This window comes from Sebastes umbrosus, chromosome 11 (assembly GCF_015220745.1).
Source record: "Sebastes umbrosus isolate fSebUmb1 chromosome 11, fSebUmb1.pri, whole genome shotgun sequence".
Lineage (NCBI taxonomy): Eukaryota > Metazoa > Chordata > Actinopteri > Perciformes > Sebastidae > Sebastes > Sebastes umbrosus.
This window is the reverse complement of record NC_051279.1, coordinates 27,389,809-28,543,241: the sequence shown is the minus strand read 5'-3', so window position 1 is coordinate 28,543,241 and position 1,153,433 is coordinate 27,389,809. Positions and strand designations below refer to the sequence as shown.

Sequence of the window (1,153,433 nt, the reverse complement as noted above, 5' to 3'; positions counted from 1 at the left end):
GTCTGCCCATTTTGGTTCCTAATTTGTACCACTGTCCTCTCTTTTGCAGATCAATAATGCAGTCATGTCTATGGTGGACCTATACTTCCCTCCTTCTACTGGAGTTTCCATCATTGCTGAGCCTGGCAGCTTCTTTGTGTCATCTGCTTTCACACTGGCTGTGAACGTCATCTCCAAGGAGGTGGTTGCACGTGATCGCCAGGACCAAGCACACGGTCAGTATGCTTGCCGCGGTAGTTGGTGTTACTGGTGTTACATGGTGGTCGGGCACACATAATGTTAATGACGCTATCACCGTGCGGAGGACGGAGCAGTAACAGCCTGTGTGCACGGCGCAGCAGCTCCAGATGGAAACCTCCAGCCTGGTGGCGAAGGCTCGACCGGAGAGGCCAGACACACAGCCATCCAATGTTAAAGATTAAAGTAAACGCTCTACATATATTGAGTGACTTCTTTTTCTTGTAAAATGTCCGGTGGGAAAATTCCCTCACCGTCACATCCCTAACACTCCGTGGCATGATATTCATTTAGGATATACAGTATATATTAATAAAGATATTAAAGCTTATTTTAATATGACTGCATGTCTGAACTTTTTACCAAACTCTAAGGGTGACTTTACATAGCGCATTTTGATAGCCTCAACATTCTTACAGTGACAGCATACTGTAGGACCATGAGGATGTCCAGGAACATTACAACTGTGAAAATATAATGCAACTGGTATTTGACAGGTGAATCATGTAAAGTCAACCAGTCAAAAAAGAGGTCTGCGTGTATGTGTGATGCACAAATTGTAATATGAAACAAAATATAAAGAGTGAGTTTTAAAAAAAAATAATCCATTAAACTCCATCCCTCTGAACAGATGATCCATCTCCCAACGATGAGCCAGAGTTCCAGTACTACATGAACGAGGGAGTGTACGGATCATTTGCTAGCAAACTCTGTGAAACACTGATTCCTGCTCCATCTGTTCATAAGGTGAGTCTCAAAGATTCTCTGTGGTTCAAGATGTAACCATGGCAAAACCTGTTTTCTTCTGTGTTTCTCAATATATACACATTTTTTGCCTGGACCACAGAGGGCCAGCCCTACAAACGCAAAAGTCTGTCACTGAGTGACTGTAATAAATAAATGTAATGAATCCCTGCTATGTGTGTTAGCAGAACACGTCCCTGGATGCTCCGGTGTTCAGCAGCAGCCTGTGGGGTCCATCTGGGGATGACCTGGACCAAGTAGTGGAGCACTGTCTGTTGCCTGAGCTCAACATCGGAGACTGGCTCATGTTCACCCAAGCAGGGGCCTACAGTATGGGTCAGCCACTCTGCACCGCCACCAACTCACCACCGCCTCCTGTATACTACGTCATCTCCTCTAGAGACTGGTAAGGAATTTTCTAATTTGTTGGTGTGTTGCAAAATCCACAGATTAACTCTCCGACACCTGCAAATTAATGTCTTTCAGAGGCTGTAGCAGGTTCAGTTAGAGTGAAGGTAAAAATATCATATGAAACTAGAAAACGTAAGGAGTCCATTGGTACCAAACATGTCATGCTAGCTTGTCCCTTGACCTCTGACCTCAAGATATGTGACTGAAAATAGCTTCTATGGGTACCCACGAGTCTCCCCTTTACAGACATGCCCACTTTATGATAATCACATGCAGTATAAATGTGTTATTTGTTGCCTATTCTAAAATGGTGCATTTGAATATTTCTGCATACTGGGGTCCCTAAACAGTCTTAGAATTACATAAATTGGGTATCACTGTATAGCTGAGCCTCTTGTGGATCCAATGATCCCAACTGTATTAATGTGTGATGATGTTAGTCCCCATAGTAGCCATTTCAATGTAGTGACACCATTTTTTGAAGCTTGACCTCACTGTATGAAATGACCTTTGGTGACCTCTAGGATAATCACAGCCTCATGAAACTTTACAACCACAAACTACAGACCTAGAGCATTCAGAGGATGGATGGCTTTCCTAGCTAGATGGACAATAAGGGGGTTTCTGAGCAGTTTACACAACAGAAGTGCTCGCCATCCAATCACCGAAAAATGCATTTCTTGCAGAAATCTCCAAATGTCAAAAGTTTTTGATGCCAATTCACAGCATCGCTTTGTCTATGGTGTTCCTTGAGGTCTGGGTGTCTTAATTTGCCATTTTGGAGGGATTATTGATCATTTTTATCAATTCTCGATATGTAAAAACAACTTATGAGACGTGATAGAGCATGGGGATGACCATCATATACTTCCATCATCATGTTCTAAACCCTTATACACTCTTATTTTAAATAATTGATTAATTAATTGATTCATGTTTATTTCTGATTTATGACTAGAACAACTTGACACACAGCGCTGAGCTGCATTTCAAATTATCTTCAGGTTCCCAGCTTTCAGATGATGAACTCCACTTCTATGTGACATCTACTGTTGATCTGCTATCTCCCCCTAAAGACCCCCTGTACTCCCCTAAAAAAGACAAAAAGTGGTCTATTGTGGGTCTCAGGGGGTTAAAAGAAACCGTGCAAAATGTTTTCTGTGCAAAAAATGTGCAAATTTTGTCCTTGACTCGTGTTCATTTTCCTCCACCAGGTTTGAGATGCAGGACACTGGTGTCACTCACGAGGCTACACTGAAGAACTTCTCTTTGGTCCCTTATTTCCTCAATTCCTGCCAAACAGAGGCTGCTCTGTCTGTCCCAGCTTAGCAATCAGCAGACGAGGAAGCCGTTTAACTTTTCCTTTTACTGGTTTCTGCTGCTAGCTTCCTCTGGTCCACATTCCACCGTGTAAGTAAGTGATTAGACCCAGAAAACCTAAGTAGATGTTAATTAGTATGCAACAAAATGGATGACTCCTAAGAGATGCATTCTCCCCTTTGCTTTGGGCATCCCATGGCACTACAGTTTACAATCATACAGTAGACATATAAAGATTTTAAATGATTATATTTGACAAATGTATTATCCATGTCTTCATTGCTGTTGCCAGTCTTGTAAAGTAAGATATGTGTCCCGGAGTGAAGCAGCGTATTTAAATGGAAACACAGTTATGATTATAGTGTAGGATGCTTTGCCTAAAGATGTGTATTTATGATTTTAATTGGTTGTATAGTTTATTCTGTGTGACGAGTGCTTGATTTCATTATTACATTTATAATGTTGTCCCTCTCAGTGTTTATGAAACGGAGGTTTGCATACGAAGGTGTATTTACTCATCTATTTGATGACGTAAATAAAGCCGGCGTGATCAATGTGCAGTGTCCCCATTAAAATCCACTGCTGGAAACAATGATTAGTGCAGTCTGCTCTGGTGTGGTCGAGAAGCTAACGGCTCGATGTTCACCAGTAAACTGGAGTTTTTCTGAAGCGCCGAGCAGCTCGCTCCCACACTAGTGAAGGGCCGGCAGGTAACTGCTATGCCACGACATAGCAAAGCAGGTTTATTAGACAGCATGTGCTGCAGATGGAACAAGGGAAGTGTAGATGGATAATGAATCAGCTGACATGGAATTGGTTATTGTTTGCTAGAACCCCCTTTTTTTTTTGTTGCTATTTCTATTGAATTTGAAAATATGTTTTCAAAATGTTAGGACTGTGTTGAAATATTATTTCCCAACTGTGCAAGTATACTTACAAGTGTGTACAGTATCTGTGAAGTTGTCCCCCCAATCTGTGTTAAAGGCATGATGAAAATAACTGCTGTTTCTGTGCTCGTCATCATGAACAGTAATAAACACCGCATTGACTGGACTGTGAAAACTTGTCTGCGTTTTATTATCATTAACGTTAATTCGTTTGTTAATTATCATTAACAGACCATAATGAGGCATTATCTTATTTAATATGAGCTAAGTTGCATATATTCCAGAACAAAAATATTAACATTGGACAAAGCCAGGTTCAAAATTCAGATATCTCTTTTTATCACTCCATAAATCAGAAAATACTGTCAAAAGCATTAAAAAAATAAAGTTTCACCATGTTTTTAGGAATAAAATGTTCTATAAATCAGGCTATTTATTATAAATGAACAAACCTCTCTATAAAAACCTTCAGAATATAGAGAGCAATGAAACTATAAAGTTTGGTGGATGTAAGTGCAACTGAGGAGGAGATTTCTGGCTCAGAGTCTGAGAATAAATTCTCATTTTGAGAAAACTGCACACTGCAGGAAAATAGGGCAAACATCTTTAACTCAAATAATTTATATCACCAAGAAACTTCTGCAATTTGTTACACAAATAATACAAATATTTGTTGTATTACAAGTTTTTAAAAATGCAAATGAGGCATTATCTTATGCTAACTTTTGGTGAATTTACAGATGCAAATCGACTTAAATGTTTATTTTGGATGTTTTCTTTCCACTAGTCTGAAAGAAGACATGTTATGGAAGCAAAATAGCCCAAAATCTCAAAATAGACCAGTGCAGTCCCCTTCATCCATTTATCATCTTGGATAATGTGATCAAAGGCATACGAATTTAGTTTGAGGAGGTAAATCTCTCGAACCACGTAGGAGCTATTGAACACCATGAATTATTCTTCACCATTACATGTAAAATAGGCAGGACACACACTACAATAATACAGATCTGGCAACCAAAAAAAAAATGTGAAAACACGTGTTCAAGTTTAATAAAGAATTATATTGTCCCTGCAAGAAATAAGCTTTGTGCAAAATTGTTTTATAACAAATAGATTCCTATATGGCACAAAAAAAAAAAATATTCAACATTCTTTGGTCAAATATCACTGAGAAGTAAACATGTGAAGCCTTCATTTGTAAACGTGTTATGAAACGGACTTACAGAATAATATCTACAGTAGATATTTTCAGCGTAAATGCTCAGTTTGAGGGATGCAGTAAACTGTAAACAGTCTCATCGCCACGATCTGATTCAACTATAATCATTGAAGAACAGCCAAGCAGCAATCTTCAACTGTTGGACTGTTATGAGCTGACCGGTGTTGCAGCCACACGCCGCTCTGTGCTGTTTGAGACTCATTATAATTTCACAGATTTTACTTTGTCTCATCGGGATGTCTCAGAGAGTTTACTGAAGACAGACTAGTGGAAGGTCAGCAGACCGGGTGACCTTTAACGTCCAGCAGGGCGTCTTCCTCTCCGCCAGATGTCGCCGGGCGTGCTTGGCGAGGTGGTCGCTGCGCATGAAGCAGCTGTGGCACGTGGGACAGGCAAACCTTTTCTCTCCCGTGTGGGTGCGTCGGTGGCGAGACAGCTCGTCGGAGCGAGCGAATCGCCTCTCGCAGCCCTCCCACTTGCATTTGAAGGGCTTCTCACCTGTTGGGACAGAGACAGTGGAAACTGAGGCTTTTGTTTTTTAAATTCAGTCCTACAAAGGGGGATAGAGCAGTGGTTCCCAACCTTTTTCCTTAAGGGAGACACTCTTCTATCATTGAGTAAATTGATTACCCCCGACTGAGTGACATATTTTTAAGGATATTTCATATTGTATTCAATGCACAATTACAGAACAACTGATAAACTGTACAATTAACTCATATAATGAACGCAATAACTGCAGAAAGTTTGTGTAAAATGAGTATTTCCTGTGAATATTGCATCAGAGATGAGTTTTCCTGTTAATTTTTAGGAACTTTTGATACAATTATCTGTATTGTATATATTTTTTTAACTGGTAACAATCATGCCTACTTAATAGGCTTCTTTTTTGATAAATTCCCTGTTTTCTTCTCCCTGACACTTGGCCATTGTTCTATCAGCTCTTTGATTGTTTTCTAATGCAGGACGAGGCTGTTTAGCAGAGAGGGAAGGTTCTGTGGATATAACTTGTGTTCAGGTCTTCACCGTTATTGCCCTTATCCTGTTTATATCTTATCCCAACTTTGAAAATAACTATTTCATTTAGTTTTCTTCACAGAAATTAATGAAATGCTGAGATAAAGATCAACTATATATATTTAAAAAAAAAGTTGTCTTACACCCCTTAAAATCAAGAGGGGCTTTCGACCCCCCCATGAAGCTTTGGCGACCCCTAGTGGGGGTCTGGACCCCTGGGTTGGGAACCTGTGGGATAGAGGGTGACCAGGTGTCCCACTTACGAGAGACTGCACAGCATTTTTATCCCTTGTCCCACGTCCCATATACTGAGACGATGTCCCACATTTTCATTGGCTCTAGTTTTAAAAAGTCAGAACCACTGCAGGACAGATGCTTTTTTTAAATCTGGCCAGGCAGCACAATACATGAGTCTCACAAGAAACATGTTGCTCAAAAAGAGATGTTCTATGGATGCATTCGGGTAAAACATAGAGATGTTACGAGGTAAGGGGCAGAATAGAAATGTTTTTTTTAAGTTAGATAGACATTATATCAAAATTGTAGACTACCTCTCAGCCTTGATAACGTGTCCCACATTGTCCCACACAAAACATACTCTTTGTCCCACATTTGGTTTGTTGGAGCTGGTCACCCTCAGAGGAACCTTGTTTGTTTTTATCAATTTTGTGTCATCTTTTTTTGCACATGATGCTGACCTTTGGCTGCTTTGTAAAATGTCTTTGCGCATCTATTTAATTAAAATGCATATACTTTTTTTTAGGTGTATTAAAACCCTTACCTGTGTGTGTCCTCATGTGGGCCTTGAGGTGGGAGCTCTTGAAGTATGTCTTGCTGCAGTCCTCGTGACGACAAACGTGGCTGCGTACACGGGACACTTCTGGCTGCGGTGGGTTTTGTCTTTGCTCCAGCAAGGCCCGACCCGGCGCGGGGGCGATGGCTGGCAGCCTGGTGCCACCAGGGGTCACCAGTGCTGGCTGGACGTAGAGCGTAGGGACAGCCGGCTGGGGGACGAGGAGCATTACGGGACCTTTCGCCACCTGACCCCCGAGGAGGAAGACATGGGCGGGAGACACAGCTTGTGGTTGTAGTGCAGTGGTGGTTGCTGATGGGATAGGTATTAGGTGTTGCTTCTGACTGTCAGAAGCTGTGACGATGGAGGGAGAGACAGGAAGAAACTGGCAGTATATGGGCACAGAGATCCCAGAGGACACAGCCTGAGGTGTGTTTGAAAGTCTAATCTGGGTCTGACTGACCTCAACTACATTTGGCAAAGTCACAGTAAAGGATTTCGGTGGCGTGGCTGCATTAACGTCCGACTGTGTTACAGCACTCCCCTCAGACTCTCCTCTGTTAGGCCCATTATCTGAGCTCAACTCGGTTTTAAAGTCTTTTGCATGAACTTGAGTAATAAGTCTGTCTTCCCTGGAGACGGGATGAGCATTACAGGAGCTGCGCTGGCCGTCTGAAGTGTGACGGATCACACTGGTGCACTGGAACCGTTGCAGAGGAGCAGCAGTGTGCAGATGAGTCTCTTCTATTGGCTGCCAGCTTGGACTTCCAGCCGCTGCAGGTTGATGTAAGGTTGCTGCTGAGGGTGAGTGGGTGGCCTCAAAGTTGGGTGGACTGTATGGCGGTGTCATACACTGAAAGGAAAAGGAGGGTCATTCAGTTTTTTTATTGACAAACTAGGCATCTTGATTTAGATTAGTGCTAAAAGTTAGTTTTTAGCTGTTTCTACTGTATCCCAAACCAAACAATGGCAGATTGTAAAGCCCCCTGAGGCAAATTTGTGCTTTGTGATATTGGGCCATACAAATAAAACTGACTCGACTTGACTTGGCTTTAGATAGGGTCATTCATGTTTTTGCGTCGGCCACCTTAGTTCTCCTACACGCTTGGCACACGGGAGAAGTTTAAAGCTGGGAGTGCGCTGTACGATTTTAGACATGTTGTTGTGTAACTCCTACTCCTACTGTACGAGTAGATCGTTTGCGATGCAAAGCCAAAGCTCGCGATTAATGTGCTCACACTGTATGGTCCCGTCAGCCCCTGAGGGCTATTCTGGTTGTTGACAGTTGTCAATAAAGATTTGTTTGAAAGCTCTGAGGCAGGTAAAGTTTGTTTGCTAGCAGAGGTCTGTACGGGTCACAATGCAAACAAGGCAGAAACGTGCTGCCTTGATCATCTGTGCAATCCTGTCTGCTGAAACATCTAAAAAGCAAGAGGCGCTGGCGTACAATTTTGCAGGTGGCGAGGAAGACGTGGACAGTATGGCTTGTCCATTTTGCAGAGAGAGTTGGAGGTAAGCTAGCTACGTTTTACTATATCTATTGTAGCCTACATTGTTATCTTGATAGCTACGCTCTGATTGCTGTAAAAAAAAAAAGTAGAAAAAGGCACTGACGTTGGGGAATCGGCTCGTGGCTCTACTTCAACTGTGCGAGAGCCTGCGGACGGCCGACCAAAATTTTACAAATTCATCTGACTGTCCGACGGCTGGTTCGGGAGGAGTTAATCGGTCCACGGTCCTCCCTGTACACTGCACGGCAAACGACGCCAGACGAAGCTGAAATCCGGTCCAACTCTAAAATGAGTTATGCTGCTGAAAATTTGGGCCAGAACCGGGTAAAATGGTACAGTGTATGCCCAGCTTTAGTTGGTTGCAATCTGCAACCTCACCACTAGATGCCGCCAAATTCGGGTCCAAATTCAACTAAATGCAATAGACATCGTGCCTAGTGCCATATTCTATAGGCCAGATTTTTTTGCAAAAAGCGGTGTTCACTGCAGGTTTTTCTTAAAAAAAACTTTAATGTGCCAACTCTCTGCCCACATGGATCACTTACCAAAGGAGAGTCCCGTAGCACAGTAGACCCAAAGTGGACAGAGTCGTCCTCTGAGCAGTCTGAGGATGGTGTCAAGGGTCTGAAGTGTCTGAGCCTGAAGCTCCTGGTCTTCCAGTGCTTAGTCATGGACATCAGAGCCTCAACAGCCTCCATGTCACCTGCACCCAAAGGAGCCGGCTGGAAGTCACCCTGGATCTCTGAGTCAACTTCCATTTTGCAACTCTGATAAAAGAGCAAAAATGAGTACAAGACAACACACTCTGGACTGTTTGTTTCATTTCATTGTGATCATAAATGTTCAATATATGACTGGGAGCATAAAATGACATAATGCCATAACCATAGATTGTGTACACTCCATGTCCTAGCATGTTCAATCAATGTTTTAAATGGATTTTGACCAACATCAACATATACAGGACATATGTAAAGGATCATGTGAAGTGAGCATGATCAGCTGCTGCTCTTCAGCACTGGGGCCCTTTCACCTACTTCCCTGCCTGGGGGGCGGGGGTGGGGACAAAAGCACCAACTGTGCTTGCTTTGCTTACACAAACCATCACTTAACAACACCTCCCTGACCTGATTACCACACACACTGATCACAGACATCACCTCAATCACCATCAGAGCTGAGGCTAAATGAATGACCTATGACCTAGATAATAATAATAAGACTCATAATAAGGCTTGACAATATAAAACAAACAGGTCTATCTATATAATATATAATATAATATTGTTCTTTTTTAAAATCTATTTAAATAAAGCACTTATTGTTATATAAAATTGAATATAAGACAATGTGAAAAATGTGTTTTACTTACATCCTGTGTGGGTCTGTAACTGCTGAGTGCTGGTCCCTTCGTCTGGTGTGAACACTTGAAACCAAAAGTGATAAAGTGGATGTTTCCTAGTTTCCTCCTCAGGCTCGTTCACCGTTCATCGGTTCAAGCGCGGTGGGGAAACGGTGGGCGTGGCTTAAAATACCTCCACCAATAGGACGCAAAGGTGTGTTGAGAGCCGACCAATAGGAGGGAGCCTCGGTGCGTGATCAGGGGCTGACGGCTCCGTGGTGGCAGCGTGGTACACAACAGCATGGGCGTGTGAAAAACATTCCTGACTACACTTCCCTTCACCACCCCCCAATACACACACACACACACATGCACACACACTCATGCTATCGCCTTGGATGAGTCACTTGACTTCACCCTCTTCATCAGACATCATCAGACACAGACCTTCTATGACTAATCACAATTTGGAGATGAAATATAAAAACAGATGTGATCATCAGTTAGCAAGATACAGGTTCTTAATATAGGTTACAGATTTAATCTAATATGTTTTAGTATTATAATAAAGGTGAATACTTAAAGGGAATGTATGTAAAATGTTCTTCTTTCTTTTTTCCCTTTTTTTATAATCACTAACCCTGTTTTGTTGTATTGTTGATTTTGATGTGTTATTCTATACCCCTACTTAAAGGGACTGTTTGTAAGAATCAGAAATGCTTGTTAACAGCGACACCTGTGGCCGTTAAGTTAACAAAAGTCAGCGACGGGCTATATTTCAGCTGCTTGGCAGTAATGTTAGCTGACCAGACGAAGGTCTCTCCAGGAATCAAGGCTGATCCTGGTGTTGGCTTTGAAGAGAAATGTTATTGTCTCCGACCACAGTGGGAGGGAGACACTGGCACCCGGTCGGAGACGATAACGTTTCTCTCTGCGGAGCCCCGTCACTTCACAAGACACGGGAAACCTCTGTTGGTCTGGAGGAGCTTGAGCAGTAATTTCTGCATAAACGTCCACTGTGCATTTACTAGATATTCTCACAGCTAAACTAACTCTTCTGCAGTGTGTAGTGTGCGCGCACGAACGTGAGATGGAGTGAGAATGAGCACGGTGTGTGAGTGAAGGCAGGCAGGCGGAGGAGCAGAGTACAGCAGAGACTCCGGCCCTGGAGACCAAAGCTACGGTCTCCCCCGCGTCCTACGACCGCGGCCAACACTGTTTAACAGACGGGCTTCACTAGATAGAACTTTGCGGTTTGGTGCTTCCATGTAGTTTGTGTTGGAGTCTTGTCTGAACAGCGTAGCCACACGCGAGCGCGCATGGGAAACCGACCCGGTAGATTTATACGTGTAAGAAGTTACAAACAGTCCCTTTAAAAAATACATTTTAAAAAGTGGATGTTTAATTGACTAAATAAAAGAAACGTATTATCACTATGTCTCCAGAAATATTATAAAGTTGTTTTTGAGGTTTTGTAAATGTAAAATATAAATCAACTTTTATTGTCACACATTGTTCACAGCACAGCACATAGTGAAATTTACTCTCTGCATTTAACCCATCCTAGTATTAGGAGCAGTGGGCAGCTACTATATAGCGCCCAGGGAGCAGTTTAGGGGTCCAGTGCCTTGCTCAAGTGCACCACAGCAGTGCCCAGGAGGTGAACCGGCACCTCTCCAGTTACCAGTCCACAGTCCGTACTTGGCGTCCCTCCAGTTCCCAAGCTAAGTCCCTACTGACTGAGCTACTGCCACCCATTTTGGTTGTAAATGATATGACATATCATGTCCAGGAGCTGCTGTTGGATGATGGATCACATCTGCTTTAATATCAGGTCATATATGAGGCCATTCATTCAGAGAGATGAAACTCCTCTGAGAATAAATGTCAACAATAGCTTTGTAATAAATTTTATTTATTTGTCAATTTCACCAAAATCAGAGAAGGTCGTATTTTCTATATATTTTTTTTTTATTTCCTCTGAAAATCCATTTCTCATTTGGTAAAATGGAGTGAAAAGATTCTTGAAGTTGAAGTTGAACTGACATTTTAACTGTTTTTTTTCTGTTTTAAGTTGATTCCTTTATTAAGCGTCTTGACCCTCGTGGGTGAAAGAGGTCAGCCAACATGGCCTCAGGGAGGCAGCCCTGTGGATTAGGTAAGTGTCAGCTGTCTAGACCTTCCTGCACAGCACAGAGAACCAGAACAAAAGGCTGGCTGCAGACACACAATAGAGAAATACACACACAGACACACAGAGTCTGGCAGTGTGGGATGTTCCTCAAAAGCATATCCAGGAATGTGTTGCTGGAAGAGAAGAGAGTGCATGTGACACAATTTAATTTATTAATCTAACAGTACATATCTCTTTAAATGTGTAATTTGACATCCTGATTCCAGCTTCCAGCAACCGAAGTTTAAACTGAAACTATTGTTCGCACTGGTGTTCTGCTTTCTTGAGGAAGTGCCTCTTAACATAATTAATATTCATAGTGGGTAGTATAGAGAATTGTGAGGACATATTATCTTTTAAAATGAAAAGTGTGCTTATTTTCCCCACTCGAACAACATAATTAACAATAAACCAAATAATACAAAATAAATATTTTGGGGAAATTATTTCACTTTTAATTTTTCTGTATTGAAGATTCAGAGTGTTTTATAATAGGACAGCTAAAAGTTCACAGTTGGATACTACTTGACTACTAGCAAACAGGCGGCCGGGTCTGAAAAGTGAAGCCAATGCGGAAGTGTCTTAAACTTGCATTATTTCTAATAGTCAGCAGGGGGCGAGTCCTCTGGTTGTATAGAAGTCTATGAGAAAATGATCCTACTTCTCACTTGATTTATTACCTCAGTAAACATTGTAAACATGAGTTTATGGTCTCAATCGCTAGTTTCAAGCCTTCTTCAATACAGCATGATGTTCATTTAGTAAATTATGGTCCCATTTAGAGTCAAATAGACCATAAAGCAGGGGATGCTTTAGGGCGAGGCTACCTAGTGATTTATAGGTCGCTACCACGGAGTTGTCCGTGTTTTCGTCTTAGAACTTTAACCCTGTCACAGTGTGTTTTCAGTTCATGAAAGTTAATTATAACCTTTTTGGTCACCTAAAAATGTCTTATTCAGCATTCGGTTGTACTTAGCTCCACCCTCTCGTGTCACTTCTGGTTCCAAAAACCGAGATGGCGACCAAAATGCCAAACTCGAGGCTTCAAATAACAGTTCACAGACCAATGGGTAACGTCACGGTGACTATACGTCCACATCTATGCTAGCAACGCCTTTCACATAACACAAAGTTCTTTTTCATTATAAATATAAACATTTGTGTAGATTTAAACTTAAACAAAATACTTCATATTGCATAGCTGTGCTTTATAGATAATGTGTTGTGCAAGACAAAATGATGAAATGACCTCTGCGATAATGGTTGTAGCTTAGCATGGTTCAGTCTTTTATTTATATCAATTGGATAATCAAGCTACTAACATTGCACAGTGAGCGGTCATGGCACAAAAGAGCACATTTTTCATGGGTCCTGTGTCTGTTACTGGTCTTTGGCCATGTCAGGTTGCCCTCGTTTTTTAAGCGTGATGCAATGGAGACCTAGATTCTTGGCCGGTGTTAACTAGTTACAATAGCCATGCTCTTTTGAGCAGAACTTTACAGCATCCTTGTGGTATTGTGCAATAGACAAATGGATTTTGTTAGAATTTAGAGGCAGCAGACGTTATGGCTTCCTATACAATATCAGCCAATTTTCAAGCAGTGTTGAATGGCAAGTGAGACAAGGCCAACAAGGACTCACTGTTCTCTTTTGCTGTTACAGAGCTGGGCTTTTGGCTGCTTTCTCCAAAAAGCAAAGGCCTCTTAGGAGACAGCAGCCAGGAACAGCTCATTACAGGCCAGCATAATGCCCTTTAAACTGTGCAGCATCTGTGACTGGCTTTTTGGAGCAGAGGGTTTGTGCCTGAGGCTTGGACTGACCTGGTGTAAACAGCCTCAGTTACCCCCTCATGGTCAGTCCTGCCTGTAAAGACCCGTTAAAATATGTGACAGCCAGCACCAGGAGGAGTTATTTAAAAGTCTTACTCTCCAGCCAGCGATCGTGTTACCTCACTGGGGATAACTTATACTTCTGGTTGTGGCCTGACTGACTGACAGGAGCTGCTGCTGGTCCACTGATCTATGAATGAATGTGGTTCAATAAGTTATCAGCGGTGATGGTTTAGCTTTGGGTCTCTCTTGGTCTTTATCAGGGATGAAACACACTGAATTAAAGTTCATAACAGCTCTAACACTTCACCAATCACCTTATTAAGTAGAATCTATTGTGTCTTTTATCCATATTGATCCATTTTCTCATGTTCTAAAGCTGTAAACCCCCTAACCTTGTCCTGGTGATAGTGCGGTTTCCTGGCTCTGACTCTTTGTACCCATATTTAACAACACCAGAGGTCATTTGATAACCCAGTGCCCAACTACCTAAAAATAGCTCTGGAGATTTCTGGGGTTTTGTTTGACTTCACTCTTGAATAAAAGGTTGCAGGGTTTTTTTTGCAGTTCAGTGGAACTGGTTTCATTAACCTCTGTGTTGAACTCAGTAAACACAGAGACACATTCATAAACATCCTGCTGGTTACATGACATTTGTAGCAGAAAGTAAGGCCAAATGATCAAATGAAAATATAGTTTCATTCCTAATAATATTGGCAGTATTGCCCATTATTTTGTCATTGCTGTCATTAGATATCTTAAGTACGCTGCTCACAACAATAGCAATGCAAATAACACTGAAGTATTGTGTAAGTGGGTGTTTCTGCAACTACAGGCATTTTTAAGTCCCAGCAATGAAATTTTGGATTTTTGTTAAGATTTGCAGATTGATAAATATATACACAGTGTTATTACCCATCTTGACATAAAAATAATTACTAAATAATGTGATTTAATAAAATGTATGAAGCATTTCATGGGTCCAAACACCACTTTTCTTCATGTCCCATAACTGTGGTCTCAATGTTGAGATATGAGCAAATTCAATTATAATATATTATTTCTAAATGGAATAGTTTCATATACATATTACTTTACACCATATTCAAATTATTTATTTGTTTACAAATCATTTATGTGATTTTTTTTCTCCATCTTAATATTTGTCAAATATTTGTGTATGAAGACTGACATCTGTGGTTACTGTCTACATTTTTCAGGATGTAGAGAAAATCGTGAAATCTCCTATATAAAAAAATAAATAAAAATGATATCAATATTAACAATGATGCACAAAAGCTTGATGAAAATTTATTTAAATATCTTAAAAATATTATAGAAATTAAAAAAGAAAAATGTTATTGTAATGTTGCGATAACATTTAGTAAGAACAAGTGATGACAACCATAAAAAGTAAACATGTAACAGATTAAAATCTTAACCACTATATGTAATTATGTGTACCTTCTTATATGTATTACTCTGATTACTGATTACTCTGGTTGATTTTTTTTTATTTGGGAAAGTCAAAAGTGACCGTAGTTGCAGAAACAAGTAAATGAAAAAATAAAAATAAATTGTAAAATAAAAATATTTTTGTCTCGTTCTATTCTAGATGTACACCTGATACTTTACTATATCCATTCTGTTAAAGTCCTGACAATGTGAACTTCAGGCCAGACTGGATAAAAGACCAGCTCATACATCAGTTTCTTTGGTTAGAATGGGTTCCCTTTGGCTAAGTAGGAACTGCAGATGACAGATAAATGAGGAACCTGACCTGAGGCAGTCAAAATGTTCTTTCTGTGTCATGCTTTCTGTGGCATTTCATATTATCTTGACATCTCCTTTGGTCTCACTTTCAGTTCCAGTTGTTGGGGGCTTTACTTTAATAGCTTATTTCAATAGTAAAATATCTGACAAATGGCCATCTGGACAGTTGTAGAGGTCTGGAGCTATACCTACATACAGTATATACCTCTATATGTCCATATGCACACGATATACAAATACTCTCTGCTTTAGTATGGCCGGCTTTCTAGAACTGATACGGATCTCATTGTGAAAGGTAAACCCTGCCACCTGCTGGTGTAAAAAGACAAAAGCTTTTATTGGATTAGACTGGATTAAAAAAAAAAAACCAAATATTAGCTACATATGCTTTAAATTTACATTAAAAAAATACTGCTTTCTTATTTGCTGAACAAACTGACCAAGGTGAGGGTATTATTGCAAAAGTCGAATGTGCTAAAAAAGACTTGTTTCATGTATTGTAAAAAATACATTCTAGATTATCAGTTGATTTGAGCAATTGCATGTCATCATTTTATCCATGCTGTCCTCAGTACTCCATCATAAAAAAATGTTTTTAATTTGTTTTTTTATTGTGTAGCATAAAGGGACTACAACTCACATTTCATTGTGCAACACTGTGTTGTAGAATGACAATAAATGAACCTCGTGAATTTGTGATGATTTCATCTGCCCCCTCCTCACCCTAATGTCTGCCATATCTGGAGGCCATATCTCTGAAGCAGGGGAGCATGCTTGCACCACTTAAATCATTTCTGGGAATTTATATGATGTGGAGATATTAGCAAAGTTTTGAATGGGGGGGAGCCCAGTAGGAAGAGACTTCCAGTTATCTGCCCTTTATATAGAGCTCAGATGTGAGGTGGCTCAGTTTTAAATATAATTGTAGTGTAAGAATAGCAGCATTAAATCGAGAGTCCCACATGATTTTTTTTCCCATTCCCAGAGTAATGCTGACAATATGCCAAGTATAACCACGTTGTTCCCTTAAGATTTGATGATATAATATTAGGCCTAAGTCTTGGTTGGTCAGAAGGGTGGATACTCCTTTTAGTTTCAACATTTCTATTGATGTGTGCATAATGTAAAAAGGACACCACAATTGATATTGAAAAAAAAGTACACAACACTAAGGGAATTTAAGGATGACAAAGAAAGAAAAACAAAACAAAAACACAATGAACCAATAGAGCAACCCCCCACCTGTGCCTGACAAGCAAAATATAATAACAATAACAATGAAAGATGAGGATTTAAAAATAAATAAATAGGTAAATAGATAAATTAAATTATATGAATCTAAATTAAATAAAATTAATAGATAAATACCTTAAAATAAAAATATATAAAAACAAATAATAAATAAAAAAATAACAAATAATAATTAAGAAAATAATAATGATTTACCAAAAATGATCACCATACAAATCATGCCATTGACTTTATTATTATTTTGTTTTAAAATGGATCCAAAATATAATCTGATTGTTTATTCCATAACTACAGAATTTGAGTCTGTATTCAAATATAGTGTTAGGCTTCTTATTATTACTCAGCCTACTATAGTGAACCTGATGGTTCCTTCATGATGGTGTAATAGCATGTGGAATTATTTACTGCACTGGTTTGTAACTGCACAAAAAGCCCAATTATTCTCGTTTTTCAAAATTCAAGATTCAAGATTCAAGATTCAAGCCCTTTATTGTCACTGTAAATACAACGAAATTAGATTGTGACAACCCATAGGTGCTAATGAAAAGATAATACAATAAAAAAAGAGATAGTGCAATATAAACATGAAAAATATATAAAAGATAATACAATATAAAATATAAAAAATACGATATATATATTGATGAGATGAGTTTTGCCAGATTATTGCACAAAGTGTCCGTCAGATAATTATATAATTATTGCACATAGTGATCAGCATGTTATTGCACATAGTAGATTTACAGTATTTACATTGTTAAAATGACACAAAAGTGACCAATGTGTTATTGCACATTTCTTTAGTCTTGAGAATCCTAATTGATCTATGTAGTATTTGATTGATCCATGTAGTATTTGATTGATCCATGTAGTATTTGATTGATCCATGTAGTATTTGATTGATCTATGTAGTATTTGATTGATCCATGTAGTATTTGATTGATCCATGTAGTATTTGATTGATCCATGTAGTATTTGATTGATCTATGTAGTATTTGATTGATCCATGTAGTATTTGATTGATCTATGTAGTATTTGATTGATCTATGTAGTATTTGATTGATCTATGTAGTATTTGATTGATCCATGTAGTATTTGATTGATCTATGTAGTATGTGATATCTTATTGTCACAGTCATAGTTTATTGTGTATTGTATTGTCTCAGCTTGCAATGAAGTACCGTAGCAACGCATTTACCCTTTCTTATGCATTTACAATGGACCTGAAAATGACTGCATGGCGCTTGAAAACGCAAATAAAACACAGATACATCAGCTGAACTGGCTGAGAACAAAGACTTTGGAGTGTGAAAGTGTAGTATTTGTGATTTACAGTAGTCTTTGCCTTTCTTTCTTGAGGCCAATCGCGTCCAATTTAACACATTTCCTGTTGGTGCTCGGGCTCCAACCAGCGGAGTGGTTGCATGTGTGCACTAATCAACACACAGAGGAGAAGAAGCCTGCTGGAGTTAAGATGGCGGCATGTGGGTGAGGAGGCTGGGATCTAAAACGCGAGGCTTTTTCCGCCATTAAACGATTCCTATGAATCCACAATATACACAGTAATCGAAAGAATAACAATTTCCACATCTTTCACACGTCTGTGTGTGATTTTGGATTGACCCCATGACATCTATTCACTTCGTGGTTCACCCGCTGCCCGGGACCGAGGACCAGCTCAATGACAGGTATGCTGCTGCGGCCCGCTGAACACGAGATGTTTAATCAGTATCTATATGTGGGGTCTGGTCTATAGTAGTCCAGACTGTTATTACCAACGGTGTGGACACTGCCACGCGTCTTCAGTCGGGGTTTATCTGATTGAAATGACCCCCCAGGGTTGAAACAAGGCCCGGCATCTTGAACAATCCTCGTTAGCATCGCTGCTACCTAACAGTCGCTCCACTGCTAGCTGCTAGCCCGTTAACTGGCTATCTGTATGGAGAGCTAACACTAGCTAACCAAGGCCTACAGAAGGAGGCTAGGTCATACGTCATAGCTGTGGGGGTACCACACATGCGCAGTAGAATCTGGTCTGCACTCGTCGAAATTGAGCCAATTGCAACACAGGACCGCAGCTACAGTCACACTGCGCATGCGTCATATCCCGTTTCTCAAGTCCACCCGTTTCCCAACCTCCTTCCATAGTCCTTGTAGCTAGCACTAGCTAGCACTAGCAGGCTGTTTCCTTGGTCCTCTGGAAGGATTGGCTCACAGTCAAAGTTGAGATAGACAATGCGGGTTGGGGGATGGGGGAAAAGAGAGGGAAATAAGGGTCGTAAAACCCAATGTTGTGGAAAAGATACGCGTTTTCGTGTATAAATTACAGATACACTCTGTCGACGTGTGTGTCGGTTGTTTGTTTTGTGGGCGTCTCGTTGATTATCATGATCAATGAAGTAGCTAACGTCAGCTAACTGAGAGCTAGCTGCTAATGCTAGCAAGCTAATATGGCTATCACGCTCCTGACAAAGCCACATATTGGTGTGGTTTGTGTGTCAGGGGATTTATGGAAGTTTAATGGCACAATTTACTTGCTAACATCGTAGGAAAAGATGATATCATTTGGGTTGTCTTTTTACATTGTGTACCGAGATAAATGTCTAAGATATGCAGTGAAGCACAGTTAGCAACATTGACATTAATCCTGTTATCTACTTTAGTAGGTTAAGGAGACAAGCCAAGGCTTATAAAAGTGTGTATGATGGATGGATTATTCAGTGTCCACGTGATCATACACTTGATTTCTTTTCCACTATTACCCAAATACCTCCAGCATACTCTGGACAGTTAAATCAATTATTATTGTTAGCAGTGACGTGCTGCTGGCATGCATCACACTGTTTAATGGGGTTTCTTTAGGAAACTGAAGAGAGATCATGAGACAGTAAGAAGTTGGAAGAGAGGTCCATGAAAATTGTGTGCGACCTGTATTTTGGCAGAACATGTGATTTATGATAAACCTATTTATATCATCCATTGAGATTGAACTGATTAATGAGCTGTTCTACTTAAAGACATAGAGGTTGAGAGGTGTTTTTAGAATGACCTTGAGATTAGGAACTGATATAGGCTCAGAGTATTTGAACGCTTTTTGCAGGTTGGTGTACTATCTAACTCTGGGGGGCCCAGCTTTGGTCTGACTGACAGGAGTTACTCTGCTGGTTACTCTGGTTATTGAGAAAGCCACTGGAACATCTTGGTAGTATGGATGGATGGACCATTGGTTCCTTAAAGAGGTCATGGCTGTTTCATCCCCAGGCTTGCATGCCATTGCATGCTACAGTCACCATGTGCTGCTGGGAGCCCCCCTCCTCTCACTTCCCCACGAAGGAACTTGCAGTTGTCAAAGCAGATAAGTGCCTCCATTTGAAGTAAAAAGGCTTGGTCCAGCTTGGCTCATTTGAAGCGCTTGCCTGGCATGTATATCCGGTCAGATTTCCTCAACCAAATGCCAGTGGTTTGCTTGACCTAACTGAGGTCTGCTTAGACACATTAGTTTAGCACAGTGGAATGGCAAATTGCATTTCCCCTGTAGTGCGATGGATGTTTAATATGCTTTTGCTGTGCTTTAGTGAAACTGTTTTAAATTGGTCATTGAGGCGAGTAGACTTTGTGTCTCTGCTACTACAGTGGTGCCATTTATTTGATGGGTAGCTTAGTGAATAACTGACCTGGATGCTGTGTGAGTCATTTTCTCTTACTTTTCTTTAGTGTTTGGGCTGCTGCATGGGCTTTCAATGTGCTTCTGTATTGTGAGGAGATTTCTACCTTTACCATTTGTATCTTGCACAATTTCTAGAGATTTTAGATTGTTTGTCAGTGTGCGGACATGTTTCATCAAGCAGTGGAATGACATAGACCGTGGAAAATGAACCAACACACAGCACATTTACATTGAAATTCTGCTTAAGTTTTGTGCCTACATGGGCAACATTTTTTCATTGCTTGTCTCTTGTTTTTGTGCAATCATGAGCAAGATTTATAATGGTATTTTTAGGTTTACATCTGGTATTAACATGTAAATTGTGTTTGAATAGTATACATGATCCGTAATGCACTGCATTTACATTTACCACTGAAGAGGAGTTTTCTGAAGTTGACGTCTTTTCTTTTGCGTTTTGATTTAGGGCATTCATCACAACAGGTGCCCCAGTACTTCTATATCTGTGTGTAATAATCACGTGTGGAAGAAACCATTTGCAGAAGCATATTTTCAAGATGACGGCATAGGGTAAATAGGTGGAGGAGTTGAGAGTTGATGTATGCTTATTGACAAGAAGCTAGACACGTGTCAGGACACAGTACATCTCAGACCACATGTGGTTAAGCATGTTTGCATATATGCAATTCCTCAAGTCAGATTGTCTGTCTGTATTGGATGTGAGTGGAGGTTAATGGGACGAAACAACAAAGAAGGTAATTAGACGATGTACTACATCAGCCAACAACAGGCAATTCAATTAAACTTGTAAATATTGATCTATCACTGATCTATTTAATTCTAGCCTTATAGAAAGTATGACAGCCATGGGCTTAATATTATTCTTATGAGCTGTGAGGTACTTGCCTATATTATTGATTGATGAATATTTGTATATGCATTTTTGTATATACTGTTGTTTATATGTGTTTTTCTTAATATACATGTGACGTAACCTATGACTTATATTTAGGTCACTGGCGTTATCATGTGACTATCATGTGACCAGAGAGTTTACCTTTTATGATGGCGTCTCTGCAAATTTATTAAGTCTGAAGAAGAGCTTCTGCTCGAAACGTCACTAACTAAGATGTGCCAATAAATTGCACTTGAAGGGAGCTACAGTGTGCGGACCTTCTTCTACATTTTTTTTTACTGTCTTGTGTTTCCACTTTACATTGTTTGTCAGGGGTTTCGGAAGTAAAAGTCCTATTAATTTTCTGCATGGACAATGTTGCGTTAGTCATATTGGAATTGGAGTCTGGATTGATTCATCAGTATAAAAATGAGACGATCTCCTGAAAAAACAAAACTAATTGTTTAGTTGATTAAAAAGGCAAGGAGCATTGTAGTGAGAAACATCCAATGACTGAGCATAACATTCTGTTTTTCTGGAAATGCAGTGTTTATTATTCCCATTTGAATGCTAGATTATTTGTGGATCAATGTAGCAGCTTCATCCTTAATGCAATGGCAAATTGTTTAAAATATGCAACAGCTCTGAATGGCCTCCCTTTGCTGGCATCTTCTCCATAGCAATAGCCACCACTGATGTTCATGGGGACTGCAACTTTTGGAGGCATTTGACATAGCGAACTAAGGCCCTGTTCAGATCTGGCATTAACATGTGTCCTGAGTGATCGGATCACAAGTGGACAGCTCTAAGTACATCTGTTCACGCCTGGCATGAGAATGCGTCGCCACATGCGTCTTGAGTGACCACTTGTGATCTGATCTCACTTCCCTGCTCTATAAACAAATAAACACGTGGCTAATACAGCGGACGTTGTGACGTAATATTACAGGAATGTCAGTAATAATATCCTTCATATTCGTGAATTTAGATGCATTTTATTAACATCAAAATATAAGGTTATTGTACGGCTGACACCGCTGCCTTCGCTAGGCAACAACGGCGTACAGAGCTTCAGAGAGCCGGAGATGAGAGCGAGTGGGATAGCGAGCGGACAGGCGGGTATCATCTCCGTGCAAAACACCGGAACAGGAACAGAAACACAGACACATCTCCGATAATAATGCACTTTGCGTGCCTAGTCTGATAGTCTGCAGATTATTTAGCCTGTAGATAAGATATATTTTAATATAATACAGTTGTACCGACAGAATACAGTTGAGCACAGAATCCGTTTCTATGCCATGAGACAGACAAGCGCTCCCGTCTGCCTTTCTATTCACATGAGGGGCGCTAAACTGTCCAACGGTCCCAAACTGTCCGACGGCTGACAATCAACTTGGTGTGTCAGGGCCTTTAGGGTAAAATGTTGACAGTAGATATGATAAAATCAACATGATTTGTGTAATCAGTGGTTCCTGTTTTAAAGTATCTTCCAGCACTGCAATTCTGAATTGCATACATTAATCTGCATTAATTGGTTCTTGGTCTTACTTGTATTAATATAGACTTTATCTTCTTGTCAGGCTCCGTGAAGTCTCGGAGAAACTCAACAAATACAGCTATAACAGGTAAGTTTGTGTCAACATTGTAACTGTAGGCTGCTTTGTTTAACAGTCGTTGTTTAACAGGATCTTTTTTATTATCCTGTATATTGTCTCATTTGTCTTTGTGCTTTGTTTTTCCCTTCTCCAATGCAGTCATCCACACCTTAGTCTGCTGGAGCAGGCTACCCTAAAACAGTGTGTTGTCGGTCCAAACCATGCCGGATTCCTCCTTGAGGTAATGCTATAAGACATTACATCATTAGCATTAATGAAACACTTGGGGATCTAGAGTGTATGTTTATTATTTATTTATTGCCCACCAAAAACAGTTCAGTATAATATGAAGCTTTCAGTTCAAACTGGGTCACTATTGTCAGATGACCTCTGACTTTGCTATAAAACACTACGTAATTTGCTTCTGTTTTCTGACATCGCCAGACCAAATTGCAAATGCCAAATAGTCTGGAACCTCTGTTTATTTTTGATTTTCCAAGGGGCGTTATCAACGGGCATAGACAAAAATGCCAGAATGTCAGAAGTATGGCAAACACATCTTTCTTCTCAAGAAAAGCTTTAAGTGCTGTTGATTTTTCTTTTAGCTAAAATAGTGATGCACCGATATCGGATACGGGGCCGATACTGACTCAAATAGCTGGATCGAGTATCAGTGACAATGAGGCCGATCTATTCAATTCACATCTATGTTTATATACTAACTGGAATTTTAATTCCTGTTGAAGTTTTGACCAATTTGTTGCTGCATTAAAAAGGTTTACACTTGAATTGTAACTCCTTTTTTTAATTTTGAAGATTTTTTATCAAGTTGCTGGTGTACGATTTATTATTTTGATAATAAATAACAGTTCAATGAATTTATATCTATGTATTTATTTGTTATATTTTGATTTGCGAGGTTAAGAAAGCAATGTTAAATCAAGCCTGATGTTGCCTCACACATAAAACAATGATCCCAGTCTCTTCCACACAGTGAGGCATACAGCTTATTAATTAAACACTGGTATCGGATCGGAACTATCTATCTAACTAACTATCGGGACTCAGGAATTTGGGATTGGAACTGAAAAGATCAGATTGCCGCATCCCTAAGCGTAAATATACTATTCAACAGAAAGTTCCACGTCAGCTGCAGCCATATTTTAGAAAATGCCTCAACGGCGCTCCTCTTTACAGTCATCGTCTCAAACACGCCCCATATTAAATAAACGGTGGTGATTGGCCCGTCAGGTCTCAAGTTGCTGAAATCTGTCCAGAGCGTAGATGGACCAGACTCATCTGCCAGAAAACATGACCTTGCAGATTTGTCTGATTCCCAGGCAAACTTCAAGTAGGCTAATCCAGTTTGTAATAGTTGACCTCAGTTTGTTTATTTGGGCTTTGACAGAAATGTCAGCTATCTGGGACATGCAGGTGGAAGTGTGTTCAGGACAAGTGTGAAGTCAAATGTTGTGCCTTCATTCTTTGCAATGCAATTGTGCATTAACAAACCTCACAAACAGTAGTGTGTTAATCTTAATGTCTATTCTAATGGCGCAGGGTTTGGTTTGGCTATAACATGAATTATATCTTCCAGTATATATTAGGGGTGGGAAAAAATCGATTCACCTATATATTGCGATTTCTTTTTTACGATTTTGAAATAGATTTTTTAATTCCAGAATCAATATATTTGCTTAATTTGAGTCTATGCAGAGGTAGAAAGAAGTTACCGCTTTTATTGTTGTAGTCAGCCAAAACATACCGAAGCTGACCGCAATGAGGAAGTAGAAAACGGTGGAAAAAATGTAATAAATAATGTCTAACAATGACGGATATATATGACTTCAGGACATTTCTGACTATGTACATGCTTTAAATCCAATATTTTAATGTATTAATTTAGATATTTGTCAAATTAAAAGTCCCTAGAAGTGTATGATTCAACTTTTTCCCATGGTCGCAATTAATCATAATATCGAATCGCAATACTTGTAGAATCGCAATACTTAAAAATCGCAATACATATCGAATCGGCACCCAAGTATCGTGGTAGAATCGAATTGGGTGATAGGTGAATCGTCCCAGCCCCAGTTTACAGCACCTCTTAAGTACATGAACTCATATACACAGCAATAATTTGCATTAAGACTCCGATGTGAAAGGTGGTTGAGTGTGTTTGGCTTTATTTAGTTTTAGTTTCAATTCCTAATTTGATATATTGCACTCAACATTACTGTATGATTTCTCCTACTTTCAGAGCTTTCATTTGTCTAATCTGTGACACTAAAAACCATGAATGCATCTCTTGTAGGATGGCCGCGTGTGCAGAATCAGCTTTGCTGTCCAGCCTGATCGCCTGGAGCTCAGCAAACCGGACGGCAGCGATGGGTGAGAGACTTCTTTATGATGGGATCTATCCCGGAAACAGTTTTAGCATTGGCACTGAGTTGGAAAACAGATTGCTTGTGGAGATGCCTAGTACAAGATGCACTGAACATGCACAGGCTTACTGACGGTGGTTGCTGTGATTTGAATTCGGCACTTGTGCCCCTTTTGGCTGAGTATGAAGCAGTTGGACATGGTTTCACTTGTAGAATAATACTCTGGCTCTTTGCTGCAAAAGAGTGATACATACATATGAATACATCACAGGTCTATTTCCCAAAAAGTCCTCCCAACAGGCAGTTGGTGGATTAGGGGATGCTTTGGAGTGTTGTGCTTTTGTGATTATGATGTTGAGAGCTGCTTTTCAGAGAGTTCTTCCCCAAAGTTAAATGCATTCCAGGGACATTTGTTTTTCCAATGTAGAAACAGAACTGCGATACGATACAAAAATTATACCGTTACCGTTTAATTTCAACCATTGTTTGCCTTATTACTGAAATGATGATGTGGAAAACTATGAATTACTGACATGGTGTCCAGCATTGTGAAACACAGACTGTATTCTAGGTCTACCGAAAACTCTTGAGGCACAGAAAAGTATTATTTCACTGCATCCACTGGCAATGGCCAAAAACTAAACTGTTGCTATACTAGTGTAGCAGTGGGATACTAGGAGGTCTAATTAAAGCTAGGGACACACCAACCCAACATCAGAGAACTAGCGGCAACAAAGGCCGCCTGTTGCGTCGCTTCATGTCGCCTTTATTTTGGTCGACAAGTTGCACCCGAACACACCGCAAAGACTACAGCCGACAGACAATTAGCACGTACGTTCTGCGCCTGCGTGAAATGAAATAACTCTCCACACCAGCAGGCGGCGGTAGTCTGTATTCGTCATTTAAAAGGGGAAACCAGAAGACTGAGGACTGCGGATATACAAGCCGTTGTTATGATACGTACATGAATCAAAGTGGCGTTTGCCGACAATTTTCACATCACTCTCACTCACCACTTAGCTTCATTCCAGATGGCCATGTCGTTGTGAAAATATTCGTGTATTGGAACGATGAGATGAGATGAAGTTGAAAAATGAGAAGAACCTTCTGTGTTTTTCGACGTGACTTTTCTCGTTAGCTTGTTTTTCTCAGTTCTTTTTCTCTTCTCGTGCACTGATTCGCTTAAGCTGAACTGCCAATCAGAGTGATTTCTTTCCACATGCTGAATCGGCCGAAAAGCCTCCGACATGGACAGACTAGAGCCGACGGAGCGGGACACACCGCAAAAACTAGGCTGACAGACGCTCACTGACCGCCTCAAACTGCCCGTCGGCTTAGTGTGTCAGAGCCTTAAGTTGGTGATGCTAATTTATTAGCTTCTGCTAACATATAGCCATAACTCTTGTGTACTGCTGTTGAATGTAGCTTAGCCTCCCGCATGCAAAAAAATCGCCTGACACATTTTAATCCCTCTTGTTTTTGTGGCTCTTCATAGCTTGTTACCTAGCTAGGTCCCCACTAGTGACTGCCTAATTGCATACATGACTTGCTAGCTAGACCGCTGTGCGTTCTGCTTTCTGTATGCAGCGGAGATGCGGGGCCCCGACTCGCTGCCTCTGACTCTCCCCTCGGCTCATACACACACTCTTTCCGCTCATACACCTCTTTATACATCTATGGCATACACACGGATAATATGTAAAAAGCTGCTCAAGAGGAGGTATTTCTGACTGTATTTGTTTATGATGGACGTATCGATTTTTGACAGATTCCCCTCAACATTTGAGTCAGATTCAGAGTTTTATATTGATGTGGCCGTATCTAAGACTCTTGTATTGATTTTCCGACACGTGTCAGTTAGTCTTTACACCCCCTCAATACTTCTGTCTTTGCTAATCTTGACACCAAACAACCAACAGCAAGACAGTCCCAAAATAGTTTGTGTAACTTTCTGAAAGCCAGTTGCCTTAATGGCTGTGCTGAGTGTGTGCTATTTAATAAAAATACTTTTTTTTTTTTTTTACTAGCTGCTCTGTTTTGTGTTGGCTGTGAGTATGTATTTTTGATGAATGTCTCATTGATAGTTGTCGATCTCCTGCCAGCAGAACAACATCCAACAGTGATTTCAGAGCTTTCAAGTCCCCTCTAGCTGCTAAATATGCATGTTGTGAATCGCGTTGTAAAAGCCCAGGGAGCCCCCTGCTCCAAACTTTTCAGCAGAACACATGTTTTGTTCCCTGCCGCAGACTTGCAAAAGAAGATGAGATGGTTTTACATTGTAATAGCTTTTCAGCCAGCACCACTGTGGGGTGCTGGGAAGGAAATGAGGAAAAAGTGTGGCATGTTGTCTTTGGCAATGATTTTGAATCGTAACAAAAGTTACACGTGTTGTCAGCTTGTTGACTTTCTGAATTTGCTGTTTCTGTGTTGCATCTGAATCCTTGTTTCTGTATCCCATTGCCCTCCATTTACAATATGGTACTAAATGTGATTGTATTATTTTATTGGACAGTAAATTCAGTGTCACTGTAGTCCCTGTTACATGAAACGTTGGCATAATTTAGTTCCCTTTCCACAGCAAAATACCATTTATACTATTTATATGAAACCTATTTAGAACACGTGAGTTAAGAATATTGAAGTAAACTACTTTTGGTTACTCAGAAGGCATACCATTATAAGAAAGCCTTGAAATAGGAGAAAGCTGTCGCAGCCCCAAAACCCCAAGAACTTTTAAAAAAGGAAAGTCTTGAATGAGGAACGAGTTGCAGCCAATTCTGATTCCCAAGGGTGTTGCCATGCTAGTCTCCAAAATACCCCCTCCTGTTTCGCAATATAATATTAAACGTAAAAATGAATCCTGAACCGAGGGGTATAATTTAACAAACCTCGGGTAAATTTAGTTTCTGTTAACCCAGGTAATAAAAGAAAGTATTTTGGTTCTGTGTGGGACTTCTGTAGGTTTGTAACTGATCTCCCATCTTTTGTTTCCAGTTCAAAGTTGAGCAGTGGTTCAGGGACAGGAAGGAGCTCCAGGCCAGGCAGGACTAGTGATCCGCCCTGGTTCCTGTCTGGCTCTGACACACTGGGCAGACTGGCAGGCAACACCCTTGGGTAAGTTCTGGCAGGGTTGACAGAGACAAATGGTCCTGTGAAAGCTCGGTGTTGAGAGCACAGCACTGACGCTGCTGCGGGTTAGGGGTGTATTCCCCACAGGCTTCTTTAGGGGGCTGTAAAAATATAATGGATAAATGTGTCCACCAAAGGGCATACACTGAAAAGCATGTTCATCGACTCTAAATTTGCAGTCTTAGCGCTTTTGTTGATCACTGGAGAATTTAGTTCTTCCTCAAAATATAGATTGTTGTGCAGAATAACCCTCTTAACGTGCACCCTTACAGTTTAATGTTGAGCTGAAACAAAATGATAGTTGAAATATCCAAAATATGTACATAATACATTCATGATATTATATCAAAGCTTTTTTCTCTTACAATACCTGATTAAATTAGGAAAATTGCCACCAGTTAATTTCTTCCTTCCTGTAAATGCTGCTGATGCAAAACCTTCTTAGTCTCCGCTGTCACAAAGGCTGAATCCCTTCGTACCCAGAAGTGTGCGTGTTTTGAGTCTGCTCTGTTAGTCAGATGGTGTTTTTGGCAGTTGTGTCTGACCATGGCCTTGCACTGTATGTAACAGGAGTCGCTGGAGCTCTGGCGTAAATGGAAGCAGTGGAGGAGGTGGAAGCGGAGGAGGAGCAGGGGGAGGCGGAGCTGGAGGCGGCAGCAGCAGTGGAGGAGGAGGTGGCGGAGGTGGCGGTGGAGGCGGGGGCACGTCGGTCAGGTCATCAACAGCAGCTCGCGATTCCCGTCGACAGACCCGGGTGATCCGCACAGGAAGGGATCGAGGCTCGGGCCTGCTAGGTAGCCAGCCTCAGCCAGTCATACCAGCTTCTGTCATCCCCGAAGAACTTATTACTCAGGTACAAACTCATCAGCATGTATTTATCTTTTCTTTGAAAAAACAACAAAAAAAACAACAACCTTTTTCCGTACTCAAACAAATTGTCATCCTTTTCCCCAGGCCCAGGTAGTCCTTCAGGGGAAGTCCAGGAGTGTGATCATTAGGGAACTCCAGAGGACCAACCTGGATGTTAACCTCGCCGTCAACAACCTGCTGAGCCGGGATGATGAAGATGGAGACGATGGAGACGACACAGCCAGCGAGTCCTACCTCCCTGGAGGTTTGTCAAAACAGACAAATGGAGACAGAAAGGACAACGGCTTATATAATGTTATTGTGTTTTTTCAACAAGGGATCATCACTATTTAAGATTGGAGTTCAGGCTTAGCAGTTCAACATATTATAATACAAATAGGCTTGTGTGGATGCATAATACAGTATTCAAATTATTTAATAATGATCTTGTCTTAATAGTATTTGCCAAATTCATAAATAAATATTATAATAAATGTTTTTTTGTTTTTTTTCTTAAACCTTGCATCCTGTTGTGCCCTTGTCCCATGCAGAGGACCTGATGTCCCTGCTGGATGCAGACATTCACTCAGCTCATCCCAGTGTGATTATTGATGCTGATGCCATGTTCTCTGAGGACATCAGCTACTTTGGCTACCCCTCTTTTAGACGCTCCTCGCTGTCTCGCCTGGGATCCTCCAGAGGTAAATCCACAACTCACTTCTGACTAGTAAGGGTGTTAGAGAGGCTTTGGTGGCAACACTGGTGATGGCTTTTGTTGAGGGGATGGAGCTTTAATAGCTTATGAAAGATAAGACAACACAGTAGAAAAGTTGGAAAAGCAAGGCAGTGTTTTTACAGTGTTTTTCTTGAGATGGATTGTAAGAAAAAAAAACTTGTGAGTGGCTTAAGTTTTGAATAAAACAGAGATTATCTAACAAACAAAGCAGTTTTTTTTGACAAAATGACTGTAAAGAAGAAAAAAAATGTATTATAGGAGAAAATATTTTCCTCTTTGCTAAATGTGAACTTGAGCCAGTATATGTTTTACACAAATTACCAGTAATGTAAAATGCAATGGTTTTAGCTTGTTTGCTGGTGAAATATCCTCTTTATTTCTGTTTAGCTTGATTTGTAATATGGCTGTTTGGTGTTACAGGCGATATATTTTTGGTGTTGTATGCTGCATGGCTGTAGTACATACTGTGAGCTCTCTGAGAAAGGCCCGCTAGGCCCACCTGTCTTAACAGGGACCCTTTAAGGCAGTCTATTCTAAAAACCTAGCCCACCTTTAGCACATATGCATGCTTTCTTTCTGTCTATCCATTTCCTCTTCTACCTCGCATTCTAACACATGAGCGTGCAAACTGACTCACCCACCAGTTTAATTTAGACTCCCACTCAATCTTCAGTACTGCAATTTTGATCTGCATCACAGGGATTCTAAAGAATCTTATCTTCCTCTCTCTATCCTTAAACCTATGTTGACGGGTCTTTCCCAGAGAGTGGCTTACTTCTATCCCACTGGTGTGACCTTATTGCATACCAGTTCTCCTTCTTCCCTTAGAGCGCGACTCAGAGCTGTTGCGTGAGCGTGAGTCCGTATTGAGGTTACGCGAACGCCGGTGGCTGGATGGGGCCTCGTTCGACACAGAGCGAGGCTCCACCAGCCGTGAGGGCGAACCCAGCTTGGACAAGAAGAGCATCCCGGTCCAGAGCCCTGTCTCCTTGGGAGAGGAGCTCCAGTGGTGGCCTGACAAGGTAGGAGGAGCACAAACAGAGCTGTTTATCTAATGTTTATTTTAAAACGCAGAAATTTTCGCTATGATATAGCAAGTGGAGCTTCGATCTATTCTATTATTACCTCTTGAGATGTCTCCACAACTTGATTGGAGTCCACTAGTAGCAAATTCAATTCATCGGACAATCAGAGTTAAGTTTTATATTACCTGACATTTATTAAGATTTCTAATTTTCTTTCCAGGACGGTGTGAAGTTTGTGAGCATCGGAGCCATGTTCTCAGAGCTAGTGGCGGTCAGCTCCAAAGGAGAGCTATATCAGTGGAAGTGGAGCGAACCTGAACCCTACAGGAATGCACAGGTGGAGAATGAAACCCATGTGAATGGAATTACCCAGACTGCATTATATGTATTTTTTAGCGGAAATACAATATGCATCTATCTGTTATTGTAGCATGCTTAATGGCTAGAAAGCACTTATAGTTTATTGTATGTTGAAGACTTTTCTGTCCTTTATTCCATCAGAATCCTTCTGTTCATCACCCGCGCGTGTCCTTCCTGGGCCTGGCCAATGAGAAGATCACCTTATTGTCTGCCAATAGCATCAGAGCCACTGTGGCTACAGAGACCAACAAGGTAGATTAGGATTGGTCCTCTTGACATAAGAATGTGTGCTCTGCTTGGTCTTGCATGGTAACAGTACTCAACCACAGGATAAGTTGTGTAACCATAAGATTGTGATTGGCTAAAGAAATGTTTCTATAGTTGCTAATCAGCCATCCTGACATTACAAATATTTATTTAATGGATTGTTCATTAACTCAAGTTTGTGTGTGTGTTCGCGGTATAGGTGGCAACCTGGGTGGACGACACACTGAGCACAGTGGCCTCTAAACTGGAGCACAGCGCTCAGGCTTTCCCTGAGCTGCAGGGGGAACGTATGGTGTCGCTGCACTGCTGTGCGCTCTACACGTGTGTACAGCTGGAGAATAGCCTCTACTGGTGGTGAGAAGAATACGTGTTTTTACATTAAACTACAGTGGAAACCACTTATAGTGATCATGTCTGTCCGGGTCAAATTGATCACTATAAGCATGATGATTATTATAACCAAATTTTTGTTGTTGTGCGTCATTTCTTATGCCGATTACCATCTAATTGACATTTGTATATTTATTGCATAAAGTTATGAAACGGACCGCTTCGCTATTTACTGTCTCGCTGCCAATTCTCCAGCCTTTTCCCTCACCGAGGGTGAGACATTGCCGTTTTTTGTCCGGCTCTGCAGCGCGAGCGTGCATGCAGAACGGCGCCCCTCTGCCGGGGCTCCTTGTTCTCTCACTCGGTAGCGCAGCCACAGGTGCTTTCCTTTTCCTGTTATGATAACAATGCACACGCAGCATCAGCCTCAGGTATCCAGCCGGAAAGCAGACGGTCCGCGACGCAAAGTATCATGTGATTAAAGTAAAAAAACTAAACAAAAATTAAATTAACGTATGTCTAATATAGTTTTAAAATGTTTTTACAGATGTTTTCATGTCAACACTGTAAGCGAATTACTTGACTACTATAAGCGAATTATTTAAACAGCATTTGTATATGAATGATTCTATCCCAAGCTTTTTTATTCCATATAAGCGGTTGATCACTGTAACTATGATCACTATAGGCGGTTTCCACTGTATATGGAATTGTAATTCTATGTTTTTTAATAATAACTTTTCTTTCTGATTGTCACTATCACATTGTTATCCCGTTAAGTGTAGCAGTAGTGTTCATCAAAGTCAAAACAATAGTTTATTACACATTTGTCTTTCATGGTGTTATTGATGGGTAAATATTCTGTCACTACATTTATTATGTGCTATAATGTGACATTTAGAAAGGGGTTACAAATTGATGTATTTGTTAAATTGTCAAAGTGAGAATGGTGTATGTCAGGGAAAGGTATGAACGTGTCGCTGTTTGCATCTGTCTGCAGGGGCGTTGTGCCTTTTAGTCAACGAAAGAAGATGCTTGAAAAGGCCAGAGCCAAGAACAAAAAGCCAAAGTCCAGTGCTGGCATCTCCTCGATACCAAACATCACCGTGGGAACACAGGTGAGACCGAATTTTGAATTTTCATTGTTTTAACTTTTGTTCGCTTGCACAATTGTTATTATCTTGTATGACAGAGGTGGACTAAGTTCCTCTTCTGTTCTGACTTTTCCATTTTAATGTTAATAAGAGGTTTGTCTTGAAACTAGTGATGTGCGACACCAAACTTTTGAAATCAATTTGATACCGATAATTTTTGTTACAATTTTACCGATAATGATCATTTCTGAAATTAAAATGTATCCAAAATCAGTCATTTTTAGAAATAAAATCATTACACTCGTTCCTTCCTTAGGTGTGCTTGAGGAATAACCCCCTCTACCATGCCGGTGCAGTGGCCTTTTCTGTCAGCGCTGGGATTCCCAAAGTTGGCGTTCTGTTGGAGTCTGTCTGGAACATGAATGACAGTTGCAGGTTCCAGCTGCGCTCACCAGAGAGCCTCAAGAACATGGAGAAGACCACTAAGACCCAGGAAATCAAGTCAGTTTCATTTTATGCAGAAAAAAACAGTCCATTTTTGTATATTAATAGTTTACATAATTTTGTTTCACTACACTTTTACCCACAATTAGAAGACATAGAGTTCAGTCTCACTTAAGATAAGAATAAGTAAAATTCACTTCACTATCTTATCCCATAGGACGGAAAGCAAGCCAGAGCTGGTGAAGACTGAGATGGGTCCTCCTCCCTCCCCAGCATCTACCTGCAGTGATACCTCTTCCATTGCTAGCAGTGCCTCCCTGCCCTACAGTATGTCAGCTTCTCTCTCGCTCTCTCTCCCTCTTAACCTCGAGCTCCCACAACAACACTCAAGTCTTGACTTTCCTCTCTATCTCCCAGGCACAGAACCAATTTCTTCCTCACTCTGCGCTCTCATTAGTCCTTTGACTTTGAAACAGATGGTGCACAGGCTTTTATCAGCAAGTTTTTTTCCCCCCTGCCTGTTTTCCTGTGAAGGAAGTATGGCCAGCTCACACTATATACTGTGGTGTGTTTGGTTGCCGTTTTTACCTCCTTTGTGTTGATTAATTTTCTGTAGTCCACCTGGTCAGCAGTATATTTTTACTTTCCTAATCAGGAGTATGATGCCAAACCATTTGCAAGCCATTGATGTAGATACGAATTCAAGTCCCCATGAAACTGAAGTTAGAGCATCTCCAACTGCTGTACTGACGTGTCTCTCAGTGAAACAGAATATTTAAGCGGTGCACAGTTACAAGATGGATTTAAATCAAATCATTCGCATTTGATTGGGCCGTTAAAAAGTGGGCGGGCTTAGAGTTTAGCTTGATACGCAGCTAGGAAGCACAGAGCAGAGAACTGTTGACTCCACACCCACGCCGATTTTCAACTGGCTGTGGTAACGTTACCACAGCGCGCGCAGTACATGCGGCAAAGCAACGCCGGTCATTTCGTGTCGTCATCTGGTGGACGATCACTTCATGTACTGCCGCGCTGCGGTGACACTTGAGTCGTCTGAAAATCTGTGACGCTTCGCTTGAATGAATTAACCCTCAGCCACATTGTTTTGGAAATGAGAACAGCGTTATTGCAATATCCAAAAACGCATCTCTTCCTGTCTCTCTCCATATTGCTCTGTTAGCTACTACGATCAAGGAATGTATATTGATTCGATCCACAAACAATTGGCTAGCTAGTTGCCCAAAGTCTCATTTGATTGGATGAATTTTTATTATTGCCCCCGAGTGCAGGATGAGTCATCAAACATTTGAGACCGTTTGCAGGAAGAGAAAAGACAGGGATTTTGATCAGATTTTGATTTAAAAATACTCTGATACCACTTTTTTTTTTACATATGTTTGGCATAAAACAAGAGGTAAATGAACAATTAACACAGGATTAAAACTGAGAAAATATATTTTTCATTTCATGGGGACTTCAAGTGTCTTATTTGAATATCCTGACTAAAAGGGAGTATGCCTTACTACTTGCAGAGCGAAGGCGCTCCACCCCGGCTCCTAAAGAAGAAGAGAAGGTGAACGAGGAGCAGTGGCCTCTCAGAGAGGTGGTGTTTGTGGAGGATGTTAAAAATGTCCCTGTGGGAAAGGTGGGTGCATCTGAAATGTGGCAATATGCAGAAGATCAGCGTTTGCAAAATGTATTTATATCTTGGAATAACAAGTGATGCAGGTGTCTGAGTCTCTGGCTACTCTCAGATCCCTGGTTTGTGTCCCTCAGTTTCACAACTTTATTACCTTTTTTATACTATGTTTTAGGTGCTTAAAGTGGATGGCGCGTATGTTGCTGTGAAGTTTCCAGGGACATCCAGCAGCATGAGCAACCAGAGCACTGCTGCTCCCACTGATTCAGACCCATCATCGCTGTTGCAGGACTGTAGGCTCCTCAGAATAGACGAGTTGCAGGTGTGGATTATCCAATATTGCTTATCTTCATCTCAGCATTTGGAGTTCAGTTCATTTATCTGTGCAGGTGTGAGCATCACACACCTCTTGACATCCATATTTATTTGCTGTTTATCTCCTTCAATCTGTTCCTGACAGGTGGTCAAAACTGGTGGGACTCCTAAAGTTCCTGACTGTTTTCAGCGCACCCCTAAAAAGCTCTGTATCCCAGAAAAGGCAGAGATTCTGGCCGTGAATGTTGACTCCAAAGGTGAGTCTTTGTTTCCATATGTCAGTGTATACTTAATATACTTTATCAATACATTTGTTTAGTAGTTTTCTTTAGATTTGTATTTTGAACCCTCAAATATCGATCCATCTTCCAGGAGTCCACGCAGTGCTGAAAACTGGTAACTGGGTACGGTACTGTATCTTTGACCTGGCCACAGGCAAAGCTGAACAAGAGAATAACTTCCCCACTAGTAACCTGGCCTTCCTGGGCCAGAGTGAGCGCAATGTGGCCATCTTTACTGCAGGACAGGTGAGACAACCTCCCAAATAGGTGACATGTTTTTGCAGTTTTTGCACATGCCTTACTATATACAAATCTAACACGTTGAAATAATTTTTCTTCCAGGAATCTCCCATCATCCTTCGAGATGGAAATGGCACAATCTACCCTATGGCCAAAGACTGTATGGGTGGAATTCGAGATCCTGATTGGTTGGACCTGCCACCAATAAACAGCCTGGGAATGGGGGTGCACTCTTTGGCCAATCTCCCCTCTAACTCCACCATTAAAAAGAAAGCTGCTATTATCATCATGGCTGTTGAGGTAAACATGACCTTATAAACACAATGCAAAAAAGACTGAAAAGCAAATTAACAAGTAGATGTGATTAGTGTTAATATGTGCCCCTGAAATGTAGCTCTCAGTCACACTGTTGCCCTGCAAAAACAGTTTTAGTGTGGTGGTTTCTATCATGTTCCTACCCATACATCTGTCTGAAAGACCAAAAAGTAATTCTATTTAAGTCACAGTGCAACATCAGAGACATCCTAATGAGTGATCCTTATCATTACACACTCGTCGCCTTTGTGTCTTTCAGAAACAGACGCTGATGCAGCATGTTCTGCGTTGTGACTACGAGGCGTGTCGGCAGTACCTGGTGAACCTTGAGCAGGCGTTCTTGTTGGATCAGGGCAGCCAGGCCCTCGGAGCGCTTCTGGATCATCGCTGCGATGGAAACCGCAACATCCTCCACGCTGCTGTCTCTGTCTGCTTCCCTGTTAGCAACAAGGAGACCAAAGAGGAGGAAGGTAAGCTTGATTTCCTGGTTACAGTCACATCTTTCCTCTCAATGTCTCTCAGTTTTTGCCATCTTTATTAAAAAATGTGGAAGGAAATCACTTTTACTCTCAACACCCAATTTGATTTTGGAGTCTGCTCCTGTATCAGTTTGATTGCCTGTTTCCCCAAGACTCTCTTCTTCGTGCTAAGTGACCATGCGATTTCATTTCAGAAGCTGAAAGGTCGGAGAGAAACACATTTGCAGAGCGTCTATCTGCTGTGGAGGCAATTGCCAACGCCATCTCTGTGGTTTCAAGCAACAGTTCTGGGAATAGGACTGGCTCCTCCAGCAGCAGAGGGTGAATAACCAGTTATTCGTTTTTTTGCACGACGCAGAATATATAACAGGGATGCAAACAACTCACTTTTCGAATATCGCTTTTTTTTATCACGTCAATTTGGGTGACTTGTGTGAGAGTGCCCTCACAGAGTGATCTCACAGAAATACATGAAATGACCACGACCTCTTGACAGCGCAATACGTGGTGGGGGCACATAATGTGTTAAAATTACGTGCCGCCATGAGAGACAGAGAGAGGGAGAGAGAGAGAGGGGAAGAGAAGAGAAGGTGCCCTGTTTCATTTCTTGTGCTGTCAACAGGCTTCGGCTGAGGGAGATGATGCGGAGGTCTCTAAGAGCAGCCGGTCTCGGCCGTCATGAGTCTGGCCCGTCATCCAGCGACCACCAGGACCCTGTGTCACCACCCATCGCCCCACCAAGTTGGGTTCCTGACCCCCCACCCATGGACCCTGGTCAGTGCATCTCTACAAGACTGTATAATTAAGATGATCTTTGTCTGCTCTTTAGAGCTCCTTCAGACGGACAATATCACGGCAACAAAAAAAAAAAATGACACCACTGCTTTAGTGCAGTGGAGATGTCACTACAAGGTATTCCAGACAAAAAACTTGCAGTTCACTGTCCTCTTATTTAGAAATCCTAGTAGTGTGTACCTTGTAGCCGTACGTTAATTTGCCATTTACTTTGTAAGCATCAAGAGTAAGAGTGTGTGAGATTTCCAAAGATGTACAATCCTGACTCAAAGGGGTATAAACTGCCATGTTGTATGCGTGGTAAGCCTTAAAACTGGAGTCCTCAATTTGAATTTCATCTTCTCACTTGTACTTTGCAGCAGCCCACCCACACCAGTGCAACCTCTTGAGTTGTTTTGCCGTAGTTGTCAGTCTGAAGGCGGCCTTACACAACTGTATCAGAAAGTCTGTGTGCGATCATGGATTTAACTCTCCTTCCTTGCCTTAGTGAATGAATCTAAGACTTTGCAGCGACGTGTGTGAAATCTACAAAACTGTGTTTTTATTTTATCACCAGATGGTGACATTGACTTCATTCTAGCACCAGCTGTGGGTTCACTCACCACTGCCTCCACTGGGACTAGCCAGGGACCCAGCACCTCCACCATACCAGGTACATGACATCTCCGTCATAGAGGAGGAATGAGAAAGAGCTGTGTGCCAAATCCGTACTACTTCTATACATTATGTACTACATACTGTCAGTTACTATACAAAAATATCAACATACTTTACAATTTTATACAGGAACAGGAAATGATACAATAAATGTGACGGTCGTCAATCAAACTACAACTTTGGAATGTCACTGCCAATTAAACTTCACTAATGCCTGACTGTTGTCTCTCATCTAATGGATTGTTCTCTCCACACAAGCAGGGCCGTCCACCGAGCCATCTGTGGTTGAATCTAAAGACAGGAAGGCCAACGCCCACCTTATCTTAAAGCTGATGTGTGACAGTGTTGTTCTGAGGCCACACCTACGGGAGCTACTCTCTGCCAAGTATGATTCTTCATTTGTATTTTATTCTATTCTAATTGCTCACTGTACACTGTGTGTTTTTGTCCTGATTTGTCCCTCATGTGTATCGTTGTTGCTGTTGTTTGACAGGGATGCCCGTGGAATGACCCCATTCATGCTGGCAGTCAGTGGGAGAGCCTACCCGGCAGCCATCACTGTGCTGGAGGCTGCTCAGAAAATGGCCAAGGGTAAGTTAATAAGTCATCTTTCTGTTGTAAACTGGTTTGTCATTTGAAGGGAGACTGCTATGATTGCAAACCTGTGTTTAAATGCTTTCCTAATATTATGCATTATATATATTCTGAGAAAAGGGTGTACTCTTTGCGAACCTGATGTAATTTTAAGTGGATAGGTGACAGCTGGAACATTGGAGGTTGTCCACGAGTTATGTGAATCCTGACCTATTTAGCTGCCCTGCTTACAACAGCCAACTACATGTTGTAACTGGCATTCCTCCCGTTTCCATATTTGTTCCTCAAATTTCTAACAGTGGGTGACCCAGGCATCGCAGAGAAGGAAGATGCAGATTCTGTGTTCATGGAAATGATTTGCCCCTCGGGGACCAACCCAGATGATTCGCCCCTCTATGTTCTCTGCTGCAACGACACCTGCAGTTTCACTTGGACCGGAGCGGAGCACATTAACCAGGTCAGCCCTACAGGATGTCATTGCACTGAAATTTAGAGGAAAAGCTCTCATTGGAAAAAGTGATGTTGTAGATCGCTCTCAAGCAGCGCTCATCAGAGTCTATTAAGGATGGGAATTTTCTTAGATAATTTTAATTATGGTTGTCAAAGGTAACACGATAGCGTGTCAACGCAAATTAGCCACTAATTTCTTTAATGCATTAACGCAACTTGCCTTCTATAGGTAGGTTGTAGTGGGCTCAGTTTTAAAGCTAGAGTGAAGATACCATATGAAACTGGAGAACCTAAGGAATCCATTGTTACCAGCCATGTCATACTAGCTTGTCGGGAAGGAGGTTAAATAACGCTTCAAACTTGCGCTACATTTTGGCGAGGAAAATTTGCATGGCCATTTTCAACGGGGTCCATTGACCTCTGACCTCAAGATATGTGAATGAAAATGGGTTCTATGGGTACCCACGAGTCTCCCCTTTACAGACATGCCCACTTTATGATAATCACATGCAGTTTGGGGCAAGTTATGGTCAAGTCAGCACACTGACACACTGACAGCTGTTGTTGCCTGTTGGGCTGCAGTTTGCCATGTTATGATTTGAGCATATTTTTTGTGCTAAATGCAGTACCTGTGAGGGTTTCTGGACAATATTTGTCATTGTTGTGTGTTGTTAATTGATTTCCAATAATAAATAAATATATACGTCATATTTTCCCACTCCCATGTTGATAGGAGTATTAAATACTTGACAAATCTTCCTTTAAGGTACATTTGAACACATAAAAAATGTGTGATTAATTTGCGATTACTATTTTAATTGATTGACAGCCCAAATTTGAATGTTTAAAGACAGTTATGTAACCGATAACTCGATAAGCCCTAAAAAAAAATGTTTTTAAGAAGCGATAAAAAGATGATTTAATTACTGCTACTTAATTGCCAGGCCAACTTCTGTAGCTTCAGTGCACACATGGAACGTCACTGATTTTGGAGACTGTTTGTTAAGCTCTTCAATATATAATCTTCAGTTGGACGTTTCTCATCACAATGACTTTGCATTCAGGATATCTTTGAGTGTCGGACCTGTGGTTTGCTCGAGTCCCTCTGCTGCTGCACTGAGTGTGCGAGGGTGTGTCACAAAGGACACGACTGCAAGTAAGTCCTAATTTTGAGCGTGGCCTTATTTAAACTTTGTAAAGGTTTCAGTCTTTCGTACCATTACTTGTATTCCACACTAGATTGTACGTATGATCATAAATTAGCTTCTGTTCTTTCCCAGGCTGAAGAGGACCTCTCCCACAGCATACTGTGACTGTTGGGAGAAATGTAAATGCAAAACGCTGATCGCCGGCCAGAAGGCTGCTCGCCTGGATCTGTTGTACAGGTTACTCACAACCACCAACCTGGTCACAACACCAAACAGCAGGTAAGACTCCAGTGTTTTCTGTGCTGGCCTTAATCTACGCTTCACTTTTGTGATTCATAATTGTCAAGTAACTGTGGGCGTTTTCCGAAGATACTTCATATTGTGCAATTGAGGATGAAGTGATATTTCTGACTGATTTTTATTTCCATCTGCAGGGGAGAGCATATATTACTGTTCCTGGTGCAGACTGTTGCCAGGCAGAGTGTTGAGCACTGTCAGTACAGACCTCCACGCATCAGAGAAGACAGGAACCGCAAGGCTGCAAATGCAGAAGGTAGGTTCAAGATCCTTCTCGTATATTACCCACCCTTAAACATCAGTGCAAACTAATGACTTACACATTGTACAAGCATGTATTTATTTAAAAGGATCCCCATTAGCTAGGGCTCCATTATTTTGGCCAAAATGATAATCACGATTTTCTTTTATCAATATTGAGATCATGATTATTTGTCACGATTATTCATAGATTTTAAGGACAGAATATAGTTATTGCAATAACTTTATTTAACAACATGTTGTCTGTGTGTGTGACGTTACTGACTGTGCCGCTGTGCACTGACGTAAAACCATCATGTGGAGGCTGCGCGTGTGTGTGTTTGTGTAACCGGTAAAAATGATATATATAGATATATGAGACTGCTGAGAACTGCACGCTTTGACCGGCTGCTGATTGACGGTGCATCTCTAGTTGTTAGTTTAGGAAGCACTTGATTTATGCAGCAGAGTTTTCTATGATGCTTTTTATATATCAATATCGCAGTCGATCATGATGGTTTAATTGTGGGGAGCCAAGATCTTGATTGCGATTACTATTTGATTAGTTGTGCTGCCCCTACAATTACAACTAATATTCCTGGGGTCCAAACATTTATATGAAATTATTTTTCCGCTAACTGGTCTAGCCTGGAGATTTTTAAACCATTATTCCTTCAAGGCATCTGGTGTATGAAAAAATTCTTCTTTCCTCACTTTCAGACTCTGATATGCCAGACCATGACCTAGAACCTCCCCGCTTTGCTCAGCTGGCTCTGGAGAGGGTCCTGCAGGACTGGAACGCCCTCAAGTCTATGATCATGTTTGGCTCTCAGGAGAATAAAGACCCGTGAGTATCACAGTAACGCAGCACTCCCAGCATTAAAATTCGGTTGGCAATAAGAGCTTGAGCTTACTTTGTGGTGCTCAAAGAACTGAAAAAGGCTACACAAATATTTACTATTTTTTGTTTGTCCTAGACTTAGTGCCAGCAGCCGAATTGCCCACCTCCTGCCTGAAGAGCAGGTCTACTTGAATCAGCAGAGTGGCACCATTCGCCTTGACTGTTTCACCCACTGCCTCATTGTCAAGTGTGCTCCTGACATCACTGTAAGTCCAGTTAGCCTGTCTGCATCAGCAACAACATGATTTTTTTCCTCCACCGTTTCTCTATAAAGTGCTGCAGGGATGATGTATATTTGTAGGCCAACCAGGAAGTTATCACCCTGGTTCCTTCGACAAAAAGTCAATGGGGTCAGAAAATAATCTCTGTGGCAAACAAACGTTTATGATACTTATATCATAGTAAGATAATCTCCACAAATGAACACCACTTTTATGTTTTTTAAAATGCAAATACAATCGCCAGAAGTAAAAAGCTAACGTTAGGCTATAAACAAACTGCACAACGGTCGCATGCATCATTTAGCCACTTGTTAGCAACCGCCTTTTTGAAAACATATAAAAGCTTCAAAATTCACGAGTGAGGTATTTACTGATGTATTTTATATTGTAGAACAAAATGTTAAAATCTCTTTAACTTGTGTAAACCACAGACCTTATTTCAGGCATATAACTAAAAACCCATTGATTTCCAGATGAGGGAACCAGAAGTGCTAAAATGCTAACTCATTTCCAAGTTTTAGAACTCATTCCTGAAGCACTTTATTCATTACACAACTAATCTGACACAATATTTAAAAAAAAACTAAATTTCTGAGTAATTCTCGCTTAGGAAAACACTAAATGATACCACCTAAATATTACCAGTGGTAATGCATTTCTTCAGTTTTTATTGCTGTTAACAAGCCCTTGCAATTGTAAGTATTTTGGTCATCAGTGTTTTTTTGTTTTGTTCTCCTGTATTAGTTCATAGACACCTTACTGGGCACACTAGTAAAGGAGCTGCAGAACAAGTACACTCCTGGCCGGAGAGAGGAGGCAGTCAATGTCACCAGGAGGTTCCTACGCTCTGTTGCCCGGGTATTCGTCATCCTCAGCGTGGAGATGGCCTCATCCAAGAAGAAAAAGTAAGAACACTCATCATTTAAGGGCAAAAAGCAGTGACGTAGGTTACCACAGTAATCTAATCAATAAGGTTATGAATAATGTGAACGCTAGCACTAGCTGAGTCAACGTTAGCTGTGCTAAGTTTGGAAATAACTGAAAGAGTTAGTCTGGATTTTTTGAATTGGGGTTGTATGTATACTCGCACATTCTGTGAGGTCAAATTAATGTTTTTGTGAATGTAGCCTGGTGGCAGAGAACGGGAGTTGCTGTTCTATCGCTGCATCGAGCGGTTACTTTTGACTTTCAGATCCGAACTAATTTGGTGTCCACAGCAGTACATTTCTTAGCCTCCGAGCCGGTACTTCTGTCTGCTTCTCGTAAGGGAGCATGCTGACCTCCATCTAAGTTAGCCTGCTGTATGTAATACACTGACCATAAGGATTTGTGTGTGTGTGTGTGTGTATATATAATGTATATGTAGCAGTGTCATCATACAGAAACCTACATCAGGTCACGTGGGAAAAAGTTTTTAGAAGAGAAAATAACATTTTGACGCTTAAACATAAAACATCGACCAAAATTTGAATGTTCAGATTTGAATACATAATGAACACCACTGGGAAGCTACAGAATGATGTAAAAACCTAAAAAAAAACAACAAAGACAAAGGCTCTAGGAATTAATTGTACCTTCAGTTACATCAGCATGTAACAATGGGATTACACAATGACATCGATTTGACATGCTCTTTTTTTAAATTAATGTAAATGCTGATTCTGTCTCTTCTCAATTTTTTTCTTCACATAGCAACTTCATCCCCCAGCCCATTGGGAAATGTCGACGAGTTTTCCAAGCTCTGCTGCCCTATGCTGTGGAGGAGCTGTGTAATGTAGCCGAGTCGCTGATTGTTCCGGTGCGAATGGGTATAGCGAGACCAACTGCTCCATTCACTTTGGCCAGCACCAGCATCGATGCTGTTCAGGGCAGCGAGGAGCTCTTCTCTGTTGAACCGCTGCCTCCGAGACCCTCACCTGACCAGTCCAGCAGGTCAGTTGCTTTCAGTGCCTTTTATTTTCCTCTCATATGGACTCCCTTGGTAGCTTCTGGGTTATTAAATTTGACTGTGTTATGGAAGATTGAAATGTGCTCATATTGTATCGGTTAGCCCCATGTTCATGTGCCAAAGCGAAGATATGAAATGTTTGAAATCACTGAGTTATTCACTAGATCTTTACTTGGAGAGAGGAAACCAAAAGGAACAGAAGATGGCTGATTTTTCTTATTCACTAGATTTAATGACTTCTGGTGTTGTGCTTCATTTTTTCCCAGCTCCAGCCAGACAGCTGCCTCTTATATCATCAGGAACCCCCAGCCTCGGCGCAGCAGCCAGTCTCAGCCTGTCAGAGGAAGAGACGAGGAGCAGGATGACATCGTATCAGCAGATGTGGAAGAGGTGGGGAGCCTCATTATAAAATCATTAAGGCCATAATGAACATTGCATGCAAGTGACTCTACACTCTCAAAGAATGTACGATGCCACCTAGCGCCCACACTGTTACTGACACTGTAAGATTTCACTGAGAGTTTGGATGAAGATCTTTATTTCCATTTTTAATTTGGTTTACTCATATAGTGGAAACTGCTTATAATGATCACATCTGTCCGGGTCAAATTGATCACTATAAGCGGATGATTATTATAATGGAATTTTTGTTGTGCATCATTTCTTATGCATATTACCATCTCATTGACATTTGTATATTTATTACATGAATACAAAGTAATGAAACGGAGCACTTTGCTATTTACTGTCTCGCTGCCAATTCTGCTACCTTTTCCATCACCGGGTTTTTGGCCAGCTCTACAGCGCGAGCGTGCAGGCAGAACGGCGCCCCTTTGCCGGGGCTCCTCGCTCGCTCACCCGGTAGTGGAATGGAGTGCCGCAGAGGCGGTTGATCGGCAGAGTTTCACTTTGGGGGTATTACGTGACCAGGAATTATCAATCCACCTGACGAGGGTGCTTTCCCAGTGCACATTAGTTTTTTATTCAGAGAAAATTACTTTCTTTTTCCCGTTATGATATCAGTGTGCACGCAGCATCAGCGTCAGGTATCCAGCCGGAAAGCAGACAGTCCGCAAGGCTGAGGCGAACATTAGTCTAATGTAGTTTTAAAATGTTTTTCCATGTGTTGTCATGTATGAAAAGACCCAAAATGAACACTGTAAGCAGACTACTTGACTACTATAAGCAAATTATTTAAACAGCATTTGTATAGGAATGATTCTGTTCCAAGCTTTTTGATCCATAGAAGCGGTTGATCTCTGTATTACTGTATATGAGAACGGGAATAGATTTGTCTTGCTTCAAAGTTTTGTTTGGTTTCTTTTAGGTTGAAGTTGTAGAGGGAGTAGCCGGTGAGGAAGATCATCATGACGACCAAGAGGAACAGGGAGAGGAAAACGCTGAGGCAGAAGGGCAGCACGATGAGCACGACGAGGACGGTGAGAAACACCCTACTTTTTATAGCAATGCAAGAGGATTAATGACACTGGAGTTGTTCACAATGTTGTGAACTTGAATCTGAAACCCCACCCAACAGTGAGTGAAGCATCTGTTTGTCATTGCTTTCTGCTTTTAGGAAGCGACATGGAGCTGGATCTGCTGGCAGCAGCTGAGACAGAAAGTGACAGCGAAAGTAACCACAGCAATCAGGATAATGCTAGCGGCCGCAGGAGTGTCGTCACAGCAGCTACTGCTGGCTCTGAAGCAGGTTGGTCACAGCTGTTTTTAATCTTTCAGTTTAGATTTCATTTTAGATTTTCTGTTAAATCCCTTTCATAAAACTGTAGATCCTTTTTTTTTTTAGTTTTTGGTGGAAATGCGGTCACCTTTCTTATTGACCTCCTTCAACTGAAATCTTTGTAAGGCTCCTAGAGGCTTACTAAATAGAAATTGCATTTCTGTCTTGCTGCGCTGTGGTGTATTTTCCTTGAAATGCAGACTAATGCAGTCCTCACAAAAATCATTGGTGCTTAACAGTCAGCGTTTTTGGATTGTGGGGATTTATGTTTGGAGAGCTAATGATACGGCAGACAAAATGGTCCCTGGCTGAATACCCGATGTATTTCATTTGCAGGCAGTAGGGTGTCCTTGGCATTTCCTATTTTTGGTATGAGTTCCTCTTTACTTCAATGCATATACAGATGTCAGGGCAAGAGTGAATTTGCAAAGTGCATACACGGTTTCCTGCTGAGAGTTCCTTCAGTTCGTCCCTTTCTCACATTCCACTGTTATTGTCTTTTCATTTTGAACTAATCACTCATCACAAGTGTAGTCTTGTTGTTCTGTCACCCAAATAACAAACTAATCAACTTTTAGCTTTTCCAAACGGTGTGGTGTTTTTTTTCTCCTTGGTCATCTAAAATGTCTATTTCTTACTAATGATCAGGGGTGGGGAAAAAAATCCATTCACCTATGTATCGCAATTTCTTTTATGATTTTGAAATTGATTTTTTAAAGCCAGAATCGATAAATTTGCTTCATTTGAGTCTGTGCGGAGGTAGAAAGAAGCTACCGCTTTTATTGTTGTAGTCTGAGTAACGTGACGTCATATCCGTTCCGTATCCGTCAACCAAAAGGAACCACATCTAGCTGCAATGAGGAAATACAAAACAGTGGAGGGTCGGCGTGGATACGACCTGCACCCTCACATGTTAAATCCAAAGTGGTAAACACTACACATCCAGTAAAGTATGGAAACACTTTGGGTTTCACACATTGCAGGAAAAGCAGAGCTAGACATCATGACTAAAGCTGCATGCTAACTCTGTCATGGACAAGAAACGTTATCGTATTGCGGTAACGTGCGGTCGAGCCGGCCGTCACTCTCATCTCCGTGGTCAAATGGGCCGACTCTACAACTGTAGAACACCCATATACTGACATTTATGTTAAATGCATTCAAACAGCCCCGATGGAGCTGAACATGGATGTATAAAGAGAATGGAGCTGACGGGAGAGCTAGAGACGGACTTGGAGAAGTTAGAAGAAGTAGACACGTGTGACTACGTCCGGTTTTCAAAATAAGGTGTTAACAAAGGGAACTGTATATACAAAATACATGTATGGAAATAAGATTGATTGGATTATATTCACCAGAAGTATAAAACATTACATGTTTCTTATAAATTAAAAAGAAAATACCACTAATTTGTGAGGGAAATGTCTTTATTCTTTGATTTTTTTTTTTTTTTTTTTGGGTCGCTGGAAAAAATTTAATAAATAATTCCTGACATTGACTGATATATTTGACTTCAGGACATCTCTGACTACATACATGCTGAAAATATTTTTTTTTACAGTATTAATTTAGAATTTTTTCAAATTAAAAGTCCCTAGAAGTGTATGATTCAACTTTTTCCCATGGTCGAGTGTTAAAAAGTTAACGAAAATCACAATAAATATTGAATCGGCACCCAAGTATAATAGTACTTGTAGAATCGCTGTACTTAAAAATCGCAATACATATATACAAGTGTCATGATAGTATCGAATCGGGAGGTAGTTGTATCGTCACAGCCCTAGTCATGATGGTGTTGTTTCATTTCCACTTAGAATATTCAGTATAATTGAGACATCGCTGTTCTTTCTCTCTAATAAAATTTCCAATCATCTCGGAAAAAAATGCTGAAAATGAAGTCGTTATTTAACACAAGTTGATCAACAGAGAGTGCAGCTGTTGTTTTGACTTGAAGCCTCAGTGTTTTCACTATCATGTTAGTGTTGTTTGGCCTTGTAGTGGTGTGATTCACTAACCTGCACTCCTGTCTGGATAAATCTGATGTGAAAAACAAAAGAAAGGTAAGGGAGAGGAACACACAAGCCATTGAACTTGTCTCCCTTTTCTTTTTTTCTTCATCATCCTCCTTCTCCTCCTCCTCCTCCTCCTCCTCCTCCTCTCTGAAGGTGCCAGCAGTGTCCCTGCCTTCTTTTCAGAGGATGACTCCCAGTCCAATGACTCCAGTGACTCCGACAGCAGCAGCAGTCAGAGCGACGACGTCGACCAGGAGACGTTCCTGTTGGATGAGCCGCTGGAAAGGACGACTAGCGCTTCCCACGCCAACAGTGCAGCCCAGGCTCCCCGCTCCATGCAGTGGGCTGTTCGAAACACGCCCAGCCAGAGGGCCACTGGAAGCGCTCCCTCCAGCTCCTCAACGCCAGCTGGTCAGTGGAGCTGTGAAATGTCTACGTTTGTGGTTCCAGATGACTGTCACTAAAATGGTGTATATTGATTGTACCTGTTATGATTAGGGCTGTCATTCGATTAAATTATTGAATAGCGATTAATTGCATAATTGGCCGTAGTTAATTGCGATTAATCGCACATTTTTTATCTGTTCAAAATGTATCTTAAAGGGAGATTTGTCAAGTATTTAATACTCTTATCAACATAGGAGTGGGAAATATGCTGCTTTATGCAAATGAATGTATAAATTTGTTATTGGAAATCAATTAACAACACAAAACAATGACAGATATTGTCCAGAAACCCTCACAGGTACTGCATTTAGCATTAAAAAAATATGCTTAATTCATAACATGGCAAACTGCAGCTCAACAGGCAACAACAGCTGTCAGTGTGTCAGTGTGCTGACTTGACTATGACTTGCCCCAAAACTACATGTGATTATCATAAAGTGGGCATGTCTGTAAAGGGGACACTCGTGGGTACCCATAGAACCCATTTTCATTCACATATCTGGAGGTCAGAGGTCAAGGGACCCCTTTGAAAATGGCCATGACCTCACCAAAATTTAGTGCAAGTTTGGAGCTTTATTTAACCTCCTTCGTGCCAAGCTAGTATGTCATGGTGCCAATGGATTCCTTGTAGTTTCATATGATGCAAGTATCTTCACTCTCTTTAAAACTAAGCCCGCTACAACCTCCGAAAGACCAAATAGCGTTAATGAGTAAAAAAAATAGTAGCGTTATAAAAAATTGCGTTAATGGGTTATTATCGCGTTAATTGACAGCCCTAAAAAATAGTTTATCTTGATTGTACCTGTTTCTTTTTCACAGCGAGCTCCACGGGCCTGATATACATCGACCCTACCAACCTGCGTCGGTCCAGCGCCATCAGCTCCAGTGCTGCTGCTGCGGCGGCAGCTCTGGAGGCCAGCAACTCCAGCAGCTATCTGACCTCTGCCAGCAGCCTGGCCCGGGCCTACAGCATCGTCATCAGGCAGATCTCAGACCTCATGAGTCTGATTCCCAAGTACAACCATCTAGTCTACTCCCAGTACCCTGCTGCTGTAAAGCTCACCTACCAGGATGCTGTCAGCCTGCAGGTAAGATACACCGCCATCGTGTGGTGAACAAAATACTCCACTACCTGTAAATACACCCAAGATACTGAATTCTGAAGGAACCCTTTAAAATATCAATATTTCTGTTATTTTTTCTGTTTAGATTTTCTGAAATAATCACGAAACAAACTGTTGCATATCTTTAGAGTAAACACTAATCAAGATACAGTAGTACCAGGACATTATTTACCGTGACCATCATTGAGTAAAAGATTGTTGTGTAAAAACCCCAGTTTCTGCATCTTGACAAGGGTTAATGATATCTGTGTTTTATCTTATGTGATATTGCCTGATGCAACAGTCAGCAACTATCCTATTTTTTTTTATTGAACACACAAATAAAACATGGGGTGCTTTTCATGTAAAATAAAATCAAATGAATAATAATAAAATAAATTACATTTAGAAAAAAATAAAAATTAAACAAAAGATGGGCGTTTTGGGGAAATATACCTTTTCCATCCCTTCCAAATGTCCTCGAATTTATTTTCTTGAAGCTTCAGTGAATAAGTAATTCTTTCCATTACAAATATGTCATAAATAACATCGTACCAGTTGTCTAATGATGGGGTATCTGGTTTAAGCCATTTCTTAGTGATTGCTTTTCTAGCACCTACGCTCAATATTCCAAATAAGTATTTTGTTTTCAAATTTGTGGATGTTGAAAGTAAAACACCAAACTATCCTATTTTAAACATCTTTATTTCCCTCCCAGATACATTAGAAACTTTTTAACGTGCTATATAAAACTACGCTTGGCTACACGTTTATAGAGCGGCTGAATGTTAGGATCTGGTTTAGAGTTAACTTGTATTATTCTGGTCGTACACTTTGAAGAAACACTATTCAACTGTTCTGAAAAGACCAATAACAAAAAACAAATCATAAAATAATTGTGATATTTAATTTCAGCAGTACATCACCGGAAAACTTAAAGATTCATCGTCAGAATCAAAATATTGTTTCAGGGGATCCCATCCCTGTTAAATATGTAACTGAATTGCATTCTATCCATCATATTTGGCAGTGGACAACAACAATGATTGTCTGAACATCAGGTTGCTAATAAAAATCTGATCTGTTTTAATGAGTTGAATAAGAGTGAAATGTTTGTCATTTGTTGCGCCAGAACTATGTTGAAGAAAAGCTGATTCCCACCTGGAACTGGATGGTGTCCATCATGGATTCCACCGAGGCTCAGTTGCGATACGGCTCAGCTCTGTCATCTGCTGGAGACCCGGGTCACCCCAGTCACCCGCTCCACGCCTCTCAGCACTCCGCTCGCAGGGAACGTATGACGGCCCGGGAGGAGGCCAGCCTCCGCACCCTGGAAGGACGCAGGTAAAGGAAAAAAAAAAGTTTTTGTAAATCAGTTGATAAATGTTTGATGTAACTGTTAATGGTTTCACGATAAATAAGGTTAAAATTCCCGGTGGTTAGTATTACTGTTTCAAAGTTTAATTAGCATTAAATCCATGTTTGATTACCGCCCGGCGAAACGTTAGCGAGTGTGTGTGGTTGAGAAAGAAAGTGACCGTGTATGTGACTATTAAGTTATCAGTAACGTTATAGTTGTGAACGGAGCAGTGCAGTGTGTGTACAGTTTAGGCTGTCGGTGAATAAATGCTACAACTCCTCAAGACCCAAGCTAAGCTCCAGTGTCTTGCTTGACACCTGCTGATTAAAGTTAAGGGGATTAGCCCCGAAGCTAGCGACAACATTGGCTCAGGCTCACTTAAGGTGGGCTGTTAAGGTGGACCAGCTATTTTGCAACGTGGGTAGACTCCTATATAATACTCCTCTGTATTAATGTCATTTGTTGAGCTCGTTACAATTATCAATCAAATTGGTAACTCCATATTTATGCATTCCTGCATTAGCAAGGTTTGTTCTCACTTTTGTTGTGTGTGTTTTGTATTCTTTCAGGAGAGCAGCTACCCTGCTGACAGCTCGCCAGGGCATGATGTCGGCGCGGGGCGACTTCCTGAACTACGCCTTATCACTGATGCGCTCCCACAATGATGAGCACTCTGATGTGCTTCCTGTGCTGGACGTGTGCTCGCTGAAGCATGTGGCCTACGTCTTCCAGGCTCTTATCTACTGGATTAAGGCCATGAACCAGCAGACCACTTTGGACACCCCACAGATGGACAGAAAGAGGTAAATGAGTGAAAATGTTGTATTCAAAATATGAGAGTCCCCGTTTTCACATAATTTTGTCTTTTGGCTTGCTTGACATAGCAAACAGCTGAAACAATGGTTGTTAGGGCATTTGATTAACCATAGCTTTAAAATGAACACCCCTTTGACTACATGTAACTATTTTAGTTTGTAATCTACTTTAACTTTTATGTGTAGGAATCGAGAGATTTTGGAACTGGGTTTGGACAATGAGGATTCTGAACACGAGAACGACGAGGACACCAATCAGAGTAAGCCGGATAACTAATATCTAATGAGTCATAAATGTCAAAGAACTGCTTAGACGTGTGTGTGCTGACAGATTTGTTTCTGCTTCACCTCAGGTTCAACTCTGCAGGACAAGGATGACGACCCAGTCCCAGCTGAAACGGGTCAGAACCACCCCTTCTTCCGTCGCTCCGACTCCATGACCTTCTTGGGCTGCATCCCACCCAACCCATTCGATGTTCCCCTGGCTGAGGCCATCCCACTGGCAGACCAGCCCCACCTCCTGCAGGTCAGAATTGCTGCTCAGTCTCTTTGTGTAATCCCCCTGACACAGTGAAGATGGAAGGGTTAAAGATGCATCGTCCACAACCTTCTTGTGGATCCAATGAGCCCAATTGTATTCATGTTAGTCCTCACAGTAGCCATTTCACATAGTGAGGTGATTTATTTTAAACTTGACCTCACTGTATAAAATGACCTGTGGTGACCTCTAGGATAATCACAGCCTCATGAACTATACAACCACAAACTAGAGACCTGGAGCATTCAGAGGATGGATGGTTTTCCTAGTTAGATTGACAATAAGGGGGTTTCCGAGCAGTTTCCAGAACAGAAGTGCTCGCCATCCAATCGCTGACAAAATGCAATTCTTTCAGAAATCTCCAAATGTCAAAAGTTCCTCAAGGTCTTGGTGTCTTAATGTGGTATTTTGGAGGATTTTAATCATTTTTAATCAACAGATCTGTGTAACAAATGGTGTCAACCCAAAAACTGGTGCAACAACATATGAGACAGACGTGAGCATGGGGATGGGCATCATATATTCTTTATTCATTCTATCACAATGTTGTAAGCCTTTATACACTCTCACAATTAATTGAAATGCATTCATTCATGTTTATTTTTTGATTTATGACTAGAGCAACTTGACACACAGTGCTGCAACTCAAATTAATCTTCAGGTTCCCAGCTTTCAGATGATGTACACCACTTCTATGTGACATCTACTGTTGACCTGCTATCTCCCCCTAAAGACCCCCTGTACCCCCCTAAAAAAGACAAAAACAGGTCTATGCCGGTCTCAGAGGGTTAAGTCCAAAAGGGTGCAAAGTGTGCTCTGTGGTAACAACTAGACATTATAACTAGAAAGATATCTATTAGTCAGTCTGTGCCTTGTTCTTTGCAACAAGGGTTTGTTGGGCGGAGCCAATGGATACTAGCCAAACACTACACCGACACATCAGACAGAGCATACAGTCATTAGCTAGACTGACATAACTGTTACCCCGATATTATATAATGGCCAAACGTTGTCTTTGGCTTCCACTTAATTTTTCTTCTTCTCTAACAGCCTAATGCCAGGAAGGAGGATCTGTTTGGTCGTCCCTCTCAGGGCTTATACTCTTCCTCCTACATGGCAACAAAAGGTCTGGCTGAGGCAAGCATGGACAGGAACTGCCTGGAGGTAAACATGGGCTCCTCTCTACCCTCCCCCTCTCAGGTATACCACCCCTCTTCACTGGACAAACACGCTGGCAGCTGGGTTCTAATATCCACGCATAACAAATCACCATGGAAATGTTGAAGTAGCTACACTTCTAAATAGAAATCTGTAAAAATGATCCAGGATTCATTATTTCCAGTGGTATTTGAGTAGCATTGGAAATAATGGATAGCAAGAAATAATGGATAGTGTGGGTAGTCATTTTTGCTTACACTGACATTCAAGTGTGGATATTGGAACACAGCCTGTGGTCTGTGTCCCATTTCCATATTTCCATTCTTTCATCATCAAACTGTCAACATCCAAGACATCTGTTCACATTACTAAAGGACTACTCTGAACCCCACTCAAACAGATCCTGCCCACTAAGATGTCTTACTCAGCCAACCTGAAGAATGTGATGAGTATGGAAACTGGCCAGCGGAGCACTGAGAACCAGTCACTAGCAGAGCAGGAGATGGAGGCTTCCAAACCGGGCCCTTCACCCCACGACCTCGCCGCCCAGCTGAAGAGCAGCCTGCTCGCTGAGATTGGTCTCACTGAGAGTGATGGACCGCCTCTTCCGTCATTCAGGTACCAAACACTAAGCTGTGCTTTGTGATGTTGGCTTAGCTAATAGAGCTGGGACGATATGCTTATCTCCCGATTCGACACTATCACGATACTTGGGTGCCGATTGGATATGTATTACGATTCTACAAGTATTAAGATTCAATGTTACAGTTTATTGCAATTTTTGTTAACTTTTTTAACACTAGACCATGGGGAAAATGTTGAATCATACACGTCTAGTGACTTTTACTTTGGAAAATATCTAAATTGATTGAGCAGAAATCAAAGAGGGACATGTAATGTTTTATACTTCTGGTGAATATTATCCAATAAATCTTATTTCCATATATGTATTTTGTATATACAGTTCCCTTTTGTTAACACCTTATTTTGAAAAACCGGACTTCCGCTAACTTCACTAAGTCCGTCGCTATCTCTGAGCTCTCCCCGTCAGCTCCGTTCTCTTTATACATTCATGATCAGCTCCATCGGGGCCGTTTGAATGCATTTAACATAAATGTCAGTATATGGGTGCTCTACAGTTGTAGTTTCGACCCATTTGACCAGGGAGATGAGAGTGATGGCTGGCTTGACCGCATGTCACCGCGATACGATAACATTTCCTGTCCATGACAGAGTTAGCATGCAGCTTTAGCCATGATGTCTAGCTCTGCTTTTCCTGGCAATGTGTGAAACCCAACGTGTTCCCATACTTTACTGGATGTGCAGTGATAGAAATAAAATATTTAATTTCTATGTGTTTTACCATAGTTTAGATATGACGACTCAAAGAAGCAATTATTTTTTACAATAACAAAAACGTAAAATAAAAAAATTGCGATACATATGTGAATCACAACAACCCTTTATACAAATTCTATTACTAGGTAGAAAAGACAGCAGCGACCCGTGTCAGAAATTCTATGTAGATCATAGCCTAACCCTGAAGAAAACCTCAAATGTTTTAATGTACTATAATTTTGTTTTATATGCTAATAAGATGCAATAAGATCATCACAATTTGTGCCCCTGTTTCTGTCCAGACCTCACTGTAGTTTCATGGGGATGATGATCTCTCATGACATGCTGCTAGGCCGCTGGCGTCTGTCACTGGAGCTCTTTGGTCGTGTCTTCATGGAGGATGTTGGAGCGGAGCCTGGATCGGTACATTTTTTATTTATTATTTATTTACAAGTAAAAGTGGTAATTATCTCTACATTACCCCCATTTTTATATTTGTAGTAATGCTTTTAATTCCGAAACTGAGTTGTTGTTTTTTACTTTACAATAGATGGATATTGCAATGAGCTTCAATAAATATTATATGACAGTTAAAGTGCAGAAAATGCTTTACCTAAAACTACATACACTCCCAGCAGAAATTGAGCATCCCAATAGAATCCTCTTGCTTACTACTTGTGAAATGTGCATCCAATATTTATTGGTGTTTACCTTGGGTTGGTCTGCTAACAATCAGCTGAAACATGTATAGAGCTGCACACTAACAACTCTTATTGTATATATTCAAATAAAAAAAAAGTATAATTTCTATTTTTGGGATGATGGTGCCCTTGATGTCAGAGAGCAGAGTCAAAACTATTTTGTCATTTTTATTGTTTATCTCAGATCCTCACAGAGCTCGGCGGCTTTGAGGTGAAGGAATCCAAGTTCCGTCGGGAGATGGAGAAGCTGAGGAACCTGCAGTCCCGCGACCTGGCCCTGGAGGTGGACCGGGATCGAGACCAGCTAATACAGCAGACCATGCGTCAGCTAAATACACACTTTGGCAGGCGCTGCACGACCACGCCCATGGCTGTGCACCGGGTGAAGGTCACCTTCAAAGACGAGCCGGGCGAGGGCAGCGGCGTGGCCCGCAGCTTCTACACGGCCATCGCCCTGGCCCTCCTTTCCAACGATAAGCTGCCCAATCTGGACTGTGTTCAGAGTGTCAGCAAGGGCATGCAGGCCAGCAGTACGTGTCATCACGATTACAATTCAAGTATGACAATACATAGAAACTATACTGTACTATGGAACTCATTCATTGTTGCATTCAGTGGTGCTTTTTTGATGCTTAAAGCAGTTATCACATGAGTAAGTAGGGCTGTCAATCGATTAAAATACTTAATTGTGATTAATCACACATTTTTTATCTTTTCATAATGTACATTAAAAGGAGATTTGTCAAGTATTTAATACTCTTATCAACATGGGAGTGGGCTTGCTTCATGCAAATATATGTATATATTTATTACTGGAAGTCAATTAACAACACAAAACAATGACAAATATTGTCCAGAAACCCTCACAGGTACTGCATTTAGCATTAAAAAAAATATGCTTAATTCATAACATGGCAAACTGCAGCTCAACAGGCAACAACAGCTGTCAAGTGTGTTGACTTGACTATGACTTTATTGTCTGTAAAGGGGAGACTCGTGGGTACCCATAGAACCCGTTTTCACCCCCTGAAAATGGCCATGACATTTTTTTTTGCAAATATTTTGCTCATATTCCGGGCGTTATATTTAACCTCCGTCGTGATAAGCTAGTATGACACGACAAGCTAGTATGACATGGTTGGTACCAGTGGATTCTTTCGATTTTATAGTTTCATATACCAGTATCTTCACTCTAGCTTTAAGCCTGCTACAACTTCCGAAAGATCAATTGCATTAATGCGTTAAAGACATTAGTAGCATTAAAACTAATTTGCGTTAACGTGTTGTTAACTTTGACAGCCCTAGCAAAAAGAGATTCTTTTGACACAAGAAATTTATACTCAACAGTGATCTTGTTCTATTCAATGTGTGTTTGTGTCTGTAGATCTGATGCAGCGCTTGAGAAACAGAGACCGGGAAAGAGAGAGGAGAAGTGGAGGGCTTCGAGCCGGATCTCGTAGAGACCGAGACAGGTGAACTCCCACTTAATACATATATTCCCCTTTTTCAGTAAACAAAAAAAGTTTGTGCTGTGTGAGACTGAGACAAACCTGCGTGTTTGTGTTCTACAGAGACTCAAGGAGGCAGCTGTCCATAGACACCAGGCCTTTCAGGCCTTCGTCAGAGGGAAACCCCAGTGATGAGCCCGACCCCCTGCCTGCACACAGACAAGCCCTGGGAGAAAGGCTCTACCCACGTGTTCACGCAATGCAACCGGTAAGGAATCATCTGCATCCGTCAGAGCTCTGTGACACCAAAATAGATTTTTATCAGTTTAAGAACAGGTTGACATATCTTGACTGCCAGATTTGCATACAACTGGCACTTTTCAAATGAGTGGAAACATACTTTGACTACTCCACTCCATAACTATATTTATGATTACCAGGCTGGCTAACTGGAACAATTGAAGGTTTCCTTCACCATACTTAGTAGGGGTGGGAATCACCAGAGGCCCCAGGATACGATATTAGTACATGGATCACGGACTTCATGGGCTGTGCTGCACGCCCCACCTGTGCTGCCTGCTCTCTCTGTTGCCCCCCCAAGTTATGGAGTTATGGCAGCTATTGAAGATGCACTTTATTTTACCATGCACTTTAACCTTTGACTGCATAATTGCTCTTTGAACTGCATTATTTATTTAATGATATTGCACATGCGGACTGACTATATCTATTTATTATGTATTTAATTATTTTTTATAATCATTGTCTTATTATAATCATTGTCTTTTATATTGTTTTAGATTGTCTTGTCTTGTCGTTGTACCTGTACAATGACAATAAAGGAAATCTAATCTAATCTATCATAATACTTAAATCACGATACAATCTTATTGCGATTTTAAACATTTTGCGATATGCTGAGTATTGCAATAAGATATATTGCGATTTATTATTTTTTTCAAGTATAATTTATGCAGTTAGTCAACATCTGTTTTATCTAATAAGATAGAGTTTTTTACTCTGTTCCTCTCAGTTTTCATTTACATATCTTGAGGTCAGAGGTCAAGGCACCCTTTGAAAATGGCCATTCCAGTTTTTCCTTGCCTAAAATTAGCTCAACTTTGGAGCGTTATTTAGCATTCTTCCCGACAATAAAACACAACATGGTTGGTACCAATCGATTCCTTAGGTTTTCTAGCTTCATATGATACATATGATAGCATCTTCACTCTTGCTTTAAGACTGAGCCCGCCACAACCTGTGAAAGACAGAATAGTGTCCAGGCCCGTTTGGATTGTTAAGAGGTTAATCATTTATATAATAAAAGATAGATACTTGATGTCCATGTTTCCATACAATATTGCCACGCAAAATATCGCAATACTGTGCCATGTTGATTCCCCCCCCCCCCCAATATTTATACCAGCTGTGTGTTTGTCTCCTCAGGCGTTTGCCAGTAAAATCACAGGCATGTTGCTGGAGCTGTCCCCTGCACAGCTGCTGCTGCTGCTGGCTAGTGAGGATTCTCTCAGAGCCAGGGTGGAGGAGGCCATGGAGCTTCTCATTGCACATGGAAGGTCTGTTCACCATAGTGGCCCATACCGTGCTGCTCTTGTGTGCGACGCTGAAGTGATGTACGAGTAGACTGCAAAATTATATGAAAAAGAAATTGAGTTCCCTTGCAATGTGAAGTTTTCTAAACTAACTATCAACCTTTGGTCTCTGCCTCCTCCAGGGAAAATGGTGCCGACAGTATATTGGACCTGGGTCTTTTGGAGGCCCCAGAGAAAGCACAAGTAAACTCAACATCTCTGTTTCCACTCTATGCTGTAGACACGTAGAGTTATTCATTTCATTTCTACTTGTAAATAATCAGGGCTGGTTTGTAGGGATGGGTATCGTTAAGATTAGCGGTACTACTATTCTTACCGATACTGCTCATCAATCCGGTACTTTAACGGTACTCTTAACGGTACTCTTAACAGTTCTTTTTGTGTTTTTTTAAGAGAAAAAATTTCACAAATGAATAACAGAATTGACATTGCTGACATTTTGTCATATATACGGTATATAAATTAACATTCACGCAGCAACTGCAACAGCATTGTTTTGAACTAATCATTTATAATGTGATAATTAAAATGTAACGTAAATGAAATAAACAATTATTTATAGTATAAGAAACGGTCATGTTTTGAACATATCACTATTATAAACTATATAACCACACTTTGAACCGTTTTTGTTCTCTCCGACATTGTGGCTAAGACGACACAGACGACAGGCTGAGAGAGAGATCTCTCCTCTGGATTGGAAAATGCATCACTGACGAATGTTTTAATCTTATTACAAATTAGAAACAGAGTTTGTGAGATCAAAAGGTGCAAGATAACGTTTATGTAGCCTAAATAAATAGGAAATCAATTTTCTGGCTCATTTAGTACCGCGGTTCGGTACCCATCCCTAATAGTTTGGCATACTAACTAAGATTTCTCTCCTATAGACATAAAGTGACATGAAAGTCTCTGTACAATACATCCCTCTCTTTTGTGGTTTTAGCAACAGGAGAACCGTAAGCGTCATGGTTCGACCCGCAGCGTGGTCGACATGGAGTTGGACGACCCAGATGACGGAGACGACAACGCTCCTCTCTTCTACCAACCTGGCAAAAGAGGCTTCTACTCCCCTCGGCCCGGCAAGAACACAGAAGCCAGGCTGAACTGCTTCCGTAACATCGGCAGGTAATGAATTGTCCTCTTTATTGGTCAAACATGAAGGGAATTGTATTTGATTAGTTTGGTCAAAATCTTCAGAAGAGAACAATGTTGGGGAAAATGAGTCACATCTGAGTAGGAAACAATAATAAGTAAAATGTTGTGTTTTCTCTCCAGAATACTGGGTTTATGTCTGCTTCAGAATGAACTCTGTCCAATCACGTTGAACCGACATGTCATCAAAGTGCTGCTCGGGAGGAAGGTAAGAGAAAACATGTTTTTAGAATAGATTTTTCCACCTACGGTAAGAACCTGCTACATGAATGTTGATGCTTCTCAGAATGAAGTTGCTAAATGTACCTATTTTTGTTACTGCAGGTGAACTGGCATGACTTTGCATTCTTTGACCCGGTCATGTATGAGAGCTTGCGACAGCTGATCCGCCATTCTCAGGCTGGTGAAGCAGATGCAGTGTTTGCTGCCATGGACCTCGCCTTCGCCATTGACCTCTGCAAAGAGGAAGGGGCTGGACAGGTAAAGGACGACACTGTCAGTGTCACCATATGTAGATTGTACAGTGGAAACCGTTTATAGTGATCACGGCTGTCCGGGTCACGTTGATCACTATAAGCGGATGATTGTTATAACTGAATTTTTGAAATACGTTTGTTCCACAAAAGTGTTTGTTGATGGCTTATTCTTCCTGGTTCAGGTGGAGCTTCTGTCTGGTGGGGTCAACATGCCAGTAACTCCTCTCAATGTGTACGAGTACGTGAGGAAGTATGCTGAGCACAGAATGCTGGTGGTGGCTGAGCAGCCTCTCCACGTAAGTAAAACACTTAAAAAATATATTACTTTCTCTTAATTGGCTGTGAATTAGGGCTGTCAATTAATACAAATATTTAATTGTGATTATTGCACGTTTGTCCTTAGTTAATCATCATTAAGCATCGTTTTTATCTGTACAAAATGTATCTTAAAGGGAGAGTTGTCAGGTATTTAATACTCTTATCAACTTGGGAGTGGGTATGATGCTTTATGCAAAAGTATTTATATATTTATTATTGGAAATCAATTAACAACACAAAACAATGACAAATATTGTAAAGAAATTAGTGGCGTTAAAACAAATTTAATGATTTATCGCGTTCATTTTGACAGCCCTACTGTGAATACTCAGATGTTCTACCAAACCTTATCTCAAAGTGTGTCAGTTTGTTGGAACACAGACAAATGTTTTGTCTGTCACCAAAATGTGTGTTCACACCGGTTATGATGCATGTCTGTGTCTTTTGTAGGCAATGAGGAAGGGTTTGCTGGATGTGCTTCCTAAGAACGCCCTGGAGGACCTGACGGCCGAGGACTTCAGGCTGCTGGTCAACGGCTGCGGAGAAGTCAACGTCCAGATGCTCATTAGCTTCACCTCCTTCAATGATGAGTCTGGTATGCTGCTCTGTCTGGATTTCCTCTGCTCACTTCTGTTCATTTTCCTGTCTTGTCTCTTGTTTCCTGCATTAATTCAAAAATTCAAGATTTACGGTTGTACATTTTTGCTGTCACAGAGTAAGCATAGAGACTTGTATTCATCCAACAGGGGAAAACGCAGACAAACTACTGCAGTTTAAACGCTGGTTTTGGTCCATAGTGGAGAAGATGAGCATGACTGAAAGGCAAGATCTGGTAAGTCTGTTCTCATCGTGATCATTATCCTTCAAAACAAAGAGACTCATTGGTACTGTCAGCAGTTCAGTGCTCAGCATTGTCAATAACTGTTATTTGTACATTACATGAGGCTCAAATTATTAATTAAAATGTTAATTGAGCTAAGTCGTGACAAACTGATTTTAGAAACAACCTTCTTTTTTTGTTTTTACTTTGAGCACAAAATTAAGTTATTTGGCAAAAAAAATTTGGCAAACAGTGTGGCTTATCAACATATATATGAAATATCATAGAAATGCCAAAATACATGGAGGGGGGCTTTAAACAGTACAATGATTTTCCTGAAATAAATTGGATGGAAATGGTAAATGTCACAAATGATGTCCTTGTCCTCAGGTGTACTTCTGGACCTCCAGCCCTTCTCTGCCAGCCAGCGAGGAGGGCTTCCAGCCGATGCCCTCCATCACCATCCGGCCTCCAGACGACCAGCACCTCCCCACAGCCAATACCTGCATCTCACGTCTCTACGTGCCACTCTATTCTTCAAAACAGATACTCAAACAGAAACTCCTGCTAGCCATTAAGACCAAGAATTTTGGTTTTGTGTAGAGGTTCGACAGAAAAGAGTTTAAAAAAAAAAAGGAAAAAAATAAAAACATGTTTACTGTTGTGTAATATTTACCTAGCTCCATTTTTGTAGATTTATTTTTTGTCTATACAATTTTATGAAATTCGACATACTGTCGCTGTCTCCCCAGGCGATAATATTTGTTTGTGTTGTGAACACAAACAGCTTGTTATTTTTATTTCAATTTTTATTGTTTTCTTTTGTGTTGATGAAGAAGAGGTATACAGTCCAGAACATTCCTGCATTGGCACTGTAAAACGTAAAGCCCACAGCCCTGCTCTATTGGCTTAAACTTTTGCTTCCCAGGAATGTGGTTTGACAGAAAGCTGTCTGCCGAAACCCAGCCAAAGATGACAGCAGTAGAAGTATTTAAAAGAAGAAAAGAAGACACACTGTGATTATAAGTTTTTTCCTTCCCTAGAAAAGTCACTGCTGCCTTTGTGGAAAGTCCTTTTTTTCTTGTACAGGGGGAGTAGGGAATTTCAAAATAAACTTGGATGCAAATAAGTTGTCCAGTCTTTTTTTTTTTTTTGGTTTCCTTTCTTAGTGCTTTATGCTAAGAGTAGTCGGGAATTCTTGTTACATGAGTGTTAGAGGAGGCTGCTTACTTGTGACAAAGTTTTAACCTGCTCTACACCGGATAACCTTTATTTAATCTTTACTCCAGCCCTTCATAGGCCATTGGGTAAGTTTTTGTTTTATTTGTATTGTATTATAAATAAAAAATGTAAAAGAAAAATCGTACAAAGTAGGGTTTTGCAAAAACCATCATTGCCTGAAAACAGCCATGAGGAGGTGCAGACCTGTAGTTATCGCTCAGAACACTTGAATTACAATATGCTAAAAAGTTATTATGGAATTTTTGCCCAATGATGCCAAAAAATATTCTCCCTACTGCAGGTTAAATCGATATTTTGTAGTGGGACTGAATTGGGCCAATCAGCGTGGGAGAAATCGTAGCCCCGCCCATTTCATTGGAGCTGTCACCGCCCGATCGTGTTGCCTTCAAAAAATTTGTGAAAAATGGAATTTCGAGCACAGTTAATTAGTTTGGGAAAAGTCCGAATATATGACAGCCGAAATATTGGGCTGTGTTATATTTTGGGGGTTAAGGCACCAACTGATAGAAAATGTGATGCATGAAATGTCATCAAAACGAAAAATTTAGAAGGCAAGGCAAAGCAGCCTTATTTGTATAGCACATTTCAGCAACAGGGCAATTCAAAGTGCTTTACATAAACAAAGTGAAAAGTGAAAAAGAACATTAAGACATAATTAAAACAGTTATAAAAACATATTAGAAAATAAAAACAAGTTAAAAATAAAAGCTAGGATAGAAGCTAAAATATAATATAACACGAGTAAAAGCTGTAGTGCAGTATAAGATCATTATCTGGTTTAAAAAAAGGCAGCAGCAAAACAGGACAGTTTTAAGCTTTGATTTAAAAGAACTAGGAGTTGGAGTTGGTCCTGCAGGTTTTAGAAACCTGGAAGAAACTCCACATTATGCATACAAAATACATATATAGAAATAAGATTGATTGGATTATATTCACCAGAAGTATAAAACATTACATGTCTCTTATAAATTAAAAAGAAAATACCACTAATTTGTGAGGGAAATGTCTATTCCTTGATTTATATCTTTGAACCTGGAAGAAACTCCACATTTACAAGCGCCAGTGAAGGCAGCACGTCTCCAGTCAGAACCGTACGGAGCCATATGAGGTGAACCTGCGCTGCTCTCGGTCACATTGTGGTGGTGGTCAGCAGCTAGCGGAGGAGGATTATCTTACAATCACTTACCAACTAGCTCGCTGGATAACTTAGTTTGTCACGACTTAGCTTAGATATCTAGCTGTCTGTCAGACTAGCCCTGATGTGTCAGGAGGAGGAGTAGGAGGTGAACTAGTTGTCTTCATCATGTCCAAGTGGTTCCGTTATTTCTAGCTATCACACCGCAGGCTTATAGAGGCGAGCACAGCGTGACTACCAGGTCTGATAGAAACACACAATAGAGATGGAGCAGTGGCAGGACGAGGCCTCTCAGCAGGTCAAGCTGCTCACACGTCGTCTGAATGAGCTGCTGACTCGAGGAGTGGGTCTGCTGCGCTCCGAGCTCGGAGTGGACCTGGGTCTGCAGCCGGAGCTCATCCCGCCCTGGGTGATCCTCTTAGCGGCGTGCAGCGGGCTGGTACTGATGGTCGCTCTGTGGGCCTCAGCCTGCCGGTCCCTCTTCAAGAAGAGACCCGCTGTCTGCCCTCTGGAGGACGACGACGGGGAAGAAGTGAAGCGGGCTGGCGGTAAACCTGTCAAACCAGAGGAACCGAAGAAGAAGAAGAAGAAGACAGAGAAGGTATTACAATATAACCCTTTCTTTAGCTTCATAGCTGTTAGCAAGGCTAGCCGCCGAGCTAGCACCACACAAGGCCTATGGAAAGGAGGCTAGGTCAAGCGTCATATCTTTTGGGGTATTGCACATGCGCAATAGAATATAGCCTGCACTCGCCGAGATTGAGCCAATCAAAACGCAGCTTGAGTTACACCGCGCATGCGTTGTACCCCACACAAAACAAGACCCGTGTCCCATCCTCCTTCTATAGGCCTTGGCACCACAGTGACAGTTGACTCATGGTTAAAAAACCCCAGCTAGCTCCAGGCTAGTGTGCCTGGAGCTAGCTGGCCTTGTGGATGTTATTATTACATATTGATTGCTTGAAAGGAATATAGTTGAAAATGGTCATACAACCCTATACATTTCTTTCTTCACATGTGTATTACAGAAAGCCCAGCCCAATGGGAGAGCTGTTGCTGAAGCACAGGAAGAAGCCATAGCGTTGGAGGAGATAGTGCCACATCATCAGTCGCCCACACCAGAAGTCAAGGCTGACAAGGCTGCAGAGGTAATTTGCTGTGATAAAGACGTTATGACAACATGGTGATATGACCTGAACATCTTGATCTGTCCGCTGTGATGGATGTTCCCAGGTTATATGTTTGTATTAATGTTTTAGCTGCTTTATTTTCCCCCCTTAACCTCTGACCTCAATATATATGAATGAAAATGGGTACCCACGAGCCTCCCCTTTACAGACATGCATTATTATGATAATCACATGCAGTTGTTGGGCTGCAGTCTCCCCTTTACAGACAATAAAATCATAGTCAAGTCAACACACTTGACAGCTGTTGTTGCCTGTTGAGCTGCAGTTTGCCATGTTATGATTTGAGCATATTTTTTATGCTAAATGCAGTACCTGTGAGGGTTTCTGGATAATATTTGTCAATGTTTTGTGTTGTTAATTGATTTCCACTAATAAATACATACATACATTTTGCAAGAATATTTCCCCACTCCCATGTTGATAAGAGTATTAAATACTTGACAGATCTCCCCTTTAAGGTACATTTTGAACAGATACAAAATGTGATTAATTTGCCTCTGTGTGGCATCTGATTCAAGATTTCACAGACCGGAGGAAAACAACCAATCAGAGCTGAGCTAGAGCCTTGCAGTCTCTGAGCAGCTGTCGAGGCGAGAAATAGGCATTACACTAACAGAATATTGATTCATATTTGATCAGCGCTGCCTAGTTTGATCAGAGTTCGCGAGTGATTGACAGCTGCCTCCGTTTAATGAACAGCTAACAGGAACGCTTTCTCTCTCTCTGAAATGACCAGTGATTGGCCAAAGTCTCCTGTCACGGGCTTGAAAACAGAGCCATGCAGAAGTCTAGTTATCTTTAGCTGCCATCAGAATCCGCTTTATTGCCAAGTAGGGTTCACATACAAGGAATTTGCTTTGCTATTGCTTTTAAGTCACATCATCATTTTCAGGTCCTCTTCTATGCAAAGCAGTGGAGCAAATGCCACATTTTCTCACTGTCACCCTGCAATGATGTAACCAGACCAGCTGCCAGTGTTAGGTTACAGTTTTTAACTTACAGATGCAGCAAAATCCTGGAGGATGGCTCCTGGTTTAGGACAGCACAAGGTGCAGCCTTTCATCTGAGGCCACCCTCTGGATACCACATAGTAACACAGCCTGTGGTCCTAAAGGTGCTAGAGTCAGAAGATGTAATTGTGCATACACTAAGAGATGGAAGTAGTATTTTAGATGTAACATATTTAGGGAGTCTCGGACAGTGGATGTAGTTTCACTTATAAATAGACGTAGCTTGAGCGTGCTGATTTGATTGACTGCCCATCGGGCCGCTTGCCCAGTTGCTGTTCCTGGAAGGTGAAATCATATGTGCTGTATAGTATCTCTACTGTAGCTCTGCCCCTTTTTCTTTAAACTCTGTCTCACAATCCCAGATGTTTTTTTTTTTTTAATCTTTCTTTTCTACTTTATGCCCACTATTTCTCTTCTTCTAGTTAAAAAAGTCTAAGAAGAAGGCCAAACAGTCTGTAAAGGAGACCAAGACAGCGACTGCAGTTGGAAAAGAACCAGAAGAAGGTGAGATATTATGAACTGTAGCATAATTAAAGTTTTCTGTCAAAGTGATGTCTGGGTATCGTATTTGAAGAGGCCTGTTTTCATTTTTTTCTTAGTAAGCCATCATTTTCAGTAACCAGGTCATTGCACGACAAAGGGAATAACTTCTGTACTTTTTTTTTAACGGATTTGAACCTGGCCTTGGTAAAGAACAAAACAACTTGATTCATACCCGACATATTATGGTAGAATGGGACCTGCCTTTTCTCAGCTAAATATATGTCGTGTGTATTTGAACAGCCTCTGCATCTCTTTCTTTATCCTGCCTAATCCATACCATATTTCCTCACTAATCCCATAATGAAACCTGGCAGTATTTTGCAACTAATTCCACGCTGCACTACAATGGTACTTTTCAGGCACATGGGAGACCAAGGTCAGCAACAAGGAGAAGCGTGAGCAACGCAAGAAGGACAAAAGCTCCAGTGACGGCTCAGCCAGTCCTGGAGGAGGGGACACACCTGTGAGCACTCCCCCGGAGAAGCCCAAGGCCTCTGCAGCGCCCACATCTGCCAGCCAGAAGAAGAAAAAAGGTGGCTCTTAAAAGACAGAACTCTTTAATACCATGTATATTTTCATTTAGGCAGTTATTTTCTTCATTTGAGAAGTTTTAAAGTTGGGAAGAGGGAAGGAGTTTTTGCAGCCTAATATGGCACCTAGAGAGAGCTGTTTCTGTGTGTTGTTATGTAAAGGCTGTTTTTGCGTTTGGTTGGTCTCTTGTTGACAGGAGGACACACTATAAATACAGGCTTTAGGGGAATTTAATTGACTCCCAGAGGGAGTTTTCCCTGAAGTGTTTCAGCTGAATTGTTTGTGTGGGTGCTCCCCTCATTAATAGCCTCTCATGGAAAGTGTTCTTGACATTAGGTTAGGTTATCTTTATTGTCATGAGGACAAGTTTGTTTCGCAGCCATGGTTCACATAAAAACAGAATACAAAGACATATATTGACCTTTTAATTCTTTCTTTTCAGGAGAATCCCCAAAGGTGAAGGCAGAGAAGGTTGAGGCTGTTGTATCTCAAGGTAATTATCAGCAGAAAACGCTTCACCCATTGACTGGTTACCAGTTCAGAAAGACACCCCAAGCACTGATATCTCATCTATTCAAAATCTTTACTTGACCAATAGTATATGTGCTTCATTGGGAACTCCCATATTAGATGTGTCGGCAACCTGATCTGTGTTTATTCTGGCTGAGTATCCAGTTTCTCTCCTGGTATCAGTTAACAGCAGTGAGGTGGTGGCGGTGGCTGCTGGTGTGACTGACATGGCTGTGAAGGTTCCTGCTCCCACCGTTGCGCCAAAGACGGGCCCCTGGACAACCACTAGAGAACCAGCATCACTGTGGAAAGCGGAGATGGATGGTAAAAATGTTTTACCAATTAATTGCTGTTACTGAACCCCACATGTGTTTATGTAAAAGTATTATGGCATTCCATGTTATGACTAGTTCACACTACAAGACTTTCAGAGTCGTCAGATGGCTGTTCTGTTCACGCTAGACAACTTGCTGTCTTGTAATGAGGATTCTTTAAGTCGTTGTGGGTTTCACACTACATGACTGACTGGCGACGGGGTCACACACACTACAGGATCTTTCACCTGGAGGAATCCACGACGTCTTCAAACTACGTTTTGTCACGAAAACACACAAGAAATACACGAGATGCACAAGACATGTTGTCGTTGGCACGTGTTCATAAAATAGCCTGTTTCCACACGTCTTTTATAATGCAAATGCAACACATACAGTAAGTTCTTATTGTTACAGGGGACCTCTCCTCCCTCTTTTAACAGTTCACACATAATGCTCGAGGGCCGATGTGCGAGCAGCGAGCCGATTTGTCTCTGATTTGGGGCTTTTGTCGGGGATCTCCCAAAATCTTTCAGGGAGTGGGAAATCAGGGCTGAAGTCGTGTCGTGTGCAATAGCTATAAGTGATAATGCCTCATGAAGTGTCCATTATCAGGAATTAATGGATGAAGGAGACCAGAACCGTCCTCCTCCCTCTCAGTTAATCACATTAAAAAATACTGTACTTACTTACAAATGTAGTGACAGTCATTTATTAATTTATTCTTTCATTCATGGTTAGTCAAACTGCCTCTTAGTGACTAGCTGTTTTTAAATAAATTTAATTAAATTTTCCAAATTCTCCAGGTGAGAATTTGTGTAGAGTTAGCAGAGAGCTACAGAAATGTCTACTCAAGTTCAACATGTAGACTTAAACTACAGTAAATTGTTTGAGCAACACACAACCCAGTTCCTATATCCAGTTCCAAATGATTGATCAGAATTGATTGGCATCATGTCAAAAGCTACACAATTATAGCCCAGTTTGGGAGGGAAAAGATGTAATTATCCTTAAAGTTTGGAGCTAAAGAAATACTGGACAGGTCTGCACAATGTCAGGAAACGGTTGTTTTATGTAATGGAAAGCTCAAGCAGTTTTTATCCACATGCTCATCCACTGATTGATAAGTTAAAGTGTTGAATATTGACATCATAGCATCTGTGAAATGTGTGTTTTAGAGTCGTGGACTGTGATTGACAGGCCCACAACAGAGCGAAATCTGGTGTCTATAACTGGACTGGGTGTTGGTACTGCTGGTAAGTAGACAATACACTGGTGGTGGTTTAACCCGGCTCACACCCCTAGATGGCGCAGTTTTCCAACGCATCTCTTGTGGATGGCAGGTTGAGTTCTTGTTCTTGTTCTTGTGTGTTTGTAGAGCCCCAGCCTGTGAGCGACCTGCCCTGGCTCAGTCAGCCCAGAGTGGACGACGAGTGGTCTGGACACAGTAAGGATAACAGAACCACTCTATTTAACTTTGATGGAACTTTATAGTTTTGCCACTTCTAACCACTTTCTGATGGTGTTTGTGTTTCTCAGACGGTAGTTCAGCGGACCCTAGCTCTGACTGGAACGAGCCCACTGAAGCCTGGGGCAACTTCGTAGAGCCCACTCCTGAGCCCCCTCCTCCTGCTGTGGAGCAGCCCCTCCCTGAGACCACCAAGGCCAATCTGTTGATTGGAGCGGCTGTAAGTATGCCCAGGCATAGGACAAAGACTAAGCATCATGGGAGTTACCTGGGATTTTAAAAAATAACAACCCAGTAATTGATGACACCTCTGGGTGCAGCTGCTGCTCATAGTGGTGACTCAGCACAATAGACCGACGTCATCAAACACCAACAGGGATGATATCAAACATGCAATATCATGTTCACATCACGTACACATTTCATTACCATATTTGCTGCTCTGTTCCGCTGTTTATTGTTTTTAATTTTCTGAGTCATGTTTTATCGATGTGCGTTTGTCAGGACGATGATGAAGATGAGAAGGACAAGGGAGAGACTGCTGCTGATGGAGCAGCTAAAACTAAAAAGAAGAAAAAGAAGAAGAAGAAGGCCGCTGAGGAGGGAGGAACAGCTGGCCAGGTAACTGCTAGTGAGAACAGACACACACATACACACACACACACACACACAGTGCAGAAATAGATGTGACATAAGCAATTATTCTGCAAATGTTGGAGTATAAAAACCTAGAAAGCCTGAATGTATCACACTCTGAGTGTACAAGGCTCTGTGGCCCTGTACTTTGATACGTACATCACCGGGTGCATCTAGCCTGTATAATCCAGTAATAATAGATTGCTTACTACTAATTATTACTATGGAAATGTAACATTTTCTCCTGACATTCAAGAAGCTTGTTTATTCTCTTGGCCCTCGTGATCAGCTCATTCATGTTGCAGTCTTTGACATTTCTAGAGTTGACTTTGAATTCACTGCACAGTTTGGGTGTAAACTTGGCTTGTGTCCTGTGAAGGGTGAGGAGCCAGAGAAGGAGGCGCCACCTGCAGCCTCTTTGAAGAAGCAGCCACCTGTTCAAGAGAAAGCTGCTACCGTCCAGCCCGTCAAAGCAGCTGCTGTCGAGGTCAGTGGTGCTAATATCTGACACCAGAGCCAGATCATCTAAAGCTGGGTATCCACCAAAAGGCTTTTAGTCCCTGGAACTACTTTTCAAGGAACTAAAAGGTTCCTTCAGCCCACTGTTGTCTGCATGTCCTCCGCGGTCTAAAGACCTGCGAAGATTAGGCAAATTAGTCCGCTGACGTAAAAGAAAAAAAGCGACATAACATGGGACGAGGGCTCTTGCGGTGGAAACAGGGCTTAAACAGTATTTTTCTGCAGAACAGTTCCTGTTATGTTGTTTTTAACATTAAAAAGGCCAAGGGGTTCGAACACTGTTAGGTGTGTCCCTAAAACTGGCCATTCAGTCAAATTACATTAAGATGAATCATGTAAATGTAAATTTGCCACGTGCAGTATTTCGTAACTGCAGTGGGTTGATGGATTTTAACTGCTTCATTTGTTCGTCTCTTGCTGAGGTGATCGAAGCTAACCATGTTTCCTTTCTCTTGTAGGCGAGAGTGGAGAAACCAGTGAAGGAAAACATATCCCAGAAACCCCCTGTCACACAAGTGCCACAGAAGCCAACTGATGGAGAGCCCACTGCCAAGCAGAGCAACCTTTCTGCTCCAACACAACAAAGTAAGCACATTTAAACCTCACTAAGAGGTTACAATGGTCCTCAGGTCCATTGTCCTCAGATCTACGGCGATGTCAGCAACCCACCCGACCTGTCTTGAAACACGGACCCTGTCTCATTTCCCATGCTTTGTGGGTGTGACTTTTTTGCTGTGTCATCCGATTCATATTTTTAATACCAACGTTTTTAATGATTAAATTGTTTATTAGAGCACAAACTTGTTTGCATAACCTAGGCCATCCTACTGAAAACTGTCTTATATAGCTCAACAGTTGAGTCAAATTTCCAACAGCTTGTTTAATATCAATGGTGTACATTTACCTTGCTTAAACTCACTGCTTCTCTTGCCTACAAAATTAAATCCAAACCTGAAAAATCAGAGTTAGTGTTGTGAATTGTTTCTTATTTAAGCTGAACCAGAGGCAGATTTATTAAACTTTCTTAAAGATACGAATCTGTGCGCATTTCTTGCACATTTCCTGGCCTTGTTGTCCCTGTATTATCCTCTTCTGAGCATCACTCTGAGCCATCAAATTAGATTGACCTTTTTGAAAAACAATGATGAGCTCTTTTCTTAACAGTAAACCAAATGGATGTGTGATCCTTCTGACGTTCACCATTTGTGAAAGCTTGAAATTATATAAAACCACGTGACACATGTTAAGAGTTGTGGGACTAATCCCCCTCTCCTTTTTTGTGTTTCCACAGAAAAACCTGAGGAGAGCCAAGCGGCGCCCAAGCCGGCAAAGAAAAAGAAGGCGAGGAGAGAGACATGAGACTGAGTCCACTCTGCAGACCTCTGTATGCAAAAGACTTCATATCCTGTTTATGCAACACCTTTTGTGACAAGAACTTTTGAAGTAAGGTCTTCACGACGGACTTAAACCTTAAAACCAGTCTGGAAAATGAGACACCTTTTATACACGTCGAGTGTCAGCAGATGGACGGATTGAAAACTGAACCTACAGTAGATGCAGTGCAATCTAATGTAATGCGGTGTTAATGATTTTTAAGTATGCATTTGATACTCTCGATTCTGTCTTCTAATTCCACTGAATCAAGTAACTGATTTGAAAGAGCTGTATTGTAGTAACTAGACGTAGAAAATACTGATCATGTTTAGAAATTTGATGTTGTGGTGTCTAACGACTGGAGTTTACTGTGTAGAGAATGAAGAAACGATCAACATGCTTCAGGTCACTCAACACTGGGCCATAATGTTGAACTGGCCTTTGCTTTTTGCAGTCTTTTATTTTGCTCTCACATTTGTGCGTCATGATGGTACAGTGTTGGTCGGAAAAGAGCCGAGAGATCAAATGGTTATTTCAACGTCGACGGCTCAACAGGGTGTAAACATTTGTGACATAAACGAGACATGCAGGAAAGGGAATCATGTCAGCTCTGTATTTCTGCATTCTTATCTGTGACTACGACATTTCAACTGACTCAGTCCCATCTGTTTTGTCCCTCGTTTGATGTCGTACTGCGGTGTTTTCGAGACAAACGGTTTCCTTGCCGTTTTTACTATCTGTGAGCGCTTCGTGGCCAGAGCCGTGTGGGAGCCTCTGATCGTAGATGTACCGTTGCAGTGTCATCCGCCTCTTCATGATTTTCCACCTGTGGTTGATTCGAAAGTCTTCAGAACCTTTTGTAAAACCAGTTTGTAATAAAAGAAAAGCTAAAGCCATATGTAAAAAGACTAAATAAAGGCCAGTTTTTCTATATTTTGGGTATTCTTTTGAAGAAACGTAATGGGCAAATTACTTCAGCCATCAGAACAGACAGCTTTTCATGAGCTGTCAGGTTGAAGCCTCAGGTCTGCAGATGCCCTTTACACAATAAATAGTTCCCCTCACCCTGCGCTCTGTCCTGCACTTCCTCTGTCAAGTGCAAAAGCTTTATCTGGGAATGCCACAATGGAGCCAGGTCTCTGTGAAGATGAGGGCACAACAGTCTCTGATCTCCCGTTGCTGGGTTAGCCTGAGTCTTAAAATACCAAAAGATATTGTGTTTTGCACCTGTCGGAAAAACAAGCATAGACCGTCATGATTTACATCCTGGTCTATGCTGGTCTGGTGCTGGTAGATGGTCTACTGGCAAGATCTGGTTAAGGATACTGGTCTACCAGCATGGTCTTGCTGGTGGAGCTTAGAACTACCTTTAATTTAAATTGAAGACCATTTATATTAATTAATTATATTGTTTATTTCAGTAAATACAAAGACAGGATTGCTATATAAGCAATTATCTGCTTGTAAGAGAAGCTGTTAGTGGGGATTCAAAATATAAAAACTTAGATTAATTAGCAATAAAGCAAATGAGCTCAGGCAAATCATATGTGAATAGAGTGGAAACAGTTGAGGTTGTTGGTGTGTTACTGATTTTGGCCACCAGATGGGGATGTTGAAACAATAATTCTCTCAGTCTGTAGTTCCTGTCCAAAACTGTTGCCAGATTTTGAGGAAGGGCTTTTTAGAAATGTAGTGTTATATAGACTGACAGTCCAATGTCAATGTTATATGTGATAACATGTCAACAAGGTAATATTAGTGTTTTCTGTTGGAAAAGATTCTTAATCATCAAATTGGTGTACTGGCAGTGTCCTTTGGTCACTGGCAAGATTTCACAGACCGGAGGAAAACAATCTGTCAGAGCCGAGCCGGAGCCTTGCCGTCTCTGAGCAGCTGTCAATCACTCGCGAACTCCGATCAGACTGTCAAACTAGGCAGCGCTGATCAAATATGAATCAATATTCTGTTACTGTAATGCCTATTTCTCTCCTCAAATGTTTTCAGAATCATTTTATAGTGTACTGTTTAGCTGTAAAATGAGAAAGTTTGTGAACCGGCAACCATGTTAAGATCAAGTTGAGGAACTACCAAGCACCGCCCACCAGACGTAGCACAGCCAATAGGAACGCTCTCTCTCTGAAATGACCTGTGATTGGCCAAAGTCTCCGGTCATGGGCTAGAATTTTTAAAGCCTGTAAACAGAGCCATGAGGAGGTGCAGAAGTCTAGTTTTCTTTCAGAACACTTTCATTATAATATGCTGAAAGGTTATTATGGGATTTTTGCCCAATGATGCCAAAGCATTATGCTTACTGAAGCTTTAAAGTAACTAATAATGGTACAACTGACATTTTATAAATTGCATTTAGATAAAAATTAAAGGTCCCATATTATAAAAAAGTGAGATTTTCATGTTTTTTTTATTATAAAGCAGGCTTAAGTCCTATATAAATACTGTGATCGAAATGCTCAATCCACAGGGAAATACACACAGCCCGTATTCAGAAACTCTGCATTTGAAACAAGCTGTCAGGATTTCGGTCCATTTGTGATGTCACGAATATACAATATTTAGACACTTTATACAGATTTAAACGTAAACATCTAAATGTGTCCCAGTTTATTCCCTGGTTGCAGTGTATGTGAATAACATCAGCTGACAGGAAGTAAACATGGACCCAAGCTGTTGCCTAGCAACGCAATTCTGTTGCAATTTCGTCGCAATTCCGTGGAAATGCGCTAAAACGGAGCGTTTCAGACAGAGCGTAAACACAGGCATATTCAGGCCGACAGTATGAGGAAAATAAAATGTTTTTTGAACATTTCAGCATGTAAACATGTTCTACTAGAAACACAAAATACAAGTATGAACCTGAAAATGAGCATGATATGGGACCTTTAAGACAATGGAAGGAGATTTTGCTGCTTCATACAAAAATAAATGTCAGGGTTTTATTTTGAAACCGGAAGTGATATTTTTCCCTTGACGCTGGCTCTCCGGTTCCGTAAGCTGCTCCCGGTGATAAGTAACGGACGGGTCAGAGAGACAGTCGTCCTCGTCACATTCCGTAGCGAGGACTTGCGCTCAGCGGACGTTGCTAACCGGGGGTCTCTTTCTTCACTAACACCGCCCAGCTGTGAAGCCGACCAGCGGACAGACATGATGATGATCTCCCCCTGGGACCGCTGGTTCTCCACCAGCTGCTGTCTGTGCTGCCATGTCCGCACAGGAACCATCATCCTGGGGGTCTGGTACATGGTGAGCACCGCCTCTCCTCTCCTCTGTCTGTCTGTCACTCACTCACTGCTTCCATGGAGGATCAACATGACCTCATCACACATCATTCAGACTGGCTGCAGGATTTTATGATTATGCTGGGGTTTTTCCCATTATTATTAAAACACAATTTTTTTACTTAAAGAAAATGATTTAAAAAAAACAACATCAAACTTTAATATATTTTTGTTATACTGTGGTATTCTTGACTTTTATAGAAGCCTATAAAGGAGAGCTCTGTATATTATAAAAATGGTCATTAGTTACTGAGTTTTAGGTGCAAAATGTTTTTGCTACATCAAAACATGCCTTTTTTTAATGTTGGATACCATCTCTGTTAAACTGAATGTGCAGGAGAAGGTCAGCTAAACCAAACACCACATGTGGAAAAACAATCCTCCCTATGAATAAATCAGCACTTCAGGTAGCAGGTTTTGTGTCAGGCCTGTTGACTGCAGAGAATTTTCCATTACATTCACCTGATCAATGGGGATGTATGAGTCATCTGCATAATGAGCTGCGCCGGCCAGACCAATACAAAGGCTCATGTATGTACCTGGACATGGAGCTTTTACTGTACACACTATCTCTAGGATAAGGTGTCATTATTTGAGTCACCGTGTTAGGATTTCCTTTTGTTACTCTGCAGCTCATGAACATTTTGAATATACCTTCAGAATTTTGCATTCTCGCTGTTCCACTGTCTCCATTGCCCTCCACCTGTCTGTCCATATTGCTGCCTTTATCTCCCATATGTCCTCTGTCCCTAAGCTCATCAACGCCGTGGTGTTACTCATCCTGCTCACAGCGCTCAGTGATCCCGAGCAGTACCACCTGACCAGCGCCGAGTTGGCTAATGACCTGGATGTCATGGATGACGCCAGTAAGTAGCCCAGAACAAGGCCAGTGCGTTCCAGTAAATGTCCCATGTGTAGTCTCACTATCAGCTGAATAGTTCTTATTATTATTCACTATATTTTGGTGTACTACTCTTAGCAGGTTAACCAGATCCACGTCAGATTTGGTCAGCGTGATGTTAAGACGTTCGTGATGCCAGACCGCAAAGCTTTTGAGCTTTCGTTGAACGCGCTTGCCGTAGCGACGCATCATTCGCCATGAAACAGGAAGTTGTTGAAAGGCTAGAGATGCTTGCAATCGAACGAAGCTTGTCATTTCAAACAATTCAAACAAATTTCAACGAAGCAGCCAATGTAAAGATGAAAATTTATTAAAAGTTTGAGCTTTCATAAAACGGCGTTGCCGTGGCGTGGCGGGGAATTTACACAATTAGCCATTACACTAACAGTAACTGACAGTAACTCGACGGTACTTCGTCCAATCTGCCCCAAACTTGACCTACTTCAAAGCAGGCCAGGCTCGAGGACATCTACATGACAATATTTCTCATAGTCATAGGGCCACCTACAAGCAACAGGAAGTCAGCGTTATGTGACAAACATCCGATTTACGTGTGATCTACACTTGATATGGAGCAACATAATAAATGCTTAGCGCATGTTCTCTAGCGCCATATAGAGGAGACAGAAAGTGGTGCAAAATGTGCAGTCATTTCCTGTGCCACTCAATCCATGCAGGAAATAACGTCTAATTTGTGCGTGCAGTGTCCGATGGCTTACGGAAATGCACATTTGCTTCAACCGGTGTCTCGCCAGTACCCCCGACATGCGCGAAAGTATTATAATTTTTGTATTCCAATATCTGAACAGTTGTTGTTACATATAATTTACTCCGGTAAACTGCTTGTTGCATTCTGTAAGAAATCTCCACGGGCCTCTGGACTGTTTCTGTTCTACCTGAAACTAAATCTCCTATAATTGACTATGACAGATTACTTAATCTCTGCTTGTTCTGTGACACCTCCAATAGGGTTGTCAACTGACTAATAGGATGATTTATTGTTCTATTAGAGGGACCTCACACACTTTGTCTAGACTACACGGTCAGCACTTCTTTTTTAAATCAAACAGCCAAAGCCACAGACCTGCAAACCTAATGTCCATCTGTGCAAAAGCCTTCTTAACAGACCAGGTGTACACTGGGTCAGTCTGATTGGAGTTGGGCCACAGCACAAGCTGCTGGTAGCCTCAGATTGGGAATGACTGTATTGTCCCAGTTCCAAGGGATTAGAGTGTCCTATGATCCATTACTGCAGGCTGGGCCAGACTCCGGCATTAGGATCGCACTCAGCCTGAAAAATGACTTCTGTTCACAAGAACAGTAAAACTGTAATATTGCTTAGCTATTTTAGCACTGTTTAATGTTCAGATTTTCATACTCTATAGGCCCCCCTTCTGCTGCTGTCTTGCAATCAGCTTTTATCCACCTATTAATTTGTTAGTACAGATTTTATTATAATATTATGCATTTATTTTCTTTATGATCATGACCATTATTATTTTATCAAATTTCAAATTTATTTTCCACTCACTTACCTACCATTATTATTATTACTATTATTATTGAAAATATTGTATCTGTTTGGTTGTTTTTTCTTGCTTTTTTATTTTATTTTATTTATTTTTTTCTTCTCTTCTCTTCTCTTCTCTTCTCTTCTCTTCTCTTCTCTTCTCTTCTCTTCTCTTCTCTTCTCTTCTCTTCTCTTTTCTTTTCTTTTCTTTTCTTTTTATTTATTTATTTTTCCTTTCTTTCCCCTCACTTAGAAATATTGCTTTTGGATTTATGATTTTGTGATTGTGTTGTGGCATACGCTTTTCTTCAGATTTGACAGACAACAAGCTGTCGTGACAGTTGTTTTGTGTTTCTTGAATGAATTTTTAACCTTCTTCCACTCCATAAGTGTAATGAGGGACTTGTTCATTCTGTATGTGTATAGTAGTTTAGCCACCTGTCTGAGGTGGTGGAATCAGCCAATCAACGCCCTCGTTATTATTTTGCCTAAATAAGTTCTTCATTACATTAACAAGTCCTTCATTACACTAACCATGTAGTTTTGGTGCATAAACCTAACCAAACTGCGACTGAAAACTGAAAATAATCATTTAAGAAAAAGAAAATATTAAGTCATCTAAGTGAAAAATAGGCTTGTCATGGGACTCAAACCCCAGTCTCTGTGGTGAAAGTCCTTAATTTGATTCTCACCCAGGTGCAAATAGACACTCCGTTTAGATGATTGTTTTTTGATTTTCCAGAGGTCTGATTCTGCCCTTTTGACACTCAGCTAAATTAGACTCTGCAAAAGAACTGACTCTCTTTACACCTTCAAGCCTTTATATGAGCAAATGTGATTCATCCTGTGACTCAGAGCTACAAAATATTAATTGGCAGTTTATAATAGATGTACATGGCATTTTAATGGGTAGTGCCAGGTGTACTGTGTTTTTTGGTTTTGCCCGATGCTATCCTTTATGTAACAGAATGATTAGTTCTGTTATGTTGATATGAGGTTAGGCTGACGTGGAGCCAACAATGCAGCTTGCCATTTATCTTTCTGTGCAGAATTAGTTTTTCGTAGATCAGCTGAACATGATGTTGTGAACATTTTCAGGATTTTGATTGATAATCGAATATGTCCTTTCACAGACTGACTATTAACTGCACCTCTCTCTGCTTCAGACATGTGCATTGCCTCAGCGATCTCCCTGCTGATGATACTCATATGTGGGATGGCAACATATGGAGCATACAAGGTAAAATAACAGTTCATTAGAATTTTCTTTACACTACTATACTCGCACAATGCTGCTGATTAAAAATGCATGTACTGTGCCCTTATATACACTGATTGTGTTCATTTCCACCAAACTGTTTAAAACAATCTTACTATAAACACTTACACTACATCTATTTTTGAATTCTTTGAAAACTCAAATAGCATCCCTCCTTTTTTATTACTTTTAAACACACTGTGATCTCCCTGGGACCCAGTTCAAGCTCTGATTTATGTCCATAGTGTTGGTTAAAGAACCCAGCTTGTTTCTCTGCTCTCAGATAAATACATCAGCCTTAAAACATAAAAGACATATCTCTGTTTCAGCTGCGTGCCGCCTGGATCATCCCATTTTTCTGCTACCAAATATTTGACTTTGCTCTCAACACCCTGGTTGCTGTCAGCATTGTGGTTTACCCAAACACGATCCAGGACTACCTGCAGCAACTGGTAAGAAACCTCAAGGGTTTTACTCTTAAAAGTGAAGTCAGTGATATCTAACAGCACGATATTGACTTCTTTTGTATGCATTTGAGTTGTCATTTCTTATGTCACACATCGGTAGTGTTTGATGTACAGCTACAGATGCCACCTATATCCAATGACTGGTGCACCCTTTAACCTCAAACGAACTCTCTTGCTTGTTGCTTGTGTTTTTCTCTGACTCCTGTGCAGCCTGATAACTTCCCCTACAAAGAGGAGATCGCTGCCCTCAGTAATTTATGCTTGGTGCTCATCGTGCTGCTCTTCATCGGCTCTATTCTCGGCTTCAAGGTAATGTTTTCTTTTCTATTAACGTACATATGTTCCCCATACGTTTAGCAGCATTTATGGTTCTTTGCTTTTATTTACGGCACAACTAATTTTCTTACAACAGAAAAAATGTAGATTGCAACCTTGTGACACAGGCACCTGCTTTCTTATGTAACTTTCTGTCCAGATGTGACTTTATGTAGACCCAAAGTTGTTTTTTTTAAAGGTTTGTATATTGTTTATTTTTGGGAGCCCCATGGGATGTCCTTTTAAATGATCTTGGGAGGTTTTTGGCAAGAGTCGTGCATCTCACAGCAGATGCTGTCCAATAGGCCTTTTTCACAGCAGAATATATTTTTTTTAACTTATTATAGTAAAAAATAGCACTAATGCCAAGATAAAAGTAACATTAACGATTGATCTGTTCTATTTAAGTGTCCCAGTAAGCCAATGATAGTGTGGCAGTGAGCCACGACTCTGAAACTGAAGCAGCTAAATGGAATTCAGACATCATATAAATGTTTACTGTGAAATAGGCTGTGAACCGTTTCTGACTGCTGACAGTACAATGGGATCTACTAATCCTTAGTTTTGCTGTTGGCTTTCCCACATTCCTGTAAAGATTTAAAGGTACTGTTTGTAAGAATCAGAAATTGGTTGTAACAGCGACACCTGTGGCCGTTAAGTCAACGAAAGTCAGCGTCCTGTTGCTCGCGCTCGCCCGTGTGTACGCGCTACCTGAATGTGAGCGAGCATCCGTCAAAACATTGAAGCGACACACATCAGCTAAAACCACAATATCACTCTATATTTCACCTGCTTGGCAGTAATGTTAGCTGACCAGACGAAGGTCTCTCCGGATTGATTTATACATGTAAGAAGTTACAAACAGTCCCTTTAATATCACAGTGACAAATTACTTCACTTGTATCACTTGTATTACTTTTAGCCATGTGGCATGGAATATCATGGACATGAAATATCTCAACAACTATTGGCTGAATTGCAATGACATTTGGTACAGAGGCACGTATGGTCCCCAGAGGATGAATCCTAATGACTTTGGTGATCCCCTGACTTTTCAGTTGGCGCCACCAGCAGCGAGTAAAAGTTTTCACTTATCTAGTGAAATATCTCAACATCATCTACATCTACAGATGATGAATCACTTGGATGATTCCCTGACTTTCTCTAGCGCCACTATGAGGTTGACATTTAAAGGGTTCTCGACAAAAAACTATTTACTATGTAAAGATATAGAGGAGTAATGTCTACCTGAGCAGAGAATGAAGTCATTCTCCCTTTGTGTGTGTTGTAATTTGAGTTTCTCTGTGCTTTGTTGACATAGCCTGGCCGGCCCGCATGCTTTTAGTGCATGTTCGTGCATGTGAGCGCGCCCCACTGGCTAGCGCACGGCCGCTGCTCTGCACTGCTCTCATAGACCGACGGCGGTGTTGCAGAAGCTGACTGCCACTGTTAGCTCCATCAGCAGTGTTGCCGTTGTTTTCACTGTTAGTGCTGTTAGCACCGTTACCTGCGAGCTGCCTGGCTCAGCCACCGCCATGTTGAGAGCTGTGCGGAGGCAATAGAAATGCTCCCAATCTCGCATTTAGCACTTTTAAGTGAAATATCTCTACAAATATTGGATGAAATACCATGAATGCCGTTGATGCATTCATGTCCTTCTCACAATATATTGTAATAACTATATATGGTGATCCCCTAAAAATGAATGACATTCATTATGTTGGGTAGATTCCAACATTAACGTTACCTCTGTTGATCCAGTTTGTTTGCTTGCTTCCACGGCTGCAGAAGGCTGCGTTTGCGTGCCAATTTGTTTCATACGAGCAACGGGTTGCTGAAATGGGCAGTGACGGGATCACACAGGCCAAAACAAATACAGACGTTCTGGACCAGAATGAAAATTTCAAAGGAGAACATACTGGCTGTAGCATTGTTGTCGGAGAAGCCAGTGTTTCCTTAATCTCTGATGACATATCATGGTAGTGGAGTCGTAGTAGTTGTGTGAAGTCATTTCTGACTGATGGAATAATTTGCATTGCACAATCAGCATCATTATCAGTCATTTGCAGTTAACTGGGAGCTAAATTAAGTGATCTCTGTTGCTGCAAATGGATCTCTGCAGATTCCCATGGAGGCTGTTAAAATAACCGAGCTGACAGAGCATTAAAGGGACTTCTTAATTGGTTTATTATAGAAGTTAGAGAGCTCAGTCTGGCTTTGGTTTGTGCTGGCGGATGGATTTAGCAGATGGTGTTGTGTTTGGCCCGGGAGTTCCAGTAGCCAGCTTCCTGCTGAGAGCCAGATGATTCCTGGATGACGGAGAACAACAGGAACTTGTTGTTGCTACTCTAACGTGATGTATAACGCTGAGATAAAACCTGAAAACAGAGTCTGAATTCAACAAGCGGGTGAATGGATTATCTGTATTTTATATGAGTTATTTTCAGTGTTGGTGAGAGTTTCTTTGAATAACATACTTTTATTACAGCCTCCATAGTGCACGTTATCATGGTGCAAATATAGGACAAAAATGTTACACTTACACCACAGCTTCTCTGGGGACGAGATGACCTTATTATATTACATAATAATGAGGAAAAGCTGGTTTCCTGAAACTACAATACTACTTAAAAACGTGACTGTTTCATATGCTGTGAGGCTGTACTGCGGTGCTTTGAGCAAGTCTTCAAGTCTTCTTCAATACAGCATGATGTTCATTTAGTAAATCATGGTCCCATTTAGAGTCAAATAGACCATAAAGCAGGGGATGCTTTAGGACGTGGCTACCTTGTGATTGACAGGTCGTTACCGCGGCGTTTTGCGGTCTGGGAGTTGTCCTTGTTTTCGTCTTACAACTTTAACCCTTTCACAGTCTGTTTTCAGTTCATGAAAGTTAATTATAACCTTTTTGGTGGCCTGAAAATATCTTATTCAGCGTTCGGTTGTACTTAGCTCCACCCTCTTGTGTCACTTCTGGTTTCCAAAAACCAACATGGCGATGGCCAAAATGCTCAACTCGAAGCTTCAAAACTGCAGTCCACAAACCAATGGGTGACGTCACAGTGACTATGTCCACTTCTTATATGCAGTCTGTGGTATTTAGTCATAAACCAAAGTTTTGGACAACTTGAATTTTTTTGACCTCATGATGGCGCTGAAAAGTAAAGGAATCACTAAATGTATTAATCCTAAGAGGGACATGAATGTGTGTACAATATTTCATGGCAATCTATTAAATAGTTGTTTAGATATTTGACCAAAGTGGTGGACAGACTAACATTTCCATCCATATAGAGCCATGCTGATAGCGTGGCTTACAACCATTTGTGTGTTGTCATGTGAAGACAAATATGTGTACTTAGACTCAATAACCAAATAATGTTGTATTCTCTCTCTTTTATCTGATATCAGGCCTACCTGATAGCATGTGTGTGGAACTGCTACAGATATGTGAGCAGCCGAGGAACTTCTGAAATCCTGCTCTATGTCACGACCAATGACACCACGGTAAGTCACAAATAAAGTACAATTTCTACATGACAATGAAAGTGTGGCACATTGGTGTTTTTAAATTGATTTATTTTGGACAACAATGAACCATAAGATATATCAGGCTTTGGTTACACAGGCAACACTTGTTTGTAGGATCCAATGTTGGTTTGTTCTTTGTTGATAATAAGAATAAAATAGAATATCAACAGAGTTGTCTGTTAAACAGAGGATGGAAGAGCATTGATCCTTTGGGCTCAGTCTATACTCTGTTTAGCTGTTCAGTTGTCTGGGAAGTCACACTACAGTTAAAGAAAACAAATAGAAAAAAAATTCTACCACCTTTCTTTTCCTGTCAGACCACCTGTGTGAATGTTAATAACATGTTCCTATAATACTACAGACATTCCTCACATGCAGTGCACAGCTGAACAAATACTTTTGTAAGCGTCAACTGTAAGAGAAAATATTTCCACAACAAATGAAGATGTCTGACCAGCAAACCAGATGATTTACAAGTCAGCAGATATTAATGAAATGTAGAAGAAGAAAAAGGTACACGAGAAAAACTGTGCGCATGTGTGCAATATGTTACCAAATTCATAGTCCATTTTACAATCCTTTATGTCTATATCGTCATCTAGAGATCCAACATAAAACAATCTGGATTTGCTGCTTTCTTCCACTTCCAAAAGCAACAAAACGGGAAAAATGATTTATTCAATCCAGTCACGTTTTCAGCGTCGGCGTATAGGTTTCCTCTTTCTCGGGCCCGTCTGGCAACTGTAAAGTCATCATGCTGGGGGAGGAAGGAAAGTATAAAGATGGGCTGTCGTATAGCAGGTAGTTTCACACATGGCTAGCATGGATGAATGGACAGACTTGGACAGAGAGATGAGGCTCCATGCTGGCAAAGCCATTATAATGGTGGCGGAGGCACAGTAGTTGTACAGTATGTGAGCTTTGTCTGGGTCTCCTGTCGGTGTCCTGTTGTTCAGGCCCGGCCCCCTGACCGCGGTTACCCTGCTACCCACACACTTATTATAACTGCTTATACTTTGACGGAAGGGAAAGGAAAAAGTAGGCTGTAGGAACACTAATGACCTGTTTTGACTATGAACACAGAGGGAGCTGTCAATAGCTGGCTCTATTTCTAACCTTGCAGTATGTTGACTTTCACAGGTATTTTTTTAAAATACCTGTACTCCTCAGGCGGCAGCTTAAGACTGTAGATGGTGGCGGATTAAGGTGGTCAGGGTCCCCTGAGGTTACACTTTGTATGGGCCCCCCACCCATACTCATCATGCTTTTAACGTTACCAGAAAAAAGTAATTAAAGCATGCTAGGAATATTACACGGCCCACACATACACACTCGGGGAGCGCTGGCATATACACACACATATTGAGGCAGCCTTTAATCTAAACCTTGAAATATCTAGTAAATTAGATCTTGGTCATGTTGTTCTTTCAGCTATTGATCTTTTTGTTTTTGTGCTTTGTGATCATAATTTCATTTTACCGCTATTCTGTCCGGTAGTGACGTGTTATTTGAAAACCGAATTGACCTTATGTACCTGATCATGGGGCCAGGTTCATATGGTCAGCTGATTGGGTAGATGTGGTCCACTTCTACCCAATCAGCTGCTTAATGTTTTAGTGTTTCTTAGGGGTAAAGGTTTAAATAATTAAAAATAATCTGACCAATCTGGGGCCCTTGCAAACACGGCCAGCCTGTGCATTAATCCACCCCAGACTGTATAGAGTGTAACATTCCACACAATTTGAAACAACCCAGCACACTCAACAGCTTTGTACACCGTGTGGCCTTATGGGATGATGTAGGAAATAGAGACTCCTGATGGGTAAAACACCTGAGCTGTAAAGAGAGGAACAGGAGGCTGCCGCTCTCTAACTCACTGACATCATTAGTGAAAAGCACAAGAAAAACAGCAGCCTGCCCCTTTATTTCCATTAGACTCACCTCTGCAGGTATGCTTTTTCAATTAGAGCCTGACATAGTTGATTAGAGCCCCCCCACTCACAGACAGGCAGGTTTGTGGCTTCTGGTTAGCAGCTTGCATGGCTACACATCAGTTAAACAGCAGTTAGGTCAAAGGTCCACTAATGAGTTCCTTAAGAGCCGAATTCCTGCACACACAGAAAAGTCTCTCACACCCACACAGCCAGGTGCTTCATTTGGCAATAAAGGAGCAACAATAAGTAACCCTTGAAATGCCTCATAGATCAAAATGAGCACAATTTGTCGTTATGAGGTTGATATGGTGAACCGCTCCCTGTAAATACTGTTGCTACGCCTGTCAATCTTTCCATTCTTGCCTGTGGGCGACCTCCGGGGTCTGAGAAGTGAAGCCAATGCTGAAGTGCCTTAAACTTGCATCTTTCGAATAGCCAGCAGGGGGCGACTCCTCTGGTTGCTAAAAGAAGTCTGATTGTATAGAAGTCTATGAGAAAATGAGTCTACTTCTCACTTGATTTATTACCTCAGTAAACATTGTAAACATGAGTTTACACTTCCAACGCCCATGTCTCTAGCTGACCTTTAAATGTTTCCACCTAATTCATTTTGAAATTAAAAGCTGGTGAAACGGTCTTAAATAAGCACATGATGGCTATATACATGATAGGGTGCTAAAATAGGCTAGAGCTACATATCCTGGGTAAAAAGTAATAATCTTCACCAGTTGATGATCTATAGAAGACATGGAATGAATGCAATGGAGTGAATTGCAGGGTAGGGCTAGTTAGCCCTAGTATTGGTATTATAATATAAATATTATTAAAATGTTACTCGCTCTAACATATCACTTGGAGGGTTTGGATGCTTACTATAGAAAACAAATACTTGGACAAGCAACACAGTAGTTCGATTTAAGCTTTAATATTTGTTTCAAAAGTCAATATCTAGCCAACATTGGAACATTTACTTGCATTTTCAACTTCCCAACATCATCAATGAAAAGCCTCAGGCCAAGAAAGGCAAGTGATAATATTCTGAATATATATCGACTCCATTAGATGTTTCTGTTGGATCTAAAGCCAGCTTCTTATCTATCGTGTATCGGGAATGTTTCTTAGTTGTTTCCATCAATTACAGGCCTCTATAGTTCAAGGAGGCATTGATCATGTCAGAGGGTCTATACTAGTAGAGGCTGTTAAAGGTTATTGATTACCTATAATGTCCGTGTCATCATTAAAAGATCAGAATAGTTCACCTTCACAAAGGAAACACTGAGTCTGTCTGTATGAACTGAAACCCTCAATAGCTCGTTGTTTAAAACATGGGAGACACAGGTCAGACACATGGTGTTGTTGTATATGAAGCCAAATGAACCATAGAGAGAGCCTGCATTTCTGTTAGCCGGGTGTCAACAGCAAAACCAGACCGTTGAGTCACAGCTGAGATGTTCTGACTCCGCACAGTCTCAGCTTTGCTTCCTGGTTGATTACCTGAGAGAGAGACGAGCAGAGAGGAAGCTTCGATTCACACATTTGATTGAACGAAAGGCTTTCTTGTGAATGTTGTAAAGACGTGTGAACAGGTTTATTATATCAAACCGGAGAAGAGTGGTTAAAGTTACTGAATGACATTTTTTCACAAACAAATTTCTGCTTTTGGGAGTGTAAACCTACAGTGGAACATCCGGATGAATAACAGAAGCTGAATAAGCAAATCTGCCCCCCTTTGTGTACGGCTTTAAAACTAAATCTGGATGCTGACACCTGCATTATGTGTTTTTTCCACATGACATAGTGTCCTATATATCTTATTTATCAGGACACTCCCCATGCACTACGTTCCCTTTTTGCTTTGAAACAGTCGTTCACTGCTTGGCAACGGACCTGCAGATGGTCACAGTTTAGGATCAAAAAACATCTCTGATCATTTGCTTCAGTATCAACTCACAAATATGTGAGATTGGTCGTAAGGCTGAAGCTAGCAGGTTTTTTCTTTTTGCATTATTGACTTACCTGCTGATTATTTTCTCAATTTCTCAATAAATCTTTTGGTCTATGAAATGTCTGAAAATTGGGGAAAATTACCCTCACAATTTCTCATAGCCCAATCCCAAAGATATTCAGTTTACTATCATAGACAACTAAGAAAACCAGCAAATATTCACATTTGAGGAGCTGTGACCAGTACATGTTTGGTATTTTTTGTTTAAGACACAACTTCAATTATTGATCCATTATCAGAAATGTTACAGAATTTTTTTTTATATTCCAAGCAATTACTCGATTAATTGACTAATAATATTAATTCTAGTCGGTAAACACTAATCTGCTTATTCAAGAATTAAACCCAAATATAGAGAAGCTGCTTTTAGTTTGCATTATACAATAGAGGGTGGGGAGGGAGGGCTTAACCTTATGTTTGACTTTTTAAAAACCCTCACTAAGGTTATTAATATTTGCTTTGGACCCTCCCCATTAATATCTCAACTTAATATGTTAATGGAACAATAATTTTCTCAAAATACCTAGGTTAATACTTTCTTTTCTGACACCACTCTAATAATTTGCATACATCATTTCATCCCTAAAGCATTTTAGTTTGTCATTTTACCTAATTAAACTATTTAAAGAGATACACTTGTGTCATTTTATTCCATTCATTTCATTTCATGTATTCTGTTGTTTTAATTTCAAAGTGTTTCCTGTCCACCAGTTTGATTCTCTCTCTTTGTACATGTTACGTAATCATATTTGGTTGAAATCCTGTAGTTTAGCCTATTAATTAGGAAATCATAATTGTCTCTCTGCCATTTGAAGTCTTCCTGGTCTATAGATATTTCACTTAATCCAAAGTACTTTTTTTTACTGTTTCATCTTCTGTTTGAAATTGCACCAAAGCTGGTGTATTATATTATGCCCCTTAAATAAAAACAGACTGAGACATTGACAGAATTATCATAATTTTTGCACTAGCTAGACACTATCGACTTTAAATTGTTCCTGCTCTTTTTGCAGAGTGTTAGAACTACTCGTACTAACCACAATGTGTTTTTCCTCTGTATCTCCAGGTGCTGCTTCCTCCGTATGATGACAGCGTCAGCGTCCTTCCCAAGAAGGCTCCTCCACCGTACACCACCGCTACAGCATGAAAACATTCCCAGCATCCTGCCGTAATAATAAAACCCCAGCAAGATTTATGCACCACACTGCCTCTCCAGTGTACAGTATATTCATGGATATATTGTAGCTACACAAACATTACAGTACACCCATGCATGCACATATAAAATCTTCTCACACACACATGCACACACCTCTACCACCACGTGACCTCTCATCCCCCCTCCTGTTATTTATTGATGACCTTTCTGTTTCTATAATTCCAGACATGATGTGCATTTTAATGCATTTGACCTGGGTGCAATAAGGCACTAGAAAGTTTGATAGATTCTATATATTTGTATTAATTATATTTAAGCTGTGTGTGTACCTGTAATAGTATTTTATGTATCCTACCTTTGATAGTCATATCTAACATATGCACAAATGCAAAAATGACGATCTTTCTGCCCACAGTAACGAGTGATCGTCACGTGTTTCCTGTTTGTCTCTTCTCGGCTCGTGATCAGGGTTGGATTGCCTTTATTCGTAACTTTCTCTCTTGAGGGGTGCCCTTTTATAGATCCATGTGTGAAGTGTCATCTTGACTGGAAGTTCTCCCAAAGAAATGCATCTGCCTGTATTCTGACATGATCTAAGAGCAACCTAGTGTATATCGAACATATCACCTTCTTTTACCGCTTTATTCCAACTACAAACAGAATTGTGTTGTGTTATAAAAAGTGTTGAGTTGTGCTGGTTGACCTTCATAACTTTTAAATGTAACTGTGTGTTTCTACTGATTGACGAGAAATGTCTTGGGCTGCTATTTATCTATTTTGACAGCACAGAAGTAGCGCTGGTCTGGAATCAGTTTGCTCTTTGAAGTCACTATGAATGAGTTGCTCGAGGGACCCCGGTGCAATGACTCGAGATCGGGCCTGTCTACGTTCAGGAGCTCAATAAACCTGGTTGTGTTTTTTCAATTAAACCGATGAGAGCTTCTGGTCTGTGTAAACACACAAAGTCTGCTCCACCAGATGTAGTTATTGGCAAGCTGCTTCCTGGACACAAAATGTCCTATAAGGACACAAAAGTCAAACCTGAGGGCTGCTGCTGTATGAAAAGTAAAGATGTGACATTTATTTGTCTATTAAAGTCTAATTTCACTGGAAGATGTTTGTGTTTTGTTTTGAATGTGAGGTCCAAGCTTTTGCATGAACTGAGGTCCAAGCTTTTGCATGAACTGCTGTTGACACTGACACTGTCTAGAAACTATTGGTAAGAGGTGACTGTGTATAAAGGTGCTCATTGTGTGGCAGGCAGGTAACCCCACAGTGGTTGGCATGACGACTAGTGACCAGGTCTTTCCATAAACTGCTGCTCAAATGGAGATGTGGCGAGTTCATCCAAGCATCACTTGTAAAATTACAAAACACCTCTTTCACAGTTGCTCAGACCTGATCTCAACTAAATAAATCAACAGTATTTTCTCTCAAGGAAAGTCTGACACCCCGGCTTTAGAACAGCTTGTTCTCTTTATTTTAATAAATTACTCATTGCTTACAACATGTAGAAGAACATGGACAACAGCTAACGCATGTGGACTGTGATCTTTTAAAACTTATGCCTTCAATGCCCCTTAACCTGAAAACAAAAGCTACAAGCAAATTAAGTCATTTAACTCTCTCCGCACAAAGAGTATAGAAGCAAAGATAACAAACTCCATTTTTTTTTTTTTTTACATTAGCTGCTGCCGCCATTTTGAACTGAAGACGCTTATTATATTTACAATAATTTAATGTCCAACCAAGGCAGAATATGGTAGAGTATGACAACAGAAAAGAAATTATTTAGTTTTGCTTTTATACAGCACTTTTTAGGCGGACGTTTTACTGGCGTCCGGTAGTCTCAGTCCAATATGGCGGAAGCAGAGATCAATTGACTTTCACCTCTTGGAAATATGCGTTCTTTGGCACGGCTCTCTACATGGCGACGGCTGAGTCGACGGCTCGCAGCTAACAACGCTAACAGTAAAAACAACGGCAACAGTGCTGACAGAGCTAACAGTGTTGACATGAGGGGGAACCGGAGGATGGGTGGAACACTTCCGTGATGACATCGTCGGTCGGGACGGCGTTACCAGCTGTAACCGCCGAATGAGAGCAGTGCAGAGCGGCAGACGTGAGCTAGCCAGTGCAGCATGCTAACATGCATGAATATGCACTAAAAGGCATGTAGCCCGGCAATGTCAACAAAGCACAGAGAAGCTCTGATTACACAGAAGGAGAGCAACTTCTCTGCTCAGGTAGACATTACTCCTCTATATCTTTACATAGTAAATAGTTGTTTGATGCTATATTAATGCTCTGGATATTGTATAGAGAAGAATTGAGACAAACTGAGTATGAGCCAGGTTTAGGGCTCATGCCCTCTCCACCTAGATCTTATTATGAAATGTTTAAGGGCTTTGAAGGTGTCAAATTAAGGAGTTCAGTCCTGGCTAATAATGGATAATAATAATGCACACAGTGCACTTTCAGTAGACTAAGCTACTGGAGTTACCCTGCACTATATTCATTTTTAACAGTCTCTTCTGCACTATATTCACTTTTTTTAATAGTCGTGTATCGCAGCTGTTACCCTGCACTATATTCAGTTTGAACACTTTTCTTCATCTCCTTGTATTTTTATATCTGGTATATTTTTTTGTACTTTGTACTTTGTACTACTAACATTTTTACTGCCTTTTTACTAACATGTTTTGCACTATGGAACTGTGATGCTGGAAACTTGAATTTCCCTCGGGATCAATAAAGTTACTATCTATCTATCTATCTATCTATCTATCTATCTATCTATCTGTTATAGTAAATAGTATTCACAGAGTTTCTGTTTTATTGAGCTGAACAAGAGGCGTCTCCGTGGTTGGAGTCAGAGGGGGAGTAAACAGAGAAACAGAGAGGATGGAGTACTAAGAGTACTAAGGGGCAGAGCAATGCAAGTGCCTGGACAGCTAGAGAAAGACTGAGGGCTGGAATATATGCATGTTTACTATCTGGAGCTGCTATTGACTGATGCTTCCTGCTGGAACTCCTCTCTTGACTGTGTGTTGGATTTATTGAGAAACTTTGACTGCAGGAGTTGAGGAAAAAGAGTTGGTTTTGATAACAGGGTAAGTAATTTTTTTTTATTTATTATCCTGATAGCACGAGTCTGTTTAGTTGCTGGAGCACTGCAAGCTCTACTTCTTGCATACCTGGAATATCTTTTTCTTAGAATAACTAGTAATTTTAAAGTGGAATCAGCAGCTGTATTCTGTATTGACTTCATGTTTGACAACATCATAGTTTCCATCACCTGCATCATGAAAAGCCATCAAAGACAGGGAATGTGTAAAACAGAGAGCAGGTCCCATAAAACACAGTTAGGAACACACTGTTTTTGTGTTTCATAGTAAACACACAGCCTTGGCTTTAATTCATGAGGAAATGTGAGAGAGGGATTGCTCTGTGAAGGAATCCCATCATTTCAGTCAGTGAAATCACTGTGATAATTCACATTTAAAAGAAAATGTAAAGGATAACTTCCGTGCTTTCTTTGCCACTGATGTATCAGATAAAAATAAATGATAACCAAATGGTGTACATATTAAATTAATCAGTCAATCAATCAATCTTTATTTATATAGCACCTTTCGATCAAGGCAAATGCACTTCAAAGTGCATTACAAGCGATTGACAAAAAAAAGAATTGACAAATGTCATAATGATCAACTGTTACTCAAAGTAGGAAAATGTTGATAAAACAAAAATGAGTAAAATACAGTATAAAACAGTATAAATAATAAAACCACTAAAATTGTAAAACACTACATGAAAGCCAGACTAAATACACATGACGGTGAAGGACAGACTAGTACTGGGGTACAGTTTGGAGGTCTATGGCACTTTATTATTATTAATAATAATAATGATAATAATAATAATAATAATAATAATAATATAATAATACACTGTATTTATAGAGCACTTATCAAAACCATGAACAAGTGATTCACAGAGAGAACAAAAAAAAAAATACCCCAAGTGAATGATAAACTACATGAAGGGCAAAATTAAAAGTTAAAAATAATAAACAAGAAATTAAAAATCAATAAAAATAAACAGGCAGCTCAGATAAAATGAGGATATGTTTTCTTATAAAAGTATGTTTTTAGAAGAAACTTAAAAAGAAGACACTGACTCAGACAGTCTTGTTTCCTCGGGCAGGTCGTTCCAGAGCTTCGGGGGTAAATAAAGAAATTAAAGAAATAGATAGTACATTTAGTAGTACTAATGGATAATTGATGAAACTGTCAGACCAGTGCCAGAGAGACGTCAAACAGATGTGAGGTCAGAGGTCGACAGCTCTGTGGAATGCTACATGGCTATGTGACCCGTGCAGGTCTCAGGTCAGCTGTTACTATATACATGTCTGTAAGGGACTGTTCATCAGCGCTGAGTCAGTGTCATCACAGTGTCAGACGTTCAGAACTCCATTAAGAAATCCTCAAATTCTAACATCTTACATGCTGCCTTAGAACTAAGATTTGTGCCATGTGACCAACGTCATTCTACACCGATCACAGGCAGGTTTCAGACTGCGCGCAGTGCAGCCTGCAGTCTGATGGTGTCAGGTAATGAATGGCTCTCCTGGGGACTGGATAGAGAAACAGTCTGTGGCGCTTTTCAGCCTTTGTTAAATCATTTTAAACCACTTATGCAGCACAACACCCAAAAGCTCATTCATAGAGAGTTTTGTCGACTTCATATGATGGCAGATGGGAAACCTTGACACTCGTGTGGAGCCCACACTTGTTTAGAGACAGAACCCAAAATTGAAAGCTGCCATAAATTGATAATAAGTTACATTTACAGTCAGACTATGCCATTTGAAATGTGCACTTTTACAAAACCTATGCAATGTTGTGGGAATGCATGGGGAGAGGCCCAACATGCTGCCAAAGACAGAATGCAATGGAGAGAGCTCATTGAAGCCTTATGTCCCATAGGGGATGAAGAGGTGTGAGTGAGTGATGCAATGCTGTGAGCATTAAAACGATACACACTAAGATGTGAAATCGGAAGCTCAAATATGCAGGAGGTGAAAGTTCTCTCTATTTATATCGCTGCTCCTCATTAACTTAAGTGTAGCACCTCACTTGTCACCTTACTGACACAGAGTCACTATATTTGTTTCCTACACCGAGGAGGTTATGTTTTCTGTCCTGTATGGGTGTTTGTCTGTTAGTTAGAGACGTATTTCAACAAATGATCAACAGATTTCAGCGAAATTTGGTGTGAAGATAAGACCGTGGGAATAGGAAGAAGAATTTAGCGCCACCATGTGGCCATTTATGTTAAGCCCATAACATTTTTATTCAGGAACCTTGAATCTATCTTTTCCTGGATTCCTTATCCCTGGAAGCGTATGTTGTCAATCAGCTTCTTACTACGAGTGATATGGTTCTTCATGAACACAAAGTTTGAACAGTTATTTCACATGAGAGATTACTGTAATTTCTGTTATTTTTATCTGTGCTTGTCTCATCGGTTTGAAGTTTGACTGTTGCTTATTCAGTCATGAATCTTTAAGTTTATGGAGAATAACTTAAAATTTTTAAAAGTTTGCTTTTGATATGCCATACCATTTCGTTGCCAAATTCCTCTGTTTGCAGCCTACTTGGCAGAGACTGCCTTAACCTTTAATTGTGAGATTTAGATGACAGGTGCACACATTTAGGCAATCCTGTAAAATTTAATGGCATTTCACAATTAGGTGGTGATCCAGCAACATAATACATTTTAATGCCATAAATCATTGGTTATTAGTCTGACTCACATACAATTTAGAAAAATGCATCCTTGTACTAAACCATAATATTCCCTGACAGGGTTGAGGTGTTCTCTAAAAGCCATGACCTCCATAAACCAATTAACAGGATTGACTGTCATTGTCTATTTTGATGCAAATTTGGATTCAGATGCAGATAGATAAATAAATAAATAAATAAATATAATCTTGTTTTTGGCTATTTCCCTCCTGCCTTATTGCATCTCTGACTCTGTCTTTGCTTTTTCCATGCAGACTTGTTCTCTTCTTGCACTGCATTGTGGGAGTGTTTCTATCAGTTCTTGTTCTTGTGCTTTCCTCTCTCTCTATCTCTATACGCTGCAGTTGTCACATCTTGTCAGAATGAGGTCCCTGGCCTTCGGCCTCTTCTGCCTGTTGTGCTGTAACGCAGTTCGACTGGACAGACGGCGTCTCAGACCCATCGCGGCCAGAGGTCGAAATGAGACTGCTGTCCAAACCAAACCAGTGGGTAAGTGATCAGTTGGTAACCAATATGTGTGTTTCGCCAACTGCATCTAAGACACAAAGTCAAACAGTTTTTTAGAATCTAGTTCACAAACCTCACAAATCCCTGATCACAAACCTCCATGTCTTTGATCACAGAGAGCACCTGCAAAGCAATCCCGCTGGATTTCGTCTTTGTCATCGACAGCTCCCGAAGCATCCGCCCCAACGACTACGAGAAGGTCAAGACCTTCATCGTCAACCTGCTTCAGTTCCTCAAGGTCGGCTCCGATGCCACGCGGGTCGGCCTGCTGCAGTATGGCAGCGTGGTCCAGCCCGAGTTCTCCCTCAACACCTACACCACCAAGGCTGAGGTGGAGCAGGCGGTGAGGAACATGGAGCACCTCGCCTCAGGAACAATGACCGGTCTGGCCATCCAGTACACCATGGAGACGGCCTTCACAGAGGAGGAGGGAGCACGACCAGCGGACCTGCTCATCCCACGAATCGCCATGGTTGTGACTGACGGGCGGCCTCAGGACACGGTGGAGGAGATCGCGGCTCAGGCGAGGCAGGCCGGCATCCAGATCTTTGCTATCGGAGTGGGCAGGGTGGATATGAACACTCTGAAATCCATCGGGAGCGAGCCGCACTCTGAGCATGTGCACCTGGTGGCCAACTTTAGCCAGATAGAATCCCTCATCTCTGTGTTCCAGTCCAAACTGTGTGGAGGTGATGAATCCAGTCTATTTTCACTCCAATGTCCTCTCCTCGTTTATGCATGCATGTGTGTTTGCACCATTTTGTTTGAGTATCTGTGTTGGTGTGTGTCAGGTTCAGAGATGTGTGAGGTGGTGGACCACCAGTGCCAGCACATCTGTGTGAGCAGCCCTGCCTCATACAGATGCAAGTGCAGGAAGGGCTTCACTCTCAACCCCGACGGCAAGACATGTAAAGGTGAAGGAACTCCATTTCTCTCATCTGAGCTGTTCTTTTCAACTGCATCCTTTTATGAGTATGGTTATTGAATCCCTTGAACCAGTTCAAATGGATATTTATAATTTTGAGAATGCACACAAGGTCTGAGGGTGTGTTCTGTTGTTTCTTTTTACACAGTCAGTCATGTGACTTAAAGGTGCTCTATATGATATCCATAGCAGCAAACAACTATTTGCTATGTAAAGATATAGAGTAGTAATGTCTACCTGAGCAGAGAACGAAGTCACTCTCCCTCTGTTTGTGTTGTAATCCGTGCCGCAAATGCTTTTAGTGCATGTGAGCGTGCCCCACTGGCTAGCTCACGGCCATTGCTCTGCAAGGCTTTTACAGCATCTGCTATTACAGCTGATAACGCCATCCCGACCGACATTGTTAGCTCTGTCAGCGTTGTTTCCACTGTTAGCGCTGTTAGCACCGTTAGTTGTTGCCATGTTGAGAACAATGCGGAGGCAATAGAAATGCTCCCAATCCCGCATTTAGCACCTTTAAATCACCATTAAGAGGCTACTAAGTATACAAAACAGCATTACCATAATCTCTTTACAATATTTACTCTTAATGGATAAAGGACAGCCTTGAGGAAGGCATGATAAAAGAACATGGTGTACAGTGATTTTGATGGACCTCCGATCCAAATGAGAGCCAGCATTCTTCCTACCAGTGATGTCCCTCCACCCACTGTTGGAAAACGTCCCTTCTGCTCCTCTGGTGGATGTTAACAGAGAGTAAAGTGGGGGAGATTTCCTGAAGGAAGTGTGCTTTTGCGATCGTCAGAGCAGCTGCTGAAATGTGGAGGTGTATCCAGGGCGTCGAAACAAGAACGACTGTTTGATCTCTCCTGCCTCTACACTTTCACCAGAGTCTTTTTGAGAGTGGATTTAGGTTTTTGATGAATGAATTATAGTTTTAAAAGAAAATATTTGTGATAACTATTAATGGATATTCTAGTAATTACAGCTACCAGTAGTAGAAGAAGACATCATGTTAGAAACAGCAGTGGTATTTCTGTAAGTAGTAGTATTGTAGTATGAGTTGAAGTATTATTGTATTAACTGAAGGTTCATCCTCCTCAGAAATAGACCACTGTGACACGGGGAATCATGTCTGCATTTTAGTATCTTCTACAGTAATGAATTGTCATTTGTTGATAGTGTTAACAATGCTTCAATCTCTGATCTGTGCTGTTTATGTTACCCAGAGATTGACCACTGTGCTGATGGCACCCACGGGTGTGAACAGGAGTTTATGAGCACAGAAGACTCTTGTGTGTGTAAATGCAGTAAAGGCTACACCCTCAGACCTAATGGCAAAACATGCAAGAGTAAGTGTCCATTATGTTTTTTTCTACTTCCTTCCTGATATTTCCATAAATAAATTCTAGATTTCCTTTTATTTTTTTTATTTTGGCTAATTGTCTAAACATAATTTGTATACATTGTCATGTGTGTAAGAAGAAACCTGATTTGTTGTTGACTCTTGGACAGACTTACTTCAAATGTTCTAACAGACTCACATGAAAAGTTGTAGTGTTTAGGTCTTGGCCTCAAGTTTATTTAGCTGTCTGGAGTTAGATGTCCTCTGTTTGTGCTCACTGAAACACTGGAACTATATGAAGAAAGCAGGGAAGTGCGTGGGGTTCATCATCTGGAACATACAGTAAATGTGCTCTGTAAATTTTAGATAATCTGTCCACTACATTTTGATACTTCCAATGCACGAATGAAAATCTTGGCCAGAGCAGCAGAACTCAACAGATTGATACATTTTCTAAAGAAATTACTCCTTAATCTTAATCTCCTATTTTCTGTAGAGATTGATCACTGTGCTGATGGCACCCACGGGTGTGAACAGGAGTTTATGAATACAGAAGACGCTTGCGAGTGTAAATGCAGAAAAGGCTACACACTCAGACCTGATGGGAAGACATGCAAAAGTAAGTGTGCATTGCTCAGGTCATTAAATGGGCGTTATCAGTGGTTATAAGTCTCATAGATGTGGGTTAGAAGGGGCCTGCTACACCTACTAGTAGGTAGTATCATTGATTCAAATGGGTGATCGCCTACAGAAGTTGTAGATTTGTTGACTAAAACTAAACAAGCTGTTTTTTTATGTTCAAAATGCAACATTTTATTCAGTTTTACGTGTTAAAACGTGTTGCTTTTAAGTTTCGCTTTCACTTTTACAACTTAGTACCTGTAGGAAGCCCTTACTGACCCACATCTATGAGGCTTATAACGACTGATAACGCACAGTTAATGAGCTGAGAACAGTCAAATCGGGTGCCAAGCATGTTAACTGTAGCACAAGAAGAAACTTAAACCAGATGTGATACATTTACTGTAATCACCACTGGTGATAAATAGTTTCCATGAATCAAACTGGACAGCAGTTCAGAATATTATTTTATTTTATCAGTAATTACTCACCCAGCCCTATCTATATTGATAAATGGACTATTTCCTGCAGACATGGACCATTGTGCTGATGGGAAACACGGCTGTGAACAGGAGTTTGTGAATACTGAAGATTCATGTGTGTGTAAATGCAGAAAAGGCTACACACTCCGACGTGATGGCAAAACATGCAAAAGTAAGTGTGCATTGCTTCTGTCCTCGTATTGTCCTCGTTTCAACAAAGAAAGATTTTCTTCACAATTTAAGATTAAGAAATTTCTTCCACAATGATACCGTATACATTAATAACTACTGTAGATGTCCTCCAACCTGTTTTAGATTAGTGCTATAGGATTGTCTGAATAATTTGTCCAACATGACTGCAAGCACAGCCGGTAAGACTGTTATCAGGTCATTAACTGGGAGTTATTTGTGGTTATACGCCTCATAGATGTGGGTCAGAAGGGCCCTGCTACACCCACTAGTAGGTTTTATCATCAATTCATATGGGCGATGACTGAAAGAAGGAATAAAAGAAGACGACAGCGACCTCTAGCGACCGCTTAACTAAGTGGTTTTGTTGCCTAAACCTAAACAAGCTGTTTTATTTGTGTTCAAAATGTAACGTTTCATTAAATTTTACCTGTTAGAAGGTGTTGCTTTTAATTGTCACTTTTATTTTTACAAGATAGTAGGTGTAGCAGGCCCCTACTGACCCACATGTATGAGGCTTATAACCACTGAGCATTTAACACTCGAATCAGGTGCCAAGCAGGTTAACTGTAGAACAAGAAGAAACTTAACCCAGATGTGAGATCTTAACCCATTTACTGTAATCACCACTGGTGATAAATAGTTTCCATGCATCAAACTGGACAGCAGTTCAGAGTATTATTATATTTTCTCAGTAATTACTCCCCAACCCTGTCTGCATTGATAAACGGACTGTTTCCTGCAGACATGGACCATTGTGCTGATGGGAAACACGGCTGTGAACAGGAGTTTGTGAATACAGACAATTCATGTGTGTGTAAATGCAGAAGAGGCTACACACTCAGACCTGATGGAAAAACATGTCAAAGTGAGTCCAGGCTCATAAATATTTAGTATACTGCAGTGATTTGATGGGATACTACAGAATAGAACTGCCTCAGAATAGATGACATACAGTAAATAATGTAGGTTTTGTAGCAGTGAGTCTTTTTTCTGTTGTGAGTGATTTAGTGTGGAGGCTTCGGATTCATTTGAATTCATATTAAACTGTAGATAAGTGGAGAAAAGCCTGACTTTATGTGAGGCAAAGTGAACAAAATTCAGAATATAATCTTTCATCAGTTTTCAAATGTTACTATGACAGTTTGTCCCCTATTCCGGTATTTGTATGTTACATAATTTTGGATGAATTTTGATGAGGTCAGTGTTAATCTCAGCGCTCCCCCGGATTAAGGGGATAATTCTGTGTTTATGTTTACCACCATGAAGCATTCATGTCCTCAGATAGTTATTAGTTTGGTATTCATGTTTGAAGCCTCCTCCTTCCTAAACTTCACTTTCATAATGTTGATGACGAAGACAGAGGACTTATAGTTACAATAAAACACAATTAAGAATACAAGTTTGAATGAACACAAATTGTACTTTTAACAACACAGTGCCTGTAACAATATATTATATAAATAAAAAACATATTTTAGACACTTAAATGTGCCACAGCAACCTCATTCTAGTCTTTGTTTCAGGTCTGGATCTGTGTCAGACAGTGGACCACGGCTGTGAACACCAGTGCGTGAGCACCACTGATTCCTACATCTGCAGATGTTTTGAAGGATTTATGTTGGCTGAAGACGGGAAGAGCTGCAAGAGTATGATCTCAACTTTCTTTCTTTCATATGGACATTCTCCAAGGTAAAAATACATAAAACATATGATTGATGTCCTTGTTTCCGACAGAGTCCGATTGTGGCGATGGAGTCATGGATTTGGTTTTCGTAATTGATGGCTCTAAGAGTCTGGGCCCTGCCAAATTTGAACTGGTCAAGCAGTTTGTGAACGGAATTGTGGACTCGCTGGACATTTCCAGGACGGGCACGCATGTTGGCCTCATCCAGTACTCCACCAAGGTGCGCACAGAGTTCACCCTGGGCCAGTACAGCACAGCGCAGAGCATCAAACAAGGGGTGTCCCGGATGCAGTACATGGGGAGAGGCTCCATGACCGGCTCAGCCTTACGTCACATGTTTGAGTTCAGCTTCTCGGCTAAAGAAGGAGCCAGGCCGAACATCCCGCGTGTCAGCATTGTGTTTACTGACGGGAGATCACAGGATGATGTAGCCGAATGGGCTGATAAAGCAAAGAACTCTGGTACACTCATTATCTTGCCTTGCCATACAGATGCACTGTGGTTTTTAATCAAACTAAGTTGTTTCTAACAGGAGTTTACTGTCATTATCTGTCATCTTCAGGGGTCACAATATACGCCTTGGGTGTTGGCAAAGCCATTGAACAGGAGCTGAGAGAAATAGCTTCAGAGCCCGATGAGAAGCACTTTTATTACGCTGAAGACATTGAGAAAATGGGAGAAATTACAAAGAAGCTCAAGTCCAGGATATGTAAAGGTACGTCGCACTACCTGAAACAGCAGTTAGAGATGCAATGATTAATCGATTAGTTGTCAACTATTAAATTAATCAACAACTATTTTGATAATCAATTAATCGGTTAGAGTATTTTTTTAAGGAAATAAAATAAAAGATTCTCTGATTCCAGCTTCTTAAATGTGAATATTTTCTGTTTTCTTTACTCTTCTATGACAGTAAACTGAATATCTTTGAGTTGTGGACAAAACAAGACATTTGAGGACGTCATCTTGGGCTTTAGGAAACACTGATTGACATTTTTCACCATTTTGTGACATTTTATAGACCAAAGAACTAATGGCTTAATTAAGAAAATAATCCGAAAATAATCCTTTGTCGACAGATCAGTCGACAATTAAAATGATTGTTAGTTGCAGCCCTACTGGCAATTTGTCAAAAGAAGCTTCAACCCACCTAACAGGTTCTCCAAAATTGTGTTCAAGTGCTCAAGAATGTGAGGTTACTACTGTAATAGCACTGTTTTGTTACATTAAAACGGTGCATGACTGCCACCTGCTGCTGCTATGATGATAACTGATTCAAGCAACTCCATACATTTTTTAGGCAGCAGCCCTGTGCAATTATCCACATCACATAACTCATCAGTAAGTTTTGCTCTGCAGTCATTTGCCCTCCCCACATTTACTACATTCTCTACAGGCAGAGACAGGAAGGGGAAACCTGCAGGGAGAGATTAGAAGAGATAGGGTGAGGAATCTTCCAAGGACATAGATACAGCCTACATCTCATGTATTCTTTCCCCACAGACAAACCCTCCGGTGAAAACATGTGCCAGTGTGAGAACATGATAATGTTTCAAAACCAGGTCACCGAGAAGCTGAAGAACCTGGAGCAGAATAATATCCTTTTCTGAATTACTGTCAATAATCTTGGGTAGATGTGTCTCTACCAAAGAGCTACATGCAAAACCACAGAGATTTAACTGACCTTGAACACTGGAAAATACCACGATTTGTCTTTTGTTTTATAATTTTAGAAACAAATGTGTATGCAAAGTCTTAATTCTGACACGTCATGATGGACCAAGTAAGTTGGACACAAAAGACAATCTAAACACTAAAAAAATACTTTTTACTAACAGTATCCAGTACTGAGTCAATGTAGCATTTGGTCACCAATCACACCCAAAAAATTGATTATTTTGACCCAGTTTTAGTGTTATTTATATTATTTCCATTGGGCTATTCATTCATACCAATATGTGGCTATTTTGACCCAGTAACAATGTCATATTTACATTTCTTTTGGGTCATAAATGAAACCTAAACAGGTGGTTACTTTTAACCAGTGTAATGTTATTTTTTAATCATTATATTGGGTCATCAATTAAACAAAAAAACAATTTTTTTGACTCAGGTTTAGTGTTATTTTTGCATTTATGTTGGGTTATTTACCCATAATAATAATAATAAATGGTTATTTTGACCCAGTAACATCAATTTTACATTTCTGCTTTTCTCTACCAAAACAGGTATTTTCATCTTTATATCGGGTCATCAATTACACCAAAATTGTATGTTTTTATAAAAATGTTTAGTGTTCTGTTTAGACAAAACAAGCTTTTTACAAGTTTTACCTTAAAATAGCCACCAATTTATTAAATTATATTCAAAACTGCAAAGGACAACGTGTGACATGTAAGTTTAAAATAACAGTTCACTCTACACTCAATTCAATCCAAATTTGGATTATTTCCAAAACAGTTCAACATGGCCTATAAAAATAATTAAAGAGTATTAGAGTATTTTTGTAGAAGTTGATTACTTTGCACTGCGGACATGATCAAATCGAGCATATACCAAAACAAAAAGAGGTCAATATGATATTTGACACAATGTGTCATGGTTTTAGCTCACAAATAACTATGAGCATCATCTAATGACAAAATAAAGGTTAAGTTAGATAATTAGTGGAGGCTCACCTCAACATATGCAACAAGAGACGTGACTGTGCCTTCACACATGCATACACACATACTATGTCATTTTCCAGGGTCAGAAAATGATTAAAATACCGACCTGAAAAAGAAAAATAAATTTCTGGACTTGGTAGGTTTTCATTTGTATCTGCATCTTTCCTTTACATGCCTACTTGAAGCCATGTCAAAGAAGCTGGAGACACTCGAGAATCAAGTTGTGCGCAAATGAGACTCCTGAGACACCCTCACCCGCCTCCTAACCTGCAGTGTGGCATTCACAGGATCCCTTTAATCGTGCTCTACAAGCTACACTAAAACATATGCAAATTAAATGCTTTCTACTGAAACTACAGTATTTATACACCTTTTTTTTGTATACAACACAATGTATTTATGCCAAATCAAATGAATAACTTTGTACAGTAAACTGACAAATAAACATTTTACACTTCACATTTCTTTGTGTATGTTTTTTTTTATCAGGCTTTACGATGATTACTGCTGTCACTAATATAACTACATACCAATATAACTGCATACCTTCACTCACTCAAACACTGCACTAAAATAGAACCACTTTAAAGAAGTGCTTCCCTGAACCACCAGGTGGTGGATCTCTTCCAGCGGGGACACTCCTATAAAGGGGAGGACACTCACTTCATTCACACATGTCTGCCTCCCCCTCCTGTATGAATAGTGTGACTGTGAGCATGAGGCACTCAGGGAGCATTCAGCACTATAGTAGCTGCACTGCTTAGCTGCATTCTGGAGGGCAGCAGGCCATGCACAAACACAGAGACTAGGGGAGATAATGGTGCCCAGCTACTCTTCTTAGGAACTGAACAGCTACAGCGGTCCATGTTTTCACTGCCAGACAGTCTCTGTCTTTGCTAACAGAGAGCAGTGGAACTTGTGTTTGCTTTAAATAGTAATAGGTTTTTTGTTTATTAATCTCAACTCTTTTTTTTCCAACATGGGGTGCTCCTCATCCAGTGCACAGACTGTAGACCAAGAGAAAAGACCAGGTACAAAGCCAGAGGAGAGCAATGGAGACACACTGGGTAAGTAGTGATCACCTATGTAGGATTTAAATGTTTTAAAGGGTCTTTGTGTGTGTTTTTTTTAAACTGGTGAACATGAACTATGGTTATATTTACCCAAGATATGTACAGAAGAAGTTGCTTTCATTCAGTCCAGTGCAGCTGAGGGGTGTGTGTGTGTCTGCTGCTGGAACACCGTGTGCTTTCTCAGTTCCCTCTGCTGTACAGCACACTACAGTCAGCCTACCTTATGGAGGGAATTATTCATGTTTACCCCACTTTATCACCAGTGCAGAAGTGGATGGCATTCATTTTTAATCAGAAATTTCTAGCTTGATGTCCATTGAAAGTGTGTCGACAAAAAAACAACAAAAAAACTGCATTGCATGATTTAATTGATGAAATGAGGGCTGACTTGTGTGTTCATGTTTGATTTCTTGGACCTCATTCCACAAAGCTAATTGGGCATTTACACGTAGGCTGAAGGTACATCGGTAGCTTTAGGACAGCACTGTGTGAAAGCCAGCTGTGGGAGTGTTAAGCAGTCCATCTGCAGCCTGAGGCTAGAGTTGCAACCCAACCTGTTTTTTGCCTCTGTACAGTGGTCTGATTTGGGAGATAGTTTACACACACACAAAAGAAACTACAAGATCAAACTGATCGAAAAGATAGTGTGCGGTCATGCTTCCAAAGTTTGTTCTTATAAAGTGATTAACTTAAATTATCATCTGAATGATAAGGAGTGTTTGAATTTCGCTCCAGGAATTTGCAGCTCACACACACAATAGATGAAAATGAGAGAAGGGAAGGGCTAGGAGATTGATGCCTAAATGCTTTCAGGCTACTCTGAAATTCCTCTGCATGGGAGTTTATCATCTAAACATGTAGGCGCTGTGTGGGTAATCACCTCGGTTTCATTCGGCTTTGCATATACGGAATCTATATAATAGTTGAAGCCTGTGCACACGCCCACCAAGAAGCCTGACACAGACCGTGATTGTCAATTCATGGGCTCAACCTACTGGTACATGGCTATGTCATGCCTGGCACAGCTGCATGTGTACAGTATGTTCTCTCTCCATCTCCCCACATACACATGACAGTCACTGCCCTTGTTAGATAAGTTTTGCATGTGGTAGATCAAGTCATATTAAAGGGACTCTCTGTAAGAATCAGCTTAAGAAAAACATAACTAGCTCATCTCCAGTTCTCTTTGCAAAATGGACAAGTCATACTGTCCAAGTCTTCTTCGCCACCTGCGAGTCCATATAACGTTACGCTGCTGCCTCTTTTAGACGTTTCAGCAGACAGGATGGCACAGATGATCAAGGCAGCACGTTTCTGCCTTGTTAGCATTGTGACCTGTACAGACCTCTGCTAGCAAACAAACTTTACCTGCATCGGAGCTTTCAAACAAATCTTTTTTGACAACTGTCAGCAGCCAGAACGACCCGGACGAGCCAACCGGCTGTGTTTTAAAAAAAAAAAAAATTATTTTACACGTACAGTGTGATCACTCAGGTCTTGGCTGATGATCGGACCGTACAGTGTGAGAACAGAAATCGTGAGCTTTGGCTTTACATCGCAAAAGATCTACTCTAACAGTAGGAGTAGGAAGTACACAACAACATTTCTAAACTCGTACGGTGTATGCACAGCTTTAGCCATCGTTAGATATCCCTGTAGCTGCGCTGAAAAGAGCAGGCACACGCGAGCGCGCATGACGTCACATCCGCTGGGACACCGGTCCGAGTCCTTCACATGAAAAGCAGTCTACAGGCTGATGGAGGAAACCCAGATAGACACGGAAGGTCTAATTTTTGGGGTTAGGTTACAATCTGTTCCCTCTTTTGCAATAACAAACGATATATACGTGTAAAAAGTTACATACAGTCCCTTTTAATACTTTGATTTGAATTAGGAAAAGATTAAAGTTTTTGAGGAAAGTAAGCGAATGACCAAAGCCTTAATATACCTGGCATAGTTCCTCTGTATCCATGTTCCATCTTCCACTATGTCACTGTGTGATGTTTGTGTCAGGGCATTGTCTCTTTCCAGCCAGCCAGCTATGATCACCTGGAGAAGCTTTCCAGGCTCTTACATCACCCCAACAAGAGAACCACTTATTGTGCTCTTTGCCCAGGCAGGCTGCTCTAAATGTGGCTGAATGGGTGGAGGTTTAAATCATACAGTGTACAGTCTGTCTAACAGACCAGCTGTATGCCATCCAAGCCACCACTGGTCCCATCCCCTGTCCGGGCCCCCCCCCGCCTCCCTCCCTCCCCTCTGTGCCCTTGGCCAGCCATGGCACTGTTTTGACTGGGATCTCTGTCATCTTTGGCTGCCAAATCGTGTTGACACGCGAGTCATCCATGCCTGGAGAGGCTGTCTCTGTCTCTCCACCCAAACAGACTTTTCAACAACACCGGTTCTGGCCTGCTGTGCAGACGACAGCTTTGCATTCTCTGTGGTAGTTGGTGTGTGAGGCGCATCTCCGCTTAAAGAACTGGATGTTTGAAGTTGAAGTTTGCTTGAGTTTGAAATTATATTTAAAGAAAAACCGCGTTAAGTCAAAAGCCATTATAAGGATTTAAAGCCTGTAAAAACAGCGGTCTGAAAAACACCTCCACTTTGTGCAATTCTACACTCAAATGTAATGTGAAATATTCCACTTCACATAAACACTTTTCCGTGTCGCGTGTTCTTCCACCGGCTCATTCGATTTGCCAGGCCGTCGCATTCCCTTCCACCCATCACTCTCGGCTCTTTTTACCACTTCTGACAGACAAATAAAATCAGGAAGCTGCAGCGTCCAAACTATCCACCCATTCAGCCATCTGAACCCTTCTGGTTTGTCTCATTTGTGAACAAAGTCCAGCTGGTGTTTTTGTAAAGAAGTTGGCTGTGAGGGAAACTGTGATAAGACACTTCTGTTAGGCTGTTGTGATTCCTGTAACTGAGATGTGTGTTGCAGTTCCTGACATTCGAGTTCAGGCATCCAAGCCCACTATTGTTCCCATTTTCACCCAAAGGGCTGATGGCTTGTTCACACAGTTATAAGAGCAGGGGTTTGGGAATGAGAAGCAAGGTAGGGTGTCTCTCCAAAGGCAGCAACCATCACGTGTATTCATTTCCCCCCTGAGAGTGACTTGCGTGTCCTCTGGGCTTTAGACAAACACGCTTCAATAAATCACATTTCCAAGTACGGAAATGAAAGGATGTTTTCTCCAGCACACAGTCTGTGTGCCTTATTGTCTCATTCCTTTATCTCCTGCCTTCCATCTTGAGTTATTGTTTTGATTATTAGCAGATTATCATTTTGAAACCAGTTTATAAATATAATTACATCATTTATTTAATTATTAATTATAATTTTATTTATTCAAGAAAACGGGAACATACATAACAGCCTGCAATATAGCGGTTGATTCTCGTAGATGCATTTTATGGATGTTGATGAGAAATGAGAGATGTGGTAATTTATTAACAAAACCATTCATTGCATAGATTAGCTCCAGGACCCCCCAAGAAGTTTCAAGCGCAATCAATCAAGTTTTAAATCTTTTAATAATTCATCTTTTAAATGGTATTTGTTGCTCAGCGTTGTCATGCTGTTATAGATTAACAGGGCATCACGAAGGACTGATGAAGACTGATAAGTGCCGCATGCTTGCCAGACGTAAATCCTAATCAAGCTTCTCTTGTCATCCCCGTATTGACAGGAGTCAGGAATGGTTTCATCGCAGAAGATGCACAAACCATCGAGGACCAGATGCAGTTGCCTGTGCAGACTGCCTTACCGGACGATCTCCAGCCGGGGGCCGACGATGAGGCGGAGGCCGTGTTAGTAGCCCTGGAGGCCCAGGAGGATCTGGGCTCTGGGGAGGACCTCCTGGTTGCTCTTGAGCCGGAACCTGTCACCTACGCAGAGCCAGCTCCGGAAGCTGCTGCTCCAGTTGAAGCCGTTACTGAACCTGAGGCTGCTGTAGAGGCGGTGGAGGCCTTACCTCCTGTGGTGGAAGCGGTCCCTGTAGAAACTATAGTGTCTGAAGCCGCTCCTGAGGTCCAAACCCTTATTGAGGCTACGGAGGAGGCCCCTGCTGTTGAATCTGTTGTAGCTTTGCAGGCAGAGGCCCCTGCTGTTGTTGGGGATGTGACTGCTGAGCCAGCGGAGGCCTCTCCTGAAGTCGCCACCCCTGCTGTTGAACCTGTTGTATCTGAGCCAGCGGAGGCCTCCCCTGTAGTCGCCACCCCTGCTGTTGAACCTGTTGTATCTGAGCCAGCGGAGGCCTCTCCTGAAGTTGCCACCCCTGCTGTTGAACCTGTTGTATCTGAGCCAGCGGAGGCCTCTCCTGAAGTCGCCACCCCTGCAGTTGAACCTGTTGTATCTGAGCCAGCGGAGACGCTGGTGATTGTGGAAGAGGCAGCAGCCGTAGCATCTGAGGCCCCTGCTGAAGTGGCTGCTCCTGTGGAGGCAGAGGCTCCAACTGACAATGCTGCACCAGTTACTGCTTCAACAGCACCATGTGAATCCTCTGAACCAGGTGAGGCTGCAGCCCCAGCACCCAGTGAGGCTGCAGCACCAGCACCCAGTGAGGCTGCAGCCCCAGCACCCAGTGAGGCTGCAGCCCCAGCACCCATTGAAGCTGCAGCCCCAGCACCCAGTGAGGCTTCATCCCCAGCTGAAGGTGTAGCCCCAGCTGAAGGGTTAGCCCCAGCTGAAGGTGTAGCCCCAGCTGCTGTTGCTGCAGCCCCAGAGGAGGCCGCAGCACCTGGTGAAGCTGCAGCCCCAGTTGAAGCGGTAGTACCAGATGAGGCTTCAGCACCAAGTGAAATCTTGGCCCCAGCTGAATCCTCAGCAACTGTAGATGCAGCACAGCTTCTAATAGATACACAGATTGCTGCAGCAACTATTCCAGAGTTGCCCCCATTATCTCCAGTCCCTGTTGAGGCCCAAGTCGAGCCTCAGACTGCACCTGCACCTCCTGCAGCCCCTGAAGTTCCAGCATCTATACCGGCAGTTTCAGAAGCAGCCCCAGCAGCAACTGCGGCCCCAGCACAGGCTCCTGTGGCCGTGTCCACCCCAGCTGAAGCACCCTCAGCACCGGCCCCTGTGCCCTCACCTGAAGGTATGAAACTCTAACACCTCTATATTGCTCTCTATCTTATCTTGTCAGTATTTTTACATTGTTTTCTTTGCTTAGGCAAATCAAGAAATAACTCCTTCACCTCCCTTTTTAGTAATCTTTTTAAACAATAATGGTGAATAGAATCTATTTACAGCAGATTTTCATTTGAGTATTCTACACGTGGCAGTTTGACTCACTGCAATGTGGCGCGGCATGACAATAGGATTCCAGTAAAAGGTGGCTGCCGTTGTTAGGGAGAGTTCTGCATGTCTTGAGGGAGTTTACGACTCAGTGATTTACTTGACAGAACTGTTTTCCCGACAAAACCTGTCATGCTAAATTGAACTTAAAGGCGTCAAACCATGTTTTAACCTGCTCGATAAGGCATGATCAACCAGTACTGACAGACCGGAGGGCTGAGTTTTTGGGTGGAGGTCCAACAGTGCAGTGTTGCCACTGGCTGAAATAACTGGGCAATCTATGCAAACATGCACGAGGCACTAAGCATGTGCAAACAAGCAGAAAAACTCAGTAATGTGCACATATATAGGATTTTGTTTACATCCAGGTAAACGATTAATGGTCCTTCACCAGTCTTGTTACACATAAAAGTAAGATTATCTTCAAGGACAGTTTTACAACATATCCCCCTCGAAGGTGCTGCCATTGGTAACTAAGCGGGTATCCAACACACACACGGTTGTCAACTCCAAACTCTGTGAACCATTCAGCTGTTCTCGTAATAAACAATCCTCCACATAGGTTACTGTCTGTCATCCTGTGATTGGTTGGAGCTGACAGGATGAACAGGATATTGTTGGCTGAACAGATGACGCAGTGTGAGAAACAGAAAGCAGCCACACACTCTCGGAGAAGGCTCGTCTTTCTTGAGTGTGTCAATTATAACAGGAGCATGTTGTCAGCGCGGCGGATCCAGTCACGCAACTCTCGCTCTTTGTGCTCTATTGTGAAGTGACCACAGAATAATCATGCCCCGCTGCTTCGCATTGCATAAGACAATGTAAAAAAGCTCTACAAGCCTAACTGCATTCCAGTCGTCATTCAGAAATGATCTCATTTTAAAGAGGATTTCATCAGTCATCATGTGTTTGTGATTACTACTCAGATCCTCGTTTACATTATTACATCTGTTCAATTTCATTTACAGCAGGGGTTCTCAAACTTTTGGGGCCAGGGAAGAATATTTTCCAAGGACCCCTCATAATCGTAACACAGATACAGATTGTAACTTACTACCATTTGTACTCTTAGATGCCATTGGAACTATTTGTAAACTTTTCAACCTAGATACTTCAGACCAGTTTCATAGTGATAAACAGAAACACATTTCAATTTCAATTATGTTAATCGAAGATAAGATGAGATCATCCTTTATGAGCCCCACAGCGGGGAAATTTGCAATGTTAATTGTTCTTATACACCTTTTAAACAGTGGGTGATTTTATTCAAATTTAATTTGGACCCAACTTGACATCATTTATAGCCTACATTTTCAAGTAATTGATCTTTAAGAAAATGAACACTAGCAAGACTGGCATAGTCCTAATCTGAAGCTGACTTTCTTTTGGCCTAAAGCTAACGTGGGTGGTGGAGTCATGGACATAATATAATTGTCTTATTGACTCAAATGGTCAACATCTGTAGATATGCATGTTTTTAATGATGCAACACAATTATGTAATTTATAGCAAAAAAAACCCTTACAGAGTGCCACGGACCCCTGACCACTTTGGACCACCTTGAGAATCTGAAGTACTCTCGTTAAAATCACTGACTTTATTGGGACAGTAATGACTACCGACACAATTCACAATCAGTGTGCCAGTTGTCAAGTGCGTGTCCTGCATATTAACTCATTAAATGGACATTACCTCGAGAGCGGAGCTCGTGGTTTTCACTACTTCCTGCACCCCACTCTGGACTCTCAGAGAACACGCTGTACTTTTTTAGGGAAGAGACGCCCCTCCAGGCAGCACGTGTAGAATACTGGTCTGGTGTTAAAGACATATTGCATAACGTTTATGAGACTTTCTCTCTGGAGGCTATGCTATGTGCATGCCAGACTATATAGTATAGTGGGTGTGTGTGTGCTCAAGTCAGAAGCCAGGTAAATCACTAGTAAACCAGTTCAGCAGAACCAGATGTGGCTAAGAAGGAATGTTTGCTCTTCATTTCTCCTCTGTGGTGTGTTTTTACAGTAGTTACATCCCTTAGTTTGGTGATGGTAAAGTCATAATCAGTGTAAGCATTTAATATAATATTAATAAGTATGTTTTCTTTGATGTATAATCACCTGAAACTAAGAGTCATTGTGTTTTCGTTACCTTAGAATGAGCCGTTTATATCTACATTTCTACAGTAGCCCAACAAACCAAACACTGGCTCTAGATGGGGACGTTCCCGTTATCATGTTTTTGCTTCGGCCACCGTAGCTCTCCTACAGGCTTGGGAGAAGTTTCAGTTGGTTGCAATCTGCAACTTCCCCGCCAAATCCTGCTGCCAAATCCTACACACTGCACCTTAACAAGCTCAAAGTTCCCTCAGCACGAAAGACAACACTGTGGTTTGTAATGTATCCTGTATTGATTTTCCTCTCAATGTGTTTGTCTGCAGTGGTGTCAGCGACTGAGGCCTCTCAGGGTACAGAGAGCGTGAAAGCCAAAAAGGAGGATTGAGTCGGTAAGCACAGAATCACAAACCACACCTAAACCGCCAATACAAATACTACAGGATCAACTCAGTATACAGTATTTACGCCTATGAATGTACAGAAAACGAGTGAAATGGAGTAGAGGAGTGAATTTTGATACAAAAAATGAGTTGAATATTGTTTATATCAGTGGCTCTCAACCAGGAGTCCTTGAGGGAGTTCCAGAGGTCCCCAGAAAAATAGGGAATAGTTTATTTTCACTATTTAATTCACTATGGAAGTGAGCCCATTGTGAGTAAGAGTGACTATTCTGATCATAGGTTTCACTTCCTCCATTTTTCATCTGTTCAAAATGTACCTTAAAGGGAGATTTGTCAAGCATTTAATACTCTTATCAACATGGGAGTGGGCAAAATTGCTGCTTTATGCAAATGTAAATATATATTTATTAATATAAATTAATTAACAACACAAAATAATAACAAATATTGTCCAGAAACCCTCACAGGTACTGCATTTGGCATAAAAATGATGCTCAAATCATAACATGGCAAACTGCAGCCCAACAGGCAACAACAGCTGTCAGTGTGCTAACTTGACTATGACTTGCCCTAAAACTGCATGTGATTATCATAAAGTGGGCATGACTGTAAAGAGGAGACTCGTGGGTACCCATAGAACCCATTTTCATTCACATATCTTGAGGTCAGAGGTCAAGGGACCCCTTTGAAAATGGCCATGCCAGTTTTTCCTCACCAAAATGTAGTGTAAGTTTGGAGCGTTATTTAGCCTCCTTCAAGACAAGCTAGTATGACATGGTTGGTATTTCTAGTTTCATATGACATCTTCACTCTAGTTTTAAAACTGAGCCAAGTTGCGTTAATGAGTTCAGATGGAGTTTCCTGAAGCTAATTCCTGACCTCATGTGTATCAATTTAGGGGTCTTTGACATGAAATTTTTTTATATGATGTTCCCTAACTCTGTAATTAAAACACTGAATATGAATAGTGTATGTCACATGTTTTAGGATTGTCTCACTCTATTCTTTATCTTTTTTCAGAGAGAGGAGATGCACCAAAATAAACCCCCAAAGCTACCATTGTACGGAAACTGGAAGAAAAGCAAGACAAAGCAATAAACGCTACAGTTTCAGTATTGTCATCAGTGCTCACCAAACTGTACACCAGATACATTATATACATGGTGCCTTAATAACATGTCATACAGGAACTATCAAGATCTTCCCCTACATTTGTAAATATAAACCTTTAGAATTTTTTTCTACTGAGACCATAAGTGCCTGGAGCCTCATATACTCTACACGCAGGCCTGTGCAAAGAAAATGCTACAAAAACACTTTTAGGACAGGAGACAAGAGGGTGCAATATTCTATGAAATCTGTGAACTCTTGTGATGAATTAGGGGAAGGACACTTGCTAAGTAAATCCTTGATTATTTAAAATAGCTGCTTCTGAGGAATATAAGCCAACTGTGAATAACATTATGCAAGGAGTCTGAGGTGACAGAAACTGGGTGGATGAACAACACGCTGGCTAGGTTTACGCTGCCAACTTAATTTTTCTATCACCTCTATAAAACAGATTTTAAAGGATCACATTTTCACAGATTTTTTTTTTAGGTTTTGTGAAGTCTAAACTCTGCCATAAATCCACATTTTTGTTTGGTGTTTATACGTTATTTAATTGAATTAACAGGAATGACCGTACTAAATGTTGAGTGACAGAGTGTACAGTGTAATACTGATAAGCACTACTGTAGGGCAAATCCATGTTTCCTTCATTTTTTTTCTATATCACTTTATTGATTTCAAAGAAAAAATTCTGAATAAAATGTTTGTTTTTTGCGTAAGACAGAAAAAAATCTTTTTGTAATGATGTAATGAACCATTGCCAGGTTGAGGATGCAGATGATCCAAGTACCGATATGTCATCTTGCTGTTCCATGAAGCTATTTTGTGCAGCTGCACTGTAGCTGGCAAATGTTCATTAAAAAAAGGCGTTTCCAACTATAAATTTAAAAGGCCTCATAAGGTCTGGCGCTGCTGATGTCATATGCACAGTGGTTTTGGTTTGAGTGCTTTACATACACGTGTAGCACAGTAAGATCTACAGAAGCCGAGAATGTCCGCGCAATTATTTTTTTTAATGCTATTATGTTGAGATCACGAGTTAATTATTTTGTTATCTCAAGACAACAAAGCTTGTTTTCTCGTGGGATAAATTAGAAAACAAAAGGCAGATTTCTCAAGATAATGAGATAATTAAAAGAGATCACGGGATAATTGGAAAATGGAGAACTGCAAAATGAGTGTCTGGTTCGTTTGATCACACCTACGGAAGCTGATACCGGCCGTGCTTGCAATAGTTTCTTTTAATGCCGTTGCCTCGAGGTAATTATTCAGTTATATGGAGATTACAAAGATCTTTTTCTCGTGATAACGGGGTTAATTTATATCGATGCTCGAGAAAACAAAAGTACCGATTTCTAAATTTGAGTGTCTGGTTCATTTGATCACACCTGATTTCAGCCTTCAAAGATCAGAATGTCGGGGAGGATTCATAACTGAACAGTATAATAATATAAAGGCACTATGCCTCGACTTATTTATTTATTTGAAGCCGGGCTGGTCTCAAATGACAAGGACTGATCTGAATGGTATCTCTGACAAGAAATACACCATCAGAAAGACACAAAGCAGTTTCTGCCTGTGTTAGACGTTGATTGAAATACAGTCTGATGCATTGATCAGTAGTGGGGACTCCTTGATCGGACATTTTCACCTTAAATCAGACGCCATCTATGAATGCTGGCATGGCACTCCTGTTCACTGATGAACATAAGTAATACGAGGAAACAACCTTTTGTTTTATTGTTATCTCGAGATAACAAAGCTTGTTTTCTTGAGTTAACAAAATACTGCCGATCGGAAGATAACGGCATTAAAAATAATAATAATTGCAATCACGACCGTTCTCGGCTTCCGTACTACATCATCTAGTTGACATGATTTTTAAATCATCATTAGATATTAATGCTGTGTTTATAAAAAAAAAAAAAAAAAGTGTAAAGTACTTAGAAAATTGTGTAAAATGTGATGGATGTTGTGGGAACAATTTGTTTTGATGTCTGATATATGATATTTTTCCATCTGTTTCTTTCTCTGTAATATATTCCCTTTCTGAGCTTTGTCTATGATTCTTCTAACTTAGTGTACAGAATAAAGGTTTACTCACTAATACATGTGCTTTTTTTTTTAATGAAATGGGACTGCATACATGTTTCATATTTAAAAAACAAACATGCATACATTACAGAGAGCTGAGTGACAGTAGGCCACTTACATTACCTAAAGGTACAGGACTGATCTTTAAAAGAGTTCTTTTCATCATATAGTCACAACTTTTTAAAGCGAGATATGAACATCTTTCCACGACACTATGACTTTTTTTTTTGCTGTGCACAGTCCTATCAGCCTCATAGAAACTGGGAAAGTAGTCGATTCAAATTAGTAGTGATATTATGTGCACAAAACATGCCTAGGCTCGACCACACATCATTTAAAATGAGTTTGGCTGCATCAGCTTCTCATTTACCGTGTTTGAGATGATGCAACTGTTCGTTATATTTAGGCAATTTGAATACACTGAAGACTTGACCAATTGCTTTAAACTAGACAGGATGAACTGAATAATTTGAATGAGCTGATGTGTTGTTTGGATTGAATAAAACCATGCAGGTGCTGCCCAGCCTTCCAAGACATGTGTTGACCTGTCCCAGTGATACAAAGGATTTTACGGCGGAGTTTAATTTTAAGTCAAATGAATTAAACAATATTTTTGATGAACTCTGTAATCATAGTATATAACATTGTTGTAGTACTCGAGATCGGTTTCAAGACCACCTTTTTGAAGGCCTCGGTCTCTTCTCGGAATTGACCGCATTTCTGCTCAGACTCGGAAAAAGAGGACTGCAAGGATCACTAAATTGTCAGATTTATTTGTTAACATCATTACTGTGATTAGATGTAAAACTTCCTGCTTCAAATGCAACCAATAACTTGACTCATTTCTAACTTGATATTTTTGTTACTGTTAACGGCCGTCACCCCTCCGAGTCCCACCTTCACACTCACTCCAAGAAAGTGAAAGCGGGAGACAGGAGAGGAAGCTGTGGCTGTCTGAAAGAAGATGTCAGCCAAATCTTCCGTAATAAAATGTGGATGCCTGAAAACACACAGCAAGACTGGGACTGGGACTGGTCTTGACTCGGTCTCATCCTGCCTTGGTCTTGGTTTTGACTCAATCTCAACCCCTCAAAGTCTCGGTCTTGTCTCGGTCTCTATACACTCTCGTCTTGGTCTTGACTCGGACTCGCCCTGCCTTGGTCTTGCTTTGACTCAGTCTCAACCCCTCAAGGTCTCGGTCTCGATACACTCTGGTCTTGGTCATGACTCGGTCTCGGTTTAGGTGGTCTTGACTATAACATTGGTATATAAGCCAAAAATCCTTAGAGCACTGGTTATAGCAGGACTGCTGTAATCTATAATCTATTTTGACCATTATCTAGGGCAGCATAACCCATACTGTCCTCTTGTATATAAATACTATACAACCCTGGGGGCATCAACACATATCCAATATAAAAGAACCAATCACCGAGGACACGAAACACACTTCACAAAGTGATCATCCACATATAGTTCTGCTGACATCAAGGAGACAAATCACCATTTAAACAGATTAAAAACATTTATTATTGAGTAACATTTGATCATCCATCCTCTGGCACAATGAGAGAGGACTCACTGCCACGGGTACGGCCGGTGACAACATGGCTGGTAGTGTAATTCAATAGGGCCAAACAAGCTTAGGTACTTTACAGCTATTGTAAGTGAAACGTGAGCAGAGGGGATTTAAAATGCGGTGATGTCTCATCAATGTTAATGAAAGAGGAGAAAGTGTACTGATCCTGACTGCTGTTAGTCTGCGAGGTGACACATGACAATGTTTATTTATGGCAGCGTTAAATGCTCTACAAAATATGATACATCTATAATAGAAATGATTACGGGAATTTTGTTTTATCGATTCTTGACTACTCTACAAAACAAGGCACATACTGTATAATGTTCAGTGATCGTGGCTTTTCCAGTTTTTACTTTTGTTAGATGTACTTGTTATGAAGCATCGGTCAGAGGGCCCAATACAGCAACGGCTTCAATCTCAACCAGTCCATCCTAGAGGAAAAATAAAGACAGGGGCTGTATTTGAAACTGCCTACTACATGCTACTGACAAATGCAGTATACAGTAGTATACAGTACATACTTCATACTGCATTCCTGAGTAGTATGCAACGGTTAAAGCGATGTATTTTGCAGTATGCTAGGCCAGGCTTTAGCCTTTAAACCGACTCATAAAGCACTGAATAAAAAAACAAAACTTGTAGAGCAAATGTTCAATTTGCCATCTAATATTGTAAAACTGTAAACATTCAAAATCTACACAATTGATTTCTCACCTCAAAAATTTCAGAAGTGAATTAAGTGATGAAATAGCTACGAAAAAATGTTAAAAAAAAACCAACTGTGACTGCTGTTGTTGTTGCAACCATAGTCTGTACTGTTCCAGTGCTTTGCATTGTGGGATACAGTAGGCGAGGTAGACTGATCCGATGCATACTGGAGATTTTTTTTCCAAATCAGTAAGACATCCGGGTACTTTTGGCATACTGTAGATTTTGCTTTTGTTCGCATACTGCATACTACATGCTACATTTTGGTCAAATCAGTACATACTACTAGTATAGTATACGGTTTTGAATACAGCCAGAGAGTTTCCAGTTTGGGTTCATTCTACTGCAGAACAATGAAAACCAGCATAAGTGTTCATCAGATACTTACTCTGGGGAGAGCAGCAACCTGGTAGGCAGCTCTGGCTGGGTAGTTAGTGCTGAAAACTGGAGAGCAGCACATTTAATGGCATTAAGTTACCAACACACACATATTAAATGGAATAGACACATGGCAAAAAACCCCGGAGTACAATGGGATATATAGATAATAGTGTAACTTGTGATTTCTGAGAAGGATGTGCTTTAACATGAGGCACAACTAAGGATGAAAATTAACTTTCCTGCTAACTCCTGCATGTTTACATCCTGTATTTTATACTGATGTTCATTAACGTGCTCTGTCCATATCATATGAATAAATAAATTAATTTTTATTAAAAACCTGACACACCTCTGATTTGAAGTTATAATAAGCAACATGTTAATATGAAATGCTCCTCACTGAAGACACTTCATCTGTCACAGCAATAAAAGCTCAGGTGTAACTAATAACATTAATTAGGGGCTCCGCTCCACTGGCCCAGTCAGTCTGCACAAGCAATCATTAGTGTTATTATTTACACTAGTGCTTTTTCCTGCTAAGACGCGTCAGTGAAAAGCTCTTTTGTTACTGAACCTACATCCTGTTTATGAGAGCTTTTGTACTTGATGTTCCACTGAGTGTCAGGTAGGTATTTAATTAAGAAACATCCTCTTGTACACAGCAAATGATGTGTTTTGAGGCTACACTAACAACGTGGGTGACATGGAAAGTCAAAATATTGAATCTTTGGGAACACATTTAGCTTTCTTTTGTGAATTGGCAAAAGCTTTCCAAAGTGTGTTTTACTGACACACAGATATCATTTTCTTATATAATATACCTGTATACTTTAAGATTATATGGTACAGTTGGAACTGGGACACGGATAAAGGAAAATCAAAATCAAATCCAAACCTTTCCTTTTGTTTAAACTACTTCAAATGACACTGAAATGAATATGATGCCTGTAGATGAAAGTCATACTCTCCATAATGAATATTTCTGGGTTCCCCTGCATGCTTTGTAATTAGAGTTAAAGGATTTTTTTTGGCAGTGTGCTGAGCATCAAATGTGGCATGTTGTCTGACATTTACACCACGGGCAGCAGCAGATCAGGTTTCACTCCGCTTATTACTGACTCAGCACACGTCAGCACTCCCCGTACCGGTGTGGTGACAAAAAGTCGGCTTATTTCATACCTCTGAGTGTACTTTCTTGGCATATTTACAATAGGAAGAGGCAATATGAAGGATAACAATCATCTCAAGGATGCGGCCAGACAGATGTAGTGGTTAGGTTGTTTGATTGTATGTTTTATTTTAAAAGTATATAACCATAGATGAGCACTCAGTTAATCGTGTGAACTCTGGGTAAGAATGAGACCAGTATGCAGCCAACCAAGTAAAAGTAACACGTGTGTACGCCGGGTTATTTAATGCAGGTTTCCTGGATTGTGCTGACACCCAGTGGCAAAGTCTGTATTACAAGATGCAAGTGATGAACTTTTGCCTGAGTAGTCACAAGAAGAGTAAAAGCTTCAGTAGGCAGAATATTTTTGGCATTATTGGGCAAAAAATCCACAATAACCTTTCAGCTTTATTGTAATTCAAGTGTTCTGAGAGAAAACTAGACTTCTGCACCTCGTCATGGCTCTGTTTTCAGGCTTTAGAAAATCTAGCCCGTGATGGGAGACTTTGGCCAATCACAGGTCATTTCAGAGAGAGAGCGTTCCTATTGAGCGTTCCTATTGGCTGTGAAATCTTGCAGATGCCATTAGGAGCACCGGAGGACAGAGGCACGTGACTTTTTTTCAGATTACCTGTCTCATGAACTACTGTCAGGATATAGTGACCATTTCATAAAAATATATTTTTTTAAATCATATTTGCTCCATTTCTACCCACTGCAGCTTTAACCATGGCTCGGCAGCAATGAAAAATTGCAAATAAAAAATTGATAAGCGAATCAGTGATACTTACACTGCTTGTAAACATCGTTGACATTGGTAAAGTCCTTCATGTCAGCTAAGAGCACTGTGGTTTTCACAACTGCAGGAAACAATGACAAAATGTTTAAGAGAATTCTCCTCTTTCCAATTAAAATGCAAAAGTTTTCAGACAGCAGAGTTTTTCTCACCGTTCTCATAACCACACCCAGCTGCTTTAAGGATTTCGCCCATATTCACAAGAGCCTGTGGAAACATAATTTCCAAATGTACAGTAGGTGCTCTGTTCTTTAGTCGTGTATTTTGATTTGCTCTTCTGTGAGACAAAGCTGATAGAAAAAGAGATTGAAATGAGACGAGAGGAAGCTCCTGGATAGGGATGCACCGATACCGGATCGGATGTCGGACTGATACTCACTCTTATGGGGCCGATCTATTCAATTCAATTCTGTGTTTATATACTATATATATTATATACAGTCATTTTAATTCCTGTTTATGCGTTGACCAATTTGTTGCTACATTAAAAAAATAACACTTAATTTTGAAGTTTTTTTACCAAGTTGCTGGTGTACGATTTATTATTTTAATAATAAATAAAAATTCAGTAAATCTATATCTATGTATTTATTCATAAGATTTAGTTTTACAAACTTAGTAAATGCAATGTTTAAGTCAAACCTGACGTTTCCTTACACATAACAGAATGATCCCGGTCACTTCCACACAGTGAGGCACACAGCTTATTAATTAAACACCGATATCGGATCGGTACTCGGTATCGGCCAATACCCAAAGCCCAGGTATCGCTATCGGTATCGGGACTGAAAAAGTCAGATCGGTGCATCCCTACTCCAAGAGAAAAGATTAATTTACTCTCAATAATAAATTCTAATTATACATTTATTCACACTGTAGCAGCCTCTTGATGAATAGAAAATGAGAAACCTAAGAGAGATTAACTTCGTGAACAGAATAAAGTCGAGAAACCACATCAAACTCATCATTACAGTCAACAACTTAAATAATATCTTAGATAGTTTCCCATTCTGCAGTGCACCTGGTTAATGAATGAATGAATGAATGAATGAATGATGGGAGGGTGTTTTATGGTGGGTCACCTGTCTGGTTTGAGCCTGGACACCCCCTTCCACCAACTGTCCACTGGCAGGATCCATCCCCAGCTGTCCTGAGACGTACACGGTCCGATCTACCACCACTGCTTGGCTGAGGGACACAAACAGGAAGAAAGAATCATCTAAATGGGATTAAAGGCTCTTCAGAAAGTGTGAAATATTCTGGTCCTTTCTAGTGCTTTTCATAGGAGAGCAGACAGACAGTAAACAGACATTTTATTAATTTCCAAAGTTACTGACAATGCAGAAATTTGGATTTAAAAAAAACAACTTTATTTAATTGTATCACAATTTGACTACACCTCCACTTGCATTTCTCTCTAATCAACTCCTCTGCAGGGTTCATGTAGTTTCACAACTGCAAGTGTAGTTTAGAAACAATTTAACCAAACATCTGAATGCAAAGTCATACTAAACTTGATAAGGAGAACTCCATTGATACAACTTTTAACAAAGTTTGCTGTTGATCTTAATAGTTAAGCCTTTCAATGGTTTTCAAAGTTTAAAGTGCAATCCAAAAAAACTTGTACTTTGGCCCTCTGAGCACATCTCACTGTGACTCCTGCCCTATAGCCTACCTCCAACCACTACTAGACCACACAGTGTGCACTTAAACACAGCCTGCATGATTATAGTGAGGAAAATATCAATAGCCACATAACTCTTAACATCTCACCAACTCTGTTAACATAATATGGTGTATGCATGTTATTTTGCCAGCTGTGTGCCAGCTGTGTGCCAGCTGTAACTTGCTCTTCTTTTAAGCTCTGCTCACCTGTACGGCCCGATAGCAGCAGGAGCTTTAGCTGTGCTGATAATCCTCCTGATTAATGTAGCCATTTTATGAGGAATATGTGAATGAAACCAGTGCTGCAACAGAGCTGCAAGCAAGGAGAAGGACACTGGTCACTGGATGACGTCACGACAGCTGACCTTACTGTAATTGACGTTTTAGACGCGCAAATAAGTTTTTTATTTTCCATTTTTTGAGTACAGACATACTGTTGAAATATTACATCCTTAATTTAAAACAAGTTGTGACAAAAGAGGATATCATTTCAAGAGAAATTACGGTTGATTGGCAGTATAATTTTTTAGTTGCGCTCTTACACTACAACTCCCATGAACACCACGTACCCGGAAGCAAACATGACGTCAACACGTCAACCAGCGTGAGGAGAACTCACATGGTGTGCTAACTGGAAGAAGAGCAGACGCCTACATTTACAAAGTTTACTCACTTACAATCATACTGGGGAATCTAGAGGTGAACACATGCTATGTAAACATTATGTACTTCTTATTATTGTTTAGATATGTTGTGTTTTTGTTAAGTAAACCACCTCAACGTGGAGGAAAGTAGCCGAGCTAGCTGGGTAACGTTAGCAACAGCAGACACTGGCCAGTCATGGAGGTGTTTTATAAGTGTCACACTGTCAGCTGGGGTCTAAAACGTGCCTTCTTGTTTGTTTGTTTCTTCATAGAAAATGTCTGCAGCTAAAGTGAAGATGAGGGGGAAGAAGATGAGGAACCAGCCCGCCAGTGTTCAGTATCCATCATCTTCTCCTCTTAATGCGGGGGGCAGCAGACAGAACGGAGGAGACTCTCCGGTCACCGGTAACCTCGCTGTGCCTTCTGCTTTCATCTGTCATGGTCCAATATGTCTGCCTTTGTTCTCCCTCTTCACCCCTCTTTCTCTCCATCACCTCGTCTCCTCTTGTTGCTGCATGCTCAGCGTTTCATTACAGTCTGCATCCTGTCTGTCTGACACCATCATTTATTCGTGTATCGGCATGTATCTGTCAATGAATTAACAAACACATCCCAGTGTTACTGTCTTCAACCCATCCAAACCTCCCTGTGGAGTTTATTTAAAGGGAATAATGATGTTAGGAGCAGCATTCATGGTCGAATTAACTCATTAGGGGGACATTGGGGGGGGAAATGAGCTGTGGCCTCCTATGCTGTAATAATAATCTCCCCCAGGTTCACTGTGTGTCAGTCAGTTATGTGAGATCCTTTGAAATAACACTATTTTTTTAGGAATGTGATAAGATTGTGTAAGCATAATAACAACTTAAATCGAAATCACTCATTTAAGTTTGATTTGTGGCCACTGATGCACCATGGGTATGTGTTTTATGCATACTAAAGAGTCCATTGTCCATACAAAATATATAATGTTCCTGATGATTTATTTATCCAAAAAGCAAGCAAACAAACACAAAGAAAACATGGATGTTGCTGCCTCTCTTGTTCTGATTAAAAACCAACCATAAGCCCACCCAGGTGCATGCTGGTCCTATACAGTACCTGCCTACCTATATAACCACAGTTTTACCTGATTCATGAACAAAAGAAAACAAAATACTAATTGCACAAAAAACTAAATATAGGCTACTAAACAAGAAATTAATTAAACTAAACAAATAACTAGCAAAAGAAAACACAACATCTAGAATAATACATCAAACAATACTACTTATTATTAGTAAAACAACAACTAAATACTAACAACAAATAAATAGCTCCTACAGGAATATTAAAGGTATAAAAAACTGATTTTGACACAGAGCTCCTCTTTAAGTCAGAACCACATGAACAGTACAGGAGTCACCATAAGACCCTTGCCATTTCTGTTTTTATCGTGCTTTATTAAGAAACACATGTTTAAATAATCACGCAAATGACAAAATAATGATCATCCCACAGGTGCAGGTGTTGATAAAGGTCCATCTGACGGCCATCCAAGCACAGGAAGGCCAAAGAACCCTCAGCAACGGGGGGGATGGGTCCGAGGACACCAGAGAGATGGTGGAGGCTACGCCAAGGAGATGCCCAAGTACATCACTGGTAAACACATTGTCCTACTCATACAAATTCACACTCTACTGCATACTGTAAATACGTTTTTTTTTTTTTTTTTTTTGAAAGATAGTATGACTTCACCCCCCTGTGTGATTGTCCAATGAGAAATTCTGATAGCTATTGAGAGCCGTCTTTCACCATTTACTATGCTGCAGGCCAACGAAAATGAACAGTAAAATGATAACATTTCGTCCTTCACGTAAACATCAACTTAGGACACTGCAAATGCAGTATCACCAAAGAACGTAAATTGCTAAGAAGTGAAAATCAGTTGATCGTTCCATTGCAACGTCAGTGCCCAGCAGCAAAGCTACGTTCCCGCCATTTTGGACTGAAAACAACTACCGGACGCCAGTAAAACGTCAAAGGGCTGTACAAAAGTAAAACAAAATTATTTCTATTCTATTGTCATAATTTTAATATCTCTACTGAAATGGCCTGTGTTGAACAATACAAATATTATAAATATGCATACTATTACAACTATTTAGTTACAAAACCTCCAAAATAAATCTAATAGACCACAGACTATGGATGTAGAAGAGGTTGTGTCCTATGCTTTTGCCCTGCGTGTTAGTAAATAGCCTACAACGACATTAAAGTCTGTTTATGTCGTGCTACCAGCACTACTATCTACTGGCCGATAGCCGGTTGTTTGGGAACAGAGACGTTAATGCATCCACCACGGTACAGGCTTACAGCATACAGCCCATGGGTGTACTATAAGACAATAAAAGTGATGAATAACAGCCAATAAATCCATTGTTACGGCCGCATACAGCTAGCAGGAAACAGAACCCTATATGTCATTTGAACGTGCAGGGCGGCGCAGTCCTGTGGATCTGGTACACGTTCATTATGGCGAGAAAAACACTAATTTGGCTATTAGTGAATTTTACAACTTTTAGGACATAATGATTTAAATGAGGGCTATATAAGTGTTCGTACTGGGAAGTTGATTTACCTAAAAATAAATTACCCTCTGATTTACAGATGGCTCTTTACACATCCATGGCCACAGACTCATTGGTGTTTTTATTCCAAAATGGCGGCAGCACTACCGCAGCGGCATCTAATGGCTGTTTTTAAAAAAGCTCCGGAGTTTCGTCTCTTTGCTTCTACACTCTTTGGTATCACAGTCAGATTAATGAAATTTAAAATTCAGTGCCTCCACCCTTCTCCCCTGCTCCCATCCCTACTCAGGTGGAGCTTTTGCCAGGGCCAGGGCAGCAGAGGTGAGCACCATGCAGAAGGCTGTCGCCAAGATAACGGGCAGCTGCCATGTGTTTGGAGCCCTGCCTAAACACATGAGGAGACGGGCCATGGGCCACAACACCAAGCGGCTCCCTCTCAGACTGAGAGATGCGGCCAACAGAATGGTGAAGCTCAGAATGTTTCCTTTTAGCATCTTAATGTCCTACTTAACATTTGATGTCTCTCGTTCTGTAGACCGACTCTCCCCTTCTCCGAGTCCAGTCAGTGACATTTCTGTTTCCTTCCTCCTCCAGCGGGATAAGAGCCTCCAGGCCGGCTCCAAGAAGAAGAAAGAACAACCAAAGTGCAAGAGCCGCAAGGCCCGGCGCCGGCACGGAAATCTGCTGCTGGAGTTCAACCGCCGCCAGAGGAAGAATGTGTGGCTGGAAACGCACATTTGGCACGCCAAGCGCTTCCACATGGTTAAAAAGTGGGGCTACTGCCTCGGGGTCAGAGCCACATACAAATGCTACCGGTCTAGCTACAGGGCAATGAGCAACCACTGCCTGCTACAGGTAACCATCACAGCGTTGGAGTGTGTGTTATGTTTCATTTTTGTCACAAAATTAGGATTATAATTAACTGGATTTCGCTGCCAGTAGAAAAAAGTGTGACCTTTTTTGGTTTTGTCGACCCAGGACCTTTCTTACTATTGCTGCATAGAGCTACAAGGAGAGGAAGACAAGCTACTAGCTTCTCTGTCACAGCTGACCAGCAAGGAGGCCGGTGAGAATACGCCCTACCCCAACCACAAATACATACATTCTGTCTTTTGTTTATGCTCAAAAATACTGGGAATTAGGCCATGTTTCCCCCATGCATCCTTCCTCTGTGAATTTTGAGCATAGCACTGTGTATACAGTATATAGATGGACAACATGTCTCCACTTCCTCCCACTGTACAAAAGAGAAGCCAAAATATCTCGGAAACGGGGGCTGCCATCTTGAGATTTGGACGTCATTTGGAGCCAGAGTCTGCGCAGTAGTGATCGGGCGGTGGAGCCGCGGTATCAAGGTCGTGCCCGCACACCCGCCTGAACCAATCACAAGTCGAGCGCGGCCGCAGCTTGTTAGCGTGAGCCACCTAGCTGCTACGTTACTACTTCACTCAGAGTAGCTTTCAGTCACAACGATCCACCGTCTTTTTATAGCATGAAATTACTCATCAGAAAAACACTTGAACATACATCAGTGTGATAAGAACTGCCTTAAACAACAGAAACCATCATGGGAAAAATGTATTTGACGTGTACTTTGACTTTTTAGTTTGGACCATCCGCTAACATGGAGGGGGTGGGATTCATGACCTAGAGTGCAGCCAGCCACCAGGGGGCGATCCAGATGTTTTGGCTTCACTTTTGGGGTGCTGTCATGTTGTCCATCTTTATATAAAGTCTATGGTTTTGATTGGTAATCTGTGTACTTGTTAAGAACAATGCAATCTGATCAAAGACAAGTAGATCACTGCTTGATTCTTAAAAGTTTGGAAATTGCAAAGTTCAGCTTTAATTTCAATGATGAAATTTTTGTTTGAATAATTGGAGTAATATGAATGTGGCATGTGTTTTCAGGTCCTACATTTGCTGCAGCACTGAGTCTATCAGGGCAAAGACAGGGCAGTGTGGTGGTGTACAGAGCAGGACAGTACCCCTCGCAGCCCGTGGGCCCTGTTACCTTCCTCTGGAGACCCCGTACACATGGCTCAACACACAGGCAGCTGTGGATTTGGGCTCATCCCACTATTAAGCAGGTACAGTGGGTGAATTATGAAAATAGAAAAAAATCAGGATGTAATGTTCTGACAAAAAATTAGGGCTGTCAATCGATTAAAATATTTAATCGTGATTAATCACACATTTTTTATCTGTTCAAAATGTACCTTAAAGGGAGATTTGTCAAGTATTCAATACTCTTATCATCATGGTAGTGGGCAAATATGCTGCTTTATGCCAATGTATGTATATATTTATTATTGGAAATCAATTAACAACACAAAACAATTACAAATATTGTCAAGAAACCCTCAAAGGTACCGCATTTAACATAAAAAAAATATATGCTCAAATCATAACATGGCAAACTGCAGCCCAACAGGCAACAACAGCTGTCAGTGTGTCAGTGTGCTGACTTGACTATGACTTGCCCCCAAACTGCATGTGATTATCATAAAGTGGACATGTCTGTAAAGGGGAGACTCGTGGGTACCCATAGAACCCATTTTCATTCACATATCTTGAGGTCAGAGGTCAAGGGACCCCTTTGAAAATGGCCATGCCAGTTTTTCCTCGCCAAAATTTAGCGTAAGTTTGGAGTGTTATTTAACCTCCTTCTTGACAAGCTAGTATGACATGATTGGTACCAATGGATTCCTTAGGTTTTTTCTATTTTCATATGATACAATGTTCTAGCTTTAAAACTGAGCCCGCTACAACCTAAAAATTGTTGCGTTAATACGTTGAATAAATTAGTGCCATTAAAACTAATTTGCATTAACGCGTTATTATTGCGTTAGCTTTGACAGCCCTAAAAAAAGGATTTAAAAAAGGTTTAATTTTAGTAGATATGATGAATGGAGAGACATTAACTCCAGTAACTGTGTGCTCTTTGCAGGAACTTCTTCCTGAGTTACAGACTGTGTGTCAGTGTTGTGAGGCTGTAGTGCCTCCAGTTGTTCCAGCGGTGACACCTGCTGAGGTTGTTCCCACTCCTGAACCAGAGCCAACGCCTGAAAAGACCCCCGAGTCCAAGCAGATCACTGGAACCAAGAGAAAGCGACCATTTAAGGATGCCAGTGAACCTCCTGCCAAGAAGATCCTGGGAGATGGAACCAGATCTCCCACCACCCCAGTTACCTGGAGGTCCAGCTCAAATGGAATAGTTATAAAGTTAGTAGTGAATTTAATTGAGATCTAAACTGAGTAAAATGTGCCAGGATGAATTATTTTTTACTCCAGGTTTTGATGTATTTCACTCATGGATGTGTTGCAGTGATCTCACAATGGAGATAGTACGCTATCGCCTGATTGGACCACACTCCCATTCTGTCCTGGCAGAAACTATGGAAGCAGCTACAGACTGTGACGTAAGACTTGTGCTGTTAACAACATGAAAAGCAGAAAAGCCTTTGAAATATATTTGCTCGTCACTCTGGTGTTTTATATGAGTTTGTTTTTTCTTTAAGGAAATGAATAAATCGCAGCCCTCCTCCCTCTGGTGGCCCGAGCACTGCAAAAATGAGAGAAAGATGAATCTGCATCAACAACAAACAGACGTCTTTCACATACTGAAAGGTCTATTGTTATTTTATTGTCAGTGTGAATCAAAATACCATTGTTACCATTTGTTTTTTTGCCACTTTTTGTGAGGTATGTGTATGCTTGTTTATCTAACTGTGACTGTAATTCATCTAGGCATCTATTCAACTGGAGAACTCCCCTCAGGCACAGTGCTGGGTCTGACTGTAGATGACCCCAGGCTGACTTTACCAACAAAGAAGGTTAAAGCTTTGCCCTGTGTAAAGCAGGCACAAGGTAAAATCTGACCTACCAGACAGACAGTGGAGGAGTGTGGGCTGTTAGTTTACAGATACACATGGTTAAAATGGGCATGCAATCAGAGATTATTTCCCTAGACTTTAATCTCTTTACTAATGTGGACTTTGACCTATAGATGGATGAAATGTTCCTTTTTATAAATGCCTGACCATTAAATAAGACATATACCTGAATATAGTTGAGCATAGAGTCAGTCTGTTGTTTCTGGTCACGAGGTTGTTTCACTGAGTACACATCTGGTTCTGTGCTCCGGGGGGCCTCTGCCTGGCCATGCAGATGTTCCAGGTTCGAATCCTGGCAGGACCCTGTACTCCAAACACACCCTCAGTGACGGACAACAGCTGATTCGCTTTGCTCAATTCTGATTTGAATTTAGTCATTCCCTTCGCTGTAGAGCTTTTTCTCAGTTGGCACATTTCTAATTTACGCTAATATTAGGCCAAAGATGCTGGTGCTTTGCTCGCATTAGCAGTTTGGAGTAGAGGATCAGAAGGTCATTGCTTCTCCTTCTTATATTTTACACATTGGACCACGCTCATCTACAGTCTTGCATTTATAATTTTAAGATCAACCAATCACAAGATATTTCTTGCTTTGCATTAATATTTACCAGCAGCTTGATCAGCATTAGCAGCCATAAACAGCCAGGATTATTTTTCAAGCCGGTGACATGTAATCACAAGGTGATGAAAACCTCTTATAAGCTGTGTCTCCGGATTAGGAGAACAGCGGGAGGTGTCACTAGTTTCATGAGATTCACATTTGGAATTTCTCTCCTCACAGAGCTGCCCACTGGCTGACATACATTGGGGCTTAATGATTCTACCCAAAGTGTGAATGGCTTTGCAGCCTCATTAGCCAATAGTATTTGTTAATTACACCTTGTGTTTATTTTAATTCTCCACGTGGGAGTTCCAGACATTGAAAGCCTGCTTCAAGAATTAAGTTTACTGAGTTACCTGGTTGATGTTGTTGAGTAAAACCTGGGACAGGTTGTTTTACAGTGAACCTGGAGTGATTTATAGGGTAAATACCTTATCATATAAGAGAATAGTCTTTGTTCCCCTCAAATCTTTTCTCTATATCTGTGGGTCCATTAGTGTGTTATCACTTTTAATGATTGTCAAGTTAGATCAGGTATATATCCTTTGGACTTGAGCTTTAAATCACAGAGAAAACTTTTGTAGATTTTCAAATCCTTGGGGATGTCAGAGCTGCTCTCATTCACTAATTGTTCAAACCCGATCACTACCAGATTCTGTAACATTACATCAATTATATCATTTAATATTTTTTTCTATATTGTAGCTCCAAAATCAATCTCACTTCTGCACACTCATTTCAAGAAACGGCAATATACATTATTTATATTGTACATGAAAACATTTAATTAAAGTAGTTTTATGCTCTGTGACAAAGCAGCATGTTAAACACATTTAAAGGAACAGTGTGTAACATTTGGGGGGATCTATCGGCAGAAATTGAATAGACTTTAGACTTTAGACTTTATTGTCCCACAAGGGGAAATTCTTTTTCATAGCACTGTACTTCTCAGACACCAATACATACAACAGCACACAGTAACACAGCGACAGCAATACAACAGTGACAACAACAGAAAAAGACGGACAGCAGTACACACTCAGGCCTGTTCAGCGACCCCAGTTGTTTAGGGCAGCTATGACTGCTGGTATCAGGCATTTCCTGAAGCAAGCCCTATTGCACCTCAGTGTTCTATACTAGTATCTGGAGCGGGGCATTATGGTGAGGTGGTGATTGAGTGTGTGTGTGATGTCCTGTGCTATTGAGATTGCAATGCGTGCAATGGCTTTGTTGTTGAGTTCTGTGAGGTTGGGTGTGGGGAGACCAATTATCCTTGGTTATCCATGTGAGTTTTGTCCGATTAGTGACGGATAACATGTTAAAAAGGCAGGTGGAACAGTAGAGTAGGATGGGCTGGGTAATGCTCTGGTACAACAGCAGGAGGAGATGGGGGGCAACATAAAGTCCTTTCAGTTTGCGGATGGCAGATAGTCTTTGATGACTCCTTTTTTGAATATCATTGATGTGTTGGTCAAACCTGAGTTTATTGTCTAGAGTCACTCCGAGGTATTTAAAGCTATCAACTACTTCAACTGTTTGGGTATTGATGATGATGAATATAATCTTAATGAATATGTTTTCTTTAGTGTTTAATCACCTGAAAATAAGAAGTGTTGTGTTTTCGTTACCTTAGAATGAGCCGTTGATACCTACATAGGGAGCGGGTCCTCTTCACGGATCTGACCGCCATGTTTCTACAGTAGCCAAACAAACCAAACACTGGCTCTAGAGAGGGACATTCACGTTTTCGCATCAGTCACCGTAGTTCTCCTACACGCTTGGCACACGATAAAAGTTTCAGTTGGTTGCAATCTGCAACTTCACCAGTAGATGCTGCCAGATCCTACACACTGCACCTTTAAAATTTGAAATGTCACATTTAGTACTCATTGTGAAACCCAGTAAACATGGCTGTTTTGTGGTGTTTAGGGTATTTTGCCAGACCAAAATATCCGTTGAAGCTTAGCGTCACCACACCTGCGTAAATGAAGGTGCGTCTTATATAAAGTATGAATAATATGTAAATGAGGCTCTGTTAGACTGTGCCAGATGTTGGGATATAAATCAGAAGTAGAGAGCTTCACAAGTCTGTCCTGACACTCGTGATGCTGGTCATACAGGAGCGTGCCATGTGTGTGCTGTTTGTTTGTTCCAGAGGTGGACGAGGAGAAGAGGAGGGAGCTGATGTTGCGAGGAGTACCAGAACCCTGCTGTCAGAGTTACCTGTGGGAACAGTCTGTCCGGGACAACGTCACCGATAACAAGATATCCGAGCAGGTAGTTTATCATTTTCTTACTTCCAGAAATGTCACTCTTGATACTTTCTTCTACGTCTTAGCCTAAGAGCACAGATAAGCGTAGGCGTTTCTCTTACCTCTATCATTTTCTTTGCATTGCCTACAGGAGTTGAACCGTATGAAGAGAGAGGTGCTGGTGCCGGGCTCCAGGCTGAGCCCCACTCCCCCACAGGGCCGAGTCCCCATCCTGCTGGTTCACCAGCCTGGCAAGCAGGTGGGACGTGAGATGAGCTCCTGGGGTGCTGGATGGGACCTGCTGCTCCCTAAAGGATGGGGCATGGCCTTCTGGGTCCCACTGGTAGGTAGCATGGACAGTGCCTTTTTATTTGATTTAATTTCACTTTATTATCTTTTCATTTCTACCTGGAAGTAGCAGTTGTTCCTACAGTAGTATTAGTAATACGTTTGGTTTAAAACACTTAAAAAACATCCATTCCATTCTGAAGAGCTGCTGCCTATCGGAAGGCATTGTCACACATGCGCGAATGCAGGTGAGTTACCATCGCCTGCCGAGGAGATATTCGCCTGAAAGTTCACCAAAGTTGAACTATACACAAATCCGAAGTTGCGAATTTGCTTTGCAAACGGAAGCAAACGTTTTTTTTGCCCCTTCGCTCGCATAAAATAGAAGTTAACGGGAGCCAATTGTTAATTTCGAACATGTATGACGGTGCTTTGACACCTCTTTCTAACCGAACGCAATGTGAACATCAGATTGTTTTCGTTTTTCCCAATGAAGTTGTGCTAACCTGTTCTGTGCTTCAGCAAACAGGCTAAGCGACGTGCCGCTTGCTTAAAAAAAATGCTCGCCCTGGCTCTATTTTAGCAAAGTTTTGCGCACCTCCAACCTGTTTTCATTTATCGAAATCGATGCTGACAATAACTGACAGTTAATCAATGTCAGAGTGACATTGCTCGTAGTATATCTGGCCTATTTTTCACGCTCCATTCACCAGAGTTCGCTCGCTCGCTCGCTGTATGTTAGACATTAATACATCTGAGCTATATTATATCAGGTAGATTGATAAGGCCTATTTGGTGATATGGATTTTATTAAAACTAAAAATGTGTAGGTTTCCTTGTATTTCACTGAAGGTGCTCTGAGGCTGCATGTATACGGTGTATATTACACTGGATGTCAGTATGAAAAGCTCTGTGAAAGATGTTTTCATTATTCGGTTGCCTCGTCCATGTTTTGGGGCAGTTCCATTTTGTTTGGACAAGCACAGTGAAATGTTAAATGTACCTTGAAATTTAAAGGCAGACCAGAAGCCCTCAGGTTTGCTTTGCTTTGTCCAAGTTCCCTAAAATCCAGCGTTGACTTGTTTCTGCTTTGTTTCTCCCTCCCTGCCAGGTGTACAGAGGAGTTCGCATTGGAGGGCTGAACATGAGTCTGAAACATTCTCAGAATAAAGGAGCCCCCCACTTCCCCCACGATTACCCAGACTGCCCTGCGGGCGTCCGTTTCCAGGAGGAGCAGGAGGCGCAGCTCCTGGACAAGTTCAAAAGGTCAGCTGAAAAACTGAGCAGGAAAGGAACCAAAAATAGTAATGTTGTATATGATTATTATTATCACCGCTGTTTTCATCAGGGACTTCTTGTGCTGCCAAAGCTTTTGTATATCTTGTAATATTAGTTTGGTTCATAACGAGTATGTCAGCCTGCTGACGGAAAACAGAAACTTAAGAACTTGCCCAGAATATAGAAGGTCTATTTTACTGACAATATATTTTAATCAACCGTTGCCAAACTGAAAATGACCCTTTAAACTGTGAGGGGGAACTGTTTTCAGTTAAATAAACATAAAGTAAGGTGATAATGAGACTATGTGGGAACTAAAGATGTTTTGTATGGTCTGTTACTGTATGACTGTACAATCATCTGTCAGGAAAAGATCATATTCACCAGCCTACAGCCTTTCACATCAGGGATTGGGGCCTGGATCTGAGTAAACTCGACCCCAAAGTCCAATTCGTTTAATTAGTGTGAACGCTCTGTACCGTACTCGGGCACGGATCGACGAACTGTGCCCGAGTCCACTTGGTGATCTCAGGCACGGATCATGTGTACTCGGGTACGGTTCGCATCAGTTGTGAAAGCCAACTGTACCGAAACACACAAGTGGACCGCTATTTAACACGAGTAATGTTTGGAGTCAGTGAGTAGTTTCGAAAGGGCAGACTTATTTCAACGTTGTCGGTCTCCTCCGAAATCTGTATACATATAAAACTGTTTCATATCTATGTCTGTATCTGCGCGCAGCATCTGCCAATCTCATCCTCTGAACTGCACGGGCCGTGGGTGATAAAGCAGGAAGGCAGGCGAGAGAGTCCTTAAAATATAGACAGTACTAGGCATTGGAGTCGGGCGATGTTTGTTATTTTATTTAGCTAGTTTCATGATCTGCCTCCGAAGAACGAGAGCTGCTCAGCGGGCAGAGAGAGAGACAGCGGGGGGAAAGAATGTGTAGGGTCGGCATATTTTCACATCATACTCTGTGAAATAAGAGTTTATTTTGACCAAACCAGAGTTGGTGATAGTTGGAAAGACTAACGACGACAGTTTTGCTGAGTTTTTTATTTTGTTTCTGTCGAGTGTGAATAAAGTGTTTTACGATGCTCCGCCACGAGAACAGCTGATCTCAACATAAACAAATACACGTAGATGATGACGCAAGCGCACTCGGGTACGGAACAACTTTACTAATGTGAAAGCTGATCGAAGACGGGGGGGGCAATCGTACTCAGGCACGGTATGTATCAATCATACCTAATATGAAAACGCCCTAAGTAAGTGGTGAGAATTTGATGGATTATAGGTTTTGATAGAGGGAAGCACTCCAAAGCTCTGACCCCAGTTATGCAGATCTTTCCCACCATGCAGACAAGATGATTAGAAGGCTGCGTGCTTCTCTTCCACTACTATCTGCGCTCATGATTTCTTACATGAATTGCCAGGGTTGCCCCCAGCAGTTTGACAAGGGTTTGACCTTCTGACCTCTTCTGTAGGCGTCCGCCCGCCAAAAGGACCAATTACATCAAACATGGCTGTCTGGCTCCGTTCTGTTGCCCGTGGCAACAGCTGGCAGAGGAGTGGGAGCTTATCTTGAGGGAAGGAGGAGAGGAGAGGAAAGGAGAGTGCCAGACCCAAACCACGACAGAAGCTGACACAGTGATGGAGGAGGAGATGACATCACACGGAGATGTCACCGTAACAAAGCCTCCGAGCCGAGTCATCGTACTGAGGTAAATGTTTGTCTTCTTTTATATTCCTGTTTGTGATATATACTGAAGATTTATTCTTCTTTTTATTAGCCTCTCGCTTGTCTTATTGTGAAAATAAACTCATGTCTGTATTGACTCTAAACACACCCACTGCAGTTTTACGCCAAGCTCCCTTCAGACATCCCGCACATCTAAATCACACTTCTAACAATATTAATGCAGTTGACTTTTAAAGGTCCCTTGAGCAGAAATGTGCTTGAAATGTGTTTTTTTTGGGGGGCGTTTTGGCATCCGATCATCACTTCTTTCCTATTTTTTTATTAAGATACCCCGGCGCAGCTTTTGACAGGCTTGATGCATGGTGCTTCTCCAGTCTACCTCCCTTTCATCATAACGTCCCTGATGAGAATACCCAAAGTACATCCAGCCTTAAATTGCTGCAATACATCACAGAGATTAGTAGAGGGGAAGAGTTGCATCTATCCTCATAAAACCATCACACAAGCTTTGAGTAATGACCGACTTTATGAGAAAGAAATTAGATTGATTCCCAACGTCCATTGGCTGCCTTTTTGTTTTCAGCATTAGGAATTAAAAAAATGTGCTTCAACCAAATTTAATGTCTCTCGGGGTGTTTAATGGCGCCAACTTTTCTTTAGAATATGAATCACTTGTTATAAATGGATATTGGTTGTTTTTTGTTATGCCTCCTAGGAACAGAAAGTCCCTGAGGCTGCTCTCTGGTTGGTGCAGACCTACTACATCTAAAGGTCAAAGGCCGCACCGTGTTGGTGAGGTGCCTCCTCTGGACCGCTCAGCCATGACGTCGTTCCTGGCAGCACACGAGATGAGTCTGGTGTGGGTGCGTCTGTCGCTGCTGTCCAAGGGAAAACCAGAGCTCCACGCCATGGTGTGTGTGCCAACCGCAGAGGACCTGAAGCTGCTGAAGAAAGCGCCTGTCAACAGCGGCCCCCAGGAGCCCCCGCACAGAGAACACTTTAAAAGTAGAAATAAACGCAAAAAGAAGGGCCCCAAGAAAGCTGCTGCATCATCTTCTGATAAGACTGAAAGCAAAGAGTCAGACCTTCCCTCTGCCCCCGAACCAACCCCCACTACATCTGAAGTCCCCAAACCATCCCCCCAGTCCTCCTTGGACGGCGTCTTTGGGGTGTGGCCGGACCCTCTGCCGAGCGTCACCTCTCACTGCTCCCGGGTGACTCTCGGCTGGGTCACTCAGGGCGACTTCTCCCTGTCTGCGGGCTGTGGGGAGGCTCTGGGGTTCGTCAGCGTCGCCGGCCTCCTCAACACCCTCTTCAACCAGCCGATGGAGCACAGGGGAACGTTGCTGCTGCGCAACCCCACGTCCCTGACCTACCGCTTTGCTAAAATCAACATAGAGGTCTGAAGGAAACATCTGAGCCCTTCTACTCAACTTCTAAAAGCTCTGAATTCTTGGGTAAGAAAGATCAACACGACTTCTGTCCTGCAAAGGCCCTGAAACGATATGTAATTAAGTTGCATGATGCTTCATTCACTCAGTGATCCCTGTGCCTTGATAGTCCACGATGGCTGAAGACTTAACGGGATAGTTCGGGTGTTTTGAAGTGGGGTTGTATGAGGTACTCATCCATAGACAGTGTATTACCTACAGTTGATGACGGTCGGCACGCACCCAGTTTGGAAAAACAGACCAACACAGGAGCAAAGCGATGTACGAATGTGGACGGGGGCAGCAGCATATTTTGGCCACCTTATTAAAGTGTAGACTATATTTAGAATATTTTCACCGCTACGCTGACAATGGATAAGTACCTCATACAACCCCACATCACAACACCCAAACTATCCCTTTAATGGCATGCATGGGGCATGACTACAAGCTACCTGGTTGTTGCAAAGATCATTTTTAGTTGTGTATATTTTACTCTGGGAAGAGGCATCCTTATTGTTTCAGTTCAGAAAGGTTGGTTGCCTTTGTCAGAGGGATGCTCCACAAAGGGATCAGTTTTCTTTTATCAACTGGGTTTCCAAAGTTAATTCATTTTACGGCTAATTTTACATCCTTCTCTATATCTCTGCTAATGACACTGCAAGCATTCTATTATTTTTAAAAAGTCAAATTAATCAGTTTGAATTTGAGAAAGTGTCAGTTTCTGTTTAAAAAATGGCTCTGCATTGGAAAGGTTTTGTTTGAACATAAGCTAATAAAATCTTCATACTGCACTTGACAGAATTGGTCATCTGTGGGTAATTAGTGTCACCTCCTCCTTTGTAAAACCCTACAAGTGTTACAGCACACTCAGTAATGTAACCTCCAGCAGTGAAATGTGCATTATGGCCTGGCCCTTTATAAGTAACTGCATTGAACAACTGATGCTTTATCATGCATCTTTTTATAGTTACACTGCCATGAACACTGGTTTCCCACATATCCCATAATGTGTAGGTGGCAAAATAAGAGTTTTGTTGCTTGGCAACACTAAAGTTTAGTAGCGGTTGAGTGTATAGTCTGAGGTTTATTTGAGGTAAGGATGGGCGGGCAGACTGTGCATTAGTGCTTTTTACAGTGGAAACACTTGGAAATGGGTTTCAGAGTGATGCATGCTCATCAAAACAATTCAAACCTGCCAGGTACGTGTGAGCCACTTAAAGGCCCCAACCCAACGTCCACACTTACAGACTGTGAGGTGCGTTCCCGCAAAGTCCAAGAAGGTTTCGGGCTGTCCCACTGTCAAATTGTCAGACTCTCTCACAGACATTTTGAGCCCTTTATGAACACTTTCCATAAGTCTGCATTTCTACAGACTTTGCCTGAGGGAATTACCCACAATTCGTAGTGTTGTGATGTAAAACACAGGGTTACCATGGTTTCCAGGGGAAGCTCAGAGGCGTCAAAAAAAGACATAAACAAGGAGGGAAGTTTTATATAACTACTACTGAACTACTTCTCTGTTCGTCATTTCATATTAAGTGAATTAACTTCACCTCATATCAACACCACACATGTACAAAGTTGTCTGGTCATCTCTGAGCTCCCCCCCACCATTAGAGGGCAGTAGTGCTTTTATTATACCGCATGACATGAAATCTCCAGACTGTTGAAACATCAGATTTTGTCCTTTATTTATTAACTGATCACACATACACCGATTTATTCAATCGATTACCGTAATACATATGTTATATTACATATATCTTTATACATTTGTCACAGTGGACCTTTTTTTTTAATGAAACTTCTAGTAGGGCATTTAATGTTGCACTGTGATCCTGAGGTGTTTCATCGCATTTGGTCATTTATTTTCCTCATGACAACCCTGCTGGAAAATACTGTTAACTCAAGACATTTCTAGGATATTGAAAGAGATGCTCGCCATTTTTGACATAAAATCTAAGACCAATATGGCCACCGATACTGCCGCTCAGCTGGCACTTGTTTGAACTGATGCCTGCCGCTTATTTCTATAAATAAAGATATTATTGAAGTACCCAGGAGGAAGAAATGCGCACACACACACACATACATACACAAATCCTCCAAAATTACAGTCGCGACAGATGGAGCTGCTCCTATGAATCGTCTGTTTGGAGAGTTCTGTTGCACATGAGTTTGGCTGCCAGCGATCCGTATGTCAGACTCTTTGCCTCGGGCTGCACTTTGTCTGTGTGACTTCTCCCTGTGAACACGGACAGCAGAGCTCATTAGATGGAGCCTGCTGCCAGGGCTGCAGGCATTAGCAGGGTTACAGCTGGCTAATCAATACACACACCATACTCGATACAAATACGTCAGCACTGTGTTGTAAATAGAGCTGATTAAAAGTTGATCAACAGCTTACTTGGAATCTTATCCATTGCGATAAAATTGGGATCTCGTTGCTTTATTTTTGGCCTGTTTCGTGCGATCAGGAAAACTCCGAGGAAAGACAGAAGACAACTGGAAAAGAGTTTCAGGGATGATAACATCTTACAGTAAATTATATCACATTTTAATAAGCTGCAAAATGCTGGTGTGTTATTGAATACTTACCCAAAAAGAAACATAAAAATGTTGAGCAATGCCAAGCCTTCAAATTCCTGGTAAAATACTATCCCTGCAAAATGAAAAAGAAAAAGCACATTTCACTTCTCATAGAATAACAGAATAATGTAGATCATCTCGAGTGTTTTGTTTGTGAAACATAGCACTGGAAATCCTGAGCACATATTACACCGGGACGATGAGAGGAAAGAGTTTGATTATTAACTGAAGGGTGTAGTTCTAACAGATGAGTAGCGACACAGAAAATGTTGGATGGATCACTGATTAACCCTCGATAGGAAACTCACTTTTCCTTTGCTCCTTTCACTGTTCACAAGTCCACGGCTGTCCGACCAAAACAATAATGTGGAACAAAACTAATCCTTAAGGAGGAGTCCACCCCCAGATGTTATTATGCCGCCAGATATAATACATCAGCAATTTTGGTGTTCAATGCGGTCAATTGTGGGTGATATGTGTGTAGGTGGAGAGAGCAATATGAGAGCAGGAGATTCTCAGAAGAGGTGAGAGGAACTCAAATCCCTGCACGCCTTGTGTCTCTTCCTCCTCTATGATTACAGGACATCAGTGCAAAATGGTGGAAAGAAGCTGTCGCTCTTTTGTTCTAAGAGACACCAAAATCTGATGTTTCGGACCGCTGGAACATTTTCTGCTTTTACACTCCACTGACGCTGCACTGGAAATAGCTACAAAGAACATCATGTCACCAGCAATGTATCCACTAGAAGAATAACAAACAAGGTAATGGATTTAGTAATGCAAGGTCCATTGTTTTAATAAGGGCCGTCAATCGATTAAAATATTTAATTGCGATTAATTGCATTATTTTTCATAGTTCATTGCGATTAATCACAAATTAATTGCACATATCTTTATCTGTTCAAAATGTAACTTAAAGGGAGATTCATCAGTATTTAATACTCGTATGAACATGGGAGTGGGCAAATATGCTGCTTTATGCAAATGTATGTGTATATTTATTATCGGGAATCAATTAACTGCACAAAACAATGACAAATATTGTCCAGAAACCCTCAGTTACTGCATTTAGCATAAAAAATATGCTCAAATCATAACATGGCAAACTGCAGCCCAACAGGCAACAACAGCTGTCAGTGTGCTGACTTGACTATGACTTGCCCCAAACTGCATGTGATTATCATAAAGTGGGCATGTCTGTAAAGGGGAGACTCGTGACTAGAACCCATTTTCATTCACATATCTTGAGGTCAGAGGTCAAGGGACCCCTTTGTAAATGCCCCATGCCAGATTTTCCTCGCCAAAATGTAGCGTAGGTTTGGAGCGTTATTTAGCCTCCTTCGTGTCAATCTAGTATGACATGATCGGTACCAATGGATTCCTTAGGAATCTGTTTTAACGCGTTATCACGTTAACTTTCGACAGCCCTAGTTTTACATCATAATAAAGTGTTTTAGCGTGTACTTTTCCCTCAAGACAAGCATGCTTTTGATAGTCTTTCTTAATGTTTTCAGATTGAACAAAGAGCACTATTACTGCCAGGATAATAAAGACCTGAGCCAACACAATACACACGCTGTAAATACTGCAGACTTTTGCTGAACAAGGACTCCTAAGTGGTTCACATATACAGCAATGAATCACCATCTTGACTGCGTATTATGTTCCACGGTGATGTGTCATGAATCGATTTCAACTATACTGCAGTGAGTTTTGAAGCACATCATCAGAAAAAAAGTGTCGAGTTTGAGATAGGATGTGTTTTTCTTATTGCCAACAAATCAAAAGACCAAAACCAACAATGCGTAAGTCTAAAAATACTTTCTGACTCCTCTCTATCCTGTTTGTGGCACTCAGCCCACTGGTTACTACTGAAGACGTGAATCTTTGTCTTATGGGTCCGTAATTTAAAAATAATTTTATAGAATTTTCCTGGAAAGAATAATGTAATTTGGTACAAATTACAGGGAAGATATAAAAAAATGTCCTTGAAAGAAAAGCTTAATTTTGTTTCAAATAATTTATTGGAAGCATTTGCGAAAGTCTTTTAAAACATTTATACAGAGTAGGAGCAGCTTAAATTTTCATATTATGCTAGCTTTCCAACATCGTCGACCCTATCTTTAACTTTGACGGCCCTAGTTAAAAGTCATGCGTTCTCTCCTCTCCTCTTTGTCCTTCCCTTGAGCCGGGCTGTGACAGTGGACACAATGACTTTCATTGAATTTTGTATCTCTCTGTTAGTTATATTGTTTTCACAATATTTTCAAAAACCTGCCAAATGTTGACAAAAGCACCAAAAACTTCTTCTACCAGCCCAACGCTATTTTTCCCCGTCCAGCTTCATCAAAAGTAGCCCAATCTGGCAACACTGCGAGGCTGTGAGCATGATAAGTAGACTCTTGTAAAAAGGCTCAGTAATTTCCTGAGTACTGTAATTATTAGCAAACACTACTCAACATGAATCAATTATGCTTTCACTGGGGACAATATTCAGCCACAGCTTAATACGTATTTAGTTTGCTAACATTTGTAGCACCAGGACAATAAGATAAGATAATATATTCCTTTATTAGTCCCGCAGTGGGGAAATTTGCAATGTAGGTGGGATTGACTCAAAATAAACTACAGTAGCTATAAAGGAACAGGTCACCATGTTTGGACATCAATGGAGCTGTGAGCCCCAGAATAAGTTCTATCAGGCTATGCAGAATACCAGTATTGGGTCAATTCATTGCTGGTTTTGGTCTTTTAATAGGATTTGTTGACGATAAGAAACTTGTCTTATCATTTCAACAGACAAACAGAAGCTGGTGAGTAAGTAAACCACAGAGAGAGACAGCTTTATTGTTGACATACCTGCAAGAATGGCACTTGCGGTGAAAAACACAAAGTTGATAGGAACCACCTCTGTGGCATCGAACATCTTCATTGCCTGATTGAGAAATCTGTAGAGAGAGGAGATAAGAAGATTGGAGCGGTGGATATAATGACCTTGATTATAGAGACACTGCGTAGTGGCCTATTCATCCATCATAATAGTGTAGGTGTGCTGCGGGTACAATGTCACCATGTCCAATATATAATTCTCTTGAGTTTGTTCAGGAAGGAAGGAGGGGATTTGAGCTATAAAAAGAGGCTGGAAAAAAAAGAAGGTACATAGAAGAAGAGAGAGAAAAACCTTGACTAACTTGATCTGGAAGGCGCAGGAGGCGACCATGACGGCAAACATGACGTAGAAGATGGGGTAGATGAGCTGCAGCTGGCCTTTTATTGACTCCGTGATCATCCCCGACACAGCTTTGACTGAGATGACTGTCAGAGAGGCTGCAGCAACACAGAAGCAACAGCAGTTTTTAAATATCGACGGTGCAAACGGTGCGGCACAGAATCTGTCAGATGGCCCAAAAATCACCTTCCTACACCGTGTACATACTGAATCCGTTATATGCCCTTCAATTACGTCATATAAACAAACCACGTAGGCTACCTATCAGCTGTGAGCTCCAGATCAGACCGGAGATGTAACCACTTATCTTCCTTCGTTTGTTCTTTTTAAACAGAAAACGAGTTTAATCTTGTGATATTTACTGGAAGTAACAGCAGTAGGAAACGTTCAGCTCTCTGGTGATCTCCCTCCAGCCAGCTGCCACCTTATTAAGGTTTTTGTAGTGAAATGAGGAAGATACAACTTCACCAATCAGCCGCTCCTGGTCCACTGAGGCGATTTTAAGGCGAGCGACAAGAATAAATAGAAACAGGTGGGCGTCTGACAAAAGTTCAGCTCAAAACGGCGTGCCACATCGCGTTGCGTCGCTCATGGCCAGGATATTCCAATAAAAAAAGGACACGGTTCTAAAGCAGTGTTGTTAATGACTTTGCGGAGCACAAGACTTGTAGGATAAACTTCTAATGGGTTCAGAACTGGTTTCTTTTTGTTATTATGGAGTGGAATCAGGGATTTAAATCTATAGCACTGTAATTGTTACGTCTCATATGTTGGAAAATGTGCACCTACTGTTATCTGTGTCTGTGTGAACATTTGGCTGCTGAGTCCAGGGCACGTTGTTAAATTAGCGCTGATAAATTTGGCGCTCCGGCTGCTGTCCGTGGTGCTGATCTAAGGATGGTTTGCAGTATGGGAGTTGCATGTTGAGCCTCTCCGTGATGGCACAGCAATTGTCTGGAGTGGTTGTGTGTATACGTGCATGTGTGCGCACAAGCGTACGCTTGTGTTTGGGGCGAGGGCCCAAGAAAAAGTTTTGGCCAATCCCAATTATGTTACGCTGCTGGCGATAAAGGACTTCCTCGTTGGATCATGCTGATTTGTAGAGGCGGTTGTGGTTTGTAGTGAGTTTCAGTGAACTATTTCTCTTCCGTCGTGCTCTACTCGCCTCTAAACTGAAATGATGACAGAGCACGAGTCCATTTTTGGTAGCCAGGCAACAAAGCAACCTCTGACTACCTAAAACGGTTTAATCTGTAACCTCTGCCCCCAATCAGACAGCTTCCATTTGTTCATACCTAGCAGGGCCACCAGCAGCATCACGACGACGATGTGCTTCATTTTCCTCATCTTGTACAGATAGAGCAGGATACAGAAGGCGACGAGCTCTATAAGCTGTAGAGAGAGAGAGAGAGAGAGAGAGAGAGAGAGAGAGACATAAATCATTAATTCAGATTCCATTTTCTCAAATTGTGCACAGAAAATGAAAATCTGAATTGCACTCGAATTGTTTTTTTACTGACCATTTTATCTATTTAACAGAGGCAGTGAGCAGTGCACTTTAATTAATTAAAACAAATGAAAAATGAAATGGATTGCCACAGTCTTTAATGAGGAGGACTGTCCTTGTGAGTCCAACAGCATTCAGCTCAAAGACCTCTGATATAACGTCACCCAGCTCTAATGGATGGAGAATAGGAAAGGAGGACAAAAGTAGAACTGAGGGGAAAAAGGGCAAGCTGACCTTTAAATGTCTCTTAAAACCACCACCTGTATCTCTAGAAATATGTTCAATAGAGGGCTTATTTCAATGGATTTAGAAAAACATACACCACTTGACACTACACACACTGTCAATGACACCAACACTGTTTAATAGTCTTCCAGATGAAAATAATGAGAAGACAGTGTTGGATATTTCATTTCCCTCTGATTAATCACCAGCTACAGTTCATCCCGTACAGTCGGAGGTTGTTCCTCCGCAGGCTGATGAGCATTCAAATGCGTTGCCAGAAATGGAAAACAGCATATCCTTTTACACACCATCGATCACTGCAGCCAGAGGCAGCAAGACCACCTCAATATGAAAACATCTGTCCGCCCATCTGTATTTTCCTGATATCTGCTTGAACATTTGTTTTTCATCCAATATCTGCTTTTTTTTTTTTTTTTTATTTCTGAGTGTGTTTACATTACAGGACTAGATTCAAGGGTTGAATATGGTTGAGAGAAATGATGTGTCCTGAATAATGATGGCACTGCTACCCAGGGCACACATTCACTGTTTACACTACTGCTATAGCTGTTATCATTTTAGGTTCATCTCTGCCTGGTTTGATGTGCAGATAATCGGTTGTTCCACAAACAGTAAAGGGAATATTTGGGTTTTGGAGAGAGTTTTGGTGTGATCATATTCAAGTGTTTAAAGGAACAGTGTGTAGCATTTAGGGGGATCTATTGGCAGAAATGGAATATAATATTATTAAGTATAGGGCTGGCAAATTTAAGGCGATATAAACGCAAATTTGTTTTACCGCCACTAATTTCTTCAACACATTAACGCAACTTTTAGGTTGTAGCGGGCTCGAAGGAGCCTAAATAACACTCCACACTTACGCAAAAATTTGGTGACAAAATGATGTCAAAATAAAAGTTGAATCAACGAAGTCTCAACAAAATGATAGAAGGATTTCTTTTCAGGGTGACTTTGTATATGGTTTATAGAAGTAAATACTGTACATAAAGAAAACTATATAAATATCATAAATGCAATAGGCTACAGATCCTCAGTGGTGTTCTGCTACTAGTTTCCTGAATAACAGATCAAAGGTGTCCCTTTCTAGCACAAAACAGTGCTTCTCTTTACTCCCCACTCAGCACTGTATTTCTACAAGAGAAGTTTAACCTGAGACGAGGAAAACACAGAGCTTCCTCTCTCTCTCTATCTCTGCTGCTATCACGGGAGTCCTGGCATCAGTGGAAAAGCAGCAGGATATGACCTTCTACTGCTGAATTCCTCCTTTAAAAACATCCAAGGTGTTTTCGACAAAGACTAGTGTCAACATTTGAATTTTTGTGATGAGCAGCTTTTTGAGAAAAACACTTTGTTTCGGCTCTGTGCCAAATCCGTCGCTATGGTAACAGCTGTGTTTATGCCATCCCTGCCTGAGGCGAAACTGGAGTAGGAGAGCATACGGGTGAGTGTTAATGCACCGGCAGACCATGAGATGGGGTCAGTATTTTTTATTTTTTTTCAAAAACATAGACAATCCTTGTTTTAATGGACTCGCTGCTCCTCACTACACAAACTCCATGAGACACAAAGAAAAACAAGAAGAACAGGATATCTTTCAAGGTTGCAAGGATTAATTATTACATCGTTCTCTGAGGTCAGGTTATTCATCAACTGTACTTCAACTCCTCTTTTACAGAGGATTAATACACATTAAATACTTTAATTAACCCTTAAAAGTAGCCCTCCTCTTGCTCCTCTCCACAGGGAGGTTAAAGGTTAACAGCACGACAGGAGCTGGTATATATATATATATATATATATATATATAGGCTACAGTACAGGACATTTCAGTGCTGTGCTGCTAAACGTACCATATACAGCAACCCATGTGCACATACAAACAGTAGCTCCAAGGAAACAAGAGCATGCTTATGTACACATAAATATTACTGGAGTCAGGCTGGAGGGTTTTAAAGGGTTACTTACGAGGTAAAGCAGGAAGTGCCAGCTCATGACGTAGTACTGGACCAGATGGGCCGTGATGTGTGTGGTGGTGTGGGGGGCAAAGGTCACCAGGACATATGTTCCTGTTATTGCCAGGGTGCCACCTGTGGAAGAAAGAGAGGGCGGAGAGTGGTGAGATTGTGGTAAAATGGTTCTGTCTCTAATTCATATGTGAATGCAAAACTAGAACAGCAGAACCCTTTTATAAATAAAACATTCATTCAATTCAGTGTTTCCAATATGTGGCTGATAATGTCACTCATCAGCAATTACAAGACGATAGCGAAACGGGCAAAATGTGCTGATGATTAATCCTGGAAAGCAACGGTGTGCAGGGCCGATATAAATTTCCAATCTAGCAGTTGTAATGACCGTTCATTGTGACGATCATCACGACCGTGGCATTTAAGAGCACTCTACAAATTGTTATGACAAACAATAGCTTTTCATAAAACAATATAATAGGATAGGTCTGTCTGTTGAACAGATTGTGCCTTTTTTTCCCCCCACTGGCAGAAACACTACTAGTAAATAAAATATTTTTATCTCAGGCAAACTGAAATATGCTTCCCCTGTCACACAGAGATGATCTGTGAAGTCACGCTGATGTACCTGAACTCTAAAAATGTTACTTCTCAATAAGTTACAGCAGCAATCTGAGAGGATGTCCTCAGTGATCCAGAATGATCCAGTGTTTGCTTACCAACGATGTCAGAGGCGCGCACCGTCTCCTTGAGGAAAAACACAGATATGACAGCGCTGGCTGGGAAGAGAAAATACATTCCTGTTAGTTTAACCGCCAATAAAACATGCCACAGTTACTATTCAGCCTACTAGAATATAATCTGAGCTCGAACACAGTTTTATCTCACACTGTATGTGTTTAAAAAAGCAATCAGATACAATTATGACACAGTCTGGACACCAAATAATTTGAATTGTAGATCTCTGTTGTTTTTTTTATCACAATAACAAAGCAATCAATACCTCATATTCTGGATTGATTTATTTTTTGGTGTCAGTTTAATCACAAGCAAGGTCAGATACTTGACTGAATATTGACTTCATATCAATTACATCACGTTGGAAACAGACCGGCTGTATACATATATGCTGTTATTAGGTTAGGAGTAATTTGAATTTACTGTGCAGCGTGCAACGTGAAAATATCACTGTAATTTCTCATATATATTATGCCTATTTTAATGTCTTCACACTGGTTACCTGTTTAGTTTTCGTATTGATTTTAAAATGCTGTTATTAATTTATAAGGCGGGCGGCACAGTGGTGCAGTGGTTAGCACTGTCGCCACACAGCAAGAGGGTCGCAGGTTCAAACCCGACTTTCAGCCCTTCTTTGTGGAGTTTGCATGTTCGCCCCAATTATGCAATTATCGTTGGTTTTCTCCGGCTTCCTCCCACAGTCCATAGACATGCAGGTTAATTGTTGACTCTAATTGCCCGTAGGTGTGAATGTCAGTGTGAATGGTTGTCTCTCTCTGTGTGTCAGCCGTGTGATAGTCTGGCGACCTGTCCAGGGTGTACCCTGCCTTCGCCAAATGTCAGCTGGGATCGGCTCCAGCCCCCCCCCCCCAGCGACTGCATAAGCAGTTACAGATAAAGTTTATAAGGCACTGCATGGCCGTGCACCAGACTACCTCTCACAAATGCTTTTGGTTTAGGAACCAGGAAGACACAAAGCACAACAAAAAGATGTGGCGATGCTGCTTCCAGCCTTTACACTGGAACAGCCTTCCAGAGGATCTGAGCTGAAAATATTGATATTTTAAAACATAAACTAAAAAAAAAACATATATTTAGTCTTTCATGTAGTGTTTTACAATTTTATTATTTATAGTATTTTGCACTCTATTTTACTCATTTTGTTTTGTCAACATTTTACTACCTTGAGTAACTGTTGATCGTTAAGACATTTATCAATTTATTTGTCAATCGCTTATGAAGCATTTTGAAGTGCATTTGATTTGTTTGAAAGTTGATAAATAAAGTTTGATTGATTGATTGATATTGTATATAGTGTAGCAGAAAAGGGGAAAAGAGAGAAAAACGTCCAGAATAGCCCTTTTCCATCCAGACAGGAAAAGAAGGTGGGGAAGGAGATAAATGAGACACACCTGTGAGCTGGGGGGGGAAATCAATTAACTAAAGCAACATGGAGGAGAGCAGAGAAAGAGGAGTGAGAGTGGCTAAAGGAGGAGATCATTTGAAGTTAAATTCAGTTTCTTTGCTCTTAAAAGAAAACAGTTGACATATACTGTATAAAAGTAAACTGAGCAGCAAGTGAGCTAAGAACCAGCTGGATTCAATAAAGTTTCTTGGGCAACAAGGCTCTGCTGGAGGTGTGCCGATCCCCAGAGCAGGTGGAGGACTGGAGTCTTGGACCTGTTTGGAAGCAGCTGCGGTCTCCTTGCCTTTGTTGGGCCATCAAGATAAGTCTCTTTTACTAAAACTCTCCAGGCTTCTCTATCTTTTTCTCCAAACCCCCCTAAACACCTAAACCTTCACACACTGAACCGGATTGAACTGAACTGGGTTCATTCAGATTGGAACGAACATTCACACACACATTCACCCTCACCCCACATCTCTTTTACTAACATTTATCTGGAGTCCTCCTTTAATGAAATGATTTAAAGCAGGCGTGTCAAACTCATTTTAGTCCATGGACCACATACATACAGCCCAATTTGATCTCAAGTGGGCCGGTACCAGTAAAATCATTGCATAATAAATAACAACACCTCCAAAGGTTTCCCTTTCTTTTAGTGTAAAGATGTACAGGTGCATTCCTGAAATGTTCACAATTAATGAACAAAATCCATTTACAAAAGAGATGAACAGTCGGCTAAGACTAGAAACAGACTGCTGTTTCCTCAAACCTACCAACAATTCATTCATCTTCTCTGTTCTCAGTTCTCCTTGCACATTTTTTTGTATTTTTCACCACGATGAGTCCAATAGTTGCGCCGAATATTATATTCCTTGAGATCTGAAAGGTGCTGTGAACATACCAAGCACACTGGCTTCCCATTTACCTCTATGAAGAAATAGAAGTGGTCCATTTTTCTGTGTCCACTTTTCTCCTTTTTGACAAAGATATTTTCCACTGGTGGCTCCTGCATGAACAGAAGCCCACGCTTGACAGTGCTGTGTCACGCAGCCTGTCGTGGGATCTGTAATAACGTATCCAGCACGGCCCGCTAGTCTTATAAGGACAGCGACACCCCCAGTGTTTAAATAGGAATAGCAGTGCATTTTATTGAAATATTAGAATTAATGACTTCTCTGCACACTTTGCAAAGTCATCCAGTGGGCCGGATTGGACCCTTTGGCGGGCCGGTTCTGGCCCCTCAGGCCGTATGTTTGACCAAATGTCACCCCGGATTTAAAGGACATTTGGTTTTCTTATTTAGACTGACTCAGGATTTGAGTTTTGTTTCTCATTAATGGATATATCGTCTGTATTGTCTTTTGAGTATGAACCATACCCTTTGGATTTGATTACTGCTATTTGATAAAAATGAATTGATGGTTTGTGTTTTGTTTATCTTGTGCATTATGTAGCGAGGGTAGCAGGCTATCTGGCCTCTCCAAGTGGTTTCCAGTAACTTTTTTAAAGTGAAAGGGTAGAATATTGATTATTTTTCTGTCTTATTTTGGATATCTGGGGATTAAACCTACGTTATAGTATGTACACATCATATGCACGTACACACAAAGCACTCAGCCATGCATGTGTAAATGCATGTCTACATAAATATACACGCAATGCTTGACATGTTTATATTGATCAGCCCGATCAAATCTGTCAGCTTGCTTAGATAAATGGAGCTCATTAGGACTTCATAACGGCAGCGGCGAATTACGGCAAGATGCCATTCCTTGACACGTTTTTCATGAACCCATTCATCAATATCATTGTCAGAAACGGCGACGCTGAAAAGCAATCAGTTTCGCATGAGCTGAGGGTCAGATTACAGTCTTCTTAATGTACCCACGGGGCGTGCACCGAACCGAGGGAGGCGGATAAACATGCAGCATTTGGGCTGTCGCAGAGACGGATAGCGAGACAGACAGATATGCATGCGGAAAACACAGACATGCCGATTAACAGATACACAGATGGGTGGCCACAGAGACAGACTAACTGCCTGAGACAGATAAACAAACAGGCGGTGGACAGGCTGACGGCAAGGCAAATAGATATGCAAGTGACAGCAGCAGCCCAGTGAGGAGGTCACTTTACAAAATACACTGTGGCTGCCATGTTGGAGGTCCAACTAAGTGCCTCATTTTACATCCTTTTCTGTTGTTTTATTGTTATGTTTTTCCACCAATATTTCAGCACAGCCAGCTGTGTTTGCTGGGAGATTTTGGACACAACCGCAGCGAGCCAGCCAGCCAGCCAGCCAGCCAGACGGGCGTGCAGGTGATGGCACGCAGACAGAGACAGACAAATTGAACGAAAAAAAAAAAATGCTGGAAAATATTGAAAAACAGTCAGACATGCAGTTTGAGTTTGTGTGCAGGCTCTGCCACCATCATAAGGAGATTAGCCACGGAGCATAAACAGCTCAATATGTCAGACACACACAGCATGTCACCAATGGGATTACTGCGGTGTTGTTGCATGACACACAGGTTGTCAATACGGATGTTAAAGGGGACCTATTATGCTTTTGTGCTTTTTCTCTTTCCTTTAGTGCGTTATATAGCTTTTTTGAGCATGTAAAATATCTGCAGGGTTACAAAGTCCACGCCAAAGCCAGTTACTCTCTCCCACTGACACACTGAACTGCCTGAAATGCCTTGATTAAAGTCCCGCCTTTTCTTCCGTAATGTGGTGATGTCACCAAGTAAATACATTTGCATAATACCTGCCAAGCGGCTAGTTTGGCACGCCCTCAAACAACGCTAGGTAGAGCGGAGCTGGAGCGGAGTCCGAAGAGTTTGGTTCGGTTGACCAATCACAACAGTCGGTATGAATCAGAAATGCTTTATTGATCCCCGGGGGGAAATTGGGACTTTACAATTGCTCTTATATAAACATAAAAAAATGTAAGAAAATAGAAAAAAGGAATATGTAATATGTCAATTATGTACATAATAACACAATATATGTAGAGAATAAAAGTAAATAATAAAAATAAGAAATAATAATATAAGAAATATGTACAAATATTTGCATTAAGACATGCAATATACAACATATAACCACAGAGCAAATGAGTAAATACAAAATGCTGAGAAGTGGGATCTATTAAGTGTGTTAAATATAAATGCAAGAATGGTATAAATAAGAATTAAATACGAATATTTCTTGAAATGTACAGTATATTAATGATAGAGTATTGCACAGTTGAATTATTGTACAAATAATTGTAGAGTTGAGTTAAGTTGAGAAAAGTAAAGCGTCTTTTGATGTAAACATGTTCTTATAGAAACCTGAATTATGAGTATGCACCTGAAAATGAGCATAATAGGTCCTCTTTAAACAGTGACTGTAGAGCACAATTGCAGTTTTATTAGCAAAATGCTTCCACCTGAGGGCTGATTTTAGGCAACGCTAATAAACCCAAGCCATGAAACGCTTTACTATAAACAAAAAATAAGAAAAATTCAAGTTGAATCAAAGCTAAATTTCGCCTCAAGTATGCTCAGTGTCTGTAGACAAAATCATAATGATAGAGTGTCTTTCAGAGGAGACGTGTGAAACAAGGCATGGTGGTGCGTGATGCCTTCAGGGACATTACTGTCAAATTGGAAGTTTATAAAGACTCTCGTTGGTATTCTGATGAAACAGTCAGTCGTTAAATATTTCATACTGTGAGCGTGTTCGCGTATACATTTAGGATTCCTGCTTTGCCTCTGGGACCAGCTGGATCTAACAAGTAACCATAGCAACACCGTACAAAGTGAGATTCACACGGCTTGATAAAATGAGAACTGAGGTAACCTCTGGGGTGCATAGTTCTGTCACTGCTCCTGTGTGTTTATGGGTGTGTGTGATGTGATGTGATGTGTAGTAATGGGAACCTCCCTCTGGGAAAACACACCATGTCAAACATTCTTTCACCACCCGGATCTGACATGAGTGGATGAAAGCAGCGAAAATTGAACTTGTCATCTCCCAGACAAGATCAAATAGAAGAACACAAATACTGTGTGAACACAAAGACACAAAAATGGTGACTGTTGAAAGCTTCCCCGTCCTGTGAAAACATAAGTATAAAGACCGGCTTTCAGAAATTTCCAGCAACAGTTTTGGAGTTTTGAAATGTAATATTAGATGTTATACCATCAAAAGTTCTAGTTGTGAGCCTGAATGACAAACCAAACTTTTTTATTATGTTTCTGTTCTTTTTCCCTTTCCTTTAGTGTGTTATATAGTTTTTTGTGGTTGTAAAAGGTCTGCAGAGTTACAAAGCCCAAAGTCCATGCCAAAGGGAGTAACTCTCCCCCACAGAAACTAGGGGTGGGAAAAAAACATTTTATTCACATATGTATCGAGTTTTTTTTTTTTTAACAATTTTGAAATCGATTTTTTTAATGCCAGAATCGATATATTTACTTCATTTGAGTCTATGCGGAGGTAGAAGGAAGTTACCGCTTTTATTGTTGTAGTCTGAGTAACGTGACGTCATATCTGTTCCGTATCCGTCAACCAAAACAAACTGCAGTTGGATGCAGCAAGGAGAAACAAAAAAGTAAAAAACGGCGGAGGTTTCACGTGGATACGACACATTTTAAATCCAGTCTATTTCGTGAAATTGTCTCGAAATTTAATCTATTTGATTTGTGTACATAGACACAAATTTACCTTTTTTTTCGCGACGCTCAGCACGACTTTCAACAACGTAATTTTTTTGCATTTTCCTACGAATGTCCAGCAACACGTGATGCACGTGTCAATGTCCGCTCCATGTCCAATGTCCAATGTCCCGTGTTTTTTGACCCACCCAATCACCCTGGCCTCCTCCCTACGTGGCTACTCTCTATACTTCCCGGTTCACAATTACGTGGATCACATACAAATTGATTTCTTGCTGACCATCACGAAAAAAAATTCGAAATTTGTGTCTATGTATGCAAATCAATAAATAAAATTTCGTGACTATTTCCCGAACTGCTGTGCGACTGGGCTGGATAACAACTCATCTTAGTCAATGATTCAGTGCTGCAGGGCTAACATCTGCGAGCGATGCTGATGCAGTGTGGTCTCTGTTTATTTCCACCTTTCCAGCCTCCCTCCTCTCGAGCATGTGATGACATGGTATCTGACGGAGGGAGCCGATGCTCTGCTCCATACAACAGCATTTGGGGTGATGCTGTCATTCCTAATAGAGACCGTTGGCCTCTGTGGATGGAGACAGCGGTAATTGCTCTCCATGGAGTGTCAGCGTGCCGGCGTGACATGCAGGGACAGGCGGATGACAGCGGCGTCATCAGTCCCGCTCCTCCTCTGCCTCTGCTTTCCACTCGCTGTATATCCCTGCCTGTTGTCTTATTTCATTCCTCTCCTCTCTCTCCCTTTCCTTCCTTTCACCTCGCCATCTTCTCCTCTCTTCTACCCATCCAACATCCAACCACTTGCCTCCCTCTTGTTTACTCACCCGAGGCCTCCCGCTGTCTGTCCCCCCCCCCCCCCCCCCCCCCCCCCCCCCTCTGAGCCTTCACACAGCTCTTGGAAAACAGGCACAACAGCGCCGCAGGAGGTGTGTGTTTGTGAAGCATCTCTGGTCGAAAAAGTCCGCTAGACCTGGGTGTTTTTACACACTAGTTACTCACGCTTTTGTGTGTGCTCATTTGCGTACAATATGTGACTCAGCGGGAGGTGAGAAATGGAGTCACAATGGCAGACGGCAACCTGCACATTTCCCCTCTCCTCAGCTCCTACTTGTTAGCTCCGAGGAGGACAGACTGTGTCACATCTTCCTCTCCTTCCCCTCCTCTCACCTCTTCGCCTCTCCCTTCATTAATTCTTCAAGAGCTGCATATTATTCGTGCACACTCCAATGCTACACTAGTGTCTGGCAATTAGTGGTTTTTATAGGGATAATAATGATGAGCACAGTAATTGTTAATATTTTAAAGAACGTCATCGTGTCGGCTTTACATGCACCGACACAGCATTGGGAGGTTAATGCTCTCTGGAGCGACTGCCATGCAAAACTACAATGGACAAGAGGTGCAGCCTTCTTAACAAGATTTGTGGTTTGGTTCAGTGCTTTATTTAAACCATTCATCCACTTGTGAGACGTGACTACAGGGAAATCGTTTTGAAGCGTCGGGGTAATAGCTGTCATTTATATCCATGACTCACCACCACCTCCAGCGCGCTGAGTGATCGGTGGCGAGAGGCAAGAAGTGAACCTGCTCAATATTTAACCTGTGTTTGGAGTGTTTGCATTGAGCCGCTGCTAGCTGTAGCAACCGGGCAGGCTTTGTTTTGATTGGCTAATGAACCCGGCTTAGTTCATGACAGCTTTAGTAGTTCACACTGTGGGCTGTAAAAATGATCATTCCTGGAGTGGGTTTGGTTGGATTTATAATGTCAGAAGTAGTTGGACTTCCTGAATCACTCATAAAATTTGAAGGGTGGAAATGTATATATTCATCTTCTGGATCCAGTGCTCGATATAAACTTGGAATTTGGAAAAAATGAACATGTATCTACACGCTGACCTGCTGTGCAAGGCTGTAGAGCAACAATTGGAAGTTTCTTTTTGAAAGCAAAGTTTGTGTGCGTCAGAGACTCCACTGAAAGAGGTGAATCAGCCTCGCAAGCGAAGAGAGATATGTAGTCGTGATACACAAGATGGAAATAGCTCTCTCTCATAAATACTCGTATCAACATGGGAGTGGACAAATATGCTGCTTTATGCAAATGTATGTATTTATTTATTATTGGAAATCAATTAACAACACAAAACAATGACAAGTATTTTCCAGAAACCCTCACATATACTGCATTTAGCATAAAAATTATGCTCAAATCATAACATGATAAACTGCAGCCCAACAGGCAACAACAGCTTTCAGTGTGTCAGTGTGCTGACTTGACTATGACTTGCCACAAACTGCATGTGATTATTATAAAGTGGGCATGTCTGTAAAGAGGAGACTCGTGGGTACCCATAGAACCCGTTTTCATTCACATATCTTGAGGTCAAGGGGACCCCTTTGAAAATGGCCATGATTTCATTGCCATAATGTTGCGTAAGTTTGGAGCGTTATTTAACCTCCTTCGCGACAGTCAGACATGGTTGGTACCAATGGATTCCTTAGGTTTTCTAGTTTCATATGGTAGTAAAACTGAGCCCACTACAACCTCCGAAAGATTGATTGGCTTAATGTGTTAAGGAAATGAATGACGTTAAAACAAACTTGCATTAACATATAATTATTGCGTTAACTTTGACAGCCCTAATATACTGTATATATCTTTATTACACGGCTGTGTTGAATACTTGATTCTGATGAGGGCGATGAGAGACCCCTCTGCTTTGTGTCGGGGTCCACCAGCTGCAGCATCGCCCTGTCTGGGATTCTTTCACAACAATGACCGGCTCGCTGTACATTATCCCTTAAGTGGATATGAAATAAGTCTTCTTGCAGTCCCATATTGTCATAAACTTCATCTCTTCGATTAGATTCTTCCTAATTTTTGACAGAGATCTTTTTAGGATCCGTTCTACAATGTTTTCCAGTAAATAGTAAATGGATCCATATTGGTACGGTACTCGTATGGACTTGATTCTCAAACGAGATTATAGAAAAGATCATGACACAATTGTGTCTGTTACTGATAATGGTTTTAAAGTAAAACTGAAACTACTAAAACTTTTTTTGGAGTGACCATATCTATGAAAAACCTGAGTCACTGAGATTTCATATTGAACTTTTGGAAAGGTGAAGTATCTGTGCTGTACTACAGCTCTCCTTCTGTATTCTTGATGCATTTGAGTGAGATTTTTTTTCAGATAAAACAGACTTTCAGCATGGCAATGTTTCCTGTTGCTCCCAAGGGAAGCAACCTTTCCTCCTGCCTTCATGCATGGATAATGTATGAGGGGGGGGGAAAAGGTCGCACTTACCTATGACAGACACGCAGCCCAGCGGGGCTATGAGCGATGCTGGGGCGAAGCCGTAGGCAGCAAAGTTTCCCAGCTCCCCGACACCCATGAGAACCACACCGCTCCACCACAGCACGGAGGTGTAGTAGGGCTTGGAGCCACGCTGAGACTGACGGACGTGGGCATATTTCTGTCAGGAGGAGAGGGAACAGGAACACAAACTCAAACATACACAGATACAGATAAACCTTACATACAGCATTACACTCACACAACTCTAAACACACCATAACACCATCTGCTGATTAGTATTTCATCTCAGAAGAGGCATGACACCAATTAAGCAAATCAATGAGGTGGGAAGCTGTACAAGGCCAACGCAAATGTACACTTCATAATCATTAATAGTTCTATCTTTGCAAGCTTACACCGGCACTTTTTCACATGTAATTGAACACAAGTTGTCACGCCCTCACCATCTGTCTCACACACCCTGCCACAAACACCTCAGTTTCTGCACCTGCATCAAAAGAGTTTTTGCATGTGCTATTACTGTCATCTATAGTGGTTATTTGCATAAAAACACACAATTCAAATGATTGTGAAATAAATTATAGTATTTTTATTTCAATATTTGCCTTGATTAAAAAAACATCTTGTCATAAGTAGTTCTAATTATATATTATAAGTTGCTTAGAGTTTTAGGAAGATAAACAGGTCATATTTCACTCTATTTTATATTGGTGTGAAAACATCTCCTTCAAACAACTGGATTTGACCAAGTTTCTCACCGAAAACTACATTTTACAAGATTACATTTGAACGCATCATGATAACGTTATAATTTACCATCGCCCAGTACTCACTTTTACTGAGTAGAGTCTGAACGCAGCATAATGTAACTCAATGGAACATCGGTTAACGGAGCTCCTTAGCGTCGTGCTGTCAGCAGACGAGCCGGTCTCTTTGATTACTCTGAGCAGCATCATGGCAACAAATTACAATATAATAAGTGTCTGATTAAGTTAGTTGTTCCACATGTTTTAAAGCTTGTTCCTCCACGGCTTATTTTGGATTTACAGTTGTGACAAATTGCAGCTTTATGTCTTCTTCACTCACACTGAAGAACTTCCACATCAGCGACATGTCGTGTGTGTGACGTTACTGACTGTGCCGCTGTGTGCCGACGTACAAACATAACGTGGAGGCTGTACATGTGTGTGTGTAACCGGCAAAAGATCGGATATAAGAGACTGCTGAAAACCGGCCGGCTTCGAACGGCTGCTGATTGACGGTTGATCTCTAGCTGTTAGTTTAGAAACAGTTGATTTATGCAGCAGAGTTTTCTATGAGTGGAGCACGTATTATAAACGTCAATATCGCAGTCTTTCAAGTTCATTTAATTGTGGGAAGCCAAAATCGTGATTATTAATTAATTAATTATATTTAGTTAATAACATCTATTCTCTTGGATCGATTATTTAAAAGTGTGCAACTCAAAAACAATTGCACTTCACTTGAAATAGTGCTGACAAGGCATCAGGGAGCATAATTATGAAGTATTATAATCAGGTCCAGACACAAAGTGCAAACAATTTGCTGTTTGATTACTTTACTGGACACTTTTATTGCTTACCACAAATTTAAAATGAAATAGATGCTTGAACATTCTCTTCTATTCTAATTCAAATAGGCTTTTAATACACAGTCGTGTCTGCCGTCTGCTGCACAACGCCTGCGGTGAACAAGTCAGCAGATCACACAGTCGGTGCCTACGTTCACTCGGATCCTGATGAACACACAGAGAGAGGCAGTCTAGCAGCACTAAGAGAGTAGGAAAAAGAGTCTTTACAGGCATCATGTGCCTGCTGTGTGTGTCTGTTGTACAGCTGGATTCCAGCGCTTCCTACCTGTATGTTGAGTGAAATGCTGATGAGGACGTTCCCACATATGGAGACGATGATTCCCAGGAGATAGGTCTGTGGGAACAAACAGTGAAGAGGCACAAGATTAGGTGACGCTCTACTTGTCACACAACAAATCCAAATACCCCATAATACCCCCTCCAGCTGTCACATCTGTCATTTCCATGACAACCACAGAGACCGCCGTTCCATTGGTGCTCTGTTCAAAGGCCCTAGTGTGTGCTCCTGTGAAACGGAGGCTTCTAGTGTTTCATCATATTAAACTTTCAATTCTCACACACTCACATGCAGTAAAAAGCAACCAGACACAAACACTCCCTCACCCTCTTAACTCTCCCACGATATACGACACCACACAAAGGTCCATGGATGCAGGTTGGTACACACCGTTAGTCACATAAACACCCTGGTCATGACACATATGCAAGGTCTTAGGAGTAGAACTCTGATAATGTAGCGTTGGTTGAAAACGTGGACAAGATTGAAGTGTCACACAGCAGCAAATCAACACGACTATGTGTCTACAGCCATGTTAATGGCTCTGGGAGGCTGTACTTTGGCTCAATGATAAAACATCAGCATGCTAACATGCTTACAATGACAATGCTAAGATGCTTATGGTTGGCAGGTATTTACCATGTCCACCATAGCATGTTATCATGCTAACATTTCCCAATTAGCGCTAAACACAAAGGCATTAGTTTTGCAGGTATTTGGTAAGAAACCAAAGTACTGTGAAAATTACAATTTTGACCTGATGATGGCTGATTAATGGATCGCAAAATTCAGTAGTGCTACATCCTCTGGAGACCGTGAACACGTTCTTATCCCAACTCGTCACATACGGAGGCTTTGTCAGACCCCTCTGCGTCACTTTTTGGTCACAGTAAACATGTGCTTAATGTTGTGAATTAAACAAAAAAACTTGCTTTGGATGAGGCAACAAAACCTCTATAGTTAGGTTTAGGAAAAAACAATATGGTTGGGCTTAAAATTACTAAGTTTTTACAGTGAAAATGTGACTGTTGTGACAATCAGCTGATTGTAAAGTGAAAGTGAAACGTAACGCATGGGACACGAACAGCGGTCTCCTGGATGAAAGCCCTCCCGCTTACCTGGTGTGTCTCTTTTGCTTTATGATACGTAAATCACAGCACTTTCCCTGTGTGTTTACTGTTGCCACAGATGGGTTTACATTGTAGTTATTGGAACGCCCGGTGCGTCTCCTACCGCCGCTAAAGAGTGCCTTGTGGCGGAATGTCTGTATTAAGTTTCATGGCAATCCATCCAATAGCTTTTAAGATTTTTAAGACCAAAGTGTTGGACCGATCTGCCACCCTAGAGCCACGTAGCGTAGCTAAAAAAGAACATAAAGCTCTTCAGAAAAAATGGCTTGCACCATGAGATTCTTGGCCATCTTTTTGTAGCCAACTCTCAGCAGGAATGCATGATGGGTGTTTCAGTGATGGAAAGAGAAGCAGGATCCGTTTGCTTTAAGTGTTTCGAGAATATGCCGGGCTACATTCCCCCCCACTCCCCTCACCCCACCCCCCCATATGCTTGGAAAATTATTGCCAAGAGGGAATTTAATTTTAGGTCATAAACATACCGGTGGCTGTGGGCGGACAAAGTTTACAAAGAAATGAAAGAGCGCCGTGGGGGTGGAATGTGAATGATGAAAACCTAAAGAAAGAAAGTCAATCACTGTAGAAGAAGTAACAGCAGCCGAGCACATCCAAGTATTTATCCCTTGAAGGAGCATTACGAGAGAGAGGGAGGGTAGAGAGAAAAGAGAGACGGGATTGCAAAGACGGGAATTGAAACAAAGAAATAGGAGGCGGAGGAGCTGCTAAATGAGAGGAGGGGAGATAATAATAAAAAGATGGGAAAGAGGACAGCAACAGAGAGGCAATGCTCGGGTTCAGCGGTCCATTCTGCGAGATAAGACGGGCGGGGGGTTATTGTCAATAATATCCATCTGATATTATTGACAATGAGATAAAAACACTGTGGTCAAAGGATACTAGAATGAATAGAGTGTAAATTAATTCACATGGTCTCCGAACACAACAGCTGATTACTATCACGCAATCCACAGGTCGTCTAGCGCTCTGTCAGAGCACATTATTAGACACCTTCAGTGGAAAATATGAATCTTCACACCCCTGAGGGGAAGGAGATGACATTATAAATTACTCTTAAAGTCATTAAGACCAAAGCCTATTCTCTGAACAAGGAGAATAGCCTTCTGCTCTTTCTGTCTGCGTACAGTGAAGCATGCAAAGGATCACCAGACAAAATGATGAAACACAGTTTCTCGTCACCTTTCTTTTAATGAGACCAGCAGTACAACAGGGGCTGCGGTCAAAAAGTCTTTTTTGCTTAAGAAGGTTCATAACGGAGTAAAATGACTCGGAAGTATCTAAGTGGTAGCCATAATTAGAGCTGTTTGAATTCTCTAAATAATAAGGAAAGGTGCTTCAATGCTTCCTTTCTTATCTGATTTAGCATAGGATACACTGGACCATCCGTTACCAAAGGGAAGGAGATAATACCGCCCCACAATTCCTTGCGACGGCCCCTTTTAAAGCGACGCACCATTCTAACAAATGATATGTCATATACTAATCGAGATTCATGTTGAACAAGTAAAAAACAAAACAACAATAACAAATAAAATGAACATATAGCAAACAATAATCAACATAAATAAATATTACGTCCGAAAAGGAGCAGGAAGAAATATACATTTAATGGTTCTACTCCTTCACCATAACTCAAAAAATAATTCAATATTTATCATATAAACCTTTGTGGTAGCCTGTAGGTTATTCCTTTTTTATTTCAGTTCAAACCTTGTTAATGAAGTCATATTTTGCACTGGTTATCCACAGCTATCCACAGGTCAGATAATCCTTTATTATTATTATAGGGCAGCTCCCAAGCTTTGGAACTCCCTCCCACAACTCATTAGACAGTCTGATTCCCTCACCCTATTTCAATCCCGCCTCAAGACCCATCTTTTCTCCTCTGCCTACTCCTAGCCCTCCCTCCCCTTACCCATTTGTCCATGTGTATGCATGACAGTGCGCCTGTGTGTGTCGTTTGTCTGCTGTTTGTCTCACACCGTTTCCCCCCATAGTGTAAAGCGTCTTTGAGTCCTTGAAAAGCGCTATATAAGTTGAATTTATTATTATTATTATTATTATATGTTGTTGTAAAGTGTTCCAGCAGCAGAGGGACTGGCGGTATCTCTCTTTCAGACACCGCGGGTGAAGCAGCCTGTCACTGAAGGAGCTATTTAACAATGGACGGGGCGTCCATGTACCTTTTGTAGTCCATCTTCAGAAAGTTTCTCCACAGTAGACCCGCGTTCCTAACATCCACTGCCATCGCATCATAATTACGGAGCATATAGTGTAAGTGCAGTCGGATTCTCTAAACACCACGGTTGTCTTTTCCTAAGTCCTTCTGAATTCTCCTTCACATCTTTCCTTGACCTCATGACGTTTTCCATCGAGGTCAAGGAAAAGTGGTTAGGAAAAGACATTAGGATGTCATTTTTTTAACTTTTCAACCGCAGCCAGGGTCTCATCCTCAAGTGTGCTTCATCACAGAGGCAAAATATGGGTTTGGAACTGAGTGAGTGAGGAGCAGGTCTGATACTGAACTTCAACACCTCACATCCCACCTGCAGAACTGTTATGTACTTCAGACTTTCACAAACTATCAAACATTTCCTTACTTTAGACTTTTTAAAATATTCTTGTGTAGCACTCTTGCAAGGCTCTTTGAGTGTACAAACACTATTTTATGTTCACTGCAGACACATCAAGATCAACCACATTTCTACTTGTTGGCAGCAACTAAAGTCAACATTTGCACTCAAGACTCAACTTTGGCGCAGCGATGTTTTGGCAGCATGCTAACATGCTCACATGACAATGTTAACGTGCTGATGAGTTAAAGGTGTTGTTTACCATGTTCAACATCTTAGTTTTGCATGTTATTATGCTGATATTTTCTAATTAGCACGGGACACAAAGTACAGCTGAGGCTGATGGGAATGTCATCACATCTGAAGGTATTTAGTCATAAACCAAAGTATTGGACAAAGGGATATTTTGACCTTGGTGCTACAAAAAAACTCAGAGGACCATATAAATATATACATATATTTGCATAAAGCAAGCATAATTGTCCACTCCCATGTTGATAAGAGCATTAAATACTTGACAAATCTCACTTTAAGGTACATTTTGAACAGATAAAAAATGTGTGATTAAGTTGTGATTAATCGCATAAATATTTTAATCGACTGACAGCAACCAAAATCAAAATAAAACAAAAACATAAAATTAAGCGTTTGATCCAAAATTAAATAAAACCCAATGTGGGTGGCTATGGTTACCCAATATTTTCCAGAAAAATACTATGACATGGACTCATTGGACACATGGACATTTGCATCCCTGTTAGGAGTTTAATTAGAGTCTAATTTGCAGTCTTCTGTTTACATTTCTAAACATGACAGGAATACACTATGGCTGATAACAGTTGTTGATGCAACACACCCAGGTCTACTGCCACGGGATATGAAGTCTGAAGAAAAGAACACAGTACACAGTAGAAGTGAGGGAATGAGGAAAGACCTACAGCCCATTTTCAATTAGCGTTGACTTATCTGATCATCACCCATCAGCCCACTTTAATTTAAAACCACTTGTGTTGTACCCTCTTTATAACTACATAACACAGCTCATCACCTCCTCACCAGCCTGATAGAGGTTTTAAGCCCAGTGGATTTGGGTAATTTTAAATTCAAAACCACCACCATACACTCCTCTATTTCACAGTCTGCCGCTATCCTCTCCTCAATTTCTGCTCACCAAGTCTGATGAGTCCACTGACCTGTAACAGGGGTAAACAGGATTTTGACTCCAGTGTGTGTGTCTATGTGTGATGATGGTGCTTGCGGTGCATCGGAGGTAAACAGGATTTAAGAGGAGGAGGTGGGAAGCAGATGGGCAGCTCAATGATGGGGACTGATATCACATCAAGATAAAAAAAAAAACGTGTGTGTGTGTAATGATAGACTCCATCCTCAACTGTTGAAGCAGACAGACAGACAGAGAGAGAGAGTGAGAGGTGGGCTGACTGTGCGGTATAAGAGATGACTACTGTGCTCTGTGGTAATTCATGATCAGACAGGCGGCGTCATCCATCAGGCCAGCTGTGCTCTGTTCACTAAACCAAGATCAATAACCTTGTCAAGCTTTACAGGACAGAGTGTAAGTGGCCCGCTGCTTTGCTGTTACTGCGCCCACGAGGAGGCTGCTGGTTAATGCTGAGAGGGGCCAGGGGGCAGACTGAGGTGTGTGTGTGTGTGTGGTTGTGAGGGAGAAACAGTGTGTTAAGAGAACAAAGCGGTGGATGTACAGCCTGAGGATAGTTTATTCCACAGACTTCACACAGGAGATGTGGCAATTTGAAATGTGAATAGTGAGTCACCTCACCTTTTCATTGGATTCATTCCGACTAAGCAAGTGAAATCGATATAATTACAAAAAATATTTTTTGTTTTGTTTGTTGTGTCAGTGTCGGTGGGAGGGTGCACCCGATTCAACTGTCATCAGGCCATTCAATAAACGTTATCAGTCAGTTAAAAGCAACACGTTGTAAAACTGAATGAAATGTCACGTTTTGAACACAAACAAAAAGGCTTCTTTAGGTTTAGGCAAAAAAAAAACAGTTAAGTTTAGGCAATAAAACTATGACTTCTTTAGGTTTAGGCAACACAAATTACTTTAACGTTAAGGAAAAACATTGTGTTTTGGGTTAAAATAACTACGAACACAAACACAACTACACATTTGTTTCTGTCTATACTGCAGCGCCTGACTTCCGCTTCTGCTCCTGTCATAATAAGTACGGTCGCTAGAGGTCGCTGTCGTGTTCTTTTATACATTCTTTTGGTGATCTACCATGTGAATAGATGATAAAACCTACTAGTGGGTGTAGTAGGCCCCTATCGACCCACATCTATGGGGCTTATAGCAACTGATAACGTCTATTTATAGCCAGACAACAGTCTAATCGGCTGGGAGAGAGAGTCTCTACCCACCGAGGGAGATAAATACAAGAGAGAGTGAGAGAGAGGAAGATAAACAGAGAGAGGGAGAGAGAGAGAGAGAGAGAGAGAGTTTTCCTGTTACAGGAAGAGCAAACAAAGCTGTCGAGACAGGCGAGGCCGGTACACTGGGAGTGCCTTTGGCTTGTGGCTTAGCAAACATTACACACTTTACCTAAGGAAAGCAAGAGACTACACGCCACAAAGCTCCCTGTGTTGCGCTGTACTCGTGTATTTAATATTTTGCCACTGATGTTTTACAGAGCTGAGCATTTTTCTGCTGTTAAACTTCACTGTACTCTAGCTGCATGGGAAAGAGTTCAAGATAAGGCCACTTCAGCTATGCAATGGTGGGAGGTAACTAAGTGCATTTACTTAAACTATTTTGAGGTATTTACTTTATACTTTATGTGAACATTTTCATTTTATGCTACTTTATACCTCACTTCCACTCCAGTTCGTTCATGTTACTGTTAGTTAACTTACTATCTGTAATAGAACTATAATTAGGGATGCACCGATCCAACTTTTTGAGTCCCGATACCGATGGCGATACTTGCTTTCCCAACTTTGTAAAGCATAATGTGACAAATAAATACAAATATAGATAAACATTTACTGAATTGTAATTTACTATTAAAATAATAAATCGTACACTAACAACTTGGTAAAATATCTTCAAAATTAACAGGAATTACATTTCAAGTTTAAACCTTTTTAATGCAGCAACACATCGGTCATCGCTTAAACAGCAATTAAAATTCCATTATATAATGTATACAGTATATAAACATAGAATTGAATTGAATAGATCGGCTCCATTGTCACCGATAGCCCATCCAGCTATTTGAGTCAGTATCGGCCAGATATCCGTTCCAGTATTGGTGCATCCCAGACTATAATAAATGAAACTACCTAGATAGAGTGGTTGAAACTAGCCATAGCACATTAATGCATCAATAAGTATAAACCAATATTATAATATATGTAATAATGCAACACTCAACAGGCGGCATCTAGTGATGAGGTTGGAACCAACTGAAACATCTCCCGTGTGCCAAGCGTGTAGGAGAACTATGGTGGCCGATGCGAAAACATGAAAACGTGAATGGCCTATCAAGAGCCAGTGTTTGGTTTGTCCGTTCTGGGCTACTGTAGAAACATGGTGGCCGGCTCTGTGAAGAGGACCCGCTCCGTATGTAGATGTAAACGGCTCATTCTAAACTAACAAAAACACAATTCTTATTTTAGGTGATTATACACTAAAGAAAACATACTTATTAATATTATATTCCATTTCTGCCTTTAGATCCCCCTAAATATTACACGCTGGTCCTGTAAGTATCGATATTTGGAGATTTTATCCAGTTGTTTTAGGGTGAACTTTCCCTTTACCACTCCAGTGTGTGCGTTTGATGAAGTCTTCTGGGTTGTTCCAGGCCAGCCACACGAGAAAGCTAATTATACCCCAGCTTTCCTTTTAGCTTTGTCAAAACGTAATTAATTTGTTACAAAGTGGGATTCAGTTGCACAAAATGTCACCAGAGAACAATTGACACTAAAGAACTGACAGCTTAACTGGCAAACGATGCAGCGCACAATGACACCGACTCCGAGCGGCACGGTTAAAGTTTTAAATGCTGCTGCCAGAGTCTTAACAAGAAACAGCAATATGACTGCGAGAGTCAGAGGATTGGATTCTTTAACCTGACATCGATACTGATTGTGAGGGAACCAGTCAGACTGTTGTTTTAGTCAGCAATTAAATAAAAAGTCATGATGACAGAAACTCAAACAGGAGTCCAACTGCAGCAGTCAAGCAAGTTTGAATATCAAGAAATGCAAAAGTCAGCAAAAACTCTGGGAACTGCATCGGCACATTCATCATCAACGACACATGTCAAGTTTTGTCCACTGTGTTTACCATCATGTGGTGGAATAACTGTACTTCTGTATCTTTTAAATCAAATTGCAGTCAGTGTATTATGTAAATTCCATTACATAAATGTCAGAGATAAAGTCCATTTCAGTCTCTAGTAATTTCTCCCTGGAAGTTTTTCACCCTCTAGGTACTCATAAGTCATGCAAAACTGAAAATAATGTTTGGTGCATTATAGCACTGGACTGAGCATCAAACCCTGAATCCAAACAAACATGCATGCACACGTTACTTCTGTGTACTTGGGCTTCAACCTAATTTATATTCTTACTGTAACCTTAATCCTGCACCCCACATCTAACCTGATAAGGACATTTATCATCCTCATGTTATACCACACACACACGCAACTCTAGTGACAAGCAATTTGTCACGGGCGTGTACTTGGAACAAAGCAGACTTAAAATTACGGGATCAGAACGCAACACCAAACTCTGAACCCTTCTGCAAAGCATGTATCGCTGCTGCTCTGAATCTAAACTAAAGCTGGAGCAACAGAAGCCGAATAAGGACTGAGGGCACTGATCCTCCTCTTCCTCCTCCTCGCTTTAGGACACTGACCCAAAGACGGACGGACGGACGGACAGACAGATAGACAGCATGGCCCCATTGTGTCCACTGACAATGGGCATCTGTCCCTCCCTGGGATGGGCTGATCTCTGGATGAAGCCTGTCAGTTTCTGCTCCGAGGTGATGGGTACAGAAGAAGCAGAGTCTCAGCTCAGAGACGTAGATGAGCGAGGATGAGAACGACAAAGAGAGAAGGATCGAGATGCACTATTTATTTTGACATTAGGGCTGTCAATCAATTAAAATATTTAATCGCGATTAATCGCAGGATTGTCCATATTTAATCACGATTAATTGCAAATTAATCACACATTTTTTTTATCTGTTCAAAATGTACCTTAAAGGGCAAATATGCTGCTTTATACAAATGTATGTATATACAGTATTTATTATTGGAAATAAATTAACAACACAAAATAATGACAAATATTGTCCAGAATCCCTCACAATACAGAAAACAGACTACCGCCGCCTGCTGCTATGGAGAGTTATTTCATCTCATGCAGGTGCAGAACGTACGTGGTAGTTGGTCGTCGGCTGTAGTCTTTGCGATGTGTTCGAGTGCAACTTTTTGGCCAAGACAAAGGCGATGTGAGGCGACTCAACAGTCGACCTTCGTCGCTGCTAGTTCTTTGATGTCGGTTTGGTGTGTCTGGGCCTCAACAGGTGATCCAACCAATGGGACAATGGGACCTCCCGCAACATCAACATGTTCAGTCCACCAGTGAAAACATTTCCAACTGTGGGAGGCAGTCAAAGTACGAGACAGACAGATATTGTCCCCCTGGATGTCGGGATGTTCTCTGGGATGGTGGGTAGCTGGGACCATTAGCCAGCTGCTCAGGACTCTTACAGTAGATCTATTCTCTCACAACCCACCCATGGGCCATTACTCATTACTTACGCCTCTCACTCCTCCTCTGTTACTCTCTCTCTCTCTCTCTCTCTGTCTGCCCCCCCAGTGGTAATGTCACACAGAGGAAACACACTGACAGAGGAAGATGAGCATGGCGAGAATGTGTGTCTGCATAAGAGTAGGAGGACAGAGGACTGACACACACATAACAGGACATTAGTGAACACACACACTGGAAGAGAAAGACTTTAAAGGGGACATATCATGCTCATTTCCAGGTTCATACTTGTATTTGGGCAGGGCTGGCTCTAGCCCTTTTGGTGGCCCTAACCCTAAACCCGTAAACCGCAACACATATCAGACATCACAATGTTTTTTGTATTTAAATAACTGTATTTATTATAATATAAATAAACAATTGGTCCCTGATATTGTTGGCTTAAAAGTGTTTATTTAGTTTCACTGCAATTTACACTTTTATTAATAAATAAGTGCGGCCAGGCTGATGAAAAAGTGAGAGAAAGAGAGTTACAGGGGTGAAAAGTGTATTTCTTTCTTTCATTCTGTATTTGTTAATTTTAACCTCAATGCAGAAATTGAGGGAGGCTGCCCAGCGGCAACATTTTATTTTTTATTTTATAATTCTTTTTAGAAGGCGACCAGCCCCCTCCAGAAGGTGACGCCCTGGGTGACCGCCTATATGGCCTATATGCCTTAAGCCAGCCTTGAGTTTTGGGTTTCTAATAGAACATGTTTACATGCTTTAACGTTCAAAAAACACATTATTTTTCTCATACTGTCTGTCTGAATATGCCTGTATTCACCCTCTGTCTGAAACGCTCCGTTTTAGTGCCTGTCTCTTTAAGACCCCCTCCTGAAAAAGCCCAGTCTGCTCTGATTGGCTTGCAAGAAAAATATGGTGAACTTTTTCAAAGGTAGTTCTCAAGCCGTGGGTGATAGTATATTAATGAGCCTGCACGTGACATAGGAATGGGAGCCAAATCTGATTGGCTTGTTTAATCACATGTTTTCTGACTGGGTTCTCATATCTCACAGTTTGTGGGTTGGTAGGAACTCCAGATCCCTAAATGTATGTGCACAAGCACTGGAAAAGTGAGTTCTTCCGTGATATATCTATATTACCATGCACAAACAGATTTGCAGATACTCAACTTGAGAGTCCACTTACAAAGTTAAAAGTTCAAAAGAAAGAGAAAAGGGCATTTCAACACAACGACTTAGTCACGATCACTTTAGAAAATAATTGCGACAGGTGCCAACACCGATATATCTCCGTGCTGTCGGGCCTCCTCATCCACACTGAGTGCTCATTACACAAAGAGCTTTAGAGGCCGAGGTTAGATTTTGACTTCCAAGATTTTTTTTTTCTAGACTACCTTAATCTCTTTTTGGATATTAGTGTGTAATGTCCTGCTACAAATTGAGTTTTGTGAGGGAGAGTTCCTGAAAGTTAGTAAAGGAGAAACATCAACACTTTCCTCCTATCTCTTCAGCTCTGAGTGTTGCAGTGAAGCTGAACAGCTGAAACAGGTCCATCATGATTTATATCACACATACAAAGGAAATAACTCACGTACAGTAGAAATGGGCAAAGACACTGGCCTCCAATGACATTTTGGGAAATAAAGAAGGATGAAATTATGTAGGCTACAGATTTTTAGGAAGTATTATGGTTAGGGAAGGAACCAGAGAAATAATCCTCCAAACTTGTGCTAAATTTTGGCGAAGAAAAACTGGCATGGCCATTTCCAAAGGGGTCCCTTGACCTCAAGATATGAATTAAAATGGGTTCCATGGGTACCCACGAGTCTCCCCTTTACATACATGCCCACTTTATGATAGTTTGCAATGTTATGCAAGTGCCTGTGAGGGTTTCTGGACAATATTTGTCATTGTGTTGTTAATTGATTTCCAATAATAAATATATACATACATTTGCATACTTGTCCACTCGCATGTTGATAATAGTATTAAACATGCCATTAACCGCAATTAACTATGGACAATCATGCGATTAATCACGATTAAATATTTTAATCGATTGACAGCCCTAATTATATTCTTCAAATTATGTTTTTAAATTGTCTTCAAATGGCAAAAATGCAATAGATACATACCTCCTCTTATATAAGTTGACATCTACATTAAGTGATTTACCATGAAGTGGAAAAAGTCTCTTCAATTGAACTGTCTGATCAAAGAGTTGAAGTTGGTTTATCTCACAATACATTCATGGTTTGATCAATATTAAGTATTAATCTATTCCACAATCTCTATAATCAATAATCACCTATCAGCCAAGATAACTGTGTTGGCTATGAACACGTTTCCCCTTTAGACTACCTGTTAGACTACCTGTTAGACTACCTGTTAGACTACCTGACTGTACAGTCTGAGAGTTAAACCAACTCACCCGCAGTGGGTTCTCCATGATCTCCCCGCTGTGAGCCTGAGGCGAGGTCAGATCCGTAGTATGTGGAGAACTTGAATTCGCCATGTTTTCCTTCTCGTTTAATAAGGACATAACGTTTATTAGAGACTCTCTTCACATCTTTGACATCGCTGTTATTCCAGCTCACCCCATCCCGTGCATCATCCTGGTCCCGTGTCACTTCACTGGCGCTCAGCAGGAAAAGTTCCTCATTGTTGGCGGATCAGGAGTTTGTGCTGACTTCAAGTGCGGTCGGAAAAATGGAACTTTTCAGTCAACCATGTGGGGTCGGCCTACTGTTTCTATCTTTTAAATGATATGTTAATTGGATTATTTTTGGGGGGTGGATTGCAATTAAGAATGAACTGCATCAAAATCTTTTCTACTGCTCGGAGAACAGAGAGTACATTTTACAAGGTGGGCCCTTATATATATTACATATATATATATATATATATATATATATATATGTGTATATATATGTATGTATGTATGTATGTATGTATATATATATATATATATATATAAAAAATAAGGAAGAATCTGGCGTTATGATACGTATCATGATACAGGGGTGACATGTCAATATATTGCGATACTGTAAGAAAGGCAATATTTTGCAATTTATTTTTCAAATCTAATTTCAGGAAAACTGTCATAGTATAAAGACACACCGCCATATGCATGAAATCTGAATTTAAAAAAAAAATCACTTTGTGAAATGGCTACTATATGGACCAAAATTACATAATTACAATTGGACTCCACAAGAGTCTAAGCTTTACAGTCATACCCAATTTATGCAACATATTTTGAAGTCAGAGGTCAAGGGACCCCTTTGAAAAGAGTTGAGTGTTATGCAGCCTCCTTCAAGACAAGCTAGTATGACATGGTCCCAATGGATTCCTTAGGTTTTTCTAGTTTCATGTGATGCCAGTATTTATTTAAGTATTTTAGTAGTAGGTATTTTTTTTTTATTATTTTCTTGTCCTATTTATCAATTTTCTATTTCCTTTATCTCCTGACTTACTATTTCTGTTAATATCAAGGTGTATTATAGATATTTCCTCTGTATTGTCAATCATTTTAACTTTAATCATCTATAGTTTAGAATATATTTTTTGTGGTCGGCTGTGGTTGTTTGTGTGTTTTGTTTTTTGTTGGTATTGAGTGTTGTTGGGCAAAACGAAATCTTTTCACTGTACAGTTACTGTTTAAGTCATCAGTGATAATCAATAAAAAAAACCTTCTGAAAGAAAGAATGAACTGCATCAACACATAACTTAGTTTCTAGACCCACATTGTTTACATTCATTGTGCGACTCCTCTGATATACGACATTACGAGGTGCACTTGAAGGCAGCATATGCGAACAGGTGCAGCTCCTGTTGCGCGTCATGTGCAGAGCTCTCCAGCGCAGGTAACCACATACTGGCGTGATGAACTAACACTTATCTTCCTGAAGTTAAGAAAGAACCCCCCCCACCCCAAACACTTCCCAGACTTGACTTTGGGTACCAGCGTCTCTAGTCGGTGTTAAACACGACGCCACCTGCTGGCCACATCCAGGATAACAGAGAAATCTGCCTCCACACACACATCTGATTTGAAAAGAGCCACATGATGGCTGATGATGATGATGATGTTGTCACCTACAGGCAACAGGTGTTTCATTGTGTATGAATCTGCTAATTTATTACCATCCACTCCTCATCAGCAGCTGAAAGGGAGATAGAAGATGGATCATCACAACAAGGCCGGCTACATCAGGAGGACAGCATCTGATCTCCATTCAGTCTAGGTCCAGCTGTGTGGGGGTTCGTCCCGGTCAAAGGGCTCATGAGCTGAGACACATTGTTGTGTCTTTTTATTGGATCATCTCACTGATCCGGCTTCCTTTCTGTCAATAGATGAGTGATGAATGCTTGTTTGTTCTGGTGAGCTAAACAAAATGATTTATCATATGCAGATGGAGCTGACACACACACACACACACACACACACACATTGATATGAGGTGTATTACTACCACATAACTACATTTCATAATCCAAAGAAATTAGGACAAGGATCTACATATAAACTGCATTTCAAATGATCCTCAGGTTGACCACATACAGTATATTGATTGATACATCCTCACTGATAGGGTAGACTAGACTCAATCTCCATGGGGTGGCTCAAAGCGGGTCGTCCACCAATCGTAAGGTTGGCGGTTCGACCCCTGGCTCCTTCAGTCCACATGTGGAAGTGTCCTTGGGCAAGATGCTTAACCCCAAATTGCTCCTGAAGGCTGTGCCATCGGTGTGTGAATGAGTATTTAGATTAGATCCTGAGCAGGTCAGCAGCCTCTGCCATCAGTGTATGAATGTGTGTGTGTGAAGGGGTGAATGCTGACATGTAGTTTAAAGCGCTTTGAGTGGTTAGTAGACTAGAAAGGTGCTATATAAATGCAGTTCATTTACCATTTTCACCATTGGTATACAGTGGTATATACTGTACATGATAGGGGTGTCACAATATCAGATTTTCACTGCATGATTATCGTGGCCAAAAGAATTCACGATAACCTGGGGTGGATTAATGCACAGGCTGGCCTATGCTGCAGCCTAGGGGCCCCTATGATGGCAAAGGCCCCGGATTGGCCAGATTATTTTTAATTATTTATATGTACTTCAGAGAAAAATAGAACAACCTTGGCCCCTATAGGCCCATAAGAAACATTCAAAAAAATTAAACAGCTGATTCGTCACTGCTACTGGACAGAATAGCGGCAATATGTCAGAAAGGAAGTATGATCGCGGAGCACAAAAACGAAAAGTTCAATGGCTGAAAGAACACTGTGACCAAGATCTACTAAAGAAAATCCCTAAATTGCTCGATATTTCAAGGCTTAGAGTAACAGTAACTGTCTCAATGTGTGTGTGTATGCTTTCAGAGTGTGTACCTGTGGGCTGAGCAATATTCCTAGCACACTTTTACATATGGCATGATGAGAAGGGGGCCCCACACTGTAATGGAAATTCTGTCAATTTCCCTAGATGAGTCCTAATGAATGTTGAAATAAAGATCTCAAAACAGATGAAATGTCTTTGTTGTATTTTATCTTGCAAGAAGAGGCACTGGTTATACAGTCACACAAAGTCTGCAGAAGAGCGCGCTGAAGGAGGAAGTTACAATGTGATTATATAGAAATCTACAACGGGGAGTGTGGGAAAAGGAGTTGTTTTACACAGAAAAGGAGTTGTTTTACACAGAAAAGGAGTTGTTTTTACACAGTGTCCCAGTGAAAGTCGACACTCAGTACTTTTTCACTACTTGAGACAAAGAGCACACATTAGACAGAGTAGACAATAACTTTACACTGTTGCACAAAGAGACATCGCTACATACATAGTCATTTTCCATTACATTTCCCCCCTTTTGATCATTCTATCAGGAAAAGTACTTCATCAGACATAATAATTCACCGAGATTCAAATTATATCATCATAGTAATACACGAGAGCAATACTGTGAATGAGAGCAAGCTGGGGAGAAGAAAATAAATCATTTACACAACGGTGTTATCGTCAGAATCATCAGAATCAGTATCATCTCGATAGTCAGGAATAGGGAACAAGTCAGGCTGCATGCCTGCAGTCTGAGAAAGAGGAACATAGTGGACCATGGTCTGCGATATCATCCTGGTAACCATAGATCTCAAACAGGGCACAATGCAAGACAGGAAAACAAAAAGTAATATCAACAGTATCCCTGCCTTGACCAAGAGACCCTTCCAAGAGGATGACAACCAAGAGAACCAATCCCAGCCTTCAGGGACTATCAAATCACGGGATAGTTGGCTGTGTAGAAGAGAATTAAAATGAGAAATTACATGCATCATGTCCTTTGCGTCAGGAATGTATGTGCAACCCTCAGTACCAATAATATGGCAAACACCACCTTGAGAGGCAGTGATCAAATCAAGAGCCATTCTATTTTGCATGGAGTTTCTATTTCTATACATTCTATTTCTGCCTCGTCCATGACCATGTCCTCCACGTCTTCTGCGCCATGGCTGCTGTGAAGACTACTGGTCCTTCTCGTTTTTGACTGCAGTGCATTGTTTTTCAATATGGCGGGCGTATCTCATCGCCTCAGCCAGTCTAGAGTTTTCCCAATCAATGCAACTTTCCTTGACCTTTCCACCAATATCTGGTCTGAGACCCGCTACGAAGGCGTATCTCAGGTAGGTCTCCCACATTCCTGAATCTAGTCCCAAGACCGTGGGCTCACTAAACCCACTGTGGAGGGCGAAGACACCATGGAGTCTGGTGTAGTAATCCTCAACAGGTTCACTTTGTCCCTGTTTGCATGTGGTGATTTTAGTCATGTTGATTTTCACTGGGAAGGCTGTTGTCAATCTCTTGATAAGGTCCTCCAGTAGCCTGAGGTAAGGAACATTTACAGCCTCTTCCCATTTGGCCTCTTTAAGGCATTGATCATCATTACCAAATGCGTCTTTTATCTTGGCATAGTTGGCAGCACCCAGATGTGTGAGGAGCAGTCTTTTCAGTTTGTTTTCAGTGGGTTGCCATTCTTTACAGAAAATGTAGAGTTGTTCGGCCAGCTTTAAACCTCCTGCTGACAGTGGAGGGAGGTCACCACGTGCATTCTGAATGTCTGCGCCAGTCCATGGGCGGTGAACAAGGGAGGGGCCTCGTGGGTCTGCCACTTGTATCATTGGCAGCTTGACAATTTCAGGCGTATCCTCTGGCAGGCTGGAAATCACTTCCTCATCTGATGAGGCCTCAGCCTGGGTGTCTTTCTCTCTCTCCATCTTTGTCAGAGACCTCGTTGTCATGTGCTGGCCTCCTCCAACGGCCCCATCCACCCCTGCAGAGGAAGTTGAGCTTCCTCCTCGGGCGGACGAGCTGGAGGAGCCTGCTATGGTGGCGGTGGCTTTGTTAGACGGGTTGATCTCCTTCTTTTTGAGCTTGGATTTACTGTCCTCTTCCGGGGTGCAAGGAGGAAGATAGGTGTCCAGATCAGGGTCCACCTTAGACAGCTCCTTAAACTGAGGAGAATAGGGAGATGATGGTTTATCTGACTTCGTTTTAGAAGTTACTTTAGGCATCCGTTTGCTGTTACTCTTCCTTTCCCTACGTTCTGCTTCTCTCTTCCATGCTTTCAGACACTTTTTATGTTTTTCTATTTCCTCTAAATCTTTCGTCTTAACCTTCTTTCTGTCCTTCATCTTCTTCTCTACTTCTGTTAATCTGTTCTCTAGCTTCTCCAATTTATTTATGCTGAATGAGCCTCTAGGAGGAAACCCATAATCTTTAATCCATGTAGAAACACATTCTATGCTTTCCTTTCCGTATTTGGATCTCATGACATCGATACATCCTCCCTCTGGTGGAGAATCCTGAGTTTTACTCTTCCCTGAACCCATCCTGGAATTTCAGGTATGTGTACACGTCACTTTACAACAAGGGGCGTCCCTCGTGAAGTTTAGGTTACTATAGCTTAACCAAGATAAAGCTGTAAGGCGGACAATGAACCTCGCTTTAGGCGTGGTCACTTTCCCTTTTTTTCCTCTTCTCTGAGTCAACAGACTTCAACAATTGCTTCAAACAATTGCTTCAAAGATATGTTTTCCTTTTAAGCACTGTGTGTATGAACAATGGCCACCTAACACAAATACTTCTTAGGTCAAGAAACTACAATGTTCCAAACTAATTTAATTTTGAACATCCATTTCTATTTTCCAGTTCTCCTGTATTATCCCTTTCTTCTATGGAGGACAAAAGATGCCAAAAGATCTCAAATCACGTCAGGAAATTACTTCAACCAAAATCCACAACAATCCAGTTATTTACTAGACAAGTGGAAATTACTATGAAACTCAAGAAACCTCAATTTCCATGTTCTATTTCATTATTTATATCATACTGGTTTTGTATAAACTGTCTTTCAATATCGTTATTATCAATAATTAAAAGAAATCGGAATTTCAACGTCTCACCCGGTTAATAGTTGATTTGGTGGACTCAATCAGGTCCTTTGGATCCCAGTGGAGATGGTCCAGAGCCGCCGTGGATCGGTCCTGTTGTCTCTTAACTTGTCAAGGTACAGGCAGGAGGTTTCTCCTGGATGGCCAGTCACCGGTCCCCCGTCGTCTCAGGATGATCTTCCATGGAATCCTGCCGACAACGCCAAGTTTGTAATGGAAATTCTGTCAATTTCCCTAGATGAGTCCTAATGAACGTTGAAATAAAGATCTCAAAACAGATGAAATGTCTTTGTTGTATTTTATTCTTGCAAGAAGAGGCACTGGTTATACAGAGTCACACAGAGTCTGCAGGAGAGCGCGCTAAAGGAGGAAGTTACAATGAGATTATATAGAAATCTACAACGGGGAGTGTGGGAAAAGAAGTTGTTTTACATAGATAAGGAGTTGTTTTTACACAGTGTCCCAGTGAAAGTCAACGAGACAAAGAGCACCCATTAGAAAGAGTAGACAGTAACTTTCCACTGTTGCACAAAGAGACATCGCTACATACATAGTAATTTTCCATTACAACACAAAGAGTAGCCTAGGGGCCCCTGACCACCTTAATCCGCCACTGACGATAATGATATTATTGCTATAGAAAAATGAAAAAAAAAAAGATCATCTTTAACTTTGTTATTGTATGTTTTGTCTATTTTTGGGCATATTAATTACACTGAGCTAGGTTATTTTCACAATATTATCGTCAATACTGTTATACCGTGCCACCCCTAATACATGACAACCCTCTCGGAAATGAGTGCGAAATTCACAAGCATCTGGAATGTCAGTGTATAAGATAATTGTGCAGGCCGGGTGGTGATGGGTTTAGTCACACCCTCTAGTGTACAATTGCAGTTTATTGAATCTTCGTAGCAGTTGGATAACCCTGAGGAACAACATCGATTCAGATTAAAAAAAGACGATGAAAAAAGATGTCTGCTATGTCTCAATGATACATGTAGAGGTCCAATCATCCTCAGAGGGTAAAGGACAGTTTGTTCAAACCAGTGAATGTGAAGGACACCACTGACAGAACTAGATGAAGCTGAAGCACAGGAATAAATTGCAAGTAGCCGTACAATGCAGTGTGAGCAGACCCCCTTCCTTCAGCACAATAATCGTTCCAATTATTGTCAGGGAGCTGCCTTTGTATTTAGGTCACCCTGCCGCTGCTGTTATTGCTGGACATCAGAGTTGATTAGAGCTCATCACGTCGAGCACATAGACTCGTCAGATAGACATGGGCGTGACAATTTGTTAATAAGTTATATATGTCTTATTACTGTGCTGACACTCTGTCAGAGCTGTAAGCTTGAGAATCGGCTTCTTCATCTATATTCATCCTTCATCCTCTGTCCTGAGTCAGCCAGCTTTCTCTGCCATAATAATCAAGGCCAATTTTATGTGATTACTGTGGCGTGAAGGGGACGAGGGGAGACGAATGAAAGCACATTTTATTTCACGTGTCGGGATAACATGACTAAACAGATTCCCCTTTTTTTTTTTTTACTATTTCTATAAATCTCTCTAGAGTGCTGGTTCATCCGTCAGCGCTGGCAGGGGTTCAGAGTGAGCTCTGACTGACTGACAGCTTTTGTCATGGATAGAGGGCCGTGGCATTTCCCCCGGCGGTGATAGAGTCCCCTGGCAATATGCTACAGACGACATCCTGCTGTTTCCAGTCAAGGATGAGGTCGACATATTGTTGAACCTTGACCTCAAATGTTGGAGGATTGAAGCGAGGAAATGTGAGTGAGGAATAAAACACACAGGAGAGACACATAAAGACAGCGAGGGAGTGGGAAAAGAAGCAAAGGAAGGAGAGAGAGATAAAGGCAGTCAAGCAAAAGATAGGGAGCAGTAGATTTAGTCGACACAAAAAACTCCTACACACTCTCACTTGCACCTCAGGCTTTGAAGGAGAGAGAGATAACCACATCCTCTTCCTACTTTCTCTCTTCTTCTGTCTCTCTCTCCAGCCACCCTTTTTTTCATCTCTATCTGAAAGTCTGAACAAAATGTCATCTTGACACTGTGAAGGGGATAAATGGGCTGATTGATTGCTTCCTCTTGACCGTGTGGGTCTGATTATGGAATATGAGATTTAAAAATGAAGCCTTGACACTGTTAGAATGATTAAAAACTCTGTAATTGATTTGCCCCCTCAGAGCTGAGAGCTTTTATGCCAGTTTAAACTGTTTTTGACCCAACTAATGCAACGTTCAATTCAAAATCGACATGGTTTTGTTCCATATTAATTATACACCGAGGGCAAACACAATAGTTTGTTTCCAATGATTTAAGGTCAGAGCTTGAAATTTGTGCCGTATAGATCATTTTAATACTGAGGTACGTTTTATTTCTTTTATCTACTGCTCGGCTGTCGGGGCTGAGACGCAACAATAAAGCTGGCTGTTATTTCGTGATTAAATTTATAGCGAGGTTCTGAGAAGGTCTCCATCAAAAGATATGAGATGTGAATGAAAGCCTGCCAAGAGCGTGCACAATCCGGATGACTGCGATATAAAATGCAGGAGGTATTTTACTGTGAGGTTCTGAATACACATTGTTCGACAGAGTTTTTGCAGCCAGGAGTGCAAAATCATGCCCCATCCTTTAAAGGGACTGTATGTAAGTTTTTACATAAATCATTTTTATTGCCAATGTGTGAACAAGTTGTAACCTAACCTTAAAAATGAGACCTTCCATGACTTTCTAGGTTTCCTCTATCAGCCTGTAGACTGCATTTAATGTGAAGAACCCGGGCCGTGTTTTCTGGGAAAAAATCCAACGGATGTGACGTCATGCGCACTCGCGAGTGCCTTTACTCTCTTCAGTTTCGTGTGTACAATGATAGCTAACGTTTGGTTAGAAATGGAGTTCACTAACGCCAACAAATGACCAGCCTCAACCACAACTCCAACACAAACTCCACGAAAGCACAAAAAAATAAAGTTATATCTAGTAAAGCCCGTCTTGCAAAACAGGAATGTGACTGACGTCAGGGGAAAACTAGGATCAACTTCGGCCGGAAAGTCACTCTCCTTGTGTGTCATGTTTGTATTACTTCCTGCCTTTGTCTTTTTCCCACCTGTTTTGTATCTCACATGTGTTTCATTAGTTAATTAGTCCCTTGTGTATTTAGTCATGTTGATCTTAAACCACATTACCTTTGTACTTTTTTGTTCATGTGAAATGTACCCCCAATTATAAAGTAGAATGACCCTTTTACTTGTAATGGAGTATTTTGACATCAATGTATTAGTACTTTTGCTTAAATAAAGAATTTGAGTACTTCTTCCACCACTGGTTGTTTGTCATAGTTGAATATAACAAACTTGCCACAATAAAGTGAGACAGAATGATGTCTTTGAAAAGCAAAAGCAAGGCCTGCTATCAATAACACCGCAGATCTAAAGTGACTCGTTCAAGAATAAGCTATGAGGAATAGTTCCTCCTCCACAAAGCAGCACATTAAACTCAACCATGTGGGAGAAGAATGAATCAAAAAGCAGCCCGCTTCATTGAAAAGCAGACAGTGAATAATCTGCAGATGATCGTCTGGTTATAGCCCAAATAATTCAGAAAGGAACAGCCTCAGTAATCCTGAACAAAGTCCTGATGACAAAACATCAAGCTTCTTCGCCCACGCTAATGAAATCTGACGAGGTGTGTGTGTGTGTCGTCAAAGATACCGTTCAAGACCGATGGAGCTTGCAGAGCGAGAAGACGCTTAAATCAGATATCCTGAATAGAAAATGAACATTTCCCAGCAGGTAAAGGATAAACACCGGCTGTCACTGAATGTAATCCTTAGAAATGTGACATCCAAATGTGCCACATAAGGCCTGTTGTTGCCTAGGATTATAAGGTATTTCAGTAATAATACAGATCACAAACATCAGGGAATCTCAGTGAACAGAGGACCGGGCACTCAACAATACCCTGCTGGACGTGGATAATGATGGACTAAATAGGATTATAATCTTTACACAACATTCCCACACGATGGATCCCACAAGTGAGGGGCGTTAATAAGGAAAAAAAGTCACAATATTGTAATCAGCAGAGAGCGGTTGTGTGTGCTTTCAAGGCTCTTGTTAAGCTTCACAAATCCTACAAATCTGCTGTGTGGGGGTGTAGAGGATCTGTAGAGGCCTGTGACATAATCTACAGTATAATACCATATTGGGAGCACCTGAAGAGCATAGGTTTTTAGTTTTCATTAAACCCCTAAAAGCATCCAGAATGAGGAGATGGCGTGTGTGAATGGGACTCTAACGACCCAATCTCTACAGGCAATCTCACAGGCTTACATGCTCATGTTAAGCTCCAATTGTTGGAAGAAAAAAAACTGTGATGAAATATTAATGTGCTGGCTGCCTGGGAGTAACAATCTGGGAGTGAAAGATCCTATTTAGGAGTAAACAGTTCTCCAGGGCTGCCTGCAGCCTATATGGTTATACTTCCAAATAAGTGCTGCAATACAATACAGCAAGTAGGCAATTGCTTCCAATGGTCCTAAATGTGTTTTCAAATGCAGCTGAAGCCGCAGTGTCTTAAACAAGGTGGCCAGCAAGTGACATTGGAAAGAAGAGATGATCATAGTGGCACAGCCTGAGGGAGCAATAGCCGCTACTAAAGCCTTCACTTTTAGGCCTTCTCATTCAGAGTAATAGCCTTTATCATGACTACTTATCATGGCTACACACTTAGTGTGTGTTGGGACCAAAAATGGGCCACGTGTATATTTTCAAATGCTCAAACAGCACAAACCAGTGGATCGACTCAACAGCCCAGACCTGCCATGAACTCGTCCTGGATGCAATCAGCAATTTTTTCCAGCATCACACCCTTTGTTATGTGCAAACTGCCTGCTGACAAAGACAGCTTTTGTGTGCAGCCGCTATCACCTTCATTAGACACACCGGGACATGTAAAACAGAACATTCGGCGCTTAATCAATAAAAGCAAGGCTGCTCTGCGAGGCCGCAGCTTTAACGCTGCAGGCTTTGTGCTCTGCCAGACAGACAGCGGGGCTGTTAATGATGTCTCCACTGAATTGATAAAAGGAGATCCAGGTAATGGTGGATGGTGGTGGTCAGCGTTGAAAGCACATTTGTTGTTGTTGTATCAAACAGCATCATGGTTCTGTAGTGAGAACTAGTAACCAGTATTTCAAGTGAGGAGACATTGGCATGGGTTAAATGTCATAATTCTGTTGACAGTGAATGTGTGTGATCAATGGCCATCGACTCAACAATCAATTGTAACCTTTACATGAAAGCATTGGTCCTCACATGTAACAATGATTATTTTTACAATACAAAACAGTAGTGTTTGTCACTAGTGTATCAAAGACATCACTATAACACTTATAATGCATTCTCACAGGACACTTCTATTGTTTTGTATGGTACCTATTGGCTTAATTGTAAAAGTGATTTTTGACATTAAGTTCAAAGTTTAGAGGATTACTTCTCAGCTGCATATGTCTCCTGTGAAAAAAGAATAACCCATAGCCTAACCCTAACCCTGATGATGTCATCAGGGCTATCTCAGCATGGGTTACAGTTTTTTTTGTAAGACTATTTTTTGGCATTTCTGCTTTGTTTTGATAGAGAGAGACACAGGAACGGCAGGGAAGAGAGAGGGGATGGCATTCAGCAAAGGGCCCTGGGATCAAACTCAAACCCGGGGCTGCAGGGTTAAGGACACAGCCTTAATGGTACACGCTCTACCGGGTGAACTACCGGGGCGCACTGGATTACACAGTTTAACAAAAATCCTGCATTACAAACTGGGGAAGTCAAGGCATTAACCAAACAGGGATTGTCTAATGAAAGACGCAATAAGAATTGTACGATCCAGAATTTTGAGGGCTGCACAGTGGTGCAATAGTTAGTGCTGTCGTCTCACAGCCAGAGGGTTGCAGGTTCAAACCCGGCTTGGGGCCCTTCTGTGTGGAGTTTGCATGTTCTCCCCTTGTCAGCCTGGGGTTTCTCCCACAGTCCGAATCCCCCGTAGGTATGAATACGAGCGTGAATGGTTGTCTGTCTCTATGTGTCAGCCCTGTGATAGTGTTGCGACCTGTCCAGGGTGTACCCCGCCTTCGCCCAATGCTCCAGCCCCCCCCCAGGACCCTGAATAGGATAAGCAGTTACAGATGATAGATGGATGGATCCAGAATTTGTCCCATACTATAGGGATTTAAAGCTAGGGTTGGTAATGTTGAGAAACGACCACCTCCAAAGCCACTCCCCCAAAATTATCATTATGAATATAAACATGGCTATTGTTTTTGCTCACAGCTGTCAAGCTATAGCAGCTTGTGGATGACTCCTCTGGTGATGCGCAATGAGTGCACGGACAGAGTCCACGCAGGCTTTTTTCAGAGCATTTGATTTATTGATTGCTGTCAAGATGTAATGACAATTTCAACAAATATAACAAAAAAAAAGTTTTTGAAGAAGATTACCAACCCTGGCTTTAAGCTCATGCATAAAGGCATAAAGCTGTTATTTGACAGTTTTCCTTAGTTGGTGACTCCCTCTCCTCCCTCTCCTCTCCTCTCCTCTCCTCTCCTCCCTCTCCTCCTCTCCTCTTTCTCCTCTCCTCCCTCTCCTCTCTCTCCTCTCCCCCCCCTCTCCTCCCTCTCCTCCTCTCCTCTCCTCTCCTCTCCTCTCCTCTCCTCCCCTCTCCTCCTCTCCTCTCCTCTCCTCTCCTCTCCTCCCTCTCCTCCTCTCCTCTCCTCCCTCTCCTCTCTGGAGCTGCGCCTCGCCCCTCAGCACCGTGATGCTGAGAGGAGGGCGGCGCAGTGGGAGAGAGGAGAGCTACGTGTTGCTGCGCAGCAACAGATAGAAAGGAGAGAGAGAGACAGAGAGAGAGAGGAATTCCCTCGCACAACAAAAAGCGGCTGCCAGGGCGTGTATCAGCTCCTATGGCTCCCAGAATCCACTGCTAGAGATGGAGCCGGTATACCTTTCACTGAGGTGTAGGCTGAAACCCGGCGGATGCAGGATGTGAGGACTACCAGCTATACAACAAGCCTTCGGCTATATTTGAGGAGGGACCGTCAATTTATTTCTGTCTGGAGGCAACATCAGATTTGACATCGAGCCGAGACTTCCCTCCTCCTCCTCCTCCTCTTCCTCTTCTGCCCAAGCTGAGAGAAGCAACCTGACAGAGACGCGCCTGTGTGGACTCCAGGGGACATTCAGGGGTCCTTATAGTTATTATAGGGACACAACTTGGACACAAACTGCAATATGCCATCACCGGAGTGGAGTTGAAATGCATGAGTCTTCTTGTGGAGGGATTCAGTGAACTGGCCACACTTTAAAGTAAGTTCTCACGTATTTGCTTTAAAAAAAAAAGCCAAAGGTTGTTCGTGTAGTTGTCTTTAATTTGTTTGTAACAAATGGACATTTTGTCTTTTTTACTTTAAAAAGACATTGAAAATAACTCCCTTTCTCCTTGTCTTTCTCTCGCTGAATGTGCGTCTCTTTCTCTTTGTGTCTGTGTGCCGTGCGTCTCTGTCTGCGCGTCCCTCTCTCCAGACATGCCGGGTCAGGCCCTGTGGACACGAGGCTCCGGGGCTCACATGGAGGACAACAACAACGCCGCCATCCGCATCAACGTGGGCGGCTTCAAGAAGCGCCTCCAGTCCGACACCCTCTCCCGGTTCCCCGAGACGAGGCTGGCGCGTCTCCTCCACTGCCAGTCCAAGGAGTCCATCCTGGAGCTGTGCGACGACTACGACGACACGGACAAAGAGTTCTACTTCGACCGGAACCCGGCGCTCTTCCCTTACGTGTTGAACTTCTACAACACCGGCAGGCTGCACGTCATGGCCGAGCTGTGCATCTTCTCCTTCAGCCAGGAGATCGAGTACTGGGGCATCAACGAGTTCTTCATCGACTCGTGCTGCAGCAGCGCCTACCACTGTAGGAAGATAAACCAGGACCGGGTGGACTGGGACGACAACCGGAGCGACGAAGGGAGCACCACCACGTCGTCTTTTGACGAGCTGCTGGAGTTTTACAGCGACGCCACCAAGTTTGACAAGCAGCTGCTGGGGAGCGCACGGAGGCGCGTGTGGCTGATGCTGGATAACCCGGGTTACTCCGTGGCCTCGCGCATCATCAGCATCTTCTCCATCCTCGTGGTGCTCGGCTCCATCGCCACCATGTGCATGAACAGCATGAGCGAGTTCAGTTTGTTGGACAGCGAGGGGCAACCCACGGAGGACCCCCGGTTCGAGACCGTAGAGCACTTTGGCATCGGCTGGTTCACCCTGGAGCTGGTGGCCAGATTCACGGTGGCGCCGGACTTACTACACTTCTTCGAGCACCCGTTGAATATCATCGATCTAGTCTCCATACTTCCGTTTTACCTGACGCTCCTCATCAACCTGGTGGTGGAGAGCAGCCCGACGCTGGCCAACCTGGGCCGCGTCGCGCAGGTGTTGAGGCTGATGCGGATTTTCCGCATCCTGAAGCTGGCGCGTCACTCCACGGGTCTGCGCTCCCTGGGGGCGACCCTCAGGAACAGCTACAAGGAGGTGGGTCTGCTGCTGCTCTACCTGGCCGTCGGGGTGTCCTTTTTCTCCGTCATGGCCTACACGGTGGAGAAAGAGGACACCGAGGATCTGTCCACCATCCCGGCGTGCTGGTGGTGGGCCACCGTCAGCATGACCACCGTCGGGTACGGAGATGTGGTGCCGGTCTCCATAGCGGGCAAGTTGACCGCCTCGGCCTGCATCCTGGCCGGGATCTTAGTCGTTGTGCTTCCGATTACGCTCATTTTCAATAAATTCTCGCTCTTCTACAAGAGACAAAAACAGCTGGAGGTCGCCATGAGGAGCTGCGACTTCGACGGGGGGATAAAAGAGGTGCCCTCGGTCAACCTGAGGAACTATTACGCACACAAAGTCAAATCCCTCATGGCGAGCTTGTCCAACATGAGCCGGAGTTCACCCAGTGAACACAGTCTGAACGAGTCAATACACTGAAACAGGTTTCATCAAAGGTCAGGTTGGGTGACACCAGGGCTGGACTGGGACAAAAAATCGTCCCTGGCATTTTGGCCCATCACTGGTCATTTGTGCTGTGTGTACCACGTTTAGTTGAAGGCTCTGTTTGAGGAAATCCCTTCAAATGTGGTTGTTTTGCATACTCACCAGTCTTGAGACCTCAAAAATAGGGAGGATTTCTAACCCAAAGTGGGGGGTCTGTGGGTTTTTCCCCCAGAAAAATTTGAGTTTCAGAGACTTTGTTTCCCGAATTCTGGTGACTTTAAAACAATGAAAATAACAAAACAATAAGCACACTGCAACAGCATTTTTAAGTTAAACTTCTAATTTTACCTTTAAATCTCGGGAAAGAAAACTGAATAATTCACACCTCTGGCATAAACTTTACTTGTGAATATCTAGCATAAACTAATATTCATCAGTTATAATTATTTTTTTGCCCCTGCTGTCCCTTTTTTAGGATTATACATGCTGTACAGTGCCAGAAAAAAGTTAAAAAAAAAGTTAATTTGACAAATTTGAGAAATACGAATGGTGACCCAGAGAGGAAACCAGGAGAGTGCAATGAAAAACTCTGATGAAAAAAAAAACGCAGCCCAAAAAGAACGTCAGCCCACCGGGAAAACGCCCGGTATGCCAGATGGCCAGTCCAGCCCTGGGTGACACATTTCATCCAATGTGGCAGCAGGAGGAGCTGTCCAGAGTGCTGAAACCTCCTTCCACTGATGTCCTGACCGTTTGCCTCTCTGTAGCTCAGTGCAATAACGTGTTCATCTATGTGTCAGTCACAAATGTACAGGACAAGCCTGAATATGATATTTCACTGTGCATTAATTTGGCCCTTTCACTAAAAATAGGCCAAAATGTGACCACATGAGATGGAAAAAGACAAGAGAATGCTGTAGTTGTTTGCAGTCGGTGTCACACTGTAGTCCATCCTCCTCCAGCTGTACTTGTTGTGATCAAATAATGTCTGAAAGTAACTCCAGCTGTATCTCTCTCTGTTGAAAGAGTTGTTGTTGTGTGCTAACTGTTATGTTGCAACAAGATTACTCCAGATGTGTGGTTAAAAAGCAAACTGTATTAAACAAAAATACACAACACACTTCCTCATGTTTTTTCATGTGTAGAGCGAGGGTCTTTTTGGTGTCTCCCTAAGTGTGTCCCTTGCTGAGTGAGATAACACAAGTAAGCCTGAAGGGGGGGGAAGAGGGATTTACAGCAGTGACTGACACAATATCTAAAACAGTTTGACAGGCACAGCAACAACCGTTCAGAGCTGACATGTTGAATAAATCTATTCGGAGGATCTGATATTTCACAACTTCACGGACAGCCACAAACATGGTTTTAAATTAGGGCTTAAATATTGAATCGTGATTAATTGCATGATTGTTCATAGTTATCGCGATAAATGGCACATTTTTTATCTGTTGAAAATGTACCTTAAAGGGAGATTTGTCAAGAATTTAACACAATTATCAACATGGAAGTGGACAAGTATGCTTGCTTTATGCAAATGTATGTATATATTTATTATTGGAAATCAATTAACAACACAAAACAATGACAGATATTGTCCAGAAACTCTCACAGGTACTGCATTTAGCATAAATCAATATGCTCAAATCATAACATGACAAACTGCAGCCCAACAGGCAACAACAGCTGTCAGAGTGTCAGTGTGCTGACTTGACTATGACTTGCCCCAAACTGCATGTGATTATCATAAAGTGGGCATGTCTGTAAAGGGGAGACTCGTGGGTACCCATAGAACCCATTTTCATTCACATATCTTGAGGTCAGAGGTCAAAGGACCCCTTTGAAAATGGCCATACCAGTTTTTCCTCGCCAAAATTTAGCACAAGTGTGGAGCATTATTTAACGTCCTTTGCGACAAGCTAGTAAGACATGGTTGGATTCCTTAGGTTTTCTACTTTTATATGATGCCAGTATCTTCTCTCTAGCTTTCAAACTGAGCCTGCTACAACCAAACAATCACAAGTTGCTTTAATGCGTTAAAGAAATGAATGGTGTTTGCATTAATGCCTTATTATCGTGTTAACTTTGACAGCCCTACTATAAATATCATGTAAGGTGTGGCTACCACTGCTTATTGAGAAACAGTAGACAGCTTTTCTTTTCTCATCGTCACATTCTACAAGTAATTTGTCTCCTTGTCTCCAGCCTGTAAATTTAGAAGACGAATGGCGGAGAAAACCTGCATAAATCACCTTTTTCTATCAAGTCTCAAGGTGTCTGGATTAAACAATTCCACTGGGACAGAGTGGAGTTTGGCTCCCCTCTCCCTGTTTCTGGTCAGCATCACAGTAAACATCTCTCTCACACTCGATGCAGGAAATACGACAGAGAGCACTCACTTAGTGGCATTGATTTCAGTTTAAAGGATAAAGAGTTATTTGATACACCAGCTCTAAAAAGTCAATTCTTCTGTCATGTAATATTTCTGTACAGTTTGCTGCATTGATTTCTGTTTTTTAATTTAAGGAGGCATTTTATTTTGAAGGCAGGTCTTGTGAAATGATTTCTATATAAGAGATGACAATTGTTATTGCAGCCGATTAGACTGTCATCAGGCCATTAAATAGGCGTTATCAGTCGCTATAAGCCCCATAGATGTGGGTCAATAGGGGCCTACTACACCCACTATAGGTTTTAGGTTGGGGTTTTCACCCAGGAGAGACTGGAGTTTGCATCCCTTGTGAAACCAATAATGTGTAGTTGTCTTTGTGTTTGTAGTTATTTTAACCCAAAACACAATGTTTTTCCCTTAACTTAACTTAGTGTTTTTTTTGCCTAAACCTAAAGAAGTTGTAGATTTATTGCCTAAACCTCAATGGTTATTTTTTGCCTAAACCTAAAAAAGTTGTAGATTTATTGCTTAAAACTAACAGGTTGTTTTGCCTGAACCTAGGGATGTTGTATTTTTGTTGCCTAAACCTAAAGAATCCTTTTTGTTTGTGTTCAAAACATGATGTTTCATTCAGTTTGCATGTTAAAACGTGTTGCTTTTAAGTTTCACTTTCACTTTTACAACGTAGTAGGTGTAGTAGGCCCCTAATGACCCACGTCTATGGTGCTTATAGTGACTGATAACGCACATTGAACGGCCTGATAACAGTAAAATCGGGTGGTTACTTTGAGCTGAATCTCCTCACCAAGATAGTTGTGATTGGAGGACAAACAGCAGTTTTGTCCTCCAACACAGCAGTGTTTTGTTTCTTTCTCAGGTTACAGATGATTTATGCACATTTCACTGACTTCAGCAATCAAACTAATCTGCTCCAGTGGTCCAGGGATAATTTGAAATTCATTGTCTCCAGATTAATATGTGTAGACAGGCAGAAGTATCGTTTCATATTAGCACTCACAACTAATTAGTGTGAGCATACAAAACCACAGACTGCAGCCCGGTGGACGTCACCTGCGGTTTAGAAACTCCCAAAGGACCCACAGAGACAAAAACAACACTAGTTTCATGTCACCTTTTTTTTTAATTTATTATTTTACAACCTTTTGAACCAGAAAATGTATTATTAGAGAGGCTTAAAAAAATCACACAAAAGAGCTCTTGGGTGTATGTATAAAAAAATCACAACAGTATTAGAACACTGATTCATTCAAGGGATGATTGGAGAATGACCGAATGGCACAAGGGTAAATTTGAATGCGCTTCAGCAACAAGGTCACGCTCACTTGGAAAATACTAATGAGAATTCACATATTGAAGGTTGTTTTTCAAAGTATTTCTGGGGAGCTCATTTGAAATAATATTTACCCTCAGAGGCCAATTATATCAGTCTCCTTTTGTTTACTTCCTAAACCTTTAAAGGCTTTTCCCCCCAGGAGGAAATCGGAAACACCACGCCAGCGCCAAACCAGCACGGAAAAATCAGTAAATGAGTTCACAGTGACAGCGGGTGACATTTAGCATACCAAAAACAGTTGATCTTTTCCATCTTAGGAAGAGGAAAGTAATCATAGAATTTAGGAGAAGGTTGAAAAATATTGCAGGAGTGTAGGAGAAAGAAAAACAGTAACAGGATTATCAGATTTGGTCAATGTTGTCCAAGTCCAAAAGTCAGGGTTGTGTGTGTGTGTTTAGGTCACTGACTTCTGAGGAGGAAGATGGAGATGTCTGGCCCCTCCACTACCTCCTCTGGCTCGCCAGTATCATTACCCTCTGACTGTGGTGATAGATGTAAGGAGGGCTCGGGGCCTGCCTGGCACACAGCGGAGTACAGATGGCAGCTCAGGTCATTAGCGGAAGGCCATGGCAAGAAGTCTGCTGTCCTCCTTTACACCAGTCGCCAGCAAAGCTTAAATCCAGTCCAACCATTCCTTTTGATCATTAGAAGACCCACATTTGTGACTCGTCATGCGGAAAGAAAAAGGCACACTGGGGAGTTTAAAAAAAATAAAAAATTGGTCTCACATGTATTCATCAAAGCTTTTAGAAGGGTACTTTATAATCAGGGTTGGCTAAATGTTTTATTTGAATGATTAAGTCAAAAGAGTTCCTTTTGATCAAATGATTTCTGACGTAAAAAGCTCGCTCCCTTTTACATTTTTGCTGTGAACAAAGACAAGAGAGGAAGATCATGAAAAGATGCTGAAAATAGTGTACGTGCTTTTGTGGGTGTGTGTGTGTGCGAACATACTGTACACAAACATGGGGAACTTATTGAAGCTGGCAGCACCAGCGTCATCTCCAGTCTGCTGTGTATTGGTGATATCTGTTACTAAGCAGGCGTTCCGTGTTGTTGCACATTACCATCTGCTACTATCCCTTTCCTTTCAACAGTGTGGGAAGATTGAATCTTTTCTCTCTCCTCCTCCCCCTTTCTGCCTCTTTCCACCACCACGTCTGATCTGTGAATATCTCCAAAAATAATCTCTCATTACATGGATCACGGCGTAGCTAATTATCACCTACAGATCTGAAGCAGAATGCAGAATGCAGGTAATGCTGAACACGGACGGTTGATCATATCGCTTCATGCCACCATTAGAAAATCTAAATCAAAGCCTTGTTGGTTTGTGGAACACAATCAGGGCATACTTGTTTTGCAATAATGCAGAACAATTAATTTCACTGCAAGTGCATGTACAGCATGTATGAAATGCATATGCAGTAGTATGTTTGTAGTGTACCGAAGTATACTTAAAATAGTCCCATTTTAGTACGGTAAAGTACACTAAACACATGTAAAATTTAGCTTTTGTACTACTTTTGTACAACTAAAGTATAATAAGTACAAAAATAGTTGTTCCATTTTAACACTCTTTAAGTACACAAATTATTAGTTTGTGTGCTAGTACACTTGAGTGTGCTATAGTATACTAACATTTAGTATACTTTAGGCTACTTTTTTTCACTAGGGTTATTCAGTAACCTAATATCTTTATTTAGTTAGTTAACACTTTAGTTCTGATGGGCAGAGGTGGAATTAACGAATTACATTTACTCTAGTTACTGTAACAAAGTTCATTTGTGTACTTGTACTTTTTTGAGTATTTTAAAATCTGTTTTTTTTATTTTTACTTAAACCTTCAGTAAGCAGTATATTTTTGGCATCATTGGGCGAAAAAAGCCATAATAACCTTTCAGCATATTGTAATTCAATTGTTCTGAAAGAAAACTAGACTTCTGCACCTCCTCATGGCTCTGTTTTCAGGCTTTAAAAAATCTTTTTAAAAAGCCTGTGAATATTCATATTTATAATTTTTTACTTAAGTAGACTACTATTTATCACAAGTAGGCTATTGCTTAGTACTTCACTACATTTCAAGTTGCATCCTTTACAGGTCTAAATATTGTATATTTGTGACATCACGAATGGGCAGAAATCCTGATAGCTTGTTTCAAATGCAGAGTTTCTGAATATGGGCTGTGTGTATCTCCCTGTGGATTGAGTGTTTCGATACTTTCACAGTATTTATATAGGACTTAAGCCTGCTTTATAATAAATATAAATAATAAATCTATATGGTTTTCATGGCCATGTTGTCTCCTTTGGTGATGTTTTATTCCAGGCTCTGTTATGTCCATACAGCTCGTTTTATCTGTTGTCTATCATCTTAGTTTAATTGTCTGTTTTCTGGTTAATTCTTGTGAGGCTACACTGTCTGTTGGTTTGGACATAAGGGGTCTTGTTGCTGATGTTGTTCCACATGTGTATATGTTGACATTTAATGCAATGCAATCTATTTTGTAGCCTAAATATGTTCTTTAATTTAACATTAGTAGGCTGTCATATATCGTAACCCCCCCTATCTTTTTAAATGTAATGCAGTAATGTTTACTCAAAGTACTTTTTAAGTGACGTACTTTTTTTTACTTTTACTCATACGTGCCTACCTTGAGACCTCAAAAATAGGGAGGATTTCTAAACCAAAGTGTGGGGTCTGGGGGTTCTCCCCCAGAAAAACTTAGTTTCAGAGACTTTGTTTCTTGCATTCTGGTGACTTTTAAAGAATGAAAATAGCAAAATAATAATGCACTGCAACAGCATTTTTATGTTAAGTAGACATACTTTTAATTCTCAGGAAAGAAAACAGAATAATTTGTCCCTCTGGTGTGAACATGTGTGAATCTCTGGCATAAACTAATAGGCTATTCATCAGTTTTCATTCATTCATTCATTCATTTTTGTACCTGCTTGAGTGATTCTTTCTCTTAGTACTCTCATTTCTTTTTCCGTCACTCACTCACTCACTCACTGAAGGCCTTTTCAGACACAATGCGACAACAGCACCACTGCGCTCTGAAACCCGTTATTTCCAATGGCTTGTGTCACGCCCAACTTTGGGCAATGCTCAAAGCCTCCAGCAGGTAAAGTTAATGTTGGCCTAGGGCTGGGCAACATGGCCTGAAAATACAGTTTAATTTTTTTCACGTCATACCCGATTTGGCTGTATTTTCTTTTTTTTTTTTTTTCCATTTTATTAACTTTAACCAAACTTAATTTTTCTAAAAAATAAATTAGAGATACCTCTTGAAGAAAAAATATTGTATCCCTGAGGACAAAAAGTCTTTTGTAAACAAAATTAAACATATGCTGTTGTGCATGCCCTGTGGCAGGTTATAAAACTGCAATTCCACAACTTTTGTTTGCAAATCCAAAACGTTTGCTTGCTGTTGAGCTGAATCTTGTGGGCGGGACCTACGCTGAAAGATGTAAGACAAGTCTCTATTGACCAGTGTCGATTGGAGTGACAGCTTGGTAATATCCACTGTTAGAAAACGAGAGAGGGTGTTAGTTTGTGTTATATTTGTGATGTGCTGTGCCAGGGCATTTGCGATAGAGAGGTATTTCTTGGCCAGATTACAGCGAATGTGCATTAGCAAGCCAGATGTGTTCCAATTCACATACTGTACGACGGTGGTTGCAAATGCTGACACAACGCCCTCGTCTTATACACATCTCTCTCTCAGTTGCTGTTGTAGCTGAAAGTGGGTCTTCCAGCTCCAACGTTTTCATTTGCACTTGAATTCTTCTCATATGAGATACTGTGAGAAAATGATTCTGCTGCTGTTACGTGCTTTTTAGCAGGTGTTTTAGGGCTGCCGCCATCATGTGCAACTCTCAGTGCCTGACACTTCTCCCACTCAGCTGCGTGCCTCTGTTTAAACCTTGAATTCAAATTAATTGATAAAATCGATTTATCGCCCAGCTCCATGTTGACCCTTCACCAGAAAACCTCCACAGGCACTTGATCATCAAAGAACTTCTGAGGGACAATAACTCCAAAAAAAATGGGACATTTAACGCTCCTTCTTTTTAATGCAGCACTCTGTCTGCTACCATTAAGTGACTCATCCAGAGAGGCAGATGTTTTTGGATCTAAATCACAACAGTGTTCCCACAGAATTTTAATGGATAGCACGAAATGGCCTGATCCAACACTTAGCGACCGCTATCCTACCTTTTACCAATGGCTTTTATGAAAATCAACTCCCAGATTTATATTTGAAACTCCACATCTAGTCCTGTTTAAACAGCCTGAAAGGCTTGAAATGCATTTTTGTTCTCGACAGCCAAGAAGGGTAATGGTGTACTTTGGCAGTTTTGTCTGGATGGCACAGAGGCGGCAGTAAGCGCGAAAGACTTTAATTATAGGAGCCTGTGTATTTCAGGGCTTTCTAAGTGCAAGCAGAGGAGCTGAGCTGAAGCTATACGTGCAAGTCAGACGCCTCAGTGATTTCACTAAACTTTACATCTAGGAAGGTTTTGTTAACCCTTACTTTACTTATTGAGCTTGGTACTTTAACTGTGGGAGCTAGACCAGAAAAAAACTTGGTCTTGCAGTGTTTGCTGGAGTTTCTGGAACACTGATCAGGTTTTAGTGCCTTACTCAAGGATAGTTTGACAAATCTGGCATGCAGTTTGGGGCAATTCATAGTCAAGTCAGCACACTGACACACTGACAGCTGTTGTTGCCTGTTGGGCTGCAGTTTGCCATGTTATGATTTGTTTGCTAAATGCAGTATTATAAAATATATACATACATTTGCATAAAGCAAGCATATTTGTCCACTCGATAAGAGTATTAAATACTTGACAAATCTCCTTTTTAAGGTACATTTTGGACAGATAAAAAAAATGTGTAATTAAATATTTTAATTGATTGACAGCCCTACTCTGAATATAATAAGGTCAACGGGAAGTGTAACCAGGCTGGCTTACTTCTTTTGGATGCCTTGTGCGTCAGGCCCTTGGAACATAGCGTGTCTTTTGACAGCGTGCTGCTATATTGGCAGAGACAATATGGTATCTTTGGGGCGTTAATTGTACTTATTTACAATTCTCATGAATGCACGCTCATTTACGCACAGGTGGCATTCATCATGTTTAGCAAGGGGTCATTTACACAGTTATCAGAAGTCAAGAGTGTTTGCTGAATCGGACTTGTCCGAGCCCACGGTACAGAAAAAAGTAGGAGAAAGTTAAGACAAGTTTATGGAAGTGTTCTTGCATGAGGCCCAATGCCTCATTACCTCACTGAGATGTTACACTGCATTTCTGTAGCAGTGCAGCTGAACCAGCAGCCCTGGAGGAAACATAACAAGGTGATGTTTACCTCATAAGGGTTGAGAATTAGACAGCATCTCTATATGTAGCGACCCTGTAACCCTGGCTGGTTGTTGCTCAGAGGAGAGGGAAGATATTGGGCGAGCACGAGGTCAGGAACCCCCATGTCAATTAAGAAAAAGTCTCCTAAAGTCTAGAATGGGGTTGTGAAGGCACATGCATGCCAACACACACACATACACAGCTCAGAGTGAATTGAACTGTGGGTGTTTCTCAGACACTGTTGCTCCCACAGGTGATACCGAGAGTCAGACAGACTCAGATTGGATCCATTATTACGCGTGGATGGGTGGTAGTAGGGGGTCGAGCCAAGAGCACAGGCACAATCAGTCTTTTCCAAACTGCAAATTGAGAGTAGGAACAGTCGGGAGATGCATACAGATCACTGATCCGTCGGTCTGTGTATGTAACGTGTTTGTGCAGGCTATGCATTTGCATGTAAATGCAGTTTGTGTGCGTGTGTCATTACTTCCCTCTGGAATCAATTTCCTCTAGGATGTGCCAAGGACAGACAGTTTGATTTGTAAGGCTTGAGCAGGATGTGTCTGAGAGCCTCGGTGGCAGTCCACCTGAGCCCAATGGGATGACGTCAGTAGTACCCTGAAAAACCCTGATATCTCAAGGTGTGTAATTTTTAGAGAAAAAAAAAACAATTACGTGGAAGGTTCTGCAGCAATGATACAAGAAATATGAGCGAAGGTGGAGGACTATCAAGCTGCCTTCAACCACAAGGCTCATAGCACTGATGAAAAAATTCTGCAAGATGCACAGAGGCAATATTCTTGTACTTTAGGTAAAGACAAAAAACGGTGAAATGATTTACGTCAGTCAGGGCCCCAGGCACCAAGAAATATATGGTTTGATTCTATTTAAGTGGAGACTAAGCAGCAGAAGAGACAATAAAAAGATCTGGATCAAAAGGGAAATTCAGTTGCCGGTGGTATGTGTCACACAACACGTGAGAAACTGCTTTCGGGGGCTGTGCCAACATATTGTGAGGCACGGTGTGAATATAATAGCATTATGAGTCTATTTCTGTTTCTTAGAACTGCAGCTCCACTCCCTTTTTTTCTCTCTCCCCTTTTTCCTCCATCGATCTTCCTGGATCATCAACTCGCTAAATACTAAGGGCTCCATTCATCCCCCTATAGTATTGGGGAATGGTGATAATTGCCTAATTCGTTATAATTGCAGTGCTGTACCTTGTCTAGTGTGGTTAATTGCCTTTGAAATCCACCTGGTGTTAGAATTATACTATGCAAAGTGCTGCAGTCGTTCTGGAGGGACCATGCTGTCTAAATGAAACCGATTTATGGAAACCAACTGAGCTTCAGCCTGGCGCTGTGGAGTGGCCAAATGGTTTTAATTTGAGCTAATCTCAGGTTAGTTTGTGGTGGAGGCGGATTGCGTACTAAGGTAAAGGTGGAGGTGCCTGGTATTCCTTCTGACTGATAAATGTTCTGGGTGTTTCTCTGCTGGTGTGAACGACTGACAGCCCTCTTGTTAAACAGCACTAGCCTGTTGCAGTTTCTGCAGTTTAAGGCAAAATCTTGACAAAAGACTCCATGATTTCACTATTTGATTAAACAAATAAATAACACATCTTACCCTTTTCCTGAGGCAGTGAATGTGATTGAGTAAATATGAACAATAACAGATGGCTCGAGTCCTTTGCGTTCCCTAAATGGCATGCCATGAACTACACAGGGATGGCTGAAAATAACTGACTGAAATCAAATTATGTAAATAAGTGCTATAGTATTGGAATGACTGGTAATTACAGAGTAAGTGACACCAGTGACTGGTGTTTACTGGTGATGCTCAGTAATATATATATAATTTTCACCAGTAATTTGCATTGTAAAATGCGCGTTACCGCAAATTCGTTTTAATGCCACTAATTTCTTTAACGCATTAAGGCATTGATTTTTAATTTGTAGCAGGCTAAGTTTTGAAGCTAGAGTGAAGATACTAGCATTGTATAAAAGTAGAAAACCTAAGAAATCTATTGGTACCATTGGTATGCTAGATTGTCGCGAAGAAGGTTAAATAACGCTCCAAACTTACGCTAAATTTTGGCGAGAAAAAAAAATGGCATGGTAATTTTCAAAGGGGTCCCTTGACCTCTGACCTCAAGATATGTGAATGAAAATGGGTTCTATGGGAACCCACGAGTCTCCTCTTTACAGACATGCCCACTTTATGATAATCACATGCAGTTTGGGGCAAGTCATAGTCAAGTCAGCACACTGACAAACTGACACACTGACAGCTGTTGTTGCCTGTTGGGCTGCAGTTTGCCATGTTATGATTTGAGCATATTGTTTATGCTAGATGCAGTACCTGTGAGGGTTTCTGGACAATATTTTTCATTTTGTGTTGTTAATTGATTTCCAATAATCAATATATACACACCTTTGCATAAAGCTGCCCACTCCCATGTTTATAAGAGTATTAAATACTTGACAAATCTCCCTTTTAAGGTACATTTTGAACAGATAAAAAATGTGTGATTAATTTGCGATTAATCGTGATTAACTATGGACCGTAAAGTAATCACACTCGGTAGCCTTTCTTGCCTCACAAATTCCAGAGTATATACCACTACCACTAATAACAATTTATTACAGTATAGTTACTTTTTGGAGATGGTCTGGGTGATTCAGCAACCCAAGATGAGAGAGGGACCAGCTGGGAGACGCTCCCTCTTCTTCATCATTATCCCACTGGAGGCAACAGGGGTGTGAATCTGAGAAAACAACCGAAGAATACAGATGGATGGCTTCCCATTATGGATCATTATAGCTTCCCGTGGGCCAAATATCTGCTAATGTGAGTGCGGAACAGTGCTGTGTATTTTTGTTGTGCTTATTATATTGTTTGTGGGGGCTGTAGCAGTTTAAAAGTTGTTAAAGTGGCTTTATGTGGTCATTCATCATCATTATGTCTCTTTAATAGCCAGATAAACCTATATGCCACAAATCACAATTGACGGGTGTGTCACTGTGCGTCGAACCAAAGGAGCCACAGTTCTGTTATTTAACTGAAAAATAGTGTTCTCTGCGGTGAAGACACGGCCACATCTAAGTTTAAAATGCCAACTTCCCAAGCTCTGTCACATCAAATAGAATCACTGGCGAGGAAGAGAAGGGAGCAATGGAGGGAACGAGGCAGAGAGATTTGCTCACCTCAGACACTTCTAATCTATTAGTCTGGGCTGCATGTCAACTCCAATTGAGCGAACACACCTAAGCGAGACTCCATCGCGTCCCGTGGAGACTGCCGCTGCTCGGCTGGTGCGTCCGTGTGCACACATCTGAATACGCGTGTTCTGCCTTTCGATGAGGTGTCTCCCCAAAGGACCTATCTGGATTCCAGTCACATCTGTGTGTGCAGTGATGCACCGAATCGGCACCGAATCGGCATCTCTATACCCCAGGCTGTGCTGAGGCTTATGGAGAGAGCAGTGGAGGGAAGGCACAACAGCAGGACCTTTGCGGCCCTTTAAGCGACCCACCTATGCTCTCGCTTGCGCCTTTGGGACATCTGAAGATGGTGGTGATTGCTTTCTGGAGAAATGTCACACCAATATGCCTTGCGTGTACGATTGGATTCCCATGTATCTATTAGAGCTACTGGAGACTGATGCATCATTTGGAGGAGCTCATTACTCTTTTATGGACGCTCCTTAGCACTTGAAACCCCCCCCCCCCCCCCCACACACACACACACACACACACACACACACACACACACACACACCTTTTCTCAGTGCAAGAGAGGACTCTCACACATTCACTCATAAGGTCACCATTAATTAAGCCTCTCACTGTTGCGGAGATTGTGATGGATGGTTGATATTTCCTCAGAAAGCACACTCTGTTGTGGATGCCGGGAAAAGGCTTGACTCCATCAGTCAGCAATGAATCACATTTTCTTTTATCCAGAGGCATGAATCTATCTGTCTGGTGGTGCCACTGGGCCCTAAACACAACAAAGAAAATGGCGTCTGAGTGGGTGTGGAGTTAATGACTTTTTTCTGTCACCGCTGGTAGTGTGTAAAGGACTCATCTCCCCCTTCAGACCTGATAGGGAAAGAAGAATATAGGGTAGATTCTTCTTTCAAACACCGTTCTTAATACGTAAAGTGTTTTCCTTTCTCTTCTTTGTTAATTATTATGGTCTTTTTTTCTTTTTTATCCTCCATCTCAAAAACTTTTCTTCCTCACACCAATGTTCAGGAAAAATATACAAAATGTGCATGAATGCTAAAGCTTTCATCGTATTCTATTGGCACTGGGAGATAAAAGAAAAGATCTCAGTACTGTTGCTTTATTATCCATAACTAAGGCTTTTCTTTTTAAATTATTTGCAATAAATGCGCCTCATGTTTTGCATATATCCAGAGCAAGCACTCTACCTTGTGCGGATATTCCGTATCATAGCAACCAGACGCAACCAAAAGTGTCTCAGCTGAAAAAGACATGTCCAGTGTCCTACATTTAACAATAAACAAGTATTTAGTTAGTTTTAAAACAGTCAATTTTGTCATTTAAAAAGCAACAATATACCTAATAATAGCCTAACAATAAAACTTATTTATATAGCACTAAAATCAGGATAGATGAAGTAGTTTGTAAAAAAATGGCAATAATACCGCATATCGCGCTGTTGAACCAATCATTGTCACCGCAGGGGAAATCATGCTCTTTCTATGGCTGCTTACTTTATCAAGTCATGTCTCTTTTGTAATGGATTACAAACGCATTTCTCTCACTTTCCATGCTTGAAGACACTGTGTACATTTTAAGGCTGTCCATACTTGCTTTTGATTTTCAACTTTGAATGTGATTCTAATTACAAAGCCGTTAAATTGCTTATGAAAGCTTGATGTCAGAGTTTAAAATGTAGTGTTTACTAGTAATTACTAATGTGTTCATCAGTTTGGTGTTGCGCTCTAATCAGTGGAAAAACAAGAATAGATTCTGCACACTGCTACAGCTGCAACCAAAATTAAAAATCTGTCAGGTTAATAACATCACCTCTCAGTGTTGACAAAAATTTTGGACGGCAAAACAAAGAACTGTACAAGCAAAACTAATTTAGCTCTGTATAATTAGACTAATAGAGTTACAACTCGTAATTTCTTCTCAGAAATGGAGCTGTAATTAAACTGTAGAAGTTCTTTAAAGGTTGCGAGCAACATTCGTTAGCATCACTAAATCACTGTCTAATTACCTGTGATAGATATATTACACAACAAATGAGATGATAGCTGAAAATATTCTCTCTCTTTCACATTGGTGGTATTGTTAGGGCTTGTGTTGCTCTGAATTACTTTAAGGTCACGTTTCCCTTAAAATCATCTGGCTTCCTGTCACAAAGATGATGTTGCTTCAGGGCTTTAGAGAAGAGGCTAATTGTGCTGGGGGTGATTATTCTGACAGCTATTCTCCTTCAACCTCCTAAGCTTTAAACTCTAAAAGCTTTAACTCCGATTGTACTGATTAAGGAGTGCACGATTCAAATGCTGTGCCACAAAGCAGCATATCGTTGTGTCATAAAAGCTCTCAAGGTTCTTGGCAAACACCTTGTTAGTTTACTAGTAGCTTAGTGTTTCATAATGTGTTCACATCAACTCCAATTTTTTTCTGCACATGTTGACGTGTCCTGAAATGCCATAAAACAGTAATTACACCTTTTAACATTAGGTAGAATACAAAAAAAAACTAACAATGCGGAAGGGACTCATTTGGAGCGTAGTGATTCTCACTGTGGGACTACTTGTCAACAATCAATGATTAAACAGGAAATTAACTGTGTGGTTGACTCATGATAATTAGACACAAAGCCAATATGGATGCTCAAAAAGAGAGGCTTTGAGAAGCATTGTCCCCAGAGTCCTATAACACAGATTAAAAAAAAGAAGCTCTGCTTTCTATGGATATCAGTGTTTACTAGGGCTGTCAATCGATTCAAATATTTAATCGCACATTAATTCCACGATTGTCCATGGTTAATCGGGATTAATCGTAAATGAATGGCACATTTTTAAAGGGGAGACTCGTGGGTACCCATAGAACCCATTTTCATTCACATATCTTGAGGTCAGAGGTCAAGGGACCCCTTTGGAGATGGCCATGCCAGTTATTCCTCGCAAACATTTTGCGCAAGTTTGGAGCATTATTTAGCCTCCTTCGCAACAAGAAAGTATGACATGGTTGGTACCAATGGATTCCTCGGATTTTCTAGTTCATATATATATATATATATATATATATATCAGTATCTTCATTCTAGCTTTAAAAGCTGCAGCCTAAAAATCACAAGTTGCGTTAAAGAAATTAGTGGCGTTAAAACGAATTTGCGTTAACGCACAATTATTGTGTTAACTTTGACAGCCCTACTTTAAATAAGATGTAAGGTGTGGCTACCACTGCCTATTGAGAATACAGTAGACCGCTTTTCTTTTCTCATCGTCACATTCTACAAGGAATTTGTCTCCTTGTCTCCAGCTTGTAAACGTAGAAGACGAGTGGCAGAGACTGCATAAATCTCCTTTTTCTGTCAAGTCTCAAGGTGTCTGGATAAAACTATTCCACTAGGACAGAGTGGAGCTTTACTCCCTTCTCCCTAGCTTTAAAACTGAGCCCCCCACAGCCTAAAAATATCAGGTGTGTTAAAGAAATTGGTGGCATTAAAACGATATTGCGTTAACACGTTAACTTTGACAGCCCTAGTATATACGGTTACTGAATGAGTGTGAGTGGCAGGGAGTTGTTGAACAAAAAAAAAGAATATATCTGTCAAGTCAGTCCGGCCGAATAAGTAGATGAATAAATAAACAGCCTGAACAGTCCCTCTAGACAATGCAGCCATTACCAGGGGTCACAGTGAGTCACACTGAGTCACACTGCCAATGCTAATTTTCCGCTGAAGGGCGATGGGAATAATTGGATTCCTATCATGCAAGACTGAAACATATCCACACTCTATGATCAATACAGACAATTACTACTCCACATGCTCTTTGGATGGAGGTTAGGAAAGAGCTGAGAATAGATTCAGGTCAGCCAGGGCCAGAGGAGTCAGACCACCAAAGCATGGCATGGATGTTAACTAGAATGGCACTCGGGAGAGCGCAGACCTCCGCCAAGGTGCGTGACTTTAAAAACAGATCACAGCTCACAGCTTGCGGTACCGTGAGGTGGTCGGCTTATTATTAACACGGCGTGTTTACGTGTAACGTATCGGCGGATGCCTCTCTCATTCAGCAGCCTTGTTATGTCTGTGTAACGTTACACTACGTCGTCTCTCATCCCGTCATCTAGCACTTTTTTCTTTCTCACCGCGGATGGCCAGCAGCTCCCGTACCTCGGAGTCTCGCCGCACATCCACATATGTATCTCTCTGCTAGAAGAAGAAGGAGGAAGAAGGCAGGGTCTGGGAGTTGTCAGCATTGTCATCCTAGAACTTCTTAACTTTTGCCCCACTTGGGGTTCTCTGATATGCAGATGACCCCAAGTGGGGTGGTCAACGACAGGGTCATTGGAGAGTCATTGGAGCTTTGCCTTTGAAAATAGGATACAAAAGTATGCCATATTAAAATATACATGACAACTTGGCAACTCATTAATTGCTGGGGCGATGAGAATGTTTTGATTTGGTAATGGGGTCATTGGCCAGAAAAGGTTATTAACTAGTCTCTGAAGGCTGCAGAATGTAGACAAGGATTTATATTAGCAGGGCTGTAAGACACACATATGTGGGAAACCCCCCCCTTCCAGCCACACAAACAGAGTCAGACATCACAGACAGACAGAAACAGACAGACACCCCCGCCGCCCACCTTACACACACACATAGACGGAGGCTCATTAAGGGAGAAATGTGGAGCAGTTGATCACTGGGAGTCCATGCAGATCTAAAGCATTGTCGACCTAAAAATGGCACCGTCTGTCACCGCTCTGCCGCGGCTATCGACACGCTGTCTGCAGCTGGATGGATGTCAGCTCGCCGACTGTAATGGGCTGCTCTGATATCTACAGAAAAGACTTCAGGGGATTGATTGGTGGTTTCAGCTGTCTGCCTGCTCAGCCATTCACAGCTTACAGATGAATCACACAGGAAGTCGCAGGATCAGCCACTTGTTGTCCCAACACCTTCTCCACAAACTCTTGATAAGCCACAATGGGGAAATCTCCGCTGAGATTTTTCCACCGCTCTCAAAGTCGGATTAAGTCCCCAACTGTTGTACTGATATTCTTATCTGAACTAAAAATAAGTTCACATGCTTATTATTGGAACTACTAATGTCCATAAGTTCTAAAATGACAACACTGATATACTGTTGTGGTGGAAAGTACCACTTTACTTGAGGGGGCACAAAAAGGGTAACTAATGATTATGTTCGTTATTCCGATTCACAGATACTTATGAACAAACCATTACCTAATGATTCATTAATATCGTATCTCCCAGTCTGTTCTCTAGTAACTCATCATTAGCTACTTTATAGCCCTTGATTCAGAGTTATTTGGGAACTACTCTATTATCAGGTTGTTCCCCACTCATTCCTCAGTAACTACTCAGATTCTTGTGTATTAGTAATAGATTAGTAATTTTTTTCATCCTGAATGACATATTTGACGTATGAGTGTTAGTCGACTAAGAATTTCTTTGGTTGAGGACAGCCCTAATGGTTTCCTTTCTAAACTTGTCAGATGGTTTAATTTAAATAACTGTCTGAGGTCCAAAGTGGCAAAACAGCAGCAAATATTAGAGAAAAGTTTAAAACATTAATACAAATTTGTTTTACAGAACATAGTTTTTTTTGTCTTTCATATACCCCATTAATCATCTCACAACACCTCAGATTTATCTTGCGACCCTTAGGTGGGGACTGGATCCCTAGGTTGGGAACAACTGGACTAAAAAAACACCCAAGTGAATATAAAGTAGTTTAAACTAACTCCACCTCGAGCAGCTACAAAAGTAAAATGCTGGTTACGCATCGATTCATCAGTATAAACGATCGTATAATGTGGTTATAAAAAATGTCTGTCCTCGGCAATGCCTGAAGACTGACATTACTAACACTGCTGAATGTTCCATAACAAAACTCCTGCCATACTGTGTGCCAAATGATTGGAGTGAGAAGAGGATTTAAACAGATAAACAGATAATGTAGGTAATCAAAAAACATTTAAAAGGCAGTAAACATGAAAACATCTATTTGTTGTAATGCTAGCTCATCGCAGATGGAAAAACAAAGCTGCCCAAGAAACAGCAAAGTCAATGACGTGATGCATGATTAACCATCGAAAGCCATTTGTCTGAGGGGAGGAACAGTAGGTGGAGAGAAGTAAAGGAAGGTGCTGCTTAGAAACTCCTAAATCAGCCCTATGGGAATAAAGCATTAACAAGCAATTGGCAACATTATTGTTAAAAACTGACCTCAAAAAAAGGATGAAACATTTTGGGTGGATGAAGTAAAACATATCTGATAAAGCTACATGGGTTTCTGTGTTTGTTCACATCTGTGCATGCATGTTCGTGTGCAGGCTATTCTCATACCCCATTCGTAACTATACCTACGAACGGTGTATGAGTTACGCCACTTCCAATTATTTTAACCCAACTGCGATCTTTTCCTAAACCCAAGTAGTTTTGTTGCCTAAGCCTAAACAAGTCAATCTTTTCCCAAATCTAACAAAGTAGTTTTATTTTGAAAAGACTGGAGTGGAAATTAAGACATGGATCACGTGTTGCTGGACATTCGTAGGAAAATGCTTGAAAAATGAGGAATAACTTTTTATAAGTAATTGTGAAAGGTAAGAACGGAAGGAGTGGATCTGGTCTCCGCTGCCTTCGTCAAGTTTGCCATCCTGGTTTGGGCTACGGAGCCTCGTGTCGTTGTTTCATAAATATAGGGGCAACTCATCCCGTTCTGCACAACTTGATTGGTTGATGCCTTTATCCACGGTCTGAATGCTCAGAAAAATCAACCTCATTCCCAAAATAAAGCATATCGCTTTTTCGCCACTTGATATTCGCGTTCATTGTGAAAGTACTTATGACAAAAAAACAACAGTCTTAACCTAGAATGAAGCTGGTGATAAATGTTGGATTTAACCTGTTTGTGCATCGGCTTATCGTTGCAGCTGGGCGACTTGTTAGGCACTAAAACCACAACACCGCTGCATGCAACGCACCAATCTTGTTGGTTAATGGTTAATAATTGGTTAACGATGGTCGGCTATCGGTTAGAATTTTTTTTTTCAAAATTAGTATCCCTAGATGAAACTCCTAAAATGTCTTCTGAACCACTTAAGATGACCTGCCATTTAGATATGACTGCAAACTTGCAAGTGTTGGCAACCATTTTTCAGGGAGGCTGAGGAAAGAAAAATCATCAGTACAAGATGCCCCTTTTGTCACTTAAGCGAGAGCTGTTGCTGTGTGGATTGTTCAAAAATAGATTTGAAAAAACAATTAGCTGAGAGAGGAGTACATCCCTTTAACCTTGAGTAAAACTGATAAATCTGAGACAGATCTGAAATTGTTTAAAACACAAAAGGAAGAGCGTTTTGCTTACAAGTGACTCAACCACAGCACATTGAAAATGTGTACAATAGAGTTTATGCTTGCCTCTGGGGTTATATACATTAGATAATGCGGCCTGTATACAATAAAATAATGCATTTGTGTGTTTGTGTGTGTTTTGAGTCAGCGGTAGCAGAAAGGCTCAGTTAATCAGCCACCTCTGTCTTCTCACAGTTTCTCCAGAGGGATGTGCCAAGAGGCAACCGCTGAGAGTGAGAGTGAGAGACAGTATCTCGATTACATTTTTCATCAAAACAATAGGCTCTCTCCAAGACTAGCAGCCGGCAGCAACCCAACCATATAATTGAGAAGATTTAATATTGTCAGGTAGAGAAACCTCTTTCCCTGAGGGTTAGAAAAGCAGATAACGGGAAGACGAGCGTGAAAGGACAATTTTCAGGCACAAAGGACATGGGCCTAATTATTGAGCTCGTTTTTTTAAAAAGGGTTGCCATTTTGTGGCGACATAATAGTGAGATGAATAGGCAGTTGAACAGAGATGAATCATAGATGGACAGCTCTGTCTGAAAATGCATCTTCATTTATGACTCAGAGTAAGTCAAATCACACATTGGTGTGTGGTTGAGAGGATGAATGGAAATACAGTAATTCTGGAGCTCTGTATATTGATCTTGACAACATTAACAGCACGCAGTGTTTCAGCCTTTAGGGAAAGGATGGAGGGTGGAAATCAATGGGAAATTATTAGTTTTTTTTACAATTTTGAAATTGATTTTTTTAATGCCAGAATCGATATTTTTGTTTCATTTGAGTCTATGTGGAGGTAGAAGGAAGTTACCGCTTTTATTGTTGTAGTCTGAGTAACGTGACTTAATATCCGTTCCGTATCTGTCAACCAAAACAAACCGCAGTTAGCCGAAACAAGAAAGCAGTAAACGGCAGAGGGTGTGCATGGATACGATCTGCCCCCTCACATGTTAAATGCATGATAACTCTGTCATGGACAGGAAACGTTATCGTACTGCAGTAACGTGCGGTCAAGCCGGCCATCACTCTCATCTCCATGGTCAAATAGGCCGACGCTACAACTGTAGAGCACCCATATACTGACATTTATGTTAAATGCATTCAAACTGATATAGTGATATAGAATTGATATATTTGACTTCAGGACATCTACTAAATACATGCTGAAAATCAAACGTTTTTCCAAAGTAAATGTCCCTAGAAGTGTATGATTCAACTTTTTCCCATGGTCTAAAAATTGCAATAAATCATAATATCAAATCGCAATTCTTGTAGAATCACAATACCTAAAAATCGCAATACACATCGAATCGGGAGATAGGTGAGTCGTCCCAGCCCTAGAAATGATGTTGAAGGGATGGCAGCTCTCTTCTCCCAGACGATGAATGATGCCTGTCCGGATGAGTCACTCTCTGAACCCTCTTTTAACCAAACAAATTAGAGTGAAAACCAGCGGAGGTGGAGAGCAGCTTGATGAGGTCTGTGGAATCAATATGACCTGTCTTGGCCCACCTCTGCCCATCTGTGCCCCCCTGCTCGACCTCACACTGACTGGTACAACTTGCTGTTCCCTGGCCTGCGCCGCACGACCTGCTATTGCTGGCTCACCGAAGGGCTGGCAGGAGCTGTTGTCGGTGTGTGTGTGTATGTGTGTGTGTGTGTGTGTGTGATCGGCTGGCACACCCACATGTTCTGCATCTGGCTAGTTTGCCTGTAAGGCTAGCATCTGCTGCTGTTAGAAAAAGTGTTCGTAACTAGATTATCACACAAACAAAATACCATGATGATTACATTGAGTTCCCGTCATTTTCTTTTCTCAGCACAAATCCCTTCTCCTGGTCATGACGGGCTGAAGTTTACAACAGTAAGAACTGGATGAAAGGAGGGGAAACATCCTGGAGTGGTTGCTCAGGTAGACAGACTTACCTTTGGGCATTTTACAGAGTTAAATGTCCCTGACTTGCATGCCTTTGGACTGGATTCAAATCAGTGTTTTGAGGACTGCAAGGCCGAGTTCCAAGATTTGAATGTAACTGACTGGCTGCTCTGAGGACTGTACGACAGACAGACAGACTGGCTGCCAGGTTAACAGCAGAAGGATTATACATGCATGTCGTATCTGACTCTGACAGAGCTCTCCTCAGAGTTCTCCCTCTCTGTCTCCGTCTGTGTCTCTCTCCCCGGGCACACAAAGGCCTGGGGAGTGTTTTTCACTAGCCCTGTTTTTCACAGCACACATTTTGAATAGGAAAACCACATAATAACATCACCCCAATAAGCTATGGCAGTGTGACAGGGAGCCAGCGTTGCACAATACCAGGACCCTGAAAATAAAGCAGCTAAATGGAATCCAGCCATCATTCATTTTATTATTTACACCTCTGTGTTTTTCCTACTGTGACATGTCAGACTTTGCTCTGTGAAAAAGGCCAATTAATTGAATGCTTCAAGCTGATGATGCAGTACCATCATTCACTTCATTGTGTCAAAATGTGACGCACATGTAAAAAAAAGATTAACTAAAAAGATTTTTAGTTAACATGCATTTGTAGTTTAGTCTTTTTACAGCATTCCCAATACATCCCCTACATGTGTTCACTTATTCTGGCTGATTAGGCCTCTGTTCAGGTTGAAGGAGGGTGGAGCTAAACTGACACATGCATGAGGTCACCATGACATCACTGTACATAATCATTGACCGTTGACCTTGTCATAGCAGATGAAACACAGGTGTAATCAAACAGGGGTGGGAGAAAAAAATCAATACAGCATAGAATTGCGATATTTTGTATGGAAATATTGTATTGATACACGGACATCAGGTATCGACAATCAAACAATCCGATGGCCCGCCGGCAGGCCCGGCCGCTGTTCTGTCTTCCCAATCAACTGGTAGGTCGTTGCACACCAAGTCCATATTTTTCCTATGCGTTATTTTTAATCTATTCGTTGTGAAAATTCACAATAAGAGACAAAACTGAATTAATTACGTGGGTGCAATGGATAGCGCTAGTCCCAAACAAGGCTAGTGAATGAATGACATTAGCAAGAAGTTATCGTTTAGCTGCCGATAGCACAATCAATACTGTCTAATCTTTCCTACATCCTTTGTTTAGCTGACCATCCCCTATTCCAAGCTGTTCTGCAATCACCTGCCACAATCTATCTTTAAATTCTGCATCTCTGTGTTCTTTTATTTCTTTATCATAAAGTGCGTTGCGCTGGGAGACGAAGTGAATGTTTATTAGATGCCATTTTGAATGATGACGTTTTGAAAACTTTAATGGCAGACGAAAATTTCGGAGTCGGCGTGTAAACGTGCGGTCGTATTTATTTATAAACATGTGACAAAAAATACGGACTTGGTGTGCAAAGGCCTAGTCAGGAAGATGTCCATCAGTTAGCCACAGTCTGTAAAAGACATGTGGCTTGACCATGGACATGTACTGTAGGGGCTTTGACATATTAGGGTTAAAAATCCACAAAATGTTCTTGTCGCATGAAAAATAGTGTTATCATTAGTGTCCCTGTGTGTATGTGTATCTTCCCAATGGATTACTGGGAACATAGCCATCAGTATCTTTTCTCTTGTGATTAGGTTGTTTGAAGAACCAAGCATGATTTCCTGGCTGTGTTAACTGTTTTAACAGCCTGTTGCTGCTGTTGGACTAATTCCTAAAATTCATGCTTGTCTCCCTCTGTTTGCATTGTTTTCTTTGTCTTCAAACTGCTGCCTTTCCCCCTTGGATGTATTCCAAAAGATTAGACTAGAAAGTGCTTAATATGCGGTCCAAAAACACATGGCAGTTAAGACATATTTGTAACAAGGCGCTGATGATTGTGTGTGTGCTTTTTTTTTACGAGATGTTTATAATTCTTATCACGCTGATGTAGGCGTCTCCTCTCTGTTCACTATATATGCTCAGCCAGGCCAAAAGCTAATGACGTGCAGCATGAAGGTGAACTGTCCACTATGCATAAAAATGAGAAAACTTTTCTTTCATGATGGCATCTCAACTCGAAGACCGCCGCCTCTGACTTTTACGGTTTAAAAAGCCTCAACCTTGAATTAAGTGTTCATGCGTTATACAACCACTCAGTTACTGAGGCCTTGAGCAGAGCAAAACTAGTAGTTCAATACACCGAAATAAGACTGGAAGAGCAGCCTGCACGAAAAGGCGTATGACCGCAACTTTTGAACTAGGAATCCCGTGTTCGGGACCATTGTTGACCACCGTTTTGTTTTGTTACGTTAATGAGGTTTGTCACGTTTATTTTTATTGACATTTGTGATATATTTTCCGTAGTTGGGTTATGTGGTTTTCGTATGGGTTTTACTTAGTTTCCGTACTTATTTTTCGCCCAACCATGATGTTTTCCCCAACCAAACTTTTAACCTGGAGACCTGTGTTCGAGACCACTGTTGATCGTTTTTTTGTTTTTGTAAGTTACGTTAGTGAACTTTGTCACGTGTTTTTTATTGTTTGTAACGTGTTTTCCGTTGTTTCCGTACGCGTTTTACGTACTTATTTTACACCCAACCATGACGTTTACCAGTATTCGAGACCGTTGTTGACCGGTGTTTTGTTTTGTAAGTTAAGTTAGTGACGTTTGTCAGGTGTTGTTTATTGATGTTTGTAACGTGTTTTCCGTCGTTGGGTTGCGTTGTTTCCGTACATGTTTTACTTAGTTTATGTACTTATTTTAAGTACTGCCATGACGTTTTCCCTTACCTTAACTAAGTGGATTTCTCGCTTAAACCTAAAGTATGCGTGGCGTACAGTTGACACGCGAAAAGGCTAAAATGCATACTCATGACACACAGAATGTCCATGTAATGTCGTGGTATTTATATGCCTTCCGGTGAGACCGGGTTGGTAAGAGACACAACTTTCAAAGTTTTACAACATATAGTAACTTTTGAAGGTTTAAGTTCCTGTTGTCACCTAGATGAGATCATCATCAAATCTGAAATCTAAAATGATTTCCAGCCCCATCCTTCATCAGGGATTATCCATGGGTAGATGATGGTACATTATTCTCTGGCAGTCCCCAGAGGAATTTCAATTTAGTGCTCATTCATTACATTAAAAAAGAGAAAGCAATTAAGGACCTCTTTCAATTAATAAGACACAGTCTGTCCATCAGTGTAGCTGCATATGTGACACACATTCAACCATCCCACAATACGCAGGAAGAGAAGTCATTACAATCTGACACGTTCCCTAGGAAACAGCTTCCCACTCCGCTGCTGGCTGGGATGTTTTGTTTTTTTTAGCTTTATCTCTTATTTTCTTTTATATTTATATATAAAAAAAAATAAAGGCCATGTCCATCATCTTCTACTGGGCTGTACGTCTCACAACATAAAATATATCATATAACATTTAGAGGAAACAGGGAGATGACAGGAATAAAAAGAGAGATTTTCCACGCTTCAAAAGCACACAGACCATGTCCAAAATGATTTAAATCACATTTCTCTTGAGCATTCATTGCCATTCGGTGAACTCTCGGTTGGTTGACTTCCAATTTAGAATGATTCAACACTCAAATGAGGGATGGCAAGTACAGCTTTGGATCTAGACCACAGGAAAGGATGTGAGGAGGAGATTGAAGAGAGGGGCAGGAGGAGGCTGTGGACAAGACAGCTCATTAAGTTGATATCACAAGTGTGAATATGACATGTTATTGTATATTTACAGAAGACAGGCTACGGTGTAGCTTGCTTAGTATTTGTGTGATACACTTTCAGTATGCAGGATAAATAGAATGGATTGATTGTGATGGTGCCTTGAAGCATTCAGATCGCTCTCAGTTTTTATATCTGTCAAAGCATAAAAAGTTTTCACTGGTGTTCAGCATAATACCAGCTGACTAATGAGCTACTTCCGTTGCTCCACAGCGCTCATACAGGCCTAGTCTTTGATTAATGAACAGTGAGACGGACGCGCTCTTTGTGGTGGACATTTCTTCTTCATCCACACAGGAAATGTTAAGCTCAAAAGCCCCAAACAGCCCAGCTTCACTTACAAAAAAAGTATTGACATAAATCAAATCCAACTGCAGATTCAGAAACTTTTGTGCATCACAAAAAGCCACAGTTACGTGCAGACACTGCGATGTCCACGTGATGTTTCACTTTTATTGTACAAATCAGGGACGTTTGGTGTCTGATTTAGAATTGATATGGTTCTCAGACGGACCGTCTAAGTCAACCGACAAAGAAGGGAACATAATGAACATTCAGCATTGGAGGGAAGGTACATCCATGCTGCGGCATAAATTTACTTGTATTTTCAGAAGCAAACTGTCATCTCTCAGTTGCCCTGCCTCAAATGGGTTTGGAGAATTAAAAAAATATGTATATAAGAGAGATTTGACCCAGAGCTTTTAACTAATTCGCTATACATTATGCAGAATTTGTGCACGGACATCTTCTATGGATGCTTAAATTGAGTCAGTAGTCAATTCCAGTAAGGAAATGTTATTTATATATTAGAGCTGGCAAAGTTAACGCGATAATAGCTTGTTAATACAAATTTGTTTTTACGCCACAGATTTTTTTAATGCATTAACTTAACTTGCGATTTTTAGGTTGTATCGGGCTCAGTTTGGCATGTCGTGAAGGAGGCTAAATAACACTCCAAACTTGCGCAAAATTTTGACAAGGAAAAACTGTCATGGCCATTTTCAAAGGAGTCCCTTGACCTCTGACCTCAAGATATGCGAATGAAAATGGGTTTCTATGGGTACCCACGAGTCTCCCCTTTACAGACATGCCCACTTTATGATAATCACATGCAGTTTGGGGCAAGTCATCGTCAAGTCAGCAAACTGACACACTGACAGCTGTTGTTGCCTGTTGGGCTGCAGTTTGCCATGTTATGATTTGAGCATATTGTTTTATGCTAAATGCAGTACCTGTGAGGGTTTCTGGACAATATTTATCATTGTATTGTGTTGTTAATTGATTTCCAATAATAAATATATACATACATACGAGAGAGAGAGAGAGAGAGAGAGAGAGAAAGAGAGAGAGGGATCCCAGGATGGCCGATGGTTCAGCAATACAGAAGCCTGAGTTAAAAGAGAGGACAATAAGAGAGAGAGAGAGAGACAGCTTGGACGCTCATTTGCCTATGGGACACAAACAAACAGAGGGTTAGAGAGATGCAGTGTTTTTTAGGAAATTGATAGTATTCTTGCCACCAAGACAAACATGGACTATAAGTACTAGGCTTAATAGATTCACTGACCCTGAGACCAACTAGCAGGAAGGATAATGGTAACAGGTGCAGTAGGGATGTCAGGATACCAGAAATTTAGTTGCTGATACCAAAACCAGCGAAATCCCACGATTCTCGATACCAATTCAATAACCACGGTAAAAAACAAAAGTAAAACAATAAATCCCCTGTCCTTCAAAATCCTCCTTTATTACCGTTTGCATACTGGTTTTTGTTAGGAAGTTAAGGTCATAATTCCCTCTCTGTTATCTGTTTTATATTGCTGTGAAAATATCTCCAAACAACTGGATTTATTCAAGTTTCTCACCAAGAAACTACATTTTACAAGATTACATTTGAACACATCATGATAACGTTAGAATTTACCGTCGCCCAATAGGCTACTCATGTGTACTGAATAGAGCCCGGACGCATCATAATGTAAATGTCAATGGCACCTCCCGTGTTGAAATCGGCAGGACGAGAGCTAGCTAACGTTAGCTGTTAGCAACCGGTAAGCAGCACAGTGCTGCACGTCTCCGATTGGTGGAGCTCGCTGTTACCATGGAAATGTGTACCGCACCCGCAAATGGCTAGTGAGGGTGCGTGCTCGTACCCGTATCTGTGGGGCCAACATGGCGGCTTGTTTGGAAATGTTCTCTTATATTAGGAAAATATTTACCCGAAATATATTTCTGAAAACATTTGAGGCGAGAAATAAGCTGTCTACATTTTGTATCGACAACAGTTAAAGTGTATAGTTTGGTACCAATATTGTAGAAAAGTAGGACAGAGAGAGACAAAGAGACAACGAGGGCAGTAAAAAACATCATCACCCTTCCCATCTCTAGTTGATTATACCGCTGCTGTATAATGAGCTACCTCAAATCAACAATGCATCCATAATGATTTCATATTTCATCGCAATCCCACCATTGCCTCAAATTTCATCAGATTATAAAGTTTGTGAAACGCTAGCGCCCAATTAAATTACTCAAGCCGGTGCAGACTATGAGCATTTGAAGTGTCTTGCCAAGCGAGGCTGCATGGGGACACCTTGGGGGCTGAGCTTGGCAGAAGAGGATTTCTCCAAGTAAAATCCTGTAATACCATAAGACGGCTCTTCTGTGATAGATGGGGCTTGGGCAGCCTGGCCTTGTTTGTCCACCCACAGAGCTGTTTTATAACGCCTGGAAGTGAACTGTGGGTCAACCACATCTCTGTCTCGCACTTCTCAAAAAAACATTTGAAATTCCACAGAATGAGAAAGATCACAGTGTTAAGATGCTGTTAGGTGAGTGCAGAGAGTCGCTGCACAAATAGTGGATTACAGGAGACGAGAATCCAGCAAGTGTCATATAGGCCTAATTCAACAAAACAACCAATATGAGAGGTATTGACTAAGATGACATACTCCCGCTCATACATTCTGCATATGCACTCAACTAACATTACAGCGTGTGTGCACTTCAGCTCCTGTCATTGATGCATCGGCATTTTGAAAAACTCATAATACAGACCTCACACCAAACAACTGTTCAAGCGATTTTACTGTCGCAGACATATTTCCAATGTCGGAATGAAATCACGAGAGTTTTGCTAGAGTTGCGGCGCGCTCCCGTGATCTCGATCGTTTAGTGTAAGGTGGTCATAAAACTCAGTCCAAGCTGTCTATTTCTCATCTTGACGTTCCGATAAAATCAAACGAGTTTAATATTATCGCAAGTTCAATGACGCAAACATTGTCAACAACCAATAGGTGCTCTCTCTCCAGCACCAAACAGGTGCTTTCTCAACAGTTTTTCTTCCTGTAAATTTCCAGCAGGAGCAGGATGTGACATCATCTCAAAAGTAGGGCTGCACAATTCATCTAATATTAATTGCAATCACGATTTTGGCATCCCACAATTAAATGAACATGATCGCCTGACGTTTAGAAACAGCCAGCCACCAGGGGGCGATAGAGATATTTCAGCAGCCTGTGAAAAACGTTCTCGAATGTTACAGCTGCAGTCCGCAAAAATAAGATTAATATGCTGTATATTTCTCATTTTGCCCGTCAAAAAACGAAAATGCACTGAGGTCACGAAGAACCTCATTTTTTTTTTTTTTTAAAGTTATTTTTTTGGGGGCATTTTCCATTTTTATTGACAGGACAGTGGATAGAGTCTTGAAAGGGGGGAGAGAGAGAGAGAGTGGATGCGGAAAGGGCCACAGGCCGGATTTGAACCCGGGCCGCCGCGGTCAGGACCAAGCCTTACAGTTTTTCTCGATTGTTTACACACATTTTCTGAAAGCATGCCTCATACTCTCAGAACTCTACACACAAATCAAAAAACATACACACAATGGGCAAAACCCCTCAATTCTCCTGCAAAATGAAACTTTACATTCAAAACAATGTTATTTCTTCTCAAAATGGTATTTTGTTTTCAAATGACACACACAAACCATCATATGAATAGACATTTATAAGAACCAGTTGAACACTGATGTGCTCAATGTAAAACACTATGATGAATGGAAAACACTTCTTCTCCATTCATCATAATGACTTAGGCCTTTTTTTTGTTCAGTGTTACACTTACTACAGACAGTACATACATAAGTGTGTTGTAAAATATTTTAGAATATTGTTTTTATACTCAGAACACACATATACACGGTAACAAATATATTTTATTTTCCCCACAAAACCAATGTACACAGTGTACATCCCAACCAACACAAAGTTGCACATACAGTGGAAAAAAAAAAAACTATGCTGCATCCTATCTTCTGTTTCGGTCTGGCCACAGCACCTCATCCACATCACAAGCAATGTTTTCCCTGGCCAAGCAGCGGGGGAAATATCGCTTAGCATGTCAAATCCAGCCATGAAAAGCATCAACTGATTGCTAATTGTTACACTGTGTGACAGGTGTTTGCCCATGTGATGAGTCAGTGTGCATAGTAGGGCAATTGACTTTAGAATTTTGAATGACAGTGTGTTCCTTGTGAAAACGAGATTTTCTTCATGAAAATTGTGCCAAATGCAGAGAATTGTGTGTAGTGTTTTGAAAAAAGTGTGTTTTAGAACTGCAATTTGAGTGTAAAGCAGGAATTGTGCTTGTAGTTTAGCAGAATTGGTTCAGGGGGTTGGTGCATGAGTTACATGTTGTGGTCATTGTGTGTCAAGTACCAGTATTTGTGTGTAAACAATTGAGAAAAACTGTAATACATGGACGCCCGCTCTACCAACTGAGCTAACCCAGGCGCCGAAGAACCTCATTTTAAGTATATTTTGATGCAAAGATTTGTACATTAGCAGGAATGTGGCACAACATGGAAGTGAGAGCAGTCTGCTTGTTTAAATGTGAAAGTGCAATAAAAATATTTTGTCACTAAAATCTATGAATAATCGTGATCTCAATATTGATCAAAATAATGGTGATTATCATTTTGGCTGTAATCGTGCAGCCCTCCTCAAAAGGAATCTAGTTGTAGTCTTGTAAATAGTGTCCCCAGTCTTTGCAGAATCTTATAGTCTGTGACTAAAAACTCTGTGACTTAAGAGACTTTGTGAGAGGGTGTCAGACTTCAGTCTTTTAAAAGTCTTTTCAAAGTCTCCTAGTGTATGGAAGGCATAAGACAAAGATACCAGCATAAGATGTATTATTATGGTTGGAGGTTAAATCTGAGCACGGCCTGTATTTAACCTCCCACACTATCTCTACCATACAAAACCTCTTACACAATAGTGCTTCTGCTGCACGCATCACTTAATTCATTCGGCTCTAACTTCACACAGGATGAACAGATAATGTTTGTGAGGTTTTTAGCCTCTTCTATTCATCTGTCTTCATTCAGGCGCTCACAGGTGGGAGTCACTACTTGCGTGCTGCTCTCAGCAGCTGTAATTGGTAACGAACGACCTCCTCCTTGGCCTTGCTGTGGGCTTTTAGCCACGACGGCTGCTGGGACTCCTTGTCCACTGATATGAAACTCTTTGTGACTATAAGTTTGACATGAAAAGTGGTGTAATAAATTCAGTTTATGAGAAGTGTGTCTGTCTCAGTATAGTGTAAATCAGGCGGGTACAGTGAAGCCACAGTATCTTGAAACACCCAAGCAGATAGGATGGTGGGTGGCACAGCAAATAAATGACAGCATCAATTGTCGGCTTTCCTCACGAGCTGTCTTTCATTGCTGACATTCCCTTTCATTTATACAGCTGCTTTCACAGAATTCCTTTGTTTGAATACTGCACGGCCCAGCCCGTCCCTCGTCCTCACACTCTCCCTCAATTCTCAACCGTCTTTTCACTCTTCCTCTCTACTCTGACAGGTTCCCCCTGTTTTCTGTCTACCCCTCCTCTCATCCTCTTCTCCTCCAAAGTTTCTCTTCGTCTCTCTCTTGAAGATGAGATGATAGCGCTGCTAATTAGCTCGTGAGAGGTGTGAGAGGCTCTGTGTGGGCTGAAGGAACGAGAGTGTGTGCTTGACAACGGACCAAAGATAATGAAGAGATCCAGGGTGAGAGCCCTGGATGCTAGTCCTCTGAACTCACTGCAACTGGTGTGGAGAGAGGAGAGGAGAGGAGAAGAGAGGAGAGGAGAGGAGACTAGAGGAGAGGAGAGGAGACTAGACGAGACGAGACAAAATGAGAGAAGCTGAGAGAAGAGGAGAGGAGAAGGGAGGAGAAGGGAGAAGAAGAGAGTAGAGGAGAAGGGAGAAGCTGAGAGAAGAAGAGAGGAGAAGAAAGGGGAGAAGAGAGGAGGAGAGGAGAAGGGAGAAGAATAGAGGAGAGGAGAAGGGAGGAGAGGAGAGGAGAGGAGATGGGAGGAGAGGAGAGGGGAGAAGCTGAGAGAAGAAGAGAGGATAAGAGAGGAGAGGAGAAGGGAGAAGAAGATAGGAGAGGAGAGGAGAGAAGCTGAGAGAAGAAGAGAGGATAAGAGAGGAGAGGAGAAGGGAGAAGAAGATAGGAGAGGAGAGGAGAGAAGCTGAGAGAAGAAGAGAGGATAAAAGAGGAGAGGAGAAAGGAGAAGCTGAGAGAAGAAGAGAGGAGAGAGGAGAGGAGAGGAGAGAAGCTGAGAGGGGAGGGGAGGAGAGAGGAGAGGAGAGGAGAGGAGAGGAGAGAAGCTGAGAGGAGAGGAGGAGAGAGGGATTAGGGACATCCTTTTAAAAGAAACCAATTACCTGCCAGTACTTGTCCATAGTCTGAGATGTCCCTGAACAGACACACACACACACACACATCGACACACACACACACACACACACACACACACACACTCCTCATTTGCCAAGTAATCAAGCAGCTTTCATCCGCAGCACGCTTAGAAAAGTCACACATGCTCTCGTTTTGTTCATTTATTCCATTTGGCTGCCAAAGCTTGTGACTATCCAGTCACAATTTTGTGAAATTCACTGTGAAAGCTCGACTACTAAACAGCGAGAAATATGTTGAGGGGAATGACCCTGAAAAAAAAAAACGGATTATCTCCTTATTTGTAGTCTTCAGTGCTTCCACTTTAGCAAGAGCTTCAGTACTGACGACAAACTCCGTCATTGGGAGAGATCATAAGAAAGACACAGAGAGATTTATTGCTATGCAGATCAGAGATGTGAATCTTATCCAATCACTGGTATGTATCATGCACGTGTCCTCCTTATGTAAGAATATTCGTGCATGTTAAACGGTCAAATTACAAAAAGACGATGTCTCCCTTATCTCTAGCAGTATCTAGCCATGTAGATGCCTTTAGGTTTATTTGATCAGGTTTTGAGATATCTGTATTTTGGAATTTTATTCTGAAATATGTTTGGGGCACTAAAAACAATGAAAAATTACATTACACACATTACAAAAAAAATTAAAAATCAATAGCAACATCTCTCTCCAGAATCGGTGTTAATCTCAAAGTAATTTTCTACCGAAGAAATAGTCCAAATAAACAGCCCGTTAGGAAGCATTAGGAATTCTGTCCATACTGTAACTTGAGATTTATATCCAACGTTCAGAGTCTATGCAATAGTGTGCCCTAAATGCAGCGAGGCAGAGAGTAAGTGTGTAAAGGTTGGGGTGGTAGATGGGTGTGCAGCACAGCAGAATTCCATGCACACAGACCTAATTCATATTTAGCTTTTTATTTTAATTATAGCCATAAACAGATTTTTTTTAAACCACTGCTATTGTACTTTTTCCGGGGTTTCACAGGATCGTCTCATATCAACGTTCTTGTCTGGTGTTGGGGTTGAAATAAAAACCATTGATAGTGGGTTTTGTGACTGATGGAGACACAGTTTCTGTCATTTTTCAAAGCTGAGTCCCACAAACTGAAAAACGTTTCTTTTTTTGTAATTTGAGTGAACAAACCCTTTTATTTTAATCCAAATCTGAGAAACATGTCCTTTAAGGATTTTCCATATTTTGTCATCCTTGTGCTGATATTTTGTCCTCTTACATATAGAAATTAGGGCTGTCAGTCGATTAAAATATTTAATCACGATTAATCGCATGATTGTCCATAGTTAATTAGGATTAATCGCAAATAAATTCCACATTTTTTCATGTTTAATATGTACCTTAAAGGGAGATTTGTCAAGTATTTAATACTCTTATCAACATGGGAGTGGGCAAATATGCTGCTTTATGTAAATGTATGTATATATTTACTATTGGAAATCAATTAACAACATAAAATGATGAGAGATATTGTCCAGAAACCCTCACAGGTACTGCATTTAGCATAAAAAATATGCTCAAATCATAACATGGTAAACTGCAGCCTAACGGGCAACAACAGCTGTCAGTGTGTCAGTGTGCTGACTTGACTATGACTTGCCCCCAAACTGCATGTGATTATCATAAAGTGGGCATGTCTGTAAAGGGGAGACTCGTGGGTACCCATAGAACCCATTTTCATTCACATATCTTGAGGTCAGAGGTCAAGGGACCCCTTTGAAAATGCCAGTTCCTTGCCAAATTTCATGTAAGTTTGGAGCGTTATTTAACCTCCTTTGCAACAAGCTAGTATGACATGGTTGGATTCTTTAGGTTTTCTAGTTTCATATGATGTCAGTATCTTCACTCTAACTTTAAAACTTAGCCCACTACAACTTAATGCAAACTGCGTTAATGGGTTAAAGAAATTAGTGGCGTTAAAACGAATTTGCGTTGACAGCCCTAATAAAAATAAAAGAACAGTCATACACATATATGTACAGATAAACACACAATGACTAGAATAAAATGGGAGAAGCCATGCTAAATGTGTCTAGATCCATCTCCACTGTACCTGCATGTCTCCACCGGAGCAGAAAGGGCTAACGTGTTGAAGATGAATTCATTATCATTCGGCTTTGATGTTTAATTAGGCTCTTGATTGGTGTCCACAATTAAAACATTCAAATAAATAAGAGACGCTGGTATAATTGATGAAATGCATGACTCTGGTTCTCTCGGTTACCAGGGAAACTTGGAGCAGATCAAAGGATCAGTAACAGTCTTTCACAATTTACGAGGTTTATTTCAAAGAATACTTTCAATAGCATCAGGTGGGTGATTACTGACGCACTGCTGCAGATGATGTCCCTGCTCTGCTAAATGTGCACATAAAGCAGAGGAAATTGGAGTTTGATGGTTACCATAGCTTTTTATCAACAGCATAGAAATTGTTTTTAGTTGGACAAATGAGCTTTTAAATGTAATTTCATTTTCTCCTTGCTTGATGGGAAGTAAAACACCGGAGCAGCTGCACCAAATTTAACCTGAAATAGGACCAAGGATGTGGTTGTTTTTCATCCCCTTAACACACAGACCCACAAGTCATTTAGAGCTTTTACTCCTGGTTAAAGGGAGGTTTCAGCTATTTGAATTTCTATCAGTTATGATAATATATTATGAAGGCATAGGATGAATATTTTTCACCACTCCACTGTCTCCTTCAACATTCACCACTGAGGCTGTGACCTCTCAAACCAGTGTCATGAAACAGCTTTAACTCTGTCTCTTTCTTCTCTTTATCTATTTATTTCACACACATACTCTCAGACTCTCTCTCTCGCTCTCTCTCACACACACACACACACACACACGCACACACACGCACACACACACACACACACACACACACACACACACACACACACACACACACACACACGCACACACTCACACACAAGGCTACAGTCAGCAGATAGATAAATAACAAAATCCCCCTACGAGCCCCTCTAAAGCTCACTAATTAACACGTTATATCTCCTTTGTTGAATACTGTGCCCACAAAAACTTAAATGTAAACATGGCAGTGACTTCCTGGGGATCTGTCATCACCATGAGGGCGTCAGGATAGCCGTTTCCCCCTATTTCCTGTCTTTGTGTTGAGCTAAAGGCGGGCCTACACTAAAAGACGTCAAATATTACAAGATTTTGAAAATGTGAAAGACCCCACACATAACGACATGATATGATAAATGTAACAGTTTTGTTCCTGTAGTGTGTGGTGAGCAACGATTTGGCCAAAACAGCACACCACACACTAACAGATGCATTCATGAACAACATCTTTCACTTAGAGGATTTTCCTCTTAAAGATTTAAGTATTTAAAGCAGCAGTCCTGAAGAAAACGGTCACTATATCCTGATAGTAGTGCATGAGCAACACATTCTCTTCCCAACTTGTCACATACTGACGCTTTGTCAGACCCCTCAGCATCTCTTTTTGCTTGCAGTAAAGACCTGCTTAATGTTGTGACTTAAACAAAAACACTTGCTTAGGATTAGGTGGTATAGTAGCTAGAAGGGAGCTCGCAAACTGGGGAAACTTTCGCAAGATTGCTAAGGTTAGGCATTGACCTTCAATGGTTAAGGTTAGGCATTGACCTTGAATAGTTAACATTAGGATAGGTCGTACGGCAGCGAGTCTCGCTGGAGTTTTGGCAAGTTTTTGCAGATCTCAGATCAGATTTTGTCTGGATCAGACAATAAAACCACTTAGTTAGGTTTAGGAAAAAACAACATAGTTGGGCCACGCGGGACACGAACAAACAGCTGATTGTAAAGTGAAAATAAAACTTAATGCACGGGGCATGAACAGCGGTGTCCTGCATGAAAAGCCTTTTGAAAAGTGTTTGTTGGACCCATCCATCTCCCCTCCCACCCTGTGTGTCTCTTTCGCTCTTTATAATACGTCACCACAGTACTTTCCCTGTGCTTTCACAGTTGCTGCGGATAGGTTTACATCGTAGTTAATGGAACACCCGGTGCGTCACATACCGACGCTAAAGGGTGCCTTGTACTGCAGTATCGAACGCCGACTTCCATGACACAGCGTCGGTATTTGATGCCCTGGGCTGCCATGAGACAGATGATCTGAAAAAAATCTTGTTCCTCTGTGTCCTCTTACTGCTCCTAATAGCATTTACAAGTTTCCACCAATCAGAGCCGAGGAGTCTCTGGGCAGCTGCCAAAACCAAGCACCGCCCACTGACCGTTAAACTATATAATCGTATTACTATTAAAAATCTTGCAATAAATGCTGCCTTGTATCATGATGTTCAAAGCTGTGTATTCTGGGTAAACACTCGTCACAAGGATAAAAGGTGAAACTTAAGTTGTGCACCAAATGCAATGCAATGACATTTTCAATAAATCCCCCCAAGAGAGTTTTATTATGAACAGATCCTGATGAGAGGCAATCATTGCTCAACAAATGCAACGCTGGAGGTTGTTTTATTAAGCCTTCAGTCTGCCTACAATATACTGTAGCATCAACAGAAACTACTGCCCACCACAACCCACACACACTCCCTGGCATGCTGCACACTGCCCACTCACTACAAAACAACAGGACAGAGATATAGTGAGCATGCAGAGACAAGAGGCATTGTTCAAGGTATCAGAGATGTAACTGTAATACCTTCATACTAAATTTAACACCTGAAATTGGAATTTGTTTAAGCATCTGATTTGTTTGGATATCACATACAACTTAATGAAAATCTGAACCTCCATTTCTGCAGTACGTTATTATGGGAACCTTTCATGCATTATATTGAAACTGTCTGTACTAGATGCTCATTAAATAGCCTCATGAAATATGATGTATAGCATCTGGAAGGATTTCATGTGTGTCAGCAGCTCAACGTTGTAAATGTATACATCAATTACTCAATGAAAGTTAATGAAATGAAAATATTAGATTTAAGCAACTGATTTATTGATGCACTGATTTATATGTGTGCATGTGCATGCCATCCCCGCCACAGCTTGTTTAATAGCCTTAAAAATTATCTTACAGTTTTTTACTATAGCAAAATACAAACACTCACCAATCTAGAGCGAGCTTTGTTTTAAAGTGCCAGCGTGTGGCTTTTATGGGGATCTATTGGCAGAAATTGAATATAACATTAATAATTTTCTTTAGTGTATAATCACGTAAAATAAGAATCATTGTGTTAGAATTATCGTTAGCTTAGAATGAGCTGTTTATATCTACATAGGGAGTGGGTCCTCTTCACGGAGCTGGCCGCCGTGTTGCCCAGAAGGGACAAACCAAAGGCTCTAGAGAGGGACATTCACAATTTCGCGTCGGCCACCGTAGTTCTCCGAATCTGCAACTTCCCCACTAGATGCCACCAGATCCTACAAACCGCACCTTTAATATTCAATGTATACAAATGTGTTTACCCTATAATCAAATCCTAGAGCAAAAAAAAAAAAAGAGCATTTAAGCATAAATGCCTTAAAAAAAGTTAAAGCAGTGATGGAATATGACAGCAGAAGATGGATTGTCCTTGCTTTGCATTTTTTAAGGCTGTGCTGTGTGCTAAATAATGATAAGGAAAGTTGTGTGAACCCACTTCCAGCTCAGGAACGATGGGATTTATCAACAGTCACACAGTTAAGTACAATAACGGTCTGAAGAACTCCCCGTAGGTCCAGATCACTCAGCTTGCAGCTGTTGGTCGTAATCAATTCAGGGTGGATATTTTTTACGACCAAAAAGGATTTAGAATGGCTTTCAGTTCAGAGAGTGTATGGTGGTATGAATGAGTCTAAAGAGACAATACTCGGACACCTGAAGTGTCTTCCTCTCCTTCCCTCCACAGGAAGGTCAGCAGCACACATATGGTTAGATAGACATAGACACGACTATTTGGCTTAAAGGCCCAGACACACCAAGCCGACATCAAAGAACAAGCGGCGATGAAAGCCGACGCCTCACGTCGCCTTTTGTCTTTGCAGACAAGTTGCATTTGAACACACCGCAAAGACTACAGCTGACGGCCAATTAGCATGTACGTTCTGTGCCTGCGTGAGAGGAAATAACTCTCCACACCAGCAGGTGGTGGTAGTCTGTATTCATCATTCAAAAACGAAAACTGCAAGACCGAGGACGGCGGATATAGAAGCCGTTGTTATGATACGTTCATGAAACAAAGCTGCTTTTGCCAACCATTTTCACACCACTCTCACTCACCGCGTAGCTTCATTCCAGACGGCCATGTCGTTGTGTAAATATCCGTGTGTTGGAATGATCAGAGATGAAGATTAAAAAAGAGAAGAGCCTTCTGTGTTTTTCCTCTTGACTTTACTCGTTGGCTTGCTTTCCTCACGTCCGATTCTCTTCTCTTGCACTGATTTGTTTAAGCTAAACAGCCAATCAGATTGATTTCTCTCACTGACGGGCTCCGCTGCCGATTCAACATGCTGAATCGGCTGAAAAACCTCCGAAACGGGCAGACTAGAGCCAACAAAACGAGGGCGACAGATGCTCACCGACGGCCCCAACCTTCAAAAAATGTAATTTCCCCTCAGGGGATCAATAAAATGCCTTCTTCTTCTTCTCCTGAAAATGATTCCCATATTAATAAAGCTTTTATCAAGTACAAAGCATGCAGACAGAGTTAAGAGGTTCAGTTTATGTTTGACTGAACAATTAAAACGGGACAAAATGTCTGTTAATTGTCAGTTCCCGCACTGTTCTCTGAATAAAGCTCTTAGATGATATTTTTATGCACAGCACAATAGCGCAATAAACAAGAAAACACTTAGTCTGCAACAGATTTATGAGAAGTCAGGAGATACAGCGAGACTTGTTAATGCTCATTAATTATGCAAATCACAACTCCGAAAGCAGAACAGCCTCGCCAGCTCAGAACAAGAACTTATATAGCGGACATGTGATCGGGAAAGATGGCTAAATTATTTCCTATAGTGTGTTCAACCCTTCGATCTTTACCAAACAAAGAACTTCTGGAATAAGAGTGGGATGTTTGCAGCAACTTGTTATTTCCATGCTGCAAGGAATTTAAGTTTTTCTAAACACACGAGAGAATCTTACCAAGTAGATAGTAGGTGTATCTTCAACGTGAGATTGGACTGAATGTTCCTCAGAGAAAATTAAGATTGTTAATAGCTCAGTGAAAATAGCATATATTTTCATCGGCCCAATTATAAAATGGCCTCAGAGTGCCCCAGAGCATGACTGGATACCATTCAAGGAGCAGTTTCAGATTTATTCAAGGGAACATACAGTACAGTCTCCTACTCCCCTCCCACAGCCTATACCTACTGTACTGTTTGACCTGATTTTGAAGTCTGGTTGTTTTTGTCCGCATGAAACAAGTCGGTCTGCAGAGAGCTGGTTGCCGTATCGGAGGCAACGGTGCACCTTTTCCAGCAGAGGAGGGTGTAGAGGAGGGATGGAGTGACTCACCTGGTTAATCCCTGCACCACCCCGGCCTACTTTGTTTCCCGTTCTTCACCTCAGATGCTTCTCTCGATATCTATTCCTCCGCTCGTTCTCTCCCTGACTCCCACGCTTCTCCCACCTTGTGATCCCTCCTCCCATTGCTCCCTCTTGTTGTGCCTCCTCTATCTCTCTCTGAACTTCTCTCTCCTCTCTCCTCCCTGCCATCTCCTCTCCTCCCTTTCCTATTTGACTTGATGGTAATTCTTTAGATTACAGTGTCACCGCAAAGCGAGTGGTAGCTGACTGTGTTTACTTGCGCTGGGACGTTACACCTATGTCCCGATTTGATGCTATCACGATTCTTGGATGCCGATTCGATATGCATTGCGATTTTTAAGTATTGCGATTCGATATTAAGATTTATCCCAATTTTTGTGAACTTTTTTAACACTAGACCATGTGAAAAAGTTAAATAATACACCTCCTCAGACTTGGATGCAAGAGACGTGCTGAGTTTGAAAGTTATGAAATAACCTCCTGGTTTTCCCTTCAGCTGTATTTACTGTAGAAACCTTATCATGCTACCCCTTATTCCCTCACTATACATCGTGTTCCCTTGTACCTACAAGCATGTATCAGTATGGACTGTACTGATACACAGTCAGTAAAAAGATTACACTATGAATTGGTACTACATTGCGGGCCGTAATCTAAAGCTTTAGTGACTTGATTTGTTTAGAGTGTTTTCTTCATGTCTGAAACGTCTCTTAATGGACTTTAAGGAAAGCTGTTGATCGAAGTGAATAGTTAAGTCAGTTTGTGTCTGTCTGTGTAAACAAGATAAAGAAAAATATCTGTCCAAGGCTGTCAGGTAAAAGTCCTGTAACTCCTATTCTTTGTTCTTGTATAGGCTGTGAAGACGATGCAAACCTCATTATATAAACCCAAATGTGCTATTTCTGTTCCTGGAAAGATGACATTTTGGTGATACATGCAGGGAATTCACCCAGTAACTCTGTGTGACTGAGAAAAGAAAAATGGACTTGAATGTCACACTTTAACATGGCATGACAGCCATTGTTTAGGTGTATTATACTCCAAAGCATGAACGACAGGGAGGGCTTCTTTTATCCTCACAGGAGCGTGGCTCTGCAAAAGGCTAAAGCCACATCAGCTACTATTCCTTCTCTACTGTCATATAAGTTCAAGGAAGGACAAATGCGATGGTTATAAGCAGGTTTCTGAGGGACGTCATTATGAGACACACTGGGCAGTGTTTCCAGATTTCGCGAGAGAAACAAGCAACCAGGTCTATAGAAAGAAGCCCAAAAGAATCAACTCCCCCTCCCAAAAAAAGCCCAAAACAAGCGACCTTACTGTACCTACCACAATATGAGAGAGAGAGGCGGCCACTTGATCACTTCATATATATGTATGAATTTATTTTGGATTGCATGAATTTAATTTTTCTATTGCAATGCATTGCATTTTTTGCATCCATTTTTAGCTTGTAACTTTACATTTGTCTTGTCAACTAAACTTAAAGTAGTAGAACATTTTATTTAATTTTTGTATTTAATTTTTAGCTTCTTCTACTTAAAGAAGTTCAGTATTTCATGTCATTTATGCATCCATTTTCAGCTTTAACTTTACATTTTTCTAGTCAACTAAACTTAAACAAGTTGAACATTTTTGCATTTCGCTTAATTTTTGCATTTTTGCAAAGACCATGAATCCAATGACTGTAAGCCTCCTTAAAGAGAACGGTGCTGCGTTTCTTTTAGGTTTTTCAGTGCTAACATGTTGAACAAGATCGGCATGATGTGCTTGTATATCACACTTCGAATCGTCGGAAAGAGCAACTACACTTTAGAAACAACCCCAAAAAAAACCACAACCTGCAACTACCAATATTTGTAAGTGACTTTTCAGGAAAACAAGCCCAAAGTCGCTTATAATAAGCAACCCTGACACTGGGAGTAGAAAACAAACCAGAAGGAGATCTTCATGAGGAGTGTGCAGAAGGAAAACAGAAGGAATTTCATATGCTAATGTTAGTTTTGTTTTTATTCTAATGTGAAACTGTGATGCTGGTTGATTGCCTGGGACTGACACACTCTTCCTCACTACCTGCACTACCTCACTGCCTAACTATGTGTACTCTGGATTTGCATTATCAGCCTACTGCAAGTATACAGCTGCCATTTCTTCCCAGAGTTTCCATGTGACATGATGTCAGCCAGCTTTAGACAGATGTCTGTCAACATGAGGTGTGTAGTAAGAAAAGTTTTGGGAATGCAACAAGACATACATATTCACATTTTAAAATATATTTATTTGGGTAACCTTTATATAATACCCATCATTTATAAACGGTAAATTGATAGTTAATTAAACTTAGTTAATAGTTATTTACTAATTATTAATAATGCTATAGTTTATTGTTGCACACATAATATTGTATATACTATATATATATATAAGTATTTAATAATGATTAAGACATTATTTGTAAACCTTAAAGAAGTTGTTTGTAAAACATCTATGAACTCTTATCAGCTATGATACAATATTGAATTTATAAGATTATTATTTTCATATTACACAAACTCATGATAAAATAATGTAAATCATATCATTACTAATAATTATTAAACTTTATGAATTATCATTTAATTGTTTAACAGTAAAATAACTATTCACTAAGTCTAATTAACTATCAATTTACAATTTATAAATAATGGTTATTATAAAGTGTTACCTTTTATTTGCTTACAGAAAAAAAACTATATCTGAAGTCAAATGTGTGAAGCATTATACACACAGTGAAAATTGATATTAGGACTAAATCAAGAAAAAAAAAAAAATTCAACTTTTGAGGATATTTTGTAACACCAGAGAAAGCTCTGTGCAATAAATCTGCCATCATTGTCTTTCCTTCATGCCCAGCAGAGCCATTCTTCATCCTCTGACCCTGGCTTTTATATCAGTGCTGGAGAGAAACTCATAAAGTGTATTTGTCCCAAAGCCCATTCGGCACTTTTGTTGACATCATACTGTTTGATAAGAGATGGTGTATGTGTAGTAAAATCACTTCTGCTTCCTATTTTTAACTTTGACTTTGTCCATTGAGGTTTGACAGCTCGTTGCCCTTCAAATTGAATCTTTACAGCTGGTGAGTCAAAGACTTAAATGAATAGTATGACAAAGCTAGACTGTATTTCTGTGAGAAAAAGGCGCATATCCATTTATTTCTATAGTATTTATATCTGTGTATGCTCATACTGTGTCGGAAACATGCGCCAAATCCTTGTCTCTTCTCCCCTTCCTCTTCCTTTAATCCTCCCCTCTGTCTTTCCATCCATCTCTGTATCCCCAAGTCATGTTCCTGGCCTCATGCCAGCCTGGTGGAGATAACACGACTTTGAGGTGAAGCTCTGCTGATTGCTGTGTAATGGTGGCGGCTCGGTGGTATGGGAGTTGCCAGAGGCTGTAGATCAGCTCTGCGCGGGAGGTGTTAGTTCGGCAGGCCACCAAATTGCTCCGGGAGGAACCTCACCAATATTTCCTCAGCCGTTTGGCACCGGCTCCTCAAACGGTGACTCAGACCCACAGGGGCCGAGGCACGGCAGAGGAGATGACGCTCCCAGCCTGAACACACAGCTGCATTCATACACGTTCATAAGCCAAGAAAAAAAGACGGCGTGCCCGTATAAACACATTCAGACCTCCTCACTTACACACAAGGTGTGAATCCACAGCTTGCTGTCTCATTCACACTCACGCATTCAGTATAACATGCATTCACACTAACATCTCTCCTCGTGGGTGCTTGTAAATAAGATTTAGGGAATCAACAAAGTGATACAAAATCCCAATGTTGTTTGTCTTTGCAGCACGGTCAACAACATGACCGCCGACTGTTGGGTGCAATCTAATTTTACTCTCGCAAATAAACCCTCTCTCTTCCAGCGACGAGCAAACCACCCTTTCAAAATGCACTTCACGAACATAAACAGAGAGACAGGAAATAAAACAAAGGAATTAAACGGCTCTGCCGTAACCCAAACTATCTGCCATAAAACAGAATCTTCACTCTCATGGCCGCCTTTGTGCGAAAAACCCATAACCGTAAACAGTCCAGCTGGTAATCCATTCAGAGGCCCCGGAGCTTTGGTATGTGTCAGCGCAGTGCAGAGCTGAGTGGCTTTAACAGGTCCTGGGATGCTTATGAAGGCCTGAGACTAGTCCCTCACCTGGATGTAATGGGCCCCAGATCCCAGACACTCCCTCCTCTCCCCAAGGATGGACACGGGGAAGGACTGGGCAGATCCAGGCTGACATGTGCTGGACAGATGCACCTTAACTTAAAGGGCGGGTCCATTATGTTTTAGGTTTTTTTTTAGGTTTTTATATCTTTCTGTTGCTTCCCAGTGGTGTTCATTATGTATTCAAATCCAAACATTAAAATTTTGGTTTAAGTATGTATGTTTTAGTGTCAAAATGCTATTTACCCAAACGCTTCTAAAAGCTTTTTACCTCGTGACTTGACATAAGTTTCTGCATGATGACGCTGCTACATGTACTGTACAGTATATACACTGATCAGCCTTAACATTAAGACCACTGACAGAAGAAATGAATAACATTGATTATCTCGTTACAATGGATGGGATATATTAGACAGCGAGTGAACATTTTGAACTTTGAACTTTGTGTTGGAAGCAGAAAAAAATGGGTAAGCGTAAGGATGTGAGTGACTTTGACAAGGGCCGAATTGTGATGGCTAGACTACTGGGTCAGAACATCTCCAGAACGGCAGCTCTTGTTGGATGTTCCCGGTCTGCAGTGGTCAGGACCTACCGAAAGTGGTCCAAGGAAGGAAAACCAGGTGACCCGGCGATAGGGTCAAACCCGAGGCTCATTGATGCACGTGGGGAGCGAAGGCTGGCCCGTGTTGTCCGATCCAATAGAAGAGCTACTGGAGCTCAAATTGCTGTAAAAGTTAATGCTGGTTCTGATAGAAAGGTGTCAGAACACGAACGCAGTTTGTTGCGTATGGGGCTACGTAGCCGCAGACCGGTCAGGGTGCCCCGTGCTGACCTAATGTTATGGCTGATCGGTGTATATACATCCTTATAGTCAGGATATTAACGTTACATACAGTAACTTAGATGGTGGTCAGCATGCTCCCAGTTTGGAGAAGCAGACAGGAGTACTGTTACTGAAGCTAAGCAATGTACTGCTGTAGACGCCACGTTATTAACCGAATTACAAATTAACCGATCGATGCAGCGGCAGACCAGCAACTCCTGTGTTCCTCGAGGCAAATTGGCTTGTGATTGGAGTCTGGTCTGGTCTTGAAGAGTGCGATATAACTTAGTTTCAGTTCGCTGTCAGAAAGGGCTGTCTGATGGCGAGTTAAGGCGGTGAAATTATTCTAAATATAGTGTACACTTAATCTGATATTGATTTTTTTTTAGGCGGCTAAAATTTGTTTTTCTGCTGCTCCCGTCCACCGCCATTTTACCTCGCTGTCAGACAGCCCTTTCCGAGGGGGAACTGAAGTCATTAATCACGGCTGGTGTAACCGAGTGTAATCTGTATCCCTTGACCTTGACCAGCTCAGGTGATTGAGCCGTTAAAAACTACAAAATAAAAACAATCAATTGCACTTTTGGAAACAACAAAATGAAACAATATAGTAGTTGAGAAAGGGACAAAAAAACACTCTGTTTCCCTGTAAAAGTGGCGGACAGCGAGGAAGACAGCACAATTCTGAACACAACCCAATCACGCTGTCAACCCCCAGCAGTTTGTCACTGTCCATTTCTCACGAACCGATAAAGCTGCTGTCCAGAGGGCACCTTCTTATCTCTGCTGGATAAATAAGCCTTCCCAGTTCTTTCTTAACAAGCCCTAACACACATGACCGAGGCTTTCAGATGTAAAAGAACATCTTCTTCTGTTGCCTGTCATGCTGTCTCTCATCATCATCGAACATTTCCCCAATTCAAAGAGGACAATTAAGTCATTGTGCTATACAGTTTTCATTATGTGGGCCAGTGTATACTTGACAGCGCGTATGTGGGTGGCATTTTTGAAAAATTAGGTAACTTTTGTTTTCTTAAATGAAAGGTGGTGGGTGAAGTAATCATGTTCTCGCAGTTATCCAATACTTATGAGGATACACTGATTGCCTAAATGGGTCATTTAAACGCGGTTCCAAACAAACACGCTCTACTTCACATTTAACATTTAATAGAAACTCAGGAAACACAGTGCCAGCAGCTTTGGGCGTGACAGAGATGTGAACGAAGGAGAAGTAACATGATGATTTGAAGACAGATGAAATGTTTCCAACCCTTGTGCATTTTCTCATTATGTTTTACCCTCTTATACACCCCTCTTCTCTTTCCCTATGATCACTTAGTAATTGTAGGCCAGCTTCTCTCCTTTATTTCTCTCTCTCTCTCTCTCTCTCTCTTGTTTATTTGCTCTCACAGCGGTATGGTTGTTTTCATCACAATACCCACTTCACAATCTGCTGTGACACCTCGCACCACAAGACCAATCACAGTCAATTCAAAACAGGCATATCTCACTCCATCTCAAATTCCAGGGAGCAGAGGGGGAAACAGCTGATGCAACACTCACATCTAGTGGCGGAGAGCAAAATTGCAACTGAGAAGTTCATGCAGCCAACCAGGCACACATTGTTGAACCATGAGCAAGGAATGACCGAGCCTCCCAGTTGTGCCTCCACTGTCTGAGCTGCTTATAAGCACCCGTTTGTCCAGATCAAGCTGATGACTTCCACAGGAATAATTTAGAATCACTTCATCAGGAGTCCAATGGGCCATGGAAAGGCAGCAGTGACTTTTCCATGACTCTACATCATGTAACCGTGTCTGCCTATGTCCTGACCCCTGGCTCTCCTACGGCGGGGTATTCCAGAGCAAGTTCATGACATGGCCGTTCCCTCTATGCATCTGTGCTGACTCGTAAAGGTCCATTTTCCTCTAAGTCATCATCTCTAACCACTGTCGCCAACTCCCATCTCATCCGAGTAACAACTGCATCTCCGCTCCGTCTCAGTGCCGTTTCACTCCGACCGTCTGGCTTTCTCAGTTTGTTCTCATGTTTCTTTACTGTATGTGTTTTTGTGGGTCTGTTCTCCATATGAATGAGGATTTCAACTTCCTCTCTCACATACAAAATACTGCTGGAAGGCTAGTCTCTCACAGCAATGCATTTCATCTTTTGTACTTCCCTTTTGTCGCCCATAATTTAATGCAAATTCAACCGTGCCACATCTCTCTTTATTGTTCTCTCTGTTTTGCCTCTCTCTTCCCACACGATAACTTCTTATAGCACTGATTTAAAGCCTACCCTATAGTCCAGACAGCTGTAGTCAGGCATGAGCATTAGGGATGTGACGGTGAGGAAATTGTCCCACCGGTTAATAAACTTGTGACAACACCGGTGTTACTGATTACACCGGACATTTTACAGGAAAAGACGACGCTCAATATGTGTAGATCGCTTACTTTGATCTTTACGGTCGGATTGGCTGTGTGTCTGGCCTCTCCGGTAGAGCCTTCGCTGCGAGGCCGCAGGTTTCCACCCTCCGCCGCGCACACCGGCTGTGACCGCTCCGTCCTCCTCACGGCGATTGCCTCATTAACGTTATGGTGACCTTATTGCGTTGGGTTTAAATCTGAAATATTGCCAAATATGCGCGTTTGCTTTTCGCTTCGACACCAAATCCTCCGCCATCGTCTTGCCTGTCAACTCTCTCTCAACCCGTGTGTGTGAAACCTCCTGAAGACTCCTGCTACTGTAAGCTGAGACTCCGTACGGAGCAGACACTTTCAGTTTGTAGTGTCTGTCGACCGACTATGTATTGATAACGCCGCTGATACGTGAAAATTAACTAAATGGGTTTTATTTCTGTAAAAAAAAGCAAAAAGACGATGGGGGCGTTGGGAAAGTAATCGGTGTGTGCCCGACAACAGCGACTACCGCAAGCCTAATGAGCATCATTCTCTGTGCTAACTGGAGGATGAAGGCAGGCTTGTTACATCAACACTGGCACCTCAGTTGCTCTCCTACACAGTTTCCTCTCTGGGCAGGGGGATTTTTACACTCCTGACTACGTGCAACAGCAAGGTTCTGCCGACAGCTGTTTGAAGTTGGTGTGAGGCGAGGACTCTACCGCTGCTGTGTTTAGGAAAAAACATTTAAAGGACATTAGGTGGCTTGGATCTGACTTCAAATGGAAACTCAATCAGGGTGCGAAAAGACTCTCCGACTGCTCAGCAGCTCGCACTATTCGCTGCTGTTTGGAGTCTGGTTCTGTTTGAGAGAGACAGGCAGTAAAAGACAGGCGAGTTGTGCAGGATCGCCCTTGTAAACATCATTTGGGGGAGACACTTTGTTTGCAATGCCAAATTCAAGATTGTAAACCTGACCTGAGATTTGATGAATAATCAGAGTTCAAAGCTGCAGTTGGTCTTTAAGTAAATATGATAAAAAAGTAATTTTTATAAAACTGTCACTATATCCTGACAGTAGTGCATGAGACATAATCTGAAAACAAGACTCGGTCAAAACCGAGTATATGGCTGGACTTTGTATGGTCAGCCTGTGAATTTGCGGCTAAATTGTTCTACAAATAGTCAGCGGTCATGTCGGTAATGTTAAATCCAGCAGTACATGTCCACCGGGTCCAGCGAGGACACGAGGGGACACGCTGCTCCACTCAACTGGCCGTTTAATGAGCAGGTATTTCATGATCGGGTGAAAGAGTTAAGATGACTACATTTGTTTTGGGCTGAGCTGACTTGAGCTGAGATAATCTGGCCGGGTCCGTGCTGAGTCGGGAAGAACAGGCCTGAGCTAAACTACATGAGCTAAAGCCCTTCTGCTCTGGGATGGAGTGGGTAATGCTGGCTGGACTGCATGCAGCTGGGTTGATGAGATTCACAAAGTCAAACTCTCTTTTTTTTTTCACTGCTTCTTCAGGGATGAGAGCACGGGCCTGGTGATGTCATCGTCATGGCAACAACAGTCACTGTTTTTTAGGCCACAGATTCAAACCTTTCGCTGGTTACAGGAAGCTGCAGCAATCCATCAAAACTCCAAATTCTTTGTTACGATACCTTCGAGGATGATAAAATCCTACACCTCCCATGCATTCATCCGCCCATTAAAACAGCTAAGGCTACTCCACGGGTCTCTGATGTGTGTGTGTGTGTGTGTGTGTGTGTGTGTGTGTATACAGTACGCACAGACTTGTGCCTGTGTGAAATCATGCATGCATCAGAGTGCGTGTCATGACTGTGTGTGTAAGTGTAAGAGAGATGGTGGGGGGAGATTCGCCTCATTGCCTTTGCCACCAGCCGGATTCCCGGGGTCCTGACTGGACGGCTGTCTGAACAGATGCCTGACACGTTCACGAGGACCAGCGGCAGGAGATGAAACCACATTTCTCGTGCCACTTTGGCTACCCTCACATGTGCGCACACACATAAACCCATGTAACTGCACAGAAGTTGAAGAAAGACAGAATCACCTTGACATGCAGTGTAGCTGTACAAAGATGTTGAACCCTCTATGAATATTTTCAGCAACATGATTTGTTACGGAAACTGTGGTTTCAGTCTTTTAACTTAATTCTTATATGCAACTCAATCATCTGTAGTTTTTTGTTCGTAATCTTTCATAGATTTATTGAATTGCAATCCCCTCCGGTGCTGAGCAGTGAAGCCAACACGGAAGTGCCAAAAACTGCAGTTTTCTCAAATGGCCACTTGAGGCTCCAAAAGGGAGTCAATCCCCTTGGATCCCCATGTTAAAATGCCCAACTTTATAGCAGAAATAAACAACCTGGTACAAACGGTGGTCTCTATAGCTAATTTCCCCTGTTCATGACAACTGTACAGGGGGTGAACTTTTATATAACTCACCTATTTAAGTGATATTAAGGCTTAAAGTTTTGCATAATTAAGGGCGTGGCTGCTTTGAGTGACAGGTGGGTGTCAGCACAGCCACAAGCTGCCTGCTAGGTATCACCTCAGGTAATTCGAGTCACTGAACTTAGCCTCCCGGCCGTGTTTGTGACTTTTGGAGATATTTTCACGCACACATCGGACGAGTAAAATGGCTTGCTGTGTGGTTGATTGTACGACGGGCATCTAGCTGGCCTACGTACGAGCGTTGGATGATGGGCTGTCGCTGGATGATCGCCGTTTGCAACAGGATATCGGGAACTGTACTGTCCATAAAACTTGGCTAAATCCTGGAATACGGGACAGCGCCATTCAACCTTGACCCCTTTTCTATATACCGATCTGACAGAACAGAGAAATCTAAGAAAAAAAGAAAGAGGAGACGTGTGCTTCATGGTGAATTAATTGATTTGAAGAAGTCTGTGCTCCAATTTTTTTGGTGAGTGAAATTCTAACGTTAGTTTTATTTTATGTATATGTTAGCACCAGTATTAAGTCCGCGGACGTTTGCCGGTGTGTTGGCCGTGTGCTGCGGCATGGAGTGAGACCGGGTTCCGTTCATCGGTGCATGTCGGCTACCGTCGGTGCTGCAGTGCAGGGTTAACGTTAGCCGGCTACACAGAGTAGCAAATAGCTTGTGCTTGTAGCCCGTTCTCTTCCGTGATACAGCCTAGCTTCTTAGTCTTAGCTGGCTAGCTTGGTAGCTTCGAGCTAGGTGAAAGTGTTTCAGCAACCAGGTTTCATTCGGCCCGCCTCGGCTCCGTCCACGCTCCACCTCTTTGCCCATTTTTTGGATAAGCTGGAATCATCACTGCCAAGATGGCGACGCTGGACTCGCCGGTAGCCGCCCACTTTGAGCGCCATTTTTGCTCTTCAGAAACCTATGGGTGACGTCACAGAGACTACGTCCATATCTTATACAGTCTATGAACGCAATGTGCTCCTTTAAAAATGTACATGAATTGTACAAAAATGTACAAATTCTAATATTGTGCATTTTGACTTTGACTTTATTTGGACAACATGGCCACAGCGTCTGCTGTGCGTATATAGCAGCTAAACTGAAGGAAGAATGTTCTTGAACAAGAAACAGCGGTACTGAAATTACATCCTGAGCAGCTCGGCACAGACCTAAACTGGATGTGTGGCCATTAAAGATTTGTTCAGACACACAATCCGCTGCCAATGGCCAAGGGGGAGCAGTAATCAATTAGGCTCACATGGTATTGCAGTAATTATGTCCTCCAATTTACTCCTGGAGGGTGGAGAGGGAGAGAGAAAGGGGCGTGGGGGTGGAGAGAGAAGAGGAAGGGAGGGAGGGAGGGCAGGGGAACCATTTCATGCTACTCCAAACCACTTCCATCCATGTATCTCTCAGATCATATCACATTATAGCGCCAGCGCACCGATTCAAACTGGCACGGAAGAAACCAGGTCCATATTACCCCCTAATTGGTCATTTCCAGTGGAAGCCTTGGTTTGCAAAACCTCCTTCCAGGACGGGGCTTTTCTTAAACAAGCAGGGGCTTAAGACAAAGGCTACATCTGGGCGGCATGCGGGCAGGCATTGATTGGGCCCGGCCCAGTAGTAAGTGGGCTGATTGCAGGGTAGGCAACACGTTACATCGGCTTTTAGTTTCCTATTTACCTTATGTCAGAGGAGAAAGGTATACAGTATGCTGGGGGAGCTTCAAAGTGAATGGGGAGGCAGGCAGGCAGGCAGGCAGGCAGAATGCATTTCAATTACAGTGTCCTTGACTGTGAAACTACACAATTCCCTGATGCTACTGATTATAGGGCTCGGGCCCCCTAATGTAAAGTCTGGACTGAATAGCTCAACATAGTGGAGCATTTTGTAATGGGGGAAAAAAACTCTCGGCTTACCGCAGTTTACTTGTCTGTATAACTATCTGTTGATTACGGGCGTATACAACAGGTATACAAAAATCTGTGCCTTCCCTCCCTGTACATACAAATGCAACGGAAGGAACCTGGAATTACTTTATCCACATCGTACATCATGTGTGGACTGTGTGGATGTTTAACCTCAAACTTGATCCATAAATGTCTTCATTTTACACTTGCGGAGGGCCTGATTAAAAACACAGCTTTCTATTTCACACCTTTTGCTCTGTCTCGCCTGAGGACGTTTTTCAGGACCTTTTAATAGTAATATTTAACACAGATATATCCACCGCTCCACACGTGCAAAAGTACGGCGCACACATGCTGGGCAGCTAGGGACCGGGCCGTTAAGCACTGCCAGATTTCAATCATATGACTGGCTATTGGATTTCTAGCTGCAGGTTACTGGTGATGAGCAGATCCATATCTAATAGATGCTAATGTGCAATTCCTGTGTGTGCGCATGCTTCTCTTCTGTGAGCACCTTTGTGTGTATTTGCATGTACCGCTGCAAGCGCAAAGGGTGTTCATGTTTCGCCTGTGTTTAGTTGCTGTGTGTGTGAGTGAGTGACTCCAGGGAAATATGAGGTTACGGTGATGATTGTCAGTGAATCAGTGAACAGTAGGTGACCGTGGATCTGATTTCAGTCATATTTTACTGGCTTGGGTGGGGGGGACGTGTTGAGCACAGGGGGGCAGTGTACTGTAAGGTTGAACCGGCCCACGCAGACCCATCGCTCTTTCCACATGGGCGAGCAGGTCTAACAATAGACTGACTGTTACAGTGTTAGAGCCAGAGCTCTCCTCACCTCCGCCAGCGGAAATCACTGACGGAATTTCTACAACCGGCTGAGCGCTGAGTGAGTGAGAAGGCCGCGTTGCGCCGTAACAGTAAAAAATCCATCCACTTCACAGAGTCACAGTGCAGTATGAAGAATTAAAAGGTTAACCAAACACGGGAGGCAGCTTGTTTTAGAAAAGTCACGCAGAATCGAGTGAATGAACATCTCAAATGAATAATTGTTTTATTGAAGTACAGCAGGAACACACAACAACAAGGTCATCTCAAGGCATAGTTTAGTGTGATTTGTCAGAAACGCGAAGACAAGAATATGAATGACTGTCCCAAGGCTGTCAGTGTGTGGGTGTGTGCATATGTGTGTCCGTCTGGATGCCGCTCTACTGTAATAACATCGGCAGGTGGCCCAGCTAGCCCTCTACCCAGCCCCTTCCCCTCTGCCTCCCCCCTCCCCCCTCCACACACACTGCTCCACCGCAATGGAAAGCAGGTGTCCGACCCTGGTCTGGGGACAGAATTGAATTAATGTGCAAAAACAAATGACTCCATCAGCAGCGTCTAGAGGGGCCGCAGTGACAGGCCTGCAGTCTCGTACAGCCCAAAGCTGAGCGCACTGTCACCCGACACTGGGCCGACCAGGCTAATATCCACACCTATTACACGAGGATTCATGGGAAAACAACAGCCGGGGCCAAAGGTGAGGATGAGAGAGGAGGGGAGGAGCGGGGAGGTTAGGGAGGACAAAGCCGTATTCTTGGAATCACCTAGAGATCTCATTTAGCCCGTAACGGCCTGTTTGTCTGCGGTGAACATCCAAAAAGGAGTGCGTTAGTCCCCGCGATCTCCGAGGCTTTGAGGAAATGTTTTGTCTAATTGGAAGCGACGGTAGTCAATACACAGGCGGGATCCCGCCCTTGAATGACATGCCCAACTCTAATACTGTCTCCAATTTCAGGATTATCCTGATAATAACTGAGGCGGCCATTTCCAACATACACACGCACACACAGCCAGACTCACAATACACACAGGCGGTTCTGGCATGGACATTGCAGCAGGGCACAGAAAGGAAACGTCTGAAACCATTAACTGTATTGCCTCCAATGAGGCTCTCTTGGCAGGGCGCTCATGAGAACCATCTAGAGGAGCTGTAAAAATGACAAAGTCAATATCGAAGATGACCGCAATTACAGGCTTTCAGGGGACCAAAGAGTCATTGGTCTTCCTGAGAAGTGTGTCTGCATGTGTGCTGTGGATTTGTCTTTTATCATGCTATTTTTAAGGGGGTCAACCCACACGTTGAGCTTGAAATAAAAAAGTTACCAAGAGGACTTTTAATCAGAATGTGTCCGAATGAGATGACATGAGAATGCAGTTCTCGCCGTCTGAAGTTTGTGCTCCCCACAGTGAATACCATTCACATAAATAGTCCGCTAACAGCGGTAAGATCTAGAATGCAGGAAGGCTATATTTACAAATGTTTCCCACCAGTTCCCAGGCAACCGAGGGCTTTCCCCCATGTCGATCGCCAAGCTTCCAGATACACCAACCCCCCCCCTACGCTACCCATTTTCACCCTCACCACCACTGCAGCTTCCACTAACCCCTGGTAATCTTATCATCTTCCATCATTATACCCTTCTCCCCCGAAAAAAAAAGCAGCCAACCAGAACAGACATCCCTGAGACTCCCTTGCCCTCAACTCGCCCTCCCAAAACTCTTTCTCTATCATTTGGTGATTTGTAGCAACCCTACACCCCCCCCTCCCCCTCCACCTCCCCATTGCTGCTGGAACTGCGACTCAACTTTCTGTCACTTCAAATACCAGAGGGGGGGGGGAGGGGGCGGATGGGTTCGGACAGAGGCCACCATATCCCGTAACGCTCAAGCCAACAGCCAAACTTTGATATTAGGGATTAAGCTCCCGTCGGGCTGGCACAACATGGCGAGGCGAAAGCGAGGCGAGGCGGCCCCGCAATTTCAGCCCCCTAATTTGTGAAAAAATGTGAGGAATGACATCAGCACCTATCAAAACAAGAGCGAGCGGGGGAGGGGGAAAATGGAGGGTGTCCTGGGGATTCTCGCTGGCCGACAGTGGCTGATTGAGTCGGGGTGAGGTAGTGATGAGCTTTAATGGTGTGGTCTATCAGAGCTGCAGTCTGGGCAGCTCAGGCAGACATGGGGGCTAAAGGATGGGATGGATGGGGGATCAGATGAGGGGGTGTGGGGCAGGCATCTCTATTTCCTTTACCCCACTAAATCCCAGCTGATGCTGGAAAACCGGTGGCCCAGCATGTGGGGGAAGTCAGGGGAGGGTTGAAGTGAGGAGGGCAGTTATCAGCTCTGATAGCATTATCTGGGAGCAAACAGGGAACTCGCTGGGTTGTGATGTATAGGGGCTGAAAGGGATGGTGGGGAGCGGGCCGGCCACCGTGTTACGTACAGGCCCGTCTGCATTTTCAGACTCTCACACCGTCTAAAGATATCGGCATTCTCACACACGGCCGTCAAATCTTTGCCGACCCGATGAGTTCATCTGTTCAGCAATAGATCTGTCTGGATCAGTGGCGCGAGGACATCAACAAGCTAATAAGGTTTGACGGTGCCCTTCCTTTTGGTGTCATTAACAGGTTACAAACTGCCAACTTCATTTGGTGTATTAATACTTTCTCTATTAATACAGGATTACAGTCAAAATCACATTATTAGATCATACATATATAAACTGTTATGCAGTTCACAGGAAGAAATGAAAACCACTAATATGGAAGCTGTCAGTTGTCATTTAAATGAATGAACCTTTGTCCGATTTGTCAATGAAGTATTTTTCAATGCTGTTGGCAGTTGGAAGTGTTTACAAGAGCAAGGATTTGATGGATCACCAAGCTACCATCCTCTCATTTCTCTATCTGTGTTACTCCTACTATCTCTCATCACTAAATTTATGACCTCCCCTGAGAGGTCATCAACAGGGTTACACATTTGGCATTCCCAACAGTGAAGAGGTAGAAGGAATGAGAGGAGGGGGGTTGGTGAAGGGTGAAGAAAAGGAGTGGATAGCAGGTAAGGGAGTGAGGAAGAACGAGAGACAAGGAGGGAGAAAGCGAGATAACGAGTGGGGGAGAAGTGCTGATGGCTGTAGGTCAAATGCCTGAAAGCAGCAGTCAATAAAACGGAGGCCCACCTTTAAAATGTGATAAGAAATTGCCCTAAGTGTGTGCTGTATATCACAACACCCGACCCTGCTCTAACTGCCATGTTTTGACCATAGATGGAAGTTTTCCACTCACACACATGGCAGGTGTTTTTCAGTCCAGGCAAGTGCAACATTGCTTTCATTCCCAAAAAATGCAGTGAATGTTCTGGTCCTGCTTGTGACTTAAACTAAGGATCTTGTATCATTCCAACCGATGAAGAATAAACTGAGTCTGACTCACTTCTGTTGAGAGACAAATGTAGGCTGCAATGAAACACAAGGATGTAATACAAACAACAGGATGATCGTTTTTTAACAGAGAGATTCATTAGTGTCTGATGGATATGCTGGACTTCAGTACACAAAGTTTTGCAGTTACATTGTGAAATGCACCTTTTCCAAAGCTAAACCCAAAGTCCACACCATAACTACAGAGGCAACAGGGTCACAACTGTTTGGCTTTCATTTCAAAACCCTCTCAAAGCCCTCTAATCACTGACTCACATCAAAACATCCAGGAGTCTGGCTTAATTAGCCAAAATCAACTGGGGCTAAATTGCATTTCTGTGCTGAACAGAGTGGAATTCACATTCCAGGTCAGGGCAAAGGACTTTAAATATCAACAAAACGCCACACAAACTGTCAGACCAAATCAGCTTTCTTGCTCGGTCTTTGTTTGGGTTTGTTCCATTATTTCATATTGGTCAAAAAACACCATGATTAATATCTTCAGCTTAATCATCGTCATCAGCAAATACTCAGGGCTGGATTCTGTTGGCGTGGCCGTTCCTTCAGTATAAACAAAGGCATTACTGCGGGGGGAAACTGCACCGCGCTTATCACTACCGTGACTTACACAAACCCCATGGTTGTTGCCTTCAGCGCACCAAATTTACATGTGATTTCATTAAATAAAACATTCTGTTTTTCCAATGGCAACACTGACTTTATTTTCAGCTCCTGGCGTTGGGCAGGGTAAGCTGTGCTGTGATCAACATGAAACCTCAGAGTTAATTCAGATTGAGAGAGAGGAGGGGGGGTAATGGATATCTCAGTGTGGTATCAGATGTGGCCAAATAAATCACAAGTTGACGCACGTTCGCCGCTCAGTTAGCCCATTGTTGTGTCGGATGTGTCGGGTTGTTGCAGAGGAACAACAGAGGTATGTCAGCCAAACACATCATCAATAAACGTGATTGATGATGCGAACATCGGGCCCTAAAGTGAATGAATTTATTACTGTCATCTCACTCAACCACTCAACCCTCAGCTGAACCACCCACACTCAGACAGCCCCCCCACTCACATACCCATACACATCCTCCTACGCACACACACTAAAGACAAATTACTATAGAGTGCTACAGGAATGAGTCCTAAAACTCAGAAATTAGTTAGCAATTTAGCACTTCCAGATTGACGTCTGGAAGTCCGTGGGTTTTTAGTTAGATGCCTGAAATAAGATCTGTGGTTAGACTAAGCTTAAGAGATTTAACGTTTTGTTCTACAATATAAAATACGTCAGTAAATACCCCACTCGTGACTTTCGAAGCCTTTACGTGTCTTAAAAAAGGCGGTTGCTAACAAGCGGCTAAATAAGACTACTAAACATTATCACGCCGACTCGTCCGCCTTTACAGCCTCGTTGTGTATACTAACGTTAGCTCTTTACTTCTGCCGATTGCATTCATGCTTCAAAAATCATAAAAGTGGTGTTAATTTCTGGAGATTATAGTATCATAAACGTTTGTTTGCCACAGAGCTATAATAATAGCAATAATCCAAAACCCAATGGAAAAATCCCGTTGACCTTTTGTCAAGGGAACCAGGGCAATGCTAACTTCCTGGTTGGCCTACAAAAATACAACATCCTTGGAGCACTTCATTCTCTCTTACTCTCATCCACACTCGTGCAGCCGCTGCTCAGACATCTACACACACACACACACACACACACACACACACATGCTTAAGCTTGCAAAACCTGAGCATCAATATTCTTCACCAGAACCTTTCTTCAACAAGTCACCAAATTTGTCAGCCTGCAGCCCCAGGCTCCAGGGGGATTGTGGGAATCCTGAAAACAGGCTGCCAAAAAGAAAAATGGAGACACACACACACACACACACACATGGGTAAACGAAACAGAGAAAGAGACAAGGAGAAGACAGAAAAAAAGTGCAGAAAAATATAACCCTTGGTGCCTGAGGTCCCAGGCAAATAAACACTTCCCTGTTCGATTCCTCCGTCTCTATCGTACTGTAAATCTGGTGAACAATTTAAAGAGGTGGGGTGTGTGCGTGTTTGAGTGTGTGTGTGGGGCAGTCTAATATTTCCACCGTGACTGAGATCCAGGAAACTGCTCCATCTGCTACCAATGTAGCCACTTCCATTAAATTTCCTCCCACATAAGGGCATCACAGAGAGCCCATCACTTCTGAGTCTTTATCTTTGGCCTGCTGAAAGCCTCTCTGGAGGCGGGCACCCCCCTCCACCTCGCTGCGCTGGCCAACACGTACCTCCATCCATCAGATAAAAGCCTATTTATTCTGCGCACAAACACCGCGGCTACAGCGGTCACCGTGTGTTGTAAGGCAAGCACTCAAACATACTTATCAAAAGACAAGAAAAACACTACAGCGAGACCTGCAAGAAGATAAGGGTCTCTGCTACTTGTAACGCTGAAAACTTGACCTCAGATTTCTGCGTATTGGATTCATCAGATTTAGTGCTCCTGTCAGGAGATATTGAACACCTTGAGGATGCAATTACACATCCTACAAGGGCTAGAGAAGCATCTGTGCACCGGTACTGTGGAGGGTCATAACCTCGACTTCAGTCCAGACAGCCCGCACATGACCCCTTTCTCAAGTTCTGGGTGAACAGCAGTTCACTCATTTCAAAAATAGATTTTCGTCTCCAGGACCTGAGACCAATCTGCGGCTACTCTGCTGCTAACATTTTTGGTTCCGCTGGGTGGAAGGGAAAGACGGGGTGAGCATTGACAAATAAACACCACTCAGCATCACAGACCCAGACCGAAGAGGCCTGCCCTCCTAGCAATTCTCAGTGGAAAGAATAACAGGCTGAAGGCCAGTTGGTGTAGGTGGCTTCAGGAGAGCTATAGACAGCATGGTGACTGCAGAGCCCCAACACCACCTCTTCACATCTGTAGAGTGTTAAAATACAACATGGTGAATAAGGAGAAAGTGACAAACTTAATGAAATACATGTAAGCTGAATGTCGTAATGAAAAGGGGCAGTAAAACGAACATTTCGTCTTTTTAACACGAAAATGGGATTGAAACATTAAACCCACATTTTCATTTGCTACATATGTTACATGAAGTTGAACTCCATGGCTGCTCCCTGTGGCCCAGTAGTAGCCCCTAACTCTGGCTCAGACACCTCTGAAGAATGTCACCCATGTAGGAGGGTGGGCGAGGGCGGCGAGGCCGGGCCTGGATGGATGGATGGATGGATGGATGAATGGCTGAGCGGCAGAGACTGAAATAGCAGAGGCATTTAAACAAGTTAACTAATCAGCGCTCATTATAGACGATGTCTAGCCAGAACACAAACAGAGGCTCAACGAAGGCTCAGGGTGAACTGACACTCTGCGACAACTGAGCGACTGAGGTTGTTAGCTGGGCGGGCACGAGCCGGGCTCAAGCTTCACCCTGTAAAAAGTTAAATGGTGGCTATTAAAAATACCGTGTGATGTCGAATGATTTAAGTGCTTGCTCCGTTCTATTACAAGTGAAGCTGGCTCCCTTAACATGTAATGGCAACATAAAAATACTGAGCTGAGAAATCAGTGTCTGAATTCCACTCTAAATCCACCCTAAAATGAGAATCCCTGTATTATTCCTATAGGGTGGACCCCTGAATGGATGGGGTTTTTATTTAGGGTTAATTAAGGAAAATAGACAGATATATGATGAATGCTATTAGATGGATTGCCACGCTCTTTTGTACAGACATCATGGTCCCCAGAGGATGAAGTTTACTGACTTTGGTCAACCCCTTACTTTACCTCTAGTGCCACCAGTTGGGGGACATTTTACTTTTTTTGTCAAATATCATCTAAACTAGTGGATGGATTTCCATGAAGTCATTCATGCCCCCCTCACTTTTCTTATTTCTTACTTTTATTTCAAATAGTTTAGGTTTGGCATGACCTTGAATGGTTGAGGTTAGGCACTGTCCTTGAATGGTTGAGGTTAGGCATTGACTTTGAATGGTTGAGGTTAGGCATCGACCTCAAATGGTTAAGGTTAGGCATTGACCTCGAATGGTTGAGGTTAGGCATTGACTTTGAATGGTTAAGGTTAGGCATTGACCTCGAATGGTTGAGGTTAGGCATTGACTTTGAATGGTTGAGGTTAGGCACTGACCTTGAATGGTTAAGGTTAGGCATTGACTTGAATGGTTAAAGTTAGGTATTGACTTCAATGGTTGAGGTTAGGCACTGACCTTGAATGGTTGAGGTTAGGCTTTGACCTTGATTAGTTAAGGTTAAGCATTGACCTGGAATGGTTGAGGTTAGGCATTGACCTTGAATGGTTGAGGTTAGGCATTGACCTCGAATGGTTGAGGTTAGGCATTGACCTTGAATAGTTAAGGTTAGGCATTGACCTCAGATGGTTATGGTTAGGATAGGTTAGTCGAGCAGTGAGTCTTGCGAGACCTTTTGCAATGTGTGGGTTACCTTCTGGACATGATCCATCTTCAGTTCAAATGTTTAATTTGTGCAATACTTCCGTTTATGACCAAATATCTGCAAAACTAATGACATCCCCATTATCCTCAGCTGTACTTTGTACAAAAAAAGGAACAAGTCACACATTAAGGTGCCTAAAGATAAGAACTTATGTCTTGAATCAAACACGAGGTTAAACAACACTTTTTTTTTAAAGAAATAGTATTCAAATAATTTTGTACATAATGTGTCAGTTGTCTAAGAACTAACGTCGGTAAGAAAGAAAGACAGTGGGGAATAAAATTTAGTTTGAGTGACAGTCAGTGAGCTCTGCTTCTAATACCCTTTGAGCCCCACAGCACTCTTCTCCTTATCTCAAAAGATAATACGAGATTTCCAAACAAGGTTGGTAGCCAGCTATCAGGACCCTCGGATAGATTAAAAAAAAAAATAATCAAAAGTAATGCCTTCATTATGTAGCAGGTTGTGGCTTCCAGAAGATGGCACCAATAAACAATTCACCTTTGTACTGGGCAGTCACTGTGAGTGTCGGTGATGGCACCGGCTGAGATGGGAGAAGGATAAGGAGACCATACAACAGAGAGTGCATATTTACAGAGATCCATAAGGTAAACAAAGTAGCATAAGACTCAGTTTGAAAGCGCAGTTTGTATAAAAGATTGATTTTGGGATAATAACTGATAGATGGGTGTAAAAGTGCACGGCAAAATGGGTAAAGCAGTACAGCAGTCATTGACATGCAAAGGATTAGAGAGCGACTGTTTATTGATACAACAACCTGTCTTATCGCATCACAATCAATATTATACAGCTTCAGTGACATCCCAGAGTAGGTAAACAGGTGCACTTTATATTCTGAACCCTCTTTGTCCACCACTCACTTTGCCTGCAGGCCTCATTGCTCTAATGGACCTGTTAGCCGTCCTGTCATCAACATCGGACCATCAGCCCCAGAGGACACATGCTAGATGGTGACTGTGATATGTGGTGGTCAACGTATCGATGTGGAAGCCAGATAGCGGCCTTATCATTATCTTATCACAGGCATCTGCTTGCGCAGAAGACCTGCTGCCCTGCTCTGCTGACAATCAGCTCATTTTTATGCTCCCAACCCAACGCTCTTTGAAAGGTCATAATGACGGCCATCACGCCATAAGCTGAAGAGCTCATCGTCCAATCGGGAAAATGCATGTATCCTTCTCTCTTACACACACATAGGGGAATAACACAATATACATATCGCCTGCCCATATGCACATGTGCACAGAGACAAGCAGATGTACACATGCAAACACATACATGCACATAAACGGTCTTTCTCTCGCACACACGTGTCTGGCGAGAGTGGAGAGGTATAGGAAGAGTCAACAGACTGCAGACAGTGACGGTAAATGTCTGGCTCCAGTCTGGAAGAGAAGCTGTTTGGATGTTGTAAACTCCATCAACATGAAAGTATACACCGACCAATTCTCTACAAGGAAGTAGACATTTACATTATATCTCTATTGACATAGTGCAATAACTGAAACATGGGTTTCTTCAAAGGGCGGGTCCATCTGCGTTTCAGTTTTTTAAAATGGAAACAGTTAAACGTTCGCAAAAAGCAGTGACGTAGGTTACCACAGTAAGCTAATCAATAAGGTTATGAATAATGTGAACGCTAGCATTAGTTGAGTCAACGCTGTGCTTAGTTTGTAAATAAGTGAAAGGGTTAGTTTGGATTTGTGGGGTTGTATGTATACTCCCATGTTCTGCGAGGTAAAATTACTGCTTTTGTGAATGGAGTCTGGTGGCTTTGAAGAGAGTGATATAACGGCTTCAGTTCCCCATTGGACTGTCTGATGTCGAGGTAAAGCTGCTGTAGACGGGAGCAGCAGAAAAATGTATTTTAGCAACCTAAAAAAAAATCAATATCAGTTTAAGTGTATGCTATATTTAGAATATTTTCACCGCTTTATCTCGCCATCAGACAGCCCTTTCCAACAGGTCATTTTACCTCGCAGAACACGGGAGTTGCTGATCTACCGCCGTTAGTTTGTTTGTGTTATTGTGTGACTTTCGAATCCAGACTAACATAGCATCCACAACAGTACGTTACTAAGCTTCCGTGCTGTATATATTGTATATGCGGCAGTGTCATCATACAGAAACCTACGTCAGGTCACATGGGAAAAAGTTTTTAGTAAGGGATGGGGAAATAGTATTTTGATGTTAAAACATACACACTTTGACCAAAATATGAATGTTTGGATAAGGAACACCGCTGGGAAGCTACAGAATTATATATATATATATATATATATAAACACCCTTTAAGTGCACAAAACTTTACAAAACGCTATATCACTTTTTTATTAAGCTGTATTAACAACTTTTGGTTAGAGACAGATTACCAAGGATTTCCTTCTAATATGGAATCCAGCAATACAAACTAATACAGCAAAATCAACACAATTTTCTCAGACTTTGAAAATCCTTGTTTTTAACTGGTCTCTTAATCAATTCTACTTTCCTCTTCCTCAATTTGTGGTTTGTATAGATTTAATAATGAATGGATACAAAAATAATAATTATTATGGCATTTTACCAATTTCAGATATCCACAGTGCAAATAATAATAATATAATATAATAAATATAATAATAATAAATATTTTTTTAAAAATGTAAATATTCCTGGAAACAAAAGTTAAAATATTAACCTTGACTAAGATGCTGTTTGATAGTGGCACACTTAGAAATCATCTTTCAATACCATTAAATAAAACAGGCACAACATAAACTCATTGCTGAGTACCAGTAAAGTGTTGCGTATGTGCGTCTGGAGATATTACAGTTCTTCTGTCATTAATGACACTGATAAAGCAATAGACTGAAGTGAATGAGATAACCCGACTTTATTTTGAAGATATGGCCAGTGCAAGAGTCCTTTAATCAGGAAGCCAGAGTGAAAAAGAGGTTCAAAGTCACTCCAAGAAATCAATAGACAGTAGCTCTGATAACGCCTCACTACTTCATGTTTATTTATTATTTGGCTTATTTGCCGATTAGAGGGTGCCACTGGTGTTGTTTCCCCTCTAAACATGTCAACAACGAAGACAGATATGCAGCAGATAACATTGAGAATATAGGACAAAGTTTACTCAATCCAATCAATGAGTTTTTTATTGTTGGTAAAAACAATATGCACTCTGTTTTGAACCCTTTTGTGCACGTCCATGTGCCATCTCACTGGGCAGCTGATAAGACTGACAACACCAACACCCATGAATTGCCTCATATTGCTTCTGGACTTGCAGATACATCCAGTTATTATCTGAATGAACTCTGGATGAGGACAACTAAAGAAGATGTGTGATAAACGTGTAAGATATGATTATAAACTACCATGCTGACTGTGCTGTGCTGCGCTGAAGATGCACAGGATTTTTTTTGTTTGTTTTAATGCTGGAGTTTTATTGCGTTTGCTCACAGCTGAAAGACATCTTGATAAAAACGCTGCTATCGTTATTCTTTTCTGTGTATCTGCCGCAGTATGCGCTTCCAAACTGTTTGTGCAGCCACAGAAATTCCAGGGTTGCTTGAGGTTAATAAAACTTTTTCTTCTTGGGACTTTTTTTTTTCACATATTGTAACAATTTTGACTGCAAATCCCAGATGGCGTTCTATTTTATTAAACAAGATTAATTTTCCACTCATGAGCTGACTGGCTAGGAGGCCATTCTCAGTCCAACTATGACAGGTTGTAGTGTGTTCAGCTGGATTAGCCCTGGCATTTCATCATGGTGATTTATGCCTCACGTAAAGAGACACTGACACGGATTCACTCTGACAAATGTACATGTATAAAGGAGAAATGCTCCAAATGTATCCAGCTTCATGTCCGAACCCATAACAAGATTTCCTGTTTTATGAAACATCAAAATAGACAAACGTCAGCCCGTTTACTGATGTTTGGAGTTATGGCAAATCATTTATAACAAATAGTAAAAAAAATGTGAAGCATCTGAGTTGAATTATGGATCATGTCTTTCTTTGAATGCTCTTTAATATGCTGTGGTCAGCTTGTATATACACTCAGCAAATCATCTCACAAATGTTTCACTAAATCTCTGGCAGTAGAGAAAAACATAAAAAATGTGTACATGGCTTACAATGTGTGAGATCCCCAAACTGGCAAACAGGTCACAGAACCTAACACATAAAAAACTGTTATGTTTTTCACTAGGGGTGGGAAAAAAAATCGATTCACTTATCTATCGCTTTTTTTTAATGCCAGAATCGACATATTTGCTTCATTTGCGTCTACGTGGAGGTAGAAGGAAGTTATTGCTTTTATTGTTGTAGCCTGAGTAACGTGGCGTCAAATCCGTTCCATATCCATCAACCAAAACAAACTGCAGCGAGTCGAAACGAGAAAGTAGAAAACAGCGGAGGGTCTGCGTGGATACGACCTGCACCCTCACATCTTAAATTCAAAGTTGTAAACACTACACATCCAGTAAAGGATGGAAACACTTTGGGTTTCTCACATTGCAGGAAAAGCAGAGCTAGACATCACGGCTAAAGCTGCATACTAACTCTGTATCGCGGTAACGTGTGGTCAAGCCAGCCGTCGCTCTCATCACCGTGGTCAAAGCAGCCGACGCTACAATTGTAGAGCACAGTACTGACATTTATGTTAAATGCATTCAAACAGCCCTGATGGAGCTGACCATGGATGTGTAAAGAGAACGGAGCTGACGGGAGAGCTAGCGTAGACCTTGGAGAAGTTAGAGGAAGTATACACGTCCGACTATGTCCGGTTTTCAAAATAAGATGTTAACAAAGGGAGCTGTATATACAAAATACATATACGGATATAAGATTGATTGGATTATATTCACCAGACGTATAAAACATTACATGTCCCTCATAAATTAAAAAGAAAATACCACTAATATGTGAGGGAAATGTTTTTATTCTTTGATTTTTTTTTGTTGCTAGAAATACAATAAATAATGGCAGTGACTGATATATTTGACTTCAGGACATCTCTGACTACATACATGCTGAAAAAACACGTTTACTGTATTAATTTAGACATTTTCCAAAGTAAAAGTCCCTAGAAGTGTATGATTAAATTTTTTCCCATGGTCTAGTGTTAAAAAAGGTAACAAAAATTGCAATAAATTGTAATTAAAAATCGCAATACATATCGAATCGGCACTCAAGTATCGTGATAGTATTGAATCGGGAGATAGGTGATTCGTCCCAGCCCTGTTGTTCACCTGAAAACACTCAGGGTTGAAGCCTAGTGCTACTGCCCGCCCCCCCCCCCCCCCCCCCCCCCCCCCCCCCCCCCACTGTCTTTGCTAAAACGAAAAACCTTGTGAAAGGAAGGAAAATCCCAACATGTCAAGATAAGAGTCGGTGATGATGCACTGAGCCAAGAAAGCAAATGGTGTCCTGCTTTTTCTGCACCTCACCCTCCTATCAATAGAGACCTAGGATGAGCTCCAAATAAAACAATCTTCCCCCCGCCTGGAACGCATCTTAAGCTTTATTGTGAGCAAAGGTCTGCAGCAGCTGGCACTGAGAGGTTCGAGGCTGAAATAATCTTATCTGCCATCAGCTATAAATATTTGACAGAGAAGGGAGAGAGAGAGAGAGAGAGAGATGAGGAGAGAGGAAGAGGCAAGGAGGAGGACAGGCAGGGGTGGTGGGGGCGGGTGGGCGGGGGGGGGGGGGGCGTCTAAGGGACCTTCTGAAAGCCCAGTGACAACTGCGCCATGGAGATTTCTAACAAATTAAAAGACAGGCCGAGCTGAGGATTTGCTGGTCTCTGGAACAGATTAAGATGCACTTTATAGGCATGTTTTTGGCTCTTAACTGGCCAGTCGAACTCGCGGCGCAGCACAGACTGTGCTTTCTTTCCACTCTATGTTCCTCATCACCATCACAAGCTCATTCTTCTGTGTGGAAACACAGGTGGTACCACAAATAAACACTATAAAACCGTCTGGACAGCTTTTATATTTGTGCAGCACTCCCATAACACTCCTAATCAAAGGAAACAACCCCCAAAACACATTACAGGTGGTCTGTGTGAATGTGTGTGTGTGGGTGGATGAGGGGGGGTAGAAGGGGGGTCATTCATTCTATTCTTACATCCAACTACGTCAGATTTTTTTTTTTAATTCATTCCATATTACCTACCAACTTGTTCTGTTTCTCTCTCCCGCTCATGGTCCAAACCCTCACACAAAAGGAGAAGATTATAGGAAGAGTGGAAAAACAAAACTAATTACTCGAGGTATTTCAACCAGCCAATGCTGCTTAAAATGTAATTACATGGGTTTAGAGCTCTGGCGGAGGCTGGGGTGGCTGCAAATCTCACATTGGCAGAGCTGCTCCTTCCCCGTGTAAAAGCGGACTGCCTCTGAAAGTGACAGCAGGAGAGAATCTCGGGGCGGACGAGGAGATTGGTACCATGTCTAGTCGACCACATGAAAGAAAGTTAGAAAGAAGTCGAGGTTCCCTTAATTTGATCAAGAAAGCTAAACTTCCACAACAGAGAAAGAGTTTTAAAGGGGACATATCATGCTCATTTTCAGGTTCATACTTGTATTTTGGGTTTCTAATAGAACATGTTTACATGCTATAATGTTAAAAAAAACACATTATTTTTCTCATACTGTCTGTCTGAATATACCTGTATTCACCCTCTGTATGAAACGCTCCGTTTTAGCGCCTGTCTCTTTAAGACCCCCTGATGTTCCCATACAACTAAACTGCATTCTCAGTTATGTTTGGAAGGAAACGTATTTTGTCATGGATTATGTTTGTCTTTGACGTATCACAAATATGTCTGTAAGTCGGCAGACAGCCGCAGCAAGTGATGTAGTACAACGAGCGGGCGTTAATGAAAGTTATGTGGAATCGTAACGTTATTGGTATAATAATGAGCATATTAAGCGAGAAAGTCCACTACTGACGGGCGGGTGGGGAGGTGAATGGGTCCAACAAACCTTTAGGAGGCAGCTGTTAGTGTCCCGTGTGAAATGTTTTCATTTTAAGCCAAACCATGATGTTGTTTTACTAAACCTAACCCAGTAGTTTTGTTGCCTAAACCTAACTAAGTAGGGTTGTTGAATTTTTTTCAATTAACAATGTTAACAATTTGTTTAAAACCGTTTAAAAATGCAACTTTTTCCCTCGAAATGTAATTGTGAATGCAGTTTAGTTGCATGGAAACTGTCAATCGATTAAAGTATTTAATCGTATGATTGTCCGTAGTTAATTGAGATTAATCGCAAATTAATCGCACATTTTTTTTCTGTTCAAAATGTACCTTAAAGGAAGATTTGTCAACATGGGCGTATTGATAAGACACCTTTCTAGCTTAGCTTAGCATCAAGACTGGAAACAGGGGAAACCGCTAACCTGGCTCTGTCCAACGGAAACAAAATCCACCTACCAGCACCTCTAAAACTCAAATGAACAGGTTATATCTCGTTTAAGAGTGATAAATACGGAAATATCCTCTTGTTTATTGATGCTGTGCGCTCTAAAGCGGTCCAGTATATCATATCTTGCCATCTATTTTTACAGGTTTTTGTATCATTGCCAACAAACCTATAAAAGCCTTTTAAACAAACACTTGACTTTAAAACCCAATGAAATTCTTTACATCTTTAAAAACTTTTTTTTTTAAAAACACCACAACACAGGTAGCGACATTTTACAAGGACATCTAGTCGTTTAATCACCAATTAACTACTGTAAACTGTTATCTTTGGGTGGATGCACCTTTGAACGCTATCACAGGCGTAGAGACGCACACAAAGGGTGGTAAAGCCATAAAATTAGGGTAGCTATTTGACAAAAGGCAGATACCGGTCTGTATAAGGCAGAGGTGAAGGCTGCTCGCTGAGGGAGCTGATAAGAGCGGCTCATCTTTCCTCAGACCGCTGGCAGTTGGAGGAGAGCTCTCTTTAAAGTTTAGATAGTTATCTGCTCTGGTGGCTTTCTTGTTTTCCATCCATAATGTGTTAGATGTAGTGAGAGGACGGTGAAAATCAGTACCTCAGTACATGCATCCAGTAAAAAAAAAATGTACAAGAAAAATTAAAAGAATCAGGAGCAGTTGAGTCCTTGTTATCCATAGTCGTTTTTTCTCTGGTATCTAATGAAAAATACGAGGGAGTTTGGAGTGGACTAATCCTTGTTGATCAGTGCCTCCAAGCCTCTAATTCATTTATGTGTAGGCGTAAAAGATCCAACCATTTCATAAGAGCGTCTAGCTCAGCCAAAGCTTAACCTCTTTTCTGAAGGGGGCCTGCTTATGCAATATGACAGTAAAACTGCAACCATAAACTACTGTTTATGCCCCGGCCGTAAAAGAAAGGTGTGTTTCCTCTACCCGCTTTACTGCACGTCCTCTGTAGTCCTTCCATCGTTTCACAGTCTTTTATAAGACTGTCTGTAAAAAGAATCAAATGCAAATGTTTGGGAATAAAAAGCAAACACAAGCCACCGTGCTCTCCTTGAATACAAAGTTAATTGCGCTGTTAAACTGAGGTAAAGTGTGGGTGTGTTTCATGCAGTGGTGGAAGAAGTCATCGTACAATACTCCATTACAAAGAAAAGCCATGTATTCAAAGTCTTATTTAAGTAAAAGTACATCAGCAAAATGTACTTAAAGTGCCAAAGTAAAAGTATTCTCATGACTGATATATTATTATGACTTTAGTGCTTCTGCATCAATGTGTAAGCAGCATTTTACTGTTGTAGCTGATCTAGGTGGAGCTAGTTTGAACTACTTTATATACAGTTAGGTAGTCTGGAAGAGGTGGTTCCCAACCTGGGGGTCCGGCTCCTCCAAAGGGTCACAAGATAAATCTGAGGGATCATGAGATGATTAAAGGGATAGGTCAGGTGTTTTGAAGTGACGTTGTATGGGGTACTTATCCATAGACAGTAGATAACGGTCGGCGCCGCCTCCAACGCTGTATCCAGTTCTCTTAATACATCCATGGTTCTGTGTAACAAACCATCTGAGGGGTCAGGTTTATTTTAAAGTAGTATAAATTAGAAATACTCAAGAAAAGTACCTCAAAGTTGTACTTCAGTACAGTACTTGGGTAAATTTATTTTCCACCACTGGTTTCAATTGAGATTGCGAATTCCCTTCAAACATGGGTTCGATTTGTGCCTTGGATCAGTTCTCATTTTGAACTCTTGAAACTCTGAAAACACAACACTAGATTGGTATGTGTAGTTAGAATGTTCCTCTGACGATATCGTTTGCATCAAGCGCATCTTTCGGACTGCAGCTCTTTTCCATCTCTTTCTCCCACTTGGCAACATGTGTTTGAGCTTAGATTAAACAGGAGAGAGGAGAAGGAGAAAGTCATTATTGGAAGTGACAAAGAAGCATCCCGTTCTCCTTCAGTCAGCTCCTGTCTCCAGCGTGATGATATATGCTGAGCGGGAAACCGCTCCAAAAGCAACAAAAATCGGTATTTAAAGTGTCACGGTGCTATTAGAATTGCATTAAAAACCTGTGTAAATATGCCAAGTCCCTCGACAGCCTCAGCAGTGCAGAACAGGACTTCCTCCCAGAGAACGTAGGCTGGAGTTTTGGAGAAGATGAAGCACAAGGCCGAGGACTGTGGGGTGATTTAATACAGCTAGCATTTAGAACAACAAAACACAGACAAAGCAGCCACTTGGACCGTGCTTCAAAGACCAGTGTGTTAAACACTTGCAGAGAGACATTCTTTGGACTCGTGATCATTCGAAATAGCAGGAAAGAAGAATTAGGGAGGAAGTTGAGGAGGAGGCAGGGAGAGAAGATGAAGAAGGGGAAGCCAAACACACAAAACTGTCAACCTGGTGATACCACGGCAACATGAAAGGGATGGAGAATTCGCCGTCCGCCTTCATTGAGTTTCAGTTTAATCTGCCGAGTCCATCTCCTCATCCCGTCATCCTCGCATCTTCCTGTCGGCGGAGCAGCCCACAGAAATGCGCTCCGCTATTGCCTCGCGAATTAGCGATAATTCAACGCAGGTCAGCTGGTGTCCTGTGGCTCCAGATGACCCGGTATGCATAGTAGAAGTGCTGAGTCAGCAGCGGGAAAAGGCCCATCTTCCAGCCAGAACTCCACTCTGTCTCTCATCAGGTGGCTCAGTTCAGTTCCTGTACCAAATCTAAAACTCTGGCAGCCCGTTTTTAGGCCTGCTGGATCAGGGCTACTGGCACCGACATCTAAGAGCCTGTACACAATATAATGTGAAATAATAAACTTCCTCAAAGTATCAGTTCTGTAAGTCGGAGCCAGTTTAGCATGTGGTTTAAGGAGGCTTTTGTTTTTAAAAATTAATGGCAGATTGTTAGGGACACGTCATTATTAAAAACATATCTGCAGTTCTATGTATTCGGACTGTACTCGATTACAGTCACACCTTGGACAACAAAGGGCACCAGCTGTATTGTCTCTGATTGTGTTACACAAAGACGGGGAAACACCACATTCTGACATTCAAAGAAACTCAATCGTGGTTTGAATAAGGTTATCCTCAGTGGGAGACGCATAGTTAAGACATAAAAAGACAATTCAAATTCTTTGGTGTCCCACTTCAAATGAACATGATTTCATTATGCAAATAGGAGAAATGAAAAGCTGAAGTCTTGTGAACTAGGCTCCAACAGCTCTGTGCGTGGGAGGTACGAAGGTATTGGCTTTCATTCGATTTATTTTAATGTTTTCGATACAAGCACAAAATGTGCTTTATTTGTATGTAATGGGGGAGCAGAAAACATTTTGACTTATCTTCCAGTAACTTAATCTTTGTTTCTAAATGCTACCGCAGGCAAGAACGGGGTGTTTTCCCTTCTAATTATTTTAGCAGTCCCACTTGCTTACTCTCCGGGTGATTAATCAAAGTTAAGAAAAGCCAACCATCAACTGGGGCATGTTTCGCATTTCCTTCTGCTTGTGGAGGATCCGTCTCGGGCCTGCCTGCTTGGCCTTATTACAAGTTAATTGAAACCTTGTTTAGAAATACCAAGGTCAACATTTCCAGCCATGTTATCCCAATTAGTCTGCAATGAATCCCTTTAAACAGGGGGTATTGAGTGGCCGACCCGATGTGCTACTTGAATTCCCGGCGGGACACCCACATTCAGAGCCTGGGAATGAGAGGGGGTGACTGGAGGGAGAGAAGGGAGAAGGGAGGGAGGATGCTGGGTACTGCCACTGCCATGAGTAACTCTTTTACAGGAGCTCTCACTGAAAATAATTAGGCTTTCTAAAGCCGGGTTTCCACCAAAAGTACTTTTAGTCCCTGGAACTACTTTTCAGTTGTTCAGTTGTTGTCTGCGTCTAAAGACCTGTAAAGATTAGGCAAATTAGTCCGCTGAAAAAGAAAAAGCAACATGACAAGGATTGCTGGTGGTCGCAGCAGTAAACACACACTGCAGTCTGTTCATTGTGTTACTCTAAAAACATGCTGGAGAAAAACAAAGAGAAATGCTCTCCCTTCGTCCTAAAATTGGTCCTTAATCAATACCTTGTTTTATAAATGAAGCGGTACAGTTGAAGCAGCAGCGCTATGTGTGTTTCACCAATCAGCGACGGTCATCCTTGCTAACTCTACTCTGAAAGTTCTGGTACTTTCAGAAAGTACTACCCCCAACCAGGGCCTTTTTTGGGGGTAAAAAGGCCCCGTAAAATGTCCCCAGAACTTAATTTAGACTCTGGTTCCTGCGGTCGAAACGTAATAAGTTCCACAAAAGGTTCTTAGTTCCTGCGGTGGAAACGGGGCCTAATACACATAATTTAAATTATTATTAATACTGGATGTTTAGTTTATGTTCATTTTGTTGTCAAGTTACAACTATATAATATTTTCATATAAATTAAAGTCCATTATAGGCACATATTGAAGTCATGTTATCCCCCGTCAATTCAGTACTGTCCCATCTGCCTCTGCCCTTGAGAAACCACGTTTTTGTTACACACACACACACACACACACACACAAACATAGCATTCGTTCATGTAACTGCAGAGCAGGAAAGACAATCGTGTGCCATAGAGGTTGTCATGCAGGGTTTCATTCCGACCAAAGGCTTTATCAGCTGATTTCGCTGATTAGAGAAGGGGGGAAGAAGAGAAAGTAATCATTGAAATCAGCTGGTCAGAATGAAAACCAGCACACTCGTAGCCTTCAGTGGCACATGATCGCACGTCACTGTTATTGAATGTGAAGCAGCTTTTACCATTGCTCATCTCATTTTGTGAGTTGTATTATATTAAATGTGTTATATGTGCGGTTGTCATGGTAGAACATGACTACATACTTTTAAAACAAGAAGTTCGATGCTGTCCGTGTTCTCAAAGCTGCACATTCATCTTGTAACTCAACTCAGGTGTTATCAGAATAATCCACACCACTGGAACAGCAGGCTGGTGCATCATAAATCTACATGCCTGTCAACACATTTCTCACAAGTTCTTTTTTTTGATGAAGGCTGACTTCACGCTTTATTTATTTACTGTGATTTACAGACTCATGCAGACATATTTAAAAAGTTTACAGCCATGTTAGCAGTTGTGTGAGACTGTACTGTTGCACAGCGCAGCTGCTTTGAGCTAAATGCTAATGTCAGTATACTGACAAGCTCACAATGAGTACATGCTGATGTTTATCACGTTAAGTGGTGTTCCTTTGTGAAGATTATCTTGCTGAACAAAACGTGTAAGTATCATAAGCGTGTGATGGCCGCAGAGCTTATTTTCTGTAATAATCAAAAAATAGCTTAACTGTGGTTGCTGCATGCATTAACGTGATAATTCATATGAATTTAATATGATAATATGAGCACAATCCAGCACAAGTGAAGCAATATGTTCCCGTTGCTCCATCGTTCAATTATACTGTATATACTTTGTCCTAATGCGAACAGAATGAGGCTGATAAGTAAGGATCAACAACAGATGCCATGATGGCATTATTTGTGTGTGTGTAAGATGAAAGTGTTGAAGTGAAAACCTTGTGAAGTCAGTCACATTCCTACATTGATGAACCCCACTGGAGTCTGCTCGCATGTTGTAAAGACACAGAGCACAAACCGCTCTGATGGCTGATTACAGTTCTCAGAACACATCGCTGCATCTGGATCGGAGCAACGCAGTCGTTTCTTAAAAATATCAAGCAGATTCCGTTAGACGTTTCCATTTGATTGTACTCCAAGCAAGAGATGCTGTTTGATTTCTGCTTAGAGTCATGTACTATATTACTCAATGCTGCTGCTAGAGTACCTTATAAAAGAGGAAAAGCAGTTCTTGCAACACTAAAGTGCTGCTGCTTCAAGACACTAAAACCAACCACCAGTTCGTGAAATAGTCAGAAAATTGAATGGATTGATTCGTGTACATAGACACACATTTCAGGTTTTAGTATATAGTGGCGAACACCGCGTAGGGAGGAGGTTGGGGTGGATGGGTGGGTCAAAAAACACAGGACTTTCGCCCAGGAGACCGCTGTTCCGTAATTAAGTTACAGCACTTTCTGAGTTATTTTAGTCCAAACCACGATCTTTTCCTAAAGCTAACTATGTAGTTTTTGTCACATAACTTCCGTACTTAAGTTACACCATTTCCGGTGTTATTTAACCCAAATCGCAACCTTTTCCTAAACCTAACTAAGTAGTTTTGCTGCCTAAGCCTAACCAAGTCGATCTTTTCCTAAACCTAACTAAGTAGTTTTATTTTGAAAAGACTCGAGTGGAAATTGACACGTGCGTCATGTGTTGCTGGACGTACGTACGAAAACACACAAAAAATACTTAGTTGAAAGTCGTGCCGAGCGTCAAATTTGTGTCTATCGAATAGATTAAATTTCGTGACCGACTAACGTGAAACTGTGTTGCTAAATCAGTGTTCAGTGGTCTTTTCAGTGACTTTACAAGTACAAACTGATTTAAGAACAATGATATATAACTTTTTCCTATTTCTTCCTCTAAATATCTACAAATCATAAAAACATGAAATAAACCATTACCCTCGTAGAGATGACTTCATAGTTCGTATAATAATAAATGGATTATATAGGGGTGTTGTAAAGAAAAATGAGGGTAAATGGGTATGAGCTCAATGAACTATACCACTTCAATGTTATTGATGTTAACTTTCAAAAGGAAAATATTTTTTCTGTAATTCTCCGTCAATTGAGCGAAGCCAGAAGCTTCCATCACAGACGGGACGCTGCATCCCTGTGCGAGGACTGCTTATGTAAGTACAGCATAGGACGGAGGGTAGGCATTCCAGCAGCAATCAATATCAATATGGCTCTGATGTGAGTAATAGCGTGGAGTTACAATGAAGCAGTTATAGGGAGCTCCCTGCTGTGGTTTCACAGCTTCCAAAAACACAAGCGGACAGTGTCATTACTTCGACTTAAAGCCAGCCATGTTGGAGCGCCACGGCTTCTCCTTTCACTGCATTTCCACTCCAAATACACAGATCACTGCGCGAGGTTAAGAAAGCAGGGCCTGTGTATTTTGGCAGGTGGAATATATTCTGAAAGAGCAACAAATCTGCTATATATAGTTTCTTGATGGCTGAGGGAGCAGAAGGAACCAAGGCCTGCGTCGGTAGGACCAAAGGAGGGGGGGGGGGGACAAAGTACAGCGTGACGGAGGTGATGCAGGAGATACAAACCACATACATCAGACCGGCACATACGGGTACTCCGCAAAAAAGTCAAGGCCGCACAATCCCATAGAATGTAAGTTTGACAAGTTCATTCGCATTCATCTCTTGATATAAGTTGTTTTATACACGTCTAATAATTATTTTGTGACCTTGCCTGAACTTGAGCGTTTGCGATACCTTAATACATTAAGGTTGATCGCCGTCATGTCCCTTCAGTCTTCCCCCGTCCAACACAGTGGACGGATATTGCTTATCCAGACATCTCTACGTATTTGATTGAATCACGTTAGGCTAAGTAGAAGTTTGGAGACGTGTTTCAACTTCTTCTGTTTACTCTGTTACTGTCTGTGAGGGACACGGGATTGTTTTACCCAGAAGGGGGCGTGGTCATGCGAGTCTACTCTGGATGACGTCTCGCCGGTCTGATGTATGTTTGCGCACGCGATTCGACTGTTATCAGGCCATTAAATAGGCATTATCAGTCTCTATAAGAACCATAGATGTGGGTCATTAGGGGCCTACTATGCCTACCTACAACTTCAAAAAAGCACTTGGTTAACTTTAGGGAAAAACACTGTGTTTTGGGATAAAATAACTACTAACACATACACAACTACTATTGTTGGTATCAAACGGGATGCAAGTCCCGGTCTCCTGGGTGGAAGTTTTGTGTTTTGTTTTGACTACCACTTCTGCTGCTGTCATGATGACTCCGGTCGCTAGATGTCGCTGTCGTGTCCTTTTATACCTTCTTTCGGTGATCTACCGTGTGAATAGATGATAAAACTTAATACTGGGTGTAGTAGGATCCACAACTATGGGGCTTATAGCGACTGATAACATCTATTTAATAGCTTGACAACAGTCTAATTGGCTGGTTTGCAGCAATGCCAGCACAGATGGCAGCTAAAATCATCCTTAAAATGAATTAACAATGTTTCAACAGGAAATCTCTTGAGTCTGGTCGCAGAATGCTGATGATTACAGATATGTCATTCCTGTTGCCATTGACGGGCGTGCAGCTAATCTTAACCTCCTGCCAGACAGTGACAGAATCAGGGTTGATATCTCTCTTCCCAGCAAACAGCTCCACACAGCGCAGGCAGATTTACGGCCTGAGTGTGGAATCAGCAGCAGCAACAGCAGCAGCAGCAGCAGCAGCAGCTGGCTGTGCCGCGCAAGAGAGGGAAGCTAATCTTGTTTACATTCAATCTGCCATTTCCTCCCCTCTGAAACCTTGAGAGAGCAAAGTCATGTAATACTTGTATTAAAAATAAGTGTAGCAGAAATGGGCCTACTGGCAGCGTGCAGCGAGAGGCTTTTGTGGCCTGGCCAAGAAGGCCTGCGGCGAAAGGCAATCGATACGCCCAATATTCCAGCACGTACTCTTGAATAACAATAACCCACATTTACGCCGCACCACAAGTCCTCAACCTGCTCCAGAGAAAATAAGGGAGCCTACTTTCTGTGTCCATGTCGATTGGAGCGGGGCGGTGAATATGATGAAATGTAACATTTGCGCACATGTGCTGAAGAGCGTGTGTGTCGGCGAGCGTATCTTAATACTAGGTAAAGAAAATATAATAACATGATCATTTCACCTTGCACAGTGCAAGCTGGACATCCCGTAGATCCATCACAAAACCTCAGAGTGACAACTTGTGATTTTGGTATTATGATGATTAGGGGCACTTGATGGTTATATTAGGAAAGACGGCAGCGGTTAAACTCAGTTTGGATTATACATGGCATGTTATGCTTTCTGTAAGTCAGCAGGACGCTGGGTTTAGGGTCAATACTACTTCCTTTTTCTTTACGAAGCTCTTGTATCAGAATAGCTCTGCCTGGGGGCCTTGTAAACGTGTTTTTGTTTTTTTTGTTTGGCTGTGTGCTGGATGTGTTTTTTCCTCTGCAGCAGATGCTGGCTGTATTGGAGGAGAACGCTCTGCCAGAAATGGAGGCCCTACAGGAAACCGGCAGCCAAAACTGCAGCCATCACAGCCCTCTGGTGTGCTCTGGAATGAAACAATTGAAACTTCCTAAAAAAAGGTGAGAGGCAGTTCAGAGCACAAAGGATGGTTTTGAAAGAGAACCTAACATCTCATTGCAGGAGCGAGCCAAACGTCTTGAAGTGCCCGCAGCGCGGTGGGGAAGGACGCAGAGGAAGCATGCCACTGCTGCAGTAGTGTCAAACCCAGTTCCTAACCAGCCGTAGCTAACCATAAATGAAAACTATGGCTGGGAGTACACCTCCCTCAGGTGCTGTACGCCTTTGATTTTTCCAAGACTGCTTACTTTTGCCCAGAATCCCAAAGCTCCCCCTCCCTTTATTCATGGAGGTTTGCTGGATTTATGGAAGGTACCATAGCAGCACTTCCCCAATGAAGTCGCACACACAGTGCATGCACATGTGTACAGATGGATGCACGCACAGACACACACACACACAAAATTACGTCTGACTATGCAATGAAACCAGCTGCAGCCACTAGAGTTACCACTCTCACTCTTTGAGAAGAAACAATCAAAATGTGGTAAAACAGGGAAAAAAAGGTAAGTTGAGGAAGAGTTCATATCACATAAGTGATGATTTTGTGTAAGCACCTTGGCAAAAAAAAACACAAAGCTGATAATGTAAGCAACAAAAGAAAGGAAATAGGGATAAAATGGAGAAAAAAACACAACGGAAAAGCGCATTCTTTTTACGGAAACTAAATTTCAATCTGAAACCATGCAATCACCACATTAAAGGGCTCCCATTCTTTAGACAACCGCCGGTATGCAGCGCGGATGCCAGGGCAGTGTTTTCCATTAGATTGCTCTGTTTTTTCAGTTGATCTGGCAAATTAACTTACAACAGGCCGAACACAAGATGCAGCCTGGAAAGGAGCATAGCAGCAAATTGCATTTATCAAAAACACTCACTGGGACTGTTTACTTTATGTGATCTAATAAAAAAAAAGCTCATGCTGAGAGTGTTTCAGTGATTGCACATGGATGTAAGAGAACAGTAAGCCCCCAAGTACAACCGCCCAGACCACATGAAGAAGGGCCACATTTAAACTCCATCACCGTCATTTGTTTATCACTTCACCGTATTCGTGGTATCTTTGTGAGACAGTTTTTCCCAGGCCGGCCCGCCTGATGGGGATGTGATTGCTCATGCTCATTGTTGCATTCTTTGAGGATAACCAGGCTTATAAAAGCTGCAGGTCATATCCTCGCTGACCATTTAACTTTCCTAAATCTACACATATAAAACTATTATCTCCAGAAGAGAAATGTCATATTCTATTGAAGGATCAAGCACTGGCACAAACATTTTTTTTTGTTTCCTACCGCAGGTTTTATAGAGCCACGTTGTGGGTTCAGAGGCAATGTGTAAGGCAAACTTATGGTTTGTACAGCAGCATTCTCCTCCACCCGCCACATGGTTACCCTCCTAAAAGATCATATGAACTGGTTCCAATAAAAACTTTTCAGCTGTTTCAGTGGCCTTTCCCCTCCACCGAGGAAGATTTCAGTCTACAGAAATAAAGAACACACCTACTTGGGATTATAGGCACCCTAATAGGGGGAGACAACGAGACTTTTTGTCCCCCTACTTTCAGATGTTATGGTAATAAAGTGGTAACGTCAATGAAAGTGATCTCACATCCAGCCTTCCACAGTCTAAATAGGCCCACCACATTTTCACAATGGGCCGAAAATATAATTAAACTTCTCAACGGGTGCGGTCCACGCAGTCTGTGGGGGGATTCAATTTGGCGGGTCGAGATGTCTCCCTAGCGCTGGCTGGCCAACGCATCGCATTGCATTTCCTCCAATGCACCAGCTCTAGATCACCTTGGAGAGGTGAAGGTGACTCGCGGTTCCAACCATGAGTTCAATCGTCCGGACCTCAGCGCTTCCCGGGGCCATGGAATGGTCGTTGCGCAGTGCGCCCTCTCTCCCTGCGGGGATGAACAGTGCGCCCGGCGTGACTGTCAACCGGGGCGGATTGTTCTCAATACGTCAGGGGTCTGCACGGATGTCGGCAACCCACCCGTCTTGAAACGGACCCTGTCTCATTTACCATGCTTTTGTACCATTCATATGTGTTTATGATTAAATTGTTTACTAGAGCACAATGTTCTTCATAGATCTAGCTTCTTCATTTTGCTCTCAAAGTGCACCAGATTGATGCATTTAACTTTAAAATGTACACAGATTTCTTCCAGGGGAGCATCCCCCTAGACTTCCCTAGAGGGTACAAGGTCCACCCAATACAGTCTCACAAAATCCTGTGGGAAACGCTGTATTACGTCATCCAAAACTGGATGTCCCACCACTTCAAAACTCATTGCGGCGCTTTTGCTTGGGATACATTAACGGTGGGGTTTCCCTTCATTTCTCTACAGCTGTGTCCAGAAAACATATAACTGCCATTGCTCAGGCTGTTGGATGACATCTCTTGTCAGCCAAAAGGGCCCTTTGGGCTCAGGCATCTTACTTTACTAAGGACAGGGAATAAGATCAAACAAGATCGTTGGTGTGAGTAGAAGGTCTCCAAATAGGCCAGCGCAGCCTGGACAAGAACAAGGATGACCCTGTGAAACACATCACCATTACACGCTATTATCCAGTCTCCACCCTCGCAGCCTTGACGGAGAAACCCATGATGAATTTTGCACATTTGTTGGCTGTAAATCGAACAAAAACAATTTCCCTCTCACCCCCGTGCTCTTTTTCTTTCCAAATTATTTCTGTGTTACATATGTTAAACCTGAGGTTTAAAATGGTTTATTGTGCTATATATATATTCCAGCCACACTAAATTGAAACCCTCCCTATAGCTCCACCTTGTTCCCTATGTCTCGGTCCACCTCGGTCCCAGCCAACACAGGTTTTTGAGGGTCACGGTCCTGCAGGTTTTATGAATCTCTTTAAATCATCAAGTGCTTAGCAAAAATGGCTAAGTGTCCAAAAAGTAAAACAATGCAGCCAGGTGAGTAATGGGGCACTTGTGCGTTATAGACTACAGACCACCCAGACAGCAGCAGAAGCAGCAGCAACAGCAGGCCCAGCCTGTTTGCAGCGAACGGACCTCAAAGCACTGGTCATCAGCTCTGGTTAGAAACATCCCAGGAGTCTTCAGAGGATAAACTATCCTTTAATCCAGTGAAAGGAGTGCTGATGAAGATGGATTGTTTTGTGTTTTCTCCCTCTGTCATTTTTTCTCTCTCATTATTTTTGTCTCTAAAAATAATAATTTGCCATTTATACTGGTCCCTGAGGAGAATTCCCATATCTTGTGGCTTTCTCCACAGGGAGGTCAGAGGTCAGGATTATCCACAGAGCAGCACTCCTGGAGCTGCTGGATGGGATCATGGATGTATAAAAAAGAAATGGATAAAGCGTTGTAGGCGGGCTCCCGTTCATTCCAATGAGAGTTGCTCAGTGGCGCATGAAGCCAAAATGGCTCAACTACCGAGAGATAAAGTACCCGGATCATCCGGCGATCTTCTGCATCCATTGAGCCCATAGAGCAGGCGCAGTAGCGTTTCCTTTAACTCCGCCTCACAGCCCTCGCTCCAGCCTCGGCCTGGATTTCATTCACATGAACGTCTTTTTGGGCCCAATGGCATCACGTGACGGACTCGGAAGTTGTAGTACCACCGTCAACAACCGGCGCTCTTCCTGAGGGCTTGGTTGAGATTTAGTGTCTTGCTCAAGGACACTTCAGCACCCTGTGTTTGAAGGATTGGCATTGCTAACCTCTAGGCTGCTCTGAGTTCACTCCACTTGGACTGCTACACACTGCTTTGTGTGCAGGTGTGTGTCTGTGCATTGTTCAGTGTTTTGTTTTTTTTTGCATATTTTGCTAGTTTGTCCCTTCCTCATTTATCTTGTCAGGTCTCAGTACTCCTTCCCTCAGGCACAGCACAGTTCATCGCCCACAGAGAGCTCTCCACTGACTAACCACCCACAGGGAGCTGAGAGCTGCTCTCTGACCCCCCTCAGAGCAACAATAGCCAATCGCTATGGAGCAACCAGAGGAACAAGATGAGCAGCGAAGATACGCCAGTGTGGGAAAAGTAAAATATCCTCAGTAAGCAGCAAGTGCCCAAAACCACAAACTTCTGTTGGAAACATGACGACCGCTCATAGCGGGAATTAACTGAACAGCCTGAAAAGTCGAGCTTCTTGTCTTCTATCCTCAGCATATTGTCTCTCTGGCAGCTGCTTTCTTACGGTAGACCGAGATTCTGACAAGATTAAAGCTCACAAGGGGCTGTAAAAGTTTCGCGAGAGCTGCCTGCCCAACAGCATTCTTTGGATGTAAAATGTAAGCAAAGACTGTGTGGAAATAAACACTTCCAAATTGTACTGCTCCCAGCCTTTTGTTTTGCATCAGGAAGGTTAACTTAATAGCGTCGTAACCGCTGTGGACAGAAATGATTATCATATGCCATAGTCTCTAAGGGAGACCTGATTTTATTATGTTGACTTTTAGAGAGTGGAAGGCCCAGTGGAATCGCAGCTCACCGTCAAATGTCCAGCCAGGCCAGAACCAGCCAGTTTCGCATGACCTTCCCTGTCACAGAGTATATTCCCAGCTTTCATCTCCCGGTGGATTTTCCTCATAAACTGCAGATAGCGCAGGCCCTTCAAGGTTGATTTGAGGATGTAGACTATCTCATCCTCATTGAGCTGTGCAACGAAAACATACAAGGATTATTTTTCCACTGATTAAGACACTCCAAGCTATCAGATGCTGAGAGGCTCCTCGTGGAATAAAAAAAAAAAATCAGTTAGCGCAGTTTAATTTGCATTCAGTTGTGGAGCAACAGGTGTTATCACTGGTGGTCTGACTTAATTTTAGAGGTTGTAAAAAGCAAGCAGTAATGTTTGAAATCATGTCATCCATCAAAGCCTGTTTTATTTTCGGCCTTCAGAGATCGAGTTCGGAAAATGGCAATGTCTGCAGCTTCAGCGTCAAAGTGCCTGTGTCTCGAACGTGTCAGTGTAAATGAATGTTTTCTTGACTTGAACCCACTCACAGCAAGTAGACTGCAAATACTCATACACACTTGTACATGGCTTTTTCTGCTCGACATCACTCCGCCTTTAATCCTTTATCCCATGTTGAGCCACCCAGTCCTGCAATAAGTTAGCCCCTTAACAAGTCAGCCAGTTGCCCAGACAGTTAGCCGACCAGTCCAACAGTGGCAAACAAGTGTAAGAAGGTTTATGAATCAAACATCCCCCGACTGATGGCTGGCTGTTCAGGACATGAGTCACACACACCAGAGTGGCAGAGGCAGAGAGCGAGGCAGGCAGGGATGCATGGAAGAAGGGGAAATTCCCATTAAGGGATGGCCAAGGAGCCGGGCTCGGCCAAACGCTCCGGCAGAATGTGCACTTCATTAGTGGGAAAGTGCCGGGGAGAACCAGGCCGGGCCAAGTTCTTTGAGGCTCGGGAAAAGCTAATAAAAGTCCAAGCCAAGGAACCGTACAAGCACACTTGAACCAAGAGATGGAGCAACGCAGCGAGACAGCGGAGGTCTCATCAGAAAAATGACCAGAGAGGCATAAAGGCTTGCTCCATTATTCCAGTGGTCAGGTTTGTCAGAGTCAACAGAGAGATGGGGTTTCGGGAGTTTTTAAAGCTGTGATTCCCAGCTGAAAAGAAAAATGCAAACTCTACGGAAAGGTCCTGAGAGGCTGAGGCGTCTCTTTATTCTCTACAGTATCTGAAAATCCAGATTCCTGCCTTTGCAGCTGGGCTGGAATAGCTTGACTCACACCACTACAGTGCAGGCCGAGACCCCCGGCACTGTAGGTTAACACAGCCCCAGCAACCACCCAGCTGTCTGAGCACCGAGAGCTCACATAAAACACAAGCTGTTTCATTGCCTTTATGCATACGGCTACACTTATACCACACATTGACTTATGTAAAGAGAATTTTCTGTTGCAATACCGCGAAGACCTTTAGTGAGAGGCAGCGTCGTAAAGAAGAAGACAGCGAGCAGGGATGTGAAGTGGAAGCTGAATATTTATGGAATTCCAAAGGAGTTGGAATGAGAACTTGAGACACCGAAGTAGAGGATGGGATCTCTGTATCTTTCATTTCAAGAGAGAAAACACACATGTAGGCACACAGTGAAGGGCCCCGAGGGATCATCAACAGTTGGTGTTTTTTGTTGCTGCTGCAAAGGCAGGATGGCTGAATATTTATAGGCAGGACTTCCCTCTTCACCAGTGAGTAGGGTTTGGCCGGCAGAGGCTGGGCCCGAGCTCCCAGCACCTGGACAGTTACAGATCCCCACAGCCCACTTCAACTGCTTGGACGCACCGTGCACCACAGGAGCCCGCTTTCCCCCTAACCCTCCAGGCACGGAGTCCTCCGCTTCCATCTCTCTCCATGCACTTAGCCCCGTGTTTATTCTCTCAAATAGTAACAAAAGGAAGGGGGCCGCTGAGAACTGTATCTTTTTACAACGTGGTGACATCACTTGTAAAAGCAGCGAGGTAAACACATGGAGCTTGGGCTCCTGGTCTTCCAGGTTTACAGTTCCCTGCCTGTCCACCAAGAGGGGCCCGGTGTAACCCCCGGCGACCCCCGTACCGCTGTCTGACTCCTGATCGGGGTCAGGAACATTGCTCACGTTGGTTTCACAGCCCAATGAAATCACCCCAATGGACACGCTGCACTGTGCTGTTAATTCAGTCAGTGAGGAGCTGGGGAAAAAATGTGTTGGGTTTTTTTTCTCACTTTGTGCTGTAACACAAAGCATATGAATGAACTTCTACCACTTACAGTCTGAGTGAAAAGATAATTGAGATAATAAATAATAATATTACCCAATTTATCAAATAGGAAACAGGAACCAGCTGGAAACATGAAGACAGAGGAAACAAACAGGATCTGTTTGGGAAGTGTGTTTCGAGGTCTTTAAGGGCCAAAGAAGATAAAAGAATGGATGTATTTTATGGTATTATTTAACATATTCATAATCAGATCCTTTGATCAGAAGTCAAACTGAATCATTGAATTGACAAATAGGCTATCAGGGTCTAAGCCTGCAGTTACACTTGTCATTTCAGTCTGATTTTCTTATAAGAGTGGATTTCTGGTTACCCACACTTGGCCTGAAAATGTCAGTTATGCGTCTCATGTGGTTGCGTTGAATTAAATGTGCTCATATTTTCCCCCCATGTCTTTATGTTTCTCAGATGAACAATGCAACTGGACAGTGTCCAGACAATGCAGAATTCCACTGAAACCCGTCGGCCTCGGATGTGGTCTAGTTCGTTGCACTGTAAGCAGAATCCCACTTGGGAGTGTCCCCGACCTGTCCGTCAATGCATCCTTGCACGAGTAGACAGTAAGAATTGCTTTAAAATGAAAATGTTAGCAAAAAATTAGCTTGGGTTGACTCATCGTTAGTGAACAGCTGCTACAGCGGTAGCCGCTACAAAAGCTTCTTCTGCGTCATGCATTTGATTTGAGTACCTCTCCTATGTTGGTACAACAATGGCTGCCACAATGTGTCCCATTCAACTGAAGCGAAGAAGAAGTGAATGGGACTTGACTGTAAGTGAAGCCAGCGAGGATCAGCTGATCTCCAGCTGCACAGTCACAGACATGGAGCTGGTTTCTGCTGGTTACCGGGCCACTGGGCTGCAGTCAGTGCTGTAATGAGGAGCATTTGTCTCTGCTTCCTCCCTGCGGTCACTTTGACAGCATCTGTTGACTGTTGCTGCACTCCCCCACCCTATTCCAACCCCTCCACCTCCCAAACCAAAAGTCCCAGATACACACAGCTAAATAAAAGCACACAAATTAACCATGTGGACCATGGTAAACATTTCCAGCTTCCCAATCCAGGCCAGCTGGATCACGCCAAAGTTGCTGTACTTCTACTCTGCAGCAAAAGCTCTGTTTCTCTGAGGGGGGAACTTCCCCTGTTCCTGTGTCATTTCACATCTCTGCAGCATACCGATCTGATCTGGTGGATCAACACAAAACTTGGACAAGAATGCCATTTTTTTCAAGTTGTCATTATTCCCAAAACACTGAATGGGGTAAGAATGACTGATGCTGATACTCACTCTGATTGTCTTTTAAACATGCAATAGTTTATTTTCTGGCTGCAGACACAAGCTTAGAACATCAGCATATCGAACTTGTTAGGAAACATTGCCTATGGGTGGCTGTGGCTCAGAGGGAGAGCAGGTTGTCCACCAATCGGAAGGTCGGCGGTTCAATCCCCGGCTCCTCAGGTCACATGTCGAAGTGTCCTTGACCCCAAATTGCTCCCTGTGCCATCGGTGTGTGAATGAGTATTTAGATTAGATCCTGATGGGCTGATGTGTGAATGGGTGAATGCTGACATGTAGTGTAAAGCGCTTAGAGTGGTTGGAAGACTAGAAAAGCATTATATAAGTGCAAGTCCATTTACCATTTAAGTACACATCCAGTAGATACAGAGCTACATTAGCATTCAGTTGGAGTCAGGACTCCTGATCAGACAAGTCCAATATTTACTCTTATTTTAGCACTTTCAGCTCTGTTTCTGTTTTCCACCAACTCTTGAGGGAAATATCAGGCTCTTCAGCTGCTAAATACTTCACAATGTTCACCAGCTACTTGTCTGTTTGCAGTTTAGTGCTGGGCAGGTAGTGTACAGTGGGTTTATCAGAGCTGTTTTTGATGAAATAGCTGACTTCTGCAGCCAAAAACAACAATGGTGCGAGTGAACCAAAACAGCAAAGTTGCAGGCCAAACAATGAGCTAAAGACACTCAAATGCTCCTTAGAGCTGAGGGGAACTTCAGAGTCAGGTGATAATTATCTGCGGGTTCATCACTATAAGCAACATACATATAGTCATGTGATTAGTGGGCTATCTCCGGGGTCTGAAAAGTGAAGCCAATGCTGAAAAACTTGCATTCTTTCTAACAGCCAACATGGGGCGCCTCCTCTGGTTGCAAAAAGAAGTCTGATTGTATAGAAGTCTATGAGAAAATTAGCCTACTTCTCACTTGATTTATTACCTCAGTAAACATTGTAAACATGAGTTTATGGTCTCAATCGCTAGTTTCAAGTCTTGTTCAATACAGCATGATGTTCATTTAGTAAATTATGGTCCCATTTAGAGTCAAATAGACCATAAAGCAGGCTATGCTTTAGGGCGGGGCTACCTTGTGATTGACAGGTCGCTACCACGGTGTTGTCTGGTCTGGGAGTTGTCCGTGTTTTTGTCTTACAACTTTAACCCTTTCACAGTGTGTTTTCAGTTCATGAAAGTTAATTATAACCTTTTTGGCGACGACCAAAATGCCAAACATGAGGCTTCAAAACGGCAGCCCACAAACCAAGGGGTAACGCCACAGTGACTACGTCCATTGAATGTGATCCATTGATGAAAGGAATGTTTTTTAATATCGCAATATCTAGCCCACACTACCTTCCTTTCAATCACTTTCAAACTGACCTGTACAAGTCAAGATGTACTACCAAATCTACTGTGCCAGATCCTATAAAAAATCTGTTGTCTTTATGGGCTCATTTATAATTATCAAGTGCACTGTTACCAAGGGAGCAGCAATCAAGTTCCACATTGAAACCAGTAATACATCCACCATGAGCATACGCAGAGATTTATAAATGTAAAAAGTCTGAATAATTGTGGATTCTGAACTTTTATAGTATCTTTAACAGCTCCCAGAGCGGTGGAGCCAGACCCCGGGCCCCTAGAGCCTCCAGCAGGCCCTCCATGCACATCCCAACGACTGCATTCCACCTTCCTCTTCTCCTGCTTGCGCCCTGGTAGTCCTGCTCCACATGTGAAATCAATACCACATCATTTATAGCCAATTCTCACTTGTACCATCAAATCTGAAACATATTGCCAAAACTATTACCTTTTTTTTAATACTCTCTCCTCAAAGGTAGAACTCACTTAATGAAAAGAAACCCTAAAAAAAATGGAAAGATGGCAGAAGGGAATGACATGACAGCACATTTAAAGGGTGTCAAAGATTGCCCTTTCACAATGCATCAATGCATAATAATGCAGTTCCTATTTCATGCTTAGTAGTAGATGGATTCTAAAGAAGCATTTTAATTTCATGCTCAAATGGCAAGAACGTGTGATGAGAGCGGCCAGAGAGTGTTAAGCTGGATGTGCCGGGGCCTCTACCAGCTCAAGGCCTCTCATAGGTGTTTAATAATAAAGCCTTGGTTCATCCAGCCGAGCACTTTGACTGAGATTATGTGCTTCCCAGACCAACCCCAGGGCCCTTTAACTTTCATGAACATAATCCTGGAATACACTTACACCATCCATCACTCTGACGCACACTGCACATACAGAGACACTTTTTTTTTTTGGTCAGTGACAGGTAAAATTCAAGGCTTTTAGGAAATATTAAATCTACTGACAGACCATTCCGCGCCGACAGTTTTCTTCACCTGTCTCATTCAGGACAGCGCTGTGTGAATTTTAAAGGCAGCGGGCGATAGGAGCCGTGTGGTCGGGGAATGCCAGAGCCAAGGTTCGAACCTCCGCGGAGGTGAGAAATATGTGATTTGTGAGCAGTTTTAACACTACATCACACCTCTCTCTGCAAGCCCCTTAACGTCCAATTACAGCATTCAAACGGCAGTGACAGGAGACTGTTTCCATCCAAAAGAGTAAGAGGGGAATGTGGGTTTCTTTCCTCTGTGGTATTAGGAGTATTTTACCAGAACCTGGGCACCGATCTAAAGTCTATATACGTAAAAACAAAGTAGCCTGTTTTCCTGCGCATTTCCACTCCCGTCAGACACAGCAGCACACAACACTCGCATGGTCTTGCCACAGGGGGACTTTTTCCACCCGCTTCAAACAAATACTCGAGTTGTGACTCGACTTCCCCCCTGGTTTTACGACAAAGCGCCAGTGTTGGTATAAAACAGGTCATTGGGACCTCCCCAGGACCAGTTTGGTGAACCTGCCAATATCCACAGCCGCCCAGGAGCACCCCCCACCCCCTTGACCAATAACTCCACTCTCACCCATATGTCGTAAACGGCTTAAAACCCTATTAAAAGCACAAATACATCTCAGAAACTAAGTAGACATTTATAAAACAATATTTCCTGTCTGTGAGTCGACCGTATGACTGCATCGACTGTGCGACTGTATGGATGCAGGAGCTTATAATGTATTCCTGGTGGTGGTCAAACTTTTTCCCTGGCTACAAGTTGTGAACATGCATCCTATAAATGCATCAGTAAAAGACGGCGATTTACTGGGCTGGAAGGGAAGTGATTACGAGTGACTGATGAGAGAGCAAAAGCAACCTCCCTAAAGACTGCACCTGTGTGCATTAACATTTACTTAGTGTGTGTGTGTGTGTGTGTGTGTGTGTGTGTGTGTGTGTGTGAGTTAGCTTGAGTGTGTGTGTGCAATTGCCTGTAAGCATTTTTTGGTGTGCATGCATGCGTCTACACACTAAATGCAACCATACAGGCATCCAAGCTATTAATTCAAACCACAGCGGGGCATAAATCCATCAATAACACAAGAATCCATTCAAAAAATGATGTTATTTCAGTTCAAAGAGCGAGAGGGGATCGAGAGGGAGAGGAGCAACAAGGTTGGACTCCAGCCAACGCTGATATTTTTAGCATTGAGAGAGACTTTTCAGTCTTTTATGATAATAACATCTCGGTGACTCACTGGCGGAATAATGATAACACGTTGAAGAAATATAGCTCTTTGTGGGTTAACTTAATTAAATTGTCATTTTTGCTCATATGAGAATCTGAGCCTGCAGAGTAGCTGTCCCAAAGGTCCTCCGCAACCAAAGGTCCTTCTTGTAACAGTGTCAAGATCTGCTCTCATTTATTTTAAGTGGAAAGCCATTTCCTGACTCTCTTTGTAATGCGCATACGTCTGGCACATCACAAAGGGAGAGGAAGGCGGGGGAATAAAGAAATTATGAAATCACACAGGATGGATGTTATTGTTGTTGCTGTTGATGTGGGAAAGTGACCGGGTCCGTTGCGTTCTTCGTTTTTCATCCAACAACATCACAGAGATGTTTCAAGGAGGCCTGATTACACCGAATCTTGACAAGTAGTCTGGAAACAACAACTTCGTAGAGCCATTCTTCCGTCTCTCCGCTCCTCACATCAACCCTTTCCATTCACCTATCTCTCCATCTTTCCACTGCTTCTTCAAACATCAGTCCCTCCTTCCATTCCTTCATCTCTCGATCCTTCAAACTCTGCTTTACTCTCTCCATCCAAGCTCTGTTAAATCTCTCCCTCCCTTACTTTCAGCACCCCATCCTCGTTCTGTTTCCATCTTTCCGTCTTCCCCCCCCCCAGGTACGGGACGGATGCAGCAGTCACTGAGACCTTTTAAAAATGTCACTTCTGACAGACTGGATGAGACAGTCTGTACCGCTCTGTTGATTTATCCTTCCAGTGTGCCTCCAGTAACTTTGTTAATGTCTCTCATCAGCCTATTAACAGCACATGAGCATGGCCAGGAAACAGGTGCTGGGAGAGTTTTACTGTCCATCACCTCACCAGCAGGAGCCCATCAACAGTAGGGAGTGCAGGCTGGAGTACAGTTGCACCCGGAGCTCCAGCGCTCTGGGCCCACAAAGTCACAACTTCAATAACAAGTAGTATTAGACAGTGGACTTCAGGCTAAAACAGCAGTAAATGAAACAGGCAGCAGAAGAAAACTGGAGCATTTGTGAGACTGTGTCAGAGCCGTTTCAAAGAAATAGTTTGACATTCTCGGAAATACACCTCTTTGCGGTCTTGCTGAGAGCTAGATGAAAAGATTGATACCAATCTTCAAAGCTGCAGCCGTGGTTTGAACTTCTCTTTCTAGCTTTCTTTTTTCATTCTTCACACAACTACTTCTGCCACTTTTCATGTGAGCAACCAACAATGCTGTTATCCCCCATATTTTTTTACCTTCCTTTTCCTTTTTCACTCCGCCTACCAGTGTGGCCATTCGGACACACATTTTATTTCCGTCCTGATCAGACAACGCATCGTTTTTGTTCAGGCATAACCCAAGCTTATGTCTGTACATTGGGTATCGAATTTAGCATCTTTGAATTCAGAGCATTAGCAGCAAACAGATATTTGTTATGTGAAGCTATAGAGGAGTAATGTCTACCTAAGCAGAGAATGAAGTCACTGTCCCTCTGTGTGTGTTGTAATCTGAGCTTCTCTGTGCTTTGTTGACATAGCCGGCCAGCTGCGCGGGCTTTTAGTGCATGTGAGCGGGCCCCACTGGCTAGCTAACGGGCACTGCCCTGCACTGCTCTCATACAGCGGTTACAGCTGATAACGCCGTCCGGACCAACGGCAAGTGTAGCGCCCACCCTCCGGTTCCCTCTCAGGTTAACATTGTTATCTCTCTCAGCATTTTTGCCGTTGTTTGCACCGTTAGCTGCAAGCCGCCGGCTCACCGGCGCTATGTTGAGAGCCGTTAGCCGCAATAGAAATGCTCCCAATAGTATTTAGTACCTTTAAGGCTAAGGCCAGCAGCCAGTTAGCTTAGTTTAGCATACAGACTAGAAACAGGTGTAAAAAGCTAGCCTGGCTCTGTCTGAATGTAACAAGATCCACCCCACGAGCACCTCTAAAACTCACTAATGATAACATTTTATATCTCATTTGTTTAATCCGTACAAAATCAGAACAGCTTGTACTTTTTTAAAACTTTTTTGTCAGTCTTGTTGCCAGGCAACCAATGGAGACTCCAGGAAGTCACTGCTCCTTGCCAAGAAATAGTCCCTCACATCGCCACGAGATATAACGAATTAGTTAGCTTTAGTCTTTTTATAATTAATAATGGACCAGATCTAATATAAAACACTATGAACTTACATCATAGGTGACAATGTGTGCTGTAACTGTGCAGTGCCTCCAAATGAAAATAAAAATACAGAATTATTATCCACAATAGTAGGAGAGGTTCCACATAAAAAACAAATCTTGGATTCATAGTAGATTTGAACTGAGCTAATCCAGTAAACTGAGCTGTTAGCGTTTAGTGAGAAAAGAGGCAAAACAGCCATGATGCAATGTGTGGAGGGCAATAAGGCATAAGGCACCTTTTAAACAGCAACCACAGCCCTTCCACCAGCAGAGCAGCTGAATCCAGAGAATCCCCGCCCAGCAACAAAAAGGTCACGCCTGTCACAGCTGAGCCATGAAGAGCTTCAGAACATGGTCTGAGAAAATGCCTTTTTCATGACGAGCGCATATAACAATGCAAAAATGCAGCGACCTTAGAGCTGGGAGAACACGCTCCAGACAGTTTGATATGACCCTCTCCGCCTGTATTGTAGCTCCGGAGGCTGAACTGCTCACCTATACCCTATAGCTCTCCTGCTGGCTTTTTACACCACCACACACACACATATATATGCACACAGTTGTACCACACACACACATATATGCACACAGTTGTTATAGGCCGGGAAGTGATATGGTTTGCACTAATCCTCAGCTCTATCTTAGTTTCTCACTTTCCATCTGCTCATTTTTCCATGTTTCTTCTAAAATCTTTCCATCCATCCGATCAAGCACTTCTTCTTCACACTTCCATCCCAAAATCCCTACACTGGTTCCATCCCTCCATCCCACCACAGATACCAAACAAGCACACCAAAACCATTTTTGAAACAGCTCTTCTTAAAGTGGCAGTAGGCAGTATATTTTTGGCATCTCTGGGCAAAAATTCATCCATAATAACCTTTCAGCATATTGTAATTCAAATGTTCCGAGAGATAACTAGACTTCTGCACCTCCTCATGGCTCTATTTACAGGGTTTCAAAAATCTAGCCTGTTACGGAAGACTTTGACCAATCACAGGTCATTTCAGAGAGAGAGCGTTTCTATTGGCTGTGCTCCGGCTGGTGGGCGGTGCTTGGTATTTCCTCAACTGATCTCAACATGGCTGCCGGGTCACAAACTTTCTCATTTTACAGCTAAACAGTGCACTACAAGATGTTTCTGAAAACATTTGAGGAGAGAAATAGGCATTACAGTAACAGAATATTGATTTATATTTGATCAGCGCTGCCTAGTTTGACCGTTTGATCGGAGTTCGCGAGTGATTGACAGTCGGCTCTCATAGACGGCAGCTGGACGGCAGACTCCAGATCACCTCTGACTGGTTGTTTTCCTCTGGTCTTTGAAATCTTGTAGATGCCATTAGGAGCACAGGAGCACAGGAGGACACCAGAGGACACAGAGGCACATGATTTTTTTTCCTATTACCTGTCTCATGCACTACTGTCAGGATATAGTGATCGTTTTATAAAAATAACTTTTTTTAATCATATATGCTCCAATTCTTCCCACTGCAGCTTTAACAAGGCCTTTATTTACAGTCTATCTTAAAATCCTGTGGATTTTTACCACATCAAAAACAAAAATGAGCCAAAGAAAAGTGTCAGTTAAACGTTAAGTTAACTCTAATGAAAGTGGACTTACATTAACGCTGACATGGTGTTTGATTCTTAGGCTACCAAGCTATCAGTTAAACCAGCTGATGATTCTACAGAGATCAGATGTCTGATCAGACACATTTATGATCATACACAGATCCCTCTCTTTGCTCCTGCTGCTCCAGTCTGCTTGCCATCAGACCAGACAACAAATAACTAGAGATGTCATGTTAATGGCAGGGGGCTCTACAGAAGCGCCTGGCCGGCACAGACAACCAGAGGAAGCAGCTATTTGCTGACAAATGGGATTTGGTGCTGGGCTTGAGCAGCATTAACTGGTGGGTTTTATTGGTTGAAGGAGCACGATATCATGGCGGTTTCCCTCTCTATGCCTCTCTTTGCAGAGTGGATGACGTTGCAGGGAGCAGAGGCATTTGGTCACGCGAAGGTGCCGAGCGCTGTTAAACAGATGGCAGGAGACCAGTGAAGAGAGTGGCAATGGACAGCAGATGGAGAAGAGATTATGCAGGAGACCAGAGGAATGCAGTGTATATACCCTACACACTGCCAGTCCACAGTTTCTGCTCACACAAACACATGATGAGTGAGTCGATCTTCTAGTTTTTCCTCAAGTTTTGAGTAAAAGAGTATGCGATTCCAGAAAAGATGCATAAAAGAATAGAACAAAACAAATATGTCTTATTTGTTAGAGCACAGAAGTTGATTATAAGGCATGTTCATATGTCATCACCTCCCACTCTGAACATTTATTCTAGTACTAAAACTGACAATATAGTTCACTCATCACTGAATGGCACAACATGAAATGCTGCAACGGTAGTTTTAGGGTGAACCAATAGGGGGCAATCTTGTACAATAAAGCAAAAAGACAGAGCATACGGCTGTTCCAGATGAGTGATAGTACAGTATATGATCTGCTCTGTCCAGGACAGAGAGGTACTGAAGAGTGTCATCTTCTTCTGGTTTCTGAAACCTGTCAAAAACCATTTGAGACAGTTTACTAATTAACTGGACCATGTGTTCATTTTAAACTGGCAGTGATAATATGTGTTACTTCTTGGATTTTCACGTTTTTGACTCATGTAATTCTCAATATTTCTTTGTCCAATTGAGACCAACAGCCCTGGCATCAGCACCATAGTGTCAATGGTAGTTTTCAGTGATATCTGAATTAAAAACTTCAAAAAAATATTTTAAATACAGTTAATTGGAGTAAATGATGTCTATACAAAAAAATCAGCTTTAGTGGTGTTCAAATGTTTTCAGAGCACAAAATCAGCACAATCACACAGATGAATCGCACGTTCTAACTTATTTATTTTAGGGCTGTCAATCGATTAAAATATTTAATCATGATTAATCGCAAATTAATCACACATTTTTCATCTGTTCACAATGTACCTTACAGGGAGATTTGTCAAGTATTTAATACTCTTATCAACATGGGAGTGGACAAATATGTTGCTTTATGCAGATGTACTGTACATATTTATTATTGGAAATCAATTAACAACACAAAGCAATGACAAATATTGTCCAGAAACCCTCACAGGTACTGCATTTAGCATAAAACAATATGCTCAAATCATAACATGGCAAACTGCAGCCCAACAGGCAACAACAGCTGTCAGTGTGTCAGTGTGCTGACTTGACTATGACTTTCCCCAAACTGCATGTGATTATCATAAAGTGGGCATGTCTGTAAAGGGACCCCTTTGACAATGGCCATGTCAGTTTTTCCTCACCAAAATTTAGTTTGGAGCGTTGTTCAGCCTCCTTTTCCGACAAGTTAGTTTGAATGGTACCAGTTGGTACCAAAATGTAGCTTTTAAACTGACCCCGCCACAACCTTAAAAGCACAAATTGTGTTAATGCGTTAAAGAAATTAGTGCCGTTAAAAACGATTTGCGTTAACGCGTTATTATTGCGTTAACTTTGACAGCCCTAATTTATTTATATTTTTATAATATATTTATTTTAGTTGCTTAACTTGTCTCACTCAAATACTCCTTCTTAGACGGCATGAAAAAGACAAAAAAAGCCATTTTTAATTATACATTGCAGAAGGTTTAGTGATATAAAGGATGGCAGCCACTACAGGATAGCAAATAAACCAAACTAGTGCTGTAAAAAGACAAATTTATCTATTAACAAAAAATAAACAGTACAGTATAATAGCAGATATGCCCAGCAGCGATATCTACTATTTTCCTGCTAATATAAATAATTTGCTTGGTGATTATTTAAACCATTAATGCTCATTATGTCTGCACTGTGCTTAATTCATGACAGACTAAGCAAAAGTGAGACACAATATGATTCTGCTTCACTCTCAAAGACAACAACAACCCATGAGGTAAGAGAGGCACAAACTCTTCTTTTCCTAGAAGTGCACGATTTCAGGTAAAAGAGTGTGATGTGGAGGAAAATATGACTGTGGGGGGTCTTTGAGTGAAAAACAGCCATCCTGAGAGCTGCTGCTGCTGCCGGGACAGGATGAGTGAGAGTGTAGGTGGGGATGTGGGGGCTCTGAAACCACAGCAGGTAGGTAAGTGTGACAGGTTTACCTCCCCCCGCTCTCACAGTATGGACCTGACATCCTGTCTGTCAACATGCACAGAGACACAGCAGCACCAGAGAGACAAACAAACCCAGTCAAACTCTAGGAACCGGCCAGCAGCTCCACCTTTCCTGTCAACGACTACTGTATGTGAGAAGAACAGAGGTAAGGAGCAAGGTGGCACCAGGAGAAATACAGATATGTTGGAAATTAATATTATATTATGATATCAGACAGGCAGATCTTAGGAGCTGGGACACTGAATTAATTGAGAAAGAAACAATAATCTTTAGGTCTATTGATTTCTCTAGTTGAACTTCTGACCTTGAAAAAAAAATAGTATACTTCAAGTTTGTTTTATGAAGTATGCTTAAATAAAGTTCAAGTATATTTACCCAAACTATACTTCATGTAGTTAGTATGCAAATATCAATGTACTAGTAGTATACCCGTAAGTGTACTAATTCAAAACTTCTTGGGACTAAATTGGTCCACTTTTTAGTTTTATAAAAGAATACTTTTAAGTGTAAGAACAGTAAACTTTGAGTACACAACTAGTTTACATCTAAGTTGTATTTTGTACTGCAACTATACTATGAACTTTACTACAAGTGAATACTGTTAGTTTAATAGTTATATACTTGTAGCCCACTTTAGAAAGTACATTTTAAAATACACATTTTAATAGTTTTTATACTTGTATATACTTGTAGCCCACTTTTTAGTTCATGAAAGTACACTTTGGGCACTTAAACTTTATAGTACTTAGCCAGTGATTTATGTATTACATAAAGACTTGCTCCTTTTGTTGTTTGACTTGATGTTTTGTGAGGGATAAAAAAAAGAAACGCCTCCATGGTGAACGCAGAATCCAAAAATGTAGAAATTCTTGATGAAATTAAGTAAATTCATATCAAAACCTGCCTATGAGACAAGAATACTTAATTATACTTTTCTTAAGTATATCTCAATCAAAAGTTTAAGTACAAGTACGAGCCAAGTTAGACTTTTCTGTATACTTGTCAGTATAAGCTGCAGTAAGTATACCTGAGTATAGTATGTCTGATAAGTACATAAAAAGTCAACTGAAAGTATACTCTCCTATTTTAAGTTTAAAATAAGTAAAATAATTGCACACTTGAATAAAGTTCGAATTGTTAAGGGGTTACAATATTAGTTAAGTATAAATATTAGGGCATGTCATAAACACATCAATGACATTTTTTTATATATCAAAGTCATTATCAGGAGTGTTCTAAATAATTTAATTCTTTGACGAGTGAAGCCAATTTCTGTATTTCATCTCTCGTGCAAATCCATGAGAGCTCTAATAGTTCTTTATTACTAATCTGTGCTCTGTCACTCAGTGTTATCGGCAGAGAGGAGTGTCTGTCGGCCATTACAGGCTTGGCAGCTGCACTGAGCTGCAACACTGATACTCTGTGGGAGTCAGATTATCATAGAGAGAGAGAGAATGATGGCGGCTGCAGGGGACTCAGGGCAGGGCCAAAGGGCAAGGCACTAACTCACTGGCTCTCTGACATTAGGCCCACTAGAAAGAATACAGTAATCCCACAGCACACACTGGGACAACCGGAAAATAGACAATCTAAATGTCAAGATACAATTCCACAGTGGTTGCTATAAATTTATAATCTGAGTCACATTTTTAACTGTGATTTTATAGCAGATAAAAGCACAATAAGACAAAATATAAAAAAATATCATTGTTCTCTGTGGGAACAGTAATGTAATCGAGTAGTTCTAACGACACCATAAAATGTAGCAATACCATGAAGTCAAAAATATTTTTACTATCAAATGTATCTGAAGTACCACAGAAAGATGAGTCCATGTCACATAAGAATTATATTAAAAACACAATAATTCATTTTAGATATTGTAGATGTTTGTAGGTTTGTTTCTTTACACATTTAACTAAAGAAAAAAAAATGTCTCGGGTTCCTCCAGGAAGTCGGTATTCACCTCGCAGAAAATATTTGACCTATTTTTGTAAGATTTAAATGAATTTCTGTACTGTATAAATTGATGGTAAAATTGAATTATTGGTGATTGTATTATAGACCATTAAAAATATATTTAAATGGCCCTTTTCCACAGACACAAAAATGATCACAATTTAAATCATTGTACATTTTTTTTTTTTTTTGTGTGTGAAAAGGATATGTTGAGAACATGCCATGTCGTGTGTGATGTAGAAATGTGGTGTTTTATGTGTTTTCTAATGTGTCCGCAGTGCTCAGTGTTTTGACAGTGAAGATGTAGAGAGAGAGGCCTGGCTGATGTGAAACCGAACGAAAACCACAAGTATGCTGGGTGCACAAAATGTACTGCAGCTCTAAAGAAAACGAAAATTAGGTGACTGTGAATGTCTTCTAGACGTGTTTACTTCTGTTGTGATCTCTCACAGAGTGATCCGCCTGGCTCTGCATGATGTGCACTCATTAGATTATTAACTCTGGTTTAAATGAAAGACTTGCATGAATAGGTCGGAAGCTCCAATGATCCGTTGCAGTGATTAATTTATTTTTTCTTTCTTAATTAAATGACTTGTTTTATCTTAAATATTCATTATTTTTTCAATCATGAATTCCCCACAGTGATGCAGGGATTTTTATTAAAACATATTTTTTAACGGTGTCGACAGAAAAATAGAGTTGCTCTATAACAGACAGTGTTGTCTGTCAGAGGCGCGCACACTTGAGGAGGATGAGAGGAACCGGCTTGTTGTTTAGTTAAAGTCCAACAGGGGGCGCTGCAGACCAACTCTGTTCAGCAAAGAGCTGCAAACCTCTGTCAGTCCTGCTGCACTCAACACTATATTCATGTTCAAAACTCAACTTTTCCTCCTGTCGTTTTGTCATGCATATTAACATTACAAGATAATCAGAGAGAGAGAGAGAGAGAGAGAAAGAGAGACAAAGATTAAAAACTGTAACACTGATCCTACATTTAAACATTTCTCTAAAATAAATATATTTTTCATCCTTTAATTAAACTCCAAAATATGTTTTATTTAAATTAATATTCAATTAACTTTTTGGTGATTTAGCTTTTGATAAAAAAAAATCAACAAATCAAACATGTTGGTTTAATAACAAGCTGTTGAAGTGCAGATTGCTGGTGTGCGTATAAAGACAAGAGGCGCACTATAACTTCTGATTCGGGCTGTCAAAAGTCTTTATTACCTTGCATCTAAATCTGTGGCCAGAAACAAACCGTAATCTAATTAAAAAGCAATTTAATTCATCTCATATTGTGTCACTTCCAATAAATTCAATGAAAATATTGGGACAATGATAAGTATGAAAAGAATGACACTGGATTTTTGCATCTGCTTTAGGACATAAAAGAGGCTGATCTCAACACATACACATAGTCCCTCAACATATTACAGACTATTTTATTGCACACAATTATTAAATATAATAAATTCATTTTTTTGATGACTCGTGTGTTAACAAATTTAAAATTTTAATTTCCCAGGCACATGTGTGACGTTTTCATGAAGATGTAATTAGCCAATTTTATTTAAGTGTTTTCATACAATTTCATGATAAAATATCAAACTGTACAGAAGGAGAAAAAAAAGAGCAGCTCATTGTCAGAAGAACACAAGTGACGTTAACTGTTTACTTTGTATTTGTTCACCATGCTGCTGCTCTCAGGGTGTTTTTTTGTTTCTGTCACAAACCTCAGAATTTTTTTAATCTTACCACAAAGAAATAAAAGGATTTAAATGTGGTAGTTCTTGCATGTGCCCTCCATTTTCGCAAATGGAGATTTAAAAAAAAAAAAAAAAAAGAAATCTTGAAGCTGCTCAAGTATCCAAAAAAGCAAAAGTTTTCAAAAGCGTGGAGTTGGAGGGAAAAAGCGATCAGTGTTTCCTCCTGCGCTTCCAATCATCATGTCTCCAAAAAGAAGGTATCAGCCTTGGCTGTGTGGTGTATGAGAGGTGTCAGAGAGGCAGGTTGAGCTGAACACGCTTCTCTCTACTATGGTCTGCAGCCCTAGTTGCTATCCAAACACAAATAAACAGAGGAGGAACATGTGAGTTAATGCTAGAGGAGGGGGGTGGAGGCGTGTCGGAGGCGGGCTGAAGGCTGCGGAGCCCCGGAGCCCTGAAAAGTGAAGGACCGGTGCGCATTACGCACACTTCCAGCTCCAGCTCCGGACGGGACTCCCACGCTGCTGCTGCTGACTCTGACTCTCCTCACAACTCCTCCGACTCTTTTACACAACTTTTTTCGCAACTCTGTCAGATCTGTGCAAAAAGGTCCGAGGCATCCCAGCTGACTGCATGGCTACATGAAAGTTTCATGGACTTTTGGAAACTTGGAAAACTTTTCGCGGCGCTTTATTGGAGCTCGTCGCCTCTATAGTGACTGTGGATTACTGACATAACGCAGGAGACCTTTGGCAGCTATTTATTGGGGTAAGATTCTGTTTGGCAGGGTATGTGTCAGGCTTCTGCAGGAAGGGGAACCACTCAACTCACTTTTTATCTAAAGAAAATATTTTTATTTTTACAGTTTGAGCTATAAACCAACGAGATCAAACTGTTAGTAAAAATGTCCAGGAGCAAAAGCTGAGTTAAATGTTGTTTTGTAGAGGTGATTATTGCTTCGTAATGATCACCCACCTTGAGGTCATAGTTCACTCACGTTTGGACATCACTGGTGTGTGTCCACAGTGCAGAACATTGCAGAAACAACCAGTCGCTGTCTGTAAAGACTTGTCACGACTTATAGAAATTTAAAACCTGCCAAAAAAAAAAGAAAGTGACAGGGATTGAAAGAACACGACAGGGCGCTCAGGAGGCTGCTGCTGTCAAAGTGGAAATGAAGTCCAAAGGTTATTGAGAGAAGAACAGGTTGAACAAAGTTGTACATATGGTACAACAAGTGCCTGCATGGTGTCTTATGTTGCACCTGTGCAAACTTAAATTTAACCCTATCCGGTCTGTGGAAGGGAAAGAAGGAAGAATTGAAAGATCAGTGAAATGTAAGGACCTGACAGAAACAAGCGACCAGCCCTCAGGCTACCATGTACACGCACAACTTTCACTCTGCAAGTGTCAATAATGCCTTAATCTGCATAAAGGTTCAGGTTTGGAACACTTGTGACATATTGCGTTAAAATACGGTTTTGGTCAGACCTGTCAGAAACAGCTATGCATGTTATCCAAACGCAGAAAATTGAGCTTGTTTTTTAAAATTTCCATTCTCGACCAAATGTAAAGGTCATCTCTCCGTCTCACCGCTGGCTGGAGGCCAGTCCAGCTTTCACCATCTTCAACTTACACGGTTTTATGTGGGAAACATAACTTGTCATCTCCACAAACATGGAACCAGGCCTCCAGATTGTCTTGCAGTCAGTTCACCTTATTTGTCCCTACATTGTGGAGACATGTATAGCCACTGCTTTATTACACTCAAACATAGAAAAGTAGGTTAAAATGCCCAGAGGTTATTTATTGCAACCATGTTCTCTTGCCCATGTCCTAATTTAAAAACACGCAGCATGAAATAAAATAGAGCAAAAAGCTAAATATTAGGCCTATGAAATTAACTGGCTACTGGCATGAAAATAAAAAGCACATGCATTTCCAGCAGAGATTAAAGCAACTTTCTTGTGGGTAATAGGCAGCATTTTGTGTGTTTTGCTCTGACTCATGCCCGCATTTGATCTCAGCTTGCACAAATTTTTAAACTTCCACAAATCCAGCGAGCACTTGTTTTGCATTGTGAAACACCAGCTACAACCGTCAAAAACAACAATGTGTCTTCTCTAATTACCTCGCATGAGATTTAGTGCTTTATTCGGAGTGATCTGGATATGTAATTTACAGTGTTAATCGATGCCATATGAGTCTTTCACACCCACTTCATTTAATTACAGTTTCGATGAGTGATTTTTTTTATTTATTTTTTTTATATATAAAAAAAAATCGCTTTGAGGGGCATCTCCGTTTTTTAAGGGACAAACTTTGCTTTTTTGCTCATGCGTAAAATACGTGTTTATATCCTGTCTGTGGTTTTTGCGCATGACAAACAGGGTTTTTACTCACTGCTGCATCTTAACCACGTTCTCTATTTATTTACCCAATCAGCTCCATCGCTTTATGTTGAAGTTATTCAAATTAAAATCATTCATGTTCGCCCTAATCTCAGCACAAATGATCCAATTTGATAATTGGGGGGAATAAAATCTCCTGTGTGAGCGGACATAATTTCATGAAATAAATGCTATCATGTTAGAAAGAATAAAAAATATATAAAAAATATCTTCAAATAAACTACTAGTCAAACAGGTGTTTTTTTTTTTTTTTTTACTGTAACTAATCACTGCCTTTGTTACCACAGGCTCTAATGTGGCGTTTCCACATAACACTCATGGTTTTGTATATTTCCACCCCCCAGGGTTATCACCGTGTCTCCTGCAGAGGATCTGAGCCGAGATGGGGAGCAAAGCCCTGCACGCTCCGATCCCCCTGCACCCGGCCCTCCAGCTCACCAACTACTCCTTCCTGCAGGCCGTCAACACGTTCCCCGCTGACCAGCTGCAGGGACTGTACGGCCTCAGCGCGGTGCAGACCATGCACATGAACCACTGGACTCTGGGTTACCCGCACATCCAAGGCCTGAGGTCGACGATCACAGAGATGGCAGCTGCCCAGGGTCTGATGGACCCCCGGCTTCCCTTCCCGGGTCTGCCCTTCACAGCCGCGGCTCAGCTCTTCCATCCCAAACAAGCCGCCCTGGCTGCGCACGGCTTCATCCCGTCCATGCATAAGGACAGACCGAGGTTTGACTTCGCCAACCTGGCCTTGGCTGCCACTCAGGAGGACCCGCCGAAAGCTGCGGATCTGGCGAAGTTGGCGTCGGGACTAGGGGGGACCATCTCCGAGCTGAGCTCCAAGCTGTCCCCGGACAGAAAGCCCACCCGAGGCAGGCTGCCATCCAAGACTAAAAAGGAATTTATTTGCAAGTTCTGCGGCAGGCATTTCACCAAGTCCTACAACCTGCTCATCCACGAGAGGACCCACACAGACGAGCGGCCCTATACCTGTGATATTTGCCACAAGGCCTTCAGAAGGCAAGACCATCTCAGAGACCACAGGTAAGACACATCTTTTACCAGATAATTACGCACAGTGTTATAGGAGAGGAGTGGGACTCAAATTCCCAGCAGTATTCCTCATGTTGATTTAAATCACAAATATATGCATTGATCTAAATAACCTCTTCAAGACTTGCAATTAAAAAATATATATATATTGTTAATTTTGTTACAACATACAGGCTGTTCCCAGAGTTTTCTCCATGAGGGCGCTAAAGCACTTTGACGCATAGTTTGGACGCTCATAAGTTTTGCACAGTAGAGCTTTTTTTTTTGCCCCTATGACTCTGGTTTTTTTTGTAACAGCTACAAGCGAATCCACTGCATGAGCAGACGTTTGATTAAGTGTTATTTCTGTTTTACAGATACATCCACTCCAAGGAAAAACCATTCAAATGTCAAGAATGTGGGAAGGGATTCTGTCAGTCTCGAACTCTAGCCGTCCATAAAACCTTACACATGCAGGTAAGCTGGGAATATTAACAGTCTCCATGATTTTATCCTCGCTAAACTATGTGACACCTTATGATCATAATTCACCTGTAATGCACTACTGCCACAACTGCATGCACGGGGCTCACAGTCTCACAAAAACTATATTGCGTTTGGCCAAATACCAAAAACAAAAATGTGAGTGAGATACACACAGTTTATGTGTGTAAATCCCTGAGAGTTTTAAGTGACACATTTATTTATTTAGATGAATGAAATCATTTCTAGACGTTCTATACAATTAAAGGGAATAATCCTTTGCTTGCTTTAAATCTAAACAGGAGTCTCCCCACAAATGCCCCACATGCGGAAGAACCTTTAATCAAAGAAGTAACCTGAAAACTCACCTTCTCACCCATACAGACATCAAGCCCTACAGCTGTGGCCGCTGCGGAAAGGTGTTTCGGCGCAACTGTGACTTGCGACGGCACAGTTTGACGCACAGCCCACATCAGGACTACTAGCCTGGACAGACTAACAAAATAACAATGGACAAAAACCCGCAGGAAGACAAGTCAGCGGCTGTTTCTTTTTTTTTTTTTGTTCAAAGACAATCTCCAAATCAGGACACGTTTACTGCCGAACACTTTAGAGTGGGATTTGGTTGCATCTCCAGCGGGACAGCATTGGAGCCATCATGGCCATGTCCGGCTCTCATAACCACCTGTAAATATCAAGACCATGTACATAATGTTGTTTTTTTTATTTTTATTTTCTGACCTTGAAATGATACAGTTGTCAAAAAACAGTCATAAGTTTAAAGTATGTTAAATTGTATTTTAGAAATAAATATTTCCATGATACATTTTGCATTTGCTGTCTTTTATTTCATGACCCATGCTGATGACACAACGTTAAAGCCCAAAAGGCAATATTGAAATGAAACCGTTTTTACAATGGCCATCAAATTAATAGTCTATATGTTTACAGCCAGCAGGCAGTGAGAGCTTAGTGTGGCTGACTGCTTGGGCTTTTTATAGATATCAGTTAGCAGCCAGGGAGCATGAAATGTCCTGCAGACAGGAAAGTCATTAAAATGAAGAATCATATGTGGGGTTTTTTTAGTGATAATTATGTATGGTAAACAATCCAAATGTTTGTTTTTTTTCAAATAAAATGATAATCACATATTAATTATCAGACGGAATTATTAGTGTTTTTCTAAGTCTCATAATTATTCAGCTCCGTTATTATCTTCAATATATAGAGCCTACAGAGGCTGATTAGTATTATATTAGCCACATTAGCAGCCATATCACATGTCTTTATCTACATCACCTCTGATATCACAACTGACCTGCAAAGCGGCAGAAAGACATTTAAGACAATGAGATGAGACGTGGCCGAACAACTGATTATTTTTTGTGGGGAAATTATCATTAATTCATCACTACAAATTATAAATAAAGTTAAACAGATTTTTTTTTTTGTGAACCAATCTCAGACCTATACCAACCTTTTATTGAGCATATTCATTTATTTAACGTCAACAGAGGAGGCAGCTCGATTCTGCAAAATTCAGATTTGAGCTATAGTTTGATCATTGTTTGAATGGTTAATTATATTTATTTAATTATCACTATTATACAGAATATAAGAGCGGGTTCAGGGGAAAATGGAGAGCACTTAAGGACGCCAGCTTTAGATTTGTGGATGTGTAAAGTATAAATTCCCAGATTTGGATTTCATCCAACTAACCTTTGCTCGGCCACTGGATCAAAATGCGCTTGAATATTAACCATCAGACTATGCCCTGTGACAGAATAAGATGATTCATAATATATATATTTTTTTATAATTGGGTGAAGACAATAAAGCAGAGATCCTCTCCCTCTGATCCCTCCTCGTCTCTCTCTGTGTCTACTTGGCCTTCAGGCCTGTTATTCATGATTCATCCAGGCTTTATTGGCTACTGAAGACTCGTTTAAAAACCCGATTTTCACCTGACATTGCAATTAACTGCTTGAAAAAAAAATCGCATTTGTATTTAATGGTCTCGACAATGAGGTCTGGAACAAGTGGTTACACAGATGATTTAAAGCGGCGCTGGTTGTTGCTGAAAGGCTATTTACTGTAATACTGTATCCAAGGCCCGGTTCATTACGCACGGCAGCTCAACATAACTAATTTATAAATGGAAAGGAAACAACCTGCAACGTCTCCAGCACGCTGATATTTACAAAACAGCTATTGAGCTTCTTAATAATCATCAGGGGGAAAAAATAATGCTCAATCACCAAAATTAAAAACCTGCAAAGGATTAAAATATGAAAAGATGGATGATGTACATGCAATCATATGATATAGGCTAATAATGATGGAAATAATAACGACAAGAAATGTTTTTTTTATTTAATTTGCAAATATTTCTTGAGAATATTACTCCTAAACATTGTAGCCTATTTAAACCAGTATTATGTTGTGATTAAATATTTTCATTATAGTTATATAAACCAATCAACTTAAATAAACATAACAATTCTGAAGCTTAAATATGACCTCATAGCCTAATTGCGACAAGTAACCCAAGTAACTGTAACTGATGTAGCTTACAAATAGCCTATAATAAAGATATTTAATTGAAAAAGAAAATTACTTTTCACAAGTCCTCCCACAAGTAAACAAGTGCAAATGTTTTGTGCTTTTCTGATTTCTTTTTTTATTTAAATTTGTTGAGACATTGACTGATAGGAAACCGATTGATCAGCATGATAAATGTAGCCTACGGAAATGGGAAAATGTCCATAAATGTGATCATCTGTTCACAAGGATCACATTATCCAACGACCAAACAAACCACGTCCTCATTATTAATGGCTTTGAAGACGTAAAATGCATTCAAATGTGCATGTGGGCCTAATGACCTATATTGTTTAAAGGTTGACCAGTTAACTGAATTCAACTGAGTCTTGTCAGTTAATAATAATAAGTTAGATAGGCCCCAGATAACATGATATTAAGCAACCTGCTTTCTCCGTCCCTCATCTCTGGATGAATTAACTTCAGAATAATGACAGTAATGGTGAGTGCGCACATTGAGTGGACAGTTCCATGTTGAACTTCATCGGTGACCGGCCTGCAGAGTGGACTGTGTACTCAGGAAGCTTTATCTAACAGACAGAGGAGAGGCTGCACTGACAGGCCGCTGCATGCTCTCTCTTCATATCATCTCCATATGACCCTCAGACAGGCAGGGCTGCAAGAAGGAGCCTCTTTTACTTAAGTAAAAGTTGCAATACTACAGTGTAAAAAATACTCTGTTAAGGAAAAATCATGCATGCGAAAACATTCTTAAATAATAGTACAAAAGTATTAAAATATACTTACCAAAAGTAGAAGTACTCCTTATGCAGAATGGCCACTATCTGTATTATATATAGCCTGTATATTATATTACTGGATTATAATTAGTGAGGCATTAAATTAATAGATAATTGTGTAAGCGAATATGTCTAAGTGGATATCTATATGAATGTGCGTGTGGATAGAGACATATGTATATACTGTATGTATATATATATCTATATATGAGGTTCGTTGTATGTATATGAATATGAATATGTATGTATATGAATATGAACTTATCTCTTGACACTGCACTATTACAACGGGTAGTACTTTTTTTTCCTTTTCTTTTTCTTATGTTTCTTTATATATATATGGTGTTGTTGCTGTCTGTATGTCCCTTTTACAAGTATGTGTATGTATTCCTTTAACCATAAATACAAAATAAATAAAAAAAATTGCAATATTACAGTGTAAAAAATACTCTGTTAAGTAAAAGTCATGCATGCAAATCATTCTTAAATAATAGTGCAAAAGTATTAAAATATACTTAAAGTACCAAAAGTAAAAGTGCTCATTATGCAGAATGGCCACTTTCTGAATTATATATAGCCTGTATATTATATTACTGGATTATAATTAGTGAGGCATTAAATGTGTTCATCACTTTAATGTTGCAGCTGGTAAAGGTGGGACTGATTTGAACTACTTTATTTACTGCTATAGGTACCTTAATACGTGATATTGCATCATGGTTTATTGATTATGACTTATATTTTTGCATTGATAACCTGAAATATGCAAAGTAACTAGAGCTGTCAAAGAAATGTAGTGGAGTAAAAAGTACCTCCAAAATGTAGAAGAAGAAGAAGCATAAAATGGAAATACAACTGCAGAAACAAATAGTATTAAGAGAGACAGATTGGCCGCAGAAATTGTTGGTGTGTACAAGTTTGATCGTGAAGTAAAGATGGAGCCTATAACCCCGTCTTTCACTCCGATATTATAGGCTGTTATTTGTCTAATTTCCTAAGCGAGTTTTTTATTATTCCAAGGTCACCTATGGTGCTGAAAAAAAAAGACGGCCAAGGACAAATATAGTGGCCAGTTTTTCTTTTTTCTTTTTTTAAACTTCAGAATTCATTATCCATAGAATTTGCTACTGTATTTTAATGTACACTAGGTTGTATTTATTTATTTATCATGCCAATAATAGTACATCTGTAAATTTCAGTGAGCATCCAGTTGCATATATTAACATTATAATGACACTTCATGTTATGTTTAAGATTAGATCAGACCCACACATAAACTGTTTTTCGAAACCAGGCAGGTCACCTGTGTGACTGAAATGCAAAGATCCTTCTATTATAGCATTCATTATTCACTTTCATTGACTTTTCCATAGCTGAAGATAATCTCTGTTCTTGAAATTAAAGTGATGTGATTGTAGGACATAACTTTAAAAAAAAAATAATAATTTCAAGAAAAGTGGACACTATTCAGGGAGTTTTATGTCTCCTCTCTCAGTAAAGGTGAGTTTTTTTTATCTCTCCTCTCTCAGTAAAGGTGAGCTTCCACCGCCATGTAGGGGCTAGGGGGCGGGGCCAAAGAAATGACGTATAAAACGTGCAATGATGCCTTCCCGTGCTCCTCGTTAATCCTCACATAGAGAGATTAGCGGTGTGACTACAAGCACACGTTGATTATTGATAAAAGTAACATTGAAAAACACAAATATGTCTGTGTTTTATTTTTATTTTTTTCATTACTTAAGTTCTTTGTATTTGCTTGTCTCCATTTTTGTTTGCCCTTAGGTCCTAGTATTGTCTTTTTCTTGATATATATCAGAAATCACTGATCACTGATATGCACATGCTTCCTAATACAAATTTTTGAAACGTATTACAGGGAATTTGTTTCTTCTGTCTCGCTTGCCAGTATTTTGGGGGGCTCGCTTGTAGCCTATTATTGTGCTCTGAACTCTGAAGCTCAAATTTCCAACAGCCGAAAAGGCAACACTTAGACACACGGAAGCCGCGCTGGTGTTTACTGATGACGTTTGGTGCTGAAGCTGTTGAGCGATGTTGCTAACGTCAGTTAACAGGATGAATGTGTTGTATTAAAACGTCCAATTCAAGAAATAGCTTCAGGATACAAGCTGGAGTCAAGTAAGCAAGGGGGTTTCTATATTTACCTGTAGCTGCACGTTTTAGCCAGCCAAACGAAGTTAGGGGGAGTTCTTCTCAGCAGTTAGCTTAGCTTAGCTTCTGTGTGTGTGTACAGCCAGACTGACAGCAGAGCACAGCTAGCCTCTCTGCTAACTAACTACTCCGCTGGAAGTTAACGCTAATGTCTTACTACGCAGCACCACACTGTTTTACTTACAACACCAAGTTATATTTAGTCAGCTGCATTGTGGGAATTTGAGTCTGTAACTACTGCTGGCGTTTCTCTTCTAGTCGCATGCATAAAAAGTGAAGTCACATTAGCTGTCAGGCTAATTCAGCCACCTGAATGAAGCCACTTCACAAAGTAGAACCACTGAAATGTCATTAAGTAAAACCTTGACCTGCAAACTATGCGAGCAGAGTTATATTCCTGCCTCTGTTGAGTGTTAACATCAGCTTTACATGACCAGCTGTAGTTCACCTTACACAATCAGCCTACCTAGGCGTCACTTAGGCATCATTTGGGTAGTTTTAAAATGCACATATAATATATATGACCAATATAAGTACGATACATTTATTTGTATAGCACCTTTCAAAAGCAGACGTCACAAAGTGCTTTATAATAAAAGCAAATTAAAGATGGAGCAATAGACATGAAATGCAGACAAAGAAATATGCTAAAAACATAAAAAGTACAAGGTTAAATAAAATACAAAAAAGCTAAGCAAAAGCAAGCCTAAACAAGAGGGGTCTTGAGCTGCTTGTTAAGATAAGATAAGATAAGATAAGATAAGATGAACCTTTATTAAACCCCTGAGGGAAATTCAGGTGTCAAAGCAGCAACATCAGCAAACATCAGCAAACATCAGCAAACAGAGTGAAACACAGGAGAGTTACAGGTATACAAAAATTATAAAACTATAATAGAGATATAAAAGATACAGAGTGAAAGGGTGAACATAGTGTGTACAGTCCGTCAATAAATAAATGTAGTATATACATATGTGCAGTCTATAAAGTGGTATATAGGATGTATAGTGTAAAGTAAGTGTAAAGTGCACCAGTGGTTAGAGTCCAACATGGTTGCAGATAGTGCATGTTTAAAGTTCTTAAAGTCCTCATAGTTCTCATATGGGGTGTATTGTTAAGGGTGTTCACAGATCTTAAAGGGGAACACCACCCAAATTAATAATTCCAACATGTTATATTCTTGGCATAGGAAAGTTCAATCAATATTAGTGAAGATGAGCTGGCTCTCTCTCAAAGACAGAAATCAGAGAAGTAAGTCTCAAACTTGTGACGTCATAGGGTATAAAGTTTGGAGCTGCGCCATAGACAATGGTTACGTCCGAAATTCCATACTTTTTATACTTGTTTGTTTACTCTCAGTGTCATCTGTAACATCTTTCCCAGTTCATTGGCTGTGGTTGAAAAGTCTTTTTTGCTTAGGAAGGTTTCTAGCGGAGTGAAATGACCATGGTCTATGGAAAGAGGCTGGGACACAGGCGGACACGGGTCTTGGGGTATAGGGTATAACACATGCACAGTGTAACTGGAGCTGCGATCGTGCGCTGCGATTGACTAAATTTAGTCGAGTGCAGACCAGATTTTACTGCGCATATGTTGTACCCCAAAGGTATGACGCGTGACATCTCCTCATTCCACCCTCTTTGGAAATGACCTGGAAGTATCTAAGAAGCAGCCATGATAAGAGTTGTTCGAATTCTTTAAATGCTAAGGAAAGGTGTTTTAATGCTTCCTTTCTTATCTCCTTTAGCATAGGGAACACTGGACCACCCTTTACGAAAGGAAAGGAGAGAAATGATGTTGATATTCATATAAACTTTTGTCACTGGTAGCCTATATTCCTTTATTTATTTAAATTCCAACCTTGGTAATGAAGTGATATTTTCACTGGTTGTCGCGGGTGAAGCAGCCTGTCACTGAAAGACCTGTGTAAGAACGCACGGGGTGAAGCGGCACCTTTTGTAGTCCATCTTCGGACCCATTTCAAAAACATCCGCCACCGTCGCATCATAATTGCGGAGCCTAGTGTAAGTGCGGTCGGATTGTCTTTTCCAAAGTCCTCATGAATTCTCCTTCACATCTTTCCTTGACCTCATGACGTTTTCCATCGAGGTCAAGGAATAGTGGTTAGGAAAAGACATGAGGACGTCATTTTTTTTTTCACTTTTGGACCGCAGCCATTCTTTAGCAGCTCCAGACTTTATACCCTATGACATCACAAGTTTGAGTTTTAGCACTCTAGTTTTTGGATTTGGGAGAGAGTTGTTCATGTTTACTTATATTTTTTGACTCTCTTAAACCATAGGAACAACATGTATGAAGTTTAAAAATGGGCGTAGTTCCCCTTTAAGTCCAATGGGAGAGAGTTCCAAAGTTTAGAAGCTATAACCTCAAAAGCACAGTCTCTGTTTGTCTTGGAGTGAAGAACAATAATAATAATAGAACTTCTCAAATAGATATTTTGACTTGTCATAGCAGAAAAAGCACAGGTGTACTTGATGTCATCAATTATGGCTCCATTCCATTTAAGTGTCCCAAAAAGCCTTGCCAATGAGCCGACATGCACAGTACTGCTGTCTAGGAGCTGGCACACTTGAATGGAATGCAGTCATCAATAATGTTATTCATTTCACATGTGCTCTTGTGCTATGACATATACAAATATCTGCTGTGAAAAATGTCTATTTCCTGTCAAGGCTTCAGAAGAAGTAGTGTTTAAATGAAATGATTCATTTTTAATATTGGGATATAATGTTGAAAGGAGAATTAATACATAAATACTGTACAAATACACACAGCGTTGAATGACATAACAATGTTTTGTTCAATGTTTGATGCGTGTTCAGGACAGGGACAAGATGTTGGAGTCCTATGTCACGCCACTCCTGATGAGCTATGTGAACAAGTATATAAAGAATCTGAAGCCATCTGACCTGCAGCTGTCTCTCTGGGGAGGCGATGTGGTGCTCAGCAAGTTGGACCTGAAGCTGGATGTGCTGGAACAGGTACTGTATATTGAATATACCCTCTGCTTTCTCTAACTTAAAGACAAGACTTATTGGGATGACAGACATTTTATTTTCTCATTAGATAATGGGCAATGTGGTTATTTTGTTTGCAGGAATGCCATGCAGTTCTAATGGATGATATGAGTTATGAGCTACTGCTCAGTGCTGCTAGTGGGAGGAAAATTAAGTGTTTTTGTTTTCATACACAATTAATGGTCCATATTGCTCGAGCCACACAGGTTCTTAGATTGCCATCGGTGTTTCGACGTATTAATAGTAACTAGTGCATTGAAGTAATATCAGCTTTCTAATATTAAATATCTCTTTCCTCTATATATTATTAATGGGGCTGTCAATCGATTCAAATATTACATCGGGATTAAACAAACATTTTTTAAACTGTTCAAAATGTACCTTAAAGGGAGATTTGTCAATATTTAATACTCTTATCAACATGGGAGTGGGCAAATATGCTGCTTTATGCAAATGTATGTATATATTTATTATTGGATATCAAACACAAAACGATGACAAATATTGTCCAGAAACCCTCACAGGTACTGCATTTAGTATAAAAAATATGCTCAAATCATAACATGGCAAACTCAAGCCCAACAGGCAACAAACTACATATCATAAAATGGGCATGTCTGTAAAGGGGAGACTCGTGGGTACCCATAGAACCCATTTTCAGGACAAGGGACCCCTTTGAAAAAGTCCATGCCAGTTTTTCCTTGCCAAAACTTAGTGTAAGTTTGCAGCGTTATTTAGCCTCCTTTGTGACAAGCTATTATGTTATCGGTAGCAATGGATTCCTTAGGTTTTCTAGTTACATATGATACCAGTATCTTCACTCTAGCTTTAAAACTTCAAAATCGCAAGTTGCGTTAATGGGTTAAAAAATGAGTGGCGTTAAAATGAATTTGCGTTAATGCGTTAACTTTGACAGCCCTAATTATTCAAAATCATAATTTTACATTTTACTTCTTAATTTTTCACTGCAAAGGATTTTAATTGTGTTTGCTCAAACCTCTCATTTTTGTAGTGATTTTTCTAGTTTATTGCACTTTTGTTTATTGCTTTTGTTCTTAAATATTGGTCATCCAGGTACATACAAGATACACTTAAGCTATTAATGGCTAGGATCTCTTAGCATTTTAAAATGAGTAATTTCAGCATTTTGGTTCCTCAACAAAAGAAGCACCTAAGCATATAAACATGACAGTGCAGTCTTTCATAAATTTTGAATTTAAGTTGTTTCACTTAGAACATGAAATAGAGTAAAATGTTTGGAATGGAATTAATATGTGGAGCGTAAGCATGTGCCCCACTAACATATTTTTTTCCCATCCAGTCTACATCTCAACTACAGTGTATAGGCCTATACGTAGTCACAGTATATGGCCTTGACCAGCATCAAAAAAAGCAGCAATGCTCTTCAGCCAGGTACAAACACAGTATCTTTACTGTCATTTTGGAGGAGTTAGATAGATTTACTGAGATATTTCACTTCGCAGTGCTATTTTGACACAGTGTTCTTTTCTACACGTGTAATGTCTGGATTAGATCAATCTGCCTGTCTTGTCTCTTGAGTGGGTTCTGACTGCTTCTGAAGAGCAGACCAAAACACTACCTAACCCAACAGAGATTGTGATGAAAGTTCTTATTGGAAGCAGCTTTAAGCCAACTGACAGTAGGAATTGTGTTAGGATTTTGATGTGTAATGCTATGTCAAAACCTTGGCAATTATCCTCCCTTTTCCTTTGTTTTATTGCATTTCATCCGGACAGTACCTCTTTTGAAATGTGCAATTAGAGATCATCTTCTTAATATAAAGTGAATTTTTTAGTGAAACATTGTGGGGGGTTATCAAGCAGACATATGACGGGTTTTCCTCAGAAATATGTTTGGTTATTAGTTTTTGGCTTAAACTTACAGAGGAGGCATGTAAAGCTTGTGTGTAGGCAGTCTGGTTTCATGGGACTCGTTCTCACACAGAGTAGTTCAAGATGCAGAACAGTGATTCGTCTGCCTCTGAGAAAATCGGACTGATTTTGTTAAAAGCGTGACCAATATGTAATCTGTAGCTGTTGTTTTTACTATCCTCTCGTCCTCAAATATTAGTTTCAAAGAGCGGTTTAGAAAATGGATGGATGAAGGTTCCAAATGTTCTTGAAGCCTCTGTGGTCATATCACCACATGTCCTTACAATGCTGTCTGCATCGCAGATGTAATAAGATAGTACCGATTATTCTAACTGTAGTTTCATAGCTATCTGTTGTTTTCATCTTTTTATGTCTTTGCATATTTATAGGAGTTGAAGCTGCCCTTCACATTCATGAGTGGTCATATCCATGAGCTGCGTATCCACGTACCCTGGACCAAGCTGGGCTCGGAGCCTGTAGTGATTACCATCAACACCATGGAATGCATCCTCAAGCTGAGGGATGGAGCCCAGGTTAGTTCTTCACTGGTATGAGGAACACGTTATCCTTGATTCCACTATAGGGCCAAAACAGGGCTGGCCAGATCTTCTTGTTATTTATGTGAAATTCCTCCTCATGCCAAAGTTAAGATTTCTCGTTTCATTTTCTCTCTGTGTTTCCAAGAAGTTTCGCAATAGTGTTTGTTTTATTAAATAAACAAATGCCCTGTGGTGGGCTTGCTGTGACAAAGGCACGCTATAATCCTGACTAAGCAAGTGAAACTACAACCTACCATTTCATTTTCAGTTTATGCTGGATCCTAATTAAAGTGTTAAATGTTTTAAATACAGTTACAGTTATGTGGGCTAGTATTTGCATCAGTTACCCGCAAGTAATCTAGATATTTTTGTATATTAAAAAAAACTAAATCACAAAAATTGTTTTTACTATTTTTAACTCTAGTTCTTTTGCAAATCCAGCTTTGCCAACTTGCCAACTTTGTTGCTTTACAGACCCTCTTTTTTTCTAAAAAGTGACAAATTTAGCAACTTATTCACACCAGGGAAAAGGTGAGAAATATATTATATAGTAATTCTTTCCCATGCATGCTGTTCAGAGTAACAGTCCACGGCTCTTCTGCCAACAGCACGGGGTCTCTCCCTCTCCTCTTACGCCTTGCACAGACAGTCAGCCGACACAACTACTAAGGTTTATGCAAATGTGCGCGATGACATCAAAAATATGCAAATGAGCATATAATGTCATACAACTAGTGCTAGCTACTTTCATTTTGAAAAGAGTTGGCAACACAGCGCAAATCAACTACATTAATCCATCTGGCCTTTAACAGTTTAATGTCCCACTGCTCGCGCCATCCGATACTTCAAGTTGGTTTGGTGCTGAGGCAAGGGTGTGCTCATTTGGCCCAATATGTGACACATTGTGTCTGGCCTGGCAACTCTGATTTACATCTGTAATGAGCTGTCATGATGACAGACAATCACCCCCCACACAAGCATCAAGGTGAGAATATGAGTCTTGGTACTATGAGTTGGGAGATTTGTTATGGACTATTTTACTGCAGCCGCACTTGCAAACAACAGAGCCCAACCATATTAAAGGGCAGGGCTGTTAATTTGACACAGCTAAGTAACAGTTGCCTTTCTCATTCTTATCCATGCTCGACTACTCTGATGAGAAATGCATTGAAAAAAAATAGGAAAGCAAACAAAGAAACCAGAAGCAAGTAAATCACAGCCTAGTAGAGGCAAATTAAGGCTTTTAAAACAGTGATTTGGATCAAAATCTACATTTTCAAAGGCTTCAGGGATAAAAAGCACATTAGCGAGTGCTGTAGTGATAGTCTGCAATGAGGAGCACATTTCAGAATTTGGCTGTAAAAGTGTATTGTCATCTATACTATTATAATTAACTAATTGCAAATGCTCTTTAAATTTATGAAGAGATGCATCTGCCTTTATTTTTAAACAGATGGATTCCAGCATATTAGCTGTTTTCCCAATGTTTTTGTTATTTAAGAATTGTTGGTTCTACTTAGCCAATATGATTTCACCTCAGCAAAGCACAGTACTCTCACTCACCACATCTAACTCTTAAAAAGAGCGACAGCTTCATTGACTGCTGACCAGAAGTATTACGGGAACTCAAACTGAGGGGTGACTTTACTGAATTTGACCAGTGCTATTTGCTACTTGGCAATCTCCATCTTTAACATGTCATCGGTGTCTGTTTCATTCAGTCTCCAAGCAGTGAACTGTGATTCTCATTCTCATTTACAATTACATTCATAAACAAATTGAGGTTGTTTCACATCTCTGTCAAATTAATGAAGTTTTGTGCGTCTCATGCAGCAATGTGCCAAAAAGGCAGGGAAGGAGAAGACTGCAAGCTAGTAAACATGGACGTGTGAACAATGCCGGGTATCAAACTTCTAAGATAAATCACCTTTGCGAATGTTTTATTGGGAGGAAAATGGATTCATCACGTTTGTAAGACCTCAATGCATTTGGTGAGTGACACAGAATGTAAACAGAAACGTTTTTGTTTACAAGAAAGCTCCCCAGGGCACCTTTAAGCAACGAGAGTGAGATGTTGTCTTTGTAAATTATCAGTAAGAAATGTCATCCCAAGAGAAATATTTATATTATTGTATTTAGTTTAGTTATACATACTTTCAGTTTTTTAAGTGTGGTATATGAAAGCCATTTTTGTTAGATTTGTTGTTGCAGAAGAGCCTGGTCCTACCTTTGCCACCCATGCAGTTTTCAAAATTGAAAGTGTAGCTCGACGCTGGGCCTTTATGGGAAGGTTGAAGTTTCAAGGCCAGATGTCCCAGAAGAAACACATTTCAAGGGAAGTCAATTACAGCTAATTATATAGACTGCGGCAAAAAAGATTTGTAACACATGAGCTTGAGCTGCCCAGAACTAATGGTAAATATCATACCATGCAGGTGGCTACTGCTCGTGCGATCAGGTTTCAGTTTGATGGAAATTTAAACTTGTTATTTATGCCTCATACACAGCTTAAGGTCATGTACCAGTACCGGTACTGGTGTAATGCATGTAGTCTCAAAACAACTATTTGTTACAGATGTTTTGTAAAAGGCTTCCAGTCAAGAAAAGATTTTGGGGGAATTGCAAAGGACGTTTGGACAAATTATTCAGTGGTATGTACACCCATGAGACATAATTTGGAGCAAAGCCAGACTTACAGCAGAAGTCCTTCTAGCATGTGGAATTTAAATGAGCTGCTACACTTCTCTCCTATGAGTGGGAGGCAGGAGGCTGACTACTGTGTTCTTAAGCCAAGAACATTCAGCAGGTTTACTTATATGCTTTAGATTTGCGTAGTTTGGTAACTTGTTTTACACTTATTTCATCTTAATTACACTTTCAACAGCAATATTTGCCATGTCATCTCTGTGGTGGCAGTTTCCTGCTTTGGTCAGCCCAGAGAGAATTTCCTTGATTGAAGGAAAAGGTCTGTTGGCCTTTGTCACATTAGTCTCACAGAAACAAAATTATATTTCTCTGGAGGTTAGATATCCTGTTCATATGCATGTCAGGCCCCGGTCCAGTTTTAATCAGATTCCAGCAGGGATGCAGGGAGTTTGGCATAGGTGTATGCAAAACCCGGGCCATGACAGTTCTCCCTGAAGCCCTCAAGTAATTTGGGTGATGGCCCGCAGGATTTTAAAAAGAGCTGAAAAAATTGATCTGTGTATGGAAAATCTTACATTTTAAAATTAGTAGATTACTAGTGTTTCTTTTTTCCAGTAGAGACAGGAACTTTGTGGTGGGCCTCATGCGGCCAAAGTGTGGAAATGACAAATGATATCATTAATATGGTTTGTTTTCATAATTACCATTAAGGCCTGAGCGCTGGCCTGTAAAAACATCCGTACGTCTTTTGAAGTTCATTAGGGGTTGTGTAATTTGACCGGAATTATTTGGACCTTTTAATGTTCGTGTTCCCCCTCGAGAGGAACTGGGTAATATTAGGGATATTCAGATTGCTCAATAGGGCCCATCTGCAAAGCACCAAGAGCAGCTCACAATTATAGTTTCCAGCAAATGTGGAAATTTGGGCGTTTAGCAGCAGTTGGAGATTACAGCTCCTGCTGACAGTGTAATTGCTTAAAATGGGCTGTAATGAGGACTTGTATTGCAGAAAGTAGAAAAAATGTTGTCAACTTGTTTTTGACATTCACTTTACAAACTGGAGGCCATTTACAAACAGAATTAGATTTTATATGGGCCTTTTTGTTTCCTACAGCCACATGGTGCCCTGAAGCAAGCTTAGAAATCTTCATTGATCATGTTCAGGCTGCCTGTTTTACTTGAAGATTAGACACTGTACATGCTTTCTTTAGTGCACATCTCTATTTTCAAATCACTACCACTTTTGTTTAGTTTTCAGAGTTATTGTGCATGTACATCTCCCCTTATATTTTGCTATTCAGTTTCTAAGTCCAAAAATGTAAATCGTTCATGTTTGAGTTGAATAATTAGTGTGGACATCTCCATGGGAAATTAGACTAAGCCCTGGTCTATGCCTAAGAGCTCAATGTATGTAACAGGAGATTGGTCATGGGGATGAAAGGGTTTTGTAGTAGTCAACTTTAACTTCTTTCTTCTTGTGCAAAGACACACTCAACGTGGCCCCTCTTGGGTTACTTGATATGAATGAACTGTTTGATCTGAGCCCGTTCTAAATTAAAAAGCAATCTGAAAATGTCAAAAGCTGCACAGGATAAAACAATGGTTTTAAAAGCTGTCATTCTATATACAGAGCCCCTAAGGGACCTGGAGTTATTAATATAACTCATAAGGTCTCCATCTAGTGTCTTCTTTTCCCCATGGAAATCTCATGGAAGGAGTTAGCGGCAATCTTCAGTTTTACAGCTTCACACCACACTATTCACATCCAGGACAGTTCTGTATTTGGTATATTTATTTTTTTCATTAGGTGGTTGTCATTTGAAGGTTTTCAGCGCAGATGTGGTGGATTGGAGCTGGTCTGTGATGTGATACTGAGCATTTGATTTAAGGCAAACTTCCCCCTTTAATGAGGAGAAGGATAAAGGGATGAAGCCCGAGTTAGAATTTATTGTGCGGCTGTTTTTTGTTTTTGTTCTTGTATTTGTAGCTAGCTTAATGAAAGACCTAACGGCTAACACTGATGTAATGTTGCAAAATTACGGGCACCTTTTTTTCTTCTTCTTGACATTTTGGTAAACTGCTGCAGATGTTGAAGATGAGGTGTGATCAGCAAAGACAGAGAGGAACTGGCTGGACAGCAGTTACAGTGGATCATAACACTCTCAGGCACTCTTTATTTTTTTACGAGACAAAGATAAGGGCTTGGGTTTACCGAGGAGAGCCTTTCTGGTTTTGGCTCGGCTCGCTGCTTGATCTGGGAGTTTTATGGCCGCTGAGTGCATTTGCCACTGATGTGGAGGTTCTGATTGATGCATTGCCTCAAGATGATTTGGGGAGGTGCCTCTGAGACTTGTTGGTTTGGCATATGGTCCAACTAGGCCCTTTCTTCTGTTAGATTCCTTCCAAACTATTTTTAGGGCTTTACACCACCAGACCTCATTGCTCCTAAATAATGGGTAATACATGTGAATTAGGGAACCCCGTTTCGAAGACTCCTTAAAACCCCCAAATTATTATTCCGTCGCTAAATCTACCACCTACAAGACAAAGGATCGCTGCTTTGGCTTTCAAAGTTAAACAGAAATCTAGATGTGATACTTTTTAATATCAAACAGTCAGTCACACACAGGTTTTAAAACATTGTGACCTTGTTGTGGAGTTATGCTGTGGATGCTACTGCTTTAACATGTGGTTAGGGTTGAATCCACAACCCACTAAATAGGAAACCTGGGATGTATGGACTGTTATCAGCTTCTGTGTTAAGCTTGTTGCTGTGGTTATTTGTAGTTATGCTTTACATGCTGGTTTAAATCGAGACATGTAATTCTCGTTGATGGAGTGTGAACAAAGTGACAATGAAAAGCACAAGGACTCTATTTTTCAAAAATGTCATTGTGTCATCCAGTAAAACATTAAACAAGCAATCAAATGTACCTTCACTGTCATTCTCTGTAGTATACAGTCTCCTCTGACAGAATGAGACCCAGTCTGTTTGTGCAACTCATCTTTCACAAGTCAGAAAACACAAAGGAAAAAGTTAAACAAGAAAACAGCCCCTGGAAGTTTGCAATCAGATAGCACAAACTGGATAATCTCTGTCCCAATGCCATCCGGAAATCTTGCCTTTGATTCTCCGGCTCGCAGGGAGCAAATGGCTTACAGAGATTGCACCATAAATCCGTCTGATCATCAGCTCAGCGGGGCCTTGTCTTCAGGACTGAGGAGACAGAGGGTGCAGACATGGAGCTTCGGAGAATCTATTTTCCTTGAATCCAACCCCCCGTAGCGGTAACAAAACCCATCTCTGACTGTAAATAATAAAAAGATGGAGTAATGTTGGCACACTGTGGATTCCTCGGGCAGGTTGGAAGCCAGAGCAAGTGTTCTGATGAGAGACAAAGAGAACTATAGAGAGACAGCAGTAGATTGAACATCAGAGTGCTTGGGAGTGGTTATGAAAGGATCTATGTGTGTAAGTCCCTGTATATGTGTTTGTATTCTGTCATAAAAATTTCCATGGCTATGAAGATGAGATTGTTTATAGTTTGTCAGGCCTTCATATAAACTTATCCTGAAAGCCCACATCCATTGTTTGTTTTAGGACCCATCTAGAGATTTGCCCTTTAACAATTGTCTTTTGTATTGTTATATGAATGGGGTGTGCATACATTTAATAAACTGGCAACTGTAATACCAACGATTTGTCTTATGTGGGCAAGACTTAGAGATATTTCAGGTGAGACTAAATCTGATGACAGTGGGGAGAAGACCAGAGACGAGGGTGCCCACTGTCACATGTACTGTACGTTGATAACCTCAGGCCAACCCACTTGGTGACAGCATTGTTCAATCCACAGAAGGCCTAGATGTTGAAATGATGCTGAAATGTTCTGGTCAGTAAGTCTATATTTCACCAGTGGGCAACCTCCGGGTCTGAAGGGTGAAGCCAATGCGGGAGTGCCTTCAATTTGCATTCTTTCTAACGGCCAGCAGGGGGCGACTCCTCTGGTTGCAAAAAGAAGTCTGATTGTAGAACTTTATCCTTTCACAGTGTTTCTTCAGTTCATCAAAGTTTGATGATGTTGATGATGATGATATTGAGGATGTTGTTAATGATGATGATCATGACAAAAAAATCCATTTGGACTTGAAGCTGTTGTTAGCACTTAACTCACGTTGTTCTAGATGCTTGCGTGTGTTGTACAAACTCTCAGATTTACGTCGCTTTGGACGAAAGCGTCTGCTAAAGGAAATTGGAGAATTGTAGAAAGTTAATTGTAACATCTAGTCGCCTAGAAATGTCTTGGGTTCGGTTGCAAGTGGCTCCACCCTCTTGTGTCACTTGTGGTTGCAAAAAGCCAAGATGGCGAGGGCCAAGAAGCCGAACTGGAGGCTTCAAAAAGGCCTTCCACAAACCAATGGGTGACGTCACGGTGACTACGTCCCAATAAAAGATAATTCTAGGACATAGACCAAGCATGTAATTCACTATGCTGTATTTGTCTGTCCCCTCATTCAAGTTCTCAACATAGAGTGACCCATTACACTGGTCTGTGTTTGGCATTCCAAACTGATTCAAAGCATCTGCAGAAAGCAACGCACAAGTGTGTCATTCCAGCAGAAGGCCTTGCACTCAGCCACCACTGGCTGTGAGTCAGCCAACGCTATACTACCCACAGCGTTGCACTGCTTTGTCTTTGAGGCTTGATGGAGTTTTGGGTTTCTGGTGGGATGAGGTTACTTCAGCTCCTCAGACAGTCCTCAGACACAGGAAAGCTGTCGGGGGGAAAAATTAAACCCAACGGCTTCCTGCATCCAGTGAGTCAAGTGGTGATCAATACTCTCTGGGCAGGATGCTGCTTCTCCACAATTTAATCCCTGCTCTCAGGCCATCCGGACTCTAGCAATCCCTCAATGGAGCTTATTAGTTGCCGGGTGCTCCTGGTGATATTGCAGTCTGGGAAACGATTACCTTGCAATTAAGGCTAATGTTTGCTTTATTAGTGCTTTCTTTGGACAGAAATTTGGGGAAGATAGTGTGTCGCAATTAGGAAAACCACATGCTTTATGGGTCTTAAATTTAAACAGACACAATAGGAAGAGATTGCATTAAATTAGGGAACACGTTTAGCACTTTATATTGCTTTTAAGATCTTAAGTGTTGTGTGTGAGTGTGCCACAGCAGGCTCTCATTTATGTCATTTCATTTAGTTTTTTGGGTGCCGCAGAGACTAAGGCAACCAGATTTGGGTCATTTTTCACAATATTTCATCATGTAATTGCTCTAACCACATTTATAGAAATGGATTTTTTTTTTTACATTGGGTGAGACAGAAAGTGACAAAAAGGAGTAACACGGTAACTGAGCGCCTCTGTGTGTGTAATTTCTCAGTGGGGAAAGGTAGGCTTGTGTGACTCCATGTTACACAAACTGTGGGTGGTCTGTGTTTTATGTCTCAGGGTGAGTGTGTGCTCCATTTAGCAGACCCTCACCCCTTTGACCTATGAATAATTTCACTCTTATTATAGAAATGATGACGCCATTTAAGGCAGGACATTTTAACCAGGAAAATCATGCATGCAGAGCGAGTCAGTAGCAAGCTATTTGGTGGAGCGTACATCTTTTTTTCCAATACTAAATTCAATTTTATCCATAACACATTTTATATGTAGCACTTAATGATTCCTAATGCCAGAGGAATATTGATCTGGTACAGAAGTAGCTCCCCTGCTCTACTTTGTGTGTTGGTGTATGAGTTAGATTCCACTTGCCCCAGAGTGTGCCGGATTTGGTAGTGTTTGCTTTTATCTTGGTTGGCCAGGGTGCTTGTAATGTGTGGGTAAGAGAAGAAGAATGTAATATGAATAATTGCACGACATGTCACTCTCCATGGTGGGGGAGGGAAGAAAAGGGGATTGTGTGGTGAAGGCATGTGGTTAGCTGAAAAGATAATAAACATGCAGATCTTGAGGGAGTGTATCGCTCTGGCTTGACATTGGCCATATTGCTTGTTTAAAATGACCAACACGATAAGAGTTTGCATGCTATAATTGAGTTGTACGTGCTCCTAATCTTTCATAAAAACTTTTTGACAGTTATAATTTCCAGTTGACAACAGAATAGAGATATTGGGTTGCTGATTGGTTGAGATACAGCATCACAGAGATATCAAGGAGTATGAGGTAATACACATTTCATAAAGCTGAAGTTGATATTTGAAAAGTTGAAAGTAAGGCTTGAGATTTTAAGCCGTGGCTTAAAAGTGAAAAATAGGACGTGAAAATGTAAATGTTTGAATGTGTTTGGAAACCCTTTCTTCTCTCAATGTTTGCAGTGCTACAAAAGTTTGACTTCAGGGTTTTCCAGCACAACTTAGAGATTTAACATATTCTCTTTAAAGATTCAAACCTGCTCTTTCAGCTTTGCATGCTGGGATTTCTAACATCATTTTAAGTAGGGAAAAATCTGAAATTTAAAGAGCAGCTCAAAACAACCCAAACCAGCCTGGGCAGTAACAAAGGGTTAATCCTCCGCCACAACTTTGCAAGCTGTTTTATCTCACAACTATGTGTTCACACATTCAAGTTTAGTAACATTACAGACATTATATCGTAGACATGAGTATAAACCAGGTATTACAGATATTTTAAAGGTGCTCTATATGATAACCAGAGCATTAATATAGCAGCAAACAACTATTTGCTATGTAAAGATTTAGAGGAGTAATGTCGACCTGAGCAGAGTTTTTTTTTTTTTTTTCCCGCACGTCAATATATTTTTTCAAACTGTTGTGTTTGTTATGAAATGTAATGTAATGAGAAATCTATGTATTTTTTTGGAACATGGTTGATTTTCTGAGCTTCCGCATCGTGAATAAAGGCATCAACCAATCACGTAGTGCAGAACGGGTTGAGTTGCGATTATATTTATGAAACAACAACACAAAGGCTCTGTAGTCCGAACCAAGACGGCAAACTTTATTACTACTTTCAACCCTGACAAAGGCAGCGAGACTAGATTCACTCCTTCCATTCTTACCTTTCACAATAAAAGCCCTAGATATAATATTCACAGGAGGAGTGTTTCACATTTTCGTGTTGTTTATTCGTCACGCCCCTGGTGTGTAACGGCCTTTACTTTTAACCTTTCAACTTTTAAAACAGGACAGCACTCTGGCTATTGGCCAGAGGCAGGCCTCTTGTTGCATTGGTTTGTTATCCAAAAAGTTAAGAAATGAAAAATGTCTTCTTTCATTACACTGATGAAGACAATAAGAGGCTTGAGATCCATGGACAAGAACCGGGTTACGGCTCCAAGATGTTTCAAGGATGAAATTGAAATGAAATTTTTTCCCAAAGTAAGGTTGACAGTTTTCCATCTCTCAAGTAAGCTGATGAATGATGACAGTACCTCAGTTGCTTTGAAACCCGGCGTATAAACGCTATGCAAACATAAGGCCTGCTGCATTCCGCTTGCGTGCTCAAACCTCCTGCAATATGGCTTTGGTATTTCTCAACATTGACGGAAAGTCCTCTCCCATTTCTCTCTGTTTGATTTATTCTATCTTGCTGGTTTCAGAACATTGATACTCTCCAAGAACACTTAGGCCTCTACAGTGCATGCCTTCCAGCTGCACCTCACATGTGCAATTAAGTTGTCAGAGTAGCCTCAGCCACCGCTTGCGCTGTTCGTGGAGGCTGGTGCTTACATCGTTTGAGGGGTGCTTATGTCTTGTATAATGTGCTTAATATTGTGTATGAAATAATGGGCAAAGCGCGGAACAGGGATGGTCCAGTTTTCGACAGATGAACGGCAGTTTATGTTAAAAATCTGGTTCTCACCACTAGTTTTTCAGCAACTCGCCAAAATACAAAAAGATAGAAATATCTCTATTGGATGCTCATTTACTTTAACATTTGTAAAGATTATTAATTAACTTCAATATCATGTCGGAAAGTGACAAGGGTTTTCTCTATAGATTAACTACATGATATATAACTGGGGACTGATTATTATTTGGATTAGATATTAACAGTTTAGACTAAAGTGTTTGGGAATTCCCCCGTGTGTGTCGTACTGGACTTGACTAAGATGTGTGTTTTTTTGCACATGCCTGTGTGTGTGTGTGTGTGTGTGTGTGTGTGTGTGTCAGGGGTCTGCGTGGAGTGTTTTATTGTAGCTAACACATTGCAGTTATTAGCATTAGGGGGTAGCTGTGCCAGCGTAAGCAGCATGCCTCACATGCTCAGCCTGGGCTTGTGGTTAGCTGATGGAGACATCTGAAGGACCAGAGCCTCTCAGATCTAAATCAGGAACAATTTCTCCCTCTTTCCCATTCTCTCTCTCTGTGTCTCCTTCTCGTTTGATTTTTTTCCCCCCACTTTGCTGTTGTCTCACTCTTCTTTTTCTTCTTTTCTGTCTTGGCTTTTTTGTGCTCTAACCGTTGCTTCCCTCACTCTTTTTTCACACTCTTTGCTCTCTTTCATTTTATATCTCTGTCCCTTTCCTCTGCGTTTTCTCCTTTTCAACAGTGATACAACAGTTGTGCGTGTCAGGTGCAATAATACTAACAGTGCACTGCAGGTCACCAGCAGGAACATGGTATGTTAAAGGGATAGTTGTATAAGGTACTTATCTACAGTCAGTGTATTAACACCTAAACAAATCAATATCAGTTTAAGGGCACGCTATATTTAGAATATTTTCGCCGGTTAACCTTGCCATGAGATAGCTATACAGTCTATGTTTCCGACAGGGAACTGAAGCATTTATCTATGCTCTCGCCAAACCAACCAGACTCCATTGAAAAAAACAGTAATTTTACCTCGCAGAACACAGGAGTTGCTGATCTACCGCTGCCTCGACTGGTTAGTTTGTTTGTGTTATTGTGTGACTTTGGTGAATCTGAACTCACCAAAGTCACACAAAAACTACTGTTTTTTTCAATGGAGTCTGGTGGCTTTGAAGAGAGCACAGATGGATACAGCGGCTTCAGTTTCGTGATGAAAAGGGATGTCTGACGGCAAAGTAAAGCGGTGAAAATATTCTAAATATAGCGTACACTTAAACTTACATTGATTTTTTTTTTTTACGGTGGGCCTTTCTTTTAGGTGGCTAAAATATGTTTTGCTGCCAGCCCCGTCCACAGCAGTACCTTGCTTTGATTCCGTATGGTAACTCCTGTCTGCTTCTCCAAAATGGGGGCGTGCTGACCGCCATCTACTGTAGGTAATACACTGACTATGAATAAGTCATTTATACAACCACACTTCAGAACACCCGAACTATCCCTCAATATCAAAAGGTCACTGGGCAGAATTTCAATGGGCTCCAAGGAAAAGGAAAATGGAGACAGCAGTGATCTCGACTGTCCAGCCTGGATCCAAATTCCATCACGGCACCTTCATCAGAACGAGTCACTAGCCTGTCTGAGTTCCTTGTTCTTGGCTTTTAATCTAGTCTTGGGATTAGAGTAACTATGACCTAAGATCTTTTGTTAGAACAGCAATTGTGGAAAACAAACATTGTTAGCGAGGTTGAAAGAGCACTGACCTCAGCACTCCCTCTGCTTTGAAATGTCTTACTGCTGACCTGCTTACTGTACTGAGAAATAACAAGCAATGTAGCTATTTTGTAACAAAGAAACCGATTTCATGCATGAATACACTGGCTTTGAGATTAACTAGATTAATGGAGAATTATGCACACTTTAACTAGAGCAGCAACAGCTACTGTACCACAAACACAAGATTGGGTTTAAACCAATACAGAATGTAATAGGTCCATTGTAGAGCTAAAATTCAGTTTAACGGGTCACAACATAGTAATAATGGCACTTACTGGTCCATATTACTGAGATGCTGTAGGACAGGTCTTTGTCCAAACTTCTGTCCAGCATAAAAGAGGTTCAAGGAGGGCACCAAGCTCAAGGTTTGGCTTGTGGCTTTTTACTGTTATGGTGGTTTTACTGTGTACAGTGTGCAAATATTTTACTGTCCCTTGGTAAAAGATCTGTGTAACTGCAGCCAATAGTATCCTCTCAGGTGAAGATAATGCAACGGCTTTCTGTTGCTGCCTGTGGGTCCAGTCCATCGCTGGGATCCCTGTTTGTCTTTGTTGTTATTCTGGGCACGTTGGAGGCAGATATTAAACATAGCCAGTTTGACTTGGGTACAGTGGAGGCACTCTTGGCAGAGACCTCCAGCATGACATCACCAGTGCTGTCGTTGTGATTCCCCCCGCTTTAGAGTGAAATAGTTTCGTAATTGTGCATTCTCCTTTTGGCGTTGGAGTCTTTTCCATGTCCCTGCTCCCTCCTCTTTAATGAACATGTTATATCTTTGGGCTTCTGAAAGAAAGAAGGCCTATGCTTGGAAAGTTATAGTGCTTTCATTGTAACAGTTTGCAGAGATGAAATGTGCTTAGTTGCACTTCTGGTATTACAAACCTTGTACACGTCCTTTTGAAATGATTCTAAAGAAAGTCTTTCTATTCTGTTGTGGTCGCGGTGTGACGGTTTTGAAAAACACAAATTACAGATTATTAATTTGACTATAAAGAAAATAACAAGAGTTTGCATATTTTAGTATGGATTGCATATTTTTATGGACTGTCTCCCCTTCATATGAAGTCAGGGATATTTTGACAGTTAATATTTTAATATGTGCTGAATAGTTGCAGTGTGTGGTTTCACATAAGACAACCCACTTGGAAAAGACTTTTATATGACTTTTATATATTTTTTATAGCTTTACTTTTGACATGAGGAAGCATCTCATAACTGTGCTTAAAGGGATAGTTTGGGTGTTTTGAAGTGGGTGTTGTATGAGGTACTTATCCATAGTAGGTGTAATACTTACAGAAGATAACAGTCGGCGTGCCCCCAACATCGAGAAAAATAGACTGGACCACCGATACCGAAGCAAAGCAATACAGTGTTGTGGATGGGGACGGCAGAAAAACGTATTTTTGCCACCTAAAAGAAAGGCCGACCTAAAAAAATTGATTGCGTATTACTAACAGTACGCAATATTTGGAATATTTGCTGACGGCAAACTGAACAGAAAGTGAAACGTATCTATATTGTTTTTGTTGTCTAAACGTGCTCGCTTTGGCGAGAGCATAGATAAGTTTCACTTTCAGTTCAGTTCCCCATCGGAAAGGAGAAGGAAAGGGCTGTCTGACGGCAAGATAAAACGGTGAAAATATTCTAAATATAGCCTTAGGTGAGCCTTTCTTTCAGGTGGCAAAAATATGTTTTTCTGCGGTCCCGTCCACAGCGAGGTATGGGTGTGTCGGTACTTCTGTCTGTTTCTCCAAGCTGGGGGCACGCCGACTGTAAGTAATACACCTATTATGGGTAAGTTCCTCTTACGACCCCACTTCAAAACACCCAAACTATCCCTTTAAAATCGTCCCTCTTTGCTATTTCAAATAAGTTGTAGACTATTGAATGTTTATTGATTATTTTAGTTGCATTTTTGCCATGTACTGTTTGATTTTTCATAGAAATAAAAAAACCAAAATCATGAAAGTAGCTTTTTCTTTTGCAAGCTGAGCTTTTTCAGAAACTATTTAAGATGCACTTCCTGTGTTACTCTGACTTTATTTGTGCAGAAAAACAAAGCTGAGGAATACACCAGTTCAGCTGAACTACTGAAGCACATTATAATGTGTACGTTTCAGGACTGTAATATTTCATTAGTGCAATATATGAACTGAAAGTGGGGATTTTCTTTCACAGTGGTGGATTTGATTACTTGAAGAGAGGGGGAAAGGGAGAGAGAAAGAGAGAGCACATTTTTGTAATGAGCTGTTTTCATTGAGATAATTATTCAGAATGTCACACGATGTGATATTCATCTGGGCTCATTTCGGGCTCTAATCCCTCCAATCTGCCATGGATTCCAGCTGCACGGCTCCGCTGTGTTTTTAAGAGTATGGTTCTTTACATTAGTGTGTGAGACTGCGCACATGCTTTTGTGTAGAAGTATTTGTCTTTAGTGTACATTCGTAGGGTAGTTGTGTGTTGGTATAAGACCTTTTCTCATTTGTGAGTCTTTTGAATGTGACGGTGAGTGTGAGAAATTCTGTCCTTACATTTCTGGCTGGCAGCAGCCTTCTCTAGTCTACCTCCGTTTGAGGAGAAAATGAAACCACTGTCTTTAATCATGGTGTAATGGCTTTCTGCATTTGTTACAGTTTCATTAAAAACCCATTAGCGGCTAATTTTTAGTTGAGCTGATGGATGGGTTTCGAAGCCAAGGGACGTTAAAGGAAAGGTAATTTGAGTCTTCAGCTTTACATTCCAGTGGGGTCGTCATCAATGGCTGCATACCAGTTGACATTACTGGAACCATCCCAAATTGTGACTGTATGTTTGAAACAGTGAGCCACTTTTCGCGTCCTCGTTCCTCTCGGTGCCAGCTGGAAACCATTCTTATGAGAACCAGAGTCATCACTGTTAAAACAAGCGTCAGACGAGCTGGTTATGGATCGGATGAGAAGCTCTAGAATAAGCGGAGAGATGAAGAAGATAAGAACAACAAACTAGGAGCAACTGTATAAAAAGGACATAGATTGTAGATAAGGAAGATGGAAAGAAGTGAAAATGGATAGGAAGTAGGAAGGAATAAGGACAGGTGAAGAAACAAAATTTGTAAGAGCGAGATGACACGAGGAGGAGAGAGGACATCAAGTAACACTGAGAACAGAGGCACTGCTTCAAGAGCAGACCGGTGTAGTTTTTGCTGAATGTGGGATGTGTGTATCATGTCAGCAGTGATTGTTTTCAGTATTATTGAGGCGTGGGAAAAAAAAAATCGATTCACCTATGTATTGCTTTTTTTTACGATTTTGAAATAGATTTTTTTAGTGACAGAATCGATATATTTGCTGAGTCTATACGGAGGTAGATGGAAGTTACCATTGTTGTAGTCTGAGTAACGTAACATCGTATCCGTTCAGTGTCCGTCCACCAAAACAAACCAGCCGGCCGCTGCGAAACGAAAAAGTAGAAATTGTCCGCATGGATATGACCTCCACCCTCACATGTTAAATCATACATCATGGCTAAAACTGCATACTAACTCTGTCATGGACAGGAAACTTTATCGTATTGCGGTAACGTGTGGTCAAGCCAGCCGTCACTCTCATCCCCGTGGGCAAATGGGCCGATGCTACAACTGTAGAGCACCCATATACTGACATTTATGTTAAATGCATTCAAACGGCCCCGATGGAGCTGACCATGGATGTATAAAGAGAACGGAGCTGACGGGAGAGCTAGAGACGGACTTGGAGAAGTTAGAGGACTATGTCCGGTTTTCAAAATAAGGTGTTAACAAAGGGAACTGTATATAAAAAATACATATATGTAAATAAGATTGTTTGGATTATATTCACCAGAAGTATAAAACATTACATGTCCCTTATAAATTAAAAATAAAATACCACTAATTTGTGAGGGAAATGTCTTTATTCTTTGATTTTTGGGTTGCTGGAAAAAATGTAATAAATAATTCCTGACAATGACTGATATATTTGACTTCAGGGCATCTCTGACTACGTACATGCTGAAAATCAAACATTCTTACCGTATTAATTTTGATATTTTCCAAAGTAAAAGTCCCAAGAAGTGTTTGATTAAACATTTTCCCACAAAAATTGCAATAAATCGCAATTTCGAATTGCAATTACAGTAGAATCCCAATGCTTAAAAATCCCAATACATATTGAATCGGCACCCAAGTACCGGATAGTATCAAATCGGGAGATAGGTGAATCGTCCCAGCCCTAGTATTATTCTGGAAAAACAATCAGAGACCCATCACATCCACAGTGTCTCCTACCATTCCCTGGCAGCCAGTATTAGAGAGGTTTTGTATTATTTCTATTATTATATGGCAAAATGTGTTGTGTGTGTGAGTGTTTTTGTAGAAGGAGGGAGGAGGTCTGATTGCTGGATCCTCCCCAGGGATGGTGCTCTGTGGGCCCTGACATGGGGGACAGGGCCTCTACTTGTCAGACCCAGCGAGTGTGTCTGTGTTTGTGTGTATATGAGTGATTTGGAGGAGGAGGAGTGTGTGGAGGGGGTCTGTCTGAGATAAGGAGCTATTGGGTTTCCTTCATTTATTTTCTCACTCCATAGGCGTTCGCCCTCCGCTGCCTGGCCTCCAATCTCCAGGCCCGCTGCTTTGATGTCAGCATGAGTTCGCCAGCAACCTGCAGAGGAAAAAACAACAATAACAAAGAGTGTGTTTATCCAGCAATGGTCTTCTGCATGCAGCCATTAATCTGCTGAAACTGTGTGAAATTGACCAGTTTTAAAAATGTTTGGGTTTCAAAGATCAGCCAGTTGCAGGCATGCAGGGTAGTCAACTGCTAATCCCTGCCAACAATTCTTTTCCTGTGTGTTTCCACTGAAATTGAAAAATTGCTTTGTAATTTGTGGAGGGAAAAAAAAAGAAAATGTCATATTTTATTTTTTAAGAAATGTGAATTAGGAAATAAAAACAAATTGGCTATTTTGTTTTGTTTTAGGCCAACAGTTGTCAAAGTGAAAACCTAAAATGACAAGAAATTATAGTAAGACCATTATTCTTTTTTTCCCCCCACACTTTACACTGAGTAATGTATATATTATTTCCAGTGGGCGAAAAATTATTTTAAAGTGAATGTTAAACTTATATCTGAAACAGTTTAAACAGATGCCTGGAAAATATATCCATTTAAAATAAAATTCAGTTGGACAACGTCAGCTATTATGTCCTATTAGCTGTCATCACATCACACTGCTCAAATTTCTGTGACCTGAAATGGTCCACTTACCAAAAAATATTTGTATTTTCCTAGTTTTACTCATTCACAATCACAGTTTACGTATACATTACATTGCCAATGGCAGTTCAGATTTTCCTGGTTTCTGGTATCTGAGCGTTATAGCTCTATAGTTTGTTTGTACTAGGACGACTGTGACAGTATCTGAGTGCAGAGGTGCTGTTTTTAATAGCTGGAGGTGGTGGCGGGGTTCAGCTAATGTGTTGAGCAGCTCAGATGAGGGTCGGCCCTCCAGACAGGCTCAACACACTGCCTCCCGGTCCCTGACTGAGCCAGACGTCTGCAGGGGAACAGAGGTCAGGCCTGGCCTTCCTGTGCCCTAACCCTCCATGGGTGCCCACTTACCCTCTGAGTAGGGGGTCCCTCTGGCCTGTCACTCACACTGCCAGGACCTGCTCCTTTCGTTCTGGTCTCATTGTCTCCGAGTCTCTCTCGCTCTTGCTGTCCTTTAACTAGCCTTGCTCTCCACTTTCTCTCACTGTGTTATTTTTTCCACTTATCTCTTTGTCTCTTGTCCCTCTTTTCCTTTTTTGCTACTGTCATCTTTTGGTCAACAGCTGAGTTGACATGCCTGCAGGGGAAGCAACCCCCCCCCCCTCCTTTTCCTGGTCCTTCTGTCTTTCCCTCCTTCTCTATCCCTCCATCCCTCCCTCCCTGTCCTGTGCCCTGCCGTGGCATCGGAGGGATCAGTTTACCCGGCAGCAGCTGAGGCAGGCTTCATTTGTCCCAGGGCTTCCCTCTGAAAAGGCATTTTTCGCCTCTGGAGAATTGCTCACTGCCCACGGTGACATTGAGCGCTTAATTGCGCTACTTCCAAATTTGGCAGTCTTGTTCTTTAGTGGCAGTTTGAGTTGTTGAACTCGATGTACTCTTGGCCTGCAGGGCCAGGCATTCCTTTAGGTACAGATATGAGAGTCTACAGGGGACGGAGACTGTTTCTAATTCTAATGTGCTTAAGTAGTGTATTGTAAACCTCAACAAAACTTACCTCATCTAAAAAACAGCCCTTTTTTCTTTTTTTTTTTATTCTAATAACTGTAAATATTGCAGATGCAACGTTAGAAGTGATGACATGTTAACAAATGGAGTGTGAATAATGAGCAACAAAATTTACATCTTATTATTTGCCAATCTCCATTCTTTGGAACCTTGATGAAGTATTTATTATTCTTCCCCTTCTGTTTACTGATTCCCACCACTCACTGATGGGGGGAAAACTGCTTGCATAGTACAGCTCTACCGCAAAGGCCCTTACTGAAGTAAAGTGTAAATATTTCTGCCAGAGCCTCTCTCGTCTCTTTTGGCAATTGCATGTTTACGTTACCGCACTGGGGGATACTTGCTTCTCTGTCAGTGTGTCCACAACTCAAATTATGCAAAGTATGTTTAAAAGCTAATCTTCATTACTCAACCACACAGAGAGAAAGGGGTTCATAGTCATTAAGTAGTGTCAGAACCAGGGAATGTGTGTTCATTGTGTGGGGTATATATACAGTATGTACAGCGTGTGACTTGCACAAAAGGTGTGGCTGTGGGTTTTCATTTGAGTATGTGTGAATGAAGTGTGTGTGTGTGGAGTAGCCAGTTATATTTGGTTTTGACACCTTCACTGTTTACATTTGTCAGGATAAGGGGCGACTCCTGAGACGCTCTGCCATGCTGATCCCCCTTTTAAATGCTAAACACATGTGATTGCCCCATTTCTTTGTCCAGATTGTCTGACTAACTTACCGCCCGGGCTGGCTGTGAAAAGGTTACAGTGCTGCTGCAGTAACCCCTAATCAATGCCATACTGGGGGTTAACTCACTCGACTCTCCACCTTTTTCCTGATTTCTCTATTTTTAGAACGGTTCTAATATATTTCTGTTCTTTCATTTCTTCCTACCATCCTCCGTTGCAGGCTCATGTCTACTGTGAAAATGAATATGAGGTATTTGTTCAATTACACATAGCAGTTGTAGAGGAGTAGAACTTTAGCTATAGTAGTCATAGTATGTCTTTTGTGCTCTGATTTTGATGTTCTCCCCTACTCTCCAAATTGATCATTTATGGTGGAAGAGGTTTTTATAGTAGTGCTGACTGTAATCTAAATTTGACAAATATTTGTCCTCTGCATGCAAAAGCAGATTTGACACGTTTTATTCCTATAACCTCGGATAATTAACAGTTGATTCAAAAGTTTAGGAGTCCCTCCTAAAACTTGGAAACAAGACAGCAAGCCTCCGCTAAAACTTGGAAACACGGTGACCAAGACCCTCTGGAGAAGGTGACAATCTGCTAGTAGAAATTTTACAAGTCCACAAAGTCGGTCTCTTTATTGTTCATGGAGCTTCTCCAGGGTTCGGTACTTGATGACATCAGATATGAGAGCCTTGGATTCTGCTTTAAGCTTTAGGAGAGTGTTTAAACATATTGCTATATTGCTCTTGTTGTGGATTTGCTTAGCTTAATTGTATCTTCCCCAGCAGTAGATCTAGTAAAAGTCCTTGGCTGTCAGTCCTGTTTTGTCCCTACTGTTTTAATTGCACCTCATGTCTTCGTCACAGGGGCAGGGGCACTCTACAAGCCGCTGAACCAATAAATAACCTCCTCATCCCCAATCTTGGCTCATTTTGTTTATGTTCAGGCTCATCGCTGAAGGGGATGTCCATTTCATCGTCAGTCTTACACACACACACCCATAAACACGCGCACACATCTCATCCTTGCATTCCTGGGCTTAACAGGCCGCTGGTCTCTGAGTGCAGATGACATGTGCTGTTGAGGAGAGACCTTCACCGTCATCCAATGACCAGAGTTTATTTGTAGAGCCCACGGAGATGGTTGTTAAAAGGGGACGGGAGGAAGGTTAGTGGGAAGGTTCGGTGTGGACGGAGGCTCAAAAACAGTGGTGTATAGTAGATGCTCCCCTAATCACTCATCTGTTCATTGGGCACACAGCCATTACCCTCAATAACCAGATAAAGGTGACTGTTAAATTAGACTAGCAAACAATGTTCCCCATAACTGGAGCTTACATGATTTGTTTGGTAATCGATCTTGCTCATGTGTGGAGGGAGATGTGTGCTCGCCTGCTTGCTAATATCTTGAGCTCCACGAGGTAATAGAAGAAAGAATCCGTGTAGAGCCCTGTGTTTACTTCACTACCTATCCTCACAGGCGTTCTTGTTTGTTTTTTCATCAGGATGACCACGAGAGCGGCTCTAGCTCCGGCAGTCGCAGCGTCTCAGACAGCTCCAAGGCCGTGGCCAAGCCCCGCCGCCTCCAGCAGGCTGCCCCCAGCGACCCGGACCTGCCCCCAGGTGAGTGATGGCCCCGGGGCCAGTGAGGCTATTCCACCTCCCTGCTCAAGAGGATGACCACCAGGGCAGGCACGGCCTCTGTGGGGGAGGATGGGGCCACAGAGTGAGCCCGAGATTAGGACCTATTACACTATGGAGAAAGCTTTTCTTTTATCCTCTAGTAATGCTAAAGAAACCAAATATCTGGATTTAAATCCACCGGCTTGTTGTAGCCCAATGCCTGCAGAGGTCGGTGTCAGATTCAAATGTAGGTAATACCTGTTTACACTGTGAGAAATATTCTTTTTGGGATGAGTTGTGTAGCACTGCATTTTTAACCAGTGTAAATCAGCCAGAGAGAGCGCGGGGGATGTGTCTGTGATAAATCACACAGTGATGGCTCTTATCAACAAGGCCACTTGACCACATGCCTCCTACAGGGCCATGGATTCCATGCCTGCCTTACTCCACCACTTTACTGCACCTCACAAAGAATGGCCTTGTTTGATTGTTGCTGGATAATGGCCTTTTAAAAATATTTATGCATTTTTTTTTTTATCAATCGTCTTTTAGAAAGAAAGAAAACAGACCTCATATTAGATAGAAAACTTTTTTTTTTATTAATTTTTTTTTTTTTAATGTGTGTAGAAGTGTAAAATGATGCACAACCTCTTATTGAAATACTCAACAAACAACTTCTCATACACAACCAGGGTCTGAATTTAACTTTTTTCACTGCCTGCCACTGTCGTCCACTCAGAAATTTTATCTGCCACTTTTGAAATCTATGCGATAAATGAAGGAATAACATTTTGGAGCTGATGTCATTCAATGTCCGATATATTTTACTTATTTTATTTTCATCAAAAACTACGTTTTACAAGATAACATTCAAACACATCTTGATTTTTGCTGAGGAGAGCTTCATAATGTAAAACAATGGAACCTCTGTTAACGATAACCTTGAACCTTGAACCTTGAGCTCCGTCATTTAGCCAAGCAGAACTGTGCTGCCCACAGACTTCTAACAGGTAACGTTACCAACTCTCCTATTGACGATTTCAATGTGGATTTGTAGTTCACAATGTCGCATTATCAGTGAAAAAATAGGGTGCATCCCCTCAGGTTTACTTGCGCCATGCTTTTGAGCGTTCTTTCTCTCCACCATGGTTCCAGTCCCAAACAAACTGAAACATGATACAGTGTGCGTATGCTATTGCGTATTTGTGCATGCGTAGCTGTCGGAAAGCATCAATACAGAGGAATCGATAGTCACTGAAGCATGAGATGCCAAAGAATCAGACAACTAGGAACCACCAATTCTCTATTCCCAATCCCTAGTTTTTTCCCTGTCTGCCAAAGTGGCATTTTGCCAGAGTGGCCTGACGATTTTACCCGCTACTGCCGACAATTTACCCGCATTTGGCGGGTGCTAATTTCAGACCCTGGACACGATATAAAAAATAAAAAAATAAAAATAAAACAAATGGAAAGTTCTTGGCATGGGGAAAAAGTTTCCAGAGCAAACATAAATGTGAGAAAGAAGGTGTCAAAGGGGAGGCTTAAAATGTAAAGAAAAGATATGGCTGTTAAAGAGAAAAAAAGAAAGTGAGAGAGATGGGGGTCTTGAGCTTTAAGAGCTAGGTCACAGTCTAACACCCAACCATAAGGCTCCCTCCCAGAGCACTAGTATGCATGAATGTATGAACCTACGCTCCTGGCTGGTTGTATCAGGGGAGGATCCATTTCCAGGCCTGATGTTATGAGATAATATCTCTCCCCAGCTGTTAAAGCAGGGTGCCTCACACCCCAGCATCTCCCTTTGGGCCTGCCTCCAACAGATCCCCCAGGTGTGTGTGTGTGTGTGCCTGTGCGCGCCTGTGCGTATGTTTTTCAGTGTGTCTGTGTTCATCTGTGTGCACACCCCACACTGCTCCAGCAGTGGACCTTGTTTCAACCCATTACAGGCTGTAGAGACAACTCTGAGGTCAAAGGTTGCAGCACCTCAATAACAGCGAGGAAGCAGATGGATGCTGTAATCCCAGCCTTCCTAATGAAAAGGTAGAGGTTAAAAGGTAAATGGGGTAAAACTAACCTACTATGACTCAGACAGAGGATGTTTTCCTAAGAATAAGATACAAAACAAACCTGTCACGAGTCTTTAATGTAGTTAAAGGATGTTTTTGAAAAATGTGGACACGGCACATAATTTCATGACACGGAGGCAATTTTGAAGACATTCATTTAGTCTAGTGACGTGAGTACTTTATTGTAGACTTGTTATAGTCCACTGGTATGGATACAGATGTTGTCCTGAGTAGCATTTCCATTTCTGCTTAAGAAAATATCTATAATCTTAATGGCCTTGTAATGTTGCCCATACTGCATATCCTTAAAGCTGGAGTAGGCAGATTGGAAGAAATATGATTAAAGAAAAGTTATTTTTATAAAACGGTCTTTATATCCTGACAGTAGTGCATGAGAAAGTTTGTGACCTGGCCGCCATGTTGAGATCTGTTGAGGAAATACCAAGCACCGCCCACCAGCCGGAGCAAACTATCTAATTTTACAGCTAAACAGTACACTACAAGATGTTTCTGAAAACATTTGAGGAGAGAAATAGGCATTACAGTAACAGAATATTGATTCATATTTGATCAGCTCTGCCTATTTTGACAGTTTGATCGGAGTTTGCCTCCGTTGAATGAACAGCCAATACGAACGCTCTCTCTCTGAAATGACCTGTGATTGGCCAAAGTCTCCTGTCAGGGGCTAGATTTTCTAAAGCCTGAAAACAGAGCCATGAGGAGTTATCTCTCAGAACACTTTAATTACAATATGCTGGAAGGCTATTATGGAATTTTTGCTCAGTGATTCCACAAATATTCTGCCCACTGGAGCTTTAAATATACTGAAATGCACGCCGCCAGCCCCACTGTTTGCCACAGTGTCTGTTTTGATTGGAGGAAAAAACAGGTGATTGGGACATCCCTGTCCTGGCCTCTCCATCCTTATTTTTTTAATCCACATGCATGCTTCCCCAAATTTGACATTAGTTGCACTTTGATGCTTCTGTCATAGAAGACAATGATAGTCACATGCAGATGGGGTGGTAAGAGAGTCGCATTGCGTGTAGATGTGTGTCTGTGTGTTGAAGAAGACCTGTGTTAGCAGTGGGACCATCGCAGGGCAATGGCCACCTCTTCGTCAGCATCTACGTCGACAAACCTCTGTGTTGCGTCTGCTCCCCTCCCCTTCAAAACAACCAAAACAAAACACGGCCGACACTAAAAAGCAGCCACCAGCAATTATCCAGTCATTTGGCCCTAAGCTCTCACATGCTGAATGAATTTATCCTCCCTGTTCTCCCTGTGGTGGAAAATAGTGATGTTAATTCATATGCCATGGGATTGGTAGCCACACAAAGACCAAAGACCAGAGACCAAGTGCTTCCACCTTGGGCGATTCTGTGAGTGATTATGTTTACTGCTGCTTGTGGGGGACCAGTGGCCACTGTTTGTGAGAACCGCATTTCTGCGTTCCAGGAGAATCCTGCTCTGGCCCTATTCACACTGTTGAAAATGTGTTTTGTTTTATATGAGTTCAAAGAGGTTTAATAGTGAGCTTTGAGTCTAGGTTTAGCCTGCTACCTGCAAGTGGGGTGGATCAAAGTTATACTCAAGATTTGCAGTTTCAAAGCAGAACTCTCCTAAAGAGCCACAAAAATGTTCATTTTTGCAAGTGCATTGGGACATTTGGTACGAAGTGTCATTGCAGTCTGACAGAATCTCTAGGTAAATTCTTTTGTGTCACATGTGATAATAACTTGTTATTTTGGACATTTAATTTTTAAATTATTGGACACTCAACTTAATTTGCACAAGTTCTTCCATACCTATGTAGTTGACTTGTGTATAGTTATCCACCAATGTTTTTAATATTTTTCCATTTGGGAGTACCAGAGCATTTGGGGACCATTTTTTCTGTTTTTCCATCCTGAACTAATACATTTTGAGCTGGGTCGCAAAATATGGGGTCCAAATTCCTGTCCTAAATATTCTTATTTTGTTGGATAATAATGCTCAGACCAAATCTTGATTTTGATTTCTTAAGATAACAACTGATATCTGTAAGATATAGTTGTTTCCCAACCTGCCAAAAGCACAGAATTCACATTATTACATGGGCTAAGTTCTGTGTGTTATATACATATATGTGTACTGTTGTGTGAGTGCATACATCTAAATTTATGTGTCAGTTGTGAGTGTGCTTGTGTTGCTTTGTGTGTGTCCAAGAATTGTGCATGCATGCATTGCTGTGTAAGTATGCGTGTGATTGGAGGAGATTGAGATTTGAATGGACTGAAATGCAAACACACTCTTGACATAAATCCACCGTCCAGTGCTACTGCTGTCCTGGTACTGGGGCCTTTGCTTAGAACATATATAAATACAGCAGCTGTTCTGGTATTACTGGGAAATGCTACTTATGGATAGATCCCATACTGGTAAAGGCTGGAGCTTTCTCCAGCTGGAGCTTTCTTCTGTTCTGGAGACCTGCTGTACCATGCATGGTTGGGTTCTGTCGAATATACAGTTTTACTATAAGAGGCCCTAGAGCTAATCAAATGGCCAACATAACCAAGTGCTGATAGTAACCTTGTAATAACATAGTAGGGCTGCACAATTAATCAAATATTAATCGCAATCACGATTTGGGCTTCCCACAATTAAATGAACACGATTGACTGCTATATTGACATTTAAGATGCGTACCCCACTCGTAGAAAAATCTGCTGCATAAATCAAGCGCTTCCTAAACCAACAGATAGAGATGAACCGTCAATCAGCAGCCGATTTTCAGCAATCTCATATATACAAGTTTTTGCCGGTCATGCACACATGTGCAGCCTCCACATGATGGTTTTACGTCGGCACACAGCGGCACAGTCAGTAACGTCTCGATACACACACAACATGTCGTCAGTTTGGAAGTTCTTCAGTGTGAGTGAAGAAGACATAAAGCTGCAATTTGTCACAACTGCAAGTCCAAAATAAGCCGTGGAGGAACAAGCTTAAAAACATTTGGAACAACAAACTTAATCAGACACTTATTATATTGTAATTCGTTGCCATGATGCTGCTCAGAGTAATCACGGTGACCGACTCCTCTGCCAACAGCACAGTGCTGAAGAGCTCCGTTAACGGAGGTTCTATTGAGTTACATTATGGTGTGTTTAAGCTCTGCTCAGTAAATATGATTATTGGGCGATGGTAAATTATAACCCTATCATGATGCCAAATATAATCTTGGCGAGAAACTGTAATAAATCCAGCTGTTTGAAGGAGATGTTTTCACAGCAATATAAAATAGATATTAGATAAGGAAATATGACCTGTTTAACTTACTAACACTCGCTCCAAGCAGCGTATAATATGTTATTAGAACTACTACAGCCAAGAGTTTTTTTAATCAAGGAAAATATAAAAAAAAAAATACAATCATTTATTTCCTGATCATTTGAATTGTTTGTTTTTATGCAAATAACCACTATTAAATGACAATAACAAAGTAAAAGGATAACGTTATAAGAGTTTTTGAAGGCTGAAATGTACCACAACATGGAAGTGAAAGCAGCCCTCTGTTTATTTAAATGTGAAATTGCAATAAAAATATTTTGTCCTTAAAATCCATGAATAATCGTGATAAACAATTGTGATCTCAATATTGATCAAAATAATCTTGAATATCATTTTGGACATAATCGTGCAGCCCAATAACCGAGGCTTGCAGTGCTCCATGGTCCTGCAGGAAACTTGCCATGGGGGAAGTGAGATCCACTATGTTTATGTTCCTGGTATTTTATAGATAAAAGATAAAAATGAAATGGGATAGCGATTTATAGAATTTTGTGAACTATACTCAACACTGTAAAGGTGCTATGTCCCACAGTAGCTATGTAGCCTCTTGGCTAACTGTGCTAATTACCTTTCAGAATAACACAGCAGGTCCAACTTACAGTACATTTATTGTCTGATGGACTTGTCAATCTTTCTCTCCATGGCTAATAACTGGCAAGGCTGATAGCTGCTAATACTTTCCATATACAGGAAAAATGGTGAGCATGGACAGTATAGTGTTTCTTTCCTGTATTGCACAGAAGAGAGTACTTGGCCTGTTCTGAGATCACATAAAGGAGCTGGTTTTTCCAGTCATTTTATGGTTGAACAGTTTTAAGTGGGCTCTTTCCCTGTGGGCTGCAGCACAGGTGCTGGCTGTGTCAATTGTTTACAGAAGTTCAGAGCTGCGCGATGGCTCGCAGAGAGACGGATTGGGGCCCTGGACTTGGTGCGAGGCAAGAAGAGGTATAGCAAGTGTAAGAGAGTGCAAGAGAGACACTCTGACACGGGTAAATTAGATCCAGAGAGGGAAATAGCAGGAGGTAAAGTGCTGGTTTTACTGCCCAGGCTGCAGGTGCGACAGCAGCTTTCCGACTGACCCCAGAACCACAGGCGCATGCACACACACACACACACACACACACACACACACACACACACACACACACACACACACACAGCCGCATTCATCATGCACGCAAGAAAGCGGCCAGGCACACACTCCAACTCAGACAAACACATGCATGCATGCAAGGCCACGCACAAATGTCACGAACACACATTGCGTTTATGAGTGGAGTTTATATTATGTCATCCTCTCTTCCTGCCACTCTGTTTGGTCAGGCAGCAAACTCATGAGAATTTTGTCAATTGGATTATGCTAATGCGTAGTCGGGCCTGTGTACAAGTGGCAGAACAGTTAACCAATTCATATAAATATTTTCATCAACAGCACCATTTAGTTCTGCCTAATTATCGGTTTCTGTTATGCCCTGGGCCAGACTTGTACTGTAGATACAGGAAGACAAACATTTGGTTTGGAAAATAAGGGAAAAGCATTAAAGGTTTATATGTTTTAACTTGTAGTGACTGTGTTTAACAGTACATGGGAGGAATGAATAATGCCATTGGTCCTGTGGTTAGGAGGATTTATTACTGTATATTTTCATATTTTATGGTCGAAACTCCCCTGTCTGTAATATTTTAAGTTCTTTCTTACTTCGTTGAGTAATGACCTTAGCATGTATGTTTTTCCTGTGAAGCTTCTGTTTCTGGGCGTCACTGTGGCCATTAGGAGGTACTGGTAACACTGCAGGAAGGCTCCCCCAGCTCTGCTGAAACCCAATCTATTGCACTGCTCTTTCTCTCCTGCATGCTCTTGGTTGCTGCATCCCTCCTCCTCTTCACCACAAAGCCGCCAGCCCCCACATTTCACCCTCACCAGAAAAATCTATTTCTATATTCCTGTTTCTTTCCATTTGTACAAAATTGATTTCTCAAGCCTTTGCTCCATCCATCGCTGCAAAATTTCAATGTGCCTGTCTCATGCTATTCACATCCCGTAATGTATTAAAACTTTGAAAGTAAGTGATGACATAAACTTGTCCAGCCGTCACACTATAAAATTAATGTGTTTTCACACAGGTCGCCCATTTGGTTGTTTTTTTCTTCTTCTCATCATTGGCAGAATGTGTCTTTCATTTCCAATCCTGGCGTTCCTTAAAACTGTAGTTTCACTGTGTCCTCAATAACTCCAGTATAAATATGTATAAAGTTCTGTATCTTGTATGTGTGAAGGCATGCGTATGCTAATCCGATGAATCTTGCGTATGTTTAAGCGAACTCAGTGGTTTACCGGGCTTGGGAGGGATATATTTAAGGCAGCATGTGCATAGTTTTGGGTTAAACAGGACATTGCATCTGAGTGGAGAGCTCTTCAGAGATTCATAAATTCACCCAGGATTTGTAGCGCTGCTCAGGCGGGGTGAGGAGTAAAAATGTTTTCTTATGGATATTTAGCTTCTTTCACTTTACACGTCCAAGGGATAGACCGAAGCGAAAAATAACATGTCAGGACCTCCACTTATTTATGAGCCTATGAGGATGGCAGGGGTCAGTAATATACTGCCAAGACTTTTAGGGAATGCGGCTCTGGATTTTAGTCTTTTACGTTGTCTCAGCACTAACTTAATGTGTCCTGATATTAGTAAACATATGCTAATGTAGCCACTATGTCCTCCTGTGTGCATGTGTGTCTATTTATTATGCTTTTTGTGTATCTTTTTACGTTTTAAGTTATTATTTAGTTTAAGATGATTCTCTTGTGCTTTGCTTATGCGTTTGTAGGTTACGTGCAGAGTCTGATCAGGCGCGTGGTGAACAACGTGAATATTGTGGTGAACAACCTGATCCTCAAGTACGTGGAAGATGACATCGTGCTGTCGGTCAACATTACCTCAGCAGAGTGCTACACCGTGGACGATATATGGGAGAGGGCCTTCATGGACATCACTGGTGAGCAATGGCTGCTTACATTCCTTGGTAGTGGGATTAACTAGTAAATCCACTGAGACAAGAACCTATATACTACAGTAAGTGTTTAATTTTGTTAGTTCAAACTAAGGTCAAGCTGACACATCAGACAAGTTTAAACACGGCTCTTTGTGTAAATGCCCAATGTCAGCTGCCAGAGTAGTCTCATATTCAGACTCCCTGGTCTGATTGGAGCATGTGCAGGTCCAATGCAGAGTGGGCTTTGACACAGCAAAGAGCTCACATTTAAAACCACAAAAGATGAATGAGGTGGGGGATTTTACACCTAAGCATGCCGCTTGTAAATAGAACAGTAGGAAGTGCTATCCTTGTGGGCCCCTGCTTTTGATGGCTACATGATTAATGTGTTTTACTGGTTTCAATTCCTTGAGGTAGAGACACTAATTACTTATAGGAAAGAATGAGGATGTCGAGCCAAGCTGCTCATTCATACTGGAACACCTGACAAGAGCAAGACTGATCAAAATCAACTTGTCGACCAGTCCTTTTACCCATATTTATCCCTTTTAGTTGCATAATGTTTCTCAGAACTGGACAGTGACTCCAAACTTGAGCTAAATTTTGGCGAGGAAAAATTGTCATGGCCATTTTTAAAGAGGTCCCTTGACCTCTGACCTCAAGATATGTGAATGTAAATGGGTTCTATGGGTACCCACGAGTCTCCCCTTTACAGACATGCCCACTTTATGATAATCACATGCAGTTTGGGGCAAGTCATAGTCAAGTCAGCACACTGACACACTGACAGCTGTTGTTGCCTGTTGGGCTGCAGTTTGCCATGATATGATTTGAGCATATATTTAATGTTAAATGCAGTACCTGTGAGGGTTTCTGGACAATATTTGTTATTGTTTTGTGTTGATAATTGATTTCCAATAATAAATATATACATACATTTGCACAAAGCAGCATATTTGCCCAATCACATGTTGATAAGAGTATTAAATACTTGACAAATCTCCCTTTAAGGTACATTTTAAACAGATAAATGTGAGATTATTTTGAGATTAATCGCGATTAAATATTTTAATCGATCGACAGACCCTAGTTTCTATTCATTACACTTAGAAGCTCTCGCGTACTGTAGTACAGACTCCTGGGTTTCTCAGGTTACTGCCAGAGAATTAGAATTATTTTAAACTTGAACTACCATCATAACCTTGGAGAAAGAGCTGGTTCTTTATAGGGAGACACAAAAGCCTGTATCAACAGAGAAATCATGAAGTGCTCGTTTTCCGTCACTGTTATCACTGTGGAATTTCTTGTTAAGGGGCCCCTATTTCAACATGTAAAACAAGTAGTGGTTACAACAGTAGTTACTGGCACTGCTTAGATAATAAAATAATTCTGGGAATGATGAGTCCTGTTATCAGTCTGTCAGGAACGCACACAAACACAAACCACTTGGTTGTACCTCTTGTGTTACACAACAGCTCTGGGATGTCTGCTGAGTGTCATCTCCCTGATTCCCTAGATCACAGATAATGAGGATTTACTGTCAGGGCCTGCTCTCTGTTAGTGTGTGTATGCTTGTATTGGTTTGTGTTTAATGACACCTCTTTGTAGGCTTGCATTTCTCTGCACGCATGAATGTCTTATGCATGTATGTTGACATGTTTTATTAGTGTCAAGCGCTCTTATTTGTTCATTGCAATGTTCATGTTTTCTTTTTTTTCTGTGAAGCTCCAGAGCTGGTCCTAAGGAAAGTCATCAACTTTGCTGACTGCACCGTGTGCCTGGACAAGCGGAATGCTAGTGGCAAGATCGAGTTTTACCAGGACCCGCTGCTGTACAAATGCTCCTTCAGAACACGTCTCCATTTCACCTACGACAACATCAATTCCAAGATCCCATCTGTCATCAAGGTGAGCACCTTCAAAATTTTAGCGATAACCATCCATTATCTTCCCAAAGTTAAAGATGGAGAAAGAGTTTTCTATGGGTTAACCCTCTGACACCCACGGGATCGAGGGCGATCCCGACCGACTTTACTGTCTTTCAGACTTTCATATGAAACTAGAAAACCTAAGGAATCCGTTGGTACCAACCATATCATGCTAGCTTGTCGTGAGAGAAGGAGGCTAAATAACGCTCCAAAGTCGGGCTAAATTTTGGCAAGGAAAAACTGGCATGGTAATTTTGAAAGGGGTCCCTTGACTTCTGACCTGAAGATATGTGAATGAAAATGGGTTCTATAGGTACCCACGAGTCTCTTCTTTACAGATCACTTTATGATAATCACATGCAGTTTTTGCATGCAGTATAAATGAGTTATTTCCGCCTATTCTAAAATGATGTGTTTGAATATTTCTGCACACTGGGGTCCCTAAACTGTATTCATATGTGATGATGTTAGTCCCCATAGTAGTCATTTCATTGTAGTGAGACTTTTTTTTAAAACTTGACCTCACTGTATAAAATGACCTTTGGTGACCTCTAGGATAATCACAGCCTCATGAAACTTTACAGCCACAAACTACAGACCTAGAGCATTCAGAGGATGGATGGCTTTCCTAGCTAGATGGACAATAAGGGGGTTTCTGAGCAGTTTACACAACAGAAGTGTTCGCCATCCAATCGTCGAAAAATGCAATTCTTGCAGAAATCTCCAAATGTCAAAAGTTTTTGATCCAAAATCAGAGCATGGCTTTTTCTATGGTGTTCCTCAAGGTCTTGGTGTCTTAATGTGGTATTGTGGAGGGATTATTGATCATTTTTATCAATTCTTGAGTGGTAAAAAATGGTTAGATTTAGCACCAAAGCTGTGTAACACATTGTATCAACCCAAAAATTGTTGCAACAACTTATGAGACATAAGTGAGCATGGGAATGGACATCATATACTGTACTTCTATCACAATGTTCTAAGCCATAATGCACTTTCACAATGAATTATAAATAATTAATTCATTTATCGTCTTAACATGTCACACATGCTAGTGATGGAAAAAGTTTCAATTTGTCACAGCAGCTTCCAGTTGTTACAGGAACATGTGACTTACTTTTGTTAGGTTAGCTGTTCTCAAGTCAATAGCAGGATAGTGACTAATTTCAGTCCATTGTTCTGGATATGTATGGGAGACAGCTGTTTGTTTTTGCAAGATTTTACTTCCTGCGCTAAAATGCAAGCTAATGAAATACTATGATGTGTCACTGTAGTACCAACAGTATTTAGTTTTGGACTCAAGTGACTTTTATCAGCATCTCAGTTAATTATTTTGGTCTGCCTATCTGAAAACTGGCACTTTGTTTAAAAAAAGCTACCCGAGAGACGGATATGCTATTACTATTTCAGCCAATTTAATCAATGTTTGCTCAAGAACTAGCCAACCATGTTGATGTAATTGAGAACAACCACTCTAGATAACTATCTCGTGTCATGAAGCAACAGCTTTTGGACTACACCACTGATGTTGAGATCTCAGATTAGCTTAATTTCAAAACAATAGTAACAGATTTGTTTAGAGAAAAGTACTCCTCTCACTAGAGAATCATCACAGGCAATCACCGTCATTTTTCTGCTCATCGTGTAACAGTGGAAGATGTTTGTTGAAATTCTCACAGAGTCTTAGCTGTGTTCTTCCTTAAAGTGGTTGTTTATGTAGTCAGATGTAAACTATTTCTGATGGGAAAAATTAATATCAGTTCTTTTGCTGATGCATTTTTAACCTTTAAAGGTTAAAATAAGGAGCTTTTGTAAACTATTGCATTTGTCACCTTTCCACTATGAAGCTACATCATGGTACATTTGATTCGGTCCAATTGATCTGTTAAACACATTTTATCAACAGGCTGAATTAAAGCAGAACTGTCTCATTCCCATCTACATATAGTCAGTACAGTTACACGCTTTGTGGTTGCCACAACTAGAGTAGTTGTGTATGATACAGCATATTAAGCAATAGCATTGGCAAATCCATTTTTGACTAGTGCGTCTTCTGTTGTTTATAATTCATTAACGCTGTCTAATACAAAATGTATAATACAAACCCCTCTAGTTAAATGAAAAAGTTTAGTAGCTGCTGTAGATAATTACAGTCAACGCAATGGTTCACATTACATGTATTATGAGGATACATTTGTTCCCATTTGGACCTGACTTCTTTTATCCCGACATTGTTTTTATTTTATGGGATGTATCTACTTCCTTCTTGTTACTCTTAAGATTACATCTATTTGCATTCAGACCATACTTTGTGGTTTTTAGCTGTCGGTCATCATATTTGTTTAACAGGAGCAGAAATTGCTTCTTCCACATGCAACTCTCAGCATCCACCAGTTAGCCAGAGGGGAATCAATACCAGTTTTCTTATAGGGCCTGGAGCAGCTCTACCCCCTTTTTTTTATTAAACATTCCTATTCATATTAAGAGGGAGCCCACCAGAACCATCAAAACATATAATTTAACAAATCGAATTTCAAAATTTAAACCATCATTCATACTTTTCTTCTCCATGTTTCCTCAGATCCAGACCATGGTGGAGAGCCTGAAGTTGTCCATTACTGATCAGCAACTGCCCATGTTTATCCGCATTTTAGAGCTGATTATTGCCCTCTACTACGGGGAAATCGGAGGACACAAAGAGGGCGAGGGAGAAGAGGGCAGTGTTCATGTCAGGGAGGCTGGAGCAATTTTACCTGGTGAGTGAAGTCTTGTAGCGAGTGCATTGACAATTCTGTCAACCATTTGATTTTTTTTTGTCTGTTTTTGATTTATTATATTGTTAAAACTCTGGGTTGCTTTATCTGGAATGTTTTCAAAAGATCTCAGCCGAATCTTCTTTCAGTAGGATCTGACACTTGATGACTAGTGGTTGCTAGAACTTGCCTATGTAAGCACATTAAGTAAGGTCAATTAGGCTATCATTTTGGCTCTTTATTTATTTGTTCACCTACAAGATAGTAGAATGACGCAGTCTTCTTTTTATGGCTGAAGGCCCTCCTTTTTGCTGATACTGCTGTGCTGCAGCTGTACAGTTCTACCCATGTAAGCAAAGGACGCACACAGCAAAACAAAAGCAAAAAAGTCACATTTTCCATCCGCCATTATTTTGTTTTTATCTAAATTAATTGGGGAATGATATATTGAGGTCTCGCAGCGATGTAGCATGTGTGTCAGTATAGTTCCTGTAGCAGTCATATTTCTCAGACAAAATGCGGTCGAAAGCTCTGAAGTGGTTAATGAGCCATCAGACCATGCACAAAGCTTTGAAGCTTTCCCTGAGACAGCGTTTTCATCTCATGACGCTCTGCATGTTGCCTTGTTCTGTCTGTTCAGGGGCTATGTCTGTCCATGTGCTGCTGTTGTTCCTAAACGGGACATTTAACATCACTTTGACCATGGTGTGCGCTCCTCCTGCTTTTTCCACAAACAAAAGCTGGAGCGTGTAACTCAACACAGACCGTCGTCGTCAGGCCTGATCCCCTCCATGTGGATAGAGGCAGGAGAGAGGAGGATGACGGGAAGACACGAGGATGAATCAAACACAGGCCCCGTCTCTGTCTTTCTGATTGGAGCGCCGTACGAACACTCCCGACATCCAGGGGGCTGAGCAAAACACATGCAGTCAGTTTCTTGCATACCACATACAGACACACACAATCTCACACTTTTAATAGCTGCAACCAACCCCTTAAAAAAACACCACCTTATTCCCAAAACACCCTTCTCATCTCTCCCCAATTGCTCATCCTCATCTCGGCAAAATAGAACAGGATGAATTCCCAGGTCCCGCTGGGCTAAATCAGCCTCTGTAGCACCGGGAGCAAATTCTGGTGCAGGGGAAGTGGTGGGCAGAAGGGGGAAGCAGGCAGCCCAACACAATACAACCCATTCGCTCACTCCCTCCAACTTGCTCCCTGCCTGTTGGCCTGGAACTTTTACTGCTAGTTGGCGCAGCTTCCAGTTCAGTGTCCAATGCCAGATGTAAGAGTCGGTGTCATGCTACTGCTATGCGGAGCCTCTGAGAATGAATTAGTATCCCATCACAAAAATATACAAGAGGGGACCAGCTCTTGGAACCTGAGCGCCCCCAGATCTTGTTATGCTGGAAGTAATCGACAGAGTGAAGAAGCTGAAGGGCGGTGGGGGGGGGCAGTTGTGTGTGTATATGTACTGTAGTAGGTGGGTGTGTGTTTGTTGGGAGGTGTTTGGGCTTCTGCAGGAACATATGGTTTCAGTGTATTCATTGCAGATTTAAGGAAAAAAATAATTCTTTTAATAAGCTCAAATTATGTTTTATTTGTAAAAAAAGAAAATAATGTATTTTTCTTAACCAGTACAGACAGCCTTTACCATTGATAGGATCTGATTTCTACAACATTCATGTATGTTGACGCTCATAGTGACTGACTTGGCTCACATGCATATTTATTTTTAGGGGGTTGCAGTTTGTAGGAAACAATCATTGTCACATGATTGCGGGAACATGATCCCAGTATTGTACATAGTACTTCATCACATTCATTTGATTTCCCATAGGCTGCTTGCGGTGAGTCTTTGCTGTGTAATCTGGCTCCAATGCCCTCTGTGCATGTGTTTCTTTTTTTCACTCTTGCTTACTCTTAAATATTAATTTTTCCCCCATGTGAAGGTGTTTTTCTTTTTGCCAATTAACAAAGCGGAAAAAGCCTCGTAATGCGTTTATGTGCCTCATGATTCACCGCGGCTGCATGTTGTTTGTTTGATTCTTTCTCTTTTAGGTAAGAGCCAATGGCTCATTAATGAATAGCCCTAATAGGTGAACGGCGCGGGATACTTGTGTGTCACTAACCAAAGCAACCCTCTCAGTCAGGATTAGACAGCTAGTTTTCCTACTGTCTGAAATTCGACGAAGTCTGTGAAATGCTGTAAAAAATGTCAGCGGTTGGAAACATAGATGACTAACATGCTTGAATGGACCAGCTGGTCACGGCTCCCAAAGCTGTACGGTTTCAACAAGTATGTGAAGAATTATGAACCGAGGACTGTGGCTGCTGAAGTGTGGCAGGGTGTATGTGTGTGTGTGTGTGTGTGCCTCTCTGTATAGCATGTGTATGAGTGCCTGGAGTTGTTGTGTGTTTGTCCAATGCCGTATGTTTTGAGTGTTTAGTGTTTGCTTTGTAGGAGAGCCTCAGCGTCCTTTGAGGCCTATCGAATGTAATGGACCATCACACGCGTATCAGACAGAGCCCACAGGCTATCTGCCCATTATAAACCTCATGTGGCTCCCTTATGCAAGCCCAGTGAAGTGACAGGGCCTCTTTTTAATCATCTTTTTTAATATTGGTGTGAGGACGTGGAGGCCATTGAGTGTAGAAGTCTATGGACATGAAACAGCTTTTTGTCTTGAAGAGCTTTTTATATTCTCCTGCCATGACCGCTAAAATACATTTTGATGTTAATGTCACGCTGGTAGTGTTAAATTGAAACAGTATGCAACAGACATGTTTGATATGTGTTCCATTCTTTTATATCAAAGTAGGTAGGCCAGTGCACCGAAGTGTGTATGCACTGTATTACCTGTGAGGAAGTGATGGAACAGTCAGATCTGATAGACGTGATAATCTGTGGCTGGAAAAAGTGAAATGTGTGTGTGTGTGTGTGTGTGTGTGTGTGTGTGTGTGTGTGTGTGTGTGTGTGTGTGTGTGTGTGTGTGTGTGTGTGTGTGTGTGTGTGTGTGTGTGTGTGTGTGTGTGTGTGTGTGTGTGTGTGTGTGTGTGTCTGAGCAGATGCATAAACCGACAAGCAGAGTAGTGGTCAGGTAACCAGTCCACCTCTCCCTCTATAAACATGGAGGGACATCTACTGGCCTGTGAGGGCACTGCCTTCCCTCACTCTCACTGTCTCAATGTCACTCAGCTGTTCACTCACTTACACACCCACTCCTAGCCACCACTCGCTAACTTAGACATCCACCGCTGCCTAGAGGCGTTGGACTCATGGAAACCAACCATGACCCTGACACATCCTATTACACAGTGCTTCTGAGCTCTGATTGTGCATGCTCATGTGGTGCCACGCTGATATTGTGAGCTGTCCACGTAAAAAAGAACCAGTCAGGCTTTGATTGCTCTCATGGCGAACCTGTGTGTCATAGTGCTGCACTCCACAGCAGCATACGTTTTGGCCAACCCACATCAGTCTCTGGGAATTTTTCACTCACTCCTCTGGATTAATACTTCAAAGTCTCCTTAAGCCGGTCTGTTTTGATCACTTGATTGGTAATTGTGCTTGTATTTTGATTGCCTTGCAATTCAAACGTAGGCTTCGTCAGGCTGGGACGTGAAGCGAAAAGAGCTTAACTTGTTGAACTGACACCTCAAAGGCTTCCACGGAGTGAAAACAAAAAGGAAAGAAAAAAAAGAGAAATGAGAGATAAAATCCAACAGGGAGATTGAGGGGAGGGAGAGAGAGATAAAAAGCCATAACATGGGATTTCCAACTGCCAATTCGCAAAGTGAAAGATTTAATTAAAATATGTCATAATTTTCACCGCCTTAGCCGTTGGGATTCCTAAGCTGTGACCTCACGGACAATATTGTTTTCTCACAGAGGACGTGAGGCCGCGAGGAACGGGATTACACATTCTTGTGTATTGACATCAGCTTCCTCTCTCCCGACGTGTATGGAAACAGACGCGATGGGACGCGTCCAGAGGTCGGCGTCGGGGACCTGGGCGGTGCGCTGTGGTTTAGGGAACCTGTGAGCCCCCAAATAGTTTGCTGTGAAACAGAGAAGCTAAAGATAATAGTGAATGGGCTTCACCACACTTCTGCTTCTCTTTTCTTATGCACACCACCAACAAGGACTGGCCTTTTGACAGTTTTTAGCTTCTATTTATCTTCTTTTTTTCCAGGCTGTGTCTCATATTTAGACCTCTGCCCAATGCTATGTCCGGGCAGTCCTACCTCCACTCAGCCTCAATCTGTTTTCTCCCACTACTTTCTTTCACATTACCCTTTTCACCCCGGTGTGAGGCCTGTGCCTTACAGTAGCCAGCAATCCCCTTGCGCTCTGTCTAGGTGTCGACACACAGTCACAGTCGACCCTTCCTAGCCTTCACCTGCGCTAGCCAAGCTCGGATTGTGCTGATGGGCCCATAGCTAGTCAGCCTCCCTCTTGGCCTCCATTTCAGTCCGTTGGCTTCTAAACAAGTATGTGACCCAACCCCCCGTTGCATGCTAGCCAGTGCTGTTGGGTCCAGCTCAGACAGCCCTGACCTCAGCGATCCACTGGCCCAGTCAAGGCTCTCTTCTGTCAGGATGCTGGCTGACACACTGTGCCCTCTGGCCCTCCATTGGAACGGGCTTCCTCTCTCCAGTTCATGCAGCACACACCTGGATGCTGGAGCATTGGCAGCAACTACTGTAAAACTGCCTTGGTCTGTACTGTTTTTCTGTGTTCAGTTGACAGCTGAAACATCTTGCTTGTATTAAACTACCCTGAAGGCATGGACAAATTAATCTAGTGTGCCGCATTGGGCACACACACACTTCCATTATCAACAGTTTTCTATCTATTTGACCAATTTGCTCTCAGAATCTGCCTCTTAATTGATTTATTTGTTGGAGTAATAAGATAATCATGCTTGTTTTTAGTAAGTCTACTTTGTGTGCACCAGATCTTTGTAGGTTTGGAAGTGTGAATTGTAACTGAATATTTATGTGAAGCATCTTAAACAGGTAGACCTGCAGACACTAACCCAGACTTTTTCCTATCACTATTTAAAGTAGAGTAAAATCATCTGCTCATCTTTGCATTATAATTAATTCTGATTTATTTTCCCCTTCAGGGATGGATGTGGATATGGAAAACCAGGGGACTAGCCAGTACTCCAGCCCAGACCTCTACATGCAGCCTGGGATTCCTGAAGAGGGAGACCAGGGTTGGGTGTCCTGGGCTTGGTCCTTTGTGCCAGCCATCGTAGGAGAGGAGGAATATGAGGAAGGCCTCTACCAGCAGAGAGAGATAGGAGGCATCCCCAGCAACCCACAACAACACACGCCCAAAGACCCCATTGTTGCCATAGGCTTCTACTGCACTAAAGCTTCTGTCACCTTCAAGGTAAATCAGCTGTTTAAAAAAAAAAGTGGACAAATATGTTTGTTTTATGCAAATGTATGTATATATTTATTATTGGAAATCAATTAACAACACAAAACAATGACATATATTGTCCAGAAACCCTCACAGGTACTGCATTTAGCATAAAAAATATGCCCAAATCATAACATGGCAAACTGCAGCCCAACAGGCAACAACAGCTGTCAGTGTGCTGACTTGACTATGACTTGGACCGAACTGCATGTGATTATCATAAAGTGGGCATGTCTGTAAAGGGGAGACTCGTGGGTACCCATAGAACCCATTTTCATTCACATATCTTGAGCTGAGAGGTTAAGGCACCCCTTTGAAAATGGTTATGACAGATTTTCCTAGCGAGGGGCTATTATGACATGGTTGGTATCAATGGATAACTTTGGTTTTTCTAGTTTCATATGATGCCAGTATCTTCACTCTACCTTTAGAACTGAGCCCACTACCACCTAAAAATCGCAAGTTGCATTAAAGAAATTAGTGGCATTAAAACAAATTTGTGTTGACGCGTTATTATTGCGTTAACTTTGACAGCCCTACAAATATCAAAATGAAAAAGTCGTACATGGGTAAGTGAAGTATTTTAGTATTCTGCATCACACTGACAGTAAATAAATGCGGAATGAATGTGATTTAGGGTTAAGATGTGCTTTTGAAATAATAAAATCTATTTTAAACAAATACATACAGTGGCAACAAAAATACGTTTTCATGTCCAAAAAAACCCCACAAGAGTGTGGATACAGTAGATGGTGAAGATAAAAATGTAAATGTCTTTTAATGTGTGCATTACACAAAAGCTAGAACCAATTTGTGTAGGGGGGGCTGTCATGGTAAGTCAGGAAATTCTTGGGGAAATTCTGCAGATAATGATATTTAATGTTGATATAGAATTTCCTGATTTAAGATAGCGTTATGTTAACAATTACGATTTTCTTTCCCTTGCTACCATTACTGTTTATTCACTGCCCACCCCATCCCTGCAGCTTATATTTTGTGGTGCTTTTCAGTTGATCTTCAGGAAGTTACAATCCTCTTTGTCTCTGTGTGTGGTATAGGGGAGGGCAGTGTAACCGCTAACTGGCGTCTCGGGTCACGTTAATGTTTTAAACATCATACGTGGTATGAAGACTATTCAGAAATGGATCCCAAACTTTAATCCTGCCTGCTCACTCAGAATAGTTGGAATTCATCTGCGTTTCCCCTCAGGTTCAGGCACTTCAGATCACATTACTGCTCGTGTGTGTGTGTGTGTGTGTGTGTGTGTGTGTGTGTGTGTGTGTGTGTGTGTGTGTGTGTGTGTGTGTGTGTGTGTGTGTGTGTGTGTGTGTGTGTGTGTGTGTGTGTGCGTGTGTACTTGACAGCGTGTGTGATCAGTGAAGGGGAGGTATGTCTCAGGCCAAACAGACCATGGTGCTTTTCTAATAATGTTTAAATTGTTCCTGTATTGTTTGAGTTCTTTTAATCAATTAATTGCCTCTCGTCTGGAGTAATTGCAGACAGCTGAAAGGATCGTTTTTTAAACGTTCTCGTCTCTTTCCTACAAGGAAGTATTTAGTTTGAGGGAGTTTCATGTCTTTGAACAGCCACTGCCTGAACCTGAGTTTGACATGGACGTGAAATCAGAGAGGTATTTTTAGATTGCTGACCCATTACTCCCCAGGTCTGTTTGATCAGTATAATTTAATGACTTTAACACATATAATGCATAGTTCGGCACTTACCATTTGTTCCCTTCTTTCACATTTTGCACACCTGCCAAAGTCTCATTGCGCGCCAGACGTCATGCCATTCTTTTGTTTTGGTATTTTCATTTATTTCAACAAGTATTCCCTAAGTCTTTTTCAACTTTTCCACCGTGTTACATTTCAGAGAAATGGACATAAAGACAAAGTGCACCAATATTCACATCCAACATTATGACATTTCCAAGATGCCTCATAAAGAATAATTTGATTGGCTCTGGACTCCCGAAGCCTTTACATGGGCCAAAGTATAATAAAGGAGAGGTAGCATGGACGGTAGTGGCAGCAGTATTTCTGTGTATTACTTAGGGGTGCAAGAAAATATCGATACACATGAGTATACACTGATACTATATTGATTCTCCAAAACAATGTACTGATTTTTAATTAACCTTTTAAAAATTCGACGGCCTGCTTGGGCCCGGCCGTTATTCGATCTTTCGGATGTTGTAGCGGGTTTGGTTTTAAAGATGGATTGAAGATACTGGTATCATATGAAACTAGACAAGAAAACCAAAGGTATCCATTGGTACCAACCGTGTCTTACTAGTGTGTCGGGAAGGAGGTTAAATAATGCGCCAAAGTTACACTAAATTTTGGAGAGGAAAAACTGGCATGGCCATTTTCAAAGGGGTCCCTTGACCTCGGACCTCAAGATATATGAATGAAAATGGGTTCTATGGATACCCACAAGTCTCCCCTTTACAGACCTGCCCACTTTATGATGCACTTTCACATGCAGTTTTTGCATGCAGTACCAATGTGTTATTTTAGCCTATTCTAAAATGGTGTATTTCTGGTTAGTTCTTTATACTATGACAGTTTTCCTAAAATTAGATTAAAAAATGCTTACAGTATCTCAGTATATTGCAATATATTGAATCGTTGCCCCAGTATCATGATACGTATCATATAGCCAGATTATTGCCAACACACAGCCCTAGTATTACTGGCTGTATTAAGCATTTTTGTTGGTGCTCCAATGCTGTGCTGCTTCTCTGTTCTGTCTGCTGTGTTGTTCCCGGTCTAGGTACTGTCAGAAATGCCCCACCAATCTAGCCCGGGCAATGCCAAATTGGCCATATTCTTATTGGATCATCATGTTTGTGTCCGTGTGATCGGCAGCTCTTCAGCGTCAGTGCTACTCTGCACTGAAATTGTCAGACAGAGCAGTCCTTTAGTCAGATAATTTAACATCCTTGCTCACCGCTGCTCCCGGGGACCTGCGGGTTGGGGTGGAGCGGTCCCTGTACGTGATTAAACCATCAAGAATCGAAAGAGGGGAAGGGAGCGAGGGTGAGAGAGCCTGCTCCATCAGTAGGGATAATAAGGCACAGCTGCTCCTTGCTCTGCACCTGCTTCCTGTGTTAAAAGTTGAATGGGGTTAGGGCCCGCATGCACCGCTCTGCTCTACACCCACATTTTATAGACTGGCCAAAATTCAAAAACATCACAGCTCTGTACCCCACTCACTTCAATCAACAAGACACACACTCTCCACACTATCTCTACACACAGAATTAATGCTCTAATGAACAATCCCTATTCTTTTATCAATTTACCTGATTACTCGACGAACTTGTGCATTATCAGTTTACCCCTCGGTATCCCGAGTGCTTTAGTCATGTTCTAATTGTCATCCCCAATAAAGCCAGAGCGGGCCTCCCCTATAATCACAGAGGAGCGACTGTCATGTGGTTTGATGAATGTCTTTGGCCCGGGTCCAAACTTGGAAGAGAAAACAGCCAAAAAGTCCCAAGGCTGGCATCCAGTCTCTGATCTAAGAAAATGTCATCTGTCCTTGTTTGGATGTTATTGTTTCTGGTTTTAAGCATTATTTTGCGGGGCCTCGTTGCCCTTCACATCCAAGGACTTGCATAGCGTTTGTTTATTTTTCAAATCATGTATCTGTTTCAGCAGTGAATTGTGGGTACACACGCACGCACTCTCAATGAGACATATGCTTTCCAGTTTTTAGTGTTGAATTTTTTTGTGAGGTCCGTATTATTGCTGTAACCGTCACTTATTCTGTCAAACAAAGCTTTACTTTCCCTTGTCGTCTCCCAGTATTTTGAGGTGGCAAAATCTCCTCCATGTTGAACCACTTTTCATTTGAATACTGCAATTTTAAGACTTGTTTAAGCGTTTTTTTTAAATACCGAATCTACTTTTTGGTTACTTAATAGTAACACAAAATTAAACTTGTTGTAAAGGCTTTTGCTTTGATGTATTTTTTATGACTCCTCCTTGAAGTATTTCCCTCTTAGAAATTGAGTAATATTTTCACAGATTAATTAAAAATTGTGAAAATGTGATGCTTTTCTTGTTCTAACCGTCAACTCAAAGGTAAAATAGCTTTGACTGCTAAATAATGTATTTATTTGGTCCATTTTTGACCTTTCTTAAGAATATTAAATGGTTTCTGTCTTTTGTCCCAGCTAACGGAGACCCAGTCAGAGAGCAGCTACTACAGTCCTCAGAAGGTCAAGTCCAGAGAGGTCCTAAGCCTGGAGCAAGAGGGAATCACTATTGAAGTAAGATGCTACAGCTTCATTCTTACCCTGACGCCTAAAGAAATAGGTTGATTGTAATTACAGTCTTTTGCTATTTTTTTTACTGATTTATTCACAATGCAATTTGTAATCGATAAATTGTCTACATTCCATATAATAAACAGAGAATAGCTACATTATACAATGACAGCTTTCTTTTGTTTAACAAACCAACCAAACAACCCAGAGTCTAGTCCAGATGTCAAAAATAGAAAAAAAGAGAAATTAAATGTGTTACTGTTACATTTATTGTTTCTGAGGCAAATGTGAAAATGTTTTTTGATATAGATTTTCAATCATATTGTCCATCTCTGCATTGTAACTAATATTAATGATAAGGAGTATTAAAACTCAACGAAAGCGACTGATTTTTCTGGTGATATCTGCCCTTTACAAGCCTTGTTACCCATCATGGCCAGACCATTGGACAGACAAAAAAAGATCCCTGTCCTTCCCTTTTGATCCTCCACTGTTAGTATTAGCATCTCCTCATTCACTGTTGGACAGAGGTTCCTCTTAATTCCCTCCCTAAGTACATTTATAAAGCCTCTCCAGGTCACTAATCCGTGGCCTGTTGTGAACACAGTGGAATCCGTATGTGAGCAGGGCCCAAGTCTGATCATTTCCGCATTTCCCCCTCGGCGTAGCAAATATTTTAAAACCTTTTTCTCTGATTACCTGGTTGGAGTAGGAAGGGAGTTTTCTGCTCCTAAGCTTTCTACCAGATGTGAGAATTCTGAGAGATTTCCAATTCCAATTTCTGTAATTTATGCTTTCGCTGGAAGAGAGAGAGAGAAAGAGAGAGAGAGAGAGAGAGAGCAGTCTGAACTGGGACCAAAAGCGAGAGCGTTGAAAGGCAAAGGGATGGCTAGTAAAACAGGGAAAACTAGGCCTTGTAATTATTGTGTGGTGAAACGTAAAGTTTTATTGGATTGCTGTGTTTAGTTGTCTGCTGGGTGAGGCAAAGGCACGGTGAGTGAGAGACAACCACACCTTAGTGGTTACAGGGGCTGCTGGACTGCTACCACACACCACTGTGACCCCCTGCTCTTTTCATCACAATGAAATGAGCCCACAACCTCAACAGCACCACAAACCAACTAAGCCTCAAACCGGTCATGGTGGAGAACCTTGTTTGGTGATAAGTTCACACTGAAATTGAGTCTCGGACTGTCATTAATTTCAGATTTAATGTTTTATTGCGATGTAAAAAGGTAATTCAGTCAAATTAATTTCAGTGAGTTATTGCACTGTTATAGCTTTACTGGGCTTCTGTTGACTGATTTAAGACATTTTTCATCCTGGGTGTTCTCTTTGGAGAGGAAAGGATTATATATATATATATTCATTATTAGTATAATTATATTAATATTCATTTAATGAATGTTTTTTATAACTCTACTGGATTTTGTATTCCTTATTTTCTTCACTAGAGGAAAAGGGCTCCAGAGTTTATCCAGTTTCCACATTGTTCTTCATGTAGGGGTGAATAAATCTGGAGAATAATAAATGTTTAAAAGTCTCTTCCTCCGTTTTTCATTCCAGGTGCTGATGATGGGGGAGCCCTTCTTCGATTGTCAGATTGGCTTTGTGGGTTGCCGGGCACTCTGCCTGAAAGGCATCATGGGAGTACGGGATTTTGAAGAAAACATGAACCGACGTGAAGAGGTAAAAGACGGCCTAAAAACCTCAAGGAAAAATGAAAAAAAGTGGAAAACTTGAGTGAGAAGGATAAAGAAAGAGAGTTTAAAAGCCCAGAACAGAGATCACTTTCACCTAAACCGTCTCCGCAGCCTCTATTGCTCCCGAGAGCTTTCAGAAGGAGGTAGAGATGTGGTCTGGTTTGTTTATGGAGGAGCGAAAACCAGCTGCCTTTTTGTAATTCACCATAATGTTCTGTGTTTGCCACATACATCACTGTGTCAGCAGCAGTCTCACCATCCACTCATGTGCAGTGCAATGCTTTTGGGCTCAGTTTGAAATCAATGTATTTCAACAACTGTTTTAAATTAAGGTATTTTTTAAAGTGTGTGTTCACCAATGGTGTGTTACATTTGAGTAACAAGGACAGGAAATTATTTATATTAAATAGTTTGAAATACTTCTGGATGTTCTTTTATGTAGTATGGGCTGGATTGTGTTTTTGTGAAATAATCTTAAATATTCGTCACATTCTCTGTGCATCCTCTCCACATTTCCCTCATTTCTTTTCTCTCTGTCTGTGCAGGATGCAGTGTTCTTCAGCTGTGGGGACAGCCTAAGCAGTAAAGGAATGACCTACCTTACCAACTCTCTCTTTGACTACCGCAGTCCAGAGAACAACGGAGTCAGGGCGGAGTTCATCCTGGATGCCGTCAATCACAAGGTCAGAAGCATCTACCTCAGAGCAGCTACATCAGTAAAATGTCCACACTCATGGACTCACAGACTTTGAGGCGCATTCATGCAAAGTCCGTGAGGGTTTAGGCTTGTCCCACTGTCAAATCAAGTCCTTGAGGGCTCTCTTGCAGACATTTTGAGCCCTTTATGAACTCTTTCCGTAAGTCCGCATTTCTGCAGACTTTGCCTGAGTGAATTACCCACAATTCATTGCGTTGTGACGTTGTTTGTCTCTACGTGTCAGCCCTGTGATAGGCTGGCGACCTGTCCAGGGTGTACCCCGCCTTCGCCCAATGTCAGCTGGGATCGGCTCCAGCACCCCCGCGACCCCTAAAGGGATAAGCGGTTGCAGATGATGGATGGATCCCTGAGGGTTCAGGGCTTAAGGCCTTAGGGCGGAATTGGGATTGGGCCACACTTTGCTGATCGTGAATCCAACCAATATTACCGGTTGTTTGTGACATATACAGTATATTCACAATCAAGCTTTTATTTAAGAAGACTAACAACTAAGCCTTCAAAGGACATCAACAGAACTAATAGCAGATGGCAAAATTTAAGCAGTCAGTTCCAAACCTGGCCAACAACCAACTCAACATGCACCTCACAGCTGGGCCGACAGCTCAAATAACAATACACAAAAAATGCATTAAACATAATGAACTCACTGATGCTGTTTACTTGACCTGCACCTGCCATTGACACAGTCCTCACTAAACAAAACATCTGTAGCGCTGATGCCGTCAAGCTGTTTAGAGAACAAATGTTCACAAGATGTAAAGACATTTTTATTAAGACATACATTTCTTTATTTTCAGAAATAATAAATAAAACCGGACTCTGATTCTGAAATAAAAAGGGTTCACTGAGGCCGGTCACTGCCAAAATAGAGAGCAAAAGATGTTTCCTAACACATATTCACTAATACAGTACTTTATCTGGGTTAATAAACAATAATCTGATATAATTATATCCAGTCTTTCTTCAGGTTTCATCTGGAAAAGCTGCAATGTCAGCTATTATCATATTTGGAGGCACTACATTAATACAATGTTTTTTCCTTTTTAAGTCTCAGTAATTCCTCTTCACTGCCACTGAGATCACTCCTGTCAGTAGTAGAGGAATGTTCCCGCTATCTAAGCAGTAGTGTTAAAGCCATTATTCCTGATAACTCTCAGCTCCCCTCATCAGCCATCACAGCTCCAGTGTTGACTCTGCTCAGAAATGTTCATGACCCTCAATGAAGCAATTGTTTGGACATCCATCCATCCATCTCGCCGTACTTGAAAGTCTAAGAGTCAAAGGTTTTGGTGTTAATTCATTAGCGGTTTTGAAACCAGCCAATGGCTTTGATCCAAAAGCATGCCAGAGCCATTAGAGGTGCCCTAATAAATATTACTCATTAACCTGCCTGGCTGATAAGGCTCTATAGAAATCTCTGTTTAGAGAACTAGTGAGTAAGTCTGGGGCGGGGGGTGTTAAATGTGTGTGCGAGAAGGGCCTCTTGCTCACTCACTCATTCTCTCTGTTTACCAGTGGTTTGATGTGCAGTAGAAATATAACTCTCAAATATTGTCTAGGACAGGGTCAATAGCTCTTAACCTGCAGACTAATAAATGATGACGAGTTATGGTACGACAATACACCCAGGTAGATCAAAAATGAGATACAAATCCACCGTTCTTTTACCTATATTTAGGTTTTATTTGTTAATAATGATCGTAAATGAATAACTGGGGGTGGCAGAGTGCTTCAGTTGTTAGTGTTACCTTTATTTAAATCTGGCTTGGTGGAGTTTGTATGTTCTTTCCGTGTTGGTTGCACTTTCCTCTGGGTGCTCTGTTGTATACCCACAGTCCAAAGACATGCAGGTTTAGGTCAAATGGAAACTCTAAATTGCCCAAAGGTATGAATGTGAGTATGTTAAGCCCTATAATAAACTGGTGAACTGGTTTACCCTGCCTCTTCCCTAATAATCATCAATTTTTTTTTTTCCAAATGTGTACATATTGCTCACAAGTACTTTCTACATTACATTTGTGCTTTTACAAGCTGTACCTTGCTATCTTAGTACATATTTCCAAATAACATTTCACAATTTCATATCGAAACCATCAGCCATAATCCCAGTCAGACAGTTTTGATTTGTCTATCTTTTAGTAGATAAGGTACGTATTTCCAGTGGCATACATCCAAGCGCCAATTGAATGAGGAAACTTTCACTTCCTTTTATCAATAGCTTATTACTCAATAAAAAACAGACTTGATATGTAATAAATTACTGCCCTATTTACCAGTATGATGAAGTATTTTTCTCTCTATCAGAATTTTTGAGTAAAAAAAACTGATTGAAGAAATTTGTTAGTTATAATTTCACCCCAGATTAGAGACACGTTTAATTCTTCCTGCCATGATCAAGTATCTCCTTTCATTTCAAGTCTGTAAATAGTTCCAAATATTAGTGGTATTGTTGGCAAGTAAAAAAAAAAGCAGATCAACCCCTCAATTACTTTTTGTTTTATCTCTGATTTGACCCCCTTTGCCGTATCCACCGTGACCCCAGTCATTGCCACTCTTAAATGCTATCAGCTTGTTTGCTCCCTTACTGCCATGTTTACCTAACTCTCCTTTTGTTTGACAGGAGACCTATACGGAGATAGCAGGCATGCAACGCTTTGGTGCTTTCTACATGGATTACCTCTACACAATGGAGAACAGCAGTGGCAAAGGTATTGTCTAATTCATTCCTCCTCACAGAGCTTGTTCGCTCACCTTGCCACCTCTTCTCTCTTTTTCTTTATGTCTGTCGTGTTCTCCTTTTCTCTGCCTTGTTCTCTCTTTCTTCCTATCCGTCTTGTAGTCTATCTTTCCTTCTCTTCTCTTTTCTTCTCTTCTCTTCTCTTCTCTTCTCTTCTCTTCTCTTCTCTTCTCTTTCACTCCTCTCTGTCAAACAAGCCCCCTGGAGACTTGAAGAAAGAGCTCGTCTTGTTTGAGTCACAGCCACCTGGTCCTTGACCCTTCCTGTCCTCACTCTCACCCCAAACTTACCTGGAGGGCAACTGTCAGAAGTGTTTAGTCTGCGCTGACACATATTTGAGTTTCTTTCTCCCCGCTGCTTGTTGAAACACTGTTTCTCCCCCCCCCCCCTCCTTGTCTCTTTACCTGTAAGCTCTTGAGAAAGTGAATAGGCTTCTCTTGGCTAATTAGGTGTCACTCTTCCTGGCAGAAGTCTTAAGACGGGCAGGATTTCTCATTCCTCAGCTGCAGCGCTCAAGAATGTTTATTCAGGTCCGAAAGATCTGAAGTTCCCATTAAGAGATAAAGCGTTCTCCCTTCAATTTGAAATGTTATACTTGGCCCACAAATGTCTCCGTTCTTTAGTGTGTGATTGTTGAGCATTATGTTTCATTGCTGCTTGGAAGCTGTATATGACACCTGACTGACATTCACAAGCTCTAAGGTACCTCCCCCTCCAAAAAAACAAAAAAGCTCAGCGATTTAAAAAAATAATCAGATTAAATCTAGATGAAGTGCAACCCCTTTCTGTGTCTAATGTTAAAAATATACTAGGATAGCTTTATGGCCCATGTGTCACTGAATGCTATGCAAATATGGTGATCATGCTTCACGGAGCGGAAACGGACAGTTACAGTGATGATTAACTTAGGCCGAGATATTTGATGCTATAGTGCACAGTTGCATTTTTTTGAATCAACACAAGAAACAAAGATCTTGTTGAACCAATTCAATGACTTGAACAGATCAGCTGATGTATTAGGAGTCAGTATTAGTGTCACCTATGTTGTTTGACTTGCCTCCCTCTTTTCCTCTTTCTGACTAGGCTATTGTTTCCTCCTGCTGTCAGCTACAGATAATAATCTAAATTAAAAAAAAACATTGATACTGTCATCCTGAGCTGTCAGAGTCCTTTTCTGACAGCAGGATAAGTGTCAGTCTCTTTTCCTGCAGGACGGCTGTGGTTACCCGTGCCAATTGGAATGCTTCTCTTCTGTCAGTGTTTCAATTCTTCTCGGACGCGGACCAGATCCAGTGTCAACCAAACAAATTAGTTTCCATTGCCATGGGACTAACATAAACTCTGAGTCAACCGAAATACTAACCGACCCAGGTCACGTTCACCATTGACTTCACATTAGAGTAACGCTGCAGATTAAAAACTTTTTTTTTTTTTTTTTAAATCTTGGGAAATGGAGACACTTTTAAATCGCCTAAATCCCGGCTAATTTCAGCCTCCTCGTCATTCCACTGACCGTTCTAACTGCAGCCATATGGTCGATATTAGGCCTAATCCATCGCAGCCAAATCTCACTGGAGAAGGGAAGGGGAAGTGGCATTGCCCATTGCCCTTTATAAATCCCCAGAATTCAGAGGGAGTTCCACCCCATCCCCCCAACCCTTTCAGCATAAAAAAAGTTAAATTCATAGTGTTGGCTCTCTGAGCTGTAAGAATGTTCAGTGCAGTGGTGGAATGTGTAATGGGAATAAAGAAAGTTGTGACCCTTTGTCCTCTTCCTCCCTCACTGCCATTCATCCACCCCCTTCTTTTATTTTTAATTTCTGCCTTTTTTATTGCCGGGGAGCTGAGTCTTTTAAGTGGACCTCTGGAACAGGGGCCTGTGATGAATGAAGGGACAGCTGTGTGAGAGAAGTGGACATTTGGAATATTCATCATTCCAGCGGGTCACGGCTGTGTGAGCTGCTCCCTGCTGCCGCATTACACCACTGCCATCTATGTCGTGTTTTTGCTCAATAGATGAAGAGATTTTTATATTAAGAGATAATTAAATGAATTTCTATGCGGAAAAAATGTTGCTGCCCTAAGTGTTTATGTTAAAAACACACAGCTCTGTACATTAAATACATAAGGTGACATGTCTACTGTACTTACACTGGTGGAAAATATGGTGGAAAAATTTGTTAAATCTGCTTACTGACTGACAAGTCAAGTTTGTAATAGCACATACTATATAAAGTATATTAGGGCTGTCAATCGATTAAACTATTTAATCTCGATTAATTGCATGATTGTCCATAGTTAATCGCAAATGAATCGCACATTTTTTATCAGTTCAAAATGTACCTTAAAAGGAGATTTGTCAAGTATTTAATACTCTTATCAACATGTGAGTGGACAAATATGCTTGAGTTATACAAATGTATGTATATATTTATTACTGAAAATCAATTAACAACACAAACCAATGACAAATATTGTCCAGAAACCCTCACAGGTACTGCATTTAGCATGAAAAAAATGTGCTCAAATCATAATATGGCAAACTCAACAGCTATCAGTGTGCTGACTTGACTATAACTTGCCCAAAACGGCATGTGATTATCATAAAGTGGGCATGTCTGTAAAGGGGAGACTCGTGGGTACCCATAGAAGCCATTTTCATTCACATATCTTGAGGTCAGAGGTCAAGGGACCACTTTGAAAATGGACATGCCAGTTTTTCCTCCCCAAAATTTAGCTTAAGTTTGGAGCGTTATTTAGCCTCATTTGCGACAAGCTTGTATGACTTGGTTGGTACCAATGGATTCCTTAGATCTTCTAGTTTCATATGATGCCCGCTACAACCTAAAAATCGTAAGTTGCGTTAACAAAATTAGTGGCGTTGAAACAAATGTTGTTATCGCGTTAACTTTGTCAGCCCTACTATATATATATATTTTAAATGTGTTATGCCTGTTTGTTTCTGTTTATAGACTCTCAGGACTTCTCTGTGGTGAGTACGGAGGAGGTTGTGCCCGCTGTTCAAGAGACATCCATCAAGAAGCTGGTGGTTGGACCTCTGGACGTCAGGCTGAACAGCAGCGCTGTCCACCGCATCCTCAAGATGGTCACCTGTGCCATGGACCACGAGTACGAACCCTACTGCAAACCACAGCTAGGTCGGACATCTCACGCTAACAGTTGCTCCATCTGTTCTACTAGGCTGAATATAACAGCTAATAGTTCACTGTACTCCCTCCACTTGTTTCAACACCGTCTCTTATCTTCTGTATTCTCTTCTACTATATTCTATTCTGCCAATGATCAGAAACCGCAACAGTTTGCACTTTACAGTATCCTCATCACATTGTTATTTCCTTGCACAACCCATCTTTCAACACACAGCTGTACATGAAAGTAGTGACCTTTTAGACCACATGAGGGAGGCTAAGCCAAACACCTTTGTTAGTGATCGTCCCTGCACAGCTATTGATGAGCTCATCCCTGGGATGTTGTGAAAGAACATGGAATGTGTGTCTGTGTGTAATATCTGTAGCAATAACTCTCATTTTTGCGAAACGATAACATCCGTAGGTTTCGGCTGTTTCAGCATCTGCGATAGATAATAGATGATGGGGTAATTACTACAGAGCTTTTGACTAAAGCCGGGTAGGTCAGTGTGTTCCTTCCTGTTTCTATATGTGTCTGGAGAAGGGTCAGTATAGTTGGACCCCCCGGGGGGATTGAGAAATTGAGAGTAGATAAAAGAGGAAGCATTTTTCACCAAGGTAGCTATTACAGATGGTAATAAAATAACACATGCCTCATGTATTTTCCTAAATCAAGTTCTTCTCGCCTCTCCTCTCCCCTCCTCAGCCTTGGCTTCATGAGGGCAGTGTTTTTTGTGCTTGCCAGGAGAGAAGTAGAGGTCGGGAGGTCAAAGACATGACTATCTCTCTACTCATCCTGTCCTCTTCTTCTCTGCTCCTCCTCATACACTCCTTGCCAAGAGCTCAGGAAGATTCACTTTCCTCCCCAAAACTATCTGTGTATGAAGGCCAAATTGGCTGCTGTCTGTGTATTTTATAAGGTTTTGCCCTATTTAGACCTGGAGATTCCAACTTGCAAATTACTTACAGTGTGAATGTTTTTTTATATACAGTATTGGCGAAAAACAACAGAAGGAACAAAGTAACAAAACGTTTAAAGCTGGATCTGTCAAGTTGGATAGGAAAATACAGGGCGTGACAGCAATAGTTTGTGTGTGCCAGTGTGTGTTTGTTGGTATGCACACTTGTTCTTCCGAACTAATGTGGCATCCACAGCAGTACATTGCTTAGCTTCCGTGCTGGTCCTTACTGTTAATGTAAGTTACTGTATGTAACGTTACTACACTGACTATAAGGATGTATATGTTCTGTACATGTAGCAGCGCCATCATGAAGAAACCTATACGTCAGGTCATTTGAATGTTAGGATTTGACTAAGGAGCACCACTGTGAAGCTACAGAATAATATAAAAACCTAAAAAACAAAACAAATAATGAGCCCGCGCTTTAAGTAGAAAGTGTTTTAGTGTGTGTAATCATGTCTCTGTGTGCCATGTGAGCTGCATGTCACTTGTAATTTGAATGTTGACTGTGGATATTGACTTGAGCCCTGGCATATGATTAGATTGGACATGGCAGTGCCAGATGAACCTGATGCGGGCTGTGGCGTTAGGCCAAAGAGCAAAACAGCTTTGGGATCAGGTTCTGAGCCCACCTTGGAGCTGGGAATGTAGCCCACCAGAACCTTTACTGAACTGAAACAAGCCCATGTCCCGGGACCAGAGCCAAGGCCGTTCAGTAACAGAGCGCTCAGGTTTGGGTCCACCCCAGGTCCTGGACACAGTTTAGTGGTTCAGTGCTCTGGTCACTCCTTACTTTGGTGAGCACTGACCTTGTTCGCCTCTATTTCATGTTGACTTGGTGGTTCATTTCATTTTCTGCCTTTCCGGATGTTTCTGGTTATTGATTGAATGAGTGGTTTTATGTGTTAGTTCAAAAACAAAGCTACTGGGAAACAGCCCCTGTAATGAATATTGCTTGGAGATGCCAGTACTTTTTTAGTGCATGTTTATTTTATTTAGTGTATGAGGTGGTGGTTTTTGTCGGAAAATACTTTTTTATTGTTTCAATGCTGCAGGCGTAGAGGAAAGGCGCCCACTCAAAGAAATTGGTGTGCTTTACAGCTAAACCCTTTCTCTGTAAAACAATCTTTAGTCCTCAAATCCAAATGGCCTTTCCAACTCCCTCACTTTATTTCAAATAAAGCACCACAGGTCGCATACTCGTGGTTAGATTCACTTGTGTAAAACAAAGAAAACCTCAGTTGTTTTTGTAATAATATGTTTAATCTTATGCTGCACCCTCTCCTGTTACCGCACCTCTGCTCTGCAATATGTCACTGGATGTGCTCCAAAGCTAACATGTTTCTTTCTGTTGTATCATTGTCTCCGTAGAAATGGTTGAGGAGAGCCATGCTGCGGCTACTCCAGAAGAGATAGCAAGCTTAGAGGAGTTCATCCCAACCAGACTCACGTGTCTCACTCTGCTCCAAGTCTCCGTGACCGTCTCCATGGCAGAGTTCAACCTCCTTCACACACTAATGCCTATCATCATGGGATACAAGGTAGTGCACACATGGGTGTCATGGGTGATTACATTACATAAATTGAAGGTGTGAAAATATAGTATACAAACTTTAATGGAGAGAGAATGATATTACCATAAGATGGTCAGACACTTTTCCCAAGATACTTGTGGAGGAACACAAAAGATATGAGGTGCTTACTGCACCTTCAAACAGATAAATATCTTGCTAAAAAGGTTTAAATGTCTTTTAAATAACTGAATATCTTATGTATCTAAAAAAAAAAATAGCATTTTGCATTATTGTGTTGAAGGGGAAAAATCTTGTATCGTATTGTGTCATCTCTGAAGCCTCGGTTATAGTTCTAAACGGATGCGTACACCGACAGCTGCAGACACCATGGACACATAGTAGTTCTGTTTGTACTGTCCGCTTGGAGGACGCGTTCCACACATGCGCAGTAGATTGTTTCACTACCACTTGGCGGTATTCGGACGTCCGCACAGAGGCTACGTGTAAACCCTCTGATGACAACATTTACGTCATGCGGACCCTCGCAGATGCAGAAAGTATAACTTTGGCTTAACTACTTCCTGACTATACAGTAGTTCCATAGTTAAAAGATACAATTCAAACATCAAATCCAGCCATGATACCCATCATTATGAAAATCACACAGAATTTGTGACAAATTTAGATTGAATTAAATTCTAAGAACTCGTCAGAGAGAGTTGGGCTAGAGATATACAAAGGAGACTGATGTGGACATTTTGACTTAAGACTGCGACTAGCAATATCTGTGATATGTATTCTCCCTTTTAATCCCTTTCCCCCCTTTTATATCTTCTGTCTCCCAGACTGCACCGGGGCCAGTCAACGTCCCAGTGTTTCAGCCGGTTCGCCCTCTACCTTCTGTGCAGTTCCAGGTGGACAGGGTGAATGTCGAGCACTCGGTGCCCATGTACGCTCCTGAGCTGGTCAGCACCGTCAGCGGTCTCAGCCAGCCTTCCGACAACCTGCTACATCACTGCTATTCACACCTCTACCTCAAGGTGAGCACAACAATATCAAAGCACAGCTGTCCTTTCTGTGGATATAAAACCAAAATGGGACGTATGGTAAACAACACATTTGATGTGTTCCAAAAATGTCTACTTCTGTTTAGGCAATCTAGATTGTAGTTTAACTCTGCACACCTCGGGTTAGTTTTGCGTTTGCTGATTTGGTTCTCTTATTAAGCTCTGTGCTGTTTAAGACCGAAGAAACTATACAATAAAAAAAATCTATTTTATTATCTTATCTTATATTATATATTTGATGATGTACAGTGCAAAATGTTATGGTAGAGTGGATGCAAAACCATAAACTCATATGGAAAACTAATTTTACCCTAGTACCCTTTTTTCCTGTCCTTAATTATTAATGGTTTATATTTGTTTCTTTTTTATTTATTTCATTTGATTTGACATTTTACTCTATTAGGGCTGCAACTACTGATTATTTTCACTGTCGATTAATCTGTCGATTATTTTCTCGATCAATCAATTAGTTGTTTGCTCTTAAAATGTCAGGAAATGTTGAAAAATGTCAATCTGTGTTTCTCAAAAACCCGAGATGACGTCCTCCAATGTCTTGTTTTGTCCACAACTCAAAGATGTTCAGTTTACTGTCATAGCGGAGTAAAGAAACCAAAATCAGAGAATTTTTACTTTTTTTCTTAAAAAATGACTAACTGATTAATAGATTATCAAAATAGTTGGCGATTAATGTAATATTTTACAACTTATCGATTAATCATTGCAGCTCTACTCTATTTATCTATCATCGTTCGAGTTGACACAAACTACACATACTAATTTGTACAGTTGGGTTTCCATGCACTTTAGCCAGAAGTCAGTAGGTGAACCGGATGGCCACAGTCTTAACGCCACTCTGAAATAACACTAATGACCTTGATGACCCCTCTTCACCTGGTCATAAACATCTCAGCACTGAGCTTTGTGATGAGCACCAGTCCAACTCTGGTCTACATCATGGTTTTGTACCAAATTGATGTGATGCTACGTGCTTGTATTTTGCAGCTGACAGCCAACAACATCAAATTGGTGCATCAGACAAAATCTTTTGGTTCCTCAGAGAACAAGTGTAAAATCATTCGGTAAGATTATTTGTCACCCATGCTCTTATCAGATTGCCTAATACGATAAGGCCAATTTTATAAGCAGTTATTTAGTATGTAAAATCATGGCAGTTCATACGGACAAGCATGACTCAGCTCAGAAAAATCTGAACAATTAGCTGTGAAAGTAGCTATTTATACCATTTACTTAAGATTTAAAAGTTAAAATGCTCTACTATTATATAATATGTAATACCTCTCTACAAAATAATAGTGTGTGTTCATAGCAACAAATGTGTCTTAGCATTTTTGTATACGTAGCTTTCACATGAACTATTAACATACACACTATTTGATTAATTATTCATTTAAATACAGGTGAAGGTAGAGTCATATCTGATGGCTATAGTATCTACAGTAAAGTACATTTTTCTCTCCTGCTTTGCTTTTCAAATTGACCTTTAACTTAACTAGAAATAAAGAGGTTTTAACCTCTGTATTTATTGCTGACTTGAAGGCCCAGAGGTCCCACTGAGCACATATAGAACTTTGGAGGCTTTAGCAAATTCAGCTAATCCACCTTTTAGGAAGCCTGGATAACAGGTCTGGAGTAATCTGGGGTGGCCCAGTCTGGCCTGGTATGGCCTGGGTGTGTTTTTTTAAGGCAGGATGTTTGCCGGACATCATGCTGGTAGTCCTTATCACAGGGTCACTGCGGGGTTAACAGTCAACTGGTCAGTGGCCAAGGATCCTTCTGGCCAATCAGCCAATCAGCATCTGTATCTGCCAAAGTACTAATTCCGCCTCTGGATTTCGGCAGTGGGATCATGACAGGGTGGAGGTCATTCTGGCCGCAATTCACCCACTTCAGGAAGTGATTTGAAACGGGTATAAACTAAGGCTTATCTTAATCTGTGTTTTATTGACACTGGCTGACAAAGCTAAGGTGTCTGTCTTGAGGGTAGCGGTTAGCCATTGTCTCACTTTTCCATAGTTATAGACAAGAACTCAGAGTCAGCCTTGCTCAACAAGGAGGCCACAGAAGTAAATAGACCTTTCATAATTGAAAACTATTTGAATAACTAGTTTCTTCGGGCTGCTGAAAGGAGAACAGAATTTAAAATCTGGTTTCCCAGAGGAAGCCGTAGTGAGTGAATCAGTCTGTGGCTATATGGCCTCAAGCTTACATTTCAAAGTGGGATTTTTATTATGTCTACATCTGTATCTGGCAACTTGATATACTACTCTGGTGTGTAATATTCCATCCATAGGCCAGTTGTCCAATTATAAATGAATTATCATTTTAGTTTCGTCCAAGGTTTTGTCTGTCTGCTCTGGGCCATCTGCACAGCGAAGTGGTTTGGTAGACCTTCACTTAAAGGAATTGAATGAATCCTGCCCTGCGCGTATACGGCAGCTGCATGTGGGACAGCTGGGCCCAGCCATCAGCCACTGCCTCAAATATTAAACGGGACTTCATCCCCCATGTTCACTATTAACAGTATGTAAACATTGAGGGTGCAGTACATTATGTGTCTGCCAATGTGGCTACCGGGAGCTTAGATAATGAGGATATGATCATGAGCCACACTGTCACTAAAAGACACCACATTGACTTGAGTGAGTCTCATCTTGGAAAACACTAAATGTTACTCGACAGTCACGTTGGAATCTTGGCGTGATCTTTGCGCGATCTGGACCTGATCAATCTGATCCGTATTAAGGGTGTAGTGACTGTGCTGTCAATTGAGTGAAAGCAAGAGTGTTACTTCATTTCTCGCTGTTCCAGTTCTGTTACTGTACATGTATGCGATTACGCTTGTTTGTAGAAAACCTCAAAGTTCTTCTGAAAACTTCAGTTCAGTCTTTACATGTTTGGTGGTAAACATCTGTGCTCGTGAACTGCACGAACTACCCGCAAACTTTTAAGGCGGACACAGTGTGTTCAAGACTCAGAAATGTGTATCCTCATTAAATCCCACTGCAGTGGTCATGTCACTTCTGCCATGTAATCAACTATGCCTTGAAAAACTATTACAGGAAAAAATAACTCATATAACGCCAAAGATCACAGAGGGGGTGGGCTAGAATTTGTATGCTTTGAGGTTGTGAAAATTAGATTTGGTCATGTATAACTAAAATCATAATAATGCACTTACTGGATAATTTATACAAAAGTCTGTATATAAATCTAGTTAAAAAGATTTTTTTGCAACTTGGTTGCAAAATCAAACAAAATATTCTGCTTCAATCCATATTTGTCGGCGTTTAGCCTTTCAAAAACAACATTTTCACTGTGGTCAAAAACCTATTTGCTCTCCCGCTTGATGCACACAAAGGGAGGCCTGCATCTGTATTAAGGTTTAGCAGCAATCTAACAGCACCATAAATTACATTTATTTAACCACAATAACAAAAAAATCTATTTTCGCTCTAACGCTAACCACCCACGCAGTGGGAACCCCTGGTCTAATGTACATAAAGTATACAATATTTTTTTGAGGGTTGAACATACTGTAAGGATATTTTTAACAGTCCCTCCCAGACTGTTAGATGGACTTGCTGACAGCTTTTGTACAGTAAACAAGGATGATAAGATGATCTTGTCTTTCTTCTGTCTCTGTAAGAGCGCAGATTTGTGCTACGACATTACTGAAGACAGATATGGTCAAAACAGTGCAGTTGTGATTGAGATGAGAGAACAACAACGCTGGCTCTGTGCTTCTGTTGTCTTTTCAGAAGCTGTGTGAACTCAATGAGAGCTGACATGTTATTTTTTTTTCTGTGGATCCAGTAAATGGTTTGATCTATACATTGCTGCATATGCATTTCCATGTCTGCTTTTCTTCTCTCGTCTCTTCCCTTTCCTCTCTCTCTCTCTCTCTCTCTCTCTCTCTCTCTCTCTCTCTCTCTCTCTCTATCTCTCACTCTCTCTCTCTCTCTCTCCCTCCCACCCACCATATCTCACTCTCTCTCCCTTTCTGGTTCTCTTTCCAGGTGTTTGGGTTCCAGGCAGGCTTGACATGCCAGGACAGTACAGGGGGTTTCCTGCCTCTCATCCCCATCATCCCTTCCTTCAGCACTGCTCTCTATGGGAAGCTGATCCAGATGCCTGCATACTGGTGAGCACTTGTAATGTGGATGGAAATTTGAGTGAGCACAGAAGCAGGTAGAGCAGAAGCAGGTAGAGTTCCCCACATGTACATAAATTAATATATATTATTATTTAGCCTATCAGGAGGGGAAAAAATAGGCATGTGGAAGGAAAACAACATCATACTGATTTATTTTGTCCCTTGTTAAATCTAAGATAAAACCCCAATATACTGTATATACATACAAGGGGTATCTATCTATCTATTTTGTTCATGCTTGCTTCCTGTTGCTTCATCTTACAACACAATGTTTGAAATGCGCAGTACCGATCGGGCGGCGGGTAAAGACAAAGTTTATGAGCTGAAGTGCGAGCGAGCATTTCAACAATCCTGGAAACAGGAGTTTAGTTGGGTGTGGTAAGAGGATGTGGGCGAAACTCCAACAATTTATTGCACAGTTGGCCGCAAGTTTGAGAGAAAGGCGGATCAAACTTCCGAAAAACATTGCTGGAGTGCCATAACGAGCCGACAGCATCTCGCTTGCGTGGCAGCAAATTTGTATAGGGGCAAGTACAAATTGACTTTGTGCAAGTAGATTTCTGACCCACTTGCCCGACAAGTGGAAAAAAAAACCACCCTGGCCAACATGTTTGCACTCTGGACGCATTCTGAGATGGCCTCCAAAAATTATTTCACTCTACAGTATAAATGTTGAGTAACTTTAAAGTCTGGTATGCAGAAAATCCCTGTACTGGAGTACTCTACCTATTTTGTTAGATCCAGATGTGTAGTTGTTGTTTAACATATTTACTGAGGTAATTACTGGCAGCACAAGGTGATTATGGTCAACACATTCCTCGAAATAGACGCTGCAGATATAATGTACTTGTGATTGTGTGATGACTAAAGGAACTTAGCCAAGTACAATTCATGGAAGGATGTTTTACATTCTGCAAGCACCTGTGGGTGGCATTATAGGTAAGATTCACCCTTTTTTTAACCCAGTAATGGTGCATACCAAACGTAGGGAGCCAAACGTACTTGAAATGTTTTTTTTCTGATTTGGGAAAGTTAGGGTGTGAACATCCTGTATGTTTGTGTCCTTGGAAGTGTTTATATGCATGCTTGGCTTGTCTGTATACAGTGTGTGCATGTGAGTGTGTGCATGTGTTGTGTTCGGCCCATGTATTGTACTTTATAAAGAGGACTGCAGCCTTTTGCGGGCAGTGCATCAGAGGGTATTTAAAGTGATGGATGAGCCACTTCTTCAGCGGTCGGTGGGGAAAACAGAAAAACGGAGTCATCGGGTAACAACTGCAACAATTTCTCAGATGGTTTGAAACACAAGGAGAGGAAAATAAGACAACGCCGTCTACGGAGATGAAAAAACATATTGCTATATCCCTGTCCTCGTACCAGACAGAAGATGACTCATTGGGGATGTCCCCCAGTGAGAGTAGGAGTTGAAGAGAGGACAAGATGGGAAAGGAGAGGTGGAACAGTTGGACAAAAGCTTTGAAAGAGATGGACAAGAAATTAATCTGAAGTCTTTAAATGTTGAAGCTATCAAAATACAAAGAGAATGGAAGAGAACAAGAAGAAATGGAAAAGGAGAGGAACTACACAGATAAGCACCCCAGTGTGGAGATTGTAGACAGTGAATTGAAGCCAGAATGGAAGAGAAGAGAAGTAGACGAGAGGGTGGAAGATGAATGGAGAGGAAGAGTGGATGATGGGAAAAGGAGAGGAAAAAGAAAAGCAATTTTAGTGACTGCTGTATGTTTACAACAGAGTGGTGCAGGGATGACGTATTTTTTGTAGGCCAACCAGGAAGCTAGCATCGCCCTGGTTCCCTCGACAAAAAGCCGATGGGATTGTTCCATTGGGAAAGAAGCTCTGTGGCAAACACACATTTATAATGCTTCCACTTTTTGTTCCGTAAGATAATCTCCAAATACAAAAACACAAATGAACACCACTTCTATGATTCATCACGGACAAGTCTGCGTGTTTAGTTTTTACGTTGAAACCCGTATATCCTTGCACCTTTTGCTGTTATGTATGTAAATGGGTCAATGTATGTATTAAATGGCCTTTTGGGGGTCATTTCTGTAAAGAATGAATGAGTAGCTTATGTCCTGTCTTCCATTCCTCAGCACACTAGAACAACTTTCTAGCGCGTTTGGTTGATTGAGCAACAAATGAATGAATCTTTCAGTCTTTGAAATACAGAGATGTGTTGGGAAAATAATTATTTCCATCATTCACTCCATCGCTGTGTGTTCAGTTATCATCATCTGGGAAAACCCTTGATGCAAGCACACTCACACACACACACACACACACACACCATGTGCCCTCTCTCTCACACCTTGCAGTCAAAGTGCCTGTTAAAGCAGGAAACCTGTGCGAGAGCACTAGCTTGGGAATCGATTTCCCCCCATTAGTTTAGATTTAAACATGTCAAAGACCTGCAGATGGTTTTGACTTTTCCTGACTTCTTCCCCAGGCAAACATTGTATCTACTGTACAATGGTTAGTTATAAAGGGAACCACAAGACCCTCAGTCAGTGGTGTGTGAGTGTGTCTGTAGACAGAACCTGATTCCTTGTGCTCTCTGCTCCCAATAAGAGACTGCTAGCTGCTTGTTTGATCTCCAGCTCCCCCCCTGTCTCAGCCCTGCCTGCCTCAGCCCTGCCTGCCTCAAATAGTGGATTCAGATGTCAAACGGATGTTATTTTTCTTTCTGACAATCACTAGATGTTTCTCATCTCCAGAGAGCCTTCCAGATCAATGCCCTCCCGTGGCTTTTCTTTCAGCCGGTACCGGCCCTGAGAAATAACACTGACAACCTCTCACAGAGTCTCCTTGACACGTTAAGAAAGTGCTCTGTTATTCTTTGTTGTAAGCGAGCCTTTGATGAATACAGTATGTATACGTTCAGTAACAGTATGCACCAGGAGTCCTTTTCTTCATGAATAGACATCTGTTAGTCTACGTGATGGCATTGCGATCATACCTCAGAATAGGTGAACACACAAGATAATTCTAACAGGATTATTTCCACTTCATCTCATTTTGCTCATCCCCAATTTAAACCTAGCGTGATGTTTCCGACACTTGGACAGGTTAGAAGCATTTTCTAACAGTCGCCTGTTTGTTTCACTGTCAGTCTCTTTCCTGGAGATAATGGGACTGGGTGTATTGTGCAGGGTTATGAGTTCATTTCAAGCTTGAAGTGACTCATATTTGACCTTTCCTGTCTAAGCGGGAGGTATGGCCCGTCTTCCTTCCTGACCTGTGTGTCGCTACAGTCAAAATCCAATTAACACAAACTGACAGTTTGCTTCTGGAAGAATGATGATGAGCAGGTTTGACAGAGAGGTAGAGACACTGGTTAGAAGACATAGAAGAGAGAAACAAGAGGGTGCTGAGTGACAACCGGCAGTGGTAATAGAGAGGCAAAGTCCTGCCCCTTCCAGTGGACCACCATGGGACCTTATTTCGGAAAAAATATGAACAGTAGTCAACGGCGAGAGACAACATTTTTTTTGATCCCGTTTGAATTGCGCCATGAATCACACATGATGTTTGTCAATTTAAAACAGAATTTTCCAATTCAAGAAAGTCGCAGTTTGTTGTAAAACTGTTGAAGTATCAGCCTGTTAAAATATGTAATTAGAAAGACTACACACTGAAATGTCGTAGTGCATAGTGACGTCTCTCTGAAGCTATGATGGCTGAGTGTTTCGTACTGGGATGTACTCACATGATCAACGAGTTTCGCTCGTTCTTTCTCTTCCCGGCTATTAAAAAAAACAGGCGTTGCTGGATAAAACACATCAAGTGAGATAACGTTTCATTTATGCGTGGGACATAGCTAAGTCAGCTAGCTAGCTAGTGTTGGTGACATGTAGTTCACTGAGCAGTGTCACACAAAGCTAAATGATACTACGACAAACTGAGACTTTTCTGACTTGCAAAATTATCTCTTAAATTGACAAACATCATATGTGTGATTCATGGCTAATTGAAATAGGATAAAAAAAATGTGTCTCTTGCCGTTGACTACGTTCATATTTTTCTGTTTCCTTTTGCGCCAATGTTCTCTGCTGAGGTTAACTGCCTCAGTTTTCTTTAGTTGTCTGTGTGTGTGTGTGTGGACGTGAGTGTAAAAACTAGAAGTAGCCCAGGATGAACAGTGAACTGAAACGCTCATTTAATTTCAGTTGACTTTATTCTCAGTCTATTTGAGCAGTGGGATTCCCATGTAGAACTCACACCATTTCAACCAACACAAATGTATCAAAGATTACGTTTGATCACAGTATGTGGGTGACAGTCAGACAGACAGTTCCTCTCCTAAAAGTGAAAGCTGAGGAGGCCCAGAGTGACACATTGGGTCAATGGGGAAGCCAGAAGATGCACTCCACCAGGTGGTAGCATTTAAATGGCTGCATTGATGTTTGTTTTGGGACTGCTCCTGCAGCGCTGATGTAACTCCAACAACACCCCTTTCCAAGATGTTCTGTTCTCCGAGCAGACGCTGAGCAGAGCTCCACGAGCTTTTGAAGTTTTTAGGAAATATGAAAGAAAGTGGGAAGCATGAGACCTTAGTGAAGGTGAGGGAGAGAGACAGAGACAGTGAGAGAGGAAAAGAAAGCTGTCTTCAGTAGTTTTGTTTTGCAGATTATTGGATCAGCTTTTTCCATTACTAATGTAAGAGGTAGCTTTAGATTTGTCTCCCTCTGGACTCTGTGTTAAAAGTAAATGGTGACTGACAGGAGGGAAGGGTAGCTTGGAGTAGGGAAGTACAGAAGGTGATGTCATGGTGATGTTCCTCCTCTCTCTCTCTCTGTTATACTCTCTCACACGCCTGCACACACAAACATGTTTGTCATCGTGCAGCCAGCTCATCCCAGGTGATCATTGTGGATTTGAAGAGGCACTCGGCGTCTGTCTGTGAAGACCCAGCACGTCTCCTGATGAGCTGGCCCGCAGTGCACACTGTAGCTCATGTTTCCCTTCAGTCTCACCACAAAGGCTCCGGCTTCTCACAGTGGGCAGCGAGGGGCTTTCACTGGGGAAAGTACACTGCCTTGACATCTTCTCCCTGCCAGCCTTGGCTTTTACTGGGTATTTGGTATTGTGTGTGAGACCTTGGATGCATCCAATTTGACTGAAATGTCTTTGTTTCCTCGGTTTTTAAGCATAATGAAATTTTAAGGAAGGGTAATTGCTCCAGAGCAATTTCCGATTTTGACCTTGTGTTTCTCCCCATATTGCATTTTTGAAGAAATTAAAAGATTACCCAGTAAGGGAGCAGTCAACCCAATATATTGTCAATCCACTGGCAACAATCTCTTCTTCTTAGACTTAAACTGGGCATACACTGTACGGGCTAAAACCTAAAGCCAGTTTCTGACCCGAATTTTGAGCCGCACGACTTATGTTAGAGTTGGACCGAATTTCAGCTTCGTCAGGCGTCATTTGCCGTGCAGTGTACAGGGGGGGGACCGAGGACCGATTAACTCCTCCCGAACAGCCGTTGGTCGGTCGGATGAATTTCTGACATGTCAGAAATTTTGGTAGGCCGTCCACAGGCTCTCGCACAGTTGAAGCAGAGCCACTAGCCGATTCCCAGACAGCAGTGCCTTTTTTCTCCTCTCATGGCCAGGTTGTGTCTGTGTGGAGATGTGGGAATAAACTTTAGAGGTTGGAAACTGCATAACTAACTGAAATGTGTCATTTTGGTCGTTCTAACTCTTGTAAAGTTAGGCTGACACCCTGTGACATTGTGTCTAGGCACCACAATGGCTAATGTATAACTGAAAGTGAGTGTTAGCTGTTGTTAAACAGTAAGCTCAGGTCCAGTTGATCACTGTCACACTAGATCTCAGCAGGCTGGGGTGTGGGGGCACATTCATACAGAAGGCGACAACTGAGACACTGAGATAAGGCTTCTTTAAAAACAGTGCCATTAACTCTGATCACCTGAAGAACTACATGCTAAAAGGGGCTTTACTACTACAGTGTTGTAGCTACAGTAGTCAACAGTCAGCATTTACGGCCATGTGATGCAGTCAAAAGGCTTTTGCGTCGTTCTGTTTTCCAATTTGTACACAAAAATATGTGTAGCTCCTTTTGGTTAAAGCAAGAATAAGAGACCACCAGAATTATAAAAGATGCTAACCTGCATTTAGCAGCCGCCATTTCCACTAGGAAGCAAAATTTAATGTTTAACTACATCTATTTCAATCGTGTACGTTTTGACACCATTTATGGTAAAATTTGGTCTTCATACCCTGCAACAGCTGCCCATTGCAGCTCTTAAATAAAACACTTTAACAGAACCTGGGAAGCAAAAATGGGTACAACACTATTTTTGTAAACAGTAAAAAGATCAGATTTGAGATTTTATAATTGGTTAATATTGTATTTCACTGTTATTGCTGTATTAAACAAACAGCATACTTTTTTATGTTTTAAGGAATAACCTCTTCTGTTATATGTTTATTTGACATGAAAAATTAATAACATGTATAAATCATAAAGAAAATCTTAAAATGTTGTTACTACTTGCACTGACATAGCTGACTTTTTTGCTGAAATTAAATAATGACATCGCAAGGGAGTAAGAATAGTAAAGAGGTACCCTCTTGCTACACTAGCATGTACTAACTGGGCAATCATTTGGTTAGCAAAAAGCCCAAATCCTCTAAAATGAACTTTCACTCCCAGTGAATTAAAGTGCAGCTGAGAGGCATCAGGCTGTACTTATCCCTAATGAAAGGCAATGTATGTGGCCGCCAACTTCACAGAGAGTCTCAATTGGTCTGGCTGTTAAACCTGTTATCCCAGATAAAATCGGTGCCTGCAAAAAAAAAAAAAAAAAAGAAAAGAGGGAGGGAGGTGGCAGTAGGGAGGCGATGTTAGAAGTGCCACCTGCATCGATCTCCCCAAAACCTGACCTCACTCTCTCACTCAGACACATTCGCTCACACCACATAAGGGCCACCTGACGGCAGCAGCATATGGAGGCAGGCCAAGGCCGGGGCCCACCAACCGACCCACCAAACAAACCAGCAGCAGCCTAGTGCGGCGCGTCGTATTGCAGGTCATAACTCAGCCCCATGCCAGCTTTTATGTGGCGTTTTTAGCAGCCCCTGTTCCTCGCTCAGCTATTTCTGAGGGGATAATTTCTTAAAGCATGTGGCATTACAGGTGCATGTTATATAGCCACGAAAAGCTGACTTGCCTCGCGAATGTTTCTGAATGGAAAAGAATGTCGGTTCTCCCTTGATATCTAATTATTGATCTAACTCCATTACACTGTCAATGGCTACTTCAGTTTTTAGCACTATTTTTTTTATGTGAAGTTGAGAAGTCTATTACCATGTCTGGCCCAGTAGTCTAGACTCTAGATTAGCTCATATTGTGATTTATGAACGCTGCTTGAGGCATCTGAGGCATGAGGCTTCTGGTGTGATTGTAATGCCTCATTACTCCTGTTCATAGTTAGTCATAGTAAGCTGCTCCTGGTCTGTGTCTGCGAGCACAGCCAAGAACAAGAGGACAAATGCTTTCTGTGTCCTTCAGTAGTGAGCCATGGAGATCCAAGTCAAATTTAGCGAATGTACATGAACAGCATTCACTGGTGAGAACATTTGAGTGCGGCTGTGACATTTGTCTACTGGCCATTTTGGCAGGCAACATCATTAACAAGTTGAATCGGAATAATCATGTTGGCCGATGAAAACTGATTTGGGAGTGGCTGTTGAACGGAAAAGTCAATTTCTGTGCTCTGAGTATACATTTATATAACTTATGACACAGATCTTGTGAATGATGTCACACACGCAGCTTCTGCGTCGGCCGTTGTGCCCCTCAACCAAACTTTGATTAGTGTTGATTTTTTAATGAAGTAATCACTTGTATTACTCATCAAGATCTTAACTGAGAGGTCTGTGTAGACACGGTTAAAGTTACTGCGAGCCGTTACGGCGAAGGGGATAATTGAATGACCTTAAATCAACGTGTGGTCGCTGTGGTCATGCTCGGCTTTGAGTTGTGGTTCGGAGGCCGTAAGAGCAGCAGGGAATTCATTTAGCCGAGCGAGGCAACGCATGAACTAGGCCCTTCTCTGCTCTTGAAGAAACATGGGAATGTTTTCAGAAAGAAAAAAAAAAAGGTTGTTCACATGATGAAGCTGAAGGGATATAGGCACACACTGCAACAAGTAGGCTTTATGTATTAACAGGTGCGTATTAATAGCCTGGAATGGCATATGATGTAATATTGTTCCACTTTTCACTCTGAAGCGCAGGAGTGCGAAGTATTGTGAGCTGCAAGGTGAAACATCATATTTCGTGTGGCACAGTCCATAAAGTATTTCGGCCAACTTTGTGGTAAGGATTTTTTTTTTTCCTGCTCTACATCTGGTGTCAGACAGTTTTATTTGGTTTCAGGCCTGACCGAGATCAATGGACGTATTGAGGAACCCTGTATTAAGGAAATGGCATCAGCGAATGCGAGGCTTGTGCTTCAAATGATTGACGTCTCGGTTCTGATGGAAGCTTCCGTGCCTTTCTGTCAGCATTCAAACGCTGCAGAAAAGTCACTTTGCTGTAGAAGCTGTGTACTTGCCCTTATGATTACAAGTGTCATTTGGTAGCTTAAATCAACACCGGTTTTAACTCGGCCCTAAAGTGTATATATACTGTATTATAGGCTGGAATGTTCTCAAGAAGCAATCCAAGAATATCTATTGGATTTTAACTATACCATGAGATGTATATGGATGTGAAGGCCAGAGCCAGGATAGTGAATTTAGGAGCAGCTGGAGATGTTTTCAGTCGACTCAGAGACTCTATTAATGCCTGAATTAGTCATCTGAGGAACTGAAGCTTGAGGGAGGGAAAACAGTGGGAAATAGGGAAGGGTAGATGGATTATCAGCTCTGAGTGGATTATCATCTACTGTGGTGTGCATTCCACTGTCCTTTCCTCCCCACCAGGCCTCAGCACTACTCCGACGCTTCCCAGATACAAGCCCCGATTCACCTATGGGTCGCAATTTTTTTTTTTACGATTTTGAAACTGATTCTTTAATGCCAGAATCAATATATCTGTTTCATTTGAGTCTATGCAGAGATAGAAGGAAGTCACCGCTTATATTGTTGTAGTCTGAGTAACGTGATGTCATATCTGTTCCGTATCCGTCAACCAAAACAAGCAGCTGCCGGCCGCCGCGAGCCGAAACTAAAAAGTAGAAAACGTCGAAGAGGTGCGTGGATACGACCTGCACTCTCACATGTTAAATCCAAAGTGGTAAACACTACACATCCAGTAAAGTATGGAAACACTTTGGGTTTCACACATTGCAGGAAAAGCAGAGCTAGACATCACGGCTAAAGCTGCATGCTAACTCTGTCATGGACAGGAAACGTTATTGTATTGCGGTGCTGTCAAGCCGGCCGTCACTCTCATCTCCTTGGTCAAATCAGACGACGCTACAAATTTAGAGCACCTATATACTGACATTTATGTTAAATGCATTCAAACGGCCCCGATGGAGCTGACCATGGATGTATAAAGAGAACGAAGCTGACGGGAGAGCTAGCAACAGACTTGGAGAAGTTAGGTTTTCAAAATAAGGTGTTAACAAAGGGAACTGTATATACAAAATACATATATGGAAATAAGATTGATTGGATTATATTCACCAGAAGTATAAAAAAATACATGTCCCGTATAAATTAAAAAGAAAATACCACTAATTTGTGAGGGAAATGTCTTTATTCATACATATACTTCATACTTTAGTCATATAATGATTGATATATTTGACTTCAGGACATCTCTGACTACATAAATGCAGAAAATCAAACATTCTTACTCTATTTATTTAGAGATTTTCCAAAGTAAAAGTCCCTAGAAGCGTATGATTCAACTTTTTCCCATGGTCTAGTGTTAAAAATGTTAACAAAAATCACAATAAATATCAATATCGAATCGCAATGCTTAAAAATCCCAATATATATGGAATCGGCACCCAAGTGTCGTGATAGTATAGAATCGGGAGATGGGTAAATCCTCCCAGCCCTAGTGTTACCATGATCAAAAAGCTTTATTTAACCAGGCTCAGGGAAACTCACTGGAGTCTGTATTCTTATTTCCAATGACCATCTGCGTGAAGGTCAAAGGCCTTGAGACTAATACCGGCTAATTTGGATCAAAATAAAGGACAGCCGGTGCTTCCGTTGACTGCTGCTGCATTTGTTGTATAAAAGTCTGCAGCAAAATCTGAAAGTATAAATGTGACTTTAGGTCTGTAGTCTCTGGACAGAGGTCTCCTATCTCTGTGAGTCCTTATAAGGAACCGCATGTCCTCCACAGCTGGACATGTTGGACAGAGGCAGGAAGCTCCATGCACACACAGACACACCATCACACGCACACACATACACAGGCCTCTTGATGTGTTTTCCTTTAACGCCTGATGAACCACGTCATTGCCATTTTCTCGCCTTGCGGTCTGCAGCTGTCTGCACAACTTGATTAAAACATTTCTTTTTAGTAATCCCTGTGTAATGAAGCCCTCTCCTGAGAATGGATCTCAGTGTGTGTGTGTGTGAGAGAGAGAGCATATGTGTGTGTTTTGGGTCAGGGGTGCTCCAGATGGGAGGAAGGGGAGGGTTGGTGTGGGTGTGTGAGTGAGAGTGAGTGAGAGAGAGTGGAGTGTTTCTTTCTATGAAGAGTTTGGGCTGTTCAGGACCGATGATTGAGAAATGCACACATGGAACACCTTTGACCCGGGGGAACCACAAACCTCCGAGCTGTGGCCACAAATACAGTCCCTGCACTCCTCCTAACTCATACCCAGATCCAGCACAGAGCCTTTAAAGAGTTTGGGGTTAGAGAATGGATGTCATTATAGATTGCGGTTGAGAGATAAAATAAAATTGTAATCACTTAATTGCACCAGCAGAATCACAGTGGAAAAAATCAACACAAAACTGCAGTAGATTACATTATGTAAAGAAAAACACAGTGATACAATGGGAATACAATACCTGAAGGTAACAAAAAGAATGTAATATGAGTCCTGTGGCGCGATGTGAGCCTAATTAGAATATATTGCGTCAATAAAAGATAGCTGCCAGTTACTGGGATGCTTTTACAGAACAATAAATGCAAATTCTTAACTGTGTATTGATTTTCAAAACTACTTTCACTTGTAAATGATCATGTTTAATCGCACTGTGTGCTGGACGGATTGCTTTATTATTACTTTAAATTACTTAAATTTCTATTTGAGTGGAAACAATGGAATCATTCTCAGAGTTTTGGATTCTTTTTATTGACACATTAGCAAAACTTTTGACAACAGCTGCTGCCGTGTTTTGGACTGAAAACGCTTATTATATTTATAGTATTTTATTGTTCAACACAGGCCATTTCAGTAGAATACGACATAATAGAAATTATTTTGTTTTTACTTTTGTTCGGCACTTTTTAGGCGGACGTTTTACTGGCGTCCGGCAGTCGCTTTCAGTCCAAAATGACGGAAGCGTAGCTCTGTTGCTGGGCGCTGATGTTGCAAAGGAACGAACAATTGGCTCTCACTTCTTGGCAATATATGTTCTTTGATATAAACTTAGAAATAGAATAGAAAAAATCAATTTCTATGTACATAAGCATCAGTTTTCAGAATTGTGTGCATAGTTCGATTTTTGTGTGTGTATGCAACAGCATTTTCTCTGGGAATGTCACCACAGACACCCAGTTCATAATACTACAAATATATGAATATTGCAATACTTTCATCAGTGGGCCGTATAGACTCAATCACCATTGTGTTACTTCATTTGGCTATAGATAATGACTTAACAGACATCTATATAAATGAAAATCTTGCCACTTTAAACCAAGTTTGGAAAATCCTCTTTATTGATCACTTTTCTTCTTTACCTGCTCAAGTGGCATTTTCGGAATTCAGCTGTATTCAAAACACTTGAGACAAGTCGTAATGATCTCTCTGAGTCATTTATGGCTGCTGCTGAAAACAGCATTTGCTCCATTTTCTATATCAGAGGCTCAGCTGCAGCTCTAGTTACATTTCCCATCAAGCCAGTGACATATAGGCCATGTTCAGTCAGTGAAACAAATGACCTGAAAGAACATTATGAGAAACTGCAAAGAAAGAGAAACAAGTTAGAGGTCCCATTTTATTATTTTGTATTATTATTATTTCTTCTCCATCATTTTTCTTAAAGTGTTTCTTTCCCCTTGACTTGACACATGCTTGCTTGGCTTTTCTATGTTAGTGTTTTTCTAATTTTTTCAAATGCCACCCATTCAACCCAGTTGACATCCAGGTGGTAAAATGTCCTCGCCCCCCAAAGTTGGCCACTTAGGTGTTGTTGTTCAGTGAGTAGTGCTTGCATGATTTATAATGTTCATTTGGAGACTTTGCACTGAGACACTGTAGTGAGTCTTTTGTAGTAAGATAAAAGAGGGGACTTGAGAGCAGCCCATAACTCACTCTGGTTATTTTCAAGAGGGGTCAGTGACCTTGGCTTGGAGAGATGGGGAATTCTGCAATACTTCAAATCAATCTGCACCACAAAGAAAGAAAGAAAGAAAGAAAGAAAGAAAAAAGAAAAAAGAAGGTACAAGCTGTCAGTCTTGCCTTCCCTCCATTTTCAGTCTGATTCCCTCCAAAGAAGCTCTTGAAATTGGAAAACAATAGCAGTAGAGGATCTGGTGAACTGTTTGAGTTGGGGAATGTTTGTATTGATAATTAAAGGTAGGGTGTGACAGTGAATGATTTGTAGAAACTTCAGATAACTTATCACTGGGCCCAAGACGGTGGCTCTGTTGTATCTATCAGACAAATATGTCAGCCCATAATGGATTACATTGGCGTTGCTGTGGACTCAGATAAGTTTAAGTCAAGAGAAAGTAGCACATTGTGAGGCCAGTCAAAACTGATTGACTATCTTGTTGACTTTTTGTCTCTTTGACTGCCTTGGATCTAATCTACATTATCTTTTTGGGTGCTTCCACTAACTTTTAACAGTTTATTGGTAGAGATGTTCCAATAACATTTATTTTCCTCAATTCCTTATTATTATTATTATTATTATTATTATTATTTAACAGCTGCTTACTACTGATGTATTGATATGAGAAAGTTTAGTTCTTCTTCGCTGCTCTAAAACAGTACTTGCCATGATACACTTGCCATGATACATCGAGGGCGGCAGCAAAGTGAAGCCTACTGTTTTGGAGCGGCGAAGAAGAATTGATTTCCGGTTAAACATGTTGATTTTTTTAATAAATGATGGTATCGGATCGGTGCAAAGACTGGCATACTCGCCAATACCTGATACCGAATTCTGGGCAGTATCAGACGCATTTCTGATACTAGTATTGGTATTCGAACAACTCTATTTATTGGAGTGTCGTGTTCCAGTTAATATGAAATTTCCCATTTAGCTCCCATTACAGACAGAATCCACCTGTGTGAGGGAATGTGTGTTTGTGTGAGTGTGCCTCCCTCTCTCTCTCTGTGGTCCATTGAGGGACCAGACACCTTGCTCCACATCTCTTGCCGAACCCCCCCCCCCCCCCCCCCCCCCCCCCCCCCCCCCCCCCCCCCCCCCCTCCCCCCTCCTCACAGCTGTCTGTGTCACTGTATTTAGGAAAGAGTGAGGGAACAGATTTTTGGTACTGTACAGGATATGAGTAATAACAAAAATGAACATTCTGGAAACTGTGCGCAGGTTCCAAGCTTGTATTCTGGGACACTGTGTAAACCATTAGGACCAGCTGCTCTTGGCGATATTCCTTCAATCACGGCAAGATGCTGATCTTAAAAAGAAAAAAGAAGAATTCGCTGACCACATTTGGCCCCGCAGTTACGGCTTTCTAGTTTGCTTCACGCTTGCTTTTCTCAGTAGTGTCAGAACATCGGCACTGATGCCAACATATCCAGGTTTCAACACATTGCCACATTGCTGGACATCTACATGTATGCAACACACACACACTCACCTAATTGTATATACACACAGACACATACCCCAACCAGCCGTCTTTAATTAGGCTACATTTATTTATGTCTGTAAAAGTACAAAGCAACAACCTACCAGTTCTGCTATTCCTGAGTTTGTACTGGAGCTTTTCCAAATGGCTTTTTTAATGAGACTCCCCATGTTAGGTATTATTTTACCTGGAGAATAACATATGACCTGCAAGTTTGCGGTCTCTATCCTTCTCTTGCTTATGCTTGCTGTTTTCTCCTCATTCTTGTTCGTGTTTTCTGCAGGTTTTCATTCTGTTTTTCTGTTTTTCCCCTCTTCTCCCTTTTTGCTCAGTTTGCAGAACAAGCATTCTGTCACTATTATAGATGCTAGTTTACACACGCACACACACACACACGCACAGCCTTCTCAGACTTTGGTATTGGCAGCTAGTTTTATAATTGTTGCAGTTACAGGTTGTTAGAGCAGCAGGCCCCTTGTCAGCTGTGGCCTCATTACTGCTGCTGATCGTGCTCTGGCTGACCTACCTGCTGTTATGGGTTAGTGCGTATGCGTGCACAGGTGTGCATGCACGTGTGCTTGTGTGACGGCATATGTGTTGGCATGTGTGCATATTGGCAAACACTAATTTATTTGTATCCGTACAGGTATGCACATTTTTGTGGTTGTGTGTCTCGAGTGTGAGCATTTATGTGCTTCTTGTGTGTGGCCTCGAGCCCCAGCTGTATTTGTCTAAATATAGTCGTGACCACAGTGAGCCTAGACCAGGAAGCTGATTAGCCTGAGAACCAGGGGTCCGAATGGATCTCAGCTATTATGATGTGAAAAGGGTTTGGTACAGACATGGGGTTACCCAGAGGCTGTTTGGATGGAAGGTTAGGCTGAGGTAGTGATACCTTATGTTGGTAATGGCATAACGTGTCGTTAGATGGCTCTCAGCCTTGATTGGAGCTAACCAAAAATATATTGTAAGGGTCCTCTGTTAAGTCTGCTCCCTTTTGGATTTCACTCATTCATTTTAATGACTAAAAATAATTTTCTGTCCCTGCTTTATGTCCACATTTGAGCATGTACACAGAGGAAACAGTGAAGGCAAAGAGTAGAACGCCACAGCTGGTGCGGCACTCTTGACTCACGCCCCCCTGCACAACGCCGTGCCCTGTTTTGCCTGATTCTGACAGGGACACTGGACAGAAAGACGTTGTGCCAGCCAGTCAGCCGGTCACCTAGCCAAGCATTCAGCAAGTCCGCCAACTGGCCTGTCCCGGCCCCCGGTCCAGTTCTTCGTCACTCAGTCACGGCACCAGCAGGGGACAGGTTGGGAAATGAGGCCTAATGTTGTTGAAATACACCAGAGGAAAGCATATTTCATGGGCTGAAATTGAAACACCTAATTTTTCATAGCTCCTGACTAATTTTGATTTCCTTTTAACATATTCGTGGTGGCCTCTGTGTTTTAATAAAAAAGTTATTGACTTAAAGGACTACTGTGAGGTCAGAGACTGCCTATTCAATGAGGCACTGAGGTTCAAGCCAAGGACCTGATTTCTTAAATTATGAGTCAGGATCCAAAATGGGTTGTGGGCCCACTTCTGGTGGGTCTCCACATTATAAGAGTAGAAGTATGCTTTAATGACTTTTGCTCCCCAGGCTACAGACTCCATTTCTCATATGGATACGGTGCTAAACCAGTAAATTGCGTTTTGTTTCCCATGTTTTAACATTCTAAGATATATGTTTTAGTGTAGTCATTTGTTACTGCAGGTATTTGCACTTCTATTTCTACCTCTTGGAGACTTTTGTTTCCTTCAAAGCCCGTGGTAACAGTGAAAGAGCTGCCTGCCAGAAAGCTGTTTACCATGTTGCAGCAAGAAACACTGTCCGTGCCAGCTACTTAATGAAATCCGATGAGTGTCTGGCTGTCCTCACATCCCGCATTCCCAAAACACCCTAATGAGAGTTTCTGCTTCTCATTTAGCTCCGAGATCCAAGATGCTGTTTTCCAAAGAATTGGGCATAATATAATAAAAACAGGTGCATAATTAAAGTTTTAGACGACCACATGCACATGACAGCTCCCCTTAAAAGCTATAAACACTGGAATAAGCCAACAAACTTTCATCCCTTGCCAGTCCTCCCATTGAAGTGGCTTTGCAGGCACATTTGCTCTGCATGTGGGGGACATTGTTGTTGCTGGGTCCCCTTCACTTTCTTTTGTTCGGCGGCAATATCTGCTACGTGTGCACACACACACACACACACACACAGGCATTTGAACGCACATGAAAATCGTTTTGATTGATGTCTTGCTGTATAGCATGCAACAGTAGTGATTTCTAATAGCAGAGAAGCATGACATTGCATGGTTCACCATGGTGCCAAATGCGCCATATGTTTCCAGGGAATTCAAAATGTATATGTGCGCTGTCAAGGTAAACTCATTGACCCTGTCATGGTTGGGGTTTCTCTCTCTTTACTTTTCTTTGTTTTTCCTGTACTCTTACATCTCTCTTTATCAAACCCTCTCTCGCGTTCTGTCTCATAGTAGTCCCCCTCTGAGACAGCAGGCAGTTAAGAACTCTGGGCCTGCCTGTGTGCAGCTAACAGCTCATGTCACCCTGCCGAACCACCCAGGAGCAGAATAAAGGGGAAAGATAAAGAGACACAGAGAGACGGAGAGCGAGGGAAGCAGAGGAGTTAAACGATTGCAGAGCTGCTGAGCGGAGGGAGAGAGAGACCCCGTGATATATCCCACACTCTGAACTGGGACCAGACCAAAATGGATGTGTGATTAAATGAACTGTGATGCTTGTTCCTGACACGCCGCAGCCATCCCTGGAATTAGTCACGGTTCTATTTTCACCGAAAGCGCCGCTCAAAGGGCAGCGCCGCTTTGCTTCCATTACAATATGTAGTCGAGCGAGCATATGTGCACGCACACAAACCCCCCCTCCCAAAAAAAGTAGATGTGTATCTAGGCAGGGGGCACTGCCAGTCCTTAAAAAAACCCAACTGAAGAACCTCTCTGAACAGAAGAGAGGAAAACAGGAGTGGAACCAAACAGGCTTGTTTTGCAGTGTTTAGTTCAGGCTCCCAGGGTGTTTTTCCAGTGAACGGAGATTCCTGGGGACGCAGAGGGAGGAAGGGGACAAGGGGAGAGAGAGAGATGTGAAGGATACAGATCAGTAGTCGTGATGATGATAAGTGTTCCATTGCTCTCAGTACTGTGTATAATACCATACCTTGGTCGGTGTGTGCGTATGTGTGTGGCGGGGAATCCCTCCTTCTGCTGTTGCTGATGTCATGGATGATGATCTTAAGAACCGAGGAGTCATGACTTCACAGCCTGGATAGAAAAAGAGCTCAGAGACCTGAGTCAGGGATTTGATGGGCAGTTTATGTATGTGTGTCAAGATGTTTTTGTGTGTGGTACTGGAGATGTGCGACAAGTGCGTTTCAATGTGTTTGGATGTGAATGAGTGATTACAGACTGAATAGGGGAGACAGTGAGGCAAATACTAGAAAGTAGGGATTGAAGAGCAAATGAAAAAGTGAGTCTGTGTGTGTGTGTGTGTGTGTGTGTGTGTGTGTGTGTGTGTGTGTGTGTCGGATGATAAATGAGAGCACGGCCCACTGAGGTTCTGATGGACAGGGGCCTGGAGGACTCCATCCGACTGTGCTGTTACCTCATCCCCCTGAACGCTCAACTCATCAGCTTGTCATACACACACACTCACACAAACTCCCTCCCTCCACACTCTTGGAGACAGATGAAATGTTAAATGCGTAGAGATTCTTTTCGGGGTCAGGTTTCTGGGCTGTACATCTCTTCGCATAAATCATCATCACAGTTTTGACGGAGGGGAGAGAAGGGGTCGGCGGCAAAGAGGCAAACTGCGCCTACCTGCCAAGTAACTAAGGAAAAAGCTTGGCTTGCACTTGGTACTTCTTCAATTTGCTGTTGGAATGCAGTTCTACCTATTTGGCCACTGGTGCTATCAATGAGCTGTTTTATATTGTGATGTGATATTGATGGATTCATGAAAGTCATGAACCATTTGTTTCCACCGGTGTCTATTTCATTAAGTGTATTTTGGCGCTTAAATGCGACTCTCCGTTCTTTCATTTATTATTGTCACTGACTCTCTCTGTGTCTCTTTTTCTCCCCATGTACTATCCTTTATGTAACCCTGTCTTTCTTCATCTAATGTCCCTCTCCTGCAGGAGCAAAAGGTCTTCGGTCCCAACCACAGAGTGTATTCTTGAGCTTCCCCACTTCACTGTCCAGGCCACACGGGCCCAGACGCTTTTGCTCCAAGCCATCTGTCAGAGCTGGACCCACAGCTCGGTCAATGGAGCCCCACTGACGCTCAGCGAAAGCCTGCTCCGTGAGGTGTACAAAGCTCCAGGTAAACAACAGACCATATGAAGTTAGCTGAGCATGCCTGTTCTTTCACAGCATAATCCAGTTTCATGCTTTTCTGATACCTGACCAAGGTGATAATCTAAGTATTTTTCTGCTGATCTCTGAGCAGCTACAGTGATAAAAAAGTGGTGTAAGACAGAGGAGCAAGCGTGACCCATTCACTTTCCCCATATCTTTGCATCACAACTGAATAGCTGACATAGTTGGGGATTTGTGTGTGATCAATGTGTTTTTTATCTGTTCAAATGTAGCTAAGGGAAATTTTTCAAGTATTTAATACTCTCATCAACATGGGAGTGGGCAAATATGCTGCTTTATGCAAATGTATGTATATATTTATCATTGGAAATCAATTAACAACACAAAACAATGACAAATATTGTCCAGAAACCCTCACAGGTACTGCATTTAGCATAAAAAACATGCTCAAATCATAACATGACAAACTGCAGTCCAACAGGCAACAACAGCTGTCAGTGTGTCAGTGTGCTGACTTGATTATGACTTGCCACAAAACTACATGTGCTTATCATAAAGTGGGCATGTCTGTAGAGGGGAGACTCGTGGGTACCCATAGAACCCATTTTCATTCACATATCTGGAGGTCAGAGGTCAATGGGACCCCTTTGAAAATGACCATGACAATTTTTCCTCGCCGAAATTTAGTGTATGTTAGGAGTGTTATTTAGCCTCCTTTGTGACAAGCTAGTATGCCATAGGTTCATTAGGTTTTCTAGTTTCATATGATGCCAGTATCTTCACTCTAGCTTTAACACTGAGCCTGTTACAGCCTAGAAATAGCAAGTTGCGTCAAAGAAATTAGTGGTTTTAAAACAAATTTGCGTTCACGCATTATTATCGCGTTAATTTTGACAGCCTTAATTTTTTTGTATATATGTATTTCTCTCTCTCTCTCTCTCTCTCTCTCTCTCTTTCTCTCGCTCTCTCGCTCTCTCGCTCTCTCTCTCTCTCTCTCTCTCTCTCTCTGTGACTAAGTGAAATGACCCCTGACCTTTCCACTGACACAGTGCTGTTTGGTTGCGCATTGGATTTCCATCCAACAGACATGTGATTATTAGGTGTGTGAAGAGAAAGGAAGCAGGTTTATCATAGAGGAGCAAAGGCTGTTTTTCCAGTGCATGTGTTTGTAATTGCTTTGCATGGCAATGGACTCTTTGTGTTGTTGTTTTTTTCTTCAGTTGCACTTGTGATTGTAGGGTAGCAATTAACATTCTGCTATGGCGACTCAGTCACTTGGCAATATGAAAAAGTACCCACACACAAGATTAATGCCGCCTTCAGCAGCTCATTCTGTATTTCAATCAAAAGAACAAACTACATCACTTTGCTCATCTGGTCTCTTTTAGGCTATTGTATTAGATGTTAATGCGTTCATCATTGTAGTTGATTTATTGAAATCTCATAAAGTGCATTTACTGTCCTTTGTTTGTTTAGTTCTCCATAAAATCAAGCTGGTTTCTCAGTACCACAAAATTGTCAAAAGAGATATATGGAACTGGCTTGAGCTTAAAGTGATTTGACTCTCTTATGAAAAGTTTTACAGTTATTTCTCAGGGCTCTCAGCACATCATGTGCCAGACTATCCTTCGCCCAAAACAAGTCAACCTGATAGTAGCTTGTAAGCTATGGGCAAATTGGCTGCAGACCGTATACCAGGAGTGCAAGCATATATCCAAAACTTTAGGTCTCTGAATATACACGTTCACGCAAGACACTTTGGCATAAAGATCAACTTGTCTTGTGCCCAGTGTGGGGTACTGGACCTGCAGCCAAGGGCAAATTAACTCTGAAACGGTTTTACGCTTCATGTCGCCTAGGATGCCTTAATGGTCAAATAATAAATTTTGCCCCTTGTTAAAGAAAGGGAGGGGAGCCTGAATTCAATAAAACAGTAGCGTTTCTCATGACGGTAGCATCTGGACAGTCCTCAGGAGGGCCAGGGATTTTCCAACTCATTAGGATCATGTTGTTTGGTATGCCGTCAACATTCTCCCTCGGCCGAGCCAGCCAAGCTACCTTTTTCACCGTTGTGCGGCCGCCAAAATTTATGAAACTGGTCTCCCGTGGAGTGAAGTCAAATATTCCTCTCCCCTCACTCTGCCTTTCTCTTGGAACGAGGCTTGAATAGAAACATGGAGAAACATTTGCACATCTGGTCCGTGTGCTGGCAGGTTAGAAAAAGAGCAGTGGGGAAAAGAGTTTGGGTTTAGAGTGAAGGGGAATAGGTGATGTGTTGTGTAAGTATATGTTTTGCGGGGGAAAAAATTCAGCAATAATTCCTATGATATAACCAAAGATGTCTAGCACTGTATCTGCTTTTGAAATTGTGGTGACACTCATAGGCCTTAAGGAAGATGTTAGCTGTCCCAATCCCTCTCAATCTTTGGTGTGACAGCTTAAGTGTGGAGGAGAAATGGAAAATGAGAAAATGCAAGGAGAGAAGAGGAGTGAAGTTAGCAGAGTAAACTGTTGTGAACTGTTTACTGTAGTGCAGTGGTTCCCAACCTATTTTCTTTGAAGGCCCCCTGCTTGTATAAGAAAAGCTGAGCCTCCTGATGTCATCACCCTTAAAACAATTACAAATCCTCCAACAAAATTCTCAATTTGAATAAGGTGATTCAGTGTGATTCAAATTAGTTTTTTTATTAAATTAACTTTCTTTAAAGAATATTCGCCAAGCGAATGCAGATACCTATATGATCTCTTTTTTTGTAATAACTTAATTGATTTACTATAATAGTGTTAGAGCCAAAATAGATTTGTTGTTATTGTGGTTAAATAAATGTAATTTGTGGTGGTGTTAGATTGCTGCTTGAACCCCCTGTTAATACGGGTGCAGGCCTCCCTCTGTGTGCATCAAGCAGGAAAGCAAATAGGTTTTTTGACCGCAGTGAAAATGTTGTTTTTGAAAGGCTAAACGCCAACAAATATGGATTGAAGCAGAATATGATATTAATTAAGTAGCAAAAAAATATATTTTTTTAAATAGTTTTTGATATACAGTACCGACTTTTTTATAAATTATCCAGTAAGTGTTTTATTATGATTTTTAGTTATACATGAGCAAATCTAATTTTGACAACCACAGAGCAGACAAATCCTGGCACACACCCTGTGATCTTTGTGGATCCCAGGTTAGGAACCACTGTTAAAGTGCATCTTCCTTCACACTCAGTAAAACCTTGCTGAACATTTTTGGTTTCGTCCACACCGTAGTGCCATGATGGGACCTTGGTGGCTGTTCTGTGCTGGCTACTTGCCGTCCCACGCACTCTTTTCTCTGCTCCGCTTTGCTCCGACTTTGTTTCTTTAACTAAGGCAAATTCAGTCATTGTGTTTTTCTACACAAATCTTAGTATCATAACTCCTGATAAAAAGCTCACTGGAGGCAGTGCTCTTTATTTTACATCCTTTAAACCCGTCTAATGACAAATATGGGGACTGTACCTTTAAACTGCTGACATGGTGCCAATCATTTGGCCCTCCGCACGGTAAAAGTGTTTGCAATCTTAGCAGGGGCTGCATTTTTCCGCTAGTGTGACTTGCCGGCTGACTGGCTGCAACCGTTTGTGGTAAAAGCCCTGATCTGTTTTAACGCTCACAGGATTCGGATCTGGATCCACATTTAAGTCTTGCGGTCGTTTGTTTGTTCTTGTGTCACCAACCAGCAGCCATCGGGCCATTGCCAGGACAGAGCTCCCACACATACTGTACACACACACACACATGCTGGAGCCAAACACTGAACATGGCACACTAAAGCTGTTCACTTACATGTGCTTTTTTTCATTCTTTTAGGAATTCCTCCTCCCTTCTAGCCTTTTGATGTTACAGGGTTTTTCAATAGTGGAAGGTGTTTCATATCGAGGTCTAGCTGATAACACAGATGGTCAGTGTCCTTCGCGGGGGAGCCATTTGGGTATAAGATTTCATTCCCTGTCCAAAGGAAATTCCACTATTCAGCAAGGGGGGAAACTCAACAAAGCTTCAGTTTTAATCTCAAGGTACTGACAGACTGTAAAATGTTCTTCAAAATAATTGGTGGACTCAGATTAAAGCAACAGTCAGAGACTTAAAATCTTTGCAAGCTGACTGGAACACAGCCACTAGGACTTGTAAGATTTGGAGTTACTGTGCTGCTCAATGGCAGCTACAGTACAGCTCTAACCCAGCAAGCAGCACATGTACTGTATGCAGTGTAGCCTGAGTGAGACGAGTTAGTGAAGTCAGAAAACAAACCGTAAAATGGTATTTTCCTTGAGAATCAGACGCTGTCAGTCTCTGCCTGTTGCATGACGGCTCGGTTTGTCACACAACTGTCTGCTGGACAGCGTTGATATCCAGCGCTGCTATAGTGAAGCTTGGCTCTGACATGAGCGGAGTTTTCTGCGGTGACACATTATTCCAGCGTTCTGCTTTTGCATGCCAGTGAAGCTCACACACTAGTGTTGTATTTTATTGGGGAGTTCTGCAGCAAACAGTATGTCATATTTCATGTGTCTGGTGAAAACGGAGATGTGGTCCATAGGAAGATGCGTGTTTGTTTGTGCACACGTGTCACGTGTACCCAATGAGGGTAACAACAACTCATTTCTGCTCTGCCGCTTTCCCTCCTTAATCCCTCCCATTTTTGCTTTAACAAAACCTTTTCTTTCTTTCTTTCTTTCTTTCTTTCTTTCTTTCTTTCTTTTTCTTTCTTTCTTTCTCTCTTTATCTCTCTTTCTTTCTGTTTTTGCTCTCTTTTTGCTTTTACTATTGAGTCCTTTCTTTCCATCTTTTCTGTGCAATTCTATGCAAGCAACTTTTATTTTCTTTGCATTTTTTCTCTTTTCTGTCTGTCCCTCTTATCTCATTTTGTCTCACACCATCTCATTTTCCTTCCTCTAACCCTGTATTTTTTTTTCTTTCTTTTTCTCCGCTTCTCCTCTGATTGTCAGCGGCCAGCCCGTCTTCCATGTTCTCTTTGTTTATACTTCCAGGATGCTTTCGTGGTTTGCAGTAGCAGCCATAGTAGCAGTAGCGGTAATAGTAGTAGAGAGGAGCCAGTAATTCCTGCCTACCACTGCTTCTAGCCACTGCTAACCTCAGATTCAGCGACACACTGACCACAGTGACCTCCCACACACCGCTCCAGTCTGCATGCATTTGTGTGTGAGTGTGCCGTGTGTTCAGGGAAAGTGTAATTTTATCATTGCTCACTCTTCAGTGCATTGTCTCAAAAAACATTTGAATATTCAATGGCTGAAAAGTCAGTATGCATTTGCATTGCCTCTTTTTGCTTTCTGTTACACATTACATTAGCTCAGAATCTTGTAGAAAACATGCCTCATCTTCCAAACATGTCAAACTATGCATATGTGTGCCTTTGTTAATGACATTTGGGAATTAAAGCAGCTACAGTTCGTACGAAACAATACAAGAGAAATGTAGAGTGTCGCATGATATTGATACCAGTGTCAATAAATTACTGAATAAATGGCTGATCTATAGTCATATCTCTCACGGTTTATGTCCACCAAGTCCGGCGAGCACACTAGGGGACGTGCTGCTCCACTCAACTGTCCGTTCAAGCGGTGACGTACCCTATCGCGGATTGCACCTGATTGGGCCCTGGTTTCTGCTTGTCGTTTAGCGACCTGCTCATAAACTTTCTGTTATTCCGTGTAAACAATCCAACAAAATCTACTTCTGAAAACATTTAAGTGAGAAAAAGGCTATGCTACTGCTGAATCTCGTTTCATTTTAGAACTATACCCCCTAGTTTGACAGCTTGGGCCACGTTTTGTGAGCGGGATGCGACGCGCTGGACAGGCTCATTTGCATAAAGTTGAGATTTTCAAACTTAATGTAAATACAGACCCTCTCCAACTCGCCGAAGCACTCCCACCATGCACTGGGCGACTGCTTCACCGGCTTTCCATAGGAAATGAATGGAAAGCGTTGATATGCCCTCCGTCACCGGATCTGGTGAAAGTGCGCCGATAGTGTTTTCATATTTTCATAGTTAGTTATCCCTTGTAGTTTAATCTTACTCAGTGTCAACAGTCAATTCTAAGATGTTGAATCCCAGTGACTGTTCATTGCCATGAGCACACATACTCTGTATGTTTTCTTATAATATTCTTCATCCTTTCCCTGTTGATGATAGCTTTATTGGATTTTGATTCATGTACTTGGGACTTGTCGATGGACTTGTGTCTTTCAGTTTCAACAGGTGTATTTATAGCTCAGTGCACAGTGATGACTCACTGAGAGCTCTTAAACCTGCAGATGTTACAACTCTGACCCAATGATCTCTTGTCCATGTATTGTAAATATTGCCTATATTATGACTGTCATTTTGAGAATAATCACATAGCCATATGTGTGTTAGTGTGTGTGCATGTACATTTGCCTGCTTGTATGCATGCCTGTGTGTGTGCTCTTTGTCTCTTTGTCTGATTGAACAGAAATTAGAAGTCTTGGTTGCGTCCTTGCATCTGTGACATTGCAGTTAACCCTCCAGACGACACACAGAGAGACCGGGACGCTCTAGACTTTAGACAGCTCATTATAAAAGATGTATGATTTTGACTGCCCATTCCTTTTAAACACAGCCAGTGGCAGAAGTGCTTCGTAGCCTGTTTTTTTTTTTATTGCTTGTGTTATTTGCTTGGAAGTGAGTTGTGACTGAGGAATATTTGACTTTTTAGGTCTGATTTTAGGTCACTCACAAGGACTACCAGCCCGTTCTCATTCCCAGGGCGTCAAATACTGACGCTTTGTCACAGCCGTCGGCGTTCGGTACCGCTGCACAAGGCACCCTTTAATATGAAACACACTGGGCGTTTCTTCAACTATAACGTAAACCCATCTGCGGCAACAGTAAACGCTCCGAGGAAAGTGCACTGGGAGTGTGGTGATGTAGTTTAAAGAACGAAAAGACACACACAGGATGGGCAGGAGGGGAGGAGGATGGGTCCAATAACATAAGGTTTTCATCCAGGTGTCCGCTGTCCCGTGTGTCAGCTGTTCATAACGTTCAGTGTCATTTTCACTGTACAAATGTAGTAGTTTTAAGCCCAAGCATGTAGTTCTTTCCTGAACCTAACTATAGTGGTTTTGATGCCAATGGGGTGTGAAAAAATGGCGGTATGATACGATTTGGAATGAGAATGTGTTGAGACTATACACAATGAACTGAAATGGTCTTGAGGAAAATCAGTTTTGATTTCTTGGCCCCATCAGCTACAGTAAGCATGAGCTGATCAATAATTCCCCCCTTCATTTGAGCCAGACTTAGCTGTTGAGTGACATATTTTTTTTTCATATTAATGGGCTTTTCCTAAACATTGTCATCCCTGAATGAACCATTCTGGGACCAGTGCAGGATCTCCAACCAAGTTGGCAAAAGAAGTGGAGCAGTCGCCCTGCAGAGCAGAAAGGCTTGAGCATTATTTTGATCCTCGCACTTGTCGCCCTGTTTTAGTGTCTTGCGAAAGGCTGCGCTTTGAAAGACAAAAGATCAAGGTCATTTAAATAAGCATAACATTGGCATTTCCACCAGTGATGGATTCAGCTTTAATGCAGCTACCACAGCTGTTTTTTTTAGCCACAGAGCTCTGCGGTGGTCCGGACTAGGACAAGAGGAGGGGGGGTCTAGTAGAAGTTGGTTGGTGGTGGTGGTCACCAGACGTGCTCTAGATGATTGCTGTGTGATATACGAGCTGTGACATAACTTTAGCGTGACAGATATAGGGGGAAAAGAACAGAGGAAGAGGAAGAGAGAGAGTGACCGATATAATGAGCAGAATGAAAAATGAAAGTCAGAGGGAAAAATAAAGGTTGAAGGGAAAAGTGACAGAAATAAAGAGATTGAGAGTGTGGGGTGGACCTCGGTGCCCAGAAACACAACTGGCCGTTGGTTCTCTTTATTAAACCCAGCTTTTGCACCTAATTGAGTGTCAAGTTAGACACGCACACACACACACACACACATATGCACGCTCGTAAAGAGACTTGCATATGCACAGATGCATGCCCATCTCCATCTTTAACAAATCCTATATGTTCTCCTGAACTCACAGCATACGATCCCATTTAAGGCAAATGACTGCAAGAATGTTTGGATACAGCTAAGCGTATGCTCTCACTGCATAGCGACTAGAAGCATGTTGATAATAATAGTCCAGGACTTATGCTCTCGCTCCTAACAGTATCATTATTAAAACAAGTCTTTTGTTTTTACAAGTTCCCCCTACACATACAATGGGGGATGGGGCAGTTGGCAGGAAAATAGAGAAAAGGGTGGAAAAAAGACCATTCAAGGTTACGTCAGGGAGACTTATTTATAATTTTCTTCACACTGATATTTCCCATTGCTTGGAAACAAATGCAATCTCTCAAAAGACCTTGTCAACAACAGTTTTTACGCATTTTTGCACCGCATGAAAAAGGCTGCTCCTGTCATGGCCAGCAGTTCACATCCTTGTGATCTAACTGCCTTCAGGAGCATGGGTCTGACGCAAATCCCCCTGTGACGCTGCGGCATAATAAGTGTCCGTAATAGCTCCGTGTTATTGGAGGGGAAAAAGTGTCAATTTTCATATCACTCTGTCACCTCTGTAAACTAATCCCCGGTATGCTGGCGTTTAATGTTGTCTGGTCCCAGAACGTACCCGTCTATCACCCTCCTTGGCGTTTCTCTCTTGCCCGTAATGCAGCTGTTGGTAGCATAGTCCTGGCTGAGACTGAACACGGGAGGTTGCTCAGTTTTCCACTGTTTTCCCGTGCAGATTTTGGCTGACACGGCCTTCTTACTCACAACCTTAATGTCTCCAATCTATTAATCAAGACAAGCCAGAGGAACATGCAGCTTTGCCCTGTCATATACTGGGCCCATACACTTAGCTCATGGAGATTATTCTGATAGTCCTTTTTCATTGTTCCCCAATGAAAGTGAAAGAAGGAAGGACACAAGCCTTTTTTTTTTTTTTCGTGGTCTGTGGTTGTCACAAATGTCAGTAAAGAGATGGGAAGCTTAATGAAAACCCTGAGATGTCTGTTTCAGCATGGCCTGGCCCCTCACTCAAGTATCCATACTTCTTTGAAGAGGTAACTTATTGGTTTGGGAGAAATTTCTGCCTGTCTACTTGTCTGCTTCACGAATTGACATCGGGGCAGGAAGAAAGCACGAGGGGAAGGAAAGAAAGAGGGCTTTTTTTTCATCCGTACGCAACCTTATTTCTGACATTAAAAACACGTTGTGTCAGCATCAGAGAACCGATAAATAAATCTTGGATGGAACATGAGACGGTTCTTGTCAATGAAAACTTCAATGAGCTACAGACGGCCCTTGCTCCACTCCTGGCAGATTTGTGATGATGTTTTAAGTCAATCCAGACTCGGGGCCTTCCTCCTTTCTTTTGTCTTCCTGAAGCTCTCTGCTCTTTCTCCGTTGCTCACTTCAGTCCAGAGCTAATGAGAGAAGCCAGTGGAGTCGATGCAAAACAGAAGTTTGTTGTGTTGCCACAATTGGACCTCAGATTACATGGATATTTATATCTTTAATGGGATGAGAGGAACATAAAGTGTTTGAGGTCTGCTCCTCCATTAAACAAGATCTCACTAAACAACGGCTTTGCACTTAAACGCACATTAAAAAAAAAACATATATGCATATGTACACACACACACACACACACACACACACACACACACACACACACCACCTCGTAGCTGGTGACTTCAGACACTCATCAGGGGACAACAGGCTTGTCATTTCTCGCCTGGGTTCTTCATTCATCATTCCCCCTTTCCTCACACCATCCGCTGGCTTCTGGCGAAATATGATATTTAAAAGAAATCCAAAGTCTACTGATAGTGTGCCAAGGATTTTTCTCTCCCCTGTTTGTTTGAATAGTAGCCCGCTTTTCTGTCATGGGAAATAAGATGTGAATCCAGTCATGTTGGAGGACATGGATGATCCCAGTACAGGATCTGGAAGCCCGACTTTCACGTCCAACTTTATATTTTTGCTCTCTTATATGAATCATTGATGTTTTCTCAGAGGCATTGTTCCACTTACCACCAAATTCAATATACCGTTGGCACAGTATAGCACTTAAATTGGTAGTTGATCTCAAAGATCTATCATGCTTTTTATAAACCTGGCCGGTCGCTGGTAGTTGGCAGTTTAGTTAGCTGGCCAAGCTTTGATAGAGCAGAGTTACTGTAGATTCAAGCTTTCGTCATTTAGAGCTGGAGCACTCGACTCTCCCCCGTGGAGAGCACACTGAAATATGATATGAAAACCCCCTGCAGCCGTGGTTTATGAAACGTTACCGTGGTAAAGACTTGTAGACCCCTACAATGTGTCATCAATAGATAATGCATTAAACAGACATAGAGAGACAAGTCAAAGTGTGCAGAGTACAGTTATAGAGAGCCTAGGGGACGTCCAGCCCCTTCCGGTGGATCGCTGTGGGACCTTATTTCAGAAAAAAATATGAATGGCAGTCAACGGAGAGAGAGAAATATTTTTTAGATCCCGTTTGAATTGCACCATGAATCACACGTATGATGTTTGTCAATTTAAAAGATCATTTAGCAAGTCAAGAAAGTCTCAGTTTGTTGTAAAACTGTTGAAGTATCAGTATCATCGTCATTAGAAAGACGACACACCCAAAAGTCGCGTTAGTGACGTCTCTCTCTCTGAAGCTACGATGCCTGTGTATTTCCTACTGGGATGAACTCACACCAGCAACAGGTCTCGCTCGTTCTTTCTCTACCGGGCTGATAAAAAGACCAGGAGTCCCTGGATAAAACACATCAGGTCAGATAACGTTACATCTGTGCCTGGAACATAGCCAAGTTAGCTAGATAGCTAGTGTTGCTGACGTATATTGTGCAAGACGAGAGATGTAGTTCACTGAGCGGTTTCACACAAAACTAAATGATACTACGACAAACTGCGACTTTCTTGACTTGCAAAAAATATATTTAAATTGACAAACATCATATGTGTGATTCATGGAGAAATTCAAACAGGATCGTCTCTCTCCGTTGACTACCGTTCAAATTTTTCTGAAATAAGGTCCCATGGGGTCCAACGGAAGGGGCGGGACTTCGGCTCTCTATAGTAAGGTAGTGAAGGCTAGTGTATAGTTAAGTCTCTGCATTTAAGGATATATTAATCATTCTAATAAATGAATAAAATAAATGTTGTGGAAGAAACCTTAAAGTCATTAAAGGAAAGACTGATTCAACACAAGCATATATTTTTATCCCAAAGTAAATAATGGTGTGAAGAGTAAGAGAATAATATAATATAAGCAATACATCACATAGCAGTGCATCATAAATAAGTAAAAGAACAGTTAATGTGATAAGTAAGTAAGTAGCTTTATAACTGTCTAACTAACATGTTTAAAAAGTTCACACAAAGCAAAGAGCATCACTGAGACATAAAACAAAATGCAGCGTAAGTAGAAGGGGCTTTAAAGCACCCACAGCAGACTGCTCTGAATGTTACTAAGCCCCGAATCAATGACAGCCCCAAATAAATCTGTTTGTATTTATGTCATCTGGTAGTGTCTGCAGAGCTGGCTCCCTGCTGCGAGCCAACCGTCCCATCTAAGGGTAGCGACTAGTGCCGACTGAGCACATAGCTCCACGTCACAGGGCCATAAATTTCCACTGTAACTCCCATTGAAGTGCCTCTGCAGCACCGAAACCCCAGTCACGTCTTGGCTACCACCACACACAGACACAGTCGGCCTCCGCAAAGCTGAGACATAAATATTGATCTCAGTGGATTATTGATAAACAAGAGCTTGGTTTCTCTTTAATACTGTTCCATAAGGGAAGAGGAGAGGGGTGGGGTGGGGGGTGGGGGGGGGGGGAAGCCTGAGAAAAAGAGCAAGTGTTAGTTGTAGAGTCACAGAGAGAGAGAGAGAGCAGTAATCCAGAGTTACGTTTCAGTGACGGAGGGGCTGGTTTAGCGTCATTAGCTGCGGTCTGTAGTTTCGAGCATCTCTCTCGTGGTGGAACCACACTGGCATTCAATCCTGGCTGCTACTTCAAAGTCACAATGCCCCCGTTTCTTATGCTAACCAAATTTGTCAGGGCAGCATTAGGCTGGGGATATGGGAGATTGAGAGGCAGGCCCTCTCATCCAGAACTGTGTTTTAATGGCCTATCTCACCACCGACTAATCATCTCCTTACAAGTGGCGATGCGGGAATCCTCCATGTCACAGCACATGTTTCTCTATCACTCTTCGCACATCTGTCTCTCCCCTTTTCTCTTATTCTCTCATCTTTCTCACTGGTTCTATAACTCTTTCACTCCCCCACCCCCACCCCCGTCTCCCCCCGTCTCCCAAACCCCACTGCCTAGGCCCATTAGTGTTGGCCAAATTGCTTCCGCATGAAGACTCCTTAATTGTGGTAATTCGGTGGCAGAGAGAACCAAGGTTTGAATGTGCGGAGAACATGTGTCACTGCTTTAGTGGGCAGACGGAAAGGCAGGCAGCACCTGGAGGGGATGGTAATCATGGAAATTAGACCCCCAGCCTCCGCTACCGCCAGCACTTACACCCCATCACTGTCTTAATACCACCACCGTTACAGGCAGCGAGCACCACTTGCATATCCCACCACTCTAACCTCTACTCAGCGTGTGTGTGTGTGTGTGTGTGTAGACACTTGTCTGCTTGCCTCTTATTCTGTTTTTCTGTCCACCCAACTGCATGCTTTAGTTAAACATCTTGCCTCTGTACATGTACTGTAGGTAGTGGAGAAGAATTGACTGTTGATGGAAGTTTTTTGACGTACTAGAATAACCCAAACCCTGGCATTAGGGCTGTATGTGAGCTTGTGTTGTTATTTAGCAATGGTAGCTAGACATCACTACTCTGCCCAGTTCCTGTTTCATTTATTTGCAACAATTGCTTTTGCTTAGGGCTGCACAATCAATCGAATATTAATGGCGATCACGATTTTGGCTTCCCACAATTAAATGAACATGATCGCCTGCGATATTGACGTTTTAAATGCGCGCTCCACTCATAAAAAACTGCTGCTTATCAAATGAGGCGCTTCCTAAATTAACAGCCAGCCACCAGCTGGTGATCGAGATGTTTTGGCTTCACTTTTGGGGATGGATATTATTCATACAAGCAATGTGTTTATGATTAAATTCATAGCACAAAATTGTTTATCTAGCCTCTTAATGTTGCTAATTTTGCTCTCGAAGCGCACCAGATTGATGCATTTAGCTTTAAAATGTAGCTAACAAAAGGGTAGGGTGCATATTCCTGTATTCTTTTTCATATTGCAAAATATATATATGCATCTCTAACTGTGTGCAAATGAAGTTTTCCCGTAAATACCATAAGGCCACCAGATTTACTGTAACTGCTTTCATTTATTGACTGTAGGCTGCTTTACTGTTTTTGTCAGTTCCTGGTAGAAAGAAGCACTTCTTTTTCTATGAAAATGTCACAAACTCATGAAGCGACTGATTCTAAACATTTAAAGCATTCCTAAAGCTACCTTTATGTTTCTTTAAAAGTCTATCCGATCCCACGTATCATTTTCTGTTAGTATAAAAATGAGATTTTTGTTAAAAGTGATGAGCCTCCCCCGCAGACTTGCATTTGCCGACTGCCAAAGCTGCTCTCGTCTCGGCTTTAACTGCAGGACAAACCACTACTGGTTCACCTTGTCTGTTTTCCTGTCCCGCTCTCTCGGCATGTGTCTGTATTTTTGCTGTGTGTCAGTACCGGGCAAGGTGCCAGCAGACCTCCTGCTCCTACTTACTGCTTCTACTTCAGCCCTTCCTGACTTAGGAGAGACAGTTATTGTTTCTGCATCAGCACTTAATGGCTCAGCTGGCTGCTTTCGGTCTACCCAACTTGTCTACCTCCTTTTCTGTCAGCCCCCCGAGCTGCTACGGGCCCGTTGCCAGACTTGGAGCTTTTAGTACTTTAGGTTCTCTTTCCTTCTCTGTCTGTCTTTGTCTGACTACTTGTCCATTAGGGTTTGGCGATAGTGTACATCCTCTTGTCAGCTGATCGTCATCACATATAAAACTGATCCCTAATGCATTAATACGTGCCAGGGATCGGTTTTCTGAAAAGTAGGGGGAACTCTTCACTCATGAACTTTAATGTGACTGCGTGGAGTGGAGGTGTAATAACTTGAATCATAACACCGCTTTAATAGCTGGTTTAGCACATGCTGTACCTCCCTCTCTTTCCAAATCTGCTTTTTTTTATTTTGGTCTTGTAGTATGCATCAACCAAATCCCAGGCCTCACCTCTAGTAATAGAGAGAGACAGTTTCAGGATTTGCATCAGCTTTTAATGGCTCCTCTGGATGCTTTCTAAAGTTCAAGAACGTGCATTAAAAACTTTTTCACACAGAGAGGAGGACTTCTGCTTTCATCCTCTTCATCTCATAACCTTTCAGTGTTCCCATGCGAACGTCCTGGCTTATTCGCTAAAAAAACATTTCCATAGCATTAGAAATGAAAATTGCTTAGTATTTGTGAGGTATTATAACAAGTGTTTTGTGAATGTAGGTTAATACAAACACTGTGCTTCTTGTTTTACAGTTTTTCTCATTCGCTTTGGCTCATTTCTTGAATGACAACAGTAAGTTCAAATCTCTGAACAATAAGTTTGTTGTTCACAACAGATTAGAAATTCTCATTAATTTTGGAACATGTGCAAAGAGTAAGTACAATTTGCACAATAACCACTTGCACATGTCTTGCTGATCAAAAATGATGAGTTGATTCTCAGTGAAGTTGTCATCCTCTTCACAACTTGTAAACATTCCTTCATCGTTTGAGCCGTCACATGCAAAATGATCCATTCAATCATCAAAATCTGTCAGACATACATGTATAGTCCATAAATATCTATTGCGTGGTGTTACGTACTGTGAGGAGGTACAATTTGTTGTTTTTTTACTTTACATATTTTTGGCCTGGATGTCATTTTGTGGCAAACTTTCTGTTCATTGTATACGACTTTATATGAAAGATCAAAGGTGAATTTTCTGTTTACAGAACACAACACACAAATACATTTACTGTATGTATACAAATGTGCACATCCTTTTTTCTGTGTACTACAGTAGGCCTATTGACTTTCAGTTAACTTTTACCTCTATTGAAATGGGGATCCAAAAAGCTCTGTGCGATATACAACAGCATTCAATTAGACAAAACTGACATTCTGGTATAGTACAGTAAGTAGTCAGTGAAGAAACATTTCCAGGATTGACTGCCGCGGTGAAGAAACATCTAAACATTTTGACCAGTACGGCTCACACGATGACAAAACAACTTTTCATTTTGATGCCGTCGGCCAACTTACTGACTCAATAACTAGGTTTTTGAAGCATGCATGAAGTGCTTTGGGTGAGTTACTACCTTTTTGCGAACATGAAATAGAGTTGTGATGTCCCATCAAACAGTTGTGACAATTGCACTTTATAGTTTAGAGAAAGTTCAGACTGTTTTGAGGAATGAGCCAAAGCGATTGAGGAAAAACAGTAAAATGTAACTTCGCCTGGTCCAGCGTTATGGGCAGACAGCTTTCCCATACCATTCCTCAAAGCAGTGAGAGCAGGACATGTTGGAATGTGTAAAACATGGCAAGTCTGCAGATGTCCCACACACACACATCATACTGAGACATGTGCACGCCAACTATTGAGGTATGCAGAAAGCAGCCTTCACATCCCATATTGCCCCATCCGTGTGTGCTTTCTCTCTTTTTTTAATCTATTCCTTCTTTCTTTTTCTTTCTATTTCTTCACTGACTTTCCATCCCTCCTTCCCTTCGTATTTTCCGTTCAGGATGGCAAATCCAGCTGCCCACAGTTGCCCTCACAGTGTTTGATGGAGTGCCGTAGCCTCTGGCCCCTAGCTGTGTGTTTATGTACTTCTTGCACCTGCCCCTTGCTTGAAGAGTAACAGCACCACACGCATTCACTCACTCATACACTCAATCACACACATGTCTGGCTGCAACACACACACTAATGCGTCCTGCATACATAAACCAAACTGAATACCACCGTTAAGTCGACAAACTACCAACCCTGTGTTTTTCCTCTTCCTGTGTACCCCGCTTTTTTATAGTCTTAACAGCTGGACAAAACATTGTCCAGAGCCCCCCCACGCAACAAGCACCACCCCAGCAGGTGCACCGTGCCCTTTTGGACATCTACGTGGGCAACGTGGGATAGCGATACCCCTAGTTCCATTTATCAAAGAGTAAATAGAGTAGGGGGAATGGCCTCTGTAGTGCTCCAGATTGGCTTGCACTTTTAACATCTCCATCTTTTCCAGAAAGAATGAGGGACTCGAGGGAACAGTCAGTCTGCACGGAGAGCTACTCATCACTGGTGCAATCATTTTCCCTCCAGTACTGTTTTGAAAAAGGCCAAACGGTCACTGGATCTGGATATCCATTCTCGACAATGTTCTGTTCTTCTGGCTAGATGGGTCATGTGTTTTTAGGTTCACCGAGGCACACTCAATAATATAGCCAAATGTCTGGTGCAACACTTTTATGGCAAATGTATGTAAGCTATATTGTTTCCAGGAAGGGGGAGCCTAGCTTTATGTAGTGCCTATGGCATTCTCGATCTTTCCCAATGGTACTGGATCACATCAAATAATCCAAATGTCTGTGTGTGTACATATGTGTGTATCCGTATGTGCATATGTGCGTGAGCTACATGCCTCTCTGAGAATGGCCAATATGGTAACTCAACTCTGTTCCCTATTTTCTACTGAAAAACCATTTGGTAAAAAGATGAGATGATGACTAAACTCATCTAAAACATTGAGAGAATTGGATTTTAACAAAATTCAAAAACTGTTCTCTGAAACAACGTGCTACACCATGGGTTTTGTTTTTGAGTTGACTGAGGACATCAAAAGGAAAATGTTTCTCTCCTCTGTTCTTGTATGTTCTCAAAACATACACATCGCCCTGTCAGGCTGTCTTTCAGAACAATAGCCGGCTCGCTGTACATTATCCCTTACATGCAACATACAATATAGCTCTGTTATTAGAATCTGGCCCCAACAATGAGAAACCGATTGTTTGTTTGGCTTCTAGGACGAAATAATTCATATATACCAGCTCTACACTTCACATAGAACATGTGTCCCATAAACAGAGGAAGCTGATGGAGAAGTAGGTAACTAAAGCCACAGAGGGACGCACAGCACCGCTCTGTTTGACCTGCAGCAGATATATTAAGTGGCAGGCAGGGAGACAGAGGGAGGGTTATTAACATCCCCATCTTCCATCTGGGCTGATGGAGGGCCTCTCAGACAGCAGGTGAAGAGGTTGCTGGGTAATTTGTCTGAGAGAGAGAGAGGAGGGAAGTCAGTGGTTAGGGATTTTAGCAATTGCCAGTAATTCTCCTCTTGGTTAAATGTGCTGTGTGTATACGTATGTGTCTACTTGAATCCCGTCCGTATCCACACTGCCTGCTGTTTTACATTAAAACTACTGTTGAACTATTAGTCGATTTGGATTAACAACCGCACACAAACATACTATGTGCTAATTTTGGTGTAAAACAACCAACCCAAGTTATCTTTGTGTATGTAGAGTCTAGATTCTGGATTACCTAATGCCGGGTATAGCCGGCATTAGGATAGCCGATGACGCAGTCACGTGGGAAAGAACGATAGCCAATTGAGAACCAAGTTGACTAAAGAAGGAAGGACGACCACCGCCGTCATGGTGGCTGCGGCTAATGCATGATGCAAAATGCGAAGCATAAAATAGTAGTAAGATGGACCTCAGAAGTGAAGGACCAACTTGTTAATTTGTGGCAACAACGCAAGTGTTTATTTAACATGCCTCCATGACTTCATCAGTACAAAGTAGTGCAAAAACTAACATCGCTAATTCTTCCTGCCCGTCGTCCGCCATGTTTGTTTACACTAAAGTCACGTTTGATTGCAAGATATCTGTTTTTTTTAGTTAGGACTCTACTGACTCTGTTAGTGTGTGGATTGCTGTGTTGGCCAAATCGTTGCTCTCCACACACTATAGAAACAAAACTTTTAAATTGAACATAACATGTCGTTATGTGTGGGGTCTCTCACATTTTGAAAATCTGTTAAGATTTGAAAAACCTTTTAGTGTTGGCCAGCCTTAAGTGACCAAACAGACAGAGATCAGGGGGGAGAAGACATGTGGGGAGTAAGACGAGTTTATTTAACAGGTAGAAGAGTTAAATAATACGAAATGTAAGACAACAAGTCAGAGAGCAAGTGGATGTGGATGAAAGAAAGCTTTTAGATGTCCAGACCAGCTTTTTTCTGTTACAGTAGCTTCAGGAACCGTTGCCAAATAATGACCTGTTGTGCTTTCATAACCTCTCTGGTAGCACCAGTAGGCAATAAGTCCCTGCTATCCAGTCCGCCTGCTTCAATTGTTCTTGATCAATCTTTACAGTATTTGTGTTTATATTTAACTTAATGAGTTTCTCTATGCTGTTCTTTCGGCCTTTCTGACCCGTTGATCTTTCAGCATTTGACAGAAAAAAAAAAAGTCCCTCTGAGTCGTAAACTTATTCAGAAAGTGCCGCGGACACTTGTAGGAAATGGATTGCTATCACTGTAAAAAGGGGGATTATTCTGAGAAGTAAAGCCTTATTGGAACAGGTGATGTAAGAATTTAATGCGACTCCCTCACTGGAAGAATGTAGCATGTGATGGATGGATCCTCCTCTCCTCTCTCAACAGGCGGTTTGGCACAGGACTCCCTAAACTCTACAGTATCTTTTAGCCATGCAGCTATTTCTCCCTCCTCCTCTTGTTATGTGTTTGAAATAGCCTCTCACCATAGAAATAACATTGACATATCATAATGGCGAGTATGTAATCCCCCCCACTCCTTCCCTCAGTGCAAACAGTTTCATTTTGGAAAGATGGCAGACGGAAGGTTCTTCCACACCACGCTGCCATTAAGAGAAATAATCATAGAGCGAAGAGCACTTGAGGCTTCTGTGATGTAATGCTGGTGTTAGGTGAGTTGTAGTTGACACTAAGCTGGATACTGGCGTGACTGTATTGGATATTATTTTGGAAAGATATATCCTTTATATTGGCCTATTACTCATACTCCTAATAGTCCCTGTTATTTAACCGAAAAAGTCACTCAACTCAGTAGATTTACTGGGAACTTGTAAAACATTTAGAACAAGCACTTGACAATTTAAGGGTTTTTTATCTATTTTAATATCCTTCCTGGGCACTTTTTAAAAACAACATGGCTGTGATGTCAAGATTTTGCTGTATCCAAAATCCCATCAGCGTACTCTACATGTTTTCACAGGAAGCTTTCTAAATCCAGAGGGATCAAAATACAAATAAAATATGTCACTTGTAAATGTTCAGCTTGTGCTCAGAGATAAACACACACACATAGAAATAAAACATTAAATAATAAAGATTTAAAATGTACTGGGGACTAACATGGATTGTAGCGAAACTAAGATGTCAGGTGCTGATATCATACATTATAGCAAAATGTGTTGTTGAGATTGTAGCTTCAGGGGACTGTTCACATGTGTTTTAACAAACTTTTACAGCTTACTATAATATATAAATGTGTTTTTGTTTGACATATTTATCATGGTATGGAGACACAGCAACAGGTTAACCTCGGAAACAGAGGGCACCACCGGTATTCCTGCCAGAGCTCAGAGAAACGCAGCACACTCGGCCTGGTGTTGGTGATATCTGTGTTTAAAAGAGCACCTGGTTTCTCAGGACTTTGGGAGAGACAGAGAGGGAAAGAAAGGGGTCAAGACCAATTAAAGGCCAATCAAGTGTTTAACGAAGCCACGGCAGCGGTGTTTAAACCTGCCGGACTGCACTTCATTTTCACTTTTCTTTTTTTTTTTATTAGGTGTGAAGTCTCCGGGCCCGTCACCGACTCTCGAGGGCTCGGTCCAAAACCTGGAGCTGAAGTTCTGCAGCCGTGCGACGGTGAAATGCGCCTCGGGAACCGTGGGAGCTGTAAAAGTGTGCGCCAGGACCCCAGGTGTGTGCAGCTGTGCCCTGTTAAAACTTTACTGCCTGTGTAGGAGGGAGAGAGTGAGACCGACTAGACTCTTCTCTTGCTTTCTTTAACTTATACTTTTACACACTTCACTCCGTCTCTCTCTCTCTCTCTCTCTCCCTCTCTTTCTGCCGCTCAATCTTTATCTTGATTTCTTTCCAGCTATGTGATTCAGTTGCTGTTTTTCTCCTGGGGCGCTGTCATTGGGCTCCGGCCATGTCTTTGATGGCGAGGATGTTATTGGAGCTAGTGTCATAGCACAGAGTTCACAGGGTCAAACTGCACACATGATGTCAGGCAGACTATAAGATCTATTGCAGCTGTCAGTATAGAATACAAAGAAAAAAAAGCATGCGCAATTAATGTTCTTATATTTAAATTAACATCTACAGTGGATGCATAAAATAATGTACCCATAAGGAGTTGCTTTAATTTTTGAGGTAAATAAGTCATCACTGCAAACATGGTTACAAAGGTGAGTAGTACTGTCATCATATTCCTGTTGTGACGGCTATTCCTTTTGTCAATGCATTTTGTCTATTTGACGTTTTGTTATGATTTTTAAAGGTTTCTGCAACACTCTTAAGATTATTTTTAAGCATTTTCTCCCTCATATTTCACCTGCAGTTTGGACATGGATGATATGGTGTCTTTTGGTTGTCTCATGTTGCTTTGAAAGCCCAATCTGTTGATTGGCGGACTGCTTTAATTGCTGACAAATGCTGGAATTTATGTTAACATAGTTACTTTATTATCAAAAGCCTTTAGGCACAAAGTGTCTTCAACATATAGTGTCGTAGTTTGTCTCCTCCTTTTAGTCTAAGACACTGAAACACAGCTAATGGATGGCGACTTGTACACTTGTACAGTCAGAAAATAGGCTGTTGCAGCAGCATAGGTAAATTGCTGTAATTCAATTTCACCAATACATTTCTCTCCTTAACTCAAGTCACAAAGTGATTCAAATGAAAGGGTTTTTTTTTGTAATCCGTGAAGCACTCAAGACAAGACTCTTGCTTTTATATTTGATGTATCCTCTTCGACACATTTGTGAATATGAATAATGTTTGATGGGGAATTTGTAATGTATTGATTAGTCTTTAACTCGTCTCCTAGGTTCGGGAGAGGGGGTAAAGGAGAAGCTGGTTCCTCTGATTCAGGGCCCATCTGACACCAAAGAACTCCATACGAGCCGCTGGCTTAATGAGATTCGAAAGCCTGAATCTTTGCTGGCTCCAGACCTGCTGGCCTTTTCTGTTCAGGTCCCTCAGCAAGGAGAGGACTGCAGGAACTCAGGTAGGAGCTTCTGAAATGTTGTAACATGCTGCAAGTGCATGAATTACAATCTCTCCTCTCCTCTCCTCTCTTTCCACTGCATCCATCATTGTACATTGCTCTGTGGTACAATTTCTCTCTCGGCCTGCGTATTTTTGAAATCACAAATCACCATCCTGCGTTGATATATCAGTTCTTTAGCTCATTTTCCGGTCGTGGTTGTGGTGTTTGGACTTGTGACAGGCACTGGTAGTCCATATTCCATCTCAATTATTGGTGATCTAATGCAAGACTCTCGGTTTGTTTGGGTCGTCATATTTTCCTTCCTCCCATAATGTCACGCAATGCCCCCTTTTCAGTTATTTGTTTAGTAAAGCCGATAAGTGTTTTCCACTCCAGTATCCTTGAGGCCGGGCTGGCAACCCGGCGTCTCTTTACAGGCTGCATGAGTTCTCTAAACAGCAGTTAGTCTCTGTCAGCGCTGGGCCGAGCTGGCTAACAACATCTTAACCGCTCGAGGATTGCTGTTGAAGGCTGCACTGATGTCAGGTTGCAGTTTTTGATTGCATCCTTCGACCACAGATGTGTGGGGGTGTATGTACAGTATGTGTGTTTTTAGAGGGAGGGTGTGGTTATTCAGTAGCCCTTCCAAAAGACTAAAAAATGCAATTCAGATTCCAAAGTGCTGTAGTGCTTGATTTAGTTGACCTTTTTGTTGGATATTTAATGACTACAACTCGGTGCATCTCATGTATCTACTGGTCTCCAGTGTTCTTTCAAGCAAAAATTGCTCCTGTAATGCTTTCTCCTGTGAATGAGGCCATTAATATCGGTATGTCATCACTAACCTTTCCTCCCCACCTGCGACTGCAACTACTTCTCCTATCGAGCAGCTCTACTGGGCTACCAGGGAAGATTGATACCTTTGGAAGTACATGTACTTGACAGTCTCTCCTATGTCATGGCCTTCAATTGCTCCCAAGTTTCTAAAAGCCCACAAAAGGTGAGTCTCTCAAAGTACTCTCTGGGCTGTTACCCCACAACCCCCCTCCTCCCGCCCGACAAGAGAAGCCAGGGGTGACAATGTAAAACAATACACCTCCAGTATTTGTTTTCAGAGTTGTCTTCAGAGTCCCAACTCTACATCACTTTTAATACAGGCCTGCAGAGATTCATCGTGTGGCCTTGACTTACGTACAGTAAACCCCCCAAACCTGAATCACATCAGGCCCCAGGGCCTTAAACATGTCAGCGCTGAGATGGAGATAGAGTCGGCCTCAGGTGGTTTCGGACTGCGAGGAGAAGACACAGCTGTAGCTTGGAGTGAAGTGAAGTAAGACGATAAGTACGGTTTAGAGACAACGGATTTGGGAGGTCACCCCTAACCAGGAATTCCATTCCATTGCTGTTTGAATGTCACCCAGTCAATCACCGTCCCATTGCCAGTGAACGCAGCGCCAAGACACTGCTATAAATTGTAAATGTTAGGCAGGGAAAAGCTTGCATTTCATAGGCAACTCACGGTTTGATAAATGCGAGGACAGTCGTTGAATAAATTTCCCGCAAGTCGCAATGACATAAGCGTAGATTCTTAAAAGCAACGTTGTATTTCTGACAAGGGGTTGTTCCACCCTTTACAGCCTCGCAGACATAGATAGATACTTTTAGGAACTCGGGTAAATTCTATTTAGTGCACAGCCTCAGACTATTACTTTGATTTAGAGAGCATATTATTTCAGCAAAGCAATGGCTCATAAAGACAGTACATATTTTTGAATATTAAAACCTGATCTGAACACAAACCAGAAGACCAAAAAGGAAGCGAAAAGAGGGGGAGAGAGAAAGAAGATGAAGGTGAAAGGGAGGCGGGGGTCTGACTCCCAGAAGCACTGGATATATCTCCAGCAGATGTGGAGCAGCAGAGGCCTGCACTCCTTCTCATCACTGCCTCAATACTCTCCTCTTTTTTTTCCCCCCTCTTCTGTGTTTAATCTTTGCTTGCTTTCTTTTCCACTCTGTCTGCGTCTCTCTTTTGTCTTTTAACCTTTTTGGTTGCTTTTAAACTCAAGTCTAAGATACTCATGCTTTCTGTCTCTCCCTCTTTCTATTCTTCATGCATACATCTCTGTTCCTTTGTTTCTTAGAAGTCTGACGAGACATTCATTTCATATGGTCTGGTGGTTGGTACAAAGGAACAAACATTAATGAATGAAAGCAATATGAACATTAGCTTTTTTGTATTTTCACTTTAACTTTTTTAACTAGGGCTGTCAAAGCAAAGTCAACGCAAATTTGTTTTAATGACATTCATTTCTTTAAAGTATTAACGCAACTTGCGTTTTTGAGCGGTTATATCTGGCTCAGTTTTAAAGCTAGAGTGAGGTTTCATCATATGAAACTAAAAAAACCTAAAGATGGCCATACCATGTCATACTAACTTGTGGCGAAGGAGGTTAAATAACGCTCCAAACGTACGCTAAATGTTGGCGATGAAAAACTGTCATGGCATTTTTCAAAGGGGTCCCTTGACCTCTGACCTCAAGATATGTGAATGAAAATGGGTTCTACTATGGGTACCAACGAGTCTCCCCTTTACAGCCATGCTCACTTTATAATAATCACATGTCGTTTGGGGCAAGTCATAGTCAAGTCAGCACACTGACACACTGACAGCTGTTGTTGCCTGTTGGGCTGCAGTTTGCCATGTTATGATTTGAGCATATTCTTTATGCTAAATGCAGTACCTGTGAGGGTTTCTGGACAATATCTGTCATTGTTTTGTGTTGTTAATTGATTTCCAATAATAAATACATACATACATTTGCATAAAGCAGCATATTTGCCCACTCCCATGTTGATAAGAGTATTAAATACTTGACAAATCTCCCTTTAAGGTACATTTTGAACAGATAAAAAAATGTGTGATTTATTTGTGAGTAATCGCGATTAACTATGGACAATCACGCGATTAACTGCGTATAAATATTTTTATCGATTGCCAGCCCTACTTTTGACGCAAAGCACTGCAGAACAGCTGACAAACACACACGCAGTATTTCTGCCAGAAATCTTTCTTTTATCTGCAATATACCTGTCAATACAGTCAAAGTCGGAGACAGCAGCATGCCTGCCTTGACAGTAACAATATCACCAGACTGGAACATTTCTCTCTCTCTGTGCATGTGTGTCTGTTGTGTCAAACATGCTGTTGAAGGAAGAGCTTGCAAAGTTAGTGTGTGTGTGTGTGCGTGCACAGGCATTTTGGGGTGTCTACTTCTAGGTCTGTGTTTTGTACGGTGGTCAGGCTTACATCAAAGCTTTTCGGTCAGTCCACATGTCCCGTGTCCCCGCCGTCATCTAGCGGGTGACTGGGAGCCTGTTAGAGCAGCGTTAATGGAATGATGGATGCGACGCCTCATTCAGCCAGAGATGAAAGGTGGAGTAGCACCACTCGAAACGGGCTGCACCCTTTGCTCCCGCAGGACCGACTCCGGGGTTTTGTGATCATGACATTTCTGAATTGTCGGAGCACTTGGCCCTCGGCATCAAACACATTTTATTCGTCCCATGTGGCTCTGTTGATTCCATTTAGCAAATTCTTAAAGCGTGATCATTATACATGGAGCGTAGGACCGAGGTAGGGGAGTAAGAGAAAAGCTAACTCCTTACACCATCGACATGCCGAAAACATTAAGATATAATGAGCCGCAATCAACTTTTATATTCCATTTTTCATTTGATTAGTCGCTTCTGGTTTTTGTAGGGATGCAACGCGAGGCGCAGCAGTGCTGCGGGATCTGTCCGCCCAACTCCCAAAGCATAACATTTATTTAAGGAAGGAGGGGGGCTTGTTGGTAACAGACATCAAGCCACCAACGTGTAGTCACTGAAATGTTTGGATTTATATACTCACATGCCATGGTGCTTTCACACACATATGCCTTATTTTCATGTTTCGGTGTGTGTGATTGACTGCGGTTGATTATAAGTCGAGGGAAGCCTTGCCTTCAGTGTTTCCCCACTGGTCATGTATGTGTGATCTCTGTGTTGTCTCATTTCTTAGAGGATGTGACAGGCTCTGGAAATTGCCAGCACTTTCCTTATGGATCCTTTAATTCATCCCAGAAGCCATTTCCTCCCATGTCTTACATTTTCCCTTTTTTAGAGCTCAGAAAGGCCCAAATCTCTGAGGTCACTTCTGATACAACACATTTGGTCTAACAGACAGCTAAATTCTTTACTAACGGCCAATCACACAAGTCTCTAGGGCACTCTTGTCTCGACCTCTTTCTACGACACAGTTATATTTTTAGAACAAACCTCAGAGCACGATGGGGAATGTTAATTGTCACTGCACCAAAGTAGCGATAGTTTAAATAAATGAATGCGTTGTCCGGCATTTTAATGGCAGCTTTGACACATGTTTTAATCTTCTCTCTATCTCTCTCGCTCTTTCATGCACAGTTAATTCAACCGAGTTGCTTTCAAATATGGCCAGTCACATCTGTTTTCTGTCTAATTGTTTACCAGCGAAAAATGAAATTCCAACTTACTTAGAAAATGAAGAGATTGGGTTGAGTGGCTAGGGGTGGTGGTTGGAGGGAGTCCCCATACACTTGTAGAACTCCTGCAGATCCAGGCGAATGTGTTTTCATTTAACGGAGTTGAGGTTGGAACATTCTAATAAATTAAACACAATTAAAGGCGTGGGTTTTAACGCAGAAGAACTAAGCAGCTCTGCTTTGAAATATCCTCTTTTATAGATCCAAAGGCGTATCGTAATTTCATATCTTGCCGTTTAACCCCTACGCATTACAACGCGACGGTCCCAGATGATTTCTCCTAATTGAGCAGCCGTTTTAGATATACCCAAAAACTATACGATTTTTTGGCCGTGGCAGAGTAACCCCACAACCAATTGTTCTCCCCTTTTTCTTTTTCATTTTCTCCCCTTTTACAAGAACCAAACATGATTCATGCATGTGCTCTGTTATGACCCAGAGAATAATGAGAAATCAATGCCTTTATTAAAACTGTATCAGGCAGAATTTTTTTTGGCATCATTGGCCAAACATTCCTTAACAATCTTTCAGCATTGTAATTCAAGTGTTCTGAGTGATAACTAGACTTCTGCACCTCCTCATGGCTCTGTTTTCAGGCTTTAAAAAAATCGAACACGTGACGGGAGACTTTGGCCAATCACAGGTAATTTCAGAGAGAGAGCGTTCCTATTGGCTGTGCTCTGGCTGGTGGGTGGTGCTTGGTATTTCCTCAACTGATCTCAACATGGCTGCCGGGTCACAAACTTTCTCATTTTACAGCTAAACAGTACACTACAAGATGTTTCTGAAAACATTTGAGGAGAGAAATAGGCATTGCATTAACAGAATATTGATTCATATTTGATCAGCGCTGCCTAGTTTGACCGTTTGGTCGGAGTTAGCTAGTGATTGACTCGTGGCTCTCATAGACAGCAGCTGGATGTCAGACTCCAGATCAGCTCTGATTGGTTGTTTTTCTCTGGTCTGTGAAATCTTGCAGATGCCATTAGGAGCACCGGAGGACACAGAGGCACATGATTTTTTTCAGATTACCTGTCTCATGCACTACTGTCAGGATATAGTGACTGTTTTATAAAAAATAACTTTTTTAAATCATATTTGCTCCATTTCTACCCACTGCAGCTTTAAATAACATGAAAAAAACAAAGTGAGGGATGGAGCAGAAACCTAGAAGAAAGCGAGGCAGCTGTAGGAGGAGTCCAACTTGTGGAGCCCAGGGGGGTGAGAGAGAGAGAGAGGGAGGGAGTTGCTTTTAAGTCACAGCAGGCAGCAATCCTGGTTGGCAGGCTGGATCAGAAGGGGCACAGGTTAGTCTTCCACATGGGCCCAGCTGAGAGCCAGGGACATGTCATCCTTCACTAACACACACTGGGACTGATGCCTGTATTCCTCAACTGGTATTAGATCTATAAATTATTTGTGAATTTAATCAGAGTAGATGCGGTGCCTTAAGGATCACAAGGACCAGAAATCCTTGGCCATGTCATTCAGAATGACCTCCAGTGCTACGCCGAGTGTAAATTATCACTACTACTCAAAAGACAGCTTGATCATTTTGATCCCCGGACAGTGGCTGGCTGACTATCCTCCTTGGCTTGGTCCTGGGGCCTGTCACTGCTGATGGATGGGAAAGACTAAGGGGGCCTTGGACGGGGCCAGTGTGAGGGAGTCGAGGGCTAGAGGGCGTGTGAGGAGCTGGGGTTTATGCTCAACCTCAGGGTGTGCGGCAGCCTGCAGGTGTTCCCCCCCCCCCCACCTCACCCCACCCACCACCACCACCCTGACTTGCACCAGAAGGAGGAGGGACCAACGGGTCGGGTGGGCTTTATGATCACAGAGAAGACAAAAAGTGAGCGAGAGTGAGGGATAGCATGTGTTTTCCCCAGGCACGCCAGCAGCTGCGAGACAATGATTTATGCCTTTCTCAGAACTCTGGGATCTCAAAATGTTACATTTAATCAAGCACACTGAGAGCAGAGCAAATGTTAAAGATGTTCCCTATAAAGCCCTCCAGTTTTGATCTCTTTACCATACCATGGGAGCTGTGGGAATAGGGGAACAAAGTGATCTTTAATCTTAATTTAAACATATTGGAGGGAATTATGAAAGCTACATGGAATTAATCCTTGGAGAATTCCCCGGGTGCGGTAATACTAAACATATTTAGTCCCCTAATAGATATTAAAGCTGTTTTCTCCTCAATTACTGTTCATATTGGACAGATGGAAGGAAGAAAATGTTTCAGAGTTTGAGGTTTTATATGGAATTAAGTCCAGTCTTCAACGCTGAGCTACTTTGTTTACACTGTAGCGTGATTAATCTACGGTTTTTAAAGAAAACAAAATATGTTCCCATCGGTAGTTAGTGTCAATACTTCCACAAATGTTTTTTAGTTAGTAGAAACATTTGCTTCCCCATCTATCCATCAATCTATCTAGATATTTAATCGTCTTTACTTGTTGATATGGTGACACATCCACACAGTTCTCTGTGTGTGTGTAATTGTCCTGAGAGACCTGTCCACAGCAGTCAGAGACAGGTGGGATCTTACAGTGCTCTGGGCCCGTAGACCCAAAGACTAATGAGAGCAGGTGGGAATGAAGCGCCACCTGACTTTGATCTGACCATTTCACACAAACACACACTTGTGCACCACACTCACTGAGTGGTGCGTGCACATGTGCGCAGGCATGCATACACTTAGAAACACTTGCCGCACATGGTCTCTGTGCCTCCTCTCAGAAAACCGTGGCCTTTGAATGGGTTGCACTGACACCGTAGATGGGGTGTGAATTTTGGGATCTCCCCTGGTAGCCTCCTCCATTACAATCTTTCAAAGGCCTGCCGTACTTTCATACGTCCATCTATCATGCTCTTTTTCCCCTCCTTTGCATGTGTTCGCTCACTCCATTGAGTGTTAAATCAACAGTCTGGCTTTGTCTCAGGCAGCAGCTTGATGGCTTTAAGCTGCTGGGCTGAACTTTCTCTGGCTGATAGACCTACAGTGGACAAAATGGCACTAAAAATACATTTATTTTACATCCTGGTGAGAAAACACTAGAGGCAATTTCTTTAGCTGGTCTTGTGAAGTAATGTGATCAGCTTTGTAGCTGTTGGGAACTGACCAAGGCTTCATTTGAAATTATTGTGAACAATTGAGAGACAAATACTACTGAAATGGGTGACTATATAGCGCTCTTTCTCTCTCTCTCTCTCTGTATCTATATATATGTATTAGGCTGTCAAAATTTACGCGATAATAACGCGTTAACGCAAATTCGTTTTAACACCAGTCATTTCTTTAACGCATGAATGCAACTTGCGATTTTTAGATTGTAGCAGGCTCAGTTTTAAAGCTAGAGTGAAGATACTGGTATCATATAAAACTAAAAAACCTAAGGTATCCATTAGTACCAACCATGTTTCTAGACAATATTTGTCATTGTTTTGTGTTGTTAATTGTTTTACAGTAATAAATATATACATACATTTGCATAAAGCAGCATATTTACCCACTCCCATGATGATTAGAGTATTAAATACTTGACAAATCTCCCTTTGAGGTACATTTTGAATAGATAAAAAATGTGCGATTAATTGTGATTAACTATGGCCAATCATGCGATTAATCACAATTAAATATTTTAATCCATTGACAGCACTTGACTGGATAATGAAAATTGCGTTATACATCCGTGACATCTACATGTGTGAATAGTTTACAGGGTACTGCAGCGTACAGTTTAAAATGGCCACGCTCGATTTTAGATTTAATTTGGGTGCATGAAACTGGACCATAAAGAGGTTGTTCCATTTGTTTATTTGTTTAAGCACCTCGTAACTTCCTCAACAAATCTGTTTAATCTTCAAGGCAGCCGCTCTCATCATGTCTCGTCAGTCAGTGTGTGTGAAGCAGAGCAGGTAATGTGGAGATTAGACCCGAGGGAACCCACTCAGAGCTGGCCATTGAGGTCAATCACGGCCCATTACTGGAGCTGTTCATCTGTGAAGTGTCGGGCTACTTAGGCCACTCTCACAGTGCTTAAAGCCTGGCTGGAGTGTGAGGCTGAGGGGCAGGGGGCAGAGATTGGGTACAAGGGGGGATAAGGGCTGAGGCTGGAGATGGGGTTGGGTTCGGAGTGTGACTGGGGCTAAAGCTGCTGCTCAGGCTAGCCTCCACCCTTACATGATATCACAGCTTCCATGCGGCCATTTGGCATAGGCCATTTTACATCTCTCCTGACAATGATTCAGTTTATCTCAGTTAAAATGGACAGAGGTTTGGGGTTTGGGCTTAGACTGGAGAATAGATGAAAGCAAATGACCCCTTTAATGACCCCTTTAATGATCCCTATGGGGACGTCGGTCATAGCAACAGCAAGGTAACAGAATACACCAAACAGAAAATGGAATATAAATGACTAAGTGGGAAAGTCAGGGAGTGTCAAACATGCAGCCACGACTATACAAGCTATGCCAGAACAAATAATTTAAACATTAATCAATGAAAAATATCATAATTTATAGCATATTATCAGGTGATGGTAATAAAGCAGGGAGGTTTAGTGGTTCTCCTTCTAGGACCGGGCTGAAGCTGCAGAAACAAGGACTAACTGCAGCTTAGGGGAACACAGTGGTCAAACTACAGGCTTTTCTGGTGTTAGCTGTCAGTGTAAGGCGTCACGGTGGCGTGTAAGTGAGTCAGATAGAGATGAAGATTTAGCCTTTGAGTGTGAAGAGAGGCCATTCTGGGTCACTGCTGTTTCACTTCTAAAAGCTGTCGTCTTGGCAGTGTCAAAGGGAAGAAGCTTGTTTCACCGTGTGAAAGTGGAGACGATATTAGCTCATCAGTCTCATTAAGAAGATCTCTGTAAAGACCTAATGGCTGCCTTTAATATGGCCTCTTTTATCACATTTGGTGTGCACTAATGCAATGCATTTGAAGATGCCATACATGTGTCTAAGGTTTGCCATCCAGTTTTCCTTCAGGTTGTTAAAGGTTTGCCATCCACATTGAAATACCAGAACAACAGAGAAATCTCTCTATAAGGCAGCTGAGACGGACACTTGTGAAAGCAGTTGTATGCCAGCTCACGAGTCATGTCGAATTTTTAAAAGCTTAGCTCTCCTATATCCCAATTTTGGGATGATTCACCTATCCCCCGATTCGATACTATCACGATACTTGGGTGCCTATTCGATATGTATTGCGATTTTTAAGTATTGCGATTTTTAAGTATTGCGATTCGATATTGCGATTTATTGCAATTTTTGTTAACTTTTTAAATACTAGACCATGGGAAAAAGTTGAATCATACACTTCTAGGGACTTGTTAACACCTTATTTTGAAAACCGGACGTAGTCACACGTGTATACTTCCGCTAACCGTCTAACGCTAAGTCCGTCGCTTCTCTTTATACATCCATGGTCAGCTCCATCGGGACCGTTTGAATGCATTTAACATAAATGTCAGTATATGGGTGCTCTTCAGTTGTAGCGTCGGCCCATTTGACCACGTAGATGAGAATGACGGCTGGCTTGACCGCACGTTACGATAATAAATCGACCTATTGAATAAATCTGGCAAATCTTTTTATGTCTTTTTGCGACAGATTAGCTGCACTTTGATGTTTAGCAACAGGTGAGCAGCCTCTGATTTAATGTTGAGTTTTTGAGCTCCACTCAAAATGAGACAACACCAACACAATCATTTCATTCCTATAGCCTTCCCTGCATTTCTCGTTTTCCTCGTTGTGGGGATGGGGGGAGATGATTGCCCTTGGTTACTCAGCAGCTGGAAAATAGTAATCTAGCTTGTCAGCTACTGGGCGTAATGTAATTCCCAGGGCACCCTGATTCATTTCCCACTAAGGTGCAATTCATTTTTAATGTTTGTCAGTGAGACATTCAGTGAAGAGTTCCACCCCCACCCCCTCTACCCCAAGTTCTATATACTCCCATCATTTCAAATTCCCATGTGACTGCAGAGTTATTACAATGAGTAATTACAAGTTAAGCTCTTTAGAGAGAGAGAGGGAGAGAGAGTACTTTGCCAGCTGTATCCTTTAAGATTCTTCATTCATCATTAGTAAGTATAGAAGAAGAGAGGGAAGGGTAATTAGTGTAGTTTTCACTGGTTTTAAAGCAGAAACACATACATGGTGTGTATGCGCTGTGAATGGGAGAGGGCATGCTGACTGTTTGCTAGCGTGGACAGTGGTAATGCCGGGTTCACTGTGTAGCACACAAGCTGTTTACACTTTATCCCGTTCTGGGCTGAGTAGCAAGGGTGGAGGAGGTCAATTTAGTTAACCTTATCTAATTGAATGTTGTCACTGGATCAAAGGTCGCCACATTCCACACCGTCGGATCAAACATCGCACAGCACAATCAAAACAATTGGCTTCCCCCGGATCACCTAATCAGGGGCTTGGGCTTTTATTCTCACAAATTAGAGGGGATAATGTCCCGACTGACTACGGAGGGGCCAGAACACTGTCTTTAGTTAGCACATTGGATTTAGTTGTACTGGTACATACTCTGTGTTGTGACAGACTATCAGAATATGCACTTTTAGTCATTCTTTCTTATATGTTACTTAACAATTATTTAAAGCTGCAGTGGGTAGAAATGGAGCAAATATGATTAAAAAAAAGCATTTTTTTATAAAACGTCATTATATCCTGACAGTAGTACATGAGACAGGTAATCTGAAAAAAATCTTGTGCCTCTGTGTCCTCCGGTGCTCCTGATGGCTGCAAGATTTCACAGACCGGAGGAAAACAACCAATCAGAGCCGAGCTGGAGCCTGCCGTTTCTGAGCAGCTGTCAATCACTCACAAACTCCGACCAAACGGTCAAACTAGGCGGCGTTGATCAAATATGAATCAATATTCTGTTACTGTAATGACTATTTCTCTCCTCAAATGTTCTCAGAAACATCTTGTAGTGTACGGTTTAGCTCTAAAATGAGAAAGTTTGTGACCCGGCAGCCATGTTGAGATCTGTTGAGGAAATACCAGGCACCGCCCACCAGCCGGAGCACAGCCAATAGGGACGCACAGAAGTCTAGTTTTCTCTCAGAACACTTGAATTACTATATACTGAAAGGTTATTATGGAATCTTTGCCCAATGATGCCGACAACTTGTTGCCTACTGCAGGTTTAAGTTAGTAAAGTGACTGTGTAGGTTTTGATTGGCTTGAAACACTATTTGATATGAAAAGATCAGAAACCTCTTTTACTCTTTATGTCACTGATCTGTTCTGTTTTGATGATAAATTGTACAGATGTGCTGATGCGACAGGCTGTGGTTTAGCAGTTGCCCTGTGATAGAGATTTTCCCTTTCTAATGCCTTCCCATCTCTGCTGACAGAGACAAACATTAATTTGTGGTGGCTCCCTGTTCATCACCACTTAGTTTATCAGTGTCACTGTCTGTCTGTGAGCCATGCTTCTGTCTCTCATCTCACGTTATTGCCGTTCCAGCTATGAGCGAGATCAACCGCCACCTCTTCACATTATGAGAGGTTGGTTACTGATTCATACTCTGCCAGTCCCAAAGTCACACACAGGCTAACCAGAGTTCAGACACATGCCGAATCGGCAGTATTGAAGCTAGCTGGCTGCAGTTCTGTGCCGGTAGCCAAACCAATATGTGTCTCGCCGCTTGAGTGCCCGTCAGAAAACACGCGGTGGGCGTGGGAAGGGGATGAGAGCCCATTAGCTTCTTCACAGCTCAGCTGCCGCGGCGCGCCTCCTCCCTCGTACCGTGCCCTTCCCTCATCTCTTCACCCTGTTCCCCCCATACACTCCTCCGCTTCCACTCCCCTCCTGCTCTGCGCTCTGCACACATTTTCCCAGGCTGCACGGTTGCCCAAATCAGTGCACACAGTGGGCAAAGGTTTACCACACAGCACTGCAGCAGCACTAGCTCTTCAAACGAAAAAAAAAAGGGGAAATATTAAAGTTAGTGGGCTAAGCACGGTCCCACATAAAGCAGCAGTGGTGAGGATGAAAAGATGAAGAGGGGGTTGAGGGGAAAGAGGAGTTGAAATGCGATGTAGGGGTGAGAAGGGGTAGGATTCGGGGAAATTTCTTTTGATGCTGATGCAGGCATTATGACTGGAGCACTGTGTTAAGATGTAATTAATTAAGCTAATTAAGCTAATGGCGGTTATGGGCTTGTGGTGTAGGTTTGGACAGGATGGTGGCGGTGGCGGTGAGAGAGATTTCTCACAGCATAAAAAAGGCGAAGTAATTAAGAAAATCAGCCGGTAGGAACCAGACCAGGTGGGGGGCTGGGGGGGTTCAGTGAGGCTCAGTCAAGTATGGAATGTGACACAAGCCACACTAAATGTTGAAGTCTCTCCCATATAACTGGCTTACTCTTACACACTCTCATTCACACACACACAAGACTTCTCAATAGTACCAATTACAAGGTCTTTGGCTCTTTGTCAGGGTTGGCTCGTGTTCAGAAACACTGTCGGAGCCAGCAAAGAGTACAGTTTAGCATCATCTGTTTCTCAGAGGGAAATGAAAGGGGAAGACAAAGTAGATTATGCAAGGTTTTGTTTGCCGCATATACCCTAGCCCTCTGTTGTTCAAACATGTATTTCTTTCTCTCCATCGTCCAAAAACCGCTGTGATTTGTCCCAGTGACAGACGGAAAGAAGAATGGCTTCTCAGAGTCTTCACTCTATCGTCACGTATTTATCCCCTAAATATGGAAGCAGTTCTCTCTTAGAGTTCTGCAATTCTTCTTGTTTTGTATGCAATGTTCTCGTTTGTCTTCAGAGTCCCCCTCCCACCCCCCCCCACCCCTCAGACCACACAGGAACATCTTTGTGGCGTCATTTCCCATCAAAGAACCAAGAGTCGTGCTGAGATGGCTAAGTATGAGCAGGTTTAACTACAGTAGAATGATTGGCAGCGGAAATGAACCGGATTCAAAGCTGCAATCTGTAACTCTGTACGTTCAAACTACAGCAACGCGTAAAGAATATATTTGTCCAGTGATGAAGTTAGACATCACCATGTGGAGAGCATCTTCAGCCCCTGTATTAATGCCGAAAGGGAAAAAATAAATAAATAAATAATAAAAAAGTAAATAAATAGAAAATAAAATAATAAGGGAGAAAAAAATTATAGGAAATAAAATAATGGATTTAGCTAAAAAAAGAAGAAAAAAAGAGGGTCGACTCGTAGAAAAGGATACACTTCTCTTTTGAAAAAACTAAACTCCCGCTCACTTCATGTCATTTGGCCATCAGCAGTTCAGCTGAACACGCTTTTACTTATAACAATATCACTGGCCAGCTGTCACCCTCCGCTGTAGGATTAGACTGTGTGATTGATGTTTATGGAGCACGGTGTGGATGAGGTGAGACTTTCATAAAATGCCTGTTAATGCTTTGTTTTAGTCTGCTGAGGATAGGTTCATAATGCTTTCAGTATTCCAATCAAACGTGGTCTTGCCTTTCATTTAAATTCATTATACTCACACGCGCACATATACTCAGGCAGAGTCTGAGATTGATAAAGCTGCTTTTGAAAATAATGCCAATACACTTTCACAGCCAAGTGGGTCCCTAACCCTAACCCTTGTATATTATATATTTGTAGGATTTATAGGGAGACGTAAAGTAGGAGATCTTTGTGTATTTTAAAATGTCCAAGTTTGAAATGAATGACATCATTTAATATGTTTCCTAAATTATTTGCCTTGCTTTGCTTGAATTTTGTGATGAATGCCACATAGTAAACTCTCTATATTTGGCAAGCAAGATGTTATAATTCACTACTTTTTCTTTGCATTTAAAAAAAAAAAACATTTGCTTTTAGTTTCTGCATTGCATCAACTGGTCCATTTCTTACACAACTGTCAGATTGTTCATAAGTAAGAAAAATATCTCAATTGGAGTTCAATTGCCCTAAACCTTTTACTTGTTTAGTGAAGATAAATGCATATTAATCTGTCTACATACAGTATGGCTCTCACTGTGACACTTTTTCCCTCTATGTCTTTTATGTCGTTTTCCATTCAATGCAGCAGTTGGCTATAATAACATTGTGAGATGATGAGTCACAATAATCATTAAGATCGGTTATATTAAAAACATTTAAATTGATTTGGAAGGTTTTGAAAAGACTAACATCTTACAACGCTGCTCAATAAATGCCTTGCTTATTTAACTTCTGCTTTCACTGAAAGTCTCTAAAAAAATCTCTCTACACTTGTCGATCGGTTTGTTGTGACTCACACCTCACTGAATGTTTGCAGATATTATTTAATTTTTTAATTGAATTGTTTAATTCATGTAAATCATTTCACTGCAGACAAACTCAAATACAGTATAATAATAATAAATAACAGAGGCACACGTCATTGGGCCTTCTCAATGTGACCTTTTAATTTAGTAGTTTGTTTTTAATTTAGGATCTTTCTGATGTTTATTCTTGGCTGGGTGAAAGATGCTGTAAAGTACACTACAGCCATTATTTCCAAGTGCTGCACTGTACAGTACATGTATTTCCCCATGTAAGTTATAGCTTTACATATTGCATACTACATCTGTATATGCTTTTAGGCATACAGCTTAAGGAGATGCATCACAGAAAGGCTGGCAGAAACACAGATGCAGCCATGTGACTTCTGTTTTTGATCTTGGTCCTCCAATTTTGCATTTTTACCTGACATTGGTTCTTTTTTTTCTTTTTTGGGGGGAGAAAAGCCTGTAGCCCTAGTCCACAGTACTACAATAGAAGCAAACCTGAAGTTCGTAAAGTGACTTCTGCTGCATATTGAGAACAGGAAATGATAATAAAAAAGACACAATGCATTTATTAAGAGATTTCGGGTAGATATGCAAGTGTGTGTTGTTAGCTGTTCTCATATATCGGATATAGAGACATGTGTTGTTCAGATATGCATATTAACCATGTAAACTATTCACACATATAGATATAACAGATGTGATGCATTGTTCACCTTAAACATATCCAGTCTAGGGCTGTCAATCTATTAAAATATTTAATCACAATTAATCGCAAATTAATCGCACATTTGTATCCGTTCAAAATATACCTTAAAGGGAGATTTGTCAAATATTGAATTTGCTTTATGCAAATGTATGTATATATTTATTATTGGAAATCAATTAACAACACAAAACAATGACAAATATTGTCCAGAAACCCTCACAGGTACTGCATTTAGCATAAAAAAATATGCTGAAATCATAACGTGGCAAACTGCAGCCCAACAGGCAACAACAGCTGTCAGTGTGTCAGTGTGCTGACTTGACTATGACTTGCCCCAAACTGCATGTGATTATCATAAAGTGGGCATGTCTGTAAAGGGGAGACTCGTGGGTACCCAGAGAACCCATTTTCATTCACATATCTGGAGGTCAGAGGTCAAGGGACCCCTTTGAAAAGGCCATGCCAGTTTTAAATCACCAAAATTTAGCGTAAGTTTGGAGTGTTATTTAACCTCCTTTGCCACAAGCTAGTATGACATGGTTGGTACTAATGGATTCCACTTCTCACTGTAGCTTTTAAACTGAGCCCGCTACAACCTAAAAATGACAAGTTGCGTTAATGTGTTAAAGAAATTAGTGGCGTTAAAACTAATTTGCATGAACGCATTATTATCGCGTTAACTTTGACAGCCATGATCCAGTCACATCCAAAAACTAGTCTAACTGTGCAACTGTGTAATTAACATTAACCATATACTTTGCTAGACATATACAGTAACATGCAGGTTACATACAGTAGATGAATGTTAAGGAATGATGACCCTGGACAGAGAGGCAGTGATCAGTTCAAGAAAAACAAGGTCTAGAGTTATATAGATTTATTGAGTTTACCTCCACACTAGCTAGCCACGGTGTCAAAATGTGACTGAGGTGGTTCAGCTCAGCTCTGGTTAATAATGGCTGGAGGCAGTGGGTGCTCAGTAGCCTGGTTTATGTCAACCTGTCCACTCTGCTGTCTGCTGCTGACCTCACTGCTCCTCCTGTTTTTTTTCTCTCTGGTTTCCTGGACAGTGGCTACATTTATAATACCGTATAATTAAAAACTTTGTGGATTGTTTGTGCTTTATTAAGGCAGAAAATGTTTTTTTTTGTCAACAATAGCAAAAAAGTCATGTTAGAAATATTAATGGCAAACATGTTTGAATAATGAATAAGGCTTTTAAGATTCTAAAATTCAACCTTTCCAAAAATCACTCAGATAATACATAGAATTAACATTTAGATTTTTCAAACTTTAGGGAAGAAATTGTATTATATTGTCTCTATCATTAGTAAATAGAGAAATGTATTGTTTCTTTCTCTCTTTCGCACACACACACACACACAGCAACAGCATTGCAGACCTGTAAGTGGTGTTTTTTGCTGGTGATTTAGTGTGTCTTGCAGCACTCAGAGTGGGGTATACAGACCAGGTCCAGATCCCTGTGCTGGTCTGCCCCTCTCTGCAACCCCTTCCTCCTCTCCATCACTCTCTCTGCTTGGGTCACCACACCTCTGTGACTCTCTCTTCTTCTTCTTCTTTCCCGCTTATACCCTCCACCCCTATATGCTTTTCTTCATCCTTAGACCTTAAAACTGATCCTAGCCCCAGTCTGTTACCCCCCCACCCTCTCACCCCACTTAACCTTCACTCACTCTCCTGCCAGGTTGGGCAGGAATGTTAATGGAAGCAGTCGATATGAACAGATTTGGAAGGATCCATCCAGGGCAGGCTGTAGTGACAGAGGCTCTGCCCCAGAGAGAGTTATGGTGTCTTGGGTGAGGAGAGCATCCTGCTCCCTTGGCCCCTTCAGCCTCTCCTGGTAACCTGAGCCTGAGTGTTTCAAAACCCCATGCAGGGCCTTGTGGCTGGTCATCCTCAACTCAACTCAACTTTTATGGCCACTTGTCATTCTCTGACTCTGAGAACTCCCATTTTTGGTTCTCTGTGCCTTTTTTCCCCCTCCCTTTCACATCATATAGCTTAGAGATTTTATGAAGCTTGCTAATTTGTAGCTTCTCCACCTCTGTTTACCTTTCTCTAACCTTGTGCCTTCACTCTAACCTCTATTTCAATTTAGTCACTCTGGCCTTATCAGCAGAATCGGCGTCCTGGGGTTACTGACGCCCTTTGCTTCTCTGGGATTTCTTTTATTTTCACAGGAAGAGAAATAACAGGGCCAGAACAGAGCTCTGCCCAGAACCAAAAGGTTGTCATTATGTCATGACTCATAAACACACTTTTTGACATCTAGATCTCTGTGAGATCAGAGGCCGGGAGGGAGCGAGGGACGGAGACCGACCTGGCAACACACTCATTACCGAAATTAATAAGGAAAACATTTTACCGCGAAATACGATCTGGTGTTTTGAAAGCTGTGGCTAATGTGTGTCTGTACCCACAGTGTGTATTAGCTTAATCAGCCTTCAGACTGTCTGGACTGGGATGGAGGTTTGACACCCAGCCTAGGGGCTACATCCTTGCTTCTGTGAGGAGTTTCACAGCCAAGGTGCAGACTTTGCTTCGGGGCCTCGGACCTCCGAGCCTCCTGTCAGCTCTGTGGTCGACAGCACCATTAGGGCCTTGCTTCTCTGGTATGCCCGGGAAAGGAAGTAGTTGTAGTAGTAGTAGGCTTCATACAGTATGAATGTGTATGCACTTGCATCGAGTGGTTTTATGGTGGCAGGTGTTTGGATATCATATTTGTCTGTGTGGATGTATTTTAAGCCGATGTGAAGTATGGGCAGAGCAGGAGCTGTTCTGGTATCAAGATGTTCCTGATACGGTTTCCAGCACTTTCTGTCCTGCTGGGGGAGAAAAAGGCGTAAAAAAGCCTCCAGAATCAGGAGGCACACTGGCCAGTAACCAGCAGGCAGCTAATTTATCTGATTGAAGGCAAGATGAAAGCAGTGGGGTGCACTTAAAGCTCCCCGCTGTAGCCTGACTGTGTTTGTGCTTAATGTGTATGCATGAAGAATGGGAAGTGTGTAGGTATTTTGTACCCATGTGCATGTTAAACTGCTACAGATGGTAAGAGTTTCTGCTGTGCTCCCGTTGGTCAGTAGCAGCCAGAGGCTCCTGTCTGTGTGGGTTAGAGGCATTTAGGCCACGCAGCCTGCTATGTCTTGCTAGAGATTGAGTAAAGATCAAGCTTAGACACACAAATGTAGGAAAACACACAGGCTTTTATCTCACTAACATTCATTCGTGACTCACAAGACACACACCGCCGCAGGATGAAGCCTCAACTTCAGCCTCAACTTCAGTTCTCTGTCAACCCCTTGCAGCACGGAAGTAGTTAAGGGTCATTACGGCATCAAGCCTTTCCCAAAGGAGAGGAGGTTTTGAGGGGTGGTGTGTGTTTGTGTGGGAGTATGGGCCTTTTTTTACCTTTAAGGATACAGAGGGTGATTGGGAAGCATTGCACAAATCCACTGGTATTTTGCAGGGGATTTCTAACCACTAACTAAGCATCGCAGTGCAGCACATGTTATCTGAATGTGGATGCGATATATACGACCAAGTAAAACTGATTTGATCATTGACTTCTATGTTATCCTTTTTGCTTTATACTGTTAAATGTAGGGCTGTCAAAGTTAACACGTTGATGCAAATTTGTTTTAACCCCACTAATTTCTTTAACGCATTGATGCAACTTGTGATTTTTAGGTTGCAGAGGGCTCAGTTTTAAAGTTACGGTGCAGACTGGCATCATATGAAACTAGAAAACCTAATCCATTGGTACCAACCATGTCATATTAGCTTGTCGCTAAGAAGGTTAAATATTGCAACAAATATATGCAAAATTTTGGTGAGGAAAAACTGTCATGGCCATTTTCAAAGGGGTCCCTTAACCTCTGACCTCAAGATATGTGAATGATATTATTTAATAAAAGTATTAAATACTTGACAAATCTCCCTTTAAGGTACATTTTGAACAGATAAAAGATGTGCGATTAATTTGCGATGAATCGCGAGTAACTATGGACAGTCATGCAAATAATCAGATCATTTAATCTACAGTCTGTCAGGAAGACCTTCATCTGCCTTGAGACTTGATCACTCATGATGACCGTATCATGAGATGCTGACACAACATCGTAACAATGAAGAGAGTCAGAATGATAATGGATGAGTGTGTTCGAGCAGAGAAGGGGGATTGTGGGGGGGGGGGGGGGGGGGGGGGGGGGTCTGTGACAGATAGCATGAGGGGAGGAAGCGAAGACTGCTGATTGACTGCTGAATGAGTCTGCTCTGTTTTAAAGTGTCACTGTGAGGCCTGTTTTTTGGACAGGCAGAAGATCTCTGTCCAGGTGCAGACACTAAATCCAGTCTGCTTCTCCACACAGGGAGATAGATGGCTTGTCTACATGTGTGGTGCTCTGCATGCAGTAGGCCAGAACACACAGGGGCCTGTTACCTCAAACAGACAATTGGATATGACTGTGTGCTTACTCAGTCAATAACATCTATGAGACATGGATAATAGATTTCAGGCGACGTAGACACAGATTCTACATCAGTATTTATGATCAAACAAATCATAATTTTGGTTAACTTTTGCATGGTGCCGTGCAGCTTTATCTGTTTTCTAATTGTTTTGTGCCAACAAATGTTTCTGTCAATAATAGCATTTGAAGATTTTAAGGCAAACATCACCTCTAGTGGATTTGTAGGACTAACCGTGAGTCAACCCCTCCCCTGGTCACTGTTACACTGGAGCAGGAGTTAGAAATATTACCCTATTTCATTATAAGTTACAGGCTTTTGCTCCTTTATCCCAGATATCAACACATTGATCTAATTCTCGTTTTCTCTCTGATTAATCGCCATGTTTTCTGACTGCACTGTTGTCCTTTTGCTGCACTTTGCATATTTTTCACATGCCGTCGCTTTACCACTTGTTACAAATCATTAAAATTCAAAAGGAAAGTCTTTAGTCTCAGCATTAGCACATGTAGACATGTTTTGTTGTGGTGAAAAAGCTTGGAGCAGAGCGGTCTGCACAAAACCATTGTGCTTTGGCGCATGTGTGCCTGTGTGTGTGTGTTTTCTGATTTAAGTGGGTTTCCGGGTTGCCTTTTTTGTTGCTGAGCTTGGCGGCTCTTGTTAGGTTCTCAAACATTACAGGATCATTGAATCACTCTCACCCTTTCACCTCCATCTGTGTCTGACAGACAGTAAGAGACAGCCTGTATGAGACGGGGCGTAAACAGGCGAGGCAGCATAGCGACGTGTGACAGTCCTGCAAGGGTGGAAGGTCCCTTTACTGAACTAATAAGCCCGGCTAATCTGTAAGCCCTGTGATGGCCAACACTCTCCCACCACCTCTGCCACCTCCAATGTGTTGGCGACGGCATTTCAGCGCCGCTGCTTCTGGATCCCTCTTAGCCTCGGGGCCAGTCAGTCAGTCGCCCTGTCAGTCCAATCTGCCCAGTCCATCAGTTCTGTTTAAGAGGCTCTTTAATGCAGTTGATTAACGTGTCAAAGGTCAAACCGTCGTGCTTTTCCACAACGCGTAGGAGGGGGTGTAAGGTGGGATGGTGGAGGGGACGGGTTAGAGCGACAGTGTGATAAGAAGCAGACGGGGGGGGGGGGCAGGCTCAGCAAAGGAACCTTATCTCCAAGTCACATGGTGGATTTATGGCTCAATTGAACTGTAGAGTTGCATGAAGTGCTACATCAAGTCCTACCAGTACCTCTAATGGTGTAACCAATACAGCTCAGGACTAACACAGTATATTCCAAGATAAGTCAGTTTCAGTCAAATATTTATTTCAATTTAAATATTTTAATGTATTTTAACATTTTTACAATTATTTCACATTTTACAAAAACTGTACTTTTTGCTATTACTCTTTTCATTCTGAACTGTTAGTACTCAGTAAATTAATTTTGCTTCACAAATCATTCAAAAATTAGTTATTTTATATTTATTTCATTTTCAAAAAAGGGGCGAAATAAATTTTCCCGTTATTTCAATAATACACTGTCCATTTTATATTGGGTGAATCCAACAAGGACCAAATAAATAATATTGCTTGAAAACATAGCCACGTCAAATCCCAAAACTAACTTTTTAAACCTTATTTTTGAAGATTTAAACAATATATGAATATCAAAATGTAATGAAATGACACAACATGACACAACAGCTCTCAGGAATCAAATATAAAAAAATATGAATAACAGAATGCCATGATGCATCATAATTTCAAGATGAGTAGTTAATAGAGTAAAAAAACGAAAAACAAAACAACCTTACAGTAGGAGTTATAATAAAAATAAACATATATGAGAGTGAGTGTACATGTGCATACTGTAGGTATCCATATCCCCATATAAGAAGGATGTTTGTGATGACAGCTAGGTGTAACACTGCCCAGAATTCTGACATCCAGTCCTTTAGCCTTGTAACCCTCTAACCTCTGATGGTCTGTCATTCTAGCCCCCTGCAGTGACAACCTTACACTGCTGTTCACACCTCTCTTATCAGCCGCCAGTCCTTCTCTGCTATCAGAAACCTTCACAGGAGCTTCCTCTGCTGCCACAGGCAAGCTGGAGAGGCCACGGAGCCTGAAGCCGGAGGTGCACGCTCTACGAGAGAGAGGCAATCTGGCAAATAGGCTTTTCTGTAGATTTAAAATCATATTGTATTTTAGAATCAAGGGTTACCATGATCTGTTCTGCCTGCTTAAATCCAGTGTAATCTAGTGTAATCCAGGGATCTGATCTGAGCAAACCTTGTTGAAAGGAAGACGCCTTATCATGACATCCAACAGATCCACTCAGCTGGTTGCCCACACAGTAGGTGGTAGGGTGAACATGTGGGCGCAGAGCAGCCTGACAGAGAGCTACCGGGCTATCAGGGATGCAGAGGGGCGTTTCAGAGACATTGTTGAACCCCCCCTTTGCCCTTATTTTAGGTGTGAACATGGGGTCACCCGTGCCAAGGGAGGGAAAGAACAGCATAGAGCAGCAGGGTGCTGGAGACGGTTGTCAGACAGATAGACAGACAACGGTTAGATGGTCTCACTCCACTGGCTGGTTGACACTCTTCTGACAGCTTCACACTGGCTCACCTCTAGTACTTAATATATATGTAAAGGTCTTCTCATGTATGTAAATAATAGGGGTATAAGAAAATGTCTAAAAAATTGAATATCGCGATATTATGTTTTGTGATACTGTATCCATTCTCAAAAACACTAAGATTTTTAATTAATAGTTTACATGCAAAGATGAACTCTTAATACTTTATTTCATTTGCAAAGAAATGTGCCAGATCCGACTGTTCTGATTGCATAAAAAAGTAATTTGTTTTTTACTCAGATTTTATGAATATGATGGTGTATTCTTTATACTTTGACAGTTTTCCAAGAATTTGATTGAAAAATCGCAATATATTGAATCGTCACCCCTGTATCATGATACGTATCGTATCGTCAGATTTTTGCCAATACTCAGCCATAGTAAATAAATGACCAAATATTTAAAACCCCTTTCAGTATAAAGCAGTCCAACACAACACCACCACAATGTTCAACCTCAGTATGTACACTGTAAAAAATTAAGTAGTAGTCTGAACAAAAAAGTGAACATTTCTGATTTAAATACTGTGTGACAGTATTGCTTTGGGTCTGCTGGATAAATAACTGATCCTGACTCCTTGAAATAGGTACACACAGAATAAATTGTGACATACCTGCAATATGCTTCATTATGAATCATTCTGCATGTGGAAGTCTGCACATTACGTGAGACACAATGGACACAGAGCATGTGACTGATGTGAAACCACTGCAGCAAGGCTGCCACTGAGTTAAAATGCTACACTTTATGGACACTGAAAATTTGGTCTTGAAACGGAGGCTTAATAAACACCATTTGGAAGTTGAAAAGAGTGCGGCATCATGGCTGTTTGTGGTCTCCACTTTAGCGCATGTGAGTAATTACTGGCAGCTTTTGAAGTGAGCACACAAAAATGTTACAGAAAACCCAATTACTGTACGAGGATCGGGGGGAAGACACACAGAGAGGGATTAAAGAGCTACAGGAGCGATTTCATTGGTATGACTTTGAAGTACATTATTTATCAATCTATTGTTAGTTAATTTTTTTCCCAAAGACTTTTTACAGATAAATACAGAAATCTTGTGTGTTTGCATGATTGTCCTAAACTGGATTGTTTATTGTCAGGATGACACAGCATTGGGTGGGGTGAGTGTGTGCCGAGTTTGGTTGGAATTGGTTGCGGTTTGGTAGCAAGTACAGTAATACTAGGCTTTATATGAGTGTGTGTCTCTGCTTTGCCACATGTGTTGCACTGGTCACCGGGCTCTTCGTCTTTGTGGTTTGCCCTTGCAGGCTGCCATTAAGACAGACAGGCAGGCAGAGAGAAAAACAGCATGAGGCAGAGAGACGTGTAAAGCATCGGGGAGTTCAATACGGGGTATTAAGGCAGACAAACAGGCCAAGGCTGAGACATCTGGGCTGGCACAATATCACACACATAGACACTGGGAATTGGACAGTGTTTGTGGCAGGGATGGTATGAACCAGGGCAGAATGTTTGAAAGAAAAGCATACAGGCAGTAAACAGAGTGTAACAGGGATATCTTTGTTGTGGAATGTGTAATTAGATTTCAAGTTTCCCATTAACAATTTTTCCATTAGGGTCTCCCAGAAATATTCTGATTCAGTGCTGCTGTTTGTTGCCTTTTGTGTGGTAGTAGCCAGTAGGGCTGGGACGATACACCAATCTCCCGATTTGATACTATCATGATACCTGGTTGCCGATTTGATATGTATCGCGATTTTTAAGTATAGCGATTCTACAAGTATTGTGATTTTTTGTGTGATTTTTGTTACATTTTTTAACACTAGACCATGGGAAAAAGTTGAATCATACACTTCTAAGAACTTTTACTTTGGAAAATATCTAAATTAATACAATAAAAATGTTTGATTTTCAGCATGTATGTAGTCAGAGATGTCCTGAAGTCAAATGTATCAGTCATTGTCAGGCATTATTTATTAAATTTTTTCCAGCAACCCAAAAATCAAAGAATAAAGACATTTCCCTCACAAATTATCGATCGATTATCGTTTATTTTCCCCCACTAGTAGCCAGACAGTGGTGCAAGCTATCACATAGATTAAGAGGTAAGAGGGCAACAAACCTTACACAAAGTGTGTGATCGGCCACAGACGTGACCTTTGTGGTTGCCGAGCAGCGGGACCGTCCAGGAGGTCATACAAACTAGTGCAGACTCTCCCTCTGCAGTGCAGTCATGACCCAGCCGGCAGCTCGCTGTAGCAGTAACATCTCTAGGCCTGTTTAAGGAATGGGTCACTACAGAGACACCAGGGCGCCTCCCTCTGGGACCTGTGGTTTTACTGGGACAGCTCTCTGGGAGGCCAATAGTTCTTGTTTGTGTGCATGCACATCTGTGTTTCTGTGGACGGCCATTCAAAGGACAGGCCGACGGGCTTTTTTCAGTACACTATCTAAATGAAGATTTTATTGTTTGGTTTGGGTTGCTTGGATGTTGGAGCTATATTAAAAAAAAGTGGAAAGGTCAGAGCGCTGTTATTTGAAAGGATATCTGAAATTTAGATTCTGCTTACCATTTAGATCAAATAAACTTTTTAGCTTATGTGAGAGTTAGTTGGGTGGTCTTTAAATGGACTTTTTTAAGCAGCTTGCTTTTTGTTTGACACTCTGTGGCCTTAATCTTTCGTGTTATTTCCTGCTCTTTCTACAGTTGTATATATGCCATAACCATCCTAAATTATTTTCAGACATCCCTCATTCTACTCTCCACTTTTTTCCCCCGTTTCTCTTTCTCTTCTTCCCTCTTTTGACACTTCTCTCCTTCAACCTCCACCCCCATATTCCCGGCTCCGTTCTCCCTCCTCTGTCAGTTCTTAATGAGGAAGCCTCTCTGACCTTTTCCAGGTCCTTGTTACATCACTGCCCCCTTGTGGTGTGCTGTTCATTATGTTAAGTCCCACCCCCCCCCCCACTGTCAAGTTGATGGTAGACCACCCTCCTGGGTACTATATCAATGATCTTGGGATTGATTTTTCAGCCTGATGAAACAGAGTAAAGCAAATAATCCAAGTCATGGTGTTTTATTTAGTGGTTATTTAATAGGGCCAAGTTTGTATGACACATATAGATCTGTGTGACCGTGCAAAAGTGCTCAAGAGTTCAGGGAAATTGATAAAGACTTACTGTCACGTAGGTCATTAAACATGGATTTAAGGGTGTAGCTTATTAATTCATGACAACATTGTTGTGGTTTGGTTGTGGACACAGCCTCAGTTAATATCTGTGTGTGTGACATGATTTAGAAAAAAGAATCATGTTGTGATGATGACAGCTTGAGCTGATACATATAAGCAAGTGGACTAAATCACTGTTATTGTGAAGGAAATGAATGGAACTGTTAATCACTGTAATAATGTGGTCATTCTCTGACATACAAGCTTTATTTCTTACTGGCATGGAGCGGTTTTCTTCCGAGGAAATGATGAAGACGCAATGTCATAATGTGGAGGGAGCTCAGCAGGACTTTACACGAGAGAAGGGGAGAGGGCCGGGAGCGTTGGACTTTTTCTTTTTTAAGCATACAGACAGCCACGATCATGCAAATACCCACAGTCACTTTTCCAAACTGACTTTGACCCAGGCGAGTACACACAAGCGCTTTTATAAATGTGCAGGATGGTTGTGTGAAATTCTCTCATAAACACATCCAGCCTTGGCTGTGTGCATGTATTGTGTGTTTGTGCGCTCGTGCAAAGAGTTGTGTAACTGCTGCGGAGGAAGAAGGAATGTGGCCATTCAGAGGTCCTCTCCTTTACAAATAAATATTTGGTGATGACAATATTGGAGATATGTTAAACACGAGGAGGGTAATTTTCTAGTTAAATAAACTTCAGCTCTGGTGATGGTGGTGGTGGTGATGGTGGTGAGGGGGGCACAGATGTGTCTGTGTTTCTGACATGCTGGGTAGAAAGAGGGAATGATGGGGAGAAATAGAGAGAGAATGGATATATATGGCTGATATAATTTATATAAAGGGATAATTAAAAATAAAAAAAATATATTGACAGTGTTTGCTATTTTATTCTAAAAAGGCCTAATTCTTTTTCTTACTCAATACTCTGTTTCTGTCTGTTTGTAATTTGCTTTTGGCAATACCATACTTGTTTATGCTCAAGCCAAACTTTCAAATTTGTATACAAAGATTATTTTTTGGTCTTTATTAGCTAGTACAGCCAAACATAGACAGGAAAGGGGGGGACGACATGCAGCAAAGGATCGCGGTTTGGATTTAAACCCGGGCTGCTGCAGTAAGGACTCAGCGTTAGTACATAGGGGCGCCCGCTCTACCTAAAAATATATCAAATTGTTAGTCACAGTAAAATATGATAATGTATAGCCTGCCTGAATCCCCTCCATGCCTCACTACGCTCTCACCACCCATTGTGTTCCTGCAAAGTGCATAATAGCTGCTTTTAGAACCTGGCGTTTACGGGAATGACTCCCCGACAGACTGCCAACATTTAGCTACACTTGGTTAACAATACAGATGCTTTATAGTAGAAATTTCATATAACCTAATGATATATATTAGTAATTACTGACAAATATGTAGGGGGAGAAGGAGAAATTATGTTCAAAAATGGGCGAGGCTTTGTTTGCCAACAGTTCCCCCTAAATTCAGGTGTAACTTTATGAACTCTGTGATTCAGACCTCCCTCCTCCAATAAATATTAGATCGAATAAGATTAGGCTGTGTTTTTTGAACTCTGGCTTTTGTTCTATAAATTTGTTCCTCGTGAACAATGGCTCATTCTTTGTGCAACGTTATTTAATTAAATTGCTCATAAGAGATTGAAGATTAAAAGATTTTTTTTTTTTTCTGTTCCAATAAATTTTGTCACTATAGCCACAATAAGCAGCTATCTCTTTCATCAGATGTGGTCTTGCCTTGGTCCTTGGCTGATTTTTATGATAGCATGTCTTCAAAATTATTTGATTTTCAAAGGCATTTCTTTTTTTTTTCTTTTTACAAAAACCATAAATATTACACTGTGAAATGATCACAACTAGAGATCACAGTACAGAGTTCAAAGAGAGTGTCACAGGAGTATTTTATTATACTCTGAACCAGACGTGACATGAAAGTCTGGTCCTTAGGTTGAACTTTGTGAATTGGACTGTTTTCTTGGTCTTCTCCTAATTTAAAGAACGATTTTGTCAGGTACATTCTGTGATTCTTCCTCCTGACCTTTTCGTCTTTACGTCCTTCCACAATTTACATCCATCATTTGTACCCTTAGAAATAAGATATTAGAATTTGTTGTTGTTTGCAGTATATACAAAGTTTTTTAAAAACATTTTTGTAGGTAATCCGTTCCATTGATCTATTGTCTTGCCTCCTATCGAAGTCTGGGTCATGGTGATATCAGGGCGAGCAGCCTAGCCATCTTCTCCCCCAACACCTTCCTCCAGATCTTCGCAGGGGGCCTAAGCAAGGTCCCAAGGTGGGTTAGACATTTAATTCCTCCGGCATGCCCCAAGGGTGCCCAAACAACCTCATCTGGCTCTTCTCAACACGTAGGAGGAGCAGTGGCTTGATGCCATTCCCGAATCAGTATCGTGTGGAAAGAGGCCGGGGAATGTTGTTTAGGCTGCATGTATCTCGGACCCGTGGCATGAGGCCATAGGTGAGGGTCAGATTGATTGAAGACCGACTGGTAAATCGAGAGCACTGCTTTGTTGCTCAGCTCCCTTTCACCACAACGATGCCTTACAATAGACAATACCCGGTGTATTATGTAGGATGTACCCTGACCACAGCAGATTTTTTCTGAGTCATTGTGGGCTCCAAGGACCTTTCCTGGGAGCTCCTTTGTGGTTGACAGCAATAGATGTAATCAGACGTAGTAAAGCATTCGACGCAGGTCGTCGTGGGGTGAGCCAGCAGCTCCGCAGATTATGTCCACACTCCCTTAACTTTATGGTGGGTTGGGATGAGAGGAAACCTGAGAGGGCCAGAGAGAGGTCAGTACCAGGGGACAGTGAATGCTAAATGTGAGAAGGCCACAAGTTAACAGTAGCTCTGGAGAGGTGGCTTGTGTTAAATCTATTAAGTACAATTAGGATTTGACGGATCCCTTCCACTGAAAGCTGGTGGCATTCATTTATCTCTGGATGTTTTAAGTGTCATGTTCTCAGTTTCTTTTGCATTCATATGTGGAACTTCCATACAGTATCGGTCCACCCAAGAGCATGTCAGAGCCAGACCTTGCATTATAAATGGGTGTATGCAGCTGTAATATACTGTAATGAAGCATTTTTAAAATGTTTAGCTCATTTTACCCGAAGGCACATAAAGTAATCTGTTTTGTAATGCAGACTCCTAAACTCATAATGTCCATTGGTTATGACTCAACAGCGAGTGCATAAAACATTTAAACGTGTCTTTTTTTTTGTATACGCGATGAATGAGCACCTCTCGTGCCCTGTCCAGATGTTCTCTGCCCCGGCAGCAGTCCTGCACCGCTGCAGAGGGCTGGCCTGACGACACGCTGTACGGCTCCAGCGGTGGGTGTTGCACCAGTGGTAGCGGTGAGTCTGGGAGATGTGTCAGATGGCACGATAGCCTGCGTGCCTGAGGAGATGCCAGGGTTTATTTGAACAGCAATTCTACTTAACATTTTTGAAAGTGTGAGTAGCGATTTATTGTTTAGCTGTGGGTCTGTCAGTGAGATTCTTATTTCATGACTTATCTGATAGGTCCAAGAAAAATAAACCCACACCTGAGCTGAGTTTATGGGTCCGCCTGACGTCAGGCCCATTATCCACAGCATTGACTGCACATTTTTACCCCACTACAATCTACTGTGTGTGTGTGTTTGTGTACCGCATGTGTATTTGGAAGTTTGTTTTTGCTCCTGCACAAGATTCATGAAGTAGATGTGTTTAGTGTCTGCCAAGCTTATTTCTGCCTGGCCGTTAGCAGCAGCAGGAACATGATGTGCCATTTAATATGACTAATGGTAAAAATGTTTTGTTAACTTGAAGAAAGTCTGAAACATACAATCTAGACTGACATCTAGAAACACGACTTTAAGATATACAGCGAAGAGTCACCTCACTGGCAGACAGGAAGAAACACAAATGACTTAAATACTGGAGCTGGTTTCGGCATCTGGGGTTGTGTGGAACAGTCAAAGTACAAAAGAGTTTTATGGTAAACAGACAAAAGTAATGGTCACACTCTGTTACTCACCAAAATGCATTGTGTGTACCCTTGAGGTCTAACAAACTTGTTGAGTGCATGTCCCTCCTCATAAAACATATGCTGACCTTCTTCCCTGGGACACCGCTGAATATTTTATCGCCTGTTGATCAATGGAATAGTGTGACAGCATTGGTAATGCTGTGCATTGCATCACACGCATCACATCACCCACGTATCGAAAAACAGCTCCATGACGCTACTAAAGCCCCTCAGGAACATTTAAGCCAGGTACGTGACATCATGCGGGTCAGGTCCATGTCTTGGATGCTTTGCTGAGGCAGAACTCACTATTTTGCAACACTATCTCCTGTCTGATCCAACATTGTTTCAGGGTCCTGACCTCGAAGCAACCAAAACACGAGCTGAATACAATCTTTTAAAGTTAGGTAATGCACTGTAGATCCTTGTTGACCATCCCTTGGGCTTGGAATAAGAGATCCGTTCATTTTAGCCTGTTGTCTGGTCTTTATTACTCAGCTCCTCTGGAGCTCAAAGAGATGACTGGCTGCGCCCAGCCCAGGGCCTGGATTCCCAACAGCATATCATCCCCAAGATTATATTAGCCCATTGATTTACAGTGAAAGTAAGACAATCTTAAAGCTCAGATCATGGTTTCACCCGGCTTCCGGAGTGGCTTAGGTAGTTAAGTTGCCAATGGACGCTGAACAAGGTTGCAAAGATTGACTAATGTAACATTATACTTTTAATCTGACGCAATGGATCTTAAATAATTAACTGGAATTCTAAAGAAATAATGCACCATGAAGATGGTCTTATTCCAAAATGACATATTCACAATGGACCATCTACTCTGACACAAAATATATTTCTGATATAAAGTACCACTGGATATGATTGGACTGGGCGAGAGGTAGAATCTATCCTTTATCTGTAACCGCTTATCTATTCAGGGTTGCGGGGGGCTGGAGCCGATCCCAGCTGACCTTGGGCAAAGGCGGGGTACACCAGACTATCACAGGGCTGACACACAGAGACAGACAACCATTCACCCTCACATTCACATCTACGGGCAATTTAGAATCAACAATTAACGCGACTTTTGGGTGTGATTGAATGAACTGGTATGGCTATCTCTGTGTGTCGCTCTGAGTGTACTTGCATGAGCATTTACAATATATACAGCTTTAAGGAAGTTAAACAGAAAAAGGGGGAAATAGTCAAAATAAGAAAGAAAAACAAAAGGAAGACATGAGTAAGGGATCAGTTTGTGGTCAGCTTGTATTTAGCAAATAAGCGTCTCTTCTCCCTTCCCTCCCCGTGCCAGTGAGTGATGCTTTGGTCGCAGGGAGGACTCGTAGACTCATAGGATGAAGGTTGATAATCATGTTCCACCGATGGAACTCCTTTGATGTGGGTTGTTGTTGTTTCTGTGGGTCTCTCTGCCTGAACGCATCCCCCTCAAGCAGCTGCACACCGGGCGGCTAGCTTTAAGAGCACACAGGGTGAGACGTACCAAGCCGGAGTGTCCTGAAGTATACATACACACACACACACACACACACACACAGACAAACCTGACTGGATATACAAACCTGTCCACGTACTGAAAATTATAGTCCTTCATAACTGATATTTGAGCTATATTTCTTTCCAAAAATGACATTTTAATTTTTCAAATTGGACGTGGGGTTCAGTGGGCATGCATATGGCCTTGGTGTTGAGACTGTATATATGAGTACACATAGTGGCACCACCTCGACAGCAACGCTGTTATTGTTTTCACCCTGTAAGTCTGTGTGTGTGTGTCATCATGGCAAAATGTGGTCCTGGAGACACCTGCTGTAGCGGGAACTACCACAGAAGTGGTTTTGAGTAGGTGTTTATATTTCTGCCTGTCTATGGACAGATTTTGTCACTGCAATAGCGTCACAAGATGCAGTCATGAAACTTGTGTGTGTATTGAAGATCGAAATGAAGGCCAAGTTCGAAGATGGTTGTGGTTCGAACAGGGGCGCCGGAAGTAGGGGGATAGGAAGTGGGGAAAGGGTCAGGGGCGTAAAGTGCATCTTGCACAGTTGTGACGCTATTGGAGTGACAAAATCTGGCCACAGACAGAAATATTAACCTCTGACAAATTACTCAAACCCACTTCCGTGGTAGTTCCCGCTAGAGTAGGTGTCTTCGGGACCACATTTTGCCACAATGACACATACACACACACACACACACACACACAGACTCACAAGGTGAAAACAATAGCAGCCACATGCTGTTGCAGCTGGTAAAAAGATCATTGGTGTAGGTTAAAGGGGTAGTTCAGGTGTTTTGAAGTGGGGTTGTATGAGGTACTTATCCATAGTAGGTGTATTACTTACAGTAGATGACGTTCGGCGTGCCCCCAGCATCTAGAAACAGACAGGAGCACTGGAGCAAAGCAATACAATGCTGTGGACAGGGACGGCAGAAAAACGTATTTTAGCCTCCTAAAAGAAAGGCTCACCTAAAAAAATTGATATGCGTTTAAGTGTACGCTGTATTTAGAATATTTTCCCACGGTGAACCGATCTGAAAGTGAAACGTATCTATACTGTTTTTTGTCATCTGAGCCTGCTGGCTTTGGAGAGAGCATAGATAAGTTTCACTTTCAGTTCAGTTCCCTGTCAGAAAGGAGAAGTAAAGGGCTGTCTGATGACAAGATAAAGCGGTGAAAATATTATAAATATAGCGTACACTTAAAAGGATATTGATTCTTTTTAGATGAGCCTTTCTTTTAGGAGGCTAAAATACATTTTCCTGCCGCCTCCGTCCACAGCACTGTATTGCTTTGCTTCGGTGCCGGTACTTCTGTCTGTTTTTCCAAGCTGGGGGCGTGCCGACCGTCATCTACTGTAGGTAATACACCTACTACGGATGAATACCTCATACGACCCCACTTCAAAACACTCAAACTAACCCTTTTAATGTTGGCATTATTGCATGTTATCTGGGGCCTAAAAACAAAATAGTTCACCAGGCAATTTGGGGTACGTTAATCAAAAATCAGATCCAATGATGTATTAATTTTCTTTATGTTGCATACTGTACACATATTAAGACATGTAATATACACTTGTATACCTACCTACCAAGCTACACTCATTTCTTGCTAGACTCACACATACCCCACTTACACACTAGTGCAGCAAGCAAGGCGCAGGTGCCTCCTAGCACCAGTGACCAGTGTTATTGTAATGGGCAGCTCCCTTCACAGCTGAGATAGTGTGTGTAGACATAACAGCGAAGATGAAAGCAGGTTGGAGAGAGATGGTATAAACTCGAGGGGCATGGTAGTAAAAGGGAGGTATGGTGCTGTCATACTCCATGTTTCATCTTTTAGTCATACGAGTCATTAGCTTTGAGGGGAAATAGCACCCAGGGCATAGCAAAGGCCCAGATGGATGGCCCTGTACCAGAATGCTAGCCCGTTCACTTACCGAAGGGACTTAGTGGTTTAGCTGCTCAGATGAAGACAAATATGGGTCTATGATTTTGACCCTTTCTGTTTGAAAAACTGCCCCTTCAACTTGTTCTTTAGAGTACTCTCATTCTCTTTCTGTCTTTTTTTACCTTCTCTCTCTCTCACACCCCCCTCCCTGTCCTCTCTAGTTCCCTGTGCCTCAGGCAGTTGTGTTCATTAACCCTGGATGTAATTATTTTTGTTTTAGTCTCATATTGCTGACATTTCAACTCAGGGGCTCCTCAATCAGGATTAACCCAAACCGCAAGAAATCACACTTCACAGCCTTTCCTTACAGCAGCGCTTGTTGCCTCCAATTTCAGTCAAATTAAAGGTTTATTTTATTTGGTCGTTTTTTTCACTCGGGCCCTGCACCGTGAGAAAACAAACCAGACTGCTTGCCTTTGATTTGCTGGTTGCTAGTGGCTTTCTCAGTATCCCCTACTCTCGCTCTCTTGGTAAGGCACAAAGCAGTCCTCTGTGCAGCCACTGGTTCTAAAGATCAAGATCACACAGGTGGTAGCAGTATGACCATCTGCCATGAAGGAAACTTCTCTCATATATTTGCTTACTGTGCAACAGCATTAAGTTCACTTGTAGTCAGATGTATTCTCGCTAACTGTTTTGATTTTTTTCCTTCGGATTTTGTCAAATTAGGGCTGTAAAAGTTAACGCGCTAATGCAGATTAGTTTTAACGCCACTAATTTCTTTAATGCAATCAATATTTCAGAGGTTGCAGCAGGCTCAGTTTTAAAGCTAGGGTGAAGATACTGATATCACATGGAACTACAAAACCTAAGGGTTTCATTGGTACCAATGTCATATGTCATACTAGCCTGTCGGCAAGGAGGTTAAAATGCGCTCCAAACTTTTGCTGAATTTGGCATGGCCATTTTCCAAGGGGTCCCTTGACCTCTGACCTTAAGATATGTGAATAAAAATGGGTTCTCTGGGTACCCACGAGTCTCCCCTTTACAGACACGCCCACTTTATGATAATCACATGCAGTTTGGGGCAAGTCATAGTCAAGTCAACACACTGACACACTGACAGCTGTTGTTGCCTGTTGGGCTGCAGTTTGCCATGTTATGATTTGAGCATATGTTGTATGCTAAATGCAGTACCTGTGAGGGTTTCTGGACAATATTTGTTATTGTTTTGTGTTGTTAATTGATTTCCAATAATAAATGTATCCATAAATTTGCATAAAGCAGCATATTTGCCCACTCCCATGTTAATGAATATTTGGCAAATCTCCCTTTAAGGTACATTTTGAACAGATAAATGTTTGATTAATTTTGCGATTAATCACGATTAACTATGGACAATCATGAGATTGATCGAGATTAAATAATTTAATAGTTTGACAGCCCTATATAAAATATATTTAGGTAGCCTGCACTGTTAATGTATTGTTAACTTGAAATTATTTTAGTGTACTTCAGTCACAATGTATAATGTAAATACAGCAGATGTAAAGTAACAATCTAGTGTATACATTCTTGGCCTTCTCAAAGCTGTGTTTCCCTCTCTTTGCCTTGGGGGCCTTAAGGTCCACAAGAACCCTCAACTCGTCTTCCTGCCCCGGGGGCACTTAGTCTCAACACAGTAGTAATAAACTCTCATCACTCTGAGTCAGGGGTGTGTGTATGTCAGTCTGTTACTACAAACCTGTGTGTGTATGTGTGTGCGTGCAGCAGGAGCAGCAGCGGTAGTCACAGGCCAAGCAGTAGTTGTAAAATCTCATCACTTTTAGTGGTCCTCCGGGGGTCCTGGACTCCTCTCGCTGTGTGTGGTTTGACCTGCCGTGGCCCCCCAGCCCCCTACATGCCCACTTAGATAAACAGGCAGTAAACACAGGGAGTCCTAGCACCACTCTCTTCCCCTCGCAGCATATACAAGACCTGCAGATGAAAGGACTAGTTCCCGACACTAATAGCCACTAGAGATTAGCTTCCACCCGCCTCCTCTGTCTCATAATTAAAAGTTCAGCCACCGTGTTCATAAAGCTTCCAAGAATAGTAGATTACTCATGTATATACGTAGATACCGTATTGTCCGCTTCGGGCCCGTTGCTGCGACACGTCAGCGTTGCCGCCATATTGGGGAGGTCAGGACTGGCCTGTAAACACATACAAGTGAACGAAGAGCTGCCCTTTTCTGAATAAAATGCACTATAAGGTTTACCTTTCTCAACCGATTTAAATGAGTTGTTTTTATACTCAAGGATTTATGATCTACGAGAAGTAGAAAAATACATTTTTGTCTCCAGTTACTTAGAATCTCGATACTGGGCTATAATCGCTGCTAGACGCTCTAAGCTTAACGTTACATTTACTGAATTACATACTTGGTGGAAAATAGTTCATTTTGCTGAGAGTTCAACTGTAAGGTTGATGATTTGAAAAATTCTTAAAGGAAAATGTGTTATGAGAGTACGGCTTTTTTAACACCATATCAACAGACAGACCGGCCGGTGATCCATGAACCGGAAGCAGTAACATTACATTACTGTGCTTTTTATCCAGAAAAACGGCAGCACCTTGTTCACCTTTATAGGCCAGTCCTGACCTCCCCACTCTGGCCGCGACATTGGCATACGATCTAAAGGCCAATGCGGCATCTACATATATATATCTATTAGAATACCCATCTTAGATCTCATGCATTACCTCCACCTGAACTTGAAATGTAAGCTGGTCACACATCAGCTCCCCTACCCTTGTCACTATAGGAACTGCTGCAAAAAAGCAAAAAGTGTGGGCCTAGTCTGCGTACATAAATAAGAGTTAAATAAGTGAGCATGCTTGCTTTAAGATGCTGTGTGAATACAAGCCAAGGCCATGACACCATGATTTATATAGAGGCCCTGGTTACATGGGCTGGCTGAAGTTATTAGCTTATCAGGCCTGTACACATATCTGAAAATGAGCGTATAATTGATGTAAGACCACGAGGTTTGCCATATAAAGTTGTTAGTGATAATACTGAGTCGGGAGGCTCGTGCAATAACACGGTTTCTGATATCACAAGCTATTTTCTTGCGAGTCTTGGTCTGAGGAGTAAATGTGTGGTGTGGATTGTAACCAAAGAGCAGGGGTACATTCTTCCACTGTGTGGAGGTTTGCGTAATGCTACTGCACAGATTATTGACCAACTACGGTTCAGATTTCCTGCTCTAACTGTTGCTGGTGGAGTGGTGGACGATGTCAATTCATTATCACTCTATGGAATAATGCATCTCTCATAGTGAAAGCCCGGTTGAAAGAGTGTGTTTGAAGATAACATTAAGGGTTAATTATGATAAGTAATACTCTGGGTCAAATGCAGCATGCCTCCTACTCTCCCAGTACATTCCTTTAAGTTGCGTGGGCCACTAGTTCTCAAGGTGCGTGGGGGATAAAAAAAACTCTTGTTCCTTTGTGAATTTCATGAGTCTAGACAGAAAACATTTTCATCAAGTTTAAGATTCCCATGGAGACATTTATGTTGGTCTTTTTTGGATCACCTTGGGATTTGTCCCGTCGCCACGGCCAAATATGTCATCTCCCTTTTTTCATCGGCCGACAGACATCCGAATGGACGGGAGATGGATTGTTGGCGAGCTGGCTTTTTGCTGCTCTCACCGTCTGCAGTGTCTCAGCATTGCATGTATAAGGAATGGTGCAGTGGTGTTACCAGATGAACAACAGTCTCCAGAATAAGTCCATTATTGCGCTGGTCTTAGTTCTGCCTGACCCCAGTATGTGTGTCATGTGTGCATCAGCATAGTGTGTTCATGTCTTGATATGAACATTTTAATGAGTCTGTCTTTGAGCCCTGCCTTGTAGGGCTGGGACGATTCACCTATCTCCCGATTCGATACTATCACGATACTTGGGTGCCGATTCGATATGTATTGCGATTTTTAAGTATTGTGATTCGATATTGCGATTTATTGTGATCTTTGTTAACTTTTTTAACACTAGACTATGGGAAAAAGTCAAATCATACACTTCTAGGGACTTTTACTTTGGAAAATATTAAAATTAATACAGTAAAAATGTTAGATTTTCAGCATGTATGTAGTCAGAGATGTCCTGAAGTCAAATATATCAGTCACTGTCAGGACTTATTTATTAATACACATTTCCCTCACAAATTAGTGGTATTTTCTTTTAAATTTATAAGGGACATGTAATGTTTTATACTTCTGGTAAATATAATCCAATCAATCTTATTTCCATATATGTATTTTGTATATACAGTTCCCTTTGTTAACACCTTATTTTGAAAACCGGATGTAGTCACATTTGTATCCTTCCTCTAACTTCACCAAGTCCGTCGCTAACTCTCTAGTCAGCTCCGTTCTCTTTATACATCCATGTTCAGCTCCATCGGGGCCGTTTGAATGCATTTAACATAAATGTCAGTATATGGGTGCTCTACAGTTGTAGCGTCGGCCCATTTGACCACAGCTTGACCGCACGTTACCGCGATACGATAACATTTCCATGACAGAGTTAGAATGTAGCTTTAGCCATGATGTCTAGCTCTGCTTTTCCTGGCAATGTGTGGAACCCAAAGTGTTTCCATACTTTACTGGATGTGTAGTGTTTACCACTTTGGATTTAACATGTGAGGGTGCAGGTCGCATCCACGTGGAACCTCTGCCGTTTCCTACTTTCTTGTTGCGGTTCGCTGCGGTTTGTTTTGGTTGACGGATACGGAACGGATATGACGTTACGTTATTCAGACTACAACAATAAAAGTTGCAACTTCCTTCTACCTCCACATAGACTCAAATAAAGCAAATATATTGATTCTGGCATTAAAAGATCTATTTCAAAATCGTAAAAAAAAATTGTACTAATTAGACAACAAGAGGGAGACAACTGAACCAACAGGGTGTCCCTCTAGATGTAGACTGTGTCCTGATGATAACTCGCAGATTAGAGGTTGAAGGATAAGTGCAGCCGCTCTGGCAGCTGCTGCTGCTTTTCTACCTTCAAAGACTTGTCCTTCCTCCCTCCCTCTCTTCTACTCTTCCTCCCTATCCCCATATATCTCTCCTGCCTTCCCTCCCTCTCTCTTTCCTTTCTCTTAACCCACCTCTTTCCTCCCATCATTTCCTCTCCTTGTCCTGTCCCCTCCCTTATGTTCCTTGTCCCTATCGTCCCCCCCATCTCCCTCTCCTCCCTATCTGTCCTGTTGGTCTGCAATAAGCCAGTCTGGGGAGAAGTGTGTTTAGAGTAGCTGACTCATCACTGCCTTTGTGCCGCGGTTTGTTAATATAGGGCAGCTGATAGTAGTTCGGATGTCCCGTGTTGCAGGTGGCCCAAGCATTCTTTATTTGTGTGCGTGTACGAGTACTGGTCTGTCTGTATGTGTGATGTACGACTGTATTAAATACAGCTCTGATGGGTATAAACACCTCTTCCTTATCATCAGTGTGTGTGCAGACATGAGTGACATCCTCCAAAAACAAGACGCGCACTCTGCCTTTAGTCTGCTGTCAGTGACAAGTGTTCAAACCATGGCTTCATTCAACGGTGACTAATTACAGGCCGACGATGCAAAAGGAGCTCTTCCTCTGAAGCTTCAGGACACACACACACACACACACACACACACACACACACAGAAACACACACAGATAAAACTACATGTCCTTCATGAGCTATCATGGTTATCTGTTATCTAGACTCATGGAATTTGTAACTCCAAGTTTCATGCAGGGGTTAGGGGTTAAAGCCCCCCTCCAGCCAGTGTTACTTCCTGTTTTTTGGTTCTTTCTCAAACAGAGAATGGGGTGTGATTAATAGTCATACGTAATTCATTACCATGGCAACCAAATTGCATCGTTTTTCCACCCAGTTCGGATTAATCAAACCACAAATGAGACAAGAATTAGCGCAACACACCGACACCCTCTCACTCGCTCTCTTCTTTACCGTCTCCTCCTGGCGCGGCGGACGTCTGGCTGCTGCTCCACCGAGGAGCCGCACCGCCGCACACCGGCCACAGCACATTGGAGAACGGATAGACATGTTGTCAAGGTCTGCCGTTTGAAATGCAGTTTCGTGACGTTTTGGAGATTCACCGTCCACCAGCTCTGACCAGTCTGGCCTAATCTCACAGCACCGACACCGCACCAGGCTGCACAGAAATTACTTTATTTCTCTAGTGGGACTTTTCTCTTGTTTTCTTTTGGGCTGAAAATTGTGCTCCCCGTTGTCCAGACCTGTCAGAGGCCCGCAAGCCTCGGCTACTTTCTGTTAATTTATCTCCAGCAGGAGGAGACGGTAAAGAAGAGAGCGAGTGAGAGAGACAGTCAGTGTGATGTGTTCATCCTGCCGGTGGAATTTTTTTTGTAATCCACTGCCTTGACTGCACTTATATTAAATTAAATATAATGAAACCCCTCAGTTAGCTAATGCAACAAGTTGGGCTAGCTATCTAACTAGAAAGACAAACTGACAGACAGATAAAAAGATTTCTTCGTTTGCTGTTGCTCAGACTCAAATGAGCATGAGTGCGCCTGCAGCTTGGAGGATAACATCATACGTCATATTCCCATTTTAGCAACAACCTTCTTTTCTTTTTTTTTTTTTACTTTGAGCACAAAGTTGAGTTATTTGGCAAAAAAAAATTGGCAAACAGTGTGGCTTATCAACATAGTCTGGAAATGACTTAAATAAATATGAAATATCATAGAAATGTCAAAATACACTGGAGGGGGGCTTTAATTGACACACCAGTGAGAGAGCGTTAAGCTCCCTCTGTTTGTCCTAATCCACCAAAAAAAGGCCCACTGTATCAGTTTAGCCATGACCTTACTCTAACACAATTCCTTTGTGAATCTAAAACAGCTTTACACAATCTTCCTCTCTACTTTTCTAACATGTCTCGGTGTATTGTTTCTCCATCTGCTAACTTCTAATTGTTCAGTTGCAATCATCCTATCTCTGTTTGAGCTCATCCCTCGTAGCGTTGACACCGCAGTGACCCCCTTCCTGGATCAGGAAATCCAGCCAATCAGAACCAGGGTCTCATTGTGCTTTACACCCCTTCCATTCCTCTATCCCCTTCGTCCCTGCATTGCAGCTAAAATAGCTCATCCTGAAACCATTAGACCAAATTGCTAAATGGTTCAAATGTGCAACCACTTAAGGCTTTGTCTTTAAGAGGAGTAATCTTCAATCTACTGTGGCAAGCAAGAAGAGGATGAGGTGGATAGCGGGAGCGGGAACCGAGAGGGTCCCACAGAGACTGAGACCGAGAAAAATAGAGATAGATGGAAGGAGCAGGGGTTAAGTGATATTAGCTATTTCATATAAACATCTCCCCACGTTTCTCTCTCTTTCTCGATATGCAACTCCTCTATTTATTACTCTGCTGTTGGTTTGCAGAGAAAGTTCAAAATCACATTCACGGAAATGTGAGAGGCTGACACAGTGATAGTTATTGAGCTTAATAGAGAGTAAAATCTCTGCTCACACTTATTTTCAGTAACACTTTATAATAACCATCATTTATAAATGGAAAATTGATAGTTAATTAAACTTAGTTTATAGTTATTTTACTATTAGTAATGCTATAATTTCTGTTATTTTATTATTAGTTTGTGTAATATTAAATAATTAGTTTACAAATCCTATATTTTATCATAGCTGATAAGAGACGAAAACAATTACATTCTAATGACATTAGTACACTATTTATTAGCAGTTTTTTTGCACAAATTATAAGATTATTGATATTATTTAGATAATTATTATAAGATTTGATATGCTATATTTAGTATGTTTTAGTGATTACAAAATTATTTGTAAACCTTTAAGAAATTGTTTGTAAACATCTATAAACATTACATAGATAGATGGACCAGAAACCAATTATTAACCATTGACAAAGTATTAACTATTATCTATTTATAAAGTAATGTTTATAGATGCTTTACAAAGTATTTATTAACCATTTAACAATGTATTTTAATCATCAGTTGCAACTTTATAATAGCCATCCAAATAATGTTTATAGATGGTTTACAAACCAATTATTAGCCATTAACAAATACTTGTATATACAGTATATCAAATGTTATGTGTACAACAATAAACTGTTAAAATAAAAAACTTTATTATTAATAATTAGTAAATTTTTATTAATTATCATTTTGTTGTTTGTTAACAGTGAAATAACTATTAACTAAGTCTAATTAACGATAAATTTACCATTTATAAATGATGGTTAGTATAAAGTGTTACCTTATTTACTCTCACACATGCACACAGTACTATGTAAAGGGCGGTTGCACCCACATGCACATATAGTATACATAGTAATACTCTATAAAGTATAATACTTACGGAAACCAACTGCACTACCAGAGTTGGCAAACCTGCTGCTATGTTTCCTCTGTGAAAACACCCGTTTGTTAAAGCCATAATCAATTGCTTTAATTGAATTTATTTTCACTTGTTCTAAGAAAATATGAATTCCCTCGATGGATCCTGAAGGCTTTTACAAGAAATTTTCTCAGCACTTGGTGTTGTGTGGGTTTTCCAAGGAAGAAATCCTCTGGTGTAACACAGAAAATTATGTTTCTTTCCCCCCATTTCTGGCAGCAGCAGCTACGTTTTCTTTGGAACAAATTTAAGAACCCGGTAGCTAACTTGAGCAGTAATGAACTGAACATTCTGGCTATGCTCTTTTATTGATCTCAGAGGAGCAGAGTGCAAAAATGCCTCATCAGTGACTGTTTATCACCTAAGATGTGGCCAAAATCGGAAGAGTATTTGAAATGACTTATGGACCAAACAGAGAAATTGCTTGACAGAGATACACAGGGCAGTTGACTGGATGACAGCCAGACTGGTAGACGGATAGATACAGTACATAGACAGACCAAAGGAGACGATCCATTGCATGTTGCCGTGCAAACGTCAAATTCTTCAGCGCAGCATTCCCGGCTTCCTGAGTGACCCCGAGTCTCAGCCGGAGGACTTTGATCTGTCACTGAGATCATTACGGAGTCTACTGCACTGACAAAAGGCCAAGCTGAAAGACTGGGAGAACAGAGATTCTGCAGAGAGGTGCAGGGACTTGAAGGTAATTGAAGACAGGAGCTCGTCCTCAGTTGTCCCGCACGCTCTCCATGAAAGCTGTGGTTCCGAGGAGAGAGACGAAGAAGATGACTGGAGAAGATGGGGTTGGACAACCACCATCTGGAGGCTTGTAGCAAAAAACAGCTGGCAGCATGCTGGGAAGCTCATGGCCGTTCTGCACTGCTCTCATACGGTGGTTACAGCTAATAACGCCGTCCCGTCCGACAGCGTCGTTGCGGAAGTGTAAAACCCACCCTCCGGTTCCCCCCCAGGCAAACACCGGCTCAGCTCCCAATCTTGCATTTAGCACCTTTATTATTTCCTTCCTTGTGGTTATTTGGTAGACTTTGGAGTGCCTGGATTGCCTTCCTCCATCATTATCTATTTGACAAAGTATTTTCTCTGCTTTTTAATTACGTAACATCTTTATTGACTTTTTTAGCCTCAAGAGTATATGAAACATTATTGCAATATCGAGTAAACCTCAAATTTTGCCATTTGCATTAGGGTTTTCTATTTCTTACAATGTAATTCATGTTGAAATGCTTGGAAGGAACCCCAGCTAATGACAGACATTAAATTGCTTGGCTCCCCCCTCTCCTCATGACAAACTGAGAGAACTCAGCTTGAACTGTAGAGAAAGCCCATGAGCCAGCTGAATGATAGCAGCGATAAGGAGTTTTCAAGGTAACCGTGCAAAACTGAAACTGTCTGTGGGAAAGCAGCAGCAGAAGCAGAAGTCTGTTTATTTTAATGAGCTCAGAAGTGTCTCTCCTGTTTCTCTTACATTACGCTGGGGCTCATTTGGAGTTCACACAGTGCACTGTATGTCCATGATGGATACGGTAATGATACATTAATGCAATCAGGACCGAGTCTGTTTTGTCTCTCATTAAGAAGGCTAGCTATCTTGCTGTCAAGGGCCAGGTCACATTTGGTCGTGACTTAAAGCATTTTCCTCCGGTGTGATTTGAAGTGAGGGAGACAGAAAGTGTGTATTTTTGTGGGGCATATCAGAGAAATGGTGTAGGGGAGAGAGGATAGGAAGAGAGATAACAGCTGGAGTAGTCCAAATCAGGCCTGCTTGGGTTTCAGCAGGGGCACAGGCACCAATTGTGCACTGTCTGGTTGTCTTTTCAACACCACGAGAGTTGCTGTGGATTTATGAAGGCAAGGAATCAACTAGAAGGGAGATATGTTTGGCTACAGAGCCTCTCATCAACATATGGAGCTCGACCGAGCTGCTGTTTCCAAGCCCTCATCTGGCCTCACTACTGGTCGACAGTACGTAATGGAGATGTGCATAAGTCAATTTTTCATTGGTCAAATATGTAGTGTGTTTTCCATTTTACGTTATTTAAAGCTGGAGTGTTGGACTTTTATTTATAAATGAATGTCTGCCCTTGCCAAACGAGTGTGCACAATGTTGATTAAGCCTATCGCCGCCAGGGAAAGCTCTCTGTATTTGGAGTTGTGGTGTCTGTAGCGCACCTGAAGTGATGTGTTTTACATCAACCAGCCAAAGCTAAAGGGGGCAGGAAAGGGGGGGGGGGGGGGGGGGGGGACCATGGCGTATGGCGGAAGCTATGGCGGAAAATCCTAAAAAGCGTCCAAGAAAAGTCTCTGGAGTGGATGCTCCAGATAAAAAAAAGAAACTCTGCATTCGGAGGAAGTCAAAAAAAGTAAGCGATGGACAGCGAGGACAAACACGCATCACCATTGGTGTAGCTTTGTCCCGTTGGAGAGCGTTGAAAGAAGAGAAGGGACTAAGGGCAGACACAAAGGTTGCGTTACTGCTCTTGGAATATTCTTGGTATTTGTAAAATACTAGTGCTCATTTGCACGGGAATACTTGAAGAGAGCACTCCTGGGGGTAGAGGCAGATGCGGCGAGCTCACCTGCAGGCCTACAGTATGTCATAGCAACACATTCTCACTCCCAACTCGTGACTTTAACTTCACTGACTCGACTCACGCGACAAACCAAACCGAAAACATGACCTCCTTGGCGAAGGTAACTGACTGTATGTTGACCTGATGTTAGCAGATGTGTTTTCTTGTTGGAAATGCGATCATGAGTGACGGGTTGTTTATGGGTTTTGGCAGGCAGTCGCTGTCTCCTCTTCTGAATCTTTTAGCGGTACGGAGTACCGGACCGTACCAGTCTATACTTTCATCCCTTGCCCTTACATGCACAGGGAAAGCATTGCTACTGTTGAGTCGAGCACCACCCAAAGCTCTCCAGACAACAGCACTGCAGCAGGGTCAGCGCTGTTGTCTGGACTTAGCCTGAGAAATGTGTCAAGTCCACAGCTAGCAACCATGAGTCACCAAACCCAGCAGATGGGAAAGAGGGAGCCTCTGTCCTGATGGGAACGGGGATGAGATACAGCCCTGTGCTTGCTACTACATACATAATCATCCACGTACACGTGTTGACATGCGCACATCTCTCTGCTCTATACACATGCATGCATGTACATACACAGTTTTGACTGATGTAGTGGGTGTATGTGTATGTACGTGAACCTTTCAACATGCATGTAATGGAGACACACACACTCACATGCTTTTACTGCTTATCCAGACTTGGCTGTGCGTGTGATATATCCGGTTCACAGGACTTTGCATGTACGGAGACTTACTGTAGTCATCCCATAAATCATACAGATCCATGGCCAAATTCTGAGGCCTACTCACTTATCATGTAGATTAGGAAAATGACTTTTTACTTTCTCATCATCCACTGTTGGATATGTTCTCTCTGTTTATCTCTGTCTCTCTTTGTCTTCCACTGTTTTTTTTTCTCTCTGAATGTGTGTCTGTGACTCTGTCTTTCAGTGTGTTTGTAGGTGTTTCTCTGCTTCTGTCACTCCATCTTTCTCTACGTCTGCCTTACGCTGACTCCCTCGCTGGCCCGGCTGAATCACCCTCCAGCTTTCTTCCTGCCTATTACTGTTACTGTACCCTCAGCCGTAGTCAACCTTTACGAGGTGGGTCTAGCCTGTCAGCTGCAGGCTACCGCAGTCGGGCCATGTTGAAAGACACACGCACACTTACGCATATGCGCTTATATTCTCTTAAAACCACACACACGCATACACACATGCACGGACACACATGCCGGCATCCAGTGCAGAGAGTCGTATGGGCCCAGAGTGAGAGCAGACTTTCCGTAGGCCAGGATCTGTTTCCAGTCAAACCTGCCTGTGTCCTTCCTGAGCCCCTGGGCTCCTGCGGCGGCATTGCCCCCGGGCCGCTGGGTCACAGCACGGCAGGGGAACAACAGTACAGCAAGAGTGTGTGTGTGAGAGCAAGAAGGTGTGTGGCTACATGACTCGGTGTCTGTTCACTATCCTACAGCGCACACACACATGGATACAAATAGAAACACTTCCTTATGTTCACAAAGCATGTACACACACACAACATATTCGCTGTTCCCTGCACCCACCCACACACAGCTGAGTTCCTTTTCAGTGGTGTCAACAGCTCCAGCTCTCCCGCTCTCCCACACACACACACACACACACACATTCATAGTTACAGACACTCACACCGACACACACACACACACACACACACACACACACACACACCAATAGAACACCTGTCGGGCTGTACGGCTCGCTCCAGGACACCTTCGAGTCATGAGCTCATCGGAAAAGCAATTAAAGACAGCGTAGGCCCCGCACGCTGGCGTAATGTTTTGTTTTGCTACTTGGCTTCAAAATTAACCAAACCTGTCAGAAGTCATCTGGCTGACGCGGGCCGGGCTATATTTATTTATTTTCTGTTGGAGAAGCTGGACGCGGGGTCCCAGCGCTGCCTCGCGTCCAACAATGAAGCGATTCTGAGGGGGACGATTAGCTGGCTTGAACATGAATCCCCCCCCCCTCACGTCTGTCTACCTGGGGGGTGGAGGGTGAGCTCGCCCCACCTCTCTTTGCCTGTCTGTAACTCTGACAGTGGGGTCATGGCCCCGTAGTCGGGAGGTTGTGCCCTCTTTAACCCCAATCAGGGCTTTGGTCTCCACTGTGGGACTTGGTTTTTGAACTTGCGCTGACCTAACCGCTCCCACTTTATTGAATTTCATGCTTGCGGTGGCTGAACAAAAGCAGATTTTGCATTAAAAAATGGCAATGTATAAACGACGTAACCTGATAAAAAGACAATATGAAGACAGGAAGATGTGTGGCTGATAGATTACCGAGATTGACGGAAGAACCTAGACAGGGCTTAAAGGTTAAAGGCCTTCTCCCAGTCTGGTCTAATGCTCTACTGTAGCCTCAGGCTGTGAGCAGCCTGATGTCAGACAGCCGTAAAACAACACCAGCAGCCCCGTGCTCTCTTTTAACTCTACTGGTCTTAAGAAAAAAAAAACACCTTTGACATTAATAGGTCCACTGTGGGTGAGTCAAGGTAAGTGTGTCTTCACAGATGATGCCTGCACAGACATTCTGCGGTTGTGTGTATTTTCAGCGTCTAGGCCACTGAGCGGTCTTCTGGTGTTTTCTTGAGGAATCATTTAGGAAGTAAGAAAAACAGCCCTGTTATCATTGTCATCACTTTCTGTAATTACCCACATGCCACCCTGTTAGAGCAGAGAAAAACAACAGTTAGCCTGCCGCCGAGGTCGCCCTCTAAGCATGCCAAGCCGTTTCATGGTGCTGCGCGCTTCAAAGGAGGTGTCACTCTCCGGCAGTTATGTCAACACGGTGATGAAACAAGAAAACACAGCGTGGACGGTAAAAGCCTTGGTCTTCAAAGCCTCGTAAGCCAGGTCAACACATATTTTGTTTCTGTGTCACTGTCAAACTGGCAGAGAGACAGAGAGAGAGAGAGAAAAGACTGTTTGCTCTGTTAATTTCAGAAAGAGAGCTTTTTGAGTGGTGTTGTGATTTATCAAAACGGTCATGGCTGTCATTGGCAGAAGCCAAACAGACGTGACACGCAGCCACAATAAGATGACAGCTGCTGGCATGACACTTTAAACACTGCTGATACAATGCCAGTTATTTAAGCAACCGATTTACTAGACTTTAATACAGTCAAAAGTCAGCTCCGTTCAGCTGATGATGAGACAATTTTGTCATAATTGAAACTTACATGTGTGGGTTTTTGTGTGTTGTATTTGGTCATGGCAATGACGAGACATTCTGCACTGGCTCTGTCACACAAGCCCCCAGGAAGAGCTCCGGGCTTTGATGCAAATTTTCGTAGTGGCCAAACGGTGGACTTACAACTTCCTGGTCCGTCACGTGATGCCGTTGGGCCCAAAAACAAAATCAACTTCCCAGTACGAGTAGCTCTTATTTAAACCATTAGGTCCTAAAGGTTGTAAAATGCACTAATAGCTGAGTCCAGAGTTATTTTCCTTATTCCGTTCATGTGAATGAGACCCAGACCGAGGCTGGACCGAGGGCTGGGAGGCGGAGTTAAAGGAAACGCTACTGCTCTATGGGCCAAATGGATGCGGAAGATCGCCGGAAGATCCGGGTACTTTTCCACTCGGCAGTCGAGCCATTTTGGCTTCATGCGCCTCTGAGCAACTCTCATAGGAATGAACAGGAGCCCGCCTCCAACGCTGTATCCAGTTCTCTTTATACATCCATGCTGGCACTAGGGATGCACCGATCCAACTTTTTCAGTCCAGATATCGATAGCGATACCTCGGCTTTGGGTATCGGCCGATACCGAGTACCAATCCGATACCAGTGTTTAATTAGTAAACTGCATGCCTCACTGTGTGGAAGTGGCCGGATCAGGCTCAACTTAAACATCGCTTTTCTAACTTTTTAAAACAAAATGTAACAAATAAATACAAAGATAGAATTTTACACTGAATTTTATTAAATCATACACCTGCAACTTGGTAAAACATCTTCAAAATTAACAGGAATTACAATTCAATTGTAAACCTTTTTAATGCAGCAACAAATTGGTCAAAAGAACTAAAATTCCAGTGTATATTGTACACAAACATAGAATTGAAGTGAATAGATCGACCTGCTATTTGAGTCAGTATCGGCCCGGTATCCACTCCAGTATTGCATCGGTGCATCCCTACTGGCACTGCAGAACATCCACCACCACCAAAAGTGACCACTCTCTATTTTCTTTGTGACTGTTCCACCTTAAGTTTCGAATGAAAAAAAGTTGGTGGCAGTATTAGTGTGTCTGTATTGGCTTTAATACATATTGATGCTGTGTTGCCAGCTCGGGTTGGGAGACTTATCTGCAATTAGGCATTTTATATCTTTTTATTTGCTCATTTATCTCTGTAATAACTGTTAAATACACAATCCATCTACTAAGTCATATGATTTATTGTGCCATGACTCATTTCTGCTGAATGTGCTTTGTCGTGCTCGCTGCACATCCCATAGACCGCAATTTAGGGTCAATTTATTGAATACATCTTCACTACTCAGCCCATTCCCAGCCTTCTGGGTCCTATACGGCTCCCGCTGTTCTGGGCTATGATGAAACCACTTGGAAGTCGGGCCCCAGCACTACAGCCACAGCCAAAGCCTATTAAGCAGCCGCACTGTGGTGTAGCAGTTCAAGCCACAGGGCTGAGGTTGTGATTCTTCGTCAGGAGGAGGAGGAGGAGGAGGGGGGAGAGGTGGGTGTCTTGGATGACGAGGAAGGGTGGAGGTATGGTTTCATAAGGAAGGGTAAAGAGGGGTGAAAGGGGATAAAGGGGGGCAAGGAAGGATGGTTGTTGGGGAGACATGGATAGGGAACCAGTGGAGACACTGAAAGATGGAAGTGATGGAAAGTAAAGAAAAATAGATGAAGCAATAAAGGAAGAAATGTATCTCAGTTTGACTTGATCCAATGAGAAAGTTTCCCCTTAACCATTACTCAGGATTGAGGTGCACCTGGATAATGATCAGACATACACAGACACTAGTACTGGTACATGCATGCACTATATCATACTGTACTGTAGATGCACACACCACAGACTTCACACATTTCACACACTCATATTTGACAGTACTGACACACACACATTTCACATCGTTCATGCTTTCGCTCATACACATTTACTTGATACTGCAAACACACACACACACACACACACACACACACACACACACACAGGCTCACAGGCTACAAATCACTGAACGTTGTAAAAGTGGAGCAAATTAGAGCAGTTTTATTTGCATTGTTCGCAGGGAATAATGGAGGAGGGAGCGATTCCTGCCAAGCCGGAGAGCTGGTGTAACAAAAATGCGTGTGTGTCGAGGGAGGGTTCGTAATCGTGCTTTGTCCATGCTTTAGAGACACTAAAATGTTCGGCAAAGAAACAGGCAATCAGGCTTTGCCGGAGGTGAAATGCACACACATTTACACATTCACACTTACACACTCGCAGCTTTGCCTCGGGGCCTGAAACAGAAGACCGGGGTCTTGTCCAAAGCTCCATTAAACTGCCGAAAGTCCTTCTAGAGCTGAAACATCCTCCTATCGTCATGCTGGGACATTCCACGGCACGCCAGAGACCCTGCGCTAATCCTGCCGGCATGGGAATCATTATTGATAGAATCCTAATGCATTACCTCAGGGCCCGCTTATTGTTGGTAAAGATTATTATTTAAGAGTAAACCAAAACCCAGAGAAGGTCTCCAGTTTCATAGAAATTTATCAAAAGAAAACGTTATTCTTGGCTTAGTGTGATACCACTTTGAACAGGGCAATTGAAACAAACTGTGCTCCTCGCTGCGCTCCAACAAGCAGGCTCGATACCCGCCAGCGGGTCATTAGGACACAGTGTGTAAACTGCGCGGGAGAGGAAGAACCTGACACTCAATCTGAGCAGATTTGCCCTAAGTCTCTTTCACTCGTTGGTTATTACCTTACATTGATTTCGGTGATCCGTATCGATGTGCCTCCTACTTTGCAGCATCGGGGATATTTTTGTCTATGTGAGTTCAGATCTCTTGATCTGGTTGCTATTGAAGTGTTGAACGCTGAAGTTTAGTATCAAACCACTGCTTGAGTGCTTTTTAAAACAACGTGCCTGTGTTTGCCAGCGGTAATGTTGATTTTGTAAAGGCAAGACAGATGTACAGTATATCCTTTCCTATTTAGTCTTTTATTTTTGGAAAAATTGCTCATTTATCATGGCTTTCGTTTTCTTTGTCTTGAGAGTTGCATTTATTAAATCTCTGTTCTGTGTTCTTGTGTTGTCCAGGTGCAGTCCTGCTGGTCAGTGTCCAGGGCATAGCTGTCAACGTGGACCCAGTTTTCTGCACATGGCTGTTGTACCAACCTCACAGAGGGAGCAGCAAGCAAAAGCAGGTACCTGATCCTCACATTCTCAGTAGGGCTGTCAATGGATTAAAATATTTAATCATGATTAATCGCATTATTGTCCATAGTTCGATCATGATTAATCTCACATTTTTTATCTGTTCAAAATGTACCTTAAAGGGAGATTTGTCAAGTATTTAATACTCTTACACGGGAGTGGAAAAATATGCTGCTTTATGCAAATGTATATATATATATTTATTATTGGAAATCAATTAACAACACAAACCAATGACAAATATTGTCCAGAAACCCTCACAGGTACTGCATTTAGCATAAACAAATATGCTCAGATCATAACATGGCAAACTGCAGCCCAACAGCCAACAACAGCTGTCAGTGTGTCAGTGTGCTGACTTGACTATGACTTGCCCCAAACTGCATGTGATTATCATAAAGTGGGCATGTCTGTAAAGGGGAGACTCGTGGGTACCCATAGAACCCATTTTCATTCACATATCTTGAGGTCAGAGGTCAAGGGACCCCTTTGAAAAAGGCCAGGCCAGCTTTTCCTCGCCAAAATTAAGCGCAAGTTTTTTAGCCTCCTTGTCGATAATCTAGTATGACATGGTTGGTACTAATGGATCCGTTAGGTTTTCTAGTTTCATATGATACCAGTATCATCACTCTAGCTCTTAAACCCGCTACAACCTCCGAAAGATCGAGTGCATTAATGCGTCAATGAAATTGAAGGCGTTAAAACAAATTTGCGTTAAAACATTATTATCGCTTTAATTTCGACAGCTCTAATTCTCAGACAAAATGTCTCTTCCTGGCCCTTTGTGTCAACATTTAATCATGTTTCCCTTTTGATGTTTCACATGTTTGCATTAATAGTAATATTAATAGTACCTGCAGCATATTCTACTGTTGCACTCATTCTAAGCGTCTCCAGTTAAGAGCCTGAAGGGAATGTAAATGTCTCCCTCCCTCCCTCCCTCTCCATTGCTTCTCATTCCCAGCTACCTTTTTCCATGTGCTCTGCTCCCTGTCTTCCATCCACTCTCTCTCTATTTATTTGACAGGGGTCATGGTGATGGTTATGGACATTGAATGCTCTGTGCCCACACTACATACACATGCATACATACACACACATGCAGACATGCTCGGTTTGATTGCCTGGGATATAGCACAGGTTCACCCCATAAAGGCACATAAATATATATAGTACATGAAAGTATCATATTGTAATACTTTAATTTTTTTTTTTTTTTTTTTTACAAGTTGCTCTGTTTCATGCCTCCTGCAGTTTGGAAGGGCTGTCAGCGTGCATGTGTGTGTGACAGACAAAGAGAGAGGGAGTTAATTGCACCAACTCCTTACTCTCGAGGTTATTGCTGTACGGGGGTAAACAGATGTTATGAGTTGAACTGCAGCCAGTGTGAGGGATACACAACTGTGGCTGCTGTGTGTGTGTGTTTGGACATGCTGCAGCAAACGTGTGTTCGTGTGTGTGTGTGTGTGTGTGTGTGTGTGTGTGTGTGTGTGTGTTTCTGTGAACTCAGCTGCCTGTCAGGGCCACTTCTCAAGGCCTGGCTGGTTTAGACCTTCAGCTGAAGGCCACACAACAGCCTGTGAAGGACAGGGGAGAGGACACTGACTAGGGTCAGGATGGAAGGAAATGATGGGAAAGGAGGACAGATGGACTAGGGGAGAAGGACGTGTGTGTCACATTAAAGCAGTAGTAGGCGAGATATTTTTATAAAACAGTCGCTATATCCTGACAGTAGTGCATGAGACAGGTAATCTGAAAAAAATCATGTGCCTCTGTGTCCTCCGGTGCTCCTAATGGCATCTGATTTCACAGACCGTCGGAAAACAACCAGTCATAGTCGAGCTGGAGTCTGCCGTCCAGCTGCCGTCTATGAGAGCCAGCTGTCAATCACTCGCGAACTCCAACCAAACGGTCAAACCAGGCAGCGCTGATCAAATATGAATCAATATTCTGTTACTGTAATGCCTATTCCTTGCCTCAAATGTCAGATACATCTTGTAGTGTACTGTTTAGCTGTAAAATGAGAAAGTTTGTGACCCGGCAGCCATATTGAGATCTGTCAATGAAATACCAAGCACCTCCCACCAGCCGGAGCACAGCCAATAGGAACGCTCTCTCTCTCTGAAATGACCTGTGATTGGTCAAAACTCTCCCGTCAAGGAGAGAGATTTTTTAAAGCCTGTAAACAGAGCCATGAGGAGGTGCAGAAGTATAGTTATCTCTCAGAACACTTGAATTACAATACACTGAAACGTTATTATGGGATTTTGCCCAATGATGCCAAAAACGTTCTGCCTACTTAAGCTTTAAGAGAGGAATGGGAAGGGCTTTGGTAGTGCATAGGAAAGAGGAGTGGGGAAAAACCAGATAAAAGATGATGGGAGGGAGAAAGAGAAGACAAGGGAAAGTATCAGAGAGAAGTGGAGTTACAAACAATGGAGAGGGAAGGCACATGGGGGTATGAGAGAGAGAGAGAGAGAGTAGAAGACATATATGGAAAGAGGTGAAAAGGAACGTGTGGAGGGACAAAAGAAAACACCTTTGATTGGGGTAGAGTAAGAAGAGTATGGAACAGAGAGGAGACATCACCAAGCATAGGACAGCATCGAGAAGGTGCAGAGAAATGAGAAGGAGGTAGAATTAAAAGTCAACTGAAACTACCCGAGCGAGCAGGGAGCACAGACTCACAGGCCACAAATCAGAGAAGTAGAGGGAGATGGTTGGGGAAGCGGGTAATGAAGAGGGGGAATAAGAGGAAAAAAAGGAAGGTTGAGAACCAAACAGGCATTTGCCTTGGCTGTTTTCACCGCCCCTCAGTGTGTGCGGTAGAAGGAGTTAGCTCATACTATGTCATCCATCAGGAATGAGCGATGGTCATTGGGTAAGGTACCTGCTTTTAGCATTGAGTAGTCAAATGTAGCCAAGCACATATTTTCCATGAAGTGTACAAAAATATTATATAATTTGTTTTTAACCATTTTACATTTTTCTCTAACACATGAACCAACAAAACAGTCATATGGTTTATCTGTACAGTATTTTACTGTCAAGTATACTGTATATATCGGTATTTGAGTTTTTTTTTTTCCAAACATGCATTTGTTGTTAAAACCTCCAATACAGTGTTTGTGAATGCTATGGGTGTATTTAAGTGTCTTTCTAATTAGAGAATATTTTGAACATCTTCCAAGCTGATCTAAAGATGCAATTTGTAAGATATAGCCAGAATTTTAGTTCAAAAATAGGGCTGTCCAATAATAAATATACACATATATTTGCATAAAGAAAGCGTATTTGTCCACTCCCATGTTGATTAGAGTATTCAATATTTGACAAATCTCCCTTTAAGGTACATTTTATCGTTTCGTTTTCTGTAAGCAGTGTGGCATGGAAGCGTGGTGGAATTAGCAAGCTAGCTAGCTAGCTGGTTAGCTCTTGGCCTTGATCCGCCAGGCTTTGGTGCTGCACTGATTACGGAAAATGAGCCGAACAGCGGGCTGGTGGCCAGCGGCAGCACCGGGTCTTTACGGTCCCCCCGCCTGGGGACAAGCCACCTAGCCAACTAGCCAGCCAGCTGTCTCCGGGAGCTGCTTCCGTTCTCTTCCGGGCGAGCTGCGACCACACACTTTACGGCCCCACTGATGTGGGTTCTGTTGTTACCATAACAACTAACAACAATCGTCATTTTCTTTTGTACTAGTCACATTACTACAGCAAACAGTTCATTGACCCTTCTACTCCTAGGTCAAATGCTGCCCCTTATTTCTTTGGAGCATGTGGCCAGATCTTACACACTGCACCTTTAACAGACCTGAATCTGATTTTCAAGTCGAACGTGACTTTGTGCAACTAACCTACTGGCCTACAGTATTTCACTCACCCTATGTTAAGTTGCAAAAAAAGCTTCGAAGGATTTGGCGTCATACCTCAGTCAGTAGTTTCAAATACTAATGTAATTTGGGGGCCCATTTTTAATCTTACCATAACCAGCCTCTGGGTCCCGACCCAGTCATTGAAAAACAACTGCATCAATGTGTGCGTGTGACTGTTTACACAGGCTGCAGTACGTGGTTGGCCTGCAGCCTTGTGCAGCTGCATCATAGCCTCGCGCTGCTGCTGCTGGCTGATGCTAATGGGGTTTCCTTATTTCAGACCAACCTTCCACTCTTCTGTCTTTCAGCCATCTCACTGCCAGCTAGTGTGTGTGTGTGTGTGTGTGTGTGTCTGTGTGCGTGTGTGTGTGTGTGTGTGTTTGGCCTGCCAGCAGCATGGGAGACTGCTCAAAAAAAACAGGGAGCTGTCACTAGTCCTTGTTGGTCTTGGAGGCCTCTGTTGTGTTCCACTGCATTTTTCTTTTCTCTTTCTCTCTCCCTGCCTCCTTCTCTGTCTATGCATTGTATTGCATTACGCATTGTGTGTCCTGTTTAACCCACATCTTTATAGCTGTCTAAAGTCATCCCCGGGTCATGGCCTCACTAACACAGTACAATGTTGGTACAATACAGAACAATATTTGAATAATTTGTGTTCTTACTCCTGATGTTAAAATAGCATTTTTTTTTTTTTAAAGACTGAATGAATGCATATTCAATTGGAAATGCAATCATGTTACAGTAAAACCACATATTTCCTTTCCCATGACCTCATGGATGCTCAGTCATGCTGTGATGTCATTGCAGACTCCAGGTTCAGTTCCTCTGGCCAAGAGGAGAGAGGACGAGGTGTCGGTAGGGAGCACACCGCTGGCCAAACAGCCCTCCAATCAGGCCTCGGACTATGCCAGCAGCCCGGTCAAAACTAAAACAGTGACAGGTAGGTTGGTCAACCCCAAGCTCTGCTATACTGTAGGTATAATATTGACTGTAGGTATAATGTGACATTACACTCCATACAATAACATGACATTAACTCCATGCAGCAAAGAGGTTTGCACACATAAAGGGAACAGGTTTGTAACAGATCTTCTCTCAAGTGTTTGTTTTCAGAAGTGTTTTGTGTAAAGATTAATATACAAATGAAAACTGCAACGACATTTACCTCTCCCTCGATATTTGCAATAACTACCACATGTTTCTATGTTTAAGGATATGGTCTTTCAGTGGTGGAATAACACTATTTTTACTGCATTTAACCTTGTTTCTATGCGATGAAATCATGTTACTATGTTGTTACATAACACACTACCGCTCGCTGACACCTGAGTGAACCCGTTTCTCAGAGGACACCACATATCCAGGCATGTCCTCCTCTGTTTTCCTCCTCTGGTAGTATTACTGCGGGCTCTGGATGCCCAGAATAGATGAGTGGCTTGGCTGTGCGGAGCCTTCTTCCATGCCAGTTTTCCGCTTTTCTGGGACCCCCCTGTTCAGAACGAACTCGTTCAGTGCACACACACTAACACACGCACACAACTTCACAAAATACATGTACATATCGGCACACACATACATGCATACATGTACATATAGGCAGGCGGGTTTATACTGTACCTGAACCTGACATGCCCACACCCTCATGTAGCATTGCTGTGGTCCTTGCTTACATGTACTGTAGGTTCTCTCCAGAATTTTCCAAATCGGTCTCTAAGTAGGAAACTCTGAACCCTTTGGATGGAGATGGACAGATTGGAGAAACGGAGGAGAGGAGAACAGAGATGAGGGAGGATAGATGCAGTTCCGGACCTTGTCACGGATGTTACTGCTTGCTTTAGTGTCAGGAACACACTGTTAGGTACACCAACAGTATCCTTAAGGTTTTAGGTTATTGTTGATGGTGGCAGGGCAGCCTGAGGGAGGAATTCAATTACTGATGATTCATGGCAGCACTTTGCCGCTGCTCCGGTGTAAATTTGGTGTCAGTATGCCGACGTGCGCAGCAAGCATTTAGTCCAAATGTCCGTTTTAAGCGAACTATATTTCTGTAAATTAAGCTAAAGCATGTTTGACACTTGTGTTGTAGTGGAATGTGGATAAATCAGAAAGTTATGCAGTATTAATGTTTACAAGCGCCTTAACTACAGTAGCTTGCTAACATTAGCTCGCTAACAGCTAATTCAGCATCTTAATCATCATCCATCGACATTTTATTTATCAACTGCACCCCTGGTAGACATGGGATGCTAAAATAATCCTTTGACATGCTGAAATCACATTTTTCTAGCCAGCTGCAGGCATTTTGTTAGCGTTTCAGCCCTTGGTTGCATATTGTGGCGCCAAATTGTTTTTCCCTCTGGTGAGTGTGGGTTTCAGAGTATGACGCTGTGTCCCTCTGGTATTTTTTATCAATGTGAGGAATCTGTTTAGTGGACCTCAGGGATATTGTATGGTGATCAGAAAAAACTACCTGGAACCTCAACACAAACACACACACACACACACTGTTCAGTACACTTCCACTCCTACTGTACCTGGGAGGATGGCTGGAGCAGTCACTCCGTTAAGGAGCTGTCCATGACACAACACAGAGCCTCACTGACTGCAGAAATGGTTTTCATTTAATACTCATGTGGTGTATTTACGAACCTAATAGCCCTCCTCCTCCTCTCTCGTGTTCCCCTATAGATATTTAATTAATGTGATCCGATGGAACGTCTTGGCTCGCTTCATGTAACTGAATTAGTTACAGAGTTTAAAAAAGGAATAAATAAATACGTAACAAAAACGTCTCCCCAGCCTCTACTGTTTGACTCTCACAGTGTTTAGGCTCCAGGTCCTCTAAACACTTTAACGGTTGAAACATTCTCTGCCAAAGCATCGCAGTGAAGAGTCGGGGGAAATAAGCAAGTGGTTGTTTGTCTTTTTTTTCTTCTTTTTTAAGTCCCTGGGAAATGTGTTCCCAACAGGAGTGATGAATCCCTGTTTTGGGTGAAGTCATCCTGTAGCTGTAAATAACATTGCATGTCTATGACGTCCCCCCCCATGTCAAGTGTTTTGATAGGAAAAATGCTCCTTTGACATTTTAAAGTCTAAAAAAAGGCCATTAGGGTTGTTTCCTTGCTCGCTTTAAAAGCTCACAGCTAAAAGGTCACGCTTGCTTTTCCTCCTGGTTTTCCCTCTGTTCCTTGTTTTATTCAAAATCTGCACTAATGGCTTTTCCATCCCGCAGCATCTTTGCTTACTCACATCTCAACAGCATATTCTCTCATTATGGGTCGTCAGTAAACAGTCACCTTGGCTCCAACGGCGCACACAAAGCTAAATCAGGCTGTAGCTTGTCAGCAACACTCAACTGACTAGAGCAGTGTTTCCCAAACTTTTTTTTCTGGCGACCAACTTTTTAAAAATGACAAACAATCGTGACCCGATTCACAATAGGGCTTATCTATAAATCGTGAGAGCGAATTTGTGCGTAAATGAACGTTCTTGACCATTTTTTCTGTCATTTCCGCATCACTTCAAATTATCTTGAATAGGTAAGCCAATCATTTCGAAGAGATATACGTTTGATAAATAACAACTTTATGCAAACCTAAAGAAGATGTAGTTGTGTTGCCTAAACTTAACTTTTTTTTTGCCTAAACCTAAAGAAGTTGAAGTATTGTTGCCTAAACCTAAAGAAGTTGTAGTTTTGTTGCCTCAACCTAAAGAAGTTGTAGTTTTGTTGCCTAAACCTTAAGAAGTTGTAGTTTTGTTGCCTAAACTTAACTTTTTTTTTTGCCTAAACCTAATGAAGTTGTAGTTTTGTTGCCTAAACCTAAAGAAGTTGTAGTTTTGTTGCTTAAACCTAAAGAAGCTGTTTTGTTTGTGTTCAAAACGTGACGTTTCATTCAGTTTTACAACATGTTAGGTGTTGCTTTTAAGTTTTACTTTCACTTTTACAACGTAGTAGGTGTAGTAGGCCACTAATGACCCACATCTATGGTGCTTATAGTGACTGATAACGCCTATTTAATGGCCTGACAACAGTAGAATCGGGTGGTAAATGACAAGGCCTAGGTTGGATTTTAGAATTAAACGACGACACACACATATCACACAGGTGTGTTGGCTGTTGAAATGTTAAGTGGTCAGCACATCTGGCCTGAAATTGTGTCCGCTGGATTGTTTAGTGTTAGACCTATTTGTATAAGGCATCTCATTGTTGGACTGCATTAGTTAGTTAGAAACATATACTGAGTCAGACTCGAGCTCTTTCTTATCCAAATATTTCTCTTGTGAAGTGAAAACAAGGCATTGGTAACTAGGTGCTGGTACTGTATTTTGTTGAAACTCAACCCCCAGTGCCCCAACACTCCCAACACTCTGTGCTGGAATAGAACTTGCAAGTAAATGAATAGCATCTTCTCTGGAAATTGCTGCGGTGTTACAGGAGTAGATGTAATGAAAAGTTACAAATTGTTTCCGCGAGCAATCAGAATAAGGAAAGGGCAGAGGCATTTAGCCCTTGTGGTTTTAATCATGGTGAAACAATAAGCCTCCCTGCAGTCACAGGACCTTGATAGACTGCAGCTCAACACTGCAGAGGAGGACTTGCAGCACAGCAGGTATTTAGTTTCCTTCATCCCAGTTCCACCTTATCCTTGTTACATAATAATGCATCCTTCCTGCAATTAACTATTTTGTTTCTCTGTATGCGAAGATGACTTTATATCTTGGGCCATGGAGGAAAAATATGAACTCCCAACATCTTGTGGTGATACCTGATACACTGTTCTTTTTAGATTCATAAATTTAAATTCTGTTCCACTTCATTTCTCTTAATAATACATTGTTCCTGTGATTAATTGGAGGATGATAAATGGAATGTTAATTCTTCACATTCCCCAGGGTTGGTCGTCCACGGTGGGGTAGATACTCGATACACAGAAACCTGATATGTAGACTGATCTATCCTGATATTTAGCTTCCCTTTGGGTAATAGTTGTTTAATGTTGAACTGTGTGGAAAGAGCTGTTTGCTGAGGCAGCTCAGGTAAAAATCCACCCAAATACAGAATTCACTTATGTTAACTCCATAACTGTACTCCCCATTTCCACCGCAGGAACTTTCCCCCGGAGCTAAGAACCTTTTGAGAAACTCATTGCGTTTCGACTGCAGGGACCAGGGTCTAAATTAAGTTCTGGGGACATTTTACGGAGCCTTTTTACCACCCGAAAAAGGTCCTGGTCGGGGGGTAATACTTTCTGTAAGTACCAGAACTTTAGGAGTGGAGTTTGCAGGGATGACCGTCGCTGATTAGAGAAACACACACAGTGCTTCTGCTTCAACTGTACCACTTCATTCATAAAACAAGGTAGTACTGGTATCGATTTAGGACCGTTTTAGGACGAGGGGAGAGCATTTATCTTTGTTTGATAACATTAAAAGTAAAGTTAGGCTCTGCTGTTGGCTTTTCGACTCATTCACGAAAAGAGAGAGAGAGATCGTGTGAGCGAGCTGAGGAGGCGAGCGGTAGAAGAGAAAGAGACGTAGCGCGGCGGTGCTGTGAAAATGAGTTTGAAAAGTTATTTTCTGATTGTTTTACGACGTTAACCTTCTCAAGCACAAATGAATAAACATCAAATGCTCAACCGATGATTAACTGTGGAGAGAGACTAAATATATGCAGCAGTAAATGTCGTCGCAGTGAGTCAAAACCTAACTTTTTTTTCAAGCTTGTTTTTTTAGATGAAACAGGCGGACACACTGAACTGCAGGCTGCAGAGTGTGTTTACCGCTGTGACCACCAGCAACCCTCGTCCCATGTCATGTTGCTTTTTCATACGTCAGAGGACTAGTGTGCCTAATCTTCACATCTCACAACTGAAGGAACCTTTTAGTTTCTTTGAAAAGTAGTTCCAGGTACTAAAAGTCCTGGGAACTTTTTGGTGGAAACCCATCTTAAAAGGCTCAGGGTCATGGGAATAACATATGTGGATTCTGTTGTTAGGGTGGATTTTCCCTTGTAAAGCCCCCCCGCCCCCCAGTCACCTCATGAGAAGAGCTGCTGACATCTAACATGTTATGATTGGAATTAGCCTCTCTAAAGATGATTTATTAATTGCTTTACCATGTGTGGAGCACACTGTGAATAAGGAGCTGGGTGTTTAAACAGGAGGGAGATGATGGGAGCTCACTCTGGTTTAGCTGTTATGTAAAAAAACACTGGCCAGGGTCAGCCTTCAAATCCAACTTGGTTATTAGTTTATCATGTTTGCCTGTGGTGTTTATACTTTGTTGACTGTTAGCTGGACATAAAACTGTCTTCTGCTTTTTCCTCGTCAGCAAGATGCATTTGATCTCTAAAGTTTAGCCGTTTAGCCGCAGCGAGCGATCTGATGGGTTTTTCAGAATCTATTCGTAACGGCTGCATGTTTACCCCAGGACACCCGATCCAACTGTTTAGCTTGGGTTGAATCAATAAGCCTTAATGATTTACTAAAGGGTAAAGCTGATGTGAATGGAGTTGAGAAATGACCATTGTGTCTTGATGGGCCTTAATCTCACAGCTGTGACGGAGCAAGGTTTTCAGGCAAATTAATAATTGCCCTGAGAAATAAACTGTGTTGTTGTAAGAAATTAATTGAAATGGACCGGCTCATTTTTCCCCCTTTTGGAGCGGGTACACAGAGAGGCATTCTTTCTTCTTTTTGCTAAATTATCATTTTGGCCTTTTCCTCGATAGCTCTAATGTGCTTGTTTTAACGTGACTTCAAATAAACGTCCAGATATATGACAAGGTCGATTTTAGTTGCGGGTTTATTGCCGGCATATAATTTCTCAGGGGACTCTAAGGGGGTTGTAATCACTGCAGCGGACGTTTTATTTTTCAGTCTTCAGTCATCTATTTAGGTAAACAGAGGAGAGATGTGCCGGTTGTTTGCCAGTTGGAGTCAACACGTGTTCGGGCTGCCATTCACGGGGATGCATGGGGAATAAACACACATACAGTAAGACTGGCTCAGGCTCAACAGGGGCAGCCAGCCAACTGGACTGCCACTGGTGCTGCTGCTCAGTTGACCTTCAGGAGAAGACGTCATGAGGTTCTTATAGGAAACATAACACTGGTATTTTGTTGCAAATTAATTTACCTTAAGTGTGCAACTCAAATATTTAACCCCTGAATGCTTGTAATGTATGTATGTTGTCATAATCCTGGATACTCCCTGTAAAGGGTGGGTCCATTACTTACTATGTTTTTTAATCATTCTGTAGCTTCATAGTGGTGTTCCTTATGTATTCAAATCTGATCATTCAAATTTTGAGTCAAAGTGTGTATGTTTTAGCGTCAAAATGTTATTTTCCCAAGCCCTTCTAAAAGCTTTTTACCCACTGGACCTGACGTAGGTTTCTGCATGATGGCGCTGCTATATATGCAGTATATATACAATCCTTATAGTCAGTGTATTAACGTTACATACAGTAACTTAGATGGCGGTCTGCACGCTCCCAGTTTGGAGAAGCAGACAGGATCGGATCCGCAAGTCACACAATACCGCAAACAAACTAACTGATCGGTGCAGCGGTAGACCAGCAACTCCCGTGTTCTGCGAGGTAAAATGACTGTTTTTGTAAATGGAGTCTGGTGTGGTAGCTTTGAAGACTGTCAGTTCCCCATCAGAAAGGGCTTTCTAATGGTAAAGCAGTGAAAATATTCTAAATATAGCGTTTTTAGGTGGGTAAAATACGTTTTTCTGCTGCTCCCGTCCACAGCAGCATTACCTCGCCGTCAGACAGCCCTATCCGACGGGGAACTGAAGCCGTTATATCGCTCTCTTCAAAGCCACCAAACTACATTCACAAAAGCAGTAATTTCACCTTGCAGAACACGAGAGAGTACATACAACCCCACTTCAAAAAATCCAAACGAACCCTTTCAGTTATTTCCAAACTTAGCACAGCTAACGTTGACTCACCTAGTGCTAGCGTTCACATTATTCATAACCTTATTTATTAGCTTCGATTAGCCTACTTTGGTAATATGTCACTGCTTTTTGCAACGTCTGAGTGGGCGTTTCTATTTGAAAAAAAATAAAAAAATAAAAACAGAACGCAAATGGACCCGCCCTTTAATGTTTCCCTTAAGTCACTTGAGCTGCTGATATTAAATATGCTAAGTTACTACTTCTTACTCCACAACAGTTGTAGTCCCAATTACCTCAATACTGCACACTGAAAAAAACAGACAATGTACATTCTTCAAAAGAAACGGTATGAATGGTCACAGTACTGTTTCAACTGATTACTCCTTGAGTGCATTACGGTAAGATTTTCTGCTCCAGGATACATACTGTTCTGGCCCCTGTCCCCCCCTGAGACACTCTGAAGCCCAAAACGTGTACTCTCCAACCATGCAGTAAAGTGGTCAATTCAGAAATATAAGTTAACAGTTTGCATGTCCAGAGTGTGGTTGTTTGAAATACTATTATAAGATTAAATGACCCGATGTGCTGGATATATGGAATATTGATATAGAGCGGTGTTTTGTTCCGCCTGATTATAAATTGGCGAGAGCAGCCTTTTCCTGTGCCTATTGATTATCATGGTTTTCCACTGGAGCTATTGATTTCCCCACAGAAATCACCTCGGGGAATTACAGAATAAATCATAATCCACTGGAAGAAAATCATTTTCAGAGTTTTTAGCAGTTCAAAGCCTCCTCAGAACAATTGCACTCGCTAGATGTCCCTGCTTCCAATTGGCCATTTGAACGCATGCCTGGCACTTTTATGATGTAAAGAGAGTGTTATGTTGTTTTGTTACCACACTCGGCCCTAGCTACAGTTTCGTAGTAATCAAGGGGGACTTTCCTTTAGGCTTTCGTAAGGTGCCTGTTAATGTGTAGGCAAATGTACAGAGACACACAGCACTAGTTCACTGCAGATCATTTCCCCAGAAAGCACTGAGGGCAAGGTGATATCATACTAGGGGCTGTGGGGCTGCCCAGCTCAAATCTCACTACCCATATCCACTCAGCTCCATTTGGCAACGAAATATATTTCACTCTGTCTCTCTTCCTTTCTGGCTTTGGTCATTGCACATGTTAAATATACAGGGCACATGTTACAAAACACCGCTGACTTTCAGGACCAGCGTTGGCTGAGTTGGACAGAAGCCAGTTCTGCTGGATGACAGAAACTTTGAACACAGCACATGGTGAAAAATAGTAGATATTTTCATGTTACTAAAGACACATCTGAAATTAAGATTGGCTCTTCATCGTATAAGGAATCATATTTCTCTTGAATTGTTTTTTCTTTTGTAATGACATATTCTTTGTACAATTATTTATTTTTTTAAAGAGGACCTATTATGCTCATTTTCAGGTGCATACTTGTATTTTGTGTTTCTACTAGAACATGTTTATATACTTTAATGCTAAAAAAACAACGAACCAAACTCTTCGGACTCCGCTCCCTTTCCGCTCTAACTAACTTTGTTTGAGGACGTGCCAAACTAGCCGCTAGGCAGGTATTATGCAAATGTCTTACTTGGTGACATCACTACATTACGGAAGAAAAGGCGGGACTTCAATCAAGGCGTTTCAGGCAGTTCAGGAACAGTGTTTCTGCAACTCCCTTTGGCGTGGACTTTGGCCTTTGTAACTTTGCAGACCTTTTACATGCACAAAAAATATATAACACACTAAAGGAAAGGGAAAAAAGCACAAAAAAATAATAGGTCCTCTTTAAGCCTTGTCTATGTGTTTTTTGTTCTAAAAGTTATTTCTTCAAAATTCTCCCTTTTCATAATTGTATGGCTCTGTGGTTGGCTTTTATAATAGCTAATATTTCTGGTCAGTCCATCAGGCTTTTTCTGGTCAAAATATATGGTCTGTCTAAATAGTCTGGTGGATAGACTAGAGGCTGAGGTTTTTGACTTCATTTTTAAAAACTAACCCCAACACTGATCATTTAACTCCCATCACGGGACTTGTTTGAATATTGCTTAGTAACATCACCAGAGGTGTTAACGGATTGTTTTTGTGTGATTATCCTTTACAAGAGAAGGACCGTGGAGCGGCAACTTTGAAAACAAGTCGGTTCTCCTCAGTTTGAGGTTGATTTCTGTCTGCCCGCACAATTACGCCACAAATTGGTTCACATAAAACTAGCCTCTAAGTATTTTCTTTATTTGTCCCTAATGAATGTTCTTATTGGCAGCAGCACCGTGTTCCTGATCGAGAGCCTCCCGAGTCCCGAGCTTCTCATTGTTCTCTAACATCTACCAGAGTAATGATCTCACTGGCTCTCCTTTACAATCCTAAAATTAGCCGTTGGCGCTCTGAGAACATACTTCTTTTGCTGAGAAACCTATCCTGAGACCTGGCGGTGCTTCTTAAAGGTTGGAACGAGAACTGTTGTCTTAGTTCCTGTCTGCTAGTGGTCTGGATGATGGGATTAGATGTAATTTTGCTGTTTACTGGGAGGACCAGAAAGAGAGAGAGAGAAAGAGAGAGAGAGACATGGAAACATTTGCATTGTTCACATTTTCAATCTGTAATGTAGAAGACAATATCCGGTGGTGGTGGTGGTCGTGGCTGCGGGCCTCACAAAAAAAAAAACGTTTCCGTACTGATGGCTTCTCTGTGATCTCAACCGTAGTGCGCCAGCAAAAAGGTCGGGAACAGGAAAAAAAGTCCAGGTCTCATGGTTGGGAGACGTATATTCTGGAAAGACATTAATCAATATATTTTGGAGAAAGAAACGGCAGAGAGAAACTAATATATACTAGTATATACACACATATATAAGAGAGAGAGAGAACTGATGAGAGGACGTCAGGCAGAACTACACAGTCATACATAACTATAATCTGAGCCCAAGTAGCTTGATGGAAGTCAGGCAGGTTTTTATTGGCTGCCGTGCGCTTTTCAGAAGGGGATAATATTTTCATTGTGGAGTTATTTATATAGTTTAATTTTTCTGGTAAAGTCAATAATTTATCAAGGTAATGATGGTTGGAGTGGGGAAAGAAAACAAGAAAAAGGAGGAATAATGAGATAGGAGGCCCCCCCTGAGAAGCATGGTTGTGGTCTGTAGGGGACTCTGCTCGCTAGATGAAAATGTCTGTGGCCTCTGCACGCTGATGAGCCCGTACAAAGCCCTCCCCGGCTTCCAGGACAGACGGAGCAGTCTGTGGGGAGCAGATTTGTCCTTATGTATCCCTTTGCTGTTTTCATGAATGATAAGGGTATTAGGCCATGTGGATGTTGGCTGTGGTTTTTGAGGTTGAAGTGAGAGGAGCAGACAGGGAAGTTGGGGTTGAGTTGTGGTTCATCAGACGTGGGGTGGATTAGTGCGCAGGCTGGAGTGGGCTTAGTTCAGACGACAGAGGAACGGGAGGGGATTGGAAACCGGGTCGAGATGATTTCACGAGGGACGTATCAAAGGGTCTCGGTGTCACACTGAGAAGACGCGTCTTTTTGTTTTCATTCTTTACTTGTTGTGTCATGGTCTGGATGGCAGACACTCTCTCCTCTCATCTTCTTTAGATGAGTATCTCAACTACACATTTTGTGTAGGTTGGATAGCGATGTTGTGCATGATCAGGCTGAACTTTGATGATAATGATGATGAAAGTGATGACGATTGCGGTGGGAAATGTGTGTGATCCTCTTCTCGCTTTTCTTCTAGCCAGAGACATTAGAGTCTGTCTCCACATGCCTGAACTGAAAAGTCATTCCGCTACAATTACCTTGACTGGTGAGGGGACTTCCTGAAGCAGAGCTGGCACAAAGAGAGATCATGCAGTGTGTGTAGGGTTGGGTATTGTTTGGGCACCGATACCGGTGCTAAAACAATATTTTTTAAACAATGCCTGAACCGATACTTAAAAAAAACATGCAAAAAAGAAAAAAATGACGGTCGACTAGATAAAAGTTTTTTAACATGAAATTGATCAAGATATTAACTGTTAACACAAAGCGAGCGTTAAGAGAGAAGGTGGACTACTGCACGCAATGTTTCTGTAAGTTATTAACAATAATAATTGGAATTGGAAGCTTTGAACGATTCAGTACAGCCCGAATTAGTACTTTATAAATGCAAGATTTGCAATCAACGTTCATCAACGTTCAACTGTCATGCCCCCAGCCACAATTTTAGACTGTTTATGTTTAGGCATTTTAACCGTGATTAAACTTTAAGCTAGCTGTGAGCTAACAGTATGATACCTACTGCCGCTGCAAGCGAGTGCAATACTGTTAATCAGCGATGGCACGAGACATGCGGCGATGCTTCTGTTACCTGTCATGTCCGTTTCGGAGCACCAGAGGGAGGTTAGGAATTTAAGTGGCACGGAAATGAGGAACCGAAATCTGCGTTACCATTTGGTCCACTAGATACCGGTCGTATAGAAAGGTTTCGGTACCCAACCCTAAGTGTGTGTAGAGTAGAAATAAATAGGCAAGATAAAACTCTTAAAACAAAGTCCTCTTGCCACCCTTTCACCCCCATTCCTCACCCGTTCGGTCAGCCTGACCGGGCCGCCACTTTTTCATGGCGGCTTCAATAACCCCATAACAAATGGAGTTACGTAAATATTTAAATAAACACCGATCTGCATCCAAAACAAATAGGCGGGCAGGTTTATTAAAGAGCCCCATTGCTGCCTCTGCACGCAGCTGTAACAGAATATACAACACTTCAACTCACTGTAAACCATTTGTAAAAGGGAACATACCAGAAAGATAGCAGGCGGCATGGGGAAACGCCGAAATCCCTCAATGAGGCTGTTTTTATGGCTGACTTGCTCAACCACTTGGGAAGGACGTGCGGATACTTTGCGCCATTGCTGTTGTGAAGACTGTTAAATCAGAGGGAATTTGTGTGTGTGTTCACACATTTTATTGCATTGCTACTCTGCCACAGCGGTGTTGTGTTGTACCTCATGAAACGAGGCAACACTGATTTGTTTCTCGCCTTAAAGTCAACGTGCTGTAATGGGGCTCCGCGTCTCTCGGCCCAGGCTGTGGGTCTTAAAAGAGCCGGGCCTTTCGCTCGCTGGGAGATGTGATGGAGCTGTTAAAGGGGATGAATAATCACCAGCAGAACACGAGAATGTTTATAGGGGACTGGACTGGCAGCTCTGAACACTGAGAGAGAAAGAGGGAGTGGTGGGAGAGAGTGAGAACAAAACAGAGGAGGAAAGGAGAGGGGAAGGGTGTATGGCCAGAGTTTGGCCAATAAGATATTAGCCTAATGGCCTAACAGAGGGTGAAAATGAGGACATGGCTGAGATGGCACGAGACAGGGGGAATAACCCCACTTTAAGAGGACTCTCAGGACTTGTTAGGCCTGGGCAGGTTTAAGAGCTTTGGGCGCTCCTGTCATATTTCTCTTTCATTTGAATTTAGACCTCTTGTGTTTTCTCTGTCTTTCTCATTCTCTGTCCCTGCCTGCCTCTCTCTTTTTTTTTTCAATCCCCTCCCTGCAGAAATGGCGGGCGCCAAGTCACTATAACAAGATATGGCAGTTTCATTCCAAATAATGACCCAGGATTAACAAACAGAATCCTGGAATGGTATTTAAAACAAAGCGGAGAGCAGACTGGCCTTGCATTGTTACTGCCTATGCACACTTTCTGATTGGCCTAGCAGACTCTCTCCTGGGAAGGACATTCACAGTCTTGCCTACCCCCAAAGTATAGAAAAAAATGACTTCTCTCCTTGGTCTATTTCAGGTGAAGGTTAGCCATAAGGTCCATAGGATTAGGGCAATAACCAGTTTTTAGATGAAAAGTGCAGCCTCTGAGGCCTGGCCCAAAAGTAATAATATCAAGAAGAGTGATGGGTTCCTCTAGAACATGACTCAGATTAAAATTTTGAAGGTGGAATTGATTTGAAATGAGAGTGTAGAAGAAGGTCACGGTGTTAAAGTCTGAATTTAATAACAGCAATTGTTGGCCCAATTTCAGGCTCTGTGCTGACGTGTGTGTTACCTCGCACGGCAGCTGGATTCTCGTGATGTCGGTAGATCACGCAAGAATTGCAGGATCACATATCACATGCAAAAATACGTCTTGTCAGGCTTCAAGTAATGCGTGTAAGTCCGGCAAGCCAGAGCACGGACCAATCGGCATCCTGTGAGGAGCTACTAGCAGCTACGGGCGTGGCTTACGTGTGTGTGTGACGACACGGAGAGGTGACTATTCGTTCTAAACAACAATGTTCGCTCCTGAAGAGGTTAGCGTAGATGCTGCAATAGCATCAGTTATATCAAAACTGGATTTCTTCATTAAGGCTTTTCTCGACAGAAAAGATGTAAATGCTCTTCTCTCGACTGGCTTTGGCAAAAGTTTGATTGACAAATGGTTCATCCAACCACCTGCCGAGTATTTTTTGAAAGCGCCTGCCCTTTTCCAAACAGTTTCCAATGACGGCTTTTCAGATGGTTCTCAGAAGGTTAACGCATGTGTGCCCGCATGTACATTGTATTAATACTCACTGCATGTTGTGCATTATAAAATGAGTTCCACAGGTTTATGTGAGTGCATACTGCATGTGGCACACTGTACACCTACTCATGTAGGCTTGCATATTCACAATCATGCATTTAAGCTCAAAAGGAATCATAGTTGTAATTTTCAAAATGCACACACACACACACACACACACACACACACACACACACACACACACCCAGTTAGTCTCCAACTTCTAGTCATGCGGGGTCCACTCCACCCTCACGCTAACAAATCTCATGGTGTGTAATAGATTAGTTTGGTAAATTGGGGGGACATGGTATGAGTGTGTGTGACCAGGATTCATGTTTCAGATGGCCAGAAGGGTGGTCTCTGTTTACTCTAAGATTTCACCAATGATGATTGGTGTGGGTGTGAACTCATTTGGGGTCTGTTTTAGTGTTTATTCTGTTGTGTGTTGTCAGGGCAGTGTGTGTGGATATATGTTTGCGTTGTATTTTCCGATGTGGGAAGGCGCTGTTTGGTTGGGCAAGGATGTAATCCGGGTATGGGGGGGATAACCAGGACTCTGACGTAAGTAGTGAGACTGTTATTTCCAGTGATAACCACCAACGGTGTGCACAGACATTGATGTCAACGTGGGTGCACCCAAAAGGTTACACATGCATATACACTACTTTACTTAACAAATAAATACACATTCACACACACAAAGAGAGCATGCCCAGTCCCTGGGGTAGCGTCTCCATGGTCTAGAAAGCTGGGCCACATGACAGAGAGCAGCAGCCACAGAGCTCTGTCATGTCTGTACGGATCCCCTGCAGAGCTGAAACAGGAAACAGCTCTCTTAATGCAGTGTGACAGGAATACTCTAACACACACACTGCCCGCTACAACAAAACACTATTGACAACCCAATGATATCACAGCGGTTTATGCAGCACTCTCTGCACATTACTCAATGAAAGACAGTCCATGAAACACAATCTGTCCTGTCAAAGTCAATTTCTGCCATCTGAGACGATGTGGATATTTAGCAAAGTATGCGAACAGTGGAATCGGTTGTGTACGAGGCTCGCAGAAACAATGTCGCTGACGAATAAGAATGAGGGAAAAGGCTAATTGGAAAATACGGGTTTGTCAAATGAACAAAATGTACAGTGCGGTCAAAGTACTGTGCATATAGTGCACAATGATGCAACACTGATTGTAGGCATCATGACAAAAACAGTCCATTTTCATAGTCCCTGAATGCCAGAGGCACCTGGATGCTGAGTGTGAGAAAATACCGTAAGAGAGTCCAGACACGATGATCTCGGCCTTCGGTCTGGTTTCTTCCACTTCCACACACACACACAAACTTTACACACACGCACCTGTGACCTCACCTCACACACACACATGCTCCCACCCACAAGTTTTAGGCAGGTTGCCACAGCGACCACAAACCAAGGTTACTAACCATCCTTTTTGTCCATCGCCCCGGCAACACACCCCTGTTGCCCCACCAACCCGCTTGGCTGTTTTAGTGATATTTGGGAGCGTGGCGTCTGAGGAGGCACGGCGGTGCTGTGACATCACCGCTGTTTCATGACAACTGTGGGATAGAGCTGCTGAGCAAGGCAGACCTTTTAAATCATGGAATATGTCTTAATGTGTCTTCAGAGGGACCCCCCTTCCCTCACCTCTGACGCCCTGATGGCTTTAACATCCACAGACCTCAGGCTAACCTGCTAGAATGTGCGCTCGGTCTATACGCCTCTGTCTCAGTCCCCTTCCATTTCTGCTTCTTCCACTCAGCTTCTCCTTTATCTGCGTGTCTTCTTCTCTCACCACAACTGTCCATCGGACACTGAAGGTGTCCTTTTCACCTTCAGGTTAATACGGTGAGTGCTAAGGCTAATTGAGGGAGTTGTTGCTGTGGGACTTGTGTGCTTGGCTGTTGCCATGAGTGTCGGCGCAGACAATCGACCTTCGTCTGGACCACAGCAGGCACACCAGGACATGTCATGTCTAGGACACTGTGTGTGTGTGTGCGTGCATTCCCTCAGTTCTCATAGTTCCCTCTCCGGCTGTAGGAGACAAGAAACCTGAGTGCCAACATTACATCACCTCAATGAAGTGTCAGTAAAGCATCATATAACATGATACTGTACAGCAAATGAAAATAACAGTGAATTATGAAGAGAGTTAAATAAAGGATTAATGCAAGACAGAATATAGTCACATGTACCATATATTGATTTTATATCATATGTTACAGGGTTCTACAGTACTTCTGTAGTACAGAGGTTACTTCATCACACGACCAGAAGTTTAAACAAAACTCAGTCACATTCATACTGGGCACTTTAAAATGATGCACAATCAGAATATGAATGATTTTTTTTAAGAAAAGCTGTTTTAAAACAATGTATGGATCCAATGTCTTTTGTCTTTATCGCTTTCTTTCTTTTCCAGAATCACGTCCCCTGTCCATCCCAATGAAGGTGATGCCCGACACCACGGCAGCGGAGTCATGGACAACCTCAGAGGAGAGGATGAAGGAGCTCATCGCCCAAGCCTGGGATGCTGTTAAACGCCTTACACTACAGGTACCAAACTATAACTCTATGCCATTATTGTTGTACTTGTGTATAGGAGCAGGTATACAAGATACCCATTTCCTTTGGATGGTGGTCCTTTGATGTTAGTCAGTGATATGCAAGATTTCACTGTATCTAGTCCTGTTGGGGGCAGAGTGGCCCAGTGGCATGTCCTTATACTCTAGTAGTACTTAGGGGTCAAGCCCCCATGTCAACAAGAGACCACCTTCCTGAAATATTGTTGAGCTACACGCTGTATTCACATAATTGCAATTAGATTGTTTGAAATCTGGCACCCACATATCAATCAATAATGACTTTAAATGACTTGGAAATGACATGGAACTTTCTGTTATACTGGTTTCGCAGCTCATTTTTAAAGCTATAGTGAAGATACCGGTATCATATGAAACTGAAGGGGTCCCTTGACCTCTGACCTCAAGATATGGGATTGAAAATGGGTTCTATGGGTACCCAAGAGTCTCCCCTTTAGAGACATGCCCACTTTATGATAATACAATGCAGTTTGAGGGGTTCAGGACAATATTCGTCATTGTTTTGTGTTGTTAATTGATTTTCAATAATAAATATATACATAAATTTGCATAAATCAAGCATATTAGCCCACTCTCATGTTGATAAGAGTATTAAATACTTGACAAATCCCCCTTTAAGGTACATTTTGAGCAGATAAAAAAATGTGCGATTCATTAATTGCGATTAAATATTTGAATCGATTGACAGCCCTAATATACAGTATACATAACTGTATATATTCCTTGTAAATACAATTTAGTTTTCCTTTTTATTTCTTCCTTTAGCACTACTTTTATACAGTTTGTTTTATTTTATTTGCTTATATTCTATTCTATTTTAAATATTTTGAACATCGGTTTATACATTCTCTGTGTGTAGCGTGGCCGGGGGGCTACAACTACACTTCATTATACAATCCTGTGTTGTATAGTGACTATAATAAATCCTTGAATCTTTAGCCTCCCAATATATGCCAATCTTTACCACATTTATCTTTGGGGTTCAAGCATCAGCAAAAGTGCTCTTTGACTTGACGTTATACAGAAGTTATTGGCTGTCACACACGTCCGGGAGCAGGTTTACATTTCCAACCACCATTCCCAAATCTGCTTTAGAGACCATTAACCCCTCTCCCCGTCCTCCTCTTCCTCTCTGAGGTACTGAGGTTTAGCTAAGCCTGGCCCAGCCCGGCTTAGCTCTCTCTGCGGTTGTGACCATATGGCTTCCAGGGACCTCTGTTAGCTGTTAGCCCATTAGCCTGCTTTACATACAGATGCGACGTAGCGTCTCAAGTCGCTTTGTGGTGGGTTGACTGTCTGGTTTGGCTGGCTGGCTGGCTTGCTGGATGTCTCTGTCCGTCTGTTTTGTAGTGTCTAACTGGACAGTTGAGTGCTCCCATTGTGTGGATGCCTGCTGCATCTTGACTAGACCAGTTAGCAGAGCCCACATCACAACCAGCCCCATCTGAAATACATCAGGAAGTGCTGACAACTCTCTGACAGGGCTCGTCTTGATGCAGGAACTGAACGTCATGGTGTATGCACACGTGTGTCTACGCACACAGTACTCATGTGGTTCGGTATATTACTGATTGGGGAATATGGACATATTTGTGTCCGGTAATGAGTTAGGTTCCTTTATGACTGCTGGTCTACAGAGTTACTGTGAGGATGGTGACCACATTTACCCAGAGTATTCAGTTTTCTTACTCAAATATCCAAGTTTTGGGTTGGCAGAACTGTGTTAAAATACTCCAGTTAGGCTCATATTCTCATGATGAAGTATCACACAGATCACTGCAGCATGGAAGTATTCTTTCACTGTTGGTTTTCTCTGTCAGCACACAGTCAAACAAGGTAACGGTTACATGGTGATGAGACTATCATCTCAGAGATCACAACTTCACGGGATTCTGTTTTCATATCTTTTCAGCAGCGTGTTGTGTACGCAGGCAGGTCATCACAGGCGCACAGACGTTTTCTCTTAACAGGTTTATTCACGGCAACAGGGATACTCTGTGCCAGGGAATTCAAGTAAACTAAATCGGTCTTTAATTGGAATATGGCTTATAGGCAAGTTTCTTTGTGCGCGTAAACAATAACCGACGATGCAAGAGTCCAACAACCATTCTTAATCTCATCTTAATTCTTATTGCTAGGACCACACAAAGTGATGTCAGTCAAACATGAAAGAGTGCGTGACGCATGCGAGTTGAAATAGTGCTTCGGAGCCCAGGTCCCATGTCAGCCCGTTGAGCTGTTTACAGTACTCCCACAAAAGTTAACTCAACCCGCTAATAGTTTGCTGAGCCCGTCATTGCCTCCACTTCCCTCTGTCCCCTTCGGCGCTGCGACCGGGACCACACCGCGCACTGCGGCGGTAATTAGGAAACAGTCTGTCCTGTTGACATGGGAGTGGAAGCGGACCAAACCCGACCAACCCGACAGCTGGTACCCCAGGCCTTGGATATCCCCAAACTTAAACCACTCCATTTATTTGAGTGTGGTGTAAACAGAATACCTAATGGCTCACACTTCTGCTGCACATGTGCCCAATTTGGCATGCGGGGTCTCTCTCCGTCTCTTTACAGAAGAGAGAGGAAGAAGAGGGATAGAGCGAAGGTGGAGGAACGAGATTGGGGGAGAGAAAAGTTACAAAAGTATTTATTATTCTACGGCTGCTGAGACCACTTAAGGCTGTTTAAACAGGATAGGGACACATGATAGCTGGTGATTGTGTAAATCGATGCAGTCGTGATGCTTTGTCGCTGTGACATAAATTCTTTCCTACAGATTCTCGGCAGAAAGCAAGAAAGAGGCCTTGCACGGATGCGAGGCTGTGGGTTCATCTTAATAGAAGTAGAAACTAGTGATAATGCAGATTGGAAAAGCTACAGTACATGAGGTTTGCATTTTCAGCCATTGTGTTGTCATTTATTCCGCCAGTGTCAGCAGTTCACAAATAGCATAGAATGGAATAAAACATGTTCTATATTTTCATTAGTAGTGTCATACATTTCAGGGTCTAATGCACTTTGCTGCATCATCCTTTATCTTCCCACAAGAAACAGCTTAACCTCAGAAAAAAAAAATCTGCGCAAGCAATTCTGTCCCACTGCACTGTACATTTCATTACAGTGTGACTCTAGACTTGAGTATAGCTTATGTAATGTCTTAGACACATCTCCCACTCAAAGTCTAAAACCAGAATAGCAGCTGGAAAAAGCAGAACATGCTCCGTTTCTATTTGTAGCTTTCTGCTCTAAAATCATGCTTTACACTGTACTTGTCTTTTTCAATGACAGACGTAGTTAGCTTTGATTCCCGGTGATGGCCCGTCATGCGTGGTTAGGGTACAGATTATTATCTGAATCCGTGAGTGTCACGCTCTATCTGTAGCTGAGTGCTTAAACCGAACCCCAGAAATGATTCTGGCTCCTCTGTGACTTCAAATCCAGCACATTCCTATCTATCTCAGCTTGTAACACCCTCTTCTCCTGTTACCTCAGTGGGAACGATAGGCGATTTTCACCCTGCAATGAAAATGGTCAAAACGTTATTCGTAATCCATTCAAAAGCCATCAGAGAACGTCCTTTAGTCACCTCAGGGAACTGTCGATGATCGAGACAGACAGGCAGCTAATGGTGAAAACAGACGAGCCGGCTGGTCCAAAGAGAAATGGTTCAGCGAATCACCGCTTGGACAATTAGGGGTCCCACAGTCTTAAACAGTAGTTGATTAGTGTTGATGCTCCTCAGGAATGATGAACTGAGAGAATGAGAGAATCTGGATGTGGAGGAAAAAGACATTCACTCAGAGTGATAGAGCCAGTGGGCCCTATCCAACACCTGGCGCAAAGCGAAGCGCACCTGTCATTGCTAGTTTCAGACCTACGCAGTTGTCATTTTCATGCCCACGTTGTGTAAGTAGCAGATGAACTTGAGCCCATCTGTGTGCCCATGGCCGTGTTGGTCTTAAAATGATGTGTGGTCAGGTTCTTTGTTGGCGCATTGCTATCTTGAGGTGGCAGAAAGCGATTGCCCATTGACCGACAAAAACCTGGTCTAAAGTCTGGCGCAGTATTTTCCTGCTATTTAAAGGGGGCATTATTCAGATAAAAAGATGTGTCTACATTGGAAGGTTCACAACACACATTCACAAAGTCTGTGGGCCATCTCCCCCTAAACGGCGCCGTTTTGAGGCTGATGGATCCACGCGTTAAGCACCGCCTCTCCGGCTGAAACCCTGTGCGTAAAGCAGCTCTGGAGCTCAGACGGACACGCCCTAAATGCACTTACGCCATGCACTTTGGACCAACCATGCGCTATAGATCGTTTAAATAGGGCCCAGTGTCTTTGTCACACCATTGCAACACAGGCATGGTGAGGTCAGAGAGCCATACCTTCCAAAGTGAGCCCCTCAAGCCCAAGATGGTGGAGAAATTGAAGTTGAAATTACGTACGGCACAGAACATCTGCGTTATACACACGAGGGAGAGAGTGTGTGTTTTTCCCTGCAGAGGCAACTAAGTCTCTTGGTCATGCAAGGCTACAACATGTGTAGGTGGTGTTATTTTAGTAGTCACTTCGCATTAGGGCTGAAGAGCAGTGCTGCAATTGTCACCCTGGCCAGAGTGGCCTGGCACATCTTCAGATGGCCATTTGCCCTCAGCCTTGGAGTTCTGACCCTCCGCTTCACTTCCTTCTCTTCCTTCTCTTGCTCCAACTCATTGCGTTACTCCTTACATCTCCTGACCTCCTTACTCTGCCTTCCGTGTTCTTACCTCTTGGGTCTTTCTCTCTCCCCTGCGTATCTCCCCCCTGCTTATTTCCTGCCTGCCCCTCTCCCCCACTGCTCTCCCTTACCCCCTTTTCATCCTGTCATCTCCCCTTCTCAGCTCCGTCCTCCCCCGGGAACACCCATGTTCTCTCTGGGCCCTGATAATAATTGCCAGTGATCAGGACGGTGATTCTATTTCAGGAATTTTTGCAATAATTCCTTCTATTTAACACATGAATGTGTTCAGCACTGGCAAAGGAGCACGTTGCTACCAAAACTGAAATGGGATCTGCTGAAACAGAGAGACCGTTGCCATGGAAAAATGAAGTAACACTGCTCCCTGCAGCTGCCATGCATTAATGAGTAGGATATTTTTCGAGAAAGAGAAAAGGAGGAGGAAAAGCAGTGGGGTAGAAAAGGTAAAGTGATGGAAAGGAGACGAGTTGGGAAGCGAGGGAGAAGGAGAAAAAATGTGCAGAAGGTGAGTAAGTTTAAGGCAGGAGGGAGGTGAGAGAGAGATAGAAAGGAGGATCATGTGTAGTGTATGTTTGGTGTGGCTCAGATGGAGCTGGCCAGATGGTTTCCATGAACAGGATCTGACCCCCGGCTGGAGTGCCTTCTGCAGGCACATTACTTCATCCTCTGCCCCCCCCTTCCTCCATCCTATCATCCCTCCACTCAACACCTCACCCTCCCTGTCTGTCAGATCCCCACAATTTCCCAATGATTTGCAAATACAACTTTTAATTATGTGCCACCTAAAACACCATGTTTATATATAGATTGTGGGAATAAATTGTCGACTTGACAGTCATTTTACAAACCCCGAGGGTCGCCATCTCATCAAAATCATGACAGAAACATGTTTTGGGAGATATTGCAACTTCAGGTGTTCTATGATGGGTAAGTGCATACATTTACATTTATTATGATTAACCTCAAGCCCCAGCTCCAGCCATGAACAGGGCCTTACCCTACCCATTGAGCCCAGATGTGAAAATGTGTTTGGTTAAAGACCCTTAAAAGAACAGTGTGTAGCATTTAAAGGGTATTTATTATCATAAATGGAATATAATATTCATAACCATGTTTTCTTTGGTGTATAATCACCTGAAACTAAGAATCGTTGTCTTTCCATTAGCTTAGAATGAGCCCTTCATATCTACATAGGGAGCGGGTCCTCTTCACGGAGTCCGCCATGTTGCACCGCCTTGTTTCTACGGTAGCCCAGAGCGGACAAACCAAACACAGGCTCTAGAGAGAGCCTTTTTGCGTTTTTACGTTACCCGAAGGCCACCATAGTTTTCCGACACACACTTGTGAAACTGCGGTAATGTGAGCCACAGAGTGCAAAACCGTAGTACCGCCAGGCACCGCCTAACTTCCGTTGCTCCTAAAGTAGTGAATACTGAGCGAGGCGAACGGCGTTACCACAGTTTTGCACTTGTGACCCTCATAAAAACAAAAGCTACCCACACACTCCCAGTGCATTCCCTCAGAGGTCCGCTGACTATTTAATAAGACTATTTTTCAAACATAGTGTGCGTGTTTGACTTTAACACTGGATGTGTAAAATCACCCTCATGCACACACTCTGACAGAGTCCATATACTTAACTGTATTTATCATAAATAACTGACACTATTGCACCTTTTGAGTGCTTATAAATCTGCATGCTACTGTAGCATACCTTGCTGCAGGCTGCCAAACTGAATTGTTTTTCAATCAGGCTGAAACTGTGATGAATTCTGTATGTTCTGATGGAGCGTCAGTGGCACAAGTGGCTGTAGTGTTTATGTTTAAGAGCACAGGAAAAAGAATAGGCTTTTATTATAGCTTGCAGTCCCTGGTTGTCTAATAGAAAGCTAAGTACTGATTGGCTGTAGTGCAAACAAAGAGAAGGGTTAATGCTGAGCTCAGAACGCAGTGTGTCTCTCCTGTCATTGAGTCACCACACAGAGAGGGAGCTGGAGAGGAAGGAAGGAGAGAAGGGTACAGCGGAGGTGCTGAGGGAATATGAAGGAGGAGGAGAGAGTGAGAGAAAGGGTGTACATTCTCTCCTGATTACACACTCATCCTCTCTGGTGTTGCCTGATCTAAATCAAGACCCCACAGTGTCACAGTAGATGTGTCATTAGCTGTTTACCGAGTGAGAACACTGTGTTTCTGTGCGTGCACATGTTGACGGGAGCGCTCATGTGCATGTGTGGCCAGAATCCCGTTCCATCATCTGCTGCTGTGTCAATACACCGATGACCTCACAGCCATTATAGACGCACACACATATTTGACCCTCTCACCGGGCTGCGCTGGAAAAGTGCTTACCAGGATTCTCTTGTGTCTGTAACCTCTTGAACCTCGGAGGCCTGGAGACCTGGAACTGATTTTCATCAGGATAAAAACTCACAGCAGCTAGAATTTCAAGATTGAGATGTTTTAAAAATTGTCAGGGAAATACATATGATGGTGGTTTTTTTTTCTTCACCCTTATCTTCTGAATGTGTTTTTGGAAAGCTTGTTTGGAGGTGAATCCGGTTATGTTGTTTGGGGCATCCATCCACCCCTTTTGTCTTGGGACAGAGGAGGAAGCCATGCCAAACGCAGGTCAAATCAGATCAGCCCAATTTGGCCTACTTGATCGGGTCACACCGCATAAATCAGTAGTGGTGAAAATTTGCCAGAGCTAGCCAATAAAAGCTCTTTTCATCTGCAGTCCATCACTATTTGATCCAACTTGGCCTGGTATTCCATACTGCATAACATACACAGCCACCTCCACTCACTTCAGCTGGCCCAGAGCAAAATTGTCTGGCCACACCACTACTGTAGATAAACTAAGCCAAGTCTGTTTCATACATCTGACCAGGCCAACCTGCTTGTCATTAGTCCGTTGTATGTGAGGGCTTTTATCAACACTCTCAGCTGTACCATGAATCTATTGCTGGACCTTTAGCCTAGTCCAATTCACCCCATTCCCATTTAACGGGCCAGCTGATTAGACCGTTATCAGGCTATTAAATAGGCGTATTGGTGGTCATTAAACGGCTTTGTTGAATACTTGATTCTGATTGGTCGATCATGGCATTCTAGGATCTGTTATTTCTTTATAGCAGGCTGTTGCTATGTATAACAGACCGTTGCTATGGACACAGTTTTGATCTTGGACACTGGAGCACCATTTTTGTGTTGCCTAAACTTAAAGAAGCTGTTTTGTTTGTGTTAAAAATGTGACATTTCATTCAGTTTGCTTTTAAGTTTTGCTTTCACTTTGCAACATAGTTGGCGTAGTAGGCCCCTATTGACCCACATCTATGGTGCTAATAGCGAGCGATAACACCTATTTAATGGTCTGATAAGAGTCGAATCGGGTTGAACGGGTCTCTAAACTAGATCACCCCATTCTAATTGTCCTTGGCCCTGCTTCAGTCGAGTACTCCCAGACAGTCATGGCCATCATCTCCCAGTGCATCTTCAACCCTAGTTTGGCGTGTCTGCCCCTTAGACCCCATCTGCAGTGGCTCACCACGCCGGGGTGGTTGAGGTGTGATTGTTTGGGATCAGGGGGTGGGAGCAGACGAGGCAGGCCAGGCCGCGCCGCGCTCCTAAGGCCACTGTTGGATCAATAAACGCAGCGATCAAAGTCGCAATTAACCCACCGCGCTAACACAAACAGCCGGGCCAGCAGAAACAAACAAAGCCTTCATGTCACCTAAAGCGTTTATTTTTGCAGATTTCCACCTCGGCCAGGGAGACCTCCAGCGCTTGTCAGCTTCTGTAAGCAGTGTTAGAAGAGAGGAATGCAGGGCCACAGGGATGGCTGGCTGCCTGGCCGTGCTGCTGCTGTGCCAGGCCACGAGCTTATTGCTTGTGGTGGCATGTGGGTGAGACCCAGCCTATCTGTTGTCAGGAGGCATCACGCTTAGATGCCTTTCTCATAGACATTAGGGAGGAAAGCTGCTCTCTGAGGTTGCAGGGACAACTTAATTTGTGTACATCCACGCACCGCGACACACATCTGCACAGTGTCATCTTCAGATACATGCATTAATCATGTTAATCTACTATTTACACTATTAAACTCAATTCCAAATGTGTTTTTGGACAGAGCTGAAAATGCAGGAGGATATGCAGAAGGAAAGGGAGCAGAAGGTTGACAGTGGGTGGGTTATCCAGAGAGACTGGAGGGGGGGGGGGGTTTGCTCTGTGGACCTTCTGTTCATCTGACCGGCCACTTAGGAAACACAGTGTCCCGTCTGGTGCAGGCACAGGAAGATTACATTTGGAGAGGTATCAGGTTTTTAAAAACAAAGGGATGTATTTTCCGTTTGCTGCAGATCTCTCCGCTGAGATCTCTCCGCTCCAGAGTTGCAAATGTTTTCACCCGGGATGTTGGGAGGGTGTTTCTAATTTCCTCTCCTCTATCTCTGGGTGATTTCCTGTGTGTCGTGACTTGTGTGTGTGAAAAAGAGTGTGCTGTAGAGAAAATGAGGAGAAAATGTGTCCGTACATGCGTGCTTGGATGTGCAAGTTTATGTGCAAGTGTGTGTTGTGCTTCGCATGTTGTGGGGTCGCTCCGCAGAGAGGTGATCTTGGGTTTGTGCTGTGCTGAGGTCTGTACAGAGTCAGGGCCTCCACGTTTCTCCTCCCTGCAGTGATATGAAAACAATAGGTCTAACAGCGGATCTGACCACAGCACCGCGGGATAAATGTCAGACACGTACTTCACTGCCTGGGTCCAATATAAATTAGATGACTGAGACAGAGGTCGTATTTAATGCTGTCGTAATTATGTAGACCCAGGTTTTTAAGTTTATGGGCTCAGTTAGGACAGATTAGCAAAAAGAGACAACTGTCTTATACATTCTGTAGTTTAATAAACAGCACTTTACACAGGAGAAAGATGGTTCATATAGTGCAAGATCCCACTCATTCAGATACGATGTGAAGCGCACCCACCCATTTAAACAATGGAGCACTTTCTAAAATGTTCTCCACCGTTTTAAAGGTGCTAAATGTGAGATTGGGTGCATTTCTATTGCCTCCACATGGCTCTCCACATGGCTCTCAACGTGGCGACGGCTGAGCTGTCGGCTCGCAGCTAACGTTTCTAACAGTGCAATGGTAACCTGGGGGGGGAACTGAAGGGTGTGTGCTACGCTTTCTGCGACAATGCCGTCGGTTGTGACGGCGTTGTCAGCTGTCAACGCCGTATGAGAGCAGTGCAAAGTGGCGGCCCTGAGCTCGCGAGTGGTGCACGCTCAGATGCACGAAAATGTACAAAAAGGTACGTGCAGCTGGCCCGGCTATGTCAACAAAGCACAGAGAAGCTCAGATTTCAGCTATGGCTGCCTTCTCTCAGTCGATTAGTCAACTAATAAGTTGTTTGGGTCTTAGTTGACTAAGATTTCTTTAGTTGATTGGTTGTTTTTTATGCTTTTTTCAAGCTGAATGACTTATTTCTGAGAAACTTATGGGCACATATCTGCTAAACACAAGATTTAAAGTGGTGCTTTTGTGTGATTCTTTGTGGAGAAACTCAGTTTTACAGATCTGTCGATTAAATCAACTGATCTATCAGTCAACAAAATCGTAAACAAGTGTTTGTCGACTAAGAATTTCTTTGGTCGAGGACAGCCCTAATTACAACACACACAGAGGAAAAGTGACTTCATTTTCTTCTCAGGTAGACATTATATATCTTTACATAGCAAATAGTTGTTTGCTGTTATAGTAATGCTTGTGTAGAGAAACCTTTAAGCAGTGAGAGTTTAGTCTTGTGTTGTTTAGTTATGATGTTTAGTCACTTCATGTCTGAAACATTAACTGTAGTTGTACTTAGAATGACGATGTGAGAATAATGTCCTCTCAGCTGTAGCTGCTCTTCAGTGCAGACAGGCTGTCCTCCATCTAACTCACTGTTCTGTCATTTACTGGCGAGGCACGGCCGATCCTAAGAGCCTCATGTGGTTATATAGGCCATTTCCACATGGCCCCAGCCTTTTAAAGCCTAAGTGTGTTTGGCCCTCCGCTTCCTCTCTATTAGAACCTGCTCTGCTGGAACCAGATAAACCATCTTCACAAAGACTCTGGGGAGAAATGCTACACAAGACAGATCATACGCTCCCAACGCTGCTCAGAATAGGAGGAAGTAAGGGACGCTTTTTTTGTGGGGTATTAAGACTGAAAGATTTGAAACAGGGTCCACACATGTGGCTGGATTCTGAACGCTATCTGATGGAGCGGGGGAAGTGATCAGGAATAAAACTGAGCAGAACTTGCTGCAAAAAAATGGAACAATCCCACATTTAGAAGTCTGTGATGTGACGCCAGGCAGGGATGAGAAGGAAGAAATAGACAAAGCAAAAAAAAAAAAAAATGTCTTCAGGCATCTTACCATTTAATCAAAGTGCTTTCCAAATGGATATGTTTCAGGTTTTTTAGTGTTTCAGGCTCTTTTTGTTCGTCTGTCTCTTTTCTAGTAGTATTTATTTACTCTTGACAGCATGTGCTGGCTTCCTGATCCAGAATCCAGATTGAATTAGAGCCTGTGTGATTGTAGATCAAAGTGTAAGAAGATCCTTGTTCATTTAGAGGCCTAAGAGGAAAGGATCAAGGCCTAAGTCTCAGGATAAGCAACGGTCACCTACTAAATAACCACGCTGTCACTCAAAAACCACTGGTACTCTTGCTCTTTTGGGCCGTGGGGCTTCTTTTTTTTTTTTACTGAATCCTGAGTTTGTCAGTGTCACTAATGGCTGTGTACTGTCAGATCTCTCCCTCTCATCTCTGAATGAACAAGTCACATAACACAGACATTTTGTCCACATACCAGGCGTGTACTGATGAAAGGCAACAATGAGTAAAACGCATCTTTATAGTACAAACAACACACGCACTCTTTGCTCGGTCTCTGATTCTATGCCAAACAGCAGTATCCTTGCTACGCTCATACTGAAGGGGAGTCTCCCATCAGTCCAGCTTTTGGACGCCTTTTCCCTAGGAATGGGGAAAACAAAATTGATTCACGTACAGTATGTATCCCAATTCTTTTTTTTTTACGATTTTGAAATAGATTTTTTTAATGCCAGAATTTATATATTTGCTCCATTTGAGTCTATGCGGGGATGAAAGGAAGTTTCCGCTTTTATTGTTGTAGTGTGAGTAACGTGACGTCAAGCCAGCCGTCACCCTCATCTCCGTGGTCAATTCAGCCGACGCTACACTTTAGAGCACCCATATACTGACATTTATGTTAAATGCATTCAAACGGCCCCGATGGAGCTGACCATGGATGTATAAAGAGAACGGAGCTGACGGGAGAGCTAGCGACACACTTGGCGAAGTTAGAGGAAGTATACACGTGTGACTACATCAGGTTTTCAAAATAAGGTACTAACAAAGGGAATTTTATATACAAAATACATAAGATTGATTGGATTATATTAACCAGAAGTATAAAACATTATATGTTCCTTATAAATTACAAAGAAAATAGCACTTATTTGTAAGGGAAATGTCTTTATTCTTTGATTTTGAATTGCTGGAAAAAATGCAATAAATAATTCCTGACAATGACTGATATAGTTGACTTCAGGACATCTCTGACTACATACATGCTGAAAATCAAACATTTTTTTTACTGTATTAATTTAGAGATTTTCCAAAATAAAAGTCCCTAGAAGTGTATGATTCCACTTGTTCCCATGGTCTAGTTTTAAAAAAGTTAACTAAAATCGCAATAAATCGCAATATCGAATCGCAATACTTGTAGAATCACAATACATATCGAATCGGCACCCAAGTATTGTGATAGTATCGACTCGAGAGGTGTATCGTCCCAGCCCTAGTTTTCACCCAACATAAGAGGAGGAGGAGAAAGGATGCAGCATGCAGCCAGCTTGTTGTACTAAACTAGCTCAGCACCCAGCAGTAGTACAGAGGGATATAAGCTTATAACTTGAGCAGTGTTGTGGTAACTGAGTTCATTGCTGTTGCAGGTGCCATCCTTCAGAGGAAGTGGTAAGCACAGCACCAAGTCTCTGCAAGGATATTAAAAAGAGACGGAGGGGGGCGGGGGGGCTCTCTCAGAGCAGCACTTGTTTGAAGTAAAAGAAGACGGGAGATGTTAATTCAGGTGGCTTGAGGCCGTAGGGTTCTTATTTTATTTGTTTTAACTTTGTTTTAACTTTTTCATTCTGAATATATATCTTCTTTATATGATAAGGTGGTAACTGCAGTTGCAAAGGGTGATATGACTTATGATTTTGTGTGTGCGCAACATGCAAGCACACATATGATGTATGTGTGCTTGCATGTTGCACACACACTTTTGTAAGTGTGTCATTTGAGCATGTTTTCACAGTTAAAGCCTGGCACGTGCAGCCTCATAAGGAGTCGATTGGCTTCAATCGTTTTTTTTTTTCCCTAACGGAGATTTCCTGGTCAAAATTGAAAAGTGTTTCCGCTGTTTTTGAAGTATATTAATAGAGTGTGCCGCGAGTGATACACCCTGCCCTGAATACACACACACACGGACACACACTCACGTTGTCCCTCGGTGTGTTTTTTTCCTGAATTAATCTGTCATTAGAGGCAGCGGGGGAACTGAACTGCAGTCCCAGGCCGCTGACGGTTAACTCCATTTGTTATGTTTAAAGATTTAGTTTCACTTTGACAGGACATGATGTCATTGGACAAAAGGAATGAAGAATTATGACTCTTTGACTCCTCCATTCCCCACTGAACTATGACATATGACACATATACTATATGACCACACCTGCCATTCTTAAACTTCCAACAGTAGGCTTCAGCTTGAATCCAAATCTTTATGATAATCCCGAGTCCTCCTAATGTGCTGGAGCTCCAGATACCTCTCTCTTAATCACAAACGAATGTTTAACCCACAGGATTGTGTGTGAAAATGCTGCACAACCCTGCGCTGTATGTTTTGTTTGTTGTACCTGAGTCATTTCCAGAGGCCGTCTCTCTGTCATTTCTTGCTGCAGTTTTATTCCACATTACCCTGAACCCCTCAGAGGGTAAAGTTGTGTAACAGATATTCCACACTGCAATTATACTCCTGGCTTTCAGATATTATTTGTGCCCATTTCTATTTTTAAATTCATTTCAGAATTTTCCTTTTGCTGCACTTGGAAAAGCTGCCTTACCACGGGCTGACCTACCCGAACAGAAAATACGTTTTCACCATCTTATTATGGATGATAGATTTAATTTAGTTTGTTGAGTGGCTTGTAAATACAGTGACATGTTGCAAATGTCGCCCCTTTGCCTCCCGAACATGTGACGGAACAAAACTGAGTTTTAGGTCATCCTGGCATACAGTACCTGTCAGTTTCCTGTCCTGTCACGGGACATTGTGCATGCTTTCCCTCTTTCACACACACACACACAAACCTGGCATGCCCATCAGCTCGCAGCAGGGGGACATTGTCACACAGGCTAACTGCTTCCAGTGCTGTGTTTATTGGCCTGTTACAGAGCTGTTAAACACAATTGTGTGGAATACCAAACATGACCCTGCACAACCTCTGCTCAACTTTTACACCTGAACTTGTGACATGAAACACACCCACACAGAGCCGGTCATGACCAATTTGGTGCGCTATAGGCAAGATTTTAGCTGGACCCCCCTACCTTTTGTGTGCTCCCCTGCCGGGTCCTTAAACATTGTTATTTGTATGCATACATGATTGACATAGCCTCTTAACCTGCTTATAATATAGCTACCATATTGACCTCGATTGTGAGACGTCCCCTTTTTTTCAAGACTTCTTTTTTGGAAAACATTTTTTGAAGATCAAATCTTGTTTTTATAAAAACAAAAGAACTAAATCTGACCAGAATGCACCAGTAACAGTAACACATTGAAAAAAACAAGGTAAGCTGAAATGAAACCGTCTTGGTTGAATAGGTTGTTGGTTAAACTGTAGCCTACTGGTAGGCCTATTTCTAACATAATTTAACAATCTAAAAGTGAAATTAGAACCAGGTTATATTTCTAATTAGACTCTGCCTGTCTCATTTACACCGTGATCTTAAAATTGGAATTATTCTCCTCCTCAGTTCTTGGTTTACTTGTCCTACTTTTAACCCTCTAAAAATGATGGTGGATTCAATTAAATTCAATTTATTTTTATATAGCGTCAAATCACAACAGAAGTTATCTCCAGATGCTTTTCATATAGAGCAGGTCTAGACAGTACTCTACAATTTAGAGACCCAACAAGAGATCCCCCATTATCTGACTTGCATTAACTTTACTCTCATTTGAAGGCCGTTGCGGGTTGCAGTTTTTCAGATAGTGGACACACATGGTATCATATCATATCGAATCTTGAGATTGCGATGAATCCGTTGATACCAAACATGTCATGTTAGCGGACTGGGAAAGGGGCTACATATCGCATAGCTGTCTTTACCGCGAGGTTCGCGACAGCTCAGATGCAAACGTCAGTGTTATGACCAGGCTGTTCATGCCCACTCCGGCACTTGGTGCCTTACGCACAGCGCGTGATGTGCCTGCTTTGACCTGTTAGTTAAGAGAATACTTTTTTCTTTTTGCTGTGTATTCAACCATTCACAATCACTGGATTCCCCTCAGCCCCCACCCCTCCTCTAGGGGTTTCCTTTCCTCCCCTTGCTCCGGTCACAACATCTCTACACAGACTTTCCACCCTCAATCAATGCATGGTCATGGTGAAAGACCTGGACACCCAACAGCCAGGCCTCAGCAGTGAGCGGGACAAAAGGACTGAGGCACGGGAGGGTAGAGGGATATTGGTCAGGGAGAGGAGCTGTCAGTGGTTTTGGCAGTGGTCAAAGCAGTGATGCATAATGGGACATTCTGACCTCAGACTATTTCTCTCTTTGGATCTGTCAGCGCCGCTCAGCGGTGCCAGCGCTCCCCTCTCTGGCCCTTTGTTACCCCTGTCGCCTTTGTTTGGATACTGTATGTCCGTCTCCTTGTGTTGGTGTGTGTGTGTGAGTCACAGCTCAGAACATGAGACCACAGAGGAGGGGAGCCTTGGAGAGGCCTGCGGGGTCAACAAGGGTGACCTGCTGTTAGCGGTAGCAGAGAACAGGGTGGAGTATAGCCAGTCCATTCTCAGAGGGTTCTGAGTTCACGTTCCTAGCAGGGTGACACGACCGCAGAACCGAGGATAGTCATTTCAAATTTTTGTCAATATGTTTGACTGATATTTTGAGTACGTTTCACCATAAATCTTCCGGCATGAAGGTTTGATATACTGCCTTTAATGGCCTTTGGTTTGCTTTGACTGAGAAAGCAGAGGGTTTCCATGGCAAAGGCATCATGTCAGCGAACATGAATTCATTCGAGTGGAAGTCGTATTAAAAGGACCAGTGTGTTACAATTAGGAGGATCTATTGGCAGAAATGGAATATAATATTAATAAATATGTTTCCATTAGTGTATAATCACATGATAATAAGAATTGTGTTTTCGTTACCTTAGAATGAGCCGTTTATATCTACATAGGGAGCGGGTCCTCTCTCCACGGAGCTGGCCAGCATGTTTCTACAGTAGCCCATAACGGACAAACCACTGTGTTAACTTTTCCTACTTGGGCCGGAGTCAATAACGTTACTGGCTCCAGAGCTCCAGACACGGGAAACCTCTGTTGGTCTTGAGGACCTGCAGCATTTATTTTCTACACAAAATGCAACTTCAACTGTACATTCACTTGATATTCTCAAAGCTAAACTAACTCTGTCTTTTGCTCCACTCGCTCACTTGTTCGCTAACACACATTCGCCGCCGTTCGCTCTCTTGCTTCACCACTCACTTCTCACGTACACACACACACTCTACACACTTTCTCTGCTCCAAATGACCTACGCTACTCTTACAACAACTGGCTCTAGAGAGGACCGTTTACGTTTTTGCGTCGGCCACCGTAGTACTGTAACTACTAATTGGTTGTAATCTCACCACTAGATGTCACTCATTTTTACAAACTGCTCCTTTAAAGGATTTCGCAACATTATTCCTGTGTTCTCATGAACTATTGTACTCACTTTTTGGCACATTTGTCCCACGATTGTCTATCACATTGTGTATTTTGCTCCAGATCCAGATGCAGATTAAACGTTCCTAAACATTTTCTCTTATTAAAATAACAAATGTAGACAATTGTGCAGCCTTGGCACAGTCATGCTTTCTCTCTCTGAGTGCTTTCTAGTTCTCATTATATTTTCATCTTACTTGTTTACCATATTTGTCTTGGATACGACTTCAGCCAGTAACCATATTGCCTCCTGGAGTAGGTATGGATTACAATAAGTCGTTTGTTCATGGACTCTGTGGCCCCACACGATTTAATCCAGACCCTGGCAAGATATTTGACTAACATTACAGTTCATCTGTTTGGCAGAGCATCATTTCCCTTGTCTTTCTGTGCCGTCATCCTTCTTCTAGCAACTGTGTGATTTTGAAGTCAGATATTCATCAGCGGCTGCGGCCTCTGGTCCCTGGTGCATGGCATACCCCGTTCACTGTTGTTCTTATCTACTCTGTTGACCTCGACTCCCTCACTCAAGAGAAAAGCAAATGTTTCTTTATTCATAGCCCTCGCCCTCAGTTGGACTCATGAACTTTTGCCGTTTTGAATTACAACATGTTTGTTTCTGTGTATTTTTGTGGCTTTTATTAGCTGTCACTAAAGGAGGGGGGCTGACAAAAGATTAGTTTTGTATCACCCAGATTTAGCACTGACAGGCCATTTTCTTTTCCATTACATAGTTAGGCCCTTTGAAGCATTTTGAGCCTTTTGGCCTTAGTGTAAACAGCGGTCGCTATGCCCAGTGAGTGCCATTCAATTGTTCAACTTTTTCCCTCTGTTGTCATCTGTGAGATGTTATCTGATTATTGTTAGCATTTCACTGTGTGATGTGGCAAGTCTGCAGCTACCATACACTTGACATCATCTTTGGTTTTGGGTTGCCATGGGGAACAACAGCAAAGCATTATAAAGTCATAAGCAAACACCATTAAGGGGTATTACATTATGTTTTATGGTACACACTCAAGCTAGCAACTATGGTGGCAGCTTACACAGTAGGTGCCCATTTTTATCTGCTCTGCTGTAGAAAGATATACATCCTCTCGTGGCACAGACCTACTCTCACTACCAAAAAAGTCCCTTTTTCCTTTGCCAAGCTTTTCCAAGAATTTTGGCTGACCTAAGACATTAACTCACCCTTTCCGAATAGTTATTAACGAAATCTACTTCATACTTAATTCAGCTAAAATTATCCAACAATTGCTAATAAAAAGGTCAATATAAAATGAAATGTCTGGTGAAATAAAGAGTCTTCCATCTGTGTCTTCTCAAACACAGACGCACCAGTTTCCTTTAGAGTTTTACCAGCGTGAACTTTCATCTGTGAGCATTTATTTTACTGTTTAATATTTTCCGATGATTGTGTATAAAAGTTTGACTCCCAAAGTTTGATATATGGTGACAGATTTAGTCAACCATCAGACACAGTATGGGAACTAAAATAATTGTATGGAAGGATAGCTGTGCTCTGAAATGACCCGTTTGAAGGCAAATGTTTAAGTATAAGATTACTTTCTGTATGTTATGGTTGAACTTAGCATGATTCTTTATGTCTGACAGTAATAGGGTTAAGCTTACACATATATTAGATATACATCTGGGTGCATACCTTTGAATGATATTTGATATTGGTTCTGCATTGAATTAGTCCTAAATGATTAGTCGATTAATCAAACAGTCAATTAAAGGTTCTAAATTCACCCTCCGGTTCCCCCTCAGGTCAACACTGTCATCTCTGTCAGCACTTTCGCTCGTTTGCACTGTTAGCACCGTGAGTAGCGAGCCGTCGGTTGAGAGCATTGAGAGGCAATAGAAATGCTCCCGATCCTGTTAGTGTTGTCACGATACCAAAATTCTGACTTCGATACGATACCTTCCATAAATATCTCGATACCAATACTGGAACGATACCTCAGCAAAAAAGTCAGGAAAAGTAATAGAATAATAGATGACAAAACATGGAACTTAAAATATATTTTTTTATTGATTAAAAATGTTTGAATGTAAAAATGTGTTCATTAAAAAAATGTAATGGAATGCAGTAATCTGATGTCCCCTGTACTTAAATTTATGGGATTTCTACGATAGTTAATTTTATATTTGCATTTATTTCTGACAATGCACACATATTTACTTTTCATATCTATTCTTATTTAAATTTTTCTTATAACTTATCTATGTATATATTTTTTATTCTAAAATGGAACAACTATAATTTCCCCCGGTATCAAGAAAATATTTGCTGATTCTGATATCACTTGTTAAACAGCGTTTAATTAGACTTTTATTTTTGTAAAACAGCGTCCCCGTTGGCGCATTAGTAACAGTTAAGGCAGTCACACATTGACGCCACTCACGGCTCGTATTAAAACACTGTCATTCTTAACGTATTGCAAAGTATATCCTGAAAACGGGATATCATACCGTTATAAACGGCAGGGTATCGCGATACCTTTCTAGTATTGTTATACCGTGCAACACTAGATCCCCCATTTAGCACCTTTAATCGAAAACTTACGCCTTATGTCAGTGAGTTATTAAACAAACATAGCAAACATTTGCTGGTTACAGCTTCTTACATGTGAATAGTTGCTTGTTTTTCTCAGTTTCATGTCAATGTCATTTGATTACTTTGGCTTTTTAGATGGTTGTTGAGACAAACTGAGTAATATTAAGTCATCTGGCTGGGTTCCGGTTACTTGTTATTAGCATTTTTATTGTTTTTGACATACTTAAAAAATACCTTTGGTATTACAGTAGAAGTAGATGAGGCCCTACAATAAATATATCATTGACTTCTATTGCCACTCCCAGGTTTTCCTCTCTGTGTCTGTATGTTCTTCATACTGACACGCCCAGTATCAGCCCTTACCGTTGTTCAAAAACTGTTTTGATGGTTGATGAATAGCCCGAGCAGAAGAAGAAGAAGAAGAAGTAATGTGTAATAATGTGACTGAACCAAGATGTCCAGCAGGAGAGCATTAGGCTCAGCCAGCCAGTGAGCTCAAAGGTGCAGACCAGAGTCCCAGTGTTAAACCCAGCGCTTTCCGTGTGTCTGCCCGCTTTACAGCTTAACCCTGCTAAGATCTGCAGCAGACCAGCCAGTGTCAATGGATTCTCTTCATGCGTGCCGGCTCTTAAAAAGGCCAAAGCCTTATGTGTCAGTGTGCAAAAGTGTTCCGATTTCAAACCCCCCTTTGAAGAGTAATCAAAAGAGGAAGCAGCGTGAGATGAATGTGTAACCATATCTCTCCCTCTCTTTCTCTTTCTCTCTTGCTCTCTGTCTCTCTTTCTCGCCCTCCCATCAAAGCCAGGAGAACTGGCCTCCATACGCAGGCCTGTCAGAGGCGGTCCAACATTTGTGCGTGTGATATTAGCAAAAGGCTGCAAATTTGTGCATGCAAATCTCAGTGGAGGATGTGTGTCTGTGCATTTGTGTGTGTATGTTACACTGAACATATTACAGTGCAACAGCGTTTACTTGCCAGTCATTAAACCGAGCAGCTCTCTGACTGACACACACTCACACACACACACACACACACACACACACACACACACACACATACACACACACACACACACACACACACAGTATCTGGCAACACCTGCCGTCTGCCCCCTGGACCCTGTCCTCCTCTCCTTTCTGTTAACTGGTCTTTTAAATCAGTGCAGCCCCGATGTAATGGAAAAAGACACTGCTCTTACACTTACTGGCTACTTGCTACTGGTTACTGACCTAATGCCTTGTAAATTTTGCCTTTTTTGGTGAACAGAGATATGCGTGACACAATGCAGCTGGAATGAGTCTCAAACCCTTTTAAAAATACTTCAAATATGATTAAAGTTCAAGATTTAAGAGTAAAAAAAAGTCCCTTAAGTTGTAAAAGGTGTTCTGTTCCCTAAATATGGAATTTCACATTAGTTTTAAATGGGCATTCAAAGTCTCACATTCTACTTTTAAAAGGTTTTTTGAAGGCAAATCCAACTAGACAGTAATACAGTAATACAGCAGTGGTCTTATAATACAATAATATATAACAAAGTTTAATTTATCATACAGGAGGCATCAAGCAGAACAGCATGCATGACTAAATGTGGGATCGACTCTTTCCATTTTTCAAATCAAGGAAAGGTTTATTAAGCATGTTCAGTCTTTTCCAGCAACACCCAGCGTTGTGCACACACTCCTTCTTACACTAGCTTATTTCCATTGCAATCCAGATCCTCTAATGCTGGCACAAAGCAGTGCCCCTTGAGCACTTTGCTCACTGAAAGTGATACAGGGAGGCCGAGGCATGATCACGTGACTGAGTTGATTAACGTCATGTGTCCTTTATGTTTCTCTCACCTCTCCAGCTGGAGCTGCAGTCATGCTGCGTGTTCCTGCCCAATGACAGCCTCCCCTCCCCGAGCACCATCATCTGCGGCGACATACCCGGCACCGTCCGCAGCTGGTACCACAACCAGGCCTCCATGCCGGGGACTCTGGTAGTCTGCCTGCCGCAGATCAGCGTCCTCAGTGCCGGGCACAAGTACATGGAACCGCTGCAGGAGCTCCCCTTCGTGGTCTCCAAGCCCATTTTGGAGGAAGGTAGGCTTTCATACTGTATCTGATAAATCGCAGGTTTAATCAGAATGATTAAAGTGCTGGAGGAAGATCACACACCCAGATGAGAACACCACCAAATGACTTTTTTTTCCCGAAAGCTTAAATGAGAAAACAAAACATTCCCCTTCAGAAAATAATGATGGTGATTGGTTCATAGGTTAAACATGGGAGTCTTGGAAAATAAATTTCAATGAGTGGGAACAATCTACTTAAGTTTTTTACACATGCTTTTATTAATAATTGAAACGAATGCTTTCATAATAGTAATAGGCTACATAATGTGAATTCATCATCATTACGGCCTTTTCAACACTGAGCAAACCTTTGACCCACCGCTACTCATTTACCATGACAAAAGACAAACAAACTTAAGTAGAGCGACTTTGAGAGATAGATCTTGCACATGTGGTGTGCACACCTGGGTAGAGTTGACATAAGCAACACTCAGACGGGTGAGCAGTGTTTTCTCTTTAGAAGAAGAAGAAGAAAAAAAAGAAAGGGGGCCACCCTCCTCTTTTTTTCTCTCAACTCTTCAATGACATCAGCATTGGGCATACAGATTAAAAAAAAAAACGGAGGAGAAAGAAAAAACGACAGCAAAAACAGTGACATCAGCAGCCTTGTCAATGTTGCCGTAAATATGAGCAACCCTCGCTTTTAGTAATTCATTCCGACCCTTTGAAAAGCTCTTCATCTCTCATTTGCAATGCTCTGGATCAAAGCGTGCTGCCCACGGTGGGTGCATGGGGAATGTGCTTTTCATGGCCCCGTGCTAGTGAACAAGTTCCCCTTCTCTGTACGGTTGTTCTACCAGGGTTGGCAAGTCAACAAGCTCCCAGTGTGGCATCCTGTCTCAGACCCACACATTTAGAATAGACCCTCATTTTACAGTGTGTTTTGATGGGATCCTCTGTCTGCTTATTGAGGGTTGAATGTTTCATACTACTCCACAGTGCATCTTTAATGTTTTCCATGAAGCTTTCTCATCCCATGTACAGTAATTCGATTTGATTTAAGTGAAAGGAATGATCTAGTTGTCATAGTGCTTTTGATCATGAGCATTGCTGACTGATCCTTCTGTTGTTTACCCGCTCTCTATGTAGATATAAACGGCTCATTCTAAGCTAATGAAAACACAACAATTCTTATTATCAGGTGATTATACACTAAAGAAAACACATTTATTAATATTTGATTACAAGGCTGTGTTGAATACTCGAATCTGATTGGTCAATCACGGCGTTCTGCGATTTCGCTATAACGTTGCTATGTATAACAGACCGTTGGGCCCTATGGGCGCAGTTCTGATGTCGGACTCTGGCAGACCGCTTTTGTGTCAAAATATTGATTTCTTAAGTAAGTAGTTGCGTAATAAGCGGGATAATGTACAGCTAGCGGGTCATTGTTGTGAAAGAATCCCCTTCAGGGCTGCGCGTCAGGGTGCAGCATCACCCTGTCGGGGATTCTTTCACAACAATGACTGGCTCGCTGTACATTATCCCTTACATGTTCCATTTCTGCTAATAGAGCCCCCTAATTGTTACTCACTGTTCCTTTAAACTTCTTCAGCCAGTTGCCCAACTTGCCCAATCGCCAAAACGTACTTGTCCGAAATGGAAAATATAGGCCTATTAAAACATAAATAAAATCAACAGGGATTTAAGAAATTGGAATAATTTATTAACGTACAAAACATACAGGGAATATGCTCTCCTCAAAGCCACCAGACTCCATGTATTTTACCTGGCTGATCTTTGTAAAATGCACTTCATTCAAGTGGAGATGTGTCGATCAACCAAGTTAAGCTGGTTTACTAAATGGATTTCCAATCTAATGAGCAATTCTATAACAAACATGACAAATTTAACTTTAAACACAATTTTTGTCCTTCTTTTTCCAAGTGTAATCCGCATTTTCTTGCATCTCTGTTTGTCTCCCTCTCAATTTCACAACGACTTGGCTTGTCCTCTTTGCTCTCCCCTCACATGACGTCTCTCTCTCATGCTCCCAGCTCCTCTCAATTTCTGCCAATGTGTTGCAATTTCCATCCTCTTCCTCCTACTGTTTCATCTCTTTCCCACATTTTTTTTACAGTACGTATCCTTTTTTTCCTTCTCTCATGTCTACCACCAGGTGATGCCTTCCCGTGGACAGTAAGCCTCAGTCAGTTCAGCGTGTACACACTGCTGGGGCAGCAGCAGAGCCTGAGCCTGTTGGAGCCCATGGGCTGCACCTCCACGCTGGCCGTCACATCCCATAAGCTGCAGAGCTGCTCTGAAGGGAGACACTCCTTCGTCGTCTGCCTCCATGTTGATCTGCAGCCCGTCCACGTCAAGTGCTCCAACCCTCAGGTCAGTCAGACAGCCCTGAATCTCACAAAGTAGTCTGCAGATTTACTTGTATATTTATACAAATCACCCCCTTGTAAACTTTTCTGAAATATGAAAACACGAACCCTGGCAGGAGCATCCCGCCTCCGCATGATTCTCTCGTATAGATCGACTCCAATAAACAAACTCCCTCATCTTCTTACTTAGTATGATTTCCATGAGAATGGAAGCGTAAACAAGAGAGTGTTGCCTTGTTTGCTTTGGTCAGATATTTTGAGGTCTGGGTGAAGGAGAGTGGGGGGATTTGCGAGACTCCTCATCATTGTTTTACAGTGTGTTATTATGTTTGAGTGAGAGCATGATGAATATGGACAGATTGGAAACGGTTTGTCTCCCGGCTAGGCCTCTCTGTGTTGTTTTTCACTGCGCCGCTACAGCGCTATAATCACATCTACATGTACCATTACACATGTTTTGTTTTTTCGCAATTGAATTAGCTGTATTGAATTAGGTTCCTCTGTAAACACTTAATTGGGGCGACCTTTTGAGTGGTCACACTGTTAAACGTCGCTGACCACAGTGATGAGCCATGGTGATATTGAGGGCAATTGGTACCAGAGACGAATGAAAGGCCCTAATCTGGTAGTGGTGAAAACTTTCCCAGAGATGAGGAGAGCTGGTCGTTTATTAAAGGAAAGTTTCTCCTTCTCTGTTCTGCCTTTCAAACGCAGTGCCTGTGTCTGGCAAAGCTGGGAAGGCTTATTGCGATTATATGATGAGTCATTATTAGTTTTTGGGTCCAATGAAAACTTCTCCTCTCTTTCATCGCGATCTCTCTGCTCTCTCTTCCCATCTGCTCTCCTCCTCTCTTTTTTTCTTCCACTCTTCTGTGTAAATTTCTGACTCGAGGGGGGTTATAAACTCATACTGGACCATTTCACGTCATGCAGCAGCTCCCTAAGAACTGCTGCCAGTGCGACCCCACCCTCTCCAGAACAAAAGAGACCTCACACCACTTACTCCTCTTTCTAATTAGCATTTCCATTTGTGGGAATGTATATGGGGTTGTCAGAGCGCTGCACGGTTGCTACACAATAAGTACCACCAAGACAGTTAGATGAGAATGCTGCCGTGATGAGTGTGGGTGGTAGAGTTACATTTGGAAATCAATCAGTTATCATCACACTTGTTTTGAAACATTAATACGTTTAAAGTCAACAAATAAAACCAAAGAGTTTGGCCTCTTAACTTCCCCTGGCATCTAAACTACATTTTTGTGACATTAAATCAGATTTTCCATAATATGCAGTGGATTACTCCATGGCACAAACAAAAGGTATTTTTAGAAAGTGGGATGAAATGGTCGAACCTTGGAGTGTGTCTTTTTTTATCTTATCCTTTTTTATTTTTATTTTACAGGTATCATGATTTTAAAGGGATAGTTTGGATATTTTAAGTGGGCTTGTATTAGGTACTTATCCATAGTCAATGTATTACTTACAGTAGATGAGGAGAAGCAGGCAGGAGTACGAGCACGGAAGCAAAGCAATGTACTGCTGTGGACGGGGGCAGCAGCAAAACATATTTTAGCCACCTAAAAGAAAGGCCCACCTAAAAAACGTCAAAGTCAGTTTAAGTGTATGCTATATTTAGAATATTTTCACCGTTTTACGTCGCCGTCAGACAGCCCTTTCCGACGGAGAACTGAAGCTATGCTCTCTTCAGAGCCACCAGACTCCATTGACAAAAACAGTAATTTTACCTCGCAGAATACGGGAGTTGCTGGTCCACCACTGCCCCGATCTGTTAGTTTGTTTGAGTGACTTTGGTGTTTTAAATGATTCGTTCGGATTCACCAAAGTCACACAATAACACAAACTAACCGATCGATGCAGCGGTAGACCAGCAACTCCCATGTTCTGCATAGATCAAATTACTGTTTTTGTCAAAGGAGGCTGGTGGCTTTGAAGACAGCCTAGCTTCCATGCTGGTACTCCTGTCTGCTACTCCAAACTGGGGGCATGCCGACCGTCATCTACTGTAGGTAATACACTGACTATGGATAGGTACCTCATACAACCCCTCTTCAAAACACCCAAACTGTCCCTTTAATATTTAAGAGCATGAAAAGCTTTGTCACTTGTGTGGTCTATGAAAGTGACTGCATGTACACATGAATAGGCACGTTTCTGAATGGAATTTGGAGTCTAAGGCAGCTAACAGTAGGAAGTGAGGTAAGTGTCTTTGAAAGGGAGTGAAAAACATGAGTAAAATAAGGGATTGTGAAAGAGAGTGAGAGAAAAATGGACCAGGCCAGACGAAGACACAGTTGCATGCTCACACATAATGTATGCAAAGAAATGAAGAGGCAAACACAGGACAATCAGCTTTGATGCATGTTTCCAACATGTGTTCGTCTCATTTTAACACGAATGTGTGCTTGTAGTGCGGTGCTCGCTGTGCGTAGTGTGTGTCATCTCCAATCTGAGTGTGTGTGTCCGGTTGAATGATCCATGTGGGTGTCAGAGGATTGGGGTTAGTAGCTGCACTTTTACCTTATCAGGACCACCTTGATTTCAGCAGCTTGCTTTGACCTTTGACACATAGCTGTACAGCATTTCAGCAAACACATATGCACTCACACACACACACATATATCTGTACACATGTACACTCTCAGCTACTACACAAACCTAACAATATGTCACTGTTGTGAAGTCTCTATATAAACTGTGCTTAGATAAAGGAACACGGAACACTCACCATCTGCGTGCTCTCCCGTCTTTCATCTGTGTGTTTTTATGAATGACTGTGGAAGCCTCTGTTCAGCCTCCAGTTTGTACTACTGCAGCCGAGCAGACCTCCTGATCTGCAGATGACAGGTCTTTGGAGAACCCAGCCCTCCAAATGTTCTGCTCACTTCCCCAACTCATGAAATGTGGCATATGTATTGTGTAAGTGTGTGTGTGTGTGTGTGTGTGTGTGTGTGTGTGTGTGTGTGTGTGTGTGTGTGTGTGTGTGTGTGTGTGTGTGTGTGTGTGTGTGTGTGTGTGTGTGTGTGTGTGTGTGTGTGTGTGTGTGTGTGTGTGTGGCCGAGCCTGCCCACTGGCCTGACAGCAGTAGCTGAGATGAACCAACTGACCCTACTTTCCACTATTATCATGAGTAGGAAGTAGATGTAGGGTGGAGCAAATGGCAGAGGGAAGATGAAGGAAAAGTAGGATAGACTGTGGTAAGAATGGTGAGAAATACAATATGAAGACAAATTATGAGAGGGTGGATGAAAGGCATTAGGTAACAGAGAACATCAAGTCAAAAAATTAAGTCCTAATGTCTTTTCCTAACCACTTTTCCTCGACCTCGATGGAAAACATCATGAGGTCAAGGAAAGATGTGAGGGAGAATTCATGAGGACTTAGGAAAAGACAACTGTGGTTTTGAGAGAATCTGACTGCACTTACACTATATGCTCCGTAATTATGATGCGACGGCGGCGGATGTTATTCTGCCGTAGTGAAACTACAATGCTCTGAAGATGGACTGCTAAAGGCGCTGCTTTGCCTCCTGCGTTCTTAAATGCCTCCTTCAGTGACAGGCTGCTTCACCCGCGGTGTGTGAAAGAGAGATACTCTGCTGGAACACTTTACATCAACATATAATACAGGATTATCTGACCTAACGTGGACAACCGTGAGAAATATTACTTCATTAATAAGGTTGGAATTGAAATAATAAGGAATAGCCTATAGGCTACCACAAAGTTTATAAATATTGAGTTCTTATGCCCCCTCGACAATGTAGTCGGGGGTATTTAGCGCTCCGCGTGTCCGTCCTTCCATCCGTTCGCGTGTCACACTTTCGTTTCCGGAGCAGAATTCGGAAACTATTTAACTTAGGAACTTCAAATTTGGTATGATGGTTGATAGTGTGGTCTAGTTTTGTCTTTTGGGGGTTAGAAGTCCAGGGTGCCCAAAATTTAAAAAAATTTGGCCATCCTGGACTTGAGGAAGGTGAGCTATTAACAAGTGTACATTGTGCTCAATAGACTAATTCCACTAGTTCCAAAACGGCAAAACCTTTGGCCCTACTTTAGTAGGGGTCAAGCAGTGATCTGAGTTTATGTTGATTATTTGTTTGCTATATGTTTACTGTTATTTTATTTGTTATTGTTTTTTTTTTTTTACCTATTTCTTACTTGTTCAACATAAATAATTAAAGAAAAGTGTTGTCACTGTCCACTCAAATTTATCAAAATGAATCCCATTAGTATATGACTATCTGAAAATAATATGCAAGATAAGCATGTTGTTTGTCTTCATGAACGGCAGAATGGTGCGTCGCTTTAAAAGTTGCGGTCGCAAGGAATTGTTGGGCGGCATTATCTCCTTTCCTTTGATAAAGGATGTTCCAGTGTATCCTATGCTAAAGGAGATAATAAAGGAAGCATTGAAGCACCTTTCCTTAACATTTAGAGAATTCAAACAGCTTTTATCATGGCTGCTACTTCCGGGTCATTTCACTCCGTTAGGGACCTTCCTAAGCAAAAAAAGACTTTTCAACCGCAGCCCATGAAAGTCGGGACTGAACGTCAGACTCAGCTAAAACAGAGGTCATGTAACGACCCTTCATCTCAGCCTCACTGTACTCACTCCTCTGTTCGGCATTCTCTGCTTCCTCCACATCTGCCGCTGAGTGCAGTAGGCCTTGTTGTGCTTGGTTGGACTTCCAGGCCCCCAGACTCTCAGAGAAGAGAGCGCGGAGCCGTAGCTCTCCTGACGGCGGTGCAGTTCGGTCGGGTATGGCAGACAGCTGTTGGCCCTGTCCCTGGACGGTGCTGCTGGATCGGCGTTAGCAGCTCTTCCTGGACATGTTTGAAATGGCCCAGCTGTAATGTATTGTGCTGCTTTTCATTTGATTTATGCTTATTTATGGAAGGCCTCCCTGTAATGTGTGCGCTAACAGGCGTGCATGTGTGCGAGCGAGCAGAAATGTGTTTGGAGTAGAGAGAACTATTTTGCGTGTGCGATCATGTGTCTGTGCACCTTTACTTTAGAGGGACCCTCAGTGGTGGGGCGGGGGGCGGGGGGGTAGTTGGCTGCAGAAGCGAAGCATTTGAAATCCAGAAATTAGCTCACTGTGAAAGAGCGTCGCTTTCCTCCCTTTCTTTCCCTCTCTCTCTCTCTCCTCTCCTCTCCTCTAAAGAACACTGAGTGAATGCATGAATAACTGAAAGCATCACATCACATTCCCCTGCCTTCCCCTCATGTTTTCCACTCTTGTTTTTGGCTTTTGTTGTTGTTTAAAGCGAAGGCCTCTTTTCATGTGAACACATGATAAATAGTTGAGAACACTTGACGCCGAGCCTTCAGTTTTTCCTAACCGTGGTGAGTTTTTCAGGGGAAATTGATGACACAACTTAACTTTCCTCTGTGGGTGTTTCGTTGGGAGTTTTGTTGTTATGGATAAAAAATTTGCACTGTGAAGCACGTGTACGAGCATGCTGCGCCTCGCAAGTAATCACCCATCGAATAGAAACACGCAACACATTTCACTTTTGTGAAATGAGGCCTCTCCGAATGACAAGAGCAACGTCGAAAAGAGTGTTAAGTTGGAGAGTGAAAGAAATGGGAATGGATATAGCGGTCCATTTCTGGCTAATATTTCCTCCTTCTCTCTCGAATATAACTAGGTTTAGTGTCACATAACTGCAAAGCTGCCAAGCCAAATCATGGTAATGGCCTCAGAAGTAAGAACTACATGAGAACTCCCCGGTGTAGCTGTTTGAGTCAGACCTTGGCAAAAATACAATTGAATCTGGTTTCAAATATTAAGACTACGTTTGGTGTGTTAGGTCCATCTTTTAAGGCACTCAACTGGCAGAGTAGGCTTCGCGTGTTGATGTGTATTCAGCTGTGTTTCCATGGTCAAGTGAGAAAGAGCTTTCTATATGAACTAGGGCTGTCAAAGTTAATGCGATAATAACACGTTAACGCAAATTTGTTTTAACGCCACTAATTTCCTTTAACGCAACTTGCGATTTTTAGGTTGTAGCGGGCTCAGTTTTAAAGCTAGAGTGAAGATACTGGTATCATATGAAACTAGACAGAAACCTAAGGACTCCATTGATACCAACCATGTCATACTAGCATGTCGCGAAGGAGGCTAAATGGTGCTCCAAACTTGCGCTAAATTTTGGTGAGGAAAAACTGTCATGGCCATTTTCAAAGGGGTCCCTTGACCTCTGACCTCAAGATATGTTAATGAAAATGGGTTCTATGGGTACCCACGAGTCTCCCCTTTACAGACATGCCCACTTTATGATAATCACATGCAGTTTGGGGCAAGTTATAGTCAAGTCAGCACACTGACACACTGACAGCTGTTGTTGCCTGTTTGTTTTTGCCATGTTATGATTTGAGCATATTTGTTATGCTAAATGCAGTACCTGTGAGGGTTTCTGGACAATATTTGTCATTGTTTTGTGTTGTTAATTGATTTCCAATAATAAATATATACATACATTTGCATAAAGCAGCATATTTGCCCACTCCCATGTTGATAAGAGTATTAAATACCTGACAAATTTCCCTTTAAGGTACATTTTGAACAGATAAGAAATGTGTGATTAATTTGCGATGAATCGTGATGAACTATTTTAATCGATTGACAGCTCTGATATGGACGTGTTCTCAGATAAGAAAGAGAGATAGATTGATTGACATGAATATCCTGCATTATAGTAGTTCCTTATATTAGACTACATTAGATCACATTTTATCCCAATTAGTAATATCTATTCTCTGCTTCTGTCACTCTCCAGGTCCAGCTACTGTACGAGCTCCTCCTCAGCTGGAGCTCTACGTGGGCTCGCCTCCATAGGCACGGCATCCTGCGTCAGACCTCTAGCGTCCCAGAACCCCCTGCTGGCGCTGCTCCGTCATCCCCGGTGCGCAGCAGTGCCGGCACCGCCCTACCAGACACAAGCACCTGCAGCCCTTCTGCAGATTTCGGCTCCCCCACTGAGGTACGTCCTTCACACCCAACTACACATTTAATTAAATTTTTATAAATTGTGAGATTCATGAATCGGCACATCTCAGTTGTGTTTTTTTGTTGTTGTTGTTTTTACATAGATAAGCCTATTCTCATAATCAGAAAAAAACTTTCCACTGCCACCAATGCATCATGAACGGGAGTTGCAGTTAAATGGTTCACTATTTTATTCATTTGTGTACTTATCTAACTCTTGCTATTGCTCCTTCTACCATATTACACACTACATCACAGTGTCAGACACTTTGTTGTCATTCAGTCTGTGTTTATCTGGCATCTCTCCTTTCATGTGGTGCTACTTGATTAATAAGAGGCCTAATGACTACACCCTGCCAACACCCAACTATGAGCTTTTATTTTAAATCAAAGGTGCTTTGAGTAATGACCTTTGTTGTATACACAATTCTGCTGCTGATTTCTGATTTTAAGTGTATTTTTTTTATTGTTATGAGTAGTTGAGTCAGTGGTAACGCATGCAATGTGTCTAGAAGAAAAAAAAAATCTGTTTTGTTTGGGAAGGATTTTCAAAGCTGGAAAAATCTCATCAGTGCTTGTGTTTCTTGCATTACATTTTCTTACCCAGAACAGATACTCCAGATAGGCTGTGAGCTCTGTTTGATTCGTGTAAGCTGGGGCTTGATTGAGTATAAACCTGCCTCTTAATTTAGGGAAAACAATAACCTGTATTTACATTTTTCGCTCAGATAAAATATCAAACCCAGAGAATGAGGTATAAAGTGTGGCAGTGCGTGCAGGCATGTGCGAAGCCGATGGAAAACTTACAGTCGAGAGTTTTTAGGAGGCAACAACAAATGTTGAGTGCTCCTTTCGTCCCTAGGTGAGGCTTATCCTTGACTTTGACAATGTGGCAGGCGTTTTTCCTCCTGTTTAGTACAGTAGCAGCAACAAAGACTAGCTGGGGGTCCATGGCCTTGGGGCCTTAGCCACCAGGGCCTTGTGTAATACGTGTGTGTGTATTCGTGTGAAGTAGGAGCATAGGATGCATAAAACTGATGGAGTTGATGAGTGTTTGTGTTGTTAAGCACTGGCAACCAGCCCAGGATTTAATGCTATTTGACCACCAGGGCCCTGTCAGCAGTGTGGGGCCCCTGGGGTCACAGCACAGCTATCACACCACCCTGAGAGCCAATAAAGTGTGTCTGTGGGAGAACATACACACGAAAAAAAAAAAGTGTTTCATATGTCGATGTGCATCTGTGTCCGCATTTGTTTCCGCACGATCAACATGTGTGTGTGTGTGCCCTTGCGTCATTTGTGGACCCACAGAAGTGGCAGCAGTTTGGTACGGCAGCGGAGGCCCGACGGTATAGTGCGTCTATAACAAGGCCACGGAGGCCCCTGACAGCCCACTTGTCACTGTTTACCTAAGTACAAACACTGGTAGAAGTGTTTAGTCCTCTGGGAGGCCGGGTGATTGAGCAAGAATGTAGGAGCTGTTTTGATAAGTCTCAGCAGTAGTGGCAGCAGTCTCTCCCCAACAACCCCGCTCCCCACCCTGCTGCTCAGTCCTCGAGTTGTCTACACAACTACATCCACACCAACTGCCCGAAAACCCCTGCCCTACAGCCATACTTGCAGGGGTCACAATTCTCCCGTATTTTTCCAGATTTATGAAAAATGTTCACAATTTGTTTTTTCTCCTTTTCGTTATCTCAGCCTGTTTCTGGAACTGAACAGCGTGTATAACCCCTACTGTTTCCACCCGGACGACAATAGAGCTACACCAACTGTCGTTGCCCGGCAGAAGAGAGCAGTCTACACTTGCGACACAGCGCAGTTTGAGCTCATGTTTAAGCTGCGCTTGCCACAATGTGCAGTGCCCAAAGTCTTTGCTCGATGCAGCAAAAAGCTGTAAAAAGCCAATTGTGGAAATAATGTGTTTCAGAGCGCAGTGGTGGCGTTTTCGCGTTGTGTCTGAAAGAACCTTCAGTGAGTGAGAGAAGGAGAGAAAAATGGAGAGTACTAAGAGAAAGAAATACTCAAGCAGGAGCAAAACTAAATAAAAATGGATAAATATTAGTTTATGCCAGAGATTCACACGATAAGTTCACACCAGAGGGGCAAATTATTCAGTTTTCTTTTGGGGAGTTAAAGGTAAAATCAAAAGTTTAACCTAAAAACGCTGTTGCAGTGTACTTATTATTTTGTTATTTTCACTTACCCTTCCCAAAGACTCCGCTGCCCTCAGCTATTGAGTTGACCCAATATTCTGTGACAATTTTTATATACATGTTTTACTTGTATTTATGAATTATATGAATATGAATACACCATAGTCCATAATCCATGCTTTATTCTATCTCTCTCACTTCCCCTTCTTCCTTTCTCATACTACATCTCCATCTGCAGCTTTATCCCGCCATCTCCTTTTTTGTAGGGCGCTTTCACAAGCCATAGTCCATTTAACTAGTCAGAATCAGAGTGAAATTTATACTTTGGTTCGTTTTCTATTTAGTCTGGCTCGGTTTCACGGTGCACAAATTAAAGTGGACCAAATAAAATATTGTATTTGCTGAGCGAAGGAGCGAATTTATCTTTTTCATCTGGTGAGCTGCCCCTTCTATGCAGGGAATCGCAGACTTCAAAATATTACTGTTGAAGTTTTTTCACTTTGACTCGGCACTGATCTACTGTGAGCACGAATCCCTTCTCCTCCAGTTTATCTCTAATTTATAAATGTCATTATTGTTGTGGACTTTATTTAGGATATTCTGTGTGTTCTCTTTGGCTCAGATGTCAAGCAAACATCGGACTCATGTTAACCTGTAGTCTACTGTGTCCAGCTCAACAAATGCCCACGCAGTCAGCCCATAATCCCCTGCGTTTTGGCTCACTTCCTGCATTTATGTTCTCACTACAATTCACCACTCCACGGTTTGCTTGGAGATGGTCCAAGGTCCAACGACAGTCTCTTGCTATCACTAATCCCATCTTTTGTACCCTCCCAACTTTTCCCCATCCTTCCACCTGTCCCTAAACTATTCTCTCTTTCCACTCTTCTTTCATAGTCTGTCTTTCCCTCCATCTTTCTTCGACACTTCCCAGCCTGCTGTTGTCTTCCAATGTTTGGGTCTCTCTGATGAGCAAAGACAAACTCTGCAAAGAAAATAAACCCGGATCCTCAGCCCGTTTATAGCACGGAGGCCCAGGAATTAAACTGTATACTTTACAACTTGGCTTGTGGAGGTGTGGGAAAATAGCTCCCTCTTCGAAAGTGTGTGTATGGGTCTGTGTGTGTGTGTGTTTGTGTGTGTTTGGGGCCCCAAGTCCTGCAGTTCAGGAACGTGGTCGAGCCCACCTCTGCCAACGCCACTCTTCCACATCTGTTCTTCAAGGCCTCACCTTGATAAGAGGGGAGGGAATTTTCACTCATAAAATTGCTTTGGCTTTTTTTAAAAAAGTTTTTAGTGATCTTAGCTTTTGTTTTAGAGTTTTTTTTTTTTGTTTGGACTTACTATTTGTCTCATCTGCTTTAAAAAAAAAACAGTTGTGCATGTTAATGTAGGAATGTCACAAGAACTGAAGAACTTCAGTACCTGAAAACGTGACGGTTCTTGTTTTTCTACAGTACAGCAGGTACCATGGGTATCAGGGATCAGGGCTGGAGACTAACAGCGTACCGTTGTCCCGGAGATGATAGAAAATCTCCCTGATAATGCCACATTTTGAACAACAAATCCATGTTGAAATCGGCAGGAAGAGAGCTAGTTAACGTGAGCTGTTAGCAGCCAATGGGCAGCACAGTCCTGCCTGGCTAAATAATGGAGCTAACAGCTAACAGAGGATGCATTGAGTTACATTGTGATGCGTTCAAGCTCTATTCAGTAGAAATGAGTACTAAGCAAAGGTAAATTATGTTATGATGAATTCAAATGCAGTCTTGTAAAATTTAGTTTTTGGCAAGAAACTCTAGGCTGATCATTAGGGATTAATAAAATATTAGCAAAAACTAGTATGCAAACGGTAATAAAAGAGTATGTTGAAGTACATGGGATTTATTGTTTCGTTTTTTATCCTAGTATCGCATTGGGTATTTAGAATAGTGGAATTTCACTGGTATTGGTATCGACTACTACATTTCTGGTATTGTAACATCCCTAACTCCATGTGATCATTTATCTTAAAAATGCAAAGTTACAGTTGAAGGATGTTTTGAGAGGTTCAATTGAAAGCAGCCTTCTTTTTACAACTTTCTTTCTTAATTTGGGTTTTTCAGATGGTCTCAAATTCCAGGTATGCATTAAAATGTATTAGAAAAAAGTCTTGTAGGTGGATTTTTTACAACTAGCCAGTTTTGAGGTTGTTTACTCTCATTTGAAACCATCCACAATTGGCAAGATTCTTCAATTGGAAGTGGCTTTAAAAATGTTTGTGTGATTCCAAAAAAAAAGAAATAGCAAGTATGTCAGTCTGTTAATAATTGCTCTTTCTTACTGACCCTGGTGAAATCAGCTTAGAGAGACCGAGCGTCTCTAAGTGACAGACAGCAGCGGTTCTGGCTGGGAAGCTGGAGCAGTCGGGTGTCCGATGCTCCAGTGTAACCACGCTACAGTACACAGTGGTCTGAGCTTCCCACAGCGCCAGCGGCTGGCTCCTGTTTCCACACATGACATTACAGAGTCTAATCCTACCGACTGGCCAGAACTGTAAACTAAACAGTCCTGACCACACATACACACACACACACACACACACACACACACACACACACACACACACACACAGTCCCGTGTTTTGACTCCAGCTCAACAATAATTAGCCCCCAAATGGCAGTTGACACCAGAATATCTCTCATTGAGACTGACTGAACACCATTACTGCTGGGCTCATATTACTCACTGCCATTCACCGTTATTACGCACACATAGACATACGCACACACACCTTGACTGTTTGGTTCCATGGAAACACATACTGTAATGACACTGCTGGAGACATTTGATTGGAGTAAATGCTAGTTCTTGGGGAATTAAGTGATTCAGTGTTGTTTTTTTTGGTATTTTTCTTCATAAGTACAGTATTTAAATTCATCATATGGGGGGTTATGAGGCTTTATATAATGTTATATACGGTACTATATAGTTGATCTAGTATAGGACTGTATTTCCTCTGGCTGCAGAACTTTCAGTGTCTTACAGCCTAGCCAAGTTTGTGCTTGTGTTTCTGGTGCATTCCTTTCTTTATTTTATATCTGATGGATTTAAAATCTGTAAAGTTAGCGATTAATTTAATAGTTGCCAACTAATCGATTAATGGTTGCAGCTCTAAGCTAATGTTTCCCACGGAGCACACGCTTCTCATCTGTTTCTAGTGATCCCCATACACTGTAATGTTGAATCTATTTTTGAATCAGTATAAACCTTAATTTATTTATATTATTGTCATCCGTTGTTACTGAGCTCTGCTGTCAGCCGCCCCTCAACTGCACAATTAAATTAAATTTGCAATTTAGCATGGGGCCCTCATCCCTCCCCCCCCAGATGCTCAACAGGGACATAGTTTCCTCATCTGGACCCTCTTTAAGACACTGTAATCAGCCCAGCAGCTGCGGGCTTTCTAATTGAGATGGTTGATAATCTCCTCACCAACCGCAGCCAGGCTCGATAACCATGACACAATCTGTCATTACCACGCCGCGATGGGAAAAGCTGTGGAAAAAGTGAAACCCCACAATGCCAGTGCTGCAAATTGCCATATTGTTTGTTTGCAGGCTTTTCACAATCCGAGTCAGCCACGAAGATACATGTTTGGAAAACAGATATATCAGGAAGAGCACGAGAGAAATAAATAATAAAAAAAAAATGTCCCCAGTGCTGTCATCCTCAGTGCGTTGCCAAACCTCCAGTAATGAGATGAGAGCTCACAGCTCCTCCGCCGCATCCTGCTTGCCTCTCCACCTCAGCCCCCCGCCTCCGGTCTTCACTTCCCATTCTCTCCCAGGCTGCAAGACGTGTGTGTCCTGGCGCACTTGTGAGTAAAGGCAGGCCACGTGGGTGCCGGTGGCTTAGTTTGGGGTTAACACCAGCGACAGCTCCACACAATGGTCCTTTTCCCCCCATAAGTGGAACTCTGCTCACCAGACACTGATGTCATCTACACACCAAAAGGCTCGAAAGCCGGCGGTTGCTTTGTTATGGCGACACGCACAGCGACGACACTTTCAAACATACGTGCACATTCACACAAACACATGGTCGGACACGCACGCAAGCAGATGGACAAACTGTTGCAACACAAACATCAGGATTTTACTGTCAATTTGTGCATATGTTCTTTCATAAAATGTAATTTCTTGTTTGACTGTTGCAACTCTTAACTGACTATCCAGTTTTGTGAACTAAAATGTGAGTTGTTAATGGCTTTGACATTGACAAGAAAAGGACATTTCCTTAGATTTGTTTGAACAGATGTTAAATCTGATGTAAATGTTTGAATTCTGTCACAGTCTTCGCGCTCATGTGGTAACGCCAAGTTTGGCCTCAATTCATGGCTTGTTCCCATCTCATCAGCCCTGATTGAACAGATCCTGTTTTGGCTCCCCAGGGTGACTCGGTGCCTGCTGGAGACGACGGCCCGTTCGCCGACACGGTGACTCTGGAGCAGAAGACTAGCAGCATCGGTGGCACCAGCGGGAAGGTCAGCCTTTGGATGCAGTGGATGTTACCCAAGGTCACAGTTAAACTATTTGCTGCCGACCCAACTGCCAAAAAGACAGGTATGCCACCTAACCTCAATATGATACTTCCTGCTCTTTTTTGGATTGACAGCCTTAATATAAGACAATAGAGAAAACTCTCATATGTAAAGCGGAACTAGCTTTTATTGCAGGAAGCTATTCGGAGTTCTTACGGTCCTGCTGTATCAACACTTTAAGTGATCAACCCCCACCTCTTGTCTCATTCGAATGTTGTGCACTGGGAAGGGGAAAGCAGCTGGAGAGAAGCAGGGATGGGGGGGGGGGAGAAGACAAATAAATAAATGGATGATGAATCCCAAGCGAACCGCCTCTTGTCCCCTTTAGATTTACTGGGGCGATGAAAGGCTAGATTTACCTTTAATTGGTGGCTATAATATTTAGCATCTGCCAAGCAGATCGCCCAGCTTAAGGTCTTTAAATAGTGGAAACGGAATGTTTTGGAGGACCTCACAGAGATGGTTTGACTTAGAGACATCCTAAAGAGGCATTGCTTTGGATTTGGCCTTAATATGTGCCATCTGAGTTGGGAGAGGAACTTACCACTGGATTTTCTGTGTGCAACGCATTAAGCATGTTATTGAAAACAAGAATTGTGTGCATGCGATATATTAGATGGCTAATATTACATGCACATTTCTCGGAGATAAGTAAGCCGCAGATAGGACTGCAGACAATCTGCTATGATGTAATATGTTTTTCAACTGCAAAGGAAATCAGATTCTTGCCTTTCCAGAGAAATGGAAAAAAACAGCCATTCCAAGACGTATTGGTTCTCGGGTATAATGTTATGCTATTATGTGTTGGAAGATTAGAGGTAGAAATTCAAGCGTGAGCCTCCAGAGGCTCTGCTAAAGGCACAAATCAGTGGTACACTTTCCTTCTTTTAAGATGAACCATTTAAGACCAAGGGACTAAGGCTTTCCACAGTACTCTTTACAGGGGTGGGTTTACAAAACTCATACATCAATATCAACACCATGTTCGGAGACTATGACTTTCTGAGTATCTAACAACTTGGGAGAGTTCTTTCCACACAGTCTCCACAATAAAGCTGACATGCCTTGTGTTTCAATTTTAATAAGCCGTTAGGAACCTCTGCGTTTCTCAGAGTCACCGCAAGGCAACAGTACAACAACAACCATAGTTTCACATGCATGAAGTCCATTTTCCCAAGCTAGCCTGTGATTGTGGGACTTTCTCTCTCTCTCTCTGTCTCTCTTTTTCTCTCTCTCTCTCTCTCTCTCTCTCTCTCTGTGGAAACAATGAGAGAGAAGCAACAGTTAAGCTCACAAGCTCGGTTCAATACAAAGTTAATCAGTCCGTCTATGAAGCTTACTCACTCTGCCTGAAGTGGGTGGGTTTGTTTGCACACAAGGTGCACTGAGGCACGCACATACATTTTCATGAATACACACACACAAACTCCTCCTTATGACAGACTGAGGGATATCTTATTCATGCTTTGCCTTCTTACTCACATATTTCAGTATGACTGGTGTGTGTGTGTGTGTGTGTATGTGTGTGTGCATGTGTGTACATAGGCTCTCGCCTTAATCAGCCTAGCAGTGGTCCAGTTTCGAAAACACACTGTGTGTCCACTGTGCAGGAACTGACCACAGCAGTTGGATCGGGACCAAAGGCAAGACCTGGACAGGGTTAGCTACAGTGCAGGTCCTTGCCCACAGAAATGAAATTCACACGCACAGATGAAACTTCCTCTACTCAAGTCCGAGTTCAGCTGTATCGCCTGTTTGCCAAGTACAATGACGGCCATACGGCATTCTTAAACAGAAACAGAGGGGAGAAAACTCCCAAACTAAAGATTGATACACAATTAAGCCGCATAATGAATGTCTTTCCACTGTGATTCACTTCAGGATCTTAAAATGTCTGAAATGTTTTCTTTTTGTGGGTGTTTCTGTCAGAGATCTGTGTCATCAGTGAACTAGAAGACCTGAGTGCCTCAGTAGACGTCCAGGATGTTTATACAAAGATCAAATGTAAAGTTGGCAGCTTCAACATCGACCACCACAGATGCAGGTAATGTACATCACAACGCACATGTAAGCCCATACATGCATCCAGGTAGTCTTTAAAGGAAAAGTGTGTAGCATTTCAGGGGCTCCATTAGCAGAAATGGAATATAATAATCATAGCTATGTTTTCATTAGTGTATAATCACCTGAAACTAAGAGCCGTTGTTTTCGTTAGCTTAGAATGAGCCCTTCATATCTACACAGGGAGCGGGTCCTCTTCACGGAGACCGCCATGTTGCTCAAACCAAACACTCTAGAGAGAGCCTCTCGCGTTATCACGTTACCTGAAGGCCACCGTAGTTCTCCGACACGCTTGTGAAACTGCGGTTACATGTGCCGCAGAGGGCTATAAAAGTGTTCATACTGGGAAGTTGATTTACCTCTAAAAAAAATAACCACTGATGTACAGACGTCTCTTTCCCAATGTGAAAAAAGTCTTTTTGGGCCCAATGGCATCATGTGACAGACACAGAAGTTGTAGTACCGCCGTTTGGCCACTACGAAAAATTTGCTTCAAATCCCGGTGCTCTTCCTGGGGGCTTGATTTACATAGGGAGCTGGTCCTGAAGGCCACCGTGGTTCTCCAACACTTCAAACTGCGGGAATGTGAGCCGCATAGCGCAAAACCGTGGAACTGCCAGCTGCCGTCTCACTTCCGTTGCTCCTAAAGTAGTGTTATATATTATGGTACGGATGACCTCTGAGCGAGGCGAATGGCGTTACCACGGTTTTGCACTCAGCAGTTCATATTACCGCAGTCTTGGAAAGGGAGGAGTGAGCGGAGGGGTACTCAGTTGGTTGCAATCTGCAACGACACCTCTAGATGCCGCCAAATCCTACACAAGCAGCAAGCAGGAATGACTTTGATGACAATGTGATATCTATATGATATGGCACTGGCAGAGGCAGTGATAAAACTGGGACTCTCTATCCACCAGGTCCCCCTGCTGCACCCACACATTAGTGCTCTCACAGTCCCAGAGTCTAAACACACATTTGCAAACACACTCCACCACCAATACCACTAACACTTTGTCTGTTCCCACTTCTGCTCATATGGGTGATTTCTTTTCGGATTATCACCTCAGCGTCATCGTCTTTCCAGACAGCTGTTGCAGTGGTTACCACAGGCAGACTAACAGGCAGATGGACAGACACATGGACCAACAGATTGGACGGACGCATTGAGCGAGCCCTGGGCCGGGCCGACTCTGACTCACAGAGCAGAGTTCAGTCCGCGGTGTCTGAATCGATTCACAGAAACATTAACGCGTTGTGGAAGGAAAAACCACTGGGCGATATTCCATTGCATCCTTAAGATAATCTCTCCCCATGTCAACTTCCAGTCAAAATGGAGTAATTTAGCTCTGGGCTCTGAAATTATGAAAGCACACACTGCATCATGGTGAAATTGAAGCTGTAACTAAACCTTTCTGTATTTTTTTCCCCACACCCTACACACACGTTCTTCCCGTCAATTAAAGGGTGGCTTCATTTCAATATCGAAATCCTTATTTTCCTCCTCGCCTTGATCACATGCCTCCGTGATGGAGTCAGCAGCTGCGAGCGTGCTCTGTACGTGCCTGAGGTCTTGCTCTGTTGGGAAGAGACCACTTTAGCAGGAGGCAATTCCCTCTGTCTCTGTCTGAGGAGATAATGAAACAGCCATCTCTCACACTCCAGCGGACCATAGTGTGTGTTTCCAGGTCTGTTTGCCTACGTGCCTGAATAGATGTCTTCCGATAAGTGCCTCCTTCTCTGATCGAGCCAGGCAGAGAAAGGGAGATGGACCTTCCCACGCCGTGCGCCCGTATCAAACCCCGTCATCAGCAATCAACGCTCCCACCACTGACGCGATAATACATATGGATTCTGATTTGCCAGATTTTAAAATCAGCCATGTGAGTACAGGTCGGAGAGGGAGTGAGGCGGCCGTCTTGCCTTTGAACCTGACTCTCTAGCGAGTATCTTGCAGACCTCCCTGTTTTCGCTGCAGTCAGTTGATTTATATTCAGGCCACATGTGTTACAGACAGTATGGAGAATCAACCTAAGCCAGGACAGTGTCAGTGGTTAGACAGTTTTAGAGCGTAAAGGTGTCGCGGGTCATTATATCACACCGCTCTGTTCTCCGCAGGTGTGTGTCCAATTGCTTCTGAGACGGAGCCAACCTTAATCTCTTTAGTAGACCTCTATGCCTTCCTAAGTAGATAATAGGTCAATTTTCTCATTTCTAGGTTATTTCAGTTTAATGTGCTTTTAACAACATGGTCTCAACACACTTTTAACCGACCAAAGTTCTGGCAGGCAGAAGCGCTCCATCATCCAAGCCAGGTTATAGTCATGGCTGCTTAGGACACAGTGGAGGACCTCTGGGCTCCCGGCCCACTCTAATCTGTATCATCCACATATACAAGGGAGCCCACTGGGGTTGGAGTCCATATTAATCATTCTGAGCGGATAATTGTTAGGTATGTCATCACCCAGCCCAGGTTATTTGTGTGCAGTGGGTCAGATTAAATCAAGCTTGACAGAGAAAATGTCTCATCTGGCCTCAGCTATCTCACTGCTGGATAATGAATGGAAAGTTAGATAGGGCAGGCAAATATGCGAGGTGAATATATATAATTGAATTGCTGATTGTATCAAAATAGGAGGAGGACCAAAAAAAGGGTGGAGAAAAGGAGGGAAAATGACAGAAAAGGAGTCCCAGCGGAATAGGAAATAGGTTGGCGTAGGACTCGTAGGTGTGGGGCTCACTAATCACGGAGGAGAGATGAATTAAAGGTAAACAGAGAAGCAGGGAGGTGATTGGGTATGAAACTCTCCCGTCCAGTGGGAAGTTTAGAAATTAGGAAGCTTCTTTTTCTCCTTACTTTAGCCGGGTCTCCCCTAGCAACGGTGCTCCTTGAACTGCTCTGAAACACAGAGACGCACCCCCCTGAGACAGGACGGCCGGTGACAGTTCACCCTTTTTGGCTCCAAGGAGCAGCTCACACAGATTGGAGCTGATGTCTTCCAGCTGTTCCGCAAATGGCTCGGAGCGAAGGATGACTGGATGGGAGCAGAGAGAGAGAGAGAGGGAGAAGAGAGAGGGATGATGGGAGAAATGAAGAGCTTGTGGGGGGTCCATGTGTATTAGTCACTCTTGCTGAGAAGGAGATTACAAAGAGATATTCACATAGGCACACGCACAGAGAGAACTGGCGCACACACACGAGATAACTACGCATGAAACACATGCACACACACTTACCAGTAGGCCTATTCCTCTATCAATGAGCTCCCAGTATGCTGTTGGGGAGTAATGAAGAGGGATGGGGAAGTGGGGGGGTTAAGCTGAGGGTGGCGTAAAAGATACGATGCAGATGGTGTTGAACCATTTCCATTGTGTGAAACATTTTGCCATACATGTGTTGTGCATGATTTGGCATCCTGGAGTAACTGTAATACTGCTGTACACGTATACAGTATGTGTGTGTGTATTTTATTATATACTGTAGATAAAGAGTGTTAATTGTTGTCTGTCTTCATGTTAACTTCTTTTTTTATGTCTGCTTCACAGGTGCTTTCTGCTTCTTACAGATGGCCACAACAACAAAAATTGAATATCACAAAAAATAATAATGCATCATAACTAGGACTGTCAATTTAACGCGATAAAAAAGCCACTAATTTCTTTAACGCAACGATTTTTAGGTTATAGGGGGCTCAGTTTTATTGCTAGAGTGAAGATACTGGTATCATATGAAACTAGAAAACCTAAAGAATCCATTGGTACCAACCATGTCATAGGCTAAATAACGCTCCACAATTATGCTAAATTTGGTGAGCAAAAACTGTCATGGCCATTTTCAAAGGGGTCCCTTGACCTCTGCCCTCAAGCTATTTTAATGAAAGTGGGTTCTATGGGTACCCACGAGTCTCCCCTTTACAGGCATTCCCACTTTATGATCATCACATGCAGTTTGGGGCAAGTCATAGTCAAGTCAGCACACTGACACATTGACAGCTGTTGTTGCCTGTTGGGCTGCAGTTTATCACATTATGATTTGAGCATATTTTTTATGCTTTATGCAGTACCTGTGAGGGTTTCTGGACAATAGTTGTCATTGTTTTGTGATGTTAAAGGGACTATTTGTAACTTTTTAAGCGTATAAATGTAGCGGGTCGCCACACATGCGCGTTCGCATATGCGCGCTCGCGTGTGGCTGGAGCCTCGTCTCCGCTGCATGCTCTCCTTCACTCAGAATGCGCGCGCGTCCTCGCTGTCTCGCTCCACCTTTAGGCGTGAACGCGCGCTCACTACACACTGCAGAAGAGTTTACCTCTGAGAATATCTAGTGAATGCACAGGGGACGTTTGTGCAGAAATAAATGCTGCAGCTCCTCCAGACCAACAGAGGTTTCCCGTGTCTTGTGAAGTGACGTAGCTCTTCAGAGAGTTACGTTACCCTCTCGTTACCGACCGGGTGCCGGTGTCTCCTCTGCTCTCTCCGGCTGCGGGCGGAGAGAGCAGGGAGACACGCTGCAGAGCCCCGCTGCTTCAGCCTGCACTTAGGCAGGAAAAGCCAACACTAGGACCAGATCTAAATCATGTTCATGGAGAGACCTTTGTCTGGTCAGCTAACATTACTGCCAAGCAGCTGAAATATAGAGTGATATTGTGCTTTTAGCTGACGTGTGTCGCCTCACTGTTTTGAGCGATGCTCGTTCAGGTATATTTAGAGCGAGCAAGCGCGAGCCCGACGCTGACTTTCGTTGATTTCACGGCCACAGGTGTCGCTGTTAAGAAGCATTTCTGAAAGTTACAAATATTCCCTTTAATTGATTTCCAATAATAAATATATACATACATTTGCATAAAGCAAGCATATTTGCCCACTCCCATGTTGATAAGAGTTTTAAATACTTGACACATCTCCCTTTAAGATACGTTTTGAACAGATATAAAATGTGTGATTAATTTGTGATCAATCGTGATTAACTAGATCAATCATGCAATTAATTGCGATTAAATATTTTAAATCAATTGAAAGCCCTAATCATAACATTATTTTTGTTTGTATAAGTTCCCCAAGTTAATACATGTGTTTCGTTTTTATTAATATCTCAAAGCACTGTCTAAAATTCAATAGAAATGGTAATTTTCCCTACATGATTTACCTCCATTGAAGTCTCGATGTGCCTCCGCTGCTGCGAGTTTGATAAAAAAATGTGCAGCATGTGGTTCTCTTATCTAAATGCAATTTTGTAACTACTGTTGCCATTAAAGAGATATTATCAGTCCCTGCCACAACAGTATGAGTAATCCCAGATGCCCAAAGTTAAGCTTCGCCTTGTGTGTCTCTCCAGGCCAGGGCAGGGCTTGTCCTCTGGCCACTATGAAGGACTCATTCTGCAGTGCAAGGAGACAGCTGTGGTGAGGCTTCTGCCTGTCCCAAACCAGACATAGCAGCCGCCCTTAGGCCTCTGTATTACTGTGCCTCTGCCATTCTGCTGCTCCTAATCAAGGTCGCTCATCTCTACTCATGCTGGACAGACAGGAAAATAAAGGGAAAACACATTGTTTTTGGCTATGACGCAGGGTGTCCACACATGGAATAATTTGATACACCTTCAAATTTTCAATAAAATTACAAATAAATTTACAGAATAACTTCCCCCTGTCTCTCCAGTGGCTGTGATTGGCTAAATAATCAAGCCAATGAAATCTGGTGACAACCGTTCTTCTGTGTGTTTGTGTGTGTGGGAGGAGACTAGGACATGTTGATGAAATTTTATTCTGGGGATGGTCTTATACTAGTACCTAATAAAAGAAATGTGTTGCATAGCGCAGAGTTTACATTATTTAAGCAGTAAAGAACAGTGCTGCCCCCGCTTAGTCGATTAATCGAATCATCGGTCGTTTTGGTCTTAGTCCACTGAGATTTCTTTAGTCGACTAAGATTTTTTCATGCTGAATGACTTATTTCCAAGAAACTTATGAGCACATCTCCAGTAAGATTTTAAGTGGTGCGTTTGTGCGATTCTTTGTGGAGAAACTCAGTTTTACAGTCGATGAAATCAACTACTATCGATCGACAAAATCATATGAGCGTTAGTCGGCTAAGAAATTCTTTGGTCGAGGACAGACCTAGTAAAGAATGTACACTAGATAAAATGATAAGAGATATTTCTCTCAGCATTTATCTTGTGTACAGGTCAGGGATTTTAAGTCTTTAAGATTTTAAATTCTACCTTTTCCATTCAAAGTACTGCTCATCCTAGAATTAAACAGGTGCTTCAATATTCTTAATACTGGATAGTATAAGACCATTCCACTTTATGTCAGCTGGTTCAAGCTGGTGCAACTCCCTTTGGTTTTTAATCAGTTTACTCTATATTTCATTTTTCCTAAATTATCTTGTGGTTTCACGCTTTTCTGTATTTTCTTCCCTGTTTGTCTTTTTTTCTACCCTTCTCTGTTCTGTTCTTGCCTTCTCCGTCCCTTTCGGCATCTACCTTCTCTTGCTCTTTCTCTCTCTCTCTCTCTCCTCCTTTCCTCTCCTCACCTCCAGTACGGAGGAGGGTGTTCGGAGCTCGGGCGGCATTGGAGGAGTGGTCCTCTCTTGCACTGACAAGCTAAACAGACGCACTGTGTTGGTTCGACCCGTCAGCAAGCAAGAATCTTTCAGCCACTTCTCTGGCTTTTTCCCTCCTGTAAGAATCCATTTTCTTCTCTTTTTTAATTGACTCTGCTTAACCTCCGGTAACAATGGCTTAAAAAAGTTCTCCATGATACTCGGAAAGCTTTCAGAAGCCAGTGCTTTAATATGGGTTTACCCATTATTGCAATATATTCACTGTAACAATCACAAATTAATAAAATCAAACACATAATGCTGTAAAGGAAAATACCTCTATGGGTCCTGTAGATATATAACACACTTGAACTCTGAGGAATGTCCTCTAAACTTGTTTTTTCATGTATTTACTTACATTTTTTTTACAGAATGTCTCCCAAAAGGGATCAGAGTTTATGCTTTTAGACATTTTCCAGTTGATAAATTATTTTATTAACAGCTATTAAGTCCACTGTTACTGGATGTTTTTGCAGACTTTACCCTGATGTCTTAAACAGATCCGCCTTTCTTTTAATCGTGCAACAGTTGGAGATTATTTTCTTTTACTTATTTGGTATTTAAGTGATTTTCAGCCTGTATTTGCTTTGCAAATCACACTTAAGATTGGAAATCTGGCTTTTCTGATAAATCAGAAATGATTCAGCCTCAGAATTCAATCATTACTTGTTTTTTATACGAATGTATGCACCTCATAAAGTTGGATGATTTGAGGATCCAATCTAAATTACTGCACAGAATATGAATGCATTTGCTCTAGAACCCTTTTTAGTTAGTAGCTTCAGCTTGGCTTTCTTAGAGTTGCATATGGGAACACAGATGGCTGATTTTTTGGCTGAGGTTAAGTCTTTTTCCTTTAAATAAAGTATTGCTGAAGGTAAAAGCTATCTGCCCGAGTTTCTTGATTAAGATTTTCAAGTCATTTAATTGGAGATTTTTTGCAAAATATATTGTAAAATGTTATTTTCAGCCAGGCTTAACCCTCATCCAAGAAATCAGACCAAAATGACACTGAAGAGTTAAAGTTTTTGTCTACTATTGCTCTGATATTAACTGTCACTGTGATTCATCCCATCTGATCACTGGCCAGACGGCAGCCAAGGTCCTGGAGGGCTCCCACCAGCAGCACGGCTTCCTGTCCATCACCTACACCCAGGCTGTCACCAAAAATGTCCGCCACAAACTCACCACCCGGCCTGAGCGGCCAACACGCAGCAGTGCTACTGCCGATCCTCTGGCAGACAGTTCACCTCAGTACCTGAGAGAAATCCTGCTGACAGCCCAGCCCTTTGATGTGGTGCTATCCTGTCCCCTATTAGCTACTGTAGCAGGGGTCTTCCAGGTAGAAAAAATGTGTCTGTCAGTCGTGTGTGTGCATAGGGAAGTAAAAAAAAACGTGAAAAAGTGTATATATATACACTTTTTCACGTTTTTTACTTCCCTATGCAATTATACATAATTTTGGACCATTATTATTACTAGTTAAATGATTATTTTGGTATTTACACATATCACAGCCTTCTGAACATTTATTTCTTCTGGAAATGTTTTCCCTAAAAGAGCAGATTCAGAAAACTTTTAAATAATGTTTCAATGATTATATTTGTTCACAAGTAAAAAAAAAAAAGACAACAGCTGCCTTTTGTTTTTAAATATATATTTTCTTTTATAATAATTTGACATTAATAGAGGAAATATATTGTGCCAATTAACCAGTTAGTTAGCCTTTATAATAAATTAAAATGTGTACAATATAGTACAATTTTACGTTAAACTCCTACACATTTCATGCAGTTTGATAGTCTACTCCATGATGAGGATTTATTTACTTATTTTGTTATTTGAACCAGACGTTAAAACAACAAAACCTGTGCTTATAAATGTATTATTTATATTTTTGACTTGATGTCTTTTCAGGCTACGGTACCGAGACGCTACAGAGAGCGCGGGAAGTCAGCAGGTCAACCAATGAGAAGCCACACGCTGACCTCCAGATGTTTGCCTCTCATGTACATCAACACCAGCGTGATCAGGGTCTTCTGCCCCGGAGCACAAGACAAGCATACAGGTTAGAGAGCTACTTGTCGCTTTTGAACGCACACTTGTGTTTCCACATGGGAAACAACAATGGGGACAGTATTATGTCACAGGCTGTGCTTCAGATTCTGTGGTGCCTGTATGAAAGTCCCTGTCATAGCCCGCCAGACATAGCAGAGCCGCCACATTAGACATTTGCTAAGAGAAATAGTTGAGGTTCTGAAGAACCAACCACAGTTGTATACACTCCTACAGAATATAAAACCATTGTCAGAATGTCATAGATGGAGGCTTGTTTTGTCTGCTGGTGGTTATGACTAATAGTGGTAAGGCTAAATATATCCCTTCATATTCAGTGTATTTGATTTACTGTCTGTGTGTGTCCCACTAGATCCCCAGGGGAAAAGAGAGGACACCCTGGTCTTAAAGCTGGGTTCCCTCAGCATGGCTCCTCAGGCTGATAACCCCCTGACCCGCACCGTGCTGCGAAAAGACATCTACCAGTAAGACCAACTCTCTTCTCACTACAACCTCTCTGCTGAATCGACACTATGTGGTAGATAGAAAAATGGATATTTACTGTTTTCAATGGAAAAGCGATATTAAAGTCCACCATGTAAGGCTTTGTTTTAGTGAAACATTCGTCGTAAGTATACAATTCAAAATGTGATAAAAACATAATATAATCAGTCACAGTAGTACCAGTTAGAAAGTCAGTGCATGTTTAAATGGTACAGTAAATGGACTTGGATTTATATAGCGCCTTTCTATTCTACTGACCATTCAAAGCACTTTACACTACATGTCAGCATTCACCCACACATTCATACACTGATGGCAGAGGTTGCCATGCAAGGTGCCAACCTGCCCATCGGGATCTAATCTAAATGCTTATTCACACACCGATGGCACAGCCTTAAGTGTCTTGCTCAAGGACACTTTGACGTGTGGACTGGAGGAGCCGGGGATCAAACCTCCGACCTTCCGATTTGTGGGCGACCCGCTCCACCTCTGACCTCCATAGCCACCCGCAGTCAACAGTCTAAAATCACATGCAGAATAATCAAACTTCCTTCCCTAATTCCTAATAACATCCCCTGAACAGCATGTTAAGCATGCAAGTGAGAAAACAAATTCTGGTAATCCATTTTCTAAGTCAGATCTAAATAATTTTTTTTTTTTTTCAGTTTTTGTAGATTACATTTTTTCCTTCTGTGAAAACTTTTGAAAAAGAAAAAGTTTTGGCAGGTGATTTTTTTTTTCTTCTCGTCAGAAGTGTTGCACTTCCGCCTCTTGTGGCCGAAAGCAGTATTACAACAACAAACACTTGATCCTGACAAAAAAAAAATATTTCACCTGCCAAAACTTTTTTTTCCACCTGTTTCACAGATGGAAAAAAAGACTTAAACACAGGAGAGAAAACAATTTAGATCAGACTTGAAAAGAAAATGGATCACCAGATTTTTTTTTTCTCACTTGCCTCTCAGAGCTTCCGTAACTTCAAGATGATGTGCAAGATATTCATCGCTGAGTCTCACAGTCTCCCTCTCCCTCTTGTACACATTTTAACTTTCAGCTCCGACACCTCTTCTGTTAATATATCTCATCACACTCACACACATTTATTACATTCTTCTTTGAAAACACACTACCGCTGGTAGTATTAAACCAACACCAAACTTGCTATTTGACCACAGTTCATTGAAGGTGCCATTCAAATTTGTCTGACCTCAAGTCACACTCCATAAAACCTGTTGTGTTTTTTGGTGTCTCTGTGTGTGTGTGTGTGTGTGTGTGTGTGTGTGTGTCCGGGCTTTGCTTGGGTGCACTTCTGTGTGTATGTTTGCTGTCTCATGGGAGGGTACAGCGAGTGACAGCGCCACATAGTGGTTAAGCTGCCCTGGCAATGACAGCAGTATGAATTGAGTGACACCTTGGGGGTCTGCCGGGCCCTCCAGCTGAAACACAAGACTGTTGACACAAGCCTCCCCCCGTGCCATGTGGATCAAAGCAACTAGGCAGGGAAAATCTGGACTTCTGAGGGAAATAGCTCCGCGCAAAACACATTTCCCTGCTATAGGCAGCTAAAAGAATCTGGATTGTGTCATAGCTGCCTCAAAAACCGCAGCCCCTGAGCCCCACAGCTTATGTATATGTGTGTGTGTGTGTGAGAGAGAGAGAGAGTGTGTGAATGGGCAGATATGGAGCTGGCAAACACATGTAATGAGGGAGATAAAAGTGGTGCCAAATGCTTTGTGCAGCTGCAAGTGAGATGTGAGCTGACACAAGACGTGAAGTGGAGAAAAAAAGGAAAGAAGGTGGACAACAAAAGGAGAGGAGAGGCCACTTTAGGCTTCATTGCTGCCTTCAGTTGGTGGAAGTGTCATGTGCAGGGAGATTACATGGAGCAGGGTAGGCCGAGGCGGTCCAGGCTTAGGGGCATGTCTGACAGTCTGTGCAAGTTGGAGACACTCTGTCCAACGTTGTCCAAAGTACCCACGCTATCTCCATCACAGTCTCTCATTTACTTGTTTGATGTATTGGAGCAAAGATGGTATTGATCAGTAACCATAGCTACTGTTTTGCAGGGACTTTTTGGGGGTATTTTTTTTCATCCCCTCTAGTTCCACACTGCGCTGAAATGTTTGCTTTTTGTTTTGGTACAAGTTAGCACAGCTAATGGGTAGTAACTACTCCATCTCCATGGCAACTGTGCCTAGATTTATTTGTTGTCATGTTGGCCATGTTGTTATCATGTCACATGATAAATGATGATCTTGTGGGCATGGAAACTAATCTGGAGTTTTTCTCAGACTTTCGCCCCAAAAACCAGTCAGACCAGCCATGCAATTTCACCCCGTATCGGCCAGTAATGTTCTGCCTGTGGTAGCTGGAGGATTGGCGGCTGTGGTGCCCACATCTGCTCATAGACACAGATTGCCTCGCACGCCGCTCCACCCTGGCCCGAACACATATGCACGCTACCATGTAGCCCTCCGCACGCCATTCAATACACGCAGTCAGGCACTCACAAACACAATAAGTTTCCTACACTGAGTCATGCATTCACACCCAAGTGTGTAACAAACACAACCGCACACTGTACCTACGCACACAAAAAAAAAACACACATATACGTGCTCCGTCACAAACACTAGCAGCAGGCATGGCCGTGTGTACAAACACACCCACATGCACTCGCCCCCTTAACCTCTACACACAGAAGCCAAGAGCCGCCACTTCCCTCTCTGCAACGAAACCCAGGAATTATGTCAAACCGCTCTCTGTGTTCATTCTTCCATTCCTAACCGTGCATTATCCTCACCACCTTCCCTGTTCACATCGGCCCTCCAATTTAGGATGATCACACTTCTGAGTCACATGATTGATAACCCTGAGATCAGGGACTTGTTGACATACCATTACCCAGCACCGCTGTGTGCTTTATCTGCGCCGAGTTGTGCACCGCGTGTGCTCCCCCAGGTCGTATAGAGAAAGTCGAAGTGAGAGTCTGTAATCATGCAAACCGATGTGTGTTTACAATCTATAACCAACTGTGGCTATAGGAAGAAATATGTCTGTGAGCGCCGGTAGCCATTTGCTGCAATTCTGTTTAAAGCCCACCACTAATTACATCCGTTGTCATAATTGAATGACTGATCTGAAGCAGCCATGCTGTTATTGTCTACTGTACATGAAATGATTGCCTCACAGCGTCTAAGAGCAGGATTTACTGTAATGCCACCATGCGAGAGAAGACTAGAGTGAAGGCTAAAATAGCGAGCATGTGTAAACATCCTGACGGAGCATGTCTTGATGCTGTTCACCTAACACTGTTTCTGACACACTTCAAAGCTCCTCAGCTTCCCTTTCAGCCTCAACCTTCTCGGGGCACAGTGTGTATTTATCAGATAGATTTCCTCAAAGAAGGTCAAATAAACCTGTTTGACTGTAAAGCCGTATAGAGCTCAGTTGATATCCACCGCCGGGTTCATTTGGTAACAATTATCACCGTTTCATTTGATCATGTGATGTTGAATCTTGTTTCCCTGAAGCAGCGGGTCCCCAGCGGCTTCTTCGCTAAGCAGGAATTATGACACAGAGCTGCAGGCTTCCCCTCTTTCTCCCTCTCCATCTTCGGCTACAAGGCCGCTGTCAATTTACACAGCTGAAATCATTTTCCTGTGCTTGAAAAAAAGCGGGCTTTTTCCAAGTACATGAGCGCCGGCCCGGGGAATGTCCAGCAAGCATTCAGCCCTGACTTTCTTGTGGTTTGGGCCCTCTGTAAAAATCTCACAGATCTTTTACTCCCCACTCCTATTTTCTCTCATTCTCTCTCTCTGTTTTTCTCCTTTTTTCTTCCAATGAGATTTTTTTCACTTATGGAACACTTAATTGAAAGCTTCTTGTATGCCGGGGTGAACGGGGACCACTCTTTCAAGTACCATGTGGTGACTGAGTGTCCCTTTTTTAAAAGCATAGAGACACATGTTAAAAAGTCCAGGGTTAAAACATTACATCAGTTTGACAATATCTTGGCCCAATATTGACCTTTCATCAACTACAGTGAAAACGACTTTAATGACTTAGTTGTTTTTTTATAAGGCTGTAACTAACAATTATTTTCACTGCCGATTAATCGGTTGATTATTTTGTCGATAAATCAATTAGTTGTTTGGCCTTTGAAATGTCAGAAAATGGTGAAAAATGTCCATCAGTGTTTCCCAACGCCCAAGATGACGTCCTCAAATGTCTTGTTTTGTCCACAACTGAAAGATATTCAGTTTACTGTCACACAAAAGTAAAGAAACCAGAAAATATTCACATTTAAGAAGCTGGAATCACAATCTTTTTTTTTTAATTACTCAAACCAATTAATGGATTATCAAAGTAATTGACAATTAATTTAATAGTTGACAACTAATCGATTAATATTTGCAGCTCTAGTTTTTTAACACACTGTATTGCTCTGTAGCGGTTTGTTTTCTTATTGAAATTAAATCAAATGTTTTTGGTTGCCTTCGTTAATTTGTAGTTCAAGATTTCAATATACTTAATAACAAATGCAATATATGAGTACATGAAATATTCTTATATTTAATGCAACTAAAGCTCCAAAATCCCTACATATTTTTCATAGTTCCCCACACACACATACCATATATGCTGATTTTCTTTTAGATGGCCCTTTTTAAACTTGTTATTGATTTTTTTTACACTGTCCCTGCACATTGCCTTCTATTCCTGCTCTTGATTCCCAACTCAGTGTTTGCTGTTAGAATATAAAGGGAGTTTGGATTGACAGGGGAGCCCTCTTAATCTATTAGAGGGCTTATAATCTTATTATTATGAGATGAGATATGCCTAATAATTGCTACTGGTATTATCCGAACAATGGATTTTTTAAAGAGAAAAAATAAAAACTCAGTTAAATAATTACTATCCAAGGAAAGTTTAAATAATGAAAGATTTAGGAATACTAATATGTTATTTCCATGGCATAGGAAAGTTCAAACAACATCAGTGAACATGAGCTGCTCTCTCTTAAAGCCAGAAACCAGAGAAGTAAGTCTCAAACTTGTGATGTCATCAAGTATAAAGTCTGGAGCTGCTCCATAAACAATGAATGGATGACTGAATCCAAATGTGCTTTATTCTGTTTTAGTGTTTTCAGTTGTGAAACAGAAAATGTTCCCATATACTCAGAACATTCTCCTGGCTGCTCTCAGTGTCATCTAGAACATCTTTCCCAATTCGTCATCAGATTCGACTGTTATCAGGCCATTAAATAGGCGTTATCAGTCTCTATAAGCACCATAGATGTGGGTCAGTAGGGGCCTACTATGCCTACCTCATTGCTAGCTCCACATACTCCACACTTTATACCCATATGACATATGATCACAAATTTGAGTTTTAGCACTCTAGTTTTTGGATTTAGGAGAGAGTTGTACATGTTTACTAATATTTCTTTGACTGTCTTAGACCATAGGAATATCATGTATGAATTTTGAAAATGGACGTAGTTCCCCTTTAACCTTCTTGTGTGTGTGTGTGTGTGTGTGTGTGTGTGTGTGTGTGTGTGTGTGTGTGTGTGTGTGTGTGTGTGTGTGTTTGTCCCTCCCTGTGTGCCTGCTTTCATCCATGTGTCTGCATGTCTGTGTGTGTGTGTGTGTGTGTGTGTGTGTGTTTGTGTGCGCGCGCGTGTGTGTGTATGTGTGTGTGTGTGTGTTTGTGTCTTAAAATATCCTGCACATTTCCCGACATCCCCACACCTCGATGACACAGCTCCAGATTCCATCACATGCTCGGTTACCTCATGGTCTGTCCGAGGGAGACTCAGGGAGCATCCCGCTACCGCAAAATATGTTTTTTTTTGTTTTTTTGTTTTGATTAGTGCACATGCCTGCGTTTCCACGGCAACGGCAGACACGGCTGCTGTGTCAGTGGTGATGCAGCGCCAAGTCAACATGATGTGGCTGTATCAATGGACTCCTCCTGCCTCTTTTTCTCATCCACTTTCCAAACTATGTCTGGCATTTATTTTGTCCATTTCCTCTTTTTCTCTCTACTTTCTTTCCTCATCCCATGTCTGTTTCTGGTGTTTTTAACCTACTCTACCTCTTTACTTTAGCAGTTATATACCCTCACCACTTAGCTTCTCATTATCCGTATTTTCTACACATTTTTGATTGCTGTATCCTTTCTTTTTCTTCTTTTTCTGATCAGCATTGTTTTTATTTTTTCTCCCCTTTTCTCCTAACTTTTTCTCCATCATTCCTTCTTTCCACCTTCCATTCTTCAATTCCCTCGTCCCACCTTCCATCTCCCTAACTTTCTTTTTTAATGCTACTGTTGCTTCTTCTTTTTGTTATTTTCTTTCATGCCCTCTTTTGACCTTTCTCCGATGTCATCATTTCCCTCCTCTCCTTTTTCCTTGCAGGCTCTTTCTGTTTGGCTGCAGTATATGTATACAGTATGTACGTCTAAATAGCTCTTTTTCAGACGTCCTTCCTTTACTTTCCACTTTTTCTCACCTTCTGCTGCCCTTTTTACCCCCATGTCTCTTTTTTTCTATTTTTTTTTTCTCTCTGTCTACTTGTGTATTTGTTATTTCCTTCCCGTCTCGCTTTTCCTCTCCGCTCTCTCTCTCCGCTCTCTCTCTCCGCTCTAGTGTTGGTTAGACTGGTCCCAGTCCCAGCACACTGTGGTCAGTAAGCAAGCCCCTTATTGCTGTTGAATGGCTGCCTGGTTAAGCCCACATATATGTCCTAATAAGTGGTTGTGATGGGGATCTCCCCTCCGCAGATAAACACAGCCCGCCGAAGCCAGGACCCTGCCTGTTACCAATAAAACTCCCTGGCACTGCGTTCTATGCATCCTGCTCCTCTAGTAACATCCTTGTCATAGCCGGTATGGTTTATCTTTGGATACAACAGGGATACAAGTCCCCAGAGAGGTGGGAGAGAGGTGTACTGCTCTGACAGTAAGTGATTGACGTGCTCAGAAACTTTTGGGAGAGCAGTTGTGTGCTTTCTAAATGGATCCATATTTTTTTCCATTTACAAACTGCATGAGATTATCATAAAGTGGGCATATCTGTAAAGGAGAGACTCGTGGGAACCCATTTTCATTTGGATATCTTGAGGTCAGAGGTCAAGGGACCCCTTTGAAAATGGCCATTTGGCCTGTTTTTCTCCACCAAGCTAGTATGACATGGTTGGTACCAATGGATTCCTTAGGTTTTTTTTGTTTCATATGATATCGGTATCTTCACTTTGGCTTTAAAACTGAGCCTGCTACAAAATCGGTAGCAGCAGAGGTAATATTTCTCCTTTATTAGTTTGAGGCAGAAGGAGTGAAGGCAAGGTGTGGGATAAAGCTGCTTCTAGGCCCTCAGCACATCAGCTCTGTTCAAAGGTGCAGACCTGTCACAGCGTCAGCAGTCACCTCAGTAAATTCACCGCCGGTCACTGGGGTTCACCGGCTGCTGCTGCTGCTGCTGCTGCTGCTGCTGCTGTTGCTGTGCTAGTAGTAGGATTAGGAGACCCTGCGAGTTTTATGTATTCTAATCTCTTGTCCTCACATTTGGGCAAAACACTGAATGATCCTCTCAGGCGTCTGTCTGTATGACAGCTGCGGCTCTTTCTTTTCTTTTCATTTGAAATGCCATTCTTTTTTTCTCCTTTTTTTTTACGCTCTCAGCTGGTCTCCCTCTTTCTTGTCTTCCTCCTCATCTTTCTTTTCCTCATAAAACCCAGAGTTCCCAGCAAATGATTCATTAGATGCTTCAGTGCACACTTGCCTCATCACTCACTTTAGTCGGCTGCCAAGTGCCCCATTTCCCCGTTTGTTTACACCAGCAAAAAAGTGCGTCGGCTTTGCTTCGCTGCCGCAGCGAGAGCAGAGGAGCTGCTCAGGGCCACACACAGTGACACTCAGGACCTACACTTATATACACTGATTTAGGAGTTGCTTTAAAAACTCCCCTGGCTGCTGAACAGGTTTAATGATAAACTCCTTTCAGAGGCAATGATGGCAATGGTGGTAATATCTGTATCACCAGATTAAATGAATGTTTCAGTATTAAGCTGCTCCTGCAGAGCAGCCTAAATGAAATTTTTTGATGCGCCAAAATTATGTTTTGTAATAGTAGTGCTGAAAGGAGTTACGTTGTAAAACCTCTCAATTACTCCCTGCTGGTGTAGTACATTGCTACTCAGAGTATGCAGAGTAGCATTTTAGAACAGTAAAAGTGGTGTCTGTGGGGATTACCCAGCCAGACATGAGCCATGTGAATCAAAGTTCTCTTGATCTATTTTTGGTCTCCACTTCCAGGCTTTAAAAATATAATCAGAGAAAAGTTTACCCTCTTGCTATTCTAAATTTTGTCTTTTTTGTGAAAATATGCCAGTGTGTCATTAACAAAGAACTGTGGGCAAAACCAAACCAACTTAGTAAATCTCTTTTAATTGCATCAGTGCTTGTTTGGCTAACTAGCTGTTCTGATCTTTTAGTTGCTTCATGTGAGTATATTGACTTAAATATATGTTATTACAGCAATCCCTTTTGGTACAATACGATTGTCTTAAAGAGCACCTATTATGCTTTGGTGCTTTTTCCCTTTGCTTTATTGTGTTATATAGTTTTATTGTGAATTTTAAAGGTTACAAAGCCCAAAGTCCACGCCGAAGGGAGTTGCTCTCCTTCACAGAAACACTGCTCCTGATCTGCCTGAAACGCCTCATTTGAAGTCCCTCCATTTCTTCCATAACGTGGTGATGTCACCAAGTAACACATTTGCATAATACCTGCCTAGTGGCCAGTTTGGCACACCGTCAAATAAAGCTAGTTAGAGCAGAGCCCGAAGAGTTTGGTTCTTTTGACCAATCATGACAGAGCGGGCCAGCTGACCAATCAGAGAAGACTAGGCTTTTTGGGAGGGGGGGAGCTCAAACAGCGTGTTTCAGACAGAGGGTGAAAAGAGGTGCTGCAGCACAGCTGGTATGAGAAAAGAAAAGCGTTTTTCGAGCATTAAAGCATGTAAACATGTTGTAGTAGAAACCCAAAATACAAGTATGCACCTGAAAATGAGCGTAATAGGTCCTCTTTAAAGTGAGTGTAGTTTTAGGGGCTGTACACATGCCGTGTTTCTTGCGCCCTCAAATCCGTTGTCCTTGATGTAGACGTGCGGAAGGCGCGCTCATACGCGAGAGCGACAATTATTTTAGTGCAGGACCCAAAGGTTTCTGATCTGTCCTACAGACTATTTTACTTGCTTCAACATCCATTTGAAAGGTCAGCGAAAACTGACACAGAGAAATTGAGCAGTAAAGCAACTCTGGGGGATTTACGGCGCTGGAAATCCATTTATCTTTGTTTTGACTGTGTTTAGTTTAGTCAGTGAGGCTTCCTGCTAAATTAGCCTACCACAACTTCATCATCGTCGTCATCGCAGCACGTAGGTTTTGGTTGCTTAGTAACAGAAAGCGTCAGAGGAGCGCAAACTCCCAAGCACACTGGAAAGAAAAAAAAAAGTGGCACGGCTGGCGTTTTCCATAAGTTTTAGACGTGGCTGGGATACGGCCCCATATTGCGTGAAAGGCAAATGTCCAGTTATCATAATGTAATTCAGTAGTAATACAAGCTTTTGGTCAGAAAAAAGGGCAGAAATGGCACTGAGCCATGAGAGTTTGTGGAACCTGACCCCTATAATAGCGGACCCACCCAGCAGTCAAACAGAGGTAAAGTGGCTAATAGTGCAACATATTTCGTCAACAAGAATGGCTCTGTGGGCTCCTGAGGCCCGGGCTTCATTCATCCTGTTGTGCTCCGTTCGGGCCCGGGAGGCTGCATGAGGAAAGAGACATCCAATTGAGATGATTAGAGCGAGACCTTTCTCTGTGAACTGTAAATCATTTAGCTCCATTTGTTCCTCTCTCCTCATTTTAACCCTCTCTTCTACTCTCTCGCTGTAGACGTGTTCTCCCTTCTCTTCTACAAGAGGAAGAAGATAAAATAAGCAAGAATCGGAGGGTCAGCCAGAATAAACATTGTTTTTTGTCAGTCCAGCAAATGAAACACCTGGTGCTGGTAAACGCAGAGGACATATTTCACATCGCCTTGACACTCAGGATTAATGCAACATCAAATTGTTTTAAGAATGGGGACAGCCGCTACCCGGAGTAAATCACACGCCCCCTTTTATTAAAGCTTGCCCTAGAATTTATGTTTTGAATTGGACAGGATAGCCTGCTCACAGCCGACAGATGAGACCGGGAGTGTGGGCTCGCCGGGGCTCATGTTGAAACAGCCCTTCGGACAACGTGTCGTAATGTGAACAGGAAGTTTAGACTCAGCCACTGAACACTGCTGTGGCTTTGAGGTGGACTACACATTTCCCCCTTCACCTTTTTTTTTTTTTTCCCCTTTTGATGAAGTGATATTTGTCGTTGTTTTCAGTGGGAACCAGTGTGATGGATAGATTTCTCTGTCTCCCAGATGATACAGCGAGCATATCATGTGACATGCAAGCTGATTTCCTGGAAGGGGAGAGCATGTCATTTGCCTTTGCAGTCATAAGAGAGAGAGAGAAAGAGGAAGACTTGGTTTGTGTTTGAGGAGCTAATGTTACGAGAGCAGAACAGAGGAAACCAGATGAATGTTAGTGGATTTGATCTTTGATCTGCCAACCAGAGTACCTGACCGCTGTGTTTAATCAAGTCAACCACTCGGTATAAGGCTATCAGTCTTTTTAAGGGTGAACTCCACGCTGTCCGGGCTGACCACCAGCCGTCCCTCTTTCTGTCCGACTAGAGGCCCTTAAACAGATTACATGTAAAGTTCATATGGATACTGAATAAAGCGGTATCTATTTACCTCTATATCATGTTTTATCTTTTGTCATCTCTCTCTCTGTCCCTCTAATTCCACTTATCCATCATTGGAGAGCTTTTGACCGCAGCTCTACACTTTGTGTTCAGCCAGCAGTGTCTTGTGCTGTACAGTATATGAGTAGGGAGCTGTATACAGGGTCTTGTGTGCTGTGTTGTGGTGTCTGCTGACTTCTGTGTACAGCCTGTGGTTCATTCCATAAATATCTGTGGCCTCTGTGATGTTATTCTCAGGGCCCTCTGCTCTGTGAGAAGATTGCACCACAACACTTGTATTCCTCAGCCTGCAGTTAGAGGTTTAGGGGGATTAGGAGGGAGAAAACCCCAGCCTGGGCCTTGCTGTACATTTTTATGGCCTTTTTATGCATATGATTCCAATGTAATGTGCGGAGAAAGTGGAGAAGAGGGAGAGAAGGGGGTATTAGGACTCACCACAGGGGAATCAAACAAGTACACCACAACTTTATTTTCCCTCTCTCTCTTTTTGGCACAAAGTGGAGCGGCTATTGGGAAGACCATGTTGATCCGTTCGTCTTTGGGTCCGTTGGTCCAACAGTTTGATCAAACCTGAAAGAACTTTTGGATAGATATCCTTGAAATTTGATATTTGACATCTATCGTCCAAAGAGGATACATTCTAGTCGGTTTGAGAATACCTCAGTCTTTCCTGTGGTTGCACCATGAGGTCAAAGAGACCAATTTGTCCAACATTTGACAAGATAATGTAAAAAAAAAAGTATTGCATGGATTTCTGTAAACTTTGCTGTGGATAAGAGGATGAATCGTAATGATTTTTATGACCTCCTCTGGTCAAATTATTAACTCTGTCCCATAGACTGTGTATAAGAAGTGGACGTAGTCACCGGGATGTCACCCATTGGTTTGTGAACGGCTGTTTTGAAGCCTTGGGTTTGACATTTTGGCCATCGCCATCTTGTTTTTTTGCAACCAGAAGTGACACGAGATGGTGGAGCAACCGAACACTGAATAAGACATTTTTAGGCAACCAACATGTTACAATTAACTTTCATGAACTGAAAACACACTGTGAAAGGGTTAAAGTTGTAAGACAAAAATACAGACAACTCCCAGACCGGACAACTCCGTGGTAGCGACCTGTCAATATCAAGGTAGCCACGCCCTAAAGCATCCTCTGCTTTATGGTCTATTTGACTCTAAATGGGACCATAATTTACTAAATGAACATCACGCTGTATTGAAGAAGACTTGAAACTAGCGATTGAGGCCATAAACTCATGTTCACAATGTTTACTGAGGTAATAAATCGAGTGAGAAGTAGGCTCATTTTCTCAGACTTCTATGCAATCAGACGTCTTTTTGCAATCAGAGGAGTCGCCCCTAGCTTTGTACACAAAAAATCTGAAAAAGTCAGACAGATTGCCCTGACATTTGATGAACAAAATCATCTTCCTCAAAGGATGACCCCTTTCAACTTTTCAACAGCTCAACCTTTCATGTAACATCACCCATCGGCTGATATTTTCATTTGTATATAAGATGAGATCTCCAAATGTGAAGGCCTCCCGAGAGGGTAGGCCCTACGTATTACGGTTACCTTTTCTCTAGCACCACCTGCAGGGTGAAAAATAACTGCTATGGACATTTTCATTCTCATCGGAAGATGAAACCTTTTAGTTTTGGTAGCAACCACACGGCCCTTCCTCTGGCTAGGCCCCAAGTATGGTACTCACATGCGAGCAGACCAGATGACCTCCTTAACCCTGAGTGTGCGCAGTGCAGTTTCCCCTTTCATGTGTTGTATGCAAAGCTGAAACACCCACAGTATGGATTCCCTTTCGTTTTTCCTTTTTCCCCCCTCTTTAACATCTGTCTGTGTGTTGCTATTGAAAGCAGTGCAGAGTTCTGCATTCCTTGTTTGGTGGCACTCAAGGTGACGGACCTTAATTCAGAGCTTCCCGGAAACTGCTCTTGTGTTTTGGCACACTGCTGTCAGTCAGGTCGCCATGCATGCTGACAGAGGCGAGAGGGATCACCCCTCAGCTGTCCTGCACTCATGAAAGGGCCTGATCCAGGGGTTGACCGCCGGGCCACTTGGCTCATTGATTGTGCCTGTATGTGTGAGTGTAAATGGTTCATCCTGAAGCAGGATATAAGGGTTCTAAGAATACACCCATACCACCAACCTAGGAAGCTCTGCGCTCCACTGCAGCGTGCGATACACACATTCTACCGGTGTTACCCTGTCAAAGTCTGATGTGTGCGTGTGTTATGTGTGCATATGTTCTGTGTATGTGTGTAGTCAAACTCCAGCCTTGTGCATTATTGTGTTTTAGTTCCTTTTCTCCCGGCTCATGACATGTTGATGTTCTGGCATCCTGTGTGGTTGGTTTGAAGCTGTCATTGCACTGACAGGGACACTCTGACTGGCCGGTCACAGAGCAGTAGCTGAGGCCAGGTGGATCGTCGGGGGAATTCAGGAACACCGTATTGATAGTCAGTGTGCCTACACTCTGACCAGTTTCTTTTCATGGGATTGACATGGAAATAGCTGAGCTTGAGCAATGTGTTGATATGCACAGCAAGGTCTGAGACAGAGGGAGAGTTTTTGTCAACTTTATTTCTCAGAGCAGTAAAGCTTTAACCATGTTTCCATTCACATATTTTTATGCACATTTTGAAGTATCACATTGGAAAAGCTGTATGGATATGGCAAAATTTGATAAAACTACTAGAAAAAAAGTTTTTACTCTCGCTTGAGGTGTTATTTTCTTTGTTGGAAAGAGTTGATGCGCTACATGGATTATGGAAACACCTTTGCCAAATAAAGTTTGACATAGCGAACATTTAACTCACATGACTGATCAGCGGTTTCTGCTGTCGGCGTCTTCTCAGATATTCCCTCAACGTGCAGATGCCTGTCTTTGTCTCCGGACAAAGCCTGCTACAACCTCGGAAAGATTGAATATCCTGACGGCGAGCTGTTGGATTTTAGATTAATTAAAAGTCAACACAGTGTTTTGGAGAATCTATGCAGTATCACGCAACATAATATCGCAATACTCATGTGTATCGATATTTTCTTACACCCCTATAGTATTGTAATATTTTTTTTTTTTCAGAAGAAAGAGCCACCTAGACGTTGAGTCTCTGTGTATATACAACACTTTGTAAGCATGTCCTGTGTCTATTTCTGTAGGCATGTGCCCATGTATATCTGTGTGTGTGTGGTCAGTAGTCTCCTGCCAAGCGGTGGTTATCAGTAGGCTACTCAGTCGAGCATCAGACCAGAGCAGAGGCAATTGGAGGATTGAGTAGAAGTACGAAAGAGAAAAAAAAAAAAAAAGGAGTCAACCTCAAGAGAGAAGGAATGTGCAGATGCTTTCAAATGTCCATGTGTGAAGCCACAAGCTCTTCTGTGGCTCTGGGAAGCCAATGTGAAACCAGTGGCGTAATTGCCTAATGCTTGTGTAATAAGAGGCACATTACAACCCCAGGAGGCCCAACCAGACATGAAAGAACCGAAGGCTGGCACTAAAGTGGGCTCAGAACTGTCTTCCTCCTCCTGGTCTTTACCAGTTGTTTTTACTCAGATCCTACTCAATAGCGAATGGCTTATTTAATGTATATATTATCAACTCTAGTATGTTTGATTAGTCTTGTTCTGACACTTTTATACCATTTAGCTTAACACAAATATTCTTCTTAAATAAACAAATCCAATATGTGGAAATTTGAATATCCTGTTTTTGCAGTCTTGAGGCGGTCGCAGCTTAACAATCCCTATTACCGCACCACCTGTAGTATGATTTAATGCATTTATAGCTTTATAAGTGTCTATATAGTTTGAGTACCAGGTTGATCCCAGCTACTTTGAATATCTGTATGACTTAAATGGACTGAATGTAGAATGTAACATATTTTTTCCTTTCTCGTGTATTGCACTTAAAGGGATAATTCAGGTATTTTGAAGTGGGGTTGTATGAGGTACTTATCCATAGTAGGTGTGTAACCTACACTAGATGACGGTCGGCGTGCCCCCAGCATTGAGAAACAGACAGGAGCACTGACACTGAAGCAAAGCAATACAGTGCTGTGGACAGGGACAGCAGAAAAACGTATTTTAGCCTCCTAAAAGAAAGGCTCATCTAATAAATCAATATCCGTTTACACTATATTTAGAATATTTTCACTGCTTTATCTTGCCGTCAGACAGTCCTTTCCTTCTCCTTTCCGACAGAGAACTGAACTGAAAGTGAAACTTATCTACACTCTCTCCAAAGCCAGCAGGCTCAGATGACAAAAACGGTATAGATACGTTTCATTTTCAGTTTGCCGTCAGAAAATATTCGAAATATAGCGTACACTCAAAAACGGATATCAATTTTTTTTAGGTGAGCCTTTCTCTTAGATGGCTAAAATAAATTTTTCCGCATCCCCATCCACAGCACTACATCGCTTTGCTCCAGTGCTGATGCTCCTCTCTTTTTCTCGATGCTGGGGGCACGTCGACCGTCTTCTACTGTAAGTAATACACCTATTATGGATAAGTACCTCATACAACCCCCTTCAAAACACCCAAACTACCCCTTTAAAGCTAGGGTTGGTAATCTAAAGAAACTAGCAAGAATACGCTAGATATTAAAAATGATGCAACCGAAAAACCCCGCCCAGTGTTGCCAACTCTTTTCCAATGTAAGTAGCAGCACTAGCTCCAAAAGTCCCTAAATCTAGAGAGAAAGTTGGCAAGTCGGAAACACTGACAGTCTGTCCCTTCAGGCCTCCCTCTAAAGCCTTTCCCCCATTATTATAATTATGAAAGTTAACAACAAACATGGCTGTTGTTAGTACTCACAGCTGTCAAGCTAGCAGCTTGTGGAAGACTCTGCGGGCAGGGAGGCAGGTAGGTAGGCCGTCCAATCATTACATTCGGGCAGAATTAAATGATTGTACAGGTTTATTACAGTGTTGCGACAGCCAACGATACCAGATTATTTTCTTTTTTTTGGTCAGAGCATTTCATTTATTGATTTTTATTATGGATGTGCATCTACAGGTGTTGTGTTTTGGAGACAGTCCAAATCAAACACAGTTGTTTACCAAGGCCAAGGTTGGCATGGAGAAAGTGTCTCTCCACACAGTAAGTATTCTGTTAAACTCACGCCAGCTTTTACACATGGGATCAAGATTAGTAGGTTGGCAGGTACGTGCAGTGTTAGGCTGCAGCTTTGCTTTGCGTGTGTGTGTGTGTGTGCGTGTGTCTGTGTGTGTGTGTGTGTGTGTGTGTGTGTGTGTGTGTGTGTGTGTGTGTGTGTGTGTGTGTGTGTGTGGTGTGTGTGTGAGAATATCAGTCATGTTCCTTCAGCTGCAGGTTTCAGAGAACCACAGAGGGAAATGTGAAGCCACCATGTAGACAACTCTACGGCGGTGGTCCCCTTTCTTCTCACCATAACTTACCCCACACACACACATACACACACACACACACGCATACACACAAAAAAGCCCTCCAATCAGCAAACCACCCCTGTCACTTTATCATCGCACGCATGTACGGCTCTGCTTATTGCACATGTAGCCGGGGCAAAAATTATTAAATATATTAAATATGCTTTGCTCCATATATTTATGCTGAAATGAAATGTCCAACTGTTGGCAAGACTTGCCTCCATTCCTCAGTAATGACGAGGAGCCAGTGTTTAAGGCATCATTGTTCCCCCCCTTGATATTTTTCCATCTCCTCTCCTAACAACCGAGAAGGCATTTGAAGGGCTTTGAAAGGATTTTTTTTTTTTTTGAAGGCCTCACATTATGTGTAGTCTGGTAATGGACTGATGTTATTAGCATTTTAAAGCCACATAAGAGTTTTTTTTAGGAGCAGAAGGCTGGTTTGAAGGCTGAGGGAGAGATCCAGCTGACAGACACATGTTGGACAGGCAGCACAGGGAGACAAGAGGCTCACACATCACAACCTGACATGTCAGATGTTCTCACACACACACACCCACACACCATATCACACGCTGTGCAAACGCTATTTGTACACACACTTAAACTTGTGCACATCACACGTGTTTTCAACCACACACAAACGTCACTGTGCTGCCTGTCGTATCTGTGTGAGACATACACAGAATAGCATCAGTGCAGAGTATTTTATCCAAGCCACATGAAGCCACAGGGTATCCGCAGGTCCTTAAAAAGTCTGAAATTCAATTGTCTGAAATCTAGGCCTAAAAACGTCTTAAATTGTCTTCGAATTAGGGCTGTCAAAGTTAATGCGATAATAAGATGTGAACTCAAATTTGTTTTAATGCAACTTACAATTTTTAGCTTGTAGCGGGCTCAGTGTTAACGCTAGAGTGAAGGTACTGGTATCTTATGAAACTAGAAAACCTAATAAATCCATTGGTACCAACCATGTCATACTAGCTTGTTGAGAAAAAGGCTAAATAACGCTCCAAAATTACGCTAAAGTTTGGCATGGAAAAACTGGCATGGCTATTTTCAAAGGTGTCCCTTGACCTCTGACCTCAAGATATGTGAATGAAAATGGGTTCTATGGGTACCCACGAGTCTCCCCTTTACAGACATGCCCACTTTATGATAATCACATGCAGTTTGGAGCAAGTCATAGTCTAACAGGCCCAGTTCAACTTCATGCCTGGTTTGTATCACTCCCCATGTCTATACATCTTCATGTATCCTACAATCCATCTCCCCGATTCCTCTCCACCCAGCCTATTAGTGCCAAGTCATCTACCTTCTCCATGCTTCTTCCTCTTCTCCTTACTCTCTCACTTCTTCCCTGCCCTGTTCTGCAGAATTTCCTCTGTTCTTCCTCTTCTCCTGTTTCTCCCCATGTCCTTATCCCCCCCGTCTGCCTCCTAATCTCCCTCTTCTCTGCAGGATGTTGCTGAACATTTTCTACACGTGCCCTCTTCTGTTCTTCACCTCCCACTTTATTTGCTCTCCTGGTTGCTCCCTCTCGTCGGTTTCTCTCTGGTCAGCTCACAGGATGCTGTAGAGCATTTCCTGCCACAAGGGCTACAGGAAAGAGGCCGAGCACAGCCCCTGTTTGATGTGCCATCTCCTCTAATTCTTTACACCTGGACTGTTCTCTCCATAGAGCTTCTACTAAACTGATCTTTTCTCGTTCTCCCCCTTCATTCCTTCCTTCCTTCCTTCCTACAGCATCCTTCACTCAGTTTCTCAATCTCTCCCACCAGCCTCTTGTTTCACAACATACTCTTGTGTTAAATATGTTTTAAGGGGGTAGAAGCTCCATTCCACAGAGGCACAGGGGGCTGACGTGTTAGCATCATGTCTTTCTCGTCTCTCAGTTCCTTCTAATAAAAGCAAGGCCCGCTCCGGTCCCCAGCTCAACGCAGACACTGCTGAAGCTCTGTTTGGCATGTTTTTGATTTCCCAACTCCCCTCCTGCTACTTCTTTTATTATTTTGTCCCTCTTTTCTATCCTTTTCTTTCTCTTTGTTTTTCTTCTCCCATTAAATGTTCTCAGAGCCGGCAGCTGTTTGGATGTCGACATGGTGGTCAGAAAGCTTTGGCATTGTGTTGTTTGAATGCCATATTTTCACAGCACTGCCTGTTTAGAGTTGTGGTTTGTCAGGAGCCCGGCCCGCAGGGGCCACTTCCTCCTCACTGTTCTGGAGTCAGTGTACCAAAACACTGACTGGCAACAGAGGAGGGGGGGGGGGGGGGGGGGGGGGGGGGGGGGGGGATATGATAATACTAAAAGAAGAGTAGAAACTTACTGCTGAGGTAATAATGTAAAGATGATGTGTGGAGCTATTAATGGAGGTTATCTTCCACAAGAACGTGCCTCTTTTAATTTCTCTATCATTATGTCTTATTGAGGGTTTTTTTCAGTCTTTCTACTCATTCTGCATCTCACACAGCTGTTTCCTCTTCTCTGTCACTTTTCAGGACTCCCATTTCCCTTAATCTGGGCATACACTTATTTTAGAGTCTGACTGAATTTTGGCTTCGTCGGGCATCGTTTGTCGTACAGTGTACAGGGGGGACCGAGGACCGATTAATTCCTCCCGACCGGTCGTCGGACAGTCGGATGAGAATTTTTTGTCGGCCGTCTACAGGCTCTCGCACAGTTGAAGCAGAACCGCGAGCCGATTCCCCAACGTCATTGCCTTTTTTCTACTTTTTTTTTTATAGTAATCAGAGCATAGCTATCAAGATAAAAATGTACAATAGATAAAGTAAAACATATCTAGCTTACCTCCAACTCTCTCTGCAAAATGGGCAATACAATCCATACTGTCCACATCTTCATTGCCAGCTGCGAGTCCAAATACGCTAGCGCCTCTTTTTTTTTTTTTTTAGAAGTTTCAGCAGACAGAATGGCACAGATGATCAAGGCAGCACGTTTCTGCCTTGTTAGCATTGTGACGCATACAAACCTCTGCTAGCAAACAAGCTCTACCTGACTCAGAGCTTTCAAATGAATCTTTATTAATAACTGTCAACAGCCAGAACGGCTCTCAGGGGCCCACGGGACTGTACAGTGTGAGCACAGAAATCATGAGCTTTGGCTTTACATCGCAAACAATCTACTCGTACAGTCGGAGTAGGAGTTACACAACAACATTTCTAAAATCGTACAGAGTATGCCCAAGTTTAAAATTCTCTCTCCTTTTTGCGGTTCTCACATTCTGCATGGTTCTTCCTCCTCATTGAAACAAGGTGCAGTGCCAGCAAACCCAGAGACAACCAGGCTCAGGCTGGTTCTCAGAGAGCACTGTCATTGCACATGTTCAGTGTGACGGGCTCCAGACAAAGCTGATTGAATGCAGCCTTTACCTCCTGTAGGTCTCTGAGACGTAGCCTTTTCAGCAACCTGCTGAGAGCGTTCCTCTTACATTCATGCGACATTTCTCTATATTACTCATAATGTCTTCAACCGGTTTCTCTCTCCTTCTTTCACACAATATCTCCATACAGGAAGTGAAAACTTTTACCTCATTTAACCCACAGAAGTTGAATAATTTGACTAAATTAAGCAGTGGGATTGGTGTGATGATGACACACAAAGTTATTTGATGAAACCGATATCAGCCAGAGAACAGTCAAAGCCATTATGGATGTGTTGTCATGTTTCCAGATAGTTTTAAGTAGAGGGTAAGAATGTTTTTAGTGCAGAGCCGCAATGACATGAAGGGGAGGAGTGGACTTTTTTTTATTATCAGACTCAGAGATAAGTTGCATTCATCTCAGTCTTTACTTCAACTGCATTGGTGCTGCATTTACATTTTCTTTCTTGTTAATTTTCATAGAAGCTACAGTCCCTCTCCCATCCCTTTTTTTTTTTTTACCTTTTCTCCATTCTTCCCTCCCTCTCCCTCCCCAAATCAACAGCACCACCAGTGGAATTAGCTAAGCACAGGAGTTCATGAGATTTTTTTCAGTTAGAAGGGGGAAAAGAAATGGGGGAAATCTCCCATATAGAAATGTCACTTTGTATAAATACACTCGGCGGTTTGGATGAATGCGAGATCCGCTTCAGAATTATAAACACTGGCTCTGCAGTCATTTACAGAGGAGGAAGAATTAGCCGATGTCGGAAGCATGTGCGCCCCACATTATTGTAATTATTTTATGCTGTTTTTCCTCGCTGACATAAAAGTATTTGGACACTATCTCATGAGAAAGCCGTTTTTAGTCCTGCAGTCTCGGGCCACACGAGGGGCTTCTAAGCTGCTCTCTTATTCTCAAAGTCCGGCATGTCTCTCCTTAAAGCTTGTGATTTAGACATAAGTTTTTAATTCCATTATGTGGGAGCTTCCAGCAGCAAGTCGTTGTATTTTGTTTCATTCCGCCTTTGTTTGCTGGAAGGAAATTTGAATTAGAACAAAATGTTGTTTAAGGTCAAGGCGAACGTCAACGAGCAGGACCTACTGTTTTAGCTATCCGGTTACATGTTTGTTCAGCCTGTCTGCTAAACCTGTAGCATACGTTAACCTAATCAAATATGGCCATCATTTCCCCGACTTTGTTTAGGAAAATTCTCATTCTTTATCCGACGAAGGATAAGGCCTTGATATGTAATCTCGTTGCTTTAAACATTTGTCAGAATTCAATAATTGCTGTAAACAACGTGTAATCAACTTCAAAGTGCTCTGCCAAAGACCCCTCGCTTTCACAGATAAAAATGAGCATCCTCAAAAAGTACACACGACACGCCCTGTGTGTACACTAATGCGAAGCAGCTTGGCAACGCTGAACCGCTTAATCAATATCAAGTGGAAAAAAACAGTAGTGGTTCATGCTGTTGGATCCATAAAGTGGGCCTAATTTTACAGCTCCATAAAACACCCTCCTCGCCGGAGCACGAAGCGAACAATTTATGTGCAGAAGTAAATCACGAGGAATGCTCTGAAGAGTGTAACCATCTTGGTTTTGAGACTCATATCGTAGAGTGGATGTATATTGCCTGTGCGTGTGAGCATTATGTTTTAAAGCGTTTCCAGTTTTGCCATAGATTTTTCTGTGTTTACGTATGCCTGTTTGTGCTGGTAGTTAAAGACTACAGTGTTTTTCTACTCATGAGCGATAAGATTTGGAAATGATAAGGGGAATATGCACCACTGCATGCTCCATGTGTTTTCTGACAATCTGGACAGCATGTCTGATACAACATGTGAGGTGCAGCTGTACAAGTATCGCTCTCGCTCTATCATCAATTATCGTCAATCTGCTTGAAACTGCGTCAGCTGGAATAAACGGTTTTGGTTCCTAGGCGATTCTGACTCCTTTATGTTTGATTCACTTCAGGCTTTGTCAATCAGACCGCCGAACACGCCGAATGCCTCGCCAGAGACCAGGGACAGACTCTGGATCTGGAATCTTCCTCAAGCAAAAAAGGATTATTTTCCTTTAATTAGTGTAAAAGTAGCATTGAGGTATGTGCCTGTTCTACTTTAGCTTGATGAAAATGACTCCATACAGGGCAGGCCAGATCCTTGGCTACCCTTGCCATGTTCCCCGCTGCAGCCAGTTATGAATAATCTCTTCCACGCATGTGTTTAGCGATTAATTAAAGATAAGGCCTCTCAAATTAAAATGGCAACGCGGTTACATCATCGCGAAACTGCTTGGTGGGGACACGAAATCTGTTTTCAATCTGAGGTCTTGAGGAAGTCAGCGAGGCATTTCCCTTCACACCTCTGCGTCAGGGACCCCACTGCTCAAACTCCTCCGCCTGACATGTTTTATAAAGGCGGCGTTGTGTCTGTTTTCAGAGCAGGGAGGAAGCATGTCGAATCTGTAGCTGCTAACAGAGGAAGTGATTTCACAAGCACCGGCCCACTCAATTTTATGGGGAAAAAATGGTAGCTTTGTCCTGCGGTGACGCACAGATGACTCGTAGTGATTCTCAGCAGCAACTTCAAGTGCAAATATTGTAGATATCACCATCTAAAGGCCCAGACACGCCAATGCCGACATCAAAGAACTAGTGGCAAATGTTGCGTCGCCTCACGTCGCCTTTGTTTTGGCCGACCATTTTCACTTGCTTTTCACTTTCACTTTTAACTTCAGTTGTTTACAATGATGTTACAGTACGTGTCTTTTTTTAGTAGTTCCAGTGCTGATGTACCTACAGTACTGTATGAAGGGATACAGTGAGAAGTCAGTGCCCTTAAAAAGCCAGTGAGTTACTGTCTCTGTTAGCCAGGAATGTTCTTTGCTTTGAGCTACATGCAAGCAGAAGCACAGGCCTGAACAGGCCAAGCAAAGTGTGTGTGTGTGTGTGTGTGTGTAGTGTGTGAGAAGCAGAACAGAAGCAGTGGAGATGAGGACGACATCTGTGCGTTTCAATAAAAGGCCCTTACGATGCTATTAGCGGGGACAAACTGCAGAGCACTTGAGACTGAAATGCGAGTTTGGAGTTGCATCAACATTCTGACTGATGTACGGCCAGGGTCATATGATATTATACAGCCTTAGACATATTTTCTCCTTAAAATGTGTTAATAAATGAGTATGTGTCCGCTATGTGATTGTATGTTTTTACTGTACGATGAATCATGGACTGCGATGAAAGATTAGCAGTTTAATCTACACAGTCACCAGCACGTGTAAATTCCAACGAAATGCACATCACTCATGGCTTCTTTGCAACATGGAGCTCTGATGCAAGAAGCAGATTTTGAATTGATGAGCCAGACTGACATCTTTAACAGGCCATCATGGCGAGCACATGTTAGCCAGCGTCTTCAGAGCAACACTTCTAATGCCGACTGTGTTTATAACGATATAACTCCTCCGACATGTAAACTGCACGGGAGATAAATGACTCCTGTAATTATGTTGAAATCAAAGTGCAAACACTGACGTTGGGTATGCACCATGTCATTGTAAACAGAGGGCCTTCCTCTGCAGCGCCGCGTCTCCCTGCTCCTCACTATCATGCGCCATTGTCTCGAGGGTGGTACGGGCTCCGGCTAAGCCCCGCTTGTATTGTATATAGAAGTAATAGTTTCCTCCTAAGATCTTGTGTAAATATGATATAATTGGTTGAGCATGAGTGTCTTTAAAGTGCAATCAGCCTAATGAATAACAGGCTTCTGTTGGGAGCAGCAGTGGAGATGAGTAATGCTGTCGGGGCTGAAGAAGAATAGATTATTCAGTTTTTGTCATGGGAATGTGTCGCTTCATAGACACAACGCGGGAAAGCGGCGATGTTTATTGTGTATTGTGCCAGTGAGAGAGAAAAAAATGTAGATTGGGATTGTTGTACTTGGCGTAAAACACCCACTCAGTAAGTACCTTGTTATTGCCAAGTGTGACAAATTTGGAGCATTGTTGCCGCTCTGTTGTCGTGGATATTTTGTTTTGTTTGACTCCTGTTGAAAAAAAGCTCTAGTCATCAAATTCATTTTAGTAGCAGCGGTATGAAAACCCCTGAGTGACTGGGTCTTATATTGTGCTGACTCGCCATGTTCCACGACATCATTTTCCCCTCTCGCTCCGAGGGCTGCTCAGCGTTCTAATTCCGAGCCTTAATTACTATAATTGGTAGATGCAAATTAACAGCAATTGGACTTGACTGGGGTCATAAATCCACAGCTCAGAAGTTGCCGAATCTCTGGCAATACGGAGCGGACCACCGTCGGCAGGGGTGCTTAACTTACTAAGTAATTGCAAGTTTCATGAATCATAATGCTTATGAATTCCCCCTCGGCACACAGGCGGGCCCAGTGGGACTCCTCTTTAAGCCACTGGGAGTCGTAGAGAGTGGAATGAGAAGCCACTGTGCAGCTCTGGCCTCTCCACATCAGAAACACTGTGCAGGAGCTGCTGGGTGCTAATGGTGTTTGGCTAATAACACTTTGGAGCCACGGAGGAAGAATATCCAAAACCTCAACTGAACACTTTCTTTCTTACTATTTATGCTGGTCTCACACAAAAACTCTTTGCCTCTTGGATGTTACTTTTTTCATTTCGCACACAGACCCCACCGCAAAATGAAACAACACAGCGAGACATGCACCGTTAGCATGAGCTCTCTTAGTTCAAATATACAGTAGTTGAGGTCTGCTCAAAACAAAGAAATACAGCACATGTGTGCGTACAGAGCTAATTTAGCTTGACTTGGCCGAATTAAGCCTGAGAACTCAATGAAATTTCTACTCGGTACATACAAGGAGAGCAGAAGCAGAGGGCCCCGTCTCTCTAAAACACACACACATTTACATACACCCCTGCCTCTGTTGAACGTGTAAGCAGACATGTATTGCATGTGATTGTTGGGGAAATGGAGTGAAAAACAGGTCTGGGGTTGTGGGTTCAGGTTGCGGGTTTCAGAGTGACGAGATCCAGAAGCCAGCGGCGCTTGGTATTACCCTGCTGCTTCCTGCCCCATTGGCCCGGGGCAGGGGCTGGGGACGGGGGGGGGATGGATGGAGCTTGAGAGAGGAAGGTGGGAGGCCATTTAAAGCCAAGGGCCATGATACACCCTGGCCCACGGGATCCCCTCGGCAAGAATCTGTAACACAGCCCACTGCTCCAACACTCCTACCATCGGGCCCTGAGCCTCGACCAGAGCCCACTGTGGTTTGTTTTACAACCTTGAACCACGGTTAGCCTTCGGAGCCTTAGCTTGGTAATCAGACTCTCCCAGCATTCCACTCTTTTTCAACGAGACCTTTTACTTATTTACCCATTGGCTCTGCTCAATATGATTCCTATGTCCATGTAACACTCTTTAAATGTGTTATTTTTCTTCCAATTCATTCTCTCCTGTCGTGCTAAGATCTATATTCCAAGTCTGGATGCTGTTTCAAAGTTGTGTGCAGCAGCAAAGTAAATCCTTCACCGGTTACACCTAATGCCTCCATGGCATGCAGCAGCACTCTGTGTCTGCATGAGCTCATGTGCCGTTTATCAGTATATACATGGGCATTAAGCTAATGTGTGTAATAACTGGCGCGTTGTGCATGTGCCCAGAAGATTCCTCCGTGAATCCTATTACCACCTCAGCACACGTTCCCAAATCTGCTACATGTTAAGCACTCAGTCCTCCCACACGTCCACTTAATAACACAAATCATGATCGATGCTCTGCCCAGCACATGCACAGACCCCAAGAATGCTAAACACAGGAACATAACTTGCAATTAATTGCCCATTTGTAAATTTTTCTGCATATCTTCTGTTCAAAGGAATTTGGAACATCATTATTATTTTCCTCGGTGATGAAGTACCAGTGAATCGCTCTTTCCAAGTCCTGCGTTTCTAGATACATAACACTGCCATGCCTTCGCTATTTCGTCTGCTGTTTCCCACCGGAGGGTTTGAATTGGATGGAGGTTTTGACTTTGAGCCATAATAATGTTGGACGGGCGCCCTCATATTTCTGCTCTGATGCGAAATCGGCCCAGTGGCTTTTCGGACTCAAATTGGGTTTAAATTGTGTCAGAAGAGGGAGAAATATTTTTTAAAATAATAGCCATGAATGCCATGAAACGGAGCGTTCTTGCTGCAGAGCTTTTGATCCGTTTTTATAAATAGCAGAATTTTGTCGTAAAAAATAATGTTTCTGTGGTCTTTTCCTGCAATTAAAATAAGGTTGGCTCAGGAACAAGGGCAAAACTAAGTACTTGTGTTTGAGAAAAATTTCTCTCCCGCTCTCTCCCTCTCTCTCCCTCTCTCTCCCTTCCCTCCCTCCTTGCCTTCCTCATCTGCGAAAGCATGTCATTTATGACTTGTTATGTTCATTTTCGCTCCATATTTTCCACATGGCAGTAGTGGCGGACAGATGTCTGATAATGGGAGACCCGGCAGAAGGGTGTGTTCCACCTGCCTCGCTCTGTATGTTTTTAGTTCGTCCGTGTATATGGTGGGCAGAGTGAGCGCCGTGCTTTCCCAAGGCATTCTCTGATTCCCCCTCGGCCAAGCGGTGTGGTCTTCACATGACCAATCAAATATGTCAAACCACCAGTGTTTTCCCCCCACATGTACAACAAGAAAATCTGGCTCCAATTATTATTGCACCCCAAGGGGAACTTCCAAAATTCCTCCCCTCCTCATTTGTCAGAAATGAAGCTCTCTCGTTTCCTGCGATTGGCTGAAATATGTCTTTTGATATTAAATCACACCGGTTTCCACTGGCTGCATGACCAAGACAAATGTTTATCATATTTATTTATGTCATTGGAGATGACCCTGCAGCTCAGCAATGCGGAGACTTGGCCGCCGACTCCCATGTAATGTTGATTATGAGTAAGAGAGTCTCCTAAATAAGCTGAAGTTAAGAGATAATTTGCAAAGCACATGAGGTAACTGTGGTTTGTTTAATGTGAAAAATACAGTTTGGGGTTTGGGGAGGGTGATGGAGGTACTGTTACAAAAGCCCTAATGAATCTAGACTGACACATCCCACCCAAATCTTACAGGGCTCTTGGTTTGATTTATATTATAGTCTGTTGATAAATGTGGTTCCAAATGTTGATTAAGGATCTGTTTCACTTGTTTGTATGTCAACAAATCCAGCTAAATCCAGTTATACACCTCTGATCTCCCATTGCCATTGTTTTTGTACTTGGTGCCTATTGTCATAACATCACGCTCTGGTAGAGGCCTCTCCAGTGTGGCTAAGGGGGCGAAACGCTATATGAAAATTGCCATTGACGTTGCCGAAACAAATAAAACTACTCATGCTGCCGCTACATCTGTAGCCATTTTAAGCCCTTATTTATACCATTTAAGCTCTCATTTGAATTCACCAGCACAAATAAACATATCATAACGAACCGAGAGCCCCTGATGTCATGTGCAGATGTTGAATTTTGATTATTCCTTTTGCCTCGTGAATTCGTCAGGATCTTGTCTCTCAAAGGGCGAAAAATAGATGACATCACTTTTTCTTGGCGCTGGTGGGACAGTGTTTGCTCACTGTGAGTGTAGCGGTTCAACTACAGAGGCAGTGCTCTGCCCGCTCCTGACATATCTCTACATCTCTCCTACCATATCACGGCTTGTGTATACTGCAGAAGTCCTGTGTTTCTGGAGACAGGAATAGAAAGAGAGAGGCAGTAAGAGTCTCCAGACTACTGTTGCCGTCCAGCCAGGGGTTTAAGCAATGTTTACTGCCAATGATAAGCTGGCATAAATCTGAACTTTATAAAAGGCAAATGATTTCACCTGAGGCCCGCGGGGTTATTTATCTGAGGCCTGGCTGTACCAGAGGCTTTGATTTAGTCATAAATCATCCTGTAAGGAACTTGTGCTACTAAACCACTGAGTAGGCAGAGGGAAGAAAGAAGTCCGTAGTGGTTCGGGCCTGCTGCCAGAACCTCTTTACTGGTTCAGTATAACAGACTACCTGCTCTACTCCTAGGGTCATGTACTTTATAGTAATTGACTATATAAAGTAGCGTCTGACCCAATGTGACCCCCACAACAATAAATAAAACCTATTCATGTTTTATACATTTAGGTTAGTTGGGCATAGACGCCCGCTCGTTACCCCCTGCAATATGTTGTCGACCCTGATACACTTTCTCTAAATCGTACTGGGCTTCCTACTATCATTAGCACGCTACATGATTTGTAAAGAGACTCAACTAAATGGCGTTTTCCTTCCCTTCCCTCTAGACGTGCTCTGCACCTCGGCATCCTGCGTGACCCGGGTTCGGAGGTGGAGGACCGGCAGTATCAGATCGACCTCCAGACCATCAACATTGGAACGGCTCATTGGGAGCAACTCAAGCCGGAGAAGGAGGGAACCAAAGGAGGTGTGTCCGTGGAGAGCGAGAGGAGCTCCCAGAACCCGGCCCTGGAGTGGAACATGGCCAGCAGGTCAGGAGACACTTCAGTGTTTGCATGTTAAGACTAAGGGGAAGATGATGCTGTATGATTAATTCATTCAAGCAGGTACCAATGAAAGTTGTTTTTTTCTTGTTGATATAGTAAATAATTGTTGGTGCATTTTTAAAAAGGAGTATTGGTGCATTTTTAAAAAGGAGTATTGGTGCATCCACTGAAGAATTGAATTGATCTCTTTACAAAATGTTCTGTGGCTACGGAAGCCCTGAGAGGCAAGTGAAAAAAAATTAATTCTGGTGATCCATTTTCTAAGTCTGATCGTAATTGTTTTCTCTCCTGTGTTTAAGACTTAAGAGCAGGTTAAAAAGAAACATTTTGCCAGGATAATTTTTTTTAAGTTCCTTCAAAAAAAAAAAAAAAAAATGCATCCATGTGAAACAGGTGGATAAAAAATAATCTTGAATTTTTCCAAGTTAGTTTTTCACATCTGTAAAAACAGGAGAAAAAAAAGTTTTGGGAGGGGACTTTTTGTCAGGATCACAAAGTGTTTGTTGTTGTAATACTCATATCGGCCACAAGAGGCTGAAGTGCACCATGACCCCATGTTCTAAATATGACCAAAAGCATTCATGTTTTCTTCCAGGTAAGTTGGAATTTCTTCATGCACTCTAAACACAAGGTACATACAGTACAGTATATTGTGTTAGCAAATTATGTAACATTACTGTCATGTCTTTATTTTGGCCAGAAATGTATTTTAATTGACGCGTTCAGTCCTATTTAGAACATGGGGTAGTGGTGCACTTCGGCCTCTTGTGGCTGAAATGAGTATTACAACAACAACGACAACAAAATTCACCTGCTAAAACCTCTTTTGTGCACCTGTTTTCCCAGATGAAAAATAAACTTAGAAAGATTATTCTGTGAAAACTTTTATGACACATTTTTTTTCCCACCCAATTCTTAAGTCATAAACACAGGAGAGAAAACTATTTTACCTCTCAGGGCTTCCATAGCTGTCTGTAAAATCTGATAGCATCATTGACACTACACAAGCCAACGCTAACTGCCCAGCACAATACGGCAACGTGTCCGGTGAATTTGAACACTTAATAATCCAAACAGAGCCATATATCTCTCTCAGGACTTGACAAAGCAGGACTAAAATGTTTGTGATTATTGTAATTACATTCGTCAGGTGGCCAGAAAGAGAACCCCACTGAGATTCTTAGTCTGTTTGGATGAATCCCTTACAATGACCACAGCAAGTATAATTGCTGCTAGATGAAATCGTTACACCCCGAGGCAGGTGCTGTGTGTGTGTGTGTGTGTGTGATCTGCTGTGAATGTCCCAGAATGTATCTCATCAGTCTTGATGTGGGAGCAGCATGTTATTGAGTTAGCGCCCTATCATGGAGCCTCTCCATGCACAGTCATAATTACAAACCCTGTCATTTTTTTATAGACTCGGGAGCTAAAACAAGCACGAGTGTAACAGCCTGTTTGGCCCCACATCCTTTTTTTTCCGCTCATGTTTTGAGAGGGAACAGGCCCAAAAATCACAGAATCACAGGCAACGACTCCAGATTTGTTCCCTGTCAACTAAAAATAAGCCTTGTGGAAGAATGCAGTGCAGAAACAACACGGGCCTGATTGAGACTGAGTGCCCTCGGGTCATCGGAGCTGAGAGTGATGCTGGCTGAGATACACACACCTTTCACACGCAGACACACAACCACACATCCTCATCATGAACACTGATGTTTTCTTTACTGTATGTCTTACACTTACACACACACAGTATGATATGAAAGTGGAACACAGACTGCTGATGCTGATGCTGAGGCCTCAGCTCTTAGACCTGCCGTAAGACCTTTTACTGTTGCATGTCATCCCCCTCCCTCTCCTCCCTCTTGTCCTGTCAGCTCCCTGCTGTATACTATCTAATTACGACAAAAAAAATACCCTAAAAATACTTTAAAAAGTTAGTTGATTTACCTCATCCAGGTTGAAACAAAACATCTTTTTTAGGTAGAGTTAGGCAAATGTCATGTTAAAGTTGAGGTGCTGACTACACCTTTTAAAATAAGCTTTAAACCTGTGTAAGACATGGTGCGAGAATCACTATAAAAAGGATGGCAAACGCAATAATGCAGCCATTTTAAATGAGTTTGGTTATTTTTAGTTACTTTAGTTTCGATTTTCAAGTGTTTTGGTATGTGTTCACTTTATATTTGAATAGAAAATAATTATTTAAATAGAAAATAATCAATGCTGTCTCCACTCCTTTTTTTGGTCACTTCTTAAATCTAATTGCCTCATTTCAGTCATTTAATGAGGCTTTCAGTCAGAGTGACTCAGAATGAGAAAGCAAGTAGAGCTTTAGTTTTTCACATTTCAACCAGACAATGGAGTGGACCTATGGGATGGTATTTCTAACCACCAGACCACCCTGATTTCTGTTTACTCTCTCTCCGTGTTCCCAGCCCGGTCTCATTCCCAGGGCGTCAAATATCGACACTTTGATACAGACGCACAAGGCACCCTTTAACGTCTGTATGACACGTACTGTCACTACAATGTAAACCCATCCACGTCAATATTAGATGCTCAGAGCAAGTGCTCTGGGAGTGTGGTGACATAGAATAAAGACCGAAAAACCCCATATAGGGTGGGATGGAGAGGAGGATGCGTGACACCAACAACGTATTGTTTATCTTTGGGTTCACAAAGTTTCAGTTTCACTTTAAAATTGTAGTGATTTTAACCAAAACCACGACCTCTTTTCCTTAACCTAACTAAGGGGTTTTGCTGCCTAAACCTAAGTGTTTTAGTTTGAATTCACAACGTTAACCACGTGTTTACTGCAACCGTAGTGGAGCGACTCACTGGGCTAACCAGTGCATTAGAAAGTGACGCCAAGGGTCCCTCCCCAAGGGTCATCAATGGGTTGGTGTTCCCAGTAGTTTTGACCATCTATCCCAAAATCCTCCTTTTCCTCGACCTTCGCTAACCGTGCCAGAGTCTGTTGTAAAACGTCCCTCTTACGTAGTGGACTTGGACCTATACGTTGGCATCTTACCCTCTTATTACCGAGTCTGACAAGCTCGTATGAGCAAAGGGCTGCTACTGAGGCTCAGTCCACTCGCAATTTTTCTCTTTTACTCTCAATTTGTCTCTCTGTCGATGAAAACAGGGCTGCGTGGGCCTCGTGCCAAGGCCGGACTGTCTGACAGGGCAATGAGGTGAGATTTTGGGCTCACACTTTGGGCTCCAGAAGATGCCGAATGCCTTTTGAGTAGACTCAACTTTCTTTAGACATGCTACAGCTGCAGGTCTGGATTTTTATTCACAACTTGATTATAGAATGACCTAACATGTAGCTTAACAGTTACTTTGCTACTCAAAGGATTGACGCACGGTATTATACTGCAGCGAAGGTCACTTTAGTTTGACATCGACTTGTTGCCAATGTAGAGTGTCGTATTGATTAATCATATAATAATCAGAAGGCTTTAGCTTCATCTCTTCTCATTTTCATAACCTTAGTAGGGCTGTCATTCGATTAAAATATTTAAATTGCAAATTAATCGCACATTTTTTATCTGTTCAAAATGTACCTTAAAGGGAGATTTGTATTTAATACTTTTATCAACATGGGAGTTGACAAATATGCTTTTTTTATGCAAATATATGTATATATTTATATTGGAAATCAATTAACAACACAAAATAATGACTAATATTGTCCAGAAACCCTCACAGGTACTGCATTTAGCATAAAAAAATATGCACAAATCATAACACGGCAAACTGCAGCCCAACAGGCAACAACAGCTGTCAGTGTGTCAGTGTGCTGACTTGACTATGACTTGCCTCAAACTGCATGTGATTATCATAAAGTGGGCATGTCTGTAAAGGGGAGACTCGTGGGTACCCATAGAACCCATTTTCATTCACATATCTTGAGGTCAGAGGTCAAGGGACCCCTTTGAAAATGGCCATGACAGTTTTTCTTTGTTATAGCTTTAAAAGTGAGCCCGCTACAACTTAAAAATTGCAAGTTGTGTTAGTGCGTTCAAAAAAGTAGTGGCATTAAAACTAATTTGCGTTAACATGTTATTATTGTGTTAACTTTGACAACCCTAATCCTCGATAATTAAGATTCACATCAAGTAAAGGAAGAATGCCTCTGTGTGATCATGCTGAGAAGGCCAAAGTTGCCGTTGTTGTTGAGGTTTTTCAATTTCAACCCTAACTCTCACTTTAAGCTTCCAAACGAATCATCCAAAGCGTCTGTGGTTGCCTCCTCGTTGCCCTCTCTCCTCGCCGTGGCAGCAGGAGCAGCACCGGAGGTTCTGTTGGAAATTGCTGCACCGTATACACCCCGGCCTCAGCCACCACCGCGACCGAGTCATAACTGAACGTGTGATTTAGAATGTTCCAACACACTGAGGAAAGGGGAGTCAAGTTCACAGCTTTACTTGTCCGCTGCAATCAGCCGCAGAAATCCACCACCTCGGTTGTAACAAGTTTTGACACACACCACTTCCAAAGTTCACACCTTTCCCTCATTCCCTACATCGATACCCCTCTCTCTCTCTCTCTCTCTCTCTCTCTCTCTCTCTCTCTCTGGCATGTTCACTCTGCTGTTTTTGGGGGGTTCAATTCCAGTAGTTGCGGATCTGCAGTGGCCTCAGTCGGCTTCCTGAGGTTTTGCGAGGAAATTCCAGCACTACGGATCCACTGACAGGATCTGTCCTCATCACAGTGTGTAGTTGCCGGCTAGGAAAGACCCGTGTCACGGAGCTGTGAACTTTCTCCATCTACCCCTCCTGTCAGCCACCCAGTGCACGCCTCTCTCTCTCTCTCTCTTTTTGTCCATGCCACGGATATATCTCCACTTACCATTCACACTGTGTATAGCTTTGTCTGAAAACAAAGTCATTCTTTCCATCTTTTGTGCTTTGCACCACACCCATTCGAAGGTGCACACACACACACACACACACACACACACACACACACACACACACACAGACACACACAGACACACAGACACACAGAGTTCTCCGGGCCGGTCAGAGGAGCCCGTATTACTGGTAAACCGAGCCTCACGCCTCCTAGCCTCGCTGGTGAATGATAGCACCTGTCCCCTGCAACGAGACACTCACTGTTTCAATCCCTGTCTGAGGGGAGATTAGCCAACACCAATTGGCCTCACAGATCATTTCACCTCTGAATTAGGCCTCCCCTCAAACTCTCTACGCAAAGAAATGTGTCAGAAAATAATCCCTTAAGGGCACCGGTAATGCACATTTGTGTAGCAGAAGTGAATATGATATTGGTTCTGCTTAAGTACTGTACTCCAGGCCACCTAGAAACAGGGCCTTTTATAATCCTGGCCAACTATAAATATTGGAAGCCGTACCACTTGATTGTTTTAATAGCAGCAGATGTGGCAATTAACACCACTTTATAAAGCCCCCATGTATATTTGTTTAACTACTAACAAATGTTCCCACAAATATGACTTGATTGTGGGAATGAGCATTAGTGGAATGGGGAGAGTTGATGTGAGAAGGTCTCCATTTGATCTTGTGTATACAATTAAGGGGTGTTCCCAATTGAGACTTGTCAAATAACGTCTCACTCCGTCTCTGTATTCAAGCTTCCAGCTCAAATGTGTTAGAGCAGAAATAAAAAAAAAAGAAGAGAAATATGGGAATATTTCACAAGTGTGGCCCACGGGAGAAGAATCAATTTTGAAGTTCTTTTTATTTTGAGTTCAGCTTTTCATCCTACTGGTTTGAATTTAAAAATCCAGAGCGAGTTTGAAATGTGTGTCTGCCTTGTCAGCTAAGGGCAAAACAAAAGCTCAGTTTTGAACATTTTGCGGTTTTGACTGTGTTGTGTTGACTTGTCATGTCCCAGGCAGATGGGACAGTGTTACAAATATTTTACAGCTGGTAACCATAACAAGTTATTAGTAAATAAAGGTTGGGGAATGTTAGTGATAAGTGCTCCCTTATGGTTGCTGTTAGAATCACTTCAACACCAGGACTTTACACGTTTACCTAAAATACAAGTCAGTAATTAATACCCTTTAAATGAAAATGTGAAAATATTAACAGCAACATCTAAGTTATGGAACCTATCTGAAGAGGTGTGTGCTAACAGTTTGATCCTGTTCGTATCTCTGTTCAGTATCAGGAGGCACCAGGAGCGGCGGGCCATCCTGACACCAATCCTGACTGACTTCTCTGTCCGGGTGACGGCTGCCCCAGCCATCATCTTCAGCAAGAATCTGTCCCCTGACTGCGGACAGGCGGAGGTCAGTATCCACTCAACACAGCTTTGTCTTTAACCCAGCAGTCACATATTCCTCTTAAATGTATTCATATTTTCTGCAAGAGTGAATTCATCTGTGGCAAGCTTTGAAACAAGTTAAAGTAAAAAAAAATTATATGCATCTATTAGGGCTGTCAAACGATTAAAATAATTAATAGCATGATTGTCCATAGTTAATCGCGATTCATTGCAAATTAATCACACATTTTTGTATCTGTTCAAAATGTACTTTACATGTATGTAAAGGGAGATTTGTCAAGTATTTAATACTCTTATCAACATGGGAGTGGGCATATATGTTTGCTTTATGAAAATATATGTATATATTTATTATTGGAAATCATATAACAACACACAACAATGACAAATGTTGTCCAGAAACGCAAATAGACAAAGTAGTAAAATAAACACCTAAATTTGTATTTAGGATTTTTTCTTTCCACCAGTCTGAAAGAAGACGTGTTATTGAAGCAAAATAGCCCAAAATCTCAGAATTGACCAGTGCATGAAAAAAACGCCTGTGTCTGTAACAAATATTTTCTAAGAAACTCACAGTGAGTCAGAGGTTGCATATTTTTCTTCGTCTACTTTGTCGAGGTTCGTTCTCCACTTCCACTGACATTTAATGCCCTTTGACCACGACCTGTTATAGCCATGATTGTAACTATTACTCTCACAATCCGTTGTCCATATGAAAATAGACATTGATTATGTGAGATGTCAGAAGTATTTACGGTTTGCTTCTTAACATACAGTAACTTCCTCATTATGAATCCCTCCGCCCAGTCCGCCGTGTAATGGAGGCTTCTGACCCACAGAGTTCAAACCTTTCTGCTTATACAGCTGATGTTTTCTGGCACGGTTCTCTGAGACTTCCTGCCTCTTTGATGCCTCGTCCGTCCACGCTAACGCGCCCCCTGACAATGCGTAACAGCTAATCCATAGTTTGCACTGACGCGCGCACACACACACACACACACTCACACACAATGTGATCTGTGTAACTCACTGAGATATGGAGACTCGGAGCCAATAACAACACAAACATGGCTTTGAACTATGCAGTGTAGATAAATTACAGCAATTTGTATAATAAAATTCATTTTAGTTTCCAGCTAACTTTTAAAAGATGTATGCATGCTTACCACACAGCTCTCCTTATTGAATTATTAATGTATTCATTATAGTCTCCAGTACATGTTCTACAATCTACATTCACCTCTTTAACATATTCTGTAACTATTATTGTAACCTTATGATATTATGACCTTGTGTGATTACTACTACTACTACTACTAACATGGTACACATCTAAATGAGACAAAAAAAATTGTGATATTAATGATATCAAATATTAACAGTCCTGTTATGTTTTTAAACTGTGGGTGTGAATAGATTATGTAGTAACAGAAGTTGCCAAATACCATTGTGTGTAGTTACTGTAGGACCTGTAGGCGTGCGTGCGTGCGTGCGTGCGTGCGTGCGTGCGTGCGTGCGTGCATGTGCGTGCGTGCGTGTGTGGTTCAACCCAGACTGTCAGTGAGTGATATCCTGTTAGATGCAGCCTCCAGGCTGCTGTCTGAACTGCTGGCTGTGGGTGGGACCCTGGAGAGGACAGAGGGACGAGGGGAAGGAGGGAACAACGGAGCTGAAGGGAGCAAGATAGAGGAGAGATAGGAAGTAGATAAACCAAGAGTATAAAAGCTGTGAGGTCACAAACAGCCCTGATGTGTTATGATAGGGCTGTCAATCGATTCAAATATTTTAACGTGATTAATCGCAAATTAATCACACATTTTTTTATCTGTTCAAAATGTACCTTAAAGGGAGATTTGTCAAGTATTTAATACTCTTATCAACATGGGAGTGGACAAATATGCTGCTTTATGCAAATATATGTATATATTTATTATTGGAAATCAATTAACAACACAAAACAATGACAAATATTGTCCAGAAACCCTCACAGGTACTGCATTTAGCATAACAAAATTTGCTCAAATCATAACATGGCAAACTGCAGCCCAACAGTCAACAACAGCTGTCAGTGTGTCAGTGTGCTGACTTGACTATGACTTGCCCCAAACTGCATGTGATTATCATAAAGTGGGCATGTCTGTAAAGGGGAGACTCGTGGGTACCCATAGAACCCATTTTCATTTCACATATCTTGAGGTCAGAGGTCAAGGGACCCCTTTGAAAATGGCCATGACAGTTTTTCCTCACCAGAATTTAGCGCAAGTTTGGAGCATTATTTAGTGTCCTTTGCGACAAGCTAGTATGACATGGTTGGTATCAATGGATTTTCTCAGGTTTTCTAATTTTCTAGCTTTAAAACTGAGCCCTCTACAACCTAAAAATCGCAAGTTGTGGTAATGCGTTAAAGAAATTAGTGGCGTTAAAACAAATTTGCGTTATCGCGTTAACTCTGACCGCTCTAGTAATTGAATGTCTCTCCTGCTCTCTCTCTCTCTACCCACCTTCCCTCTTTTCATTCCCCCTGTACTTCATCTCTCTCTAGGAGGTGGTGGTGTGTGGCCATTCTCTGGAGGTGAATGTGACCAGCAGTCTGGATTTCTACCTCAGCATTGCCCAGGTGCAGCTCCTTCAGCAGCTTGTCAGAGAGAACATGGTGGGGATGGACGCTCCTGAGAAAAGCGCCGAGGTACGTACTGTAATCAACAACAATCTCTTGATTCAGCACGTATGAAGCCTGGCTCTACAGTAGTTATATTCCCATGCTCACACATCCCATCTTGGCCCTCACATCACCCCTCTCTCTCTCTCTCTCTCTCTCTCTCTCTTGCTGCTGATTAACATCTTGTTAATCTTGATGAAGTATCACAGTTTGACATTTACAAAATCACTCCATGAGGCTACGCCAGTTTCACTCAAAAATACATCAGGACCATTTTCGTGATACAGTGCCCCTCACTATCGCCCCTCACTATTTTTGGGTGAATCCAACACATTTAAATATTTACTCACTCAGAGCGAGGCGGTCCTCTAATGTGACCTTAGTTTACTGTGCTGTACTCAGCTGCAGCTTTCAGGGTCCTTTCTATTGTTTACAGGACAGGGAGCTCCCAGGCGCCATTTGCCCCGTCTGACCGCTTAATAAGGCTTTCTAATGGAACACAATATAAAAATATTTACCGGCTGTGGTGAGGATGGGAGTCATAGAGGAGGGACGGGGACAGGGGGGTAGAAGAGGAGGAGGGGGGGATGGGAACAAATGGAGTGAGTTGACAGAGTGTCCTTACGGGAGGATGTGTGTGCTGACGTGCAGCGGCTGCGTCAGATGACTCAGATCCAGTAAAGGCTTCTGTGAAGTGACGTGGTTGGATTCCTGGGGAAAATTCAAAAAAACAAATTAAAGGGATTCAGGTACAGTGATCATTTCTTGTTTTTGTTGCTACTACAGATGTGCTTGACAATCTTGTAAGAACTAATACAGACAATACAAGCAGCACCATCATTCACAGAGCCGACTGTCACCTGAAAGCATCCTAAATCAATGATAAAATAGACATCAAGTCAGAAGACATAGTGTGAAGTTTGCTGACTTCTTTATTTCTTTATTCATTTATTTAGTTATTTACACAGCGAGTCCCGAGGAGGTGCCTGCTTGTGCATCTGGTTTTGATTTGGCTGATCTCGGAGCCCTCACCCCTGACTTGTAATGATTCATGGCTTGATTCTGTTGAGGGGCAGCTAACGGCTGCAGAGGGTTCATCCAGGTTCAAGGCAGGACGAGAAAGTTCAGCGAGAAGCTATTCTGGGAGGTCCGTTGGCAACAGTTAAAAAATTAGAAGAAAGAAAAAAAAACTATTCAGCTTTACTCCATTTAAGAAAAGTTTAAGTTTGTTTTACCTTATTTTCTCAAGGCAATGTAAACTGATTATTTTCCAACTTTACCAGCAACAACTTGCTTCACATGCACATATACACAAAAAAGACCTTCCTCCAGCCGGAGGAGCTGGGAATTAAAGGAATACTTCACCCACAAAATGACCATTTGTGTATCAATCACCCCATGTTACCTTAAATTCTTTAAGATAACTTCTCGCATGCCTCCACGGTGAACGGATAATCAAAAAACGGTGCAAATCCTTGATGAATTGAAGTTAATGGGGTCTGAGTTTAACAACAGCAAAACTATATCAAAACATCTGTTTACTCACACAACTGGTGCAGTATAATCAAAGTCTCATTTATCCAGTCGTATGCTCACTACTCGCCAGACACATTCATCTTCACTAAAATCATACTATTTAAAACACTTCCACATAAACAGGTTCACGCCTGTACAGATGCGCTGCTCGTTCGTGCGAGTCTGAAGTTGTTAATATAGTGAGGTTTTAGTGAAAATGCATGTTTGGGAAGCAGCGACTGGATAAGACTACATCCACACTAATATGTTTGCGTTTTAAAATGCAGAACGTTGCTACGTTTATGCCCAGCGTCCACACTACTCCGCCGTTTTCGAGCCCCTAAACGGTGATGTTTGAAAACGATGCTGACGGCGTTTTAGTGTGAAAACTCCGGGGTAGCATTTTAGTCTGGACGGACAGAAACTGAGACCTTTGAAAGCGATGACGCACTTTTTCTTCTTAATTGGATCTTATCAGTCATGACGTGTCCTTCCCTGATTCATCACGCCCACTCATGTTAACCTTTTTTGTAAGAAAATAAACGACGCCCACATCAGCCTTCAACCACCAGCGGTTAATTTCAACATGGATACAAAGTTACAAGCATTGCTGACCTTGTTGTCTACGCTAGCAGCTGTTGTGCAGATAAATTCTGCATTTTAGAATGCTACTTCTGCCGACATGCGCAGGAGGCAAGCTATTATTTGAGCGCTTTACAATCAATTCCCATGTCTAGTGGTGCTTCCTGTTTACACCGCCACACACATGCCCAGTGTACGTGAATGGTCATGTGATATGCGTTTTTAGGTGTGGTAGTATGGACGGAGATTATTGAAACAGCCCTTAAACGCTTGTCTGGACGGAGATCGTTTTTGTTTTAAAAGGAAAACATATTAGTGTGGATGTAGCCTAAATGAGACTTGGATTATACTGCACCAGTTGTGTGAGAGTTTGTAAACAGATGTTTTGATATAGTTTTGCAACGCGGCCCCCATTTACTTCAATTCAACAAGACTTTCCTCCATGTTTTGATTCTTTGTTCACTGTGGAGGCATGCAGGAAAAATGTTTTCTTCAAGAATTCAGGGTAACACGGGGCGAGTAATTGATGTTACAAATGGTCATGTTGTCGGCGAGTGTATTTTTGCTCAAGGGCACTGCGGCAGTAGCTGCTGAGTGTTATGTTCTTTCCCCCCGGCCATGTTTCCCAGTTTATCCAGAGATCGGAACAGTCAACTTTTTGTTCAAAACTCCACATCCAGCCGCTGTGTTATTGCTGCCTTCAGCTGGATTAAGTGGAATTGAAATGACCCATAGGTCCAGAGTGATGTAATATAATGATCATCCGTCCACTGTTGAGAAATGAAGTATATATGCTTGGGAACATTCCTCTGCTTTCATTTAATTTTTTTTTTTTTTTTTGGTCACAGTTGTTGGGAACTCTCAGTGTTTCACTTTTTACTTTTATTACACCGTATTCATTTCAGGTGCATTATCCCATGTTCTTTAGTCATTCGGTTTTATAGTGGTGCCATTATGGAGCGTAACAGTATCATTAACACTGAGGTCAGTCAGTGTGTGTCTTCACCTCTGTGCAGCTGCAGAGCACGGAGGTTGCTCTGAATAAATGTGGTCTGGCTTTGACTTTTTGGACACTCTCTGTAAAACTATTTGTACCTCCATCTATCTCAGTGTCGTAAGTCTTTTGGCGGCCGCATCTGTCCGGCTGCTTGGCCCAGAACCTGCAGGAGGGAGGTCAGTGTGTGACTAAGACATGGGACCTGCAGGAGCTCATTCGACGAGCTGCAGAGCCCTCTAGTGGCGCGTTTCACCACAGCATCATGACATTCCATGCTCCATGAGGGGCTGCTTCTCTTCACTCGCAGCCTGCTCTGCCAGCAGCCTGTCTACCCCCTGCTAACACATTAGACACACCGCCATCAAATAATATCGGTAGTATGTGCGCTGACATTGTTTGGAGAATGAGTTTGGAACAGGTAAAGGCTTATTTGATGTAGACTAACTGGATAGAATGAAACAGATGCCTGTCCACCCCCTGCTAGTACGTTACAAATAATAATCATAAAGTTCAGATGTATTTCCATCACCAGTTTCCACAATATCAGAGTCTGGATTTGGTGCATGTATCTGTCTTTTTTTTTTTTCAACTTCCGTAATGATATTTATAGTATTTGACAGTTTTGTTTGTACTTCCTTTATACAACCTGTTCAAAGGATTCAATTAAAAACAGGTTCTGGATCTCAAGCATCTGGCGCAGGGGAACTGTTTTTGTTGTTGTGCTTCAATACCCCCCCCCCCCCCCCTCCCCCTTCCTTCACAGTCCCCAGCAAGAGTTTAAATTAAACATTGCTCCTTGCTCACTCTCTCTTATTTCCAAACCCTTTCCTCCTCTCTTTTTTTAATTATTTTTTTTTTCCTAGACATTCTGAGAACACGCTTGTTTGCCTCGAACAGATTCTCCGCAATCCCGGGCACTGATTTCAAACAGTTCCCATTGGCCCCTCACAGCTGTGTTTTATTGTCTGGGTTAATGAATTTGTTTTGTAGGGGCTTTTGGGTTCCCTGGCAGTGGTGAGGCGAGCCAGGCGCGTGGGCAATATGTGTGTGCCTTGTTGTGTGTGCGATTTCAGTCGCTGAGCTTTGCTTTGAGAGAGAATCTGTCCACATGCATACGCACTTTTATTATGACCCTTCCGTGCATACGTACAGATGCTGTCCAAGATTGTTATTTTCTCGTAATCTGTACATTCAGTGTCGTTGTGGCCAGCTGTCTACAGTTTCCATACCGGTTTAAATCATGATGCAAATGCAACATGATTTCTAAGCACTCCACGGGCAGATTTGTTGCTCTTTAAGTCAGTGCATTATTAGGATGTTTATCGCAGGATTAGCTCCGGTCCGTCACAGTTTGACTTCATCTCTGTATTTTTTCGCTCGATCTTAATGATGATAAAGCGACGCTGGGTTGAGATCAGGCAGCTTTCAGCAGCGGGAGGTCCCACAGTCAGGGAGCTATGAATAGATGATAGAGCGGCTTCTGGGACTTATCTCGCCGCTCTGTCATCGGCGCTGTCACCCGGCAACGCAGAAGTGTATACCCTCACACACACATGTGCGCACATACACATGGTCCCCACATTCTCTGCATGGTGGAGCGCCTGCAGCCTTTTATTTGGGAGCCAGCACTGTGATGCTGCTTCATGACTGAACAGCTGACCTGTTTGTTTGTGTGTTTGCATTCTGTGTGCGTCAGCTCTGCCATGACGTTATTCCAGAAGTTAATGACTTCGTGTGAAAGAAGTGTGCGAAATCTTCATCTTCCCTGCAGCTTCTCATTCCAGTCTCTCTGAACTTCCTCCATGCACATGTCATCTCTTAAGCTGGGTATACACTGTACGATTTTAGCTTGTTTCTGGCCCGAATTTTGAGCCGACGACTCATTTTAGAGTCAGACCGAATTTCAGCTTCATTGGGCGTCGTTTGTTGTGCAGTGTACAGGGGGGACTGAGGACCGATTAACTCCTCACGACCGACCGTTAGACGGATGAATTTCTGACATGTCCGAAATTTTGGTCAGCCGTCCACAGGCTCTCACACAGTTGAAGCAGAGCCACGAGTCGATTCCCCAACGTCAGTGCCTTTTTTCTCCTCTTTTTACAGAAATCAGAGCGTAGCCAACAAGCCACACTGTCCACATCTTCCTAGCCACAGCGAGTCCATATAACGTTACACCGCTGCAACTTTTTTTGGGATGTTTCAGCAGACAGGATAGCACAGATGATCAAGGCAGCACATTTCTGCCTCGTTAGCATTGTGACCCGTACAGACCTCTGCTAAAAAACAAACTTTACCTGCCTCAGAGCTTTCAAACAAATCTTTATTGACAACTGTCAACAGCCAGAACGGCCCTGTTTTTTTTAAATTTATTTTACACATACAGTGTGAGCACTCAAGTCGTGACTGACGATCGGACCGTACAGACTGAGCACATAAATCGCGAGCTTTGGCTTTACATTGCAAACGATCTACTCGTACAGCAGGAGTAGGAGTTACACAACATGTCTAAAATCGCACAGTCTATGCCCAGCTTTATTCGCCACCTCAATGCCACCCATCCCTTTGAGCAGATTTTTTAGTGCAACCTTTCATCGTTGGCATCACTGCACCACAATGACAAGCTCACAAAGTATTTTAGTAATGTCCCACCAAACTGGTTAAGAGCCAGAATAGAGAACATTTTTGAAAAATTGCTTCCGTCGTCCCATGTTGGTATGTCCCTCTCTCTCTCTCACACACACAAGCAGAGGCAGCCCGGGTCAGCCATGTGCTCGCACCACAGTGTGAGAGGAAAATACCCTCTGGTGCAGGGGAAGTCCCGCTCGGCTTCATCCTCCACCTCATCCTGGGATGATTACACGCATGGGAAACAGGGCTTTAGACTTCCTCCAACACTCATGCACACACACACACGGATGCCAGTGCACACACACTAAGGCAGCACCCACGTTCAGGACGAGGTATCAGGCCTCACAGGAACCTCTGAATTACAGTTTTTAGTAAACACACATGGGGGGGAAACCTCTCAATCACCCATTACCTGCCTTATCTCTATTCTTCCTCTCCCCCTCTTTTTCTTTTCCTTCCTTTTTGTATCATTTACCACCATCAGTTGGCATTGTGAGGTTATATGCATCTTTATCTACCACCCACTTCTCAATCTCCTGCGTCTTTAAACCATCACCAAACTCTTCTTTCATTCCTCCTTTTTTTTTTTATCACTTTCCTCTCTTTTTTCCATGTCCCCTCTCATTCATCTGTTTTTCCCTCGTGGGACTGGCACAGCTCCTGGTTGGAAAAGTGTTGGTCCTTCCAGAGCTGGCTGGTTAAGTAGCTATAGCTGGCTGACAGTAGAGAGGGTTCCTCCTCTGAAGACCGATCTGTAGATTATGACATTACTGTACTATTATTACATGCCTGCGTTCGGGATGCACGCGAGCTGCACACGAGCTGCACTCTCACGCAAAGCTTGGACTGATGCAGCACTATAGACAGCGGAGATAGACCGCCAGCCAAGACCAACCGCTGTGAGAAGTGAATTTACAGCGGACGCGGCACGCTGGTCGGTAGCCGGTTTGGTTTGTCAGTGGGTTTGGACAGCAGTTTTAGGTTATTAGTGGGGAGGAGACAGTGTTTTACTGATGCATGTGTTTTTTGTGCACATCATCCACACAGCCACTCTACCAACTACCGTAACATATGTTTGGATAGATTTTCAAGTTGTCTAATTTAGCACCCAATTGTACTGTTCTCAGCTCATTAAATGTGCTTTATCGGTCTTTAGAAGCCTCATAGATGTGGGTCAGTAGGGGCCTGCTACAACTACTATGTTATAAAAGTGACAGTGAAACTTAAAAGCAACACCTTCTGACATGTAAAACTGAATGAAACGTTACGTTTTGGCTTAAAATAACTACGTTTGAAAAGTGAAACCACACATTGTTGGTTTCACACGGGGTGCAAACCCCAGTGTGTCCTTCGGTCCGACCTCCACCCCATATGGAGTTTCACGCTGTCTATAGCCTATGCGGCCGTTTGATTCTGCGGCCAAACTAAAAGTTGGAAAAAGTTTAACTGTTAGCGGCAAAGTGCGGCCAGAGTACCTGCAGCCAATCAGTAAACTGTGACTCCTGTGAAATGTTGACATAGGTTACAAAAAATCTCTTCCCGCCTGAAACACATGATCATGTCTTCCAGCCGCAGAAAACTGAAATTATTGCGGCGAGCCGCACTTTGCTGCTGCCTGGTGTGAATTTGGCGTTATAACCACTGATAACAGCCATTTAAACCTGCAGTAGGCAGAATGTTTTTGGCATCATTGGGCAAAAATTCCATTATAACCTTTCAGCATATTGTAATTCAAGTGTTGTCAAGCACTGTTTTCAGGCTTTAAAATGTTTTGCCCGTGACAGAAGACTTTGGCCAATCTCAGGTCATTTCCTATTGGCTGGTCATTCAACAAAGACAGCTGTCAATCACTCGCGAACTCTGATCAAACGGTCAAACTAGGCAGCGCTGATCCAATATTAATTAATATTCTGTTACTGTTATGCCTATTTCTCACCTCAAATGTTTTCAGAAACATCTTGTGGTGTACTGTTTAGCTGTAAAATGAGAAAGTTTGCTCCAGCTGGTGGGCAGTGCTTGGTATTTTCTCAACTGATCTCAACATGGCTGCCGGGTCACAAACTTTCTCATTTTACAGCTAAACAGTACACTACAAGATGTTTCAGGTGAGAAATAGGCATTACAGTAACAGAATATTGATTCATATTTGATCAGCGTTGCCTAGTTTGACCGTTTGGTCGGAGTTCATGAGTAATTGACAGCTGCTCAGAGACGGCAGACTCCAGAGGCACATGATTTTTTTCAGATTACCTGTCTCATGCATTACTGTCAGGATATATTGACCATTTTATAAAAATAACTTTTTTTAATCATATTTGCTCAATTTCTACCCACCTGCAGCTTTAATGACCTGATAACAGTCTAACTGGCTGCATTTAGAAGCCGATGAAGGATTAGAGCTTTCCAATATTGTCTTTTGTTAAAAAAAGGCCATATGGATGTAGATCAACAGTCAGCAAAGACACCTCTAATGTCCGCGAACTAGCTTGCAGATAAATACAATAATAAAACCTCTGAAACAAATGAAGACCTTTCTGCACCTCGGTCTTCACTCCAAACGCTCCTAAGTGTTACACTGTGGGATAATGGAAGCTTGGTGACCTATTCTGCGCTGTTGTATAACAATTTAGCTCTCGTTCATGTAGGAGTATTAGCCGAATGTCAAACGCACATAAGACGGCTTATCTAAGCCACGGTGTTGTTGACAAGCTTGGCTCGGCGAGCGACCCGGGCCTGGATCCTTGTCTGTGTATGTTTAAAGTAAACCATTTCCAAGACCGCTCCTCTTCGTGATGAGTGTTTCATATTGTCTCGTAGCTGTTGAGCTTTGAGAACCGAAGTCTCTCTCCCGACCTTCGATCCTTCCAGGACAGTGAGGTGTCAGAGGAGCTTTTATGTGCTCTTGCTGGCCAACAGAAATAGGGAGACATCAGACGCGAGTGAAAATCCGAGGCGTGGAAAAGGAACAGTAAGAGAGTGGAGACAGCTTTCAGAGAGGATGGCCAAATGACAGAGAATGCATGAGGGAGCGAGGAGTAAGGGAGAAATCCACGGAGATGAGACATGACACAGTGAGAAAAGGAGAGTCTGAATCCGGTGTTTGCTTTGATTCCCGGCTCTGTCCAAAGCATTTGTCTGTAAATGTGGGAGCTGGCGTCCCTTAGAGGTCAGCTCTTAACCAGTCAGCCTGGCTATTAACCCTCTCTGAGGGCCAGATCCCTTTCACCCTGACCTCTTCCCATCCTGCTTAGCACTATTTTCCTTCGCCCTGTTGCTGCTGAGAGTAATAATAAATAAGGCTCTCTGCACAGCCATCTCCTTTTTCCATTTTGGCTGACTTACATCTGTTAAGTAAGCGTCGTTGTCTCAGCTTATCTTAAACATACATATTTTCATAGCCAGTGTTCATCTCGCTGCCCTTCTTTTGTTATGAAAACGTATCTTCTCCCCCCCACCCCCCCGTTTTTGTTCATGTCTCACTGACCCTCCTGTGTGAATCAACTGCTAATTGACAGCCAGTCATAACAACTCACCTTGCCTGTTCAGCCCCCGCACCCTGACCCACCTTCTTCCCAAAGCAGAACCGTGGCACATTCTTAAAATTGGCCCCTTGGAAACTCAATCTATTTGAGATCAGTAGCAGCTGAATTTGCTCTCTCCTCAATCGGTTTTGGCGAAATTGGCGTGAAAACTCCTGATAAAATCACGAAGGTCGGAATTCTATTAGAGCGGTGAAACAAACGGCGCCTTTGAGGAGAGGCAGCGGGCCCCCACCGTGAACCCTGGGATCGGGTGTCGACTCAGGTGAGGAGGAGTCAGGAGTGCCCTCCCTCTCTTGCTCTCTCTCTCTCTCTCTGCCTGCAAGGGAAACCGGGTCACACACCCAGGGGACTAGTAAAAGCAGGGCACACCAGGCCAACTAGTACAGACACATATGTACACACCATGCTAGACTTTGTTCAGATTTTTTGTCTGAAGAGGTGAAAAGAGGAAACTGTTTTTTTTTCTCCTCTACACCTGTATAAGCAAGATTCCACCTAGAATAACAGGTGATGGAGAGTATTGGGTTCTCTCTCTGTAACTTGGATGGTGGAGTCAAAGTGTGTGTGCACATGTGTGTGTGCTAGACCATGCATGTGGGTCTGCATGTGCGTACACACATGTATGTGGATGCAAATGTTTGCTATTGACTATAAAAACGTACAGTATCTGCAAGTCCTGTGTGGTTGACTGAAGAGTTCCTCTTGGACTGCTCTCATTAAACTAAATATTTACCCTAAAATTAAACCCTAAAAATTCACACGTCATTCCAAGAAGATTTTCCATGGGTGCAGGCACATTTCCTTTTTTTCCCCCATGTGTCTATGGTACTATATTATCCAGGTCACATAGGGGTGAAATAATGTAATAATCAACAATTTTAATAACTGATTAATTGTTTAAGACATTTTCTGAAGCAAAGATTCCAAACATTTGCAAGTTTCAGCTTCTTAAATGTGGCTGCCTTATCTGTTTTATTATTTTAAACTGACCTTTTTGACTGTTGATTGAGCAAAACAAACAATTTGAGTGCTCCGGAATATTGTGATGGCTATTTCTCACTTTGTTAGACAGTCTATAGACCAAACGATTAATCAGTTATTTAGAAAATAACCCGGACATAAGTTAATAATGGAACTAGTCATTAGTTGCAGCCATTAATGTATTATAAGAACTGGAAACCGGACCCTAAGATGACTTCTGTTAAGTCCAATGAGAATTGCTCGCTTGGTGCATATACGCCAAAAATGTTTTGTAGCTTCCGGGTTTACATCCGGGGTATGCAGCCCAACGAATATGTGTTTCTCCTGCTGGCCCCGCCCGTGAGTTCCCGTTCAGCCCATAGACTTTACATTGTGGTGACGTCACAGATTTCGGCGGTCTATGAGGAAAAAACTGGAAAAAAATATGAAAGCAAGGTTGAGTGGCGGCACCGTATCCAGATGTTATTATTATATAGCCATGGTTGCAGCCCCAACTGTGAAATCTGTTTCATTTTTTCATTTTTGTAATACTTCATTGCAATGTTTCTTTCATCATCTTGCAGACAATTGTATTGCATATGTTTATACTTTTTATTCAAGTTAAATTAATAAATATCAGAAAACCAAAAAATAAACTAAACAAAAAATAAAATAAAACATAAAATAAAAAATAAAGTAAAATAAATAAATAAATGAATAAATAAAAATACAATTTAAAAAAATATATTTTAGGTCTTTGAGTCTGTCTTTGGGGTAAATCTTATTCCATTTGTCGATTTGATCTCTGATAGTAAAGGTTAATTTGAATTTAGTTCTGGTGCATTTGACTGTTTCTATGTCCTTGTCAGCTGCTTCATCATGGCCGTCACAAGCAATATGTTAAAGAAATGCGTTTGCGCCAAGTTGATCTTTCCTACTAAATTATTACGCAACATATTTTCTAGTTTCAGAGGTTCTTTTAAGTCCAAGATATATTTTATGTTTTTTTCAACCTCTTCCCAAAAGAGTATCAATATTTAACATGAGAGGAATGTGTGTATAGTTTTTCCTCCAGCAACTAATCCCTGCTATTGGGTAACACTTCCCATACTTAAATGTGTTCCTTAAGTACATGTTTGAACAACCAAACAGTATTCCATGTATACCTCAAGTGCTATCTATGGATGTATGTGTGAAATGAGTGATGTCTTTGTACTTGACGCTTGTGACCGGCCCTGAAACCCGATAGCGGCACGTGAGCCCAAATGAAATCCAGGCAATGATGGACATGCACGAATAGGTGCCATGTAGCCACTTGAGACCCAGCTCCAAAACATAGCTCAGATGTTTTGGATAATCAAGAGGTGGGCTTGATTTTATACCTCACCTGTTTCAGTTTGTCTGTTTGGAGCTGCTCCCGTGGTTCAGATGTGCATGACAGAGATGAATCATCACATATTCCAACAGTTGGAACCAGTCCACCAGCTAAAATCCATTCTTGATAGTGTGTTCATTTGAGTTGCAGTGTTTTGCCAGTACTCCAGCCAGAACAGGAAAAAAAAACTCATGTGTGTGGTGATGACTTAGTTTTGCAGTTTAATCTATTACAGGTGCTCCTTCCATATTAAGCCCTGCTTCTGAATCCCACCAGTGCAGCCTCGTGATCAGGTCTTAAACACCTGAAATCGCTCCTCCTTCCGCAACGTCCTCTTGACCCGCGCCTGTCCAGTGAAGCCAATGAAATCTGCAGGCCATTTTTTGTAGTCAGCTTAACTTGTACCGATGTGTCCTCTGGCCTTGTCCTCTATGTACCCCTTATCGAGGCCCTCCCCGCTAGCCCAGATGAGGGGACAGGGGGTCTTGCATCATTCTCCTTTGAGAACCCAACATGCAGCACATCAGAGCCTTTGTCTCACTCAGCCCTGGGAGCACATCCAGAGAGAAATTAAAGGAAGATTACTTCAATCCTCCTCTTCTAATTTCAGCTCTGTAAATAGACAGCGAGCCAGGATTGTTCCTGTCTTCACGCTCCTCTTTGAATTTGTATGCGAAGTTATGCGCGTATTTTTGCGCATGAATGTGTGCGTGCTGGCTCTCCCAGGGTGTGGGCTGACCACAGCAGCATCACTCACAGTCCTCAGCAGACCACCTGGGGCTCATCTGTCCCCCCCTCAACCCTGCACCTCTCTCACCCCTGTCCTGCTCCAAACAGCCTCATCTCACCTCGGGTCGCCGTTGTTTTTTTCCCCGCCGTTGCTGTTTCCCCACGACCTTGTTACTAAAGCAGAGAATACAGACGTGGCCGCCAGGCAGCGCAGGGAGGCGCTTCAGAAGAACACTTTATGACCTAATGAAAGGCATCTCCGCAAGCTTTTTGAAGTCTCTCAGACAGTCTGCTTTCGTGAACCACCGAGCCGGCGCTGAAGACAATGCAGTTTGAAGTCTCTTTTGTTGTTTGTTTGTTGAAAACATAATGCCAAAGCTAATGACGTTAAGTCGAAAAGCTTGGATGAGTGATCTTGAGGGCCAGGCTGAAACCTGATGATTACTCTGCTGCGTGGATCTCTGCTGTACTGACGATGTGTTTTCGCTGTGCGTGCCTGTGAATTGTGGTGCTTTGCCACACTTCACTTTACCCACGGAATATAAACAGTGATGCAATGAGAGAAGAATTACACTGAATCAGTGGTGCTCTTGCAACTTATTTTTGTTATGGACCAAACGCACAGAAAATTAGGAGTGTAAAAAAATATTGATACATTTGGGTATCGCAGTGTTATGTTTTGTGATACTGTATCAATTCTCAAAAACAGTGTATTGATTTTTAATCAATAGTTTACATGCAAAGATCCGTAGCAGACAGTGGTTCATTTTGTGTTGTGCTTAGACCACCGACTGTTAGATAGCAGTGTTGTAATCAGTGGTCTACCTCTGGGTCTGAAAAGTGAAGCAAATGCATTGTAAATATGAGTTTATGGTCTCAATCGCTAGTTTCAAGTCTTCTTCAATACAGCATGATGTTCATTTAGTCAATTATGGTCCCATTTAGAGTCAAATAGACCATAAAGCAGGGGATGCTTTAGGGCATGGCTACTTTGTGATTGACAGGTCGTTACCACGGCGTTGTCCAGTCTGGGAGTTGTCCGTGTTTTCATCTTAGAACTTTAACCCTTTCACAGTGTGTTTTCAGTTCATGAAAGTTAATTGTAACATTTTGGTCGCCTAAAAATCTCTTATTCAGGGTTCGGTTGTACTTAGCTCCACCCTCTTGTGTCACTCCTGGTTGCAAAAGACCAAGATGACGACGGCCAAAACCGCAGTCCACAAACCAATGGGTGACGTCACGGTGACTACGTCCACTTCTTATATACAGTCTATTGTTGTAATCTATCTTCAGCCATTTGGCTCTTCCACTCCAATGTAACAACATTAGGAAGTAGCGCAAAGGTGCACCGCTAACGTTTATTTACTCCGATTTTGTACATGTGGTGTTGTGTTTTTTATACTATGACAGTTTTTCTAAAATTAGATTAAAAAAAACTTGCAATATATCGCCTTGCTTACGGTATGGCAAGATATCGCCATAAATGAATCGTAACCCCTATATCATGATACGTATCGTATCGCCAGATTCTTGCCAATACACAGCCCTACAAATAATACACAATACAAGTCAAATGGCAAATAAATGACACTAAAGCTTATACTTTCTCCAACAAACTTTGAGATTTTACATTTCCCCTCACATACAGGATTTTTCACAGTAGCTCACCTACAGACAAGCACTTCACAGCCTCAACTTTCAGACGCCACCGTCACCATCAAGCCCACTCACTCAGGGACTCGTGACATGTGTAAATACTAGAGCCTTGGATATTAGATTAGAAAATTACCCCCCTCCACACACAAATCTCAACACTAAATAGGGACGGTGACGGCTAATGAGAGCCAGTTGTTCTCTACTCCGTTCCCATGGAAAGAAAGAAGAGAAGAGGACAAAGGAAAGGAAGTCTGATGATGACTGCTGCTGCTGCTATGGAGGCCAGGATCGCAGCAATTAAGACGGACCCCAGGGTGCCTCTGCCTCTCATTCACTTTCACTAGTGCGTCTTTTAATCGCACCTTTCTCCACATCTGGCCTGCATCTTAATTTAATCAGTTACCTAATAAAATGCTAGGAGTCTGGTTGCAGTTGTCCAGCGATGTAAGACAAGGAATTCGATGTTTTTTGCACTACATGTAGAAAGAGCCGTCCATCCATTTATCAGCCGCAGTCTTTCTGCCAAGTTCTCCATCTAGCTTTAGCCCCCACGATAACTTCATCATAAAATTTCAATGTCTTTACTGTCCCTGCTTTGTTTACCACATGGCTGATATCTTGTTTATCATTAATGATGCATTTGGTGATAAAGTCCATGCAGCAGCATCCGATTCCAGCCAAGAGATTATGTCGGATGAGCAGAAAAAGTCTGTGTATCATTTCTGAATACTTACATCATGACGGTCGAGCCACTTTCCCCCCTTTGTTTGTTTTCACTAACACACTGGTGGTGTTAATCTAGAAATGGTCTTCTGGCAACGCTTTCTTCACTGACTAATAAACAAACAGCCGGTGTTATTGTAGCGATATGGGGTAATTCCTGCAGTGTCCTCATAATCACCCCCAACCCAAGCTTTGGGATTTGATTGGTGGATCTGAATCAGGGTCTTTGGTTTAGATTTGGTGGATCTGTTGAGGGTGACTTAAGCAATGAGTCTTGAGCTTTAAGGGTGGCGTCTCTCAGACCTTTTTAAATCATTCTCGATTGCCAAAGCTTAGGAGCGGGGCACGGCGGGTTTGGCGAGCTCCTCCGAGCGGCCCGGGAAGGCCTCGGTCTTAAATTCAACGTGTTGATCACAACACTGCAGCCTGCTGAATGTCAGAGCTCTGCTTCACCAAGCAACGGCAATCCGCATTCAATTTGTGGCAAAATGTTTGTAAGCAAACTAATGTCATGTGCAGAATCGGTTTTGTACTTCAATCAATCCTAAAACAGAGGCTTTGGTCGCCACATCTCCCAGAGCCAGGTTTTTGTTGAGCAGCGTTTTGCAGCTCCCCAGATGGACCACATTAACTCACCCTTTTCACAATTTTTTCTTTTCATTCTCCAGCCTTTATCATTTTGCATCTTTGTTTTGGAGCCAAGGCTTTCCCAAGCCATAAAGCAGCTGAAAACATCTCTGTATTCATGTTTTCTTGTCTGTTCATCTTTCCTTTGTTTTTGATTTTTTTTTTTTTTTCCAGTTTGGTGTTTCACAGGCGTTCCTCTATTTAGACCAGCCATGTCATACTCGGTCCTCTCCTCACTTCTCCTCCAGTAGGTCTTTTTCGGATGGATAGTGTTCCAACTGACCCAGCGCTTTAGGAATGTCAACATGCATAAATTATTACTGTCACACGGATGTTTGCTTTCCCCCCATGTATGTCACGTGGCATCAGGGGAACAAGAGAGTATCAAAGCAAAATATTCTCACATTATTTCTCTAAAACAGAGATTGAGGGGACAGAGGAGAGGTGCTTGGACTGTGGGAAGAGAGAACGAAAGGGATATTGTCTCTCATGCTGTTAAACCCTGGAGGAGTAAACCCACCCACCAGCATTACTGGGTGGAGGGAGCTTGTTAAAATGGCCCCACTCGGCGCCCTGAGCTTTTGGAGTACACGGTGTTTAAAATACAGTTGACAGTCACTCTGAAGCACTCGGCATCCATTTGCAAGCTCCGGGGTCGCGACCTTCTACTGCCTCTTTGTTGTGGTTCAGCTGAAGTGCATAGCAGGTTGCCTTTGTTATTGAAACAAAGTTGAATGTATTAAATGACTGCCTTTGATGCCCTTTTTTGCTTTGTGACCGCTGTTACGGCGTACAAAGAGCGGTGACTTCACATTATAAATGTCTTCCCCCCTCTGTTTTCCTCGAGAAAATGAGAGAATGAATTGCGGGCTTTATGGCATTTGGTTAAGTATTATTGTTATTATTTTTGATTAAGATGAGGTATTGCCGCATTGAGGTTTTCTTCCATCAGCACAAAAGCACAGAGGCCTGCTATCAGCTTTATGGTTCTGGTAAACAATAGCGGGTAGCACAGCAGGGGCCGGACCTGTAAACTCTGATGGAGTCAAGATACAGAAGTTAATTTCCATGCAGGCGTCCTGCAAGCAAGTAGCTCAGCTGAATAGTTCTGTCAGAAAGATTTAGTAACATGACTTCCATGTTTTTCAATGGGAATTCTACTGTAGTTACAAGAGAACATGGGAAAACTGTGAAGTACAGTTTTTCAACATGAAAAGCAGCTCTGTTCTTAAGCTGACCTCACCTGACTACTATGACTACTGGAACCGCCTGCCACTGGTTTCATTTAGGTCCAAACATGCTGTTAATTGCTTCTTGTTTTCTCTCCAACTGTCATATTTGTTCAAGTTAATAAACAAGCATATACAGTATATCGCCATGATTGGAAAACCTGAGGAAGCGAGAGCAAGAAATGGGAACACAATACATATGAAGTCACTTTTTTTGTAAGAAAACATGATAAAGTTAAGCAGTTTGCATGAAAAGGCGTATGAATGCCACAATAATGCGCAAGGCGTTTAGCGTGCAATAAGTACGCCTTTATTGATTTCAGCGTGTCATCTGTACGCTATGTATCATGTACTGACTGCAATGTAAACGCATCCGCTTATAAATGCTATTGGAAGAGTTAGTTACGTTGCATAAAAAGTGAGAAAGACCACTTATGGTGGGTGGGGAGGTGGATGGGTCCAACAAATACCGGACTTTTATCCAGGAGACCCGTGTTTGAGACCGGTGTTGACCGGTCTTTTGTTTTGTAAGTTACGTTAGTGACGTTTGTTGTCACAGGTTTTTTTATTGACTTTTGTGACGTGTTTTCCATAGCTGGGTTACGTTGTTTCCGTACGTATTTTACTTAGTGACGTTTCCCCTTACCCTAGCTTAGTGGTTTTCTTGTCTGAACCTAAGTTAACTGCGGACATTCGTGTGGCGTAACAAATGACACGCGAAAAAGCTAAAATGTGTTACCATGACACGCGGAATGTCCGTGTAATGTCGTGGCAATTATACGCCTTCCCGTGAGACCGGGTTGAGTTAAGAAATGTGCCTGTAATGTAATGGAGTTTCTGTCTCTCTGTGACAACTCTGTCTTCGCATACTTTAAGGTTTTCTTTGAATAGCTCTGTAATTCTCTCATGATGTCAAGTTGCTGACCTATTTCACTAAACACTAAAGTTATTTTTATACCTCTGCCTTGACCTCCTCCCATAATTAGCACTGTTGTCACTTCCGAGTGATGTCACTCAACCACCCTTTCCATTCACCAGTACTCTGATTATGTCACCAACAGACATTTCACTATTTAGTATCCATGCTCTGTTGTCTTCATCGTCCTGGGTTCCTCTCATGTGTTTTTAGTGGCATTTTGTACTTTCTCATGCAGTTCATTCATACAGTAGGCCTATGCTTTTTATTTTATAACATCTTATTTTTGATGATCTTTTGTGCCCTCAATAAGCGAGATTGGGGGCATTTCTATTGCCTCCGCACGGCTCTCAACATGGCGACTACTGAGTTGGCCGCTTGTAGCTAACGGTGCTAACAGTGAAAATGAAGGCAACAGTGCTGACAGAGCTGACAGTGTTTACCTGAGGGGGAACCAGAGGTTGGGCGCTACGCTTCCGAAACGACGGCGTCAGTCGGGCTGGCATTATCAGCTGTAACCGCCGCATGAGAGCAGTGCAGAGTGGTGGCCGTGAGCTAGCCAGCGCGGCACACTCACATGTATGAACATATATTTACCGTATGTATTTTTCAGTACTTTTTCTGCTCCCCTTTTGGGTGCTTTTCATGTTCCTGAAGTAAACTCCCTTGAAGCTTTTATTATATAATCCAGACTTCAGTGAGGATATGTGGCTGTTAAATGGACCCTTTTGAAAGGAATAATAGTCACCTTTGTTACTTTGACTTTATTTATTATATTCTTTCCTGTCGACTACCACGGACGTCTCTACCATCTTAAAACATCCACATTTTTATGTTCCCTGATCCCTGAACCTGAATTGCAACCTACTTTTCATTCATCTGGAAACGATCAACTGCATATGTGCTATTCAGATGTAGAAGTGATGTTGTCATATTCGACTAGCCGGCCAATGCTGTAAACGGGTGGCATTTGGATGATGTGACATTTGCTTCCGCATATTAGCCTTCCTCTAGCCAAGCTGTTGTGAGTTACACTGACAGGAATAGGGGTCAGAAGTCGTACAGATGCACTCAGATATGATTGGCACTTGGGAGACTCACGGTTTCACACTTTGGGGATTATCCTCCATTTTCCAGAATGTTCTGCCTAGAGACTCTGAGGGGATGACCTCATGATTGGCTATTGGGGGGGGGTATGTGTGTGTAGTCCATGATCATGATCAACTAAGTTCAGAGAAAGATTGCATTGGGATCTGGAAACGGTGCTTCGGTGCAGCCATTATATAATATAATAGAAAGTAATGGTTGGAAAAGGGGGATTTCAGCTGGGAGCGGGCCTGCAGCTACAGAGCATGTTTGTATTCTGAATTTATTGCCCTCTGTCAATGAATAAATTGGCGAAAGGTTAAAGCATATAGACTAAAGAGCCATAGGTTCACCTGCTTTTTTCTTTTTCCGGGAGTTAGCACAATGCGGATAGTATAACTGAGCCCAGAAACACAGGAAGGAGTCCAGTGAAGCTGAGATCAAACCCTGGGAAAACAACTGACTTCATGTGTGTTTATGTGTCCATGTTTGTGAATGCACTTGATTGCATGCATTGATTCAAACTATATGAACAACAGTGTGCTGTGGTGTGTTTTTTCTCATTGTTTCTTTTCCTCTACGCCCCCCAATTGTGTTCCCCATTATCCGTTATTCCACTTGTAAGCACCATCTAAATATAGACCAAGAATTTGCTTAGGGGGCACTCTCTTAGTAGTGGTGGTTAAAGAGAAGACGGGGTATTTGCTGTAATTGTAAATGCATGTGTACAGCCTGAGCTTGGGAAGAGAGACAGAGGAGCGTAAAAGAGTATCTGGCAGTTTCTCCTGGCGCTCGCTCTTTTCCCAGCTGCTGTGCAGCTTATTTGTCCCTTCCAACGTGGGGCGCTCCTCGGAGTGGACGTTTTGCCTTTGCTGAATACCTTTTTCAAATACCTCCTTACCTCAATACAAGCTTTACCCGCTTAACACAACACACATGGAGACAAGTCCAGGCCCTTTTTTTTCTGCCTCCCCTCCCCATTGCTTGGAAAATCTTACATTTCTACAGAAAAGAAGTGCACACATCCTGTCCTCATTAGGCCAGGGAAAAGAGAGGGATCTGGCAGGGCCGATCCTATAGAAGCCCCACACATGAGCCTGGACGAACAGAACAGAACAGAACAGGCAGGCGGGCGGGCATGCCGCGGCGTTTTATACGGCTCTTGTTCTTAGCCTTTGATGACACTGTTTAGAATAGGAAATATCTAATAAGTCAAGTATTCTGTCTAATGTGCTGCCAGTGGGTTTAGTATTTGCCTGGAGGTCTTGAAACACTATCTCCGCCACAGCAATAATATACATTTAAAATTCTCATGAAGTGGGTGGGAGGGAGCGATGTAGCGAGAGAGCGAGGGGGGGTGGGGGGGGGGCTGAGAGTACATGCTGTAATAGCAACCATGTGCAGGTTGGAGCAGACGAGGGCGGGATGGGACGGGACATACCTTGGGTCTTTTGAAAACTCTCTTTCCGTATGTCTCCTCTATTTTCAATTTATCACAATCATGTTTCAGGAGACAGCGGTAGCTAATTGAAACTGACGTAGCCGTTAACATCAATGGAGGGAAAGGCCTCGATAATGGACACGCTATTGGAAATGATGATGATTAATAGGCTCAAGACTTTTCATGATGCACCTGACAAACCTGCAACTATATATTTGATTTGATTTGATCTATGATTTCATCATAGTATGGACAATACAAAAGAAAATGTGATTCATTTTCAACTTCTCCTAACTTATGTATACTTTGCACAACCTGTTGTCCTCCTGGATGTTTTTTAATCTACCGACTTCAAGCACCAGAGGAAGGATTCCTGTTCTTAACTGTGCAACTAAAGACTTTTGACTCCTCGATAAATTGCGAGAACATAAGATTCAGCACCATAACTGTGCTTAATTTGAATATATATGTTCATAATTTTGGTTTTAGCATTATATTTTTTGACCATTTTTCTTCAAATCTAGCAAGTAACTTTCTTCTAATTGTGTTCATGCTACATGATAGATTATTACTATATTGTAATTCAGCTTCCTCAAAAATAGCATGAAGTTCTGTAGCCCAGGGAGCATTATGTGATTTACTCCAAAGAAAAACCTTCTTATTGATCCTGTATTCTGACATATTAAGCAAACGATTCCACAGTCTTATAATTTCACATATTCGGATTATTGAACCAGGAATCAAACTCATATCACCCTGAACAGCCAGAGTCGGAGCAAACTTATGAACACCTGGTTGAATAAACTGAAAGGCCCTCTTTGCCTTCTCTTTTCCTATATTTTGTACTTTCTGACTGCCTCGGCTCTGATGAACGACAGAAAAGGGAGTCTATTTGAGGAGATGGTTTTGAAGGGTTTTTTCTCAGCATCTCCAAAAATATATTCCATGCCAGTTTTTGTAAACGCTTCTGTTTATTCCATCTTTTTTTACCCACACGTGTCAGTTCTATATAAACATGTTCGGTAATTTATTATTTGATAGGTAGCGTTTAGTTTTATATGTTTGTCTCGTTCCTGTCCCCTGGGAGCCGGTGGCGGCTTCTTTATAGTCTTGAAGATGGCATGCTTTGGTAGCAGAGTAAAGATGCCTGCTTTCATTGTCGCTTGAAGCCCAGCAACCTACTCACTTTGATTTATATCATCTGTCACTGAAAGCTTTTTATTGCCACAACGGCTGGAGCTCTCCCGACATCCGTTAGCTGGAGCCAGGCATAAAATCTCGGCCGCTTGAGACACAATACCACAGTCGCTGCACGAAACGATTGGATTTGCCGGGGTGAGGTCCTTTTTTTAAAAGACATTTCCAATATTGCAAGAAGTGCAAAATGATTTTAAGACCGTGGAAAAAGTCCCAGAGCATGCCTTTAATGTCTCTGTGGCTATACGATCATCCCCTGCTTTGGTCAATTTGTCCATGGTTTTAATCAAGCGAGTTATTTGGTTCGAGTCCTCTTGTAAAGGCAGGATCCAAACAAGTAACAAACTTTGCATAAAAGAGAAAAAAAAAAAAATGTTCTCATCCATTTTTATTTGATGCTGTGATCCATCCCAGTGATTCTAACACAGCATCTTGGTTTGGTTTGAGATAATGCACTTTGTTTTAATGCAAATTGAATTCTTATGTTCATCACATATATCAAGCTGTTGCACATGTTAAGATGTGTTTGTGGAGGTAGCAGCCGCCCTTTTACTGGGAGCATTTAATAACTGCTGTTTGAGGATGCATCGGTGGTTCCCAACCTTTTTCTCTTGTGACCCCAGAAAATAAAGCTATGTCATCTTGCGTCCCCTCGTCACATAAAGGTAAACTCAGATTTCACTCTGAGGTGGCCTCTTCAACCAAAGAGTCATTGATTAGAATAAAATAATAATAAACTATTTTGTGCAGCAGAACTACTGTTTATTACCTTCGCCAAGGCCATAGGCCTTGGGCCAAGGAGGTTATGTTTTCACCAGTGTTCGTTTGATGTTTGTTTGTTTGTCTGTCTGTCTGTTAGCAGGATTTCTACAAAAGTTTGAATGACATTTTTTGGAGGGGTGGAGTATAGCACAATGAACAATCCATTAGATTTTGGTGGCGATCCGGATCATGATCCGAATTTAGGAATTTTTTAAAGGATTCCGATCAGCCTGAGCATTAAGACCACAGGGTATAACACATGCGCAGTGTGACTGATGACGCGTGGATGACGCGTGACCCAGCCCCTTTCCTTCTGAGAGCAGAGAGATACGTGTGTGGATGTGTGGCGAGACTTCGATGTGTGGGAACTGCTGGCCGTCCGCGGTGAGAAAGAAAAAATCGGTAGATGACGGGATGAGAGACAACGTAGTGTAACGTTATACAGACATAACAAGGCTGCTGAGCAAGAAAGGCATCCGCCGATATGTTACACGGAAACACACCGTGTTAATAATAAGCCGACCACCTCACGGTACCGCCAGCTGTGAGCTGTGATCTGTTTTTAAAGTCAGGCACCTTGGCGTAGATCTGTGCTCTCCGAGTGCCATTCTAGTTTCCTCTGCCTCCCAAATCTGTTTACTCATGACCCCTCAGATTTCTACCCCATGAGGGAACCTGACCCCCATGTTGGGAACCACTGCTCTAGGTTATGGCCGGGTCAGCCAAACTCTCTTCCAGTTTTATCTGAATAAGTTGTAGTCAGATACAATTTTCCAGTAATTTGCATGAAAAAAGCAAAGATAAGAGGAAGATCTAAAAAATGTACCTGTTTGGCGACCCCTCAGATTTATCTTGTGACCCCTTAAGGGGTCTGGACCCCCTGGTTGGGAACACTGGTCTTCACGTTGTGGTAGTTGAGAAAAAGCAGAAATCAAAACAGAACAGATGTGCTAACTGCATTTGCCACCACTTGGAATACTGTACAGTGTAAACAATAGGTGCAAGTTACACATTTCTACCTTCTTTTTCAATTTCATTAATGTTCTTGAAAACCACCATTTGCTCATGCAGCAAGAAATGTCATCTCTACCTACAAAGCTCAAAAAAAAAATCTGCATCAGTGTGATCACAGCCCTCCCTTTCTCTGTTTCTGTGCACAGGTGCGTCGACACGAGCACAAGCGTGGCACTCGAGACCCTGCGGCGGGCGTCGACTCGTCATCGCGTCACAGCGGGACCGGGCAGGACAGCGGCTTCGGCAGCGACAGCGCTCGCATTCGCATCGTCCAAATCGAGCAGCAGTGCGGGGCCAGCCACCACTGCATCGCTCGGCCCTCCCACAAGTCCACCATCACCAAGAACCTCAGCTTCATCCCCTTCGACATCTTCCTCACAGCCAGCAGGCTGTCTGTCATGACCTATGCTTGCTCCAGTGCCCCGAAGGCCCTTCCTTCATCGGCGGACGCTCCCAACACACCCGAGAAGACGGAGCCTGGGGATAAGGTAAACAACAAGCCTGTGACATGCAGGCTCTCTCATGACTCACGTCCTGGATTTGTCAGTTGTCCATGTGTGTGCAATTTATCATACCATACACAATATGTGTCATTTATGTGAGGATTGTAGTGGTGTATAAGTACAAAGGAATAATATTACACAGATTTCAAATCAACTTCGCAATTTGGAATTACTTTATGTGGTTTATGAGAGTAATTCCATACAGCCCACATTCATAAGACTGAATTTAATCCAACATAATGACATGTTTTATACTGTGACATGGATGTGTACAGTGCGGTTAGTCATTGTGCTATTCTATTCAATCTGTCACTGCCCATCTAGCTGACTAAAGAATTTAAATGTATATGTATGATGTATATTAAAAAGCTGCCCTTTACACTTAGTCGGGGGTAATGTGATCTAGGCACCAGCTCAACACTGTCCCGCACGAAATAGAAAAACAAACACATAGTTGTCACATGCATTTAGAACTCCGAAGTTTTCATTCTTGGTAATAATAATGTCTATTTGCTCACATCTACACTGAGTGCCAATTTGATTTGCTACAACATGTTGTATAGGTAATGTGATCCGGATCATCCACTTCCTCCCACTGTACAAAAGTGTATATATAAAAGTGTTAAATATCCCGGATACGGGAGCTGCCATCTCGTGATTTTGACGTCATTTGAACCCAGAGTCTACGCAGTAGTGATCAGGGAGGCTGGAGCTCCGGTATCGAGGTCCAGCCCACACAACCGCCTGAACCAATCACAAGCCGAGCACGGCCGCAGCTTGCTAGCGTGAGCCCTCTGGCTGCTACGTTAGCACCACGGTAGCTGTTTGGCTAGAAAGACACAACAACTAACCATAATATCTCTATTACTACATTTATGATCGAACTGACATGGACTCGTGACGGTTATGGAAAGTTACAGGTCCTCTCTCGAACAATTCAATCACAACATCTCACCGCCTTTTATAGCATCAAATAACTAATTAGAATCAAACTTATCAGAAAAACAAACACTTAAACATACATCAGCGTGACAAAAACTCCCTGTAAAATGTATTTGACATGTACTTTGACTTTTTAGTTTGGCCCATGTCCTCTCCGCTAACACGGAGGGGGCGGGATCTATACTGGAGTCAGCCACCAGGGGGCGATCAAGGTGTTTTGGCTTCACTTTTAGGGAACTGTCATGTCGTCTGTCTTTATATACAGTCTATGGATAGGATCCACAGGATGTGTGTAAACTGCATGACGCTGGTGAGAGAGCACTAATCAATCTTTCTGCATCTACTTTAGGTGGGAAAGAGTTCCCTCAACCAGCCTGAGGTCCTGTCTGAGTCTCCTCCAGCCTCGGCCTCCCCCACTCCTGACCCGGCTCCAGCTGCCCAGGGTTCCCTCGCTGGCCTAACCGCCGAGGACATCCTCAACAGCACCAACTCCCAGCCGGCCTCTCCGCTGCTGAAAGGCAGCCTGCTATCCCTGGGTGGCATGCCAGCTCCCAGTCGCTCCTCGGCCCGCCAAGCGCTGGGTGTGACCATAGTGAGGCAGCCGGGGAGAAGAGGGGCTGGAGACCAGGTGTTGGAGCCCCTCCTGTACATCCAGGTGATGCAACCTTCTGCTCTGCTCAGCTGCCACCACCGCAAGCAGAGGATGGAGCTCTCTGTGTTTGACGTGGTCTTGAGAGGAGTGGCTTCTGACTACAAGTGCCTCGGTAAGAGAGATCAGGAGGGGAGAATGACAAAGTTTGCGTGGGCATGTGATTATCATAAAGTGGGCATGTCTGTAAAGGGGAGACTCGTGGGTTCCCATAGAACCCATTTACATTCACATATCTTGAGGTCAGAGGTCAAGGGACCCCTTTGAAAATGGCCATGATAGTTTTTCTTTGACCAAATTTAGCGCAAGATTGGAGCGTTATTTAGCCTCCTTTGCGAAAAGCTATGGATTCCTTAGGTTTTCTAGTTTCATATGATGGCAGTATCTTCACTCTGGCTTCAAAACTGAGCCCGCTACAATCTCCGAAAGAACAATTGCGTTAATGCGTTAAAGAAATTAGTTTAAACGTTATTAGCAATAAAATGTTACTATCGCGTTAACTCCGACGGTCCTAATATAGACCCTATTTAAAGTACAGGGAATGTAACTTTGCTACCAACCCACAAAGGAATACTATCAGACTAGTAAATATAAAATCTTTTCATGCAAAATATGTTGACACCATTTCTTTTTGTTTTTTGTTTTCTTCCTTTCTCCATGCCCCTTTCCTCTTCTCTCTTTTTTTCCCGCTCTTTCTTTATGTCTTCATCTTTCATCCAGACCAAGGAAAGACTCTGCCAGAGTCTCTGGACTACAATGTGTTTTGGCTGCAGACGGTAGCAGGAGAGGTAGACAGTAAAACGGGCATCCCTCCCCCTCTGCTCTGCCTCCAGATCAAAGATTTCCTCAATGGACCGGGTGGGGATCACGCACACACACACACACTCACACACACACACACTCACACACACACACATACACGCACGCACACACACATTGTTCAACGCATGCAACTTCTGTACACTCACGCTAACATGCTCGTTTACTATTTTAAGGCATCCGTTTTACATTTAATCCCTTTGCAGGAAATGTCCACCGCTGTGACACACGCACACACACACACACACACACACACACACACACACACTGATCAAACACATCCCAGAGGCAGACACAAAGGTCTACTTTTCTGCTGCGTGTGCACATGATGAGCAGCCTAACTGACGAAGTTTTCGCTAATGCTCACTTTGAACAGCCGACTACAAGCTCCTGTGGATTTTAGTGCGTGTGTAGAATCAGGCTCCTGTGGATTTGCCTTTCACAGGGTTCGGTTGCCTATTTTTAGACTGATATGATATCCATATGAGCAGCTTTAAGCTAAGGTTGTTGACCTAAGGGTGTGGCTGACATCCTACCCAAATACTGCTGCAATGAATAAAAGTGTGAGTGGGCTTTTGAGTGTGTGCAACCTTGTTATCCCTGTGAGGGTTTCTTGGAGAGTGTGTGTAGGCGCAGGACATCCTTCAGAGTTCAGCTCCCTGAGCCCAGTAGGCCAGATGCTGCAGATGCGCGCACACACACACACACAACTACGGACACAGTATGACATATAGTCTGTCTTTCTTCCACATGCATACAATCATGAACACATACTGTGCATGTATACAAAAAAAGGAGCTCCAGGCTGAACTGTAGGTGTTATTGATGATGGTTCGGGGAAGCTGCGTAGCCCCCCCTCGCCCACACCCGTCCCTTCCTGCTGTCAGCGGAAAGCCCTCAGCTTCTCCGTCCACCTGGAATCGCACAACACAATGCGGCTCTCTGTGCAATCACACAATGCAGCCCGCACGCCACCAGTGTCCATCTACCCCTCTGCTTGTTCCAGATGGCGCCAGCAGTCAAATTACAGCGTGCGTGACCTTTCCATGAGGCATGAATTACATCAGAGTTTCAGTCAGGTTTTTGAGCTTACGTGGTAAATATGACTCCTGTCTGACGGGGATTCACTGTGTACATGAGAGGCAGGTTGATGTAGCGAGTAAAGAGAAACCGTCCCTCTACATATGGCACGTTTCCACAAAGCAGTTTAGTTCATTACTACGGTTATTTTTGCGTTTCCATTAGCAAAAGTTGTAGATGGTCCCAATAGAACCACTTCATTCTGGGTACCGCCTCAGTCGAGGTTCTAAACGAGCTGAGCCGATACTAGAAGGTGGAGTTAAAACACTGCAGGCCACTGATTGGTCAGAGAGAATCGTGACTAGTGCGACACGGGACATCCTGCATAAACCTGCTGTTTTTAAATAGCCAAGCAGCGGTCAACAAGGTCAATGCCTAACCTTAGCTATTCAAGGTCAATGCCTGACCTCAACTATTCAAGGTCAACGCCTAACCTCAACCATTCAAGGTCAATGCCTAACCTTAACCATTCAAGGTCAACACTTTACCTCAGCCATTCAAGGTCAATGCCTAACCTTAACCACTCGAGGTCAACGCCTAACGTCACCCATTCAAGGTCAATGCCTAACCGTAACCATCTCACGAGAGATTTGCAACTTGGGGGTAACCTTCTAGACACAACCCTGAAAATCCCGCCTAAACTGAGGGGTACTATCTGCAGTGAAAACAAAGCATAGAGAAAAGGACCTGGTACCAAAAGTGAGTCGAGTCGACTACAGAGAGTACTGCACTGACCTCTGACCTCCCTTTGGAGAAGAGCAAGAAAGAACAACAGCAGTAGATGCAGTATTGTTTCCAAAGGTTAAATAAATATTTAAATAGATTTATGTTCACTTGGTATATTTATCTAATCCAAATTGCATTACGTCCAGCGTTGATTTTACAACTTAATGTGATTTATGAACAGGATGTTTCACTGAACAGGGTTACAGCCTGTCATATCTCTATTACATTATGCTTTGGTTACATGTGAGTCTAGTGTTTAGTTGAAGCGCAGATGTGCAATTACAGTCAGGTGTTTCCCTTGAACTAAAGAGCAGAGCTGTCCTCGTCTCAGAAGGATAACTTCGATCATAATCACTCACATTCATTCTCCCTGCACATACATATAAACAGCAACCTCCCAAATGACTCAGACAGGATCCAGGCTCAGTGTGAGGTTGCCCCGGGTCAGGCTACGCTGGAAATATCTAGAATTGACCACACATGCTACTGGTTCCCCCCTTCACCCCTTCACCCACACAGTCACACACACACACAACTGTGAGTTGTTTGGTTAGATGAGTCTCTAGTGGAGATAATTATCCTCTTCAGGGATGGGGGAGCAAAGGAAGAAGTTGCAAAGAGCAGGAGAATCAGTGAACGGATGTGGACTTTTGTGGCATACAGTCATTCCTGTTGTTTAGACGGTACATAGAGACAGAGTCAGCATCATTCATAGGAAGGTTCAGTCGATGTCTTGACCTGGTGAGACATGTTTCGATGTTTGGATTGACCTAATTTGATTAGGAAACAAAAATGAGTGTGAAGAAAGAATAAAGGGAGGATCGATGAAGACAGGATTAGGAAGAAAAAGTGCATCCAGCATTTTATTTATCAATCCCCACCCCTGGTGTTTTCACAGATGGTTTATCTGCACGTGCAAGTCTGTTTTGCGATGTGTATGTGTATCATGTCAGGCGGCTCTGCTTTGATTCGACAGCGCTTCACATTTGATTTGTTTCAACGAGGCGCAAACGGAGAGCAGACCGCCGCGAGGCCGCATCTCACTGTGTGTTTACAGCAATGTGCTCGCAATTTCTGCAGCGTTTGTTCCGCGAGACCAATCAAAGCTGCCCTCCCAAGGATGCCGAGTGGGAAACACTTGTAACACGTGTACTGTAAACTGGATGGTGCCTCGGCAGACTGACCCTCACTCAGCAACCGCTCATCACACACACACACACATAAACAGCGCTAATGCAGATGCATACAGGAAGCCACATTTGTAAACCAGAAGGGTTCAAGGCTTAACCAGCAAACACATCCATGAAAAAAAGTTCCGGGATGTGCAGGGTTCACAGTGATGACCAGCGCTCACACACAATACACACACATACACTCTCCCTCTCTCATCTTCCCTATTCAGTTCCAGTCTTTGAGAGGGTCAGTGAGCGAGTCCAGAGATGTAACTGCTACCACTTGGAGACGAGAGAAGCAACAGGTGATAGATTAGCTAGAACAAATTGGAACCATTACTCTCCCGTGTCCCTGGTTCCCGTCAAGCTACGGGTTCACAGAAACGTTGTCAGTTACTGTATACAAGCCTGTGCCCCTCCGAACCGTCCAGAACCATGCTAATTCGAGTCAGATGCTATCGGAGGCGCGTGTCACTGGCCTTACTTGGTATGAGGCGCTTTTTTCGTGACAGTGGGATTCTACAGACACCCCCCTCAGAAACATGATTGGCCCCTTACAAACACAGACATACACACATACCCTTCACATACGGACCCTGTGTAATTGGACACATTGCCACCTGTGTCAGACGCAGGCTCTCTGCTGTCAAAGAGTCAAGCGTAAAAGTCGGCGAGAGAAATCAAAGGTGGGGTGGGAATGAAAACAATGTTCGCGGCGGTTGCGCACACATGCATATACCCAGCACCAGTTCAAAGTGGGGACGGCGTCATGCATGACCTCGCCAAAAAAAGGCACAGTAACCTGGTTAATAAGCATATTTGATCTGCCCCGCCACTTTGTAGAGATATTTACGTGTGTGTGTGTGCCTCTGTCAGACCTTGATCTCCCACTTTCTCCAGCGCTAATAGAGGCTGACACCTGAGAAGGGCCAGTCTATGATTCCCCCCAGCCTGTTCACATTAAGTCCTGTTCTTTAAAGGTATGTGAACACCAACACCACCTCTCAACCTCTAGGCTTGATGCCTGCTCCTTGCACTGACAGTCTCCAGCTTAAAACAGCCAGTAGTCTTATGGCTGAAGCCAAGGTGTTCCCAATAAAAACACTCATATGTGTGAGAGTGCCACTGCTGGAAAAGCCCTCTTTTGACCCCCCCCTCCTTGGCGATTAAAGTGTCCCCAGGTTTTTTAATAATTTATATTTCCTTCCTTTAATTAAAAAAAAATCTCTGCAGTCTTTCCTTGCCCTCCTAAAGCATAACAGGCACATTTGAAAGCAGTGTTATATAAGATTAGTATTGTCAGTTCTTCTTCTTACAGCGTTAAAGAGGTGCAGCAGTGTTGAGAGAAGTCTTCATCGTAGTGCTGCGTTACATCTCCATAAATATTGGATTTTGCAGCTTGGTCTGTAAAACGTATAAGCCTGTCATGGCTCGTTAATCGTTTTTTTGTTTTTGTTTCTGTTTTGAGGTTTTAATTTCCTCGTTTTATGCCGTCTTTGCCTGGATAGCGAAACCACATGGAACGCCTCTGTAAAGGCTGTCTCGCACACACAGCTCCAGAGAGACAACCAAACGCAGGGAAATGACACAGATGTACTCGACTTGAAGCCACATACTGCTGTGAAGTGATTTTATTAGAATTCTGCAAAAGATTCATCTTTGGACATCGCTTCGCTGCAGTAAAGAATGTGCTCCATCGGTCGGTCTGAATGAAGCCAATGGGGGGAAGGCTGAACAGATGCTGTTCCTCTCCGGGGTCCTCTGTGGAGAGTTGTTTCGGAGTTCACACAACTTAAATCAACTGATTCAGATGCACTCTATCCTGCTGTCATTGGACAAAGTAAAGTGACAGAGATTTTCCTTGAACCCTTTAAAGGGATAGTTTGGGTGTTTTGAAGTGGGGTTGTATAAGGTACTTATCCATAGTAGATGTATTACTTACAGTAGATGACAGTCGGCGTGCCCCCAGCTTGGAGAAACAGACAGGAGCACCGGCATCAGAGCAAAGCAATACAGTGCTGTGGACGGGGACGGCAGAAAAACGTATTTTAGCCACCTAAAAGAAAGGCTCGTATGACTACTGCTAATAATAAAAAGGCTGATAATAATTCCAGGCCACAAAGGCATACTGTACATCAGACTTTGTACTCATGATTAACGTCCCATATCAAGTAAAAGTTACATGTAGGTGTATCCATTGCGCTGCTCACTCAGGCCAGGTGAGTTTTTGAATAAACAGGTAATAAATCCCTCACCGTCACCGGTTGTCGGGGGTAGGATGGGTTCTTCAGGGTGGGGGAAGAGCGGGACCTCGGGATGGAGGACAATCGATATAATGAGGACCAGGTCTGCCTGTGCAGAGAGCCAGGCGAGGCCCTGACTGGTTGATCAGAGACAGCTTTATGTGATTACAGAGGGGGGGGGATGAGGGGGGGTTGATTAGATTGAGGGCTGGAAGAAGAGTAAAAGATAGAAAGGACTAAGAAAGAAACAGTAGGATGGGCTACATGAAAACAGAAAAAATGAAAGAAGAAGGGAGGGGAGCAGAGGAACCTGGATGAACAGCTGCACACGGACTATTTATTCCACCGCTGGAAAGTTTCCTGGTGATAAGTCAAGTGGAAATGATAAGCTACATTGCACAGCAAATTCCACCTATCTTTCCTCCAATTCCTCTCTCCATTTGACCATGTGCCTCACTTCCACTGGATTAAATGAGAAAGACTCCTGAGGGCATAGTGTGTGTTTATGTGTGTGTGTGTGTGTGTGTGTGTGTGTGTGTGTGTGTGTGTGTGTGTGTGTGTGTGCGTGTGCGTGTGTTTATGTGTGTGTGTGTGTGTGTGTGTGCGTTCGCCTGCCTCTCTTGGCAGCGCTCCCGCTCGTGTCATCCAGCGCTCCTACCTGGGAAGGAGACAGACGGGAGGCCTAAAACCCTTAAAACCCCTCTAAACACTGGTGCCTTGATGAGACCATGAAAAACAGCTGCGCTTGTTTTCGGGCCGCTTCCCTCTCCCATCATCATGACCAAGTGGAAAAATGGGATAATGGAAGTGGTGTAAAACGGCATTGAGTTAATTCATGTGTCTCTGTAAATTCCAGTCAAGTGTTTGAAGGCTGCAGTGCACCAGAGAGAGAGAGAGAGAGAGAAAGAGGTAGAACGAGAGAGAGCCGAGGAGTCTTGGATTTATGTGGCTGGCATGAAGAAGAGATTCTCCTCTGCTATTCCGCAGTGTCACGTTAGGATGTTACAGTGAGACAGCCTGTAATTGTGTGCGTGTGTGTGTGTGTGCATATATGTGCATATAAGACGAGGAGAAAGAGTTGGAGACTGGAGCCAGCTGTTCTTTAACTGGTCCTTGCATGCAAAGCTCAGTGATTAGAAGAGGACTAAAAGGTTGAAAGTTTGATTTACGAGACGTGGTTCCATGCAGTATTCTTTGGGTTAGATAGCAACACATCTTGCTCAGTGGGACACTGATGAAGCCTGCCTTTTCTTAAAACACTCAAATGGATTGTGTCTAGTTTATGGAGGGTTTCCAAATGACAAGAGTGAGTTTTGAAGAGCAAAAGACCCCAGCCAACAGTGAATTTATTCAATTTGGGTCCTGGGTTTAACATAGTTTAGGAGGGCCAGCTTTAGCACTGAAGAAGTCTTTCACTAGATTGCTCATCATAAAAAAAAAATGTTAAAGGTATCATATTGTAGAAAGTAAGATTTACATGTCTTTTTTGATTATAAAGCAGGTCTAGGTGCTATATAAATACTGTGAAAGTATCAAAACGCTCAATCCACGGAGAAATGCATACACCCCGTGTTCAGAAACTGTGCCTTTAAATGGGCCGTCGGGACTTCCGTAACGTTGTGATGTCACAACTATACAGTCACCAGTTGAAGTGCCGCTAAACTCTGTGTAGTTGACACACACAGTGAGTCCCTGGCTGCAGTGAAGCTGTGAAGATGGCGAAAGATGCAGAATACTGGAAATGCAGATGCATGATGTTCATTTAGTAAATTATGGTTCAACTTAGAGTCAAATAGACCATAAAGCAGGGGATGCTTTAGGGCGTGGCTACCTTGTGATTGACAGGTCGCTACCACGGCGTTGTCCGGTCTGGGAGTTGTCTGTGTTTTCATCTTACAACTTTAACCCTTTCACAGCGTATTTTCTGTTCGTGAAAGTTAATTATAACCTTTTTTGGTCGCCTAAAAATGTCTTAGTCAGTGTTTGGTTGTACTTAGCTCCACCCTCTCATGTCACTTCTGGTTGCAAAAAACAAGTTGGCAAACGGACAAAATGCCAAACTCAAGGCTTCAAAACGGCAGTCCACAAACCAATGGGTGACGTCACGGTGACTACGTCCAGTTCTTATATACAGTACTGTGGACAGCACGGATGCGGAAGACCGAAACGTAGACCAATCAGAGCAGACTGGGCTTTCTTGGGAGGGGGTCTTAAAGAGACAGGCGCTAAATAGAATTTTTCAGACAGAGGGTGAATACAAGTATATTCAGGCAGACAGTATGAGAAAAATAAAGTGTTTTTTGAACATTAAAGCATGTAAACGTGTTCTAGTTGAAACCCAAAATACAAGTATGAACCTAGAAATGAGCATGAAATGTCTCCTTTAATTTCCCATTCACAAAAACAAACACACGGAAACCCCCCGGGGAGAGTGTGTGTAGTACTTAATGTAATTCTGACATGAGGTAACCTGTTTTGTCTCGACAGTAAATTCATGTTTTTATGACCTGCCCAAAAGCATTCTTCTCTGCTTCCTGCCCCGTTTTATTATCACTCAGCTCTTAATAAATATAAGTCAGGAAGAGCACAAGAGATACTCCCCAATTTTGAGAGAGATTGCTTAGAAACTATCCATAGAGGGAGTTGTGGTTTGTAAAGTTTTGTTGACAGCACAGTTTTAAAAATTCTATTTTGTCTCTTTTCTTATCTCTCGTCTTTTTCTTCCCCTCATTTTCTTTCTATCTACAGCTGAGCTGAACGTGGAGCTGTGGCGCCCTCTTAAAGTCAACCCCACCCTGGCGAAGCTGGAGCAGGCCAAAGCTTACCTGAAGAAAGTCCTACCAGACCACACATGGGATACCTCCAGCAAACCACCGTCCGCCTCCTCCTCCCCTCACTCCACCCCTACGAAGACGCTGCCCAGGGCCTTTTCTCCTCGTTCAGACCCGCACCATCAGGCCTCTGCCCTGGGTAAAGCCAGCGGTGTCGGGGCCCTGGCGCTGTCGTTCCACAAGGTCTCTCTCCACACCGCCCAGATCGTGGTAGTCATGGAGACGGAGGCCCATCCAATGAGGCCCAGCGTGACCGTAACAGTGTCGGCCATGACGGGAAGTCTGAACATGAAGTCAGGGCCCAGGATAGAAGGTGAGTCAAAGAAAAACATCTTTCCTTTTTTTTGCAGAAACTATAAAATAACAAGAGCTTATGTGGGCACACGAGAATTAGGAACACATTTTTTTTAGACTATGGAACCATTTTATATTCCTTTCTCCAACCCCCTGCTAAGACTTCTTAGAGCTCAGTAAATGACCCGTGTTTGTTTCACTCCAAAGTAACAAGAGCCCAGGCCCTTAAATGACTAACTTTATTATTACTGTTTTTTTCTTAACGTGAAAATGAAAAAATATCTAACCAGTGATGTGATCCATCTTATTCTGTTGCATTGCAAAACATTGCCACTTGTTTCAAGGACATTCTTGAAACAGGTGGAGCTACATTGGAAACAACTGCAATGACTTCACCCCATTTGGCAGATTTTATCATCTTTAAAAGAAACCACAAAGACTCAGTAATGCACTACACTAAATATACACGCTTTTTTGTGTGTCATTTGCCCAGTACCCAAGCTAACAGCGTGTGCCAACAGGAACCAGTCCAGACCCTTTGAAAATCAAGTACAGTTACACAGAGCTCCAAAATATCCAATGCAAAAATGTAGTGGAGAACAAATTGTTCTGTTTCGTGTCATTGTGTAACCAAACAAATATTGATGTGGACAAACTCTAAAGAGCTATACCCAGTGCACCACTCCTAGCTGTAGCTGAAGTGTTGTAACTAGGGCTGTCACAGTTAATATGATAATAACGTGTAAAGGCAAATCCGTTTTTACGCTATTAATTTCTTTAATGCAACTTGCAACTTTTAGGTTGTAACAAGCTCAGTTTTAAAGCTAGAGTGAAGATGAAACTATAAAAAAACTAAGGAAAACCATTGGTACCAACCATGTCATACTAGATTGTCGTGAAGGAGGTTAAATAACGCTCCAACCTTACACTAAATTTTGGTGAGGAAAAACTGGCATGGACATTTTCAAAGGGATCCCTTGACCTCTGACCTCAAGATATGTGAACTAAAATGGGTTCTATGAGTACCTACGAGTCTCCCCTTTACAGACATGCCCACTTTATGATAATCACATGCAGTTTGGGGCTAGTCATAGTCAGGTCAGCACACTGACACACTGACAGCTGTTGTTGCCTGTTGGGCTGCAGTTTGCCATGTTATGATTTGAGCATATTTTTTATGCTAAATGCAGTACCTGTGAGGGTTTCTGGACAATATCTGTCATTGTTTTGTGTTGTTAACTTATTTCCAATAATAAATATATACATAAAGCAGCATATTTGCCCCACTCCCACATTAAATACTTGACAAATCTCCCTTTAAGGGACATTTTGAACAGATAAAAAATGTGCGATAAATTGCGACAATCATGAGATTAATCACAATTAAATATTTGAATCGATAGACAGCCCTAGCTGTAACACATGTTCCCTCAGGAATTAAACAGCAGGTTGTGTGAGAAGAATAAATCCAGTGTGAATATGTATTTATCAGCATCTCGCTTAGTCAAACTTTCCACTATCCACCCTTGTTTGTTGAAGAACATGTGATTTCTCTGCCTTTTTGGACAATTTGACGTTCTGTCATTCACTCACCCTGGGAACCAAATATCAGTATCGCTTTTCTGTATTATTTGGAATATTGCTGTTTTTTACACATGCTAGCAAAGCCCTCATCTGCCAAAAACAAGGTTTGTCAGTAAACTGTAAAGTGAGATGTTTGTGTTAGTCTTGGACCTAAAGTTGTTTTGTGTATTTGATTGCAAGGGTGTGTGTATTAGGGCCTGAGAGAGAGACAGATATTCCCCTTGTGCTTACTGTATGAATGAGTGTGTGTGAGAGCGAGATGTTTGTTTTCGTGTTAGGGCCGAACCCTGCCTTCATCCTCAACGCTGACTATTATCCAGGAGGCATCGCAGTGTTTCCATCCTAACAATCAGAACTGCTAATGCCAATGTAAATTATAAAGCTTCCAATTCCTCTGTGCCGTTGGGTGTGAGCCGATGCGCTGCAACAGATAATCAGGGATGTTTTTGCTATTTTTGTGGCACATCTTCCAAATTGGACAGCAGATGGAAACAGACGGATTAAAATAGAACGAGGAACTGACATGCAGGAGAGGAACACTGTTGTGAGTAGACGGTTTGTGCCCCAGTACCGCTGAGCAACACATCCCCTGTTGACTGGGGTTGCGGGGGGACGAGGACGGAGCTGGAGCTGGGCTCTCTAAGTGCCTGCATCTGTTTGACAGATGTTGTTATATTGGGTTACTTCAGATAAAATGATTGTCGAAAATGTTAATTAAAACCTCAAACAATTTGCACTTTGTTTACTCAAATCTGCATAACTGCACAGTGACACAATACCCAGCGCCGCTGCCCCGCTCTGATTTTCACCAGCTTTCATCCGTCTTTGATGTGTTGACTTCGACAAACACAGTTGAAGCTGCGTGTGCAGTGCAATGGAAAAAGAAATAGAGACAATTGTACTAATATGAAAGCTAATCCCCTCCCGCTCACTTTGTTTTCAGATGCCTCCACTATTTGTAGTGATTTATCTCCCTTTGCACGTTTTTGAAAGAGATTTGTTAATAGTCGGTCTTCGAGTTGTTGACAGTAAACGGATTAGTGTGCAGTGAACTGTCCTTTTCATGGATAGTGTTTATCCCGCAGTTACCAGCAGCACCTTGAAACACAGCCACCGCTTCTCGTTTGACTGGACGCAAATAAAAAAAAGGTTGGGATCTGGACCACTGCTGTTTATTGACATCCGTTGGATCATTCATCCCCGGTCTGGCTCCAAACTCTTTGAAATACTGTTTGTTGTTACGGCCCAAAAAACATAACATCATGTACGTCTGTTCCGAACAAGACGTTATAATAACTGCCGTAAAACTAATGCTGTCATCGTGTGCAGCTAAAGTTTCATTCGGCTCCTCGTATATCATATTTTAGTGCTGTGTGAAATACCTGAGAGGTTTAAGATCCTGTATGTAGATCTCATTATAGACGCTGATATTTCATCTCTTTGCCTCGTCTCTTGTGGCACACCTGACATGTTGCCAGTGGAGGATTGCAAAGTTTACATGGCACCAAATGCCCACAAAGCGGAAGTATTTTTTGCATGGGAAAAGGTGTTTTAAAGCACATGTCAACAGTTATCCTGCTGAATAACACGTTTGTCTCACCCAGTTGTTTCTTCTTCTTTTCTTTTTTTCGTGATTACTTTAGCACTCGTATAGATCTCTGTCACAACACACACGGCTATTTTCCCCGAGGGCTTCTTCCCATAGTGTTTCCAGATTTGTTGCCATCGAAAGGAGACAAACTGTCTCCAATTACGCAGACTGATCACTGACGTATCTGCTGACTTTTAGCCTCAGCTGCACCGCCTCCATCACTCAGCACTCTGGCCTCTCCAGTCCGCGCTCTCTACCTCAGAAAACGGATACCTTGGAATTTTTTTTCACGGAGATAAAGGTTAGGATTCCCTTTCTGTTAGGCTGTGCGTTTGAGCTGCCACAATAAGTCAGCGGGAATGACCCCCCTGGGAGAGGGCCGTACATGAGAGATGTAAGACAGGAGAATGTAGTGTTACTACTGCTGCAGTGTGTGCACCACTACTGTTGCTGCTGCTGCTGCTGTTGTTTCTCTGTTGGTCCTCGGCGGCGGCCTGAGATTGATGGAGCACATCCTGAGCAGACCTCGGGATGATGCCAGTGTGCAGAGAGAAACAGGAGAGGGAGGAAGAGGGAAGGAAAGAGTCGTGAATGAAGGGAAGCAGGAGGGTGATGGCGATAGAGAAGTAGGGGGAGAGGAGAAAATGTGGCCCCGTTCAGACCGGGTATTAACATGCGTCCTGAGTGATCGGATCACAAATGGATCGCTTTAAGTACGTCTGTTCACACCACTTGTGATCTCACTTCCCCGCTCTATATGCAAATAAACACGTCGTAAACACACGGCTAATACAGCAGACGCTGTGACGTAATATTACATGAAAGTCGGTATTAATATCCTACATAGTCGTGAATTTGGGTAAATTTTTATTAATATCAAAATATAAGCTTATTGCACCTGCAATCCCCGGGGACCTCCATGCCGCAAACACTGCCGCCTTTTGCCAGGCAACAGCGGGGTACAGAGCTTCAGAGAGCCAGGGATGAGAGAGAGCGAGTGGGTATTAGCTCCGCGCAAAGCACCGAAAAAAAAAAACACCGACACATCTCCGACAGTATGATAATAATGCACTTCATGTGCCTAGTCTGATAGTCTGTAAATATGTAGCCTATAGATAAGATATATTTTAATAAAATACAGTTGTACCGACAGGATACAGTAGAGCACAGAAACCGTTTCCATGCCACGAGGCAGACAAGCATTCGGTCTATTCACATGAGGAGCGCAGAGATCCGCGTATCCCAGCGGGACGTCAGTTGAGTAGGCGGTTCTTAATGTGGCCCGGGACACATTCGCATACTAAATGCTAAAAGAATGAGGCCATATGTAGCCCAGACCACCTCTGAATGTGGTCTGAGTGATCGGATCTCAATGCGTCTTGAGTGCGTTCACGTTGTCCACTTTTGATCCGATCACTCAGGATGCATGTTAATACCAGGTCTATGGTAACAGGGCCTATGAGAGGAGAGAAGAAGTCAGATAAAAAGGAAATAAAACATGATTAGACTAAGAGAAAAATGCAGATTAAGAAGAAAGGGGATACAGTACAAGAAGGGAAATTTAAGTAGGACAGAGGAGCTGATGAGAAAAATAAAAAGGTTTGTCAAAAAACAAAGTTGGATAAAGGAAGCAGAGGAAAGGAGATATAATACAGGACAGAAGGGGAAAAGCAGTAACAGGGGTCTCTCCAGTATGTGTCATTACACTCAACCCACCCCGCCCTGTCTTCATCAGCGTACATCCATAGCTGCAACGGGGTGAAGACCCTGTCATCCAACCCCCCTACCCCTCATCCTTGGAACATCTGGGGCTCTGTACCTGGTCATGGCAGCCCCCCTCTGCCAGGGGACAAGATGGAGAGAGAGGGGATTAGGTTGACAGTGAGGTGTGTTACCAGATCCTGTGTTAATGAAAAGCAAGTGGAAGCTCCGCATTCCTCCCTCCGTCCACGGCTCACCACTCCCCAAGGTAGGGGGGCATTTATAGTTCAATGAAAGAAGGGAGGGGCGGGGGGGCTGAGAGAGAGAACATATGTCTTAAGGTCCATGAAACAAGACCCTCCCTAATCTCTCAGCTCTCCGTCAGACTGCCCATAGAGTGCCCCCGATTTCCCCAGAACACACACACATACGTATCGACAAACCCTGTTACTAGTAGTGCACACTTTTTCATAAGCATACAACATCATACACACACACACACACACACACACACACACACACACACACACACACACACACACACACACACACACAAAGCTTTCTCTTCTGTCCTTTGCCTCTGCGGACCCCCTGCTTCTTCATGGTGATTTACTCCAGCACACTTGTAAAGGAAAACTTCTGTTCGTGGAACAAAGTGAATGCTACCCATTATTTATTTATGTCTCTGGATTTTTTTTATTTTTGTTTTATTTTGTTTCCCTGGCCAGTCTCTGAGTTACGATCATGTCCGTTTGTTTACTCTGCTGAAAGAAAGCCACTCTTTTTTTCCATTTATCATATTATTTCTGTTTCAATAGTCAGGGAGAAGCAAAGCCAAACATGAGGAGATTTATATCTGGGAATAGAACCCGCTGTGATTTGGCAAGTTAACCCAACTAATAAATAGTTTTCAGCACATTAATAATAGAAATATATCACAGAGAAGACATGGGTGGGGGTGGGGAGGGGGGGGGGGACTGTCCAGCAAGGTATTTGTTAACACACATGTCGAGATGAAGATGTATTGCAGATAGTTGGTTCGAGACACAAAGTGTGAGAAAGCTGTGAGATTGTCGTAGTTGATTATCAGAGACATATTTTGTGGAACATTGGTGTCTCTCAGCATGGAGCCGTGTTGAAGCGACAGACCATAATCCTGGGTGGGAACTTCAAATCAGAGCAGTGGTACATACAATATGAGGGCTGCAAGTAATGATTATTGTAATTAGCGATCAATCTGATGATTATTTTTTACATTTTTTAATGTCAGAACAGAATATAGTCAAAATTTGTCATCAGCCGACCTCATCAGATGGCTTGCTGTGTCCAAATATTACTCCAAAACCTAAACTTGTTCAATATACTATCACATAAAGCTAGGGTGTCAATCGATTAAAATATTTAATCAGGATTAATTGAATGATTGTCCATAATTAATCGCTATTAATCGCAAATCAATTGCACATTTTTTATCTGTTCAAAATGTACCTTGAAGGGAGATTTGTCAAGTATTTAATACTCTTATCAACATGGGAGTGGGCAGATATGCTGCTTTATGCAAATGTATGTATATATTTATTATTGGAAATCAATTAACAACACAAAACAATGACAGATATTGTCCAGAAACCCTCACAGGTACTGCGTTTAGCATAAAAAATATGCTCAAATCATAACATGGCAAACTGCAGCCCAACAGCCAACAACAGCTGTCAGTGTTATTAGTGTGCTGACTTGACTATGACTTGCCCCAAACTGCATGTGATTATCATAAAGTGGGCATGTCTGTAAAGGGGAGACTTGTGGGTACCCATAGAACCCATTTACATTCACATATCTGGAGGTCAGAGGTCAGAGAACCCCTGTGAAAATGACCAAGCTAGTTTTTCCTCTCCAAAATTTAGCATAAGTTTGGAGCGTTATTTAACCATTTTCACAACCAAGCTACTATGAAATGTTTGGTACGAATTTATTATTTAGGTTTTTCTAGTTTCATATGATACCAGCATCTTCACTCTAGCTTTAAAACTGAGCCCACTACAACCTAAAAATCACAAGTTGCGTTAAAGAAATTGGTGGCGTTGAAACAAATTCATGTTGTCATTCTACTTTCTCACTAATAAAACTGAACTGACCTTGGAACAGCCATAATATTAACCTACACAGACTAAGGCACTGCAACCAACCAGCGCAAATTAGCTTCCAAAACAGTACAAAGGTACATGTTCAGTGGTAATAACTCTACACAAGTTGCAGCCAAAACCATTTGCTTTAACTGTTTGTCCATATCATGTTCAGCTTCACCTTTTTCCATTGTTGACCTGATGAATATGGCTGACGTCTTAAACCGTCGTAATCCAGAACAAAACTGCACAATCATAGGTCATATAAGGTCATGTGGTTGTATAATAAAGAAGAGATTTTAAGAAGCCTCCCTTTAGCAACATTGTGCTTTATTTTATCCAGTATTGAGCGTTAGTTTGCCAGGCTAATGTTACGCATAACAGTGGTCTAGTTTGGCTGTTTCTTTCACTTTCCTCGCTGGCCACTTCATGTCCTGCTTGCAACACAGACGCGTGTACACACAGACTCAGACCATCGAAGCAGCCAGAGAGAAAAAGAGAGACATTTCTTATTAAATTACATTTGAAAATAACCAAAACCACACCGAGCCTGAAGCTGTATGAAATGAGATGGCCCGAACTCGACCTAAAACCCGATAATTTGTCAGGACCCATCAGGCTTAAGTTGGGTAACGGAATGGTATACTGTGTAAATTCAAACTGTGGGAATACAATCTGTCTAATCGCAGCGTTATCTTCATACATGTCTTCCTATAAAGAGATCACATGTAGAGTTGAATATTGAGAAATTAGAACACACATCTACCAGTACATAATTTGCTGTGTTTGCTAATGTGCTTCATTGAACCCATATGTAGCTCATCGACACTCGTCAGTTACTGTGTAAACGGCTTTGGATGACGCACAGCTCCCTGCGTTGTGTCATTTTGGCCGACAGTGTCCCCCCGCTAAGAAACCAGTTTCCTCTAGTGTCCTATAGTGGTCTTGTGGTGAGAGGGATAGTGTATTTCTGTGGTGAGTGACAGTTTATTACTTCTATTACTCTTGCCATCCCAGACAGTCTTTGGGGGCCTCTGCTAGTTAGGTAATGACTCCTTTAGGTTTCGTCTAATTGATACCAGTGCATCCCGGGGTATAAATCAGCCAGGCAGTGGTCAGATAACGGTTGCCAGGGAGAAACCAACACGGTAAATCAACGTCTCCGATCCTATCTAATCTTACCCGAGTGTTTGCCAGAAATGTATTTCACTTTAGGAAGATTTCCATCCACCCTGTTTCCCCCCCCCTTCCCCACACCCACTTTGTTCCCTGAGTGTGTGTCAGCCCGCGGAGGATGTGCTTGTGTGCACTGATTTACTGGCAAGTGAGAGCATGAGACTGTATATGCAGGTGTAGGTTTGTGTGTGTGTGATCAAAGGTCATTCTAAATTACAGCATTTTGACACACAGTAGTTCCATTACTTTTAACTCACTCGCTCACATATTGACTAAACCTTTAACTGATTACATACAATAACTGTAAGTGTGTATCACTGCTTATGGGTTTTGGATATTTTTTGCTAGTTCGTAAAAATATTTACACATTTGCATATTTCTTTCCTGTTTGTGTGTGTGTGTGTGTTTGGAGAAGGTGCAATTAAAAAAAAGGAAGCTTCAAAAGATTATTTAATTTACTAATTATGGTCTCCCGATAAAGTGAAAAAAAAACAGTTAAAGGGATAGTGCGGGTGTTTTGAAGTGGGGTTGTATGAGGTACTTATCCATAGTAGATGTATTACTTACAGTAGATGATGGTAGGCGTGCCCCCAGCTTGGAGAAACAGACAGGAGCACCGACACCAGAGAAAAGCAATACAGTGCTGTGGACGGGGACGGCAGAAAAATGTATTTTAGCCACCTAGAAGAAAAGAGAACCTAAAAAAAAATCAATATCAGTTTAAGTGTACGCTGTATTTAGTATAAAACAGTATCTATATTTTATTCTACGTCTATGTAACGTATCTATACTGTAAAACAGATAGAGACGTTTCACTTTCAGCTCAGTTCACCATCGAAAAATATTCTACATATAGCGTACGCTTAAACGGATATAAATCTTTTTAGGTGGGCCTTTCTTTTAGGTAGGGATGTCACGGTACCAGAAATCTATTAGTCGATTCCAATACCAGTGAATTTACACGATTTTCGATACCAATTCGGTACCACGGTAAAAAAACAAAAAAAAACAATAAATCCCATGTAATTCAACACGCACTCCTTTATTAAAACATTTGAACAAAAAACAGAGGCATGTAGCCTTTAATTAATAAATAAAAACAGACGTCTATTAACATTGCAAGACAGAACAGTGGCATGTAGCCTTCAAGTATTTAAAACAAACGATATTGTCTGGATGTCTGTCTTTGAGGTGTTTTGCTAAATTGGAAATATTTCCTCGTTTGGAAAGAAAAGTGAACGACACCGTTACTGCACCGCATACTGTTTTTTGCGAATCTATTGTAACGTTGCGTGTGGCTAACTATTAGAAGAAGGGAGACTGGAAACGGTTCCTCTTTTGCACTCAACAGAGCCGGATTTATTACATGCCACAGCTCACAAACTACCCGGAGTTGGAGGTGTGTCGCAAAATAATAACAACTGGCCGGTTGGTTGCTTAGCGTTTTCGCTCTCGTTCATTGCATGTAGCTTGACTAACTAGCCAGCTGCCATCTTTCACGTCTCGTGTTGTTGTTGTTTTCCGTGCTGTTACGGCGTTCTTCTTCTTCCTTCATTTCACGCCAGATGAGAACACTTGTAAGCGTATACTGCCCCCATTAGATCTGGAAGAATCGCATCTCCAGTACCTCCACTCCGGTACCAAATGATCATTACAGGCATCGTTCGGTACCTTCGGTACCGAAGAAAACGAGTACCGTCACATTTTTCTAATTTTAGTACCGAGTTGGTACCGAAGTATCGGTTCTCGTGACATCCCTACTTTTAGGTGGCTAAGATGTGTTTTATCTGCGAGAACCATGAGTTTAAGACCATTGTGAGGACAATTGTTGTGGTCCTCACCTTCAGACAGACCTTCAAAGGCATGTTTGAGGGTTCAGACTATAAGGTTCAGGTTAGAATTAGGTTTAGGTAAGGGTAAGGGTTGGGGTTAGTCATTTAGTTGTGATGATTAGGGTTAGGGTAAGCAGCTAGGGAATGCATTATGTCAATGAGTGTCCTCACAAGTATAGAAGTACAGGGTGTGTGTGTGTGTGTGTGTGTGTGTGTGTGTGTGTGTGTGTGTGTGTTATTGCTATTGCCATGTTCATATGCCAGGATCTATTTCATTCAGCTCCATCTGAGCCAGTTTTTTAAACCCCAAACACATAAAGTAGAGCCACCTCAAATACCCGCAAAACAACAGCTGTCTCCGGTGTCTGTGGGCGTGTGTGTGTTCGTGTATAAGTGAGTGTGTATGTCTTCGTTAACAGTGGCATCACACAATGTTCTTGTTCACCCCTATGCGATGCCAAGCTATTCTGTATGGTTTCTGTGTAAGCTCTTTGTATTTCCTAGGCACGTGTGCACATTGTCTCATAAGGTTTATGAAGTGGTGAATGGATGATAACTGCCTCCGATATTTATCTTCTCTCTTACTGCAACTATCTCATGTTCTCTCATTTCATCTGTGTCCATATTATTTTTTTGTCTCCCGTTTCCCCATCGTCGCTTGCTTTTCGTGGCTTTACCCATCATCTGTTAATGGCGAACACAGGCTCACAGGTGCCGCTGCCTCATCCTCCAATACTTTTCCCAGCTCTTTCTTTTCCCCCCTTAACATTCCCTTCCGCTCCTCCCTTCTTATGGCAGTACTTCACAGCTCAGCAGTGTAATGTCTTTGGGCTGTCTGCTGACACATCTCTGGAAACAAGCCTTAATAGCAGTACTATGGTCATACGGGGCAACAGCAGGGATGGAGGGAGCATGGAGAAATGAGCCTCTGACTATAATGGAAGAATGGAGTTAGAGAAGAAGAAAGAAAGAAAGAAAGAAAGGGATTCCCCCCTCATTAAAACCACTCCCAATTAGGGTGATTATTAAGAGAACTGGCTGCTGCTGCCTCTGCTTCTGCTGCTGCTGCTGCTGGCTTAAGAACCAGGATGCTGCGGTCAACTGGGCTGTAAATGACGCATGGTGAGACAGGAGAGAATGCTTTGATGCACATTGCGTGTGTGCGCAAATGTGTACGTGGGTATATTTCATTTCCACTTGTTCACCTGGTTGTGCATTTACATGTGTATGTATGCGTGTGTCTAAGTACATGTGTCTGCTTTTATACGTGTGTGTGAATGAAAGAAAGATCCTCCATTTAACGAGCCAGATTGGGAGTTCCCTTGCGCTGTCTAATAAATCCTAGCCATGAAAATAAACCCGATGTCCACAGTTCAGTAAGTAATCTCTAACAGCTCTCTCTGCGCCGCAACACCAGAAGATATTAGCAGGTAAACTGCCAACTTGTATCAACAATGTCTTTTCCTGAGAGAAATGAGTCACCCCAGTATAATATTTCCCCCCTGAATGATTTATACAAGAGAAGCCCTCTTTCATTGGAACACCCCCCTGTTGTGTTATGGCGCTCTGATGTTGAATAAGATGTTCCTTAGTCGATTTACCAAGCCTGGAAAGATGTGAGGACGCTTGTGTGTCATATCTTCATCAGATTCTAGCTCTCACTCCATGTATCTATCTGTCTCCTCATTTATCTCCTCCACTCCCTGCATACGCCTTTCCATCTATCCTGCTTTACCCCAAGTGAACCCAGAGCACACTGTGGTCAAAGTCTTTCCTGAAAGGACTGAAAAAATAAATAGGGGAAGTTTTTGTTATATAAAAGCACTACATGGAACTGCCATATTTGTGAAACTGGGGTGTCAGTCAATAACAAACCAGTACTTAAGAGATAAATACAAATGATATTGTATGTAGAGTTATTAAAGGGTAACTTTGGTATTTTTACAACAACATTTACCATGTGTTTTTTAATCCAGTATTGATGGATAATGCTGTACCCAGCAGCCGCTAAACAAGCTGCAAGGGTAAGTGAGCAGCATCAGTTTTGCAGATGGTAACCCCTGGTTGCGTTATAGAGATTCCTCTGCCTGTTGTGTTTACAAAAAACAGCTGTTTTTTCAATTGTGACAACCAAACCGATCAAAATGTCCCTCTTTATCCTGCACTACTGTTGACATTATAAAAGTCAAACAGGTAAATAATAGGAACTATAAAGCAGAACTTATAGTTAGGGACTGAAACAGGTGTGTCGCTTCTTTCTTTTACTTTCCCAGACTCACAGCCAGACTGGAGGGAGAATTTCGAGAGTTAAAAGGCCTTTTTAAAGAGCTCTTCTCAGGGCATTATTAGTCATCTAGGGCTGAGGTTTCCAAATGGGCTGCTGCTGTAGCTTTAACTGATCACAGATCAGCACTCCCATGTCAACGACTAGTAGAAGGGATTACAGTCGGCTGATTTATGGGACCAAAGGACCAAGTTCAGGACAGCATGTGACCACAGTGACACATCTCTGTTTTAATGGAAAGGATGGAAAATGCTAATTAAGTCCTAATTAAGCTACTTTTGATTATTTCAGGATGAGTGGGTGTTTGGCTCCTCTGTCTGGGTCCCATCAGGGTTTTCTCACTGTCATCATGACTGCTAAACATTTATGTTTACCAAATCACAGAAAGTTTAACCTATTTTTTTTTTTTATTGGTCATCTCCATTGATTCAGAAACATGCTGTAAAGGCAAAGGCAGGGACATACAGTATAGTATGCATGAGGAAGAATCAGGCTCTCCTCTTTCAGAGGCAAGTGTTTATGTTAATAACATCAAATGAGTAGGGTAGTTTGGAGGCCAGTGATGTGGTTGATGTAATTGTTCAGTATGTTTTGCTTCTTTGATATCACGTAGGCAGGCTATGAATTTAGTAAAAACTCAGCGGCAAGCATTCGTGCAACTGAATTTTGAGGTTGAATTGTTTATGCGTTCCGGTTTCATCTGGCTTTGTTGCACTTGTATCAATGAACTCTGTTAGTTTTTATATATAATTAGAGATATCAATATTCCACTTTGAAACTAGTATTTATTTTAGACATTCTCCCATCTATTTGAACCTTCTTTTCTCCATTTTTTTTCCCCACTGTGTGTAATCAATAAATTAGTGGCCGCTCCTACTTTATCCACAAACCACTTAGTACATAGGGTATCACTGACAAGACATTTTTCCTCATCATAGTCCAACTATTTTTTTTGGCGTATCATTTACCTCCTGTTTCCCCATCTGTAGTTCCACCCTGTACTCTACGTGCCATTCATTGCTACTCCTTCTGTCTCCCCAGATGCACTTCAGGCTGCGTCTATGCAGCTGGAGCTGCAGGATTTGTTGGTGAGGACGGGGCTGAAGGACCGGAGCCGTCTCCTGCTGGGGCCGTTCTCCTGCAGCACATCCCTGGAGGCTCGCTGGTGTCGGCACAGCGGCAGCCCCGGACCTGAGCCCGGCCCCCCTAAGCTGCTGCTGGACCTGAAGGGAGGCCTGCTGCAGGTTTGTACACCCGTGACATCAATTCAGCATCCTCGGTCACGAGATTTATCACCTAGCACGGCTACAGTTTGTAGAGGTCAGGGTCAGATCAGCACCTCTACACCTGGTTAGTGTCTTGCTCAAGGACACTTAAACCCGAGGGCTTGAGCGCGGCTCTGGTAGTTGAAGAACGGCCTCCAATCACAAGGTGACACTGTTTTCCACAGCTTCAGTAGGCAGAATATTTTTGGCATCATTGGCAAAAATTCCATAATACCCTTTCAGCATATTGTAATTCATGTGCTCTGAGAGATAACTAGACTTTTGCACCTCCTCATGGCTCTGTTTTCAGGCTTTAGAAAATCTAGCCCGTGACGGGAGACTTTGGCCAATCACAGGTCATTTCAGAGAGAGAGCGTTCCTTTTGGCTATTTATTCAACGAATGCAGCTGTCAATCACTCATGAACTCTGATCAAACGGTCAAACTAGGCAGCGCTGATCAAATATGAATCAGTATTCTGTTACTGTAATGCCTATTTCTATTCCTACATCTTGTAGTGTACTGTTTAGCTGTAAAATGAGAAAGTTTGCTCCGGCTGGTGGGCTGTGCTTGGTATTTCCTCAACTGATCTCAACATGCCTGCCGGGTCACAAACTCCCAATAAAAATACCTTTTTCTAATCATATTTGCTCCAATCTCGCCTACCTCAGCTTTAAAATCACCTCGGCTTGAGTGCCTTTTGTTTCTAAATGAATCCTACAGTATTCATAAGCTGACACCCACATGCACATCTCATCACACTCCTCTTAAACCTGCTGTTCCTCTTTCACTCTGCTTCTGTCCTCTTTGCAGCTCAAGTGATGACAGTAGGAATTGCATGCTGTAATTCCACCTGGTAAAGTGGTGGAATTTTATAAGGCTATTTTTAGGGGGGGGGGGGTATATCTTATGTGTGCCATTTTTCCTGTGAGAAGTTACATAATGTCCACTCTGAAAAAGTCCCTTTTCAATGTGACTAAGCGAACGCATTATTACTAATGTATTATTCCACATTACTTCTCCAGGGGGAACCCCCCTAACCCTCCCCCATTTGCAATGGCTCCCTTAATGCTTTTATTGCGTGCCCATTAACAGAAACATGACTCGTAACTCAACACTTAATACGTAATCATACATTTCCCACTGTAAATATTGGCGTTTGCGGTGTTTTAATCAAGTGCTGCACAAAAACCACCGGAATTCCTTCCGATTCCTTCTTCTCGTGCTCTCTTTCCAAAAACCTGGGGAAAAAGAAAAAAAAATCCCCAAATTTTCCTGTTTTTAGAGTTTAGTCATAACCCACCCTTGCAAGCTAGTGAGTGGCGGGCGAGCGGGCAGGCAGCTCCATGTGTGAAGAGTTTTTGACTCAGAGATTCCTGGTCCTTAGTCCAAACCCCAGGCAGACTCGCTTTGATGGAGCACAAGAAGGGGAATGCCGCGGGTAAGTGAGGAGGATGTGAGGTTGTGTTGGGCAACGTTAGAAAGGATGTGAAGGGGTGATGACGAGGGTAACCCTGACTGCCTCTCTTCCTGTTTTTGAGAGGAATGATAAATAATTGTCAACGTATGTATTTATGCATCAGTCTGTGTCACTGTCTAGCTTTTTTCTTATCTGTTTTTTCTCCTTCCCCATCCCACGCTCTGAACTTGCTGCTCCCTCCAAACCACCTCACCGTCTCTGCTTCTGTCTCGGCAGCTCTTCTGGGGCCAGGAGCATCTGAGCTGCCTGAAGCTGGTGGAGGAGCACCTACAGGTGTACGTAAACCTCCAGCAAGGTTCGGATTCAGCTGATAGCTGCTCCAAGGGCAAGACCTGCCACAGCCAGCCACCTCCTTCTCCAGGCTCTCCCTCTCCTCGGACAGAGCACAGCTCAGATGACCTGCGTACGGGGCATTTCCAATACATCCAGGACTCAGGTGAATGTTTATGCAGCGCATACTGATCTCGGGCGGAGGGGCTGATAGTGTAGCCAGGCTTTAATCTAGGTAAAGCGTAGGTCGTGGCTGACGATCTACTCGTACAGTAGGAGTTACACAACAACATTTTTAAAATCGTACAGTGTATGCCCAGCTTTAGGCATTCATAGTAGTAGTTATCATCACATAAAAGCATTATCCAAGACTCAGAGTAAAATAATATTACCTGGACATACATTTTTCCTGCTATTTCTTGACTAGTTTTTCAAAATAGATGGAACCGGGGTAAGCAGTGGTCCCTGGTGCTAACCTAAAAAAAGGAACCTCTGTGCCAAAGTGAGATGTCACTTAAGATACACATCGCCTTAAATCAAAGTCAGATCAAAGCCCTCTGTGGGAAGAAGTTTCATCGGACATGTCTGCCTGGTTCCACTCTGAGTAACATGCTGTTTATTCCCCCCCCTCTTTGTGCTTTGTGTGCGCCGTCCTCTACGTGCACACACGCAGACACACACACACAGGAACATTATACACAGAGGATCAAACTTCTCTCTGGCTGTAGACCAGCCATCCACTCTGTCAGCTGTGGTTGAGTCTTTGTTTGTTGCACTGTTCCACTGGTCTTTGATGCATTTAATATGCCGGCTGAAGCAGGAGGAGAACGTACAGTAGTGAACTAGAACAGAGAGCACAATCTGTCTGCAACATGTCGTCAACAGCAAGAGAAAACCGGGCCTAGGGGCACGGAGAACAGCGAGTGGCCCCCCCGGGGGGATGGATGGGATAGATGGACGGAGGAGGAGATGAAAGATGGATGGAGAGAAGGGCAGAGGGGAGTCTCCGTCCCCGTCTCTCACTTTCCCCCAAGCTCATGCTAACTCGAATGAAAGCAAAACCTCATGAAAGTGTCTGTTTTTTCTTTCATCCACCCTTTTCGCAAAAGAACAATAACGCTGTCCACCCTCAAGTGGGCAGCTCACCGCCTCACATGAAGGGAGAAATTAGCCCCAGACAGATCTCGCTGCCCCTTGAAATGTGTTTTCTGGAAAGCAACTCTCAGTGTTTGGACCTCCAGGGGCCAAACAAAGCAGCAGCTCTCTGCTTCACTGTTTTTTTCAAATAAACATTTTTCCAAAGGACTTGAATCCCAAACAGCAGCCACGACTTAAGTCAAACACCACTCAGAAGTTCGGATCCAGTGTTCTCCAGCTTTTGCAGGTGCTTGGCATGGTTCAATCAATGGCTGTTTACTCAATAGCAAAAATGTTTACTCAGCCACTCTGTTTATGCACGGCTTCTTATGCATATAAACATTGTGAAAGCGTGGAAACATCTACGGTGCTCTTTTAGGAGATATTGTTTTGGAGGGTTCGGATTCCATCGTAGAAATAACAGCTCAGCACCAAAATGCGAGTCAAAGTTAGGTTGTTATTTTTGCCACATTAGGTGAAATTCATAAAATGAGAAGAATCATCCCACATTCGAATGCATCAGAATTTTCATCACATTTTTTCAACCTCTGTGTGTTGAAATCCTCCTCCAGCATCTGTAAATGTTCAAGGAGGCCAGTTTAAACAGGCTTTTTGTTCTGAAATATTTTGAGTAGAAGAGTGTAGCGCACTTAACTAGTAATCTCCTGTATCTTGAAATATAAAATACATGGATTCCTTCCAGTGTTTCCTCTGCTTTCTGGTCACATCATCTTTTATCGGTCAGCTATCACATTTTATCTTTTTTTCCTCTTTGGTTTGCCTCCTTTCAACTATCCTCATCGCCTCATTTTCTTATTCTCTCAGCCCTTCACCATATGTTTTCTCTCTGATTTTTTTATGTCTCCCAGTAAAGCACAGCATACGCCTTGCTTTTAGATCACCGACAGATTAAAGTGAAGTTATTCTGATATTATTGTGAATTCTTCTATTTCTGGCAGGTTCCCAGAGACTGCCAGGACCCCATGAGGTGGTGTTCGTCAGCGAGACGGAGGACAGCCCGGGGGTGATGCTGTGGAGGTACCCTGAACCCCGCGTCCTCACCTTCGTCAGGATAACTCCTGTCCCTTTCAACACCACGGAGGACCCTGAGATCAGCACCGCCGACCTGGGGGACGCCCTGCAGGTAGAGACCGGCACACATTTGGGCTGTCGATTAATATATTTAATCGCGATTAATTGCATGATTTCCCATAATTAATCGTGATTATCACAAATTAATCACACATTTCTTGTACTCGTGGGTACCCATAGAACCCATTTTCATTTGAATATCTTGAGGTCAGAGGTCAAGGGACCCATTTGAAAATGGCCTTGTTTGGAGCGTTATTTAGGTTCCTTCTTGAACAGCTAGTATGACATGGATCGCTTAGGTTTTTAGTTTCATATGATACCAGTATATTCTCTTTAGCTTTAAAACTGAGCCTGCTACAACCTCCGAAAGATCGATCAACACGTTAATGTGTAAAAGAAATTAGTGGCGTTATTATCTCGTTAACTTTGACAGCCCTAGTACACATACATGTATCTCTTGATTAGAAAAAATGTTATACTCCCAACAGTCCCATACAGACTTCCAGGTGCTCCTCCAGCTCTACTATTATTCTGAAAATCCTTCCCAAACACAAACACACAGCATATCTTGAATAAATATGGAAACTCCAAAGTAAGCAAGGAATCCTGCTACTATAAAGAAGGCGAAAGAGAATTCTCACATCTCTCTCACTGCTCCCTGCTTAACATCACCTGCAATGAAAGAGAAATAAACTGTCTTAGCGTTGGACTGGGGGCCATTCATAATTCCCATGACATGAGTCATGAGAACTTCCATACTCTACGTGTTATTGAATGACAGAGACCCCTGCTGTCCCTCCAAACATGTAATACATGCTCCGACAGCTGTGGAAGTCATCTCGCATGCTCTGGTGTGAGTAGCCAGGTGTCTCTAACCCCAGATGAGGTTATAATTTGGCAGGCTGTAGCAGCTACTGAGTCTACTGGGCCTCAGTGGGAGACAGGACATCCCACTTTTCCTCCTATCACTCATCCTCGGCCTTTCTATCCCCCGCCTCACTTTCCAGCTTAGCATCCTCGAAGGCAAGCCGGGTCCCAAATCGCGTTCTTTCGCATCCTCCTCCGTAATCTTTCTTTTTTTCCTGGAGCAGAAATATGCTATTTTTAGGTCAAATTCCCTGACACTGTTACAGTCCCCCTTCTTTATTGACCATGCAATTAGGAATGGGATTTCTGCTTATATAAAGTTTCACAGCTTGTATTAGCAATGTTTAGTCAGATATTATTTTCATTTCCGCTGTTATTGTGGTTTCTATAAATTCGATGTCGCAAAAGGTCTTCAAAAGTCACTGGAAAGCAACCCTTTAGCAACTGAGAGTGAAATTTAAGGATGGCAAAAAAAATTTAATAAAATAAGATGATGCAGTAAGTTCACAGATATGGCTCTAACATTACGCTATAGAGAAGAATTACTTCATGAATGGCATATAATCTAGTTGTTAAAGGTGCCAAAATGTCGAAAGTTTATTTTGATTATAAAGCAGGTCTAGGTGCTATATAAATACTGTGAAAGAAACTCTTTCAAGGAGAAATGCACACTGCCCGTAGTCAGAAACTGTGCCTTTAAATCAGCCGTCAGGACGTCCGAAACGTTGTGATGTCACAACTGTGTAGAAGTTAGAAGTGCCGTTAAACTCCGTGTAGTTGATACACACAGCGAGTCCCTGACTGCAGTGACGCTGTGAAGACGGTGACAGCATGCGGAAGTTCAGAAATGCCGACCAATCAGAGCAGACTTGGATCTTTCGGGAGGGGGCCTTAAAGAGACAGCCACTAAAACGAAGCGTTTCAGACAGAGGTTGAATACAGGGATATTCAGACAGACGGTACGAGAAAAATAATGTGTTTTTTGAACATTAAAGCATGTAAACATGCTCTAGTAGAAACCCAAAATACAAATATGAACCTGGAAATGAGCATGATATGTCCCCTTTAAATTCACTATAATGACGTTTTTTGTTGTTGTTTTTTAACTTGACTTATTGCTTATGATTTATAGTATTTATCACAAATTTATCTTATAATCACATGTTATTACCAGCCCCTACAGCGACGCTGGTATTGTTTTCACCTTGTGAGTCTGTGTATGAGTCATCACGGCAAAATGTGGTCCTGGAAACACCTACTGTAGCGGGAACTATCACAGAGGAGGTTCTGAGTAATTTGCCAGGTGTCTATATTTCTGTCTCTGGACAGATTCTTCCACCGCGATAGCATCGCAACTGTGCAAGATGCATTCATGAAACTTGTGTGTGTAGTTGAGATCAAAATGAAGGCGGGTGTGGTCCAAGAGAGTGGCCCCGGAAGTAGGGAGTAGGAAGTGGAGAAGCGGCCATTGGCCCCCACACTTTACGCCCCTGGCCCAATAAGGCATTGTGATCCCATCGCAAGATCTCTAGTTATTACTGAAATTAATGATGGTAGCCAGTTTTATTACATTTGCAGCCCATTTATAAGTCCTTTTTAATTACATTTTTAAAGCCTTTGGGTTAGATTACCTTCCCTCTTCCTTTTCTTTCTGCTTCTTTGCTCCATCTGCAGCAGAAGTTTCTCATCTCGAAACATCCTCCCTTTATCTCTGAGTCTTTCCTGGACTCCCACCACTATTTCACCTATACAGTACAGATGTTTTTTTCTGTCTGTTTATGTCGGCCCCGGAGAGACGAGATATTGGAAGGTGCTGCAGATGTCTGGCTTCCCAACGAGGCCCCACAGCTGTAAAGTCTGTAATGAGCAAAACTCCGAAGCCTCTTGCTGATTGGCCACATATTGAGTTACAGTAGAGAACAGAGGGAGCTGATGTGTGCGGAGACGGGAGGGTTAGAGGAAGAGGCGGTGATTGACAGAGTTGGAATAGGGAGAGGCTGGTTAATGGGAGTAGATTGACAGGACGGAGGGGTGCTGAACAGAGATGGAGTGAGAGGAGGGTCAAGAGGGATGGAGATGGATGGTCACAGAGGTGGAGGTGGTGTATTTCTCTAGTCGAGGGGAGAGAGATGAGTCTTCACCAGCTGATGAGACGAGGGGCCAATGACGGTCTGACAGGAGATACAACAAGCTGGACGTTCACACGATTCACATGCATTCACAATCTGCCATACACTAGAACAGTTGGGTGCCTGCATTTATTTCTGCATCTGTACTTCTATCTATGTGTGTGCATAAAAACGGGACGCCTGTGACTGCGTACATATTTGTGCGAGTGTGTATTACAGTACTCAGCAGGAGATGTGGAACCAGTGGTTGATGAACATGTGGTTTCCACATCTTCTGCTCCACTCCTCATGTCATCTGGCGTGGTCCTGTCTCCACTGACAAGTCTGTTAAAAGGAATCAGGTGATGGGACTTCAATGGGGGGGAAGTGGTGAAAAGAGGAGGCTCCCTCCGAGCACCCGACCATTACTGAAACCACTTCATGTGGGGATGAGATGCAGTGGGGTGAGATACTCTACTCTGTAGAGAAAAGCAATAAATGTTAAGTGTTTAAATGGGAGCCGTGGTTATTGACGGCTATGAGAAGTGTCTAAACAGTTGTGCAGACTTAGTTAGCACTCATAGAAACCACTGTACAGGCGTGAGTCTGCAGATGGTGTTTTTGTGACACCCGTGTAAAGGCTCTGGCCAGGCCCTGCAGCAGACACAGGGTTCCCACGGATCCTTAAAAAATCTTAAAAGGCATTGGATTCGTTGATCTAAAAATAGGGCTTTAATTGGTATTAAAATGTCTTCAATAAATCTATCCAAAGTCTTAAAAATGCAATTAAAAGTCTCCAAATAATTGGTAAAATCTACTATCTATCTATCTATCTATCTACTAAATTTACTAAATGTCTCTCCTAAAATCACACAGATCAGGATAGTGGAACCAACAACACTCATATTTAGGTTGCGGCCGGGAGGCTCAGAGCAGATGCACTGCTATGTCTGCTCATCCTGTTCAAACGAAAAGGCGTATAAATGCCATGATAATGAGCAAGGCGTTTAGCGTGCAATAAATACGCCTTTCTTGATTTCCGTGTGTCATTTTGTGTTTTGTTTTGTAAGTGACATTTGCCACGTGATGATTGCCACATGTTTTTTATTGACGTTTGTTTCGAGTTTTCCGTAGTTGGGTTACGTTGTTTCCATACAGATTTTTCTCCTTTACCCTAGCTAAGTGTTTGTTTTGCCTAAACCTAACTGCGGACGTTTGCGTGGCGCAAAAATGACACACAAAAAGTCTAAAATGCGTACTCATGACACATGGAATATCATGGTATTTATGTGCCTTCGTGTGAGGCCAGATTTGTCTTGTAGCTAGCTATGGTCGTATCTAAAAGTTGTGAAAACGTGCGAAAACTTGACCGACGAACCCGACTAACTATCCTAACCTTAACCATAAAAGGTCATCAATGCCTAACCTTAACCATCTTGCGAGAGTTTTGCAACTTAAGTGCAAATTCAATGAAAATTGGCTATTCAACCTAGATTTTGCGCACTGGCTGAAACCAGTACCAGGCAATGTGTACGAGGCACGGTGTATTTTGTGCAGGAAGTGTTTCAAACTCGGCGTGATGACAATCAAGGCAGTGGAATCCCACATGCAGCTGAGTGTCCGTATAGCATTTTCTTTTTCTGAGCGCCAGCGTCTTTTTGCAGTTGTTCCCCGATGACAGAGTGTATGCGGCCGCCTAGAGAAAGAGCTCCGACTTTCAGAGCGCTCTGACTTTTTTATGCGCCCACATCGAGCGCTTCTTGTTAAAATAATCTCTGAACTTTTCAAACCGGCACTGGGGTTTCCAGTGCCGTTCTGAGGGCAGGTATTTCCCAGTTCTTTTTTAGCCTCATCTCCACCACTCTAAGTAATTGATGTGGATTGTTTCTTCAATTTTGGTCTTAGATTTCATTTCAAGTGCCATTAAAAAAGTCCTTACTCTAACTTGCCGTAAGCTGTAGGAACCCTGTGACTGATGTCTGTCATAGGACACTTAGACGGCCCAAAGGAATTGTTGGTAACATTAATGAAAAACATCATTTACAAAACGTATTTGCTAAACTGGTTTAAATCCATTGTTGAAAGCTGCTGTGATGCATTTCGTCAACACTGCTGAAAACAGTATCACGTATCATGGGCTTTTTGAAAGGAGTGATTGTAAAGTAATTATAAGACATTGGTTCAGTTTACTGATATGTTACACAGTCCTCCTTACCTCATGTTATGTCCAAGCACTCACATAGCATTAAACCAGTTGTGTGTGTGTGAGGCGACGGGGTGGGTTCGTGGGGGTTAATTTAACAGGACCTCTTGGTCATCAACCAAAGTCGTTGTGATCCCACATTTAATTGTTTTCATCCTCTGGCAGACAATAATTATTCTGTCCTCTCTACAAAACTTCAAAAGTCTCAATTTATTTTTTTTATTTCTCCGGAGACCAGAAAGAAAGTCCAGCGACAGAGAAAGGAAATGCAGCCATAAAAAATCCCCAAAACAGTAATGGCTCAGTTTCAGTTCCAAAGGAATTTCATTTACTTCACATTTAGACTGTGCAGAGAGAGAGAGAGAGAGAGAGAGAGAGAGAGAGAGAGGAGGAAAGAGGAAAGAGGAAAGAGAAAGAAGGCAGTCATAATTTCTCAGGCCTCTAAAATTACCATGTGGCCACACGGAGATGGAGGCTGATAGATTTTGAGAAATGGAAAGTGAGAGGCATAGGGAAAGAAAAAGAAATAGGGAGAAAAAGAGAGAGTGATGTTCAGCATTGAGCTGTCTTGTCATTGCTCTCTATCATTTAGACAGTTTCAGGGCTGTTTACCAGCAGGTGGATGGGGAGAAGGATTGCATGAGGTGGAAAAAAGTGTCTCTTCTTCACATTTTCTCCATCTCTTCTTTTCCTCCTCCTCTTCTCTCTCTCTTCTCCCTACTTTTGTCACATCCCCCCCCCCTCCTCCCTGTCTCCACCCCGCTGAATAGATGAAGGTGGGATTGGGTTCTCGCTCTGAGCCATGCTGCTCGCTTGTCCCCAGAGCAGATCATATTAACATTTTATAAAATCAAGATTTCCTGCATTTAAATAGTTGTGGTTTCCCAACTGGTTCCAGTATCTCGGAGGGGGAATTCAAACCTTCTTCCATTACTCAAAGTCAAATTGCTGCCCGCGCTGTTTTTACATACAGTAGAAGGGGAACGATGTCAGAGTGATTGGGTGGGGGGTGGAGGGGGGTGACGGAGCATCCACAGGTTCCCGCCTGCAGAGGGCCCGAGTGATGAAGGGATAGAAGGAGAGAGGGAAGGTGACTCATTCTCACCTCCTCACCGCCGTGTGGTCCAGTTCTCTGAATCATAAGCAGGTGTCCTTACTGCTCTTTTTCCATCCCTCTCTCTCGCTCGTCCTCCCCTCCTCCTGCCTCTCTGTGGGGTTCTGAAGCCTGAGAAACAGGGAGTAAACACAGGAGCTATGATTCAGCCTGACGCCAGCTCAGGGGAGAAGCAGGAGGAGGAGATGTTAAAGTAGAGAGCAACAACAACTTGCCTCAGCATATAGTCCAACAAAAGTTTTCCTTTTTACCAATACTCGCGTTTCTCAGTATGCAAATGTATAAATTTGATCATCCCCTCGCTGTTTGGACAGCTGCCCAAGTCGCTCCAACAAACATCACACCATCTGCTCCCCTGCTGTTGCTTTCGTGCATGGCACTGTGGGATAGCCTTTCATGTCTCAGCAGGGCTCTGCGCTGCCATCACGGCCCCGCTGGCCCGCCACCGATATCATAAAAGCTCTGTGGCCTGAGATGAACCAGCAACCTTCAGCCGTAACCGCTCCTGCAGCTGTTGTTTCTGTCATTGTTGTTATTATGAGAAACACAGGTCCGTGGCGCGCCCATTTTTACTGATGCACACTTTTTTCCCCCAACATTTTTCTAATCAAAACCTAGGGATGCACCGATACCGGATGGGATATCGGGCCGATACTGACACAAATAGCTGGATCGGATATCGGTGACATATGATATGGGGCCGATCTCTTCAATTCAATTCTATGTTTATATACAATATATATTATATACTGGAATTTCAATTCCTGTTTACGTTTTGACCAATTCGTTGCTGAATTAAAAAGGTGTACACTTGAATTGTAATTCCTGTTAATGTTGAAGATTTTTTCACCAAGTTGCTGGTGTACGATTTACTATTTTAATATTATTACACGGTTTTGTTGAATACTGGATTCTGATTGGTCAAACACAGCGTTCTACAGTCTGTTATTTCTTTATAGCAAACTGTTGCTATATATAACAGACCGTTGCTATGGGCGCAGTTCTGATGTCAGACTCTGGCGGACCGTTTTTATATCAAATTATTGATTTCTTAAGTAAGTAGCCGTGTAATAAGAGAGATAATGTACAGCTAGCCGGTCATTGTTGTGAAAATAAACGTCGGGGTTTATTTCACAACAATTACCAGCTCGCTGTACATTATCCTTCACATAAATAACAACTAAACATCATATCTATATTTATTGATCACATTTAGTTTTACAAAGTTAGGAAAGCGATGTTTAAGTCAGTCCTGATGTTGCCTTTTACATAAAAGAATGATCCCAGTCACTTCCACATAGTGAGGCATACAGTTTATTAATTAAACACTGGTATCGGATCGCTACTCGGTATCGGCCGATACCCAAAGCCCAGGTATCGCTATCGGGACTGAAAAAGTTGGATGTGTGCATCCCTAATCAAACTTTTTGTAGGGAGTTAGAATCTGAGGGGAGTCGGTGGGTATTTCACTTCACAGCAACCCATTGAACCAAAAAAGAGCAAGAGTGTATTTTAGCCAAGATAACTGTTATTTTAGTGGGACAGCGCTCAAGCAGACCTGCATTAGTCACAGCTAATGCACTATAAAAATAAAAGACTGTCCATGTGGTTAATTTGATCTGGAGCTTTTACACCTCATCCACAAAAAACTTCAGTCCCCCTTTTTAAAAAAGTTTGGCATTACGGAGGAAAAGCAAAAAAAAAAAAGTTGAGCTTGAAGATCTCAGCATGGGATTTTCCACCCTGATTAATGTTAACCTATATTAGCCCACCTGAGACAGCATAGCAGGAGTCATTTTCAGAACAATTTTCATTACATCTCCTGAGTAAACATTTGCTCAAGCCGACGTCAATTCAATTTGTCTGCCGGCTGATAAGAGGTAGCTAGCAGTGGAATTTTTAGACATATAGGCATCAGTGGAATAACAGAAGACCTAATAGCAGTGTTGATATTGTTAATAAAAGTAATGGCAGACGAGGCTGCGGATGTGAGCGGCCGCAGCCTCGGAGGGAGCTCGGGGAGTCTTCAGTTGCAGAGACGTATTTAGCAGTGATCACACCTGGGTCGATGATGGAAGTTGAAATCATTTCTTTACGTTGTGTATTTGCTTTAGTTCGCCTGCCTTTAGTTAACCATTTGTGAGACTGTGATTGGTCAATCAGTACCAGAAAAGTAACTCCATGCTGAATAGTATTTTGTGGTTTGGCAGAAGCAGGGGTGGGTGACAGGGATGGAAATCAGATCTATGTATACACAATGCTGCCAACAATCCTGGATTTAAATATATTTGTAAATAGTTTTGAATATTGAAACTACTTATAACTTTCAAGGCATTTGAACCGCCTCCAACTCCAAAATCAAGATAACATTTAAGATAGGCTGATATTTAGCCCTGCAGGTCCAGCTGCCAGGCCTACTCTGTCTTAAGCTTGAGGAAAACACAGATTACACCCTTCCAGCCAAGGGAATGTCAGCTATTCAGGGTTACATGTTGTTTATCAGATAAGGTACACACACAATCAGGCAGCGGAAACTGACACTGCCCAGACTGTACGCATGCACTCATACATACATACGCACACCTGTGTATACACATGTGTATTCACGCATATTGTCTTTCATACTTACAATTATACATAGACACGTATACACAATCCATTCGACATATACACAGGTGCCTTCTCCTCCCATGAGCCATTGCCAGACGTCCAACTCAACACAGCTAAAAATGAATTTTTCCATCATCCCTGCAATACTTTTTCTAAGCTGGTTATCGATTTCATCTCCAGTTTTCCTCCAAGGCTACAAGCGAAAGGGAACATGACGCAAGTTCAACCATGCAAATGTATTCCACTGTACCATATATGTACCTCGCAAATTCGTTTTCTGCATGCCGTCATGTGTATAGAATATCTCAGGTGAAAAAAAAAGTAATATATATATAAAAAAAAAACACCCTGTGTGATTTAGCAACGCAGTTCTGGGAATTCTCCGCGGAGATTCAGTGAGTTTCCGCTCCGGTGGCTCGGTGTCGGGGTTGCGGGTGCACCGCTCTGTCAGGTGCAATTATGAGACGTTGATTCCAGGAAAACCTGTGTGGCATTTCATACATGATGTAAGCTTACGGTTACCTCATGCATTCCTCCCTAACAGTACAGCCCCCACCGCGCATACTGTATGAATGCATACACACACATTGTGTGAACACAAAGCTTCTCACACACACACACCAACTTGTTGACAGTTCCATGAGGTCGGTAAGTGCCCAGGGAGCTCCGTACCTCCGGTAAACAGTTGGATTGTCACAGACACATGTGCACAGAAAAATGCATTCGCTCACCCATATGCACTCTCGTCTTACTGCCTGGCATCCTTCAGGTGTGCCACTCAGAGCTCCCTGCCACCACTGATCCATCAGTGGCCGAGTTGCGCAGGTGGTCGAGGGAACCTGAGAACCTGGTTCAGTTCACACAGGAGCACCAGACACATTTATGCTAATTTTGGCACAATATGAGAGGAATGAATGGAGCCCTACCGGTCGTCACGTAATGTGTGAACACTCACATGAGCTGATTGTTATTCAGTGTGAGAAACAGCTCCAGGACTTCGATGCTAATGGCTGCCTCGTAGCATGCAGCGTGCCTGGTGTTTAGTTATGCTGTGGTCATGCAGCGTTATTATGGAGATGAGTTGTCGTCTCGCTGCGTTGGTGGCCTGCGGTCGATGAGATTTTTCCAACTAGATGAGAAATTAAAGATTGGTTTGTCTGAAGTGAGTTAAATTCAAGGTTATAATACAGACAACAAAAGAGTCACTTGCTCATTCCTTCTCCAAGGCGGGGATTCCCCGTGTCTTGAAAGAGTCAGTAAACTATCAATGCTTAATGATTAGCAGACCACTGCATGTTGCTTAATACTTTATGTGTAACTGGGGATCCACAGGACTGAAGTAGTACCTGTTGTGCAATAACAAAGCTTTACAGTAATCCTACTGCTGATGAGTAATCAGGGTTACACTGAGGAGGTTAAAGTGATGAACAACTGAGGGATACAATAGTAAGACCACTGGTGTCCATCTGACTAAGTGGGGGATATAAAAACACTCAGTAGAATGTTGTCATCTGATGGAGCACAGCCACCACCTCAAGTACGAAATAGTTGATCCAAACAGCAGATTTTCTTCAGCAAAACCATACAGACGACATCCTCAGGCATGTTGCTGATTTGGATTTATTCAAAAGCAACAGTCTGCGGTAGTGTTGCAATGTAACCCCATAATACAACCCAAAGGGATGCAAAGAAGAACATTGGTGTCTTTGGGGTCCTCAAAGAAAGTCATCCCTTCACATTTCCTCCAAGCTCTCTAGGAGAGAAAACAAATATCTGTGATCATTACCAGCCGCAACAGCGACGCTGGTATTGTTTTCACCTTGTGAGTCTGTGTGTGTGTGTGTCATCATGGCAAAATGTGATCCTGGAGACACCTCCTGTAGCGGGAACAACCACAGAGGAGGTTTTGAGTACTAGTTTTGCACTCTGTGACTCACGTTACCGCAGTTTCACGAGCGTGTCGGAGAACTACGGTGTAACGTAAAAACATGAAAGGCTCTCTCTAGAGCCAGTGTTTGGTTTGTCCGTTCTGGGCTACTGTAGAAACATGAAGGAGCAACATGGAGGACTCCGTGAAGAGGACTTGCTCCCTATGTAGATATGAAGGGCTCATTCTAAGCTGACGAAAACATAATTTTCAAGTGATTATACACTAATGAAAACATAGATATGAATATTATATTCCGTTGCTGCTTAATATAGATCCCCCAAAATGCTACACCCTGTACCTTTAAATCTGAGTTGAAGGAAAGCACCGTAACTACTATGCAATGCTGCTTCCCCTAAGAAGGATAGGGAGGCAGCATAACAACCTAAATAAAATGCATATTTGGGGGTTACTTACATGAGTTGTTCACTGTGTCTTTCCTTCCAGATACCATGCAGCCTGGAGTACTGGGACGAGCTCCAGCAGGCCTTTGTTCCATACCGGGAGTTCAGCCTTTCAGAGAGCAGTGCCTGCCAGCTGCAGCTGCCCAGCCTCAGCCTCACCGACCAGCAGAAGGAGCTGGTGGCCTCAGACCTGTGGAGGATAGTACTCAACAATAACGGAGAGGGAGGAGATGAGCAGAGGTGGGGGGGAAATCTGCATTTGATCTGTTTCTCTGTGTCTATGTGTTGTCTGCATGCCTGCACTGTACTGCGTGTGTGTGCCTACACACAGATATGTGTGTGGATCTACAGTACGTATGCCGTCCGGTGTGAGGGAAAGCAGAGAGAGAGGGAGAGCGCACCCAGGCCGCCGAGCACAAAGAGCTAGCAATGTGTCCCTCGCCCCACATCTGGTGTGCAGGAGCAGGGAGCGGGCTTGGAAGGCGTTCAGATCGGCCTAATGAGATTTCCCAGCACACCAAGTGCCTGTCAGGGCCCATCCGGATTCCTTCCTGCTTACCTTGAGTGTATCTAATCGAGGGGAAGCTCACGGGAAGCGAGAGGAGTAAAGCCCCCTTTGGGTTGGCACATGAGTTCCTAGGCCTGGTCTGGATTGGGCCGGGTTGAGTTGGGATGGGAGAGGTTGGTCTATGCTTTCACTCCCTTCGTCCCGCCGCCACTGCTTCCTTTCTTCATCTCTCTCATGTGTCACCCGGCATCCCGTTACATCTTCCGTGCTTCACCCATTTTTCATTTCTTTTTCTCATTCCTTTCTCATCTTAATTTACTCTCTTTTTTTCTCTCTTTCTCCCCCCCGCTTTTTACTTCCTCTCGGGATTTTAGGGAACTTTTAGTGGAAGAGAATTGCCAAGCCCACATTCTGTGTGGCTTAGAGAGCTCCAGAGGAGCAGAAAGGGAGGAATAAGAAAACATGTAAGAGAAGAAACAGGGAAAAAAGTCTGCAGCACCAGATACAGTGTAAAGCAAAATATACATCTGTGTTTCATTACAATCATAGCCCAAACACTACATTTCCTTTATGTTTAAATTATTTGTCTTTTTTGATCAAAATTGATTCCCCTTTCCTTTACTCGCTCGTTTCATCTGCCTTACTTTAGTTTCCACCAGAAAAAAATAACTTGGCTGCCCTGCCAACTGGAAGTAATGAAAATTGTCAACATATGATGCTTATCTTTTTAAGGAGCACTCTGCTGCACCAGCGTTTTTCAGGTCTTGAGCGTTTCCTGCTGGAGTTTTTATGGTGGATCATGGTAGCAGCAAATTACAGAGCAAATGGTCATTCACTTCAATTACCTTCCATTCAACATCATCAACCATGACATGCAATTAATGTCCGTGGAGAGGTTCTCCCGGAAAACTGCGGCAGTAATAATGTACCTAAACTCACAGCCTCGGACAGCGGCGAGGCCCTCTCCATGTTGTTGTCTCTTTTCATTCCCTTTTGTCTGAATAATTGCGCCGTTTATCTCACTGCAGATTTCTGACGAGGATGTCACACAATTTGTAACTCGCTGGGCAAGAGACAAAAGCATTCAGCTACAAATGAGGATCAGACTATTTTAATTAGCGAGTCGAATTCTTGTGGCCGTGCTTCCACAGCTGTGCCCATGCTTTTGATATTACAAAAAAAAGTTTGATAGAAAATCAACAACCGTTTGCTAGTTTTTCCCTTAAAACTGTCAAATGCTGAATCACAGTCATATATTACTCATTTTTCTCCATTATTCTTTATTTCCTTACAATTTTAGTGTTTTTAGGGTCCAGTTTTTCTCACAGTCAGAAAAAGCACTGTTCACATTTGGCTGTCTGCTGTGTCTCCTCTTCCCCTCCAGCTCGGATAGTGAGAGTGGCTCCCAGCTGCCCTGCGATCAGTTGGTGTCTCCGATTGCATTGGCAGCCTGCACCCGTGTGGACTCCTGCTTTGCACCCTGGTTTGTCCCCTCCCTGGGCGTGTCCCTTCAACTAGCACAGCTGGACATTCACCTCTGCCACCATCTAGAACAGCTGGGCACAGGTAAGATACAGAATACCAATCACAAAGTCTCTTCTTAGGTTGAAGATAAGATAAAACTTTATTTATCCCAACGGAAATTGCTGTGCAGTAGTTGTTGCATAATAAGGTGGAAATTCAACATATATATACAATGCCAAAGTCAGGTTACTAGTATGGATCATAAACATATTAATAGGTTAACAGAAGTTAATACACCTTACAGTCCAGTCTCTTAATATGGACGCTGTGTGTCACTCCTCCAGTTCCATCTAGACAGCTTCGCCCCTTCCTGCCAGACAGGAAGTTACCTCAGGAGCAGGAGTTCATGGTGACTGGTACTCGGGAGCCGCGGGTCTTCCTGCGCCAGTGGAGCAACGGACCGCAGCACTGTCAGGAGTTCAGCTTTTCCACCCAGCTCGACTGCAAGCTGCTGGAGTATCGAAACCTAACACACCTCCAGCTCCTCCAGCCTTGTGTACTACAGGTAGAGCTCAGTTATTCCTGCTGGTTTGTCTGTCTAGATATTTTTGATAGAAAGCTTTGGTGAGGAATTGTGACAACGAGTTAATTTAGACTTTAATTTTTTTTTATGTGTGTTTCAGGGCCAGGCTGCAGCCACCTGCTGCCCGCAGAACACCACATTGGATGTGAATGTGTTTGTGGAACCGGTGTTCCTCAATATCAGCCAGTATGCCATCCACACTGTGGACACTGCCCTGCACAGCTGGCAACAGGTAACAGAGAGTTACCTTTATATACACTTTATATTTAACCACACACCAGAGAACACAATGGCTTATAAACTCTGTGAACTGACATGCAAAAAAGCACATTGTTGAAGATAGATTATTGATATTGCTTCCAGAGCTTTTGAATAGTTTAGCATGTTTGGGGTCCTGATGGATAAAGTTTCCTTCAATTTATTTTTTTAAAGGGCAGGTCCATCTGCGTTCTTTTCCATTTTTTTTCAAATGGAAACGGCCACTCAGCTGTTGCCAAAAAGCAGTGACGTAGGTTAGCAAAGTAAGCTAATCAGTAGGGTTATGAACAATGTGAACGTTAGCAAAAGCTGAGTCAACATTAGCTATGCTAAGTTTGGAAATAACTGAAAGGGTTAGTTTAGATTTTTTGAAATGGTGTTGTATGTATACTCCCACGTTCTGTGAGGTAAAACAATATTTTTTGTGAATGGAGTCTGGTGTCTTTGAAGAGTTATACGTATAACGTCTTCAGTTCCCCGTCGGAAAGGGCTGTCTGATGGCGAGGTAAAGCAGCTGTGGACGGGAGCAAGAGAAAAATTTATTTTTTAATCAATATCAGTTTAAGTGTACACTATATTTAGAATATTTTCACAGGTTTATCTCGCCATCAGACAGCCCTTTCCATTGGGGAATTGAAGCCATGATATCACTGTCTTCAAAGCCACCAGACTCCATTCACAAAAACAGTAGTTTTACTTCGCTGAACAGGAGAGTTGCTGGTCTACCCCTGCATCGATCGGTTGGTTTGTTTGTGTTATTGTGTGACTTTTGGATCCAAACTAATGTGGCGTCCACAGCAGTACATTGTTTAGCTTCAGTGCCGGTACTCATGTCTGCTTTATCTAAGTTACTGTATGTGACGTTAACACACTGACTATAAGGATGTGTATACTGTACATGTAGCAACGTCATCATGCAGAAAGCTATGTCAGGTCACGTGGGAATACGTTTTTAGAAGGGCTTGAGAAAATAGCATTTTGATGCTAAAACATACTTAATGGACCCAACCTTTATTTCCCCCCCTTACAGCTATTATCAGAAGCAAAATAGTTGATATCTTACATGTACAAAGGCAATCTCTAAGCAACTTTTCACTGCTGCGTGGTGACATGCATTTGAAGTGACCAAAGTAATCAGTGATATGGTCACTTAGGTTGCATTGGAGGATAACTTGTTCACTTGTACATTTAAATAGTCGGATTCATTCAGACATTTAAGGTAACAAGGGATTATCACCAGCGCTTGCATACAGCTATTATATTTGGAGCCAGGGGCTAGTAAATCTTTAGAGGAAATACATAGAAAATGTATGTACATTTAGAGAATATGCTTTTGTCCCAGATGGAGTATCGGCTAAACAAACTCACAACAAAGTGGATTTCATGAGAATAGTTCGGGTTGTGTGCCAGCGGTGATAAAACATTGCTGCAAACTCTGACTAAGAGGCTACAGTGTGTCTGTTCTTGAGCTTCTTTCTAGTCCTATGGTCGTCGTCATCTCTCAGTTCTCAGCTCTCAGCGCTGCCTCTGGTAGCCAGGATATTTGTGTGTGAAGCGATGCCCATGAAAACACGGTAAAACTTGAGTGGTGACACCTGCCAAGATTTCATCTGGCCCTGGTCCTCCACCCACTTGTCTACTGCACACACACACACACACACACACACACACATGCACCCTGGCCTCTCTGGCTTTGTATGCCCTATCATGGCTCAGCTCAGCTCAGCTGTGGCTCTGCTGACTCATATACTGGCCTCTGGAGACGTGAGGTACTCTCATGGTTTTTACATGCATGCAGACTCTCACTGCCAGGTGAGAGAAATAATAACTTGTGTTATTCTAGGAACAGCTGTGGTCTTTTACCTGCGGAAAATGAAACAAGCTGTATAGGAAATCTGCTATAAATTGATTGTTCTGGCTAGCAGTTTAATACCTTTGTTTTCACCCAGTGGCATCACTGACTCATCAAAAGGAACCGTGTCGGATAATCGGGCATAATTGACCCTTGGCTTCATTATTGCATCACGTAGGGCAAGCTAGCGAATGTTCCCTATTTCTGCTGGTTAATTTCGCCATAAATAAGACTTTGGAGCGTTGGTGGTGTTGTAATGAACGGTCATATTGCAGCTTTAGTGGAGTGTTTTGGACATTCTGGTATCCATGGTGGGCTTTACACAACATGCCAAGCATGATTAGTTGGGATATTAGTTGGTTGTGTGCTTTTTGCCAAGGTTTTTCTGATACTGATTGGGTGATATGTTTGGCTTTTTTGAACGCCATCTTTGCCCAGTATCTTGAGGCCTAAAATAAAGGCGCACAACGCTCACACACACACACACACAGAGAATACCCTTCTTTAGTTGTACACCACACAGTCAAACCTGAAGGCTGCGATTGCATGTTGACTGGTATATGGGATTGATTCATAAAATGATTAGGGCTGCTGTCTTGATTGGTCTAAACAGCAGCAGGCTTGTAACTTGTACAGAACCTTTTAACTACCTCCAGCCTTTACCACTTTGCTGAACACAAGGGGGAAAAACACACCATAATTATAAGGCAAATGCGCTGCATGTGGGTTTGGTAGTTCTGGAGTAAGGGGTAGAGAGAGGTCAAGTACAAAAAAAAACGCTCTTCTTAAATATTTGGTGCTTCTCAGAGAAAGTTGTGAACACTTAGATCATGGAATACTGTTTCCCTTTTTGGGGTTTTCACTGAAACTAAATCTTGTGCGTGGTGAGAGAACCTTGTATGGGTGTGATTATTAAGCACGATGTGTCTGGTGGTGAGGTGCACTATAGGGGTGGATGTAAAGGACCGGCCGGTTAAGCTAAAATGTATCTTTGATCTGATAGAGCCTTACATTCCAGACGCATTCATGCACACATCTACCACGCATAGAAACAACTTGATCCTAATTGAAAACGTAATCAGAAGCAGTTGGAAATGTTAACAGGCTCTGTCCTTCCGCAACAGAAGGATGTATCCTAACGTGTGTAATTGTTCCAGTGATTTTCATGTTTCCTGGTGTCAAGGCTGGCAGCCAGGCCCGTTGTGATGTGGCCTGTAGGGTCAGCATTGAACCGTGGAGGAGATTCCTCCACTACCACACGATTGAAACCTCACAGCCTAGACATGGTCATACCAGACCGCCACAACCAGAACAGCTGGAGCACTTCCAGATGCACAGCAATAAATAGAAATAAAAAAAAGACCCTGCTTGGTATATGGTTGTAATTTATTCTCATATAGCCATAATACTTGATGATATACAGTTGTAGTCATGGTAACATGGACTGCTCTTGTATCACCAAGGTCTTTCTGGCAGTCATCAGTACTCATGCTTAATGGCTCGTCATTAATATTGACATGAATGTATAGGGCTGTCAATCGATTAAGATATTGAATCGTGATTAGTCGCATGATCGTCCATAGTTAATCGCGATTAATCGCATAGATTTTATCTGTTCAAAATGTACCTTAAAGTGAGATTTGTCAAGTATTTAATACTCTTATCAACATGGGAGTAGGCAAATATGCTTGCTTTATGCAAATGTATGTATTTATTTATTACTGGAAATCATAAACAACACAAATCAATGACAAATATTGTCCAGAAACCCTCACAGGTACTGCATTTAGCATAGAAAATATGCTCAAATCATAACATGGCAAACTCAAGCCCAACAGGCAACAACAGCTGTCAGTGTGTCAGTGTGCTGAGCAAAATGTAGGGTAAGTTTGGAGCGTTATTTAGCCTCCTTCGCGACAAGTATGACATGGTTGGTACCAATTGATTCGCTCACTACGACATAAAAATCGCAAGTTGCGTTAATGCATTAAAGAAATTAGTGCCGTTAGCTCTAACCTTCAATCAAGTCCTCGCTAACAGTTCTGACGACAGGTAGATCAGCTCAAAATTGAGGTTGGCTGTGGCTCGGGAGGTCGAGCGGGTCGTCCAGTAATAACAGGGTTGGAGGTTTGATCCCTGGGGTTCTCTTGTTCAAATGTCCTTGAACAAGACGCTGTACCCCAAGTTGCCTTAAGGCTTTGTCCGTTAAGGTAGAAAGGCTCCATGTAAGTGCAGTCCATATACCATTTAACATTCAAATTAAACTGGAATTATACTTTTATATGTAAAACTTAAAGAAGAATAAGGTGAAACTACAGTTATATATTTTTAGAGGCTTTCTTGGTTCAAAAAAGATGAAAGAAAAAGACATTTTCTTCTTCTTCGTTTGCGTCCTCTCCTTGCTCGATAGCCCCATATGGCCCCAACCTCAGCCCCCCACCACTCTAACCTCAGGCCACCATTTTCAATACTCAGTCCCCAGCCCCACTTTCAATCTTTGCTCCCCCCCAGCCCCTAACCCCAGGGAAGTGGCTTTGGTGGAAAGCCACACAAAAGCCCAGTAGTATTTACACACTCTGCGTTCTCACAGAACGTTCACAGGCTGTTACATGTGCAATTGAGACAACAGGAATTTTCCTGTTATTTTTTTCTCCCCCCCCCCCGTTCCTCCCATGTTCCTTTGCAACCGGAAAGAAAGTGACAGAGAGATCAGGTTCCTGTTTGTGGCAGATGTGTGGGCGAGGGTCATCCATAGCAGAACATATAGGTGATTGTAGATCTGATTATTGTTTCATTATGTCCCTTTTACAGGTTCCTCTATCTCCTCCGCAGTGTCTTGTTTCATCTTTTGAGCGGGTGTCATTATTTACAATCAGTTTTCCAGACATTTTACTGTACCTTGCCATTTATATATGTGCCACTCCGCCACGCAGATCTTTGCTAGACTCTGTGAAAACGTAAGTAACAGTATCTGGGTGGATTAGTGAAATGGATCCTTTGATTCCCGGTAGGACCGCGTCTGCAGAAGAAGCTGTCATCTTGCGCTCTTTAACAAGGAGGATGTGTTGACTGTTTAAATATCTTTGTCTTAATATTTGTCCACTTAAAGTCCCTGGATAGACAGAGAGTGATCATGATTACCGCAGGAAGCTTTTCTGATGCGTGTATCGTGTTGCCTCGTGAATCAGAGCGGAAAGACGATACCATCAAAGAGCGGGCTTAGCGATGGCATCTCAGGGATGGCAGCAGGAAGTTTGTAAATCGCAGTGTCAGATTCGAAAGGGAGCGCAGATAGTGTTCCGCTATAAAACTGGAAATGGATTTGAACCCACCGTCGCAGCTGTCCCGTCTATATTTTGCTCTCTCTACCCCTCTCTCTTTCTCTCTTTCTCTCTCTCTCACACATCTATCATCAAGTGTTCTTTTTAATGGTGTAAACTTTCCCATCCGTTTTCAATAGCATCAACAACCCTGGGACCCTGAACGTGCTTGGCAGTCAAACTCTGAGCTTTTACTGCCAGCCTCTTTTAACCATCAACCATCAACCCACCCACCCCCCTCCCCCCCTCTGCCATTTAAAAAAGTATACAGCAGGCTGGGGTCCCTCTTTGTTAGGATAGTGGAGAAGTTATTGAGAAGCTGTCTGAACCACAGTCATGTGCGTCAAGAGTCAGGGAGGGGTGTGCAGGAGAGATCCCATCAGGGCCTCAGAGCCTTTGGAAGGAGCTCAAGTCAAACTTACACATACACTTGCACCCACGCACTCGCTCTCCAACTCACATGCAAACGATGTGCTGTTTTGAAATTGTGTACTTGGATTCCCGTTATAGGAGACTGGACACACTCCCCTCTTCCTGTTAAAGCGGTGTTTTCAATAGCAGGCCAGTGAGCTCTTCGCTCTTGCATGCGAGGTGACGTATGAGTGGACAGCATCCCCTGTACGACTCGCATGACTTGAGTTTTCTGCGAGGCTTTCTCAGTGACCCGTTGCTGTAGGTGGGCCATATTGTTTTCTCCTAACAAACCGCACTTTATTGATGACTGCTACTAACAGGAATGCCTGCTTAGTGGCCCACTTTGATCCAAGCAATTTTAGGGAAAACCATGCGCACACACAGACGGAGTTGCCATTTGAAATAACCCTGTTTATCTCACGACCCAAATTTAGCTGCTCAAAGAAAAGAAAGGATGTGAAGAAAAAGAAAAGCATAGTTTTGGTAAAGAGAGAGGCCTCCTGGAGGTTTTATATGGGACCAGGGGCTAGATTTGGCCCGGTCTAAGCTGCTTCAGCCTGGATAGCTGTCAGACTGTGATGTGATTCACTCCCCTGTTGAGGTTGTGTTGCTCCCACGTGTGATATCACTCATCTCTTTCTCCTACTGACTGACAGCTGCACTACCGAGATCTGCATTTTTTAAGATTGAGAATACATACATTGTTGACACCTGTAAATGTGCTTATACACACACACACACACACACACACACTGTACATTATACACCCACCATAAACATACGCACCTGGAAGTATTCGCTCATTTTTTTATTCACAAGCTCTCTTTCTCATGTCTCCCCTCTTCTTTCTCCTTCTCTTCAACCATCCATCCCCCCCGTTTTCTCTCTCAGAATGGGAACCCGGAGGCTGAGGAGCTGGTCTACAGCCACTATGTGATCTGTAACGACACCCATGAGACGCTGCGCTTTGGCCAGGTGGATACAGATGAGAATGTGCTGCTGGCCAGCCTCCACAGCCACCAGTACAGCTGGAGATCACACAAGTCCCCTCAGGTAGCACATACACACACACACACACACACACACAGTGAAGCACCCTTAATATATGTACATGGAACACATACAGAGACATGCAAACACATCTACATACAAAATAGAGTGTGAGAGTATTAGAACAAGCAGTACATGCATAGAAACATAATACACAGATGATACCTACATGAACTTACACACACACATTCTGGACCATGCAAGTGTGTGTACCTGGATACACATGCACTACATGTGCGCACACACACATCCGGTGAATATATAAAGTAAGGCTCGCATAAACAAATCCATACTCAAGCATACAAATTCCTACCACAGGCTCGCAGAGGTACACACACACCGTCATCGGCGTGCAGCCACTATCAGTGTGTTTCTGTCAGCGCTCTCAGACAGTGCCCTGACAGCATTGTTAAAGAAGATTGATTATATTTAACCCTTTGTGGTTTTGAGGTTGAGCGGAGGGTGGGCTGGCGATCTGTGGCATATTTGTGTGTGTGGGTTTGGTGCGCACATGTTTCAGGACCCCCATGTGCTCCACGGCGAGTGTGAGAAAGTCAAGCTTGAGAAAAGACATGGCCATAATTGCTCGCAGTAAGTCAGTAAGTCAAGTTGTATTAATCATCAACCTATGGTTAATCTGTGTTCTTACCTCACTCTTGCTTACACACACACACACACACACACGCACACACATTTGGAGAGTGGCAATCTGGCATATCAGCAGCAGCGAATACAACATCTCACTTTCAGCAGTGAGTCGAAATGACCTCTGTGTTCTCAGGGATGTTTTGGAAGAAAGATTGTCCGAATGGGCCAAATGTCATCACGGATGAAGAATGTGATTCCAGGATGGTTCTGTCATGTTATTGCTTTATTCCATCATGTGTTTGTGGTATATATGAAATATGTGTTCTCAAGACGAACATGATTTGTGAAACTAGATAAATAAGAAACAGTGCAACTTTGCCAAAAACACTCAGCTAACTCATTGAGCTTGATGATAAAATGCCTGCCAATGTGTCCGCCTCGGCAAATTGTAGCGCACACTCCTAATTACATTTTTGAGGTTATAATAATAGCGGCACTGATAAGAGAAAGGCTTGTATTTCTGTAATGGTCCTGCAAGTGTGTTTTTGTAGCTCTTACAAATCAGTTTTCTAGACAGAGTCTTAAGTGGCTGTGCTGTTTTGCTTACGTCCCATGATGCTTTGGAGTGTCTAAAACAACTCTGGTCATCACAAGCCATCGATCCCCAGACCTCCGTACTCCTCCCATCTTTCCTCTTTCTATCTGGGAGCCTGTTTTCCACTTCAACCCCAAAGACCTTGCCCTTAACCCCTGACCTCTCGCCTGTTTGTCAATTATATAACCAATACTGCACTTAACACTTGACACTTCCACGCTGCCCATTTGTGCTGTTATTGTATATTTATTAGGGCTGTCAATCGATGGAAATTGAATCGCGATTAATCATAAATGAATCACACATTTTGAATCTGTTCAGTGGTGGGCAGATATGCTGCTTAATGCAAATGTATGTATATATTTATTAATGAAAATCAATTAACAACACAAAACAACGACAAATATTGTCCAGAAACCCTTACAGGTACTGCATTCATCATAAAAAATATGGTCAAATCATGACAGCTGTCAGTGTGTCAGTGTGCTGACTTGATTATGACTTGCCCCAAACTGCATGTGATTATCATAAAGTGGGCATGTCTGTAAAGGGGAGACTCATGGGTACCCAATAGAACCCATTTTCATTCACATATCTGGAGGTCAGAGGTCAGGGGACCCCTTTGAAAATGACCATGACAGTTTTTCCTCAACAAAACTTAGCCTTAGTTTGGAGCGTTATTTAACCTCCTTTGTGACAAGATAGCATGACATGGTTTGGTACCAATGGATTCTTTTGCGTTAACACGTTATTATCACATTAACTTTGACAGCCCTAACATTTATACTAATGTTATACCAAAACTGTGGACTTTAAACCTATAATTTCCTACCACCCAATACCTCCCTCATCACACTCTTTAGATGGAGTCTCAATCATAATTTCCAATTTCTCTTTCGTTAAACTTGGAATAACCATGTTAAACAACAGCTCACAGTGCATCCAAACAGTGTAATGCTGGAACCCCTTCCAAGTACATCAGTAAACACTTTTCAGCTTGGGACCCACAGTGCAATTAGCTCACTCATGCTGGGGCTATGCTAATGCTGTGCGTAGTATTCTGTGTCTTTTCTTGCCATGCACTGTAGGGGCCCACCAGACACAGGCCAAATCCCATTTCAGGCCACACACCCTAAACCACAGTTTAGAGAACGTAGCTGCACAACATTCCCTCGACGTCGGATCGGTCCAATTCTCTTTATTCCCAATGCTTCACCTCCATCAGCTCGATGAGATCAGTAGACCTGGAAAGTGTCCGGCCTCCACACTGTTCTTGGGGTCTCACTTTGGACATTTGTGCTTTCCTCTCAACACTCTCCAACAACAGCACGCGGCTTCCCATAATGTCCTTGTCCCTTTCTCAATCCCCCTAGCAGAGTCTTGTGTTCTGGTGTTTACTAACATGCTTGCTGAGCTCATTAGCCCTTATCTGGCTTGTCCTGCCACTGGCCTTCTCCTGACTTTGTCCTTTCCATCTCTCTGTCTACACCCCAAGAAGCGCTGTCCTTTCATTTGGGATCATGGCATTGGATAAACCCTGAAGCCTCGCTCCGCATCTGGCCTGGTCCAGTCTGTTCTCTGGCCATTCAAGTCCCTTCTCTTTAGGATTCATAGTTCTCTTTGTGTAGCTTTTACCGTATCATCCGTTGCTCTGTCGGTAGCCCTGGTTTGACTCTGTCCACTCTGTTGACATGAGGTCATGGCTCCCCTTCCCCTAATTTTACCCTCCTAGCTCTCCTAACAGTGGGCAACCTCCGGGGTTTGAAAATTGAAGCCAATGCTGAAGTGCCTTAAACTTGCATTCTTTCTAATCGCCAGCAGGGGGCGACTCCTCTGGTTGCAAAAAGAAGTCTGATTGTATAGAAGTCTATGAGAAAATGAGCCTACTTCTCACCTGATTTATTACCTCAGTAAACATTGTAAACATGAGTTTATGGTCTCAGTCTCTAGTTTCAAGTCTTCTTCAATACAGCATGATGTTCATTTAGTTAATTATGGTCCCATTTAGAGTCAAATAGACCATAAAGCAGGGGATGCTTTAGGACGTGGCTACCTTGTGATTGACAGGTCGCTACCACGGAGTTGTCCGGTCTAAGAGTTGTCCGTGTTTTTGTCTTAAAATTTGAACCCTTTCACAGTGTGTTTTCAGTTCATGAAAATTAATTATATAATTTTGGGTCCCTAAAAATGACTTATTCAGCGTTCCGTTGTACTTATCTCCACCCTCTCGTGTCACTTCTGGTTGCAAAAAAGCCTATGTCTCTTAACCACCATACTACCATTAGCACCATCACTCTGTCCAGGGTCCATCTATCTCTACCTCCTACCTTTTCCCCACGTTGTCCAACACACACACACACATACACACATACTGAAGTACACATCCTCCGCCCCTGTAGTTCATGGCCAATCTTGTCCCGTCTGGGAGACCTGGGGCCTGTCAAGAAGGCAGATCATCAGCCTGTCCTCATGGCTCTGGTATGATGTGTGTGTCCCAGTTGACCTGTCCCCCAGGCACACACACTTTCTCACTCACACACACACACACACAAGCCAAAGCTACTAATTTGCTGTTGTAAAGTAATCTGTCCCCCTTTTCTCTCTCTCCGGCTCCCCCGAGAACCCACTGGACATGAAATCATCTTGAAAAGTGGAAGATGGGGGGGAGAGACAGAGAGAAGGGGAGGGGAGGGGGGGGGAGGGGGGGAGGAATGAAGAAGAAGGAATGAAGGCAGAGTGGACAGGGAAATAAGAGAAATTCAAAAGGAGGGTAGCAAGGAGTTGTCAAAGGGGGATACTGTACAGGCCTACTTGAGAAAACGGGAGGACATGGAAAAAAGGAAGCAAGGGCAAAGGATGAGCCGTGCTCTTAACACTCACAGATTGGCTGAGGGAAATCTACAGTGGCAACGCAGCCAAAAATGTGTCTGCTCGCTATCTCGCCGTCCCTCCCGCCTTCCCCATTTCTCTCTGTTTACGATATGTATTAAGGAAGTATAGATGAGTAGATTTGCCAACTATGCTTTATTATCACACTTTAAATCCTTTAATCCTGTTATTGCCAGTTCGTAGTCCGAAAGAGTCGGTGCGAGAGGGAGGAAAGAACTTCCCAAACGAACAGGCCCGCTGTTGTTTCAGCTTGAACTCAAACAGGGAGGCATATTTAAAACCCTGCAATCTCCTGTGTGTGCCTTTGTGTGTCCGTTTGTGCGAAAGAAGAGTGCTTAATGTGTGGCGATCCTGAGCGGTCTAACCAGCGCACACTTCCCACGATGTTGACATACCTCCGAATATCTGTCACTTCTCTCCGAAGAACGCTCGAGCGGAGTGTTTTCGCAGTGAAACGCGAACCTCGGCTCGGGTCACACACCCTCTCAGTGCTCCTCTGTTTCTCCCCCGTCTCTCGCTGCCTCCCCTCTTTTCTGCTGTCAGTCACGACCATGAGATGCATTAAAAGGGTCGATTGAGGCAGTCACGTCCTCAGAGCCCGCCGTGGTCTAACACTTGATCAAATTCATACCCATACGCGCGCACCCACACCCACACACATACACTGTGATAAAATGTTTCCTAAGGCCTGGAGTCCATCAGTCTAATTTCTCTCTTTCAGGCTCAGCATGCCTTCACACCCCAGCATTTGCCAGCCAAGGTGAAGAAGTTTACCCTCAATTTCCCCTATTTTTAGATATTTTATAAATTTTCTTTCTTTTATATAATATTTATGACATAGATATAGAGAGATTGACACATCGATTATAAAACGACAGGATGACTACACACACTTTCTATAATTAAGCACAGTTTATCTCACACACAAACTCACTGTCCCCACCCTGCTGTTTTTCAGGCGTGTGGTGTGGTGTGGTGCGGATGGTTGAAATATCTGGCTGCTTGGTACAGGATGCAGCCTAGCTGATGGAAATCCCTGTGGTTAGCGTGGTTAGCAGGGAGAGGGGCGTAGAAAGCCCCCTAGATTTGGGAAGGACTTTTTAAGTGCCTACAAGGAATATTCACAATTTGAATAAATTGTAATTTACTCCAGGAGCAGGCTTCTACTGAAGAGCTGGATGTGCGTGTGTGTGTGTCGGTGTTGCATGTGTGTGGCATTGATCCATGTGTATTTGTGCGTCAGTGTTGTGTTGGAGTGCGTGTGTGCGGTTCCCAGGGGTAATGTGCTGGAGATAGCGGCCCAGGACTATTAGTTTGCGGCTACATTGGCCGTGTTGTTGGAAGCAGGCATGACAGGGAGGTATTTGAGTGTGTGCGTGCGTGTGTGTGTGTGGGTGATGAACGTGAGAGAAGTTTTTACGCTGTGTGCGTTTGTATCCGTGTGTTTACGTTCATGTGCGAGGAGCTTGATGTATTGTGTGTGTTTCCTGTTGCCTACTTGCCACAGGCACTTTGCTGCGTCAATCTGATCCAGATTCTTGTTTTCAACCTACAGCAATGTTTTACAGCTCATTATTCAAATTTCAAAATTTGATTCCCTAAAATGAATCAGCTCTTTCGTCAAATAGGATTTCACATTTCCCCATCCTCACCCATTGTTTAAGAAACACTGCCCTCAAGTGAAGTGGTGTAGTTGTGCTGTTCATCCAAGATTGTGGCTTCAGCTGCCTGGATTGAGCTGACCCTTTGGGAGATATTAGGTTAACCCACACATCGACTGATCAGAGAGAGAGAAGCCGATGAAAGGGACTGCTCTCCGTTGATCCCTGGGGAAAATCCACACTTTCCTGTTGTTTATCCTCAGAGCTGGATTAGATCCAGAAGGAAGGCTGACCTTTTTTAAATCGACATGTTCTTGTAGGCATTACCTTAGGTGATGAAAAGAAAAGTTGACGGTGAACACTGCATCATCAGGCAAAGGTTAAACTTTGGCTGCTCACTGAGTTACATGTTGATGATGTGTAGTGCAGTCATTTATCATGTACTGTCTTCATCTTGTCCAGGCATGTCTTCTGAAACAACCCCCTAGTGGAATGTTAATAACAAAATAAATTCACCATAGTGATTAATAAGGCAAAGACTTTGTCAAAAAAATGAAGATGCAGGATTGTGTGTGAGTCAGTGGGTCAGGAGCCTCTAAGTCAGTCCTCAGAGAGAGAGGATCATGGGAGGAAAACCTCAGACAAACACAACAGTCATCGGTTACAGCCTTATTCAGTTACTGTATGCACGATTCACATTCCTGGTCCACATTACATGGTGAGTGTCCATGATGAGTGAGTGAGGGCTTGGCCTTCTTAGTAAGCACAAGTCAAATAATACAATAACAATGAAAGTAAACAAGAGTCGGTCCAAACCGAGTATATGTCTGGACAGTGTATGGTCAGTCTGTGAGTTTGTGGCTAAATTGTTACACAAATAGTCAGTGGTCATGTCTGTAATGTTAAATCCAGCGGTACATGTCCACTAAGTCCGGCGAGGACACTTGAAGACGCGCTGCTCCACGTGACTGATCAAAGGTTCTTCTGCTTGCCGTTTCAACCAGGAAACTGATATTTTCTTCGCTCTGACTACTGTTACAACTCTCCTCTAGCACCGCGCTGTTGTCGTTTGCTATCGTCATATGACAAACTACCTCCAGTCAGTTCCTCCTTGCTGCTCTAAAACAGTGGCTGCCAGTGGCAACCATGATACATCCAGGGTGACAGCACAGTGAAGGCTACTGTTTTGGAGCGGCGAAGAAGTATTGATTTCTGGTTAAACAAGTTGATTTTTTTCTGGACGCATCTGGACACATTTTTATCAGACGCATTTCCAATACTGGTATCGAAACAACTTTAATTACATATGCACACCTAGGTCAAAGGTCACAGGTAATTTCATGTTCCCAGGATGTTTGAATTTGCCTCCCAGGACACAGGCCTCACTCTTCAGCTTTGAGGTTTCTTGTGCAGACACCTCTGTTCATTCCAACAATAGGTCTATCCGCAACTGGACCTCCAGTCTCAAATCTCTATTAGCTCACTGGACATATTAGCCAAGGGGCTTTGTGCTCAAGCACTGAGGCTAATGCTTTTGTTTCTGAGAAATTGGCAACAGCCTTTTCTTAGTATGTATTCTTTGTATTTATCACTGGAGGGCTGGAACTATTTCTCCCAGCAGTGCTTGTTGGGAGCAGGCTTGATTAGTGATTAATAGGATATGCTCTGAACCTTATGTTTGCCTTACATTGCAGAGACAAAGAAAAAGATTCAACAGCATAATGTTGCCAGTAATTTTTTGAAATCAATGACTCCTGAATATTCTGGGGACCCATTCTCATCTTTCTGCAACCCACCATTTGGTCCTCATCCAACCATTGTAAAACAATGTAGTACATTCCCCAGCTTTCTACCACAGCTGCCACAGCCAAGATTTTCATGAGAAATACAGGGAGGACAGCGAGTCTCCACCTTCACCACGCGCTTTTTCTTTTTTATCTCCGTACAGATCGTCCCCCCTCATCCCTCATCCCTCCAAACTCAGCCCAATATTTAGAGAAGTCTTTGTTTTCTCACTCTTACTGACATGCTGTGAGATTTTATTTTGATTCCATGTTGTATATTTGATGAGCTATTGGTCTGTCACGACTCTGTGTGTGTGTGTATATATATTTGAGTAATTCCTCTCCCTGTGTAGTTTGTCCCAGAGGAAGCTCTCCCTCTGACATGAGGAGATTAATTTAATTATCATGTTGATGAGAGCTGAGCAGCTAGAATCTCCTATTTGTTTTTCTATGTAAATCTTTTTAAACATGCCAATGTGTTAGCAGTTTAAAAAATATGTTTTCATCCTCCCCATCAAATCCTTGGCCTTGAAACTACAACAAAGAGTCTTAAACCACGAGTTGCAACCCCGTTTGGGCAGCAGAACTGTTTCTGGTTGGTCTCCACATGACAAAAGTGTTGGTATGTTTTAATGACCCTGGGCCACATTATGACAGCAGACTTATTCAATTCATTCAAGTTCAACGACCGGGGGTTGTACTATGATGTCAGTTAGTGGTCTCTCACTGCGGCCGACGTCTTTTGTTTTGACAAGCTCTTCATTACTTTGTGTGTAGTTAAAGTCAAATTGAAAAGATAGCAAAAATTGTCAGCGTTAACCTCACAGTGTAGTATCCACTTGTCTTTTTCTTTTCAGTGTGTATGTGGAAGTTTAAATGTCCCATAGAATGTTCCACAAGTTCAATTTTATTTGATAAAACACGTAAAAGAAATACAGAATAATACTTCATGAGCATGTGACCCAAGTACTGTATAAGTGTTCAAATCTGCAGCCCTGTGAACACACATGCTGTTATAACAACTAATGTGGACCTTCGGGCATTCGATAGTGATATCTCAATTCTGTTTTGAATAGTACTCTAATGCAGGCATTCCCAAAGACTGGGTCGAGACCCACAGGTGGGTCGCAGGAGATTTTATTAGTGTCGCTAAATAAATCTACAGTACATCTTTGAGCCACATGAGGGAGCATGAATGTTCGTATTGCTCTGATAATTGTAGCCTACTTATAACGTTGAATCTAATAAGAAAGGCTAGTGTACTTTCTGTTTGTTTTACTGATGAGAGGAAAAATACGATAGCCTGTTAATTCCGCCTAAATGCATTTATTTGGTCTCGTTAATAAAGTATTTAACATGTGTATATGTTTTCTATAACACATGCATAAAACAAAGTTTTGATTTATCAAACGTATATCTCTTCAAAATGTCTAGTTTACCTATTGAAGATGATATGAGGTGATGCGGAAATGGCAGTAAAAATGGTCAGGAACGTTAATTTATGCACAAATTCACTCTTCTCACGATTTATAGATAAGGCCTATTGTGAATTTTGTTGCAATGGTTTTTCATTTTTAAAAAGTTGGTCCCCAGAAAAAGTTTGGGAAGCACTGCTCTAATGCGCAGAGACAAAGGTACCCTGACAGGGACAGACAGCAAGGGAATAAGTGTAGCTATCGTTTTCTTTTGTGATTACATGTAATGATGTTTAAATTAATGGAAGGGCCCCACTCACAGTAAGAGGTTGACAGAATGGACCAAAGAGTGAACAAGACCGGCACCTGACCAGCTTCCACCCACTAGTGCTTGTGACAGGTCAGTGCTTGTGACAGGTCAGCTGCCTCCAAAAGATGCAGCTCCAATCTGGATCTGGGCAGCCATGAAAGAAATCGAACCGTGGAACTACTCAAGCTGCAACGTAGCCGACCAAAATATCTGACCTGCCAGAAATCCAACCGATAATCTGAGAGTCCAATTGTTGATCGTGCCGGCAATTTCTCAGATGTTATGACCTCCCTCAAACTGTCCATCAAAGGACAACCAATCTGGCAGAAATCCATCGCGATTCTAAAATTAGTCGGGGGGTGACCAATTCACAGCTAAACTCGGTACAGTGTCTGCCTGGCGTAACCAGCTCGCTGTTTGATTCTCTCCTGAGTCAGAAGACAGGGAGGTGCAGGTGAAGAATCAGTGAGCGTTGTGGTCCCATTGGTGCTGCCCTGGGTTCAGCACCACGGACAGCACCCACTGCACCCACTGGGCTATGTTGTGATTCTGGAACTACAGGTCACATGACACCCGAGGACCCAGAAAGGCTCTCGCCATATATTGTACATCCACCGTTTCAGAAGAAACTAAGAGGATAGGATTTGTTCTTACATTTCACACATTGAAAAAATACCAATTGAAGTATGAACATTTTAAATATTATGCGCAACCACCAGAGGTGTATCAAGATGGCATTTTTGTGCCATTCATGTGTGTTGGCTGTCAGCCAGGCAGAGCCAGTGAAAGACACTAATGAACATGCATTAGCAGCCCCCGAGTTGGAAGCGGGATAATCGTTTTTTAGTGTATGGCCATGTTGTGGTGATGTGTTTTATACATTTTCCCGGGCCTCAGTTTTATTACACAATCTACCACTCTGCGGTTAGGGGTAGCTGTGTAGGGTTAACCCATGCTGCATTTGGTCTTTAGCGGGAGAGCTTGTGGTTTCATTGTAGTGAACCAATCCTCTATGTAGGGAAGTGTTACATTGCACTATGCATTGCATTGTCAAACCAGTGGAGACATCAATTGCACTCATGTTGTCCGAGTTAGACTGCAGTCAGCCGACGGTTGCTGGTAGTTCAGAGGCACTCTGTTTGTGGTCAGGGTCTGGGTGACTGAGGTCTCCCCTTAACTAGTCAGCCTGTGATCAAGAACATACCACCTTTTACTCACTTCTATGTACACAGTTTTCGGAAGGTAACTACTTGTAAAGGTCCATGTTTCTTCTGTACAGTACCGGTCCAACAGCGTGACTCTACACAGGATATTTTCAAACTCGTTCTGCATGTTGGTTGAGACATAAAAGGTTATGTCAGGTTTCTTCAAATATGTAAAATCCATTAAATGTAATGTGATTCCCAGTTTGGCTGTGGTGAAAAGAGGTGAAAAAAACATTTGAAATAATAAAATAATAGTTGACTAAATATGTGAAAAAACAAAAACAAATTCAAAATATTCTTTATTGCTGAGATCCAGGTTGCTCGACAGTCAGCTACAGTTCACTCACAACTGAAAACAACAGCATGACTGTTATTATTAACTCTGAATGAATCACATTACTTTTACATTATGGGGCAGGCTGCTCCTCCCAAAACACGAGTAGGCCTATAACTCGTTTTCAATTTGGAGCCAATAAGCACATCTTTTCTTTCTTAAGATATATCCCCTTACATTGCCAATAGAAAGAAAAGAGGTAGAATCATGTTTTGAGTGGAGTATCCCTTTCAATTTAGTAATACCGTGATATAATACCCTCGCTGCAAAAAAAGAAAGAAATACTGTGATATACATTTTTGGTCATATCCCCCACCCCTACTCTGTCTATACTGTATATGTACTGTTTGTGCAGTATACTTTATTTGTGCAGCATGTTACAATAGTTTCCCTCTTTGGTATTTCTACAGAAGCCCGGGGCAAGCCTTTGTTTTTCTGCGTTCTTAGACTGAGACAAGGTCTCTGTCCTTCCAAGGGTCCCCGACTACTGACTCCTTGGTCCCCCCACCGTGCGGTTTCCAAACCTCTCTCCTCTCAGACAGTACTCCTTTTGTCAGCTCCGTTCATTTGGTGCAAACACTTGCCGCGTCTCCTGGAACCCTCGAGGCCCTGGATGTCTGAGATGCCTTGGTAGAAACCAGAGGGAGAACTATGGAGCAATGTTAGTCAAGCATAAACCTCTTAACGTCTCCTCTGTCAACCACGGACCCACACAATGCCTTCTCTCTGTACCTTCTTCCAGCTCTCAAACCGCTTCTTAGACTTGCAAATCTGGGCTTTGATGTTGCACTGCCCTGCTTCTTTTGTCAGAGAGAGGGAGCCAAGGAGGAGAGAAGCATTGCAGACAGCTGTTAAAGCCACCATAATTCCCTCATGTTACATGGGTTAGCCCTCACTGCCCTGGCAAGGATGCTGTTGTGTCTCTCTGTTCTCTCTTTAACTCATTTACAAATCTTTTTTTTTTCTACCCCGCTCACTGCAGTTCAACTTTGTCTACCTCTCTCTTCTTCTTTCCCATGCTCGTCCTTTCTGGAGGACAAAGTAATCCATATTCTTTTGTTTTGTTGTCTGGGTATAAACCTGTTTCTCATTTGTTAGGTGGCTAGCTAGCTCCTTAGTCCCAAATAAAACACCAGACAAAACAGACCTCTGTTCCACAAACCTCTTTTCTCATCTACGCCCATGACATTAAATAAGACAGGCACTACAAAGACTTGTCAGATTATTTTAAACCTTTGGTATACGAAATTGAAATCACATCATTTTCAAATTTCAAAAAAAGATCCAGAAAGTTTAATTTAGCTTGTTTGGGTGGAATTGATTGGTAATCAACCATCTAAGACCCGCCGCAGCCTCTTTGGGATATAGCCTCTTGGGTTATGGAAACTTGTGTGCAAAGCTACTGGTGTTGTTTACGCCTCTAGTCCATGTCTCAGAGTCTCAAATCTCCTATTATAGTCTGAGTGAGACAGAATGAAGGAATGGTAGTAATGGGTAGACGACCGACGACCACTGCGGCTTTGTCAGCCCGTCTTTGCAGCATCCAAGAACGCTGATTACATCTCCACCGCGGACAGACACTTAATTTGTGTTATGTGCGCCCAAGCACATTCCTGCTAGAGGACAATAGACGGATAGCGGTTACAGTGGCAGGAGTGACTCGTTGTGTCGGCAGGAGGACAGGGGTTGGAGGGCGTTTGGTGTTTGTGTGTGTGTGTGTGTGTATGTGTGTCAGCGCATGTGTGAAAAAGATGTGTCTATCCAAGTGTATGTGTTTTTCTCTGTTCATCTATGCTTGACACCCACATTATCAAAGCAGACACTTGAGTGTTTGCCATCCCAATGAGGTCATGGCTCCGCATTAAACAGGAAGTTAATAGTCATTGCTTTGGTTATGACTGACTGATATCTTAACGTCTTTTACAGGAAACTTTGTTGCTAATGATTTTCTCTCTCGGGACGGGATTAAGCAATGGACCAGGCAGTAGACATGACATCGTACCCATGATGGAATTTCAGTTGGTTGATTGACTCACTGAATATAAATTACAGTTTAGGCGGGGGGGGTGATTCTCAGAAGTTAACACCATTTCTGAATGTGTCAGTCCCATGTTTGGGTTATGCATTTAGTTTCCATAGCAAAAGGGAAATCTGGATGGTGGGGTTTCAAAAAAGTTCATGTGGTACTGATCTTGTGATAAGACCGTACAACGTGATCCGTGTGGATTTTAACATCATCATCGTGACCCCCTGATATTTGGCTTAGTAGACAGGTGTTCCTTGTTACCTTTGGGTTAGTCACAATTTCTGCTTGATTTGGAAACACATGTCAAAGCCTCATTATGTTCGCAACAATACCTGCAGGCTTGAAGTTATTTAAGCAGATTGGATTGTGGCAAAGCCAGTAAAACCAGGGGTAATGTGCAAACTAGGGCTGTCAAAGTTAACACAATAATAATGCGTTAACGCAAATTAATTTTAACGCCAGTAACTTCTTTAACGCAGTAAAGCGTTAGATCTTTCGGAGGTTGTAGTGGGCTCAGTTTGAAACCTGAGGAACCAATTTTTTACCAACCATATCATACTGGTTTGTTACGAAGGAGGCTAAATAATGCTCCAAACTTACACACAATTTTGGTGTGGAAAAACGGGCATGGCCATTTTCAAAGGGGTCCCTTGACCTCTGTTCTCAAGCTATGTGAGTGAAAATGGGTTCTATGGGTACCCACGAGTCTCCCCTTTACAGACATGCCCACTTTATGATAATCACATGCAGTTTTGGGGCAAGTCATAGTCAAGTCAGCACACTGACACACTGACAGCTGTTGTTGCCTGTTGGGCTGCAGTTTGCCATGTTATGATTTGAGCATATTTTTGATGCTAAATGCAGTACCTGTGAGGGTTTCTGGACAATATTTGTCATTGTTTTATGTTGTTAACTGATTTCCAATAATAATTATATACATACATTTGCATAAAGCAGCATATTTGCCCACTCCCATGATGATAAGAGTATTAAATACTTGACAAATCTCCCCTTAAGGTACATTTTGAACAGATAAAAAATGTGCAATTAATTTGCGATTATGACCCCGATGTGGCCCCGCAGCCTGACTGTGACCATTAAACCAAAGAAGAACGGAGTTGATTCAGTTCAAGCAGGAATGGACAATCCCATGGTCAAATCAATCGGATGATTCATCTCTGTGGAACTGATATGAATCATCTGTAGCTTAGTGATATAAGTGTATTTGGACAAACTTGCCACTATGAACCTTCATGATTATACGAGGCTGGGATCTACTATCAAGCCAAAGGCCATATCAGTAACTTGTAGTCAGTTCATTTATAAAGAAATGGGATGAATAATAGTTGGTTGATTATATTAATGATGGAAAATATGTTTGACTAAAGCCTTCTATTGATATATCAATACCATTGGTCAAGTTACATCCAAAGAATTTGGATGAATGCTTGTATTTTGTTAATGTCAGAGAGCTTGTGGCCAGAGTTGTTATTGTAAAGGCAACAGTATGACACGACCCTGCTCAAATCCTGCTCACTATCAGCGAAACCGATAACAGACAATATTACAGTACAATGCAGTCACAGAATGAAAATGCTTTGTGTGGTTCCATCCAATTACTCAGTTTAAAAATCCCCATGCAGATCACTCCGGTACCAGAGCTGGAGCCCAGTAATGTGCTGGAAGCTGCGTGTCCACTATCAGCCAGCCGTAATCACAATCTCTCTCTGTGGATTTAAGGGAAATGAGGAGAGATTGAGATTTCACATTTCTTTCACACTCAATACCCAACTTGGGTAATATCCTAATATGACAGATGGGTTCTTAGTTGGTTTTGGACAAAAAATCTTCAACTCAGCGCCAGTGTCTGAGGGTGAGTGTAGGAGTTTATAAAAAGATTTATTAGTGAATGAGATAAAAACTTAATTAACATCTGAGATTACAAGCTGAAAGCTGGTTTTGTTCAAAATGCTGTTTTTCTCAAGATACTAGTAGAGTAAGAGAATATCATTTTATAATGTCAGTATAGATACTATGGATTATTACAATTCACTTCTTTATCAAAGTAGAGTTTGAGTTTCTGTTGGCTTTTTCTTTTTAAATCTTAATTCATTTACACTTTCATACTCACCATGTACCAGTGGCGGACTAAATCAAATAGGGCACCAGCTGCAGGAGGTGATGCACTAGTGTGCAGAAGGTTTTCTAACATTTAGGGCATCATGTTTTTTGAATTTTAAGGTCACCCCAGCGTTTTCTTCTCTGGAAGGGCACCCTAGAGGGCACTTTATCATGTTTTCTCCACGGGAAGGGCACCCTAGAGGGCACTTTATCATGTTTTCTCCACGGGAAGGGCACCCTAGAAGGCACTTTATCATGTTTTCTCCACGGGAAGGGCACCCTAGGGCATTTTATCACATGTTCTCCACTGAAAGGTCACCCTAGAGGGCACTTCATCATGTTTTCTCTTCCAGAAGGGCACCCTAGAGGGCACTTTATCATGTTTTCTCTACTAGAAGGGCACCATAGAGAGCACTTTAACATGTTTTCTCTGCTAGAAAGACACCCTAGAGGGAACTTTATCATGTTTTCTCTTCCAGAAGGGCACCATAGAGAGCACTTTAACATGTTTTCTCTACTAGAAGGACACCCTAGAGGGAACTTTATCATGTTTTCTCCACTGGAAGGGCACCCTAGAGGGCACTTTATGTTCTATCTACCATTGGGGCATCCAAGAGGGCGCTAGTGTTATGTACCACTTATTTCAGTCCAGTTTTGTTTGTCACCTTGGCATGCTGGCCTTGTCAAGCCATTATACAGTACAGGCAGCTTTGGGCTCCACTCTCATGTAAGTCCCTTGGTGGGTATTTCATCATTTTGGTTTTTGAGGTTAGAGATCTTCGAATTAGAGAGCAGATGTGATTATGGTTTCTTAGCATGCCTGGGGGCGCCACAAGCAAAATGAAAAAAAAAAGAGTGAAAAAATGAACTCTTACAGTATTTAAGTTTCAAAAGTCAGTGCAGTAACCAGATTTAATTTTCATCACAAGTTTCCCCCTCTCCACTGTCATCTTGTCTCACCTACGGTATACTCAATATTAACAAAATGATACATAAAATGAAATCATTAGCTTCTACATCAGGGTTAAATGATAGGTTCATATATGTACATTAAATGGGTTATCGGTTGCTGAAATTGTTCCTCCCGCACATACTGGCTGCATAGAAACCCTCTCCTAAAGCAACAAGTGTACAAATGGGCATTTTAGGAGTGTTTTGAGGTAGGCTTAAAATAAATGTGAACCTATCTTTTAATTCAACTAATTTCAGATTCAGATAAAGCCTCATCTTCCTACACAGCCATTTCTATTGGTGTTTTCCAGTCAGTTGAACATTGTTAGTGTAAGGCCAGGCTTAATCCATGTGCATGAAAACACCACATGTGGCTGACTGGGTTTTCTCAGTGTCACAACAGTTGGATAAGTCACAAAGAGGCAAAACAGCTTCTTATTTTTCATTCTTGTTATCCTACGTGTCCAGTTCATCTGTGTCACTGCTGTTTTGTGTTTTGTTTTTTCTTCCACTGCTTGAGTCAGAGCAGTGATGAATTAAAACAAGAGCAGCAGTCGCTTTTTGAAGTTTGAGGAGAGACATTATTATGACTTCTCCCTTAAAGGTCAAGTTGAGCCACAGTGACGGGGGGAGGAAGAGAGGGGTTGAAGGAGAGAGAAGTGTTGAAATAACAAATTGGTCCTCGCAGATGGCGCTGAGGCACGGCAGAGTGGGTTCACCACCACAACATTTTGACCATAATTAACACCAATGCAGTTCTACTGAAAATCTTAAAGACAGGGGCTGATGCTTAGAAGTTAAGGGAAGTGTTTTGAAGTCAAATTAAAAGGTTTCCCTCTCATTCAGTACCCGGTCACTTAAAGAGAGAGTAGGAGCAGAATGGCAGAAAACCCAGTTATTTTCAAAGTTTTCGTCAAACCACCACCATCTTAACTGGTCTTGATTATAATGTTAGGGCTGGTTTAGGGAATCATCTAGTGGTTCTCCACCCTTAGGCTTAACCTTAACCTCTGCCACCTGGCTGTTTACACCACTCTGCCACTTTCCCTGTGAGCAAGTCCACTGAGCTGGAGATCTGAGAAATTATGTCATTTCCACTCAGCCGACAGGGAGAAGGGGATGATCTTGAAGAAAGTGAATTCAGGCTTTGATTAAGAATGTTATTGTAAAGAAATCTGCCTTCAAACAGCGAGGAAAGACTGCAGCGGAGAGAAACATAGAAGGTCTCGACCAGGGTCCCCCCGCGCTCTTTGACCTCACGAGTAATTTGTTTTTCTTGAGTCAGATTGGCTAAACGTTCGGCACATCGAGGCGACGAGCCAAAGTGTAAATCTTCAAAAACACTTTTCAGTGTTTCACTCTGGTCACAACCCCTCTGGGAGAGTACTGAACCCCCCACACCCTCCCCACCACACCCCCTTGTCTCTCTAGACTCTCTCTTTCTCCTTCTCACGTTCTCTCTCCTCCCTGTCGAACTGTTGCAAGTTTGAAGTTGTGTTGGCAGCTGGGCTGACACAGAGAGTTCAGTTAGGTGGAAGGTCGGCCACGCTGCCTCAGGAGGGGAGAAGGCTTTAGATCTCCCTACGTATTTATGGTTCTGCTCCCGTATTGTGACCATAATCTCACATTGTTTTGACAAATGAGTTTCCTTGTCATGTATGACCTCACTGTAACACAGATGTGCTGTATGCACGGATGGACATTTGACCAGCCCGCTTCTCTTTTGTTCTGTATGCAGGGCCAGTGTAAGGCATATAGGCCACATAGGCGGTCACCTGGGGCGCCACCTTCTGGGGACCGCTGGTCGCCCTCTAAAAAAATAAATTAATAAATATTTTTTTTTTTAAATGCCGGTGGACGCTCTTCCTCATTTTCTGCATTTAGGTAACACATGAACAAATAATTAAATAAAGAAAGAAATACACCTTTCACCCCTGTAACTCTCTACCTCACACTTTTTCATCTGCGCGGCCGCATTTATTTGTTAATGAAAGTGCAAAATGTAGTGATATTTACTGTTGGACGGCTGTGTGTCTTTTGCTCCACCGCGCACAACGGCTGTGACCGCTCCATCCTCCTCACGGCGAGTACCTCATTAACGTTAGGGTTCACTTATAGCATTGGGTTTAAATCTGAAATATTGCCAAATAGGTGCTTTTGCTTTTCGCTTCCACACCAAATCCTCCGCCATCATTTTGTCTGTCAACTCTCTCTCGTCCCGTGTGTGAAATCTGACTCCTGCTACTCTGTGCTGAGACTACGTACGGAGCAGAAACACTTTCAGTTTGTAGCGTCCGTTGTCCAACTATGTATTGATAACATGGCGCTGATACGAAAAAATAAACTAAATGGGTTTTGTTTCTGTAAAAAATGCAAAACGACGGTGGGGACAATGGGTACGTAATGTAATTGGTGTGTGCCTGACCACCGTGTAACACCGGTAACAGCGACCACCACAGCAAGTCTATTATTTATATTATAATAAATACAGTTATTTATGAAAAAAAAAAATCTTCCTTTTTGTCTTAAAACCATTGTGATGTCCGATGCGTGTTGAGGTTTATGGGGCTAGGGTTAGGGTCCTGGGGGGTTGAACCCCAGCTGTAACCATAAGGGCTAGAGCCAGCCCTGACCTGACTGTATGTTGTGTGTGTGTGGATTAAGATGAAGGGCGCATGTAGCAAAGGCTTGCAGCAGTATGCACTTCGTGACACTTTATTTAAAACTAAGTTAGTGTTTTGTACTCTGTAATATTGTGTAATGAAGAAAGCATCTAAAACACCCGCCTGCAGACTGTCTGCAGATACAGATGTAGTGATCTTAGAAATAACGCCGGCCATGTTGTGGCCAACAATCCAAGGAAATGTGTGGGAAATGGTTGGAAAATTGTCACCATTGTGAAGTTGTTTGGATGTCAAACGATAGGACGGAGTCTGTTTATTGCTGTCGTCCTGTGTCTGTGTGTGTACACCCAGCCACACACATGGATGTGCTCCACGTCGAAGTGATGGATACAAAGCTGAAAAGGTTGAGAGCCAAGCTGTTTGCCTCTTATTTGGACGTGAGGAGAACAGAGCCTTCTACATCCAACCGCACGAGTACACACACACACACACTTGCAGCCATAATGAGCTTCCACATCAGCTGTTTTCCACCAGCCAGTTTATTGTGTGCGGCCTTCAATTTCTACTTGCAACAGCAGCAGGTCTGTTCAGCACCAGTAAACAGGAACTTTGTTGTCTCCCTACCAAAATCTTCTAAACAAAGACTCTTGTTGTTTACTTGCCTTTTGCTCGAGGATAAATAAAGGGCAAGGAGACTAACCTCTGATGTCTGGTGTCTTCTGTCTCTGTTTGTATGTGTGTGTGTCCTGCTCTGTCCCATCCTGCAGCTGCTGCACATCTGCATCGAGGGATGGGGGAACTGGCGCTGGTCAGAGGCCTTCAGCGTGGACAACGTGGGGACTCTGCTGAGGACCATTCACTACAAAGGACGCACAGCTTCACTCATCATCAAGGTGGTGCAGCTCAACGGTGTCCAGAAGCAGGTACAGTCACTTTTTACTCAGGCCGTAACACACCCGGGGGCGTTTTTTTCATGCATTTAATTTGCACGTCAGTATATTTTTTCAAGCTGTAGTTTTTGTTATGAATACTTGAACATGAATGTTAAGTTGCAAAAAAGCAATATTTATTTCCGCAACAGGTCGATTTTCTGCGCTTTCGCACAGTGAATTAAAGGCATCAAGAAATCACGATGTGTGGAACCGAGTTGCGCCTATATTTATAAAACAACATGGAGGCTCCGCAGACCAGATCCACTCCTTCCATTCTTACTTTTCACAATAAAAGCCCTGAAATATAATATTCGCAGGCGAGTATTTCGCATTGTCGTGTCGTTTATTCGTGACGCCCCCTAGTGTATAACAGCCTTTGCTGTCTGTTTTTGTTTGGGTTTTTTTTTTGTCATGTCTTCATAGTAATGAAAAGCATCCTAAACCTCTTAAATATAAACATTGAGAAAATATGCAAGAAAAGAACATTTTGTAAACTATTTCTTCATCCGGCCAACGTCATCACACAAACATTACATGTTTTTATTTATTTCAATGTGCTACATTACATACATGTCTATTTTGCTATAATACTTAAGATATGAGACGTGAATGTGAAAAGTATTGTATTTGTTATTCTAAGAACATGTTTAGCCAAAAAATGATTTTAACACAATCTCTACTTACCGGCTTTTTCCTGAGCTTTCAGCCTCATTTGTCTTCATCACTGGATGGAGTTTGCTCAGTTGTCAGACTTGTCATGTTTTGTTTTTTCCTGGAAATGATCAAATGTCATCTATACGCATCAAGGTTAACCAGAGTAATGACTGAACTTTGTAGTTAGTTTAAGCAATAAAAGGAAAACAATGGTGAGCGTTACCCAACCAGGATTTCATATACAGAAAATCCAAGGAAAAAAGACTCACAGCACTGGCAACTCTTTTTAATTGAGTAGATTTGTGGTGAGAATACACCACAGCAATAAACAAGGCCCAGTTTCCAACAAAACCAAGAATGTATGGACTGCATTCTGTTTTTGTCAGTTTTCATAATCTGTTTTATAGCACTAAAACAAAAGCTTATGAACACAATGTGCCCCATCTATCCACAAAGAAGATCACAGGGAATCATAAACCAGCCACGTTCCCCCTTTTTACACCGAGAACGCTGGTGAATCATGTTCGGATTTTTTCCACAAATACGAGTTGTCGTCGTCGTACTCCTGAAAACGCAGAGATGCCGTCACATTATAGCGGTGACACTTTGTTATGTAAACAGTGTCAAGTGTCGCTCATGTCTCCCTCTCGTCCTCCAGACAAAACAGACTCGGCCTCTCGCATTCCTTCCTCCGTCTGTCCCACACTTTGTTTACATCTTGTTCCCATTGGATCCAATGATAGGGTATGAGTGTTGGTCACATCCAATTCACAACACAAATCCTCAGAGAGGGACTAGCGGCTGCCACTACAGAGGAAGTTGGCTCCCGCCTGCTTGAGCATACCTTGCCTAGTGTTTTTTTTTAGGGCCAGGGGGGATTCATCCTCCAAGTGTCACACACTGCTGTACTGTCCCTCTCTGTCTAGCTATGGTCTGTTATTGTGACAGCCTCTTCATCATTTATATATAAAAATCCCCCTCGCAGCTAGCTGCTGACGTGAACGTGCATCTGTGAACGGATATAAAGTGATGATTGATGGAGAGATTTCCCTCATTAGGGGCCGAGATCTTTCTCTCCAAGATCATTATCTGTGCCACAACCTGCAGAACACACACAGCCACATCATGTGCACGTGCAGACATAAACACACTCACAGAGAGTGGTGGAAGCAATCAATTCTGAGCACAATTAGATGTGTCAGTCCCAGATGAGAGCTCCCTGGTGGCTGTGGCTTGGCTCTATGCATGTGCATTTATGTCCATAAATACCTACATAACATATGCATATGACCACACAAGTACAGATCCTATGTACAGCACGTATATCGGTGGTACATGATGTAAGACTAAAGGAAGTATTGTCTGAACTTGGGTGTGTTATACTGTATATGGAGTGATAGACAGTGACCTTGGAAAATGATCAGGCAGTGAGGAAGAAATCAGAGCAATCCTTTGATAAAAACAGACAGCAGCAGTGCAGCTATAGAGGCTTCGAGCCCTGGGAATCACTTTTAGTAACAGTGAAAGTTGAGTTTGAAGTTTTACTGATCCTTAATGCTTGAGGGTGGGATGCATTTCTCAGCACCAGTGACCTTTCATTGGGGAAGATTTGACGGGTGATGACTTTCAGCTAAAAATATGTAATGCATCCCCATTTCTTAAAGGGATAATTTGACAATTTTCAACCAGCTTTGTCACATTACAGCGTGGGTAGTATATGCAAATGAACAGTGTTTAACGGTAAAGTTGATAACGTTCAGCCACCAGATGTCACATTCTCCCTCCACCGTTTCATTGCATTCACCTCAAAAGAAATGGTTGCCAGTTCGTTGCACAACCTGCATATTTTATGGTTGAGTGGGATGACTCAGAGAGACAGTCATGTCAAGTGATGAATCTTTCGTGGTAGAGTAAAAGTCATTTTGCAACATGTAGCTATAGGCCTACATTGTTGCCATGGTAAATATTCACTTTTTCTGCAGCCTGATGGAGAGACCAGTGTCAAACTCAGCCATTTATCCATTTTTTCCACATTAACTGGCAACTTGATCACTGACGACCCTGAAATACCACCCGATACCAACGTCGTTATAGTATTGACTCACAGGCCTTGTTAGAAGTTGGAACCAAACGTCAGATATCATCCACAGAGATAAACAAAACATTTAGTTTGGACCCGCCAAAAATTTTAAAATGATTAATTCACAGTCATAATATTTTTTTGAGAAAAAGCCATACTTATTATTATTATTATTATTATTATTATTATTATTATTATTATTATTATTATTCGGCACATTTCTGAAAGCACTGTGGATGTTTTTTTTGTTTTGTTTTTTAAATGATTCGTCTGCATAAAAATGTTATCAATATAACCTTTAACTTCCCTCCATGAGCTCCCCGCTCATTTGCCAGCAAAAGACTTTTGCCGGTTCTAGGGCCGCGTTCGAACTACAGATTGGACTTCTGCATTTTTTTTGTTTGAACAACAGCCCTAGAGCTGGCAAAAGTCCGCCGAAACGCATCATCCGGCAGGCTTTTGTTGGCAAATGAGCGGGGAGCCGCGGGTGCTGGCAACATGGAGGTTAAATATTGCTGAATAAAGCTGACTGAAAATTAGCAAAATTTCCCTTTTTAGCTAAAACCTCACTGAGGTTAACTAGTTAGTGCCATAATTGGAATTCTGTAGGCATCGGTATGCTTCAGCTGATGTGCTTGTCAAACAGCGTCTGAAGCACACAATTATTCCTGGATAGCACTTTTTTATGATTTTGCCGTTTAAAGTTCCAACTTTTTCGCTAACATCCCTCATATACTGTAGCAGTGATATTGGGCTTGTGAAATAGGATATATAACAGTCAAAAAACCATTGATCTGGAGCTGAAAGAGTGTCAAACTCTCATTTGTGTGTTTTGAGCATAACCCATCTTTCTGTTAGGTCATGCTCAATGAACAGAGAATGTAAAATCTTCTTTTGAGGGCATTATAAGATCACAGGCAACAGAACATCTCTGCATTCAGGGCTCTGTTAAGCTGTGAAATAACCTGTGACCTTCTTCTCTCCAGGTAATAATCTGTGGGCGGCAGGTGATGTGCAGCTACCTGACCCAGGACATTGAGCTGCGGGTGGTGCAGCACTACGTGGGGCCCGACAGTCAGACGGTGGTCAGGGAACACTGTGACTGCCTGGAGGCAGGGGCCAAGTTACCGTCGTATGTGCTGGAGGACGCCGAGATGACGGAGCTGTGTGTGAGGGCCAGAGGAGATGAAGACTGGTCCCAGGATGTTCAGCTGGAGAGGAGGGAGAAGGGCAACAGCAGCTCTGTTGTACAGGTACGGAAACACAAACTGACTTGGACTGAGGCCGTGGGGTCTTCTGGTAGTGTGGTGGCGCAATTCAAGAGATGGACCGTCACGTCGCCTGCTCCTCATTTGCATACAGTTGAGGTCTAGGCTACTTTATGCAAATCTCGGGCGTCCGACGCGGTTCGTCGCCTCTGGAAACTCCTGAGAAATAAACGGGAAAAAATGGATGAATGGTTGGATGGATAGTTATTTTAAAGACATGTTTGATATGGATACACAAACACAGATAGACACACACAATACATTGCACGCACCACTGCTTCCATCCGGCTGTCCAGCCACACACGTTTGGAGCTGGTGACTGGACCACCAACGGTGGCTGGATCCTTTCCTCCTGGGTGGCCACAGTGGCAGAGCTTCCACGCTGCTCCTCACGTTTAGAGAACAGATTGAGATCTTCCTGTCAGATTGGCTTACAAAGGCCCTCCTACCCATAACCCAACCATGTTGAGAGGCAGAAAATACAGTTTATGCTTTCTCATAACAACACTAACCATGGACAGGAAACACTAGCTGATATGTGGGCACAGGGAGAGAAGGCTTTGAAGGCACTTTCACGCCGCTGGATTAGCGCCAGACGATTGCTCCGTCCCCGCTCTTCTCGTCTGTGTTTTCCTTGTTGCCTGTCTTTGTCTGTCCCTCTCTCTTTGTTTATAATCCCAGTGCTGTTAACAGCTAGCTCGTTTCTCCAGCTCCAGCTCCTGTGTGTGGGTCTGAACATCTCTGAATCCACTCCAGCCTCCGCTGTTATCTCTTCTCCTCGGATCAGCCATTCATTACACATATGGAGGCTTGGCTCCGAAACAGAGAGCTGCCTGGACTAGTAGCTGGGCTCTTAGATCTCTCTATCTCTGTCTGTCTCCTGATATTTCACTCTCTCGTTTTCCTCCCTTTCTCTCACTCTCTCGCCCACTCACTGGCTCACTCATCTGTCTTGTAGTTGTTAACTCCTCTTCTTTATTTACTTCATCCTCTGGCATCCAGCTGGTCCACCTGTTCCACTCTCTCTCCCCTGACTATGTCTGTCTCTTTTCTCATCTGTCTCCTGATTAACCGTATCAGTAATCCATCTGAAGTAACTCCTCTTCCTCATATCTCACCTTCCTCCTCTTATTCTCAACATTTTTTGCCCTTGTGCTTTATGTTTGACAAAGTACAGGAGTTCATCTTGACCTCATCCCAGCAGTGGGTGTTTTTGGTGGATCAGGCTTATGGAGTATCTGTTTTCCAAACTTTCACTCCCTCATCCCAACAAGGCTGTTTTGCAATCTATTAAAAGTGAGCGTTCGCTCCGTCTGTGCTCCACTCTGTTGTCCCCACCAGCACATGAAGTCCCCTGCCTGTCATAAACTAGACCACTCGTAATGTGCCTTGGCATCCCGAGGCTTTAATGAGGAGCGAGGAGTGAACGGGACAAACACCAGTGACACATTAAGAGCGTTCAGCCCGTCGGTGGGCACATTCTCAGCGTTTAAATCTCACTAAGATTTAACCGCCTGTAATGGCCCATTTATCTGGCACTAGGAGCTGTCAGTCGCCTCAGCCATGATATTGTGTCGCAGGGCTTTAGGGAGACTTAACTTTTAACTACTGGAAGAAGCCAAGACACAAAGTTTTTTAGGACAAAACATGATAATGCGTTACTGATGGAGGCAATAAACATTCTGTCAGTGATGAGAGGCAGCACAGGCATTGAAGTCATCAGATATCCATATTTTACATTGTGACCGCAAACAAACACAATCAAGTTTGCCCTTGAGTGCCCTTGATCAATCCTTTTTCCTGTTAACCCTTTGTAATAATGGACAGTAATGAGACTATCAATAACAGCCAGTTTTGTCTCTTCTCAGGTGCCTTGCTCCAGTGGTTCTTTGCTTTATGTTTGGTGTACTCTTATCACGATTGAACCTGGCTCTCACATGCAGCAGAGAGTGGTGAGTATCCCTACACACACACACACACACACACACACACACACACACTTTTCCTGATGCTCCGTCTGCTTTTACTATACTGTATGTAGAGGTTTCTCCAGCTCTTGCCAGGTAGTGAGAGCAATATTTTATTGGTTACTAGGGAACACCAAAGCATTACATACACCTATGCATTAAAAACACAGTGGATGTGTTAAAACTAGGGCTGTCAATCGATGATGATTGTCCATAGTTAGTCGTGATTAATCGCAAATTTATCAACAACAACAGCTGTCAGTGTGTCAGTGTGCTGACTTGACTATGACTTGCCCCAAACTGCATGTGATCATCATAAAGTGGGCATGTCTGTAAAGGGGAGACTCGTGGGTACCCATAGAACCCATTTTCATTGACATATCTTGAGGTCAGAGGTCAAGGGACCCCTTTGAAAATGGCCATGCCAGTTTTTCCTCGACAAAATGTAGCATACACTTGAGGCGTTATTCAGCCTCCTTTGCGACAAGTTAGTTGGTACCAATGGATTCTTTGATTAGTGGCGTTATTAGTGGCAAAACAAACAAACAAATATTTTCCCTTTGTTGGTATAATTTGACATAAAATGTTCACAGACCAGCCTGGTTTCGTTGTTTATTACTTGGTTGATCTGTACTGTTTTCACATCATTTGCTGTCGTAGTTTCAACCCAGTGTATCTTATTAGGATAGCTGGATTTCATTGATTAGTACAAAATGAGAAAACTTTATAAGTATTCATGGCATCTGAATTATTGAACATCAGCTAACTACCCTTGCCAGTTTAATTCTGTACGGTCTGCAGTTTGTCTCACTGATGATTGTTCTGTATGAATCCCGTTTCAGGTGGTTTTCAGTCCACTGTTTGTCATGAGGAGCCACTTGCCAGATCCAGTAACAGTCCACATAGAGAAGAGGAGTCTAGGACTGAGAGAGAGCCAGCTGATACATGGCCAGGGCCACCAGGAGCCCCTGCTGAACACTGAGGCCGACCTCACCCACCACCTCACTTTCCAGGCCAGGTAAAAAAAACAAAAGAACGAAAGCTATGGAGCTTTGCCACATTGAAATCATCTAGTACAAACTGTAGTATTGCCCAAAATTTACAAAACAGTTACACCCTTAAAATGCAAGGTAGGTCTTCAAGGTTCAAGGCTCTTTATTTGTCCTTTGTCAATTCCAGCAAAGCAGTCATCGACAATGAAAATCTTTGGTCTAAGGTTATTTCAACTATGCTCATAAAGTATGTATATATAAAAGGGGAAATCACAAAAGTAAATATAAAAGCAAAATGGTAATCTGAGGTATAAAACATAAATATAAAAGTAAATATAAAATAGTAATGCAAATGTAAATTTGTAATTTAGTTGAAGACAGTATTTCAGATGGGAAAACTGAATATAAACATGATTTAATATGTATATGCATGATGAAAAGTAATATACAGTATGTACACAGAGGTGTAAACAGGAATGTAGTATGTTACAATAAGAAGTAATAAAAATATCTATATCAAGAGGTGTAGACAGGAATGTAGTATGTATAGAGAAGTAATAAATAAATAAATGATAAGATGTATTTATTTATATATATATTTATTTAATAGTGTTTGTAAGGCAATATTTATTTATTTAAATTATAAATATATATTATATTATACATATATGTATACACACACACACAGAGGTGTATATTTGTAAAAAAAAAGTATATAAAGGTAAATGAAGTGACATGTGAGATGATCTGACATGATCTAAAGTGTATAAAAAATAACTATCTCACCGGCAAGACCAAGAACAAAAATCTATGTGTCCCACAATACTTTAACCTTTCTACACATCTCATGATATATTAACCCAACTCTGAATCTGAATCTGAGACAGACCTTCACCTGCTTCTGTTTTCATCCTTGCTGTTTCCTCATGACCAAGACAGTTGCCGATCAGCAGCAAAATTAACAGGAGAATTTAGTTCTTCAGCAACCAGCTCATACTGCTGCAAAGGACAGACTCTGACTCTGGTCTTCTGTAATGGCTTTTATTTTATGTCTCAGTATAACAAAGATGGAGAGACACTTACTTAAGATTCTATCACACCACATTCTGATTTGCGTGAGCCAACATGGAGACATGATCCAGAGGAATCGAGGCACATTTCAGGGGAACAGGAAGCCAGCTTGGCTGCAGCTGAGACACTGCTCCATTTCCAACATGTCAGGTCGGACCATAATTACACCTCATTTCGATACGGGCCTTAACAGAGAGCAGGTTTTTGGCCCCATATCCGCTACGCATTTGTCCGTGTATGCACACATGTTTGCGTGGGTGGATGAGTGGTGTACGCACATGTGTCCTCGTATCCATGTGTGGTCTGTGTCTGTCGCTGTCTCAGTTGTCTATGTGCCAGTGCAAGTGTGACAGTCGCCACTTCATCATGGGCAGAGCCTGTCACATACATCACTACTGCGCCTGTTACTCGGTCCCAGTTTGTCAGCGTGTGTTCGCACGTTCTCATATGGTCCATGTAAGAGACAGCTCTTTATTCAGTTTATCATGGCAGGCTCCGCTAAGCCGAATCAGTTGTCAAAATTTGGCATCAAAATGTGCCCATAAAAGAAATGCCACATATCTGTAATTCATCTGTAGGTCTAATAGCATTATCGTGGTACCTCATGTGTCATGTCACAACTAGGGCTGTCAAAGTTAACGTGATAATGATGTGTTAATTCAAATTTGTTTTAATTCCATTCATTTCTGTAACGCATTTTTAGGTTGTAGCGGGCTCAGTTTTAAAGCTAGAGTAAAGATACTGGTATCATATGAAACTAGAAAACATAAGGAATCTATTTGTACCATGTTGTACTAGCTTGTCGCAAAGGAGGTTAAATTACGCTCCAAACTTGCACTAAATTTTGGCGAGTAAAAACTGGCATGGCCATTTTCAAAGGGGTCCCTTGACCTCTGACCTCAAGATATGTGAATGAAAATGGGTTCTATGGGTACCCACGAGTCTCCCCTTTACAGACATACATACCGCTTTATGATCATCGCATGCAAACTGGGGCAAGTCATAGTCAAGTCAGCACACTGACACACTGACAGCTGTTGTTGCCTGTTGGGCTGCAGTTTGCCACGTTGACAGAAAGCAGCATATTAACCCACTCCCATGTTGATAAGATTATTAAATACTTGACAAAGTTCCCTTTAAGGTACATTTTGAACACATAAAAAAGTGTGATTCATCGCGATTAGTCATGGACATTCATGAGATTAATCTCAATTAAGTATTTTAACCGATTGACAGTCTAATTGCATCACCATTGTACCTCATGTGTCATGTCACAACATATAAATGGCAGATGCTCTAGTAGTCCTCAGTAACACGAGTGTTTATGTTTCAGTATGGGTGGCCCCAGGGGGAAATAACTACCACATGTATTGTTGTTGTTCCTACTGTATTTGTTATTTGTACATATGTACTTCTATGTTGTTTTATGCGAATCCACGAAAGAAAAATCACCCCTTTGGTAGCAACTAGTGGCGATCTGAATAAACAGAGTAAACGTTGAGTGTAATTGACTCCCCTTGAGAGAATTTTTTTTTTTGTTGCCGTAACCGTTGTGTGTTTAGATATCTGGTCACAAAGTTTGTTTTGATTGCTGCTGCCATAAAGGAACCACAGTGGCCATGCAGTGACTGGCCTGTGTTGCTGTAGATAAATCCTTTTTTCATTCGCGCAAAAAAGCTCAGAAACAACTAAGTGTCTTGTCTTTGTGGATTGCAACCACAATGCTCCTTGTGTTTACAATCCGTCCCCTGCCTAAACTGCCTCTCACCACACAAAACTTACCCCCCCCCTCCTCCCAACTCAATCCATCCCTCATCCCTCTCCATCCTCAAAAACACACACACACTACAAGCCACAATTGTAAACGTACCTTCACTCACATGCACACATAATAACACACGCACAAGCCCCCAAACCTCTAGGACGGATCCAAACTCGAATGTTCGCTGGTCAACAGCTCGTCTTTCCTTCCTGTAATTACACATAGTTGTGGGCTCTAATGGACGAGGTAGAGAGCAGAGCTGCGGTCTGCGACACAAGAGACACAGACGAGTCTGAACCAGAACCGTTATGTCCTGCTCTGCTCGTATAGGCCACCACATTAGAAAGATGAGGGTTACAATCAGAAGCCTCTTCCAGTTTCCCCCCCTCAGGAACCGCTCTGGATGAAAAGCTTCCTGTCAACACCTTGTCAACATCCTCTGTCTTTCCCCAGATCCATAAGCAATAGCCCCTGAGTTCCTTTTATAGCACAATGAGCTCTATTAATAAACTGCTGCTCCGGGGTAAGGGGGCTGCTTTGCTTTAGCCAAGTGGAACTGGATGCTGCCCAGAGAAAGAGAAGAAGCTATTACAGTTTGGATTTTTTGTTGTTGCAAAGCCATAATTGACCAGTGTCTGGGACTGAGGTATCCAATAGGATTATTTACTGCAGTTTAGCGTTTTCTGTGATCTTTGTGAATTAGTGTTTGTAAGGCAAGACTGCACGTCAGGAGGGAACAATCCAAAACAAAAGGCAGATTCAACCCTCTTCGAGGTTTCAGGGTAAAAGCAGAGTTTAGCTGAAGGTCACTTTAATTGTTCTGAACAGAACAATGGGAATAGTCTGCCGCTGTCAAGAGATGTCTTGTTCTGTAGTGAAATAAAAAATCGGTTCTGGCGTGGAATAAGCAAACATGCTTCCAAACCGGATTTGCTGACAAAATATCCAGCAGCGGTTCACAACCATGTGCCTTCGTGACCCCGATGAGTATGTAGGTTTTCATTTCAAGCAATCACTTATCACACCGTCCGCCACAGAGGAGGACATAATCAAGATAAGTGAAATCAGCTGGTACAGTGCCTGTTTGGCAGGAGGACCAGCAGATTGTTGGGTAAAGATCACACGTGTTTGAGAATATATACACGTCCTCTGAGGTATCTATTTCAAATGGAAAGTGGTTACATTTTCTCACACAGACAAACAAACACACGCATCACGCTGATGTTCGTCTTGTCAGAGAAATCTGTAATGATTTGTGCTCCGTCTTTTTCAGGGAGGATGAAGATGCTTCCCACTGTGCCGTACCGATCTCCACCAGCCTGATCAAACAGATAGTGAACAAGAATGGAAGTGAGGAGAACCTGGAACACATACTGGCTGAATTCTACGGGCCGAAGTCCTCCGCTGGGCCGCCGTGGCCTTACGTCGCCAACAATGAAGACAGGTAATCCACATTAGCTGTTGCCTGTAACTGCATTTGTGAGAATTGCAGTTTTTGTGCTTTTTTCTTTCATGATTAGTGTTGATCGTCTTTTTATGCCTCCATGCCGGCGACAGCCGTAGCTGGAGGGGTTATGTTTTCGGGTTGTTCGTCTCCTCGTCCTTCCGTACATTGTACGTATGTACGTCCGTCCCATTCTTGTGAATGCGATATTTCAGGAACACCTGGAGGGAATTTCTTTGAATTTGGCACAAACATGCATTTGGACTCTAGAATGAACTGATTAGATTTTGGAGTTCAAAGGTCAAGGTCACCTTGACCTTTTTTCCTTTCCATTCTCTTGATATCTCAGGAACGCTTTGAGCGAATTTCTTCAAATTTGTTACAAACGTCCACTTGCGGTCGAGGATGAATCGATTTGATTTTGGAGGTCAAAGGTCAAAGTCACTGTGACCTCACGTCCTTCCCATTCTCGTGAACGCAATATCTCAGGAACACCTTGAGGGAATTTCTTCAAAGCATGAACTGATAAGATTTTGGAGGTCAAAGGTCACTTTGACTTCATGTCCATCACGTTCTCGTGATATCTCAAGAACGCCTACAGTGAATTTATTCAAATTTTGTACAAACGTCCACTTGGACTCCAGGATGAAGGTAACTGTGACCTCACAAAACACATTTTTGGCCATAACTCAAGAATTCCTATGCTAATTATGACAATTTCACACAAATGTCGAATGGGATAAAATGATGACGTGATGACATTTACAGACATGGATGTAAAACTTGACTGGTTGGCGGAGGCATACAACCACAAGGCGGTAATTCTAGTTTTAAACAGTATCTTGAGGAGCTTGTCTGCACTTACAAGCATCCTGGGTTGGATAAACAAGGTGGAGCGAGGCAGGGTAGAAAAATAATTACGCATAATGCAAGTTGTGAGCTAGATTCACACTCAAAACATGAGTGCATAAGCCCTCATCCCCCCCAGACACCATGACACCTTATGATCTTTTGTAATAAGTCAACATGTGTAATTCTTTTCCATCTTTATTATAGCACTTCTGCGGCAAGCATTAAATCTTACTGTTCTATTTCATAACACAAATTTCATTGAGACCCACCAGAGAGGTTTTTTTTCTAATAGTAGACTTCATACAAAGCACAGAGTTGTGCAAGCGAGCCCTTTAATGAGGGAGGCTTCTCTTTAATGCTGACTCTTTGTTCACATAATAAAACCGTTAACTGCAAAGACAATGCAGAGCCGTGCATGCATCAGAAGTCGTCCCCGCAGACCGGAGATTTAGGCTGTCACTCTGTCACAGTCCCACTTTCTCACACTAGTCACAGGGCCTTGCATCCAGTTAAAACTTGGCACAGCTTTGCAGAGCGAACATGGTGTACACTCTATAGATGTGTGCACATGTGCGTACTGTATATGCGGCCCCGTGCATGGGGGTGCATACGCGATCGGGCAGCGCACACATGTGGATCTGTCCACAAACGTCACTCTGGAAATCATCTTTTGTCACAAAGCAATCACATCTTGATAGCAGCGGAAAAAGACGTAGCCGCATGCTCTCCCACAGGCTCCGAGCTCCAAAGAGTCCCGGCGGATCTATACTGGACATGGGGGCCATATGTCTGCCTGTGGTTGCCTCTATGATCTATATGCATACTCAAACACGCACACGGATTGTTGCCCGGCACATGTGTACACATAACACTGGGGTTACATACACACACCTTTTAAATGTCACACACACGCAGTGGAGGGCTGCTATCTGGCGGTTTGGTGTCGGGTTTCTCTGTCAGTCAAGCCTCTCTCTTCCCTGCGAGACCTAAGCCCGAGGCCAAAGCACATTTCCGATCATGGAAGTGGCAGTTTATCTGAAACCCAGAAATCTGCTACTTTATGTTCAAGAGCTTAAGGGGAAAATTGTACGAGAAAAAAGGGGGGGAAAGTACTATTAGAGGATTAATAGCACTGATTCCTATCTCTAAACACACTCAGGACTTGGACAGCAAGTGAAAGCCACAGTTTAATTTGTATATTTTTCCTTAATGTTGATAACAGTGATACAGTTTGCTGTTTGGAAAGTGGGCTAAGTCTCCCTGGCACAGTGGAGAAACCAAACCAACTAAGCTCCCTGGCAGGCAGTGTGTAAATATTGTGTCTAAAAGGAGCAGAGGAAGTTGAAAGTGGTAAAAGTTATTTTTCTTTCTCTGTTGGATTTCTAATGATGGCAGAGAGGCACCTCCACAATCATTAAACAAACATCTTGTAGTGGTTGGGGTTAGGGTAGCTGCAGGCTGTGTGTGTGTCTGTGTGTGTGTGTGTGTGTGTGTGTGTGTGGGTTCAGAGCAGTGTGCTTCTCAAAATTCACACTAAGCTCCAGAGTTGGCAGGTTTTGACAGAAGCTGCTGAGCACATTTCTCTCAATTACCTTGTTGTGAGCTCTGTAATGTGATTTACGAGCCCCACACTTTGCTGCCCTCAGCCTCGAGGTCAATGTCCTATTAAACCACACACAAACAGCAGTAAATGGCAAAGAAAAGCTATCGTCAGTGCTTGTTTTTAGTCCCATTTCACAGCTTTGGGTATGTGACAAGTTTGAGACGGCAGGTTGGAGGGTTGAGCAGAGTGGAGGCGGCCTTGAGGGAGTGGGAAGACCGGGTCGCTTTTGATGGCTTTGAACTCCAGAGCAAGTCTGAGAGAGAACTGTTTGTTTGGCTCTCTTCTGGCACTGCGCTGTTTAGGCTTCACAAGACCATGATTGCCGTGAAATGACTGCTGTTGTCAGTGGATTGGTGGAAAAATGGTTGTGTGTTTCTGTCTGTCTGCCTGTTTGTCTGTGCCTCCAAATGTGTTCCCAGATGCCAACTATTCTCTGTATCCGTTTGCATTGCATAACTTGTCTGCAGACCTTTTGTTTAGCCTGCCTGACTGTCGGTGTGTTAATAGCCTGCATAGTATAACTATGAATTGTTTGTTTATATACGACACGTTTCAATTCTTGTTTAAGGCTGTAAAACATGTCCACAGCTGTATTACATGAGTAGACAGGACAAATTATATCTGAAATCTAATTTAGCATAAATGAGTTTTTATTACCAAGCTGACAATAATGGTTGTTTATCAGTACTGCATTGCAGGTAGCTGCGTGTCTGTCTCTCTGTCTATATGTGTGTCATTATAGCTTTGTGTCTAGGGTGAAGTGTTTACGGTCCATACGCCCATACTGCAGTGACCTAAATGAGAAACAAGCTCAGTTAGAACAGTAGAAAATTTGTTCAGCATGTCCGCCTGCTTGTCTGTAGTCTTGTGTAGCCCACTGGACAGAGTAGTGCTGACACTGTAAGGATTCATGTTTAAAGAGGACCTATTATGCTCATTTTCATGTACTTGTCTTTTGGGTGTCTACTAGAACATGTTTACGTGCTTTAATGTTTAAAAAAACATTATTTTTCTCATACTGGCTGTGCTGCAGCACCCCTTTTCACCCTCTGTCCAAATTACTGTCTGAGTTACTTGTTGACATCACCACGTTACGAAAGAAAAGGCGGGACTTCAAGCAAGGCGTTTCAGGCAGTACAGGAGCAGTGTTTCTGTAGGGGAGAGTAACTCCCTTTGGCGTGGACTTTGGGCTTTTACAGACCTTTCACATGCACAAAAACACTGTACAACACACTAAAGGAAAGGGAAAAAGCACAAAAGCACAAAAGGTCCTCTTTAATTCCCAGCAGGTCCACTTGTGCTTAAAATGGATGCATCATCTTTAATGTAAAGAGTAAAGCTTCCACTGGCTCTGTCTGTACGATTGAATCAGTATCTATATTCTCATACTGTATCTGTCAATGGGTCACTGTAGTAGAATCTAATTCCTATATTCTGATGCTATTGGAGTGATTTCTATAATAGTGTGTTCTCTCCACCACAGGTCAGTGATGGAGCCCCTTGCCCAGTGGGACAGTCCCATGCAGGTTAAGTTATCCTGCTGGAAGTCCGGTCTGAACACTCTGCTGGTGGAGTTGTTGCCCTGGGCCCTGCTGGCCAACCACTCCCAATGGGACCTCTGGCTCTTTGAGGGAGAGACCATCGTCCTGCAGATACCAGCCGGCAAGGTCATTGTACCCCCCAACTTCAAGGTACGCCATCAAGATAATGATATCATCAGGGTTATTTTCTCAGACTTTTAAAATCTTCCTCCAAAGCCGATTTGACTGTTATCAGCTCATTAAATGTGCGTTATTGGCTGTTATAAGCCTGCTACACCAACTACTCTGTAAAAGTGACAGAAAACTTAAAAGCAACACGTTCTAACACGTAAACCTGAATGAAACGTTACGTTTTGAACACAAACAAAACAGCTTGTTTAGGTTTAGGCAACAAAACTACAACTTCTTTAAGTTTAGGGGAAAAGATCGTGTTTTGGCTTAAAATAACTATGTTTGAAAAGTGAAAGTGAAATATAATGCTTGAGAACACAGAGACCACTACACGCTGTTGGTTTCACACGGGATGCAAACCCCAGTGTGTCCCATCCATCGTCCCATATGGAGCGCCTCAGTTCCATTTTTTCTCCAGTCATAATTACTACGATCGCTAGAGGTCACTGTTGTCTCCTTTTATTCCTTCTTTCAGTGATCGACCATGTGAATCAATGATAAAATCCACTAATGGGTGTAGCAGGCCCCTTCTGACCCACATCTATGAGGCTTATAAGTAAGGGATAATGTAGAGCGAGCCCGTCATTGTTGTGAAATAAACCCTGACAGGGGTTTATTTCACAACAATGACCCGCTGTACACTATCCCGCTTATTACTCGGCTACTTACTTAAGAAATCAATAATTTGACACAAAAACGGTCCGCCAGAGTCTGACATCAGAGCTGCGCCCATAGCAACGGTCTGTTATACAGAGCAACGGTCTGCTATAAAGAAATAACAGACCGTAGAACACCGTGATTGACCAATCAGAACTGAGTACTCAACAAAGCCGTTTAATAACCTGATAACACATATTTAATGGCCTGAGTCTAATCTACTGCCCTCCACAGCCACAGAATACAATATGCAACTGTTTCCCAAGCTGAGTAATACTCCTCATGACAAGTAAACTGAACTTCATGTGTAAAAGTCTGTTCTTAATTTTGTTATACCACTTACATTTTTTATATAATACTCACATACCATTTCCTATGCATCAAACAAGTCGTATTGCATGAATGTTTCCCATCAGGTCAAAAGTTTAGTATTGTAAAAGTACTTTTCCAGTAAAAATAATTCAGATTCTGTATACTTTCATCACTGCATGATCTACAGTGATCTTCCTATTGCATTTTGTCTTTAGATCAAGACCTGGAAGTCGGCCTTTTCATGGCATGATAGCCTTCATTATGAAACCGGCTCTTCCCTCGTCTTGACTAATAAGCGCAGAACCGTTCACCAAAGCTGCATTACACCAATATTCCCTGCCTGAGTCTTTATCTGCAGCCAAGCTCTGTCACCGTATACTGTATTCATGTCTCCTCCCTGGCTTCTGAGATCAGAAAAAGAGGTCTGCAGATGGTTTTCCCCCCGTGTGTAACATAACACACACACATCCACGGATTGTTGTACCACTAACCCAGCGCTAAGGCAGCGTATCAAAGAACAAGTGCTGATATGGTTCAGCTCAAAGAAACAAAATAAAAAGTTGTAAATGTGTAATGGCCTGTGAAATAGAAACAAATAAAGCATTGTTTCCATAGAACCCCACTGTTTATTGTAGCATGACAAGTGAGGAGAAGATTTGGTCTCCGCTGAGACTCTCTCAGAGTTGATTGGTTTATGGGAGAAGGTTGCTGTTTGATCGGCGTGTTTCATGATGCTGCTGGCTGCGGAGCCAGATGAACAATCAGTGTGTCGTTCCAGGATCTGTGGGGCACTTAAATTATGTTCTCCTCACAAAGCCAACAGTAATGGAAGTTATGTACTCCTCATTTCCAGGACTATTTGACATGCTATGCAGGGAGCATGGACACTGTCAGGAGCGTTTGTTGTTGGTAATGAAGCCACAGCTGACCCCGGCGTGTTGCCGTTTCCAAAATGCAATCAAATACAGTCAATTTTAATAATGCATTTTGTTCAACATGACTGACAATGATTTGACCCTATGATTCCTTTTCTTCTCCATCGGATTTCCTCCTCACCCTCTCATTTTTCCTGCTTTGCCCCCTTGCCCCCCCCCACCACCACCAACCAGGAAGCCTTCCAGATTGGTATCTACTGGGCCCACACCAACACCGTCCACAAGTCTACAGCACTCAAACTGGTCCATGACCTGACCTCTCCTCGATGGAAGGAGGGATCTGGCTCGGATGTGCTCACTCTGGATGAGGAGGGATACTTAGAGGCCGACATCAGCCTGGGAGCCTTCCCAGGCAGACAGAAGGTGAGGGAAACAACGGTAGCTCATTAAGCTGCTCATTAACAGTCATTGAATTTGGAAGGTCACTGAATTTTACATTAAAGGAACAATATGTAATATATTTACTGTAATAAATCATAAAATTACCATGATATGTCATCAAAGATTAAGGAAACATGCTATATTGAAATACTGGCTTCTCTGACAACAATGCTACAGCCCTTTGAAGTTTCCATTCTGGTCCGGAACGTCTGTTTCTGTTTTGGCTGGTGTGATCCCGTCCACTGCCCATTTCGACACCTTGTTACCATATATGAAATAAATTGGCTTGCAAACAGAGCCTCCTGCAGCCATGGAAGCAAGCTAACAAACTGGATCAACAGAGATAGACTAACTTAAGTTACTAACAATAGATTCTACCCGACCTGAAAAGCCTCGGCACATGTCTCTGTGGTCCGTGTGCAGCTGGGTTATCAAGACAGCGAGTATTTGAGACACACAGCCGCTGAAGTGATTCAGACTACTGCTGCTGGCCAGAGGCTAATGCGGTCGTGTCTAGAAGGTAACCCTCAAATTGCGAAAAACGTGCACTAACTGCCATCAGTCACACCGGAGGAGCGGACGGGCGATGGCTCCAATGCTTTGACCTTGAAATGCTGTTACCCATTTTAAACACTATAGGTGTCAGTCCTACATATTGCTCTTTAAAGCTATTGTGGGCTCAATGAAAATGTTTTGTAGTACAATTCAGTGTAATGTAGTTTACTGAAAACCTTTACACAGACAGCATTTGATTGTTTTTTCTTCAAACGTTTTTTAATGTGTGTTTAATTACGGCGACGACTGAATTAGCTCCATCTCACCACAGGAGGTTGAGTTTTTTTTCATCATTTATAGCTGACAAACTTAGTGTCTGTTGTTTGCTCTGCAGCTGTGTCAGTTCTGCGTGTCGTCTGTGGTGAGACACGGCATCCAGATCCTACAGATAGAGGACCGAACCATTCTCGTCAACAACACTCCTTACACGATTCAGTGCAGGCCTCTGCTGACTGACCATGCGCTGGGAACCGATGACCAGGTAATGTGCTAAATGCTCACACAAAGGAGCTTTCTCCTCTCACTGTGCACTGATATGAAGGTTTCTCTGAATCACACTGTTTTCAGAGTGGTGTGACTCAAAGGAAGTTTCACAAGAGTACAGAGCATTTCTTTGACTTGTTGAAATAATGTCAGTCCTGTCAACTCTGGGTTATTTTTGTTCATGGTAAAAATATGAAATTAATCTTTACATATGTGCTTTTTCTCCACCTTTATTTGAACAGTTAGCGCTTCAGTAGACAGAATGTTTTTGGCATCATTGACATTGACATCTTGTAGTGTACTGTTTAGCTGTAAAATGAGAAAGTTTCTCTCCAGCTGGTGGGCGGTGCTTGGTATTTCCTCAACTGATCTCAACATGGCTGCCGGGTCACAAACTTACTATATAGTGATATAGTTTTATAAAAATAACTTTTTTTTAATCAATTTTGCTCCTACCTGACTACTGCTGCTTTCAGACAACTGCTTGTGCTGACATAGTGCTAAAACATATGAGACGTTTCCGGCCATACTAGGCTAATAATATCTCATACATCACAACACCTGCTCAGTATAAGTCCCCACCAGTTTAGCTGTTAGCTCCAGCTCTCTTTAACATAGTGAACTGGTGTAAAGTCTGGGCCCACAGCTTTTATTCCTCACTGCTACCTCATAACCATAAGGCCTGTGTGTGTTTTCATGTGTCCCTGCATCATGTCCGTCCTGTCCTGACCGAAGTTTCTGAAACCTCACACATACAGTGTATTCCCTATGCACATTACTCACACACATCCACCCCAGCGCTACCACATATCGCTCGGACGCAGAAAGCCGTTTTCCATCAGATCATGCTGCTCCCCCTCCTCTCTCCCTCCACCGTTTTTCACCATGTGGCAATGGCACTTCATTGGGACATTAGACAAACACCCAGAATTGGATGCAGGTTTTCCCCTCTCGCTTTCATCTGCTGCTTGTCCCCAAAGAGAGCAACAATGTAGTGATGTCATTTAACGAGCCTTCAGATCCTCTTAAAGAAGGATGGCAGAGCTTGCCAGTTGCCACTAATTGACTGAAAACCCTGTTTTTTTTTTTTAAAAAGAGCTTAAAAAACTAAATAGCGGGCGATGGGCTTAACAATAACACAAACCACAAACAAGGCGAGGAATGCCTTTCTAGTTGCTCTATTCATCATGCTTAGTGCCTAATCCCTGTAGTCGTCAACTACTCGCTGCTCGCTGGCTGCTAAACCGGCGCAGCAGGGCTTCTCTGCTACCAATTTAGCACTAAGCTCAGTGGGAGAGAGAAGAGAGTACAATAACAATGTGGTTTCACCATGTATCTTTTGTTGTAATCACTTGCATCTTCTTTGCTCTCTGTCTTTTTGTTCTTCGTGTCCCATCTCACATCCTTTTCTGACACAACTTTTGTCCACTTCCCCTCCTTTATTCCCATTTGCTTCCCTCGCTTCCATTCATTCTTTTGTCTCTTTTCTTCCATCTTTTTTTGCTTTGATGTCTGCTTATTTTCTCTCTCCTTTTTCCTTCCTCTCGACTCCTCCCATCTTTTTCTTTCTTTTTCTCTCTCCTCAAATCCTCACCTCTCTTTCACTCCTTGTTCTTTTCTTCTCCTCCTTTCCTTTTCTTTCATCCCCTCTCTTCTTTTTCCCTTTACGTCATGTTCACATCATGTCCTCTCCTCAGGCCTGTGAGATACCAGAGACGGCACAGTTCAGCCTGGCTCCTTCTGAAGGATCATCCCAGGCCAAACCCTGCTCCGTGCCATGCTGGGACCTCCTCCAAACCAGCGTCCAGGGATCGGTGGAGTTCCCTCTGCCGCTCAGACACATGCTCTTCAGCCTATTCCCCAGGCACGATGGCGGAGTTGGATCTGCAGCGTGGAGCCTCCCCGCTCCCATCCGATCAGACTTCCCCAGGCAGAGCTTGTCTGTTCCTGGGGAGGCGGACTCTGCGGGTGGCCTGAGCAGCAGGTGGGTGAAGCGGAGCATTCGTGGTGTGTGCTGGCTGTGACAGTCCATTTAGAGCAGGGTACCGAACCCCGGCTGGCACAGGACATAAAGCCGGTTGCTGGTCACAGCTTGTTAAACGCTGCAGATGAAGCAAACAGAGAAATGCCCTCAACATTTCCACTGTCAACCTCTCTGCTCGTCTTATACAACAGATCCCTCTCATGTCTTTCTTTTCTTTGTCTTACTTACTTTCTTTTCTTGTGGTCTTTGGTCTTAATTTTAGCCGAGTAGAAAGCTATTTCATCTTCCAATTACCAAAAACACAGACTACGTACAGTACGTAGGCCAATGAGCATGTCGTTGTATTTTTCTTCACACTTGTGTTCTGTTGTGACGGGCCAGCTTGGCCCTCATTTACTGTGTATAATTGTAACATATGTGCAGCCAATCACACATATATAAATAGACGGGCTGTCAAAGTTAACGCGATAATAACTCGTTAATGCAAATTTGTTTTAACACCACTAATTTCCTTAACGCAACTTGCGATTTTTAGGTTGTAGCGGGCTCAGTTTTAGAGCTATAGTGAATATACTGGCATCATATGAAACTATGGAATCCACTGGTACCAACCATGTCATACCAGCTTGTTGTGAAGGAGGTTAAGTAACGCTCCACTCTTGTGCTAAATTTTGGCAAGGAAAAACTGGCATGGCCATTTTCAAAGGGGTCCCTTGACCTCTGACCTCAAGATACAGTATGTGAATGAAAATGGGTTCAATGGGTACCCACGAGTCATCCCCTTTATGATGATCACATGCAGTTCGGGGGCAAGTCATAGTCAAGTCAGCACACTGACACACTGACAGCTGTTGTTGCCTGTTGGGCTGCAGTTTGCCATGATATGATTTGAGCATATTTAATGCTAAATGCAGTACCTGTGAGGGTTTCTGGACAATATTTGTCATTGTTTTGTGTTGTTAATTGATTTCCAATAATAAATAGATACATACATTAGCATGAAGCAGCATATTTGCCCATTCCCATGTTGATAAGAGTATTAAATACTTGACAAACCTCCCTTTAAGGGTCATTTGAATGGATAAAAAATGTGCGATTAATTTGCAATTAATCATGATTAACTATGGACAATTATGGCGATTAATCGCAATTAAACATTTTAATCCATTGACAGCCCTAATAAATAGAAACACAAATATGGACACACACAGAGAATGACAGTGTGTCACCGCCTGGCTTCAGTTAGGACTCTGCCCATAAAGGCACCTCAGAGATTTGCGAACGGACATAGCAGCGATGTGACGTTTGACATGTTGGTGGGCGTGTGAGCTCTTATCGGTGTGTGGTTAGAAGGGGTTGGGATATGAGCTGTCTGTGGACAGCTTGTTTATGGGCTTGTTTTTATTTGTGTTTTGCAGAGGCATAGTACTGACATATCAGGAGCACCTCGGGGTGACATACATCATCCTGAATGAGGACCCCTGTCCTCGGATGCTGATCCACAACAAGTGTCCTATCCCACTGCTGCTAAAGGAAACTGTCAAAGGTAGGAAGGGAAAGGATCCAACTGGTTTCCTCTCCTCTCATCTCCTCTCATCCCCTTCCTTCCCTTCTCCTCTTGTACTACTTCTAACTATATACTATTTTACTACTATTTTTTTGTACAATTTCCTCTTATCTTCAAATAGAAACTCCAAAGACTGAGGTGTACTGCCTTCCTCTGCCTGCCAACTGCTCCCTGCACCATGAGCTCTACCACCACTTTTCCATTTTCCCCGAGTGCAGGCAGAAAGACACGCTGCCCACACTGCTGCTGAAAACCACCTCAGACCACAGCTCCACCGACTGGACTGACCCCATAGATATCAACTGCCCCGGCACTCAGGTAAAAGCACACATGTAGGTCGAATGAGGTGTGAAGACGGCAAGATTTTGTCTCAGGTGTGAGGGGATGTCACACCTCCCAACGCTGAATTTAACATACAGTATATTTCCCTTTTGATTTTAATGAGTTAATGTAGGAATACTTTTTTTTTTCCATCATCCGTCTTCTCAAAATTGGAGAAATCTCATCTGCACTTGTCATTTAAACACAAAGATTGCCCTCAAGCGCTCGTTTTGAGATCTTACTCTCTTAATTACTACTGATGTGCATTAAAGAACTTGCTGTCACAGCTCAGACTGATACTGCAGCTGGCTGTTAGATGGAGCCAGAGTTTGTCACGCTAGAATAGCCCCATCACAGGCTTATAGTTGATGTTTTTAATTAACTGACTAATAACAGCCAGATACATGATGACAGGATGTAATCCCCTTTAACTCATAAGGCCCAAAACTAGCTTAATATTTAAAAAAAAAAAAAAAAACTGTTTTCCACTCTGTATGACAACATACTGTATATATAGTATAAAAATACCATGTATTGGGAATGCCTTGGTAGCTGAGTGGTTACAGTGCATCGTCGATTCCGGCCTTGACCTGTTGTGTTGCATATCTTGCCCCTCCCCTCACCCCATTCCTATTTGTGTGTTTATATGGTATATGTTCATGCATACTAGAATATGTTTAGGTAAAGTGTGTGCGTGTTTGTATATGCTCACTAGGGTTAAAGGGGAACATGTTCAAAATTCATACATGTTATTCTTATGGTCTAATACAGTTAAAAAATATTAGTAAACATGAACAACTTTCTCCTAAATCCCCAAACTAGAGTGCTAAAATTCAAATTTGTAATGTCATAGGGCATAAAGTGTGGAGCTGCTGCATAGATAATGAATTGGGAAAGATTTTCAAGATGACACTGAGAGCAGCCAGGGGTATGTTCTGAGTATATGGGTACATTTTCTGTTTCACAACTGACAACACTACAATAGAATAAAGCTAATTTTTGTATAAAAAAGAAAAGAAACATTTTGTGTGTCAACAAAATCAGCCTTCATTGTCTATGGAGCAGCTCCAGACTTTATACTCTATGACATCATTGGGACCGAGTTGTTCATGTTTACTAATATTTTAGGTAGGTTATGGTCTTAAACCATAAGAATAACATGGATGAATTTTGAAAATGAGCGTAGTTCCCCTTTAAGTAGCTAGCCAGACAGTATTTTGGTTTGGTCGGCGTAGTAGTTTGGGGTTAGCAAGATGTTAAGGAGCAGTGCGTGTAATGTTTGGTGTAGTGTCTAGCCAGCTGCAGGTTGGGGTTGAGGTTGAGGCTGTGTATCTCTGGTTACTGTGAGGTCTGAGTCTGACCCCTGTGGTTGGGGTGAGAGATCAAAGGTCGGACTTGTTATGACTGCGCAGCGAAGCGTTCAGCAGGGATCTACTTCCTTTCGTCACATGAGGGGCTGAACCCGGAGTGGTGGAGGTTAAAGTCAGACACATATATGCTCTGAAACCAAACAAAGAGCACTGAGCTGAGCTATGAATCTGTGAATGGGTAAAGTTACCTCCTCGAAGTTTATTTAGAGTGAAAATGAGCAACACTCTCTTTTGATAGAGAGTATCCAATCTATCTCACCACAGATCTGTGTTCTGTTGTTGCTCAGGTGGTGTTCCTGCCAGGCTTCGGCTGTCTCTACATAGATGTGCTGTATGAGAAAGGCACCCTGGTTCTGTCTCTGGCACCAGAGGGCAGCGTGGACGCTGTGATCAACCAGCACAGCAGGTATGTGTGCACAGGCTTTTACTGTTGTTGTTTTATGCTCTCTGCATATTTGAACCATAAGAAATCACCCCTGCACTTTGTTCTTCCGAACCCCAAGGTATCTACCCGTGTGCCTTTTATTTTGTTCACTTTGCTTTATGATTATCGTTAACAGCAATGTTTTCATGCAGCAGTCGTTACTAGACTCCAAACATGAAGAAACAGGCATCATTTGCACCACAGGAGGGCAATAAAAGCTTCTTGTGTTGTCATGAGTGAAATTAGTACAGTAGAACTTGGTATTACAGCTTTATTCCATTACATCAACACATAGCTGCTTTTTCCTTTTGGCAAAACAGGAAATTAATATAATCACATATTAGGTAAATGTAAACAAGTAACGTCAGACAATGATCTTTGTTCTGGTGGTAGGAAATTCATGAAACATCATCAGCACAAGATGAATGAGTTTGGTCCTCTACAAATCATCTGAATCATAACACACCTACTTCAGACTTAAGTTATGTCCGAGATGGAGATGTTTTCTTTCTTATAGACGGTAATGAAGGGCAATTAAACGTATGACAGTCTAGACATGCATCAATGAAAAGCATTCATACATTCCTTTATTTATTTCATTATATAATAACTACTGTTCTGTTCCAGGTCGTCTAAGCTGTCCTGCAGAGTCCTCCTCAGTGAAGCCAGTGTGGTGTTGAGTGATGACATCACCAATCCCTCTGGATCCGTGGAGTTGCTCAGACTGACGTTGACCAAGCTGCTCCTCACCCTGACTCCGGCGCCACTCACCACCTCCCTGCCCCCGGAGCTGGCAGCTGACCCCGACATGGGCGCAGCGTCAATCTCCGCTCTGATGCCCGACGCCTCTCTGATCGAGGTCTACTGCTCCAGCCTGCAAGTAGACAACCAGCTGTACAACCGAGCGAGTTTCCACTTCCCCGTGCTGCTGTGCCAGGATCAGAGAGGGGGAGCTGAGGCCGGGGGTCCGTGGAGCAGCGACACTAACCCCGCCGAGTCTCCTGAAGCCCTGGAAGAGTTCAAACGCTCTTGTTTCCTGCAGCTGAGGATGACGCTGGCTGGGGACAGATGCACTGCGGAGGAGGTTGGATTCATACTTCTGTCTTTGTATTTACATTTCCTTTGTCTCAGTAGAGGGTGGATATTATTATTTAATTAGGTAGTATGTGTAGTAGTGAGGGAGACCTGAGTGCTCATATCAAAAAGGACTAAATTCCTTAGACATCGTACCCCTCTTTAAGAGACAGGTGTGTCCAAGTCTATTTTTTTCCTCTCATAGCAATCATGAATCAACAGTTTTCATAACAGATTTTTGTGTTTTCTCCTCAGATCACCTTCCAGCTCCAACCTGCCAGAGTCTACCTTGAAGACACCTTTGTTTACTACATTAAGACCCTGTTCCACACCTACATCCCTGACAGTGCCAAGGCCTCTGCCACAGCAGTGACCCAGAGGACTAGAGAGTCTGGCTCAGCCCCCGTCCTTCCTGAACAGGTGCACTATTCATGACATAATGTTTTTATTTAGGCACTGATGAGGCTGAATGTTTTCTGGTTTCATTCTCATTACGTTATTACTACAGTGGTGCATTCAGCTCGGGCCAGACATACAGGAAGCATCATCCAACCTCATTATGGTTATCAGCATACCAACTAGGGAAGTCTGCTCATTTTGCAGCAATATTTAATTAATAAACAAAAGTGACATGTCTGTTGTTGTTAAAATAGTTAATTTACTGCTAAAATTTAGCAGATAGATCCTTCCCATATTAGGCATGATTTTGTTCACAACAGTGTAATCCACAGTCCTATATATGTTTGATACTCTTATGATACCTTCATATCATCTTAAATAATACTTTTGACGCCAGGAATAGATGATAATTTATCATTATTTTGGTGCATGGCAGACAATAATTTCTCATGATTATTGTATAATAATTCCTCCATTATTACCTAGTCAAATAAAGCAACTTGTGTCTGTGCTTTGTATCGCAAGATGTTGTAATCATTAGCATTATTTGTGGCCGTTACTCTTTTGTGTTACAATAACTAGTAATTATTTTTAATTTATTCATATAAAAAAAAATTACTAAGCTAAGGGAGGGCTGTAATATTACGAGAAAAAACTCATAATTTACAAGATTATAAAGTCATACGTTTATTAGAAAAAAACTCGTAAAACATATAGAATAGAATAGAATTTTCTTTTAAGTTATTCATTTTTATTCATTTATTTATTTATTTTTAGATCCTATGTCAGGGAATGTCCTCTTCTGTTGAAAATGAAAAATTAAATAAAACGTTAAAAAGACAAAATAAATACTAAAACTAGTAAATTTCTTGCAGGTGCTTCAGTCGGTGCATGCGTTGGTCCACCCTGTGCGGCTGCAGAGGCTGACCATCCAGCCAGTCAACCTGTTGGTCAGCATCCACGCCTCCCTGAAGCTGTACATCGCTTCAGACCACACTCCTCTCTCCTTCTCCCTGTTTGAGAGAGGGCCGCTGTGCACCACGGCCAGACAGCTAGTCCACGCTCTGGCCATGCACTACGCTGCCGGGGCCCTCTTCAGAGCTGGTAGGTAGTGGTGGATGGAGCCACATCAATCACACCATACAGCAAATGGTCCTACAAGCCAGCTTGTGTATCACATATGGACACTAGATTGATTTTTATTCACACTACAGGGACACAGATTTACAATCTGTCTCAGATAGACTCACACTTAAATCCACGGATCATGTGCACTCAGTTCAGACAAATATGGACAGAAGAATAAGTGAGAAATTCCACAATTTATTCTCACTAAATCTGGAGTTGAGCTTTGAAATGATTGCACCCAAGAGCCCCCATTGCTTTGTGGCAGAAAGTGCAATAAAACTGTAGGAACTCCAGGAAGCAAAATCTGAATCACTGGAGGCTCGAAAAAGATTTACCTTCTCTCATTGTCATAATTTACTGTTTTATCCTAAGGTCTGACTGGTGACTCATGGTGCGTAGGCAGTACGTTATGGATAATCTGTGGACGGCAGAGTCTGACTTATCCAACCCATATAAAGGCTCCGAACCTCTCTCCTGCGTTGTCCTCACGTCTAGTCAAAGCCTCCACACATGTTCTGGTTTAAGCCAGTCATTTCCACATCAGAAATCACCGTTCTGGACGGACACTTCCTTCCCGCTGTCTCTCGTTAGGGCCCTCATTTCTGCTCATATTTCAACACGTCACCTCACCGCGTTCTCCTCTCCCTGAGTCATCATGGAGAGAGGGGGCACCGGGAAGCATTGCATTCTGGGACTCATTAGGATTAGGATGTACGGTATTACGATCGCACATGCACCCACAGGCGTAAATCCATGCACATGCACATGCACATGTAAAGACTTACTAAAAGGCATGCACTATCTATGCGTACACACCAGTACAGTATATGTATGTGTGTTTTAAAAGCATGACTCAGCCCTGTAGACATCAGCTCCTGTCAGGACTTTACGCTTTACCAAAACCACAACTGGGAGACCATATGAAGCAGAAACGACCACCAGGCCCCACTGGAGTTGGTTTCCTACCATTAGAGTCCATCACTCAAGCGCAAATTGACGGAGAATAAGAGCAGAGCGGGGTCGGCGTCTTGAGAAATGGCTATTTGATTTTTGAGATGCAATTGTCAGTGCATAAATATCAATGAGCCGTGCCATCTGAAGGGGACGCTACGGTTGAATGAGAGAGATGAGGTGAGATAGTAGGAGGCCGTAAATCTAACCGTGGCACATGCATGAGTTCATGCAGGAGTGTGTATGTCTGTGTGCTCAAGGGCATATGTGTATGTGTGAATATTTGTATCGTTGAGAAACGAATTCTGATGGAATTAACACGATGCTGAACATATAATCACGACGTAAAAACATTTTGTAAGTTATTCTCTAAAATGTTTGGATTGGGAGAGCCAATCTAAACTGCTTTTGGCGAGTAGAGGATAGTGAAAGTTTACTCAAGGGGCTTGTATGTGGAGTGTTACTAAGAGCAGGTGTTCCAGATGTATTTCTGTTGAATGCAAAACCCATTTTAGCAGTCTAAAAAAATTACTGTGGGATTATACAGTATGTATGTTCTGTAAATTGTGTATTATAACACCATTGTGGCTACATCCAAAAATAATACAGTTCAAGTTTATTTAAATAGTTGCTTCCATTCCAAGGTTTTTTTTGTAAAGCTAAACTGAAAGAGAAACAGAAAGAAGGCTGGATAGCAACTCTGTGCTAAAAAAAGTATGTGATTAATTGTGATAATATAACAAGTATTATTTGACAACTGTGCTGTGGTTGTGGCTCTGTCTCAGGTTGGGTGGTGGGATCTTTGGAGATCCTGGGCAGTCCTGCCAGCCTGGTGCGGAGTATCGGTAACGGCGTGTCCGACTTCTTCCGGCTGCCATATGAGGGTCTGACGCGCGGGCCTGGAGCCTTCGTTAGCGGGGTGTCCAGAGGGACCACCTCCTTCGTCAAACATATCTCAAAAGGTAACACAGATGTTCATAATGTTTTTGTTCATTTTACAGCAGAAACAATGTGTTCACACGACACATTTATATTTGTGGACTAATAATACTGGAGGACCTATTATACTTTTGTGCTTTTTCCCTTTCCTTAAGTGTTATATTGTGTTTTTGTGCATGTAAAAGGTCTGCAAAGTTACAAGCCCAAAAACCACGCCAAAGGGAGTTACTCTCCCCACAGAAACACTGAACTGCCTGAAGCACCTTTCTCGAAGTCCCTCCTTTTCTTCTGTAACGTGGTGATGTCACCAAGTACAACATTTGCATAATACCTGCTTAGCGGCTAGTTTGGCACGCCCTCAACATCAAAACATTAATATTTTAACATTAAAGCATGTAAACATGTTCTAGTAGAACCCAAATACGAGTATGCACCTGAAAATGAGTATAGTAGGTCCTTTTTAAGTAATAGTTTACTTCATATCTTCTCCCAGACTGATAGAGCACATATATTATCTGATAAACATTGTTCCTATTTAGGGTGTCATCATGCAGTGATGACTAGCACAACATTTGTGATGAACCGTTTTGATTTTTAGCAGAGATGGCAGACTCACTGCAAACTCTGAACACTGAGTTTTCACATTTGTGTTTAGGCACGCTGACGTCCATCACCAACTTAGCGACGAGCCTGGCCAGGAACATGGACCGCCTGTCTCTGGATGAAGAGCACTACACCAGGCAGGAGGAGTGGAGACGCCAGCTACCGGAGAGCCTCGGGGACGGACTAAGGCAGGGGCTGTCACGACTCGGCATCAGCTTGTTAGGTAGGTGGGGATGCACACACACACACACAACACTCCTAATCAGGGCCTTTCTGTGTGGAGTTTGCATGTTCTCCCGGTGTTAGCGTGGGTTTTCTCCAGGTTCTCTGGTTTCCTCCCACCACCAAAACATATATCATCTGCTGTCCATTGGCATTACAGAGAGCTATGAGACGGAGCGGTGGAGACAGCACAGCAGGGACTCAGTAAACACCCAGAGGACAGTAAAACTCAAGTCTCAGGACGCACAGAGCATATCACTGTCACTGAAACCAAACAGCTGCTCGCATGTCTCTGTGTTACAGTGGATTATAATTCCGGATACGCACTGTCGATCACAACATCTGTGTCATACATAAAATGAAGGATCAGATATTTTCTGTAGAGCAAAAGCATGTCTGAATTCCTGTGTGAGTCCCATTTATGACACTTTGGAATCTATATGTCGAACTCTGTGTCCAATGTCTTGCTAAAATGAAATCGCAGCAGGTGTTGCCCCTCTTTTTGTCTCGACTTCTGTGTGCGTCTTGTAGTTTGTAAGTCTGTAAGTCTCTCATTTAGTATTTAGGAGGTTGTTGCTTCAGGTTCCCAGATGGCATAGTGCCAGTCAACTGTTTGTGTCCTCTGGTGTTCCTACATGTAAGACACTTTTAAGACATTTGATGTATAAATTCCAGCGTCGCTTGGATGAGTCAGAGAACAGCATCATAGAGGCTTTAATCAGTCCGAGGAAGAGCTGCACTCGGTACTCATCCAGGCTCAGAAAACAAATGAATGAATGATACATTTCTGTGGTTTTATCTTGTAAGTTGTGTTTTCTTTTCTATCATTGCTGTGGACCTTTCTGTGTGTCCGAAATAAAATTTGAATTGACCTATTGAGCAGAGCACAATAATAAAGAACAATTTTTTTCCTTGTTCTTTCAGGAGCAATAGCAGGTATCGTGGACCAGCCCATGCAGAACTTCCAAAGGAACTGGGACACGCAGAGCTCAGCTGGTAGCAAGGCCAAGGGGGTGATCTCTGGAGTGGGGAAAGGCATTGTGGGGGTTTTCACCAAGCCCATCGGAGGAGCAGCTGAACTGGTGTCCCAGACTGGATACGGTGAGTTCAGGATGGTCAAAGATAACAGCATGTTGAATGAATTCATGTTTTGTTTTTTTCTTTGTGAGCCTGTTTCAGAAGCTTTGTTGCAGGTTGTTTTTTGTTTTTTTAGAAAACAATGTCAAGGAATGAAGGGATGATCATAAAAGCCTCATTAGTTTTGTTTATTGTAGTGGCCCCATTTCTTCTCCTGTGGCTTACACACAAAACACAGAAAAATGAAAGCATAATTAGAGCATAATTATTGAACAACACAGACATGACTAACCCATTTTGGATATCAGCTTCTAGGATCATAAAAAGCTAGTAGCTTTTTTGTGACGTCATGCCTGGCAGCGAGCTACGTCATTTTGTGGGGAAACAGAATACGTGTTCGTTTAATCTAACCTAAAGTCATTTAAATTACATTTGCGAATTGTCCCGTAGAGATGCAAACTTTTACGTCCTTGACACGCAAGCACATTATCGCTGTCACACCGCAGTAAACTGAAGTGTAAAGAGAGATTTGGTCATGCAGCGAGGTCTCAAATGTATTTAACACAGCTCAACGAATGCGTCTTACTTTCCAGGGAGCCATAGGCAACAATATTGTAATAAACACACATATGAATTATCATAAATCCATCAGTGGATGGGCAATTTCTCCCCTTCTGTCCTCCTGGCTCCGGCCAGAAGTGTTTATTAGGTCATGCCTTCAGTAGTACATGACCTTATGGAGCACTGCTGAAAGTCATACATGCACAAACAGTTGTATATACAGGCAGTTAAGGTGTTTGGAGTTAGTTAGTGTTTTATTGGTGGTAGAAGATAGAGGTGGGGTGTGAGGAGGGGGTCGGAGGGTGGTGTGTGTTGGCGCTAACAGGTCTTGGCTACAGCACATAAACTACCAACAAGGCTAACAGCTCCGTGTGAGAGTAACGACTCCCCAGGGTCTGGCCTTGATCTACCTGACCCTCTGAGCTCACCACAACACAAACTCAGGCAAATACATGTGGATCCACGTGGATGCTCGTGAGTGCACACAAAGGCACGCTGACCAGCATCCACATCCACACACATCTGCTGGTAATACTGTATATGCATTGCAGAACGACTGTGTGTCATAATTATATCACACTCCATCCTGAAACACATGGCACACACCGGGGTTATTACAGTAAACTGAAACTAACAAAAAAAGTAGTGAAAAACATTTTGAAATTAACTAAATACATTTAAAGCTGCTGTGGGTAGAAAAAGGCCAAATATGATAGAAAAAAAAGTATTTTTATAAAACAGTCACTATATCCTGACAGTAGTGCATGAGACAGGTAATCTGAAAAAAAATCATGTGTCTCTGTGTCCTCTGGTGCTCCTAACGGCATCTGCAAGATTTCCCAGACCGGAAGAAAACAACCAATCAGAGTCGAGCTGGAGCCTTGCCGTCTCTGAGCAGCAGAAAGTTAGTGACCCGGCAGCCGTGTTGAGATCAGTTGAGGAAATACCAAGCACCGCCCAGCAGCCGGAGCAAACGTCCTCATTTTACAGCTAAACAGTACACTACAAGATGTTTCTGAAAACATTTGAGGAGAGAAATAGGCATTACAGTAACAGAATATTGATTCATATTTGATCACCTCAAACCTAGTTTGACCGTTTTTATCGGAGTTCTCGAGTGATTGACAGCTGTCTCCATTGAATGAACAGCCAATAGGAATGCTCTCTCTCTGAAATGACCTGTGATTGGAGAACAGAAGTCTAGTTTTCTCTCAGAACACTTGAATTACAATATGCTGAATGTGCCAAAAACAAAGAAAAACTAAAACTAAACTGAAACAATATTGCCCGTTTTTTTAAAAAAATAAAATAAAAATGAACATTAATTGATTTCAGTTTTAGTTTTTTAGCTATAATATATCCGTACCGAAAACAGAGACAGTATGAATTTCCGTCAACTCGTGTGACATTGAACCACAGAAAATGAACGGACTTGTCAGTCCAGGAGATAGTACTGTGCCGCAACTGCACTAAAGTAGTGCAAAGATTAAACATGAAATATTATGGCCATCCCTACACAGATCTCCAACCATCTATTTTGTATGTATATGTAGCTACATAATTCTGAGACATTATACCTGGCACTAACAAAAGCTACAGTAAAGCTAAAACTAAATCTTTCTGGAAAAACTGAAACTAAACTAGAATGAAATTGAAAAGTCAAAACTAAAATAAAATAAAAACTAATTGAAAATTCAAAACTATCGTAACCTTGACACACTCACGCACACACTTGTAAACATCCAGTCGGAGTTGAGCAGCATTGCAGAGTACCACTGCAGTGACATCATTAATGGTGTTCTTTATGGCTCGGTTTTAACTACTTGATGACTTCACTGGCCCGCTGCTGCTGCTCTGCTGACAGCTCGAGTCGGCTGGAGGAAAACTGACCACACGCACATGGGTTATGAACTCACTCTGACATGTACACACAGAGCATTCCTAGTCATAATGCACACACTAACAGAAACTGTCTTTTTCCATCAAATGTCCAATTTGGCGTCTTATTGCTAGACATTAGAAAAGTGTTTGTTGTCCACCTTTGAACCTTTGGATTAAAGAGCGTTCCTCTTGCATAGCGACTGAAAAGTTTTACATACACAAACAAATATAAAAGTCATGTCTTTCATAAAATATGGGATTTATACGTTACATTTTTTTAATCAAGACCTGAGAACGTAACAAACAGGCAGGTATGTATGCATTTCTGCATTTGGGAATTTGTATAAATGTATGCAAGTAATTTAATATATTTTTGTTATTATTATCATTTGGTAAACTCTCATTTTTGTTATCTACACCGAGGGCTCAGAGTTCATTGGTGGGTATATGGGTGAATGGGGGGAAGATGTCTCAAGGGAGACCTTAAAGATGTAACCAATCCATTTTGGAAAAGTGATGTATTATGTTTAAAATCAATAAAAATATGTGATAAAAAAAAAAAAAAGATAGATTGTAGTGAGATTTAAGTGAGAATGGCACTAGTCTGCCTTGTCGATGTAAATGCACGTTGTATTTAAACCTGCAGCAGGTAGAATGTTTTTGGCATCGTTGGGCAAAAATTCCATAACAACCTTTCAGCATATTGTACTTCCAAGTGTTCTGAGAGAAAACTAGACTTCTGCTCCTCCTCATGGCTCTGTTTTCAGGCTTTCAAAAATCTAGTCCGTGACGGGAAACTTTGGCCAATCGCAGGTCATTTCAGAGAGAGAGAGCGTTCCTATTGGCTGTGCTCTGGCTGGTGGGCGGTGCTTGGTATTTCCTCGACAGCTCTCAACCAGGCTGCTGGGTCACAAATTTTCTCATTTTACAGCTAAACCGTGCATTACAAGATGTTTCTGAAAACATTTGAGGAGAGAAATAGGCATTACAGTAACATAATATTGATTCATATTTGATCAGCGCTGCCTAGTTTGACTGTTTGGTCGGAGTTTGCGAGTGATTGACAGCTGCTCAGAGACAGCAGGCGCCAGCTCAGCTCTGATTGGTTGTTTTCCTCCGGTCTGTGAAATCTTGCAGATGCCGTTAGGAGCACCGGAGAACACCAGAGGCCCACTGTCAAACCCAGGAGACTAAGCTTCCCTGTTGTTCTGCTGATGCTGACTGTCTTTATGTTTGTCTCTTTCTGACAGGGATCCTTCATGGAGCCGGGCTGTGGCAGCTTCCTAAACAACTGTACCTGCCTACGGAGGAGAAATCTGCTCAGGCCCCAAACAGCCATCTTAAATATGTCTGGTATGACCCTCGGCCATTCATTCTCTCTGCAGGCTCCTCCTTCACTTTTGTCCAGCTATTCGTCAGAAGTGGGACATGTGTTCTCGCCGTTGCTTTTCTTGGAGTGTCTCCAGGATCTGCTGTTCTTTCTCTCCCCCTTACCTCTCATCATTTTTGCTGTCTTGTTTAAAAAAAAAAACCTTGGACGGTTCATTACCCACTTTCCAAAAAAAAAAAAAGACTGGAAAAAATGTTTGACCTTGATCCCACACATGGTAGCCAGCCTGCCCTCCCCTGTTCTCATCGAGCCATGTTAAAAGGTTTTTATAAGCACTCTGCCAAAGCCGCCAGCTAGAAATTGTTCTTGTTGTTTAACTGTGAGTCTATCCAGAGATGTTTCCCAGTGCCATCAGATGGAGGAACACCTTCCTTCGTGTGCTGGAATGATTTGGAGTTTGGGAGAGACTCAGCTTACGAAGGTCGCGTGTTGTGCCAAGCAGAAGGTTACCGTTGGGTCCCGCGTTGTAAGAAAAACGTGGCAGCGGTATCGACGGGCGCTGCATCAGATCTGAGTGTTTCAACTCAACAGCACTTAATATTATCATAAAAATTCAGAAGAGGCCTGAGTCTCCAGAAGGTTATCAGGAGCTGTAGAAAAAAAGCATTTCATAATGATTTTTTTCCACAATTCAGTTTGGTTTCCATAGCTATCAAACATTTACTTCTAATAGCGGTCTGTGTCGACTGTCAACTGCCATGAGGAAACGGGCCAACATTTTAGTTGCAATATTTCTTTAGGACATTCCACTTTAGTTGTCATCACCCGAGGGGTTAGCAGCATGTCGTGCTAATGTTAGGGGAAGATGAAAAAAAAGATAAAGACACACATGAATGCTGAGATAATGCTCCCCTGTGGTTTTATTCATGCTGCATTGCAGTCAAACTGGTTTCCATCAGGCATCCATCAATTATTTTTACTACTACAGGTAGCCCAGACACTTGAGGGGGTCAGACTGTTTGAGCAGAGTAACACTGAACAGAACCAAACTGTCCCTACTGTGGCTGCTTCAACATCTGCTCTGCAATTTGAGCACCTGCCTTCCAACGTAAACACGCTGTCAGAGGAACATGACTGAAGACTCCGGTTCCTGCTGCTGCTCGCATATTTCCCTATCGAACGTGTGTGTAATAGGAACCACACAGAGAACATGTAGAAATGTAAATTACAGGATGTATAAAGACACGTATGGTCACGTGTTTGTGTGTGTTGAGGTTAGTCGGGCACCTTGTGTGGTCTCGTGTTTATAGGGAGAGTGTATATCTGAAGTTAGGAGGCCTGTATATGTATGCACATAATCCATGCACGCAGGAGAAGTAATGCGTTTGTGATTGCTGCTTATAGTACAAGTTGAGTTGATTAAGCATAAAACTACAACGCCTTCATTTTTAAAGGGACTCTGTAAGAATCAGAATTTGCTTGTTAACAGTGACACCTGTGGCCGTTAAGTCAACGACAGCCAGCGTCCTGTTGCTCGAGCTCGTACTACCGACACACACTAGACTGAACGTGATTGATAGGCATCATGTTGATGTTGATCCTAGTGTTAACTTTCCCTGCTTCAGCCTCCCGACCGTCGTCAGAAGACAGGGTTTTGGTTTTGGTCTCCTGGGTCGGAGTCGATAACGTTACTCGCTCCGGAGTTAACCCCCGTCACTCCACTCAGCAGCAGGATACGGGAAACCTCCGTTGGTCTTGAGGAGCTGCTTCATTTATTTATGCACAAACTGCAACTTCCACCGTATATTCCCTTGATATTCTCAAAGATAAACTAACTCTCTTCTGCTCCGCTGCTAACTCGTTTTCTCACACACTCGCCGCCTCTCTCTCTCTCTCTCTCTCTCTTGCTTCACCATTCACTTCCCACGTGCACACACACTCTTCGCACTGGCTCTGCTATTCTCCCACAACACTCCAACGTCGGTCACATTCTTATTTTGCAAGAAGGGCTTCACTAGATATAACTTTGTGTTTTTTGTGCTTCCGTGGAGTCTGTGTTGGAGTCTGGTTTGTGGTGGAGGCTGGTCGTTTGTTGCCGTTAGCGGACTTAATTTCTAACCAAACGTTAGCTACGGCTAAGGCACTCGCGAGCGCGCATGACGTCACATCCGTTGGATTTTTCCAGGAAAACCGGCCTGAGTTCTTCACATTAAAACCACTCTACGGCCTGATAGAGGAAACCCAGGAAGTTGTGGAAGGTCTCATTTTTTAGGTTAAGTTACAACCTGTTCACACATTGGCAATAAAAACGATTTATACGTGTAAAAAGTTACATACAGTCCCTTTTAAGATTTGACCGTATGTAAAGTTAGAATTTGTCCCTCTAAATGAATAGCGTAATGTGTATGTCATAACATGTTTATAATGTCCATCCCTTCTTGTTTGCTCTGCTCTCTGACCACAGGAAGATGCTCCAGTCTCTGGGGCGGCCAGAGCTCCACATGGCCCTGGAGGTGACCATCGTGAGTGGGTCGGGTCAGGAGCATGCCGGCTGTCTGCTCCTCACCTCTGAGGTGCTGTTTGTGGTCAGCCTCAGTGAAGACACCCAACAGCAGGCCTTCCCCATCACAGAGGTAACTGACAGTAGTCAGACAGAATGAACCTTTCTTTTAACTGTGTTGCTGTGGAGTGAATGTCAAACCTCCTGTCCTCTGCAGGTGGAGTGTCAGCAGGAGCCGGGACAGCAGGGCCAGCTCACCCTCACCTTACAGCAGCAGACTGTAGCCAGCGACACAGAGGTGAGACCTGCACAGGGCTCACATGTTGGAAAACATTATGATGTGGAAATCAATCAAAGAGAAATTATAGTGTTTAATTTATAGACCGTTTACACCGGCTGATTATCAATACATTATGTACCACATCTACAGTTAAAAAGGGAGATGTTGCTTTTATAGTTTGAGAACTTTTCTGATGCAAATCATTAAATTTAAATTATTTTTTTCAACATTTTTGTAATCTCTATTTTTATTCTGAAATCCAGACAACATCCATATCTGAGTCTAATTGCACTCCTTGCTTCCAAATATTTTTTTTCTTTTACAGTTTATTTATCTGTATACAAATCTTAATTTAGCAATATTTGTGCACACGTCTACATTATGTTTTAACCATGTGACCCATAAAAGGGCCAGGACAACTCTCTTGGACATTTAGTTAATTTAATGGACCAGTGTGTAACAATTTGGGGGATCTATTGGCAGAAATGGAATATAATATTAATAAGTATGTTTTCTTTAGTGCATAATCACCTGATAATAAGAATCGTTGTGTTTTTGTTACCTTAGTTACCTTAGTTCGATACCTTCTCCTCACCTCACCGCTAGATACAGACAGATCCTACACACTGGACCTTTAAAATAACCAATTTTTGCTTCAATATTAATGATAATAATATGTTATACGCTCAACAATGAACCGACCGAATCTTTCAGAGGCAGTAACCTATGACCTCAACTGATCAGTTGCTGACCAGGAATTGCACCATAAAAATATTCTTACACATGACTGGTTCAATTCTTTCCACTAAGTCTGGTTGAAGATTAATATAGCTACTGCAGTCTCTGGTTGTCATGACACAACACTCCATCATGATGGAGCATGATTGGACACCACCGGCGGCAGATTTAACTTCATGAGGACCAGTGTATTGGTAATCATGTGACCTGTCTGTCCTCTCTCAGGGCGACGGCGTTCGTGAACGCCTGTCAGAGCAGCAGTATCGGCGCTTGGTGGATTACGTGATGCGAGCCTGCCAGTTTCTTTCCCCCTCCACCGCCTCTCTCCAGCTGCAGCTCCCAGTGACGCTCGCCGAGCCACCGCCCTCCGTCACCAAGTCCTACCGCTACCTGGTGGACCCCGCCTTCGCCAAGGTGTTTGTCAGCAAGTTCACCATGGTAAAGAATAAAGCCTTACGCATGGGATTCCACTAATACACGGTGACACACATCTGTGGATTTCTGCTACAAAGAAAAGGAGATCAAACCATTCGTTCCCATTTAAATTAAGCCTTAAAGAATACACTGTACTTCAGCTCTGAAACGATAACTACACATTTATGCAAAACATATCTGTTGAGGTAAAAGAAGAATTTATTTTACTAAAGTAAGTCCACCTGGTCATTCATGTCTTAGGGATGTAGAGAATTCTTGCCTTTGAAAGATATATTTTTTACTGCTACAAACTGAGAAAATCAGAGGGATTAGAAACACATGTAAGTTACGACATTTCTAAATCTCAGACATTTCACTGAGCACATAACATAGTGAACACTAAAACAAATAAGAGTTGTGTCAACATAAACTTTCTTGGACCAACAGTGTGTTCTCTTCCAACTTTAAATCAGGGCTCATTCAGTCAGTGTGAAACCTCTACAGTGTTGCAGATAGAAAAGCACAGCACACAACTAGTCTGTTAGATTTCCATCAAAACTGTGTGTAAGGTTTCACTCTGCAGAATCAGCTCTTAGTGTTTACATTCTCCGTGTAGTGACTATGTCTCATGCCAATGTTAAGTGCAATATTATATACATGTTGATGGACGCTAGAGATACCAGCTGTCAACCAAAATGTTTTTATAGATGATGTAACATACTCGTTTTGACAATAACACTATTGTTTGTAACCTTTACGTGGATGCCAACCCCTCATGATGCAAACATGTTATTGTTGCCTTTTATATTGTTGTACCACCGAGCTCTGTCTAATGCCTTTAATGTATAATATATGTGGATAATATATTAATAGAGAATCATTTTAATAAAACATAAAAAAATGATGAAGTGTTTATGCTGTCATTGTGTGCTATGTATGAAGAAAATTAAGTTTGAAATTGCCAAATGTGAATGAATGAAATACACGATGAATGTGAATACAGAAGTAGTCGTTTTTCTATCTAAATCTTTGTCGCTGCTTTTCCCGAGGTCATTTATAGATGCCAGCTGTGGCCGGAGGCATTATGTTTTGGGTTGTCCATTCGTCCGGATGTCTCTGGCCTGGAGGGAATTTCTTCAAATTGGGCACAAACATCCACTTGGACTCAAGGATGAACTGATTCGATTTTGGTGGTCAAAGATGAAGTTCACTGGGACCTTACGTCTGTCCCACTCTCGTGTTATCTCAGGAACACATTGAGGGAATTTCTTCAAATTTGGTACAAACGTCTACTTGGACTCAATTATGACAATTTCACACAAATGTCTAACAGGATAAAATGATGAAGTGATGACATTTTGGACAGACATGGATGTTAACTGCAACTTGACTGGTTGGCGGAGGCATACAACCACGAGACGGTAATTCTAGTTTTATGTTTTATTTGTTTTGTATGTTTATTTTTATGTAAAGCCCTTTGAATTGCGTCTGAAATGTGCTATATAAGTAAACTTACCTTATTTTTAAAGTGTTTGTTGTTGTAAGACTCATTTCAGCCACAAGAGGCTGAAATGGACCACTACCCCATGTCTAAATAGAACTAAAAGCATTCATGTGATCTTCCAGGTAAGTTTTAATTTGTCCATGCACTCTAAACACAAGTTAATTAACAATGATCCTGAATGTGAGGGAGCTGGAAAGGTGGAAAAAGACCCACACATGCCCATTGACTGTGTTAAGTTCAACAAAACAGACTAATACAGGAAGTTCATGTTGTCATGTTGTGCTTTTATTTTGGGAACCCCCTACTAATCACTCTCTCTCTCTTTGAGGTCTACTTCCGAGGGCGTGGTTTCATGGAGCACACACCTGAGAATTCAGGCACGTGGACTCTGACAGCTGATGTCAATTACCTTGTTAGGCTGAGCCAAGCAGGAAGACAGGGGGTATGGTGTTTTTTGTTTGGTAATTTTTCAGTTTATTATGCATTTTATGCATAAAATGTATTATTTTTTTAGTTTGTCAGCAGCTCTGCTGTCAGATTTCACTCCTCAGGGCTCTGATAATGGCATCAGGCACCCTCATCTGTTTGTTGCATGAAGTCTCTCCTTCCACTTTGGTTTTATGTCATGCTGCAGGCGCTCACACCCCCTGCAGTAAAACATGAGAGCCAGTCATGTCTGAGTGAGAGAGGAACTGCTTTGTTTGTGCGTTGACATGTTGTTATTTCACTCTTCACTAACTGTTATATCTGTTACTCTGTTTACTAGAGGAGCTGTGTTTACTGTCTGCTGACTTGACACTGCAGTCAGAGGAGACTGCAGAGACACGACGACACAGAGTAAAGCATCTTCTTTTCTTTTCTTTTTTTACAGATAATAAGAAGGGTTATGTTAGCCATAAAAGGTGCACATACTGTGTGGACCATATATCTCCATATTTGTCATGCATGTACACCCATGGGCCCTCATGCTGAGCCTGCCTCTATAATTTATTATCCACTTTTTATTTCACACACCAAGGTTGGTTTGAATGTGTTCAACATGGGTCAACTTGAAATGAACTCAAAATTCTGATTTCTTTCTTTAGTTTTATCGCATAGGTGGTTGCAGGTGGAGTGGTGTTTACACGGTCTGTGGGAGCTATGGCTGTGTCTTCAGGTTTGTCCAAATCCTACATATCATTTTATTCATGAACATTATGCAATTCTCAACTTTCCAGTGCTGTTGGTGTTGTCTTCTTTTTCTTCTTTGTGTTTTTTGGCAGATTGCAAAGCCAACTTTTAGGTGTATACTGCCACCTACCGTACTGGAGTATGTGAAATAGGATCTAGTTTACACTAGTCTGTAATACTATAAATGTAACTATTCTATAAAAGTTTTTTATTGTTGTATTTTAACTCTAATTATCAGTTGTGTTGCATGTTAAGATAGGTGCTTTTATTTGTCACACACTTGTAGATATGCAGCGCCAACGGATGACATCTGAGAAGAAGAGGAATGTTATACAAACCAACTGAGACAACATCTTCTCTGTGTTGAAGCTCTGAGGTAAGATATTTTTTCTCATTACCAGTTGCGATGTGTTTAATGTTGCTGGATAATGGAAGCATCCAACATATTTTAAATTCAGACATTAAAAAAGTCATTGTATAATACACCATTAAAAAATAATAGTTTAGTATGTTATTAAAAAATTCATAGTTTCATATGGCATAAAAATGTCATTGTATAATATGCGATAAAAAGTAATGATATATTGTATCATAAAAAAGTCATAAAAAATGTCAGTATGGTATCCCATAAATAATGTCATAGTACAGTATGTCGAAAAGTTTTATGAAAAAAAGTCATAGTATAGTGTGTCAAAAATTTCAGGATAAAAAGTCATAGTATAGTATGTCGAAACATTTCATGATGAAAAGGCATAGAAAAATGTCATCATAAAAAGTCATAGTCAAAAATTTAGTGAGAAACAGTCATAGTATAGTATGTCAAAAAATTTCATTAGAAAAAGTCATAGTAAAATGTCAAAAATTTAGTGAGAAACAGTCAGATTTCATGATGAAAAGGCGTAGTATAGTATGTCGAACAATTTCATAAAAAAAGTCATAGTTTAGTATGTTGAAAAAATTTGTGATAAAAAGTCATAGTAGTATGTTGAAAAATTTTATGGAAAAAAAGTCATAGTATAGTATGATGAATAATTTCATGAAAAACAGTCATTGTATAGTATGTTGAAAAATTTAGTGAGAAAAAGTCATGGTATAGTATGTTGAAAAATGTCATTGAAAAATGTCATTGAAAAAGTCATAGTATAGTATGTTTAAAAAATTGATGAAAGTCATAGTATAGTATGTCGAACAATTTCATAAAAAATGTTCAATCAATCTCCAAAACTTTTGAGTAAGAAGATACTTTAGAAAGTAAATTTACTAGTAGTAAATAAAATAGTTTACTAGTAGTAATAGTTCTTCAAGATATTATATTGTCTTGATTTTCTGTTCAAACAAATCATTCATACAAAATCCTATAAAAGAAGCTACAAAAATACAGAAATCCAATTGATTTTTATAACATTTATTAAATCAACACTGGATCACAACAGGTGTGTTACAGCGTGAAATGAATGTAGTCTGAGTTCAGTTGAAAAAACATTATAGACTTTATCAGGCAACTGTCTGTCGGGACATTTTAAACACTTGAATGAATACAAAACTTTAAACCCTCAGTACAAAAGATCAGACATGCTTTAAAAAGATTGGGGGTTCAATCTAGAGGGGATGTAAAGTGTACAACAAAGAGAGGTCTAGTGTATTGGGATGCTGTGTATCCCCTACATATCACACCGTGTCCTAACTGAATGCACCATATGTGCTGATTATTACATTATGCGAAGTTATTACACACCGTTTATATTGGCCTGTAACCCTATACAAGTGAACGGGGCAGCTGCTGTTTTTCTGGATAAAAAGCACTATAATGTCTACCTTTGTCAACCGATTTCAATGAGTTTTTTTCTATTTAAACGTTTATGATTTACGAGTGGTAACGTCAAGTTAACGTTACGATTTTTTTTTTTCTTTTCACTGCTTCTGGTCTGTCCTTCGATATGGTGGGATTCAATCAATTATTAGGTAATTATTAAAATGCGTACTATATCATTACACATTATCAACTGTTAATGTTACATCTTTACAAAATGTTTGCTTCCGTAACATCAGATAAGAACTAGCTAAGTTATTGTTAGCTAATCGATATAAGTTAATGTTAGCTTATTGATGTTCATATCTAACATGACATCGTGTTTAAAACATGAGTTGTACGATACATATTAAAAACAATATATGTCTAATATTGGAAACAATAAAACTGATGGCATGTCTTGGTTAACAATTACACTATTTAGGTTTTTTTTATTGCTGTATTATCACCTTTATTTCAATAAATTCAGATCATGACTAATATCATTATACTAATATTTATTGTTACCATTATTTATTTATGCACTACTATGTGCCTGTTATTCTGATTTCTCTTATTAGTAAGTACATAATAGTAATTGTAGTAGCAGTGTTAGGGGTAGCATATATCGATTGAAAGCATGATCGCTAAAACGGAGGAAGACATTTCATTGTACATTATATTATACGGAGACATCTCTACAACTATTAACCTTAAACAAGGAAAATATTATAACTATAATAACTATTGAAATTCTAAGTAACTGGAGACAAAACTTTATTTTTCTACTCCTTGTAGATCATAAACCTTTTAAATGTAATAACGACTCATTGAAATCGGTTGAGAAATGTAGACGTTATCGTGCCAGAAAAACGGCAGCTCCCCTGTTCACTTGTATAGGGCTACCCCTTGCCCTGTCCAATATGGCGCCCACATTGACATATCGCTGCAACAGGCTTAAGCGTCCAATGCAGTGTCTATGTATACAGTATATGTCTATGCTTAAATCAACGCAAACTGCGCCCGTGACCAATCCAGCAGCTGTAGTGAATTGTGTCTCTCATTACAGTAGTAATGTTGTCACTTGAATTTTGAAATCTAACACCCACTATGAAAAAGCCAAATACACGAAGAGAATAGAGCGTGTTTCCTCCCATTGTTTTGGAGAGATAGAAGGAGGAGGGGGTTATGGAACAGAAAACCACAAATTTTAGTGACTGATCCTTCGGAGTACATTCATACAGTAGACGACGAAGACGTGGTGAAGAAACTTGTTCATCCTCAGTTTTGGTCCGGAAAGGGAAACTCTGCACTCTCTCTGGGGAGGGGAAAAGAGAACAGAAGGACAACATAAGAGTTTGCATCACATACATGTGTGCCTACTTCCACAAAGTTTTGATGACTGAGTGCAAATTTAGGGAGCCAGCATATGATATAAATAATAATATATACTATATGACTTTTTATGGCATACAATATTATCGCATTTTAATTACATTTGTAATATGTTATTAAAAAAAAATTGTCAGACTATACTATGCCATACTCCAATCCAAAACAATAAAACACTAAGACCAATTTAAGACCAATAGGAAAGGAAAAATTATTAAAAAAGGCAACTCATGCCGAACCAAAATACTATACTATGACTGATTACTCTGGCATATCATACTATGATATTTGTATGACACTATGACTATATATATATATACACTATATGACTACATTATGATACTATATGACTCTTTTTTGACATACTGTATTTTTATGGCAGACTTTTTATATTAACAGTATATTATGGCATACTATACCTTGACCTTTTCTTGACATACTATGAATTGTATGACTTTTTCAACATACTATACTATGACTTTTATGACTTATGTTATGGCATACTATATTATGTTTTCTGAAATACTATACTACGACTTTTTATGGCAGTATATTATGATATTTTTATGGCTGACTTTTTTTGCCATACTATAGTATGCTGTTTTTATGACACTATATCATGACATTTGTTTTACTTTTTTTTAACATACTATATTTTTTACACTATACCAGGACTTGATTTTATGATTTAATTATGGCTCTTTCATGGCATATAATACTGTAATATTTTATGCCTATGACTTTTTATGGCATACTATACTATGACTTTTATTACTTTTTTTGACTTACCATATTACATTTTTTATGACTTTTTTTGGCATACTATGACATTTGTATTACTCTTTTTAGGCATACTAGTATGATGTTTTATGACACTATATTATTATTATGCTTTTTTATGGCTATGACTTTGACTCTTCTTTGACATACTATATTTGTATGGCACACTATACCTGGACTTTTTTTTATTAAACTATACTATGCCATTTTTATGATTTAATTATGGCTCTGTTATGACATACTATACTGTAGTATTTTATGGATATGACTTTTTTATGACTGTTACATTGTTATGATATACTATACTATGACTTTTTTATGACATCTTTTTTGGCTAACTGTAGTAAGATGCTTTTATGAGACTATATTATGACATTTTTATGACTTTTTTATTGACAGTATATTATGGCATTTCTATGAATTTATGGCATACTATATTACATTTTTATGACATTTTATGATTTAATTATGGCTCTGTCATGGCATAGTATACTGTGATATTGTATGCCTATGACTTTTTTATTATTATATGACATTGTTATGGCATACTACTTTGACTTTTTTTTAATGACATTTATATGGCAAACTATACTAGATTTTTTCGGCATACTATATTTACTGAAACAATAATCAAAGTATCAAGACAATATTTTTCCTTACTCTGAGTTTGTCCAGCATCCTCTGCTCATCTTAGATCTCTCGGAGGCGGCTGAGCCGCTTTTGATGAGCCTAACCTGTGTTTCTCCAGCTGCTCCCCCAGCGTTTTGTGGAAGAAGGAGACCCCCCCCCCCCCAAAAAAAAAACACATTACAGATATACAATCATTCAAATATCATGTCATTTGACTGTTGCAATTTCCAGATATTTACAGACAGTGTTTTTCAGGTCCACCACTCCTCACCTTGACGTCCTCGTCTCCATCCAGTCAGCTGCCCCTCCCCCAACACCTTGTGTCTTTTCTCTGAGAACCAACAAAGAAGACAAATGAGCTCTTTAAATCGTCTGTAATGTCAGCCTCAGGTATTGTGAAGTTCTGGACATCAGAGATAATAATATTCCTAGGAAGTGTAAATTACATTGAATGATGTCTGAATGTCCATGTCTATTACAAACCATATCCTATAATTTCATGAATTTAAAATATTTTGTACACTTTCAATATTCAACAACTTTAACCACAACACAGCTGGTAATGAGAAAAAATACCCTACCTCAACTTCAGCAATTTCAATTTGTTTTGTTGTTAATTGATCATTTTAATTAAGCTTGTGTGAAAGTGTGTGAAACGACCTATTTCTGTGATATAAGGATCCAGCGTCTGCCTACAAGTATAGGAATGATAGTCATACTTTGTGGCCAATTGTATCACGTTAAAAAAAGAGAATTTTCTTTCACAAAATATGTTGTCCCACCAGTGGTAGAAGATCTAATGGGAGAGGAGTGGATGTGACTTTATTTGGATAGTGATTTGTCTGTTTGTTTTTTAGTCTTTGGCATTGGCACACACTCAGACCTCTCCAATTATGCGTAATTTGAGTACAGCTGGCACAGTGTGCACTGGCACTGTAACTTCACTTATTATTCATGTCTACCAACATGGCATGTTGTGTGTAATATGCACCAGAATTATTCCAGTAATCACAATGCTATAATGAAATGGGTTACAGACCAAACAGTGGGTTAATTAGCCACCATAGAAACTATCAATAACCACAAATCTTTAAATCACTGAGTAAACTGATGCAATAACTACTGTAACGTATTTCAGTCTTCACATTACCTTCAGCTCTAGCCAGCATTACTCATGGTGGTGTCACGCTCTAATCGCTCCCCAGAACAACACAACTAGGAACATCAATCTTATTTTTACAATGTGTGATTTGAATAAATATCTGAGATTCAATCATCATTTTTGTTTTTCTCTTGTATTATGGTGATATAACTATTTATACCTTCATGTTACATCACTGTAGTGTACATATTCTGATAACCCAGTTTGTCCTGAAAAAGAAATGTAAGTATTATGATTTTACAGTGTTGAGTGTTATATATGCATTATTACAAAAGGAGACCAGGAGGAGCAAAAATAAGAAAGAATGTTCTTGCCTGAGATATAAATAAAGGTATGGAAGTTGCAATGGTGTTTGTATTTTATTCAATTATTATACTTCTTATCTTATAAGTTGTAGCAAATTACATAGAGAATGAATGCAGAGTTTGGAACTGAGAATAAGTTAAAAACTAAAAAGAATTTCAAAAATCTTTATAAAGTGGTAACAGTATCTATTATAGTGGAGCTTTGAGTGTCTAGTTTAAACATTGTAAGAGCTGATACATTTGGAAATCTGGAGTTATAATTGTATTTTTGATAAATCTCCAAAAGTATGAAAGTGATTAAAGCAGTTTATTTTTGCATATTTTGCTACATATTAACATGAAAAAATGCATTTTACTCCTCACTTTACTACACTACCTTTTGTACAGTTTGTAAAAGTAACTTTCTTCTAAAAGGGTGCTGTGTGAAATTTCCGCATGTGACAACAATGTATTTTAAAGCGTCTTGGCTCTGGTGTTATAATAAATACATATTTTGATATTCATATTGCTTAAAGGTGTAGGGCGGATATCAGGGCTGGTAGTGCAAATTTGAAATAAACCTAAGATGATAAATGATAGGTGAAAATTGTAATGATATTAAGTAGATATTTTTGTTACGACCATCATCATCAAAATTAAGTTCTACCTCGAGTAGGGGTATCTGAAAAACTAAAGCCCTTTTGAGGTTTTGTGCCTGTACTGTTTACCCCCACCTTTAAAATCCCATTAAGACACTATTTGCACTGTGCTTCATTTTGTTCTTCATTCACTATAGGCTTTATAACCAACTCCTGCGTTTCATTTACACGGCCACACAGTGTGGGCTCAGACTAACTCCTGTACAGAACATTGAAGCTTAATGGACAGGCTGGAGTAGCTGTTTTGGCCAGAGTTCTACATAATGTGATAGATCTGACATGTGGAGGTTGGTTGGTTTGACGATGCTTTGGCTGTGACTGCCAGGTAATATTGGAGCCTTGGAAATTTAGCTTGGATTTTACTGTGGGAACGGCTAATGTCATTTCATTGTTTTGGTTTCCTACATTTAGTCTTGCTGTTAGCGGAGAGCAGTCAAAAGTGATGGATATGGGAGTTTTACTGAGCCCTGGGGGACAAAGGGAGGTGTGTGTGTGTGTGTGCGTGTGTGTGTACCTGAGGTTGTGGAGAACGAGGATTCCAGCTGACTTTGTCTCCTCAGCAGCATCTCCTCTCTCTTCAGGGCCACCATGTACTTGGAGTAGGACCACGACATCTGAGGGAACATTTCCAGAAATCCAGTCAAATGTAACGTGATTAGACAAAATGGTTCAAGAAGGCCAGTGATTCCCAAACTCGAGAGATCTGAGTTCTTCTCAGGCATCTGCAGTGGGAAGTGGTACTTGGGAAATTTGGTTTGGTACATAGTGGTCCGTGTCTGAAATGGTCTGAAAGGTTTGGGAACCTCTGAATTCAGCGATCGAGTTTCTACTTTATAGTCTGTGGTTGGAACTGATGAGGCCTTGTTTGGACATCATGCTGTAATTGAATTTATCTTCATCACTGCAGTATTTATGCCTCTGCGCCAGCCGTAGCCGTTTTCAGGTTGTCTGTCCATTCGCCGTCCCTTTTTTTTAAAATTTATTTATTTGGCACAAATGTCCACTTGGACTCATGAATGAACTTATTAGATTTTGTAGACAAAGGTCACTGTGACCTCACAAAACACATTTTTGGCCATAACTCAAGAATTCAAATGCCAATTATGACAATTTCAAACAAATGTCTAACAGGATAAAATGATGAATTGAAGACATTTTGGACAGACCTGGATGTAAATTGCAACTTGACTTGTTTGGCGGAGGGATACAACCGCGAGGGGGTTATTCTAGTTATTTTAATATGTTATAAAAAGGATATCATTTAATTTGGTTCGTCTCCCTTCATATGATACATTTTACACAAACACATCTTCAGCTCTACATTCATTCCGCATTAGGAACATGAGACTGCTCCTTACCGGCTGTGTGGGACTCTGCACTCGGCTCTGTTTCCTCGACTGTTTTTTTCCACTTCTTCTTTCTTGTTCTTCTTTTACATCATCTTCGTCATCCGTGTCCTCCTCCTCATCTCTAAAACTGGACTCTGGCCTCTCCAGCTCTTCCTGAACAAGAGAGGTCAGACTGAATTTCTTTTTTACTTTCTCTTTTCTCACCACTATTGCAGTACAGTTAGTAGGTTGTATAATCACATTATCCCTCAGTATTGACCGTTTTCTCACCTGAGCTGTCTTCCTTCTCTCCTCCTCCTCCTCCTCCTCCTCCTCCTCCTCTTTTCTCCTCTGCCTCCGTACTCTGGCTGTGTGTTTGACTCGTTTGTCCTGCAGTAGAGGAAGAAGCTGCTCCTCTTGGACACTGCTGCTCAGCTCTTGAAACTCGGGCCAAAACTTCAGCAATGCACTGAACACCGACATCTACATACACAGAGTAAAGGGACATAACTGCAGCCTAAATACTGGAAGGAAATACAACACAAACCATACTCTACCATAAGACACACACACACACACACACACACACACACACACACACACACACACACACACACACACACACACACACACACACACACACACACACACACACACACACACACACACACACACACACACACACACACACACACACACACACACACACACACACACACACACACACACACACACACACACACACACACACACACACACACACACACACACACACACACACACACACACACACACACACACACACACACACACACACACACACACACACGCTACCTGTGCCTCTCTGAAGATGTAAGGACCCAACTCATGGCGTTTCTCCAGAACGTGCTGGGCCTGTTCAGGAGGGATGTCTATCTGCAGAGCCGGGGGCATGGAGGAGTTGATAAAACAGTTAATGATGGTGGAGATCTTCTGCTGGATGGTGGCCTCATCACTGTGGGAGTGACAGAGGTTCTGTATACAGGAAGAGAGGGGACAGAGGATCAATAAAATGTGTGGTAGGAACTATTTTCTAAGTTCCCACTGCTCCTGAAATGTTTGGAATATCACTGGAATGGATATTCCAATTTTTTGCTATGAGATAAGCCAAAGAGGTTAAAGACTACATATTTTCTCTATTCGCTTCTTACTATAAGCAATGAGATCTTACATGAACACACTATTTTCTTCCAGTTTTTGTAATTTCACATGAGTGATTTCTGTATTTGTGTTTTTTTCCGTGCTCTTCTCACTGATTTAAAGTGGGTCTCAGTTGGAAAAAGTTGATGTCACATACTTCTGTGCAGCAATCAGGTTTTAACAACGTTTGAATCAAATTCTAATGGTGGTTTGCTTATGTTTCCAGGTCACTGTAAAACAAACCTGATCAAATCACACCCACATAGTCCTGATGAAGCAGATTGAGTGGTAATTTGGTTGCTTATTTAGTCATGAATATGTAATGTTACAGAGAAATTATTTATTATTTATTAATTCTAATAGAAGTGAAACCAGAAGTGAAAAATTATTAATTCACAATCAACAATTTTATTTACTTTAATTCGGCACCTTTCTAAAAGTTCTGTGGATGTATTATTTCTAGGGATGTCAATCAATTAAAATATTTAATTGCGATTAAGCAGATTGTCCATAGTTAATCGCCAACTAATCGCACATTTTTTTATCTGTTCAAAATGTAGTCTACCTTTAGGGGAGATTTGTCAAATATTTAATTCTCTTATCAACATGGGAGTGGGCAAATATGCTGCTTTATACAAATATATGTATATGCTTATTATTGGAAATCAATTAACAACACAAAACAATGACAAATATTGTCCAGAAACCCTCACAGGTACTGCATTTAGCATAAAACAATATGCTCAAATCATAACATTGCGAACTGCAGCCCAACAGGCAACAACAGCTGTCAGTGTGTCAGTGTGCTGACTTGACTGTGACTTGCCCCAAAACTGCATGTTATTATCATAAAGTGGGCATGTCTGTAAAGGGGAGACTCGTGGGTACCCATAAAACCCATTTACATTCACATATCTTGAGGTCAGAGGTCAAATGGCCATTCCAGTTTTTCCTCGCCAAAATTTAGTGTAAGTTTAGATTGTTATTTACATGGTTGGTACCAATGGATTCCTCAGGTTTTTCCAGTTTCATAAGATGCCAGTATCTTCACTCTAGCTTTAAAACAAGTTGTTTTACTGTGTTAAAGAAATTAGTGCCGTTAAAAACGAATTTGCGCTAACGCGTTATTATCAAGTTAACTTTGACAGCCCTAATTATTTCAAAAAACATTTGTCTTCATAAAAATGTTACCAATAACACCTTTAAAGTATTCCTTAGATTATTTTTCAATTTCCTTTCAGTGTAATATGGATGGACCCAGGAAAGATGAGAGAAATAGGAATGTCAAAGACCAGATGATGTTACAGGCACACTATGTGACCCACCAGCACATCATCCTCCAGGTATTTTTGTTTCTTTTTACCTTGTATCTCTGCACCTCCAGCCAGAAGAGCACGTCATTTTCTAGGAAGTCTCCCTTCAGAGAGGCAAAGTGCTGGAACTGCATACAAGTGGCAGGGTTGAGTAGGATCCGTCGAAACAGGAGGATCTCTTTGGAGGAACTCATCCACAAGCCCTCAGCCTGCAGGGGCGCACAGCAGAGCAATGTTAGGTTTGTAAGGACACTGTAATCCCTCAGGTATAGATAAAATACATATAATCTACTACTCATGTATAAACATTATAACAAAACCTTATATATGTGAACAGTGGTAGAAGATACAGTACAGTGTGCTCCTGAACAATAGCGGTAAAAATGATCCGTGACCTATGAGCTACAGTCTGAGCTCACAGAAAACTGAGATAATGATACTCTCCTTTATTTGGAGAACCTGCTCTGCCAATGATGAGATAATGATCATAAAGACCATAGTCACAATCATGTATGGAAAACTCCTTCCTGTAATCATCCTGCTTAAAATGTGAAATGTTCATGTTTTATATCTGTTTTCTGCTGTGGAGCTGAGATGAGAGGACGGGAACTGAGCTGCATGGAAACACACTCCAAACACTATTAAAGGAAGGTTAGTAATGCTGATGCTTTAATCTTATTTATCCTGGATCCAATTTGGGAAAACTAACCACAAGGCCAAAATGGTGTTTGACAAAGCCAGAGCTCGACGCCAAGTCATGAACTAAATCACACATGCTTTCGGGCCAGGAAATGCCTTATTTCTCTCCATTCAAAATATCCAGCTTCCCCGGAGGATTTCTCCTTACCTTCCAGGCTTCTCTCCTCGTTCTGCGTCGACGGTAGACGTGTTGTGAGAGCCGGTCTGCTGCTTGGGGCTACCACACACAGAAACACACACACATACAGAGGTCAAAAGTCAGAAACTGAGTACACAAGGACCAACAGAGACACTGAACACCTCTCGAACCTCTCTGCTCTGCACTCTGCTGCTCTTTATCCCTGGCAGTAACTAAAGCTCTCCTTCTCCTCTTCTACGAATTAACCTTCCCTCAGTCTTTATTTCCTCTGATCTTTTTCCTCTCCTCTTAGAGTGATCTTTACCTCTCTGATGTCATCTCCCACCTCCATCCTCCTCTTCTCGTCTCCTCCTCCAGCATGTAACGCTAAACTATGTCTACCTCTCATTAGTTAATGAGAGGATCCTTGTGACCAAACATGGTAAACTTGATAACATAATGAGGCAGAGCAGGGGAATGTTTGGTTTATGTGTTACCACCTGATGAGGCAACCTGAGAGAGCGACTGGACCACGACGGCGTTTAGTGGTTTCTAACATAGCAGAGCCACTAATGTGCTCTTATGTCTGTCCACTCTCAAGGCCATACTATTTATGGCGAGTACAATTAATACAAGTATGCCAGTCAGGGTTGGCAATGGGTCCAAATTTCTTCCACTTTTTCAGTTCTGTGACCACAAACAATAAAAAATGGAATCCAGAGTAAGAAATCAAACCAACATAAGTATTAATTTCTGCACATGTCAAATATCCTGCTCAATAAATGTCTGTTACTTATAGAAAGGCTGAGAATAGTTATAAATAAGGCTGTCAATCGATTAAAATATTTAATTGCGATTAATCGCATGATTGTCCATGATTCATTTCAAATTAGTCACACATTTATATGTTCAAAATGTACCTTAAAGGAAGATTTGTCAAGTATTTAATACTCTTATCAACATGGGAGTGGGCAAATATGCCGCTTTATGCAAGTGTTATGTATATATTTATCGTTGGAAATCAAAAAACAACACAAAACAATGACAAATATTGTCCAGAAACCCTCACAGATACTGCATTTAGCATAAGAAATATGCTCAAATCATAACAGGGCAAACTGCAGCCCAACAGGCAACAACAGCTGTCAGTGTGTTAGTGTGTTGACTTGACTATTACTTACCCCAAACTGCATGTGATTATCATAAAGTGGGCATGTGTGTAAAGGGGAGACTCGTGGGTACCCATAGAACCCATTTTCATTCACATATCTTGAGGTCAGAAGTCAAGGGACCCCTTTGAAAATGGCCATGCCAGTTTTTCCTCGCCAAAATTTAGCGCAAGTTTGGAGCGTTACTTAGCGTCCTTCGTGACAAGCTAGTATGACAGGACATGGATTCCTTAGGTTTTCCAGTATCTTCATTCTAGCTTTAAAACTGAGCCCGCTACAACCTAAAAATCGCATGTTGTGTTAAAGAAATAAGTGGCGTTAAAACAAAATTTCCGTTAAGGCACTATTAGCAGTTTAACTTTCACAGAACCAGTTCAAAGGTAACAAAATCCCTTTTTCCAGCCTTTATGCTAAGCTAAACTAAGCTACTTGACTGTGGCCATATATTGAAGAGACAGGGAGTGGTATCAATATTCTCATTTAATTCTTGGCAAAAAAAGCCTATTTCCCAAAAATGTCAAACTATTTCTTTATGTGCTTTCAGTAATTTCTGTTCTGAGTCGTGATAGTGTTTATAAGAATCAGGATGTTCACCTTTGGTTTGTGTTTCATTCGCTCTGTGAACTCTGCTGTGGACAGGAACAGAGGCAGCCATTTGTTCTCAATGTGATTCCTGACGATGTCCTGGATCTCCACAACGACTGGGTTCGAGAGACATTCTAGTGTCAGACGTTCCAGACCACCTGCCAGACGCAATATCTACACACATAAAAAGCAAAGGCAGTCAAATACACAGTAGAGGCAGATGGTTGCGTGTGTGTTAATATGTTTGATATGAACGCTAAAGATGTCTAACAACATGAAAAACATATGAGGATGAGGACAGACTCAGAAAAAAAGCAACCCGCAGTGGGAAACCCGACCGAAAACTCCTCTCCTTCCTGACTCCTGCTGTGCTCTTCATCATTCCCACAATCCCTCTGTTCCCTTCATCTCCCCCCTGTCTGCTTTCTGTCCTCATACATCGATCTGGCCATGTCTCCCTATTTATATCTCTTTTATATTTTCTCTCATCTCACTATGCACGCACACAGCCACGCATGCACACATACACTCACACAAAGGCCGCAGAAATGAGAACCAGTCGTGCCATTGGAGTGGGAGTCGGTAGATGAAAGGAGGCCAATCTGTGACTGGATGACTGAGTGATTGAAAGAGTGAAGGGCCAAAGCAGTAAAGCTGTCAGTCTCTCTACATCGCTCACGCAGACGAGAACCAACGCTGAGATGCAAGAGCGGCAGCCAGACCCAATCCTACAGAGTTAGAAGCACTAGAACTGGCATCTTCACTCAAACGCACAGTTACAATCATTATTTTGATGGTATTTATGAGATGAGGGTGACAAATGACAATTTACCAGAGTTGAATTCATGTCAACAAGTACACTGTAGGTTTCTCTCTTAACCCAGTATGCTTCAAGAACACTCTGAAATCAGGGTTCTTCATGTCCATTACTTTAATATTCCCAACCAGGGGTAGCTTGCCAGTTTTCGGCATTGGGAAAAAATTGTAGCTAATCTTATCAAATAGAGAGAAAAACCTGGACACTGTCTGTTGTGATTGAGTTTGTGAACACTAGTTAGCAAGCTAGCAGAGAAGTCTGAACAGTGAGCTAAAACTGCTCAGACCAATCTGTTAATGTTGAAATAGATAACGTACACTAACAATGTTCCGTACAGATGACCTTTTTTCGCTGATCGCTGAATAAATACCTCCAGGTCGCGCATAAAATGTATGTGTGTCGCCATTTGTTCCTGTAAGTTTTCAGTAAGTTTGCGAGGTGAAATGGGCATTTTTAACATCAATGGCGCGCACTGACCGCTCGGCACTGCAGCAGCAACTCTCTCAACACAGACGCTGTTATTTTGACATTTAAAATTTCCATTAATCACCGCTGAAATCATGTTATGCGCTCTGTACGGAACACCATTAAGATTAACGATCTTTTGTACACAAGTGGAGGCGTTACTTTTCCCCACTTTTCTCAAAAACTATTGGTCCAAAGGACATCAATCAAAGTGTAGACTGTCTAATTTATATATAGTATGTCTATGGTCTAATGGATATTCCCCGGAGAATGAGCAACACAAACATGCTGGCCTGGCTCTTAACAACAGAGGAGTGCTACCTGGTGTGGCACTGAAGGGCCAAAAGTGTACGGAACACTGTTAGTCTATGTTAGCTAAAAGTAATTAGATAAAATAATGACTATACAGTTCAAATAGTTAAGTAATGAATAAATAGTACATATGGCTAAAAGTAATGGATAAATAATTCAAATGGCTAAAAGTAATGGATAAATTGTTGAAATAGATAGTTAAAAGTAGTTAAGTATCAGATAAACGATTGAAACAGTTAACCCGATAAATATTTGAAATAGCTAGCACTGAATTCATCGGATAAATGGTTGAAATAGTCACAGTGTTACACATTTGAAATAGTTAGCAACAGTTATCCTATAACACATATAAAATTACTCTTTTCTGTGACCGTATCATAAATACTACAAAGCAACCATCTCTTGTGTCCCGAAAGAGAAAATCAGGCTCACTGCTTCGTGTCCCATCTACTCATTCTAGCTCTACGCAGCATGCCCTTCTGCAGTAATCCTAGAATCCAGAAACCTAATCTCAGACTATAAATGTCAGAAGAAATTTCATCCTACTGTCATTGTTACTGGAGCTAGTCTTTTTAGTCTCTCTGGATCCAAACCACACTCTTCTCCTTCTTCTCGTTTTAATTCTAACCATGTCCTCTCATTCCCCGTTTCCCACCGACACCCTGCTGTCAGAGCTGTCAGCATGAAATCTGTAGGATGCCAAAGAAGGGGAGATGGGGAATTGTGTGAGAGCCGCAGCAGCCTCTGTTTATCACATCTGGATGTTGAGCCCCAGCTGGAGCTCACATCCCATTTTTGGATTGTCATGTCATGGGCACTATGTTTCTGCTGCTGTCTCTAATGTTTTCCCAGGAAGTTGACAATCAATATCAATGAAGATGTGACTATACCAAAATGGGTAAAATGGGTTTCCCCAATAAAGCTGAACATATTGTTATTTAAACCATGTGACTGAGCGACGTACATCATTCTGTTGCTCTGTTGTGGCGGGGCTGTCGGAGCCAAAGAAGTACTTCCTGTTGAGGTATTTGGTTGCAATGTGAGTCGATCTCTCCTGTCTGACAGCCTTGTCTTTCTGAGGAGTCCTCCTGTACTGCTCCAGATCCAGCCAGCATGTCAGATGGATGCTGAGCGGAAACACACATGTTCAGAACAACCATGTTATTTGTGCATTAACTTCCGTGCACTGTATACATCCTGCAAACAATACACTTTCTGTCCATTTTCATACGGTCTTCATTTCATTTTAATATGAATATGGTGCACATGTGCATGTCAGGCACTGTGTAATGTTGTTAATATATTGTATTAACATATTTAGGTAAAGTGGGGGAAATAAGTACGGAAGCCCTGAGAGGCAAAGAGAAGAAGAAACACTGGTGAACCTTTTTCTAAGTTGAATCTAAATTGTTTTCTCTGCTCTGTTTATGACTGAAGAACAAGTGAATAAAGGATTTGCCCGGATCATTTTTCTAAGTTACTTTTTTTTTAATCTGTGAAACCGGTGGGGAGGGTAATTTTGCCAGATGGAAAAAAAATAATAATAATAATAATGATCATCTTCATCATTTTTCTAGGTCACTTTTCTGTGAAAACTTTTTTTTTTTTTCAGGGTAATTTTTCAATGTTTCTTGCTGTAATACTCATTTCGGCCACAAGGGGCTGAAGTGCCAAAATGTGCTCTAAACACAAGGTACATACTGTATATTGTGTGTTAGCAAGCTATGCTACATTACCGTCATGTCTTTCTTTTGGCTAGAATTGTATTTCAATCAGTGTTAATCCGCCGTTAGAGAAAACGTGAACGCTTGTCAAAGAAAACTTGTTTTCACGGATGAAAAAAAACTAATTAAAAAAATTATCCTGGCAAAACAGATGAAAACAAATTAAGGAATTTAGATAGATTATCCCAGTAAAACCTTTTTCTCACCTGTTCTTAAATCAAAAACACGGGAGAGTAAAGAATTTAGGTCAGACTTAGAAGATGGACCGCCAGAATTTTTTTTTTCCTGTCAGGGCTTCCGTACATGATAAGTCTGTAAAAAGGACAACAATCTCATATACTGTACGAACTGTGTGATTATACTGCCTACCTGGCATCCTGATTCTGTAGGAAGGACATAAAGTGCCCGATCTCATGGCGGTGACGAAGTAGGGAACCTAGACGGTAGCCTTGATAATTTGGAGACACAGTGGACCAAGAGTCAGACGCCCGGGGGCCCTTTGAGAAGGGAGTCGAAGGTTTAATAGGAGGGGGAAACAGCATGGACCTGCACTGCTCCACCTGTAGAGGAGAGACCGCAACAGAAGGGCGAGAATAAGTGAGATGGAGCAAGAAACAGAAAAACAAGGGGTGGTATAAAACTCTTATGACGTCATTGTAATTGGCACGTTCAGGCCAAGTAATATAGTCTTGGACCAGTAGATACTAACATTGTTACTAAGCAATACATAAATACTGGAGAGACGCCATTTTCACATAGTTGACATTAGCTGTTTTATGCTCACAGGTGTGTTTATTGGCTAATAAATGAGGACCAACATTTTATAATTCTGTGGAACTCGTGGATGCTGGCTGACCTGTTTCAGTCGACGCTCTGATTCCTCGTACAGACTCTGGAGTTCCCTGTACTCCCGACTGTCGACGCAACGCACCTCCTCCTGCACACACACCTGGACACACACACAGACAAAGCCAATTAGAGCTGCAATGATTAGTTGATTAACCAATTAGTCAATGAAAAGAACATTAATCTGCAACTATTTTGATAATCAATTTAATACTTGAGTAATTTTCCAAGCAGCAATGCCAGACATTTTATGGTCCCTGAAAATGTGCTGCCTTTCTTGGATTCTTGCATTATATTACATTGAATATTGGATTGTTGGTCGGACAAAACAATACAACAAAGAGAGAAAATAATCTATAGATTAGCCTCTTAGGGAACCTTAGACTCAAAACAATAACTCTAATCAATTTGATCTTTACAATATTCATGGATGCACCAACAATCAATATTATTAGACATTTAATTTAGGGCTGCACAATTAATTGAAATTTTAACAAAATGCATTATGGCCTACTGCAATTTTCAAATCGTAGGATGAGGAGGAAATTGCAATATTTGTTTATGGCGAAATGTGCATCAAAATACCATTTTAAATTAATTATTGTGGTGCTACAGAAATGTCCTCCAACACCATATATTCTACAGACTTAAGAAAACATCTTTGTTTGGTACAGATCCCCACAAAAAAAATCATTCACTATCATTCCCCCTAATATTGCAAATCATATCGCAACTCCAATATCAGTCAAAATAATCACAATTAGATATTTTTCAAAATCATGCAGCCCTAATTTCATTGTGCATTTTTGTGGGAAACCCTCTTTCCTCAGTGGGGACAGATGTCTGCGTTTATCATTATATTGTAATGCTGTGTATCCACTTGAAAGACAATTTCTACAATCAGTAGACCTCTGTGCCAGTTACTTAAGGAGAACCACCTCCTCCAGGTAAAAGGGAAGTGAATTAAACTGTGGATGTACTGTGGTTACCTTCTGGAAGGACTCTGTGTCCCTGCTGACCAGCAGTGTCCATGGCTCCAGCAGGACGTTCAGTGTGTGTTCCTCAACCTTGTCAAACAGCTCCTCAAAAGCAGGCATCAGTTGGTCGTACACCTCCCTTCTGATCTCCTCATCAACCCCGACGCTCCTCCTGGCCGAGATGGAGAGATATGTGGAGTAAAGGAGCTGAGGAGAGAGGAGAGGAGAGGAAAAGAGAAGAGAAGAGAAGAGAAGAACATAAAAATGTCATCACTTCAGAGACGTTTCTCCTCACAACCGCCATCACTTCCATCATCACCACTGTTCGGTGCTCTCATACACAATATTCACTATCTCTCATCACTGCTGCCATCACACCACATAAATGTCACTCATTTAACCCTCTTGGCCACGGCGCGATGGAAAGACCATCTAAATGTCATTCCTTTGGTGAACTAAAGGTTAACTGAAGGAAAATAGATTTCACTGTGAGGTATTCTGGACCAGAGTGCTCAGCTTTCCTCCCTGGTCCAGCTGTAGTCAGACAGGGTGGTTCTGGGTGACTGGACTGGCGCAGAGCTGGGGGGGTCTGACTCACTAGTTTTTTATGGCTGTTTAAATTTCTCTACTTAGTGAGATGAGAACAGGTATGGCAGGCCAAGAGAGCACGTAAACAAGAGCAGGTGTGTGTGAAATTGTTATACTCAATCTGTTTCATCGCCGTTTGATGACTTTGTATTTTATTACTGGTCGACTCTCTGCAAATTGAATTTATCGTGATTCATGATTTTTCCTGGCGTTCTTTCTAAAACGGGCCTCTTTATCTCTCTGGATATTGTATTCCTTTGTATGAAGTGTTTTAATTTGAGTTTTAAATTAGCCATATAACTTATTTTTGTTCCACAGAAAACACACAGATACACAAATGTACCTATTTTTTATTTCTTGAAATTAGTTTGATGTTGCACAGTTGGCCTTGGCAGCAAAATGTAATCTAAGAAACCTAAGAATAAAAAAAATCATGAAATGAAATAATGAACAATTTAATGACTGGAATAGTGTGTTGCTATTTTTTGGCTAAAGGAAAATGAAGTTATCCTTAGAGGGGAGTGTTTTGTGATGGGAAAATCCCTACATCTGCTGAACTAGCCTGAACTCAACTCTGAGTCAGACATCTTATCAAATCCACTGCAAACTGCGAAAACACACATACTGCCTAACTAACACAACACACTTAACATTTCATTTATTTGTAATATAGAGGAAAATACTTTATGGATTCTTGCTTTGTAGACAAAAGAAACTGCTTCATTCTCCTCTATTTAGATTTTTATATTATTGATTTGCTTATGCTTCCAAATTGCGGTGTTAATGACAGCGTTAAATAGCCAACTCTCTATCACACTACCTCATGGAGTGTACATACGGTATTTAAAATAGGGCTGTCAATCGATTAAAATGTTTATTTGTGATTAATCGCATGATTGTCCATAGTTAATCGCGATTTTTTTATCAATTCAAAATCAACCTTAAAGGGAGATTTGCTTGCTTATTATTATTGGAAATCAATTCACAACATAAAACAATGACAGACATTGTCCAGAAACCCTCACAGGTACTGCATTTAGCATAAAAAATATGCTCAAATCATAACATGGTAAACTGCAGCCCAACAGGCAACAACAGCTGTCAGTGTGTCAGTGTGCTGACTTGACTATGACTTGCCCCAAACTGCATGTGATTATCATAAAGTGTGCATGTCTGTAAAGGGGAGACTCGTGGTCGGTACCAATAGAACCCATTTTGTATGGCGCACATTTTCCCCCGGGCTGCGCGCCCCACACAGTTTGAGAACCGCTGCCCTACCCGCATGGCACACGGGAGAAGTTTCAGTTGGTTGCAATCTGCAACCTCACTGCTAGAGGCCGCCAAAGATCCTACACAATGCTCCTTTAACTTGGTGTGAGATGAACGTAGAAAACCCCCCAAGTGAGACCTTTAGCAGAACAACTTCGGTCTTCTTCTTGTGTGTGTGCTGACCTGTGCCTCTCTCTGTACTCTGTAGGGATCTAGTCCGTCCTGATAGAAGAGCTCATGGTAGTGCTGCAGGTCGGTCCAAAAGTTAACTGCATTCCCCCACAGCTGAGACAAAAAAAGAACCTCAGTAACCGTCATCATGGACTGTCTTTATCACATCGACTTAAAAAAAGTGATCAATTACATTTCAATGTTCAATGCTGATTAAATGTGATGGACTTTACAGAATAAAAGTGCAAACAATCCAGTAGCTGCTATAGTACCTGGTTTCCAGATTGTTCACAGAAGTTTGTGAAGTATAAGCCGGCATACGAGTCAACACAAAGAGCCTGTAACATCTTCTCCATTCTTCTGCTGTCCAGTAACTGACTTCTGCTAGAATATATCTGATGAAATACATACACAGAGGAGAACACTTTTAACACAATGAATCAACACTTCTGTGCATACTTTCAATATGCAGCAATTGCTCTTTATGCTGGTGTAATTGATTTATCATCCAGGTCATTGTCATTGTTTTTCTTGTACAACAGCTGAGGGCTGTGGGTGGGAGAGGGTCAGTAATCTGTGTATTTTTCAGAATTTGTTGTATGTTATTTAATGCTGTTTTCGTTTGTATGTGTTTCATAATTTAGTATTTGTGTCTGTAGGACCCCCTCGAAAATGAGATGCTACATCTCAAGGGGCTATCCTTTCAATAAATTCAACTCTAACACAAAGATTTATTAAAAAAACAAACAAACATAAAACTACGGCTGCAACGATATGCTGCAATATTTTCATTACTGCTTAATCGGACAATTCAACGATTCATCGTTTAGTCACTACAAAAAGCAAAAATAGTGAAAAATGACCCATGAAAATTTACCAGTGCCCAAATAAAAACATCTTAAATTGCTTGTTTTTTTCCAACCAACAGTCCAGAATCCAAAGATACTCAGTTTATGATGATATAAAACAGAGAAATGCAGCAAACCTTCAGGAGAAGCTGGAAATTAATGTTTGCCATTTTTGTTTGATAGATGATTTATAATATAATGATACTGATTTCCCATCAATGGAATGACTGATGAATCCACTAATTGTTTTGGCCCAATTTAAAATTATAGCAACGAAAACGCCTCAGAGGAAAGGAAAATTAACCGCATGTCAGGCAGTGATCCCACCTGCTGCCACTGAAAGTACAAGGTGGACAACCCAGACAGCAAAGAGCTCCATTGCTGCTTCAGAGGGTTCTCTTCCCCACCGTAAAACATTTATGCACCAAGTGGTATCATGTCCTAATGCTCCTACCTGTGTATGGAGAGCATGGGGGGACTGGAGCAGGCAGGTGTCAGGGCAGAGGGGAGGCAGGCCCATAGAGTCATGGTGGGGCTGTATGTCTGATAGAGAGCTAACACACCAGTCTGTCCACGGCTCTAGATGAGGGGAGTCATCACGGTCTTCCTGAACACACTCGGACGTCCTGAACCGAGGAACCCTGTGGGTGAAGGGGAGAGAGAATTACCAAGGACATTTAAACAAATTCTTAACTTTTCAAAGGGGTCCCTTGACCTCTGACCTCAAGATATGTGAATGAAAATGGGTTCTATGGGTACCCACGAGTCTCCCCTTTACAGACATGCCCACTTTATGATAATCACATGTAGTTTTGGGCAAGTCATAGTCAAGTCAGCACACTGACAGCTGTTGTTGCCTGTTGGGCTGCAGTTTGCCATGTTTATGATATGAGCATATTTTTTATGCTAAATGCAGTACCTGTGAGGGTTTCTGGACAATATTTGTCATTGTTTTGTTAATTGATTTTCCAATAATAAATATATACATATATTTGCATAAAGCAGCATATTTGCCCACTCCCATGTTGATAAGAGTATTAAATACTTGACAAATCTCCCTTTAAGGTACATTTTGAACAGACTAAAAAATGTGTGATTAATCTTGATTAGCTATGGACAATCATGCGATTCAATATTTTAATCGATGACAGCCCTAGTATGGACACAAACACTCTATAAATAAACACTGCACAAATACAGAATCTATGGTTAACATCATTGAACTTGAATACTGTGAATTATTGAATCTCACCAGTAGTGGAGCAGAGACTCCATGAGGAGGGGCTGAACTGAGTGCAGTTTCTCCTCCGTCCAGCAGGGGGAGGTATTCAGTCCCAGTCTGGAGAGCAGCTCCACATTGAGACTGCTCTGGCTGCTGCTCAGCAGGTACCGGCTCCTCATTAGGACCAAATACCTGATTCAAATACCACATTACATTACCTTTTTTTTTTTTTTAAAGCTGCAGTTTTCATGCAAAGTGTTGTGAGTTCATTATGAAATCTTGACATTTAAAGAGAGGCTGTTAGCTTTTGTATCAACAGTAAAAAGACCAATTTAGTTCTCCAGAATAACAGGAAGTGAGTTTCATCATAATGTTTACCTATTCTTCCGCTCTCTTTTCTGTGTAGCTTTCAGTCTCTCTATATCCATCCAGAGATTAAGCAGTTTCTCTCCTGGCATTCCTCGCAAAAACACCTTCAACTCATCCAAGCCTGGTCTGTCGCCATGGCAACAGGTACCATGGCAACACATATCAAGGATATTACCCTGGTGTGTGCTTCTCCTCCCCACCTCCCTATTCTTGTTAAACCACTCTGTCTTTTCTTCCACTCCACTCCGCCTCTCGCTTTCTTGACCTTTCTCTTTTTCCCCTCCCAACCTTTCTGTACCCCCGTCAGCCGAATGCTGGCGGACTTCACATTCACAGGATCTGTCCGTGCTGTTGGTGCAATTTGTCTGGTCTCCTGACTCGCTGAAACAGTCAGATGCGTCTGCTTGGCTCTGACCATCCATCACGTACAGTGCATTGTTAAGCACCTGTTTAACCACTTGGGCAGCCAGGTAGTCCAGCTGTACTTCAGAAGACTCTGTGAGCTCCTCTGAGTCCTCTGTGAAGCAGAGGCTTAACTCTGTTTGTGAGCTCTGGAGTTCCTGGGGTTTCTCACTTTTAGGGTTAGAGGAGGAGGACAAAGACAAAAAGGTACATGGGCTCTCTGGCTCAAAACAGCTGGAGACACATCTGGATGATTCACTGCATTTTGTGTTATGTTCCTTCTGGCAGGGTTCTGGTAGACATGCAACGTTGTGCATCATTGACCCTGAACAGTAAGAAAAGAGGAAAAAAAAGAACTTGGACTTAACTAGACTTCAGCCTGCACATATATACAGTAAACATTAGGGCTGTCAAAGTTAACACAATATTAATGCGATAACGCGTTAACGCAAATTAATTTTAACGCCACTAATTTCTTTAACGAATTTACACAACTTGTGATTTTTAGGATGTAGTGGGCTCAGTTTTAAAGCTAGAGTGAAGATTTTACACTACTTTTTGAAGAGGAAAAACTGGCATGGACATTTTCAACGGGGTCCCTTGACCTCTGACCTCCAGATATTTGAATGAAAATGGGTTCTATGGGTACCCACGAGTCTCCCTTTACAGACATGCCCACTTTATGATAATCACATGCATGTTTTGGGCAAGTCATAGTCAAGTCAGCACACTGACAGCTGTTTGCCATGTTATGATTTGAGCATTTTTTTATGCTAAATGCAGTACCTGTGAGGGTTTCTGGACAGTGTTTGTCATTGTTTTGTGTTGATAACAGATTTACAATAATAAATATATACATACATTTGCATAAAGCAGCATTATTTGCCCACTCCCATGTTGATAAGAGTCTTAAATACTCGACAAATCTCCCTTTAAGGTACATTTTGAACAGATAAAAAATGAGATTAATTTGCGATTAATCACGATTAACTATGGACAATCATGCTATTAATTGCGATTAAATATTTGAATCGACTGACAGCCCTAGTAAACATATATGTGTCAATGGAAACTCACAGGTGTATATATACCTTGTTTTGCTGAAATCTTCTCTTGGGAATGTGAGCATGTTAGGACCTTTAGTGCTTTGTTATTTTCCTGGTCAAATTTGGAGGAACTATGCAGCTGTGGGGCTGACAGGGTGGTTCGACCTGAACGGCCTTTCCTCCTCTGGATACAGAAGATTGGGTTCCACTGGAACAACAACTTGGCTAGTCTGGGAAAGACCAGAAAAAAATTATACAACTCCAGTCAGAGAATACACAAGCATGTGTTTTCTTCTAAAATCATTCCTTAAAATCATAAATGGAGTCAACAAACTCGTTATTTCTGTATCACATCTTCTATGTGTAGGTTGCAAGTTAGTGTCAGTCAGTCATCTGATCTGTACAGGGAGGGATGTGGCAGTAAGTAGGGCAGTAGGGCAACAGTCTTAAACACAATCACAAATAGCAACACAATACCCACAGTGTACTGCTACAGGCCAACACACCGTAATCACTGACAGATGCACTCTTTAAAATTAAGGCTGCAATAACAATTATTTTCATTGTCGACTAATCTGACGATTATTTTTTCGATTAATCGTTTAGTTGTTTGGTCTATAAAATGTCAGAAAATGGTGAAAAATGTTGATCACTGTTTCCTCAAGGTCTTGGTGACTTAATGTTGTATTTTGGAGGGGTTATTGATCATTTTTAATCAATTCTCGATTGGTAAAAAAAATTGTAAAGTTTAGCACCAAATAACAAATGGTATCAACCCCAAAACAACTTATGAGACCTAAGTGAGCATGGGAATGACCATCATATACTTCTATCATAATGTTCTAAACCCTAATACACTTTTACAACTTATTTGAATTAATTAATTAATTCAAGTTTATTTCTGATTAATGTCCAGAACAATTTGACACACAGTGCTGAGCTGCACTTCAGATTAATCTTTAGGTTCAGAGCTTTTAGGTGATGTACACCACTTCTATGTGAAATCTACTGTTGACCTGCTATCTCCCCCTAAAGAACCCCTGTACCCCCCATAAAAGACAAAAACTGGTCTATTGTGGGTCTCAGAGTGTTAAACAATTACTCAAAGTGATTAATCAATTATAAAAATAGTTGGCTATTAATTTAATAGTTCACAACCAATCGCTTAATCGTTGCAGCTCTATATGAAATGACGAAGATCATAATATGTGATTAAGTCACAGCTGACTGAAGCAAATCATCTTCAAAATCTAGGTTAGTAAGCCGGTATTTTTCAGGTTATAGCAGAGCTAAGTATCGACAGTAATGTCAGCAAGAAAGAAACTGCATGAGCTATTAGATACACTGAACTCTAAGTTGAGGAATAATATAAAAACATGTTATAGTAATACCATGATGTAAGCAGCATAAGTAGTATCTAAATCAATGCAAAATATAAGAGGGACATTTGTTTTGTACATGTAGTAGGTCCAAAAAAACAAATCAGACAACACTTGTACTACCTGTATTCATTGTAGCAATCACTTTGAAGGAAAAAGGGCAACCTTTCTTTAATGATCCACTGAATTCCTTGCTCTCTGTCCAGGCACTGCAAAAGGTCAGGGAGACAGATTCCTCAGGTCAACCCTCTAAATATACATTGCAGACTTTCTGCTCATTTTCAAATATATCCAACTATTGATTTCCACATAAAGGAATCATTCACTACTTACATAGATAGTGTAATGGTTGTCTACTGGAGGGGCTCTGGCCAGCGCTGTGGGGTCACCAGTAAGGAGTTGTGATTTGCTGCGCTGTAGAACTGATCTGATTCTCCTGGAGACAAACTCAGCTGCCCCATTCACTACCTCAAACTGCCCCGTCTCCTGGTTGTACAGCAATGCCTCTGGGAAAGACTAGAAAAAGACGCAAGGGTATAAGAGTTTTGTCAAAAAATAATAGGCTACATCTATACCTCAGGATGACTTTACCGGCAGACTTAAGAAATCATTGAAGAAGTGAGCCAACACATCATCCGAGGCCAGAGAGTGCTCCTGCATGGAGATAAATAAAATATTATTACACCAAGGAGAATCCACTAAGAGAGGCAAAGCATAGAAATTAAGACTGACAAAGTTACAAAATATCAATAATCAAAATACTCACAAAATTGCCAGCAGTAAGATGGGGAAATTCTTAAAAGATAAAGTAAAACTTCTGTTACCAAAGCTCCAAAAAGTGAAATTAAATTTCTTAAAAGTTCTGCTCTTACCTGTTGAAATTACTCCACACATTGTTCACTTCAAAAATTACAAATGCCTGTACAGTATTTTCAAACCGGCTCCCCAGAAAGTCGAGCCAGACAGTCACATTTGAGCATTCGACCAGCCACAAACCTCTCAGTGTAATTACAGATACACTGCAGGTTGCTATGGAAGTGGACTCATTTTCAAAACACAGGGGGCGGTAAAAGTTTAACTAGAGAAGACCAGAGAAACAAATAGAAAGTTAGTGTTTCTTCTTACAGTTTGAGCCCCAAAAAAATACGTATTCTTAAGTATTCACAGAAGTAAATTATTGTTATCATCAAGAATTACTTACATGTAGTACAAAAAAAAAAAAAAAAGGTTAAATGGGAGAATGACGTTGTTGCAGTTAGGACAAGGTAAGGTCATACCACTAGATGGCGCCAGACACTGACAAATTGGTACAGCTTACAATGGAGACTTAGTCCAAAATTACCAATTATTTTACAAATGAGACACATATGTAAAAAAAATCTAATTTATTTAAAACTGCTCTGAAAACACATTGGTAAAAGTTGAAAACCAAAAACTTCCAAAAAAAACATTCCATACAATTGATCAATGTGCATGGAAAAGCACATCAACAGCAAACTAAAATCATTGTTCTGCTGGTGAGACTTCCTTCACATTCATAATTAAAACACACAAGTAAGAACTGTGTTGAAAAAAAGTGTGAAAATACACTAAAAAGACACAAAAACAATGCACAAAGACACATTGATAGGTACAGAAGTTGCTCTCATGTACTGGCTACAAATCAGGTTCCTTGCTGCTAAGCCTCGTTGTCACTATTAGGCAGAAAAAAAATGCTCAAGTGACCTCGGCATAGCAAACAGGAATACAGTTCACTTTCTGCTCATAGTCTCCTAACGTTTCGCTTGCTTTGAACGCTTCCAGGAAGAAGTGTGTCCTTCTTGCGGCGGCCTACAGACCGGCTGCCACACTCTCTAGAGCCGTGGAAAGCACACAAGCAGGCTGTGCAAAACTGGAAAGCACAGTCGGCTCTGGTGCACACACCCTCCTGTTTCACTGAGTGACACCTTGCGGGATGCTGACATCGAGGGCAAGACCTGAGGCACTCGTCGTTGAAGAGGGTTTTGGCAACCTATAAAAAAAAAAATTTAAAAAAAAGGCTTGAAGTTAATGTTAATGTTACGTGAACTTTCCTCAGCAGTTCGCTCAGTAAGATAAATTTGAAACCCCACTCAGCCTCCACTGAACAGCAATCAAAACAATATATATTATATACAAACATTACATACAGTATAATCTATTTAAGGCATTTTAAAACTCACCTCTAGAAATTTCTCCCGTTTGTGGCTGCTGCCTGAATTCAAGGCGCTGTGCTGTGATGGGGTTAAAGTGCTATTTCCTGACTGCGGGGTGCAGAAGCTGGACGTCCTAGACTGGGCCTGAACCGTCTTGAGGGCCGACCTCTTAAACACAGCAAGTCTGGTCTCTGCGTCAGGGACATGGACAGCACCACCATGCTATAAGACAACAGCACAGTTATATTTACAAGCTGGATGACAGTGAAACAATCGTTAAAATGTTACTTTACACTGAATCAGATCGGACAGAAAACTGTTGTTGTGCTCTCTCTATGAGATGACTTTTTTTTTTTTTTTTTTACACAGCTAACCATCAATGTCATAGTACATGTTGTTCCGTTGCAAGCAGATAGAAAATATGTGCTTGAGGAAGACAACAAAAGCCACAGTGCCCTATGTCAGTGGTTCCCAACCTGGGATCCAGGCCCCTATCAGGGGGGGCCAAAGATAACAGGGGGTACAACAGGATTTGTCTGTTGAGGTTGTATATATATATATATACACACAAATATACACACACCTATATATATATATATATTTTTATTATGGTAAATTAATTAAGTTACAAAATAATTTGGCAAATCCGTCAAGACGTCATCACTTCATTTATGTTGACGAAACTGACGAGCTCTATTCATTAAAGGTCCCATATCGTGCTCATTTTCAGGTTCAAACTTGTATTTTGTGTTTCTACTAGAACATGTTTACATGCTGTAATGTTCAAAAAACATTATTTTCCTCACATTGTCTGCCTGAATATACCTGTATTCACCGTCTGTCTGAAACGCTCTGTTTTAGCAAATTTCAACGGAATTGCAACGGAATTGCATTGCTAGGCAACAGTTTGGGTCCATGTTTACTTCCTGTCATGTTATTCACATACACTGCAACAGGAAATAAACTGGGACACATTTAGAATGTTTATGTTTAAAGCCGTGTAAATGGACAGAAATCCTAACGGCTTGTTTCAAACGCACAATTTCTGAATACAGTCTGTGTGTGTTTCTCTGTATATTGAGCGTTTGGATAGTTTAACAGTATTTATATAGCATTTAAACCTGCTTTATAATATAAAAGACTTGAAAATTTCACTTTTTACAATATGGGACCTTTAAGGAAAGTTGATTTAATAAAAAAACACTAACTCATTAGAATTATACTATACTATACATACATACATACATACATACTATACATAATACACTGAATCACCTTATTCAAATTTAGGATTTTGTTCGAGGATTTGTACGTAATTTGGGGTTTCAAGGAAAATGGGTTGGGAACCACTGCCCTATGTAATACCTGTATATTGATAAGAGACTGGTTTGTTATTGGCCAGCCATCAGCAATAGTGGCTAATATGTCTTACCTCGAGAGCAGCCTCCACTTCACTCAGGTGGCTTCTTCTCTTAAAACTAGCTCGCTTGTCTTGTTGGATGATTTCGTTCCATCTCTTGCACACCTGACCACACCTGCCCAACACAAACAAATGCATGCATGAGACCAATATTAGGGATGCACCGATACGGATACCCGATCGAATATCGGGCCAATACTGACTCAAATAGCTGGATCGGGAGGCCGATCTGTTCAATTCAATTCTATGTTTATATACATTATATACTGTAATTTTAATTAATGCGCAAGTTTTGACCAATATCTTGCTGCATTAAAAAGGTTTCGATTTTTTTAACAAGTTGTTCAGTAAGTAGTTCAGTAAATTTATATCTATGTATTTACTTGCTACATTTTGATTTACAAAGTGAGAAAAGCAATGTTTAAGTCAAGTCTGATGTTGCCTTACACATAAAAGAATGATCCCAGTCACAGTGAGGCAAACAGCTTATTAATTAAACACTGGTATTGCATCGGTACTCTGTCGGCCGGTATCAGTATGGAAAAAGTTGGATCGGTGCATCTCTTACCAATATTTTTAGCCCTCATTGCACCTTTAATAGTGGCTGTGTCCTTGACTGTTCGTTAAGCCTCACATTTTTAGTAATAATCACGATTAATTTAATAAAAAGACAAAAAGCAAGTCCTGTACTTTGGTCTAAGCATCCATGACATACTGTATGAATTCTACATATTCATAAATTTATCGAAGGTGCCGTCACAAGTAATCATGAGTTTATTGAATGACAAATTGGGAACTAACTACTTAACCTTTGTAATGTAAGGTGTGCCGAGATTTTACTTTGTATGTGAGTAATGACTGATAAATTTGTTGAAAACATGAACGCCTTACATGTAGATGCTCTTAGGGGTCAGGTGGCTGAGGATGACACCCAGGACGTGCCTGAGGTTCCTCTTCTTCAGCTCTGTGAGTATGTCCACCTTCCTCAGGCCCATCTTCCTGCCGATCAGCCCTGCCAATGGCATGGTGGTCCTGAACGTCACCGGGGTCTTGGCCAGGGCTGCTGTGGACTTCAGCTGCTCCTTTAAGCTTGGACTTTGGCCATCAAACATGTGGGCTTTCTGTTGGCACATAGCGTGAACCAGCTGCAAAGCTGGAGTCAGAGAGAGGTTGACTGGGGTTGTCCTGAGAGGAGTTACATATGAATTAGCAGGAGCGGTGCTAAAAGGTGTCATGCTCTCTGACTTGGTTGTATTTGCTCTTAGAGGGGTGGCATCGTCTTGTTTTGCAGAGGTCAAACTATCAGAGGTCATGCTATTACCACATTTAGCAGAAAGGGCACTGCGAGGGGTGGCACCATCAGCAAAAACCTCATCCTCTTTAGAACTGCTGTGGCACTGATGAAGATGTTCGTGCTGTCTCTCCGCCGGGTCTTCCTCAGACTGAGAGCCCCCTTCTTTAAGTGTAGAAAGCCTGTGCTGACGCTGCAAACGGGAGCACCGCTTTGCCTCTGCCACATTTGGGGTTTCACAGTTTCCTTTGGAGAGCAGCAGCTCCAGGAATGAGCCGTCATGATCCACCGAGGAGTCTTGGGATTTATCAAGCGCCAGGGAACTAAAACCACTGTCTTCACACACAGACCTGTTACAGGGTTAGAAGGCGGTTAATAGAGGCATGTTTTATGATTAATGTAGGGAACATTCCTTTATTGAGCTGGGAAAATTTACAACAAAATTCCAAGTGTCTAAAAAAAAAAAAGCACCTACCTGATATATTTGGGTGTATGTGAGGATGACGGTGTGCGCAAGACACTTGAGCTTTCATGTAGGTTATTTGTCACACTGCTGACCGGTGATTGAGAGCTTTCCTTAGATGATTTGATAAAGCATGGAGCCTCAATATCAGTATGATCGGAGGCAGAAATGCTCTCACTGAAATCTGCATCTGAGAATGAAGCACTTCTTTCAAAACTGGAAAGGTTACCAGAGTTGAGTTTACCATCTTCAAGAGTCGAGGTCCTCGCGAAGAGGAGACGACGTTTCCGACCAGATAGCGGAAGATCCTGCTCCAACTTTAGAGTGCTTAATGCGAAAGCTCCCACCACAGTGTCTAGAGAGTCAAACGACGCATTGAGCCAGTGTTCAGACCGGACAACGATAGCAGATTCAGTCCTTCTGGTGCATGGTGATCTCGTGTTGTCAGCTTTGACCTCTGTGGCAGGTTTGCACGTGAGAAGCCGGTGTCGCAACGAGGCATCTCTTTTGTACACTTTAGGAGTTTCACACCAGCTAACTGCTGATGGCCGCTGTGTTCCCCTGGAGTCTTTGCCCACTGGTTCTCTGGTCCTCTCCTTGGGTGTGACAGAAAGCCGAAGGTTCTCTTTAGGTGTTTCACTGAATTCTACTGGGGACCGACAGGAGTCAACACCAGAGATGCTCTGCGGGCTGTGGAATAAACCTGAGTATCCACTGTCAGCGCAGTCTTCATAACAGTGCTGGCCTTTGCGGCTCGCATGGTAGACATTTGATTCAGGAGTGCACTGCATTTTTCCTCCTGCGTGCACTTCTTGTCCAGTTCACCAAGTGGGGATGTTGTCAGCTGACCTGCAGACAACAAAAAGAGGTGAGCGAACCTACCCTTACCAAATAGAAGTTATTCAAGTGTGCCATTAGTATACTTACTTTAAACTTAAAATAAGAGTATACTTTCAATTTACTTTTTATGTACTTATCAGAGATATACTTAAGTCTACTTGGGTTATACTTGTACGTAATCTTTTGATCGAGATATACTTAAGAAAAGTATAATTAAGTATTCTTGCCTACTAAAGTGTGTGAGAGTTTGTAAACAAATCATTTGATATGAATTCACTTCAATTCATCAAGATTTTTCTACGTTTTTGGATTCTCCGTTCACTGTGGAGGCATGTTAGAATTTTTTTTTTATCATCACAAAACATCAAGTCAAATGGCAAAAGGAGCAAGATACATAAATCATTGGCTAGGTACTATAAGTTAAAGTATACAAAGTGTACTTTCATAAACTAAAAAGTGGGCTACAAGTATATAACTATCAAACTAACAGTATTCACTTGTAGTTTAGTTCATAGTATAGTTGTAGTACAAAATACAACTTAGATGTAAACTAGTTGTGTATGCAAAGTTTACTGTTCTTACACTCAAAGTACACTTAAAAGTATACTTGTATTAACTAAAAAGTGGGCCAATTTAGTCCCAAGAAGTATTGAATTAGTACACTTACAAGTATACTACTAGTATACTTTCATAGACTAAGCTACTGGAGTTACCCTGCACTATATTCATTTTTAACAGTCTCTTCTGCACTATATTCACTTTTTTAATAGTCGTGTATCGCAGCTGTTACCCTGCACTATATTCAGTTTTAACAGTTTTCTTCATCTCCTTGTATTTTTATATCTGGTATATTTTTTTGTACTTTGCACTACTAACTTTTTTACTGCCTTTTTACTTACATGTTTTGCACTATGGAACTGTCTTGCTGGAAACTTGAGTTTCCCTCTGGATCAATAAAGTTACTATCTATCTATCTATCTATCTATCTAGTACATTGATATTAGTATACTTACTACAGAAAGTAGGCCTACACTTCGGGGAAATATACTTGAATTTACTTCATAAAATAAACCCAAAGTGTATTATTTTTTCGTAAGGACCACTGAGGAGCATGAACTGTGCCTGTCTGTTAACGGAGTAGTTAATTCATGCTATTAATTAATGCTAGGTAGGCTAGTTTAAATGTTGCCTGTGTTTGCGAGGTCTTACCGTATATTATGGGTTGTCATGTTGGACTCACTTAGTGAAAAGAGATGAAGTGATAAATGTCGAAAGTATCCAAGTCAGCGTTTATACTGTAGGCAGCAGTTTGTTAAGCACAAATGGTCAAAGAAAGTGAGCTGGTTGAACACTAAACGCTCTCAGCTGTTTCATCAGCGTTGCTATGATGAGAGGGCGTGTTTCCAGTTTGAATCCCACGTTGCTAGCTCTCTGTGCTGCCGCTCTAAAGCGAGCTGGAACCGCCGAAACCAGAAACTAACCCGGACTAACTGATAGTGGACCCCGGGGACACAAACATCCATAATAACCTTCCAGCATATTGCAATTAAAGTGTTCTTAGAGAAAACAATGTGACAAACTAACAAGTTATCACCGTAACTACGTTAGCCTCCTACAACCACTGCTAGGTAACCTTCCCACACATATAGAACTAACGCTAGTTAACTATGACGTCAATTACAAACAAAACATTATATATTAGACATAGAATTATAACAAAAAACACGTACCTCTCAACACTAATGACTCTGTCGGCTCAGTTGTAGGTGTCAGCTTGTAGGCTATAAACGTTAAACCCCTTGTTTGTGTTGCTGCTACATGTTTATCTGCAGGAAACCACCAGCTACGAGTTCAAATTTGGAGCCCACTGTGGCCTGTTGTGACGTGTTTCCGCTTTGCAGTGCAGCTTCCGGGTGGTGGTTACCATAGTAACTGTATCATAGTAACAGGCGAGAGTTTAGCCAAAGGGGTCACCAAACGGCAGCAGGTAATTAAAGCTATTTACTTTAACTTTGATAGCATTAAGTTAAGTTAACATTACGTTTATCAGATAAGAGGAACACTGACATTTCCTAAATGAAAATTCTGTATTGCTTTAACGTTAATTTCTCAAATAATTCACATCATTTAATCACATTCTGTCTAAATGAACTATAGGCTAATGTTGGGTTAGCTAGCTTTAGAGAGCCAGTCTGCCCTTAAGTATACTTAAGTAAAGTTCAAGTATATTTCCCCGAAGTATACTTAATGTAGTATACAAATATCAATGTACTAGTAGTATACTTGTAAGTGTACTATTTCAATACTTATTGGGAATAAATTGGCCCACTTTTTAGTTTATAAAAGTATACTTTTAAGTGTACTTTAAGTGTAAGAACAGTAAACTTTGTGTACACGACTAGATTATATCTAAATTGGATTTTGTACTGCAACTATACTATGAACTATACTACAAGTGAATACTGTTAGTTTAATAGTTATATACTTGTAGCCCACTTTTTAGTTTATGAAAATATACTTTAAAGTACTCTCAGTTTAATAGCTTTCATACTGCAAGTATACTTGTGTATACTTGTGGCCCACTTTTTAGTTTTAATAAAATACACTTTGTATACTTTAACTTATAGTACCTAGCCAATGATTTATGTATCACATAAAGAGACTTGCTCCTTTTGCTATTCAATCAATCAATCAATCAATCAATCAATCAATCAATCAATACTTTTATTGCCATGTCAACCCACAGTTGATTGGTATTTGTTTCGGTGCAGAGCTCATTAAAAACAGACAAAAGACAAAAGCACACACATAAAAAACATAGTGTACATAGGAGACAACCATCTACATTTATACAATCATTCAGACCAATAAAATCCTGAAATGCTAAAATACTGGTCCTTGTGCTATTGCAACTTCCCCTAAAGTGTCTAGTGCAAAACATTCCTAAGTGCGTATTGGCTGGAGCGCAATTCCTTCTGCATTTGACTTGATGTTTTGTGATGATAAAAAATAAATACATTTTTCTCACATGCCTCCACGGTGAACGGAGAATCCAAAAACGTAGAAAATTCTTGATGAATTGAAATAAATTAATATCAAATGATTCATTTACAAACTCTCACACACTTTAATAGGCTACTTTATAAAAAAGTAAGCACAACTACAAGCTAAGTATCTTTCTGTAGGCCTATAAGGCAGGAATACTTAATTATACTTTGCTTAAGTATATCTCGATCAAAAGATTAAGTACAAGTATAGCCAGGTATACTTAGACTTTATTGTATACTTGTCAGTATAAGTTTTAGACTTGTCTGTATACTTGTCTGTATAAGTTACATATACTTAAGTATATCTCTGATAAGTACATAAAAAGTAAACTGAAAGTATACTCTCTTATTTTAAGTTTAAAATAAGTATACTAACAGCACACTTGAATAAACTCCTATTTGGTACAACATTGTTTGACATAGTAACTGAGTAAACAGATACTTTTCCCAGGTATGAGTGCAGATGCAGCTTTCGCTCTTCAAAACCAGTCCTCCACCGTTGACTATGGCGGGAAGGTCCCTGTGGAGCACCTGGACTATGATTACATTGGAAAATGCAAGGATGCAAAATACCTGAATAAGATCCTGAGAGTACTGAGGTAAAAGCCACATAACTGAGCTTGAGGTGTGAAGGGGCGAGTCAGAATTGATTTTGTATGTTCATCAAATATTCATTAAGATAATTCTCTCATCCTGGAAAATGTACATGCACTATTGAAAATAGATTACATACCACCAATTGTAAAAGGATAGTAGAGCACATCATGACACCATACATTCTGATAAACTTGACTTGCTACAAATTTGGTCTTTCAGAATATAATGTTTTACTTTGTGTAAAGGTCTGGCGATGAGGGCATTTATCCTCATCTGATTAAGTTCTGTGAGAGTCACTTGGAGAAACTGGACCCGAGGAGCCGAGCTCTCAGGAAGGAAAACCCTGTGGCCACAGCAGCCAGCCTCTCTAATGATGAGTGGAGCCAACTTGTTGATGAGTTGAAGGCATGCTACACATTGTAGTAACATTTCTTTTATCAATCATACTCACTTCCTGCTCTCTTCTTATATGGCCGAAATGAGTAATCTTTATTAATTAAAAATAATTTGTTCTTTACAGACGTGGCAAGAAGAAACCAAAAAGACTGAGACTTCACTAAAACAGCAGTCAGTGTTTGATGATCTAGTGAATGAAAATATGCCACCAATAAGAGGTTCCAATTGCTCCGTTCCACTTAATCAGGTAAAAAATGTCTCAACAATGTACCTAACATGTACATTTATGTATACAAGAAATATACTAAAATTAAGTCTGATGTCACCACCACAGACTTTAGGTCCAAAAGAAAAGAGGAATTCTTCAAAACTCCCACGTGATTATCGAGAATGGGACAAGTGAGTCATACAGTCTCTACTACATTTGTCTTTTATATTCAGAAGAAAGAACACACTGTTACAGCAGCTGCAGGCACTGTACATAAAAGCTGCCACACATTTCACTTTGTAAAAAGGCCTTAGCTAAGCTTCTTTCATTACAATGATCCACAGTTAAACGGTTGATGCTGTTCTAGAGCATCATTTTGCGGAATATCTTCCTTTACCCAAATATATTTCTCTCTATTTCCAGGTTTGATGTTGAAAACGAATGTGAAAGAATCGATGGAGATTTGGTCAAAAATGATTCATCTGTCATTATAAAAACAGGACACCCCAAAATCAAGACTAAAGTGAATGTTTCATGTAATGTATTATTTATATCAGCTCATATTTATCTTGTGGTCATAGCGAAGCATTGTGTATACTGAAGTTGTGTGTGTGTCTGAAATGTGTGGTCTCTGCAATACATCCAGTGCTGACACAACAGGAGAAGCTCCTTCTGGCGAATCGTGAAAAGGACAAAGGCAATGAAGCTTTCAGAGCAAACGATTATGAGGAGGCAGTTGCATACTATTCCAGGTCAGGCTCTTAAAATAACTCATTATTATAGAAAGCCTTTTACATCTCCTAAGGGGATTATATTGTATTTCCTGGCATTTAATTAGACTTATGTCATTCATTTAAGTCTGATTCCATTCCTATTTACTGTAACTCTAAGTGTTTGTCCATTCACCTCATTATGAATAAAGGTTTATTTTATTTTTGGTCTTCCATTACAGGAGCCTTTCCATTATACCAAATGTGGCTGCATACAACAACAGAGCCCAAGCAGAGATCAATCTCAAGCACTGGCACAACGCAATGAGAGACTGTTTGAGGGTACTCAAGCTGGAACCAGGCAATATGAAAGGTGCTTTCCTTTTTTTGTACAGTAGCACTTTAATGGAATTATAACAACACATGTAGACAGAAATATGATTATAATGTTGGCATCATTTTATATTTCCACTACCTCAAAAAACACTTTACAGCACAGGAGTTAAAGAGGAGGAATAGTTTTTTGTGCATGTACTTAAGGGCTTTGACGGTCGGCCGTCGGACAGTTTGGGGCCGTTGGTGAGGGTCCGTCGGCCATATTTTTGCGGTGTGTCCCGCACCGTCAGCTCTAGTCTGCACGCGTTGGAGGTTTTGCGGCCGATTCAGCATGTTGAATTGGCGGTGCACGTCGGTGAGACAAATCACTCTGATTGATTCAACTTAAACTAAACAGTGCACGAGAAGAGAAACAAAAGCGAGGAAAGCAAGCCAACGAGTAAAGACAAAAGGAAAAACATAGAAATCTCTTATTTTTCATCTTTATCTCATCTGATCATTCCAATACACAGATACATGGCCATCTGGAATGAAGCTAAGTGGTGAGTAAGAGGTCTTAAAATGGTCGGCAGACGCTGGTTGTTTCATGTACGTATCATAACAACGGCTTGTATATCCACAGTCCTCGGTCTTCCGGTTTCCCTTTTTGAATGACAAATACAGACGACCGTGATCTGCTGGTGTGGAGAGTTATTTCATCTCATGCAAGCGCAGAACGTACGTGCTAACTGGTCATCGACTGTAGTCTTTGCGATGTGTTCAAATGTAGCTCGTCACCAAAAACAAAGGCGACGTGAGGCAGCGCAACAGACGGACTTGGTCGCCACTAGTTCTCTGACGTCGGATTGGTGTGTCCCGCAACTTAAAAGGTCAAAGTCCACACCAAAGGGAGTTCCTCTCCCCCACAGAAACACTGCTCCTGAACTGCCTGAAACGCCTTGCTTGAAGTCCTGCCTTTTTCTTCCGTTATGTGGTGATGTCACCAAGAAACACATTTTGCCCAGCAGCTAGTTTGGCAAAATGTGTTACTTGCCAAACTAGCTGCTAGGCAAAATATGTTACTTGGTGACATCACCAAGTGAGCAGAAGCTCAAACAGAGGGTGAAAAGACGTGCTGCAGCACAGCCGGAATGAGAAAAGTAAAGTGTTTTTTGAACATTAAAACCTATAAACATGCTCTAGTAGAAACCCAAAATACAAGTATGCACCTGAAAATGAGCATGATATGTCCTCTTAAACAATAGCTTCAATGTGTGTAAAGTCTATACTGTATGTGGTTTATTTTTCATCATCAGCCCTGCTACGTCGTGCCACCATTTATAGTCACATGGGCAACTTCCAAATGGCTGCTGAAGACCTGAGGGTGGTGCTCAGGAAAGAGCCGCAGAATGCTGCAGCCACTGTAGGTGATACAAGCACTGAGGCATGTTGATTACATGCCAGTAGCCTTTTTGTCCACTAGGTGTCACTAAATTTGTGTGAGATCAGGCACTTAAAACAGATTGCAGCTGCTGCAAGATATTAATACAATCACATGTAGTCTGTTGTTACTGTAAATAGAGAATGGTGTAGCTTTTTCAGTTGTTCTATGTTAGATGTGAGCTCAGGGTGTATTTTATTTAGTCGTCACCTTTGAGGACATTGTTTATATGTCCATTCAATACATATTAGGGATTTTAATGTACTGTAAGCCATTCACTATAGCTCAGTTGTATATGGGTGATTGTGGTATCAATAGTGTGTCACCTTTGTTGACTTACTTAACAGAACTTGGGTTCCTACTTTTGACAAATTCTAATGTGTTTATTATTTGTGGTTTAGAAACTTCTGTCTGAAACAGAGAAGAAGATGACGGGATGTCAACCAGAGCAGCAAAGCAAAGGCAAAAAAATCCTCATCCAAGAGGTAGAAGATGAAGATGACGACAATGACGACGAGACAAAAGCAGAACAGACTGGTGAGATTGTGTAGACACCTCCATAATCAATATCTATATCCTTGACATACACACACGGACACAAGCCAGTGAGCGTTTATAATTCCCTGAATCCATCCAGAAATCTATATATGATCAATTTAAATGAAGGTAATGTTGTCTTAGTTGTATTTAATACAACATGGACAGTTTAATTAGATTTTAGAGATAGTCTGCTTTTTAAATCAGTATCCGTTATGTGTTGTGTAAAAGCAGCATTTTGCAGTTTTTCAGTGGAAAAATTATTCTTGTACCAAGGCCGTGCATTGAGTAGCAAGCCCTTACTCCCCAATTACTACTGCTGATCTTAAATCAATATAAAAACTAACAGCCATATACGTAGTGCAGTAGATCTGTAGCTCTATGGTGGGTAAAATGACTGAATTTGCTTAGTTTTATAATAGAGCCTGACCAATATATTGGCATAGATACTATCGTAGATTTTAGTAGGGCTGGGCAATATAACAATATATATCGTTTTATATACTTTTCTATATTGTTTCTATCACAACATACGCTAGGCCTATATTTATTTCTTTTCTCTATAATTTCACTTAAAATGTTCATTTTGCACTCAAACTCTAAAAATGAGAAAATAGTCTGCATTTTTCATTTGTCAAGTATTTAATTCATACAGGAGTTTACAAAAATAGGCTTTACCATGTGGTTATTTCATATAGAATACTTATTTACTGAACTACCAGAAAACATGCTAGATCATGATATTTAACCTTATCAAGATATGAAATGATCTCTATTGTGAAGATTTTGGCCATATCACCCAGCCCTAGATTTTAGTTTATCACAGAAACATTAGTGTTTAGATATAATGTATGTCAGCAATAAGTAACATTAAATTGTAGTACAGAAATGCAAAAGATATATATTTGAGAGGGTTTAGAAAGTTTCATAATTATCTAGTTATTCCACCAAAGAGAACATTTGGTTTATTTTCCAAATGTAAAATGTCCCACTCAGAACATGTCTTATTCTTAATTATTTCATCGCAAGATTTAAAGGATCCTGATCGAAAATATTGTTACATTATGTAATTATTTGTGTCGGCTGATGAACCGTAAACTTTCAAATATCGACAGTCGGCAACAAAATTCCAATATTGGTTGCCCTATTTACAGAACTTAAAACTCAGCATTGAAATTTGAATGTATAAGACTTGCTGAATACTCTGTGGTTGGTCAACATCCAATATTTTGGGTTCCTTGGGTACCCACGAATCTCCCCTTTACAGACATGCCCACTTTATGATAATCGCATGCAGTTTGGGGCATATTTTTTATGCTAAATGCAGTCCCTCTGAGGGTTTCTGGATAATATTTGTCATTGTTTTGTGTTGTTAATTGATTTCCAATAATAAATATATACATACATTTGCATAAAACAGCATATTTGCCCACTCCCATGTTGATAAGAGTATTAAATACTTGAAAGATCTCCTTTTAAGGTACATTTTGAACAAATAAAAAATTTGATTAATCATGGACAAACATGCGATTAATCACAATTAAATATTTGAATCGATTGACAGCCCTAATATCTGTATATTTGTCCCCACTGTAGCTGCCTGGCCTAGGATTTGCCCTCTAATCCACTGATTTTCACAAAACATCCGAGAAAGCCTCACCAATCTGGTAATAGTAGGGTCAGTCACTTTCATCCCAAACCCTTCTGTCGGTCTGTGCTATAGAAAGAGGAAACACCCCATGGCCCTCTGGGTAACGTGACATACGGTCTATGCTGTGCGTGCTATCTGCCCTGCCCCCACCCAGTGCTTTCATAATTCACTGCTGAGTGTGGCTGCTTCCTGGAACTCCCTCTCTGAAGTGGCTCTATGTCATGTGTGTCCAACCCTCCCCCACTGTGATGTAACCGCTGACTCCTTCCTGTGGGTGTGCCTCCCCCTTCTCTCTCTCTCTCTGTGTGTTCTCTCTGGTTCTCTGCCTCCCCTCCCTCTCCCTTCTAGCTCATCCGGTTGAACCCAGCCAGCCTGTGGGAGGGGAGGAGAGCTCAGCTGCTCCTGCCGAAAGGGGAGACATGGGTAACGCTCAAAAGAAGCCCCACAGCAGAGGGGACGGGGGTCCTCACACTGACTCCAACAACTCCCACCATGGACACTGGAAGAGCAAAGGAGGCAGCTCTGACAAGTACAAAGTCACGCAGGAGTCCAAGGAAAAGGTAGCCAATGGATCAGGCAAGAGGGGCTCGACAGCTTCAGCCCCGGCTGATCAGAGCAACAGCGGTAAAGACACTCCGGTTGGAGGAAATGCAGGGGAAACTGTCAACCTTGATGCCCCATGTGGAGCCCTGCCCCCACCTCTGTCCCGGCTAAAGAATGAAGGGAACCTGCTGTTTAAAAATGGACAGTTTGCCGATGCACTGGAGAAATACTCGCTAGCCATTCAAGGCTATACAGATTCAGGTAGGGTGGAAGAGTCCTCATGGTTGCTGCTGTTGTTGTTATTATAGAACATGGTTGGTAGATCAGTCACATAGTGTGTATGATGTTTGATATTGGATATAAGTTTACTATAGTATAGCATAGTTTACTATGCGCCTCCATGTCAGTATCATTTACACTGTGTGTTATAAACAACTGGCCCATATTTTAACTGACTGATGTTTCATCACCAGTCTCACCCATATTTGAATACATATTTCTTTTATGGTGTTTATGCTCTGGAGACTGTTTCCTATAACTGGCCAACGCAATTGTAAATCAAAGGTCATGACCTTGCTGTCATAATACCAGTGCATCCATTTAGTTTATATTGCTTTATCACAGTGTAGGATATAACAAAAATAAAACACCAAAGAAGATATTTTCCATGAGAGAAATTATACCTAAACAACAGAAATGATCTCTCCAAGGAGACATTAATGCACATAGTCTAGAAAAAGCAACAAAGATTTCAATATTTAGGAGCTAAAAGTTTGGGCTGTTTGTTTGTGTATTTAGTGATTTTTGTCCCTACAGCGATGCGTCAAAATGTGGCCGTTCTATGTGGTGTATACGGACAGTGTTTATGTTTTAGCCTCGGCCTGGCGCTAAGCCTCTCAGCTCAGGTCTGTCCAGGTCACATGACCGCTAACCACTCACTGTGAAATTGAATCTGTAGGACCGCAGCTATAATTCTCACAGAGAGGGAGAAAGTGATGGAGGGAGAGAAACTGCTGCCTGTCGGGCTCATCCACCATCAAACATACTCTCTCTGTCTATCTGTGGACTGCTATAATGTACTCACTATACTATATACTCTATAAGTGACTGGACATCATCCAAGGACCATCCTCCGTCTGATGTAGGGACGGCTACATGTAATGCAGACAGAATAGAGCTCAGAGCAGAGATGAGGATACAGTCTTTCAGTGGTTGGTGGTCTGTCAAAAAGGGACACTTATTATTGACATTCAAACGGTCTTTTACAGGGTCTCAAAGTCATGTTTGGGTCTGTATATTGATGCCCTAGTTTGTACCACTAACATCCTGCACATGCCCTACTGTCACAGTAACCTCACTAAGTGTGAGGAGTTGCTGAGACATCATCATCACTGCCTCACTGTGTCATCATCCATAATCTAATTTCATCTGATGAGGTGGCATGCTAAGCTGACTGTTTTTAATGTTGCTCTGTCTGTCATATACAGTATAAGCCTGATTTGCCCACGTCAGTGATAGTGATGGTGAAAACGGTGTCCCGTTAGGCAAGTGGAGAGAATAGGAAATTGTGCAGTCTGTGTGGGCAAGTTCCAGGAGAAAACGTCCTAGAAGTCGTTCGCGATTATTCGCTAATGAATCAGCCATTTTTTATCTGTTCAAAATGTCGTTTTGAAAGTCATGCTTCTAATGCTGATGCAAGTTCTTCAGACAGTCAATACAGGATGCCATCATTGCAACACACACACATACGGCACCAAAGGTGGAGTGTGACGAGATATTGGCAGTATAACAGACACTGAACCTCTAATTGAAATCCATGTCCTTGTTGAGCAGGACTCCCATGTTTCCATCTGTGTCAGGTCAGAACACACTGTACTGTTGCGTACAGCCAGTAACCTCTGAACATTTTAAATCAGTCATTCTCAAAGTGGGGTCCGGGGACCCTCAGGGGTCCGTGGACCCTCAGGGGTCCGTGGCACTCTGTCAGGGGGTCCACGGATTAATTAGCCATAAATTATAAAATGGTGCTGTATCATTAAAAAGTACATATCTACAGGTGGGGACCATTTGCGCCAATAAAACAAGCATATTGTGTCCATTACTTTCACTTGGGCAAATAGAAACTCAATAATCCTGCTGCTGCTTAGCTTAGCTTATTAGCCAGCCAGCTAGCTAGCTGATGAACATAGGGAAATACTTGAGTCAGTCCACATCGTCAAATGACGCTAAGTCCAAACCAGCTAAGTTGAGAAAATATGACGACAGTTATAACAAGCGACAGTGACGGGAGACTAAAATGCGTCTAAGGTGCTGGCGATTGAAGCCAGCCAAGCTAAAGCGACATCTGATTACAGTGCACCTGGAATATCACAGCAAAACAAAGCGGTGTTAACATGATTCATATTGAAATATGTTTCTGTTTATCACTATTAAAAAGGTCTGAAGTATTTAGGTTGAAAAGTTTTAGAATAAATAGTTCTAATGGCATCTAAGAGTATACATGGCAGTAAGCATTATGCTTAATCTGGCCCCAAAAAGTTTGAGATGCCTTGTTATAAATGATTCATACAGGCTTTTTAAAGCCACACACAAACCAGCCAAGAGATTATTTAAAGCCTGTTTAAATGTTTGACAGTGTTACAGATATTCTGTCTAACAGATCCCAAGAGATTGGTAAGCTACGTACACTGTTTCTGAGTTCTGTTTCTCTTTTTTTATGCAGGAATCGATAGTCCAGAGGATCTGTGCATTCTGTATTCTAACAGAGCAGCCTGCTACCTTAAAGATGGCAACAGTCAAGAGTGCATACAAGACTGCACAAGGTGAGACACGTTATTTACTATCTTGTAACACTGTGTACAGAAAAAAGGTAACGCCTACTCCATTCCACAATATTTTTATTGACCCTTGTTTCGATCCTGCTTGGATCTTCGTCAGGTCAGTGTTTACTCGAAATGTAGTCAATAAAAATATTGTGGTATGGAGTAGTGTGCAGGCGTTACCTTTTTCTTTACTGATGCTGTTCTGATAGCCTCACACCTACGTAATGTGCATATAATTAATTTTTAAGCTGTGGGTGTCAACCCAAATTTCACAATTCATACTGGGTTTTACCTTGAAAAGCTTCTCATTTCCAGCCTTCATTTAACATCATTTGACATACCTCAGTAGCAGATGATTATTATTTTATGAGGTTATTTGCACTAGGGTGTGTTGTAAGGAATTTTTATTAATCTCTTTAGAAGTTGTATAAGGAGCAAACTCAGGATAACTTGAGGGAACCTCCCATGTGAAAGCCTTTAAAAACTTGCTATGTTTGCTTAAGCTTCAACTTCAAGGGCAAACAGGGTTGTGTGATGGTTCATTCACACATACACCACAGTACATGTGTACACCAGAGTACTATATACTTACACAGCACAAGATTCCCAATCCAGCCCTCTCAGACAGTAGCATGTATAGCAGACTTGATCCTTTGCTCCTGTCTCATCACATCTATTTATACCGACCAGAGCCCTGGAGCTGCAGTCATTCTCCCTCAAGCCCCTCCTTCGCCGGGCCATGGCTTATGATTCCATGGAGCGCTACCGTCCGGCCTACGTGGATTACAAGACCGTGTTGCAGATAGACACCAGCGTGCAGGCAGCAAACGACAGCGTCAACAGGTATTAGCCTTCACTTCTCACATCACTGAATGAGTGTCAACATTCATATTCACATGGAATGGTCTCATTGGCATCACAAAGCCAGCATTTGGCTGAATAAGATATGGTAAAGAGATCTATGATGAAAGTCTCTTCGCTATCCATTTTAATTCTTTGTGACACATAATATCATGAGGTGTCTTAGATTAGGAAATAAAAAAGGTATGAGATAAGGAATCACTCTCTGTCTTGTATAATATTATCAAAGACTTAATTCAATCAAATTAACAAACTTACAAAGTCTTATTAGTGGCTAACAGATTTAGCTGGTGTTCAAAAGCAGCTCCAACTAGAGGCTAATTATGGCTTTCAGAGTGCATGTCCTCTCTCTGTTACGCAATAGGGAAACTCACCTGGCTGCTTTGTGTTCAGGAGTGCCAGAAGGTCACAGCTTTAGCACACGTCCATATATATCTACAACATGTAACAATAAGATGCTTGCATAAAGACACACACTAAACAGTACAAAACTTGGTGTTAATTGCACATACCTTTAAGACTTACTTGCTGTGAGCCTTTTTAATACTTTGTCTGTGTATTCCATCTATATGGGTGTCCACGTGTAACATCCATGTATCCTCCTCCAGGATCACCCGGCTGCTGATCGAGCAGGACGGCCTCGAGTGGAGAGAGAAGCTCCCGGACATTCCCCTGGTGCCTCTGTCAGCCCAGCAGCACCGCATAGAGGGGCCACCCAGCGCAGAGGTCCTCCAAGCTCGAGCAGAGATGGCAGTCAGAGATGCAGGTCTGTTTTTAAAAAGTCATAACCATGAACTGTTGAGATTTGTCCCCCAAAACACAGGATTTTACACTTACTTGGGGCTAGAAATATTCTTTGGGATATTCTTTTTGCTATAAAGTCTCGACAAGTCACATGTGGACAGTGTTTTCGGGCTCCCGTGTAAATCCTTAACACGGCCCTTACGAAAAAGTAGTATCCTATATATATTTTATGAAGTATACTTAAGTAAAGTTCAAGTATACTTCCCCTAAGTTTACTTCACGTAGTAAGTATACTAATATCAATGTACTAGTAGTATACTTGTAAGTGTACTAATTCAATACTACTTGGGACTAAATTGGCCCACTTTTTAGTTTAGAAAGTATACTTTTAAGTGTACTTTAAGTGTAAGAACAGTAAACTTTGAGAACACAAGTAGTTTACATCTAAGTTGTATTTTGTACTGCAACTATACTATGAACTATACTACAAGTGAATACTGTTAGTTTAATAGTTATATACTTGTAGCCTACTTTTTAGTTTATGAAAGTACACTTTAAAGTACTTTGAGTTTAATAGTTTTTTTTACTGCAAGTATACCTGTATATACTTGTAGCCCACTTTTTAGTTTATGAAAGATATACTTATATTGCTTAGCCAATGATTTATGTATTACATAAAGAGACTTGCTCCTTTTGCTATTTGACTTGATGTTTTATGATGATAAAAAAATACTTCTTTTTTTTTTCTCACATGCCTCCACGTGAACGGAGAATCTAAAAACATAGAAAATTCTTGATGAATTGAAGTAAATTCACATCAAAACATTAATTTACAAACTCTCACACACTTTAATAGGCTACTCTATCAAAAAGTATGCTTGACATCAGTAATTTTACATTTTTCATACTAAACATATGATAATCTTGTAAAATAAGATGCATTGTTGTTGATTTGACTGCTACACAATAGTGTATAAAATACTTTATTACTTCCACCTCGACTAACAGCAGCAGTTAGATGATATGGGCACATGAATGAATCAGTAATAATTGATACAGTAATACCCAAAGTGTCTGCATTGCCGTTGAGTACTTAAACTTTTGACATTTTGATTAAAATAATTGCGTACTTTTGTGACGGAATGACTGGTTTCGTCACAGGTTGTGAGTCAATAGTATAAAGAAAGTCAACCGCACACAGGACAGGAGAATAGAGCATAATAAAAACACTCATGTATTGAACCCATGAAACACACCCACAAGCAAAGCAGTTGAAATCAGCAGACCAACAATAAAACCTACCTAACCTAATGTTACATAGTTTACATTTTCATTGCAGGACTTGTGATATTTTGACACAACAAAAGGATTCTTCTTCCACCACCGTTTCACATCGACGTAGAGGATTAAAAGAAAATAGCCTCTATATTTTTACGACTAAAATTCAGCTTGTTCCTGTTTCTCTTTCACTCCGCACTAAGATAGGGGGGGAGAATGTCAAAGGCCTAATTTTTATATAAGTGGACGTGTCACCTCTGTTCACTGACCAAGCAGTTTTTCCATTCCCAGGGCTGTGCTACAGCTGTTATTTTTAAAGCCGAATGAAAGAATAGACCTGCTGGCACAGTTTTTCCTCCCAGAAGACACTTTGCAGCAGATTGATTAGCCCTTAGTCCACACCGTGGCTGACTGCTGACTTAACTCTCAAGCCTCACGTCCAGCTAGCACAGCATTAATTTCAAGGGTTTAACCCCTCAAGCTTTTATAGCATACGAGACTGGCATATTCCCTTGTGTTAGGCTTCCTTAGAAATAAAATAGAGGTCAATTAAAGCAGCAGTGGGTTTAAATGGAGCAAATTTGATTAAAAAAGGTTAATTTTATAAAACGGTCACTATATCCCGACAGTAGTGCATGAGACAGGTAATCTGAAAAAAATCGTGTGCCTCTGTGTCCTCCGGTGCTCCTAATGGCATCTGCAAGATTTCACAGACCAGAAGAAAACAACCAATCTGAGCTGATCTGGAGCCTGTCGTCTCTGAGCAGCTGTCAATCACTCATGAACTCCGATCAAACGGTCAAACTAGGCAGCGCTGATCAAATATGTGAGGGATAAAGTACAGCGAGCCGGTCATTGTTGTGAAAGAATCCCCTTCAGGGCGATGAGAGACGGCATCGCCCTGAAGGGGTATCTTTCACAACAATGACCCGCTAGTTGTACATTATCCCGCTTATTACACTGCTACTTACTTAAGAAATCAATAATTTGACACAAAAACAGTCCGCCAGAGTCCAACATTCGAACTGCGTCCATAGCAACGGTCTGCTATAAAGAAATAACAGACCGTAGAACGCCGTGATTGAACAATCAGAATCGAGTACTCAACAAGGCCATGGAATAGGAATCACTATTCTGTTACTATAATGCCTATTTCTCTCCTCAAATGTTTTCAGAATCATCTTGTAGTGTACTGTTTAGCTGTAAAATTAGAAAGTTTGTGACCCGGCAGCCATGTTGAGATCTGTTGATGAAATACCAAGCACCGCCCACCAGCCAGAGCACACTTTCTCATTTTACAGCTAAACAGTACACTACAAGATGTTTCTGAAAACATTTTATATGAGAAATAGGCATTACAGTAACAGAATATTGATTCATATTTGATCAGCGCTGCCTAGTTTGACTGTTTGGTCGGAGTTCGCGAGTGATTGACAGCTGCCGCTGTTGAATGAACAGCCAATAGGAACGCTCTCTCTCTGAAGTGTCCTGTGATTGGCCAAAGTCTCCAATCACAGGCTAGATTTTTGTAAAGCCTGAAAACAGAGCCATAAGGAGGTGCAGAAGTCTAGTTTTCTCTCAGAACACTTGAATTACAATATGCTGAAAGGTTATGGATTTTCTGCCCAATAATGCCAAAAATATTCTGCATACTGAAGCTTTAACATGTATTGCAAGTGTCAATGTGGATTCATTACTTCACCCGAAAGGAGAACTGCTCTTCAATGTGAGTAAGCAATAATCACCACTTTACTTTGTCTTGCAGAAAGGAAAGCAGAAGTGCGTTTCACAGCGCTGAAGCAAGAAGGGAATGAGTTTGTGAAGAAGGGCCAGTACCAGGATGCACTGGGAAAGTACACTGAATGCCTTAAGCTAAAGCCAGAAGAGTGTGCTATCTACACCAACAGGTTAGAGGAACAACCTCACATCAGCATGAATAAACACCAACATCGCTGTGGCCTCTTTCACTTTCTATTCCTCACACTGCGTTTGTGATGCTCTACACTTGTTACTCATGGTTTGTTTCCTAATAAAGCAGGAATGTCAGAACACACCCAGACAATCAATGTGTTGGTTTGGATAAATTAAATCAGACCGATTAATTATCTGTCATCTGCCAGGCGGTGCATGCAATCCCAACCAGTCTGTCAGTGGTAGTAAATTAGCATGTATTGTTGGTTCCAGGCTCAGGGAACAGCTGCCTGCTTCATCTCTGTTAATCACAACTCCATTTATAGCCACTATCATATTATCTTCATCTAAAGAGACATACAGCGAACTCAGCGGGCATGCAGTGACCCCTCCCTCCTTTCTTTTTCACAATAGTATGTAGATTGTTGACCATGACGCAGAGGAAACTGTGATGCAGACCTGAAAAATGCCCTATTGTGTGTTCATGTTTGTGTGTGTTGAGCTCTGCTGTGGAAAAGAGCTTGTATGTACAGCCACACCAGAGCAAACACACACTTGCTGCTGTCACACAGACTGAAAAATACTGAAAACATATTCACGAAGAAAGCGAAACTATTCCAGAGATGCAAATTCTATCTCATGCCTCATCTGTTTTATGCTTTCAGCCTTTATCTTCAAGTCTGAGTCACAGCCGATGAGTCACAAACTCATGATACCGTTTAGTCACGCATCATATTAGCTGCTGGTGAAAAAAATAAAAATCCCAAGTGATGTGTGTGTGTGTGTGTTTGCAGAGCCCTGTGCTACTTGAAGATGGAGAGGTTTACCGAGGCCCGGCAGGACTGTGATGCAGCGCTGAAAGTGGAGCCGACCAATAAGAAGGCCTTCTACAGGCGAGCCCTGGCCAGTAAAGGCCTCAAGGTAAAGAGAGCTGCCGTTAATGAGAGAATGTGTTTGTTTATAACCAGGGCTAAAGGGAAATCTTTAAATTAGGGCATTAGGGCACGCAAATTTGTCTTAATGCCACAAATTTGTTAAACGCAACTTGCGATTTTTAGATTGTAGCGGGCTTGGTTTTAAAGCTAGAGTGATGAATTCATTGGTACCAACCATGTCATACTAGCTTGTCGTGAAGGAGGTTAAATAACGCTCCAAAGTTACGCTAAATTTTGGCGAGGAAAAACTGGTATGGCCATTTTCAAAGGGGTCCATTGACCTCCGACCTCCAGATATGTGAATGACAATGGGTTCTATGGGTACCCACGAGTCTCCCCTCTACAGACATGCCCACTTTATGATAATCACATGCAGTTTGGGGTAAGTCATAGTCAAATCAGCACACTGACACACTGACAGCTGTTGTTGCCTGTTGGGCTGCAGTTTGCCATGTTATGATTTGAGCATATTTTTTATGCTAAATGCAGTACCTGTGAGGGTTTCTGGACAATATCTGTCATTGTTTTGTGTTGTTAATTGATTTCCAATAGTAAAAATATACGTACTTTTGCATAAGCAGCATATTTGTCCACTCCCATGTTGATAAGAGTATGAAATACTTGACAAATCTCCCTTAAAGGTACATTTTGAAAAGATACAAATGGGTAATTAATTTGTGATTAATTGCGATTAAACATTTGAATTGATTGACAGCCGTAGTTTAAATTCATATAATTTAATTTCTCACACCCTGCTAAAATATTTATAGTGTCACTTGCACATTTTGGTTGCATTCCTGAAGCTGTATTTTGTCTGTCCCTCCACCAGGACTACCTGGCGTGCAGCTCTGACCTGCAGGAGGTCCTGCAGCAGGATCCCAACGTGCAGGAGGCTGAGAAGGAGTTGGAGGAGGTCACAGTGCTGCTCAGGCAGAGTCTGGCCAACGCCGATGCTTCACAAGCCAAACCTAGAAAGACTGTCCCCATCACAGAGGTAGATACACATGCATTTTTCTTAATATTTCAACCGGGCTTCAAGTCAGATACTGTATAGTGCTCACCTGGAAAGTGGCATTGTCTTTTTCCACTCTGGCTCTGGCTGCAGATCAAGCCCCTTGGAATAGTGTTGGCTGTGTGGTGATGAGGGTTTAGTGGCCTTAGTCGGAACTGCAGGCCACACGAACTGCGTATTATCACCCTCTCTCTCTGCATCCACTGCAAAGACATGGTTGAAGAATGTCCTGCATATAAAATGGACTCTTTTTAGCTAACATAATTTGACCCATCAAGTCAAATATACAGCATATTAACACTGGACTGTTCTCAACAACTGCTCATTAAAACTGTAGGCAGCCGTTTCCACTAAACAAGCCCAGACAAGCCACTTAGCATGCAGAATGTGCCCTTGGCTTAACAACACCTGCCTACGTCTCTTGGCCTCTCTCATTCTGTTAAAGTCTGGTATTTACAAGAATGCAGTGTGCACATGAACATAGATGCACATCCACCAACTTACCTATAATTAGGGCTTTAAGCTCCCTCCTAATAAACTTTTTGGGATACGAGATACTGAAGTAGTTTGCAATTTGAACTAGGTCATCTTTACGACGGTGGTTAATTTGGCAAAAAAATGCTCCAAATCAAACAACGCCATGTCCAGTTGTGCGCCCAATAAACTCAGCTGCCTACACACGATCCAATCTCCAAGCTTTTAATAACTTTTGGCTCCGGAAATCTTTTAAGATCCCGGGCGAGCCCTCGTTTATGATACGACCCAGCTCGCTAGGGTAAAGGGAAGCAACATAAAACCAAATTTTCTTGGCTCATTTTATTCACAAGGAGTGAACAAACAACGAAAGGAGGTGAGGCAGACTAAAGGAAAGGGCTTGCGGGTGCTGTTAAAATCAAATAAATAAGTAGAACAAAAAGAGGACTCTTAAAATAAAAGCTATGAATCTAACTTACTTTAAAGAAAACTGAATGGAAAATAAAACCTCACTAACTAACCTTACTTATTAGAACCGAAAAAAACAGTCTAAACAGCACCGTGAACACTAGTGACTCTAGACAAAACAACTATCCTACCGTGTTGAAGTCAGTTATGAAATCTAACCCGGCCCACTTCCCCATCTACGAGTCGAGTACCTCAATTCACAGTTAACAACCACAATTAACATTATATAGTTCCTTAAAGGAGCATAACCATGTGAGAGACACGTTAGCCATGACGACTGTCAGGCTGGCCAAACATTTAAATCTTCAGCTGGGAGTTGCCTCCTTGGGATTGGATGACCGGGCCGGGTACCGATCCAATCAGGAACCTCCAGCTCAGAGAAGGGCGGTGCCTCAGCTGGTGGAATCAGTCCCGTACAGGGGACCACACATCCTGATTTACATAAACACAGTACTACAAAGCCAGGTTAGACAGATGAAGAGGCTGCCGGCTGCGGCCGTAACATAAGCATTGCCATCTTTCCTCAACGTTTAAAGGGACCGTATGTACGTTTTTACACGTAAAAACATTTTTTAATTGTTTTTGTGTGAACAAGTTGTAACCTAAAAAATGAGACCTGCGACTTTCTGGGTTTTCTCTATCAGCCTGTAGAATGCTTTTAATGCAAAGAATGTGGGCCGTTTTTTCTGGGAAAATCCAACGGATGTGACGTCATACACGCTCGCGAGTGCCTTTACTCTCTTCAGCTCCACTACTGGGCTAACAGTGACCTATGCTCACTCACGTCTACGTAGTGTGAGCACAAGCGCGAGCAATAGGACACTGACTGTCCTTGACTTAACGGCCACAGGTTTCACTGTGAACGAGCAATTTCTGATTCTTACATAGAGCCCCTTTAAAACTTCTCCAACAAACCCTCTTTCCTCTGTAAATCCACGTCTGTTCATCTTCTTCCTCAGGTTGAGGGTGACGAGGAAATCTCAGAGAGCAGTCACAGAGGAGAGGATAATACCATCAACCTCCGGCCGACCGACGCCTACGAGTTCGGCCAAGCTCTGTACGCAGCTCGCTGCAGCGGAAACACAGCGGCCTGCGCTGACCTGCTGGCCTCCACGACCCCGGAGATGCTTCCCCAGTTACTGAGCACCCAGGTGGATGGAAAAAACATCATCTTCATCATGCAGGCGCTGGACTCCCACCTCCTGGAGAAAGACCCCAACTTGGTCTACCGACACCTCAACCACCTGCACACCGCCGACAGGTTCTCGGTAAGATACGGTTTATGTCCCATTCATGGGAGGTTTTGGAATTCGCAAAATAACCTACCATACTTGCCAACCTTCCCTTTTTTCCCGGGAGACTCCCGTTTTTCATTGCCCTCTCCCGGTTTTCCTCCCGGGGTCACAATTCTCCTGCATATCTCCCGATTTATGGCAAATTTTCCCACTTTTTTTCCTTTTCGTTATCTTAGTCTGTTTCTGGAACTGAACAGTGTGTATAATCCCTACTGTTTCCACCCGGACGACAATACAGCTACACCAACTGTCGTTTCCTGGTGGAAGAGAGCAATCTATGCTCGCAACACAGCGCAGTTTGAGCTCATGTTTGAGCTGCGCCCAAAGTTGGGCTTTGCTCAATGCAGCGAAAAGATGCATTGAGCATCTTTCCTTGGAGTTAAAGGTTGAATCAAAAGTTTAACATAACAATGCTGGTTTAGTGTACTAAAATCACCAGAAAGCAGGAAACAAAGTCTCTGAAACTCCATTTTTTTCTGGTGATGGACCACCAGACCCCCCATTTTGGTTTTCAAATCCTCACTATTTTTAAGGTCTCGAGGTTGGTAGGTATGTAACCTACACCCTAAAAGGCTGACACGGTCTGGCGCTGTGCCCATGAGACCGTTGGACTTTTTCTTTTTGTTAAGAATTAAGACTATCTTGTGTTCATCTTTGTAGTGGATTATTAGTTCTGTTTGGTTTCTTGGATTTGGGTTTTCTATTATATTTTTTCATTTGAGTGTTTCCTGTTTTCTTTTGATAAGTTCACCCCTCTTGTCTTGTCTGGTTTTACTTCCTGCCTTTGATTGTTTCCCAACTTGGAGTTGGTAGCAGGCAGAGTTCAATTATTTTAATCATAAAATAAACTTACAGAGATCAGAAATGCAGCTGATGCGGCAGGCAAAAAGCTAATCTACAAGGTAAAGTGAAAAGGAACAAAACGCTGGAAAACCTCTCTCAAGGGAGAAACACATCAGACCAGGAGCGACGACAAACTGACAAAGAAACAGGGGAAACACAGAGACTAAATCCACCACGAGAGCAGGGTGATTGAACACAGGTGGAACAAATCAGGGCAGGAAACAAAACCAGACGAGACACAAGAGGGGTGAACTTATCAAAATAAAACAGGAAACACTCGAATTAATGAATATAACAGAAAACCCAAATCCTCGAGACAATTACAGAACTAATAATCCACTTAAAAGATTAACACAAGATGAATTCTTAACAAAAAGAAAAAGTCCAACGTCCTCCGGGCACAGCGCCAGACCGTGACGAAGGCTATTTCGATAAAAAATATCTTAGTTTATTTATAAGTCACGTATCTCCTTACAGAGCTAACATTTAATTTGCTAACTACTTCACCTAATAAATCATTATGTGAGTGATCTGTCCACTTTGTCCCCAGCAGCTGAGCATTGGGTGATAAATGATGCTGTTTTCGCAGGTCGTGTTGATGCTGCTGGAGAAGGATGAGCGTCGCCACATGACTCAGCTGTTCGAGCATCTGTCCGTTGTGCAGAGCGCGGAGTTCACTAAGAACGATGTTCAGAATCTGGCCAACAAATACATCTGACCCCCGCTGACCCCCTGCTGCCTGCTGCATGAGCTGCTGCGCCACTACAACAACTCTTGGATCTATGCAAAACGCTGCACAAGAACTGAGTACACGAAAAGGCAGGAAGCTGCAGAATGTGCCCCCGAAAGCAACGCAGTGGAGTTGCGTTCACTCTCCTGGTCTGTGCTGTAAATGATCTGATCACTGTATGTTTTTGAGTGACAATATAAGGAATATATTTTTCTCTCCAGAACATTTTTGCTATGCAGATTTACTTTTGTACCACCACTAACCATTTGCGTTGTACAACAGGCAGACAGCGGGATACTATGGACCTTTCACTTTAGTGTACTGATAAATAGGGTCCAATGTGCAATGTTATGTAAGGCTACAGGCGAGCGTTTCCCCTACAGGCAGGTGAGCTTCCTTGTTTCGGTCAGTCGTTTGATAAATGAGCTTCCATCAGACACCAGCTAATATTCAGTGCATGCTGAATATTACCCAGCCAAGAAACAAGCGGGGCCATTTGCTACGGAGCTAATTAAGATGTCCGAAACCATTACATAAAGTTATATTACGACCATATGTTCTCTATCTGCATATCTTAAAGCCGTTCTGTGCAGTATGATAACAGTATCTGAACTGATATCTACTGACAACGCTGTAGGAGAAAGTACACCATGTGTAACCTTACACGACTCTTTTGTTTATTCAGCTATGCAATTAGCAGACGTCAAGTCACTCTCAAAAGGCTGGTGTTTGTGTCTTTTCCATAAGGAAGGACACGACGTCATCCAACCTATTTGTTTACCAAATTAGCCTGAAACGCACAGCCATCTTCACAGCAGTTCAGCCAAGCAGACGTGAACACACACTGGAGAGAAGCAGCATCTTTACAAGATGCGTGCCTTAGATTTCAGACTAGGGGTTGACTTCTTTTGGTGAGATACTCCCTAACGAGAGAGTATATTTATGTCACTCAGTAGCTTTTATCAAAATGTTAAATGGTTTGGATTCATGCATCATAAATCATACATATATTCACTTAGCTACATGCACGTAATTGTTTAAAATATGTCATTGATTTGCAGACATTCTGTCAATGTTAAGTATTTAATTATTGGACATTCCAGTCATCCAACATTGAAGACTTGCCTGAATCCAAACCATTCTTTTGTTTTCAAATGTTTTATCTGTTCTACATGAATGTACCACATTTAGTTCAGGGTGACAAGTTGGGGGGCGAGAGGCAATAACTTCACAGTTTCTCTTCACTGTGGTTTTAACGTTATATTTCAGTAGAGATGTAAAACAAAATGTGTACAGTATTCACAGAGGGCTATTCAATAAACTGGGAACATATGTTTTCTTCTCTGTGCTAAAATGAAATAGATAAATAAAAAGACAAATGGAGTACCCTAATTATTTACAGTGTTTGCTTGTGAAAAACGGAGGACGACATTTCATATATATTTTTTTTATTTTTTCTGATATGCATTTACACGCATATAGTAAAGCAAATTACCAAACAAATATACAAATACCTTATGCCATTCTGCACAAATTACAAATTATATCTGGCACTAGTGTTCAAATTAGGATCAAGAAACCGGAGATTTTGGTGAAGAATGAGAGACCGAAAACCGAGGAGGAAGAACAAAATGACAATTTTTGCTTTAAATGCGGGGAGGACTGCAGCATGTAGCCTTATCCGCCGAAACCGAAAATCAGTGTTCATTCAGTAACAGACCTGGGTCAAAATACCATTCAAGATGCTTTTTACCTCACCTGGTAGAGGTTCACCTGAGCCGGCTCAGTGGCCTCGACAGAGCCGACCACTGAGCAGTAAAGACGGGCTTAAGCAAACACTCTGAAATAAAAGTGTTGAAAACAGAATTTGACTTCAAGTCTGCTCAGCAGCACCGATTGGCAACACAAACGGGAACCACAGGACGGATCAGTAGGGCAGGTTAACCCAGACCCGACCTGTGTGTCCCTGTTAACCTTTGTGCATTGCAGAACATCTACATAATAAGAAATACAGGTAACAGTGCAGGTGCCTCGGGCCGTTCTGCGGCCTCGGTTATTTGCGTAGCGTTTTGTGAAGCATGTACAAAAACAGCAGTCTGTATGTCTGTATGATCCTGGGTCTTGTCTTCATTCATCCCCATGGTGTAAACAGGACGCACTATACCGTGTCTACAGGTGACGAGTCAAAAGGTATAAGATTTAACAAGAGCCTGAGTGCTGTCTTTGGTAGGCAATTGAAAAGTCTTCATTTACCATGTCTACCACAGTATGTTCTGTATGTGAATGAGCATCCCTCCTACACAGACAGACGTTCTGCAACCTATAATGAGTCGTTGTTTTTTGAGTCTTGAAGACACAGTGGAGAGAGAGAGAGAGAGAGAGAGAGAGAGAAAGAGAGAGAGAGAGAGAGAGAGAGAGAGAGAGAGACACGAACACAGAGAACACAAACAGCTTCTTGAAGGCACCATGAGTTAACAAAGAAAGATATCAAAGCTCTCTCTTACTCAGTGAGGCGAGGCCGTCAGCCTGAATAAATCACCTTTGAACAGGACAAAACAGTTTCTTTATACAATTTCACAGAATTGAACCAACCCATTGGTTAATTTTAATATAATGATTTTCAGCATTATCTCGAAAAAACCGTGGCCTTCCAGAGACCCTTCCTCAAATCAAACCCTCACCCACCCGCCCCCCAACATATCATCACAAGCTTTCCACAGAACCTAACGAGGCCCGGGTTTCCAGTCATCTTGGCACGAAAACACACACACAGTGAGGGTTTTAGGCAGCTATAGGTCGAAAAACTGTGGCTGCAAAAGAGCTGCAGCTCCCACAGTGGGACTACAGCTCTGTCTCCATCCATCTAAAATGAATCTCACTTGTGTTACAAATTGATTTTAGTGCTAAAATGATGTAGGATGTTGAGCCCAGGCCTTATAATTACACTTTACAGTAGGGATGCACCGATACCGCATCGGATATCTGGCCGATACTGACTCAAATAGCTGGATCGGGTATCTGACAACGGGGCCGATCTACTCAATTCAATTCTATGTTTATATACTAAATACATTGTTAGTATTTCCAGTAAATTTTGAAGATTTCTTACCAAGTTGCTGGTGTACGATTTATTATTTTAATAATAACAATTCAGTAGATTTACATCTATGTAGTTATTTGTTACATTTTGTTTTACGTTTCAAGTTAGGAAAGCAATGTTTAAGTAAAGCCTGACACATGAAAGAATGATCCTAGTCTCTTCCACACAGTGAGGCAAGCAGCTTATTAATTAAAAAAACACTGGTATTGGATCGGTACTTGGTCGATACCCAAAGTCCAGGTATCGCTGTCAGGACTGAAAAAGTCAGATCGGTGCATCCCTACCTTACAGGGTTCTTTTCAAACAAACATCCAGGGAAAAGACAAAAAGAAAAGTCTAATAATAAATACAGACAGGAACACAAAGGTTCCTCTGTTACTAATAACATCCGGGGGGGAAATAAAAAAAAAAAAGGAGGAAATAGTGAATCATATTGCCTGGTCCCTGTTGGAGTTCACTTCTGGAAAGCTGTAAGATTCCTGCATGGTGTTTGCATCCGCATTGTAGAGCCAAAAATCAAATAGAAGAAAAACCCGGCACAGTGGTTTTATATTAAACCTACACAGATCGATAGGACAGCGACAGAATCAGTGGGCCTGTCTCTGTTACGAGTGGTGAGTGGGGGAAAAAAAGTGTCAGCAGTCTGCGGGTCGCACAGGGAGAAACACCAGCATTCACAACCTTAACATTTCTCACATGGCTGCCTGTTATTACTTTCAACAAGCCCTCTGACGCACACACAGATCTCTGTTTTACTCAGGGGATCCCAAAATAACACGTCCCCTTTACAAGGGAATAACAGAAAACGCAGGTTAAGCTGTGATTGTTAGTTTAATGGAGGAGAAGATGTTAACTAAAAAATAGCATCTGTGCAGCACTTAAGGTATTTCAGATGTCCGTCTGTATACAGGAGTTCTTGGACTGCTGCTGGGTTTGGGTTTGGGTTTGGGTTTGGGTTTGGGTTGGATGTTGTGGTTGGTTGTTGTTGTTGGTTTCTTTTAGCAGCTCTCTGGTGTTGCTGTGAGAGTCCAGCTCAGCAGGGCACACCAGGTTGACATTCTCCTCTGTGATGAAGCAGAGAGGGGGGATCTCTGCGCCGTGGCCCAGGGAGGAGGTGGTGGAGGTAGGGGAGTGGGGGGTGATCACGGTTCCGAGTCCCTGCGAGGAGGACGAAGAAGAAGCGGGGCAGGTCTCCAGGCGGTCGTTCTCCACCTCGGGTAAGGGGCTGACGGTGGCGAAGCGCGTGTGGTAGTCGCCTCCGCCGGAGCCGTGGCTACAGGACGTCTTCATGCTTTCCAGGTCGGAGCAACTGAACTCGGAGAAGTGGCTGGAGTGGGAGTCGGCCACGGACGGCAGGCTGCCGCTCAGCGACGGAGAGTCGAACTCCGAGGAGTTGGTGCTGCGCTGCTCCAGCAGCTGGGCGTCCATGTCCTCCCGCGTCTCGTTGATCTTGGTGCCGCCTCCGCCGCCTTTCTTGCGCAGCTTGCCTTTGCTCTTTTTGCCCCCCGAGCCGGTGGAGGAGGAGCAGGATGCCTCTTTGGCCCACTTGGCAGAGGCCCCCTTGCCTTCCGAGGAAGTGCAGCCGTTGGAGGGGCAGGTCCAGCCGCAGCGGCCAATGTGGCTGCCGTCGTCTACGCTGCTGCTGCCGCTGTGGTGCCGTAGTTTGCCGGGTTTGGATTCAATGTCGACCTGGACCTCCATACTGTTTCCATCTCTGGAACATGGGAGGAAGCGGGAAGCATGAGTTAAAAGGACTGTCAAAGTTAACGCAGTAATAACACGTTAACGCAAATTCGTTTTAACGCCTCTAATTTTCTTAACGTATTAACACAACTTGCGATTTTGAGGTTGCAGCGGGCTCAGGTAAAGCCACCAACAGCTCAGGTCTAGCTGAAGCTAGAGTGAGGATACTGGTATCATATGAAACTAAAAAAAACTAAGGAATCCATTGATACCAATCATGTCATACTAGCTTGTTGCGAAGGAGGCTAAATAACGCTCCAAACATGCGCTAAATTTTGGTGAGCAAAAACTGTCATGACCATTTTCCCACAAGTCTCCCCTTTACAGACATGCTCACTTTATGATAATCACATGCAGTTTTGGGGCAAGTCATAGTCAAGTCAGCACACTGACAGCTGTTGTTGCCTGTTGGGCTGCAGTTTACCGTGTTATGATTTGAGCATATTGTTTTATGCTAAATGCAGTACCTGTGAGGGTTTCTGGACAATATTTGTCATTGTTTTGTGTTGTTAATTGATTTCCAATAATAAATATATACATACATTTGCATAAAGCAGCATATTTGCCCACTCCCATATTGATAAGAGTATTAAATACTTGACAAATCTCCCTTTAAGGTACATTTTGAACAGATAAAAAATGATTGATTTTTTAACTATGGACAATCATGCAATTAATCTTGATTAAATATTTGAAGCGACTGACAACCCAGCCTTACTACCCAAAGGGGACAAAGGAGTATGTAAGTAAATAAGTGGTTAACATCAGTAACTTGAGCTGTGGTTGAGTTTTGACTCCTCATAACGTCACGTTATCATCAGCTCACTCACTGTAAATGCAAACTTCGGCTGCTGACTCGTTAGAGTGTTAACTATGACGTTTCCGTTAACATCAAACAGTCTAACGTTAGATAACTGGTAGCGTTAATACTAGAAAAAGTATCTCATTGATTTGGGAATAGTAACAAGCTCGAGCCGTCTCATCCAGTAAATGCTGCTCACCTGTCGAGGGGCATGTAGGCGTTAAGAATGGATCCAGCCATTGCTTTGGTGCTAGCGTTGTCGCTGATTGTGCCCAGGCTGACGGTGCCAGACTCGCCGCTCAGGCTGCAGCGCTCCTTCTGCACATCAGCCTGCACCTCCAGCCTGCGGTGGGGTGGAGGAGGAGGGGGGTGTGATTTTAGACAATGCAGGAAAGCACCATGAAGTCCAAAGTTGGACCAACATTTAAATCCCATGACATGTGTTGCTGTTTCAGTACCTGTTTAAGTAATTGACCATGGCGCTGCCAGAGAGGCTGCCGGTGATGCTGGCTCCCGCCAGGGCCATGGTGGACGCCGTCTCACTCAAATTGTCCCTGATGGCCCCCAGACGGTCCATGTGGCTGCCGCTGGCACTCAGGCTGCCTGTCATCCCCCCGACACTGCCTTCGCCTATACTAGGGTTGTTCCTGGTGTCTGCCACTGACGTAGTATCTACATTGAATGTACGATCATAAAAAATAAACATTTAAAAATATAACAATAACAATGGAACAAAAGGCAGAGCTGTGTCTAAAACATGACAAGTTTCTAATTAAAGTTTTTTCTAAGAAGCCGCAAGCTTTTGTTCTCACAGAAGAGGCACATTTTTCTGTAAAAGAATAAAGTGAAAGAACACTTGACATGTGTGAAACCAGCAGCAGATTTCATTTGGACACGGACTCCGTAGCGTATCGGTCAGCAAAAGGAAAATTCTGCTGTTTGCTGCCTTGGGCATAAACACATGGAGTCACTTTTGGGTGTCAGTGGGGGGGTTATGGTGAACCTTACCGGTGGCAGCGGCCCCACTGCCAACATTCATGTCATTCTCGTCGTCAAATTCTATGCGAACTCCTTTGCCATTCCCAGCTGAGACACCACAACCTCCGCTACGGCACAGCGAGATGGGCACCACGCCGTAGACGTAAGCCAGCATGATGGGAACTCCGATGCCTGAGGGGTGAAAGAGACGGAAACACCAGGGACGTGTCAGACCAAGGCACTGGAAAAAAAATCTGTGAAAACAAACTTTTGCATAATATGAACTTCAAAGAAATTCCTGAAGCTAGCAAAGTCAAACAAGGAGATGTCAATAAAGATCCTCAGGCATGCAGAGAGCTAGAGCGCTAGAGGCAGAGACACACAGAGAAAGAGAGAGGAAGGAGGTAAGGAGATGTTGGAGAATAGACTGACCGACGGTGACTGCAGCCACCACTGGAGACACAATGACAGAGAGAGTCACTCCACCAGCGATCACCAGGTTCCTCTTGTGGTTGGAGATATCTTTGCCTTCATAGCGGTTATGAATCTAACAGAGAAAGAAAGGGGAACAATGAGACTCACACAGTCAGATAGAGCAACTTCTCACAGGGTTTCCCCATTAATTACATAAACTGTAGTGACCCGCCATAGTCCATTTTGTCCCGCCACAGTTTCATAATGAACCGAAAATATTTTAACACATCTCAACGGGTGGGTTGGCTCGCCATCGCCGGGCGCATTTCCTCCGCGACGCTGCCCGGCTCTAGTTGGGCTCGGAAAGGCCCAGGGGTGAAAGTGGCTCGCGGCTCCCACCGTGTACTCATCATGCAGAATGATAATATATTACTGGATTATAATTATTGATGCATTAAGGTGTTCATTCATTTGAACTACTTTATATACTTAATAGGGCTGTCAAAGTTAACGTGATAATAACGCGTTAATGCACATTTGTTTTAACGCCACTAATTTCCTTAACGCCTTAACGCAACTTGTGATGTTTAAGTTGTAGCAGGCTCAGTTTTAAAGCTAGAGTGAAGATACTGGCATCATATGAATTTAGAAAACCAAGGAACCATGTCATACTAGTTCCCTCTAGAAAGGGCCTAAATGACGCTCCAAACTTGCTCTAAATGTTGGCGAGATTAAGACTAAATCTAGAATAGCTGCCAAAACTAACACTGTATAGAAGACTGAAAACAGCAACATTGGAACAGAGCCACAAAGACTGCTTGTTAACTATTATCATCAGATTCCTGCTTTCTAAGTCAGTCAACAGTGACAAAGTAGAGCTGATATGACACGTGAGCACGCTGCCAGTAAATGGCCGTGGTCCCGGTGTAGTGATTCACCAGGATGCAGATATAAAATCAAGTCTGAACAGCCACATTCACCCACTACGTGTGGAATGCAGGTGATTCATGCTCAGATGTTTCACATGTGATCGCTGCTGAATGTGGTCTGGTTTTGTCGGGGAGGAGTGTTGGCTCCGCCCTCTTCTTGGCTGGCTTGAGAGGGGAATTCTGGAGAGCCTGAATACTTTCGTTTCACTGTAATGTCAAGTTCTTACTGAACAGAGCTGATGACTGTGTATACACAGAAACACCAACACACAGGGCAGGTTACTGACAAATCACCTCAGCTGGCTTCAGATAACTTAAGCTGGACATACACTGTACGATTTTAGAAATGTTGTTGTGTAATTCCTACTCCTACTGTACGAACAAATTGTTTGCAATGTAAGGCCAAAGCTCACGATTTATGTGCTCACACTGTACGGTCCGATCGTCAGCCACGACCAGAGTGATCACACTGTACGTGTAAAACTCGTCGGCCCCTGAGAGTCGTTCTGGTTGTTGACAGTTGTCAATAAAGATTTGTTTGAAAGCTCCGAGGCAGGTAAAGTTAGTTTGCTAGCAGAGGTCTGTACGGGTCACAATGCTAACGGGGCAGAAATGTGATGCCTTGATCATCTGTACCATCCTGTCTGCTGAAACGTCTAAAAAAAAAAAAAAAAAAAAAAAGAGGCGCCCGCGTAACGTTATATGGACTCGCAGGCTAGGAAGACGTGGACAGTAAGGCTTGTCCATTTTACAGAGAGAACTGGAGGTAAGCTAGCTACGTTTTACTATATGTATTGTACATTGTTATCCTGACAGCTACGCTCCGATTACTGTAAAAAGAGGAGAAAAAAGGCAACGAGGTTGGGGAATTGGCTCGTGGTTCTGCTTCAACTGTGCGAGAAAAACAGAAACAGGCTAAAATCGTACAGTGTATACCCAGCTTAAGAGCCTTGGAAAAATACAAGACAGTATGTGTGTTAGTTTCATAATATAAGTTACTGATTGATGCAGTGCTGGTCTCCGGTCACGCACTGTATTTACTTCCTCATCTGATGAACTGTGAAATGCTTAGTTGTGTAACGCTGACTATGTTTACAACTGGAACGAAAGAGTTACACTTTGTGTGAAAGAACTCAGAACACTCAGAATGAAACCTTGTGTCTTCATAATAAACCATACATTCAAGTGTGAACCTGAACGGATCCTGAGTCAATGTGCTGCCTCATCCAGGTCGTGAAAACAAGCAGGAAAACTTAAATATGTTCCAGACTAGAGTACATTAATGTGTCTCCAGAGCCTCACCTTCCTTCCCACATATACTGGGATGCCAATAATCATAGCGGGGATGGCGATGCCGGCGATGAGTGCGATGCCAACGGGGGCACCCACAAGGGTTCCCAGTTGCCAAAGAATCTTCTTCTTCCTGCTCCATGGCTTCTTCCCCCAGAAAGTACAGCCTGACGGACTGAGAGAGGTAGAAGGGAAAGGTTAAGAAAAAAAAATTAAAACAATGGAGGCTAGGCTAAGCATTTTTCCATTCATACGGTTGATACTGTAATAGGTCTTCAGCTTTTTCATCCCTTGTTACACAACAGCTTGTCGGGAAGGAGGTTATGTCTCCGCAGATACCGACAGTGACGATTGAGAGGGATTCTTTTTCCATCAGTCTATACATAGTTTTTTAGGGGATTGTTGCATATTATACCTTAAAATATTTGAATCGATTGACAGCCCTATACAGAACTGAAAGAAAAATGTCAAAACAAAGGTTTTAAGTGAGCTGGCTAGTTGTGGACTGCCACGTATTAAAAGAGACCCATAAACATTTTTACAATGGCAAATATGACAGTGTTTATTGGCCTGGGCATTATCTGAAAATCCAGCGTGCTGGCAAACTGACCTCAGGTAGTGCAGGTCTGAGATTTCCTTCATGCAGAGCCAGCAGAACTCACAGCCGCAGACGGCGCAGGTCATGTGGTTACAGCTGCCGTCGTTCATCTTGATGATGTAAGCAGCACAGCGCGGACATGGCTTGATGTCATCAGCTGGGAGGCACAAGGATGGAAAGAGAACATGATTTCATTGTGCATAATTTATTATTTCACTGACTAGTTACACTTCTGCTGTCAATCAAACTAGGCCTGGTCAGTCAGGTAACATCTTTCAAACTTCTTCATGGTGAGAAAAAACATCCCCTACAAATAATTTGTCACTTTCTACTTTGTACATGTTGTGGAAGTCCCAGATATGTCAGAAAACCAAACGTTGTGTCTGGGTTCATAACATCACCTTCCGGCGCTCTGTGAATTTCACCGAGCTGTATCTAGCAAGCCACACGTCGCTACTGCGGTATGAACCCAAAATAAAAAGATTGTGCTGTGATTTAATTGCAATAAACACATCAAAATGATGCCGAAATAACAAAATAATGATGCCGATGTGTAAAAAGTCTGAATTCATGCTTTGACAGGTCCATCCGCAAGACGACAAGAAAACAACTCTTAAAATGCTTGTTTTCTGAATGGAGTTTGGATTGATCAGTACCAGGCTATGTAGCTGCTCCATCAACACTCAGGATAAAGTCATCTAGGTATAAATACGGCAGTGACATTGTCGTCTGTGGTTTATACATATACATTTATACACTAAGTTTCGCCCGGTCTCTGTACAGATGTGATGTACTATCGTAGCTCTTGATGACCACAGACAGATACAATCATTTTTCCTCCATTTCTGATTCAACAACGTCAGTGACGACAGGAGGAGAATCTCAATGCAGATAGACTTTCCCGACACAGTGTCACGCAAACTCCTGCGAATACGCAAATGGCGCAAATTTCATGAGTTTGCGTTGTGCCATTCACGTCGCCCGCCGTGGATTTGCGTCTATTCGCCTCTTTGCATTGACTTTGTATGTAATCGCGCCGCGCGAAAAGTTGGCTTCGCTCTTGGTGTGAATGCGCCATTAGAGGAAGAACTATGCAACACCATTACACTTGTGGTAAAGTTCTGGATATAATATATGCTCATGTTTAACAATGTGTGAGTGATTTGACAGACATGCATAGGATAAACAGAGAAAAAGAAAAGAGCAGCCAACCTGCAGCTCCGCTCTCTTGGCTGTAGCTGAGGGAGGACGAGCGGACCGTCCTCAGGCGGAGGCTCTGGGCTCTCTGCTGTCGTGCTGCGTCACAGGTCTGGTTGGGATGCCACAGCTGCTTGCAGTGGTAGCAGAACTCTGTACCACAGCCCTCCCTGCCACACGTGATCTTAGGACAGCTGGCACAACCGAAAGCGATCACCGCATACCTGGTAGAAGACAAACATAACATATTAGGCACAGGTTAAGATTTAATAAACCGTGATGACATCACAGGATGAATTTGGTCTAAGGTCACAGGAAAAACAGAGAGATTGGTGTCTGGAAGCACAAATGAAAACAGTGGTGTTACAAGCAAACAATGCATATATAAGTAAAAGTGTTGCACATAAAATAAAGGTGCAGACAACAAAATAAGACATCTGACATTTGAGAAGAGGTGATGCAGAACTGTATTCATTTTCTTAACACTTCTACTAACGTAGCTGGGGCCTATGTAAGCATTTTAAAACACCAGCTTAATCCATCTTGTTATACTTATATTAGTGAGCTTCTAAAATGGCAAACTAGGCAACCACTTTGTCTCCCTCTTTTTATCAGCGCTGTGATATATCATCTAAAGGCTGCAGGGTACTCCTCAGTAATGATGCTGTGTCCATCCTCAATCACTGCGTTCACTAGTAAATTACATGATAAGTGTGGTTTCGATCTGAACAGGACATTTTGTGTGCTTTAATCATTTTTATTGTATCAAACAGAGTCTGGAATAAAATCTACAGCTGTTGTCAGTCTGCCTGGTTCCCCCAGTAGCTGTGTCTTCTGCAATCGCATGTGTATTTACAAGACACAGCACAGCAAACCCTAACATCTCTGACAGATTGACAGCGGAGGTGATGCGATGCATGATGCATTGAGACAAAATCAGGGCGTGCTGACAAAAAGACAACGTTCAAAGGTAAGAGAAGTCCGTCTGTTTGAAGGATGACAGCTGCAAAATACTGGCTAGCCAATTTCCTGAGGGAAACCCTGGAGTGTGTGACGTAGTTGCATCCGACTGTAGCCTCCCAGCCCCTCTGTGACTGACCCAAGATTAAGTTTCAATCACAGAGCCACAGAGAGCCTGGGAGACTTCCTCCGCCGTGGATTGTTTTACTCTACTGAGGACTGAGTGTAGAATGCAGACAGACACTGAGGAATAGCAGAGACGTGTCAATCTTATTTAAAATCATTGTCAGTAAACAGCCAGCACTGAACACTACGCAGACTAAGACAAGATAAGATATACTTAATGGTCCCCAAGGGGAAATTTTGCTTGAGCAATAGTGATGCACACAGCTGCAATCAGCGTAAAACAATACAAAGCCAGCAAGACATAACAGTGGTACACCAAAGACGCAGTAAAAAAACATATTGCATATGCCCATTATACTGTATATGACAAGCCAACCACAGAAGATGGCAAGCAACCGCTATGTTCGTGTTTTTTTTTTTTTTTTTATTCTTTACAATGGGAGCGCTGTGTATTTTCACTATGCTACAGTGATAATACAGTATTATATTCAATAATGTCAGATTAATACAACCATATGTCAAAAAATGCTGAAAATATGAAGTTTCTTTTCTTCTTTGTTTTACCGTCTTTCACCCTGGCTCAGTATTGACTTGGCTGGCGAGATGGGTGGGTGGGCTCAGGCCCAGAACTTCTCTGATCCCTTTACAAGGTGCACCTGATTATGTGGGCCAAATTACAGTACGCCGAAGCTATTGTTTCCAGGAGGGGGTCATTGGATCACATGTGCCTTCTGTGAATTTCACAAAGTTCTCTGAAACAATGAACACAAATAACTGCGTAATAAAACTGCATGATGTTGGCCAAAGCCTCTGATCTTCAGGGAAGAGGAAAAAGCAAGAGGAAAGGACAGAGTACAGAGAAATTGAAAAAAATAAAATGGAGGGAAACTCTGGGTTGAAAAAATAAAATCTAGTCTCCGAGCACAAGAGATACACATTTGCCGTCTGACAAACGTGAGAGGAAGGAAGGACTCGACTAAGGACAACGACATAAAGCTGAACTCAAAGAACCAGTGAACACTGTGTTCACTGCTACAGTTACAGCCAACAGCCAGCTGACCACCGACATATGCACACTTTCTGTGTCTGTGCTGAGGAAATAGCTGTTCAGGAATTTGTATACACAAACTGAGAATATGTCTGATAAATTGGAACTCTATTGTAAAGTTTGCTTTGGCATTGTGGTCTTTTGCTTGTAAAAAAAAGAAAAGAGAAGAATAAGCTGAGCTCTATCTCACTGACTGCTGCCACCATCAATTCAACACACTCAACTGGCAGTACAACAGTGAACTAGTGGCAACAATGGTGGACACACACTGCACAAACTGCAGCCAATAGTCAGCCACAACGCTTAAAGAAGGCCATCTGACGTCTAACTGTTGGCTTGGTGTCCTTGGGCCTTAGAGGAAAGGACTGAAAATGGAGAAAAAGATACCGTGGCAAGACTAGGGAAGGCCAATACATCAATATATAAATAAGTATCCTGGCTAGGGGTAGGGCTGCACAATTAATCGAATATTAATCACGATCACTTTTTTGGCTTCCCACAATTAAATGGCAGCAATATTTCTGTTTAAAAATGTGTTCCTGCATGTTGCGGCTGCAATCCAGAGCAGAAGAGTAATAGACTCTATATATCTTGTTTGGAAAAACAAAAATGCACTGAATTCAGGTGTAGAAGAACCTTATTTTAAGTCTTATTTGTATGCACAAATGTGTTAAATAACAGGAATGTAGCCTAGCACAACGTGAAAGTGAAAGTAGCAATTTTGGTACAATATTATTTTGCTTCTAGGAGATACACTGTGAATAAGAACCAGGCTTAATTTGATGCAAATATTTGTACATTAGCTTGAAAGAAGCACAACATGGAAGTGAAAGCAGTGCTTGGTTTATTTAAATATGAATAGAAATATTTTGTCCCTAAAATCGCGATATATAATCATGATCTCAACATTGATCAAAATAATCGCGATTATCATTTTGGCCATAATTGTGCAGCCCGAACTAAGGGTGGGCGATATGATCTAAAATGTATATCATGGTATTTCTTTGTTTTTGCGGTGATGGTATTATATCCATTATTCCAAAATTAAAAAGGGATACTTCACTCAAAACATGACTCCACCTCTTTTCTTTCTATTGTCAATGTAAGGGGAAATATCTTAAAAAACAGATGTGTTTATTGGCTCCAAATAAGATTGAAAATGAGCTATAGGCCTACATGTGTTTTGGGAGGAGTAGCCTGCCACATAATGTAAATGTAATGTGATTCACAGCTAACAATAACAGCCATGCTGTTGTTTTGACTTGTGAGAGAACGTGTGCACATGGGTGTGCTAAACCAAAATGTGTGTGTGTTTATCACTGTAATGATCACATGCAAAATCCATGTCGTGGCCAAACGTGACAACTGTGACATTGATCCTGGCTGTATTGTAATTTCTCAAAATTCAGTCATATATATTGGGATACTTCAGTATGCCAATACTGTCCTGCCCAGTAGGATAAACTTGTTCTAGCTCCAAGCAAATCCAAGGCAAAAGTCTAACATTGTTTTATGATACAGCTATTTCAACTTGTCACGCCTCTCACATTTTTTTTTTACCCTCAAAATATATTTTGTTACTATTCTGGTCAAGGTTACAAAACAGGACATCCCAGAAAACAAAACAAAACATCCAGTTGCCAAAGTATTCAAGGTCACTATGGCCTCAGAATGAGGTATAAACAGTACTTGAAGAAAGCCTGATGGGACGGGGGTGGACGGGGGGGGCTTTATAGCCACCTGACCTCAAACAATTCCTGGAAGAATAGGAAATGGCTGTGAGCGAGAGAAAGCGAAGAAGAGAGGGAGAGTTTTTAAACATGATAGAAACAGGTCTGCTTAAGGATAGTAATTCTCCCAAATAAGTTAACCTTTTCAGGCAGCAATGTGTGCTGTGTCTGTGTTCATGCATCTTCATCCCTGGTTCAGGATTATAACTAGATCTCAATGGTTTATGCTTATGAAGGCACACATCTGAGGGAAAACACATTTGAGAGATTCTAGATATGTTCATGGTTTATATGACAGGATCAGGATCAGTGTGAGCTGCATCACAGTGTATGTTATGGTGGCTGTATATTTAAGTTCACTTCTTACCCACAGTCCGGCGCAGGGCACCAGCGGCAGTCAGGGTCAGCCACGAGCCACCTCCTCAGCATGAACTCCTCGTATTTCTCCATGAGCGCATGGTCACCCAGGATCATGCGGATGTCGTGCGGGTTGAAGCGCTCCGAGCACTCAGGGCAGCTGATGTTGACACGCGACTCTGAGATCTCGATGCGCAGGTACTGGCGCAGGCAATCGATGCAGGAGCGGTGGTGACAGGTCATGATGTCAGGGAAGTTCTCCCTGGAGTGGCGCAGAAGGCACAGCGGGCACTCCAGTAGCTCTGACCCCACCCCACCCCCCACCTTGGCGGAGGAGGAGGAGGAGGCGGTGGCAGAGGAAGAAGGCCCCGAGGCAGATGAGGTGGAGGCAGCAGCAGAAGCAGCAGCAGCAGAGGCAGCTCCGGTCCCAGCCACAGAGAAGAAGGCAGAGTTCTTGTCATTACACATCTCAGAGTGGATGCTCTCGATGCTGGCGATGCCATCCACCCCTCCAAGCCCTAGAGGTCCAGGATGTTGGAGCTCTCGGGACCTTTGGCGCCCTGATTTGGGCTCCCGACCTCGCCGTCTAAAAAGAGAGGCCAGGGAGAGGCGCCTCTTCTTCGGGACCTTCTTCACAGAGGGCAGAGAGATGGAGGAAGCAGTGGACTGCAGGTCCCGGTCAGAGCCCATCACCCCACCGCTACCACCACCCAACTGCTGGTGCTTCTGCAGGCTCATCTCTAGGGAGGGAGGGGAGGGGTGTGCCAGCGGGGAGCCAGGGCTGGGTAGCCTGTCCCTCGCATGTGCAGGGAGGTCTGGGAGTGGGATGGAACTGGAAGAAGGGGTAAGGTGGTGGATGGGGGAGGGGTAGGATGGGCCAGGGTAGGAGGGCAGGGCTCCTGAGGGCCCGTCTGCGCTTAAGACATGGTGGCTTCTCCTGATCAACCTCGTGGTCACATCTAATAGCCGGATTTTGGCGAAGGGGTAGGGGTCACCTGCTGCGAAACTGATGCAACAGAACCTGGAGAGAGCAAAAGAAGAAAATTGTGGGGAAAAGGCGAGGGAAGGGAAGAGAGGGAAAAAAGGAGGGGGAGAGAAGACAGGAAGGTGAGATTTTAATATATGTTTATATTCAATTTCAATAACCACTCAGTGAAATGAGTGTAATGAAACAGAAATGCAAAAGGCCATTTTTCATTCAGACACACATTCTTAAAAGCTATACCTCAAAGTGTAGAAACTAAAAAACAAAATTGAATCGTCAACGTTATCGGTTCTTTTATCAGTGCTTTGCATAGTTAAATTTGTTGTAATTTATTATCCCACTGCAGCATCTCCTCTGCTCTCTGTGTCTGGAGCTACCACCTCCAACTACACAAACAAGCATTCACATGGAGCGAAGGTAACTACGACAACTACGCTTATTGTAAGTGCAATAAAACCGTTGCCAGTAAAAAGCCATCAATACACCTGTTCAACAAGCATAAACAAACATGTAGAAAAGCGATATTTCAATCTGTTCAGTCAGCAGTCTCTCATCCACCACTGCTGTTTTACACAATAGCAAATTGTTACAAACAAGCGAAAACAAAAGCCGTCTGTATGTAGTCAAACTGTTTAGCTTAGTTTGCCACGTATCCTAAAATTCTTGTAAACTAATCTGCTGTCTGAGAAAGGCAGCCCCTCCTCCCTCTAGCATATACTGACATTTATGTTAAATGCATTCAAACGGCCCCGATGGAGCTGACCATGGATGTGTAAAGAGAACGGAGCTGACAGTGAGAGCTAGCGACGCAACTAAACTGTTAACAAAGGGAACGGTATATACAAAATACATATATGGAAATAAGATTGATTGGATTATATTCACCAGAAGTATAAAATATTACATGTTCCTTATACATTACAAATAAAATACCACTAATTTGTGAGATAAATGTCTTTATTCTTTATTTTTTTTGGTTGCTGGAAACAATTTAACAAATAATTCCTGACAATGACTGATATATTTGACTTCAGGACATCTCTGACTACATACATGCTGAAAATTAAACATTTTAATTTAGATATTTTTCAAATTAAAAGTCCCTAGAAGTCTATGATTCAACTTCTCCCATGGTCTAGTGTTAAAAAGGTTAACAAAAGTCGCAATAAATCGTAATATCGAATTGCAATACTTGTAGAATCGCAATACTTAAAAATCGCAATACATATCAAAATGGATCCCAAGTATCGTGATAGTATCAAATAGGGAGATGGGTGTATTGTCCAAGCCCTATAATTTCATGCATTTAATTTCCTTGAGTGCAGCCTTCCAATACTCCAATGCTTATTCAATAAACACTGCAGTATTCCTATGCCATGTATTTGCTGCTTCTTGACATTTTGCTCAGTCAATATCACAGCTGGCAGAGTGCAGGTTTGCATAGCTGATCAGCGCGTCAGTCACAGAGCTGAGAAGAGAGGACAAAAGGTTGACAACCTTGGACGGTATTGACGCAGAGAGAGACAGCACTCTGATGTGTCTGTAAGATCAACAGTGACAAGGCCTGGGCCCAGACGTCCTCTGCTGATAATGGCAAACAGGAGGAAGTGTGAGATAATAATGCACGGTTTTGCGTTGGTAGACCGGTTCCTGATGTAGCAGCAATTCAGACAGCGACTACTGTAAATCACAATTGCAAAGGCAGTTGCACAACAGCAACTTACATGAATTTTCAAGGTGACATAAGGACATTTAAGGGACATAAATAAAGCTAGATAGTCACAGTCTAAAATGAATCAGCTGAAAACAGAGCAAAATGATGTTAAATGTCAAGGAGAATGGTCTAACAAACTAACACTTTACATCATATCTAGCTGTACAGGGCTAAATCACTGATGTGAAGCTTAAAAAAAGAACAAGGGTCAAAACAGCAGAAGATTTAACAATTCACAGTAACAAAGACTAAGATTAACATTTTGGATTCCTTAAAGATCCTCTACAGAGGCATGATCTTGCAATTTCGACAGAACTTTGCTGGTAAGATCTGGTAATTTCACAATTTCCTGTATGACAAAACATGAACCGTAACTGAAATCTCCATGTCTGAGCGTGTTTTTGTGACTAGTCACACACAAAAATGATAATATCAGGACAGATGGCTTCTGAGCCAATCTGATGTGTGTTCTGTCCACTTAAGAATTTTACACATTCGAGAAGGGTGAGAGAAACAAAGAGCCAAAGAGAGGGAGACTGTGAACTAAAACAGTGCACAACTGCAGAGAAAAAATAAGCTACAACCCAAACCAATACCAGATTTTTGGAAGTTAGGTCTATTGTTACATTTAAATATAATGCATACACATTTTGCATCAACTGCTTAAAATGTGCCCAAGAGGAAAAGACAAATCGTGTACAGTAGCAGGTTATTCTACAGTTGAACAGACATGACTGCATCACCATTTCCTCATTTGTGATAATTCAACTCACATAGAATTATGTTCAACTGAGCCTTCTGGAAATTCTATGTAATCTTGACGCAGCTTCCTTTTTCTTGTATCACATGCTGTAATTTGATGTTTTAAATTGATTAGGCTTTCCAAGAAACTATGCATCAGACCGGCAATACGTCATCCAGAGTAGGCTCGCATGACCACACCCCCTTTTGGGGGAAAACAATCCTGTGTCCCTCATAGACGGTAACAGAGTAAAGAGAAGAAGTTGAAAATGTCTCCAAACTTCTCCTTTAAACAAACCAGTAATAGTAATAACGCTATGCTGAAGAGTTGCTGTAGTTGGTTCCACCAACAATAAATCCAAAAACTCTGATCTCCAATTTGTTCCCCTGCTGTGTCCTAAAAAAGATCTAATAGAGGAGCTTTATGACTCCAAGCTATAGACTAGACCAGCAAAGCGTCATCTCTGAGGCCGCGCTCCCTTTTGGGGGAAAGAAACTCGCCGTCACAGGAGAGAAAATGATGAAAAGCTGTTGTGTAGCGGGTCAACCGAGGCTTTCACACTGACATCTGAGGCTCATACGATACGTGAATATTCACTGTCAGTGTGCTAAATGGCTAAGTGATGCTGGTGACAGTGACTAGCATGGCTAGCTAACGTTAGCTTGAGTGGGAGGCTGCTGCAGTAATACAGTCATACATTAACGTTATAGCAGCATCAGACTGTCGTCTCCAACTAAATCTCAGCCTATAGATCAAACAGATGGCTGTTAACACGTTGATTATTTACAGACAACACTTAGCCTGATTCAATCATATGTAGCGATGTCTGGATAAGCAATATCTGGCCACTGTGTTGGACGGGGGAAGACTGAAGGGACATGGTGGTGATCAACCTTAATTTATTAAGGTATCGTGAAAGCTCAGGTTCAGGCAAGGTCGCAAAATAATTATTAAACATGTGTATAAAACAAACATTCGTATAACAAGAGATGTTTGCATACAAACTTTTCAAAATTACAATCCAAACATACTTAAATTGCATTGAAGTCTATGGGATCTTCGTATTTCTATCCCAAAAGGGGTGCAGCTAGTCATAACGTGCAGAATTGCTTCAGTTCAGATGGATAGACAAAGTATATTTGTAGAGAAATAAAAGTCTGGCTTTAAAATTATGATCTGAAATGCGCAAGTACTTCTGTCTCCTGGACAGCCCACTTCTTGAGATTTGCTTTGAGAAATTTATCTGGAAGGAAGGGGGAAGATTGTGTACAGTTTCTGAGGAAATCCATGTGAGCCAGTAAGTACAGATTGGCTTCAGAAGCCTCAACCGCAACGAACCAACAAAACCATGTAAAACTGCATTTGAGAGTCAAGATCATCTACACCCAGCACAGAGAACAGGACTGAAAACCAGTATAAACTTGATATATTAATATTGATAAACTTGATTAAACCATAGGTTGGTACCACACTTTGCTTCAGCACTGACTGTACTCTCTGTGATTCTACATCTGTGTTGTGCTTTGTGTTTCTGGGAGTGGTGATGAGAGAGAATGTCTGTTATTTTGGGAGAGTGTTGCTACTGAAATCCAGCTTGCTCACTGGGTGTCCATCCCTGATTATGTGTGTGTGTGTTTATCTGTGTCTTTGGTTACACCTTGGCAATGAACCACGCTGTGGTGGAAACGCACACAGAGTAGTGCCGAGGGACGCAAACACACACACACCCGTAATCTACCCACACAAGCTGGAGGGGCCTGCAGAACATGCTCTCTCACATATGTGCATACTTTATAAGCACTTACTGCAAGTGTAGTAAAACAACCTCCACAGCCTGTCAATCTGCACCACTATACCAAAAGATCACAAACAGCACTGAGCACAACACCTCTACAGCTGCAACCAAACCACGGACACTACCAGCACCGCACTTCTCTGCTTTTCTGAAACACATGCTGCTCTTTCTCCCCGCCCCCCTCCCCTGTTCCACAGCTCTGACTCTCCTTGCTTTGAGCCAGGTCTGAAAACAGGAAACTCTGATGTGGTGTGCGCTGCAGGGCTGGCCTTAGTTTCTCCTTCATATTTGGTATGGGAATCACAAATTACCACTCCCATAGATGCATAAAGGACTGCGCATTTACTTTTCATCTCGGCGATGTTGAACATACATGTAAACACTTATTCTCCCATACACTTTATACTAAAGTAAGTTCGTTAATAGTCTGCAGTGCACGCAGTAACGGACACAGTGGGCTTCAGGGCTTTCCCCTGAAAGTCGATGAGTCGAATCATCGTCAGTGACCCCTCCGTTGATTTTTTTTTTTAAGAGGCTAGATCTATGAAGAACTTTGTGCTCTTGTAAAGAATGTTGTGCACTTGTAAACAAATTAATCATAAACCAATTGGTTGTAAAGATATGAATGGTGACTAGGCGTGTCACGATTGCGATTCTAAATCGGAAATCGATTGAAATTAGCTTCCGATTTCAATCATTGAAAACAAAAGCAAGATCGGCAATTATGTTCTTTTGTCTTCGCCCCGGCTACATGTGTGCATCCGAAGGCAAATACAGCTTGTCTCAAAAAAAGGTCACCATCTCGCGTCATGTTCAAATCTATAAACCAGCATAAAAATCATAATTACCAATATAAGCCACGTCCCTTTCACACAGGGAGCAGAGAGCACCATAGCCCCGGGAAGCGGCCAGGTCCGGGCGAGTGGTGCTGCAAAGCTCAAGGCCGGAGCCGGGAGCCACCTTTAACCCGGGCCTTTCCAAGCCGAGAGCCAGTTGTGCGCTCTGTGGCGCTCTAGCTCTGACCCACCAAGTTGAATCCCCCGCAGAGCAGACTGCGCGGACCCCACCGGCTGAGAAATGCACGAATATTTTCGGTTCATTATTGGGCTAACCCGAATACTTCAAAGCTTCAACCGTCGACCACATATGACCACATTTAACTATGTTTATTTGGTCAAAATCATCAGTGGAACTCAGGCCAAATGGGTTTTCTGATAGGCGGATAGTCTATATGAAGAAAACAAAAAAGAAGGAATAGTCGAATCTTCGTATTGAACAGCCAAATCCGAATTGAATCAAAATTCTGACTCGGGTACAGCCCTAGTGGGCTTTTAAGAACAAACGTTTAACAGAAAATGTTGTCAAGTTGTTTGTCAAGACATTTTTTAAACAAAGCACTGACATGCAAACCAAGTAAGGAAAGCCGCAAAAGAACACTATAGAAATCCAGTGGAAAACCCATTCAGCTTTTTCCTTCAGGGTGTTGTGCGTTCGTCCACAAGCAATGCTGCAGTCCAGTAGCACTGCTGTCGAGTGCATTGTACTGTGAGAGAGGTATAGGGGTACAGCGTGTAGTAAACAGTGTGAAAGGCTAATAGTTTTCATTCAACCGTGAAAAGATGATTGCAGGTCAGGTTCTTTATTGCGACCCTGATGTCTGTCACAAGGCTACCACCGCATCTAAATCAGCCAAGGAGTGACTGGCCGGGCTTATCGCTGCTGAGCAGATAGCTGTGTGTAAGAGTGTGTGATGAGAGGACTGATGATGCAGGTAGACTAGCACAGCGGTCTCATCTGAAGACCCTGGCTAGGTCCCACTCACAAAATGAAACACCTATGTCAGCTCATTGGCTGCAGGCTGTGGTCAGCAGTAAAGGCTTTTCTCATGGAGTGTGCCGATTTAAGTACATTAACACAATCCAAATCTACCCAGTGTGACTGGAACTGGAAGAGAGAGCACAAAGGGGCAGGGAGAGGGGGGAATTAATAATAAAGGAAAAGGTAAACAAGAAAAATTAGAGAGAATAACACATAAAAAGAATGCAAAAAACGATTTGGAGAGATGAAGAATGACGGAGGGAGAGGAAATGGGCAAAAAGATGCTGTGAGGAACAAAATCCTGTGATCTGGCAGCTTTCCACACGGTGCATTTCCCCTCAGAGATTAAGTGACATGTCTAAAGGAGAAGGCAGCAAAAATGTGAAAAAGAAGAATGGACAGAAAGACAATGGAAAGAAAACTCAATAATTTAACATTCCCCAGGCCTCTTAAACAAGAGATTATGGTTTGTCACTCATAAGTATTGGCTCACTAATGAAGCTGTGAGCTAAGAACGAAATAACATACTTTTAGGGCTTATAAACAAATGCTCAGTTTTCATTGGACATGTTTTGACAGATTTGAGAAATATTGACGCTGAGATCAAGGCTCTGTAATTGTTCATTTTATTTGGACCTCTGCGGGGAGCAGCCTGACAGCAGGTGATAGAATGTAAAAGTTAGGGGTATAACGGTACACAGAAGTCATGGTTCGATTCATACCCAGGTTTAGGAGTAGGGATCGACCAATGTGTTTTTTTCAGGACCGATACCTATTATTAGTTATAAAGGATATTGATAACCGATATTAGGGATGTTAATAATTAACCGTTTAACCGTTAACCGACAAGCTGATGCGTACTATTGTGAAAAGCATTAAAACAGGCTGCAAAACATTCCACTAATAATATAATAGTACTACGGTATATGTCTTTTAATCTGAGCGCATTATAAACACTGAAAAGGAAAATATGAAGAAAAGCAAAGCCCAGAAGCTAATAATCAAAACATGCCATTCACCCATTTGCACACAGTTAAGAATGCATGTGAACATGTACAATAAAGACAGTATTCAAGTGTGTAACACACACCCTCTACTTTACTTACTGACGCAACCAACAAATATCAATACGGAGTTTGTTTACAACCAAAACCAATGCAAGACAAAGCACCCACATTTGACAAGCTGTACTTTGCTGTTGTAAACAACTGTCCAAAACCGATTAGGGAAAACCACATGAGGTTTTATGGAGCAAAACATTTGCGTCGTGGAAAAACAGTAAAATTCTTGATGTCATAGGTGAGATCACAATCGCCCTGTAAAAAGCCCTCTGTTAATTGTCTTACTTTTCAGTAATCTTCGGTAATCACTAATACAAAGACAGCTTCTTACACTGACGCGATTAAGACCTAGGTACAAATGAGCAATAAAGAAAAATGTAAATGCTATTGCAGTGACAGTTTCTGTGTGCATGCACAAGAGCAACAAACTGAGAAAGCAGATAGAAGGATGAGAGCTGGTCGACGTGCCAGAGGTTTCCTTTGGGACAGAGTTCATTGGGCATACCAGAGAAAGAACAGATCCAGTACTGACCTCAGCTGACCTGCTGCAGCCTGGGAGAGTACAACTCTCACTAAACAAGCTGAGAACCATGGTACACAACCATGGTTTTCCCCTATAACAAATATCTCTCGATTCACCTCCATGAATATGGAAGACATATTCAGCACAAGGTCAAATAAAAAAGAGGATACAGCCTCAAGCAACTTGAAGTGTAATCCAAGCCACAGATCAAAAATTTTTTATATAAAATAGCTTACAAAATATTTCTAATTTCAGAGATTTAATATTTTGTAAGGTTGGGACGATACACCTATCTCCTGATTTGATACTATCACGATACTTGGGTGCCGATTCGATATGTATTGCAATTTTTAAGTATTGCAATTCTACAAGTATTGCCATTGGATATTATGAGTTATTGCGATTTTTGGAGTGAAAGAAGTGAAAGAGTCGCAATGAGTGAAATGGTCCTCTCAAAGACAGACTCATACACACAAAAAGCAAACCAGCTAAACAAACAATAAGTTAGAGGACCTTTTTAAGTTCCCACTGAGTTCTTCTCCAACCATGTTGACACGCTGGTTAAACATAAGCCTGGTTAGGCCAGCTCTAAACTAAAGGGAAATTCCAAAGGGGAAACCTCTCCAGATCCAATTCTAGTCTTTTCCTAGGCCAAGGAAGGTAAATCAGCACCTTTCGGTGGTCCAACAGCAAGGAGAGAACGTCATTCCATTCAGTAGATAATTAGACCATCTATTTTACCAGTGCCGAATTTCCACTGCATGGTATGGCTCGGCTTGATTCTGTATTATATACACAACACAATGTGTTCTTTTAAGCTGGGCATACACTGTAAGATTGTTATTTACCACTTTGGATTTAAAATGTGTGGGTGCAGGTTCAATCCACGTGGACCACCCGACGTTTTCTGCTTTCAAGTTTCAGCTCGCTGCGGTTTGTTTTGGTTGGCGGATACGGAACGGATATGACGTCAGGTTACTCAGACTATAACAATAAAAGTGCTCATTTCCTTTTACCTCCGCATAGATTAAAATGAAGGAAATATGTCGATTCTGGCATTAAAAAATGTATTTCAAAATCGTAAAGAAAAAAAAAACTTGCGATACATAGGTGAACTGTTTTTTTTTTTCCACCCCTAGTAGATGGACAGGTATACAAACAGAGAGACACCAGTGATGGCAGGCTAGGAATGAGACAGGCATGCAGACAAATGTGAACAGTGAAAAATGCAACAGCTGAGCCAGTGTATTTGGCCAGTCAGTATCGCTCCAACTGCATTCCTGGCCTGTCTGTCTCCTGTGTAATGCTGCCTCTATGCACATTCCTGGGCTTCTCGGGGGGCTGGGGACAGTCAGTGCATTAGTGGGGGGCTTCCACTGCATCATGACACAGAGCAACCTCCTGGCAGGCACGCTGAGCAGCTATTGACTGATGTGGGATGAAAGTCAAACAGTGTCCCTCCCGTTTGACCGAAGTGTGGAGCAAGCTGAAAAACTGGGGGTGTGGTCAGTGGCTGCGTTTAAATGACAGGTTTTAGTGTGTTCACAGAAGGTATTCAAAGCATACAGTATCTCCCTCTGTTGCAGGGAGTACAAATTACACACAGTAGACAGTGGAAAGAGAAATATAAGCCTGTTGGTCATGCATTGTGTTTTGACCTTACAAGAGACGAAGGATTGGTGCAAACAACAACCACAACAGCAGTGTGAACAGGGAAGGTATTGTTGAATGTACAAAGAGAGGCAAGGCATGCCGACAGGGAGAAGAACAGGAAAAGTTTCCAACCCCAACAAAGCCAGTACAGTCTCCAGCTGCCCCCCACCCCCCACCCCCCACCCTCCTCCCAGACTTCCCCTCTTTCCTCCCACACTTCACTCAAGTGGGGAGGAAATGAGGTAAGCATCCTGGCATTTGAGCTCAGCTGAGAGAGCTAAAAGCTCGGGGAAAGGGTGTGAAATAGAAAGGAATGGACTGGTAAATTGGGAGCATGTGATGTATTTCCCCTGGTAACGCTGAAGAAAAAGACACAGTAACCACCCCCTCAATATCTCTGGTTATATTAGTAGTATCTATTAAAAAAATCGATTCACCTATGTATCGCAATATTTTTTAAGATTTTGAAATAGATTTTTTGATGCCAGAATCGATATATTTGATTCATTTGAGTCTATGTGGAGGTAGAAGGAAGTTACCGCTTTTACTGTTGTAGTCTGAGTAACGTGACGTCATATCCGTTCTGTATCCGTCAACCTAAACAAACCGCAGCTGGCTGAAACGTCAAAGCAGAAAACAGCGGAGGGTCTGTGTGGATACGACCGGCACCCTCACATTTTAAATCCAGCGTGATAAACACTACACATACAGTAAAGTACGGAAACACATTGGGTTTCACACATAGCAGGAAAAGCAGAACTAGACATCATGGCTAAAGCTGCATGCTAACTCTGTCATGGTCAGGAAACGTTATCGTATTACAGTAACGTGCGGTCAAGTCGGCCGTCCCTCTCATCTCCGTGGTCAAATGGGCCGACGCTACAACTGTAGAGCACCTATATACTGACATTTATGTTAAATGCATTCGAACGGCCCCGATGGAGCTGTCCATGGATGTATAAAGAGAACGGAGCTAACGGGAGAGCTAGCGACGGACTTGGAGAAGTTAGAGGAAATATACAGTACATGTGTGACTACGTTTGGTTTTCAAAATAAGGTTTTAACAAAGGAAACTGTATATACAAAATACATGTATGAAATAAGATTGATTGGATTATATTCACCAGAATATACTGTAAGCCAATAGAGGTCCGTTAACTGGTAGAGATTTTGCCTTGCCATTAATACTGCCGTAACCACCCCTTCAATATCTCTGGTTATATTAGTAGTAACTATGTATTGTGTCCTCATTTTCTTAAAGACTACTTACTCATTTTCACTCCTGCCTTTTATTTGCACAGGCCTCTTGAATAGGATGCTATGGTTGGTGTTTGTTCAGCCTGAAAGATAACATTTACACTGGTGGCCTGATATACACATTAGGTGTTTTCAGACCAAACAGTTCTGAGGACTCACTGAGAGGAACTGACCACACCCCTGACAACTACATACCTTCAAGGGCCTTTTTCTGTTTGCGTTCACACTGTCTATAGGAACGCTAAAGTGACGTAAGCCGGCCGGTGCCGCACACACACATCTCCAGCTGGGAGATCGGCGAGCAACTAGTTTGCTACGTTTCACAATCTCGCTTAGCTTTTTAGTATTATAAGTAAGGGATAATCTACATCGAGCCGGTCATTGTTGTGAAAGAAACCCCCAGCAATGACCCGCTAGCTGTACATTATCCCGCTTATTACACGGTTACTTACTAGAGAAATCAATAATTTGACACAAAAACGGTCCGCCAGAGTCCGACATCAGAACTGCACCCATAGCAACGGTTTGTTATACATAGCAACGGTCTGCTATAAAGAAATAGAAGACCGTAGAACGTTGTGATTGACCAATCAGAATCGGGTACTCAACAAAGCCGTGTAATAAGAATAAATGAAAAACTCAGTTACGTGCCACAATTATATAAAGGCAAGCAAAACAGCTGTCACGAAAGTACAGTTTGCAATTTCAGTACGAATTGGCTCAGTGGATGTGCCATGGGGTGTGACGCCAAGGACGGGGCGTGACACCAAGGAAAGGGCAAGGAAGGGGCGTGTCAGGGTGCGTCAGGGCCTTAATGGGTGCAAGGCTTAGCAGTCCATTGCAAATTTAAATAAGCAGCAAAGGACAGCCCGTGAAAGAGGCAGGTTGTAGCACCAAATGCTGGCAAAGATGTGAGATCACTGTACTGAGTTACTGAGTACTTCTGCATTGCAGTTCAGATGACATCCTTTTTGGGAGGAGTTGAGAGATGACTTGACAAAATCTATGAATTTACACTCAACAAACTACCAACCGCCTGAGGAGTTGGTCTGACTGATCAAACCACCGTCCTACTTCAATGCATCAAATATCTATATATGCGATGAAGCTCAATGAGATAGACGCCTGATCATCCGAGATGCATAGATGCAAAACAAAATCAATGAGAGCACCCTGATGTGGCCAGGCCACCACCACCTAGCCTTGCAGCTGTGTTTACCATAGAGCAAGAGAAGGAGGTCACACACGTGTCCTGACAAACACACAGAGAACACAGGCCAGGTCGACATGCTGGGCTAATGACCTTTCTTTGGAAGAATACACAGGTCTGGACAACATGCTGCTAAGCCCAGGGAGGCCTCTGACACCCAAACACTGATGACTGTGAAGAGCTGCCTTTAACACTCATAAAAACCCTATAAATGTGGACAAAATACACTTGGAGTGCTGTTTTCGTAGTGTTAAGGCCTTGTCTTTTAGAAACAATTTGGGGGAAAAAACACCACAGCATTTTATTAAGTTTTTAAAGGCAGTGTTTTAAACACACAGCTCCCAGTACCGGGTTTATCGGGTGAAAGAGGTTAAAATATAGTTAACTAAACTTTTTCACACTTTACCAAATACAAATGTGCTAACAGACATCTGTAGAACATGATATTAGTTCATTTAGAAAACATCTGAGAACATGATTACACAAATAAGCTACTGATAAAAGCAAATAATTTCAATTGGGAAGTAAAATAATCAAAATAAATGATATAAAAAAGGATAGGCTGTCGTATAAAGTGTAAAAGTGTGTGAGAGTGGATTACTTAAAATACAATTATTTTTTTAATTCATTTTTAAATGCTTTAAAAACAGTGTGTAAATAATATTTTGCCAGTAGAATCTAATTGTTTTATAAGATATATCAGTATTTGTGGTCATGTTCTCAGTCTCAAACAACTTAACCATGTCATGTGAGATGCTACTTAAGTGCACTTAAGGAACAAATATTACTGGGACTACTACAGAAACTTGCAGATGAACATTTAATATCCAGGGATTCACATTATAAACCCCTCACTATCCCAGTAACAATTCGGCCACAATCTAGCACATTGACCATACACGGTCCAGGACAGTACATGTGCACATGTGTACGTGTTCAGGATGCCCACCTCCACCTCATTTTGAGCAAGGAAAAACCCTGTTTAACAATTTGGATATATCACTGTGATAACATTGTCAGCTGAATAGCCCAACACTAAAAATGTATAGACCCTATTTCTATAGTATGGACTCAAGTGTATTTAAAAGGCCTCAGATCCTAAAAATAGCTAAACTTTACATCCTTGGCTAAATGACTATGAGAGAAATGCACTTTGGTGTTTGATGTTATTCAGGCTCAGTTCTCGACACATCCCAACAGTATTTGGACTGAGCTGTGGTTCCCACAGTAAAGAGAGCCCAGAGGATGACAGCTTGTGGCTGCGTAATTCTTCTGAATTTTTCCACCACCAGCAAACGACAATGACGCGGGGGCAAATGCAGTGTTCAGTCTTTCTTGAGCCAAGAATGATAAGTCAAGCAGAATAAGTACACTGGGTGGCAGCTGGAGATTTCCACTCTGCTGTACAGTATGTATTTGGGGTGGGAAAAAATATATATTCACCTATGTATCGCAATTTTTTTTACAATTTTGAAAACGATTTTTTAATTCCAAAATCGATATATTTGCTTTATTTAAGTCTATGCGAAGGTAGAAGGAAGTTACCGCTTATATTGTTTTAGTCTGAGTAACGTGACATCATATCCATCAACCAAAATAAACAGCAGTTGGTCGCAACGAGAAAGTAAGAAACGGTGGAGGGTCTGTGTGGATACGACCTGCACCCTCACATGTTAAATCCAAAGTGGTAAACACTACACATCCAGTAAAGTATGGAAACACTTTGGGTTTCACACATTGCAGGAAAAGCAGAGCTAGACATCACAGCTAAAGCTGCATGCTAACTCTGTCATGGACAGGAAATGTTATTGTATTGCGGTTACGTGCGGTCACTCTCATCTCCGTGGTCAAATCGGCCGACGCTACAACTGTAGAGCACCCATATACTGACATTTATGTTAAATGCATTCAAATAGCCCCGATGGAGCTGACCATGGATGTATAAAGAGAACGGCGCTGACGGGAGAACCAAAGACCAACTTGGAGAAGTTAGAGGAAGCATACAAATGTGACTACGTCTGGTTTTCAAAAATAAGGTGTTAACAAAGGGAACTGTATATACAAAATACATATATAGAAATAAGATTGATTGGATTATATTCAACAGAAGTGTAAAAAATTACATGTCCCTTATAAATTAAATAGAAGATACCACTAATTTGTGAGGGAAATGTCTTTATTCTTAGATTTTTGGGTTGCTGGAAAAAATTTAATAAATAATGTCTGACAACAACTGATATATTTGACTTCAGGACATATCTGACTACATACATGCTGGAAATCAAACATTTTTACTATGTTAATTTAGATATTTTCCAAAGTAAAAGTCCCTAGAAGTGTATGATTCAACTTTTTTCCCAAGGTCTAGTGTTAAAAAAGTTAACAAAAATTGCAATAAATCGTATTATCGAAAAGCAATATTTGTAGAATCGCAATACATATCGAATCGGCACCCAAGTATTGTGATAGTATCGAATCGGGAGATAGGTGTATCGTCCCAGCCCTAATATGTATACACATTCACTACATTGACAGGGTTCAACTCCATACTGAATAAGAGGCGCTTTTTCACTTTTGTTCCAAGTTTGAGCTGCTTAATGGAACAAGAACTGTAGCTTCATTTGTCCTAAGCATACAAATATCCAAGTCATATCATTTATATATCAGGATACTTATCAGGTTGACTCAAGGACCATAGAATAGTTCTTCTCCTGTTAAAGATCTGCTGATATCAGTTACTAAGTCATATCCTTAGTGCAAGTTACATGTCTAATCTTCATTACTTCAAAGCTGCTAATCCATATTTACATTTTGTGTGCTTTTTTTTTTTAATCTAAACTGAGTTGTGGTCTCCATCTTAGCATGTATTACAAGAAGCATCAAAGGTCATGACAAAGTCATCTGAAAAAAATCCCTAAATACAGAAGAATAAAACATGCAAAGCAGACTGTCTCTATTTTTCACCAATAAAATGAGGGAGAAGCATCAAGCACTTACACTTGAGACATTTCTCTAATCTCACACAGATCACATTTTTTGAGTTCCGTGTTGAAAAGTTGAATTAGTCAACGTGATTGAAATTTCATATTGACATTGCAGAGATTCAGGCTTTTGATTTTAAAACACCAGCTAATCATCCCCATCATGATCTTGGGAAATAAAATACACATACAGTATAAGAAAGATGATAAACCATGCGATATCATCCCATGAATACATTTTGATCATTGTTTTCTCAATGTCAATAACGACATTATGGCATCTATCACAACTTTTCCTCTTTTGCTGCTTTCTGCTTTTTATCTTGTCATGGCAGTCATTAAGTTGAGCACACTGCTGCAGTACTTGGCGTTGGTTAAAAACAACTCTTTAATCAACTACAAAGGCTAGAAAGCATCATACATCTGTAAGCAGCTGTTATGACTTCACTTGAGAAGTCATTACAATGCCAACAGTTGGCGTTGTCTTCCTTGTCTTGGACTTCTCAGTAACATTAGACTGATAGCTAGCTTATAGCTACATACTTCATTGTGTTTAATGTCAGTTTACGTCACCTCACTAATTACCACCATCTGGTACACGTGTCCCGAAAGAAAATAGGACACATGACGTTAGCAAAAATATAGCTATGAGCCACTAGACATGTTGCCTTAATGACGATAAGCAGCCAGCTAACTAACAGTGACCAAACACAGCGAGCTATGTTAGCATGTGGCTAGCGAGGTTAGCTAGAAGCGATGAGAACATACCGTCTGTTGCTGCTGACACTTGTTCCGCAGACAGCACCGGAGACGAAGGGAAACAGTCTGCCGTCCAAACACGGTTTCTAGTTGATTAGTCAGTGGTCCCGGTGCAGTGCCGTGAATGACTTCCTCACTGCTACTAGCACTTTATTCTCCTCTTGTCTTCGGTCCCACCTCTATCCGCTCCGCTCAGAGTCAACGACAACAGCTCCCACAGAGGGAGCTCTGTTGTTCGCTGCTCTCGTTCTAGCTCACAAATTCAAATCGTATCGCGAGACGTTGACCAGAGTTTCACAGGTCTCTCTACTCTGGTGTAGGTTATAACACCACACTTTGGCTTCTGTAACAGTTTTTACAAGAGAGATGATATGTAATCTGTGAAAAAATAATTACTAGTGTTATAATAATAATAATAATAATAATAATAATAATAATAATAATAATAATAATAATAATAAAAATAAAATAAAAAATAATAATGATTATAATAATAATAATAATAATAATAATAATAATAATAATAATAATACTTTTAATAAAACCACCAAACCTGAAGATTATCACTAAAATTTAAATAAAAAGCCATTCATAAATTGTATTGTAAAAATAATAATAAATACACTAATAATAATAATAATAATGTATTTGATAAAACCACCAAACCTGAAGATTATCACTAAAATTGAAATAAAAAGCCCCTCATAAATCCCATTAATAAATTATATTATAAAAAATTAAATTATTATTATTATTATTATTATTATTATTATTAATAATAATAATAATAACAATAATAATAATACATTTAATAAAAACCACCAAACCTGAGGAATATCAATCTACTCTTCCCAAACACTTACACACTTACCAACCAGCTGTGGGTAGTTTTTTATTTTTCATTTCCTATATTTATTTTCTGTTGGGTATACTTTTTTACTTATCAAACAAAATCTTTTACATTTAGTAAAAATATAAGGCCAATATTAATAATATATATAATATAAGGCATAAAAGGCTTGATGTCTTCTTCAAGCTGGGGGGCTTCAAACACTTAAAAATCAAACCGCCATCATAAATAAATTTTAAAAAAAATACTGGCATTTATTAGGGCCTTTTAATTATTATTTATCTATCTATATCTGTATTTTTCTATTTATCTATCTATCTGTCTATCTATCCATCTATTTATTTATTAATTTATGATGGCGGTTTGATTTTATGGCTGTTTAACCAGCTGCTATGGACAGAGAAGTGTTTGAAGCCCCCCAGATTGAAGAAGACATCAAGCCTTATATGCCTTATATAGGCCTTATATTATTACTAAATGTCAACGATTTTAATTAATTAGTAAGATATGTATACCCAACAGACTATAAATATAGGAACTTTATAGGAGAAACTACCCACAGCTGATTGGTAAGTGTGTGCCCATAGCAACTGGTTAATAAGCCATATAATCAAACCGCCATCAAAAATAAATATAATAATGAATAAATAAATAGAAAGACCTCCATGAATAACATTAATGAATTATATTATAACAAAAATAATAATAATCATCATCATCTTTAATAAATTGCAAAGTGAGTTGATTCACCAAGCATGAGGAATTGTGTTGTGGATTAAAACAAATATGGTGAATATATTAAAATCGAGCACTAAACTCACTCAGGTCTCATAAATTACTTTCCTTACAGTTGATTGACTGTGAGACAGGGCAGCTCCAGACAGATAAATCTAATCCGAGCTACAGAGGATTACACGATAGCTCTCTGTGTGTTTATAATTATTTAAAGGGACACAAGAGGAAGTGACGAATGAGCTAGTGGAATTTCACAGCTCTGATTATTACTGCCATTCACAGACATGTTAGAAACACTGTTTACTCGTAGCAAGGTTCCTTACAGCCTAATTAGGGAGGAAAGCCGACCAAAACAAGTAACAGCCGGAACCAGACTGTGGAAATCATGTGATAGCAAGAATCTAGGGTAAGCTGGGGGTTCTTTTTCAAATACTTGCATCCTGTGGTTACCAAAGTGTGAATGTACACAACTCCAAATCCTACACTACACAGGACCTTACAATCAGGCTACCCAGAAGCTCCATCCACGCGAGTATTACACCTAAAAAGCATGAAAACCAGCACGAAGACTCCTCTGAGAACAGAGGCTGAATACAGCACTGATGGTGCGTTATATGAACCTATCAACCGTGGAAAGATGAAAGATATTTACTCAAAATCCTCCCTTTGTGAACTATAAACAGAAATGAACAAACATCACGAGAGTCAAAGCTGGATAATCTTATGAAATGGTATCAGGTCGGTACTCAGTCTCGGCCGATACCCAAAGCCCAGGTATTACGATTGGTATCGGGACTGAAAACGTTGGATCGGTGCATCCCTAGACATTTTAGGCAAAAAAAAAAGAAAAAAAAGAAAAAGAAAATCACATTTCTTGTCCCTGATTCAGTCGACAGCATGCCACGTTTCCCACAAATATGAGAAGAATCAGCAGTTAATTTGTTCATGCAGGCCTGCTCCCTCATCCTCTTGACACACTTTGTCAGTTCCCAGACCCAGTACAAAGTCCCCCCCTGCTCTGGTTGGAAGGATCATCTCTGTTCAAAGGAAGGAAGATGTGATGAAATGGCATTTTCACCACTATTAACATATACGACGGTGTACTACTTTAACTGCATTAAAGTAAACAATATTGTCATAGAAGGAAAAACTGTAGAGGTTGTTACAGAGATACAATAAATAGATGACAGCCACAGATGTAAACAGCGGGCAGAGGACACATGCCAGCTGAGGGGTGCAGTGCCATTCCTGACGGTACGGACTGGGCAAGGCTCCCACACTGCAATATACATAGCTAGCTGATTATTATTAGTCCTATTTGTATTACTATTATAGCTGTTGAGCTATCATTGTGGTTGCTGTGCATCTCTCTGTCTTTCTCTGTCAACCCAACCGGTCGAGGCAGATGGCCGCCCACCCAGAGTCAGGTTCCGCCAAAGGCTTCATGAAAGAGGCTGGGACACGGGTCTTGAGCTGTGGGGTATGACACACGCGGACTGCGCAAGTGTCGTACCCGTTGTACCCCAATAATATGACGAGATGAGTAGGGCTGTGTTATTGGCTAGAATCTGGCGATACGATACGTATCACGATACAGGGTTACGATTCAATACATTGCATTTCTTTTTAATTTAAGGAAAACTGTCGCATAAAGAACACACCGCCATATGCATAAAATCTGAGTAAAAAGTGTACTTTTTTTATGCAATCAGAACAGTGGGATCTGCATTTATCACAGTCCCTGTAACATCCAACATCACAGCACTACTTTGAGAAGGCTCATACACTGAGAGGATGCATCTCTTTGCAAATTAAAGTATTGACTGAGTTAATCTTTGCATGTAAACTATTAATTAAAAATGAATAGTGTTACTGAGAATCCATATTGATATTTTCTTTTACCCCTAGCGATGAGTGACGCGCGACATCTCTTTTCACCCTCCTTGGTTCTGCCCAAAGTTTATACCTCTTAAAGGGGAGTTTTTTCTTGCCACTGTCGCACCAAGAGCATGATCATTGGGGGATCTCTTGTTGGGTCTATTAATCATAGAGTCCGGTCTAGACCTGCTCTATATGAAAAGCATCTTGAGATAAATTCTGTTATGATTTGACGCTATATAATAAATTTAAGTAAAACACAAATTTCTTTTAAAGAATAAAATGTCGTTCCCCAATTCTTTGGTTCTAATTTGGAATAAAGTGTCACAAAAATCAATTATGCATTACTGTGCATAATTGCACAGTCTGCAATGTGGGTATAATCCAAGTGAAAGAGATAGAGATAGAAAGATCACTGATCCTCAGTCCTTCTATATTGTTGTCAAAGTAGCACTAGAAATCCGGCTTTAATGGCTGAGCTGCTGCCACTCAGTCACTTATTTATTCAAAGCTGTCCTACTTTCTGTGAGTATCATCTATGTAGATCAGAGCTGCACACAATGTAGACATTTTACCATGGTGAATTATCTGTCCACAGTAGGCATTTAATAATACAACAGCATATGAACTTCTTATTGTATATTGTACAGTACACTGGAGCATGTCTATTCCAAGAAAACAAGTCCAGAGGTGTAAATGTCACAGATGCATCAAGACAACTGGTCAAAGAAAGTACAGATTTCAAACTCACAATCAGGTGGATGGGTGTTTCTGCGACTACGGTCACTTTTGGGCAAAAAACAAGATGGTAACGCTTAAAACCAAGATGGTGACGACCAAGAACCAAGATGGCGACAGGCAAAAACCAAGATGGCAACACTTAAAACCAAGATGGCGACGGGCAAAAAACAAAATGGAGACAGCTTAAAACCAAGGTGCTGACAGCCAAGAACCAAGATGGCGTCGGGCAAAAATCGAGATGGTAACGCTAAAAACCAAGATGGCAACGGGCAAGAACCAAGATGGCGACAGGCAAAAACCAAGATGGCGACGGGCAAAAACCAAGATGGCGACGGGCAAAAACCAAAATGGAGACAGCTTAAAACCAACATGCTTACGGTCAAAAATCAAGATGGTAACGCTTAAAACCAAGATGGCAACACTTAAAATCAAGATGGCGATGGCTTAAAACCAAGATGCTGATGGCCGAGAACGACGATGAAGACGTGCAAAATTCGCGAACTCAAGGCTTCAAAACGGTAGTCCACAAAACGTCACGATAACTACGTCCACTTCTTATATACAGTCTACGGGGATGTCAGCTCCCCCAAAAGCTAAGCCAAAATGGAGTATGCATTTTGAACGTCAACATTACAGCCAATCATGTTCATTTAATTGTGGAAAGCCAAATTTGTGATTAATATTTGATTAATTATGGAGCCCTAATTGAGACCACAGTTGTGTGACATGATGATAAAGTGATGTTTGGACCCATAGAATACTTCATAAATGTATTAAATCACATTTAGTAATATTTTTTTATGTCAAGATGGGTAATAACACTGTAAATATTATCAATCATTGCAAATTTTAACATAAATCCAAAATGTCATTGCTGTGACTTGCAGAAACACCCACATATACCAAAAGTCCAAGGAAATGCTTGTGATCTGCTGAATCACACTGGATGACAGCGACACCTGGTGGACGACAACAGTACTGACCTTCATGCTTTGAGATAGAAACTAATCAGGAAATCATTCCCAATGACCACAGTTCCATGTAAAACATCTGACAAAGACTGTTCCATCAAACATGCAATAATCAAATGGTGTCGCTATCTGTGTACTAAGTATTACTGTTTACGGGTATTAAAGTCCATGGGGACAATGACAGAAACGGACACAGAATTTGAATGAGAATTTATTACAGCCATTCACAATACAAATCTCCTTTCATAATGCTCAGCAACCACCCTTCCTAAACATGGCTGATATTCTGAGCACTGACACGGTAAAATGACATAAAACAGAGGAATGCATTCAAATTTATTATCTCAATTTTTTTTTTCTATTTTACTATTTTTTTTTTCAACAAATTTTTATTTATGATCAAGGTCTAGTCAAACCATCACTAGACCCGGCAGATTTAGTTGTTTTATTCTTTTTTTAAGAAATAATTTATCATTTTGCGATGTTTTCAGAGTTTTAGGTTTTTCAATGTTTAATATTTTTTTCTCTTTTTCCATCGGTGAAGCAGGTTTCAAAAAGCACGATCTGTAAGACAAAAGAAAGAATGAATATCGATGCTTACTAGGGCTGTGTATTGGCAAGAATCTGGCGATACAATACATATCATGATACAGGTGTAACGATTCAATATATTGCGATATATTGTGATACTGTAAACAGGGAGATATATTGTGATTTTGAATTTAATTTTAGGAAAACTGTCATAGTATAAAGAACACACCACCATATGTATAAAATCGGGAGTAAAAAAAAACACCATTGTGTGAAATGGATACTATGGAGACTAACATCATAGCATATGAATACAATTGGACTCATTGGATCCACAAGAGTTTCAGCTTTACGGTGATACCCAATCTATGTAATTCAAGACTATTTAGGGACCCCATTATGCAGAAATATTAAAATACACCATTTTAAAATAGGCATTTGTACGGCATTCAAGGTTTTTGCCCAAAACTGCATGTGATTATCATGAAGTGTCTGTAAAGGGGAGACTCGTGGGTACCCATAGAACCCATTTTCATTCACATATCTTGAGGTCAGAGGTCAAGACACCCCTTTGAAAACAGCCATGTTTTCCTCGCCAAAATTTTGGGCAATTTGGAGCGTTATTTAAACTCCTTGACAACATGCAAGTATGACAGGGTAGCAACACATTCTTTAGGTTTTCTAGTTTCATATGATATCAGTATCTTCACTCTAGCTTGAAAACTGAGCCCGTTACAACCTCCGAAAGAAAGAAAAGTGTCTGGGTCCACTGGCAGGCCGTAGGATTTTTAAGAGGTTGATTAAAAACCGATAGTGTTTTGGAGAATCAATCGCAAAACATAATATTGCGATACTCATGTGTATCAATATTTTCTTACACCCCTAATGCTCACACTGTAGTTCATTTACTTATGACATCTAATTTTGTTTCATCTGAGTAATCTAATACTTATATCAAAAATAAAATCCCCACACTCACCTTAGACGCTGGGAACACCAGCAGGTGTGGTAGACTTCTGAGCAGCCTCCTTGGCCTGGTGGGCCTGAAGCACAGCAACAGCCTCATCCACCTAAAAAAAAGCAACACAAAACACTTGCATATGAAGCATTACCATTGAACTCATTCAAGCAGCAAGTTACAGCACGATCAGTTAATCCATGGACCAGGCTAATGTAAATTTAGAGGAACAAGGATGTTTTTTTTAAACGGAAAAAGGAGGAAATAATGACGGCCAACAGGTTCCAGATATCTATCTAACAGATTAGCCATTAACTGACCTTTGAGCGCAGCGACTCGGGTGACTCAAGCATGTGGAGGAGTTCGGAGTTGTCAATCTCCAGCAGCATACCGGTGATCTTGCCTGCCAGGCTGGGGTGCATGCTCTGGATCAGGGGGAACAGACGCTCACCTGAAGGAAGAAGAACGGTCGTCAACAACTATTTTAAGGTTATGAAACAGACTTAATGTGTCAAATAACTTCTACTGGTTTCCCAGAACACTTCTGCTCATGTTAGTTCCTCGTGAACCTCTGAGCAGATTATGTACTAACCCAGCATCTGCTTCTGTTCCTGAGGAGGAGCAGCAGCCAGCATGGAGGACGTCAGGGGCTCTTGTCCTTGGACATGGACAGCAGGCTAAGGAAGGAAAAAAGATTTGAGTGCAGGGACAAATTCTAGCCAACTGTAAAAATGACTGACTGCACAGCTATCACTGTGTCATTATCACAATCAATTTCTATACAGAATGAATGACTGAAAGGCGAGTGCTGGGTGTTGTGAAGACTGTACTGTTTCAGACTAAATTATGCTTATTGACAGGGGTAATGATTCATCTACTACATCGATGTATCGATTTATATTCCTTCGATCCAACTACATCGATAGGTACTCTGCAAGTTGTCCTTCAAGGGGGACGTATATCAATTTAAAATTGTTTTGCAACGTAAATAATCTCTTGTATCGATACTAAGAATTTGCACCTTGTATTTAAGCCCGACAAACGTTATATGAATGTATTTTTTTAGCACTTTTAATAGTAAAGAACTGTTAAACGTTACTCCGGTTCACTCTCCCTTTGTATGACGTCATCGACATGCTCCAGCAGCGCATCTCAGAAAGACGACAACAAAACGAAGCATGGCTGATGGCGAGGAAGAGCCCGACGAGCGAGGGGTTTTAATGCCACGTTGGAGACATTTAGGCTTTCGCAAAAAGGGAGGTGTCCTTGATAAGAAATTGCTCGCTACCATGAAAGTCAAATGAATACATACCTGCTGCATGGGGACCTGTGGCTGGGAGGTCATGTGCTGCTGGGGGTTGCGCACACCAGCTGCATATTTGTACTGGGGCATGGCGCGCACTGGGGCGGCTGTGGCTGAAGCACCGGTAGGGCGTTGGCTGAGGGCCTGGGTGGCTGAGGTGAGGAAGGTGAAAGGGGCACTTCATCAAAACTGCATCGGTGATTAACAGGCAGCGACAGAGGAACAAGATATAGCAGATTCTGTGTTCTGAAAGCTGAAATACTTACGCATACGCTGGGAAGCCATCATGCGTGGGACCTGCGTGTTGGGGGTGGCGGTGGGACGGATGGTGTTGAAGGTCTGGGGCCTGGGGGCTGATGGGCGCATGGCGTTGGGCATGTTTTGGAAGTCTGAAGGAAGAGGAAACAACATTAAAAATCCACAATGAAGCAGTTAGAATTCAGTTCTGAAGAGTGCTTAATTTGTGATTAATTGCGATTACCTACGGACAACCATGAGATTAATCCCGATTAAATATTTTAATCAATTGACTGCCCTAGTTAAAATCACATGGAATCAGGTGAAATACGATGTTTCTACTTACGTTGAGGACGCACTCCTTGAGTGGCCCAACGGGGGCTGGGGCGGAGCTGGGCCAGCTGGTTGGCGGAATAGTATGCAGCACGGTTCTGGGCCTGAGTGGGACGAAGCTAAAGATTTAGCATTACATAGACTCTCCACGGTATTGAAACATCATTATTATTATTATTATTATTATCATCCAACAGAAGTGGTGGCAACGAAATAATCAAACATGATAAGCTGTATGTCATGTATACTCAACGCAAATTGGCCGGGGAGGATGGGAGACTCACCTGAGGTATAGCGGCCATGAAATAGCCTGACGGTGGGGCAGGCTGATATGGGTTGAGGACCGGGTTGGGCACAGCGCGGACTGTGGCCATCCTCTGCATGTACTGGTTGGTGAGATGGGCTTGACGCTCCTCCTTGCGCTGGGCCAGGGCCACATACAGTGGCTTTGTAGCAACAATGCGCCCATTCATCTCCGTTACAGCTTTAGTGGCCTCCTCTGGGGAAGAGAAGCAAACGAAGCCAAAGCCTTTGCTGCGGCCACCCTCCATCATCACCTATGGGGGAAGAAACCGATAAGCATACATTCTGATAAATTATCATCTTGTTAATCACCATAAAATTGCATTAAAATCTAAACAACTGAACTCAATCTGTAACCAAGCCATGAAACATTACAAATCAAAGAGTGAAGCTTTTACCTTAGCACTTGTAATGGTTCCGAATGGAGAGAATTCTTTACGCAGGCGCTCGTCATCTAGGCCATCATCCAGGTTTTTCACATACAGATTGACACCCTGGTAAATGGAAAATGACATTGTCATGTTTTGTAACAAACCAAAGTTACACATGAAGAATGAGTCAAATCAGCTCTTATGCTGTGTTCAGACTAAGAGCGAGGCAAATTTTCACCACGCTTTACTCGCGCGACTTGGGCCGCCGGTATTATTTGTGTTTATTCACACTAGATGCGCCAGAGAGGAAAAGGAGCTCGTCTCCATAGATACCAACAACTTGTCTTTCCATTTCCACCATCAACCATGGAAGTCCCATATATGTCCGAAAAACAAAACATTGTCATGTCTAGGTTCATAACATCACCCGTCGGCAAGCTGCCATTGCATTGACTGTATTTAACAAGCCACACGTCGCTACTGCAGTATGAACCCGAAATAAAACAGATTGTGCTGGGATTTAATTGCAATAAACACATCGAAAGGATGCCGAAATAACTACATATTAATACCGATTTGTAAAAAGACTGAATTCATGCTTTGTCAGGTTATCCGCAAGAGGACAAGCAAACAACTTTTAAAATGCTTGCTTTCTGAATGGAGTTTGGATCGATCAGTGCCAGGCTATGCAGCTGCTCCATAAACACTCAAAGTAACGTCATCTAGAAATAAATACGGCAGCGACGTTGTTGTTTCTACCATAGACAGTCCGTGGTTTATACACATACATTTATACACAGAGTTTCGTCCGGTCTCTGTACAGATATGATGGACTATCGTAGACGGATACAAGATTCAACGTCTGCGATGACAGGAGGAGAATCTCAAGGCGATTGGCATTCATGACACAGCGTCATGCAAATTTCTAGCTCGAGTTGTAATACTTCAACTCCCGCAAATACGCAAATTCCGCGCTCTCTCGTCATTCGCGTCGCAAAGTTGCGTCCATTCGCTTCTTTGCATTGACTTTGTATGTAACCATGCCGCGCGAAAAAAGTTCACTTCAATCTTGGCGTGAACACGCCAAGATTGAAGTGAACTTTTTTCTTAGTTTAGTTTTTCTTAGTTTAGTTTATTAGTCTTGTAGAGCCAGCCACGATTGTATCCGGAAACAAACTAGCTGAAATGAGGTTTTGGATGGCAGCAAAATCCGCCGCCAATAGAGCTACAATCCTCACCGCTATTCGTAATTTGAACTACGGGGCCCAAGATATACCCCCTAATGGAGCAACTTGACACTAAGTTAAGGGGAGGGGGGTATCAAGGCTCAGAATGCATTTTATTTGTGAAGGGGGCGTGTTCAAGCTAACACCCTGTCATGTGCTCTATGAAATTGCTACGAAAGAGTAGACGGTCAACAAACCTGGTATCTGGTCATGCGATCCTGTTTCATCTGCTCAAATTTACGCTTGAGCTCATTCTGGCGCTCCCCTTTCTTCTGTGCGCGGCCCACATACACCTGTCTGCCATTCATTTCTTTACCATTCATGTCGTCGACAGCCTGCAATGAAATAAGCAACAGACAACTGAAACAGACGGCATGTTTGTGTTGACTCAAAGCCATCAGCAGAAGTACAAGAGACAAGATAAGATACATATTATGGGGCAATGTCCCCTAAGAAAAGAACCAGGAACTGGTATTAACCTTCTGTGCATCTTCGTGTCTCTCGAAGCTGACAAAGCCGAATCCCTTGGATTTGCCACTCTCATCGGTCATAACCCGGATACTGAGTGCAGGCCCTACAGAATTACAACAGCTATCAATACATATTCAAAAGTATTCCAAATCACACAGGTAACCTGCTGTCAACGGTTGTTAACGGCATGCTGTTAACTGCATGTTTTGTTTTTGGAATTTTATAAATGTCTTACCGTATTTACCAAACAACTCTTTAAGCTTCTCGTCATCCATGTCCTCCCCAAAGTTCTTGATGTAGACGTTGGTAAACTCCCTTGCACGTGCCCCGAGCTCAGCTTCCCTCTCTTTACGGGACTTGAAGCGTCCAACAAATCTGTTGGTCAAATAATGTAAAATATTGGAACAAATCACACATACCAAGACAAGACATTCCCTAACTCTTTAACTACTGTGATATTCCAATAAATTTGCATTGCACTGTGGGATATTTATGCCGCCGTAGTGTCCAGCGTTGCATACTGTAATATTTCACAAGAAGTAGTATGCAATTTGTGTACTATTGGGGTCATACTAAAGTTTCGGATGTACTAAAATATCTCACATACTGTACTAAATAGCATGCTAGTGTGTCATTTTGAACGCAACCATTGATAAGGACTGGAATGTTCCCTACTTATAGTACTGTAAGATGGTCAAAACTCTGCCCAGCTCTCTGGGATTTTTGTTATTCCTCAAATTGGTTGTATGAAAACAGAAAGTACATTAGGCATGACTGGGGATGTGTTTGTGGACAAGATGCAGTTAAACACAAACTTTGATTAGATGTAAAAAAAACAAAAAAAACACATGTTAATCCGACTCCCCCAAAATATTATTTGTACGAGTGTAATTGTAGTCCCACTTACACTTTTCTGTCATTGAGCAACATGCCATTCATTTTCTCAATGGCCCGCTCAGCAGCCTCGTGGGTCTCAAAGTGCACAAAGCCGTAACCCTTTGAGCCATTTTCATCACAAACAACCTTGGAGAGGGGAGATTTGAGCATGTCAAAACAATCCCAAACACCATGCATTTAAAAACACGTCAGACACAAACAATCCTCTTCAATCTGGTGCAATCTTTAGTCATGCAAACTATCGGTCTGTATGTAAAACACTCAAACGCAAAAACAGAGGCCGACAAAATCAATGCTGCCCCGCCTACCTTGCAGGAAAGGATGTTTCCAAAAGCAGAGAAGGTGTCGTAGAGGGCCTTGTTATCAATGGACTTGTCCAGGTTCTTGATGAAGATGTTGCCCACTCCACTCTTCCTCAGTGAGGGATCACGCTGGGACCACATGATGCGGAGGGGCCTGCCTTTGATCACATCAAAGTTCATGGTGTCCAGGGCTCGCTCAGCTGAAAACAAGACCCAATATGTTAAGACTTCTGAGGACACTAGGTTCATATGCAGGGTTGGAAATGAACTTTTTGGTGCACCTGCCACTGTGTCTGGTGGATTCTAAAATCTAGCAGCCCCTCAATAGACTACCATTGTTTTTTTGGGCTTGTTTTCCTGAAAAGTCGCTTACAAATATTGGTAGTCGCGGGTTGCATTTCTTTGGGCTTGTTTCTATAGTGTAGTTGCTTATTTGGGCTTGCTCCTGTCTCTCTCCTCTACACCAATCAAGTTTGTCCTGTTGCAAGATCCGTACACAACCCCAGCAACCGCCACCACTCAGTGGTGTTGTTGTTGTTGTTGTTGTTGTGGTGGTGGTGGTGGTGAGACAAATCTTTGGGGGGTTAATGGAGTTAAGCTAACAATGCCAGGTACTAAGTCAGCGAAATATGGCAAAAAAAGTACAACAAAGACTGGGAAAAAAGAGTGGATTTAAAGATTACAAATTAAAGATTTCGAAGGTTGAATCGAAGGCAGTTTGCCATTTTTCTAAGTGTGATATACGAGTACATCATGCTGATCTGGTTCAACATGTTAGCACTGAAAACCATAAAAGAAGCGCAGCACCGTTCTCTTTAATGTGGCCTACCGACATTGGATTCACTGTCTGCAAAAATTAAATAAAATGTTCAACTTCTTTAAGTATAGTTGACGATAAAAATGTGAAGTTACAGGCAAAAAATGTGTGCAAAAATTAAATAAAATCTTCTACTACTTTAAGTTTAGTTTACAAGAAGTTACAAACTAAAAGATGATGCAAAAATGAAAAGAAATGCATGCAATCCAAAATAAATTCATACATATATATGAAGTGATCAAGTGGCCACCTCTCTCTCTCATAGTGTGGTAGGTAGGTACAGTATGGTCGCTTGTTCTGGGCTTTTTTGGGGGGAGTTGCTTCTTTAGGGCTTCTTTCTACAGATCATGTTGCTTGTTTCTCTTGCAGGATCTGGCAACACTGCTTTCAGGAAGTGACGACGTAAATTACTGCTCAGTGCGTCCGAAAAAGATACATACTGCTGTTTATTTACACAAAAGTATGTGTAACGATAGTACACATATTGAGTATGTAGTGCACAGTATAAGATCTCGGAGGAAGCCTAGGTTCATATGTCTGACATGCCTGCTGCAATAGCTTCACTACAGCTATAGAAATAAATAAAACAGATGCATGACATGTTCAGTACATAATCTAAAATTGTGCTGACTAAAACACACATTATGCTGCTCAATGCAGCAGAGATGCAGGGACATGACAAGTAATGGTTACAGTACACGATCAAAATGGAGTCAGATGGTACCATCCCACTAGCACCAGCACTACTTGCTATACATCACGTTATGGTGAACTTACCATCAGCTGGCTGCTGGAAGTTGACATAGGCATAGCCAAGGGACCGGCGGGTGATCATGTCTCTGCAGACCCTGATGGACAGGATGGGCCCGGCCGGGCTGAACTTCTCGTAGAGCATGGCCTCGGTCACGTCTGGGTGCAGGTCTCCCACATAGAGGGAAGCCATCGGGTAGCTGGGCGCGCTGGGATTCATGACTGCGTGTTCTCAGGCTATACGACAACTGTATTAATGATATTAGCTCGGTATAGTATTTGACAACCGTCAGCCAATAAAAGCCTCCTGTATGAAGAGTTCTCAGTCTCTTTAATAATCAAGAGCGCAGACACATGTACTGGCTAGCTTAGCAGTTAGCAACATGGGCTAATTAATGTTAGCTTGATTAGCAAGATGTCGGAGCGAGGCCTATAACCGATGAGGCTCGCAGGCTGCACCGTTTTCACTCAGTGAGCTAAATAACTGGTAGGAAACGAAACAAATATGCTCGTTTAGTCGAATGACAAAGCCCTTAAAGGGAGAGATAAGTGGTTAACAATATAACAGGCTGGCGGTGTATACCCACGCTTTGCACAATGAGGCTAACTGCTTGGTTGCTAACGGGTCTCTCCTTCTTCTTCTTCTTCAGCGTCTCTTCTTGTTCGCGTTGTAAATGAAATCCTGCTTCACCGATTTTTATTTTTCTTATAAAAATATGTCTGCGTGTGCTCTCTAGCTTTTGGTTTGTTTCATAATAATACAACGTGTGCCGAGACTAGCTCCGGAGCACACCCTACGCAGACGGATTACGGGAATGAAAGGAAGGTCGGTGGAGGTTGTTTCGCGATTCTACTCTACGAGACCACGGTGCGCTCACCGGGTCGTGTCTAGAAGGGAACCAGCAAACTGGGGGGGGAACTCTCGCGAGATTGTTAATGTTAGTCGTTGATCTCGAATTAGATAAGGTTTGGCATCGACACCTCGAATGGTTACATTTAGATATTGATCTCGAGTAGTTAAGGTTAGGCATTGACCCCCGAATAATTAAGTTTAGGATTGGTCTATCGGCAACGAGTCTCGCGAGAGTTTGTGCACGTTTTATGCCGGTCGATTTCAGATCAGATTCTGCAGTTTGCGGGTTACCTTCTGGGGTTGACGCCACACATCTCGCGATATTTCCCGATTGATTTGACTACCCGATGCAGTCATGTTTCCCTGAGACAGCGAAAGTGATGCTGTGACCTCACCATGAAGCAGAACTATCCATATAAGAATTATCTACATATTATCTAGGAATTAATATCATACGATAACTCTCATCTTCTAGAAAAAAATACATTAGGTTGGTGGTTAATATGTATATATAAAAATGTCCCCTAACTGGAGAGTAAATAAGGGAATTTGTTTTTATACAAAATTAAAGGGGGACATTTAGAGTTCTGTTTTAAGACACTGTCTGAAATAAGGGCATTTCTCGGCAGCTGCATCAAGTCTGTCGAATATCCTCCCCATTTATTTATCAATTGGTGTCTCCAGCACATATTTTGGACTGTTTTTGGCTCACCTTAGCTGAAATAAACAAAAGTGGATGCAGTTTTTGAATTTTACGGATACTAAAAGGTGTTACCTATGTGATCTAGGGTTACTTTATGGACAATGAAAGAGTTCACCTGCAGAAATGTTGCGAGACCAATCACACCAGGGACATTGTTTTCCAGTGTGGCCTAAATATTCCTAAATGTTGCAGAAAACTGATTTTATGACTCCTGATGATTTCAAAAGATCCCTTAAAAAATAAAGAGGGGAAAAAAACATGTCATCTGACATCTGATCTAATCAGCTTGAACACACCTTGGAAATAATCAAGACTCATAAAATCAGTTTTCTGCAGCAATTTGGAATATATTTTGCCTATTTGGTGGCCATTTTGAAAAATGGCTGCCATGGCCCTCAGGGACCAAATTTGCAGCGCCCCGATATCTATATCTTTTCATAACATTTGTTGCTTTTATTGCAAAATGCACAATCATTATGGATATTTCAGCTTAGCTGCCCCACTATTCATACCATAGGCCGTATATAAAGAAGATACCCTATTTGTTTTGCATCACCCACATGCTACAGTTGAATGTTATCATGATTATACTTATGTGCAGACCCTGCTGGATCAGTGCTCTGCAGATGTGCTATTTCCTGTATGTCTGTTCTCTCATGGGCAGGGTTTAAGAGATGGCACTGCAGCGCAACATTCCTCTGTGGTGGCCTTGCAGTGCCATCCTCCCACGGGGTCATGGCAATGGGGCAGCAACACCCAGAGGGCTGTGTTAAAGGGATTTTCCTTTTCCTCCTTCCTTCAGCTGTTCATTCAAGCTTACTGGCCTTTTGATTTTGGAACAAAACACAAGGGAGATGATGCTCCAGTCCCACGAAAATCAGAAATTCTTCACCCTTTTGCTCTTCTGACTTCTCTTATTAGTCTTCAGGAGGTGAATGAGATTTTGCAGTATTAAACTTTCCATGTCGACAGGACTGACTGTGTGTCTGAGAATTAATTGGTTGCTTGTAAATTAGATTATGGTGCAGATTAATGTAGGGAATATGTATTTGATTTGTGTTTCTTTGGTATTTTATGATTTTGTAGATATTTGACCAAAATGTTACAATGTTCAAGTAAAAGATATCAATATAATACCAATTACAAAAAAACTTTCCATGTCTCCCGTCTCCAAAGGTCCAGCATATTCAAGTGTGTGGCCTGTGTACTTATACCGTAGTTATATTTTCCTTGACATGATACAAAGGAAAAAAAGGCATCATTGACCACAGCAACAGCAGGGTATTTGCATTAGAGACACTGAATCAAACTGGTGGTATGAAATAAGGAGAGAGGAGGTCTGGTCTGCTCCCAGCCTCCGCCTGTGTGACTCACTTATTCCTGTACAGTGATTCACAGAACATCTCCGTTCTAATAGTTGCTGGATTTACCATCCAAATATAGCAAAATGTACTGGTTTTTGAGGTTAAGATAACCACTCCTGAGAGCTGAAAGTCATTAACGTGTATTATAGATAACTTCAAATATGTCAAAAGGAAAACTCTAAGGCTGTTGGACCACTCAAAACCACCAAAGTATCACACTTTTGGACACGTTTAAACTTTTAAATTATTTTTTTTTATTCCACTTACATGAAATTACACATTTCTCCCCAAATAACAGTTATGCTTGGGTGTTCTGTATGAAAATTCCAAAGACATGAACAAAGCTAGCCCGCCCGACAACAACCATCCTTACATCTCCACAAACTACTTCTTACCAACATGCAGTTTAGGCAAGTATTGAAAGAAAAAAAAGGAGAATAAAAGACAAATCAAATAAAAATCTTAAATTTGAAAAAGCAGTAACTAGATAAGCACGTGGGATTTTTTTTAAACTGTTGTGCTCATAAAAACAACAAGCTTGTGTGCTCTTGTTCTTCAAAGTTTTCTATACCTCGTAATTGATACATAGAAATACAAAAGCAGGTCACCCGAAAACAAAATAATAAAGAGTAGAAAGTTGAGCAACTGACAGTAAATGGAATGTAACCGTTGTGTTCCAACAAAACCTTGCCCTCTTGTCTCCAGCACTCTCCCGTCTTTACCTCTGCTGTCATTCCTCCTGCCAAGTACAGACTAACAGCTGCTGTCTCCTAAGGTGTGAGGAGCCAACGCCTCATGTTGGGAAACCACAGATGTATCATCCAAAGATGGTGTTAATCAAGAACAGGACTGTTAACATGAATAGGATACACGCGCAGTATAACTGTTTTCGGACTCTAAAAGCTCAACCAGCTGCATGTTTCATGAGTTGAGAACATGCCCTCTCACCCACCACCTCAATAATGCAACAACCCTATTGCTCCCACACACAAAAAGAAAGGTCAGCAGACAAGCAACCAACCCCAAACACACTTTACCCTTCCACATGGACCCTCCCCTGCCACGCAATTTAAAACTTACCCTCCCCTCCCCATCTCCTTTCCCCACAGTTACTACAAAAGAAGGAATAGTAAACCGATAGGAATGAGGTGAGTGTTGAGAGAACTAAATAGAAAAATGATGGAGAGAATTGGACGACAATGATGATAATAATAAGGTGGTCTCAGTGTTGATGATCATGTTGAAGATGAACCGGGATGATGGCAGGTAGACAGGGATGACTGTGGGGGTCGGGCTCAATCTTTCTGCTCCGGATCGTCCTCTGGCTCAGCCTGGGTATCAGAGGTCCACAGCTGAGAAAAGACAGGAGGACAAGCAGAACGGGAAGGAGAAGAGTCAAAAAGGAGGGGGTAAAGGAAAAAAGGGCAACATCCATTAATACGTTATTTCAAGTCAAGTCAATTTTATTTGTATGACCCAATATCGCAAATTTGTACAGGATGTACAGGATACAACACCGTCTGTCCCAATCTTAAAATACCTTTTTATTTTCATTTTTTTTTATGTTTTCTGGTCACAGAGTGTATTGGTGTTTTAAATAAAAGGCATACTGATGATTGCAAACATTTATAGAACACAGAGAAAAAAAACAATAGTTTCAATTAGAGCTGCCACAATTAGTCAAACTGCAGAAAATTAATCCGTAGAAATTTGATAATCTGATTCATCTTTAAATTATTCTCAAACAAAAATGGCAATCTTTCTGGTTTCAGCTCCTCAAATGTGAGTATTTTCTGGTTTTCTTACTCTTCAGTGATGGAAAATTGAATATCTTTGAGTTTTGGACTGAAAAGACATTTGAAAATCTCACTGTGGGTTCTGGGACGCTGCGATTGGCATTTTAAAGACCAAACAATTACTTGAGAAAATTATCGGTAGACTAATCAATCAAGAAAATACTTAGTTGCAGTCCCATTAGCTACATTCTTTTGTGCACAAAATCTGTTAATGTCATTTGAGTTGGTACACGTTTAAGAAATGAACACTTACTGTCAAGTTGTCTCTCAGTAGCTGCATGATTAGTGTACTGTCTTTGTACGAATCTTCACTCAGTGCATCGAGCTCCGCAATGGCATCATCGAAAGCCTAAAGGATTCAAAACATATATTTTGAACTGCTGGAAAAATGATGTAGGCCTTAAACAAGCTGGTATGTGTCAGTAAAATGTGTATGTTTCAGGTCAGTTTGTGTACACAGGTTTTATTGCTGTCTCACTGTGCGTATTTAAACAGTTGTGCAATCAGTCGTACAAGTCCTCACAAAACAAACATGACATGTTATAAATTTGCATTACATTGAGCAGTTTAATATCCTCACAAGTTTGAAAAGAGTTATGTGGTGTTATGAACTTACAGTTTTAGCCAGCGTGCAGGCCTCCTCAGGTGAGTTGAGGATCTCATAGTAGAAAACTGAGAAGTTGAGGGCAAGACCGAGACGGATTGGGTGCGTGGGCTGCATTTGCTCTTTGCTGATATCAAAGGCACCTTGGTAGGCCAGCTTTGAGTTTTCCATGATAGCTGAGAGGAAAAAAGAAGCAAGAGAGTTGTGGAACATTATACCAGACAAAACTCAAATTTATTTTTATGATTTCATAGTGAATACTTGATACTATACAATACACCCGGTTTATTAGAATTTGTTAGCTAAAACTACTGTAATCTAACACAACAACCCTGCAATAACAACTATTATAATAAATTGAAATAAGAATGTGGAATCAATACCTCACTAAAACAGTTTTAAAATAGAATACATTCAGTTTAAAAAACATCTAATGACTTTCCCCAACACTCTAGAGTAACTGATGACTAATACTATAGATGGGCCACACCTCTCTGTGATATGAACAAGTGCCTCTTTCTCAGTTTGTGTTGAGTACAGAGCATCAGGGAGAAGGCTCGTTGGGAGGTTCAACACCAATTGTTTCTGAAGGCCAAAATAAACATTCTCGGAACACGATGTTAAAAAGGCCAAGTTGTACATACTTTCTTACAGTGGCGGTCATAGTGAAGGGAGAATTATAAAGCAGATGCCGGAGGTCAATAAACGGGCTCAGAAATTTCAGAGTTGGACAGTGGCACTGTCTGTAGACTGACTGATTACTACTGGCTGACTGTGGACCTGCTGTTGAACAGCCCGAGACCTTTTAGTTTTCCCTTATGGCTAAAGACATGCATGCCTACATTGACTACAAACAAGGCAAGTTATGGAAATGCTGATATGTATCTGAGAAAGAAAATCTCTAAAATTGATAGACAACTGTGTGGATTATTTTTCTCTCTCCTTGTAAACCATCTCAGGACCATCCAGATTCAAATTGCAAACCTTTGGGGGGTCCAGACCCCAGGTTGGTAATCACTGTCTTGTTGGATAGGCATGAAATTAGTAAAATACATATGGCTACAAATGACAAATGAGACTTGCATATCAGTCTACAGAGTTTAGTAGCTTTAGAGAGAGGAGACCAGTGAATCATGTTGCTTTAACATCTGTAGACACTGTTATATTTCTTCCACTAGGGGGCAAATAGGTTAAGAGAATGAAACTGAAACGGATGGAGACACTCTTTACTCCTGAGGTGCTTTCTAAACAAAAAGATGTGATCATGCTTATTTAAAAAGGTTAAGCTGGTCACTGTAGACCAGAGACTAGCCTAAGATTGACTGAGGCCCAATAAACCCCAACAGGTTTAGTTTTTCAGGTTAAATTTACAAAAAAAGATCTCCTCTTAAAGTTCATTTTTTTAACATGCTTAAGGCATCTATTGCATAATTATTCCCCATACTAGTTGTTGACTATTAACAGTAAACAACAATAACAGGAAGTGTTAACATTGAAATACATTTATTCCACCTTTCTTACTGCCAGAGGAGCATGTTGTAAGTTGTAGTAATCAGCATTGAAGAGCCAATGTCATAAAGCTCATCCCAATATGTAAGTGTTCATTTAATAGGATCTTAACTAATACATCATATTTGGCTAGGCTAGGAGTTGCAAAACATGCTCACGCATAAATAATGAAAATGAAATAATCCCCTACCACCCACACACACAGATGGTATAAAAGAGACTTAACGCTTACCTGTCCGCTCTTCGTCTGTAGCCACCTCAGCCAAGTAGCGGAAGTAGTCTCCTTTCATTTTCAAATAGAAGACTTTGCTCTCTGGTTGATCGGCTTTCAAAATGAGATGATCGTCCAAGAGACTCTGTGGCAGAAAGCAAATAAAACAGACATAGCATACTGTTAGAAAAGAACAGACTTCCTAAAATATTAAAATCCAATGCGTCAACTGTAATGTATATAGCTTGCTTTTGATTTGGGCTGGCATGACCTTGAAATAGCAGAGTAGATTTGTATACTTGGGTACTATGGGTATAAAATAAAAAGTTCATCGATGAAGGTGGGAATTTTTACACTGATTACTACAAAGCTCATGTGACTATAAAACACTTATCCACTGACCCCATAAGAGCAGTGGATGTTATTTCAACCCATTCAAATAAACCTCATAGCCAACATTTCTCAACAGACCTAAATGAGGGTAGAGCTGGCTACCTCCAATAGCCTCAGGGATGGAGCCCCCCTTGAGCCACTGAAGGGGGGTGGATCTGTGTGGATGGTGGATAACATTAAAGCGTAGGGGAGGAGAAAGCGTCAGGCTGGGCAGAAGAGTGGAGAGTGAAGATGGTGCAGAGTGGAAAAAGGTTGGGGGAGGAGAGTGAGGGAGGATGGAATATGGATGAAAGTTGGTGGGATGGAGAAAGAGGGGAGAGAGCTAGGCTGATTAACTCCTGATGAGCTTTTGCTGAGGAAGTAGGCCACTCACAGAGCCCAGCTTTCCAACACAAGAATGCACCACTAGACAGCCTCTCCCTGTTGCTAACCTGAGTGCTAGCTTGCGGGGGGAAGCGTACCTTATTGTCATATGAGGTGGTAGTGTATATTAACACACCAGCTGAAAGGTGTTGTTAATCTACCATGTTAAAGCGCTATGGGACAAAGAGGGTTAAACACTGCCTCTACAGCAACATGAATCTCCCCAACAGCCATTACAAAAAGTGGGCCATATCCACCTTATTTTCGGGGCATTGCTGTAGAAATGATGGGCATAACTTCTGGTGAGGTAGCCGAAGTAGCAGTAAGCTAGTTAGTCCCATAGGCTAACCATAGTGGCTAACCGCCAACAGCGCTTCTTTTGAAAAGTAATTCGCTTTCAATTTGAGCAAATCATGCTTTATTTTTTTAACAGATATCTAAGGTTAAAAATTTCATTTTCTAAAATGTCCGTGCTGAGCTCTGTTACTTGTTGCGCTGTTCGCGGCTGCACTTACAACCAGACAAAGCTAAATTTGTGGCTTCATCAACAGTGTGTTGAACATGCACCCAAAACAAAAAGGGACTGTTCTTGTGACCAACGGTACAGTTTCCATCGCCTACCTACAGACGAGGAATCCAGAAGAATGTGGCTGAGAAAGCTAAACTTGAAGAGACCACCATAAACCCTGTATGTGTGCTCATTTTATTTAGTGGAGAAAAAGCCAACGGAGGAAAATCCATATCCTACTTTGTGGTGGGCTATGAAAGAGAAGTACAGAAGAGATGTCAGGTCCTTAAAAAGGACTGACAGCAGTGTCAGGAGAACATAAGGTATGATTTCATGTGTGTAGGGAGGACACAGCATTGTAGCGTCTGTTTAATGAAAGCTAGTTACTTTTACCATTTTCTATACAGTTTAAAATGTAAGGCAGTTTATGGCACGGAGTGCAGGGAAACATTAGACTAAAAATAGTTCAAGTACAGTTATCTGTGCGTAGAAAAAAAAAAAAAAACCTTACTGTGGAAGTACTGATCTGCCTCAGAGCTTTTCAGATTGTTCATCGCTTCACCGTCTGTAGCAACGGAGTCAATAAAGTAGCTAAATATGCTAGTGTACGTTATCTGATGCCACTTCTTCAGGTCATTGCTCTGAATTCCGTTTAGAGCTCCTTTAAGAAACACAGTCCAGACCTGCCCTTCAATTTACAATGCCTCCTGATTTCTAAAACTGAGTGGAGACGGGCCTAGCTAATGCTTTCTACATAGGAATAGTAATATAAAGAGGGGCTGTGAGCCTGGGTCCCTGGGCAGAAGGCAAACATTATAATTTAGGTCACAAGTTGAAAAATTTGGTCTGAAAAAGAATGTAATGTAGGCTCACATCACACAAATCCATATATTAATAGTTCAAACACTGACCAGTATTCCAAATGGATTCAGAGACAAGGATGTTTGTAAGTTCTGTAAGATTGTGTTCATTACACAGTGCATTTGTACATTATCTCAAGTTCAATGGAACAAACTAGGCTGATGAAGTGCCTGCATTTGCCGAATGATCTTAGACTGATGTGAGGGATCAGAAAAGCCCTCTGGGATCTGAATGTGGAACTGAGCCACTGGCAAGGGCATAGCTAAAATCAAACCACGGCAGGGATGTTGAAAGCACATGAAACTATATAATCGTATGATAATATCTTGTATGATTATATCTTCCTCTATAGTCTTGTTGCATTCAAAGAATTGAGAGAGATTCCTAGAAAGGACAACCCAAGCAAGCCAAGATGTAAAAGCCTCTCAGCTCAAGAGGAACAGGCAACACAGCCATGTTCCTAAAAGAAATGCACAGGTAAGGCCTCTCTACTTGAATAGAACTTATATTGTTTATATTGAAACAAAGTGGATCGTACCAAGTAACTAGGGCTGTACCGTATGTCTTTTAAATTCAAAACTGCTATTGAGGTTTTCGAATGAAGCTTTGAGTGTCCGTTAATACAGGTGAATGCCTCCCTTCGTGTACGCCGCAGCAAGCGGGAGAGCAAACAGATTTTTGGCCGCAGAGAAAATGTTTTTTGAAAGGCTAAACGCCAACAAATATGGATGAAAGCAGAATATTTCATTAGATAAAAATGTGAATTTTCTGTAAGGTGTCCATGTAGCATTTTTTTTTTTCTGGCAGAAAAGCGTTGGCAGGGCTGACAACCATTCTGAAATGTTCAAAAGATGTTCAACTAGAAGCACTCGGAGTGTCAGCACAAAAGATTTGGAGTGCTGTGAAAAAAGTTAGGCTGGCGCTCAGAAGAAAATGCTATATGGACTTTCAGCCCGAGTTATTAATAATTTAAAGGTACAAAAAAGGTAGCACAAAACACTATTCCAGCAGGGGAATGCTCTGGTATCTCAAACAACACTAAAACAACAACTGTTACATTAGATTACACAAGTTCTGTTAGCAATAAAACACATTTCTTAAAAACTTACCTTAAAATGGACCATTAAAATGCATATTGAGTTTGTCAACTTTAAGTTGGCCATATAGCTAAACTCAGTCATTGGAAGTTGTTGTTTAAGTATTGCAACAACGTAAAAAAATCCATCAAGAAAGATAACAAATAAGGTGTCAATACATACAACCAGACTTATACCACTTTCACACCTAAGCGACAACCCCAGGAAAATCTGTTTGCTATTGTTTTGAACAACCAACAAGAGCCACTTCATGCAGCAATTAGCCGTTTGCTAAAGTGAGAAAGTAGGCAAGGGCTCTTCTTGTCTTCATGCAACTACTTCCATCACTTGCATAACCAAGAGCAATAACATGAATACCATGGAGGAGAGACTGTATGCGTCGTTATCTCCATTTGATTTTGGTTTGTCCCCCTCTACGGTGGTGGCCTTTTCATTCCACCTTTGATTGCGGCCATTCAGAACAGGAACAAACATGTCTTTAGACGTGGTAGGGCGACACCTTGAACGAACTAGTTCGCTTCAAGCATACCCTAGCCTTATCCTCGTCATACACCCCTCCTCTTCTGCCCTATTTACTCTCATCCCTCTCTATTTCGGTCCCCATAAGGCTGTTCGGCCGAAGTGGAGGTCAGCGAACCAGAGCGCTGGTAGCTCAGCTGCTGTCATTATAGGATTAGGACATGGTGAGTCACCAGGCAGATAATGCACCGGCTGAGAGAAGAACAGAGTAGCAGAGGTTCTACAGATGAGGGGCTTGAAATACCACGTGCATATGCATGGTAGTGTGCAATGACATTTTTTTTTTACACAATGAAAAACAAATTTTTAACTGCTAAAGCTGCCCAGCTGCAACAATAACCTAATGCAAAAACAGGTTAAATCCACCATTTGCCGCCAGCTGCAGTGATTGCGCAAAACAGGGCGAGCTAGCAGCCACGATGTTGCACGCGCTGGTGTGGACCCATGCAGCCACTTTAGTCTCCACTGCATCAATACATTTTGCTGTGAGGTTATCAGCTCTGTCTGCCTGGCATACTTGGTCAGAGTGTGATTTTTTTTGGAATGTACCACACTAAGGCCATGTGGTCAATTATATAATTTACTTAATATGTAATAACAATAACTTATTTCACCAGTTGATACTATTGGTCAATTGGGGAACAAGCTTTTAAACAACAAAATGAAGAGCCACTATATGGCAGGAGGTATTTTACATCAACAGCTTGAATTTCTCAGTTTTCGAGGCATGCCTGAATGCACCAGGAAGTCCCCGACGGCGCTACAATGAGCATAAACTCCGCTTTACAGTACAAAAGGATGTACACACAATCGATTTTAAGCAGAGATAGCGAGACTGCGGCTAAAATCGCTGAACAGTTCGATGAGCGCTGTTTTCTTTGGTTGCTGCAGGCGAAATCTTCAGCAGCCTACAAATTGTAGTTTTTCCTAAAATGTTCATGGTTTACAGAACTCACGGGGAAGGCAAAATATCGCCATATCAGTGACTTCAGAGAAGCAGGTTTTTCCAGTCCTGTTGTTTCTTCATCATCTCTGACTTTGGCAATGGCCATGGTGTCTCAAAGTGCAGCTGCAGACTACCGGTAAGATACACTGTATTTTCTTTAGCTGCAGGCTACCGGAAAGATACGCTGTGTCGTCTTTGAGCTGCAGACTACCGGAGATACGTGGTGGCGTCTTTGAGCTGCAAACAACCGCAGACACGCTGTGTCGTCCCTATCTGCAGACTACTGGTAAGATACGCTGTGTTGTCTCTTCCTGCAGACTACCGGAGAGATAAGCTGTGTCTTCGCTATCGCAGACTACCAGTAAAATACGCTGTGTTGTCTCTACCTGCAGACTACCAGTAAGATGCGCTGTCGTCTCTACCTGCAGACTACCGGTGAGTGTATTTACACATAATTTCCTGCATTGTGTGAGCTCATGCGTTCTGTGTTTTCATACTTTCTCATCTCTGGGTTATCCACTTAGAACTTGACTGCGGCTTGCACTGCTCAGTGCTGATCAAACAAGGAAGTTGGTGACATTCAAAAGAACTGCTGCTGCAGGGGTAATTAGAGAGGACCACTTGGAGCATGACCATAAGTCAGGATTAACACACTTAAACTGCTGAAAAACCTGGCTAACTCAAGATTATGAATCATGAATGAAATCAATAAACTAAGTAGAAGATGTTTAAAAAAAAAAAAATCCTCATTTTGCATACTCTCACCCCACTTAATATACTTTTTTTTCCCATGTGTGAGGAAGAATACAATGATAAGCTATAGGTCATCACTGATAACAGATAACTTAAAGGCAGAACACTTGAGCAGAATTGCTGTAAAACGGCAAGGGATAATAATGAAGCACTCAAGGCGTGGCACTTCTTTACAAGGTCCGACATGTCTTTTTGACAGAAATGACACATTCAAGAATAAGAGCCGTTGAAGGGAGGTACGACTGTGGAGTTAGACTCACTCCACGGTCATCCGACATTTCTTCACATAATCTGAATGTCAAAAGGAGATGATTGACTGAAGTAATTTGCAAAAAATGTACATGCCAAACGATTAATAACCACACTTGCTGAAAATGAATAAATCCAGTTTGTTCTTGGGGGTAAAATGTGATACTGTATGATATCAGATTAGATTTAATAGTTAACGTTTATCCACTTTTTTTACCATGCAGTATACAGAGCCATGGACAATTCGCTTTAACCAGAAATGAGCCACTTTCAGACATGCACATTTCTAAGTAAAAAGGATATGGACACCTATGTCTAAATGATGACAAAAAGCTTAAACGGACAGATAAAGCCAACACTGTTGTTAAATGAAATGTTATCAATCTCACCAGCACATCTTTGCAGATATCTTTCAGCTCTTTCTCAATCTTTTCCCGGTACACTTTGGCCATGGTCTTCCTCTTTTCGCCGTCGGCCTTGTGTTCAATGCTGGACACCACACGCCACGAGGAGCGGCGGGCACCCACCACATTCTTGTAGGCCACTGACAGCAGGTTACGCTCCTCGTTTGACAGCTTATCGCTCTCCTCTGTCACAGCCTTCATTGTAGCAGCCATGTCATCATAGCGCTCAGCCTGCTCGGCCAGCTTGGCCTTTTGCACCAGTGGGTTTGGGCATGCTTGCTCGGTCATGACTGCTCACTGGACAAAGAAAAGTAGAGAAGAAAAGAAAAGAGGACAGCTGGCGGTCAATTAAGTGAGTGGTGAGAGAATATTTTTCTATTTGGACCAGTGCCTATTTACCAGACATTCCCATCACTTAAGAAGTAGAGCAATTGAAAAATATAATGTAAAGAGCGATTAATAAGGCTAATGAGCCTAAACTATCAGTAAAAGAGAAATCATCTCTATTGGTTTAACTGAAGTTGTGGCATTTGATGCAACTGCTATTTTTTAGGCTTGCTGCCCTCCTAAGGAAGTATTTCTACAAGGAAACACTGATGCACTCCGTGACCAATCAAGGCTATGGGAGTGAAAGGGTGATTGGACAGGGAAGAATAGCAAAGGGCCATCACATAACAACAAGTGAGCACAAAAGCAAGAGTACATTGACTATAGAGTGCTGCAGGGATGACAAATTTTTGTAGGCCAACCCGGCAGTTAGCATCGTTAGCTCTGTGGCAAACAAACGTTTATGATACTTAAACATTTTTTTCCCATAAGAATCTCCACCAATGAACATCACTTTTATGATTTTTGAAATGTGAATGCAATCGCCAAAAGTAAAAGCTAACGTTAGGCTATAAACAAACTACATCATGGTCACATAAGCGTGAGTAAAAACAACAAGGCTGTAAAGGCGGAGAAGTCGACGTGATGACATTTAGTAGTCTCATTTAGCCACTTGTTAGCAACCGCTGTTTTTAAGACACATAAAAACTTAAAAATTCACAAGTGGGATATTTACTGACGTATTTTATATGGTAGAACAAAACCTCATCTCTTCAGCTTGTGTTGACCACCTTATTTTAGGCATCTAACTAAAAACCTATCAATACACCCATTGACTTCCAGACAAGAGACAACCGGAAGTGCTAAAAAGAAACTAATTTCTGGGTTTTAGGACTCATTTCTGCACCAGTCTATATGTTTAAGATATTAGAAAATAACTTTTGCTAAAGATGTATTTTTGTTAGCTAAATAAGAAGGTTCAGTAAGTAAAGATGCAGTTACATTAAAATAAAAATATGCCAGCAAGGCCTGTGAGCATGGGGATTTAAGAAAAGTGGCGATATTACTGTTAGCAACTGTTGCTTTTTGTTCAACGACATAAAATACATCAATAAATACCCATATCTTGAATGTTGAAGCCTCTATGTGTCTTAAATAAGGCGGTTGCTAAGAAGTGGCTAAATGAGACTACTAAACGTCATCACGCCAACTGGTCCGCCTTTATAGCCTCGTTGTGTTTACTCACGTTCATGTGACCGTGGTGTACTTTGTTTATAGACGTTAGCTTTTTACTTCTGGCGATTGCATTTACACTTCAAAAATCATAAAAGTGGTGTTCATTTGTGAAGATTATCTTGCTGAACAAAACGTGTAAGTATCATAAAGGACAAACACAGAGCTTATTTTCTGCAATAATCCAAAACCCAATGGAAAAATCTCATTGGCTTTTTGTTGAGGGAACCAGGGTGATGCCAACTTCCTGGTTGGCCTACAAAAATACCTCATCCCTGGAGCACTCTATAGGTTGGTATTGTAAAATAATAATGTGAATGCAGTGATGTGTTGACTTGACACCGCAGCGACACAGGAATTCTCATTTCTAGATCAATACCCTACATCCGCCTGACCCATCCAAAATAGCCAGCGGGGTTCCAGAGAATCAATCACTTTTTTCCATTCCAGAGTTCATGTAGTGTGGCGTGTTCAATTTCTGTCCTGACATACAGAAACAAAAGCAAATTCTACACACCCTATATAGAGTTAAACAACCAAATAAACTGAAAAAAATAATAGAAAAATACTGAAATCACAAAACAGACTATTTCCAAATTGCCAGCTTGTATCCCCTTCAGAAGGATTTGTAATTTTTTAAAGAAAAACACTCAACTACAGTATTTATATCTGTCAACAGGAGGACATACATTACTATAGAGAGGCAAAGTCCCGCCCTTTGGATGTATAAAGAGAACGGAGCTGACGGGAGAGCTAGCGACGACCTTGGAGAAGTTAGCAGAAGTATACACATGTGACTACGTCCTAACGTACTTACATGGAAATAAGATTGATTGGATTATATTCACCAGAAGTATAAAACAAGACATGTTCCTTATAAATTAAAAATATAATAACACTAATTTGTGAGGGAAATATCTTTATTCTTTGACTTTTGGGTTGCTGGAAAAAAATGTAATAAATAATTCCTTACAATGACTGATATATTTGACTTCAGGACATCTATGACTACATACATGCTGAAAATCAAACATTTTTACTGTATTTATTTAGATATTTTCCAAAGTGAAAGTCCTTAGAATACTTAAAAAAAAATCACAGTACATATCGAATCGGCAGTATCGTGATAGCATTGAATCAGGAGAAAGGTGAATTGTCCCAGCCCTAGTAGCTTTACTGCTGCCACTCCAAAACAACACAAAAGGTGTTTAATAGTTTCAGCTTTGCAAAATTTTAAAAAACAGTATGCAAAGGGAATTTGTAGAAATTGCAACCGTTTCAGCACACACTGGTGATCTACCAAATGACATGATGTAACATGACCCATGGGTATGTATGGGGTGTGTATTGCTGCTGCCTTTTATTAAACCAGATAATGATCTTATACTGCACTAGAGCTTTTACTCTTGTGTGTTATACTCTATATTAGCTTCTATCCTAGCTTTTTTTTTTTAGCTTGTTTTTATTTTCTAATTTTTAATGTTTTTATAACCGTTTTAATTATGTCTTATTGTTCTTTTGCACTTTGTCGCAATGTTCTTTATGTAAAGCACTTTGAATTGCCTGTTGCTGAAATGTGCTATACAAATAAAGCTGCCTTGTATGCATTTTAATCGACAAATAAATAAGCTACAAAAAAAAGTAATTACAGTTCAAATCTCGTGTGGTTGTAAGACGAGTCGTCGAAATAAAGTATTCAACAGTCATTGTACTGATAGAATATATCGATCTTGAATTGCTGGCTAGGATAAACGCAGATGTGCCCCCTCTCTCTCTCTCTGCCGTACACACACACACACACACACCACCACACCCATCATCTCCGTACCTGTGGCTCGCCCTACAAGCGAGAACACGGAAACTAAAGTGCGACATTACAGCCAAGTACTGTGATTAATGTCTGTCTATTTTTCCCCTTCACGAACTCAGAAACGCTTCCATTGAATATAAGTTGAGTTAAAACCAACTAGTTGAGACGATGAGACGGCATTAAAGCATTAAAGCATGAAGAATGAAGAGAGAGCAGCCTCTAGCTAGCGTTAGCGTGAGGCCCTCGTGACCTGTTTCCAGTATGGCGCCGACTAGTTCCTGGAACCAAGCATTCCAGACCACCACCAAAAAAAAAAAAAAGGGCCCGGGGGTTAAACCCGTTTTCTACCGCCTTTGGTCATTTATTTTAACGTGTACAAACTATTTCAAACGTTTATGTTCAACCCCGAAACCGAAAAAACGAGTATCTTGGCTGCTTCATGCGACGCCGATCTGTTAAAAAGGTGTGATGTTGGGTTGAACCGTCTGGTAGCAGAGGAGATATCAATCTAATCGTTCAGTATGTTAATGTGTAACATACTCAACACCTCCAAGACAGCTAATAAAACTACATCACCGTGCCACGGGTTGCTGGCAATGTCAGACAATGTGTAGAATTACGGAGGCTGAAACTAAGATTACACACCCTAGAATAACAGACATATTTGTATACATGCGACAGTTATTATTCCTCCTAGACAATGCATTCCCATCACAGTAGGTATTTATTAACAAGGAAGCAGTTAGCATAACCTTACATATAACATGTTAAACGTGTGAGGCAGAATATCTATATATATCAGAGCTTCAACCCTCGACCTGACCCGTCCTATGCTCCATTTTATAACCAGCCATTAGACACATCCCAAACGGTAGCTAAGCTAGCCATTGTTCTTTGCTCTGACGGTCTTCGCGGCTACAAGAAGCCCCACAATCAACTGGGAGGCGATGCGCTTACACCATCGCTGTATTATACGATGACTTAGAAGACCTTACTATAATTATTGTTAACGTTTTAAAAGTGTTAAATCGTTTCCTACCTGGGTACTGGCGGATAGCAGTGATTTCGACGTGCCACGATACAGCTGATTCTCTCAGGCAGTCTGTGTGAATGCAGTCCACGGGGTTTCCCTCCAATCACACCAGTCCAAGGCACGGCCGGAACAGGGGGAGGGGGGGGGGGGGAGAACATGACGTCAAACGTTACCAAGGCAACCGAACACGAGGCATTGTGGGAGGTGTAGTTTATTAATATTATAACTAGGATAGGATAGGATAGCACTTTATTTATCCCCGTGGGGAAATTGCAGTTGCACAACAGCAAAGATTCTAACAGAAGAAGTAAGTAAGTACATAAAATAAGAATAAGGCAGGGCATACAATAAATAAGAGTAAAAAAAATACCCAAGCAATAGAACACTAGTAAAAAGTTAAAGTTAAAAAGGTAAATAAATATGTGCATTATAAATATTATAAATGATGTGCAGTAGTGACCTTTGTCATACTCTTTGAGATGTAATCAATTTAGAATCCCTAATTGTCGTACTACAGATCACTATTTTGTATGCTATCTGGACAGAGGCAGAAACAGCATAATATAGGCTACTGACTGATCTGGTGTGAATTCAGATTCACTTGCTGTTTTTAAATATAATCTTAAAACTCACCTGTTCCTCTTAGCTTTCCCCTAGGTTTTTTTTTATAATTGCTTTGATTTTTAGTTGCTTATAATTTATGTCAGGAAATAATTTGTCTATAATCTTATTCATCCTATTTTGTTACGTTTCTCGTGTAAATTGTCTTAACATTGTATTGTGATTGTTTTACCCTTTGTGTGAAGCACCTTGAGATTTCGCTGTATTTTAAAGTGTGCTACAAAAATTCAATTCATTATTATTATTATTAATGCAGCCTTACACTGCATGCTGCCCACTGATCATGGCAGTGTGGAGCTGATTGGTGATGTGGTCACATTTTATCAAGAGACCACCAAGCTCCTTAGAGTGATATTTCTCTAACAAAATGAGTCGTTTTCCACACAGTGGTGAAATTGTGTCTGGAATTGCTGGAGATGCTGAGGGCATCACAAACTGGAACACAGGACACAGTGCTACAGTATATCTTACCTAATAGAAACTACTATTTCTGCATTCTGGTTGGTTTCCAAGGGGAGAGAGTGAAGCTATTTTTGCCTTGTCACATGTTTTCCCCTTGGGCCAAGATTTCAAGCCTGTAACCTATTTAAGGGCAGATCAGATCGTGTTGGCTGTAGAAATGCACAGGCACCAGTACAAAAAAAAAGTTAGTTTCCTCTCACTTGTCAAAGTCTGGTCTAAATCAGAGGAGTTTCAAGTAAAGGAAAAGAAAAAGAGCAAGCTGAATGACAATTTAAAGAGGCGTAACCAGTTAGACGAGTCTGTCAACCACATCCAGCGAACTAGAACACACATGCGCAACTTACAAATTACTATCAAAGGTCAGGTTTCCCAGCAACATAAGAAGAAAAAAGTCAGTTGTCATGGAGCAACTCAGCTTCATATTCTACAACAACAGTCACAGAAGGAAACTTTAACATGTAAAAAAAAATAATGTCTGTAGATTTAATCATCAAATAACAAACAAATGGGCATCAATCTTATCAGTCTCTTCATACGTCATTGAAATCATTTTCTGGGGCAACAGAATTTCCAAAAGGAAATACAGCATAATGAGCTGAATCTTGTGGTCGTGGAGACTTTTGGTGACTGTGAAGATTCAAGCCTCCATATCTGCAGGAATTCACTCTGCTGAAGTTGCAAAATCCCAACGAGCTCCACTTATTCTATTCATAATTATCTATTAAATATTACATTATCATTTTGTCAACATTTCTCTTAGAGACAATTGCAATAAACAGTAAGTTTTTTGTGTGCCAGTGTGATAGTTTGTCTGTTATTTATTTCAACATTTAAAGGAGCACTCTTGAGATGCCATAGGCCCTGTTCAGACCTGCCATCAACATGCGTTCTGAGTGATGGGATCACAAGTGGACAGCTCTAAGTACAGTTGTGAAAGCACTCAAGACGAATTAAGGAAGCACTGAGATCCGATCGTTCAGACCACATTCAGAAGTGGCCACATTCTTTTAGCAGTGTGTACGCGAATGTGTCCTCGGCCACATTAAGGACCTCCTACTCATCTGATGTCCCGCTGGGATCAGCAGCAGACATGAGCGCTCGTCTGCCTCGCAGCATGGAAACAGCTTCTGTGCTCTACTGTATCCTGTTGGTACAACTAAATTTTATTAAAATATATCTTATCTATTGGCTACATATCTACAGACAATCAGACACACGCAAAGTGCATTATTATCATACTGTCGGTGTTATATATATATATATTTATATATATATATATATGTCTCTGGCTACAGATTTAATGAAGAACTGACATTGTTGTCAGTTCTTACAGCATTCCCACTAAAGCAGTGATTCATGCTACAATTCATGCTTTGCAAAATTCATACATGCTATAATAAGTTTTAGCATAAATTTTGTGGAAGAGCAACAAGGGGGGTCTCGCTTTCTCACCAGGGTATGAACTGACAAGCTAATGAAACTCAGATTATCATAATTGGGCTCTAGAGCACCAACTGAAAGGACTGAGGAGCAGAGATAGATGAGGAAGTGCGATTAAATATTTCCACCTTCATCGCACGGTTTACAGATGGTGCAGATGAGTGTTCACTGTAATATGATAGTGATAATGGTTTAACCCTCCTGTTGTCTTCGGGTCAAATTGATCCGAAGACAACAGGAGGGATAAATCCACAGAAATTCAACATTAGGTCATGAAAAATTAACAAAAGTATGCTCATATTATTAATAATAGCCAGACAAGAAAACATTATTGTCAAATAATAGCCTTGTTCATTATCATCAGTTGGCCTGTTTAACCCTCCTGTTGTCTTCGGGTCAATTTGACCCGAAGACAACAGGAGGGCTATCACTAACTACAGTACACATTAGTTTCAACCAGGTTAGGTCTGAATAAGCATTACACTAATAATCTGTACAGTAGGTGGAAGCTCAAAAGGCCATAAAGCAACCTAACACACACACACTCACATATACTTACAAAAATATGTAAAACAATTGTACATTTCTATATGATGCAAAAAACAACAACTTCGTAATGGTTTATATAAAAGTAACACTTTTATTAATAGGCTACACATAACATCGTGGGGACAAAGAAATGATTATTATAAAAGTAAAAACATGGCTGGTTGTCAGTCCAGACTTTAGCACAGTGATACAATGTCCGTGGTTAATGACCAGTAGGTCCTAATGTATTGAAAATAGTTCCTTTGTATAAATTAAATCTCTGTCTATTAACATGCAAGGAAAAGAAACTCATCTAAAAATAAGAACCAAAGCTAACTTACAGTATAATGTAGACTTTTGATGTAGGTTCAGTGTCAAAATACTTTAGCACCACCATGACGGGATAACACTCAAGAGCATGAAACTTTTTTTGTGCACAGATGCCATTGAGGTGACAGTGTGAGACAGGTTACTGCGAAATACAACAGTGATGAACTAAACCATGATCAAATACAACAGTGGTGCACACAATTGTGCCACGTACTTATGACAATGACAAACTGGGAGGATAGGAGAAGATTGTTAGCGGTATCATTAACAGCACCCATTGCAAACTTTTATCTTCACCCCAAAATCACTCTATATCACAAGGTGAAAGATAATAGAACCGGTTTTATGCAGTCATACCATTGCTCTATGAAAAGAGGAGGAAATTGTGTCATGGAAAAATTTGCTATGAGTAGACTTGCAGTGCCCTCTCTGGTCAACTTTTATAACTCTGTTGCACATGAGAAAGTGACATGAACTAGACACATATCATGAAAATGTCAGCACCCGTTTACCGCAATATGTTTAATATATTCTTCATATCACCAAAAACTATAGTTTTATTTTAAAAATTATCCAGGCAAGGAAAAAAATCAGTGCAGACTGGAAATCTGAATCTACTCAAAAGAACACATTTTAGTTGTTCTGAATAAGTGCCAACCCTGGCACATATCAAATTAGCTTCAGTTAAAAATCCATAAAGGGTTTCACAGTACATTTGGTTTAGATGCAGATGACCTCAGTATTACAACATTGTTAAGCTGAGCCAGTGCCAGTTCACATGTTCTTCTAAATTCAAAAGCTTGACCTGAAACAGTGGGAGCCCTGACATGGTATAAAGGCTCTGACACACCAAGCCGAAGTCGACCTTAATCGCCGCTAGTTCTCTGACGTCGGCTTGGTGTGTCTGTGCCTTAATGGTGGTTGAGCCTGTGGACAAGCTGCTCTTGTGAGCATAACATTTTAAAATGATAGGATAGAAATATTGCATACAATCAAAGATAAAACGTATATATTTTTGGCACAAGCCAAGAGAGGGTAGTTGTCTGCTGTGCGTCTACCTTTAGTACTGGTCTAAGTGAGGATAGTTTTGTAAAAAAATCTAATTTGGAAAGACCATGGGCAGGCAGATCCAGTAACACCGCTGCATAAAACACTCATATGTCAAGAACTAAAATAAACAGCATGAGGAATAACTGAAGTTGTACTAAAGATACAAAACATTGCAAAAGTAGAAGTAGAAGCCTGTCCTGAATCAGCCCCAACTGTCTTACTGAAAGAGAGGAGAATCTATTACGCCTCCACACTGACCAACTCCGGAGGCATCGAGGACTTTGGATGTTTGCTTTCAAAGTGCTGCTTAAAGGTCTTCGGGTCGGGCATTTGTGTCTGAGAAAGTGTGGGGAAGAAAAAAGGGAAAAATTAGAAAATATACATTTCAACAGACAGTATATGAAAAGCAAACCAATAAAAATGGTATTAATATACTTGGCATCCAGCAGAGTCTTGGCTATTCACAGTGTATCCTCCTAAAATTATATCACCTGATGGGTCAAAAGAGAGGCTGGATGTCAGTAACCACTGGGACATCACATTACTTGATACTATAGGCCGAAGCAAATAAAATGTTGGATCTACAGGCGACATACAGCTGGCTACCATTCCTGGTGAGTGTCTAATTAATAAGACGGGAAATCGGCTCATATCTGTCCCAGCTGTTGTAATAGAACTTCATCGCTGGCAACACAGAGACAAACAGTGCAATTCAGCAGCGAACACAGACGGTGGTGGAGGTAGGAATAAGAGGAATGTGCAGAGAAGACTTCATGAACCACTTGGAGTTCTGCCCATTTTCATACCTGCAGTGTGCATCTGGACAATCACTAAAGAGGGCGTGACCATCAGGGTGTCTTGGAAAGATAGAAAATTTGGCCAGAGCTTCCTCAACCAACTTTCTGAGAGGGCATTTTAACACTTTCTGTCTACAAGATCGTAAGGATACCGATACCGGATCGGATATCGGGCTGATTCAAATAGCTGGATCAGGTATCTGTGACAATGAGGCCGATCTATTAAATTCAATTCTATGTTTATAAACCATATACATTATATACACTGCAGAGCTAAAACAATATGTGAAGTGACATGATCCAGTACCAGCCTTGCCTGAATCATATTAACACTACAGTCTCTTTGACACAAAAAAAGTCTAATGGTTGAGAGCAATTTAATATATATCTCCGTACAGAAAGGCATGTGGCTCCTTTACCTGCCCACCCCCATCTACTGATTTCCAATGTAACTTCATAGGTCAATGAGCTCATAAAAGAATAATCTCATGTTCCCTTTTCCGCCTATAAGCACATATCCGACACACAGTGCACATGTATTCTAAAGCAGCCTTAGCTGCTGTCTTCTTGATGTCTGCATGCTTTTGGCATTCTTCTGCTGGGACTGGAGCTTCTGGTGCCAACGGGCCATATCTGACGGCTAGACATGAAGAAATTATACAGGAATTTGATCAGCACAACACCACAGAGAAGGTGATGAGCCATAAACTGAGAAAAACTATCTGAAAAGATCTTCTGAGAAGGGGGATGGAAATGTAAAAGCACAGAGCGACTGAAAGATGCACCGACTGAAAACACAAAGCAGTTCCACCAGCTGAGGCTTCAGATGAAGCAACCTGGATGATTAACAATTTAATGGGATCAGTCTTATAGGATCAATAGACTTCAAAATGTGCAAGACAGCAGTGGCTGTGAATCATATTTAAGAACTAGGTTAATTGCCACTTTTTTTGGGTCACAGGGACAAGGCAATTAACTTGGAAATTTCCCCAAAGAAAATCAGACTGCAGATATTCAAAGCTATTATAGACAGAATACTAGAACTAGGTCAGTGATGCGGTTATATAGGAACTTTGTTTTTGACTGATATTGACGGGGAAGGGACTGATATTCTAAACTTGGAAAAAAAAGTTTGGAAATCTGTGTTTGGTGGATTATTTCTCTGTCTGCCAATGGTAAACAGTGTTTACCATCTTGGGCGCTACCCACATAATTAGCTGTGCTGCTCATCCCACAAATGCATGATCCTTACAAGTTGGACATCATTGTGAAGGTAAATAAACAGGCTTTCCAACCATGTAAAATACAATGACCATTAACAATGTAACAACAGAGAAATAATCCACCAAACACAGATTTCCAAACTTTTTTTCCCCAGTTTATCAAAACACTATGTAATCTCCCCAAAACCAGTGTGTTGGAAAGGAGTACCTATTCCCCTCTTGGCTTGCAGCTCTTCTGTCAACTAACTGCAATCTGTTACATTAAACATGACATCCACTCAGCAGTGAAGGTGATGTGCCTTCAGTCTCCGCCGTGCATTGCTCTCGTACGTACGATGATATATATTAGGCATTAAAACTAATAATACACATGTTGTAAATGCCTTACCGGTGAAAATGAACGTATTACTGAAGATAGACACCAAAATAAAATAGAAGAAACCGCTATGTTAAATTCTCTGGAGCTTCCGGTGTATTGTTGTCCTCACTGCGCATGCCCACACCGTGTTGCCTTCACGTGTTGTCAGTGGTCGCCTGTTCACACATACAGTCATGTAGGGATATATGGGTGGGATTGCAACATTTCTGACAGCACGTAAAAGCAGCATCAGCTCCATCCTCTTGCAAAACTTCTTCAAGGCTATTTACAAAAACAACAAAAACAACAACAACAACAACAACAACAACACAACTCAAATAGGAATGTACCAGAGTTCACGAACAGCCTTTGCCCATACAAAACATATTTCTAAAAATAACCAACCACATTTTTGTGGATTGCACATTTAATTCACAGTTTCTGTGTGCATGGAGCAGAATGAAATGCCTACCACAAGGTGTCACGGTACAGACAACAATACGGTTACTCCCTATACTTTCCTCCTACCGCATATTAACACCTGTGCAATGTAATAATGATGAAGACAATATTGTCTCTGACATATTAGCCTATGTAAAACTATAGGCATTATTTTCATTTTTCACTATGTGGTTGTATTAATCATACATATTCTCATCATCAAGGGAAGAGAAGGTGTTCCTATCATTAAAAATGACTTTACCTCTCTGATTAATCTGCCACTTTCAGTCAAACATTGTCTTAGAATACCAATGACCTTTAACAGTAGCCTCAATACATTCTTGCTCATGAGCACAATACAGCTTTGAAGAAATCCCCCAGTGTCAGAGACAGAAACTGAATTTCAATATCTGCTCAATTCAGGCCACGCCCTCCCCTCCCTGTCCACCAATGGGCTTAAGACTGTGCCACCTGTGTAGGAACATCTATCCAATCAGAGAGGCAATTTCCGTTTCCTTGTTTATCCTGCCTCTCTTCTCCTGCTGCAGTAGCCTTCTACCCATCTCCTGATCTACCAACTTCTCCAAACAGGATACTTAACAAACCTGTGCAAGAAATGTCGTTTTTATTACTTGATTTAGTCAGCATAGGTTACAATTTCATCTGACATCAGAAACATTAGAATACATTTTTAGTGCGCAAAGGTAACAGAGGATTTCATTGGTTGTATTGACTGAGAGGTTAAATAGAGCCAGCCTCTTGCACGCCTAGTTTTCTCCTCAGTCTCCCACACAAACTTACCTGCACTAACTAGAAAGTCCAGTTTCTCAAGCTAGTCCTAGAAAACAGCAGAGAGTCCTGGAGGCAACATGGACCTGGACAGGTAAGAGAAAGCCATTAATATCGGGGGGAACAACTTCTGTCAGTTTTACTCGAATTCTTACAAGTGCTTAAAATACTTTAGACGCCTTTCGTCTCTTTGTTCTTTACACACAGGCAGCAGAAGCTTTCTCATTAAAAACAAAACCATTTGTATAGCTTATGCCTTTAGAAACTATTTGATAAAGGAGCTTCTATCGGTACAGATTAAAGGCCCTACATGCATCACAGACTCTGCAGAAATTACCCAAATGAATTTTGTATTGATTATAGTATTATAGTGATTGTGTATTAAGCAAACCTTACTGTAATTTACTGAGCTCTAGTTGCTGTTTTTATATGTGCTATGATTATTGCAAACTATTTGAAAACCTGTACAATGTGTATATATACGTATATATGCATGTATATATGTGTGTATACTGTATATATATATATATATATATATATATATATGTATATTTATGTGTATATATTTATACTGTTTTTATATATAGCCTACTATAATTATTGAAAACTATTTTACTTTACTGTTAATATTAAAGACTGTACAATGTGTGCCCTTCTTGCCAGCATATACAGTGTGTATATATATATATATATATATATATATATATATATATGTATATATATCCTAAATATATGTGTATATATACAGTATATGTATATATGTGTATGTATATTTATGTATACTGTATATATAAATATTTTTGTATGTACTATACATATTAAAAACTATTTTACTTAACTGTGAATATTAAAGACTGTACAGTGTGTGCCCTTCCTGCCAGCCTCTCTTAATGATTTCTCAAAAATTACATTTGTAGAAATAACTCTCATGTCAGCTTGACATTTACAGAACTCAGTCAGTACATCTCTTTTGTTATCTAAATGGGTTATAGAGAAGTGAACCTACATAAACACACCCCACATGGAGTGGGCAATCAGAAGGAAGTTTTCTGAGAAAAAGCCTGGGGTAGACTTGGCGGCTTGGCAGTTGTAGCTTCTGCTAATGACAGACTGGCTTTGCAGTAACAACATGGCTTGTTGTCTCTTCCCATTATCCCGTCGTCCTCCCAGTAAACGGCTGGTGGTGGTGGTACCAAATGAAGCGCTGGCGCCCTCTCGCAGAGTGTTCAGCAGCGAGGATGAGGCGTGGAAGAGCTACCTGGAGAACCCACTGACCGCTGCCACTAAGGCCATGATGAGCATCAATGGAGATGATGACAGTGCAGCAGCACTGGGACTGCTCTACGACTACTACAAGGTGTGGGAAGCTTTGATCTTACAGCCAATGTAATCATGATATGATAAGATGATTCACATAATATGTTCTGATTTGTTTCACATCATATTTTGTTTGTATTTGCTCTAACCCTGTCAGGTTCCCAGAGAGAGGAGACGGGCCTACAGCGGTGTTAAACCCACAGAACCCTCTGCTATTGGGCCTGATAACTGCGGGAGCATGGAGATACTAGATCACCACCTTCAGGCCCTCAGATCCATGCCTGTTAACCTCTCTCTAAACAACAACACCACTACAGAACACCAGGGCTACAAGTATGGAGCTAAATGCCTCGCAGGAGACAACAGAGGAGGAGATGGTAAAGGTGGCGGCGGAGGTGGGGCAGCTCTGGTCAAGTCCGAGGGTCAGACGTCCATGGGAGTGTCCTGCTCTGCAGGTTCCTACCTCCGACAGGAACCCAGCGAGCAGCTACGGATGGCTTATGAGCAGAGCCACTATGACTTGACCCGCGCTGGGTACTTGAAAGATGAACAGAGAAGCACTCCAGACAGCACATATGAGGACTCTGCAGAAGGAGAGGTGAGACCTGTTATACAAGGGGGACGAGGTGGAGGTGGTCTTATGTGTTGCTTTCTAAACCAGGGTCACATTTGTAGGAATTGTTTTGCTCCTTTAGTGGCAGTATCCTCCATTTGCCTGTCTGAAACACACAGTATATATTCTCCTTTAACAGATGTACCACAAAAGTCCCTCCTCAGGAGTCGATGAAATCCAGTACAGCCAACCAACGTAAGTTTAATTCACAGATAAATGAAGGCGTTAAACACACAGGCTGCATTTTTGTGTGCGCACAGGATGTTTTGATGCACAAGTGTTTATCAGCTGTTAAAGGATAAGATATTCTATATTTTAGATTTCTGTTACTGTTGACATGTAGAGACCAAAACTAAGTGCGTGCGTGCGTGCGTGCGTGCGTGTGTATGTATATATATCTATATATCTATATATGTTGTTACAGTGACAGCTTCCAGTACCGTCTGGAGGCCAGCATGTCGCTGCGGCCGCGGCAGGGAGACGGACCCATGGCTTACCTGAACCGGGGTCAGTTCTACGCTCTGACTCTGTCGAAGGCCGGCTTCAGATCGTCCCTGAGTCAGCCCAGAGGCAAAGTGAGGGTGAGTGGACCGACGCCGTCACACGGGCCTGATGGGGGCTCCTCCGGTAATGAGCAATGCACCATGGGAGGCTCTGAGCGGCAGCGGGACAGTATTGTGCAGGTGAGGGAGGGGAGATCAGAGTTCATGCAGAGGAAGCGTAGAAGTTAATGGGTTTTAAATTTAGCTTATCGTTGGGCAGCGTAGTGGGAAATCTTGTTACACTTAGAAATGTAACATTTGTTCTAGAATTATTTTCACTTTGTTTGGGCCTGATTATACTGTAATATGTCTACTTCAGAGTGTCATCATGGTTGTCTTTGGGGAAGACAAGTGCAGAGACGAGCAGCTGAAGAATTGGAAATACTGGCACTCCCGCCAGCACACTGCCAAACAGAGAGTCCTGGACATTGGTAAGATGATTATTATTGACAGGTCTGCCTGCTACATTCATGGCTTGATGGGGTTTGTAAGTAGAACAGGCCTAAATACAAAAATGGCACACCCTTAATCGGTATTTAATATCACACTTAGACAGATATTTCGACATGTTAAGCTCCACAAAACCACAGAGGTAAAAAGAGAGTAAGCAGGTGGCAAACCTGCTGGAGCCTCCAGGAGGATCCCGTCACATATCCCGAGGTGAAAGCCGACACAATTTGAATAACTGTCAATCCTCGATTCCCACAAGAGCGCTGTCAATAGACAGCCAATGGGTCTGCATTTGCATAGACGTTAACAGGAGAAATAGGTGGGGCCTGGACTGGAGCCATATCCTGTACGATCAGCAGGAGACAGGCCTCAACCTGTGCTTGAAAATTCAATGGAATGAGGCAGAGATGTTTGCCACAGACAAAACCACTGTGGTGGTTTTGTCTGTGGCAAGTTCATGCCAGTACCATGGTCAAATCTATAACCTAATGTATGCAGGTGGAAATAAGCCCATGAGATGAGGAGTTGAGTGTTTTAGGATGTAACAATGTGAATTTTTTTCTAGTTTGGAACTTGATTTGTTGGCAAAGTTGTTTCACGGTTGAAAAGATGCCAAATTATTATATCGATACTTTATGAAAGATAAACTTAAACATGAGTGTGAACAGATGAATTGGCAGTGGTTTCCAACCTTTTTGGCTTGTGATCCCTCGTAGAAAAGTAAATCTGCAACGATTAGTCGACTAATCAATTAGTCGATCGACAGGAAAACAATCGGCAACTATTTTGGTAATCAATTAATCGTAAAAGTGATTTTTTTAGTAAAAGATGTCAGAAAATGCTGTTTATATATGTAAATTTCCTGCTTTTCTCTGTTTCATATCATATTAAATTGAATATCTTTGGGTTTTGGACTGACAAAACAAGACATTTAAAGAAATTGAGAAAATTTTAAGGGATTTAAATGCAGGACTTTTACTTGTAATGCTGTATTTTTTGTTGTTGTATTGTGTTATTGTTTGTGCCACAATTTCGTAAGAGCCTTGCAATGCTGAAATTAGAGCTGACACAAAACTCCCACTGAAACGTTTTTCTCTGCTCTTCACTCCGCATGCAGCCGACTACAAGGAGAGCTTCAGCATGATCGGGAACGTGGAGGATATCGCCTACAACGCTGTCTCTTTCACATGGGATATCAGTGAGGAACCTAAGGTAAAAAAAGTTGTTGGGGAAATGGGGGTCGGGGGCATTGTAGCCAGATCTCGCGAGAGAAACAAGCAACCAGGTCTACAGAGACAAATCCAAAACAAGCAACTCTCCCCCCAAAAAAGCCCAAAACAAGCGACCTTACTTACCTACCAAAATATGAGAGAGACAGGCGGCCACTTGATCACTTGTCAACTAAACTTAAAGAAGTTGAACAATTAATTACATGTTTTCATTTCGTTTAACTTTTGCATTTTTGCTAATTGGCAAAACACCGGCAAACTGCCTTTGAATCGTCTCCCACTTGAAGGCGAATCCAATCTTCAAATCCACTCTCTTTTTCACAGTCTTTGTTGTAGTTTTTGTCATATTTCGCCCACTTAGTATCTGGCATTGTTAGCTAAGATTTGTCTCACAATAACACTCTGAGTGGCGGCGGCGGTGGCGGTGAGGAGAAAGACAGGAGCAACTACCAATATTTATAAGCAACATTTCAAGAAAACAAGCCCAAAGTCGCTTCTAATAAGCGGACTTGGCAACTCTGGTGGAGGGGTGGAGCATATGCCAGGCCCCTCCATCCACCCCCAACCCCTTTGTGCTCCATGACAGAGGGAGCGTCTCTTGCTTACTGTTGTGTCATTATTTCGGGCCCACTGCAATAGACGCTGAAAGGAGCTGCTCGGATTTCACCTTTGTAAAGATGGTCAGTTGGATAAAGACAAATGGCAAACAACCTGTAAACACGTAAACACGTAAACACGTACACACACACACACACACACACACACACACACACACACACACACAGTGTCAGCCCACCCTCAGGGTGTTCTGGGCTCAGGAGGTTGTGGCTCCCATTCAGCTCAAACCTAATGAGAGCTCCACAAACAGCCTCATTGTGAGAGAGGTAATTGCAGCTTTGTGGGTTTGTGGATAAATATTTACTGTTTGACATAAACCTTCATTCCACTCTAATTGTTTTTAGTGCTGTCATGATACAACATCAAGCTGTGTTCACTCAGTGTAGGCTTTTTTATACATGCTTGTTGAACACCTGACTAGGGCTGCACGATTATGGCCAAAATGACAATCACGATTATTTTGATCAATATTGAGATCACGATTATTTATCACAATTGAATTATTACGATTATTCACTGATTTTATTTTCTGCAGTATGAAAAAATGCAGGAATATTCACCCTACACTTTTGTTAGTTACATTTGAAAGCTAAATGCATCAATCTGGTGCACTTTGAGAGCAGAATTAGCAACATTAAGAGGCCAGATAAACAATTTTATGCTCTGAATTCAATCAAACACATTGGTTGTATAGATAATATCCTCTCTCTGCCCGCTGAGTGTCTCGTGTTCTTCAGAGGCAGACCATTAAATTAGCTAAATAATCCCTGATGTGAAAGCACTCTTAATTACAGTCCAGGTATTGAATGCTTGGTGGTTGAGCAGGTTGTGTCAATGTGTGGCTCTGCTGTCAGAATCTAGATGATCATTATCAGCCTTCCTGGTGCACACTGACAGTGCAGACGTCCTCATATAAACCTCCACACAGGAGCAGAGCCAGCTGGAAATAAGGTGGAAGAACACCTCTGTTATTGCGAGGAAGTCTACAGGCTCACACGTCACCGCCATCGCATCTCTTTCTCTCGGTTTTGTGCCACCTAGAAATTTGGTTTCCAAACATAATTGGACGCCCAATCATGCCCTGACAGGCTGATGTACCAAATTGGTATTTTTGGTGCAAATGATCAGTTTTGTTTTTTGTTTTGGCATGGCTCTGCTGTTGCCAGGCAACAATCACCATCCTCATTGTAATGGAGTGTGGAATGTGTTGGTAGGGGGAGATGAGCCGCTTCCTGCAGCATGACTCCGTGTTTTTGTTTGTTTGTTTGTGCCTGGTTGAGTGGACGGCACGGAACAGCCACTTACCGGTGCCCTCGTGAACTTTTCTCTTTTTAGGAAGGTATTGGAAAGCTCACACACGCAGTACGTGCAAACACAACAAGCCTCCTACACACACACACACACACACACACACACACAGATAGATGCTAGCAACAACACGTCCAGTGCTTCTGGAGAAATTGAAATGGCTTGGGTCTGTGGAGGTGTGAATTTGTGGAGGTGTGTAGGAGGCTCATTTGTGCTTCAGGCCTTTCCAGCGATCAGCCCTCACCTCTGCAGGTTCAGGCACGATGCCGTTGATGCCGCATAGTGGGAAAGTTGCTGTTGAGCCGCGGTGAGGGATCTCTACCGTTATCCGTCTCTGCCGACCTGTTGCTCAGGCTGTCGAACCTGTTTATCTGGAAAATTCATCAGGAGTTTATGTTGGTTTAGTTTGTTTGCTGTCATCGTTAATCATGGCGGGAATCTGTCCTGTCATGTAGCCGAATGCTGGAAGGTAGCCACATCGTTTACAATATACACTTCGTAGCTTTAAAATAGTTAAAGGACTGTACTGCGATTTGGGTGAGATTTTGTGAATTTCTCTCAAAAGCTTTTAAAAGATTCAGCAGCTCTGTTACATTATTTAACTCTGGGAGAGAGTGATTTAGGAGCGACGAGCAATTCAGCATTTCAGTTCGCAAAACAAACTTTCTTCTAAATCGGTATCATTCACTAGTGTGGTGTCACACACTTTATTTGTTGGCATATAAAACAGTTAACATAAGGAGCGCCGAGAGGTGGTGGGACACATTTGCATGGCTGAGTGTTGCTTCTGGCCTGTGAACTGCTGCTGCTGCTGCTGTGACTCATGACCCCGTGACCCTCTCACTCATCACTGAGTCAGGTTGAGATTCACCAGGGAACAAAGATCTCCATCGGATCTGACTGGCTATAAAACTAACTGAGCTGATGACAAGCGGCTGGGTTCCCACCGTTCAAATAATCCACTACTTATAGCTGACTTTAAACCTCTATGCTTGCTTGCTAATTAGTTTTCATGCACTCAAATTCACACGGTACAGCTGACTCAACATGAGGATACATTATTTTTAATCAAATCAGAATTTGCATTTTGTTTTCAAATTAGTCGAGCTACTCGGCACTCCTTCCATGTACCAGCAGGCATCTGCAGAAGCACCCCGTGGTTGAGAATCACTATTTGTCGTCTCTCTCTCACTGCTTGTTTTAGATGTTGACCCCGTCTTCTGTCTTATTTTTGTCTCCTATAGGTCTTTATCTCTGTGAACTGTCTGAGCACAGACTTCTCCTCGCAGAAGGGCGTGAAGGGGATGCCTCTGATCATCCAGGTCGACACCTACAGTTACAACAGCTGCAGCAGCAGGCCGATCCACAGGGCCTTCGCCCAGATCAAGGTCTTCTGCGACAAGGTGAGGACGGCCTGCCGGTCTGCTCAACAATGAGCCCATCATTTAGACTTTTTGCTTTACTTTTTACTTGTCTTTGAGCTGCCTCATGTGTTCTGCAGGGCGCTGAGAGGAAGCTTCGCGATGAGGAGAAGAAGCAGCTCAGGAAGAGGATGAAGGGTAAAAACACTTTTCTCTTTCTTCTTAAGTAAATAACAAAATATGAATTACATATAATTTCTATAGATTTTAAAATCACTTTTGAATAGAAGAGCTCGGCAGAAGACTAAAACGCCAGGGAAATGTAATCAAAACCATAGCACATCTGTACTTGGAATGGTTGCCTGGCAACAGATGCTGAGTTCACACACACACTCTCTCTCTGGATTAGGGAAAAATGGCAGCTCAGGGCAGACCTCTCCCTTTAAGAGGGCTGATAACACGCTGCTCAAAACCATGATGGACCTGGACTCCCAGCCTGTCCTCTTCATTCCTGACGTCCACTTTGGAAACCTGCAGAGAGCCGGACAGGTGAGGGACATCCGCCCTGTCTCATTGTCTAACACAGTGGTTTCCAACCTGTTTTTCTTGAAGACCCCCCCCCCTACTTGTATCTAAGAAAAGCTGAACCCACCTGACGTCAAACTGCGCACACGTGGGTCAAGTGCATGCTAATGGGGGAAATTGCACCGCAAAGTCACAAGCTATTCAGATTTAGGCGGAATATGATGGAAACTAGCACAAAGAAAAGGAAGAACAGCTACAACAAAGACTGTGAAACTACTTTTAAGTATTTGTAAGCCGGTGGAAGGCGATTCTCCGAGTTTTTTGTGAAATTTGCCAGTTATTTTTCAATTTCACACGCGGAGGTATACGACATGAAGCGACACAGTTCATGTGAGTCTCGCAAGAAACGTGCGGACCAAAAAGAGATGTGCCGATCTATGGATGCATTCAGACAAAGCACAGAGATGTTACAAGATAAGGGGCAGAATAGAAATGTTTATTATTTCAGTTAGATAGACATTATATCAAAATTGTAGACTACCTCTCAGCATTGGTAACGTGTCCCACATTGTCCCACACAAACATACTCTTTGTCCCACATTTGGTTTGTTGGGATCTGGTCTCCCTAACATCATCAACCTAAAAAAAATATTACAAATCCTCGAACTAAATCCTCAATTTGAATAAAGTGATTTAGTGTTTTAAATGAGTTAATTTACTTTTATTAATTTTTATTTGTATTAAACTTTCTTTAATGTATAGAACTCGTCAGTTTCCACAACATAAATAAAGTGATGACGTCTTGGCAGATTCACAAAGATATGCAGATCCATAATAGGATTTCTCTTTTTTGTAACAACTTAATTGATCTACTATAATAGTGTTAGAGCCAATATTGATTTTTTTGTTATTGTAGTTAAATAAATATAATTGATGGTGTTGTTGGATTGCTTGACTGCCCCGTTAAAACAGGAGCAGGCCTACCTTTGTGTGCGTCAAGCAGGAAAGCAAATGAAAATGTTGTTTTTGAAAGGCTAAACACCAACAAATATGGATTGAAGCAGATTATTTTATTAAATGAAAACATGTTGTGAATTTTGAAAATGATTACATCTATGTTTGGACTTTACAACGCTCTGGAACTATTGGAAATGTTTGGATCACACAAGTCGGAAACAATCCTACACAGCAACCACTGGAATATAATTCTACAAATAGTATAATACTAATAATATTAGTGTAGCCTGATCTTTATCTGTAACTGTGCACAAATACCGGCTTTAAACAGAATGTGGCCTACTAAGTAGCAACAAAAATCTTTTAAAATAGTTTTATATACAGACTTTTGTATAAATGATCCAGTAAGTGTGTTACTATGATTTTAGTTATACATGTGCAAATCTAATTTTGACAACCTCAGAGCAGAGAAATCCTGGTGCACCCCCTAAGGGGGGCCCAGACCCCAGGTTGGGAACCACTGGTCTAACACACACAAACACACACACACGGGAAATGTCCCGTCTTGCAGTGCACCTCATGTTGACCTTTTCCTCCATTTGCAGGTGTTTGCTTTCAACACTGAAGAGGTCAACAGAGATGGGTGAGTATCATACTGTTAATATTTTCACACACTCTCTGGTTTGATCTCTCCATGATGGAAATACCACGGAGTGCCCCGGTTAGGGACCCCGTATTTTTCCCTTTAAATGATGATGATGATTGTGTGTGTGTCAGGAGTGTTCTGGTGAAAAGGATGTCATGTGTTCCTGAGGAAGATGTCTGTCCACCTCAGCCCAAGAAGTCCAAAGTGGAAGTGGAAAGGAAAGGTTTGTAATTGTTGCTTTTTCTCTCATTTCAAGCTTTTGGACACCTGTATTTATATTTGAATTTGAATTTGATTTAATTTTGAATGCCTTTTCTACTACATTCCCTCATCAGTTCTGCTTTACGTGAGGAAGGAGTGTGATGAAGTGTTTGACGCCTTAATGCTGCACAGCCCGACCCTTACAGCGTTGCTGGAGGCAGTGAGTATTAATGAAGTACTGTAGTGATGATACAGGCAGGGCCTCGTGGTGCTTGGACATGTTGAAAATGCACTGTTTTCTTCACTGTGTTTCACAGATCTCAGAGAAATATGCAGTGCCAGTTGACAAGATGGCCAAAGTTTACCAAAAAAGCAAAAAAGGGTGAGTGAGCCAAACTATTGAAACAAGACTGTTCAGCTTCTGTGACGTTGTACAGAGGAACAGGGCAACATCTATGTTTAGCAGGTATAATATTTGCCATGTTCACCATCTTAGTTTTGTTTGTTAACATTTGCTAATTAGCACTAAACACAAAGTACAGCTGAGGCTGATGGGAATGTCTAGTTTTGCAGGTATTTGGTCAATGGTGCCGGGATTTGTCTGCTCTGTGGTTGTCAAAATTCTACTTCCAACAGCTCCAGAGCGTTGTAAAGTCCGAAAATAGATGTAATCATTTTCAAAATTCACAACATGTTTTTATCTAATAAAATATTCTGCTTCAATCCATATTTGTTGGCGTTTAGCCTTTCAAAAACAACATTTTCACAGCGGGCGAAAACCTATTTGCTCTCCTGCTTGATGCACACAAAGGGAGGCCCACATCTGTATTAATGGGGCGGTCACATAACAAAAAAAATCTATTTTGGTTCGAACACTATTATAGTAAATCAATTCAGCTGTTACAAAAAAGGTCATATTGTGTATCTGCATATATACTGTATATATAGGAGCTGCAGAAGTCTAGTATTCTCTCAGAACACTTGAATTATAATATGCTGAAAGGTTATTATGGCATTTTTGCCCAATGATGCCAAAAAATAGCCTGCCTACTGAAGCTTTAAATTCACCGGGGCACTCTTTGTCTGTTCGTCTTCCTCAGGGTGCTGGTGAACATGGATGACAACATCGTCCAGCACTACTCCAACGAGGACACCTTCATCCTGGCTCTGGAGAGCTCAGCAGAATCCTTACGCATCACTCTGTCAGAAATCTGACGGTTGTTTGCCACGGCACCGTATCCGCCAGTCATCCTATCATCGACCACGGATGGGCGACGCTTTAGCCACGTGTAGCTATTGTGAACATTGCTAGCAGTATTAGATGACGGCGCCAAGACGTGTTCCTTGAGGAAGGCCGCATAGGAGTCTCGGTTTGTTGGATAACTGGCTAAACTCCAAACAGCCGGCAAAATCCACACCCAAAACACCCGCGGCAGTACATGTTTACACAACCTGCAGTAGGAGGAACACAGGCTTAACTTAGAGAACTTAATGGAAGTGTCAGATTTGTGACTTATTGGGGTAAAATGTTTGATATTTCCGGGCTAACTACCTGTGCGAGTCTTGATTAGCTGATACAGCACATTATCCAGTAGTCTTATTGGACTAACAGCGGGGGGCTGCTGTTCGCTTCCTCTGCCGTCCTTCCTGTTACATCTTCTAGTTGTGGAAGCTTTTAAATTACTTGATCAGATGTTTGAAAGGCTTCATAGCAAGTCTACGCAACATCTTTCGCTGGCACTCAACAGTTCAAAGTAAACTTATATAAATGTAGACTTATTATTTTGTATGTATATACTTATTTTTAGATGTGTCTCTAATAGTTCTCATGTCAGGATTCTCATTTATTGTTCTTCGTTGTCCATCTTTTTTTATTGTGTGGTCATATTTTTAATGCATACTAAATGTTTCCAATCGGTTGCAGTGAAATAACAGTTTTCACAGATAGTGATTACATGTCTCTATAATTGCATGAGGCTCCATTATGGAACAGGACAGTAAGTCTCCAGGATGCTGTTAAAGTGTTCTGCTTCCTCTGTGCATGTGTTTATTGTTTTTCCTCTCACTGAAGGGACTGTAGTCATTAGTATTTATGACATTAGTCAGGGACTAACTGCTCCCTCCATTTACACAATCCTTTTCTGAGGCTGCTGCAAACTGTCAGAGCTTAACAGTCTAATCGCCCCGTTCCTAGTCACTGCCTTGGTTTACGCCTGATTCACTGACAGCACCATAATGTACAGTCTTTCAAATGAGTCAATAAATATAGTTTTATATGCAGTCACTTGTCTCGCTTCTTTTTTTACTACTTTCTAATTAGGCACCCTTTTATAAAGACTTTATAATTTGTAATTAATGACTTTATTAACGGTTATCAGTTAATAGATCAGTTATAAGCCATTAATAAGAACACATTTTTGGTTGCCAGATTATGAAAAATCCCTGTGGTTGTTTTTTTTATCCATTCCATTTGGTAATTGTAAATGCTTAATAAGTGAAATGGATTTTGATCCAAGCCCTCTGCAGCACTTTTCCATAAGGTAAGTAGTCATATAGTCTTATCAGTAATAAATATATATATTCACAACCTGGAAACCCGAAAGTAGTTCTTATTAGTGGCTTATTCCTGGGCCGGTATGTGTGAGCATCAGAGTAAAATTTTGGAATAAAGTTCTTAAAGGGACAGTGTGTAGGACTTGGCGGTATCTAGTGGTGTGGTTGCAGATTGCAACCAACTGAGTACCCCTTCGCTCACTCTTCGCTTTCCAAGACTGTGGTAATGTGAGCCGCTGAGCGCAAAACCGTGGTAACAACGTTCACCTCGCTCAGAGACCATCCTTACTATTATAACAATACTTGGGGAGCAACGGAAGTCAGACGCAAGCATGTCGGAGAACTACGGTGGCCTTTAAGTAACATAAAAATGTGAAAGGCGCCAGTGTTTGGTTTGTTCGTTCTGGGCTACTGTAGAAACATGGCGGACTCCGGAAAGAGGGGTTGTGTCTAGAAAGTAACCACCAAGTTGCGAAAATCTTGCAAGATGGTTCAGGTTAGGCATTGACCTTGAATACTTATGGTTAGGATAGGTCATCGGGCAGCAGTAATCAGGAGAAATTGAAACATGTCTCCAAACTTCTACTTTAAACAAACCAGTAATAGTAATAACGCTATGCTGAAGAGTTGCTGTGTAGTTGGTTGCACCAACAATAAATCCAAAAACTCTGATCTCCAATTTGTTCCTCTGCCATGTCCTAAAAAAGATATAATAGAGGAGCTTTATGGCTCCAGGCTATAGACCAGACCAGCATGGCTTTATGGCTCCAGGCTATAGACCAGACCAGCATGGCGTCATCTCTGAGGCTGCGCTCCCTTTTGGGGAAAGAAATTCGCCGTCACAGGAGAGAGCTGTTGTGTAGCGGGTCAACTGAGATCTGAGGCTCATACGATACGTGAATATTCACTGTCAGTGTGCTAAATGGCTAAGTGATGCTGGTGACAGTGACTAGCATGACTAGCTAACGTTAGCTTGAGTGGGAGGATGCTAGAGTAATACAGTCATACATTAACGTTATAGCAGCATCAGACTCTCGTCTCCAACTAAATCTCAGCCTATAGATCAAACAGTTGGCTGTTAACACGTTGATTATTTACAGACAACACTTTGCCTAACATGATTCAATCAAATACGTAGAGATGTCTGGAAAAGCAATATCTCTGACTGTGTTGGACAGGGGAAGACTGAAGTGACATGACGGCGATCAACCTTCATTTATTAAGCTATCGCAAACAAACGTTTGTATAACAAGAGATGAATGCATACGAATTTGTCAAAATTACAATCCAAACATACGTCTAATTGCATTGAAGTCTATTGGATCTTCTGTTTTCTATCCCCCAAAAGGGGGCGTGGCCTTGACTTTTTGCAAAGTACCCGTATGTGCCGGTTTGATGTATTTATATATTGTACAAAAGCGTTGGATCCAATGACTGATGGGTAATCATGACAAGGTGTGCTTGCTCTGACATGTCACTTCTGAAGGCCTGTTATTTTGAGGGAGGACACGGTGGGTCGACAGAATTGTAGTCTTTGATTTCACTTTCTTATGACAAAGCCACCAGGTCCTGCTGCTTTATACAAAGATATTTTAGGACCATTCTCAAAACCACGTCTTAGACATCTTACACGTACAGCACCTGATCTACAAAGCATTATTATTAAAGCATTTATTAACTCTAATTAAGTTACAACCTGTATAAAGGGTGCCTCAATAGAAAGTGGTACCAATTGGCCTGGACTGGAGCCTAGCTGTAAGTGGGTACTTAGGGCTATTGAAGATGCATTAAGAAATTTTCAGCTTTCCAAGAGGTTATTTCACCGTGTTCCTCTCTGTAATCAAGGATCAAAGTGCTTTGAACAGAGTGGAGCTCAGTGTGACGGGTCACAGTGATCTCATTTGAGTATGCTCACATGGCAAAAGTCTTCATCTGACATTACAGCTGGGAAAAAAACACCTCTGAACATGATTTTACAATGTTTGGTACATCCACCTCTTTGATCAAGACTGAAATATCCGTCACAGTCTCACGGCAGTTTGTGAAATACGAAATTGAATGCATTGATTCGTGTACATAGACATGACTTTCCCTTTTTTTCGTGACGCTTAGCACGACTTTCAACGGCGTATTTTTCATGCTTTTTCCTACAAATGTCCAGTAACACATGATGCACATGTCAACTTTCATTTATGAGCAATTTGTAAATATGGACCATATTTTAGCATTACTAAAACTGGAACCAATAAAACCGATACTGGATTTTTGAGGCCAATAACCACATTGATATTCAAAAGTTTGAAAACTCAGATATCAGCCAATGTTCATTATTTTTCAAACATGCTTATCCTCATACATACATACGAGATTCCTTAAAGGGACAGTGTAGGATTTGGCGACATCTAGTGGCGTGGTTGCAGAATGCAACCAACGGAGTACCCCTCAAGAGGGGTACTCATCCCTTTCCAAGACCGCGGTAACGTGAGTCGCCGAGTGCAAAACCGTGGTAACGCTGTTCGCCTTCCTTACCATAATAACACTAGATTGGGAGCAATGGAAGTCAGACGGTGGCTGGCGGCACCACAGTTTGGCACTCTGTGACTCACGTTACCGCAGTTTCACAAGTTCGGAGAACTACGGTGGCTTTCAGGTAAAGTAAAAAAAATCTCTCTCTAGAGCCAGTGTTTGGTTTGTCCGTTCTGTGCTACTGTAGAAACATGGAGGACGCTGAGAAGAGGACCCACTCCCTATGTAGATATGAAGGGCTCATTCTAAGCTAACGAAAACACAACGATTCTTTGTTTCAGGTGATTGACATAGTTAAGAATATTATATTCCATTTCTGCTAATAGATCCTCCTAAATGTTAAACATTGGCACTTTATATTTGTTTTTTGAAGAAATCTGGCCATGGTAGGGGCTGAGCGGGACATTTTATAGTTGAAAAACAAACTTAGTGCTCATTCTCATTATAAACTATAACAAACAATCATTTACATTTCTGTACTGATATATCTTACTTATAGCAAAGAACATATATTGCCAAGAAGTGAAAGTCAATTGTTCGTCCGCCTAAAAAGTGTCGTATAAAAATAAAACAAATTTATTTCTATTCTATTGTCATATAGCCTGTGTTGAACTATAACATTTTATAAATATAATAAGCGTTTTCAGTCCAAAATAGCGGCAGCGGCTGTTGTCAAAAAACCCACCAGAGTTTCGTCTCTTTGCTTACACTGTAGGCCACCACATACACGATACAATACCTGTGCAATAAGTTAATATAGGCTGAACTTTATCGGTCACGCTGCCACTGAAACCACAATATCACAATTAACCAGACACCACATTAATGCTTGCACACAATAAATTGTAAATTTAATTCTTGCCTTTTTAAAGTTGACCAAAAAACAGAGTCCTGTGTTCCAAAACTGCAGTCACTAAATACAGGATACCATACAAAACCTACAAAATGCAACAATTACAAACATTTTGTTCAACAGATAACAATTGTACAGTATAAATTTATACAATACTGCTTTGTTTTTATTTGGCACTTGACCACAAGATGCTATTTTGTGTTTTAACAGAAATGTTACACCTGACGTATTTTTTTTTTTTTTATTTAAAAAAAGAAGAAAATAAAATCATAAAAATACAATAAAAGCAACACATGGTGACAGTATCATTGCAGTAGTTGGGATTCTCGGTTTGTTTGTCTGCATCCTTTTTTTTTTTTTTTCTTCTTGTTCACAAAAAACAGCAGTTATTTAGTAAAACATTCAAAGCTTTTCTAATTGGAAAATAATGCAGTAACTGAGAGGGCTTGGCTGTGCCCTGGGGGGGGGTCAGGTACATTCAGGGGAGGGTCTCACTGGTCCTGGTTGAGCTATATTTAAAACCTCAGGGAGAGCTTTTTTCTTTTCTTTAACAGCTAAGTAAAGGAATGAAAGAAGGAGAGAAGGTGAGTGTTCTTATAAGTGGGACGCCAGCACTTATACTGACCAAAAGCATTCATTTGACGTAATACTGTAAACTGTGTTTATGCTAGTTGATTAAAAGTGTACTGTAGAATTGGGACTGTTGTTAAAGAATTCAGTCCTCTGTGTGCATGCTTGACTCTGTTACAGATACATAGACATATATACATAGACGCCGCATTGGACGCTTCAGCCCGTTGCGGCAATACGTCAACGTGGGCGCCATATTGGACAGGGCAAGACTGGCCTGGAACCCTGTACAAGTGAACGGGGGAGCAGACATTGTTCTGGATAAAAAGCACCATAACGTCTACATTTCTCAACCGATTTCAAAGAGTCTTTATTATATTTAAAAGGTTTATGATCTATGAGGAGTAGAAAAATAAAGTATTGTCTCCAGTTACTTAGAATCTGGATAGTTAGGCTATAATCGCTGCTAGACGCTCAGGAGACGAGTGTGTACTGTAGGCTGACATGAACTGAATTACATACATGATTAAAAAAATAATTAATTTGGCATAAGGAATAATTAAAACTCATGTTTGTTATGGCTTTGGCTTATTTTCCTTGTTTAAGGTTAATTGTTGTAGCGAGGTCCCTGTATTATATAATATAATATAATATCATATACAATGAAACGTCTTCCTCCGTTTTAGCGATCATGCTTTCTAACACTGCTACTGCAATTACTATTATGTACTTACTAATAAGAGCAATCAGAATAACAATAAATATTAGTATAGTAATATTAGTTATGATCTGAATTTATTGAAATAATGGTGATAACTCAGCAATTATAAAAAACAAAATAATCTAACAGCGTAATTGTTGACCAATTGTTGTTTGTAATATTAGACACAGCGTTTTTAATATGTATCGTACATTTCATGTTTTAAACACGATATCATGTTAGATATGAACATCAATAAGCTAACATTAACTTATATCGTTTAGCTAACAATAACGAACGTTAGCTAGCTCTTATCTGATGTTACGGAAGGAAATGTTTTGTTTTGTTATTATAAACGTTTGAATATAAAAACGACTCCTTGAAATCAGTTGAGAAATGTAGACGATATAGTGCTTTTTATCCCAAAAAACGGCAGCTCCCCCATTCACTTGTATGTGTTTAGGGGCCAGTCTTGCCCTGTCCAATATGGCCCCCAACCATATAGGTCCAGGAGTCAATGTGGCGTCTGTGTATATATGTCTATGGATTGAAACTGGATGGTGATTTGATTATTGAGCTCAACTGAAACAGAAAAGAAGGCTCTCCGCTGTGACTACCCAGCATCCCCATTAAACAGCGTGTCTTTATACGTATATAGATTGTTGTGTGGTGGTCTTCCGAAGAAGCTTCTCTTGGTTTCCCTCCATGACGTTACTCATGTGAACCGTCAGATGTGTGTCAGCTTTGGCAGTCCATCATAACACTGACTACTGGTAGCACTAACGATGACAATACTAACATACAGAAGCGAGCTCAGAGCGGGATTGGGCAACTGGCCGTTTAGCCACTCATATCCATAAACGTACGTGAAACACACACATGCGCGTTAAGTCACATGCATACGTGTTATTTTAGTCAATGCACCTCTGCGCCCGACTGTTCAACATGCGGCATTTAAAAACATCTAAAAGTGACCGTGAAGAAGTGTGTTGTCTCTTCTTCACATCGTTTTGTGACATCCCCCGCAGTAGCTTAAATAAACAATTATTATTATTTCACAACATTTGTTATGAACTGAGAAATCAGAATTTGCTTTACAAATTTTAGGGTGCGCTTTAATATATCTACACTGTACTCAAATACTTTAAAGATTCTATTTTCCTTAAACTAGAGCGCAGTAATGCACTGCCACTCCCCAAAAAAAAAATCTCTTTTTTTACCGATATGAAAAAAAACACTGGCGGATAAAGGGATGCGTTTCATTCTTCATTACATCAGTGAAGACTTCACGAAATCAAACTACCGATTTAGGGCGCGTATGCATAGTAACATAATATTACATGTTACATGTAATTTTTGTCCCAACACAAAATATGAAACAAAGTCTATCATAAAATACACAAACACACATTCTCACAGTAGAAAAGAGGAAACTAAAAGCAGTACTCGCTCTGAGTGAAGGACAAACTTCACTAGTCCTCTCTGCAGATTAAATAATCTCACCTACAGTATGTCCTGTTATTCAACACCATCGTAGCTCTCACTCTCTCTCTCTCTCTTGTTGTCTCATGCACACACTCTGTCTATGATACACATTAGAGTGACGGAGGCTCTGTGTCGCCCCGGCTGGAGCCTCGATGGGGCACAGAGAGCCAAGCAAAGACACTGATATAGAGACTCCAGTTTATACTGTATATATACACACAACCTACTGTAGACCTTCTGTATACGCTGATATGCCTAGAGGAGGACTGAGGGGTCCTGGTGGGGTTTGACAACCTGATGAGGGTTTGGGAAAGTCTTCAGGTTCAGTCTGTGTTGGGGTTTGGAGGGTTTAGATAAACAGCTCGAGGGGAGGGGGGGTGGGGGTTAACTGGACAATTTGGCTCCCGTGCCCATCTTTGATGTCCTCAGTGCATGTTGAAGGCCTGTCTTCTTCATCGTCATCATCAGCTTGTCATTCTTCATCATCAGTCTGCTCCATAGTGGAGAGTTAAGGGCATTTGGAGTCACCCCAAAGAAGCACTGCGAGGAGATGAAGGATGAAGGTCAAGTTTTTGTCAGTTTATGACAACATGTTGGTCATTATTATTATTATCTCATCACAAGTAATACAAGGTCATCTGATGTATTTCACAGTCCACTTTTAACATCAACAGTTTTCAGTTAAAATAATTAAAATATCAACATGTATTCATAACAAGGCTGTCAATCGATTCAATTATTTAATCGCCATTAATCGCATGATTGTCCGTAGTTAATTGCAAATTAATCACATATTTTTACCTGTTCAAAATGTACCTGTTCAAAACATACCTTTAAGGGAGATTTGTCAAGTATTTAATCCTCTTATCAACATGGGAGTGGGCAAATATGCTTCCTTTATGCAAATGTATGTATATATTTATTATTGTAAATCAGTTAGCAACACAAAACAATGACAAATATTGTCCAGAAACCCTCACAGGTACTGCATTTAGCATAAAAAATATGCTCAAATCATAACATGGCAAACATTACAGCCCAACAGGCAACAACAGCTTACTACCTGTACAGCTGTCCACTTGTGATCCGATCACTCAGGAGGCATGTTAATACCAGGTCTGAACAGAGCCTTGGCCTTACAGAGTTCATCAAGTGCTGCTGCTGAGTTTAGAGTCACGAAACTAAATGCTCGTTGACAGTAAACCTCTAAAAGTGTCATAAACACCCATGGAGAGGCAACACAGATCCCCGGCTTTAACCTTTAGTAAAGAGTTTACATGTGAAGAGAACGCGGAGGTTCTTTCCAAGAGTGCCAATAGAGACTTCAGAAATTGACAAATCCTACACACGGGGGCTTTAAAAATAAGATGCTCCTTCAGAGCATCAACACCTTCAACAACTGCTCCAAAATAACAGGCCACCTCCTACAAAGTCTCTAATATCCGTCCATGAAACTAGAAATAGTCACAAAGAAAGTGACACGGTGGATGACCCCATCCCACGTCCTGCACGCAGCCTCCGAATAGCTTCCCTCCAGCTGGCACGCTCACGGCCTTTTCGTAGGAGAAACACCTGAACCTCAGCCTTCCTACTAATGACTTTCACTTTCTGAAACAACACCAGCGCACTTTCAGTAACTCTCACCTCACTGAACTTGCTACACTTTGCCGTTTTCATAAAGTTGATTTAAAGGGTAGTTTTCAACCTGCAGCTTATTTTCCCATGTTTTATGTCTAAGTGACAACAATTTCTGGTCCAGTATTGAGGGATAACGCTGTAACCACCAGCCACCAAACAAGCTGCGAGAGCAAGTGACCAACACCAATGTAATGTTACGTTTACTAAAAGTGCTTGTTTTTGCCACTGACAGGCTCAGATTGTTATTATAAGTGTCTGACAACATTATGGAAAGGACGCTCAAGGAGAAATCTCGTTGTGAAATCTGAATATCTCACTCTTTACAGCATTCCTCCTTTGTGGGCAGAGGGTCACAGCACCCACAGGAACAGCACCCGTCTCCTGAGCTTCATCGCCTCTCTCTCTCTTTGTCCGCTCTTCGATTTGTAGGAGCTCTCCGTCCGTATACTCTGGCTCAAATAAATACGGGCGGCCATCGAATTCAAAGACCTCGTCCACATTGTGGAAATCATCTAAATATTCAGCCATGACTTTGAAAATCTTTTAGATAACACTAAACTACACTTTCTAGCTTAGTGTTTTAAAATATTTCAATATTTAATCGTGACTAATCGCATGATTGTCCATAGTTAATCGCAATAAATCGCAAATGAATCGCACATCTGTTCAAAATGTACCTTAAAGGGAGATTTGTCAGGTAGCAGCTGTCAGTGTGTCAGTGTGCTGACTTGACTATGACTTACCCCAAACTGCATGTGATTATCATAAAGTGGGCATGTCTGTAAAGGGGAGACTCGTGGGTACCCATAGAACCCATTTACATTCCCATATCTGGAGGTCAGAGGTCAAGGGACCCCTTTGAAAATGGCCAGTTTTTCCAACGCCACAAAATTTACGCTTACGCTAAAAATGTTGTGCAAGTTTGGAGCGTTATTTAACCTACTTCACGACAACCTAGTGTGACATGGTTTTGACATTAGTTTTTTTAGTTTCATATGATACCAGTATTTTCACTGTAGCTTTAAAACTGAGCTCGATACAACCTAAAAGTGGTGTTAACGCGTTATTATAGCCCTATTCCTCTATTCCACCGTTGTCTTCTTGCAACACGTCACCTCGCCAGATTTCAGAACGAGACTTCTCCTTGAGCGAGACTCTTTCCATAATGTCAGACACTTATAATAACAATCAGAGCCTGTCATGGCAAAAACAAGCCCTTCTAGTGGACGTTACTGATGGTGCCAAATTGCCCCATATATGATGATATATGATTACATTCAGCAGCGCTCTCCCTTCAATACTGGAGTGATTTCAGAAATTGTTGTCCCTATTAGTCACTTAGATGCAAAAACATGAGAAAATAGGGTTGAAAAATACCAAAGTTACCCATTAAGTGAAGCTTTTACTGTGCAGGAGAAGATGCTGAGTGTGAGCCTTACAGGTTGTGTTGATGCCCTCAGGTTTTAGAACTGTCCGGCGCTGCTGGGGTCGCACTGCAACAGGCGGACGATGGAGGGGTCGCTCTTCGCTCCTTTGATGAACTCCTCCAGAGACAGCTTACCTAAAAACATACATACAACATCAGCACAACATTAATGACCTCCCATTTTAACAACATGCAGGAATGCTGCCTTACTGTCTCCTACTGGGAGACACAATTTGTTCAGAAAACAGAAAATGACAGTAATTACTGGCACAGACAGAATGATGTTGTGTTTTAGCTCTTCACTAAATGTGTTTCTGTTGGATCTCTTCTGTAATGACCTGGTTTACTCATTTCGCTGTAAAATGGGACTTATATTCTCTGCTTTATAGGCTACCTCATGCTGTGACGAGGCCCTGTCCATGTTGGTGCAATTCATTGGTGAACCAGGGCGTAGAAAACCTTCAATAACTTTGTGCCCGAACAGATATCCCGACCGACTTTAATGTCTTTCAGAGGCTGTGGCTAGCATGTCGGGAAGGAGGCTAAATAACGCTCCAAAGTTGGGCTATATTTTTGGTGAGGAAAAACTGACCCCATTTTCAAAGGGGTCCCTTGACCTCTGACCTCAAGATATGTGAATGAAAATGGGTTCTATGGGTACCCACGAGTCTCCTCTTTACAGACGTGCCCACTTTATGATAATCACATGCAGTCTTTTTCATGCAGTATAAATGTGTTATTTTCGCCTATTCTAAAATGTTGTGTTTGAATATTTCTGCATACTGAGGTCCCTAAACAGTCTTGAATTACATAAATTGTGTATCACTGTAAAGCTGAGACTCTTGTGGATCCAATGAGTCCAACTGTATTCATGTGTGATGATGTTAGTCCCCATAGTAGACCATTTCATTTTAGTGAGACCATTTTTTAAACTTGACCTCACTGTATAAAATGACCCGTGGTGACCTCTAGGATAATCACAGCCTCATGAAACTTTACAGCCACAAACTAGAGACCTAGAGCATTCAGAGGATGGATGGCTTTCCTAGCTAGATTGACATTAAGGGGTTTCTGAGCAGTTTACACAACGGAAGTGCTCGCAATCTAATCGTCGACAAATACAATTCTTGCAAAACTCTCCAAATGTCAAAAGTTTTTGATTCCGAATCACAACACGGCTTTTTCTATGGTGTTCCTCAAGGTCTTGGTGTCTTAATGTGGTATTTTGGAGGGATTATTGATCATTTTTTATCAATTCTCGAGTGGTAAAGAAGGGTTAAATTTAGCACCAAATCTGTGTTACAAATGATATCAACCCAAAATTGCTGCAACAACTTATGAGACATAATAGAGCATGGGGATGACCATCATACTTTACAATTTATTCTAATTGATTAATTAATTAATTAATTCATATTTATTTCTGATTTATAACTAGAACATCTTGACACACAGTGTTGAGCTGCATCTCAATTATTCTTCAGGTTCCCAGCTTTCAGATGATGTACACCACTTCTATGTGACATCTACTGTTTACCTGCTATCTCCCCCTAAAGACCCCCTGTACCCCCCTAAAAAGGACAAAAACTGGTCTAATGTGGGTCTCAGAGGGTTTTGGTGAGATGATAACAGAACATGCATTTCAAAATGAATCTTATGATTCTTTGTGACTGTTCTCACAACCTGAATCGGTGCATCCTACTGATGCTCCATTGCTCACCAACAGGTGGCGGTGTTGTTCTCTCACCCTCCTCACAGACAGATGAACACAAGATGCCTCTCTCTACAACTTGCTCACTACTGTCATTAGAAGAAGCAAAAGAAAGATGGAACATTTGTTCAAATTTGTTTGTTCTGCTGTCACTTTTCTCCCAGTTCCTCTTCCCTCCGCCTCCTCATCCTCTCTCTCTTCCAACCCACTCCTCTTTTGCTACGTCTTCTCCTCCTCCTACTACCCACACTACTCACTAATTCCTCATTGTCCATCTCTCTGCTCCTCCCATCTTGTTTCTATCTTGTCTCCTGCGCTCAGGATGTTTGCGTTCTCTGACAGTGCAACTGTGTGTGACTGAAGTGTGTTGTGTGTGTGTGTGACTAAAATTGCAGGTCGGGCGTGAGTTCTGTTGTCAATGGACTGCTGCTTCAGGCTGGAGGGCTCTACAAGTGCCTCTGTGACGGAGAACCAGGCCGGTTTGTACAATGACAACAGCTGCCGGCCAGCTAACCAGGTGGCAGTGACAAGCCGTTCAATACATTTGCAATTTAAAAATGCATGTTGTTTCCCATTTCACTGAAACCAATTCATCAAATCAATTCCATCAGGTTTGTTTGTTATCATTTTGGCGCCTTGGTAGAGAAGCAAAAGGGGATTTAAAAGGCTTTGTATGTCAAGTCAGATGACAAGTTAGAATAATAAATATCTTCAAATATTAGGGCTGGGACGATCCACTTATCTCCTGATTCAACACTATCACACAGAGCAATTTTCTTGACTCAAAATGACCAACAAGGTGTTTTAAAGTCAGTTTTCCCCATCAACTACCCCACTTCAACGTTAGCCTACCGTCTCTGTTGGTGTCCATCTGCCTGAAGATCTTCTCCGTCCTCTTCTCAGGTGTCGACTCGTCCTCTGGCATCTTCATCACAGAGGACACCATCTTATAGATCGCCTACAAAAGGGGACACAATGGAGGTCATATAATCAGATAATTATAATCAGATCACAGCTCTGTGGACGTCCATGACTTTCTGACTATCAGATGTGATTTTGCTACAATTCATCTTTTATTTTTGAATGCTGGATCTTGAACTTAATGTGTGTTAACTGGATGGACCTCACTGAAGTCCAAGGAGGAAGATTCACATGTACCTTTTCATCTATAAAACCATCCTTTAAAAACTTCTTATCTACCTCTTTAGAAAGCTTTCTCCGTTTCTAACAGCTAAAGGCACTGATACACCAAGTTGACTGTCGGACAGTTTGGGGCCGTCGGTGAGCGTCCGTTGGTCTAGTTTTTTCGGTGTGTCCTGCACCGTTGGCTCTAGTCAGCCCGTATCGGAGGTTTTTCGGCCGATTCAGCATGCTGAATTGGCTGCGGCGCCCGTCGGTGAGAGAAATCACTCTGATTGGCTGGTCAGCTTAAACGAATCAGTGCACGAGAAGAGAAACGGAAGTGAGGAAAGCAAGACAACGAGTAAAGTCACACAGAAGGTTCTTCTCATTTTTCATCTCCATCTCATCTGATCATTCAAATACACGGATATTTTCACAACGACATGGCTGTCTAGAATGACGCTAAGTGGTGAGTGAGAGTGGTGTGAAAATGGTCGGCAAACGCTGCTTTATTTCATAAACGTATCATAACAACGGCTTGTATATCCGCAGTCATCGGTCTTCCGGTTTCCTGTTTTGAATGATGAATACAGACTACCGCCACCTGCTGGTGTGGAGAGTTATTTCATTTCACACAGGCGCAGAACGTACGTGGTAGTTGGCCGTTGTTGCGGTGTGTTCTGTCTTCATCGCCGCTAGCTCTCTGATGACGGGTTGGTGTGTCCCCTGTATATCTCACTGTGTGGGTCTCATTGGGATCATTTTTATGTGAGGAAACATGACGTTAGGGATCATCATAACTTAATGAATGTAACTGAGGGTTGAAGCACTGAATTTTATATGGCTAAAGAAGCTGTATTTATTATGGATCAGCCTGATAAGGTCAGATTCTGCACTGATACCGGCCCGTCGTATCAGATGGTCTATCCCTGATCCAGAGACAACAGAGACTGCTTCACTGTTGCGTGATTACATCTTCATGGTTTAGGTAGGGACGGGTGGAGACAAACACACGCACAATCCCTCACAGACTATTTATCAGTGTTGTGTCTCCTCTGCTCCCTGTTGCATTGCAGGCTGTTTGGCAGTAAACAGTGAAATCACAGCCCACTCTCTCAGTCTCTAATAAGGAGGCGGATTTGAGGGGAATGGGAGCTGACATGTGAACAGAGGAGGGCTGATTGTGATTACAGTGCAGCGGGAGCTTTAAATAGGTGCTGGTTATGCCTCCTATTACACAGCAGCAGGGCTGCTCAGCTCCTGGGTCAGCGTGGAGCCGAGGAACAAGCAGCAGCAGCCACGCTTAATATCAGTCTTCATTTCAGTTTGGAGCCGGGTCTGTTATTAATCACAATCCTTCAAACAGCTGCGAGTGTTTAGTACATTTAGCCAATATTGCATGTTGGGGATTTAGCTGCTGGTCTAATCCAGAGCAACGCAGTGGAATAAGATTAAATTTCTAAATCCCAAAATTACAAGCAACCAATAAGAAGTGAAACGATCTGGAGCTTATAGCCCTCTCAATATTCCCCACTACACACAGAGCTGTGGAAACAGTCAGAGCCAGAGAGAGACAGGAATTCTTCTTATTCCTCCCTCTGGGCCATAGAGCTCCATTTTTGTCATAAAACTATTAAAACTAGCACTGTCAAAGTTAGCGCCACAAATTTCTTTAACACTATCGACCTTTCGGAGGTTGTAGCTCAGTTTTAAAGCTCGAGTGAAGATACTGGCATCACATGAAACTAAACTAAATTTTGGCAAGGAACAACTGGCATGGCCATTTTCAAAGGGGTCCTTTGACCTCTGACCTCCAGATATGTGAATGAAAATTGGTTCTATGGGTACCCACGAGTCTCCCCTTTACAGACATGCCCACTTTATGATAATCACATGCAGTTTTGGGGCAAGTCATAGTCAAGTCAGCACACTGACACACTGACAGCTGTTGTTGCCTGTTGGGCTGCAGTTTGCCATGTTATGATTTGAGCATATTTTTTATGCTAAATGCAGTACCTTCAGTACCTATAGTATCATTGTTTTGTGTTGTTAATTGATTTCCAATAATAAATATATACATACATTTGCATAAAGCAGCATATTTGCCCACTCCCATGTTGATAAGAGTATTAAATACTTGACAAATCTCCCTTTAAGGTACATTTTGAACTGATAAAAAATGTGCGATTAATCGCGATTAACTACGGACAATCATGCACAATTAAATATTCTAATCGATTGACAGCCCTAGTGAATACAACTATATATAAAAAAACATTCTCAAGGGGTCATCATGAAAACCTGATAACTGCCCCAACAGATGCTCTACTTCCTCCTGACTGAGTAAACTTTGCTAAAATTTACAAGACTTCAACTCTATATTTGTGACTCTTTCTGTGTCTTCAGTAGGAACCAATGGGATTGGGTCTGAGTGCCACAGACAGGATAGGGAAGTAGGAAAGTATTGAGAAACAGACTAACACGCTTGGGTCTTCTCATGGGATTTGTTGACAGTTAGAAAACTATAGAATAACACCAGGCTTACCGTAGCGGCCTGGGTTCGAATCTGACCTTATCAAGACCATCACTATCACTATCAAATAAAGGCAAAAAGCCCCCAAAAAAATAAAATAAAAAAAAAGAATAACACTAGCCTTGTCCTTTAACAAATCCAGTCTTTTAGATAGCATATCTGAGGCGGTTAAAATAACAGGCATGGTAACTCTCCTGCACTATTAGTACAGCTAGTGTTATGCAGGATTGATCCTTTCTTCCCCTTTATCCACAGACCACAACCTTTGTCTTAATTGGATGTGTCTTTCTTCACACCCTGCCAGCTGATGTATCCTCCCTGGCTGATTGTCTGTCTCCATCTCCCCTCTCACCTGCTCCTACTACAGATTATCTTTATTTCTTTCACATATATATTTAACAATGAAAACTGCCTGGACATCCTTTATCTGACTTGCACGTGTATTTTCACTAGGGCTGTCAATTGATTAAAATAGTTAATCACGATTAATCACAAATTGCACATTTGTATCTGTTCAAAATGTACCGTAAAGGGAGATTTGTCAAGTATTTAATACTCTTATCAACATGGGACTGGGCAAATATACTGCTTTATGCAAATGTAATGCAAACAAGGAATTTGCCTTGGTGGTTTGATGCTTAACAATAAACATAATAAGAGAAAATAAAAATAAAAGCAAGTATTGCAAAGTCAAGAAACATAGATATATAATAGAGAGTTGCTGAGACTTATTTGTGCCGACAGAGCCAGCTGAGCACCGTTTGCAGTAATAAGCACACATGCACAACATGCACACAGTGTCTCGCCTCACTCTCACACAAAAGATGAATGCGTTTCCCATGGCGACTTTATCTGCCTGAGCAGTGATCTATTCATCTAACCTGCTATTCTGCTCAATCTCACTAATTTACCGGTGTGAATGCTCTATCCCTCCTTTTTGCCAATCGAGACAATGAACTTCCCTCTGTGCCCGTCTGCTCGGCTGATAGCGCCGCGTTTCAGATGAAAGGTTAGATATCAACTATTGGTGGAGTGGATGAGACGCTTTTATCTGTCTCACGGAGTTCAGATTTTGTCATTATCTGGAGAAGATGAGCCGGGCTGGCTGCGATCCATCTCGTTCAATTACTCCCACAGCAAGGCTAATTATGAGCATCACCAGCATTTACACACTCTCTGCTTGAGAGACCATTAGCTAGCTGGAGAGAGCCGCGGCGCTCGGTCGCTACGCCAAATGGAGGTTTGTGAACGGAAAACATGGAGACCACTGTGGGAGGAATGGCGCGGTCTTGGGTGAAGCATTTGCAATTGATGGTCACAATAATACTGGTGTGGTGGATAATATCCCTGACAGAGAGAATAAATATGACATCTGTAAAGATTTGTTCATTCTTTAATACGGATGCAGACTTACACATGCTTCCATTCATAGTACAATTGGGGGTCTATATAAGCAGATGCATTCCAAATGTGCACACTGCAAGATGGCAACCTCACAACAGCAAGAGGAAGAACCCCTTTATTATTACTAGGGCTGTCAAAGTAATATAGTATAGTATAATATCACGTTAACGCATATTCGTTTTAACACCACACATTTTTTTTAACGCATTAGAGTAACTTGTGAGTTTTAGGTTGGAGAGGGAAGATACTGGCATCATAACAGACTCCATGGGTACCAACCATGTCATGCCGGCTTCCATTGAAAATGACTCGTAGAAAGTTGAGGTGTCGCTTGTAGTGTGAACGCAGCTTTAGGGTGAGGAGGTTAGTACGTCTGGGCTACTGGTACCTAGAGCTGGGATGATACACCCATCTCCTGATTCGATACTATCACGATACTCGGGTGCCGATTTGATATGTATTGCGATTTTTACGTATTGTGATTCTACAAGATTTGCGATTCGATATTACGATTTATTGCAATATTGATTTATTTACTTTGGAATTTTTTTTTTGATTTTCAGCATGTATGTAGTCAGAGATGTCCTGAAGTCAAATATATCAGTCATGGTCAGTAATTTTTTACTTTTTTTCAAGCAACCCAAAAATCAAAGAATAAAGACATTTCCCTCACAAATTAGTGGTATTTTCTTTTTAATTTATAAGGGACATATAATGTTTTATACTTCCGGTGAATATAATCCAATCAATCTTATTTCCATATATGTTTTTTTGTAAGTACAGTTCCCTTTGTTAACACCTTATTTTGAAAACCGGACGTAGTCACACATGTACTGTATGCTTCCTCTAACTTCTCCAAGTCGGTCTCTATCTCTCCCGTCAGCTCCGTTCTCTTTATACATCCATGGTCAGCTCCATCGGGGCCGTTTGAATGCAAAACATGATGTCTAGCTCTGCTTTTCCTGCAATGTGTGAAACCCAAAGTGTTTCCATACTTTACTGGATGTGTAGTGTTTATCACTTTGGATTTAAAATGGGAGGGTGCAGGTCGTATACACGCAGACCCTATGCCGCTTTCTACTTTCTTGTTTCGGCTAACTGCGGTTTGTTTGGGTTGACGGATACAGAACGGATATGACGTCACGTTACTCAGACTACAATAATAAAAGCAGTAACTTCCTTTTACTTCCTCATAGACTCAAATTAAGCAAACTTATTGAGTCTGGCATTAAAAAAAAATTGATTTCAAATTCGTAAAAAAAAAAAATCACGACACATAGGGGCATCAACGCCTTCTGGTACCTAGATACGCAACAGAAAATGGATGGATTTAGCTTTATGAGATCCACCTGCCAATCTGCCCTCTGAAGATACTGTGATCACACTAAACTGCAGACTTTACTCAAAGACTCTGAGCTCAGGCATCAGTTTAACTTCAGTAGTTAGTCAGCGCTACCTGAAAACTTTTCTCTTAAGCCTGCTTTCTCTCTGCAGAGGTGGGTGGCTTTGAACCAGGAGAGTCAGCCAGCCAAATGCAGTGAGGGAGTAGATAGACATGAAGACAGATGAATACTGTGTATAAATGCTTCTGTGTGCGTCTGAGACAGACAGAGAGAGAAACTGAGATGGCCTTGGGCTCTTTCAGCAATGAGGAACGGCACCGTCGAATCTAATGAGTCAAACACAACAGAGCTCCTGCTTCTACATTTCAAAAAGCCACAATCAAACTGGAGTTAGAGCTACAATGCTGCGACATTTCTGAGCCTTTAAACTGCAGCTAATTAACAACTGCCACATACACACAAAGACATTTACCAAACAATGACAATCACACTCATTAAGGCACAACTTTCCAACACTCCTCTTCAACTGATGAGCCCTGCACACAGCCAGTCTGAGTCACCGCTTTCTATTCTTTTGTCTTTAGGAACAGCAAGCACCTTTTAATGGAAAGTGGGCAGAGGGTTGATGTCGTCTAGTGACAGGCTGAAGGCTGAATCACTGCGGTCTTGAGGTAGGGAGGCTGATTTAACCTTGAAGCTATGATACGTGGGAAATAGTGAGGCATTATAGATTCATATTTGCAGGGATTGGCCGCATCTGCCATGAAATGAATCAGAGAAGTTGGCTTGATTAACTAAATTATAGCTATAACATCAGTGATTCAGAGTATGCTTAGAGAAAATTATAAATATTAAAATACAAAGCCAAGCTCAGTGATGCAATTGTAGGAAAGACAGATTATACTCAACAAGGAAGTGCAGAAAATCTGACACAACGTTAAAGCTGCTATAACATTCGAATGCTGCTTGAGGCTTCATCTCATGCTGTATTGAAGAGGACTTGAAACTAGCGATTGAGACCATAAACTCATGTTTACAATGTTTGCTTAGGTAATAAATCAAGTGAGAAGTAGGCTCATTTTCTCATAGACTTCTATACAATCAGACTTCTTTTAGCAACCAGAGGAGTCGCCCCCTGCTGGCTGTTAGAAAGAATGTAAGTTTAAGGCACTTCCGCATTGGCTTCACTTTTCAGACCTGGAGGTAGCCTTCTGAAATGAACTTAAGTGCCCCCTTCTGCTTAGGGTGACCAGAAAAGAAGAAAGAAAATGAGAGAGAACTGTGCTTACATCACAGAAAAATATTGTCTCTAAAATTAAGAAATCTGCAACACGAGAGGTGAAACTAGGTGAAACTGAAGTGGGACCAACTACCTGCTGTTACACAAATGTGGAGGAAGTACGAAAAAAGGGAGGCGAGAAAAGAAATGTGACCACACACACACACACACACCAAGATGTAAAGTGTACTGTATGTGCGCAGCTATAATAGTCTGTTTACATGAGAAGCTCTTGTGCAGGAAATGCCGCCCATGCTCCCCCTCTCCCCTTGTCGTTTTCTTTTTTAAAAACGTGCGCTGTGCTCTGCTGCACAACCAGAAAATCTTTCTAATTCTTATACTGTAAACCTAAACTGTTGAACGTTACACAGAGACAAAAAAAATGGATTCAATCCTATTAAACTGTCAAATTAAACTAGAACTCTCATTTAAAAAAAAAAAAAATGTCAGTTTAATCTTTTTTTCCTACCAAAAAATAAGACCTTGGTGAGAATGTTTGAAAGCCCACATAGCCCGCTGGGCATTTTAGTCGACAATTACCTTCATTACCTTAATGAATAACAACAGCTTCAACACTGTCAGGGATTTAATAGAAACGTCCTTCCTCATCTTTCTAGCATTAGGCTGGTTTTGGCAACTATAAAAAGAAAACCAAGTAGGCTTTACAAAATATGTATATACAGTGTACAGCAGATGTTTTAACAGACACCAGACTGGATTAGACTAAGCTTTAGGTCCATTTGTGGAAGCTAAAAGGTGCAGCAGAGCAGATGGAAAATTCATCCTTTTCCTTTCCAGATAAGACGAGAAGCCACATTTAAGAAAGCCCCTGACTGTTTCCAAAACTGCTTTCATTCAATTAATCTTAATATCTAAATGCATCTTTTAAGTACACCGACATGTCAATGCTGGCAGTAAATGAGGTCCTGAACGGCACAGTATCTCTCAGAAATCATGTATTAGATGGAAGCACATCCAGCTGTAATGCCCGTAAGAGCTTCCTCCCTCCGTGGAGCACAGCTGTATGTCGTCCTCTTCTTAAAATGCCAGCACTGTTTTTCCTAGTCTCATAAAGAGTGTGTTATGGATACAGTGGCAGTACAAATGTTTAACAATCACTGCCCTGGCTGATCTTACAGTTAGTGTGAGTGTGTGAGTTTGTGAGTGTGTATGGGTCTATGCGTCACCTGATGGATATTAATTCATAACTGACTGCCTCACAGTCACAGACAACACTACCATGTGTTAGAAACGTTCTCCCCGTTAGTGTAAGTTTCTATTTTCTGTAGACACTGGGATCTTTTGTGGCTATGGCTATATACTAGGGCTGGGACGATACACCTATCTCCCGATTCGATACTATCACGACACTTGGGTGCCGATTCAATAAGTATTGCGATTCAATATTACGATTTACTGCGATTTCTATTAACTTTTTTAACACTGGACCATGGGAAAAAGTTGAATCATGCATTTCTAGGGACTTTTACTTTGGAAAACATTTAAATGAATAGAGTTAGAATATTTGATTTTCAGCATGTATGTAGTCAATGATGTCCTGAAGTCAAATATATCAGTCATTGTTAGGCATTTATTTATACATTTTTTTCCAGCAACCCAAAAATCAAAGAATAAAGACATTTCCCTCACAAATTAGTGGTATTTTCTTTTTAATTTATAAGGGACATGTCATGTTTTATACTTCTGGTGCATTTAATCCAATCAATCTTATTTCCATATATGTATTTTGTATATACAGTTCCCTTTGTTAACACTTTATTTTGAAAACCGGACATAGTCACACATGTACTGTATACTTCCTCTAACTTCTCCAAGTGCATCGCTAGCTCTCCCGTCAGCTCCGTTCTCTTTATACATCCATGGTCAGCTCCATCGGGGCCGTTTGAATGCATTTAACATAAATGTCAGTATATAGGTGCTCTGCAGTTGTAGCGTCGGCCCATTTGACCACGGCTTGACTGCACGGTACCGCGATACGATAACGTTTCTTGTCCATGACAGAGTTAGCATGCAGCTTTAGCCATGATATCTAGCTCTGCTTTTCCTGCAATGTGTGAAACCCAAAGTGTTTCCATACTTTACTGGATGTGTAGTGTTTACTACGTTGAATTTAACATATGAGGGTGCAGGTTGTATCCATGTGAACCCTCCGCTGTTTTCTGCTTTGTCGTTCAGCTTGTTTGTTTTGGTGACAGATACGGGACGGATACGACGTCATGTTACTCAGACTACAACAATAACAGCAATAAATACCTCCTCATAGACTGAAATGAAACAAATCTATTGATTCTGGCATTAAAAAATCTATTTAAAAATCGTGATACATAGGTGAATGGATTTTTTCCCCACCCCTACTATATAGTCTGTTCAATATGCGATATTGTGTGCACACTCACCTGAACAATCTCCAGCATCTCAGCTTTACTGATGTACCCATTTCCGTCCAGGTCGTACATGCTGAACGCCCATTTCAACTTCTGCTCCAGCTTGCCACGTGACGTCACACTTAGCGCGATGATAAACTCCCGAAAGTCTATTGTCCCGTCGCCATTGGCGTCGAATGTGCGAAAGACGTGCTCGGCGAACTTCGAGGCGTCTCCGTAGGGGAAGAAGTTACCGTAGATCTTCTTGAACTCCTCCATGGAGAGGTTCCCGCTGGGGCAGTCCCTCAGGAAGCCCTTGTACCACTCCTGGATCTCGTGCTCGGTGAAGTCGGTGCTCTCCAGGAGGTCCTGCATCACCTCAGGACGGAGCTTGCTGTTCTGCTTCCCCATGTCTGTAGGTCCGGTCGGTCACTCGGCTCACAGCTGGGAGAGAGAGGGAGGTGAGAAGGTTTAGGGTGGGATTTAAACAGACAATCTGAAGTATAATATAGTGTTCTGTTGATTCCTTGGGTCACAGCTGAAGGACAGAGGTAAAAAGAAGAAAAACTGTTCATTACACACATGTATTAAATGTATAGACCTTCAATACCAGAATTACTAGGTAAATGGGATAAACTAATATTAATCTATAGACATGTTTCAGAGTGATGTCATGTCTTTTGACTTCCCATAGCTCTCAACATGGTGAAGGCCTTTGTAGCTAATGGTACTAACAGTGCTAACAATGTCAACAGTGCTGACAGAGCTAACAGTGTTAAGCTAGGTGGTAACCGGAAGGTGGGTGCTACGCTTCCGCAAAGGCGCCGTCTGTCGGGACGGCGTTATCATCTGTAACCGCCGTATAAGAGCAGTGCAGAGCAGTGGCCGTGGGCTAGCCAGTGGTGCACGCTCACATGCATAAACATGCACTAAAAGGCACAACAAAGCACAGAGAAGCTCTGATTACAACACACACAGAGGGAGAGTGACTTCATTCTCTGCTCAGGTAGACATTACTCCTCTGTATCTTTACATAGACAATAGCTGTTTGCTGTGATATTAATGTTCTCGCATAGAGAACCTTTAAACGAATAGTGCAAAAGTTTGTGAGTCTCCAAGATCAATGCATATGTGGTCAGTTTGACGTGCATTTAGAGTTGCAGTGTATGACTGGTAATAGCTGATAGAGGTGGCAGACTGATGGCTCTTGGATGGAAAGAGAATCACGTTGTTATGGTTACAATATTTCAGGAAAAATAAATCTGTGCTGAGCTTCTTTTCATGATTCCCTGCAGCAAACGGTGCAACTGTAATATCAAGAAAGAGGGAATTTCATTTCATTTTTTCTGTGGTTAGAACTCATTACCAGTCGGTCCTTTGAAAAGTGTTATAATATGCCAATTTGATTCTCCTTTACTGTGAAAGGGGAGCTCAGTAATTGGTTCCACTATGTTGGAATCCCATGTATGCATCAGTTAAATAACCGCTGCTGTTGCTGCTGTGTCCTCAAGTGGCTTTACCGAGGTATGAATCAAAAAATGTAAGCAACCCTCCTTTTCAGACTTTACGTTTATCAGGACTAAAATCACTCCCTTTTTTTTACAAACTATTGGAACTTTCCATGGAAAACAGCACTGTGTACTCTGAGTACACACAACGCCATATGCCCAACATGGGTTTAATTGGTCTATAAAATCTCTACACACACACTAAACTCAGTTTAGCTGCGCTGGAAGGAAAAGGTGGTGCAGACAAATGATATTTAAGTCAAACATCATTCAGGTTCATAACCATCTTGAGGAGCAATTTCTTAATTCTCTTCCTGGAACTGTCGTATCCGTGTTTGTCATGTAGATCTTTATGAACAGGATAAAGCTTTATAATCTCTGTTTGCAGTTGATTTTAATGTTCAGGTAATAAAACACCTCAATGAACAACATGTGTTAGATTCCCACAGTTTCTTTTATTTCACAAAGCCCAATTTTTCCTCAATGACCACTTTTCATCACAGCGTCTTTGTTAATGGAGACAAACAGGGCAGAGCCACTGATGTGATTGGCTGTTGCTTCAGGCTGAATTAGAGAACAGTTGGTGAAATAAAAAAAGGCTTTCGAAAAAGTTTGAAATACCACATTTCAAAATACATTTGCTCAATGATATAAGAATGACCCAATAAATTTGGTTTACTGCAAATAAAACAGGACGAAATAGGAGATTTGTGGGCAAATATGCTTGCTTTATGCAAATGTATGTATATATTTATTATTGGAAATCAATTAACAACACAAAACAATGACAAATATTGTCCAGAAACCCTCACAGGTACTGCATTTAGCATAAAAAATATGCTCAAATCATAACATGGCAAACTGCAGCCCAACAGGCAACAACAGCTGTCAGTGTGTCAGTGTGCTGACTTGACTATGACTTGCCCCAAACTGCATGTGATTATCATAAGTATTTAATCTCCTTTGCAACAAGCTAGTATGACAAAGTTAGTGCCATTGGATTCCTCAGGTTTTTGTAGTTTCATATGATACCAGGATCTTCACTCTAGCTTTTAAACAGAGCCCCCTACAACCTAAAAAAAACAAGTTCCGTTAATGCGTTAAATAAATTAGTGGCGTTAAAACAAATTACTGTTAATGCGTTATTATCGCGTTCACTTAGACAGCCCTAAAATTGAAACTATATTGGGTTATTTCACAATGTCATAACTGTAGTTCATAACTTGTATTTTATTTTGTAATAACGTTTTTTTTAATTTATCTCATAATGTCTTATGTATTTACTAACATTGGCCACTTTGGGTCTCCTCCACAGATATGATCTCTCCAGAGACACAAGAGGCAGCAGATACATGGACAGACAGATGGGAGCGGAGAACTAGTGGCAGCCAGGCAAAACGTGACAAGAGCCACAGTGGAGGAGTTCGTAATGTCTGTTTTATATCTGCCCTTTTGGTAACACAAACAGGAAGTGCCTGCTCCTGGTCTCAGTGCGATTGTGCTCTCAATACAGTAATCATGCTATTCTTGTGATTATATATATGCTCATATTTTAGCATTTAGGTTATCTTAAAGCCCCCCTCCAGTGTATTTTGGCATTTCTATGATATTTCATATTTATTTGAGTCATTTCCTGACTAAGTTGATTAGTCACACTGTTGGAAAAAAAATATTTTTTGACAAATAACTTGATTTTGTGCTCAAAGGCAAAAAAAAAGAAAGTTGTTGGTAAAATGGGAATATGACGTATGACTATAGTAGAAGCTGCTGGTCAGACGTCATCCTCCAAGCTGCAGGTGCACTTGTGATCGTTTGAGTCTGAGCAGCAAACAGATAAATCTGTTTATCTTTCAGTTTGTCTTTCTAGTTAGAATCTGCATTTCAAACGGCAGACCACAGCAACATGTTTATCCGTCCTCCGTTGCGCTATGGCCGGCGTGCGGCAGTGAGGCTCCTTGGTGCAGCAGCAGCCAGACGGCCGCCTCGCCAGGAGGAGACGGTGAAGAAGAGAGCGAGTGAGAGAAAGTCGCTGTGTTGTGCCAATTCCTGTCTCATTTGTAGTCTGATAAACAGTAAATTCATCTAAACTGGGTTGAAAAACGATGCAATCTGGTTGCCATGGTAATGACTTACATCTGACTATTAACCACACCCCCGTTCTCTCTTTGAGAAAGAACATTAACCAAAAAAACTGAAGTAAAACTGGAGGGGAGCTTTAAGCCTTTAATCCAACAACGAGTATACAATTATAAGAACCGAACATGTTTGAAAATACAGCACATGCAGTAATTCCCCTAACATACTTTATCTTGTATGTATTTACGTCCAGTAAGTATTCAGACTCGTGCGACTTCTCTGTTAGCCTTGATATGGCCTTCACTCTGAAAAGTCTCAGGAAATGAGTCATTTGTGTACTCAAACCCACCCGGCAAGGTCCTTGAATACAACAGCGCTGTAGGAAACCATATATAGGAAATGACAACGACTGCTGAAAGTTTCTTTCTCACATCCTTGGGAGCAGGTCATCTACAGTATCTACTACAATCTCACAGAGAACAAGAGGGAGAACTCTGACTTTCGTAGCAGATACTAAAAAAAAAACCTTCTGCAGTCAAGGTTCAACCAAGGCTACCACTGAGTAGAAATTCCACAATGTAAGCAAAGATATTTGAGAAGCGATAAGTTATCAGAGTGTTGAATTATCTTCTCTCTGAGCCTGATGGAAAAGCTCAAGTGCCCTTAAAGACTGTAAAATATCCAGCCAGGCAGTTAATGCTACAGAACTACCTCTCTTTGGTAAACATGATAGATGAAAACGGCTCTGATGTCTGGGACAGAATCATAATCAAGTGGCGCAATCACTTGAGTGACAAGAATAAATGGAAGAATGATTTTTGTGGGGAATTATGTTTGACACTCTTCTTTGTTTATTTCCATCATAGACTTTTGTTTGCACAACCACACTGAGCACAGAAAAAAAAACTGCAGCAGCATATTAAATGTGGGAAGGGGAGATAACACAGACGTTGATGGAAACATTTAACAAGCTGCACATATATCAATAAAAAAGATATCCTGGAAGCTGGAATCCAGAGTAACAGAAGGGAAAACAGAGTCTCTTAAGGCCATGATGTGGAAGTTAACCCAGATAATAATACTGTATTAAACATGGCAAGATGCTTACTGTAATCCTAAAGTAAAATCTAGGATGTTTAGTCTACAGCCATGCTATCGGCTTTGTGAGGCTCTACTTAGGCACAGCGGGGCTTTGCGCTAAATGCTAACGTCAACATGCTCATAAAGACTGTGGATGTTTAGCAGGTGAAATGTTCACCATCACAGGCCCTGTTCAGACCTGGTATTAACATGCAACATGAGTGATCTGAAACACAAGTGGACAGCTTTAAGTATGTCTGAACCAAATTTCATGGCAATCCATTGAATAGTTGTCGAGACATTTCACTGAAAACAAAAGTCAACTTCATGGTGGCGTTAGCGGAAAAGACAAGTGATCACCATAGTCAGAGGGATTCATCCTTTGGACCATGAATGTCTGTACAAACTTTCATGGCAATCCATCTAATAGCTGTTGAGATTTTCTGTTTTTAGATCACAAAGAGCGCGGTGGACCTAAGACCCATACAGGTAACGTGGCTAAAAAGCACAAACAAACTGCAAACCCAAATGTGGATGCATGCTTGTCCAGAATAAGAAACGAGTTCTCACCATTTACGGATGCTATTCAGACAGATTTAATTAGTCGCTACTTTCACGAGGTTTTACCTGTGTTTGTGTCCTGAGTGCATCCTGTTTCTCCACTTTCCTTTTAGTCTTTTTTTTACCAACAACACTAAGTGAAAGAGCATCAAAGATTTTATATACCAGGCTTTTAAAATTGGAGTTAATTCATTCACAGACCTTTGAGTGAGTTTGTTTTTGGCATGAGTAGTCCTTTGTCCTTAATGGTAGGTGAAATTGCATAACTGAAGGTTTGGTTGAGAAAGTTTTAAAAAAAACTTCAGACTTCACGCCAATTACCGCGCTGACTATTGTTTAAGGTGCTGCTACAGCAACTGACCCTCAGAGTGACGACACTTGAGTCTGTCGCCAGGCTCTTCACTAATGGAATCTATAGCCATGACCCTGTCCAATGCTATAACACACACACACTCACACTCATTCACATACTCACAAAGCCTTAATTACTGACCCACTGTGCGCTGTCACCTGGTGTGATGCACTCCATTTCTAGTCTGTACACGTACCACTCTGCCGCTCCTGATGACATGCTCAGCCAACTGAGGATGCTGCTGGCAACCCACTTGTGTGATGACATGGATTTTTTTTTTTAGCCACTTGTCTGAATGGGTGTGTGTGTGTGTGTGTGCTTGTACCTCTATTCTTGTGAGAATCAGTATGATTAGATTTTTGGAATGAGAATTTCAAGATAACATTTTCTAATTAGTTTTTGGTTTGTAATTTCAGATTGAAATCAAATTTGGTTTGCTTCATGGTGAGGAGACAAAAGTAGTCAGAAATATTGACAGAAATAATAAGATATTTGTGTGTGTGTTGAAAAGAAAACAAGAGCTTGCATTATGTGCTATTGTACTATAAACAGCAGTTGATTATAAAATGATGAATAAAGATATGTGAATGAAAATTGGTTCTATGGGTACCAACAAGTCTCACATGTAGTTTGGGGCAAGTCATAGTCAAGTCAGCACACTGACACACTGACAGCTGTTGTTGCCTGTTGGGCTGCAGTTTGCCATGTTATGATTTGAGCATATTTTTTATGCTAAATGCAGTACCTGTGAGGGTTTCTGGACAATATTTATCATTGTTTTGTGTTGTTAATTGATTTCCAATAATACATACATTTGCATAAAGCAAGCACATTTGCCCACTCCCATGTGTTTTAAAAATATGTGCGATTAATTGTGATTAACTACGGACAATCATGAGATTAATCACGATTAAATATTTGAATCGATTGACAGCCCTAAATGGAATACATCCATGGTGGAAACGCGAGTGCCAGTCGGGCAGAGTTTGTGGTGTTGCAGTACAGAAAACGCAGCTTAATCTAAAAGATTTTCAGTGTCATGGCTGAATATTTAGATGATTTCCACAATGTGAACGAGGTCTTTGAATTCGATGACCGCCCGTATTTATTTGAGCCCGAGTATACGGAGCTCCTAAAAATTGAAGAGCGGACGAGGAGAGACATGCAACAGACAGAGGAGGGTGAACCTGCTGCTGCAAGGCGATGAAGCTCGGGAGACGAACTCCCATGTTGATAAGAGTATTAAATACTTGACAAATCTCCCATTAAGGTACATTTTGAACAGATAAAAAATGTGAGATTAATTGTGATTAACTATGGACAATCATGCGATTAAATATTTAATTACGAATTACTTATTATTTCAGCCTGTTTTATTTTCAGTAAACCAAATTAAAACAAATTCAATTTAAAAAGTAAATTGTTGGCTCATTTTTATTTCATTGAGTGGATTTATTTCAAAATGTGTTATTTTAAACTTTTTCAAAAAGCCCTTTTTATTTCACGCTACCATTTTTCTCAATGACCAGCTGTTGGCTAATTCAACCTGGAGCAGCAGCCAACCACATAACTGGCTCTGCCCTGTTTGTCTCCATTAACAAAGACGCTGTGATGAAAAGTGGCATTATGAAATAAAACAGGAAAGAATTGGGCTTTGTGAAATAAAAAACTGTGGGGTTAAATTAATAATTAATTATCAATTACTTGTAGAATCATAGATTTGGAAAGAAGATATGATTAGAGACTACTCAACAATTTCTGTCCATTTTATCAACGATGGAAAATCATGCGATTAATCGCGACTAACTATTTGAATCGATTGACAGCCCTAGAATTTACTCATTTGTGTGACTTCATGTTCATAATCCTACACCAGTTTCTCGCGCCATTTCAGCCATAGTTGAGAAAAGGTAAGAACAACTTGGCTGTGCAATGTGATTGGCCGACATCTCGTACGAAGTAGTTTGTTTGAAGCAAGCAGAAGCTTCAACTGTCCGTCTCTCATCCACTCACACCGATAACCAATCAAATCGAGCGTGCGGTCAGAAGCGGATGGTGATTCAGATTCGAATAGAGCCATGGCTCGAATTCACATTCAGTTTATGAGCCAACCTAACCGCTTCTCTCCACACACACACACACACACACACACACACACACACACACACACACACTCACCAGTTAAGCTGCTGATATTTTCAGACCACTTCCTCTGTGGACAAAACAATTTCTATATAAAACACAAAGGCTCTGCACGATGAAAGGCTGTGATGATGTTAATGCTGTATGAATACATTTATGAGATCGCTCTCATACGCTGATAGGAAGAGAGGTGAGGAGACTGAAGCAACACATTTCATCTTCACACTCTTCAGCTGCCCTTCATCCATTACGGTCAACAAATCTTTCTGCTATCCCATTCATAAACTCCTCGTCTTTCTCCTCCACCTTGCCGGTACCTTATTTCCATACTCTTCATCCTCTGTTTGATTTCATCCTACACATGAACAATACACCCTCTCTTATGAAGCAATTTCACTGCAGTTACCATAGTAACATTCGGCAAAATCTCTCAGCCATTGATGAGCTTTCTGGCTGAGTGCGCTGCATACACATACGCATGGGTACACATAGACTACTCACAGTCAAACACACACAGCAAGGGACTGTGTGTCTATGCGGGTGCAGGTATGTGAGGTGAGTAGCAAGTAGCCGACTGTGATCAACAGTTGTGTGAATGCAAAGTTATTAAAAATCCTTTCTTTGAAGCAGGGTGTCAAATAATGATAATTTAGACGTACGTTACAGCAGTCTACTCTGCGTGTGTCCTTCATTTCAAAGCAGCTACTCCAGACTATTCCTTTTACACCCATTAAGTAAATTATAATCAGTATATTAACCACAACTGAACTGGACTATTGAAAACAGCCTTTCACATTGGGTGCCACCTGATTCAGATGATTGTGGATGTCAAGTCAGACTGGTTTAAAGGCGTGCTTGAAGTGGAAACAAATAAGTGCCGGTACTCCCCTTATTCGCATGTTGGTGTGTGTATCCGCCTATTTATTTATTCATTATTTCTTTAAGCATGTTATGCTGTGTCAGTCATAATCAGTTGTTATTTGATTGCTGTATTATTATACTTGGGTTATGCATCTTCTATAGTAGGCCTATAATACTTCAATAATATTCCAACTGCAACATTATAGGGTTAAGGTGTTCCTGTTTTATTTGTAGCGTATAGTATTGCTCTATAATAAATTATAGTTTGCCTTTAGCCAACAGCAGCCGGCCAGACAGGCAGGTATGCATGCAGAGCTGAGGTGTGTGAGCTGGTCATTCAGGTTTTAGGAGTCCAAGTCAGGATGCTCCTACATATTACACAGAGACACATTCTGAATTTCGACAGTGAATTAAGAATTCTAGGAGATATTGGGTTTGGGCGCCCTACTGCAAAATGTGAAGGTTTTTGACTGATTTTACATAATTTTGGACAAAAACAAAAACTCTAGACGAGCGACGGCTGTGCCGTATGATTATGAATCTCCCAGAGAACCTGATTTGGAGAGGGCAGGAAAGATTACCGAAAGGTTTTGAGATGTGCCGGTATGCAAGAAAAAAAATCACGGTACGCCAAGGAGTAAAATGTAGAAGTGCCGGTACTGCGTACAGGTGAGTACTGACCCACTTTGAGCACTGGATTAAAGTACAAACAGGGAGAGAAAATTGCTCTTCCGGCACCAAAGTACTGAGGTTATTAACAATCTTGACTAAGTCTCATTTGTTTACAGTAATCAGACTAAGGTGTCATAACTATTCAGACAGATGACATACTGAATAAAAGAGGTGGTCGACAATCCTTTTTTGTTGCAGTAAAAAACAAAAGGAAGGCCTTTACACCCAACATGTGTCACATCACATCTGGATGCAATGGCTGCATTAAAAAGTGGAACTTTGTCAATGTTACATCTATTTAACTTTAATTTTGACAGTAGATATGACAGGAAACAACATAGAAATGGGTACAACATGCAACAGAAATTCACTAAATTGGGAACGCCTTAATCCCAGGTCACCCCAAAGGTGACTGCAACATTTGTTCAACCAAAATTACCAATCTGTTGTCTTTCACAAGGACGCATGCACTAGAACGCCAGCCCTCCTAAAATAAACTGCAACAAAAGATTACCGATTTAAAAAAGAAAAAAAAAACAAGAACACAATGAGCCAAACTACTCTTATAATGCCCTTTTAGCCTCGGCTGCCCCACTTTCCTAAACCTAGAACAGCAGCTGTTGCAGAGGGTGAAAAGGGCTTAAGGACCAGCTGCAGAGAAAGAATCTCAGACGGAGAGGACCAGTAAAAAGACTGTGTGGGTGTCTGAGTTGTTGGAGTTGAAGTGTTAACAATCCAGTTAACTGAAAACAAACAATAGCTGTCTCCAAATTCAGGGTCTGAATCCTTGAGCTCTGCATTTTTTAGACCAAATTATGTCATGAGACCCGTTCAAAGGTTCTTTTAAAAAAAACAGCTAAAAAGTGAAGCTTACCTACAGTTACTGAGAAATGGAAGTTATATGGATATATTTACAATTAGCATAATAAATAGATTTGCGTCCATCATGTGGACTAAACCGTAAGCTCCAGTAATGTGAAACTAGCACAGTTTCACTTGAAAAATCAGACTTTCTGAGTTGACCAACGCTCCACCTTTGTGTGGCAAATTCTCTGAAGATCCAGCCTCTTTATTGGGACATAGCTGTATTCAATCAGAACCCACTTATTGATCATTTATTTATATATTGCAATATACTGCAAATGCATCACTGGATTACAGATCACCATTCTGCAAAACATCTTTTGCATCTTTTGCACCTGAAGTGCTGGAACTCAGTTCCTGATCACTTGAAAGTATCTGTACTCATGTCTAACTTTTAAATGTAATGCTTTTAATGTGTGCTTTATTTTATCTCGCTGTTTCCTATCAAAACTTATTTTTTTTACCCCACTGTTCTACTCCACTAGTTTCATAAAAACCCTTCGAAGGACGGGTGTTGCAAATTAGCATTCGCTATAAACATATGACGCATTGCATTGGACAGCTGTTTTCAGTTTGTCTATGTATTTTGTATCTGTCCCTACCAAATAAATCATAAATAAATAAATAACAGTTAGGGCTGTCAATCGATTAAAGTATATAATCGCGATTAATTGCATGATCGTCCATAGTTAATTGTGATTAATCGCAAATTAATCGAACATGTTTTATCTGTTCAAAATGTACCTTAAAGGGAGATTTGTCAAGTATTTAATACTCTTATCAACATGGGAGTGGACAAATATATATTATCGAAAATCAATTAACAACACAAAACAATGATAAATATTGTCCAGAAACCCTCACAGGTACTGCATGGCCATGCCAGTTTTTCCCCGCCAAAATTTAGCATAAGTTTGGAGCGTTATTTAGCCTCCTTTGCGACAAGCTAGTATGACATGGTTGGTACCAATGGATTCCTAGTTTTATATGATACCAGTATCTTCACTCCACTTTAAAACTGAGCCCGCTACAACCTAAAAATCGCAAGTTGCGTTAATGCATTAAAGAAATTAGTGGCGTTAAAATGAATTTGCGTTAATGCGTTATCTATATTATTTGACAGCCCCTAATAATAATACTACTTACCAAGTACTCACTGGTCCCCTGGTAACAAATCATGACACATATAGAGTAGTTTGTTGAACTAGAGATAAAAAGCAATGCCTTGTGACTTTGCTTATAGATGTAGTAAAGTCAATGGCAAACTAAATGTATTTGCTATATTGCAAAAAGGTTTTAAATTGAGTGTCAATAGAGCACTTCACTTTGGAAATTTCCCTTTCACTTCCTGGAGTACTTTTGCATAACAGAGTGCGAATATATAATTTGGTGCGCCTTTGTTTAATTGTCTAGTTGCACTTTAGCATCAACATGTTGTTGTTCATCTCCCTCTACTCGCTGCAAATAGCTCCTAATGGAAACACAAATGGTGATGCTAAATTTGCAATGGAAAACCACAGCGGTTTGGGATGAAACCCCTGAATAATATGAGTGCTAACCACACAAAGGGACTGTGATGTGCAACCATAAAGACATGGGAAGGGGGAGGGAGGGTTAAGGAACATCTGTACATTTGGTTTTTCTTAGTGCAAGGCAGCAGCTTGAGTCTCCAGAACAATGGACAGCAGGAACAACAGAGATGGATGGTGAGACAGATGAGGCCAAACACACACACACACACAAAATAGAAATTAAAATAAGAAAGAAAATTCCTACATCTGTCTACATCCTACTGGGCCCTAAGAGACACAACTCTGTTCTCTCTTTTCCTGTCCCAGCAGGAAAACCCTAAAACAATTCAAGCCATTTAATAATAATTCATCACTCAAGCCACACTGTTTGTTTAACTACGCCAAATAACCATCAACGTACCGGTCTGACTGAAACACAATAAGGCTTTTTTTTACCCATCAAACTGTTAAGCTAAAATCAGTCTACAATGTGAATTGGTTCCACAGAGGCGTCCAAAAGGAGAAAACCTCTCCCCTCAAACTTCCTGACAACGCTCTGGCACTGGGAGGCGAGGTGGGAAAACACACAGACAGGCGCTGGCAGACGGCCAGGCAGTAGCTGGATACAGGGTGACCCAAGAGGGGGGCAGATGAGTTTGTACTACTTGGACTAAAGCCAACTTTTCTAGGATCTGACTCCTTGAATCCCCTTTGTTTTGCAGCAAAGCTGACCATACTTGTGCAAGCTTTTTCCCATCAAACCGACCTGAAACAGCAGACAAACAGCATTTGAAGTCTTGTCGGATTGATTGGGGTTGGCTAGCTGGCTAGCTGATGCTGCCCACAGTCGATATTTTCAGCCCTTATACTTTTAAATGGCCTCCTTAGCCTTCATTAGGTTGCTATGGTAACAGACCTGATAGGAGGAGGAGGAGGAGGAGGAGGCAACCACACATTGTGCCTATTGATTGCGGAGAAAAAGAGTGAACCAATAAGAAGCACAAGATGACACACTTCCTCAAGTCACTTTCATAATCAACTTAGAGGTTATGTAATTTCATCTATGCAGCCACGGTGCAGAGTTCTGTCACTGTGCCTGTAGAACTATGTGTTATTATCCATGTAAGAGGTATTAAATACGGATTACACAACATCTTTACTGTTTACTCTAGCTTGCTTGCAAGTATTATATACAGTATATAAATGTGTACAGATCCGGTGGATTAAGCTTCTCAGCTGACAACAACAATTTTGGCTGACTGAGAATCAGCTCGGGTTACACGCCTGCAAAGAATCTCTTCTTCTTCACTTCCTCTTTGTCCAACAGAAAAGGACCCCTGCCTTATATTCTGAGGTTGTGTCTATTATTTTGCTCCCTGTCTGTGGTGCTGTGGTGGGAGTTATCCGTCTGCCTGGCATTGGACCTGTTCGATGGTAGGGCTGGTACGATTCACCTATCTCCCGATACAATACTATCATGATACTTGGGTGCCGATTCGATATGTATTGCGATTTTACAAGTATTGTGATTCGATATTTCGATTTATTGCCATTTTTTTTAACACTAGACCATGGGAAAAAGTTGAATCATACACTATACGATAACGTTTCCTGTCCATGATAGAGTTTGTTCAAAGTGAATTTTCCATAAAACTGATGACAAAAAAAGAACTGCCTCCCACTCAATCACACCAGCTGGATACAAATTTCCATCAGCATTGTGAAGAATGAAGTGGGATGGCTGTAAAATGTGACAAAGCTGAACCATAACTGATAAAAAAATGTTTGCAGAGCAACTATAAGAGCAGCTGGAGAATGTATGGTTGTTATAGAGTAAGGGCGAGGTCTATCGTGTTTAACGATGAATGTATTATGAGAGACAAAGTAGTGAGATAGTAGGTGAAAAAAAAGAGAGAGGGAAAGACAAAATTGGACTCGGACAGAGCTCGAGTCTGGAGATGGTTCTGATTGAAGAATGCCCCTCGGGGGATGCAACAAAGCTCTCTCTGCTTCCTGTGGTCAAAGAAAAATATAGAAACAGGATATAACATCACGGAAAATAGCAAACAGAATGGAAGTTACATCACAGTGGAGGTCAGGGGTCAGAATGAACCCAGGGAAATGGGATGTGTTGAACAGTGAAATGTTTTGGAGCGTTAAACATACAGTAGACAGTATTTTTTTGGCATCATAGGGGAAAAATTCCATAATAACCTTTCAGCATATTGTGGAAGTGAAACAGGTCATAATTCCCTCTCTATTGTCTATTTTATTGCTGTGAAAAGATCCCCTTAAAACAAGTGTAATTATTCAAGTTTCTCGCCTAAAAACGACATTTTACAAGATTACATTTGAACACGTCATGATGATGACTCATTTTTATTGAATAGAGCCTGAACGCACCATAATGTCAATGGCACCTGCCATTAACGTTAGCTGTTCAGATAGCTCTGCAGGACTGAGCTGACCACCGGCTGCTAACTAGATAGGGTACGTCCCCTGGATGCGTCGCTAGTGAATTTACTGCATCCAAAACAGATTTTCGATCTTCCCCGGGACGACGTTAGTCTCGAGCCCTGACAGCACCTACAGTACTGAAGAAAAACAAGTACCGTCACATTTTCAGAATTTTGGCATCGGCTTGGTACCAAAGTATCAGTTCTTGTGACATCCCTACACTGATGATAGTCAGCCAATATGATTTTAGATTCAGCTCCTGAGTAAAAGAAATACCAGAAAACCATGTTCCTTTAAAGCTGCTATACGATCGTAACGTAGCCATCCCCTTTAATGTCACATTGTGGGCAATGCTGAAGTGCAAATTAATGATCATGACTACTTTATAGCAAAATTGGATTTGCAGGATTTCTGGCATTTTGGCTGGATTAACCAAAAACAGTCATTCCCCATCAGGTTATTCCAGTAATAAATGGTTTCTGAATAATATTTGCAATTTACTATATAATGGTTTTAAGCGGTTGGATCCTTATACTAATCCTGTTATCAGTCAAACTCTCTCCTTCTATACAAAGTCAGAGTTAAAACACATTGTAGAATGACTAAAGCCCCGAGAGGAAGTCTTACTTACTGTGTAGATAACTAATCACAGGGATTGAAAGCGTTGTATAAACAGTGAATGAAAGTCTTAACACAACATTTGTCACGTGTGCAAAAGATATTCAAAACCAGTGAAGCACTAATGTGTGTGGGCTTACAGTATCTCTATCTGTGTTATGAACAGCTGCCACAACATACGAGCATACAAGACAATATCCCCTCTCCATGGTAGCATCTTCACTTCTGACAGCTCGCAATAAATGCACAGCTTCAGAAAGCAATTTTCCAAACAGATATTGCATCCAAGTGATTTGAAAGTGACAATTCAGCGATAGCACTCTCCTCCTTTCGCCTCACATACCCCAGTAAAGCATGCGCCCCGACGGACAGAGATCTCTGCAAGCACTGAGGAACTCTAAGCAGTCGTGTATCTGAGATCTATCACCTCCGAGCTGCCACACTGTCATTTGAAACACTCCCTTTGGGAAATAACTCACATGCTATATTGTAAAAAATTTAAGATCTTCCATATTGGCTGAGGGCTGCTTCTGAGCTCCACGTGAAAAGTCGAAAAAAATCATCAAAACCATAATTTTTTCAAGTATTAAATAATAACTCTTACGAAACACATTTCATCATTTTCCATGTCTTCTCTTTACTGACCCCAAAAACTCTACTTAATGGCATGCTATTTTTGCTCAAATATTAATTTTCCAGTAGCAAATCCCCCCAAAAAAGATCCAATTTGATAATGAATTAAGTTAGAGGGAGTGAATTATTGAATTATTAAAGCCCTAATCTGTGATGAGTGTACAGTGTCCACTGCACCAAATGTTCCTTTATAAAGTCTTCATGGTTTACATCCGGACAGTGATCAGGAACTTGGCCTCGACAAGCATGAAACACATCAAGACCCATTGAGGACATATATATCTAAATATATATATATATACTAAATTTAGTCTTAAAGAAATGGTTTTGCAAAATGATTCTTATACAAATCAAATCAATGATTGTGATGAAGGCCAACAACATGCAGGGGATTCCTGAAAAAACAAAAACAAATCCTTGCTAAACTTTTGCTGCAACGCAATGCAACGTCATCTTGCAACGCGCACTGCGCTGGCAATATAGGCAAGCGTTCTTTCTCTACTGCTAATCTTAAAATTGTTCATTATCCAGCTATAGGTATATCTCTCTCCCCTTTCCAGTATAACTATCATGTCTATCTAATAAAGGCAAAAAAGGACCCAAAAATAAAAATAATAAAAAACAATGTGGTCAGACTGAGGATAAAATGATTATCTCTGTGGTAAGCTTTCCCAAGTTGTAAAATCCTTCCTCATAGTATTATATATCACTGAGCAGTGTTTTAATAAGCCTTCAAACTCTTTTTTTAATGATTTTTTTTAAAGATATGCACTGGAAATTCTTAACAAAAATTTCATCATTTAAAACAAAACCTTCATTTTAAAAATGTAAATAATAATAATTATAAATAGTAAAAATGTTTAAATAAAAAATATAAAAAAAAAAAAAAAAAGAAAGAAAAAGAACTACTGGCGACTCCGACCACCCCAAATCCATGTAACACACCGGGGGATGTATTATGATAAAATAAAGTTAGATATAGTCTTGGATTTTATTTAACCTCTTTTACCAGACAAATCCTGTACTAATCTTAAATGTCCAACAACATTATCACAAGTGAGCAAACCACAACTAACTGTCTGTCTTATTCAAGATAAAAAGTAAATAAAGCACACTTTCAGTTACGCTGTTGTACACTAATAATGATCATCTTGATACTCTTTTGATTCACAAACTGTGAGCTGTGACGTGTGCTGTAGTGACTCAAATAGCCTCCTTTGTGTAAAGATAGAAAATTCCCAGCAATGGCAGCAGGGGAGTTTTGATGCAGTGCAGAGTACTACCAGAAAGTATACTCTAGAAAGCAACAGCTTCCACTGAAAAAGAACTCCTTCTTTTGTCTCTTGTGTCATGACAATGTGTGTGCGAATTCCTCTCTGTGGCTAAAAATAGAACATCTGTTTCCCATAGTTCCCCTAAACCAACGCATGGGAGCTCATAGGCCAAGGTTGTCCTGGGGTTAATCTCTCACGGGCACCTCATTGGGGCTGGGTTTCAGTCCAATGACCTATGACCCCTTCATAAAGAAGCCTTTTGGAGAAAGACAAGAGCGTGGTTGACCAGCTGTCCCTCGATGAACCACCACTAATGTGTCTGTCTGCAAGCTCTCACTCAGCTACGGACATCACGGAGATGAATGCTTTCACAAGGGATGGAGACTGAAACTATTTATGTGGTGCTGCTCTGGGAAACGCTTGTTTAAATTTACTGATATTCAAATTCTCTCACATCCAGTATCTTCTGCCTAAACAACTCATCTCTAGGTCAGCATAAATGGTCGAAACACCATTTCCAAATTCATCTTACTTTCCTGTGCATCTTCTTCTTCATAAACCCAACTGTAAAAAAAAATCCTCGCAGGATCCAGGCTGAAGACTAACACGACGGAGCACTGCAGTTTGTCAAACACCCAGTGAACTTGAGGTGTTTTTTCCTCTTCTAACAATCACTGGTGAGTCCCAGGCTCCAGCCACTCACTGATGCTGGAGGCTGCATAGACATTATAAAGATGAATCCCTTTTTATTAGGGCTGTCAAAGTTAATGCGATAATAACGTGTTAACGCAAATTTGTTTTAACACCACTTATTCAACATGACTTGCTATTTTTAGGTTGTAGCGGGCTCAGTTTTAAAGCTAGAGTGAAGAATATGACACTAGAAAACCTAAGGAATCCATTGGTACCAACCATTTCATAGTAGCTTGTCGCCAAGGAGGTTAAATAACGCTGCAAACTTATGCTAAATTTTGGTGAGGAAAAGCCATTTTCATAGGAGTCCCTTGACCTCTGACCTCAAGATATGTGAATGAAAATGGGTTCTATGGGTACCCACGAGTCTCCCCTTTACAGACATGCCCACTTTATGATAATCACATGCAGTTTGGGGCAAGTCATAGTCAAGTCAGCACACTGACAGCTGTTGTTGCCTGTTTGGCTTCAGTTTGCCATGTTAGGTTTTGAGCATATTTTTCATGCTAATTGCAGTACCTGTGAGGGTTTCTGGACAATATTTGTCATTGTTGTGTGTTGTTAATTGATTTCCAATAATAAATATATACATACACTTGCATAAAGCAGCATATTTGCCCACTCCCATGTTGATAAGAGTATTAAATACTTGACAAATCTCCCTTTAAGGTAAATTTTGAACAGATCAAAAATGTGTGATTAATCACGATTCAATATTTTAAATGATTTACATTCCTACAATAAATTACAACAATAAATTGCAGAGAATTTGCTAAGCAAGAGTGCTTATTTTCCTCATTCAACGTGCTTATAAATGTGAAATTAAGTGTGTGAAGTTCAAGTGTTAAAATATGAAAGAGAAGTTCTGAAAAAAACTGAAATGAAGCTCATCCTTGATAGGGTTTGAAATGTATAGTAAAGGCTGAATTATGAAGCACCACAGCGGTACACATGAACCTTCTCAAAAAATCATGTAATCAAAGTCATGTATTCCTTTACAGCAACGGAAGACCAAATTGCATGACATATCCATCTAGTGTGATGTGCTATGACTAGTGAGTAACTGTAAACTCTAACCACCACAACACCTCGGCAGAGAAGTGTACTTGTGCTTTAAGTGTCAGTTGCCCCTTTCTTTTTGCTCTGACCTTTACGGTGTGAGTGCAGATAAAGTAGTGAAAGATGTCAGTCATCTCAGCACAATAACCACAGGGACCAACATTTCCACACTTCAGTCAAATGTGTGTTTCAGCACCTGCTCCTTCAGGGACGTGGGGAATTCACACTGCACAAATACATTTTGACATTTGAGGGTTAAGATACTCACTAACATACTAATTTAACAGGGTGCCATAGTTGAATATATATGAATTAGGGCTGTCAATCGATTAAAATATTGAATCATGATTAATCGCATGATCATCCATAGTTAATCGTGATTAATCACACACTTTTATCTGTTCAAAATGTACCTTAAAATGGAGATTTGTCAAGTATTTAATACTCTTATCATCATAGGAGTGGGCAGATATGCTGCTTTATGCAAGTGTATGTATATATTTATTATTGGAAATTAATTAACAACACAAAACAATGACAAATATTGTCCAGAAACCCTCACAGGTACTGCATTTAGCATAAAAAATATGCTGAAATCATAACATGGCAAACTGCAGCCGAACAGGCAACAACAGCTGTCAGTGTGTCAGTGTGCTGACTTGACTATGACTTGCCCCAAACTGCATGTGATTATCATAAAGTGGGCATGTCCGTAAAGGGGAGACTTGTGGGTTCCCCTCAGAACGCATTTTCATTCACATATCTGGAGGTCAGAGGTCAAGGGACCCCTTTGAAAATGGCTTTTCTTCGCCAAAATTTAGCGTAACTTTAGAGCGTTATTTAGCCTCCTTCGCGATGTTAAAGAAATTAGTGGCATTAAAACAAATTTGCATGAACGCGTTATTATCGCGTTAACTTTGACAGCCCTAATTAATGGCCATCTTAAACAACCAGAAACAATCTATTTCTTTGAATCAGAATAGTTAAAGACAGAGCCCTACACTCCTTGATACCGTCTCCTGGTTTGCTCCACCACCGCTTATAGCCGCCGTTATTTAACACCTGATAAAAGAGTGTGAGGAATCCAGGCAGGAACAACATCTAACTGCTTCTCCGAGTGTCTGTCTTCTCTCTTATCTCCGAGTATTTTTCTCACTTAAACTCTTTCTTTCCATTTCTCTCTGTTTCTGTCTCCCGCTCAGGATCTGGTCATAAATCAACAGTTACATAAACTGCCTTCAAGTTAGTTTCCACCAGTGTTACATGAGACTCCCCTAAGTAAAAAACAGGATGTTATAGAACCCTGAATGGTTCATACGGTTCGGCTAAGCTTGTATGTAGAAGAATTAAACAGTTTTCTCCAGTTTTTAAACGGATGTGGGCATAAATACTTGAAATATAAATACAACTGTCTCTATGGGCTCTGTACCAGGAGAATAGGGAGTCAGGTCACCTTTTTCCATGATTATAACTATCTTAAATCAACTTTTATTTAAAACCTTTACTGGATTCCCAGTTCCTCCACACGTTTACACCTGGACATGCAGAAAACTTCTGCATAGAACAGACAATTGTGTTATTCATGCAAGTAGCTGCCACTCTACTTTCATCCACCTCCAACCATACAGACATATGCTACGTGCTCACAAACTCACAATACTATACCTGGTTGGGTATAGTTCTGCTGGTAATAACAAAAGACAATGTCAGCCTTGAAACTAATCACAAATGACAATGCATGCATGATTATATCATTCTGTAATATTGTGTATATTTTCAATTTGCCTGTAATTCCGATTTCTTGGGTTGTGACGGTATTGACGTTGGTCTCACCCCAGAAATTGGACAGTGCACGCCAGGCTGTTTGGCAGTAAAGATCATTTTTTGGCAATTGTACCTTTATCTGATAGTGACAGTAGAGATATACAGACAGGAAATAAGAAGAGAGAGGGGAATAGTAGTAGAACCGGTCATGCTGTGGTTATATAGTTAAGCCGGACTCAGTAAACTACCATTCTTAATCATGTAATTATCAAAACAACCCTACACACTGAATGCATTTCACTTGGAGGGGAAAATAATGATAGTTTTTGTCTTTATTATATAATGTGTGCTAAACACCTGCAGCCTTGCTGACTGTGTTGCTTATTTGTTGATGTGTTGAAGTAAGCCTCTGCTCGCACTCTACCCATGCACCCATTGCTCGTCACAAGCTACGAGCTTGACAGCTGTGTACTAACAACAACCATCTTCGTTCATAATGATCATTTTGGGGGAGAGGCTTTGAAGGGAGGCCTAGAGGGATGGACCGTGTTGCAGACTTTCTCTCTAGATTTAGGGACTTTCGGAGCTAGTGCTCCTAGCTACTTTCATTGGAAAACAGTTGACAACACTGGGCTGGGTTTTTTCTGTTGTACTCCAGCTAGTTTCTCAAGATTACCAACCCTAGCTTTAACTAAGAATTGCTTCACGAGTATAGGCTGTGGTTGAACCGTCTTATCTGCTTATGAAGGTTCCTAACTGAGTGAAATAATGTCATCACACAATTCCTTACGGCAGCAACATTCAAAGTGCCGAATGAAAACATCTTTCTTAAGAGGAGTGACTCTGTTTTGGACAGGGAATCCTTACTTGAAGTGTACAACATTGAGTTCGTCACTGCACTCATTTTCTCATTACAGTATATATAAAGTTGCTTTAAACAAAGCAACATCTGTAGCTTAAGTGCAGTCGGATTATTTTTTTTCCCTAAATTCTTATGAATTCTCCTTCACATCTTTCCTTGACCTCATGAAGTTTTCAATGAAAAGTGGTTAGGACGTCATGTTTTTGACTATTCGACCGCAGCCATAGACTTACAGTGGTTGGTCAGTGTAAAGCTCTAACTCTGAACCAGCGACAGGAAGTGTTATGTTGGCTTTAACAAAAAGCTAACCGTTACTTCTTGCAGGACGGATGAGAAAACCGATGAGTTTGCCGCCGTAATGTTGCCTAATTTTTATGAAGACATTAATGAGCTCAACCCTGCAGTATTACGGTATCAATCCCCGCCCTACAGCATGTCATACAGAGGTGTAAAAGCAATAAAGCAGCACTTGATGTTGAAAAATATGCACAATATCAGTGAAGCAATTACGCCACCTTTAGATAGAACATCCGACCCAGACAGAAACCATCCCCAGAGAGAAAACCTGGATAAAAAGCCCGACCTGTGCCCGGTGTGTGTTCTGTGTAAATGACAGCCAGCGAACGAAATGAGCAAATACCATGGTAACCAACATCTCGCCCCTCTCAGTCATCCCATTACCTCTGTTCTAATGTGAGTATGTGTGTGCTGAGTTAGTGTGAAATGAAAAAGTTGGGTTTGAAGTATCAAATACAATTTCACATGACAGATTCAGGTAACCTGTTCAGTGCTTAGATCCAATACTACTGTGGGGGTTCAATGTGTGGATAGGTTCACACACAGGTTTGGCATCACACACTTCACAAATCGTATCACAAAGAAATCCTCTAAATACCAGCAGATTCCTACATCGCCTTTTGACGTTTTGACATAAAATAAACATGCCATCGTGTCAACACGGGAACAAGATGAAAGCTAAGATGCCGTGCGTGATCGTCTACAGCTGCCACCTCCTTCACTTCATGAATTCAGTCTCCAGAGCTGTTTCAATAATAAGCTTCTACCATGCAAGATTAGAATATTCAGAAAACTCTGTACTAATTTATTTTATTTGGCCACTTCCTGCATGATGTTGTCTCTGAAAATCTTGCTGGAAAACATTCAACAGCGCACACACACACACACGTGCCTCAAGAGAATGATCCTGCTGCAGGATGTCAGATAAAGCTACTGGCCGTATGCTAGAGGTGTGTGTGTGTGTGAGTGTGTGTGTGTGGCGGTGGCTCTTTCTTCAGAGTAAATGCTGCCAATATGCCCAGCTCATAACACACGTTAGATAACAGTATGCTTGTGCACAAACACAAAGTATAATTTTGTTAGACGGACACAAAGACAGACCTTTTTCTATCTCTTAACTCAAAATGGCTTCTTGTGGTATTCATGCAGCTCATCTCACAACAGGAAGACACTGAATGATGTCCCCTCAGGCTTACAGGACATTTGGGACTGCTCTACACGGATAATGTGCACTGAAGGAAGACTACTTTAAACTACAGCGTGCACAAACTGGGGCTGGGCAATATATCTATATTATATCGATATCATGATATGAGACTAGATATCTTGTCTTAGATTTTGGATATCGTCGCATCATAATTACGGATGCACTGATCCTACACTTTCAGTCCCGATAGCGATACCTGGGCTTTGGGTATCGGCCGATAATAGAGAAAAGACAAAGGCAGAAACCAGAGTAGCAATATAAATTATAAACAATACTAAACAAATAAACCATCCTGATGTTTTTTACAAGCTTGAGAAACAAAAGTAGTCAACTTATAAGCATTCAAATTAAACAGCCACTCCATTTTATCATCATCCGAGCACCAAAACATTTCTGGATTTTGAACAGACATTTCATTTAAAACAGAAGTTCTTAACTCATCATAGTATGGACAATACAAAAGGAAATGTGATTCATTTTCAACTTCTCCTAACTCACATACTTCTGCATGCTACTGCAACTAAAGACCTTGGACTCCTTGATAAGTTTGCTGGAACAACAGATTCAGTAACATAATTGTGCTTGATTTGAATATATGTTCGTAATTTTGGTTTTAACAATATATCTTTTTTTTTTTTTTTTTTTAAAGTTATTTTTTTGGGGGCATTTTCCATTTTTATTGACAGGACAGTGGATAGAGTCTTGAAAGGGGGGAGAGAGAGAGTGGATGCGGAAAGGGCCACAGGCCGGATTCGAACCCGGGCCGCCGCGGTCAGGACCAAGCCTTAATACATGGACGCCCGCTCTACCAACTGAGCTAACCCAGGCGCCCTTAACAATATATCTTGAACAACTCCTTAAAGTCTATTGTATATTTGCCTTCATCTAATCTAACGCTATTCACTAATGGGTGTATACAAATAGGCCATGCAAGGTCTTACGTCACAACATGCTCCGAACCGTAAATCCAATCTAGTCAGCACAGCAAATGCAAATTGGTGTCCTAATCTGAGCATTTAATTGGATGGAGTCAGTAAATATCTGCGGAAGAGAATACTTCAGGGGGTGACAAAGACCTGTTACATGCTCTTGGCTCGCCTCCACTTCATTAAGTTGGAGGAGGGAGGCACCGCTGAGGAGGGAAAGAGAGGAAGGGATAAAGTCTAACGGCGGATGAGTTCTAGAGAAGCAGAGAGAGAGAGAGAGAGAGACGGAGGAGGAGAGAGTATTGTTGGGATCCAAACCACTTGTTATGCACATGTCCCTTTCTTTCCACCCTATTTGGGCTAAATGTGGGTTGGCATGCTATTGTTTGAGGCACGTAGGGAGGTGTGTGTGTGTGCAGGGTAATGGGAAGGGGAAAGGGGAAGGGGGGGTGTTCTCAAGCTAGACACTTGTCAAGAAATTTTCTGAAAAACTCCTTTGGAAAAAAAGTCCTTATCTCACTCTATTCATTTCTTCAGAAAAACTAAATATCAGCTGACCTTGAGTTACATTTTTTGCATCGCATACCTCTGAGGCTTTCCCCTCCGAGGGGGGCAGGTGGCAGCTGCTCTGCCCCCCCCCACCCCTCCTCCCTGCCTCTGTCTCTCTGGCAGACAGAGCCAGCAGCTCCAGCCCACACTACTGCCTCTAACATTAGCAACGCTTTGGGAGGAAAAGCCATGTGGAGCTGCCCATCACTTCCAAACTACACAGCACATAACACACTCAGCCCCCGTAGTGATCACACTCTCCTTCTCTCTTCTATCATGCACTCACTTCCTGCAGGGGGGTTGAAAACAGATCTGGCTGTGTGCTGCGAAAGAAAGCAACTAGTCTTCTTCAACATTACACCCAGATCAAGGATCTCCCTTGAAACCTCAAACATCACACCACATTTCTGCATCTAGAGTTTAGCAAAATGATTTAAAAAAAAAAAAGGGGGACAAAAAGATTTCAGAGCCTCGTTCACTCTGTGTCAGGGAATTCATCTACTTCCCTTCTGCACAAGTATGTGACTCCAACTCATCTCCTTTATCCAGCTTGCACAGCCCCTCTGGAAGCAACCACTAGCTGCTAAATCAACACAATACACACACACACACACAAAGAGAAAACACAGGAAGCTTACCTCACTTTGTAACGACGTACAAGCCGTTCAGCAGCCCATCACCCAGCACTCTCTCTCAAGTTTGTGGAAGCAGCAGCAGCAACAGCAGAAGAAGAAGAAGAAGCAGAAGAAGAAGCAACGGGCGAGAATAAAGAAGAGCACCAGAAAGAAACAAAAGATGAGAGAGGGGGGAAAGAACAGCGGAGGGGGGGAGGAGAAGACGGACTGAGCGACTGAGACGGAGCTGACAGACTCCCAGAGACTCCTCGTCTGAGCAGGAGGTTTGCTAAGAGCCCACAAACTAACTCGCCCCTCTGCCTGCCTGCCTCTCCAGCTTGACGTCAGTACGGTCACATGACCTCGCTCTGGTGTGGAGGGGAAATGAAAGGGGAGGGGAGACAGAGACAGAGAGAGACAGAGAGAGAGAGAGAGACGGAGAAGCCTGTGTTGCCGTGGTAACAGGCACACTGCACAGCAATGATTTCAATAGGTCATCTGACACACACACACACACATACACACACACACACACACGCACGCAGATTCTTACATACAGAGAAGCTGGTAAAAGACAAGCTCAGTGGTGCAAATGGACAAATCTAGAAAAGGTGAACAGATAGAAGGAGCTACAGACTGAGATGTAAAAAAGTGAGGCAAAATTCCTGTTTTTTTTCCAGTTCACAGAAGCAATTAAAAAAGGAATGTGCACCAGGCAAACTAAACTTTTGAACGTGTTTGTTTTTACAACAATTTATGACCTTTTTGAAAGGAAATGATGAAGTATCTTTTTCAGATTTTCAGTAAAAAAAATGTCATATATTTGTCATGATTTGGTTCTAAATATAAAAGAGCTTATGTCATCACAACACAACTTTAGTTATTAGAAATGGACCTTCTCTCTGTGCCCAAGAATCGTTAATTCCTTTAGGACTCCAGTGATTTATTCAACACATGACTAATAAAAGAACTATATCTGTACAAACTAGGAGTATGGAGAGGAGATGAATAAGAAACTGAATAACCTTCATTACTTTAGGGAAGTGGGGAATATACAGTAGCTCCGGTTTCAATTGCGTTTTTATTTCATTTATATAATAACACTGAGGCAAGCTGAAGAAGCGCATCTCAACAAAAAGATCAGATTTCAAGTATAACGTGATTATCAGGGATCAACAGTGGGGATATGGGTATGGTTACAACTTCATGTCTCATTAGCAGAGTGGAGACTAAATGGACATATTGTTGTCTATGCACATCAGCCTGGACTCTTTCAGGTACTGTAGCAGAAAGATGTCAGAAACTTCTGTCTTTGCACAACAACAGACTGCTGCTCAAGTAGACTTGAGGCTGTACGACTCAGCTGTGAGTGAATTATTCACAGGTGCAATAGTTTGACATGTTTGGAAATACACGTATTCACTTTCTTGCTGGGAGAAGTTTCATACCACTGTCATGTTTGTATGCTAAATATGAAGCTACAGCCAGTAGCCGGTTAGCCTAGCTTAACATAAAGACTGGGAAAGGGGGGCAAACAGCTAGCCTAACCACAGCCCAACAACCTGTTGTTTTTAGGCTGTGGATTTAGTACAAATTTAACAAACTAGATAGTAAATTTTATTACCTTTGTGCTGAGCTAAGACAATGGGCTGCTGGCGGTTGCGTATTTCCCAAAATGTCGAACCATACCTTTAACAATGATGGTTATTAAAGGGACAGCGTGCATGATTTGGTGGCATCTAACGGTGTGGTTGCAGATTGCAACCCAACTGAGCACCCCGTCTGCTCACTCCAACCTTTCCAAGACTGCGGTAACGTGAGCCGCCGAGTGATAATAACATTACTTTAGGAGCAACGGAAGTCAGACGGCGGCTGGCGGTACCACGGTTTTACACTCTGCGGCTCACGTTACCTCAGTTTTACAAGCTTGTTGGAGAACTATGGTGGCCTTCAGGTAACGTAAAAACGCAAAAGGCTCTCTCTAAAGCCAGTGTTTGGTTTGTCCGTTCTGGGCTACTGTAGAAACATGGCGGACTCCGTGAAGAGGACCCGCTCCCTATGTAGATATGAAGGGCTCATTCTAAGCTAACGGAAACACAACGATTCTTAGTTTCAGGTGATTATACACTAATGAAAACATAGTTAATGATTATTATATTCCATTTCTGCTAATACATCCCTCAAAGGGCTACACTGGACCTTTACGTCGCAGCATAAAGTGATTATATGAATTATGCTGACATGATTGATTTGTATGATTGTATATGAACCTGCAGTATGTTTATATATGAGAGGGTGCCACATCAGATTACCTGAAGGGCTGTCTGAAATGCTTTCTTGCAGCAAGAAAATGTATCCAATTAACAAACTGCATGGTTGATTATAAATATTGTGATATTGATAGTGTTACAGCTTTTCTGTTCCTGTAAAACATGATGTCTTTTGTGGTTTTTATCTCTTTATTTTATTTTTAAAAAGTATTTATTAAATTGGTGCATGCATGCACACATGTTTACATACAGCAGCTCTCTGTATTGACAATTTATACATACTCATCTGTTGAAGTGTAACCTCACTTCCACTACCAAAATGTGCTGTGCATTGTGTAAAGTGCATCTGGGGCAGTTGTCTTGAGTATCAGACAAAGCCTGAGGGTGTGCAGTGTGGGAAGACAAACTATTCGTGGGCCGACCAAAGACCCTCCTCACCCCATCCTCCACTGACCCAAGCTGTGAGTATGAAAAGCTTTGGGCTCAGTACATTCATCAGAATAGCATCTGCTGGCCGCTTGAATGGAGCGCAGTGGGGCCCAGATTAGGGTGGGGTAGTGTGGAGGGTGGGGCGAGGTCAGCCAAGTGAAAAGCACCACCCCCCCACTGCACTGCTGTTAGTAAGGGAATGTATGGCTAGGCACACGGATAGAGACACAAGATGAAATGCCACACAGGGCAGAGAGAATGGACACAGAGCAGGGGGAAGTCATTTAATAAAGCCTGCAGCTATATATGAGTGCAAAGATCCTGCTGGGGAGTAAAGAAGAGACCAGAGTGGAGAGAACAGCAAAGCACGAAGAGATCTGATGATGTAAGACACTGAAATGAGAGTCTGACTGCCAGGTGGGTAAATTGGTTGAGGGATAAATAATTTAGACTAAAGCCTAAAGTCCTTGGATTAGTGGGCTGACTGGTGATGCCTTTAGGTGAATACATAAGAATAAGCTTGGGTGAATCACCGTCCACTACGCTGAAAAAGCCACGTTGTATCCTGTTTTATATGGGCGGCTTTTGAAGGTGGAATGAGATGCTGGTCATCGTAATGAAAGGCTCGGGGGATGATAAAGGCAAAGTATTTGTTGGCACAGGAGATAAATAAACAGCAGACAAATTATTGCATTTACAGATCACACTGCTGCACTGCATGTTTCATATATATATATTTTTCATAGATTTGGTACTTAATAGGAGTATAAGAAAATATTGGAAATTTAGAATATTGCAATATTATGTTTGGTGATACTGTATCGAATCTCAAAAACTCTGAATCGATTTTTAATTAACAGTTTACATGCAAAGATTAACTCAGTCAATACTTTATATTTAATTTGCAAAGAGATGCACCTTCTCAGTGTATGTGGCCTCTCGAAGTAGTGCTATGATGCTGGTTGTTACAGGGACTGTGATAAATGCAGATCCCACTGTTCTGATTACATATAAAAGTACTTTTTTGTTACCCTGAATTTATGCATCTGGTGGTGTCTTCTATATACTGTGACAGTTTTCCTTACATTTTATTGAAAAAACTTGCAATATATGGCCTCGTTTACAGTATCGCAATATATTGAATCATAACCCCTGTATCATGATGCATATTGTATTGCCTGATTCTAGCCAATACACAACCCTATCACTAAAGACCACTGTAAGAGCCAATTCTGCACATATTTATATTTTTTTTAATCGTTTATGTTGACATGACATATTGCAGAAGTTCTAGTTTGTACAACAGTTTTTGTATAGTTCAAATAGCCACCATGGAGGATTATGATATTTACCATTTTCTTGTTATAGCGCTAGAATAGACATTTTATTATTAACGACAGGATATAGTGCCGTAAGGCAGTCTTTCATTTCGCATGGTAAAAGGAGGTTTTGAAAGATGAAAGTCTACGTTAGGTTTGGATCTTAACAAGTTTTTGACCGTGTTGTACACCTTGTCATAGCGTATTTTCTTACATGGCTTTGTTGAATACTCGATTCTGATTGGTCAATCATGGCGTTCTACGAACTGTTATTTCTTTATAGCAGACCGTTGCTATGTATAACAGACCGTTGCTATGGGCGCAGTTCTGATCTCAGACTCTGGCGGATCGTTTTTCTGTCAAATTATTGATTTCTTCAGTAAGTAGCCGTGTAATAAGCGGGATAATGTACAGCTAGCGGGCCATTGTTGTGAAATAAACCCCTTCAGGGCGATGCAAAACCCTGTCGTGGATTCTTTCATAACAATGACCGGCTCGCTGTACATTAACCCTTACATAGCATATAACGTTTAACGTATGGAACATCAAGTCGGTAGTGGACCAGGCGAGATGTAACTTCGTAACGTTGTAATTGCTTCTCAAATATAACCGTGTTCAAGTTTTCCCTGCCTCCCGTGAATACATTGGGTCTTCACAAAAAAGGATTGAAATTAAGTGGAAAACGAGTCAGAACCGAGATACCTTGCAGACTAAGCGGCCTAGGAACTTGGAGGATGGGAAAACGGCCACTACAACCACCTTGTCTGACCCTTTGAAAGGGCCTTTTTGCTACTTGTAGACTCTCTGCACAGCACTTCTGTAGAGGCATTTATGTGGCGTGTGTGTGTGTGTTAGGATGTAGGGTGGGTAACCGGCACTAGAGGGAATTCCTTCCTCCTGAAGACTCAGGAAGCAACAGCATGGGTGGAAGAGAAAACAACTTCTCTTTCCAAGGCAAACCCTTTAGAAGTTGTTCCTTTGGGAAAGGAAACTCTCCCCTCACTGTGTCACTGTTAAAAACTCACTTCAAAATAACTCCCTTATTGTCTGCAGCAAGTTTCTCAAATTCCACTGAGGGTAGAAAAAAAGTCAAGTATGAAACAACAGACTCAAACAAAACAAGCCATACTGAGAGATGCCAAATGTATGCTTATGGTTATGTTGTACACATTTTTGTAATAGTGAAAGTTAGTATTGGGCAGTGAGACCTGAACGCTGAAGGTTGGACCTTGATCTGAGAGCCGTCATGTTAATCTCAGCAGCTGGGCTGGTATTAGATAACAACAGATTAGGAATTGGATAATCAGCTGTCAGGGACGGACTCCAACCCTTAACAAGATCTGAGTGTCTTATCCAACAAATTAATGAAAGCACACGCAATGTTACCGCTACAATCCCAGATGACAGTGGATGGTATTAGTGTTTCATTATTCATCTCAATGAATTTGAAGCCATATTTTGAGAAAAAAACAGCTGGATGGAGTAATAAAAGGCTACCATACCATACCATACCTGCACCATCCTGTACAGCGGGCAATTGTATTAGGGGCTGTGATACAGGCATGTGAATGGTTTTAACTTGATTTTTTTAGGTAGCACACTGTCCAACCTCTGTGACCTAAGCCTCTGATATACTAGCTTGAAACTATTCGATGCATTCAAATGCAATTGGTGGTTACCCCGCATATCCTGCATTCTTTTAGAGAGGTAGATGCACTCCATGAACAGTTGGGGCAGTACATGAGGTAAGCAGACTGAACAAGCGACGACAACAATGGCAGAAAGATTTTGAAGGTGCCATTGCCACTTTTTCTGTGGTGATGTCAAGATTAACAATACGGTAACCATGAGTGTCCCTGTGTGTAGTTATGTCTACGCTGTGCAAAATCAAGTTCTCCAGGAAGATATTCCATCGTACGGCAAGGATGATTTGGCCCTTATCTGCCACTTTATCATCCTCCAAGTTCACATGCAGAAAAGTATGTGGACTAGGGATGTTAGGAGAACTGATACCTCGGTACCAAGTCGGATGCAAAAATTCTGAAATAGTTTTTCGACAGTACCACAGACCAACAGCGTCCCATATTCCTGGGGATGATAGAACATTTTCCTGATAATGCTACACTGCGAACAACAAATCCGTGTTGAAATCGGCAGGAGGAGTGCTAGTACCAGGAGCAGCTAATGTACGGAGGTTGCATTGAGTTACAGTATGATGCACTCAAGCTCTATTCAGTAAATATAAGTATTGAGCGAAGGTAAATTATAATGTTATCATGATGTGTTCAAATGTAATCTTGTAAAATCTAGTTTTTGGGCAAGAAACTTGACGCGGATCATCAGGGATTAACCCCCTGAGGTTGACGCTGTCGTATACAACAGAAAAATACTCCATTTACTAATTTTAGAATATCTCCGGAACGCTGCTGTGTAGATACTTAATTTAACTTGCAGCTGCTTCGTCACTACCGTAGCTTTCTAATGATCATCAGGATTGATCGTATTTCTTTCAGAAGGTTTGTAATCCAGCTTGGAACATCAGTGTTTTTTCAGAGACTTCATAAAAGTAATAAATTCAACAATGAATGTCTTCTGTGAGTATTTATCCGTGTTGAAAGCAGTTGCTGTTGTCCTTATCCGTTAGTTAAAGTTTACAGAAGGCAAGATTTAGCCCATTGTGCAGTGGGTCGGGTCTGTTGAGGATGTGCGCAATGGAATAACGCGACATTCACCCCATCGTAGTAGCTTGTAGGTCCGTGCTGTTTTGGTAGGAACTGAAATGATGAGTAAATTATTACGGCGAGTCTAATCGATGATGTGTACATTGTCATTTGCACACTTGAGTAATAAAGGGGTGAATGTTTCAGTACATGGGATTTTTTGTTTTTTTACCGTGGTATTGAATTGAGTATCGAGAATCGTGGAATTTCATTGATATAGGTATCTAGTTGAAAATGTTTCAACGCAAGCGAAAAAATGTGTGCATATCCAAGAGCATTATGAATCTGCTCCACAACATAGAGAGACGAGGGGGAAAAGGAGAGAAACTGAACTGAAATAACAGACAGAACCAAAGTTTCTGGTGAGTTCAGAGGCTGAGCTGAACACAAACACAGACTTCAATTTCTGTCCTTTTGGGATTCTCAAAAAGCTGCTTCGTAAAAACTCATTGAAAGCTCACATTATCTTAAAAACCTTTCTTATCATTTCAAAGTTTCTGGTGTGAAGGTCAATAATTGCAAATGTAGGTGGAAAATGCTCAACTGTTGCTTAACTGTTGACACATATTGACTACTATGATGCTGAGAATGTAGTGTTGCGTAATTACAGTAGAAGCGTCGCCTTTCCATGTAACTGACAATTACGACACAAACAGGAATCAGCAGAAACCTGGCGGGCAGACAAGGAAGTGAATTCATCTCCCACACACCATATGGTTATGAATATAACAATGTCCTGTCCTGAGAGGAGAGAGAGGACATCCACATACACCCCCCCACCACCACTAAACAAATGTGCAGCCATGCATAAACTCACATACAGTAGGGAACCTTGTCTAAAGAAGCTGCGCTGTACGTCACAGTCCACTGAGACTACTTGGGACGAGTCGACACACTCCTTTCTCCTTCAGCAGCTGTGGTCAGCTGAGAGTATCTCATAAACAGCAGCTGTTCTTGTAGCTGTACAACCTGTATATCAGTACAGTAAGGTTAATTGACAACTCAGTGAAAGGAGTAGACAAGATTGTTTAAAAACAAATCTCCTCCTTGTGTGTTATGTAACCGCAGTACATGAGGTGGGCGAGCCGATGCACCTCGCTGAACAGGCTAATCCAATGTACCACAGCGCTTGCCAAAAGCATTTTCTTGTTGTGTAATAAAACATCTCATGATAATGTTCATTAATAAAAAAACTGCAACTTTAAGAAAACAACCGCAGATAATTTGTAATTAAACTGAAGCTAAGCTGCTCTGAAATAGCTGCATATTTTTAAAGAGATTTAAGAGTTAATCGCGATTAATCACACATTTTTTATCTGTTCAAAATTAACCTCAAAGGAAGATTTGTCAAGTATTTATTACTCTTATCAACATGGGAGTGGGCAAATGTTTGCTTTATGCAAATGTATGTATATTTTTATTATTGGAAATCATTTAACAACACAAAACAATGACAAATATTGTCCAGAAACCCTCACAGGTACTGCATTTAGTATAAAAAATATGCTCAAATCATAACATGGCAAACTGCAGCCCAACAGGCAACAACAGCTGTCAGTGTGTCAGTGTGCTGACTTGACTATGACTTGCCCCAAACTGCATGTGATTATCATAAAGTGGGCATGTCTGTAAAGGAGAGACTCGTGGGTACCCATAGAACCCATTTTCATTCACATATCTGGAGGTCAGAGGTCAAAGGACCCCTTTGAAAGTGGCCATGCCAGTTTTTCCTCGCCAAAATTTAGCAGAAGTTTGGAGTGTTATTTAGAGACAAGCTAGTATGACATGGTTGGTACCAATGGATTCCTTAAGTTTTCTAGTGTCATATGATACCAGTATCTTCACTCTAGCTTTAAAACTGAGCTGAATATGAACTTTGACAGCCCCGTTCTAGTCAAAAAACAAAAAAATTGTTTTGCCCGGGTCATATTTGGGGACAACTATGAAATGTTGTGAAATGATGCTATCGTAATTACTGAGTCTGATTTTGTTCCTATTTCCCACCAGTAGGTAAGCTGCAGAAAATAATTTAATGCTACAGATTAAAAGGACAAACTCCTCTCTCTCTTTTATCTGCGGCAGAAGCTGTCCAGTCTAAACAGTATAATGTCGGGTGGTCACGCTGCAGCTTGCACGATCCCTGTTGTTTTTAGTCAGTGTTGTTTCCCATGACTCTGAGATGAGCCAGAGGAAGCCCAATGTGATTTCCACACAGTTCCCAGGCCCCCAGATCCCCCCAAACACAGGCTATTACACACAGTTACACTCACACACACTCATAAATCTGGGACAAATATGTGTGTGCATCCGTGTCTGTTTGTGTTACTAACATTAAAAGAGATAAATGGCCTGGACATCCTTTGCTCTTTGATACACACATGCTCCCTCTTAGTTGTCAACCACTAACACACACGTACACACACACACCCAGGCCTGCAGGGCTCTCTGACTAAGGGACAGCTGCAGCTTGTCCAGCTGAGAGGCCCACTGCATAAAACAAGGGCCGACCGCAACTCTGCCTCATACACTCACACTTCAGGTCACTTGCTTTCAGTGGAACCTTTGAGCTTCCTTAAGATGACATCCACTTAACTCGGAGCTTTATTCAAATAGGAAACTTCACTCTGTTTAATTCTAAAACAATGAAACAACAAGTTGGCTACTTTCTTAAGTTGTTATATGATATCAGTCTAAGTGATAGCAATTATTACGGACAGAAAAAGGCACATGGAGCTTTCAGGTTTCAGTTGTGATGAAGTAACAGGTGATTAAGTGTATTTAAGTATAGATTTCACAGGATTTGTGGAGCTTAAATTGTAACTTTAAAGCAAGGGTGCCCAAACTTTTCCCTTGGAAACTCAATGGAGGGCCACGGGCCAAAATTAAACACCTATTGTATTGTATTGTATTGTTAAGATGCAAAATGGTACTAGGATCCCAAGTTCCCATGTATACTGCATTCAAAAAACTGCATGTTTTCCCCAAAACTGCATAGGATTATTATAAAGTGGGCATGTCTGTAAAGGGGAGACTCGTGGGTACCCATAGAACCCATTTCAGTCACATATCTGGAGGTCAGAGGTCAAGGGGACACCTTGAGTGTTAGCCTCCTTCCTGACAAGATAACATGACATGATTGGTATAATGGAGTCCTTAGGTTTTCTAGTTTCATATGATGCCACTATCTTCTAACCATAAACCCGAGCTTGGTACGGCCCCCAAAAGACAGTAAAGTTGTCTGGGTCTTTTAATAAAAAAAATAATAATTTGCTAACATCTGGCGGGCCAAATCAAACCTGATGGCGGGCAAACTTTGGCCCGCGGGCCCTACTTTGGGTAAAATGCTGTAAAATTGCTTATTCGCTTTCTTGCCAAGAGTTAAATGAGATTGATACCACTCCAGGGTTTCCGCTGGAAAAGTTGTTAGGACCGGCGGTCCACCTTAAAAGGTCTGCCCGCCTCCAGCGAGCAAGCTGTATTTTTTGAATGTGTTTTTTTTAACACGTCATCCGATAAAAAAACGTTACGCATAGAAACCTTGAACACTGAGTCTGATGCGTTTTATTATTCTGTTTGTTGCGAAAATCCGCAGTACGAGACAGCACCTCTAAAGCTCTCTTATTAACATGTTACATCGCAATTCTTTGAATGAAAAATTATTAGTTGTGGTACGGTGGTACTTACGGTGAGATACACACTACAACAGTTACCTCTGCCAGTGCAGTAGTGTTTTTTTTTTGTTTCTTTGCATGTATAGATAAACAGTTTAACGAACTTGATGTCATTAATAAAAACCTGCACTCTGTATTCATACTGTGTAGAGATCAGTCAAACCCCAGTGTGTAAATGGACTTTACTGCTTAGATGCTGAATGCACATAAGCCATTTATGCCAATTAGGGCTGCAACTAACAATTATTTTCATCATCAATTGATAATGTGGATATTTTTTTTTTTTTAACCGTAGCCTATAAAATGTAAAAAAAAAAAAATGTGATGAAATGCCAATCGCAATGTCCTAGAGCACAAGATGACAGTCAGTCCAAACAGTCAGTTTATAATGACATATGACAAAGAAGAGCAGCAAATAGCAGCAACAAAAACAAAACTAGTTGCTGATTATTTTTCTGTTGATCGACTAATCGATTAGTCGACAAATCGTTCCAGCTCTATAATACCGTGATTATCAGGACAATCATCCAATTGCACTGTCCAAACAAATTATAGATCCAATCAGCTACTCAATATTGCCTTTTGTATGAATGTAATAAGTGATAGGATTTGTCCAAAGTTGAAGAAACTGTGTGACTCACAGGAAGTGGTTGGCAAGTAAAAATAAAAATGTCATGGCTGCTTCTGTGAGCTACTCCATGATTCTGGTGGTGTCTGACATTTGATAGGCGAGCTGCATCTGTCCATCCCATTCCTGCCAGTAGACAGTCATCAATATGCAGAGACAACGGCTCTATTTCTGTATGAATATTATTGATGCATGTGTGGGAGTGTGTGTGCATGTGCGTGTGTGTGTGTGTGTGTGTGTGTGTGGAGTCTGCTTGCATGTGTGTATCAGTAATAGTGAGCAGAGGACCAGAGCGTGACTCATAGGGGAGGTGGTGATGTGTCTTTTTCGTGCTCTTGACTCCCAACCTGCTGCTTCCTGATAAGAGAGCGACTGAGACGGTGGGCTCTGGTTAATCCTCTCTCTGCATCGAGCCTTGCCGTCTGCCATAAAGAAGAATAGATGGGACAGACTGGGCATCCATCTTTTCTTCTGGCTTCTGTTTATAGCTCCTGAATCACCGAGGATGGAGTGGGTTGGATGCCGTTGAGTAACTCTTGAGACACTTTGCAGATTGTATAACAAACAAACAAACCCTTTTTTATTTCTTCCAATTTCCTGTTTCTTAACAGCCCACCTCCCCAGCTATAAATGGGATTAAAGATATTATTAGATAACTTCTGTATATCATGTTCTTCTCACCACTCTGGATTATGAAGAAATATGGACACATCAAAGATTGACTCACGTGCAATTATATATAATAGAGGGCTGTCAAAGTTAATGCGATAATAATGTGTTATCTCAAATTCGTTTTAACACCACTAATTGCTTGAATACTTTTACGCAATCGATCTTTCGGAGGTTGTATAAGTCTCAGGTTTAAAGCTAGAGTGAAGATACTGGCATCATGAAACTAGAAAACCTAATGAATCCATTGGTACCAACCGTGTCATACTAGCTTGTCACAAAGGAGGCTAAATAACGCTCCAAAATTATGTTAACTTTTGGCAAGGAAAAACTGGCATCGTCATTTTTAAAGGGGTTCCTTGACCTCTGACCTCAAGATATGTGAATGAAAATGGCTTCCATGGGTACCCACCAAGCCCCCAGGTATTGGACAAATTAAAATTTTGACCTGAATGACGACACTAGATATTAAGTCTTCTATGTGTAAGGTTACATGAGGCTGTAATTACTCATTTGTTGACTGTAAGTCGAGACATTCATACATCATCAACATGCTTTTTGGGTCAACCAAGTGACTGACTGACCAACCGACCGACCGACCGACCGACCGACCGACCGACCGACCGACCGACTGACCGACCGACATTGCCATCCTACAGTCATGCCACTAGCATGGCTAAAAAACAGTTGCCATATGAATTCAAGTTCTCCCAGTCTGCTGGGAAACATAGCTACTGTACTTTTCACAGAGAAATAACCTAATTAACCAGGAATTACTGGAATTATGCATGGTCCTTGAGTCTATATTTAGATCAGAGTAGGAGAGAAAAAAATCCCAAAGCTCAACTCTCATTTTAGGCCAAAACAAATGCCTCTAAACTTACAACAAGTTCAGGCCAGCTGAGTAACATTTGCATGCTAAAAACATCCCTGTGCTGTTAGGTCTTTTGTACAGCAAATAGAAAAAAGACTAAAGCTTTAATAGATCAAATGTGTGTGCTATACATGCATTGTAAAACATCAATATATATCGTGTGATATATACTGCCATGGTAAGAATAGATAACACAATTAAAATGACCGCAACTCCACATCTAGACTACATTTGTTTTGACTAGCAGATAATAAATCAGACAGTGTGTGTAGACGAGTTGGGAAATTAATAGAAATGAGTGATGATCAACATTGGAAGCGATTCATAAACTGGGATCAAAAGACTTGTGTTTGTCCAGTGAGAGGACTATTGAAATAAAATAGAAGTAAAAGGGTCATTGAACTGTAATTTGACTAGTACTAAAATTCTTATATATAGTCTATGAAATGCACCAGGAACAAAAACAAAGCTATAACTAATGACATGAGCAATGTGGATTGAATGGAGGCTGACAAAATGACAATGGTTCATCTATTCAAGAATGGAGGATCTCAGCTCATTATTGTGCTTTTTACAGCAGAGCTGAGTCATTTCATAATAATTACCCTCCAATTCTTGGTATTCTTTTTAAATACCAGAAGCTACGTGACCTGCTCTTTGCAAGCACGCAGTGTTTTTTCTCAGCATTGACAATACAAGCCGATGCCATGAAAAGCTTTTTTTTCCAGTTGGGTGCCTGGAGAAGTGGAAAGTCTGAGGAAAGTTACCTTCCGTGTTGCAGCAGCTGAGAAACAGCACAGCTCCTGAGGTTCACGTCTTCTCACTTCCCCCCCCGCTCTCTCAAATAACACGACTCTTCTGGCAGAGCGCAGCTTGATAACCGCAAACTCTGCAGGCAATCTGAAAACAAGTGCATGTGTGTGAGAGGGATTTAAGTGCAACAACACTATTATGCAACATTTTGCTTACTTGTAATAGGGAGGAATTTTTCTAAGACATGAAGACACACAGATTCTTTTTCTCTCTCTCACACACACACACACACACACACACACACACACACCATATGTTTTGTTTCCAGTGATCCATCCATCCATCCATCTGCAACCGCTTATCCCGTTAGGGGTCGCGGGGGGGCTGGAGCCGATCCCAGCCGACATTGGGCGAAGGCAGGGTACACCCTGGACAGGTCGCCAGTCCATCGCAGGGCTGACACATAGAGACAGACAACCATTCACGCTCACATTCACACCTACGGGCAATTTAGAGTCCACAATTAGCCTAACCTGCATGTCTTTGGACTGTGGGAGGAAACCGGAGTACCCGGAGAAAACCCACGCTAACACGGGGAGAACATGCAAACTCCACACAGAAGGGTCCCAAGCCGGATTCGAACCTGCAACCCTCTAGCTGTGAGGCGCCAGTGCTAACCACTGCACCACCGTGCAGCCCTTGTTTCCAGTGATGATTAACAAAATATTCAAATTTGCACAAGCCTGAGCAGCATGTTGGTGTATGTCTCTAATTACAGTTAAGGAGAGTGTAGTTACATCCTCATGTAATCTTACTCATGTGATGATGATCGCAATCAGTGCCAAACAGCTGTAAGCAGTTTTCCCAAGAATGAGCTGTCACCAATATAACTGCCACTTCTGGCACTGATAGTACTACCTTTGATTACTACTGCAAGTTTACCAAAAATGATCTCCATTAAACTCACTGTGAAACATCTGAAAACAACTGGCTGCACCAGTAATGATTTAGGTGAGGCATTGCACGGGGGTAAATACTTGCTGGCAACATATCTACAATGCCGGTCTGTCGGTCCATCCATCACTTTGGTCCAGACTCAAATATCTCAACTACTACAGGAAGGATTGACATTTTACAGGTGATCCGATCAGGATTTTTTTGGGCTGATTGCTGGAAGCAGAATCAGCCGATCCGATCACCGATTAGTGTTGCGCGGTATACCGAAACTAGAAAGGTATCGCGCCGTTAAAAATGGTACGATACTCCATTTTATTAGTACAAGTATTTTAAGATTGACAGTGTTTTATTACGAGCAGTGAGTTGCGCCGATGTGTGACCGCAGGGCCATGTGTGTGTGCAGCGCTAAGCTTTGGAGGACGCAATTATTGTTGGGATCCCGCGGGAGCAGGTGGTTATAACTTTGCTGCTGGTGGAGCAAGCGGTCAACAAATAAACTTAGTGATAACCAGAAGGATGGAGTCAACAAGTGAAGTTTAAAAGAAGATTAAAGCCGGACATGAATCTCTCACTGGCTATCAGCAGAACACCCTGCTGTCGTCCTGATTTTAACAGCTTTTCTCTCATCAACTTTTCACAGAACTTCATCTGAATTTATTATCGGGGTTTTTGTTTTGGAAGCTTCTCGTTGTCTTCCGTGCTGCAGTACCACTCTCTGCCTTAACTATTACTAATAAGCCAAAAGGGGCGCTGTTTAAAAAAAAAAAAGCCTTATTGAACGCTGTCAAGTTCTGTGTTCTGTCATCTATTATTCCATTACTTTTCCTGATGTTTTAGATTTTTGCCGTGGTATCATTTCAGTATCGGTATCGAGATATTTAGGCAGGGTATCGTATTGAAGTCAGAATTTTGGTATCGTGACAACACTAACTATAACTCCAAACATGAGGTGTTGCTGCTGTGGCACTCCCAGAATAGTTACTCAGTGGGATGGTTTTGCACTCTGGAGGATAAATAGACACATTTTTATCATGTGATAACAACACTTTTCAGTATTTATGTTAGGAAGCTTCTCCATAAATAACTTACAATAGGTTTGCTTATATGGGAGAAAATGAGAGAATGACTTCTCAACATTACCTCAGCACCTTGCTAGAGAGATTGCTGCCTGAGAAAAAGCCAGGATTTGTTCCATGGATAATAGTCAATCCATCAAAAACACCCTTCAACAACAATTCCCCTCAATCCACTGATGCCTTCAAATCAAAGGAGCATTATTTCTCCTGGTTCTGTGAGAGCTGGTTTGGCTCAGGACAATTTTAATAGTCCCATGAGTGAAAGCAGAACCACGAGTGTTTATTTATGTACATTCATGCCCTCACTCTCACTTGCCTGCTCTCCCACACACGCAATCATACATGTGTAGACACCACAGATTGTCCTGGGCTTAAGCATATTTCACACACCATTTGCGAAACTACACAAATACCACTGACCTAGAAGTTAGCCTCTCTGACGACCATATATGGAACGCCACTTCTGGCTCAATAACAAAATGACTCGATAACTTTGATGTTACAGTACAGGGAAAAAGAGGAAAGAGCGAAAACAGAACTAAAAATAGAACAACTTGTCTAAAACATCCATGAAAGAGTCCAGCTTTTGTTTTCTGGCAAGAGATCATGTTCATTGCAATTACATCACCTCAGAGCCATTTAAGCAGGCCGATAGCGAGCAAATAGTATTAATAAGAGGTTATTATTGTAATCACACAACAGCCACAGTGATGAAAGTTATGACAATGTTCATAATGGTAGAGAATAACTGAAATTTAACTAAATATGGGCACTTTCAAAAGCATTTATTCCACTTTAATCCAAATCTGATGCAGTTCAACCCCTGGTTTGGTTGGTTTGGGCAGTTGTGAACGCAATAATCATGCTCCGGTGCGGACCAAAATAACCGGTCCAAGACCGCTAGCGAAAGGTGGTCTTGGACCGTTTCCAAGAGGAACCAAATGGCAGGCCACCTGCGCTGGCATTTGCTGAGATGAACACAGGTAAACTTAAGGTTAACATGAATGGGAGACGATTGACCTGGACTTCTGCAGAAGTCCGATGTTTGCTTGACATCTGGGCCGAAGAAAACACAAACAATGTGCTAAATAAAGTCCACAAAAATAGTGACATTTATAAAGTCATTAGAGATAAACTGGAGGAGAAGGGATTCATGCACATAGATCAGTGCCGAGTCAAAGTGAAAAAACTTTGAAAGCATTAAAGTCTGCTATTTCCTGGAAATAGGAACACCCACCGAAAGCTTCCGTTTGGATGAATGACCTGATGATATTCCTTAAATATTCCGTTAGAAGGTTAACGCAAAAAATTCCATGCAACATGGGACCCTTTAGTATCTTATTTCGAAAGGCTTAAGACCCTTCCCCAAAATTAGGCACTGTAATTTTATTCGTCATGATTAGCCCATCCCAGGAATCGCTCATCGAGCGCTCAATAAACTAGAATGTAGTGTTAATAACTGATGGTAAATAAGCCTACATACTTGAACATCCACAAAATTGTTTATATATTTAAAAGCATGTTTTATTTCATTAATTTTGTGTTTGTCGGTGCTTTTTTTAAAATTTAATTTAATCTGTTGTTTTTTATTTTACTACTTCATTTAGAAACATCATTCCCTGTGTAGTTATATGTTATTATACGTTATCTTGTCTAGGCAGTGGCAGTATATATATATATATATTGTAAAAAAAAAGAAAGAAGTGGCAGCTCTCAAAACGAAAAAGATAAATTCGATCCATACACGCCCCTCAGCAAATTATTTTTTTTAATTTGGTCCGCTTTAATTTCATCACTGATAAACTTAACCAGACTAAATAGAAAACAAACCAAAAGTATCAATTCAGTCTGATTGGGACTAGCCAAACGGACTATGGCTTGTGAAAGTGCCCTAAAATATCCTGGCTGTTAGCACATTAAAAAATATCTTTAAACCAGCCTAACAGTGTGGCTCTTATCTTCTTCCATTTTGTTTTTTGCAAAGATGATGTCATTTTTCAGTTTCTAAAAACGTCTAAGGAAGTGGTCAGCTCCCCTGTGGAGACACATGGTTTCAGTCTCAGGGCAGAGGACGGAGAGACATAATGGAAATAAATGTACTGGGAGACGGAAAAGCAGAGGGTTTGGAGAGCTCAGGTTGTCTCTGAACAAAATGTGACAACAGGGAGACCTCAGCCTTTTCACTGATGCCATGGCAACACGTTCCATGCTTATGGTGCTGGGTTAGAAAAAGCAGCTAGAATCAGGTGTAAAAACAAGAACAATATTCAACTGGGAGGGAACGATCAAGGATCAAAAAACCTCTGTGTGTGTGTGCATTCATGCAAAACATCAAACACCAACAGTAGTATCAAATGAGCAGGAAAGACTTGTAATTCAAGGGATTAACATTTCATTAGCAGCAGGCTCCTGGGCTCTATTTCTGTTACATTCATGAGGATAAAACATCATTACATATGACCAAACACAGCTGATACTGACAGCCGAACAAGGAAATTATGCATTCAGGGGCTTAAACATGTTTTAGCAATGAGCTACCACATTTGATTTCAGTGTCACAAAGTTATTTTTCGATATCATCTAATTTTTTACTTTTCTCTGAGCTCTGAGATTTTCAATGCCAACGAGTGCTTCTCCATAGATGTTGTGCATAATATGACGATAAATAACTTGAAACTTCCTCTTGACATAGTATTTTTCACGGTGCTATTCTTGTTTTATGGAAAACCACTTCTGCCATGCTACCGTCACAGGTTCTGGTCACAGTAGGTAGCTCACATTGTGATGCGGCACAGGGATCCCAGCCATATGGAAATTGGGCATGCGAGTGGTGGTCATTATGAAAATTAACTGAGAAATTTTCACCGCAAATAAAATGACCACTTCCCACTCCTGCTGCTACCATCAGCTCTGACTCTGCAAACACATGCAGGTCACTGTTTTAGACAGATATTACACACTGTTGAGTGATAGAGCCCAACCCATATGTTCCTCTGAAACGCTCCATAGTGATTCATTGTCCTAAATGTGAGCGGCTCCGTCAACAAGCGCAGGAACTATTTTCTTTTTCATAACATATTTTTGGCTGGACCGCAGAGGGCCAGCCCTACAAACGCAAAAAGTGTTGGAGTTTCCTCATTGGCCGTTGCTCTTTCAAAATGAAAAGGCGGGAACAGTCAGTTATGCAAATGAGCCCGTCCAGCGCTACGCGTCCGGCTCACGAAACTTGGACCAAGCTGTCAAACTAGGCGATCTAGTTCGGAAATGAAACGAGATTCAGCAATAGCATGACCTATTTCTCATTTAAAATGTTTTCAGAAATGGATTTTGGTGGGTTGTTTAGATAGAATAACATAAAGTTTACGAGCAGGCCGTTTCCTGTTTGAAACGGCGAGCAGAAAACCAGGACCAATCAGGTGCATTCAACGTCACCACTTGAACTTCCAGTTGAGTGGAGCAGCGTGTCCCCTAGTGTCCTCGCCGGACCTGGTGGATATGTACCGCTGGATTTAACATTATAGACATGGCCACTGACTATTTGTGTAACAATTTAGCCACAAATTCACAGACTGACCGTACACGGTCCAGACATATACTCAGTCTTGATTAACACTCTCTCTTACCTAGTGGTTACTAAGGACTTTTATTATTCTCGAAGTAATCTACCTGCTCAAACAGGTGCACCACACTAGCTGGCCCTGCATCCCAAGCAATGGGGGGAGTACATTAAATTAATCTGGACTACACTTTTTCAACAACAAAAGAGATGGTATTCAAACTAAAGATAAACTTTGAGTCATGTTTGTCTCATAGGAATAGCATGAAGGAATTTCACCAGACCAATGTAATACCTCAGGAGCGGATATATAAACTGGTATTAAAAACAACCTAAAGCACAGAAATAAAAACAGAGAAAGACGTAACAATGTATTGCTAATCTCTTCGGACACCAGCCCAGGCAGTGTGGGTGTCTGGACGAGACACGCTTGCTTGCTCATTCGCTCATCTGCTGAAGAAAAAAAAAACTGGGCTGCGGCTGCAATGTGTTGTCTTCCTACCATATTTGCTGTGGCATACTCCCACATCTAACCCCCTCCTCTTATTCACTCTCTCTCTCTCTCTCTCTCTCTCTCGCGCTCCCCTTCTCGAAGCGGACCGGCTGTCACGGTTTCCAGCCCACTCATTGCCGTTCCTCTCTCGTGTAACTGTCGCTCCAAGAAGATTTCATCCTACCTCTCCTCTTCTGCACATTGGGTGGCAAACTAGAACATTACATAAAGACAATGTGGGCTCAACTCATGTGTTTGTATCAATATACTGTATGTGTGTGTATGTATATATATGTATTCATCACCTGCAGTTATAGTTTAAAAAGTTTATGAATGTAATATGTCAATTATGGTCATAAATTTGGCTTAAATAAAACAAACTGTATAAACTCGATGAACGAGACAACACAAGTTTTGTGTTTGATAACAACCTACAAAAAGTGAAGTATCCAGTATGGTTTGAATGATATCTTATATTTCTTATCCTCATTTTTCATGCATTTTCCTATGAATGTCCAGCAATGTGTGTCAATTTCTGCTCGTTACATGCATACAGTCTTTTCAATGTAAACTTCAGTCTTCACAGGAAACAACTTGATTAGGTTTAGCAAACAAAACTATATAGTTAGGTTTAGGAAAAGATCATGGAATTGGCGCTTCTTAAGTACGGAAGTTACGTGGCTCACATGGGATACGAACACCAGTTTGGAGAAGAAACAGACAGGAGTACCAGCATGGGAGCAACGCAATACAGTGCTGTTGACGGGGACGGCAGCAAAACATATTTTTGGTATCTAAAAGAAAGGCTCACCTAAAAAAATATATATATATCAGTTTAAGTATATACTATATTTAAAATATTTTCTGACAGGGAACTGAACTGAAGTGAAGCGTATCTATACAGCTTTTGTGAGTGGTGGCTTTGAAGAAAACATAGATAAGTTTCACTTTCAGTTCAGTTTCCCCGTCGGAAAGGGCCGTCTGACGGCAAGATAAAGTGGTGACAATATTCTAAATATAAGGTTTAGGGGGTTAGAATAACAGGCATTCTAGGTCCCTAAAAATCCCTCTGAAGTCAATTGTATACCCAGGTCTTCACACTTGTGACAGGCGTTCCAGCCACCACAGCATTCTCACATAGTGGGAAAGCCCTGTGCTAAATCAGGGCAAGCCTGTGGACTCCAGGGTGTGAAGCCAAAGCCTGTCAGTGAAGCTTAGCAACTCCGCTCAGCTCTCCCAACACAACCTGCAGCTATTGAAGCCATCTCTTCTGACAATCTGTCTGGCCTTGGCGGTGGAGGTGTCACTGTGTAACTGGTGAGGTAATGGAGTGTGTGGTTTAAGGGTTAAGCTCGTAAAGGCCCTGTTCAGACCTGGTATTAGCATGCGTCCTGAGTGATCCGAACACAAGTGGACAGCTTTAAGTACGTCTGATCACGCCTGGCATTCGAATGCGTCTCCACATGCGTCTTGAGTGACCACTTGTGATCCGGTCTCACTTCCCTGCTCTATATGCAAATAAACACGCAGTCAACACATGGCTGATACAGCAGACATTGTGACGTAATATTACATGAATGTCAGTAGTAATATTCTACATATTCGGGAATTCGGGCACATTTTATTAACATCAAAATAAAAGGTTATTGTACCGGCGGTCCCCGGGGACCTCCGTGCCACCGCCACCGCCGCCTTTGCTAGGCAAGAATGTGGCCATATGCGGCCCAACCACCTCTGAATGTGATCTGAGTGCTCAGATCTCAATGCGTCTTGAGTGCGTTCACACCTGTACCCAGAGCCGTCCACTTGTGATCCGATCACTGAGGACGCATGTTAATACCAGGTCTGAACAGGGCCTTAGTAACTGTTTGACTCTTGCCTTTTATCAATCAGCTGTCCGTCTGCCTGTCTTGTATTTCTTTGTGTTTATATTTGTAATCACTCTTACATATAACGTGTGCATTCTGTTTCTTTTCACTGTGTATTTAGTCTCTGTATGGCATGGAGACCTATTAGGCCTCAGAGTGAAATTTAGCAGCTGTTGTAGAAGAAGATTACATACACATCCAATGTTAGCAACAGCAACAAGGGAAAACAACTACTGTTGCTGTTTAGTTTACTCTGCCAATGACCATTTATTATAGAGAAAAATATCAAAGAGAGTTTTATAGAGGCAGATTGTTTCTTGTCTAGTAACTAGGACGAGTCTCCTAACTATGGGGCTGGTGCACATGCAACAGTGCACATGCATAATGAAAGTCAGTCAATCTTTGGTTAAATATTAATCTTTTACTGTGAAGCCCACACTGTGTTGTAGCTGTATATATGTCTGAAGCCACATATAGAGCAGGTAGATTGACATACAGATCATTGATTGCCACAGCTGCTGCCCATTAAGGCAGTTCATCAATGGATGCACCATGGTATGTTGCCCACTGGAGTAGATGTTCCACACTGACTTTGAGCACCTGGGTGATGTTGACAGAGGTGTCCACCAAAAAGGCTCCGGTAGGCATATTTGCATTTGAGAATGGGGTCATTTACTTTGCCTCTGACAATAAAAACAAGGTGCATCTTTGGGATACTGGGGCCCGTTTCACTAAAAGGGGTTTGCGGACACTGCTTATATGCAGATCGCAAATGGTGCTCGCATCCCATTTCACAAATGACTGTTGCTAATAAAGTGCAGATAAATTTGCGAGTCCTACAGTCATCTCACATGCTTATGCATGGCCCAAGATCTGAATTCCATGTAAAGCTCTTTAGATCCAAATTCTACAGCTGATTTTCACAAAGCCAAATAAAAGACGGTCGTGAGCTAGCCAGTGGGGCACGCTCACATGCACTAAGAGGCCCTCACGGCCGGCCCGGCTATATCAACAAGGCACAGAGGAGCTCTGATTACAACACACACAAAGGGAGAAGACTTCATTCTCTGTTCAGGTAGACATTACTCCTCTATATCTTGTTGTTTGCGGTTATATTAATACTCTAAATATTGTATAGAGCACCTCTAAGGCAATGTCAAACCTGTGTGACAACATAATCCCAACTCAAAAGTCCACTCACTAGCTTTTTGGGAGCTTTAAACTGCATTCTCACTGTCTTCATCAGTGAATGGAGCTGGCCCGTTTACTGATGAAGACAGTGGTTGAAAGCTTTGAAAAGCTATTAAGTGGACCTTTGATTTGAGATATTTTGTCACAGAAAGAACTTCCATTCCCAAACAGTATGCCTATATTGAGTGAAACATTTAACTGTCCAGATGTTTTACACCACAAACCAAATAGACACGTTCTACATTTTATCATTTCCTTTCCCGTGGGATTCTGGATGTCATGTGCGGTACTTGGCATCTTGATTAGAGTTTAATAGAAAATACTGTGGGTCTGAACAATGCCTGACAATGTGTTTGTAACGATGAAAGACACACTGAAGAGTTTAATTCAAACTCTGACTGATTCTACAATGTGTGGTGATAAACAACCAATTGCACCACGGACTCCACCGAAATCCTGATTGTGAGTCAACAGAAGTGTGTCTGTATTTAGCATCAGGCCCTGAAGCCCATCACCAGATTGTTAGACACTAGCAGTTGGTCACTGGCTTTATTTCTGACCTTCATTGAGGGAAGTCATGCCAGATAGACAGACAGACAGACAAAGTTGAGTTATAACGACCAGCTGGTGTGTACAGCTGACATTTGAATGAGAGGCTGCAGAGGGATGTGGTTTATTAGGCATACCAACAGAAGGGTGCGGTAAAGGATGCTGAGCCGATCAAGAGCAAATCCTCAAAATAAATGTGATCAAATGTAAGAAGATGCTGGCGTAAAACTGTAAGATTAACAAAGCTGAACCATATGGATCCAAACTCACAACAGAGCCATGATTCTACAGTCCATATAACGTAGAGCTAATAGGAGGCTTAACTTCACTGTCCAGACAATTAAATTATTTGTGAATGTTACTGCCAACAGGGTACAATTGTAAAACTGTTGAAAGACAAACAGACTGTCGACAACACTTGCACTCAGTGACTGGCTTTAATTTTTCCCTGTGGTCCTCTTTAATAAAATAATTAGAAAAATCTATTTACAATTATATACAAATACATTTGTTTAAGAAGGGAAATTCTGCATTATTAAACTATTTCACACCAAAAAACACTGAAGAGAAAGGTGAAAAGGTTGATGTGACAAAGACTGCGTATTGGACTCTTAACCCTCTGAGACCCACAATAAACCTGTTTTTGTCTTTTTTAGGGGGGTACAGGGTGTCTTTAGGGGGAGATAGCAGGTCAACAGTAGATGTCACATAGAGGTGGTGTACATCATCTGAAAAAACCTGAAGATTAATTTGAGATGTAGCTCAGGACTGTGTCAAGTTGTTCTAGTCATAAATTAGAGATAAAGATACAATAAACTTTTTTGTGTATAGTTCTGGTTGAGCTTATGCTTCAATTTATGTTGATGGCCTTAGTCTATAATTACATCATATTTATATGAAAATAACTTTGCACTAATTACTGTAGAAGACCTATTCTTTTAGTTAAGATTTGACAATGAAGTAGTGTTTATGTTCCTTATCTAAGCCATACTTTTGTTAAGGCAAAAATTTGTTAACTTATTTTTGGCAAATAAATGAAAAGCGTGTTGAAATCGGAACATGACCTACTCGCTGTAACATAAATGTACCCAACCGAACCAAAAACAGTGACCCCAAAACCGTGATATGAACCGAACCGTTAATTTTGTGAACCGTTCCACCCCTACTTTGGAATTGATAGAAATTATCAATAATCCCTCCAAAATACCATATTAAGACACCAAGACCTTGAGGAACACGATAGAAAAAGCAATTGGATGTCGAGCACTACTGTTGTGTAAACTGCACAGAAACCCCCTTATTGTCAATCTAGCTAGGAAAGCCATCCATCCTCTGAATGCCCTAGTTCTTTAGTTTGTGGCTGTAAAGTTTCATGAGGCTGTGATTATCCTAGAGGTCACCACAGGTCATTTTATACAGTGAGGTCAAAATATAAAAATGGTCTCAATACAATGAAATGGCTACTATGGGAACGAACATCATCAAACATGAATACAGTTGGGCTCATTGGATCCACAAGTCTCAGCTTTACAGTGATACCCAATTTATGTGATTTCCTGATTGTTTAGGGACCCCAGTATGCAGAATTACAGTATATAACATATAATACACCATTTTAGTAAAGGCGAAAATAACACATTCATACTGTATTAAAAAAACGCCATAATTTTTGCCCAAACTGCATGTGATTATCATAAAGTGGGCATGTCTGTAAAGGGGAGACTCGTGGGTACCCATAGAACCCATTTTCATTCACATATCTTGAGGTCAGAAGTCAAGGGACCCCTTTATGGCCATGCCAGGTTTTCCTCGCCAAAATTGATTCCAACTTCAGAGCGTTATTTAGTCTCCTTCCCGACAAGCTAGCATGACATGGTTGTCATCAGTGGATTCCTTAGGATATATAGTTTCATATGATATCTGTGACTTCACTAGCTCTAAAACTGAACCTGCTACAGCCACTGAGAGACAGTAAAGTCGGTTGGGACTGCGGGTCTCGGATGGTTAACCACATAATGCAAATCCATACAGTAGTATAAGCCACCAGAGCCTGTGTGTGCTGCAGACTGCAGAGATTTTTACTAAAGTCTGTCATCACATTTAATGTCAGCCATTGTTATGATCTAACACCTCAGACAGGCTGGCAGTGCATCGCAGTGATGACTCACAGGTCAGAGAATGGCGTCTGACCAGTCACAGGGCCAGGTGTCATCACTCAACCCTCTATGGACTGCAGGCTCACTCTGACACACATGAGACACGACGGGAACATTTGGCTCTTCGTCATCCCTCTATACACTAAACGTGAAACAAGATATATCAACTATGATTAAATGATATCATATATTAGATTATAACAACCTTAATGAGGCAATCGGACACAGAAGCAGATTTTTTTAATGATCTATAGGGCAATCACACAGTTGCAACAACCTGGAAGAATATGTACACTGTTTATGTACATATACTTCAGAAAAATGCATATGTACATAGACCAGAGAAGTGAGCGAATGAGTATTGAATACTTGACAAATCTCCCTTTAAGATACATTTCGAACAGATAAAAAAAAAATGCAATTCATTTGCGATTAATCATGGGCAATCATGCGATTAATCGCGTTTAAATATTTTAATCGATTGACAGCACTAGTCAATATTGATCAAAATATCGATTAAAATAATTGGGATTATCATTTTGGCCATATCATGCAGCCCTACTAAAATGTGACAACAAATAATAAGCATTTTCGTCTAAAGACTCAGACTGAATCTAAAATAGCTGCCAAAATTAACACTGGCACACCAGTCTTGTTTTTTTAATTTTTTTTTTTTTAAATCAAATGTATTGGTCAGGGACAGTGTACAAAAACATTAATCCCGAGAAAAGAGAAGAAATGTTTTGCACCAGATTTAATCACTACTGTATCTACCACCCCTGGGCAGGTAAACAATGCGAGTAAAGAAATATAGTTGTGTTCAAGCTACGTGGTTGGATGACGACATTACTTCACTCAGTGGCACAGCAGAATAATAGCAATGACGCAATGAAGTGACGCAACATAACAAGTGCAAAACTCAATGCTTTTCCACTGATACTGTAGTTTAAAGCTGGGCATACACTGTACGATTTTAGAAATGTTGTTGTGTAACTCCTACTCCTACTGTTACGAGTAGATCGTTTGCGATGTAAAACCAAAGCTCGCGATTTATGTGCTCACACTGTACTGTCCCGTCGGCTCCTGAGAGGCGTTCTGGCTGTTGACAGTTGTCAATAAAGATTAGTTTGAAAGCTCCGAGGCAGGTAAAGTTTGTTTGCTAGCAGAGGTTTGTACGGGTCAGATTGCTAACAAGGCAGAAACGTGCTGCCTTGATCACCTGTGCCATCCTGTCTGCTGAAACGTCTAAAAAAAAAAAGCAGCGTAATGTTGTATGGAGTTGCATGTGTCTAGGAAGTCGTGGACAGTATGGCTTGTCCTTGTTGTAGAGAGAATTGTAGGTAAGCTAGCTAAGTTTTACTAGCTATATCTATTGTAGTCTACATTGTTATCTTGATAGCAACGCTCTGATTACTGCAAAAACAAAACTGACGTTGGGAAATCGAATCTTGGCTCTGCTTCAAATGTGCGAGAGCCTGTGGACAGCTGACCAAAATTTCTGACGTCAGAAATTCATCCGACTGTCCGATGGCTGGTCGGGAGGAGTTAATCGGTCCTTGGTCCCCCCCTGTACAGTGCACGGCAGACTCTAAAATGAGTCGTGCGGCTCAAAATTCGGGCCAGAAACGGGCTAAAATCGTACAGTGTATACCCAGCTTAAGGGTTAGAAGAGCCTGGCCTGGATGTAGTGACAGTAACGTCACTAATAGGTTTCTCAGAGGACATCTTAAAACTTAGATTAGGGTTTACTGCTCGCTGCCATCATGTCTTACGTGAGTTACTGGAGCCAGAAATCTAAATTTGAAGAACAGGTGGAACTGAGCTGGGAGATACTTTTTAAATAATATGAAAGTGATTGGCAGCGATTCATAAGTGAGCCACACGACAACACAAACAAATCACAAATGATCCGCCCATGAATGGATGGAGTGAGGGGGTGTTAGTGTGCCAGGCCTTCTCCTGAAGGCAGTGGGCAGCACATCATGTTCCCTTGTTCAAGCTGTCACCACGGCGTCCGTGGGAAGCATGAAGCTGACAGTTGATGATCCTGTTTGATCTCAGCCACTAAGCCACTCGTGTCGAGCGGAGCAGAGGCACGAGGGAGCAACTGCTCTGTGCACTGAGGGTGGGCGGGATGCTGTGATATTTGTCCGAACACTAGTGCTTCAAGGATATTTCATGTAGGACATGCCTTGACATTTAATATTGCAGTGGGTTATTTTTCTTCTTCACAGGACATCATGGAAATATAGTTTCACATTTTCTTAATGTTTGCCTAATATGGAGCACCCTGGTGGCTTACTGTACCATGTGACTGTGACGTCCTGGGTTCAGATCTGGCATTTGTTTCATGTCCTCCTCAAGTTCTCTCTCCAGTCTCAATATTTAAAATGAACTTGCCAATAGGCAGACACGCTACGACAAAAAATAAATAAAATCTGCTTGTAATTTGATTCGTTGGAAATTCTTCTTATGAGCAGGGGGGCTCAGCTAGCTGCGGTATAGCTGTGTCCTTGGTTTCAATGAGGAATGACAACAATTCTAACTATCCATCCTGGGAAAACTGAAGGACCAATGTAGGGAAGTGTTTCCCACACTGTGTCCGTGTTTGATTAAGGAAAAAGAAGAGCCAAAGAAATCCAAACAACCAAACAAAAGTGATGCCGTGCTGTCCGTCCTGGCTGAATTCCTACACGTTCATTGCACCATTACAGGATCATGCCTCTACTGCCATCATCCTGCTCACTCCTGACACTTTTTTACCTTTTACTACACACTTTATAGGAACTTCAAGATTCAATCCGAATTGAAGAATTTGGTTCGGTGAGTTCACACAAAACAAAAACATCACCAGCACGGAGGCATAAAAAAGAAAAGCAACACGGATATTATCGTGTTACATTGTGTGGCAGTCAGAAAAGCTGTAAGTCTCCTCTATATCTAACAGAAAGCTTACTCTGTTAACCAAAGTTTATATTAACAAACGCAGTGTATCATGGTAAGTATGTGCTGACAGAAGGCAATGTGATGTATAGACACGATCGATGTAATGTTGACACAAAAGTAATCACTGCTGCCCTAATTAAGATACACTCACAGTAGTGAAATCAATCTTTTACAATGACTGTCCTCTGGGATGCCCCAGACATCTCTAATGTATGCAGCTGTTTTACATCATATGGTCACACTCACACACTTATTTACAGTATTTCATAACTACAGACAAGCTATAAATCATAGGCAACAAATAATTCAATTGCTGTGTTTCTGTCACTCACCAGGTGGAACGTGTGGACGCCTGCAGCCCAGGTAAGTGGATTCAGACTGCTGGGTCACTCCGTCTAGTGTTTGTGTTTACAGTGTCCTTCCTTATCCACCAATGACCTAAGAGTTAACAGCACCTGAGGAAAGATGAACAGAGTTTTAACTTCAGTTTTACTGCCAGACGTGATGTCACACTGGTATATTATAGCCGACCAGCAAAACAACCAGTGTTTCTGCACTTACATGTGGATAAGTACTGTAAACGTTTGTGTTTGTATATCCATAAATGTGTGTTAATGAGTAGGGCAGTGGGCGGCTGGTTGTATATCACTGACTGAGGTCCAGACGTGTGGCCTGCCTGCGTGGTTCAGGGTCACCGACCTGCAGACTCAACAGAAGCATGAGATCCTGGTTGGACTTCAGAGTTCATACATGGGGTCAGAGGAAACGCTGGCTGACTGTTACTGTACGAGCAGCTCTTATCGCAGCCTCAGTTTATTTGCTCTATTACAGCTGCTCAGATGTTCACTGACTACTCTACTCCACGCTTTCTGGCATTATTTAGTACGGGCTGGTAAAACAATCAGCACAAGAAATATTTAACAAGGGATAATTCAAAAGGTAATATCAGAAATATCCAAGCTTGTCATGCACTGCAAGGTTAGATCACCTACTGGAGATCGTAGAAGTACCAGAGTTTCAACCTGGGTGTTGAACATAGCAAACCAAATGAAAAATAGGGATATTACATGTATTACTAGTTAACATCCAAGTTGTATCTTGTACTGCAACTATAATATGAACAATACTATAAGTGAGCTTATAGGTATACTGTTAGTTTACTAGTTATGTACTTGTAGCCCATTTTTTTGTTTAGTTTATTCTCAGTAAACTACTAGTTTAATAGTTTTTACTGCAATTATACTTAAGTTAAACTTAATTTAAGTTTTCTTAAGTGAAATTTAAGTACTTAGCCAAATATACTTATACTTTTCTGTATACTTTTCCGTATATGCCAAGTACACTTGGACTTTCTGTATACTTGCCAAGTACACTTATACTTTTCTGTATCCTTTTCTGTATCCTTTTCAGTATACTTGCCAAGTACACTTATACTTTTCTATATACTTGTCAGTAAAAGCCAAGTACACTTAGACTTTTTTGTATAAGCCAAGTATACTTGGACTTTTCTGTATACTTGCCAAGTACATTTAGACTTTTCTGTATACTTGTCGGTATAAGCCAAGTACACTTCAGTATAATTTTGTTAATTTTATCTCTGACAAGTACATAAAAAGTAATCTGAAAGCATACTCTCTTTAAGCTTAAAAGAAGTATACTAATAGCATACTAGAATAAACTTATTATTTTGTAAGGGGTTACATCTTTTCAATGCAGAGGAACACCTTAAAAAAACCCACCCAAAACACCTTAAAGTCAAACTAAATCCCTCTACACTCTCCCTGTCAAAGCACAGGAAACAGTGTGTGTGCTTCTGTGAGCTTCTGTTGTTTTAGTTTCTATCCGCCCAAAGCACAACCTGCGGAAACCTTCAGAGCATTTGTAAATACACAACAGTGAGAGCATACTACATGCTGATAGACGTGGCACATGTAATAACAGAGGAACATTAAACCCGTGTAGCAGCATCATCAACACGGAGCCAGAGGAAGAGAAGTGTGTTCCTGCTCCACACAGCTCCACTAGCATAGCGAGCTACATGCTATAACACAGCTATCGTTGTATCTGGAGTCTAAATGAGGAAACAAGCCATTAAAAGCGATAAACGCTACAACCTCAGACAGGAGACGTACCACTTTATGTAAGAAATGTCACCAGAGGCAGCTTCTTCTTCTTCATCTGCCGGTTATAGTCGGTGAACTGCAGAGCAAAACTAAAGAGGAACACATGCATCCACAACCAACACCAACAAGTGTCACATAGTTAGACGATCAAAGATAGTGAATAATGAAGATGTGCTGCGTGAGAGGAAAAACTGGCTCCTCTTCCGGTCTGCGAAATTATGTCTGTTCATGACGCATGCGCCGTCGGACAAGGCAATAAAAGTTTGCCATTAAGACATTTTATAAAACATGACACGAATGGTAGTTGTTTTTTTTCAAAAAAATCTAATTAATTCTCCACCCATGGAAGCAATATGTGAAATCCATATCTGCGTACATTTGTGGTATCCATAAAAAGAGCAGAGTGAGAGTTCTGTCTTATTCCTCCTCTCTAGACACTTTAAACTGAATTTTGTTATAATTTCTTTATAATACTATACCGCCATCTAGTGGACAACCAGGAAAGGTTTGTCATTTCTTCACCTATAGTGATTTAATCTCACAAAACTAACATATTCCTGAGGGTAATTTTACCAATGTACCATTTAATGATTCAACTTTTGGCGACCCTTACAAAAAAGCAGTATACTTCAAGTTTATTTTATGAAGTATACTTACGTAAAGTTCAAGTATATATTTCCCAAGTATACTTTATGTCGTAAGTATACTAATATCAATGTACTAGTAGTATACTTATAAGCGTACTATTGATCCACTTGTGAGTTTATAAAAGTATACCTTTAAGTGTACTTTAAGTGTAAGAATAGTAAACTTTGAGTACACAACTGGTTTACATTTAAGTCTTATTTTGTACTGCAACTATACTATAAGTATACAGATAGTTTACTAGTTTTATACTAGTAAGTGTACTACTTCAAAACTTCTTGTACTAATTTAGTTTATAAAAGTATACTTTAAGTGTAAGTATGCACTGATAATTTACTAGTTGTATACTGGTAGCCCACTTTTTACTTTATGAAAGTGCACTTTAAAGTATACTCTCAGTAAACTACTAGTTTAATAGTTTTTATACTGAAAGTATACTTGTATATACTTGTAGCCCACTTTATAGTTTATGAAAGTGCACTTTAAAGTATATTCAGTAAACTACTAGTTAAGTAGATTTTATACTACAAGCATACTAACTTATAATTTTCTTAAGTATATCTTGATCAAAAGATTAAGTTTGAATATAAGCCAAGTATACTTAGACTTTTCTGTACACTTTTCAGTATGAGCAAAGTATATTTAAGTATACTTTTGCTAAGTATATCTTTGATGAGTACATAAAAAGTATACTGAAAATATACTCTCTTATTTTAAGTTTAAAAGAGGTATACTAATAGCACACTTGAATAAACTTATTTTTGGTAAGGGGAGGTAGGGCATGTCTTTACCTATAGCCATTTAATCCCATAAAACTATCATATTCCTGAGGATAGTTTTACCAATTTAATGATTTAACTTTTGGTGAGTGTAGTAGGGTACTGCTGAAGGTACTACAGCTTCTTCTTGTGATTTAACTTGGACAGTGTTGGTGTAGGTCTACCTACGTGTCTCTCTACTATTTTGTTCAGTTTTCCTATCTTTGGCACATGTCTTCATGAGGCTTTTCTTCTTGTCACATTAAAGGATTTTCCAGTGTTTGCAAAGTTTAAGGAAACACCAATACTGTAGTACACAGAAAAAGGATATGCACATGTGTATGTATACAGTACATTTATTTGTCTAGCAATGTGTTACATGAACTGTAAACTATAAAATTCACCTTTAATCTTTCATGTAAACTCATATACAGTGAACAGAAAATTTGCCACATAATTTAAATCCATGCCAAAAATAATGACAGTAAATACAGAGCCATGGTGTTGTGTATTACACCAGCAGGAGGCGATCAAGTGCTGCGCTTGGCGGTATGTTCCCATTTTCTGCCAGTCACTTCATTTCACACAAGTTAAACCTGCCAAAATAAGATAAAATAATTAATGACTGTAATGGTTACACAAGGCCAATTTAGCTGCACATCTATGTCCATAGATTTTATCAATCAATTTTATCATGTACGTGTGTGTGTGTGTGTGAGAGAGAGGCATTTTGTACCTCAGATATGTCACTGGTCTCTATATATTTAGTTAGAGCAGGTTACCCCATATAACCCCTGCCTCTTTTTAGATTAAAAAAAGACCCTTATTAATCTCTGGCACTTTGTAAAACATCAACCACATTGCTCTGGATCACGTATACATTTGTCACCATTTTGACATAGTGAGATTTTTCTCCCCCCCCACTCACCTCACCCATGCATCAGTCAGATCTGTCTATAAATCTGCTCTCACTTTAATGAGTAGAGAGGTAATCAACAAGAAGTGATGCCAGGCGTGGTAATAAATTCTGCAGGAATACTAATTGGGGTTTTGAAGGGTCAGAGGACTGTGGCTGTGACATAAACCACTCTGTCACATGCTTCTCACTTTGTGCTTTTCATCCTATGCACCAATGTTTGTTCTATTAAAGCGTTGAAGGATTCAACACAAATACAATATTTTCTGATAAGAATAAATTCAATATGAAAATATTAGGGCTGTCAAAGTGATAACAACGCGTTAACGCAAATTAATTTGAACTCCACTAATTCTTTTAATGCATTAACGCAACTTAAATTTTTTTAGGTTGCAGCAGGCTCAGTTTTATAGGTAGAGTGAAGATACTGGTATCATATGAAACTAGAAAACCTAAGGAATCCATTGGTACCAACCATGTCATATTAGCTTGTACGCAGGAGGCTAAATAACGCTCTAATTTTGGCAAGGAAAAACTGGCATGGCCATTTTCACAGGGGTCCCTTGACCTCTGACCTCAAGATATGTGAATAAAAATGGGTTCTATGGGTACCCACGAGTCTCCCCTTTACAGACATGCCCACTTTATGATAATCACATGCAGTTTGGGGCAAGTCATAGTCAAGTCAGCACACTGACACACTGACAGCTGTTGTTGCCACGTTATGATTTGAGCATATTTTTTTATGCTAAATGTAAAATGTTTTGTGTTGTTGATTTGATTTCCAATAATAAATAAATACATATATTTGCATAAAGCAAATTTTTAAATTGACAAATCTCCCTTCAAGGTACATTTTGAACGGATAAAAATGTGCAATTAATTTGGGATTTATCACAAATAACTATCATTTAATCGTGATTAAATATTTTATCAATTTGACAGCCCTAAAAAATATACTTTAGACATAAATCTATGTTTAAAGGTTGCAGGGATTTAAATAAACACAAACACAGATGTGCTAATTTCATATATGAGTTGATCTTGTCCTTCATTCATATAGAAAGCATAACAGCTTGTTATCATGGAACATATCTATGCTGCTAAATGGTTTAATTGAAACATTGTCTTTAGAGAAAATCTCTGTAGGATGTGGCAGAAGAAATGTAAAGATTTCATCATTCATTGTGCCGAGCCACAACAAATCCACTTTTTTGTTCAGCTGAATCTTAATTACTGTTAATGACAATTAACTAGCCAATAACGCAGATAGAATTAATGAACAATGGAGGGCCAAATGACCATTCTTTACCGCAACAAAACCCACAGAATGAAGGCAGAGAATTGTATAATAAGTCGGGCTTGGTGATCAGAAGAGAGCCTCGAAATGGCCCAAAAAACAAAAGAATGTGTCCAGAGGGGAGGATTACATTTATCAGGACCGCAGAGCCACCATGCAGACAGAGACGGGATCAGAGAAGGATAACTCACAGAAAGCAGGCTTAGTGTAAAAGGGAAAGAAAAGCGAAGGCAATCTGAATAATAAAAGAGAAAATGTATAAAATAGGACAAAAAAAAAAGAAAGTTTTTAATTATTTCGGTTGTATTTTGGAACATGAAATTGCTAATTATGTCAACAATGATTCCGTAAAATTGTTATCTCCAGAAAAGATTTGCTCATGCCTTTTACGCCGTGCAGCATTTTTAAATGAATTAATTAGGCGATCACAGTAATTACTGTTTATATTGTTGTTAATGAGCCCAAAGGCAAGCGAGCTGCACTCATCCAAATTACACTCATGAGGCACGGAGCCAAGAAAAGGTCCAAACCAGAGTGCGGCATGTTAAACATCCCCTGAGTCTTCCTGGTTAAGAGGTAACCAGGAGCACACTGAATCACTATCACTGGAACCTTCCGTTTCCTTTTGACCACACATGTTTCCCATTTATAGTTATATTTGAGAATCTAATACAGTTTTTAACTTTAAATGTTGTAAACCCAACACAGCCGCCACTGATCTGCTATGCAGTTTAATATGCATGTAAAACACCTCAGATCACAATCACTGTGTCATTTTGCTAATTTTTTTTCCATTTCATTTTTCATTTTGTCAGCCATCTATCTCGGCTTTCTCCTCTCCCGTCTGTCAAATCGCTCTGGCATTTACTGTCTGCATCGGAAGCACAATAGCCGAGCGTTATAATGGAAAGGTCTTATTGTAAATATGATAATTCCATCAGGTTCTGTAATCAGGTTTCTGAGTGAGTGAGTGACACACACACAGATCCCTGCCGGAGAAAATGTCCGTCCTTTTGTTTATTATTAGTGCAAATGTCAGAGCTACTGTATGAAGTAAACTGTACAGTGGTGTTAGAGTGGAGAGTCTGCAAGGAGGTCAAAGCACTTTTGCCCTGCAGTCACACACATTAGACGGTGTGTTGATAAATGGACAACACTCCACAATACCCTCTTTCTTTCTTTCTTTCTTTCTTTCTTTCTTTCTTTCTTTCTACAAATACAAAGTTACAACACTCTAACACATGGTGTAAACAGGTAGTAAGGGATGTATGAAAATGATCTTATGGTAACACTTTCTATGATGCCATGTCTATATAATGCATTATAAACACACTTACACTGCATCATGATCTGCTTATAGCACTGTATAATTATGGTTATAATCACTCATCACAATCATAAATATCCACAGTGCTTTATAACAATAATCACAACATGTTATAAAGCATTTTATAATGACTTATAAGGTCAAGTATTATATTAATTAATGATTTTTTTGCAAGGATTATAGTGTATATCAATTCCCATAGTTGTAATACATTAAAATCATTTTATAATACATTAAAATCACTGTTATAATGCATTATAATATGATTATAAGTTACTCTAAGTGGTCATGGTTTGCTTAAAATAAAGTGAAAAATATATCATTACATCATCACACATTTTACTTAAAGCAAACAATGACCACTTAGAGTAACTCATAATGCATTATAACAGTGATTATAATTCATTATAAAAGATTATAATGTATTACAACTATGGGAATTATAATACACTATGATCCTTGAAAAAAAAGGGGGTGACCAGCAATCATGACGTATCATGACATATTATGATTATTGTTATAAAGCATATTTATGAGCGCTTATAACTATAATTAAACTGTGCTATAAGTAGATTATAAAGCATAATACGTATATTTATAATGCATTTGCACACTCCCATGTTGATAAGAGTATTAAATACTTGATAAATCTCCCTTTAAGGTACATTTTGAATAAATTCAAAATGCGCGATTAATTGTGATTAACTATGGACGATCATGCGATTAAATCGCGATTAAATATTTTAATCGAGTGACAGCCGTACCAATGTTACACAGTGGGCTGTTTTCAGTTGGCAGACTGAGAGGAAGGTGTGAGCGGAGCTGTGTGTTCGGGCGGGCGGGCTGAGGGCCGGGCAGCTGCAGCACCAACACGAGAACAACAACAACACCAGTCAGCAGCTCTGATTGAGACGCTGCCTCAAACAGTTCTGACTGGGACCAGATGGAGCACAGACTCCTAAGGTCACACACACACACACACACACACACACACACACACATGCACATGCATGTGAGAGGTCCTACAGTCTCCACAAAACCCCACACATGTAAGCATGTAGGCTGCTTACATGCAATTATACATCTACATCATGCATACATAGACATGAATCCATACATGATCATACACACCACATGAGACATGATAGAAAAAGAGTGATGTGTGCGTCCGTCTCCAGATCTGTCACTCTCTCAATCAACAGTCATTTTCATCGTTTCCCCTCCTGCTGTGTGTGTGTGTACTGCAGGAGGCACACACACACACACACACACACACACACACACACACACACACTCTAACAACGAGCCAGGACAATTACAACATGTTGCTGTCCTAACCTGAGGAAAACTGAGGCTGGGTGCGTCTGCAATACCGCTCTCACACTGTTTAAGTCCCTGAGTGAAATGCTGCACTGCAAGCAGGATTTTTAAATCACAGGAAATACTGCACATCTGCCAAAATGACATTATTCATGACAATAATAATATACATATACTCAGAATAAACCAAGATAATACAAACAGGAAATGCCTAAGCTTGCAAACTTTTCACATCTCCATCCATAAAAAGATGAAAATTGTAGAAGGAAAATGTATTTGCTTAATTCAGAAGTGCCATTCCCACATATTAAGAAACATTGTGTGCAATTATTTTCATATTGCATATTAATAACTTCCCTTACATTCCCTCTCTCTCTCTCTCTCTCTCTCTCTCTCTCTTAGACGTTTATCTAAATAGATGCTCTCTAATTAATGTGTCTGGCGGCCTTATTATTCTTTGAGGGGGATATTTTCCTGTGATGAAAGGCAGAGAAGGTCAATTTGAACAGAGACCCATGGGAGAGAGCAGGACGAGCAGAGACCCTGTTTGTGTGTGTCTGTGTTTACCTGTGTGTGCAATGTGCATTAGTGATTGAAGTTAATGTGTGAATGGATGAATAGATGTGTGTGTGTGTGTGTGTGTGTGTGTGTGTGTGTGTGTGTGTGTGTGTGTGTGTGTGTGTCACGTCTGTTATGCTGCAGGCTCCTTTAGTTCACAACCTGTTGAAGAGAATACAATAAACCTGATAAACTGACCATCAACTCTTTGCATTATTTGTTTGTCTGTATGCCTTGTTTGGCCAACGGGAATTGTGGTTGGTACATTTAGTCATATGTTGGGCTTTTGTCACAATATTAGATATCCTTGTTTTATAAACCCAATAGTGGAAAATAACTAAATACATTTAACAAATGCTGTACTCAGGTACAATTAATAGGTACTGGTACTTTTCTTGCATACCTTTATTTAATGCTACTTTGTACTTCTACTTATATATCTGACAGCTAAAGTTACGATTTACTTTACAGACTGAGATTTGAAATCTCAGTTTATATGATATGGTGCCTTCAAATGGGGTCGTGTTTACTGTGTTTACGAGATGAGTCCATATGAACGCCCCCCCCCCCCCCCCCATGTCGTATATAAGTGGAAAGATTCTGAAAGCTCCGAGTTCACGACTTGTGACGTGTTTGTTGACGTTGTCAGAAATGGCGGAGGCCATGGAAGTTCATTTTTCAGTGCATAATAACTTAATATATTGTAATTTTAGTCGTATATTGTTATCTTGGTATTTTTATAATATGTCTGAGGAAAATGTTGATATTCCCAACGGCCTCATCTTTCTCCTCTGTTATTATGCATTTACTGCATTATGTTACTCACTCCCTAGCTTGCTAAGGCACCAATAGGCTACATTGTGTTAGGGTTTCAGTTCAAAGGTGGACCCAAACGCAAGAGACCAGGCAGACAGGTAAATTCAACAAAAGCCGAGCTTTAATGCAAAGCTGGTATCAAAAAATAAAACTGACAGGAAATAAAACTGAGAATACATGCAGGTAGAACAAAGTACAAAGGAAAAACACTAAAAACTAAACTGAGCACAAACCGGAAGACACGAGGAACACGAGGAACACAGGCAGGATGTCAGGATGAACACGAATAATAAAGCGGACGACCTGACACTGAAAGAGGCAAAGCACAAAGTCCTCCATATAGTTAGAGATGTTTTAAATAGCTTAAATGAACAAAACAAAGTGCAACATGGGGCAGATTCGTATTGCCTAATTTATCTTCACAGTTTCTTCTGTAGGGAATTTCATATTGCAAGTGGATAAATGTGTGTGGGAAGGAAATGTGAAGAGAATAATGTTGCTGGAGCTTTAGCCCATTGTTCTGCAGAGCTTTGTCAAATACAGTCTGCTTTCTGTTCACTTTTAGCTAACACAAGAGTGAAGCCAGTAATTATTCAGTAGTTGCTCTTGTGACAGGCAGCAGAACTGTCATTGGAAACAAAATGAAGCTGAAAAAGATTTGTTATTTGGCAGCAGGGTGGCTTGGAAGTGAAGGGAACCATCCTATAAATACTGGGCTAGCGTTTACATCCCATTAATCCGCACATGCACTGCTGAGCTACATTAAAAATGTTGTTATTATCTGCCCGCCCCCTGGTCAGTTAAACCCTGGAGAGGTTACTGTAAAGCATGTCTGTATAACATGAAGCTCCATGTCAAAAATCTCCAAAACGCTAGAGTGGAGTTCCATATAGTGAAAAAATATAACCATAAAATCGAGGTGGCGCTGGTCGCCCTTAAAACTAAATAAATAATAATAAAAAAATAAATACCAGGAGGCGCTCTTCCTCATTTTCTGCATTGAAGTAAAAAATGAACAAATACATAAATACACATTTCACCCGTTACTCTCTTTCTCACACTTTTTCATCTGCCCAGTCACACGTATTTGTTAATAGAAGTGTAAATTGTAATGAAACTGACTAAACACTATTAAACCAACAATATCAGCGACCAATTGTTTATTTATATTATAATAAATACAGTTATTTATGAAGAAAAATCTTAATTTTTGTCTTAAAACCATTGTGATGTCTGATGTGTGTTTATAGAGCCAACCCTGCTCTATAGAAAATGTTTTCGACCATTTTAATAATTGTTCATAGGAATGACACAATTCTGCTGTATTTTATCTGAAACAAGGTTGACTAGTAAAACACAACACTTTCATTTAGGGGTTACACACAACACACAGCTGAAAGGGCGCTGTTGTGAAGCTGACCTGACCTCTGACCTCTGACCTCCCGCTGCTGTAGCGCATCAGGGAACTTCCCTATGAGGTTCAATAAAATATCTCATTATCATGATCGGGGTCAGATATCCCAGTATAAACCCACACCTGCATGCACATCGTTCATGCTATATATGTTCTGCAGTTACTCCTCACTGTTAAACCCTGAGCTCAGCTGCCGTGATAGTGAGTGGCTACAAACCTGCAATAATGAGACCTGCAATTAACACTGGCCAATCAATGGGGTAATTGCAGAGCGGGACTGGTGGACTGTGAGGGGAAAGGAGGGGTTTGCTGCCGGCACCATATCGATTTCCCTCAAACCAATTAGTTGGTTTCCACCACTTTGGAGTGTTGGTCCCCAGCCATCTGCTTCTGTAATACAGAGAGGAGAAAACATACCGTTGTTTAGATCGTACGCTGCACAAACCCACTTCCTATCTGTGTGTGTCTGCTGATAGAATCTAAATTAGAGTCTTTGTCCATAAACACAGTCTCATATATTTTGTGAAATGTGCTTACTTAGTACCTCACACACCATGTTGTGGATGAATGTGACTATTACATAATATTGCTTCATCATAGACTGGATACAATTAGAAATGGTTAACTAACAGTTACGATGAGAACGTTAGCTTCACTAGTTGGTTGAAAACGCTGTCTCTGACTGAATTTTTAATCTTTCCAGCTGACTTGTTTTAAAGGAGGATCTTGTGAAAGGAGTCTTAAAGGTCCAATGTGTAGGATTTAGTGGGATCTATTGGCAGAAATTGAATATTATATTAATAAGTACGCTTTCTTTAGTGTATAATGACCTGAAAATATGAATCGTTGTGTTTTTGTTACCTTAGAATGAGCCGTTTATATCTACATATGGAGCGGGTCCATGGATGCATAAGAAGAAAAGTGGATACGGCGTTGTAGGCGGGGCCCCGTTCATTCCTATGAAAGTTGCTCAGTGGTGCATGAAGCCAAAATGGCTTGACTTCCAAGTGGAAAAGTACCCGGATCTTCCGGCGATCTTCTGCATCCATTGGGCCCATAGAGCAGGCGCAGTAGCGTCCGCCCGGTCACATGGCTCGGTCACAGGGTCACACTGTTGTCACGCTGTTGCTGTTGTCACGCTGTTGTCGCGCTGTCGTCATGGCTTGCTAACTCCGCCTCCCAGCCCTCGCTCCAGCCTCGGTCTGGGTTTCATTCACATGAACGGAGGAAGGGAAATAACTCTGGCTACTAGTTGAGCAAAGCCCAACTTTGGGCGCTGCACCCTGTGAAACTGCGCTGTGTCGCGAGCATATACTGCTCTCTTAGGAAACTACATTTGGTGTAACTCTATTGTTGTCCGAGTGGTAAACAGTAGAGAGGTTGTGATAACGAAAAGGAAAAAAAAAGCGTCCATTTCCTTAAATAGGGAGAATTGTGATCCCGGGAGGAAACAGGGAGTATGAGCGTTGTAGCAGGCTAACTCATTCTATCATATAGTCAGTGCACAGTGCTGAGTGCCATTTTCTTTTGAATTAATCAAATGACCACTGCAAACAGTTCAAAGTCTGTTCTACTCTCATTCTGTTGGGCCCATGGGTCCCACTTGGCATGTGGAGAAATCCAAAGCTCGACAGGCCTGTTGTGCCTATAAGAGCTGTACGGTTAGACAATTGCAGTTTGGGGGAGGGGGTTTAGGGAACAGTCAATTCATGTAAAGAAAAATAAGATGACCTTTACTTAAAAAGTAGTTTGTGATCCGGGCCACCACGGTTACAAAAGGATCAGGTTAGTTACTATCTTATTATAAAAGCAATCTTAGCCAGACGTGTTAAACGGGACTCAGCGGCTCTATAATCATTTTCCCTCAGATTACATATGAAGACTTCAGACGGGTAATAGTCCACACAGCAACTTCCACTCCCGATGAAGTCCTCCTCTGCTCATTATCCTCTCTCTGCTGAGGTGAACACACAGACGCATACAGGCCTGGTATTGATTTGGAGAGCTATTTCCGAGATGTCTTTTTCCATTCATGCGCTAGTAATGTGCAAAAGGCCAGTCTCTCCCCCAAGTGAAGCCATTAATGCATGCAACCTGTCCACCCAACCATAATAATAGAGCCACTTGAGATCAGCACTACAGCCTTTCCCCCCCCCTTTCTTCTTCCTCTTCTCCTTCTTCATCCTCTTCTTCTCCTTCTTCTTCTTCTTCTTCGTCTTCTTCTTCTTCTTCCAGGGACCACAATCACAAAAAAATGTATTTCGTGCTTTTCACAGAAAAGCTAAATGGATCTCTAATTATAATGACCTTCTGTGAAAAGGTTGGACCGTAATTGGAAAACAGCCCTGGAGTACAGGCCATCTTCTGCAGAAGTGGCTGCGAAAAAAGAGAGAGAGAGAGAGAGAGAGAGAGAGAGAGGAGAGGGGGAGAGATGAGGGATTCGTGAGGCGGATCAATTCTGGCATCAAAATGGCAAAATGATGAAAAATATAAGAATCTTTTCTTTTCCTCCGTGTATGCTTCTCCTGTCCCTCTCTCAGGGTAAAAAACAAGTTATGTATTCAAATACGCAGACGTAAACGGGCACAGTGCTGATGGCATATAAAGGCTGGAAATTATGGTGATGAATGATTGATTTAACAATAAATATTTCACTGAGATTTAGCTCGTGTGCTGCTGGACTTTTCAAAAATGCAAAAGCCTATTACTCACCTTCAAGATAGATATATATATAAAAAAAGAAAATATAATTTGGAGAACTTTGCCCACAGCTGATGTGTCTGACGAGTTTGCTTTCTTGAATCTAATTCAAAGCATTTCCTATACAGCGAGTGAACGAGAGATACTAGAATGATCTCTAAGGGAAGAGATAGAAAAGGGGAAAGGATGGTAATTGCTGCAGAAAATTAAAAAGTCCTTTCAGATTAGTTGGGCAGCATTTTTTTTTCCATCTTGCTTTCCCTCCCATGCCGTATTTACATATTTTATTTCTGCAGCCAAATTAACATAGGGTGACTGTTTCCGCGCTTTCCATTACCAAACTAATAGATTTTAATCAATTGTTCTTTGCATTCATTTTCCTCCGACTCATCAGAACGTGACACTCACACACACACACACACACACACACACCCACGCACACACACTAGGCTGTCTGTCTGCAGCGCGTGCTACCCATCCTTCTCTCTTTTCTGCTTCTTTCAGAAGCCATCACAATGGAGCTGCTAGCAAGAAGAGGAAAACTGCTTCCTCAAGCACACTCTCTCCTTTCCTTTATTGTCTTCAACAAAGCCAGTTTATTAATCCAAAGGGGAAAGAGAGAAAAGGTAGGCAAGAGAGAGAAAAGGGGGGAGAAAAGAAGAGAGAGAGGGAGTGGGGCGAATAGAAAGGCAAGTCAAAGCAGTTTTGAGTTTCATCTCATTTTTCTTTGAGAACTGAGGGGTGAAAAAAAAAAAAAATCAATTATGGAGCACACCTGAATATTATTTCGAGCACCCAGCCACCCACTCGCTGCCCGTCCCCTAGAAAACCAAATTACTCAGCAAACTTATCGCTTGCTGTAGCAGGTCTGGTATTAAAGAAAACAATCAAGCAGGCCTGGATTAATCTCTGACAGGCGCCTTATCTTTAACTTGCACCTTTGTTATTTTCTGATGAGCTGCTCTTTTTTTTCCCGCCACATTGTACCATACCTCACTGCCCCCTTTCATTTTCTCTATGGGCCACGGCAGAGGACCTTTCAGTTTATTAAAAAACCCTTTATTTGTGAAGAACAAAGAGGAGGCGAAGGCAAACAATAAGGTCAGGCAATCTCCTTTCTGCCAGCAGTCGCTCACCTGTTATTTGGAGTGTTATCAGCGCTGGGGAGGGATTCGCTGTAGGTGAGAGAGACGGACAGGATGGCAGACGCTCCTGCTGCTGCTGTGAGGAAAAAAAAGCTGATTGACATATATCAGCCTCCAGCCAAAGACCTTTTGGCTGCTCTTCATATCAAAGAAAAGAGGCCTCTGGCCACTGCACACCTTTGCTGGATTGTTATACAGGAAGTAGAGATACAGAGGGCAATGCTCCAGAGCACACACACACACACTTAACATACACACACCTATAAATGTGTGCATGGATATAAAAAAAACACAAACCTGTGCACTCGATAGCCTACACACATTGTCACAGAGAAATGCATTAAACACACACACACACACACACACACACACATCTACGGTGTCATTTGACGTACTCGGTCAGCCCTGGTTGCCAGAGTTACTGTAGCCTCATTTAGCCAGCGGCTGATGGAAGTGAATGGAGCAGAGATGCCTTACAGATTGCTCTTCATTACTTACCACTGACGCTCCCATCTCCCACCATTTGTCCTTGACAACCCAAACACAGAAACACCTGCTATAAGTGGACACGGCCACACACATGAAACACTGCGCCGGGTCAGGATGATGGACAGGTATTGATTGCAGGGATGAAATGCAGACATGCATAATGATGAGGTATGTATAAAAAAACAGATATGGACACGTTATGACTATGTTTAAATAGAAAACAACCCTACAATAATGATGACTCACACGACATTTCAGTTTGATAATAGCTAGGACTGTCAATCGATTAAAATATATAATCGTGATTAAACGCAAATTAATCGCACATTTTTTATCAGTTCAAAATGTACCTTAAAGGGAGATTTGTCAAGTATTTAATACACCTATTAACATGGGAGTGGGCAAATATGCAGCTTTGTGCAAATGTATGTATATATTTACTATTGGAAATCAATAAACAACACAAAACAATGACAAATACCTGTCATATACAGGTACTGCATTTAGCATAAGAAATATGCTCAAATCATAACATGGCAAACTGCAGCCCAACAGGCAACAACAGCTGTCAGTGTGTCAGTGTGCTGACTTGACTATGACTTGCCCCAAACTGCATGTGATTATCATAAAGTGGGCATGTCTATAAAGGTGAGACTCGTGGGTACCCATAGAACCCATTTTCATTCACATATCTGGAGGTCAGAGGTCAAGGGACCCCTTTGAAAATGGCCATGTCAGTTTTTCCTTGCCAAAATTTAGCGTAAATTTGGAGCCTTATTTAACCTCCTTCCCGACAAGCTAGTATGACATGGTGTCTTCACTCTAGCTTTAAAACTGAGCGCGCTACAACCTAATATCACAAGTTGCGTTAATGGGTTAAAGAAATTTGTGGCGTTAACGTGTTATTATGGCGTTAACTTTAACGGTCCTAATAATAGCACATTCAGTTTGCTCGTTATTGTGAAGACTAATTATTTAAAAAATCTTCAATCAACATTGCAGAATAACAAGATTAGTGAAAAGGTTTTGTATACCTTTATGCAATGCAAATATTATTCATTGGGAATTCCCAAATAATAGACAGATGACAACATATATTTTATCCTATTTTGGTTACAGTGCAGTGTAACATAACACTATATCCCACCGGAAAGATCTTCGCCCTCAGCCCATCCCATTCCTGCCTTGATTCCATTAAATTCCACCCGTCCCAATCTGACGGGTTAAGGTTAGTGACAAGTGTTGCTGTTCACCTTCTCCGTCTTATCTCCCTCCTTCCACAGAGCTTTCCCTCTTCTTTTGCTCTCTCGCTCTTCTTATCTCCCTCCTTCACCTCCTGGACTCTTCCACGCCGGGGAGAAGAAACTCACAAACATACGCAAACATACTCACTCGAGCACACGCACACAGTTATGCAGATGATACACAATTTTACATGGCAATAAATTGTAGAGACGGCAGACTCTTGTTGTTTTCCTCTGGTCTGTGAAATCTTGTAGATGTCGTTAGGAGCACCAGAGGACACCAGAGGACACAGAGGCACATGATTTTTTCCAGATTACCTGTCTCATGCACTACTGTCAAGATATAGTGACCGTTTTATAAAAATAACTTTTTTTTACTCATATTTGCTCCATTTCTACCCAATGCTGCTTTAAATCAAATCAGAGGAGAAACAACGACACACGGAAACCTAATTGGGTCTCGTCAGCTGATTGGCCATTGAGCTTTGGCTTTTAAAATCTCATTAATACTGCTCCATGAAAAATGTTGACTTTAGGTGACTGATCATGTGACACACACTGAAAGCTGCAGTGATTCATTTTCTCTTCTCTACAAATGGAGTGGAAACCATCATTCGCAAACATCAGAGCTGTTGTATCTCTTCTTTTTCTCTTCGGGCTGCCTGTAAATCTACAAATGATTTATCTTCATTTATCTGCATTTTAATCTTGCATAAACTTCTCTTGACTCGGCACAAACAAATTTAGTCGTGGCGGTTTTTCACTCTAGACTCACAAAGGAGGGAATGTGGATTCTATTTGCATACATTTACACATTTTCTCCTTTCATTTGGAAGAAGGATGGCGCAGATTAATTCAAAATTAAAGTACAATAAGGAAAAAAAACGTATTGAACAGCTCAGTTGGGTTTTGCACTTGGCTGAGTGGGCTCTTCCTGGCTTGGCTGTGCTCTAATGAAGACCTGCAGTGGACACCACAGTCTCCTCACAGTGCTGCTGATTCACAACACTCACATTTCCTATATAGTGCTGAGGAGGAAGTGAAGGAGGGCTCTTCTCTCATTTTTCTCTCTCTCTCTCTCTCTCTCTCTCTCTTGCTTTCACTTTTTATCTCCCTGCCTCCACCTCTCCTCCACTCATCATCCTTCACACAGCCGCGGCGGTGTCATTGTGGCCCTGTGTGTGCATTGTTTGATGTTGTTCTAGAAGTAAATAGACGCGGCAAACACTTGACACAGTTGTTAAACAGAGAGCATCTAAATGTCTCCTAACTCGACATCAAACACTATGCTAATGTCTGTTGCATTAGTGATAGGGAGCGCAGCAGAGAGGAGGGAAGTGTACACAGCCAACACAGCTCAGCGCAACACAGCAGAGTGCGGCACCGAACAACACATCACAGCACAGCACAGCACAGCACAGCACAGCACACCTAGTGTACCACACAACAAGATAATGAATACAGAGGAGTGGCATGAAGAGGCTCTTTCTTCATGCTCGCTGTGTGTTGGAGAGGTTTGGCCCTCTCTGGTAATGAGAACAGCAACACACACCGGTGATATGGAATAGTTAGCTACACCTCTGAAATGAGTTTGCTCACTTCATCTTATATTTGACATAGCTGATTGGTACACCCAGTGGGCTATTTGCTCAGACAGAGTGATAATTAGATTGCTCTTCCCTCTCTATATACAGTAAGGAAAATGTAACTACTGCAATCATTTTGTTTGGTTTGACATTCATAGTGTTGTACTCGCTTTTACACACATGCACTGCAACCCTGAACTTATCTAGACATTACCCGGAGGAGCTGTGCGTGAGAACGCACATGAATGAGTTGGATCGGTCAGTAAACCCTGCCAGCTCCGTCGGTCCACGTAATGTCCGATTGAGCCCATGTGTGAATAGAGCCGCCCATTGTCCGGAGAATTCGCAGCGAGCGAGAGGGCGCGTTGGTGACGTTCCCATGTGACTGCCGCTAAACCGGAAGAGTTTCAAGTTTTATGTTATTTATTAATAAATGCACAACAAGTACAGAAGCAGTACTTGTCAATGAAAATCTCGGGTCTCAAGCTCCTTTCAACCATGCTAATTAAAGAGAATGATGAGAATCTAAGATAGTGCAAGTTAGAATATAGGGATAAAATATAACACAAGTAAATATGAAGAATTCAAACATCCGAGTTGAAGAAGAAGGATCATTTACACGAAGACGCCAATGAAAACGTCTAACTGGAGAGATGAAAAGACTCTGGGACTTCTGTCGGCATGGATGCGACGCCAAAATTGTCAGACAAATTCAAGGCCGGCTACGTTACCGCAGTGTTTTTGCGTCATGTACTGCCTCCTGCACGCTCTACCCAGGCGCTACCCATCTAACGCATCTAACGCAAGAGTGTGTTAAAGGGAAACTCTGGACAATGTGAGGACCTGATTCTCCAGGCATTGTCCGCAATTCATATGAGAAAACAGAAGTTCAATCAGGAGAGACCCCGTATCGAATGAACAATCATTTATTACATTGTGCATGATAAGAAGAATAGGGGAAAGCCTTTGGCGATTAGACTCCATCGTGACGTGTGGGGTAGTGATGCCGTGGTGAGATGACGTATATTCCCCCCCCACGGAGTCTAGACACTGGTGGTGAAGGGAGTAGCTGGAGATCCAATGAAGGGATGTATAGCAGGACTGGGCAACGATATGATTGGCTCAGGGAGAGTGTGGCAGAATCTGTTTGGTTATCTAAGAGTGAAACGCCCAAAGTCAGCTGATAGAGTATCGGAGCCAGTGAGAGAGAGACAGAACGATTGTGAATCCTGACTGACTGTACCTGTATGTATATGATGAATCTAATAAAGTTTTATGAAGTGGGCGTGAATTTGCTTAGTATAGACATTTTTCATTGGCAGAAAACAGCTTGCAGACAATATAAATGCTCATTGTTATGTTGATAAAATGGTAATCCAGGCAGCTTTGTGTTTCCTGTAAAACATATTTCTCAAATTAATTGTATATGAGAGTATTTTTATGACACAGGGTTGTCCCTGCATGCCCCTCAATTTTTTTTGGCTTAAATGGAAACCAAGGTTTGTTGTGGAAAAGTTTAGAGTGTTTGTGTGTGTTTGTGTTCTACAGTGTGTCCATCAACCTCTGTTGACCCCAATGTTTTGTCCTCCATTCACTCATGTTTTCCTCAGACAGGTCCCACTGAGCTGTCTGCTTTTATGCCTGTGTGTGTGTGTGTGTGTGTATGTGTGTGTGTGTGTGTGTGTGTATGTGTGTGAGAATATATGACATCCAGAGTGATGGTCTGACAGGAGGTATGATCCTCTCAGAGGGCTGCTGCTTTCAGACCCTGCTGTCATCCTCCAGTCTACCTTTTTCTCTTCAGAGGACAGTGGGCCCTCCACCTCCCTCTTTCTCTCTCTGTCTGTGTACTTTCTTCTTTACCTCTCATTTCCTGCTATCTCACTTTCTTTCTTCTGCCGCTTCTTTTCTATGTCTCTTATGCTCTTGTTTTCCCTCTCTTTGCTGCATCCACTTTTTGCTTCCGTTGCGAGGATATACTGTCAAAATCAATTCAGACTCAGAAGAATCGACATCCACTTTTCTTCCCATTCTTTCTTTATTTTACAACAGAGAAGAGAGTACTTAAAGCAGCAGTGGGTAGAAATGGAGCAAATATGATTAAAAAAAGGTTTTTTTTATAAAACGGTCACTATATTCTGACAGTAGTGCATGAGACAGGTAATCTGAAAGAAGTCATGTTCCTCTGGTGTCCTCCAGTGCTCCTAACGGCATCTGCAAGATTTCACAGAACGGAGGAAAACAACCAATCAGAACGGACCTGTAGCCTGCTTTCTCTGAGCCGACTGTCAATCACTCGTGAACTCCGATCAAACGATCAAATTAGGCAGCGCTGATCAAATATGAATCAATATTCTGTTACTGTAATGCCTATTTCTCTCTTCAAATGTTTTCAGAAACATCTTGTAGTGTACTGTTTAGCTGTAAAATGAGAAAGTTGGGACCCGGCATGTTGAGATCAGTTGAGGAAATATGAAGCACCGCCCACCGGTCGGAGCACAGCTAATAGGAACGCTCTCTCTCTGAAATGAGCTGTGATATGCCAAAGTATCCTGTCAAGGGCTAGATTTTTTAAAGCCTGAAAACAGAGCCATGATGAGGTGCAGAAGTCTATTTATCTCTCAGAACACTTGAATTACAATATGCTGAAAGGTTATTATGGAATTTTTGCCCAATGATCCCAAAAATATACTGCCTACTGCCACTTTAAAAAGAAACTAAATTAATAAAGTGACTTAAAATCTCATGACTGGTATACAAAGCTTCAGATTTGCACATTACAGTCTTGAAATAATGCAGGTTCAGTTCACCCAAATAAAAAAAATCATTCCTCACATTCCTATAAAAATTCTATAATAAATATAAGAGGACATCACAGTGATACAATATTATGGGATTTGTTTGTCATCAGGGAATTCCTTTTGAATTTCTCTGCAGAGTGCCATGCCACGCTGTCACTCTGATTGATGTCAAATGCTCCTTCACTGTGGACTCTCCCCGTGTTGAATCTCTGTCTGGACTGCACGCTCCGGCGTCTCTCGTGCTCGCGAAGCCACCGAGGAGGAAGACGATGAATTAACCAGTCTTTCCCTCCGGTTCCCGGCGCTCCAAACTGAAAGTGATGGATGTGAATAAATGCTCCATATAAAAGCGGTGGGATTCATCCACTCGGTCTGGTCTGTCCTCTGTGCCACATTAGATCTCAGTGTGTCACTGTGATGTGTCTTATGAAAATGTAGGCCGTGTCCACATAGAGGACGGAGGGTATAATGCTTCATACACAGGCAAGGGCATTAACGGACACTCATGCTGTGTAAATTATTATTTTTTTTAACTTTACTTAAATTCTGGATTCTTTTTTTATTTTTATTTTAACCATGAAAAAGTGCCCGTGCGATCCCTTCTTGCCTCTGCATGTCATAAGACATTAACCACATTATGCAGCCACCATAGATGGTCTCTGTCTGGTCTGTGACGGGGCCCAGACAGATCTGTGGCGGCTCCCCGCCGGATGAAATGTTCAGCCTGTTATCTGTCTCTCTCGTCAACAGTGTCCACACATGTTTAATAATTGTGTGTGCTGATTTTACATTGTATTGTTGTATTGTAAAAGTAAAAGTAAATTGCTCTTATATATTTGTGAACATGAAGAAACTCAGAGAAATAAAGAAAATCAGATGAAACTTAGTGTAAAATGTTTGACTCCAAACTCCAAAACAATGGAGCCAACAAGAAGTTTGAAGTTCCTGTCTGTAGTATTTTAGGTCGATTAATCATTGCTAAATTAAATTTAAACCATTATTATGATTGCAACCAGTCGAGACCACTACTGAGATAATTGTCAGCTTCTATCACTCCATACATTGCATTTGACAATGATTAATGAATCACATAAACTGATTATGTGTGCAAAAGCTCTGCTCATCCTCTCAGACCGTGTGAGCTACTTCCTCCATGCATTTTGTTTCTCTGATGATAGTACGGACTGCAGAATCTGGTCAAGAACAATATATTCTCACAATATTTATTAAATGTATGCCTTCCGTGTGGGCATTTGTAGATATATTTGAATATGTCCAAGTCTTCATACTCTGCAAACAAAGTAGACATTGCTTCAGTGGATAACATGTGAGGCTCAGATTGGACACTAAACAGATCCAGTGTTGGAGTGTAACTAAGTACATTTACTCAAGTATTGTACTTAAAGGGAAACTTGACAACGTGAGTGGTATGTGTTCAAACGAACGATGTTCGGCTTCCCTCCTTGTCTATTTAGGCATTATTCACTAATAATGAATTTATTAAAATACGGATAAACACAAAATTGTATGAACTTCTACATTGTCTCCAGAACATAACATACGAGTACGTCAACATCAGTAATGCAATTTTCCACCTACAGTATGCACACATTTCTTTTGGCTCTTACTGAAAACACTTAAAATGAAGAGCAAGAAGCTTTCAGATTACCACATGAATTTAATTTCTTTATTTTAATTGCATGTTCAACCTACTGCTGTTTATCGTACAATTCAAATGTTGAAGTCAGTGTTGTGTTTCTCTCCAAGCAAAATGTCACACATTTGTTCATTTTTAAAATACCTCCTATACCCGACACCGCTTTTGATTTAGGCTGAGAATTTGCGTCATTTTGCATACAATTTGGCCTGCTGCCGCTTTAAGGCTATACCTGCTCTGAGCTAAGTGACAAAATCTGGCCCACTAATAATCTTATTAAAAAATGACATAGTCAAACTTAGTCCAGGCATAAACCGCAGAAAGAAACAGATGACGTGAGAGAGACAAAATCTAAACAAGAAAACAGATGCAGAGCTGAAGAATGGAGTGGAGACTGTGTAATGTTTCAACCGACAAACAGGCAGACGGAGAGAGGAGAGGTGAGAAAGATGGACAAAGCAGGGGGCGAAGGAGAGAGGCAGCTGGTGGGAGAGGCCAAGCAGACGCAGGGAGAGACTTATTACAGCCACAGACTAATTACAATGTACTCACCAACACTAACAGGCGAGCGTCTCGGCCACAACACCCACACCTGAGACCTGCCATTGGCCGAAAGGAGGGCTAATTTCAGCCAACGGGAGGTCTGCAGAGATCCATTAATAAATAACGATGCCCCTGGATTCAGACATGTGCACCTGCGCCAATTAACAGGTTACTAATTGGCCGGCACAAAGCAGGGTATAACAAAAATGTCTGCTCGCCTCAGCAGACTGATTGATCCACAGGGGAGGAAGTGTGCTGTTGCTGTGTGTTGTGCGTCGGTCAGTGAAAAAGTAACAATTGTTTGTTATATTTCAGAAATTTAGAAGGAAGCTATTGTTAAAAGATTATTTGCTTTCGTTCCGAGAGTTGGATGAGTCAGACTACTAGGGAAGACGTTGTGCAGTTTAGTGCTGTTTAGATACTGTTGTTCATCAAGAAATATGTACAGCCCCAGTCCTTCTAAACCTATTTTTGGGTTATTTATTATTCAAATTTATGTTTGTTAACGGGTTAAAGTGGCAGTAGGCAGTATATTTTTGGCATCTCTGTGCACAAATTCCATAATAATTATAATGTAATTCAAGTGTTCTGAGAGATAACTATACTTCTGCACCTCCTCACAGCTCTGTTTTCAGGCTTTAAAAAATCCAGCGCGTGACAGGAGACTTTGGCCAATCACAGGTCATTTCAGAGAGAGAGAGAGTGTTCCTATTGGCTGTGCTCCGGCTGGTGGGCGGTGCTTGGTATTTCCAGATCTCAACATGGTTGCTGGGTCGCAAACTTTCTCATTTTACAGCTAAACAGTACACTATAAGATGTTTCTGAAGACAGGTATTATTGCCTGTCTACCTGCCTGTCTGTATTACAGTCCTGCGACTGCCACAGATACCGGATTTTTCCTCTCTTTTTTTTCAGAGCATTTAATTTATTGATTGCGGTCGGAATATAATAAGAATTTCAACTAATATAACAAAAATGTAAACAAGGTGTTTTTTTTTTATTTGAACAGCAGGCTAGCTGTTTTCCTCTGATAAGCTAAGCTAATTGCCTCCCAGTTCTATCTATCTATCTATCTATCTATCTATCTATCTAGTTTAGATCCTCCCCCTTCTACTCGTCCTAGCAACATTAATTCATCCCATCTCTCTTTTCCTCTGCTGTCTTCTCCCTCCTTCACTCTCCCTGACTCTCCTTTTTTGCTCACTGCCCCAAACTCTCTCTCTCTCTCTCTCTCTCTCTCTCTCTCTCTCTCTCCAGCTCACCCTACCCCTCTCTCGCCCTCGTCTTTCTCTCTGCAGCTGCACACTTAAAGACCCTCGCTGTATTATCCTTTTAATAAAGGCCCGGGCAGAAAGCAGGGTGGCAGAGGACGGAGACAAAGACAAGGCCGCCGCTGCCACAGCAGCCTTCAAACCTCATTAACTTTTGTCTTGTTGCGGCAGTCACACACACACACACACACACACACACACACACGCACACACACACACACACACACACACACACACGCATACACACACAGAGACAAACATGCACACACTCCCACACATACATAGATGTACTCACAAACATACATGCACGCAAACGCCCAGCCACCCACTCATGGTTATACTGTACATGCAATTACAGACAAATTCATTGTGTTGGCTCTCACACACACACACACATACTCACACACACACGCACACACACACACACACGCACGCACACACACACACACACACACACACACACACACACACACACACACACACACACACACGCACACACACACACACACACACACACACACACACACACACACACTGCTCTTGTTATCCAGCTGAAGCCTCTCCCTCCAACCAATTTATATGATAAACCCACAATATCGCAGCCTCAAATGTTTGCTTTGATTGCCATTGTGATCATTATTTTTTTTTACATGACTGGTGTATGAGCATATGCACGTCATTATCAAATCAAAACAATTAAATGAATTCACTAATATCAACAGACTGATGTTGACTCACACATCAAGCATTGTTGTTAAAGTGAACAAGTCAAATTGCATATCGAAATCAATCAGAATGTGTCAGTGTGTGCTTCATACAGTTAGCTTGTAAACACACATTTTCAGGGCTAAGACAGTTGTCGTCTGCTTTCCTTGGCAGCCACCTCACTGCTAGCTGGCTCCTCTCCAGAAATGGGCCTAATCAATCACAGAGTCATGTTGTTGGATTGATGCAGGTCATTGAGCACCGCAGCTGATACTGTGTGGATCAGTAGCTCGCGTTGCTGAATCAGACTGGATGAATCATTCAGGAACAGAAGCAGAGACGTGTGTCAGTCAAAGCGTAAAGTGGTTGCGATTCAGTTAAAATGCAAAACTACTCTTTGTAGTTACTACATGTGCCTAGTCATGTCGATTTCATTCAATTAGACCAAAATGACAATCTGTATAGAATACGACATACTCTATTCTTAGAGTCTCAATGCAGACAAGGACAAACTAAAAAAATCCTTCAACGTTAAAAAAAGGAGGAAGAAGTAGGAAAAGTAAGGAGGGATCCCTTTTCTCAGGGCCGTCAATTTCCGCTTATTGCATGCACACACTGTTTTTTTTCAAAATGAACTTGGTTAAGTTAAGCTTCTTAATGTTACGTTACGTAATCTACGTTTTAAGCCAAACGTCAGACTGAACAAATTGCTGCTTGTAGTTTTTTGAGCAGCAACCATATTGAGAGCAATGGTAACTGCTAAATGAACTCATTTTATATAGCGCTTTTCTACCTTACCAGATGAAGCGCTTTATCATTCACCCGTTCACACACACACACACACACGCACACACACACACACACACACACAGACACACACACACACACTGATGACGGCGTAGCTGCCATACAAGGCGCTTGCCTGCCCATCGGGAGCAACATGGGGTTCAAAATATTTGATTTTCAGAGACGTTGTTTCCTGCATTCTGGTGTTTTTGGACTTGAATTTCCCTCGGGATCAATAAAGTAACTATCTATCTATCTATCTATCTATCTTTAAAAGAGTGAAAATAACAAAATAATAAGTACACTGCAACAGCATTTTTATGTTAAACTTTTAATTTTACCTCTAACTCCCAGGGAAAAAAACTGAATAATTCGCCCCTCTGCTGTGAACTTGGCGTGTGAATCTCTGGCATAAACTAATATTCATCTGTTTTTATTTATTTTTGCTCCTGCTTGATTTTTTCTTTCTTTTAGTTCACTCCATTTCTCTCTCCTTCTCTCACTCAGTGAAGGTCCTTTCAGACACAACGCGACAACGCCACCACTGCGCTTTGAAACCAGTTATTTTCAATGGCTAGCACCACGCGAGCATAGACTGCCCTCTTCCGCCGGGAAACGACAGTTGGTGTTGCTCTAATGTCGTCCGGGTGGAAACAGTAGGGATTATACACACTGTTTAGTTCCAGAAACAGGCTAAGATAACGAAAAAGGAGAAAAAGTGTGAACATTTTCCATAAATCAGGAGAAAAATGGGAGAATTGTGACCCCGGGAGGAAACCATGGGAGGGCAAGGAAAAACAGGAGTCGGGGTTGGCAAGTATGTGTGATACTACGACACAGTCACGTGTCACACATTACATCTGTAGCTCATGTTACCTTACAAGCATACTTATTTTAAGCCCCAAAAAATGTTTTTTCTAACTGTAAGTAGTTTTGTTGCTTAAACACAACCGCCACTGTTTCACAACGTTAACCATGTGTTACAACATTAAGTGTGACTGTTTCACAACGTTAAAGTGGCAGTAGGCAGTATATGTTTTGCATCATTGGGAAAAGATTCCATAATAACCTTTCAGCATATTGTAATTCAAGTGTTCTGAGAGAAAACTAGACTTCTGCACCTCATCATGGCTCTGTTTTCAGGCTTAAAAAAATCTAGCCTGTGACAGGAGACTTTGACCAATCACAGGTCATTTCAGAGAGAGAGTATTCCTATTGGCTGTGCTCCGGTCATGTGACCGGAACTTGGCGTTCCTTCACCAGATTTCACAACAGCGGCCGCGTCACAAACTTCCTAATTTTACAGCTAAACCATTCACTACAAGCTGATTCTGAAAACATTTGAGGAGAGAAATAGGCATTAACGTAACAGAATATTGATTCATATTAGATCAGCGCTGCCTAGTTTGACCATTTGGTCGAAGTTTGCGACTGATTGACAGCCGGCTCTCACAGACGGCAGCTGGACAGCAGACCTCAGATCAGCTCTTGCATGTTTTCCTCCGGTCTGTAAAATCTTGCAGATGCCATTAGGAGCACCGGAGGACACAGAGGCACATGATTTTTTTCAGGTTACCCGTTTCATGTATCACTGTCACAATATAGCAACCGTTTTATAAAAATAACTTTTTTTAATCATATTTGCTCCAATCTCACCTACTTCAGCTTTAGCCATCTTCAGCATCAAGATATTACACAAAAGGCGTCATTACAGTGACAAAATATGACGAGTAGGGATGAGATCACGCTGGACATGCGAACAGGAGGAGCCACATTAATGTCAGTGAACACTGTGAGTTGGGTCATTCTGGCTGCAGATATGAGTCTGTATTTCAGTAACATTTTGCAGATGTGTCCTGCTTCAGACGGACATAAGTTAATGTTGTTGAACATAGATTTAATCGCTGGTGTAAAAAGGGGAAAATGGGCTGCTTCCTGCGTGTGGATTGGATTGTAATCTACATTGGGGCAGGGCAGTCTCCTGTGCCACAGTGTACTGTACAGCAATTACAAGTACATACAGTAAAAATCACAGGAGGGGAATTTAAAGGGGGTGCCAGGGTTGTTTGTGCCACTCAGTCACCCGCTAATGAGTAATCAACTTTCACAGCTTGAGTGTTGGGGTGGTAATTCGGGTTGCACACCATGTTCCCGAACCGTGGAGTAGCGATTCATTATCATGAAGATCTGTATAATCAAACAATTAGTGAATTTCTTCTCATCAACAAGGCCTGCTCCCTGTCTGATGTGCTCGTCGGTGACGGGGGGTTTGAGGGTGGAGGGTGGATGGGGTGGGGGGGTGATAGTCGCTGACAACTGGCTGCCTCCGTGACGTTCCCTGGCTGTTTTCCAGCTCGGGGCGTTGCGAGGGTTAAACAGCTCTGATGAATGCTCACACACTCTGTGGATGTGTCAGACTGAGGAGGAGAACCACTGGGACAGTAATTGACACGACGGTAAAATGTGAGAGCGAGGGAGGGAGAGACGGAGAGAGGAAGGATTGTTTATGAGAGATGAAGGCAGAGAGAGAGAGAGAGAGAGAGAGAGAGAGAGAGAGAGGCATCTAAATGTGTCAGCCCTTGTTCCTTGTTTGCAGCCTTACTTCTGAAAACAGATTCATTTAAATCTTTATAGAGCTGGGAAATGGAAAACAAAGCTCACAAGATGGTACATTTTTAATATGTCTTGTTATTTCTCTTGCGACTGGCTCGGATATCTTTTTGACACAAGCTCATTCTTTCACTCGGTTGAAAAGATTCCGTTGATTTGGATGAATCGCTTCGACCTGAAATCTTTAACATAATAATGTAACATTTTCATGTAAAATCTGTCCGTTTTTATTACAATCTGAAGGCAACATTCACTCTTCTCAACACCCAGTGAGCGGTGCGTGTTTGACGTGATGTCTTTTATGTTTGCGGCAGCATAGCAGTAATTCGTTTGAAAATAAACAGGAAAATTACAGGAAAAGGAGATACAGTAATTCCCATAATGAGCCGTGATGGCTGAACAAACAAAGATGATCTTTTCAGATTACACAGACTGAATGAGGCCATATAGATTCATAGCAAATCTAAGGAAAAAACATTACAGTCACAAAGACAACACAGTTGGACCGACATGAGGAGAAATTCAATGCAAAACGACCTCGGTACTAACATGCAGCTCCAATGATGGAGCTATAAAAATAAAACAATAAAAGAATACAAGGATTTTTTGTATTTTTTATGTGCAATAGCAATATTCCAGAGAGGGAAATGGTGACATACCAGGCTGTTCTCATACACCGTTTATAGCTATATTCATACATAATGCACTGTAATTGAGAAAGTTTGTGACCCGGCAGCCATGTTGAGATCAGTTGAGGAAATACCAAGCACCGCGCACCAGCCGGAGCAAACTTTCTCATTTTACAGCTAAACAGTACACTACAAGAGGTTTCTGGAAACATCTGAGGAGATAAATAGTCATTACAGTAACAGAATATTGATTCATATATGATCAGCGCTGCCTAGTTTGACCGTTTGTTCAGTTTGCGAGTGATTGACAGCCGGCTCCACTGAATGAACAGCCAATAGGAACGCTCTCTCTCTGTAATGACCTGTGATTGGCCAAAGTCTCCCGGCTAGATTTTTCTAAAGCCTGAAAACAGAGCCATGAGGAGGTGCAGAAGTCAAGTTTTCTCTCAGAACACTTGAATTACAATATGCTGAAAGGTTATTATGGAATTTTTTCCTAATGATGCCAAAAATATACTGCCTAGTGCAGGTTCAAATCATGAAGTCCTAAAAGTTTTAAAATGCACAAATAGCCGAATCCAGAGTTATTTCCCTTCCTCCGTTCATGTGAGTGAGACCCAGACCGAGGCTGGACCGAGGGCTGGGAGGTGGAGTTAAAGGAAACGCTACCGCGCCTGCTCTATGGGCCCAATGGATGCGGAAGATCGCCGGATGATCCGGGTACTTTATTGCTCGGCAGTCGAGCCATTTTGGCTTCATGTGCCAATGATCAACTCATAGGAATGAGCATCTTTACGCATCCATGAGTCCGCGTAGGGAGGCGGTCGGAGTAGATGGGTGGGTGAAAAAACCCAGGACTATCACCCAGGAGACCGGTGTTCGTACCTTGTGTGAAACCAGAAGTTAACATTGATTTATTTTTTTTTAAGACATACTTAAATTATTATATTTATTTTAACCTAAACCAATTTGATATTTTCCTAAACCTTACCAAGTTGTTTCCTATTAAGTTTATTTTGAAAATACTGTATACATGTAACAAGTGGAAATTGACACGCGTCATGTGTTGCTTGACATTTTTGTAGTAAAACGCATGAAAAAGAGGAATAACTTTTCATAAGATATCCTTCAAACTGTTGTATGAGTATATGTTGAACATACACACACCTCACCTATGCACTCCAGTGCTTATACACACAAATGCATGCGTACACAGTGCATGAAAGGCAGCAGTGCAGAGTGTGGCTGAGTGTTTAATCAGATTTCTCTGTAGCGTCCATATGTAACTGTGCCAGGCAGCAGGTTGTCATTAGACAAACACACGATGCCTCTGTGATGCCCACTTGGCACCAGATCTGAGTAAGAGAGAGAGAGACAGAGACAGAGAGCAGAGAAAGAGAGAGGGTGTGTTTGTGCTTGTCACACTTACTACTCAGAAACGAATGAGGCTGAATGGATAATATGGTCTATTGTATCGTCACTGAGTTGTTGTCCAAGCGAATTACTAGATGCATAAAAATGTAGCTATTACAGTAAGGTTTATTTTCCTGACAATCCATGTTGGCACATAACCACACTAACACTAATACTGTAGCTAATGAGCTACCATTGGCTAAAAGGGTCAATGGACTCTAATGTGCACACAACAAATTTATGACACTTACGTAATATACCAGAAACCTCGTCATCATGAAATGTGTTATGTAATCAGAATGGAAATCCTGGTGTAATTATCACACTTTAATGGATTATTTGCTAATGGAAATGATCGACAATACTTTTGTCGTCTGTATAACCCAGATAACCTCTGTGGCCCTTTGTCCTTAGATTTTTTCTGTAGATAACGTTAAAGGTGTTCTCACCATGTTGTTTGAGTTGCGTGATCTAATTAAAGCAGCTCTTTGTGCAGGTGCCTGACTGGAGTGAGTGGCTCGTTAGTGGAATTGGAAGCACCTGTGCCTGTTGCTGCTTAAACCCCTCTCCTCCAGCCAGTTTTACTTCCTGTTTTTTGGTCCATTACGTGACAAAAACTACTTAGTTAACTTTAAGAAAAGATCGCAGTTTGGGTTTAAGTAACACCGGAAGTGCTGTAACTTAAAGATAGGGTCGACGATGTTGGAAAGCTAGCATAATTTGAATCTAGCATGGCCTCAGGAGCTCCGTCTAAACCCCCCCCCTCCCCTCGGGGCTCCTTCCAAGGTAACGCCCCCCCCCCACACACACACATGCACGAGCACCGCCGCATCGTAACTACTTCACAGACACAGAGCGGAGAGAGGACTGCAACTCAACAACGCTACCTCATGACAAGTAACCGCGGCAGTGCTACTTTTGGCTTGGGTTGAGTTTTCTCTTCCATTCTCCAGTAAACTCGCGGCGGCGACACGCTTTGAGTTCAGGCTGGTGCACGCCAAGGGTAGAGTACCAGCAGGGAGGCAGGGAGGCATCTGATTGGTTCTCTCCAAGCGGACCGCGAGGCAGTGATTGGAGGATTACAGCAGTTACAGATGACGGCTCTTTTCCTGTCCTCTTTCAGAGCTCATAAGTAATGGATCGCTGTCGGGGTGTAAAGACCATTTCAACCAATATAACAAATAGTGTATACTGGAGAACATCGTCAACCCTGCCTTTAAGTACGGAAGTTACGTGACAAAAAGTACTTAGATAACTTTAGAAAAAGATCGTGGTTTGGGTTAAAAGGTACGGGAGTTACGCAACAAAAACAACTTAGTTAGGTTTAGGAAAAGATTGCGGTTTGGGTTTAAATAACAACTGCAACTTAAGTACGGAAGTTACGTGACAAATAAATCAACTTTGAATTGTTTTTAAATTTGAAATTTTATTTCACAATTACAAGGATTACGTAATGTGCCTATTTACACAAATCAATACATTAAATTTCATGAATATTTCACAAACTGCTGTGCGACTGGGCTGTCCAGAGTCACTGTCCTGCACATATTGTTAATTTGGAGACTGTAACAAAGCATTTTTTGCACTGAATGATATATTTAGCCAAGCTGTTATCACCTGTAATAGCCCCTTAGATAGTAACCTCACTCTAACCTTTAATTTAACGTAGATATATAGATGCTTACCAAGCACCTGTATCAAAGTAGTACCCCGTAACACTGCGTACTACATGTCAGAAGGCAGGTTCAGGCTATTCAGTCATACTTATTGTTGTGGTTCTGCAACATTGAAAACCCCCAGGAATATACCATGCTGTACGATGATTCAGTCATGCGGCACTAGTACGCTGTTATTACCAACTGTATTTGTAGCTCTGATAATGTAATCAAAACCTTCGCATGATGCCTCTTTATTGGTTTTGCATGAAAACAATATCAATCTCCGCCAGTGAATAATCCACAGCTGAAATCAAATTTGTTTGTCTCTGTTGTGATGAATAGTATTTCATAAAGTGAACAAACCTCCCCATTATTCCTACTGCAGTGCGCGTGCCAATGACATTACACTGTATATTACTTATCTGGGGGAAAATAGGCTAGCTGGGAGACATTATGCATATGATAAATAATGTATTCAGTCAGAGTTACCATATTAGGGTTAGCCATATGTGGTGTGTGTGTGTGAGAGAGAAAGAGAAACAGAAAAACTGTGTTTGTGAGTTGATGAGGTTTACAGGTCTGATGGGTTTCGGTGCAGGAAAGAAAATGAATAAATGCATCATATGTAAACAGTTGTTTGTAGCGTTACAAGGCTAAAATTCTGCCGTGACACAAAATAAACTGTAATAAATGACATTCTGTTCTTCGCAGGAACGAAAACACGAGTCAGTCTTTGAACCTTTTAGAAGATATTTTCAAGAACATTGCTTTATTAGACAGTAAACAACCGATGCTGACTGGCAAATGGGATGGAGTGATGTGTAATGATGTGTAAGAGGTGGTGAGAGGATTTGCACTCATCATACGTATGTATGCATATTAATCCTTGCATTGTTAGTCTACTTTATCAGCTCAAAAGGCTGCTGGGAGTTTGGTTCAAGAGTCCTGACCCTTTAGGCCCTTTTTTTTAACCACACACACGCACACACAAAAAAAGCTAATTCTCTATCGTCAGAGACTTAGACAAGCTTGATACCACTCTGTATGCTCACTGTGCAGATATGAGAATGGTACAAACAAGATATGACACGTTAATTTGTGATCTTTAGAGGGCAGATAGGCAGATTGTGTTACCTTTGGACAGAACCAGGCTAGCTGTTTCCCCTTTTAAGATGCATCACACTCTTGGCAAGAAAGGGTATTTCCCAAATGTCAAACTGTTACCTAAATGCCCGGATTCTGGCTGTCATGATTGACGACCAGCTAACCTTTAAGGTTCACCTGGCCTCAATTGCTCGGCTGAGTAGATTTGACCTGTACAACATCAGGAAGATCAGACCCCACCTGTCAGAGCATGCAACGCAACTACTGATACAGGTTCTTGTAATATCACGCATTGACTACTGCAACTCCCTACTGGCAGGCCTCCTATCCCTGCATGCACATTCAAAAACATATCCCTCTACTAGCTCCCAGTTGCCGCTTGCATCAAATTCAAAACACTGTTGCTCGCCTACAAAACAGCAACAGAAACGGCTCACGCCTACCTGAACTCCCTCATCCAGGTCTACGCTCCCTCCCACCCACCACGCTCGGCCAATGAAAGGCGCCTGGTACTCCCATCACAACAGGGCCCTAAGTCACTAGCTAGTCTCTTCTCCTCTGTAGTCCCTGTAGTGGAATGAGTTACCGAACTCCACTCGAGAAAAAGTTAAACCCAGTTGCTTTGGACAAAAGCGAGTGCTAAATGAAATTGTAGAATTGTTGTCGAAGAACAACCCTGTTTACAAAATATACAATTGAATGAATGTGCTTGAAAAAAGCAGCTATTTTTTCCACTATTTAACTTATTACAATAGTGTCTCATAATTGTGAGAAACATTCTCATAATTATGAGATAATAAGCCATTGTGTTTTTTTGGGTTGAAAAAAACAAAACAAAATACTGATGAAATATATATTCTTAATATGTATTTCATTTGATTTCCTAGAGTATCAACTAAAGCATGAATAAGGTTTTCATGGTTATGTTAAGGCAGTTCAAAGCACTCGGTTAAGGTCTTGGTTATACATTGAAAAAGTCAAGACTTAAAGCACAAGCTGGGACATATTTACTTTTTCATTCTTTAAGCAAAACCATGATTTTTCCCCTATAACCTTAACCAAATGTTTTATAGCCGGAGCCTAACATGTGGTTGCAGGTTTTTACGATTGCTTTAGCACGATTTTGAAAACAAAGTAGCAGAACACCTCAGATCTTTTGCAAAATGAAACACTTCATTCAAAACTATACAATAATTTATAAAAACCCCAAATTCGTCATTGCATGGCACACACATGGTTCATATGATCTGATTCCGTTTGAACCAGTTGAACACTGCTGTGCTCAATCTGAAACACTTTAACATTTCTACTTTTCCAATGATACAGTCTGGGTTTGTCTTTTTTTCCAGAGATAAAGTTAAAGTACATGAATACATTGACCAAACACAACACACAAGGCCAGTACTGCACACTGTTCGGACATTACTGTGCTGTAATATATGTGTAAAATGTTGGTATATGACGTATAAAGCTTGAAGATCGTTCAAACGATCATAACATCAAGCTATAACAATCATTAATAATAATGTATTTACAGTAAATACCCACCTTGGCCTCTGTGCAGAGTACACCTCAAGTGCAGCCTCTGCAGCAGACTCAAGGAGACATCTTTGTTGTACCATGGGTGTGTGTGTGTGTGTGTGTGTGTGTGTGTTTTATCTCCTTTTTTTCCTCATCTCAATAAAAGTTTTGGTTGTATCAGCACAAATTAGCATTGATGGTACCTAGCTAATCTCACACAGCTGCAGAATGGAGCATTAGGGAGAGGGTGCAGGGCCCCGGCCCATCTGTGGAGGGACCGACTCACGGTCCCCTGAAACCAACATCACTTTGGCCTTGTCAGATGGTCCCTGCAGTGTGGCTCTATTTGTGTGTGTGTGTGTGTGAGGCAGAGAGAGAGACAGAGAGAGTGCATGTGTGTATCTGTTTGCTTGTGTCGCATTAACTTACAGAAAACCTTGCGTGTGAAATCGCAAACTTGAATGTAGTGAGTTGCTGTAATGGTGGATAAGCAATTCTCTAAAGATGCCTCCACCTCCTCTAGACCCACACAGCTGTGATCAAGGTGAGATGACAAATTATTGCACTGTACATTTCTCATGAATTATAGCTTTTCTGCTTCTCGTATTGGGTCCAGCGGTGTCACTTTTCTCCCCCCGTCGGTCCCACTACGCTAAATACTGTTCTCGTCAGCTCCCTCCCTCTCTTTTCATCTCTGCAGTTTGCTTTTTTTAACCACGTGGCAGTCTGTTGCATGTAGAATAGTTTGAGGTCTGTCATCTGTCTTGTTCTTCAGCGCGTCTGTCTCCCTCTCTTTCAGTGGCCTGTGCCCTGTCATGCTGCAAATCAGCAGCTGTTGGCGTTTTCAGACCAGAGCAGAGAGTTAGAAAATGAGGAGTGATCTTTCCATTCCAGTTCACATTACTGAATGGTTGTTTTACACGCTACACTTACTTGACACCTCTGATTAATAGCGTCACGGAAATACATTTTGAATACAGCGGGTGACATGCGGGAAGCTGATGTGTTGCCACGGCGAGAGCAGCGTTTTCAGTGAACTCGCTGATGGCCGTCTTGTTTGTCTTTGCAAACCTGATTACCATCCGTCGTACACACACACAATAAGGCATTATGTCGAAGATTCAACAGCGCTGTGTACCAGAAGGAGGCCTCTCTACCTGCTCTACATCTACAGCGCTTCTCTTTAAGCTGTCTCATGTGTATGTCTGAGTGTCTCCATGGTGGCGCAGAAGCCCCTCTGAGTGCGGCGCCAGTGGCGGGACAGTCCAGACGATAGCAGCTGATACCCTGTCAACACTGACGGCCATGTCAGCATCACAAAGCAGCCATGAGTGCTGCTGTGGCACACTGATGGAAAGTGTTTCATCTGCACTGAGGAGATAGATACACAATGTGATTTATATAATAAACCCCATATGGAAAAAAAAACTAGGGCTGTCAAAGTTAACGCGATATTAACGCATTAACGCAAATTTGTTTTAACGCCACTAATTTCTTTAACGCGTCAACGCAATTCCATCTTTCGGAGCTTGTAGAGGGCTCAGTTTTAAAGTCAGAGTGAAGATACTGGTATCATTTGAAACTAAAAAAAGTAAAGCATCCATTGGTCATCATTATTTTGTGTTGTTAATTGACAAATCTCCCTTTAAGGTGCAATTTGAACGGAGAAAAAAATTTGATAATTTGCAGTTAATCATGATTAACTATTTGGACAATCATGCGATTAATGGCGATTAAAGATTTTAATATTTAACATTGACAGCCCTAGTTTAGATTTAACTTTTTAGCACCCAACCAATCATCTGTGTTGCCAATATTAGTAGTGAATTGATGTAAATGCTTTTAGTTTGAAAATCTAATCTAGCGTAAATTTGGATTGTTATTTAACCTCCTTCGCAACAAGCTAGTATGACATGGTTGGTACCAATGGATTCCTTAGGTTTTTTAGTTTCATATCGTGTCAGTGTCTTCACTTTAGCTTTAAAACTGAGTTAAAGTTAAAGAAATTAGTGGTGTTAAAACGAATTTGCGTTAACTTTGACAGCCCTACAAAACATCACTTTTGTTGTTTGCAGACCTCTTTCATTGTAAAGTATCTCCTCTCCTCTCCTCTCCTCTCCTCCTCCCCCCTTGCCCTCCATTCTTGCTCAGCCCTTCACCATCCACAGAGACCATTAAGTTAATGAGACCTGAGGTAGGGGCGGCTGCAGCAGGCTGCTCCCTCTCTTTCCTCCCCCCTACCATTCCCTCTACCGCTCTCTCATCGTTCCTCTTATTCTTTCACTCCTTTTCTTGCCATTTCTTTTTTCTTTTTCTTTCCATCTCCTTCCCCTCTCTCTCTGTCTGCAGATTTATTAGTGGATGCCTGTTGTCGTCGCCAAACTTGTGCCACCACAGCAGCAAAAGCTCTGCTATACCGTGGCGACTCAGGGGACAGACATTTCATTTCCGCCCTCTTAACGAGTTGGTGGGTGAGTGTGTGTTAATATGTGTGTGTGTGTGTGTGTGTGTGTGTGTGCGTACGGGAGCTATGATGGGAGCTGGTTGATGGGGGGGTGGTGGGGCAGGCTTCATCGTTGTCCTCTTCCTCCTCCTCCTCCTCCACACTCTCAGACAGAGATAATGGGGGAGCTGATAGCAGCCTTGGAGACTGCTGTGGCTCCAAGCACAGATATGGACCGATAACGCCTCCACCACCTCGCCTGCTGCTGCTGCTGCTGGTGTGTGTGTGTGTATGTGTGTGTGTGCGTGTGTATGTGTGTGTGTGTGTGTGTGTGTGTGTCTTTGTGTTTGTATCTGGATGTGTAGTGCTGTAACACACGTACATCCAGGTATATGACTGTGGGTGTGTCTTTGCATGAGTTTTTGTGTGTGACTTTGTGATTGTCTGTATTTTGCGTCTTTTTGTGGGAGTTTGTGTGCTCGTGCGAGAGTACGTGTGTGTTGCGCTGCTATTTATGTGTATATTTGGTGTGTGTGTGTCGTACATCTGCTTCTCTACAGCGAGTGTGTGTGGCTCTCTCTGTGTCTCTGCAGCCTCCTTCATCCCACCAGACATCCCTGCCTCCTTTTTATGGGCACAGGAACAGCTGGCCACCCCAGTAGGGCATTCTGCACAATGAGACAATCACAATATATGAGCCTGGTGCCACACACTCACTCATACACACACACACACGCACACACACATGCATAGGAAAGCACATACAGTATGCAGAGACACACACTCTCCTGGCTATTGCTAATATGTTTCCTGTTGTGCTGTTGTGTTACAGCGCCATCAGGATCTAACAGCCGGAGTGGGTTATCATTGCTCTTTTTTTTTTACTTCTGTAGATATGAGGAGTTTGTCCACGGCGAAACACATCGCAGCAGCTTTGGCGTTTCCGCTCTGACATTTTTTTTTTTTGCCCATGTGACTTTGATGAATTGCAAAAGGCGAATCTTTTCGCTGTACTTCACACAATCTCCTCGTATGACAATCACAGTCCTGACAGTTCAAATGAGAAAATGATTAATAGGGCTCGTGATTAACATAATGAGTTATTATCCAGGACAGAGAAATTATTTCATCAAGCCAGGCTATATTTATCTTGGTTCACCTATGCACCTGTTCTGCTCATTTCACACACAGCGCTTTATTGCATGTGAGATTACTGCGTTCTTTTTTTTTTTTTTTCATTTGTGGCCATGCGCTGATTAGTTTTGAACAGTGGCAATATGATTGACTGTAAATTGTTTCCTTTTGTACGTGAAAATGCATATTTATGAGTGCCTATACTCAGCTTTCAAATACATATCAATACAGCTTGAAATAAATTTCATCACACTATAGATGCTGAAATTGAATGCCGTGATGTATATTTGCTTTACTGCACCTTGCACAACATACCAGACTGTGTTTATACAGGTAATGAGCACAAAGAAATGTCTGATTTTCATATTTTCATACAATATGTATATATGAATGAAAAGTTGTGAACTAATTGGGTACAACCTGGGTAGTTTTTATCACTAATTTCCCACCTTGATGTCACTTTATTTGTCATGAAAAGCAGTACTGGAGTCTGACAAAATAATCCTGATGATGTGGGTGGGTTTAATGAAAATGTTATTGAGTTGCATTATGGGTAATATAGGTAATTTTTGCGGCTTGACCCATATAATGTACTAAAAAATGCCTCTTCTGCTTCCATTTTGACCATTATTTTTTAAAACTCTATCTCTAGCGATGTTATGGTTCATGAACTATCAGTTGCTAAGATACACGCAGCCACGTCTACCACTGTTGGCTCATGGGAAGCTGGAGGAGAGGCTGTGAAAGACTTTACTTTTTTTCTTGATCCATCAATGTGAGCGTATTTTCATCCTCTCTCTCTTTTTACAATAGATTTATTATCCTAAATCCTGTACCTTCTCCTTTATGGCCTATGCAGAGGAGGGGTCCTTGGTAATGGGAATTTCTTGTTTTGTTGAATTTACAACATTTAATTATAAAAAAAAAAAAAAATGCCTCTAGTAAGTCCCCCTAACTTTAAGGAAGTTCAAGTCGCTAACTTTACCCACCTTATGGTTTGTTACACCGAACCATCTGAGAAAACGTCATTGGAAACTGTTTGGAAAAGGGCGGGCACTTTCCAAAAAATACTTTGCAGGTGATTGGATGAATCATCTGTCAATCAAACTCTTGCCAAAGCCAGTCAGGAAAAAGAGCGAAAACATCTTTTTCATCGAGTAAAACCTTCAGTGCCATTCTTTGCTCTTCTTTCAATGAAGAAATACTCTCCAGTTCTGATATCCTCCTGGGAACCGAGTAAAAAGAGGGTCTTCCAATTTCTATTTTTTTGGGGAGGGATTTTCTTCCTATTTAGGGTTAAAAGAAAAATCTTACAATTTAGACTTTTTTCAATTTTATTTTTATTTTTATTTTTACAGCATGTCCACTGTAGTGGACCACAGGACCATTTTAGTGTGAAAAGACAGTTGAATTTAGAAGATACAAAAAATGAACAGAATAAGGCTGTAGAATACATTCAACTTAATTGGAAAACTAAAAAATATATCATTCTGGATTCAAGGTAACAAGATTTACAGTAATTGGGTAATTCCATTTCATGTTACACCCATAATGCACACGTATTGCTATGTATCATTGACATGCATCGGGGATCATTGAGGTATTTCTACTTTTCCCAAGTAGAAATGCAAATTGCCTCAAGAATTCAAAGTTTGTGCTCACTGTACGAGTATGGTAAGCAGGAGACCATAACACTGGAATTGTCCCAATGATGCACTACTACCTGGCTGTATTTAAAGGGATAGTTTGGGTGTTTTGAAGTGGGGTTGTATGAGGTACTTCTCCACACCCAGACCACGGCCATAGCAGCCAGTAGCTCCTCCCAGGACGCTGATCGGTCCGTGCTCTGGCTCGCCGGACACAAACGCATTACTTGAAGTCTGAAAAGATGGATTTTCTTGTGACATCCCGCGATTCTCATGTGACATTGTTTGAATCCAGCTGCTGTGCAAGCTGAGTAAGTTGCATAAAACACCTTTAAAGTTGATGACACTATGACTAAAACCTTATTTTAATCTTGATAAAAAAATATCAACTTGATACAAAGAAAATTATATGAACGTCATCGTGATGTAATGAACATACAAACAGTTTATTCAAACACTGCAGAAACTCTATCTGCCGAGGACGATCGTGTGAATGATTGACAGCTAACAGATACTAAATGGACCTTGAGCAGAGATTGTTTTGCCAACCGCAAAAATTATGTATTATTATGAAAAAAAATCGAGATGCAACTTTTCAAGTGAGAAGCTTTGAACAATTTTAACTTTTTCAAGTCACACAAATTGCTGCGAGAAAAAATAACTCCCTTCAAACAAACCCAGAGCCTCTTTGCAGCCCACCAGGAGACCGCTCTGTGTTTAATATTAAACACTGAATATGCACTTTGAAAACCTTTAGAGATGATTTTTTATTTTATTTTCCAGAACACAGAGCTTCAGACCATCCACACACAAAATCTGAATATTAAGTTTTGTAGAATGTTGAACAACTCATTATTTTTCTTTTGTGTCTGTTATGTATGAAAGGTCATTTAAAGGCGTTATTAGTTTACGTGTGTGTGTGTGTGTGTGTGTGTGTGTGTGTGTGCGTGTGTGTGTGTGTGTGTGTGTGCAGTGCCCGGTATTCTTGCCTGAATCTGTTCATTAGTTGCTTACGAACTCACAAAGCCCAGATAGAGGTGGTGGTACCCATAATGCCTTGTTCTGTGGAGCCATACGCACTTGTGTTTTGTTAATGAGCACATCCAGGGGACGTTTCTGTTAGACGCACTCACACAGATAGAAACACACACACTCCTAACTACACAGGCCTGACATTCTCCTCACACAACTGCAGAGAAAGTCTCCTGAGAAAGATTGCTGCCAGGCACAAAATGGAGAGAGCGGAGAGAGAGAAAGAGAGAGAGAGAGAGAGAGAGAGAAAGAGCAGAGCAAGAGGCGAGGGAGAGATGTGTGGAGGAGGAGGAGGAGGAGGGTCGGGAGAAACAGAAATGCTGTTTTCTTTCTCTCCACAAGCCGCAGCTGTTTTGTCCTCGGTGCTCGTGCCTTCACTCCTCGCTCCGCTTTGATAGGTTTCAGAGCACTCGACTGTATTGACTGCGGTCTTGGCAAGCACGAGGACAAATCAATTAAGAACGTCGACTGATACAGTGTCAGAGTCCCCCCCCCCACCACCCCCGTTTTCAATAGCGAATAAGAGCAATTAAAAGCCAACTGTAGCACATGATGCGACAGTAATGGCCATAATGGATCGTCGTCAAGGTTCAGACGCCAGATAATGTTATTGTTTATCTAGATGATTGTTGTTGTTTATTCATAAGCTTGGGAATCCCCCCCCCCCCCTCATCTCTTGACAACCCCGTACCCCGAGCCTAAACACAAACAGACGTCTGTGATATTGAAAGGTGGCCATCTGTCCAATCAGGGAATCAAGTCAATAAGGGGAACCAGTTTGGGGGCGAGACCTGATCTGGAAGACATTAGCATGTGAATTAGTTGTTGACTGGGTGCCAAAGCCAGCAGCCTAATCGCTGCCAACTAGATGACAGCACTCCCCTAATCGATGGCTTGATATCTATATGGAAACATATGGAGGGATCAGGCACGCAGGCTGTGCCGTTTCATTTTGATCCAGTTCGTGCTGAATTTCCACTCGGCTCGGGAGAGATTTTTTGCGACTGCTGTGCACCAGAAAACATTAAAGGGAAATTGACATTTACAAACACAGCAATGACAGAAATATGGTGCTTTATTTCAGATGAATTGAAGCCTGTTGAAGCAGAAGTTCTCCCTTTGCACATGAATATAGTTCATTTTTCCACACTGTAAATGCGTGAAAGGCCAACACTCTGTGAATATTTAGAAGCTGCCAGTATAGTGTATGTGACACAGCTGCTATATGTTAAAGTTACCCTCCAGTCAAAGATGTGTTGTACTTATTGCAGTGGTGGAAGATATAGTAATAAGTACAGAAGTAGTCTCAGCAAAACATACCTAACTCTCAAAAGTCTTAATCTATAGCGCTTGGTCTAAAGTGCATGGCACAAATGCATTTAGGGTGTGTCCAACTCCACTTTTGCTAGTTAAACAGCGCATTATCAGAGTGTAAACATGAATTAAACCAATCAGTTGTGTGAGTGTCATCTTCAATTCCCTTTAAAAGCCAGGTGCGCCTGCATTTGCCGCGTTGATATTTAAATGGTGGATTCTGCATACGTTTTTCCAGGTCATGCTTTAACATGACCTCTAAGCTTCGCTATGTTTTTAAGGTGGTAAAAAGCTGATTTGGTTATCGCTTTCACATGGTTCATGAAGCTGAGATCACTCTCGATTAAAACACCCAGATTTTTGACAGCACCCTTTGCTTTAAGTCCCTTTGTGTTTAGATGATTAGCAATCTTAATTCTCTCTTATTTCTTCCCAAATAAAATCATTTCAGTTTTGTCCTTATTCAGCTGTAGGAGTTTTTGAGACATCCAGCTATTGATTTGATCAATGCATTGACAAAGAGATTCAAGGGGGCCATAGTCATCCGGTGAAAATGCTAGGTAAATCTGAGTGTCATCAGCATAGCTATGATATGAGATCTTGTTGTTTTTAATGATTTGTCCAAGTGGGAGCATGTACAAATTGAATAATACGGGCCCAAAAATTGATCCCTGGGGAACACCGCAGGTCAAGGGCGTAGCTGTGGAGGTGTAGTCGCCAATGGCAACAAAGGATGTTCTCTCCTCCAGATATGATCTAAGTCACTTGATTACCGTGCCTGACAATCCAACCCAATGCTCGAGTCTATGCAGTAATATGTCATGATCAAAGGCTGCGCTAAAATCCAACAGAACCAGGTCTGATGTTTTGCCTGCATCCATGTTGAGACGTATATCGTTTAAAACCTTAATAAGTGCTGTTTCTGTGCTGTGGTTAGCACGGAAACCTGACTGATAATTATCAAAACAGCCATTTGTCGATAAAAAATCAGTTACATGGTTAAAAACTACTTTTTCAATAATTTTGCCAATAAATGCCCAGGTTGGAAATGGGCCGGTAATTGTTTAGTATGGAAGTATCTAGATTTTTCTTTTTAAGTAGGGGTTTTATGACCGCTGTTTTCAGAGACTTAGGAAATGTGCCAGAGAGCAGTGATGCGTTCACCATTCTAAGCACGTCTGCTGATAGGTGGTTAAAAACAGATTTAAAAAGATATCTAGGCAGCAAGTGGAGAGGTTGAGATTCTGCACTGTTTTTTCTGAGGGTTCATTATCTATCAAGCTAAATTCAGACAGCAGATTGAGTTCCCTTCCCTTTGTTGGTGGCAAGTCTAAGTGCTGAGTTTTAAGTAGTTGAGATGATGTGTTCTGCCTGATTTTGTCTATTTTGCTTTTTAAAAAAGACATGAAGTCATTACACTTACTAACAGAGAAAAGTTCAGATGCCAGCTCGGCAGGGGGGTTGGTCAACTTCTCTACAGTTGAGAACAATACACATGTGTTATTTATATTTCTGATGATGTTAGAGAAGTAAGACTGTCTTGCTTTGAATATTTCAGTATTGTATGCACGCAGCATCTCTTTATAAATCTGGTTGTGAACTTGCAGTCTGTTTTTGCGCCAATTTCTTTCAATCTTTCTCCACTCCCTTTTAAGGAGTTTAACAGATTGATTTTGCGTCCACGGGGCTTTCCGTTTGCCATTAACCATTTTAACTTTAACTGGAACAATGGCATCCATGATGTGTACCATTTGTGAATTAAAGTTTTCCAGCAGCTCATCTGCAGAGCCTGACGGTTGACTCGAGGTCCTGAGGAACGCCCGTTCGAAGAGGGCATCTGTGTGATTAGTTATGATTCTCTTTCTTACTGTCTTAGATCTATTCTGGATACATAGACACAGCAAAGTCAAGGCCAAGTCCTTAACAGCTGTAGAAACATTGAGCCTCTTTGTGATAACAAGATCCAGAGTATGGCCTTGAGAGTGGGTTGTATCATGTATATGCTGTGTGAGACTAAAAGGGTCAAGCAGTGCAACAAGTTTCCGGGCATAATTGTTTGTTGGATTGTCAACATGCAAGTTGAAATCCCCTGATATAATAACGCAGTCAAAATCTGTGCAGATTATTGACAACAGTTCCCCCAATTCATCAAGAAAGACCGTAGCTGAGTGTTTAGGAGGTCTGTAAATGGTTAGGAGCAATATAGGCGGAGAACACTTGATAAGAGCACTTGAGTGTTCGAATGAAGTAAAAACACCAAATGACGATTGTTTACATTGAAAAGAATCTTTATAAATTACAGCTATCCCCCCTCCTTTTCGGTTTGTTCTAGTAACATTCATAAAAGAGAAGTTCGGGGGAGCCGATTCAACAAGGCTGATGTTACTACTTTGCTTGATTTAACCATGTTTCAGTTAAAAGTAAGAAATCAAGTTTGTGTGTGCAAATAAGATCATTAATTAAAAATGACTTATTTGAAAGAGATCTAATGTTTAGAAGAGCTAGCTGTATATTGAGTGTGGAGGGTGTGGATGATTCATCCTGGCATGTTATATGTATCAGGTTCGATTGGGTTACCCCATTTCCTCTGCACCTTTGTTTTCTTCTATTTTCCGATTAACATAGGAATGGGAAACATTCTATGTATATCGTGAGTAGGTAAGTGGGCCGGTGAAAGTGTTAATGCCAAGGGAGGACAGTAATCGACTCTGCTCGAGATGAAGGCATGGATACGTTATTCCAGGTCATGCTTTGACATAAGTCCTCTAAGCTTCGCTATGTTTTTAAGGTGGTAAAAAGATGATTTGGTTATCGCTTTCACATGGTTCATGAAGCTGAGATCACTCTCGATTAAAACACCCAGATTTTTGAGAGCATCCTTTGCTTTAAGTCCCTTTGTGTTTAGATGATAAACAATCTTAATTCTCTCTTCTTTCTTCCCAAATAAGATCATTTCAGTTTTGAGACATCCAGGTATTGATTTGATCAATGCATTGACAAAGACATTTGTCATCTGGTGAAAGTGCTAGGTAAATCTGAGTGTCGTCAGCATAGCTATGATATGAGATCTTGTTGTTTTTAATGATTTGTCGAAGTGGCAGCATGTACTGGAAACAGTAGCTCGGGATGAAACTGGAGGAGGGGGTTCTGGAGTGTGGGTGTGGTGTGTAAACAGTCAATCACGTGGAGAGGTTTGTGCTGCATGCTGCACGTTAGCGGATAGCATTCGTGAGCCCAGTTTGTTTGGGTGGATACCGTCGCTGTTAAAAAGAGACTGACGATTCCAGAACAGGTTAAAATTGTCAATAAAACTGACGTTGTGAGCTCTACAGGCGGGCTGCAGCCACGTGTGAAGGCTAAGGAGTCTGCTAAAAAGGCCAGCACCGCGACCTACTGTGGGAATCGGACCTGAGATAAAGACGGACTTTCCACAATGCTTGAGGAAATTAAAAAGCTGGTTAAAATCGGATTTGGTCAACCCTGACAGTTTAAAAGCTGTGTCATTTGATCCCAAGTGGACTATTACTCTTGTAATAGACGGCGGGAGTGATGGCAGTAAGACCTGGAGCTTTTTGTAAAAGTCAAAAAGTTGGGGGCAGTTTGAGAAAGGCCCTTAGATCGTCTAGGACAAGTACTTGAAATTTTCTTCGTTGAAAAACCATATCAGCCACAAATTAGTATTCCAAGCAGAGTGATTCTATGTGTCTCTAAACATGCCTGGAGAGGATCTTTAAGGCAACCCTCCCCTGTCTCTGCTTTCAGTTTAGCTTCAGTGCCACTGTGCCGGCACATAACACAGACAAATATAGAAGGCTGTAGATGCCAACAAATGTTTTCCTAATGAAATTGTAGATGATCTATATCAAAACGCATATCTAGATGCACAATCTGTAAGAAACTGAAACATTGCAGTGCGGTGAAATTAATTTTATCCCATTTCCAAATATAATAGCAGTAATGCAGTTATTCAGGGTCTCCATTTGTCATCTCAGACTCCAATGTGATTTCTGTTTGGTTTGATGTAGTTTCCCCTCAGGCAGTCGCTGAAATAAAATCCCCATTTTGACTCGGTATTCCCACTCAGAGACAATTTCATCTGAGGGAATCTGATCATATTTGAGTCCCAGAAAGAATTTCAGAATAATGTGACGCACAGACTCCTGTCATCCTGAATCAAGACAGAAACACGTTAGATGGCATTTACTCTTTTGTGACCTTGAATTAGTATCCATCCATCCATCTAATGGGGATGGTCTACTGAAGAAGGCTCTGGAAAAAGCCTGTAAGTAGACCTTGAGATGAGATGATTTTGTCAAATTATGTGAATGCTGCATTTATATCAAACTATAAATATAATATGGTAATGTTAGAGTCCACCTATTATCTTAAAACTTTCCCAGTTGATTACTAACATTAAGGAAATTATTTTTTGTATTACAAGTTTTCTGAAATGTTTTAAATATTAACATTTAAATATGCAAATGATATGATTATATCATTAAATATGTGCTAATTTGCATGCATTTCCAGGACAGAAATCTGTAAAAAACATTGTAAAAACAAAGGTTTTTACAGAGGGGATGTTGGATATCTCTTTGTACCACTTCATAAATCAGAAAATACTGTCAACAGCCATAAAAAAACAACCATTTTCAGCATGTTTTAGGAATAAAATGTTGTATAAATCAGGCTATGAATGATATATGAACAAACCCCTCTGTAATGTTACAGTCCACCTCTTATGGAAGCAAGTTGTGACATGTGCAACAACAGTCTTAACAAAACCTCCACATGCTCACAGTGTTTTACTGCTTCATGGTTTCTCAGGTGATCTAATCAGCGAGGGCTGGAGCTAACCAGAATTAGGGACAGAGAGCCAGATATTTCCACCAAAAAAGGACTTTATTTTAGATGAACTTCCCCTTCAGTATCATCAAATAGTGTATTTTAGACGCACTGGATGAAGGCAGAGGAACAGGTCTGGCCGGTAGCAGACAGCAAACAGAGTAATGTTCTTCCTCTTCCCTCATAGGAGCACTGATAGTGTGCAGATTGAGCTCACCTGTGCCTAGTTGCCTCTAAACAGCACAGGTGAGCCTGTGGCTCCTCTCAGAGCTCATCAGGGACATGAAACACTTTCTAACAATGACACTTCTCTGCTTAATCTGCCACGGAAAAAAGTATATTATTTATGTGTGCAACAGTAGCTATAAGGGAATTGTCTGCTGGTGGAAGCCTTTGTGGATATTTAAAATTTCTGATGCTTCTAACATGCCCAATATTAAATGAATAAATCAGATGATTACAATAATATTGTAGTATTTCCACATAGCTGTTGGTGGGTTCGTTCTCTATCGTGCTGAAGTGGGATTAAATTATTTTGGGGGGGTTGGTCTTGGGGTAGATATTTTGCCTATAGAGAGGCTAAGTCCCGCCCCTTCCGGTGGATCTTATTTCGAAAAAAAATTGAACGGTAGTCAATGGAGAGAGACAAATATTTTTGTTGATCCTATTTGAATTGTGCCAAGAATCACACGTATGATGTTTTGTCAATTTAAAAACATAATTTTGTAAGTCAAGAAAGTCGCCGTTTATCGTAGTATCATTTAGTTTTGTGTGAAACCGCTCAGTGAACTACATCTCTCGTCTTGCACAATATACGTCAGCAACACTAGCTAGCTAACTTAGCTATGACCACGCACAAATGTAACGTTATCTGACCTGATGTGTTTTATCCAGCAACTCCTGGTCTTTTTATCAGCAGGGGAAGACAAAGAAGGATCAGACCCGTTGCTGGTGTGAGTACATCTCAGTAGGAGACACACAGGCATCGTAGCTTCAGAGAGAGAGACGTCACTATGCGTCTTTTGGGTGTGTCGTCTTTCTAATTACGTATTTTCAGTCTGATACTTCAACAGTTTTGTGAATTCTGCTCAGATTGAGTTCATTTATTTTCATAAAAACATATTTCATCTTCAAAAATTGTTTTTCAAAAAAGGGGGGGTCTCACAATTGAGGTCAATATGGTAGCTATATTATAAGCAGGTTAAGAGTTTATGTCAACCATGTATGCATAAAAATAACACTGTTTAAGAACCCGGCAGGGTGCGCTTTGCGAGCACACAAAAGGTAGGGGGCACCAGCTGATATCTTGCCTAAAGAGCACCAAACTGGTCTGGACCGGCTCTGTTGGACGGACACTTGCATCTTTACCCAATAGAGCACTTTACAGCCTGTGTGATTTAGCATCTGCTTAGAAGAATATAAGCTGTAAATCTGAATTAAATGATTTTAAACCTAGTAGTTTTTCGCCCATGAAATAATGTCGGCGCTCTGCTTTACCAAAATGCACCGAAATTATCAGAAAAATCATTAAGAAAAATATAGAACAGGACAAAAGAAATGCAGCCTCCCCTTGTGCTAAATAGCTGAAGACCCCTTGCTGAAAAGCATCCGTATACCTGAGTTAGAGCGATATCATATTCTTCTGGAAACACAGCATATTGTTCCCTCTTTCGGAGCAAAGAAGAGTAAACTAAGCCTCATTAATTAAGCTCATTAGGTGAACAGAAACCTGTTTGATTGGAGGCAGTTGGAGCCCTTCCGCTCTGATGCAGCAGCGGTATTTAACTCACCATATTGGCTGTCTGATGGCTGCACCTCAGGGTCATGTTCTGTGACATGGCTGTTGTCCCAGTGCCACCCCTACACACACACACACACACACACACACGCTAACAGAGATCCTTTAAGGGGCTTGGCAGACCCCTGGTTCCCTCTCTCTAATCACTGTGTTCTCCAGGGGGGGGGCGCAGCCATTCTCGCTGCTCTTTGGAAAAGCTTGGCATTTGTCTGAGATCTCATTTCTGTAATTCATCGCCCGTCTCCCGGGAGTCGCGGTTGGCACCGCCGATGCCAAGTCCTCCCTCCTCCCTCCTTCTATCTCTTTCACACTCTCTATCCCCCGTTCCTCCTCTCTTTCTCCATCGTCCTCCCTCTCACCCCTGTCGTTGTTTGTTGTCGCCCTGAAAGAGGTCCTCACTAAAGCTAAACTGGTGGGTGTACACACATTAACTCTCCTGTGATTGTGTTTGATGGCCGCTCCAGGCTCAGATCACATAAACATGTGGAGTGTGTGCGCGTGCACGTCCTTCTTCCTCGAGTATCTCTGAGTGCAGAGCGTCGACCGAGTGGATGCTGCTGAATTAAAGCCAGTGATCGACGGCGGGATTATCGTTTCTTCATATTTTCTTCTCACATATATGAAAACATTAAGTGTCAAATCATTAACACACATACAGCCCAAATGAAGAAATAATTACACATCAATTATCGCCAATAATATGAATGTGGGAAAAATAATTGGGATTAATTAGGCATCAGTGAAAATGTACATCTGTTACTTATTTGGAATAACAGGAGGGGAAAAAAGATAGATCATTTTTCAAAATGTATTTTGTTTTTTAGGGTGGACAGTAAAGGTGAAGTAGGTAAAGATTTTAACTAATAGCTACCCCAGTTGATGACTTACTTTAAGGCGATTATTTTTGCCTTAATTTACATATTACAAGTTTTCTGATATGTTTAGATATGCAAATCTTATTAAATATGAGCTAATTTGCATACATTTCCAGAATAGAAATGTGAACATTGGTTAAAGCCAGGTTCAAAATTCTTGTTTCACTTTGTTTTTCATTTTAGAGTCAAATGTTTTTACAGAGGGGATGTTGGATATCTCTTTTTTATCACTCCATAAATCAGAAAATACTGTCAACAACCATAAAAAGATCCATTTTCTCCATGTTTTTTAGGAATAAAATGTTGTATGAATCAGGCTATGAATGATATATGAGTGAACCCCTCTAAACCTTCAGAATATAGATAGGAATGGAACTGGAACATTTAGTTTATTTAAGAGCTACTGAAGTGGAGATTTCAGGCTCAGAAAACTCATTTTGAGAAAACGGCCTTCAAAGATATGGATTGTAACATACATTTTGAAGACACTACAAGTGAATAGGGTACAAAAACATAACTAGTAGATATCACCATGAAACTTCTCCAGTTGATTACATTAAGACAGATATTTTTTGTATTACAAGTTTTCTGAAATGTTATGATTAAATGTGTAAATGAGGCATTAGCTAATGCTAACTTTTGGTGAATTTAGGAGAAATCTACAGACGCAAATAGACAAAAATAAACACCTAAATGTGTATTTTGAATGTTTTCTTTCCACTAGTCTGAAAGAAGACATGCAAGGATGCAAAATAGCTCACAAAATGATGAAAAACAATGTGTTTGCCTGGGGTGTCTCCCCTTAAAGCAATGCAGCTTATTCCATAAATTATTTCTAAAAAAAAGAAGCTGTTCTGTCTTGTCTCGCTGTAGCACAACGCTCCCCGTGAGTCTGTAACTCTTGTTTTCCAGTCTGAGCTGTACAGGTGAATTGCTGCATCTCCCATTTTGTTTATGAGTAAACGGCTGTTGGTGGCAGGCATTTTAAGCTAATAGCTGCTTTAAATAGCTGCAATTAGTGAGGAGCATGAGATATTTAATCACTCTAGACCAATTAGTCTGTAATCAAGTAGTGTCCAAGAGCGAGCACGTTTTTGTCCTCCACTGTTCCTCTGCAAGCACCCGCCATATATTTCTCTGTGCGCCGGGAAGAGCAGTGATTAACACGCGGGGATATAGGCCCCCGTGGAACGCCGTAATGTGGAGTTAAATCAGGGAGAGAGGGAGGCGAGACACGACAGCCAAACCTGTTATTGCAGTTTAACATATGCAGAAGGTTAATTCAAGGCAGAGACGGTGGCGGGCATCCTCGTTTTATGTGTTTGCGTCACGGTGCGTTGTACAAATTTGCGGAATCAGGCGCTGCTGTGTTTTCTTCTATATGGCATCTTGAATCTTGGCTATACAATCAGAGATGGTAGTTTTACCCGGAATGGGAGGATAAAAGAGCGGTACATGATGATTCAATCCGAAATAGTGGGTGTCAGAAATTGCTAAATCCTTCTTGTAATTTTAGTTTTATAATGCAATGTTCTGCAAGAAAGTCCCTTTAAATCGGGGAAAACACACCAATGCACGCACACCTATGAGAGCAATGCATGGACGCACACACACGCACACACACACCTGTGTAAACAGTTGGCTCCACCTGCAGCCTGGCCAGTCCCTTTGTTTTGATAATAATGATACTGTGTTCATAATGACATTTCCAAGTGACTGGTCACAAGGCCGTGGCGTCCACTCCCTCGGCCTCATGCTCAAGGGTGGAAAACAGGTTGACCGATGTGGTTTGGGCCTCCTTATCAAACAGGATGTGATGCTTTCCCACGATCTGGAGTACAGAGGTAGAGTACATACACTGGGAGAACAAGGCCGCAGGTAGGAATTCAACCTGAACGTTTTTTTTTTGTGTGGAAAATTAGTCGGAAGGAGCTCATGAAGCTTCCGTGCGGGTTTCCGTCCTGCTGCTGCCGCTGCTGTCTCACTCCCAACAGGGATTATTTGGAAAATCCTGCAGTGCCAACGCTGGAGAGATGCAGGATGGGGCACCGCACTGAGGTAGCTTAATAGCGAGACAGTGGGAATTGTGAGTCAACATATGGCTGCGGCAAAGTATAATAGGAGGGGAGATGAATAATGAATCTAGGGATGGCAGCAGTTTGGGTGCTGACTAATAGAGAGGATTAGATCTACACATCATGGGGCTGTAATAGAAGTGTCCTGTTTTACTGTAACACTGAAGGAACACATGTCTTTATGGAACATCATGTAATAGGATAAAATGAGTGTAAATGTAAACAATGGCTGATTGCCTGCTGAATTAATGCCATATGTCTTTGCCAGGAAATGTTAAACATTTATTACATTCTTTATATTTTCTCTATTAATGTTAAAATATTTGTTGTGTAAATAAACTGTAGAAGAGCAGCTGGACAGCAGATAAACTGATCACGAGATGGGAGAAAAATCACGTGTCAAGACTGATTTTCCTAGCTCAACCCAAATTATGTTACAATTTCAAGAAATTGTTGCATGTGGCAAATAAACCTTCATATGGTGGTTATGACAACGCACCACTTCATCATCATTTTTCAAGTGTTGTTTCAATCTTTCTTGTCGTCATGGTTACATCAGTGTAATACTGATACTTTTAGTTGGAATTTGGTGATGAATTCGGGGTGGGCTTAAGGCCATATAGGCGGTCACCTTTAGGGGGGGGGCAGGTCGCCCTCTAAAAAAAATAAAATACAAAATTACAAATAATAAAAAAAATGCTGATGGGTGCCCTTCCACATTTTCTGCATTGAGGTAACAAATGAACAAATAAATATAAAAAGAAAGAAATACACTTTTCACCCCTGTAACTCTCTTCCTCACACTTTTTCATCTGCGTGGCCGCTCTTATTTTTTTAATAAAAGTGTAAATTGTAGTAAAATTGACTAGACACTTTTAAGCCAACAATATCAGGGACCAATTGTTTATTTATATTATAATATATAGTTATTTATGAAAATAAAAATCTTAATTTTTTTCTTAAAACCATTGTGATGCCTGATGTGTGTTGTGGTTTAACCTAGGGCACCAAATGGGCTATAGAGCCAGCCCTGGGTGAATTAAATGGTGTTGTGAAAGAAATTGACTGAACCGCCATGTAAATAAAATGGTTGGTTAAGTGTCAGTCAAAGTGTCAGCTGGGTTTACCTCCACCTCCATTTCCTAGACAGAATGCATTAGTGATGCTGTGTAGTCGTGGCTGCTGAAGCCTGGTTTGAACTCTCCGGCCCGTGTTGTGCTCTCTCTGAGAACCTGAATATCTTTAATCATATCAGGAAGGTCTAACTGTCAAGCTGGCCACCTGTGCTTTTACACTTTTTCTACCGTCTGTCACTCACACACACACACATTTCACATCACAAGGACGGTGCTTGTCAAGGGCAGCGAGGCCCGGCTCTCTTACTGTGGACTATAAACATACACACACGCACACACGCACACACACGCACACACGCACACACACACACACACACACACACACACACACACACACACACACACACACACACACATACACACAGGTGGCCTGCATGGCCTGCTTCCTCCTCACATGGTCACGGTGGTGCAGGGTGTCTGAGAGGTGTCTGCAGCACCCACATGGCGTCTCCGCCGCCGGGTTCGTCTGTGTCAAATGGCCGCTTTAACCCACATTCAGCAGGTTGACGTGAGGACAACTAAACAAGGGTCAGTGTGTCTACGAGAAAAAAGCTGCAGCTCCGTGGGAAAGAAGGAAGAAAGGAAGGATGTCCACTGTAAACTAATAACTCTGAGCTACATGAGGGCAGTTATTAAAGACAGCTGTCTCGGTGAATGTCACTAATGGTATTTAGGATCAATTTTGTAATTATGTTCAGAATAATTTACTTTTGAAAATCAGGACAAGTAGGGGTTGAACGAAGATGGATTTTTGCATTTACTTTTTTTGTAGGATCATAAACCATCAACATTATAATATAAATCTTTTATCCAATCTTTGAAACATTTGAAACAGTCAAGATATCCAGCTGTTTCTACTTGAATGCTCACATAAAACTCAATTAAGGCCTCAATTAAAAATGTGATTTTCAATTGCACGCTCCAGCGATTACATTGGGAGTTAGTATTTTTAACATCGTACTTCTTCACCGGACATTTTTCTTCCACATCTTTGTAAGGAAAGAGTGAGACCTTATCTGCTGAGAATGTGTTGTCTAGGAAGAGGTGTTAACTGGTTTATCTTCATTCATCATAGGTCACTCTGTAGGTGGAAATATCAGCCAAACACATAAAGTTAAATATAAATTCATGGTTAACCTGAATGTTGTGAATTTTCCAATTGTCTCTCCATTCTAATATCGTAATTTATCCAAAGAAATATGATTCGATTCGTGGCTTATGCTTTGCTATTACATTGAACATGCTGCAGAGGCCTATGTATGAATAAAGGTTGGTACATAACCTCATAAATCATTTGGTCTGTTGACGGTGGTTTTATTTTTGCATTATCCTTTTTATTTTGCAAAAATAATTATTATTCAAAACAATTATATCACTAATAGTTTATTTGTCATCAATACGATTGTATATGATTTTGCAAGAATATGATAATATTGCTTCTAGCATTTAAAATGAATGACACCTGGTTCAGTCACTACAGGTGAATAGGGTAAAACAAGAAACTTCCCCAGTTGATTACTTACATTAAGAGAATTATTTTTTTGTATTACAAGTTTTCTGAAATGTTATGTTTAAATATGCTAACTTTATGTAAATTTAGGAGGAATCTACAGATGCAAATAGTCAAAGTAGTAACACTAAATGTGTATTTGGGATGTTTTCTTTCCACTGGTATGAAAGACGACATGTTATGGAAGCAAATAGCCCAAAATTGACCATTCAATGAACAATTGCCTGTAGTGTCTCGCCTTAACACAAATCTGCCTTCTTGGCTGTCACTTATATTTTCACAGTCCAGCTGAAGAGATGTGTGTGATGACATTAATAAAAGCCTACAAACCAAAAAAAAAAAGCTTTATCCCTAAATCCTGTAAAACAGGCTTAAGCGATGATATCTGACAACATTTGAATATGTTTATCCACCCTTTACTTTCCATGAAGCTCAAATTATGTGTAGTTTAGTGGTATATTACACTCCACCTCCCTCTTATTCCTCATTATTTCGTGTGGCAGCGTTACTGAAACCAAAAAACCAAGATGCTCCTTGAGACAAAACTCGAGACGACACAATTCTTCCTGGAAACTTTAATTGTTTTGACAACTCCTCACAAGCCAGTGAAGGTCAAGTCCAACAGTGCAGCTGACAGTAATGTACAAGTGCCCTCTCACACTGGCAGGAGGGTGGTGAGGTAAATTCGGTGTTCAATGTCATGAAAAATAAAGGCTTTTTCTTTTCTCTCTCTCTCTTTACATTAACAATGTTCTGCCGACTCTCCAACAGGGAAATCTTTGCCCGTCTGAATACAAATTGGTTGTTGTCCAAAAAGGAGTCTGTTAATGTTCACATATTTCATCAATTCATAACCAGAGTTTAATGATTTCACGGTGTCAATCATTAACTTCTCAAGGAGAAGCTCCGACCGCACAAAAAGAACCGAGACATTGTTTTGCACTGATCTTTTTTTAAACACTGTCAGAAGTGCCGTAGCTCTCCAGATTTATTTTTTTAACAAGAGTGCAATGTAACAGAATCAAATCAGGCCTTTAAAAAAAGATCAAACAGCAGAGCGACCCATCGCTTCAAGTGGGTCAAAGTCGTCATAGTTAATGAGTACAAAACAATTCAAAGAGAAAGCAGAGCAGGGCAAATAATAGAAAAGAAGTTGTGTTGAACTCCACCACGTATCTACAACAGAGAGGGCTGCTTCAGTGCACATTCAACATCTCTGCAATGAGCCTGACATGCTACATATTGAACTATTCCAAAAAACACTGCAAAGAGTTAACTGATATCATCATGTGAGGACATTATTGGCAGAGCATAACCATTCACTAAACACGATATTTACATAACGACAAAAAAAGGTTTTAATAAAAATATCTTATAATTACAATAGTCTATTTTAAGCATATAAGTCTTCCTTCCACATACTTTTTATAGAACATTTGTGTCTCTATATGTACATCCTTAATTATCTCGAATCAGAATTGTTCTTCTTTACAATATCAAACATGTTATAATTCCAGGGATGACACCCCTGTTCAACACAAATCATCTATTTGAAACAATAGATGTCCAAAAAAAACATGAACAATGATTTTTTTCGCAGTTTAGTAAAGCTTTAAACTGGAGTCGTTTTTAGTTATTCTTTTAAGCACAATTCACAAACAGTTTTCAGAGCCGTCCAACAAAAAACTTCTCAGCGTGGGGAGTCCATGTTTTCACTCTTATTTAGAACATTTTCAAGTGACAAGAAGTAAAGTTAAACAGGAGGAAGGAGGGTCGAGATACTGACTCCTTGTTCAAATGGCACCAACAACAACAAAAAAAAGCTGATTTGAATAGTGATTTTTATTTGGGTTGAATTCCTTCCCAGCGTTTTTTTGAAATCCCCCTTGTGATTGTGCCTCCAGTTGGGTGTGAGTCCCTGGCGAAGCTTTTGCTGGCTTTGGAGCGGCTCTGTGCGGCCTACACACCTGTGGAGGGGATGAATAGCAGTGGAAGAGGGGGGGTGAGCTGCAGAGCTCCAGACTGACTGGCGCCACCGACAAAACAGAGGCCATGCTTGATCAACAACCCAAAACAAACCAGGTCAAACAACAAGCTCCTCAGGCTGTTGGGCAAGGCAGCACAGACTCTCACATATAGAGTGTCTTACTGCAAACGCACACTGTGCTTTTAGCATTATCCAGGTGTGTTTAGACTCTGTCTATACTAGAACTAGTGCTATAAATCAGCAGCTTGAATGGAACTGAGAGGGACAGACAGAGAGTGAATGAGAGAGAGAGAGGAAGGAGTGTGTGTGTGTGTGTGTGTGTGTGTGTGTGTGAAAGAGAGGGCAAGCTGAGGTTTTTAACCCTCTCTTCTTCCCAGATTGCTACACCGGTGACAGTTATTGCGCAAAGCACAGCTGCCTCTGAGGTTGTTGCCAATTTCATGTTCCTCAATTATTATTATTTTCTTTGACATGTTCTGGCCTCCATATAGCACTCTGGAGATTGTCAATTTACACCACTACATACCAGCTACAATAATCAAGTTAATGGGGATGCTTCACTGTTGAGGTGTTTATTTTGTGGATCCCTGATTTAAATTTAAATTTAAATTAAAAAAACAGCAACCAAACTTCTGATTGTATAAACAAAAAATTATAATAATTAAAAAAAAAAAATGTAAAAATAATGAGTGTAAAATTGAAGTCAACTTACCAAAATGCAGTGCTTATATCTCAGCGGCATAAAATAGAGTCCTCCGGCTTTTTCACTATTGACGTCCTCTACAAGAAGAAGAAGAAGAAGAAAAGAAGAAACATGTAAAACGACTTGTCTCGCATGGATAGAATAAATAAAAAGGCCTAACAGCCCTGCTAAATAAATAAATGATATACAGTGAGAGCAGCAGAGAATTAGCCCTCTATATCTCCCCATAATCAATTCTCTTATAGCCTATTGAATAACAAATTGGCCTTATTGTGCGCAGTGGAGTGGAGTGGGTTGCAGAGCTGAGGCACTTCACCAAACCCGGGATAAGGTGGGCCTCTGACACGCACTGGCATTATCATGCAAATCACAATAAAGCCCGCAATCAAGTGCGCAATCGAACCCACGACAAATGCGCGTTTTTTTGTTTTGTTTTTACGCATGATTTTTCAAGGTCTGTGACGTGAGGTGTTCTACAGCGTTTGGATTGTATTTTGAAAGGACAATGACATACAATGATAACAGGCACGACGCGCTTTGTCTGAGTGGGACTGGAGGACGGCGGTCTGGCACAAGGAGGGACAGTAAAGAGGTCTCCAGATAAAGTCCCAGTCTCCCAGTCTTACCTGGTGGTGGTCGACGTTGAGCACCGTCAGCGGTGTCCGGTTGGAGGCTGGTGGAGGACAGGTCCCGGTCCTCTGTGGCTGTGTCTGTGTCTGCTGCTTATGGAGAGAAGGGTGCGTCTCCAGAGCCAGCTGCAGGTCCAGGATGTAGTCTATGACATGCTGGAGGATCTCCACTTTGCTCACTTTCTTATCCTGTGGGATGGTGGGCACCAGGCGCTTCAGCCGGCTGTAGCAGTCGTTCATGTCGTACTGCAGGCAGAACAGGTCCTCCTCTTCCATCCTGCACCGGGCGATGTTCAGGCTCTGCTTGGACAGATAGTGAAGGGAGAGCTGGCTGCTGCTGTTGGAGGAGGTGGAGGAGGAGGAGGAGTCCTGGGGCTGGAGGACCGGAGGAGGAACAGCCTTCATCTTAGATAAACCAGCGGATCAGGCAACGAAAGGAGAAACAAAATAATAATTTCTGGTAACAGGAGGTATTTGAGATTACACCACCACGGCGCTGTGAACACGACCAAAAAAAAAAGCGCTACTCTAAATAGAGCGAGTGGGAATAAGAATCGAGCAAAAGGCGGAATGAATACTAGTCTGTCAACACATCCCGTGGTGGAGCCGCACAGTCACAGCTCCTCTGACTTCAGCAGGCTCGGTGTGAAAGGAATGAATAGATCTCCTACATTTATAGAGGAGAGGGGAGGCGCCAAGCCAGTCGGCTGACAGACAGACAGAGAGAGAGAGACAGACAGAGAGACAGACAGATCAGAGGAGAGAGAGAGAAGCTGGTCAATCACCGGCAGCCCGCTGAACCACCGACCCAACGACGGAGCCCAGAAAAAGGCGTGTCTCTCATTCTGCGTGCGCTGCGGTGGGCTGCCTGTTGGTAGGAGAGGAGAGGTGTGTGTGTGAGAGAGAGAGAGAGAGAGAGAGAGAGACGATTTAAAACAGTCAATTGCGCATTACCATCGCTGGCTGTACAAAGAAAAAAAAAGTCTCCAGTATATTTACGTCCAGGCCTCTCCTGAAGATGTTTCTGTGGTCGATCCATCCAGAGAGGCGATGATGTATTTGCACAATATCCAGCAGGCTGATTAGCGTCGTATTGCATCTTTAGTGCCGTGGAGTCATTGATGCGTAATTACGCACAGCCTCGCTGGTATTGATCACTCCCGTGACAGATGATCCCGAGACAAACCACCTGGTTAGAAGAAGCAGGAAGCTGCTTTTACCTCACTGGGGGAAATGAAACCAAAAGCTGACAGCAGCTGAACAATTTAACTCCTCAATAAATAAATAAAAGCTCACCTAATGTAGGTAATCCTGATACATTTTTAGGATTTGCAGCATATAGTTGTGAGACTCGGAGATGCGCAACACATCTCTCTCTGGAAACAGGCACATCTGGCTGTAGATGTTTTGAAAGTTGATGAATGTTTTTTTGATATCTTATGATTTTGAAATTGGCTCTTTGTCTTCGTTTTCAATTGTTATGTTTGTTTTATGTGTGCAACTGTGTAACTGTGGTGCTGCCATATCTTGGCCAGGACACTCTTGGAAAAGAGATTTTTAATCTCGATGAGTTTTTACTCCTGGTTAAATAAAGGTTAAATAATAAAAAAAAAAACATCTCTATACTTTCTGTTGCAGTCAATGGGGAGTTTTTGACTTTATTTCAGTCTGTTATTTATCCATGACTCATTCAGTGAATTTTTTTTATTTTTTATCATATTTATTACTTGAGCACATCTAGCTCATCATCATCTCTGATTGAGTAAATTGTCCTTATATATGACTTCATATGACAAACATTTTGGTTCTCACAGCCCTGATTGCAGCTCTATAGGGATAGACTGGACAGGTCAATTTGGCGGCGCCTCCTTGCCTCTCCTTCCTCCAGCTGTGTGTTATTGTGCCTCCTGCATTCCTCCGCTCTCTGGGACTCTCTCCTTCTCTCACAGCCGCCTATTGAGTCGCCCCGTCGGGCAGACTGCCTGGCGCCACACGTGGGGAGCTCTTCCATTCTCACTCACACAGCTCCTCTCCTCTCCTCTCCTCTGCTCTGCTCCTCTCCTCTCCTCTCCTCTCCTCTGCTTTGCTCTCCTCTCCTCTGGTCTCCTCTCCTCTGCTCTCCTCTGCTCTCCTCTCCTCTCCTCTCCTCTGCTTTGCTCTCCTCTCCTCTGGTCTCCTCTCCTCTGCTCTCCTCTCCTTTCCTCTCCTCTCCCCTCCTCTCTTTCTTTCCTTCTTTATTTCTTGTCAGGCAGGTTGCCAAGACAACATGGAAGCCACACTCAGCTTCAATTCAGCATGAATCCTGAGTGTTTTCCATCCAGGATTCATCCAGGGGGCCCTGAGGTCTGAGTTGAGCAGCGATGACATGACACCCACCTCGGTGCCTCTTTGGAGGTTTAATGTCCCAAACTTTATGGGAACCACCACAGTCTCCTCTGTCATGAATATTGAAAGGCTTAAATGACTTTAAATGGATGTTTTCCTCTCCTCTCCTGTCTCTCCGTCTTCCTCCCTCTGTCTCTCTCTTCCTCTCTGTTTTTCTGTTGCCATGGGAAGTGACTGTTCTGCTCAGTAATGTGTGCAACAATGTTTGGTTCAGGGACAACTTCAAAGGGGTCAGTGGTATGAATCTGTGATGGTAGCCTTTCCACTGGCAACACGGCGCATGAACTCTCGCCCGTGACATGCCGATGAGGGACGAGGCCTGAGAGGAAAACACTGTCCGGTTTAGCCTTAGCAGTGACTCACTAATGCTTACATTTTGACCATTTATGTCCATAATGAAACAGTTGGAGATTCTACACAGAGTCTGAATTTCAAGCTTTTGGCTCCCTCGCTGAAGGCTAATGGGTTGCAAAAACTTGCTGCCAAGAATTCATTTGCAGATTCCACAGAAATGAACCCAGACAGTAGCTGTAGACAAATAAAATGAGACATTCAAAGGCCACAAAGTGCATTTCCATCCACCTGCTTTTATCCAAATTTTTAAATTGTGGAAACACCAGAAATGAAAATAAAAAAACTTGAAATTAAAAAGGGGAATGAAGCAAGTGACTTCAAAATCACTGAGGGGAAAATTTGCAGCAAATGAATTAGATCTGTGTGGAGCGATGAGGAGACTGTAACTTTCCTCAAATTTATAAATGAAACGAATATAAATGCCATATTTCCATCATGTTTTCCACCAGACCAGTTGAGGAAATACCAAGCACCGCCCACCAGCTGGAGCACAGCCAATAGGAACACTCAATAGGAACGCTCTTTCTCTGAAATGACCTGTGATTGGTCAAAGTCTCCCGTCACGGGCTACATTTTTTAAAGCCTGAAAACAGAGCCATGAGGAGGTGCAGAAGTGTAGTTTTCTCTCAGAGCACTTCAATTACAATATTCTGAAAGGTTATTATGGAATTTTTGCCCAATGATGCCAAAAATATACAGCTTCAGGTTCAGAGAATAACCTTGCTAAAAGCACAGAGTTTGGTGTGTCCTGTGTGTGTTGCTAGTGTGTGTAAGCAGGAATGTAAACAAGGTGTACTTTGACTCTTTGTGCTCAGTAACCTTGTTATAGTCTATTCTTGTCTGTCTTTAGCCCCGTACCCAGTCAATGATACATAGATCGACCTCACTTTTAACACAAGCAATAATTCAAAGTTGGTCGGAACAAAGGAGGAAACACGAGTGTGCGTTATCTTTTGCCCTTCTGTCTTCGTGTTTGCTTTCTCGTGCCTCCTTTGCATGTACTTCTCTAATTGTGGCCCTTCTGGCTCTACTTCCCTAAAGGTTTATAGCAGTGCTGACGGGGGACTGGAGCCAAGTAACTAGAGACTCATTACTAGATAAGCCTGATGAGTGACGCTCTGTGTTTGTTGTGGCTACACAGTGTGTGGAGACAGAGATCAGACTACTAACTTAACCAGTCGGCTCTTTCTCACATAACTGCACGTGTGCAGTTCAGGAGAGAAACTGAGTCGGTAGCCGGAGACAGTCTTGCATTAGCAGTGTTTCAACTCTTTCGTGGTGGGCCAACAGTGCAGCAACCATGTACAAAGTGGAAATTGCATGATGGCCACATCTGTGCAAGAGGTTTCCCTGGGATGTGGTTGAAGTTGCGATGGTTGGGTGACACATAAACACTCTTACGTGACAGAGGCGGCCTAACACCTCTTATTCCCTCATGGCATTAAACAGGAGATAATCTCACTTCATTATGATGGTAACCACCTTTTTCTCTTCAACATGTTGTATCAGAAGGACTTTTTTTGGCCATTGTGAGGACGACAATTGGGTCCAAAATGGACATGAAACACATTTATGAAAAGTTTTAACTGAGAGCATCTTGAATTCAAGGTATATTTTGTTTGAAATAATTTAATTCCACCAGCTAACAAGGTTAAGTGGAAGGCTGACCCGTTAGCCACAAAGATCATGTTTTTGATGCCAGTGTACACGTTATAACCAGATGTAACACAGTATTCCCATGCTTAAAGCTTTTACTATCATATCGTCTCTATAACGACATGTGTATACTCACTTGGTCCATTACAACAATTACAGCAAAATTGACCAACGATAAAATACACTGGGTGGATAACTTGAACTGACAACATGCTGCTGACCATTGTGCATGATTAGGTTTATCCAGTGTGGTCAGATAGCAGAAGAAGAAGCATACTTGCCAAACCTTCCGATTTTCCCGGGAGACTCCTATTTTTCATTGCCCTCTCCCGGTTTCCACCCGGTGTCACAATTCTCCCGTATTTCTCCAATTTGTCTTTTTGGAGTTGTTTTGTGTTTTTTTTTTAGTTGTTTTGTTTATTTTGGGAGTTGTTTTGTGTCTAGTTGGAGTTGTTTTTTGTCTCTTTGTGGTTGTTTTGTGTCTCTTTGGAGTTGTTTTGTATCTTTCTGTCCTATTTTTCATTGCCCTCTCCCGGTTTCCTCCTGGTGTCACAATTCCCCCGTATTTCTCCCGATTTGTCTTTTTGGAGTTGTTTTGTTTATTTTGGGAGTTGTTTTGTGTGTCTTTGCGGTTGTTTTGTGTCTTTTTCAAGTTGTTTTGTGTCTTTTTGGAGTCGTTTTGTGTGTCTTTGCGGCTGTTTTATGTGTCTTTGCGGCTGTTTTGTGTCTTTTTCAAGTTGTTTTGTGTCTTTTTGGAGTTGTTTCGTGTCTCTGTGGTTGTTTTGTGTTTTTTTTGGAGTTTTGTGTTTTTTTCCTGTTGATTTGTGTCTCTTTGTAGTTGTTTTGCTTGTCTTTGTAGTTTTTAGGCTCATCTTTTTTGGTCGTTTTCAGTGGCTTCATACAGAAGTTCTGACACTAACAAGCCAACTACCTATAACCTTATCAGATTCTAAGGAGCACGGGGGCTGTGCCTCCCCTGGCCCGGCCATTTCGGTCTGTTTGTTAAGGATATTACTGGTTTGCCTTCTCATCCAGTCACTCCCGGTTGGATTATCTAGCATGTTTTATCTTTACAACTGGAATCCGGACAGTTAACCTTCCCAGTGTGAGCGGGACAAAAATACTAATAGCTGTCCGAAAACTTTTTTAATGATATGTCAATAGCTCCATACCAGGCTGTGCTGTCTGGCCTGACTGCCACACACTCTTCTTCTCTCCAGGTCGTCCATTTGCAATACTCGCCTCTGTCCCTCGCGGCCCATCTCTGGATACCATCACGGCTACCTCTGAAACCCTCCACACAACAGCTCAGAAACCTTCACTATACACCGACTCCTGAACTCAGCCCCAGGCAGCTGTGCAGGTTGGCTGTCTGCTTGTGGTTTTGTTTGGTGACAGAACCGTCTCTCCAGCTGACACAGTTTGCCCGACAGTTCTCAGAGTAGAACAGACAATAGCTTGTAAATAATACCCCCAACAGGTGGATTGGCTTTCTGTTATTGGGTCTGCGTGGTTTGTGCTGGCTGGTAACACTCTCTGTCTCCAACAGCTTGCACAACAGTTTTAATCCCTCAAAGTATATCCACTGTTTTTTACTAGTTATCAGGTGTAGGAGAGCTGCCTGTATCTGCTGAACCCAGATCTGTCCGCGTCGGCTGGCTCAGCTGTGGTTGTGACGGGTGGTGCCTCTCCAGGTGACACAGTTTGCACAACATGCCTTATTCCCTGATGGCCTCGCAGCTAAACACAACAGCTCTCTCTGTGTCATTTACACAGGTGCATTCAGTGTTTACTCTGTGCAACCTGAGTAACCATCCACACACACACACACACACACATGCACGCCTACTTACAAACACACACACACACACACACAAATGCATCACGAGAGACACCCGAGAGATGTTACATTAAACAAAAAGAAAAGAGTGATTGACCGCTGCGGATAAGTTGACTTCTTTTAGCTTTTTTGCTGTCAAAACTAAAAGCTACAACATGATGGAAAATGTGCTTCAGAGTAAAAATAGAGTAGAAAGAAACTCCATTTAGATAATGCTCTCCGCAGACAGGCGCACCATGTGCCAGTCCACCTGTGGGGTTTGTGTTTAGTAGCCATGATCTATTCTCATATTAACTGTGCTAAAAGGGGGAGCTGTGTTCTGGGCCACACTCATTTAGGTCAGAAGCAGTTCAGTCAAGTCTAAAAGCATTATTCACTGCTTTCTTGTCATTGCCACTGGGAGTTTTTACAGAACTCTCCCAGCTGCTACTTTCACTTCCCCATTTCCCACCGTGGTCACATCAAACACTCCTGACCTGGCGTTTTGGATGCTCGCTCAGTTTGGCCGTGTCCTGTTTGTACTCCAAACTGTGGAGAGACCCAACAACATGTAGGTGCAGACAGAGGTGTGTGTGTTTGTGATGATCTCACTGTGTGTGTGTGTGTGTGTGTGTGTGTGTGTGTGTGTGTGTGTGAGGGACAACAGGTGCACCTTTGTTGCATTCTGTTGTACAGCTGCTGCCCTGCTTGCTGTTTCTTCTGCTAGCATCTGAACCGAAATCCTCACTTCTTTTAAGTTTAAAGTGGCAGTAGGCAGTATATTTTTGGCATCATTGGGCAAAAAATCCATAATAACCTTTCAGCATATTTTAATTCAAGTGTTCTGAGAGATAACTAAACTTCACCTCCTCGTGGCTCTGTTTTTACGGGAGATTTTAGCCAATCACAGGTCATTTCAGAGAGAGCGTTCCTATTGAGCGTTCCTATTGGCTGTGCTCCGGCTGGTGGGCGGTGCTTGGTATTTCCTCAACTGATCTCAACATGGCTGCTGGGTCACAAACTTTCTAATTTTACAGCTAAACAGTACACTACAAGATGTTTCTGAAAACATTTGAGGAGAGAAATAGACATTACAGTAACAGAATATCGATTCATATTTGATCAACGCTGCCTAGTTTGACCGTTTGACCGTTTGATCAGAGTTCGCGAGTGATTGACAGTCGGCTCTGATAGACGGCAGCTGGACGATAGACTCCAGATCAGCTCTGATTGGTTGTTTTCCTCTGGTCTGTGAAATCTTGCAGATGCCATTAGGAGCACCGGAGGACACAGGGGTACATGATTTTTTTTCAAATTACCTGTCTCATGAACTACTGTCAGGATATAGCCACCGTTTTATAAAAATAACTTTTTTTAATCTTATTTGCTCCAATCTCGCCCACTGCTGCTCTCATGTAAATGTTAGCTGTTTTTATTTGACGTTGTGAAACATGACTCTCGCTCGGCTGATACGGTAGAGTCATCCTTTCTCCAATCACAGTCAGAAAAGCAAACAGGAATTGAGAAATTGGACAAAGTTTCCATGACATGTTTTGTTAAACTTGTCAAAGGTCGGTACAATAGTCACCCAAACTCAAATGCTGGTCATTCGCTGCAGTGTTATAACTCTTAAGCATACAGTATGTTAAGAAATAGCAGGAGACTAACATTATCTCAGCAGTGAAAAATGAGCTCTAAATGAGCCCCATTTAGCTATTAAGCTATATAATGAATGAGTAACCCAGTCTGGTGGTTTGGTGGAGAAATCTGGTTAAAAAAATCTTTTGCGCACCTGAACTGGAAGCTTACATGAGCTTTTGTCATTTTTCAAAATGTATTAATCTCCAGGCCCTCACTTTGAATATTATTAGTTATGAACTCTCACTCTACATAGTATATGTTTTGTGGTAAATGTACCATAGCATCGAGCAAATTATTGACAGGGAACAACTGAAACAGTGATTTACAATATAATTAAAGTTATGTTGAACGAACAGGATGTTGGATCTCCCCATATTTCCGATGCAGGCTGTTGTGATTGAGTTGGTAATCTACTTGTAACCACACTGTGAGAGACATAAAGAATTATGAATGACCCACCCTGACAAACCACTGCACCCAGTGTGCTATGTACAGTATGTGTCAGCAGTGCAGTTTATCTGATTACAATTTGTTGATGTCACGTAGGGAAATTAATTTGGAAGGAATTATATGAATTATAATACTGTAAATAGTAGAGCTGTCAAAGTTAACATGACAATAATGCATTATCGCACATTTTTCCAGTTTTAACGTCACTAATTTCTTGAACGCATCAATGCAACTTGCGATTTTTAGGTTGTTCGGGCTCAGTTTTAAAGCTAGAATGGAGATACCGGTATCATATGAGACTAGAAAACCTAAGGAATTGATTAGTACGATGGATTCATGTCATCCATGTCACACTAGCTTAATTTCTCATGAAGGAGGTTAAATAACGCTCCAAACTTGTGCAAAATTTTGGCGAGGAAAAACTGACATGGCCATATTGAAAGTGGTCCCTTGACCTCTGACCTCAAGATATGTGAATGTAAATGGGTTATATGGGTACCCACGAGTCTCCCCTTTACAGACATGCCCACTTTATGATAATCACATCCAGTTTGGGGCAAGTCATAGTCAAATCAGCACACTGACAGCTGTTGTTGCCTGTTGGGCTGCAGTTTGCCATGTTATGATTTGAGCATATTTTTTATGCCTCAAGAAGAAGTCTTAAAGTATTGAAGACAGATTAAGGCATTGTTGGTTTTGGTCTTTTCATGGAAAGAAGAAAAATACAAAAGAACATCAGCCTTCTTTGACTTTATAAGATTTCTTTATTCAGCCACCATATGAAAAGCAGCCATTCATACATAGCAACCATTTCTAAAATGTCTTCTGATCATCTGATCAGACTGATTAGTCTAAACCTGGTAGAGTCAGAGACCTCTCTGCAGGTTTCTCTTTGGATCTGATCAGTCCAACGGTAATCAGAGAGACTCCTTCTGTTCCACCAGTCTTTACCAGAGATGTTTAATCCACAGGAGCAGGGATGAGAGGAACAGAAGAAAATAAGAGAGTCTAATTCCTCAGAGAAAGGACGGATGATGACACCGGTGTCAGAGTTAATGAGGGACTCGACCCTGTGACCTGCAGGGTCATTAGGAGCTCTATGATGCAGTGTGGGGACGGATTACAGCCCTTATGTCACTGCTCGCCTACTTAGCACGACAGACTGTTGAACCTGAAAAGGCAGCCGTTGATGGACAGGTTGATTGATATGTCGATTGATCGCTTCGGACAGCTCATCAGATAACATGGTGGAAGGTTGCAAACTTATTCTGTGACATTAGATCGCCAATAAATATTGTTTTAGAAACGTATTTTTCCTGTTTATTTTTTGCTCTGGAATGTGGGAATTCCGATGTAAACCCTCGGCCTCTTTCATTAAGAGAAGTCCCCACACACAGCCTCGTACTTTACGCGCGCTTTTACTTTCCTGGATGAAAACCCTCCCTTTCACTCTTCTTCCTGGAACCTCCCACCACAGGCCCCCCCACCTCCCCACCCCTTTTAAACTTTGTTTTTTTCTTGGAGGGACTTTAAGGAAGAATGTCATTCAACGCATTCAACCGCTCGCCCCCAAATCTCTGCTGCAAACATGTTCCCACTGATTCTCTCAAAGAATTAATTGCTCCAAATAATCTCACCATCTGGTTGTGGAGGTCCATACCTACGAGGCTGCTTGCATTGCGGAGGTTGGGGCCTATTCAGACTCCCGCAATGCTGCTGCGGTGCAGAGAGAGGGAGAGAGGTGGTGAGGCTTGCCAGGAGGCTGAAAAGAGGAGGGAATGACAAAGACCACCATCTGCTCCTTGTCTTTCTTGTCGGCGACCCCGGACGCCAGCGGAGACCCTGCATCTCTATGATCCGACTGCAGACCACTGACTGGAATGTTATTGAGAGAGAGAGAGAGAGAGAGAGAGGATGGGGAGAAGGAGGAAGGCAGTGAGGAAGAAAGAAAGAACAGAGTCTTGAGAGCGGGAAAACACAACTTCTCTCATCATCTTCCCACCACTTTTGCGTAACTTTAAACTGTCATCCAAATGTTACACAAACATATAATGTGTCCATGTCCACTCTTGAACGTTTTTTTGTCGTTGTTGTTGTCTGTTTATTGGTTTATATGTCGTTAAGGTGGCCAGCTTATTCGCCCCTGCTTCTTTGTTTTTGTTTTGTTTGTTTTTTTAATTAATATGGTTTGACTAAGATTATGTTTATTATTAGTATTATCACTTTTCTTGTCCTTCATTGGCTATTAATAATAAAAAAAAAATAATGAAAACAAAGTTAATTTAGTCCTCCAAAGGTTGTGGCGGGTCCAAAAGAAGAAGAAGAAAAGAATGTTACACAAACTTTTGAAACGTCGCAAAATTCAAACGTTACAGCAGTGTTTAATTGCGGCGTCTATGGTGTAATGAGGTTGAACTTGAAGCAACCTGTTTCCTTGAAAAATAACAAAAAAAACTGCATTTTATTTGTCATAAATGAATGACTGTAATTTCAGAGAAATTTCAAATTTTTTTCTCGTAAATTTGTGAGTTTTTTCCTCATAAATTTACTACTTTAATGTCAGAGAATAGCCATGTTTTTTTCAGGTAAATTCAGAGTTTTTCTTTTCTTTCTCTTGTGTCTTACCCTCTCTCCCCTGGCTCCATATTTTTTTCAGTACTGTAATTTGATTGGTGCAACATCTTTGCGAGTGGGCACAAAGAAATAGTTCTATCACATCAATGCCAACAGACACACAGGCAGTTAACCATGCTTAGTCCCATCTGTGATTTAGCACTCCCTATGTTACTATCTGACTCCATCTGCTACACAGTGTTGAAGTGCTGAGACTACAGGATTCTGCTTGCTGTGTGTTTTGATAGTCTGGTCATTCCCCACAACTGGCCGAGAGATGTAGCCCCCCCTCCTCCTCTGTATAATGAAGGATGACCACATCAGGAGCTGCAGATGAAGAAGCAGGTGTTGAGATAACATGAACAAAAAGTAACACTGGGAATCAGTGGTAACCTTAGCAATGCTAGTACATGATCAACGCTATCTGGGCTTGATGAAAAAGGAAACTAAATGTCTTATTGTTGTAGGTTGCTCCAGTCAGTAGTGCACAACGGACGATGACGTCTCCTAACAACAACCAGCTGTCAAATGTCAGTGAACCATTGCCTTGGAAAAAGGCCACCCAGAGGGAGTTTACACCCTTTTTCTACATGTCCAAACTGGGGCTGTCAATTGATTAAAATGTCCATAGTTAATCACGATTAATCGCAAATTAATCACACATTTTTTTTATCTGTTCAAAATGTACTTTAAAGGGAGATTTCTTAAATAGTTAATACTCTTATCAACATGGGAGTGGGCAAACATGCTGCTTTATGCAAATGTATGTATATATCTATAATTGAAAATCAATTAACAACACAAAACAATGACAAATATTGTTCAGAAACCCTCACAGGTACTGCATTTAGCATAAAAATATGCTCAAATCATAACAGGCAACAACAGCTGTCAGTGTGTCAGTGTGCTAACTTGACTATGACTTGCCACAAACTGCATGTGATTATCATAAAGTGAGCATGTCTGTAAAGGGGAGACTCGTGGGTACCCATAGAATCCATTTTCATTCACATATCTTGAGGACAGAGGTCAAGGGATCCCTTTGAAAATGGCCATGCAAGTTTTTCCTCGCCGAAATTTTGCGTAAGTTTGGAGCGTTTGCGACAAGCTAGTATGACATGGTTGGTACCAATGGATTCCTTAAGTTTTTCTAGGTTCATGTGATGCCAGTATCTTCACTCTAGCTTTGAAACTGAGCCTGCTACAACCTAAAAATCGCAAGTTGCATTAAAGAAATTAGTGGCGTTAAAATAATTTTGTGTTAACACGTTATTATCACGTTAACTCTGACAGCCGTAGTCCAAACAGTTTTATCAAACAGTTTGGTTATACGTCATTACAAAAAAATTTAGTCAAATTATAATTTCCATTCATCTTCAAACACATCTTAATTTAAAGTAAACAATAGAATGTCGAACTTTTAGCAACAGGAAACATCAGCTGTTCTAATCACTACTACTAAATACATGGATGTGAACTTTTTCCACTTTCTTTCTCCACCTTGTGACACCAGTTTCGCAAAAGCCCACCTGTGGTGGCGAGAGATGGGATTATATTGTGCCTGTTCTCCATAATGAGAACAGGGGGCCCATGCAGGTTGAGCCACCCCCCCCTCCACCTCAAATCATTAACCCATCCTCTCTTCATCCCCGTCCCTCTTCTCATCCCTTCATTCCAGCACGCTACAGGAGACGATTCCCCCAGTTAATACATTTGAATAATTTATTTATTTTTTTTCAGTTTTTGACCTTGAGGACCAGAAAGATCTAAATCTTCAAAAATATCTATCGTTTGTCACTTTTCCTACATTCTCTTCTGCTGATCTTCTCTTCTTGTTGTTTATGTTTGCTTGGAAAAAAAACGATATCGATCTGTATATCTCCACACAGTGAAGCATCTCTCCCCGTTTCCCATTCAATTAGGGCTCTGTACAAAAAGAAAAACAAGTGTGTGTGTGTGTGTGTGTGTGTGTGTGTGTGTGCGTGTGCGCGTGTGTGTGTGTGTGTGTTTGTGTTGTGGGGGGTTGGAGGTTCAGATCCACTCGTAGTGTTGGAATGTGTTCTAGCATGTGCTGGAAACGACAGAAGCTGAATGAAGGCTTCGTGCCCTATAGTGTGTGCAATGTGGGCGGCTGCTGTTGGTGCCTTTCTTGTGTGAGCGCTGTGTGTGTGTGTGTGCGTGTGTGTGTTCTTTGTGCTCCAGGGTGTTGGTGCCCTCTCCACCTCCACACCCCTGGGAAAGTGTAACAGGTGTGCCTTCCAGTGCAGCAGCAGAGAGGCTGAAGGCGGGCGGACGAGGTGCACCGACCTCCCTCCGGGTGCCGTTGTCCAGCATGCATCAGCCCTCTGACCACCAGCCTCTGGCTCCGGTGCCATTCCTGAGAAAAAAATGCAAAGAATGTGGGAGCTAATTTACTACATTAACATGACAATCCAACAGGCAGATCACACACATGCAACACTGAGAATATAGTTTCACCACAGTGCTGCGGGCGCCGAGAGGCAAATTCACAACACGCTTCGCTCCTCTGTAGGCTACCTGCTGCTGTCAAACTTCATCAGCGTGCTTAAAGCTGCAGTAGGTAGTATATTTTTGGCATCACTGGGCTCCATGATAACCTTTCAGCATATTGTAATTCAAGTGTTCTGAGAGAAAACTAGACTACTGCACCTCCTCATGGCTCTGTTTTCAGGCTTTAAAAAAATCTAGGGGAGACTTTGGCCAATCACAGGTCATTTCAGAGAGAGAGCGTTCCTATTGGCTGTGCTCCAGCTGGCGGGCGTTGTTTGGTATTTCCTCAACTGTTCTCAACATGGCTGCCGGGTCACAAACTTTCTCATTTTACAGCCAAACAGTACACTACAAGATGATTCTGAAAACATTTGAGGCAAGAAATAGGCATTACAGTAACAGAATATTGATTCGTATTTGATCAGCGCTGCCTAGTTTGACCGTTTGGTTGGAGTTCGCGAGTGATTGACAGCCGGTTCTCATAAGCGGCAGACACCAGATCAGCTCTGATTGGTTGTTTTCCTCCAGTTTGTGAAATCTTGCAGATGCCATTAGAAGCACCAGAGGACACAGAGACACATGATTTTTGTTCAGATTACCTGTCTCATGCACTACTGTCAGGATATAGTGACCGTTTATAAAAATAACTGTTTTTAATCATATTTGCTCATTTCTACCCACTGCAGCTTTAAGGCTTTTACACACTGGGGGCGTGATGAATAAAAAACACGAAAATGCGAAACACTCACAATGTCTGGGGCTTTTATTGTGAAAGGTAAGAACAGAAGGAGTGGATCTGCGCTGCCTTTGTCATGGTTGAAAGGAGTAATAAAGTTTACTGTCCTGGTTCGGACTACGAAGCCTCCGTGGTGTTGTTTCATAAATATAGACGCAACTCAACCTGTTCCACACAACGTGATCGGTTGATAACTTTATTTGTGGTGTGTTAGCTCAGAAAAATCTACCTAGTTCCGAAAAAAAGTATGCCTCCTTTTAATAATAATAATAATAATAAAAAAATAGAAATAATATTTACTTTCTGTGTGGAAAGTACTCATGAGAAAAACATTGAAGTGCAAATTAATTGCATGGAAAAAATGCTGTCGTTGTGTAAAGGCCTGTACTGTAAAAGCACTTAAAAACATTATTACGTTAGTCAATAAATCAATTTATCAGCGGAAGATTTATTGTTAAGTCGTTCACGTTTCCATCTTTTCAAATATAAGATTTCCCTAGCCTTTCTCTATTTCATATCAATGATAATTGTGTATTGTTTGGTTCTGGATGGTTGGTTTGACAAAACAAGCAGTTTTAGGGCCTTGGGTTCAAGGAAATTGGTATTTTTCAAAAATATTTTTCAATTATTTATCAACTAAACAATTGGTTGATTAATTGTAAAAAATAATCAAAAGGTGAATCCATCAAGAAAACAATTTGTTGATGACAAAAATATTTCAACAGATTGAGCTTTCTGGAATTTCCCATACTATAATTTGATCTTCCCTCAGCAAATGGAGTTTATCTTTTCCAACATTAGAATTGTTTTGTAACTTTCTGAAACCGGAGATTCAACAAACACCCACCTCACTCATCAACTGGCCAGATGTGCGAAGGTGAGAAAGTGAGCAAAAGTTTATTCTCTTTCAAGCTTTTTTTTTTTTCCATTTCTTCCCACGGCTTCTTCCATCACTTTACAAACAAGTGTAACACCATGAATGCCAAAAGTGTGCACAATTATCTTGACTTACCCCTCTATATGATGACTTTTCAACCCAAAAATTCCAGCTCTCTGATGAACTATAAATACTTTTCGGACTATAAACACTAATCGGATGACATTTCGTAATAACTGCTTTGTTTCCAGCGTACTCAACAATGAACTTTCACCCTCATGAATTATTAGTTGCAGCCATAAAGAGAAGTTTCGTCTTTACTGAGCAGTTGAATGACACAGGTGCTTCAAAATTCAGCTGTTCATTTTCACACAACCTACTTGCATTCAAAAACATCTAAATATCATTGGAGGCTTTACACAGTCTACTTCTTTTTCGACCTAATGATAAAGAGCGTGAGTGAATCCTAAAATTGTGAAATGTTAAGACAGTTTGATGTACAGCTCCTGTGTTTTATATCCCACCACACTTTGCTTTTGGCGGAGCATCCACACAGGAACCTAGAGATTTTCAAAAATGGACTTGTCATGGGAAAATTGCCTGCTTGGTCTTGATTCCCAAACAGCTTTATTTGGATGGAGCGAAGCACTGGAGCCTATCTGAATTAAAAGATGTGGCGTAAGAAAGGCTTATTTTCAGAGGCAGGACTCAAAGTAGGCGCCGCCGTCAGTAGCCTGAGCTCCGGGGCGGCTCCTGAAGTCGTGTTTGCAGTGCAGGGAGAGAAGCCAGCACAGATGGTTAGGTACCAAAGGCAGCGGACTTTTTCTCATGCCTTTAAATGGGAGCACTCTCTTTCTTAGCTAATATTTAGCTCCTTCAAATGCTAATGGAGTGGCTCCGCTCTCCAAGGTTAGCATAACAACTATGGGAAAGCCTTTAGATCTCAGACATTTGTTTACCAGATGAAAGAGCCTGCACATCGTAAGACCAGAGAGAGGGAGAGAGAGTCAGGCCTCTCAGCACTAGATCTCCTCAGCTACCCCCAGTCGCTTCCAAGTGACAGGGCTGCACTATTTGTGCCATTTTCTAACGGTTAATTTCCACCCCGACATTTATTTTCCTCTCTGATGATTTGGAGAGGAAACTGTTGTCATGCTTTAATGTGATGTCACATTGTGGGAAAGCGGGGTTCTGTATCATAATAAATAAAAGGCTGGGAGAATAAATAGCTGCATAACTTAAATGCACTGTTGTGATCCTAAAAAGTTAGGAAAATAAATGCTTTGTGTGTTTTGATATCATTTATTTATAGTGCATCACGGATTATTTTGATAGGAGCAGGAAACAGTGTGTCATTTTTGTAATTTGAGTTTTTCTTCTTCTTTTTTTAAACCTTTTAAAATAACTCTAGGGCTGTCAAAGTTAACGTGATAATAATGCGTTAATTCATTTTAACGCCACTAATTTCTTTAATGCATTAACACGACTTGTCAGGTTGCAGGCTCAGTTTTAAAGTTAGCGTGAAGATGCCGTCATCATATGAAACTAAAAAACCTAATGAATCCATTGGTACCAACCATGTCATACTAGCTTGCTGGCGAAGGAGGCTAAATAACGCTCCAAAGTTACGTTAAATTTTGGCAGGCAAAAACTGTCATGGCTATTTTCAAAGGGGTCCCTTGACCTCTGACCTCCAGATATGGAATGAAAATGGGTTCTATGGGTACCCACGAGTCTCCCCTTTACAGACATGCCCACTTTATGATAATCACATGCAGTTTGGAGCAAGTCATAGTCATTTTTGTGCTAAATGCAGTTTCTAGACAACATTTGTCATTGTTTTGTGTTGTTAATTGATGTCTAATAACAATCATATACATTAATTTGCATAAAGCAGCATATTTGTCCACTCCCATGTTGATAAGAGTATTAAATACTTGACAAATCTCCCTTTAAGGTACATTTTTAACAGATTAAAAAATGTGTGATTAATTTGCGATTAATTGCGATTAAATTATTTGATTGACAGCTCTAATAAAGACATTTGCATTTTCAATATAATAAAGAATTCAGGTTTTTATTTAAAGAAAAACACAGTTTGTGCTGCATCCACAAGCTGCTTTGATTCTGTTTTTAGCTCCATTTGATCCATTGTTAAGTTGAGGAAAAATGATTTATATCACCATGGAAACACCAATAGCGAGCACAAAACACTCTGAAAGAAAACCAAAATACCAGATAAAAAAAAAAAAAAAAACATACACCAGCTTTAGTTTTGATCAGAGCTCTCGAACGTTATTGACGTGTGCTAGTTCTATGACTGAAAAAACAATCTTCCTTTGTGTGAGATAACCTGAATTATTAAATATGAATCAAACGGGGAAAGAAAAGATAGAATGGCCCATAAAAAGGTCCACAGTAAGTAGCTGCATTTCCCCCGCTGAGCCGTTTCAGAGGCAAACAACTCATATTATACTTCAGAACTGTAATAAAGCACTATCTTTCCAGCATCTCCGTAATGCATTATTCACTTCCAGTTGCCAAGAGGAGACTCTAGAGGATGGTTAAGAACCCACTACAATATTTATGTAGTATGCTGCAGTGCTGCCACACACACACACATATAAAACCCTATCAAACTCTAGTGTTTGCTGCCAAGAATCCATATGGACCTACCTATATCTCTGTGGATTAACAACATAAAACTCTTAACTCCTAGCCGACACCGTTAGTAGGTTGTTTTTTTCTGTGTGTGTCGGACACCAGTTGGTAATAGCAGACTGTATTATGTCTTATTATTCCCTTTTATGTCACACTATCTCTTTCTCCCTGGCCCTGGCCCACATACTGTAGATTGTTTATGTCTGTTTCAGGATCCAGGCCAGCCGTGACTTCTTTCACTTGGGATTTCTATACTAGGAGCATTCTCAGTGATGATCTATTTGAAAACGGGAGATAGAAAACACATTCCTTAGAGATGCTAAATATATTTCTAAAGAGGCCTCGGAAAGCGCGTATGATTTAAGAGCGCGGCCCCGTAGCCAATGTACTGCATCAAACTCCTCAAAGTAGCGGGGCACAGTTTAGCTTTGCACATCATTAATGATAAAGGTGTATGCTGTATGGTAATGGTGGAGACACGGCAGGTCATCAGATCATCATGATGATGGCTGCTCTGCTTGTCTAATGAGACAGAAGGCTCAGGATCCTAGACGTTATATGCATTTGTTTCTGTTCAGCAGAACCTGAACCCAGATGTTTAGAACAGCAATGAAATGTGGTGGATTTAGTATTTATAACAGTTCTGTTTTTTATTTTTTTATCAATTATAATAAAGCAATACTGTCAAAAGTTAACGTGATAATAATATGTTAACTCAAATTCGTTTTAATGCCACTAATTTCTTTAACGCATTAACGCAACTTGCAATTTTTTACCTTGTAGCTGGCTCAATTTTAAATCTAGAGTGAAGATACTTATATCATATATATCAAACTAAAAAACCTAAGGAATGTATTGGTACCAACCATGTCATACTAGCTTGTCAGGAAGGAGGCTAAATAATGCTCCAAACTTATGCTAAATTTTGGCGAGGAACAACTGGCATGGCCATTTTCAAAGGGGTCCCTTGACCTCTGTGTCCTCAGGTGCTCCTAATGGCATCTGCAAGATTTCACAGACCGGAGTAAAACAACCAATCAGAGCTGATCTGGAGTCTGCCGTCTATCTGATCCAATAGGAATCAATATTCTGTTACTGTAATGCCTATTTCTCATCTCAAATGTTTTCAGAAACATCTTGTAGTGTACGGTTTAGCTGTAAAATGAGAAAGTTTGTGACCCGGCAGCCATGTTGAGATCAGTTGAGGAAATACCAAGCACCGCCCACCAGCAGGAGCACAGCCAATAGGAACGCTCTCTCTCTGAAATTACCTGTGATTGGCCAAAGTCTCCTCCGCCTGAAAACAGAGCCATGATGAGGTGCAGAAATCTATTTTTTTTCTCATTTCTATGCTGAAAGGTTATTATGGAATATTTGCCCGATGATGCCAAAAATATACTGCCTACTGCCACTTTAATATCAATATTAACATCAATATGGGAGATGAAACAGTGTAAAAATGCACAACATCACGTTGCAGTAATAGGCTGCTTGTTCTATGGCATCATCTCATGCAGGGTGCGGCGTATGATGAAGTTTTCTTCCATGCTGTTGCCGTTCATAACCCCCCCATAGTCCATGATCCCAATCTAACAATGGGATCAGCTCTCTACACTCTTCACATCCTGATAAATAGAAGCTCTGAGTCACTGAGTCCAGATTGAGTGGCCTGATATTTTGCAGTCAGCGAGGCTATTGTGGCTATTTCAGCGTATTTGAGGTCAGGACATTCAAGGAGCTGTCTGCTCATGGCTTGTAGAGTGAATGAATAAGAGAGAGTGACTGCGGCAGTGATAGAGAGAGTGTGTGTGTGAGAGAGAGAGAGGCAGGGAGATAGATAGATAGAGAGAGAGCACACTCACACACGGACAGAGAGCGGGAGATAGGGCTCTTTGTGCTGATGTGTTCGGTGACCTTGCGCTCTCAGTGATGGGCCTCTATCTCCACTCACACAATAGAACAGCAAAATAGGATTCTTAGATACATCAGCACACAGTGGAGCCAGAGACTGGATCTCACTGATGCAGTGTGTGTGTGTGTGTGTGTGTGCGTGTTCCTGCATGTGTGTGTAAATGGTGCGATAGAGGAAACAGCAGAAATAGAGAAAAAGGAACGCCATCTATCACAAAGGCTGAGAGGCCTTGGCAGAGCCTGGGGGTGCTTATTATTTTGCCCACAGTGTGTGGGCGAGCTGCAGCACAGCCTGGTAAGTAAGGCAGCACATAGATTTACAGCAGAGGTGCAAATCATGGGAAGTGGACAATACTCAGAGAAAGTTTATCACATATAGAAAGACCTTTACTGTTCACAGAGACCAGGTCAGAAAAGATTTTACTACAGAGTTTTGCTCGCACTATATAGAAACTTCTATAATATGTATTCCCTTACGAAAAAGTAGTATACTTCAAGTTTATTTCATTAAGTATACATAAGTAAAGTTCAAGTATATATTTACCAAGTATACTTTCTGTAGTAAATATACTAATATTAATGTACTAGTAGTATACTTTTAAGTGTACTTTAAGTGTAAGAATAATAAACATATAGTACACAACTAGTTTACACCTGAGTTTTATTTTGTACTGCAACTACACTATAAGTATACCGATACTTTACTAGTTTTATACTTGTAGCCCACTTTTTAGTTTATGAAAGTAAAGTATACTCTCAGTAAACTACTAGTTTAATAGTTTTTTTATAGTGCAAGTATACTTGTTCTTGTAGCCCACTTTATAGTTTATGAAAGTGCACTCTAAAGTATACGCTCAGTAAACTACTATTACAGTATATTAGTTTTTTATGCTGCAAGTATACTTGTATATATTTGTAGCCCATTTTTATGAAAGTACACTTTAAAGTATACTCTCAGTAAACTACTAGTTTAATAGTTTTTTATACTGCAAGTATACTTGTAGCCCACTTTTTAGCAGAGATTTGAGTCTGCTACTCAATAATACTTTTCTTAAGTATATCCTATAAGTAGGCCTATAAGCCAAGTATACTGAGACTTTTCTGTATGCTTGTCAGTATGAGCCAAGTATACTTAAGTATACTTTTGTAAAGTATATCTCTGATACATTCCCTAAAAAGTAAACTGAAAGTATACTCTCTTATTTTAAGTTTAAAAGAAGTATACTAATAGCACACTTGAATAAACGTCTTTTTGGTAAGGGTTGAAGGATTAGACGCTTATCTGTTCAAAAATGTCCTCACCGTGACATCCCTACTGCTGATACAGGTGTCAAATCAGAAAACACTTGTGAAAGTGAAAAACTAAATCGATTACCCCTTCAATCTGCATAGTATGTCTCCTGCAAAATGAGTTTACAGTATAAATAAATAAATACAGTACAAAATGCGTTTAGGGGGAAATGTTGTTGATGTGTGGATCATGATCACTGGCAACATCTCACCCACATATACCCTCTGTCCTCTTCTTTAAGACATTTGTGTAATACTGTCAAACTATGACACAACCACACTTTCCAACCCTCTGACCTCAAAATTAGGGAGTTTTTCAAAATAAAAGCGGGGTGTCTGGTGGTCCTCCCCCAGAAAAATTTCAGTTTCAGAGACTTTGTTTCCTGCATTCTGGTGTCTTTTAAAGAACGTACACTACAACAGCATTTTTAATCTTAAAAACTTTTAATTTTACTTTGATTTCTCAGGAAGAAATACAGAATAATTCGCCACACTGGTGTGAACTGGCATAAACTATTATTCATCAATTTTTATTCGTTCAGACATTCTTTGCTCCTGCTTGAGTATTTTTTTTCTCTTAGTACTCTCCATTTCTCTCTCCGTCTCTCACTCACTGAAGGCCCTTTCACACACAACGCGACAACGCCACCACTGCGCTCTGAAACCCGTTATTTCCAGTGGCTTGCGCCGCGACGACTATTCGCTGCATCCAACAAAGCCCAACTTCGAGCGCTGCGTGTTGTGATATGTGGCGAGTGCAGCTCAAACCGCGTTGTGTCGCGTGCAGCTCTCTCCTGCCAGTAAACAACATTAGGTGTAGCTGTATTGTCGTCCAGGTGGAAACAGTAAGACTTATACACGCTGTACAGCGCCAGAAACAGGTTGAGATAACGAAAAAGGTGTGAACATTTGTCATAAATTGGGAGAAATACGGGAGAACTGTGACCCCGGGAGAAAACTGGGAGAGAAATCGGGAGGGTTGGCAAGTATGGACACAAGTTTCATAATGGAATGCATTCATCTGTATTTGATGATATACATGCTATATATCAGGACAGATGTTTTGATCATGCCCGTTTCTGATACTTCCTTTCATACTCTTTGGCACAAGAGAGTCCAGAACTTTTGAGAGAACCCATTTTGTAAGAAACACACAAACAAGGATGAAAGAGAGACTGATTTGCCTAAAGACTAAAACACTACACACAACATGAATCCATTCTCTTTTCCCTGCAATTTGTGTCAAATACGAGCAGCGCTACCCCATCCAGCCCCCTCTCCTCTCTCCTCCCTCTGCGCTCCTTCTTCCTCCCATCATCTGTCCGTTTAGCCGTGATGCGATAAGACAGGTATGGCTACTCCCACGCCGGATACATCTTGATACATGGCTGGCTCTGTGGCGCGTAAACCCCAAGGTCTTTGTGCTCCTCACGTTGCGCAGATCAATCTCCTAGGCAGGTTCCCAGGAGGAACACAAAGCCTTACAGCTGAGACACTACTGTCCCTCAGCAGCAGAGAGAGAGAGAGAGAGAGGCAGGGGCAGCAAGAGAACGACGAGGAAGGAGAGAGGAGGGAGGTGGTAAATTGGGGGGTGGGGGGGTTAGGGATTAAGTCTTTTCTTCCAGGATAAGGACCTGTCTCTGAGAGAAAGACAGAAAGAGGCTCTCTTGGAGGAGGAGAGGGTTTGATCTCTCGCTCTCCCCCCTCCTCTCTCCTCTTCCCTCCCTCCTTCTCTCTTCTTCTTCCCTCTTTTGTGTTTCTCTCCCGCTCAGTGTAATCCAACGTGACACAGTTACAGATGGTCTATCAATGCCACAGCCCATCAGAGCCCTGGTGAGGGGCCTGCTGGGGGCCTGTGGGGGCCTGATAGGCTGTCCAGTAGCCTGCCTGCATGCCTGCATGTGTGTGTGCATGTCCATGTATGCATCTATGTGTGTACGTATGTGTGTTACTACTCCCCCCCCCTTGCTCATCTGGGACCAACCAAGACGGCCAACACATCAAACCGCCGTGGTTTTGATGTCAGTCACAGGACGGATATATATGTGATATATACGCTATGGGGCTACAAGACACTACAACTCACTGCAGCAAGATTCTGCCTCCTCGCAATGGATTCCTTGGGAGGCAGGAGGGAAGGAACCAGGCTGACACTTTGACGGATGGATGCGGAGCGGTGTGTTTGTGAGTGAGGGCCTCCTGTCCCACCTCGCCGTGGTAATGGCGTCCCAGAGGAGAGGCCTTTGACTATATGTCTTATCCCATACATCCACTCCAAGTCTCAGATCTCATCTCCACGTGCCTAGATAGGTGTAGCTTCCTAATTGAACCTGAAGGTAGAAAACACATAGCTCTTTCTTATGGTAATGTACAGAGTATTGGACAGATGCTATATTAGAGGCATATAGAATACAACCTACACAAAGGGACAATGTAATATCCCTGAATATGGTAATGGATATGGTAATATTCTTGAATAAGGAAGGGCATTTATAGTGCATGTGATGAGATCTATGCACCGTAGTACAGTAGCAGTAAGTAAATATCACAACAATGCATGGGGATCATGCCAAGATATTTCTGTTTTCTTAAGGTATTTTTAGGGCGCTTTCACAAGCCATAGTCCATTTGGCTAGTCCGAATCAGAGTTAAATTGATACTTGGTTTTCTATTTAGTCTGGTTTGGTTTCACAGTGCACAAAAAATTATTTGCTGAGGGGCGTGCATGAAAGAGCGAATTAAACGTCATAAACGTCACTATTGTTGTGGACTTTATTTAGCATATTCTGTATATTATCTTCAGCCCAGATGTCAAAAACATTGGACTAAGTTCTGCAGAAGTCCAGGTCAGTCCTCTCCCACTCATGTTAATCCGTCGTTTACCTTTGTCCATCTCACACGTCCGCACTGGCAGCCTGCATTTTGGTTCACTTGGAAAACATCCGAGACCACCTCTCGCGAGCGGTCTCGGACCGGTCGTTTTGGTCCGCACCAGAGTACGATTACTGCATTCACGACCGCCCAAACAAACAAGTTAAATTAAAATGGACTAAATGTTGGCTTGTGAGAGTACCCTTAGGGTTAAATTTACTTTCATTATTTGTACATGACTTTTTAAATGGCATTCCAGAAATTTGGAATGGTCAAAGAAAAGAATGGTCAAAATCAAAGCAGCAGAGATTGAGATGTCTTAACTTTTAGTCCCTAGTATGGGTCAAGCTCCAAAACACCTGATCCTACATTTCCCTTTTTTTAGGTCGGTACAGGGGGTCTTTAGGGGGAGATAGCAGGTCAACAGTAGATGTCACATAGAAGTGACTGAAAGCTGGGAACCTGACGATTAATTTGGGATACTGCCCAGCCCTGTGTGTCAGGTTGTTCTGGTCATAGATAAGAAATAAACAAAATAACTAATTGATTAATTGATTTAAATAAGTTATGAATGTGTATAAGGGCTTGGAACATTATGATGGCCATTCCCCATGCTCACTTATGTCTCATAAGTTATTGCAGCAATTTTATTGTCAATCCAGCTAGGAAAGCCGTCCATCTTCTAAATGCTCTAGGTCTCTAGTTTGTGGCTGTAAAGTTTCATGAGGCTGTGATTATCCTAGAGGTCACCACAGGTCATTTTATACAGTGAGGTCAAGTTTCAAAAAAATGGTCTCACTACAATGAAATGGCTTCTCTGGGGACTAACATCATCACACATGAATACAGTTGGGCTCATTGGATCCACAAGAGTCTCAGCTTTACAGTGATACCCAATTTATGCAATTCAAAACGGTTTAGGGACCCCAGTATGTAGAAATATTCGAACACATCATTTAATACAAACCACAATTTTTTCCTAAACCTAACTAAGTAGTTTTGTTGCCTAAACCTAACCAAGCTGTTTCCTGTGAATACGGGAGTTTATTTTGAAAAGACTGTATGCATGTAACAAGCGGAAATTGACATGTGTTGCTGGACATTCTTAGGAAAAACAGTAGATATAGAATAGTTTTATAGTATAGTTATTGCTCTATAGAAAAGAGGAATAACTTTTCACAAGATATTATACAAACTGTTGTATGAAGATATGTTGCCTTGGTGCAAAAAACACAATGTGTGATAAACACTAAAGATTTGGGGCTTTGCTGAAAACAGTAAGGGCTTCAGCCCTGTAAACCCGTCCTGTAAATCCGCCCCTGGCACCGCCTATGCGGTGAAGGTGAGACTGACTACAAATTCATAGGGAGTTGAAGGATAATGAGGAGGGGAGTGAGCGAGAAAGAAAGAGTGAAAAGAAAAGAAAAGAAAGCTCACTGACACAATCATGAACTTTCCATACTGTGTGTGTTTCATTATGTTGTGTGCGGTACAACTCCATGAATTTCTGTGTGCATGAGTGTGTGTGTGTGTGTGTGTGTGTGACACCGAGGCGTGGGGCGTTGTCTGCCACTCGGGGCCCACTGTTGTCGACTGCTGGCGTATCCCAGAATCCTATTAGGAGCAAGTCACACTTGGGTGGCACATTCATCATGGGCCCTGCACATTCAGATTGCTGTTATGAATATAATTAGAGAGGAGCACAGAGGAGATGTTCAGGGCACTCACTCACACACACACACACACACACACACACTCATAGTCATATGTGAGTGCACAAACACATATGTCAGCACACACACACAAATGAGTGTATGCAGTATATTGTCGTGCATACAAAACACGATCACTCACATGCACATGTGAACCGACATGTACAGTGAAAATGACACAGAGTACGGGTGCACATCCTTTTCACACAAACTCTTTCCCTCTCTGACTTGTCTCTTATTCTAACGCACAAACATGGTGACACACACACACACACCTATATCGTGATGTCAGACACTTCATTTTCACCCCCGTGCTCAGTGTGCCTCGCCTCACCACTTCAAGTACAGGCCAGCCAGCTCTCATGGGACCAGCTAGGCTGAACCACTCTGACATGGTTGGATCAGACTGTCTGTGCAGTAACGTTTGTATTTGTATACATATAGACTACTAAATGGTCTCTTTATTCCCATTATGTTAACCCAGTGATTCCCAACCTGGGGGTCAGGAGGACCCCCCCATGGGGTTACAAGATGAATCCAAGGGGTCACAAGAGGACAACACTAAACATATCCGTTCCAAAAGAGGATATTTGTTTTTTCAAGCATTCCTCTAATGTGTGACTTCTCCTCTTTTCCTCTTCCATATCGTTCTTATTGTCAACAATTCCCATGAAAAATAAACCCAAATCAACAATGACTGTATCCTACTAACAAGTATTGTGTGTGATATATTTTCGTACTTGCCAACTTTGAGACCTCAAAAATAGGGAGGATTTCTCACCCTAAATGGGGGGGGGGTCTGGGGGTCCTCCTCCCAAAGAAATGTTCAAGTTTCTAAGACTTTGTTTCCTGCATTCTGGTGACTTTTAAAGAATGAAAATAGCAAAAATATTAAGTGTACTGCAACAGCATTTTTTATGTTAAGTAGACCTACTTTTAATTTTACTTTTAATTCTCAGGAAGGAATAAGAATAATTCATCCCTCTGATGTGAACTTGTGTGAATCTCTGGCATTAACTAATAGGCTATTCATACATTTTTATTCATTCATTCATTAGGAGTATTTATTTCTCTTAGTACTCAATTTTTCTTTCCGTCTCTCTCTCGCTGAAGGCCCTTTCAGACACACAACGTCACCACTGCGCTCTAAAACCAATTATTTCCAATGGCTTGTGCCGCACCATGACGGTTTTTCTCTGCGTCGAGCAAAGCCCTACTTTGGGCGCTGCACGCTGTCAATGTTAATGACATGTATATAAAAGCATACTGTAGACTTAGACCATATCTTTTCTCACACACACACAGTAGCTTGAACGATAACAAGTCTCGCCTGGTCTGACTTCCAGCCGTCCGAGGGCAAAAAGCTTCATTTGTCCACCTCTGAAATTCCTCATGAGGCCGACACAAAGCTCTAATTAACTGTGTGAAGGAACGCTGGACATCTGCGATGGCACGTTCTCTCTCTTTTTCCTTCACACACACACAAACACATGCCAATCCTTTTCCTCTTCTGTCTCTCTCTCCCTCCCTCCCTCTACCTCTCTCACCCCTTGACTGAGCGCTAGCAGGAAGCTGGCCAAGACTCTTGGAGAGCCAGCATGTGTTTACCACCCTCTGAATGCGCGCCACGTCGAGAGCTCTGCCTGCCATCTGAATGCTCTGTAATATCAATAATTGATGCTCTTGAGGAGTAGTAATTAAATTAGTTAATTATGCCGGTAAAATTACATATAATTATGAGACTGGAGGGTATGTTTAGTAAATTAGTCTCATCCATGCTCACTGTGTGTACTGCTGCCAAATTCTATTCCTTGATGATTAGGTAATTTTGATACCCTCTCCGTTTTTCGGAACAAATGCATCATTTACACACACAGACACTGTCTGATCAGGATTAGCTTTTGTCACCGGAGGTATTCCTTTTTATCCGGAAAAAAATCAGCCGCTCGATAATAACGTGCTAAGTGCTTTTGGCAACACTTTCTGTGAGTTTTACTGCGCAGATTTAAACATTTCATTATGCGAGCCCGAGTAATGGAATAAATATTTTTTACACTAGCAAAAACACCCCAACGTAATCTCACTTGGATTTTGATTGTAGTTAAAGGGTCAGCTCAACCAAACAACAAAACTATTTAGTGGTATGTAGCCATGTACATAGTTTAGGTTTAATTTGTCCCCATTATGAGATCCAGTTATGAACTTCACCCCAAAGTAATGGCAATGAATCAATGTGTGCTCACAGCATTGAAAAAAATATTGTAACAACAACTCTTTGAAGAGTTTCCTGATTTGTCATGAAGAGTGAACTAAGTGGACCCAAACACAGAAAGCTACAGGAAGTTGGAGATATAACTTTCGAGGTTCAGAGCAGGCAGAATTGAGCATCACAAAACAAAACCAAGGCTCAAACAGAGACTGAACAGAAAACACAGCTCTTAAATACAAACTGATCTGACGAGGGGATGAAGTGCAGGTGGAGAGATGGGAGGAGAAACTCAGGTGAGGAGAATGAGCTGATTGACTCGGAGAATGGAAGGACTAACTAGGCTGATTCAGAGCAGGTGTGTAGATGGGTAAAGGAGGGAAAGGCAGGACAGGAACACAGGAGGAAAAACACCCAAAGAAGAATCACACAAAGTAATGCATGCCTTTCTCTTTTTGTCAGCATTTTTGAGGATGCCTCTGTCTTGTTTGAGTAAACTTTATTAAAATCAATCAAAGGGTTCCGTGTTTACGTTCAGAGTGAGCATCCATGACATGACTGGTTGATCGAACCGTACAGTGTGAGCATAGAAGTCGTACATTTTCATCGTGCAGAAAGGCCGATAAAAACAGGCAGTGACGCAACGTACAAGATTAATAAAAACGTGTGTTGTCCAGAGCTTCAGCTAAAAACGTGTACAAATGAAACCAAAATTAAAAATCCAAATTATCTTCCTGGCTCGACACCGCTATAAGTAAATGAGAAAATATTTTGAACAGATTTTTTTAGTGTGACAAACTATAGATGCACATTAAACTACAATTGTGTTGAATGTCAGGCTGAACGATTATTCTCGTTATCTATTAATCTGCAGATTATTTTCTTGATTGATGAATCATTTAGTCTATGAAATATTATATAATATAGTGAATAATACCTATAATAAATAATGAAAAATGCCTACCACCATTTCCCAGAGGTGATGCCTTAAAATGTCTTCTTTTGTCCGACCATCAGTCCGAGACTCAGTAACAATCAATATTCTATCATATAAAACAGAGAAAAGCAGCAAATCTTCATATTTGAAAAGCCTGAACCAAAGCATGTTTGTCTTTAATGCTTGAAAAAAATTATTAATCAACTGATCATTACAACTCTAGTTGAATGAACGTATGCATGAGAGTACAATTGTTTACAGCTACCAAATTCATGGAAATTATGTCACATAATTAGTGCACGGAAACTTCCATTTAAGTTGTTTTTAAGTCCCATAAAAGGACATGAGAGGCACGTAGTAACAATACCAATGAATCCGGCCTCACACAGATACACTGTCAGAAAATAAAACCCCATCTCAGCCATCTGTAAAAAAGTCTACTAAATATGGCTGTGTGCGGGTTGGAGGCTCTGAGTCAATAACGCCAGTGAACGCCTGCAGGCTGTGGACCAACTCTCTCTTGTTTGACTTTGTGCTGTGGAGGGAGGGCTTATCTGTAAGCCCTGTCATATTGCAGCACCACATTTCCCCCAAGATCTCATAAACAGCTTGTCGTGCTCCTACTTGTGAAATAGACGGCATATTGTCTAGACCGGGCTGAATGCACAGACAAATAACAAAGCTTAAAAACACTGTGTACTGTAGTTAATGAGATTAATCTCACTGCCAAGGAAGTTTTCCCCCATTAATTGCCTCCGGATTACACAAAGAGAACAATTGCACCGCATCATCTCAGAGTCATGCGCAGACGTTTCCATAAGCGTGACCCGTGGTTCTAACAATAGGCCTATATGTCATTTTAAAGTTGATGTTATTGATTGTGAGCTATTATTAATCCCCTGACACCCGCGGGAACCATTGGTACCAACCATGTCCTGTTAGCTTGTTGGGAAGGAGGCTAAATAACACTCCAAACTTAGGCTAAATTTTGGCGAGGAAAAATTGGCATGGGCATTTTCACAGGGGTCCCTTGACCTCTGACCTCAAGATATGTGAATGAAAATGGGTTCTATGGGTACCCACAAGTCTCCCCTTTATAGACATGCCCACTTTATGATAATTACATGCAGTTTGGGGCAAAGAACTGTTTAAATTATGTTATTTTCGCCAATTCTAAAATGATGTGTGTAAATATTTCTGCATACTGGGGTCCCCAAACAGTCTTGAATTCCATGAATTGGGTATCACTGTAAAGCTGAGACTCTTGTGGATCCAATGAGCTCAACTGTATTCATGTGAGATGATGTTAGTCCCCATAGTAGCCGTTTCATTGTAGTGAGACCATTTTTTGAAACTTGACCTCACTGTATAAAATGACCTGAGGTGACCTCTAGGATAATCAGAGCCTCATGAAACTTTACAGCCACAAACTAGAGACCTAGAGCATTGTGCAATGATGTACACCACTTCTATGTGACATCTATTGTTGACCTGCCATCTCCCCCTAAAACAGACAAAAACGGGTCTATTGTGGGCTCTAAATGGGTGTTGGGATTTTCAGAAGTGCCCGGACCGTAGATTTTCAAAGCGGGAGGCATGTAAATGCTCACAAATTAGCACACGGGAATCATATTAATGATTGGCAGAAATACTGGTCCACTCCTGGCCCTCCTGTGGCATGATGGGAAGGCTGTGGAGGCTGTCAGGCCTAAGAGGCTGTCAGTGTCTAACTTTGCCTCAGGCTGGATCCTTTTAATTTATGTTGGTAAAGAATCGCAAAGTGCTGCCATCTCTCCAGAGATGCTTTGGCAAGTTAATTGCATTCTTCCACTTGTTACCGACTCAAACACTTGCAATCACACACATGCATGCACACACACACACACACACACACACACACAGTAGTACACTCTTTTCCTCTGGGATGATAAACACTTTTTGATTTATTCAGTTAAAAAGTGTCTTCCCTGAGACAGCCAAGTTCACAGAATCAAACAAGACACTGGAGTTGGAGAACAGATTCAGTCTGACTGCAGAGAACTCAAACACTCACACTCACTGTCATATAGATGCACATGTGTCCTGACAGGCAGAATAACTGGCTGATTGAGCAATGAGAAAACAACTGACACAGAAATCCTCCTCTCTACCTCTTTCTCTCATCTCACCTTCCACCCCCACCCCCATGTCTCTCTGAGGTTCCCCCTGATGTTCATTTTTGGTGACTGAGATGTGACCTCAGTCATCCGATGTGACACCGACGGCGGTCGATGATAGAGTTGAGGCAGAAGACGTGTTTGTAAAAGAACCAGCTTCACATTTTTGTCTTTCCTTCCTGGCTCATTCTTCTCTCACTGTTAGCATTGATTTTTGTTCTCGACATGAAAACTAACCCAACAATCAGAGTTCTATTCGTAGTCATCAGTATGGTAGACTCTAAAAACTGATCATTTTATAAAGTTTTTTTAAAATTCTACTGCTGTTTGCTTACACTGCAAACCATGGCTACGTTGAATGTGGCCGATTTGGCAAGTGACGCACAGAGCAAGTGACGTAGTATATCGAGCGACTGTTTTTGAAAGGTACGTGTTATAATAATGAGTATAACAAGCGAGAAAGTTCCACTACGAGCGGGTGGGAGGGGTCAAACAAACACAGGACTTTCACACAGGAGACCGCTGTTCATGTGAAACCAAAAGTAAACGTTGACTTTGTGCTTGTTATGTAACGTTGCATAAAAAAGTCTGGTAAGGGCAGTTGTTATGTATTTATGCTAGTTACATTGTTACGGTTGTTGTGTTACGTTGTTGCGTTACGTTGTTGCGTTACGTTGTTACGTTACGTTGTTACGTTACGTTGTTACGTTACGTTGTTACGTTACGTTGTTGCGTTACGTTACGTTACGTTACGTTACGTTAGGTTACGTTGTTACGTTACGTTACGTTGTTACGTTACGTTGTTGCGTTATTATTTTAACACAAATCATAATCTTTTTTCTAACCATAATCAAGTAGCTTTGTTGCCTAAACAGTCGTTTCACGTTAACGATGTAGCATTGTGTGTTTCTGCAAGCGTGATAAGAGGCTGATGTGGATTAATCCACCGCTGAAAATAGTGCCCAACAAATGCACTATTTCCTCATGTCTGAGTAATGTTGGCGAAAAACTACAGTGCCCAGCGGCTTCAGGAAATTACTGAGCCTACTTCTTGAAAATTTAACTATACATGTTTGTGACTATACTTTTTAAATAAATTTACGTTTTCAAAAGACCGACAAAGGTTGGTTTTCATTTTTTTAAGGCATTTCTTGACAGCAAGAAAAATATAGAATAACATGGGTGTTATTCTTTAATATGTGAGTGGTCTCTTAATAAATCTCTCCCACACACTTGAATTGAATGACAGCTCTGTTTAATTTGAAAAAAAGAAAAAAAGACAATAGAGTCCTTATTAAAGCAAGATGATGCTGCTGGCTTTAATAAATAATCCAAGCTTTATAAGCCCTGGTAATTATTCAAAATTGTCCAATAAAAATCATGACATGTGGCTTAAATGCTTGCATATTACATTTATTAGATCCCTCTCGCTGTGATGCCCTGTTTATACATGTGTGTCAGTGTCTGTGTGTGGTGCACACATTAAACATTAGCACATGTATAGCTTGTGGACATGCCTGCTGCTCACACATATGTAATAATGTGCATGGATGTGCGGCGGCCATAGACTGTCGCTGTCATTTTATGAGGACCCTCCCGTCACAAACATTAAATAACCCCCTTAATTACATCCCATAATCCTCCCATGATCCACCCTCATGGATCCTGTTATGAGGGTTTATGTGCGCCGTGGAAAAACCTCTGATTTTGACATTATAGGTATGTCCTAATTTTTATCATCGAGGGTGGTATTATAAGCCAAACTATTGATCATAAAATCATAAAACACATCACTTAGCAGAGTGAAAAACAAGCAGCTTTCTTTGTTTCCTACATTTTACTGCATGACAGTATGAGTCATGACTCCCCGCTAGAGCTAAAACACAGAGATCTTTGATGATGCTTCACATCGGCCTCATTGACAGAGGATCATTCATCTTTTGCATAAAGTTACTAGTTAATAAGAATTATTTGGCAAAAAGAAGTTTTATCATTGAAGGACAGATGCACTCTGTTAGTATATATCCTGTTTGTGTTCATGTATGTATCTATGTGTGTGTGTAGGTTTGTATTACTCATGTTGTGGGGACATAAATCTGTTTACACAGTTACACTGTGGGGACTTCCTTCCTTTTTGGGGACAAAATAGACGTCCCCATAACGTAAATCATCATATGTTAGGGTGAAGACTTGGTGTAAGGTTAGGTTTAGGTTAAGGTAAGGGTTAGGATTAGGCAAGGTTACTAAAGGAGTGAAATGGTCCTGAAGTATCTAAGTAGCAGCCATGATAAGAGCTGTTGTTGTTAATGATGTCAAGGAAAGGTGCTTCAATGCTTCCTTTATTATCTCCTTTAGCATAGGATACACTGGACAATCCTTTACCAGAGGAAAGGAGATAATGCCGTCCCACAATTCCTTGCGGCGACAACTTTTAAAGCGACGCACCATTCGGCCGTTCAGGAAAACAAACGATATCTTGATAAATATGAGTGGACAGTGACAATCATTTAATTTCACTTTATTTCTATTTATTTATTTCGAACAAGTAACAAATAAGTTAAAAACAACAATAACAAATAAAATGAACATATAGCAAACAAATAATCAACATAAATATATATTAGGTCCGAAAAAGAATGGGAAGAAATATACATTTGATGGTTCTACTCCTTCACCATGACTCAAAAAATAACTCAATATTTATCATATAAACTTTTGTGGTAGCCTGTAGGTTATTCCTTTTTTATTTAAATTCCAATCTTAGTAATGAAGTAATATTTTCCACCAGTTGTCTACGTTAGGTCAGATAATCCTGTATTATATGTTGATGTAAAGTGTTACAGCAGCAAAAGGACCTGTGGTATCTGTATTTCACACACTGTGGGTGAAGCAGCCTGTCACTGTTTAAGACCTATTTAAGAAAGCACGGGGCGACCATGAGCCTTTTGTAGTCCATCTTCGGAACATTGTAGTTTTACCACAGCAGACCCGCGCCACTAACACCCGCCGCCGTCGCATCATAATTACGGAGCCTAATGAAGCGCAGTCGGATTCTCTTAACAACGCTGCTGTCTTTTCCTAAGTCCTTCTAAATTCTCCTTCACATCTTTCCTTGACCTCATGACGTTTTCCATCGAGGTCAAGGAGAAGCGGTTAGGAAAAGACATAATTTAAGACGTAATAACGTATAGATGGAGTTTTTTGACTTTTAAACCGCAGCCTAAGTCAATGTAATGTCCTCTAAAGTGACGGAAACGCGACTGTGTGTGCGCAGGGGTCGGCAATCACTTCTTGTGTGTGATTGAGTAGGGCGATGGCTGATGGAGTGTTAAGGGGGTTGAGTCCATCTTCACCGCTGTGTCCTGCTACCACAGCTGTCACTGTTTGTTGTAGTGCCTGGTGAGAGGTGGAGAGGTGTGTGTTTGAGTGTGTGTGTGTGTGTGTGAAGAAAAGTAAGAATAGACAGAGGTAGAGGGAGCAAAAAGGAGACAAGAGTAATGGTACCAAACCAAAATCCTGTCAATTTGTCAGAAGTGCCACCATGTTCTTCTCCAGCCAAGCAAGGAGCAATCGTGAGCCGATAGACTGGCCTGTCATATATTTTCTGAGTGTGATAATGTGTGTGTGTATGTGTGTGTATTGCGGGGAGACAGCTGACAGAAACGCAGCTGACAGACGATGAAAAGAAACATTACTCTCTGTAAAAAATGGAGGTCGCCCTGCGGAGGACAGGAGAACTGCTTTAGCACAGTTAACCTGCCGAGAGAAAAGACAGATCAGAGAAAAATTGGAGTTTACAGGTATCAACACACACAATGGATATCTATCTTTGTAGACTGATGATGAAAGGAAATGTGTTGCAAAGACTTTAGGGAGAAAACTGAGTGAGTTTGTGTGTGTGTGAAAAAGAGGAAGGAGAGGAGGAAAAACACGAGTTCACAGAGAAAAATAGGATACACTGGGATTCAAGATCTTATCAAGGGCAGTGATGCAAAAGTGAAGCAACACATCAAAAGGGGGAAAAGAAGGAGAGGTATCCAAGAGAGGCTCTGGAATACTGTAGTTTAGTTACTGCAAAGAACTTCACTGAGAAAGAGGAGAGGAAACAGCCAGCATTTAGATGAGGACGTAACACTTTTATCATATCTGATGATGTAATGTGGTGAAATATGTGCTTAGAAAAAAAGGTGAAAATGGACAAGGTCATTAAAGAGCACATAGAACTGAGCTGTAAGGTTTGAGAGGAGCGAAGGGAAATGGATAAATGCATTTAAATGCATTTAAATGCATTTAAACCTAAGTGTTTTGTATTTAAATTAGGAAACATATCAGTTTAAATCGATAAATGTTGCTCTCTAATCTATTAATACCACTGTTTGTGAGCAGTGATAACTAGCAGACAGACAAAGAAAAGATCACCTACATATAATTCGTAGCTTTAGAAGTGCTATGGCATCAAAGATGGTGACGAAATAATTGAAAAAAAAAATCCCTGTTATTTAGCTAACTTGCACTAGTATAAAACCCAAACGGATAAATATCAAGCATTTATCTGAGACAGACAGAAGCTGTGCGGAATGAAGCGATTTTCAGAAAATGAAACGTCCAAATATTGCCCTCTGAGAAAGAGTTATGAGCTCGGAGATGTGCTAATGTTGCATTCGCTAAAATCATTTAAATTAATGTGCCATGAAATAGGTCATTAATGAGGATGCATGGGCCATACATGGAGACAGACAGATGAGGAGGATGCTGCCGCTGCCATCATATAGCAGACATCATTACACCAGACCAGACACAGCCACAGTAAGAACTTCAAGAGATGGTGAAGGTGGAACATATAATTTTGTTTAATTTCTTTGGTACCTTTGAAGTTAATGCAATAATGACACATTAGCGAAAATTCGTTTTAACGCCACTCATTTCTTTAATGCATTTAAGCAACCTGTTATTTTTAAATTTTTTTTTATATATTTATCTTTTAAAAATCCAACAGGCCACCGTGGGGCTTGGCCGCTATGCGATCTTTCGGAGGTTGTAGCGGGCTCAGTTCTAAAGCTAGAGTTAAGATACTGAGATACTGATCATGAAACTAGAAAACCCAAAGAATCCTAGCTGGCTTGTTGGGAAGGAGGTTAAATAACGCTCCAAACCTTGCGAGGAAAAACTGGCATGTCCATTTTCAAAGGGGTCCCCTTGACCTCTGCCCTCAAGATATGTGAATGAAAATGGGTTCTATGGGTACCCACGAGTCTCCCCTTTACAGACATGCCCACTTTATGATAATCACATACAGTTTGGGGCAAGTCATAGTCAAGTCAGCACACTGACAGCTGTTGTTGCCTGTTGGGCTGCAGTTTGCCATGTTACGATTTGAGCATATTTTTTATGCTGAATGCAGTACCTGTGAGGGTTTCTGGACAATATTTGTCATTGTTTTGTGTTGTTAATTGATTTACAATAATAAATATATACATACATTTGTATAAAGCAGCATATTTGTCCACTCCCATGTTGATAAGAGTATTAAATACTTGACAAAATTCCCTTTAAGGTACATTTTCCCTTTAATTTAAACATTTTTTGTGATTCATTTGTGATTAATCGCGATTAACTATGAACAATCATGCGATTATCTGCAATTTTATATATATATACTGTATATATATATATATATATGTATATATACATATATATATATGTATATATAAAAATAAAAGTAATGTAATGTATATAATGCTGATGACAAATAATCATTGCAGATTCCAGTATTTATTTATTTGTGAAATGTCATTAAAGTTTGTTATATTTAAGAATTACATTCCCATTCAACTAAACTGCATTCTCAATTACGTTTCAGGGGGAACTTATTTTCACGTGGTTAACGTCGTGAAACAAAGCAAAAAAAACAAAACCACGACAACCATTACTTGGTTATGTTTGGTAAAACATCATGTTTTGTCTTGAAATAAGTCTGTTTGTTACGTTATTTAAGTGACAGACGTGAACTAAAATAAGTCAACATTGACTTTTGGTTTCACACGGGACAAGAACAGCGGCTTCCTGGGTGTAAGTCCTGTGTTTATCTCCACCCCAACCTTCTCCATATGTGGACTTCCACGGACTATGATCACAAACGTATTTGTAATACATTAAAAATAAATGCAATCCGGGAGAAAATATGTTTCCCTCGAAAACGTAATTGACAACGCAATTTTGTTGTAAGGGAACGTCATTTTTAAGAGGCCTGGCTTCTCAGTCTATATTTTAAAACAAGTCAACTGGGAATGTGAAAAAGTCAAATGCAGACATATAGCTATCTAAAGTTAATCAAACCTGCAGTGGCAGTTGTCATTTCAACATATAAACATGTTAGTCATCTACATATATTTAACATATATATATTTAGATAAAAAAATATTTACCAGCACAGTGAAACATTGAGCTGCTTTTCACTGATGTGTTTTATGATGTTTTCTAGTTTGTTTGTTGTTTTTCACAGGAAAATGAGACCCTGAAGAGATCATGAACACTGCTGTTTGCCAAGGTGACAGGTGTAGCTTTTCTTCATGTCTTCACAACTAATTTCACACCAGTAATTACTTACAAAACCCAACATTAAGCAGTTAGACCTACTTTAATTGGATGACATCTTTGTTTCTGTGTCTGAATGGGTTTTTGGTAGAATTAGCATGTGTTTTAATGCAGTAACTGCTCAAACACCAGACTGCTGCCGGGTAAATTATGGAAGCCCAGGAAATATCTCCTGGAAATAAAATGTTGTTTACTTCACTAGCCGCCCTGCAGTGTGTTCTGCAATCACTCGAATAACCAATTTCCGTCTGTTTTCAGCCTGTACAGTGAACCATGAGTGTGTTCTTTCTACCTCCTGGCCTTCCTGTGGAGCCAGCATTAAAGTTTACCAGTTAAACGCCCTCTTTTTGCTGCTGTCCAACCAGTGTTTTGTGGTGAGTAATCACCTTCCCACCTGCAGACGGGCTCGCCGTATGGAAAGGGAGTGTGAGTGTGTGTGTGTGTTTGTTCTCTGCCTGCATACTTGTGTGTGTTTGTGTTTGATTTATGAGTACGGACCTCAAAATGGGTTCTGTTTTTCTACCTCACAGGCTGCCTGTTGCCCACGCTGCTCCACTCAGAGTCTTTAACCCAGAAGCCCAGCAGTTGTCATGATGCAGGAACAAAAAGGTTTTTGTGGTAATAAAATATTGACTGTACACAACATGCTGCTGTATGCTTGATATACTGTTGTTCAACATTATAACAGTATATTATAGCAATAATTGTTATTATTATTATAGAACAATATGAAATAATCATCAAATGCCTCATTCAACCAGATATACATTATATGGCCAAAAATATATGGACAGCCTACATCATTTTGTGCACAAGGTCAGGTCCATGATGAAATAGCTTTCCCAGTTTGGCAACGTATCCTTATACAACTGTTCGTATGATATCTTACAAAAAGTTATTTTGTTATTTTTTGTGAGTTTTCCTACTAAATGTCCAGCAACACAAGCGATCACTGCACCTGCAGTGTTTAGGCAATAAAACTACTTAATTAGGTTTAGGAAAAGATTGCGGTTTGGGTTAAAGTACAGAAATGGCATTACTCAAGTATGGAAGTTATATGAAAAATAAGTATATGTGGCATTACTTAAGTACGGAAGTATGTTGCAAATAAGTCAATGTTTGGGTTAAAACAACTACTGTATGGAAGTGGCATTATTTAAGTACAGAAGTTACGTAACAAATAGGACAATGTTTGGGTTAAAATAAGTACGGAAGTGGCATTACTTAAGTATGGAAGTTATGTAACAAATAAGTCAACGTTTGGGTTGAAATAACTACGGAAGTGGCGTTCCTTGTCAAGTCAAATCAAGTAAATTTTGTTTGTATAACCCAAAATCTTTTGGTCTACAAAATAGACCAAATAATAAAAAATAGTACAAAATTATCATCACAGCTTCCTGAAGCCCAATCTGACATCTTCAGGTCGCTTCTTTATATTATATATATATAATATTTCAAAAGCCAAAGATATTCAGTTCACAATGATATGATTATATAAAACAGAAAAGCAGCAAATTCTCACAATTGAGAGGATGGAACCAGTTAAAATGTCCTCTTGAAAAACGTCATTGTAATCAGTGGACTAATTGATTAATAGACACATAGCAATAGAGCAAATAGACAAACATCCTCTCTTCCTGTGTCAGTCTCAACAGCTGTGCTCTGCCGCTGCTAAACAACCGGTCCTGGCTAAGCCAAAGGAAAACACACACACACACATACACACACACACACATATTTCCAAAGTTGTGAAAGTGCTCTTTTCACCAGTGGTAAAGAGGAGGTATCTGTGATGACAGGACATGTGAGGTGCTGTGAAAGTGGCTGTCGTGGAAGGTGTTGGTAGCGATTGTCACCCAACAGGAAGTGTAAACAAGATATACAACTGTGAGAACAATCATCATCATCGTATATCCACTGAGGATATATCCCATACTATATACCACTAACTGTCACCTGTCAACGTATCCTCGTACAAGGGTTCATATGATATCTTAGGAAAAGTTATTTTGTTTTGTTGTCCTTCAATTTTTCGTTTTCCCACAAATGTCCAGCAACACGAGCGATCAGTGTGCCAGATTGTGGTTTGGATGTAAATAAGTACGGAAGTGGCGTTACTTAAGTACTGAAGTTATGTGACAAAGGACTCAGTGTTCAACCCAGTCTCATGGGAAGGCGTATAAATACCACAACCTTACACGGACATTCCGCGTGTCATGAGTGCACATTTTTGTGTTTTTGCCTGTCATTTGTACGCCATGCAAACGTCCGCATTTAGGTTTAAATAAGGAAACCACTTAGTTAGGGTAAGGAAAAACGTCATGGATGGGCTTAAAATAGGTACGGAAACTAACACGTATTGAAACAACTATGGAAAACAGGTCACAAATGTCAATAAAAAACATGTGAAAAATGTCACTAATGTAACTTACAAAACAAAACACCGGTCAACAACAGTCTCGAACACGGGACTCCTGCTTAAAAGTCCAGTACTTGTTGGGCACATCCACCTCCCTCCCACCCACCAACCATAAGTGGTCTTTCTTGCTCTTTTTAACTTTAACCCTAGCATTTATACGCGGATGCCTTTACATTGCAGTCAGTACAGGATACATGGCGTACAAATGACACGCCAAAATCAAGAAAGGTGTACTTATTGCATGTTAAGCGCCTTGCATATTATTGTGACATTTATACTAATTAGTCAACGTTTGGGTTGGAATAACTACAGAAGTGGTATTACTTAAGTACACAATTTACAGGCCATGAAGTCAACGCTGACTTCTGGTTTCACACAAGAAAATCAACAGTCTCCCGGGTGAAAGCCCATTTTTTTTAGATCCACCCGTCCATCCCGACCTCCTCCCTACATGGACTTTGTCGGTCTTTATAGGCCACTATGTCAACTGTCCTGGTTCACAATTACGTGGATTACATACAAATTGGTTATGTGGGTTATATATACGAAATATACTGCATTATTTTTCGTAGGTATAGCTACACTGCACCAGTGATGGTAGTAGTTGAGTAAATAAAAAAACTGATTTTTTCTTGTTTTAAAGCTCTTAAGTGTTACACCGACTAATTTCATAGTTTATACCATAGTGACAAGTCCACGACAATCCCTTTTCTGACGTGACAACACGTTTAACACAATCCTATTTGTGGTGCTACACGTTGCAGATGGTGAGGACACTGACGGGGGAAATTTATTCTCTCTGGATGGCTCTGACAAATTTCGAACAGTTGTGGCTCCTTTTACTGGGGCTTTTTGGAAAAGAGTGTTTTGACACAACATGCCACAACTGACATGACACCGCTGTCAACTGATACTCTGAAAGCTGATGAAAACACTCGTCTGAGCTTTAATTAACATCAAGCTAAGCTACTCACAGCCCTGTAGAGTTATACAGTGAGTCGTCATCACAAGCTTTGTCCTTCAATTATCACGTGAAGCACATGTGAATATGCCCATTTACAGCTGTTATTCAGCCCTGATATTGATATTTGTTGGCACATTATTCGCTATTACGAAGAGGATAAATTACATACATTTTTGTATAGGACTTTGGTGTTTGCTTCTCAGCCCAGATTTTTGGTACTTCACTGCGCAATATGAGCCATTACGCGATCTAATAACCGCATAAATCGCTAATCTGTTTGTAGCATGCAGCAGTGTTTAAAAATGAACAAACCGCTTCATTGTTGGAGAATCTTTAACGGCCCTAATTACATCAAGCTATCACACGTGCATTGTTGGCAAAGCCGTGGCGGAGGAGGCATTTGGGAGTGAGGAGGGTTGAAATGCAAAAGGATTACGTCAAACTGTTGCAAGTCTTTTTCAGGGATTAGGGAGGCTTAAAGTCAGGAGAAAACCCAAGGGTGTCTTCTCCTGGTCCGTGTGTGTGTGTGTGATGTCTGCTGCTTACTCTACAGATGGCGCACAACACAGGTACGCGCACAAATATATGTGCCGTGCAAACAAATCATTACTTTCACGTATAGGCTTTGGCGCGCAGATCCGCTTCCCATCCACACACACGTGTGATGTAATCAAATCCCACTGTATGTGCTGGTGTGTGTGTGTGGCTGCCCGCGTGTTATTGAGGTGTGAATAGGCTGCGGGTCTGCCCGACGCCGTCTCCAACAGGCTTAATCTGCGAGATGACCTTCGGGGTCAAACCCATTCTCTCGGACGTGTCCCTTATTGTAGCAGGCAGTTTAGAGGCTCATCCACAGTCAAGCCCAGTTAAAGCGTGAAGGATCTGAGGGCTATCAGACAGTGTGGCCATCACATCACGTCTGCGTCTGTCTCAGTGTGCCTGACAGGGAAGGCAGAGATGTTTCAGACACAGACAGAGAGAGAGAGAGAGAGAGAGAGAGAGAGAGAGAGAGAGCCAGTCTGACAGCTGTCAGACATGTAGTGTAAAGGACAGGCGGGAGGACAGACAGGTAGACAGAGAGACAGACTGATTAATGAACAGCCGCACGGAGACAAAGAAGACGCACAGATATACCGATACACATGACACACACAGGGGCACAGGTGCATCAGTTGTAGCTGCAGTCCAGTCAGTTGTGTGAAAACAATAGAGATGACAGTGGAAATACAGTGGAGAAGGGAGCCATTACAATGAATGATAAGCTCTTAATATGGGCCCTGGCAGACAGGGAGTTTGCCCAGGTGCTGCTCTTTGTGAAAGTGTGTGTGTGTGTGTGTGTTTGTGTGTGTGTCTGCGTTGTTTGCATTGGGACAATAATGACAAGTCATATCCATGTGAGAAATGTTTTGTGTCCCATAGGCTGCACCTCCCAGCACTGTAAATATAACACTGAATCACAATCTCAAATGCAGTCAGCAGTCAGGTACGGAGCTGTCTTCCACCTCCCACACAGGAACAACCTGGCTACAAAAGTCCCCGTGGGACTTTTAAATGTGGGAATTGCGATCATTGTGATAATGTCATGAAAATCAATCACTTTCAAGATGTGATCACATCTCGCACATATCAAATGAGACATTTTGCTAACTGCAACAAAACATATGTTGTCTACAGATTAGAGCGCCCCTGTGGTTGTTTCTATGTACAAAAACAAGTCAAGTCAATTTTATTTGTAAAGCCCAAAATCACAAATCACAAATTTGCCTCAGGGGGCTTTACAATCTGTACAGGATACGACACCCTCCGTCCTTTACAGTACGACCCTCTCATCGGTTAAGGAAAGACTTAACCAAAAAAAGAATCTTTTAACAGTGAAAAAAATGGAAGAAACCTCAGGAAGAGCAACAGAGGAGGGATTCCCCTTCCAGTATCGACAGATGTGCAATAGAAGTCTTGTGTACAGAGTAACAGCATAATGAAAATACAACATAGACAATCCATATGACAAAAAATAATACATATAATGTAAACATATGTGAGAAGGTGAATCCAGGAGGATGTCAAGAAGCTTCCCGGCGTTGCCAAACAGATAGAGCCAGAGCAACACGACCTCCTTGCCATGCCAAACAGGTAGAGCCAGAGCAACACAACCTCCTCTCCACGCCAGATAGAGCCTGAGCAACACGACCTCCTCTCCACGCCAAACAGATAGAGCCAGAGCAACACGACCTCCTCTCCACGCTAGATAGGTAGAGCCCGAGCAAAACGACCTCCTCTCCACACCAGATAGGTAGAGCCAGAGCAACACGATCTCCTCTCCACGCCAAACAGATAGAGACAGAGCAACACAACCTCCTCTCCACGCCAACCAGATAGAGCCCGAGCAACACAACCTCCTCTCCACGCCAGATAGGTAGAGCCAGGGCAACACAACCTCCTCTCCACACCAGATAGATGGAGCCAGAGCAACACGACCTCCTCTCCACGCCAGATAGATAAAGCCAAAGCAACACGACCTCCTCTCCACTCCAGATAGATAAAGCCAGAGCAACACGACCTCCACAAAAACAACAAAAAGAAGACTAAAAGAGGTGCAGAACATAAAAACGCCATCCGTACAAGGAATGTTGATTATGTTATAGAATTACATTATGAGCAAACAGGACATGGCAACCGCAACAAACTGAAAGTCATAGTGTTAAAGAAGTTGTTGAAAAGGACATCAGAGGAGGCGACCGCCTAAAAAGACTACTCCAACGAGAGACCTTCTGGATTGTACAACTAAAAGCAACAAAGGCCCCCGGCCCCAATGATGACATAGACTTTTCTCCTTTTCTGTGAATTATCACTTCAGGAATAATAAAAAATTGTATTTTAATATATTGAATTATTGAAAGTTAAAGTGATATGTAGATAATGTGTTTGTAGCCATGAACAGAAATATTTATGAAATATCACTCCAGGAACGATAGAAAATTGTATTTTAATATATTGAACTGTTGAAGGTTAAGGTCATTTTGTAGTCAATATGTGTTTGTAGGCATATAAAATGTGGCTATAGTTATAGATTGAGGATTTCATCATGTGTAGACCTACAGTAGTAGTAGTAGTAGTCACATTATATCAAATTTATCTTTGTTTTAATCATTTATGTTTACCTCTCATCTCCTCTTTCTTTCACTTCCTTCCAATTCCCCTTCTTTCCCTTTCTCCCCCCCCCCCTTTTTTCCTTTTTTCTCCTCTCTATCGATGCTGTGTCATTTCCTTGTTTTTCGATCAATAGGCTTGCACATTGATGGAGAACCACCCTCCCACTCTACTGATTAGAGTAACACAATATAGGTGTGCAAGCTACTGCTGAATGCTGACAAAGGCCCCGATGAAGACCTACTGTATGTTGGTTAAACACATTTTGCCATGTAAAATAAAGGCATTTTAATTTGGTCCAACACTACAGTGTGCCTCGGATTATTTGTGAGGGAGACTTGCATTTTGTATTTCTTTTTTTTTGCAGTCAGCAGTCAGATTTCATTCTCTCTCCTTTCCATCTACTTTTCCTCTCTCAGAATATTTTTTTTCTCTTTTCAATTTTGTTTTGCAGTTTTATCTTTCTTCTCCTTCCAGAGTAATGATGCAGGTTCATTTCAGCTGGCCGCGGGTAAAAAGCATCTGAGCCGAGGCATTAGTTTTCCCAAAGCCTTCCCTGATAGAGACAGATGGTGTCCATTTAAAAGGTCCCATGGAAGTGTGTTATTTCTGGTGGTTACAACCCGCGCAGATACCGAGACACGCTGGGAAACACACACTCACGCAGATGTAGACACCCGGTGGTGTCTGCATACATACATGCAAATACGCACACAACAGGCAGAACATAGATTTGTCTCTGATGGAGAGAGGCAGGCAAGATATCTGTCTATCTTTGTGAAAGTACAATATCACATCTTTCACGCTGCCCCATTTCAGGAGCTGGGCGTAAATATCAGGGTTTATGGAAGCCCCCTTTACCCCACCCCCCTCTCCTGTTTTTCCAGCATTCGAGCTATGAAAATAAAAGCAAACGAAATTCTGCTGATGCATAAAATGAGGATGGGAAAGGCACACAGTAGCACCTGGTGGCATAGCATCAATTGGTGGCTGTTAAATAGCTCCCTGTTTGTGCCAGCTGCTGCATTGTTGGACTGAGACAATATGAGAGTTCCAGTAGCATGGCTCGCCACTGGTGCATCTGTGTGTGTGTGTGTGTGTGTGTGTGTGTGTGTGTGTGTGTGTGTAGCCTGACCTCAAACTCCCCCTCAGGGCATTTTGGTGTTTTCTAGAGCTCGTATGACCGACGTGGAAGATTTTCTGGATTCACAACAATTGCAATTCAAATGCAAATACCTTATTCAAAACAGCGGGGTTTACCTCGGGCTAACATCAGGTGGACACCGCGGCCGTCCACACCGATGCAGCAGCGTACATCGGCCGGACTGAGCTGTCCCCTGTCAGCTGACTTTGGATCAGTATAGCTGCTGGTTAATTCATGATGCTGCGTATACACAGGCGTGGTTGACGTGCGCTGTGTGGAGTTTCTCTGCAGGGGCCGTGGGAGGAAACGGTAATTGCTGTTTGGCAATGCATGCTTTCACGCTCCATTGGTTTGTCATTTTTCAAAGTGTAATATTTTCCCTTTCATGATGTGATCCACACGAGAGCTTTCTCCACAGACACTGTTTGTCTCAGACTCAACCGATGATGATGATGATGATGCTATTAATGATAAATGTTAGGCCATTTGGCATCTCTCTCTCTCTCTCTCTCTCTCTCTCTCTCTCTCTCTCTTTTAGCTTTTTCAAATTAATTTAAAATCAAATCAAAATGTTATTTGCATTGTACGTTATACAATTATGCAACCCACAGTTCTCTTGAAACCTAGTTAAAAACAGTCCAATATATAAAAACAAGATAAGCATCATAAAACACAAGAAGAAGTGTCAAAAATCAACCCCGTCTGCTAGAAATTACATTTAAGGAAACGTAATGCCGCCCAGATAATGTTTTCTATTAACATAATGAGGGAATGTTGATAGAAAACGTATCTGGCAAGTCGCAAAAATGTTGATACTGAACTTCATTGGCAACATGTTTCATCTGCTTTCTGCCAAAAGATCCGACCTTGCAATACAATCTGCTCGAAAGCATTACTAATCTTTTTTATGACTTTGTGTAGGCACTCAGCACTTGGTTAAAGTTAGGGAAAGATCAGGGTCAGGTTTAATAAAGAAAAAGTCTGCAAGTCTTGAATCATGACAAAACACAAAGTGATTATTAACATTTAACCGAAACCGCAATCTTTCCGTTACCTTAAAGCAAACTAGATTTCTGCACCTCCTCATGGCTCTATTTTCAGGCTATGAAAAATCTAGCGTTCCTATTGGCTGTGCTCCGGCTGGTGGGCGGTGCTTGGTATTTCCTCAACTTGATCTCAACATGGCTGCCGGGTCACAAACGTTCTCATTTTACAGCTAAACAGTACACTACAAGATGTTTCTGAAAACATTTGAGGAGAGAAATAGGCATTACAGTAACAGAATATTGATTCATATTTGATCAGCGCTGTCTAGTTTGACCGTTTGATCGGAGTTCGCTAGTGATTGACAGTCGGCTCTCATAAACGGCAGCTGAACGGCAGACTCCAGATCAGCTCTGACTGGTTGTTTTTCTCTGGTCTGTGAAATCTTGCAGATGCTATTAGGAACACCGGAGGACACCGGAGGACACCGGAGGACACAGAGCCACATGTTTTTTTTTTTTTTTTTAAATTACCTGTCTCATGAACTACTGTCAGGATATAGTAACTGTTTTATAAAAATAACTTTTTTTTAATCATATTTGCTCCATTTCTGCCCACTGCAGCTTTAAAGTTGAGCCTTTTCCAATAGATTCTAATGCATTTTATAAGTGGTCTTCCGTGTTAAGACGGCTCTGCGTTGCTGTAGGTATTGGCTATGACCCATTAGCATTGACTGAGAGCACCTTATGCACCTCCAAATTATGTTTGATCAATGTGAAATCTCTGACCCCTTCAACCAACCACAGTCTCATCTCTCCTACTTCCCTAACTAACCCCCCTCCTCCCCCGCTCACCACCTTCTCATTAGTGCTCCCCGACAACCCTCCAACAACACAGACTCTTCCTCTGCCTGCTATTAATGAGGGAAGTGAGGATTCCTAATAAGCAGTTTTTCTTTTAATTAAAAAGTCTCCATAAATAATCACCCCATAATCCATCTGTCAGATTCCATCCAGCTCCTACTTAGTTAGACTCCAAGATTAGAGAACAGGGCAGGAGATGAGCCGTGGAGGAAATATCTATCTGTCTCCGTCCGTCCATCCGTCCGTCCGTCCTTCCTTCCATCTATCCATCCATCCATCCATCTATCCATCTAGGTGTCCATCTACCTATATATATATACATATATATATATCTGTCTATCTGTCTATCTATCTATCTATTTATCCATCTACTCTACTATCATGCATCCATCCACCTCCATAGTGTGTCTCTCTGCAGCTGAGAAGAATATGCTAATAACGTTAGCGTGTGTTAATAATTGATGGTCATATAAGACTTGGCTCTGCTTTGCTGATTCGGCAGTATTAGTGAAGGCGGCCGGCCGCGCTAAATGATTTATTGTGGCCAATATTCTTCCTGGAGGGATTCTGAATTTCTAATAAGGAAATATTCCTCCTGCGCCAGTGTGTATTTATCAAACAGTAAGCTGTTTTCTGATAGGCCCAGCAGGTCTCTTGGTTTCCACTGCGGAGACAATATACAGCTACAGTCACTGCTTACTCAATATTTCTGGGACTCAATTTCCTTTAAAACCAATTTTCTGCAATCCCTTTTGCATGTGTTTTTTTTGCAAACGGAGACTATTTACCAGCTGCTGACGTTTTGTTTTAGGCAAAGTAATCATTTTTAGCTGAACCTGGCACTGTCCACTAACCTAATACCATCCTTGGATTACATTTTCAAGCCTTAATTTCATTATTCAATATCTCAGATACACATAAAAAAAAGCCCACAAAGAAAGCTTTGAGCCTGGAAAGGATGCGTGTAACCAATAAGCTGCCAGACCATACATGCCAACCCTCCCGATTTTCATTGCCCTCTCCCGGGGTCACAATATATATATATATATTTCTCCCGATTTATGGAAATTTTTCACATATTTTTTTCCTTTTTGTTATCTCAACATGTATAAGCCCTACAGCTATACACCTAATATTTTTTCTGGCGGAAGAGAGCTACTTGCAACACCACATTGAGCTGCGCTCACTGCTGGGTTCAGTAAACATCACACCATGCAGCGCTCAAAGTTGGGTGTTGCTCGACGCAGAGAAAAGCCATCGTGGCACAGCACAACTTATTGGAAATAACAGGTTTCAGAGCACAGTGGTGCCGTTGTCACCTTGTGTCTGAAAGGACCTTCAGTGAGGGAGTGACGGAAAGAAAAATTGAGAGTATTAAGAGCAAGAAATACTTAAGCAGGTAAATCTGATGAATAACCTGTAAGTTTATGCCAGAGATTCACACAAGTTCACACCAGAGGGATGAATTATTCTTATTCTTTCCTGAGAATTAAAAATGAAATTGAAAGTAGGTCTACTTAACATAAAAATGCTGTAGCAGTGTACTTATCATTTTTGCTATTTTCATTCTTTAAAAGTCACCAGAATGCAGGAAACAAAGTCTTACAAACCCCGCTTTGGGTTAGAAATCCTCCCTATTTTTGAGGTCTCAAGGTTGGCAAGTATGTGCCAGACCACGAGTCCCAAGTGGCTAATGTGGTGTTTGGCTGTGAGGACAAGCCTTGCTGTTGAACAAAGTGCAGGTGCAATATGTGCATGTGTGTGTGTGTGTGTGTGTGGGTATTCTCATGACAGGTCCTCCATTCTTCATCCCGTCAAAGCAGAACGTTCTGCAGGTGTGTGGTGGAATGTGTGTATTTAGCGCTGTTACTGTAAGTAACGCCTTGGGTCGGTTGTGTTTGTTCACATGGGAGGGAGGGATGGAGCGAGAAGGAGAGAGAGAGAGAGCACAATGAGAGATAAAGTCACACTCTGAAAAGAAAGTATGACTATGCGAGTCATCATTTTCCCATTGCCCGCCGCCGCCGCGTTCTGCATGTTTACGATAAGCTTGTTTGCACAGAGAACAAAGGCATGCGAGTGATATTTAATGATCATAAAAAAAATAAATGAAAAAATGTTTGGTCAGTCACAGCTCCTACAGTCCCTCCTCTGTGTTGTTCCATCCCTTAAAAACAATCGTGTTTGCCGAAGGTGAAGTCCCACGCTGCCTTTGACACTAACACATGAGTCGGACTCACCCTTTAGTAACATTACGTGCAGAGTAAAGCTAGTGACACCTCACTTTGTTGACATGTGGATTAAGTGATTCTATAGCATGTGGCTGGAAATAAACCAGCTGAAAACAGTGGTTGACATAGGAAAGTGATGGATGTCCTGATAAGGATCTTTAATCTGGATACACTCCACCCATCTGCTCATTCACGCTCATTCACCCATACGTAAGAACAATCATACAGTCAACTCTGCTGGCGTTCGACTAAAAGTTTTCCAGACTAATGCTGATATTGTTGGATTGAAGCTGCTGCTGCTAACTACTTTCACATTCGGTATTGTGCTAAATCGAAACATATTTTTAAAGGGTCACTCCACTGGTTTTACACATTAAAGGGTCATTCTATAATTGGAGGTACATTTCACATGAAGAAAAAAGTAAAAATGTGCTTTCTCAAAACAGAAACATCAGTGGTTTAATTAAAGAAAATTCCTTCAGTGTAATATATCCACTATTGCAAAGCTTAAGCATTAACTACTTAAAGGAAAAGGATATTTTCCCATTGAGCTAAAGACCCAACAGCTCTTTCATGAACACCTCCGCACCTGATGACACTGATGCTATTGATGATGTTGATGACGATGATATTGAGGATGTTGTTGATGTTGATTAGGGTTTTCATGATGACGATGACAGTGATGAAGTTGTTGATGATGACAAAAACACCCTGTGCATTGCCTCTGTTCGCTGCCTGTTGGCATCTGTGTCCGATTGGACTTGAAGCTGTTGTTAGCACTGACTCACGTTAGTGTTCCCTCCTGCCTAGATCCTTGCTTGTGTTGTATGACCTCTCAGATGTACGTCGCCTTGGACAAAAGAGTCTGCTAAATGAAATTGTGGAATTGTAGAACGATGTACCCAACATAGTTGACAGTCAATTAATATACTCCTTACCTTCCCTTAATCTGTAAAATATTATATTTTTGAAGAAAATAGTTAAAAACATAATTATTATCAATGGACATGAAATGTACCCTCAATTAGAGAATGACTCTAAAGTCTGTTTACTAGTTAGGGGAGTCCTCAGACTGTGAACAGTTGTATGATGGCGTTTTGATAGTAATACTGCCACTACAACTACTATTAGTACATCAAATCATTTTATTTCAGTTATTTCAGTTTAAGTCAAAAGCTTAAAGTCTAACTGACTTCAGTGTGTGTGTGTGTGTGTGTGTGTTCGGGGTAAAACCTGCTCGTCCTGCTCCGTCGGAACTTCCCAGCTTGTAATAACAGAGCACGTCCACTTCTCAAGCTTCACTGTATGCTGCGTTGATTGAAACACAGCTGTGTTACAGTGGATGTGCTGTAACCCAACACTAGATACACTACGCTCATTTCCACATTCCCACCTCTCACATTGCACCACATATAAATAAGATGGATTACATATCTATAGGCCACACACACGCTGTACATGTCCATATCCAGCTTCCAACACTCTCAATACTGTTGCTTAAACACAACAGTGCATAATGTTTCTGGTATTTTGAAGCATATATACATGTCCAACTGCACACATTTGCTTTTAAATGCACATACACGCACACATGCTCACACACAGTGTATGACCAAGGTTACAGAGTCATGCCGGGCCCTCCCTCCACTCACACCTGTTCATCTCATCCTGACCGCACCCCAACCTGCCCCGACTCAGCACCAGTCTATGAGCTGACTGACAGGAGCTCCATCTGTGACCTCTAAAGGTCATCACACTGTACATGGACAACTTTTTACAGCAGCTCAGGTGGAGCAATGTTACCTTCATTAAGAAAGGGAGTTGGTGTCATGGATAAAATCTGTGTGAAGAGCACACTGAAAATGATGTCATGATTATTAGCAGGTATTGGTCGAATTGCTTATCCGCATTGTTAAAATATTACCCATGTTTTGCATGTACCTGTGTGTTTCTTATCCATCTCCATCCTGCTTCACACTTAAGGCCCTGACACATCAAGCGGACGGTCGGCCGTCAGACAGTTTGGAGCTGTTGGTGAGTGTCCGTCGGCCGAGTTTTTTCGGTGTGTGCCGCACCATTGCCTCTAGTCTGCCCATGTTCAGCATGTTGAAGATCTGGTATTAACATGCGTCCTCAGTGATGGGATCACAAGTGGTCAGCTCAAAGTACAGGTGTGAACGCACTCAAGACGCATTGAGATCGGATCGCTCAGACCACATTCAGAGGAGGTCTGGGCCTCATATGGCCACATTCTTTTAGCAGTGTGTACAGGATCTCTGCGCTGCTCAGGTGAATGGACAGATAGACATGAGCGTTTGTCTGCCTCGCGGCATAGAAACGGCTCCTGTGCTCTACTGTATTCTGTAAGTACAACTGTATTTGATTAAAATATATCTTATCTATAGGCTACATAATCTACAGACTATCAGACTAGGCATGCAAGGTGCATCATTATCATACTGTCGGAGATGTGTCGGTGTTTTTGTTCCACTGCTTTGCACGGAGCCGTCTTCTTGCCTGCTCTCATCTCCGGCTCTCCAGCTCTCTGAAGCTCTGTGCGCGCGGCGGTCCCCGGGGATTTATATTTTTCTGTTGATAAAATGTACCCAAATTCACAAATACGTAGGATATTACTACTGACATTCATATAATATTACGTCACAACGTCACAAGTGGTCAATGGAGACGGCATGTGAAGACGCATTTCAATGCCAGGTGTGAACAGACATAAAGCCGTCCACTTGTGTTCGGATCACTCAGGATGCATGTTAATGGCCGGTCTGAACAAGGCCAGAGCGTTTCAGAAAGAGGGTGAATCGTGAAGTCGGGGGAGCACATTTTGGGCACCATAGATATCTGTACAAAGTTCATTGCATGGCTAAAAACACAGGATAGGTCGACGGATGCTCTAGAACCAAGAAAAAGACAGAAAATTCTTGAAAAAAAAAGTGGAGGTGCTGCCTCAGCTTTCTGCAGAAACTACTGTAAACATCTCCCAACTTCTTCCAACTAGTTTGGGGATTTGAACCAACAACAACCCATAATGTTACCACACATGTCTGACTGGCTGTTGGAGAGTGATTCACTTAACAAGCATGAACCAATAAGGAGAAACCCAACCCCTCATTAGATCTCTGATACCCATATTAGGCATTATTCTAGCGGTGCTTGAGCATAAGAGGCCCCACTTAATCCTACGGCGTTACAAATGGTATTATTGAAGTGTTGCATCAATATTCATCTCTCAGAGGAATATACGTTTCAAAGTTGCATAATGAAATATAACAATAGCTCTTGCCAAAATATGCAAATACCTTCTGTTTCCCATTCGGATTATGGTAATTCATATCCAGTAACCTGGTATCTGCAGTGTGCATAATGTGCCAAACTCTGTCCTACAATATGTCCTATGGGTTTGATATGGGAGGAGGCGTTATGAATGTGAATGCAAATACAACGGCTGCTGTAAAAACAAAGTGGGGATTATGATTGAAGGAAAATAAACCTCGCCTGGACACACAGCAATAAAAGCCGGGTCCTTTTACTGTCCTGAGAAGAATCCTCCGCACAGGGGCCCTGTTTAAACACTGGCTTTACATCGGCTTGGAGGCTGATTTTAAGGTCAGCACTGAGAAAATATTTAATATTTGGATGTTCCATTCAGCACTTGAGAGGCTGTGTAATATGGTACATCTGGTTTTCAGAGCGATTAAGTAAAAAATACAAAACTGATCCCAGATCTTTGCAGAAAAATCAATTTCCTATCTGCAGTGTGAACTTGGGGAAAAACTGAGGGATATCGCAGCAAAGGCCTTTTCAGTTCGCAGTGGTAAAACTTAATCAAACAAATATAGCCGCACTATAAACCAGTGGGATGTTTATTTGTATTGGGATGAAAAGCCATTTCCCATCCAGATCCCATCAATATCACATTGAGTGCGTTGTCTGTCTTTCCAGGCCTGGCCAGAGGGGAGAGTACAGGGAGGTGTTCTGGACCAGAGTTCAGGAGAGGACGCTTGATGTGCTTTTTCATACCAGCGTGATCTCGTGAAAATTTGGCTGCATTGAAATGCAAAAAGGTCCAGAGGGAGAACAAATCAAATCTTTGCAGAATTAGGTAAAAAAGCATGCCTATTTTGTACGTTTTAATGGCACGTGTGCAAGCTGTTATAAAGTACATGATTACTCAGTGAGCAGCGCTGAAACAGAAAGCCTCGAGTTGGCAGCGAGCTGAAATCCCCATTCTTGTACACGGCTCCGTTTTCCACATTCACACCTGCTCTTTCATGCCGCCTCCATAATGTGAAAAGATTGCATACAAGAGTAGAAAAAGAGAGCGGCGTGCTGAACAGGCCCACTGGACCCAGCGATTACCAGGTTCTGAACAGCAACCAGAGCGCCCGCAGTCCCTCCTCTGATCCGAGCGGCGTACACGTGGGACCAGCCGCTTGCTAATAGAGACATTTACACCTTGGTAAAAGTTGGCAGGTGTTACCCCGCCGTTGTCGAGAGCAGACGCATGCCGGGCATCATTAGGCCCCGTGCCAAGCCAGCTTTGGCTGCCAGCCTCGCTCGCTCGTTCTGGTAGAGGCTGCGTGCATCTGTGAGTGTTTGCATTGCGTGTTTATGTGTGTGTGTTTCGGCGGAGCAGCGGAGGAAAGTGTCCTCTGTTGTAGTGGCATGGTAAGAAGGGCTCCGTTCTGCAATGGAGAGTAATGTTTGGTGTTGCATTACTGCTCTCTATGCGACATGTATCTGTCTAGACCAGGGGTCAGCGACCTTTTTGATATGAAATGCCATTTTTTAAATGTTTTTGTTAACAACTTTAAGGGAAACATTAAGTTTAATTATGACACCACATCAAAATTTAAATCTCCAACGGATCTGTAATTTTCCAGAGTCCATAGCAACATTTTTAAAAAACATTTTTCCTCCCACAATCAGGACATTGTAATTCTATATGAGAGCAGTATACACAAACAACATCTGAGTTGAAATCATTAACCCAACCAACTTTCTATCAATCGTGTTCATCAGCAATAAACTTTAAATTCTGCAAAGAAGGCAATGAGTACTAGCCAATCAGAGGCAATGTGAGACTCTAGACTGTTTTCAAGTGGAGCAGGAAGAGCAGTGGTTAAAGGTCCTGACACACCAAGCCGACGGTCGACCATCGGACAGTTTGGGGCCGTCGGTGAGCGTCCGTAGGCCTAGTTTTATCAGTGTGTCCCGTACCGTCGGCTATAGTCTGCCAGAAGCTTTTCATCCGATTCAGCATGTTGAATCGGCGGCAGTGAGAGAAATCACAGTGCCAGGAAGAGAATTGGATTGAAAACACTTGGTTTCATTCAGGTAAACTGTGATACTGAGCTGGAATGACACACTTCACTGTGACTTCAATTGAATGTAATCCAGACACCAATTCCTATATGGTTCCATTCATTGTCCACAGCTGACATTGGGCGAAGGCGGGGTACACCACGGACAGGTCGCCAGACTATCACAGGACTGACACATAGAGACAGACAACCATTCACACCTACAGGCAATTTAGAGTCAACAATTAACCTGCATGTCTTTGAACTGTGGAAGGAAACCTGAGAACCCAGAGAAAACCCCCGCTAACACGGGGAGAACATGCAAACTCCACACATAAGTCAGGCGACAGTGTTAACCACTGCACCGAGCAGCCCTCCCAATATGTTTCCTCCAAATTGTATTTGGCAAATTAGTGGTATATCAGAAGAGATAGCCTAGACTATCATATGCATTTGGCCAGGAAACTATCAGAGGATGTACTAACAGAGGATGTAGGATGTGAAGATTAATTGAAAGGTATGAACAATCTTCTCAGTTAGTGGTTAACATGCATGACAGAGTATGTCTACACAGGAAAGCTTAAATTATTTTTATACTGTGACATTGATACGTACATATGAAATGTACTTTTGCACCACAGTTTAGCTCTCACTCTGAGAACAGGGAGAATCTCAGTGCTAACTGAACACATTTCCTTCTCCGCACACGTTCCATATTAGCTCCATTCTCCTCTGTGTTATTTCTGTTCATTAACCACGGCTCTTGTCTTGATCCTGAGCTGGCCACAGTGCAGCGATGAGATGGATTTGCTCAGCTGATCACTAGTCAGACACTCCCTAATACGTCCTGCAGCCGGAGATCTCCGGCCGATATCTGCATTTCGAGACACACACATGCTCGCACACACACACTCAGCACGTACTCTGAGTAATGAAGTGTTGGTGCTGCAGTCACCCTCCTCCATTTACATATAGAATACATTACTGGAAGGTTTATATTATGGCTCCCATAGTTGGCAGTGAGATCCAATAAATCGTCCGTCCTCAGAGCCGAGGCCTCTCAGACGGTGAGGGGAAACGAGAGAGAGAACTAGAACATGAAGGCAGGAGGGGGAATGATGTCGGAGAGATGCAGACACGTCTCCTCCGCTCAGAGAGAGGGATGTAAATTGACTGCAAACAGAAAAGCCATTAATAATGATAATCGCAATAATAATTTAGAAGCAGGGGATACACACATTTAGCCAGGCAATCAGAAATCCATCTGCGGAGGTGTTAATATTGAAGAGATGCTGATGGCACAGAAAAAAAAAACAACACAGCAGCATCTGAATATGTAATGACGACCGGGAGGCCATACCAAACACTGCTTTTATGTAGTGAGTATGACTTATTAAAATCGCATCTTAAATATTTATCACTTTATAGATGGCCCCTGTCACTGTTTCCTTATTTGTATCCCTGAAGATTACCGTCTGAGGCTCCATTCACATTATTACAACCCCCCCTTTTCCTTCAGAAGTGGCCTGATTAAAATCAACTGCCACAGTAGATTGTGATGAATTATGCAGACTTTGGTAAGGAAATGAAGCAAAAGGCGGTAGTTCATTTAAAAATGTAATCTTGGACCTCTTGGGTAGATGTTGGAGAACACTGCATATTGATAAGGTATTGTTATTAGCATTGTTTTACAGGTGAGATGTTTGCACGTACAGATGTGCCGCGGCGGCTGCTGTTACCTCTGTGGTTTGTCTCTGTCAACGGTTTGGTGCAAAGTTGTTGCAGAGAAGCTGCTGCAACAAATGATCATTTATCTCCGCTGTATACTTTTTCATAAACCAAATGAATACCATGCTTTCAGCTTACGTTACAAAGGAGATGAATCAACATTGTAAACAGGTTAGGTATTCAAAATGGAAGCGCAATGATACATCATCGTTACTTACTGTAAATGAGATAAAGCATTCGAGAAAACTTTGAGAAAGTGGAAGAAAAAGAACTGCTACCTGTGTATTAATCTTCTCTCTCTACGGTTACCGCACTGAGGGTCGTATCGTCTCCGCAATGAAGGATTCAGCACAGTGTCATGAATCAAAGCGTTCACAGTCATGCATTTGAGGAACTAAAATATGCCTGTATAGCAAAAAGTCAATGAAAATCAAAATATGATGATGGCTTTAGAAAAATCATATTAAAATAGCTTTGGAAGCGATTTTGAACAGGTCTTAAAAAGGTCATCTTTCTGCAGGCAGGTGCAGATGTTCAGCCTGGTCTCATACATTAAACTGTACCGTCAATTATGTTTCGAGGGAAACACATTTTCTCCCAGATTACGCTTGTTTTTTTACTTTTATCACAAATACGCTATCAAGAATAGCTTGACAACTACCAGGTCTATATGCATGATCTTGGTCTCTACGGATAGGTAAGACCTCAGAGAATTCATCCCCAGTGTCAGTAACATTGACTGTTACTACTTTATTATGAGTAAATTGTGATGAACCAAAGGAAAAAAGTAAATTTTTATCATCGCCTAAAATGTTTTCTAGATTAGACAGTGGATAACACCATTATAGCAATGATGCCATGCACAGAGATGCCACTGAATTCATTCAGCAACTCCTTGACTACAACTGTGCCAAAGCAGATATAAATAACACAAAGCACATAGATGCTACAAAGGTTTTAGTTCAGGATAGGACCAGGCGGACTCTCCATTTGGCCACTTGGATACTCAAAGTGTGCCAAATAATACTGATATCCACTACAGGAGGATGATTTAAAATAAAACAAAACTCGATGCTATGTAATGAAAATATATACTTCACAGCAACATAAAATTAATCATGAAAAGTTCCAAAAAAACAGAGCATGGTTTTTTTTTTAAATACTATTTGGAAAAACAAAGCAAAAAAACATTAATTTCTTATGTTGCAGAGGCTCTGGAAGACTACAGATATCTGACACTATGGTGGCTTTTCAACACTGGTGTGCAGAGTTTCTGCAGGGGGCTTGGAGTAATATCACAAGTTTGAGATTCAAGGACCCGTTGAGCTCGGCAACAAAACACAGCAGCGGCGAACCCTTTTAGCTTCAATAAATTGAATTCCGAGAAGCAGCGTGGCTCCTTTATTTCACAGGTAGGACCTGCTTTTCAAAACGCTGCGTGTTTCCTTCTCTCCATTCCCGTGTTTTGATCAGGCTATAATATCATATGCGACAGGGATGACTGCTCCTGTCTCTCCTCTCTGTCTCTGTCCTGTCTAAATAAAGGAACACAGAGGAAGAGGTTTTAATGAGATCAACACAGAGCGCCGGTTACATTGATAAGTAAATACTACAGCTTTAAATGCCTCTCGCACTCAATTGGCTCCCCGCTATTGTTGCCGAGCGCACGCCTCAGTGAACACTAAATTTTCACTGTCACACTTCAATAACCCTAATTGTCCAAAATAAATGAGCTAATTTCTGAAGTTCCATTTTCATATGCAGGAGATAAGGCAACTTTGCTGATTGATTGGATTCCTTTGTGTGGGTGTGAGTGTGTGCATTTCTCAGCCCGTGTGTGTGCGTGTGTGTGTGTGTGTGTGTGTGTGTAGTTGAGTGTGTGTGTGTGAAACTGCAGCACTCATAATTTGAGTGAAGGCTTCTGTTTATTATGCCTCTGTTATTCACTGCAAGCATTTCTCTGACCCCTGCTGATATTCATCCGGCTTCCTCTCCCCAAAGCAAGAAAGAGGAAAGGAGAGAGAGAATAGATGGATGGAGAGAGAGCGGGAAAGTTAAAGAGGGAGAGAGAACGAGCAAGTGGAGACGGAGTTTGTTTGAGTGGTTGTGTTCACGTGCGTGTGTGTGTGTGTCTGTGTGTGTGTGTGTCTAAGGGGTCCCTATGGACCCGGTGCTGGATCTAGCCTGATCATTTGCATTTTTTCATTTGAGCTGTTATTTGCAGCATTGCGTGCAGCACAAACCCCCAACGGGCCCCGCCGAGTAATTCAGTAAAAAGGCAGGTAACACATAAATTAATCATAAGGCGTCTGAGAATTATTGCACTCAGCTCACACATGCATTCACGTGCACGGATGCAAACAGACATATAGAAATATATATATATGCATACGTGAGAGCTGCACATACAAATGGTGAGCGAGGAAACACACGCACACGCATGCAGAATACACCCACGCACACATCACTGAGACTCAGATTGAATCTGAAAGGAGACCAAGGTCGAGTGAGAAAGTTTTCAACTCCATCAGGCAGAATTACCGAGCTGGATGGAGAGGAGTAACTTTTAATGGACCAATGTTTTAATCCAAAAACTTTTTCAAACTCAAACGCGACTTGCATATCAATGTGGTAATTCACTTTTCAGTAATGTATATTGGATTCATCAGAAGGAAAACAGTAACTCGTTTTTTTTTTTTTTCTGTCGCTGTAAGTCAAGTAAAGTGGGAGGATTTAAGAATCTAGTTTTCAGAATGGATGCATGAGAATTTGTTGATTTATTAACGTCTGATGTGTAGATAGACAGTGTGTGGTAGCCCCTTCATCACAAAACACATGATCACATGACCCTTGTTAAGCATTAGGCAATAATATGAAATGTCAGAATAATAATAATGACATCTGACCCATCATCTATCTTTGAACAAACCACTCTGTGGAAGCATCCAAAGGTGCTTTGTCATTAATCAAAGGATTCAATTTTGAGACATCGGTAAAATTACCATAAACTAATGAGACTGCTGCCAAAGCAATTGGAAGCCTCAACCGGCCTCTATACTGTATTTTACACAGATATAAACAAGACTACAGATTCTGCAGCCATGCTACAAGCAACTTATGAAAAAGTAGTATACTTCAAGTTTATTTTATGAAGTATACTAAAATAAAGTTTAAGTATATATTTCCCAAGTATACAAATATCAATGTACTAGCAGTATACTTATAAGTGTACCGCTTTAATACTTCTTGGGACTAAATTGGCCCACTTTTTAGTTTATAAAAGTATACTTTTAAGTGAACTTTAAGTGTAAGAATAGTAAACTTTGAGTACACAACTAGTTTACATTTAAGTCTTATTTTGTACTTCAACTACACTATAAGTATACAGAGAGTTTACTAGTTTTATACTTGTAAGTGTACTATTTCAATACTTCTTGGGACTAAATAGGCCCATTTTTTGGTTTATAAAAGTATACTGTAAGTGTAAGTATTGTACTGATAGCTTACTAGTTTTAGCTCACTTTTTAGTTTTTGAAGTAAAGTATTTACTCTCAGTAAACTATTAGTTTAATAGTTTTTTATACTGCAAGTATACTAATGTATACACACTTGTAGCCCACTTTATATAATTTATGAAAGTGCACTACAAAGTATATTCAGTAAACTCATAGTTAAATAGTTTTTATACTACAAGTATACTAACTTATATTTCTGAAGTATTTCTTGATCAAAAGATTAAGTACAAGTTTAAGTCAAGTATACTTAAGTATACTTTTGTTATGTACATCTAGTACATAAAAAGTAAACTGAAAGTATACTCTCTTATTTTAAGTTTAAAAGAAGCATACAAATAGCACACTTGAATAAACTTCCTTTTGGTAAGGGATGTGAGATTGTACTTTTTGCACAACAGTGCTTTGTGCTAAATGCTAACGTCAGCATGCTAACATGCTCACAAGGACAACATCCTGATGTTTGGCTGCTATAATCTTTATCATGTTCACCATCTTACTTTTAGCATGCTAATATTTGTCAATAGACACTTAACACAAAGTACCGCTGAGGAAGATGGGAACCTCATTACTTTTGCACTTATTTAGTCAGGAACCAGCGTTGTGGTATTGGACACATTTTGACCTTACGATGGCACAAGAGGAAAGGTCAAGGACATGAATGTAGAACAGTTCAAATCCAATAGTTGGAGAGACATTTCACTCAAGGTCATAAATGTAATACATAAAATAAATAATTTTCAGAAACTACAGCACAACTAATACTATTGATACGCCATCAATCATCTCAATCATCTGTTTATGTTAATTACTATAATTTAAATGTCAACAAGATTCCATTCATTATCTATAAGCTCACAACATATTATTTCATTAGTTCACCCATCCAGCCAGCCTAAAACCTGCATTGTGTACGTCCAGCGTATCTGACGGCAGAGTTCTGAGCTCTCATTTCACCTCTAACACTTGTTTTATTTGATGACACACTGCCTGTGACCCACTGTGACCCAAAAACAGCAGCTCCTCTATGTTTTCTTTCTCTCACGCTGTAGCAACCACTCAGCTGCAGCCCCCCTGTCTCAGGATTCAGCCTGGAGGTGAGCTTTATTATTTCACAGCTCCAACCATTTACAACACAAATGCAGGGAGTGAATTGGGATTTTTTTTTTTTTTTTTTTTTACTGCTTTAAATCCCCCCGTAGTCCTCTGCACTTTCCTACCGTACTTATCAGTGCCTTTGTTCCTGAATTCAGCAGTCTGAGGCAGATTGGCCCATCAATACACTATCAGAGAAGGTAGGCTAGATAAGACTTCTGCTGCTATCTGTCTGCTGTGAATAAGCTGTCTAGAGGTCTCCACAGTCCGGGTCAACGCACATACACTAACACATATATAGTGTGTCTGCACACACACACACACACACACACACACTGAATAAGCTGTCTAGAGCCTCTATAGTGTAATCCAGCACATGCACAGACACACGGCGTTATCAGTAAAAGAGGAGGGATTCAATGCAGCAAGGGAAGATATTACTACATCTAGTGTATCTCAACTCTGACATAATGTTTCTCTAATAGTTAAACTTTGAGTCAAAGGAAAGTTGTCTTCAAGTAAGACAGTGAACAGGATGAAGCAAGGCCCCACCACCACCACCACCACCCAGCTAGTGCTCTAAACCATACTACACTGTAAAGTATCGTCTGTTATCGTTAACTCAGTGTAATTGGAGGAGTTTGTCAAGTTCAAGTCAGGTCAACTTCAATTATCTGGTTCTAACATCAGAACTTAGAATTGAGGATTCAGGTCTAGTAACGATGATCTTTCAAAGCAACCCCGTCTCACGGGAAGGCGTATAAATAGCACATTACAACGACATTCCGCGTGTCATGAGGAAGCATTTTAGGCTTTTCGCGTGTCATTTGTACGCCACTCAACAAAACTACGATAACATCCACAGTTAGGTTTAAGCAACAAAACCACTTAGTTAGGTTTAGGAGAAATATCATGGTTGGGCTTAAAATAAGTACGTAAACTAAGTAAAATATATATGGTAACAACGTAACAGAAGTACGGAAAATACGTCAAAAACGTCACTAAAAAAACATGTGACAAACTTCATTAACATAGCTTACAAAAAAAAAAACACCGCTAGGCGTGTTATCAATACATAGTCGGACGACGGATGCTACAAATTGAAAGTGAATGCATCTGCTCTATAAGGAGTCTCAGCTCAGAGGAGCAGGAGTCAGATTTCACACACGGGATGAGAGAGAGTTGACAGACCAAGAGATGGTGGAGGATTTGGTGTCGAAGTTAAAAGCAAACATGCCTATTTGGCAATATTTCAGATTTGAGGTAATGATGAGGTATGAGGTATCTGCCGCGAGGAGGACGGAGCGGTCACAGCTGGTGTGCGCGGTGGACCGGAGAGGCCAGACACACAGCCACCCGACGGTGAAGAAAAGTTAAAGTAAAGGGTAAAGTAAGCGCGCTGCACATATTCATCATCATCATCATCATCATCATCATCATCGTCATCTTTTCTTGTAAAACGTTCGGTGTGATCGGTGACACCAATGTTGTCACAAGTTTATTAACCGGCGGGAAATTTTCCTCACGTCACATCCCTAAACACCGGGCTCCTGGTTGAAGGTCGTGTGTTTGTTGGACCCATCCACCTCCAAACCCACCCACCATAAGCAGTCTTTCTCACTTGTTATTCTACGTCACTAGCTCTGAGCATAGCATATTTACACAGATGCATTTACATTGCAGTCAGTGCAGACTACAGGCGTACAAATGACAACAAAAGCAAGAACGTCTTTCTTATTGCACACTAAATGCCTTGTGCATTATAATGTGTCATTCATTTGCCTTTTCCTGCAAACGGGCTGGTCAAAGTGATCTTTCACGCTGCGGTGTGTAATGTCTAGCTAGCCACATGCTCTAAAGAGTAGGGGGCATCATTTCACTTCTACTACTTGGTCCATACAATCTAAATTTACAGTCATCAGTTATTAAAAAAAAGCCAACAACTAACTAACATAATTTTATAGATAACGTTAGTCATCTGTGTGTTTACTGTGCCAATTTGTTTATGGGATTGAATCCAAAGTGTCAGAAACGAGAAAACAACCCGCACCTTCGATGGGCAGGTAGTGAGATCAGAGTCTGCAGGCCGGGAAACCAACTTAACAGTGTATGTAACTACTGTGGCAAATCTAAAGTCAAACAAAACAGACCGGGTCATATTGTGCTCACCATCGGGGTCACATTATAACATTACAGCTGTGTTCCAGATCGCTTTAGCATACAGAAAATAACCACCAGGGGTCCAAGACAAACACATGATATAAAGGTCATTTTCATGAATTATTCTGGACACATGCCCAGATGTTGAGAACATCTTTTGTTTTAGCAGGAAATTTTAAGCTTAGTCATCAACGTGTCCCATCTGTGCTGTGTTTTAACGAAGCATCCCGGGACTGTGAAGGTTAAGAGAGGATGAGCACAATGAGCACTTTCCCATTAGAGCCACAGATCAGAAAGAGAGGGACGGCGAGAGACTGATTAAAGACGGTCGGGTGGAGTGTCAAATGTTTGAGAGAGAGAGAGAGAGAGACTGCGATGGGGAAGAGGGAAGAGGGAGAGAGAGAAATGAGGAGGCTTATCTTTGGCTGTGACCTGAAACAGCTGTTTCTCTGTGGTGCGTTGAAGATGGATCCTCGCTCATTTCCTCTCCATCCTGCCACTCTATTTGTGTTGCCCGTTTACCGTCTTCAGAGGGACGGAGACCTACTCCTTCCCCGCAGAGAGGAAGAAAATCAATTTGACTTGGCGATCAATCACTGTGGTGAGGAGTACTGTTTTACAGAAGAATACAGTCGTGTAAGTGCCTCCTTCTGCTTTTATTTTGCAAAGCCCTTGACAGAAACAGGAGGTGCTTTTTCAGATGATGTAGCTTCTCCGAGACTGATTTGTGGCAGCTAGGATGCTGTTGTGACACCGCACATTTGACATTGAGCCGAAAGTCTTTCCTGAGCCCGCTTTTAGTGGAGATGTGGAGGTTTTGGCCTGTCATCAGCAGCTGAAGACTCCCCCCTGCTCACCACAGCTGTCACCCAGAAAACACATGGAGAGGAGAGGAAGAGGAGAGGAAGAGGAGAGGAGAGGAAGAGAGGGTGAAAAGATTAGGAGGATGTTTCTCTTTCTTGCTCTCAGAGGTCAGGAGCACAACGAGGGCAACTGTGCTAGAAGCAACTGAAACACAATCCTTTGCTCTCTGTCTCTTTCTCACACATGCAAACACACACATGACCCGCACTTCCTCAATTTCAAAACAGCAGAGTTTGTACATGCAAGACTTTATATCCCGAGGGGTGAAGGGGTTGGATTGGAAATCAGCCAGAAAAGTGAAGCAGAATGAGGAGGGTGGAATAAAAGGAGAGATAGAAAGAGTTAGGAGCGCATGAATATGTAAAGAAGTGGCTGCGACATACTAGGCCATAGCCAGGAATTTAGAAATACGAGTGTTGCATGTGTTTTTAAAGTGTTTTTTTTTTCCTGGTTTGGTTGGAAAAAGGAACAATTTCCGGACACACTCCCTCAAACTGACTTAAAATGTTTTTTAATGTATATGTTACAAACATGTGCATGGAAGCACAGAAAGCAGACCCCTTAAAACTAACTTGAAGGAAAAGTATATTATATATAGCAACACTGTTGGCATCTATGACCATTTATCATCTATCAACCACAATAAAAAACACATCAAATAAGGCCATATACACCACAGGATGCTGGAGCTGAGGCCTTACATTTCATTGATCCCGGCTGCTATCCTGGTTGACTATTTATCCACCAAAATTGAAAGTTATACATAGTTATAGGCTGCAAAACAACCCAGTCGCCAGAATAAAATGTTGGCCATTTTGAAACCGCATTCTCATTTATGTTTAGGCAACAACACTACTTGGTTATGTTTAGTAAAAGATCTTTGGTTTAAAATAAGTACATTACTTTTGGTTTCACACGGGACATAGACAGCAGTCTCCTGACCCATCCATCCACCCTCCCTATACGCTGATTAAATGGATTTGTGATATGTCAAATGCAAATGTAATCCAGGAGAAAAAACATTCCTTTGAAACATAATTGACGATGCAGTTTCGTTGTATGGGAACGTAATTTTTAAGAGACCAGGATGTGCGAAAACACCCCAAAATACAGAGGACAGTTCTGTGTCATCGGTGTTAGCCGTGGCCCTGGCGGTGTTAAACTTGCCTGTGTACTTTGTGTTTACCAGAAAATTACATCCACCAGGGCAGATCAGGGCCAAATCACCCCTGCAGACACTTTAATATCTTCCTTGAGGCCTCTTGATTTTAAACATAACTAAACATGGTGACACTCGAAAACGTTGCCATATTTATCACAGTGAAGCATTGGAGATATAACTGGAGGTAATGGTGGACAAACTCTCAGTCCACACTGACATCCGTCACGGAACAGATGTGCTTCCCTTTTATCAATCCGAGAGATGTGTCACTATGAGACCATGCATTTTTTAACGCTCTGGTCTATGTATTTTAGTCTACTACTAGGATATTGGTAACAGTTTGCTAGAGGAGGAGAAAGGTAGAGGCAAAAGGAGGAGAAAAGGCAGGGTAGGATGAATATGGGAGAGAAGAGGAGGTTTGGAGGAGAACATGGAAAAAGGAGAGTTAAAGGACAGGACGACGGAGAGGAGAGACGGAGCGGAGCGGCACATGACTGGTCGTCTACGGAGGTTGATGACCAGCCCCTGTCAGTCAAGCTCACACAGAGAGAGCAGGGCCCTGCCATCTGCTCCAAAGTTAATGGGAAGGAGACAAGGTGGGGAGGTGAGGTGTGTCGACACAGCCCACAGAGGCTGGAGGGCTGGAGGGAGAGGGGACGGCGAGGGGATGGAGGTCTGACGGAGACAGGCAGAAGAACCAAGGTGGATGGAGTAAAGCAGGGTGGAGACCAAGGACGGGGAAGATCATTTAATGAGATGGAGGGATGGAGAGATGGCTGATGGAGGCGGGGAAGAGTCCATGATGGATCAAATCAAGGTGGAAGTCAATAGAGCGAAGAGGTGTAAAGGATATCCCATCTCAATTTTAATGTGCTTTTATTCATATTTCTGAAAATTCAAATCACAGTTAGAATTATGTTATTTTGAAGTTAACATAATTGCTGCCTTGATTATCTTCACGAGCAAGTTTAATTTTCCAAGAAACATAACAAGCTCATACTTTACAGAAATCTTATGTAAAACCTGGCTGATTGTTGGGCGCCTATAAGCTAACCGTCTCCTGGCGGTAGCTTTTTATTTAAATTGACACAAATGAGAGTGGAATCGATATTCGTATTTAATTCTCAGCAAGAAAGCAAATGAGTGTATTTCCCCAAATTTCTGACTTTTTCTTTCAGGTTGGAAAAGAGTGTGGCTTTGGTTATACTTTTGAAAAAGTCCTCTCTTGTGCTTCAAGTCAAGCTTTGGCTTTTTCAATACTTAACCATCTTTTCCTCGACATAAACCATTGCTTTGAGTTGTGTAAACACAGAAATAAATACGAATTTAGGAGACGATTTGTAGTTCATGTTTAGAAAGACCATTTTGTATGAGCAGTGTGTTAAATGTGATCAACATTTCCCCATTAAAAATCCTCGTGGCATGATGTTTCCCACAAAATGTAATTGCTTATACGAATTAGTTGTTTATGAACAAAATGGTTCTTCACACATACCAGGAATTTGTGTTGCACTGTTCTCATACACTGTTTGTAGCTACACAAACAAAAAGTAATGCAGTATAATTCGTATATAACCCACGTAATCAGTTTGTATGTAATCCACGTAATCGTGAGCCAGGAAAGGTGACGTAGTATAAAGAACGATTCGTGTCCCCTGTGAAACCAGAAGTCAACCTTGATTTATTTGTCACATAACTTCTGTATTTAAGTAACGCCATTTGCGTAGTTACTTTAACCCAAACGTAGACTTATATGTCACGTAACTTCCATATAAGTAACGCCACTTGGGTAGTTTTTTTTTTTACCTTTTTTTTGTACTGAAGACGTTTACTTATTTCTCACGTAACTTCTGTACTTAAGAAACACCACCTTCGTAGTTATCTTAACCCAAACGCTGACTTATTTGTCACGTAACTTCCGTACTTAAGTAACGCCACTTCCGTAGTTATTTTAACCCAAATGATCTTTGAACCCATGATCTTTCCCTAAACCTAACCAAGTACTTTTGTTGCCTTAACACTGCAGGGGCTTGCGCAAGCACACTGATCACTCGTGTTGCTAGACATTCATAGAAAATTGCTCTACCTTTTTGTAAGATATTATAGGAACAGTGGTATAAAAATATGTTGTGCAACCATACCACTAGAAGCAGACTAGAAGCACCACTAATGATTCGTAATCTTCAGTGCAATGTCAGAGTTTGCTTCTGCCCTGCATTCCTCACATTCTTTGGATTTCAACATATTGTAGTGAATGTGAGCTTAATGCCTAATCAATTGCTTTTGTGATCCTCTGAAAGCTTCTCAATAGACCATGTTGTGACACCACACTGAGGTCACAGACCTTTGGGAGTTCAATTACGCCCCCTCATTCACAATGGGGTAGATGGCGACACACAGTGGGATCAGAATAAACTATATCAGACAGGCGTCTTGAACATCTGCTCGGTATAATTTATGAAAGCACACACGTGAAGATGCCGTTTATCTCGCTGATAAACATTCCCATATGGGTGCACGCTGTAGAGAAAAAATCACAAGGTCACAGAGAGTGTGGACACTGATGGTCAGACAACTCATTATAATTTTGATCTATAAATAAACAAAAATGAGAACAGGGTCAAGTCAAATGACCACACATCACCAAGTTTGTGGGGTTGCTCGGCTGAGCCACACACCACCTGTTCAGGAAAGTAGGAACTAGGTCAGAGCTAGCCAAAGTCACAACCAGGCAAATTTAGCGAAGCCTCGGTTACAATTCAGGTCTCGCTACGAGGCTTTCCTCTCAGCCATCACACGCACGCCACCCCCTGCTGTTGGACATGAGCGATACTGGGAGAGTTTCCTCTGAGGTTCACCCCCCCTCCTCAGGTTCACCTTCTGACTGGACAACAGATGGACTGTAGTGGAGCCCAGACAACAACACCTCCTGCTAGTGTGTGTGTGCCTGGCTGGCTGTGTGTTGTTAGGTCAACATGGCTGCAGATGCAGGTGTGATCCTTCATGTTTCTTGTTGACACCATCATCAGTCATTGTCCAAACACGGACGGTCCAGTTTGCCTTTGTTAGTGTACGTCTTATTCAGGGTCAGAGTAGCTGTAAGTCAATCATCAAACCTGAATCACTTTAACAAACACAGTTTGATCATTTCATTAGGAGCTTTTTCAGATACATTTTTTTTTATGGTTGAGGTGTTTTTTTTTATCTCAATGAAAAGGCATTTCCACTGCTTGAATCAAAAGTTAATTGAATTCATCAATTTCTACAGGTGTAGATAAGAACAATGTGTTAACGCTGCATAATGCATCTCCAGCTGCCATGTATGAATGTCCCTGGTAATTCTTCCTCTCTATTATAGTGCAGGCATGATCAAGTACAGGCAAAATATGCACCTGACAAAAATGAATAGAAAAAAACATGTCTCAAGGTTTGAGAAGAAAAATCTTGTTGTTGAATTTTGCTCAAAACAACACTTGGTTGTATCACAAAAAGCAGTCACGGCAAAGTAGTCACGGCAAAGTAGTGATTTTCAGCTAATGTCATCTCTATACCACGAATATCAGAGGGTTTATATTGATAATTTATTTATCTTAATACAATTTTTCTTCTTCTTGAAAGCAACGCTGATGTAGGACTTGTATGACCATGATGTCTCAGCACTTAGGGACCCACCCTTCTCACCAAATTAAAGCCGTTTCACACCAAACACGGATTTTGAGCCGAAAAAATTGCATGGAAATTTATAAAATCTGATTTTGTGGATTCTTATGCGTTCTTAATGCTTCTCATCAGTGCGATACAAAAAAGTGGTGCAGGAATACAGAAAATCTGCATGTGAATTTTCCGCATGATAACTATGCTTAAAAACTTCAACACCCAATAATGTCCAACAAACACCACGGTGACTACCTCAACAACCAAATAAAGCACAATATATGGCTTGAGATCGCCCAGCAGCTGGGATACAATGAAGATGGCAATGTAGCGGATACTAATGATATATGTTGGTCAGAGAATGGAGCTAACTGTACTATTACTGTACACCGACTGTCTATCAATACTACTCAGGTGCAACTTCATTCATACTGTGCAATACTTTAAGGTGCAATTTCATTCCAATCATTGTGCAATATCATATTTCCATCTGTGCAATATCATATTTCCATCTGTGCAATTGTGTTAATAGCCTTGTTTATATTGTTCCTATTTTTATATTCCTTCTATTTAAATTGTTCATATTTTATATGTCTGTCTACTTTTGTTTTGCTTTCTGCACTATGTTGTATCTTGATTTTTGTTTTTTACTGCTGCTTCTTGTTTCTGCACTATCCTCTTTGCTGCTGTACACTGCAAATTTCCCCACTGTGGGACTAATAAAGGAATATCTTATCTTAACTACAATAGCTAACGTTAGCATCAAATTTCAGGTCTGATTAGTTTATGTTTCGTTGACGAAAACTATGACCAAACATGTTCGTCAACGACCTCTTTTCCAAGACGAGACGATGACGAGACGGCACCGACGTCATTAAACACTAACGGTGACGATAACAAACATGCAATGTCTGACAAAAAAAGATGAGGCTAAAATGTAGTTAAAAACATAAATAAAAAATTTACCAAAATCTCTCTTTCGTTTTGTAACCTTCCATCTTTTCTTCCACTCTTCCCCCCTTGTGCTACTATAATGCATAATGTTGGCGGTTTGCGGGTCGGGTGGTTGATGAACGCATATTTTTGCATGTTGGGAGGTGTGGATTGACTCTCATAACGAACCGGTCGGTGCGACTGAACCGCGCATCACTAATGAGCGCAGTCAGGAGGACTCCAGATAACTGCAAAGCTGCATCCTTGTCAAGTCAAGTCAAGTCAATCTTATAAAAAGCCCTGTATTCTGAGAGCAGAGAGTGCTGATTGGAGCATACGGTTTAAGTAGATCAGACAAGTAGGAAGGAGCGTGTCCATTTACAATTTTATGGGTCATCAGAAGCACTTTAAAGTCTGATCTGAAATGGTTCGGGAGCTAACGCGGTGAAGCTAAAACTGGTGTAATATGGTCATATTTTAAAGTTTTAGTTAAGATTCTTGCTGCAGCGTTCTGAACCATTTGATGACTTCTAGTACTAGAGCAAGGCAGGCCTGATAGAAAAACATTACAATAATCCAGTCTGGATGATACAAAGGTGTAAATTAGGATCTGTCTTTAATGTGCTGAGAGTTGAATCGAACATAACGCCAAGATTCTTAACTGTCGAACTCTGTGATATCACACAGTTATCGAAAGATACATTCTTAATCATTAAACCTGTGTTTTTCATCCGATAAGATAAAATGTCACGTGAAATAAGTTTGACTAAAATGACAGAAATGTTCAATATAATCTGATGACTAGAGAGGACTAAGATTAAATTTAAAAAAAATAGCTGAAAAGATTAAGAGAGAAAACATTTTGATTAAAATCAAATGACTTTTCGGTGACTAAAACTAGACTAAAACGTTTTGAGTTGTTGTTGAGTCAAACTAGACTAAAACTATGAATGATAAAAATTACTAAAATGTGACTAAAACTTATAAGCATTTTCATCTAAAAACTAAGACTAAATCTTAAAATACAGTAGCTGCCCAAATTAAAACTGTCAACATTGCCCATTAGACATTTTCTGTCTTTCTGTCTATTTAGGAGGAATGTCATTGGGCCTCATTTCTGAAAATGGAACACGACAACGTGGATAATTCGCAGCCGGAACTGGTGTGCATAGTTGTCATGTGGAAAATTCGCATTCAGATTTTCCATATTCCTGCACCACATTTTTGCATTGCACTGGTGAGAAGCAGCTTTTAGACAGTTAGACAACAAAATAAGCAACATGTCACAGTCTGGCTCTGTGTCCAGATGCCTTCAGACTTTTTGTAGACTGGACTGAGTTGTTTTTTGTGTTTTGGGCTTTCTGTGCTGTTTTCTTCCTCCTGTGTTCCTGTCCTGCTTTTCCTTCCTTTGCTCTGAATCAGCCTCGTTAGTCCTTCCCTGATCCGAGTCAATCAGCTCATTCTCCTCACCTGAGCTTCCCCGCCCGTCTCTCCACCTGCACTTCATCCCCTCGTCAGATCAGTTTGTATTTAAGTCCTGAGTTTTCAGTTCAGTCTTTGTTTGATCCTTGGTTTTTGCTCTGTGATTGTCAGTTTGCACAAACAGGGACTAAAGATTCTTTTCTTTGAGTTCCTGTTGTCTGCAGTCTCCTGTGTTAGGGTCTGCTTGCTCCACTCTTCATGACACAACAAACTATGCAAGATGCATATGCTTTTCAGGCCATAATTTGTGGTGTTATACTAGATTACATATGTATGGTGTGCAGGCCTGCCGTCAGGGGGGGTCAAAGGGTACAGATGACCCTGCCCAAGGCCCGGGGGGGAGGGGGACCCATGCAAAGGTCTATGCTTGACCCTTAAATAGGACCAAGTACCACAATTTACTTCCTGACCTACTGACAATACAAGTTAAATGTATTTACATGATGAATCAATGTATTGTTATTAAAACACTTTTCAACTTGTCATCTGATACCCCAACACCCTGGTCATAACTTGACCTGGGAAGCAGTGAGGTTTGATAGAGGGATGCACACCGTACAGAGGAAATGCGCTGGCTGCCCCTAGCTGTTTACTAAAAATCCTTGTGAAAAGCCCTGATCAGGGGCTCAAAAAAATAAAAACCGAGGACGGAGAGAAAAAGAAAATGAAAAGATCAGAGAAGCAATGGCCAAATTTCTGGCCAAAGAAAAGTGTGAAGAAGCACCAGGTATGACAGAGTCGGTTTGGATGAGGGGCCCAATTTGGGAAGTCTGTCCCCCTGTACATATTCCCAATGGCTGGCCTGATGGTGTGCCTGATAATTGATCAGATAATCCCTCAATAACTCAACTAGTTCTCTATGTGATACATATGAGAATGCAGTACTGCAGAATAAGACACCTCCCCATGAAAAACTACAGTATGGTTTAAAATGAAAGACAGACAACGGTCATTGCGCATGATAAATGAAGACGCTGACTGTTTGACATGTCACTATACCTCTCAATGAAAAACAGACATGTGCCTCTCGGAGTCAAAGCAGCCGCCTATCAATCAATCACTGTCAAGGAAGTTCAGAGAATCCCGCTGTGTCGCTGCTCAAAGTTGAGAATATTTGCGGTTCGAAGCCGTCATGATGACAGAACACAGTCTTCCACGGTGTTGCCGTTCATAATCATCACTCAGCAGCTGAAGACACGCATATGTTATGGCAACAAATTAGACATTCAAAAGAACAACAAACATTTAGCACCTCGTCAAACAGAGCAGCCCCGTCTGCACCGACTCCTGCTGTGTGGCGCTACTCTTCTCAAGCTGCTCTCTGCTTTATATATATATACTGTACACTCACACACACACACACATGTAGGAAAACACATTTAAAATAGCCAAATGTGCACGTGTGAATGTGGTAGCACACACACACACACACACACACAGACAAATACAAACACTCCCACACACACACTCTGGTCTCCAACAGTGGTGAGAGTCTATCAACACTTAGTGACATCTGGCAGGGATGCTTCCTTGTGAAAGCTCGCTGTATTCACTATGTGTGTTCATGTGCGTGTTCATGTGTGTGTGTGTGTGTGTGTGTGTAGGTGGGTGAGTGGGTAGGTGTGTGCTGGGTTATGTTCTGCCAACATCTGGAGTCTAGACTGAATGACTCTGAGCTAGTGGGCAATAGCCCGTCTCCCTGTCATCTACTCTGTTGACTTAGTTGCTGCTGTGCGTTCCTGTGTCTGTGTATGTGTGTGTGTGTGTATACTGGTTCATCTATGTTTGTGAGGACCAAGTTGAGTTTTAGATCGTCGGAGTGAGGACATTTTTGGAAAGCGAGGACGTTTTGGCCGGTCCTCATTCCTTCAAAGGCCTGTTTGAGGGTTCAGACTTGGTTCAGTTTATTATAATCAGGCATCAACATTTTAAAACGTGAATAAACGCTGAGAGGAATAGACCTTTTTTAGCTGTAGACATTTTGGCATTTGTTGTTGGAAAAGCTCAGGTGTAATTAATACAATGAATGGCTCAGTGGGGCCTTTAAATGGAACAGAGCCGTCGTTAATGTTATTGGATCCACCTGTGCCGTCCCTGCTGTGTTAAAATATCTGACCTCAAAAAAGGTCCATACTTGAATTTTATGCAGTTTTGTTTTCTACTATTATTATTTCTTCAAACCGTTATTGCTACTGACGCGTTCAGATTTATAAATGTGTATGTACACTAAATATGTGTTTATTATTTATATACATTTTATTCAATATATATATATATATTTTTTACATGTTTTTTATTTTCTATTTATTTTTTCTTTATTAATTCAATCATTACTTTGTGTCTTATATTTTTTTATTTTCATGTACTCATTATTATGATAATTATTATTATGTAGTTAAAGTATATTTGATACAAGGATAGTTCATTATCAATAATATATCATTACCACATCTTTTTCTCCATAATTATTAATTTCTTATTTTATTTTTCTGGTTTCAATATTTGCTTTAAAAACAAAAAATAAATGTTGATACACATTGGAACTGAATTGTGAACCAAGCCTTTCGCTAATAAAAAATAAATCTTTAATGAAAAGGTCCATATACTGAGACATGTGTAGTATACTCTCTGTACATCCCAAGACAAATATTATGAATTCCAACCATAGAAATGGATTATTAAAGGTGCAGAGCAACCCTTTCTTCTTGAACTAAACTTTAATTTAAAAAAGGTTTTCTTTTATTTAGCGTGACAATCCCTCCGGCAGACACACTGGATTTTTACAGCGTGTGAGCAATGGCTTTGAGCATCAGGCTAGTTTTTCTAAAAGGACAAGTGAGTGAAATGTAAGAAATACACATGGTCGATACCTGTGGATTCACAACCAGAAAGAGATGTTTTATTCCGTACTTATCCTCAGAGGGACTTGTTATCTCTGCCCTCTTTAAAACCCTACACCACAAACCTCCCTTTACATATAGAAACTGTATACTCATACTTGCCAACCTTTAGACTTAAAAAATAGGGAGGATTACAAAATGAAAGCGGTGCATCTGGGGGGCCTGCCTCAGAAAAATGTGAGTTTCAGAGACTTTGTTTCCTGCATTCTGGTGACTTTTGAAGAATAAAAATGGCAAAATAATAAGTACACTGCAACAACATTTATAATCTTCAATACTTTAAATTTTACTTTTGATTCTCAGGAAAGAATACAGAATAATTTGCTCCTCTGGCATGAACTTGAGAGTATTTCTTTCTCTTAGTACTCTCTATTTCCCTCTCCGTCTCTCACTCACTAAATTATTTCCAATGACTTGTGCCACGATGACTATTCGCTGCATCGGGCAAAGCCCAACTTCGGGCGCTGTATGTTGTGTTACCGTGTTGTGTTGAAAGCAGCTCTCTTCTGCCAGCAAACAGCATTAGGTGTAGCTGTATTGTCGTCCGGTTGGAAACAGTAAGGCGCTATACAGCGCCAGAAACAGGTTGACATAACAAAAAGGAAAAAAAAGGTGTGAACATTTGTTATAAATCGGGAGAAATGCATGAGAATTGTGACACTGGGAGGAAACCGGGAGAGGGCGATGAAAAACGAGAGTCTCCCGGGAAAATCGGGAGGGTTGGCAAGTATGTGTATAATACAAAATGGTTTTGCCAAAAACATTTTGGAGCCAATGTAATTGCTGTTTGGGATTATGCTCTGTGAAAATGTGTTCCATGTGCCATGTGGTTAACCTTTAGTCTGCTGGTTGAGGTTAGGGAAGGTTGTGGTTTTAGTTAAATATAAAAAAAGCATTCTGCCTTGAGCTTCAAGTCACTGTTGGCTTTGTTGATATTTAATAAAGACCACAATCGTTCCCATTAACCAAGCCAGCAGATATTGTTGGGAAATATGTTGACAGCAAAGGTTTTGCGGTTATATTTAGGACTGAACATATACTGGTCTGTGCTGTATGCCGCTCTGCAGAATTTTAGCAATAATTGTGCCCAAGCCAACTGACCGGGAGACTGATACGAGGATATCAGTATAAATGAATGACTAAATAAAGTCTACTAAATGTCCTAAATGCTGGGTTTCATTCAGGGAGTGACCATCTTTAAGCTGTGTACTGACTGGGAATCAATGGAGAGGAGGACGCTTCTGCCTCTGGTCTCTCTCTGTCCCCGTCTTCTAGTCAAGCACTTTGAGTTAATTAAGTCTGTAATTACACAGCGTTGTGTTTGTTTACTCCTCCAAATACCAACATTAGACAAGTCATTTCAGGGGTGCTCTCTGAAATGTCATGTAACTAGCACGGCAGCTGACATTTGGGCATTCAGTGTTTTGTTTTTGCTTGAATCTGACAAGTTGTTTTGTAGTCTGTAGATTTGACTTCAAATGGAAAGATTTTTCTTTTTACAACTGAGATGAAGTGTATATACACTCAGAAAAAAAAGTTTGGAAAACAACCTGGTCCCACAGCAACGTGTGACCAGCTCACACGTTGCTGTGGGACCAGGTTGGTGACCAGCATGAGGAGGAGGTGCCAGGCTGTTGTGGCTGCGTATGGATCTTCCACCGCTACTGAGGCTCCTGACGGTGTATTAAATGAATAAAGTGTAAAATTGCCAATATGTCTTGTTTGTTCCTTGTTACTGATAGAGAGTTCAATCATCCAATCCACAAAACAACTCAAAACAAGAGTCAATACCAACAGGAGAATACACTGTTTAGCATTGGCAGAGAATTTTGGCAAATTTTTCTTGGGCGCTACCCACATAATCAGCTGTGCTGCTCATCCCACAAATGCATGATCTTTACAAGTTGGACATCATTGTGAAGGTAAATAAACAGGCTTTCCAACAATGCAAAATACAATGCCTTGTAACAACAGAGAAATATTCGACCAAACACAAATTTCCAAACTTTTTTTTCTGAGTTTATATGTGATATTTTACAGTGATCTATGGCATTTTTAAATTACTGGAGTGAAATGGCGAGATATGTCGTTCCTGCAAGTTTTATCAAAATACAGTCAGTATAGTGTCTGAAATGGATGATTTGGAAAGCTGTTGTAATGCATCATTATCCCGAGTTTCACCAGAATCCAATCAGCAGAGACTTGGAATTGTATGTGACACATTTGACAAATAGAAGTGTGACTCATCAGGGGTGTTTGCTCATTTGTTCCTCTGTGGTGGTATTCCTCAATATTCCTATGGATTGGATGCCAGTCATTCATTAGTTTTTTATTCTGTCATTGGGGTTTCACTGTGGGGGACAAACGATGGTAATGTTTCCAGGATAAATCATTAGAGCATTAGACTGAAAAATGTGTGAATAAACCACAAGTGTGTAGAAAATTGCCAGAAAACGGCACCTGACTCCAACAATCTGAACTCTATTGTTTTAAACCCTCCTGTTTAACAAAAGCACTGTGTTTCTCTCTATTTCCATGGGAACAATTTGCACTTGACAGAGAGCAAAGGCGCTGCGGTGGAGGAGGGCAGTGAGGGAGGCGGCGTGCTGGCAGGCAGCAGGTGATGTGTCTGCCTCCTGAATGCCTCCACATGCTCTGTGTCCGTGGATTTATGGCCGTGCCACCGTTGGCCCGGATCCCCCACCGGCCGGGGGTCGGAGGGCACCGTGGTGCCCTGTACAGCTGGCCAGCTGGTCCTGCTCAGCCCTGCCACCCACCAGCTGAAAGGGAGAGCTACACACAGGCGTACAGTGTACTTACACACACGCACTGTCATGTACACACTCCTGGCCAGATAACCAACACAGATGCCCGCGCAGGGCGACCATGTCGGCATTGGTGCATCCTTGAGCGAGTTTGAAAATGCAGAACAGTGGGGGGGAACAGGCTGGTAGCAGATGCACTTAACACACAAAACTGTAAAGACAGGGCCTCACACTCATTGTTAAATCAAGACATTGACAGACAAAATGACAGAGAAAAGTTAGAAGCAAAAAAAAGTAATGTTCAAGTACAGCCGTTACCATCTAAATGACCTGCAAACGTGTATTTATGCTTGTAAAACACAAAAGATGTCGCCAACTATAATCTATATTATAAATGCTGAAGAACAGATGCTCCGCTACTGAATTGTTTCCGGTGGACACTGAAACTGTGTTGGAGCTGTGACTGAGTCAGAGAGCAGCCACAACGTGCTGCAGCCAGATGCTGTGTACATTCAGCTTTGTTTTTAGCAATCCTATGGAAGTTAGATACTGATTATATGTTTCTCCCAACTGAGGCCCTGTATGTAAAGCACCTGTCACTTAAAGTTACTATGAGGAACTTTTAACTGGTTGTGAAACAATCAATATATAAATACTGATGCTTCTATATGACCTACATCTGTAAATGAGACCATCAGCGATTCCACACAAAATCAGACGAAGCCATGCAGGTTCACCAGAAACGTCTTCAGCTCAGACTCCAACAGGGCCCATAGCGGACAGACCAAAATCCAGCCACTAGCCGGCTGGCGAGCGAGCTACGCCCGCGGGCGATTGTGGAGCTTTTCAACTCTAAAAATGCAGATAATCACAGGTTCCTCTTAATTTTATAATGGAGATTTGTGTTGTGATATTTGAACAAACTATCCATCAACAAGGAAATAAAAGCCCCTGGTCTACGAGACCAGTCTCATAGCGGTCTGTGAGGGTGACTGCCGGGCTGGCCAGGTAGCGACCCTGGCAGGCACTAGATAGCTATCACGGCAGTTTGTGGAGCTTCTCAGCTCTGAAAACGGTGGAGCAAATGTCCGATTCGCCGTCTAATATCATAAAACTGTCAATATTCAAAATCTACATAGTTAATTTCTCGCCTCAAAAATGTTCAGAAGTGAATTTATTGATGAAATAGCTACGAAAAATTTAAAAAACATGCTGTTTTTGGCCGCTGTGGTTGTGACCATAGCCTGTGCCATTCCAGCGCTTTGCATTGTGGGATACAGTAGGCAAAGTAGACTGATCTGATGCATACTGGAGATTTTTTTTCGAATCAGTATGACATGCGGGTTGACATAATGTAGATTTTGCTTTTGTTCGCATACTACATGCTACATTTTGGCCAAATCAGTACGTACTACTAGTATAGTATGAGGTTTTGGATACAGTATATGTGTATGAGACTAGTTGTAGTTCAGGTCAGGGTGCCCTGGGTAATAAATGAGTCTCTTGTGATCAATCCACTCAGATGGTGTTTGTGTGTGTTTTTACATCTGTATGAATTTGTATATACGACAACCCCCCTTCCTACAGGTCAGTGTCTTAAACCCAGCATAATAAACAGTGGCTGTATGTATCCACTTTATAACATGACATTCTCCATTCACAGCGCTGTCATCATGAAGCCAGTTATCGCCTCCCATAGCGTTTTGCTGACAGACATTTTAAATTAGACTAATAAATTGCCTAGCGCTCTGCCTCGTGCTTTCTAAAAGCTCTGTTACCCGGAGACAAATTAGCATGCTGCAGGTATAAAGACTGGATTCTGCACAAAAGGCCATGTTGTTTTCTTTTACGAGGCGAGGCCTAAATATCCGCATGGAGATGTGAGGGTCGTCTGAGGAGGTCATATACGAACAGAGTGATGATAAGAAAAAGAAGGCTTTTATATATCAATGAGGTGTGTGTGCCTATGTGTGGTAATGCATCCCGCACTGATAGGATGGATTTTGACATTTCAAAGTCAGTCAGAATGTGAGAAAATATGTTTTGGCTTGATATGTGATCTGAAGTGGCGGGGGGGGGCAGGATACGTGTGAGCGCGCTGGCTAACACCCAGTCAAAGCAGTAGAAAAAAAGTGCGAAAGAAGTGTCTTTCTATAGAGCAGGTTCTGTTGTTGCAGCGGTAGTCTTTGTCAGCGCTCATTTAGTAGTATTCTTTCAACTCTCAGAGCGAGCCTTAACATCCTCTCCAGATGAATTGAGCTGCACTTAAGCAGAGAGTGGATGGGAATTAAGCTCCTACACAATGCGTGGGCAGCGCTGCCAAGCACATGACAAAAGTGGAAAGTGTTGTATTTCAAACCATATAATGTTTCTCAAATGCGAGGCGATGCGGTCAAAGCGAAAAGGGAAAGTGGAGAGAGAAAGGAAAGGCAGAGGGAGAGAGAGAAAGAGAGAGAGGAAAAAAAGCAGAGCAAGCTATATAGGCGGCCAGATAATTGACACTCTCGGAAAACAAGCCACCACTTCTCCTCTTCCTCTCGTCGGCTGACGCCGTGCTGCTGCTGAAGTTATTGTGCCCATTGTGAGTCACAAAGCAGGGAGGAATGTTTGGCCGGCTCTCTGGGAAACGCCACTTCAGGGCCCACAGCTGTCACAGCCTGGGGACTTGAATTCTGCCACAGAGAGTTCAATGGTGAGGAGCTGGCAGAGGGAGATATGCTTTTTACTTAAGGATGGCAAGCTGTGAGAGGACTTGATGTGAAACCAAAACTGGCTGCTCTGATATTCAGTTACTCTCTTGCTTTACCTCAATCACACACTATCGCTATCATTCCCTCCGATCTCTCAGAAAACTCTTGAAACTTTTCTTCTATTTCTCCATCTTTCTTCGCCCGTCCCTACATCTCCTCTTCCTTCCGCTTTTCAAAAGCTCCGTCTCGTTCCGTATTGGGCCTAAACTTGAATAAACAATCGTCTCTCTGTGGCGAGAGCTTCCCATCCCGTTTCCTAAAGGAATGCTGCCTCCCATCCTCCGCCTCACCATGGTTACTGGGAATCTGCTGGGAATCACACAGAGGTGAATATGGGGCACTTTACTTCAGAGAGGCTCCAAAGACGGCACCAATGTGCACTTTATAACCCTGCATTCACTCATTTAAATTCAGCCTCTGATTAAATCACACAAAATAATGTTGTTTTTTTTCAAGGCAGGCGAAAAAAAATTATGAAAAGACAAAATGCAGGTGCAGAGTTGATCTGCCATCAATTCACTGACATAATTGCCTAAATTAAATCACTTTTATGGCTCCTTTGCGTTAATAATAATTTTTTAAACATCAGCCTTTTTAAATTAAGTGATTAGAATTCCACTTGGAAAAGCAAAAACCTGTCGAAATAAATCAAAATGCATTTGTTCGAGTCAGCCCTCACTATTATCCACAGACTATTTTCTGGATAAAAGACACTCCAAAGGGCAGTTAAATAGGCTTTCATTAGCGTAATTGTAAAATCCGCACCCTTCAAAACTTTCCAAAAAGATGATAAACTTTTTTACAAATCATGAAGTACCTCAGATCCCTCTTTTATCCCACATGATCACTCGAGAACCTGTTTTTGTCCAAAGAGTGTCTGATGCCATGATCCAGCCTCCTGCGTGTTACTGAAATAAAATAATAAAATAAAAGTCCCTTTCTTCTAAACAGCCTTGAAATCAAATGATTTAAAAATCTTGACTCAGTCATTGTGTTGAAATACTTCCACAATTGAACACTGGCTCTAGATCACATGTGTTGTGGTTGCAGAGCTTCTTCTCTCCCCGTCGTCTTATTATGATAATGAAAGGACCCTCACATTCCTCAGCAGTGATCTAATCTTATAGCACAATACATGTGTGAGACCAACAATGCGCTGGCACCCAGAAGGCCTTGGAGATCTACAATGTTCACAAACCTCGAGGATGATGAGGGAATTAGAGGGCACGGAAACATTGCACCACGCAATCTCCATCTATTTGTCTCTGAGCAGCCTTGGTCTGTTTCTCTGCTTTAATAGCCTGGCAAGGTCGTTTCCCCACAATGCCCTCCACCTACCAACAATTACAGCACTGCTGTTGGCTGTCAGCCATTGTACCGAAATAATGTGTTAGTGAGTGATAGAATTCGTAATTAGGCATGAGCTCAACATGTGTGTTTGTTACTGAAACTTGAGGAGGAGAAAAATATATAAAGTCTTTTCTAAAGAAAAACAAAGTGGGTTTTTTTTTTATCAAGAGTAATTGCAGAATGCAAAATAACGCAGCGAAATGGTAGTGATGGAAGAAGTATTAAGATCCTTCAGTAAATGTATATTAAAATAAAATAATATAAAAATACTCTATTACAAGTTAAAAGTCCTGCTTCCAAAATCACACTGAAGTAAAAGTACATAAGTGTTATCAACAAAATGTACTTAAAAAATGTCCCCTGTAACTGATAGGTTATTATAAAGTGTATGACATTATTAGATTGTTAATACTGATGCTTCAATGTGTGAGCAGCATTTTACTGTTGTATCTGGTTGAGGTGGAGTTAATAGATCTAGAAGAAGAAGAAGAAGTCTATTATTTTTTTCACTCCGTTGTTACAAGTCCCTCGAAATCATTCACAGTGCCTGAGTAAATGTACTCCGTTAAATTCCACCACTCTGTGATGGTACATTAGAATATATTTCATAAACTCTATTATAAATCCTCAATGTATTATTTTTAAAATGCTGTTAAATGTCAGTAATTGTTATTAGAAAAAAGGCGAAAGATACACAGTATTAAGATATTAGACACCCACTAATCCCAAAGGCACACTGATTTTATTACCATATCTGTTTTTCAATATATCTAAGCTGTTCGTGGTACTCGACTGAAGAGTTTAAACTGAAGGGAAATATAAACAAACCACTCAAGTAGATCCTATGGAATCACACACACATAACCTTGTACTTCTATCTCTGTGAGGACACTCTGTAACATAATGTATCCCCTAGCCCCTTACCCTAACCTTAACCATCACAACTAAAGGACTAACCCCAAGCCCAACTCTAAAGCCTGGTTGATGGTTGCCGTAGTGAAGCCGGCGCGAGATGCGTGCACCAGAAAATTACATCATCACGGCTTTCGCGTTGTGCGCGAAGGCTCTGCAAGTTGTCGCGGTGCTCTGGTGCACCTCTAAATTTTGTAACTACACGCCGACTGCGCGTTGCACTTTTCATTTCAACACGGACGCCTTCAAGGGAAGACTGGCCGAGCAGGTTCACCTGTAAAGAGAAACTACAGGGACAGTCACATCTCGCTAAATTCTTGCAAATAAATAGGCAACACACTGGAAAAAGAAGAGGCTTTTTATCAGAGGCTGTGAAAGAATATGAGAGATCATTTTGTAAAAGCTAAAAACAAAAGGTCTCATGGAAAGAGTGGCGACCCGAGGGGAAGCACAGAGAGAGTAATTTTGACTTGGAGGTAAGTGACAGTAATAATTACAGTACACAGATGCAATGTTTGGCGGTACGTCGGTGTTGAGTGTTTACTGCTGTTGCCAGGCAGCATTTCCAGTGCCACTCGTTGACTTCTTGCTTATCCACGGAATATTTTGTTTCTATGCCTCCTGGTGTTTCAGAGGATACTGCAACGAACAACGTGCTGAGCATAAACACCTCTGTGCATGCTCGGAGGCCCGTGCGAGTATATACAAAGCTTAACCCTAACCTACAGTAAACCTAATTCTAACCCGAACCTTAAAATCAAGTCTGAACCCTCAAACAGGCTTTGAAGAAGTGAGGACTGGCCGAAATATCCTCACTTTCCAAAAATGTCCTCACTCTGGTGATCTAAAATTCCAATTGGTCCTCACAAGGTAGCTGTACAAATACACACACACACACACACACACTCAATATAAAACATCCCCCCTCCTCACGACAAACACTCACATATTTCTCTAACAAAAATGCAAATCTAATTTTGTGCACTTCCATCTCTCCTCTCTCCTTCCTTAACTCCCCCCCCCCCCCCTCCCCCCACACCTCCCCTCCCTCCCTCCCTCCCCAGCTCTAGCTTTGCCATTAGAGCTATTTGCATCTGACTGAGAGGCCATTAGAATAATAATTAGCCTGACCCACCAGAGAGGGAAGGCCTTCGTCAGCTCTACACCAGCCTGAAGGCACACACACACACACACACGTTCTACCGGGCCAAGGCCACCACATATATGTAATTCCATTAGCCAAATACATCTCTGCAATCAATCTGCACAAACAAGGTTTCTGGGGTTTTCATTTTTGCGCAGGTGGGCTTGAGTGTTTGTGCATGAGTTTCTTTTTTCTTTTTTTCTCTTTCTTTTGTGTGTGTGAGTTGCAAGCAAAAAACACCAAGCGTGAAGCCTTTTGGCAGCGCTGCAGTTTAGGAGGCGACTGAAGAGAATGTAAGAAATGTAGCATGACTTGTCAGAAAATCTCCCTGAAATTACTCTGAAATTACTATGCATGATTTTTTTTTTTTAATGAAATTGCTGAACTAATAGTACTCCATACTGGCAGCAGAATGCACTCCTGGCAAATGGGATGAAAAATGGGTGTCACATGCTTTTAGCAGATATGTGCTAATGTGCCCAATTTCCAGGCTCATTATGGCATTAATGTACAAATCTCTGGCCTGGGTGGTGATTATTCACATTGAAGGCAAAAATAATCACCAATAATTAGCTGTGTTTGAGTATCGCAGAGACCACAACCCTGTTTTTATATTGTAGGAACCGCGGCAGGCACCAACTACACCTTCATCATAGTGGATCCAAAACAGCAGTGAAATGTAGCATTTATTCTCCTGTGCTGTCATGTACGCACCTGTATGCCCTGCTAGAGCTTAAACAAATGATGCCATGTTTCATTATTCAAATGAGAAGGTTATCCACCAGCAGCCTCCACGGTGAGGTGAGTGTCATCAGGTGTCCTTGGCTCTGAGGTTGTTGACCATTGAACATTTCAATGGATTGGATGCTATGACTATCTCCATACTAAATCATTAGTGCAAACAATTAGCAGTTAACAAGCAATTAACAGTGCTTGACAGAGGTCATCTTCAGGTCCCAGAGAACACTTTAGTTGCACCCGAACACACCGCAAAGACTACAGCCGACGGCCAGTTAGCACGTACGTTGTGCGCCTGCTTGAGATGAAATAACTCTCCACACCAGCAGGTGGCAGTAGTCTGTATTCGTCATTCAAAAAGGGAAAACGAAAAGACCGAGGATGGCGGATATACAAGTCGTTGTTATGATACGTACATGAAACAAAACAGTGTTTGCCGACCATTTACACACCGCTTCATTCCAGATGGCCATGTCGTTGTGAAAATATCCGTGTATTGAATGATCAGATGAGATGAAGATGAAAAATGAGAAGAGCCTTCTGTGTTTTTCCTCTTGACTTTACTCGTTGGCTTACTTTCCTCACTTCCGCTTCTCTTCTTTTGCACTGATTCGTTCAAGCTGAATAGCCAATCACAGCAATTTCTCTCGCTGACGGGCTTCGCTGCTGATTCAACATGCTGAATCGGCCGGAAAAAACCTCCAACACGGGCCGACTAGAGCCGATCGTGTGGGACACACCAAAAAAAACTAGACTGACGGACGCTCACCGACGGCCCCAATCTGTCTGACGGCCGACCGTCAGCTTTGTCTGTCAGGGCCTTTAAATAAAGGAGGATTGCAACCGGGACCTTCAGTGAAGCTGTGTTGTGTTGGAGGCAACCAATCAGAGCATCCCTAACAGGCCTACTCAAGAGGAATCTGTGTGTGCAATGAGGCTACTGTATATATAAAGCATGCATGCATGAATCCTTGCATATGTTTTTGTGTGTACAGGTAAGTCTGGCCTTATGCTGTCTGGCTGATGTGTGCGTGTGTGTGCATGCATACAATTATGAATTATTTTGTGAGTGTGCACCAACATTTGTACGCATGTGTGTGTATTTAGTATGTACATGTGCAAACATCTAGTTAGTATCATTTCTAGTGTACACATGCATGCCCGTGTGTAGCAGACTGCTGCGCGGAGTGTGTGTTTGTGTATTTATGTGTGTGTGTGTGTGTGTTTGGTTGCTGCAGGCAGGTTGAAGATTGTCTCCCCCCTGAGGGCCTCTCTCTCCCTGCAGCATGTGGGAACCATGGCGCGTTGCCAGGATACAAGCCCCTCGTCTGTACTGACAAGAAGACATGAAGAGCAAAGATTAATTATTTACAAGCAGACCCCTGTACACCACGTCTGGCTTGGCACTTCTCCTGCATTAAATGTCACTATCTATGAGGCCATCCGTTTTATTGCTTATTCTATTTAGGCACTGTGGAAAAATCTGTTGCATCGCCCCCGTACACCGCCTCATATGGAATTCTTACATCTATAGCCAGCATTTTTTTTTTTTCTCCCCGTTTTAATAAGGCTGTTTTATATCACAATAACCAGCTTCTGTACAAAAGCCCAACCGGTTGTTAAACGGACCAGAATGCTCCCTAATGGTCGCTGCACTCTCACAGCTATTTCCAGTGTGTTTGCAAGCTGGGATCACCAGTGTCCTCTGGGCAGCCTTCTCCCCTGCTTCATCTAATATTTATGGTGTCTATATACGCCGATGACTGACTAGCGGATCCGCTTTTCTGAGCGCAAGCAGATATTTACAAAACATATTAGAATGATTCATTTGCCGTCACATTCGTCTTCGGCTCTGCCTTCCCCTCAGCCTCGGTCTCGCTAAATGACGAAACATCCAGAGGCACTGGGAGGGGAGAGGTGGTGGTGGTGGTGGGGGTGATTGAGTGAGTTGTGAGTTTATCGCTCTGATGGTTTTTTATTGTTGTGGGTGAAACAGATGAACACATATAAACATGCAGACTAAAACACACTATACTGTATCAAAAGCAGCAATAATGTCAGATACACATATATTACAGTAAGTCATTTATGGTGCTCCCCGGTTCCGGCTGTGACAAAGCTGGAAGTGAAGGCATCTGTGCTGCTTCAACCCGGGCTGGTCCTTTGTTCTCATTTCCTACCACCTCTTTGTTGTGCTGCTGACTGTCTGTCTGCTTGTCTCTCTCTCTCTCTCTCTCTCTCTCTCTCTGTCTCTCTGTCTGTCTGTCTGTAGCCGGCCAGGGTTTATTTGCATTCTTCCAGCACATCCATATTCATGATGGAAGCGGGTCACTCCACGTGGAGATGTGTGTGTGTAGGTGTGTGTGCGCGTGCAGACAGGATTTAATTGGGCTGTGGTCAGAGGGGATCCTCCACACTGAGTCCCAGGTGGAGAGGGAGCAGGGATCCCACTGTTCTGAGCATTATGCATTTTCTATTGTTTCTTTCTCACTCCTCCCGTACGCATCAGCGCTCCCGCGGCGACGGCACGAGACGCCTTTTCATCAGGCTAAATTCGGTCTGATCCGGCGCTAATTCTGCTCATATCTGACGAATTGATTTTAAGGACCACAGGCTGAGAGAGATATATCTTGCTGTGTTTTTCAAAAAGAGGAAAACAAAACAACGCACTACACATTTCAGTATGACATTTTATTTTTAGTAAACACCGTGGACTGTGGATGTTGCTTTTAAGAATTAAAATATAATTGCTATGTTGCGGCTCATGCAATTTTTTCCTTTGTTGTGAAATAGGAATAATTAATGCAAATCTCAGCCTTATGTGTTGGATTCATTTTTTTAAATTGACTGCAGAAAAATAACTACTGATTTTCAACCTTTTAAATGACATTGATAGCTGACTGAAAGATGTCACACATCACAAAATCAAAGCCACCTTCCCCTATAGCAAGCATTTGGCTTTGTGCAAGGACTTTTTATTATCATCAGAAATGTAACTGGACTGTTGTTGTTGAAGGACAGAGGACAAGAAAAGAAAAAAAAGAAGAAGGATCAGGCTCAGAGATATAAAGACGGCTACGTGCCGAGCATTGAAGCCGAGCCCACTTCTCTCCTTTATATTTCCCCGCCAGTCTCTGTGACTTCCTTACATGATGGAGCTATTGTATCCCCTTAACCCCCCTGTATGTCACATGTCAGGAGACACAATCACCGCTGCAGCCTCCTTCACCCCTAAAGTGGAAATGAGCATTAACACCAGGCTGGGATTGTATGGCAGAACAAGGCGTATTATGGAGGTCAGTGGCTCGGGCTCCCACTGTTTCAATGTGCATTATCAATGGTCTGTGGAATGGGTTGTTGGACGGGGCCTGCTTTTGTTCTAACATGCCAGTTTCAAATTAAGGAAAATGTGTCAGGTGTTTTATTTTCAGTTTTAATATAGATTTAGAGTCTTATCTATGAAATAAAAGTGATCTCGTAGTATTTTTGTGATGCTGCAGAATGTGTTAGGGACCGTACAAAAATTATTAGGAGGAGAGAGGAGGATAAAAAAGGGGGAGGATTCAGTGGCGGCTGGTGACTCCAAAAATTGGGGAGAACAGGAGGAAACCCAACCATGTCATTTTATTTAGTTATTTCTCTCATTTTGCACTTGCACCTCCATTTTATGTATGGACTCAGTGCTGCTTGATATACGTATGTGCTCTCATGTTCCTAATTTGTATATGTCATATAGGCTAGGTCATCTAGGCTTATGTTTATTCTGTAAATCTTTTTATTTGGAAAGCACTTTGCGTTTAAGTTAGATGTAAATGTTGTGTATGTGTAATGTAAATTGTTATGTAAATGATTATTATTATTACTACATTAGTTGCTTAGGTTACTTATCTCTACTTTCTTATTTAAAACAATGGCCTACAGAAAGAAAAAAATATATATAAATGTTTTATAAAAAAGGCTGGCCAACACCAAAAGATTTTTCAAATCTTAACAGATTTTGAAAATATGAGAGAGCCCACACAAACCGACATGTTATTATAAATTTAACAGTTTTGTTCCTACAGTGTGTGGAGAGCAACAATTTGGTCAAAACAGCAACCACACACTAACAGATTCATTCATGAACAACAAGAGTCCTGGCCAAAAAAAACAGAAATCTCGCAAAATGTCTCCTGACCAAAATGTGATTTTAGTGTAAACAAACATGGCGGACAAAAGGGCAGGAAGAATTTGCGATGTTAGTTTTTGCACTAATTTGTACAGAACATTCACTCGGGATGAATGGATGAAGTCATGGAGACACGTTAAATAAACACTCACGTTGTTGCCACAAATCAACGAGTTGGTCCTCCATTTCTGAACTTCATCTTACTATTACTTTATGCTTCACGTTTAGCATTAGTTCATGCATTAGCCACGGCCGCAATGACGCCGCTGGTTGTCCTTCCTTCTATCGTTTTTTCCCACGTGACTGCGTCATCGGCTGTCCGCGGGGTTCCCCACACACAACAGGATATCCCATCGTAAATATTGAACATGTTTAATATTTACGATTTGAGATCGGTGCGGCCACGATGGACTTCCGAGCCGATCGGGGGATGTAAAAAACAGTCTTAACATACCTCACACCACAGGAATATCTGGAATGATAATCTTTAGAACCATTAAAAAATCAGGGCTTTGCAGACGATTGTCTATAGGGGGGAATCGGGCCCAAAATCTGCTTGATTCTCAGGAAGTGTGTACCCGGCATTACGTTTTTACGATGAAATAAACTGTACCAATTCAACAGTGTTATTTTTGTGGGGAGAGTGTTGCAGTTTTTTTTACTCAGTCAAGGGGAGAGACAATTGAAATGTTTAATTCAGCTGAAGGCCTTGTTTTTAAGAAAGTGAACCATATGTTTCACTGCCCTCCACACCCAAATAATTTTCATACGGTCCCTTATTATGAATTAACTTTCTCCCAGAAACACAGCTGTTGTCATCTCTTTCTCTGTGTAAACAATGAAACTAAACGTGGAAAAAAGAAGAGAATCGCAGAAATCCGTCTCGCCTCTCTCCCGCCAAACGCCCAAGCTGTGCATATTATGACACAGACTCTAGGTAATTTCACATGAAACGCTCACAGTCGGTCTTAAAACAATTAGCGGCTTTGTTTGATGGGAGAGAGAAAAGAGTCCATGAGAACTGATTATTGCGATGGGATTTTATATTGCTTTTTAAAAACCAATTAACTCCTGAGAGCTTAGTGGCTTTTCAACAAACGGCACATCGTTAAAGTATTGTTGAGAAACATTGTTGGGCGTGATAATTGGCATCCATTCAGAGCGGCCCTGGCAGACTCTTAGAAAAGGGTCGCTGAACAATCAGACACTCAGAGACAGAAGCCTGAGTTGGCATTTTCTCTGGCCTTTTCCCCTCATCGCAGATTCTCACTCGCAGCCATTTCTCAATCCTTATCTCTGCTCCGGCACTGCAAACGCTCACATTTATCAGGGAGCTGAAAGAATGCTTTCAATGTAGTCATTTGACACACAGTGCAAGTGACATTAGGTGCATGTATTGTCCGTTCCTTCTTGACATTGGATTTTTAAAAGAGCAATTTGAATCAGCCTGCTGTTTCATACATTTCCTAACAAGTTGTGGAAATCATCTCATTGTCCGGCGAGAGGACTGCAAACGTCAGCATTCTTTTCCTTTTGATAAAAAGTCCTGATATAATCTAAAAACCTCAGCAGTAATTTAATTTCATCTTTTTTGTGTTTTTTGGTTTATTGGTTGATCCGGGCCAGATGTTAAAACAACCGCACCCTAAAGTAGAAGAAAACAACAGATCTATAATAAATATACACAGAATGATACATCCACAGTTAAATAATGCCACCCCTTACCAAATACAAGTTAATTTAAGTGTGCTATTAGTGTACTTTTTCAAACTTAAGATAAGAGAGTATAGTTTCAGTTTACTTTTTATGTACTAATCAGAGATATACTTAAGTATACTTGGCTTATAAAGACAAGTATACAGAAATGTCTAAGCATACTGGGCTTATAGGTCTACTTCTACTTAATCTTTCGATCGAGATATATTAAGTATATGAGTAGCTTAATAAAGTTTGTGAGAGTTTATAAAAGGATGTTTTGATATGAATTTACTTCAATTTATCAGGAATTTTCTAACTTTTTGGATTCTCAGTTCACCGTGGAGGCATGTGAGAAAAATGTATTTATTTTTTATCATCACACAACAACAACAACATCAAGTCAAACAGCAAAAGGTGCAAGTCTCTTTATGTAATACATAAATCAGTGGCTGAGTACTATAAAGTTAAAATATACAGAGTATACTTTCATGAACTAAAAAGCAGAGATGCTCACAAGTCATTTTTTGCAAGTCACTGTGTGCGACTAAGTGCGACTCAAGTCCAAGTCGCAGACTCAAGTCCCCATCTCTGCTAAAAAGTGGGCTACAAGTATATACAAGTGTACTTGACGTATACATATAGTTGCAGTACAAAATAAAACTTAGGTGTAGTTGTGTACTCAAAGTTTACTTAAAGTACACTTAAAAGTATACTTTTATAAACTAAAAAGGTGGGCCAATTTAGTCCCAAGAAGTGTTAAAGTAGTACACTTACAAGCATAGTGCTAATACATTGATATTACTATACTTATTACATAAAGTAGAAATTAAATATATATAAATATATACTTGATCTCTATTGCTCCTCTATAAAAGTTAACAAAAACTTGGTTTCCTTAAAAAATACTGCCATTTCTGAGCTTTTGTCAGGGTGAGATTATTATTTCTTTCCTAATCTATTATCCCCAATGTAATGAGTTAATGTCATTCATACATATTTATACAAAAATAAATAGGAAATAAAAAGGAGCGGACTGTTTTTACAATTAAGTAAGAAAAACTAAACTAAAAAGTTTAACAAAAGTTTGACATTACGTATATCTTATAATTTACTCTAATTGTGTGTTCCTATTTTCCTATATACACTGTATATAGCAATGAGCTATAGAGGGAACCATGAGGGACAAACTCACTGTCTGATTGGGGTCCTGTGAACTCCACTGACACAGAGTTGAGTAGATAATCACTAAAAGCTGCTTCGGCACACTGAAGCTGATTGGATGGATGGAGATTAGCCCTCGTACACCTCCACTCACAGACACAGACACACACCTGCTGGGTTCCTCTCCCTCTCTAATCGAACAGCCATGTCGAGCTGCTCTCTGGGGGCTTCTGATGCCTGGACTCTCTGCTCACTGTAGAGCATGAAACGGACAGACGGGCAGACAGACAGTCTCCTGGGAACTCGGAGACAGTTCAACAGATACTTTCCTCCCATCTACACTTGATGTACTTCACATCCTTTCAATCACTCCTGACATCTGGATGTAGACTGCACTTTGTTCAACAGAAAAAAAACATCTATTTTATGGATGTCCTTGTACTTTGGATATGAAAATCTTCTGCTGGTCAGTGGTACCATTTTTTCCATCAAAATGAACGTGTATATGCACGTATGCACGTTAGATTTCTTTCCCATTGCGAGTAGTAAATCATGTTTTGATTTGAGCATATTTTTGATGCTAAATGCAGTACCTGTGAGTCATAGTTTTGTGTGAGTAATAGTTTTGTGTTGTTAATTGATTTCCAATAATAAATATATACATACATTTGCATAAAGCAAGCATGTGTGCCCACTCCCATGTTGATAAGAGTGTTAAATACTTGACAAATCTCCCTTTAAGGTACATTTTTAACAGATGAAAATTAATCACGATTAAATATTTGAATCGATTGACAGTCCTAGTTTTATCCAACACATTTGGATTAAAGGTAATTTTGTATGGAAGAGGAGTGCATTGTCTCATGAATCACAGATTCAACAACTTCCTCCGTCTCAAGTGAAGAAAACAATATTCCTTTGTGTTACTGTGTAATGAACCCAAATGTTGTTGCTAGTGGCTGAACCTACTGAGAGAAAAGAGATGAATAAAAGATGAAGATGCAATAACGCAGAGAAGAAGAAGGAAAAAAAAAAAAACTTTGAACACCAAAAGTTTGCATTAAAGAGTCTTGCATTAAAAAGACATGAAAAATTCCTGTTGTTTACTTGAAGAACTGAGCTTTTCTTTTCATCACGGCTTTGATCAGAGTGACACAAACGGATCCAGAGAGAGAAAAACAAAAACAAGAAAAAAAAAAAAAAGGAGCTGATTGACAGCTTTAATTAACAAAAGCAGCGCGGGCTCTGTGCATTTCCTCTCACAGCCTCTGGGGGCTGAGCCGTGATAACAGGGAAAACAATACCTGACTTTTCAAACAAATTATCTATTCTCCTAGCAGTTGCATTCGTCTATGTTCATGTAGAGGTTTTTTTTAATGAGGATTTTCAATTTGCTGAGCTAAATCAGACTGAAATCCAGCTTGATTGTGTGGAGACAGGTCCTAAAATACTGTATTCTCTTAAGGAAATTAGTGAGACACCATATGTTTCTCTCAGTAAAAGGTTCACAGTTACACAGAGTTGTCTATACAGGAAATGTTCACCATAAATATACATGATATGTTAGCAACACGTTGACAGTTAATTCCCTCATTCAGTAGGATAAATGGTAAAATGTATCAGCATCTCTATGTGAATAATTTTATTCCACAAATAAGGTGTGTATGAATAAGAAACAAGCCTTTATCTATTAAAATCTAGCAGTGTGATTACTGTATCTGTAATGAGATTATGAATATGAAGGGATTATATTCAGGGCTGTCCTGGAATTTGATGGTTATAAAAAACATTTTATTCTACAATTTAAAAAAAAAAAAAACTTGCACACGGTGGGTATCTACTATTTTAAGAAATATATTCAGATACTTACAATACATTAATACATGATTTAGTTCTCCACTTTATTCCTGGCTTTTAAACAGACCTTCATGCTGTGACATGAAATGCACAGAAAATAAGGTTGAACTGAATAAATAAAATAGGAAAAATCCAAACGAACAAAATATTTACACTCTTACTATGTGGTGTCTGGGAGGTAGGGGTTGGATGTGGCTGTGATTTTACACAGGTCGGTCAGATTATTTGTCACATTTGTCATCTCAGCTTTTGAAATCCTTCATTTAATGTCTTTTGTGGGCCCGGAGGAGTCTGAAAATGGTTTAGACTACAAATTTATAACAGAAAGTCTGAGTTACAAACTGGAGTTTAAAAGACATGGGCATTTACTGTACCAGGCAAAGAAGTGTCTAATGAAAGATACCACTGTGTTTTACATGGGATATGTAGGATCCGGTGTTTTTGGAGCTTGAATAAAGTCAAGATATCTCAGATGATGCTGCTTAAATGTTGACGACTTTTAATCTGTCTCTTGTGAGACCTCAGAGCTTTGATTCTCTGCCCCAACCCAATCCGCTAGGTCGGACTGTAATTTCTCAAAATTCCCTCGGGTTTGAATGGGGTTGGGTTTGCAGCGATTTCCTGGTGTTGTTATTTTTTTTTCTTTAATGCAGACCTTATAATCTGTGATATGACAGTTTTGGGGCTGTGCTGAGAGGAGAAGGCACATGTCAGAGGTCGTGTCACAAATGTCTGTTACCACACTGAAAAGACTTTAGTTGACTTTAGTTTGTAATATATATGTATATATATTTTATTGATGTTTTTGTTACAGTGGAAATTCTGGTTTTTAATCAGGCTCGGGCCCAAAACTGCCGCCGGGTCGGGTTTGGACAGAAACTATGCCGGTTCATTCAGGGTCAGGCCTGATTTTTTTGGGCCCAATCATAGTGCTATGAGTCCTCCAACTTTTATGGAAGTGCAGTACTAAATTGCTTTAGTAAATTGAGTACCATTTTAGGTATTATTAAGGTATTAAGTATTGTCCACCAAGGTTTGGCCTAATGCGGACAGGAGTTGTGAGCAGTTCAACTAAAAAGGGATTTTATATCCTTTCAGATTGTGTCATCAATCTGATTTTTAGAGGCCCCCAAAAGGTGAAAATACCCAACATTTCACAAAATAAGTCTGAAACAATAAACACAATTTGGCTTTGACCCTCAGGTTAGGAATCACCACAGTAAGGGACTCTGTGTTGGAGATTTTTAAAATAAGAGCATTTGACTTATTTATGATTTAGATAAATGATCTGCCACTTAATTTGAGGCATAGTATAACATCTTTATACTAAAGGATGTTGACTGACCTGAAGTTTTCCCTCACATTGAAGGTTAAATGGAATATAAAACACCAGAGTATTTTATTTTAACAGATCACATTTATCATGAATGCTGCCTGTTTTAACTCTATTAATAACATTACCTGTGTGAAGTTTAATTGTTTAAAGTGGTTGGTCAGAAACAGTAACGTTTGCAGCAGCTTTCTCATCACCGCTTATCTCTGAACAGTAACATTTAAACAGCAGGCAGTCATTAGAAGAAACTAAAGAAACAATAAGTGTCATATTGTGCCTATATGCATTGAACAGTGGCTCAAATAGCAGGCAATAGCGTGATGGAACAGTGACAATGGAGTCCGTATTACCGTATGCACTTACAGTGCAGTATTCCCTCCATCCAAATCATTATGTGCAGCGCGGGGAGGTGGGAAACAGTCACTGATTATGGAGTACGGGAGCGGAAATGGCAAGCAGGCATTAGCACACAGCGACATTAGCGTCGTCCCAGACAGCCTGTTAGTTGAAGTGGGTTTTAATTAGCTATTTTCCAGTTAGTAAATGGAGGAATTATCAATGGCCCAAAAACAAGACTGAAACTGGGTATGCAACCAACACACAGCACAAAAACACACATTCACTCACATGAAAAGTGCATGCACGTACCCAATCATACACACACATACAAAGATGTACAAAGGCAAAACACTCCAAGTAAATGACAGATACAGGCATATCATATTAGCATAATATGTGGCTCATAAATGGAAAAAATCTAGTTTAGGGACAAAGTGATTTTTTTCACCTGCTTCTAAACAATTCTATGCGTGCTATAAGTGTTTATAAATGCAAGATTGCTCTCAATTTCAGTCCATTCAGCATGTGACGCGGGGCACTCCTGGGTTTCTTCTCCTCCTTAATGGACCCGCTCCGAGCCGTCGAGGCCGAGGCCGTCACATCTGGATGATAACAGAATGCTGAGGTTATTAGCCAGCTTTTTAATTAGATTCTGCCCTTGCACCCTTTCTTGTCCCCTCTTGATTTTTTTTTGTCTTTTCCTTTTATATGTGGGCACACCACTGAGGCATTATTAATATTTAGATGAGAAGCCCCTATTCTTGCCTCAGAGGCTGCTAGTAAAAGCAGCCTCCCCCCCCAGTAGTGTTTGGAAGGATGGTTGGATGGAAGGGATGGATGAATTCCCCTGATGGCCCTTCATCTCCGCTGCTGCCACAGCCATGCAGCTTCTCTAATAGGGGAGACGTGGATTCAGGCTGCAGCTATTACATGTGGTGCCGTGCAGGAATTCTTTAAGGTCTACAATACTGTTAAAATGTACGCTGCGTTTGCTGTGTGTGGGTGTATTTTTTTCCTTTTTATTCCTCTGGATAACCAAATGACATGACACCATGTTGAGATATTTCAAACAAGCATGCTACACTGAATGAATTTGAAAGACTGATATATAACCCTTTCAGAGTGTTTTATTTTTTATATATGATATATTATTACCTATTAACGTGTAAGCAATGGCGTTGCTGGTCGAGGTGGCTGTTTAACTATTTAATAGGATTTTCTATAAATGAGTATATGATAATCTTGAGATTAATCTTCTGCTTCTATAGAAGGAAGAACACTTGATTCATGAAATCACTTGATTTCTTTTGGAAACAGGTTGAAGAGTTCTCTTTTGCACTATTACTTGCAGATTTCTTAAACTTTTTTTATGTATAGAACATCAGCTTTTTGTTACCAGAAATTTCTGTCTGCAAAAAGTTCAGTTGCTGAAAAGATATTCTGGGAATCAAACAGCTGGTATCCATTGGGAATCACTGATCATCTGAGTGTCTGTTTAGTGTTATACTGTTATCACTTTAAACATTGTAATAAGTGTAAAAGCAACCCCATGCGCGCTGCCAGGCCCTGAGAAAGTTGTGAAACAAGAATGTCGAGGAGTTTAGTCTCTATCCTGCTGTATTCACCTCAGCTAACCTGCAGAAACAGATGTCTCTCCTACACACCATTTGGAGTGGGACACTTTTTTTTCTAAATCACCTAATTGTTATTCATTTTTGGAAAGGCTTCAGATGTTTACTCAGCTTCAATTCCCTCAAACTACCTACACTCCAATAAGTCGACTCAACGGTGTCTGACAAAGCCTCGGGACTTTGTGCTGTCTGTGGCAAACTTTCTCCTTTGAGCTCACACTCAGGGAAACCATTGTGTGTCGCCCTGATTAACACACAGACACACCTCAGTGTTAATAGAAACGAACTGCCCTTGGGTCCTCCGCCTGACACATTTATGAATGCTCTGAGTATTTATGGATAGAGGAATTTAGTCCTCTTCTCATAGCTATTGTTTATACAGTACACGTGAGTGCAGAAAATGATAGCATTGTAAATCAAAACTCAAGGTTATTTTGTCTGATAGAATACATAACACTGGAGCACAATTTCTATGGAGCACGGAACCTGCCAAAATCCGAAATAATAAATAAATGACTCGATAAACAAATAAATAGATAAATAGATATGTCATTATATGTAGCAAAAATAATATTAGAAATAAATGTAACCATTAATTAATTGATAAAGTGTGACTTAAATTGATATTTCTGTTTTAATTTGCTTCTTTATTTGTTTCTCTTTGTTTTAATTCCCTTATTTATTTACTCTTCTGTTTAATTTTCCATTTAATTTATTCATTTATTTTTAAACATTTTTACATTTATTTATTTAGTTTTGCATTTATTTTTTATTCATTCATTTATTTTTTGCATTTTTTCTTTTATCTCTTTTATATTTATTAATAAATGCATGTATTTATTTATTATTTATTTCTGCATGATATTCCCTTTGCATTTCACCCCTTATACATTTCCCAAAACGTATTTTTTTCTGTATTATCGCCTCATTATGCACATGAAGGGGCTGTCACTCATCGTGTGTCATCATGGGGTCAGGGTACATGACTATATGCTAGTTCGCTAGCTAGCTGGTGTCTCCTTCTGCTTATCAACTCCAGGCCTGCTGCTCTCCACGCCACTGTACCGTACCGGTTCAAGTGTGCAGATCAACCGTCTGAAGCTCAATATTTTCACATCAGCAATGGATCAAATAACTATGTATAAAGTGAAAAGAGTGTTTGTTTTTAGTTGAGTGAAAATTCATCTGACAGAGAGAGGGGGGCGGCGCTTGCTCAGTGCCTCTCGGTGTCTGATACCGATGCACGAGGCAGGCTTTAGCCTCTGTTTGAAGCACACCAGGCTTTCAACTGACTCCAATGTAAACCAATCCGCCTCAGTATTAGACGCTCAGATCAACTGTTTCAACACGTGTCACGTGTGAAACCAAGTCAACGTCATAGCATTGTAGCGAGCTCAGTTTTAAAGAGTGAAGATACTGGCATCATATGAAGCTAGACAATCTAAGGAATTCATTGGTACCAACAATGTCATACTAGCTTGTTGTCAATTTGTGATTAATCACAATTAACTATGGACTATCATGCGATTAATTGTGATTAAATATTTCAATCCATTGACAGCCGTAATCTTAATGTGTCATTATTACAGAAAGGTTTAGCTGCCTATATGATAGCTCTACGGTCTGGAAAACAAAAGAATAAGGTCAAACAAAACCTGACCCACAGTTTATAGAAGTTACAAAGCTCTGATCCTTTGAATTAAACAGTAACTTGCTGCATAAATTAGCCCTCTCCCTCATGAGCAGCTGCCATGTAAACATTCCCCCGTCTTTCCCAAGTCGCAACAGCCTTGAAAAAGTCATGCGCGGAGTCACGGTGAATTCTCATTGACTGTGACATCTCTGTGATTTAAATGGAAGACCTGTGTACCTCTGAAGTTTATCACCATCAAATATAAAACAAAACAAAACCTCCTCGTTCCAGCGAGACCGCTTCGCCGTTAAATATTTCAAAAACCTTCCCCCCTTTTTCCTCTTGCCGGCAATCAGGAAACAATCTTTCCTTGTCTCTCCCCGGCATCTTCAGGGACTCTGGGTACAGAGTGTGAGGGAAGACGTCTGAATGCAAGATGACTGCTCCAGATCCGATGGCGGATGGGTGTAGCTGGTGGAGGGCGGTTTAATTGGAGACGTGGCTGGCTTCTCCTGCGGAGGGAGAATAGGAGAGTGGCTCCCAGTGGCTCGGCGCATCGCATAACCAGTGACCTAGAAAAGGAACACTGATCACTCCCCGGAGTTGACGGCAGAGGAGGCGCACTTCTAACGAACGCACGCGGCTGAAGTCTGCTGCTGATCAGAGAAAACAGAGGCATTGTGGGTATGCAGGGCAAGCAGCGGTGGATGTGACCCCAAAGTGCTGAAGAGGAAGAGACGCAGTGAGTTACTGTGGACTGCTTTGTTCAAATAAAAGGATGTAGATAAAGATCACATCTAATTCATAAGATTTTAAATTGCAAGACTGAAAATTGTTCTGTGACATGGCGTGGTGTGACCTTACTGTAGCGCTGAGTCATCACTGGACATGGCCTGACAGAATGTAGCGGGGGCAATAAGACCTCTAATGTGACACAGCTTCAATCAGACACCATCTGTTACAAAAAATATGTAACACTTGACCTTTATTAAGTAGCACTCTATAAACATTAAATATTTGGTTTATAACACACTATAATGTAGTTTTAAGCAGATATAAGCATGTATTAATGTACAGTTTCAACAATTGTAACCTCCCCTACGGATAGACATTTTATATTACTACAACATGTGTTTTACGTAAGGGATAATGTACAGCGAGCCGGTCATTGTTGTGAAAGAAGGGGTCTCTCATCGCCCTGAAGGGGATTCTTTCACAACAATGACCCGCTGGCTGTACATTATCCCGCTTATTACACGGCTATTTACTGAAGAAATCAATATTTTGACACAATAACTGTCCGCCAGAGTCTGACATCAGAGCTGCGCCCATAGCAATGGTCTGTTATAGAGAAATAACAGTAGTATAACAGACCACAGAATGCCATGATTGACCAATCAGAATCGAGTATTCAACACAACCGTGTAATAATATATTGTAGGGCTTTCAAAGTCAACACATTGATAAGGCGTTAATGCAAATTCCTTTTATAGCCACTAATTTCTTTAACACATTAACGCAACTTCCGATTTTTAGGTTGTAGCGGACTCAGTTTTAAAGCTAGAAGAAAAGATACAGATATCATATGAAACTAGAAAACCTATTGAATCCATCGGTCCATGTCATACTAGCTTGTCGTAAAGGAGGTTAAATAACGCTAAATTTTGGGGAGGAAAAACTGGCATGGCCATTTTCAAAGGGGTCCCTTGACCTCTGACCTCAAGATATGTGAATGAAAATGGGTTCTATGGGTACCCACGAGTCTCCCCTTTACAGACATGCATTTTATGATAATCACATGCAGTTTGGGGCAAGTCATAGTCAAGTCAGCACACTGACACACTGACAGCTGTTGTTGCCTGTTGGGCTGCAGTTTGCCATGTTATGATTTCAGCATATTTTGTATGCTAAATGCAGTACCTGTGAGGGTTTCTGGACAATATCTGTCATTGTTTTGTGTTGTTAATTAATTTCCAATAATAAATATATACATACATTTGCATAAAGCAGCATATTTGCCCACTCCCATGTTGATAAGAGTATTAAATACTTGTCAAATTTGAACAGATAAAAAATGTGCAATTAATCGTGATTAACTATTTTAATCGATTGACAGCCCTAATTATATTAGTCTAGTCTATTTAAAAAATGTTTGATAATTTCCACTTGCACTGCCTACAACCACCAGCACCATCTGGGGCAGCATCCTGCTCCAGTCGTTTTTGTTAATGTGGAGTTTCTCACCCTTTTCCTCACCCTTAACCTGATTTTTTTTCTTTCTTTTTCATAACGTACCACCTTGTGTTCTCCCCTACTGTAGACTTGCTCGCAACCTAAGCAATGTGTGTGTGTGTTTGAATATGGAGACGGACTGGAAATGCAAGCTGCACACTCTTCTGTCAGCTCAGCCCACAGTATTTACCAGCCCACCAGGGTGTTTCCCAGTCCTACCAATTGCAACCGTGCCACTGGGATATATGTGATAATTTTACAACATGGACTGAATAGTCATCAGTACATCTGTCATTTACAAATGACTCACGAGACAATTTCTACACCACAAAAATGTCTCAAAAGGCTGAATTTGGAGCTTTTTCAGGGGAAACAATAGTTCAGGTACCTGCGTGTGAACATTTCCTTTATAATGAGGCGAATCAGACAGAGAGAGAGAGAGAGAGAGAGAGAGAGACACTCCCATTAGTGGTGGGGGAGAGGACTCCTGCGTTTCCTCCATCAATTAGTAGCTGCTGCAGCCAAACCGGAGCAGCAGCGCTGCTGATTACTGAAGGAGCTGCAGCCAGCCAGCATACCAGCCACTCAGCCGTTCAGTCAGTCCATACAGCAGCAGCTCAGTTACTGGATGTTGCCGGCCCAGATGGGGCAATGGAAAGCCAATCCCAGGTTGGAAATCAAGCAGTGCGCTCACACACCTAACCAAGTCATTAAGTATTCAGCTGGTCAGCCAGCAGCTCCCAACATGGCCAGTTAGTCCATTAATGCTTGTAAGAAACTTGCCAGCAATGCTATCAGCTAGTCCTCTGATGCAGCTCGTAACGCCGATACATGTTATTTAGCCTTTCCTGTATGCTCTGCATGTTTCTTTACATGATGTGCTGCAGAAGTAGATAGGAATAAATCAGTGTACTAGGACTGTCAATCGATAAAAATAGTTATTTGCGATTAATCGCAAATTAATCACACATTTTTTTTATCTGTTCAAAATGTACTGTATCTTAAAGGGAGATTTGTCAAGTAGTTAATACTCTTATCAACATGGGAGTGGAAAAATATGCTGCTTTATGCAAATGTATATATATATTTATTATTGGAAATCAATTAACAACACAAAACAATGACAAATATTGTCCAGAAACCCTCACAGGTACTGCATTTAGCATTAAACAATATGCTCAAATCATAACATGGCAAACTGCAGCCCAACAGGCAACAACAGCTGTCAGTGTGCAGTGTGCTGACTTGACTATGACTTGCCCCAAACTGCATGTGATTATTATAAAGTGGGCATGTTTGTAAAGGGGAGACTCGAGGGTATCCATAGAACCCATTTTCATTCACATATCTGGAGGTCAGAGGTCAAGGGACTCCTTTGAAAAATGGCCATGACAGTTTTTCCTCGCCAAAATTTAGCGAAAGTTTGGAGCGTTATTTAGCCTCCTTCACGACAAGCTAGTATGACATGGTTGGTACCAATGGATTCTTTAGGTTTTCTAGTTTCATATGACACCAGCCCAAGTTTGTACATTTGGTTTCTTGGTTAGTAGGATGCTGTAAACTTCAAAATACATCCTGTGGTTTGGAACAGTAGGTCCAAATCTTGGGGTTAGGACCCCTCCAAATGGTCACGGGGAAAAAAATGTTATGTTACACAAAATCTGACTAATTTCCTGATATGTGCCTGCTTGTTTTTATACTTATATGACTTAACATTTTCAGGCTTCTAAAGATTATTCAGATAAAAGGTACAGGTAGTCATTTTGTAGGGGTCACAACTTAGCCAAAATGGTGGTGGTAATAGGAGACTGTATGTATGAGTTTGGCCAGATTTTGTCCTCTTTTCCTTTTCAAAGAAAATCTCTCCCATTCCTTTCATTCGTCTCCCCGTTGACGTGCATCACAGCCTTCACATTAATCACCAGTCTGTCGCTCCTTTCTCTCCTCCTCCTCCTGGTCTCAATTTATTCACATTCCTCTCTTTCCCCTTCCTTTACCGTGAATCACGCCTAATTAGGCGCTCTCTAGATCTGATTTTCATAAAAGGCCTGGGGGAAGGGGGGGTTTGGTTATGACAATTATTTTTCATATATGGAACAGGGACAAAGGGATAAATGGTTATTAGTATTCTGCACCTTAAAGAAAATCACCAAAAGATCCCTCTCTGATTTCTGAAATTACAAAGGGGACGCTGCCGTTTTTTGAATATGTGTCGAGATGTCGAGACACGGCAGATAACCGGCACCGCCGTATTATTGCGCGGTTGAATGTGGCACTTGGGAAATTAACAACATTAGATTTGATAAGAAAACAAATCACGTGAAATACTGTGTTTACTTGTTTTAGAAAATACACAAATTATATAGAATTTCAACAATAAGGAACTTGCTAAATATCCATATTAGACAAGAGCGGAGCAACATAGATTGGGTGTTTTTCCATGTAGAACTGATTGAGTCTGCATCTGGCTCTCTTCAATACCGGTCTCATGCAGTAGGCTTCTTTTGTTCCAATTAGTGGCTACCATGGTTGCAAGTGTAGCACTCTTCAGTGGATCTATATCAGACGTAAAACAACTGTAACAAACTGAAATAAACAGAATATGCTTAAAATTGATCAACACTATAAAAAGTGAGCCACTTAAAGGGAGACACCCATGCAGGCAAAAACACTGTTTTTCATGCACTGGTCAATTTTGAGTTTTGGGGCTATTTTGCTTCCATAACACGTCTTCTTTCAGACTAGTGGAAAGAAAACATCCAAATATACATTTAAGGGTTTATTTTACTACTTTGTCTATTTGCTTCTGTAGGTTTCTCCTAAATTTATCAAAAGTTACCATTAGATGATGCCTTATTTGCATATTTAAGATTTAATTTCAGAAAACTTGTAATTAAAAAAATAATTGTCTTAATGTAAGTAATCAACTGGGGAAGTTTCATGTTGATATCCGTTGTTTAACATTTGTACCCTATTCACCTGTAGTGTTTTGCAAAATGTATGAAATTTTACAATCCCTATCTTTAAAGGCGGTTTTCTCAAAATGGCTCTTTTACTCTGAGCCAGAAATCTCCTCTTCAGTAGCCCTTATATTTATCAAACGTTCCAGTTTCATTCCTATCTATATTCTGAAGGTTTTTACAGAGGGGTTTGTTTGTACATAATCAGTAGCCTGATTTATAGAACATTTTATTCCTAAAAACATGGCGAAAGTGTTTTTTTAAATGGCTGTTGACAGTATTTCCTGATTTATGGAGTGATACAAAGAGATATCTAAAATCCACTCTATAAAAACCTCTGACTCTAATATGAAAAACAAAATGAAACAAGAATTTTGAACCTGGCTTTATCCAATGTTCAGAAATGTATGAAAATAAACACATATTTAATAAGATAATGCCTCATTTAACATAACATAAGATTTCAGAAAACTTGTAATTCAAACAAATAATTGTCTCAATGTGAGTAATCAACTGTGGAAGTTTCATAGCAATACCTATTAGTTAAAATGTTTACCCTATTCACCTGTAGTGTCAAAATGTATGGAATTTTACAATCCATATCTTTAAAGGCCGTTTTCTCAATATGAGTTTTTTCTCACACTCTGAGCCAGAAACCTCCTCTTCAGTAGCACTTACATCAGTACAGTTTCATTCCTATCTATATTCTGAAGGTTTTCACAGAGAGGTTTGTTTATATATAATCAATAGCCTGATTTAAACAACATTTTATTCCTAAAAACATGGAGAAAATGGATCTTTTTATGGCTGTTGACAGTATTTTCTGATTTATGGAATGATAAGAGATTTCCAACATCCCCTCTGTAAAAACCTTTTGGCTCTAATATGTCAACAAAATGAAACAAGAATTTTGGACATAATTAGGACATATTTTATTTGATAATGACTCATTTGCATATTTAAACATAAAATTTCAGAAAACGTAAAAATAATTGTCATAATTTAAGTAATCAACTAGGGAAGTTTCATGCTTACATTTTTTTTTACCTTATTCACCTGGAGGGGGGGTGGGGGGAGTCTCCTTTTAAGGGGTGAAATGATCCTCAGAAAGATGTTATCGTCCGTACATATTATACACAGACACAGAAAATAAGCATATGTTTCAAAGACAGACACACAGAGACACATTGTCCAGTTGAAAAAAAGAGTTTCTACATTATTCAGAATTTATGCGCCCATTGTGCTATTAAGAGCAGCAATACCTGGGTGCAGGAGGTGAGAAAACATTGGTTTAGGTGGGGGAAGATCCGGTGACGTCCGCTGCTATATTAACAATACACACACACACATATTCATGTCTGATGATGTCTTCTGCCATATTGAGTGGGCTCTATTGTTTACGGCCCCCTGGACAGGGTCTCCAGATGGCAGGGTGCCTATTACTGCGGCCCCTACTGTGAGGGCCCCACTGTGTGTGTGTGCGTGTTCATCTATGAATGTGTGTAGATGCAAATGCAGAGAGAGAGAGAGAGAGAGATGTTCACCTCCACATTTGTGTGCATTTCAGCCTATATGTCTGCAGGGCATGCCGTGTGTGTGTGTGTGTGTGTGGACGGGGTAAGGGTGAGCCAGAGGCGACATACAGTGAGACACCAGTGTGACATTCCTTCAAAGGCCTCATCAGAGCCTTTCACCCACAAAGGAGAGTGCAGCGTGTGTTCCTCCGGGGGATTAGCTCGGCCTCGGTCATTAGACCTCAGCCAAATGGCCCCGAGGAGACGCTGGCTGGATCTATAGCATGAAACACATACAACACTCACACGGCCGTATGGCGGGCCCAGCTCATGAATATCATTACATAGTAATGGAGGATAACTACCCAGGGATAAAGCATCACACAATATGTGTTGCTGTGCAGTCAGGATGGGATTGCGGACACCGAATTAAAGTCAGTATTTTCTTTTAAATTCTTGTCTTTTTTGATTTGTGTGATATGTTTGGAGACAATTATGATGCGGTTATGAATAACATTGCTCACAGTAGGCTGCTTTCAAAAGGGAACTTGAAGAAATAAACCCACATATTTAAAATAATGCTAAATTACCAAGTATGTTATGTCCCTTTTCTGAAGAAGAAAAGAAGAGGAGAAGAAATCTTGTTAAGTCAAGATGTTTTTTCAGCTCTCATTGACGACCATCCTCCACCTCTGACCTTTATCACCAATCAACAATACAACACATTGATCAGCAGAGAAGAGCCAGGCATCAATATCGCAATCAATCTCTATAGGTCACTGAGGTTGGCCACAAACACACTGCAGGGAACAGGATTATGACAAATTGGATTAAAACAGATTGGTACAGCAATGGTTTATCAGCATTACTGAAATCAAGTATGGTTGTAATAATAGAAAAGGTGAGATTGTGCACAAGGTACTGTAGTTTGAAAGAGCAAAATGGCATTTTATTTTAGCTATTGCACAATTACTTCATAATGAATGAATCGTCAAAAGTAAATGAAAGTTATGGTTTGGTTTAGAGCTGAAAATTAATTGGCAACTGAGTTGATCAGCAGTTTACTTTCTTTTTTTTTAAAGTAAAAATGCCAAAAAAAAATCATCAGTTCCACATTCCCAAAGCTGCTAGTATATTTGCTAGTTTTTTTTTTATAGACTTCTAAAGTAAATACCTTTGGGTTTGGACTAGTCAGATAAAACAAAACGTTTTTTTATATATTCTTTCTATATCTGTATAGTTTTATTTTAGATATTGTTTGTTTAATTGGTCTGTGTCTCTATTTCATATTCAGGTTTTCTTTTTTATTGATGCAAACCTCAAAATGCACTTTTATTCCTTGGTTTTTGCCTTGCATGAGAGCTACCTTTTTTAATGCTTTTTCCTTTCCTATTGGTCTTAATGCTTTTATTATTTTAATGTCCTGTTGGTTTTAAATTGGTCTTAGTGTTTTATTGTGTTGTTTTTATGATTTTTATGTTTTAACTGCACACCACTTGTCAACTTTTGTTGTTTTTAAATGTGCTTTATAAATAAATTTGGATTGGATTGGATCATGTGCAAACCTCCATGGCAATATTTAAAAAAACAAACACATATATTTCCTGCCTGGACCACACCCTGACAAACACTCCAACTGAAATGTATCAGTCAGTTTGAACTTATTGTGTTGTCACATCTGACATCCATCAAGTCTTTCAGATTGCTATTGGTTTGTAATACATGAAAATATCTTGAACTCTTTTGGCAAATCTTCTCCGTATACAAGTCCAGAAGTATTAAGGCATAAGAGGGAAAGACTGACTTAGACAGTGAAATATGATCAGATACACAGATGAACATAAACATGGTTCGGTATATATATCCTGCCACCCCGGTGACATATCTGAACCGTGGAGACAATTCATTACCTGCAGGAGAGCTGACAGGACGTGCTGTGATGCTTCCTTTTGTACGGCGCAGAGACACGCTGACATTTTAACATAATGGTGCCAATAATGCATTCATCTGTTCAGCGTTTATGGAGCGGCAGTCAGGAGTGATGCGATGTCACGATATGTACCTCAAGCTGCTGCCGTATTTTTGATGGGGAGCATTTGACTTTTAGCATTTTGGATAAACAGGGGATTGACAAAAGGGAAAAGGAGACAATATGGGTTTATAGTTTAAAGTTTTCTGAGACTTTATTGATATTTATGACACATTTCCATCCTATTATCTTCCTAAAGTGACTTGCTCTCTCTTCCAACTCCATCATCATCATCATCATTCTTTGCACAGCATTGCTCTCCCTCCTGTTCCCCCTTTCAGTCCGTGATAAATTATGTACACAGTGGTATGGATCTACAAGCTCTCAATGCATTGCAGTTGCTGAGCCACATTGCCCAGGGGCGGAAGACGGGGGTGGGTGAGACGGGTGGCCGGGCATTTTTACGAAAGAGCGAGCAAGTGAGGCGAAAACGCAGCGCTCTCCAAAGGTCACCGCCACCCACCGGGTCTCCTGTGATATTTTCATTATTGAGGTGAAAAAAAAAAAAAAAACGCCTGCTCCTCCACACTCAGCTCTCTGTGTATGTGCACCACCTTCAGGCCTGCCGCAGTAATCCCCAGTGGCAAAACGATGTGATGGAGGGGAGAGGAAGAGGGAGGTGTTTGGTGTGTGGAGCCGTGTTGGTTTGAGAAAGTAAAGGAAAAAATGCAGGGATAGGAGAAAGGAAGGAAAAATGTTTCAGAAACAGAAGAAGAGGAAGGAAAGCAATTGAGAGAAAATGGAAACCAGAGAGAGAGAGAGGAGGAAGAGAGGACAGAGACAAAATAAGAGAGGAAAGGGGAGAGAAAGATGGAGGTATAAGGAGATAAAGGAAGGAAGAGAGATGGGGGAGAAAGAGGAGAAATAAGAGACTTCATTACAGGGACGTGTCTCCTGCTAAAGCTGGGAATCAGATAGGCTCTGATTGTTTTTCTCAGATACACTGTAATCTCGCTGATCTCCAAACAGTGCTGTAATTGGATTCTTCAGGGATGATCAGAAAAAAAAAATGTCCTATTAACTGTCTCCAAACAACAGGACCAAGAGAAGGAAAGATGATAACCTAAAAGATAGATAAAGGTTTGGATTTCTGTAAAGATTTAGGATAAGAAATGAGATTATTTTGTAATAATTAGGCTTTAAGATGTTAGATATAGTATCACATGTTTGATGCTTTATTACAATATAGTAATTCCTGTCAGACTTACTGTATGTAAGTAGGAGATCCACTGATATTTTAAACATACTGTATATGCTTCTGTGAGAAGTAGGATGTCCACCGTTCTTTGCCTACGTGATGTTAAATGTCAAACACAGCACTGCTGGGTCCACTTGCGGAGAGTTAGATGAGAAGATCGATACCATTCTCACATACATGCACTAGAACAATACTCTCTTGCAATTATAAAGGTTACATTCACATAGAGAGGGAGTATATGGGATCACAACTTGGGGCAGTTCTTGCAAATATAATGAATTGGAACAGACTGCTGTAATATCTACTGTGAATCTCTTGAAAGAAAGGAGTCAATGATTCTATGTTGACCCTGACCAGAACATCAGGATCACGTGATTCATTTGACACTATTAACTCCCTGGTCCTCAGCTTCAATTATAATTATAGTTCAAAAACAAAAAAACATATTCAGAATTACAGGACAATAACCATTTCACCAGCTTTATACGTTGGAAATACAGAATCGTATGGATCACAAATCTTGTGTATTGAGCAAAATCTTGTGTAGTCCTAATCATTTAAATCAAGATAATTGCCTTATTTGAAATATTATGGCCTGGAATGGATTCCCAAAAAAAAGATTATAGAAAAGCTCAAGATAAAATTGTGTTTGGAAAAATCTTACATTAACACCAAGACGGATTGTTGTCCTAAAATGTGGATCCATTTCCTGGAAAAGCTCCTATACAATAGGAAGAATCTAACGAAAGAGGTGAAGTTCATAAGAAGACTTTATATTTCACACCTAAATTAAACACCTAAAATATTAAAAAGTTGTGTTGCATCATCACTTCAAGTGTCCTGGCTGTAATGCTGATTATAGGCAAAACTGATCGCTGTTTCATTTCTACATTAAGGAATAGTTACGCTAGGCCTAGCCTACTTGCTTTCTGACGTAGAGTTAGGCGAGAAGATCATCACCACTTTCATATTTGTGGAGGAGTAATGTCTACCTGAGCAGAGAATGAAGTCACTCTCCCTCTGTGTGTGTTGTAATCAGAGTTTCTCTGAGGCCAGCTCATGGCTGCCGCTCTACACTGCTCTCATACGGCGGTTACAGCTGATATCGCCTTGTTAAGAGCCATGTGGAAGCAATATATATGCTCCAAATTTTGCATTTAGCGCCTTTAAATATAAGGCTACATGGGAATTAGCTTAGCACGAAGATTGGAAACAGGCGGAAACAGCTAGCAAGAGTAAAAACATCAATTCAATGTTTTATGAAGGGTTTTGTGCCGGATTCAATGTAAAAAAAAAAGTGAACTGTGGTTTTTACATTTTTTTTTAGTGTAAATAAATAAGGTTTAACTTGTTAATTAGTGAACTTTGGAGGTGCTGGTCGGCAGATTGTGTTACCTTTGGACAAAGGCAGGTTAGCTGTTTCTAAGTTTGTTATAAGCTGACTGGCTGCTGGCTCTGGCTTCATATTTAACAGACAGTATGTCTTCAGTGTATTTTTCCTAATGTTTGTTATGATCTCATATAATAGATCATAACTGACTGTATTTTATTTATTTGAGCAGATGCTGCTTAAAGAAAACAACCGGATTATTATACCGGATTCATTTGTCTCTGTGTTGTCGATCAGGAATCAGAGGTCAATGCTGTTCCTCACATAAATAAAGACTCAGAACAAACATCTGCCACAAAAAAATGTTTGCATGCCCGCATACTAAAATAGATTCCTTTTTAATTACATGGCAAGATATTGTACTTTGAACATTTCTCATATAACCCTGAAGCAATTACTGTCACTGAAGGTGTGTGAAATTGGTGTAAAAACGCTAAAGCTGACTGTTAATTAATTCTTCCTTTGAAATGGCATTAAAACTCCCCTGAAAATATAAATCCCTAATTGCCGTAGTAAACTCTTACAGGGATGCTGAGGAGGATATAAACCGGGCCGAGCAAAACAACTTTGCCGTAACAGGTTAATTTGAAAGCTTTCATCCATTAACGTTTTTTCTTTTTTCATTTCTTCCCCTCTGCCACGGGGCGGGGAGGCGGGCGAGTGGAGGGAAGGCGGATGGTACAGAACACTTCTCTCAACAATCCCAGCTTTTTTCTCTTATTTCTCTTAACTCGACTGCTCCTTTCCTTTCCGTCTATATATCCTGTCTCTCTCTTTCTCCATCTGTCCCTTTATTCTGCAGCCAATCCTTTTAAGGCTTCCATTACAGGTTCAAATCAACTGATGCTCCTCTGATGCCAGCGCCTGTTGGAACTTCTTTCAGGGCATCTATTGATCTTCTGGGCCGGTACCCCCCCTCTCTCTCTCTAACTCTCTCTCTCTCTCTCTCTATGTCTCAGTAAACAGGACCACAGGGAGCTTTTCTGTCCCTGCTGGTTTGACCCTTTATTGAGGCTGGCACATCTCTGGCCCCTCACCAGCACCGTCACCTGTTAGCAGCCTTGTGCCACCGCTTTCCATTTAGATTCTACACACATCCATCTCTCCTTTTCTCTAAAGCTGGGCATACACTGTACGATTTTAGCCTGTTTCTCCCAAATTTTAGACTCATTTTAGAGTCGGATCAAATTTCAGCTACGTCGGGCGTTGCGTACCGTGCAGTGTACGGGGGGACCGAGGACCGATTAGCTCCTCCCGACCAGCCGTCGGACAGTCAGATGAATTTCTGACACATCAGAAATTTTGGTCGGCCGTCCACAGACTCTCGCACAGTTGAAACAGAGCCACGAGCCGATTCCCCTACGTCGGCGCCTTTTTTTCCTACTCTTTTTACAGTAATCAGAGCGTAGCTATCAAGATAACAATGTAGGCTACAATAGATATAGTAAAACATAGCTAGCTTACCTCCAATTCTCTCTGCAAAATGGACAAGCCATACTGTCCACGTCTTCCTAGCCACCATATTTGCCGATGCCTCTTTTTAAGCAAACCGGATGGCACAGAGTTTAGTTTACTAAAAGTTGACTAAAAAAACAGTACTAGGTTGACTAAATATGATAAAAACTCACAAGGACATTTGCAACTGGACCAAGCATAAGACTGAATTAAAAATACTGCCAACATCTACAACTGGTTCTGACTTTAAAGTTTTATGAAGAAGTGTTTGACCCTTGACCCTCACCTTGATTTACTTGTTTTTGTGATGATCAAACTTCACTCAATTTGACTTTCCTTCCAAATAATTCATACATTGCTTCCTTTTTAACCTTAAATTTCGATTTCTTTCATCCTTCCCTCTTTCACTTTCTTTATTTATTCCTCTTTCACCGTTGCAATCGCTCCCCTCTGCTGCTTCACAGCTTTCTCTCCTCTCCAGATCTCTCTCGCTTTCTTTTGATTGACCACCATTTCAATAGCAGTGGCCAAGGTTATTTGGCAGCCGCCACAGAGCACATTTGTTTGTCCCTCTCTGCAACTGAAGAAGACACTCTGCTATTCTAATGGACTCCAGAAGAGAGAGCCCTTTGAATTGGTTTAAAAAGAAGGCCAGCAGAGTCCCTCTTTCTCTCTTTCCTCTCTCCTTCTCGGCCTTTGTAGACGCTGACAAAAGAGTCTCTCTGTGCTTGCCATGGGACCAGATGTACCCAGGCAGCAGACAGGATGCTAACCCCTGGAAGTCCTTATGTTCTCCTGCTATAGGACATTAAAGCTACACTGGGCAGCTTTGCATATTGGCAGCTCGTAATGGCAGTGTGAGGTGACTAACAACCTGATCCTCAGTAAACACAGATTATGTAAGGTAATGTCACTAAACTGCACTTCACTTCACTTTCCAACAAGGTTGGGCTATGATACTTTACAATGAAGGAAACGATTTAGCATTGGTGAGTCAAGACAAGTCCTCCAAACTAAATAAGAAAATAGGTCCCTCCAAAATGATCCATATAGGCATTTTCTGATCTGACAGCCCCATCGGCAGGACAACAACGTTTGTAATGGTACGTGCCCACAGGGGCGTTTTTGATGGGATGCCACTAGGCACAAGGTACCTGATTGGACGAACGCTTTCCCTCGTGGGCTGCTGCTCCCAGCTTTCAAACCGGAACCAACATGACGGCTCATTTGGAAACTTTCTTTACTTATATCACAAAAATATTTCACCGAAATGTGTTTCTGAAAACATTTTATGCAAGAAATAAGCCATGCAGTTGCAGAATCCGCTTAGTTTAAAAGTTTCTCTGGACGTTTGATACCCGTGATTTGCATAAAGTAGCCTAGACCTCAACTTTATTCAAATGAGGAGCGGGCGACCTGACGGTCCGTCTCTCGAATCGCGCCACCAGAATGCATTGCACGTCTGCTTACATAGACAATGAATGGGAAGCGTGGAAAGGACAGAACCTGTGGACATGTACCATGAGTGCCTTCCAAAGCCGTTACAAATCACTGTTGGAAAATAAATCTGTGACAACGTTATGGTTAAGGTCTGGTTGGGTGTAGGCACAAAAACACTTACTACTTCTTTAAGGTAAGGGGAGTTCCGTCGCCATGGTTACAATAATAAACACATGGTTATGGCTCGGGAACAATCATGGTCATGCAGCAGCTCGTTGGCTATTAAATTAGATAAATCCAATGACAAAAATCACCCCAAAATCCACCCTGCTGGTCTTGGTTGTGTTTTCCAGTTTATCTTCAGGATGCGTAGTTTAAGACGCACACGGCTCTCTCTCGGTTGTCGCCGGTGACCGCATCCAACAATAAACTGATCACGCTGACATTTATTAGAGCATTAGAGCATTCTGTTTCTGTTGGCAATGCAGGGCTATTTTCTTTTGCTTCAGTTTCCTTTTGCCTTCACCTCCACGCCGGTACCGGTGTTGTGCATATGTACGTGGGAGCATGCATGCAATCAGCGATGAGGCGCTGCCATGGCGACGCTCACAAGCATTATGAGCTGCTCTGGCCAGGACTCTGGAGCTTTAACCAATGAGCCACAACGGCTTGTTACTGACAGAGGATGAACTGAGGAGCCTGCATGAAGAGCCAGTATAAGATGAATAAAGATTATTTTTAACTGTGAATCTTGCATAGCTCCTCTAGTGGAGTCCCAGAATTAAAATATAGTGCTGGAAATGAAGCATTGCGGGGTTTAGGCTAAAATGGATGTATTTCTACATGCAAATATTGCAGTTCAAAATAAAAGTGAGTGGTAAAGTCTAAATTTGGAAAACCTAAGGTGTGATTTAGAAGATTCAGTGGCTTAGAAATATCAGCTATAGCTCGTCGCAATGCCCCTGAAGACATTAGAAAAAAACTCATGTCCAGTTTTTGTGTGCGACAATTAAGAGTTGATTCAACTGCATTGAGGCTGTAATTAGTAATGCACTTGGTTTTAATATTTTGTCCACTCCCATTTAAAGATCAAAACCAAATAACCAACAAAAAGAAGACATTTCCCCCTGAATGTGTTACATAGATCTTGGCATCTCCAGGCACCGTGGACCTCAGTCACAGTGGTAGAATACATAAAGTCTAATTAGTACCCTCATACATTTCCCTCTTTCATAATTCCACATTGTTTTCAAAGCAAAAAACTATTCATAGAGTAGCACATAATCAGCAGTAATTGCTAAATGAGTCACGCAGAGATAAAAGAAATGGAATAATCCCACTTTTTAAGGCATCATCGTTTGTTCCATTAGGAATCACTTCCTTCCTCACATGCAGTATAATCCAGCTCAGTATTAAAGGCTTGACTTGTGCCAGCGGCTCACTGTGCAGCCCTGTATCTCCGCTGCTCCATGCACACAATACAAAACAATCCAGAGTTGGATTGAAGTCATGCAGGGGTCAGCGGCTCACTTGTGAGAGGAGGACGAGGAAGTGGCCTTCAGGTAACGTAAAAACGTCAAAGTGCTCTCTATAGAGCCAGTGTTTGGTTTGTCCGTTCTGGGCTACTGTAGAAACATAGATGTATGAAGAAAACTAGATACTGCATTGGAGCCGGGCGCCCGTTCATTTCTATGACAGTTGCTCAGTGGCTATGAAGATTATATTCCATTTCTGCTAATAGATCCCCCGAAATGTTACACACTGGCCCTTTAATTGTTCCCAGCTTCATATGAAACACTGCATTTTGCCATCTAATGGTAAAATGGCACAAAGCCACATCTATCATTGTATGGTGCAAATAGCTTACTGGCATAAGATTTTGCCTCCCACAAGGACGATCACTGGTTAAATATGACTCATGCATGCCTGTTTTGTTCACTGACATTTTCAGCTGATTTTCACAATCGAGGATAATAAATCTTGTTATATAAAAACTTACGACGAGGACAAACTAAGACTGAATTTTATCATTACATGTTACATATGTGTCATTTTCCTGTCACTTATTTTGTCCCAGTCAATTGTACAGAATATAGGGTGAGAGTAGGGTTTATGTGTTCCCTGTGGTGTTGTCTCTTTTCCCTCTCCAGTAGCTCTGCCCAGGTGTGCTGCATAGCTCAACGAGTTTGGGAAGGAGGTGCTGAAAAGCTCCTGTGCCAAATGTAGAATTCAGGGAGAAGCTTCTGGTCTGAGGACTACTGGTTCTGCTGCCACTCAGCCTATGATTTTTATATTGTCTTGTTCGTAATTCTACGGATTAGAGTGTTTTGAAGATGCCCTCTGAGATTGGTGCGGCCAGGATGGACTTCCGTGCTGATTGGGGGATGTAAAAAACACTCTTCGTCACTGGCTTTTAGATCTACACCCAACAAGCACGCAGCCACTTTTCCCACCTAGATGTATCCTGCTGGTCCAGGGTTTCAACCAGAAACTTTCCAGTCATAAGCCTACTTGCCTTCTAGTGCTTTGCGTGTATATGTCTATAATCTTTATTAAAGATACATATATGAAATTCCATTTTAATTACAACAATGACTGGGACACACTTAGGGAGATCATGTGTTCAGTCGTGTATGTGTGATCTGTCTGTCTGTCCATGGCTAATCTCACATACTACTGGACCCATCAGCCTAATATTTTTTGTTCTCATTTATGACTATATGCTCAAGGATCTTACCCGATATGTTACGATATACTAAAGTTAGGCACGATACGAGATGAATATAATGTTATCTTTACTGCCGTCTTGACTGTAAGGGAGCCGGGAAGGACAGTTGAGTGAGATTCAACTCTTGCATGTTTTATGCAAGGGTGTTTCTATGTGTGTGTCACTAGGTTCATGTAGTGTATACTGTGTGTACTGTATGTTCCCGAGGCCCTGTCAATGCACAAACTGTGGAAGAAAAAAATCTTCTTTGGTGACCCTAAAGTCTGTTTATCAAATAATTTTGAACAATTCTGTGGAGCTGTCATTCATTATTATTATTTTTTTAAATAAAAGAGAGTTATCGTGTTAATTAAGTTTGAATACGGAAAGTAGCAAATAATGTACGTTTTACACCTGTGTCCAGCAGTTATGGAACATTACAACACTAGCGTTTCACAAGTTAATGCATTCATCATCAAGGTGGCGTTATCGCTCCGAGGAGGATGTGGAGGGGAGGAGGGGGCGGGGATGGGAGGATGCCGGCTTCTCCTGTTGCTCTTTTCCCTCTGCTTTCTTCTCGTGCATCCAACAACAAGCTCATTAAACTGCAAGCAAACTGACATTTCACCCTAACTTCTCCCTCTCTCTCTTGTTTCACATCATTAAGTGGCAGTGTCGGGGCTCAAAGGTAGCCGGGCAAACTCTTTGAGAGAAATGGCTCGCCTGGCAAGCAGCGTTTTGATGAGCTTGTCACTCCCTCACCCCAAACATGCCTCATTAGTAGTTCAGTCGAAATACCTATCTGCACCCCCCCTCCTTCCTCCCATTACACACACACACACACACACACAAACAGTTTCTTTCTCTTTCTGTCTCTCCCTCCATCTCCCATCTCCCTCTCCGGCCCCCCTCCTGTTTTCCAGCACTAATTAGCTGGCTTCTCCCTCTTCTGTGCTTCCCCAGTCACATCTCAAAGGGAGACGGATATGATTTTTCTTTAACCCAAAGGCCAACTTAATCAGCTGAATTAATGACTTTATTACCCGTTAGGCTCCGGGCCATGCAACACATTTCCCTCCAATGCCCAACGCTCCTCTCGCTATCTCTCTCTCTCTCCCGCTCCTTCTTTTACCCCCCTGCAGGAATTTTTACATTTCAAAAATAGAAATAGACAAGAGAAAGAAAGAGGCACGGAGACCAGGCGATGGGTGGCGGGAAGATATTATGAGATATATAATAATTGAACAGATATGGAGTTGCAGGTACACCCTAATGACTATACTTTAACAATTCGCTTTGAGTCTTTTATGTATAAGCAGTTCGTGTGTAGGTGTCACCGTATCTGCAGGTAAAACAAGGAATATGTGCGTCTTACAGTTTCTGTCACATCAGTAACATCCATTCTGTTATTTAAATATGTTTAATGAATTACCACCCGTGTCTGTCAAAGATGGCACACACACTGTAACCGCAATGAAAATCACTGCAGAGCTCACTCCTTTTTTTTTAATGGCTAAAATACGGTAATTAGTTGATACATCAGTGTCTGTCAGCAGATATATTACCACAATTGAAAAACACCACTGATAAGGAGATGCGCCATTAGTGTTCTCATTTACTTGACAAACTCTAACAGAGCCCAAGGCCTACACATTGTATTAGGTTCATGTAGTGACAACAAAATAATGAGTCTGAGAGACCGGCCTTGAGAACTGGCTTCTTACTGCTGTGAGTAGAGGAAACAGCAGTGTGATTCAAGCTGCGCTCTGTGTGTTCAGACTGTATAGAAGAGGTAGACGCAGTCACAGTCATGACGTCACCCATCGGTTTGTGGACTGCCGTTTGAAGCCTTGAGTTCGGCATTTTGACGGTTGCCATCTTGTTTTTTTTGCAACCAGAAATGAGGCGAGAGGGTGGAGCTAAGTACAAGCAAACTCTGAATAAGACATTTTTTTTAACTTTGATGAACTGAAAACATACTGTGAAAGGGTTAAAGATCTAAGACGGAAACACGGACAACACCGCGGTAGCGACATGTCAATCACAAGGTAGCCACGCCCTAAAGCATCCCCTGCTTTATGATTTATTTGACTCTCAATGGGACCATCATTTACTAAATGAGTCCTCTTTTCTCAACATGATGAACAATTACTGTGTAACGTTTGTGGCCTTGGCATTGTCACCTTACAGCAATGCTTTAAAGGTTGCAGGTGGCTTGAAAAGTTCAGGTCATATATATATACTGTACTGTATATTCTTATGAACACTGATGGACACCACATACTGTTACTACATGTTGTTCTGCAAAACTGAGTATAATTTAGGTTAAGATTAGTGAGCACATAAGGCACAAAATATTTGACCTTTTTTACTTAAATGAAACACATTTTTTTTTTATATTTTGTACTTATTCATACATTCAAAAGCTTGTTTTTTTTATTAATTGTTAACCGAGTTGTGAAAACAGTTGCAGTACCAAACCAGCATCCTTAACGAATTTTGGGACATCAGACCAGTAAAATGGTGCAACAAGAGACAAGTCTCACAGTACGAAGAGATACATGATATAGCAATTTTGTAAAAATTATTTGATATTTTTTAAAATTATTAACATTATTTTAGATGTTTTTCTAAATTATTTCTCAATGAAAATTGATCTTTAACCGCGAGGCATAATAAACAAACATGCCACAGTAATACGCTGAAGTTGGCTGCGAGCTACAATATAAATTTCTCCCAATCAACACCATTATTAACAACTGATGATGCAGTTATTGACAATACCTGTGAACTGCAGGATGGAAAATACTCATTAGCAGCTGATGCCACCTCAGAAGAGGTAGACGATTATACAGTATGTGAGAAAAATAAAGCATACGCATAATTCAAACTGAATCGGAAGATAATTTCCACCTGCATTCTATCTATATCCTGATAATTACCAAAATACAGACGGCAAGGCCATTTATGCTGTGAAACTGATAATCAATTCATTGTTTTGTTCATGGTAACAATGTACATCCTCTTACACATGTGATTAGTAAAGGTGGCACTACCACACACCAACAGTTTATACAGAAATATTTCATTTTTAAACTCTCACCTGGATGCAAACACTGCATGTCAGCAGCAGTGTTGAGATGCAAGGTGTGAGGGATGATTTTTTTACACTAAAAAAAACAGCATCTCTTCTCTTCTTGTTTCGTACAGTAGCTCCTGTCCCACAGGACCTATTAGTCAATTACACCTGAGTGCTGCTGTTTAATATGGGCTGAAAACTTACCTGAGTTCCCAGCATCAAACACTTCCTGTGCTGTACATTCTTCCTGTGGTATACAGTAATGAGTGGAGCGGAGGTGTGCATGTGTGTGTGCGTGCGTGTGTGTGTGTGTGTGTGTGTGTGTGACATTCAGGAAAAAAGGGAGGAATTATTCATTAGCTCTCCATTTCGCTCTTTCAGCCTCCCTCCTGATCCTCGTGTTCAACAACTCTGGGGCAAATGCAGAATTGCAAATTAGCTCCTGGAAAAAATCGAATTAATTGGCCATCCTCACAGGCTTCTTGTCAAAGTTTGGGCTGATGTGTCAACGATTCCCCCAGAACTCAGAACAGCACTGTGCAATATGGCATAAAACAACAACAACAACAACAACAAAGAAGCAGAGCAAAGCACACAAAAGTACCCTCTGCGTGTCAATTAATAGAGCACTTCAATCAGGGCGAAAACTTTCCGGGTTGACTTCTCCTAACCGCACAATAACTCACTCAACCAGGCAGCTGTCACTTCGCCCTCTCTGCAATTTCACAATCAGTCAGTCTCAAAATTAGAAGGCAACGCTCGCCTGCGGGGTTTTTCAGTGGCTCTCCAGTCAGAATAATGGCTTTACTGGGGCTCGTGAAAAATATCTTGCAACATAAATGAAATCAATTTCCATCCTTTAGTTCTCCCTGCAGCGGGGGGGGGGGGGGGGGTTTCTAAATGATTGCTCCATTTGTTATGCCATCTATTGATTAAATACACACCCAGTGATTTGATCTTGCTCTATCAGGCAGTGAGTGCTGGAGTGGACCAGTGAACTGACCACATGTCATGTTATCCCATCTGTATTTAAAGATGCTCACTACTGTGCTGCATCACACAGCACCAGGATGGAGCAGAGAGCCACAGCTGCATCCAACATTTGTCTTAACACGCCATCTAGTGCTGTGTTAATGTATTACAAATGAACATTTTACAATAGTTTTTGCACATATTGGACTCTTAAAAGGTCTTATTGATAGCATTTAAAAAAAAATAAATAATAATAATACATCCATGGTGCCTTAAAGTGGCAGTAGGCAGTATATTTTTGGCATCATTGGGCACGAATTCCATAAAAACCTTTCAGCATATTGTAATTCAAGTGTTCTGAGAGATAACTAAACTTCTGAGAAAGATTTGATGTCTTGAAAAAAGAACAAACTTTGTGTTCGATACAGAACAGAAAGAGTAAAGTGATGCAGAGAAGAACAGTCACAGCTGTCCTTTTGTCTCATATAGATTTATAGTTTAATATAAAGAACACTTCATCATATATATATTTACAGTATTGCAGCATACTCAGCAACTGAAATTAAAGTTTTCATTTAATCTTTTGAGTTAATTATGTATTTTTGATTTTTTTTATTTTAAAGATTTTTTTTTAACCTAATTTGATACGGGTGTTTTTTTTTTTTTTTTTTTAAATTTTGTATTTTGTGTGCTACGTGAGATTTTGAGGCCAAAATGTTACCGATTTTTTGCAATTTTGATGTGAAAACTGAACCAAAGCAATTATGTCAAGAATTAAAGTAAATGCCATTTAAAAGAATCTTTTTAAATGTTATTTTTAGGAAAAATGTCTTCAATAAGGCCTCTAAAACAGTACACAGTAAGATTAAAAAAAGTTCCATTTATTTACAAAAATAGATATTTAAATACAATTCTGAGTGTAAATAACTGTACAAATGAAGAGTCTATAAAGGCCTGAGCATCACAGTGGAGCCACAAACATGTCTGTGCACATGTCACTGAGTACAACTTCATTTAAATCTAGTCTCATCATGGGTCCAGGTATTCTTATGTACATCCACAAATCTCTAAGAAGCAGGCCTGTGGTGTCCTCCGTTGTCCGCTATCAGTGTGCAACATCAGCCGGTAGTTTTTGGGTACCATCCGTCCGATGGTCAGAGTATAGAGCGGTATTTACATGCAAACATGAGCCACACTGCACATGCATTCTCAGGATAGGCAAACACACGAACACGGACCGCGAGCCTCACATGGTCGCCACGACAACACACGATCTCCTCACAGAACGGAGACCTGCACAGGAAGACACAGAGGATGGAATAAGAAGTACTGCAAAGTCTTTTATACAAAAAAATAGGCATAATATACATAGGGAAGATTATTTTTCCCTAAATAAAAATAGGTAAAATACATATATATTTATTATATTTCATATAAGCAGCAGGTAGTAGCCTATAGTACACAGTTTATTACTAGCTTTTAATAGTTAGCTGTTACCATGTGGGATGTAGCTTGATTGAGCATGCTAATGTTAACTGAGGAGTTTTAAGTCATCTATTTCCATTCATTCTTTATTGTAAAACATTTATTTTATAAAATGAATTGAAAATGATGGATCAAAAGCAAATTAAATGGCACCACTGTATAATACGAAAAAGTATAAGCTGCCCAGTTTTGATAGTTTTATCAAGTTTTCTTTTATCAAATAGATTTTTTAAATGTGTGAACAATCTCGGCCCAGCTGCACTTTGTCCATATGTCATAAAAATGAATACCAATAACCACTAGGGTATCAACAACTGGTCACTGCAAAGTGGCACGGGGTAAAACAACCTTCGGTCAGTCATCTTCTTAAGTAAAAGGAATACATTACCAATGGAAATAAAAATACTCGAAAGTACCTTTTCCCATTAGTTAACTTGCTAGCTAACTCACCACATGGTACATTTCATATGGACGGTGAATTTAGAGCCAGATTTCAATCTATGATGTTAGTCTAATGTGAGTTGCCAGGAGCTCAGGGCACAGCTGAGCACTGTGTGTTCAATTCTGGCAGGATTGGTAACAGAAACATGTAATGGTATTGTGGGTCCCTGTAGAGAGATGATCTTCTCTCTCTCTAGGGAGGACTGAGTTCAGGATCTGCTGCGATACACTGCAGCTGGTGCGGATTTGCTGCTGTAACGCCTGAGGTATAGTGCAAACAAAGTCTTCTCACAAGCAAAATGGATGGCTTTGCAGGCGACTTTCCAGAATTTGTTGAAATTTTCCCACGGCCTCTTTCACCGCTATCCATTACACAGTTCCCTGGATGGGGTCAACAATCTTATCTGACTGTTTCAGAGTTTTTTTTCCACTGTATTTTCACAGAGTCGTGCTATTAATAAAGTTCAGTTTGAGGAACTCTTGGGCCGTGTCTGCTCTAGCCACAATTTCCTTCTTTATTAGGCATGGATGCCACAAAACAAACCTGAAGTAGCATTGAATATAAAGGCAGTATTAGGTGTGGAGTATACTGCTGCTGATTTTTTTAAGCACACATTCCCCATGCTACTCACTAGCTCACCTGAGGCAGGTGGCAAAGGCTCTACGAGCGTTGCGGTGCAAGAAGTGGATGGGGAAGCCTTTGAAGGTGTGTCCGTCTGGCACCGCCCTCCTCACCGCGTCCTGGAACTCCTCGTTGCCGCAGGAGACGCCGGTGCAGCGCTCTAGCTCGTAGGCCGATAGTGCCGAGGACAGCAGGTAGGACAGGTGGTCGTCCCACACTGTCGCCAGCTCCAGGTCCTGGAGGAGAGAACGCCGTACAGCTCAGACATTGCTTAGTAAATCTCACAAAGACAAAAAAAAACTAACCTGTAATTGGTCGATGGCAATTAAAGGGTCACACACACGCTTTGTCACTTCCCCCCCAGTGATGTCTCGACCATGCTATGAGTTATTTTTACTGTCAATCAATTCAATGCAATTCAGAATACAGTATAACATTATGTTAAAAATCTAAACTGCTTGACCCTGGTGTTTTATTTCATTATATAATTCCAAAATACACATCATGATCTTATTCAACTTAATCTCATTTTAAATATCATATTTTGTAATCTGAAATGGGATATTTGGTTTTCCAAATGTTGGACACATTTTAATAGAGCTGCACAATTAAACGCAATTTTATCGAAATGGCAATATGGCCTACTAAAATTTTCAAACCGCAGGACGCGCAATATTTGTTAAAGGGCAAAATGTGTGTCAAAATACCATTTTCAATTAAATATCTTGGTGCTGCAGAGATGTCCTGATCCACACATCCTATTCTACATCTTTGTTTGGTACAGATCACCGCAAAAATCACGCCATTATCATTTTAATAATGTTTTTCAATGAAAATGAGAATAATGCTTTGAAAATGATCATTCCCTCTAATATCGCAAATCATATCACAATTGCAATATCAGTCAAAATAATCACAATTAGTGATTCTTTTTTTCAAAATTGTTCAGCCCTACATTTTAACCAAATTTCCAGAATATCTAATCTTAAAAACATGCTAATTAATCCATGTTTCCATCAAACCTCAAACGATGGAAAACATGATGGAATTGTGGCATTTCAGTTTATTTGATGTATTAATTTGAAGATGGTTACAGTCTCCTCATCGCTCCACACAGATCTGATGTTTTCGTCTCTTGAGTTGAAGCTCAAGTTACAAATAAGTCACATGCTTCATGTACGTCATGATTTATTCACTCAGTCTGTTGCTATTGCACTTTGTCGCATTTTCTTTTTTTTTTTTTTACCTCGGCCAAGCGTGAAAACTTGTTTTCCCCGAATTTACACATTTACACTTTTCACTTTACAGGCTGACAACCATAGCTTTCACTGAATCCTCTCAGCGGCTTTCTTTCTCAGCACAGCCCCCCAGGTGACTTAAACATAACCTTTAACTCCCAAACTTTAAGGGTCCATATCTAGTCCAGCACTGTGTTTTACCTTCCTGTGCTCAGAAACCAGGTAGCGCATCTCCAGCTCCAGCTGGTTGCTGGCAGCAGCGGCATCCAGAGATGGGGCACAGAGTGGAGGCAGAGGGGGCAGAGAGGTGGTGGAGCCCGGGGCGCAAACAGACTTCAGAGCTTCTTCGCTCATCGCCTTCCACCGAGACTGATTCTGAAGGGAAAGGAGGAGGAAAATGCTCTTATCTAGGCTTACTTTTTCCCCTTCACACAAGAGAACCACTCCACTGTAGCCGCTGGGGGTTTGCTGCCTTCCTTCAGGGTAACATGACAGGACAGGACTTGCTGATGAATGGAACTGTTGCAGATTCAATTTCCCTGGCAAACCATCAAGCCCACTGCTGTCTGCTCCAGGCTACCTGTGTCTGACTTCAAATCACCACTGCCCATTTCATTAGATCTTCTCTGGCCGCTTTAATATGCAGCGTAAATGAAGATTTTCATATCGAAACTCATTTCACCAAACCCTGTCCCTGACTATTAACACAATACTTGGCCAATAATCAACAAATCCAATAATGGATCATGAAATATAAGTAACATGTGTTTAATCTGTGGGGAAACTGTGAGGGACACCAGTCTCTTACCTGGAAGTCAAAGACACAAAGCACCACAGCATCGGAGGGCTGGCAGTTGGCCAGGAAGGTGTGGTGGTTGAAGACGCAGCCCACGGTGCGGTAGGCGGAGGAGGGTTTGGGCTGGGGGGCCAGAGGTGGGGCATCTGGGTCTATGGCCTGATGTAGGTATCTGACCAGACAACAAAATTATAGAAAATAATTAGTATCATTACCCAATCTATTAAAGCTGGAGTGGGTAGAAATGGAGCAAATATGATTAGAAAAAGTTATTTTTATAAAACGGTCACTATATCCCAACAGTAGTGCATGAGACAGGTAATCTGAACAAAATCATGTTCCTCTGTGTCCTCCGGTGCTCCTAACGGCATCTGCAGCATTTCTCAGAGCTGATCTTGAGTCTGCCGTCTATGAGCAGCTGTCAATCACTCGCGAACTCCGATCAAACGGTCAAACTAGGCAGCGCTGATCAAATATGAATTAATATTCTGTTACTGTAATGCCTATTTCTCACCTCAAATGTTTTCAGAAACATCTTGTAGTGTAGGGTTTAGCCGTAAAATGAGAAAGTTTGTGACCCGGCAGCCATGTTGAGATCAGTTCAGGAAATATCAAGCACCGCCCACCAGCCGGAGCACAGCCAATAGGAACGCTCTCTCTCTGAAATGACCTTTGATTGGCCAAAGTCTCCCGTCACAGGCTAGATTTTTTAAAGCCTGAAAACAGAGCCATGAGGAGGTGCAGAAGTCTAGTTTTCTCTCAGAACACTTGAATTACAATATGCTGAAAGGTTATTATGGAATTTTTGCCCAATGATGCCAAAAATATACTGCCTACTGCCACTTTAAGTTACGCCACACCGGAAAAATTAAAGCCAAGTACTACCATGAAGTAAAAAAGTAATCTCTACAGGCTGGGACACAAATATGTTTAATAGACAAAAATATTTCCGAAGAAAAAAAAAAAGCTCCTTAAAAACAACTGATGCTGTAATCAAATATCTGAATCAACAAAATAAATGAAATGAAGTCACTCTCCATTACAAGATAAGTGAGTTATGGCCTAAACAATAACTGATGGACAAAATCCCAGAACTGAGTAACCACAAAATGTAATCAGTTGTTTCTTGGCCCAGAGCCTGGCCACCACATTTCATGGAAACAGTATTCTGAGATATCCAGCTGACAAACACATAATGGCTGGTAAATGAGCTAACTAGGGCAAAAAGAAAAAAAATGCAGTGTAGTTCAAATGATTTCTTAGACATTGTTTGGTTATAGAAAAACTCAAAATGTGAAATATTGGAGGAGTTTTTCAAAGAAAATTTCCCTAAATATGCATCATTTGTTAGCATTTTGTTAAAAGGTATCCAACACATGAATATTAACAGGGGAGCAGTAAAAGCAGCTGTGTTACATAAATGTAAAAACCTGTGTGCCGTCAGACTCTCCCAGAAGGTGATGCTCCCATCAGTACCGCGGGTCAGGACCCAGGTGTGTGGCGTTCCCTTGGCTTTGGTGCCCACACACACGTACGCATCCAGGCCGAAGCCCAGCAGCAGGCTGCACAGCAGGGTGGCATGGTCCTCACAGTCCCCCTGGGGAGGACACACAGTGATGAGCTTGAAATATGGAAAGTACAGTATATTATCAACGTCATGTTTAGAGCTCTCTTAACCTTAATAAAAGGACAATACATTCATTTTTTAACATTAAATGTCAGCTGTACTTCAAGAACAAAAGGATTCTTTTCCCCGGTTCAATTTAGTTCATGCAGCTCTTTGGAGCTGCTGACAGATTCCTCTAACCCTGTTATGACAAACAATGAGCCTCTAGCGCGCTCCATTCACAGAGGATCATGACATGTGGTTGATCTTTCAATTTAGATTATTTAGTTACACATATCTTATTCTCAAAGGTCGACAATTCATTTCTATTCTCAAAAAAGCCTCTGTTTTTCTTGGGTACGAAGCAAAAATGTACGACGGGTGTTATAGTATTAACATCTCGAAATATTATTATATTATTCTTGAAATATTCAGATTATATATCACAAATATTCTTGAAATATTACGACTTTATTCTCAAAATATAACAACTTTTATCGTGAAATATTACGACTCTATTCTCCAAAAATTACAACTTTTATCTTGAAATATTACAACAAAATGTTACTACTTTATACCTGAAATATTACACCTTTATTGTCAAAATATAAAAACTTTTATCTCCAAATATTACAACTTTATTCCTGGAATATTAAAACTTTATTTTCCAAATATAGCGACTTTTATCTTGAAATATTACACCTTTATTCTCGAAATATAACAACTTTTATTTTGAAATATTCAGTTCTTATTTTCAAATAATTTACCTATTCCTAGTGCCTATATTTAGACAGATTTGAAGAAATGCTTGTCTAATTCATCTTGTCACTACAACAGTCTGTTTAAACAGAAACACAATATCCTGTTTTCACCGCACTGTTAGCCTTTCTCAGAAGTGTTGAACACAGACAGGAACAGTCTGCTGGAGAGGAAATAAGCTCTGTAGTCATCAAATTGTCCATGGCAGTAAGCAACTCTTATTTCACTCGTACAACTTTTCCGGTAAAGAGGCCTGGGTTGAGCTGCTGCTGCTGCTGCTGCTGTGTGCTGGCTGTGTGCTGGCTCGGGCTACGGGCAAGTCAGAATGATAGATGTTCCCCAGAAGTGCTAATATGGACGGCAGCATCGGAACAGGCTGGGGACTGATGAGGCTAAATTAATTTTCCCTGGAATGAAACTCATAAATCACAGCTGACAAGGGCCACTTTGTGAGAGTTGCGTTGTGTCTGTCTTGCCAGCCACTCACAGAGGAGAGGCAGGGAACATTTATCCTGTGGTGGTCTGGGGAAATTCCCCACTATCTAGCGGAGATGAAAATGCATCAGTCAGTCGACTCGGCACAAATCCTTCTTTCTCAGAAATGACACAATCAGCTTTGCTCAGAAATGGGAGTAAATGTAAGCTGAACCAAGCAGCTGAACCAAGTTTACTTGATGCTTTCTGACTCTGAGAAGCTTGAATGTCTCATCGCACTGGCAGATTTTAAACTAACTTTGAATCTATTTAGTGATGTCTGTGATTGTCTCTGATGCTGTATGTGCTTTTGTTACGTCTAGCTATGCTCTTTATATGTATATGTGCTTTTGTTCTCTGGTTATAGTTGTTGCATGCATTTGTCCTTTTGCTTTGTCTGGCTATGTTTGTCTTTCTTTCTCTCTGCTGCACTCGGGTCTCTCTTGCAAGGTTTGCAAAAACATTTAGCACCTTTAACATGAGTGCACCCACTGAGTGCATGTTTCAAATGAGAGTCTACTGCTCATAACACTCTCAATCTGTCAAGTCAAATCTGTTTCAGTGGTGGGAGAATATGCCGAGATACAAAACATTTAACTCTTTGATCAGAATGAAGTTACATGTACAGGAATACATCAGGTTGATCATCTGGTGTTTGCTAAAAACACAGAAGCAAAGAAAATAGGAAGTATTGTATGAATGAAAACCAAACTGACAGACTATTTGTAACTTTCTAAGGTCAGTGGAAGATGTAAAGGCCTGGATATGAATCAAAGAGTCTGCTGCTACTTTTGTAATGGTGACCGCTTGGGAGACGAGTATCACATTTAGTTTGAATGTTAGAATGTAAACACGATGAGTAAAGGGAAAAGAACTTGCCAAAGTATTATTTAAAGCTGCAGTAGGTAGAAACAGAGCAAATGTGATTAAAAAAAGTTATTTTTATAAAACGGTCACTATATCCTGACAGCAGTGCATTAGACAGGTAATCTGAAAAAAGTCATGTTCCTCTGTGTCCTCCGGTGCTCCTAATGGCATCTGCAAGATGTCACAGACCGGTGGAAAACAACCAATCAGAGCTGATCTGGAGTATGCCATCTCTGAGCAGCTGTCAATCACTCGCAAACTCTGATCAAACGGTCAAACTAGGCAGCGCTGATCAAATATGAATCAATATTCGGTTACTGTAATGCCTATTTCTCTCCTCAAACGTTTCCAGAAGCATCTTGTAGTGTACTGTTTAGCTGTAAAATGAGAAAGTTTGTGACCCAGCAGCCATGTTGAGATCAGTTGAGGAAATACCAAGCACCGCCCACCAGCCGGAGCACAGCCAATAGGAACACTCTCTCTCTGAAATGACCTGCGATTGGCCAAAGTCTCCCGTCACGGGCTAGATTTTTTAAAGCCTGAAAACAGAGCCATGAGGAGGTGCAGAAGTCTAGTTATCTCTAAGAACACTTGAATTATAATATGCTGAAAGGTTATTATGGCATTATTGACCAATAATGCCAAAAACATTCTGCCTACTGCAGGTTTAACAGGAATTTTAGTATGAAAGGCTATAAACCTGCCGCCGTCTCTGTCTTTGACAATACGGATCTAGCAGTACAGTAAGTGCATTGTCATCTGAAAAAATTAGTCCATCTCTCTGGTGGCTGCCAAGGCGCCGGCCAGTTCTCCTTACCTTCCCTCTACACAGGAAAGCCATCAGTGTGCACCACTGCTCCTGCTTGCCTCCTCCTCCCCCCACCACCGGGGCCTTCTCGAGGGCCAGCAGGCTGACGAAGCGGGCCGCCTGTCGAGGGCTCTCCAGAAGCCTGCCCGCCCGCAGGATACGCACGTACGAACACGTTGGCCTGTTGACGCCGTTCTCATCCTGCAGAGACACACTCAGACGTAACGGGACAGCTTGGAGCAGATATGGATTTGAGGAGTTCAGGATTCAATACTCCCTAAACTGGTTAGGAATATGAGAAGTCCTCTCCCCAAACCACTAACTCACTAAACCAGTGTATGAGTGGCAAACAGCAAATGAATTAGGTTGTTCTGTGGAACTCCCTTATCAGTGTCTATATGTAACACAGTCCCTCTGCTATTCACTCCACAGGTCTAATACAGATGATGGGAATAAAGGGGACATATCATGCTCATTTTCAGGTTCATACTTGTATTTTAGGTTTTTACTAGAGCATGTTTACATGCTTTATTGTTCAAAAAACACATTATTTTTCTCATCCTGTCTGTCTTAATATACCTGTATTCTCCCTCTGTGTGTAACGCTCCGTTTTATTGCCTGTCTCTTTAAGCCCCGCCTCCTGAAAAGTGGATCCTCCCCACTTCCACTCCAGTTAACTCTGTTTATAATCACACTCACAACTGAATGAAGCACCCTTCACTAAGGTATAAATACAGCGGCAAGCTTTGGGACAAACTACCTTCTCTCCGACAGAAACGTACTGTACGTCGTAACGTTTCGTAACCATGGTTTCGTATCAAGCGGAGGGGATGTGCAAAGGTTCACAGTCTTAAGAATAAAAATAACACGCAATATAGAAACTAAAAAATAAAACTTACTCCCATGCTTCTGTGGTGGCATTTCTTTTTTTTTGTAAACATCTTCTTGTTTTTAACTCTGATGTTTATAAGCTGCTTGGATTTTGCAACAGTCCCTGTAAATATACAGCATTTTACAATCAAATGAATACGTCCACCGTTTTCTAGACTAGACAAATACAGCGTAACCTCAAGTTGTTAAATATCTATTTAGTTTGAGTGGTTTACGTTTGTTCGTTGGTAGTCGCACAGAACGTACACTTGTACGCCGTTGCACGTGGCCAGTAAGTCAGCATCGATGTAGGCTCGCTGTCGGAGGGTTATATGACGCACTTCGACTCCCCGCTGATTGGTTTGGGATGGAACTTAATATGGTGGACCCTCCACATGAACACACAAATGGAGTGGAAGTGGGTAGGGAGAAGGTGTAGGGGGTGGTTTGCCCAAGCTGTGGGTGATAATGAGCCTGCATGTGACATAGGAAGGGGAGCCAAATCTGAAGGGCTTGTTGAATCACATGTTTTCTGATCTAGGCAGCCCACTAACAACTGACTGGGTCGTCTTATTTCACAGTTTGTGGGTTGGTAGGCTCTCCAGACACCCAAATGTATGTGCACAAGCACTGGAAAAGTGAGTTTTTCATGTTATGTCCCCTTTAAAGAAACTGCCTAGTTTGGGAATAAAAGTCCTTAAAAGTAGGCAAAACAATGTCATATAAAGGTTTCTTTTTTTCCCTCCCCAACAAGTGAATTTAGACGAACCTGTGCAAAGATCTTGACCATTTTGGATTGGTGTGATTGACGTATCTCGAGGAACTCCCTCCACCACTGTTTGGCATAAACCAAGAAGAGCCTCTCCTTCTCCGCCGTCCTCTGCCTCTCCAGTGATTGCTGAATGAGAAGCACACAGTGACATCAGTTACCACAAATAAAGCAATGCCGCCTTCATATCAACTCTGAGGAAGATTGATACTTAATAGCATTAATGGAATTCTAGTGTAATGATTCACTATTAGTTCATGCTTTATTCATGAACAATGAAGCTGATGAATAAACACAGACAGAGAGATGAAGAGACTCCAGTGTGCTGACCTGTGTGCTGATGATGTCAGCGCTCAGAGTCTCTGTGAGAGGAGGATAGAGCTCCAGATTGACAGTCAAAACACCAGCTGCAACTTTACATTCACTTCCTGTAAATACATGCCACATCACTTAGAGCTGGGAAGAGACAAAATTGCACAACATCATTAATGGGACAGGAAAGAAGAAAAAAATTGTTTGTATTTTTTACTTTTCTCTGATCTTTATTGTAAAATACTACAGATTGTACTCTTAGATTATTCAATGTTTTTCAAATGAAGAAATCTCAGACTTTTAGAGAGAAAAAATGGGTTGCAGGCAGACACTTCTTCAATTTAAAGTGGCATTCATTAATTCAAAGCCTATCGCTCCTTTTTGTGGAGCATAGGCCGTTGACCACAGTCCGCCAGAGTCTTTTGTATTTAAAGTGGCAGTAGGCAGTATATTTTTGGCGTCATTGGGCAAAAATTCCATAATAACCTTTCAGCATATTGTAATTCAAGTGTTCTGAGAGATAACTAGACTTCTGCACCTCCTCCTGGCTCTGTTTTCAGGCTTTAAAAAATCTATCGTGATGGGAGATTTTTGGCCAATCACAGGTCATTTCAGAGAGAGAGAACGTTCCTATTGGCTGTGCTCCGGCTGATGGGCGGTGCTTGGTATTTCCAAGACTGCTGGGTCACAAACTTTCTCATTTTATAGCTACACAGTACACTACAAGATGTTTCTGAAAACATTTGTGGAGAGAAATAGGCATTTCTGTAACAGATATTGATTCATATTTGATCAGCGCTGCCTAGTTTGACCGCTTGATCGGAGTTCGCGAGTGATTGACAGCTGCTCAGAGACGGCGGCTGGATGGCAGACTCCAGCTGGGCTCTGATTGGTTGTTTTCCTCCAGTCTGTCTCTACTCTACTCTGCCAGTGAACTGCATTAATCATTCTTCACTCCTAGCCTTAGAGATGTTACCTTATTAAAAAGAAGTGCATTAATAATGCAGTATCACACTGTCACTCTTGTATTCACTGCAGCAGAATCCCCCTTCCTCATCCTCACCAACTCCCATCAGCTCCACAGCAAAGCAGGTCTTCCCACTAGGCGAGCCGAGGACTGTCCTCCAGTCCAGGAAGTAGGACGAGACCAGCGTCGTCTCGCTGGAGGTGTCCGTCTTGATCAGCACCAAGTGAACCGGGTCACACAAAGACAGCATGGTGGTCGCGTCCGCCATTTTGCTGCCTTCTCCTGCAGTGTCAAAAGTAATTACAAACTCAGTAGAGATAATATAATAAGCAAAATGAAGTCTGACAATAAGTTGGTCTGGCACCAACAGTGATAATGTACGCGTACCTGTGCCATCTCTGTGGATCTCTAAGAGGAAACCCTCCTTCAGGTCAGGTTCGCAGGCACAGGGCACTGGCTTTGAGCGAAACCTCTGGTTGCGGAAGTGCACGTAGAGCGTAAATGTAGAACACACCTGACCGGGTAAAGGCTCCGGCTCGTGGAGGTGCTCCAGAAAGGCTTTACCGCCGAGCACTTGGAGATACAGGTACCGCCTGGACGGGTCAATATTGGCTGAGAGAATGAAAAGAATGTCTTCACTTAACCGTTCTAACATTAACAAGGACAAATGGAGTGAAAGGAAATAGGTCATGCTATTATGTTGGTTTATTTGAGCTTGTAAAGGATGTTTCTTACTTTTTTTCAGCTGAGTAATATTCCTGTCAACAAAGTGAGTAGCAGGCTTTGGAGGGGATCCTGTTTCTGCAGTTGTGGGTACTTCCTACCAAAGCAGACCAACAGTCAGCTGGAGATTGAATTCATACAAATTTGTAAAATAGAGACATTCTAGTCTGCATCTGGGTATAAATTAGTATGACATTATTTAAAGAGGACCTATTATGCTCATTATCAGGTGCATACCGGCTGTGCTGCAGCACCTCTTTTCACCCTCTGTCTGAAAGCCCAGTCTGTTGTGATTGTCAACCATACCAAACTCTTCAGACTCCGCTCCAGCTCCGCTCTAACTAGCTTTATTTTAGGGTGTGCCAAACTAACCGCTAGGCAGGTATTATGCAAATGTGTTACTTGGTGACATCACCATGTTACGGAAGAAAAGGCGGGACTTCAAGCGAGGCGTTTCAGGCAGTTCAGGAGCAGTGTTTCTGTAACTCCCTTTGGCGTGGACTTTGTAACTTTGCAGACCTTTAACATGCACAAAAACACTAAATAACACACTAAAGGAAAGGGGAAAGCACAAAAGCATAATAGGGCCGCTTTAAGAAATTTATTTACATTCAGTTAGGAAGAGTCTATTTTCAATTGTGAATCTAATTAATCAAAGTGAACTGCTGTCAGCCTAGTCATCACAATGTAAATGTAAAAACTGCCTGTTACGTGTTGGCCAAACCTGAGTAAAGTGTAGGTCCTTCATCACATCATCGACGATGCCCCTGCGCTGCAAAGCATGCAGGAAATCCGCCTCAGACAGAGAACGATGTGCCGGGCCTAGGTCATCCCTCACAGTCTCAGCCAGCACCTCTCGGATCTTCCCATGGATGTCCATCTGATAACCAAAAGAGACAGAATAAACACCACATTCACACCTAAACAAGAGTCACAAAGAGATGTCTCAGAGCTCACCAATATTCTTTGAGGTATCTGAATATCTTGTTCATACAGACTCCTTATCATTTAAGGTTAATTGCCTTTAAAAACTTCATAAAATGCTGTGGTGGTGTTTTTTCCCAATTGTTTCTAAAAGACGAGGCCTTAAAGCAACTAAAACACTCCAAGTTTATTTTGTCTCAATATTTTAGTTACAAAATAAACGCACGAGAAATTGTATTTTTACTTTATAGTATTTTTGACCGTTTTTATATTGAATGTACATACTTGACTTTAGATTCCTTTTTGTTATCTTATTTACATTGTTATTGATATTATTTGTTATTATTAGTTTTACTTGATCATATTTCATTATTATAATAAAACGACTCCATTTGGAGTCAAAATTATACAATCTAGTTGTTTTTATTGATTTTATACTGTGCACAATGGTAGAATGTGATGATGTACAGGGTAAATGTCATGGCCAAATGCTCCATTGTGTGCACGTAGTCTCCTGTAGTGGATATCAGTAGTATTTTATAGCCAGATTCCCTTTCAAGAGGTAGAAAACCCATTTTGCACACTTTGGGTATCCAAGTGGCCAAATGGAGAGTCCGCCTGGTCCTATCCTCACTAAAACCTTTGTAGAATCTATATGCTTTGTGTTATTTATATCTGCTTTGGCACAGTTGTAGTCAAGGAGTTGCTGAATGAATTCAGTGTCATCTCTGTGCATGGCATCATTGCTATAATGGTGTTATCCACTGTCTAATCTAGAAAACATTTTAGGCCAGGATAGAATTGTACATGTTTCCTTTAGTTCATCACAGTTTACTCCGGCATAGTAACAGTCACAATGTTACTGACACTGGGGATGAATTCTCTGAGGTCTTACCTATCCATAGAGACCAAGATCATGCATATAGACCTGGTAGTTGTGGAGCTATGAACAGTAATAAACAGTCTGCACAGACCTCTGTAGGCTAGACAGGCAAATCCTATTGGGGGTGTAACGTTATAGGAGGATAGCAGAGCAGTTAAAGTGCCCTAGCTTGGATATACCAACCGAATAAAATAATAAACATTATTTAGTACAGCCGAACTAAATAAAAGACAGAGTTTAGTGGTGCCAGATATTAAAATATGATTTAGCATGTGTGCAATGTCCTCAGTGAGCAAGTAGACATTAATTTGCTATATGTTTGAATGGTATTTGGCGTACCAGTCTCTCTTCAAGTTCACACATAACTACTAAACCATGTATGTTAAAGATCACGGCACACAAAGGGATGTTGTTTAATAACGCGTAGAAATACTAAGCTGGTTGGTTTGCTCACCTTGAGCAGATGGTTGTGAATGATTTGCTTCAGCTCGGAAGCTTTCTCTGGAGGCAGAGACATTACAGGGACAGTTGATGAGTAGAAATAGCTAACTACGTTAGTGATCGGGTACTATCAGGAACGATAGACCTGTTTGAGCAATATTCGATCCTTGTAAACATTTGTCGTCTGTAACATAATCTAACTTTTTGTGTGACAGCCCTGGATGATCAGTGGATCATAGCAACAACTGCCAGTTTAAACTGTGGCGGAAAAGCAAGCGGGAATGCGGCTCCGCTGATGCCTGAATACAAATAACTGTGGTTTTCAACAATTATGTCCTAGAACGAAATAATATACGTCAATTGGGATATCACTGACGAGGTGCTTTTTTAGCCAGACGTTTAATTTAGTTTTAATTAATTTCGGTTGAAGAAATATTTGCCATTTTACTCAGGGATTGTGTTGGTTGCCCTATCACTGTGTGATCTACGACAACATAAATCCATGGCGACAACCAGCAAAGGACCCTTTTGTAGTCCACATTGTAGTGTTCTTTTAATACATCCATGGTGTGAACCTGTTACTCTTATTTCCATATATAACAGGTCCTCCTACACTGGAAAATGATTTATAAACATGATTTCAGCCTTCACAATGTTCAAATGTGGAATACTAGAGTAATCTTAAGTAGAAGAAAGTCTATGTTTATAGGTTGGAAGACTTCAAAACTAAATATAACTTGGCTTGTTCAATTAGAAACTATATTAAGGTGACACAAAACATCCCAAGAATACTTGTTCAATTAATTAAAAACAATTTAAATAACACTCCGACACCCAAATTACCAAGTCTAAAAATAGATGATCTGGATTTTCAACACAAAAGATGCAAAAATACATTTCTGAGACAACCTTTGGTTAAATCCTGGTTTAACAAGGAGCACCTTTGATCCCAGAAACTATACAAAAAAATGAAAATACTGGCTGGTAGAACAAAATACCTTAAATTAATACCTGTTCTTTGCTTGTGACACAACTCATAATTTATGGAAATCCGTGCATGATTGTCTGAGCTACAAATCCATAAATATAGACTCCTCTTACAAAACGATCCAGTTTGGAATTATCTTAAATATGAACAACATCAAATTCCTTGTTAATAATATCATCATTATAACACAATTTTACATACATAAATGTATTTAAAATGTTTAATGCATTCCCCATTGTTTGTTTATTAGTTTTTTTAAATTATTTATTTTCTCTCATCTATGATGGATGCCAGCTCCTCACATCTTTTGACCTACTAGAAGGTTTTGATGATGGTGTCTCTTCAGTGAGTGGATCTGTCTTTGTGCTTTGGATGGTTGTTGTGATTTTTGTTGTCAAATGTTCCATGTATAGTGTAGAGTTTTGAGTGTTGTCTATGTGCATCATGTGATGTAAATAAAGTTGATTTAAAAAAAACAAAAAACTGTTACTATTTTTTCCATATCAAATTAACCAGTTCTACAGTTATTATTGAGACGATTAACTTTCATCCTTAACTTAATATATGGCATTTATATAATTATTCTGTTCATTGTATTCAGGAGACATAAATACAATCTGCATTAATTTTCTTTCAGTGGATAGCTCATACAACAAATATAGTGCTTCCCTCTCCACACACGCCAATACCATCCCACAGACAGGAGAAAATTAAATTACTACAGTAGTCAATATGAGCAAGGCCTCTTCTTGAAATATTGAATCAATTCCTGGAATCCGTGGAGAGAGGCCTCCAGTCTGCCTGCATTGATTTAGCTCATGGTCAGAATGAAATTATGACTGTAACGCAGCACAGCAGTGCAGGGAAGAGGGAGAGCTGTAACGCTGCTTTACTGAAAAACACAAGCAGACAAGCAGAGTTTGGTAAAAAAAGATGAATGTTTTATTTTAAGAAGTTGTTTGCTTTTTTTTTTTTTTCTTCTTCAAAACGCCATCCGTCGTGTTCTCACTGCAGCTCAGCAGTGTACAAAACTCCCCTGAAATCTTTACGTGGAAAACAAGAATGAATGGAATGTTATGGTCAAACTTTCTGTCTCTTCTGGGTTAAATGAGTCGAAGTCAACGGTGGTTGGTGTAACTATAGCCAATCAGCAACACACCATCTCATCTCAGGAGTCAGTACATGCTAATGACACATTTGGTGACGTACAATCAACTCTGATACTGTATCGCCCCTCCGGTTTACTACAAACCGGTCAATGCGCTGCTAACATGTTACCCTTTATCTTCTTTATCTGTACTGATCATACTAGGAAACCTTGGAGCACACATTTTTTTTTCCATTCAAGGCACATTAAAAGCTTTCTCAACCAGCAAACAAATAGGTACAAACGTGTGTGTATGCTGCCATCACTCTCTCCTAACTAGAATTTAATCCAAGGTACTCTGCTCCAAACTTTCTAAATTGCACTATTATAGCTTTAGATTGGTCCCAGTCAATTGAAAACCAATTTCGACGGTTCTATGGGTTCAAATGAAGAAGTCACGCGCGATGCGAAGCTACTATGACTATCATTTTGTGATGCGGTTGTCAGTTATGTCAAGAGATCCAACGGAAAATACATTCCACATAAAAGGGAGTACAAGATTTCATAGTTACGGACAGCTTTTGCTTTGGTTTCCTCAAAAAACAACAGTGGGACAACCTGAACGTAGACACATGAACCCATCCAGTGGGTAAATACACGCACTAAGCGGTGAGGGACTTGTATGATCCATGTCACAACAAAAAAAAACTATGAAAAAAAGGTGCTCGTATAACAGGAAACAAAAACATTCTAGCAGAGTTTGAAACATCAGCAAGGCAGCTCCCCATGAAGTGTCCAGTCACACAAAAATATATATCTGGCCGTATTGGGCTGCCTTGCTCGATGTGAATGGAAGAACAAGTGGTGCTCTGGAAAAAACCTCTAAATGCATGCATGATATGCACATTTCGTTACAGAAAAAAACAAAACATGGCTGACCTCTAGGCTCTGGAGTCTTCCTACCTATATCTTGTGGTAGGATGGACAGTCAACACAAGTCATTTTGAAATGTAAAAGGTGTCCACAGATGATCAACACACATCTGACCATTACAAATAAAGAATGCAAAAACAAATGTGTCAGAATTATTTTTTTTTTTTTTGCTTTGTACTGCACCTTTAGTTCTCTCAAAGCGGTTTGCTATGATACAGTACATTCGAGTGACGAGAAGGAAAAGGAAAATGAAATCATCGTGCTGGCACCAAGATCCTGAGATGTTACTATTTTCTTTTGTTAAGATCTTACATGAAAAATATACACACAATCATTTTTGATCTAGCGCTCCCGCATTTTGACCTTAAGAAATAAATACCCTCAGTTATGCACATATTACCATCTACGTCTACTTAGAGAAGTACCTAATCCCAGGTACTGGTGCAAAATAGGAGTCAGTTTTGAAGTGACCCAGAGTGTGTCTCACTGGGAGTATATCCAGCACACCAGCAGGCCGACGGCCACGGCTGCCCCGGCGCCCACGTTGAGCAAGATGGGTCTCCAGTACTGCCACTGGTCCCGTTTCCTCTCCGAGTCCGTCAGTCTCTGTTTCATCTGCTGGACCTTCTGTGAGGTGCTGGCGATCCTCTCCTCGCGGTGTCGCTTTCTGACACTGAAAGAAGAGTAAAGTAGTCAGCAAACAAACAGTGTGGAAATGCCATCAATCTCACGCACGGTGCCACTGATGTGCCAGAGAACCGAAGAATGATTACATAAGGATAACAAACAAAACTGTAGGAGGGTTACAGATCAGTTTCTCTGAGGTCTAAAAGGTTATATTTTACTACATAAATAAAAACATATCCACATTATGGAGTCCAAATTAAATGCAGCATGTTAATATTTCTACAACTACGTCCTTTCTTGACAATGAGGTGTTACTTACTGGCCCAAGTTCTCTGCCATGTCGTGGTCTTCGCTGTCTGGCTCTCCTGTCGGCTGGTTGTCTCCCGAGGAGGCCTGTGGCTCCAGGCAGGGTGCTGGCTGACCGTTGGGCCTGCTGTCGTTCAGGTGAGGTCTGGGTGGAGGTGGTGGAGGGGGCAGATCTGGCTCCAAGTCGTCTCTGGACATCACTCTCTGCGTGTTCTGCTGCTGCAGGGGACGAGACACAAAGAGACACGGAGAAGTTACGTTTTCTGACCAACTGGTGACAGAGAGAAAGACGAACTTCTTTGGTAAGCTAAGGTAATGTTTTGGACTGCCCGAGATTGTCATTATTACACTCTACACAAATGAGAAAGCTTGCTCCGGCTGGTGGGCGGTGCTTGGTATTTCCTCAACTGATCTCAACATGGCTGCCGGGTCACAAACTTTCTCATTTTACAGCTAAACAGTACACTACAAGATGTTTCTGGAAATATTTAAGGAGAGAAACAGGCATTACAGTAACAGAATATTGATTCATATTTGATCAGTGCTGCGTAGTTTGACCGTTTGATCGGAGTTCGTGAGTGATTGACAGCTGCTCAGAGACGGCAGGCTCCAGCTCGGCTCTGATTGGTTGTTTTCCTCCGGTCTGTGAAATCTTGCAGATGCCGTTAGGAGCACTGGAGAACACCCGTAGGATACAGAGCAACATGATTTTTTTCAGATTACCTGTCTCATGTACTACTGTCAGGATATAGTGACCATTTTAATCATAGTTGCTCCAACCTGCCGACCCCAGCTTTAAAGGCTGGCAGAAACTCGACAACTTTGGCTGTTTCTTAGATGTGTTATATGGAATGTAAACATTTTGGCCAGCAAATTACTGAATGCTGCAATACCCAAAAGAGTCTTGTTGCAGTTTCAAGTCATCAGTTTTACTTACACGAGGACCAGCTGATTTCTGATGATATCAGAAGCTTAAGCTGTTTCCTGACCCCTCTACCTGCTCCTGATAATGGTTTTAAAGTAAAAAAAGGAAGCTTGAAACAGCGACAATGCCTGTTTTAGCCCGTTATCTAAAACTGTACACAATAGGCCACACAATGGTTTTGGTAACAGCCTGCATTTTATGGAATCAAGTTGCAGACTTTGGCAGTCACCTGGCCAGTCTCAGATGTCAGAGTTTCACTGGCCGACGAGGTGCACGTCTCATAACAGCCTTGTTGTGACTGGGCTACCTGGGCTGCTGAGTTGACCGTCAGGATGAGCTTGGCTCCCTCGATGACAGCCATGTAGGAGAAGCGGAGCTGGTCCGGGGTCTGGATCAGGCCCATGCGGTATTCCCTCATGTCCAGCAGCACCTTCTGGATGTCCACTGATGACGGGTCCTTCCTCCTGTCCATCTGCAAAACAGATTGACATGTTTAGAATACACATGAGATGGCTCTGACGTTTTCCCGTTATCCACGCCGACCCTCCGCCGTTTTCTGCTTTCTCGTTTCAGCCGGCTGCGGTTTTCTTTTAGTTGAAGGATATGGAACGGATATGACTACAACAAAAAAAGCGGTAACTTCCTTCTACCTTGGCAGTGACTCAAATGAAGCAAATATTTTGATTCTGGCGTTAAAAAATCAATTTCGAAATCGTAAAAAAATTTGCGATACATTCTGAAATCGACCTTTTCTTCTTCAATGCAGTGACTCCAAAACGTGATCTATGTATTTAAGTATAATACCAACATGCCACAACTTGTCTCTTTGCAGCTATCTCTACGTATAATCACAACATCTCATCTTACTCTCTTGTCAAAGCTTGAATCTCACCAGTATGAGGCAGGTGTCCACCAAGGCGAGGGTCCCTGAGCGCCCGATCCCAGCGCTGCAGTGCACCACCGAGGGCCCGTGCTCCGGTCCCAACGAGCCGGACTCCCGAACCTTGAAGAGGAAGTTGAGGAAGGAGGCCGGAGATTCTGGCACACCGAAGTCAGGCCACGTGGTGTAGTGAAAGTGGTAGATCTCCCTCGACTCCCCCGTCTACGACAGGAAATATGATTGGAGCATTGTATAAGAGTACCTTGAACCCATGATATCACTCCCTGTATCATCTCCACATGTCTAGACTTAGATGCTGGGCTACACGATAGTTACAACCATGCAAGATAATTCAAGTTCAGACAGGTTAAGTAATGTTCAGAGCTGCCCTGAAAATGAAGTCTGGATGAAGTAACACAAACAAAGCAAGGGGAAACGACAGATTCTTTAATACAGTAATGGACTGCAATTGTCCTGAACTAGACACAAAGCAGTTTTCACCTCACAAAATATCATCTCTAAAATTGCACTACTCCGCATTTAAAAAAAAAGTTATTTTCTAATAGTCTGCCTGTCATGCTCACCATTGTGTTTTGCAGTTCTAGCACTCGGATCGTGTAATAGGATTGGTCCTCCTCTGAAAGCAGCCTGACAACGAACCCCGTGTCTGTGAAAGACATCTGTAGCTCCTCTGTGGTGGGCCAGTACTGAGCGCACTTTTCCTGTGAACATAAAAAAAAGAATGAACTTAGTCTTGGAGAGGAAGCCACATGCTCTCAGGCCTCTGAGGGATCAGCTGGCTGAAGTCTTGCAAGGATAAATTCACATTGATTGAGGATCCATTACTGGGTGTTCACAGACTTTATTCCACGAATTCATGGAATCCATCTTTATCTAGAAATACCACGACCAATGTTAAGGAATGCACTGTGTACAAATAACATTTTGGATTATGTTACTTACTGTACCCTCAGGGTCATTAAAGTCAATAGTGATACTACACGCGATAGAGCTGCTTGTTTCCACAAGTCATAAATAGGCAGTTCCTAGAAAGCATTGCGCAACATTTCGCTGACTTTAAAGGGGACATATCGTGCTCATTTCCAGGTTCATACTTGTATTTGGGGGTTTATACTAGAACATGTTGACATGCTTTAAGGTTAAAAAAACACTTTATGTTTTTCTTTGCAACGGTAGTTCTCAAGCTGTGAGTGATATATTCTAATGAGCCTGCATGTGACATAGGAAGGGGAGACAAATCTGAATGGCTTGTTGAATCAGAAGAAGAAGAAGAAGAAGAAAGAAGAAAGAAGAAAGAACCTCGGCAGTGCCCAAGAGTTCACAATCAGAACTTGGTCCATGCGGGGACTTGAACCGGCGATCCTCCGGTTGCCAAGCCAAGTCCCCATGGACTGAGCTACTACCACCCCCAATCACATGTTTTCTGATCTAGACAGCCCACAAAAAACTGACTGGGTTGTCTTATTTCACAGTTTTTGGGTTGGTAAGCACTCTAGATACCCAAAAAGATGAGGACAAGCACTGACAAAAAGTGAGTTTTTCATGATATGTCCCTTTTAACCTTCAAACCCTGATGAGACCGTATACAAGTTTTGGGGCAATTTTAGAGCCCCCTTTCACTCAAATGTGTTAAATGCCTTACTGTTCCTTCACTGTGCAGAGTGATGTACTGTATGTGCAGAGTTTGTTTTTCACATTCATCTACTGAAGGGGAAAGTTTCCTCTTTGCTCACCTTGAATCTTAATCCAACACTTGTATGTATGAGCAGGATTTTGTGACATTACAACTAGTTTGGAAGCCAATCATGGGCCAATATGCAACTTACACAAAGTGTGATGTGGAAACCTCCAGGCATCTTATGTCCAGCAGTTAAACTTTTGAAATGAACACATAGACCATATATATTTGCTTTTTCATAGATTTAGAATTTATGTGACATATGACATATGTCTTAAAACGCGTCTAAAGTGGATCATTTAGAGCTTAAAAAAATTGTGATGAAGTGTTCTTAATAGGTGAGCAGAATAAGGAAGTCCAAATGCCACTTTTTCAAAAACAAAAAAGAAAAAGAAAAAAAGGTACGGTACAGTATGTTCCTGAATGCATTCACTTGAGTAAAACCAGTAGCTCAAACATTTCCAGCCTTTCAGGTCCTCTTAGTAGTAACACAGACATATGCAAAGTGCTCTGTGTGTTACCATGGAACAAGGAAATCAGTGATCAGCAGGTGCTGAAGGATACTCACAGATCCCTTTTCAATGACTCTGTTGAGCATTATAACAGCTTTGGAACACTGCTCCCAAATCATCAGCCAGAAATGACCACAGGTATTCCTCAAAGGCCCCTGTTTGAAGCAAAAGACAGACATATACATAGTGAAATCCTGCATGTTCTTCTTCAAATGCTCCACAGATTTATTCAACGTATACTTGTGCAGATATTGCTTTTAGTACCTGACAAAGAATGTAAGCTCTTTGGGCTTCTTCCACCATCACTAAACTTGCATTGATGTAGTCGTTTTCAGAGTTTTCAAGTTTTACCCGACTGTGATCATCTGAAACCAGACGAGAGACCGATTACACATCACAAAGACGGCATTCGCAATAATACACGTTTTCATTAACAACCTTATTTGTCACGAGACTCACATGGGCTGACATCTCTGTAGCGGTTCAAATTCCGATTCACTGGAAGTTTCGCCACTTTGTAAGGATATTCACTGGCTTGGTTACGGATCTCCTGTCGGAGACAAAAAGACAAGAGGGAAGTTAGGAGTATTACGTTATGCTGATTAAGAATCAACAGCGATGGGACACATACTGTGAGACAAACTGCATACATATGACATAGACCTCCTGCCTGACTAAAGTGGTGGCCAATAATACTGACAACATTAATGTAAATACCACACACACAGATAAAAACTCATTAATACAGTATGTATTTTGTGCTAGATTCATTGGAACTGTCATCTGTAACTGACATACACTGCTCTGCTTTGTTCTGATTCTCATCTGTCAAATGACTGTATTGTGTTGTCCTGTGAAGTTCTTTTTTTTACTACATTTAGTTTTCATTGAGTGTATGAGGTTCAGACAAAGATGATCGCCAAGCTTCTGCTGGACAATAAGTTTGCCATCTCTTTCTTTTTATTAGTTTGATAAACAGGAAGTATTTTCCCAATAAAAATAAAAACAATAAACTAAAGTTTGGCACGCACCAGAAGAGTTTCAACTTTGAAGTAAACAATTCCACTTTTCAGGATAATAATAACACCGAATAGTTGTAGACCTTTTATTTCTTTCGTACTCAGTAGGGGTGTAATAAAATATCGATACACAAGAGTATTGCAATATTATGTTTTGTGATACTGTATCAATTCTCAAAAACACTGTATTGATTTTTAATTAATAGTATTCATGCAAAGATTAACTCAGTCAATACTTTATTTCATTTGTAAAGAGATGCTCCCTCTCAGTGTATCTCAAAGTCGTGCTATGTTGTTGGATAATACAGGGACTGTGATAAATGCAGATCCCACTGTTCTGATTGTTTAAAAAAAAACAAAACTTACGTACTCAGATTTTATGCATATGGTGGTGTGTTCTTTATACTATGACAGTTTTCCTAAAATTTGATTTAAAAAAATCGCAATATATTGCCTTCCTTACATTATCGCAATATATTGAATTGTTACCCCTGTACCGTGATACGTATCGTATCGCCAGATTCTTACCAATACACAGCCCTAGTACTCAGTAAACAAAGATAAAGAAAAAGTTTCTCTATCACTACTCCACTAAATAACGCTCCAAAGTTACGCTAAATTTTAGTGAGGAAAAACTGGCATGGCCATTTTCAAAGGGGTCCCTTGACCTCTGACCTCAAGGTATGTGAATGAAAATGGGTTCTATGGGTACCCACGAGTCTCCCCTTTACAGACATGCCCACTTTATGATAATCACATGCAGTTTGGGGCAAAAAACATGCACTTTTTTTGCATGCAGTATAAATGTGTTATTATTGCCTATTCTAAACTGGTTTATTTCTGGTGTGTTCTTCATATTATGACAGTTTTCCTAAAATTAGATTTGAAAAAAATCGCAATACATCACCTTGCTTATAGTACCGCGATATATAGCAATGTATTGTTGAATCGTTATGTATCGCCAGATTCTTGCCAATACACAGCCCTAGTACTCCGTAAACAAAGATAAAGAAAACGTTTCTCTATTACTACTCCACTAATCCACTAAATAACGCTCCAAAGTTATGCTAAATTTGAGTGAGGAAAAACTGGCATGGCTGTTTCAAAGGGGTCCCTTGACCTCTGACCTCAAGATATGTGAATGAAAATGGGTTCTATGGGTAGCCGCGAGTCTCCCCTTTAAAGACTTTATGCCCACTTTATGATAATCACATAAAGTTTGGGGCAAGTCATAGTCAAGTCAGCACACTGACACACTGACAGCTGTTGTTGCCTGTTGGGCTGCAGTTTGCCATGTTATGATTTGAGCATATTTGTTATGCTAAATGCAGTACCTGTGAGGGTTTCTGGACAATATTTATCATTGCTTTGTGTTGTTAATTGATTTAAAATCATAAATATATACATACATTTGCATAAAGCAGCGTATTTGCCCACTCCTATGTTGATGAGAGTATTAAACACTTGTCAAATCTCCCTTTAAGTTTTAATTATACTGGCAAACATTTTATGGTTGTTTGATTTGAGTCAAATACATGTGTACACAAAAGTAAAGACAGCATTGTAGAATATGGTAATTTTAGAAATGAAGACATTTTTTGCATGCAGTATAAATGTGTTATTATTGCCTATTCCAAACTGGTTTATTTCTGGTGTGTTCTTTATATTATGACAGTTATACTAAAATTAGATTTGAAAAAAATCGCAATATATCACCTTGGTTACAGTATCGCAATATATAGTTGAATCGTTATGTATAGCCAGATTCTTGCCAAAACACAACCCTCAGTTCATAAAGACAAAGAAAAATCAACTACAACATATATGTTCCTTAACACAAGCCCGGGACACGGTTTATTTAAAGTTTGCCTGTTTCTCTGTAACTTGTGACAGAGTAACTAAACATCTCCAACTACATGTTCTCCTCCGGTTAGTAGTTAGTTAGCTGCATATTACAGGGTCGTAACCAGTTAAACCGGAACCGAAATATTATAATCTTTAAACGCTGGTCTCTCTTGGACAGCTGGTGGTAAAACACATGCGCTTTTCTCTGGAAGTCCTGATGAGTTCTCAGAAACCTGCAGCTGACGTCTGCTAGCGTCATCCAGCATTAGCTAACTGAGCTCAACTATGCTGCACGTTTTAGCTGCAAGCTTTCTAGCTACGGAAGTCAGCGACTACCAGCCTTTCTCCTTCACTATGTGCACAGTACTATACATAAACTCAATGTGACGAGGTCTATGAGTTAACACGAGTAAAATGAGTCGGTTAGAAGGCGAACCAAACACTGTGAAAGCTGTCTAACGGGGCTAGCTAAAGTAAGTTAGCAGCCGATCGTCATAGAAACACGAGAGGCCCAGTGAGTGTCCTGACTTACATTGTAAAGGTTTTGCCATCTCCCGGACGAATCAATGTCTTCAAACTCCTGCTCCATTGTGTCCTGATTAGTGTCCACCGAGACACTCGCTTGGATGATCACAGAGTGTTTGCTGCTCCGTTCACTAAGTTACTCCTTTCTGTCAGCCATCTACACAGCACTGTGTGTGAGTGTGTGTGTGTGTGTGTGTGTGTGTGTGTGTAACCCTGGGGATCCCTGCGGGGAGTCTGCTCTGCTGCTGCACGCTCACTGACTGACCGACTCGGGTTGCCAGTTGTGTGTGTGTTTGTCATAACTCGAGTCACATATTGCTGTGTGGATGTTTTATTATATACATATATATATATTTATAGACATATATCAACATTGACCCTTACAGTCAACTGAATTTAAATTTTGAAGCTAGTTAGTTGAACAACATTATGTTTATTTATTTTTTTTTAAATCACATCATACAGAAGGCAAAATTAGAATATCAAATAAAGTATCATACAATACAAAAATAAACATTTTACAAACAATATATATAGACATATATCAACATTGACCCTAGCAGTAAACTGAATTTAAATTTTGAAGCTAGTTAGTTGAACAACATATATTTTTTTAAATCACATTATACAGAAGGCAAAATTAGAATATCAAATAAAGTATCATACAATATAAAAGTAAACATTTTTACAAACAATTCTGCCACACTCTTCGAGTTTAAACGTGTTCAATATTAATATAAATGGAGGTAAATATTCTACCAAACCTGGCAACCCCCGGTGACTGGAGGAGCAAAAGTGCATGCACGCTGACTGACTCGGGTTGCCAGTTGTGTTTTGTTGTCATAACTCGAGTAACATATTGCTGTGTGGATGTTTTATTATATACATATATAGACATATATCAACATTGACCCTTGCAGTAAACTGAATTTAAATGTTGAAGCTAGTTAGTTGAACATAACCAACATTATGTTTAAAACTTTTTTTTTAATTTTTTTAAATCACATTATATAGAAGGCAAAATTAGAATATCAAATAAAGTATCATACAATATAAAAATAAACATTTTTACAAACAATTCTGCCACACTCCTCGAGTCTAAACGTGTTCAATATTAATATAAATGGAGGTAAATATTCTACCAAACCTGGCAACTCCCGGTGACTGGAGGAGCAAAAAGTGTAACAAGACTGTCATGTCTGAAATATTACATTAGGGAATCTGCTAGGAAAAAGACATCTAGGAAATACACAATCTTCCAATTAATTATTTGAGGGCAACAGGAATAATGGAGAGAAGTTTTCAAATTATTTTGTTTTCCTGCCACTCTCCTGCTCCACACTCCTCCAGTCCAGTAGTGATGGGAATTCCGGCTCTTTTTAGTGAGCCAGATCATTTGGCTTTCACTCATCTTGTCTGCTTTTCACGCACCGCACTCCTCCCTCTTTCTTTCTTTCCTCCTCTCCCTCCTGCTCTGTATCTGTAGACGGTCAGCGTGCCGCGCAACCCCGCCCCTCCGTGCTTGATCAGAATCAGAATCAGAATCAGAATGGTGTTTATTGCCAGGTGTAAGAGGTATACACTAGGAATTTGCTTTGGTTTTGTTGGTGCAAGTAAACAGTATAATAACAAACTAATAGATAAAAACATTAGAATAAAATAAGAATAAAAAAATTGAATTTCTACCAATACACAATATACAAAATAAGCTATAAACAAAAATAAACATGATATAAACAGATAGTACAAATATTGCCAGTGTGCAAACAATCTGATGGTATGATCCTTGTCTGTCATCACCTGATTGGTCGCACGGACGTCATTAACACAACATTCAGTCACAGTCAGTGCATGGAGTGCCTGTGGCACGGAGAAGATTGTCCTATCATTCTGCCTTGAATTAATAAAAAAACAAAAACGGGAGCCGGCTCTTATCGTTCACTTAAAAGAGCCGGCTCAAAAAGTCGACTCGTTCGTGACCGACACATCACTAACACACACTACGAAGACCCGCCAAACATACACACACACTTGTACCGTATAGACACATGACAGGCCTGCTAGGCCATCAGTTTAGATAGTGTTGATGCTATATAGTAGCTTGTAATCATGTTTGTGGCGCGTAGTATCGCAGCAGATCATAAAGATCTAATCCACGATGTGTCGTATGATTTCCACGGCCGGAGAATGGCAACGTGCTCCAGCGACCAGAGTGTGAAGGTAACGTAGCTTAGCATGAAGCATCCAGCAGTGTGCTAATGTTAGCGTTAGCTGTCACAGCTAGCTTGTTAACATCAACTCCTTAGCTCTCTATTGCACTGACTCTCATCCCCACCAGTAGTTGACAGATTAGGTCATATGCTAACTCTGCTGCTGATTCTGACTACCTCATTTAGCTAGTATGCAAGCCATGGTGCCTGTAGCATACAAGCTAGGCTATCTTTAGCTAAGCTGTGTAGCTAATGTAAACACAACAGGGTTGGCTGACAGAAACAAAATCCATGTGAAATACCCCCTGGCTGCATGTGTAGTGACTTAACGTTACACCTGTTATTTAGAAGGTGAAATCTAACATTTGTTTAAACCAATTCGGGACCTCTAAGTGAGGAGCTTGACCTCTTCAGCCCTGTAGGGTGCTGGAAGGTGTGAGGTGTTAGCCTAGACAGACATACCCAAAATAAATCAAGAATAGCTCCACAACTACCAGGTCTATATGCATGATCTTGGTCTCTATGGATAGGTAAGACCTCTGAGAATTCATCCCAGTGTCAGTAACATTGTGACTGTTACTTTCCCTTAGTAAACTGTGATGAACCAAAGGAACAATTTACATTTTATCCTCACCTAAAATGTGGATAACACCATTATACTTTGGATAACACCATTATAGCAATGATGCCATGCACAGAGATGCCACTGAGTTTATTCAGCAACTCCTTGACTACAACTGTGCCAAAGCAGATATAAATAACAAAAAGCACATGGATTCTACAAAGGTTTTTAGTAAGGATCAGACCAGGCGGACTCTCCATTTGGCCACTTGGATACCCAAAGTGTTCCAAATGGGTTTTCTACCTCTTGAAAGGGAATCTGGCTATAAAATACTACTGATATCCACTACAGGAGGCTATGTGCACACAATGGAGCATTTGGCCATGACATTTACCCTGTACATCATCACATTCTACCATTGTACACAGTATAAAATCTATAAAAAACAACAACTAAATTGTATAATTTTGACTCCAAATGGAGTAGTTTCATTATAATAATGAAATATGATCAAATAAAACTTAGATAATAACAAATAAAATCAATAAAAATGGAAATCAGATAACAAAAAATTATCCAAAGTCAAGTATGTACAGTCAATATAAAGACGGTCACAAATATAAAGTAAAAATACAATTTCTCATGCATTGATTTTGTAACTAGAATATTGAAATCATTGCCAAACAAACATTGTTTGGACAAAATACACTTGGAGTGCTGTTTTAGTCGCATTAATGCCTTGTGTTTTAGAAACAATTCAGAAAAAAGACCATCACAGAGCATTTTATGAAGTTTTTAAAGGCTGAACCCAGTACTGGCTTCACAAGCGTGTACACAGAGATGTTCATATTAGCAATATGTCTTATCTGTTTCACATCTTCTTTCTCTCAGGTTTGGGACAAAAGTGAGAATGGAGAGTGGCACTGTACAGCCAGCTGGAAGGTAAGCCTCCTGCTGCTTGATTCATAACCACGAAAGGCTTTCCTGGAAAACTATTAATTTATCAGCCAGCTTACTTGCATTACCTTTACTGCTATGTCCTGCTGTGTCTCTTGTGGACTCATACTTTCACTGATATGGATACAGTTTGAAATCTGACTTAAAAACTAGTTTTGTTTGGGGTTTATTGAATTGATAAAAGCTCTTCTATTCTTCTATTCTCTTCTGTGCAGACACACAGTGGATCTGTGTGGAGAGTGACCTGGGCTCATCCAGAATTCGGGCAGGTTCTGGCCTCCTGTTCGTTCGACAGGACAGCTGCTGTCTGGGAAGAGATTGTAGGGGAATCCAACGACAAACAGAGAGGACTGAGCCACTGGGTTAGTGCAACTCTCGCATCCTTCTAAACTAACAGAGCAGATATCACAGGCACTTATTTCTTAATCACAGACTCTATAGCTCTTCAGCTCAGTTGCTCCTGCAGCATTCAGAATAATGGTACCCAGTAAGGTGCGCTTATTATAATGAACCCTACTAACATGACACGCTAACTCAGTTCTGTTGTCATTTCCCTGTTGCAAGCAAGAAGGGTGAAAAGAGGAGATGTCACGCATTATAAGCGCATTATATCTTTGGGGTACGGCACATGCACAGTCAAATCTGATCTGTACTCGCCGAAATTGAGCCAATCACAACACACGACTGTAGCTCCACCTACATTGCGCATGTGTCATATCCCAGAGCTCAAAACTGTGTCCCAGCCTCTTTCAATAGGCCTCGACTTCTCTGTCACTTTTTCTGCAGTCTTCTGTTTCATTCTGACCCAGTTATTTCACGTTGTTCCGTTTTAGATAAAGAGGACCACACTAGTGGACAGTCGAACCTCAGTAACCGATGTGAAGTTCGCCCCTAAACACATGGGCCTGATGTTGACCACCTGCTCTGCGGACGGAGTGGTGAGGATATATGAGGCTCCCGATGTGATGAACCTGAGTCAGTGGTCTCTGCAACACGAGATCTCCTGCAAGCTCAGCTGCAGCTGCATCTCCTGGAACCCCTCAAGGTTAGACCTCAGTTTGTGACATTGAAGATTTACGGTTCTTCATTTCCAGTCCTAGCTGTACTGTATCTCACTTTGCAATTCGTTAAAGGCGGTGGAGCTGCAACGATTCATTAAAAATGAATCGTTGCAACTATCTTGATGAATTGTTTAAGTCATTTTCAAGTGAAAATGACATATGTGATGGCTACTGATTCTCAAAGTGAGAATTTTCTTTTTTCATTTTATTAACATTACAATAAACTGAATATGGACTGTTGGTTGGACAAAACGAGACATTTGATGATGGCACCTTGGGCTTTGAGAAATTGTGAGAGGCTTTTTCACTGTTTTGGACTGATTTGAGCTGTGACCTCCCAACAGTCTGTTAGATAATACAGTGGACTTTGAGGATCTGTCAGTGTGTAATCTTGTGTTTTTTTTCTCCCTACCACCCAGCTCTCGTGCCCACCCGCCAATGTTTGCAGTGGGTAGCGATGACAGTAACGCAACGTATGGTGGGAAAGTTCAGATCTACGAGTATAATGAAAACACAAGGTACGTATTCATCATGCGTTGTGCATGTCACTCTTTTCTAAACATTACAAAAATGTAAGTAGACGAAAGAAGTTTTTAATGATTGTTTAATTTTTGTCTCAACCAATGTTATAAGGAAATATGCTAAAGCGGAAACGCTGATGACCGTCACTGATTCAGTCCATGACATTGCATTTGCTCCAAACCTGGGGAGATCTTTCCACGTGCTCGCCATTGCAACGAAAGATGTCAGAATCTTTAAGCTTGTTCCTCTGAGGTGACTAATTCCATTTTTTTTTCGTGTTTTGTAAAGTTGCCATATGAAGGACTCATAGTACACAGATTAGTCACTGATATCCTGCATTTCACATTTCAATGAATTTGTATACATACAACATTTTAACAGATGCACTTCTGCAGTTGCAACTGTTTTAAACGGTTATAAACGACAGAAATGAGAACCTGCCACTGTGTAAATAAATGTTCTGTAACGTGGATCCATTTCAGGAAGGAGAGCACCTCTACGGGACCCACCAAGTTGGAGGTGCAGATTGTGGCTCAGTTTGACAACCACAACTCCCAGGTGTGGCGTGTGAGCTGGAACATCACTAGTACCCTGCTGGCCTCTTCCGGTGATGACGGCTGTGTGCGCCTCTGGAAAGGTCAGCGGTTATTGTTAACCTTTATTTTAGTGATGCTACACTGCAAGCTGTTTTTGTGTGAGTTTAAAATGCTAGTTTGGGTGAACTCTCACCAGGTATTGAGTGACTTTGGCTGATGCATTGTTGTCATCAGTCAATTTAAGAATGATGAATCAGGTGGTCCAATTGACCATTTGCTAAGCCCCGCCCCCCTTGGTTACTGTTGCTAGGTCTGTCAAGTGCTCAAATCCTGCATGTCAATATGGCGTTTTCAACGATGTCAGTATGTCAGATATTCCAAAGTAAATAATGGCAGGTTTCTGGAATAATCATTCTGAAATATCAGAGAGAAGTAGACAGAAAGGACTACAGTATACATTTGAGAGCTACATTCACAGTATTGTGAATGAAGAGGCTGTTAAAATCGAGGGAAAAGCTCACCGGTCCTAATGCAAGCGCCAGACAACCCACGTCTTGACAGCTCACGCGAGGGACAATCATATACAAGAACAACAATGTGTAAGTCAAGATATTGTTTGTTTTAAGCTAAGTGTTTAGTTATGTCTCCCTATAGGTTTCAATTTTGCTTCTTTGATTTTCCCTTTCATACATTTCATACATAATTTTGATGCTTGCAAATACAAATGATATCAAATTATTTTAATTATTATAAATTGATGTTGATTCCTGTTGAGCTGGTGTAAAAAATTTTCAAACCGGTTTGTGCAAAGCACTGGACAGGTCCAATATACCGAATTTTACCACTAGGTGTCGCACTTGACTCAGCAGCTGCTCCTGAGTGGAACATAATGAGACAGAGAGCCCATGAATGAGAGTGTAGCGACTCTAGTCCACTTGCTTTTTGGGTCGCCTCTTTTGTAATACGCCTAACTTGTTGATAATGTTACAAGCAGCGTGAGCACTTATTTTTCCCTCCTGCGTCCCTCTGCAGCGAACTACATGGACAACTGGAAGTGCACAGGCATCCTGAAAGGAGACGGCAGCCCACTCACCGGCTCATCTGGTCAGCCCACAGCCATGAGCACCGTCGTGGGCTCCTCTGTTCAGACGTCCCAGAATGCCCTGAACGGGATGTCAGCAGGAAGGTAGGTGGCGTGGTGCGTCTGACGCCACTCACCCGGCCAAACCCGAGCCAGTCAGAACTGACAACTTACTATGCCTCACACTGACTGGGACTGCAGCCGCTCACTGACAAACTTCCTGGGCTCTCACTGACCAAATGTTGCACTCACGCAAAGAGCTTGGCTTCCAGTATACAGGTTGTCGGCATCGAGCCTGTGGCGTTGGATGTGTTGTGGTGATTTTTTTTTTTTTTTTTTTAAATAAGCGATTTCCTCTTGACTTGTACAGACCAATGCAAGAGTAGCTTCATGTTTCCACTTGGCATTGTCAGTGTCAGGGCCAACCTTATTCCTGATAGAAAAAGTCAAATAAACCTGTTTATATAAATTTGATATGTGACGATTATTTCAAATTCTTATTTTGGGATATACAGTAGAACCATCGTGTTGGTTGGGTAACATTATTTTGTAAATATTGAAAAACTTGATTAGCTTCAGTCGACCACATCTCAACACCCAACATCGATTGTGACTATTTCCATTTTGAGATGAGCAATTAATTCAAAGCTCAGTCATTTTTCTCTTCATTTCACTTTTCAATTTCAATGTATCCTCGAGGTAGTATCGCCAAACTCTTTGCTGAGCAGAAGGACAGCTTGAATGAACCTCATTAACCAACTGTAATAACATCAGAAAATAACAAATACACGCAGTATGGGTATGAATACAGCCACTGACATTTATGGCTTTAAAGCGAGACTATAACTTTTAAAAGAAGAGATAACAGAATCCTTTTACAAATGAAATTTATATGGAATCAAACTCACCTTTTCTCAATTCAGTGCACTCAGGTTTTTATTGCTTCAGCCTTACTTGGTCTGGTATGACCAGTAGCTTTCAGTGGCTAAGTCTGTTTGACTCTTTTCTACATTTGCTACAGTTACACGATGTTTTGTCATTTACTATCATCCTGTAATTGTTGCTTGTAGCCACAGTGGTCAGCGAACGTTACATATACTTGCTTTAAAATTTGGATGATAAATGAGCAGCTATTACTATTAGATGTTATATGAAACAGGTTCAAAATCCCAGTGGATGAGCAGTGTTTGAGTTAACACTGGTTTTATCAGAGTTAGTATGTGGCTGTATTTATGTTCAACTTAACAACCTCTAAACCTCTGTATGTTGTGTAGTTTTTTTACTTAACTCTTGAGTCACCTCTAACCAGAGTAACACAAGATCTGTGCACTGTATGACATTCTGTGTTATATTCTCTTTGCAACCAAAGTGATTTAACAACTAAATTTGATTTTTGTGAAATTACTTTGCATAAAAGTGTTCTTGCTAGGGCTGTCAATAGATTAAAATATTTAATCGCGATTAATCGCAAGATTGTCCATGATTAATCGCACATTTTTTTTATCTGTTCAAAATGTACCTTAAAGGGAGATTTGTCAAGTATTTAATACTCTTATCAACATGGGAGTGGACAAATACGCTGCTTTATGCAAATGTATGTATATGTATATTATTGGAAATCAATTAACAACACAAAACAATGACAAATATTATCCAGAAACCCTCACAGGTACTGCATTTAACATAAAATATATGCTCAAATCATAACATGGCAAACTGCAGCCCAACAGGCAACAACAGCTGTCAGTTTGTCAGTGTGCTGACTATGACTTGCCCCATTTTCACCGCTTTGAAAATGGCCATGACAGTTTTCCTCACCAAAATTTGGCTCATTTTCGGAGCGTTATTTAACCTATTTTACGACATGCTATTATGACATGGTTGGTACCAATGGAATCCTTAGGTTTTCTACTTTCATATGATGCCAGCATCTTCCATCTAGCTAAAACTGAGCCCATTACAACCTAGAAAGATTGATTGCGTTAAAGAAATTAGTGGCGTTAAAATGAATTTGCGTTAACTTTGACAGCCCTAGTTCTTGCATTCCAATTCCTTGTTGACAGAAATGAGTGAGGAGTGGGGTTTGTTGAAATAATGTGGTATTGTACTGCTTGTTGCATGCAGGATTGGCAAGAGAGCTCCCTTTGCCCCTCCCCTGCGGCAGCTGACCTCTCCAAAGATAAACCAGCATCCTGCATATTACTAATGTCTCCCCTGCACCAGCTACCGTTTGCCCTTGTGTTAATGCATTTGAAATGTGTGTGAGTCATGTCATGGCTGAATAATTGGTTATTACTTGTTAAGGGCTCTGTTTTGGGATGAAATCTGCATGGTTCTGTCCTTCATAGCTTCCACTTTGTTTGGATTCCAACATGTTGTTTCCTCTTTTAATAACATTGCACGTACACCTTTAAAAAAATATACCCCTATCACGACTCTGTCTGCCATTCTCCTCTCTTTTTTGTTTCCAGAGCATACATGCATCCTTTCTCCTTTTAATCTCTCATTTCTACTCCCTTTTGACGTGTTTCCCCTTCTGTATTCCATCGTCACCGTCTTCTCCCTGTCCATGTATTTGTCGTCTTCGTCTCCATCCATTTTCGTGTTGCTTCAGGTATTTCTTTCCGCCTCTGGATCCTCCCAGAGAGGGGACCAGGTATGGTCACCTGCTGCCTCCCTCCTCTCTCATAGAGCACTGTGATGCTGAGCCCGTTCAGCCTCAGCAGCAGGCTCTTCCTCACAGACTTTCCTCTAGAGCACTGCTGACCTTACCAGAGGCTGAAGGACAGTGATTATTGGGGTGTTTTAGCTCAAATAAAAAGGGGATATATTTGGGGGATGGGCATGAACCAAACAAGTGCCATTCATTTCTAATAAATCATTTATGTCTTTGTTTTATAATGTGTTGTTCTTTTTTCCTGTGCTTAAATTACGAGTATTGGAAGATGTCATGAAGATTTTTTTGAAATTTGCATTATATGGCCAGTAATGCAATTTTGATAACCGTTGGTCTGTGAATAGTAAACTAAACTTTTGTTTTTGGGGTCATAAAACAAAGGCCATGACAGCTGGTAAATGTTTCTGAAGGACACTGATGACCTCAACCATCAGTGCCTGCAGAGGAAATGTTTTAATCACTCATGGAGGTTTGAAAATGCACATAGTGGAAGCCCAAATAAACACCACAAGATATGAAAAGAATGTTATTTTTGACTATTTTTCCTTCACACTCACACAAACAGAAACTGAGGATTCATTCATGAATGACTGACTACCATGTGGGACAGCTCTTCTATGGAAATAGCACATGATTCATTAAAACATTTTTTTTGCTGGAAATAGATCCACTGTGTTGTTGAATGTTGAGTTGGGTGAGGAAATCACAGTTATTCTTGACACTTGAATGATATTGTAAAACCTTACAAGTGGTATGTTTCTCTGCCAACTGGATGTGACCTATTCTATGAAACTAAAAAATCCGTAACAGATTCAGTTCTTGTTTCAGGTATGATTTGCCCTCCTGAAGTGTCTCTGAGCAACTAACTGATCCCTACCAATTGCACAGCTTTTGTGTTGCTGAACCTGACTGACGTCTGAGGGCAGCTACTGGATTTTTCCATGTGGGTATTTGAGGCATTTCTCCTCCCAGCTTTACTTTAAATTAGAGAAATAAACAGTCATTTGTTTTGACAGGGAGGATTACATTTCATTTCATGGCTCACTCGTATATAGATGCCTCTCAAAAACTGGAATGCAAGTGAAGCAGCTGTCTGCTAACTAAGGCCTTCTTGCAGCTGCTTGGCTGAACATTTGATACAACAAACACTTGGCCCAGTAACTATCATACTGTACATCTTTGCTTCTATGTTCTTCTGCATGGTTGAAACAAATGTTTGCTTAACTTTTCATTTTTCAACTTAGTTATGGACGTTTATTCGATAAACTTTTTTTTCATACTTTATTTCAAAATTTCAATACAGTACTTACATAAACATGTTCAGATTTTTCATTTAAAAAATTTCGGAAAACATTTTACACTATAAAAATAATATAAAAATCAAATTAATTATGCAACAAATAAAATGTAAGGAAAGGAAAAGAAGAATGAGAAAAACAATCAGGGTATGTTAAACACTTGGAATCAATTTGAAATATAGATCGATTGATGTACTTTATTGATCACAAATTGGGAGTTTATTGTGTTACAGCAGCAGGTTATCCAGGCAATGCACAGGAACAGTACATAAAATATACATGTCAACACTAGAGAAATATATCCATAGAATAAAAAATATAAAGAATATTGGAATACACTATAAATATACCCGACTAATACAACTAGCAAAAATCTAAATTATAAACAGAATAACCTACTATATCCATTAGCAAGTGTGCAATAATATACTATATACATTAGCAAAGTGTGCAAGTTACAATGTTTTGTTCTTTAATTAAAAATAATTGAGGTAGTAAATGTGCAAAATTCAACATGTAAATGTCTAAATAATCGAATAGTTTTTGCCAATTTAGAATCTTTGAGTTTTAAGTTTTCAATAGTAGTCAAATATGTTTGGAAATTAGTACTTTTAAAAGTATAAAAGGAGGGTATTTTAAGCCATATCATTTTATGGATATAACATTTTGCAAAGATATTAATCAGTTATGTTAATTTCATCTGCCGAATAACTGGGATTGTTAAAAGTGAGTAATATCTCAATCTTTGATATCTTTTTCAAAATGTTTTGAGAAGTTCTTCTGTAAATAAAACCAAAAAGAAGTAGCATCTTATCTGCAACTTCCACAGGTTATTTTTGGTAGTAATTTATATTGCCATCACATTATGGCTTGAGTCTAAATAATAATCTTTCTTTCATCTTGGAAGAACAAACACCTGATTGATGCATCCATGGGCTATTTTCCAAACTGCCTCAAGTGTCCAAGTCCAATAGAATGACATGAATCCCATCCAATCATGATTGAATATGTACTCCCTCTCAGTTACGTTGTCCAATCAAAAGTGGTTTAAACTGGTTAAGTCCCGCCCATGTGACATGACGCTCAACGCGGGCTTCCTGTGGCTTCTGGGCGCTGCTCTGCTTGGTCCTCTGAACTGTTGGACGGATTGTTTGTTGTGGCTGCTTTTTGAGAAATAATGAACAACTTCAGTGTTTGGGAAGTTTCTTTTGGGACTTAACTACATCTTACAACGTGTCTGCACCTGTTTATGAATACAAAACTGGAGTTTGGAGAAGACCCGTGGTCCCTCGGCCCCTCTGGATGTGAGTAGAAGTCCCACTAACGTTCACGTTTACGTTATAACTCAACAGCTGAAATGGACCAGTGTTGAGAGATGTGGCTCAGGGTAGCAAGACGTTTGAGTTAACTTATCTATGTTGTCTGTAACTTGTGTTCTTACAGCACTTCTCTCACTTTGTAAATGAAGATAGCGAGTACGTAGAACAGATCAAACTTGAACAAACCCACTTGTTTTTAGCAAGTTAGCGTTAAAAGTTAGCTAACCTAGCACCACTAAGTTAGCTACTTAATGCTAATTGCTCTCAATTCAATTAAATTTGCTTTATTGGCATGACTGTCAGGTGAACAATATTGCCAATTTGTATTTATTATTTATATTATTATATTATTTGTATTTATTATTTATATTATTAATATTATTAATGGATTTTTTTATTTTTTATTATTAAATAAAAAATAAGAACAAAAACATATATATATATATATATATATATATATATATATATATATATATATATATATATTTTAAAAGAACATGCATGTAAATGGAAGAAAACAATAAAGAAGTAATTAATGTTTGTTGTGTCAATAAAACAAACTCATCAAATAAAAAACAATTAATAACAATATATTGCAATATCAAAGGATAAATGTAAAAAACAACAACCACAACAAAAAACATGAACTCAATTTGTTTTGTAGATAGCTAGGCTAAACTGTATAGCAGTGAAACATGCATGGAAATATTCAAAAAAGTATTTGACATTTTTTCCTCACAGGTTTTCACAGTTATAAGGTGGTATATCAACAAGATGACAATATCTTACATACAATCTAAATGGTCCCATCCGTGCCAGTGCACTGTAAAGTTTGCTAACTTATTGGACGAGATCTCAAAGTAATACTAACCTGCCCTTTTATTTCTCCTATTCCTAGACATTACAGATGGTCTCCAGCTGAACTGAAGCCAACATTTGGCTGCTCCATTTAAAAACATGGCAGACAGTTTTTACAAGTTGGAAGATGAAGCCTTCCCCAGTTTCCTCTGCAAGTCTCTGGACAGCACCAGTGGCCGTGCCACACTGGGGAATGTGACATTGGGTTCAGGCCCAGGACTTCCAGTGGCTGCCTCTACAGTGGCTAAAATTAAACCCGGCTCTGACAACAGGTGGGCAACATGCTGCTGCGTTGGACAGATGTGGCTTTTTGTAGAAATGCTCTCATGCATCGTTCTCTGAATCATCACACAAGCTATTTGACTAGTGTGAGAATGGGCGCTGAAATTATTTCAATTCCTGTTTTGGGAGGTTTGTGTTTGTACTATTGTAGCATTTGAAGGTACAGTGGGTAGAATTGGCGCAAATATGATTTTAAAAAAAAAAAGTTATTTTTATAAAGCGGTCACTATATCCTGACAGTAGTGCATGAGAAAGGTAATCTGACCTAATCAGACTGGAGGAAAACAACCAATCAGAGCCGAGCTGGAGTCTGCCGTCCAGCATCCGTCTATGAGAGCCGGCTGTCAATCACTGGAGAGCTCTGATCAAACGGTCAAACTAGGCAGCGCTGATCAAATATGAATCAATATTCTGTTACTTTAATGCCTATTTCTCGCCTCAAATGTTTTCAGAAACATCTTGTGTAGTGTACTGTAAGTTTGTGACCCGGCAGCCATGTTGAGATCTGCTGAGGAAATACCAAGCACCGCCTACTAGCCAGAGCACAGCCAATAGGAACGCTCTCTCTGAAATGACCTGTGATTGCCCAAAGTCTCCTGTCACGGGCTAGATTTTTTAAAACCTGAAAACAGAGCCATGAGGAGGTGCAGAAGTCTAGTTATCTCTCAGAACACTTGAATTACAATACACTGAAAGATTATTATGGAATTTTTGCCCAATGATGCCAAAAACATTCTACCTACTGCAGGTTTAAATGCTACTGGAAATAGGAAGTATTGAAATACTGCATATGTGTTTGTTCATAAGAAGTTGCTGCAGCACTTCTTGGTTTCAGAAATTTCTCACAAAAGTAACAGGAACAGCGCTGAACATGTTCATAGTGAGTCAGTACTAATTTTGTAGCGGTAACCATGATGTTTGAGCAGTTTAGTATGTTAACAATCAGTTGTTTTGTTAAAGCAGTGCTATGTGTTCCTGCTTTACAGAGGAGATCCTGTTGAGGCGTCATATCTGGAGGCCAACTCACAGTCATCTGTTCGAGAACAGCCCAAGTTTGCCCTGAGCTTCAAAGATGACTTGTGAGTGTATATAAATACTTGTACTTCATGCTGCTGATTTGTTTTGCAAAGATGTCTGTGAAGAAAAAAAAAGCTCATCATATGTTCTAGTTCTTAGAAATTGTTTTATAATTGCAGATTTTTTTTCTAAAACTGTTGTACTTGCAGTGCTTGTTGACTAATGTTTGCATTATTTAAAGCAGTGCAGAAGATTGTCACCTAAAAGCATCTCAAGTATCTCAGTGTACATTTATCTTTTTGTGAGTCAATCCATGAAGGATGAATTATTTTACAGTTATGTACAGTCCGCAGAGAGGCATTCAATAACAGTCAATCATACTAAAAGTATGACCGCCTAATTTTAATACATAAATATATATTTTTTAATGTTGTAAGTTTTACTATGAAGGGATGGACTTTCATGATGTCTCAACTACAGTAATATTTAATTTCCGCCTTCTCTTTCCATGTCATTTTTATATGGTACTAATTATTTACATCCCGCCTGCATTACAGGGACAACGCGGATGACTTCATCGCAGCCCACCGTTTTTCAGACATGCTGGTGAAGATTAATTTGGATGACAGCGCATCTCAAAAGCAAGGCTCCATGCTGGGGCTTCCTCCCACACAGATGGGCTCAGTCCACGGCCGGCCCACAGAACTTGCAACAGGTAAATGCTATTGCACTTGTCTAGCTTTAATAGGTGTAACACTGTGTCAATACTGCCCAGCCTCAGAATCAGTCATTGTTCCTTTCTTGGTTGGAAAAAGTTGGCTTCACCTAATACTTTATGGACATAATGTATATTTGTGCTTCTGATATATAGAGAAGAAATAATTGTCATTATTGGATGAAGATGCATTTTCTTTGAATGATACTAATGTACATTGTCTTTCCTGTCTCTTCTGACAGATCTGTCAACAGGGCTTCTGACGTTTGCACAGTTTGGACATAAAGATAGCACAGATGCAAAGGTACCAATTTTGGTAGCTCTTGACCAGTTGGCAGTTGTACTTTTTTATCTGTTATGGCTTTTTTGCAGTAATTTATAGACCCAAAACTTGGTCATATAGGTAATAATTAAGTTTTTTGGCTCATAAAAACCTTTTTCATGTGCATATCAAAAAGAGAAACCCATGTGACCCATTTTTTAAGGCCTAACTCTTATAATTGGAAACCCTGTATTTTGCTTAATTTCAGTTTAATGTCTTTATGTTTAAGCATCTTACACCTTTTTGAATATATTTTTCATAAACAGATAAAAAAAACAGTCTCTTTCCTCCCCAGTTCCTTACAGGATACCTACAGTATGAGGAAAAACAAGTTAAATCCTATTTTCAAATTTAGGTTGCAGTTTTTTCAGTGATTCCAGAGCATGAATGCTTTTTTTATCTCCAACAAAACTATGATCAGGTGCCTGCAAATATGTTTCCTTTTCTTGTGCAATTCCTGTAGGCTCAGCCCTTTGCGGCTACAACTGAGGCGGACAATGTGCAGAGTGAGGGAGTGGACAGTGACCATTTCAGTGGGAGTAACTCAAGCTTCCTGGCAAATGAGAAGCTCATGTCTGTGGACAGCATGAACAGCGATATCACAGGTTCATACATCGTTAATATTTTACTTGCAGAAAATCTGAGAATCAACACATTTGTCGACATGTTGTCAAAACTCGAGTCATGTTGTGAACATGTGTTTGATTCCCAGATGATGACATTGATTCGAACAGCCTGCCTGATGATGAGCTGGAGCTGTATTTCAATAAGCTGGTGCCTCCTGCCATGCAGAGAGGCAGAGTGGAGGGCCAGGAGATTCCTGCAACAGTAAGACTCTTCTCCCCTTTGAAACACTTTCTACTTATTTGGGTTAATACTGACTTGTTTATCTCTGTGAAAGGTCAAAGTGCTATTTTCTTGGTATACTATTTTTGAGAGTATTGTGAACCCTGTTTATTTTATATATTTTTGATATTATCCTTCCTTTCTAGTTAATAAATTGAGTAAATTGTTGGGGACATATTTGTTCTGTGATTTTTGTTAGGTATAAACATAACCACAGTGAAGCCACATATAAGAAATAGGGAGGAAATAATTATGGGTTATTAAAATAAAACAACAACAGGAATAAGGGTTTTACTAGTGCCAACCTGGGAATTAAGTTTACGAACACAGGGCGCTACCTATATGAAAAGGTGCAGAAAGTGTTACACTTGTTCTCTAACACTTGACCAGCATTAGTGAGCCATTGGGAAAACTGTTAAAAGTAACTTTTCAGTCAACTCTCATACACTTCATTTATTTGTCTCAATGTCCTCATTAATATATTTCATTGTTCATAGGGACTGCCGGGTGCTACTGACAACACATCAAACTCAAGCTCTACAGAACCAGAACAGTATAGACACCAGTTCCTTGATGACTACAGCCAGGTGAGCACATTTACACCCTCACTGTTTTGTGACCATGTGCTACTTCCAGCATGTATGGAAAGTATAAATATGATCTTCCTCTCTGAAAAAAGTTTCATAGATTGAAATTTGGTGTTTGCGTGAGACCCCGATTGCTCTGACTTTCTTGATTTCTAAAATTACCATATTCTACAATTCTGCCTTTACTTTTGTGTACACATATATTTGACTCAAATCAAACAACCATTAAATGTTTGCCAGTATAATTTAAACTTAAAGGGAGATTTGACAAGTATTTAATACTGTTATCAACATGGGAGTGGGCAAATATGCTGCTTTATGCAAATATATGTATATATTTATTACTGGAAATCAATTAACAACACAAAACACAGGTACTGCATTTAGCATAAATATAAAAAATATGGGCATGTCTGTAAAGGGGAGACTCGTGGGTACCCATAGAACCCATTTTCATTCACATATCTTTAGGTCAGAGGTCAAGGGACCCCTTTGAAAATGGCCATGCCAGTTTTTCCTGGCCAGAATTTAGTGTACGTTTGAAGCGTTATTTAGGTTGGTTGTTTGGTTCCATTGGTTTACTTAGGTTTTATAGTTTCATATGATCATATGACGCCAGTATCTTCACTCTAGCTTTAAAACTGAGCCCGCTACAACCTTAAAAATCACAAGTTGCGTTAATGCGTTAAGGAAATTAGTGGCGTTAAAACGAATTTGCGTTAATGCGCTATCGCGCTAACCTTGTGTACCTTTTTTTTTAATTTTTTTAATTTTTTTTTTCAGGATGACTTCCAGATGCCTGATGTGCGTCTGGCTGCTACAGGTATGGACTCCTGTCCTGCCAGTGATGAGGACACAGAGGATGAGCTGGAGTCTGCCAGAAGGAACAGCAGTGCTACCAGGACACGGCTGCTGCCCAGCACCTCCAGACAACTGGTCAGAAATAGAAATCTTTATTATTAAAATATTGTTATTATCAGACTTATAAAACTCTTGAATATAATTATCAGTATTGGCCTCAAAAATCCAGTATCGAGTAGCTCCATCATTCGTATCAAAATGTACTGTACAACAGAGTTTTACTTTATGCAATTTATGTTTTTCTGTCTGTGTGTATCTACATGTGGGTACAGGTTGGAGAGAGTAATCGTCCCAGTTTCAGGCCGGGCTTAGAGGGAGGAAGTTCTGATGATGAGGCTTCCAGTGGCCGCGGCGGTCCATCTCTGTCTGGGATTGAACACAGACGATCTGCAGAGGGACAAGTCATCAACCCTCCAGTCACAGGTACAATATGCAGCTTAAATGATTGTCTCTGTCCCTGCCTTATTTCTTTCTTTTTTTCTTTTTGGTTCTCTGGCTGGTTTTCCTGCTTTCTTGATGTTTCAAAGTGAATGCATATTAGGATATGCTTTCAGCACGGAGCTGTTTCTTTGTAGTTTTGAGGGAATATTAATTTACATAAGACAGATTTTTCTGCCAGTCAGTCAGTCCAGTAGAGTTGGGCCATTGTAAACATTTTCAAACAGGTCCGACATTAATCCACAACATCGGACCAGACCGGTATACTGAATTTTACCACCAGATGTCGCACTTGACTCAGCAACCGCTTGTCACAGAATGAGAATAGCTGGTCCACCTTAGCAGCCCACTTTAAGTGAGCCTGGGCCGGAGTTGTAGCTAGCATTGGGGGTAACCCCTTCACTTATCTTCACAGCCTGTCTCGTCTTGTCACCCCAAAAAACACAGGAACTTTTTGATAAACAAACACAACGTGTGCCCCCTCCCCTCTCCCACCTCTACTGAAATTTGATGTCCTTCATGTTGCTGGTGTTATGTCGAAGTCACTGGCACCGGCTCGGCAGATGCGCACAGCCTGTGAGACATTAGTGGCTCTGTTCGTCCATTTATAAACAAACATAATATTATGATAATCACGTTGTCATATGGCTTATTGCTGTCGGCACCTGTTGCGAACGTCAGCAACTTTTTAATTTTCCAGAACGTATCATCATGACAAATGCCGGTTCAACCGGTTGGCAAGGTAAGGTCGTACACTGGACTGGCAAAACCGGAAATCGACCCAACTCTACGGTCTAGTCACTCTCCTGAATTCATTAGGTGACCACTTGTTTTTGTGTCATTGTGTAACTCCAGGAGATGGAGGAGGTGGGGATGGGAGCAGTGGGAGTGAGGAAAGCGGAAATGACGGTGGAGTTTCGACCATCCCTCTCCCAATGCCTGTCGTCCAGACCACCTATGATGTCCTGCGTGGGCTGGGGATTGTTGGTGAGGATGAGGACGGCGATCTAGATATGCCAGGACGTGGAAGGAACGGACTCTCCAGACATACTGAGGTAAGAATGAGGCTCACTTCTGGTACTTTGACCAACACAGGTGTAACTAATAACATTGGCTGCATTCCATGTAACAGCAAGGTGGCTCTTTGGAGCACCGAGGAACAGAAGTATCTTTAATGTTATCAGACACCTGCGCTTTATCTGCAGTGATAAAGGTTTGAGATTTCATACACAATTGAGTCCATATTGAAGACGTCCATTTTGTACACCTTACATACTTTCTGTTTGCCCTCATAATGTGAATTTTATTGGCACATTGTTATATTCTATAGGTTTTCACTTACTTACACGTAAAAAGTTTAATATTTACACGATGTTTTACAGATGGGTGACCGTGTGGGTCCGGTAGGAATAGGAGAGGCCAGCTCTTCTTTTCAGGCATCAAGGGGAACTCAGAGGCTTTCTCCCGTCAACTGGAGCATGGTCCTGGACCGACAGGAAGCACTGGTGAGTACAGATGCATGACAACTCGAATGCAACTCTAACAGCCCAACTGGTGGGCATTTTAATCAGACATATATTTATTTTACAATACTGTATTACATGGCTTTCTTTTTTTTGGATTGCTTCAAATGAATGGTGATGATACTTAATTGAAATTAAAAACACTCGCGAGCATGCATGACGTCACATCTGTTGGATTTACCCGGAAAAAACACCCCAGGTTCTTCACATTAAAAGCAGTCTAGGGGCTGATAGAGGACACCCAGAAAGTCCTGGAAGGTCTCATTTTTTAGGTTAGGTTACAACCTGTTCACCCACAGGCAGTAAAAAATGATTAAAACACGTTTATACGTGTAAAAACTTCACATACAGTCCCTTTTTATGTTTGTTGAATCAAAAACAATGTGTATCAGCTGGTCATTCGTAATTTGTGTGCCTGTCTCTTACTGAGGACCATTAGCCCCCCAATGATTTAAACTATGTTAATGCCCAAACAAGAAGATGCAAAATACTGCAAAGGCTAAAACACTAATGAATGTGCTTTAAGGCGCTGTTTGTCAATATGGTTCTGATTTGAATGCCAGGATGCCATGGAGAGCACAGAGTCGGGACCCACTGGTGACCGACTGTTGGACTCAGCCTACCTGAGGGGTGGAGCTGGACTCAGGAGACCTCAGGACTCAGCAAACCTAACTTTCTTCCAACTTCAAGGCACCCAGGGGAGCTTCCACCTCTCCCAGGTACAATACGTACAATACAGTACGTACCAGTTACATATAGACTAGGGCTGTCAATCGATTAAAAATATTCAATCACATGATTGTCCATAGTTCATCGCGATTAATCGCACATTAATCACACATTTTATATCTGTCAGATACAAGTATCCAGACAAATTTTCATTGTTATGCAGCCTGTTTACCTGTGTCAACCAACCCACCCTTAGGTACTGCTGCCTGAATGTGATGACGAGGATGATGATGATGATGGAGTAGATGAGCTTGATGGTGCCAGGTCTTCCTTGGGCTTAAGGGGAGGGCCTTGCGGTAATGTGAATGCCGCAGAGGCCTCAGACAGTACCAGTGAGGATGACAACAACCCCCTTTCCACCTCCCTGGAACCCAAGTATTTCTCCCAGAGCTTCCACCAGGAACAAGAAGATTCAGATGATGGATGGAACCACTGCCCAGACAACCTGGAGCTAGAGTTTCAACAAGGTTGGCTTTACCTGTGCTGTTTGGATCAGACATTTACTGAGTTGATAGTTGGTACTCAAGCATCTTATTACATGGTGTAATGCGTTAACAGCGTTGCTTGTCTCTTCAGGGGCCGATGCCACTCATAGTGTGGTGTACCAGAATGAAGAAGGGCAGTGGGTGACAGACCTGGCATATTACTCCTCCTTTGAGAAAGAGGTTGATGGGAAGACATCAGAGAACACTGGCCAGTGTCAGACTGAGGACTTTGTTCCAGCAAGTATGTACCAAGTCCACAGCTCAATTGTAATACTATGAGAATGCTCAAATGTAGTGTTTTTGTTTGTGAAATACTGTGAATAAATGGACACTTTTAGCCAATTTGTCCTCCTTTGCAGGTGATGCGATGGAAAAGATAGTCAAGGATCAAGAGGAATTTGAGAAGGAGCACCAATTCATGCAGGTATACAGCAGCCCCCTTTTGTCCTTCATGTCTTAATGTCTTGTTGTTCTTTTCTTTATAGACAACTGACTGCGTTTTCTGTTCTGACTGGCTGAGTCACATCAGAACACACTGCAGAATACCCAATGAACATACATCTGTTGTCACACACTAAAAATAACTGAAAATCCCCTGGATTATATTGTTTGTCATAAGGAGGAGAAGATTGAACCAGCCAGCAGCAACAGCACCATTAACAGTGACTCCTCTTGGAAGGCCCCCACCAACAGCAACATCCTGATGAGGGCTTCTGAGGTCTCTTCGGAGTTTAAGCAGGGGGACCAAAGCTACCTTCGGCTGACTTTAGGGCAGTTTTTTGGACAACGCTCTGAAGCCCTGGGCTGTCTGGGCAGCAGTGATGATGAGGATTGGGTTAAACGGGTCAGTAAATTTGCTTTCTTAGGTTGTTACAGAGCCTAAAGATATAACTTTCTCGTAGTCTCTTGGGGGGGTCATATGAAGGCTGTTCATTCATACATAAAGCTGTAGAAGGGATGTGCATCAACATTGATATGCTGCTGGCGTCTGATCGCAGACGAGGTCTAGCTGCCAATGTTTTTTCGTTGGCAGGTGACTCCAGAAATAATTATGACAGGGCTGAAGAAGATTGTGTTTCAGCTAATTCTTTTAGTCAAGTTCGTACAGTGTAAATTAAATTTACTTAGCTTTTAAAGTCCTTCTGACTGTAACCTGTATTAAAAGCTTTGTCTTTGTTCCTTTAGCCGTCCTTTGGCTACATCATTACCTCTCCAGAGAAAAGGGAACCATTTCCCCTAATTCACCCCTCAGACTTCTCAGCTAGAGACTCTCCTCGCAATGACACCACGGAAATCAGCGAAGCAGACAAAACACTCCAACCAGGTGTGTTCACAGTATTGCTGAGCCGGAGAAAGAAGAATCACTTTCCAGGCTCATACAGTAGTACCTGATCTTTTCTGTGTTTTGCTTACTTTAAAATGATTTACACTATGTTTTTCTGACTGTTACTCATGATCATATCCTTGCAGAGGACCTGGACAAAACTCTTGAGGCACCAGGTGAAAGGATGTCACCGAAAGGTGATACTGATGTAGAACCATGTGAACAGGAGGTACAGGGACTTTTTGGATATGTCGACATTTCAATATCTCAATGCACGGCGGTATGGCTTTCTGACATAAAACCCCTTCTCCTCTTTAGGACCATACCGTTAGAGCTGCACTACCTGACCACAGTGAGGGCTCTGGCTCTGATTCAAGCTTGGGTAACCAAAGCTGTGTGTCCCCCAACACTAACCGCAGCAATCTGATGCTGAGTATCAGCACAATTGCTTCAGCCATTGCTGATGCGTCCATCAGCACCGACCCATCGCAGCTGGCTGCCATGATCGTAGAGCTGACGAAGAGGAGCAGGGTGAGGAATCGACCGGACTCCAATAGGCCTGTTGGTCCTTCTGTTAACTGCACAGAGGAACCACACTCAGCTGAACATGTAAGGCTTTGGATTTTTTCAAATATTACTCTTATGTTTAATAGTATGTATTTTGATTTGGTCATTACCATGCACTACGAAGTGCTCTTAATCTGAGTTTACTTTTTGTTTTCTGGGGTTAGGACAGAAACTGTAATCAAAGAACTTAACCCAAGACCAGTGCTCCAATCCCAACATTCCATATTATGAAACATATTGATCCTTTATGTAGTCCTTATTAAAAAAGATAATAGTAATCCTTCCTCTGTAGAACTTCACGAAGAAAATGTAATTTTTTGTGATGGCTCAAGTTAAATACTTAAACTGTGATCTATATTTGTGATGCAGGGATCACCCTTTTTGAAATGTTCATCTTAAAATGAAAATTTCAAATACAAAACCATGTTTTGCCCTCTACATAGGTCCTCCCTGAGCCAGATCAGAGTGGCATGCTGGATACGCTGCAGAGAAGCATCTGTGTTGGAGAGCTGAGTGCCTTCGACATGGAAAAATACCTGAAACAGACTGATGTGTCAGGCAGCTGTGATGCCTCTGTGGCACACACGACCTTTGACCTGACCGGCTGGGCTGACTACCTCAGTACCTCCCAAAGGAACCCTCAAGCAGGACATCCTGAGGAACAGGGGCACTCAGCTCAGCGAGTGGATAGTGAGACTCAAACAAAGCCCACAAGAAGAAAAAGTGAGGAGAAAGACAGAGGAGGAGAGACGGCATTAAACACTAACTCATCTGCAGTGCCCTTTCCAAATGCATCATCTCCAGGTGATAAGGGTCACTCAAACAGAAGCTCTATTCCTCGTCCTCGCACATCTCTCAGCTCTGGCAGAAGGTCTGTGGGCTCAGGGCAGTCCTTCGCTCTTGCGCCTCCTGCAGATGAAATGACAACATGTGATAACTCTACTTCTTCTGCTACCAAGACTTGTAGTTCCTCAGGCAGGACCCTCACAGAAAATGGAGTCAAGCTAGTGGAACTGAACCCACAAGCATCCAGCAATATTAGGTCGGACAGACTGAGTAATTCTCCAGAGAAGAGACCACCACCGAGGAATATCGTTGCTGCTCCACTACCTCGTAGCTCTGTGGAAAAGCATGTTGGCTTCTCTTGCCAAAACACCCAGCCTCCACCAGACCCTGCATCTGGTGAGTCTGAACCAGACATATTGATTTAAACAGCACACATGCAACAGTTGTCTGGACAGTCATCACCCTTATTCAAACAACTGTAGAGATCAGTAGCCACCATATGGTTAGAAAGTATTGGCCCTGTGAGAATATTGAGATGAAATGTGTATGTTAACAATAACTTTGTTTCTCAGAGGTGCTGAAGGGTTTTCCTGAGCCCTGTGTGGAGGAGACGCAGTGTAACTTCAGACCGTCCACCTCTCCGCTTACTCACTCCTCTCCAAGTCAGACCTCCATTCCCAGTGCTGATAGGTATTGTATTACTCAATAAATAAAATGTATTGAATATTAGTCATTTTTATTAAATAATAATCTTTGGCTTCAGTTTTGATATTTATGTGATATGATGAAATGATTATCTAACAACGCCTTTTATGCGCCCTTGAATCCATTGTTCTTAATGTAGACGCGCGAAAGGCACGCTCAAACGCGCAAGTCTTCCCAAGCGGCTATTTTTCGAGGCGCGCTGACTGCACCCCATGATAAAAATAGTTCAACTTTTGGAACGCTGCAGCACGCACCACATGTCATGTGATGAGGAACAACCAATCACAGCTGGCAGATATCTTTTCTTTCTTCCGTAAATATCTGGAGAAGTTAATCATTTTAGTACAGGGCTACGCAGAGCTTTATGATCTGTCCCACGGACTATTTTTCTGGCTTCATTCCATCTGAGGATGTCACAACATCCGGTTAAAAAGTTAGCCAAACAGAGAGAAATCAAGTGTAAAGCTAGTGTGAGGTGTGATGGTGCTGGAAATCCATTTATCTTTGATTTGACGGTGTTTAGTTTAGTCAGTGAGACTTCTTGCTAAATTACCACAACTTCATCATCGTCATTGCAGCGCGCAGGTTTTGGTTGCTCAGTAACTGCAGGAGCGCAACTTCCCAAGCACATTGGAAAGAAAAAAAAGCAGCACGGCTGGCGTTTTCCACGCGGAAACGGGGCATGTGAATGGCCCTTAAATCTTTAATATTTAGTCTGTAGTCCAGGCTGTTGTAATTTATATTTCTGTTGTTTAGCTGATGCACACACTACTTACTGACAGACAAGGGACATTTGCATTTTGGGTCATTAATGATGTATTCCTTTGTTGCCATTTGCTCTTGTCTTGCCAGCATGGTGTCACCTACGTCGTCCAGCGGTGGTCTGGCAGACAACCGTCCAGGTGTTGACCTCTCTCCTGAGTCTACCTGTACCAGCCCTAGTTTCAGCAGGCTCACATACATCTCAATGAATGATGGCACTGTCATACCTTCACCTGCGAGGCAAAAGGTACGGTGGGACAAAGTGAAGCATACTTCACCTTGGCTGCAACAGCATTGAAAGCTCCATTCTTGTTGCATGAGTAGGGATGGGTATCGTTAGGATTTTATCGATACTACTACTCTTATCGATACTCTTATTGGTTCTCTTTCGTTGCTAAATAATTGCTTACAGGATTAGAATTTATAGATATTTTAACTATATCTAAAAGCAGCTCTGACTGGTTGTTTTCCTCCAGTCTGTGAAATCTTGCAGATGCCAATAGGACCACCTGAGGACACAGAGACATATGTTTTTTTTCAGATTACCTGTCTCATGTAGTACTGTCAGGATAAAGCGACCGTTTTATAAAAATAACTTTTTTTAATCATATTTGCTCCAATCTCGCCTACTGCTGCTTTAATTGTCTTGGGTTGTTCTTCTTGTTGCCGTCCACAGAATAACTGCACCATGGCACTGAGCACCACCATCATCAGATTCAGTCCAACTCCACCTGTGGAACCAGATGCACAGTCTGACCCCGATATTCTTGGCCTTCCCAAAAGCCTGGACCAGGTGCAACCGCAGCACTCTAAAAGTCTGGACCCACTTCCAGCGCAGCAGTGTAAAACCCCGGAGCTCTCACGTAGTGCTTCTGGTCTGAGCTGTACTCGCAGCCAGAGTGAATGTAACTACCACTGCCCCGGGGACAGAACTGCTGATCTTTCAGCAGGCTGCAGGAACCACAAGCACCTCTCGGAGTCCAATGTAAGACAGCTCACTAAAGTCGACTCAGGCTATTGCAGTAATGTGAACATTCAGCAAACTAGCAGCACTGCAGCTCCTCAGAGCTCCCAGCAGTGGGGAGCTCCCAGCTCGGTGTCCTCATCGGTGTATGCTAGCGGCCTTGGCATGCCTCCGTCCTACACATCAGAGGGACTTCACTATGTGCCCATCCCCAGCTTTAAACCCCAATGTGCTGGCTTGATTGACATTCCCCACCAAGGAGATATGCAGTCCCTCCTCGCTGGACGCGCTCTCTTCAACTCTCAGCTGGCTCAGCAGTATTTGGGACCTGAAGCTCCATTACGTCCTGGTGTTTATCATGTGGGAGCAACAGGAAATGGTCTCTTCAGTGTGTCCTCTACAGGCATGTCTTTTTCTCTCTGCTTTCATAAATATAGGGGCTGAGTTATGCATTACAAAATCGTAAATTACTAAATGATGATGGTTAAATCCATAAACTATACTTGTTAAATTGGTTCTGCCTCCTCTTCCATTTTTTTTTCCTAGGTATACCTAACAATGATCTCACAGTGAGACACGTCCATCCCACATCAGGTCCTCTGGGGATTTCTGGGTCTGCCGGGTCACATTTCCTCCCTAGACCCCATCAGGGCCAGCAGGACATGGAAATGATGGGGAAACCCTACAGTCAATATGGTGCAGACCAACTGGTGGCAGGTGGTCTTGAGGATCTGAGAGGTAGCAGTGGACTATTCTTATGTTTATATTAGGGCTGTCAAAGTTAACGCGATAATAACATGTTAAAGCAAATTTGTTTTAAAGCCACTAATTTCTTTGACACAGTAACGCAACTTGCAATTTTTAGGTTGTAGCGGGCTCAGTTTTAAAGCTAGAGTGAAGATACTGGTATCAGATGAAACCTAAGGAATCCATTGGTACCAACCATGTCATACTAACTTATCGTGAAGGAGGATAAATAACGCTCCAAACTTGCGCTAAATTTTGTTGAGGAAAAACTGTCATGGCCATTTTCAAAGGAGACCCTTGACCTCTGACCTCAAGATATGTGAATGAAAATGGGTTCTATGGTTACCCAGGAGCCTCCCAATTACAGACATGCCCACTTTATGATAATCACATGCAGTTTGGAGCAAGTCATAGTCAAGTCAGCACACTGACACACAACAGCTGTCAGTGTGTCAGTGTGCTGACATACTGACATACTAACAGCTGTTGTTGCCTGTTTGGTTTGAGTTTGCCATGTGATGATTTGTGCATATATTTTATGCTAAATGCAGTGCCTATGAGGGTTTCTGGACAATATTTGCCATTGTTCTGTGTTGTTAATTGATTTCCAATGATAAATATATACATACATTTGCATAAAGCAATTATATTTGCCCACTCCCATTTTAATAAGAGTATTAAATACTTGACAAATCTCCCTTTAAGGTACATTTTGAACAGATAAAAAATGTGTGATTAATTTGCAATTAATCACGATTAACTAGGAACAATCATGCGATTAATCGCAATTAGATATTTTATTCGATTGACAGCCTTAGTTTATTCTTAGAAAGTTAACTTCCTTCACCCGTTTTAATATACTGTGTGTATACTCTTGAAATTAGAAAAAATTATAAGATTTGACTGTTGTTGTCTTGTTAATATTCTTTGTCATACCTTAACTAACATTTAACAGTTTGTTAAATACAGGAAGATAATCATTTTCTTGTGTACATCAGAAAATTGCAACCAGCAGTTTAATTCTGAATTTGTAATTTGCTGCAATAGTTTATAGTGTTCAAGTCTTTGTATCTCATTGTCTTCACTCATAAAACGACATTACCACTTCTTCTGCATGGAGGGGCAGCATTTCCCTGTATCAGCTATCAATGTTCCACTGTCATCCTCAGGCCAAGTGGTGGTGCCAGAAGAGCTGCGGTTCCCTCACACCTGCTGTGTAGGCATCGCTTCACAGACCTCCCTCAGTCTCTTCAACCCCTCTGAGAGATGGCAGCAAGTGTCAATCACTGTCACCGGCCTGGCCATCGATGGAGAGAAGGTGAGCAGAAAGCACAGAGTGGTGACAAAGTCTATACCGTGTCAAAGCGCATAGGCTAAACGTATCTTCAAAAGAAGTTATTATAAAATATCTGGCTAAACCAGCTGTCAACACTCATTAACTTGTCTTCTGTCTTCGATGACATTCCCTACAGGTGGATAGCTTGCCGTACCAGTGGCTTATAGTGAAGAACAAGACGATCATTGCCCCCAAGAGTACAGAGGAGCAGAAGGTGTTGTTCATCCCTCCACAGGCTGGTGTCTACCAGTGCGTCTTCAGTGTTTGCTCCTGGCCTGCATCCGCGGAGACGGAGGTTGCTGCCAGGGCCAGCATCTTTGCTAAAAGGGTGGTGCTGGTTGCCATAGCAGAGAATCCTGCACTAGAGGTAGGGCTGGGACAGTGCACTTATCTCCCGATTCAATACTATCACGATACTTTTACTATTTTACGATACTATTGCGATTCTACAAGTATTGTAATTCGATATTATAATTTATTGCGATGTTTGTTAACTTTTTTAACACTAGACCATGGGGAAGAGTTTAATCATACACTTCTAGGTACTTTTTCTTTGGAAAAATATCTAAATTAATACAGTAAAAATGTTTGATTTTGTATCTGTATGTAGTCAGAAATGTCGTGAAGTGAAATATATCAGTCATTGTCAGCAATTATTAGATATTTTTCCAGCAACCAGAATAAGACATTTCCCTCACAAATTTGTGGTATTTTCTTTTTAATTTATAAGGGACATATAATGTTTTATACTTCTGGTGAATATAATCCAATCAATCTTATTTCCATATATGTATTTTGTATATACAGTTCACTTTGTTAACAGCTTATTTTGAAAACCGGCCGTAGTCACACGTGTATACCTTCTCTAACTTCTCCGAGGTGGTCTCTAGCTCTCGCGTCAGCTCCGTTCTCTTTATACATCCATGGTCAGCTCCATCGGGGCCGTTTGAATGCATTTAACATAAATGTCAGTATATCCTTCTACCTCAGCATAAACTCAAACGAAGCAAATATATATCGAATCTGGCATTAAAAGTAGATTTCAAAATCATAAGAAACAAAGCAAAGTCGAGATTCATGTACAGACGTGGTGTTTTGAGATAATGTAGTGAAGTTGCTTATTCCCACATTAACTGAATGACCCATATAAATATGAAATTTAAATATGTTGCATAGTATGTAAGACAGAACCTCAAATTCATTTTGCTTCTCAGGTTGAAGTAAACAAATCTGGCTGTCTGGATTTTGGAGACCTTCCAGGAGGCAGTGCCAAATCCCTTCCTCTCAAACTGTTCAACAGGACTCATGCTACAGTGCCCATCCGTCTGGTCATCAGCGCAGTGAGTCAACAGTACATTTCTATATATTCTTAAACCACTTACAAACACACACACACACACACACACACACATACTGATCCACAACCGTGATACAGTGACCTCCAGTGGCAGCTATGTGGTTTCTACATGTTACAACTAGTAATAGTTCAAAATGTACCAGAATAGTATTAAATTTAACCTAGGTCATGGGTTGGGTTTTGTCTTGAATATTGTTGTTTTGTTGCTGTCGCTTTTGTTGTTCTGGTCATTGTTGGTAAAGATTATAATGTGATTATGTACGGAAATATAGCCTAAAAGTTCAGTGATTTGAGTGGACTCCAGGAAGAATAGCTGGGCTTCAGACACAGCTAATGGAGATCCGCATAAAGGATAAAAAGATAAAACTGTGAAAGGCTGAAACACAGGTGCACATTTGAATGCAGCTTCTGAGGGCTAAGCATCATGTGAATTACAATACTACTACTACTACCTTAAAGATTAAACCTCATCTAAGCTAATGTTAGAGCAAAAGCTAAAGAGATTTATTTGTGTTTTGACATTACGGAGAGTAAATAAGTACAAACTAAATATCTTTGAGTGGTCTCTTGCTATAATGGCAATGTTTAAGTGAACATTAAAAGTTATCTCAACACTGGATGCAATTGGTCTTGAATCCAGCATGAATCTGGTCTTTATGTTTCTTAACTTTGAGGGTGTTATAGGTCGGGATGCACCGATACCGATACCTGATCGGATATCAGGCCGATACTGACTCAAATAGCTGGATCGGATATCGGTGACAATAGGACTAATCTATTCAATTCAATTCTATGTTCATATACTTTATACATTATATACTGTAAATTTATTACCTGTTTAAGTTTTGACCAATTTGTTGCTGCATTAAGACCGTTTACACCTGAATTGTTATTCCTGTTAATTTTGAAGGTTTTTTTTGCCAAGTTGTTGGTTTACTAAATTTATGTTATATTTTCTATGTATTTATTTGTTACATTTTGTTTAACAAAGTTAGGAAAGCAATGTTTATGTCAGGCATGATGTTGCCTTACACATAAAAGAATGATCCCAGTCACTTCCACTCATCAAGGCATACAGCTTATTAATTATGCACTGGTATTGGATCCGTACTCGGTATCGGTCGATACCCGAAGCCCAGGTGTCGTTATCAGTATCGGGATTGGAAAAAGACGGATCCGTGCATCCCTAGTTCTAGGGAGGAAATGAAAAACTTTTTCACAACTCATCCTTGCACGGCAGTGAGCATAATAAATAGTATCCGAGTGGTTCTCATTTTACACCTCATTTCTCCAGAATGCTACAGCATGGCGATGCTTCACCTTTTCCAAGCACCCTGTTACCCTTACATCTGAGGCAACGCAGCAGGCTGGACACTCTCCCTCGGTGATGAATCACGTGATGCATGCCAGCTACGGAGAGGTTAGAATCATTACAACCTTATTATTATTATTATTATTATTATTATTTCATGCTGCATGTTTTTGTTTCATGTTTTAGTTTGTTGAAGTAGTTGTGGTATTTAACAAATGAATCACGGTGTTTTTGATTAATTTCTGAAAGAGAGGCAGAAATATGCGTAACCCAGTTTCACAGTTTCAGTTCTCTATCTCACATATTAAGCACTGTGAAACAGGTTTTATCAGTTGCATGATGAATTGTACCTTTTGTTGTCAGAATCCACAGGGCTTCATGGTCTGGGTTCACTTCAAGGCCCCCCAGAAGTACACCGTTTCTTCAGGTAATTAATCTGAATTGAATACTTAAATAACACTTGATGGTTTTAACTGTTGACATCGTTCATGCTAAAGGCATTGGGATGTGTTAACTATTTATATATTTATAATATTTATTTATAATAATCCAGTGTTTCCTGTGGATCAAGAGGTTTGTTGTAGGGGCAATTTCCAGGGGGAAATCAGTATTAGTATTTTTAAAATGCAGTTTAAAAAGTAATTTTTCATGAGAACTGAAAAAATGCAGACATTGTTTTAAATATATGTATTTATTTATTATCATTTACTACGGCTTTCACTTGATTAAAATGTTTCATTGCATGATTGTCCATGATTAATCCCAATTAGTCGTATATTTTTATTTGTTCAAAATGTACCTTAAAGGGAGATTTGTCAAGTAATTAATACTCTTATCAACATGGGAGTGGGCAAATGTGCTTGCTTTACGCAAATGTATGTATATATTTACCATTATAAAAAAATTAACAACACAAAACAATGACAAAGTTTGTTCAGAAACCCTCACAGGTACTGCATTTAGCATAAGAAAATATGCTCAAATCATAACCCCCAACTCTTTGTGGTTGTGCATGTCAGGAGAGCTTGGTCCGGCTGATGACTACAGTGCTCGGGTGGACATTGAAGTGGACTCTCCCGGTCCTAGTCATGTGATCAGTAGTATTCCCCTCAGGGCCAGGTCTGGAACTGCAAGGGTCCACGCTCCTAAAGACCTGCAGGTAGTCAAACTGTCATACAGCTTTTTTCAATCTGATAGTGTATCTCTGCACAACACTACATTGATTTAAAGAAGTGAGATGGTCTTGGCCATAGAAAGGGGGCATCTTGTAATTGTAAAATGATGAGTCATGCAAATGTACAAAAGGTTAATTCTGAATTCTTCAAAGCCAACCATGGTGAGTTATATGAGCAGTTTACAGAACCACAGGCAGATGAAGAATGAGTCGTGAATTTGCAGACCACTTAAACACTTGGTCATTTTTTATTTGTTTTTGAAGGTTAACCTCATGGGATGCAGAACTCCAGTTATATTTGACACAAAGTTTGACGTAAAACAACCTTTTTATCATCATGTTTCATTCCTTGTTCAACTTTTCTTGGCCTCAGAAGAGTTGGCAGTCAAGTGCTGTTTGTGCTACTTTTGTCTAGACTGTCAGCCTGTCTGCTCCACTGGGTATATCTAGTCAACAGACGCTGCCATTAAAGAATGCAGGAAACATTGACGTGCAGCTGAGACTCAAGGTAATTCTGACCTTTACTTTTCTTATTAGATCTGGGATTTGGGTAAGCCTCTGTGACATTTTGGGACCAGACTGCGGCACTTACAGTGGGGATTTTTTTTGATATTTTGCTCCTGTTTTTCTTGCTATCTCCATTGTATTTCTTCTCCATCTCCCAACTTTCAACCCACTGTTCTTTTGCTGTCTCATCCATTGGCCCCCTTCTTTTCACTTATATTCGCTCTCATCGTCTCTCTTTCATTCCTGTTTATAGGTCAGTGATGCTGAGGACAGTTTCTCTGTGACACCTGATGAACTGTCGCTGAGAATGGGAGAGGAGCAAGGCATCATTGTCTCCTTCAAAGCACAGGGCAGCAGGAAATATCGAGAAAGGTATACAAGCATGTAAATGAATTGGCAGCACGTGAAAAATGAAAAATGTATTGCTTTTGCAGTAACCAACAGTACAGAAGTCTTGTAAATGAGAAGTAAGATTATTAGAGAAACCTAGTCAACACCACTAGATTTTAGCTGAAGGAACTTGAAATGTAGGCCGTCTAAGAAAAGCTGAACCCTTGACGTCATCACCCTAAAAAAATTTACAAATCCCTCAATTCGAAGTGTATTAAATGAGTTACTCTTTTTTTTTTTTTTGTTAATAAATCAACTTTCTTAATGAATAGAACTCGTGCGTTTCGTCAACATGAATAAAGTGATGACATCTTGATGGATTTGCCATGCTAATGCAGATACATAAAGACTTAATTGATTGACTATATTAGCATTGGAGCCGAAATATATTTTTGTTAATGTGGTTAAATAAATCCAATTTATGATGTTGTTAGATTGCTGCTAGACCGCCCTTTTATTACAGGTGCGTGCCTCCCTTTGTGTGCGTCAAGCGGGAGAGCAAATAGGTTTTTGACCGCGGTTAAAATGTTGTTTTTGAAAGGCTAAAAGTTGTTTCGTTAGATTTTGCTACTAAGTAGCAAAAAAAAATCTTTTTAAATAATTTTCTATTCCATAGAATTTTCTCTTTTATTATTTTTTTTTCTATCAATTTACTTTTTTAAATTACTTTATTTTATTACTATTTTTTAAATTGTATTTATTTTTTTCTACATTTGCCATAAGATGACCTTTGCCATGTCTGCAAAAAAAAAAAATCGTTTTATATACAGACTTTTGTATAAATTATCTAGTAAGTGTGTTATTATAATTTTAGTTATACATGAGCAAATCAAATTTTGACAACCTCAGAGCAGACAAATCCTGGCGCACCCCCTGTGATCTTTGGCGCCCCCCTTGGGGGGGCCTGGACCCCAGGTTGGGAACCACTGACTGGCTGTCATCACCACTACATCAATCCAATTCTACCAAAAATAGCACCATCTCATACCACTTATACACATAAAATATGCCAGCCCTGGTGTGGTGATTACAGTAACCAGGTTACTGCAGTATTTGCAAACACGTACTCCTTTTTACATCCTTGTTTTTTATTTCCCAATAAAATGTTTTTTTGTGTGCGTGTATCTAAATGTAGTTATTGTTTTGGCATTAAGTGATATCCATTGTTGCCTTTTCCATTAAACAGACATTCTGATTTAATTCACTTTGTATGCTTGAATGAGCTGTTCATAAGCATCAGTCATTTACTTGAATATCCCAGAACAGTTCAGTGGACGTCTCAACTCACTAATTGGGATTGACTCGGTTGTGCTTGTTGTGTTACAGCCTGCTCACCATCTTGGTGCTGCCATCAGGTCCTCAGTATGAGGTAACCCTGAAAGGAGACGTTGTCCCAGAGGACTCTGGGAAACCTGCCGTTCCCTCTGCCGCCGTCTTTGATCCTGGTGTTGCCAACAATGTTCCACCAATCCTCTCTAATAAACAGTTCGTAGCCTGGGGAGGGGTCACGCTGGGACGAGCTGTGTAAGCAACTTTTCACTCCTCCATTCATTTCAGTATTACACAAAAAATACTTTTCTAGTTATCAATTATTCATTGGAAAGTAATCAATAAAAAACTGGAGGCCCAGTGGTCCACCTTATTCTATTAAGGGTTGTATAATGTTATTCATGAGAAGGGACAGAGGGTGTCTACAGGGAGTGTTGTTTCTCAGAAGCTATTTCAACATAATGCACAATTTATTTATACTCATTGAAGGGAGGTAAAGTACAGACAGCAGTAAGAAGGCTAAATTCCCCGTAGGATGGATGCATTCTTTAAAGGTTTAACTGGATCCAGGTAGACTCGGCCGTCAAATGAGGACATTTAAATAAGTACTCTTAGTCTCAAATCAAAGTTTGTCAAAGATATCATGTTTGATGCAGAACTCCTGCACACTAACTTTTATCACATAACTAACAGCTGCCATTGTTTTTCAGCCAACAGAAGCTGGTTCTGAGGAACAACTCGTCCAACACCACGCAGCAGCTACGGCTGCTTATTCGTGGTCAAGACCAGGACTGTTTTCAGGTAGGTTGTAATATTTGCACATTTGAAAGCTGAACATCTCATCTCTATTCTTCCTTGTTCAGAGTTTCCTCAAATCATGTTTTTTTGTTTTGACATCCTGCTAGGAAGCACCTGCAGAGTTCATTTCCATAGTGTCTTGTGTTTGTTATAGGGCTGTCAAGCGATTCAAATATTTAATCACTATTAATCACATGATTGTCCAAAGTTAATCACGTTTAATCACACATTTTTTATCAGTTCAAAATGTACCTTAAAGGGAGATTTGTCAAGTGTTTAATACTCTTATCAGCATGGGAGTTGGCAAGTGTGATTGCTTTAGTCAAATGTATGTATGTATTTATTATTGGAAATAAATTAACTACACAAAACAATGACAAATATTGTCCAGAAACCCTCACAGTTACTGCATTTAGCATAAAAAATATGCTCAAATCATAACATGGCAAACTGCAGCCCAACAGGCAACAACAGCTGTCAGTGTGCTGACTTGACTATGACGTGATTATCATAAAGTGGGCATGTCTGTAAAGGGGAGACTCGTGGGTACCCATAGAACCCATTTTCATTCACATATCTTGAGGTCAGAGGTCACATTATTATTGCGTTAACTTTGACAGCCCTTGTTTGTTAATCAGCGATCCACTGTAAATGTTTGTGACCAAAGGTGGTTTTATTTATTCTGAATTTTCTTTGTACAACCAATTGAACAGCACAGATACATGTAGCTAAAACCAGATAGAAAAAAGGCCTAAGATTACTGCATTGATATGGCATTAAAGGAATACTCCACTGATTTAGCATTGCACTCCTATAACATTGTTGGACTCATGACAGACAATTAAAAATAGATAATTCAGCAGGACCATAGATATTGTCTCAAACCTGGTGCCGACATTACATGAAATGCAACCCGACCACTGGCAGACTCAGTTGTTTCATGCTAGTAGCGGAAACAGAAATGCTATAAAACCATAATAGATCATCTGACTGATTGCTTAAGGAAGTGTCTGCACTGTTCAGATGTGAAGTATATAAACTTGTTTCTCCCTCAGCTCCAGAGTATGTTCAGTCCTGAAGAGCGTCTGACCAGACATGGGGAGCTGTCCATTCGTCCCAGAGAGGACGTGACCGTCCACCTGCTCTTTGCTCCCACCAGGGTGGCTTGCATGTTGGCCAAGCTGGAGATCAAACAGTCTGGAGTCCGGCCTTCACAGCCAGGGATCAAATTCACTGTAAGGATGTTATCGCTGCGGTCCTGCCTGCCTTGATCTCTGGCTTCTTTCTCTGTAGTCATCTATCACTTTGCATTTCTCTCACTTAACCTCTGTACATTCTCACTCTCTTTTCCTGCATCATTTTCTTCACCGTTTCTTTGCCATGTTTTATTAATTTCTATAGAGAGACTTGGGCTACAGTTTCATTTGGTTCCTATATTTCCCATCTTCAGATTCCACTGTCGGGCTACGGCGGGACGAGCAACATCATCCTGGAGGACCAGAGAAAACAGGCAGACGGCTATGTGGCAACGCTGAACGACATCGCTGTCGGTCGCGTCAGCAAAGTGTGTCTGTGCGTGAGGAACACTGGCTCCAGAGCAGCTTTCATCAAAGCCGTGGCCTTCTCTGATGTGCAGACACGATCAGTTATGGAGCCCTCTGTCATCAGCCTCGCCCCGTCACAGTTTGTACTTAAGGAAAGGACGCAGGAGGTAGGAGAGTTGATGCAGCTGATATGAACCACTCTAGTTCAGGAAAGAAACAATTCTTCAAGTGCTACACAAGACACTAAAATGAATGATTATAATAATAGAATAATTGAATGTGAATAAAGTATGCCCTTGATGAGGTAAAATATATATCTTATTCTTGCTGCTTGTTTTGCATATGCTGGAATATGACCTTGTTGGTAATAATATTTGTGTGTGTTTTCAGGTAATCACTGTGCTAATGAAGTCCACCCAGAGAGAACAGTCCCTGTGTCAGACGGCCAATGCACTGCTGGCTACTATCTGTCTGTTTTGTGGAGATGAGGTCTCCAGGCAGCAGTATAGGAGGTGAGACTTTCCTGTTGGCATATATGGGAATTAGTAGTGGATAGCTGTCCTAAAAAGTTGAATACATTGCGCTGATGTGGTGACAATTGTATCAATGTCACTTTGCTTCAGCATGGAAGTACTGTTAGTACGGTTCTTAGCAGTAATGGCATTCACACCAAGCGCAAAGCGAACTTTTCATGCGCCGCGATTATACAAAGTAAATGCAAAGAGGCGAATAGACGGAAATTAGCGTTGGTGACGCTAACACGCGAACTGCGCATCATTCACCTATTTGCGAGAGTTGGTATTTTTCAACTGGAGCGAGAAATTAGCGTGACATTTTGTTGCGAAAGCCTAACAGCATTGAGATTCTCCTCCTGTCGTCACTGACATCCTGACGTTGTTGAATCAGAGATGGAGGACAAGCTTTTTGTGGCCGCTTGCAGGGACCCAGAGCTCTACGATAGTACCTCATCGTTGTACAGAGACTGGACCAAACTATATGTATAAATGTATGTGTATAAACCACAGACTGTCTATGGTATAAACAACAACGCTGTTGCTGTATTTATGTCTAGATGACTTGTGTTGATGGAGCAGCTGCATAGCCTGGCACTGATCGATCAAAACTCCATTCAGAAAACAAGCAATTTAAAAGTTGTTTTCTTGTCGTCTTGCGGACAGACCTGACAAAGCATGAATTCAGACTTTTTACCAATCTGCATCATTATTTAGTTATTTCGGCATCATTAGATCCGTTTATTGTAATTAAATCACAGCACAATAATAACGTAATTAAATCTCACAAATTAATTTGTAGGTTCATACTGCAGAAGCGATGTGTGGCTTGCTAGACAAAGTCTATGTGAATGCAGCTCGGTGAAATTCACAGAGCGCCGCTGGGTGATGTTATGAACCCAGACACGACAGCGTTTGGTTTTCGCAGAGGAACTGAAACTGTTGACATTTGTCAGACCAGCAATTCCTTTTTTTTCCTTATTTCCACAATAACATAAAAAAAATGTAGTATTGTCTATGGTCAGCTTTGTTATACACAAAGCAATATTTGTTTGATACTCCTCCTGCCTACAGATGATTTGTATGCAGGGTTATAGATTCAAATAAACACATACATTGTTCCTGAATAGATCCAATTCCAGATGGTTCCGCTTTTGTCAGAAAGATGTTTTATTTTCCCCTACAGTGTGTTTGTGTGTTTTGTCTTTTTCAGATTGCTTCAGAGCAAACCAGAGGCGGTGCGGAAGGCTCTGTCTGAAAACAGTCTGCTGAAAAACATCAACTTCAATGAGAAATTCCTGGGAGAAGAAAATGTGACAGAGAGTAAGATGTCATTATAATGCTAGTCAAAGATAAAAAAAAAAAAAGAGTCTGAAAACCTGTTCAAAACGACCTTTCAGAGGATTACAATTATAATGTTTTCACATCTCAGTTTGCTATTCTATTGCTGATAAATTGATGAATGGTGATTTGTACATTGTAGTCAGTTCATCGAAGCTTCTATAACTTATGCTCTTTACACACTGAGGTTATTATAAAGGTACAGAGAAAAGACTAGAAATAACAGATTAAATTTTAAAGGTTGTTGGAATACATGAAAATAAAATATTGGTTGCTCTCACTAATGATTTACCGTTTCTGTAGACTACGACCTGCCCCAACGGCCCAATGAAGCTCACATTTTCTATGGAAACATGAGTAAGGTGGTGGTGTCGTTGCTGGGGAGTATAAAGAGCACAGAGCAGAAAGACCACACTGAGCTGCTGCTGCCCTCTGCTAGACACGGTTCAGAGACAGACAGGTACAGTCAGACTTATTTCTAACATACTCTAATATACTACGAAACATTAAACACAAACACAATGTACATTTTAATGTTGATGTGTAATTCCCAGTGGTTTGGCAAATGGCAATGTGTCTCTGGACGTGCTACCAGTGAAAGGTCCCCAAGGTCCAGCCCTGAGGGTAGCAGAGCCCTCCTTAAAGGTACCATATGCCCTCTTTAATGGACTTTAATGGTTTCTTGTGTTGAGTGATGAGATGCTGTTCCTACTGGATGAGATGAAAACATTGGTTTCACTGCATTTGACATTTAAAAAAAGAGTCCTTTTTTTCCCCCCTCAGGCCTCAGAGCCATTACACAGGCAGCCTGAGTCCTGGACCATCCACCCAGAACAACTTGTCCTTGCAGCTCCCACCATCAGTGAGTAGAATCTAGATTGCAAAAGCATGTTATGTGGGATTGTATCACCTCACTTCGATTTGAATCCCACCACAGATTTTGAGTATGGTTGTTGAAGCAATCACCTCCAAACCTTAGGTGAAAGACTCCTGAATGGCATCTGATTTGTAGCAGCACAAATTTGCTTTTGTCAATGCTGTTTTGTTTTTTTGTTTGTAGATGGTGCAGCCACCACCAGTCAGGTTCAGATTCGGAACAATACATCCAGAGAGCTGAGCTTTGATTTGTCGTGGCCCGCTCACTGCCTCACCATCACCCCTCAGCATGGAGTCATCGAGCCTCAGTAAGAATACACTTGGTTGTTGGGTAAAATACTGTAGATGGTAAAGTTACGGCTTTTGGGTTAGATTTAGACCCTGTGGTGTTTACTGGATGTCTTTTCGCTCATCTCTTGTTTTATTTGCATTTACCACAGTGTGTAGGTGATTATACCATACAGTTAAATGTTGAGGTATATGTATGTAACCCTGGCAGTGCAGCCCTTTACAACTATTGTCATCATAGCTTCACGAAATGAACAATTACAGGAAGGAGGTCCAATCCTAATGTGATCCTAATCCTATGTGACTGTGTGTACCAGTGGAGGCTGGTGACTCAAAAAATTGGGGAGGACAGGAGGAAAACCAACCCAAGGCGTCGTGTTATTTTACACTAGTTGGCTGCTTATCTCTACTTTCTTTCTTTATAAAAACAAAAGAACATAATTCACATTCAGTATAACAATAACAAAAGAGCCACGGGTATAACACACTAAATAGAAATATAACATAATATAATATAATATGTCTTAATAGCCTTATAGTCAAATTTAGAAAGTGGTTTCACATATTGCTCAACATCTTTCAAGAAAACAACAAAAAAGGTATTTATTGTTAAATTCCTATTAATAAATTAAAGATTAAAATAAAATGTATTATAAGAATTTTTTTTTTTTGAAGAAGAAACCAAACCCCACATTTTCCCATAATGATGTATTTAGAGATATAATCAATGACAAATCTGTAAAGGTCTTTTTTAACTGCTGCATGTTGTGATTGACAGGATAATATTTATGAACCATTTTGAAGGACACTTCCTTAACCTTTTTCACTATTAGGTATTTATGAGGTAGAATCCAGACCTTATTCCAAAAGCCTATAGATCATTTACAAATCAATTCCAATATGCTATGATGACATATCAATATCTCTTTGAAACAGGGCGGGTGTGGCTTTATTATTATTATTTTGGGGATGTAGTGAGAAACATATTCTTCCTACTGGGGAGTAAGCTGGGTCGGGCTTATCTCTACTTTCTTATTAAGCAGTAAAACAACGACTTACAAGGTTTCTAATAAACAATCACTGCAGTCTCTGCATGGGGACGCACCTCGTGTTATAAAATAGAGGAGCAACCTCCTCTGCCTCTATGGACCAACCCCCACTGGTGTGTATATACGATTTTAATTATTCCACTTGTGTCCTATTTCTTTCTTATTGCTAAACAAGGTGCCACCTACAGATTTTGATCAGCCCCAACCCTTCACTAGCAACTAAATCCACCCTGCTGCCATGGAGTGGGCAGATTTATGTCCAGTGTGACAGTCAACAGAAGGTATGAAACACTTTACAAACCTCAAGTCAATCATGAATCGTGTGTTGTGCTGTGAGAACTTAACAAGAGCTAAAAGTGCGTGCATTGTGACTCCTGGTTCAGTTTATTAAGGTCCAGATTCGTGGGGACCTGGCTCTGGATGTGTCCGCTGCCCCGGCAGACACCACTCTGTCAGCCCTACCTCCTCAGGCTGCCACCCCAGTGCTGCCTGTGGCCAGGCTCACTGCCAGGCCGTCATTACCGCCGCAGACACCACAGGCACCTCAAGCCCTGTTGGAGATCAGCAACAAGACCATCATGTTCCCCACCACTCCCTCAGGGGAAACATCAGGTACAGACGTCTCTCTGTTCACCCACATTTGGGCTTTACAATAGAGCAGTGCATTGTGGTCAAGTCTGAGCAGCCTTAAAACAATGATCTAGAAGCCTGAAGCTTTGTTTATACTGGCATGCGACACCGTGGCGCGGGCCTCCATAGATTGCGTGCGCTACAAGCATGCACAAAGGCGTTTATGCTTAGCGTGTTATTCGTTGCAGTATGAAACTGAAACGCCAGAGGGCGTCCAAACAAAATATTCTGTGGATAAGCAAGAAGTCAGAGAAAAAATAAACTGTACTGTAAATATATGTTATGTGAGCTGTAGTGACCAAAATAAATTCTGAATCCAAATTGAATGAATTCAAGGTCATATACAGGTGTTTTTATTTGAATTTTTTTTTTTATTATTCACCTGAATTCTTTAACACATTTAGATATAAATATAACAAGCTTTGTAAATTACCCAAAAATATGTTTTTTTTATTTAATCTAACTATTTGGTAGTACCCCCACGGCCCACTAGATGGCGCTCTGAGGCCCATCAACTGGTTGAGAACAGCTGCTCTCTGCAGCATACTGTGTGTGTATTCCTGTGGGAGACTTAAACTCTCTGTTGCTCTTCTACTTCAGAGGCCCAGCTGGAGGTGCTGAATGGGGAAGTGGAAGTGAGGTGGTACCTGTCATCATTTGCTCCTCCATATGTCAAGGTGCTTTTTTCTCGCAGTTTTATTATCATCTCTTTCTTCTGTCAACACTTTCATTCTGTTAACTGTTTTTCTTTTTATTATCCCTCCTCAGGAATCAAATGCTTCTATTTGTTTTTCTAGTTTATTTCCAAGTGTAGCTAAATTCTTCTCTTTTGTCTCATGACTCACTTTGGTAATGAGTTTATTTTGTAGGCTCACAATCCAGATGTTTTTGATATAATCTTGACGTTTTGTCTCGTTACGGGCCATTGAGTGATAGCAGGTTTAAGCTGTGGTCCCTTCTCTCTCCTCAGGGGGTTGACAACACCGGAGATGTTTACCGGGCCACTTACACTGCTTTCAGGTGCTCCAGGGTCTCCGGCACGCTGGGAACCCATGAGAAGATGCAGGTAGGCACTCACATCCAACTAGGAGATTTAGAGCAAGTTGTTGTAAAGGGATGGGATGGGACAAGATTTACTGCATATGATGTGGGTTATTGGGGAAACAGTCTTGTGATACTGGCCATTTTTAGCTGAGAAGGACCAACAATAACCCATGCTCCACTGATTAGGTTATGCCGGGCACACACTACACGAGAATCGAGACGATTTTGGGCCCGTTTCTTCCCTCCCGACAATCGCCAGCAAATCTTTCTTTGCCTACTTTTATATTCTAGGCCACTTTACAAGTCTTTAAGTACTCCTGAAATTATAATAGATAGATTATTATAGAGGTTAGCCTCTGAGAACATATTTGAGTATAACATGCATTTCTATGGTAAAATCAGTTTCCTCTAATGTTTTTCTTCCTCTCCCAGGTGCCTGTTACTTTCCTGCCCAGGGACAGAGGGGACTATGCCCAGTTTTGGGACTTGGAGTGCCACCCTGTGTCTGAGCCCCAGCAGAAAACCAGAATCCGCTTCCAGCTCTGTGGCACTGTGAGGACTCATTTACTAGTTTTATGGGATTCAAACACCATACTTCATAGAGAAACATGCTTCTGTAGTAAAGGAGATACACTGGAAAACGACAAGGTTCATTTTTTTGTGTTAGAGATTTAATTTAGCTCAAAATACAGTTACTATCAAAACCATTTTTTTTTTTTATTTACTTGAGGCTCCATCTGTTTTTATGTTGAGGTCTTTTGCTCACATTTCATAACTGATTAGCTTAGGAGTCACTATAATTCTGAGTTGTGTTATAGTATCATCACTGTTTTCTTCTTTACTCTCCTTAACCATGCTTTATCTAAACCTTAATGAAGTCATACTTCTTTCCCAAGTAGAAAAATATCCAAATCTACAGTACATTAGACCAAATTTGTATCTTCCATCTTTATCATACTGTCTACAACAAACAATGATATTTATTCACTGCTTAACTTGTTTCACTCTCAAACCAAACAGGGCTCCAGATATGCAACCAAAAATCGGTGAAGTGTGACTAAATATTTTCATTGGTCGCACCGGTGCGCCTGACATTTAGCAGGTCTGTCCGTTACGTTACCGCTAATTTCTTCTCTACTCCAGTGATCCCCAAACAGCTGATCTCCTCGTAGCGCATTTCTCTGTCACTTGTCCACACACTCGCTACGCACTGATTACATTACGCTACTCTTATACCAATGTAATATGTAAACATGTGGATACGGTACTATAGGTAGACTGTAAAATCACTGTCGACACGTCTGAAATCAGCAGGACCAGAGCTAGTTAACGGGACATCCCATTGATAATTATAACGTTATCATGATGAGTTCAAATGTAATCTTGTAAAAAGTATTTTTTTGCGAGAAAAAAAACAGTTGTTTGAAGGAGATGTTTTCACCGCAATATAAAATAGATAGTAGATATATTTTTTTACTGTTGTTTTTTACTGTGGTATATAATTGAGAATCATGGAATTTAACTGGTATTTGTATCGACTACTAAATTTCAGGTATCGTGCCATCCCTAGTGTAGGCCTATGGGAACTGACAAAATGCTTAAAATGTATTATTGTCGCGCAATAATACAAATTTAATAATTTGGCGCGCTGCACCTAAATGAAGAAGTTGGGCACACCAGTGCAACCAATGTAAAGAGTTATTCTGGAGCCCTGCCAAACCATGTGTACATGACCAATTGCTCGCTTTGGAAAACACTCACTTTAAAGCCTTAGAAGGTGTCATTACCTTAATCAATTCTAAAAACCAGCATGTGTGGTACTGTGGTACCTTGACTACGGCTTTGTAGTGTTAGTGACAGAATTAACAAATGAGAAAAGTGGGTTGTGGGATGGTAAGAAGAGCCACCCTGCTGAGATGGGCCTGCAGGCTTCGCGTTTGCACTACTTTAATGTGAAGTGTTATGACAGACCCAGTTAACTTAAGAGCATACATACACAGCAAGTGGGATGTCAGATAGATGGCTCCACATAAGTAGGTTAAGTGGCTGCGATGGTAGGGCTTTTGTTGTTGCCGTATTTCTTAGATGCAGTGTTAAAGTGGAGTGCCAGATTCTGCAGTGGTGTTAAATGCTAATCTGTGACTCCACTTTCCTTTGATTTAGATATGTACCTGGCGGTCTGAATATGTGTGATGTGTTTCACGTTTAGTTTTTATCATGTCTGAATATGATTAGTAGTGATGCGTCTCACAATCAGTAAGTTGTTCATGATATACTTGAAAGATGTTAGAGGGTATTTCCTCTCAGTTGTGTGTCACTAAGCAGCTAGTTTTGAAGTAGGGTGGAGATGGCAGTGGTGTGTTTTTTTTTTGCATCCTAAGTTTTGTCTGTGTGTCTAAAGGGAGTAAAGCCCGGACCAGTGGAAGCACCACAGGAAGGAGACTGCTCTCTGGTGAAGACAGAGGCCTCAGTCAAGACCAGGAAGAGAGCTGATGCCTCAGCAGGCAAGACCAGGTGAGACCTGGGAAAACTAAGACTAAATAAGCATATGACTATGATTTGCCACAAACTCATGTGATTAAAGGGGAGACTTCTGGGTACCCATAGAACCCATTTTCATTCACATATCTTGAGGTCAGAGGTCAAGGGACCCCTTTTGAAAAGGGCCATGACAGTTTTTCCTCGCCAAAATGTAGCTTAAGTTTGGAGCGTTATTTATCCTCCTTTAAAACTGAGCCCGCTACAACCTAAAAATCGCAAGTTGCGTTAAAGAAATTGGTGTTGTTAAAACAAATTTGCGTTAAGAACTTATTATCGTGTTAACTTTGACAGCCTAAAGAATAACAGTGCACCGGCTATGAACTGCAACATCCGTCATTGCCCCTCTATTTTTTTCCTTTGTTTCCTATCATCTCCCTGCTGGGTGAGGCATAACAAAGCCCCAAAATAAAAAAAGCTCAATTTGTCAGACTCTCATAATACATGAAAGAAATGGATGGTTATAGAATTTGTTGGATATTGGTAAGCTCAGTCTTCATGTGGGGAAAAGAGTCCAGCATCCAGTACATCAATATGACGGATATATTTGTCATTATTTTAAATCGACATTCTTTAAAGAAATATACTGTAATTACAGAGTTTAATTAACTGCAGGTTATGTTTTTAGAGTAGGTGCTGAGATGATGGTTATGCTTTTTGTTTAAACACACACAATTTGTAATTGTCAGTCAGGAGGAGGCTGTGCGGAGGGGCGTGTATTCTCCACAGGATCTCTACACCTTCCCAGACACACGGCCGGGTGAATCCAGCACTCTGAAGGTCAACATCCGCAACAACTCGTCAGACACACATGAGGTGAGGAATGCTTTATTCTCATGAAGACATGGGAAGGAAAAATATTTACTTCCTCACTTAACTGCAGCAAGAAACTGAAATACGGTATGTACATATGCAGCACTGTCTATTGCAGATAAAGATAAGCTGTCAGAGTCAAAGCAAGGGGATCTTTAAAAGATGCTTTTAAAAGAAGTCTTTTTTTAGTTTCAGGGCGTTTTCATATTAGTCACGTTGATTCGTACCGTGCCGGAGTGTGATTGACCCCCCCCCCCACCCCCTCTCCATTCCCCCGCCACTCAGCTTTCACATTAGTAAAGTTGTTCCGTATGCAAGTACACTTGTGTCATCACCCACATGTATTTGTTTATGTTGAGATCAGCCGTTGTAGTGGCGGGGCATTGTAAAAACACTTAATTCAAACTTGACAGAAACAAAATAAAACTCTCCAATACTGTTGTCGTTAGACTTTCCAACAATCACCAACTCTGGTTTGGTCGAAATAAACACTTAATTCGCCTAGTTTGGATATGAAAATATGCTCACATTGTGTATACTGTTATTCCATATTGCTAATACAAATTGCATGACTGTCTTGATTTATTTGTACTGAGTGATACATGTAATAATCCCTAACAATTGTCATTGTGCTTTGCATGGATTTGATATTTGATGTGTGGCTTCTCTAATTGACTTGCAGTTGAAATTTGTAAAGCCTACGGAGCCCTTCCACATCAAGCATTCCAAATATTCCCTGAGGTGAGTCCAATGATCATTATCCCTGACAGAAACTCTCTTGATAGTAGCTGGGTGACACACTGGGAATCAGAGGTTTAGAACAAATCTTTTATAATTAGTGCCCTCCTCTGTTTTTACTTGTTACTGCGCTTCCATTTTAGGGTTTTCATGGTCTGCTGTTAGAGATGGTTCTACATAGGATTTCTGCACACCACTCCATGCCACAATATTTTTATTGACTGCGTTTCGATCCTACTTGGATCTTTGTCAGGTCAAATTGTTTGAAAAAGTGGAAACCACGCCCATATTTATGCATAAAGCACACCAATAGGCCAACAAGCTCCATGATGGCAGGTGTAGTTCATCCAAAACACCAGCGTGATAAAAACACCCACAAACAATTCACAATTTGATAAAGTGCATAAAAACAGTAATACAAAAGCCATATTTCTAAATATCATACTTCTAAATATTAGGGCTGGGATGATACACCTATCTCATGATTCAATACTATCACGGTACTTGGGTGCTGATTAGATATGTATTGCTATTCTATATTACGATTTATTTTAACACTAGACCATGGGAAAAAGTTGAATCATACACTTCTAGGGACTTTTACTTTGGAAAATATCTAAATTAATACAGTAAAAATGTTTAATTTTTATCATGTATGTAGTCAAGAGATGTCCTGAAGTCAAATATATCAGTTATTGTCAGGAATTATTACATTACGTTAAGATAGAGGAGAAAGGAAAGAAGAAATATTTAATACAATCATTGGATTTAAAACACTAAAAAATTTGTATGTTGTACGTTTTGTATAACATTTTTTCATTTTTACAAGTATTTGTGTCAGAATATATAAATATAACTGTATATATAGGAAGAGCCATCAGAGTACAACCACCACCATTATTTGCAGGCGTAACCTTTTTTCTTTACTGATGCTGTTCTGATAGCCTCGCACCTACGTGATGTGCGTATAATGAATCTCCTTCTGCTTTGATTTCTCTCATGCAATGAAGTAGCTAGGTATTAATGTTTAGTCAGGAATAGTTAAAAGACATGAGACATGCTCTGTGATGTAACGTAGAGCCTGTGTAATGTTGTTTTCCCAATGCGACTGCTCACTGTGGGAGGTCCTGTGAGATGTTGGGACCTGGAGGATGATGTTACTATATACGGTACACACTTGAGGCCTCGAAGAGTACTGATGTTTTTGCCTAACTGAGGCCTTGGGGATGGGTTGCCTGGCCACAGGTATCAGCTGTGCTGTGCTCTGTTGATGTGGGACTGTGTTCAGAATGGGCACAACATGTGTTTTTGTATTGTTGAAATATGAAAAACAATGCAAGAGCGGTATGGGGAAAAAAATACATATTGAACTTAGAAAAATAAAGCATTGTCAGACGTACCGTTAGTATGTCGTGACTTGTCTTATCTCCAATCTTGCCATGTGTTGCCACAACCTGAACCTGACCCCGCCCTGCAGTAGGTGTGTTGTGACCCCAGCATGTTGTGGCTCTTGTCATGTACTCTCATTTCAACCACATCCACGATGAACATAACGTACCCCTGCTCCCCCATTTATTGTCTATTTATTATACTGTAATATTTTGTGTTCACATGGATTCAAATTGAACATTTTCCTTTTTGAATACAGTGATTTTTAAAGTTATTTTTGCCATAGTCTAGCATGTCATGATTCATGAAGTGCAGTCCTAAGTACTTGATTTTATTTTTATGTGAAAATTAGGGCTGTCAATCGATTAAAAATATTTATCGCAAATTAATTTCACATTTTTTATCAGTTCAAAATGTACCTTAAAGGGAGATTTGTCAAGTATTTAATACTCCTATCAACATGGGAGTGGGCAAACATGCTTGCTTTATGCAAATGTATGTCTATATTTATTATTGGAAATCAATTAACAACACAAAACAATGACAAATATGGTCCAGAAACCCTCACAGGTACTGCATTTAGCATAAAAGATATGCTCAAATCATAACATGGCAAACTGCAGCCCAACAGGCAACAACAGCTGTCAGTGTGTCAGTGTGCTGACTTGACTATAACTTGCCCGAAACTGCATGTGATTATCATAAAGTGGGCATGTCTGTAAAGGGGAGACTCGTGGGTACCCATAGAACCCATTTTCATTCACATATCTGGAGGTCAGAGGTCAAGGCACCCCTTTGAAAATGTCCATGCCAGTATTTCCTCGCCAAAATTTAGCACAAGTTTGGAGTGTTATTTAACTTCCTTGACGTGACAAGCTAGTATGACATGGTTGGTACCAATGGATTTGTTAGGTTTTCTAGTTTACTTTGACAGCCCTAGTGAAAATGCATGTACATTTGTGCTGGTGTGCGTGTTATGTATTCATGCTTCACATTTCAAATTGAAATAATTGTCTCTTATCTGTCTATTATCTATCTATTAACTGTCGTTCTTCTCTCCCACCTCTTAGAGCGCAGCACTATCTGAAGCTACCCGTCCAGTTCAAGCCCAGTACTGCAGGCAGACACGCTGGCTTGCTGCTCATCCAGTCAGAAACAAGTGGAAGTCTTGTTATTCAGCTGACCGGTGAGGCATCGCCTTGAATCTACCATCCTACGCCACCTCCTCATGCTGGCTGGCTGGCTGGCTTTGGGTGGATGCTCTTCCCTGTACTATTCATCGTGGGACAGACGAGAGGAACAGAGAGGAAAAGGCAAATGGATCAAACCACAGACTTGAGTCCTTCCTCATCATCATATTTGGAGAGATATAGCTCTAGAGATATATTTAGTTGCTGATTAAACGGAGACTCTACCGCCAACTCAGTCCCGTCTGCCTCTGGAGGTGGCACAGGTGTCCTCAGCCGAACCCGTGAAAAATGATTGTGCCTGTTTGCGCCTCGAGCTGAATGATTTGGTCTGACTGGCTCACAATTAGTCTGACATTTCACAGCGCTAATGATTTTTGTCACTTCACTCTAGATCTGGTATTTCCCTTATCCCTGAGTCATGTCACAAGGCGGCATTGTTGTTGCCACGGCGTCTGTCAGACAGCACCGGTTGGGATTACTTTGAGTTGGCCACACAGGAATGCCTTTGTGTCTTGTTTGGTAACATGGCTGTGGGGATTTTTGTTTTGTTTTTGAAAAGCCAAACCATGTCTTTTTTTGCCATGTTACATAGTGAAAATCAGAAAAAAGGAACTGGGCATATTTTTGTCTCGAACCTGATTAAGTCATAAGTAGGGCTGACCCGAATGCTTCGAAGCTTCGACCGTTGCCATGGCATTCAACCTCCAAATCACTATTCGAATTCTTCGTTTTTCTGAGTATGTAATATTAAATCCCAAAATAGCCTATGAAATAAGGAATAATCCTACAACATTATTCATAATTCATATTCAACATAAAGATCTGACGGTGAGGACATTTTCCCACCGGTTGATAAGTTCATGACACCAGTGTTACCGGACATTTTACAAGGAAATGTGACGCTAAATAAATGTTGCGCCCTTACTTTGATCTTTAACGTTGGGTGGCTGTGTGTCTGGCCTCTCCGGTCCAGCTTTCGCTGCGGGGCCGCAGGTTTCCACCTGGCACCAGTGCGCCATGCACACCGGCTGTGACCGCTCCGTCCTCCTTGCGGGGATTGCCTCATTAACGTGATGGTTCCCTCATAGCATTGGGTTTAAATCTGAAACATTGCCAAATAGGCGCGTTTGCTTCGACACCAAATCCTCCGCCATCTCTCAGTCTGTCAACTCTCTCTCGTCCCGTGTGTGAGAAATATGACACCTGCTACTCTGTGCTGAGACTCCGTACGGAGCAGAGGCATTCACTTTCAGTTTGTAGCGTCCATCGTCCGACTATGTATTGATAACACACTGTTGATACGCCAAAATAAAAAGCAAAAAAAAGCAAAACAACGGTGGGTACGTAATGTAATCGGTGTATGCACGACCACCGTGTAACACCGGTAATACTGACTACCGCGACAAATCTAATTGGAATGTTTCGTTTTTAAATTTTTTTATATATAATAGGATGTAATAATAATGTATAAATCCCCAAAATAGCCCATGAAATAAGGAATAATCCCACAACATTATTCATATTCTACATTAATTATTATTAGTTACTCTCAGACGGATATCGCTATTTGGTACGGAAACGGGTGAGGGTGGAGACAGATGGATAGAAGAACATGTCGGCCTGCCGCGCCACGCCGCACCGTGAAGCTTCGTATAACTTTGAATATTTCTCACCGAAGCTTCGAAGCCCAAAAATGGTATTCGGGACAGCCCTAGTCATGAGTCATGATTGTAACAAGACTACAGGAGATCTAAGGATTCTGTTTTCTCTGATTTTGAAATTTCGGTCTGTCTACATTTCCTAAAATGTTCCCAATCTTCTGTACTGGTGTGGTTTCTATGGAAATGGCTCCTCATCACACGGAGCCCACCTGCACAGTGGCCTTTGTCAGCAACACCACGTGTTGACTTACCAGCAACCTCCAAGACTCGTTCCAAACCGTCCAGATGCACTGAATTTAGCCCTGATCAGCGCAGCTCACAGCAACATTAGGATGCTTAATGATTGTTATTACATGCTAAAAGAGTTTCCCTCTGGTGGGGGTTTTTGTTCGGCAGCTTGCCAGGCCTGCTTAGTATGGTTACCATGGCAAAACCGTGTTAATCACCGTTCCAGTCACAGAAAATTACCTCTCCATTTCCTCTTTTGGCTCTGGGGCAAATGGCCAAAATTGCTTGGGGGGGTATTGGATTCACATCCATAATCAGTTTTGGAACTGGAATGGCATGGGGGAAACGTACGTAAACTTCAGCAAGGATGTGTTGTTAGCCTGTTTAGATGCCACACACTGTGACAACACTTTGGAGATGAAAAACACTAGAACTGAGCATTATTTTCCTGCTAGTAGAGCAAATATGAAGGCAGTATATTGTCACAGGCTGCTCTCAACGTGCCTCGACAACTCTCCTGACAATATTTTGATTTACAATTTGCACATGCTTTAAATAGTATATAATGTAATATATTGTATGTACACATTTTAAATAAAGTTTTGTGATAAATAGCTTGGATGTCTTTAATAAATTCTGATCATATTGCTGTCGGAGGGGTAGTTATTGGAAACAATGAATGAAATATGGTTGACAGGTAGCTTGCTGTTTATTTCCCTTCCTAGCTCTGGGCTCTGATGTTTGTTTGTTTTTTTCTTTATCATCAGTATCCTGTGTAGAGAGGACAATAAAAGCAAAAGCACCAAGTAAACATTTAGACAAACATTAAAACTGTAAATAAAAGATGAGGATAAAATGGGATTAAACCAGCATTAAATCCAATTTTGATGGCATGCGTGATAACAATACATTTTATTTATATGGCACTTTTCTTAACCGCATTACAAAGTGCTTCACAACAAGACAAAGAAAAATAC

The 1,153,433-nt window shown here is 41.5% G+C and overlaps 26 protein-coding genes and 4 long non-coding RNA genes across 71 annotated transcripts in view; 16 read left to right on the top strand and 14 right to left on the bottom strand.

Annotated features, from left to right (window-relative positions):
- LOC119497279 (antizyme inhibitor 1-like) overlaps positions 1-3,774 on the top strand; it is a 10,851-nt gene extending 7,077 nt beyond the window's left edge. The window contains exons 9-12 of one of the 2 annotated variants that reach the window (XM_037785280.1): positions 50-215; positions 869-984; positions 1,167-1,387; positions 2,607-3,774. In XM_037785280.1, coding sequence (XP_037641208.1) covers positions 50-215; positions 869-984; positions 1,167-1,387; positions 2,607-2,721 — 618 coding nt within the window. In that variant the 3' untranslated portion in view covers positions 2,722-3,774. The remainder of the gene's footprint in view (positions 1-49; positions 216-868; positions 985-1,166; positions 1,388-2,606) is intronic. The other variant, XM_037785281.1, reaches the window with a different exon arrangement.
- Positions 3,775-4,204: 430 nt separating this feature from the next.
- LOC119497468 (Krueppel-like factor 10) lies at positions 4,205-9,837 on the bottom strand. Of its 2 annotated transcripts, none has more exons than XM_037785609.1 (4): positions 9,515-9,837; positions 8,688-8,909; positions 6,620-7,484; positions 4,205-5,319 (listed from the first exon to the last, which is right to left on the bottom strand). In XM_037785609.1, the coding sequence occupies exons 2-4, from the start codon at positions 8,898-8,900 to the stop codon at positions 5,072-5,074; spliced, it is 1,326 nt and encodes a 441-aa protein (XP_037641537.1). In that variant the 5' UTR covers positions 8,901-8,909; positions 9,515-9,837; the 3' UTR covers positions 4,205-5,071. The 2 variants fall into 2 exon arrangements, with proteins under 2 accessions (XP_037641537.1, XP_037641538.1); XM_037785610.1 differs by having other exon boundaries at positions 8,688-8,845.
- Positions 9,838-17,921: 8,084 nt separating this feature from the next.
- On the top strand, positions 17,922-61,976 carry ubr5 (ubiquitin protein ligase E3 component n-recognin 5). 11 transcript variants are annotated; one of them, XM_037784113.1, is made up of 59 exons: positions 17,922-18,198; positions 22,653-22,697; positions 22,827-22,908; positions 24,982-25,058; positions 28,046-28,165; positions 28,751-29,033; positions 29,135-29,294; positions 29,581-29,730; positions 30,594-30,787; positions 31,011-31,127; positions 31,292-31,402; positions 31,617-31,771; positions 32,748-32,865; positions 33,158-33,342; positions 33,503-33,612; positions 34,818-34,930; positions 35,100-35,246; positions 35,385-35,496; positions 35,612-35,766; positions 35,863-36,060; positions 36,335-36,545; positions 36,749-36,875; positions 37,177-37,328; positions 37,906-38,001; positions 38,265-38,391; positions 38,500-38,597; positions 38,900-39,057; positions 40,115-40,206; positions 40,331-40,477; positions 40,633-40,751; positions 41,456-41,582; positions 41,713-41,842; positions 42,602-42,762; positions 43,550-43,789; positions 44,072-44,195; positions 45,133-45,244; positions 45,382-45,513; positions 45,880-45,912; positions 47,709-47,966; positions 48,822-49,090; positions 50,238-50,449; positions 51,035-51,268; positions 51,467-51,540; positions 51,634-51,806; positions 52,869-53,018; positions 53,377-53,594; positions 54,617-54,737; positions 55,200-55,572; positions 56,400-56,487; positions 56,587-56,731; positions 57,910-58,097; positions 58,199-58,259; positions 59,023-59,204; positions 59,355-59,439; positions 59,556-59,711; positions 59,890-60,003; positions 60,476-60,620; positions 60,772-60,857; positions 61,236-61,448. In XM_037784113.1, exons 1-59 carry the CDS (start codon positions 18,137-18,139, stop codon positions 61,446-61,448), a joined length of 8,625 nt encoding a protein of 2,874 aa, XP_037640041.1. In that variant the 5' UTR covers positions 17,922-18,136. The 11 variants fall into 11 exon arrangements, with proteins under 11 accessions (XP_037640041.1, XP_037640045.1, XP_037640042.1 ...); XM_037784117.1 differs by having other exon boundaries at positions 30,576-30,787; positions 52,869-52,982; XM_037784114.1 differs by having other exon boundaries at positions 30,576-30,787; positions 55,200-55,545.
- Positions 61,977-63,176: 1,200 nt separating this feature from the next.
- On the top strand, positions 63,177-72,250 carry LOC119497059 (protein LYRIC-like). Of its 3 annotated transcripts, none has more exons than XM_037784850.1 (13): positions 63,177-63,823; positions 64,251-64,370; positions 65,845-65,926; positions 66,325-66,498; positions 66,939-66,989; positions 67,190-67,330; positions 68,499-68,576; positions 68,699-68,767; positions 68,860-69,008; positions 69,293-69,409; positions 69,804-69,911; positions 70,402-70,532; positions 71,235-72,250. In XM_037784850.1, the coding sequence occupies exons 1-13, from the start codon at positions 63,488-63,490 to the stop codon at positions 71,242-71,244; spliced, it is 1,566 nt and encodes a 521-aa protein (XP_037640778.1). In that variant the 5' UTR covers positions 63,177-63,487; the 3' UTR covers positions 71,245-72,250. The 3 variants fall into 3 exon arrangements, with proteins under 3 accessions (XP_037640778.1, XP_037640779.1, XP_037640777.1); XM_037784849.1 differs by having other exon boundaries at positions 63,178-63,823; positions 70,402-70,528; XM_037784851.1 differs by lacking the exon at positions 71,235-72,250 and having other exon boundaries at positions 69,804-69,959; positions 70,402-70,528.
- A 1,992-nt stretch (positions 72,251-74,242) lies between these two features.
- LOC119497623 (lysosomal-associated transmembrane protein 4B-like) lies at positions 74,243-88,803 on the top strand. Its single transcript, XM_037785860.1, has 7 exons — positions 74,243-74,575; positions 75,365-75,476; positions 78,188-78,261; positions 78,609-78,731; positions 78,957-79,055; positions 82,473-82,568; positions 87,598-88,803. The coding sequence occupies exons 1-7, from the start codon at positions 74,258-74,260 to the stop codon at positions 87,676-87,678; spliced, it is 903 nt and encodes a 300-aa protein (XP_037641788.1). The 5' UTR covers positions 74,243-74,257; the 3' UTR covers positions 87,679-88,803.
- Positions 88,804-90,635: 1,832 nt separating this feature from the next.
- Positions 90,636-102,387, top strand: LOC119496486 (matrilin-2-like). Its single transcript, XM_037783809.1, has 13 exons — positions 90,636-90,803; positions 93,848-93,992; positions 94,127-94,699; positions 94,802-94,924; positions 96,165-96,287; positions 96,777-96,899; positions 97,433-97,555; positions 98,318-98,440; positions 99,099-99,221; positions 99,310-99,720; positions 99,822-99,974; positions 100,763-100,855; positions 102,108-102,387. The coding sequence occupies exons 2-13, from the start codon at positions 93,866-93,868 to the stop codon at positions 102,161-102,163; spliced, it is 2,151 nt and encodes a 716-aa protein (XP_037639737.1). The 5' UTR covers positions 90,636-90,803; positions 93,848-93,865; the 3' UTR covers positions 102,164-102,387.
- A 213-nt stretch (positions 102,388-102,600) lies between these two features.
- Positions 102,601-112,676, top strand: LOC119497360 (skin secretory protein xP2-like). Of its 3 annotated transcripts, none has more exons than XM_037785438.1 (5): positions 102,601-102,995; positions 106,697-107,148; positions 107,263-108,103; positions 110,738-110,803; positions 111,836-112,676. In XM_037785438.1, the coding sequence occupies exons 1-4, from the start codon at positions 102,908-102,910 to the stop codon at positions 110,797-110,799; spliced, it is 1,443 nt and encodes a 480-aa protein (XP_037641366.1). In that variant the 5' UTR covers positions 102,601-102,907; the 3' UTR covers positions 110,800-110,803; positions 111,836-112,676. The 3 variants fall into 3 exon arrangements, with proteins under 3 accessions (XP_037641366.1, XP_037641365.1, XP_037641364.1); XM_037785437.1 differs by having other exon boundaries at positions 106,697-107,595; positions 107,644-108,103; XM_037785436.1 differs by having other exon boundaries at positions 106,697-108,103.
- A 2,849-nt stretch (positions 112,677-115,525) lies between these two features.
- On the bottom strand, positions 115,526-120,689 carry LOC119496907 (2-iminobutanoate/2-iminopropanoate deaminase-like). The gene is made up of 6 exons (XM_037784570.1): positions 120,527-120,689; positions 119,737-119,842; positions 118,807-118,861; positions 118,650-118,718; positions 116,698-116,753; positions 115,526-116,032 (listed from the first exon to the last, which is right to left on the bottom strand). The coding sequence occupies exons 1-6, from the start codon at positions 120,589-120,591 to the stop codon at positions 115,973-115,975; spliced, it is 411 nt and encodes a 136-aa protein (XP_037640498.1). The 5' UTR covers positions 120,592-120,689; the 3' UTR covers positions 115,526-115,972.
- A 180-nt stretch (positions 120,690-120,869) lies between these two features.
- pop1 (POP1 homolog, ribonuclease P/MRP subunit) lies at positions 120,870-135,779 on the top strand. Its single transcript, XM_037784567.1, has 16 exons — positions 120,870-121,018; positions 121,236-121,368; positions 122,464-122,604; positions 123,823-123,998; positions 124,128-124,388; positions 124,512-124,599; positions 125,445-125,623; positions 126,484-126,758; positions 126,862-126,955; positions 127,055-127,163; positions 127,284-127,403; positions 130,186-130,307; positions 130,434-130,625; positions 131,682-131,836; positions 133,336-133,572; positions 134,266-135,779. The coding sequence occupies exons 2-16, from the start codon at positions 121,239-121,241 to the stop codon at positions 134,954-134,956; spliced, it is 2,970 nt and encodes a 989-aa protein (XP_037640495.1). The 5' UTR covers positions 120,870-121,018; positions 121,236-121,238; the 3' UTR covers positions 134,957-135,779.
- An 870-nt stretch (positions 135,780-136,649) lies between these two features.
- LOC119496906 (NIPA-like protein 2) lies at positions 136,650-168,743 on the bottom strand. The gene is made up of 11 exons (XM_037784569.1): positions 168,488-168,743; positions 156,544-156,612; positions 154,655-154,823; positions 145,241-145,300; positions 144,520-144,641; positions 142,097-142,193; positions 140,764-140,899; positions 140,432-140,520; positions 137,582-137,645; positions 137,391-137,488; positions 136,650-137,228 (listed from the first exon to the last, which is right to left on the bottom strand). The coding sequence occupies exons 1-11, from the start codon at positions 168,596-168,598 to the stop codon at positions 137,122-137,124; spliced, it is 1,122 nt and encodes a 373-aa protein (XP_037640497.1). The 5' UTR covers positions 168,599-168,743; the 3' UTR covers positions 136,650-137,121.
- A 12,666-nt stretch (positions 168,744-181,409) lies between these two features.
- Positions 181,410-184,682, top strand: LOC119496905 (potassium voltage-gated channel subfamily S member 2-like). Its single transcript, XM_037784568.1, has 2 exons — positions 181,410-181,888; positions 182,105-184,682. The coding sequence occupies exon 2, from the start codon at positions 182,107-182,109 to the stop codon at positions 183,556-183,558; it is 1,452 nt and encodes a 483-aa protein (XP_037640496.1). The 5' UTR covers positions 181,410-181,888; positions 182,105-182,106; the 3' UTR covers positions 183,559-184,682.
- An 85,538-nt stretch (positions 184,683-270,220) lies between these two features.
- LOC119497473 lies at positions 270,221-273,778 on the bottom strand. Its single transcript, XR_005208931.1, has 3 exons — positions 273,720-273,778; positions 270,454-270,507; positions 270,221-270,364 (listed from the first exon to the last, which is right to left on the bottom strand). It is a non-coding gene; the product is annotated as an uncharacterized LOC119497473 (long non-coding RNA).
- Positions 273,779-276,424: 2,646 nt separating this feature from the next.
- On the top strand, positions 276,425-287,023 carry osr2 (odd-skipped related transciption factor 2). Of its 5 annotated transcripts, none has more exons than XM_037785052.1 (7): positions 276,425-276,608; positions 278,318-278,381; positions 278,646-278,750; positions 280,843-280,964; positions 285,029-285,728; positions 286,094-286,193; positions 286,502-287,023. In XM_037785052.1, exons 5-7 carry the CDS (start codon positions 285,067-285,069, stop codon positions 286,682-286,684), a joined length of 945 nt encoding a protein of 314 aa, XP_037640980.1. In that variant the 5' UTR covers positions 276,425-276,608; positions 278,318-278,381; positions 278,646-278,750; positions 280,843-280,964; positions 285,029-285,066; the 3' UTR covers positions 286,685-287,023. The 5 variants fall into 5 exon arrangements, with proteins under 5 accessions (XP_037640980.1, XP_037640979.1, XP_037640981.1 ...); XM_037785051.1 differs by having other exon boundaries at positions 278,611-278,750; XM_037785053.1 differs by lacking the exon at positions 280,843-280,964 and having other exon boundaries at positions 278,611-278,750.
- Positions 287,024-291,526: 4,503 nt separating this feature from the next.
- On the top strand, positions 291,527-685,523 carry LOC119497149 (vacuolar protein sorting-associated protein 13B-like). Of its 8 annotated transcripts, none has more exons than XM_037785043.1 (68): positions 291,527-291,676; positions 294,553-294,711; positions 297,029-297,172; positions 317,849-317,966; positions 326,192-326,359; positions 328,082-328,263; positions 330,865-331,039; positions 336,172-336,443; positions 340,660-340,755; positions 342,319-342,441; positions 343,001-343,138; positions 345,794-345,881; positions 348,883-349,068; positions 351,393-351,562; positions 352,381-352,575; positions 356,640-356,764; positions 375,012-375,196; positions 395,174-395,308; positions 396,443-396,622; positions 447,266-447,372; positions 452,062-452,194; positions 468,184-468,317; positions 489,587-489,821; positions 491,973-492,190; positions 498,990-499,193; positions 505,787-505,958; positions 507,866-507,980; positions 513,330-513,396; positions 515,688-515,939; positions 516,515-516,665; positions 517,026-517,137; positions 545,140-545,343; positions 551,518-551,644; positions 554,183-554,326; positions 577,425-577,766; positions 579,073-579,487; positions 580,093-580,230; positions 588,161-588,556; positions 601,870-602,072; positions 603,789-604,008; positions 605,939-606,123; positions 617,348-617,544; positions 619,197-619,378; positions 619,621-619,841; positions 619,960-620,091; positions 626,595-626,756; positions 645,964-646,119; positions 649,849-650,115; positions 651,999-652,082; positions 652,940-653,115; positions 657,196-657,366; positions 661,305-661,512; positions 663,612-663,800; positions 664,708-664,854; positions 666,554-666,840; positions 668,259-668,386; positions 668,529-668,725; positions 670,386-670,504; positions 671,150-671,606; positions 671,852-672,016; positions 672,871-673,099; positions 674,860-675,036; positions 675,669-675,839; positions 676,763-676,939; positions 680,608-680,710; positions 683,152-683,320; positions 683,405-683,485; positions 684,431-685,523. In XM_037785043.1, exons 2-68 carry the CDS (start codon positions 294,565-294,567, stop codon positions 684,677-684,679), a joined length of 12,102 nt encoding a protein of 4,033 aa, XP_037640971.1. In that variant the 5' UTR covers positions 291,527-291,676; positions 294,553-294,564; the 3' UTR covers positions 684,680-685,523. The 8 variants fall into 8 exon arrangements, with proteins under 8 accessions (XP_037640971.1, XP_037640969.1, XP_037640973.1 ...); XM_037785041.1 differs by lacking the exon at positions 513,330-513,396 and adding an exon at positions 514,535-514,676 and having other exon boundaries at positions 684,431-684,679; XM_037785042.1 differs by lacking the exons at positions 291,527-291,676; positions 513,330-513,396 and adding an exon at positions 514,535-514,676 and having other exon boundaries at positions 294,565-294,711.
- Positions 685,524-686,672: 1,149 nt separating this feature from the next.
- LOC119496280 lies at positions 686,673-692,047 on the top strand. Its single transcript, XR_005208679.1, has 4 exons — positions 686,673-686,960; positions 687,209-687,279; positions 687,580-687,669; positions 691,949-692,047. It is a non-coding gene; the product is annotated as an uncharacterized LOC119496280 (long non-coding RNA).
- On the bottom strand, positions 690,153-710,710 carry LOC119496279 (regulator of G-protein signaling 22). 2 transcript variants are annotated; one of them, XM_037783454.1, is made up of 19 exons: positions 709,998-710,710; positions 709,650-709,811; positions 708,852-709,038; positions 707,822-707,944; positions 707,562-707,663; positions 705,534-705,728; positions 704,555-704,647; positions 704,068-704,258; positions 702,939-703,101; positions 700,390-700,554; positions 698,657-698,725; positions 697,860-698,018; positions 696,152-696,331; positions 695,609-695,800; positions 695,348-695,491; positions 694,504-694,603; positions 692,156-692,215; positions 691,915-692,002; positions 690,153-690,400 (listed from the first exon to the last, which is right to left on the bottom strand). In XM_037783454.1, the coding sequence occupies exons 1-19, from the start codon at positions 710,708-710,710 to the stop codon at positions 690,364-690,366; spliced, it is 3,123 nt and encodes a 1,040-aa protein (XP_037639382.1). In that variant the 3' UTR covers positions 690,153-690,363. The 2 variants fall into 2 exon arrangements, with proteins under 2 accessions (XP_037639382.1, XP_037639383.1); XM_037783455.1 differs by lacking the exons at positions 690,153-690,400; positions 691,915-692,002 and adding an exon at positions 693,207-693,255 and having other exon boundaries at positions 692,145-692,215.
- A 3,473-nt stretch (positions 710,711-714,183) lies between these two features.
- fbxo43 (F-box protein 43) lies at positions 714,184-720,564 on the bottom strand. Of its 2 annotated transcripts, XM_037785566.1 has the most exons (6): positions 720,213-720,564; positions 718,176-719,012; positions 717,301-718,050; positions 716,422-716,524; positions 715,017-715,211; positions 714,184-714,826 (listed from the first exon to the last, which is right to left on the bottom strand). In XM_037785566.1, the coding sequence occupies exons 2-6, from the start codon at positions 718,952-718,954 to the stop codon at positions 714,578-714,580; spliced, it is 2,076 nt and encodes a 691-aa protein (XP_037641494.1). In that variant the 5' UTR covers positions 718,955-719,012; positions 720,213-720,564; the 3' UTR covers positions 714,184-714,577. The 2 variants fall into 2 exon arrangements, with proteins under 2 accessions (XP_037641494.1, XP_037641495.1); XM_037785567.1 differs by lacking the exon at positions 720,213-720,564 and having other exon boundaries at positions 718,176-719,041.
- A 299-nt stretch (positions 720,565-720,863) lies between these two features.
- LOC119497433 (sperm-associated antigen 1A-like) lies at positions 720,864-743,213 on the top strand. Of its 2 annotated transcripts, XM_037785562.1 has the most exons (19): positions 720,864-720,990; positions 722,502-722,649; positions 722,893-723,052; positions 723,168-723,290; positions 723,378-723,442; positions 723,675-723,787; positions 723,898-724,003; positions 724,204-724,334; positions 725,593-725,699; positions 726,119-726,254; positions 728,254-728,709; positions 731,171-731,270; positions 731,961-732,113; positions 732,740-732,897; positions 735,919-736,060; positions 736,859-736,985; positions 737,829-737,993; positions 739,913-740,221; positions 741,681-743,213. In XM_037785562.1, exons 2-19 carry the CDS (start codon positions 722,504-722,506, stop codon positions 741,807-741,809), a joined length of 2,826 nt encoding a protein of 941 aa, XP_037641490.1. In that variant the 5' UTR covers positions 720,864-720,990; positions 722,502-722,503; the 3' UTR covers positions 741,810-743,213. The 2 variants fall into 2 exon arrangements, with proteins under 2 accessions (XP_037641490.1, XP_037641491.1); XM_037785563.1 differs by lacking the exons at positions 720,864-720,990; positions 722,502-722,649; positions 722,893-723,052; ... (3 more) ...; positions 723,898-724,003; positions 725,593-725,699 and having other exon boundaries at positions 724,316-724,334.
- Positions 743,214-743,252: 39 nt separating this feature from the next.
- On the bottom strand, positions 743,253-773,830 carry LOC119497434 (E3 ubiquitin-protein ligase RNF19A-like). The gene is made up of 10 exons (XM_037785564.1): positions 773,601-773,830; positions 757,104-758,114; positions 752,888-753,096; positions 751,688-751,832; positions 751,090-751,252; positions 748,877-748,991; positions 748,475-748,636; positions 747,925-748,138; positions 747,666-747,809; positions 743,253-746,635 (listed from the first exon to the last, which is right to left on the bottom strand). Exons 2-10 carry the CDS (start codon positions 757,829-757,831, stop codon positions 745,810-745,812), a joined length of 2,706 nt encoding a protein of 901 aa, XP_037641492.1. The 5' UTR covers positions 757,832-758,114; positions 773,601-773,830; the 3' UTR covers positions 743,253-745,809.
- A 5,134-nt stretch (positions 773,831-778,964) lies between these two features.
- LOC119497077 (polyadenylate-binding protein 1A) lies at positions 778,965-788,136 on the bottom strand. 3 transcript variants are annotated; one of them, XM_037784890.1, is made up of 15 exons: positions 787,293-788,136; positions 785,705-785,898; positions 785,407-785,522; positions 784,735-784,874; positions 784,508-784,602; positions 784,226-784,363; positions 782,830-782,925; positions 782,413-782,685; positions 782,142-782,247; positions 781,825-781,947; positions 781,568-781,710; positions 780,848-780,932; positions 780,576-780,706; positions 780,277-780,367; positions 778,965-779,330 (listed from the first exon to the last, which is right to left on the bottom strand). In XM_037784890.1, exons 1-14 carry the CDS (start codon positions 787,483-787,485, stop codon positions 780,278-780,280), a joined length of 1,923 nt encoding a protein of 640 aa, XP_037640818.1. In that variant the 5' UTR covers positions 787,486-788,136; the 3' UTR covers positions 778,965-779,330; position 780,277. The 3 variants fall into 3 exon arrangements, with proteins under 3 accessions (XP_037640818.1, XP_037640819.1, XP_037640820.1); XM_037784891.1 differs by having other exon boundaries at positions 784,744-784,874; positions 787,293-788,134; XM_037784892.1 differs by having other exon boundaries at positions 782,142-782,232; positions 787,293-787,485.
- A 2,279-nt stretch (positions 788,137-790,415) lies between these two features.
- On the bottom strand, positions 790,416-804,946 carry LOC119496994 (14-3-3 protein beta/alpha-1-like). Its single transcript, XM_037784706.1, has 6 exons — positions 804,808-804,946; positions 800,384-800,695; positions 794,327-794,450; positions 792,598-792,761; positions 792,235-792,330; positions 790,416-791,537 (listed from the first exon to the last, which is right to left on the bottom strand). Exons 2-6 carry the CDS (start codon positions 800,684-800,686, stop codon positions 791,481-791,483), a joined length of 744 nt encoding a protein of 247 aa, XP_037640634.1. The 5' UTR covers positions 800,687-800,695; positions 804,808-804,946; the 3' UTR covers positions 790,416-791,480.
- LOC119496995 lies at positions 799,293-799,735 on the top strand. Its single transcript, XR_005208848.1, has 2 exons — positions 799,293-799,427; positions 799,517-799,735. It is a non-coding gene; the product is annotated as an uncharacterized LOC119496995 (long non-coding RNA).
- Positions 804,947-807,938: 2,992 nt separating the features above from the next.
- Positions 807,939-811,825, bottom strand: LOC119496313. The gene is made up of 2 exons (XR_005208681.1): positions 811,641-811,825; positions 807,939-809,568 (listed from the first exon to the last, which is right to left on the bottom strand). It is a non-coding gene; the product is annotated as an uncharacterized LOC119496313 (long non-coding RNA).
- A 751-nt stretch (positions 811,826-812,576) lies between these two features.
- LOC119497476 (grainyhead-like protein 2 homolog) lies at positions 812,577-824,891 on the top strand. Of its 2 annotated transcripts, none has more exons than XM_037785619.1 (15): positions 812,577-812,934; positions 814,011-814,197; positions 814,315-814,755; positions 814,910-814,965; positions 815,195-815,351; positions 815,632-815,743; positions 816,880-816,974; positions 820,162-820,320; positions 820,419-820,476; positions 820,688-820,827; positions 822,366-822,403; positions 822,538-822,629; positions 822,742-822,827; positions 822,925-822,989; positions 823,708-824,891. In XM_037785619.1, the coding sequence occupies exons 1-15, from the start codon at positions 812,921-812,923 to the stop codon at positions 823,820-823,822; spliced, it is 1,815 nt and encodes a 604-aa protein (XP_037641547.1). In that variant the 5' UTR covers positions 812,577-812,920; the 3' UTR covers positions 823,823-824,891. The 2 variants fall into 2 exon arrangements, with proteins under 2 accessions (XP_037641547.1, XP_037641546.1); XM_037785618.1 differs by having other exon boundaries at positions 812,921-812,934; positions 815,195-815,453.
- A 3,617-nt stretch (positions 824,892-828,508) lies between these two features.
- On the bottom strand, positions 828,509-901,114 carry LOC119496831 (neurocalcin-delta A). 3 transcript variants are annotated; one of them, XM_037784424.1, is made up of 8 exons: positions 900,972-901,109; positions 899,401-899,538; positions 899,172-899,294; positions 884,062-884,194; positions 846,168-846,578; positions 836,922-837,027; positions 834,372-834,493; positions 828,509-831,834 (listed from the first exon to the last, which is right to left on the bottom strand). In XM_037784424.1, the coding sequence occupies exons 5-7, from the start codon at positions 846,543-846,545 to the stop codon at positions 834,396-834,398; spliced, it is 582 nt and encodes a 193-aa protein (XP_037640352.1). In that variant the 5' UTR covers positions 846,546-846,578; positions 884,062-884,194; positions 899,172-899,294; positions 899,401-899,538; positions 900,972-901,109; the 3' UTR covers positions 828,509-831,834; positions 834,372-834,395. The 3 variants fall into 3 exon arrangements, with proteins under 3 accessions (XP_037640352.1, XP_037640353.1, XP_037640351.1); XM_037784425.1 differs by lacking the exon at positions 899,401-899,538 and having other exon boundaries at positions 900,972-901,114; XM_037784423.1 differs by lacking the exons at positions 884,062-884,194; positions 899,172-899,294; positions 899,401-899,538; positions 900,972-901,109 and adding an exon at positions 870,739-871,007.
- A 53,132-nt stretch (positions 901,115-954,246) lies between these two features.
- Positions 954,247-957,826, bottom strand: id4 (inhibitor of DNA binding 4). The gene is made up of 3 exons (XM_037785335.1): positions 957,003-957,826; positions 956,386-956,453; positions 954,247-955,653 (listed from the first exon to the last, which is right to left on the bottom strand). Exons 1-2 carry the CDS (start codon positions 957,408-957,410, stop codon positions 956,406-956,408), a joined length of 456 nt encoding a protein of 151 aa, XP_037641263.1. The 5' UTR covers positions 957,411-957,826; the 3' UTR covers positions 954,247-955,653; positions 956,386-956,405.
- A 118,434-nt stretch (positions 957,827-1,076,260) lies between these two features.
- On the bottom strand, positions 1,076,261-1,090,653 carry cep76 (centrosomal protein 76). Of its 2 annotated transcripts, none has more exons than XM_037783479.1 (13): positions 1,090,399-1,090,653; positions 1,088,862-1,089,017; positions 1,088,150-1,088,234; positions 1,087,802-1,088,026; positions 1,087,511-1,087,696; positions 1,086,466-1,086,563; positions 1,086,136-1,086,264; positions 1,084,506-1,084,697; positions 1,081,413-1,081,579; positions 1,079,995-1,080,154; positions 1,079,388-1,079,561; positions 1,077,967-1,078,184; positions 1,076,261-1,076,693 (listed from the first exon to the last, which is right to left on the bottom strand). In XM_037783479.1, the coding sequence occupies exons 1-13, from the start codon at positions 1,090,459-1,090,461 to the stop codon at positions 1,076,555-1,076,557; spliced, it is 1,992 nt and encodes a 663-aa protein (XP_037639407.1). In that variant the 5' UTR covers positions 1,090,462-1,090,653; the 3' UTR covers positions 1,076,261-1,076,554. The 2 variants fall into 2 exon arrangements, with proteins under 2 accessions (XP_037639407.1, XP_037639408.1); XM_037783480.1 differs by lacking the exon at positions 1,090,399-1,090,653 and adding an exon at positions 1,089,957-1,090,062.
- Positions 1,090,654-1,092,292: 1,639 nt separating this feature from the next.
- On the bottom strand, positions 1,092,293-1,101,972 carry ptpn2a (protein tyrosine phosphatase non-receptor type 2a). 3 transcript variants are annotated; one of them, XR_005208696.1, is made up of 10 exons: positions 1,101,739-1,101,970; positions 1,098,802-1,098,892; positions 1,098,607-1,098,707; positions 1,098,399-1,098,497; positions 1,096,716-1,096,853; positions 1,096,144-1,096,353; positions 1,095,559-1,095,723; positions 1,094,340-1,094,542; positions 1,092,645-1,094,066; positions 1,092,293-1,092,607 (listed from the first exon to the last, which is right to left on the bottom strand). XR_005208696.1 is itself a non-coding variant. In XM_037783628.1 (9 exons), exons 1-9 carry the CDS (start codon positions 1,101,793-1,101,795, stop codon positions 1,093,877-1,093,879), a joined length of 1,251 nt encoding a protein of 416 aa, XP_037639556.1. In that variant the 5' UTR covers positions 1,101,796-1,101,972; the 3' UTR covers positions 1,092,293-1,093,876. The 3 variants fall into 3 exon arrangements, 2 of the variants coding, with proteins under 2 accessions (XP_037639556.1, XP_037639555.1); XM_037783628.1 differs by having other exon boundaries at positions 1,092,293-1,094,066; positions 1,094,340-1,094,539; positions 1,101,739-1,101,972; XM_037783627.1 differs by having other exon boundaries at positions 1,092,293-1,094,066.
- A 1,732-nt stretch (positions 1,101,973-1,103,704) lies between these two features.
- On the top strand, positions 1,103,705-1,111,861 carry seh1l (SEH1-like (S. cerevisiae)). 3 transcript variants are annotated; one of them, XM_037783629.1, is made up of 9 exons: positions 1,103,706-1,103,951; positions 1,105,395-1,105,445; positions 1,105,676-1,105,822; positions 1,106,294-1,106,505; positions 1,106,941-1,107,039; positions 1,107,155-1,107,295; positions 1,107,526-1,107,680; positions 1,108,612-1,108,765; positions 1,111,275-1,111,861. In XM_037783629.1, the coding sequence occupies exons 1-9, from the start codon at positions 1,103,841-1,103,843 to the stop codon at positions 1,111,450-1,111,452; spliced, it is 1,248 nt and encodes a 415-aa protein (XP_037639557.1). In that variant the 5' UTR covers positions 1,103,706-1,103,840; the 3' UTR covers positions 1,111,453-1,111,861. The 3 variants fall into 3 exon arrangements, with proteins under 3 accessions (XP_037639559.1, XP_037639557.1, XP_037639558.1); XM_037783630.1 differs by having other exon boundaries at positions 1,103,707-1,103,951; positions 1,110,785-1,111,295; XM_037783631.1 differs by lacking the exons at positions 1,108,612-1,108,765; positions 1,111,275-1,111,861 and adding an exon at positions 1,108,006-1,108,577 and having other exon boundaries at positions 1,103,705-1,103,951.
- A 1,852-nt stretch (positions 1,111,862-1,113,713) lies between these two features.
- On the top strand, positions 1,113,714-1,151,609 carry cep192 (centrosomal protein 192). 2 transcript variants are annotated; one of them, XM_037783519.1, is made up of 52 exons: positions 1,113,714-1,113,939; positions 1,114,853-1,115,084; positions 1,116,081-1,116,173; positions 1,116,669-1,116,826; positions 1,117,069-1,117,130; positions 1,117,612-1,117,753; positions 1,117,861-1,117,976; positions 1,118,492-1,118,581; positions 1,119,365-1,119,517; positions 1,119,715-1,119,865; positions 1,120,736-1,120,935; positions 1,121,263-1,121,385; positions 1,121,967-1,122,122; positions 1,122,329-1,122,599; positions 1,122,709-1,122,858; positions 1,122,977-1,123,041; positions 1,123,237-1,123,461; positions 1,123,803-1,123,941; positions 1,124,088-1,124,170; positions 1,124,260-1,124,550; positions 1,124,952-1,125,690; positions 1,125,867-1,125,984; positions 1,126,852-1,127,008; positions 1,127,438-1,128,128; positions 1,128,272-1,128,463; positions 1,129,642-1,129,790; positions 1,129,945-1,130,175; positions 1,131,023-1,131,148; positions 1,132,460-1,132,585; positions 1,132,841-1,132,904; positions 1,133,497-1,133,636; positions 1,134,067-1,134,159; positions 1,134,412-1,134,530; positions 1,135,875-1,136,072; positions 1,136,528-1,136,618; positions 1,137,671-1,137,850; positions 1,138,066-1,138,326; positions 1,138,550-1,138,671; positions 1,139,885-1,139,994; positions 1,140,316-1,140,472; positions 1,140,567-1,140,657; positions 1,140,796-1,140,874; positions 1,141,073-1,141,196; positions 1,142,401-1,142,506; positions 1,142,609-1,142,837; positions 1,143,456-1,143,532; positions 1,143,826-1,143,921; positions 1,144,332-1,144,451; positions 1,146,301-1,146,413; positions 1,147,127-1,147,253; positions 1,147,933-1,147,991; positions 1,150,448-1,151,609. In XM_037783519.1, exons 2-52 carry the CDS (start codon positions 1,114,912-1,114,914, stop codon positions 1,150,578-1,150,580), a joined length of 8,259 nt encoding a protein of 2,752 aa, XP_037639447.1. In that variant the 5' UTR covers positions 1,113,714-1,113,939; positions 1,114,853-1,114,911; the 3' UTR covers positions 1,150,581-1,151,609. The 2 variants fall into 2 exon arrangements, with proteins under 2 accessions (XP_037639447.1, XP_037639448.1); XM_037783520.1 differs by lacking the exon at positions 1,147,933-1,147,991.
- Positions 1,151,610-1,153,433: the final 1,824 nt, after the last annotated feature.

Bases quoted from the DNA above. Each gene is read 5' to 3' on its own strand.
- LOC119496486 (XM_037783809.1), top strand. From the start codon at position 93,866: ATGAGGTCCCTGGCCTTCGGCCTCTTCTGCCTGTTGTGCTGTAACGCA. The intron at 96,900-97,432 runs GTAAGTGTGCAT...TATTTCCTGCAG, and splicing joins TGATGGGAAGACATGCAAAA to ACATGGACCATTGTGCTGAT. The intron at 100,856-102,107 runs ATATCCTTTTCT...TTACATGCCTAC, and splicing joins GAAGAACCTGGAGCAGAATA to TTGAAGCCATGTCAAAGAAG.
- LOC119497623 (XM_037785860.1), top strand. From the start codon at position 74,258: ATGTCAGGGTTTTATTTTGAAACCGGAAGTGATATTTTTCCCTTGACG. The intron at 74,576-75,364 runs GTGAGCACCGCC...TCTGTCCCTAAG, and splicing joins TCCTGGGGGTCTGGTACATG to CTCATCAACGCCGTGGTGTT. The intron at 82,569-87,597 runs GTAAGTCACAAA...CTGTATCTCCAG, and splicing joins TCACGACCAATGACACCACG to GTGCTGCTTCCTCCGTATGA.
- pop1 (XM_037784567.1), top strand. From the start codon at position 121,239: ATGTCTGCAGCTAAAGTGAAGATGAGGGGGAAGAAGATGAGGAACCAG. The intron at 122,605-123,822 runs GTAAACACATTG...ATCCCTACTCAG, and splicing joins GATGCCCAAGTACATCACTG to GTGGAGCTTTTGCCAGGGCC. The intron at 127,164-127,283 runs GTCTATTGTTAT...TAATTCATCTAG, and splicing joins CGTCTTTCACATACTGAAAG to GCATCTATTCAACTGGAGAA.
- LOC119496907 (XM_037784570.1), bottom strand. From the start codon at position 120,591: ATGGCTACATTAATCAGGAGGATTATCAGCACAGCTAAAGCTCCTGCT. The intron at 116,754-118,649 runs GTAAGTATCACT...GCTGCTCTCCAG, and splicing joins CAACGATGTTTACAAGCAGT to TTTTCAGCACTAACTACCCA. The intron at 116,033-116,697 runs GTAAGTATCTGA...TTTTTCCTCTAG, and splicing joins AGGTTGCTGCTCTCCCCAGA to GATGGACTGGTTGAGATTGA.
- LOC119497077 (XM_037784890.1), bottom strand. From the start codon at position 787,485: ATGAATCCCAGCGCGCCCAGCTACCCGATGGCTTCCCTCTATGTGGGA. The intron at 785,523-785,704 runs GTAGGCGGGGCA...CCCCTCTCCAAG, and splicing joins GAAACATCCTTTCCTGCAAG to GTTGTTTGTGATGAAAATGG. The intron at 784,875-785,406 runs GTAAGTGGGACT...TTTGACCAACAG, and splicing joins TTGCTCAATGACAGAAAAGT to ATTTGTTGGACGCTTCAAGT.
- LOC119496994 (XM_037784706.1), bottom strand. From the start codon at position 800,686: ATGACCGAGCAAGCATGCCCAAACCCACTGGTGCAAAAGGCCAAGCTG. The intron at 792,331-792,597 runs GTAAGTTCATAA...TGAATCCTTTAG, and splicing joins CCTGCACGCTGGCTAAAACT to GCTTTCGATGATGCCATTGC. The intron at 791,538-792,234 runs GTAAGTGTTCAT...GTCTTTTCTCAG, and splicing joins TACTGAGAGACAACTTGACA to CTGTGGACCTCTGATACCCA.
- osr2 (XM_037785052.1), top strand. From the start codon at position 285,067: ATGGGGAGCAAAGCCCTGCACGCTCCGATCCCCCTGCACCCGGCCCTC. The intron at 285,729-286,093 runs GTAAGACACATC...TCTGTTTTACAG, and splicing joins GACCATCTCAGAGACCACAG to ATACATCCACTCCAAGGAAA. The intron at 286,194-286,501 runs GTAAGCTGGGAA...AAATCTAAACAG, and splicing joins ATAAAACCTTACACATGCAG to GAGTCTCCCCACAAATGCCC.
- ubr5 (XM_037784111.1), top strand. From the start codon at position 18,137: ATGACATCTATTCACTTCGTGGTTCACCCGCTGCCCGGGACCGAGGAC. The intron at 28,166-28,750 runs GTAAGTTCTGGC...TGTATGTAACAG, and splicing joins CTGGCAGGCAACACCCTTGG to GAGTCGCTGGAGCTCTGGCG. The intron at 36,876-37,176 runs GTGAATAACCAG...TGCTGTCAACAG, and splicing joins GGCTCCTCCAGCAGCAGAGG to GCTTCGGCTGAGGGAGATGA.
- LOC119496279 (XM_037783454.1), bottom strand. From the start codon at position 710,710: ATGATGCACAACGTTGCATGTCTACCAGAACCCTGCCAGAAGGAACAT. The intron at 709,039-709,649 runs GTGAGATTCAAT...CTTCACCCACAG, and splicing joins GAGTCTCTGCTCCACTACTG to GGTTCCTCGGTTCAGGACGT. The intron at 698,726-700,389 runs GTGAACATCCTG...TGTGTGTGGTAG, and splicing joins GAATGAAACACAAACCAAAG to CCCCAAGCAGCAGACCGGCT.
- LOC119497434 (XM_037785564.1), bottom strand. From the start codon at position 757,831: ATGAGCCTGCAGAAGCACCAGCAGTTGGGTGGTGGTAGCGGTGGGGTG. The intron at 753,097-757,103 runs GTAAGAAGTGAA...GTCTTCTACCAG, and splicing joins TGCCCTGCGCCGGACTGTGG to GTATGCGGTGATCGCTTTCG. The intron at 748,992-751,089 runs GTGAGGCTCTGG...TTTCTCTGTTAG, and splicing joins CAGTATATGTGGGAAGGAAG to ATTCATAACCGCTATGAAGG.
- seh1l (XM_037783629.1), top strand. From the start codon at position 1,103,841: ATGTTTGTGGCGCGTAGTATCGCAGCAGATCATAAAGATCTAATCCAC. The intron at 1,105,823-1,106,293 runs GTTAGTGCAACT...GTTCCGTTTTAG, and splicing joins AGAGAGGACTGAGCCACTGG to ATAAAGAGGACCACACTAGT. The intron at 1,107,681-1,108,611 runs GTCAGCGGTTAT...GTCCCTCTGCAG, and splicing joins CTGTGTGCGCCTCTGGAAAG to CGAACTACATGGACAACTGG.
- cep192 (XM_037783519.1), top strand. From the start codon at position 1,114,912: ATGGCAGACAGTTTTTACAAGTTGGAAGATGAAGCCTTCCCCAGTTTC. The intron at 1,125,691-1,125,866 runs GTGAGTCTGAAC...TTTGTTTCTCAG, and splicing joins TCCACCAGACCCTGCATCTG to AGGTGCTGAAGGGTTTTCCT. The intron at 1,142,838-1,143,455 runs GTACAGACGTCT...CTTCTACTTCAG, and splicing joins TCCCTCAGGGGAAACATCAG to AGGCCCAGCTGGAGGTGCTG.
- LOC119497059 (XM_037784849.1), top strand. From the start codon at position 63,488: ATGGAGCAGTGGCAGGACGAGGCCTCTCAGCAGGTCAAGCTGCTCACA. The intron at 63,824-64,250 runs GTATTACAATAT...TGTGTATTACAG, and splicing joins AGAAGAAGAAGACAGAGAAG to AAAGCCCAGCCCAATGGGAG. The intron at 70,529-71,234 runs GTAAGCACATTT...GTGTTTCCACAG, and splicing joins TTCTGCTCCAACACAACAAA to AAAAACCTGAGGAGAGCCAA.
- cep76 (XM_037783479.1), bottom strand. From the start codon at position 1,090,461: ATGTCTCTGCCTCCAGAGAAAGCTTCCGAGCTGAAGCAAATCATTCAC. The intron at 1,084,698-1,086,135 runs GTTCGTCTAAAT...GTGTCTCTGCAG, and splicing joins TGGTCAAGATCTTTGCACAG to GATGAGAACGGCGTCAACAG. The intron at 1,078,185-1,079,387 runs GTAAAACACAGT...TCTCTCCTCCAG, and splicing joins TGGTTTCTGAGCACAGGAAG to GACCTGGAGCTGGCGACAGT.
- ptpn2a (XM_037783627.1), bottom strand. From the start codon at position 1,101,795: ATGGAGCAGGAGTTTGAAGACATTGATTCGTCCGGGAGATGGCAAAAC. The intron at 1,096,854-1,098,398 runs GTGAGTATCCTT...TTATGTTCACAG, and splicing joins GAGTCATTGAAAAGGGATCT to GAAAAGTGCGCTCAGTACTG. The intron at 1,096,354-1,096,715 runs GTGAGCATGACA...TTCCTGTCGTAG, and splicing joins TAGAACTGCAAAACACAATG to ACGGGGGAGTCGAGGGAGAT.
- id4 (XM_037785335.1), bottom strand. From the start codon at position 957,410: ATGAAGGCTGTTCCTCCTCCGGTCCTCCAGCCCCAGGACTCCTCCTCC. The intron at 956,454-957,002 runs GTAAGACTGGGA...TTCTTCTTGTAG, and splicing joins TCAACGTCGACCACCACCAG to AGGACGTCAATAGTGAAAAA.
- LOC119496906 (XM_037784569.1), bottom strand. From the start codon at position 168,598: ATGTCCTTATTAAACGAGAAGGAAAACATGGCGAATTCAAGTTCTCCA. The intron at 145,301-154,654 runs GTAAGTGCGACC...TTCTCTTCCCAG, and splicing joins GGGCTGCGTGTCTGTCATAG to CCAGCGCTGTCATATCTGTG. The intron at 142,194-144,519 runs GTAAGTAACCCT...CTCTCTCTACAG, and splicing joins GGCACTTCCTGCTTTACCTC to CTTATAGAGCTCGTCGCCTT.
- LOC119497433 (XM_037785562.1), top strand. From the start codon at position 722,504: ATGAGTGCAGATGCAGCTTTCGCTCTTCAAAACCAGTCCTCCACCGTT. The intron at 725,700-726,118 runs GTAGGTGATACA...TTTGTGGTTTAG, and splicing joins CGCAGAATGCTGCAGCCACT to AAACTTCTGTCTGAAACAGA. The intron at 737,994-739,912 runs GTAGATACACAT...CTTCTTCCTCAG, and splicing joins AGACTGTCCCCATCACAGAG to GTTGAGGGTGACGAGGAAAT.
- LOC119496831 (XM_037784425.1), bottom strand. From the start codon at position 846,545: ATGGGGAAGCAGAACAGCAAGCTCCGTCCTGAGGTGATGCAGGACCTC. The intron at 837,028-846,167 runs GTGAGTGTGCAC...CCCCTTTTGTAG, and splicing joins AGATGCTGGAGATTGTTCAG to GCGATCTATAAGATGGTGTC. The intron at 834,494-836,921 runs GTAGGCTAACGT...GTATGTTTTTAG, and splicing joins GATGGACACCAACAGAGACG to GTAAGCTGTCTCTGGAGGAG.
- LOC119497468 (XM_037785609.1), bottom strand. From the start codon at position 8,900: ATGGAAGTTGACTCAGAGATCCAGGGTGACTTCCAGCCGGCTCCTTTG. The intron at 7,485-8,687 runs GTAAGTGATCCA...TTTTCCTTTCAG, and splicing joins TGCTACGGGACTCTCCTTTG to TGTATGACACCGCCATACAG. The intron at 5,320-6,619 runs GTAAGGGTTTTA...CTGTCCCAACAG, and splicing joins CCACATGAGGACACACACAG to GTGAGAAGCCCTTCAAATGC.
- LOC119496905 (XM_037784568.1), top strand. From the start codon at position 182,107: ATGCCGGGTCAGGCCCTGTGGACACGAGGCTCCGGGGCTCACATGGAG.
- LOC119497360 (XM_037785436.1), top strand. From the start codon at position 102,908: ATGGGGTGCTCCTCATCCAGTGCACAGACTGTAGACCAAGAGAAAAGA. The intron at 102,996-106,696 runs GTAAGTAGTGAT...CCGTATTGACAG, and splicing joins GAGCAATGGAGACACACTGG to GAGTCAGGAATGGTTTCATC. The intron at 108,104-110,737 runs GTATGAAACTCT...GTTTGTCTGCAG, and splicing joins CCCTGTGCCCTCACCTGAAG to TGGTGTCAGCGACTGAGGCC.
- fbxo43 (XM_037785566.1), bottom strand. From the start codon at position 718,954: ATGCAGTGCACTCCTGAATCAAATGTCTACCATGCGAGCCGCAAAGGC. The intron at 716,525-717,300 runs GTAAGGCGTTCA...TGTGTTGGGCAG, and splicing joins ACCCCTAAGAGCATCTACAT to GTGTGGTCAGGTGTGCAAGA. The intron at 714,827-715,016 runs GTGAGTTTTAAA...TTTTTTTTATAG, and splicing joins AACGGGAGAAATTTCTAGAG to GTTGCCAAAACCCTCTTCAA.
- LOC119497476 (XM_037785618.1), top strand. The intron at 815,744-816,879 runs GTAAGATGATTA...CTCCGCATGCAG, and splicing joins ACAGAGAGTCCTGGACATTG to CCGACTACAAGGAGAGCTTC. The intron at 822,828-822,924 runs GTGAGTATTAAT...TGTGTTTCACAG, and splicing joins TTACAGCGTTGCTGGAGGCA to ATCTCAGAGAAATATGCAGT.
- LOC119497149 (XM_037785042.1), top strand. From the start codon at position 294,565: ATGTTGGAGTCCTATGTCACGCCACTCCTGATGAGCTATGTGAACAAG. The intron at 375,197-395,173 runs GTAAACAACAGA...TTTTTTTATTAG, and splicing joins TGAGGTGTACAAAGCTCCAG to GTGTGAAGTCTCCGGGCCCG. The intron at 676,940-680,607 runs GTGAGTTCAGGA...TCTTTCTGACAG, and splicing joins GGTGTCCCAGACTGGATACG to GGATCCTTCATGGAGCCGGG.